We start from the raw sequence: 1,124,941 nt of genomic DNA on the forward strand, positions 1-1,124,941 counted from the left end.
CCCGCCAGAATCCGGAATGCCTCCTCGATCATTATATTCTCCTGTTACAAAATGCGAAAATCGGAAAAATGAGGAATTTCCAATTTTCCGCCAGAATCCGGAATACCTCCTCGGTCATTATATTCTCCTGTTACGAAGTGCGAAAATCGGAAAAATGAGAAATTTCAAGTTTCGCGCCAGAATACGGAATGCCTCCTCGGTCATTATATTCTCCTGTTACAAAGAGCGAAAATCGGAAAGATGAGAAATTTCCAATTTCCCGCCAGAATCCGGAATACCTCCTCGGTCATTATATTCTCCTGTTACAAAGTGCGAAAATCGGGAAAATAAGAAATTTCAAATTTCCCGCCAGAATCCAGAATACCTCCTCGGTCATTATATTCTCTTGTTACAAAGTGCGAAAATCGGAAAAATGACAAATTTCAAATTTCCCGCCAGAAACCGGAATACCTCCTCGGTCATTATATTCTCCTGTTACAAAGTGCGAAAATCGGAAAGATGAGAAATTTCCAATTTCCCGCCAGAATCCGGAATACCTCCTCGGTCATTATATTCTCCTGTGACAAGGTGCGAAAATCGGAAAAATGAGAAATTTCAAATTTTCCGCCAGTATCCGGAATACCTCCTCGGTCATTATATTCTCCTGTTACAAAGTGCGAAAATCGGGAAAATGAGGAATTTCCAATTTCCCACCAGAATCCAGAATACCTCCTCGGTCATTATATTCTCCTGTTACGAAGTGCGAAAATCGGGGAAATTAAAAATTCATATTTCCGCATTTTGTATCAGGGGAATATAATGACCGAAGAGGTAACACGTATATGCGACGGGAAGTTAAAAAAATTGCTATTTTTAATAAGGATGGGATTCTCAAAAGTACGGTTTAAAGGGAAGAGTATTTAAATAAAACAATTTTATTGTATATTTCAAAATGATATTTATTTTTTGCGGATTTATTTTTTACATGTGGTGAAACAAATACAACATAACGCGATGTAATATATAAACAATAAAATATAATATATAATCGGATACAATAAATATTTTTCGATTTTTTAAGTACAATGAAACGGTGATATTTTTATGTTCTTATAATATTACGAATTGATGTATGGGAAGAATAATATAATAGTATAAAATAGAAACGACGCATACATTGTTATCTACAATTATAAAGTTATGAAAGTACCATTTTTTTCTGGAAAAGTCGTAGCTACTTTAATAGTCGGTTTGTTTTCTATCGCTGAACTGGCTGCACTAACTTGCACTTATTCTCTTCTTCTCTCCTTTTCGCTAACTCCTAGATGTATTTCTATTTCTTTTTATGTTCCCTGAGTGTAAACTAGTTCAGCGATAAAAAACAGACACCTATAGTCTCGTCGGTGGCGTAACTAAAACAGTTGGTATTGCCGTTGTTCTTCAATTACCGCCAAGCCTCTCTCAGGGCCACCTTCCTAATATGAAAATTTACCCAGGGCTGAGGCTGATAGTCTAGCTACTTTAGTTCTAAAATCTCCGCTACGAGGCGCTACCGCCTTCAACGACAAACGACGCAAGTAATACGACTCAACGACAAGTCGGACGGGATTTTATTTTAAACCGTACCGCAGCTAACTGCTTTAGTCTTTCAGCAGCTCGAATATGTTGTCAGTTGTCGAGCTTTTGTTTGATTTCTATCAACACCGAATGAAAGAAAAAGTTCGCATTTTAATTAGATATTACAAGATTTATTAGTATTACAGCTAAGTAAAGTGGACGAGGTACAGAGATACACTTGCTCTGCTCTCCTGTATTAAGAATCAATTTCCCTACAATACAAATATTATGTTTTGAGAACACAATCGATATTTTACAATATAGGATTCTTTTCAATTATTCTTTCTCGTGTGTGACGTGAAAAATTCGTCCTTTATTAAGTTTCATGTTAGATTATCGCGTATTTCATATTAAGAGTAGAAATCAAACACGGCACACAATTCATTGCTCATTAATACCGACACCTAAATCTTTCTTCTTTTTTATTAGCGCGGCAATCAGTTAGATCTCTCGTTCCTCAGTAGCAAATTCAACTGTCTCAATTATATTTCGCAAGATTTCAGTAGTTCCTTTACTAGAGATGCGAGGCTAATGTTACATTAAAGAAAGGAATTGTGTTGAGTACTGTTTGGACTATTATTAATTGGCATAGAATTGAAGCCCCTTTGCGCCGGTGGTTGATAGATAGGTTGAGTACTCCGTTGCTGACTTCGTTTCTTATTGTATCCTTTATTGCTACTAGCAGTACCGCTCCCACCTCGTCGAAATTCCATACCTGCTGTCAGTCGTAATTCATAATTAAATTAATATCTTCGAAATATTAAAGGATCCTCTTGGAATATTATTAAAATTTGGTCTACAAGTGGATTACTGTTTCCGCTTACCATTTATGTGATTGTGACTCTGATCGTAACGTGGCTGCCGATTGTTCGAACGTTGATCTTGTCGTCTTACGTCTATAACGGGCTCTTGAACCTGATGATACAGCAATCAAGAATAAAAGAAAAGTTATTATAAAGTAAAAGTAAAGTACAAGTACAGAGAGTATTTGTAGTACGTTTCGCTGTGTAGTTGTACATACATCTACGGTAATTGGTATGCAATCCACCTGCAGGACCTCTTCATAGTTCTCGAATTCTTTGAATTGTACTACGCATGTCCTCTCGGAGACGCCAGTGACTTCGGCATTGTAATACTAAAGTTTGTGCAGAAAAACTAAATTATTTCACACGCACTATGGTGACGAGATCGCGCGTAGCAATGCGAGAAAAACGATACACACCCTGTTATCCTCCCAATATTTAGCCATGCACTTGTCACCTATTCGCCATACCCACATATCACCACTCGCGGAAACGTCGGCGTTTTGAATGCTGTAATTACTTTCACTTCTTTGCGCATTGAGATTCGTGGGCATCCTATTGTCGACGTTATGATTTGCCTGATACTTAGGTTGATTCTTGAAAGTTTTTTCAGTCGCGTTAGATGAGTATACTTTAGAAGCCCCGTCTTGTGGCGCTCGATTATGCCTACCGTAAGAAGCATCGTAAGACTGCTTATTTCTGCTTACGTCAGGCTCGACGTGATTATAGTTTCTGTTACTACCGAGGTGATTTGTTTTTCCCAGTGAGTCAGTCTGAGTCTTGTTATAGTTCTCGTTACCACTATCACTGGTGTTTATGCTACTTGTGCGTGACTGAGCGAACGTGTTTCTATAGTCGTTTGGTTGAGAAGGCTTCTGATACGCTTCCCTACCGCCGTTGTGTTGGTACTGATGCTGAGATTCCTGATTACGCTGAAATCTCGGAGGTTTGTTTTGCTGCACGTTAGCGCCGCTATTATACTGCGAGTACGAAGACGTGATGGAACTGCTGTTTGTCGCTCGTTTGTTGTTCCTATGTTCTTCCGCGTGTCTCGGAGGTGGTTGATATCCCCGTCCTCCTCTTTGGCCCCTGTGTACGCAAACATGTCGATGTTAGAAGAGAATCGCTGCTTTGTGTGACATTATTAATTTATCTCGCGAAGCAGTTACGTACCGCACACCTCTCCCAGTCTGCGCGTCGGTGTTTCTCGATTCCAGACGGTCTTGATTACTTTCGCTATTCTGCGCGCAGTTGTTTTGAAATGAACTGGTTGTATCTACGCTTTCGGGCTGTATAGGTAATTTGTCCTCCAGGAAATCGAAAAGAGATATCTTCCCACTACTAGGTTTACTCTCCTCCGTTTTCTTCTCGAATCGCTTACCACGTGGCTCTCGCGGCTCTCTGGAATCCTTGGCGCTGCACAAAGAGATTACAATTGGATGATGATCAAGTGACAAAAGATACAAGAGAGATGAGGTTGATACGTACTTATGTTTACTATCGGTTTTCTGCAAGCTCTTGAGAGCTTTATCTACATTATTTCTATTCACCCTTAGAGCATATTCCGCTTGTTCTATGGTGAATCCACGATCTACGATTTTCTGTACACTATGATCTAACAACTGTGGGGAATACGAATAAATTCTTAAGATATGAAAAAATAATGTTACATTCGCTCGGAGAGAAAGAGATAGAGATAGAAAATCAACCTGCTTATTTCCACCTCCAAACACTTTCTTGCTGCCCTGTTTAGCAGCCTCCGCGATTGCGTCCTTACGTTGAGCCTCAAACTCTGAATTTTCTTTACTAGGTTTTTCTTTCTCTGCCAGAGCTTTAAAGTTCTTATCTTGCTCGGAGACTTTTATGATCTTTCTGCCAAATGGTATCCATGGCGGAGGCCCACCTTCTTCGGCGGATCTTACTCGAGTGTGTGAAGCTAATTTCTACAACAAAAGTGCTTATGTATTCTTGTGTTTGATAGATGGAATTATTATCACTCATACTATTATCACACACACACACACACACACACACATATATGAATATAATTATCATCATTTAACTGTGATGTTTTACTAAAACTTAATAATAAACTTTTCACTTCTTCTTCTTCAGATTACCTTACCTTATTTAATTCCCATTTCTCCACTAGATTGGCAACCCTTCCCCCAAGTACATGAACTATATGTGATGGTCTTAATAAGATAATTCCATGCGACACAGGTAAGATCCCTGATTTTATTAATATTTTTGTACCAGGTGGAGTGTTCAAACTGAAATGGAATGTAAAGTTGATCAGAGAATGTAGCACAATAAAGTAATTATAAATGAATTTAATGAACAGTAATGTATTTTGATGTTTGCTTACCTTATAGGTGATATATGTTCAACTTCTAAGGCTTGAAAATTATTTTTGCCATCTGTCAATGATAATTTTAACATTCTTGGAGCTGCTCTGGATTCCTCATTTCCCTTGGGCGCAGCAACATTGCGTATCTTTTGTATTTGTAAGATAATATTGCCTTGATTAAGATCCCCATTACCACTGCCAACTTCTCTCAAGTCGATCTGTAAATATTTCGACATTTTTTTTTCATACATAACTCCTTGGCGTTTTGCATTATTGATGTATCTGCACGGCACCGAGAAATACATACATCCAACAGTCGCTTGACAATCCTCTGTGTGTCGGTTATATTTCCTGAATCGGTTGCTACATTATAACCATGATCAGACAAGTACCTAATAACAAAGTCCGTATAAATAATCAGAAATATGCATTATAATACAGGAGTAATCGCAAACTAATTAATCTCCAGGCAGAAAGAAAGAAAAGGAAGAAAAGAATTTAATCTTCAGCACTGATTCTCATCTCACTCACCACCCCAACGTCTCCAATTTTTCCATGACTTTGCTGCCGAACTTTCTTTGCTATCCAAACGAATCTGCCACGTCTCATTGAATCGATGCCGAATCGCCGTGTTCTTCGTAAGGTGTTCTACCCTTACAGGTACCTGTCCTTCGCGGGACAATACCCCTTCGATAACGGTAGACTTTCTAGCGCTTCCTAGACTTACTCAGCGCTCTTTTATCATACGCTTCAGCATTCACGAAAAAAATACATGAATAGCCCAGGAGATCGACAAGACTGTGTCACGTCGCGGAGCTTTGTTGCTTGTCATCCACGGACTTTCCGACTATACACGCGATGTACGCAGCAACGCGCGTACACAAACAGTTGTCAGCTGACACGTAAGGGCAGAATCGTAAGGGTTGCAGCAGGGCGACTCTCCCACGGTGACTCGGCCGAATATCCCGACCTTCTCGAAGCGTTCCTACACGCGTTGTATCACACGTCGGTGTAACGTCACGCTAACGCGACAATTTTAACCGCTCCGACGGCGGAACCGCACCTATCCGACTCGCAAACGCTCGCCACCATCTTGCGCTTCTGGAACATCGTGCGTTTCGATTCGATAGATATCGTTGCGCGATCAGCGTGCGAGACACCTATCGAATCGAAACGTTCAAATCGGCCCTTCTCGGGGGACATCATCGGTACGCAGGCAGAAATTAAGATCTATTAATGAGCAGATCTTCTCCATTTCCTCGTGTACCCTGCGATGCGAGGTGTTCCTGAGGAAGAGGAAGGTCCAGTCTACGCGAACGAAGTAAGAACCGTTGACCGTCCGGCGGTCGTGTCGAGCATCTTTATCGAAAAGAAGAACCCGACTTCGTGGGGCGAGCCACGATTACGAAGCGTTTCTCGCCGTGCAGCGAAATGAAGAGAGAGAATTTATCGCGCGCCGGCGGCTTGATTAAAACCCTTATGCCTCGAGTGCCGAGTGCTTCAATTAGGGTGCGCGATTATTACTTGGGTGGAGCCCAAGCTAAACAAACGGTAGAAATTACCGCCAGCCAGTGCGAACTAACTTCGGAGGTGACGGAAGCGTGGGACGCGCGATATGCGTGTTTAAAAATGGCCACGACCCACCCACGTGGAAACACATCTCGTGTTTTTACAGCACCCTCGTTAGCCGATGGAGTCTACTTTGTGAAATTCTACGGTAATTACACGCAACTGCGCAAGCACTGGACCGAGAATATGGTAAGAAATATATCGTAAAAGAGAGAGAGAGAGAGAGAGAGGGAGAGAGAGAGAGAGAGAGAGAGAGAGAGAGAGAGAGAGAGAGAGAGAGAGAGAGAGAGAGAGAGAGAGAGAGAGAGAGAGAGAGAGAGAGAGAGAGAGAGAGAGAGAGAGAGAGAGAGAGAGAGCGGTTTAGAAGTGAGTGGAGAAACATCGACGCAGCGATCAGCCGAGTTAATTAAGCGCTGCGAGCGCGCGTGTGATAATTACCAGCAATTATTAAAACTAAACGCGCTCGCGCCAGCATTCTCACGGTGACGAGAAATGTCCTATTTGGAAAGTTGGGCACTTCTGCACTCTCTGCTTTCAGGAACGTTTGAACACGCGCGGACGAGAGAGCTTGACTCAATTTTGCGGGAACGAGTTCCCCCTCGGATCATCAGCTGCCTTCTGGGTCCATAAAGGAGAGCGTTCAAATTGTGGACTAGACCAACCATAGACTAATACGCACGTAGACCTGACTAGACAAGACTGGACAAGAACCAGCCTAGATTCAAGTAGGAGAGGTAGGAAAGAATGCAGATATTTGTCAAACTGGACTCTCATTGGAGCTAGCTAGCTCTCTGCTAGACAAAGATCGAAAATACCTGAGGATAATGGGAGGGGAACATAGCCGTTCCCCCCGGACCTCTTCAGCTTGCTCACAAGAACGCGCATTCTACGTGTCCAAGTCCACGACCGAAAGCAAGAGCCGTGCCGAGCGGACAGTTTCGTTCCGGCATTCCGATGTGATATTTGCCGGTCCGCCTGACTTCTTCAGCGGAACGAGATTGTTGCGTGCTATCAAGGTGACGTGGGATAGTGTAATAATTATTACGGTGTAGCGAGCGCGAGCTCGGAACAGAGAGGAGCCGGCTGAAGGCTTTCTCGAGCCAGGATCCCGAGCCGGCGATCGTAAGAGTCGTCATTTTCCAAATGCAGACCTCGGCGAAGCCGAGAGCGTATGGCGCTCTCGCCGGCCGAGGATTCCGCGTGGTGAAAGTGAGACATCAGTCCGTGCGCACTCCCGGGGACATATGCGTCTCCTGCGACTGCAAACGCGTTAAATCACCGGACATCGGCGGCTTCATTAGCACCACGTCCACATTCCGCGGCGAAAGTGGGTCCTCCAAAAGTAGTCCCTCGTCTCGAGGCGCGCGCGCGCGCGCGCGTAGCTGTGTGCGTGCGTCTTACCTATCCGCCTACCTGGCCGATAGGTGCGCGTACGTACGCGCGGCAATGCGGTTCCCCACTTTCGTTTGGCCCCCATCGCGGCTTTTCCTCGTGCTCCGCACCGGCTCGTAGCTCACAATGGGCTCCACGCTATAGTTAGACTACGATTGCTATACGAGTACGCAATATACGTCAGTGTGTACAGTAAGTGATGGCTCGTTGTGGCGGAGAGAGAGAGAGAGAGAGAGAGAGAGAGAGAGAGAGAGAGAGAGAATGAGAGAAAGAGAGGGTAAGAAAGCAAAAGAGAGACCTCGCCAGGGGAATGAGGCAAAGAGAGAAAGAGAGATGGAAAGGGTATAGGAGAGGGAAACAGAAAGACGAGGGCAGACAAACAGAAGGGGGGAGAGAGGGGGAGAAAGAGAGAGAGAGAGAGAGAGAGAGAGAGAGAGAGAGCGAGCGAGCGCGCGAGAGAGAAGCAGCGAGGTAGAAGTTCAGTCGATCTTACCATTTCAGTTTCACTCCGGCTCAGCCTGAAATCGCGCGCGTACGTCCACGTTGATCGTCCGCAGCTCGTCCCGCGGCGGCCCGCGCCTCTTACGGACTTCCTCGCGAGACGACGCGCCTCGTCGCCGCGATACACCATACGCGACGCGCGCGTTTTTCGCAGCGCGTGACCGCAGCCGCAAGCGATTATTATTACCTCGCGGTTCGCGCATCTGCCAGCCAAGCGCGCGCCAGTCAAGCAGCCTGCTTGGGGGCGGCTTCCCGCAGGAGAAAGGAGCCGTTTGTCTCTGCTCCGCGCGCACCGTCGTCTGGAGAAAGGAACCTGTCCCGGGATCGACGTGAGTAGCGAGCGTTGAGCAATCGACCGCGCGAGGTGCTGGCCTCCAGCCGCGCGCTCTCTTCGTGGGCGAACGCTTCTTCTCCCTGGATTTCGATCGTACGACGAGATGCGCCGGGCGTGCGAGCACCGTCGTCGCCGTCGCCGTCGCCGTCGTGTCGCGCTGATTCATCGCCGAACTTTCCCGCCGTTTGTGATTCTTCAACGGCCGCTCGATACGCGACAACTTACGCGCGCACCGCCCTCGTGTACGAACATCCCCCCCCCTTCCTCTTTTTGCCGTCTCTCTCACGCTCTTGATCTCCCGTTCTTCTTCCTCGCGCAAAAAGTAGGGCTCCAGCGAGAAGAGGCTGAAACGGGAGCGCCTGATGGACGACGGGACGTAAATAAAGTCGTTAACACGCTCCGGCTAATCGCGCCTTGAAAACAAACGGACAGCAGTTTCGCCGCGACGACGTGTGTTCCGAGGGCGTGAGGAGGGGGCAGAGAAGGAAGAGTAATCAGAGATGATCTGCTTCGAGGCGTTATCGAGGCGATGCATGAATCGACGTGGTCTCGCCCATGTATCTGCCGAATAATTATCGGGCCAGCGGCGCGGGGACGGTGGCCGCGGTGAGAAGATCCTTCCTCCTGATCGTTAAGATTATGTAATTTATGCACGAGTGACGAAGGAGGAAGCCGTGGAAAAATACAGGCGATTCCCGCCGCATTAGCCCGCCCATGCACTTTGATAAACGCGCGTGTCGCCACGTCGCTTTGTCAGATGCAGCCTATTAGTCTCTTCCTTCCCGAGGAACTTCCTCAACACATTGTCGCGATATAAGCCAGAGTGGAGCGAAATACAATATATAAAAATTCCTCTCTCACCCTGACTCATTGCTGTGGTGTATGTTTCGTGAGAACGTTCCAGTTCATTTCTTCCAGGGGAAGACTCTCCAGCCAGAAACAAAAACTTGTAAATCCCGCTTATCAGCAGTCCTCGCGGTTATCGCGCGACGCGTTTATCTTCCCCTCGCGGCGAGCCGCCGTTGATAGCGTCGAGAAATCGTCGGGCGAGTCAGCGCGCGATTTCGGCAAACGCCGCGCTTGCGAGTCTCACGAGTCGCCGTCGGTTGCTCGACGATGCGGCGTCGACGAAGAGTACGCTACGCGACGAGCGACGATCGCACAGCCCGTGAGCGAGAAAGCACCGGCTCGACATGGTTAAGCGACGGTTAGACACACACGGGAACGAGAATCGCGGTAATACGGTAGTATCTACCTGGCAGAACAAAACCCGGCGACCTCGACCCCCCGAAAGCGCGGCTTTCGGCACGTCGAAGGGCCCAGGTGGTCCCCGCCTGTTCCTACCTACTTGGCGGTCCCCGCTGTGTGGCGCAATTCAAGTTCTCCAAACCTTTGTCTTAGGCTTTGTTTATAGCAGATAGTTGATAGTTTGCCCCCGGGTATGGAAGCTCTCTCTCTCTCTCTCTCTCTCTCTCTCTCTCTCTCTCTCTCTCTCTCTCTCTCTCTCTCTCTCTCTCTCTCTCTCTCTCTCGCAGCCGAATAGATATTACAATATTTTATCGCAAGTATCTATATTATAAGTACCTATGATAAATAGCTAAATCTATTATAAATAACTATGATATCACGATCTAGATGTTACAAATAGCTAGAAATAATGCGGACACCAAAGATACTACTTTTACCGTAATTACGGATCGCAAGGATCGTAAGTAAATGACCAAGCCTCCCGTTGACGCACTGAGAGAAAAGTATATGATATTTGGTACTACGAGTAATGATATAGTAACTAAATTATAGTCCGAAATATCATATTTATAGTAAGTATTAGCATAATATCGGTAATAATTACGATATAGGCATAGTAAAATCAATCATATGATATTTTTACTAAGAATTATAGTAAGTTAAACTAAAATTATTTAAGTATGAATACAAATATCAAATGGTAGGTGAAGTAACTCTTGTATATAGTCAATATTACCAGAATATTTGCTAAATGGTGACAGATGTAACTATATGAATATTAAATCTCACTATATTCGTGAATGAGAAATTACCATACATGTGGTAAAAGTAACTAAACAATTGTTTAAGACAATCATTGACTATATATTTGTGTTTATTCTACTATATTTCGCAGGTTCCACGAACCTATAAAAATATGATTGACGCCAAAATCAACTATAAAATATCGTGAGATTACAGTTAATTCGACTATAGTTTTCTATCAGTGCGAAGAAACCAAGAAAAACGTTCCATACTCCAGTCCGACCCCGGCCAGTCGTCGCTCGTCGCTCTTGGGAGCAACATCTCTGTCGCGCGGCAGTCCGGAAATATAAAGCACTCGGCGCGGAGAATCGCGAGTTAAATCGTTTCATTCGTCACGTTTATTAGTACATCGCGGCGTCGCTCCCGTGACAGCTCGCGCTCGCGCTCCGCCCCGACGTCTCTTCCGGTGATTTTTCCGCGGGAATTGCCGTCGCAGCCAGCTCGAAATCATCGTTCACAGGTGTGCGACGCATGCGAGCGCGTTTATTTTTAACAGCGTATACATGAGAGAGAGAGAAAGAGAGAGAGAGAGAGAGAGAGAGAGAGAGAGAGAGAGAGAGACATTCTCGCCTACGCGTCGCATCGCGAGATAAACGCGCGATTGTTCGTCGCGGGAGATCGACGCGCGGATTGGATGCTGATTTCTCGCGCACGGGAAGAGAATCGCTCTTCGTTCGGAGGCGGTAAACATAGAAGCGCTTGAAAACGTCTGTACTTGATTTTCAGCAAACATTACGCGACTCTCTCTCTCTCTCTCTCTCTCTCTCTCTCTCTCTCCGTCTTGCACTCTCATTCAGTAACTTTCAATTTCACCTGCAGCTGTAGTGAAAGTAAAGTCAAAGCAAGTGCGCGCTGATTTCAACCGCTGATATCGCTCGTCCGACGAGCGAATGAACGGCGTGTTCTTCATTGCCGCGACGGCTCGTAACAGGACGAGCGAACTGCATATTACAGAATTCCGCCGAATGATCGCGCGGCGCGCGTTCGCAAGTGATGATGTCAGAAACTCGGACACATTTTTTTGTCCGAGAGATTGCATCAATATGGCTCTTGCCGTGATTAGATGATTCATTGACGAGCGCGCGTCCGTTGTCGTAAGCGCTTGGAAAATATCGCCGGTTTCGCGGCACTGTTGAATTGCAAATTGAGTCGAGTCGCGCAAACACCGGCGGCAGAGTCGCAGCGCGACCGAACCATCGAATTTCCCGACCGCTTTACGGATCTTTGAATGGCCTCGGGGGAAGTCCAAGCCGCGGTCCGCAGCGCATTCATCAACACGACATCCTCGCTTCTGCCGGCTCGTCGCATTTACCGGACTCTCCGAGTGACATGGAAGCGAACAGCGATCGAGCAACGCTGCTCGTACGAAGAAGACGCGGTCGAAGAGTTTTGTAACGCAAAACGCGGCTATCGCGTGACGTCACTCGCGAGCTCCGCGGCGTCATTTTTACGCGGCTCGCGCTGGCCGTGGATTACTTAATGCGAAGGGAGCAGCGGCCACTTTCTCTCTCTCTCTGTCGGTGTAACGTGTTTTCGAGGCAGTGTGCCGGTGCGTGACCGAGGCTCCGTGAGCTCCGCTTACACGCGCACACACACACACACACATGCGCGCGCCTTATAAAACACGCAACCTTACGTGGATACGGTACGCGTTATTATTGTGCAGGCGATAGCGCGATCGACGCGCGCTACCTAATTCTAGGTCGTAATCGGGGCCCGTCGTCGTCGGACCCACGCGCGTTCGACAGGTGGGACGCGTCTTCCAACGAGAACAAGAGAAGCGGGTTATCAGGTGAATATATGCCGGAAATCGCGCACTCATCCTCTCAAATCGACTCCGTCGACAGCGACGGGCCCCGCACTCCGTGCTAGAGTTGCGCATCTCCAGCGGATCGCGGGTTTTATTGCGCGTTCGATAAATAACGGCGGATAAAATAATTGAGCCACGTGCGCAGCACTTCAGCTTGGAAGCAGGAAGTCGACCTCGCGTCTGTTTCCCGAGCCGTGAAAATTCACGTTCGTCATGTACGCCTGTTTATTTTTTTCCGTCTGCCTCGTGAGCGCAGCGCGCGAACGTCTCGGACCAACGAGCGCAAGAACCGTCGCCGCCGCGAGCGGGACAAGCGTTTAATGAAATTAAAGAGTTCCTTTTTTCTCTTACCTTGAATTGAGTTTCCCCGGTGTGATGAGAATGCGCCAACCTCGTGGCTGGAGTCTCGCGAAATTTCATCTCGCGCGCCCGTCGATATACGCGGCCAGGGCCGCGGTGAACGGTCAAGGTACTGCAAACTGGACCAAACATAAGCCTGATGTCATCGAGACGCATGGACATAATTATGAGGGCCGTACGTGACTCCAATGAAAACTCAAATAATTGCGTCTCGCTCGTGTGTGACCTTGGCGCCACTTAATATTATTACGTCCGTGATGAGGGGGATAAAATAATTTATCGGATCACGGCAATTACTGCAAAAAGCTTTTTCGCCGTCATCGAACATGCGCGGCTCAAACTTGCTCGCTCGTGCGGAACCGCCCGCGCTGGGATTTCCGAATACCCCCGATATCGTCGAGTTTCCTCGTTCGTTCCACCAGCCCAGTGTCTCACTTGTCCCGCGATTTGCCGGCAGGTTAACGCAAAGGAAGCGGGATGGGATACGGCGAGATGGACGGCTGCGGTCGCTTCATGAAGTATTCCTTGTTCTTCACGAACTTTGTCATCTTTGTAAGTTTCATTCCTGTGTAATCTCGTTGCATTTTTATCGGACGACACGCTACGTTGCGTAACTGGAGCTTTAGTTGCAGCGTAGTCTAAATTTGTACATTACAACACAGCAATCGGTAGTTTCGTTTCTATCTTTTTATTTTTATTCCTAATTTTTTTATTCTTTATTTTTTTTTCAAACTTTATTTTTAATTTCATTATTAATTTTATCTTTTTTATTTCTATTTTTCATTTTTCTTTTAATTATTTTATTTTCAATCTTTTTATTTTTGATATGAAAATCTACATCATAAGTATATGCATAAGTATAAAGTACTTCTATTTTTTTTTTAAATAACACGAATATATTCTATCCCGGAGCAGTTAATACACTTTGTGAGAGAGTGTGCGAGTGTTATCTCCCCGGAAGAGACAGAAAAGAATCGTATCATCGTTTATTTTAACATGTCTTGTAGTTTGACTAATTTCTACTTACACGATCGACTGATCGAATTTCGTTTTAATTCACCGTTGAAATCGATTGACTTGAATTTATTACTGATCCACATTGCAGATTGGCGGGCTCATCGTAACGGGCTTAGGCGTGTGGGCGTTGGTCGACAAAGTACCGTGGATAGGCGAGCTCGTAGGGAATGATCTATTGACAGGGTCGGTCTACGTCCTGCTGGTCGGCGGGATCATCGTAGCGGTGATCGCCTTCTTCGGGTGCGTCGGTGCGGCGCGAGAAGTCAAGTGTATGCTTTTGACGGTGAGTCCCGAGGATTCGTCAGCAACCGGAACGGAACTGGGTCAATTGAAATTCTCACTTTCGTCATTTTCTGCTATTGCGTGTCTCTCTCTCTCTCTCTCTCTCTCTCTCTCTCTCTCTCTCTCTTTCGCCGGTCGCGAACCGCGGGTCAAGTTCTCCGAGAGAACCCCGCTGCCAAATTCAATCGGTAAGCGCGCCACTTCACCGCGCATCGTTGATTCTGCCGTTTCAGTATTTCATCATTCTGTTCTTGCTGTTCGTGACGATGCTCATCGGGGGCGTCCTCGGTTACGTTTTCCGCGAGAAACTGCTGAGCACGGTCGACAGGGAGATGCAGAGCTCGCTCCGGCTTTACGATCACCGCAAATCCATCCGGGATGCCTGGGACACCACGCAATCGACGGTGAGTAGCCTCGGAGAATTTTATCAGCCGCGCGTCGCCTTGATCCAATTCCTCCCCGCGGTGCGTGAACTTATTGCGCGCGTTGCGCGCGACTATTGTGCAGACCTCATGGTGTAATTGCCGACTTGCTTTATCCGTGCTAACGCTCGCGCGCTTCTCCTTCTCTCCGCCAGGCAAGTGCCTCGCGTACAGGTGCGTAAAAAGCGAGGGTCGTTGTGAAACGACAAAAGCGTTGTATCTCCCTCCCACACCTCCCTCCCCTCCCTCTCTCTCTCTCTCTCTCTCTCTCTCTCTCTCTCTCTCTGTGATTTCGTCCAATTCACAATCGGGAGCGAGAGAACCCTCCTCTCTCTCGTCGCGTCGCGCGAATTCGCGAATCTACGGCTGAAAAGAGTGCCGAGGCACTCGCACTAATTCACAACTCTCGAATTTAGCTCCACTGTTGCGGCGTTAAAAACTGGAGGGACTGGGGAAGCTTCGGGCTCAACGTGCCGCAGAGCTGCTGCCGAGAAATTCAGCCCGGCCAGGTAAAAATCAATTACGTCGACTTGGCGGTCGCGTCGCGTAGGTTGATGAAACAGTTAGGCGGCGCGTAAGTAATGACGGCGATTCGCTCGCCGCTCGCAGGTGTGTGCACGATGGCACACGTTTATATGCGCGGCGACGGTTACGAGACAGCTCGTTTTGTTGCTCAACGACGCCCGCCGTCGGCATTCATCATCGCGCGCGCGCGCGGTTAATAGCGCGCGAGATCCGCCGCGGCGGCGGTTTTTCGCGCGCCGCGAGACTTCGGCGACGCGCGCGCGGGCCGCATTCAAATGGCGCTCGGCGATAATTATTCGCGAGGCTCGGCATCGCGACTCTGAGCGCTCACGACTCGCCGATTTCGCCGTCGGAGACGGCGCCAATCGGGCCGCAATTACTTAATCGGCCGAACGCTAACCGCCCTGTCCTCTCTCTCTCTCTCTCTCTCTCTCTCTCTCTCTTTCTCTCTCTCTCTCTCTCACGCTTTCACTCCGCTCGGCTCTCTCGCCGACTCTGACGAGGGGTGATCGCTTCTCACGGACGTCCGTCCGATCTGCTCGTCTTTTCCAGCGATTCCACTGCAACGCCGGCCCGGACACGGTGAATCCCTCCAACGCTTACGTGGACGGTTGTATCAACGGGACGCGGATTTACATGCAGCAGCACGCGGCCGTGATGGGTGGCGCCGGTATTGCAGTCGCATGCCTCATGGTAAGGAGCAGTTTGCATTTTTATGGATCCGCCCGCGTTGTTGTTGCGAGTCTGAAGGAGGGGCCTCAAGTCGGTCGTTGGAAAATCGAGCACGATCTACCGTCGCCTGCCGAGTTACCGAGTTGATTCTACAGTCTCGCGCGTCCTCCGCTTCTCTCGCTCGGCGGCGGCGGCGGCGGCTCGGGAGCTTGTTGAATTGAAAACAAGCCCGATAACGAGGAGACTTCGTTAATATCCAATCGATAGCCGAGTGGAAAGAAGAACCAACAAGGGCCTGGTCGAAAGTTCCGCGTTGGTTCGCTTCACTCGAATTCTTTCACAAGTTTACCGTGCGAGCGTCGGAATTACCCAAAGTACATGCTGAATCCCAACAAATTTCGGCGCTGCAATCAAGAACGTTGGATATTAAATTGAAAGAAAAGTTCGATGTGCTTCTCCCGTGTAGAGTACAAGTTTCATAATTCCCTCGCAGAAAGAAAGAGAGAGAGAGAGAGAGAGAGAGAGAGTTCTTTTTCCGAGCGCACGACAATGAGCCTTTATCGAAAGAATATTCGTTGAAGGTAAACATTACTCAGAAGGGGGAGGGGGTAAACTGAATAATCGTTATTCTTAGCAGCAGCAACGATATCTCTTTCCGCGCATAGATTTCCAAACGTAGCAGCTCTATGACGAAGAGACGCGCCACACGCAATACGTCATCCCTGAACTCTGTTGCAGTTTCTCGGCATGATATTCTCCTGCGCGCTCTTCAAAATGATCGAATGACGCCGCAAGGACAATGCCACGGTGTGAGCCTGCTCCCGTGTTCGGGCGAGGAGGCGGGACGAGTGTTCGAGGATCCTCAGGGGATTGACGCAGTTTCATCGGAGTTTCGGTGGAGTCGCTGAGCGCACTTTTGATTAGATACCGCGATAATCAAAAGAACGAATCTCTATGTAATTGTACATTGTATTATCACGCGCTATTTTGTTACGTATACGTAATGCTGTCTCGTGTAAGGCGGTAAACACGGTACATCATGCACCGCGTGTACCGTACTGCAGCTCCATACTTCTCGAGAAAAATCGTATTTAAGGCATTTAAGACGTCTTCGCTTAGTCGCATGTGTCATTAGTGTGACCACGCATCGTGTACCTTATGTATGTGCCGTAATAAATGCGATACGCATATTATTTACCGTCGCAACATCCTCTCTCGATAATCAGTCGTCGACACGCACGCACACATACAGGTCGCACGTGGAAGCGACGTGTGAAGAGAGTTAATCTACCGTCGCTTCCTCCTAACGTCTCGCGCGCGCTACATTTTTGCGCGGCGATTTATCCTTCGGGAGCTACATACGATGCGTCAATTTCCGTCGGAGAGACGAGAGACAAGAACGCGTCTGGGGTGTGCTCCCGTGAGAGTCACGTGAATTTTCCCGCGAGCGTGCGGTCGTTGTATAATTTCCCCAAAATTGCCGGCTTCGCGCGTCGCGCGCTTTTCCACGTGTGACGCTGTAAGCACAGCGCATCGCGTGCATCGGATTAACCCGCTCCCCCCCCCCCGCTGGTTTGCCCGGGCCTTGCCCGCCCCTTCGTCCCCCTCGCGACCGGCCGGCTCTCGCTGCATCGAAGCACGACGAGTCACTCTAATCCAGGCGTCTCGCTCAAGCAAAGTGAACTACCCCGTCGCCGTAGTCCGCCGATTCCCAGTCTCGTTCTCCCGGCGATTATCGATCGTGACGATCTGCGCATAACGGCGCGGTGCGTATACAATCGCGCTGAAAAGTCCGCGTCGGGATCGCGTGCGCGCGCTTGACGCGATTGACAATTCAGCGAGAGACTCGCGCTGAAGCGTAACAAGACGCCGATCGATCGCTGTGAAGTCGCGAGAAGCTCCTGCTTTCTTTCGGATCGTGTCGGCCGATGAAGTAATTTTAGCCGACTTCACGACGGACTGACTCGTCGGCGAATCTCGCGTTTCCGCAGCATTGCTTCGCCAACGACCGGTTCGACCCACTCGGCTCGGCTCCAGTCCATCTCAAGGGGCGAATCACGTTATGTCTCGCGTAAAAAAAGAAAAATCCTGCAGAAAGATGCGCATTCGAACGCAGTAGGACGGCGGCTGGCGAGTCAGCAATCGAATCGAATTTCGCGGGCACGAGGAAGGCAGAGAGCTTTCGCCGACCCGCCAAATCGACAAGGCGCGGCTAGGTGAGGTCGCGTGTCATTTTCCGCGAGTGTATCAACAACGTGATTCTCTCCGTCTCCCACCCTCTTTCGTTCGCCACAGCTATCCCTTCAAGTTTATTCATCTCCCCCCCCCCAACGTGCGTCAGCCCTACGCATGTAACCTCGCGACCGAGGCGTGCCTGCCATTCCGCAGACGTCTCATCGAATCGTGCCGGCGCGTAATTTTCCATCGTCGTCGACGTCGCCGCACGCGCACACACACACACACACACACACACACATTCTGCCGACACCCGTTCTTTTCCTTCGTTTTTCCTTCCCTCCCCTGCGACGCCCCTTCCCGCCCTTCGCCCCGTCTCGTTTGCTCAGGCGGTCTGCACACACGGCGTCATTAATGCCCGAACATTTGGTAGATCAATTGTTATTAGACATTTCGTTCGTCCAGACACGCTCGTTCTTCGTCGTAGCTTCGTCGATCATCTCGATTAGAATTTTATAGCGGTTGTAACATGACCGACCTAAAGCCGAGAAGAATGTTAGAGTTTCGCGGGGACCTTGAAATCTTGTACTTTGGGATTCTTGAGGTCGCGCTCTCTTCAATGGCGGATTCTACAAATAAAAATTCACAGTGGCGAGTCTTCGAATAACTGATATAGATCGCTAAAACGAAGTGTTAATCATATATTAACAACTTATTTATGTTGTAAATAATATCCTCCTTGCTTTGTTCGTATTAGCCTTGCCCCGCTGTCTCTTTCCCACCGCCTCTCTATTTGGTCTCTCTCTCTCTCTCTCTCTCTCTCTCTCTCTCTCTCTCTCTCTCTCTCACTCACTCGATGATTCGCACCGGGCGCGATTATTTATTATGTTATAAATAATATGATTCATTTCTTCGGTAGTTTGTTGCTTTGCAGACTTGGATAAAAATATTCCGTATCCTTCCCTGCTTAGCTTGTTCTCGCAACAAACGTTCACCTTTATCCCGACGAAATAAAATTGTACCAGTCGCTGTGTCCAAAAACCCGCAATTTTGAATATGACAAATTTTCGCTTTATATTCGCAAAGAGGAACCCTCGGACGCGACAGCTGAAAGAGCTAAGCCGCTGCTTAGCTCTTAAAAATCCATTTTTTGCCAGCTTTAGCACTTTTGCGAAATCCAGCTCGCTAGTCAAGGGTTTAATGACGCAGTGTGTACGCGCGACGGCTCGAAAGAGGGTAAACAGAGCGCCGCCTCTCGCGCGCTCTCCCGCCGCTCTTTCGCCACGTGAATGATAAATCAAGTGGATTCTGACTTTCCGCGCGAGGTTACGTCCTCCTGGACACGCGCGTGTCTGTCGCCACGCGGCTTTTCGCTTCATTGATCTCGGTCGCTCGCTATATTCCTTCGCTCGATCAGCCGCCAGCGTGTAATCTCGCGCGTCTCCGAGGAGCTCGGAGAGCTCGCTGCTCGTCGGCTAGCTCTCCGAAAAACCGAACGGAGCGCACCTCGCGGGCACAGGTCTCTCTCTCTCTCTCTCGCGCGCAGGGACAATGCGCCGCGTGCATCGCGCACACTTGTGTGACGATTCGCCGGTGAATAAGTCCCATATGCCTCATACTCGTGTAACGTTACAAAGGGACGCCGGACAATGACGAATGAATCGCTACATACCGCGCGAATAATACTGCCCGTTCTGCGCGCCGATCACGATGAGCGCCGTCCTTCCAGAATGCTTTTACTCCTTGCTTTGTTCGTATTACCCTTGCCCCGCTGTCTCTTTCCCACCGCCTCTCTCTCTCTCTCTCTCTCTCACTCGATGATTCGCACCGGGCGCGATTCTATATATATATATATATATGTGTGTGCCTCGCGTCGATATTTAATAAATTCGACGTCTTCATCGGCGCAACGCGGCGCGGCGCGCCGTAAATGTTGCCATTGTCTCTCTCCGAGAGATGAATCGCGATCTTTATCGTCGCGCTGTATTCTCCCTCCCGGCGTCATAATAATAATAATAATAATGATAACATTCCACGTGGATCCCGTGCGCGACGCGGAAAAATGGCCGCGGGGAAGTCTCATCTTTTCCCGCGGACTTGCACGCCGCCAGATTTCATTCCACGTCGCCGAAGGAGATTAAACAGCGGGCAAATCTAATTCCCCCCCGGCTCTGCGACGCTTGTCAATATATCCCTCCCTTCCGATTCCCTCCTTCGTCCTTTCTTCTTTCTTCCTCCTCGGCACACTTTGGCGCACGGCCGGGGGGGGACGAACTTATTACCGGAAGCGGCGCGCCGTTCCACGTGGGGAACGGAGAGAATAGCTGAGGCGCGCGGTATCTACACGTATTGATTTCGTCTCGAGCTTTGAATCCAAATGCGCCGGAACTGGGGGGGGAGAGAGTCGTGTCCAGGTGAGACCGAGAGGACTACGGGCCACTTTACTCCGCGTCGTCGCTCGTCGACGATAGTAAATAAATTAAATTCCACTCCGCCGAGCGCTACCAACAGGCCAACGCAATTAGCCCGCGGTATAACGGAACAATTATGCGAGTTAGTCTCATTGGGAGCGCGTCTCCCGGCAAACATCGTCAAAGGACGATCAATGTCGCGCGCGCAAAGTGTCTCAATGGACGCCGCGCGAAAAGCCAATTTCGCGATGGGAACTCGTTAGCCGCGAGCGCATGCAAGTCGTCGTCGCTCGCCGTCGGCGCGAGCGATCCGCGACGGGACGAGACGCGATTATTCGAGCGTACTCGGAGAAAAATATTTATTACCCGGAGATACTCGGCGCAGAAAAATAGGCACAAAACTCCCTCCCGCTATCCTCCCCCTACAGAATATAGAAAAGAAGTCGGGAACTCGTCCGGCGAAAGACTCGGCAAATATTTGGCGTTTTGCCGCAGTTCCTCGCTGTTCTCGCGTCCGCGAAAGAGCGTGCTGCGACGGACGGCGACGTGGACGGCGGGAAAAGAGTCGTGAAAGCCGGGACGTATAAAGGAAACTCCCGCTCGACGACGACGGGAGACATGCCGGACGCGCCGCGGCAGGAAGGGGGCCGGGAAAATAGCAATTTCCAGCGGACTTGTCTCTCTCTTTCTCTCTCTCTCTCTCTCTATCTCTCTCTCTCTCTCTCTCTCTCTCTCGACGCTGCCAACTCGTGCCAACATTTCGTCGAGCCTCGCAAGGGGACGAAGCGGAGTGTCCCGTCGCTCGAGAGACTCTGGCGAGACAATCGGCCGGTCGATGAAAAACCTACGCTGCCGCGCGACAATGCACGGGGAGGCCGCATCCTCCTCCCCGGCTTCCTCCTGGCGGCCGCGCCTTCGTGATGAAAGTTCGCCGGGGAGATGCATTACTTTCCTCCGCATCCTACGGCGGATGATGACGAAATCGTCAGCTCAGGGCGACTCTCTCGGACACACATACACACACACAGAGAGAGAGAGAGAGAGAGAGAGAGAGAGAGAGAGAGAAGCTCGCCGCGGAGTCGCAAGCGGAGAGGAAGCGAATCGATCGCACGCGCGGCTCGTCGTCGCGTCTTCCTCGAAGAGACGACGATCGGGGTCGATTCCGCGAGGGGATCGTCGTTACCGTCAGCGAGGAATTTCGCGCGGTCGATGACGCGCTGCGGCGAATTCGCGACGCCGGCCGGCCTCAGCGTGCGCGTCTCTCTCTCTCTCTCTCTCTCTCTCTCTCTCTCTCTCTCCCTCTCTCTCTCCATGGGTGTTTCTCGGCCGGCACCATGGCATGCGCGCACAACGCCTTGAGGTCTGTGCCATCGCCATCAGCAGCAGCAGCAGAGAACGCGCCGCGCAGACGGTTCTGTCAAAACCCCCACCATCCTCGGAGCTACCGAACAACCACCACCTCCGCCGCCGCCACCGCCACCTCCACCTCCAGTTCTTCTCCAGCTCTCTCCTCCAGCAGCGCGACGACCACCACCATCGGCCCACCACCATGGAAACCGACCAGTGCGCATTCTGACTTCAGTCTGGCAGACGGTCCCAACCTGCCCGGTCGGCGCAGGTGTGTCCGGCGAACGAACTCCACGCACGTACACACACACACACACATACAGTACGCGCGCGCATACACACACACACAGACTCTGGTGGTCGTTGTTGCCAGCCGCGTTCGGTCGGCGCCGCGTCCACGTCGTCGTGCGGATTCCCTGGAGGTCGTCGTCGAGGTCGCGCGCGCGCGGTGTCGTGCGTGCACGATTTATACTTGCAGAGGTGACGGAGAGAAGCTGGGAACGCGCACGAGAGTGTCGAGAGGGTCGCGTTGGCGGGGCCGAGCCAGGATTTATGGAACCACCCCATGGATAGTAACATGTCAACTGCCGCCTTCATGCACCGGTATGGGAAAAGAGCGTTTTAGATCGATACTAGCGACGAGCAGCGAGGCGCGGCGAGTCGAGTCGAGGCGAGGTGAGGCGAGGCGAGGCGAGGCGGGGCGAGGTGCGGCGAGGCGAGGCGATGCGCTTCCCCGTGTCCCCGTCCGCGCGATTGGGCTTTCTCGTGGTCCCTCGCGGCTTTCGAAAAGCCGCCTCCGTGTACGTAGCCGATCGATGAGAGTTCGTTGCTATGCAGTGGCCCGATAGAGCCGCACGAAGCGGCTCCCCGCGCCTCGTGCGAGCGTCGAAATAAGCACGAATTAGTTACGGCGAGAATAATAGTTTGCTGCCGCTCGAAATGGAGGTTCATCGATCGCGCTACGGCGAGCGCGATCGCGCCCGTCCGGACGGGAAATCTCGCGCGCTGTGTTATTTCGGAGAGGCCGCAGGCCGAACTTTCGCGTCGAAGAACGGCGCACGATCGAGGAGGAATCTCGTCGCGAGGCCGGCGCGTTGGCCGAGTTGAAAAAATCGTCGCTCTGCTCGGGATACGAGCGATAGGGCCCGTTGGAGTGGATTTATGAAGAGAATCGAGTGCTTACGAAAGACTCGGCGAGGCAACAATGAGATTTGTTGCCTCGCCGGGAAACAATCGGCATTCAAAACCGCTCGAATTCGTAATCAGGCTGTACGGTTGTTTGCGCGAGTAATTATCTTCTCTTTCTCTCTCTCTCTCTCTCTCTCTCTCTCTCCTTTTTTTTTCGTTTCGTTGATATCGGTGTTGCTCGAACGAAAACAGAGCCGAGATCCAATCTCCGCTTCTTTGGGAATCCTCTGGGAGCGAAACTCCTATTTCGTATTCCGACCTTGTTCGATCTAACGTTAGCAAAGTTGAAAAACGCGGAGGAATCCGAACTCATGTCTAAAGACTCGAACGTTCGTACGGCTATTTTTTCCGACGACGTGTAATGGTAAAAATGAAGTCCGCCACTTCTGCGGAATCAATTCCCGTTCCATTAGCGCGTTGTGCAAACAGACTGCGGGGAGGAACAAGCAGGGCGCCCTCGAGCTTGACGGGCTCGCGTGTACTTCGCGCCTGTAAATCCACGGCCGCGAGAAGCATACACGCGCGCCAAATAACGTGGCGGAATAAATCGCGCGTACAAGTGAAGCGTCCTGCGATAAATTCCACACGCGTCGTACGTAACGTCTTCGACACTGGAGCGGACATGGTTCCCCGTCGGGTCGCCGAAGCGTGCGAGTCTCCCCGGGAGAATCCGGTCGGTAATCGTATGCAGCCGCAGCAGCGCGGAGAGGCTACTTAGACGGCATTCCATTAACCTGCATTTTCGCAGACGCGTCACCTGTTCGGTTTCCCCGGGAGCGACACGATGTCGAATCGGACCAGCCCGGTTTCCTTGAACCTGCGGATACCGCAGCCATTGACCGCGCGCGGTTCTCTCGCCTCTCTCGTCTTGCCTCCGTGACGAAAGGCCCTAAGTGCGCGTACCGTCTCACTCTTTCTCTCTCTCTCTCTCTCTCTCTCTCTCTCTCTCTCTCCCTCTCCCACCTCCCTCTTCCTTTCGCGTCCTTCTCCATCCGCTTCCCCACCTCCGCGATCTCTTTCTCATCTCGGATACCGGCGCGGGACGGATCCGTTTCTTTGCCGGTCGCGCTAAAACGTTAATTGCGCTCCGCGAGGCGATTGCGCGCGCGCGCGCGTTCTTTTTATAATTTATGACCTCGCCAGAGTTGCGTTGCAGAGCCTCTCTCTCTCTCTCTCTCTCTCTCTTTCTCTCGCAGCGACGACGACGACGACGACGACGACGACGACGACGACGTGAAAAAAATACACGTGGCGGCTCGATAATAATGGGGGATACTCTCATCCTCGTTTGCGCGCGGTTATTAATTGTCACGATCATCGGGCTCGATAAGAATAATTATTAATTATATTAATTATCGACGCTGCGCGTGCGCGCAGCGTTCGTACACGGACTCTCTCCTCCGCGTGCGCGCGCGCGCGCGCGCGCGAAGAGACGAGCGTGGTCTCTCGAGAGCGCTCGCGAGAGAGGCGGCGCACACAACATGCATGCAGGACTACGCGCAGGAAAACGCGCAGCGGCGCGCACAACACGCGAGAGTTCGTGCACACGCGCACGAAATCTAAAACGAACACTGGAAGAGGTATATATCTCCCCAACGCCGCGGGATATATTTTATCAACGCTGGCGGTGCATAAATCCCTTTTCCCTCGCGCGACTACCAGCCCGCTTACTCACTCCGCATTAATTCCGGCCGCGTTACCCTTCCTCTATCTTCCAGCAGCCCTCGGACCGTACCGACGCATCCAAGTGCATCCCCGTGTTCGAATCTTTATCTCTCTTTCTCCCTCTCTCTCTCTCTCTCTCTCTCTCTCTCTCTCTCGCTCTCCTCTCTCTGAGCTGCGAGCAGCGCGGCCACGACGACCGCACCTCGTCTCGCCTGCGAACTCGTACAAAAGCGAGACGCGCGAGAGCAATCGATACATCTCGGCTAGGCACGTATATCCTGCGGCTATCGGATGACACGGTGTCGATGGACGAGGAAAGGACTCTCGGACATGGCGTGGTGTTGGCCTTAACGAAACGAATGGTCAAGATTGCGATCTCGGTTCGCGAATCCTCTCTCTCTCTCTCTCTCTCTCTCTCTCTCCCCCCCCTTCTGTTTCTCCCTCTCCCTCTCCGTCCTTCTTGCAGATCGACGCTCGTGATAAAAAACGACCGGACACGTCCGAGCGAAATTGCGAAAGCGATTTGCGAGCATGTAAATTACAACGACCGCTTCGGAGAATCGTCGTTCGCGCAGGTATCCGGCGGATATTCTCGGACATCCGTGAAATATTCAAATGTCCCGGGATATTCAGTTTTCTGGCCTCTCTCTGTCTCTAATAGTCGTCGTTGTTCGCTCCTTCGCAGAGGAGGCGAGATTTACGGAGTTTCGCGCGAATCCATTCTAGATAAATCACGCGCCATCGGCGAGCGACGCGTCGTTGCCGTCTCTCCCTCTTTCGCTCTTTCTCTCTCTCTCTCTCTCTCTCGAGACGGGGAAGAAATTCAGACGGACGCGCGATAAACTAGTCGCGCGCGGCCGCGGCCGGCCAGGCGCGAAGCGGACGGAACGCACTTGAAACTTTTATCTCGCCTCGCACATCACGCAGCGCGGCGGAGAATACGGAAAATAGGTGGGACAGGCGAGGACGGGCCCCGCGTTCTCGCTCCCGTGCCCTTTTCCCAGCCCCGCCGCTGTCTCAATTATGCAACGCTCCGTGCGGCCGAACGGCTTCTGCCCGCGCGGAACACGCGAGCGGACCGGGCGCGGCGGAGAGTCGGAAGTGGAGCGGCCAGCGCGCGCGGAAAAGCGCGCGGAAAAAGTGGATTTTCTCCGAGCGGTCGCCTAGACTCGCCTAGAGATGAGTGTGACACTTTGCCGTGCGAGAAAGAATAAGGTCACGGAGTCGCTCTCGCATCATAGACCGCGAAAAGTGCATTCACACTCGATGCAGGCGCATCTATCGCGCGAGCGCGTGTGTGAATGCGTAAGGCCCCGCAGGGCCCATTGCAGGCGCGAGATCGCTCACCGGCGTCATCGCGCGGAGCCGCGTGACACGGCCGTATCCGTGACGAGGCAGCGAGCATGCGGACGAGCGGTCCGGGGTAACGGAGAACTGCAAAGTGAAACTCGCGGAAGGTTTCCTATAGGGTTACACGGCCATCCGCACGAGCGAGCGAGCGAGCGAGCGAGCGAGAGAGAGAGAGAGAGAGAGAGAGAGCGAGCGAGAGAGCCAGGTCGCTCCCCGTTTACCGTATCGCGCCGAAACTCGTTTTACCTGTGCCCGCCGTCGCTGAACGATATCGATTACCGGCTACGACTACGCGGGCGTTTACCGCTCACCCGGAAGATCCGACTGCCGGAAGTTCGTCCGCGAACTTCGCCCTTGCGCCCGATAGTCATCGCCGCGCGACCCCGTTTACCGCCCGGGTTCCTCCGCGCCGTCGCGCGTCGGGAGAATCCGCAACGGAAGGAGTCGACGTCGGAGGATGTATGTATAGTCTCTCGTGCTCGGAAGCCGTTCTTGTGATTGTTTGATATAGGTGGAGCGTTGTGAGATGAGGGCTTTATACATGTGTGGCGCAAACAAGACGGAAATATGAATTTTTATGTCGATCGCGAGTATCGCGCGCGATAAATGTCGCTTTGGAATTGGAGAATCAGTTATCGTTAATTGTTCGAGTTACTCAGGCGATACTCAGGCGTGAGTTAGTTCCCCGAGAGAGTTCAAGCGCGCGTCCCCGAGAGAAGAGCACCTCTTCACCCGGGAGGTTCAAGAGTCGTCGCGCTTGAATCCGCGAGACCTTTTACCCGATTTTTCGGCCATTCGCGACCATTCGCGACGATAAGGCACGCTCGCTCCCTCTCGCCGCGGTGTATCTTCATTCAAGTGTAACACGCGGTGACGATGGTCGCCCGGGCGAGGCCTGGGAGGGGATTAATGCCGGGACGATAACCCGCGGCAAGATCAACGCTGGGCGTGTTTCGCCGTTCGCACCGGTATATGCATGCCGTTCATGCGCGCATCCTTGTTGCTTTTAGAACAATGCTCGTTGCCGCTCGCAGCCGCGGCGGAGAACGCGGAAGATCGATGGTAACGGAAGGGATTCATAAAGCGGCGTGTCCGTGCACGAGACGCATCTCAAAGTCGGCGATCGTTTCGCAGAAACAGCCCCGCGTCCCGCGGCTAAACGGTTTCCTGCGCGCGAGTAGCGCGACTCGTTCGAGCGCGTAAAATTCCGCGGGTCCCCGTGCAATCGGCGCTTAAACGGCCGAATGAGACCGCTGCTTGCGTTCGTCGTCGGCGACTCCTCATCTGCCGGGACACTCGGAAGATCGATGGCGGGTTTAGTGAAATACGCGCAGGACAGCCGTTAATTTCGCGCGCCGCGGGGCGGCCGGGCCGCGCGCCGCTTCCCTCCGACCTTTCGTCTTTCGAGCCTTTTCCGTCGCCTTCCAGCCTGGAAAGCGCTCCTTGGCTAATCCTCTTCGCGTCGACCCTCTTGACTCTCTCTCTCTCTCTCTCTCTCTCTCTCTCTCTCTCTCTCTCTCTCTCTCTCTCTCTCTCTCGGCAAACTGCTCGCCGTTTGACAAAGTGTGCCAAAACGTCCGGTACTCTCTGACAGTTTTCGCAAGCTTTGCTTCAGCGGACTTGATCAAATATTCAAATATATATATGTGTGGGGTTTATTAATTACACCGCTCCACAAAAAAAAAGTGGTCGGTGCCTAAAACCGGACAAGTATATATTTATGTATTCTGATTCGCTGAATCCGAATATATATTATATTATATATTATATATTATATGTTGTAGAGTAGCTAAAAATAAGAGACACGTATCTTTTTATACGTGCCCAATTTCATATTTCAGAGGTTAAAATCACCCTTACAAGGTATATCGGTATACCTGGTTTTGAGAGAGTATATATTTCAAAAACTATAAAAGATACAAAAAAATGTTTCAGATGAAAGTTGTGTGAGGTTTTTGACGCTCCTTACAACTGTGTAGTTAGGTTTCTTAAAAATATTATATTTTTTTATATCCCCCTTCCACCATCTTTATCTTTGCAAATTGAAAATTTTTGCAATGACAAGAATTGTAGCATTTTTTAAGCTGAATTCAACTATATACAGCTTAATTTTGTTAAGTGAAGTTATGGTCAGTTTCTTGAGGTTAGGGACGATAGAGCTAGCAATTGTCCAATTCTGACCTTGGATTCGGATTCAGCGAATCAAAATGCATAAGAATATACTTGTCCGGTTTTAGGCATCGACCACTTTTTTTTTGTGGGGCTGTGTTATTTATTCATTCTTGGTACACACACACACACACACACACACACCTTGGTATCTGGTGAAATCCGGCAAAAAGGTTCTTCTCCACAAGGAGAAGCAACGATAAATGTTTGATTCCCCGAGCAGAAGTTCATCTCGGAGTGATCAATGGCAAGACGACGAGGCACGCGAAAGCCTGCGTCGCACTCAGGTGAAGCCTAGCCTACCTCCGAGCGAGCGGGAAAAGCGGCTTGCGGAGAACTTCGTAACGTGTAATCTTCGTCTTTCCTTCCTGGACGATTTCAGGAGGTTTTCTCCTGCATCCGCGCTTCCGGCGGATGCGGATTTAAGAATGTCCGCGGGGCGAGCTCGGTTCGATTTAACGACTGCGGGAGGCTGCGATATTTTCAGCGCTCCGTATTCTCGCTGCGCTCGCCTCGAGAGCGTAATCCTTTTGACCAGCTAAAGTAGGCCTACTCGCGCGCAGTGCACACACGGCGCATCTATATCTGCGGATTCAAGTGCAGCGCGGATTCGACGCGAGCCTACTTCTAGCCGAGGAGCGTTATCGGTCGCGCTCGCTCGCGCGCGTACCCGGAAGATCGATAGCGAGGAACGAGTAGCGTTCTCGGGGTAAAGCATACTCGAGCTCCGCGATTTTAACGTAACGCCGCGCCGGCCCGGCGAATCGCGATTTCCCTTCCTCTTCACTCTCTCACCTCGCACACACCGGCAACACACAGTCCACTTTTCGAGGAATTATTAATGTCCGCCCGGAGGCCGAAACATTTCCTGTCCGCGTCGCCGATCTCGATCGTCCGCGCGGAAGCGGCCCCTTCCCAGCGAGATTCCCGCGGCTGCTTTCATCTGACTGATTTTAATACGCGTGTACGCCGTTGCTCGAGACAATTACGGGTCGTTTCGTCTAATTTTGTACTGTGCAACATTGCACGGTATCGCATACCGGATAAATACAAAAGATTTTATGGATTTTATAGAGAAGCGGACCGAGTAATTTTGTATCACGAACGATTCAAACAGAATAATCGCCATTGTTTCCTGTCTCTTTAGCATGTTACATATTTGTGAGTGCTGCCATAAAATTGGATCGTTCACACCTTTGAGAGACCCATCAAAACTTTTACGACCACTCAATAGTATCGTGCCTCAGTAAAAATATTTGAATCACACAGCGTCGTGAAGTATCGTTATAATAAATTATAAATAAATTTCAAGTAGAAAAGCTTGGTGCTTATTATAATATCTAACATGCGGTAAACATATTTACATTTTTCAACCGGCCGCTCTTACAGCCGGTAAAAGTTGTAAAACTGCCGAAGGGAATTACTTATTCAGTGTGGTCTCCTAATCGTTACGATCGGTGTATTTTCACCATAATTGTACCGTACGACGGCGATCGCCGTCAGTGATACGCGCGCGAGAATTCCGCGATAAAATTTTACTACCGCGGTATATCGGCCCGATTTCTAGATTAACGGTCGGAGCCGTTAATACACGGTCGCTTTTCATCCCGGACGAGGCGCACACGCTTATTAGTCGTAGCGAGTGTTTCCTTTCCTCTTTCTTCTTTCCCCGCCGGAACATTCAGCCGGTCGCGATGCCACGGTGAGTAATGAACATGTTATACGCTTTTACTGCCCCTCTTTAAATGTGCAATGTGCATTTCGCTTTTACGCCCGAACAATAACAAGTCGCGTCGCACGCGCCCGCCGTGACGAGGAGGAAAGTCGGCGCGTTTCGCGTGGGGTTTTTGTCGCGGAAACCTGCTGGAAATTATCCTCGGTCGTTTATCGGAGAAATTCGTTCGTTTTCCCATTAACGAAGCCGCAACACGAACCAAATCGGACAGGCACGCCGCGGTCCCTCGCGGTTTTCCCTTCGCGGGGAAAACCATTCGGTTATTTACGGCGGCGACGCGGCACTCGCGGTATCTGAAATGAGAATCGACGAGGCGCGTTCGTGTCCAGATGCGAAGTCGTATCTCGTCGCGTTCTTCTCCCCCCCCCCCCACTTTTTCTTTTCCTTCTCTCACTCGCGCCCGGAAATATCTGAATATCGACGGCGCGATTCCGCGTCGTTCCGCGAATTATCGTTTCGCATTCGCCACGTCGCTCGCGTATCTTGCAGCTTCACGTGATACCGCTTCTTCCTTCTTTTCCTCCGCCCCGTCGCTTTCTTCCTTTTTCTTCTTTTTCTTTCCTTTTCGTTCGTATTTTTTCATCGCTTTCGCTACTCCTCGAAATTGAGAAAAATTACTCCGTGAGACTCTCGCCGTGCCGGGCGCGCTCGTTGACTGCGCTGGATTAGCATTCATCGATTCGAGTAGCCGGCTGCCCCGAGACGGACGATGACAAAGGGAGAAGCGGGATTATGCACCGAGCACCGCCATTACGGCCGTGAGCGTGTATACGATCGCGGTAATAATGGTGCATTAACAGCGAACTTATGCATTAGGCGGGCCGATAATGAGCGAGGCGCGTGCAGGAGCGATGCAAAAATGTCCCTTTTCGTAATCTGCGCTACTGGATTATTGATGATTCCTGTTAGCCTAAATCGCGTGCCCTCGCGATATCGGGAGCCGAATTAATTGAGCGGAAAGGCGATAATCTCCGAGAGAGAGAGAGAGAGAGAGAGAGAGGCCGTTTCTCAGAGGAGCGCTCGCCGAAGCGAGCTCGCGAGACTCAACCGCTGGCTGTCGTGCGGTCAAATTAAGGCTGCGTACATTTGCATAGCCGTAAGGTTTATTTATTTCGAATGAATTCTCGGCGCGAAACTTCCGCCAATTCCGGACCGTAGATTCAGATACGCGTAACGGCCGAGCAGCACGCCTCGACAGAGGCCAACTTTACGATTTTTATTTACACGAACACGCCGGTGGAATCTCCCGAGTCTCGCGGCACTTCGATTAATCCTCGACTCGGCGCGGCATCCTCGCGTTCAATTAACTGGCTTATCCTAGTGTTAAATAATTTTGCGCTAATTGCACCGTGCCTGTAAAATTCGCGATTACCGCCGCCTGCATTCGCGGCCGTAGCCGCACGATGCAGTCATAAAACGGTTTATCCTATGCAGCGTACTATAATACAGATTAGATGATGCGATTAGAAAGAGTAGGAGAGATAGATAAAGAGAGGAAGACGAAGATGAAGAGACAGAGGGAGAGAGAGAGAGAGAGAGAGAGAGAGGACTTCGTCAACTTTCGTAATCTGCGCGCTGCAAATTTGGGGCAAACGGCGATGAGTGGAGAAAAAGTACCGTCCTACTTGACGTCCCCTCGACGTGAGAGGCAGAAGTAGTACTAGAGGACGAAGAAGAAGAAGAAGAAGAAGAAGAAGAAGAAGAAGAAGAAGGAAGGGGAGGAGGAGGAGAAGAAAGAGAAGAAGAAGGAAGCTCGTATGATAATCCCGACCACCGGGCGCGTCGCGCACGATATACACGGTATTTGTCGGGTGTGACAAGTAGCCACGCGAAAAAGCGAGAACTCTCTCCGCTGTCGTCTGTCGGGATGTCTCTCGGCATTATTGAACTTGTGCAATTCGCCTCCCTTGCGCGCGCGCGGACCCCGTAAGTAGCCGAGCGCCTCCGCGAGAGCCGAGTTCGCTCACTAATCGCCGTCATAAATTACGCCACTTTACCGGGATTGGTAAATGTTTGGAGATGCTACCGCACCGAGAGCCGCAAGTCGGTCTCCTTTGTAGTATCGCGACGAAACTACAAAGAAATATCTGTACAAATTTTTAAGAGGGGGTCTTCAAGGTTCTCGTAAGGTAAAGCTCGAAAGTAGCTTCGCTCTACACCGATCGGTGCTTGTCGCACGGAGCCAAACAATTATTGCACACTGTTTCACACAAGTTTGCAAATTTCCACGTAGACCAAAGTTCATCCTCAACTCTAATCAGATTTAAACGGATCTAATTTGAAATCAAACCAAGTCGTACCGACTTTCCGGCAAAGTTGTTGTTATCGTCGAATCGGTCCCTCAAATTTTCAACATATGACTCAGAGTCGTCATGACTCGCACTTCCTCCGACCTTAAAAACCTTAAGCTCCCCCCACCTCCCTCTAAAGACATATGCATATGTATCTTTTTATAGCCTGTTTGCCGCAAAAAAGATCGCGCTTCTCGGTGCAGAAGATGTTTCTGCCGCGGGGTTATTAGAATTAACGCGCGCGCGATATATTATATTGATATATAATTACACGTCGCTGGACGCTGCGCCCTAATTGCTCGCTTAATTCAATAATTGCCCGAAAGATATACACGTTTCCGAGAGCAGAGAGTGAGGGAGAAAGAGAGAGAGAGAGAGAGAGAGAGAGAGAGAGAGAGAGAGAGAGAGAGAGAGAGAGAGAGAGAGAGGGAGAGGGAGAGAGAGATTCCTGTTTACGGCCATTCGCGTGCCTCGACGGTGCGTTGCATCGCGTTGCATCGCGCTGCATCGCGCCGCATCGCGCCGCAGCGTCGGCCGCGTCGCCGTGGCCGCTGCGCGCACCATGAGAAATGTAGCGCATAATCGTTAACATACCGTGGCGACCGTGCCGTGCAATTCGATGCATCATCGTCGTGGGCGACCTCGGAATACATCTGCGCATCGGCGAGGCAGGCCCTAAATGCCCGGATATCTCTAAATTATGACAATTCCCAGCAATACGCGCGTGCGTTTTCGCAAGACGACGCGCCAACGTCTCTCTCTCTCTCTCTCTCTCACAATTCTTCACCGCATTTTTCGTTCATTATCACGAATGCTGATGCTTTATTCTCGCGGAGATTCAAGAATTCGCCAGTTGGCGGCCAGCAGCGGATTGGCCCCGACGCGCTCAGAGTTTGTTGTTTCTATCTCGGACTTATCGCACGATCAGTGATCGAGTCCGCGTGCGTTTCTACGTCCGTCCAAACTATTCCGTATCGACACCGCCGGCGGGGGGAGAGCATCATCGATCATCATCGGAGCGGCGATTCATCATCGGTCGCGTCGGTGTCCAGACGCAGGCGGGCAAACGAGAGACAGGCGGCTCACGTCTGGGGAAAAAGGCCGCGCGGTGGCCGATAATCGGTGACTTGCGACTTTCGTCATCGTGTAGCCGTCGTTGCCGGCGACGTCGTGAGAGAATACCCGCGAGGAAAGCGGCGAAAAGAAAAGAGGAAGGAAAAAAAAAATAAACGCCAGCCGCTGGAATTACGCCAGCAGCGAGCGAGCGCGCAACGCGAGATTAGCACCGTGCAATTTAATGCAACAGCGTCGCGGTCGGCCTCGGCGCGGCCGCCTATAGGGTGATCCGCCGGCTAAACCATCGAACCTCGACTTTTCTTTCGCGAAAACAAACGAAGGTGTTGGCGAGGTGTTCCGCGAGCCGATCCAAGCCCGAGAGAGCGAGAACGCGCGCAACAAGTCGTTGCCGAGCGACAGGAAAATGTCTCAGGCACGTCTCTCTTTCATCTTGTTTGCTTTCCCTTCGCACGTCTTTTCGACACCCTGACCCGGCCGGTTTGTCGCGCGTTCTTCAATGCAAATCGAGTTAGGTCCGCGGCGTAATGCTAATTGCAGGCGCGATTATCGCCGTGCTCTCAATGTTAACCGCCGAAAACGTGATTACGGAGGAAACTGCACGCGCTGGCCGAGCTCGCCGGCTTGATTTAGCATCACCCTGTATGGACATGTATACGCGCCTATGTGCCTACCTGTGCAGCTAAACAAACGAACGAAAGAACGGACGGACGGACGGACGGACGAGCGAACGAACGTACGTACGTACGGCCGAACGAAGGCCTGCACTTCGTAAGTCATTATTAACTCGCGTATAATTATGCGGCGAGGCGGAGAAACGGCTCCCATCGGGAGGGAAGGAGAGAGAGAGAGAGAGAGAGAGAGGGGGGAGAGAGAGAGAGAGAGAGAGAGAGAGAGAGAGAGAGAGAGAGAGAGAGAGCGGGCACAAGAGCGAAGATTCGCGACCGCGAAGTGTGGTGGTATTTAAATTGGCTTAGCGCGCGCATACGCGCTCGTCCTTTGAAGAACTCGCCGCGCGATTATCTCGGCTATTCTAGGCGAACATCCTGCCTACGGCGTGAGGTCGTTACATCGAGCCGTAGCATCGATACTACTATATCGGAAGGATGTATGAGTATTACGCGTCATTCGTATCACCGGCAGAATGTCGGGCTGCATTTATTCGCCTCTTCTCGCGTCGCTCGATCTCGCGAGGACAGACGCGCGCGCGCGCGCGCGCGATTCGCATTACATCACCGGTGATAATATCAGTTGAATGACACAGACGCGCAGCTATAATGCGACACGCGTAATATTTATCAATGGAAACACACGCGCGCAGCTGTTGGAAGTCTCTCACTAACGTGAGAGACCACGCGTCGTCGACGGCGAACCACTGGACGGCGAAACGGCAACGGTACAACGTCGGGAAGTAGTCGGGAAGTCGAGACTTTGGCATCGAGAAGACTCGCGCCAGAGAGGAGGGCGGTGAAAGGGAGGTCTGAAGCAAAGAAAAAAAAAAAGAAACGGAAGGAGAGGTCGTGTCCAAAAAATATTGTTTCCAGCCGGCTTCGAGCCGAACGACCGCAAACAACGATGGCACAATTTTCCGTTTGGTTTTTACGCGCCGCGGTAAATGCCACTCGTGGCTCGATTCCATGACAACGGCCGTTTCGTACGCGAGTAATGGAAAGTGGCAGTGAAAGTCACGGTCCGCGCGCGAATCTCGCGGATGCAAAATTTCTCTTGTTTGCGCGCGATTAGAGCGATCTAAGCGCGCGCGCCACGCGCCACGCGCGGCCGGCCGGGACTGTCGATTTCCACTTGAAGGTTGACTCGCGCGTTGATCCTGCGGCCGCGCCGCCATGGCGTTTCGCCGTGCGGCTTTAAACGCGCTCGTTATCTCGAACAGGCGCGGCCCGCTCTCCGCTTCGCGAGAGACTACTTCCTGGCCTGGCCAGGAATGAATATACATATATATCACCAATTTGAGAAATCTACCGTTGTCCGAGCGAGCGTATTTTTCGCACGCGGCAACAGACGCGATAGCGCAAGAGGATCGCGCGATTGCGCAACCGAGACAGACGCGAGCGAGTTTCTAGCTACGCGAGAGCGGCTCACACGCACCGATGCTACATTTTTCCGAGTGATTTACGGCGCGAGGGAGCGCGCTACGCTTCACCCGGCAATCGCGCGAAACGTTCGGCTCAATTGAATCTTACGAACCGCGCGCGTGTGTCTCTCTCTCTCTCTCTCTCTCTCTTTCCTTCTTTCTCTCTGGCTTTGTTCCTTCTGTTCCCCGCTCTGCAAGAAGCGGCGAGCGGCCGAGCGCTGATTTGCGTGCAAACGCGCGTTTCTGCAACGCCGTAAATCCCGCGGCGGAATATAAGAGGGCGGCAATAAAGGGATAATTGCGGCGCGCGCTAAAATCGAACGTTCTCTCTCCGTCCGCCGTAGAACGAGACTGTTTCACCTGTCGGCCGCTCGAACCGCTTGTTTCCACACGCCAGCACAATTCTGGGATTCTCGGGGCTCTCGTTACGACTCGCCTCGTCCCGCGCACTTTTCTATCTCTCCCGCGTAATTTTTCCGCCGGTTCACTTGTGTAACGGACTATTGTCCGCGGTGGCGTTTTTAGCGGCGCGAAGAGAATCCTCCGGCGAGCACTCGCGAAATTCAGCTCGACGCCGAAACACCCCCGGCGACGTGTCTCGATCCACACACGTCCGGGTCTCTCCAAGCACCTGGTCGTTTTCGTTTGCGCTTATTTTTGGTAAACGACGGACCGTCGGGCTTGCGATTTCCTCGGGATCGTCCTCGGGTCGACGTTGACGAGACGACAGAAGCACGAGTCTTCACGCGGAAATTCTCTCGCGCGACAAGTTCGCGCGCTCGCCAATGTCGGCGTAATACCGAAAAACACGCGCGCGATAACGATCGTTGACTTCGACACGAGTCGGCGAGCGCGAGATTACGCGCGACAAGTCGCAAACGTAAGCAAAAGAAACATACACCGGCTTGCGCGCGCGATTAGCCTGTCTCGTGCTTTCTCGTGTTTTGCTCGCTTCGCGTCCAGCTGGAGCGCCGGAGAGTAACGTCTCCTCGCACGCGCGGATGGAGATTTCACTTCTCGTCGATCTACTTTTCCGAAAGCCCACGATCCCACTCGAGGCGACCGCCGCCGCGTCGTCGTCGTCGTCGTCGTCGTCGTCGTCGTCGTCGTCGGTCTCGTTTATTCTTGCGACGAGCGATGCGAGCATACTTGCTCTTTTGGCATCGCTCTGTTGACGTCGTTGCGAAAACGATCGAAACAACAGCTTCCAGCTCGAATTCAGCTGCGATGTTGCGACGACTTTCTCGAAATAAATGCGAGAGAGCGAGAGAGAAAGAGAGAGGATAGTCGCGTAGCTACGCGCGCCATTCGGAACTTCAGGTGCGTGAGAAAACTCACGCCGCGACGACGACGACGGTGCGAGAGGTCGACAAGTGGAGGAAGAAGAAGGAGAAGAAGAGGAACATTGCATAATTAGGGATTGCGATGTCGGTTACATCGCGTCTAACCCAGCCTCGTACAAGCGCGGCGAACACATAGTCTTCGGCCTCCTACGGCAGTCTCTCCACTCTCTCGCACACTCGCACGCACGGGGTACAGGATGTCTCAAAGACGAAAATAGAATGTTTGCGCGACTTTAGAGCTGATTTCCCCTCGGCGATAACGATCCGCATTCTGATCGCACGCTTAGCGTTAGACGTACGAGACGCTCGAGACAAGCCGGACGCTCGTATTTCACGCTAAACATGCGCCGAGAACACGAACGGTTGGCGGCCATTGTCATTTATCGCGGTTTTACGACTAAGTTTCCGTCCAGATGGATAATCGTCCGAGAATCGCGTCTCTCTCGCGAGGGATCAAAACTTGTTCGCCATCGATCTTTCTTCGGGACGAGATTGAAAAATCGGCGGGGACGGCGAATTAAACGTTGAGATTAACCTCTCGATTGGCAAGCCGAGAGTCTCGCAAAAGTGCTCAGGTCGACGAAAAGTGAAATCTCGAAAGTTAAGCAACATCGTTAAAATTTTATGTCTAATGCTTCTTGAAATTTTTCTTCACGGACATGAAGCGAAAATTTTTCAAATTTAGAACGGTGACTCCAACATGACGATTAAAACAATAATCTTTTATCTCTTCAAAATAATACTGAATGTTTGCAACGGGGAAAGTCAGTGAATATATACAAAACTTTTATTCACGGTCTGTAAAATAAGAAAAACACCGAAATAACGAATAAATATAATTTACGACGATAAGTTATATAATATGTTTACAGACATTTCGTCTCGGTCATCCGTATCGGGCCTCGCTATTTCGCTACCTCGCTATTTCGAGTTTTCACTTTCAACAACATTCACCATCGAGAATCGAGAACGAGCTCAGAAAACCTTTAAACGTCCGATTTAAAAAATATTGAGCTACATCGGGACGTAATATTGCGTTTCCGCCAGTTTGGGCCACTTTTTGCGAACGTGATATTGCATTTCCGCCGATCAAGGACTTGAGATCACCGGCTTGTGGAGCATCCTGTAGACGAGAATGCAACACGCGAGCACCCATACTGAGAGGAACAGCCGCGTATCTACGATTATTTATCCGCGCGTTGAACAAATACCACGGCTCCCTCTCTCTCTCTCTCTTTCTCACACGCGGGCGCGCGCGTTCGCGTACGTGCGCCATGGGAAAGGTCATTGAAAAATCCCGGCCCTCTCTCGCGCGCAACAGCATTAGCGGAATAGAACCGTCGTTATCTCGCGGACGATGCGAGAGCGGCCTCCTCTCGCCGTGCGTCGATAACGCCCCGTTGTCGATCGCGTTGCCGCGCTTCGCCACGGGGACGAAGCTGAATGGAATTCGCAGCGGAGAGCCAATTACCAGTGAGTTTACGATCGGGGGAGGGGGGAAGAGGGGGGAGCTACCTGCCGGCGGAAACTCGGTTAGCTGTTAACCTTTAACCCCTTAAAGCCGCAACGCCGGCTCGGAACGGCAGCAGCTTTCGGTGGCATTGTCTCTCTCTCTCTCTCCCTCTCTCTCTCTCTCTCTCGATTGTCGAATTGAACTCGGAAACCGAAGACAAAACGGGACATTGTATCGACTGTGTGCCATTCGATGTGCCGGTGCGATTGTTCAGCAACATTCGGACGAAACGCAATCGCGGGACAAAGATTGAATCGCACTCCCGGTGCGGTGGGAGGGAGGGAATCGAGGCGTTAGCGTTCGACGAGGAAGCGGTTCCGGGCCCAGCCGGAGGACCTCCTCGTTCCTCTCGTTAATCTCGGTGTTCACGTACTCCTCCGCGCACTCCCCGAGTACATGTTACAATCACGCGAATAAAACATTAAAGCGCCGGGGCTCATACGTGTTCGCGGTCGTGTGAAAAGTCTAATAACCGTCAAGGTAAGAAACGGGCTCGACGATGCGGAGTCGCACGATCCGTCGGATTAACCGAAGCGAAGTGCAGCGTTTCCGAAGTAATCAGCGCCGCTAAAGGTCAGCTCGCGGCTCTCAGGTAGTCGCTTTATGATCCACGAGCGCGCAAACAACCGTGTTCTCTTTCGCTCTCGTGAAAGCAGGTGCGCGCTCGCGTGTCGCGCGGCCTTTACACCGTCGCTGTCGCCGTCGCTTCCACCGGCCGATAACGCTGGAAAAGTCAGCGACGATCTATTTCCGCGGCCACGGAACACGATACGCCGTTGAGCGCGCGCGCGAGTGCCTGTGTGTCTGTGTACGTGTAAATTTGATAACAAGCTTATTCCGAGCTTGTTCGTTCGCTCGCTTGTTCGTCGGAGAAAGCAGGCGCGGAGGAAGTCTCTCGACGATAATGCGGCGCAATAAACGATCGGATAGTCGGGCGCTCATGAGGGGTGAAAGAGATCCTTATCCTATTTTCTCTTCTTCGCTAATAGCTCCGAAGAAGCGCACGCTGTTCAGCGGAGAATTTGGCAAAGTGCGACGCGACCGTTATACTTCGGCGCTTGTCTCTGTTTCATCTTCTCTGTGTAGGACTCGCGAGTTGACACGCCAAAGTGTCAAGTACGAGACAATTTATCTTCTCGTCGGAAGAATCGGTTACTGAAAACGGGGACGCGCGTGTACCACAGCGGCGAACCTGAAAACACACTCACGCAACGGAGCCACTGATCTTGAAAGCAAATCGCGGATCCGACGCTGAATCGAATTCTTGCGAGCGATTGTGCTCGGCCCGCAACGCACGTTCCGCTGTAGTAAAGAGGCGTGATCGGTACACGTGAGATGCCGCGCGCGCGCGCGCGCGTTATGTAACGTCGCGAGTTCACCAGCCCAGGCTTACGTATCATTCGAAGGCCTACGTAGGTAAACGTAGGCTGCTGTCTACCTGCCTGCCCGCCCGCCCGCTCGCTCGCTCGCCCGGCCGAGGAGCATGGATTAACGAATTGACGCCTGGAACTTTCCTTTCCCTTATACGCGCGGTGAAAACCTAGACGGTGATGCACGAATTAAGGCTCGCGCCGGCTGTTACGCGAAAAAGGAGAATTCAGCTTTCCGCCGATTGTGCGGCGTATTTTGCTCTCGGAATTTCTTCTGCTTTTCTCCCCGTTTGAAAACGTCCGCGTCCGATCCGCTGATGGCGTTACCCTTTTAATTGGACGCGATTGTGCAAGCTGCGACGCGAGCTGACTTTCCGCGCGTCTTTGGGCAAACGAGGAAAATTCTCTTGCACAGAGAGAGAGAGAGAGAGAGAGAGAGAGAGAGAGAGAGGGAGAGAGTTGCGCCGAGGGAAGAGATTTCAATCGCAATCCACCTTGGACGCTACTTTTGAGCCGCAGCGCGCAGCGGTTTCCACGGTTTAACGCGGCAATTTTCCTCGGCGGAAGATAATTAGTCGATTAGCTAACAAGTGTAACGCAACGTGAGAGACGAAGATAATCGGTTACTTTATTCTCCCGCCGCAAGGGCTACATGCCCGCGGCGCATACCTGCGGCATGGTGCGACGCGCTCGCTCGCTCGCTCGGTCTCGCGTCTCTCTCCGGTCGCGCGAATTTTCGACTTTCACCGGCAAAAACGTCCCCGTCTCCAGTGAAAACTACGATCTCGAATCGGTGCATAATCGCGCGCGATGCTCGTCCGTCGAACAATATAATAATGCTCGTCCGAGAGCGCGGTTAGAAAGCTCCGCGAGCCGGGCGATGCAACCGCGATCGCCGAGTGAAACATTAACATCAATAACCGCGGCGGGACTGTGAAGCGAACATTCGACGTGAACGAACGAACGCGGCGCGCGTTCGTTCGTTCATATCGGAAATATTAATAGCACTTTTACTCCCCCCGAGGCGCTTGATTCACTCCGCTCGTCATTTACGATCCGTCGCGGCTGTTCGCGCTCGGCGAGTTTCGCTCGTTTCGGCCGCGTCGGGATCGCGCGGCCGAGGAAGCTACCGCGAGATGAGAACCGAACGGTCGGATTTAGACTGAGAGCGGGAGCAGCGCGAGGAAACACCGTGTTTGCAGTTCAACACCGGCCCCGGTCGCTATTATCGTCCCGCCCGGCTTTTATCGGCGATCTGATTTCAGCCCGCCCCGTCTGCCGCAATTTCGCGGAATGCGCTCCCGCGGAGTTCTGCGGATTCTTGCCTTATGGGCATTGCGCTCGCAAAGAGCAACACGGCCGGATCGTGCGGCCCAACGCGGCAATTAGCGCGAGAGAAACGGGAGCAATCGCGCGCGGAAAAATGAAGATAAACCATCGCGCACGTAATAACGCCATTGTGTGTTTTTTACGGCTGCGTCCGTCCGTTTTATTTCCGAGCGCGCTTCGAGCCGCGACTTTCGAGGCGCTTCTGGCAGAAACTGCTCGGCCGGATCGCTACGATACGAATTCGATTCTTGAATGGCCACCGGCAGCCTACTCTTTTGCCGGTACGAGAAACGACTTAAGTCGCGCGATTACTGCGGCAGTCAGACGTCGCGACGTCGTCGACGAGACTGCCAACGGCCGAACGAATGGAGCGTTGCGGTTGCTCGCAGCGTACCCGCAGCAGATGTTCCTTTTTTCTCTCGGCTTGCCTCTTCTTTTTTTTTTTTCGCGAGGGGGTACATCGTGCCCCGTACAATTAAGCCGCAAAATTACATGATAATTTCAGCGACATATGTCCGTCGCCTTCGCGCGCGCGCGCGCGCACACACACACACACACACACACACAGCATATGTAGGTGCACACACCTACCAGCAGGAGAGGTGCATCGAAAGGTGATATCGCATTGATCCTCTCCATACCACCACGCTCCGTGGTAAATGGTGCAACATTTGTTGCAACGTCGCGCCGTAACAAATAACAGAACCTGTTCTCGGCGAGATTATGCGATGCGCTCGCGCACGGCAGATTTGTTTTCGCGAGCGGCGCGAGAAGCCCAAGCACGCGCCGCGTGTATTCGCTCAATTATAAAACTTCGCGGCGAATTTAGAGTCGATCTCGCCGCTTAATAACGATCGCGTGAGCGGCGGCTACGCTCGGGACGGGAAAAATACGCGCGAGCAGGACATGAGGGATACGGAAAGGTATAGAGGGGAAGAAGAAGAAGAAGAAGGAAAACATTTCCCGTCGTCGTGGGGCGACGGCAGAGAAAAAAAAGGCAGACGCGGAAAGTCAACAACCTTGTCGGATAATTAACGGCACATTGAAGGAGAGTTGTTTTGCCTTCGGTAGCCGGCAGCTAAAACGTCCGAGGGACATCACCGCCGCTGATGGATGCCGCTGACCCGCTGACACACATCGATCTCTTCGAAATGCACACACGCGCGCTTCTTACACGCACCTGTGTGTGGCTCTACCATGCGCGAATACCAACGAGTCGTCGGTTTTACCGTCGCGCGTCAATGAACTCGCCGCCGCGGTGCTTTTCCATTTGGCTGATTACTCGTCGCGTTTCGTCGCGCGGACATCGGCGGAGAGAGAGAGAGAGAGAGAGAGAGAGAGAGAGAGAGCGAGCGAGAGACGTTACGTTCGCCGAAAGTAATCCCACCAACGATACAGCGGGAGTTTTTCTTCGAGCGCGAAGAATGTCGCTCGAGGAATCCGCTCGAACTCGCTCGTCCTTCGGTCAAACTCCCGAAGCTTTTACGTCGCGATTCATCCTCGCGCTCACGCTCGCTGGCCCTTGATATTGCCATCACGCCGTCGCGTATTTACGACGTAACTGCGCGCGGGAGGGGGGGAGGGAGGCGATAAAAATCGGATGATTATTATGGGAGTATGAAACACCCGCGAACATCGTTCAGATATAACGATCGAGATAACAAGATTTTAATTATCCGCGATAGATGCTCGCGGGGCATAAATTGATCCGCAGATACGATCTGCCGCGATTCGCCGCTTTCGACCGTGTGAAAGTGAATCCATCCTCCCTCCCTCCCGACCGCTCCTCGTCTCGCGAGTCAAAAAGTTGCAAAGTCAATGACACGGCGCCGAGCGTCGCGGCGAGTTCGATCGTATAGTATATACATGTGTGTGTATGTATCAATAATAATAATATGGATAACGTAATATTACGTGGCGACCCACTTCGAGAAGAGGAGAAGAGGATAAGATCAGCGAGGGCTGTCAGGATAAAACGAGGCTGATGCAAATGTAATATAGTTCGCGGACAGAGCGAGAGAGAAAGAAGGAGAGAGAGAGAGAGGGAGAGAGAGAGAGAGAGAAAGAGATGATGAGTCATTTGGCGGGGATATTTATTTCGCGCTCGGTTACGACTTAATTAGTCAGCGTAATAAACGATACGTTAACAAACGATACGCTTCGGCCGAGCGTTACACTCGACGATCGTTACGTCCGCGGGCCCATTTCACTCAATTTTCTCAGCTCGAGGAGAGCTGGCCGGGCCGCATATCCAGCCTATTAGATTCGCCGAGACGGAGAACCGACCGGAGAGAAGGATCCTCCTGCGCAAGAGACAGGCATGTCGCGTTTAATTGCTACCGCTGTTGACTTTAGCAGGGATTTATGATGCGCTTTAGGTAGGCGGGCTTACGTGACGACCGGATGGAACAGGAGGAATCAAATATCCGTTGTGCAACCCACATGCCTGCTCGCGGAACGGTCTTGCTACGGTCTTAATAAGGTGTAACATTATGCAATTACCCGTCTAAGTAGCTCGGCAAAAATCACCACTATTCCATATATTCCGATAGCGGCCGATTCCGTCGTAATGGAATCCTTTCATCCGCGCGATCTACAAGCGTCTCCCCGTCAGTCTTGCTCGATTGACGAGCAAGACCCGCGAGCAGGTGAGCTTATTTTTTTTCGCCGCGAGGATGCCATCAGATTTAATTTAATTTAATTTAATTTTGTTTCATTTTATTTAAATGATTTAATTGATTAAAGAAGAAGTTCCCTCCTCATGGAAGGAACGTCCTACCGCGCCGCGCGCCTTTCGACTCTGAGACCTTGCTTATTACGTAAAATTCGTAAAATTTCGTAAAATTTCGTAAATTATCCGTTCACCGTGGTGTAACCTGACTAATCGAAAGAGGCACGCGCGGCTGATACTCGAATCGCGCGAATCGCGGTCGAGGAAGTGTTTGCTCAAGATCGCGGGTACATTTGAATTCGAGAAAACGCGGGCCGTCGAGAGGCGGCGTAGCCGCTCGCGAGATTATTGCTTTTCGCGTTTCGCGTGAGCGTTCCCGTTAGCCGCAACGAAGAAATTATTTACCATCCTATCGGCATTGTGCCGCATTAAACCACCGGCCGAGCGGATAGCGCGCCCGGCGGAGGGACGACGGCTCGAAACTTTACTGCCGGGAGATGATCACCGTTACCGTTCACCACAAACACGGCAATGAGCTTTGTGGTTCTTTTCTTTTTCCGCGACGCTCTCCCCTTCTCCTCGTCTCTCTCTCTCTCTCTCTCTCTCTTCAGCCGTTCCGGTCGGAACGGGCGGAGGAAAGAAACCTGTAACGAGGATCGTAAATCGTTAACGTGCATCGAAAGAATCCCGGAAACGAGTCGTCTCGTCCGTTTTTTTCCCGGCGCGCATGCGAGAGAGAGAGAGAGAGAGAGAGAGAGAGGGGGAAAGGGAGGAGAGAGAGGGAGACAAAGAGAAAGAGATCGAAAACTTTCCCTATGACCGATATTCCACGCGATTTATCATCGTCGGCGGACATCGGAGATCGGCGGTCAGTGTCACTTTTCTTGCTTTCTAAAGCATCGCGGCAAAATTTCCCGGCCGTGCGTGCACGTATCGTAACTTCTCGCTCTGTTCAACCGCAATATACGATAACAAATGTCTGTGTGGTAATACGGAGCAATAAGAGCCCTTAGACACGGTCGAACCGGCGGAGCACTCGCTTGTTACCTGGCGTAAAAAGCGAGCGCGTTCATTAATCATCGGCCGAGAGTCGTTCGTCGTTTTTTTCCTCACTTCTTTCTTCGTCTCGCACGGAAATTCCGTTCGCACGATAGCGGAGGAGCACGTGGTGGATTCGTGACCCTCGACAGCGGTCGACGATCGAAACCGCGAAATCCACCGCTGGTTCGACGATCCGCACGCCAGTGAGTCGATCGATCGGAGACGCGGATTCCCCGGATCGATCGGAACGTGGCCGGTCGCGCGTGAAGGGAAGAAACGCGAAACACGCCCGACTCCTTCCGTCTCTCTCTCTCTCTCTCTCTCTCTCTCTCTCTCTCTCTCTCTCTCTCTCTCTCTCTCTCGTGTATCTCGGCCGTTTTGCGCCGTTCTAGGCCTCGGCGCGGGCATAGTTAGGCCGGCAATTCGGCCGTGACGAAAACGAATTTTACTTGGGAAACGGCGACGTAGCGCGCGTTTCTGCGCCGCGCGAAATTCGCGTGATGCGAATGGCGCAATAATCGCTCGCAGCGGCGTACGAGCTATTGGAATTCGAATCGGATTGTATCTTGCTCGACTCGATTCGATCCGAGTCCGCGAATCCTTACTGCTCGAATTCGAACTACTCGAGGATCTCGAATCGCGAGGATTTACGGAGCCGGCAAGAACAGGGAGCATCGAGATGGTACTTTTCGCCGCTCTTAAGAGGAATCAATTAATGCAAAACTAAATGATCAAGAAGGAATATAGAGGAGCTCTAATGTTAATCGTTATAATTCAGAATCATCCTTCCGCGACGTCAGCGGCGCGACTCATCGCGCCCGTCGCGAGCCCGGAGAAATACTCGGCGCGTGTGTTAGTTAGTCTCCCGTTGGTTAAAAGTTACTCGCGGTGACATCCGACGAGTTGAAAGTCAAGTTTCGACGATTCGATTCGATTCGGACGGAATTCCGTCGATTCGCACACCCCTGAGAGGTCGAGAGACGCCAGAGGCGTTATCCGGCGAGTGACGTAGACAGGCATGAATTTCGTAAATCGATACCGCGCGGGACCGGAACGATCCGTGTCACTGTGCCCGACTCGGAGCTAAAGAAAAGACTCCGCGTATAATTTGTATGTGGCGTGTGCGCAACATATGCTCCGTTTCCAACTGTGTCTATAGACGCTCCAGTTGCGAGGCATCGGAGCGTGGATTCCATAATGACCCGAGTGAACCGGAACAACCGGCTGCGAATCAGCAATTAATGCCATTTTAAGACTCGGCAGGAAAGAGGCTCGAACGGCGGTTTGAGAAGAAGAAGAGTACACGAGTCGGGAGCCGGGAGTAACTTTCCGAGTGATCGCAATCCGAATTTTTCTCGAGTAATCTCTTGTAAGAAAAGGGCAATCTCTCTCTCGCTCACTTTTTCTTATAACAAAAAGGCAGTCCCTCTCTCTCTCTCTCTCTCTCTCTCTCTCGCTCGCTCTCTCGCTCGGACTTCTTCTCGGCGGAAATGCGCGTGTAAAATCGCCTTTACGCCTGGCTGTATAGTAATGACGCTCCGTGAGCGTTCGTATGGCGCACTCACCGTTTCGCGATGAGTCCGGCGATGACGTCCGGTTGTCCAGGTCCGTCGATGAGACCCACCGCGGCACATCCTGGCTGCGTGGCTCCGCATCCGCCCGGCTCACGTAGTCTCACGTTCGATCGCTCCTTCATTCACTCCACTTTCGCGGCACTGCACTCGCGACCGCGTTCGTTTTTACGGTGTGCAACGACTTAACGTAAAGTCGGCGATAAATTCCAGCGCTCGGAGAACGCGCTCGCGTGTCGGGCGCATCGCGTATAAAAATGTCCAAGAGCATGGCACTTTCCGCGAGATCGCGAGAGAGAAATATCCCGTTTCCCGTCCGCGGATAATTATATCTTGTCGAAAACACGGTTCTCTCCGCGCGAGGACTGCGATTCTCGCGAAAAACGGTAGGACGTGCGCGTGTTGCATTCAGCGTGGATGCCGATCGGCGGATAATATCGCAAGTCGTCGGCTGTGAAAAGATCTCGGAAACTCGCCGTCGCGACAATTGCAAAATCGATTACGAGCGGAACCATCGTTCGCGACCGTTAGCTCTGGCAGATCTGGAACAAAAGAAAAGCTTCCCCCCCGATTAGTTACATCGATCGATGTCGGCGAATAAAAAATGTACGGTAGCTCTAGGCTGTATATTCCATTGTCAACTAAACACTTGACTTTCGAACGACAAATAATCATCACTTTTAAAATTCCAAGAGATTACGAGGACGTACGCAACGTCTCTCGCATGACAATATCGTAGCGTATACGAAATAACGTAACACGTCTCGCGCACGTTGTTTTCATTTTGATTGTAAAATCGGGACTCACGCGTCACGTATCCCGATACTTGTATATATTATTGTTTCCGAAATCACGTGTCCATTCAAGCGCGGCAAACGCGCTGGAAAGCGCTGTTGTATTTATTCGCTTATTTACCGCGCGTTCCCTGTATTAATATTACACGCAGTATATAAATATTGTATTAATATTATACAATATATAAATTTATAATAATATTATACGCATTAACGGTACTCTTTCTCTGTATATTTTATTATTATTATTATTATTATATTATATATTCCCTCCATGTAGCACTTGATTATTTGTTTGTATCCAAACTATCGAGATTTATGCAATGATTTATGCGACAAAAAGGCCGCGATATCGAGAAGTAACGGCTCTCGTAAAGACGAAGCGCGTAAAGCGAATCGCGCAGAAAAGAGGCGACACAATGAGTTTACCTGGTTTCCTCCGTAGGCAGGAAACGAAAGAAAACTTCTTACACTCCCTTGAATGTTCGTGTGCACCCAAGAGGAAACAGTACGAGAAAAGAAGTACGTTTGGCTACTACTTAATCGCGTTACATTTGAAGTAGCTTAAGCCGCGCGACCTGTTTCGAAACTGGTCTTTTCACTCACGAAACTGGTCGGGAGAGAGAACGCTTTTGAAAAGTTTTGCTCCTTTGTGAGACCATCTCGCGACGCTCGTGCGCGATTTAATTGCCAATTTCGTGACAAAAAACAATCGACACGGTCGGTCACAAGCTATTTTCACGCGTAACGTTCGAGGTCTTATACAATATGGCAATAATTTGCCTGTGGAGAGATTAACCATAGGCTATGGTGGCTATGGCGGGGACCAGAAGGCGAATCGCCGGCGGTGCGTTAAACGCGCCTGGTAACAATTTGTCAACTTCTGGTTCGACTGCTTGCTACCAGTTCTAAAGTTAGACGTCGAGAGCCTCGCAGCAACGCGTGTTTCACTCGATCATTCCTGAGGCTAAAACGCTTAAAGTGCCGCCGTGAAAATACAATGCAACGGCTCTCGCAACTTTACCGTGTCGGATCGATTCTACTTGGAAATTTCCGAAGCTTCTAGTGGAACTTACATTCTTAACTTTTCTCTCTTTCGTAAATTTCGCAACAGATTGAAGATAAAAATGTTTGGGCGTGTTCCAGTGAAATACGCAAACAGAGCGAATGTATCTAAAACTTTGTCGAAACGCACGAAGAGCTGCGTTTCTGAAATTCGAAATCGTCGAACGTGTACAGGAAATGAAGAGACCAGCGAGATTAAGATTTCTCTCTCTCTCTCTCTCTCTCTCTCTCTCTTCTCTCTCTCTCTCTCTTTCGATTGCGATTTCTGCGGAACACCGCGATGTGCATTATAGATCTTTCGCCTTTCATTGGCGATACAATGCGAGGCACGAAGAGCGAGCCAGAAAAGCAGTCACGAGAGTTGAAAGGACGAGGAACACTCGTCAGGGCGTGCCTTTCCGTGTTCCTCGCAGCCTTGCATCAACTTTCTCCGCATTGTCGGCGAGCTGGACGTTCCTCGCGTCCTTCGTGGCTCGCGCTATCACCATAATGCTGAAGTGAATAACGATAACAACAAATACCATCGCGCGAGCTCACGCGAGAAACGCGAGAAAAATAGAGAGCAGTAGTGTGCGATAACGGCGGCTCAGAAATAGCCGGCCGCATCGTTATCGCGCGCTTAATAACGCGAACGGAAAACGCGTTCAGGCGCTTCGACGCGACCTGGCTCTCTTTTTCGAGCTGTCCCCAAGTTGCTCGAAACCTGTCCTTCGTTATGATGATCAGCATAAGACGCGAATGGAATTTCTAATCGCCGATCCAGAGACGTCCTGTTAGAGACTACTACGCGATATCTACACGCGTGTCCGAATTCAAAGCGCGACAAGCCGGAGGATCTCGTGAGCTCAATCTTCGAGAGAACAACAGCGCCGTGCCAGGAGCCATGCAATATCGCGCGCGGCACGAGTTCTTCGTGGAGAACAACTCGTAGGCTCATTGTTTCCCCACCGAAATAGAAGTCACTTCTCCCGACGCCAATATCGTAATCCTCCCGGTTGAAATTTCTCCCGTTAGCTCCTTCCACGCGTCGGCACGTTGCGCTCTCCCTCCCGCGAGGCGGGAATTAGCATAATTCGTGAGTGGAATATCGAGTTCCGGATTAATACGTGTGTATGAGCACGACGGTCGCGATCGTGACACGGGCGGGTCAGCCGGACAGAGGCGGACAGAGAGAGAGAGAGAGAGAGAGAGAGAGAGAGAGAGAGAGAGAGAGAGAGAAGGAGAAAGAGAGCGACAGGCTGGTGCGGACTGGCGAGATACGTGCGAGACGTTTGCGATAGTCGTAACACTTTCGGGCTCTCGATCGTCAAACGGTGATATCGGTACGACGGTAACGGTACGTCTTCCCCGCATTATGGCCGCGCGACGAACGCCACGTGCATCTCTATTGTCCTCCGCCGCGCGATTGCACAGAGAGATCCTCTCGGCGGCAAGCGGCAATTTGACTGTTGTTGCGCACAAGCGACGTCGCGCTCGGATGTGTCGGCCATTGCATAAAAAAGAAGCGGCGATTAGAAGCGCGTTAAGAGATGCAGTCGGTTATCCCACGGGGTGGAGGAGGGGGGGGGCGAGGCGTTACGTAACGCGGCATATGCGCATTCCGCGGATGCTGAATGCGGTCGGTGGCCGAGGAATAAAATAGTTATTATCCCACGGCCGAACGCGATTCGATTGTCCCGATGGAAATTCTCACGCTCGCCTACGCCAGTCCCGAAAATTGATATTCCGCCGGGCGAGGGGAACCGCTCCTGCTGCGGCGGTTCCTCCTCCCCGACGAAGGGTGGAGTCGTGGAGAAGAGTTGCCGAGAAAGAGCGCCTCCGGCGAAGAGGCAGAAGCAGGGTTATTCTAGACCAGACTCGTGCTCCCGCTAATGACTGTCATTTACCCGGTGTCGTCCGCGTGTCTTACAGCGTCCGCGTCCCGCCGATCCCCACGTCGCCGAGTGCATGTTCTTTGCGCATAATCTTTTCAATGTCCGCCGGAAGATGGATTCGCGCGGCATCATTAGCAATGTGTCCTTGTTCAGTTTCATCTCGGTTCGACTCCTTCGCCGCATGTATGACTGGCTCTCCCTCTTTCCCTCCCTTTCGTCTCTCTTTTACTCTCCCTCTTTCTCTCTCTCTCTCTCTCTCTCTCTCTCTCCCGTCTTTGCTTCTCTTTCTTGCCTTCATGTGGAATTCCTCGCGACTCCTCCACCTTTGGCCGACGTTCCTCGGCGCACCACCTCCGCTTCCTCAGCTCGCCTGCCTTCCTTCCTCGTGCCGGCGGCGTGCGCGGTGCGCCAGGTGTGGTCATTAATTTCACAGCGAGGTGGAAAAAGGTCGGCGAGGCCGAACAAAGGTACCGAGTCGCTCGCTCACTCGTCCGTCGAAGCGAGAGGGGAAAATGAGGATCTTTGCGAGACAATTACTCGCGAAGGTGAAATAAGACCACGCTGGTATTACAGCGACGCTTCTCGTTGGGCGACGGATATAGTCGCCGCCGCCGCCGACGACGACGGCGAGAAAACGTACGAGACGAGTAGCGGAACGAATGCAAGCCATCTCGCAAATTTCCTTACCGCCCTCTTCAAGTTCATTTTTCCCACGGAGGTAATAAGGATCTGATCGCGCGCGGGAAGGTTCGCCGGATGAATTATACTTAATCATCGTGGAAACGTCTGGAATGTTCGGTGACCGAGATAAAAAGTCGCAGAGCTACGCCGCGAATTAATCAACGCGGTTCGGAGCTGCACAGTGTTCGAAGGCTCGCGCCTGCGTCTCGAGTTTCAGCAGGAGCCCTCTTGCAGGAGAAGCAATCGAAGGCGCGCGCGTCGGCTTCGCTCTCCTGCCCGCTCGGCTGCGGCGTACGAAATGGCGTTATTTATATGCATCCTTTTTACGATGCCGACAGGTCCGGTGGCTCCTCCAGCGCGTCAAGTGCTGGCACGGGATCATCGACCGGTGGAGGTCCTGGGAACCCGGCGGGAGGCGGCAGGATGGCCGTCATCGGCGTGACCAGGAACGTACGGCTGAGGCGTCGCGGTAACGCCGGCTTCGGCTTCTCGTTACGGGGTGGACGGGAGTACGCCGCCGGGTTTTACGTCAGCGACGTCCAACCGGGTGGCGAGGCCCATCGGAACGGACTGAGGGTACGTATTTTTCAGCGATCGCTACCTAATTCTGTCTCTGTCCCTCTCTCTCTCTCTCTCTCTCTCTCGAGCGAGCGAACGAGCGAGCGCGACCGGCGACACGACAGTCTTCTTGTCTCTCATTTCCCAGCTAACGGTCTCAGCACTCGGCTCACATGTCGCTTTCAGGTGGGCGATCAGATCTTACGGGTGAACGGCTATCCGGTGGAGGACGCGGTGCATCAGGAAGTCGCGCTGCTGGCGAAGAATCAGCAAGTCCTGGTGCTCAAAATCCGAAGTAACTATCTCGCCTGTGTATCTTAATTATCGCTCGGCTCCGCGAAGTACCTCGGACGTAAATCAGTTCTCTGCACTTTGTACGAGGTATAAGCCTCGCGTTTCGGAGAGGAAGGAAAAATAATTAATAACAGTAATACACGCGCGCGCGCAATAATCTCTATCTCGTTGCTGATAGCGGGAACTTATGGCTTTCGATTTGTATTGCAGGCGTAGGGATGATACCCGTGAAGGAGTAAGTATCGAAACTTAATTAAAACTTTGCGTGAATCCACCCCCCCTCTCTCTCTCTCTCTCTCTCTCTCTCTATTTCTATCTACATCTCTCTCTCTCTCTCTCTCTCTCTCTCTTTCTGCGCATAGGCGCGTCCTCTCGCCGCGCGCTCACGCTGGCGCGGATGCATCCTCTCGTTTTACAAAAATCCTTTATGATTCGCAAAGCAACCCGAACGATCCGGTTACCTGGCACATGGTGCAGCAACAGCAACAGCAGCTGCAGTACAACGAAACTGGTTTAGGCGGCGTCCCGAGCGCAGAAGTCAGAATTCGGATTCTCGTCGGCGAAAAGGGTCGGCTGGGATGCGGCGTTTGCCGGGGCATCGTACCGGGTCTCACTGTCCAGGTTGATAGCAGCTTTCAATCGACTGTGCTTATCTGTTAATATAACCAGCGAGTAGCTTTCTCGAGACTTTCCACATCGCGTTCACAAAGCGTTTCGAGAGCATGACTATAAAAACAAACCCCGCTTCGTACGCTTCATTCACAAGTAAAAGATATCCAGCTCTGCATTCGAGCATTTCGAAGCATGAACAAGATATTCACGAGTGTGCTCTCAATCAGCGTGCCCGAGAGACAAAGCGTAAAGAGCGTAAAATAAACACGAGCGAAGAATACGAAGCCGCCGGTCCGGGGGTAAGCGGGGTGACTCTTCTCGAGACTCGAGATTCAACGACGTCACAGGACTGAGGACTAATCTCGTTCGTTAATAAACATGCGTACACGCTCGCAGGGCACGAGGGAGGGCGGGCCGGCGCGAGCGGCTGGCCTCAAGGCCGGCGACGTAATAATCTGGTGCAACGGCCAACGACTCACCGATCTGCCGTTCGAGAGGGCCATCGAGGTGATGCGCAGTTCGGCGATCCTCGACCTCGTGGTGCAACGACCTACGCCCAATCACCTTTACGACTGCCCCGAGCCGCTGTGGACGCGCGGCTCCAGCGGCTACGACTCCGAGACGTCGAGCGTGGTGGCCGCGAGCCCGCCGCCCCAGCCGAACAACCCGTCGTCCTCGCCGCAGCACCAGGACGGCAGGATGCACCAGCGGTATCCGCGCGACGACGCCTGCAACAGAAACGGCAGGTCAGCGTCGCGAATTTAACGGCCTCGCGCGCGGCCGGTAAAAGACGGACGGAGGGAAGGAGCGAGGAGGAAAACGAGAAATCGAAGATAATGATCGACGAAGGAAGCGCGCGCGATCGAGGGTTTCCGTTTCGCATTAATGGGAAATCGCGCGAGTTATTAACACGCGCGCGCGTCTTCCTATCGCGGATCTCTCTCGGGGCTTCGCGAGCGACGCGAATGACTGGTCGCGAGCGTGTCGCGATAATTGAAACCGCGCTGCCGATTGCAATTACCGATCGCACTCCGGCGCGTCGTTTATCATTGCGCGAATCGGCCTCGCGAACGTCGATCGCGTTACTGTTATCTGCGACACTCGCTATGCGCGTGTATATTATGTGCATACGGATGCTCCTCGACTCGCGACGAGTTTGCGTCGCGATAAGCCCGTCGTGCGTCGAAAGGTGCGTTCGACCTGGTGCGCCTGACTGACTCATCGGGAGGAGATCCAGTTTGAAAATTCGAGCTTTCCATCGAATGCATGTCGCGCTTTGCGCGCGCCATCGCGCGAATCGAAAAATCGTAGGTCGGGGGACCGTCTTTACACACATCGCTAGCCGGTCGCGGGACGTTATCGGGTGCATCGATGAATTTACAGCGAGAGAAAGTCGCTCCATTAACAGGACATTTCGCGATAGGGATCGCTAGACTCGGCCAGACGGCGAATTCCTTGCCGCCACGTAAACATTTATCCTGTTTCTCCTGTTCCCCCCGGCCTCCGCCGCCACCGCGCAAAAGTCCCCGTCCCGCACGAATTCCGTTCTTTAGAAATCGGCGCGCGCGCACGCGCTCGCTTGCGTAATCGACCGCGGACATGTATATAAATTTTATCCTCATTTCCTGGATATGCCTTGCAGAATATGCTGTCCTCTCGCGCTGTCCACCAGCAGCTGCAGTTCCTCCTCGGAATGGGCGCATATGGAGCAGGTAAAGGATCGATAGGAAGCACCCATCTTGACAACACAGTTGCGCTGTGCGAGATCGATTTGAGAGAAAACATCTTTCGACCGCACATATTGTGCGTCTCTTTTTCTTCCCTCCGAGAAGAATAATCTAACTTCCGCTTTCTCGAATTGTGCACCGGGGATAATCATTAGAAATCTCGCGCGGCTCTTCGAGAAAGCGAAAGCACGTTTTAGATCGTGCATCTGCAATCTCGCTTGTCTTTTCCTAATGTTAATTTCATCCAGATCAAATAAATAATTTCCTTCCCCGAGCCGCGATACGCTCCACCACCGCTGTAGCTTGCGAAATGTGTTGAAGCGGAGATGCGACTGCGGCATCGGAACTTGACTCCGACTTGACGTGACCGTTTTCTAGGCGCCGGAATGGACGCGAAAACCGAATAACACGACCGTAATTCGTGTTAATCAGAGCTCGAACCAGAACCAGAACCAGAATCACCGGCCTATACCGGGCGGCCAGTATCACTTCAACCCGCGCGGCAATTATGAGGATGACATCGACAACGAGCCGCTTTACGATCCCGTGGCGCCTAGGATCGACTACGAGGTGCACGATTTCGACGCGAATCCGCGGGACGAGGCTAATCGGCGGCTGGCTTACCGGCGAGATAACGTGCGACAGCAGGACGTGATTTACGACGGACCCGCGGACGACTTGCCCATGTACCATGGCTCCAAAGTAAGAAGCTCCGTAAGAGACCCGCGTGCGCGCGCGCGCGCGCGCGCGCTTTCCATTATCGTGCCATTTCTCATGCTTTGAGATATACGGTTGCGTTGCGTTGAAACTGATCGAACAGACCGGTTGAAATGAAATAAACGAGATGTATTAACGCGCGCGTACCGCGAATGATTCTGCGTCCAGGAGAACGGCCAAGCGGTCGGCAATCGATTGGCAGACCTGCAACTCATGCAAAGACAGAGCGAGGCCGAGAGGAAGACGATAACGACTGTGGAAGTGCATCAGTCAGTTTGTCCACCTGCACCACCTCCGCCGCTTCCTTACAAATGGCCAGCAGGTTTGACGACTTCTCTCTTTCTCTCTCTCTCTCTCTCTCTCTCTCTCTCTCTCTCTCTCTCGTGGAATCATTAGAATAACAACTGGACGCACGGCGTTCGCGAGCGAGCGAATGCTGAAGGAAGAAATTGCCTCCTTCTAACTAACGATCTGTCCGGAAACGTAGATCCCGAGAGGACGAAGTGTCTTCCCGCGTGTGATTTCTCCACGACGTTTTTGCTTAATATTTCGAAAATTATTATTGTCCGACGAGACGTATGTTAATAATATTCCCTAGATTATTATTATTCAAAAATTCCATCATTAATAATCAATATAATTAAATGGTCAATATTGATGATAATGAGATAAATAATGTTGTCTACGCCCAATGCTCCGTCGAAAATTTCACGACGGTTCGAGCGACAGATTCGATGTTTCTCATCGCGATTATAATTATGTGAATCACTCATCGTTGCAGAGACCAAACCGATGAACGCCATGGGTATGCAAATGGGCAGCACCATGTCGATGGGCAGCACCGGCTCCACGGAGACCGAATCGAGCCTCGAGTCGTCCTGCAGCAAGGACTCCGCCTCGACATCGTCGTCGTTGTCGACGTCGTCCTGCGAGCCCGCGTCCACCGTGTCCTACGGCTCAGCCACCGGCGGGTCCAGCAGCGTCGCCAGCAAACCGTCGGAGACTTCGACGGCCGCATACGCGACGCCGCGCAACTGCGCTGCAAGGACCTCGCCGATCGCCAGCACCGATCTGAGCACCGCCATCACGCAGGAGCTGCAGAGGCGAGCGCAACAGGTACACATCGTGCACCACGTCGTGGTCGTCGTTGGACGAGCGTGTTCCAAATCCATTTCTTTACGACTTCGCGAGACTCATTATTATTCAACTACTTGGTACAACTTTGGTTTCGGTGGATTACATGCTAGAAAAATAAACAGAGTAATTTTATTAATAACGATTTATTTATTCTACCTAGGTAATCGTCGTTGTTTTCTTTTTCTATCATGATTTATCATCATTTTTCGCCGAAAGATCATGATAAATCGTTTTTAATACAATTATTTTTCTTGCCGTAAAATCCATCAAAACTTTTGCACTCGCCTGACACAAGAATGACGATGGCCGAGAGTTTTTGCGAAAGACCAGCTCGACCCGATCGAAAGAAACGAGAGGTGAAGTTAAATCGGAGATCAAATATTTACGACGACGCGAGATCAGAGATCAAATATTTACGACGCGTGATGTATGCTCTTTATCGTGATCGCGATACTTTTTGCTTTTCTTTTTCCGTCGAATGTGCTCGTAATTCCTTTCTGATCTTTCCGTTGTTGTTGACCTTGGTATCTATGATTAAATCTCTTATCTCTTACCCGCGATATCTTCTACTCTAGTTTTCCCGTGTCCAGCGCGATAGAAAATTTATAAACATTATCGACAAGCTGAAGAGTCCTCCAGCCTGTATCAAGATATAATGAATTGCGAAAAAAATGTTATCTCTTGTAGTCTAGGTATATCAACAAGCGGATTATACTCTATCTTTACACGGAAAATAAGTTTCTCGAAACCGTAGTTTTGCGCATTCCATAGAGGCGCTTATCTCTATCAATTGCACGAGAACGTCGAGAGGTAACTACGATTCGTAATTCGACTCGTAATTACGTTCGCTCGATGTTTTCGAGTATCTCGCGATCATGACACGATGCTCATTCATTAACGCTGCGTATTACTTTGTTCTTCTGCACAGAGAATGAACAATGCCGCTAAAGCGGAAGCACCAAAGGAAAAAACTCCGGACAACCGCAAACCTCAGAATCCTGAGGCTCTAAGGTCGCAGGAGCAAAAAGTCACACACGATAAGGTCGGTCAACTGCGATTCTACACGCGTATTGTTGCGTCTTCGTAATTGACTCTTCGTAACTAATAATAAGTGTCTCATTTACTCACTTCGCATAAAACGCAACGGCACGTAATAATAATTGCGATTAAGCCTCCAATTTAAATTCCTTCAATTTTACATCATCTCACGTCGCGAGAGGAAGACCTCATTTACCGATCAGCTTAGAATTACATCGAGTTGAAATCGACGCTTTTCTCCGCAGTTGATGGAGGAGTTTAAGCGTGCACACCAAAAGATGTTCAATTCCGCTCAGCAAAAGGCACAGGCCGCGGATCAAGTTCCCGAGAAGGTAAGGAGCGAGAGATTAATCGCCGGCGATTAAGCCGTTTGTTCTATGAAAGTCGGCGTTATAATTGCGTTCGATAACGCGCGTCGCCGGAAGATCTCTCGCAAAGTCCCGCCGAATTTTGCGAAACTCATCGCGCTCGCGAATATTCATTTCCCGACTCGGTCGCGCGGCACTCGAAACGCATAATGTGTTGACTTCCATGCGATAACAATAGTCCACCTGATGCCGCGACTTGGTATACCGTTCACTGATAAGCATATCTTCGAGACCGATTAGTGACGTAACGCGTATTGCGCGATGTAACTGCGATCGCGGCGCGCGTGCCCCGCCATTGTACGCGCTTATTGTCGCGCCGTTGGATAAGCCCCCGCGGAATAAGTCCGAGGCACTAATGAATTCAGTCGGCTCGTGGTAGACCGAGAAATTGCATCTCGGCCAATCGCGATAATAAACATTTCATTTCGAAGTTCGAAGCAGAACAGCAGCAAAGCGAACCGACGCGGCGGACTTACGTTCGTATCACGCGTGCATGACGTTAATCACGATGACGAGCGGAAAATGTACGTAATTAACAATTAACCCGAGCCGGTGATCGCGCGAAAGCAAGTGCGGCTCACACAGGGGATTTTTCGGAAGCAACGAAACGTCAATCTAAAACTGGAAAAGGTAGAAGAGAAAACAGACGTCAGACGGCTCGATTCGAGTAGCTGTTCTCGCCCGTCGAGCAGTTTTCATACGCTTTTCGGGGCACAGCTAGGTGGCGCTTTTAATTACACAACCGCATAAGCAAGGATCCGCCGGTGCAAACAGATAAGAGCACGAAATTATAAAGACTCCAGAACACTCGGTGTGGTGTGCAGGCTATACACACACACACACACACACACACACATACGTATAAGACGTGTGTGTGTGTATATTGTCGACGACGCACCGCCGCGCGACACGCTCGCCCGGATGTGTACCTGTAGGCACGCATACTAGTCGCCAGTATTGTTGAAACGACGAGAGATAGCGAGAGCAGTTTGCACCTTAAAGTCACGTACATTCCGGGGTTTTGTTTCAGTTCTTGTGTTACCGCGCGCGAGAATATCGCTCGCGCGCGTTGCGAGTGCGAGGAACTCTCTCTCGCGCTTACAAAAATTCATGAACGATCGTCCGAGAGCGCGACTCGTCGCTTGGGATTATACATACACGTGCGCGTCTCGTTCCACGTACATTTAAAAACAGCTTGATCAACAATAATACGAAACTGCCGTCGCTGAGGCTCGCGGCGGACTAGAGAAGACCGGCGATTACTTGGAAGCGGCGATTACGATGAAAGAGCTATTCACAGAGTGATTAACAATGTTCTGCGGGAGAGAGATCGCCGGGGAGGAATAATAGCGGCGACAGTGCGTTTACGGGCTCGTAGAGCCGCTTACAAGACACTCTCTGTGTGCACCACAATGCGCGCGGGAAACGCCTAAAAATCGAGCTATTGTGATTTGTCTGGAGATCGCTTATCGCGCTCTCGCGCGCTGATAAATCACTGCTCGCCGATTTCTCGCCGATCAGGTGACGACGACCCCCGCTCGTTACACAAGCGAGAGTCACAGATTAGCGGGCTCTCGGCTCGCCGTCTTATCGTCCATTAATCACCGTTATCGGCCGCGCTCGAGGATTCGAGCGCGATCGCCACGACGAACGCCAGTCGATCGCGGATTTCGTCGCGCCGCGCAGCACGAAGACTTGGCGGAGCGCGACGCGCGAGCGACGTCGTCCTCGTCTCGGCCGTGGCGCATTTTTTTTTTTCTCTTCTTTTCCTCCGCTTCGACAGTTTCCTACTGAATTGCGGTAGACGTGCAAAATAATAGGGGGTGTTACATAAGAGCGCTCGCAACGCCGACGTAACGTTCCAGCGCGCGTTTCTTCAGTTGGCCGACGAGCCGTGGTCGCGTCGCGCGATCGGCTTCAAGGCAGCGGCAGCGCGGCAACGGCGAATTACCGCGAAACATGAGGTCGTGCGATCCTGCGGCCGTAATTAGACGAAAATAGGGACGTGCGCGGGGAGGAGGTTCGCGCCTCGCGAAGAACTCGTTAAAAGGCAGATAAACGCGCCGTCAAAGAGAGAAAGAGACGTTTCTTTTCCGAGAAGACACCTCCCGCCTGACAGGAAGTGAATTCAGCAATTGTGGCTTTGAAAATATCTGCATCGTCGCGGCCGGGAGGAAGGTGCGAGAGAGGAAGGTACAAGTGAAGGACCGAGTGAAGTCGTCTCTCAGCCTAGCCGAAACCGCCGGGGGCTCTCTTTCCGTTCTCTCGTCGTGCGCTTTGCGACGCTGTTGCGAAATAATCAACTACAGCGGAGGATAACGCACGACCGTCCGCAGACAGACAAAAAGTGCTGGAGCGAGTAGATAATCAAGTGACGGCGGGAGGGCGAAGAGTCGCAGATACATGACGCGTTGAGACGCGCGTTGCAGTTAGCTCGGTGTACAATTTACGACGCTCGGAATCGCGAGCATGGATAAGCAACGTTTGAGGACGAGTGCGGGTGACGCGACGATGAGGAGACAAGTGCTCGTCACGATCACGCCCTACAACGTTAGTAACCCGCGTGTAAACTATTTAGCGATGATAGCCACACGGCGTTTCATTTCGGCCGTGAAAGCCCAAGGACGATCTATCGACGCATTTATCGTACAGTCGACACTTCAATATCGATTCGCCTCGGGCGAACAGTCTCAAGTCGTACGACTCCATTCTGGAGGATCAGATCGATGACATCGAAAAAATATATGTAATGCTGGGAAAAATGATTTAATTCCGAAGAGACGTAGTCTCCTCTTACGTTTCTCATCTTATCTTTATTTGCACGCGGAGCGCCGTTGTTTCATAAGACTTGTCTCGAGGCTTGTTTGCGCCTCATAAACGTCTTATTTAATTAGCGTATCAATTGATAACACTACTCGCGCTACTCTTTCAGGAACAAGAGAAGAGGATGCTCAACGGGACCTCGTCAACAGCAACGACGACAACGACCGCAGCATCGTCGGCGGCGGCGTCGACGGGTGCTCCGGTACCGCCGCCGCCGCCGGCGCCTCCTCCACTTCCGCTTCCGTCGAAGAGTCGCGGAAACGACGACTCGGTGGAGATGCAGAGCATCGAGTCCTTCAAGTTGAAGGAGACACCCAGCACGGTACCGAAGCCGCCGCCGACGTACTTCCCGGTGTCGAGTCCGTCCTTGGCTCCAAACGGAAGTCCGCGTCACAACGCCACCGGAGGTAACAAACCGTCGGTGGCCAACGGCAAGGACGCCGCGACGAGTCCGGTCGCGGAGCTCGCCAAGAGCTCGCCGGCGTCGGTCTCGCCGACCAACGGCGCCCAGGCGGCCGCCAAGTCGAGCGTCGGCGGCAAAGTGGCCATCAGGATAGGCGCGTACGAGGGTGAGACCAAGCAGCCGTCGAGACTGGAGTTCTTGTCGCAGCAGACGCGCGATAAGAACGGCGCCGACGACGCGTCGGCCGCCAACGGTCCGGTCGTGTCGAGGCTGCAGAACGAGCTCGCGGCGACTCTGCAGAGGTCGAACCTTAGGAGAAAGACTGAAGGGGTAAGCGGTGGCTCGAAGAGCGACGGGAAAGGTCAGGTGTGGCCGAATCTAGTCTCTAGCGCGATTTTTCAGAATTGCGTTGCTCGTTGAGAATGTTCGCGCGAAATTTACGCGATCGCCTGACGATCGCGTGTTTTGATTTCTTTTTTCTTTTCTTCTCTCTTGCTGGGGAAGGGGGATACGCACAGAGAATGTAAACACGCGCATTTCCGCGTTTCAGGAAAACCAGTCGCCCGTGAAGACTATTCCTGAAAACGCAGTGACGTCCAGCAACGATACAACGAATTCAGAGCCGAACAAATACTTCCAAGGCAGCGTCGAGAAACTCGCGTCCGCTCTCAACAACAAGGTCACCATCAAAGTGAATCCGGAGAACGGTAGTCGATAAGAGTGCAATGCGCGCGGGCGGATGTTCTCTCTCGGTCAGACGAACGTAGAAAATGGATCCTTGTACCTTCGTAAATTTTGTACATTTTTGCACGTTTCGCTAACCGTTTTGACTTTATATTATAAAAGTGAAAAGGCGCTCCCGCTATTGGTGAGGTTCTTTGACACACACACACACACACACATACACGTACGTGTACGTGTACGTGTTTTTTTATATCTTATTTATTATCGTATTATATACTTCGAGTAAGGAGCGAAGGAGCTGATTCTTATTAACCGAGACAGGGTATTACGACCAGTATTTACCACGTAGTCCCTGTCTTTAAATGTAATCTATCTGCGCGATCGCGGCTATGTACGAACCTTTAACACAGAAAACAATTCGACGACACGTTGAATTTCTGAATAAAAACGACGATACGTAAACATCTGGTCCTCGAGGTGTTTCTCAATTTCTTCAATTAACGTATTAACAAATCCACGCGAGTGGAGTATCTAAATAATATCATTCGAGAACTTATGAAGATTGTAATCGGAGCCGAGCGACAATCGATCGATCAATTTCTGTCACGTCGATAGTTTATGATGCAACCTTATCAGATCCCAAGTCGAAATTTTGATTCTACATTCTTCGAACTATACAGACTATTGTCCTATCTTGATGCTACGAATGATTGCTTACTGCTGTTTTCCACGTATTGAGGTGATTCAAGAAGAAGTATTTATGCAAAAATTATTTAATATTCAATTATCTCAGTACTCTGTGCATGTAAGCTTCATCTTTAATTTTAATGAGCAAAATATTAATCATGTAACATATTCAACCGAGCAGATGGAATATATATACGACAAGTAAATATTGCATAATTAATCATTGGTAAATAGCACAACACAAATTTTCTGTTTTCACAATCTTTCTTATCATTTCTCCTAGTGATGTCGGACATTTCAATGGGATTTAGATATTTCGAAGGAGTGAGAAGCGAAAGGAGTTGTAAAGCCAAAGATAGCAATTGTGTAAACACTATGAAGGACTTAAATTTCACACAATAACAAAGCTAAACGGAGATGAAAAAAAAAAGAAACGTTGGTAGGTTCAAGGTGAAGAAACTCGAGAAGTATGTATTATTCGAGAAACAAGTATTTGCACTTGCGAGATTAAGTCGGTATATTCGTTGTAAATTATATGCGATCTTTCATTGAGAGTATAATTAATTATAGATCGATTAGGAAATAGACTAATTAAATATATAGACCAATTATATAATACCGTATTCGGCTATTTGTATCGCTATTCCTTGTCATATGAAATACTATTATAGGTTAATCAGACGGATAATCGACATTCGTCAAATTATGATCACTCATCAAACGATGACGCGAGCCGTGAATGCAAGTCAGAATAGACCTGAAGTAGATCAGAGTAAATCTGAATTTCGACTCGGGATATCTCCTTTTGCTCCAGGTGACTCCAATAGACATCGAATCGAGAACATTTTGTGAAAAAATTGATCTTACATACCCGAAATTAAATGATGTATCGCTGCCCACGTCCCGACATTTTCTCTTCCATCATGGCTTCCAAATTTAGCATCCTGGCTGCTCTCCGTCGCAGAAGACGTCCACCGACACTCGTGTATAATACGCGCTGTAACCGGAGAAACATCGTGTTAACCTAACACGAAGCCGACGATAGATCCGATTCAATACGTTCAAGAGCCGTTGAGATTTTTAAGCGTCTAAATAACTAAAAAACTTACCGATACCGGACTCCTCGTCGTCCTACTTGCGTCGCTCCCCGGCTCGAAACATAATGGCTGGTAATGACTCGGTCACGGAGAAATACACGGCGCGCCAAAACAACCGATGTATTTGAAAGAGACAGTTGCCTTCCGCCAATCATCGATCGGCGTCGCCCGCCAATCATTGACGAGTACACGCTCGGAGGCCGAAGGTTCACGACGATCGACGATCTCGAAACATTCCGGGCTCTATGAAAGTGATCGAATTATCGAATTTTCAGGACGGTCGCGGACGATATTTGTCGCTCGTGGCATTCGGCCACCGTCGTTGATTAACGTGAGATTATAAATCAACGCCGAGTTTTCGATCGATTCGTAGGTATGCACTTACGGAGTGTTGGTCGAATGTATACGATGTCGATCAGAAGCTGACTTTAAGGCGAGCAACACGCTGAACGTAGCAGCGGTTGGCGTTGCATTCTGCGACTGCAGCGCTTCCTTTGAATCTCCAAATTTTATCGAAGTTTCTAACATCACTATCGATTATCGAAGTTTCTAACATCAATCAAAGTAATAATGAAGAGATTACGAACGAAGAAAATCGGTTGATTTATTTACGCACTTACTTACCAATCCTTATTAGATTATTGAACATTTGCTTATTGCAATTTTCTACCCGCGGTTGAGTAAATTACATAGCTAATCCATTGCTTGTTGAAAGTAAAAATTCAGAAAAATTAAACGCAGGACTACTGAGATAGTGAAATGTTAAATAATTTTTAGATCAATTCTTTTAAGCTTCCGCGAAACGTCGGGAATATCCATTAGTAACATCGCAAGTTGTCAACTTTTCTAATATTATATCTCGAGATTCTTCTTCGTGACTTTTCCTCAACTTCGGCGAAATTTATAGAACCAACAATTTCAATTCGGGATTTTTTATCTTAAGACTCTACACTCAATCCTACACCAAACCTATCTATATTAAAAAATAAAAGCCCACCTGACCCGTCGTTAAGCCGTACTACTGAAAAATAAAAGCCATTCTAACTAATCTGTAACATTTTTTTAAACATTTCGCGAGAAATTGTCCGCAGAATCGCCACGCGATTTCTCTCTCTCTCTCTCTCTCTCTCTCTCTCTCTCTCTCTCTCTCTCTCTCTCTCTCTCTCTCTCTCTCTCTCTCTCTCTCTCTGACGTTTCCATCGAGGAGACGTTAATTCCACGCGGTCGAACCTCGCTCGCTTCATCTACGAATCATCGTTGAACGCTTCGAAAAATCTCGTCGTCGTGCAGGCAGAATTTCATAGATGATCCGTGCAGCGTGATATCGCTGTTCCCCGTTTCGTCACGCGATAACAAGCGTTCATGACCGCGTCACGACGAAGCTTGTCCGACCACACTCGGCAGGATCGCTCGCAGAATAACAGGATACGCAAGCTGCTGCTGTCGGAGTACCGCGAGTTCTCCGACACGGTCCTGGTGGAGTCGCCGTTCGCGGAGACCACGAGGACCGGACGTGGGCTGCGTCAGGTCGCCTTGGGTCTCACGCCGACCAACCTCATCGTCGCCGCAGATGTCCTCCGCAACGACCCCGGTTTCTTTTGCCCGCCTGGCATCGACGCGAGTATCGAGAGCTTCGAGCTCGTGTCCGTGTATCCGCTGGAGTATGTCCAGCTGAGCGTGTTCGGGAGGAGACGTCGAAGGACTCTAAAGGCAAGGTATACTCTTGTCAAGCCTCAGCGAAACAACGAAACTGTTCATTTGCAGCATCAAAAGATCGCGCCTCGAGATTTTTCCTCGATTTCTCCAATTTTTTTTTTTATTTACAAGAGCAAGGAATAGAGACTCTTTCGTTAAACGAAGCGAGGAGAATCCTCTCCTCTCTGTTTTCTTTTTTTTTTATCAAAGGATCAGAAATCCATTCTTTTTCATCGAGAATCTCTTTGGAGTAGATTCCAAAGCAGACAGAAAGCAGAACTTTTCCGACGCTCGCCCGTATTCAGGTTCATCAACGGTCGCGCTAATTATTACGAGCTCGGTGGTGCGAAGCGGCGCAGGCTTCACTGGAAGATCTGGTGCGAGCAAGTGCGGAAGTTGTTAGCATGCAAGGTGAACGGTAGTTCATTATCCGAAACGACGGCGGCGAGCTCGTCGAGCAGCAGCGCGTTGTATCTGTTGTCGTCGGAGATCGAAGTCGAGGCTAATTGCGACGGGAGGTGCGCGAAGCCAATATTCAGGTGCGAATCAGTCGATACTAACGTCGAACGAATCTCCAGACAACGAGCGATACCCTGTGTGTGTAATTGCGTATTTAAAAACGAGTACAGGATATGGACACGCTACGGAGGCGCGGGTGATTACGTCACACCCACCTGGACGGAGAAGGATCTGTATCTCGGGCCGTCCTACAACGAACTGGTAAACGGTCATTACACACCTGTGCCGATAAGATTCGCCGGGGCTAGCCTGGAGGAAGTTAGGTACGAGCTGAAGGACTACACGCCGCGCCGCATCATCCGCGACAAGTCCTGCCACAGTTGGCCGTGTCAGACGAAGCTTGGCGGTCGAGCCAAGTCGCAACGCGCCGGCGGACTCTGCAACGTCCTCTTCGTGAGGGATCACAAGGCTCGCCGTTGTGAGCACACCGCTAGCTGCGAAAGCTCGCCTTGCAACGTCTGTGAACTGGACGACAGCGTTGGCATCCGGAAGCACTGCCGATGTCGCGGTGAGAGCAAACGGATTCGCACGGAGCTCCATTTTGTTACGTATCTGATAATATTAAAAAACAATGACTGTCAATTCAAGAAATGAGAACTGGAATAACGAGACATTTGAAACGAGTGTAATTCGCGTTGGAGACTCTGAAGACGCTGACGATTGAAACCTTCCAGAGCATCCGAGATTGCTGTCCGAAGAGGATCTCGAGGAGCACACGGAAGGGAAGAAGCACGGAAGATGTCCTCAGCAGCATCGGAAAGAACCGTCGACGTCGAAAATATCGCGTTTCGGCCTCGGGGTGCCGGAGAAATGCCACTCTGGGCTGGTACTCGGACCATATCGCGGTGATCCAGGTTACTTCAAGGTCTCCAAGGTCCACGCGCCTCGCGTCGCCGATCCTTACGAGTTGATCGAGAGCGGTGTGACGGGGTGGGAGGACGGCGGCGAAGGTGGCCGTAGGTCGTCCAAGAAACCGAAGCACCCGAGGAGGTACGCCTTCGCTTCGGCGGCGCACTTCCTTCACGCTCTCGGGCCGTGGTCCGTGCAACCTGGAGAGCGCGATTCCGTGCAGACGTTGCGAGCATCGAGCGTGGTGAATATTCGCAAACAACCCGCGGAGTCGGAACTGAGGCTGCCGCTCTCGCGTCGTCAGCTGACCGCCAGCGTCTCCTGCGCCGCATTAACGTCCGGCGGCATCAACAGCGCTGTCACCAGAGGACGAGTGACGTTGTTCTGGACACCTGAGTATTGGTACAGACCTCAAGCTGCGGCGGCTGCCTACAGGTGATGCGAGATGTTGTCTCTTGTAACAATCGCGCTATAAATAATACGTTAGCTCTGGCTAAAAAATATTCGTCTTATTATATATGCATAATTATTAAATTATTAAATATTCATATATATATTTATTAAATTAGAGAAAGAAATAATTATTAAATTATTATGTATATTTTTAAAATTGTATATATTTTATATATATATATATATATACCTACGTGCGGCGAAAGAGAGTGATTCATATCGTCAGGTAGATGTCGACTTCAGCCTTCAGGGAAGGCTTATCCTTCGACAAGTTAAATTAAATCCAACCCAGCCGTTCTCTCCAGTGGACAATTTCTCTCACATGACAATTATGCGATAGAGAGCTGCGGAGTCACTTGACGTCCCTCCAGGATTTCCGTCGTGGAAGAGAAAAGCGGACGAGGAGGAGGTTCTTCGGCAGACGTGGAGGTCAGGGTTCAGAGGAGACCGGCAATCCCGAGACTACGATGGTTACAGGAAAGTCGAGCGGTCTCTTGGAACGTATGTTGTCCATCAATGGCGCGCGTAAACGCGACAGAAGGGCGAGGGAGAAGGCGAACGTCGATAGAGGCACGGCACAACTGCGGAGACTGCTGAAAATGAACCTCCGCATCACTGTATGGGACCTGGACAGCGGCACATTGGCGACGCAACTGACGATGATCGATCGCGACCTCTTCGTACGGATCCCCACGACGGAGATCGACGTCCTCGTCCATCAGAAATCATCGCGCAACGCGCCGAACTTGGGCGCCTGGATCGCCTTCAGCCACAGGATTGCCTGCCTGACTGTCAGCGAGATCCTCGCGATCAGGAAGCTCGACATGAGGACCAGGATCATGGCGAGGTTCATCAATGCCGCCGAGAAGTGCTTCGCGTTGGGTAACTTCCAGTCATGCAGATCCATCTTAGCCGGCCTCCAGGCTCCGCCGATTCACAGACTCCGGAAAAGCTGGTCCTACTTGCGGACTCACCACGCTAGCAGGTAGGTCTAGGATTCTCAGAGAAAATTATATAATTCCCCTTTTAGAGTCACGTACATATGCTCAATTGCAGCTTACAATTTCGTGAACGGCGCTTCCATGGATCCTGTCCGCAATTAGCTTTACGCCGCGCGAATAAGTTTCGAGATACATCATACATAAGTTTCTGATGGCATTTCTAGAAATATATGTCACATTGATACCTATTCACTCCGATTACCTTCCCTGATGAACATGCTCTTCTACTAGTTTATTTATTTATGTTTCAGGTATGAGTCGATGGAGAAGCTCTCCAAAGTCTACAAGAGTCCGCGTTGCTCAAGATATCAGAGAGCTTGGGCCGCAGCGGAGCGCAGACCACCTTGTATGCCGTACGTCGGGCACTTTCTGCTCAAGGTCCTGGAACTGAATGATTCGAGGGGAATCCAAGCAAACTTTGCGTCGTCTGCGAGGAAACAGTCAACTGTGAGAATTGCCTGCGCTTCACCTTTATCCGTTAACAATAACGTTCGCTCAAGAGACGAGGAAAATCCCACGGTGCCCAAGCGATGCCTGGCCAGACGTTTCCTCACGACGACGTTAACCAGGATAAGGTTCACGACGCGCAAGAACAACGTCAACGAGACCGAGAACAACGCCTGGACACTTGGACAACGATATCTGGCGCGTAAGTTCTTTCGCCGTTGGCACATCATCAGGCTGGCATCGAAAGCGCGTGTGGCGAACGAGAAGAGATCAGCGAAAAATATGGACTCGAAGACGCAACGGGTTCTCGATGTAGCAGCGTGGTTGACAGATCGTCAGAGATCCGCACAAACTTACAATTTTACGCTGCACTCGTTCGCGCACGAATTCCTGCTGAAAGCGCGCTACAGAGAGGACCGCGAGAACTTCTTCATCAGTCTCAAGCTGGAACCGCCAACTTGACGATGAGTCGACGCCTTAAAACTCGAAGTCCCACGATACAAGATTTTTCTGAATTTTGACGTCAATTGAGAACACGGTTTACTCGTTTGAATCGGAAACGCACACACATGCACGCACTGAACGCAAGCCGCTTACGCGCAACGTGATGAAGTATCATTGAGATGCTGAACATTGTACACCTAACTTCGCATTCTTCTCTCAATCGTCAATCGTCCTTGGCGCGTCCATCCAGTATTATATACATATACTTGCAGATAATTTATATACTTTTACTTGGAGCGCGCCAGGTATGTTTGTATCTCTACACGCTTTGTACGACTGTTATTGCTACATCACTTTAATAAAGGTACGCGTGATTAGACGCATTGTCGTGTTTCATTTAAGTGGTCAACATATGGATTTCTGTCATTTCTGTCGCTTTATAAATTTTAGAATGTGGTATTCCTCGCTGATGAAAGAGGAAGGTGGATCGAGGCGATTTCTTTATCACCGTTTTATTCCGAACATAGTGTATACAATTGTTACTTTACATATGTTATATGTATATATATATATTTCTCTTTATTAAATTCATCAGTCGTAAACTTAAAAAAGAGTGTATCATGATGGGCGGAAGAGTGAATCTCGAACTGAAAGATCGGTATCAGATTCTGACTAGATAACAACGCACTTTCGTGTATGTACAGTATAATGAAGTATACGTTATATCGTTAACAAAAACTGAAGAGTAACGTAATATATACATTATATAGAACAAGGGGAACAGTCTTATTCTGACACGAAATCGAACATAATCCTCTATCGATCGTGTCGCGATCGCGAAGATGTTTCTTTCTCAATTTTGGAAATGTACAAATTTAGATTAAATTGTATATTTATATTATATTATATTATATATGTATATATATATATATATATATATATATATGTATACGTGTATACATATATACACGTATATATATATATATTTTTTTTTTAGAGAGAGAGGTACTCACAATTTCAGGGACAACTTGCTTGGGTGCATCCCTGGATGATTATCTCACACGACGAATCTCATTCTCTTTATACATTCAGAACAAATATATATATGCATATATTAACATTCAAAATCGCAATTAGAGCTTGCACGAGTTCGCGCGACTTTCTCAATTGGAGCGAGAGCGAGCGAGCGTCCCGCTCTCGCGTTCTACGAAGAAATGGACGTAGATAAGCGGTTTATCGGTGCATAATAAGACTTTCTCTCTCTCTCTCTCTCTCTCTCTCTCTCTCTCTCTCTCTCTCCCTCTCTCTCTCTCTCTCTGCGCACACTTTGACATCAACACGAAATGCTTTCCCAAATGCATCGCATCGGAATGCAGCTGCGACGCTGCCAGTCGCCGAGTCCCCGCGCGAAATACGTCGCTCTATCCGATATAATCTTTCAACGAGATCGCACTACGTACAAGTATTAGAATAAAATTTCACGGAGTATCAAAATAATTGTTCGTGCTAATATCGGAGCTTTTACTTTTTCTACAAATTGATCGCAGTAAGTTCGAGAGGAATTGCTCGTTTGAACGTCAACGCGTTGTTCGACCCTCAATTAGCCATGGCGACCGTGCGCGTCCCGGCGGCGTGTGGCGAAGATATCGAGCGGAAACCACTACACACGTCTGTAAATATCTAACGTCCCTTTTCCCACCGACAAGTGCTTTCCGGCGCAGTAGACTCGGCTATTTATTACGTCGGATCAGAGGTAAAGGCCGTGGTAAGTTTCTATTTTAGCGAGAAAGAAAGACGGAGAGGTGAACGCGCGCTCGCGCGCGACTAACCGAGGGCCTCAATCCTCCCTCAAGCTTCCGAGACTCCTCGGGGATGTCCTTAAGCCTGTCGTCGAGCCAATTCCATGTCGGAGGTCGATCGATCCTCCGTTAGTCGAGCAAACACGTAGAGTAGAAGCGTCGAATCGCGAAGCCCTCCGCTGCTGGCTTCAGACAGTTTGCGAAAGCAGCCGGCATCATCTCGCCGCATGGCAGCCCGGCTTAAATCACATGCCGCCGGGTTTCGGAAGATTTGTGTCGTACGCCCGGATCACGTCCGTCTGGGTAACCGAGCCACCCTCCTCTTGCGAGAACGCGAAACCATCTGCATCGCGCAGCATGCGCAATAACAAAGGTCGCAAATCATTAAGCTCTGTCGTGAGAAGCAGGATGTTAGTTGAGCGTGCGAAAAGAAAGGATAGTTAAGGAGGCGTTAATCTTACTGCCCGGCGTTATGGCTAATCGATGGAACTAATCAAGCCGACTCGACTCGACCGATCTCTCTTCGATATACGTTAGTCCGAGTTAGCCCATCGCATTAGACACACACATGTCTCGTATCTGTTGCGTAGCGGCATTCCCGGTGAAATTCCCGAAGGTGCCGCGAGATGCACGCTACTACTCGCCGAGAGATCCGATAAAAAGCGCTATTTATAGCATATAAAAGAGAAAACTAGAAGAGAAGTTAGTCTAGTCTCGAGTAATTCTACCAATGAAAAGTACAGCGAGAGATACGTATATGTATATACACGGCGTCCCAGAAGCGTCGTCCGCGCTTCCGTCCGCTCGCGGAGAGATACCGGAAGAGAGAACGTGTGCGTGCTCGACGGACGGATCGAAGTGAGCGCGCGCGAGCGACGCTTCTGGCGCAAACTAATGCATCGATTGCATAAAACTTAATGTATATGTATATATATATATATAAATATTTAAACGATAGAATAATAAAACGGTGCATGTGCGAAAAAGTGCGACTAGTCGATCTGTTCAAAACACCTCGACACGTGCGAGGAACAACTAGCTCTATTTGTTGTAGGACTGCACTCGTCGATAAAATAAAAGCTCGCGGACGGACGAACGAACGAACGAACGAACGAACGAACGAACGAACGGACGAACGAACGAACGAACGAACGAACGAACGAACGAACGAACGAACGAACGAACGAACGAACGAACGAACGAACGAACGAAAAAAAAGACGGACGAGAAACGGAAAGCCGTGAGAGATGAAGCGCGCGTGCCAGGGTGCGGAATAAATATGAGAAAATATACAATATCGATATATCGTGGTGTACAAGATTACCTATAGTGGATAAAAAGACCGCGATATATCGCAGAGTTGACGCGTTAGGCTGAGTAATGAATAAGGCTCTCGAGAAAGAGAGAGAAAGAGAGAGAGAGAGAGAGAGACGTGTCAGCCGGGGGCATCGCGCGATAAAGTACGGGAAGAATTTTTCTCCCCCAGCACGATTGGATGCTGTGTGGAAAAGACAACTTACGTGATAGCTCCACCTCGACATTGACTCTGGAGGCGGCGTTCGAGCGCCTGGTGAAAACACTTTTAACGTTTTTCAGCAGCCTCGCTGTTTCCGTCAATCTGCAAAGCCGGGTACATTCAAGAATGATTTAGAAATTCTCGGCTGACCAGAGAACTCCCTCATCGTCCATATTACGCCACTCTCTCAGTATGGATTACGACGAACTAGAAATTTTCTCTCTTTCCCTTTAACTTTCCAATCGTTGCTCTGTACATACACAATATACACACACGCGCACGCATGTGCGCACACAAACTCGCTCTCGATCGACACTTCCCGAGTTCAACGAGCTCCGTAAATCTATTTCTTTCTTTTCCTTTGAGTTTACGACGGTTTGGTACAACGAGTGTGGTAGTGTGGGAGTGGTGCAAGGTGCAAGATCATCATACGGGAATGCAAGTAAAAGTAAAAATAGAAACGGGACAAAATGAGACAATCGTATATGCAAATACGGGCTGTACACTTTACTTGCAAACGAGGAAAGATCGATATCCCTCGCACATATATTACCGCGATCAGTGAGATTCAAGACATGCGCGCGTTGCTGAAAAAAGGCCGGGTGTCACACAATCGTGATTCAAGCGGGTGAAATAATATAGATGTAGCTGTGTCTTATACCGCATATACGCTCGTTTCTCCGTTGAGAAACTATCGTTCTCTCGGGCTTACGGGTATACGGAATGCACGACGGGGGAATTGCGTGATTGCCATTAAAAATGCACCGTGTTGTGCGCTTTTACTCAACGAGACATCGAGACACGTTCGTCATGCATTCTTGACTTAATCGGCGGTGTTCTCGCTTGAAGAGATGCGGAAGACACATATTTATATAAGTGTGGCAGCGCTGCGAATTACGCACTACTAAAGGGGGGAGGGACGGGTACTTACACCTCGCGAGATCGGCGATGGCATGCACAGGCCTGCACGGGATGCCACGAGAAGAAAACATATCGAAAAAACCGTATTAACGAACGGCAGATCGTGTATAGTGAACATTAGTATAAAGTAACGGATAGATCATTAAATCTACAAGCATTACTTCTACAGAGAAAAGGGCGCGGGTAGGAGCGGGGATGATATCGTACGGGCTTCTACAATAATGCTCCATGATTCTAGAATACCACTCGGCATGAATGTGGAGGTCTGAGTACAATAAAGTTTTAAATCTAGCTCAATTGGAGGATTCCTTTTGTGCACGTATGTATACAAGGTTGAAAAAATGCCAAGTGCTACGGCTCATACTAGGTCACATGGTCGCGTGTGCAATACGTATTACGCGCATCACTCGAGGATGCGTGTTGCGTGTTCTAATTAATATTAGTAGCAACTAACAATGTGAAGGCAAAGATGTCAAATTAATATAATTAAATTTTTTGCGTACAATAGAACCTGCTGTGCTACAAAACACCGTATTACTTTCCTCAAAACACACGATATCACAAACGATTGGTCAAAAGTGTGTTAGAGAAATCTCGCACGAGAGGTTTTATTGTATGTCATAAAACAATAAGAAAGAAATACAGAAAGAGAGAGAGAGAGAGAGAGAGAGAGAGAGAGAAAAAGAGAAAGAGAGAGGGATAGTTATAATAAATATTGAAATTAATAAATTGTATTAGGATCAAACAACAAATTAAACAACATTTTTACTAAATATAAATTACATCTAATAAATAAATCAGTTCGTGTAAGATAAAAAAAAAGGATTCCCAAATGAGATATAAATATCTTGGAAAGTACGCAGTTGTCAGACCTATCATTTATAACGCACGACAAACTGTCGTGGACATATAAGACCGGCATTTAGTACGGTAAATAAGTGTCGCGCAAGATGAATCGCGATAATTTTGCGTTCGAGACAAATATATTAGATTAGTGCTTACACTTAAGTACATCAAATGTAAATTGCACCAATGAGCGAGTTACAATTAAGATAAATCAGAGATATTTTCTTTACCTTCATATCACACCTTTGCACACAAAATTAATCTATGTCAAATAAAGTAAGATATTACTAACGCAACCAAATGTTAATTAACTCTGTGGATGCAACTTAGCCTTGACATACTTTACGAATAATACAAATGTAGAAGTCAAAATGCTTACTGGTTATGGCAGTCGTGGAAGACGGGAATATAATGGATGAACGGATCACATGGAATACAGATCAGACGAGGTATGAAATGATGCGGATGATGCATGCTCTGAACGGTGCACGAACCACGAATCGTGTGCTACAAACGGAAATATTCTCAGCCTACTGAATCTTCGTCGCGAGCAGAATAAGGCCCAGCATCGACTTAACCATCGCTTCGTCGACCACGACCTCCTGTCATAATTCATACGCATCGACTCAATTATAAAATCAACGATATTAATAACAAATGTAACAGATTTGCCTCACGGGATCCCCTGATGAATTTATTAGCATGTAAACGAGTGTGCAAATGACGATGTTATTTCGATGAAATTGTTAGTCGTGTATAGTAAGATTCGACATGATTACATACATGCACCTATAAACATATCAAAGGACAGAGAGAATTTTGTTTTCCAAGGTTAATCAGACCACCCACCACGTAATGTAAGTTTGTTTTCGAGTATAGATAGTACATAATAATGGAGCTAGGATCTAGAAAGCCATGCATAGTAAGTTTTAATGTTTTAATGAGTCAACGCAATAAAACACAGATATAGTTATTGGAATATTTCATGCATTAATGTCGAATATTAAATCCCTTTTTAAAACTCTCTTTGAAAAGCATTAAACTCCTCAGATGTAACCAAATAAGTTAGTGACACAAATGGATATTTCGTTTTTCATTCAACCTTCTCTGAACCGTCAGCGATGGTAATAAGTAACGCAACAGTTTCATATTTTGTACCTTCAAATTAAATGTTAGAGAAAGCGTTCCCCTGATTATTTATGACTAAATGCAATTCAACATTTCCTATATGTTATTTCCTAATGTACAAATGAGAGTACTTACGAGCTTCTATAGTCCTGATTGTTGAATATAACACCAGGATCTGACTTTCTAATTTCATTCTCTCGAGCTGCTTCTGTTACAGACTTCCAAATTGTATTCTTCACTCTGATACGATAAAAAGTAATTTTATTTAATTAAATATATATATATATATATATATATGTATATAACACTCGCGCGCGAATGTTTATCAGCGATTGCAAGATACTTGTACTCACGCTTTTACTGTAACATCCAAAAGCAATACTGCCGTTGGTATTAATATAAGTCCCAGCCAGAAAACAGGCGAAGAAAATAACATTTTGTCATTGCCTAACATCACAGCGCCAACGTTCAAAACGGGCCAAAAATTACTGCAACGAGAGAGAAATTATAAAAATCGATCGATTATAAATTGTACGCTACTGTGAACGTGTCGAAAATTGCAAGTATATTGGCATTCAAAGAGAGATTCTTACCTATATATAAAAATAAATAAAAACCAGAGTATAATAGATCCCCACGTTGCTAAATGAGTGACCCATGTCCATGAGTTTATTATTAGACCTGCCTTCGCGCATACAGTTACTACAACATACTAATGAACGATACGACATATACATGTTTCTCCTTCTCTGTCATAAAAGTCTTCATAAATCTCTTTCGTGCGATTGCACAATACGAACGATATCGCATGACACTCACAGTATAGACGAAGTTTCCTAGTAAAAGATAACCACCGTCCCTACCGTTTGCCCAAACCACGTCTTGTGTGAGAGCCAAGAGTGGTAGCCAATAAAGTAACGACGAATGAATCAAGGCGTTCACAATCCATATCCAAAATACCTGTTCGGACATTCAAAGCGTATTCATAAGTATTGGATTTATCTTTAAATGTGATTCTATCGCTTTCTCGTCCTTCTCCCGAAAATATTCCGCTGTTGCGGAATTCCAATCCACTGCGATTCGTACAAAGACACACTTACTTTAATGTTGAAGAATGATTCGCCATTATTCTTTGTCGCGTACAGTCCTGGATGAGCCAAGTGAGTTTCTGCTGAACACACCTTGTCAAAGAGACCCATAGCCAATGGAGGCGCAGCTGTGAAAACCTGCGAAATAGGTGCGTAAGATATTAATGTATTCCTTAAAGATTCAGCGAAACAAATGGTTTATATAGAACTTACCACATTGTAAAGTCCAATGGACCATCTTTCGAAAAGAATCTGCCCGGACCAGCCGGAATAAATAGCGAACCACAATTCAATAACGTATAGACAAATATTCTTGTAAAACGAGTACAATATTAATTTACACATTCTACTATAATTCCAAGAGCCATGAACGAATAATAGACGTTTCAGAAAACGAAACTGTGCAATGGAGTAATCGGAGGCACAAGCTGCTTGAAGACCTTCTACACCTGAGATACCTGCAAGAATCGGGATGCATCTTGTGATAATTTATCTTCAATAGCATGGAAATATCCCAAGATTAGTATAACGGATAGACTTATAAAACTTACCGACACCAATGTGAGCTTTTTGGATCATAGCAACATCATTCGCACCATCGCCGATTGCAAGAGTCACGGCTTTCTTGTTGCTCGTAATCAAATCAACTACCTGGAAAATTACAACTCTGTGATACAATTGCTTAAATAGATTTCATCGTACAAGCGTAAACACAAAACAGAAATGTTACCTCAGCTTTTTGTATGGGCGACACCCTGCAGCAGATAACCACTTTGCAAGCTGAGCACAATTCCAAAAAGTCCATCCTGATGTCGCATGACAGGGCAAAATCCAAAGTACTTCCGTCGATAATTAGAGCTATGTCATTTTGGCATTTCAAGTCAATCCCAAAGTCTAGGCAACGTTGGATTATAACTTCCCTCGTTTTCTGCAGGACACACTTTGCGCGTTAGCACATCCGTGAGAAGTTGGAAATTTTCGTGATTATTTACTCACATCCAGAGAGGATTCATTGATGATGTACAAAGGCATTCCATGCGTTATCAATTTGCACGAGTAACCGATATTTATGGCGGTCTCTTGCTTATCTCCCGTCAATACCCAGACGTTGATATCAGCTTGCAAAAGAGCCTGTATCGTTTCTGGGACCTGCAAAAGTTACATAAGATGTATGCATGACGCAGCAACCAGACAACAGTCGCAAATAGAAACAATCAATCCTCTACTTGATCTTGCAGCTGATCCTCAATTGCAGTTGCCCCCAATAACGTAAGCTTAGTCTCAATAAGATTCGCAGTCTCTTCCAACATGATTTCACGATTCTTCGTGCTAACCAATGCTTTATGATACGATTCGCGCCACCACTATCGAGAAAAAATTATCAAGAGTTATTTAGGTGAACACGACGATCGAGGAATAATCCGAATTCTACAACAACGCGCAACACACAAACCTGATAAACATTCTCCGGTATCTCCGCGGAGGCGAAGCAAAGCGTTCGCAATCCGTCGCTGGCAAAAGCCTCCAAATGCTCCAGAGTTGCCTGACGAAAATCATCTATGTGCTCTTGGTCGAGATCGCTAATTTCTACAGAGTTTATTGGTGTTAATCTTTCATAGATCACAGAGTCTGCCCCTTTACAAAGAATTTTAATTTTTCCCTCGGGCGTTTTCACCACCACCGACATTCTCTTTCTAGCCGAAGTGAATTCTATTACATTCAGTATTTCGTACCGTAGAGTCTCGCCTAGAGCTACAATTTCCACATAATTGGGCGTTCGAGTGTCGAACACGTAATTAAATTTACGTGCCCCGTCCACTAGCGCTCTCTCATCTGTCACAAAGGAGGGAGAATGCAATAACGTATAATCGCCACACCGTACGTGCCGCATCAACATGAACATTCGCGCGAATGGCGGACTATTTACCCGGAGATGCAGCGTGATAAATTATCGAGTCATCCACTTTCTCAGGGATGACCGTGTGACAGACCGACAACATGACCATGAATTCATGAAGCACCGCAGCTTGCTCCGCTTTCTTCTTATCGATAGGGTTCGAGGAGTCGCGCACGGACCTTCCTTCAACGATATCTTCGATTAAATCGCAACAGCTCTCACTCACACCCTCCTCCTCGATAATGGGATTTGGCAAACTGCACAAAATATTCACGGTCAAAGAGAACACGCGTTTAAGTTGTCATTGATGTACATTGTGTGTGTGAGAGAGAGAGAGAGAGAGAGAGAGACAGCAGTAGCATAATCTGTTCTATAGTAAAACCAACTTACTCGTACATCTTCCCACCGACCGAACATCGCTTAAACTCCATGACGTTCTTCGTTAGAGTGCCGGTTTTGTCCGTGAATACATAATTCACCATTCCGAGTTCCTCGTTCAAGTTACTGGTGCGGGCCATCGCTGGTGTGTCCGTTTCTGCGTGATACATCTCAATGTCCATATTGATAAAGGTCGCCTGGACGTATCTCACTACCTCGAGCGTTACTTGCAGCGATATCGGTATTAAATTATTGAAGAGGATGATAAACGTCAAAAGGTTGAAAGCAAAGTTCTTTGTCATCTCCTCTGTAACGAGATAACGAGTAAGGTGAGGCACAAACAAATCCCTCCGAGAATCGCGCTGGCACGTGCTCGCGGAGCGAGGCTTATATACCTTTCAAACCCAAGTACCAGAGGCCGTGTTTGTTGGCGTTTGTCCACACGACGTTGAATATCGCCGAGAGAATGCACAGCAAAAGGAGTATGAAAAAGAGCATGAGAATCTGCGTGTTGATCAGTCGGTCGAGAGTGGATCGCTTCAACGGCGCTGTCGCGGTATTATTCTGCATGAGTTTCGTGTCGTGGCCCGTGTAAATGACCACGCCGAACACCCACCGTGTGTTCCGCAACATCGCGCCACGAAGTAACAATTGATCGGGCCCTAAAGCTACGCTCCTGCGAAACAACAATGTTGCCTGTGATGTAACTGTGTGATGCTTAGATCACCGCGTAACGACGTGCCGAGAATCGCCAGGATGCGACAAGCAGAAGACGGAAAGAGCATTTAACATCGACGACGAGTTGCATAACGCGCCCGAGAAAAGGAATTGAATTTCTCCCATGAATATCAAGACGCTTCGCGCCGACGGAGCGCCGCTTGTTGTGAAAATTTGGCGGATTGGCGCGGAAGAATAAGACGACGCCGCGACGATGCCGCGGGAATCCCTATGTGTATGTATCGCACGTGTGCGTGACGTATGTATTCTTACTGTTTATTGGTCTCCCGTAAGACTCCGTGGAACTCGTACAAATGCCTGTTAGGCGGCTCGCACTGTACGTTCGCGCGAAAATTCATCAATTCCGCGGTATCCAAAAGATTGGCAGTGTCGGGATGGGCCTGTCTGATCTTCAGGTTCGTCTCGCCGTCCAAATTGGCGGTTTCTATGAAGGACATACTCTGCGGCTCCGATGACGACAATAAGATCAAGTCAGCGGGGAAGAAAGTGTTGTTGTGGACCTATGCATATTAAAGAGAGCGGTTCTAGCTGGGAGGGGACTCCGATTATTACCGCATCAATGATCGTCACGGAAACAGGAAGGCAACCTTAACTACATCGCCAACGGCCAAAGCACGCCACTGTATCCACTGCCAGCGGCCGTCCCTTAGGACTTCCACCTCTCTCATGTTTATCTCATCGTCTGCTCTGTGCCTCTTCTAAAAAAAAAGAAAAACAGACCGGCAGATTTTAGTCGCGCGTACGCGCGACAACGCGGCGAAAAACGCGCCGTGTTATCATTTTGACTTCTTAATGTAAGGTACGCACAATGTCCTCGACTATCTCCTTCAGGGCGGACACGCTGAGGATGAAAATCAGTGGCACCAATGTTGTGTACCGTCCGGTCGGGGAAACGTCTGGTATTTGCTAAATTTAAATCAGAAAGAATGCGTTAAACCTCGTTTATGTTGCGAATGATTCTCAATATAGATTCTCAAGGATAAGGTCCGGAGAGACGCGAAAGAGAATTCACATTGTTTGCTCGAGAACCAAGCAGGGTAGTAGATGCGAGATCACAAAGAGAGATCACTGTGGAAAAGGATCCGACGTTCTTCTCGCTTCACACTCGCTACATACTCGTTTACATTCGCGAGATTCGATTACACTTACAGCCGAATGTCATATAAGCTCTACCTGCATAAGTGCGATGAACAGGAAGAAGCAGTTGCTGTAACGACGGAATTGTTCGAACAGGAATAAAGGTACAAATGACAGAAATGAATACTTCGCAGTGGTGATGTGATTGTTTTTGTATTTTGCGGGTTGATGCGGAGCATTGACAAAGATGACCCTCTCCTCATTATCACCGTGTTGCGTAGGTGGTTGATCCTCACCCTGTGAGCCACCATTTTCCGCCCTTACCGGACCAACTGCAACAAACGAAAAGCAACGATCTATTTATTTCGTGTGAATCTCACGTGCCTCGGCAAGCCGGCAAAACCGCTCACCGCTCGTTCTCCTCAAGTATACAGAAATACACACGCCTGTCGGAAGGAGCGAGACGTAAAACAAATGGTCACGGCATTTTCATCGGGGAATTCCGACTGTTAAAGCGCATTGTGTCCAAGGAAGTGACATTTTCCAAGAGACATGACAGATATTCAGATATTCCTTCTATAGCCTCCTCGCTTTATCGCATTATGCACCGCCGCCCACCAACAGTGAAACTGACAGTTGTATCGCGACACGAGCGCGAGATATACGCAGCAAATGATCGCTATAAAAGTATCATAGTCATACGTGACACGGTGAACTTGAGAGATAAATAACACGGCCGTAGGTATTCCCCGAGACAGCCGCTCGACGCGCGAAAGGCTTCTGCTTTATTGTCGGCCCGATGTCAAACGCGCACTCGGCCTTTATCGCTATCGCGCGTGAGATACGGCAGAGACGGAGAGCAACGAAGGAATCTTATTGTCAGCCAGTGTATGGAATGTCTCGCATGAAGCGAGTTTCAAATTGTTCCCTCGAAAACTATTGCATCGCGGCGTTTGCAGCGACAAAGGTATAGCCTTTCGAAAGCCACGTTCCATCGACATGAGTTTCGTATTTGAATGGCGAATATACTCCAGATGTTTTGTTAGAATGTGCGAAAAGATTATTATTTGAACAATACTGGCGTTAAATTTATGACAACCGGGCGTCATGAGTGCTCTTCGGGATCAATCCCGACGAAATCGTCATATCGGCATTTCCAGTTTCGCCCAAGTTTTCTTCGCAAAGCAAACGGAGGACCGAGGATCCTCCGGGAAGGTAAAGCCTCGTGTTTAAAGTAAAACTACGCCTTCGTTCGCACAAATCGATCCTCCTCGGTACTATATTTCACGACAAGCGCAAAACCGATCAGCTACGTCACAAATAACGCGATGCGCTCAGTTACGGTTAAAAAAGCGCACAATGGTACAATAAACATTTCCAGCCGATAGTGTAGTTCACGGAACAAGTTCTCAGATATGCAAGAACTGCTTTGAAACTAGCCGGTTTATTACTGCAGTCGCGTATACAGGGTGATCTCTTTATTCATTAACTTTAACACGTTCTCCTGCAAAAACTGCTTGTCGGATGCAATTTTGCTAAAGGAAAAAGTTTATTTTACCATAAAGTATCCTGTACTCCGAATGCGGGAATTTCGAATCACCCTGTATACCGTTAGCAGATATGTTGCGCACGCGCGTATACTTGAAGAAAAAAAACCGCATTTACATCATATTTATTTATATCGAGAACAAAATCACTCCTATCGAGAACCGAATCCGGTCGAGACCGCATCGACCGCGTCATATCGCGGAGTATCCCGCATCCCGCGCTGCGGGAACTGCCACGTGAGTGTCTCAGCCGGGGAAAATGTTATATCTCGGGGACCTCTGAAATATCACCGCTGCGTCTCTTGGCCGGACACAAAGGCAAGCGCATTCGACAAAAGACTGAATTCCATCGAGCCGTCGCGCGTCGGCGGTGTCGCCGTAGACGGTCTCTCAAGCATGACGCTACTCGACAACAAGCGTGCGTCGTCGCTGCGTCGTGCTGCTGGACGGACCAGCCGATGATGATATATATCTTCAGCACGTCTGACCCGACAGCTCGAATTAATCGCTGATACTTTGAATGGGCGCATGGAGAGATAACTTACGCGTCTGGGCGTGCAGATAGAGGTGTATACGGGATCTGAGTTCATTGAACCACTGCAGCAGCTTCGTGCTCGCGACTTCCATGATCGCTGGCTGTGGTGTACGTCGCCGAATCGAGCGGCCGCGTGTCTCACATGTCACCGTGCACGATACGTCCGACTTTTCGATTCATATTTAACTCGTCACGAATGTAACGTACCGCGCGCACACTACTACGTGCACACTTCCACACGTGGACACGGGCTACGACGGCAACGTCGATGCTGGCGCATCGGGTGGACGTATGAACGGAGGCGACGGCGGCGGTGACGGTAGTAGGTTAGATATCGCCTATAAGCTCGACGATAAATAATTCTCCCTTTAATCGCATCGATCGCCGGTCGCGTCGTGCCACAACAATATCGCCCGCGAACCAGCCGATGTTTGTCTTTATACGCCGTCGCGCTTCACCGGGAAAACCGACGGCGCGTTCTTTTCCGCCTGCTTCGCCGCCCGAGAAGATCTCTTATCGCGTTATTTTGAGGTTATGCGAGCTTCCACCGCGAACGTCCGACGTGCGCGCGGTTTCCGCGGATTACCGTCTCTCGCGTCTCCGGGCTCGAGGTACGCGCTCCTCGCGGAACCTCGACGACGACGACGACGACGACTGTGCACGACGAGCGCTGATGCGTGTTTTCATACGAACCAAAACTTACGCGACGCGTCGCAACGACACGCCGCGCTGTTACCACCGTCACGTGCACTCGCGGCGCTGTCATGAGTCGCGTAGCGGGTGCTTATACCGGGTGTCCCGAGTCTACCGCGTCATATTCGAATGGCAGGCCGGTTCATCGCGATCGTCTCTGTCGGCCGGTCTGTGAGATCGACGAGCTTGTTATTGTCGAATGATGAATGACAGAAAGGGCGAGAGGAAAGTTTGGAAATTCGAGCACCGTGAGAATATATCTGATATTCGTTGGAATACACTCACGCAGGAGGGGAGAATATTGTAAAACGATTAGAATAGAGGTCGATGTTTATTAATATATTTAACAAGGGAGCACACTGGAGCAAAAAGGGAGCACTTTGTGCCGAAAGAGACGAGTTATGCACGCGAGAGTTAGGTATGCTTGTCTGCTTATCTGCCGTATACGACGAAGTAGTATTTTACGCAGAATTGCGATGTTAAGGCTCTCAGCAATGAAAATAGACGCGACGTTGAAAGGATCGTTGATTGATAATGCGGCAGAAGCGGGACACCTCGCGGCGCAACACGACCCGCCTGGATCTAATATCCGAGCTATTTACAACGGACATCCTGTGTAATTAAGTAGAAACCGGGACGCAAATGATGGGAGATAATCGAAGCTATTTCAGACAGCCTGCGACGGAACGTGAAACGGAGTATTCTCTCTCTTTCAAATTCTACTACACGCGTTCCCCTTCAGCGTGCGGCAGGGAAACATTCGTTCGATGAGCACTTACGAATTGATCAGCGCGCGTTAATATTACATCGGCCGAGGCAATTCTGATTCTCCTGAAAGCTGGCGGAAAGTGCACGGCGGACGAAACTGCGAACGAAAGTCCGCCGCGCGGATTAACAACAATCACGCACGCAAAACACGGCTTTTTCGGGGGCAAAAAGCCCGGAGTGTCGCGCGGGACAGACGACGGCACGACGGCCGATTTAATTATACCCGGCTATTGATTTTCCAAACTCACGCCCGCTATATATTACGGGCGCGACGCGTGACGCGCGCTATTTACGGCGGCATATAGTTTTTATTCGCGCGACGCCTTCGAGGATGCGCGTCGCGCGCGCGCGAGATAACGATTGCGTAATGCGGTTACGCGAGAGTGGGTGTCACATAATCGAGCCTCGCTCGCCGGTGTTATATCTCGTCTTCCGACAGGCTCGCACGCGAAGCATTTGCGCTCATTTATCCGACGATCGCCTCGCTAAAGCGCCGCAATTAACCGTTGTTATCGTTCTTCCGCGCGCCAAATCGCACACACACACACACACACACACACACATATATCTACACACGGCCACACGATTCTCCCGACGGATTCGTCATCGCGACCAATCGCGTTTTTGCGTGCGGAAAAGGGATACGAATTCGGCGTTTTCGGCGGATCTGTCTGTTTCGAGCGAACGACAGACACGTGCGTGTTGGGACTTCGTTTCCGCCAGGCCGCTCTCTCGCGATCGCTCGCAGATCGAATTTCCGAAAGTTACGCGCATACGAGAGTGCTATAAATGTACACGATACGTGAGAGGCTCAGGGATGATTGTGCAGCGGTGGCAGAGGAAAAACGCCGGAACTTGAATTACTTATAAAGTCTCTCTCCGAGCATCTCCGCCCGCGTTCGCGTCCGCGTCCGCGTCTTCGTCCGAACTCTTCGATAATACGAGGGAAAATAATACTCCTTCGCCGAAGGTCGCTCGCGCGAATTCGCCTCCTCCGTGCGACCCCGTGCGGACGCGGCATTCGATTCCTCCGGATCGGCGGAAGAGAGGACACGGCCCTCCTCTCCGTGCCTGCGCCCTTGTGAATCTGCAGCGAGGAAATCCCGGGAGAGTCGCGCACTGTCGGGCGAGCGAAAAATCTCGGAAAGCCCAACTCGGAAATGCGTGTTATCGGCACGTCTCGTCTGGCGATCGATCGAACGAGCTCCCCCTCTCTCTCTCTCTCTCTCTCTGCCCCTCCCCCTTTCTCTCACTCTCTCGACGAAAGAAGTCAGGTATGTAGCACTTTTGGCCACCTGGCGATCGAATTCGCATCTCCGCACGCCGCGTCAAGCGGAAACGTTGTTCACGCACGCACCACGTCCTCGTCCTCGTCCTCGTCGTCGTCGTCGTCGTCGCACGTTACGCGGTCTGCATTCTCACGGGATAACGATCGTCCGAATAAGACCGTCTACGTCATCGCGTCCGGAGGATGCCTTGCCGTTCTCTCTCTCTCTCTCTCTCTCTCTCTCTCTCTTCCTCTCTTTCTCGCCACACCCCTGCCGCAGCAGCCGCCGTCGTCGCCGCCGCCGCTGCTGCTGCTGCTGCTGCTTGCCGACGATGACACGTCGGCTACGTGCACGTGCGTCAACGCGCACACGCGCCACGACGGTGCCGAGGCGGCGGCATCGATTACACCGGCGGAAAATTCGCGAACGCGCACCTTCTCACGTACTCGGACGTTGTTACGTCGTGTTATATCGTCGACTCGCAGCTGCCTCGCGTTTCATGCGCACCGCCGCTCGACGTCGCACGAAGATGTCTTTCGCGAAGATCTCCGCGCTCCGCAGAGGCAGTACTAGTCGGCCGTGACTCCATCGGACCGCGACGCGCTGCGACGCGACCCTGGCGGTGCCAGAAGGTCGCACCACGCGCACCCCGACCTCCAAACTGGGCGACCTCGTCTGGCCAGTTCAGCCGACGACTAGAAGCCCCGGAGCTGGTGGTACCAAGATTGTTGAAATACATGGAGAGTTCGAGTCTAAATGAAGCATCTACGAGCGAACTAGATGAAAACTTAAAAAAGATAGAAAAGATAGAAAATTATCCTCCTATATAAAATTGCTGATGATTTCTGCGTGTCGGAAATCGCGAGATTTGCCGCAAGTGGATTTGGTCTATTTTCAGCGTATCGGACATGGATTAGGAAAATTGGCGGATTGTAGGAATTCATGAAGGAACTTTTTCAACAGTGTTGTCGTTACGTTGTCGTCGCGCATCTTTTCCAGCGGATATATCTATGCAACAACAATGTAACGATGTAAGAATACTGTCGTCAAGGTTAGAGTTGGCCCACTTGGTGGCCAACTCCTGCGTCGGCTCGTAGCCCACGACATCCTGATAACGCCTGGTCCTCCTAATCATCCACGACTTGTGGCTAACCAAGTTCATACGGCACTGGTCAAGGGTTGACTTGACGAATGCGTCAGGTGTGTTCACGTGCTGCCGTGAGAACGCATGCGCCCAACAACGGCAACAAGTTGGTGTCAGCACCGACCACGAGCATCTCAACGCAACAACGGCTGCGCGCCCTATGATTGCCGGAGCAGCGTGGAGGAGCGTGGCGATGCCGTGACGACTGTACAAACGCTATCGATAGGCCAAGGACACTCCCGCGACGCGTCAACGGGGGTGGTTCTCTCCGCGCGGCTGTTTAAACGGAGCGGCGCCGTTTGTCCATTCATCGATGAATACCTTAGGAGATCCCCCTCACTTAAGGGATCGCGACTGTTTCGCGTCGTCCTTGGAATATAATTTTCATAGTGCTCAGACATGAGTACGTATATGTTTGAACATACTTTCCTAAAGAAAGAAACACAAACAGAAAGAGACAGCGCGCGCAAACGTCCCAGCCAGGTGGTAGAGAGACCGAGGAGAGCGATCGGTCAGGAGACGTCAGGAGACTCTCAGCTCCGGGAATAGTGAGCTGGATGAGTAGACAGCTGTTCACCTCCGGTGAATGTTCTCTGCGTTAGAGCAAGTATTAGAGCGCGGGCAGGTTACGAGATTAAAGGCGTTAACTGAATGAACGCTCGAGCAGAGCGCTATAGAGCGAATAGAGCGAATTAGCGCTAGCCGTTGACGAAGGCGCTATCGGAGACTCAACTCATGTGTCCATGAGGGTATATCTCGCGTATACACTTGGCGACCCGCCGTCTCCGGAACCGGGCATTTACGAATGCAGGTGGTTAAAACGACAATTGTTCGTCTTGGCTCTCTCCACCTCGCTCGAAGTCTCGCCAACGTTTCTTTCTTTCGTGGTTTCACACAGTGTCACCCGCTCGTGAGAGCTGGATTTATTCCACCGCAGCTAGGAGAAGGTCGTGCGCGAAAATTGGCACACACACACACACACACACACATGTGCACATACGGAAAAAGAATCGCAACGCTCGAGCGGTGATATTCTCGAAAACGCCGTAACTGACTTTCCACCTGACTGATTGACCGCTCCAAGTGGGACTTCTGTGCGATATTTTGCCCCGGAGTTCGCCTGTTAAGAGGACCCGCGGCGCAAATGTGCGCGCGTGTGCGTGTGCTTGCACACAGATAACTCCCGTAATTAATCGATTCGCTCGACTCACCTTCGGAAGTCGACTCCGGCAGGTCGGTCTCCCGTAGCTCGATGTGCTCCCGCGTTCTCCGTCTGCCGCGCACGGCGGGGTCCAAACGGAGGCCGATGTTGTCAACGTTGTCGATGTCGCCGAGATCGATGGGACTGCCGATGATGAAGGGCCCGGTGGGTTCTTGTGCGCCGTCGTTCGCTCTGTTGCTCGCGGGTGATGCGCCGCTGTTGTGTGCATTATTGTTATTGTTGTTGTTGTTGTTGTTGTTGCCGTTGCTGTCGTTGCTGTTGTGCAGAGGTGTGCCGTCCATATGGGGTATGGAAGAGAGGTCCGGAGGTGTGAACGGTCGCAACGGGCCAGGGCTGGGGAGCCGGGGGTTCCCCCTGGCAGTTGGTTGCATGGACTGTGCCGGCGCCTGGGAAACACAAACGACACAACGTGATCGAGTTATCTCGAGTTTCGATGCAAGGAGATACACATATCGGGAATCCGAACTGATTCGTGATGATTTCGGGGGAATCTCAAGGGGACTGGACGCGGACTTCAGACTTGGATTCGAGATATCGTAGCTGAATCGATCTCAGCGTGGATTCGTCGCTTTGTTCCAAGACCGGTCAAGCCGGTGTGTGACCCGTTGAGGCGACACAATCGGAGACCCGGCTCGTTCTCTATCGAGCCGCGAAGTGGAATCTCATAAACACGCGCCATCGCTGTGACATTCCTCGACGAAGCGACGGGCGCGAATCGCGCGACGTGACTGCGCGTAAGCAAGATGCACACGTGATAACGCGTGTGTATTTAGATGCGTACTCGACGACCATGAAGAAGTTCATATTACCGCCGGTTTCTTATGACACACACGTCACGGTTCAGTCAACCCGCGCTTGTTTCGTAGTATTACATCGTAGTGGCTTTCCTGGAAACGCTCAACCTCCGCAAGGTTAAACCGACTGACTCTCGTTGACCTGATTCGTTCATTTTCCTGAACGAGCTGAAACTCGCGATTCTTCAGGCGGAAATTTAGTCTCGCGAGCGAAAGACACTCGACAAAATTCCACATCTTTTGGAGTTTTTTCTCTCAGTGTCAACGGCAGAAGGTAGAAACTCTTAAAATTTTCTTTCCTTTCCTTTCCTCCTGCAACATCGGAAGTAAAAACAGTTGGAAGCACTTCGTAAAATATCGGCGAGTATTTAAATATAAACGTCCTCGCTCCGAGACTACGATCGAGTGCGCGATACTCGCTCGAACCAACACCGTTGTCTAAATCGCCATCTTTAATCTTTATACTTAAGAACAAATATAAAAATATATTGTACGTGTCGGGTTTTGTCGTGAAATTGTACTTGGCGACATGCATGACACCGATGACTCACGCCAGCTGCTATAACAAACGGTACGTCGCGATAACATATTGCGCGTCCATTGGCAGTCGCATCGACGCAGATCAACTGTGACGTGAACCATACGACAAACCATATAACAAATATAGGCGTATCCCTGCTGTGCTCGCGAGGTAAAAGTCGCAAAAATTTATTATAGATTGCCTGCAGATTGATCCTCATGTTTCTTTCAGCAACACAGTGCTCGATCAAAGTGTCCGCGTCTCATCGTTATCCATCACTTTCAATCGTCTCTCTCTCTCTCTCTCTCTCTCTCTCAGCAAACGTCTGATCTCGGGTTTCGCGCAGAATGATTTATTCTTTGGGAAAAAACTCATCGGCGAGATGGAAAATCATCAGCGATTCGGAGAACTTTCGCAGACCCTACATCTGAATCGAAACGCGCGATGCATGAGGGATTATCGAGGACGAATGAGTAGTAGCGGTTTATAATTGGATGACCGTGTACGGCTCGTTAATGAATCCGCAAAAGAAATGTCCTCCGGGAAATAATCGCGAGCGTGTTTGTGTTTGACAACGTTAACGAGCATGAATCGACCGCGTGCGCGCGCGTTCCCGCAGTCGGCGCGTATTTTCCCCGAAGCGACGATAAAGAAACTTCGTGAGCAGCGACGTTGGAGTATTATGTAAGGCTTCGTTTTACCGCGCCGCATAATTTCGCGCGTAGGTGGACGCGTCGCGCGTTCTACGTCACGCAGGTGCGTCTTCCGCGTACGAGCTTTGCTGTTTTGTATTTAATGCGCAATTGCGCAATGACCGGACTCGATCGGACGTGCATCGAAGATTGATAAACGCGCGTGTGAAGCGCGGCTGAAAAGCATCTCCCGTTTTACCGGCGCGTCGTCCGCAGCTGGCAGGAACGCGCGTGGAATACGAAAACGTTCGCCTCAGTGTTCCACCAAAAGCAAGATCTTCAACGAGAGAATCTGACTTTCGATCGCTTTTGCGTTATCGCTGCGATACGAAATTCCGTTGGCGTGGCGTTGAAACGATCTTCTACAACGGCGCGCATATAACATGGCGCGTGCGGCGGCAAAGGACACGTGTCATCGAAGGTAAACGGCCGAATTTGCCGATGGCTCAAATCGCCAGCCGGGATCTCGCGTGTAATTTCGTTTCGTTTCGACGTAGGCCGAATCGCGATAACTCATTCGACAAATATATGACATCGTCCGATCGCGAGATAACGCGTTACTCGATTTGCTCGTCTATAACACGATTGTTTTGTGCGTCACTGAGCCGACACGTAAAGACATCAGATCGAATATCGCACGATTACCGCTAAATAAATTGCGACTTTATTCCGAAACTGTCCCGGACACAGGCGCGTTTTCGACTGCGAAGCGAGTCGAAGCGCTTGCACCGAGCCACTTATCACAGGATTACATCTGGCGACACGATGCGTTCGCGGTTACGTAAATTTGCGCTGTCTATTTCTAGCGGTCCTAAATAATATAGGATAATGAGGGATTATTTCACCTATCGTCGACAGATATAAGATAATGGGCCGTTCGCTGCTATGACGCGGGCGATTTCACGGAACCGTAAACGGGAAAGATTACTCACTACTATCAAACGCGTCGTCCGAGGCTGATTTTTGCGGCCCGTTTTCGCCGCCTCTGTTGGTTCCTCGTCTTGGCTTAGTCAGCCTTATTGCCTCGTTTTGCCGTTGATCCGCGACTGACGGCTTCGCGAATTATTCATCGCTCGGGAGGCTCGCCAGAGCAATTAAGCGCGAGCCGGGCCGATGTTACACTGCCTGATTAGGCGCAGCACAAACTTCGTTATGTGCGCACGCACGATGACAAGATATACGCACGGATGTTCACGCTGACCGCTCACAGCCGATCATCGTTTTCGTAACTTTTATATCGTATTATTTTGACACATATCTTCTCCAAACGATCGAATCTTGAGTTGCACACTTGAAAGTGATAAAAGTGGAAGATAAGAACGATATTACCTTCCGTTCCGTACAAGCGCGCGCATATGGAAGACTTGTTGTGCGAGCGGACTCTCGGATACTAACGAAGACGATTGTCGCGTGCAGTAGTAAGAGTTGGGAAGTGGTCAGACGAGCGATTCCGAAGGGTTACTACTCTCGCCGAAGGACTCTGTTCAACTTTGACCCGCGCACGGTCGGGAGAAAATAGCTTTGTCGAGCCTGCCTTTCTCAAGAGATCATTCGATTCTTTATTTCAATCTTTGGCATTCCCGACGTGGTGAAAGCTCCCGAATGGCACGAGACAAGAAATGGAATGGACAAGAAAGAACCAACAGGAGAGCAAAGCTGAAGCGAAAAGCGCAGCGGAATTAGGGCTTCGATATCGCGGGGAAAACGGAAAAGATCGAAAAAAGGAAAGAAATTCAGCGTCTGTTGTTCGGTTGTCTTTTCCGAGACGCCGCGTGATGAATTTAGAGGAATGTCGCTGTAAAATTCCAAGAGCCGTCGAGTTGCTCTTCTTGAGCAGGCACGATAACAATGTAACAGCTCGTAAAGAGGTCAACTGCAATGATCCACTCGATCTCACGCGGCACTGAAATGATGAACACACACACGCGATGAACCTTATAACAAAATAAAAAAAAGCAAAACCGCGAGTTATTGCATCGAATTAGCATCTAAAACACATGTTCGGAAGGAACATGTCCGCGTGTGTTATCGGAAAAAAAAAGAGCGAACGACCCGCATTGGCACGCACTGCTTGGCACCGCGAACAAAACTGCACTCGCGAGCGTACCAGCCACGTCGCGATCCGATAGTTTCTAGCGAATTTCTACCCTGTGTTTACGTTAACAGCAACACGTCGTGCACGACGGTTGTCCGTCGCGATCCGTTTCTCTTCTGATCACCAGCGCGGGTCGACCAGCCGGGAGCGGTTTTTTCGCGCGGACAGACCGTGAGCCACTGCGTAGAAATCCGACGTGATAGCGGCCAGGTACGGCCGATACGGGCGAGTGAAAACGATCGATAACGCAAGACACGAAGTTTCGACCTGATAAGATCGAGATTTCTATGGCGACTCCGACTAGCCGGCCGGCCGGCTGGCTGTCCTTTCGTACGGTTGTATCGAGACTGTCCCTCCGCGACGTGTGTGTCTTCGACAGGTAGGCCTTCGATTGGGATGACCAACCGCGAGTACTCAGGTTGAGTCGTGCCCTTTCAACTTTGCCGCGAGCATGACGCTGAGAGGAAGGGAAATATTCGTACATTTGCGATTCCGCCGAAGAGGGGAGGCGTGAAGCGAACCTCGGCTCGTTATGCAATTTCATCGCACGGCGTTTCGCTACACGAGTTTATCGGGGGCAACAATTCCGAGGTCTGTTGTCTGATTATATCGCCTTGATTGCTAATGGTTTCTCGGTTTATTGTTGAGGAATTGATCCGAAGAAGAATCGTAACATTTTGTCACTTTCCTCAGGTCGTTGAGTAATCCGTTACTGTCCACTCGCCCGCGTGGCGACTCTCTCGCTTTCGACTTCAATATATTCTCTTCTAAATTTCTGCTTTATAATACATGAGAGACGTTTCTTTTCACCTCGGAAATCCCGGATATCGCACATTTCCCGGAGGATCGAACGAAAAAAGTCGCACACGAAATTGCGTCGCAGGGGCGATTGTATCTCGCGCGATCGCGGAGAAACAATCCGAGCGTCGCCGTCGACAACCGTTCGATCGTTTCAAGAAGACGCGGACTGCACTCTTATTTATCTGAAAATGAAGCGGGGAAGGAACTGGCGTGCTCCAGAACGCGCAGCGAGGCGGTGTCTGTACGTGAGGTAATCGCCGAGTTCGCCGAAGAAGATTGATTTCGAGACGGAGTCCAGTTTACCGTTCTTAATTATTCCTATCAGCGTGATTGAATGCGATTCCGGCGACGCCTGTCTGATAGAAGTATCGATCGGCCGTCGTGGACCCTCAATCTGATAAGCCCGAGATTCCACTGATTGTCGAGCCATACGATTCTATTAACCTTTTGCGCTCGCACAACTCGCGATAATCCCGCACCCTTCAATAAATAAGACTGTACGCGCGGAAATACTTCATAAATAGCTAATCGTTCCCCCCCCTCCCCCCTTCTCGCCCATGCCTTTCGCACCATTAGACCCTCGTCGTCCTCGCGCGATGCCCTTCGAGTCCTCGTCGTAATAAACACTAACCGTCACGGAATTTCCGGAAGAAAAACAAAACTTACCGCGCACACAAAATTTTTCCTTCTGCTTAATTAATTTCTCACATTAGGGAGGCACGTTTGGTACTTTGCTGTTACCAAAGTTAGAAAGTTAATTGGTAAGTACGGCATCGCATCTCTTTACGTAATACCGGCGCCTAAAGAGACGTATCAATGTATCACACTTGCGCGATACGTGGCAGAGAGTCAATGTATTAATAATGGTCTCAATTATTCCCGACGTCGTCCTCCGCCGAACGTAATAATAGCGTATAAGAGCGAATTATTCACGTGTTCCCAGGAATTTGCGAGCATTTCCGCGGCGGCGAGAGAGAGACGCGCCGTTTCGCGCGTCATCAATAACGCAGCCGCTATAAACTGCAAATGAATAGGTTCGTCGCGACGAAACGAAGCGCGATGATAGAGTGCGCAGTGATCGATAATATCGACGACGAGCTCTCTCCTTCGCGGGCAAGGCCATTGTAGATCGGCAGGATCGCCGGGACGCGAGCGCGAGGTGCGTTGAATAATTGAATTTTATCGAGTTGATAATGAAGCCGCCGTGACCGCGCAAGATTGTGTCGTCATTTCGCTCGCCTCGCGCCGCGCGCGGATGCATTATAGAGATTCGCTCTTTCTACTCAAACGGCCCGTTCGGACGTGTCTCTCCCGAAAGGACGTCTACAGCCCGTGACGACCGGCGGAAAATGTCGGTTCCCCGGAGTGTCTTTCGCACGACGGAACCGGCCGTGTGTGAAACGAGAGCACTCTATATAGCGAGAGCGACCTATCGAGCCAGCCTATTGCAAGTTACCGCTCCCGGTCGCGACACGGCGCTAATAAGCCGGCGTAATTAGCGCGGCACGAAAAACGGCTAAGTGGATGCCTCAGGGTTGGCCAATGTCCTCAGGTTCCTAGTCGCGGCGCTAGACGAGGCGTTTTGCGACGACTGCCTGAGTAACATACCGGATGTCGTTCGATCCTCGACAGTCTCACGCATCCGGTCGTTCCTACGCAACAAGGAGTCCCGTTCCGTTGCGAACACATCAGGCAATTTTTGCAATACCGTCACTCAGATACGGTAAACGTAAATCGTGAATGCTATTGGTCGCGTATATCGCAACGTTATTTCTGAGCGAGTAACGTTCATGATTTACATTTACCGTATCTGAGAGACGGTATTGCAAAAGTGCCTATTGTAAATATTTGTCGAGCGCGTCGCTCGAGGATCAAACGAAACCCTCTCTGGAGCCGAACGGACGAAGCGACGCAGGAGGCGCGCGGGAAGGCGCGGCCCGTCAAATAACGTTACTTCCCCGCGTACGTGAGCATTGATTACGCTCCTCGCAGGAAGGTGGACGTGCACGTGTTCGCGATTGATAATGACGCTCGAATCTATCGATAGGCCGCACGTGATGCCACACCCTTCCTCGAAATGAGGCCGCGTAACCTTTGCCATTAGCGGACGCCGGGCGGCTTGAGAGAGAGAGAGAGAGAGTGGAATTGGTCTTTTGCGTGGAATTGCGGGCAAACGGGGGGGGAGGCGACGTGTAATACCGTTACACGGGCAATTATCACCCGGGGACCGGCGATCGTTGTCTCGGATTTACGACTCGTCGGTATCCCATGGCCGACAATCTCCTCTTCGCTGCGCGAGTTGCTGCACGAACATCAGTTGTAGTTGCGCTAAGAAAAAAGTTTGTAACTCTGATAGCATGGTGAAAGAATTATAGTCAGGAGAACTATTTCTATAAGTTTAGCTATAAGCTATATATAACGTTATAATATTGGCGAGAATAATCGCGTATGCGCAACTACTATTTTTTTCTTAGGACAACGAGAAGATACAGTTGAGATCACGAATAATTATAAATTTAGGAACGTTTGTCCTATTTTTTTTCTCTCAGCGTATACAGCGCTGAGATAAAACTCACAGATTTCATTGTTACCGTTATTATTATTTCATTGATTTCGTTACTTGTAGAGCAGCAAAGAGCTCCCAAAAAAATTGTCCGGACAAAAATACAACAGAGACCCTGACGTGTCGCGCTCGTGAAATTCGCTCGCGCGATTCGGGGTAAAAATTCCACGTGCTGTTCTTCGTGCCGATGTTTACCAGCGAGGGACGGAAAAATCGAAGGCGAGGCGCTCACGTCGTGCCACGCGCAACGGGGGCGACTTATCGAGGACTCGCTCGGGGTCAATATGCAAGTTCGTACCGCAACGACAATAAACACACAGCCACTTACGAAAGTCGCGACCGAGCGTGATTATGTAAGCGGTCGTGCGCGCAACACGTCTTTACACCGAGTCGGCCGAGCATTATTTCAAGCGGGCCCCCGCCGAATCTAAATTGAACGTCTAGAACGAGTTCGCGTGACGCGCCATGACACGTAATTCATCACTGACGAGATTCGCGCGTGCAGCGGTGACCGCTGCGATTTTTTTAACATTCCACATGCTACTGATACCCACGGGAAGGAAGGAAGAAAGCCTTATTATTGGAAATTTGGGTCAAGTATGGTACGCGCTACGATGCGATGCGACGCGACGCGACGCGACGCGACGCGACGCGGCGCGCCACGTCGCGTCGCGTCGTCGGCCGCACCTCGCGAAACTACAAAGTTCGCATACAATCGCACTCCTCTCCTCCTCGCGAATGTCGTGTTTATCTGGCCGACTATCTCGCCATTGCCGTCGGCTAATGAAAACCGATTGTTGGCATCGGGATACGCCCTGTCCGATGGCTATCAACGGTGCTATTTTCGAAAAAGCGCCGTGCACGCTCAAGATAAAACGTGTGCGCGCGCGCTTCATCTCGAATACATTTTCGACAATTTTCTATACATATATATTTTTTTTAAAAGTGATGAAGCGTCACGTCGAGAGAGCACAGTCATTCGTGCACTAGCGCGAGATAAAAGGTCTGTTCTTTTTCGCGGCACTGCTGCACTGGTGCAATAAGTTAGAGTGAAACAAATATATATATTTGTCTCACTCTAACTTATTGCATCAGTGCAGCAATGCAGCGAAAAAGAACAGGCCTAAATTCTCCGCGCTCGACCGAACGTTTCTCTCTTCTTTTTTTTCTCTCGTGAGATTGTTGCCAAAAATATTTGGGGCGAGACGCGCTAGCGGAGAACTTCATCGGGGAGCAAATGGCGCGCCGCTTTGTCGACGCGAGACTCGCGATGACTCGAAAATGATGTTAATGCTCTTAGCCGGGACGGATTGCCGAGGGCGGGTAGCGGTGACATTGGCGTGAATTTGTGAAACGAGGGGACATGTCATAACGGCCGCTCCCATTCTTCACGAAAATAACCCAACGAAATTGGAACGTACGAAATGAAAAGTTGGCCGGTGTTTAGCTCACGCGAGGCAAAAGGCCCCACCCGCGCGTTCCGCGTGGTCTCGGTATTAAAAATACACCATGGACAGGACGACGAGGTAACGCTAATTAATTCACGCGATACCTTGCTCGCTTGGTCATCACGAACGTTAATATACACGTGTGTATATACGGAGCGTTTTTAAGGTCTAATACAAGCGAGAGAGAAAGAAATACATTTTTCCGACATAACAGTATTCCGAGAAGCATCAAATTATGCGAGCATGGAAATTATAAGGCGTTATTATCACGACACGGAGAGAAAAAAGAGAAGCTCAGGTATAATCCTAGATATATCCGCTTGACCGTATAATCGCGGATTTTAAGGCAAACGTGATGAAAAACAAAGGCAGTTAAGTACTCACAGAGCGTCACCTTCTTCCTTCTGAGCTGATAAATCCTCGAAAATTCCTTGTCTTACGCGGCATGACGAATTGCAGAACGGAATTCCGTCTCGCGCTCGAAATTGTCGCGAATTCCCTGAGACGAGCTTCAGGGGCGCGATGCTGAAGAGAATCTTTGAAGGAAGGAACCAGTTGATTCCGAGATTCCGTAATCTCGCGTGACACAAAGTTCCGCGAACAGCGAGACGCGATTAAAAGTGATCTTCGTTAGGATAACAATAACGTGTGATCCCTTTATCGCGCGGGTACGTGTCATTTCGGGAAAAGATCGCGAATTTATGTTCCGATCAAAGCACGCGCTCGCGACGACACCCTCTTCGTCGCCTGCAACAACGAGCATGACTGTTCGGCCAATTTGTATTTCGCTCGTTATCAGCTGTCGCGGTTTATCTCGGCAACGAAATAAAAATTGCAAATAGCCGAGATATATCTCCGTAGGAATAAATTTCACACTAAACACCCACCAAGCGCTAACACACGACGCTAACGTGAGTAGCGCACGGCGTTCCGGATTTAAAGCGGCCGCCGTTATTTTATCGATCATTCGGGGTAGTTACCTCAAGGCCGCGGGTTCAGGCTTCTGAATGAAAGAAACGATGCATCGACTTCATCGATGCATCGTTACACTTCGTCGGGGAGAAAGAGTATATATACTTCGCAATGCTGCTTATACGCAAAGTGGCGGAAAAACAGCCCTCTTCGCGTTTGCGAGACGAACGAATCGTAATCAACCGGGCTCTAATTAGGAAAGAAAAAAAATTAATTTCACTAATTCCGTATTTTATACGTGACATACCACACGAGCGTACTACTGTCCTACAATCGGAAGGTATTCTTCATCCCTAAAAATTAACCCGCCCGCGGAATGCCGGGGATTGCGATTCGCCGTTGAATTGCAATTTTGCGACGTAACCTGACGACGACGCGTGTTAATTAATCGAACCGATAGTGTTGCGGAAGCTGCATGCCGCCGGGCGAGACTAGTGTTGCAAATGCAATCCGATATGTTCACGAGACGATGGAAATGATGATCGGTGCGATGTTCGACGCCGACACCGATGAGGGTAAAAATAAGCGATGACATGTCAAATCGAAACGCTACGCCGCGCTCGCGCACCGCCGCGTCGATTCGTACATATTCCGCGAGTCGTACAAAGACGCTGTAACCAGTGCTGCAGGTCACGGTGATCGATGCATTATGCAACAAGTAGTCAATTGCCACCGGGCGAGTTATGCTTTGGGCGACAATTCGCGAGGAAATTCCGCGAATATCGGCGAAATTGCATCGGGATATCTCGGCCGATTGAGCAACTTCTCTCTCTCTCTCTCTCTCTCTCTCTCTCTCTCTCTCTCTCTCTCTCTCTCTCTCTCTCTCTCTCTCTCTCTCTCTCTCTCTCTCTCTCTCTCTCTCTCTTGGCGGACTATACATACTATCTGTGTCTCTCTCTCTTTTTCTCTCCCAACGCGTCCTTGCGCCTAACAATGCCGCGAACGCGCGATGGACTTGTCGTTAAATTTAGCCGGCCACTTGCAAACAGGAATTATCCGAACATCGCAAAAAGTGGAAGAAAAAATATGGAAAAAGCGGCCGGCTATTAGGTAAGCCTATAATTACATAAGAGAGTTTCGCGGAGACTCGTTCGTTCGATTATAGCTGAGTATTAGGAGCAATTAACGAGAGAATCCTTCGATTACTGTCGTCCATGTGCGATACTTTAGAGTGAACCTTGATGAGCCAGCGTAATTTCGCTGCCTAATTTCCTCCGTTTCACACACCTCTCTCTTTCTTTCTTTCTTGATAGACGCGAACTCTGCCTCCAATGCGAGTTCCAACTTTAATCGCGAGATTGATTTTCTCCAGTTCTCAGAGTAGTAAATCGGACCGCTACTGCGCTGCCCAAGCAGTCGCGATTGTGCTCGACGTATAGATCGCGATATAGTTCGGGGGCATTCTGTGCAAGTATAGACGGCTAATACGTGTCAACGTTACACACGGGAGACACGGGATATGTGTGCGCGTATCTCCGAGGTAAAGGACTCTAGAAGAAAGAGGAGAAAAAGTGAATATACCTTCCTCTCTCTCGCGCTGAATTATTACACACGACTATTTTCTCCCACGTATCGCACGGGACATGTGCACGTACAACGCGAAATCCATTCGTGACGTTATTAGATAGGCGTGAGCGTCTTAGAAAATACAGCGAGAATGTCAAGGGTATCGCTCTCGATGAATATTTATAAGCATCATTGCACCGTTTACTCGCGTTTCCGCGGAAATTCGACAACAATCTGCCAGGCGCTCGACGGAAAATTCGTGACAATATTGTTCGAGTGACGCGGCGAGTTGCGCGCGCGTTGACAGCAGCAGCAGCAGCAGCTTTCTGTCTGAATTTCCCGGAGACGTCGGGCGACTGCGAGAGAAAGATTCAAGTGTACTCACTCCAGGACAAAGTGCGCCGAGGAACGCTATGCACGCACAGAAGGAGGGAAAACGACTCACGCGAAGGATCCAAAGTAACCTGTAATCCTCGACTCGACATCGGAAAAGTCGCTCTGCCGAAATAAAAGAAAGCCGGAGAAGCACGCAACAAGGCTCCATTGTTCGAGAGCTTATCATCCGGCACATCGGGCGCGCTGTGTGTTAGCTCAGAGTCAGGACGATTCAAAATCCATTACCGATGTCCGTGTTGTATAAGAGCAATCGGAGGCTTCGCGGAAGACGCGTCCTTGGGAGCGCGCGCGAGAGGCGCCCTTCGAGGCGCGCACTTGTTAGCTGCCCGCGTCCTAACCTCAAATCCCATCGCGACACAAATCGTCCCGCGCGGAGCACGCAGCAGCTGACAGAGAGGAAGAGAGAAAGTGAAAGGAAGCGAGGAGAGCCACTTACCCGTGCGTAGTCGCGCGTAGCCCGCATTGACTATGCCGTCAGACGCATGTCGCCAGCTCGTCAGCATTTCACGGCGTCGAGAGATAAATCCAACGGTGCGCGAACTCCACGGGAAACGTCACGCACGTACGCGCGTACACCCGCCGCGCACGAGCGCGGCCAGGCACGCACGCAGGACGCGACACACACGCGCGCACGCACGCATGCACGCACGCACGCACGCCGCGCTCGCAGCGCACGAGCGAGCGCGCGCGCGCGCGCACGCGTCTCTCTCACACGCGAGCGCGTGCGAACCGCGAGCACGACCCGCTCGGCCGCATGAAGAAAGTCCGACGCTCGACTGTCGACGACGGCGGCAGGATAACGCCGAGCACGGCGATGAGGATAACGACTACGAGACGAAGACGGCGAAGGCGAAGGCGAGGCGAGGCGAGGCGAGGCTCCGTTCTTCTCTGCCGAATGTTCGAATAGACGCGCGCGATTTTAGGCGCGACTCGCGCTTCCAAGTATCGCGCGTTGCGAGCGAGCGCTCAGCACGAGGCAGCTCGCCGCGCGCTGCTCGTCATTCAGCCGAGATATGACGCTCGGTCGTAAGACTGCAGCTTAAAGACTACCACGGCTAACCTACGGCTGGCCTACACATTAGCGCGAGATTATTTATTATTAACTCCTCGCGAGCCATAGGCGGGAAACACCACCTGCCTATTCGCCGCGTCGTCTCGGCGCGAGACCGCCCCGTGCGGTTTCGCGAGCTACCGGCTGCCTGCCGTTAGGTGGCGCCACCGTACGGCGAACCTGTTCCTCATCCGTTTGTTTTTGGGTTTCCCTCGATTACGCGGATTCCTACTGAAACGAGAGAGAGAGAGAGAAAGAGAGATATTCCCGTTTGCTGCAGTTTACACCTTCTACACTCTTTACCATATTAATTTGCGCCCTGGAGTCGTGCTTTACGTCCGCTTTGCTTTAAATACAGAAAGTGCAGCTGCAAAATAAACAGATATACCAAAGTCGTATGCAGCATTTAAAAATGGCCGCAACTTCCCGTCGGAGCATCGGTAGATCGGTTGTCAAAGCCGCGAGCGATATATAAGTCGTCGGTCGCAATTATCGCGGTGCACACGTCAATGGCCTGTCTTATTTATAGCAGTCTATTCGTTCGATCTCGCGCGCGCGCGACCTGCCAAGTATTTTGACGTAAGAGACCGACGACGCGGGCGTGATTTCGCATCGCCGCAAGATGCGCGCTGCGTAGGAGATCGCATTTCGCGTTGAATTTCACTCGCTGCTCTTCTCGTGCTGTCAAAAGCCCCGCGAGACCGTTTGCCCATCGCGATAGTGCCTCGTCGCGTCCGTGTTGCCCAAGTAAATACAACACGCGCATGGATAGTTTAACAGATAGCTGATGAGCTAACGTAACAATCACTGCGCGAGGTTAGTACGCGGTAACAGTGACACTCGTTCGAACGTGTGTGTGTGTTGTTTAACATAACCGACGTGTGCAGTGCGCTCGCGAAGAAAGCGGCGATGTTGCCCGGTATTAACGACGGCCCTCGCAACACGGGCACTTTGCCGAAAAGCAATCGGAGGAACGATCGAAACCGAGAACGGTCCGCCGCTAATCAGCAGATCGCAAACCGCTCGGCTTACCATGGCCACCCGCAACATTTTAACAATTTGGTAAATCCACCAAGAGAACTAACGTCTTTTTCCCTTCCCCTCTTTCGCTGTCTCTTTCCATTATCTCTTACCTTTGTTTTCCCTTTATTTTAATAAGGATGAGAGAGGTGTGAGACCGCCGAAAGGACATTTGAAATGTGATTATTTAACATTTTTGCAATTAAAGGAATATTATTTGGTGTTTCAGACATTATTAGAAATCATTGTTTGGTAGGATTTTTTGTATTTTTTATGTTTGTGAAAAATATGTACATATTTATAGGATTGCATAAATAAATAATAACAATAAAATAATCGTGATAAAGATACAAAACAAAAGACAATTATAGTACAGCAGTTAGAAGATATTTGGTGGCACAGAGTGCCTGGAACCTACTGACAAATACGCTGCTAGTAGCTGCTCAGCTCAGCAGTGTCGTACTTAATCTATTAATAGGCTACAGAATAGTGGGGTGTTTCTTACTCTAAGAATACATACCTACAGCTATGATTCCACACTGGCACAGCTATGGTACTCGAGTCACCATTGTTCTAATCCTCCTGCAAATATATTTTGTGCTCTTGTGTCTATAAAAATATTCTACATAGATAATTTGCATATTAGTTCCAATTGGAGTGGCAACCAGTGAGCGAGCGTGAACGTGAATCATCAAGAGCAGCAAAGAACAGTAACACTAGATCAACTACTTCTTCTGTGCCTGTATACTTTTATCAGGATTTATCAGACTTTGGTATGCATATATGTGTTTCACTCTATCTAAATATCTTCATCGTACAAGAAATATTATTTGTCATTTTCAATCCATAATTCTATTGCAGTATCACATAGTTCAGCAAGGCAGTACAACTATAGCACAGAAGAGTGTGCTTGGACAAAAATGGTTCCACCCATTGAGCCTAGAAATCAATCACCACTGCGATTACAAGGAACAAAGCCCTCCAACGTGAATAAGATGGTACTGTGATGTATTATTAACTGCATTACAGTATATTTTACACCTGATTTCTGTAATCGTACATTTCAATACACAATACAACATGGTAATTTTGTAATTTCATGTTATTCTTTACAGCCTGACAGAAATCAAGTAGAGAGCCGTTTAAATCAGATCAGGGAGTATATCAAGGTCACCGCAACAATGATGGACTCTCTTAGTCAATCTTCTGATCCTGTGAGTATTACTCACACATAGTAATAATATGAATTTAATATTTGATCATTGAAAGGATGTAATGTTTATAGTGTTTGCTGTAACTGTAACTATAAATATTTTGCAGCGCGCACAAGCTCAGAATGAAAAACTGGGTAGAATGGTAGAAGATCTTCATGACAGTGAGCGGAAGCTGTCCAAACTATTAGAGCAATATCATAATCACGGAGTTTCCGACGAGGTTGTTGACATTGTTTAACGGTTGATAAAAACATGGAAGCTAATATGTGAAATGTGTTTATAATACTCAATGTCTTGTTTTTACAGACCAGTGAAAATGGAAGGGAGGACATGGACGAGCATGGCGATGCTAATAGAGAAGTGCAGTTACGGAGAAAGGTAGAAGAGTATCAGAGCAAACTCGCCCAATTGCAAGAGCAGCAAGCTGATTTGGTGGGAATACAGATGCGCTTCAGAGAAAGGTTAAACGAAGTGCGTCAAGAGCAACAGATGCTTCTGCAGCAAGAGAATCAGAATACATCCAATTCCGTCGCGTGGGAAGGCAATCGTGCGTCTTTGCCGGGTCCTGCTAATGTGGATCAACTGGAGTCGGAAACAGCGGCATTACGAGGAAAATTGGCGCAACTTCAGATCAAGAAGAGACATATGGATCATTTGGTAGCAGAATTACAGGCCATAGAGTCATTCGAGAGAGGCAGCTGCGTTAGTGTTCCACCTTTTCTTTGTTAATGTAATATGAGTTTATTATATAAGTATTCGTTATTACGATGAGTTCTATTAATTTTTCAGAGTTCCGAGGGCTCACGAAACACTATAAGAGATAAAACCGCGGAATTGGAGGCTATGAAAGCGCAGCTTGCGCATATAAAAGCTCTAATGGAGGACAGCACAAGAATTCGTGATTCCGTAGATTCCACTTCCGAATTGGAGCAGGATGTTGATGTCAATAGCGAAGGAGCCGCGGACATGGAAATCACTGAGGATGAAAATGCGGTGAACATTTCGTTCGAACGTCACAGTGACAGTGACGACATCAACCATGGCAAGATGCGTAATTCCGGTGACAGGCCTACGTTTGAGGATGTACAGGTAAACATATCGCGATCATATTTTACGTAGATTATATTACTTTCGTCTTTTTCTTCCAGGCTGTGACGCGGGAACTCAAGGAACAATCGGCTTTACTTCAAACCACGCGAGCTGAATTGCAACGTTTAAAACAGTCATCACTATCTACAGCTACTCATTCTACTTCTTCGTCTTCTTTTCCACCCACAACCCCGCCTCCAGCTCTTACCCCTTTAAGTGTAAACGAAAAAAAGCAGAGTAATAATGTTAGTACGGAGTCTCAACAAGCAAAAAGACGTCAACTGGAAGATCTTATAAAGAAGGTCTATATTTTTATTTTTCGTGTTTTCTTTTTACGTAATTATATAATCTTTTCTTATAAAAAATAGGAACAAGCCCAACCGTGTAATGTGAATCGGGATACCCAGGGACCGGATCTAAATAGTCAAAGAAGTTCTGGCTCTCAAGTTAGTCATACTAGCACGCCTGCAAATGTTTGGCCACCTTCTACCGTCATAGGTAAGCATTAGTTTTATATTAATTAGAAGCAGATATTCTTTAATTTTATTAATTGAATCAAATTATATAAAACAATGACATCAGTAAGTGACATGTTTATCATTTGTTTTACTACAGGAGGCTCTAATGAGCAAAGTGTAGACGGCGTGTCTACATCGGACAATTTATTAGATGTCGGTCCACAAGCTGCTGCTATCGAGAATGGTTTTCCTGGGAATTGGTGGAGCTGTCCTTTACCGCCTTTGAATCAAGTACAACATGGTAAAGCATCAGCTTAAATATCGCAGAGATTAAAGAAGGACGTATTAGTGATATATGTGCCTCTTTTTGTTGTAGCTTCAGCTGAATACTATAAACAACTGATATTGGGTTCGCAAGCTCAACAGCTCCAAATGATGAATACGACAATACATCAGTGTTGTCATCTATTATGGGCGCAGCAACGCGAGTTACAATCTATGCGCACAGCTATCACACAGTTGCAGTTACAGCTGAGGCAAAATCAGACTCTACAGCGTGCCAACAATACTGAAAATCAGGAGGAATACTCTAATTTGAGTCGCAGCGTTCATCATCTCGGTGACACATTGGACGCGATTTTACCTCCCAGTTCATCCTTACCGAATCTTGTATCGTTACCGAATTCTTCAGCAGCGCTGTCACATACTCCAGTAATCACCACTAACTCACAACAACAACAACAACAACAGCAGCAGCAACAACAACAACAACAACAACAGCAACAACAATTGAACAATCAAGTACCTCCTGGTAACAGAGCAAACAACTACTGGGACAATTTTCGCAGGTAATAAAATTATTCGCAAATCGATGAATATATATATATATATATACACACATGTCTCAACATTTTTAATTCTTTAAAAAAGGAACTAATTTTAATATTCGCATATATTTTAAAATGTAGATTGTGGAAATAATATCTCATTATGTATTTACTTATACTTTTGTTAACCTTGACTTATTATTCGGGTGCATATAGAAAGCTTCCTGAAAAATCTCTCTCTCTGATTCTTATTAAATCTGATTTATGATATTAATAGAATTTTCATAATAATTACTGAACTTGAACAAAAATCATTTAATGAAATAATTTGGTAGTTAAACATTTTTATTTTCTTATATCTTTTCCTCTCTTTCTCTTTCCCAAGTTTGTTTATGACATATTTTTCGTAATTCCCAGATAAATCGCTATTGTTTTTAATTTTTCTGTAAATCCAAATGTATTACATTACGTTTAGTAATAAATATCATTTTCTGTCTTTCTCTCTTTCTGTGTCTTATACTTCTCATTTATCGCTACCCTTGTTTAAGATCATATATAAGCACGTATATAGCTCATATATAAGTTCACAATTCAGTTACATAATCCTGTGGTTAATACAAATGAAACTAAATAAGGGACATTTGTTGGTAGGTAATACATGGGTATGTAAGTGGATTTTTGAAGATTGAATGGGACACATTATCAAACCTAAATTTTCCAACAACTAATATTAAATGCATGTAGTGACAATAAGTGTTTTATAACACTGATATTTTTTGTGACTTAATTACAGTTCTTTAAAACCGATGTTCCTTCTCACCATTTTAATTCAAAGTTTCATAATGAAATTGTTTTATGTATTACAGTAATTGATTTTGGCATGATTTGAATTTTTACGTAAACTTATAAACGTGCATTACTTCTTTTGCCTTAACTGTGTCTTCTTTATTTCCAGCTATTCTCGACAAAATCTCCTCTCAGGAAATGTAAAGACAATGACTGATATTCCGACGGCTGTGGTGAATTCGGCATCTTCTGCAAACACGATTGGTCCAAGTGGAAGTGGTGTCAACAGTTCATTGATGTATGTAGCGTAAAAATAATCGAATCAATAATTAGTACATGTTCTTTGTATGATAAGTGTCCATTTGATTTTTAAGAAAAGACAAACGGAATCGAGAACAAGGAACTGACAACTTGCCCATACCGCTAACTGGCGCAGAAGCACAATATTCTCTGAACTTACAATTACCGTCTAATCTGCAACAACAAGATAGAGAAAACACCACTATTCGCAGTAATATCATAGCGAATGAAGTATCTCAGCAAGTTGATAACTTTTGGGAAGAAGCTCACAGTTCTTTCCGACTACCGTCTACAACGAACGATGATAATTTCCTTCATAATCTAAGGTTTGAATCTTTAAGATTTATCGGATATAGAACTATAACTGTGCTAAATATTAATTAAATATATCAGTAATCTTAATCTTAATAATATATTACTTTTACTATTTATAGTTCAGAGATGAAAGAAGCACTCAGTTCACTTATCGCGGTAAATAAAAGACGGCCCGATTATTTAATAATTATCTTGAGGGAAATTAAAACTATTAGCGAAGACCACAGATTGCGGCCTCAATTGTTGCGTTCACTCCGTGCACTACAAGACACGCAAACACTCATGAATAATCCGTTGGTTAGTATACAGTTTATAAATATTATTCTTCAGCATGTGCATGCATTTATAAATTACTTTATAATATTGAATTTTGCCACCATAAATTACAAACTTGCACAGAACGAAGTGACTGACTTAACTCCGAGTGAAAGCTGCCAGTCTAGCGACGAAGATTCGGATGTTGGTGCGATATTAGGTTTTGGTTTAGAAAATCAATCGTCTGCGACTGAATTAGTTGCAACATCTCATGTCATAGACACTGCCTCCTCGCCAGCATCACAAGTACCATTGATAGACCATTTGGATATATCGGTAAATAATTATATAAAATTAACTTGAATATATATGTGAAATATTGCGAATACAAATAGATCACACCATACAAATAAAACAAAGTAAATATCATGAAAATTATAAAGTTTATTGCATATTCACATATTTTAAAAAGCATCGACTACAGTACCTCTGGTGCTTTAAAGGAAGAATTGTCTACCTAAATTATGATATCTATCGTTGTTAGGGAACATTTTCACTCGACTGTGCCAGTGCTCTCCCTTCCACTTCTAACGGGAAACCTGGTTATAATGAAGACTTAGCGGAAGCCGATCAATCAAGGCCTGAATCTTCGAGAAATCAAAAAGTATTAATCTTTTTTTTTTTCAATTTCTAATGTCTACATGGATAAGATGCAAATCGATGCAAAAGATATTAAATGTATCATGTATATATTATTTTTCTTCTATTTCTTCAGCCTTTTACTACAGACATGGTTAATGACGAAGGCCAAGAAGAAGCAGCGTCTTGTCCTATTGCTGCAGAAGGAATTGCTCCTGATCTCGAAAGTCTTGCTGCTAAAACTGAAGACGAGAGAGCACACGATACCGAACTCGATAAATTTTATTACTAGATTGCATCATAAGCCCCATGATGCGCGTTATTTATATAAATGACTTGTAGCTATTTTAAGCATAGCGGAAAAGAGATGAGTGTATCAGGTTTAGATTTCTGACAAGACGTTGGCTTATTACTGCTTCCGATTTAAAAAAAGTATCAACTAATAAATAATAGAAGTTTGATACAATAGTAAGCTATTAAAAAGTTGGAAACTTTGCAATCAATACACATATTATTTCATGTAATATGTAATAGATTATCAGACAGAATTTACAATTACACATTTAACTGAAGTTTTACGTTACAAGTTTGCCTAGAGACAACTGATTTGGGTATAATGATTTACAGCTATATTATATATTGTAACTTATTACAATTTATAAAACTTGCTGTACGTATTTCGACATTTATAAAATATGCATTAACATTTATTAATTCTGTCTGGATGCATAAGTGTTAATTATTGTTTTACGAAAGTGATATATTTCGCCTTTTTTTTAATTTTTTCTTTCGTTTCTCTAAAAGTGGATATATTAATGTAATAGGATAAAAAGTTTATGTTGCCAACTTAGAAAAGTAAGTATTTATTGTGTGTCCACGTACAAAACTATAATACATAACAAAGTACAGCTGTTATATTGTAATGTATTACAGTTTACAAAACTTTTGTCTCTATTTTGAGATTTACAAAATATATGTCAAGACTTATTATTAAATTTCCATATGTGAATCTGTGAAATACTGTTTTACAAAAGTAATGTACATTTTTTTATTCTCTCATTTTTACAATATATCTATTCATGTATCGTTAATGCGTACACAATAAAATTTTCTAGCACAAGTATAAATATAGTTAAAAATGTCAAACTGTTAGCTGCCAGACGTTTTGTTCAGAATTCTGTCTCGATATGGTCATTATCCAACAATTGAGTCCGTTGATGATGGTATACAGTGCATCCATGTGTCTCAAATAACATTCTCTCATATTCTGCATCGCTCTTATTTGACTTAGAATTGTTGCTCGACGAAATATATTTACAACCTGAGTCACTTATTGAACTAGATTTATCGACGGGCAAGAAATAGGAGTGGTAATTATGGCCTGTGGTACTTAAATATACCGACGACGGTGGGTCTTGCATCTGGTCCATTGTGTAAGTCTTCGTGTTTTCCGTTTCATAGTGAATGTGGCCGTTACCTGTTTCTAGAAGGGAGCACCCTTATTATCAACTGATTTTGCTAATTATTCCCTATATCATTGATTTGGTCAGCAGATAGTAGTTTAACAGTAAAAATATCTAACTTACTATAAAGTATTATTAATTTCTGAAAAAAACTATTAGCATCCATACTTCCCGTTACATACCATTGATCTGTAATATGAAGGTCGCAGGATGCCTCAAGCTTCAAAATAAATTTAATGTCAGGATCGGATGTGCGAGTCTCTGTGGTCACAGATGTTAATGTACAAACCCATAGCAAAAAAATCGACCATTTATGTGCCTGAGTATTGTTATCGGCTTGTAAAAATTCGTACACATTTCTTCTATTATAATATTAATTATAATATTATATATATAATAACATTTATATTATTATATAATAATACTTATAATTAATAAAACAATAAATTTCTTCACTTGTACAAAAGTAGTATGTATTTATTGTTTGCAGAAAAACGAGAGTTTGCTTATTATGCATCCTGCATGCATACAAAAGCCAGACAATGGTAAAAAATAAGCAGGTAGTAATTCTTAAGTAAGAGAAATAGATCTTTAAAGTGAAATCCCTGTTGTCGTGTTTTAAAGAGAGTACATGTGAACAGAAGTAATAAAATTTAACAATTTTCTTTTTACATTCCCTGAAATACATAAGGTTTTACTAATGAATGTGTGAATCTTGCTCTTATCTCAATGAAGATTTGCAGAATTATGGCAATTTCAATTCTGGCGAGCAACTACAGAGAGTACGAACGTCGATGGTGTTGCATAGCACTTATTTACCACCAAAAATTAACACCTTATTAAACATCTTATTAAACATTTGAAAGTATACACATTTAAAGAAAAAAAAAAAAAGAAAAAAAGAATTGTTCGATTACTTCCTCGCTAAATATTCTCCACTCTAAGAAAAAGAATTCCTAAAAGACTGCTTTCAGCTCGTCTACTCTATATATACCCTTTTAATTATTCCCCGCCTGAATATAATGAGTGTCGCAGCGGCCTCTGTATGTTTCACGATACACGTACAAGATATGAATTGACGAGCGGGAAAGAAAATCGTCCCGACTTTGTTTTGAAATTCGTGCGTAGGTGACGTGGTGCTCGCGATCGCGAGAAAGTGGCGAGCGCGTGATTGTTAATTTTTCCTTGTCTAATCCTAGTATTTCTAATTCTTTCCTACCTCGCCGAAACCTTTTCGGTTCTACGTCGCACGGCTCATAATCCCAGGACCGCTTGCAATTTCTGCGAAAGAATTGTGGGACGTCGATGTCCATCGCCTCGTGCTGCACCGCTTGTGGACAACATTGCTGACCGCTAAAGATACCCATCGCTAACCTTTCTGCAATCATTGGAAACATCCGGAAATAATTGAGGGGGCATAGAATCTCTCGGAGCATTTCTTCCGCAGGTCTCCACGGACGCTTTATCTTTACCTTTAATTACTTTCGCAGGTACTATGCGCGATCGCGACGCGATTGCCTATATGATAAACAAAAGTAGCCAATTGCCGACGTTAAAGCAGCACGTGCTGCGGATTCTCAGTCACAGACCGCGACGTGCGTGCCGTTGCGTAGACGCGATGCGTGTTGCTCGGTTTGCTAAACGGAAAGGCGGACGACGGCTCGTCGCACGTTGCGGGCATGAAGTTTACCGGTTCGTCACGATCTATTATGCACTATCGATCACGTATCACTGCACACGGACAGCGTAATTCGTCGATGTGTGTCGACTATCGCACTTGCACGACTATTGTATAGGCAAACACTGTGATTACTCGTAACCACTGAAGCCAGTTAGAACACGGAGCAACGGAAGCGCAACACCAACAATCCCATGGAAGCACAACGAATGTGCAACTGATCGTAGGTGGTACGACGGTACATGCGCTAACGCGACTTGTCGTTGGAATTTGTCGGAACTTTTCTAACACATGAGCGATAGCATAAGCTCTTCTCATTCTAGCCAATGTTAAAGAAGCATGCGCATGTGCAAGCCGAAGAGTTTTACGGTAGTGCCCTCTAAGTTTTTTTCTCGCTACTTTTCGCTCCTCTTTCTCTCTCTCTCTCTCTCTCTCTCTCTCTTTCTCTCTCTCTCCGTTTCTCTGACTCATTACTGTATGCATTTAGTAGCAGAGAACGTGATGTACTTTTAGTCATTGGTTAAGAAAAGAACATCTGATTGTTTCTTTCTTTTTACTTTTATTACTTTTTTTTATTTCATGCATGAGTACTTTTCAGTCAACAGAAAAATTTCATCCCATCGTAAGAAACGGATGAAATTCAACGAGTTGTAACTTTAGGAAACAAGTGACGATAGAATGATTGCATTCGAGGAAGTATTGTACAGTTTGAAATATTTAATTCTCAGACGATCGGCAATTTGAACAGGACAGGTGGTTTTTATAAAAACTGGTTTTATAGCGCGCGACTGTTAAATATTTCACTCACGATTCTCCTTCGAGAATTGCAGTGATATCATTGCTAATGATTGAGTAATGATATATATAGTTTTAATTATAGCATTATATGTGTAATATGAAAGAAAATTCTTATTACAGAGGGAGTATCTGAAAAATATCATCGTGTAAATAATTGTAAAATGTATATCGTGTTATGTTATAACTGTATATGTTACATGTAACATCAGTTAGTTGTAACATTGAGAAAATGTACGAAACGTAAACTTGGCTCGAGAAGATCGGTTTAAAGTTAAGGTTCGCGTCATCCCGCGATTCCTCATTATCGAAGTAGAAGTGACGCGTCGGCGCGCTTCGAGAAGTGCCATTTGCAACAGCAGTGACGGCATTAAGCTTTACTCGCGCACGACTCCATTTTGAATTTCTTTGTGCGATCAGACGATTTTCGAACGAATTAAGTCAGGAGTGGGTTGCCTTCGGAAATGCTCTCGAATTATATCAGGAGATTATATCCTTTTAAAATTGACATCGTTAAGTGCGGTGTACACAAATGCTCGACGATTTCAGACGTGACGTCGAAACAGGCGGTTGGAAAGCGTACGGAAGTACAGGTTAGATGTACTCCATTATGAGACTTTTTACGTTCTGGACAATATGGGAACCCAAAAGACGCGTAATAGATGACCAGAGAATGTTTGAAACATCGATGACGTTTCTCGGGTATCTTCGGCGTCGTTTGGGCGACTGTGGTATCTAGGATCTCGCATATATTAATATATTAATTGATACTCCAAGAAAAGAAAAAAAAAAACTTAACCCTTCTGATTCCCTTATTCACAGATTTTCCAGACAGTGTTGTTTATTTGACTACATTAAAACGAACAATGACAATCACGAATGACGAAAGTGACATTACTTTAGATGTTTTATCATCACCTTTATAACTTATGATAGGTTTTCTATCAGACTAATTTGTTTACATTTACAAATGTTGGTCTCTATATTTAGGGATGGGTACGTGCACTGCGAAAAATGAAGGATACCGTCTTTGTTGACATTTCCGACGGATCGACTTGTGAAATATTACAAGTCGTTATACCAAAATCCATTAAACCAGATAATTTAAGTTACGGAAGTAGCATCAGTGCAGAGGGAGAATTATCTTTAACTCCTAATGGTAAAACTGAACTATATGCAGTTAATGTTCATGTGATAGGCAAATGCAATGTTCTGGAGGATCAATATCCTTTTGCTCCAAGAAAGACATATGACCAAGAATATATCAGAAAATACCTGCACCTAAGACCAAGAACACGAAATTTTGCTAGTGTATTGAGGTTACGTGATCTTGCTACCACTGTAATTGGAGATCATTTAAGAAATAGGGGGTTTATAAGTATACATACACCAATCTTGACATCCAATGATTGCGAAGGTGCTGGTGAAGTGTTTTTAGTCAAGCCACAGTCTAAAGAGATCCTTAAAAGCATGAAAAAGGAAGGCCAGTCTGAAGATGAGATTTATTTTAATACAACCACTTACCTTACTGTTTCCGGACAGATGCATTTAGAAACAATGGCAAGGTGATTAACTTCTTTGATACATAAGATTGATGATATTTTTTAACTGTTTGCCAAATTATCAGATGCAAAATGTATTGCTAGAACTTTTTCAGAGCTCTCACAAAAGTATACACTTTTGGGCCTACATTCAGAGCAGAAAATAGTAAATCAAGATTACATTTATCAGAATTTTATATGTTAGAGGCGGAAGTAGCTTTTATTACGAATGTTGAAGAGTTGATAGAAGAAGTTGAGCTTTTAGTAAAAGAAGTTACTAAGCGAATGATTGAGAGAGGAGCTTCAGATTGGCAATCAATGGGTATTCCTGAACCGCAATGGTTAGATAAAAAATTTGGATGTTTAACTTACGATGAAGCATTTGATGTGCTAACTGAGCATGCAAGTAAATTAGAGTGCCCCATCAAGTATGGAGAAGTATTCTCAAAAGACCATGAATTATTTTTAGTACAATATAACAATGGAGTACCAATCTTTGTTATAAACTGGCCAAAAAATAATAAACCATTTTACATGAAAGAGTGTACAGATGATCCATCTAAGGTGAGCCAGCATTTCAAGAACAAGTAATATAGAAATATCAAAGACTCGTAAGTGCATTTTGAGTAAATATATTTATGCATTTTCTTAAAAGGTAGCGGCACTGGACCTTCTGGCACCAGACGTGGGGGAATTGGTAGGAGGCAGTATTCGCGAAGATGATTATGAGAAATTAAAGCTAAAGTTACCTACCATGGGGAATCTTTCATGGTATTTAGAATTACGTAAATACGGGAATGCACCGACAGGCGGTTTTGGAATGGGATTTGAAAGATTTTTGCAATGTGTCTTGGGGATCAATAATATAAAGGACACTGTGCCTTTCCCCAGATGGCCTCACAATTGCAAACTATGAATAAAGGTTTCAGGTCTGTTGCATTATTTAATTTATCCCCTCAACAACAAAAAAACATGGCTGTATATATTAATTATGCAGCGAATTAAAAGGAAATTTTTTAAGTACAAACAATGGCGAGTTTCCAGAAATTTTTAAACTGCTACAGCATACATATGATGTGTGCACACACCTTTTTCGAAATTAGTACATTACACATAATACAACATGACGTAATTGTGGGATGATGAAATTATTTTCTAAAAAATTATTTTGCTAAAGATATTATATGTGTGAGAATCACTTTTATTCTTTCTTACTTTCATTCCAACTTTTGCTATTTGCTATTATGGGTAACATTATTAACTTCATTTTTATATATTTTTTTTTATTCAGTCTTTCAACATGTACACGTTTATTGGGAAGAGAACTGTATGTTTGACTTTTCAATTGTGTAATTTTTAACTATATATTTCTATAGTAAATGTATAGATACTTTCAATATTCAAATTATTTAAGAATATTATTTCCGAGTAAAATTATTAAAACAGTTTACTTTTTGCTTTATAACTTTATTTATTATTAAAGGATTACACTATATTATGCTACTAAAGATAACACTAAATAATTAAAGTAATGAAAACTGACGCAAAATCACAATAAGAAAAAAGAGAAAGGCCACCAAAGAATTATACAAATATATAAATTCAATTGTGAAAATATAAAAAGAATATTTGTGACAAAGATGAAACATAATTGAATCCAGCCTTTGATGGCTTCTATTTTCTCTTTTGTGACAATAGTAATATTAGAATATCAAGTATTGATAGAGTATAATCATAAAGGATAAATATTTTTAATAATGTCTTTATTGTTCCAAGTATTTTTATTTGTGGATACAAATCCATCCCCTAAATAGTATTGAAGCTATAAAGACCGAAGGGTTTCGTAGAAAGGTGTCAATGGAAAAAGAAAGTCAAACCTATGGTAAACAAAGTCTTTTATACAACAAAATAATGCTCATCTATTAATAGCATATTTCCTTACTTAGAATCTCCTCGTCATTGTTTTTAACTAATATAATATCTACATGTTACAAATAGAAGTTATATATGTATACATATATATCACATAATTTGTACACCTTTAAATGAAGTGCGTAATCTCTACATACGAACGCATCGGACATATTAATCTGTCAGTATTTGCTACATATTTTATACAAGTAGAAATGGTATGAAACTCGTAATGAGTCCTGTGACCTGGACGCTTTATGCCGTCATTGTTGGACTTGCAATGTCTGCAATGTCCTCAAGAAGAATAATTGCATTCGATAAATCTTCTTTTTAACTGCACTTTCTGAAAATCTTTCTTCAGTAATTATGTATATCATCATCCATACGTATACGTATTCATGTACATACACATATGTCAGAGTACATATATATACACACGTAATACTAAAAATGCAGAAAGTGCAGCTAAAAACAAGTGAACATACAACATTCGGAATGCTATGATATTATATCTTCCTACATTGTGTTAGTTATGTACACATTTTTCTTTCTGCGCTATCAAGATTTCCTGATACATTTACATTTGCATGCATCACGCATATTTTACACATTTTTAACTTGTACGATACGATTGCTCCAGTACGTGCATAAAAGGCGGGTGAAGGCGGATCCTAATTCAAGCAATCTTAAATTTGTAAGTAAAATTTTGTGTACATTTAGCGAAACAAGGGTAGAACTATTGCATAAGATAAAAAGAAAGTACAGAGACTAGTATATTAAAAAAAAAAAAAAGTAGAAAGCACATTTTATAAACACAGTTGCAGAAAGAATGAGTGTTAAATGAATTTCGCAATGCATCCGTATTCGTTACAATCTGTTGAATAATTTTTCAGTAGTTTAATATTGGATGCATTGTGAAACTACTCATTAGGGGAAAAATATTGCAATCTTTTCACTACTGAAATATACATCATATCGTACAAGCTGCATAAAACTGCGATATAGGAATTCTTGACACTACACCTTAAAAGTGTATAAATCTTAACACGTTTTAGTTTTTATTTTTCACAGACGCGCATTTTGAAACTTTATATACACATACTTGCGTATTTACATTATACTACAGAGTCCCGACAGTTCTTGTCCTTTCTCCACAGGGGGTAAATTCGATAGCTTCCTACCGCGTAAGCTCGGTTTAACGGAAGCTGGCACCAAAGGCTTCGCATTTTCCTCGGCCGGTGTTTCAGGCGCCGTCACCTTTTCTTTCTCTTCCGGCTCCTTATTAGTGCTCAGTGGCTTGGTGATGTTGATCTTGATTCGTGGCGGTGTCGCGGGAATAGTTGCCGGTGTCGAATCTAATTCCACATTTCCGTCAATGGAACTCTTCACCGCGACGTACGTCGTATCCACTGTGGCCGGTCCATTGATAATAGTCCCATCTGGATCTGTAATGGAGAGATACGTATACATATGATTTATAAAATCGCTCGTTTTTTACATGAAATTAAGTTCTTTTATACGATATATTTAAAGTTTTCTCTTACAATAGTACACAAGGTAAGATAATTATACATACCTGTATCAGGATCCAAAGGCTCCTCTTTAATGTCTACGTTAGCGAATTCGAATAATTCGCTCTCGGGTTGCTCGCTGATATCATCTACCGGTTCCTCCTTAATCTTGATATTATCGAACGGTACTACTGAATTTTCGTCCTGAGATTTTTCCTCTTCGTTCGTCACAGTTGCATCAGACGTTTGTTCAGTGTTCTCTGCGTCTGTGTTCAGCTCACTGTTGACTTCTTCCGCCGCTTTTTCCGTTTTTTCGGCATCATCTTGCGCGGCTTCCGAACTCTCGGCGTTCAAAAGTGTCTCTTTACTCTCTAATTCAGTAGTATGCATAGGAGTCTCCTCTTCTTGATGCGACGTTTCCACAGGTTCAAGTTCTTTATTCGATGTTTCTGCATCGGATTCGTCCTGTTTAAGTTCCTCTTTGGCCGTTGTTCCTTCCGAACATTCCTTTTTACTCTCTTCGATTTCCGTAGCCGTTTCCTCGAATCCCGAAGTTGACTTTTCCAATACTCTCTAAAGTTTTAATATAATAAATTCAAGTTATTAACACACTGATCGACAACATGGCAACATTAATGTTAACTACAACTATATTTACTATCCAGTTTGCAGTTAATATTAATAGGAACAAATATAGAATGAAATATGAATAGAAAGAAGACTTGTTAAAAATGCTCACAAGAAGTTTTCTTTTTAGATTAAATTTAAAATATCGGTCTTGCGCCTGCATGTCTACGCTAGGGAGATACTAATGTAATGCGTGGAAAGACAATTATATATATGTATCTTTATGTATCTTGAACCAATTCTGTTTATATTTCGACGCACGAGAGCCTAAACGTTCCCTTTTTTTCATCATATCGTGCAGAGTGAGACGATGAAGAAATAAAAGAAAACAAGACATGCGTTATGTACAGGTGTGTTATGTACATGTGTATGTAATACACAAACACCGAGCATAGTTACAATGGCACAAGTGTTATTCGAAATTTTTTCTCGCTCGATCAACTCGAACAGACTTGTTCTAAATAATTTTGCGAAAACGGAGATGTGTAAGTGTGACGATTACTTATTTTCTACACTTGCGCAAAAACTACAAACAACAGAAGTTTCGTGAAAGGTGATATGTGCCGTGAGTATGAATTATTGAGAATCACGTACCGCTAGATTCTTTTCCTATTTTTGCAAGAATGCAACAAATGGAAATTTCGTTAATGAAGTGTAATACTTAATGCACAGTGGTTTCTTCTCAACGCTTTTCAGCAAAAAGTGAAAACAATAGAATACGAACTATACATACTACACACAAAATATAGAATTTTTTTATTTCAAGCATTTGATTAATAAATTGATAAAATTTCACTTGATTTCGAAATTATTGTGAAATTAGAATATTTGCGGCGATCTAAAAAAATCTTATTACGACTTTATATGTGATCAATACAGACGAAGACTTAATAGAAGAGCAAATATTTTTTACTAGTTTTTATTGAAAGAAATCACTGCAACAAGTAAAATTAAAATATACTTATTGATTAGGATAGAGAGAGAGAGAGAGAGAGAGAGAGAGAGAGAGAGAGAGAGAGAAAGAGAGAGAGAGACCAACCTTATAATCTTCCAGGCAGAGCGGATGGTAATTCTTTTCCTCATAATTAACCGCCGGTCTTAAATGCCACTCTTCCTTTTCTTCGTTATAAAATTGCTCAAATGCATCATGGCACACTTGACACCGCGAATCCTCGTCGCTACCAGTCGGTACGCTGGGTTGCAACGTTTCCTGTGGCGAATCGTCGCTAGCTACACCTTCCGTCTCCGCCGTTTGTTTCTCAGTCTCGAACCAACTTTGCGCTAAAGATGGACAGATAAATGATAGAGAAATTGATGTTTTATACAGCTTTGCAGCATATAATGCAGCATGTAGTTGTTAAGTTATTACTTTAGTTATATTAAGCTTTTTAATTATATTAAGTTACTCGCTCTTTTTCCAAGACGAGAGAGATGTGAAAAATTAACTCTGAGAGATGTCTATTATCTGTATTAGACACTAAATAAATATCTTATAATCAAAACATTCGATTGATGATCGAAGAAGGTGTAAATACACATACCTCTATCCTCCAAATCTTCAATCTCCTCGAATTGTGTCCAGTCGCTAACGTCGTAATACCATGGTCGCGAGTGTGCCTTTCGCGCAGAGTCACGTTCACGTCTATTTTGCCTGAAGTGCCAATCTAAATGGTGACTATACCGAGTGGCCAGTTCAGGAGCAAATCTTGCACCACAGGAGCTGCATTGCATACCGCTGTACAACGCCGTAGAAATAGCTGGTTGTTTTCTGTAAAAAGAGAAGTCGGCATTGTAATGTCCAAAATCCGACTTCGCTCAAATGCCGGCATACTAAATAGTCAGTCTTCTGTCTGTTTAGATTACTCACATCTTAAGACTCTCGGGCTTGTCGAAAGTAATAGGTGTAATCTCAGGTTCCTTCTTCTCTTCTTCCTCGGGTTTCTTTTGTTCCGTGAGATTCGGAACGATAATACCGGTCTCGACAAGTCTTTGGAATAATTCGCTCATGCTGAGCGACAATGCCGGTGCTGATACAGACGGATTTTCCGCGGGTTCCGCCTGATAAGACAAGCCGGATGACGGAGCCATCGCTGATGGCAGAACCGATGACAGCATGTCCAGTTGCAAATCTGTAAGATTAGATAGTTGTACATGATATGAGAATCAATGCACGTTCAGCGAGGAATAAAGTTTTCAGTAGTAATCGCGAGGGAAAAATTCACACGGTTTTTTGCTTCTAACATCGTGATTTACAATATGGTTACAACAATAATTAGGAGGATCTTTCTTGATGGATAAAATTTCCATTCTTACCTGGCTTTGGCGGTGATGTGCGGTCTGAACCGTCTTGCGATGTGGATTCAGGTTCTACAGCGGGCAACTGGCTCGGAGTCGGGGTAGAATCTACTTTAGGTTTCAGCGCCTGCAAAGGTGTGGCCGGTGGCGAGTCGATAGGACCCTCGCCTCTCATCCCGGTGATCTTAACATAACCAGCACGAACACCTCTTGGCAATACTGAGAATCGAATAAAATGCTTCTTGTCTCTGACGATAATGGGTTTCGGTAATCCTCCGAATTCAACTTTGAATGGCCGGCCGTTTAGGAGGACGGTTTGCAACGCGTCCGTAAATTCGAGCGTGTGAGGCTTTCCTTCAATCTCAAATCTGCAAACGGGTGAAATGGAATGCGTAATTACACGATACGAGACGTATCAGCTGATGAATTCATATTCAAGCATTAGATTTAAGAGTTAGATTCGCACATAGCGCGAGAAGAGTACACTTACATTTGCGGCTTCGCGTCCAAGAACACCGGTACCATATTCCGTGCGTTGATGATGAGATTGATCTTAGCGACCACCAGGTCCGTCCTCTTCACTGAGCCGATCTTCACTTGCGGTGGTGGGCCCTCCAACTTCACGCTGACCTTCTTACCACCAAGTTCAATCGTTATCGGCATGCCGCCGAAGTAACACTCGTACCAGCGGTCGTCGATATACAATTCTCGTGTGGGTGCGCCCAATTTGATTCTAGAAAAGACGCAAATTCTCGTGTTATTCTCTCCAGCCGTCCGGGATGTTTCCGATTCAAGCTACCTCAACATGTATATTGTATATATTCGTACCTATGAACCTCTCCTTCGTAGATAAATTCCTTGTACTGGTCGTTGAACGCGCAAGTTATGGTGTCCTTCTCGTCGATCAATATTCTTCTTATGCCATCTTGGAAGCCGATCTCCCTTGGATCATCCCAGTTCATAAAGACCACGCCCGTTTGCCCGTAGTACCTAATCTCCCGTGGTATATTATCGATGTTGATAGACTTCATGGTGTCCCTCGAGATCTCCGTCAGCAACTTCGGATCGGGCGCCGGTAATTCGCGACTGTGCGACCCCTGGTTCTTCATCAACGCGTTACCGTAAGCGTTCTGATGATCGTTGTCTTCGAGATCGTACTTGGACGCGGCGTTCGGCGACACGTTCCTACCGGATGACATGGGCGGCATATTCGGGTTCGTCATGAGATTACTCATCGGTCCGTTGTTCATCATCATCGCGGGATGACATCCTATCGACATGGGAGGATTCGGTATGCCCATCGGGCCGATCGGACCGTTCGGCAGGAGATTCGACATGATCGGACCGTTAGGACCCATCGGGCCCATCATACCTAAGCGCGGACTGGGTCCCATGTTGTGGTTGAAGCCGTGATACTGGTAGTCTGGTCTCATCGGTCCGAAGTGTCGCGGATTTTGCCAAGGAGCGACTGGTCTGAGGTCCGAATTGAAGTGTCCTTGCGGCCCACCGTACGGCGGGCCCGGTGGGTGCGCCCATGGCTGCTGCCAAGGTTGATTCTGCCATCTGGGACCGTTCGGATTCCGCGGCATAGGGTGTTCCTTGTTCCGTATCACCTCTTTGTCGTTGGACGGACTAAGAGACTTCCGCTGATGCATCGCAGCAGCGCGATCTCCCGATCCAGGAATATCCATGTTGACACTCTTTTCCCATACTATGGTGCCGCTCTCCTTCTCCTTGCGCTGCGCAGCCCGCAGCTTGCGGTCCTCGCTCATGTGCAACACTTCTTGTATCAGAGTGTTATATTGTATCTTGGTGATCGAGCCTTGGTTCAGCTGCTCGGCCGCCTGCTTCATTATTATTTCGATGTTCCTGTCCTCGTTGGTTCTCATCTCAGGCTTATCATTCTCCCGGCTTCTACGAGTCGGTCTGACGTCTTGCTCCTCGTTCGACAAAGTCCTTCTTCTTTCCTTCGGATCGTCCGGCAGCTTATTGTACAGCCTGAGACGTCCTAGTCTGTCTCTGTTGCGGTCTCTCTCGCGCTTATCATCGGCATTGTTAGCCTGCTTGTCTCTTTCATTCTTCGTCGGTGTCTTTAACTTCGCCCAGCCGTCTTTCCCGTCCTCCCCAGAAATTACAGGCGGCGGAGGCGTCGGAGGTCGGCCGGCCTTAGGATGTGTCAGAGTGCGTAAGTCAACATCCTCATTTCCGAATAAACTGCAAAGACAAAACCAAGTGCGTTAATCGTCAGGTTAATTAAAGTCAGGTACGAGGCTCAACAGGGGAGTCTGGGAAATTCTGCACAACAGCAAATCTGTTACTTACGCATCGAATTTTTCAGTCTTCATTTTTTTAGAGGCAGTTACCTCTGCGTCAGTACTTTGCCTCTTGTTGGTGTTAACAGATGGTAACACCCGTAGATCTAAATCCTCTTCTGCAAAAGAAAAGATCAGGTAAAACAAGCTGAACGAGACCAACTTATTACAAATTAGCTTAATATTACCGTTTCGTCATATATTTCTACAATTACGCTTTAGAATTGTACTTTGAGAATCCACGTTAACAGATTGCCTCTCAGAATGAGCAAAGTCGTATATGAGCGAAAGAAATAGAAATAGAGACAAGTTTCCGCACACAAAAAGATAGAGAGATACTTTTCTTTTAAGAGTTCACCTGTTACAGTCTTACAATTGCTACCAGAGACGATGCAAACATTGTAGTCACCTTTGCGAAAAAAATATTCAAGGCGGTATTTTTAGCAGTAAACTAAAGAAAATACATGTGGAGATTGATCGATCGGTTCTCGCATGCATGATTAAAATATGTGTGTCTGATAATAGAGAGATTCTTATAAGTAATGTTACACAGTATATTACTACATATGAATACATGCTGCCAAACGCTGTTGACTTACTTTGTACGGAAACAGCGGTACCAGGAAGTGACAGCGGCGCTCTGAGATCCTCGTCTTTGCTAGACGACTCCAATGTTGGTTCGGCAGCGATCTGAGCATTTCCAGCACTGGCTGGAGAATGTTCCGGACTAAGACTGCCGTCTTTATTTCGCCTTACATAATTTCTCTGTCTAGCATTCGGTCTGATTTCTTTGAATGTGGGTGGATGAGGAGGAGATACTATGAGCGAACCAGATTGTTCCTCCTCGGTAACACCGCCGGAACTGTTTAAGCTTGAGCTCGATTTCGCATCGTTACGCCTGGGGATTCTATACGGAGGGCTTGGACTACGCTTGCGGGATTTCGTGTTCTTCTTGCGGTTTTTAGACACTTGGAAGGAGGATGATTGTGGAGAGGTGCGTGAGGACGACGGTGAGTTGTCTTCGCTGTCTTTCTCGCGAGATTTGGACCTAATCGGACTCGAATCTCTGTCGAGTTTTGTAGTCTTACTTGTTCCTGACTGTGGCTGTTTGGATCGCGACTTGTTGCCTACTTTCCTATGCGAGGATTTCGAGGAAGTGGAAGATTTGTCAGCTGTCGAAGACGATGAAGAGCTGCGCGAATCTTTCGAGCTCTTCGAGTCTTTCGATTTGGAGTCGTTGCCTCCACTTCCTCTATTGCTCGCTGACAATGGTAACGGTGAGCTATTACTACCAACCGATAGACTTTGGGTATTTTTGGAGCTATTACCGTTTAGGATACCGCTACTATTACTAGACAATCGAGGGTCTTTCTTTTGACTTGTTCGATGCGAGACAGCATCTTTATTTGTGTTACCACTGAAATTTTTATTATTATTATTCACGTTCGTATTAGCATTATTATTATTATTGTTTGTCGCCGGGGTATCGGAGCCGGCGAAATTTATCGAAGGCTTGTTGGTAGTGCTAGTTACAGCCGGTTTCGAAAGTAACTGCTGTTTTAATTGGTTTGAAAGTACATTATTTATATTTGGCGCTGACTGCGTTAGACCTTCACCCCGCGATTCCTTCGGGCTGGTCGTACCCACGCGTTGCCGAGGATCTACAGTTGGCACTGCCACATCCTGAACAGGAGTGGATTTCAAACGTGGATCTCGTGATACTGGTTTAGCTGACGCTACTGCTATACTACTAGCTGGTGCGATTCGTGGCCCGGTGTTCGCTCCTGCATTCTTTAAAAGCGACGCAGCTGCCGCGGGGAACTAATGAAATAAATAAAACAGTTATTAGTATTTCAAGTACATCGAAGATTGGTCAAGTATGTTTCATACTTCAATACACCGCAATATTTGCGAGCGATTGACAGTGACAAGTATATATGTAAATACCTGTTTTGCTACTTGTTTCGTCGTTTGATTTGGCACTACAGGTGCAACAGGTTTCTCTTGCACTGTTGATTCTTTTGTCGTTGTAGTTTGTGTTGTAGGTGTAACCTAATGTAATAAAAAAATGTTAAATTACTGCCTTCCCAAGGAGAAAAGGATGGTATGAGATAACAGTATGCTAAAAATTAACGACAAAACACATCAGAATATTAGTGCTAATGATATTTCAAGTTCGAAAATGGCACATTTAACTCGACATAATAAAAAAGTTATTTTTATTTCTATTTAATTGTTCATATGTAACACGAGTTTATAATACGAGATAACACACACGAGTTTTAAATATATATATATATATGTATATATATATATATATATATAATTTAATATGTATATATTAATGTTCTCTTAAAATTGAAGCTTTTGTTGTTATTTTGTACGCAAAAGAATACTATTTTGTCCGTGAACGGTAAATATAAATGTCACAGATTATTTTCAAAAACTGTTATTATAGATTGTTCCTAACACTATGAATGCAAAAGAATATTGTTAAAAACTCTGATATTTTCCATAAACTCCGGACATTGTTTTTAATAACTCTGGTATTTCTAAGCATGTTGACTATATGATTATATACGTATACTAGAATATATAATTACTATAAAAATCAATGTTATGTAAAGCAAAGGGAACTATGTATGAAGATTTTAATTTATATCAATTTACATGTATTTAAGAATAAATTTACCAATTCTGTTTTCAAACTCCCAGCCTGTTTATCGAGTTGCCTTTGTTGTTGCTCTAAACTTGCTTTAGCTTGCAACAATTCCAGCTCAATCTTCTTTTTCTGCAGTTCCAATAACTCTCGTTGCTTGTTCAGCAGTTGTTCACGCATGACCGCTTCCGTTGTTGTTACCGGCTGTCCCGGTGGTAATTTAACAGGTGGCACAATCGGCTGCACAATCGAGGTTGCAGCTTGTTGAGGCTGGAAATATTTATGTTGTCTTAGACATTATGCCGTAACGAAAAAGCGTTTGAAATGCATTCGCATCGGATACAGGTGCATTCAGCTTACCATTGAAAGGAATCGTGGATTAACGTGAATAGATCCGGAAGAGATACCACTAGAAGGGGCAGTGATTGGCCATGCGGGATCGATACTTTGTACCCGCACATCTAATGAAAATAACTTTTTTGGTGGAAATACGTCGTTCCAAGTTTGTCGCAATTTCCACATGCTGGCTCTTGTATTCTCGTCCACCTGATGATAATTTTATTTTATTTATATATAATTTTATTTTATATATTATTATATTTTATATAATTATATTTATATATAATTTTATGTTATAACGATAATAGCCGTAAGAGTTTCGTAGGGCACACATTTTTTTCACAATTCAAAAGTATTTTCGATATTTTCTAAATTTTTTTCACGCATTTGGTAATAACTTCTTCTATTCAAAACTCATTACGATTTCCACACACGGACATAGAATTCGAGACGTCATAGCTGAGATAAAGAACTGGCTAATTCATGTATAGAATGTATGAAGCCTTTCAGAAGAGACGCGTCAGTGATGTTATATTGATCAAACAATTATCTTATGTCATCGTGAAATATAAAGTAGCGGACAAACTCTCTATATATGGAATATTTCCGTATGAATTACTGTAAAGAGACCCTAGAGTTGAATAGTCCTATTGTACTGTGTATAGATAGAAATTAAAGGTTACTCCCGGTCAACGACACAACCCGTGAAGAAGAATGGTCTTTAAAGATCTCGTAAGAACTGTAAAAAAAGAATTACCTTTTCAAAAACTCCGCAGAACGTGTTTACTATATTTTGTGTAAAGAGATTCAGGTAGTCTCCATTCACATTCTTGACAATCGAGTCGATGAGATAGAGAACTGGTAACTTAATATCACTTCTCACCTGGAGGAATATAATAAAGTTATTTTGCTGCTTGCTAGACATACATTTAATCTACTACATGCAGAGGAAAAATTCATGAATCACATCTAGTATATGTACTTCATGTTCCGAAACTATATTTTTATTATAAATACATTATATTTCTCTCCAGTTACATATTTATTTCCAAATCTGATGTCGATTTTTCTTTGGTACTACTTGCTAAAACAACTTGATAAAAAGTTTAATTACATGAATATTTAATAAGAAATTAAGATATTACTAAATTTAATTTACAATGTACAAGTTTACAATTAATCTTAAGAATAAATTTACGATTTAAAGAGTAATTTATTAATAGCAGATATCTTTGTTTAAACAGGTTTCATCTATGGATTAATTGCCAATTGAATAAAGAATTAAATGTTATAACAATAACAATTTTATTAGAAAAAATTCATCATAAAATTGTAAAAAAATGAGTAGCTGTTAAGAAATACAATAATTTTTAAGCATTTTATACACGAAAATATACATTAATAGAATCATTATGATATTCTTAAAAAAATGCACAAATAATTATATACACATCACATTGTAATCTTGTCTGTATGTTTCTGAAAAATTATGATACTATTTAGAAAAATCCAAGTAGATGTAAAGTTATATAATATTAAGTACCCGACAAAAAGAATTATTATATATATATATATATATTATTAGATATATAACAACTATATATAGGTAATACAAGTAATTACCTTTTGCAAGTGAGTCTCAACAGCTTGTACTATCGCTGGCGCGTGGTCAATATTATCTTCCGCCAACATAGTAAGCATGTTAATGAGCGGTTTACTGTTGATCGTAAGATCGGACAGAGATGAGATGTACTCATCCGCGATTTCCTTGGATTTTGTCGACGTCATTTTGACGAATCACCACCAATAAACAGCAGTACGAGTACTAATCTTGATAAAAGGCAAGAATACAGAGAACTGTAACACAAAAGAGAAACGTGCTCGTGCTATTATATAAGAAAATTATTTCTCTACGTCTTCGATTTGAAGAGAACAACGAGCAGGGAGAAACTTCGACTTTTGTGCAAAACGAAGGGAATCGTTTGTACATTAGCGAATAATAAGCGGATCTGCCGAAACTTGGAATTCCTTTTGGACTTTCAGATGCGCGAACGTGGACTATACTATGAAATATTCACACGACGCTCACTGCTATCTTCGTTAATCATCGTCTTTCTGACATTCAAAGCTTAACTTTATTCTGAATGTCCTCAACGAGGACACATTTCTACGATTTGGGTTTTACGACCCTACGTGCTTTTTATCTGTTTTTCTTCTATTGTCTATTATATTGCGAAGGATGCAAGAGGTACTACCAGGTCAAGGTACTACGAAAAGCCTTTGTCCTTTCTCTGCGGAACTAATGGGTCAAAATTTTTTCTTTCTTCAATGGAGAAAACTGATGCCAGCTGTTGTAAAGTCTTGTGAGTCAATCCGGTGCATCGTTAATATGATTTCCCGTCGGACTGTTTCTTTTCGAACAACTTTTGAACTGATGCACACTAGTGCAATGAGTTAGAATGAGAGAATAAATATATCTATTTCGGTGCAACTTAGTTCAAAAGTCTTTCGAGAAAGAACGGACCTACAGTAAGCATATTAATGAGCGGTTTATCGTAAGACCGGACAGAGATAAGATACTCATCTCGGATTTTATCGATGCTATTTTGATGAGTCATCACCATGTAAACGGTGCGACTGATCTTGATAAAAGAAGAATTAAATGAAGAAGAATTTAGACTACGGTTGTAACACGATGCGCGCATCTTAATCTCGGTTAAATCCAACAGCGTATACTAATCCGATTCACGAATTTTTTACAACAGCTGTAGAGCAGTTTTCTCTGCCGAATGCAGTCGACGCTTTCGGCCGTGCCGTTTCTGTTCTACGCTATTTAGTATACATATTCTTTCTCTCCTTTTTGCGTTATATACCTGCTTCGCCTGAAAGGAAAGAAATATTTGCTTCAGTTTAAAAGGACGGCCGTGAAATTTCTTATATTTTCTTAGTTTCTCAAATTTTCCTACGAAATGGTTTCAGCTAGATATAACATGTTTGTAGCAGTCGGTTAGTCACGGTTATCTCCGAGGTCGCATACCTTCGCAATTATTTCTCTCACAAGAAAAGAAAAAAAGAAAAGGGGTCTGTTTCTTTTGTGGAAAGTTTCCGAAAGGACGAATTTCTACTTAGAATTCCTTCGAGGATTTACGACAGTAAAATTGTGTCTTGGAAGAAAATGAAAAAGGGGAAAGGAAAAATACCGGAATGCCGATCGGGCCGTTGTGTGAGTCTACCTGAGTTGCTCTTTTATCGAAAGAGATAACACGCTATAACGTTTTAACGCTAAAGCATTTAAAAATAACTTCTATTGAACTTATACTAGAAATAACTTATAACTCTATGGGGGATTGCTAACGAGATTCTTCAAGATCACGTGCGGCTAGAAATTTATCTTTTTTTCCGACAAAAGTTGGAACGTATCGTTCAGTACGGACCAAAGACCTCGCGGATTTGAACTACTTACATAAGCGAAATATATCTCGCAGGATAATTATAAAAAGAAAAACGCACGCAATCGATAATCGCGGGACCGCTGAAACGTTGAAATATTTGTGAGAGCACGATGGACAAAATATAAACAGTATCTCGCTCTCGATAACTCACCAATAACGAGGAAAATCGTCAGGGCAGTGCAACGCGGACTGCACAAATATTGTCGTATGCGCACAGAGCAGACGGTGTGAAACGCAACGTCGCGAATTCGCGGCGACGGTCGTCTGCCGAAAAAGCACACTTTCGCCGTGCCGAGACGTAATCTAGGGCGAAAGTGACGACATTCAGACACGTACTTGAGCGATGCAGCGGCTCGCTCGGCCCGGCCTCGCCGTTCGTCGCAGATGGAAAAACCGGGCGGAAAAGACGAATTATATCGCTCTGTGTGCGCGTTTATGTAATATTATCCTAGTGCTTCTGGAGAGACTCACCTATAAACGAGCTCGACTGCACGGCATTCGCACGATGAGAAACACTTATCGATCTCGCTCGCTCTTCTCTCCTCCTCCTCTTCTGCTTTTCTTCTTTCTCGTTCCCTCACTCTCTCTTTTGCACGGTCTTCACTACTCTCTACTCTCTCTCTCTCTCTCTCTCTCTCAATCACACACACTCACTCACTCACTCCCTCACTCACACATACACACACAATCATACACCCTCTATCTTTATCTATCTCTCTCTCTCTCTCTCTCTCGCTCGTTAATTCACCGCACTCTCACGATTAAGAATACATAATCGCAGGACACATTACACCACTTATCACGGCTGTCGTACGCGATCGAAACACAAACGGTCGCGGTAACGTCTAGAACGCATCTGGAAATACCGTTGTCGCCGTTGTCGTCTCTCTCTCGTGAATCGCCGCCCGAATGCACGGTCGTGGCTTCCCACTTGACCGATCACGTTTTTATCGTAACGGCACCACCTTCAACTATTCACACGTAATTACTACGCTCTGGAAATCTCACGATGTAAGCGCGTCTCACGATGTTATGACCAGATTCGGTCTTACAAGTGAAAACATGCGAGCAAGACTGTCTACGCGGAACAGATATCCAACATAAAATGGCCGGACATACCTTTGTACCCCACTATGATGTAACGTCCTTCCTGATTGGTCACTGTTATTTCGTCGTCGGTTGGCCGTCGAAAAATCACCAATCGTCGCGCGTGATAGAGACAGCTTCTAGACGCGCGCATAGAGCGCCACGGTGGACAAGTCCGGAATCACAATGCAATGCACAGTTATGGAGTCGTAAAGCCAACTTCACAGGATGTATCCGATGCTGCAGCGCTTACTGAATTCTTGCTTCTGATTAGTGCATAGTTTTAGATCTAGAGGAATGTACCAATCAAATGCAAGCGCTCGCTTAGCGTATTGGATGCACCTATGGATATCGTGTATCTAGTCTGTTCTTTTCAGCTGCACTGCGGAACTAGTGCAATAAGTTAGAATGAGACAACTATATTTTTTCTCATTTTAACTTATTGCACCAGTTCAGTAGTGCAGCTAAAAAGAACAGACCATAGACTACGCCTGCTCCCAAATTTTAGGAATAGGGATGGAGCTACATAGAAAAGGATGCATCCTGTTTTATGCTCGTGTGTTCTCTCTCACACACACGATGGAAGGGGAAAGAGAAGAGGCAGTTGCGATGTACTATCGCAACTACACTCTCCTTACACTCCGTTCATCACGTGTGCGGGAGAGAACGCATAGACACAAAGCAGAGTATATCCTTTTCTATGTTGGCTCTACTTTTCCACTCTTCTCGAACATGCAGTTTAGATATATTTTAGTTTAGATATATGGTCTGTTCTTTGTAGCTGCACTACTGAACTGGTGCAATAAGCTAGAGATATTTGTCTCGTTTTAACTTATTGCACCAGTTCAACAGTGCAGCTACAAAGAACAGACAAATTATGTCTGTGGGTGCACATTTGTAGGATTGCGAATTATGGCGAAACATCATACAAAACTTCTCGTATCGCGAAATATCGATCTCGGTTCAACAATATCTTCATCGCTGTTACTCATTCGCAGCACAGATGAAGCTCAAACTGTTACCCTCCAACGTTGTTCCGCTCGATAACCTCTACAAAATGTGAATGTTTTTTATAAGCCGTTTCTCTATACAGTCGAAGTAGCGTTGTGTTCATGCATGAGTACGTGCCAGTTACGTGAATATTTCTGAAAAATTTATGTCTGTATTTAGTGCGAAATATTTATTGCCACTTAAATAAATTTTCTGTTTTACAACTGAAATTTTTGAAATATACGGTCGTGCAAAATACTTATTTGTACAACGATTCTACAACAATTAATATATGTCGAAATAAGAATTACGAGCAAAAAGAACTATTGTTTTAATTTTTATTCTTTTCTTTGTAAAAGAAATCGCTGTCATCAATTGTTACGTTATATTTTTCAGTAAAATGAATATTGCTATATTATATGTATTGTTTCAAAACCGCGTGTATCTAATTAAAATTTTTAACGTAAAACAAAATTCAACACGCTATAATTTCGAACATAATAATAATAATAATAATGAAATAAGTCTAGAAGCATTTTAGAGTTCGAATTCTTTAGATTACAAATATATTTTCAAATTTTATGTTTAACTATTCTTATGTTATTACCCGAATATAAATGAAGATTCGTCAAATATAAAAATGTTTGATAAAGTTTGACATATCACCTAAATAAAAAATCACACGTAAGTAGCATTTAAATTATTTAAAGGAGTAAAATTTGTCTTTAAATTGTTCTTGAATTCTGCTTATTTTTCACAGTATAGCAGATTAAATGATCCATTGATTTGCCGTTGAATTATATTACGACTTCGATTCTTGTGGGTGACGACGGTGGCGACTCATAATGGAGACCTCGGAATTTATGAAAATAATGGGTCTAACACAAAAGACTCCTTTAAAGCGGCACACGGTGCTTGTTTTCGTGCTGGATTGCTTCCTGAATGAAAATACTGCGTTCTGATTGGTGCATTTCCATCCATCTTCGGAAATGTACCAATCAGAACGCAGTATTTTCATCCAGCAAGCAATCCAGCACGAACACAAGCACCGTGTGCCGCTGGCTTTATACGTTATTTTTTTTTTACTAAACCTGTTATTTTAAGGCGCTAATGGGCTGCCTGGCGTCATCTAGTAACGTCGAATTAAAAAATGCCACGGGACCAATATTAGTTTGAAAGTCTCCGCTACGAGTCGCCACTATTTCTGCTGAAAAATCGAAGTAGTACAACCCAATAACATATCAAACGCTTCATCAAACTTTAATATTCCAAGATTTCTATCACAATCAGTCTTTTAACAAAGATTCCAAATTGTAGTACAAATTCGCAGTAAATTAGAGGAATTGTTACCTTCAAAGACTTGACTGTTCAACAACAAGTTAAAGTTAGGTTTTCTAGATGGTACAGTTCAACAACAGATCAAAGGAAATTTTCTTATTATTCAGCAGCAGGATACATGTTCGCACACAGTTTCTTTTTAAATCATGTCAACTAATCATAACATAATGTCGGATGATTCATTCGATGATATTATTGAGCTACTTAGTGCTCGAACGCCCAAACGCTGATAAAGTCACTCCCTAGCCGGCAGAGATAACGCGTATCGACCGAAAACGCCAGCGTGACACATTCGTTCCTTCCTGCGTCTCCGCTCGGTTTGACAACTCCAAGTGCGAGGTTGGAATGTCAACAGATTTCTGAACATTTCGACGTTTGCGCTGCGCTCCATGTGACAGCGGGAGCACTTTCAAGGTACGCAGTGCGGTGTCCACGAGCAACATAACTCGACGGCGCAAGACCATCGCTGGCTGTACCGCTGTGTGAATCCCAGGGGAATTGAACACGCTACAGAGAGGTTAGGTCTCCACTAGGTCTAACCATGGTGAACCTACGCGACTTGCAGATAAACGCGCTCAAGCAGATGCTGAATCTGAATCAGCCGGAGTCGCGGCTCGAGGACGCGGTGCCGACCTGGAAGATCCTCATCTACGACCGCCTCGGCCAGGACATCATATCGCCGCTCATCTCCGTGAAGGAGCTGCGCGAGCTCGGCGTCACATTGCACATGCAGCTGCATTCCGACCGAGACTCCATTCCCGAGGTACCGGCGATCTACTTCTGCGCGCCCACGGACGAGAATCTAGGCAGGATCAGTCAGGACCTGCAGAACAGCCTCTACGACATCTACCACTTGAACTTTATCTCGCCGATCTCACGGCACAAGATGGAGGACCTGGCAGCCGCGGCGCTTCTCGGCGGCGTAGTCTCCAGTATCCACAAGATATTCGACCAGTACCTGAACTTCATTACCTTGGAGGACGACCTGTTCATCCTGCGCCATCAGAACAGCGATGTGATATCCTACCATGCGATCAACCGCGGCGACGTCAAGGACAGCGAGATGGAGTCCGTGATGGACATCATCGTGGACTGTTTGTTTTCGGTGTTCGTCACCCTCGGCACCGTGCCCATTATCCGCTGTCCACGCGGCAACGCCGCCGAGATGGTCGCCAAAATGATCGACAAGAAGCTCCGCGAGAACGTGTGGGACGCGCGGAACAACTTGTTCGAGGGCGAGGTAAGCGCTACCGGCCACTACAGTTTTCAGCGACCCCTGCTCATTGTGCTGGATCGCAACGTCGACATGGCCACGCCGCTGCATCACACATGGACGTACCAAGCACTGGCGCACGATGTCTTGGAGATGGCACTGAATCGGTTAGTCGTCGAGGAGAACGTCGGACGGTCTCCCGCTGGTGGGGCGCGCTCCAAGACGCGCGCCTACGAGTTGGACAGCAGGGACCGTTTCTGGTGCGAGCACAAGGGCAGCCCGTTCCCCAGAGTAGCCGAGGCGATACAGGAGGAGCTGGAGCAGTATCGCACTTTCGAGGAGGACGTGAAGAAGCTCAAGTCTTCCATGGGCATCGACAACGAGAGCGAGGTGGCGTTGTCCATGGTGTCGAACAACACGGCGCGCTTGACGAGCGCGGTGAACTCGTTGCCGCAGCTGCTCGAGATGAAGCGCCTGATAGACATGCACACGTCGGTGGCCACCGGTATCCTGAACGCCATTAAGTCGAGGCGGCTGGACACTTTCTTCGAGCTGGAGGAAAAGATCATGAGCAAGCAGACGCTCGACAGGAGCGTGCTGGAGACTATCGGCGACCCGGACTGCGGCACGTCCGAGGACAAGCTCCGTCTCGCTATTATTTATTATATCTGTACGAATATGTCTGACGCTGACTACGGCAAGCTGGAGGCTGCTCTGACTGCAGCCGGCTGCGACTTGAATCCGTTGATCTACCTGAAGAGGCTGCGCAGCTACACCAGAATAGCCGAGATTCAGAGCAGCTACGAGGGCGGCGGCACCAAGACGGTCAGTATGTTCTCCAAGTTGATGAACCAGGGCTCCTCCTTCGTCATGGAGGGTGTAAAGAATCTGGTGGTGAAGAAGCACAACCTGCCCGTCACCAAGATTGTGGACGAGCTGATGGAATCCAAGCAGTCCTCCCGCACCGAGGACTACTGCTACCTGGACCCGAAGCAGCTCAAGCACACCGAGCAGATGCCGAAGAACCGGCCGACGTTCCAGGAGGTGATCGTATTTGTGGTGGGCGGCGGCAACTACATAGAGTACCAAAACCTGGTGGACTACGTGAAGCAACGCAGCGGCGCCGGTGTGAACAAACGGGTGATCTACGGCTCGACGTCCTTTATCAACGCCAAACAGTTGCTCAAGCAACTTTCTCTGCTCGGTCAGGAAGTCCACTCGTAAGCGCTCCGCAGGCATTTATCGTCCCCGACAACCGTGTCCTTCCTCTTTCTCCTCCCTCACTCCCGCTCACCCTCTCCCCAGCCTGATCCTCCACGTGCGTTATCTCGTAGTCGCGCTTTCCTCCGATGAATTTGTTGACGTCTTGTAAAAAGTGTACGATATTAATAAAGTCCGATTTGTTATTTTCAACAACGCCCACCTCAGCTTTCCTCCTGTGATGTTGTGACCAACGCATCCCTTGATTCAAGAATCTTCGATGAGACCTTGAGCATCGTTCTGTGCAACTGAATTTTCTTCCTTTTACGATAAATTGCAGTAGAAATAATATACGAGCGAGATTATAGTATCGACTTATTAAAAAAAAAAAAAAAAAAAAAAAGAAAAGACAAAGACCACCAAAAATGACTTCTTAAAAAAAGAGCAAGTTTTAAAAATCATATTCGTGTTTTTACGAAATACTATTTGTTCCTCGAGCTTTACGGTTTCGTTTCTTTTGTTGTGTTATTATTTCTTATTCTTTACATAAGTAGCAACTGAGAGAGAGAGAGAGAGAGAGATTTGTATTATTTACGGTCTAATTTATACAATAAATATTAATATATTCGTATATTTTTATTTTCATCCTCGGAAACAGTATCTTCCACCTGCACATTGTGCAATGGAGAATCTTCATCTCATAGGAGCCACCGCTTTTTCGCGAGTGTATGCGTGCGCGACTGTATTCAATTTGTTTGATCGATCAATCGCGTGCGGCAAGTGCGCTTCCTCTCCGACGAGACTCCTTTCCAAGCGTGTGGACATTGATCGCGCGCGTTCGTCGAAAATTACAGTTAGCGAAAGGTACTTCGATCGGAAAAGCATGGCCACTGAGCGGAATGGATCGAAGAGTTTGGTGCAGAGAGCTGTCATTACGACGGATCCGCAGGAAGCTATCGTGGAGTATTTCGTGTCCAAGCAGGAGCAACGTAAAATCAAGTAATGTATTGTAATTAGAGATACCTACCCTGGCAATCGATACATTACTCGACAATAAGATGCTCCTTGTTGTTTTTAATCTGTCGGAGGATAACGTCAAATTCTAAGCTACAAAATTGTAAGATTTTTGTCCGAGAGTAATGTTAAAAAACAAAGACGTGTAAGCTAGATGGCTGTGCAACAATTGATAAGGGAACAATAATGGTAAAACCCCGTGTTCCCCGATTTTCAACGAAGATATCGCTTCCTCAAACGAGCGATATGATGCAATTATGAGCAATTATGAGCCTCGATACTCGCGTTTCGTCGGTAACGGAGAAATCGCGCTTCCTCGCGCTTCGTATTAGATTTCTCGCGAATGAAAATCACAATTGAAGATATTTGCGTAACAATAGAAGATACCCAGAATGGGATAAAGCGAGGGTGTGTCCGGCGACGGAGGTGATCAGGGCTCGCCGAGAGTTGGCTCAGATCGACGAGGTATTGAGGGAAAAATGGACGGAACAGCAGACCAAACGCAAGGATATGGACGAGCACTGGAAGGAGGCGAGGAATCAGGCACTGCTGTTACGGCAGTCTTTCGTGAAGTTTGATCAACTCGTGCGGGAGAATGTCGAGAAGCGCGAGCGAGCGGAGCAAAAGATCAAGGAGGATCACGAACGGCAGGAGAAATTCAAGCGAGAAGTATGAACTCCCTGAAGGCGATAAATCCCGTAAAGACACGCGACACTTGTGCGCGAAACTTTAGCCGAATCGGTTGTCTTAGCGAACGAGCGGAAGAAGAAAGATGAGGTGAAAAATAGATAAATAAATAATTTTCGTTTTCGTTAGGCCGATGAACTCGAGCAGAAATTAAGTCACATGAGAGGGGTGCTGGACCAGATGAAAAACTACACAGACATATACAAGAAGTATCAGAATTATCTGGAGCGTGTGGTGAACGAGACGGGCGAATTTCAGTCGATCAATGATATTTTTAATCGTTATGAAACTCTGGTCGAGGCCAGACAGGCGTTGTCCGACCACCAGGACAGGAATCTTCAGATGCTGGAGGACAAAGGCACAGAGATAGTACGTGTTTGGGAACTTGAGACTTGCTATTCGGACTCGTTGCTGAATCACCTTCCTACTTTCCGCACTATAATTAAAAATCGTCAATTTAATCGTTAATATTGCTTCGTCTGAACGCTTCAGTAATTATCGCGCAAAGTAAGCGGTTGAAATCGATTTTCATTGCGCGAGATTCATTTCCGAATTGGCGAGTTTCTCAGATTTTCTCCTCAGACGAGGAGACTAATATGCATTAAATTTTCCCACATTTTTCGTGACTTGTGGCTGTGATTCGCTTGTGAGATTTTCTCGCGGAAGAGCCCAGCCGAGAGTGAGGATGATTCTTCTTTTTGCGCAGTACCACCTGACGGAAGTGAAATCGCAGATGTTGATGGAGCTCGACAACAAATTGGCGCAGTTGCAAACAGGATACAACCGTGCGAAGGCGCAAGCACTCAGGTGGGAGGCGATAGTCTCGAAAATCAAGGAAATCGCCGCCGTCAAGAGCTTGGAGCTTACGCAAGTGAAGGCATGCTGCTGGAACATCTATCAGCAGATTTGCAAGAGGAAAGAGATTCCCGTCAAGGTGAGCAGCGAGGACGTCGAGCAGCAGCTGATTCAAATCAAGCGAACCATCCTCGAACTGAGGCGGATCATCAAGGTCGCCAAGAGGAAAGCGCGCGAAGAGAGAGATTCGTCGTATCGCGACTAAGATGACCGCTCGCTGTTGTTGTTATTCTTCGCGGCCGATCGGTGATCGGTCAAGATGGCCGTGAACGAAGAAAGAGATTTCACCTTATCACGAGAAGGACAAACCAAGTATTTCTTTGAAGGCGAAAAGAAGAGAGAAAGAGACACAACTACTTTCCATATCTCTCGTACTATGTATCCGAGTAAAAGAACAATAAGTGAACACAATTTTGCCTAAAGATGATATTGCATCCACACGCGTGATCCACATTGCGCTCTTTCGGTGTCCTCGCCAGTCGCCAGTTTGCTGTCGCGACGATGTCCAAGTCGAAGACTCAAGTGTCGCCGCGCGTCAACGTGGCGTTGAGCGACGAAGGTCGGGTCGCGAATCCACGTGTAAGAAACAGGACGCTGTTGTGTTGACTCCCTTTATTGATAACGTCTTTGTATAATCTTTCTAGCCGCCGGTAAGTGACAGTCTGATACGTTGTGAAGCAGCTCCGAGTAATCGTCCTCGAGCCTCTGCTGCAGCTTCTGCATGGCTTCGGCACGTGTCAGCGGCACCTCCAGGCCTTCCGACACGAACTGCATCTGCTCCTTCTCCACGCAGCTGTATCGTACACGCGGACGTATTAGAGCGTTCAGCTTGGAGCTTATTATCGCAGTCTGCTCCTTTAAGTTACAGTTTTAGGGCGGAAAGAGGGGGGCGGAATATAGTATACAAAACGGAAGTTATCAAATGGTCGCGTGTAGGGCTGAAGCGCGCCTCGAGGATGCACCCGGAAGAACTCGCCCGGAAGAACTCGGACGAAGGGTCGTTGGAGGGAAGCTGTTAGGAAGGGGAAGGGACTCACAGGGAGCAGGGTTGCGTCGGTACGATCCGGGCGAGGATCGGTACTTTCAGCCTGGACTTCTTGCTCTCGTCCAGGCGCATTTGCGGCGCCTTGCTGGTCTTGTCCACCCAGTAAACCTTGTGAAACATCTCGGTGATCTGTTTCTCGATAATGCCCAAGTAGAGCATGACGTTGCTCATGGTCACGGAGGTGTTGTCGCCCAGCAGTTCCAAAATCGGCGAGTTGTCGCATCGTATCGACTCGAAGAGCGCGTTGATCCCGTTTAGCACCTTCTCCATCACCTCGTTGCACTGAAACAAGGGATGATCGTTTGCGGATAATCGCTTCCTTACATTCGACTTCCTCGAGTTTCGCTGAGTCACAACGCGGATGTGTCGAGAGAGAGAGAGAGAGAGAGAGAGAGAGAGAGAGACGGTTCGGCTGTGCATTCTTTTTCCTATTGAAGCCAAGGCTGGCGTTTGGAATAATGAGGTGACCTCTGTGGCACGCGTTATTAATTTCCTGTTGAGAATTCAGCGGGCCACAATGCACGGGAAAAAGATCCCTCTCGGTTTACGAGGAGAACCGGACGAAACGTCGGTGACGGGAGAAACGATAGCTGCGTTATCACGACTAAAGACACTCGTCTGAACACTCGGCTGCTTTAAAAGCCGGCGGAGATAATTGGGGACAAAGAGCGAATAGAGAACAAAGAGTGAATAGAGAGACCTCTTACTGCGATCTTTGTGATCCTAGAAACAAGCATGCGTCTGGTCCGCACGAGTAATCAGTTACACGAAGCGAGCTTATTTTTCTGTGCACAACAACAAGCTTTGTTCTAGCTTTTTTTCCGATTCTTGAAACGCGGAATAATAATGGGACGCGTTAAACTCGCACCTTCGTGAGATCCTCTTCGGCAGCGTCCGCCAACGCGGTCTGCTCCTCCAGTTGCTTGGTGACCTTGTCCAAGGTCTCCGCCTGTTCCTGGTCGCGATGCACGTTCTGGATACGTGCCTCGTCGATCGCTGCCGTCAACTGTTCCATCCTCGACTGAAGACCCTCCAGTTCGTCGTTCAGCTCGTTCACGTAATTGAAGAGCGCGAAATTCTCCTCCTCTTGCTTGATGAAGTGGGCGGTGAGCTTGTCGATTTCTTGCTCTCCTATACGGTATCATTGATTCACGATTGTGTTAAGCAGGGTACGCCTCGATCAAGTTGTTCGGTGAAAGTTGTCGAAAATAATATTTCAACATCGAGCGAAAGCAGAGAGATTCAAATAACGAGAGAAAGACCGAATCGGACAAAAGTAAAAGGATAAGAGAAAAATCGCCGAACCTTTCTCCCCGATCCGGATTTCTCGCGTGTCAGAGATACGATACAAGATCAGGGCGAACGTTGGAAATCTTTCGACCTAGGAACGATAGCTTGTCGACGTTTCAACGAAGAACAACAAGCCTTCGACAGCCAGGTAACTTGTTTATTCTAAGCTAGAGTCCGCTTTACGCTACCGGTGAATTGCTTGATCGTCTGCAAGTTATGCGTGAAGGCGGCTATTTTGTTCTGCTTCTCCTCTCTCTTAGCCTGCCGCTCGGCTTCCTTCTTCGCGTTCAGGTCGGCCATCTCGCGATACTGTCCCTTCACGCCGAGGAACTCCTGCAGCTTCATCTCGTTATCCAAGGTCCTCTTCAGCTCGCACATCTCCGACGTGTGATTCTTCAGGTCTCGTATGCCCCTGATGAACAGCGAATCAACGATCTCAGACTCTCTCTCTCTCTCTCTCTCTCTCTCTCGCTCGCCAGTCGGGAAATGATCACGCGTGGCCGCCAGATAAATCAAGGTAGAGCCGTCACGATCAGACGGAAATCTCGACCGGCGGAAATTCCACGCACCATTGGCTTCACCGACCGTTGCGCTCTCGGAGCGTCGAGTTTCTAATTCGACGACGACAACGACGACGACGACGATGTTCGACCGTTCATTCCAAGTCAAATACGAATGGTCGTTAACGGAATAACTCTGAATTATGGGGACAACAATCCGGCGAATGTTTCCACTTTCGCGATTCTCCGCGGCCGCCGTCGTTGCAAATCGCAGATACTCGACGCATAAATCGCGCTGCCGGAATTCACACGATCGATCGTATAAATCTCGCAGATTTTACGGCGCGGAAAATCCACCGAAGAAACGTGGAGGATGATACGTGCCTCTCGCGAAGCGCTTGGATCTTATTGAGCTCTTCGTCGCGTTGGTTGAACGTGATCGTCGCCTGCTCGATCAGGTCGTTGATGATCTGCTTGCCGGTGTTCAGCTGGCCGATCAGCTTGTTCCACATCTGCGTGAACTGCGACCGTTCCTTCAGCAGCGTCTCGATCTCGGCGCGCAGCTTCGCGTTCCCCGTTATCACCTGGTTGAACCTCTTCGTGGCCACTTCCACCCGGTTCTCCAGCATGAGTGTCATCCTGCTGTGCCGCACGGCCTGGTCTCGCAGCTGCGTGTCACTGCGTACTTTCGTTTTCAGGCCGGCGACTTCCTTCGAGAGCTACAACAGAACTCAGAATGTTGTGCGCTGTAAAGTACGAGGTGGCGCGGATGAAAGTGTCTCGACTGCTCGTCAGCGGAGACGAATCAGTCCTCGATTGGCGACGCAGTCGTCGTCTTCTCCAATCTATTAGCGATAGTCATGGTCATTGGCGATAGTAATGGTCATAATCTTTACAGTAAGTATGTGGAAAAAGCAACTCCGTTGGCGTGACTGAATTTTTCGTTGCTTGAGGACCAGACAAACATCCGGTTGTAGGAACGGAAATATTTCCGTTGGAAGTTTCTGTTCGATCAATTTCGCTCGGCTATCTCAACTGGAGCTCTCAACGCAGCCAAATGTTCCAACGAAAATGTCCGGTTGCGGACATCACACTTCTCGTCACCGAGTTTTCGTCTGGTCCTCATTCGGTTACACTTGAATTGAGATTTTTCTTTTCATGCGCGTAGTGCTCTTTTTCCTTTCGGATCCTTATAGGCCAACGATAAGCATCGCTCGTTATTACTTATGTAGGTTTATGTAGGTTCAACATTGGCAATACCAGCAACCTTGCCGATCTGCTGGTCGAGCTCGGCTATCTGCCGCTTCTCGTTCTCTATCATGTCGATGTACTTGTCGTGCTTCTGCAGGAGACACCTCAGCTTCTCGTCCATCTTCATGTCTTTACGTGCGAACGACTTTGATTTCGCGGTCTTGATCGCCAACAGGAGCTCGGCCTTCTCGTACTCCAGACGGTCGATCATGTTCTGCTGATTACGCAGCTGCAACCTCGCGTCCTCCACGCACGCCGCCCGATCGTTCTCCATTATTCTGTATTGTCTCTTCAGCCTGGAGAGCTCGACCTCCGCCATTGTCTCCAGCTCGAGTTCGTCCTGCACCGGCTGCTGCCTGTACGCCATTTTGGAGTCTAAAGAAGGTAAAGACGGAAGGAAAGCGGTTCCTTCGAATGAATCTCAAAACAATCTTCGCCGAGTATCATCACCCGACATGTGTACATTGTTTAATTATCCAACATAGTAACAATAATGTTTTTCTCACCTGATGCGTTAGCAGCGATTTTCAGTTACTTCTATTTTCCGCGTGAAAGTTAAGGCTGACTTCTCCGACAGGTACGTATCGCATTTAGATGAATTCTCGCGTGTCACCGACGAGATCCGGAGATCGCTCCACGCACGCACTTTTTACATCAGCTTCATAGAAGACGGCCTAGAGGAGGAGGAGGAAGAGGAGGAGAAGGAGGAGGAGGACCGTCGGTCTTGCGAGACACGTGGACGTCTTCGCGATCGGCGCCGTCGATCATGAAGATACGTCACGAGGACTGGGAGCACTCCAGTCGTGACCCTCGATGACATTCAGCACTGACATTTGAGAAAGACATCTGCCAGCCCGTGCAGCCGAAGCAGCTGTATGGCGCGGCGTGGCGTGGCTGCTTCTGTTTGGTACTTCCGGTTGCCAAGCAATGGCCCAGCGACGTAACATCCGCAGGTTTCCTTGGGTCCTCGCGCGGATCAATTGCGAAATATTATTACTTTTACCATTCAGACGCACGCAAAGCTCCGGCAATCCAATCTCGGCGTCGCTCGATACGCGACACGTCAGCGGCTGATATCCTGAACTTCAGCTCGCGAGTGACAGCTCCTTCGGCAGACTGGAATCGAGGAGTTGCCGGGCGGTTCGCTTTCATGGTTAAAATCGCAGATTGATATTGATACACGCTGTTAATTCAATCGACATCATCGAGTCTAGAAGAATTGTTGGTAAATATATAGAAAGGGGTACATCTCATCGGTTTTTTTCATTTTGAAGTATGTTATAAAGGATGAAATTCTGAGTGAGTTTCCCTGATACAACTATATGGGGGTCGCTTATAGTTTGACTTTAAAGTTTTGGAAATTTGGTGTTAAATTTCAGATATCAAAGCTGACGTTATTTACAATACAATCCAAATAGTTCATTCAAACATAGTGTATACATAGAAATATAGGAGACAGTACATATAAGCGCACTCCTTCCTCAAAAAAATCCTAACCTAACCTAACTTATTGCTTATCTTTATATATTGTTGGGCGATGTTGCTAAAGATCTCCTTAGAAAGCCACAACACCTAATTATATGCAGATATTACAATAAATTAAGTTGAGCTAGGTGATAGATCTTAAGAGAACTTTTTTCAACAATGTCTAAAAATATATAAAGATGCAATAAGTTAGGTTAGGTTAGGATTTATTTGGGGAGAGGGTGCGGGGGAGGGGCGGAGCCCCTCTCCCGCTTGTATGTACTGTTTCCTATATTTAAAAAGTGAATGGAAACTGCTTGTCTACTTCAAATATACTTCAATTATAAAACTTTAAAGTCAAATATCTCAGAAACTATAAGCGACCCCCATATAATTGTATTAGGAAAAGTCACTCAGAATTTTATCCTCTATAACATATTTCAAAATAAAAAAATCGGTGAGGTGTACCCTTTTCTATATATTTACCGAATTGTTGACGGCTCTTCCTCGTCGTTTCTTCGTCGTTCGTTGCGCAAATGGAAATTCGAAATTTCGGATATCGAGGATTCTAGTGGCGATCCAGTGAGACGTTATTTTTTATTCCGCGGTATTACAGGGTAAAACCTTTGTCGCGAAGCGATAGAGTCGTACTTACAAATTGCCTAATCCAGGGTATCGATCTCTCGGCTCAACAGCCTCGAGCGCGACGCGTAAATAAGATCAGGCCGCAAATACGGCTGGAATGGACATTCCTGTGCGATGCAGCGTGCCAAACTCGATTAGCTCGTTTCATTTGTGTACGTTAATCGTTCCCTACTTCTTCGGGTCTCAATTAAAGTCTCCGGTGGCCATCAGTTCTCCGGACTCTTAGCGTTGTTACAAACGACCAAAGTGACAAGGAGAACGAGAGCTAATCGAAGATACGAAAGCAATTTCGCACGTCCTATTTATTCGGGATCGCTTATTTTCAGATCACTCTCGACTTGTACAATAAATCAGTCGTAGAGAAGCAATCTTCCTCTCTCCTACAAAATGGCGTTTTAATCTCCCGACATCTCACTCGTGTGAATCAATCAGTGACATCATAATCACGAATTGACGTCCCCTGGATACACTCGTATATTGTTACATCTCTTTAATCCTTAAGGTCACGTAATCCTCGAGTGTTAAGCTTCAAGCTCGCCATATTCCAGCTAAGGCAGCACGGGAATAATGTTTGCCGCAAGAAATTATAAAACTTGAAGAACGCGCGGCTAAGGACTCGCCACGCTCGTCGTACACCGCTCCTCACAGATCTTGAATATTATCTCTCAAGATATTTATGTCCTTCGCTGTACGCATACATTTGTTTCGCTGTTAAGGCCGCAAGCGTCCCGCAGACATTTTTGCGCGATCGATCAATGAGCAATCGATAAGAAGCGGGCACATCGGTCATCGCTTCGCAGATAGGCGCGTCTTTCGTCGTGCGGAGTATCAGGTCCGGCGCGTTTGCGTGAGATTCGGTGGAGTCGCGTCAGGTGGTGGTTCGACCAGGTGGGTCAAATGGTGGGGGCACACGCTTGAGGATGCAGACGGGGGAGACGTTAGTTCACCTCCGGAGGGGAAGGTCGCCAGGTCGATCGGTTCTGCCGGCGCGGCGACTCTTCAGGCTTCTTCGTGGTCGCCAGTGTATCTCTCGTACGTGACTCGTACGCCGTCTACGTCCGACGCGTATAAGAACGCGAGTTCGCGAATGAAATCTCGCCGAAGAGCTCTCGGCCCGGAGAGGCCGGCGGCGGCGATTTTTCGGATTGGACGCTCCAGGTACGCTCCGATCGATAAGCGCGAAAGGACGGTCGTTGCGGAGCGCGTGTACTACACAGTGGCGGGATATACTGATACAATCGTCGAGCCGTGAGAATCGATAAGCGTTATCGCGACATACCGCGCGAACAAAACAACCTGTTATCCAGCCGAGGATCCAGCCTGAAAATATCTCACCGCGCCGTTGACGTGACTAGTCGCGTGTGTTTATCATTTCGTCTCCTCTCCTTCTTCTCATGCGACTTCGCACGCATCCTGACGCGATATCTCGAATTCGGCGGGCGGACGAGAAGCAAGCGCGTGCGCGCGCGGCGCGGAAATTCTCGCCGCAAATTGGAAATTATTCTTGCAAATTTACGTGTTTACGTTTACGAGCCGACGCACAAAGAGACGGCCGAGCGAGCGGCCGATAGTACGTCGTGCCGAGCGAATTACTTTCAACCGTGCGGCAATATGGTGGGAGAAGGCTTAGGCTGGCCGTTCTCGTGGAGGCACGCTGTACGCGAGCGGCGCGCGATTCTGTAATATTTATTTTCCACTCACGAGCAGTGAGTCACTACCTGGCCGACCGTGGCACGGCGAACAGGTAGACCGCGAGAGTCCGTGTGCGCGACTGAGAATCCTCGCGATCGCTCGCATCACCGCGTGTCTCTGCCAGTGAGTAAGTCCGCGGGAGAGTGATGGAGAGAGTGCGTGTGCAGGTGCGTGCGCAGGTCGATTTTTGCGAGCTTCGAGAGAGGCGCAGGAGCGCGCGCGTGACTGACAATCGCGCGCACAGGTCTCTCGTTGCCAAATGCTTATTAAGAATGAAAGGGAAAGAGAGAGAGAGAGAGAGTCTGCTGCGTGTGTGCGTGCCTGCGTGTGTCCGCGATCTCTCTCGCTCATGATATCTCGCAGAAATCCCCGGTTCGAGAGGAATCTCGCGGAGACAAAGAGAAAGAAACCGCTCGGTACCCGGCGGGAATGAACGGTGCGCGGCGGTCACGAGGGTTCGTCGGGCGGAGAAACGTGCTCGCGACTGTCGTTTCGCGGTCGTCGATCGATTTAGCGATCAACTTGGCCCGGCCGAGCGCGGCGGTCTACATTCATCCCCCTTATTGGATTTATTCGTTGCGCGGCTTAGCCGAGCGCGCGGAGACGGTCTGAGCGGGTACCAGAGAGGGAGAGAGACGGACAGAAGCGCGCGACGCTAAGCCGACGTACAAATCGATAAACGTGAATCGTCGCACGTGTCGTCCGTGACCACCGGGTCGCGCATTTATTGCCATTCAAGGATAATGCGACGCAATTGCATCGCGCCGCTTGATATCGCGCGGCTCTGCTTTCGCGCGTCGCTCTTCGACCGCGGGAACGCTCTCTCTCTCTCTCTCTCTCTCTCTCTCTCTCTCTCTCTCTCTCTCAGAAACATCGCGTCGCCCACGCAGGCTGTTCGAGCCGGGCTGTCGAGAATCGATTTTCGAACGACTCGCTCGCTATCGAAATCGCGACGCGCGTGATTAAATCCGCCCACGCGGCTGCTCGGTATCCGGCGGCTCTTTTTCGCCGACTGAACTGTCCGCGCGAATAGCTTTCGCGTGACTCGCGACGTAACTTTAAAATAAAGGGAGCGAAAGAGAGTGAGAGGGTGAGAGGAAGAGAGAGAGAGAGAGAGAGAGAGAGAGAGAGAGAGAGACAAGAGAAATGACGCACCGCCTTGAGGCGGCTTCGGATTTCAGCGATTGCGAATGATTTTTCGCGCGACAAACGTGTTCTCCGTTTCGGCCGCTGAATAATTAATCGCGCGTTCGCGAGACGAAAATAACGCGTTGCGTCACGTTCGGTGAGCGGTTTCCTCATGGGAATATTCGAGTGGCGTTCTTGAAAAGTTAATGTATTTAGGCATCGGTAATCGAGAGGCGATTAAAAGTGAGTCTCTCGATTCTTCTTGCAGGAGCCGGGCGTTCATTGGGTGCGCGAGTGAGCCGCGAATCCGGGAGGATCTATAATCTGCGCGACTCCGAAGGATAACCTGGCTCCTCGTGATTCCGAAGTGAAACAGTGCGGAGTATGCCTCCGGGAGGGCCCCGTCGACCGTCTCTCCGGCGAAGTGAACGCGCTCGTTATTTACGCGGACAAACGGCGCGCTGCGAACTATCGTTACGTCGTGATTCATCGCGGTTCCATTCTCGGCTCGACAGCCGGGAGTCATCGATCTTCCCGTGCACAGCGTGATCCCTCCCGCGGTGGCGAACCTCGCGATTACCTCAGGAATCACCGCGTTCGCAGCCAAGTATAGTCCTGACGGTGGATCAGAGTGAGTATCGTCGTTGCACTCGTGGTCTTTTTCCTGGGAAAAACTTGTGTTGTGGGAAAATCATCTGGTCGTCATCTCGAGTGCGAAAATGCCGATTTAATGCCTGCCGTAATAAGACCGCGTGCTTCGTGGGCGTAGATAACCAGGAAGAAAACAAGAAGAAGAAGAAGAAGAAGAAGAAGAAGAAGAAAAAGAAAAATACATTCGCGGTGGCAGACGCTCGCGGTGGATTATCGAGCGAAGCGTTGTCGTGTCGCAAGAGCCGACTTCTGCGAACTTCTGACCGTGGCTGCGGCGATTCTTCAAGTCGCACGCTTCGCGGCGACCTGCTTCTTCGTTCGGCACCGCCGAGCCGATGTTGGCACACGCGACCGCGAAGCAGCCGGGCGCGGCGCGCGCGAGGCGGCCTTAGCTCCGCGATGGAGTCGTGAGGTGTGAAGAGGAACGGTGCGAGAGGACGACGGTTAGCCGATAGCGCGGCAAACTTCCGCGATCGATATCCTCAGGGTGCCAGCGGCGAGAGGTGCGTCGGTGCAACGGTGCGTTGCACTCGCGCAGGGTGAGCGCGCGATGAGAACGTGGCCGACGTCGCCGACAGTCGTGGCGATGATACCGTCGGGACAGTCGCAGCGTCACAAATGTACCGAGCGCAATATCAGGGCTCGCGCGATCCCGACGGACCGTTTCCGGTAGTGGACGAGCGCGTCGACCAGGTGTGCGCGAGGCGCGCCGCCGAGCAGGAGGATCCGCAGGATCTACCCCCGGTAGCAGCTCGAAGCTCAATCGAGACGTCGGCGACTCGTGTCTCCCGCCAGCCGAGACCAGCTGAATCCAGGTGAGCCCGTTATGCGTTGTTCAAGCCGCCTCCTCGATCGCGTGCTCGTTATTCGCGAGACTTCAAGGCCCCGGAGGCTTTTGGGTCGTGCGCGCGCGATCCTCGGACGAAGTGGCTTGTTGACGGGACCGGAGGGTCGGATTGCTGAAAAATCGTCCTTTTGATCATATTTTGTGACGAACTGATTAAATATGCAAGAATGAAAATTTTAGGTATAGTTATACAACAGGTAATGAAGAGTAGAAAAATTTTGTTTATTAACCCTTTAACTGCTGAGATATTAAATGACCAGTATGACCCTCTTTGCTGAGTTATTTTTACAATTATAAAATATTTCATAATTTGCTGATGATCCAGATTTTCACAAATTCACATTTTTAAATTTAAAAAAAATACCGCACGCAATACCACACACGTTGAAAGTCCAAATCGAGTAAACTCGATCGTAGCAAAGCCACCATTTTTTTCCACACTCGAGTTATCTTGACCGTAGCAAGTTAAAGGGTTAACAAATACTCGTATAAATGTACGATATATATAGCTGAAATATACTCTTCTTTTCTTTTTTTTCAAGTTATCGTTTTTGCAGTAATATCTCGGCTCTCGATGGTCCGATCAGAGCTAGAGATCTTGAGGAGGCTTATCATTATCCGGTGAAGCACTAGAAAAAAAAATCGAACAAAATTAACAAAACGGCAGCTATTATTAGGACAAAATTCAAATTTTTCAGTTCTTTTACAATAAAAAAATTAATATCTCGAAATGAAATATTTTGACGAAGTTGTCCATGGTTCACCTGAGAGCCACATGTACAAATATTATTGCTTTAAAATTTCAAATCGATACGAAATGTTATATAAATATATGTAAAATTTTCATTCTTGCACATTTATTCAGTCGTAAAATCATTATCAAAAACAAGCACGATTTTTCAGTAATCTGACCCTCCAGTCCCCTTAAGTGTTTTGAGGCAGCGGACTGGCGCTCTTCGAGGTTCCCCGTCGCGACGGAGTGCTTTCAGTGAGAAAATCACGATGGATAAAATCACGAACGGATAAATGAACGCGTATTACCCTCGTCGAAATATAATTTATACATCATATATGTATATATGTATTTTTTTTATAGAAATACGAGTAGCATACACGGAAAAATACGGATAATATATATATGTCCACGTATATGTGTGCACACACATACGTGTGGTCGGTTATATAATTATTGAATGTATAAATTTCGTTTTCATAAAATCGAGAGTATCGTAATTGGGAGACTGCGTGAAATTCAATCTTTTATTATCATCATCCGTTTCAATGAGAACCTTGCACGTGAGGAATAAATTCCCGGATGTTTCTGGTAGATAAAATCTCTGTGGCTGCGTGGAAGAGATGTAAAGATAAACAAGATTGGCCTGAAGTCGAACAAACGGTATTTTGCAGCAATTTGCACGGATCGCTTGGTCGCGACGAAGATACCGCGTTATCTCGCGCGCGGCAGGTATGACGGATATATGTGTTTTATCTTTATGTTTTCTTATCATTAACATGATAACGCGCCAACGCGAGCGTGGGTGTCCATGAATAATAATTTCCTCCCGGTGTGGAATATTGCGTTCGATTGAAATCTATATGCAATAAACAACGAGAAATAACGCGCGATAACGAATTCACAATGACACAATGTTCAGCGAGAAGTTATTCAACTGAAAACTTATCGAGTCGGGAATAATTTTACTCGTTGTGCAAGAACTCACTTCGTTCGTCACTCGACATTTCTCACCGCTCGCGCTACGAAGCGCGAATTTATCACAACTTTATCACAAGATAAAGTCTGGAGAAAGTGACGTTAGGCCTTGCGTCTATTTAATTTACTAATTAAGAAAGGTGTCGCCTGATTGTCTAATTTCATCAGATTTAATTCGCGATCGGCGCTCTTCCCAAGCGCCCTCGCCTTCGTCCTTGGCGCGTCTGCGTCGCTCTCTCCCGTGCGTTTCGCACGAAAGTGACCGAGCGCAACGAAAGTGCAAATCCGAAATTAATTGATTCCAGCTAATCAATGGCGCTGCCCACGCACGAACGCTCTGCGACGGAGGAGAGCCGAGAGTAACGACGCCGCTCAAGTTATTGTACCGTTTCCCGTGTCTGACGTGTGCCGTTGTGTTAACCGACACCGTGACCGTTATATCGATCGGCGATTCGCGAGTTCGCGAGTTCGTAGTGACACAAGTAGTGACGTGATCCGAGTGATCTCAGTGGTGGCGACTAACTAATTAACACCAGCGACGATTCGCGATGCTGCCGAAGAAGGACAGCCAGACGGAGCCCTACGCTCTGGAGGACATGATATCGGACCTGCAAGCGAGGAGGCACTCGATGGACCACGAGGACGCCGTGCAGGATCCCGCCGAGTTGCTGAAGCAACGCGAGCGGGATCTCGTGTTGGCCGCCGAACTCGGCAAGGCCCTGCTCGAAAGGAATCAGGAGCTGACGAAGCAGGCTGAGACATTAGCCGAGGAGTACTCCGTCAAATTGGAGGTGAGTGCGGCTCTCGATATCGCAGCCGTTGTTGTTGCGGCAAGCGCAACTTCTCGTCTCGTCGTAATGACCCGGAAACGCTGGAACGAAGTCGATTGCTTTCTACCGCGAGCGCGTAGGACTTCTATGGGACTGATAAGCGCGGACTGAAGGGAAGTCTGAAGTCCCGATGGCAAGATAGCTTATCATTCTCATGCTCGGATATATATATATATATATATATATAATGAAATATATAAGCGACTCGTCGGCCACTTACATAATTCTCTCTCGGCGCCCCACATTTATATAATTAGATGGAAAATAATGAGCGGCGCGGAGTAAAGCGAGCTCGCGAGGCTTAACGAGGCACTTTCATCAGCTCCGATACCGACGCCGATATATCGCTTTAGCGATGAAAAAATATATCTTGGGAAATGATTTTTGCAATTGCAAAAGATACCCTCTTCCCTTTGTGTCCGCTTCCCCCTCTTCGAGACCTTCAGTTTTGCGGCGCGCTGCGCAGTTACCGAACGCACTTTGGCGAACGTTATAATCCTCTTTCCTTCGCTTTTATATCCTGTTACATTGCTGCGTGTTTCGTCATTACGAAATGAACGGCTACGGTGACTCACGGCGCGCTGTGCAAACATCAAGCGGCCTTTCCGAATCGTATCGCGATATCTGATTGAGGAAATCTTCGCTGAGATAATTGTACTTGTCGTACTTCTCATTTGAGATCTTGATAAACACAATACTTGCACATCGAGCTGTTATCTTCGTTGAATATATCCATTGAGATCACGCGGCACGTCTCTCGAGCAATGACAAGTTCTTATCGCGTTTGCGACGAGCGTTCCCATCGCCGAACCAACCGCTTAACGTAATGGAGAAACGAAAGCTGTATTTATTAAGCGATCGCGACGTAAGCGTCGACGGTGCAATGTTGCTGATTATCGTTGCTCCCGATCGGCATCTCGGGCACGAGACGTCGTCAGCCATGCACTCGCGAATCCTGCGTTAGCGGACTCGACGACGGCGCCGCAGGATCGGACGAGCGGTGGTCGTTATTTCATTTCGTCGGGGCGAGACGACGAGGCGCGAGACGAGAAGGACACCCTGGCGCGGCTGAGCGAGATCTCCCGGAAACATTCACCTTCGTGTCTAACGGACGCAGTCGCTTTCCAACATTACGCCGGCCGACCGCGGAAAATGTGCTGCCGCGATGTATTCGAGCACGCGGCGCGCACTCGCCGATTACGTAAGTCGATAACGCGGAACTCGATGCCGGAAAGGTCGGGAACGCTTCCACCTGCCGCGTCCGGGGATTCGAAGCGGGGGGGGGGGGGAGATAGCCCCCGAGAGGCCCCGGGCCAAGATGTGCAAATGTTGGAAGGCGAATGATTTCAGGAGAGCCGCGTCGCGTCGGATCGAATGTGTTCCTTCGAGGCGCGAACGAAATTTCGACACGAAGGAAATTCTCTTCTATCCTTCGCTGCGTCGTAAAATTGATCTCCTGTACCTGAGTACTGTATTTCCTACGCCGCAACGTCTTTCATCCTCGTCGAGGTTTCTTCAACGTCTCCTCTGTAATTTCCGCGAAACTTAAGTTCGCAAATGTCTGCAAGCGACGGGGCTCTGGCTCGATTCCTTCTTGTCTTTTCGATGTATTAGCCTTCGCTCGAGTAAACTCTATTTTTCTCATCTGGAAACTGGCTTTACATTCGACACTTGGCGTACGGTTGCTTTAGTCCTTGCATCTCCTCCTTTATTCGTGTCTTTTCGAGAGACGCGAGCCGTCGAGCCGCGGCCAAGCGGAACGGTTAGGGTTACTCGCGTCCGCCTCGAATACTAGGTTGTTTATTGCCGCCATGTGTATTGGGATTATATTGCACGTGTGTTTTCCTGCCGACGGCAATTCCCTCCGTCGCGAGGAGCGAGTCAAGGAGAGAGAACGAGAGGGAGATGGAGAGAGGGAGAGAGAGAGAGAGAGAGAGAGAGAGAGAGAGAGAAAAGAAACGACGGAGGCAACGACGAAAGTCACCGGTGGGAAAACGCGAGAGATCGTTTCACCGCGCAATCGGGCCGTGGGTCTGAATTTCAAATGAACTCTTTTCCTCTACCCTTCATGATCGGCGCGGTGCGTCGAAATCGCGCTTCGCGAGCATCGTTGAACTTGCCCCGCGGCTGATAAACTGTTTCTCGACGGTTCTCGGCGAGCGAGAGTGCGCGATGTGCTCCGTTGAATCTCAAGCCCGGAGCAAGAAAAATTCCGAATTCGCGCGCTTCACCACCGTTATTATTCTTTCACGCTCTCTGACACACTTGCAAATATTCATCCTGACTCGTGTCGCTTGTAGCTTCGCCGTCTCTACTCGCTTCAATCGAGTTTTTTTTCTTCCGTCTCCGACGTAAGATTCTGGCCCTTCTCCCTTCTAGCAGCCCCCCTACAGTGATAATGCACGTATTTATCTATCCATCTGTCTATCTATCTTTCTCTCTCCTGACGATCCGCCATCGTCGGTGCGGCCGATCAACGACACGGTTTTCCTCGCCGGTGTCGCGCGGCCTATGGAATCGCACTCTCGAAAGTTCGCTGGATCGCGAATCGCCTCTCTCTCTCTCTCTCTCTCTCTCTCTCTCTCTGCAGGCTAACGTTATTTAATCCGGAGGCTTGACGCAATCAGGGCTCTTAAAGTGACAGCGATCGCGGCGGTTGCGGTCGAGCTTGCCGCGGCGCGCGCGAAGGTGGATTTCGTACATGAGCAGCGCGCGCGCGGTTCTGGCGGTGCGGCGGTGCGACGGAGAGCCACGAAAGCGTGGAAACAAGCCACTTAGGCAACAACAGTCGCAGAGACAATGCCCGGCACTACGCTCTGCCTGCGTCTGCCTGGCCATGTTCCCCTATCTTTCCGCGTTTCTGCCCGTCGCCTTATTTTTGACCTCCGCCGCGACGGGGACGCGACGCGCCTCCTGTCCTCCGCGTGTTGCTGCGACGACGATGGCGCGAGGGAAATGCGTGAAAACGCCGACGTAATTCTCCCCGATACCGTCCAGGACTGGACGCAACGATCGGCCGCGTTGATCGGCGCGAAGTTCGATGAAAAGCGCGAGCGCTGAAGAGAACGCTGGAAAAGAGATCGCGCAATGTTGTTCCCGTCGAGCGACGCGAATACGCGCTCATTGGCGGGGCGCAGCCGCGCTTTCTTCCAAATGGCGTTTGTGCGATTTCCTTCCATCTTGCACTTCCGTATGACAACGACTCGCTCTTCTCTCGCAGCTCCTGCGCGCATACGCAAGACGGGACGCTGCCGTGAGCGCGCGAGTCCGCGCGCGGTGAAGGAGATTTCTCACCTTTCAAGCCCCGCCGACGCTCGTCATCGACCTCACGCACGCGCCAACTCGGCGTTTTTCCCGCGTTCTAATTGCAGAATTGCAAGTTCAAGCGTGCTGCGAAGAAACGCGCGCGCGCTATGACATCTCGTTGCGTCACTCAGCGCGTCGGTTTATTATGCACGCGCAGCTGTGCCGGTGACGTCGGCGCGTTATCTGTGACGTGTGTTTACACACGCCGCGATTACCGTTCTCAGAGGCGCGCGCCGTGGCCGTCGCGTGCGTGAAATATTAAGCGCGAAGGCGATAGCGCGTTCCAGAGCGCGCTCCCGACGAAGCGGAGAGGACTCGGCGGAGGCCGCGCGTTTCCGGCCGGCGTGTGCGTCTTTAATTAAGTTCGTATGTGGGGATAATTGCAACCCTTATGCAACCGGATCGCAACTCGAAAGCGCGGCGAATCCGCGGCGGGGCGACGCGACCACCGCGCTTCCTCGTCCTGATCCTTCTGCGCCGCGGTTAAACGACCCTTCTCCTTTTCCTCCTCCTCCTTCTTCGCCGCCTTCGCCGAGTCCTCCCCCGCGGCAGAGGGCGGAGTGCTCGCGCCCAGGTCGGAACTCCGCGCGTTGCGCCGCACGACCGTTAGCTGCTGATTCATGAGCGCGTTAATTAAAAACTCACGGGCAACGGACGCGCGCGCGGTTATCGCCGCGAGAAAACCGCGGCGCGACTCGGGCCGGCCGTCTAAAGGCGGACAAAAGTGCGCGCTTTCGTCCATCACAAGTTCCACTTTCATTCCGACGCGCTTTTGCCCGCGCGAGTTCGATTGCGAGGCGCGTAACGGAGAGAAATGGGTCGCGATCGCGAGTCGTAACGAAACCGAGCGAGGCTGGATGACGTTCATCGTTGTACGTAGGCGGTCTGAAAAGTTCTCGGCCTAACAATGAAAGAAGATTTCTCTTGCCGTGAAATATGTTTTATTTTTCAATATAATCTCCTGGGACTTCGATACATTTATTCCAACGTTTTTTTCCAATAATTCAATACCATTGTTAAAGTGTGATTCCGGAAGGTCTGCAAAATATCCATCCGCGGCTGCAGTAGCTTCGTCATTTGATGCTTGATGAACGCTTTCCAGCCAGGAATTGTTTCAGGTTTGGAAACAGATAATGGTCAGAGGGAGCCAAGTCTGGTGAATAGGCTGAATGTTCGAGCAATTCGTTGAATTTTGGCATTGTCAAAACACTTGTGTAAACGTGCATTGTGCATTGTCTTGATGGAGAACGATTCTTTTCTTCTTTAAAGCAGGTCTTTTCTCACGAATTTTTGCATCCAATAGATCCAAAAGGTTACAATAATATTCAGAGTTAATCGTTTTATCTTTCTGAAGATGATCGATCAACAAAACACCTTTGTAACCCCCAAAAAAATATTGCCATAACCTTTCCTGCTGATGGAACCCCGTCTTTGCCTTCTTTGGTGCACGTCCACCGGCTTCAATCCATTGTTTCGACTGTTCTTTTCGCTCTGGTGTATAGTGGTGGATCCAAGTTTCATCAACAGTTATGAAACGAGGCTTGAAATTCATTTTCCGTTTTGCTTGAAACGATCCAAACACGCTTGAGAAATACGCATTCGAATGCGTTTTTCGTCAATTGTTAGCAAATGCGACGGCATCCATCTCGCACAAAGCTTTTTCATATGTAATTCTTCATGCAAAATATTTCCAATTCGTTCTTTTGAGATGCCTATGGCCTCAGCCTATTTCACGCATTTTCACTCGCCGATCATCCAACACCATATCATGAACTTGTTGAATGTTTTGTGGTGGTGTTGTAGCAGTCTTTGCGTGGACAACCTTCGCGTGGATCATCTTCGAGGCTTGTACGAGCAGATTTAAAAAGAGCAGCCCATTTTCTCGCAGTGGAAAGTGAAGGTGATGCATCCTTATACACCTTTAACTTAATTTCGGATGAATTTCTGCTGGTGTTAAACCATCCAAAACAAAGAATTTAATCACTGCGCGATATTCAATTTTTTCCATTTTAAAAAAAACAATGACACGTCAATATTAAACTGGTGCTACTATTCGAATGACTCGACAGATCGAAATAAAATTTTACATGGGTTTACATCAGGGATGCCACTTTCCAATATAATTATAGTTTGACAGTCTCTAACGCCATCTATATGTCAGGCCGAGAACTTTTCAGACTGCCCTCGTATAATTGACGGTCTGAAAGCGGCTCGAGCGCTCGTCTCGAGCGTTTGTAGCGCTCGTACACTCTGGCCGGCTAAAAAGAATAGAAAAGGAAAGGAATGAAAAAGAGGAGGCCAGCCTGGTACATACGCGCGCATCTCCGAGGAGTTTGCTCGTTTGCGCGCGTCTCTTTAGCGAGAAAGCCGCCGAGATTGCACGCTTCGCACCTTCGCGCCGCGCTGAGCCGCTGGAAACTTCGACTCGCCCGCGCTGAAAATTCAAATCACCCATTAACCTCGGGATACTTGCTAATTAAGCGTGAGACCGTCGCAGGCGACATTGGCGTATCCTCCACCTTAAATCCAGGGGAGAGGTCCCGGAAGACAGCATAGATACCTTGCCAGGCGCTCCGGACATCTGCTGGACCGTCCAGATTCTAGCGTCAGCGTTCAGTTAGTGTGACCGAAAAATAACCAGATTATTCGATACTCCCCGATTCATCGATATATCCGTTGAGAAATATATTTTTGCGATCTGCATTTCCAGTTTTCCAGGACTTCTGGAGGTCTCTCCGGATTTTGCAATCTTCAAACCTGCCGACTCTTCGAAGGGGTGGCGAGAGTCCGAGGTTCGTCTTCTCTACTCTTGACCTCTCTACTTTTCAATAGAAATGACCGTTTTAGTAGAAATTTAGTATTCTACGGATTCGCATTTCTCTCTCGTAATATCTTCTCGTCTCGTCGATTTGAATTTCGTCCGGCGGAACGGTGTCGCAGTGCGCGACGAAATGGCTTCGTGCGCAACTGTGCGCGCGACGTAACGTCGCGAGCGATGGTGATAAAATAAAAAAGCGCTCGCGCGTAATACGATATATTCGGCGAAATAATCCCGCGTAATCCATTGTTCCCGGCGGAATTCGTTACGCAACGGAAGATCGCGCACACCCCAAACAGTTCCGGCAGATGGTTTCGAGCGAGGAGAAACGGAATGTGATGTAAATGGAGTCACGTTCGATCCGTCCTACCTCGCACCTTGTGAGTCCCGGGGCTTTCCCGGGTATGCTATAACATTAGAAAGAGAGACGCGTCGAAACACGGCGTGTTGGAAAGCGTTCGCGAATTATCAGCCGATTACAAGCGTCACACTTTTCCCCTGAACATGCGCTACCCTGTCACTTTGCCTCTGTGACTTTCCTCCGCGAGAAACAAGGAGAAAGAGAGAGAAAGAGAGAGAGAGAGAGAGAGAGAGAGAGAGAGAGAGAGAGAGAAAAAGCCGTCTTTTCTATGTCATTCTCGGATATTTTGTAAATAGTGATTAGCGTTCTCACGTCGCTCTCTGACCTCACGCGTCTCCGTCTGGGACCTTTCGAGCCTTGCACGGTCCTATCCGTCTTATGAAAAGGAAATTCGTTCGGTCACGAAGTTCGAGGATTTCTCTTTTTCTCCTTTCTTGCAACGCGCGGGACATGCTGATTGCACGGCGTCAACAACGTGTAATTTCATACGTATGAAAGTAGCATTGTCAGGCATCCAGTTTGCTGTGGAACAATTTAGATTTCAACAGTTTCAGATTTCGACTGTTTTTAAACATGCTAATATTAAAAAAACTATTGAACATTCCAGATTATTAAATATTCCTTGCGCGTTGACATACGCTTGAAAAGTATATTTTTACAAACTGCATTTCCAGGCTGTTCCTTTTTGTCTTTGGAGAAGTCTCCGTCTCCGATCTTTCAACTTTCGAATCTCCAACGGCAATCCCTCCGTCGCAAATCGATCCTGGAAAGAGTTCGACCCGAAAACACTCCTGTCGAAGTTTCGTGCATCTTCGCGGCACCTTGACCCACTCGATCTCTTCAGATCGGATTTCAGATGAGGCAAGGCGAGCAATAACAGTTCGCAGCCATGCAGGGTTGATTGCAAGCGAGCGCGAAGTCAGCGCGCGTGCAGCGCGAAATGGGGGACGGGCGGGCGGGAAGTCCTCGTAAAAAGTAGACCGTTAGGTCGGTATCTTCGAGGAGCGTTCTACCCTCTTTACTCCTTGCGCTCTTGTTCAGTCTCGGCTGCACAATAGTCGCCTGTCGTGTTTACGAGGTCGCGCCGTCATTGTCTCGTATGGTTGCGTGGTGAGATTATTTTTTCTCTTCCACGTCTTGTTTGCGACGACACAATGGAGGAAATTCGCGTTACACTTTTCTTCTGGCCCGTTTCTCGGCTCTCTTACATCTTCTTTCAAAGTAGCGCTGGAAAGGCGAAGTGACTTCGGTCTACCACCTCGCCTTCCTTGCTCGTCGCCAAATGGAAAGGTCTCAGCATTTTGCTTCCCGCTTCTTTGGTCCTCCGACGTGCAACTCCTGCGACCCTGCGAGATAGCAGTTGATACTCGCGAAAATACTCGCGAGAAGCGAGCGGAAAAGGCTGGGACGCTGAAGGGCGGGCAATGCAATCGCGCGATCACGATTCTGCGACCGCGCGCCCGCGGGGGGAAGTAATTTGGGGGTTAATGGAAGATTCGCACGAGGAAGCAACTAGGATAGCCTCGGGGGTCAGTTTTTCTTTTCCTCTCAGACCTTCGCCGGCCGCGGCGCACCGAGATTTCGTGATCGTCTCTCTGATCGCCGCGGCTACTCGTGCGTTTAAATGACACCCGCCGGCTACGCGGGGATCGGCTTGGCGCAGGAAATTATTTCGCGGGCGCCGGGATAATTACCGCGTTACTGTTCGTCGAATCGTAGAAAGCGTCGAAGCGGCCGGATAGAAGAGAAACACAATTCCTCCTTTTGCCCACGTATCGATTCCACCTGCGGCTTCCTGCTTCCGTGCGCGATCTCCGCCGGAAGATATCGCGCCGTTGCGCTCGCGGTGATACGTCGTCATGCCGACGGAACGAAATCGCACGACTCGCGATCGCGAAAATGAGCTCGGGCACCGTTAAACTGCGCGGATCAACGCGGCAATTGTTATCCCCTCCCCCCCTACCCTTCCCCGCCGGGCTCGGTTTTTCCCCGCCGCGGCGCGGAACACCGTAACGCCCGCGCGGCCAGAGAGACGCGCCAGGCGCATTTTATCTTCTATACCGTTAGACGCAAACGAGGCGATCGTTATCGTACGCTCGCTTGTCGCTTTATCGATCGCGAAACACGAGAAGGGCGGGCTGATGTCGCGCGCGCACTTCAAACGCACTGCGCGCGGGAGGGGCTCTCGGCTGCGCGAGAAACCTCGATTGCAGTTTGTGGTCGCGAATGAAAGACAGCGAGGGACCGAAAGACCGAAAGACGGAGATGAAGTCAGCCGCTAATTAGAGATCCGCGACCGTTACAGTCGTCGGGAACCGCCAGCGATCCTCCCATTGTTCTTGCGGACCTCCGCGTCGTGGATCTAATTGCGCCTCGCGCTCGTGCTGTACACCGCGGAATCGCGATGTGTCTCCGCGAGAATAGCGGTTTTCGCCCACACTTGCTCCCACAAGCTGCCGGGTGTCTCACCCCGTCGCCTTATTCATACAGATAATAGAGCAAGCGCCGAGGAGCAACGCAGCGGTTGCTTCCAAACGCCGGCTCGATCGACTCGACTGAGAGAGAGAGAGAGAGAGAGAGAGAGAGAGAGAGAGAGAGAGAGAGAGAGAGAGAGACAGACTCGCTCGTTGGCGAATATGCAGAGATTTCGGCAAAGTACAAAGACTGTAGGCGCGTGTACAAACAATCTTATCTACAAAGTATCTTATCCGCCGTTTAAATGCGCGCACACGGATATACGATGTATCTTGACTCTTAAAGGTACCATCCTAAGATATCAGCCTAAGCTAATTTTTCTCGTTATTGCTTACATCACGCGAGAATTGATCTGTTTTATCATAATATTGTCACCACTGATATAAGTATTTATTTGTACCATCAGTAATTTTATTTCGAGGGAGGTCCCGGATCAGTAATTTTATTTATATCATACTAATTGTATTAGTATTGTCAGGATGGTTACGTTTTTCGATAAGATCGAAAATTCGCACGGGGTGAAATTTCAGCCGCGGTAGCCTTTGAGGATTGAAACGTCATTTCGAGGTCCAGCTGCGGTGTTACGACACGGATTACGCGGTTACGCGGCAGCGCGATTACAGCACGGTCAGAGCCCGGGCAGCGAAACAATGCCTGTCGGATCGTAGTCGAAACTTCGATCTTCAGCCGAGCGATCGAGAGCGATCGCCGCGCGAATTATGATTTCATGACGCACGACGATTTCATGAGCGAGTCGAGGCTCGCTCCGCCTCGACGCCGACGCGGTTTACCGCTCTCGAGCTAGGGTGACAGTATTTTTTCCCTCCTCGCTGGCTCGACTAGGACAGTAAGCGAATGAAACCGCGGCACACTTTTGACTCTTTAAATCCCCCGCGCGCGGGCCGACTGACCTGAATTTTTCGCGGATTCCCCGCTTTTAAGTAATGTTACCCGCGCGCTCGGCGCGCGCGCGGGTGGGAGCTCTCTCTCGCGCTCGCGCGGAAAGTAAGACGCGCGATGAGAAAAACACGTATGCGCGCGCGCGGCCCGCCAACAATGCGCCGCTCGCGCGGATTACAACGTCGCGAATTATTGTGATATTCTTCCACCGCGCTGCGCCTCACAACAACGTTCTCATTAGCGCGCGCGCGCGCGCTCCTCATTGTCGTAAATACCGTCCCTCCCCTTCCCCCCGAATCCGGCCTCGTCCGGCGCGTTGCATCGCGCGACGGACGCGATCGCTGCGGCGATGGAAATGTATCGGGTGTCGCGCTGCTCTCCTCTCTCTGCTCGTGTCCCGCTCCGGATGATATTCCACACCGTCGAGACGGTGAATCGTCTCGATAAAATGAACATTACACACACGCGGCCTCGTCCTCGCGTAGACAAAACGCGCCGGGGCGCCGCGCGTTTCATCGTCGTCGCTCGTGTAGAACGCTGGCTATTAACCCACTTATCTAAATTTCTTCTCGATCCCCGGCGTTTCGCACTTTGCCGCCGCCGCCGCCGCCATCTTGCGACACGTATGAAATCGTCACTTGCCTCCCGCCGCTGAATTCGGTGAAACGGCGTCGGAGCGACAACGAGGTGGCCTGGAAACACTCCCGGAGGAAATGCGCTCGCTTCCTGCAAATTGTCCTGCAATTTCCCGCAATTATGTGTGCGCTTTATTTTTTACGGTAAGAGAAGGAATAACTGTCGAATTTTCACATTCCGTGCGGCACTTGAATTCCCCTCGAGGCCGGCCTCGAGCCGCTCATCCGCGCCGTTTCGCGCGATTTCCAAAAAAGAACTTTCCATTCTTTGTCGAACTTGTGCGATTCGGCGGGATCGCGTCGGCGATAAGATAACCGCTTATCACACGGAGATACAAAGCGAGGCGCAGCCTTGAGCAGCCTTACGAAAGTGCGCACGCCGCGGATTTCGTCGGCCGGCGCGGCCGATTTTAATTGCCACATGAATCACGCGCGCGTCTTTTTGCAAAAGAGCATTAACCATCGCGCCTTGCGCCGCCGGACAATTGATTGAATTAACACGCCACGTATATTATCCCCGGCGGTGTATCCGCGGCGTTACGCTCGTCGTGATGCTCCCTAATCGGCGTATTCCTCTCTCGGATTAGCCGCGCGATTGCTCAACGCGCATTTGCATAGTTACGCAGCGGCGTCTTGCGATCGTCGCTGTCTCGCTTCACTTGTCACTTATCACTTATCGCGGTGTCGTTAATTCACCGAATTGTGCTTCATCCACTTTGCACCTCCGAGTTCGTCCCCAGCGGCCGACGACGGCGCGTCGCGGATCAGTCGCTCGGTCTCTCGGCTGATGATGTGCCAACTTAACAATGAGTGAGATGCAAGAACTCGTACCTGTACTCGTACCAAACGTCGCGTACTTTATATGCTAAATGTGAAGAGCTTATAAAACTGTTACTGCGTTGTTTAAAGGTCCAGGCATAGGGCGCGCACCTCGTGCTTTTTTTATGTACATCCTTTATACTCCGATAAAAGGAAAAAAAAGAAAGTCTCTCGGCTGAAACCCGAGCGGAAATATTCATCGTCCTGCTGTTATCAGTCGAGCTCCTGAGCTCCTGAGCCGGATAACACGCGGCGCCATCGAACACGCCGAGTCATCCTAATAACCGCGGCCCAGCCTGGCGAGGACATTCCGCGAGGAAGGCGTCAAGAGACTGCTTTACAGTCGATTGCGTCGCCGTGCATTAGCGGCTAACTGTAAGCAACTGCGTTCTCTTGTTCCACCTGTAGCACAGTTACGTCTAGAACGGTCTAGAAATGGACAGGGAATCGTTAGGCGAGCGGGCCTCGTTAAAGTGGCAAGGAGTACTCGCAATGAACTCGCGCCGACAATTACGTAATTATCAGAAATTGCCGAGTGTGCGCCGTTAAATAGAAGCCGGGCAAGCGCTGAGTAACGCACTCTCGGTCTTCTCTCCTCGTCGGCGACGTCTCTTTCGCCGGACGTCGTCGTCGCGGCCCGCGAGTGTCTCTTGCCGATCGTCGCGTATCCTCGCGTATCCTCGCGTATCCTCGCGAGCTAATTGCGCGCTCCCGACGCGGAGGATTCTCGCTTACGGTGCGATTCGCCGACGATTAGCCTTCACGTTTCCGCCGGGTGATTCTCGCGAAATCGCCTTCCTCGAGCTTCCTCGAGGAGCTAAGCAACGTTAACGTCGTTAACGAGGCTCTGTCGAAACAGCCGCCGACGATAATCGCTCTCCTCGCGCGCTCTCGTCCATTTCTGCCCGAAATCATGCTCGCAGCTGCTGAAAATGGCGCAATTCGTGTGCGCTGCACGTGCGCGGGATCCTGTCACGGTTCGCCGGAGGTTGAATAATAATCTCGCAAAGGTTACTCGCCCGGTCCGTTCGCAGTTGAGCGACTCGCCGACTGGAGCAACCGGCGGATTGATCCGCGCGGCGGACGCGAAAGCCGCGATGAGAACGAAATCTCGTTGCTAAAGTCGCCGCGGCGACTTTGGCGGAACAACAGTCGGCTGCGCGCGCGAAAATTCGAAGCGGCCGAAGAGTCTCGTGAATCGGTACGCTCGCGTAATTACCGACCTCGGATGAGGATCGAAGTTATGAATAATAAATTCGACGGCGCTCGTAATAACAGCAGCCTTCAGCAGGCTTCACGTGCGAAGAACACAGGCCGGCCGTCTGGCCGGTTTCTCCCACGCACGCGATAATGGAATCGATTAACGCTCGCCGCGGCCTGATCCACTTAGGCAGCTTCTTCTTCAGCTCGACGGCTCCTCCGTGGCCGATAAACGCGCTGTGCGCGCACGTGTGCAAATTATGCAACGCTTAACTCGCCGATCGTCGCGGGTTTCTTCACTCTCGTTCGTGTACGGATTCATCGGCGAGCGAGCGGCGGCGGCTTTACAATTACCATTTGGCTAATTGACGCTCGCATCAGTCGTTGGCGACCGGTCCGGAAGACCGGAAGAGCCGGGAGAGACTCGACGCTTCGCCGGAGTCTCAGAGACGCGATTTCCACTTTCGGTCACGCGGCACGTTCGGCTGAGTCCAGTTTTATCGCAAAGTATATTGGGTATTAAACTTAATTTTAAAGGATCTTTTGGCGAAAATGAACGTTTATTTCGAAGTGATAAGTACATGTTATTCAAAGTATTATTGTCCATCGTTAGCTACAACCACTTTCCCATCTTTCTAGTAAAAGGCGGATTCCTCGGCGAAAGAACGACTCTCGTCTTTTGCGATTGTCCGTGAATCGAGCCATTTTTTGATATCGGTTCTAAAGAACCGAAATGCCGGGCAGAAAGGTGGTTCTGCATGGCTCGAAACAAGTGGCAATCAGAAGGAGCAATGTCTGATGGAATATGACGGATAGGATAGGACATATCCCATCCGAGCAGCTCTAGCCGGTTTTCTTCACCAGTTTAGCGACATGTGGCCGAGCGTTGTCATGCTGGAAAATCACTTTGCCGTGTCTTTCGGCGTATTCTCTGGTCGTTTTTCTTTCAATTCTCGGTTCAGCTGTACTATAGTTGTTGTCGATAACGGTCCTCAGTAGTGGTTTCGCCAGGTTTTAGCGGCTCATAATAGACCACACCCTTCTGATCCCACCAAATACAGAGCATTACCTTCGAACGATGGATAAGTGGAAAATCTCCACTTTTGAATCGTCCAAAGCAGTACTCACAAATTGAGATCGATGGAGCATAAGCAAACGAAGACTTGACAGCTGCTGATTTTTTCAAATGAAAACAAAAGAGCAACGCTTCCCGCAAATTGCGCCTCGTTGGCACGAAACTCGACATATTGAATGCGCTAAAAAAATATGTTATTTACACTTGGACCTAATGAAATATACTGATTCTTAAAGCCTAATGACAGGGCTTTCGTATGAAGTTGGTGCTCACTGCGCCATCTCTTGTAAATCCTTAAAAAATTAAGTTCAATACCCGATACATCTGGATGCACTGAATTGCAGTATTAATATATACATTTAGAGTCGAAGGATGCGTTTCGATGGAAGGTTGAGAAGCAGCGGCCGACGGAGCGACTGAGTACTCGACACCTGTCCTGCTCCGCCCCTTTCAACGTTTGCACAATTTGTTTACAGCCGTGGAGTGACCTGCCGTGTCGGCAGTCTTGTCGCTATCGATTTTTGCCGGGAACCTGCAGGTTTTACCACGTAACGGATGGACCGGCTTGCGCTACCTCGCGATCACCGCCGGCCGGACTCGTCATAGGCCGTTGCCTCGCGATTACACAGACCTCCCTGCTTCGCCTCCCTCCCTCCCTCCCTCTGCTCCGTCCGATTGCGCGCTCGGCATTACCGTTTTCTTCGAGGGAAAGTGAACGAGGTGCGACGCAATGCTCGCGCGCGTCCAGCCGCCGTCCATTAAAACAGCCGCGGTAATGAATCCGCAGTTGATTGCGCGATTGCGACGCGCGAGGGTGCATCATTGTTTACGGGGAATTTTCGCCGTGACGCGAGCGTGACGATACGCTCGCCGTGTGAATGAGCAGCGGACGCTCGCTCGTCGGAGATAATCGAGCGAAGAGGAATTTCACGCGAGTCTGCGAGTCGATGAAACGACACCTCGTCACCGTCGGCACTTGACACGCTCGATGCTCTCTCGCTTTGTATGCCCACCTGGTCGTCGGTCGGACGGTCGCACGGGCACAGCTCCACTCCACGATATCTTTCCCTTTCTTTCGGGAGCGGGATAACTGGCTCTCTGGCGACGCAGAAAACGACGAGGGGACATCCGCTAAGCCGGACGCCGCGCCGCGCCGGGCAACATTCACGCCGCTCTCAGGTCTCACTCGTCTTACCGTGTAATTAGATCGGACGCGGTCCGGGGATCGGCGAGTTTCGCAACGAAAGCGAAATATCCGTTTCTCATCGATCGCGCGCGATTTAACGCCGGTTTCTGCAATGGAAGTCTCAGAATGCTTGAGTCGCAGCGAGAACGCTCGCGATCTCCCCTCCTCTCCGTGCCCCGAGGCTCATTTTTTCGCCTTTCGTTGTACACGTGAGAGAGATGTCTCAAGTTCATGAACTGTGTCGCAAGCTGCAAATCTGACTCGCGAGATGTTCGAAACGAAGGAAACGAGGCACCGCGGAGTGACTAAAGATTAATCGATGCAATCGCCGTAATTGGCGCTGTTTGCTCGTAAAACAGCATCAAGAGGCATATCTCGCATTTTTAACATACCGCTCGGTACTTTGATGATACTGATGGAGCGCGAGCACGGAAGGCACGAAGCTTCGTCGTAACAGGACCGTCTAAATTGAGGATGGCGATATATTCGTACCAGTCGCGCAAGCTCCGCGGTGACCGTGGCGATTTATCGAATTTTTCCGCCGCGTTATGTCGTCATCCCGATCGGCGTTGCTGATGCGCCGTCGCCGGTGTCGCAAGAGCGGGCAAAAGGGGGGGGACGAGCGGGGGATTGAAAATTAGCCAGGAGTCGTGAGTCACGAGCGGCAACGTCCGCGATCATCCAGAGGCGCGTAAGCGCCGCTCGCGAGCGTGTTGCATTTTGCGCAAATTGCCGATGCGGCAATTGCCGTCGGCGGAGCCGCATCGACGAACGTGACTCAACGTGCACCTCGGCGACAAATGGGCTGATAGCGTACGTTCGATAACATCGGTAAATAACGGTCAGGCTTCACTCGCGGCAAGGACACCGGAGGAGGAGCCCGATCTGGTGTTCCGCTCACCGCTTGCCCGCCGGAGCCCTTTCGAGCGCTATAAGACGTCGGTGTTCTATATGAAGGGCGGCATGCAGGGAGAGAATATAGCTCGCCTAGCTCGGTAAATATTGAATTCCGCTGCGAAAGTAGCTGGCAAAGAAGAAACGTCTCGTCGGCGGCTTGCGGCTTCGTCGAGTTCCGGAGAGTAAATCATGGCGCCGCGCCGCGCTGAAGGAAGTAACCGCGGCCGCTCGAAGGCCGCAGACGAGCTGCCGGCTGCGGCAAAAATCGGCCGGTTCGCGACAATGACTCATCGTCGTCGCGCTCGTGGGAGACTTTAATGCGCGAATTTCCGCGAGCACCGGTATTTCTGGCTGGCGGGGTATTTGTGTTACGCGGCGACGAGGAATCGGCGCGCAACCAGCGCAATCGGAGCAGCGTTGGCTTGGAGAACGGGACGTCGAGATTCGTGACTCATTCATCTAGCGGCGTCCATTCTCCCGTTCGCGGTGTTTTGTTCCTTCAAGGAAACACACGGGCCGACATTCTCCGATTTTGACGAACAACGCTCTGAACGCGTTGCGAAACGAGGAAATAAATGAGACGTGCGCAGGTCTCGCAGAGGGTAGCAAAAATCTAAATCGAAGGATCGCTGCCTTCGCTGCTTTCGAAACCACGATACGCGAAAAAAAAAAAAAAGAAAAATACTTTAGAATCTAAAGTATTTCTATTTTTTCTCGTCCATCATAGCTTTGAGAGTAGCGAGTTTTCCAATAATTTAATTTTCTTTAATTCAGTTTTCCTTAATTTTCCAATAATCCAATAATTTAATAATTAATAATTTCGTAATAATAAATTAATAATTTAATTTTCTAAAGTTTGCACCACAGTTTTGTGTAATTAAAATAAATTTTGCATGCGACAGTTCTCGGAGGTATCTGATATTTTCTATCACCGCGCACGCAAATTTTCCGGACGTCGTCCCTCTCTCTCTCTCTCTCTCTCTCTCTCTCTCTCTCTCTCAATCTTTACGCGTGTAGCAAAATGAAGTACGGTACCAGCAAGGCGAGCGCTTCGACTGAAAATCAACAACGTCGAGCGAAGAGGAACGAATTTACGTTTTATTCGTCGGAGCTAACACGATCTCATCGAGAAATATCCTTCGTGCACGCGCACGTAGATATTATTTTACTTGTCTTAACTGGTGTGTTGTACACTCCAGCACTCCTCGTGTTGAATAATAGCCATTGTTCGGGCGGATTCGTTGGCCTTCCGTGGACTTTCGGGATCGGTGAACTGCAGACCTGCGGGCATGTTGACGATCGGTCGATGAGTAACCATGGGATACCAAGGCCGTAGCGTCCAGCTCGATAACTCCTCACCAGCACCAAGCCGTTGGATTGTACTACTGCGCGACCAGGAGCGTTGCTCGTTTCGCACGTATCTCGCGTAAATAAACAAGAATGACGTCTGCGCGCGACCGATGATATTCCGCCGAGCTGGTCCGTTGATCAGAAAATGATGAAAGTCCTCGCGAGGAATTAGAGTCCAGGCTGAGCATGACGAACGGAAGTATCTCTCTCTCTCTCTCTCTCTCTCTCTCCGCCGATGCGTCGGCGAAACAGCCAATTACGAGGCATGTTTATTGCTCCTCGGTATTGCCGCGTGAAATTACAGCGCGGCCGCGTAATATGAATATACGATTGCGCAAAGCCGATGGCTTCGCGTGTCGCGAGGACTAATTAAATGCCCGGGGTGCCTCGTTTGTTAAATGGGAGTATTAATTAGCGCTAACGCTTCATTTAGAATCGGGCCTTCTCGCGTTTTTCGAAGCTGCTGCCGCTGCTGTATTGCGTCTTATTACCGACGGCGGAGCGCGCGCTATCGGCCATCGGGTTGAGAAACTCCATGTGGGAACAAAGCGACTCGCGCGTGTGGCCATCGCTCAGCGTGTGTACCCGCGACGGAACCAGTTCTCTCGCGTGTCCCTTTGTTATGCACGGAAGAAGCGTCATGTTCGCACCTTTGTCGGCGAAAATTCTCTTCGGACGGGACCTGCTGCCCCCTACGTCGCCGAATATGAAAGCCTCCCTTTTGTCCTCCCTCGCGCTCCTACGCGATTGCGCGGGCAACACAGAGAGAACGAGTTTAGTTGAATTTAACAAATGCTTATTTCGAAATAGTCCGAATAAATTTTTTGATTGATCGAACCAAGTTTTCGTTTGACGCAACAAAAGTATTTTGTTTGCAGCTTAGTCAGCCGACGGGATGTTTTTGTTGCGTCAAACAAAATTTTGTTCGATCAATCGAAAAGTTTATTTCGACTATTCGAAATACGCATTTGTTAGATTCAACTAAATCGTTCTCTCTGTGCAGGGAGAGAATTGCCGTGCTCGCGCACGAGAGAGAGAGAGAGAGAGAGAGAGGGCAAGAGAGAAGGCATTCCTCTGTTGAAAACTCCACGCGATCTCGAGCTTTCCTCCACTTCCTCGCTTGCGACTCCCTTGCTTGCTTGCTTGCGACTTGACTATTCGTCGCGAGTGGAAGAGAAACACACTCTCGATGTATGTTTCCATCACCGGCGAAATTAGATCCTTAAACGGATGGAAAGCGAGATGCTTGGCTAGGAGCGGCCAGATTTAATTGTATGTTAATAAATTTGCCAGCTCCCCTTTCACCGAGTTCTTCACTCTGTGTATCTCTACGCCATCTCGGTTTCGTGTACGTATACGTATACGCATGAACGCCGTGATTTATGTGCAGCACTGACTCACATCGCGTTTCTTTCTCTCGGCGAGTTCGCCTCCGAATGACGTCGGCGCGATGTAAGACCCGCTGCTACGTGAAAGGTGCAGAGCGAGAGCGAGTCTCTCTCTGTGCCTCGTCGTTCCTTCGAACGTGTCACATATGCTCCTTTCTAGAGCGAGGATTGCTCCGAGCAGTCACGTGTCCTCCGAGTCGCGATCGCGATCGCGAGTCCTGGCAGGAGTAAGCTCAGTCGCATTTTTCTTTCTCTGTCGACGCAGAGCTTGGAGCAAGAGAGACATCTGCTGCGAAGGAGGCTCGAGGAGGCCAGGGACGAGAGCGAAGCGCGGGCTCTGGAGCTGCAGGCCGACGTGGAGACGCTGAGGAGCCAGTTGGAGGAGCAGAATGAGAGGGCGAGGAGGGCGGAGCGCGATCAGGCCACCTTGGTCGCGGAGCTGACGGCGCAGAACACGAGGCTGGCCGATCAGCTGAGGGAGGCCGCCAAGCAGGAGGAGCAGTTGCTCGTCGAGATGAAGGTGCTGAGGGAGAAGTGCGCTCTGCGAAACACCACGCTGCAGGATCACGTGAGCAGCCTGGAGATCCTGCGGGACGAGGTGAGAGCGTGAACCTTCGTCCCGGTCGACCACGAGACTCGCGCGCTCGAGTTCGCCCATCAATCTTATTAGTTCCTCACTGGAGTTCCCTTTCCATTTAATTGGCCCGCGAGCCAATTGGAGAGCGGAAGCCGCTGTTATTATCTATTAATCATTATCCTTTCGGAAATACCGAACGCGGTTCCCAGGTAGGGGCCTCGGCTGCTGTCTACTGAATTATTCACCGCGGCCTTTTTATGGGGAGGAAGCCGCCGTAATCGCCGTCGGTGCTTGCGCGCGAACCTACTCGTGTAATTTGTGGGAAAGTACTATAAATCGGGTAAAATTGAACGTGACCTTCGATCGGCTGGTTCTCGTCATACACCTTGCCTCTCTCTCTCTCTCTCTCTCTCTCTCTCTCTCTCTTTTCGTCACGCAGTGGCTTCGACCCGGAAAATGCGAGTCGCGTTTTCGCGCCGTGCCTGCTTACCGTGAACTGCTTCCCGTCTCTCTCTCTCTCTCTCTCTCTCTCTCTCTCTCGAAATTCCCCTTCAACGCACGTTTCGTCGAGAGCTCGGCGAAGATGAGGTCCTCGAGTCGTCATCACGTCAGGGCCGAGCGAAGGCCGGCTCGACGACGACGACGACGACTCAGTGAATCGCATTGTCCCGCAGCACGTATTATCCCGCCATAACGAGGCCGTCGTTACAACAGGTACAACTGGTCTCGGCACAAAGGACCGAGCTAGAGAGGCGGTCCTTGGAGCTCCGGGAGGAGAGGGCCCGGGCGATCGCGGCCCTCGAGGAAGCCGAGGAGAGAGCCGCGGCCTTGGAGCGGCTCAGCCACGAAGCGGAACACCGCGCGAGAGTGGCCGAGCAGGAGAGGTGAGGCCGCAGAATCCGCGTTCTCCACGCACCATTATGTCTCGGTCGTCACGCGTCTCGATCGAACGCTCGATCGAACGCCATTTCCTACCATGGCGCTTAAATTTTACCGAATCCCAAGGAGTCTCAGTTCCGCGTCGTTTTCTTCCGAGTCGCGCTCGGCCGGCACTTCAGCGTTCAGAGCTGTCGTATCTTTCCTCCCTGATCTGCGTCGAGCGCTACTCGGACTTGCGTCTCGCACAGTCGGATCTTATACTTGAGAATATCCGCAGTTGATCGAGTCGGGTGGTCGATACGAACGACTCGTACAGGCGCCCGAAGACGCATCTAAGGTATCCTCTGTGTCCTTGTTGTTTCATCATCCGAGACGCAATGCCAAGACCAAGATGCAAATCGATGATCGTGGAGAGTATTAGAATGCCGACTCACCGATGAGATCCACTGATGGCTGCGGTTGATAATCGCAGGTCCCAAAGACGCGCTGCGCGATCTCCCTCACTGTGTAATCCCGAGAGTCTTCGAGACGTATCATCGCGCGCGCGCGCGCTGCTGCTTTCAGGGACGAGCTGGCGTCGTCATTGGCGGCCATCGAGGCGGAAAGGAGGACTAGGTCCGGTTCGATACAAAAGCCACCGCGGTCCCTGCAGGCGGAGATGGAGTGCGAGGAGAGCGGAAGCTCGCTGGGAGAACAGGAGGACGGTCTGCGGACGGAAGTGGCGAGGGCGACGAAGCGACTGAGGGAGCTGTGCGCTCATCTGAGACGCGGCGAGGACGACTCCGGCCTGCAGAGCGACTGCGACGAGTCCATGCTCGTGATCAACAGCTCCGAGGCGGAGGTCGGCAGCAACGAGCGGGAGGCTCACCCTTCGCCTACGGTAAGTGTAATACGCTGCGGCTGGAACGGGATCTCAAATATTGACTTTAATCCGAATTAAATTCCAAACGGACATTTCTCTCCGACGCGCGACGAATCTAATTTAATAAAGGACTTACGCGATGCGTCTATACACTTTAATATATTACTTAATATATATATATCTTTATGTATATATTTTATATATTTTGTAATATATTTTAATGTGTGTACTCGTCTCGTACACACGCAAGGAAAAAAGAATTTGGTACCTCTAACGAAAGTGTTTAGTTGAGGCATTTTTTTAATAACAACCAAATATCTTGTTTTGTATAACGAAGTATTTAGTTGTCTCAACTAAATATATTTTTCTGCTTTGTTCTCTGGAAAGCAAATGATTTTGTTCTTGGACTTCGGATCATAAAAATTCAGCATTTTAGTTATCTCATCCATAAAAATTACACAATAACGAAATATTATTTTACATAAACTATAAATAACGGCCCAATGGATGCTATTTTGTCTTGCTGTTTAAACTGAAATTTCGATTTTATATATTGAGGAAAAATTGTAGTATTTCTAACAAAATTCATATAGTTAAAGCTGTGACAAAAGTATTACGTTGTACGGACAAACCGTAATCAAACGAGATATTTGTTTACACGAACTGAACAGTTTTGTTGGGCATATTTTAACCAAATTATTTTGTTGGTACAACAAAATTTTCGTTCACGCAACAATACATTTTTCCTTGGTGTATGGTAATTGTATATTTGTTACATATCTTAACAAAGATGTTAAGCTTTAAAATTAGTCGGAATAAAGTGACATAGTCCAAATTTAGACGTATACCTTGCGCTAAAATCGCCCCGACATTTGCCACGTCAAATCGCTCGACTTGCAGACGAATTATCCGGGTGCGCTGCTGGAGCTGGTCGAAGAGGTGTACAACCTCGCGCTGTCGGGCAGAGGAGCGCCTGGCGAGCTGGGGCTCGCGGTGGAGCTGCACAGGGTGCGGGAGGAGCTGGAGCACTCGAGGGAGCAGTCGAAGCAGATGCAGGAGGAGCTGAAGCGGCGCGCGGACGCGTTCCTCGAGGTGACGAGCAAGCTGAGCGTCTGCGAGGCGGAGCTGCGCGGCGTCATGGAGGAGCGCGACCGTGCCAGGGGTGACATGGAGCACTCCGAGCTGACGAAGGACGAGATCGTGGCGAAGGCGTACAAGGTGCGCGACCAGGCGGTGGCCAGGCAGAATCGAGTGGAGGTGGAGTTGGCGAGGACGCGGATAGACATCCTGCAGGCGGACAGCCAGCTGAAGGAGGCCATCAAGCAGAAGGTCGAGCTGAGTCAGCAGCTGGAGCAGTGGCAGATGGACATGCAGGCGCTGCTGGACGAGCACGTGCGCAGCAAGCTGACCCCGGCGGCGGCGCACAACGTCGCCGTGAAGAACGGCGATAACTCGGACGTGTCCGCGCCAGCCAGGAAGAAGAGGAGCACCGGCCCCGCGAAGAAGATGTTCGGCCTGTTTTGACGAAAGTGACGTAGCGCGGTAGCAGCGTTACGATGAACGAAAATTATAAAGGGACGAACGCGATCTGGTCGCGGTTGGCCGACGGCGATGGACCGTACCTGCGGTCGCTAGCGCCGCGAAGAGAAGTTGCCGAGAGTTGCGAAGAGGTGAGAGGGCGAAGGGAAGACGGACTTGCGTTTCCTTCGCACGAACGTTTGACAGAGCTTTGGTGTTACTCCCGCGGCCTTCAACCGCGAGTAGGGACGATGTTCCAGATAATTGATTGCCGTCGACTAGCGGAGAAACGTCGAATTTCGACTGATTCTCGAAATGAGCGATTTCGCGCTTGAAGGGACTACGGTTAGTGATAATTCTGAAGTCTGAAAGTATTCCTGGTGACTCGTCTAAAATTTGAGCCGGACCTGTCCTGAACGCCGGCACGGCGGAGTATCGGTGCGTCCGACAGCGAGATTCTTCTTCGCCAGTCGGATTTCCAAGCTCTCTCGCGCTTGGCAACTACGCGGAGCGAAGGATGTAGTCGCGTCATCCGCGACAGACGCATTGTTCTTAACGATGAGAGTCTGACACCGGTGCCGATTCCCGTGCCGAAACGGATTACTAATTCGAATTTAAGTGGCGCGTCTGCCGTCGCAAAAACACGCGGAACGTTCGACTTTCTACGATTCCTCGAGTAGGGAAAGTCGCGGACGGCTCTTGCGAAGCGTTCTCGAGCGCTCATGCGACATGCGCTCGATCGTCGCGGACGTACTTCTCGCCTTCGTCTCGATATGTATCAGTTGCGTTTTTGCCCGTCACTTTTTATCACGTCGATTAATCGACGCAGTCCGTCGGTCGGCCGTCATTATCGTACATTTAAATTCATAAACTTCTTATGCGAGGATCATCGACTACGTGAAACTGCGTTCCGCCGGCCGACGAGTCGACAGAAGCAAATCAATAGATCGAATAATTTTAATAACCTGTCGAGAAAGAAATATCATCAGATGGTCCGATCGTTCGTAAATTCGACTGAAAGATTTTTACGCCAGAAACAAACTGATGATCACCGTTGAAGTTTCCGAGGCAAGAAAAATTGTTCGCCATTTCTTCGTCCTGTTCCGTTTGTAACTGCACACGAAAGAAACTAATCACGAGTCTTACTACATACATACAAGCGAGTGTCGGTCGAAAGGTGACGAAAGAATGCAAAGGGTTAATGTCCCCATTAGTCCCGCGATTATTAACCCTTTAACCCTGCTGAGATATTAAATGACCAGTATGAGCCTCTTTGCTGAGTTATTTTTACAATTATAACAATATTTTATAATTTGCTGGCGATCCAGATTTTCACAAATTCATATTTTTAAATTAAAAAAAAAAAATACCGCACGCAATACCACACACATTGAAAGTCCAAATCGAGTAAACTCGATCGTAAGCAAGGCCGCCATTTTTTTCCACACTCGAGTTATCTCGACCGTAGCAGTTAAAGGGTTAAAATCGGCAAGGCGCGCAAGCGTCCTTTCGTCCTCGCGCGGGAACTCGCGCTATTCGCGTTACTCTCATCAGCGCGGAACCGATCGTTTTCCACGCTGAGGACGATCTCCAAGTGGCAGCCTCTTATCTCGAAGTGTGCTCGCGACCAGCTGATCAAATAATGGACTGGAGATGTCTCGTCTCGCTCTTGAATTATTGTTAACGCGAAACATTGTGATACGCCGTGTCTTACGTTAGAATCGACGGAGAATATTGCGCGGGTCTTTTGACGCGTTATTGTCGCGCCTCCGCGACATTAGTGATGATTTCAGTAGGGAATTTTGCAAACCTCGTCGACGACGAAATCGACGCACGAGGATGATCGATAAGTCGTGGGTATTATGAAACGTTCCTACAAGGTGAGAGATTTCTTCTCCCGCGGCTTCGAGCGACAGTTGGCATTCGTATTGCGTGGCATTCAAGTTACGTATAGATCGATGTTACTTAAATACGAGCTTGGATGTGATTTTCTGCGTTGGAGTTAATTACCGGCCGTGATTAATCGCTATCCGTCCATCGTTCCGTCCATCAGGACCGACGAATTATCTGCGATGCGTCGAAACGAAAAAAAATCGGGGAGGGGGGGGGTGAGGGAGGATTGAAATGTAATCGAGCGTATTTAGAAACGAAAGTCAATCGTCCAGCCATAGAGATCTCCGATCTTTTGACGCAACTTTAGTGCAATATCGTGCTAGAACGTTTTCGCGCGACGATGCTGATCGCAACGATGCTCCTCAAGAGCTCCACTTCGACCTTGAGAAGCAACGGCTCGCTGTCTTCGACGCGGCACGTGTGTTTTTGCACGTGTACATAGGGGTGTGTAAACACGTATGCCGTTGCGTGCTCGACACGATAGGATCGTTTGTACCTTTTTTCCTCGGAGTGCGTGTGTGTGATCGTCCAAGTTGTATGATAATTGTATGATTCTTGATCTGATCGATTATACGACAATATTTATTTAATAAAAGTCCGTTTTGCGAACATCCTGCGACTCTACATCTTCGCCGCACCTGCTCCTGACGTGCACATATATATATATATATAGATATTTCCGATTCTGTCGAATCTTTATTTTACTTGGCTTGCAGTGTTGGCGTGTAGCTCGCGTACCTTTCTCTAATCGTATGTCGTAGATGTTTCCTGAAAATAATGAGACACGTGAAAAGAAACAAATAGGCATTTATTCACAAGAGGCAGGTGTAGTTACAGTAGTTCTTCTCATTTCTGTTTTGCTTAAATATACATACATATATATATATATATATATACATATACATATACATACACATATATATATATATATATACATATATATATATATATACACATATATATATTTATATATATATATATTTATATTTATATTTATATTTATAATAGTATCTCGTACCCGAGAAACGTAATTACCGATCGGTCCAACTACGCGATACAAATGGGCATGAACAATGGGGGCGGGTGCATACAAAGTGTTTGTCCTCTCGCACACGAAACGCATCGTTTGAAATCCGTGGCTTCGCTTCCCTCCTCCGCTTCCGGCTATCTCCTATTTTAGTTTCGCGGCGCAGCGAGATTCCACTTTATAAAATTCTATGTGTGTGTGTGTGTGTGTCGAGATAGAATCTCATTGCGCGCGCTCGCTTATTACATTCCGCCGTGTCCCGATCGCGACGAGCAGACTCCGAACGAGCGGACGTACTCGGAACGGTGGTTCTTTCTTTTTTTTTTTTTGTTTATTTTCTCGTCTCGCTTCTCCTTAATTAAGCGCTGCTCACCTGGATCGTCCCGCGAGGATCGACTCACGCGGCACTCACGCGGTGAGTATCGTCTCGGGGGGAGAGTGGGTACGATCGTGTGCTCGTAACGGGTAAGTTAATTACGCTAAATTAATAATCGCGACGTCGGGGACGCGACACGGAGATGCCCGCTGAGGACCGACTGATCGACGTCGAGCAATCCGTCCTTCCGGACAGGATTCCGCAGCCCCGATCAATTCTCGCCGATCGGTCCTCGCGGGGGTGACTCGTGTCGTCCACCCCTTAACTTACCCGCCCTCCCCCGCGCCTGCAAAGTCGGTGTGTGTAGTAACGATATAGTAATATATAATATGACAATACGACACGATGGCGGTTCATTAGATTTGTCTTCTATAGTAACGCGACGATGATGATCATGACAACAATGTGATAACAATGAGCCTCCCGTCTCAGCGGCGACAGCGGTGAATAATCATAGATTAAATCGTAATCAACCGATAATAATGGCGCGCAAGCCGTCGCGGCGAACGCGCCGTGAGTCGGTGTAAAGCGTTCTTTATGTCAAAATGATAATTAATAGCAATTAGTATAAAGGTATTGAGAGGTACGTACTTTTCACAAGGTAGGTAAGTAGAGAAAGAGGGAAGGGGGGAGGGAGATAGGAAAGGGGAGAAAGAGACAAGTTAAGAGAGAGATAGATGGAAAGAGAAAAACAGAGAGAGAGAGAGAGAGAGAGAGAGAGAGAGAGAGAGAGAGAGAGAGAGAGAGAGAGAGAGAGAGAGAGAGAGATTATAATTATCAATGAAGCATCGTGTTTTTTGTGCAGAACAATTCTTCTCTATCAGTAGATCGCATTTCTTCTCGTTAAAGGTATTACATGTCACGGTAAATATAGTAAGGTTCGCTATGCTATGTCAATTATAAGTGGCTCTTGTCATGTTTCACCACTCGAAGCCTCCCTCCCTCCCCCCGTCCACGGTTCCTCCCCCCACGGAGCCTTCACCCCGCCACCCTCGATCCATCCTCTCGTTCGAGATTATTCCTCCCGTGACGACGTGTCAACACCTATATAAAGAGACAGTTAAGCTATGCGCAATTTGTGAGTGTGTATGCATGTACGTCTCTCTTCCGTATCCGTGTGCGGTACACACACACACACACACACACACACACACACACACGAGGCTGTATCTACGTGGGGAAGCGTGTGTTTGTCCGTGTAGATGTACGTGATTATGCATCAGCACGTACCCGGTGCGGTGCAACGATGTTTGTACGTGTATTGTTGTAAGGTGGGTAGAGCGGAAGTTCGTGAAGCTTCACGGTGCGAGTTTTCTCGCGCAGCTTAGGTGGATCGTCGTCGAGGTGGATTTCGACATTTTGGCAAGACGAATCGCGCGCAGAGAGTACGAGTGAGAGTTTTATCGATACTTCAATGATTCATCGTCGGTGATGGCTTACCGGATGATCAAGGAAAAAGACTAGCGCGGGTTTGATTATTTTCGCCACGTGTAGGAAGTAAACGATAGAGGCGCCGAGGTAACCGACCTTTGCTTTAATGCCACTGGGATCGCTCGAGTCTGGGAAGCGGCGTCGTGAAACTTCAGCAACTTCCGCCTGCTAAATGTGCGTGAGTGTGCCCGTCGAACTCCACAGCTTCGGTCTTACTCTCTACACGTGTATATCATATTTACATCCACACACCACTCCTTCACTTTTCTCACCCGCTCTTCCCGCGATCCTGTCCTATCTCGAAGAAAAAGACGGAGAAAAAAAGATGGATGAACTCAGAAGAAGCAGACGGGACTTCGTTCCACGGAATTCCACTTTTAGTCCTCGAGATCGCGAACCGACGTTGCGCAACATCGCGATTGGTTCCGATGTTCCAATGTATAAAAGATTTCAGGTCTCGATAAGAGTGAAGACGGAAGCGGACATTTTTTGATCCCGACAGAATCTCTCCGATTGTGCAACGACGTGGCGGCGTAATTTTCACTTCGAAGACGAGCGATCGAGTTTTACGGAACGAGCTCTCGCCGTGCTCTCCCGCGAATTTGTGTCTTCGCAGACTCGCGATATCGCCGACGAGTCCTGGGTGCATTGTACTTTCGATAGAATACAACGCACAATTACGTGACACGCGCGTAATTCGCTCAACTCGCTCGTTCTCACGCCACTCGAGATGGCTTTCGCGATTACGCGAAACGAGTAAAGAGGAAAATCCCGGGACGATAAATGAGACAGGGTTATCGCGATAAATTATTTACACAATAGTGATAACAATGTTGATAATAATCATGGTGACGGTAATAATAATAATAATAACACGTACGGTAGTAGTAATAATAATAATACTAATAATAATAACATAATTATGCACGAGCACGGTGTCGGATGGGGGAGAGAGCGGTAATCGTAATTATAATTATTCAATTATATTATGATTATAATTATGGCTATCATTATGTCGGATGCTTTAAGCAGGTGCGAGGGCACCTGCAATTATTTTCTGCATTCCGCCAGGGACTCCGCGCTACCCCGACATTAGCCGGAATTAAACGCAGAAAATAATGGCACTGAATCATTGCGGGGCAGAATTACGTCGCGCAGGTTTTATATTCTGTACGTTCGCCCCTCGGCTGTCGTACGAAGCCTCCAGTGGTATTCGACATAACAATGATTATAACAATAATAATAATTATAATAATAATTACAACAATCGCACTCTCTTTGATCAGCAGCGTACTTATAAATATGCATAATTATCAATATCATTGCTATTATTACATCGCAATGGGTCCATGAAGCGGGACTGTCGACATAATAATGACGACGATGGGCGAAAAAACAATAATAATAGTAATAATAATAATAATAATAATAATAACTGCCTTCCCCGACCAGCAGCATATTCACGCACACTCTTCCTCACGCAACGCTTTCTACTAAATCTCGCCTCCCTTTACTGCGCACTTCTCTCTTTCTCTCTCTTCTTCTTCTTCTTCTTCTTCTTCTTTTTTGTTTTCCTTTTTACTTAAAACGCTACATAGAAATATCTTCGTTCTGGGTCCCGCACAACTTTGTATCTCTCGCAACGACGATGGCCCGTACGACGCGTGACCGTCCTCGCCAGACGACGAGGATCGTGCTCTCAGCGCATGGGAAAGAATTCCTCTCGCGAGGAAAAATAGGAGGATGCAATTTCAGTGGTCCGATCGCGTATCTCTCTCACGCTCCTCTCCTACCGTCGGGTATGATCTTTGACGCTCGACGCTTACGGAGAGACAACTTCCTCTTCGACGAACAAGTATCGGCAAACGTTTCGTTGACTCGGCAACTCTCAAAACTGCGTCTGTTCTTTCTTCTTTCTCTTTCTCTTTCTTCAGTCGCAGAGGACATTCTGTGTAGAGAGCATGTGTGCTTCGCTCAACAACTTCGCGGTGTTTCGTCTTCAAATCAGCAACAGTCTTCTTCTTCACACGCATAATCGTTATCAGTGCGCGCGCGCGCGCGCGCGCAGTGTGAGTTGTACGCAGTGTGTAAGGTATACGTATTATTTTATCGTGAGATTCGCGCAGTGCGATACGATCGAATATTGAAGTGTCATCGTAAGAACGTGCCTCCTCCTCGATCTGGATTGTTTGCGGCGCACTAAGTTCTACGGTAGCGGCAGTCGCTAATGCGAGGTGCAGTCCATGGCTGTACATGTTCCTAGATGTGTATGTGTGTGTGTGTGTATGTATCTTTGTGTGCATGTTGCGTGTGGTGTGTGGAGATGCGTGGAACTCTTAAATGATACGCGTCTGATGTTTGGTAACAACGATGTTTTGTACGAACACACCTCTCTCGCCGCATGTATCTACTTCTTCAACAACAGCGATCGGCAAGGACTGCGATGGCCCGATGTGTCAGCGGCGATTCGTCGTGCTACCATGCGCGTCTAGCGGCAATTATTATTCAGCGTATTGCGCCCACCAACGAGAACAATAATTATCATCGAAGATCGCGTTAGAAGAAACCGGCGATTCGGTCCGATGGATAGTTAGTAGTATCGCGTAATAACGTGAATCTCTCCATTTCCTGGACGACCAATCGTTATCGCGTATGGTTCCGACGTCTCGTTGCGCATAACCACTGATCTCTCTCGCCTCTAAAGCTGCCCTCCTCCCCCCCCCCCGGTTGATCTAAAGGACGGTCGCGATATAATAAGTATTTGTCGTATCGGCTTCGCGTGATCTCCGAGGTGCAAGCTCTCCCCTAAAGCTTCCTACTAATTCGCCATAAAAAATAAACTCCCTATCGGCCGTCGTGTAAACGTGCGCGTGTCCGTACAGGAGATGTCCCCCCCCCTTCCCCCTCTCCCCCCGGTGACCTATCGCATTCCCGACGACGCTCCCGACAATCGGGACGATCCGCGGACGAGCGGAAAAGCGCGCTACGTACGCGGGGACATCCCGGTACGTGTGTGGTCGCAGTGCACGTGCTTGGCGTGTGCGGAAGTGTTTCGCACGCGCACGCGCGTACGCGTGCGCGTCCCATGCAATATCCAGTCGTCGTCCTCGCGTCTTGCTCCTTTTTAATCTGTACACCCGAGAATAACACACACACACACACACACACATACACACACACGTCAAATTTATATATAAATAAATAAATATATATATATTTATTTATTTATACGTATATATATATATATATATTTATTTATACGTATATATATATATATATATATATATACGTATATATATATATATATATACGCACAAGCTCTTTCCTATAGCTTCACCGTTCTCTTCGAATGCCTTCGCGGATGATAATCGCTTAACTACGCTCTAGCTGCAGACACACTCTCCGACACGCACACACAGCAACATTCGCTCGCAGTTTCACCGGCGGGCTTTGCTCCCTTCCCCCTTTCCCCGCACTCGAGCGAGCAAGTTGATTAATTTTAGCGCGCGATAATCACCTCCTCGTATATACAGACGATTCGCCTCCCCCTTGCCTCACCCCAAGTAAGCTTCTTCCGCATCTTTCTCTATCGGTTGCCCCGCGCGAAAGCCGTTTCCGAAAGCCGATACAGGGCCGCATTTTAAGAATCACGCGACGGGATTTCTGGAACGCGCGTCCTTCCTTGGCCGCCGATATCGCCCCTATAATGTTCCCTCCCCCTCCTACTCCCTCGACGGCAGACTCGTGACATCTCTCTCCCCTCTCGCCTCGGACACTGCGTTTAACATACATAACATCATATCGACATAGGTAAGCGTAGTCCACTATAGCTGTGGTATGGTATAGCACTCTGCGGAATTTTCGCGAAATTTTCAGTCGTAAAGAGTAGTATCCGTAATCGTCCTACGATGCCTCCCGGCGCACATCAGCGGTGCGCCCCGACACCGTGCGTTCGTGTTTCCTAGGGGTTGCTCTCCCAGCGGGCGAGCTGGATACGCCTGGTGTCGAGGGAGGGCGAGAGCAGCGACTTGAGGGACGCGCTTGGCGGCGAGCCGCCGAAGTACTTGAGGGTCAGCGGCGACTGCAGATGCCTGTGTCGGATCACCTCTCGCTCAGCAGGCAGTGGCCAGAGTTCCTAGCGGACAGTCGGGGGACTGATCTGATTAATCGAAAATATCCGGCCACTCCGCTGCTCACCCCTTCCGCCCCGAAAATTCCGCTTCTCCGTTTATCGATCGTCCGAAGATGTCTGTTTTGTCATCTTTTCTGTTTTCTTTTCCGCTCTCTTCGTTCCATATGTGTGACGTCCTAAGTCGGAATCGCCGGGTCGCGGAAGAGGTTTGATGATTGAACGACGATGGAATTTTCTCTTTGCATGTCCGCAAGAGGATATTCTGATAATCCGAAAGTAGTTTACCTGCAGCGAGAGAGCCTCGTCTCAGGACTCGCCCTGCTTATTCCTGCGACCAGTCAAGGACCCAACCAGGGACTTCAGGGTAGCGCCTAACCCTCTGCCGCTCGGAGTGTTGAGACTGCTGGCGTTTCTGAAGCCCTGCGGATGTGCGTCCAAGCATTTCTGGTATCTCAGCTGAAAGCATACGGAGGAAACGTATCCTTAATCGAAACGAAAGTCTCGCAGCCGGATGGATTCGTCGGTTAGTCGAGACGAGAGAGCCTCACCTTGCAAGCGGCTTCAATCGTCTTGCAGAGCGCTCCGCTGCTGGGCTCGCAGTTGAAAACGTGTGCGATGAACAAGTCCTGCGCGGTGTGCATGATGAAGGCGCATTGCTTCACGTTGCGGCCAATACCGAGGAATGACAAGTAGCGAACTCGACATTCGGTGATGAGCTTGTCCTCCTAAAAGTCACGATCACGTGCAGAGATCACACCGATCGTGCTGATTTCTCGATGTTTAGGAAGCAAAAATAATCGCGATTACGAGTTACTTCAAAAATTCCAGACGAGTCATGAAAAATTTGCTAAATCTGTTCATATGAAAAGAAACAATTTATCCCAGCTATTTTATCACAAAGCTTTCGCTTTTCGAGAGATGATGATGTTTTAGTCGATTTTTCCTCCGGCATTCGGCAATATTCGCTGAGAGAGAGAGAGAGAAAGAGAGGGAGAGGGGGAGAGAGAGAGAGAGATCGCTTGATTGTCTTTCGCACGAAAATCATAAGCGAAATGAACAATGTCGACGATTATAGTTTACTTACGTTCGGCGTGAGAATGGAAATCATGCTAGGAGCGACGGCGACATTGACATTTCGCCACTGATTGATCGGCGTATTTGTCACGATGTGTTCTATCGCCTCGTTCAAGACCTCCATGCCGGTCGCTTGGCTGACTTGCATGGATCCGAGGTACTGCGCTCGCAGTACTTTCTTCGGCTCCTCCATCGGCGTTGGGAAGGATTGTGCTGAAATAACAGGAGAAATAATCGGAAGAACGATAAGTAGCTTTTCTCGTCACGTCTCGTCTCGTCTCTTTTTTACTTCCACTGCTTCTGTCTCTCTTCTTCATTTCTAACCTCATTTTATTGGGTCTATCTTGAACGAATGATGACAACCTACGCTAGCTCTGTTTGATGCTTCGAATGTACGAAAGTATACGGTAAGTCCGAAGACGCGCGGTTGGTCACTTACTGACTAGCGCTTGGCCGTTTCTGTGGAAACGCCGATGCTCGGTTGGCAGATTCGTGGGCCTCGTGGCTAAACTCGTCCGTCCGTTGATGTCCACCGGTTTCGCGAGGTTCTGATGCTGGGATCGCTCGATCATGATCTTCTTGCAAATGTCGCGGAGCGTGTTCGCGATCGTGCGCGCCGGTATGTCGCAACGGAACACGTGGCACATGTGCTTTCTGGTCGATCGATCTCTCGCTACGTAAGCGAAGTCCCTGGAACGAGCAATTAAAAGCGCACTCAGCGATTATGTTGTTGTGGCGGCGAAGGCGGAGGGCGGTTCTATCTCGTTCTATCCTTCATTTTCACGCCGATCGTAACACCCGCGCGTCTCACCTTTCGCTGGCGAGTCCAATCGGCGGCGGGGAAAGGCAGGCGGGCAGGCATGAAAGCAACGTCAGTGTATAATTAGTACCATCATTTTCGACAGCTGATCTCGACAGCACAGACTCCAGGATCCGAGGATACCTGAAATCGTTCACTCACCGACAGTGATCTCTCCCTACGCCCCACACCCTCACCGTGTGGATGGGTTGTGTGTTGAGTACAGTGAGATTCTCCGGATCGATCAGCTTGAGCGCGCCCTCGTCCAAGTCCATAAATAGATCCTTGCCCTGAAATATTTCGTAACACATATCTCGCGTGCTTATCGCGCGGGCGAATCGAGGGCTTAGTCAGTGATCACACATTCAAAGGGCCGCGCGTCCTAAATACACGCCCTCTCGCGCGCGCGCACACAGGTGCGCACGCGTGCCTCTCGTTACAACTTAACAACAAATCTCATCTTGTCTGATCTTCCTTTCCTATTCTCCTTCTATCCTACATGGGGAGGAGGTTCCCCATGTTCCGTTCTCTTTTCTCGACTCGCGACGGTCTTCGGGGACCGGCATGCCCGGCATGACGCACGAAGGTACTCACGTCGCCCCACCGGCCGACGACGTCCAGGAGGTCGTTTCTGCCGAGCGAGAGATCCACGATGCACTTGTTCACGGCCTTGCTGCTTCTCTCGGGCGTCAGGTCCTCCTCCGCGATCTCCGTCCAGCCCAGGGACCGCACGGCGAATCTGATCGGCTTGTCCCTGCCCTCGGAGTCCGCTCGGGCGGGATAGCTCCTCCGTCTGAAACGCGCGAAATAATTAACCGCGAATCGCCGGCGACAGCCGCCACGAGGCGAGAGGCGACGCGTCGTCCGCTTACTTCAGCGCCAGTTCCACTTTCCTCTTGCTCTCCAGCTCCTGGTCCAGCGCCGAGCTCGTGTTGCTGCGAGTCACCGTGTTCACCATGCCGCTCAGGGTGTGGAAATTGTTTATCTGCAAAAGAAACAAATTTCAGTGACCTCGCGCGATCTTGCCTTATGTGTGCGCTGTACAACGCACGGCAAATGTGCAAAAATTTACGTCCTAAATTATCATATATAATTCACATTTAATTCCCGCGTCACAATGATCTCATGCATGTGAATCGATTGAGACGCGCGACTGATGCGATCGAAGCACGGAACTACGGAATGTCCGACTCACGCTGTCGTTATCCTTGACCAGGCTCCGGCGCGCCTCCGTTTTCGAGTGCAGCGGCGCCTCCGGCGGTTCTCTCTGTATGTTGCCGCTCTTCACGTGCCAGTAATAGGGCCCGTTCTCGTCTGAAATAACATTCGATCGCGCTCGCAAATGAAAGCCGCGGGCTCGAGCCGCGGGCCGCTTAACCGGAGTGCGACGGCCGCAGAAACGCGACGCTTTTCACAGACACGCTCGATATTCCGCGGGCTGCGCTTTATAATAGTCACACACAGTTAAAAACAGTCGCGCACGCTGCTTCGGGGTCGCTGAACCCGAGGCTCTTCTCCCCCTCTCCTCCCCCCCCCCCCTCCACCGGCGAATGAAGAAAATAGTCGGAGGCGCACGAAAGAGGTCGCGATCTGATTCTCCCTGCCGACCCGCTCGATCTTCCGGCCGATGTTTCACGCGATGCAATCGCGGCCAGGAAATTTTCGCCATGAAGACCTGCGACTCTTCTCGCTTCTCCATATAGAGAATAACCGCCCCCGCGTGGAATTTCGCACGCCCCCAGCGCGTTGTACTCCAAGTATCGGCGATTTATCTTCCATCAGCCCGTCCATCGTCGCGTCGCGAGAGAGAGAGAGAGAGAGAGAGAGAGAGAGAGAGAGAGAGAGAGGGATAGGACACAGCGGAAAAATCACGACGCGATGCTATCGAGGACCGGCGATAACCGCGTGACCGCGTTCGCCGCTAAATACGGAGCGGTTGCGCTTTCTCCGGCTTCGGCATCGATCTCGCGCTCGATACTCACCCTCGTGCTTCTGCCAGCCGGGCGGCAGATTCTCGTCTTTATCTTCGGAATCGGTGCCGTCCACGTCCGACGGTTTCTCCTGGGTATTGTTCTGCAGAATCGCATTGTTCTTCTGCTCCTTGGGCTGCCGCCGTTTCACCGGCACCGCGTACAGCTCGCTGTTCAGGCCACCCTCCACGTGCGGCACGCCGCCCATCTCTGAGCTCTCGTTGTCGGGTTTCTCGCAATAACTGAAGTGCAGAGTCAAGAAAACGTGGCGTGAGGAGAGCTCGGCGACACTGAGCTTATTCCGGGAGGAGCGGCGCCGCCGCGCATCACCGCGACGACGGCTTCCGACCGGATACGCAAACAACGCGGATATCGCGTCTCGGGGCGGAATTGCGGGACAGCCTTCGGCTATAGAACGTGGAGGAGAATCGGCTCTCGCCAGGCTGGCGAGAGAGAAATGGACGTTTGACCAAGGCTCAATCGCTCATACCTCGACTGCACTTTCCTCGACAAACGCGGGTTACAGCGGGTTACAGGGGCCAACGGCTGGTAATCTAAGACTGTCGTTGAGCCCGGAAATTCCTACTCGGGGAGGAGTCCTCGTACGGTAAATGTATGTAGAAAAGGGTACACTTCACCGATTTCTTTCGTCTTGAAATATGTTACAAAGGATGAAATTCTGAGTGACTTTTTCTAATACAATTGTATGGGGGTCGCTTATAGTTTCTGAGATATTTGACTTTAAAGTTTTATAATTGTACGTTGAAGTATATTTGAAGTAGAGGTGAATATATAGAAAGGGGTACACCTCACCGGTCTTTTGCATTTTGAAATATATTTTCAAGGATGAAATTCTGAGTGACTTCCTGATACAACTATGGGGGTCTCGTTTATAGTTTCGGAGGTATTTGATTTTAAAGTTTTGGAATTTTGATTATCCTGGCATTAAATTCCAGATATCATAAGCTGACGTTATTTACAGTATAATCCAAACAATTAATCCAACACACACGGATGTATACATACGGAAATATAGGAAACAGTACACATAAGCAGAGAGCTCCCCCGCACCCCCTCCCCCAAAAAATCCTAACCTAACCTAACTTATTGTTGTCTTTATATATTGTTGGGCGATGTTGAAAAGATCTCCTTAAAAGCCACAACACCTAATTATATACAGATATTATAATAAGTCAAGTTGAGCCAGGCGATAGATCTTAAGAGAACTTTTTTCAACAATGTCCAAAAATATATAAAGATGTAACAAGTTAGGACAGGTTAGGATTTGTTTGGGGAGGGAGTGCGGGGGAGCTTTCCGCTTATAATATGTACTGTTTCCTATATCTAAAGTCAATAGAAACTGCTTGTCAAATAAACTTCAACATATAATTATAAAACTTTAAAATATCTCAGAAACTATAAGCGACCCCCGTATAATTGCATTAGGAAAAGTCGCTCAGAATTTCATCCTTTATAACATATTTCAAAATGAAAAGAATCGATGAGGTGTACCCTTTTCTACATATTTACCCCTCTTTTAAACGCTTCGCCATTCAGCCATGCTTCGCTCTCTTTCTCTCGAGGTCACGTTTACGCTCATGAGCTCGCGTACAGCCTCTCGTTGGCACATGTCCTCAAATCCCCGCGCCCCGCCGCGTACATTCGCAGACAGAGAGCGAGTAAACGAGGAGAAGAGAGTCAAGGTCTTCGTACAATCGGCCGAGTTCCATGGGGGATTGCGGTGGAAACCCATCGGGGATGGGTGGTGTGTGGATGCAACTTTCGCTCGTTCGACGATGCGAAATCAGCAACGCAATGCAGTACAGCCGCAAGCTACAAACCGCGGGCGATGTGCAAAGCTTCGTTTTTACTAATCAGCCCTACTTCCGGTCTTCCTCAACGTCGGCCATTATTCTTGGCTCAGCTCGGCTCCGGTCCACGCTTCATTTGTTTAAGTACGTCGTCATTGACTGGTCACGCGACAGGGTTATTTGTTGAAATTCTCCTTGCTCCCCCCCCTCCCTCTCTCTCTCTCTCTCTCTCTCTCTCGCACACACGCGCTCCTTCTTCAGCGTTATATCGCGAAAGTCCACGGTGAGAGCGTGATCGTGGTCGCGGTCGCGTGACTCCGGGGAGTTTCAGCAGAACGCGTTTCGGAGCGAATCACGATCGCCGAAATAAGCGGCTTGATTTATCGCGCCATTGTCCGGTCGTGTTCGCTCGCGGACGAATCGCGTGCGCGGCCGTTTCGCCGAACATTCGCGGCGATCGTCATTGACTCCGGCGGAACGACAAATTGATTTCCGCCGATCGTACGACTGTCTCGTCTCCTCGTCTCGTCGCGCTCGTAATAAACCGTTATCGATTCTCCGCGCGCGCGTGCCGTCAAGAGAGAGAAAGAGAAAGAGAGAGAGAGAGAGAGAGAGAGAGAGAGAGAGAGAGAGAGGGGGGAGAGGGAGAGAAAGATGGGGGAGCCGTTATCGCCGCAACGAGAAGTCCTCGCGTGCTAATCGAAGCGGTCGGGTGCGACACGAGCAGGCCAGAAGGAGATTATTTACGGCGGCTGTAAAATAAAACGTCCCGCGCGCGACAGCGGCCGAGGAGAAATTGCGCTTCGTACTCGCCGGCGATGTGGAATTATGTACCGTGGGGCGCGAGAACGGGCCTCAAAGCGGCCTCGCGCGCACCCTCACGGCCGAGCCGGGCGGAATAGAGATCACTGGGTGGTGGCGCAGCGGCCAGGAGATCATAACAGGTGTCTGTCGTGTATCCAACGAGCATCCTATTGTCGCGACAGGGAGGACGCAAGGTAGCCGTGTGCATCTTTATCCGTGAGAAAAATTAGAGAAACGGCGCGAGGGACAATTTCCTGGACTTTGGCAAGCTGATTCCCGTCACGTCGATCGTCCTTTCATTATAAATCACCCGTCCGCAGTATTAGATGTCGCTCATTACAGGTTCGACAGAGAGAGAGAGAGAGAGAGAGAGAGAGAGAGAGAGAGAGAGAGAGAGAGAGAGAGAGAGAGAGAGAGAGAGAGAGAGAGAGAGAGAGAGCGAGACAGAGAGACGATCCTTACGGCCGACACAATCTCGCCGGCACTTTGCGCTCGTCAAATTCAATCCGGTTATTCATTCGCGCGGCAGACTATCGCTTGCTTCTCCGGGGCAAGGCGCAGCGTAACAGCGGAGTAACGGCGACGTATCCGCTCGTCGCCTGGGAAGGTCTATTTTACTTTGTAATAGCCAAGGGCCCGAGACAAGCTTCGACGACTGCGACGCCCGCGCGGCATTTTATTTTTCCCGATGCGAAAACGGCGTGTCGAGTCGCCGGCGACGTGAAAAACGCGGGAAATCGCCTCGGGATCATTTCTCTCTCTCTTCCCCAGCTCTCTCTCTCTCTCACTCTCTCTTTCTTTGAGCGAGCGAGTCGCGCGCGTTCCAGCGGGTAAATATAGCGCACTGTCGACGACGAGCGGCCAGAAAGAAGGGGCTTTCGCGCGCGATATGTCCGCGAGCGGAGAGTCATTCGCGTCGTCTCGAAGACGCGAGTGTGGTGTGTTCCGGCTTCTCGGCTGTAATCCTGGATCGCCGCCTTTGCAGGTATACACGGCCGTTGCACCCGCGTCCTCAGCGACAGCAACAACCCGCGACTACAACGGCGGACTCGGCAAACAATCGGCCGAGTCGCTTGCACCTGCGAGCTGCGCGCAGGGGAGTCGCTTATAGCGCGCGGTCAACACCCCGGGAGGTGTTCGCTTCGACGCGGCGAGATTCGCCCCGGCGGTCGTTACTGCGACAAATAGAAGCAACAACTTGGACACACAAAAGAGAAGCGTCGGACAGCGGCAGCAACAGCAGAGCGCAGCGGTATCAGCAGCAGCAACAAGCGGATCATCATCTGCAAGAGACAGGGCACGGCGAGACCACGACGGGGAGAGGGAGAGAGAGGGGGAGAGAGAGAGAGAGAGAGAGAGAAAGAGAGAGAGAGAGAGAGAAGGAGCGTTCGTACGTACTTTCTCGACCCGGAGACGCCCGCAGCGTCGATCGATGCCGCGGATTCCGACTGAAGGGGCTGAGATCGAGGCAGGATCGCGCTCGACGACGAGGACGACGATCGGGGATTCCCGTTGAGGGTGTCGTCGACGAGAGCGGACTCCGCCACACCCTCGCAGCCGTACCTGAATCAGCATCGTTCATGCAACGTATTACAAGGGGATGAATCGCCGGCGAACGTTGGTGGTGGTCATAATGATAATGCGACGCTTCGCATCGCTCGTTTGTTAAACCTCAAGCGCGCGCGCGCGCGCGTGCGCGGGTAATACGCTGTATTTAATGAGGTCTCGAGGAGGCTCCTCTTCTTCTTCGTCGCTCTTATTTACTCCACTCCACCTGTGTCACTCTTTGTGAACGTAATGCACACACGTGTGTTGTGTGCGCGGCAATCAACGAGCTCGAAAGCGATGAGCGAGATGTACTCTTTTGTATATTTATACGCTTTTTGGAATGCAACGTCGAAAGTTACATGATATTTGCGCAGAGAGAGAGAGAGAGAGAGAGAGAGTGAGTCTCTTCCAGCGTCGGCTCCCTCTCTCTCTCTCTCTCTCTCTCATTGGCTCTAATTTTGATTTCTGATCGTGCCTCTGATACAACCTGTCGATTTGTGTCGCTATTATTCCCCGTCCTGATCACGAGAGCAGTCGGATTATCATTCAAACGTGAAGCTCTGAGCGAGCAGCCGCATCGCGATACATCTATATTGCGCGACTCACGGTCGTCCATTAAGTCTTAAGCGATCATTTGTTATTTTCGATGGTCGTTTATTATCGACGCGCGTGACTTCCACGGCACGTCCGGCGAACGCCGATGTGAACGATTGTTGATTTATCACAAATGTCGGAACGGGATTTCCCGGTCGTGAGTGCATTTCGCAAATACAGTCAGCGCACTCTTCGGCTCTTCGCGCGCAGGAAGCGCGCGGTTGCAAGGAAGTGGCATTTTAATTAACGATCGGGGAACAGTGCCAGGCACCGACGTGGTTAGTACAGGGTCGCTAACCATGTCGAAGTAATTAAGGGATTAGCCGAGCGGTTTGCTGACTAACGCTGGCTGCCTCTCCTGAGTATCGTTCGGGCATTAGGAGCGCCTCCTAAGGGCCTGCGCGTTCCCTTCGAACGTACCTACCTACTCAAGGAGCACGGATCTTGGACTCGGAGGCCTTAATCGCCGGGATTATAACAAACTATGCGCGCCCGGCGAAAACTTCCGCCCGAAATCGCGTTCGACTCTGCTTACTTCGCCCGAAACTCCGCTCCGTCGAAAGTTCAAGCGAGTTACAATAAAGGCGTTTTCATAAGGCGAATAGAATTATCTCTCGTCCCTTCCAACTTTACAAATGTCACAATCTCGCCTGTTGTACGATTCGCTTCCCTGAGCTTCCTCGCTTTACCGAGCGGATAAATCCCGCGATCTCGACGAATTTGTGCGACGGAGGTTATTCGTTGTACGCGACGGATCAAGTACGAGTACATTCGTCGCGCTGCGTTTGCAGGGGGAGTTTATGATTGGTAAAACGGTCGTCGAAGTGCAAGTCGAAGCAAAGGTCTGGGACGTTATGCCGCAACTGCAGGCCCCCGATGGCCTCTTTGTCTCAACCCTTAATCCCCTCCCGTCGCCTCCTCCTCGAGGAGTACAAAGTTCATCCGGGCGGTCGCATTATCGGCGATCAGTTGCCGCGTTCCCTTTAGCATGGATATTGCGCAATCGTTAACAAGAGTTTCAGCTATATTCCTATATTATCGCGCGCCGGGTCGTTACATAAACCCTGTTAGGAGTCGAGCGGATGTAAACGGCGCATCGACACCCGTACTCGATGTTCTCGAGTTTGTTAATTACATGCTAATGCATCGCGATAATTTCTTGTGCGTGTCGTTAATTGGCGAGCCCGGTGTCGTCACTCACAGCGAGAGAAGACCTCTAATTGCCCGCCGTGCGATTCGAGAGAAAAATTTTCAAACTTGCCCGCGACGTCGAGCAGACGCGGGGAGGGAGGACGTCCGCGAAAGTCCGCGAGAGAAAGAGAAAGAGAGAGAGAGAGAGAGAGAGAGAGAGAGAGAGAGAGAGAGCATTGTCCGGGAGAGGGAGATTGATCGGGAAATTTTCAAGCAAATCGGGCGCCGACAATTCCGGAGCAGGTCGGCTATAAAGACGCAGGAAGGCGAGGAAGAAAAAGTGCGTAATTTAAGGGAAAGAGCGAGGAAGGGTAACGACGGGGCCGAGGGAAGGAGGGTACGCGCTATGACACGCGTGGCTAAACGACATAATTCCGCGCGAATATGTGGGTTAGAAACGACGGTGAACGGGGGCAAGGGCGGGGGTGGCGCTTTGGAGAGTCGCCAGAAGTTTCTCCGAGGGGTGGCCCTTATTTCGCGCCGGGACGGGCGCGAACGAGGGTGACGCAGAACGATCGATGGGATCGGCGTCTGCGGGAATTCTCCACGTCGATCGCCGGCGCGTCGATCAGAGCGTAGCCGGACTCTCGTCGCGTTTCCTTTCACTGCCGGCATCTGCCGGCGGTGCCGTCGTAGCGTCGTTGATCGGATAAAACGATTGATGGAATTACGATTATGAGCAGGCGGGCGGGCGCGGTTATTAAACGCGTTATTAATTAATCCGTAATACCGTTCGGTCGCGCGGGCGTCGAATCGGACCGAGCCCGACGAGCGTTTTATCGGAAATGAAATCGCAATATTGACGCATTGACGTAATTCGTTCGGAGGGACGTTAACTCGATTCGCGATTCGCGAACCGCGATAACGCTATAGACGGGTCGTTATTAATACCGTTAATCCCGGGATTCGCGGTATTGTGACGACGTTATATATCTGGAATAGCGGGTTATTGACACTGTGGACGCGTATCGATCGCCCAGGGCCCATATAGCGTTGCGAGATCAATGATCGTACGGATGGACGATGATGCGGTCAATCCGAAACACTTCGAGATTCGCCCCGGATAGCCGAGGCTCGATAGCAATGCGATAATGATACCTCGCGAGAGAGAGAGAGAGAGAGAGAGAGAGAGAGAGAGAGAGAGAGAGAAAGCGTATACACGGAATGAAAGCGGTACGTATGACTTAAAGAAAAAGAAGTCATATATGAAAAGTTTCACGACATCTAAAATAATTCTGCTGCAACGTTATATTCTCGTAGCGACTTATTTCCGACGGTGTCTCGATCTCGCGATGAATTTTGGAGGAAATTATAATTTGAGCGTCGCAGTGAGCGCTTCTAATTTCAGACGTTTGAGTAAGACCGCGCTATACGTAAGTCGCTCACTTTAGAGCTGCGTGTTGAAGAAGAGGGTCCTAGATCCGAGAAATTTCCTAGATTCCCGGCGTCGCATCTCGTGACGTTAATGGCGTATCGCGCTAGGTGGCGAGGAGTAGACATAAACTAATTGTGACAACTGAAATCGGCTACCGGAGCATGGTAATTGTAACCCAGCCAGCGTGTACACGTGCGCATCGCCGTAACTTTCAGTCAGGTGTAATTAAACCCAATTAGGTCGTAAGGTGAGCAACTTCTGACGCACCTGGCTGGGCCGTAAATTACACCGACAAGTCTCTCTCTCTCTCTCTCTCTCTCTCTCTCTCTCTCTCTCTCTCTCTGCCCCTGCCTCCCTCTGTGCCTATCTTGCCGGCGCCGCGATTACAGCATTCGCAATTTTATGGTTTCTGCACGAGAACGCGGATCATTATCCTCTGATTATATTGCTACCGTCATAAATTACAGGCCTTTTTCAGGGAAGCGCGAGTTAAATTGTCAGGTGAGGCGCGAGGCGGAGAGATCGTTTCGGCAATGATAAAAGCGGCGGAAAGTAACGAGCAGCGGGGGGCAACAACAATCACCGGCTGCAAGAATAAAGGCACAGAGAGCAGGCGGAATAAACCGAAAGCCGATTGCACGCGCGCGCGCGCGCGCGTATCCTTCGCGATGTGACGTTATCGTAACACAGTCCGGACGGTTAATCCTTTGAATTCGTAGCGCATCGATCCTTAAACGTGGTCCGCATTCTGCTTGCCGCTGCCACGTTGCTGTGTCCACGTAGCGGCGATCGGTTTTCCTCTTATTACTGGAATCCGACAAACGTTTGACCACGAATGCACGACGGGGTGAGGGATGAGAAAGAGAGAGAGAGAGAGAGAGAGAGAGAGAGAGAGAGGAAGGGTTACACAGTGTCGAGAAAGTCGCGGGTATCCTCTCTCTGGCGTCCCGGGCGTCTGTAATTCGCTGTCGGCGTTTGTCGATCGGCAGAGACAACGGCCGATCGAGCGTGACGCGGACATCGGCGAGGGCGGCTAGTTGGTGCGAAGGGACTCGGAGGAAGGAGAAAAAAGAGCGATCCACCGAGCCAGGAAAAAGTGGTGCACGGCCGAAACATCGTATAGGTAGGTGGACGGACGCTCACACGGAGCCGTGGCGCGGAGAGAATGAGACAGAGGGGCGAGGGAGGACGAGAGGGAGAGCGGAAGAGAAAGATAGGGAAAGAGAGAAGGAGAAAGAGAGAAAGAGAGTCGGGCCCTGCTCTCCTCTCCTTGCTCGATCAATACACACTACCAGCAACCAGCCGACCAACCACCCTCTGCGTCTCTGCTCTCCTTCTCCTCCCTCCCCCCCCACACCTACGGCGCAACCCTCGACCACTGTGTAGCGCTCACCCGCCAACGTCACCCCATTTCGAGCGCTCGACTACCAGGAGCGTTAACATGCGCATGCATGTACACACACACACACACACACACACATATACATACACGCGCACGTGCGATGACGCACACTTACTTATTACACATATTACATACACACACGCACACACCAGAGCGCACACAGCGAGTGGGCGATACAGATCGTTGTACGACGGCGAAGCCGCCGTCGTCTTTTCAGGCTGATTGGCCGAGATCAGCGTGAGCGGTGCGACCGTCGAGCATATTTTCGGGGATCATCCTCGGAAGCAGGATCGACGGTCGATCCGACAGGCGAACTCTCCCCGGAAGTGGCGGAACTCTCTGGCGCGTTGCACGGCCGCGAGAAGAATTGCGGTTGTGCGCGACGACCACGACGACGCGTCTTATTGGCGCGGCTCGGTTGTACGGAGGGTCGCTAGTTAGGCCTTGTCGAAGCCCGAACACGGGGCTATTCCCGGCGGCCCTTTCACCCTTCGAGTGGCTGGCGGTGAGGTATACAGGCCGGCGAGGTAATTAAGTTTCGGCCGATCCGATGGGAGGGACTTTCGAGAACGCCGGTGCTTGCACGTGGTTTCTCCAAATACATCGTTGGTCTCGCAATTAACCGGCTATTACAAGTTGGTGGGAGGAAAAAAACCAGCGAGAACCTACGGTAAATTCGCGCGCGCGCGCGCCGCTGAAACGAGCGGCGGATAAAGCGCACGTAATTAATTCTCCTAAGCTGCAATAACGCGCCGTTATAACATGCTTGAAGGATGACGTAACGCGTAAGTGTATCCGCGAGACGGCAAGTGATTACGATGATTGCAATAAAAAATATACGCGGATCTCTCTCTCTCTCTCTCTCTCTCTCTTTCGCAGAACACATTGTCGACACGATCGAGAGATCAATGGCCTGTTGTTTCGCTTCTTTTCTCTTTCTCCCTCCCCCCTCCTCTCTCTCTCTCTCTCTCTCTCTCTCTCTCTCTCTCTCTCCGTCTCGCGAGGTTATCTCCCGATACGGCGGTCGTTAGCAGGAAAATCGAGAAATTGATTTCTCAAGACTCGCGTCATTGAAGGCGAGGCCGCGCGCGCGCGAGATGATTGAAAGACTCCGATCTACGGCTGTTTCGCAACGACCATGTGTTCCGATAAATGACTCAATTCCCACAAATAACCGACTCACAAGAGGAATCGACAATGAGTCACCTCCGTGGGAAAGGCACTTCTCTCGGGCTCGAGCGCTCGGGCCGAACTCGCCTCGCCGCGCATCGCATGATAATTCCTTCTCCTCCGCGTTACCACGGGGTGTCTCCATGGTCACATCATGTGACACTGTTTCAAGGCTACCTCGTCGCGCGGGGGATATAGAGATTGACTCGCGATAAATTGCGCGCGTATCCCGCGCACAAATCGCCATCCACGCGCAGCCTATTGATTCCGAGAGAAGCGCGGCAAATTCCGCGCGAATTATAGCCGTAAAATTTTTATCGGACGCGGACGCATAACTTTATACGGTGGCGCGGTATAACAGCGTCTGCTCACAGGCACGGTAAACTATAGAGCCACGTTTCCCCGTTTCATCGTCGCCCTCGGCCCAGGAAATAACGTCTCATCACGGTCGCCATAATAATGTCGAGGAATTTCTCAGCGCGTTAATCCATTCTTTATTTAGACGAATTTATTAGGAGGATGAATCTCTATCTCTGTCTCTCTCTCTCTCTCTCTCTCAGCCTCGCGCTGCCATTCTAACAGGGCAATCTTCGCACGCTTCGCGCAGTTCTCCGCTTTCATTGTTGCGTGTTTACCCGGCTAATTTTCTCCCATGCATTCCGCGACTTATTCACCTGCACGCGGTGGCAGCCGCGCGCGCTCCAAGCATTTCGCGCACGCACGATTAAGAGATTCATCTCTCTCCTCGACTCGCCGAGGGACGAGCTTGGGCAATCAAATCGCCCCTAAAGCTTCTTTATAACTGCGCGTAACACGGACCATTTCGACGTCCCTCGCGAGAATAAGCGTCTCCCGCGTAGTGGCGCTCGCTCGCCAAAGCCGACGGTTTACCGGACGTTTATCGCTTCATCATCGCCGTGAAATCCTCGCGGCTCCGACGCGAAAATGAGGCTCTTTACGATATATTATAAATCGCGCGCGCTTTTCGTCGAGCCCCGCATGCAGTCTCCCCTCTTTTCCCTCTTGCACGCTAGCCGCAGCCCGTAAACCTTTACGATCGGTCGCCGGTAAATCGGTCGTGCATTCCGTCGCGGAATCCGCGCGAAACGCGGTTAATAAAGTTTCGAGCCGAGAGGTATATTTCTTCTTTTTTTCTTTGTCGAGGAGCGCATACCTCTCTGAGCGCACGTTGCTTTACGAGCGTTTTCCTTTTTTTCTTCCTTTTTTTCATGAAACTCGGAACTCTACACATATACGCGCGCGCACATATATTCTGCCCGTTTCCTTCGTGAGCACGTTTCTATCTCTCTCCATCTCTCTCTCTCTCTCTCTCTCTCTCTCTCTCTCTCTCTCTCTCTCTCTCTCTCTCTTTCTCTCTCCCTCGTCCGGTTCTCTAAAATCAACCCCTTTCAGGCCGCGGCTCGCGCGCTATATCCGCGCCCGGTACATCAATCCCGCCACGGCCAGATTTTAATCTAACTTGCGCGATAAAACGCGATCAAAAGCGAATCAGCGTCTGGAGCGTCGAGCATTTTTCAGAACAAAAATGCACGCGCGCGCGTGCATTTATTTTCCTTTTTCTGTTTTTTTTTTTGCGTCGAGTACTCCTCGTTTTTGTTGCGGAACGCGAGAACATCGATCCGCGCTCCCATCGCATTTCATTTTTGCGCCACTTTCGTATTTTTCATATTTCATGTCCGACCGATTGCGCCGTCGGAACGGCTCCCCGGTGTATCAAGTACTGATACGCGCATAAATATCAAATAATGCGGGACTAATTGAATATTAATAGATCGCGTCGCATGCGCACGCGTCTCATGCGGTTATGAATTTTAATGTCGGAGGGATAGAGAGAGAGAGAGAGAGAGACGCGAGCTCGTGTAAGATGAAGCGCGCCCTCGCAGGACTCGTGAGCCTCTGACTCGGCGAAAAATGCCGTCCCCTCGCCCCTCGGGATAACGCAGACCCGATCTCGCCCGCTTCTTCCTTGACGCTCGTGTAACACCATTATCACTGAAGTCCTTAGTTCACGCCAGCATATATCTCCAGGACGAAGCTATTGGCGTCGCCGGGACGGCCTGCACCCTGGACAGGACGATTCGTTCGCGTTTACGAGCGTCCTCGCTCCGGATTTCAGTTTAGCCTGATAATCTCCAACGGCTGGGTGTCCTGGCAGGACAGCCTCTTCCCCTCCCCCCCCCTCTTGCTCTCTCTTTCTCTCGGGACATTATTCTTTCTATCATTTCGCCTCCCCCTTCCTCTCCTCTCGCCGCCCTCGGCTACGCTCCGCTGTGCGCCTCCTCGCTCTTTCCTCTCTCGCGCGGCGTTTCTTCGCTCTCCAGACTGTCGGAGCTTTTTCAAAGCTCCCGACGTGGGAGGACTTATCAAGCGCGCCGACTTCCCGGGATCACCGATTACGTCTCGCAGGCATTACCGGAGAGAAAGAGGTGTCCTCCGGAAGAAAAAGGGGTTCTTGCGGAAGGCGGTACGATGCGACCGGGGGGATTCCATTTCCGGGATTTATGGGCCAGCCTCGGCGAGAACGCGTGCATGTGACTTTCGCGCCGCGATCTCGGTTTCGCAGTAATTTCTTCATACTTTGCGCCAGCATCGCCCTGTGTCTCCTGCATCTCTCTTTCTCCCTTCTTTCCTCTTTCTCTTTGTCCCTTTCCTGCCCGAGAGAGAGAGAGAGAGAGAGAGAGAGTCACGCGAACAAGCGTTCCCATTCATCGAGTGTCCGCTTTCCGTCCCGAAGTTGAGTCCTAAGTCGAGTCGAGCGCGAAGCGCGAGTCGCTAAGAAGCGCACTTCTCACTTGCGGTTTGCACGACCTCGCCGGGTTAGGCTGGATTCACACTATCCGTCTAGACGAGCAGCAAGCGAGAGAGTCAGCCGATCCTCCTCGTTATTTCCTCCCGCCTCAATAGAAATGGTTCAAATGTGACGGATACAATAGCATTGTCTCGACGGAGGATGGGCGTTCGTCCCGTGACGCAGGCTTCCCTCCTCCGCTTTCGTCCTTTTGGCTGACCTCATTCAGAGGCTGAGGCGAGGAAATGAAGCAATGGTCGGCCGAGTCGCCCCGGGGAACAGGATCTCTGTCTCATTCTCCGCTTTTGTTTCCGGCAGCGGCTCGGAGGAGGCCGAAACAACAAAGCTAACGTTTCATTGAGCGAGAGCGAGGCGAGAGACACTCGGAGCGCGCGCAACCGGAGCGTTTCGACCATCGATAATTACCGATCTAATCTGCAGCCGGTCGGCTTCAGGCCAGGCGAGATACGATCTGCGAGGCGTGGTCGCACGCCGATAGGGCTGTTCGTGACAAAATCGCGTATATACAGGGTGTCGCGGTTGTTTTGCTCACTTTCTCTCGGCCGAAGGAAGTGGGATTTCTTAGAAAAAATTTGGGTCACGAGAGGCCGAAATTCGGATTTCCTCCGCGCCAGAGATGCGCTCGGTTCGTCCATTGATTTTTGCCCTCCGTGCAGGAGAGAAGCGAATCCTGCCGACACGAAATGGAGAGGAACAGCCGCGGCACGCTGTACACGTCGTCGCGAACACAGTGTAATTGTCCGATGCGTTTGCCGTGAATGATCGAGATCGCGCGATCGGCTTCTAAGCAGGCCGGCGGATTTTGCAAGATAATGGACCAGCCGGATGTCTCTCCTTTTTCTTTTCTCGAGTCCGCGGTAGGGAGGGAGAGAGAGAGAGAGAGAGAGAGAGAGCCGGGGCTCTCTACTCCGAAGGTCTCTCCGGTCGAAGGTTTCCATCGCGGTACCGCATTCGTCTGGACGGAAATATCCGTCTCGAGAGCGTCTCGAGAGGCGACGATTATCGCGCGTAGGAAAGCCCGCTGCCGCAACGAGAGAGTGCGAGAGGGAACGAGCGAGCGAGCGAGAGAGGTTCGTTTTAAAAGCAGGCTTCGTCGAGACTTCCTTTAATAATCGTCGCTCGAAGCCCGCGCAAATTGCTGGCCGCGTCGGTCGCGTCGTTAACGCGCGGTTAGGAAAATGCCGCGCGGTGATTTAAAAATCCGACCGGTGCGCGACATAATTCGCCGCGTAATTCGGGCCACGGCGGCGGCGGCGGCACGACTCGTCGTTAGCAAGAGAAAACGCACTCCATTATAAACCGCGACGATCCGATTGGTAATTTCGGCGGTAGGACGCGGCCGGTAAATTTGTCGTTAACAAGAGACGTGTTCGATTGTAATTCCCGCGACGTGTAATTCTCGCAGTAACTCAATTTACCATTCGCCGCGCGACAACAGTTAAATTCGCCGTTAACAAGACCTACGTTCCATTGTAATTCGCGCGAGCCGGCGCGCGCGGTGATTACCCGATTTGGAATTTACAGCTTACAACGGCCGGCAGTTGCCGCCGACGCGTCTGCGGCGATGAGGACGACGACGCGTCGCCGTTAAAAAGCAACGGTGCGTTTCTGCTCGCAGCTCTGGGAGCTGAGGTGGGCGGCGGCGCACTTGCCGTTATCCTACAGTCTCTATCACCATTTCTGAGCACCTGATGCTCGCCGGCTGTTAATGGAAAGCAGACACTTTCCGAACGGCTACTCCCCATCCATCCAGAAAGCCGCCCACTTATCCACTTCTGCCGGCCGAAAAGGAAAAGGGAAAATCGTTGGCGTGGACATTGGCGCGGAGGAGGGAGGGGAGGGGGGGGGGGCATCGCGAATCGATCGAATCTCCGTCTCGTCGGTTATTAACACGCGGGATTAATAACAGGCGGATAACGATCTCGTCGCTGAATGATCTCGCGTCGAAGTAACGAGACAGCCGCGGCGATCCGGAGCGAACGCGCCCGTCGGAATTCGCGACGAGACGGTCACTCCGCCGGGATACGCGATTACGCGTATCAATCTTGCCCCGTTATTTTGTTGCGCTGTTACATAATTACCACGCTCGGCCTGATCTCCGGCATTCCGCGGCTGCCGGCCGGCGCGGCGCTCGTAATGAGCGCGTGATAATTTCTACTCCGGCTGCGTTACGCAATCGCGGGAACGCACATGGCGCTCGCCGATGCGCTCGCGGCGAGTCTCTCTCTCTCTCTCTCTCTCTCTCTCTCTCTCCCTCTTTGTCTCTCTCCTTTTCTCGACTCGGCACGAGACGCGAGCGAACGTCCCTCGGCCGTTCGCCCCTTCGATTTTTTACGAGCTCCGCGAGAATGTGTTTCTAGGATAACCCGGAGCGATAAATTCACGCAACGCGTTACGGAAGGCGTCGTAATTGGCCAGGAAACGGCGCGAATCAGCATCCGCGTGTCTAGCAGCGCGCGCGCGGTGTACATTATCGCTCAACGACGAGCTCGCGAAATACCCGGGCGTCATGCGGACTAATTTGTATAATTAATCGCGCTCCGTGCGCTCACCCATGCTGGCGTTCAACTTTTGCAGCGAGAGCGCGCGAGATTAACGAAGCGTAACCTAATTCACCGCCGTCGGCCTGTGCCCGCTCTAGGCTCCGCGAGCACTTTGGAATTAGAGAGAGAGAGAGAGACGCTCTCTCTCGGCCCGGCAGATACGTCAATTAATGCGAGTCCTATTCGCACGTCTATTCGACGAAGCTTCGTGTTATGTACACGGGGGGGGAAGAACGTTTGCTTCGGACGAACCGACTTCCCGATGAGATATCAACGGTTCAGAGCCTCCGATTGAAAAAAAAGGAAAAAAAAAAGAAACAAAGATATCAGAATTCCAGAATTTTCATTTTTGCACATGTATCCGCAAGCACAAAGTTCGTCACAAAATATTATCGAAAAACAAGCACGATTTTTCGGTAATCTGAGTCCTCCAGTCCCCTTAATGCCCAGATCCGTGCGGACCGCCTACGCGCTGCCTCGCCGCAACTCTGCGGAACACACTCTCTCGACCCAGCCGTGCATGTCCGCGCGGCGCTAAGCGCTCCACGAGTCGCGAGCCTACGCGCGAACTTTGCGTCGGAATTCGCGAGAGCCGCTCCCGCTGAATTCCGGCTGTTCTTGCCGCGACGCGAGCGTGGTGCCTCTTCGACTGCGTTTCCAAATACCTCGGAGTTCATTCCAACTTTCGCCGTCGGGGCTCCGCCGGCGACAGAGGCGGCGGCGGGGAGGGGGGCGGAGGTAGGGGGCAAACTGACCCTGAATTCCCGCGGAGGGAACCGGCGAAAGCAGCTCCGCCTTTAGAAATTAGTGGAATTGTTTCACGAATGCGGAGTGCAGTCGCGGGATCGGATGTCCCGCTTCTCGTCGCATCCACTGATGATGAGAATGCTCACGGAATCACAGGCGATCCGCGAGAGAACGGCGCGATGGTTTGCTCGGCGCCGTGGACTTTCATTCCCGAACACGGCGGGATGTCCTCCGCATGCGCGCGCGCTATTCCTTTTTCCGTTCGCGCACTTCACTCGGTCGTGCGATTTTAACGCTACGAGCTGAAATATTCAGTGTAACGGCCGCCGCTAGGAATTACGTGACGGACAGTGTGCGAACGTGTGAATATTAATTCACACGCAGCCGTTCGCGCGTGCGCGCGAATATTAGCGGCGCTGTTACGCCAAATTTGCTTTAATATCCCGCTCAAAGTTTCATCGCGATCGTGTCTCTTTTTCCCCTTTTATTTAGCGCGTTTAATCGGCCGTGAATGGACCAAAAAGAAGAGAAAACCGAGGGAAAAATACGAAGCGGCGAAAAGAAAGTCGCGTGTGTGACGCGCGAACTCGCACGCAGAGCTCGCGGAGCTCGGCGACGTTGTAGCGCGTTGTTTCAAAGCCCTCTACGGAGGGCGGAAGAAGGGAACGGACGATCAAAGGGGAATAAGGTAGATTGGTCAGGGAACGTGGGGAGTGATCCAAGGCGCGGACGTCGCGTCGCGTCGCGTCGCATCGGGGGAGAAAGAGGGGTCAGGATCAGACGCGTGAAGTGGATTCTAATTTTAGAAGGAAGCGGGGATTACGCCTGTCTCTCGCGACGACGGCGACGGCGACGGCGACGGCGACGACGACGACGACGACGACGACGACGACGACGACGACGACGACGACGACGACGACGACGACGACGACGACGACGGCGACGACGACGACGGCGACGGCGACGGCGACGGCGAGCCGTGTACAGCCGGCACTGAGATGAATCGAGACGAGGCCGACGGCGACGGTGAAATACGATTATGATTATGCTCTCGGCGTCTCTCTCTCTCCTTCCCCCCGGCTCGCCCCTACAGCCCGACAGATAAAGAGAGTCATCGGTTAGTTCGGAGTCTCTCAAGGAGGCGTCTCGGGCCGCACCTTTCGCGCGTTCCCTCGCTGCCCGTCACGCTTCAGATATTAATTGCGACGTCCTGGAATAGCGGACGATGAGAATTCGGAGGATACATACTTCGGGCCGGCGCACGCGCACAATGACGGATGGCTATCGCATGACTCGCGAATCTAGAAAGTTTCGTTTGCCAATAATAATTTATCACGCGCCAGGTGCCGAGGGCATTAATTACCAACGCGAATGAGCAATTTATTCGCCGACTAGCGTATAGGCTGAATTCCTCTCTCCCTCCTTTCTCTCTCTCTCTCTCTCTCTCTCTCTCTCTTCTGCGACGTATGAATGCATTTTTCAAAACACGTGCTGCTGCCGCTGTCGCCATCGCTGTGCCACGTGGGCTCGGTACGCGTTATGCAGATTCTCCGGCAAATTCCATTAAATTCGAGCCGCAGCGCCGCTTCTCAAATTCGTCCGGTCCGGCCGTGAGACGCGATTAATGCCGCCATCGAGTGTCGATGACGGCGACAGCGACGGGGCTGAACTCTGGAAGCCACCCTCTCCGCAAGAAGGAAGAAGAAGAGAAAGAGAGGGGGAGAGGCAGAGAGAGAGAGAGAGAGAGAGAGAGAGGCCGGCGGGAGTAGGAGGGAGAGAGGATGGGACGAGGCTGGAAACGCGAGTGCCCTAGACGGCTTTAATTAACGATTGTCGCGAGAGCAAAATGGCAAAGTGGCTCGGCTGAGAGCGACCGTATTGTGGACGTCGCTGTTGAAGAGACAAGGAAAGAAAACAGAGAGAGAGAGAGAGAGAGAGAGAGAGAGAGAGAGGGAGAGAGAGAGAGGAAAAAAGTCTGGAAAACCGGGCGAACGAAATCGTTTACCATTCAACTGCAGTTTTTCCGAACGAGTTAACGAAGGTACACTCGTCGGATGTGATCTCTTCTATTTCTGTTTTTGCTCGTTTCGCTCTTTAAATTAGCCGCGACTGCCGTTCCGCGGCGCGTTGCTCCTCCGCATTGATTATCGGATTTATTTCCTGCCGAACTTCACGAAGCGAGATTTCCCGAAGGTATTTTTGCGGTGAGATGTAACACCGACTGGCGGCTCTCTCTCTCTCTCTCTCTCTCTCTCCCCCTCTCTCCATCTCCCTCGACCGTATTGATCAACGATGAGTCGTCAGGATTAACATTTCTTCAAGATTTGCTCCTAACCAGTGGCGGATTAACTACAGCAGCGACTCGCCCGGCGATAACTTTCTATCCGTTTAGCCCGGCGGCAGCAAACACGCGCGCGCCAAAGCCACCGATATTCCGAAGGCGAGCGAATATTCTCTCCCGCCGTTGTTAATTGGTAACACAGCGCGGCATTCTTGCGGCATTCCGCTCGGCGGACCGGCGCGGCGACGGGAGGTTTCCGGTTGCAACGAGATGCAGCTGTAACGAGCGGTCCGATTACGCACTCATTAAGACGTCGCAAATTTGACAGACCGAATCATACCAGTGTCGTGTTGGATCGAAGGTTGAGGAACGCGCCGTCGAAGTTCGTTGCCGATCGTGCGGCCGCGGCGGATTTACTCCGAGCTTAATCGTTCGCGATCGTCGTTATTAAGCGGCGCGGTGAAAAAGAGGAGGAAGTGCACCGCCGCTTGCCGGCGCGCGCCCGCTGCACCGTGCATGCGAAAGAGGGGACGAGGGTGAGGCAGAGTGCGAGAGAGAGAGAGAGAGAGAGAGAGGGGGGGGGGAGGGAGAGAGGACGGCCGCAGTCATCGAGCCGGGTGCAATCCCCGAGCTTTTATACGTAATAACGCAGCCACGCGAGGGTGGCTTTTATCGACCACCCCTTTCCGTGTCTGCCGCCTCGTCCGTCGCCCTTGCGTCGCCCTCCCCCGCTCGGCAGGCCGCGCGCTACGGGGAGAACCCCCGGCGGCCCTCTCGGCAGCAGAACGCTAAACTCCGTCAGCTTTGACGATCGCCTGTAACGTTAAGTGGAGGAACGCGCGAGAGGAGCGCGAGCGGACTCTCGCGCGCTGCCTCGGCTCTCGCACGGGGAGGAATCCATTGGTCGAGCCTGAGTCGGGAGTCTTAAATTTTATCGGCAGCCTCGGCAAACTTCGCCGTGCTCGTCCGTGCCGCTTGTCGGCTTACGGTAACCGGCGGCCCCGCGCGTCTCCGTCGAAACGTGTTTCCGCCAACGTCGCACGCGATTCTTCCTTTCCCTCGCGTCGAGGACGCGCGCGTGTCCGTCGAATCGAATCGACGATTCGTCGTAGCGACATTCAGACTTGTCCCGCCCTCCCACCGCCCCATGGGCGATATTTATTAATAATTACGCGCGCGCGCGCGACAGGTGCCGTCTATACGCGAAGGCCGGCAGGAAGCTTTAGCGGCGCGCGCGGTCTCGCGTATATCACTTCAGTATGCGCCGGCTCGATAACTATTTTCCGCTACCCGATCCATTTCACGCTGCGCTGAGCAAAACGCGGGCCTCCGACGAGAATTTGCCCGCGCGCCGGGAGACGCACTCGAATGAGCAGAGCGCGCGCGCGCGCGCGAAAGAGAGGGAGAGGGTGCGAGCCAGCATCCAGGACGATCGGGGATGCATTGTTATCGAAATTGCATCTGCCGCGCGCGCATACATCGCGGCGCATTATCATACGGATGCGCGGCGATGCGCGCCGCCGAGCCATGGCGGCTAAGGAAATGAAATCGCCGCGCGCCAATCGAACCGCGAAATAAATCTCGCGGTAATCGCAGGACTTATCGCCGCCGCGGCCAGGCCGTCGGTATCGCGCGATAGCGAGCGGAAGTCTCGCGCTTGATTACGAATACATCAGTCGGCTCGGCGAGCCGCGACGAGCCGCGGAACGTGCGTCGTCGTAGTCGTCGTCGCCGTCGGGCTGACCTTAAACCAACTGGCCGCGTCGTCGCGTTTTCCGCGCGCGTTGAGGCGCGACGGAAAATCAATGGCGCGTCGCGCGCGCATTGGATCAGCCCGACAAGATCAGCGCGACAGCGCCGAGCGTGACGAGCGGGTGTATTTTTATTTCGGTTCAACGATAATTTTTGCGTGCGGGCACAGGTGGGCATAGCAGCGAGCGTACGACCTCGCGAGTAGAAAAATCCGTATTGTTCAGACACACACAAGCGGGACTAACGAGCGAGCGGAGGTGACTAATGCCGGCCACGAACGGGGGCGGCTGATCTCGCATTTCGCGCTTTAGGGAGGAAAAGCGGCGCGATCGCGCGGAGCCAGCGTCCATTTCGCGATCGAAGGCGGGGATGTAGGAGCGCGGACGCGGAACGCGAGGGTTCTTGCGCGTTTAAGATGGACGAGCTTATGGTCGGCGTGGTGAGCGGGGAGTAGCGGATCCAAGGGGCTAGCGGCGGTACCTCCGGCGCGGAAAATCAATATTTAACCTATGATTTCCAGCGCGGTACCGCGTTCTAGCTGGTCGTGTCGCGCGCGGCTACAGCTCGAATGGGTCGCGACGATGATCCCGCAGCACGATAGGAAGAGAGGGAGAGACAGACAGAGAGAGAGAGAGAGAGAGAGAGAGAGAGGAGAGAGAACGTCGATAGATGACTTACAGTCAGCTGCCTCGAAGATCGGCGTGCAACGGCAGTCGCGGCACAAGCTCAACCTCCACCGCACTGGAATTGTTATTCATTTAGAAACAGGAGAATCGATAGCCTCTCCTCCACCTAATTCCCTGTTTACTCCCGGGCCGACCCTCTCGCGAGACGACTCGTTTCGCCTCGCGGTTTTGCGCTTCTTTCGTCCGTTTTATCTCCCGAGCGCCGAGAGAGCACACAGTGTCAACACCTCTTCACGTTCGCGCTGGGAGCGATCGGCGACCAGCTGACGCACGGCGCGGCTGGAGCATCGATGAGCGGAGAGGGAGAGAATGTGTGTGTGTGTGTGTGTGTGTGTGTGTGTGTGTGTGTGTGTGTGTGTGTGAGAGAGAGCGGGAGGGAGGGAGAGAGGGAAAGAGAGAAAAAGAAGAGGAAAAAAGGTCGATAGGTGTTCACGACATGCGCGAATTTTCCGCAATCGCTCCGATGGTCGGCGACAGACTGAACGTCGGCGCTGAACTAGGCGTTGCGTTTCGGCCGGTCTCGGCTAACTTCGCCGCTGTTCGCCGGCACTGCCGCGGATGACGTCATTCCGCCGCGCCGTACCATCGCGTGCCCTTACTACTGGTGCCGCACGGTCGGTGTGCAGGTGCATCGCGATGCATTTTTTAGTTTCGCGAACGTTTCGCGACTTCGGGCTGCCGCGCGCGCCTGGCGCCGCGATAAATTCGCGAGACGCCCGACTTGTCGGCGACAATTAAATGCCACGACCGGCGACAAACGCCGGCGACGCCGTCCGCCGCCCGCCGAGGAATTCACATTTTTGCCGTCGCGAGAAAGTACGTTACGAGAGTATAACGCGGGGCATCCCGGGCCGCCGAGAACGGGGCCGCACTCCTTCCGGGTTACGGATATTTCAGCTCGGCTGAAATTTAGCTGAGCTTTAGCTCGCGGAATCAAAATCAAACGGAGTATCGCGCGGCGATACGCGCGAGAAATAAAAGAACTCATATATTTTTTCGGGAGTCACTCTCGCGGGGCGAGGGTAAAAAGTAATTTCAACACCCGAGAAAGCCTATATACTTCTCTCCCGAGTATATTTTCGTAAAAAAAAACCACGTCTGTATGATAATAAAAGCATAGCTGAATTTTCGTATTTCTTTCTCTCTCTCTCTCTCTCTCTCTCTCTCTCTTCCTCCACGTTTCAGATAAAAATTGCTGTGCTTCGGAAGCGAAGTATCTCTCGTAATAAAAAGGCCGCAATAAGAGAGTGACGCGGAGCCCGTCCCGAGGAGCAATACGCCTTACGCACCAGCTGTATTGTGCAGCTGCACGTGCGGCGCTATTACAGCGAGTGGATCTCGCGAGCCGTCATCTCGCCCCCGCGGAAACTTCCCCGTGACTCTCGCGCGGTAATCGCGAGGATCCATCGGCGAGCGAGGGTGAGTCGCGCAAAGTTTTCCCCATCGTGACAACCCTCGATGGCGATTTCGGGGACGATTTCGAAAACAAGAGGAGCTTGCGCGATGGTTGGACGGCGGTGGAGGGGGTGGGGGCGAAATGGGAAACGGCTGGTCCCTCCCTCCCTCCCTGCCTTCGGCCGGTGTTTGCCGAGGAAGAAGTAGTTTGTCTAATTGAGTAGATAAGCTGGAAGTTGCCGACAAGGGGGACGACTTGTTTACGCGGCCGACGAAGGCTGCGGCTGCGGCTGATGCGGAGACCCCCGAGCGAGATCCACGACCTCGTGGACGGCGCGAATGTATGACGACGCTCCCCCTCGTCGCGGCGCGACACGCGGGAATTTAGTGGGCCGATATCGTTGACGTGACGTTGGACACGGACGTCGAAGTTTCGCTCGTATGCGCGTGGGAGAAATATTAAACGGCCGGCTGTAATGAAGGTTTATGGCTCTCACGAAATGAGGGTTTATTGGGGGGATAGCAGCCGACTCTGTCTGATTCCGCGAGCGAGATTTCTGTCGGGCCGCTATTGGACGTGCGGACTTGCGTTGTTCGCCAAGAGTTTCCCGTGCTGATGCATCGATCAGCGTAGTCGTCGAGCCGCGGCCGTTGCGACGCTAAATACGTTTCGAGCGGTGCGTCAAATGACATTTGTAAAACCGTTAGAAGTGGCCGCCGCTAATTCAATTCCGGAAGGGCGGCTCCTCACTCGACGGGCGACAGTCCGTTACCGGCGAGTCCGGGACGGCTCCGTTCGAATTCGCTCGCGGATAGAATTCCGTCGTCTTTGTGCGCCCCTCACGCGGGGCGCGCGCTCCCGAGTAGCATTCTAATCTGACCGTACTTTGTGCTGGAAATTCGCTCTTTTCTCCCCGGGAATCGTCGCTGACGCGTCGCGATCGGCGCGATAAGACGGAGAAGCAAGCGATACTCGACGACGAGACGGATAGATTAACAGACGGACTGATTGATACTCGTCGTCATCTTGCTACGGCAAAAGGGAGAATTGCGAATTACCGCATGCAACAGTGTCTTAAAAAGGCAGAGGCGAGAAACGCGATTATCTAAGGACGAATTTAAACGACGACAGCGTGATGATAAATAACAGAATCTTTGTCTGGTAAGAATTAGACGCTCGGTATCTATCGCGAAATTGCGCGAGCCAACGCAATGCTCGTGCTATCAGACGAAGAGGTAGACATCGTGCAGAGAGACAGAGGTAGAGATAGACAGAGATAGAGAGAGAGAGAGAGAGAGAGAAAGAGAGAGGGAGATGGGGGGAGAGGGAGAGAGCGCGACGGTTAACAAATACGGTCGAAGTCTTCGCGCAGTCTACAGACACGGACAGATCAATACGAGACGATCGCGTCACGAAAGCGGCGAATACGTGATCTTAAAGGGACGCGCAATTTTTCGGCTTATCGGCCGAGCTGGCCGACGCGGACGGAGCGGTGGTCGGCGGCGGCCGGAATGCATGTACCACACACGTACACACGGCCGGAGCGTCCACAGTCCGCTGGAGATTACATACGGGATTCGATACAGAATGCCGCAGCCCAATCGATAGAGTACGGTGGCCCCGGTGGCCTTATCGGGGCTGCATTCTCGCCGGCGATGACAGATATACTTCGCGTCCGAATGAGCGTCCCATTCTCCGCCGCGCCGCCGTGCCGCCGCCGACGCCGACGCCGACGCCGAGGCGCGTCCGTCCCTCCGTCCGACGTCATTCCGTACAAGAAGGTCATTCCACCCTCCGCTCCCAACGACCATCCGCCCCGGGGGATGAGCGAGATATGGAAAGCGACGGGGCAGATTCGGCCGGGTGTTTTAAGACGCCGCCAGCCGCTCGTCCGCGTGAGCCACGTTCCACGGAAATGTGCTTAACGACGCGACCCGAAGCGCGATTCTCTGGGTTGCGGGAGGAGGGGTGGGAGAGGGAGAGGAGGAGGGGCGAGGGGCAAGTTGTTCAGTTTGACGCCGCGATCTGAGCGGCCGCTCCGCTGCGGGGTTGCTCAATTATCAGGGAAGGAGCTCGAGAGTTCTGGCACGTCGAGCAGCCTCCTCCTCCTCCTCCTCCTCCTCCTCCTACGGTTTCTCTCTTGCCATACAGCTCGGTTGTAATATGAAACGTCATAAAAATCTGCATGATTACATACGACGGTGCCACTGCAATAAGACTGTACGCCCGATGCACTTGACAGAACAGCGTGCTTTCCTTTATTGCCAATATTTTTCTTAGCTCCTCCCTCGCCCCACGGGCTGGTAGAAAACATCGAGTTCTCCTTCACCCCCTTTCCCCTCTCTCTCTCTCTCTCTCTCTCTCTTTCTTTCTGGCTCGCGGGGTCCCATGAAATAACCTCGTCATTTTAAGCATAATTGTAGATTCTATCGGCAGTCGCGCGGCGGGGGGGGGGGGGGGTTTATGGATTCATTCGTCACTCCCCTTCGCGAGACGACTACAGAGACGCGCACGCATCTCCTCCCCTGCGTGGAGCATTGCGTAGGGCTGGAAAGAAATTCCGTCGCGATGCTCGCAGCGCGCGCGCGCTTCCCGATTGATCGTTCTCCTTAATTCTCGCGGTTATTCATCCGTCGCGTTCCGGTGGTTGGCTCGCGGTCGCGCGTGCCGATTGCTACAATGTGGGGAGGGAGGGGGGGGGAGTCGCTCAACTGCTGATACAGTGACCCCTCTCTCGGACGATCGATTCTCGACGAGGACGTCGGATTTATTATTCATCCGGTTATGACGCGCCTCCGCCGCGCGATCGTTTTCCGTCGCGACTGCGCGACTTTCGGCGGCAGGCCATCGGCGCTGGATCGATGGCCGACGCGAGATTCGCACACAACGTGCAAGTAGATATCGCACACATTACGAGGACGTGCGCGGGATCATGCGCGAGCCGAGGCGCTGATATGTATCACGAGCATCGCGCCGCGAATACGTGGCGTTAAGTGCAGCGCGAATTTCAAAGTTGCAAAATTTCCCGGATAAATCATCTCGGCAGCTGCGGCCGCCATCGAACTCGCGCAAATCTTCGTGGCCGAACTTCTAATAGCCCGCAAGAATTATCGACGCCTTTGGAAGAAACCCCCGCGCGCGCGGGATTTCCGCGAGAGCCGGAAGGGAGAGGGAGAGGGAGATGGAGAGGGGATGAGAGCCGCCCATATAATTTCCATCAGGGATGTATATACACGTAGATATGTATACGTCGGTCGGATAACTATTTTCGTAAAGCGGACGAGGAAGGTACATCCTGCAGCCCGTATAGGACTGGAAATCATAGAGAAAGCAGCGCGAGGTCTGACATGGAAAGAGACGCCGATAGAGAGAAAGAGAGAGGGAGAGAGAGAGAGAGAGAGAGGGAGAGAAGAGAAGGGGGGAGAGAGGGAGAGATACAGAGGAGTCGTCCTCTCGCTGTGGATACGACGAAGACGATAAATTAAATCCCGGAGCTGAGCGCAGAGTCGCGTGAGCAATGAAACCGCCGAACCGGAAGTTATCGCGGCTCAAAGCACTGAGCTGCCGTGGCTTTGCCCCGCGGGTACTCCGAAATTCCGTTATCGGCGACCGGCCGACAGCGCGAACAAGAGGACACGTAAATCGCTTAACGCCCCGCCGCCGGCGGCGCCGAAAAACCGGCTGTGTCTGGGCCGCTGCTCGCAATTTCGACCAACACGCCGGGAGCGTCTCGAAAAAAGGAAAGAAAGGACTTCATAAAGATGGAAGAGAGGACATGCGTCGGGCGGACACACACGGGAGACGCGCGCGAGACGCTCTTGCGATGAACGTTATTACGGATAATAAGGTCGACTTTAAAACGCGACGGGAATCGCGTTCGAGGAATCGCGTTCGAGGATATCACGCGACTGCCGTGATATCAATCAGCGCCGAGACTCGTATCTCTCATCAGGATCAGCCGAGGATCTTCCTCTCATTATGAGCGACGTTCAGAGGAAGAAAGATGTCACCGTCCGAAGGAGAAATAATCGGGCAAATTTCTTCTTCGACGGCGACGAGGGGCTCGTCTTTCTTCCTCCCTTTTCTTTTTTTCTCCCCCGGATGACGAGCCGATCGAATGTAATTTCCACAAGCATCCCTGGAATTTGCCGGCTAACCTCCCCTGCCGTCGCCAATAATTTCCTCCCGATGCTGTTGTGCGCGTACCTCCCCTCTCCTTCTCCGTCTCTCTCTCCCTCTTTCTCCCCTCCTCGGGATCTTTATTTCTCGGGTCATGGACGAGAGATCGGTCCGAACACAGCGAAATGGGGAAATAGGAGAGGATCGAGGCTGGGTGAAGCGAGATAGACGAGAAAATGGAGAAGAGGGGGAGAGAGAGAGAGAGAGAGAGGTGGAGGAAAGAGAGGTGGCGAAAGTGGAAGCTGGTCTTATGATCCTCGCGGGAAAGTCTCGGCGGGTTCGCGAGCGAGAATAAGAAACGTCTCGTCTCGTGGAGAGTTCACTCGAACGTAGCTACCTCTTCCTACGGAGGGAACGAGAGGAAAAGGGGTTGGTCCGGGACCGACGGGGGCGGCTGAATATTTATTCGACGGACTTTTCCGTCGCGCGCGCGCGCGCTCGCGCTCGCGGCGAGTCCATTCGATGCACTCGAAAGAGTCGTCGTCGAATCGCGTGACGATGGGGCGCACTTCAAGGTGAAAATGGCGCGAGATGTTTCTGCGCGTCGCGATTTCCGACGATACAATTTGTATTTTCCAGACGCGACGTCGCGGGTGGTTTTCTCGTGGGCGGTTACGCGTTTTTTCGATCGTAGACGACGCACCGCGGCAAGACGGAACGCTCCCGCCTCGCTAATTAGCCGAGTGATTGGCGGGTAAACGACGCGAAGAAAACTTTATAATTAAGGAACTTAATTAAATCAAGCCCTCTCTTCTCCCTCTCCGTTTTCTCTCTTTCGCTGTACAAACGCGAAAGTTGATCGCGCGCGATCCGCCGAAAGTAGCAACCGGCGCGCGCGAGACTGCGCGACTACCACTCTTGCGTTCTACACGCTCGCGATCTTACTCTCCTGCCCCTGCTCACCCCCTGGGCCGACCAATCAACGACTTCGTTACTCGCGCCCGACCACTTTCGCAATCGATTCATCGACGCACCGACGTCGCAGGCATCGCGATGCACCACAAAGCGCCGCGCGCTTCGTGCTCGGCGACTTGCATTGCAAAGCACTTCCGGTCGAGAGGGTCCTCGTCGGCGACGGGGTTGCTTCGAGGGGGCGAAGAGGGCCGGTTGGGAAGGGTCAAAGGGTAAGAAGGGTTCGTTGGCCCTCGATCGACTCTTCGTAGACTCCTATGCGCAGCTCGCCCCTCGTCCACCTGTTCTACCTGCGCCGCGCGTTTACCTATACACCTACATTTTCGAGGCATCCTCCGGGGTCGCTCGCACCTAACTTCACTCAGTACTTCGTTTCCCGTCGGCCATCCCTGCCTGCCTGCCTGCCTGCCTGCCGTCCGTCGGCGGATCAGCAGCGATCGCATGTGAGTACGCCGCAGAAAGTGCCGGCAATTCCTCGGTCTATATTTTTTGTCGACCGGCATCCGATGGCTCTCTCTTCGCGCTTCGGCGATCGCGCGAGCGGAAGAGCTCTTCTCTGCGCGCGAATCCGCGACAAACGCGTCAAACTTCACGCATTTGCCGGAGCGGAGGAGCGGAGCGTGCGAGTTTATTTCTCTGGAAACTCGCGCCAACGGAATATATTCCACGCCGCAGTCGGACGACGAGACGGCGGATGAAAGCGGGAGACAACGTCGTGCGCGGACGATCTCGACTTTGAAGGACCCGCTGTGTACACGGCGACGATATCGCGCGCAAGTTGCATCTAATTGCGTTCGGAATCTCGAGGCGAGAGTTGGACGAGGTCCTCGGACGAGATACTCGCTTTGCGCTCCGCTATTCGGCTCGATCACTCATCCAGTTGCGCGTTCTCTCCGTGCGTTATGCGTTCACTTTGCGTCTCCTTCCCCTTCTCACCCTCGCTCCGTCTCTCTCTCTCTCTCTCTCTCTCTCTCTCTCTCTCTCTCTCTCTCGCCTCCTCTCCATTTCCATCTACATTTCCCATTTTCTCCGTTTTGTTCGCTTTCTACATTCTGCGCTGCCATTTCGCCCTTATTACCTCCCGCGCGCACGTCGACGACGACGGGGCACGTTTCACGAGAGAGGCGTCGCCCAGTCACTCGATTTCTCTATTTTTCACGGTGCATCGCGATGCACGAAGTCGTCCGTGCGAACGAGGCGACCTCGAGGAGCCGCACCTCCGAAATTCCGAAAGCCCCTCGATGCTTACTCGCGCAATGTGCGCCTCGGTCGGGATCGAAGCTACCTCGTGGGATTGACGGCCGACGACGGAGCGCTGAATCCAAGCGACTTACGATTTTCCGCTTTACATCTCTCCCGCGAATTCTCCGCGCGCGCGCGCCTTCCGTCGTTCCGAGAGTTTTTCGGATTTTTCTTCCGGTCCGCCTCGCGCCTCAGTCAGACACGACGTGTCGAGCATGTTTCTTGTTACCGCGCGGCGACGTCTCTCCCCCGTCACATATAATTCGTCATACTTAATTCAACGTACGTTTGGAACATTATTCGGCGACAGGGGCTGGCTGATCCGATTTAAAAATGCACGAGCTCTCACGATTCGAAATCCGACAGAGGCCGCGAGACTCCGCTCGCGTGCTCATAAATCTCGTATCTGTCGAGAGGGAAGCGGTCGACTGCGTCATTCGACGCTCACATCGAGATTATCTTGAAGCACGAGATGATACCGTAGCTTCGAAAATAGCAAACCGGGAAAGTTTCGCCTCGATTGCTTCGTCCTTTTGAATATAAATAATTCGCGGACACGAGTAATTCTTGTTTCAGGACTCGTCGAATTTTCTCTCTCTCTCTCTCTCTCTCTCTCTCTCTCTCTCTCTCTCGCTCGCGAACGAGGGCTAGGTGGGGTTGACTCTGCGGTCTTTCGTCCACTTAAGACACGTCAACACGGAGACCCGGGGACCCTGAGGAGAACTTCTTTCGCCGGCCATCTTCTCGAAAGTACTTTGCGAGGAGCCGAAATTCGCCGCGACGCCGGCGGGAGAAGGAAGGAAAGTTTACGACGTGACACGTGTCGCGCATGACAAACCACGGCGGACGCGCCCTGTCTCCCATTTTCTTTTGTACAACTGCCTGTCTTTCCTCGCTCGTTCCTGCATAATGCATAAGACCGATGACTTCTCTCTCGCCAGGAGGAATCTCATCGGGATTATATGATTTAAATAACGCCGCGTGGTCTCCGGTGACCGGACCGGCGCAAATTTTCCACCCCACATGTGTTCTTCCCACATGCGGACTGTAAATTTTTTAGTTACACGGGAAATAGAGCGTGAGGTAGAGGACATTACTTGTTTTTTTCTTTTTTCTTCAAATATCATCACGGAGCTTTTTATATTTTTATATATACATTTTTTTCTATCGCGCACGTACGTACCATTTCTCGGGCGAGAGCGAACTTTTCGATGGATCCCGCGATGGAAAAACGACTGGATATAATCTTGTGAAAAACGATTTATTTGTTCTACCAAATCCACCATCGCCATTATTTATTGCTTTCGCTGTATTATATACGTCTATTTGAGCGAGCGTAGCTGTAAAATCCGTCAGATCTTTGAGAACTTTTGTTCCTTTATCCGACATATCATTCATACAAAACATAACAATTGATGCTAAATCGTTAATCGCAGAGATGCAATTGTTACGCGATACAATCATTGTGCGTAAGAGTTAGTACGCGCAATGTCATCATTTCCTACTCGGGGCGAGTTTTATCACAAAGCGTATGTTTGGATACTTACTTTAGCGAGAGAGTCGCATGTGCAAAAACATGATACGAGTATTTTGCCGTTCGAACACGAGTCTCGGCTTTCTTGCCACCGTCGCCGGCTTGCTGACCGACTTAATCGCGCTGTAATCAACGTAACACGATAATTAAGCGCGGTCGGGAGGATGTCGTTACACCGTGTAGAGTGCGTATCGCGTTGCGCTTTTTCGCGCCCCTCGTGCGCAATAATTTGTTCACCCCGGTTGTCTTTGCGGCAAAATGTGCACGGGAGAGAGGGAGGGAGAGAGAGAGAGAGAGAGAGAGAGAGAGAGAGAGCCAAGGTGAAAGCGAGGATCATATCACGTAAATGTTGGCTCGAGTCGCCTCGTTAGCGAATCTCGTTAATTAAGAGCGTTAAGTTTCAATTATTCTCGTACTTTTACCCCGCAACCTTCTGCGCCCGGCGCGAAGTTGCGCGAATGTGAAATATTGATCGGACGAGCCGAAGACTCCGGCGCGACACGGAGCGGTTTGCGGTTAATTCATTTAATATTCAGAGATTCGAGAAATCTTGCCGATCGGACATTTGCACGTACTATTTTCGGGGGAACCGCTTTCGAGCGGCCTGAATATGTCGAAACGGCGAAGCTCGCATTTTAGCGACCGTCCGAATCATTCGCGCGAGATCAAATCGGGTCGGGTCATTGCGCATGCAAACCGCACCGTCGGATTTGGACAGCACTTAGCAACAGCGAGAAATTTTCGACTTCGACCTCCCCCCCTCCTCCTTTGCCCCGTCGCCCCGAGGATACTTTCTTCGCACTCGTCCGTCCCGCTTCCGTCGCGACCGCCGCATCCGGGGGTGCATTGCATCGGGCACGTTTCGACGAGATCTCAAGGCGGAATGCAGAAATGTGCACGTGGCTTCAGGTTAGCATATAAATGAAATTCGCCATGGCTCGTTGAATGTCAATGGAAGACACGGTTCGTGCGCGTCGACGTATGCGCGCGTACGCACGCACCGTCGACGCGCCTTCCTCTTCTTTTTTTTTTCTGCGTACGTGTACGCGATGGTCAAAAGTGCAAAAGCGCGGTTGAGGCACGCGCTCAGGGTATATCGGCATGGAGAACGAGTGTACGCGCGGTGGAAAAAAATCAAGAAGCCAAGCTTGAGAAATGCCGGAAGTTCTCTCTTGAACCGACAGAAAATAATTCTATCATCAACGTATTTTTATAATCGTAATTTTACAATCATCGCGATAATCATCCAAAAATTACGTGAATCCCGTGCGTTTGTCCGTGCCTGAATCCGGCGGGATTTAAATTTCGCGAAAACAAATCGAGATATATATTAATACGGCGATTATTTAAATATTTCATATTATTGAAATATTCCTGTGAGGAAAAATGCAAATAAATGGAACTCAAATTCCGCGCATTTCCGAGTGTGATAGAATTTAAATTTCGGGAATATAGATCGCAGGTTCTTCGCGATTATGCAAATATTTTGCTTTATATTATTAAAACGCGTGCCATATTATTAAAACATTTCCACGAGGAAGAGGACGAAAATAAATAATGGAAAACGCGCGTTTCTCTCTGGCTCGCGGTGAGTCTAATTTCCTGTGACCAACCACAAGAAAATTCGTTATCATACTCTCGTCTCGTTCTCCGCTCATTTTCACCCGCGCGCGCCGTTGCCTTTCCGCAACGCGCGTATCCCCGACGATCGTTTATTGTTAATTGAGTCGACGAAGCGCGACAGTCGATATCCTGCCGGCGCGACGGTCGACGCTGCAATCCGGCGTCGTCGGCGGAACGCGAACGAGCCACGAGGTTTTGTCGGCGAAATAACGTGTCCGGCGAAATTCCCGTACGTTAGGAGGAAGCGTCGCGCGGTTGAGCGGACGCTTCTCCTTTTGCGCGCCGAGCGATTACGACCGAGGCGACACGGTCTGTCTTCCTCCTTTTTGCTCCTTCCTCTGCGACCGAAGACGCGGGCTTTCCTATGGATTTCCATTCAAGGCTCGTTCGAAAGAAACCGCTCGTCATTAAAGCGACGGCCCGTCGATTACGTCGGACCGCCGTCGCGTGGGTGGAACGCTAATTGTATCAATCCCACACGCGGCGAGGTAAAAATCATTTAAGCTCGAAGGAAAAAGGACGAAGGCAGTTGAAGACAGTCCGACGATATGGCCATAATCGCCACCGAGAGACGAGCGATTTCTGCTTCACCGATCTGCGAGATTCTGCGTCGTTCTCCGTCGAGAAGTCGCTTACTGGCCGCTTACTTTGCATGCTTATGCGGCTTATGATCATCATAATACACTTTATCAAATGCGCCGTGCTGCGTCGTCCGGAGCGAGTCGAGTTTATAACGTGCGGAACGGCGCTGTAAGACGCTTACGCTACTGAGTTAGCGCAACTTCAGGCTAGTCCCGCCGTGACCATTATCGGCGTTAACGGCCGAATTCGACGAGCGCCCGTGCCTCGTGCGACTATGCAATTACGAGAGCGTCGGAGCTTCAAGCCGAGCGGGCACACGGTGTGTGTACAGTTTTCCTCCCGCCACCATCACCTAGTCGAGAAATTTTCCCGCCCGTGCGCTGCGGCGCGCGCATTCGCGTTATCACTGCGATCAGCGCGAAATTACCGGAATATTTGCCACGCTCGCACGGGGGAGCGACGATTAAATTCATCTTTCGCACGCGCTTCGCTCGAGAAGAACCGTGTGGGCGAATGAATTCGGCGAGAGGAAACGAGAGAGAGAGAGAGAGAGAGAGAGAGAGAGAGAGAGAGAGAGAGAGAGGAGCATCATTTATTGAGCGCTCTGGGACAGGGTCCCCTCAAGCGGGAAGGCGGAAATTACAAAATAAAAGAAAAATAGAAATATAGTTTACAAGAAAAGTAGATAGTTAGCGCTGATATAGAAAACGAAAGTTTAATATAAAATATATAAAATAAAAGTATATGAAACTAGAAAGGAAAGTATATATATACTATATATATATATATACATAAATAGTATTAGACTTTTTTACTTTATTTACTATCAAGAGTATAATATTGCCAAGAGTATAATACTATAATAGTGCCCTAACTTTTGTTAATTTAATAATTTTGAGATTTCCAAAGGGCGATAAGTTAACAAAAGTTACGGCACTATTATAGTAATATATTCTTGATAATAAATAAAGTAAAAAAGTCCAATACTATTTTCTCTTTCGACGAATAGTTAGCGAGATATCGTAAGTTAAATGTTGAAAAAGTTACCAAGTTTTCCTTAAATGTTTCAAAAAATATTAGGCAAATAAAGGAATGTTTCAGACAAAAGTTGTTAAAATTAATTGGTAGAGAAAGAAGATATAATAAAATATCGGGCTTTCTATTTAAAAAAATTAGGTTGACCTTCAACTGACCTTGAAAATGCCCTCCAAATAAAAAACTGATAATGTCATTCTCTTTTCCCTTCGAAATCATGGGACACGTGTTTTAGCTTATTTTAATATCTTTCATAATTTTCGGGATTTTTACCTGTTACGTTTGAAATTTAGCACCCTGTATATATATATATATAAAGAGAGAGAGAGAGAGAGAGAGAGAGAGAGAGAGAGAGAGAAGCCGGACGAGAGAAATATCGCACGTCCTCCCGCGAAGTCTGATCGCGTCGGAGACACGATCGAACAGGCATCGGCATCGCGCGAGACCGAAGGGATTCTTTTCGCATCGGGCTTGCCATTATCGGATGCGCCTGATCGGAATTGCCTCGTGTGCGAACGCAATGGCAACTGAGGTGTGCAGCGGAGGCGAGCACAAGTTGTAGCTGCCGCAGCGAGTTGCCCGATCCGCGCCGGCTTTTTCCACTAGCCGCGGCGCGGCGGTGCGTCGCGGCGCTAATTCGACGAGCAGGCGTGCAGAGCGGGAATAACACAGCGACGTGGGGCTGCCCGATCGACGGCTTACGAGGCTCTCGTACGATCGATCTTATCGCGTTACGTCGGGGCTAAGAGAGACGAATGGCGCGGCCGATCGGGAGACGTCGGACTTTTATGTATCTTGGCCTGCGCGAACGGCTGCTCATCGAGCGTACAAGCATCGCGATTTTCCGTGGAACGGCGCCGAATTCGAGACAAATAGCGTTAGAAATGTATGACGTATGAGCGGTGGATAAATCGCATCCCACCGTTGGAAATTCGCAGCTTTCTCCGAGGACGGAGAAGAGAGACGAAGGAGAGCGTCTTCGTCGGAATTTCAGGTTCTCGAGTCGCAACCGGAGTGGCCAATTTCAACGATCACGGAGACTCGTCTAATTGTCTCCGCTCATACATAATCGTCCGATAATCAAGAACAAGTTTGCGCGCCAATCATGGCGCGACTTCCCGGTGAGATTTCTTGTCTCCCGCGAAACGCGTGATATTTTACGGGCTGACGCAGCGTTCTCGATTTATTCGCCTGTACGCCATTAACATTTAATTAAGACACCGAAGAAACACGCACGAGTTTCGTTCTCCCCTTCTCGACCTCGCCCAGACGTCATATTCGCGGGGTGGCTCGCGATGGTTCTCGCGAACTCGCCGCCGACGTCTTTCCCCGTCCCGCTTTCGGGAAATGGTTTAAAGCGGAATTTAAGCGCGGCCAAATAAGCTACCCGTTTCAGGGCAACGGTCGTTGCCGGATAATGCGATTTATCGGCGTTCTGCGCAATGCAGTGAAAACGGGCGATGAATATCCGAATAGTGGCGAGGTGCGGAGGGAGCGAGAAGGGTACATGGGTGGCGGGGCGGCGAGGAGGCGGGGGCATCGTGGCGATGGAATTGATCGACGAAAAAGAAAAATTCAAGCCCGCCAGCCATTTTCGAGCGGGTGTGTGTATACGCGCGCGCCTCGAGCTTCTATATCACGCGATATATATATACACATATATGTATACATATACATATATATATATATATATATATATCCGAAGAATGCGTTTCTTGCCGCCCTCATGCGGACGGTTAGTATCCTATTTTCTTCGCATTCTCGTTCTTTCGGCTCTATTAACTGGATATTCAGTTTTTTCGCGTCAGAGCGATCGAGAGACGGAGCGGATTTGCGGGCAATAATGATAAACGACGAAACTCGCGACATCGAATCGCTGGACAGCGCCGCCGGTGCCCGCGTATTTTGCACGGAAATTCACACCTTCCGATCTCTATCTGCCTCGAGGCAGCGTTGACAACTGCGAATATCGAGGATGAGATTTACATCGTTCGACGAAACGCGCGACGATCCCGCGTTAATCAGCGGCTTGTGCGAAAGTATAATGAGGGGCGTTGCGGAAATTCTATTTCCCAGGTGTGTGTCGACCGGAGTGTGGCGACGCGCGAAAGCGAAGAAACGTACAGCAAGCATTCCGCGGCTTAATTTAATTTGCGCACGAGGCGGAGCGCCGCTTGAGGCGCTAGTTATCGTCGACGACGGATGGCAGACTTTTAGTTTCCGCCGTCGTTTATTATTCACGAGTTAGACGAAGCCGCCGCGATACTTCTTTCCCGTGACGCCACGGCGCGATACAAGCACTTTAATAACGGGGCTGCTTCGTCGCTTCGTCCCCTCTCTCTCTCTCTCTCTCTCTCTCTCTCTCTCTCTCTCTCTCTCTCTCAGCGCTCGCCCGCACGCTCGCTCTCTTTCCACCTCGCTCCGTTTGCGCGAGGCGACGGGATACAACCAGCCCCGTGCCTACACCCGGCTATTTGCATAAAACAGGTCGCTATTTATCGCCTCCTTGGAATAATGAGACTTTACCGGAAGCGATTCCGCCGCGCGTACCTATTCCGCGGAACTATTACGGCGAGAGTACTCGCGCGCGCGCGGCGCGTCGATCGACGGCACCGAATCGCCCGCGTCGGGAAAACGGCACGAAAATAAGCAAGTCGACGGTGGAAAATAATTTGCCTCTCGCTCACGCGCGCGCGCGTGTGTGTGTGTGTGTGTGTGTATAAAGTGTGTGCATTAGCGCACGGTGCGCAACGCCGGGGGGAAAAGCGCGGGCGAATTTCGGGCGCGGTATTCGCCGATATGCGATATCTCTTTGCGCTCGCGACTAAATATTTCACCGTACAGCGATATTAGGGAACGAAAAGTCCTGCTTATATTCGGTAACTGGCGCGGAATCTCGCCCGGGAACGTGGCGCGCGGGCGAAAGTTGAGAATCCTCGCGATGCATTTTGCAGCGCTCGACGAGAGTTCGGCCGTACGGGGCGGGTTAAACGAAACATCGACGGAACACTTGGTCGACCTCGGCCTCTCTCGACGACGGGGGTATTTTAATAACAAGCTCCTCCATCCACGTTCGGCCCTCGCATGTCGTACATAGGTACACAGTTGCACCTCGGTATACCTACGTTGGCGTCGAGAACTCCGCTCGGCCGCCTCTCTCTCCCTCTCTCTCTCTCTCTCTCTCTCTCTTCTCCTTTCCTCTTCCCTCTCTCGCAGCGATGCCCCGGCGATTTGCATGAAATTGGAGGCCCCTCGGTGAGCCGCGCGTACGCCGATCTCTCGTTAGAATGGAAATCGCGGATTGAAATTTTCAGTAGCGCGCGCAACAAACACGCGCGGCCGCGCACGCGTGCGTGCGTGTGTGTGTGTGTGTGTGTTTGTGCGCGCGTGTATATTTTACACCCACGGTCCTCGCGCGTACGTCCGCCGATCGATAGGCTTCGAGTCGCATTCTTGCGTACGCGCCGAAGAATATCGGATTTGCGCCGCCTGTCTCGGAGATTTCGGCGAGTCTGATGCGTCGAACACGAATTTCCCAACGTTCCCGATCGCATCCCTAATCTGCCTCGTCTATCGGCTGCGCGTTTCGCACAGAATATCGGAGCGAAAGGGTGAAAGCTTTTCGACACTGCTCGTTCGTTGCTGCGAGAGAGCGGCAGGCTTCGATCGAGGCTGTCGGGAGAGAAAAAAAGATGCATAGAGAGAGAGAGAGAGAGAGAGAGAGAGAGGGAGGCAGGAGGGTAAAAAAAGAGAAAAGAGGAGCGAGAGATATTCCATTTATCCCGCGATGGAAATTTTCTCCAAAAAACTTCCGCGACTTCGGCACTTCAACTTTGCGGCTTCTAGCACAATCGCTCGCGTATAATCGGCTGTCCGCTTATTATTAGAACGCACGTGTGATACAATTTTGTCGGCCGAGTTGCGAGTTTTCTGCATGCACGGTGCGCGCGAGTGCGCGCGCGCACACACACACACACACACACACACACACACACACACACACACACACACACAAGCGCCGGGAATATTCCGCTGCAAATTTCTACCGTACGGCCGTCGCGCGGCTTAGAGAGCCGTTGCCGCGACATAAAATATAAATGCGTATCGATTTTACATCCGCGGGGATACACGCGAACACAATGTCACAGTGAATGGTTACATTTTTCTCGGGGCCTCCGACTCCATTACGTCTGCGACAATGTTGCCGCGCTGCCTATTCCGCCGCGGTATATTGCCGGGGACGTGTTCTCAATGCCGGAGACGCATTTGTACGAGGATCCGGCGAGACGTAACCCACCCCGCTTCGCACCGTTCCGCAAATGCGACACTGATTTTATTACACCCGTCACGGTTGAATGACCTCCCGCCATTAAATTTCACCCAGGTCGGGAGAATCGCGCGCGCGCGCGCGCCGCTGCGAGACGCGGTAAATTTTATTTAAGCACACACTCCGAGATTAAACGCTCATATATCGTTTACGCTCAACCGGCCAGACTCTTTACCGAGCGAAGCGAGAGAGGCAGAGCCAGAGAGAGAGAGAGAGAGAGAGGGGAGGAAGGAGAGAGGGAGAAGCAGAGCAGGAGAGGATGCAGGGGCGAGAAAGTATCAGCCGAGAGCCCGATAAACGCCTAATGATCGTTCGATCCGCGGCCGCGAATGGCCACGTTGAAACTTTTATCAACGACCGAGAGAGCTCAGGCGACATGGAGTCTCCGCATGAATTCGCCAACGTATGCGCGGTGCATATGCAGACACCGGGCAGACGCTGCATTATTTATGCGCCCGCGTTCGACATTATGCCGGAGGTACTCGCGACCATAAGCTCGCTCGCGTGTCTGCTCGTAAACGTCCGCTTCTGCATACACACACACACACACACACACAGACACACATAAACACGCGCGCGGCCGCGCCACAAAGTAGAACCTCTTACGAAGGCTTCGCGAGGCTTGTTGCCTCGAGAGTGTAACACACCTCAACGGCGCGGCGTTTACCCTCGTCTTACGGCCACCGTGAATCTTGCAGCGTATTACGTCGTCCGCTTTTCTTGACTGCCTGATGCATCGAGCGTCGCCGATTCGCCCACGTTCCCTCGATATCGTAAATTTATCGAGAGATATCCGCGGCTCCGCTGCTTATCGACATACACGTCTCTATCGCGCGCGGTCTTCCGCGCCGAGTTCGGTCTGACTATTTATCGACTCGCACCACTTCCATCGATTGTCGCGGATCCACGCGCGCGCGCGCGCCCGCGACGATGAATGGGGAGGGAGCAAAAATAGCAGATGGATATGACTCGATCGTCGTCGTCGTCGTCGTCGTCGCGAGAGCCTCGGGCGCTCCGACATTCTGGTATTCGCGGCCGATTTCTATCTTCGTGGCGTTCGCGCGCGAAGCGACGGCAAATTGGACTCTTCTGAAGAATTTAATGGCAATCAAGCGACGTATCTCTCGGGCGTCCGCGCTTCATTCTGCGGAACGTCGAGATAAAGATATTCTCTTGTACACGTCGATCATGATATTTCAGTCACGACACTTGGATATGCAAAAATATAGATTTCTAGCTCGCCGAGCGGCCATATATGTGAGTCCATGTAGATCAATTTACGGGCCGGTTCGTTCGCTCGTTGAGGAAGACCGAGAAAGACAAAGAGAGAGAGAGAGAGAGAGAGAGAGAGAGAGAGAGAGAGAGAGCGAGCAGAGCCGTTATATTGAAAATTCTTCGTCGAAACGTGCCCGAGTTTATTTCGGTCGTCCGTCCGTCATTCCTCTTAGTTTGTCGCGCGTGCCTCTCAACGTGTGATCGACGCCAATGTTCGCGTTGGTGAAATTTTAAGACCACAGTCTGAGGGAAGGGGAGGAGAAAGAGGGTGGAGATAAAGACAGCCAGGAGTCGCGTTGGGCAACTACGTTGCGGGTAACGACGTTAGGAGATTACGGCACGGCGACAACGGCGACGACGACGACGCCGTCGACGGTGGTCTGTCATAAATTTCCAGGTCGTACATTCAGCCAGACGAGACGTGACAGGCTTGAGGATACCGCGCGCGCGCACGCTCTCGCGAGTGCATAAAAATTCTAGATTCTCGTCGCGCCGACTCTAGATTGAATCGCGTTCCCTAAAGACGAATTCCTCTCACGAGCGGTCCGCTCGGCGTAATCGCGACGGCTCTCGCGGTATCGTCGCGGGTTATTTCGCGGCGTTGTCCATATCACGTTGTTATCTATCGTACTAAATTACCATAGTCGATTAGCATAAATTAATATATAGTCGACCGCGGTAAACTAACCGCTGCTAACACTTTGCTAACACGTGTGTGTACGCTAACTACAGTTATTTAATAATTATGCGAATTAACATGAGTAAATGATAATATAACTCGGCGATAATCTCTCCACGAGACGTCCACGCTTTCGCGAGAAACGCGACTTGGCCTTTCCGCGCATCCCGAGACCTTCAGGACGAAGGTCTCATACGACACTACTTTGTTATCGTGCGACTAAAAGCATCGTAATTTACTGCGTGCTTTACGAAACACGCACGAGTTAACGTGCGAAAACGCCGGGGACAACGGTGGAGGGGACGGGTGGGGGGGATTCTCTCTCCCTTCTCGTGAAAACGAGCGTGGCAAAACCATAGAAGGTGTTGGAGACGTCGCACTTTGTTTCGGGAGGATCTCACGTCGGGGGGGGGGGTTGCGATCGCGAGGATGTCACGGAAAACGAAAGAGAGGACGACGGAGGGTGAGAAGTCTCGCTGAGACGGGACGCAGAACGTGCGGAGAAAGGGGGTAGAGTCAGAATGAGAGAGAAAGAGGGAGGGAGGGAGAGAGAGAGAGAGAGAGAGAGAGAGAGAGAGAAAGAAAGGGATGAGCTTTCTTCTAAAGAAAAGCCGTCCTAACAAAGGCGCCTTATTTCACGCCCAATGTAGCTCACCTCAGACACGATCGTTAAGACACCCATCCTTGCGAGGTGCGAAGTGTTCCTCCGAATTCTCCCTCTCTTTCTCTCCCTCTCTCTCTCTCTCTCTCTCTCTCTCTCTCTTTCTCTCTCTTTCTATCCCTTCGTCTTGTTTTTTCTCCTCCTTTCTGGAGACACTCGAGAAGGGCGCGACGTTCCTTATGGGTTTATGCTTTTTCACCTGCGAAGTGCTCACGGGGACATTATTGAGGGCCGCGAAACGCAGTCTGACCTCGAAGCGACAATTCTTTAATTTCGGCCGACATACTTCGACATCCGGCGCCGACACAGTCCGTCGAAATCAAGTGAATCTTCTCCCCGGCGCGTACACGATTTCCCTCTCTAAAGCAAAGCGTCATGAGCCCGCGGGAGGAAGGATGAGAGAGAGAGAGAGAGAGAGAGAGAGAGAGAGAGAGAGAGAGAGAGGGATGTGGGAGAAGAAGAGACTTATCGTCGTGCCGCATTAACTCTTAATAAAAAAAGGGAAAAAAAAATAAAACAAGGGCAGGAAGATGTAACGGCACGGGGATGAGAAATGGGCGGTTAGCTGATAAAAGAAACTTATTGCAACACTACCCCGCCCTCCTCCTTCGCTCGCGCCCTTCTCCATCTCCCTCGCCGCCCGGAGCGCGTTCCGATATTATACCGGGTGTCCCGCAATTCGCACCTAGGAGCGAATGGCGTCGCGAGAGCCCGTTCCTTATGGGTTTATGCTTCGTGAATGGAACTGAGCCCTGGAGACTTTATCGGGATACCGGTCGACAACGCCGTTACGAGACGTTGTCGCATTGTGCAGCACGCGCGATCATGCGCGTATTCTGCCCGCGAGGGCCGTACGCGAGCGCTCGCTCGGTATCGCGCCGTTCGCAGAGTCGTGCGCGATAATGGCGCGATAATAAAAATGAAGAGAGCTGGCCGCTCTCTCTCTCTCTCTCTCTCTCTCTCTCTCTCTCTCTCTCTCTCTCTCTCGTCCTCTCTGGCTGGACCCTCCCCCTGGATGACTCGCGCTGCCTAGCTGTCTGCGTACGCTTGCGTACGCTCGCAAGAAACGAAAAATTCGCACGCGCGGCTTCCGGCGAGACGTTCGGAAAATTTTCCCTTTACGAGCGTGACACAACGTCGACGCGCGCGCGCACGCGCGCGTTTCTGACACGAGGGCTCGCCGTTTTGCTTCCCTCTCTCTCTCTCTCTTTTTCCCTCTTCAGCTTTTTTACTCCGCGTCGCCGGCATACGAATTTTTCTTCTCGGCGAGTCGCGCTATTTCCCGCGCGGCATTACGCGCCGGCTTGATTTACGACGAACTGTAAATGTAAGTTTGACGGCGTTTCGTTTTATCGACGGGCCGACGAATAAAAGAGAGACGCGAGTGCGGCTTTTATTATTTCGCTAGCTGCCGGCGCGCGCGCACGCAGACGTGGACGCACGTGCCTTCGCGCCCTTCGTGAATTTGCTTGCTCAATATTTCACACGGTGGCTGTCAATAAAGGGAGAAGAGTTGCGCGTGCGCGCGCGCGAGAGAGAGAGAGAGAGAGAGAGAGGGTAAGGACTGTGACGTCCGTGCGGCTGATTCATTATTCAAACCGGTCTTATCGGCGCGAGGTGATGCGCGTATGAACAGCAATTTCGCATCCTCGCCAAACTGCGATCGCCTTGCCGCCGCTTACGGCCGAAATAAAACTAGCGAGGCGGGTATTCGCGAGCGCGCGCGTGCAAGCCGCTCTCTTTTTCAGATAATTCCGCGCTGAAAAAGAGAACGCGCTGCCGCACAAAGCGCTCGAATCAGTGTACCGCGATACCGTTTGTCGCGATGTTTTCCTTTTACCGTGTAACATTATTCCAAGTAGATGGGGACGTGTATGCGCCTTTTTCTGTTTGTTGTAACATCGCACAATACGATTCTTTGCGCGATATTCAAATAGACGTCACGCGTACGTATGTATGACGTCTACTTTACACGCGCGCACACACACACACACACACACACACGAGGTGCCTGAAAAATACACATTAACTACACTGTCGTGTACGTGTAAATTGAATCAAACTGAGCAGAAAATTCCTTCACCATTTTGCGAAGCACGTAAAAAGTGCTTTGAGTTACCAATCAAAGAAGATTGGCGTATAATCGTGCGCGATCATTCGCAAATATTCGTTGATCGATAACCCGTAATTTTTTACGCGGTGTTTTGCGAGATAGCGCAGAGGACTTTCTTTTTTTTTTCAATTTGACTTAATTTACGAGCGGACGTCGCCGTCGCAGCTCATTTAACAGATCGCGCAAGCTCATTCGCCAAGCTCTTTTAAGCTCGATAACTCAGTTTTACATGCTTGCCCGCCGAATGGTGGAGGAATTTTTTGCTCAGTTTGACGAGAGCTCTGTACGTTATCGTCAGACACCCCGTATAGACGTTGCCATTCACAGGATATCGGCGAGGTACTCGATCTTCCAACGGCCTTCTCTCTTTCCCTCGCGTGCCCGCGGAACGATTATACGAAGATGAGGGCAAGGGGACGCGCGCGCATACACGCGAGGCGGGTGTCTGTAAGGTGAATATGGATGGCGAGCAGTAGCGAGATGTGGTTCGCCGCAGGGCGGATGAGACGTCAGCTACCAATGGAGATTGATGCGGCTTGCATTAATCCGCAGCTCGTCCGTCCCATTTTTACTGTCACCGCGTCGCTCGGACGAGCTCTTTCGCCGCGCGCGAAACGAGAAATAATACGGATGACATTAAGCTCGGCCCTTCCCGGCCGCTCCCGGGTCGCGAGCGGACCCTGACCGTCGTTGCAAGGCGGGATCTTTTCGGCTGCGGTAACGGAAATAAAAAAAATCCTCGCGTTGGATATCTGAAATCGCGTTGGTGTCAAATCGCAGCGCGTGGTCGCGCGAGATATTAGAAACGCGGTGAATTTTAATTTTAGTTTTTCGCGCGAGACGCGCGAAAAGGAGAATTATCTCGAAGCCTGTGGCGCCGACGTAACTTTTGTTATCACGCCGGAAACTAGCGATGCGAAATCGAGGGAGTCGCGACATAATTCAGCACCGAGTATACACACACACACACACACACATCCAGCCCGATAACCTCGTTTCGCGCGTTATCAGCGCTTCCTTTTTCGCGCGGAAATTTCCACTTTTCATCGACGGTGCCCCGCGATGAAACGCGATTTACTCGGAGCTACGACTCCGAGCCGGTTTTGAATTTCATGAGGCCGTCCGCCGCGCCGCGCCGCGCCGCGCCGCGCCGGCGAGAGGCGGCGGAAAAAGAAGGGAAATGCGCGCGCGCGCGCGTGGCGTTTCACTGAATTTTTAGGGCGATGTGAAACTAAAGCGACTTTTAATTGCCGGCGACGCGCGACGCGCCTTTGCGGACTTCTAATTTTTTAATTCGGCTCTTTGTGCGTCACCCGCTTTTTATTTGACGAAGAAAATGCATTTCCTCGTTAATATTCCTTTGCTCTCTGCCGGCCGCTCGTGCGGGATATACGAAGAGGCCTGGTTGCGCGCTATTAAAAACGCTGTGACGCTTCCATAAATCCCGTACTCTCTTTTTTCCTCCTACATCTCGCACTCCCCCCGCCCTCCTCTCCCCCTTCCCCTTCGTCTCCGCCGGAATTAAACGATTTCCTCGCGTATATAATTTTCCCGGCGCGGTCATTCGTTCCCGCGGAAACACATTTATTCCTCGCCCTTCCACCAAGCCAGATCGGATCTCGTCACGCGGCGAGATAGCGCGGCCTCATTCGGATTAAGAAGAAATTACGCCAAACACACACGTCTCCATCTAAACTATATTTAAAGATCTCGTAACGTTGTGACATTTAAGCGCGACTCACACGACGGCGTTTCTTATACTTCGAAAAGGCAAGCGCCGCGCCGGAAGCGTAATTCCAGCTTTTTCACATATTGCTTCCAAACCGCGTGCTGCGTCACTCGCGGTCGCTTTTCCGCATCTAATTAGCGTCTAATTATAGCGCTGACCGCAGCCATAGCTCCTGCGACGTCCAGGGGCCCGAGTTGTGTTCTATTAAAAATTCCGTGTCACAAAAGGTAACGCACACTCGCCGCCTTCGCCTCCAGCCGATGGCAGCGATTCTTGTTACTTTGTTAGACCAGCTCGCGCGGTCGGGACTAAAATTACGCGCGGATGTTTACGAGCTGGCACGAGCCGCCTTAAGACCGTATCACACTAGCGACTCGCGGCTGCGACTGCGATTTCTTGTTTCCCAATCACACTTGCGATTGGCGATCGCGGCTGCGGCTAACATACTGTTAACATACCGTCGCGCGTACAATCCCAGAGAAGGGGTTTACATTCTACGAGATCTACCAAATAATAGTCTATCTCCTTATTAAATTGTTTTGACATTTAAAGAAAGATATGAAGAACACATAAAACAACACTGGATACAACCTTGTTCCACCGGCTTCTACATACTATGAAATAAATGTGATTATGACGAGCGGGTCACGTGATTATACGGAGTTCTGCGATCGGTTGCGAGTGCTGCGGCTGCGACTCGAAAAATGGACAGCCGTCCCAAACGATAGTCGCGAGTCGCAGCCGCGGCGAGTCGCTGCCTTCTGATTGGTCGAGGAAGGGTCGCAATCGCAATCGCGGCCGCAGTCGCGAGTCGCTAGTGTGATACGGCTATTACGTTGTCGCGGCTCCACTTGGGTGCCTCTTCCCTCCTCGCGCGCGTTACGCAACGATCGCACGCGGCCGGAAGAAATCTCGCAGCGAGGAGGACGCCGCTTCAGGACGCTCGTCCTGAACTCGCGTGCCTCTCCTCTTCCGCCGGGCTGAATTTTCGCGGTGTTTCGCGTCTTCTAACCTAACCGTTTGGTCTCGCCATGTCACCTCCGCCCTATCGCGAACAAGGTCGGGACGAGGGTCGTGGATGGCGAATCGACAGAAGTATGAGAGATAGCGCGGGAGTCTGGGCGAAGTTTGTCGCAAGTTTAGATTGAGTTCAATCTCCGTACACATGCACGCACGCACGCACACACACACACACACGCGCGCGCGTTTATCGCCTAATATCCAGCCGGAGGTGGAAGTGTCGGGGGACGTTTCGTCGTCCTGACCCCGGCGTCTTCGAGTTCGCGCTTCCCGCGCCGTGGGGCCGCAGCCACCCGAAGCCGACAAAGTGACCGTCTGCGGCGGGATTGTCTCGTATGGACTCTCCTCTGTTTCTTGGGAGCTTCCTGGCGCGCCGATCGCGCTTATCGGCGCGCTGTTGCTGTCGTTTTTGTTCTTTTCGCCCCCTTTCTAACGAGCGCCTCGCAAAGGCCGGCCGTTCGCCGGCCCGTAATCGCGCTCGCAAAACACGCGTAACGACGGGGCGTCCTCTCTCCTCCCTCCCCCCCCCCTCCCCGGCCCTATGTTCGCGAGAACGCAAATACGCAAAAATGCGGAGCACCGCGCGGCTCGAGAGCTCGATAATATAATATCGGAAATGTAGCGTGCGGATATTACATTACCGGCGATATTACATTATGAGCGCCGTATTATCGGGTATCACGGCGCGAAGAAAGGAAGAGAGGCTGCGGGGCGAGATATACGGAATTCATACTTCAGCGAGGGACGCGTTTTTCTTATGCCCGTAAATTCGCGACATGTTCGCGCGCGCGCGCGTTAAACGCGATTCGCCTGCGATCGACGGCGCGGATTCATCGAACGGGCTGAGATCAGCGATTTCGCTGACACGAAATGTGCTGCATTCGCGAGGCGCGCGCGGAGATATCCCGGCGCGTCAAGCAGGTGCTAACGATGTAACGTTGCGTATGTTAGGAGCACATCGAGGAGCAAATCAAGTTAACGTGGCATCGCGATGAAAGCCCTCGCCGGCTGAAATCCGCTTTTCCTCCTCCCCCGTCGCGGCGCCCGTAAAATTCGATCAGGAACAGCGTATTCTCTCTCGTCGGCTGATGGCGTCATTACCTTACTTCGCCATTTTGCCGGCTACACGAACGAGAAACTACCTTTCACGAGGTGAAAGGGGGAAGGAGCACGAGCGAGTCGATGTTCCCGTCCTCCCGCGAATGTCGCGGGATGAGCTTCTCCGCGCGCGCGGAGTACAACCGAGGGGAGCTTCTGAAATAATATCTTTTTGTATTTTACTTGGACGCGCGTTCGCGCGAGAAGACACATCCCGCTCGCGAGGCGCGAGAACTCGCGCCTCGCGAGAACCGCACTTGGAGATAAAATTTCTCCGAGTTCCGCCCGAGACGCGCGTCTGACTCTCGATACTTCGTTCTTTTCTCTTCTTTTTCTATTAACACGGATTGTACTCGTGTTACGGACTAGTCGAGCTGAGAGCGTAAGGGAGTGAAAAGCTGCAGGAAAATATGAAACAGAGGAGAGAGTAGGGAGGGGCCGAAGACCCAGAAATGGCGGCGACAGAAGAGGGAGAGACACCTTTCAGGAGAAGAAGCATTATGCCGAGGCGGCCAGACGTCGGGCGTTTCCTTAATTGCATTTTTATGCTCGCCCGGATTTCCGGGCCGGCAAGAGGGTCCGGGTCCGAGGGTAAGAAAGGAGTTTATTATACCGTAGGCATAGAGAGACTCTCTCGCTGGAGGAGCCCGCGGCTAACCGTTAATGCGTCTTGACTCCTCCGCGGAATGAGCAAAATTGCTTATTCCCGTGCCGATTTCTCTCTCCGTTCAGAGGATTTGATTTTCGTTGCCTGTGTTTGTTCGAGTGGTTGTTCGACAAAGCGTAAAAGGTACAAAGTTTAAAGGGAAAGACAAAAAAGTAGGGGTTAAAATTGAACAAGGAAAGGCGCGGTCGATGATGATAATCTGTTGACAAAGAAGCCGCTCGGAATCTCGATGGATCTTAACCTCTCTCGTCGTCGATGCTTCGTATTTAATATTAATTCCACGGCAGAGGTGTCGGAGTATCGTAAAGAGAGAATATCAAATAGACCGAGCGGACATTTCTTTCGGAGTAAAGCATCTATAATGTTCGAAAGTCGGATAAAGGAGGAGGCAAGCGAAACTAATTATAGAAGCTGGCTGAGAAGCGGCGAATCTAATTTCGATCTTAACTGAAAGTAGATTGAAACTGAGCGCAGATACTGGAAGGCGATTGTGTCTTGAGCTTTCGGAAAACCTTGTTCCTGGGATTAAGGGGAACGGGGGGATGGGGATCAAGGAGGGATGAAGGAAGCGAGAGGTCAACAATTTCAGACGTTACGAGAAGCGCGAGAAGGCACGAGTAGAGAAAACATATTTTCTCCGAGCTGCTGAACGTGTCGTTAAAAATCAAAGTAGCAAAGTTTGTCCTCCGTATCATTTCCGTGATATTAAACGTTAATCCCCTTCACCTCCTTCCGCCCTACTTATCTTGACAGCTCTCATCGACTTGCCATCATTAATACCTCTCCCCTCAATCTGGGCTGAATTACATTCCTTTGGAAACGGAGCTGCTGTGCCGTCGGCTCGAACGCGTCTCCAATTTCATGAGCGCCAATGCGAGCGATTCCATGTTATCCTAAATATCCCCGGAAATCCGATAGCGGAGTCGGACAACGGCACGGCGCGTCGCGTCGCGGCGGGAGGGAGAGGAGGAAAGAAGAGAGAGGTGAATTTCGATCTGCCGTGCGCGCTCGAATTCGTGTAACAGTCGCGAATAAGTTCCAACCGTCTTGTACCATCGACCGTTCGTTCCACCCCGAGCCATCCCTCCGCAGGCGTCCCTCCCCCCTCTCTCGGATTTATTGAAATTTTATGCGGTATCCCGACGAGAGAGGTCCGACTCGAAGTTTTATTGACGGCTGCTAAAGTGGCCGGACCTTATATATTACGAGAGTGCAGGAGGAAGCTTCTCGATTTCGCTGCGCGGAGCTTATTCCATTTTGCCTTACGCTTACGATGAGCAAGAGAGTGAGAGATTCGCGGAGATGTCTCAGTCTCTCGATCGGGGGGATGAAAAGGATCGCGGCGGAAAGGCCATCCGCACTCGCGCAGTTACATAATACATGTTTCGCAGCGCGCGACGCGTTATCAGCGGCGCCGCGCTCTCGCGGATATTAAAAGTAATAACTCTTCATTATTACTTTTCTCCCCAGCGGGGAGCGATGTTCGGTGACCCCGCGCCTGCGCGAGCGCGAACTTTCGCGTCCCCGCGTCTTGCATAACAATGCGGCGGATACGCTGATAACTCCGCGAAAGTGGGACGGGGCGAGAGAAGGAGGCGAGGGAAGGGACAAGAGGAGAACGAAAGGACGAATTTCGAGTAGTATTTCGCGCGGATGGCAAATTCATCGCGACAGAGGAAATAATGCAGGGAAATACGGCGAGAGCGACGCTATTTCATCGTATTCGCGTCCCGGCACGTCCTTAATTTCCATCGCTCCGCGCGATAGTATCTTTCCATCAGCGCGAATCGGGAAACCATTTATCGGCCGCCAACGGCGGCGCGAAAGAAAGAGAGAGAGAGAGAGAGAGAGAAGAGGAGGAACATGACAGAGCCATCGGTACTCACCCTAGGTTATGGTTGTCCGTGTTGTCGGGAGCGTCGTCCGTCACGGAATCCTGCGTGAGGGGGCCCTGGGTGACGTCCACCCCCATGCTGCCCAGATCCAACGTGGCGTACGTTCTGCGTGCCTGCACCCTCGTTCCACCGTCCCCTCCCCCGCCGCCGGTCACCTCGCCGCCTCTGCCGCCGCTGCCGACCAATTGCTGGTACAATTCGTCGTACAGCGAGCCGTCATTCTCGTTGCTGTTCAGAGCATCGTCCAGCCGAGCCGGATCCAAGTGGTAATTGGGGTTCTCGAAGGAGAGGAGGCCATTTTCTGCAAGCACAAGCAAGAGAGGAACTCCGTTGAGACACATCATCGCTCGTCGATGGCGCGCAAGAGTATCGCAGACAAGATCAACGAGATACGTGTCTCGTCGTCGTCGTCGTCGTCGTCGTCGTCGTCGTATCCGCGGGGTGTGAAGTGAGGGAAGTACTTGGTGCTGGGAAAAAAAACCTGCGTCTTGAGGGTTGTTTCATTTGTCCGCTCGGCAAGCTCGAAGGCTCAGCCGTCGGGCTGGAAGTTCGCCGTTGCGGACAATGAATCGCTCTCGGCCGAGAGATGTTCTCCGCGGAACGATGCGAATACTCTCGCGACGATTCGCATGATAATCGCGCTCGAGCAGCCAGCTGGCGGGGGTGGGAAAACCGAGGCATCGTAAAACGACGGAACCGGCTGGCCCGGGGAGAATAGAATTTTTATTCAGCCACACGCGCTGTGCTTTCGCCTAATTCGCGAGACGACGAGGCGCGATCGTATCGTGTGTATCGGCCGTACAAAATTAGGCATCGATTTTGCCCGACGCATGCGTCCGCGTCGACTCTGCTCCCCCGGTCCCTCACCCTTCTTCAGCCTCACCCTCTGTCGAGTGGCCGCTTGACGTGACTCCGCACGCGATAAGAGTCGTCGTGCGCTTCCTGAGGAATATTACTTCGCAGAAATCCCGAATGGCAGCTTGGTCGTTTCGTGGCCTGGCGTGGCGTGGCGTGGCGTGGCGTGCCGTGCGATGCCTCGTAACCGCGGTCTTTAAATATCAGCGGATAACGAGCGGCACAAAGGTCAAGGCTCTGGAGTTAAGGTAGATCATGGTGTGGCGGTAGACGCGCGCGTTTGCCCGCCGCCCCGGCCACGGGGCGTTCCGAAGGTCGCACGATGCGTATCGCTAATCGGCGGGTCATCGATGCGTCTCCGATATCGGAGATATCTCGCACCGTGCCGGCCGAACCGCTGCATTCCGCTGCACTTTCCACGCGACTTTCCGCGCGAGATTCCGACAGAGTAAGAGCCGCCCCGCGGGCCGGCTATAAGATAATCCGCGGCTCCTCCGAGCGACGGCGGAAGGGCCGGGGAGGAGAGATCAATTTCTCCGGATGGTCGCAGAGTAGGTCAAACGCTCGCGAGTCGCGGCGAGTTCGAGGCTGCGCTCTTTCGCGAAGCGAAGGGCGACCGAGGAGCGCGTCGGGATCCAATTTAAGTTCGGCTAATCCATCGCGCCGGCGATTACGGTAAGAAAGCTTGTCATTGGAGATCGTCGAAGACACGGCATTATCCGCCGGTAGACGCCGGAAGAGAGTAATGGCTCAAGCTTTGAGCTTTAAGCCCGCGGCCGGGATAGATAGCCAAGTTAAATACTGCAGCCGCGGTTATCCGATATTCCGACTATCTTCGCGGTAACTCGCACGGAATACTAATAAAATTTATTCAGCACGGGTTAATATTGGCGGAGTACACCTAGCCTGTTAATATAGAGCTTGCGGCCGCAGGAATTTACATCGGCACGGCCATTACGATTGTTCATACGCGGCCGTTTTCGCGCAATTACTGATACATCAAACAAAAAAAAAAAAAAAGAAAAAAAAGGAAAAAGAGGGAAAAAAGAGAGCAAATGGGGAGGAGGACATCCGCAAATAACTATTTAATTAAATAATCTCACCGGGGATGGAGGAGGGAGGAAGGGAGGAGGGGGGCGTGAAATCGTGGCTGTGCGCATGAAGTAATTCCTGGATGAAAAAGCAAAAATAAAAAAAGAAGAAAAAACAGAAAGAAACAAAATACAGTCGCGGCGAGGACGCGGCTTTATTTTAATACAACGCGCCCGTGTCACCGGAGTTTGTTATGCGCGCGTGATCGCAGTTGCATTTCCGCGTTTCCGCGACACGCTCTCTCTTTCTCTCTCTCTCTCTCTCTCTCTCTCTCTCTCTCTCTCTCTTTCTCTTGCTCTCTACTCACTGATGATCCGGAGAAAGACGATAACGGCGAGAACGACGTTGCACAGGAAGCGACAGAAAGAGTCCATGCTGATCTGATAGCTGTCATCTTGGCGAGTCTAACCCTCGGCCGGATACTCCGCGATTCTCGCGCGAAGTAATCGGCAGGAGGCTGCTCTTATCGGCGCTATATTGTGAAGAGCGCGAGCGCGAACGTGCAAGAGTTGAATCTCTCCTTGGCCTCCTTCGCTCCTTCCTTCCTTCCTTCCTGCCTGCCTTCTTTTCTTCCGGCCGCGACTCTCTCTCTCTCTCTCTCTCTCTCTCTCTCCTATCTAGTCTACCCGTGTCTCACTTCCGCCAGCCGTGTATTGATTCGACCAGCAGCGGCGCGCGAGCTTAAAGCTTTTCCGCTCTCGGAATCCCGTGCCTCTCTCTCTCTCTCTCTCTCTCTCTCAGCTCTCTCGAAGCGACTCGCGCGGCGAGTCGAACTCGGTCCTGCTGCTGGCCGCTCTAAAAATACCCGCTGCAACGTGTGCCCCCGTCTTATCACCGGTTCGTCATTCTGTAGCCGAGCGACGAAACGAGGAACGACGTGCGTGAGAGGAGAGACGAGTCTTCCTCGCGATAAGAGAGAGTCTCCGTCGTGCCTCGTGATCGCGCCCGCTCGAGTTTGAAAACGCTAAAGCGCTACGGGTTCTTGCGTTCTTTCTAATTTTATCATTTACCTAAATGTTACTTCTCCTATCCTATTCTCTCAAGTATCGCCGACGGTTCTAACGTTAAGACGTCGAGATGGAGAAGCAATCGCATTCGCGTGAGTTTCGACGCGGGCTATCCCCGAGACCGACGATCATCGGCCTCGTTTCCCCTCGCCCCTGCCTTCGCCTGCTCAGGTGCGAAACTCCGCGCGTGAAAGGCGAAGAGGCAAAAAGGAAGGCAAGAAGAAACCTTAGCAGCCGGTAACCGTGACAACGGTGAAAAATCGCAGACGCAGGCAGATCGAGCCGCGGTTTTTATTCAGCCCGCGTCCGCACGGCATCGTCGATAAACACCGTAGCTTCGCATTTATGGCGGCCGCGGCCGCGGCGTAAATGCCGATCGCGAATCTGCGATTCCGAGCGCGAATGGCCCGGTGAACTGCCATCACTCGCGTCGACACGCTTCATCATTCCCAACAACGCTCGCGCGTGTAACGACCCGCTCTCGTCCGATCAGCCTGCCGCAATCACTGCATGCAGTCGCCGCAAAAACAGCGACATTAACTTGTTGCACTCGTGGCGCGACGACGGTAAACGAATTACGCGCTGGCGAACGCGGAGTGCCGAGCGCGGCCGGGTCGCTCGGTTCACTTCGATCAATCGAAGATGCCGATCGGAAGCGAAGAGACGGCCCCGCGGCATCCGCGTGAAGACGCTCGCCAAGGCCGGAATGAAAACGCGCTTGTTGGCCTACGAATCGCCCTCGCTATCTGCTCGCAGCGACGAGACGAGACTTCGCTCTGCGAAGTCAATTAGCCGAGGGTGCTGAAATGAAAGAGTGTGTCCTCGGTCGCTTAATATCCTCCTCATTCAATTTGTCGCCTGTGTTCCGCGATTTCGTTAGCCCGGCAGCGCGGCGGCCCGTGTGCGAGGCGAGCTCTGTAATTCTCGCGGAGAAGACTCGAAAGAAGACTCGTCGTAACGAAACGCGGCGTCGAACGCGGAGGGCGCGCGGATGAATCAGCGGAAGAGAGGGCTGCTTCGTTCATTCGGCCCCGACAAATTGCCCGACGACGACGACGTTACGCGTCGCGCCCTCGTTACTGATACACGCGAGGGCGCGAGGGCGGCTCCCTCTTCTTCGCGCCTCTCCTCCCCCCTCGGCTGAGCCGTGCTCCGCCGAATGCATCTCGTTATTTTCATTCTGCAAGGATCCCGCCGGCGCGGCGCGGCGCCACGAGCGGCGGGGTGTGTGTTTTAAAGTTCGAGAGCACGTACGAGGAGCGCGCGGTGGAGCCGGGCGAGAAGTATTAAGGCAACCGGAGAGGAAGACTCTGAAAAATGTGCTACGTGCTCGTTAAAATCCCGTCTTGAAAAAATCTCTCACGTGGCGCGCGCGTGTTGTGTCTGGGGGCAGTGGGGCAAGCGGGGGGAAATGAAAAGCGGCTACTCGGACGCGTTTAATGAGCTCCGCGCGATGCAAGGAGCTGCCCGGCGGAGAAAGAAAGGAAGGAAGTGAGGAAGGAGGAGGGGAAAAAAGAGAAAGACCGAGAAAGAAAGAAAGAAAGAAAGAGAGAATGAGAGAGCGCTTTGTAGGATATATTTTTAAGCCCTCATCGCGCGCGTCCATCCTCGAAACGTTATCCTCTCGCTGAGACGAGGGAGAAATGAAATTAGGAGGAGGAAAAGGAGGTTAAGATAGAAGATCCCTCGGCGACATTCGCGAGCGAGCATTGTCGGAACAATACAACCGGAGAGAAGAAGAGGCTACCGAATCGAATGGCGATGAGGGCACGCGCGCGTCGGATTCTCCCGCTTGCTCGCGCGCTTCGCGAAATTCGCACTTCCACCCGCTGGAACTTCCTTCCGTCGAAGGTGGAACTTCTCCAGGAGGTCGGAGGACCCGGACCGCCGAGTTCCGCCGTTATCCGCGTTTTTGGCATCTCAAGTTCGCGCATTCCGCAGCCGGGCTCCGCGAAGAGGTTGGTTGGGGGGAAGGGGGGAGGAGGAGGAGGAGGGACACCGGTCGCGCGGAATTGGCGGATCAAAAGGTGAAAGGGCGGTTCGCTCGGAGTTCTAACGAATTGCTCGCGCGGCCGAGAGATTCGCAGGCCACGGCGGCGGGTTATAGGCGTTGCGGAAGCGTAGGGTGGCGCGTAGCGCGCCGTTGTTACCCGCGAACGTGTCTCGTTATTTCGCGTGGAATGAAGCAGTTTAAAGTTTGAACGCCTGTTGGGATCACGGGAAGGGCTACGCGAACGAGACAATTAAGAGCGCCGGGGATAATGTAGAAATGTGGACGATGTTCGAAGTTGTTTCGCAGGACGTTTCGGAATTCATTCGTGGAAACGGATTATTCCACGAGCGAGCGCGCGCGCACGCGCGCGCGCGCTCGCTCGAACTTTGCCCGCCGCGTGTAAATTAGACGAAGCGAAGTTCGCTTCGACGTAAATGGAAAGGACTCTAAATCATCGGCGCGCAAAGTGTACACGCGATAAAGCGTAATTGCGCGATTATTACGAGGATAAAGCGGGGCGCTATCGGTTGTAGCGGCGGCGGCGGCGGCGGCGAAAATTGGCCTGAAAGACGCTGAATTTAATTTCGCCGGCCGTTTTATCGTGATTAATTCCCGCGGCCAGGAATCGCCAGGAGTCGCGCAAGATCCGCGCTGCGGCGCGCGATAACCGCAGCAGTCGTGCCGGGGGAGAAGTTCAGATAACGAAAACGAAACGTGACTGTCGGATCGTCCGGAGGGAACCGAGGTGACTCGCCTCCCTCCCCCTCTCCCTCACCCCCCCCCCACAGACGGGGCGACAAATTGGCTGCGGACGAGGCTGCTCGCGTTCCAGTTTGCAGCGCTCCGAGCAAAAGTGCGCGGTGCAGTTGCAGCTGCAGCTGCCGCTGCCGAGCGCATACTTGGGGATGCGTCCCCCCGTTATTTCGTCGCCTTCGAAGGATCCGCACACACACACACATGCACAGTTCGCGCGAGAAGCGCGAGGGGAGTTTTAAAGTTTAGACACGCTTACGGGAGCGACGTTAGAACCGGAAGCGAGGTCGAAAGAACGAAGTTAGGGATGGATGAAGAGAAGCGCCGTGGACAAGAGAGAGAGAGAGAGAGAGAGAGAGGGGGAGGAAGGCGGGAGAGAGGGAGGGAAGAAAGAGAGAAGGGATAAAAAGCACTGTCACCGCCCTCGATGAGTCACCCTATCGATTGCTCGAGGGTGTAGGTGAAGCGGACGCGCACGGGGGTGAGACGGCGGGGGTTTTACCGGCGTCGTGTGCGCCTTTCTTCTTGCCGTCGGCGTCTTTACGTAGAGTCTCTCCTACGGAATATTAAGTTTCATGGACGCGGAACAAGCACCCTTCCCTGGCCCCGCGGGCGGAGGGCGCGTGTCGAGCAAACGGCGAGTTCGATCGCTCGTCTCGTCCGTTCGTTATCAACCCGCCACTTTCGCCCCGACGGATGCTTGTTAAACGCGAACGATCGGCGCGAACGCGCGCGTAAAGCCTCGCCGAGGAGCGAGGACGAGCACTCGCGACTAAGCTGACGAATATTTACACCGGATGAGGCGGTCGAGGCGGTCGAGCGTCGTCTGAAGGGGGATGGGAGGGAGGTAGAATTAAAGAGTCCGACTTGAATGCGACGACGGTAAAAGGGCCGGCGATGAAACAGAGTGACGGATTAAAAGACAAGTGTCGTTTCCAGAGCGCATTCAACCGAACGAGTGGACGAGTTCACGAGAGAGCGCGCGCGCGTATCTCCCACACATGGCTCATTGTATCCGATGGCGGGGGAGAGCGGAGGGGGCGGGGGGGGGAGGGGTTGCCCGCGCAAATAAGGCGATTCCTATCCCGCCGGGGCCTTATCGCGAAATTCAACGGTTAATCGATTTCTCCCGTGCGCGATTATGCGAGCCGGGCGAAGTTGAAGTTCCCTGCCCGCTTCATCCCTCCGCGCGCGGCGGTACTTCTACCTCCCCGCCGTAACAATGGAGTTACGGACTTAAATGTCTCTCGCACGGGGAACCATGGAGAATGGGGTGCGAAGAGCCAAGTGCCGTGTCTCGTTATGGCGAAAAAAGGCCGGGGCAATTCCGAAAGCGGTCGTTAAGCTTAACGACGTTCGCAAGATGGCGACGGCGAGACGGTAAGGTCAAGATTTTTCGGCTCGTTTTATACGGCTACGATCTCTTGTTCACGTTGCGACCTCGTCCGCGCTATTCCACGCGAGCGTGTTCTAGCAAAATCTGCCGGTTCAATCGACAACCGCCGCCGCAACGACTCGAATGATAAATCTCCCCTGTCCTTCTGGCGCGTTCGCCTTGATACTCCGCAAATTGCTAATGGCGTTTTATACGACGTGCTTGAAACGTATCTCCATCCGCGGCATGACTCCATCGCGCACGACTCTGCGCGATAAGCGTGTACAATTCGTACATTCGAAATGCACACACTGATAGAAAAGTACAGTCGAATTAACTACGATCTCACTATATTTTACGGTTCATTTTGGCTGATAGTCAACCGTATTTTTATAGTTGGTGGAACCTGCAAAATATAGCAGAATAAGCACGAATATATAGTCAATGATTGTCTTAAATAATTGTGTAGTTACTTTCACCACATATATGGTAATTTCTCATTCACGAATATAGTGAGACTTAATACTCATATAGTTGCATCTGTCATCATTTAGCAAATATTCTGGTAATACTGACTATATATATAAAAGAGTTACTTCACCTACCATTTTATATTTGTATCCGTACAATAATTTTACTTCAGCCTACTACAATTCTTAGTAAAAATATTATACGGTTGGTTGTACCATGCCTATGTCGTAATTATTACCGATATTATGGTAATACTTGCTATAAATATGACACTTCGGACTATAATTTAGTTACTATATCATTATAGCTCCAAACATCATATACTTTCCTCTCAGTGCATAAAATTCGATCGTCGCACATGGAATGGCACACCTTTCCAGCGGCCGTCTCCAGCAGCGCGCTTGGACGAGACCATAACCCGACTTGAAGCCTTCGTATAGTCTGAATATAGTCGACAGAATATAGAAATTAACAAGTCGACACCTCGTCGAGGTCGCCCGGGCAAGAAGCCGGAAGCGCATGCAGCGAGCACGAAAGAAAAACGTCAAACGACACTCATGATTAGCGCGGCCGCTTCTTCCCGTATCGCGAACAAACCATCGCGAAGACCGGCGCATCGGCCGATCGCAGTTCGCCCGTAAAATCGCGACGAAGTCGTCTTATCGCCGGCGCGGCACGCCACGTCAAGCGGACACGATCCTTCTCCTTTCGCTCGATAGCGTATCGCAGATAGAGCACGACACACAGAGTCCTGATCCGCGGGACGACTTTATTGGGTCCGCCTGCGTGGGGACGAGCAGGCGATGATCGTTCCAAGTTATCGGGAGAGCCGGATAACATCGGCTGTACGAAGGGGTTACGGACGCGCGATTGGCGCCGACCGCGGGGCGGGTCGGGGGTCGAAGGTTGGTCGTGGCAAGAGCCGGACGGCGCGGCGCGGCGCGGCTAATGGCGCTCAGAGCTCGCGTGCGGCGCCGCACATGAACGGCGCCGGGACGTCTAAGCGTCTCGACGCCTAGTATTTCCCAAGCGTGCGTCACTCGCGATCGCCGGAAGAGCCGGCCGCTACGCTCCGAGCGAATAAAGGCGGAGGCGAATGAGCGGCCATGAGAGTTCTTCGGGGAAGCCAATCTAGGCAACCGTCGTGGAAACACCGCGCCGATTGCCCGCGCCCATGTCGAAAAGGCCAATCGCCTCCCCAACGAGGTAGCTCCGCTGGTAGCTTGACAACAGCGGAGGGCGATCGACCTCGTAATTAACCCTTAGAGGCTGCCACGGGGTGAAATTTCATCCCATGCGAATTTCTCATCTTATTAAAAGACGTAACCACACTGACGATACTAGTTTTATGGATTCACAGTGTCGACAGCGACAGCATTACGATCAAACGGAGGATAAATTCTTGCATATTCCTTGCTATAAACAACAACAGGAAGAATCAGCTCTTCGGGTGGTAGGTACTTGATGATAATAGCTTTTATGAGTTAAGCAGGTCCTTCCTCGGCGGCGCGCTGCGTCGTGTTTTCCGCGGGGCGAGCGCGAGATCCGTCGGCGAATTCGGCAACAAACAGAGGAGAATCTGCGTCTCTCTTTCTCGTTCGACGGCAGATATCTCGTCTCTCCTTTCTCTCCCGGCCGTAAAGCGCGCTCGACTTCGTCGAGCTCTCCGTGCGACGCATCTCCATGACGTAGTACGTAAGGCACGTAAGGAGGACTTTAACGACCGAAACAACGGGGGCAGGGGCTCGAGCTTTATTCGAGCACGACGCGATGAGACGAGCGACGTTTTGATGGCGCCGATGCAACGCGCGGCCGACAATAAAATCTGTTCGCCGGTAACGGCCGGGTCCGGCCGGGTCCGGCGCGGCGCGGCGCGCTCGCGCGTCCGGCTAGTCGTGCGGCGTTTTCACTTGAACGTGCCCAGCCGCGACGTTTAAAGCGCCGGGCGTGTTTTATGGCACGTGTAAAGGTGGGACGTACAATGAATATGAATAAAAGTTCATTCAATTCGCAAGCTAAACGCGCCCGACGTTCCGTGTCCTGCGGCTCTCCCCCTCTCTCTCTCTCTCTCTCTCTCTCTCTCTATCTCCCTTTTTCTCCCCGTCCGGATGGAATCGTTACTTCGCTCGAGTGCCCGTTTCCGTCGTTGTCGCGCATCATTGGAGCTCATCCGAGGAGACTTGCTTCTGCGCCGGGCGACTATAATAATCGTGGATAAGGAAGGGATAGTCTGTCTGGAGTGAACAATAATTGTATCGGACACGGTACGGCTATTTGCTTGTGTTATTTGCTTGAGAGCGATTTCATTAATTTCCAGCGGAGGAACACGAGGGAAAAAATGTACGTGCGGAGTAGCGTCGTGCAGAGCGATGCGAATCCCGACGAGGCTCGTCGCTTCGTCGGCTCCGCTCATCCGGACGCAGCGTGACTGCACCCCCGCATTGAAATTTTTAATTTAATTAGCCGCCGCTTCGTTACGCGTCTGAAACTTGCCGCTTCCCGATAGCGGTTCTCGTGGAGTTTTATTTTTCAACTCCGTACCGCCGCGCCGATACTGCCAGGTGGCTACTTCCCCCGATTGCCGTTCGCTGATGCGGCGCGTGATTTAATTGGAAGCGGAGACACCCGGTATATAACGGCACTTTGGCGGAACGACGACGTGGGCGCGTTCTCGCCAACGGTCGAAGGGAGGACGGACGGAAGGGAAGGAAGCAGCAGCGCGCGCGACGGTCGTCGCGGCTGACGTCGGGCGGGCGGACGGACGCTCGTCGAAAATTCCAGCCGGATGTTTCCCGTCGCGGGTGGCTATGAAATTTCAAACGGAACGGAAAATGGAATTTGTCATGACGCACGGCCGGCTGCCGGCTTCATCAAAGCCTCGAGATTAGGGGCGGTTTCATGCACCCGCGCAAAAATAACCGGGCGTGCGAGGCTGCGGCAGGACGTACTAAAAACACTGAAACAAAAGCCAGGACTGCCCGACCGCTGGCACAGAGCCATCCGTCACGCTCGAATGGCTCGGGCTATCGATCGCTTGGCGGCGAATGTATGTATGTGCATAGCGACTCGGCGGGAACAAGACGACTCGGGTTAACGCTGGTCAAGGCGCGCCGGGAACAATCGTCCGGATAATTGGCGCGATTAATAGGCCTCGTCGATCTAATCTCTCCCTCTCCCTCTCTCTCTCTCTCTCTCTCTCTCTCTCTCTCTCTCTCTTATTCCACCTCGCGCATTTCCCCGATAAAGATTTCGCTTTTCTCGCGTCCGACGTAAAATAACTGCCGCCCACCTATCTACACGCGCCAATAGTTCCGCACGGAGACGAAAAATGGACAATTGGGAGAAGCCTCGAGAAATGCGACGTGATCTTCCGGAGACGCTTTGCGTCTCCTTCGACAGCCTCCGTCCCTGAATTCAGCGAAACATGAGCGCTATCAGGGGGCGCGACAAGCACCTTCGGCGATTCTCTCCCATAAGGCGCGCCATAAGTGAGAGCCGCGGCGAAGATTCCCCGGGCGGTCCCCCTCGGCGCGAGCGCGGCGCCCTCGTTAGATTCGCATTTAGATCAAAAAGCGCGCCGCGCCGTAATGAGGCAAGTTCGGCCGGCGCTTTTTTCCCCATTTGCTCCGGCAGCAGCAGCAGCAGCAGACTCCCGGCGCCGGCGCCTCTCGCGTGACATATGTACTCTTAACGATGCCCGCGGCATCTCGGATCCGTGCTGCGTCCCGCAGACGGCGCTCCGCGGCAACTCGGGCCGGGCTCGTCAGCGCGCGTCACTCGCGTCAGTCGCGTCAGACGGCTTAATGGGAGAAGTTGAGACTCGTGTCGAATCATCCGATAAAGTCGCCGAGTCTCCCGTCTCTCGTGTAACGCGACCATAAGCCGTCGGCGACAGCCGCGTTAATCCCCATCGTCGATCGGATCCACGGCTGGAGATTGTCGGGCGAGGGCGAGCGTCGCCTCGGCCGAGACCTCCCGGAGGCCGCGGTGACGCGTAGCGAGTCGTCTCGCAAAAATCGCCTCACAAAGCGCTCGGGGTCGCCGTCGCACGGCATCCGCGGCCGATAATTTCGACGATGTCTCGCGCTCGGACAAGCGCGCGGGCGACTTATACGCCGCAGCGAGCCCGCGACACGTAACTTCCTCGCGCTGCACATAAGATAATGGCGGCGTAATTTATTTTTACTCGAGGGGCGATAAATCGCGGTTTTATACGGCGCCATTAAGATTTTACTGCGGCCACGGGGGGGGCGGGGGGGTTACATAGATAGGTAGGTACGTGTCGCCGGCCGAGTCTGCGAGCTTTGTCGCTCGCGCGCGGCGATTTTCTATTTTCTGATCGTCCATTGTGCCGACGGCAAAGCCCGCTGGCGTGTGTCGGCTTAAGCCGGAGAGTCCTGCGGATATTCCGGCGCGCGGGCGCTTCTCGAGTCGCGCCGTTCTTTCGCGGCCGGCAGCGCGCCGGCGGCTGACTTTTTGCGCACCTACACCACTAGCAGCCGCGGCGGTGTGCGCTGCGGATTAGTTCCGCTCTTGGCTGTTCCTGGCCGCGCATCTTAATCCTCGCGTCGTCGTGCTCGTGCACGGGGATCAGGACGTCCATGCTAGCGCGCGCTACGCGTGTGCTGCCTCGCGTCTGCGGCAGGCTGGCCGCGACGGCGCTTTTTTCACTTTGCCGTCTGCCCCGTCTCCCCCCTCCCCCATCCCGTGGAACCACGTATCTTGGTGGTGATTTCAACTTACGAACTTATGGCGCCACTCTCGCCGCCATTCCGCCCTCGCAGTGACGGGATATTTTTTATCACCACGCGTAAAAATACATATATATATATATATATATATATATATGTGGCGTTCTATACGGCTCCTTATTTCAGTGAGTCGCTCACACACACACACACACACACACATACACAGACGCGGGTATGTGCGTGTAGGATGAAATTACGCGGTATGGACTCATCGATTACGGTGGATGCGCCATTTCGAGTTACAGCACGGGTTGATTTATTTCGCCGGCGCGGCGGTGCGCAGCACCGCCGCGCCGGCGGAAAAACATATTGTCGCCTAAGAACCTCGTCCTGTCTTCCCGCCACTTATCCGGCTCTAGCATTTTACGAGCGCCCGTTTCGCCCGCTGCGAGCTAGTCGTGGATATTTCCCGGGGAAGGTGTTTTTGACCCTCGCCACCTGCATCCCCATCAGGCAGTCCGCCCCCGCCCGCTGTCTGGCGTTTCGCGCACCTTAACCCCTTAATGCCCATCGAGCAGCACGTACGCCAGCTACGACGGGGCTTAGAGGCATCTTTCGGTTTTACCGTGCACCCGTAAAAGCGATATTGCAACCGGTCCTGGTGAAATTTTCACCAGCCACTACCCCCGCCCCCGCAGCGCCCTTGAAGCTCGGTCGCTTGCGGCTCAACTAATCCTTTTAACTACCGGACACCGACTTTTCTCGCCGTTTACGACGCGACGACTTTTACCGAGCACGTAGAGGAGAGAGAGAGAGAGAGAGAGAGAGAGAGAGAGAGAGCACACGGCCTTACGTAAGACGTCGTCGCCGGGGCGTCCGAGCGACGGGGCGTGGATATTATTCATGAACGTACTCCCCCCCCTCCCCCGCATCCCGGAGCACGTCCCGCTTCTCTCATTCGGGAAGATTCGATTAGCCGCACGCGTGATATATCGGGCGAAATTGAGGTAACGCTCGCTCCTCGTGCTTGCGCTTTTAGCGCCGGCGCAGCGTTTTACGGACTTATCGCCGTCGAATAATTAATTCGCGCTCGCGTTCTTATTTGCGACAGCAGATTTAAATGTCACGCGTCGAGGCGAGGAGAAGTGCGACTTTACTTTCAATAATCTCGTGGATCGCGGCTGCGGGATTAACGGAATAAACGCCGCGAGTGCTGATACTTTGGATACTGGCGCAGCTGTTAGCGGGTCGTTCGGGGACCTCGCGCTTTGTTTTATCATAAAACACGAGGCGACTGCGCAATGGACAGTGTATAACGTATTTGCGAATGGACGCACGTTTCGCGCGTCTATCCGAAAGCATCAGGAAGGAACACGGTTTGATTACACATACGCGCGCGCGGAACGAGTCTTTGACCGCCTCATGTGCGCGTTACCTTGTAACGATACGTAATGACTTGTAATACCGTACAAAGTCCCGGTAATGCCGCATTAGCCGCTTCGCCGAACGGTAATTTGAGAAAATGGCTCGCAATTTAGGTGTGCGTCTCGGCAAAGCGCTACCCCGTTGGAATTTAATTTATTCACGTCGCGGAATTATGCTGGGGAGAAGACGAATTTTATTTATCTCTCTTTCTCCCTCCCTCTCTCTCTCTCTCTCTCTCCTTTCTTCTTGCTCAACGAGAATGCATCTCTTGGATAAATATTAAACTTTTTTTGACAAACGGATAATCAACTCTGGAGCCAGCTCTGAGTCTGGTGTCTCAAAAGTTAGAGAGACCCGATATAATTATTTTTTAATTGGAATCACGAGAACGCGAAAGGGTTGGCGACGGTATCAGTCGGAGGGCTGGAACCTTCATAAAAGGGATCTTCTTTCTAAAGCTAACCGTACGACTCCGTCATGACACACCCGCCGCCACCATTTTCTACCGTTCTTCCGCCGTTTTTCAGCCGTGGGAGAAGCGGCGCAAAATGTATGGGATAGTATCGTTTAAAATCCTCTCTCTCGGCGGAGACTCGGTAAGAAGATAAAGTCTTTCCAAAAGGAACTTCCCGATTAAAGGAACGCGGATTATAAAAGTTACCTAACAGCGGAAGCCGGGCAAGAGAGCTTTCGTCGAGAGAGCTTCTTTTCGAGACGAGTTCCGCTCGACATTAAGATAAAATGTGCTCATTCTTCGCCGCGAGATAAGTCCGAAATGAATTTCGGGCAAGGGACCGCCACCGAAAAGCCATCTCGGTTACGTCAAGTGCGCGCTCTCGCGCGCCGCTGTCTTATCGAAAGTGTCTTCGTGAAATGCCTCAGTATGACGAATTCGGCGAAGCGTAACGTAGCCAGACAAACGCGAGCCAGAATCCGCGGAGCAACGACGATTGCGTCCACGAGCGACAATTGCAAATCGGCTTGCGAATTTGCATCGCGAATTTCTCGCGCGGCGCGTCCAGCGAGCGAACAAAATAGAAATCCCCATCGACGCGAGACATCGATCCCGATATCGTTTGCGTTGTTATCTCGCCGCAACCGTGTCGTAAAGTGTGTGTGTGTGTGTGAGTGTGTGTGCCCGCGGGCGATATTTATGAAGTATATAATTCTCTGCATAAGAGGCGCCTCCCGGGACGACGGGAGTTATGAGGCAACAATAATTTCAGGGGGAGGATTCTTCTTCGGCTGCTCATCGTGAATTTTCCGACCGAGCTCTGGAACAAGAACCGACGTGAATTACACGGCGGCGCTACGCGGCGGTCAGGGCGGGGGCGGAGGTAGGAGAGGAGGCGGGACTCGGGTGTCGCTTGCAACCCTTCCAGGATCCAGTTATAAGGAGATTTCCCGAGGCAGACTTCGGCGTCTCGGAAAGTTTCGCGCGAAATATTAGCGGCAATAACAGTATTTCTCGGGATATTAGTCGCTGACCGGGGGAGCAAGCGGACCCGATGATAAAGCGAACGTTTCGATAGCCGCGATAGAGAAATTGTCTCTCTCGCGACGAGAAATCGTCCCGCGACGTGACGCGCGCGGCGCGCGACGAGCTCCTCCCCCCCCCCTCCCCGTCAGGATTTCGAAACATTTGTCGCGTCGGGGCCGGCACGGAGCGACCGTCGGCTCAAGATAGCTCGGTTTGAGGTAACTCGCGCTGATCGATCTGCTCAGTGTCTCGACGAGAGACAGAGAGAGAAAGAGAAAGAGAGAGAGAGAGAGAGAGAGAGAGAGAGAGAGAGTCGCAGCGTGTCTTAAATGCTTTGGGCGCTTCGTTCGGGCGGCTGGCTCATTCGAACGAAATTTCCTGCGGGAATTTTCGCAACGCCGCTGTGAAACGCGGCGGCATCGGCGGGTCACCGGGGGCGGCGGCGAGAGCGGGGGAGGGGGAGGGGAAAGTCGGCGCGAATTGCCGCGGAGATAGGTACAGGCGGCGGGTCGGGGGGGCGCGAAAGCGAAAAGCGGTATCGCCCCGGCAACCCTTTTCGGCGCGCGCGCGCGAGTCCAGGTATAAGGAGATTTCCCGAGGCAGACGTCGGCTGTTGGGAGTTCCGCGGCGAAATATCGGCGGCAATAACAGTATTTCTCGCGATATTAGCTGCCGGCCGTTTCGTTCCGTTAGCCCGGCAAAACCCTTTCGCCGTTCCTCGCGATCCTCTCTCTCTCTCTCTCTCTCTCTCTCTCTCTCTCTCTCTCTCGACCCTCCCGCACAAGTACCGACCTGGTCTCCCTCCCTTCCCCTCGCCCAGTCGCGGCTCCAATTCGCAGCTCTCCTCGGCTCGCCTTTAATTGATCCGCGCGCGCGAAGTTACTCACGTGCGATCCCTCGGCGCGCGGTCGATCGCGCGAATCGTCGAAAGCCACGTCCCGCGATGGAGTTTACAGCCCAGCAGCGCGCGAAAGCTCCGCCGAGAAAGCTCCTTTTACGGCAGCCGGCTGCTCTTCTAAGCCGCGCCACGTCCGGTGCTCTAGTTTCCTCGTTTTCGATAAAAATGTGACGCAGGCACCGCAGCGCGGAGAGAGGGGGTGAAATGGCATAGGGAGAGGAGGGTTTCCACGCACTTTCGACGCTAAGAAAATATCCCTCTGCGTCGGCTGTTCCTCCCTCCCTCCCTCCGCACGCACGCGCGCGTACGCCTCGCTCCTGCCGCATTCCGCGATCAATTACCCCCCCCCGCCCGCCCCGAACGCGCGCGCGCGCGAACGCGATTAATTCCCAACATCGCTCTCCGTTAAGCCGTTTACTCCTCGCCCGCTGCATCCTCTCTCGCGCCGATTTTCCATTATCTCTTTGCCGCCCGGTAATTGACTTACGACCGGCATCGTCGCTGTCTTCGACGCCGCCTCCCCCCGGATAAGGGATTGTGCAAAAGCTCCGTTGGCCGTGCGCCAACTATCAGCGAGAGACGGCCAGAAAGTGCGCACTTTTCCGGCGCGAAGCGCCGGCCGCGGCACTTTTCGCTCTGATCGATCCGACGCTCTCACGGCGCCGACGGAGAGAGCTTTCCGTTGGCCCGTCTGCGAACGATGATAAGCATTGTTCCGCGGAACACGCTTTGGATTTCGATATATCACTGTCTAAAAACGCCACACTCCTCCCCCCCCCCTCACCCGTCCACAGCATCCCTTCCTGCTCCCTGCCGCGCGCACCGCGGCAAATCCCCGTGGAAATTTTGCCGAGGCCTGATATCCGGAGAGCCGGAGAGCCGGAGAGACGGAGGATTCGGCGGGGGCCGTAATCTCGCATTTTTCTTAGCCGCGCGCGCGGCGCGACATTCTCTCGTGCTGTCGTCGGCCGCTCGACGCCCGCGATGCTCAACATCGCGGAACGTCGCGGAGAGAGAATACAAACGCCCGGCGCAAGATTCCACGAATAATTGGATTGCGTCATTAAGAAGGGGACTAATAGGATTAGCGCGACGAGGGGCGGGGGAGGTGGAGGGGTGCAATAATTGAAATGGTAAATATTAACATATCGCGCAGATGGAGAAAGAAAAACAGCGCAGACAAGAGAAACAACCGGCGGAGCGGGATAACGAGCGGCGACTGGCGAGCGCTGCGCTATTTTGTAGATTACTTGAGAATTAACGGGACGGCTATTGCCGCCACCGCCGCCGCCGCCGCTGCTTCGGGTGCAACCTCTTTAAATCACCGCGCGATACTAATCGCGCCTGAATGCATAAGAGGCGTACGTTTATCAACGCCGAATATGCGAGCGAGTGTAACAACGCGGACGCGCGTGTGTGTAAGTCTGTGTGCGTCTTTATCATCTCGTGGAAAATGTATGCGGCCTCGGGCGATTACGACGTGCGACATGCGACAAGTATGTTACGAAGGACACGTTGGACATTAGCGACGTTGGCCGTTGCAGCGATCTCGCGTGCCCGCTAGTGGAGTCTCACCTTCGACTCTCTCGCCGCCATTTTTCAGGCGCAAGGCTTTTGCAAGGCTTGCGAACGCTTACGCACATGACTGCGGTATCCTGTGGCAAATTGAAGGACGAGAGAGGGAGAGAGAGAGAGAGAGAGAGAGAGAGATAGCCCGGAACGCCGGTGGTTGCCGCCCGTCGTTCGACCGGCTCGCGAAATCCTCTTAGCCGGAGCGAATCGTCGCACACGCGCGGCGAGCCGTCTCGGCTAAATCTGCCTGTTCGCCGTGAATTCGGCGGTTATTAAACCAGCCGGCGTCCGCACACGGCGATATGCTCGACCGCGAATTGGCGCGGCGCGGAGCCGCGACGTCGACGTCGGCGGGAGGTATCGTTTCCAGCTGGCGCACAAATTCGGCCGAGCCAGTCCGTTTTTAATTCGCGCTGTGACGCAAAATGAGAAAAAGAGGGCGGAGGGGGGAGGAATATCATCGGGAGTAAATTACGGCCGGCGGAGAAGTGTGTGTACGGGGCGAGGGGGGGGGGGAGGAGAGGGGGTGGCCGAAGAAGCACGTCGGCAGTGGCGGGGCAGACAGGTAGACAGGTTAACGCTCGTGGCGTTAACGTAACTACGAGGGTGGAATTACAAGGGGGTTAATCAACGCGAGCGAACGCGCCCGCGCGAGCACACACAGGCCTTGGCTTTCGAGTCCGAAGGGTGTAACTGCATCCTGCCAGTTCCCCGCGGACTCTGCGCTCGTACAAGATGGAAAGAGACAGTTAGATAGAGATAGAGATAGATAGAGAGAGATAGATAGATAGATAGATAGATAGAGAGAGAGAGAGAGAGGGAGAGAGAGGGAGAGAGGGAGAGGAAATCGGAGGATGGCGAATGGGTGGAAATAGAGACGAACGATCATGGGTACAGAGAGTGGAACATGAACGGGGCAGGATGAGGGTACAGAGGGGGTGGAAAACGAGAGGGAAGGGGTACACGAGCGGAAGTGTCGGAACATGGGATGTGGCAGAGAGTGAAGAAGAGAAAGGGAGAAAAAAGAAAGGCGGTCGAAGGGGGGGAGATTTTACGAGGTGGACGCGGCACTTGTCTGCGACGAGCTTGCGGGCTTCCTCGTAAATTTAACTCGAGACCTCCCTCTCTTTCTCTCTCTCTCTCTCTCTCTCTCTCTCTCTTTCTCTCTCTCTCTCTCTGTCTCCCTTTTTTCCGCTCTCATTTTCTCTTTCCGTCCGCCACACGCTCCATTCCGCTCTCCTTTTTTATAATTTACCGCGAGCCGATGGGACTGCCTATACCTCATATTTCTTCATAACGTCGAATGACCCGAGACTACTGTGCTCTTTCCGTTCTCTCTCTCTCTCTCTCTCTCTCTCTCCTTTTTTCACTTTATCTTTTTTTCATTGCGGCTCTTAATTGCAAACGAGCCTCGCGAGATAAACCGTAACGGGGGCGCGCGTGCTTCTCGTGCGTTGTTTTTGAGACGAACGACGTCGCCGAATAAACTCCACCCTTGATCCTTCATCGTGTGTGTGTGTATGTGTGTGAATTAAACGGTAATAATATTGACGGATTGACGTCGGGTACAGTAGCAAGCGCGTCGGGTTGCGCCGCGCGATATTTCGACATGTACTTCAGACTCGCGCATTTATCTTCGTCGTCTCCGCTCACGCAGTCGACCGTGCAAATCTATTACGCGCATGGCAATTTTTTACACGCGCGATTAAATCCATCTCTCGACATGATGCGTCACGACGCGACGCGACGCGACGCGACGCGACGCTATGCGACCGGCGTCGATCCGGCGCGATTTTCGTGATGTACTACCGGCGAAATATCTGCCACGAAACGCTGATACGCCGCAGTATTATCGCGACTAGGACTAATCTGGGATATTACGGTCGGCGGGCCCATAATTAATCGCCGAAAACTTTATACTAAGCGGGTATATATCGCGCCCGGCGAACAGTTACGCCGCGGTCCGATATTGTCGCCCAGGCAATTAATTATTTCTGATAAGTGCAGCTTGCCCGGAGAGTAAGAGTCGGCGTGAATCGTGCCCCGCCGCGGTAATTAATTATCGAGGATTAATGTAATAGTGTAGCCTCCGCGAGGCTGGGAGGGAGGGGGGCGGGGGTCGTGGCGGCGAGAGACCTCGCCGTTAAGTTGAAATTATGAGGAGATGATCCAACGGAATACTTGGCCGATGATCCCGAGTCGCGGGCGTAATTAGCTAAATAACAAGACGAATTCATTCATCGGGTTACTAATAGAGCTTGCGAGCGGGCCGAGCTTTCAGCCTTTCAGAGTCGCGTCGTTCCGCTCCGCTTCGCGTTACAATTTCACGTGTTGCGTACGTGTGATATTTTCATCACACACACACACACACACACACACACACGCACACGCGCACACCTCCTTATTTTGCAAGCTTTCTTTTGCATCTTGTCCCTTCGCCACGATTCGCACTAGTAACCGCGCTAATAATTACATTAAAAATCGCTATCGCTCGTTATTACGGTGAAAGAGAGGAAGGAGTGACAGTCGCGCCGGCCGATTCCGTCGCGAATGAAAGAGAACGCCGTGCGATCGATTGGCTGTGGTTTTTCTCTCAATCGGCGAGAGAAACGAGCGAAGCAAAATCGCTCTCCGTCCCAATGCGTGCCGCCCGTTTACGTCGGCTCGCTCGCGAGTTACAGCCCTTTAAATTTGCGGCGGCCGCAGCGAACGACCACGTGCTGCCGAGCTGGTCAGTTGAGAGCGCGCGGGAGTGGGGGCAAGGCCGCGCTGACGTCACGCGGACTTGCCGCGGAGAGCGTCAGCTGACCGCTCGGGCACAGCCCGCTGACGCGCGCGCGGCAGATGGCGCTGGCTGCACTGCGGCATCCGCGCTGATCGAGAGCGCGGGTCGATGCGACGATTTCGATATTGCCCTCGTTTCTGGGCAATGCAGCGCCTTGAAAGAAATCTCCTACGAAGCTGAGGCTCCCACGCCTCTCGTAGACGCGGAGTAGTTTCTCTTTGAAGCGCGCAAGGGCTAATTTAATTTAATTAGTAAAATGGAATTCCCGCGAAAGAAGACATCGATTGTTTGCAGCTCGAGGAGAGCAAACGAGCGGTGAAAAGCGGGGAAGCCGCTCGGCTTGAATAGGTAACATTGTGTTTTTTCCTGGCAATTAGAAGAGATAAATCGTATTCTTTCTATTGCGAACGCGCAGCCGTCTCTCCTCGGAATATTCGGCGTATTTTAAGCGAGCAGGGAAACGCCGCGAAGGAGATAAAATAGGCGGGAGATCCCGCGGGCGTCGGGAAAAGAGGACACGAAAGGACGAGACGCGAGGGGGAGGGGGAGGGGGGTTGGCAACTGGGAGGTTGTAGCGTTTTCAGGGTGGATTTCCGGCTAATTCGAAACAACCTCTGCTCCTCCCTCGGATTACAAGCGAGTGAGAGGGAGAGAAATTGGAAAAGGGATTGCGCCGTCAGGAGAAAAGCCTTTTCTCTTTTAAATAACTTACGGGGCGGCGGCTCTCTTGGAAATTTCGCGCACGCGCGCTTGCTTCACTCTGCTCAGATTTCCGTGAAAACTTACCCGAGAATTCGCGCGCTATATCGACGAACACGCGTTCCATTTGCGCGGACACGTTCAGCCGTCACCGACGGCTGCTCAAACACCCGCGGGAAGCCTCCGAGGCGTCCTCGCGAGAGGGCAATTTGCGCTCTTCGCAGCTCCTCCATTTGCGCGGCGAATTTCCTCATCCTCATCCTCGCGCCGAGCAAATAAGCAGGAAAAATTATCGTCGCTCAAAGTCGGCCCCCCCATCAAGACGTCCGATCGAGTTTTATCGTCCCGTCCGCACGTGACGCACGACTTTCGGCCGACCTGGCCATTCATTACCGTCATCACCGCGGTATTTGTCCTATTTATCCCCACTGGGCTGAACAATTTGTCCACCGTGGCTCGTGCAAACGGCCAGTGTTATGTCCGCGCGAGCAACGACGCGAGCAACGGGCTTTATCGCCGCGCGATTACGCGCCTGTCTCGCGAATTGCGCACCCGCCGGCGTTATCAATCTTCGTTCATGAATTTCACGGGACGTCCGTGCGTATCGACGTCGACGAGACACAACGGAACGGAGTCACGACCACACATCGACCGCGATCGTCGCCGTCGTCGTCGGGGAGCATAAACGGGTGCTCACGTGCGAATCCACACGGTGTCGCGGCAAAAGTTGTTTACGCCGCACGTCTTGCCCCTCCCACCAGCTCCGAGAGTCCGTGCTACGCGCGAAACGTGGTCGCGTGAAATATCACGGACGTGCCATTTTTTTCGTCTTTTCCTCACCCCCGTAATTTAATATCCGCGACAGTGGCGCGACGCGACGCGGCTGCTTTCCGTTTATCGCCGAAAGCCGACAACTTGGCGAACTCTCGCGTCGTAACGACGCGCGTGATGCGCGCGCGGTCCATGTTTTTCATGAAACGTCATTAGCGCGACGCGACGCGACGCGCCGCGCGAGGAAAATCGCCGTCGCTTTCGTCGGCGCTTTTTCTCCGTACCGCGAGGCTCCAAATCTCGTGTGTGCACGTTGAAAATTCGCAGCGAAGCGCTCGGCGATTAAGCACCGTCACCTCACTCGTCAGACGCTGTTTTTTCTTTTTCTTTTATTTTTTTCCTCTACCGTGTATCGCTCAGCTAGGCGGCCCGCGCTCGATACTCGCGCTCGATAATAATTTCGCTGTCCAATTTGTTCGCTGCCCAGCGCGGGAAAATTTGCCGAGAAATTTCGCCCGCATGACAGCGTTTTTGCTCGTTTTTCAGCGTCGCGCGTTTTTCTCTCTCGCACACGCACACGCACACGCACACGCACACGCACACGCGCGCATCGTTCGGTTTCGGCGGGCGTGTTTCCTTTCGCCGCGGTGATGTTCCGCGTCCGAGCGCGAAAAACGCGGCCGCTCGCGTGCGCGCGATAATTCCGCCGCGCGCGATAAATTATTTCAGCCCGCTTGGAAATTTTTGCTCGCCCGCGGCGCAAAGAGATGCGCTTCGCGAGCCGTGGCAACGACCGCTGGCTCTTGTAAGGATCGCCCTTTTTTTACTTCGCACGACGTTACTCGTTCGCGTTAAATGCGCTATGTTTTCATTATATGCCGGACGTGTTGCCGCCGCCGCCGCCGCCGCCGCCGCCGCCGCCGCTGCCGCCGTTGTTGCAGCAGTTTTACGCGCGGCAGCGCGTTTCGCGTTCCGCGGAACACGACAGCGTGTGATAACGCGCGCACGGCGATAATAAATTGGTTTCGCTTTACCGGCACGTATATATTCGCGAAAAGTAATATCTGTAACGCAACTATTTTTTCCCTGTATTTCGACAATGACTCCGCTGCAGCCTATCGTCCTTTCGCGTATGCGCGTCCTCTCTCTCTCTCTCTCTCTCTCTCGCTCACGAACCCGTTTCGAGTTTTCAACGAGACAAACACGAAATTCTATATCGACCATTGTTAAAATATCTTTCCATTTATAGCCCCTCTCTCACTCTCTCTCTCTCTCTCTCTCTCTCTCTCTCTCTCTCTCTCTCTCTCTCTCTCGCTCTCGATCGAGACAGATGTAAAAATACAAGTGCGACAGTGAAACACGCGGGGAGTTCCGTGCTCGTTACGCGGGCTCGAATTATTATCACAGTTTTATTATTCGAACGTTATCCGCGCGAGATATTGCATAATTTACAGCTACGGCTGGGAGGGGCGGGGGGGAGGGGGAGGAAGGTGGATCATCCCGGGCCGGGCACTTGAGCGAAATCGCGACGGGTAATGCGCACCTCGCGCGAGAATTCTCACCGCTTAATTAAATGTCTCCGTAGAGGCGACATAATTATTCCCATTTTGCGACATTCATACATCACGAGGCCCTAAATGCGCGTCCATCAGCCGGCGCGCGCTTAAAAGACGAAGGACCCCGGGCATGGCGGGTCGGGCGGGTCGGCGCTTTTTGGGACGTGACTGCGATCGTCGCGCTAACCTAAGCTGGCAGCAGCAGGACGCCTTTAACGACGTCCTCCTGGACGAAGCAGCATCGGGCGAGAGCTTACGAGAGCGCGGCACCGGCGAGCGGAGTGGTGCAATTTGCGGCTGGAGAAAGTCGGCCACGTCTCGCACGGGCTTTCTACTCCGCGCGCCACGCACGCAATTTTCGACGCACGACCAGACCAGAGGAGGAACACACGTGATCGCGCGGAGTAATACCACCTCTTGCGTTCGTTTCGTAACGCGGGCGGATCTCCGTGGGGAGCGCGATGCTTCGCCGGCAGGCGATACTCCGCGGCCTGTACAACTTCAAGCCGTCATTCACACCGGGATTAAAAGCGAAACGCGAGTTGCCTCAGCGAAGCGCCGATCTCGTTCGCCGGCGACAAAGGGAATCGCGAATGAAAGGGGGCCTCGCGCCCCGGGTCTGCATCGGGAAACACGAGAATTTCCGCGAGCATCATCCGTCCGCCAACGTCGCCGGCCGCGCTCTCAATATGGCCGAGACTCAACTCCGGCGCGGCGCGGCGCGGCGCGACCCGACAAAGCGGGTTAATCCGCGCCGTTTAAATTCAATCGAGGCGAATATCGCTCGCGGTGGACTCCCGTTTCTTTCATTCGCGGCGATCCGAGGCCGCGGCAAAGGGAAAGGCGGGTAATTGGCGGTGTCCTCGAGGTCGTCGCCCAAGTCGATGGACTGAAGATTAAAAAATGCGGGGGAGGAGGAGGGCGGAGGGGAGGGCAGAGCGGCAGAAAGGAAAGAACGAATCCGGAGAGTCTCTCGAGAAATTCGTGACTAATTAGAACGACGGCGGGACACTCGTTGAGTAAGCAGGATTTTAATGGACGGGTCTTCCGATCATTAAGGGGAAGTGCTCTTTTCCTTCGCTCGCTTCGTGCGATCCCCGTCGCGCGTCGTCCTTCGGCCGTCCAATCTCGTATCCTCGAAATCCGCCGGCGAAGAGCGATGTTATCGCGGAGGCCGAGAGAGAGAGAGAGAGAGAGAGAGACCGGGGACCTCGTCAAGGTCGTCGCTGTATTTAACGTCGGCTTCGTTTTGGGCCGAGCGCAGCGAGATGACGCGTCGTATCCCGAGTAATTATACCGAGTGAACTTTTATCATTAGGAGACGTGCGCGGCGCGGCGCACCTAGCGCCGCTTTTCATATAATTAACTGCCGTCGTGATTCCGCGACGTGAGACACAAATTTCGTCCGGGCGGATCTCGCGCGGATGCGCCGCGCGACACGGAAATTCCAGGTCGTTGGAAAAATTGCAATCGACACTGCACGCGGCGAGGATAAGAAAATTCGAGGGCGATTCGGGCGACCTCGAGCGGAGAACTCTGGTCGCGTCGCGCGACGACGCCGAGATGATTGCGGCGCGAGTAATTAATGCGGAGAATCGTTATCCTCGCATCTGGAATTGTATTGTATATATGAAGAGGCAACTATTTTTCCCGAGCGTGATATATTATCGCGCTGAAAAACTCCGGCCCGGCCGCGCGCAACGCTGTCTTATTTCCTCCTCATAATAACCGAGTCGCCGTTATATCTCCGGCAGGAGCAGCATACCCGCTATTTTTGAATTTAAAGTGCAACTTAGTGTCTCTCTCGCGTGATATATCTCGCGAAACTAAAGATAAAAGCACGGCTCGCGCGCGCGCGCTCCGCCGCTTCTCTTTTTTCCCGGCCGAGCGAGTCGCGCTGCGGATTTACGTAGTCTGAAAACTCGCTTACACACTTTCTGCAATAAGATTTTTAATCACTGCGATCTTTCTCGCTCTCGCGTCCACGCTCCCCCCCTCCCCCATTAGTCGGAGGTTCTCGAGAGCTCGTATTATTTCTTATCGCGTGATTAACAGCGCGATTACCCGCCGCGAGTCGCCGGCGAAGACGCGATCGATACGCGCTATCATATCGAGAAGTTTCCGAAAGACGCCGACGCACCCAGTGCAGTATTATACACCTCGGGCTGGTCGAGGGCACTGCTGCAGCTTGTATGAATAATTCAATGAAACGATAACGGTGCGTCGCGTGCTAATTTAGCGTCGCGTTTCTACCTAATAATTCATATAGTTAATGATATATCGGAGCCGTCCGGCGCTCAACAATTCCTACCGTAAGGTAGGTAAGGTTCCATAGAGAATATTTTTTTCTAGTAGGTAGGACAAACACGACATTACGCACACATACACACACAGACACACGCGCGCGCGCGCGCGCGCACATGTACACATGCACGCAGCCCTATGAATTAATATGTTTAAAAAGAAAAGAGCGCTTATCGCGCCGTTCGGATAAAACGTACGGTGGAAATTTATTATTTTATTCCTCTGTGTGTGTGTGTGTGTGTGTGTGTGTGTGCGCGCGTGCGCGCATGCGTGTAAGGGGAGAACTTTTACTTGACTTTCCGATATGCGACGAGCGACAAACTTTCAGCCGCTGCTAGACGCTATGACATTTTACATGTGAAAAACCCGCGCGTGTTCCTGAGGGCGCTCCACCACGTTACGCTTTGTGCAAATGTGCCCGCGAGTGAGCTAAAAACGTAACTGCATAAACAGCCGACCACATCATCAGTGGGCCGAATCCGAGGTAGGACAATGCGGTCGGAGGAGCCAACAAAAAGCGAATGTAATCTCGCCGAATTAATAACCGGCCGCACACTCGACCGAGTCAATATTTCGCGATGATAATTCGCGCGATTGGCAATAATGGATCGTCGGGATAAATAGAAGTAACGGGGTGGGCCGGCGCTATGGATCGGCGCGTGTACATCGAGAGAGCCAGAGAGAGAGAGAGAGAGAGAGAGAGAGAGAGAGAGAGAGAGAGAGAGAGAGAGAGAGAGAGAAAGGGAAAAAGGGAGAGGGGGGAAGAGCGAGAGAGAAAGGCAAGCGCATAAATTATGAAATTATTCAGCGTCGATAATTGCGCGTTTCGCGCGGCGTATTACAGGATCGTTTCGTCGGCGGGTTTATCGGGCAATATTTGTCACCACGCGCCGATGCAACAACCCTTAGACCTTACTTACTCGGCTGTCTTTATGGGGTACCTGAGCCGATATCGTAATTATCGCGGGTTATGGGACGTAAAGAGCGAGGCGAACGGTAAGAGGAGAGAGGCAGTGCAGGAAGAAAGAGAGAGAGAGAGAGAGAGAGAGGGAGAGAGGAAGTGGCGGCGGAGAACTCTGGATCTTGCCTACAGCTGGCAGCGAAACGGCTTTTGTGCTCGCTACATTTATGCCACGGAGGGGCGGTGAAGGTCAAACGCCATCTACGAGTGCGAGTACACGGTCAGGGAATATCGGCTCGGACGATTCGAAGGACGTTTGTCTTGACGTTAATGACTGGTCTTTGAAAAATGCGACTTGCTGATTACCCCGTAAGCTCATTACGCATTCATTCAGCCGAGTGCCCCGACAATGGGAACTTGATGATCATGAGATACTGTCATTACCATGCTATGTTTTCTAGGCGAAGTTTCGCGGGGGATCGAAGGGAATCGCCGCGCGATCACGCCAATTTCGTGAAAAATATTATTCGGCTGAAATGAGCAACTGAGAGCAAGTTCTCGAAGTGTCGACTCGCGTGTCTGTGACGCGACTAAAAAAGAAATAATAATAATGATAATAATAGTGACAATAATAATAATAACAACAATAATAATAATAATAATAATACGCAGAGTATTATTATATGCGTTGTGAAGGCAAGAATTTCCGAAGCGCGATAATCGCCTCTTTATCCACTCGCGGTTGACTGCTCTGACATTTTAATAAATGTCATTTACTTTTCAGTACGGTGACAGCGGCGACGGTCGAGCGAAACATACGGACGGTGCAAACTCACATTCGTAGCGGCGAACAAACGGCGATGAGAAGAGAGAGAGAGAGAGAGAGGGAGAGAGAGAAGATAGACAGAAAGATAGAACGTATTGGCTCCGCTTTCTCTCTCGCGTCCTCGCTGAGGATATATCTTCGCGGACGAATATTGCGATCGCAAATATTTGCGTGGGCGTTCATTTCGACGGTCGCCGAATCGCGGCTAGTCGAGCAACGGGCTTTCGATGGCAGACACGCGGCCGGCCTCGTTCGCACGTGGTTCAATTTTCCGTCTTTCTTTCATGGCTCGCCGACGCCAGGAAACGGTCGGTATTACGTGTTTCCCATAAACTCGGAGAGAAGTATAAATGAAATAAATGTCAGCGCGTCGCGATGACAACGGAAGAGAGGGAGACGTGAGACTCGCTCTCTCGGCTCTCCGTTGCGGCTAGTCCGTACAACACGACGTCTTATTAAATGATACGTTACAGTTGCCAAATATCGCTTAGCTTAGTGTCGTGACGCAAACGCAATCTGCCGTTGCTCCGCTGAATCGTTCGGCGCGGCCAGGCGACGAGAGAGAACGACGAGGGAGCGCCGCGCCGTTTCGTCCGGCGGAACAGAGAAAAATTGTACGCGGCGCATCTTTCGTATGCACAGCACTTGAAGAAAATTACGCGGTTTCCGGCAAGTTTGCGCACCCTCCTTTCTCTACGTACGTAAACTTTCCTCGAGTGGTAAACGAGAAAATCTGTTTCGTCGTTGGTACGGGACGGAGTTACGGGAATTGTCGGGTAACAGAATCGCGCGTACAAGGAACGTCGCAGCGCGACCTACCGAATTTCCTGCCTGCGGTCGGATGAGATAGAGAGAAAAGGGAGGGTAGAGGGACAGAGAGAGAGAGAGAGAGAGGGGAGGGAGACGGAGGAAGAAGAAAACGGCACTACGAGAATAGAGTGAGAGGAAAAGAAGTTTATCGCTGCTCGGCAGAGAGTACGAGCGACTGCCGGAAAATCTGGGAAATTATTGCCACACGAGATAGCTCGCGTCGCGACAAGAACTCTCTCTCTCTCTCTCTCTCTGTCTCGCGCGAGCAGAAGAGAAGCGCGGATGCAACTTGCACGTGCGGATGCGTCGCGAGAAGTTCGCGAGCAGCCCGGAAACTTTCGATTCTGTAATTCGCAGAATCGGAAAAGATCGCCGGGCTGTGAAGGGTCTCAGTCGGGCGAAGAAGCGTTGAACGTGGCGATCGCGGAGAGATTTGATATATTCGAGCGGATCCTTTTCGGACGATTGTTACGCCGAGGGCGCCTGAGCGATCTCGCGTCTCGCATAATGGAACGTACTTATCGCGCGGCGCGATGCTAATCGCGGCTCGCTCAAGGAAGTGATTTGTCCCATAGACGGGGGATTTACATTCCGTGGGAATATAAATTTTCTATTAGCGAGGGAAGTTGTCGGGAAAGTTCCGACGGGAGGACGACGACGACGACGATTCGGGGGGGGGGGAGGAGGGGGTTAACGGAACCTCCGCGACGGTGCCGTCTCTACGAGACGGCAAGTTCGCGCTCTGCTTTAGGACGCGACTTTGCTGACGGCGGAACGAAAGCGAAGAGGCGAAAAAGAAGAAGAGAAGAGGGAGAGGACAAGAGAGGGGAAGGGGCATTTTGAAATTCGTATCACTGGCAAGTTTACGACGGCGCGCTGCGCCGACGGCAACGGGGCAATCAGTTCGGGGAGTTATCTTCGGGGATGAAGGCCGTTTGAGGCAAACGAGAGACCCGCTGCACGGTGAAATCAAACGTCGCGAAAGTCAGACACGCTCCGATGAAAATGGATACGCGAATTCTGCTTGCGCGACAGGGGCTGAATATTTGCAGCCTCGTCTCCGCTGATCAACCGCCAATCGCCAATTCCAGCCCGACTGTCGGCGTTCTCCACAAGCCCACTGGCAGAAATTTGTTCTTAAAATAAACATCAGCGTTGTTGTTTATCGCTTATTGTCGGAAACACGAGTGGGAAATGGGGGTGAGACTTGACTCGGATGAGAGGAGACTCGGGTTTCGAGCACGAGAGAATCGATTCGTCCAAGAGATCCCGCCGGTTTCTTCTTCGGCTACTTCTTCGTCGGCGTTCCCACCGGGCGACCGGGACGCGCATACGCTTCAAGTAAGGCTTCAAGTGGAGCAGGCGGGTTGCAACCCTCGCCTGCAACATCCGTCCTCATTGTATACTCGAGCGTATCGCAGCTTTCCCTCTGCCCGGGATAATCTCGTTACCGGCGATACCTATCCCCGTAAATCCGCGGCGTGCGCGTAATTCCGCGTGCGTCTAATCGTTCGTCGAACCAACCGGCATCAGGCGCGGTCCCGTCGCCGTCGTAGTCCCCGAAGCTTCGTCTCGAAACGGCCCTCGTGGCCGGGGGCGGACAGATATCGGGGGATGATAGGGCGAGTCTCGAATCCCGTGATTGCCGGAGTCGGAATCCTACGGAATCCGTAGGAGGGTCGCCCCGCTGGATAATCCAGTTTCAGCGGACGGCTCGAATGCCCTCGGAAAGAGTCCGTTGTCAACTCTGACCCTTAACCGTATTGTCGAGTTTAACCCGTCGAAGCTCTCGGCGACAACGACGTTAAAGAAGAAGAAGAAGATCTCGAGTGGGCGCGCAAAATTGCAGATCGCTCGGCTCGCACGGGAAGACGACGGCGACGGCGACGGCGACGGCGACGGCGACGGCGAGACGACGCTCGGGGCCGGCTCGATTTCCGACTTTGGAAATTCGAAGACGGAGCTTCCTCGCTCGCCTGACGCTCGGCCTCGGTGCGTCTCTCGTTTGTGTTAACGCGACGGTCGGTCGCCATACCTGGTTACCGTCAGCCGGCTGAAAGGGACGAAGCGGCGCTTGATTACCGCGCGGTTGGAAAGCCGGGACGCAGCTGCCGCGCGCGTCGTGCTTAGATAATCCAATCTCTCGCTTGTAAGACCGAATTATATAGATCTCTCGCGTGCTCTATTATTGCCATCTGACCGGCCAGTGGCGAGTTTCGGCCTTAACCGGCAGGGATGGGCGATACAATGGAAAATATCGATATTTCATATCGGTACGTATCATAAATAAAAATATCGATACATAAAAAGTATCGAATAAAAAATATCGATGTTAGTGATATTCTTATTATCGATAGCACTGATATCCTTATTTTTGACTATGTACCTGCTATATATATTTATTTATTGATTTATACTTGTTTGATGCCAAAATCTATTATAGTTACCGTTTTTGGAATGCGTCGGAAATAGATGTACCCTAGTCATTTCGTAGGAAAAAAGGAAGGAATCTATCTAGGAATCTGTCTACAATGCAATATAAATATATATATTTAGTTGAAGTTTACGTAAAATGCTTATAACCAATCTTCTTTAGGAAGGGAGGTTTAAAAATAGCAATTGTGATTAGATGTTCACCTGTTGTACGATTTCTGTTTTCTGTAATAGCATTTCCAGCTCGAGGAAATAATCGTTCACTCGTCGCACAGACGTCGGAACAGACGTCGCACTTGTACATAAATATTTCAATGCAATTTCTTTTAAAGCAGGATGCACATTTGCGAGCCAGTGTTTCAGTGGATTTTCATCTATTTTCATTGGCGGTTGATTTAAATAATATTTAAGCTCATCCGCCATTGTAAAATCCTTATTTCTCGACATATGTTTATATCTGCTAATGAAATGTTCATGGTAGGTCCAAGAATTCTGCACAATTATTGAACTGCATCGGAAATCCGATATTGCTCTTGAAATATCGATCGACACAGTGATATTGAAAAGAAAAATATCGATATTTAGATCGACTCAAAAGTATCGAAATACTGTATCGGCCATTCCTGTTAACCGGGGACGCGTGTTCAGTCGCGATTTGTTACGACAGGGCTGGAAATGAAGAACGGCCGCGAGCACCGACGGGATCGATCGAGACGCGGTTTATCATCTCCCGCGGAGATCGGCCGAGTCTTTCTCTCGCGGACGAGGAGCAAGATATGCAGGAGCTCGGGCTCCTTGGATCCGCGAGAGATCCAAGAGGGCGGCTTGTTAATCTCTGGAGCTGGAGGCAGGACTGCGCTATGAATACAACACGAGAAGGCTATTAAAAGCAATTTCGATCCATCGGCCGATATTTATCAAGGGGCCAAGGAAAAACGCGCAAGGAAAAACCCCATCGTCGATTGAGGTGGGCGGGCGGGCGGAGGAGGCTGCCTGTTTATTGTTCCCGTAGGAGAGACCGACGGCAGGCGTGTGTCTTCTATGCAATATGCAAAGCTTTAATCGCTTGCCTGGGAACTGCCCCGGCAAGGATAATCAGCGCTATATTCTATTCGCCGGTCTGCGCGTATCAGACCGATGTAATATTGAGAGCGTCTCTACGCCCTTTATCGAGCGGCGCTCGGAAAAAGGCAGCCTCCCTCATTATTCTTCCTCGGTGTGCGAATAAAATATTCAACGCCGAACGAATTCCCCACCACGGCTTTCCGGTATCTTCACTAATTTACACTGCACATTTCTGCATCCTTCGTCTGCTCTCCTCGCCAGAACCTCCGCGTACGCGAGGCGCAAGTCGCAATTTCCGCCGCAATTTCACGGGACACACCTTTTTACCGCGCGATCGCGCAGGGCAAGGGGAAGGGCGAGCGAGTCGCGTGTGTTACGAGGGGGTGGCCCAAGGGTCAAAATATTCGGGACGACGGCGGGGATGTCTGAGAGATAGCCTTCTTTCCCGCAAATGATCCTCTCGCTCCCTCGTCGGGAGCAACGAAGCACGCACAATTCCGAATTACACCCTGCTCTCGCGGACGCGGGCGGACCATTGTGCGAAGGCCGGGGTTGCCTTGCATGTTGATCCGCTGACGTGGACCCGAGGTGTATCTGCCTCTAATAGAGAGCGGTCACCCCGGGGGCAGCTTATGCCATTCCGAGAGGACCGGGCGAGAGAGCATTACACCGACGTAGGCGGCCGGCTGGCTTCGCCCTCGCTCTCCTTCCTCGAGCTATCATCGAATCAAGCGATGTCCCGCGCTTCGCTTCGCGAATTAACGCCAAACACTCGGCGATATTTCGGAGAGTCGCCCACCGGCCGGCCATTGTTGGCCGGACCCGCGTTAACGGGAGCGCGCTTGCCGACTCGCGATTGTTATCTATCATCAGCGAACGAAACGCTGACCTGCCGCTTCCTCGAACGACGCGCCCGGTCGCGATACCGATGTTAATGATCGATCATTGGCGAGCAGCGAGACGTGTTTCTCGCGACTCCCTTTTTAAAAAAACGAATTCTCGAATTCGCGCATCAGAGCAGATGACCGAGAGCTGTGCTCGCGCGCTTCTCACCTGCATTTGCGACGAAGCGCGCGCGTGAGGCAACAGTAGCGACGATCTCGGGCGAAGGAGAAACGGGGCCCGGTAATTTCGAGCGCGACGCTGCGAAGCGAGCGAGTAAATGAGCGTCGCCGGTATAACGCACGACGAAGAAGAATCCTATCGGAATGGCATTCCTGTCACGGGGACGTTTCTCGTTCCGCTCGCGCCGCTCCTACCGGACTTTATTGCATATCCCGAGTTCTCGTGTCTCTCTCTCTCTCTCTCTCTCTCTCTCTCTCCCTCTCTCCCTCCCTCTCGTTGAAATATGCACTCGCTGCGACGATGAAGCGCGCGTCTATATCCGATTTATCGCAACGGCGACGCGCGCGCGCGCGAAACGCTCGTCACTGTCGAGCGCTTGACGTCTGGCGCGCGTAATGCGATAAGACGCGCGCACAATCGACGGAATTGATTGGGACCGCGTCAAATTGGCAATAACAACGAGACGCTACGGCACGACGAGAAAAAACCGGCCGGATGCCGGGATCGATCGTACCGTCGAGACGCCCGGCGAGCGAGGGCATCACGAGAGGGAAAGAAGCGAGAAAGAGAGAACGAGTCTTTATCTTTCTCTGCGGCTAATTATACAGCCATGCGCCAAGAATTCAGTGGAAGTATTTTTGTTTCCTCCGGTGTGCACGTCTGAGAAATGTGGGTCGACCGATGAGAAAGTCTCGCGTAGGGATCGATTCTCCCGAGGGATGCGTTTGGATCTTTCGACATTCCGTGCGGCGCTAATAAAGAGATAGTTTTTTCCCTCTCTCTCTCTCTCTCTCTCTCTCTCTCTCTCTCTCTCTCTCTGTCGCTCTCGCCGCCTCGCTCGCTCTAACTCTCTGCCCATCTCTCTCGGCCGTTGTAAAGCTGTACTATTTCGAAATGTAGGTCGACATCACCCTCCGGTCTTTCCTGCCGCAGTAAATTCCCGAGTATTTTCCCCGGCGTAACACACATTCAGCCTCTCCGATTCCAATTATTTCGTCCGTTCCTCTCCAGCGATGCGAGCGAGCGATACGGTGTACCCGGCACCGGGTTGTGGCTTATTATCGCTCTCACCTTCCGCACGACTCACGCACATCACGCACGCACAGGTCCGCCGCGCAATTCGCATGCGGGGGAAATAAGCAACGTCCCGAAACGAGCGGGCGTTTTGACAAACACGAAGATGTATCTTCTTACGTCTTCTCTCTCCCTCCCTCCCTCCCTCCCTTTCTCGCTCGCTCTCGCGCTCACGCTTCTTCTTTTCGCCGTGCCTCGTAATGGCAATTTATATTCGCGCTTCTCGTAACTCAGGTCCTGCAGCGTGAATACGAATGAGCACGAGAGTGCGCCAGCGAGTTACTCGCGTGAGAAAGAGAGCTCTTTCTCTCTCTCTCTCTCTCTCTCTCTCTCTCTCTCTCTATGCGCCGAAATCACAGGCGAAATACATACTAAAACCATACCGTCGCAGCACCGCCAATGGCGATATCGTCGCCTACACGCACGATCGATACCGCGATGCCTTGTTATTCCCGACGTTCACATAGCGAGTCGCACGGGGTCATAAATCCGCGGCCGTTTCCTCGGTCGAAAGGAATTTTCCCTCGTCTCCAAAAGCAGGATAATACAGCCGACTGCGCGCGAGATCCTCATATTCCGAATGCACCTCCGATGGCCCCCTCTCTATCCCTCCGCGATCCGAGCGTGATAATAAGAAAAGTCTCGCACCGTCGTGTCGCCGCGACTCGTTCCCGCGGCAATTTTCCTCCCCGTCGCTCCCCGCCCGAAGTTCTCCGCGTCGTCGCGACCGCGTTTGTATCAATTTTCACGCACGACTCCCCGACACCCGCGCACCCGCAGTTAATCGCAGCGGCTCGTTTGCGCACGTCCAACGTGCAATCGTTAAATCGTCTCTCGCGCGCGGTACGCCCGATATCCCCCGGAAACGAGCGCCCGGTCTGTCCCTCACTCGCTCCTCCTCACCGCCGTGAACCGATAGCTCGTTACTTGCGACGCCTTCTCCCCTGCGGTGTCGCGCGGCATAAATATACAGTAGGTCCGCACGTGTGTGATCCGCCTGCGGATCCCCCCCCCCCCATCCGGGAGAAGAAGCGCTTTCGAGAGCGAGGCGTCCATACAGCGATATTAATATTCCGGCCGACCCTCGGCAGGTATATTCCGGCTGGCGACGAGGTCCTTCGGGGCCGCCGCTTGCCATTTCCTCCTACCTAATCCACGAATTTCCACGGAGGACTCTCACGCACCCACGCACCCTCGCAAACACGCGTCGCGTGCTTCGGCAGGCTCGCCACGCAAAGACGGGCGTGTCTCGCACGCTGGATCGCTCTCTTCCCCTCCCTCTCTTGTCCAGAATCGACCGCTGCATAATCATCCTCCGGCTTGCATTCCCGGCATAATCCCGCTGACGACAGGATCAACGGGTCCCTCCGTCCCGTCCCACCCCCGCGACACAGTTTGTACAACGACGCCGGCACGTCCTATCCCCCCCCCTCCCCCTCCCCTTCCCCCAGCACCACCGAAAACACGTATTCTATTCACGGACCACCATGAGAGCTAATGGACCATCGTGCTGGCTCACCCTCGCGCTATTTTTCATCCTTGTTACTCGGACTTCCTAACCCGGACCCGCGTGCTCCTCCCCCCGGAGGATCAAGTCCTGCTATCGATTTATTCGCTCGGCTGGATATTCGACCGCTACGAGATGGCGAGTTATGCATCTACGGCGCCTGCGCGTCGCAATGTGCCACTTAATTACGGCGATTTCATGAAATTTCGGTTTCTCCGTTCTAGATTTAAACGGTCGCGACTCGCTCGGACAGCGGGATGATAGGTTACGGGAACGGTCCCCGCTAGTTTTCAATGTCATCTCGTTGTCCGCAATTTCTGCTTCGTTTCAGCGCTCATTAAGCCGTTCGCTCTCTCTCTCTCTCTCTCTCTCTCTCTCTCTCTCTCTCATCGTGTCGCTCTTCTGCCGTTTATTAAAGTTCTACCGGGCGACCGGGTGAATCGCGTCACCGTAATAAAGCGAAACTGACAGCGATTGCAAGTTTCAACAGTGTCATCTAATCCGCGGCTGGCCGGGCGATTGAATTGCGTGGACGGATAATGGAAAGTTAAAGTTTAATATTTCGAAGCTGCGTGCCGGTAAGCGATGTTACGTGTTCTGTCAAGATTTCTCTCGTCGCCGGCCGCCGCCGCCGCCGCCGGCCGCGTCGTTTTCTCGTGTTCTCGCTCGATCCCGAGATCCGCGGAGCGCGCGGAGCAAAGTTCCGGCCGGACGTGGGCTCTTTTCTCGCCCCCTCCAGCCCCCGGCCCCGCTCCTCGTAGTCGTGGAAGTTAATAGGTAGGAAACTCGACGTAAGCCTCATAATAAAGTGGAGCAACGTACGGTCCTTTTCCTCGGCGACACGTCGGGAAATATTTGCTCCGGCCACGGCCGAGTTCCGCCTTGCCGCTTTTTATCTCCCTTGTTACCGGAACTTTCCGCCGCCCGGCACACGTTCTCCTGCGGCGGCGATAATTAAGCCCGACGCCGGGCCGAGCCTCGTAATGAGACGTTACTCGTATCTCTCGAAGGCGCGCAAGACGGCAAGGAACAATTCGGGATAATTGCGTCGCGTGTCCCAGCGAGCGCGAGATACGGCTCGTGCAAATCTCCAACCTTTGCGTCTCCTCGAGGAAACGAGGGGGGCCTTCTCGTCGATGCGCGAGCGATGTCGCGATCAATTCTCGAATTTCTATCGTCGGCTGCGAGCTTCTCGCAGCCGACAGTCCGTCAGTCGTCGAATTTAGTCGCGAGAGGGTGACACCGCGACTACTTCCTCGCTATATCAAATTTGCGCGCTTGTTAAGGAGCACAATGTGCCCCTTCCTGACTCTTTTCTCCGCGTCCCCAACGGTACATTTCAGTCTACTCTCTAACGATACCGCGGCGATTCTCTCGCGACACGACCCTCCGCCGCGCCGTGGGCATATTGTAGTCTGCCGAGTTAATAGGCAGAACATCTCGAACGTAAGCCGCATAATAAAACAGCGGAGAACCGCGCGCGCGTGATCCTTTCTCCCGCATCCAGCCAGCCAGCCAGTCGACCACCACCCCTTCGCTTCCCGGCGCCCTTACGCGACCCGGAAGAAAGAGACACGATACCTCACCCTTTTGCAAAATCTGCCGCGCGACACGGCTGTGTCCGCTTCCACGAGGCCGGTATATACCGGGTATATTTCGTGCACCAGGTGCTACCACGCCGACGGTTAAAACAATTTGCCATAAATTTTCCCCGAGCGGTAGGTAACGGCGGCGGGATGTGGCGCGGTGCCGGGAGAGGATTCCGAGCAGGGATTCCGGAAAGAGTCCATCCGCGGTGAAGCGATTTCGTGTTCTGTCGTTGCATCTCCGCCGCTTATTCGAGATGCAAACTGCCGCGCGCTGCTTTGTGCTCTCGTAATTTCCCTTCCTCCCTCCCCCCAGCTCTCTCTCTCTCTCTCTCTCTCTCTTGATATCCCGCTGAGTGTCTCTTCTCTCGTGCTTGAACAATCCCCGCGATATCCATCGCGATTGTACACATCGCGGCCGCGAGTCGAAGCCGATGTTGACGGCCGACCGCCGAGCCGCTCTTCCGTGCGTTGTTAACGAAAAGTCATCGACGCGAGTCGAAAGCAATTAATCCTCGAGGGCGAGCGAACAGCGGGCGGTAAATCCGGAGCCGCCGCCGACGAGCGAGCGAGGGCCTTCGATGAGGGCCGATCTCGGCGCGTCGTTCTCTCGCGAGATCTCGCGAGAAAAAGCGCGACAGCTTTCGGAGATATCCGCGTCGCCGTACTGAAGAGGCTAGAAAGATTCATAAAACAAGGCAGGCAGGCAGGCGGCGAGAGCGACATATTGCCGCGCGTGGTATGTATTATGCATGAAGAGTTCCCGACTCTCCTCTCCCGGCTCCTCCTCCTCTCCTCCCTCTCTCTCTCTCTCTCTCTCTCCTCCTCAACGTGTCCTTTTCCCTTTACGCGAGTCTATTAATTCGAAAAACTGTTCCTTTGCCACCGCCTGCTACTTCCGCGAGAGGTTTTCCAACCACCGGCGAACAAGCCACCCTCTCCAACGCCGCGCCCATTACCCCGTCCGCTCTCCAGCGTTTCCCCGCTCTTTATCGCGGCTTTTCGATTCGCGGCGCAAAAACGCGAGCGGCGATTAATCGATCGAGGAGCGAGACTCGCAGCGAGAAAACACGGCTGCTTCGTGGGAAGGAATGCTTTCGATCAGCGACGGACAGTCGGGGGTCAAACGGGGGGGGGGGGGAAGTTGCAGCAAGTTGCTTTAATGATATTTAGCCGGAGGATCTTCTCCGTGAAACGACAGCCTCCTCCTCCTCCTCCTCCTCCTCCATCTAGGAAATGAAGCGGCAGTTTCTTGTGAAGGAGCAGCTTCGCGCGCAAATAGACCGAGATCTTCTTAGAGTTTGTTTATTAATAACCTCCGCGGAAGTGATCGATAAAGATCCGAGTCGGTCGCTTCGAGAGAGACACGCTCGAAACTTTCGCCGAGTAGACGACGAGGTCGAGTAACACTCTCGAGACACGCGCTGCGCCGAAACTGCAGAGCGCAAAGTACTTCCGATCACAGTCGCTCAACTCTGCCCGCGATTTTCAATGGCCGACATCTTCCTGATTATCCATGCGAGCGTGAAACAGCGTCCGACGAGCGGATTAACGCGCCGTGGGAGATCAACTCCCAACTCAGTCGCGCTGGACGTGTGTTTATTAAATATCGTTCCCCGAAATGTTCCGTCACGCCGCCGATACGCAAATGACGCACAAACCACCCTCCCACTCGCGCCCACTCACCCTCGGCGGATCAAGGCACCCCGGCTGGGCGTTCGCGAGCGATCGCCCGCGTGTCGTCATCGCTGACGATGTTCGAGGGCTCGATTCAGCATCGGAACCTTTATCGCATCATGGCCGCGTCGCGTCGCATCACCCACGCGCACGCACGCGTGTGCGTGCGCTCGGTGGATGACGTGCGGCGGCGGCGGCAGAGGGTGTGCGAAGGGTGCAGCACGGAGGGAAGCGTGTGCGCCAAGTAAACTGGCCAGGTCGATAAGCGAAAGCGATAATGTCGCGCCGCTGCGTCTGGGACTCGAGCGAAGGGCCTAAAGGGCCTAAAGGGCCGCACTCTTCAACCGACGGACTCAACTCGCCCCGTCGTCTTCCGCTCTTCTGCTTCTTTTCCGGCTTTCACGGCCGTTTTCGCGACGTACGCCTGTGCGACGCCGCCGTCGCCGTTCCACGCGAGAGCTGCAGCCGCAGCCGCGCGGCGCGAACAAATATGTATTAGATTTTTATTTGTCTCCCCGGGGAACGGCGGGATATTGCAAATCGAAAACGCGGCTGCGCCGTGTTATCGTGTATTTCGCGAGATGGCATTCGGCTGTCGCGCTTCGAGGAGTACACGGTATTCGCGAGTGTGTATGTGCGCTTTTATTCACCCCCCCTCTCTCTCTCTCGCTCTCTCACTCTCTCTCTCTCTCTCTCTCTCTCTCTCTCTTTCTCTCTCTGTCTTCTCTTTTTGCTTACAATGCGTTCGATACGAGTCACCGTGGGTACGTTCGTAGAGGATGATAAATTGTAATAATCTGGTATGCGGCGGTGTGCGTGCGTGTGTGTGTGTGTGTGTGTGTGTGTGTGTGTATACGCGGGACTCTATGAAATTTTAATGCCGCCGCGGAGAATAGAACGAATCGATACTCGAATCGGTTTATGCGCGCAGAGACACGCGAGGGAGAGTTCGACTGGATTAACGTGTTCTGAAAGTAGCATAAGACGGAGAGTATTACCGCGTGTGTGTAATTTTGCTCGCGAGGTGATTCCGGTAGCTTCAGTCAGCCGAAAAGCGCGCCGCGTCGTCGGTGAGCGAAATGATACTCGCTGAATGACGCTCGCGAATTACGCTCGCGATTCTCGTCACTAGCGGGCTCCACACCTTTGTGTGCGCTGTCGGAGATAAATAAATAAAACAAACGAAAGAAAAGGAACGCAACAGACGCAACAGACGAAACTAAAATCACAGAATGACGCAGATAAGGAAGCAAAATCACGCGCGCGCGCGCAAGTATCCGTGGCGACGACTCTGCGCCGCGCGCTTCCTACTTTCCCGTGTAGTCGTCATTTTCCAACATGCTCCTTGCTCGCTGCCGCGAAGGACGTCACGAATGGGCGAAAGCCTGCAGCAATCTCGCGTATCAGGAGCGGGCCCGTGCCGCGCTCGCGTATATTACAAAATAGCCCATTGTCCCCGCTATGTGCACTGCACTCTCTCGCCCGCGCGCGCGCTTTCACCCCTTCTTTCCTTCCGCCGCTCCTCTCACCGCCGTTTCCTGCTACTTCCGACGCGCACCTGAGGTATGCACTTTCCAAGAAACTGCCATACCACGACGCATTTTCGCGAGACATCGCTCCGCGCATCGCTGGCTATCTCCTCCTCTTTCGCTATCTCCCCCTCCCCCTCCTCCTCCCCCGTCAATCTGATACTCTCTCGGAAGATGGCAAAGAACGTCAGCCGCGAATCACAGATCTCGTCATGAGTGCGCGAACCAGAGAGAGAGAGAGAGAGAGAGAGAGAGAGAGAGAGAGAGAGAGAGAGAGAGAGAAGGGGAGGGCAGGAGATGCATCATGGGTGACTCTCATCGCGGATGCATCTCGGGTATTTCGCTCGCCTCGCCTCGCTCACGCGGGATGATGCATCCTCGCTCGTCTGCACCGACACCGGCGGCGTCGGCGTCGGCGACGGCGTCGGCGTCGGCGGTGGTCGACGCGAATGCAACGCCCATCGTCCACGATGCACCCCGTCGGCCCGCCCGATGCATGCATGCATCCGCGGCGTGTAACGCTCGTATTTTACCGCGTGAAGCATCGCGGGGGATGCCCCGGACGATTTACGAGGGCGGCGAGATTTAGGGGCGAGACCGGGGCTGGCGGGGCGCTGAGGGAGGGGGACCGGCGCGGCACCGCTACGACGGCGGCGATATTCAAGATATTCGGACGAGAGTAGACGTTCAAATTGCGATTACGGCGCCCGGCGAGAGGCGGTGAGTGGCGGATAACGCGGCTCTTGTTTTTCTTGCCGGCCGGCAAAGAAGCGATCGGGCAAGTTTTCAGTTGCGAGTTGGTGCTCGCAGGGAACGCTCAAGAAATGTTTTCGGCTCGAGTGAGTGCGCATCGCTCGCGGCCAACCGCCGATTGCTCCGGCCTACCTTTGCGGGGGCAGGGAGGGGTACGCGCTACTTTCAGTGCCTCCTCAACATTTGCTTGCCGCTTTGCGTATTTTACGAGGGGGCTTGAGGAGCCGCGGACACCCCTCCTCACCGACCGCTCGCAAAGAGCTTCCCGCGGAAGTTTTCCACATGCGCCAAGTGGGCAACGATCAGCTTCCAGCAAGCTGCGCGCGCGGCCGCTCGTGTCACAGAAGTGCGATATCTCGCATGTCTGAACGCATGCTTGCCGCATGCGCTTCGCTTTCGAGCGCGTTCTCACATCGTCGACTGGGTTTTCGGTGTTTAAGTGGAACCGCAGACTCCTCATCGGCGAGACACGTCGATGCGAGGAGAGGAACGTTGTCTGTCTGTCTGTCTCTCTCTCTCTCTCTCTCTCTCTCTCTCTCTCTCTCGGCGCATTTAGCGCCGATTAGACGGATCGAGGCGGATGAATGGGCGCGCGAGAGCACTCGCGGCTCGGATCATGAATTCTTCGCGATGGGAAATTCGCTCCGACGCGGCGACGCACCGTCGACGCGGGCTACTTTTCAGACAAGTCGGATATAGGTTCCTTTCGAGAGGAACGAGAAATCCTTCAGGAGTTTGCGCGGATGTCTGTTGTGCTGAGAGAAGGGGCGGAGGTGAGTGAGAGAGAAAGAGAGAGAGAGAGAGAGAGAGCGGGGGGGGGGGAAATTGAGGTCGACGCTATTCTCTTGAATCAAGATCCTACGTTGCAGTAAACCACGAAGCGTCGATGCGGAAGCTACAGCTTCAAATTGCGCGCCCGCAGTCGCGAATTCTACAATTTACGGCCCCCGTAGATGTAAATGTCTACCGCCGACTTCCGAGTCGGTAATTGATGGCGTTAAAATATCCCGAGAGCGCGATCGAATCGTCGCTTTTACGCAACGCGCGCGTGTTGTAACTTCGACTACCAACCCCCCCCCCCCGCCACAGTGTCCGGGCGGACTTTCGCAGGTCGAACTTTTTTGTTTACATCAAAGGATAGATCGACGATGGAAAATACGAGACGCCCGTCGCGTCACCGTCCGGGCCGCAGGAGCTGATGCGAGAAGCGGGACGAAATAACGGAATATACGAGTATATTCCACCACCGTAAATTCCCCGCAGAAATTTCAATGTAACGCAGTTATTATTATTGCCCGACGGGTTCGTACGCGCCCCGGGGGCTTTCGTTATCGTTACACACGCGCGACGTGTAAAACTGCATACGGTTTAAGAGACACACCCGAGGACGCGAAGAAAGGGCGGGAGGGGAGGCGATCTCGAGCTCTTGGCAATTCCGGCAGAGTTTTATGCCCCAAGTCGCCCTCTGCGGAACTCGGATTTCGGCTCGCGCGATCGCATCAGCTGCAGCCTCTCGCTCGTTCGAGGAGTGTAATTCGCGGGATCACAATAACGGCGGTTATTAACGGTGTCGACGACGACGATAGCGGCAACAGAGATTAAACGCGATATTTCGAGACGATGGAGGCGAAACGCTCGCGTCTCGGGGAACGGCGGCCACGTGAGGCGATCGATTGCCGTTTGCGGCGGTCGCGCTCGCGAAACAGCAGCTCGTTGACACACTGAGCGCGCGATATCGCCGTCGGGATAACGCGAATTACAGCGCGAGAGCTTGCGTCATCGAGGCTCCGCAAATATTGTGAATATGGCGGCGCTGTAGCCAGCGGGCGCATTCTGACGTCGCATATTAAATTCTGGCCGCGTTGATAGGCATAGTTCACGAAGGCAGAGTATGTCAGGTGCATGCCGGGCTCATTACTGTTGTGCCGTCCGCTATAACTGAAGAGCACCTTCATCCTCGTCCCCCTCCCCTCCCCCAGTCGCCGTCGTCGTAGGGCTCGTCGTCGGAATAGCGATGTCACGACGGGGTCGAGAAACAGCCGGCGCGGCTCTTCTAACTTTCAAGTAATTAAGTGCGTCGAAACTTGGTTAAGGCTCATAATTGCGTTTTATAAGGAGCAGCCAGAACGGCTTTTTGAGCTCGCCAACAGCGGCGCGAGCGCGAGAGTGTCTTCCGACGAGAGAGAGCGCGGTCGGATACGTGACCGGATTGACGGAGCGACGGAGAAGTTTAATTATCAATGGGGATTCGTTACAAACAGCAGCGCGTGCGCCGGCTTGCTGTTTTAGATTACACGTCATGGCGACGTTGAGCGCGCGCGCGAGAGAGAGAGAGAGAGAGAGAGAGAGAGAGAGAGAGAGTCGGAAGAGGCGCGCGAAATGTCCAGCGGAGGGAGAAAGTTGGCACGAGACTTCGAGAGATTCCGTGTCCCGTTATGAAATATTTTTCGCTACTTCGCGTACCTTGTCGTTTTTCTTCTTTAACGTGCGATCTAACGGCGAGCAGAGCTGCTTCTTGTGGGCGGATTAGCTATACTCAAGTTGAAACTGTTCGAACTGGCAGGCGATTCGCGATTTTGATACACTGCAATTACTCTATCGATATCGCATCGGAGCGAATGCATTTCTAGAGTAATGTCTTTTCTTCTTTTCCTTAGAGTCTTAAAACCGCTCCTTTCCTAAAAATGCACACGTCAGCTGTGGGAATTAATACTTGATTCGTTATAACGGAGCGGTTCGATAAATTGTAAATGCGCTGCCACGTTGTCACATCGAAGCGAAGGAATTCTTCCGAGCTTCCTTTCTCCTAAAGGTTCTAAAACTGCTTCTCTCTCGGAATAATACAACGGCGAGCGGAAGCAGCTTCTCCTTCGTACGGCGCGCGACAACAAACGCGTAGCTGGCCGAGACCGGGCACTTCGATTTCCTTTACGGGCGAGAAAGCGTAAGCTTGTTAGCGCCGGTACTGCGAAATACTTAATCTCGTACAGTGTATTATCGCGTAACGACGTATTCGCACACGCGTAACAACGACCACCCGTCCGACCGTGCGTGTTGCGTTATCACCAGGACGCAAAGGTTTACGTCGCGCGCTCCACCTTCGTCCTGTTTTATTATCGCCCGCCTTTAATATCTTTTGTTTATGTGCGTGAGCGTTACCATGACGACATGTCTCCCGTTCGGAAGAGATAACGAAGTCATTCCTTGCGTAAACTCACTCGTCGACACATACTCCCCCCGCCCCCTCCACGTAGTCGATATCGATGTCGTTGATGTAAAAATACACGGCGGCAAGAATAAAAAAAATAAAAAAAATAAAGTAAAGCAGTACAAGAAAACGCGCTAGAAGATGCGCCGCGTCGCGATCGATCGCGGTTGTGTCATTTGCGCCGATGATGATGACGTCGTCGCAATATATCGCGATATACTCGCGCTTCGAGTTTGCAGATAATCCCAATCAGTCTACGATTACCTGCAAATACCGGCGAGGATTCATCGGCATTGATTTCCGGTCACGAGGTAATTCCAGTGCAGAGGAATTTGCTCCGGCCGGCCGGCCGACCGATCGTCGGGGGGATGGAAGTTTGATAATGAAGGGCCGGAAGTGAGAGAGACGAACGAATTGGATAAATCGGCCCGGCCTCGACGCGCGACAATTAGCTAATGTGCGGAATCGCCGCAGCGTCGTCGTGACACGTGCGCGAGATTTGCGGCGCGGACTGCTGTACAACAGTTATTACAATTAGCGATCCGATTAAGCTTCACCTCGCGTTACCTCGACGAGAGATTATCTCGTAACGACTGACGATTTAGTCCCTTGAAATATTTGCCATTACGCACGCGCGATTATCTTCAGGGGAGATATCATAGAGGTGCAACCAGGTAAAATTGTCAGCCGCGGCTGCTCCGTATCTCTTGCCGGATAATTTTACCCAAGATACGTATATTCGACGTCGCGCCCCTTTGACGTCGCGCAAATTTGCGGTCGTCATCGGTAGCGCAGCGACGTCATCGGCAATGCAATTAATATCGCGAAAATTAATTGAAGCTAAGGGCGAAGCTAGATATTCTCTTGCATTCACTTGGTGTTACATTACGTTGGTGTTATATCGCAGAGACGCGTCGTTAAAATATCGTCGTTGCGATAATCCGATTAATAAAATAACTTGAAATCAAAACTGTCACGACCCTTTCCCCCTCCCGCCCCTCTCTCTTTCTCTCTTTCTCTCTCTTTCTGTCTCCGCAATATAACACCAGCGTAATATAACACCAAGTAAATGCAAAAGAGTATCTAGTTTTCCCGTCACCCTTAGCTTCAATTAATTTTCGCGATATTCATCGCATCGCCGATGATGTCGCTGCGCGATTTCGAGTCTCTCCGTATTCGACGATTCGACTTACTTTCCACGCGCGATCGCCCCGCGAGCGAGCGGGCGGGAGGTTGGACTCGCGGCTCGGTGACGTGTCGTCGGAAGTGACGAGTAAAATTGGACAAATCGGCAGCCGATATCGGCGCAACAATTAGCTAATGCATCGAGAGGCGCGCCGACGCTGCATCGGCGCGATATACGCGAGTTTTACGAGCCGATGGGAGCACTCGAGGTCGCGAGAAAATTCGCTTTCCCAGACACCCTCGCGGTCCAACCCCGCCGATAATTGCGGACCATAAAGTGCGATCCAACGTTCGCCACCCCTGCGGCCAACCCTCGCCTTTTCCGCGCCGAGCTGGAAAAAGCTAGGCTATCTCTGCCTCCCTCTCTCTCTCTTTTTCTGCTATTCGTCTTTATTTCCTTCTCTCTCGCTCTCGCTCGCCCACTCCCTCCCTCATCTCGGCTATCCGCCGCGGAAGACCGACAATCGCCATTCCGAAAGAAAGGAGTAGCGGTTACGAGGGTGAATCCCCGCGCGTTTCCTCGGAGATTTTTAATGGTTATCGTTTTTTAATGGACCCGTCGCCACCGCAGCGGCGGCGGCGACGCACGTATGGCCGCGCATGGAGGGATTACGGCGGCGGACGGGACGCATTGTTGCATTTAACGGCAAGAGGTCGGGAATTATTTGAGCGGTCGGCCGGCTCTCTCTCTCTCTCTCTCTCTCTCTCTCTCTCGCTACGGCGAAAAACGAAGAGAGACGACGAGGAATTACCGACGAGGGTTCGCGCGCGTATCGGAATCCTGGAATCGCGTCGCTCCGATGTCGTTCAGCGTCGACGCGAATCACCGTTTGGCCGTCGCGCCGTCGCGCAGGGCCGACGTTGCATTACGCATCGCGATCGCCGAGCCGGTCTCTTTAAAATCACGCGTACCACACAATGCGGCGATATTTATTATCATTAGCTGTTTTACGCTAATGTCGCTTTGTCGCTTGTTTACGAGGCGGCGGTGCTGCGGAGGCCGCGTCGTTGTCGGTAGTAAATCGGCTTAATCGATTTCCGAGCGGACCTGCGACCGGGCTGTAACGCGACCCACCATTCCGCCCTTTTTGCTATTCGAGCGGCGCACTCGGCCTTCTATTCCGTCACGTCGCGCTGATTTCGCGTAATTGAGTCGATACCATCAGAACGCGCTGATCAGACACCTGTGTACAGCATTCGCTCGGGGATCCCCGAGTATTTCGCGACTCCCACGGAGATGAAAGGGACGATGCCAGCGTGCGAGAAGAAGCGGAGGAAGGGGGCAGGAGGGAGGGAGGAGTGCGAGGGAAAATAATAACGCGCAAATGCGCGAGGAGAAGATATTTCCTCGTGTTGCGAGAGCGTTTCCGTTCGCCGCGATAAAATCTTTACAGCCCCGACAAATGACTCTTATCGCTCAGACGGATCAGATGACAAGCGGCTCTCGTCGTTGTGTCGGGCCGATGCGACGGACGAATTTACGGGAGCACAGGCCTCGGAATTAGACAGGACAGCAGTTTCGCCGATGTAATCCCCGCCGCCGCGCCGGGGCGTCGTAAATTCTTTTTTACGAGCCTCCGATTGTTGTCGTCGGCGTCGGCCTGCGATACTTATCGAACGGATCGCCCCGTCCCCAGCCTCGGGCCCGTCATTCGCCTGTCATACTCGAGCCGACGTTTCCATCGCGTCACGCTAATTTCCCTTAATCGGCTGCGCGCGCGCGCGCGCTTACGTAAGAAAACTTCCCACGGTTTTACGCGGCCGCCCTCTCCGCGGTGTATCATTAAGTTGTCCCCCTCACCTCCCTCCCATCCTCCCTCCCTCCGGCACAGGCGAAATCTCAAACACCGCTTCTCTCGACGGACAACGACGCGGGGTCCCGGCGACCGGGCGCTGTCTTCCGGCTAGTTTCTAATTGCAATTAGCCAGAAAGCAATTATGTCCGACTTCCGCCGCCTCTTAGTCATCATCGATCGAGGTTACTCATGCGATATATGGGAGATATATAGTTACATGCGCTCCCTCTCTCTCTCTCTTACAACTCGCTTCGAATTTTGAGGGACACGAAGAAGAAGAAGGGCGCCTAGTCGCGCGCAACTAGGCTTCTTAATCGCCGGTTGAACCGTTTCTCGCGAACGAACTTGAACGTCTCCTCCGCGAGTCTCGGCAGCTCGCTGCGACTCGGTACGGCCGCGCCTCGCGGCGGAAATCGAGGCGCGGAATGAACTCGAGTCGCAACTGCACCCTTCTCGCCATTCGTCAGACGTATCTGAGCGAACCGTCGGTTCCGTCACGTCGCTCTAATCTCGCGTGATCGAACGCATGCAATGAGCCGTGCTTTCGACTATCGCCGGTCACGCGACCAGACTTTTTCGTCTGCGATTTCGTCAGCGCGCGCGTCTGTAGTCGCGATCGAAACACACACACACACACACACACACACACACACATGCGCGCGTGTCCCACGCTGTGTGCGCTGGCGAACGAACGGTGCTGAGCTGACAGCGTGACCTTTCGTGCCGCTGCGGAAGGTAGAAACGTATACGGAGACATAATTGAGCGCTCGATCGAATTACCGGGGGGAATTAATCGCGCGCGGATGAAAATGCAGGCGCCGTCGTACAGCGCGGCTACACGCGTATGAATATGAATGAGGAGAAAACGCGGGAGTGATCCGCAGTTTTCGACGCCGTCCTATCGCGCGATAACGAGCGCGATCCTCATCGAGAGGCCTACGCTCGCGCTACGTGCAGCAGGACATGTGCGAACAAAAGAGTGAGGGACGGATAATATATAGCGCGAGAGTAAGCGCTATCTGCTCTATGCTCTGTGTGTTCGCTACTCAATCTACACGTACATCGACAAGAAGACAGTGGGATTCGGCGAGCACGTCCGACCACTTATGGCCGACGCGAGATGCGCGCCCGGACTGTGCGCGCGTTACTACTCGCGCGCGAATCAGCCGGCTTAACTGCGGTAATTGCGATCGATCGTGATAAATGAGCGCGCCGCGCGGCATGCGATTATATTACCAGCAATACGGACGCCCAGAGACACGAGAGAGAGAACGTATCGAGGATAATGAAGGATCGTTCGCGGTAACGTATCGGGCGATATAAATAACAACTTCGATCCTCGATACGGCTGACGCATCGGCCGTTCTAATTAAAGTCGCGGAACGTGCTCGTGTGGGAGAGACGACGTGGGGGGTGGGGGTGGGGGGAGGGCAGCATAACTTACGATTCACTCCGTGGAGCACCATCGTGTTCGTGGCTGCGTTCTACACAACTATCGAGGTGTCCTCGACGGCACTCGCACCGCGCGCCGGCTACGTGTCCCGCTTTTTCCCTCTCTCTCTCTCTCTCTCTCTTTCTTTCTCTCTCTTTCTTCCCTTCTCTCTTTCTCTCTCTCTCTCTCTCTCTATCTATCTCTCTATCTCTCTCTCTCTCTCTCTCTCACTCTCTCTCGCTATAGTCACGAGCCTGGAAGAGAAGCGCGAAAGAGACCTCTCGCACCTGAGCCACCCCGCGCGCGCGGTTAACTCATTCTTCCGCGGCCGGAGCGCGCGTTGGGCTGCGGGGCGGGTTGAGAGTCGCTCGCGGGAAGCGTCGCGAAGAGCCGAAGGGGCTTCCGAGTTGTCGGTTCAGCTCGAGCGAGGACGAGGGCGCATTACCGTGCGCAGAGACGCGGCTCGCCGATCTCTCTCGTGATAAATATACGAGTCCGATATATCACGCTTCTTCCTCTTCTTCGTCGTCGTCGTCCTTCTCCTTCTCCTCCTCCTCCTCCTCCTCCTCCTCCTCCTCCTGTTCGACACGACGGACGACGACACTCTAGGTCGCAAACGGAGAGACTCAATTCTCTCGCTCCAGCCTCTCTCTCTCTCTCTCTCTCTCTCTCTGTCTGTCTGTCTGTCTCTCTTTCTAACTCATCTTATCGGGAGCCGCGCGACGAGTTATCGAGCTCGAGAGAGTTCGCGGGAAACGCCGGCCGTGTCGGGAATGATTATTACGACGAGGCTTTTCGAGGTCACGAGCGAACAAATGGCACCCCGAGAGACGTTGGGGCGTCGCGGTCGTCGCAGTGTGACTGGCGAGACTCGCGATCATCCCCTCTCCGTTCGCGCGCCGCGATCCCCCTACCCGACCGGCTCTCTTTCACCCTCCAGCGCCCTCTCTCTCTTTCTAGCGTCACTCGACCACCCCTCCACCGCCCTTCGCACCCTTTCGCACCCTGTGTGAGCCTCTGTCTTCTTCGCACCAGCGCTCCCGCTTCAATCCGCTCCCGCCAGCATCCAGCGTTCTCTGTTCCCCTCCCACCCATCGTGTACTTCTCTCTACCTCGCGCCCCTTGCGTCATGCGCACCCCTCGCGATTTCTTCGTTCCTCTCTCTCTCTCTCTCTCTCTCTCTCTCATACCCTCTTCCACCCTTCTTCGCCCTTCTTTTCTCGCTCGCTCTAACTACCCCTATCTCTTCCTCTCCATCGCGCCCTCCTCGCTTCCACCCTTCTCGTCTTGTCGAGCGCGCGTCTCCTTCTGTCCCTCGGCAACCCTCCAGACACTGGCCAAGCGGGCGGTCACGTGAACACGGGCTCGGCCAATCGTGCGCCGGCTGACGTCATCCGCGCGGGCTCTCTCGCACGGTTCGGGAAAGAAGTCGCGGGCGTAAGGGTGCATTTGCGGCCTCTCGGAGGGAGATGTGCTCGGACGTGGTAGGGATGGATGACCGGCCGGTTCGATCTACGGACGATGTGTGTGATGCAACGCCGGCCAACTGTCGATCTGCGGGATCCTGGGGGAAGGATTAAGGCAGCACCGCTGCACCGTTCTCGGCTCGGCCGCGTCCTTTTCTTCGGGGACACCTTGCGGAAGGTGCGCGCATACCCCTCTGCGCGAGTCCCTGCTGCTGCCTCTTTGCTCGGGAGATGCTTTCCTTTCGTGTTTCTTCGCGCGAGACTGTATCAACTTCAGACGGCGCGCTCTTCCGAGTTCGGTTCGGATCCCCGCTCTGCCTGAGAGTTGGCGGTCGGACCGAGAAGTTTAAGCGCGCGCGGTATTCGCGCAGAACAGACGTGAGGTGTCCGCTGCAATCGGATTCGCGAAAAATCCACCTGTCCGACAGAACAGGAAGGGATTTAAACGGCGCAGCTCTTTCAACTCAATGTTCGTCAGACATTTCCGCTCTGTTTTTTATTGCGTGCGTTGCAAAATGTTCCGAGCCGGTTTCGAGATCACCTGGTATTTTGATTTGTGCGCTTCAACACGACAGAGAGAGAGAGAGAGAGAGAGAGAGAGAGGGAGAGAGAGAGAGAGGGGGAGGAGAGAGAGAGAGAGAGAGAAGGAAAGAGAGATAACGATGAAAAGTTGGGATGAATGTACAGCTGGCGATGGAAGTTTTAATTTACAATTCGCGTTGCAGCCTCTCGAATGCGCGGCCGATATATCCCACTTGCCCAACCCTCCCGCCTCTCCCCGCTCCTCCGCTCCACCCACAACCCGCCGGTTCACTGGATTTCACAAATAATCCACGCGCGCTCGATCTTCAACCTCTGCGCCCCGGGTATTTATTTTGCGCTTTGCGCTAACACGCTGTTAACTGCCATTGTATGGCGACATTCGTTGTGCAATCCCGTCGCGTCTACTCATCCTCATCGGCTAAGCGCTTCTCGACCGACCGCGCTAGTCGGCGATTTTTTTCCTCCCAGCCTCGGCTCGGGATACTTCGTGGCGCATCTGTACCGGGGGAAAGCGGAAGCGGATCGCGCGCGCGATCATAAATCGCGTCACGCCGAGAGGAAGAGCGCGCGCAGCGAGAGCGAGAGCAGCCTCATACCGAGGCCCATTTTTCTCCCGGCTGGAAAATGGGTTAGCGCCGAAAACTTTCCTGTTTGTATTCCGCGCTCGAGCTGGGCCTTTTTTCCTTCCGGCCGGCGAGGCATTACGGGCTCGTCGTCGGCAGCGAAATGAAATTCCGCGTCGCATAGCCGGATGATGCACGCGCGCGCGCGTTAACGTGCTAAATCAACGTTACGTATGGTAACTCGTAAAAACAAACGAGTTTCCCGGAGAAGGGAGAGAGAGAGTCCCGTCAGCGGGGACCGGCCGAGCGCTTATCAACTGGCCCGCGATTGATTTAACATCGGCGCACTCGCCAATCGTGAATCGTGTGTTCCGCCGCCGCTCGGCGATCTCTCATTACGTCTTAATTGCCCGCGATCGGTGTCAAGATAATTGCGCTCGCGCTCGCGCGAACGAAACGCGAGCGAGCGCGTGCGTTATTATCCGCTTACGGGCGATACACATGAGTCAGTCGACGGCGGAGGTTTAACGAGCGCTCGTTATGTCCGCCCGGACATTGCTCATCGGTGAGTCATCAGCTTCGCGCAATGGCGCGTTTTTCACATGAAAAGACACGAGAATCGGGCGAATGTGTGCCTCGAGTGCGATGTGCGCGCTCGCGCGCGCGTCAGAAGCGGAAGAGCGATCAGTATCAATCGCTGTTTCCTCTTCGGAGCGTTTAAGAAAGTCACCGCTGGGAAATCGCCGGCTGCGCGAGCTGCGGATGCTCGCTCGGAAGACGCGCTGCAGCCCGAGATGTTCGAACATTATTGAACATTCGCTTCTCGGTAGCGAAAAAATCATCTTTAGCGGCAAAAAAGGCGAAAAGGCAAAGGCGCTCCGCGACTTCGCCGTTGCCGTCGACTGCGATCGGACGCTGCCAGATGTGGATTTACCGGGAAAGTTTTATGCACCGATAGAGAGAAAGAGGTAGGGGAAGGGGGATGGGGAAGGAGAACAAGGAAAAAAGGTGGAGAGAAGTCAGTCGTAAATCTTGCGCGCCGTAAAATTTTCCATCGGTCTTTTATTTGCATCTCACCGCGCGCGACTTCGGCCCCGAAGAGGCAGCAGCCATAATTTATCTTTTCTCGGACAACTGTGCGAAATAACAGTGCGTTAATCTGTACAACGATCGCGTACGTAACGACGTTCTCCACCACCGGCCGGCTGCTCGTTTAAACGCTCGTCGTCGTTATAAAGCGACGACGTACTTTCGATTCCTCTTTACATTCCTCTTTTTTCGGGCATCAAAATATCGTAGCACGTAGCTCGCGATTCGCGTGCATGCACGAACAGACTCAGATTTCAAGAGAGCTGAAATTTATTCGCCCTGCTTGACACAGTCAAACAAGGTGGCACACAGAGGGTGCGTTAAACCCGATTCTTGCTATGTGGATTAACCCGCGCGGCGCGCTAATAATCAGCAGAAATTCGCAGTCGCGAGCAAATTGCACTTACAATTAGAAAGCAATTATCGCGTGCGGGCGGCGTCGGGAGGATTAGTGCGGCAAATAATTCAAATCGTTGGAATCAATCGAACGGCATGCGCGTTACCGTACCCCGTACGAGAACGAGAGGAAAGCTCTCCCTCTCGCGCGTCGCGGCGCGTGACGGAGCGTGATTAATATTTACGATACTAATATTTGCTAATGAGCGCCGCTGTATTTCCCGAAGCAGCCGGTCTCGCTCTCGCGCCGCCGAATCCCGCCGGTTTTTCCATCTTTTAGGAAACTCTCAAATTGAACGTCTGTTGGAGTGTCAATTCAGCGTCGTTACGCCTCGCAAAAAGAAGAGCCGAAAAAAGGAGGAAGGGGAAGAAAGAGTCGCTTCTCTCGGGGAAACTCGTTTAACTCTCCTGTTAAACGAACGCCCGTGGAAATCCAAGAAGCGGCTTGCAATTTGCAGCGAGTTATTTTCGAGTGCATCGACACACACCGTGCACGAGTGCCTCGTCTTTTTGAGCCGCGGGTCTCGCTCGCAAAGTGCCGCCGCCGCCGCCGCCGCCGCCGCCGCCGCCGCTCGAATCTCGAAATTCTTGGCGACCGCGATCGTTTCTCGCGCCTCTGAGCATTCCCGCTGATCGGACGAAAAACGATCCTTTCGCCTTTCCTTTCTTTTTCCCCTCGTTCTCTTTTTTTTTTTTCCTTCGCTATCCCGAACGCGACGCGATGCCGGGGTCAAGTAAATCAAGTCGGCTGCAATAATTGAAACGCGGGAGCGTGAGCCATCGAAAAACAGCGACCCGATTCGCTCTCGCGAGGGCGTTTCTCGCTTTTTTTGATCGTTTTCGTTTTTTCTTCTTTTTTATTTTTTTTTTTTTTTTTCGACGTCGACATCAATGTGTCGCGCGACCGTCAGGTAATTCGGATCGCGCGAACATCCGCGATTTTCCAGCGAGCGTCCCCGACGGGATCTAGCGCGCTGCTGGGAATGGGATATAAATTTACGACAGGGAGACGCCAAAAGGGAAAGGGCGACTGCAACCGGTGCCACGGTGAAAACAAAACAGCCAAAAAAGAACATAATCGCGCTTCATCAGTGATAAACTCGGTGTTTGGGGAACGACTGCGCGTTGGAAAACGCCGATACGAGACGCGCGTATCGACGCGGGTTCTTCGCCGCGAAGAGATTTTCCATCGCGGCGTGATCCTCCATTAGGTGAAATTAGGTGTCGTGATGCGGCCAATCGTGCGGTGTACATCGGCATTACGACGGCAAGCGGTACAAAGGGTATTATTCCGTGACACACAGGCGGCGGGACAAATAGAGACCGACCGGCCGGGAAAAGAGCTCCGAGTGGCGCAAAAAATAAAAATGCACCTTTTCAGCGGAAAAGGAAGGAAAAAGCAGGGCGTGAAGGCCCGTAATACGAGCGTAAGTGTGTGCTCGAGTACGTTTTCGTGATATACGCTCTTGAAATAGAGGCGCGCGCGCGGGCGAAAGGAACAAAAGGGAAGAGAAATCAAGGAAAACCACAATCCACAATTTAGATTGAACTTCGGAATGGCGAATGAGGAACCGGAAACGGCGGGCTCGTCGCTCCCGCGAGCGGGTTCATTTCACGACGGGACGCTGCGACCAAGTCCGACGAATAGTTCACAGTGTCGATCGCGCGTAATGAATTCGAAGAAGATTCTTCGGGCGCGACTCGCGACGGACCGGTGAAACTCGGCGAGTGACTGCGAGACGATTAGCTGTGCGCGCGTATTAAAACGCGTACGCGCGCATCCCGAAAAGCGGACGACCCGAAAAGGCTCGCGGTCGTAATGCAGTGCGGAGGCATTATATCGTGCATTATTCCGCATATTATTGTCCGCGCCACAACGACGAAAACCGGTGCCTAATGACCCACACAAATCATTGGCCGAGCATTGTCGCCGGCGACTACGAGCTGCGCGACTGTGCGCGTGACAGCACGATGAAAAAGTTGCTTGTTCGTTCGTGAACTTGTCGGCGAGCCGATTGTCCTGCCCATTGCATGTGACGCAATTAATAATTGTAATAACACGATTTACCATTACGGCGGCATTGTGTCTCGCCGTCGTCGGCGCGCAACCCTCGCGAGTTTCGAGGCCAAATGTTTCGAGAGGGTGGTTGTAAAAATACACGCGATAAGGGGAAAGGGAGGAGAGGTACGACGAGAGATAGAAATAGAGATAGATAGATAGATAGATAGATAGAGAGAGAGAGAGAGAGAGAGAGAGAGGGAGGGAGGGAGACGTAAAAAGAGGAGGCTTCTTTGACGTAAACAGAAAGATATTAGTCTAATGAGCACGCCCCGTGCTTTGTCTATCCCTTTTAATTTCGCAACAAACATATAGGATAATTATAATTGTATGTGCGTTGGAGGAAATGAGGGACAGACGTAAGCTCGCGCGGTAAACAAACGGTGCAGCGTGAAATCGTCGCCGAGAAATCTCTCTGCCGGCGACGCGTGTGAAATATAAAAAAAAAAAGGGAGAAATTAAAAAAAAACAGAAATAGAAAAAAGGGAAAGAGAGGAGAAGAGAAGGAGAGAAGGAGGAGAGAGAAATGCCACAAAGTTAACATCGCGAATAAACCGCGCGCGACCGCGCGCCTTCGGCGCAAAAGAAAAGATAAATAAATCCCGCGCTTTTCTTATGTGAATGACTATCTGGGTTACCTAAAAGGAAATAAAACGTGAGTGGTGTGCGAATGGAGCGGCCAGGTCTTAATAGAGTAAACGAGAACGGCACGCTCGTTTCACGGCATTTCTCTCCTTTCCGCACGTAGTTTATACATTCGGGCAGAAAAATCGCGACCCGGAATTTTGCCACGCTTTCGGCGGGAGGAAAAGCAGGAGGCGAAAAAAAGGAGAGAGTGCGCGCGAGAGAGAGAGAGAGAGAGAGAGAGAGAGAGAGACACCGGAGGTAGCGGCGTGTTTTCATATCTTTCCCGCTGAAAACGTTCCGTGTATCCGCGCCATCACGACGTCGTGAGATTTTACGAAATAACGTCGCTTCGCGGACGTTCAAACATGAATTTTGCAAAATTAATCCCGCGGCGTGCAACACCTCGTGTTTCGCAGCCGCAGTGACACGTCGCGACGTGCGTCGCGAAGGGATGATTGCCGCGACGCTCGCTCGCGTGTTTCTCAGCGAATCGCGCGGATGCGCGACTCGTGCGAGCGGCTCGGGGGTTGCGTTTAAAAGCGTTCAATAGTCAGCCGCGGTCTCTCTCGCGGCCTCGAGGCGCGACTCGATTTGATGAAATGAAATTTCGACGTCATCTGCCTCGAGTAATTACCGGAGGAGCCGGTCTCCGCGCTACTCTCTATACGCCGCGCGTATAGGAAGAAAAAGCGAAAAAGCGACGGGCCGCGCGCGAGGTCGGCGCGGGGAGAGGAAGGGGAGAGAACAGGTTGTGCTGCGGCGGGAAGCTCGAGGGCAGGGGGTGGAGCTGGTTCCGGTATAAATCGACGTGCAGCGCAGCGCAGCGCTCGTAATTGCGTTCGGTGGCGACGGCAGCGTCGCTTTTAATTAATACGACACACTTTTTTCCCCATCGCTGAAAAGTGTCACATCCTCGTAATCCGCGCAGCGGCGGCGGCGGCGGCGGCGCCCTTCCCGAGGTCCGCGCGAGTGCGACGGAGGGGTTCGTTAAATAAATGGAAAAAAATCTGCCGACTCTCGAATGCAGCCCCCGGCTCGATCCCGAGCTCTCCGCCGTTCTTTGCCGGTCGCGAACCGGCGCGCACTTCCGTTCATTCCTTGGCTTGGCGCGGATTAACGGGGGGTAAACGCGGCCGGAGGGTGAGACCCAGGCGCATTTAGAGCACAGGGCGGGCAGTGCACTTTCAGGGCCGCGGTTTCTCGAGACGCCTCGGCGGAATATCTCGTTTGCTCCGCGCGGCGGATTGATACGTCGAATCAGCGTCGAGAAATTTTACGGCGCTGCGTATTGTCTATCAGACTGTCTTCGCGAGCTCACCTGTTCATTTCTGCCAAACGGCATATTACTCTCGAACGTCTCTCGTACATTCGTCGCGTATCCTTCACCGTGTTGCTTAATAATAAAAGGTAGCGTGCTCGCTGGGAGAATAAGTCTGTGGACATATCAGAGGAGGACGAGCGCGACGCGCGGGCGCGAGAAGGGTGGTCAACCCTCCGAGTGCGAGGGACGGCCTGTCGTGCCTTGCGGCAATTTCCGGCCTCGAATTGAAATGTTATTACGTTAGCGACACGTTCCGGCATTCTCCCCTCCCCCCTCCGGTCATCCCACCCCCCTCTCGTCGCTTTTATTTTCTCTGCCTACCGGCTTTCTCTTGCAAATGTGATTTGAAGCGAACGAGAGCGCGGGAGAGGCGCGAAGGGTGAATTGGACGAAAGGGGGAGAACAAGAGCAATCCGCGGGACCTAAATTCATTATTCCCATACCCGCGTAAAAGTGCAAAAAGGGCGCGCGAGCGATTTATGCCAGCGCGGCAGTGGCGACGACAAGAAGCGCGGAGTAATTAACGTGACGTAAGTAACGCCCGCGCGCGTACGATCGAGCGAACGGGAGGAGTGAATTTCGCAATAATAAGCATTAATTGGTGAGGAAGGTAGCCAAATCGAGCGGTACAATTAATTTGTCGGCGAGTTCAGCCGGATATAGAGTACTCGCGAATACTCGCGCCGCGCCTATATATACGCGAATTTAATTTATTCCGCAAACGACAGAGACGGGGCTTTGTACAGATTTCAATCAAGAGAGAAGCGAGGAAAGCAGAGGACAGGCGCGGGAGAGACTTGACACGATGTGCAATCTAATTCGTCTCCGCGAGCGGCAAGAAAACAGGGAAACGTCGAGTCGTTAATCCCAACATGCAGCCGCGCGCCGCGACGAGTTGGGCGCAGGCCGCGCCCTCGCAGGGGGGGGACGACAGTCTTCCGGAATCGAATTAAATCCTGGAGATACGATTTGCAGTGCGAGCATATCCCGGGCCCACGAATCGTCCGAGATCCGTTCGAGATTTCCCGCCGTGAGCCGAGCCGCACAATCGGAAAAAAGGTGCCCTCGACGGCGAACACTGGCGACGGCGTAATTTATGTATGCGCCTTCGCGCGAAGCCCGCTCGCTCCTCCTTCGCGCTCGCGTAATTCGCGTGGGAAATTTCGATGCAGCGTTCGCGAAACTGCTCTCATTTCATTCCCGGCACGGCGCTATATCGCGGAAAAAACACGCCTAAATTGTAACCCAGTTATTCCGTAAATTTGTCGACCGGGGGATGGGCGATTATTTGAGAATGTTACGTTGCGCATTCCTGCGAATATGCACGCACACGCGCCATGTGTGTGTGTGTATGTGTGTGTGTGTGTGAAACGCTCGCCCGCAAGTTCGATAATTTAATTAGATTCCGTTTGAGTTAGTCCTACATGATAAAACGTTCGACGTGCGCGATTGAAAGATCGATGAAAATTACATTACATCGGGTAAACCACGAATTATGGCAGCGAGCCGGATCGGATTACGCAGGTCCGCGTCGCAAAGCTACGCTCACGAGAGTTCAACGATCCCGCGCGATCCACGCGCCGCTCGGCCGTAGAAATCCAGGCCTTTAATTCCCACAATCATCCCCGGGGAATAATCACTCAAGCCTGCAGTCCGCGGCTCACGACGACGACGCGCGCGCGCGGTGTACATTCGAGACACCTGCCGCTTTCTTAATTAACGCGCCATTTTTTCCCTCCCGCTTTTTCACCATTCAACGAGGGCGTCTTGGACGCGACGACGACGCTTCGAGTCCGCGCTCGGAAGACGCGGGAGGAGGAGCGGGGCGAGGCGAAAAAAGCCCGAGTCGCGGCAGTCTGGTGTCTTGAAAACAGGAACATTCCGGTGGTTTAATGCCGACAGTGTCGTCCATTCCTCGCGCGAGGGGATGGGCGGCCGCTGCCGACGCCACCCCCGTTCTTCTCCTCCTTATTTTCTTTTCTCGAGAACGAGCTGGATAGAGCCGGCGGCGGAGGGAGAAAGAGAGAGTTAGAGAGAGAGAGAGAGACAGAGAGAGAGAGAGAGAGAGAGAGAGAGAGAGAGAGAGAGAGAGAGAGAGAGAGACAGAGAGAGAGACAGAAATTGAAGCGAGGTGGTAACCATTCCCCGGCCAGCGCGCGTTCTTCGCGCCGCGGCGGGCAGGGGGTAAAAGACGATGCCACAGGTTCGGGCCGAGAGAGGGTGCCGGCGATGTCGTGACTTTTATTGCGAGCGGGTGTGTTAATCCTGAGCACTCGTAAATTCATCCGCCGGGAATTGCTTCTTAACCTCGTCGACATCGCGCTCAGTCTCCGCCTCGGGCTCGGTCAAAGCCTCAACTAACATACGCGCCATCTCCCTTTCTCGCTGTCGCGCGGCAGATCCTGCCGATCGACAGCGTTAACAAGACAGATCGCTCCATCGCGACCATCGGGGGTCCCTCGGATGTATGTTCGTCCTAAATCATAGCTGCGAACGGTCGAGAGTTCGATACACTCGTCGCGGCCGCACGGCTAATCAGCCGGTGGAGTTATTTCCGCGTGGGGGCGGCGGTGAACAAGAAGGGGGGAGGGGAGAGGAATAATTTACCGCGACGATTCGCACGACGAGCAAGGACGAGAGGTCGGTCGGCGGAAAACCGAAGGGAAAAAGCAAACTTTTAATCAGCCCGGTCTCCCCGCATTATCCGACAGCCGTTCCCTTCGATTCTTCCGAGGGTCCTTGTCGCCGCCGCCGCCGCCGCTGCCACTGCCGGTGACGGCGGGCGGGAGGGAAGGAGGGGGCGGGGACACCCGCCAAATTACATCGTCTCTAATCCCTTCCGGAGGCATTAATTAGCTCTCGATTCCTACCGCCGCGGCATCGATCCCGCGGCGACTCGCTAATTTGATTCTCGCTCGCGATGCGGTTTGCAAGTTGCGAGTTACGTTAATATGCGCGACATCCAAAATCCCGGATCAAAGTGCGGATTAATACGCGCAGATGCGCGGGAGCGGCGTTCACCTTAGAGTAGGACGGATCGCGATAATGAAATCACGTTCGCCGATTCCGATTCCCGCCATCCAATTCGCGCTACGGCGCGCGCGACCAAACGAGCTCGTCGTTTCTCGCGCGCGGCCACCCGCGCGATGACAGCTAATTGCGTCTGGGAATTGCCTGGACAAGCGCCGATGCCCCGCGTCCTTTTACCGGATCGGCTACGTCTTCTTCCACGCCGGACGTGCTCCGCGCTTTTCGGCTAATTGAATTCGAGCTCGGCCCTCGTGATCTTCGCCGAGCCGCTCGGCGAAATGTTGCGCGTCTCGCGACGACGCCGTCTCTTTGTCTCCGGCTTGGGCGAGCTCGGCGAGAAGAAAAGAAGCCCGGCGGTTTAATCCAGCTTCGAGGACCGCGCTCCTTTTCCGACGGTCTCGTTAGGGCAGCTTGAAATTCACGCGGATTTTGCGGGCGTAGCGCGGCGAGAGAGCGAATACGCCTGCTCGACGGGATTTTTGCGGCCCTGGCGAGATCGGCGAGCGGAAAGAGCGTGGTGATTTGCAACTGGCGGCGTGCACAACGGAGCTGCGAACGAGCACACGCGAGTGAACGCAGCTCTACGCGGCGCAATTTACACGGCCGTCGGTCTGTTCGAATGTCGCCGTCAGTGGTTTTCGCTGTTCCATATTTGCGCGACCGCGAAAATCCGAGCCGCCGCCGCCGCCGCCGCCGCCGCCGCCGCGCATCCTGCCGGGCGCGATCGCCCAGAGCGAGACAAAAGTTGCTTCCCCTCGAAGCGGAAATTGGCCCCATTCGGGAGGATTCGGTCTCTCTACGGATTATGAAGTCTTTCGCGGACATTCTCGAACGATATCCGCCTCGACGGGACTTTGGAATTTCGGCCACGATTATATCGTGAGGATTTCGGCTATCGAGATATTTCGGCGACGAGTTTCTCGGGTCAAACTATGTGTTCTGTTACAAAATTAGTAAATCATTCTCATGAATGAACTAATCTTTTCTTAAGCCTCGATGAGACTCGACGAGAGGCAACGATTTCTAACATTAAAGGACAAAGGATCCTTTGCGGTAGTATTGCACCCCGCGTGATTCTTCGTTGGCGGTTCATGTTCGATAAAATTCCCGGGGCTAATGAGAGAGCAAAAATTCGCGAGGGAAAAATCGATCCGAGGGTCGATTTCACAGGGTCGTGATGAAACTGCGGTTGGGAATGCGCAAAGAGGGACGAAACATGCCGCACAATCTCATTGAAATAGCGCAGTAAGAAGCAAGAACGCGACTGAACGATATTTCTTGTTTCGAGTACTCGAGCGGCGGGCGGCGGGGGCGGAGAAGAATTAGCTGCAAATCGGAACGGCGGCGGAAACACGTGTCTCAGAGCAGAGCTCGGAGCAGAGAGAGAGAGAGAGAGAGAGAGAGAGAGAGAGAGAGAGAGAGAGAGAGAGAGAGAGAGAGAGAGAGAGAGAGAGAGAGAGAGAGAGAGAGAGAGAGAGAGAGAGAGAGAGAGAGAGCGGGTCTTTCCTTTGAATGCGCTTAATTGCAAGAACAGTTTCGCTTCTAGACGGCGGGCCAGAGGCAGCCTGACGAGAAGCACGGAAATGATTAACGACAAAAAAGAAGACCCCCGTCGGATCTCCGGAAACGGACTGGAGGGGCGCGCGAGAGAAAGAACTGAATCTCGAATCCGACGGAACGGTCAGACGCCGGTAATTACCCGATAAAATACTTCCGCGCGACTAAGAAAGGAAGATTCACCCTCGTTATGTCTGGTTATCGCTAAACGACCTTTGTTCTCACTTCGTGTCCCAAGTCAAAGCTTCATAATCCTGTCAGCTCTACCTTCTCGGCAACGTGACGCAAGATTTCGCTGTAAAACGGTGTGTCGGTAAAACGTCATCCCGCGCACGGCCCACTTTCCTGCGGTTTGAAAATCGATGCAACGCACACGTTGTTGTTCGCAGAAGTTGCGCGCGCGCGCGCGCGCGCGGCGAGCGCAAATTTCTCAATCACGAGCAATTTATGTTCATCGCGCCGTTCGGTTCGTATCCACTTTCCCAACTCGCCCGGAGTTGGTCGCATTCGAGTTTCGGATACGCGATTATCCCGTATATCGGAATATCCGGGCTAAACGAGGAACGCGTTCGCCGCGCGTCGCGCGTCGCGCGGCGAACGCGCGAGAGCCCGACAACAACGCGCGCGCGCGCGCGCGTTTAATCGCGCGACGCTCTTCATTAGTCGGGATTAACGCGAAATAATAGCGTCAACGTCAGCGAAGAGGGCGATCGATAGTGAAAAATAATTTAGCGCGCCGGGGCGAACTGGGTCATTGATTCGCTTTGCGTTAGCCGGGTAAGTACCCGGTAACCAAATTTAACTCTGACGGGCTCCGTAATAACGGATAAGTAAATCCATTAACCGCGCTGCCATAGTAACGCATAAATTCGTGATCCCGTTGAATGCGCCGATAGCGATTCTTCGTGTAATCGATTATCCCCCTCCTGCCCGTTAACACATCGCGTGACTGCATCAACGTATCCTTTCCGATGCGCCTGGAATATTTTGTAGCCGGTTCGTGACATAAATTATTTATCGTCTGGCGCTCGAGAGAGAGAGGGAGAGAGAGAGAGGGAGGGGGGCGGGAGGATTGCGATTCTCTCGGTTGCGGTTGCGAAACGCTCGCGAGCGACGTAGGTCACGTAGAAAAAGATCGGTATGCACGTTGAGGAGGGGGAGGGGGGGGGAGACCAAATCGCCGCGCGGTCCAGCGGGTTTCGCGTAAGGGCGCGCGGAAATCGCGGGCTGACGCGCCATTGCAGAGTGTCGAGATACGATCAGGGGTGGACGAGAGCGCCGATTTCGAGCGGGGGCGGCTGGTCTGACGCAGCAAACAGAAAATAATACCGTGCAGCATTGTTCCCGCTTGGTCGTCCCTTTCCCCTGGCCCCCGCTTCATCCACTCGCCGTTCATGTCCCGCTGCTGCTGCTGCTGCTGCGGGATCATCCGCTCCATTGTCGAGCTTCACCGGGGATCCTCCGTCTAACCCTCCGACCTCCTCCTCCTCCTCGTCCTCCTCATTTCCCTCTCCGACCCTATACCCTTCATTCGTGGTATCACTCCAAGCGTCTCGCTCGTTTTTTCACTGTCCCGCCCGAACGGCATACGTATTCCCATTTTTTAGTCGGGATTTAAAGAGGGAGATGGAGGGGGAGGAAGGTACGGCGGAGGAAGAGGAGGAGGCGGTCACGACAGATTGCAGCGTTTATTCCGAGAGAAAAGGCGACGCGCGACCGCCTGTATTATTTGTCGCGCTAAAGCCGTTCCGCGCGAGCTGATTATCGACGCGACGGAATTTCACACCCGGTACGTGCGCACGCGCTCCAAGCTCGGCGATTTATCCGACGAAGCGTACACTCGATACGGGAAATATGACTGTCTCGCGTGAGTACGGAGAATTTGGTGTTTGGCTACGTGAAGCTAAAGTCCAATAACGCGCGTCCCCTCGATAAGACCTGAATCGTATCCCGAAGCGCTCTGCGATATTTTTGCGCTCTCGATTTCAGCTCAGAGCCATCGCTACTTCTTGCTCATCTCGCGCGTCTCGCGACATCGCGCGTGTTATTCGATTCGATAAAAAATTCGATAAAAAATATTTCTATCAATCGACTGTCGCGCGAGAGTCTCGTCCCTTCCTGCATCGTCCATATTTTATCGTCCCTTGCGGAGGAACGAGGAAGGCCGATTCGCGACAGATTGGAGCGTTTATTCGAAAGGGTGACTGCGTAAGGGTGGCGTGCCGTTGCGATTCATCACGCGTGCCTGTGAAATATACTTTCTCGGCGAGCAAATGAATTCGAAAACTAATTTTCGATAGCCATCCCGAGCGCTGATTCGCCCTCGTTTTTCAATTTTCCGCGCGCTCCGTCGCCGCGCCGTAATCGTGAAATATGATTATTCCGTCTCGCGCAGATTATTTTTAACGTTCGACTCCTCTCCCTCTGTCTGCCCCTCCCCCCTTTTCTCTCTTCTCTCTTTCTCTCCTTCGTTTCGCTTGTACCCCGTTCAGAGATCGACGAACGATCGATTGGCACCGGTCCGAATCCGACCGGTGCGATCCAATCTCGCCGACTTTCGCGAGAGCGGCGGGTATCGCGCAATCCGGCGAGTTGATTGAAATATCCGGCGCGCTTACCTTTTTTTTCACGACGAGATTTTCAGTAGCCGCGGATTGTTTCCGCAATTTTCCACGTGTTTCCCGAGCGCTCGTGAATATCCCCGTTTTTATGATCGACGCGAATCGCAACTCCTCGCACGCGCGCGCGCGCTGCGCGTTGCGATGAAAACTAATCCGATCAGCGCGCGCGCGCATGCGCGCGCGTGCGATACGTTTATCCAATTTCGGTCGTTCTTCTTCATTCGCGTCCCGTGCCGCGCGCTATGTATTTAGCTTGATCAACCCCGACTAAATAAATAGATAAGCGACCGACCCACTTTTTCGTCGACGCGACGTAGCTCGCGAATCTCTGCGGAATTTAGCGGGACATCGGGGTATCCCCCTCCTTCCCCTCTTATGCGTCTCGATGTACGCCGCCAAGTTTACAGCTGTAACGGGGAGAACGGCACAATGATCGACGTGGGCGGCCGACGAATTCAATAGAATTTCATCGAAACTCTCAGCGAGACGTGGCAGCTTCCGAAGTGCTGTCGACGAAAGTTCGGCCACTTTTGCCGCCAAGCCGACAAAAGCGCTCGCGCCGTGATAATGGACTTTTAAGCTGCCGATACAACGCACAGGCGTAGCAGAGACGGACGGCAGTGATTTCCCAATTAAAGCCGCCGAATTCGACGAGTCCCTCCCCTCCTCCCCCCCTATGCGGGTGGCATAATTCTTGTCGTCTCGAGTGACTCGCTCGCGGCGCAGCGCGACGCGCGAACGCAAAGAGAGCTCGGTGAGATTCAATGGCCGTCCGCGTATCGCTCTCATAAATTAATTACATCTGCGCCGGGAAATAGTCACGAGGTTCCCCCGGGTAATTTAATTTCCGCGCGATATGTAATTTTTTGCGCGTAATTAACACTCGAGATTTCATTAATTATTGGAAACTGGAGAAATATATAATTAAATTAACGCGAGCAGCAGTCGGGTATCTCTTAACCGTTAAAATCGCAAAATGTCACATCAGCTACATAATTAAAATGGATGAAATTAAAGCTACGTATATACGAGGGTAGTCCCAGAAGTACCTGACCTGACGTATAGATAACGGTTGTTGTTTGAAAAGAATGACTATGGTAGAAAGAACCAATCTTATAAAGCTTAAGTTTGAAGTTTGACGACGCTACGTTGTTTAGTATTTGTTTGGCAGCGCCATCAATAGTGAACGCTCTCAGTGAATTTGTAAACATGGAAAAAATTGGTCATCGTCACGTGATACAATACTTTCATTTGAAAGGCCTCAGTCCAAGCAATATCAAGGCGGAGCTTAGATTCTCCTCTGGGGGAGTCTGCTCCTTCGTTTACAACAGTAAAATATTGAGTGGCAGAGGTTTAAACGAGGCCGTACGAGCTGCCAAGCGGCGAACATCGCAGTGGTCGACCAAATGAGGTGACCACGCCAGAAATGGCGAAGAAAATCCACAAAATGGTATTGGATGACCGTCGACTGAAAGTGCGCGAGTTAGCAGACATGGTGTAGGCATTTCAAAAAGTGCTGTACATCGCATATTGACTGAAAATTTGGACATGAGAAAGCTGGGTGCGCAAGATGGGTGCCGCGATTGGAACAAAAACAGCGTCGTGAGGATGTTTCAATCGAGCGTTTGGCGAAGTTTCGCAGCGAGAAAGCCGAGTTTTTGCGTCGATTCATAACCATGGATGAAACATGGGTCCATCACTTCACACCTGAGACGAAGGGAACAGTCAAAACAATGGACCAAGGTGGCTTGATGGCTATTTCGAGGAGCTCGACGATTCCCACTATAAGCAAGGTATCGAAGCAATTGAACATCGCTGGGAAAAGTGTATTGAACCACAAGGGGACTATGTAGAGAAATAAAGATATTTTTCCCAAATTTTTCGTGTTTTCTTTGTTAGGTCAGGTACTCTTGGGACTACCCTCGTATATATTTATATCGTGACAGCGGGAAGGAATACGAGAGACGGGGAGAGAAAGAGAAAATGACCGCGTTCGGGGTGCGTCGAGGAAATTGACGCGCGCGCGTCGTACGCTTGCAAGTTTTGCGGCTGCTTCCCATAAATCCTGCTAAATACGCGCGTTCTATTACGTAACGTAGACACCGTTCCTCGCATGACGCATCAATGCTCGTTCGTGCTATTGATCATGCCGTAACACCGACGCGACACCGATAAAAAGCCGAGCGGGACAAATTATCGGCACGGGGCGACGCCTTGTGTCTCTCTCTCTCTCTCTCTCCCTCTGCCTATCGCCATAGAAATAACCGTTACACCACGATGACGCGATAGAAGTAAATTATCCGCGGATTAAGAGCGTCCCGCGCGTAAAGGAGCGGAGCGCCGCCAATTTCTAAGGGATCTCCGGGATGTGGGACGATACTCTATTTTTCCGGACGGCCGTTACGAAGCGGGATCGAGCCGTGGAGCGATTTATTAAGATCCTCGACGGTCCCGGGCAGAAGGTAAACCCGTGCTGGGAGACGGAACGAGAAGCTGACCGGGAGAACAGCCAAGAGGGATGACCGTAAGGCGCGGCTCATCCTGGAAAACCTTAACGCTCCTGCGCAGCCGAGAGACTGCGGGTCTCTCTCGAAGAATGAGGTATCAAGCGGAATCTTTCCCGAGAACGGCGGAAATAAATCTCGCGTAACGTCATATCCGTAACTTACATACTTTTATCGGAGGAATCTACTGCGAGTAAAAGGACAGAGTAAGAAATGGGGAGGGGGAGAGAGAGAGAGAGAGAGAGAGAGAGAGAGAGAGAATCGCGGCGCTTCGCGTGAGTCGGACGAATTTGCAAGACACAAAGGATATCGCTGTAGTAATTTCTCACCCACCCACCACCACCGCCGTCCCCTTCCTTCCTCCTGCCTCGGCAGCCACGTTACCCTCAGTTAAATTCCCGCGCGATATAAAATTACTCGCAATTCGCAAATTACTCACGGTCGCTATTTCCTCCCTGCCGCGTGCGGCTCGCTCTCGCCGTTTCCGCAATGATGCGACGGCGGAATGAATGATTTTTACAGCTCACTCCCGAGGAGAGGGACCGGTGGGAGGAGGGGGGAGGGAGGGACCGCCGCGCGATTCTGGCTCGTATCGAGGGGCATCGTTCGTCGAAGCGTAATTCATTCGCCGAGCTAAGCGGCGACAATGGTGCAATTTTCGTCCGAGTCGTATCGTCTTCGCGTAGACGATGTCCTTCCGCGAAATCCTCGCCGTTGCGCGAGGAGGCCGTCGTTCGACGAAAAGGTACGCACATGTGTCCCTGATGTCTGAATCTGGCGAGATTGGGCAACTTTCTTTTGAGAGAAAAAGGCCGACACGGCCGCCGCGCACGCTTCGCGCGTACGCGCGGAAGCGTGCTCGTTTTCTCCCGCGAAACGCATCGCGGGCGCGGGTTCGGGGAGTGACGGTCGGGGGCACAGGTCGGCGCGTCGCACACTCGGCAAGTCGCTGTTCATGAAAAACGGGCGGATATTAGCGGGTTCAGCCGAGGAGCATATTTACCCGCGGACGTAATCACGGGCTCCGCGCGCCGCTCACTTCTCTGCCAACGCACACGGCTACTTTCACGATGTCGTCACGAGCGCGCGTATTGCCCATTAATGTGAGCTACGGCCCGACCGTAGCCATTACGCCGGAATGCTCGCTTTCGAAATAAAGGACAACGGCGCGTACGTACCACCCACGGCACGCGTCGGCCGTAGATCGCGCGTTCTTCGGCGCGGCGGACCTCCTCGGGCGGTCGCGCGCAAAAATGCCGTAGGCGTGTTGTCCTCGATTGTGGATTTCGACATGCGACACTTTAGAGCGTATCGAACGAGCCTATCGGCGAGCACTGCTGTGCGCACGAGCGAGAAGCGCACGAGTTCGAGAAGTTTGAGCCACCGCTAAGCCGCGACGTAGTGATGGGCAAATATCGATCGACGAAATCAAGCATCGATTCTTATTTTCTTGAAAAATCGATTATCAGACCGATATTACTCTCTAGATCGATCATTCTTTTTCGTCGATTGTATTACTAGATTTGTTACTAAATTGTTATCACTAGGGAATTTGTTTACTGCTAGTAAGGCTCGTCTACAATAGCTGCAAAAATAGAGCTGTAATAGTGCACAGTGAAGATTAAACTAACAACAGTCGACTATTACAAGAACAACCGACTTTAATTGGTTTATTTCTTGCAGCTTACGCTTACAGCTTACCTTATTCTTATATAAGCTTATGCTTGCAGCCGTTGTAAAAGGGTCTTTAAGGTTTTACCAATATATTAATTTATTGTTGCAACATATAACTCTTCGGATTAATTTAAAATAAACTAGGAAAACATGGATTATTATCGATATTTTTAAGAAAATATCGATTATGCAAAAGCGACTTTTTTGACAATCGATCAAATCGAAGACGGTGCGTTTTTCTCTCTTGACGAAGCCCATCCCTCGTCGCGAGCCTCCTTTCCTATTCTCCTTTTCGTTTACCTCGCGAAAACGTTCCGTTGGAGCGAGTTCGGTGTCAAACCGCGACGCGCTCGCTCGCTCGCTCGGGCGCACCTCCGGCCGCACCGAAGGCCGCGAGAGAGTCAAGAAAGCGTGCACTCACCCAAGAAGACATTCTCGTCGATGTCGTCGGCGTGCAGATCAAGGTCGAGCTCGGGCGCTCCGTTGTTGCCGGGAGCCTGATGGCTCCTCTTTGCCAGGTCCATCAGCTCCAGGAGATCGTCTCGCAGCTCGAGGCGGCCCGCGGCCAGAAGCTCGGCCAGCAGGGTCAGGTAAGGCGAGGTCAACAGGCGGGGACTGGTAGCACGCAGGCAACCGGGTAACCAGAGTCCTGGGAGACTGTACGGAACCACCGGCACCGCACCGGCACTGACGAAGCCACCGTTCAGGAGCTCGCCGCACAACATAGATGCCGGGATGACCTCAGCTCCTCCCTCGTGACCTTGGCACCGCCTCGATGTCGGCTACCTGCAGAGAGGGGGACGAAGAGAAAGAAAGAGAGAGAGAGCTTCGATTAGTACGAGAGAGCCAGGTCGGGACGTTCGCGGAGAATTAATTGCGAAACTTGCGCCGGCGAGCTCTCCAAAGGTTAGCGAGCTAAGAAATGAGGCGTCCGGCTAGGGGGCGAGAGGACGGGATGTTTCGCGACTTTTCACCGTGGAGAAGTTGGGAGACCGAGCTTTACGAGAGAGTCGGGCGAGAATTTTTAGATCCGACGAAACCACCGGCCCCATATATACCTCGGTTAACGTCAAGTGAGTTAAGACTGCAGCGGCGCGGTGGGAGGCAAGGATGATTATACACAGAGGAGAGAGATTAAAGAGACTTTGAAATCATCAACTGCAGGGAAATTTCAGTACTAATCCCAGCGCGCGCGAGCTTCATTATTATTTCAGCTATTAAACACTCTCTCTTTACACACACACACACACACACACACACACACGCGCGCGCGCGCGCGCGCGTATCGCGAAGCTTGCCCGATTTACCGCGTTTCTCATGCCCTCGAGAGGACCAATGCCACGTCGGTGGCTTCTTTCGGGAAACAAACGTCACGTTCTACGATACGGCACACGGCACGCGGCTCGAGAACGAGGATTTTCCTCAACGCAGGAACCGCCGCGCGTACCGGCAACTACCGCAGAGGCGCGCTTCATTATCACATCTATTTATTTCTCGGCGAATCCTCGCGCCCGGACTTGGCGCCCGTCTTCCGCCAGACAAGTCCAAAGAAAAGTCGCGCGACCACGCTGGCGCGTCAACCCGGCTTCCTCACGGAGAGAATTTACGCACATACATTATGTGGGACTCTGAAAGTCCCATTGGCAGCAGCGCCGGGGCTTTACGAAGTTACAGCTTGTAATGCGGCGCGCCGCGCGTCTTCCCGCGCGCGTTGCGTAACAGCCGCGCGCTTCCGTCGTTAATGCGCGCGCGCGCGCGAGAGAGAGAGAGAGAGAGAGAGAGAGAGATCGCGCCGCCAAAGCTGTTCACGAGGCGCCATTAAATATACAATTTCGCGGGCACGGACATGAAAGCCGGGAGCGAACGGCGCGGATATAATAGCCGCGACGGAGAAAACGAAATTTCGCGTCCGGTCCGCGCGCATCTAACAAAAGAGCGGGCTCTCGCCAGGGCCGGGGTAATGCCGAACGCGCGAAACAACCTGGAAACAATACGATCTCTCGTAGCCGGGCGAACGACCGCGCAATTATCGTGAAATATACGCAAATTAATCCCGCCCACGCGCGCGCCCGTGCGAGGCGGTCGCGCAGACAGAGACCTGATGAAATACGAAGCGAATGGAATAACACGAAGGCGGCGCCGTCAAGATACGGGGATAACGGCTGTCGCGAAGCGAAAGCGCCTGGACGTGCCGAGTCAACAGAGAGATTCGATTGATTGAGTTCTGTCGAGCTAAATAAACCAGACTTGCCGATTCGGTTACAGCGACGGACGTGGACTCGCTAAATCTATTTGCTCTCTGGAGCAGTAATCTTCGTTTTTTACGCGGCTCTCAGTTGGACATTATTATCGCAAGTGCCGCGGCACACGGGCTTTAATTTCCGACGTAATGAAATAATCAACTGGGATTCGTTACAGCCGACGCATGCTCGGGTCCTTGGTTCTCTCTCTCTCTCTCTCTCTCTCTCTCTCTCTCCCTCTCTCTCTCTCTCTCTCTCTCTCACTCTCTTTCTCTCGGTGCGCGCGGGCGGGAAATATGATATTGTTATGTAATAAAACTCGAAAATGGAGACATTAGTTCGGAATATTTTGAACTCGGGATGATGAAATTATTACGGGATTCTTTTGTTTCTCATCGATTGAGGAAACTAAAATATCTGCTCGATTCACTATTCCGCAGAAACGATTGGCGGAAAGATACTTTCGGAATCGTCGGACCGATTGTCGCGTCTCCCCGACATCACGCACAGCGACCGATCCGGTTTGGTCCGCGCAGTTTCACGCAACTCACGCACCATCTTTTTCACGCACGCGCTGTATCGCGCTGTATCGAGTGCTCGTGGCAGAAGACAACGTGGATTTTCGCAGGAGACACCGCGCGAGTCGCGAGATCTGCGACGTTTCTTGAGAGGGCACGCGCGAACACGCTCGATCGCGGGCACCGACGATGCAGCACTGAAGCGCGGCAAATGGAGCGTGACAGGCGGAAAACCGGAAGTGATCCAATGGGAGGAGAGACATTCCCGTGGAGCCGACCGCTCGCATGACGTCAGGCTTCGCGCGGGTGTGAATGCATCGAGTGATCTCACTGCGACAAGGCTGTGATGCGAGCCCGATGCACCCGGCGCGCCGCACTGATAAACGGCGAACGGGAATTGACAGATTTTACGAGAGCAGAAATCACCTCGCGGAATAATCCATTTCTGTGTCTGTAAGCCGGGAATTAGAGACGTTGACTGCAAGATAGAAGGCGACAGAAAACAGATCGATATCTGAGCAGGCCGTGACTCCCGGTTTTAGAGCGCGATGAAATATTCATGTAGGATTTTATAAATAAAAGATAAATGATGTAGTAATCGTGTTCTCATCGAGCGAAATTATTTATTTTTCTTCAGCAAGTTCCTTCCCATCGAGTCAATCTGAATCCCGAATTAGAGATTTTTCGCAACATCGAGTCACAAATAATCCAGAAGTACATCTTTCAAGCGCGATGCGTGTGGTTGGATTTTAAATCATTCTTCTTTTTAGTATCGAGAAAATCTTTAATTCCGACTCGAGCTCGAAATACGAAGGAAAGGAACTTGCTGGAAAAAGAATAAAATTTGCCTCGAGAATAGCACGATTCTCCTGGCTAAAGACGCGTTGATGAAAATAAACTTTGGGGACGATGAAAGATTCACGTGTGGAGACAGACTCGACGACGTGGGCGAGGCGCTACGCCCCTGAATATACAGATACACCGTCTCTCTTTCGCGGATCAGCGTAGAATCGAGCGCGGTAGATCAGAGGTGAGACACGCATAGCGAAAACATCTCTCCCACTAATCCGGTCGCCTACGCACGCAGCCACTACGCGCGAGATTACATTATGCGCGCGTCGTGCAGCTCGGGATTATGCCGCGAGAAATTGCCGCGAACTTCGGCGTCCCTGAAATTCCGGATCGGAATTCGCGGCATCGCGCAGCGGCGTAGCGACGCGGGGAACAGCATTCGCGGTCCTCTGCCGCTGCCGCGGATCGACGATCCCGCGGCCAGACCTTACGAACGGCAAACACAACAGGGAATTATCCTTCGGCGGAGAGGCAGAGAGAGAGAGAGAGAGAGACAGAGAGAGAGAGAGAGAGAGAGAGAGAGAGAGAGAGAGAGAGAGAGAGAGAGAGAGAGAGAGAGAGAGAGAGAGAGAGAGAGAGGAGAGAGAGAGAGAGAGAGAGAGAGAGAGAGAGAGAGAGAGAGAGAGAGAGAGAGAGAGAGAGAGAGAGAGAGAGAGAGAGAGAGAGCATTCGTTACGGTAACCGATGCATAATATCGGCGACTTATAAGGTGGCGAGGATTCCGCTCGCGTCATCGCCGCGCTGGAAATTACTCGGAGCGGTAGTAGCGAGGTGTAATGTCATTTGCACAGCACATGACCGGAATTCGCTCGCGATATTACACCGTACATAATTTAAACTTTGCACATTCCCAGCTAAAAAGAGCACGACGGAGCCTTTCCCTCGCTCTCTCCCTCCACCGTCGCCGGATCCTGCCGCGTCACGAAGACGAGCGCGAGTCCGTAGCCGAGACGACGCCGAGCGAAATCGGAGCTGAATGATTTTCCGGTTCACATGCCGCGCATGATCGACCCGATGAAACGCATCGTGAACGCATATCGCGGACGACATTGTACGCCTGTCAATCAGCCGAGTGCTCGGGACAGATTCCGCACGTCTCGGCCTCTCGCATCTCGGATCTTACGAACTCGATGGAAAACGACGTTTCGTCTCCAACGGATATCTTCGCTGGAGGCTTCCTTGAGGATCGTACGTGTCGTTGTAAAAACTATTATCGGGATTTACGCGATACGGGACGTATCGTGTGTACCACGTATTACCGTCAAATATCATTCCCCGCGGATAACCGTGTCACCACAATGGCTGCGTTTAGCGGTGAGAAACAGAGAGGGAGCGTATGTGTGTGCGCGCGCGTGTGCTCGCAGATGCAGCCAAGACTAAGAACACACGACAGTCAGCTCCACTAAATTTTCCGCAGTCGGAGAGCGACTCTCTCCTGACCGAACGTAGCCAATGTGCTCCTTCTATCGTGCGACACGCTCGTGAGATCCGCAAGCCCCGGGATTCAGCGGTATTAAATGCCGCTTCGATTTCGTCCTGATAACAAGCAGCCCGGTTAGTATCGTCACGGCGAGCGCAAATATTAGCAATACATTTCCGCCTGTCAATACGCCGTGATATTCGCCCGCGTCAGCAACAGATGTCGCAATATCCGCGGCATCTTGCGAGAGCCCGAGGCGAAAATTAAATACTCGCAATTTTCCGCCGGCCAATTTTCACGAGACCGCACCGCGGGAAAATCAGCCGCGGCGCATCGCGCTCGCGCCTCTGGCTCGTCCGTTCGAATTAATCCGGTGCGTACGTAACGGGGTTAACGTATGATAGGTAAATTCACATACGCACGTACCGTGCGCCGCGCGGAAACTCTAATTATTATCGCCGGTAAAGTCGGAGGAGAGCGGAGGAGGGTGTACGGGCCGAGATAAAAGGGCTCTCTCTCTCTCTCTCTCTCTCTCTCTCTCTCTCTCCTCGTTATTCGCACGCGACTCGCGAGAACGGCTCGCGCAGAATTACGCTATTAACGGCCAGATGAATCACGACCGACTAGGAATACCGCGATACCAATACTGGCAAGTTCCCCGATGATGCAGGAGAGAAAGACAGAGCCGAGCGGACGGACAGGGGCGGTGGTGGAAAGGCATCGACCAGGGCCGCTAGACGAGCAGGCGCCACCCCCGTCGTCGCCGTCGCCGTCGCCGTCGCCGCCGCCGCCACCGCCGCCGTCGTCGTCGTCGTCGTCGTCGTCGTCATCTGACACCCCCTCGTCCCTGGGCCGCGCCACGACTTCGCTTATTCGAAACTGGAACAACCTCCTTCTCCGGAGTTCGCACGGAACGTACTGCCGCTCGGCACGAGATATCGTTCCGCCTCGCCGTGGGCCATTCATAAAGCGGCCTTAAACACCAGTCTTAACCACCCCGCGAAACGGCCCGTGATTTATGGAGCGCAGTCGCGCGCGCGCGTCTCGCTGTGCGGGCCGCACTAAAAATTTCACGACTCGCGGAATTCAGAGTACGTGAAATATTCCGCGGCCGCGGACCCGAGCCCCGAGTGCGCGGTCGCCGGATTAACCGCGACTCCTGTGTTATTCCGAAGCGCGGTTTCGGCGGCTTCTTCCCGAGAGCGAGAGAGCCCGGGCTGGCTTTAAAGGGATACAGTTGATGCACCTCGCCGTTTATATTCGCCAGGGATTCCCCGACCGGCCGCGCAAAACTGCAAACGGAGAGAGTAGAAACGCGTGCGAATCGCCGATTTTCGCCGGACCGAATCGAATCGAACCGTCGAAAGTGAATTTTCAATTAACGGCGTCATTGGTAACTGTGAACTGTGTAATAACTGGATTTTATTGAGAGTAAGTTTTAATTACGGGAGAGTAACAATGTTTGAACGTATGATGCACGCGCGGTGTTTCTCGGGCTTGCAATGTACGCGATGAGTCAACCTCTCATAATAAAATAAAAAAAAAAAAAAAAAAAAGAAAGATAATCCTGAATTATATTTATTGATATTGATAGAACACTCCTCCCTGATTATTTAATTCCGCGTTAAATTATTGGATTGCCGGGCCTCGAATGTATTTTCATCTCCGCAATTCGAAATCTTTCGATAATTCGGATTCGAGCCGAATCGAATGTTTCCCGAACCCGATTCGATTCGCGAGTACTTTGCGCACCTCTATCTCGAAGACTGATCAGTTTCTCGTCCTGCGCTGCGTCGCTCCGACATTTCCGCCTATTTTCCGGCGATGCGGCGACATGTCCGTCGATTCTTCGTGACCCATTTTTCAGGTAATTTCGTATAAGTTCACCGGGACGTTCACCCGTCGACCCGTCCGTGTATTTTCGCCGCGCGCGCACAGACAGGAGAGCGCATTTCGCGCGAGCGTTCCCGTCGATTTTCGCAACACTCACGCGATTAATGTCGAGGAAGTCGCGCGCGCGCGCGCGCTTACACACGCGAGCTTAACTGTAAGGAGACCTCGGGCACGTACACGCGAATCCTGCCGGATCGTTTCCACCCTCGGCGTCTGGGTAAACATCGTCGCCGCGTCGTTACCGGCTGCAATCTCGGTGGTACTCGCGAAAATCCGGGACCGGGAGTCGATATCACCTGGCTGGCTGGCTGGCTATGGAAAATCGCGAACCGTGAGGGCTTATAAACGGTAAACCTAAGCCAGATATATCGCGATATCGCCCTTCCAACCCTATAAAACCAGGACGCAGCAAGGGCTCGGCGATAGATTCCATTTGGATCTTCCCGCTGCACGATAGCGCGCGCGCGCGCCATGATATAGTCAAGATGAAATTGTCGGCCGCGGTAGCGAACGGAACTGCGCGTACAGACAAAGTACGCTTTGATCGAGTGCCGGGGACAAAGGGAGAGAGATATTCGATGATCGTCCGACGATGAATTCGAGCGGCTGGAATTTCGTTTAATGCGCATACGCTGCCGCGCGTGCTGATGATTTTTAATCGACCAGCTTTGCGCGGCCTTTCTTTCTCGCAGCCGGAGCTGGAACATTTCTATGACGCGCCGGGGCCAAAAGTTCAATGCTCATCGAGGGACGTGGGTTTAATTGGGCGGATGTTTGTTCGGTCGGTTCGGAGCTGAAGAATTATTCAACGAACGGACACGTCAATGCGGACGCGGCGACGCTTTACGAACCTTGAACGTGTCAGATGAATGGTCGTCGTGGCTAATCCAAGGTGGATTCGCAAAACAAATGTAATATCCTCTCCTCTCCCCCCCCCCCGTCCTCTCACCGCCTCACCAATAAATTTGAACATCGCGCAGCGGCATTAAATTAAATCCCAAATGAATACGTGGAATGATATTTCGCGCGGATGCTCGCAAATTGTGTTCACCCATCAGCCGGCGATTTCGCCGAAAATTACATCGCGCGCACGCCAAAGTGCGCACGAAGTACATTATGTCGCGTAATGATTTAACAGGATGTTAATTAGTCAGAAATATTGTTGTGCGTTTATTTTTTCGACGTGCCCCGTAGCAGCTGGCATGAAATTTTAATTGCGTTTTTATCGCCGGCTCGACGGGCTAATTCGCCGCCGCGTGTCCTCGCGCGCCCTCATGAATTATTTCCGAAGCAAGAATTATTGCGCGTAATGTATAATTGAGCCGTGGTACTTGCTATTCAACGCGAGACTATTCACCTAACGGCTTTACATGCAAAACCTGCGCGTTAATTAGTCTCGTTTAATCTGCCGCGAATCCAAGTGCGGACGTTGTTCCGTCCTACGACGGAAACGCCGCGGCGTCGTATCGTCGTGCAACGGACACGGATTGTTAAACAAATGACGACACGACGCGCGTCTCGTTTCGCTCGGGAGTCCAATTCTCGATCGTAATTCCGCGGAAATAATAACGAATACGCGAGCGGGGTATGCGGATGTTCGACGGTCGCCGAAGAAAGTGGACGGGACGTGCCGTCGGAGATCTCGGGCCAACTTTTCACCCGAGGGCTCCCGCCCCCCTCTTCCCTCGCTTCCCCGTTGATTACATTAGGGGCGGGAACGGCTTAGCCGCCCCCAACCTACATCGAACCGACGGAAGAATCTTCCAAATCGAAGTCGACTCTTCGCCGACAAGGATCTCGTCATTAAGATTTTTGATTTGAATGCAAATGGCTAGTTTCCCCTATCCCTCGCGAGAATCCCTACCCTCTCTCTCTCTCTCTCTCTCTTCCTTTCTTCCTTCTTTCCCTCCTTTACCGGGCGTATCTCGACGCATCGTCGGGGAAAATGGACAGGCGGACTGTCTCGACGGAGCATTCCGGAGTGCACTCGAAATCGACGTTTCGTGAAACGCCAGCGAACGCGATTCCCCGCTTTCTCCCTCTCTCTCTCTCTCTCTCTCTCTCTCTCGCTCACCACCACCACCACCCCGTAAAGGAGATTTTTTTGTTTAGTGTACTTTACGAGCACGATCGCGCAAATCGATCCCATTTTACCCTTCGTGCCTTACCGAAGGCCCGCTATAAAACGAAAGGAGCCGCGTAATATTTCTTTTTTCTTCTCCATGCGGCGCGCGATCCATACCTCCCACTGATATTCTTTATTATTCAAATCCGGAAGTTCTTCGGGACGCGACTTTGCCCGTGTTACCTCCCTCTCTCCCTCCCTCCCTTTTCTTCTCTTTCTCTCTTTCTCTCGCTCTCGCGTTGCCCCGTGACAACACGACGAGAATGATTCTTCCGTGCGATCTCGTTTCTCGCGCGTCGCTGGCATTGATAATCCGACGATCATTAATCGCGCACGGCGGCGTCTCTCTCGCGAGTTTCTCGCGAGAGTTGGCCAGTTGTTCGTCGCGAGGGATGTTTCTTTCTCCACCTTCCTTTTTTCATCCCATATCGGATCTCGTTGCACGAACCCGTCGCCGAGTGGGTGGTGTCGTTAGAGTTTCAACCATCCGGAGACGACCACAATACGAGCGCTCTCAGTTAAAATGGAGCTCGTCGCGCGCATCACCGGCGGTCCAGGTAAGGCGAGACGTAATTTACTGGTTTCTGCTTGTTACACCGGTCGCACGTCGACGTGTCGCCGGCGTTTGCTCGTAAAGCCGACAAACTCGACGTAATTTTATCCCGTCTCCGGATACGCCTCTGCATGTACGCTATGCAGCGCCATAGCCGGCGCTGCCCTTCGCCCTTCGGCCAAATGAGATTTTACTCGGCGCGGACGCAAGTTCCGCAGGACACGCAACGGCTACGCTGCGGTATCAGGACGAAACAGTTTATGTAATCTGACACGGTGATCTTGTCTTCCACCTCCTCCTCTTCCTTCTCTTCCTCTCTGATGGTTAACCCTTATCCGCGCTCTCGGGCGAGCTCTCGGGGATATTCATTTTTTAGCGGGTGAAGGGGTAACTATTGGCTTCATCTCTCTCCCTCTCTCCCCCCCTCCCCGAATATACGTTATCCTAAATTTATCTAAATTATTTCAATTTCCATTTATAATCAGATACTGTTGTTATTTGTTCGTCGTGGTTTGTGTACGCTAATATCTTAAGCGCGTCGCGCTTAAGATTGTCGTGAGTCGTGACCAATCAGGAGTCCGGACGAATAGGTCATTTCAGGATTGCCGCCGACAGGTGTGATCACATTTATTTATTAATTATCCAGCTCGGATAACGACAGTTATGGTTTGCGAGAGAGCGGCGGAACGTGTAACGATGTGCCGGAGATGAACGTGGCAGGGTCAAAGTCGCGGATTTCGCAGCTATGGAGTGGGAATCGATAGCGGACTCAAACTCACACACGCACGCCCATCTAGCCTGGAAAGTATCGAAAGTCTCGTGCGCGGCGACGATATGAAATTAATATAAACAATAGTATCCGACGTGTATATATACGGATATCGGCCATCAGCGGAACGCAGATTACATGGAAATGGCTTTTGATACCGCGATAGCTCGGCAATCGGATTTGCGAGCGAATCGAGGTTATCCCCCGAAAGGAGAATTTACATGAGGATTTACACGGTTTGCTAGAGACGCGTGGTGGTTGAGCGTGGAGGGGCGATTGTGCGCGCAAAGGCGCGCGGTGGCTGCTTCCCAATATAAATTCAAATGTATTTGACGCGTCATCGAACAACGCTTCTCTATAAAGCTTCTCGCCGTTTCGTTCCGTTCCGTTCCGTTCGGTTCCGCGGAAATTTCGGTTTCCGCGTGAACTCCATTTTTCTCGACGAAACACTGCTTTATCGCCCCCTGGGAGAGGGGAACGACCCGGCAGTGATATCCGGCTCGCGAATCGCGCGCGCAAACACTCATACTATATTAATAAGTCCTGTGACTGTATTCACGCGTCCTATCTTATAAAAGCATTGATTATCGGCCTCGAGGCGTTCGAGGCGACTGTCGAAGCTGATATTTTTCTTAAAAAGGGAAAAAAGATCCCCGCCTCCGCCGTGCGATCACACATAAAATTTTCACGACGCGATACGAGCGGTCGTAAACAATACATTGATTTTCCCTCCGCTCTTACTGAAAATAACAACATAATTTTCGTGTTTTCGCAGCGCACTGTTTACAGGCGCATCAACGTCGATCGATATTTCGGCCGTAAATCCTGTGTCTCGGTCTTTCCGCCGCAGGAGGTTCATATATCGTGTTGGGAATGCGAATTCAAGCTCAGGTGAGGAGGTCCGAAGCGAGTGAACCCAGCCAGGGGACAAGGCAGCAGGTTGATTGATCGCGTGTCAGGTTCCAGCCAACCTGGCGCCAGGCCAGTGGTGCTCAACCTGCCGCCACGTGCTGATGAGAGCGCGGAGAGAGACCCCAGCAAACTTTCCAGCAACTCTCTCGCGAACACGAAGCACGACGCGCGGCGCTCCGACTGCTGACGAAGGCGGAAGCCGGAGTAGCCGCGTTTTTATCGGGTTGAAACTACAGACTCAAGTCGGAAGCACAAAGCCACGCGCGATGTGCGACCACGTTATCTTTCCACCCTCGACTCTTTTTCTCTTGCGCGCGGTTCTCCATCGCGTGAACACACGATGCGTATATATTGCGCGTGCGATAAATAATACATTGAAGAAAGACGTCTCGAGGAGCAAGAAATAAACGGGAATAAACGCGAGCGGTGATGGACTCTGTGAATGAATTCTAGCAAGTCGCTCTGCCCCAAAAGACCGGATATAATCGCGAGGTAATTTTAGATTCAAAGGGCTGTCGTGTCGCGACAAAAGTGTCGCGCGACGATGGCTCGAAGGATCGCATCATCAGGAGCGTCTGCAACGAAAGAAGCCTTTAATATTTCGGAGAAACTGCCTCGTCGAAGTTGGAGCTTTAATGTTAACAGCGAATTTCCGAAGCTTGATTACTTTGTCAGAGCGCGACACGTCGCTGTGAAACGTCGCATCATCGCAGCGGAAAGTTGCCGTCGTCGATATGTAACCCTCGACGTACACGTTCGCGCGAAGAAGAATTGCGCGACAAAGCGACGAAGTTATTTCCACTTGCGCGTTTTCGCTCATCTCCCCTTCCACCCTCCCACACACACATACACACATGTACACAGTCGATATTATCGGAGCGTCGAATGTAATTACAGGTGACCTATGCGTGCGGGGAAATTAATGTTTTCACTGTAAACAGTGCAACGACGACGATGACGACGACGACGAGCTACGCACTTGCACCCTCGCGCAGGGGAAACCCACGATGCTGCATTTTCCGACAATTAGAACGCAATTACGATGAAACGGCGAAGTCACGAGCGACGCGATAGAGCAGGTAGACTCCGGTTTATCGGTTTCCCCCGCTCGCACGCGGCCAGCGGCAACGAAAAAGAAAAAAAATAACTCTGAAACTCGGTCAGGGTAAACAGTAACGAAGCGCCGCGCAAGCGAGCGCGCACGTGCGGCGAACCGTTTTAATTCGCGACGGAAAATACACGTTTCCAGCACGACGCGATCGATAGGGAGTCGCCTCGCGCGTTCGACCGGAGGTACACTCGCGTGTGCGCGAATTAAATCCGCGTCGATTTCGTAGGAGGAACGGGCAGAGAGAGAGAGAGAGAGAGAGAGAGAGAGAGAGAGAGAGAGAGAGAGAGAGAGAGAGAGAGGGAGAGAGAGAGAGAGAGAGGGAGGGCGGCGAATTTTCAGCCTTGCGTCATATGCACGGTCCGCGCACATTCTAGCCGAGAGGCGCCCTCTCCCCGCAAAACGAATCACGGCCCTGGACCACCACCGACCCTCCGTAACCTGTCAGTCACTTACCCACCCTCGCACCCCTGAGCGGCCCTCCCGGCGCGCCGGATCCCTTTATTTGATCGACGAGTGACGTTATCGCGGGTAATATCGGACGGCGAGAAAGAGAGAGAGGCAGAAAGAGCGGAGCAGAGAGAGAGAGAGAGAGAGAGAGACTCTCTCTTCGGCACTTCCGAGCGATCCAGCTCGCTCCATCAAACATTCATGCCGTCGGCCGCGACCACCACCGCGCGTTCGACCTGCCGTGAAAACGCGTCCGATAAAATGCAGCCCAACCAACCCCCTCCGTCCCACTCCGCCCTTTCCCGAGACCACCCTGCCCTTGCCGCAGGCCGCTGCCTTTTGTGCCGTCCGGTATCGTCGTAACGTCGCCCGCATCCGCCGTTTATATTTCCGAGATTAAACCTTCGTTTCCGCCGCGTCGACTCTCCTTTGAACCACCCCCGTCGATTCGCTCGATCGTGACCGACCTCACGCCGCGTCTCTCCCCTCGCCGCTCCGCCCGCTGTCCTCTCCCTTCTCTCGCGCCTTGTATTATTAATGTTTTATTCTTAAGCGCAAGCGCGACAACAATCGCAGCCCGATGAACGGCGTCATTAGCGCTTGTCGCGGCGCTCGATATCGTCGGGGAGGAAGAGAACGCTTGAGAGAGAGAGAGAGAGAGAGAGAGAGAGAGGGTGGGAGAGAGAGAGAGAGAGAGGAAGACGGGCTCCGCGACTCTCTCCGCGGCGCGACGCCGTGTTCGGAAATCTGTTCTCACGAGGGAGAACCCTTGCCCTCCAGCAAGCGTTACTTTAGGAAGGGATTGATTTTCGTGTCCGCCGCGATTATGCGCTCCGTGCGTTTTTGCAATGCGGCCGATAATAGGCCGCGGGCGTGAGCGACGATGTGGACGAGCGCGCTCCGCTAATTGAGCGATTCCGATCGTTCAGGCCGCGCTGTCGCGTTCACTGTTCGCCGGGGGGATGGTACGGAGATTTTAATAGCAACGCGCGAGGACGAGAGGACAGGCCGGGGGAAGGGCGGGACCCCGGGTTGAATTATTTGACGGCGTAACGACGCCGTGGTTACAAGGTAATTCGCACGCCGGGGATCTAATGACGTGAATCACCGATACGCCGCCGCTGCCGCGCCATGTAAATCGCCGGCCGATTGAAGCGGCCCGTCGCTCTCTGCGCGGCGCGATCGCCAATTTGGAAAATAGTCCGTGAACGAAATTCCGCGGGCTTCCTACGGACAGACATTTCCATTTGCGATCCGACCAGATCGTCGGCAGCCGCAAATTCGAGACGCACCCGTCGTTGCGACTTCACGAACGCTAATTAGACCGCATCATGCGAGCGCGTCGCTGGGTTAAATAACGCGCGAGTCGTCTTAATGACGCGGGAACGTTGGGATGGAAACTCGCCCGGCAGCGGGAAACTCAGCAACGATCGGGCTAACCGCGCGCGCGGTGGGTCGTGCGTGAAAAGCGCAGGCAGTGGCACAAGAAAAGAGGATGGACGAACAAGGAGGAGGAGCGAGAGACCGATGGAAAGGCGGATGAGAGGGTGCGCGGCTGGTGTGGTTGAGTGAGTGAGCGAGCGGGCGGGCGGGAGAGAGAGAGTTTGGACATAAGTAGAGGAGAGAGCGGACTCTCCAGAGCACTTCGTCACACTCCGGAGAAGACAGAGAGGACACGGCGGCTTGTTCTAGTTTACGGTTCTCAAAACGAGAACGCGGAGGGAAGCCGGGGGTAGCCGTGTGTGTCCCACGTGGCTGAGAGGGTTCCCCGAAATTGTCGGAGAATTCGGGCGGGTCCGTAGCCGAGATGACTCCCGCGGGAGCTCCGATGAAAGATACTCCTGCGCGACTCTCGTCATCCGCCGTGTTTCTGGCTCGCTCGCGTCAGAATTTGAACTTCCGTCGGAATTATCATACGTCAAAGGCGGCTGCGCCTCGCCCGCGCGCCGCCGAGGTTGCGTGTCTTCGGGAGTTGTAAAGATAGACGGAGGGGAAATGATACGCGAGTTCTGCTCGCGAGGAGAGAGGAGAAGCGAGGACTCGGAGGGAGGAGAAGGGAAGACGCGTCTCGATCGTATCGCGCGAAGCCTTGAGAGACGCGGCGAGTTCGCCGCGCGCGAGAGACCCTCTTCGTTTCCCTCCGCAGCACCTCTCCTCCCCGCCCGGTGGAGGCAATTAGGAGGAAGAAAATGAATTATTTCGAATTATATGCTAATGTGCACGCCGTGATACATCGTGCGGTCGTTTAACGAGCAGCCAGGCCGGATAATGCGGAAATGAATTTATTAATTATGTAACTAATCGATCGCGAAACTCAACTCAATTATATTAATTGTTCGTGTGGCCTATCCGACTACTCGTTACATGTTAATGCATCAGTTGGCTCATTAGAGCCGCGACTCGTCGAGCGCACGAGCGGACTAATAAATTCGGCAGCGCCGCGTCAACGAATTTCCCGGTGCCGTCCGCATTGCTCTTCAGCGGCAAACCCGGCGCTGCGACTCGCGATCGCGACTCGCGCACTCCCGGAGCTCCGTGGATTCATCGACGATGAGATTCATCGAGGACGAAATTACCAACGATCGCGCACAAGACAGACACTCGGCGCACGCTTCGATTGCGAGCGCGTTTCGAGTGGCCCCCTTTAATCGCTCGCTCCTTCCTCGTTCCCGATCTTTTTTCTTTTCCTCCTCGTTGCCGTATCCTTATTCGCGCGAACGCAAGTCAATACCAAGTCGGCGCTTTTATTCAGGTCACGCTAATTAGACCCGAGCACTCGGCGAGTGCAGCGGCGGCGGCGGCGGCGGCGGTTTTGCAGAAACGACCGCGACGGCGTTTACTCGCGCATAAAAGCGCGCCGCCGCGAGCAATGATCGCGCGAATCTGTCGCGGACAGTTTTATAATCCGCTGCTTTTATTACAAGCTCGCTTTATCAATACGGCGCTAGTAGCGTCGGTTAATTCACGCCATGGCTCCACGCGAATTCGTGGGCTGTACTGTCCGCGGAATTGAAAAACAAGAGAGAGAGAGAGAGAGAGAGAGAGAGAGAGAGAGAGAGAGAGGGAGAGAGAGCTAGATAGAGAAAGAGAGGTTTATCTTATTGGCAAAAGTGCGCCGCGATGACGCTTTTTCAAAACTCTCTGTGACTCTCCCCCAGCGACGTTTTCACGGTCACAGCGTGAACTCCCGCACGACGGCACTTGTAACTTTGCGTAACTTTGGGCAATATACATCTTTACAACCGCGTTTTATCCTCCGCTTCAAACGACGGCTCTCTTATCACGGCGATGCACTCTCGCCGTAGTAAAATGATGATGAAAAAAGGCTGTTCGTAGCTGCGTGAGTCCGAGGATACGGTAATGCGGATTGTTACAAACGCAGCGTTGTGCCTAGTCTTTTTCCCGAGTCGTCGCGATTTGTTTGAAATTGCGCTTCCACAGACGGCACGTGCAATTTATTTTCCGCGCGCGCGCGCGAAGAGAGAGTTACTGCCACTTCCCTCCGCGAATTTGTCATCGTCTCGGGGGCGATTTTTCCTTCATGAAATAATCTGCGATAAACGATACAGCTGTCGGCGATTTTTGCAGTCGTCTCGTTTGCAGGCTTGCGCGCGTAAGCGAGAGGAAATCCCGTGCTCTCTTCATCTGCAAAATCTCTCGTGGAATCGATAGCCGCAAAATAAGAGAAGTCGAGCGCTCTAATAGAATCTCGAGTCAGGCTTTTTGTACTTTACGAGGCGCGAGGAGTTTGGAGATTTCGCAAAGCGAGAAAATAAGTTGGAGATTCACGGGGAAACGGAGCCGCGGCAAAGAGTCCGTTTCCGCTTTGACGTTTTAATGCGGCTCGCGGCTCAAACGGCTTTCGAAAAATTCATCGAGCGTCCTAATCGACACACAGCGGCTTTCTTCCATCTCGACTCGCGGTAATTACGCGAAGCACGAGAGTCGCCTCTCCAATAACTCCGCGCAACGAACGCGGCTCGAGCGCGGCACAGCGAGACAGAGGCAGAGAAGGAGATTACGATCGTGAATGCGTTCTTATTAACTTCGTTACTTCGGACTTTCGCATCATCGACTTGCGACTTGCGTAACATCGCTCGGCGATCTCGCGAAATGTCGCAGTGAAAATCTCCGGGCGCGCGAGAGCAACGTCGGAAACGTCCGGTGACGATGAGCCGATAATTCCGAGCTGCTATTTCATCGATGTACTTGAGCCCCAACTTTTCGCAGCCCTTTTACGTAATTTCCGAGCTCTTTGTGCGGCGAGTCTTTGCGTATATCGCGCAGCCACGTAACCGCGGAGGATTAATCCGACGCGCGGCGCACGTTCCTCGTGTCGCGCGGCGTTTCTCTCTTGGTTCTCTCGGTGGCGTCGCTTTTCCGGCTAGTTTGCCGGTGGTCGGCCATAAATTTACGCCCGAAGGAAACGGCGAGCAGTCTGTTCCGCCGCGAAACAGACATGAGCGACGCCGAAGGATACGCCGGCGCTTTGAGCTCCTAATCCGCCGAGAAACCGGATTGAGGAACTGCGGCGGAAGGCGAAAGGAGGAGTCGGGAGAACGAAAGAACAGCGGAAATAGAAAAACAGACAGATGTACAGACAGAAAGAAAGAACAAGGGTGAATTCCGGAGCAAAGGGCGCGCAGGATCGCGGCGTGGTGGCATCAGAATGTGCCGAATGAGAAATGCGCGCGTCGAGGCGGCGGAAAAATGTCCGGCCGGCCAGGTCGTGCACGGGGCTCCCGACAATGTTGCTCCGATATGTCGAAATGATCCTTTTCGCGGCAGGGGGGGCGCGGCAGTCCGGTCCCGTGGATTACACGTTGCGCGCGTGCGGTGTGATTTACGACGATAGAGATATGGTGTTGCCGTTGCCCTTTCATCAGCTGCGCGGCGGCGGCGGCGGCGGCGGCGGCGACGGCCGTTGTCCGAGCTGCGCTCGCGGCAAAACCGGCAGATTGTCGCCCCGTCACGCGCGGAGCGTTAATTACATCCTTTCGTCGGCCACTCGGAGGGCCTGACGCACGTGCGACACGATCGCGCCGCGCCGCGACCGCATCCGTCATTGCGATCATTACGGGATCGTTGGCACGTCGTCGCCACGCGACGGAAGACGCTGGCACTGCAGATATTCCGTCCCGGGAATGCAAATGGCCCCGCGGCGGATGGTAATATGCAGATTAATCCGGCCAGCCGGCCGAAAACTCCCCGGAACTATCCTCGTCCCTGCGCGAAGGGTGGCGGAGAGGAAGAGAGAGAGAGAGAGAGTGTGTGTGTGTGCGCGCCGAACAGTCCGCCGCAATCCCGGCTGGGTTCTTACGACGATTGGCTGTCGCGAATGAGAAGGGAGATTGGATTTCAAATTTTTTCCCCCCCGAAAAGGAGAGAACTTTCGCGGGGGAAATGGCTCTGCGACGGACCACCTTGGAATGTTCGTTTGACGTTTAATTAACGAGATGTTTAATGACGAAAATTCACGACAAAACTGCGCCGAAGTGCTCGCCAGGAGAGGGAACGTCGATACGTTTGAAGAGCGCACGACTGAAAAATTGCTCCAGAGTTTCCACGTATTTCTCCTTGTTTTTCTTTCGTTTGTCTTTCTTTACATAAAGGACTCGGGAAACTTGTTCTCAATACCGTAATCAGGCGGGACATAACGAGGTTTATGATATTCGAGTTGCGTCACTTTCAAAATAAACACCTCATTTAGAGCGAAAGGGATGCGGCGTTCGCCGACGGTATATTACAGTCGTGGGAATTACCCCGTGAAATTTTCGCAAATCGTCCCGGGACGTAGGCAGAAATCTGATTTCCAAGTTTTGCAGGAAACCTGGGGATTGTTTCCGAACTTAAATTAGGGTTGGCGCTATTAACGGGATGGATTAAGAGACACCTGATAAACGTCACGTAGAACAGCGCGGTGCGCGATGCTATGCGCGGTCGTATCCGGTCATGTTAATTTTCCTATTCCGTCAAAAAAATACATCGCGCGCGCGCACACACACACACACACACACAACAACATTTCAAAGAATGCGAATTTAGGAGCTTTCTTTACGCGCTGAGCGCCGGGTGGAACGAAGAAATGGGGAAATTTCCATGCAGCAGAAATGATCGTCTTTCTTCATTAGCCACGGAGAACGGAAGCTCGCATTATCGAGTTATGGTTGCGATAATTAAAACGGGTCAAGCCGCCGTATGATTAATGGCGTATTTCAAGTGTCCGGCGAGCTGTTATTGTAGGCATAAACGCTAATGCGCGGGTGTGCTTGACTGAAGTGTATTAATGGAGCAATCCTACAGTTTCCGCGGCGATTACTTAAGAGTTCAGTCGGCCGCCCGCCTTGCTTTCGCTACCGACTTTCAAATCCGCGTTTGGTCCGCCCGACCATCGCGTGACGGTTTAGAAAAGCTGCCAAGGACTGTCGACGACAATAGTGTACCGATCTCTATCCGGTATGTATCTGGTTAACCGCTCTCGAATGGATTTGTTATTTGTCAGACGCGGCGATCAGTCACCGAGAGATCAATTTCGACGAGTTAAACGATATCAGAAGGAGATCGAGTGGCGGATCGAAAGAAATCCTACAATGCGAGCCGGATTTGCAATAAAAGCCGATAAAAGTTGAAGCAGGAAGGATCGATCAGGCAGACGAGACTACGTCGCCTTACGTCTTGTTGCTGTTAACTGCAACTTTCACTCGCGTTACACCGCTTTTCATTTCATCTCTGCTTGATGGTTCAAGCCTCGCGTTTCGCATTAATAATTCGCATCGTGACACCTCGCTCTATCGCTTAGGCGGTAATAATGAATGGCGATGAACACGGCGTTGATATTGCCGGAACACGGCAGCGATCGCGAAAAATTTGCGCACTCGAGAACGGTGCCGGGCCAACGGTGAAAACAATTCGTCTCAATAATGCCACTCGGGGAATATCGATGTTATTTTATTGAAAGGGTAGCTGGGCGCGAATAATACCGCCATAAATCATAGCGCCTCCGCGTAGACAAATGTTTCGCTGTACCGACGCGAACGACAGTCGGAAGCGCGCGCGCATTTGTGCCCCTATGCCGTATTTTATTTCCTCCTCCAAAACCGCTAAAGCATATGAAAACAGTAAAATCGAACAAAGGTAAGCACGTGAGAGCGAGTGAGCGCGCGTGCACACACACACACACACACACACACACGGGGGTGAAAATGTGTATGCATTTTTTAAATATAGTATTTAGAACAAACGTTTATACAGCGGTAAATAAAACAATGGAAGTTGTAACAGAGCGCAAAGCACCACGAGGATTAGGTCCGAGTACAAAATACACACAGGGAGAGTTGTTTGTAACGTAATACTAGAAAAAAAAAAGAGAGAGAGAAAAAAGAAAAAAAAAAGAACGGACAAATTTCCGGGCACACGCGTATTTCGCGAGTCAGACACGTGGTCGATGCGAAACATTTTCGCGACATTGTAATATTCACTCTCACTAATAGAATTTTATTCTCGCAAATGTTCGCGCATGGTGGATACCATCTGTTCTCTTTGAATTAATACTCTCATAAATAATACGATATTATATCCGCACGCGCGTTCTTTCGTTAAATTGATTTTCGGATTGATTTATCGCTCGGAGATCTCGCGACAACCCTTTTCGCACCCAGGAGGAAGAAGGGGAGAGGGTGGTGGAAGAGGAGGAGGAGGAGGAGGAGGAGGCGGCTATTATTCACGGATGCATCGGCGCATCTGCCGCGAACATCGTGTAATTCGTCGGGAACGAGGTTGACTCTGGAAGCGGCAGGTGGTTCCCGAGACCGGATCTGATCGATAGAGGAAGGAGAGACACAGGCTTAATGACGAGGCGACGATCGACGGCGTATCCTCGACGTCTGTCTCTCGCGACGTCAATCGCAAACACCCGCGCGCGCTCTCGAAACGATAATAATTAATGTCCTTCGCGCGTCCCCCCTCCGCCTCCGGCTCGCCGCGAGCGAAACTTTTCCGCCGCGTAACTATGACCGGGCACGTGCGAGCATTCCTGCCACGTACGTGAAATACGCGACGTGTCGCGCGGCTGTTTGCCGAAAGTTTCCGCCGAAACTGAATTTTCCGCGCGATCGTGAGTAACAGTACACCGCGTGCCTTTGTCATACCTGCCGAGATAATATTCTTCGCCGGGGGTGTGTGTGTGTGTGTGTGTGCGAGCTGCGTGTTCAACGACCGGCGTGATTAACCACGGCGTCGTGGGAGAGCCCTCGTCGTGTGAACACAAACTATGCGCTGTAATAGCGCGCAATCATAGATTGTTAATTGCGCGACACAGCAAGAAATCACCCGGGGACTTTGAAATAATTTCAATTATCACAGCTTCAAGATTTGTTATATTGGATGGGCGTAAAAGTTCTGATGAGTTTTTTGTGACGTCGTGATTGCTTCAGTTTCACGGCAGCACTTAAAGATGTGCAAATATACCAAAAATGTACCAAAAATAGGACGATAATGGTGGTTAGAATGAGAGCGAATAAATAAAGTTTTTAATAAACTTACTTAACCCACCCACACACACACACACACACACACTCTCCTGTCACTATGGAACCCATCAAAAACTCTTGCGCTTAGCCAATATTCTCATTACGACCCAACTTTTATTACAATCCTGCGAGGACGACCTATCGACTCCAGCGTCGTCCAGGTGTCGCGCGGCCGACAACGGGTATGATCGCAAGATGCGAGCTGCATCGAGAATATGCGTGGAGAGAGGAATATCGTCGCGGCCGCGACGCGGTTTTCGACGCGTCGCGGCGAGAAGCGGATCCGACAGGCGGAGTAATCCCGTATTAATAAAAGTGAAGGAATTCCGTGCGCGCGAGCACAAGCGAGTCGTTACCGCGAGAGTGCATATCCGCTTTCAGGCAGTCCCGGCACGTTTTTAAAGCGTCTCCGGTGTCAGAGTTCTCGCAGAAAACTCCGAGGAGAGGCGAGAAAGCGAAACGCGGCCGCCCCTCGTCGTCCACTCCCCGGAGAGGATTTTCGCGATTTCGTTTCGGCTGGATTTCCCACCCTCGAGTCGGAATACGCTTCGGGAGAGAGGGCGTAACGTCTTCAGCCCGAAATGTCTCTTGGTGGAACAATATTTTCGTTCCGTTTCCACGGCTGCAGTCTTCGACGTTGTCGTCGTCGCAGTGCGTTAGAAAGCTGGATATACGCCGAGCCGGCGTTATCGTACACGATAGATCGAATGTCGCGCTCGTCGCGTGTTTGCCGATCGACGACCTTTATTCATACGGGCCGTGCCGTATCGGGAAACTGGTATCGGTGCTTTTCGCGCGGTTAGACAAGGATGCGGCGGCGGCGGCGGCGGCTTTCCGGACTCGGAAGTCGGGGAAGGACTCGCGCTCCGAACGAATGGCGCTCGAAGATTCCCCGCGGAGAATCCTCCCTTCTCCTTCGCGGAGTTCACGCTCGCGAAGGAGAAGAATGTTCGCGCGGAGAGGCGTCGTCGCGCATCCGCGAATTATGAAGAAATATTGTTTCGCCGTTCTCGTCGCGCGCCGTGTTCCCGCAAGATCCGTCGCAAACTACGCGTGTCTGTCGAAAGTTTCATAATACTGAGGTCTCGAAGAAAGAGGTGGCAGTTGGTCCAGACCCGGCAAAGAGGGTGTGCGGAGGGAACAGCTGCGCGGAGGACCGGCGGATCGAGGGACCAAGGGGTGCGGCTCGGTGATCGATTGCGCTGGTACATGCACAATAACAGGGGGATGGAGTCATGTATCCGGGCTAAACAGCCCATTTGCCCGGTACAATGGAAGCGACGTCGCTGTGGGCCCGACTTAATTACCAGAGGCTGCCTTTGGCAGGCAAAGAGGTAGCGAGAGGGAAGGAGCGAGAACGAGAGCGAGAAAGAGAGAGGGGAAGAGAGAGAGAGAGAGAGAGAGAGAGAGAGAGAGAGAGAGAGAGAGAGAGAGAGAGAGAGGCAGCGGGTAGCGCAGCTTTATCAGAAACGCCTTATAGCAGCACCGAGCTTCGTTTAATGGCCGCGCAAGAATGCGAATTTGGCGACATGCCTGGGAATCTAATCTAAGAAGTTGCCCCGGGCCACGTCTTAACCCTCGCGTTAGGTATACTCGAGCGATTATGGATCGCGTGAGCCATTATCACGGCGACGCTCGGCGATTTTCCATCGCGCCTTCCAACGTCGTTGGAACGCGTCGCTCATGCCGAGGCACGACAGATCGCGGGCGCGAGATTACGAATGTTAAGTCCGACGACGTTCGAGCGCGGGGCTTCACTCGTCGGGCGTCAGCGCGTAAAAAGCGCGAGTGTCTCACGCGCGAGGCGTCTCGGGGAGGTGTCTGACGAGCGCGGTTCGACGAGCGGGCAAAAGTACGTTCTCCGTAAGAAACTCGCCTCGCTGCGGATTGTACAAGCCACTTTCGTCCTTGTCTCCTGCATAACGCGTATGATGCATCGCGACGGGGGCCGAGTCGGGGTATTTTCCGGGGGGAAACAAAACAGTTTGTCGATAGTTGCCGCGGCGCGAAAACGAAGGAAGTACTTTGCCATTAGTCTGCACGCGAAACTGTTGGTATGTATCATTCTGTAACGAGGGCAAATTGCGAATCCACGCTGTACTTACCGAAGTTTTCATAAAGTTCGCCGGGCAGGAGAGGCCACTGCATTAGACGAAGGATACCTGAAACACAAAACGAAAAGAAGGCCTTTAATTCGTGCGGGAACTACGTTACCAAAGAAACTTCGGAGCTACGCGGAGTCTCAAATCTCGGCAATTAGCCGGACTATCGCGCGGCTCTCATCTCCTCCGCGAAATAAATTATTCGTTAATTGCAATTTCCTCGGCGGATATCTGTCTGCGCTTGGCGCGTATCAGTGAAAAAGTACTTTACGATCGGCAACTACCCCGGGACGACACCCCGAGAGACGAGAGAGGATTGCGCCAAATATTAATCCCGTAGTTCGTTTCTTGTCTTCAAGACACGACGGCAAGACACAAAACGGCTCTCCGCGCTTATATTCATAAAACGAAACGTCATCTCCCGGGGATACTCGGAAAAATGTATAAGGCAGGAATATCTCAGATAAGATTTAACCCCGCTATATAGTGCGGTAATTAGAGAGATAATCGGATTTAATTAAATTTCTCGGTTGAGAGACAATAAAAGAATCCTATCGTATTACGCGTAATATAACACAGACATCAAACTTATACATACAACACAGGTCACATCAAACACCGGCGTGTGCAATGAATTACAAATATATAATGCAAGAGGCACAATTTATTGTTAACACCCCCCGTAGGCAAGCGCGCCTAATGGCAACAATATTCCACGCGAGACACTCGATCCCTCGATCCCTTTCATTATCGTGCGAAACGAAGATCCTCGCCGGCGAAAGGTCTACGAAGATTTCCCTTGATGTCGGTTATCCCGAAGTCGAAGGGACAAAACGAGATAAACTCCAGGGTATCCCGGATGCCGCGAGTCCGAGGAGCAGGAGGAAGAGAGAATGGGAGAGAGAGAGAGAGAGAGAGAGAGAGAGAGAGAGAGAGAGAGAGGGAGGGAGGAGGTTGGCCGTATTTTATTTCAACCCTCCGTCTCGCCGCACACGGATCCGGAAGCACATTTAAGAACGAGAGTGGGAGAGAGACAGAGAGCGAGCACACACACGAGCGGCTCGTCTCTGGAAACGCACCCCAAACGGGTTGCCTGAGTGGTTTCTCGTGTTCGGCACTGCGCACACACACGACGACCACCGTGTCGCCGCCATCGGCGGTGTACATTCGCGCCGTGTGGCATCATCACCGTGTGTTTCGCGCGACGTTCGCTCACTCGCTCGCGGTACACCCGGTAGAAGCAGCGAACCGGGCGGAAGAGCGGGTCCTCGAGACTCGTCCTCGCGCAGGACGAGGGCTTGCCACGTGGAGTGCGCACTGCGCCGCGCTCGAGTGTTTTCGCGCTGTCGGCGGAAAGCAGTCGCAAATGTTCGTTTGGCCGGTCGACCGCGGCTTTTTGAGCAGCCCGCGCTACTTCCGCGGGTCTGTCACGAGTGCGTCGCATCTCGCACCGCACCGCGTCTGCGTGCTTCCCTCACGCCGAGAGATAACCTTGCCGGGACACGCTACTGTTTAGAAGGGATCGCCTACGACGCGGTTGTCCGCACCGCAGCGAATCGATCGCCCGAGGACAAATATTTTTCTCATTGTCGAGCCGTGGTTCGTCCGCTCATGACCTGTCGTCAAATCACCTTACTCATGATTGACACTCATGATTCGACTCGTGAAAATTGATATGCAAGAAGCACAGAGAGAGAGAGAGAGAGAGAGAGAGAGAGAGAGAGAGAGGGAGAGAGAGAGAGAGGTACCCGACGGAATCAATTTTATACGACCGTCAGTTATTCAACCGTCTCTCAGAACTCACGCTGGATGAAACGGATGTGAGGAATTCGAGAAAAGGATCTCTCGACGGCCTCGATGACTCGCTCGTCCCCGACAAGTCGCTCTTCTCCCGCGTTATAGTCGGTACGGCATTCCGGTCACAATCGCGTGTCCAATAACCGAATTCAACGCGGCAAACTCTCCAGCGAATTATGCGCGAAACTCAATTTAACGGGACGCCGCGCCGCGCCGTCGCCGATGCGATCGCGGCGCAATGCATCCGTCTTCCCAACTCGGGCTTCGCTCGCGTCTCTCTCCTTTCCTCCCTCTCTCGTCCCTTCTTTCTCCTGTGACTCTTTTCTCATCACCCCGTGCATCACTTTGCCGAACTGATCAGCCGCGTGTTCGACCATCGGGAGACGAGAAGCATAGCGTACAAGTACGCGTATGGCGGCGAACACGAAGAGGCACGGTCGCGTCGTGAGCAAAGGGATGAGTAAAAGGGTGTCAGAGGAATCGCCGAGGCAAGGATCCCTCTCCCCGCCCGCCCACTGCAAGGGGGCCCTTCGAGTCGCAGTGCATCTTTCTCTGATTTCCCGAGGGAAACCCCCCCCCCATGTGCTGCCTCGCCACCCTTATCCACCGTGAAGCCGGGATATCGCGCCGCGACGGTGGATGAGAGCGGAATAGTTGGATACAGCCGCAACGCGCGTGTCCTCGCGAAGCATGATTTATTTTATCGCTCTTCGAGAGGCCGGCATAATTCCGGCCCGTTCCCCACCGGCAGTTATTTTACCCCCGCGCGTCGGCGGGCGCCGGGCCCGACGGGGGTGTAGACTCGCTCTCCGACACGAGGGATCAACAGGTACAGGACTCCAGCGGAGCCACCCGGCCGTCACCGCCGCCACCTCCGCCAGGATCGGAACGACGAGCTCTCCTGGCTCTCTCTCTCTCTCTCTCTCTTCCTCTCTGCTCGCGTGTCGAAAAGTTGTAAAGATACTCCGCCATGGCCCGTGTAATTTACACCGAGCTTCTCGGCGCCCGAGCGGGCGAGAGAGCCTTTATTTATCGCAGGAGAATTGTTAAATTCTCTTCTGAACTATTAAGCGTGCTGGGAAGAGGCGCTTTTTTCTCCCTGTCTTACCACGAGACTCGTAATAGAACCGGGCAAACTTTTCGCACGAATATTGTCTCTCGTCGACTGGACATTCACTGGCGCGTCAGGAATGATTACTATGCGCGCGTCGGATTTCGTGTAAATAGCGTTCTTATCGCGGTGAGCTCGTTTTACGCCAGTGTTTGCTAGTCGACGCTCGCTATTGTGCGGTCCATAAATACACGGCTGGGAATGAGGTAGCCATAATGATATTCTCACGACAACGTTTCAAGTAGGACCTGCTTGAAAGGACACGAGAAGTACGTCAACTCCGGCGCGTAATATACTCTGTCCGATGCCTCTTTTGGATGTGTGTCGTCGGCCGAGGCAGAGACAGAGACAGAGAGAGAGAGAGAGAGAGAGAGAGAGAGAGAGAGAGAGAAAGGGAGGGAGAGAGAGACAGAATGTGTGTGTGTGTGTGTGTGTGTGTGTGTGCGAAGGAGCACGAGGTCGAGATGAAAGCGGAAGGTGTTTGAGAAGGACGAGGTGGAGGAGGAGGAGGAGGAGGAGGAGGAGGAGGAGGAGGAGGAGGAGGAGGAGGAGGAGGAGGAGGAGGAGGAGGAGGAGGAGGAGGAGGAAGACAAGCGGGTGTTCCTCGTACCAGGAAACTTCGTGGAGTGGCGCAATAACGTTTCTTATGCCACGTTTCCGGACTGGCGTGCCGCCGGAGGTGGGTCGCTCGCAAATAGTGCTACCAGAGATGGAGAGGGATGAAATGCTGGCGGAGGACAAGAGGATGAAGGAACGCGAGAGGGAGAGGAGAAAGTGGGGGGGGGGGCGACGAGGAGGAAGAGGTGGAAGAGATGCAGTCGCTGTCTGGCATGCAATTAGGGCAACACCATCCTCGCAAGCATTCTTCGTCCTCCTCCTCGCTCGCCGGTGTATCTCATCGCCCCTCTGTCCGCTCGCCTGGCATTTCATGCGTCGTCCTTTCTTCGTTCTCCTTTTCCACGAGCGCAGTTACCTACTTTTCTCGTTTTCGATCGTCCGCCACACGCACGCACCAACCCCCCCCTCCCCCCCCTCCCACACACACACACACACACACACAAGCAAACGCGCCCACGCGTCCTCCATTATAATCCTCGTCAGCGGCTCTCGACGCACGCCCCGGATAATGACATGACTGCGGAAGATATCGTCAGCGCGTGCGCGCGGAGGCGCTGAGAGCCCGACATGCGAGGATTTCATTTTCCTCGTAGGGAAACGGAAAAGAGTGACGCGATTTCAAGGGCGATTAAAGGGGATAAAAGCTGCGGGAAAGGAATTATGTCGGGCGATTGAATTAACGTTGGACGAGAAAATGTGCCAGCTCGTTTGCTCGCTCGCTCGAACCCGCTGGAAGCGCGCATGAGCAGCCTCGGGGAGGCTTCTCTCGTCACGTTTTGATACATCGCGTCATTCTTCATCTCTTCGTATAGTCCAAGATTACAGCATTCTAATAATTCGTAATCGTGTGAATAATTATGAAGCCCGAATTGAGTACGAAATGAGAATCGCTGAATTTGTAAGAGAAACACAGTTGGCTCTCGTAAATTCATTTTTGCCACCGAGTGGTATCGGTCGTACCGAAAAAGAGAGCACTGACCTCTCTCTTTGTTGGTTTGTTATCCGACCCGTGAGCATTGCGCTTTCATATTTGTTTACCATGTATTTTAATGTTTTTTACAGGCGAGAGAGAGAGAGAGAGAGAGAGAGAGAGAGAGAGAGAGAGAGAGAGAGAGAGAGAGAGAGAGAGAGAGAGAGAGAGAGAAGGAACAGACATAATATTTAGTGTTCCATCGGATGCTTTCGTTTCCGCGTTTAATTTACACGAAGTACATTATTTATCTCTATTCGCGTCGTGTAATTACGTCGCCAGGATGCAGGATGATAAATTAAACGTCAGTCATTTTCCCTTACATATCTCTCTTCGTAATCCAGCCTATTAATTCCTCACGTCACAACGATCATCGTTATGGCGTTAATGAAGCTTGAATCAGCCGATCACATTTCGTGCGCGATTGAACGCGAGATACGTTTCGACGCGATAAGGTCGTCAGTGAAATGACGGGGCGCGAGCGACGCATACTTCGAATTGCCGTTCAAACGTTTTCGGTAATACGCGCACAAATGTTTTTTATTGCGCCATTTGGCCACCGTAAAATCGCGGTACAATTGACCGCGGGTTCAAGCGCTTTATTCGCGCACGCGTGCGCGCGAGTATTTCGAGAATTATGCGGCTAGATAAATCACCATTATACCTACCAAATGTTATCAACGTACAGCGTGCAATTTACGAGGCCGCCAGTCGACAAATTCCCATGAGGGTGAAACTGATATAAACACGCCACTGATAAAAAAAGGAAAAAAGAAAAACATAGAAAAAGCACTCCCGACACTCCACCCCGAGCCATGACGTATACCCCAAGTATCGAGAAACGGTATATAAACTGCGGCGTTGACATCGCGACATGCGTAAATAACAATTATCGGACGTTATAAACTTACATTTCCGCATATGGTGTAATTTACGCGGCGGTAGAAAGGAGAAGAGGGAGGCGGCTGGGCGAATAGGATTAACGCGGGAGCGAGTAAAAAAGGCAGGAGTAAAAAGGATCTCGCGACCCCCGAGGCCGCGCCGAAGGCTTTCGGGAAGGGGCGAGAAGCAGATAATGCCATTCAGTGTCCCGAACGGACGCTTTTGGGCGGGGTAAAGCGGGTAAACACTGACGCAAATCCTCTCCTTCTTTTTCATCGCGTTCGTTTGCGCGCGGCAACGATTTTGCTCTTATTTCTCGAGTCCCGCGCTGTTTTCGTAATGCGTCGCGTTCGCGTTAATACGCTTCGGACTGCTCTCGCCGCAACGAGGTCTGCGACTGCGGGCGCGCAGCGATATATATTTATAGAATCACGAAATAGTAATTGTAATTAAAACTTATTAAAAAGTATTCGCCGTACGCGCGGTGTGAATTCGACGCGGCCGACTTCGACGTGCGGAGACCGACCGACCGACCGACCGACCGACTGACTGACTGAGTGCCAGCGATTAATCGACCTCTCGTGTATAAACATAACAAACATTGTTTCACCTGTGTGCGACTGTTTCGTCACCATGAGTGTTTACTATTCCTTATGCATTATGTCCCGATCATTATCGATATGTGAGCGTGTTATGTAATAATTTACAACGACAACACAACCTTTTGTTTTTCCAGCAAGAGTATCGCCATGATCGAATTATCGTAATATAACGATCTGCGACTTTGTGTCTTCCAAGGTAACATTTCTATCTAATGTGCGTCATTGAGAAAAAGTAGCGAAAGAAAACATGGCACCTGGTGCACAAGCTTTGTTCTCGTAAGCAACGTGCAATTAATAGAAATTAAATCCGTTTGTTCAAAGTATAATGATTTACACTCTCGGCGCAATGATTAGACTTTAATTATTAACGAACGTAGTCCCTTCCACACATAAACACACAGGAAAAGGGAAGAGCACACGGTTGTATCCATGTGGGACCGCGAGAGAATAAAAGCGCGGGGTTTCTCCGGCGAACAATTGTATTCTGACAAACAATTATTCCGCAAAATTTTAGTTAATGAAACATTATTTTTTAATCGAGACCTCTTTTCTGTCGGAAATCCAAAGGGATGAAAGTGCCCTCTCAGAGCCCTTTCCGTTTCCTCTCTCTCTCTCTCTCTCTCTCTCTCTCTCTCTCTCTCTCTCTCCATCCCCCTCCCTCTATCTCACTACTTTCTCCTCTGTCTGCAGCCGCGGAGCCCATTCATTGTAACAGAAAATTAGAAATTGTTCTCCGAGCTACACAAAGCCTTGGCGGCATAGAATGCCGGTTAACGAACTTCATTCGTCCGTTGAATCTAGCGCAAACAGACTCGCGCAGTCGGAATTTCGCTTCCGCACGACGGTTTTTACTATTCCATTTCGTCCTTCGAAAACTTCGGGCTCTTCTCGAAAAACACATTTGTTCTCGCGGCCGCGAACAAACATCCGCGACCTGCAACATCGATCGATCATGTCGCCGGGCGAGTTCAATGTATTCGATTCGGTTTTTGAAACACACTTCGTACGTTATTTGTCCCGAATGAATCTGTAATAGGGAGGATCGGGAGATATTTAAATAAAATATACATGGAAGCGAGAGAGAGAGAGAGAGAGAGAGAGAGAGAGGGGGGAGAGAGATCGAAGAGCGTGCGCATATATACGCGGAAAAGTTGCGGGAGCATGCGATGGCGAGGCATGGAATTATAATAAAAGAGAGCTGTCAATCGCCGACACACAGTCTTGAGATATTATATCCGGAATATCGCGACGTGAGAGAGACCGCGAGACCGAGCGGGGAAACAAAATTCCGATGTTTCGGAGGCAGCAGCGAGAATTTCAAGCGGCTGAATTATTGTTTATTCAACTTTCCCGTGCGCCGTTGCATATCGCACGGCTCGGACGGCACCGGACGCGCGATAAAACGTATCAGCATATCAAGAATGAAGGAGACAAAGAGACGGACATGGAAAGAGGGTGAAAGAGAGAGAGGGAGGAGGAGGAGGAGGAGGAGGAGGCAGAGGAGAGAATGAGAGAGATCGGATCGCGCGACGTCGAGAATACCTATCGATCTGACGTTCAGCGCTAGATACGGCCCTCAATTTCCGGAAATTAATAAAGCTCGCGCACGTCCGCTACGTGCGGCGAACGAACAAGGGCGACGTCGAAACGAGTTCCTATTCCCGCGTGAGCGCGCGCGCCTTCACCCCCGTGTCTCTCGCTTCGTTCTCGTTCCTCGCCGTCGGGGAGGAACGCCATTCAGGTCGGGCGAGCGCGAAAACAATGGCTCTAATCTCGGCCGGTCACAATGCACGACTTGCTGGTGTTTCCTGGCCGATAAAGCGCGGCTGTGCCGCCCGTCCCACCTGTCTTCCAGCGTCCAGGCGAGCGCAACACGCCGCGCTGGCCGCTCGCCACAAAAGTGTATTCGAGTGCACATCGATGGAAGTCGCACGCGAGATCGAATTGCTATGACGGAAAGAGAAACAGCGCGAGCGAACGTTTCGTGCCGAGCGCGCGCCGTTATTTCGGTAATGAACAGCCCGTGATTTAATGTCGTTTAATTTAGCCGCGCTGAGTCGCGGAAATTGCTTCGTGCCTGGCTATTATTGAATATCGAAATTACGTTGGCAACGATATATATATATATATATATATATAACGAGAGGCCTGTGCCTCTTGTAAAAATACCCAGCGCTTCTCGTAGATGAATTTAACGAGCAGAAGCGTCGCGCTTCGCTCGAATGTCGCATAGTTGCAGGTGTTGGAGAGATTGATACGCGTCAAAAAACTTGCCCATAATTGCAACAAACTACGCAATTCGTAATGTATCCGCGAATTGTATTAATCGCGCTTCCAAAGTTGCTTCACCGGATCGCGATTTGCTCGTATCGACGAGACCTCGTGCTTCCTCCTCCGCGCCCTGAAGGAGCGCAGATTCACTGCGGGCTCTCTCTCTGCAGGCTTCCTCCCCTTCTCTCTGCCGGCTTCTCGTACCTGACTAATAAATGAAACGATCGATCTCTCCGCGGCCGCTACGAAAGGCGGACGAGAAAGTGGGGAAACGTACGCGCGCGCGTGCGAGCGCGTGAATTTGGATTCGGCGGCCGAGGAGGAGGAGGAGAAGGAGGAGGAGGAGAAGGAAGGAAGGAAGATAGACTGAGAGGTGGAGAGACGCGTCTCTGGTATCTTTACGACCTCCGGGGGACATAAAGTGGTGTTATCCCTCTGTAGCCGGCTCCATGTAGCGACCCACACAGACACGTACGCCCACACACGCGTATACGGGGTGTACTGTGTGGTCGTTCTCGAATTTTTCGAGCGACTCACAGCGCTGGACTTTTCTTTACGAAAATGCCGTGTCACTTAGTCCCGAGGCTCCGAGTGACCCGATATCTACACGTGGTGGCCGGCGAAAAGTACCGGCGATATTTCAGCAAACTTTCGGAGAGTACACACCGTCTCGCTTCTTACCTAAATAAATATCCCAAGTTGGAAAGGAATTCGCGCGCCGAGGCAACCGATTTTCAACTGCCGAGACACCACCATACGATTCGTTCGAATGAGCCGAGAATTTCGTAGATGAAAGAGAGCGCGAGCGTGCTCGGGACACCCCGTATGAAACGTATACGCGCGCGCACACTCACCCACGTGTATCTGCGCCCACCCTCACGAGCCCTTTCTGCCAGTTAGTCGGCCTCGCCGAGATACCAGCGTCGCGATAGAAACACGGTCTTTAAGTATCACCCTTGGACGGCGTACACAATACAAGCCGCAATATTGTGAGACGAGGGCGAAAGCTGTAGGAATGAGGGGGGGGGGACAAAAATGGCCGATGGAATACGGTGTACGTACGGCGGCGTCGCGCGAGAATTGATTGCGGTAAATGAAAGATTCGGCGCGACCATCCACCGCGAAGGGATGATTTATGTGTCTCGCTTTCGGCCCCGGCACGAAAGTACAAAACGCTATTGAATCCCGCCGAGTAGATCGCATCGCGAGCCGCGACGGGAAATTACTCGCCCCGTGCGAATCGGTGTAACACCTGCGTACCGAATTTCGACCTGTGCGAAAGGTAGATCCTCGGCTTACGTTTCATCCATCGGATGAAACTTCTTTCTCGCTTTATCGAGGACGTCGCGAGAAGCGCGCACGAGACCAGTACATAATGTCATAACAAAAGTCTCCTCCCCCCAGCCCCCCCCCGCCCGTTCTCTCTTTCTCGTCGCGTGAAACCTCGCGCGAAGAATTTACTGCGATGATCGTTTCCTCTCTGGGCATCAGCGCGATCTCCGGGTGCGAAATGTTCACGGGGAGGAAGTTACCCTCTCTAGTGTCCCTCGCGTCCTTCGCGCCTCTCTTGTTACTCTTCACGCGCGAGAGGAAAAAGAGGTAGAAATCGCCTGTCTCGGTGTTCTACGTCTCTCGGGCGAGATAAGATCCACGAAAAAGGGAGTGAATAGCTACTGTTGAAGACACGAAAAAGAGAAAGAAATATAGAGGACAAGGCATGGCCGTGGGGGGGGGGGATGGCGGGCGGGGGAAAGGTCGCGAGACGTCGCGCGAACCTCGCGATGGAAATTGAATTTCCAGGTCGAAAGTTCTCGGGAGACTCGCTGTGTGTTATACTCCGCTTGCGCGATACAGCGCCGCGAGCAGGCTTTTGCGAGGCATCGCCAATCCTGAAGCAGGTCTGCATGCAAATATGAGCGATCACGAAGCTCGCGTTCAAATATTTAGTTTTGAGCGGATGATTAGGGCGTTTGAGATACATCGATATCACCGACGAACATTTCGACGAACGATCACGCACGCTCTCATCGACTGCGAGCGAGTGTGCGTTAACATTATGTGTGTGTGTGTGTGTGTGTGATAATGATCAATGTATGTATGTTATTTGTTATTTGTATTATTATCAATCCGAGACAAAAATCCAACGTTTCCGCTTGTCGATATAATAATAATCGCGTACGAAATCTCCACCCCTCCCCCGCCCTTTTGCCCCTTCATCATCACGGTATTGTTGATCAATAATCGTCTCTACAAATATTCCCGTTTAATTCAGCCGTGTTCACTATACTTAATCTACATAAATATCGCCGTTGGGCCATCAATTTGAGGAAGTCGATATCAGCAAGCGTTGCCTCTTACGAGCTCCAAGTTTCGCCGCGACCCCGCTGCAGTACACTCCGTAAATTAGGTTCTCCAAAGATGGAGTAACTAGCCAAGTGCGCGCGTGTTGCAGCCGGAATTAATCGCAAACCTATAGCGCCAGCCAGCCCTTTGGCATCCTTATGGCCTCGTTACCAAAGAACCTCGCGCGCTCTCAAAGCAAGTGACCTTACGGTCAATAATCATTAATATCGGCCTGTGATACATCCTTACGTTTATTGTTCGAGTTTATTGATTGCGCCTCAAGGATCACAAGGAGCGCAGCAACGTTGTTACTTATGCAAATGAGAGGAGATGTTTATCCGTTCTGCTCCCCGTATTGGAGTGATAGATGCTTCCGAGATAATACATAGTATGTTCTGTAATTGCGACGTCACGCTGACTACGCAAGAAAGAGAGAGAGAGAGAGAGAGAGAGAGAGAGAGAGAGAGAGAGAGAGAGGGGAGGAGGGAAGTATAATTCAAACATTAGCAAAGACCGGCATGATGAATATTTCGCTGATGCGTTTCACATTGTACAGTTAATTATATTAAGTTTCAAATAGCTGAATTGAGTTGGGAACGGAATCGATGTAAGAAGTCGCGAAAAACTTCGCTATTAAATATTCTCAGAGAGCTGGAAAAACGATCCTTTCAGCCGGAGGCGGAGGAAATCTAAGAAGCGCGATACGAAACTCTTCCCGACGCGCGCATTCTGAACGAAATTAAATTACTTGATATTTGTAACGGGTAACCTGGGAGGGACTCGCAATCGGACAAACTTTCACGGCGCTACGATTCTCTCATGTAAATGCAGGAAGTATCGTGGACAATTTTCCGTTTTTGTTAATAAAAATCGTAAGCGTAACATTTCTCGTGCAAGGACTTCTTTCTCCTCGACAAGCCAATCGGCCAGGCGAGAATCTCGTTAAACGACGAGGTCTCCTGAGCGTACTCGCGCGAGAACAACGTAATTTATTCATTACCATAAAACGTACGAGATGCCGCTTTTCGATGAAGAATTCTTGGCGGCTTCATCCCCTCGAGACGCGACCTTGCAGGGTTCAAGGTTGGGTCGAGATACGGGGGATGAAAAAATGGACAGACATCGAGCCAATATCCGAAGGCGCGGGTTGCGAGCAACGGGATAGTCGTAGTGCGGAAACGCGCGGGACGCGGAAGGGCGCGGAAGATCGAAGGGGGGGATTTACGTTGCCTGTATATTAAGAATATGAAACTCGCCGGACATTATCCCCGTGGAAACGCGCGGGTATGAAGGTTTTGATTAAAAAAGGAGAAAAAAAAAGGAAGAAGAGAAGAGCGCGACGCATAACACATTTGAAATCGTCTCTCGCATCTCACGATATCCCGCCGCCGATATCCCGCTCTCTCCTTCCAACCCTCCCCTTCGTCCTCTCGTAGTCTCCTCTCGCAGGGCCGAATTTCCACGGGCGCGCAGCAGGCACGCCCTTCATCGACCGTTTCCTTTGCGAATTAAGCTCGGGGATAAGGTGGTGTCTCGAACGGGCGGAGGGTGAGAAAGTCAAGGGTAAGGGCGTGGGGTGCGAAGCCGAGTAAGAAAAGGAGGACACGGAGGGGCGGAACTCTCCGACGGACCTCTCTCGCTGGCGCGCGTTACCGGCGGAATCGTGGAACAGCTGGCTGGTAATATCTTCTTTTATGCCGCTGCCTGTATTGTCTACTCATGCAAATCGTTGTACAAGATGTCCCGCGACACCCACCCGCGCGTTTTGGTAACTTTAACTTTACTTTAAGACGCCGCTGTATAAGGCCCGGGAGAGTCTCGATCGACACTCGACCTGCCGAGGAGGATTGGCTGGCTTTGTACAAATTTTTCTCCCCCCGCAAGAATCAACTGCTCAGATGTACTTCTCATATCACGGCCGGTAGTTGATTTCCTCCGTTGATTCCCCGTTCCGTTAGAAAGGCGCGTCCAGTAAATCCGTCGGAAAATCCTAAATCCGTGTTTCGGATTTACAAGATTGAGATATCTTAGAGGACAACTGAAATTTTCCGGGCGAAACGACCGCCAGCGACATTCGCGGAACATATAGCCAGCGATTCTTGTCAAAGATAAAGAATTTCTCCCTTGGATGAAATTTCAGATAAGACGCTGCTCTCTCTCTCTCTCTCTCTCTCTCCTCCTCCTCCTCTCTCTCGAAATCAACCGACGAATGGCGAGTTGCTAAGACAAGAGGACGAGAAAAGAGAAATTGGAGGGATGTCGGCGTTTCAACTCCTCTCTTTCTTTCTCTTCTCTCCTTTGCTTGTTTTTTGCTCGACCCGTCGTCTTTGCTAAGGGAATAAGGCTCTAAATTTTGCGAATTCCGAGAAAGCGAGTCTCGCAACAGCCACCATAAATCCAACTCTCGTCGCGACGCGACGGGGGTGCGCTACCCGCATCCCTTTATACAACCCTACTTAGCGATTAACCCGCAACAACAGAGCGACCTAAATATTTACTTTAATCGGCGCTAATCAGCTACGAAAGGATTTCCGAATTCATGTCGGAACCCACGGCGATTTATTGCGATATTAAAGACGACATATTAATACCCTCTGACAAACGATTAATTTATTGGTTAAGCGCAAGAAAACAAAAGCGCGTTGCCTGTTATAAACTGAAAAAATTTTTCAAATTTATATCCAACACATACACGCCACGCGCGCACACACACACACACACACACACAGAGAGAGAGAGAGAGAGAGAGGAAGGAATTAACAAATTTTCTTGTGTCACGTAAAAAAAGTTATTCTCTTGCAAATTGCCGGCAGATCAGCTGGCTCAGCACTTACATTGAACACTGGCGAGGATAGTTCGCATCGGCTTTCGACATGAATGGATAATGACTACGACCGCCATAAACCTTGATTTGCTTTTTACCCGATGAATTTCGCGCGACGCGTAAAACGGCGGCGTCGTGAAACGGGCGCGATAAAATAGCGTATCAAGCCGCTCATTGTCATTTTTAAGCTCGACTACGACACATCGGGGACCTTTAAATCGACGGATCAATTACGCGCGTATTACCACGTGAGCTTCCATCCGGCGACATCACGTGGGATATATCAATGAAAGGGCGCGTCAAAACGTGAACGGAATTTTCTCGGAAGCGACATCACGAGCGAAGGAAAGGAGGAAAGTTACGCGTTCTCGTTATTGCTCTCTTGCTCTTTTTTACATCGCAGTTTTACATCGCAGGGATCTCGCGTAAATCCTATTTCACGAACGTATCCTGACTTTAAATTTTCAAGCAACAAGATCCCATTTAGTGTCGGAGCGGCTGAATTAATGCAGCAAAAGTTTGCGCAAGCTGGACTTCGCTTGCACATAATCGAAGTAGCGGAATAAACGAGCATTACGAAAGACGAAACTAGAACGCGATTAATAAAGAGAATATTGCGAGAGTCTAGTCGCGCGCGCGGCAGCAGGGGGAACTTTATAGTTTTCTCTTAATTAGGTCGTGTCAACCTTGGCTGCACGAACGCGGATCTTCTCTTCGTGACCCGCATACACCACTTTGGATTGCCCCGCGAATTTACAAGAGAAGGAAGGACACGTCGAAACGCGCGTCGTGTGCTCCCTTCCAGCATCAAAGGCTGCCAGGTTCGAAGGACTCGACGAGCGGGAAGGACCGCCTCGGAGTCCTTTCAAGTTCTAATGTACACCCACATGTATTTATCAAACTAACAATTCTCAAGAAATATTGTCGAACACATTTGTTGGCGATAGTGACAGCGTTCGTGTCTACTCGTCGATCGATGAATCAACGAGAAAAATATCGCAATTGAGTTTCCGAGTATTTCCTGCTTTTTGCAATTACGTATTTATAAAAATTTATTTTACATTCTGCATCTGTATGGCGATTATAATCGCATTGTACAGCAAGTAATGCATAAAATTATACGAATGCGGCAAATTTATGATCAAGCAGTGGGCGAACTTGATGTCGATAATCTTCAAGCGGCTTTTTCTCAAGATATTCGTTTTTCTTTTTCTCTTTTTTTCATCAGACATCCTAATTAGATTATAGACAGGCGTTTGTCGCTGCAGAAGGAGCGCTGAGGTGAAAGAGGGCAGAAACGGCGACGGAGGAAGAATTCCATCTGTCGAACTTATAAACGATCGTCCTCCGTTCCGATTTCATTTCACGACCCGTCGCACAACTAGACGCCTCTTCCTCCACCGCCTTCCCTCATAATTGTCATAACTTCCTGCATTTTCTCGCCGTTTTATATCGCTGCTCGTACATCTTCTCTCTCTCTCTCTCTCTCTCTCTCTCTCTATTTCTTTCTTTTTCCTTTTACCGATTTCTCATTCGTTTTCCCCGCTCGCTGCTTACAGAAACGAACGAAGACGACTTTCCGGCCGTGTAGGAAGGCATTAGCAATAAATTATATAAAGCGCTTCGGGAAATGATAAAGTATATGCGTACTCACGGGTGTCATTGACGACCGCGGTGTTATGTCTTCGATCTTCGTTTAATTTGCGCGATTGCCTTCGATAATAACCTTTCACGACGGTGCTACGCGAGGAGATGAGCGTGACGTAAATAGCGCATCCCTTTGCTGTGCTATTAACCAAAGTGTCTTACGACCTTTCTAAAATCTTTCGTATGCTCACATTCGCACGTGCTAATGACGCCTTCATCCAGAAATGCATCGCAACGAGCGCAGTAAGTGACTCACGGAGACACGAAATTCGGTGACACACGATGAGAAAAGCGCAACCGCGTTTCAGCAGCTTTTTGACCCGCGATAGTCAAAGGGCGCATCTAGCAGTCCACGGTGACTTTAAGCACACTCGAATTCCCCTTCGTTCGAGCGGTTCTCGAAAAAAAGCCGTCCTCCGCCCGAAATCCCCCATACGTCGCGTCGAAAAAGGAAATTCAGGAAACAGCAACGCGAGACGCGCGGGGAAGCCTGCGTCGAACAAGGGGATGATCCCGGGTTAAGGTCAGACCGCGGGGCCGATTCAGGGCCGTACTTACGATAACCGGCATCCGTCGAGGAGTTCGCGGCGGCGGCGGCGGCGGTGGAGGCGACGGCAGGAACGGCAGGAGCGGCAGGAGACGGTGAGAAAGGGTCGGGAGAGAAGAGAGAGAGTATTGACGTTGCGCCGCTTTTAAATATTGCATCCAAGTCACGTTCCGGGACCGTATCCTCGCCCACCCCCGCCCCGCGCGCCCGCTGCCACCCCCGGCATCCTCTGCGACCCCCACGAACACCGGGACCGAACGTCGCATAACTACCGCAAGGTTTCCAAGGAGACAAAGGAAGAAGCAACGTAGACACGGAGGAGGAGACAATGACGATGACGAAGACATGGGCGTAAGGCGAAAGGACGACGACGGCGGAAAAAAGGAGAACACTCGCCAAGACTTTGCCGCCACTTCCGGCGGTGAAGCAGGCTCGGAGGAAAAATAATAATGCGCAGATAACGTGGTATCTGCGCGAGACACATGCTTCGGAAGAATGAAAACGAGGAGAATAGAGGGAGAGGGCGGAGGGAGGCCAGGCAGGAGAAAGGTGAGGCCGCTTTTCGTCGGCTTTTGTTCTCGATTCTCGGTCTTCGTTCTTTCTCCTCTCTCTCTCTCTCTCTCTCTCTCTCTCTTTCTCTCTCTCTCTCTCTCTCTCTCTCTCACTCTCTTTCTTTTTCTCTCTTTTTCTTCCTCTCTCCTCCCCCTCTCTTTCTCGTTGCTTACACTCTTGGTTTCGCGCGTTGCTGTTTCGCAAATGATCCATTTACTTTGGGTTTCTCTGCGGTTCCGCGACCTGCTGCTCCTCCCACAAGAATTTTAGAGGTATGAATGGGCCCAGCGAGAGACTTCAGCCAATGGGCGACTCGAATAGACGTCAGGGAGATGAATAGCGCGGCTGCGAACGGGGCGGATGATCATCATTCATTCGGTAACGTGATGAATATCTGTCCGATCGCGAACTTTGTGGCGTGTATCATGTAATCGCGATATTCTCTACCACATTAATGTAAACTTTAATACACGCGCGAGAAATAACGACTGTGGGTAGATCGAGTTTCTCCTTAAAACTCGGAAGCTCATTTTTTTCTGCACGGTAAACGAAATCTCGATCTCAAGATAGCTCACGCTGGCTCTCCTTCGTATAAGCCAAGGAGATTTAAATATTGGGATAGCGTGTGCGCTGTTACAAGAGCCCGAAAGATTAAAAGCTCATCGATAAGGAAAGAGGAACGTAACACATGTCTGGTATCGATCTCGTTGTTCGGTCCACAAGCGACACGGCTTTCCCAACTTTAAGGGAACAATGTAAGAAAAGAAGGAGACTACGTCAAGCTTTTCCTCCGACTCTCCCCGCTGTCTTTTTCTCTCTTTCTCTCTCGAGTGCGCGATCTTTAAATATTACACGAGATCGATCTTCGGATCGAAGACCCGCTGCAATTTATTTCCATCCGTCCCGATTCGGACCGCGCTATACTCGCGAGAGCTACTGCGGGAACTTTGGCGTATCGACCTGCCGCAACGAAAATATATAAAATTCTAGGTCCCCCGTTCGACGTAGCGCTCGACTCGACGACTGCTCGACTGCGTTCGGCGATCGTACATTCCTCGTACATTCCGGAGGATGTACGAGGGTAACAGTTACGACAAGTGCCTCGCTTGTCAAAGATCGATTGACAATCGCGTCACGAAGCGGTAAACTGTGACAAACTCATCGCGCTGAGTGACATATTTATCTGTGTGCGGGGCTCTCTTATCAGAGTCCGGGACAAGAAGAAGTTTAGACGAGACGACTCCGCGCATCAGCGGAAAATATTTTACGTGCAACCAGAAACATTAATCTTCAGCGGATGGCAGCTGGTTAACGCATTTTTTATATCCGTCACTCTTTTTAATACGACGGTGATGGTTATGGTGCCGTTTTTATATGAACGTTTCGAAAATGCGACAGAAAGAAGTAAAAAGCTAGGCAACTTTATAGGTCAGATCGTAACGCCCGGCGGGTTGTTGGGCGCGAATTCTCATCACGTATAGAAAAAGAAAAAGCGCTCTCCGTGCTTATCAGCGGTGCGCGAGAACAATAGGCGAGAATTACCTCCCGCAATAACCGGAGCACACTTATCGCTCTATAGCCAGAAAAAGATCCGACCAAAAAGCGTTAAACTCGCGCCAGCAGTTTCGAAAAGCGCCAATGAAAAATATGGACCTTTTATCGTTAAGACAGCTGTCGCGCGACTGTCGATATATTTATAATATATTGCGGCAAAGTGTGTTTCGCGTTGTTGTCGCGAGATCGGATCAATCAGGATTGGACGATTCGTGAAATGTATTGTTAGCGGATATGTATTCTCACTGCGTATCGACCCAAGTAAAAATATTCATATCGCGTTGAAACAAAGCTATAATTTATTTCGCAAAACATGATTTATTCGTCATACAAATGCCGCCGATTGGAATGTGTCTCAAAATTCAGAAATAACTTTCACGTCCCTAATTTCTCCACAAGATTCGCAACCGTTTATCTCGCGGAAAGTTAGAACGAGAAAGAGCGAAATACGATAACTGATTTAAATATCGTCTATTTTAAATATCGTCTATCACGTTTCTATCTGCAATAGTGAGAAAATCAAAGTGGTTTTCAATATGTTATAATAGCTCGACTCTTCACGAAGATGGTCGTAAAACCGTGTGCCATCGATGACGTCGGTCAAAATTTATTTCACGAATCCTTCGATAAGTCCCTCACCTTTCGAAACGCGCAATTCGTAAAATTGTACAACGACAAAAATTACTTACAGCAAAGTCCGAATCGTTTCCACCCTCGAGGACTCTCGCGAGCAGCCTGGAGCCAGCTGGCTTCTCCCCTCTCTGTCTCTCTGTTTCTCTCTCTCTCTCTCTCTCTCTCTCGCTTTCTCCCTCTCGCTTTCTCCCTCTCTCTCTCTCTCTCTCTCTCTCTCTCTCTCTCTCTCTCTCTCTCTCTCTCTCTCTCTCTCTCTCTCTCTCTCTCTCTCCCTCTCTCTCTCTCTCTCTCTCTCTCTCTCTCTCTTCCTCTCTCTCTCTCTCTCTCTGTTTCGCTCTGTCTCTCTCTCGCACCCCCTCGGCCCACACTATCCTCCGGTTGCACCTGGTTGCAACGAACCTTCCGGAACAAGGATAACGCGCGGACTGCGCCGGGGAACGAGGAGGGAACGATATAACGCAGCGCGCACGGAACACACGCGTCACGCGAACACGAACGAGGGTGTGCGAGGGTGGTGAGGTTAGAAACGCCGAGGAGTCTAGGGGTTGTCGTGTACAGAAGAGCGTCTAGTTCGCGTGAAGGGCGTCGCGGCGCTGCCAAGCGACGACGCCACCGCGTTTCTGCAACCCTCTGCGAGTCCCTTTCTCTTTCTCTCTCGCGCGCACGCAACCCCCATTGGCTGACGATAGCAACCCCTTGCCCCCACTGTTCGTTCAACGTTCAGGAACGTCGGCGCGCACGTGGGCACCCCAAACGTCAGTCGTATCTTGCGAGAAACGCGAATCGAGAGAGGAAGTCGCGATAAGATTCATCGTCGAACTGGCTCTTTTCGTGTGTGTGTGTGTGTGTTTAATCTTCCTCCCGAGATTTTTCAGAATAGATAAAAATGTAGAGTCGGACGGTAATAAGAAAATTATTCGGCCAACATCCCGAGTTACAGAATCCCGCAATGGAAACCGAGAATTTTGATCGGAAGAAACACGCTGCCGACGGAGAATTATGTAACGGCAACCTTCGAGGAACACACGGTCATTAATTTTGCCTATAAATTATATAGACTTGCGGATTAATCAGCGTCTAGAAAGTTACCTTAACAGCCCCTCGTTGTCGTATGACTCGCGATGTGTACATGGCGTTTTCTACTTTTCGCATCCGATAACGATAATTATAGCAGGCTCGTTCTCCCGCTCTTTCCTTCGCGCTGCACTCTTCTGAATAATAAACGGACGCTCGTTCGCAAAGTTCCCAAGCAGAATGCGCTCTAACGTTCTCGAAAACTCGAGCAACAACGGTGAATAATTACCTCGAAAATCGCTTGTTACTTGCTAATGATGAGAGGTACCGCTGGGAAATCATAATAATAAGACACCACTTAGCGATATTGCTAATAATGAGAGAACGATACTTCGGATGAGAAGTTTACTCACCGCCTTGATAATTTCGGTATGTTTGTAATGAAACTACACGCGTTTAAATGCAGATGCTCGCGTCGAGAAGGGAAAAAAGATGTAATAATCGCGTCGAGCTCTAGTGTGATGTATTAAACGAGTTGGAGCGACGAGTGACGAGCAAAGCGATCGGAAAATCGGAAAACTCGCGGCGGATTGGCGAGGCGTTCTGCCAGGTGATCGAAGGCTCGTTAACGGTCGTAATAGACAATGGCTTCAGAAAGCGTGACAAGAGCCAGAAGGGAGGGTTACAAAAGTGAATTGCTGGGTCGTGCCACGCGCTACTACGACAAGCGTGCAAAAATCAATACCAACAGAGACCTGTCGTCCTGAAATTGCTTGTATCTCTTATCTCGCCTTCTTTAGCCGCTCTGTGCGCTACTTCCTATTCGATACCGACAACACCAATATCAAATATCGATGCTTACGTTTCGAGTCGAAAGATTAAAAATTGACGATGCGACGACGGGATTAAACTTCGATGGTTGAAATCAGAACGAGCAGAAGAGCTCGTCAGTAGAGAAAGAGAGAGAGAGAGAGAGAGAGAGAGAGAGAGAGAGAGAGAGAATCAGTGCTATTTTGCAATTCGAATTTATTACGAGAAAAACTACGAAAGGTCAATCTTTGTTTGGATTATTTTTTCACCGATAATATAGCAAAAATAGTGCATTAGCATTATTTTCGTAAAAAAAAGAATTCCAATTCGGAGCTCCAATAATTAATAGCCTTACTGATAATCTGACGAATTGTATCGATTAGTCTGTTTCTCGGTCGTTTTAAATTAAAAATTCTTATGTATTATAACGTACTTTTTACCAATTCTTCGACGCGATACACACGTTTTCATCCAGTAAAATCAGCTGCGAATTCGTTAAATGATCCATCACTAAAACATTGTCCGATACCGAAGCGACCTATATATTTGCTCGCGGAGATTGCGTTTTATCGCTGTATTCAACGTGTTCGACGGGCTCCGAAGAGTAGAGCCGGTCGGTTAAGCCGGAAAATTTATTGAGACGAATCTCGCCAGATTGGACATTTAAATACACGTCGCATCGCGTCGGCGCTTCCATCGTTTCGTCCAGTTGCGTCCGTCGGTTTCGGGCTTATTAATTATTCCGGACGGCGAGTGGACCGAGTCAGAGAGGAGGAACGATTACCCGGCGGTCCATGCAAAAAAAGCTACAATTTTCCGAGTAATTTTCAGCAGCTTATTTATTAAAAAAGTACCCGGAGGCGGAACGTCTCTTTAAATCAGCAAGGGTCACAAGCTTTCCTCATATCTTTCTAATATTTATTAATCTCATCCTCTCTGACGACCTGCCGACACGGCCATGAGATTCGCACATCGACTGTACGCACTCGGTAGAAATCGGACTTTGCAACATTAATATCTGACGCGCGCTTCGCTCCGATCCTTTCGCCGGGAAAATGCGCGCTTCGTTATATGCTAGCCGCTAAATGAAACTGCTCGGAAAATTGCCGTGCTAATGGCTGCATCGCATTCATAATCCACGCCAATCAAGATAGCTTGTCCTGCCGCTACATGCGCGGGATCCGCGTTGCGAATTGTCCAACATTACCGCGATCAACACTCAAATTGTTGTTGTTGATTGTAACAGATCGGTCGATAACTTTTTACCGTCAGATCTGACGCTTCGAAACAATCGACAAAAAAATAGAGAGAGAAATGTAATAATGTTAAATATCTTGGACAAAGATCTTCTCGTAGACGCGGTCACTCAGATACACGGAGAAAATGTTACAGTCTACAGCGCAAGCCTGTCGATCCTCTCAAAGAGACGAGACGAATCGACGTAACCGATTATGTGTGTTCGAGCAGCGAATTAATAAGCGGTGTGAAAGGCGGCGGCTATGTGTAAATTTCTCAGCTAGGCCGCGCCGCAAAAGCGTTTGTCTCGAAAGCGTATGCGCGGTCATTAAACGATTATATTTTCGAGCCGCCGCCGCATAAGCGACCGCAGCGTCGAGGGTCGGCCTCGACAGGTTTACACGTCAAAGTTTACCAAAGGCTCTTCAGAGCCGACGAACCTTCGCGCAATACACGGTTCTAGCTGCCGTGCTGCCCGTGATTGTGTAGGTGCGTCGGGATATGCGGCAAACGAGACGCATATAACGAGAGGCGCATACGTAGAATGGAACTCATTTAAACTCGCCGTTGAATCGACAAAAAGAATCATTCTCGTGTCTAATTCGCCTACTTGCACGTCGCGCTTACGTCGTAGCTTACGCCAGAAAAGAAGAAAAAGTTCACGTGACGTGTGACATCTATATGTGATTATTCTATTCATTGTGCACAAATGAAAATTAAACAAGGAGTAATACGACTAGTTAATTACTAAAGCATCGCGCGCTCAATGTCGCGGTGAGTTCCGAAACACCCCGTGTACGTCATGCCTCTGTATACACGTGCGAGAGCGGAGTCGAGTCGAAGGGAGGGCATTAGGGGTGGGTGATTGTAATTTCACACATGGCGTAACGCACCGCTCTGCCACCCTTCACCTCTCGGTTTACGCCCTACGATGTGAAGCCTTCCGCGGTATACTCATCCACCCCTCTTCGTCGCTCCGTCACCCCGTCGTGTATTTTACTTTCGTCTGTTGAACCTACGACTGCAGCCACACGCCATGGAATACCCACTTCTGGCGGCCTCACTCTCCCTCTCTTTCTCCCCGTCCCATCCATTTATTCATCCTTGCGTTGTCCTCAAGCCAGCCCTCAAGCCAGCCAGCCAGCCGGCTCGTCCGTCACTTTTCGCGTTTCGTGACAAGCGGAACCACCGTCGCATTTCCAAGCGCCAACTGTGATGGTTAGGGCACAGTCGATTCGAATTTTCGGACGGGAGGCAAGGTAACGCAAGGGACGATTAGTTGTCTCGGATAGGTCGCAATTGTTGGATAATGGCCTGGGGTTCCCCGGCTTTGCTTATAACCCAGCCTTACTTTCAAGTACAGCTAAGCTCGCTGCCTCGGGAAGAAACGGGAAAGATCGCCGAGGCAGAAATTAAGCCAAGTTATCGGCGTAACCGAGCCTAACGCACTTTACGGAAACGAGTTGTGCTTTCCTGCGTACGTACGCAACTCGTTCTCCGAGGCGATGTTAAAAGATTCACAAGGGCTGTCCGTGCGCCCGTTTCGCGAAAATTTTGCTCGCCGCCGCTCCGTATCGCCGTTGCCGGCGATATTTAATATCTCGAAACTGGCGCCGGTTGCGCGCGCGAGAAAGTGCGTGAGGCAATGCTGGGTCGGACAGGAGGCAAGAAGGGAGGGGGAGGGAGGGAGGAGGACGAAGCAGAGGGAAAACGCCGGGGAAACTGCCGCGGGTGTAGTGCGAGTGGCGCCTTATCAAAAATTAAAATTTCATTCGGCCAAACCGTGGCGGGCGCTATCGAGATCCTCTCCGGGGGTGCGATGGTCTCTCGAAGAGAAAGAGAAGAGAGAGAGAGAGAGAGAGAGAGATACCGGAAGCGAGAGATACCGGAACGGCGTGCTCGATGTAAGAGGCAGTAAGCCCTCCTTCCCCCCTTAATCGTGAGAAACTAACTTCGCCGAAGTTCCGACGAGGCCGCCGTCGCCGCCGCCGTCCCCGCCCCCTCCTCCGCGCATTGTTCCCGTTTTTCCCTCGAATTTATTGCGCACTTCCACGGCCTTCACATCCCCGCTCCGCGCGACTCTCTAAATCTGAATTTTCTAAATCTGGATTTACCGCGGACCCCTCCGCGTTCCCGCCGATAATTTGTAGCGTGACTCTCGAACTCTTGAAAGTTAGACGCGATTAGGAAATTTCTTCCGCGATCGTCGTGGCGCGGGAACGCCCGAGAAAACATCAACCTTACGCAAGCGGAGGATTTATTTCCGAAACCTTCGATACACTCTCTCTCTCTCTCTAAGAAGACGTTAATCGTATTGTCGACGGCGCACCAATTTCACGCTTTCGCGTGGTGTACGTTAATTTAAGATTCACGCCGGACCCCCCTCCCCCCGGCACCGAGCGTTCTCTCATTTCGAGATGCCGTCGATACGTGAAATTCTTTTCCTGACTCCAACTTGGAAAATCCGAGCCGCCCAGGAAGTCAGCCTCGAAATCCGAAACTTCTCCACGTCCCACCGACTGGAATTTCAAGGGGCGCGACCGCGGATAATCCGGATAACGCGATCGTGCCGGATGGAATCGCGAATCGGTTGTATTGGGATCCGAGCCAATCCGACGTGCTGGCGGCTGACAATTGGTGGCGTGGCAATGATTTCCGATGAGCAGGGCTGGCGGACGGGACGGAGGTCCTGACCAAGCAGGACGAGCGTATAGCGGTGGCGAGAGCGCGAGAAGGAGGGACACGCATCCGGCATTTGCGGTCGGCGGCCGCACGCGGATTCTCCGTCCGATTTCCCTCGTTCTATCCGATAATTTTGCAAACGACCATTCAACTCCGATTCTCGCCTTCTCCTCTCTTCGCGGTTTGTATTTCACCTACCGTCTCGTGGACGATGTACTTTGGAGCGATATACACAGTCAGCCCTACGAGGATTTTCTTCCAACCGCGGAATTATTCACGAGAGCCTCTCTCGCCTCTCTGATTCTTTGATGAGGGTTCCGGTCAATTCACAAAGTCAACTACTTGTAACGAGATAATGACTTCGTAATAAATTTGAAACTTTGTGAATATACAATAATATACAACCCCTTTGTGTTCAGCATGATAAAATAATACTCGATCTCCATCGTTGGAGAAATTTATACTTTTAGTTTATAAATTAATTGAACAAAGATCAGAGAGAATCCTTGTGATATATCGAGAAAACCACGATGGATTTAATGCAGTTTCGGGAGGATTAAAAAATATGCGATAGAGAGAAGAGATTTTCACGCGAAACCGACGATATTTTTCCTATTTTTGTGCGTACGTTTTTGCCACATCGATACGCAGATATACCTATGAAAAAGCTATAATGGGTGCAAATGGATTCATATATTGAGCCCTAAAGTAAAGTACGCCGGCATGCCGCGCGATGGAAAAACAATCGCGGATCGGGTCCATATAAATGTATGATGCCTGTTAAAGTGCTTTCACCGTTTTCGAGTTCGTCCGAGTTCGTCTGCTTGGAAGTCAGCAGCTCTCTTCGATTTTCGAATATCTTAGGATACTTTGCGTACTTTATCCGCCGACGACTTCGAGAAAGTTTGATGGAAAGTAACCTCGCTACAAGAACTCTCCGCGGGCTTTTGCCCGTTATGGAACGTATAAAATAGATCATTTATTCGGAAATAATAGAATACCACGCGAGAAATATTAGCGAAATAAGTCTCGCTTTGTTCCCCTTTTATTAAAAAAAAGAAAAAAAGGAAAAGAAAAAGAATTTATCTTAAGCAAACTTTAATTCGAGATCCAGACAACAAGATTGAAAATGAGAGAATTGGAAAATAATACCAGCGATTATGTATTTTGCTAAAGAAAATTTGATTGGAGATTTATCTCAGACTTTTACGTCATTGACGAAATATACTATATAATGATGCGATAATAATTCTTGAAGCTCGATACACATTATGCCCTCGAAATATCCCAGACCACGATATATCGAGCTTTGATTGAGGCAAAAGCGGGAAGAAAGAGCAGTGAAAAAATACATCTCGGACGCGGCGCGATTAAAAAGTATGGAGTAGCCGCCGGTAGGGCGAAAGGATCGGGACGTTTCGTTCCGATATCACTGCTAGAAATTTCTCGTGGTCAATGCTTCTGCGTTCCCCGTGATGCCTCATCCCGCGCGAGGAGAGCACCTTCTTCTGGGATAGCGGAACAAGTGTTGTCCACGCGGCGGGACAGAAAGATGCTTTCATAAAGCGGCGTCTTTCTTTTTGCGCCTTTGCCCGCGAATCCAATTCTTTCTTCCCCTTTGGTGCCTTCGCTTTTGTTCGGTCGTATCTTCGCTCTCACCTCGCCCTTCTTCCGGCCGTTTCGAGTTTTCGAGTACCTTCCTCGCGGCAGCGGCGCGAATCCTTCGGCCTCATTTTTCGCGAGTTCATTTTATTTTTTTTACTGCACAAGTTATTTTTTCCCTTCCTAATTGGCGCGCAAGTGCCTAAGGGCGTCGCAGCTGCGCCAAACGATAACCGGTAGCGGTAGTTATTTCAAAGTCAATTGTTTACGAAGAAGATGTTTAATTTGCTAAATTATAAAGAAGCGCGGCTTATAGCACCATTCACCTCGATCAATTTGGAAGACAACATTTCACGGGAAGGACGATCGAGAGAACTTGATCGATCGTTCAATATACGTTCGCGCTCGGTTTTCGCGCGCAACAACATAGGGGGGATTTATTTATAAATCCGTTTGGGGGAGCGCGCGACGCATTCGGAAATTTAAATCGACGCGGAGCGTTATCTCTAGCAGCGGCAAAACCGTTCCTGCGTAAGGAGCTCGCGCTTCCTCGGGAATTTGCTCGGGGAACGCTCGGGCGAGAATTCCTAGTGGCTGATGGAGAGGATAACTCGTCCCCGAAGTGCAGTAACCTCGGCGAAGAAGTCCCGGGCCCCTTCCTCTCCTGCATCGCGCGCGGAGGCCTTATGACCCGTGCAAAATGAATGCATCCCCCCGCCGGGTGGTTGCATCCTTTTCGCCTCCGTCGAGCCACCCGCTAAATCGAGCGTGACCGTAAACCGAAGCGCGGAATTTCATTTGAATCTTTCGACCCGTCCCCTCCTCCATTTTCCCGACCTCCTCCGCTCTCTTTCTCTTTCTTCCCCCCCCTCTCTCTCTCTCTTTCTCTTTCATCCCGCCGCCCTCTCCTAACCTGGTTTTTATTTCTTCCCAACTGGGAGAGGTAATGATGATATATCTCACATGAGAAACTCTACGGCCTGCGCACTCCTGGCGTCGTGCATTGCCGCATAATTTGAATTTTTTCGTACACTCGCTATCACACGCGTGTGCTTTATTATTTACTAGCTATACTTTCCGGACGACACTTTCCGGAAGAAATGCATCATGCCTAGATATAGCCACGTATCACGACCGTTCGCGGTGAAAAGATACGCTAGGAGAACAACGAGGCGTTGCGAGGTTAAACGAAGCTGCTACATCATGCGCGCTTGTGTGTTTCCATGTGACGTCGTGAAGTTGCCGCCGCGTAATTCGAGCGCTCGACCTTCGCTATTTACCGTTGCACCGTGTGACGTCACGCGTACATAACATCGAACATTAACATCGAATGATACTTTGGGAGAGCATTTCGCCCGCGGAGTGGCGAGAATTGGCGCAAACGACCGATTAATCAAGATTAATCACAATTGAGTCACTCACCGATTCGACGCCGATGCTGCGCTGTCTTCCTCTCGTCCATCGCTGTCTCCTTCTCGTCGACCGCTGCATCCGCCCGGCCACCTGCTGATTCTGTTTTTCATCACTCACTTATTCACTCATTGTTCGTCTGTCGTGCACTTGTCCATTGTTCTTTCACCACGCGGACACGAAACGATCGGAGAAACGCGGCTGATCGCGACCTCGCGCGGAAATCGACGCGTAATACGACGAGTGTCCGTCACTGTTAACCGCTTTCTCCGCGCGATGTCGTGAGACTGAACGGTAATGGCGTCCCGTGCACCGACATGAAGTTGTTTACAAGCTCAAAGGTTCTGTCCTACACTCGACACCAGACGTACACATTGCGCTAGTCCGACATATTCGGTGTTACGTTATGGCGTCGTAAGAAAAGCGAGGATCGGCATAAATAGATAAGCAGAACCGTAAGATGTTTTTCGATTGATCTGTCATCGGTGACCGTTCTCGACTCTATAACCACAAAACGTCTCTTCTGTTTACATTTGTGACGAGTCACTTTTTCAAGGTGGGAGCATTGAAAGTCATCCACGAGCGGCGATTAATTGCCAAGCAGCCATTCGCAATGTATTATTTAGACGAGAGCTCCGAAGCGGCGCGGCGCCGGCACCGCCCGCAAATAGGATGAAGCGAGCGGTGATCGAGTACCTCTATGCGTTTTCCGGGGGTGCCACGCAGACGGGTAGGTAGTTACATCCGTTTCAGAACCGGGAAAACATCCCCCTCAATGAGACGATGCGGTTACGTAGTTACTTCTCGCCCCGGCACTGTTCTCTTGGCTGTACTTACGTGTCCTGAACAGGTTACAAACGACGGGCGCGGTATTACAACCCGCAAATTACGCGTTCCACCCTCCTTCCGCCCGCTCCGGCTGCAACGCAAATGTGCCGGTCCGAGAATGGTGGATTACGCGCTCGACTGCGAGAGCTCGCGTCCTTCTCCACGACGGAGCGGTGTGTGAGATCAGTTGATGTCTTCGAGGCACACGTTCGGCCGGGACACATTGTTCGCCATTAGTAAACAGTCATCGTTCAAAACAATCTTGGAGATAGATTGAACGTTTCAAGAAAAAGCTGATGAATGAAAAAAGAGAGGTATGTAAAATTTGTGTTATTCCTAGAATAATTTTAGCACGTCAAAATTGGCTCATACATACGCACATCATATATATATATATATAAAGGGTATCCCAAAATTCACGCAAGAAGTAATTTTGATAGAAAACAGGTTTATAATTAAAAATTGTAAATTTTTTATTGATTCATAAAGTATAGGGTTATGTATGGAATAGCATATCGGGTAAATAGCCTCCATGGCTTTACTAGCACATATGTACTCTTTTGTTGAAATTTTCCATGACCGTTTTGCATAAATGTGGCTGAATTTCGTTGATACAGCGCTCAATTTCCTCCTTCAAGGCGTGGATGGTCGTGGGCTTGTTGGCATAAACCTTAGACTCCAAAAAATCCAAAGAAAAAAGCCCAACGGCGTTAAATCGCATGATCTGGGCGGCCAAATCTGATCACTAAAACGGGAAATTACACGACCAGAAAATAACTCATGCAGTAATTGAATTGTTTCTCGGGCTGTATGGCTGTAGTGGCGCCGTCTTGTTTTTTCGTTGGCAACACTTTACTGCACAAATGGCGCAAATTCAAAGCTTGCGTGAATTTTAGGACACCCTTTATATATATATATATATATATATATATATATATATATATACTTACTATGAATATATATATATATATATATATTCATAGTAAGAAAATAATATTTAAAACTAATAGCAAAGAGAATAATTTCTAAAATGTAAAACTTCGTAGATACTAGCCTGATTGTAATAATTGTGCAGTCGTAACAAGGATTTAAAAAGAATTCCGACCAAGTAAAAATTTGAGTGCCAGGGGCACGGAAAAACACGTAATCTCACGTGGAAAGTAAACGTCGTAACGGGGGAGTGCTTCTTTCGCTCATAAATTACAATATTCACGGACCACCCCCGTCGTTAAGCGAATGCACGTTTCCCGTCGTGCGAGCGAGCTGCGCGAAATTCATTTACGGAATTAATACCACGGATTTGCTAAACGAAGAATTACTGCGTGTCGCGTGTCCGCCTTAATTGCGCGAACAATAATATTTGCGTTGCGAGATCTGCTCTGCGAGTTTATACATTACTATTCTTTCACTTTTCAATTAGCGCAACCAGTAGTAATCAATTAGTGCAGAACCCCCTATTCTCTGTGCTTTCTCAAAATGTTGCCAATGCAACATATACTATCCTTAATGAGTTTTTCTGTTTGAAATTATGTATTTTTGCATCTTGAAGCGTTTGGTATACATCGGAATTGCATCGCTATAAAATTAATTAGAATTTCCAATTTGGACGAAAGGCACAGAATTGTAATTTAAAATATTTATAAGTTTTCAAACAATTTCGCAAACATATTTTTTGGAAAAGGCCCAAACTACTTTCACCGCAGCGATGATTTATATTTATATTACAAAGATATGTAAAAATTGTGAACAATATTCCTGCGAGGGATGAAAGAATCCTCCGTATGCAAAGATTTAATTTTCCGGAATGCTGGGCCCGCAGAATTCTACGCGCGTATCCAGAATCCTCATTTCGCCCTGAGGCGATCCTTTTCGCTTCCTCGGCCCGTAATAACGCGGCAGAAGGAGCCTGCGTATTACGTCGTTTGATTAATTAATTTACGCCGACGTTGCGCCGGATTACGACGCCCCGGGCTGGATTTTCTCGTCCTGTCTGCCTTAAATCTCGCGAAGAAACGAAGTAAACAAACGTTTCTCTTCGCTTTTCCAACTGCCGTTATGCACTTAATGGCATTAACATTAACCAGAACGACGGTTGTGCAGGCAAGCAGGTAATTGTATCGTGTAAATTCGCTAAACGACGAGACACCGTTGTTTCGCCAGAAATTCAATATACATACATTATTTTCCCCTCCAGAATGGGGTTTTTATTACTTGAAATATCTATAAAAACGCTGTCAACGTGTTCGTGTGACACATTGTGCCCCAAATGTCACAAATCTCATTTAAATCTCGTCTTTCGAGGTGACATTTGACAGTTAATGTCGCCAGAAAAAAGGATCGAATTGTAGCATGAAATTCGATGAAGAATCTTACCTTCTCACTCTTCATCATCCGTTGGTCTGGTTTTAGACGGCGGCAGGTTTCAGACAATTTCTTCGTTTTATCAAGATTGACGCGTCGTTAAATTTCTATGTGGCTTCTGTGACAATACTTGAAACGATTTCGCGAGCTTCTGAAGTGGAACGAAGAAAGAGAAGAATAAAAAGAGAGCGATTGAAGATCCAAAGGATCACGGTAAGAAAGACAAAGGAATCATCTCTGCTGTGTCGCTGAACACGACTCCTGAGATAACTATGAATAATCGAGGAGTAGAAAGAGGAGAGTCCGGGAGGAAGATGCGCGTGAGAAGATCGTTCACTTGGAGGAGTTATTTTCTCTGTGGAAAAGGAAGGAAGGTCACGCGCGCGAGGTGCGAGGATTCGAGCGTTGGTGGTTTTTGCTAGTGTGAGACTCGAAGGACGAGTTGCGTCCGCGATGCATCTTCGTGGCTGCGCCATATCTCACGCTGTGAGGTCTGCGAGTTCGCATTATCAGGGGAGTCTGTTAGTTTCGGTGAGGTGAGGCGAGGTAAAGATTTGTAGGGCGGTGAGAGATGCAGGAGTGTTCGGTGTTGCGCGTTGCCGTTACAAACGACGGCAACAACTGCAGTTGATACTAATCGAGGAAGTCGATGTTCTCCAGCAAGCTGCAATTAATGTTAATATCAGACGGAGTAATTGTGGCACGGGGCGAGGAGGGGCACGCGTATAGATTTGCATTCTGTAGAGGCGTGTTTTCGGTATTAAGTATTTATTACATACAAGCATTTTTTACAATATGAAGTATTTGTTTTTTTTTTAGACATGACTGATAATATTTAGCATTTTTTTTTTTCGTTATTGTATATTTAGAAACGCGCGTTGTCTCGTATTCTATTTTATTATTATTATTATTATTATTATTAATATTATTATGTATTCTTATAGAGTAGTTTTAATAGTTTCAACCAAATCTAATAGAAATAGTATAAGTGTACACGTGACGCAGGGATAATATGTGGTGTCTGAACGGTTAATAAATATATCTGTCGAAAAGAAGAACTAATAAATAAGTTTGATACACAATAACTCGTAACGAACGAGGCGGACTGCAATTCGTTACAGCATTAAAATTTTTACAAGACAAACACAGAGACGATTTCTCGTGGGAGAACGGACGATAAAACGTGTCAATAAATCTGTCACTTTGCACGGTTCTTCCGGTACTTTTTCGTCTTTTCTGTTTCTTCCCAACGATTCGGGATATTCTCGGTGCGTGAACAACGACTCGCGATGCAACATGCGCCTGTATAAACAAGCTCGCTAACAACTCTCGATAAAAATACATATCATTCATGAATGAGAAAATATATCGGTCATTCGCGAGCGGGAAAATCTTTCTCGACGCGTCCGAAAACAACGTTACAACGTTACGCAGCAGCGAACGTGAGAACATCTCGAATACAAATGGAAACGACGCCGACGAGAAAATCTCAGCTCGCATCACGTGCAGCTCAATAAACCCTTTACTGATTACGGGTAAAATGCGATTAAAGTAAAGAGCAGGAGGAAAGGGGGGAGGAGGATGAAACTTGCGTGCGCGTGTGGCGCAAACGTACGAGAGGAAAGTCGCATAACAAACAGTACATAAAGTCTATACACTATAATCCTATCCTTTCTCTAGTGTCGAAAATTAATTCTCTCGACCATGCGTCCCGAGTGAAATCGGGATAACAGAAATGTCTTCTTGCTTCACCGCTCACGTTACAAATAATCTGTCGTCGGTCCCCTATGAATCAGTACCCTAACGATGATATCGCGCAATCTGCGATAAGGCGTGCGTAAAGCAAAGCAAGCTACCGATATCCACGTCTGGTAGTATCTTGATGTCGCGATTACAGCTCTCGCACCTTTCGGCCTTGCGAAACATTACAGCGGTAGTATCCGGCTTTGCGCTCCGCATTCGCACCGTCGCGTCGGTCGTGATATCGCGAGCGATCGTCGTGCTTTCCCTTTGTCGAATACAGCGCGATTGATTTCGCGCGATCATTTGTAACATTTCTTCGCGTAACAACTCTTACAATTAACGCTACTCGATCGTCACACCGTTAACTTATGCAGCGGCTATCTCACAAAGCAATCGGCGTTCATCGTCGTCGTTATTATTTTCATCACCATCATCATCATCATCAACAACATCGTCATCATCGTCGTCGTCATCATCATCATCATCAACATCATCATCATCATCATCAACATCATCATCATCATCATCATCATCATCATCACAGCTAGAGAATTTATGTTAGATCCACGTACGAAGAAACGTAACAATAGTGACGTCTAGCAAACACCTAGAGTATACCAATGTTAAGTAGGCCCTCTAAACGATACACGAGAAAAAAAAAAAAAAAAAGGGAAAAAGGAGGAAGAAAAAATAGTAAGATTGCTTGACTAGTGAGCGCACGCCCCGAAATCTGGTATGGAAGAAAAATGTTTGTTCTTTCTCTGCCTGTTACTTTCCCCCATGCCGTAGCCGCAAAATATGTCTCTCTCTTTCTCTCGTTCACATTGGACGCGATCACGCGCTTGAATTCGACCATGGTGAAGTTGCTATTAGATAGTACTTTACGCTATTTCTTACGTTAGGGAGATTCTCCAATTCATCAGAGCTCGCCTCCTACGTCGTTTTGGCAGATACGTTTTTCAGAGTTTCATCTGATTTCGGTATCTTCGTTTTTATAGTTTTGTTTTTCTGTCTTGTGCTATATTATGCTCTTCGTTATTCATATTTTCTGTGTTTCGCGCGATTCTTGATACTTTCTATTTATTATCGCTATCCGATTAATGTCTGGAAAATTTCAATTGCTTACACGCGGGAGTGTGTATGCGCTTGTGGGGGATAAGAGAGAAAAACCGTATGTGTGTGTCTTTTTGCTGTGCGATTGCACGTTATGTACGTGTGTGAGCACGTGAGAAATTAAGTTCGATTCGTTACCGTAAAATACGTCCGTGTATCCGAAAATGATGTGTTTACAAACAGGCCTCATCCCTTTCCGAAAGTCCTTTAGAAATTTATATTAATCTAATAGCGTACTACGACACACAGATTGAGTGTCCACACTTGCTGTTGCATAATATTAATATAATTAACATTAGATATTATATATTACACTTCTTTTTTACCCGGTGATAATGCTCAGAGCTCGGCACGATCGTGGGCCCACGGATAGTCAGTCCGATATGCGGCGCCCTTCTCTCTCCACTGCATCTCTTTATATTTCCTCTACGTACACACGACACATATCGTGCGACAGCGATTATATTTACATTATCGTAAACGACTCGTCTCGTTCTGAGTATAGTTATTGCTCGCCATGAGCAATTTGGTTACTGATTACCGAACTGTTCCTCTTCTGCTCGTCCGGGAGAACGTTTCAGTGATACTTTATGACAAAAGATCTGCGGACAAAGAGAAAGAGAGAGAGGCGAATAGCGTTTAGCCCACTTTCCAATTAAGGTGTATCATGTGCCACTCTATTTAGTCACATGTAATGTATACAACTTGCTACATGCACACACACACACACACACACACACACACACACACACACACACAACACACACACACACACACACACACACACACACACACACACACACACACACACACACACACACACACACACACACACACATGGCCAACGAGCCGATAATCGATCCTTTTTGCTCCACGAGAAATTTACAGATAAAAAGTTGCAGGAGATTTACTCGTAGCTTTCTGTATGACATGACTAAAACGACTAGCGTGTTATTGTAAATATCAACCACTCACATACCTGGTACTTGATTGTTATCTTGCGGCTTGTTACTGATGAAATTGTCCTGGAACGGATTGACATTGGCGTTAGCGGCGGCGGGCATGAACGTATTGCCCATCGGGGTAAAAGGCATCGCCGTCGGGTTTAGATTGGAGTTGAGAGTATCCTCGTTCGCCAGATTGGGCGTCAGTTCGAGTATCGGCCCGGTATCGTAGCCGCTACTGTTATTACTCAGAGTGTCGAACTCCGACAGGTCTAACAGGTTGTTGGTCACGTTGTTTTGCTTGCTATAAAATCAGCCAAAGGAAAATATACAGAGACTAAGTTTAACAGCCAGACATACGTTAGGGACTACAACTTAAGCGACTAGTCACGACCACTAACACGGAATCGCCGACGCTAAGTTAGCTATAAGCCGATTGCGAGCGATTTCGTTAACGTATCTCCAGACAATCGAGTTTCACTAAAACGAAACAGGCTCGGAGTTTGTCGAACAGAAACATATGACGTCGCGATTCTCTTTCTCTAAATATACATCTAGAAGAAAAAAAGAAAACGACAATAAATGTCGTTAATAAATGAACAGTACGAAGCTAGAGAAATGTAACTAAATAACGTACGTATAAATATAACAAAGCGCTTATTATGCGTTTTAGTTGTTCTTTTGCACGTTCTATCGTACGACTGCTCCCCAATTTGCAGACTTTGATTGCCTCGAAAGGCGACTATTCTGATGTCTATCGTCTAACGGCTAATTGTAAGCGATCAAGATAGTCTGATAGAAATTATACTTTTATGCGTAGGCGGCACTAACCGAAATAGTTCACAACCTTTTGCGGTCCTTTGTGTGGTACCACGATTCAAATTTTTCGTTTATGTTTCCGGTCGGATCGAAAACAATCGGTATATTATAAAACATATTATTCCGTGGATGGATCGCAACAGGTTTTTGTTTAAGTAACAAGGTACTACGAGAGCAAATCGATTAAGTTGATATACACGTCAACAACTGTATAATCATAATAACCATAATTTGCTAGAACATATCACAGCAAAACAGCAAGTACGAATCTAATAAAAAATTGAATCACACTGAAAAACTCCACATAATTAATTCACTCTTCGGTGCTATCGTATATAAATCAAAATGTGTAAGAGAAAAAAGTTTTCATGTCGGCGTTTACTCCTCCCTCTGCTTTTTCTGTCTTATTTCTTTCTTTTTTGTTTTGCTCGACACGAATACCTTTCGTGTAGGATTTGTGGATGTGGAATGTATATGAAGAGAAAGATGTCTTCTGTGGAAAAGTACTGAAACAGTATTTCGTGGAAAAGTGTCGTAAAAACACGTAAAGGTACATAGCAAAAGTAGGCAGTAAAAGTTGACATATATATATACCCGCTCGATGATGGTATACAATATATACACAAGCATGAGGGACGTACGCAGACAATTATTGTGCAAGGAAGAAAACAAGCCACACCATATTAATGTTAACTGATAACATGCATTGGTGATTAGCAGAATTTGTTACGAAGATCAATCGCACTCACGGAATACACAACGGATCGATAAATGGAAAACACTTTTTTTCTTGTATCTAGTCAAAGGAAAGATCAGAGAAGTGTGCTCAGCGAAGATGATGATATCTCATTAGGTGTACGATATATATATATATATATGTAAAATACTCTCTGTTTCACGTACGATCGTATATCTCGTATAAAATATATACGGAGATATATTTCGCTCGTGTCATTGTGCCTTTCGTTCGTCGTAATCACCGTTTGTATGCTATTCTTTTCAATGTTGAAATTAGTCATCCTTGCTGAGCCGTTGTGTTGTGAAATTACAAAACGAAACGTTTCGATGAGTCTCATTAGATTTATGCTGTTTGTCTCTCTTTACATTATGTACACTGAGGTTTATTTGTCGTGAAATTTAGCGCTAAGTGTGTAATCCTGTTTAGTGGTTCTTAACGGTTTCATGCTTCATGTACGGTATTACATAACGTTCTTCCAACTCGTTGACATAACGTCTAAAGACAAATCGGAGTACATACGCGATTAATTCCCGATATCTTTGATAATTCTAGCTAAAAATAGTAATATTTGTCTCGTTAGTACACACACAGCTGAATATGGATTATAAAATATATGTGATAATTATCATAATAGGTGATGATACAATATACATTTCCATACCTGTACTTTTGTTATCATTGCAGTAGCGATAGTGTTTCGTGTGTGGAATTATTTGTTTGTGTTGGTTAATACGCTGATAATCGTGCAGCTAATCGTATCGGTGAATCGCAATGGCGTGTTTATTTATACTCGTCAACCTTGTTGCTCTGACTACTTTTGCAATGTACAACACATGTGGATTACTTGTAACATTTGCACGAAGCGAGTGAACGTCCGATAAAATTAAGTCGAATAGGCAGTTCGAAGCGATCCTCGGGAAAGCGCAGTAAACTTCGTTACTATATAACTATTTATAATGTGTACATACATATGTATACGTATATAACTCTCAAAACTTAATTAATTCATTTTAATAGTTTATCGACATTACAAGACATAGCTCAAACAACATAATTCATTATATACAGAGCCTTTGACACAGTATAAGGCCTCTAGGAATACATGTCTAAAGATTTTATATTCTGCCACAAATGAAAGTTTTAAATAATTGCCGTTCTAAATCACAAAATTTCTTTTATGCATGTACGAATTTAAAACTTGGGATAATCAATTTGTTCACGTAGTGCGACAATTGTTCGTTATTATTTAGAACCCTCATCGCTTCTATTTACAAATAAAATTATACAATATGCTTAATTTTAATGTAATGTGGCACATGGTTTTAAATCATACAGACTCTGTTTGAGAAGTTTGTGTATAGGAAAGATGCCGAAGTAATAGGTTTGATTTTCCTCTTGCCTTTCATAGCGCGGCGTAAATAATTTCTCTCTTCCTCCCTCTATATTACGTAAATATGTTTGAGTTTTACATGCAATATTTAAAAGTTGATCGTCTTATTGCAAATTACTTCAGCTGTCTTATACTGTATGATAATATATACGCTTTAGTTTTGCGACCGCCCAACTATACGGTCAATCATTGTTTTCGATTATGCTAGTAATCAGTCAATTTTAGACGAATAATATATTGGCTAGTATTGTGCAATTATTTATGTCCTGTAAAAATGTTAATTGCATGTAAACTGCACGTTGCATATTATCATCTACCTATGCTCCATATGATTATCCCTTTTCTTACCGATTAATTAAATACAATAGAAGAAAATTGTTCCAATGTATTTTTCATGCCACGTTTGTAACGTAATTTTGTAATTCCGCAACAAAACAATCGAAGAGCTGATAATTTCCAAAGCGTCTCCAGTCTATATTTTAGGAAGGTAGAAATTGTGTGTTACGAAAGCCATGTAAAGCTCATAAAATAAGCCCATAAGCGCACAATTTTCGTTCTCCAAAAAAACAGATTTCTGGCGACTTGAAAACGAGCTCTTTTTCTATTCAGTAATTCAATACTTATCTCTTCGATATATTTCGGTAATATATTTTCTTTTCAATGATACAAGCGTGAACGTTATCAATCTCGGTTTCTGAAGACACGTGTCGGGAATTATAACGTTACATATCATTATATTGTTACGTTCTTCGGCTTCGGTATGTACGTTGCAATGAGATACGCGTTTCCGAAGCGCGAGTCTCGCGATTACTACGATATTATTGTCCATCGATCTACCGAGAAGAGACGAGTCGTTTTCGGATCAGTTTCGTTATTGTTTGTGAAATTTTGATCATCGTGCTTTCTCGGCGGTCGACGAGCCGAGAAATATCTCCCTGTATATCGTGCGGTGAAGTCTAACACGTGTTTGCGAATCCGTGACTGAAGGATTGGCATACTTACACAGTGGCATTGTCCAGTGTAATCGACTGACTGTTGATACCGTTCCCGTGATTCGTGTGATGACCGTTCAATTCTCCTTCAACGTTACCCTGATTATTATCCAATACAATTTTACTTTCGTTAATGCCGTTGCTATGCGTGCCGTTGTGCACAATGTCCGGCGCGGCGTTGTTTTCCGCCTGATGCGCCCGCTGCTCACCACTAATGAACTGCTCAGTTGCTTCGGAAATTAAACTAGCTGTCATAACGTCATCACCTTTACCGCCCGGTACGGGTTTATTCTCGTCGCTAGGACTTTCTTCCTTCAACTTGTCGCCATCACCGGCCTCGCCCTGTGCAAAAAATTCCTCGTGCTCAATTATTTCTGCAATTCCTTTTTTTGATTTTTACTTTAGTTAGTACAAAATTCTCTCTCGCGATCGCGCAAATCTAAGCCTCGAGCGATTTCAATTCAGTCGCGAGATTCATCTTCAAGGTAGAATATTACCTTGGTAGGCGTGTTAGATTGATTTTTGCCTCTCGTCCTGAGCATAATCGCCTCGACTCGTTTGCGTCTAGCGTTGCGTTCCTGCTCCTCCTTCTTCAGCTTCTCCGACATTTCAATTCGTTGTCTGCAATTTAAATGTATGGATATCGCTTGTCACACAGTCCGCCGTGAATTTCCAGCGGTTATAAATGAGTCGAGAGAGCTCTCTCTCTCTCTCTCTCTCTCTCTCTCTCTCTCTCTCTCTCTCTCTCTCTCTCTCTCTCTCTCGAACTAACCTTTCCGCCTCCTCTCTCGCTTTACGCTCTGCTTCCTCCTTCTCCTGTTTCTGACGAGCTTCCTCTTCTCTTCTTCTTCTGTCTTCTTCTTCGCGACGTTTGGCTTCCTCGATCGCCACTTGCAGTCGCTGTTCCTCTGCCTCTCGAGCTTCATTAGCCAAGCGTAGAGTCTCCTCCTCCAGACGGCGTTGCTCCTCCTCCTCAGCGCGCAATCTTTCAGCTTCTAAGCGCGCTTCTTCCTCCTGCGGGAATTATCGCGCGTTTCGTAAATTAGCGGATTTATCAAGATCAAGATCGGTCTGACGATTGAATCGATTCGTGGAGATTATACCTTTCGCTGACGCTCAAGTTCCGCCTCTCGTTCCGCTTGTTCTCGCGCCAATCTTCTACGCTCGGCCAAAGCGGCTTTGGCCTCCTCCTCGGTGGTGATTCTGATCTTGGCGATCATCGAAGCTGCAAAGTGATCCGATGTTAATAAAAATGTTGACAATTATCAGGTATTAGCAGGTTAATAGCGCGAACTCGTGAAGAACAATCTCGTTCGGACAAATTGCCGTTCGAGCGTACCTGACATGTCGACTTGCTCGTCCATTTCGTTTTCGGACTTGACTTCAGTCGTCTCCGTCGGTTTCTTTTCTTGTTTGTTCTCCTCCTTTTTAGCGACTTTCGGCGGTTCCTCCGCAACTGTGCTCAACAGATTTTCTTGCAGCAGATTAGTCTCGTCCTTGACTTGTTTGCTCGCTGACACAGGCACGGTTTGTTCCTCTACTACCTTCGTATCTTCGATTACGGATTCGGCGATGTTCGATTCCTGTTGCTGTGATATTTTTGTGTTTAGGAAAATTGTACAAAAAGGAAACGGGAACGGGAAGATATTCTTCTCATCCCGAAGGTACAGGACAGTTGTTGGTCAGGTGCCAAGGGGAAATTTACCTGAATCTTCTCACTGCCCTGATCCTTCTTCTCTTCGTTCTTGTCCTCCTTCACATCCTTCACATCCTTCACATCCTGCGTATCCTGCTTGGCGTCATTCTGCTTTATTATCTCCACGGTGGACTCGCGGATGAGCGGTGCATGCTCAGCTCCGGGACTTTGCAGGGGAGTCGCTTTCGGGGTTATTCGCGGTGACGATTTGACATTCTTGATTAACTTCTCCGTCGGCTTCTTCACCTCCGTGGCTTTCGGTGTAGAAGGTTTCTTCGGAGTGCTATGGACCTTTGGCAGTGGTGGCTTTGAATCCTTCGTTAATTTCACATCGCCCACCAGATCTGCGGTAACGAGAACGATCGAGAGATATTTTCTCCGTTCGACTCGCGCTCGAATGCTCTCATACAGATATATACAGTATTTACATGTGCAATTTCAATAGTCGTTGTTAAAAAGTAATATGTACAAAACGACGAAAATATATCGAAAAAATAAAAACGAAAGAAAGAAAAGACAAGAGTCTTCACAAAAATTAATCTTAAAAAAGAAAAAAGTACAAAGAGAGGAAAAAAGGAAGAGAGAAGAAACGTCAAATGAGATAGAGTAGAAATGTCTTTGCAGTCGCAGGCTTCTTCTCAGACGTGTATCACGTGTGTATCACGAGCCCTTCCAGGACGACCGATCTCTAAATTACACGCGACAGACAAAACTGCGTCCACCCGTTATTCGATATCCCTCCTTCGAGTCGACATACCCCTTCCCTCCCCACAGATCTATCACGACCATCGCTGATCGCGCGCGCTCGTCATGAATCTTTCTTTCTTTGTTTTCAGTCTGCGGCTGCCCGCTGTGCTCTTTCTCTCTCACTCTCTCTCACTCTCTCTCTCTCTCTCTCTCTCTCTCTCTCTCTCTCTCTCTCTCTCTCTCTCTCTCTCCCCCCCTCTCTCTCTCTCTCTCCCTCTCTCTCTCCTCTCTCTCTCTCTCTCTCTCTCTCTCTCTCTCTCTCTCTCTCTCTCTCTCTCTCTCTCTCTCTCTCTCTCTCTCTCTCTCTCTCCACTCTCTCTCTCTCTCACTCTGTCTGGCGACCTGAAAGGGCCGGTACGAGGAGAAGTAAAATAGGCATGCTCACTGTGTTTCTCTGTGACCGAGACACCGGTACCGGCAATAGAAGCAGGCCGCGGTCGGCGCGACGCGGCCGTACGGGAACGCAGATTGACATTACTGCTGCCCACGCTGCTGGCGCTCTGCTGGCTCATGGAGCTGTGCGGTCGGGACGGGCTGTTGGGTGTCACTTCGCCGCTGCGGATACCTACGCGCACCCACCCAAGGTAAGCATCTGTTTGATCTCTGCGCTCACTACGACTGCTTTGTACGCGATCGCGGGGTCTCTATATCTCTGCGAGGGTCTCTCGATAGAAAAGTTACGGGCGGTGCGGGAACGCCGGCGGTTTACGGCGAGTTGTCGTGTTCGTGTCGTCGCTCGGTTCGCTGCGACGAGGCGCAAAGTGTGGCACAGGTGAACATCGGCAAGAAATCGTAAACGCAAGCACCGCCACCGGTGTTCGAGTGCAGTCTGGTGGTGTGTGGAGAATTCCAAATCATCGAAACGAGAGAATCAAGCGAAAATAAGAAAAGAAAAAAAAAAAAAAAGAAAAAAGAAAACAAGAGAAATCAGGCTTTTAATTGCGTAAAAGAGGAGAAAGTGGCACGTGAACGAACTAGAAAAATCGAACAGAGTGTGAATTATAACGTGTGGTGACGTGTGTTATTGCACACTAAATACGAGTGTATATAGTACTGGGTGAGGGGCGAGTTTTACGTGGCGATGTAACATGAAAATAAAGAAAACATGCTTAGCTTACCGAACGTTAGCTCATACCTTCACCCCCTTGGCACCGAAAAGCTCTGAGCTGAGAGGTCTTCCTTAGTAGGAGCGCTTTGTTAATCAATTTGGAGATCAAAGCTAAGAGTCAGTTGCGCCGCGATTCGTCCACGCTAGCAACAGCCAATTAACTTCTCTTCCTCTACATCGTCCTCGGATCTTTATCAACGAGGAATAAGGAAGCGTGCTCTGAGCGGAGTTAGCCGTTCGCTCAAAGCGAGCCACGTTCTCGGTGCAACTGACCCTTAATCGCAAAAGTGGCGAGAGAGCTTGACGCAGAATTCAATGTCCAAAAGTATATATAGGGAAAAAAAAAAAAAAACAAGAAATTCAGCGAGTTAGTCACCGTAGACAAGTGTGTGACGCACGTACAAGAGTAAAAGAGTGTAAATGAGAAAAGAATCATGATGAAGTTAATATTGTTGTCTGTGCGGCTCGCGAAATTAGAAGGAAGGAAACGCGACACTCCAAAGGGCAGAGGCCGCGTTTCCCTCCTGTGTCCGTTAGAACGAAATTGTCCGTCCGCTCCCACTTGATTTACAAAGACTCCTTTTTCACACTCATTCGTGCATGTGTGCACTCAACTCGGATCACATTGAGGTCCACTTGTCGCGGACGGTGTGAGTGCGGTCACGTACGTCATATATCTAATGCATGAAACGTGTATGCAACTTTTACGGTGACTCTCTTCCGTGAAGGATCGCTCCCGCCGGAGATCATCTAGCTCGATCTAGCTCGCACAGCTCGGTCGCGCGCTAAGCGGTACCGGTCCGCGGCTGTACAGAGCGGCATGGAGAAATTAGTGTACGCTAAGCGGAACGGACGATTAATTAGCCCGGAGAAAGTCGGCGTGCAAGAAGCACGCGAGCCGACCTCCGGGACAGCAAATTTACAGGGGATGCTATTAGCGAACAAAAAAAGAAAAAAAAGAAAAAGAAAAGATGAAGACGCGCGATCTACCGTAGAGCTACCGTAGAGCTACCGTAGAGCACAGCTATCGTCATCTACAAAATCAAAGAGAGAGAGATTTGCGGCCGTCGGTGTGAGAAAAAATGCAACACCAACCGGCCGGTATAATACCGTGAGCAGCCGAGACGAGGCTGAGGCACTTGAGGCTATGTACACAGGCTCCAGGGCGTCGCGAGTTGAGTGCACTGCATGCTCCCTTACCTTGCTGCTGCTGCTGTTGTTGAGCCTGCTGGTGCTCGCGCGCCTTGCGGCGTAGTCGCTCGGCGCGGGTAGGTCTCGGTATCGGCGCCGCGCCCGGCAGCGTGCCCATGCTACGCGAGTTGTCTGAACGTTTGAGACTTTTGACACCTCCGGGCGCGGCCAAGTGCGACATGCTGCGGCTCATGCTAGAAGCGCTCAGAGGCTGGCTTTGTTGCTGCTGCTGCTGCTGCTGCTGTTGCTGCTGCTGCTCGTGCTGGTGCTGCTGCTGTTCCGTCAGCGTGCCGAGCTGCTCGGTCGCGCGTTTCCGAGGCTGCGCCAGCTGGTCCAGCCTGGACATGGAGTAAGTCCTACCTGGCGAACGTGTGAAGGCCTTGGCGCTGGAGCTGCGCGCCGTCGACGGCGGGCCGTCACGCGGGGACGGTATCGTCGGCATGAGGTCGGTGCGCCTCCTGTTCACCCGCAGGTAAACCGAGCTGGGTGTGCTGGGTGTGGTGCCGTCGCTCTCCTCACCTGCAAAGAGTCTCGCTTAGAGTCGCCTGTTCTGCGAGCGACGCCGGGCGCAGCAGTCGATCCCGCCGCGCGGATAAACGCTCGCTACTAAATGGAGACGCAATCGAGCAGAGAGCTTCTTCCCGACACGCGATAACACGCGTCCGGAATTTCTTTCTTTTCTCCTTTCAGCTATTTCCTCGCGGTTGCTTGCTTTGCTTTTCATGCTGGCGTGTGGCGTGTGGATGGTGATGCGGATGGTACACTGAGAGAGTGAGAGAGATAAAGAGAAAAAGAGGTTCTTTGCTCGGGACCATGTTGCGTAAGTTGCGCAGGTGCGAATTCGCGTGGGTGTATTTAATTTCCTTTGTAAAGAGGCAACGAGGAATCGAGACGTGTTTCTTCTCGGTGAATATATTTGAGAGTATACTTCATCATCGCGCAGAGAGGCAGAGAAGAATATCTCTCTCAAACCGGCGGCTGACAAACATTGATCTCTCAGTGTACATAGGTCTCCGTGCAATTGAAGTGCATGTGACTGGTAATCTTGAAGCCGGGTGCCGCAGAAATCTGGCACGTGGACGGGTACGTTTTACGATGCGTTTCATCAACAAGCGAGCGTTATAAAAGCAGGGCAGCATTCGAGAATTCAATCGGAAGAGGAGTCTACTCATGCAAGCTTCATCCGTGACGCGCTTACACAAGAGTCTGCGCCGCACCAACGACATAATTGTAACAATCGAGATAAATTCTCAGTTTGTTCTGTGCAGCCGCGTCTTTTGCACAATTTGTTAAATTATTCTTTGTGCAACGCAGCAACCAGTTGTCAAGTGATTGTAAATTACGCAACTGCTAATGAGAGAAGTGACAGTCTAGTGTCTGGTACTGGTTACATGTATGAGATGGATGTATGATTTGATGAGACGATGAACGATGTGCAAAACGGAAAACCGAGCTGGTGAAGATCGACCGATCAGATCAGATTCGCGCTAACTAATTTAAAGCCCGCATGATTCCCAAGGCCCGGAAGGCCCTAGCTTCCGAGTACTTTCAGGAAATGACGAACTCGCTATCTCTTATGACGAGTGTTCCAAACGAGCGTCCAGCTGAACTTTCCAACGAATAACACCGAACTAGCAGCAAGACACGCTAAGATTCCACTTGGCCGACACACATTGCAACTAAACGGTCAACGGTTGTTACCAATCCATTCGTGTGTTAGTGATGAATTTAGTAGGGATCGTACGCTAGTCGGCAAACTAGTGAGCAATGACGACACACCGTTGCGCGATATTGGCTGGGACGGTCTCTCGGGAAATCGTAAAACTCACCCGACCAATAGCGCACAATCGCAAAGGAAACTCGCGGGAACTAATGGGGAGAAAGTGCGCGGAGGTTACGCTCTTACGGTGTTAAATGAACGCGACATGCGCCGGTACTGTGTAGTGAAGTATTAGTAAACAAAAGACATAATGACGCAGAACAAGAGAGATAGTAGAGGGAGAGAGAAAGATAAAAACAAACAAAAGAGGCAGAGAGGCAGGAAGAAAGATAGAGAAAGAGAGACTGCGGGGAGGGAGAGAGAGAGAGAGAGAGAGAGAGAGAGAGAGAGAGAGAGAGGGAGAGAGAGAGAGAGAGAGAGAGAGAGAGAGAGAGAGAGAGAGCGCAAGTGTGCTAACATAAACGAGAAACAATAGAGTCGACAATATCCATCATTCTTTCGAGGCGAACAAGAGGGGAACTCCTTCGAAACTCGCAGGCAGGTGTCTGAAACATCAGGACTCACCACTGGCAGCCCGCTGAATCATGGGACGCCGAGTGTCGCTATCGGATTTATCATCGACGGCAAAGATGTCGGTTGTGGGAGGTAGAGAGAGGCTGGCTCTCTTATGCTTGGCAGGAGTTAAAGGAGGATCGGGGCTAGAATTCCAATTGAACACCTCGTACATGGACGAGGACATTCTCATATCTGCGAACAAACCATTCAACGCAACACAAAAATATTAAGTTAACCCGCGAAAAACCTGGTAAATGAGACACATGGGAGGGATCGGACGATAAAAGACAGGGACGTGGGAGAGGAAAGTGTAAATATTAGCGTGAGTTAAATACAGTGCAGATCGCACGTGTTACCTCCGTGTTTGTCTTTTTACTTTTGCTTCCACAATGTTATACTTTTAGTTTCCAATACCAGTCTCTTTTTTTTTTTTCCAGTATCGCGTATTTGCGGAGCCACCACCAGTAAGTACAGATCGTAGCAGAAGGAAGGAATCCCGAGAAGAGAGCGAAAGAGAAAGAGAGAGGGAGAGATAAGGAGATCTAATCTCCTCGTGGCCAAAAAGTCAAAATGTTCGGCACTTAAAATTTCCTTCAGACGGTTTTCAAAATGCTGTTCCTTTGAGAGAAAAAAGAAAAGGAGAGCAAACATGTCTGCGTGGAGAGAAATGAATGAAGATGTGGCGCTCGCGAGTGGGTGAAGATGCTAACCGAGATATTTGTGTGCAGTGTAAGTAGACTAATAATAATAATAATAATAATAATAATAATAATAACAACAACAATAACAACAGAAAATAAATTAAAAGCGATTACACTCTGATTTATGTCGCGGCACTCTCGAGACGTTCGCACAAAACTCGCTGTATCAAGCTGAAAAAAATACGCATACATAGGTTCGGCAATCGTTTTAAAGGGACGCTGCCACGAGTGTGTACACAGAATAGAGGCTATAGAGAGTGCGTAAACCTGAAAGTAAAGAACCAAAAGTAAAAACTTACGCTACGCGCAAGGTCACGTTTACAGATCGTAGAAGTGCTGCACAATCGTTCTTTCATGCTTCGTGGTGTTGTCACACCGCGCGTGGTTTCGTGTACAAAAGCTTCGTGCGATCTACACGTGAAGCCGTTTCGAAGCCGATCATCGCTGATGATCCGTTTCAGCCGCGGCCGATGCCGCGGAGAGACGCGAGCTCTGATTTAATCGCAAAATAATTCCAGACAGTCCGATTCAAATCGTACACACGATTTCGCAGAAATAATTCAATGCATCGCCTATCGCCGACGGCGTGTACATCTCGTTCTCGACGATCGTGGATACGTTTGATCGAAAATATCACGGAACCATAAAAAATATTATTATAGACTAAGTAGGCGAGCCGGCAGCATTTTGCGGCGAGCATTCGCTGCGGGAAAATTCTGTTTACCGTGTGCACATGCCCCGCGATGAAGTTTTCCGCGTACGCTGTGTACACAGCGGATATCGATTGGCACTAAGAAAAATATACCGCTGTCAAAGGTATCGGAAGCGATCGTGTGTGAAGTGTGTGTGTGTGTGTGTGTGTCGTGTGCCGTGGGAGGATGTGCGAGCCGCTTCCTCGTCCCGTTTATCCCGGACGACGACGTCTCCGCGCGACATGCCGGCGATTAAACGACACCATCGGCACCGCGAATCCGCGAAACAGAAAGGAACGAACGATTGTAGGCCGATTGTAGAACGACAAGACATCAATCAATCAATACATGTGCCGAGCGCTCCAACAAATACGTACATAGTATGGTGGGGGGCAAGCAGGAAGGACGGGCTGTAATTCGCTGGTACGATTTATTCGCTATATACGGGCCGCATCGCGCAGATTTATTTTGCGTCTCGCGCGATTTACGGCTATCATCGGGCCGAGCGTATTCCTCCGCAGCCGAATAGCGTGAATTATTCGAGACTTCAACGCGCGCGATGGGACTGCTACCAAACTGCGCCGCTCGTTAATCGGTCGATGTGAATCGCGCATTCTCTGAAAATGTATGAAATAATAATCGCGAGAGACGTTAAGCCGCGAGAGGTACCAGCCGAGCTGTACATCCGACTGAAAGACGGCTCAGCTAATCAGGCTGACGTTAATCGGCGGCCGATGCTGCTCCCTCCCTTTCGGCCGTCGTGTCCGTCGCGCGGCGTACTCTCCGCATGCTTCACGTACGTTTCACGGCTTATACTCACGTTGAAGCACACCGGATCCACTTGCGAGCCGTTCGTCGTCGCTTCGACATTTACTGACCGAATTTACAGTGAACACTAATTTGCATTCTACCGGTGCACGGGGTGCGGCACATCAGCACGCGTGTATTATTCACTCTTCCCGCCCCCTCTCCCTCCCCCCCCCCGAGTGTGAGAGACAGGAAAGGCTTTAACGCTTTCAGCTGCTGCTCCGTCGCTTCATATTACATATACAGCACGTATATTGCATGAGACGCGCCTTACAGCCTCATCGCTCAATCTCTCTCGGAGGTAAATCAAGCACGGGGATGAAGAGAGAGAGAGAGAGAGAGGGGAGAGAGAGAGAGAGAGAGAGAGAGAGAGAAAGCGCGTGTGCTATTATTCACGGACACCACTTGCGTGTACTCCGGAGTGCGAACAAGAGTCTTATCGCGAAGAAGCTTCGAGAGCGAACTTCAGTCGAATTACCGGGCCGGGCTGTTGGAAAAATTTCACCATCGCGCGCGCACCAGCAATTGAACGAAATCGATACAAGAAAAGATCGATGCAGAACGCTTGCGAGGATCACAGACCGTATAGTCCGGTCTAGCCCGGAATCTAGCGGAGGCAGCTTCTCGGAGCAGCGGAGAATCGCGCTCGCAGGACTCTCTCGAGCCCAACATCGCGCGCTGTGAAAGTGTTAATCGGATTTCCATGTGCGATGTGCGGCGACGCTCGCGCGTCAACGACCATCCTCGAGCAGCCTCTCCACGGGGGTAGACTCGGCGGAAATGGCGGGTGATTCGATTCGCTACGCGAAGAAGAACTACTCTCGTGTTGACTGACCTTCTCCGGGCTTCCGGTCGAGTCCACCGGCGGAAGTGGCCCGCTTCTTGCTGCCGTCCAGCTCTCTCTCGGAGGATCTCCTGGTGAGCGGCTGCGCCGCGGAGAACATCATGACGTTGGTGGTGGAGGTGGCCCTGCGGGTGCCCCAGAAGGTGGAGCCGCCGGTGTCGGCGGGCTCCAGCATCCGCGGCGTGGAGCTGCCGAACGCGAAGACAATGTGCGATCTCTCGTTCTTCTTCTTCGCCTCGATGCGCGCCTCCCTCTCCTGGTTCTTCCGGAGGATAGCCTCCCGTCTTTCCCGTTCGGCCTCGCATATCAGCCGTTTTCTCTCCTCCACTTGGTTTCGTCTGCGCGAACAAGAGGCGTCAGCGGCGACGGAAGCGAATTGGCTCGGAGGTGAATTCGGAGCGATTCTTCGATTTTCAGGTCGCGATGCGGAACAATGCGAGAAGTCAATGATGGTGAATGGCAAGAGCGCGTTTTTCGGCATCTTTTTACGGGAGGGACACGACGAGTCGAGCGACAAAGTCCCTCGAGCGTTAGAGACGATCGCGAATCTCTCGGCGAGTCCGCCGCTTGAGCTAACAAACCTGTCGTTGTCACGCGATCTGAGCTCGTCGATGCGTCTTCGTCGCTCCTCCTCGCGCTGCTCCCGGAAGCGTTGCGCGGCGAGCGCCTGTTGCCTGAGCTCCTCCAACTTCCGCTGCCGCTCCTCGTTCTGTCTCTCGCGGACAAGCTTCGCCCTGTCCAACTCTTTCGAGCTTCCCGTCGAGTCGCGTCCTGCGAACAGCCACGCGAACGAGAGACGTTCAGTACTGCCCGTCTGCTCAAACCAGTTGCGAACGTTCAGTTTGCGCCAGTTATTCATCCCTCACGATCGATCGATTGATTGCTCGCGGTCACAGATAAGCGAAGCTTCTTTCTTGTCGAGTTCTTTACGAAGAGATTTTTCATCGCGCGTATCCCCGCGCGATTGCATGCAAAAAGTTGCGACAATTAAACATCTGAGTTACGGCGAAATTATACCGGCTGAAACCGAGAGCCGCGTGTTGAGAAAATATTCTATCGCGATCTATCGCGACGCGATTAAGTGATATTGAACGTAAATTATTAACTCAAACAAAAAGAAGAAAAAAATTGAGAAGAGAAGAGCGTGTACGAGCGTGTATGAGCGAACGGTCGAATAAAAATGTCAATCGATATTTGACGCGGATTAAAAATAAATTCCCCAAAAAGTAATAAGAAATAATAAAGTTTGAAAAATAACTTACTTGGTAAAAACAGGAATGGGTGGAGAGATAATCGGGAGAGGGACGAGGGGATGCAGACCTCATCACTACGATCATGTACTTGTAAATGTTTGAAGACACAGAAAAAGAGAAAGAGATTCTATGCAAGAACATCGAGATGATGGCAAAAGTAGCTATTTACACAATGTACAACAGTCCAAAAAGAAAACAGGATCAGATCCGGGGCATTTTACACGATAGAAGCGCGGTGCGTTCGTAACGTATATCCAGCGTGAACGAAGTTCCAAGAAGTCCGTCGGTTAATCGGACTTGCGCGATTAGATATCGAATTACGGTATGTCAAATGGTACGTGAACTGCCACCGTTGTCCGTTAAAACAAATGCAAATGTTAATAAAGTGTTAATAAAGAGGCGTCGAGGGCGCGTTGATTAGCGGCCGTCGAGACAAAAAGGGGAGAGAAAAGTCCAGTGATAAGGCGAAGGAGACAGTCTGTACAGTGCCCTTGTTGAAAACGTTGATACCTTCATTCTCGTAAGGACGATCGCCATCGAGGGAATCCTCATCGTAGAGACTTCGCCGGCGCTTCACATCTGCCGAGAAGAAAGCGAGACATGTGCGTGTGCACGTAAGATTCGAGTATTAAGAACGCAGCACGCGATATGCACGACGAGATGAATGAATGAATGAATGAATGAGTGAATTGTAAATGAACGGATGAATGAATGAATGAACGAACGAACGAACGCGTGTTACTGCGACATGCACCTGCAGTGTACGTGTGCATACGTGTGCACGTGCGATTAAGGGGAGGGGATTCGCATGCGACGTGTGATGGCTCGTGTTATTAATGCGGGGCTGAGGACGACAAGGAGCTACAAACGAGGAAAAATTAGTGCACGAGTGCAGGACGATGGTGGTTGTACAGTGGTGGAGGAAGGTTACGTCACGTGGCTGGTGATCACCGGAGCCTTCATCACAAGACCTCACTTGGTGAAATAATGAAAGGTTGACAGACACATACAGAGAGAGGTGGAAAATTGTGAAAACAGAAGTGGATCCATGCTAACACACTGCTGTTAGTTATCGTTCTCGAGGTAACGCAAAATTGTCCATTTTATTCGCGACGTCGAGACACTCGTCAGCACTTTGTTACATCACACGAGATTCTCCTCGCTGCTTTCCCGAGCGCGACAATATCCGCGGGAACTTAACGCGGTGCCGAAATTTCCACTTGGTTATCGTCGAGTTATCGACATCTCCATTTTCTCAAGCTTAATCTCATAATTCCGAGAGCTGCCTCTTTTCATCTCTCCGTGAAGGATAATTGGACCGCGCAAGAAGTGGCTGCGCGGCGGATAAATCTGTCGCCCTCTTCGGAAGACATTCGTTTCATGAGCGCGACGGAGAAACGAGGTTATCGTTTCCCGCGATGTACACAACGAGATCTTTCCTCAACCGAGCGCGATATTAAAAATGCGAGCCGCATTCGCCTGGAAAAGCTTTCGAGACGGCTGCGACCGAGAGAGAGAGAGAGAGAGAGAGAGAGAGAGAGAGAGAGCTGCGTGGTCGCGCGGTGAGAAGATTGCACGTCGCGTTTAGGTGGAACTTATTACGTGGATCGAGGGATAATATTACGCAGAACATTTCACACGTCCAGTATATAATCTCGTGGGAAGGAAATCCGACAAGGAGAAATTCTGATAAAGGAAATGCGAGGTACAACGTGATAAGGATTTACGCGAAGATATATCTCATACGGCGACGTAATCCGCTTAACATTTTTAGGACTGTACGCGCATGTAAAAAAGTCGTGGGCCATTTATAGGGCGGGAAACGCCCTTGTCGCTACAAATTGTTATGTTAAACATAAGATACACACACACACACACACACACACACACATTCAACTCACACGAGATCGATGCGCATCTTCCTAACAGCGTTTGTTAAATTCGCGAACGTTTAGCAAAAAGGGATTATCCGGTTCAAACCGGACACACCATATTAAGCATTAACACGCTAAACACGCATTCCGTTATACAATCGCAATAAATTACACGACTCGTTAATTTTGTTGCCCGTTGTTGCAGGGTGGATTCGTTTTTCATGACTTCCGTCCGCGGCAAATGGCGCGCATGTTGACCGAAAAATCAATGAAAACGTTTAACTTTGCTTTTGTGGAACAGTGAAACGGCAATCTCACAGAAGCGCTCGTCGCGCACGCGCGCGCGCACACACACACACACACACACACACGTGTGCGCACAAACACCTGTAATTGGGAGCTGCAACGAGCAATAACATTTTATGGCGCGCAGGTAGAAGAACAAATGTGTGTCGCGACCCATATTCCGAATCAGAGATATGGACGATTGTCCGTGTTTCACCCCGCATTTAGAGTTCATTAAATCCGACGACGTGTTCATTAAATCCGTGACGTGTTGTAAATAAAATTCGCGCCGGCATGAAATTTGTCGCGTCTCCTGTCTTAGACAGAGACGCGATCGCGGACGGATGCGCGCACAGCGCATTGATCCTTCCAACTTCATTATCGATATCCGATATCGATCGTCGCAAAGTACCGTAAATCGGAGAACGACTTACGGACATCGTCGCGTCGGGGGGCGTGTTAACGACTCGCCGACCACGCAAAGCATAAAAATATCTCCGGCGATAAAAGTGCAGCTCGAGATATTTCCTGTTAATTGAAACAACTTCGATAGAAGCGTGGAGGAGGAAAAATCAAGAAGGAGAGAAGCAGCTCCGCGATTCACGGCATTCCCGATTTCACGAGCGGTTACTTTCGGAAAGTTGCCCGAGTTGTCGCGTCCGCGCCTGTCGCCGGTTGTTAAAAAAGCACGACTCGACGTCTCGACGGTCGTCGCGGTGAGGTCGCGAGGGGGAAGGGACACGCGGATAAGTAACTCCGTGCGGATAAGTTTCGCAAAGCACACAGCCGACGCGCGATCGCCGCAGCGCCGCCGGAGCGGGTCGCCGATCGATCCGGCTGATCATACCTGGCAAAGCGAGTGCGTCGTCGTCGCCGACTCCGATCTGGGCGAACCAGTGCATCGTTTGCTCTGCGGAAGACAAATTCGAGGATGTACACACACTCTCCGCTCGGGAGCTCCGCCGCTCGCGCTCGCGCTCGCGCTCGCTCGCGACGCGACGAGTCGTCTCGCTCGCGCTCGTCGGCGATTAACGAGCAACAAAAGGCCGAGATATCGGAGCGTATTGTTGCAGATTGCGCGCGGCAGCTGCTCCCAGCCAATACTGTTTACCCAAAGATGTGCGCTTATCGCGCGCATTATACGCGATACCGCCGCTCAATCGACGGCATCAATCGGGCATCTCACGACGCGCGCTGTTGTTATTTCCCCTCGAGAGGTGTTTAAATTTAAATCCTTGGATATCCCTGAGGAGAGACGCGCGCCCCGCGCTCGTTGTTTTAATCAATCGCGCTGCGGCGCGTTTACGGCGTCTTTTTGTATCCCCTTCCCCCTCACCCTGCCCCCGCGTCTCGTAATTGAATTACATCCCATGATTGTTAGGTACGTCGTAATCGCGTTCATAGACGTATTATCACGACTATTTACGATTCAAGTAATTACACCGATTGTGAGTACGTGTCCTTTAAAGAGAGCAAGAAAGATAGAGCTCGTTTCACGGTAAATGAATTAAACGCGCACAGCTACGTGTACGTGAGCAAATGTATTTATCTCCGTAATGCAGCGCGCTGCTAATTAATAAATTTCTCTACGCTCGAAATTACATTTTCAACGGGTGACGAAATATCGATCGGTGTTACTCGTTATTTTCCATACAACACCGTCGGCGCCGAGAACATGCTCGTTCGCCATGCACAGATATTGCGTCAATCCGATAGCGGCCCCCCCCTCTCTCTCTCTCTCTCTCTCTCACTCTCATACTCGGTGCAATCTCTAATTGCAACGTGGCCGGCTTATTTTCGTCCTTCGTCGACGGCTCGTTTTCGACAAACGTCAATGGGGACGAGACCACAAAGCTGCCGATATTGTTTCCGGCCGCTGATTGCGAATGTCAGTTGCGGTAGGAAAGAAGGAAAGAAGGAAAGAACGCGGCGACGGGGAGAGAGCGGAGGCGATAGGCCTAGCAGCGGGCTGATGATAATTGGACATCTCATTAGCGATGCGAATGCGGTATCGAGCGAGAGCGAGAAAGAAGACGCGGGAATGCGGTATAAAAGGACGTTTTCGACGAATACTGCCGAATCACGTTCGCGAGCGCTGAGACGAGAAATCCGACGCACCGACGGACGCGCCAGCGACGCTGATTCTTCCGAATAACACGCAGCGGGTAATTGAAGAGTCGCGCTCCACTCCTCGTCGAAGATGGGAGGATGATTCTACATGGAAATCCGGTTGCACGCGAATGTAATTTGGAAGCAAGACTCGTATTGAATCAGCGGCGAAACTCGATACCCGATAAAGCGGCGTGTCCGAGTGGAGTGCTCGAAGAACAGGAACAGGAAGGACCGGAAACTGAGCAGCACGGAAAATCACACGGCTGCGTATTTCGCCCGATACGAGGGAAATTAATGGGCTCTGTGTGCTTCCAAATTCGCCCCCTCCCCCCCGGGTTCTCCCGGGATCTGGAATCTTATCGAGCTGCTAATCGACCGATTATTTTCTTACTGCTCGCCCTCGCGCGGCGAGAATCTTCCGCGCTTTCATCGACGAGTCAACGGCTACATGAACTGACGACAAAGGCAACAAAAGGTGGCCGGTGTTGCTTTCGGGTTGCTATCGAATAAGCGATATTAAGCTGTTACAGAATGAAGAATACCGCGCATCTATCTCACGCGACATGCAATCGTATTCTTTCAGATGAAAGCGACCGGAGAAAAACCCACCACAAAGAGCCGCGCGCGTCTCGGCTCTTCGCTCTTCCGCCCATTATCCCGATCAAAAAGATTCCTCTCCTCCGGCCGCGGAGAGTAAAGAACTTCAAAATACCGCGGGACAAAGATAATGGCGCACGTGGTCATTTCGCCCGCGCAGCAGCAGGAGCGACGAATCTTCCGCGCATCGACGCACAACGCGAGCCCCCCAAATTCACGCCCATCCATCTCTCTTTGAGAGCTGTCCTTCACGCGACATCGCCGTTAATTCAGCCCGTTTTGACGAACGGGGCGGAACAGCGGACATGGAAAAACTGCGCGCCGCGTTTAAATACAGCGCTCGCGTCCTCGGAAAATTGGAGCCAACAGGCAGATAAAAAAGGCGGTTCCACGGGGACACGTGGGACCACCAGGTGCGTGTCTTTACAATTCACCTGGAAACGACACGATCGATACATCGATGCGACGTACTGAATTCTTTTGAAATACAGCAAAATAGTGTCGCCGGTTAAGAAAAAAAAAAAAATAAAAAAAAAATTAGAAATGCAAAACGTCTCGGGTCGTATCTCGCCGTAGATCTGCCGAAAGCCTACGCACTTAAGCGAAACCTTGAAAAAAGCTGCTCGTTAACGAACGATGATTCTGGGGACTTTTATTCTCTTCCTTTCTTTTTTCATTCCGCGATAAGCATAGCGCGGGCGGTATTGTTTCACGCGGATGTTCGTTAGAATAGCCTCGCGGCGATATTTACAGCGGCGTGTCCGCAATTTCTCGACGCGCGGGGGATCGGCACACAATGAGGTAACCGAGACAATTTAACGAATAGGGCACACCGCGTCATCGCCGTCGCCCGAAGGGACGCGCTCTCGTTCGAGCCGGTGCATCACGCGGCTGCAGTCGCGCGCGACGCGGCCTCCGACAACGACGACGACGACGACGACGACGCCGTCGTCGTCGTCGTCGTCGTCGTCGTCGTCATCGTCGTCGCCGTCGTCGCCGTCGTCTTGAAGGCTCAAACGCTGGAAAATCCGCCGGTGGATACACACGGCTCTGTTAATCTCTCTTCGTCTGGAAGTGGGTCGGGAAACAATGGAATCCGCTGCTTCCATCTCTCGGTGGCATCGCCACGACGAAGGTTGCCCTACCAAGCCAGCCACCCACTCTCAGCCTCTCTCTCTCTCTCTCTCTCTCCTCGCTTCCCCGACTTTTCCTCTCGAGTCCTCCATTCATCCGTCCGGGCTGTTCTATCTCGACCACCTTGCTCGAGTGGCGGTGCAGAATGTTCGCGAGATACGCGCTGTTTTAAGGCGACTGGCTGATCTATGAGGAGGTGCTGATGCGCGATTCGCATAACGAAGTCCTCCTCCCCGCCGATCATCATCTCGCCGCCTTTCGTACTCGCTGACGCGACGACGATTGTCCCGAGCACCGGCGCGAGGATATTCGCACGAAGGACGCGTCCCTCTCGCGAGGAAACTCGTTATAGACAAAGTAACAATAACTGTTACTCTCAAGCGCAGAATCTCCACCACGTGGGCAAGTCCTTGTGACGCGCGCGCGCGCTTTCTTCGTGTTGTTTCTTACGAAGGAAGTTGCAGTTCTCGGTCGTTAACCATCGGCGCTCGATTATGCTGCACTTATCGGGATACGCTTCCAGGATATTCCACTTTTTTTCGATTTGACGATGAGGATCACCGTTAACGGCCCAAACTGTCCTTGTTTTTCCATCCCGTCTTTCCCCCTCAGGGTGCCAGTGTTCTACTAATATTTAACGAGCGAGCGTACTTCTTGCGCAGTGTGGAGAGCGATGTCGTTTACGCTTCGAATTTAAAATGTCGATAATTCTCCGACTTGTTCGGTTAAATGTAGGTTTTAAACGCTTTGTAAATATGTCGCCGGTTTTTATGCTGACGGCAGGAGGGAGCGACCGGGGAAAGTCACGCGCATGAGTGTTCTCTCTTCTCTGTGACGATATTTTCCCATGTCATTTCTCTCTCTCTCTCTCTCTCTCTCTCTCTCTCTCTCTCTCTCTCTCTCTCTCTCTCTCTCTCTCTCTCTCTTTCTTGTTTTACATTCTCTCACGTCGTAACACACACGCTCTAACACGGGCTACCTTATACTTTCATTTATGTGTAATTAAATTTACGTTAATATCTCATTGGATAAATTACAAGCCGTGGGCCGACTCGCATATAGCTTGCCAGTCGAGATTTAATTATATAAACAATCAGAAGGTATCTAATTGCACAATCACAAATGCGTGATAAATTATACATGTATCCTTCGTACGAATTAAATTTCCGACGTATCATTGTTGGCGGGCGCGCGCACGCGATTTTTCCAGCGCCCAGGCGCACAAGTTATTAAGAATTTCGTGGGCGCTTTTAACGGTTGATTAAACAGCGCAGAGCGGAATTGAAGCGTTATTGAATCCAGTCGCCGTTTCGCCGGCCGGCAGCGGGAGAATTGCATTCGTTATCTCCCACGACCCAGAAGTCGCACTTTGGATCCGTCGCGATTCGATAGCGTTCTAGCGATTCCACCTCGAATCGGAAAACAGTTACGCGGTTTTCCGCGCGCGCACGCGAGATTAATATCGTTATCCGCTGCGGAATATCGGTGACGTAGCAAGCCACAAAACGTTCCGAGCGGAAGCTCGCCCAAGATACGGAATTTATCCGGGGATATCTCGCGAACTCGCCTCGCGGTCGCCGGCGCCATTTCGTCGGACGATTTCCAGCGCGTTGGAAATTAACAGCGCGTGGGAAAATATCGCGGCAACTTTGCTCACGTTAAATGTGTTAAACCCTCACACATCGACGGAAAAGGGGGAAAAAAAAAAAAAGGAAAGTATAATAAACGATATCGATGCGCATTATGTCATGAAGTCGGTTAAGCGAGCGCAATCCATTTTCATTTTGATCACTTGCTCACAGCAGTCTGACTGAATAATATTATTCGATGATGAATAATGTAATAATATTGTAGCCGCTCAACGGCTGCCCTACTTCTTGTAGTATTTGAAAAATACACTGCGCTCTAAATGTCAAGCGCTTTCCCCGATTCTCCAATCCAAACCGAGCTGTCTGTATGTCCGCTATGTATGGTGTCACTATCTGTACTACAAATAGATATTCAAGCTGTGCTCTCAAGCGCCACAGAGACCTCGGTAGACACGGGTATTTATATGTGGTGTTAAAGACTATATCGCGCCCAAATCCGCCGTGCAAATGCCAAAAAGCTACCGTGAATGGGGTCACACTCTCACTACGGAGTGATGAAAAATTCTCGCGCGGACTGATGCTCTAGAATTTCGACGAAGTGGGAAACATCGAGATAGGCGGCTGAGAAAGAGAGAGAGAGAGAGAGAGAGAGAGAGAGAGGGGGGGGGGAGGGAGAAGATCTAGGCAAACTCAATTCTAGAGCACTAGTCATCTCCACCGAGCACACCGAATCACCGTCCACCCCGCGTTAACCTCATCAAATGTTAGGCATCGTTTGAAACGGTGGTCCGCAAATTAATCGCGTAACAGAATTAATAGTCATGAAATTCGAGCTTTGGCTATCGACAAAGTGCAGCCTCCGCCGCAGAGACGCGAGAGCAGAATTTCGCGATATTTCTTCTCTCGTCGCGTACGACGTCCCGCTGCAAATGTGTGTTATTAATATTTACCGAGGGCGTTGATACCACAGTAACGAGCGCGCGGAAACAGTCGCTCTCGAAGCGTCGCTCTAACTAGCATTAATGCGCGATCGAGTCGATTATTTATCCTTCGATAATCACGCGGCGATTCGCTTCGCTCGGTGGGGCTCAAACCGTGCCAAACGCGCGCTTTGTTGTAGCAAGCGGAAGTGTCCCGATATCTACGGCATTCGCCGAACTTACCCTTCGTGAGAGAGTGGCGATTGTGTGCAGAACTGGACCTTTGGTTAGTTTCCTCAGGAGCGGCTCCAGCTGCAAAACAACAAGGGTCCAGCATAAGACAACTTCCGGCGGCGCCGCGCGTGCTACACAAGCCGGGTAAAAATTTAATTAAAAGCGATCGACGTGCCCGACGACGACGACGACACGCGGTTTCGAGCAGTTTGAGCACCTTGCGCCGGCATTAGTATTCTACCAGCCCACATCCTTGCTCCTGCGGCACAACAGGCGCCCCGTCCCGGTGGAGCCTGAAGGGGCGATTTAATTAAAATCATCTGTTCCAGCATATTACGATAAAATTCTGGATTTAATCTCAGGTTATCGATTACGCAAATTGCGCCCACTGATTACACACAAGACGGAATATTACACACGTAAAGAACTCCCTTCATTAATACTTTGGAGACGCAGAGACGGTCCTTCGAGCCGGCGATATTGAATATCGCGGAAATCGAAAGCGGAAACGGACGCGTGCCTTCCCTAAAGCGCCTGCGTTTCCACTTTGTTTCACGTCTGTCACGAAGCGCTGGCAAGGCGAATTTCGCACGTAGTCTCGACGAAAAAAAAAAAAAAAAAAAAAATATATAAGGATACCGGCGGACCAGACGAGACACTCCCCCACGCAGGGAGCGCGAAGAAATCGTATTATGCCGACGAGTGAGGGTGAGGGGTGAGGGTTGCGTATCTGGCGCACGCTGTTCGCACGACACACATGCACCGCTGTGTAGAGATGCGGGTGGTTGAACTTCGACATTTCGCGCGCGGAGAGGGACTCTTCCTTCCCCATTACACCGGGAGACATTCACCGACTCAATTGGGTGGAACTCGGGCATGTGTTCGAGTTCGGTGAAAAGGTTCGATATGCGCGAGCTCATGTACTCGAATGAGCCGTATATCTTGAGCGCAATTCACTTCGCGACGCGGTGGATTTCGTTCTTATTTGTGCCCCGGCTATACCTGATTTCGCTAGAGGGAGCGAGAGAGAGAGAGAGAGAGAGGGGAGGGGGAGGGAGAGGAGTTGGCGAGGGTGACTAAAAGAGGCGAAGGCGTGTCATATTCTCGGGTAGCTCGCGTTATCCTCGGAAAATTGCTTCCAATCTGGGAGAGCTATTTTTCGATCGCGGAGGAGCGACGTTGTATTTTTAAAGATGGCAGACACACCTGCGCGAGAGTGTTACACAGACGTACGTGCGAAAACACAGCCGTGCGGTCGCAATGCGAATAAAACGCGGCACGCCTGTGGTATTCGCGTTTACGAGTAACTTAACGGACTTACTCGCGCGCTCCTCTTTTCCTCGACTAAAGCGCGTCGCAATTACGCTCGAGTGCGAGAGCGTTCTGGGACGTCGATAAAGAGTAATCTCTCTCGCGTGACGTTAATGTTGCTCGGGAGAAAAAGAGAGAGAGAGAGAGAGAGAGAGAGAGAGAGGGGCAGGAGGAGCAAGCGAGTTTCCTCCCGTTTCCTTTTTCATTCAGCCCGCTCGGAATCACCTCGGCGATGTAAAGAGCAAAATTATCCCCTCGCGTACTCGCGTCGAAGAAGCGACGAAGGCGAGTACTTAGATCCTAATTCCGCGGGATAGGATTTTAACGAAGAGCCGCGAATATATCGACTGCGGGAAGAGGATAATCTGAGTCGGCGGCGATTCTCGCCACCCCGTAGCGAGCGTGCCATCGCAGTTTAAAGCATCGGGCCGTGGATAATGACGTGGAACAACGTCGCGCGAGGACGTTAACGACGATAACGTTGGACGAAGGCCGCGACGAAGGAAAAGCTTTTTATCGCGTGTCGTCCTCGTTCTCCATCAACGGCAACGTTCACGCGCGTCGCAACCCCTCGGGGTAGAGGCTCTCCTTCGCTAAATTCGCGCTATTAAGACGTCGTCGTCCGGCGATAATGAGCAACGGGGAAAGGGAAAGAACAGAGGAGGAGAGTAAGAGAGAGAGAGAGAGAGAGAGAGAAAGAGAGAGGTTCGCTGATCAACGTCGACGGGACATAATTCCTGAAGTCGCGAGACGACGCGCGTCCTCGCGAGAGGAGACGCGAGACACGAGAGACGGAGAGCCGGGCGAGTTCCTTTGTGGAATTAAAGACGGACGTCGGACGGAAGGGAACACGTACTCTGGAAAGTGTCGCGGCGATTTGTCAGGGCTGAAAGGAGTCTGGTCGCTGAAAGAAGCGTCCAACTCCGAGGGCAGCTTTTAACCGCGTCCCGGAGTCGGGGCGGTTCATGCGAGGTACGTGTAATTGCAGGTCTCACACGTCGACTTCGCGAGGATGGCCCGGCGCATTTACCCTTTTTAATCTTGTCCCGCCGAGCGGCGGAGCAGAGCGAGAACGTGGAATTCTCACTCCCGATTTCATTCGCGATCGATTCGACCTCTGTTTGCGACACACACGCCGTGTCCGACGAGCCATTCATTCAGCGCGAGTTTCGCAATTTGCCAAGGCGCTTTAAGGCTCGCGAATGTGTTGGGAACTTATTCTGCTAATTCCCTGAAGCCTTCGCACAGCGCCCAGGGCGTAGCAAAGAGCTGGCAAAGGGCGCGTGAAGGGTCGGTGAAGACGAATCTCGTCCCGCTCGAAATGTCGAGACATTTCCGCATCTCGAGACTCGATTTTCCCGAGAGATTAAACCAGCCGACGGACGCGCGCGTGCGCCGAGACAGACCGCTTTTACGTGTCATCGAGAGCGAGCAAATGGAATCTCACGCCCTTTTTAGACACACCCGAAAGCCGCGAGAATGCACAGCCGGATAAAGTGGAAACGGCCGCGCGGGAATAAACATGAGCGCGTCTGCATAACGAGCGGTCTCTCGCTGCAGACCTCGCGCGGAGCGCGCGACGCCGTTAAATAATCACGCGATTTGCCGCGGCTGCCGGTGCGAGAATCGCGAACAAGCCGGCTGACTGCACCTGTTTGTGCAAAACGATGCTACGCGAGAGCACTCGCCCCGGCGAGGACCTCCGTGTAATTCAGCCGGCGAGGAGTTAAGGATCTTGTTAGGTCTCAGGATGAGCGCGACGCTGGCAAGGTCTTGACTTTAAGTGTATACAAAGTTGCTGAATAGCTCTCGAAATCTTACACAATGCTGACGCGTATCTCTGAATATATTGTGTTCATAAACACACACCGGAAGAGAGAATACGGTTCCTTTCGCATCTTCAACATTCTCCAAACAAATTCACGTGCGCTTTGACGATTCTACGTAGGAAACTCTGCCGGTTGCATTACACGCTTGCGCTTTAATTAGTCCCTCCACTCACCGCTCGAAAAAAATGGGAGTGAAAAAGTGCCCCGTTTTCCACCGAGAGATTCAGACTCGCCGGACGCATGGACAGACGAACACGGACGAACAGCGCGTAGAAGTGTCACCGCGGTGTGTGTGTGTGTGTGTGTGTGTCACGGCCAGAGCTGCGCGGAAGTCGGTTTCAACGGTTTTTAAATGGAGTCTTTTGTACTCACGCGCGAAGCGATCTCGCCCGCGAGGTGCTTTCGAGGCGTGCAACAATTCTTATCGCATCTCGGCGGCAGAGCGCGGAGTTACAGCCGGCTACTCCCGCCACCTCTCGCCTACTTACGGGGAAAAGCAGAGCGCGTTCATAAATTTTCGGGTATTCTCATGCAAAGTGAGCCGGTAAGACCAACGGCGCGATATGCGCACGTGCGGAAAACTTGTAACGGCGCGAATCTCATTTAACGCAATTTTGTAACTGCCAGCGATTGCGGGATCCAAGTAAGAACTTTGAGCGCGCGGGCGGTGTCGCCCGCGCGCTCCGACTGTATCATTAGGGGAAAGAATAGGAGGAAAAAATAGAACAATAAAAGGCAGGGAAGATTCCGTGGCAATTTCCAGGCCGGAGCGTTACGTGGTCGACTGCAGGAAGAAACTCGGTTTCTCGACGGACTTACGTAAGAAAGCCGCGAGCGAGCGAGCGAGCGAGCGGCCACGCTGCTGGCGAACAGGTCGATTTGCATAAAACCTCATCGCGGGCCGTGTATCGCTAACAAATCATCATCGACGGCGAGGATGCGGCTTTACCACGCGAATGAATTCTTCGCTTCGTTTGCTGAAGCTGTCGCGCGGCGCGCCGCTGGCCGGCGGGCGGATTCATTTGTAGGTCGTTACGAGGACTGATGATTACCTCGTCGCGCGCGTTGCGTATGCTCGAATGCACTTCAAGGTCCCGGCAGCAAACATCAGCAGCCGTTTAACTAGTCGGCAAATACACGCTAACGCGTTTAACGCGACAGTGGTCGTCGCTGTGTTGTCTTGTGTACACACGCCGCACGCTGCGCCGAAATACAAGGCGCGTGCGACTGAAATGCAAATTCGCGTCGAAAGCTCTCGCGAGCCGGTTTTTAACGTCCGGCGATTTGCTGGGAAAGAGCGAGAGAGGGAGGGAGGGAGAGAGAGAGAGAGAGAGAGAGAGAGAGAGAAGAAAAGAACGGGTAAAGAGCGCGCCGCGCTCTGATAGATTACCTGTGCATCTATATAGGGTTGCCAAATCCAAAAGTTAAAATTACCGGACATTTCTTCTTTGGTAACAAACCCAAAGCGGACTAAACCGGACAGAAATAATAATCATAACGTTACATTAAATACAGAATATGACAAAAATTTACTTACAATATTTGTAAAATTTCCAAACAATTTTATAAACAAGATTTGATTGAATAAAATAATAAACTATTACTTTTTAAATATTTTTTATACTTTTTTAATACGGAATAATGGATCGGCAGATCATCTACTAGATGGCTTTTCGTGGCGCTCGTAGGCGTTTGTAGGCGCTTGCGAAACGTAGAAACGTTGCTAAAATCTGAACTCTCATTCCATTGATTGGATATAACTTAAAAATCGGACGTCCGGTTTGACTTATTAACCGGACACTGGACAAGACTTCTGAAAACCTGACCCGAGTCCGGATCAAAAGCGCACAGTTGGCAACCCTATGTGCTGCATCCCGCGGGCGCGAGTTCTGTTGGATCAATTGCGCTAACAAGCGCGCAAACGCGCGTCTCTCGCAACGTTGTTGCCATATTCGAGTTTCGCGGCGCGCGCGGAAAAATGAAATCGCCAATACAAATCCGCAAAGGCTACGGAGTCCGTCGGCGATCACGCCGACCCGAGACACCGTATCGTATCGTCGCTTGAACGCCGCGGCCGGCCGTGACGAGCCTACTCCCGGCGCGGCTTTTAATTAATCTCGCATTTTGCAGAGACGCGTCATCGATCGCGAGCGACATTACGTTGATCCCTGGATCTCCAGGGCATTAACGGCGTATCACGTTCGACTGGCGCGCGCGTAATCGAGAGCCCGGCCGTGTCGAGGCAGCCTCGGGACTTAAACGAATTTGTGCCGGCCGGTTTATCGGACGCTGAAGAGAGTTAATTGCCGTCAGGCGTCGATGAAGAAATAGCAGCTGCTCCCCGTAGCCTCCCCGACGTGCGCCGGTTAATTACCGGCGACACGACGCCCCCCGTATAGTCCTCCCTCCTTCTCTTTCTCTCTCCCCCGTGCCTCGTGTGCTCGGAAAAAGGCTCTTAAAGCGCCGGGCGGCGACGCAGTCAGCCTGAGAGCCACACACGTATCTCGATCGGACAATGGAGACTCTCGCCTGGCGTCGCGATTGAATCGTCGCGATCGCTCGCCTCGTTAATTACGACTCCCGCTTTCGCGAGCGCGGGGGAATGCGAGATAAACGCGCGCGTCTTCCGCGCGCGACACCGCCCCGAGCCAATTAACGCGATGGGACCCGATAATGACGAGCGAGATCGGAAGAATGCGCCGTGTTGGAGCGATATGAATATCGCATTTCGATATCGATGTGCGAGAAAGCGGTGACGATCGCCGATGTATCGATGAATCGATGATGACTTTATTGCGGCGATAGCAGCAGGTATTTTCGTTCGCGTGTGGTTTCCATTAGGAGTGGCCTCGTTGTCGCTCGTAACGCCGCCGCTTCCGAGGGAGGGTGTACTCTCCCTCTCTCTCTCTTTTTCTCTCTCTCTGGAAGACGATGCATTCGCGAAAGAAGCCAATGAGGAAGCCCGACGTCGTTCATTTTCCTCCCACGGCGAGTCTTAAAAGGACGAGGCTGTCACGACAAGGAAAAGGGAGGGCAACAAGGCAAGGGGGGAAAGGCCGCTATCAGACGGTGTATTAATTTAACGGTCGGCTGCGCTCCGGGGGAAGAATAGGGCGACTTATTGGCTCCGCTGGGAAAAAACGAGCTTTCGGGAAAGCGGAACTTTAATCGGTCGCGATGGTCACTGTCCGACAACGTCAAGCGCTATCAACGACGGGAACTTGCCTTGCTTCGTACACGGTTGACGAAACAACGTGCTCGCTCTCGTAGTTTCTCTCGCTCCGAAGATCAGAAAATTTTCCGAGTTCCCGCATGGAGGAAAATGTCTGGTCGAACGGGAGGATCTTCTGCTAAAATACGAACTGATATACACTGAAAATCTGGGATTATCGGAATTCAGCCGAAATTATCGAGATTTCGGGCTAACTCCGACAGAATTCTGGTGGTCTCGGTCGGAATGCCTGATTCGTTCACATTTCTTCAGTAGAAAATTCGCTCACTCGACCAAACATTTCTCCCCGTGTGTATGTGCGCGAATTTTCATACGCGCGAGGATGAAAGATGTCGGCGTGATCTACAGATCCTCCCAGGCTGATTCCACGCAAAAAAGCGCGCAGACCAAAACGCAGCTGGGCGATCGAAGAAATTTCACAAGTATCTTTCCCTGCCGCGCAAATTTATTCCAAACAGAATGGTAACTTGAAAATGCCGCGTTCACCTGCTCCTGCTCAATATACACTGCTCAAAAGAATTATGGCACAGATAAATTTATTGCCGAAAATTGGTCAACTTTGACTGGCGATTACTTCGCAAAAAATTATTGTAGACTAATGATTTTCTTTCTCAAAATGAGGCTTGAAGTCTCCACCTTAAGAATGTATCTACATTTTTTGCATGCGACGCACCCCTTCCCCTGTAATTCATAACGAGCAAATTGAAAAAAAAAAAAAAAAAAAAATATTAGAATCGGTTGATAATTACGCGGTCCAGACTAATGTGTCCACCGAGAGAGCCTTTTTGACCACTGTGCGACGTCCACAGATCGGGCGCGAATGGTTTCGTCCTCGTGCCCAAAAGAAAGATTCTCCAATAAATTCCGACCGATCGGCGGTGAGCTTCGACGGAGCGTCACTGTGCATTGTGTACCGTCGTCGTCTTTGTGACACACAGAAATTTCACGCGGCACCGCTCGCGGACCCGCCGTCGTTGGCGGGTCGTTGCACTCGCACGAGCCGCGTCTTCCAGCGAAGGTGCGCGTGTTTATGGTGCGAGGACGAGCATAAACGCGGGTTTCCTCCGGTTATGCGATCGTAGCCGTTTAGTCAGATCGTTGCTCGCCGTAACAACGTCGCTCGTGAACATGACGAACGCAAACATCTGTTGTTTCTCGCGGTTGTTCCGCCCGTGATATACGCGCGCGCAGGTCACCGTTGTCCCGCGCCCGTGATAAATGCGACCGTAACAAGAAAAACGGTAAAGTACGGACGGGGCCTTAAGAACTTACGGAGTCTCTCGATGTAGATCGCCGTTTCGTTCACATCGACGGGGGAGAGATCCCACCTGCGTCCGTCGGAAATTTCGCCGTCGTTCACATGGGATTTATGTTCCTTCTAATGGAAATTTCCCTTTCAATTACGCCGCTTTCTTTGCGCATTAAAATTTCATGAGCATTCTCCGGGTGGTACGGGTGAACGTTAAAATATTTAAATTGAAGCGATATCGCGCGGTAATAATTGAGGCGGCGCTCGTTGTCGAACCGCCGGGAATCGATATTTCGGAGGAGACGCGAAAATGACGCGTGTCCCGAAGCGCCACGATTAACTCGCGATGAAATCTCCTGCAACTCCCACCATTCGAGAGAGATCCGGCTCGGCGCGCGAGTCGGAAGTCGGTCCTCCGGTTGGACATTCGCATCGCGGTGATCGCGAAGTAACATTCCGTTCAAGTACACCGGCTGAAAACACTTCCGTCGCACTTTCCACGCCTTCTCTAGTTTCCCTAGTGGGAAATCAGAGCGAGCAAGGTTCGTTATGCAAACGCGAATAAATCGCGAGGGGACATCGGCATTAATAATGGAAGACGGGCCGCGAGAGAGTCCGAACGCGGCAATTCCGCCCCGCGACGATTTTACATTACCGTTTATCTCGGAAGAGCTGAAAGTCCCGAGCACGGCACCGAGCCTAAAAAGATAGCGAGTGTCGGACGAGCTGACATTTATCCATGCTGGAAATGTCAGAGACAAATGTCTGCGGTGATAAATGGCCCACGTGGTCAGACGCGTCGAGTTACATCCAGGCGCAATTCCCAGCGCCAATTTCCTGGCCGCGCGCGCGCACGCTGTATCGCTCTCCTTTGTTCATTGTCCCGACGGCATGCTAATTTGCCGCGCCGCGTTTTCGACGAGTTTTCATTCAACTGTATCCGCGCGCGCGATAACTCGACCGTACCGCGTAAGCGTCAGTTTCACGCTTTTCAACGCGAGCTCAAGCCCCGGCTGGCTGTTAAACAGCGGGATCATTTGATATTTCAACAGGCGCGACGATATAATTTTTGTGATATCGCCTGATCGCCTTCGGATTCGGTCGAATTTTCATACGAATAGATGTCGACTTGAGAGAAGCCGCGTCGCGCGTCGTGGTGAAAGCTGCAAATACGCGAACGCGAATCGAAGACCCGATAAAATATCGACGGACGTTCGTTTGTACTCGAGTTTAATTATCGTAAGTACCTTCGCGCGCGACGCTACAATGCGGATGGATTTGGAATATCGAGATGTATACGCGAATGAACAGTTCTTGCCGTTCGAATCCGATGCGCGTGCAGGCACGCTGCGGACTCTACGGGGAGAGAATAAAGGAACGTTACTTTCCGTAATAAAATGCGCCCCGCGGGGAGCGACGTCGACCGAGAGCGAGAGAATGAAAAACGGAGAGGGACGTATACGTCCATAAATATGTGTGTGTGTGTGTGTGTGTGTGAATGTGCACGCACGCGCGTTGCGTGCGCTTGGAATGATGTCGGGCCTAGACGCCGGTGCGTCCTGAATAAAATTATATCGATGCGTCAGGATTTTAATCACTTTAAACCACACCCAGTCGGCTGAAATGCGTGTCACAAGTGGCAGAATAGAGAGGGAGGAGGAGGAGGAGGAGGAGGAGGAGGAGGACGGGCGCTAATGACGAGAGAACGCGAATGAAACGCTGCGGTCTTCAGTCGCGCGCGCGCGCGCGTATCGCTGCGAATAAAATGTATATTCCTATTATCCTATTATATTCGTCCTCAATATCGTTACGCGGCTGGCTCTCGCGGCTATCGTGACCGGTGATTACGTGGAAATGAAATACGTCGGCCGGTCCTCGGCGAACGGGAACGCGGCCGTTCCTTAATCGCCCAAAGCCGCCAAAGTACAAAGACGTCCGCGCGCAATGATTTGCATGACAGGTTAATTGTCCCGGTGTCCGCGGAACGCAATTACGGACTAATTCAATGCGCGTCAGACACCACCTGTCCTGAATCGCCTTAATTTTCTGACCGGTCGCTGACGTACGTCTGTGCATTCCACGCGCGGAGGGAGATGCGGCTGATTTGATTCGGAATTCTCTCTCTCTCTCTCTCTCTCTCTCTCTCTCTCTCTCTCTCTCTCTCTCTCTCTCTCTCTCTCTCTCTCTCTCCCTCTCTCTCTCCCTCTCTCTCTCTCTCTCTTCTTCTTCTCCCTCACTCTCTCGTCTGGACATTTGATGTAGATTCATTTGCATCCGAGGAACTGCATTGCGAGATCCCCCCCCCTCTCTTATGTAGCAGCAACAGCAGCAGCACAGTCGTGTGTCAACTGAATAGCTGCCAAATTACTACACGTGCTCGTCCACAGCAACGCGGCAGACACGTGTATGTGTGTGTGTGTGTGTGTGTGTAGTCACTCATACACATACACACACGCACGCTTGCGAGTACGTGAGGGAAAAAAGTTCAATGAATGATTGAAATTCAGTAGATATTTTACGGAGATTCACCGTCGTGAGAAACAAGGGGAGGGGGGGGGGTAGAGCATTTTCTTTCGCAATATATAATCGATAAGTCTCGCGCACGCGGCGAAGGCGGGATCTTCTGCAGGTGTGGGCACCGGAATTGTGATATCTATTACACAGCGAGAACGATTTTTCGGAGTTCCCACATGAAGCGGCACATTGTGGAAACTAAAGGAGAGAGAGAGAGAGAGAGAGAGAGAGAGAGAGAGAGAGAGAGAGAGAGAGAGAGGAGGAGGAAGAGGGGGCAAAAAAGAGACGCGGAAAATACGCGCGTATCGGGCGCGCATGCCGAAACAAAAGCAGGCTTATCCGCGCCGACAATTCAGATTTCTATGCTCGCTTCCATTTCCTATTCCGCGCTGTTCGACGATGCAGGAAATCGGCCGTACATATCCGTATCTGAAAATATGAAAGCCGGGGCGAAGAGAGAGTCCCGCCAGCGGGAGGAAGTAGTTACCGTTTTATCATCATCACCATCGAGAGAGAGAGAGAGAGAGAGAGAGAGAGAGAGAGAGGGAGAGAGAGAGAGAGAGAGAGGAGAGGAGAGGGAGAGAGAGAGAGAGAGACAGAGTGCGCGACGCGCCGAAAATTTAATTAAGAGATTGAATTGAGACCGCGTCTACCCTCCCCCCGCTGAGCGTAGTTCCACGCGTCCATCTGCGAGTGCGTACGGCCCGGCCGATTCGGTAAGTTTCAAGTACGCAAGTGCAATTATGTTTCCGCGTGCGCGATTGTACTTGTCCGGCTGCGGAGGAGCCGGACGCATTTGCATCTCGGCCGTTCTTGCTTCACGCTTTTCCGTCACGTTACTTCGCGCCGTCTCCGTGCGTGTGTATTTATACCTAATTTATTCCCCGCTCCGGACATTACCGCGAGTACGAGGTGTGCGCCGTGGCGGGATATATACTTAAGTGTACTTTACGCTTTCTGCCCCTAAACTCACCGGAATGAATAAATATCGACCCCTACGGCGGCGCGGCCGTGCGTCCCTCGGCCGTTTCGCCGAGCCCAATTCCGGGATGGCGTCTACGTGGGCGGAAATATATGTGCAAGCCCTGTATTCTAGCGCGAAGGCAGCACTTTCTGTCACGTGCGTGGCAATATCGCCGGGACATTTCTTTAAACGAGCCGAAAGTTCCGGCCGGAGGTGGGAACAATAAAGTTCCGGGCGCACGGCCGAGGCTCTGGCCGCGCACCTGGCAACTAACTGCATACGCCGCATCTCGAGGCAACGCGTCGCGTTGGCTAAACGTTGGCACGAGTGTGTACGAAAGAGGTATACAACCGATATGCTAATCGTGCTTAAACCGGCCGTATCTTTATCCGGCGGCGCGAAAGCCCCATGGAGATCGTCGATTCGTCCGGTGAATTTCTGGGCCGTTAGCTCCGCGAAACACGCTAACGAGAAAATATACGGAAGCGTCTCTCTTATTGGTTTTGATCCTTCAATGCCCTCTGATGCGTTGTATTTTTATAATATATATTATTACACACATATATGTTATATATAATAGATTTAATTCGTACATATTATAGTATATTTTTATTTCTCGTATATGCTTTCTCGCGTTGCAAAACATATCCAGATCAATGTTGCCTCGCAGGCTGAAGCAAGCGCGAAACATCAGGACCACGCAGTGGTGTAAAGAGCTTTCGATAAGAATGCAAAGGCAATCGCCTGGAGGAGAACGTAACTCGGTGGTGATCGATCGATCGTAGTAGTCGCGGATGTTGCATCGACAAAGAGCCCGGTCGATGTTTCGGAAGGAAAGTGATCATCTCGATTCGCGTGTCCTAGTGACTTATGCTTATCTCCCGCCTTTAGCGGGAGACCGCTTCGATTGAAATGGGCTGTTTTCCGGTATCGCGGTAGAATCTCTTTCACGCCAGATGTCTGGCCACCCTGCGTCGAGGCCCATTTGATGCGAGTGGTTGGGTCGTAGGAGAGATAATGGCGATATATATCTAACCGCGGGCGAATCTTACGGAGAGAAAAGAATGTCCAATGAGGTCCGCCGCTCGCATCCTGACCCACAAAGATCCGCTCTTCCGCCGGTTTCCTCAGAGAGATAGAGGGATAGATGGCTGTAGAGGAGACAGAGGGGGAGAGGGGGCCAGAGAAGTCTCATTTTGTCCCCTTTTGTTACGGATTTCAATTGGCAAGTCGCTGCCGCGCGAGAGAGAGAGAGAGAGAGAGAGAGAGAGAGAGAGAGAGAGAGAGAGAGAGAGAGAGAGAGAGAGAGAGAGAGAGAGAGAGAGAGTTCCTTCTTTCTTCCGGCGGCGATGTCGCGCGGACAAGAAGGGTCAGCTGGCCGGCCGGCCGGGGACGTAAATTGGGTCACTCGATTAAAAACGCGATAAAAAAGTAATCTGACTTCCTCGAGGAGGACCGATGCACTGTCGCCGTCAGCAACGGCTGCGGCTGTTTTCTCCACAAAAGCGCGGCCCCATCGGCATTAGTTAGGCCATCATCCGCAAATGAAGCCAGTTCGAGGGTGAAGAGGGGCGGGGGAAATCGATAGAACCGAGAATCACGGATGCGAGAGAGAGAGAGAGAGAGAGAGAGAGAGCGACGGCAAGCAGGAACGTCGCACAGCGGATAATGAAATACATTACGCCCGGGTGAACGCGATTAAAAACTCACTCGCGTGGCCATTGATGAAAGGCCCGCTTCGCGCCGGGCCGAGTTATCGGCCGACTCGCGACAGCCATTCGTCATCGCGCATAAAGACGCGAGTAAATCCGCACTATTGTTTCATTCAGTGATCATAGAGCCCGTCCGTGGAAAGCGCCGCGGAAGCGAGTGCGGAAGAAGGATCATCCCGCGGCACAGGTGCCCGTCACGGAGAGAGCGCCGCGGGAATTTCTATTTTCGCCATTCCTGTGTCCGAGCGGCGCGTCGCCGCCAACGAAAAGGAATGTCGGCGCTCAACGCCGCCGACTTTTTCGCCGCGCCGGACCCCGCCGAGCGGTCGAGCTCGTTTATCACGGACCGTGAGAGATCTGCCGGCGAACAATCGGAAAATTTGTCGGGTCATTAGCATCCGAGCGATCGGTTTCTGGGGCGACGACGACCCGGTGCGCCCCAGGTATTCGCGACGGCGACAGCGACGGTCTCCTCCTCCTCCTCCTCCTCGCTCGCTGCCCGCATCGTCCCTGATTAATGACCGAACTCGTATCCCGATGCATCCCGCTCCGTTTTTCCACCCACAAGAAAATCGCCCACCGACGGCGAATTATCGATATTCCACGGGAAAACAATTCGATCATCTCGGCTCCCCCGAGGCTTTCGCGGCGAGGACGTTGGCGAGAATGCGCCGGCGACGAGGACGCTGAACGCGAGATCGTTCGCGAATGAACGACGCCGCGGCTGTGGCACCGGAAGTATCGATACCGGTGTAATTGCGGTGTTTATGCGCGAGTGAACAACGGCGACAGCGATGACACGACGACGACGACGAGGACGCGACGCTCGGCGAGCTGCTCCTCGTGGGAACTAATTAAATCGATAAGAACTTGTCACACCTGTCGACGGCACCGTCGCCGTCGATATCTGCCTACGTCAGTTGAAGTTACATGAGTTATTATATGTTATTGAGGAGCGGCAAGATCGAGATTACGCTGGGCGTTAATTCGTCCGGAAGGCAACTTAATAATACACTCGACATTTGAGGCTTTCGCAGTGGGAGGGAGAAACATTTAACGTCGCTGAAATTATTTTTAACCCTAGCTATATGTAACAAAAGAGTCACAATTGGGACACAATTGGGAACGCATGGTTATCATCGCCAACACCGCAGCGATATTTCTTACAAAAATGCTTCTCCTGACTCCTATAAGTTCCTTTGCGATTACAAATGCCAAACATTTTTCTCAGTGTAGAGAATTGCCGGATGTGGTTTCCAGTGTCCTTGGTGTCGCGTCCATCGTGGATTCGCTTCCGACGTTCCGACGTGAACCTCATGATCGCTTCTTCAGAGAGAGAAACAGAGAGATAGAGAGAAAGGAACATGATTCAGTTTCAGGTTGTTCCACTCCCCGAAGAAATGAACTGAAACGCTCACGAAACGTCCAGGATGGACTTGCGGCGGCGCGCCAACACGGAAAGCGAATCAAGCATGACACATTCGCCCTGTGCCCGGTAAAATCTAATATTTATTTTTACGGCGCCTCCCGACCATTTACAAGATTAGAATCGCGCGGTAAACAAATAATTCGTTGCGTGCTCAAGACGATGAACTTGACTACTTTCGCCGCGCATAATTACTACCCTCGGGCCGATAGCTCGACCCGACACATGGCGAGAAGCAGGATGTTTCTGGGTCGCCCGGGGTCCTGAGAATATAAGGGCGAAGTCGGCTTCACGAAGTAATTGCGCTCGTAGCGCTAGATAAGACTCTAGGATGCACACTCCCTGACCTTCCGCGGGGGACTGGCAAAAAGGGCGGAATTAAAGCGAGCGCGGAGCTGCAGCCGGCATTGATTTATGGCGCTGTTATTATATGCCGCTGCCAAGTCTCGAACATCCAGCCAGACATTTTGGCACAACGCTACCACGAGTTCTTACAATACGGATCTCTCTAATGATTCCATCAAACGCTGACAAACACGCCGAGCATTTTCCTCCAAACGGACTCTTCACTGAGAGAAAAGTACACGATGTTTCGAACTATAATGATTTACGCCGAAATATCATATTTATAGTAAGTATTATCATAATATCGGTATTAATTACGATATAGGCATAGTGGCATAACCAACGATATAATATTTTTACTAAGAATTATAGTAGGTTAAACTAAAATTATTGTACGGATACAAATATAAAATGGTAGGTAAAGTAAGTCTTTTATACAGTCAATATTACCAGAATATTTGCTGAGTGATGACAGGCAGATGTAACTATATGAATATTAAATCTCACTATGTTTGTGAATGAGGAATTACCATGTATGTGTTAAAAGTAACTAAACTAAATTATTTAAGACAATCATTGACTATTTGTGTTTATTCTACTATACTTTGCAGGTTCCACCAACTATATAAAAATGGTTGACGCCAAAATGAACTATAAAATATAGTGAGATTATAGTTAATTCAACTATATTTCTCTATCAGTGTTGTGAAGACCACGACCACGCGTGATCGTCTTCGAGATCTCACGAGCGTTGCGCGCGAGGAAAAAAATCAGCCGCGCAGCATAGTGAGAGAATGTTTCAGTCGAAGCGAGCTAGAAACAAATAACTGGAATCCTCCTTGGGTAGGAGAAGAGACAAAAAAGTTGCCGACACATCTTCGAGATCGCGCTCAGGCGGAGGATTCCCCTGAAATGGACGAAATTCTACACGAGCAGCTCTAACGATCTTCGCGAACACGACGCGAAGCAACAAGGCCGAGACCCTCCTCATCGGCTCGATCTCGCTCGGGATCGAACAAACGCGGATTTACACAGCTCGACGTAAGTTCGCGGTGGCCACCCTCGGCCCTAAATCGGAGGATTTATCGGCCGGTTGGGGCCAAAGGAGTGCGCGCAAGAACCTCGTTAACGAGGAACAGCTTTTAACGACTCGGCCGTTGCAACGAGACCCTGCGCGAGGACCCGGCGATTCCGAGACGATTGTCCTGAGCGTCACGCGAGGGTCGTAAAAACAATACTGACTGATTGTTCCCGACACTGAGTCCGTCGCGGTGATGCCCCGTGATCGCCGGGGAAATAATGAATCACCCATCGACGCCGGCGAGCGTAATTATCGCGGCCGAACAGCCGCCAAGCGAAATGGAACCGCGTCCAGCTGAGGGAGATAACCGATCGCCGTTTCCGGTTATACGAGAGAGGGAGGGAGAGGGAGAGAGAGAGAGAGAGAGAGAAAGAGCGGGCGCGGATGATTTATGGCGAACGGAGGTGCCACATTGTGCGGTGCGCGTTAACGCCAGCTACCGGTGAGGGATCGTTTCCTCCTCGCGCAGCAGTTTTTCCGAATGATTAACACGCGCTCATGTACGAGCGCGATTAAAAGGAATCGTTTTAATGATTCGTGTGCTACTTTTCTCCTCATCTCGCTGACACGAAACTTCGCTGCCTGCGCGAGCCGCTCGCTACATCTGCCGATCTCTCCGGCGCGGCGGCGCCGCCGCCCAATTTTCCCGCGATTAAGCGAGCGCGTTTCCCGAGACCTCTTTGTGCAAGTTTGCGTCGCCGGGTCTCAGACAGACACACACATACGCACAAGCGTCCTCTCGCTCGGATGCCGCATCAGCGGAGACGCCATCAACCGCGCACTTCGCGGCCGGAGGATGCGCCTTCGAGAGTCACCACTTCCGACGTTTCGGCGCCTTAGTTTGAGCATCGCGCGATCCCAACACGGGACTTAGCAAGGGAGCTAAGTGTCCGAAGGAACACACAACTCGGGAGAGAGAAACAGAGAGAGAGAGAGAGAGAGAGAGAGGGGGGGGGGGAGAGAAGAGAAGAAGAACGGGACAACCAAGCGACAACTTCCCGCGGAGTGCTTTGATGTCTGGCCGACGCTGTATTCCGGCTGTATTTCACACGCGATGTTGAATCGACAAGGGTTCTCTTGCTCGTCGACGTGTCTGCCTGGTTATTCCGGCGAAGTAACGGGGACGACGTGCGTATATCGACGAAACGCGAGCGCCGCCGACGTCATCGCTAACTTCGCGCCGACTGCTGCGGGATTCTTCGCGTCGGATTTAATTAGAACGCCGGCGTCTCTTGCGCCGGCGAGCGCAACTCTAAGCGTTTTCTCGAGAAACTCTGTGCTACGGGAACTTGGCCGAGTGCGGGCTTGAGGTAACTCGAGAGCGAATTCGAGGTGCGCCGCCGACTTTCGGACAGCTTTGCGCGTCGCGTCGCGACGCGACGCGACTGCGAGTCGATCTCCTCGCGCGCGCGCGCTTCTTCGGAAAACGCGTTTGATCGGCAGCGGGCAGGTGGGATTGCGTCGGAGCAGAAGGCAAGCTTTCTCGCGGCTCTGAGAAAGGAACATCGGCCCTTCGCGAGAAAGGCGCACTTCCCGGTTCGCGTCTCGAGTTGAAATCTCGTCAACGGCGTAACGAACGCGCGGAGTTCAGCAAATCTCATCGTCGCGGCGAATGACACAGCCGAGGCCTTTCTTCCTCGTCAAAGCTGCAAGCGAGGGAAGCTTACGTGAACGTATTTTTGCCCGAAAGTGGAAGTAAATAACTGCAGCCCCGGTAAATAAATACGAGAGACGCGAGGCTGCGCCGCGAAAATCCAAGTTTCGCCGAAAACTCGAGGACCCTCGATCTAGATGCGCGGCGCTTCGCCGCCGCCGCCATCGTGTCTTATAGATACCGTCTTATAGGTCGAGTGAACGGCGAGGGAAACTGTCAGGGAAATACGCCTCACCCTCCGACCGATATCTCGGAGAACCTCGCGAACCGACGTGCGAGAGGATGCGTCGTCCCAGACGTGCCCGAAACGAACTTGGCGGTTACGAACGAACGACTCCAATTAAGCCTCTCTCGCCCGCCGCGTGACAGTGACTGAACACGCATCCGAGGCCGCTGCGACGTCTCGGCGGACGATCAACGCTGATCGTCAACAAGAGCTTCTTTCGTCCTCGAGACACCCGCGATTTCCGCCGACTCAACAACTCGATCATTGAAAAACACCGGAGCACAGATTTGCGTCTCTCTCCGCGGCACACACAGCCGGCGCGCGCATTCGAGAGATGGCAGCTGATTTGTTATAAATCAACCGCAATCGCTGCGCGGAGATCATTGCGGATTTATAACGAGCCAAGTGGTCGCGCGCGGCAGCGATAATCGTCATAATTAATAGCGGCGTTTATCGGCGGCCGCTCTCGCTCGCGTCAGCGTGCGTCCTGATCGAATCAATGAGCGGGATTCGCGATTCGTCGAACTTCGACGTGACTCGACGCGTTTATGCGAAGCAGGAGGCGCTGCTGCTATGTAGAGCGAGTTTAATCGACAGCCCCGGGACTCCGGGAAACGATCGGAACGACTGTTCGGCAAAGTGAGAGCGCCGCGCGCGCCGGCGGCCGATCGTATACTTATCGGTACTTTTCCGCCTTCGCCGAAGGGCGCGCGCGAGCGTCAGGGAAGACGTAACTTTCGCGGGAGAGTTTCAAACTACGCTTCCCGGGCAACGAGCGAAGTCTATCCTTCTTTTTCTCTCTCTCTCTCTCTCTCTTTCTCTCTTTCTTGTGTCGGCTAAATGACGCGATAAGAAAGAAAGGCGCCGGTGCGAGAAACGGCAGCGTCGAGCTGCGAGCTGCGTCGGCCGACGCCCTTTTCCGTCGGAATGAAGTTCTTTAAATTAATCGCGACTTCTTATAGCCGACACAAAACACGCGATAGCGCGCGTTCGTTTAGTTTACGAGTCCCATATCGTAACGAGCAGCTTCGAGCGGCAGCCGAGCGGTTGCCGCCGGCAGGCAAGGTAAAGCGGATGGGCCGAAGGAAGTCGCCGAGGACGACAACGGTTAAGAGGAGAGATCCCATTTTTCTCAGGAAGACTCGACGCTGTTGGATCTCCTTTCGAAGGCTGAAAACCCGGCGCGCGCTCGCGTCTCGTCATTGAGCGGTAAATTAAATATCGATCGGGCGACGTGTAACTCTCTGTCGGTATAAATACCTGACACCGCAGGAAAATAACTAGACGTTCCCGTCGATCGTGGGGAAATCAATCGCCGTTTCGTCGGGTACTCACCTGAAAAAAAAGAAGAGAGAAGATTGACGTTGGAAATTTCCAGATTGGGCTCGCAAACGGGGAGAGTAAAAGCATTCCCCCCTCCCCTCCCCCCTGTCCCTTTCCCATGCCCGGTAAATCTTCCCTCTTGGCCGATCTCGACCTTGATGAACAATGATCGAACGCGATGACGCAACTTTGCGTCGACGCAGCTCCAAGTTCGGCTTCGATCATGCCGACAGCTTGACCACGCTGAGAGAGCTTGCAACGAGCAAAATATGTCGAGCCTATATATATATATATATATATATATATTCGACGAGAAATGCGCGGCCACGAGGCGACAGGCGAGAGTACTCCTTCGGGACATTTTGTGTAACGACGAGGATGTGCCGAGGATGGCGGCGGGGATCGCGACGCGTGGAAGGAAACTCGATCGCGTCGCAGGCAGACTCGAGGAGTGTCCTCGAGCGAGTTGGCACATGGCGAGACGGCTTCGGCACTTTTGGGCCTCAGTCGCCGATACAGCCGATGCAGCGGAGAAACTCTCGAGCGGAAAGAAGATCTGCGAGGGAAGCTGCGCGCTGGCTCAGCGATTCGAGGAGTCGCCTCCGCTGCCTCCGGATGTCAACGTGTTGCCACTTATCGGCGATGCCGACGCTGACGTCTGTGATCGCGGCCGCGATCACCAGCGCGTCGTTTTGCACATTTAATACTCCGCTTCACTGACGTTTAATTAACCGCGCTATCGAGTCGTCCTACATATCTCGCGCGTGCGCGCGGCGCGATAAAAATATATATATATATATATATATTCCACGTTGCCAGAGTGTATAAAAAGCCGCACGTATCGCGCGCTCATAATCCCCCGTCAACGTCGCGGTGGCGTTTCTGCAATTTACCCAACGTGGCGTCGTAAACAACGCGACGTCGAGCGTCACGTTCGTTCGATTTTCGCGGGAGAAAAAGAAAGAAAAAAAAAAAAAAAAAAGAAAAAAAAGAAAAAAAGAAAGAAAAGATATCTGTCGCTGAAATACGACACGGCGACGGTCCGGACCGTATATTTTACGCGAGCAAATACGGGGGTTCGTAAGAATAGCCGAGGGAGGGAAGAGAGTACTTGTATGTCGGCTACAGAGACGATCGGACTCTCAGGACACAATAGGAAGGAACCCGGAAAGGGGGAGGGAAGGCGAAGGGAGGAGAGGAGGATCCTATCGACATCGTCGATTGTTTATCTAAGAATAAAAGACGACTGCGTTCTCCAGTCGTGTTACTTCTTTGAAGCCGCACGGCGCGCGGCGCTTCCTTCCTGCGTCCTCGCGCGTCGTTACGGCGAGACAAGCGCGGGCCGGTTGTGCGTCGCGCGCGAAAATTCGCGCGAAAATGCCGGGCGGGTTGTTGGGTCGCGTCGCTGGGATTTCCCGGGAAATTCCCGTTCTCTTTATCAAGCTTCGCAAGCTTTTCCCGCAGTGCGCGACGATATACTCCTCGATCGCGCGCTCTCTCTAGCGCGCGCGCGCGGTCCTCGAAATAAATTTAAAATGGAGTGCGTCGAAGCGCGATATACCGCGCGTCGGTTGACGCAACCTGCGGACTCGGTTTCCCTGGAGATTCGCCGATTTGTCGAGTCGACGGAACCGGGAACCTCGGAGGAGAGCGCGAAGCACGGCTGACCCAGATTCTCATGGAGCCGTCGCCCTGCGACACCGACGACACCGTGTCACTTTGACGCGTCCAAGAGTTAATAACCGCTCCGCGGATTAGAAATCAAGTTTCTCCGATAAGGAGGCTTGCGGGTCCGCGGTGTCCCGCGTGTTCAGCTTGGAAGATGAAGTCGACCGAGTGCGGGTATGTGTGTGTGTGTGTGTGTGTGTCGTGCTGGTATCCTTCATTCTCCAGCGAAAAAGACACATTTGCATGGCGCGACGTATAACCGCATATGCATATACAAGCAAAACGACAGCGCGCGAGCGGGCCGAACGCGGCTATTAGCGCTTTCTCTGCGCCACGCGATGAGGACGCGACTCTCCGCTTTCGACCGCGCTGTCTGCAATTTCCCAAGCTCACCCCGCCGCCGCCGCCGCCGCCGCCGCCGCAACTTGGTGAACTCGATTCCTCAAACAGCCCTCGCCCGCGGTAGCTCGACGGCGCCTCGCCGCTTCCGAACGTGGAAATCCCATTGAACTTCCGTTATCGCGCGCCGAGCGTTCGCGGGGGATTATGATTGAACGTTTCGATACACAGCGGCCGGAGAATCCTCGCTCCAGGGAGCGTCCCCGTCTCCGGGGATGCTCTTCGTCTCGCGGATGGCCCCGTTTGTCCGCAAGTTCCTACATGGCGCGTTCATCGCGAAGGCCTGCGCGATCCAACACGTGAGATATATTACGTTTCCGTCCCGACCGTTCGAAACCTAATCAGAAGGCCGCTTTCAAGCCCAGCTGTGAAAGATGATCTTTCCGTGAGACGCGTCGGACGCGTGTGAACAAGTTAATGGGCGAACAAAAAAGTCGCCAAGATGGCGACCGTCGAATGAATGATTAATGAAAGAGGATAATGATGAAACTTAATTCGATCGTCGGCTTCATTTCAATTAAGGTCGATCATCTGCGCGTCTCTCTCTCTCTCTCTCTCTCTCTCTCTCTCTCTCTTTCTCTCTGCGTCACAGCATCCCGAGACGCATATCATTCACAGCGCGTCCTCAGAAGCTGCGCGAAAGGCGCATCGTCGTGACGGTTCAACACGAGTGGTTGCTTTCCATTATCTCCTATTCAAACACCATTAAATTTCCTCCTCTCGCCTGCCCCCCCCCCCCTCGCACAGCGCCTGCCAGAAGCACAGCGCGCGCGCTTCCTAGATAGCCGCGAGTGGCGTCTGTCGTTACACGAGGAAAGTTGGTCAGCAGGGGGCCACCGGCGTTCCAACGGATCACGACGAGTGGCGACGAGCTCCACTCGACTCCGACGAGAGAGAGACAACACGAGCGGGATAACGTAGGTCGCGAGGAGCCGGGCGTGAAAAATTCAGCGCGGTCGAGAAAACGGGACACGAGCGGCGTGCGTGCGTGCGCGCGTGCGTGCGTGCGTGAGTCCAACGAGAGGTACCTTCGTCGCCAGAAGTTGAGGAGTTGTCCTCGGGTTCGGGCGACGACCCTGGAGAACGTCTGCCGAGTCTCGAGTCCGGTCTACCGCACTCGCCGGCACCTCCTCCTCCTCCTCCTCCTCCTCCTTGGTTGTTGTCCTCGTGCTGCTGCCGTCCCTTCTCGGGGGACACCGATCGGGACTCCCGGGGATCGACGACGCACGTGCCAGCGCCGCCGCGTCGACCCTCCCTCGCCTCGAGCCCGGGCAGTCGCTTGCTGAAGTCGGTGGGCATCGCCGGCCGCTTTCTGGGAGTACGTTTACACACGTCGCGTTTTATGCAGCAACAAGGAACACTCGGCCTCTCTGCGCTCACATCGCAAGGCCGTGGTCCGGCCGCGAGGACCGGGTGAGCAGAGCGATTCTCGTGAAAGATGCAGAGAAGATCCATCTCGATTACCCGATTAGCGTCGGGCGACAGAAGATGATCGCCTCGGCGATGACGATCGCGAGAGACGTCGACGACGTAAACGGCGCAGCCTTGTAACAAAATCGACGAACCGTCCGCCCCGTCTGTCGCGCGCGTCTACGACTGTTCGGCGCGTTCGCGATAAATATTTATGAGTTATCGCGCAGCATTCAGGCGCGACATCGAATCTCGTTGTCATCGCGGCTCTCGCCAACGCTGCGGATCCGATTGCCGCGCGTGAAATCGCCCGGTATCACGCCCGCGACGAGTAACGCGCGTTGTTGATTTTGCCCGACGACGCGTTTAGGCCAATCCCGGCTGTGTCCGATGAAACGACGGCGGCGTCGCTGGCTCGAGCCTGAATCGCCGTCATTATGTTTCGCGGCCTGTGACGCGCGCGCTTGTGGATCGATCAATTTGCTCGGATGACGACGGCGAGCCGTAATGGCGAGATCGATAGATCCCCCCGCGTGCGAATATCGAGCGAGTGCGAAAAGCCGCCGCTCGGCTGCTGCCCCGCGAGAATCACGTCGATCGTCCAATTTCCCGGCCGTCACGTCATCGTTATTTAATCCGCCGGCTATGCCACGCTCCGTCCGTGGACATTTCGTCGTGACCGATCACTCGACGCAACGAGCAAACACTCCGTATTAAATAACTCGGCTCCCCGCGCGGATCCCGGTTTTAAGGGTGATTTACACGATGCTACTTTTGACGCTTGACGCCTGGCTTCTTTTGTCGCCAGCTTCTCGCTTTCCTAGAGTGAATTTCTGGCTGACAAAGTCGCTAACGTTCGAGCATTTACACGACGCTGATAAATAGCGTTTAGTCGCGAGCGTTTAGAGAAGAATTTCGCGGAAACGGTCAGTTAAAAGGATCAGGGCGTCAAGGAATGACATAGTTCAAGCTGATGTCGTGCTTCGTGCACGAGCTCTTCAAGCAGAAATTCGTGGCTCGGTAACAAAATTACAAAAAAAAAAAAAAAAAAATGTGGGTACGTAAGTGGATAGGTAGAGAAGATTAACTCAAGGAGCATCAAATAATCTTTTGAAAGAATTGGCATTGGAGGATCCAACCGCATACCGTAAAGTATTGCGATTAACGTGCGAGAAATTTGAAGAATTTTTGAAAAAGGTGCATCCGCTTGTACAGAAAAAAGACAGTTTAATGTCGCTTGACGCGCGCGAGCGATAAAAGTTGGACATGTTCAACTTTGTCATAGACTGATAGACGCGCTGCCGTCTTTCAAATTTTGCGAACCCTAGCGAATAAAAATCGAGCGTCTGGAAGAAATTTTCACCAACGAATTCGCTGGTGACTTAAGGGGACTGGAGAGTCTGATTATTGAAAAATCGTGCTTGTTCTTCATAATGATTTTGTGACGAACTGAATAAATGCGCAAGAATGAAAATTTTACATATATTTATATGATATTAACATATGAAGAGTAAAACAATTTTGTTTTTAAACAAATACTCATATAAATAGACGTCCACTTAAATTTTAAACGCGTTCTTCTCGAAAATGTATTGTTCAACTTTTTGCAGTGATTTCTCCGAAACTGAGCTTCGTATTTATATTATATTATATCGTCGATTTCAAATTTTAAGGCAATAATATCTGTTCATGTGGCTCTCAGGTGAATCATGGACAACTCCGTCGAAATATTTCATTTCGAGATATTAATTTTTTTATTGTAAAAGAATTTAAAAATTTGAATTTTTTCCTAATAATAGCTGCCATTTTGTTAATTTTGTTCGATTTTCTTTTATTAATGATAAGCCTCCTCAAGATTTCTAGCTAAAATTTGCTCCGATCGGACCACCGAGAGCCGAGATATTACCGCAAGAACGATAACTTGGAAAAAAAAAAAAAAGAGAGAAGAATTTCATCTATATATATCGTACATTTATACGAGTATTTGTTAATAAACAAAATTCTTCTACTCTTCCACATGTATATGCATAACTATACCTAAAATTTTCATTCTTGCACATTTATTCAGTCCGTCACAAAATATTATCAAAAATGAGCACGACTTTTCAGCAATCAGTCCCCTTAAGAAGCTTGCAAAGCGAGTAAAAGCAGCATCGTGTAAATCACCCTTTACGCTCGCCGTTCCGTGCGTCGAGGATCGCACAGCCGGATCGAGTGGCCCGGCCGCGCTCGGCGGCGGCCGATAAATCTCAATCCGCGGCCCAGAGGCGACGCGGTTACTTTCTCCGAGGGACCAAACGGCAGGGCGCCGGCTGTCCGGCTGCCGGCCGCCAAGTCCGGACAAAAACGCGCGGGTTCGTCCGAGAAAAATGGACGGTCGACTCACTCGGGGGGTATGCCCCCCGGTCCCCGTAGGCCACTGAGAGAGTAATGAAGCAATGTCAGCCTCGCACCGGATGTAAACGTACTCCCTGACGTCGTTCGAACGCTCGGTCGTCGATCTCTCCGCGGCCGAGTCTCGGGGCTCGCCGGCGGCGGCGTTCCCGCCCGCCGGCGATCCTCGTCTTCCGATGGTCCCTGGATGATGATGATGCTGCTGCTGCTGCTGCTGCTGGTCTCTGGCTCCCTCGTGGCCGGCGTCACGGACATTTGCCAGGTCAGCGTTGGCAGCAGTCTTTGCCTCCTTGGCGGGTGATGGCGGCGGAGACGTTGGTGGCGATGGTGATGGACTTCCTGCACGAGCAGAACTGTAGCACACTGCTGCCTTCCGCAGGGTCTCCCTGCACAGCTCGGAGAACATGCTGTCTCCCCCATGGCCGGGGCCCCACCGGACCGGCCCGTGTGTCTCCTCTCTCGTCGGGGCCTCTCCTCTGCTTCTTCTCGCCCGCGAATCCTCTCGCGGCACTCTTGCCGCCCGGAGCCCGCGCGCCGGACGATCACGAGTCTCGCTCGCCGTTCATCGTCGTCGTCTCCTCGCAGCGCGTTGACGCGGGCCGCGACGACGTCACACACACATACACACACACACACACACACACACACACCGGCACACGTCACGTGGGCGAGCAACGGCACTACATCGCTTCGTTAGACGACGGCGCGACCGGTCGCGTCTCGCGCGAGCCGCCTGTCCACGATCCGGATGATCGGAGATGTCGGGCTCGCGGCTTACGCGAGTATCTGAGGAGGAGCGATCAGTAAGATTACTCCCGGCGCTCCTCGTCTTGGCGTCTTGGCGTCGCCGCGGCTGGCTCGTGTTTCATAGTTATCGTTTTACGAGGCTGGGACAGAGCGGGGGGAGAGAGAAACGGGAGTCGCGGGGTTCTCTGGCGAGTTGCAGACGATCGTGCGGAGCCCTCGGCGGATTGTCGACAAAAGTGCGACTTGCATCCGCGCGGCCGATTCGATCTCCCTTCATCGATATTTCTGTCATGAGTCGTCACGAGCGCACGCGTGAGTATCGAGAATCATCGGAATCCGCTGTGCGACGACTGCAGCTAACAGCTCTCGAGCGTCTAATGAAACGAGACAGAGAGAGAGAGAGAGAGAGAGAGAGAGAGAGACAGAGAGAAAGAGAGAGACAGGGAGAGAAGAAACGTCGGCAGACTCGCGACGTGAGAAGGAAGAATGATCGAGGAACGTTGCGATGAGCGGCGCAAAGCAGGCGCGATAAACAGAGGTCGTCGGACGATGCGGCGTTGTAAGACGACGTCGGAGCGTAAGGCCGTACGGCAGGGCCGACGTTAGCGGCGTTACGCCGTTAACGGCCGCACACGGGGCGCACGTAATAAAAATGTCTGGCCGGCTGCCAGCTGTTTGCGAAATTTACAGCCCGGTTGCGGCGATGGTCGCCGGCAACGTGAAATGTCGCGAGGCCCGCATAGGAGCGGGCGAAGAGGAGGAGGGGGAGGGAGGGAGGGAGGGAGGGGCTGGCTGGCGGAGCCGCGGCGCTATCGATTTGCATTACGCTAAAATTACGGCCGCGCGCCGTTAATTTAGTTTGCCACGCGGGTATTCGAGGCATTTCCCCCGCAGACTCGAGTATGAATAGCCGGGCTCTGCGCGCTCCTGCGCGCTCCTGCACGCTCCTGCGCGCTCCTGCGCGCTCCTGCGCGCTCCTGCGCGATTGACGCGCCGCGTATTGATAGTCATCAAAGCGGCTCTAACGAGTTCGCGTGTAGGTGCGCCCACTGTTTAAATAGATTATTAATGGGCGGGGGGGGGGGGAGGATTGCGTTAACGATAACGCGACGCGCGGTCGGTTAATATGTAATAATTGCTGATGCGGACGAGTCGATAATCGCACGGTCGCGGCGCGAAAAATCGGCCAGCTGGGGTCAGCGAGATACGGTAATTTCACAGCGATAAGACGCGCAGCTGGGCGCAGAGTCGTTAATCTCGACAAACGCGGCCGCCGGTAAGCGGTAAATTGCGCGTGTTCCGCGGAGAGACGCGACACACGGAATGTGCGCTCTATATTTTCGCGCGGAGATATCGCGCCCTTACCCCGATCGGAATCGCGGCATCGGAGGAAACAATTAGCTTACGTTAATAGCCCCCCTCCCCCCAACCCCACACGACATGGCGATGTCGCGAGGGAGTTACAATCTTGCGTCGAAGCGGCATCGCGAAGATTGCGCTCGGTTGTTGTTGGACGAAGAGAAACGCTTGCGAATATTAATGACGCGCCCCGCGGAAACGCGCGCCTTTATCTGCTCGGACGGGAAACACAATCGCTCGATTATTCGGCACGCCGGCGTGCGCGTCAATGAGCAACGCGGCGATAAACAATGCGAGATCATCCGACGCGTTATTGGCGCGCAGCCGCGTTCAACTCGAATAACCGTCGGATGGCTGATCCGTCGCGGCTGCGAATCCATCGCGTATCCGCTCGCGTGCTCGCGCCGAGGGATGGCGAGAGAATGAATTGGAATTTTTCACGGGGAGAACGCGAGGGCGGGAGGGAGGAAGAGCGAGAAAAAGAGAGAAGCAGCCCAGAGCCCTGGACGCGGAAGGAAAATACTCGGCGTGCCCCCGCTCGAAGGACCTTATGATTTATCGCCGCACGGATGCGCCGGCGAGGAAAAACCCTCTCGACATGCGCGCGCACTTAGCATGCGCATAATTCCGTCAAACGATCACGTTGTACCGTTTGCCAACCGCATCGCGGTCATTAAGAAGACAGGATGGATGAGAATATCCGAATAAGATGATTCTCATCGAGCGCGGGGAATTCCGCCGCGTTCTTCGCGGCTGCGAGCTTCGCTCTACCGTTTCATCCGTCCGCCTCTCTCGGAGGCACACATTTGTGGGGGCAGATGGGAAATAACCTCCCCCCTCCCCTCCCCCTTCCACCCCGCCCTCAAAAGCGGCTGGATACTTTCGCTGCAGCGCGCAGAGCGATTCCGCTCGGATGGAGAGAAATTGTTGTACCGATACCTTTGTGCCCCCCCCCCTCCTCCCTTCAAGCGGCCCGCGCAGAAATCTCGACCGAGCGATATTTCGCGGGCGAGTCGCGCCTGGAGGCTTCGGATGAATCTCATCGAGCGAGACGCGAGGGCGACGCGTCGCGCGACAGCTCGTCCGGCGAGAGCCAAGGTGCACGTTTTCCTTGCAAAAGCGAACCGGAAGCCGACCTCGTCGCGACATTTCGCGCGCGTGTTTCACTCGGCCTCGGCGCGATTCACGCTCGCGACGCGACGCGACGCGACGCGCTCGATCGGCCGAACGGATCGAGCTTCTGTCAAAGTCAGAGACGCGGGCACAATGGAGCGTCATTCTCCCGACGTCTGCTGCATGCCGCGACGTCCTCGCTTTCGCTCGCGACCGCGTTACAGCGGCTGCTGTAATGCGCTGTAATGCCGATGCGTGCGCGCGTTTTACTTCTCCTCTTTTCTCTGCTGCGTTTTCTCTCGCACAGCACGGGGCGAGATAAACCGCCGCTGCCGCCATCAAGCAACGCGAGCGAAACAGCGAGATCGAAACGCGTCGCGTCGTCCGCGTAAAATCACTCGTGCTGAATACAGAGCGATAGGCGAGGCGCGATCGAGCAAAATTCCCACAGGCAAAATCGCGCACAGCCAAAGGATCGCACGGAGGCAAACATGGCGCGCGCAACGCGGAGGGATCGTTTCCGGGACGTGCGAGCGAAAGAGACATCCCCGTGTCGCGATGCGAGACATCCGGGCGGGAGCAAACGAGCGGGCTCGGCGGCGAAAATAAATCGGCAGACGATTCCTCGCAAACCCCGTGCACCGTCACGGCCGCCGCGACGGCGTGTCACGCGAGCGGAACAGTGCTCGGCCTAATTTAGTGGCGTCTATTATTCGACGGGCTGTGCGGGAATCAGCGTTCGCTTAATACCCGTGCTTAGGTTACGGCCCGTATACGTACGTGAAGGATAAATGGCCGGGCCGTATGAACGTGGGATCCGGCCGAAATTCATTATGTTAATTGCCGGAGTCGCGGGGCGGAGAGACGGACGCATGCGGAATTGAATAACGAAACAAAGGCGCGCGATGGATTTATTCCGCGAACGGTCGGATTTGTGTATTTGTGCGCGAAGTGCGTCCCTCAACTCCACCGACTAGCTCGCAGGATCGAGAGATCCTGCGTAGAAGAATAAATAAAGAGGTCCCGGAGTGTGGACATGTGTCTCCTTAAACGCGCTCAGTTCCTGAAATACCGCCGCCGCAGTCTCGGTTCTCGAAGAGATATCTTTTATTCATTAGATCGCGCTTTGCGCAAATGATTGGCGACCAGACGCGCGTACTGTTATGAAGATCGCTCCAAGTTTTCACCGCATCTGCGAGCTCCTCCAAAATGTAGGCATCTGTGACGTCGAGCGGAAGTTATACGTTTCTTCGATTACACTCGCGACAAGCTCCGACGTCGCAATGAACGGATTCTTCGGTTAATGCTGAGGAATTATCAAAACTGATAGTCATCTCGAAAAGCAGTTAAAAAAAAAAAGTACTAACGTTCTGAACTCGCGACACTTTTTTTTTTTCATTGTTGCCAGTCCGCGGACTGTATCTCAGAAATCGAACTTTTACGAGCATCCGTCTGCCGGGAACATTTTTACTTCTTTCTCTCGACACGGAATCTGTTTGCCGTGAGTTTGCCGGCGGAGAGAGTTCACGCAGGTACTCTCTCCGTCGCGCGCTAAATTGCAGATCGCGGAGAGGAGGCGCGGGGGGAGTTGAATAATTACGTTAGCGTCTTATTACCGGATATGTCTAAATCACGAGAGATTCGCTCGGAGTGTACCGATCGAGCACGTCGAGCGCCCGATGTGATCGGGTTTTCAAGCTGATGTAATCTCGCACGTGACCGAGCGCCGATGCTCAGAATCGGCCGCGTTTAACGCTGCGATATGTGAACAGTCGGAGCGCGCTTCGTAAAAATAAGAGCGCGATGTCGATGTTCGAGGATGCGCCTTGCGAGTGTCATCTTGGATTACCCCAGACATCCTGGCGTGATGTCTCGTGATATTTTACACAAGCAAGGAATACGCGCGTCGCGAGTCTCTTCTTCATTCCCTGCCCCCCTCCTCACCGCTGCTCAACACAAGTCATTCAACCGAACGGCAATTTCGCCGTCTCTCAAAAAGTGATATCGCTTTGATTTAAGTTTGCGGCGTACCGCGCGCGCGCGCGCGCCCCCTAACGCGACGGAAGAAGGAGAAACGATCCCCCGTCGGCGATATTAAATTCTAATTATCTCCGGGATGCTCTCTCACTGATTAGAATCAGTGGCACAAATTGAGGGTCAGCCTTTTGGACGGGCGAGATAAATTTTCGCGCGGTGAAAAGCCCTCCCCCCTCTCATCGTGGGCGCGCCCGCGCAATCCTTGATATCTCAATCCGTCTCTCCCTCGTTAAATCTAATTTTAAATAACTTCCCTCGGGCGGATTAACGCGCGTCGTCGCGAAAGTCGGCGAACTCCGTTTTAATGGCCTAACTCGAACTTCGATTACGAACTCAATTCGGAACGCCTCGGTGATCCGATCTCGGTTTTCCGGAGAATCGAGCCTGCCAAGATCGGCGTCGTTCGATCGCCGGCTTTAAGGAGAGAGAAGGAGAGAGAGAGAGAGAGAGAGAGAGAGAGAGAGAGAGAGAGAGAGAGAGAGAGAGAGAGAGAGAGAGAGAGAGAGAGAGAGAGAGAGAGAGAGAGAGATAAAGAGCGAGGGTGGAAACAAAAAGTTTGCCCGAAAGGACGACGCCGCACGCCGCCCATTGTCCGCGGTACCCTCGCGACAACCTTGCACCCTTACCGTTGCCATTGCAGTATTTCGCCGTGGCGATCAAATGGCAGTCTTAAAATACCCGAGACAGTGAAAACCGAAAGATCGTGAACGGAGGAAAAAAGAACAGCACACATCGATAGAGAAACGACGATAATCTTGTGATGATCGTTCATTCGTACACCCTGCGTGTACTCCCCATCGCTAGTGACGAAACGTGTTAAACAAATGCTACGTGACAAGATTCGCGACATGCGACGTCGCGACGGCCAGAGGGAAAGGTCAAAGTTCAGCCGGGGATTAATTTCGAAATTAACCGATCAACCGTCGCGATCGGCCTGATCTGATCCTTGATTAAGGTTGAGTCGATGTTGATGCTTGAAATTCAACCCACACTGATCCAGCCTCGTAATCCCGCTGGGATCACGGCGGCCACGTGATCCAGATGTTTGCGATATTTGCGACGTGTCCACGTGCGACGCTTCGTCGATCGGGAGAGCTGCGCGTTAGCACCGACGATTTCACTATTCTAATCCGACCTCTTTTGCGTTTGTCGGGATCAAGGAAGGATTCCTTCCCGCGGAGGATTATCGAGGCAAACGATCAGACCCCATCGGAGCCGGGAGAGATTATCTCCATGAAGGATGACGTTTCATCGTGGCGTCATCGTGAAATTGTTTCGCGAATCGTAAATCTGACGGACGGAGACTCGAGAGAGAGAGAGAGAGAGAGAGAGGACAAAGACGCGAGAGCGACTGACGGCGGCGGGATAATCGCCGGGATGAAATTTCCGTGAAGCACGCATCATCTATGCTTGCCGCCGTTGCTTGCCACTCTCCAGTCGATTAACTCGACGAAGCGCGAGACCGCGAGGATAGATAGAAGAAGACGCAGAGAGATCGACTGTGCAGCGAGTTACGTAAATCCCCCAAGTGTAAGGCTGCCGAAGAAGAGTATCATCGCGATGAGCCATGATGACTCTTCGAGTCGGCGAGATCGCGCCGGCGTAAACCTCCGTGGAGCGAACAATTATAACCTACCGAAATGCTTTTTCTCCGAGTGTCGTCGCGCTATCGCCGAGCCGACATTCGCAGCCGGGGACAGACAGTCATGCAACGAGCGATCCGCTGAAGCGTAAGTCGCACGATTTCGCACGAGGTGCACACTTCAATCGTTGAAGTAGCGAGGGAGGACTCGCGCGCGCGCGCGCGAGCGGGAACGCGAGCGAGGAACAGCAACGGAAGCGGCCGTCACTGGCGAGCGATACACGATCAAGCCCCTTTTTCCGCATTAAAACGAGTCAGCCGCAGCGAGTCGCACCACCGGGAGCGACGGAAGAACGGGACGTGGGAGCGGGTTGGCTTGGAGGCCGGGAGGATCGCGAGGACGACGAGCACCTCCTGGCCCGAGACGCGCGAGCCTCGCGTCCGCCTCGTGGCGAGCCGACGCGTCATCGCGACGAACGAACCCGGATTCGAGGACTGGCCTGGTCCCGGATCACCTGTACGCACTGGACGGTCTCCAGGCGAGAACTGAGCCCGCGAGATAGCCGGAGAGAGCAGCGCGAGGTGCAAACCCGCCAGAGCGACCTCCCTCGTCTGGAGGGTGGCGCGCGCGCGCGCGGAGAGGGTTGCACGGACTCTCTCTCGCGCGGAGGTCCGATGTGCGCCGCACGGTTAGTACGTGCGTAGTACACCGTTGCGAGGATCAGGCAGGGTTGGAAGGGGGACCGCTCGGCGACGGGGTGGTGTGGGCGCTGGGGGAGACGGCGGCGGGGGTGGATGACGAAGGATAACGGAGGGTCGGAACGAGAGAGGGGTGATACGTTCAGTCGGTGCGTACACGGTATACCGTTTGGGGAAGCAGCTGAGGGGGTGAAAGTCAGACGGAGAGATAGCGAGGGTGGTGGGGGAGGGTGATGGAGGGAAGAGAAGGGAAGAAGCGAGGAAGCCGGAAGAGAGCGAGCGAGAGATAAGGCGCGGAAAGGAAGAGGGAGCCGCGAGAGACGAAGATAGGAGATATGCCGGTAGTGGTGGCTGGCTGTCCTCCACCATTTCCAACGCTCTCGACGACGACGGCGGCTGGTGGCGCTGCTGTTGCATCGATCAGCCACCACCTGCAACCCTCTCCCGAAATGGTCAACCCTCGGTCTCGCGGCACGGCGCGCTCGCTGGCCTATCTCTCGTCCGGCCGCGACGCCTAATGTCATCGTGATCTTCGACCTCCTCTCGAGCATCCCCTTTCGGCCGTCACACACTCCCCTGCCGCTTCCTCCTCCTCCTCCTCCTCCTCCTCCTCCTCCTCCTCCTGCCCGGTACGCCCGTAATCGTTGGCGATTGACACGATGGGCCTGATTTGTTATTTTTCCCTCCGTCAGATTTTTCGCCCCGTCAGCGAGCGCTTTCGCGTGAAGCAGCGTTTTGTGCCGCGATAACGGTTGAAAGGCTGCCGCCTTCCGGCGGAGAATAGGGTGACCTCGATTGGATCATTGGCGAGGAGAGAAGGTGCGCGCAGCTTCCGATTGCTATCTCGAGCGAGTCTGACGTTCTTATAGACGAGCGTGCGACTTTCATTCTTAACCAGGGGATTATGTTAAACTCGGCTGTACGCACGACCTTGAGGCACCTTGTCCAACGAGCTCGGGATAAAGCGTGCAGCATCGAAACGACAAAAGTCGATAAGTCCACGTGAAACGTCGCGGAGAATCGATTACGAGACGAAGGACTCCTCGGGGGTCGATCATCCCTCGAGTGGAGGTTCGGAGGAGAGCGGCTTGGCGATTCCCATGATTGATCAGAGCTCTCTTCTCGGTCCACCACGATGTCCTCGAGAATCGATAACCTTGAAGACGCCGTGGTAACGCGCGCTCGAGGGGTTCGTCTCTACGATCTTTCCCTGACGGATTATGGCGAGTATCCACACGATGCGGATTTGCGGGAACATAGAAACGTCGTTCCTTCGTAGAACGACCCTGTGCGGGACAGCGCGTTATTTCTATCGCAGCGAGATACCCGCCACGATCAAACGATTCGCCGCGCTGTGGAATCGTCGCGCTCGCTTTTACGACACGCAAATACGCAAGCTCGCGGGCTGTTGCCTTTTATTCCACGACACTCAAGCGTGATACGAACGCGACACGACGGGCATGACGGATTACACTGGAAACTACAGCGGTCGGAATCTTCGCCCCGAGAGACCGAGAGGTTCGCGAAAAATGCGCAAACACACGACCACCCGACTAGAAATTTTGATCAGGTTCATTAACAACATTGATAAGGAGCTAATTGAGTGAATGAAAGGTAATCCTAAGCAAGTCTATCCTTATAATGTCCTAACGACAAATGAGTAAGGGGAAGACCTTTGTAAGACCTTATAATGACTGGGTCCACATTAGGACCTTAATGTACCAACCTAATATATGATATAATATGGCTTGGTTAATCAGGTCCTTGTCGGGATCTTACGTATTTATTGTACCTAATATGATTTGCATCAAGTTTTAACAAAAGAATTTTTGGCTGTCATTTCCAAATATAAAGATGTTTGCATTGAAAAGACACTTCAGGTCACTTGAATATATTTGTAAAATGCTGTAGAAACTGTCCTTTTTTTAGCAGTCTATAAATAGTTGTAAAATTAACGTGACATGCAACTTTTCTCTTTAACACACTACTTCACGTCTTGTCACCTTGTGATACTTTATGATCTTATGATATTCATTTGATGTTTCTTTTCCGAAACATTTTACAAGTATGCTCGAGCGATCTAAAATATTATTTCATGCAAATATCTTTTTATTTGGAAATGACACGAAAGAATTTTCAGCGTGTCATTTCTTATTTCTAACGTCATCATCCAATATAGCCGTGGCGGGTGTGATCAGGAGCCATAATTTGAAAAAAAAAAAAAAAAAAAAAAAAAAGAAAAAACGTAATAAGGATTCCATAAGGTAACTCAATAAGGACCTGATTGTGAATCCTTACTAAGATCCTGATATCCACGCTGCGTTACATGACTTACTAGGACTAGACGGTATACTAGACAGTATTACCTTATTGGGACCTGATGTCCAAATGAAGTTGACCTGATCAGGACCACGGGATAAATTTCTAGTCGGGCACGCGCTCTCGAGGCGTTTCCGAATGTACGACCTGTCTGCCGTCGATCGAGTTGCCGTCATCTTTCACGCTCCCGTGAACTTCCGGACGGAAGCCGCGGTCGAAAGAGTGATCTCTCCTCCGGACTCGACCGCACGTGCCGCCAGCCATGTCCCCGAAGTCGTCTACATAGCTCACGTGAGCAACGTGTCTCGGGCCTGCGTACGTGTCTCCCGAAATTCCAGGCGCGTCTGGCCCGGCGATGGGAAGGCGGCCAATTCGAGAAAGCAGACTAATCGGAATCCCTAGCCGCGTGGAGCCGCGTCTCCTCGCAAGAAGCATCCCCGACGGCTCGGCGCGGTTTCTGTCGCGACGCAGCACGTCTTCGCCGTCTAAGTTTCTCTCCCCGGGGGGTGCCTCGCCGCACGACTTTCCCGATTCGCTGCGAAAAATTAAACGTCCGGATCCCGGAGATAACCGGCCGATGATGTTGGCGATCCGTACTTGCGGTAATTAGTCTTGCTTTAACGCTCAAGTGAGCTGGAAGTATTCGCTGCTGATTATCTCGTCGCTTGTTTCGAGAGCGGCGACGGCCGCGGCGCGGCGCGGCGGCAAAAACACCGTCGAGAGCTAAGCACGTGTGTGTGAAATGTTTCTTATCAAATCCCGCTTTCCTCGCGCCATCCATCTTTGAAGCAAGCTCGCAGCGGATGTAGCGGAAGAAAGATGCGAGGGTAAATACGCCGCTTCGGTTTTTAACGAGCCAGAGTCTCCCGACAGCTCGGGAAGAAAGTTCCCGGCTCCTCCTCGAAGGAGGCATTGGTACCGTTTAATCGTGGACAATTCCGGGGTCATGCCGCACCGTTCGTTTGAGATATTATTTAATTGCGAAAGTTCCGTTCTCTCACAAACAGAGCCTGAAAAAGAAGCGTAAGGCTGTGGAACGTCGCGGGCGCGCGATGTAATAGCAATCGACGAATTAGCGAATTATTTCGGGTCGCGGGCCCCGTAAGAAGTCGGTGCATCGAGAAGTGCAATTCGGGGCTTATCGGAGTCTCATGATCGCCGAGCCGGAGACAAGTACTCGAGAGAGTTCGGGAGAGTCGAGTAAGTTAATTATCGGGGATTAATTTCGACGTTGGGGAAATATCCATCGATGGAGGGAATGTGATTACTCTCGAATTTCTCGTTATCACTGAACGCGCATGAAAAAGAGAGGAAGAGATATATAGACATAGATGGATAGAAAGAGAGAGAGAGAGAGAGGGGGGGGGGAGGCGACTCGGAATGGAAAAGCGGGAAAACAAGGAGCACTCTGCGGCACTTGGAACGCCTTCGCATTTTCCAACGCTCTCTATTTTCGCGAACCTCGTTTTGCGGCGATTACCCGCCGCCCTCGCCGTTATTACACGGCGTCATTACAAAAACGTTTGCAACAATGACCCCGTTTGAGGAAACAGGAAGAGTTGCCAACCGGGGGTACCGCTGTATTTTTATATCAGTGCAGATCTGCCGCCGCGCGTTCTCGACGTTCCCGACGTTTCAAAATCTTCATATCACGCATTTCTCTTCGAACGCGCACACACACACACACACACACGCGGATCTCATCCTTCCGCAAATTCCCCGTTCGCGCTAAGCGAATTAAAAACACGCATTTACCTAGCCCGTCAGTTTCGCGCTGGGTGCCATCTGCCGTCGCTTAAATCACATTCTTCCGCTAAATGGAAATCAATCGAACGGCGCGCTGTGTCCACCCACGTCGCCGGCCCGCCCTTGCGTCACCCCCGCTCGCTAATTCCCGCCATATCGAGCTTCCGCAGGAGCAGCTGGACTCCCCGCCCGCCCGCCCTCGACCCTTCACCTGTGTTTGCTCCGCGCTCACACGCGGTCCTTCGCACGGCCGATGAAGGGCGCGACACGCACTGTTGCTTTTGCAGCCGTGCGAATCCACCGGCGAATTCCCGACTATTAGCTACGCACATATCGGCACGCGGCTCACTCGCGTCGCGGCGATCGAATAAAATTGCCCGTACAGCGGAATCGCGCGGTTCTAAAGTGGGAGGGACGAGGCCCTCCTTTTCGAAGGCGGCGCGCAACGTCCGAAATTGGCGACGACGCGGAGCGGGGTTTCCGCGTTGAACATATGATAAATATATAGAAAAGGATACACATATAGAAAAGGACTTTTTTTCACTTTGAAATATGTTATAAAGGATGAAATTCTGAGTGACTTTTCCTAATACAATTATTATGGGGGTCGCTTATAGTTTCTGAGGATATTTGACTTTTCAACTTTTATAATTGTACGTTGAAGTATATTTGAGGTAGACAAGCAGTTTTCATTCACTTTAAATATAGGAAACAGGCTCCGCCCCCCTTCCCCCGCACCCCCGCCCCAAACAAATCCTAATCTAACCTAACTTATTGCATCTTTATATATTTTTGAACAATGTTGAAAAATGTTCTCTTTGCATCTATCACCTGGCTCAACTCCCGCTTATATGTACTGTTTCCTATTATATATTTCTATGTATACACCATGTTTCGATTAACTATTTGAATTGTACTGTAAATAACGTCAGCTTATGATATCTAGAATTTCATACCAGGATAATCAAAATTCCGAAACTTTAAAATCAAATATCTCGGAAACTATAAGCGACCCCCGTATAGTTGTATCAGGAAGTCACTCAGAATTGCATCCTTTATAACATATTTCCAAATGGAAAAAACCGATGAGGTGTACCCCTTTCTATATATTTACCTCTACTTCAAATATACTTCAACGTACAATTATAAAACTTGAAGGTCAAATATCCTCGGAAACGATAAGCGACCCCCGTACAATTGTATTAGGAAAAGTCGCTCAGAATTTCATCCTTTATAACATATCTCAAAATGAACAAAATCGGTGAGGTGTACCCTTTTCTATATACTTACCAAACATATTCAATGGCGAATGCGCGGCAATTTTACGCCGCGAGCAAAATAATCGAGAAGAGAGGGGCGATTTTCAGCCTGCGATTTTGTCTCCTCGCACTCGGCCATGCTTGTTCGCCCGCGTCTCGTGTCTAATCGCCGTTGAATCATTTATTTCTCCTTATTCGCCCCTCTTCCGCCGCAACTCACCGTCGCGAGCCTGCACAAACTGTGGCGTTCTCGGCAGGACGAAACTTTGAAAAAAATTTAACAGCGAATCCCTCCCGACTTAAATTATAGATGGGGCATCGAGGAGAGCTCCAGCAGCGGCATGTCGAGAGTGTTCGATACCTCGAGTCGAGACAATTCCATTCGCATGCATTTTTCAGCCTCGAAAGTGAACACGCGCGCGTGCACGACTCCACGTTTGACATCGGACTATCCAAAAGTCGGGCCGGCGCGAAGCGGCCGCTCGGGCTTTGCGCACGTCGTGCATGTGGCGTGCAAATGGAGATTGATCGCGTGAGGTTACCTCCAAGTCAACGGCTGCAGCTTCGCCTAACGCGAACTTCAGCCTTGCGCGGCGCTCGCGCGAACAGCCGCCGCGGAAATTCTTCCGATGTCTCTCTCTCGTCTCTTTTTTCCGACAGAGGGCTGCCGAGAGAGAGAGAGAGAGAGAGAGAGAGAGCCCGGGTACGCTCTAATTGACGTTTCTCATGACGCGAGCGCCAACGGAGGGAAAGATGAAGAGCAATGTGAAAGAAAGAGGACTGTAGGGAAACGGTCAAATAAGAATTGCCTGGATGCCGCGCAGTTGCAGCTGCTGTCGCAGCGAGAAGCGGCAGAAGTAGGACGTACGTTCTCTCCCCGACTGCGTAAATAATAAACGATTCCTCGCGTCAGCTGAGGAAGCGCGCTGTACGAGCTCTCCCGCGGAGTGGAGATTCCTTCTCGCTAAGATAAGGCGATTCGGAGGATGGACACAGTTTATCGTACGGCGGCGTTAACTTACTTACTGAAATTATGGCGCGCGTGCTTGGAAACTGGAAACGAGTGGGATGCCGGATGCCCGACTTCCTTTGATTTCAGCGCGACGGGCTTTTCTAACGCAACGTCGTTGGTAAATGACAAAATAAACGCGAGCGAGAGAGAGAGAGAGAGAGAGAGAGAGAGAGAGAGAGAGAGAGAGAGAGCAGAATGTAATTTTACTATATTAATCCAGTTTCCGAAGCAACGAAGGGAATGCGAAACAGCCTGGCTAGACTTGACTCCTTCGCTATTGGCACTTTTAATTGCCTGGCGGAGCAAACAACTTGGTCGCGAGCCTCGCAGCATCGCGCGGAACGCGGAAGGACTTTTAATCGTCGACGTAAAAATCTCGAAGGATCAGCACGTGGACGATTCATAAATTCCGGCCCAGGTCCGCGGCGATTCTAACGCAAACATCTTGGCCGGCGTGCTACTGAGTGTTTGAGGATCGTCGGTTAAAACTGAAGGTGTCACTTTTGCCAAAAGTTTCAGCCAACTTGGCCTCGCGAGCGAGGCAAAACTCCGCGATCTCCACGAGGTATTCGTCGCACATTCACGACGCGGACCGGCAGTATATTTCCGCGGTAACAATGTGACGCACCGCGTTTGGGCATTCTTCACACGAGACGGCCTCGCGAAATATGCTTGCTCGGCGTAAGATTGTCGCGCGGCGGAATTGTAGAATATGGTGACGATGATTCGAAAATTCATTGTTTTCGTGCAACGACTCAACGTTCATCATTTTCGCACGACAATTGAAAATTCATGGTCTCCGTACACTGATAGAAAAATATAGTTGAACATAGTTGAACTATAATCTCACTATATTTTGTAGTTCACTTTGGCGTCAAGCATATTTTTATAGTTCGTGGAACCTGCGAAATATAGTAGAATAAACACAAATATATATATATATATAGTCAATGATTGTCTTAAATAATTGTTTAGTTACTTTTACCACATACATGGTAATTTCTCATTCACAAACATAGTGAGATTTAATATTCATATAGTTACATCTGTCATCACTCAGCAAATATTCTGGTAATATTGACTATATAAAAGAGTTACTTTACCTACCATTTTATATTTGTACCCATACAATAATATCACTTTAACTTACTACAATTCTTAGTAAAAATATTATATGTTTATACTATGCCTATATCGTAATTATTACCGATATTGTGGTAATACTTACTTATAAATATGATATTTTGGACTATAATTTAGTTACTACATCATTATAGTTCCAAATATCAGATACTTTTCTCTCAGTGTATAATGGCCGAAAAATTCATCGTTTCCGTAGTGATGGAAACATTCACGGTGGCGAGACAACGAAGAGCGATCGGCACAAGTCGCCTCTCTGAGAGCGCGTTTTCAGCGGTCGGACGGTCGGGACAAGAACGTCGACAAGAACGCGACCAAGAGACGAAGAGATAACCGGCGCGCGTTTTTGCTTTCGATCAGATCTTCGTATCGCCGGATATACACGCCCGGGTCCGAGGCGTAAGATTTCCATCGCCGGAAGTGGAGTGAAGGAACCGCCGGAACTCTCCCTCCGTGCAAACCCGATGGCGCGGTTCGTGCGCGGCATTAACGATCGGTCGTATCGCTCGTTACCGCGACCCTTTTTTTATCGCGCTCGTCGAGATTTATGTCAAGTGTATCCAGAGACCCCGGCATTTTCATTCGCTCGTGATAACGTCGAGGCCGCAGCTTCCGTCGTTTCACGCGGCCGATTTCGGCGGTCGACCGCTTCGGCGAAGGTGTCGAGTATTTTCGAGATTCATCTCGTGTTCCCGATGTCGGACAATCGACGGTGTCGTCGTCCGTGGCGCCCACGAATCTTGAGAGAGAGAGAGAGAGTGAAAATATCGAATATCGGTCTCGTAGTGTTGCACTGAAAACCGACGTGGACATTTGCGTAGACAAACGACAAAACGACAAAGCGCATCTTTACTTCCCCTTGAAAACATCATTTCGTCAAACGATTGCCGGAAGATTCATTAATGTTGTCCGATCGCAAATATGATCCGCTGCCATGCGGATGATAGCACGTAACTTGCCCAATTGCATTTTCGTCTCATCTTTGCAACGGGGACGAGCTTGCAATGGTGACCCACTGCCGGTAGCGTCGACAAGCGTAACGGACGTAAATTTAGCAGAAAACAGAGGGAGAACTCAATTATAATGGCTGCGAGAGTTGCTGCGAGAATGAGAAAACTCCTCCCCCTCCTATCTCTCCCCTCTCCCTACCTCCCTCTCTCTCTCTCTCTCTCTCTCTCTCCTCTTCTCCTCACGTGCAATGTGAGCCCGCGCTGCTATTTGTATGGAAATTAATTCCCGCACGGCCGTTAATTACGAAACATTATTCCGCGTTCGGGGAGAAAAAAAGTTTATCATGGAAGCAATATTAATTGGAGTATCGGGACATCGATTAATATTTCGGCGTTATGCGCAGGCATTGCTGCGGTTGCCGATCGCGCATCGACCGGATGCGCTTTCAATTTTTAATCAAGCAGCGATGAGGGCAAGAGGGAGAAGCGCGAATCTTCGAAAGGCGAAGATGCCTTTTTTCGGCTCAGGATCGCAGCCCCTTACATTAGAGGGCCGAGCGAGCGGCCCTCCTTTGTTCTTGAGAAAGAACAACCCCGCGGTCCGCGGGGCCACGCATCGCATGCATCCCAGGAACGGGGCGGAAATATTCCCGAAAGGGCCCACGTTCCTTATAGGAATTCCTCGATTTCCGATCGAACAACGGACACCAATAATGCACAGAACGTAGAAATAACGTTCTCGCGCCGACGCGACGCGCCTGAATTCCTCGACGCGACGACGCTGATCGTCGGTAAACGCGCAGCGCGCGGAAAAGCGCGAAGCCCGCCGCGTGTTTCCCAAAACTATAAACGGATCGCGAGCGATCCCGTGCCTCGGTACTTACCGATCTCGGCGAACCGTCCCCAAGAGGACACTGGTAATTTCCACTTGACACAACGGCGGAATTCCCTCCGCCGGACGCGGAAGCCTCGCGACCGCGAGAGATACGCGTTATCCCGCTATTCCGGAAAGGCGGATATTCAAAGCGGCGCCGGAGCGGACGTAAGTGCGCGCCTCCGCTGAATGGAGGCGGTTCGTTTGTGCATCTTAATCCCGCCCATTGTGCGGGCGACCCGTAGAATTCGTGAATCACAAACGAGGGCACAATATCGCCCGGACCCGTCGTCAGCGGTGAATCGAAAAGCCGCCGGTATAAACGGATCGCGAGCGGATTGTTCCGGATCGCCGGCCGGATACGTTTATCCGAGAGCGCGTTTATCTAGCTCGAGTCTTGCTTACCGTTTTAATACCGTATACCACGCGCGTGCATGCGATCAGTCGATTGTTCAGCGACACATTCGTCGCGCGCGTCGCCACAGCCCCGTGATATACACACTCTCTCTCGCTTTCTCTCTCTCTCTCTCTCTCTCTCTCTCTCTCTCTCTCTCTCTCCCCCTCCCTCCTCTAAGCCGGATCTGAGCGTTATACTTTCGCGGTCGCTGACGCTGATCCCCGAGCGTATGAATCTCCGAGTCGAAGCGTCGGGTCCGCGAAAATCGCGAGAACCGTCGACGGAGAAGATTACGGGGACTGGAGGGTCAGATTGCTGAAAAATCGTGCTTGTTTTTGACAATATTTTTTTGCGACGAACTGAATAAATGTGGAAGAATGAAAATTTTAGGTATATCTATAGGACATGTGAAGAGTAGAAAAATTTTGTTTATTAACAAATATTCGTATAAACATACGATATAGCTGAAATATACTCTCCTTTTTTTTTTCAGTTGTCGTTTTTGCAAGTAATATCTCTCGGTGGTCCGATCGGAGCGAATTTTAGCTAGAAATCTTGAGGAGCATCTTATCATTATCCGGTGAAGCACTATAAAAAGAAATCGAACAAAATTAACAAAAATGGCAGCTATTATTAGGAAAAAACTCAAATTTTTCACTTCTTTTACAATAAAAAAATTAATATCTCGAAATGAAATATTTTGACGAAGTTGTCCATGGCTCACCTGACAGCTGGACGAACAAATATTATTGCTTTAAAATTTCAAATCGATACGAAGCTCAGTTTCGGAGAAATCACTGCAAAAAGTTGAACGGTAAAATTTCGAGAGGAACGCGTTTAAAATTCAAGTTGAAGTATATTTATATGAATATTTGTTAACAAACAAAACCTTTCCACTCTTCACATGTTATACAAATATATCAAAAATTTCCATTCTTGCACATTCATTCAGATCGTCGCAAAATACTATCAAAAAACAAGCACGCCCCTTCAGCAATCTGACCCTCCGAATCCTCTTAACAGAGCAACGAGAGAGAAATCCGCGCACTTGCGATTCGGAAAATACAATTAACCGGCGATCGCTGCACTCTCCGAGAGATTATTTCTCGCTGGTAAGGGCGGAAGGACAGAAGCGACACAGGACGACCATGAAAGTGTCGGGGATGTTCCGAAGGCGATACGGAGACGTAGGTAAGAACAATCCGCGATGAAGGTCGCCGCAGTCTCCGGTTTTGGCAGCCTTCTGATTCCCAAGAAACTTGGTCTTCTCGAAGACACGGGACGTTCCCGAAGGCCGGGACGCGTTGTACATGCAAGTACAACGCGATCTCGCCGTCGACGTGAACGTCGAAACGGCGAAACAAGTAGTCGCGATAACGCCGCTCGTCGGCCGAAAGGATCTCCTCGATGTTCGCGCGGTCGCGCTAACTACGAGGTTACGTACAGTCCACGGCGACGTAGACTGCGGCGACGAGGAATTAAATGCCCTCGCTTTTTTGCGGCGCGGCGTCGCATTAAAAAGCCGCGCACTTGGTGGCTTACGCCGCGAGTCGCGCAGGCCGGGACAAAAGTGCCCCGCCAAGAGCGGCCATTGTGGACTTGATACGCCGTGGCGATGTTATTAGACTCCTCCGCGAAGAATGCATTAAGTCAAATATATTCCGGCGAATAATACGCCGAACGCTTTACCGATATGAAGCGCTCTCCGTCCCGCCGCCCGCCATCGCGGGCGCTCGGTATTATTTCGTAAAGCCGCGACTGGATCCGCATTGTCTTATTCAAATCTTCTCACGACAGCCGGCGGGGACGCGAGGCGGAAATGAAGACAGGATACCGCGCGCGCGCGCGGTCTCTTCCCTAGGGACGCAGCGATAAATCGATAATATCGAGAGACGAATATCGAATATTTATCGATATTTTTTTATCTCCGATAAAATCGACATATCGATATGAATTTGATATTGATATTTCGTATTTTTCAGTTACAGCTCTGGGGGCCTGTCACGACCGAGATGAAAATTACAAAAGTGAAGTATTCACTAGAATATACGTATATTATGTAATTGATCGATATCTAGTAAATTCGCCCACTTTTCACCTCGATCGTTGAACCGTAGAATAGATCTCCTGCTCCATGTATGCCGTGATCTTTGGCAAACGACTGCGGTTTGTATCACATATTTTCTAATAAGAATATGACAATAAATTATATGAAGATACAAATTTTTTAAAATCTTTCGTGTATGCTCTTTACATGCGTACGCCTATATGTATACATTTTTTTATACAGATATCGATATAAGTATTGATATTTTTCAAAATTATCGATATTATCGTTATTGATGGTTCTAAATGACGATAACATCGTTATCGATATTTTGAGAAATCGTTGCATCCCTACTCTTGCCTCTATCTGAATGTCGATGGACCGCCTACGTCTGCGAGGCGAGTCTCGGCGGAGAATCGGCTATTCCTGATAGACGCCCAGCCGGCATATCCGACCCCGCGTCGGCGGTCAAACGGCGGACGTGCGAAGCACCACGCCAGGGGAGCAGGGAGGAAGGGGGAGTCGTGCGATCTAGCGATCGAGCGTGGAAGCGAAAATTTTCGTTTGCATTACGCAAACGCCCGCTTCGTTCGTCGACTCCCAACGTCATTTTATCGCACGTACAACGCGCATTCGCGTAAGCGAGCGAACCCGCGGAAGACCGACCCGTCGCGAACGACGAGCCGTCCGCGAGGCGATTAACGCGGACTAATTACGATCGAAATTCGCGCTCGTGGGATTTTCGCCCCGTGGGACGCGTGAGATGTGCGACGACGGGCTGAAAATGGACAAGACGTGCGTGCGCGTGTGTGTCGCGAGCGTGACGCGCGACGACATTATTCCTGTGTACAGAATCACTCGGCGAAAGTAGGCCGCCGCGCCGGCAGGCACACCGGTGTGGATGAAAACGTTCCTGCGACGTCACGTCGCGTCGCGTCGCAAAAAGGTTGACGATGAAAATCGTTTCAGCGCACAGTCATGCAGCGAAGCGAGGCGAAATTGTGTTTGCGCCGACGCGTGTCGCACGTACGGCGGGGCGGGGGGCGGGGGGGGAGGGGAGGGGGAGGGGGAGCGAGCGATTTCGCGCGAACACGCGATAAGAGTGTCTTAATCTCGGCCCGTCGTATTTCGGCCCGAGGTGGGCGTCGTCGATTCCGCAGGAGCACGCGCGTTGGCTCTCGGCAAAAGCGATAATTACCGGGCGCCTTATCGAGCGTCATTCATCGTAATTGTCGCTGCGCAAGAGAGCGCACGTCATTGATACTTGATTAACGGCGCCCTTGTAATGTTAATTAAATCAAATTCGCCGGCGTGCGGAGTGCACGGCCGTGCGAAAGAAATCCGATTAAAGCGCGCACGACGCGAGTTATCGCCACGACAATTGAGCGACTTCTTCCAGTCGGGAGGGGGGGGGGGGAGGGAGGGAATGTACCACGTGAATAATAAATCTTCCCTTTTAATTGCGCTCTAAATACGGACGACAGCTGAACATTCACGGCGGTTCACCGTCGGTACTCGAGAAGCCCCCCTCTGCAGTCGATATTTATCGAACGCGTTTTAAACGTTTTATCGATTCTCCCTGATAAGACGCTCCGGATCCCTCTCCCTTGCCTCGTCAGATTGACGTCTCACGACGTCGCAGCTGCGCTATCGTTGTCACCGAAGCTCATCGGGGGCGTGGATGTTGAGCATCTCGACGGGAGGGTGAGGAGTCTCGCTCTTGGCATTCAAGAGCTCATTAAGAAAGACACGTAACTATCGACAACTCGACACGCGCGCGGCCGCACGCACGGCAGATTTTCCCACGAGTTCGAAGGTTCTACAATTAATTGCTCGTCACGCTCGATACTCTTTCGAGACGGGGGCCGTTGCTTTCGGCCGAAAGTGGCCGAGAAAGGACTTTCTTCCATCTACCTAATGGTACTACCGCGCTATTCTCGCGCCCGTATTCGAGCCGTGCGAAAGGCAGAGAAATAGAGAAAGAGAGAGAAAGAGAGAGAGAGAGAGAGAGAGAGAGAGAGAGAGAGAGAGGAGAGAGAGAGAGAGCGCAGCCCCGCAACGAGTGCATACGATGCGCTGGGTAATTCGTGGCCCCTTGCGCGCGAATTAAGCCCTTTTGAGCACGTACAACTCTCCAAGAGTCTCTCGGCCGAGGGCGACTAGGGCTCTCTTCTCTCCCACTCTACTCTCTTCCTTATTAATATATTTTTTCTTTAATTTATATATATTCTTCTAATTATATATATATATATATATTTCTTCAATAGTATGAAAGTAGAGTCTGATTATAGTTGTCTAGGCATCATACATGACTTCCTCGTCGGACACGGTGTATTAAGTCGAGACGCGAAATTACACTCATCTGGCCAACGTTTTATTCTCACTTAATTAAAGCCTTACCCCATCTCGGCATTTTATTCGTTATTATATATAATTATGTCTTTTCCTCTTTTTTATATTATTCTATTCAGTGATCCATATATCTTCCTCCTGCCGCAGCGCTCTTGAACGGTACACTCTAGAGTGACGATAAACGCATCTCTCTCTCTCTCTCTCTCTCTCTCTCTCTCTCTTGCAAGCCGACGATAACGACGTGTATCGTAAAAGGCGACTCTGAGATACGGCACACCGATCATTTTCGCTTCTCCCGCCGGCCGCGGCCGCGGGAATGCAAGCGCGTCGGCGCGCGCAATATCGCGTGACCGGCGCGGACTTCCTGCAGGCCTGCGCGCCGTATGCAAATTCTCCTCTAATCTCGGGAATTAATCCGGCAGTAATTTACCTCGTCTTGTCTTTAAAAGGCCGTTTCGACGGCGCCGCGAGCCGCCGCCATCCACCGCCTGCATCGGGCTCCACGGCACGGCGGTCGGGCGCGAGAACACGGCGCGTGAATTTCTTTCCAGCCGATCGCGCGACGCACAATTGCGCTCGAGCGCGCGATACCGATACCGGTGTATCGATGTAGCGCGGCGAACAGGCGAGTGTCGGTGCTCGAGAGCCGGTCGCAGAAAACGCCGCATCTCGCGTTCCCTTGCCATTAGTCTCGTCTTGCGGCAAGTTTCCCATCGGTTTCGTTTGCCTGGCGATCGAGACCGCGGCAACGACTCGCTCGTTGAAACGAAACAAAAGGTCGAAAGACACAAGACAACTCGGCACGACGACGAGTTCGCCAGTTTCGCTCGCTCCGCGCGACCGCAGCGCGCTGACTGCGCTACGTACCGCGTGCGTCCGGCCGACGTAAACGGCGGCTGTTTTCGACGTGGTACTCACCTGAAACAGAAAGAACAGAGAACGTTACGTCTAATTGCAATCATCGGGTCGCGACGGGTTATTACGTAACGTCGCGTCGCGCTCGCGACGAGCGCTCCGACTTTTGGCGCAATGCAGATAAAGATATTCCTGAGCGCGCGATTAGACCGACCAATCCCGACTAGAAATTTTCCTCAGATTCACCTAACATTGAGCAGGACCTAATAGGGTGAGTGAAAGGTAATCCTAAGTAAGTCAGTTCTTATAGTGTCCTAACGACAAATGAGTAAGGGGAAGACCTTTATAAGACCTTATAATGATTGGGTGATCCACATTAGGACCTTAATGTACCAAGCTAGTGTATGACATAATATGGTTCAGTTAATCAGATCCTTGTCGGGATCTTACGTATTTATTGTACCTAATATGATTTGCATCATCAAGTTTTAACAAAAGAATTTTTGGCTGTCATTTCCAAATATAAAGACGTTTGCATTGAAAAGACACTTCAGATCACTTGAATATATTTGTAAAATGCTGTAGAAACTGTCCTTTTTCTAGCAATCAATAAATAGTTGTAAAATTAACGTGACATGCAACTTTTCTCTTTAACACACTACTTTGTGTCTTGTCACCTTGTGATACTTTATGATCTTATGATATTCATTTGATGTTTCTTTTCCGAAACATTTTACAAGTATGCTCGAGCGATCTAAAATATTATTTCATGCAAATATCTTTTTATTTCATGTGATCAGGAGCCACAATTTGGAAAAAAAAAAAAAACGTAATAAGGATTCCATAAGGTAACTCAATAAGAACCTGATTGTAAATCCTTACTAAGATCCTGATATCCACGCTACGTTGCCTGACTTACTAGGACTCGATAGTATTATCTTATTGGAACCTGATGTCCAAATGAGGTTAACCTGACCAGGAGCATGGGATAAATTTCTAGTCGGGATCTATACGATAGTCTAATGTTAACGTTCTCTCACGTCGCCCAGTGCGCGACGCATTGTACACCTCTCGGTAATAAAACATCCGCAGCGGGGAGCGAGGGGAGGAAAGTAGGCGCGTGAAGATAGACGTGCCTTTCTTTCGTGAGCTATCGCTGCGTCAGACGTATCAGCATTCAGAGATGCGATACCGCGTGTTGCCGTCGGCAGTCTCTCTCTCTCTCTCTCTCTCTCTCTCTCTCTCTCTCTCTCTCTCTCTCTCTCTCTCTCTCTCTCTCTCTCTCTCTCTCTCTCTGAAGCGATAGATGTAATCGAGACGAAGCTTCAGCGATCAGGACCTCTTGCTTTCGATAGCTCGAGGGCAGGACGATGAACATCCCGTCCACGAAGTATTACGCTACTCGCCCGGCGGAACGAGACGAGATTGCTTGTTCTAGTTCCCAGCTATCGATACATGACGCGGTGGAGGGACAATGAGCGACTCGCGACGGGAATCCGTATTGATCTGATCCGATGTAAACATGTCGCGAGCAAACATCGCATAATCTCCTGTTAAATTTTGCCGCCGCGCGTTAAACATCGATTCCAACGGGATCTCGCGCGCGCGTCGCTATTTCCCGACATGCTTGAGCGATTTGTCCCGTCATCTCGCTCGATCATTCACACAGCGAGAACCGCCTCGGTCGGATTAACGCAGCATACGTTACAGCTCAGAAGATGACCGCCGCAACCGTATTGGTTTATCTCATGAGTCTTTCACAAGAAAGACACGGTGCGCGACTTTCCTAACCTTGACCTCGAGCATTTTTCCGATCGTACCCGCGGTTGAGGCCGCGAAAACGTGGCCGACGACGGTGTGATGCTTTCGTCATCCCGAAATCACCGAGAATTCACAAAATTCTGAGATACAGATTTGAAGATGCGCGCGACGCGCGCATGTTTCGATCCGTTCGCGGGGATTTACGGTCCGCTGCCGGGGAAAGGTCAGCCCTCGCGTGAGCGAGAGACGGGCTTCAGAGCCCTTCTGGGAAATGGAAATCGGAAATGAAGAGCCCCCGCCGTCCATCGTCCAGTTACGGATTCGTGCGTTGCGTCTCGGCCGTGCGCAAATTAATGAAGACGACGCGGATGGAAGACAGTAGCAGGCCGCGCGAACGGCGAGCCAATTAATTGGGGCGTGGATTGATTTAGCCCGTAATTAACAATCACCGGCTGCCGCACCGGCGCCCTTCCGCAGCGTCGAGAGGCGCGCTTCCTGCCCGCACGAGTTCGATAATAGAATCGCGAGTGCGATCACGCGCTACTCGTTACTCGCTAAAATCGCAAAAATCGTGCCCGCTCGCTCGCGGCGGCGTCTCATTCAGCGCGATGTTCCCTCAAAAGCCACATATACACGCTGGTGGTTGGGGCGATCTCGCGATTCGACTTCCAGAAAAGCGATTCTTGCAGACTGATCTTTCCGGAACGGAGAATCGATTTTCGATCCGCTTTATTCATCAATATTGCTTCGTTTAATAAAGAAAGAATTCAACTGAGGTCGACGTTTGAAAGGATCGAGCAGAAGAGAATCGATTTTTAGAGATCGATTCTCTGAAGATCGAATCGAGATCGCATCATTAATTAACTAGCACGCACAAACGGCGCGTCCAAGAAACGGCATTCGATTCAAGAATTCGAGAAATTAGTCGAACGCAATTTTGGCCGACGGTCACGATTGGATTTTCGACGAATTGCAGGTTCCAGATACATTTCTCACGCGAGTCGCCGAATTATCGGCCGATTTATCTCATCGGCGAGACCGCGCACCTATGGGAGAACACACATCGCGTTGAACACATCTAAAAAAAAATTACGGTAATTATGCATAAAAGAAGCCGCCCCTCCGATTTAATTTATTTTTAAATATGTTGTTGCGGAAGTCTTCCTGAGTCGTTTCATATACATTTATAACGGTCGAACACAAATAGCTTCGGAAATACAAGCTGAGAAGCAATGAAAGTAGTAAATATGAAAATTCATTTAAAGTAATGAATCACCGAAGCATACACACACACACACACACACACACACACACAGGGCCTTCAGCCCCCCACCCGCACCCCCCCATCGTCTGGTCGAACTTGCGTCACGTGGAAAATCGCAAACTCATGTGACACAGAACAATACGACTTTCCATATGAAGCGAGTTTCGTAGCGATAACCGCGTTTTTGGATGCAAAATGGCTGAAATCTTCCCAATTCCCAACGATAGTACCGAATAAAAAATCATCATTAAACATTTATTTTTATACTTGTTATTTCTATCCTTTCTCAACCTGTATCTCCGAAGCTATTTGCGTCCGACCCTTATATGTGCATACGAAACGACTCAGAAAGACTCCCCCGACAACATATCTAAAATTAAATTAAATCGAGGAGAAAGCCCCTTTTATGCATAAATACCAACCAAAATCGCTCTTCTGAAAATCGATCCCCGTCATTGATCGCGCGACTCGTATCTCAATTCAACGGTGCGACTCGACTCCGAATCAATCGTCGTCATCGTCGTCATCATCGAGTTGGCACTCGAGAGGACTCGCGCGGCGAGCAGCGCCGTCGCGTGTTTCGCGCGCGCTCGAGTTTTCAGCGCGTGACATCAGCGCGGATTTCATTAGTCACGGCGCGAGCGTGCGCGCCGTGTAATTGCCCGGTTGGATCGGCCGAGGGAACGATCGTTCCCAGAACGCGACTGCGAAACTCCGAGAGGCCGTGCTCGCCAAGCAGCCGGAATTTAATAAGCTTAACGAGAGAGACGCGAGATTTTTATCGCGACGTCGCCCGCGCGCCGCCGCCGCCGCGCGCCAATTCCTCTCCTCGTAAGCCGCGTTATTTCGCGCATCTCCGTCGCGTGCGCTGGTCCCTCCGCTCCGGCCCTCCCCCTCTCGTCCACGATGGACTCGCGTGTGCAAGACTCCGCGATGACCGCGTTCGCGGTCTCCTTTTCGCGACTGTCGAGAGAGACTCTCGCGAGAACTCGGCCGACGCCAAACGGATGTCACCGTAATCGCCGCGGTGTTCTCGCGTTATCATCATGTCAGGTTAATATCACGTCACAGGAGGCCGTCAGATGCCGCTAAACGACGACGACGACGACGACGACGACGACGACGACGACGACGACGACACATACACGTCTAAATTGCACGGTGAACATTGAAAACCACAGGCTCGACGCGAGCGAACTAGTTCGCCGCTAACGAGTTTTCTCGCGCTTGTGCGACGGCCCGCCGCCGAATTATAGATATTAATGCGCGATTATCAGATCCTTGTCGCGAAGCGCTCGCGGTGGTCGCCGCGTTTTCCGCGCGTCCTTCATCCCGAGCGGCCCGACCCCGCCCGAGGAAGCCGTCGTCGCGCGTCGTCTCAGGACGTAAGGCGCGCGCGCACTCCTGGTGTCACTCGTAAATGAAGCGGGCAAACTGAGAGGCATCCTTGAGGCACGCCGAAGGCGATCCACCGACGCCACTTAGCGTCCGATTGCATAGCCGATTCGTCGTGCCGACGTTGATTTGAATCGCAGAAGTACGCTCGGCGCGAGCGGACCCTCGAGAGACGCGCTCCGCCGATGGAAATTCAGGGGCTTCTGATCACTCGACGCGCGCGGCAAGCGAAATTGTTCATTAACGGGGTAAATTGACGCTCCCGCGGCCGAATCGTCGCGGCAGCCGGCGGGACGCGATCGTTTTCCGTGCGTCTGCTGCTTGCACGATGGCCGCGATGTGTCGGGGAAGAGCTTCCTCGCCCGTTCGCGTGGAGAACGATGCATGGAACGTTAAGTGAATAATTGAGGAATTGAAAATAAAGGAGAAGTGACTCGAGAGAGATGCCACACGGTGGCATCGCCCGAGAGACACCGTGAGACGCGATCGAAATCTCGCTCGTTATGTCAGTCTAATAAACGATTATGGCGCACATAAATCGCGCGAGGATCGATATACCGATGAGCGGCGGCGGCGTCGTCGTCGTCGTCGTCGTCGGCCGCCGTGGGCGCGCCGCTTCCTCCGTTTATATTGAAATGATCGCGCGCGCGCGATCGCGATGGGGAAGAAGAAGCGCAACCGTGCGCGCACAGACGCGCACTCAATGTTGGGAACCTAATGCGCTCCCTCGTAAACTCGCAATCAAGTGGGCAATCTCGAGTCGCCTCGAATATAAATTAGATCCCGCCGCTGTGCTGCTCCGCAGTCCCGACTGATTGCCGGCTTTTTATACTTTGCAATTTTTGCCCGCGCGCTAAGGCCTCAAGCATTAAGGCCGCTTGCCTGTCCCTTCGCGTGCGACGGCGTAATCATGTGATTAATAATCGCAGAATTGAAAGCAAACAAGTGACCGAAGTAAAAAAAAAAACGAAAAAAAAAAAAAACCCAGCAACCAAAGCAACTCGCGCGAACAAACGAGATGGATATAATTATATTTCTTTTGTACACTCCGTCGGGACACTTCCGTCGATAAAGCGATTATTATTATTATTATTATTATTATTATTATTATTATCGTCCGACGGACATGGAAATATAGCGAAGATATTTTTCCTGAATTTCGCGATACGCGCGTGAGAGAGCTCCGCCGAGACACCCGTGGGTGAAAGGTGACGGCGCGAGACACTTCGCGCGAGAGACAAAAGAAGAGGAAAAAAGAGAGAGAAAAAGAAAAAGAAAAAGAGAAAAAAGAACCAGGCGGCAGCAACCCGGCCAGGTTGGCTTTCGCCAGCCGAAATACCGCGTTGTTGCCCTTCGTCGTCCCAGACGGTCGTCTCTTTCTTTCCCAAGCGCGCTTTACCGCGTCGGTTTTCTTTACCTTCGCGAAAGTGCACCTTCCTGGGCGGTCGATGCCTCGTGTGCTCGTGGACGGGGAGGTCGTGCGGGCCGAGGTTCTCCCTCGACAACGAGCTCACCAGGATCCCCCTCAAGGTCGCGAGGGTGCTGCTGGGAATCTCTCTATTCATTTCGCCGGCTCCCATAATATCATCGGCTGCCCGCGCCGGCGCAACGTCTCACTTGGAAGGACGAACGGCGGCGACGGCGATTCTCGTCCGGCATGGCTTTTACGGCGCGGCCGTAGCGACGCGTTACGTCGTGTTACATCCTCACGCGGCGCTATGCGCGTCACGGGCGGACGTAAAACTCTCAACCGCGCCCGTACGTCGTTCACTCTCTGTCCTTCACTCCGGGGGGGGGGGAGGAGGGGAGATACGAGGGGGTGCTTCGACGAGACGCGAAGCGCCCGGTTCTCCCGAGTCTTGCCGAGTCCAATCGCTCGGCGAAATTACACTCCTCGCTCCGCTTTACGGCCGATAAACGTCGTGCCGCGAGTTAACGTGGTAATTCGCGCGAAAGGCTGATTAAAAGTTCACGCGTCGCGGACAACCGAAGGCGAAAGTATCGAAGCCGAGGAGAAGGTATCGCGAGAGGGGGAGAGAGAGAGAGAGAGAGGGAGGGTTTCACCGGTGTGTTCGCGTAATCGCCCGGCGCCGTTCTCCTCTTGCTCATTGAACTCGGCCGCGACGCCTGGACGGTGGAAATCATTAATTTCACGATCGAGACACGGGCTCGTGCATCTATCTTGAGAGAGGACAAATCGATTTCCGCGGCGAGAACGCGACGGTAGGTGTCGCGTATCGCCGACCGCGACGCGATACTCCGATCGATCCGCGCGGGGGAAGAAAAGCGCGCGCGCCGCGTGACGTCTCGAGATCGTGACTGCTTTTTACAAAGAGACTTGTCCGCGATCGCGCGTTGCGTCAGCGTGTAAATTTAATCGGCCGTTCTCGGCGGAAGATAACCTGCTCGCTCTGTCTCTCCCTCTCTCACTCCGTCCCTCGCGCGCGCGCGCGACTAAAGGTTGCGATCGCCGATCTCTCTCCGCGATAAATTTGGCTCGACGATGACCGAGGCCGATAGATCCTGATTCAGTGATACATAAATACCACGTCGATAAGCCTGCGCCGAGTGACGCGCGCGCGCGCGGCTGATTACTGATTTTCTCGGCTAATCGGCGCTCGCGATTGCACGACGCTTCCGAGAAAATTCATCGCAAATGACGGGATTTGTCTCGAGTGACCTCTGCGAGCAGGAATTCCGCAGGCGTTCTTATCGCGACGCTCCATCTGCCGACTCTATTCTGCCTCTGAGAATTGGAGTTCTTCAGCGGAGCTTTATCGCTAGTTGCTGCGATTGATACACATTGGTGATGGGACTGCGTGGAGAACAGATAAGCGTGTTAGCGCATCGCGTCTATAATCCTAAGCGTTCTATTTCGAGAGGCGGCACGTCCGAGAGGCGGAATTTCCGGAAATGTATCGCCGGACGATCGAATCTCTTAGTAATTTGCGCTCGGATTAAATGTCGAAAAGGTGAAACCTCGGCCGGCCTCCGTATCCCCCCGTCGATCAAATCTCCATGCGATTTGCATTCAGATTAAAAATTTCGTCGGAAAAGCGATTTTCCTGTAATTCCCTTTTCTCTCTTTCCCCCCCCCCTCTCTCTTTTTCTCTTTTTTTTTTCTCCCAGAGGACTTCTTACGTGTGCAAACGAACCGAATTCCGACCCACAACTACGGCATAATTTCCCCGCGCATGACGTTCTCGCGTAATTACGCGAGTCCTTTGCGAACGCGCCGCCGCCGCCGCCGTCGGCGCGGTAGCGGACTAACCGGTTAGAAAAATTTAATTAGCACCGGCGCGCAACTAGCGCGAGAGCGATCGCGTCGCGTCGCGTCGCGACCGATTCCCAAAGGCCCGTCGAAGCCGAGCGCACTCGTCGAAGCACCCGCTCGTCGCCGCGACGCGACGCGACGCGACGCGACGCGACCTCGAACATTTAGAAATCCCCCTTGCCGCATTACACCTTTCCTTTTCTGCCACCGGCAATCGCGCGCACTTTGGGGCTGCGGCGTGGCACGCAATGCGCCGCGGCTCCGTTGCATTCCACGTCGCACACACGACGCACACTCGGCGGAACGAAGCACCCGCGCACGCACTCTCACACTACTCACTCTCGGCGCACACCGGTTCGATCGGTCAATTATCGCGAATGATTAACTAATTAACCTCGCCCTTTTCCCTGCGTCTTCCTCCTCCTCCTCCTCCTCCGAGAGAGAGAGAGAGAGAGAGAGAGAGAGAGAGCGAGAGCGACTCCCAGTAGTCGAGGGAGCACTCACAGCACGCGCATCTTGCGAAAGTATCGATATGCGGGCGCCAGCGTAACGCGACGATTGTTTAACGAGCGTGAGCGTCCTCGTCGTCGTCGTCGAACATGCTCTCGAGTATGTGACTGACTCGCTGGAGGAGCTACAGGTTCCTCCGCGGCGCGAGTTCTCTTCTCTCTCTTTCTCTCCCTCTCTCTCTCTCTCTCTTTTCGCGCTCGTACTCCTCTCTCCCACTCGATGCGTCTTACTCCGCGATTACCACGCGGATAGGTGACTACCTTCGCTAAGGTAAGGTGCCTCGTACTCCCGTTTGTTGCCGCGATGGAGTGGGGAACGGACACCTGTATACCTGCCGATGCACGTCTCTCTCGCAAGACGGCCCGCAAGAGCGCCCCGCGATGAGAAATGGTCGCGAAGGCGAGTCGCGTAATAGTCGATCGAGATCTGCTACGGAGTCTTTCTCTCTCTCTCTCTCTCTCTCTCTCTCTCTCTCTCTCTCTCTCTCACTCTCTCTCTCTCTCTCTCTCTCTCTCTCACTCTCTCTCTCTCTCACTCTCTCTCTCGCTCGCTCCGTCGGCAGCCCCGCTTCCGTCGGAACCTGTTCCAACGAGTTGAATAACGTCGCGGTGACGTTGACTGTTTTAATTATTTCATTAGAGATCGATACGGTTACTTAAGCGCATGTGCGAAATATCGCGGAACTCTATTAACAAGTCATTACGTTATCTGCGATATGATAATCGAGGTATGCTAATGGTCTTGGACGAGCGAAACCGGCAGCGCCGGCCGTACTCGGTGTGTGACTCAATGAGTAGAGAAAAGTACAAGTATCTGCTCACAATGCAGAAGCGAGGGGGAGGGGTGTGAAGCTTCATACGTCACGTTTACTTCAGATTACTTCATACGACGTCATCTCGCAGTGCACGAGTATCGACGCGTAGGCGCACGAGTTTACGTGCTCGTGAGCAACTACGATTGTTCTTCACGCTATCGTACAACGTAGCCTGGGAAATTTTTATCTGCGCGCCGATGACTTTTCAAAAAGTGCCGGGGATAGTGATATTTCTCTTCAGCCAAGGACGTTATTAATTATTTTTACAAATATTCATTTACGGAAATGTCATGCCGCAAGAGTACTACGAGGGAGAAAATGGATTTCTCCACAGAGTATCATATTTTCAAATTTTACATTAATTACATTGCATTAATTATGTTTTTAAATTTTACATTAATTTCGTCCAAAGCGCGGACACCAGGATGAGCATTTAAACTCAACGCCGTTCCACGCATCACCTGCGACGTGCTTGTTTGTCTCCTGTTTCGCAATTTAGGGCCGGTCGTTCCAACTTCTTGTACGTTGTAAGTTAACTGATAGATAAATCATATGTGTCTGTCTTCGTTTAAATTGGAGGAAAAACAAAGATAAACGTATGATTTAATTGATAGTTAATAAGTTGGTTAACAAGAGATAGTCGGTAAGTTAGCTGATAGTTAAATCATACGTTTATCCTTGTTTTTCCTTTAATTTAGACAAAGACAGACATGTGATTTAATTATCAGTTAACTTACCAAGAAGTTGGAACAACCGGCCCTTAAGGGGACTGGAGGGTCAGATTACTGAAAAATCGTGCTTGTTTCCTGATAATATCTTGTGTGACGAACTGAATAAATGTGCAAGAATAAAAATGTTCGATATATTTATATAACATATGAAGAGTAGAAAAATTTTGTTTATTAACAAATATTCATATAAATATACGTCCACTTAAATTTTAAGCGCGTTTCTCTCGAAATTTTATTGTTCTGCTTTTTGCAGTGATTTCTCCGAAACTGAGCTTCGTATCGATTTGAAATTTTAAAGCAACAATATTTGTTCGTCCGGCTCTCAGGTGAACCATGGACAACTCCGTCCGAAATATTTCATTTCGAAATGTTAATTTTTTTATTGTAAAAGAACTGAAAATTTTGAATTTTTTCCTAATAATAGCTGCCATTTTGTTAATTTTGTTCGATTTTTTTTCTAACGGTTCACCGGATAATGATGAGCCTCCTTAAGATTTCTAGCTAAAATTCGCTCCGATCGGACCACCGAGAGCCGAGATATTACTTGCAAAAACAACTTGGAAAAAAAAAAAAAAAAAAGGAGAGTATATTTCAGCTATATATATATCGTATATTTATACGAGTATTTGTTAATAAACAAAATTTTTCTACTCTTCACGTGTTGTATAAATATACCTAAAATTTTCATTCTTGCACACTTATTCAGTTCCTCGCAAAATATTGTCAAAAACAAGCATGATTTTTCAGCAATCTGACCCTCCCTCCGGTCCCCTTAATGTACTCAAGTCTTTTTTCTGTACTCTTCATCCATCGCGAAGGCTGCGCGTCTCTCTGCTGGGCGACGGCCGCGTCAGCGCGGCTGTCTCTACTCGGCGGCGGCCGAGGCGCCGCGTCGGCGCTACTAGACGCGGCCGCGCTCAGGCGGCTGCATCTACTTAGCGACGGCCGTGCTCGGCGCGGCTGTATCTACTGCGCGGCGGTGTCTATCAGGGACGAGCGAAGTCTGCGCGGCCGCAATATCGCTGACAGCAAGACGACCGCAAATGCTACCACCGGCCGAGGTTCGTGGCTGGAAAAGACCGTTGCCGGTCGGAGTCGAAACCGGTGCAGCAAACTCGGCGAGAGTTGAAGTCGAACATCGTTGCATGCGACAACGATCCTTTCCGCGAATCAGCGCGGCACGCGATGATCGGGGCAAATAAAGTCTGTCGTCCATCGCATCGGAAACTGTACTCATCCGAATTAAGGTCGATTCACATTATACAGCACGGAGCGCGTACCGGCACCGACACGACAAAACTTTAAAACACGCGTTTCAATGAAACTATTCACCCTAACCGACACCGCGATCTGCACCGGGATTCCGTCAACGGGACGTACCGCCCGACATTCTCGCAAACAATATTTTGACGGTGCGTGTCGGTACGTCAGTCTGAATCAGAATAAGAAAGCGGTAGAAAACGAGCGCAGCAGAGGATGGAGCGGGAAAAATTAAGCGAAAATGTTAATATTCTGTCGGTGAAATTGCCTCACGGCACGATATATTTTGTTTCTGTAGTACAGGTTCGATAAATTTTAACAAATCATAAAATTTACACTGCGGCATTCTAAAATACTGACAAAACTTGTGTCGTCATATTTTAGTAAGTTTTTGAACAATGCTCTCCGATATTCTCCTTCAAAAGTTTTCTCTTCTTTAACATTGGATATACCCCCATTTTCGATTTCTTTTTCTTCATTCTTTTTTTTCAGTTCGGCTTCCTCTTCGTCTAAAGGTAAGGTTGAAAGAGCCAATTTATCATCGCTGGACGACCCATCCATTGTGACTGCAACGTCAATTGACGGACAGTTACCGGGACTGAACCGAGTCTGAACATACGCATTAATTTGTCGTAAAGTGTGAATCGACCTTTACACGTCTGAGGACGAGGCTGCCGTTGAGAGCAACTCGCTCGCGCTTATGACGACATAAGCCGTGACAAGTAACTCGTGTTCCGTCGAGACGGTAACGATTCCGCGATCGCGGAAGTGCGCGGCGACTGTCGTGCATGGCGGCTGTGCACGCGCGTGACGATGGGACGCGCGCGCGCGCGCGCTATTAACTGCTTTTTACCGGCGATGATAATAGGACTACGCGCCGTAAGGGAAGCGATAGTGAAAATACTTTCACGCCTAATTTGGGCCCGTCACGATACACGTAACGCTTTACTGCTTAGGATGCGAGTGCCAATGCCCTTCCTCGCTGCACTTTCACTGCACTCCGCCGTCATGTGTGTGTGTGTGTGTGTGTGTGTGTGTGTATGCGCGACGAGAGCGCATTCGCGAGCACTCGGCGAGGTAGAAGCGACGAATATTCATGAGATCAGCAGTCGTGCCAAAAATTCGACAATGAAGAGGACTGATTGAGAGTCAGCTGATCATCCGCCGACCGTCCGGTTATGGTCGCGTTTGAGTTTCTCTCAGCGAGCACAGCGGCATATAAACGGCGATCGGGGAATGACGAAAACGGCCTTAAAAGGCGACACTAGCGGACGTTCTCTCGATGAGTATCAACGCGCGCGCGCAAGAATCATACAAATTATCTCGGCGAGCGTTTTCCAGCCGATCTTTTGACTCGACTCCATCGATTCCACTGATCTCTGAGTAGTCCTCGCAGATACACCGTTCCCTAGTAATTTTTCCACTTCGGTAAACTGGCTACTTTCGTTAAACCTCACTTTCGCCCGCACATTTCTGAGAGATTACTTCGGTTAGGCACAATTCACGGGATCGGTGCAAGATTAACGGAGAACACCTCCTCCGTCCGAAGATTCAATCGCTAACTGATATTTCTAGGTCAAACGCGTGTCTTTTCAGGGTCGCGAGATGTCGATGGCATAATCTGCTCACGCTTCAGTGCCACCCATTTCCAGCATTGCGTCAATGTACCCGGCGGTATCTTTGTGATCGCGCGTACACAGCACAGCGCGGTCGTCCGTGAACTCCGTAAATCATCCGTAAAGCAAGAACCGTTCGTGAGCGAGGACCGATCGGACGACGAGATCCATCTCACCGACCTCGGTTGACCTCATAAATAAATCGCGACAGATTTTTCAATGTCACGAGTTCCTTCGGCGAGAGGGAGATAGCAGATATTGTATCGAATTTATTTCCACGGGACGACGCGTTGGATTAAAATTCCAATTGCTTCGATAATAATCGTCGTCGTGGACGCTTTACTTTTACCGTCCGCGCTCGAGAGATATCTCTGCTTTTACACATTAGCTCTGATATAATACAGACGCGCGCGCACACTATAGACGCGAGATCGATCGCGGGGAAAATAAACGCCGCAGCGATCGGAAGAGGGCGAAAATCAAATTCGTGCATGCGCCGTTCGTTGTTCCGACATACAGCACGCGTCTTCGTCGTCGTCGTCGTCGTCGTCGTCGACTCTGAAAATCAACGGCCGACGATCGATAGACGCGCGCGCGCGCGCGCACGGCGGCCGGCAATTTGTCAGCGATGATATCGCCGGTGGACGTTTTTATCGCGACCGACTGTATGCTTTATGGCACAGAGAGGCAACGACAATGTTTCTTCGCCGCGCCGGCCCTCCGCGGGAGCGGCGTTCGAGCGTGTGGCGCTCGTAAATCAGCCGTAAAGTCGAATCGGCCGTAAGTAACAGTGCAGATCGCGGGATTCTCCGGGCGGCCTCGCGCGGGCTGCCGCAAAAATACGCGTTCCACGACGGCGAAGCGCGTCCGTCGTCCTTCGAGACGACCGAGACGCCGCGCGTCGAGCGACGCTCGTCATCGAGCGCTCGCGACGCCGATATTTTCAGAATTATCGCGCGCCAACAGGAAGTTGGCGCATCACGCCGACGTGACGACGAGTGTTTTACTCGCGGAACGTGCGTCTAATACGTACCGATAACGCTGCGACGCGGCAACGCACTCCCGCGGCCGGTAATGACCGTGAAAGGTTGCGCGCGCGGAGAAAGCGAGGAAGTGCCGCTGGACAGTGCGCGGGGTTCCTCACAGGAGAAGGGAGGGGAAAAGCAGAAGAGGGAAAAAATGTCGGGAGCAACAACCGGTCCCGCCGAAACGGCTCGCGATTTCCTCCTCGACTTGTCTCGCGGCTCTATTCGACTTCCTCGTTCTCGCTCGCGCATACTGCGTAATCGCGAGAGAGGCTGAAAAGTCCGCTGGAGACGGCGACTTCGTAAATCTCATCGCCAGAAGAATAGGGCCATTGTGTCGGCCTGCGGCGCGGAGGGACGACGGGCTGGGGAGAGGGGGAGAGAGAAGTTAACAGCGACGGGGAGAGAAAAGAGTCGTTCGCGCGTCGCTGCGCGAATGGAAAATTTCCCGGCGGCGTGCCAGGCGTGACGCGCCGAATTCGAGGCGCGAGGCGGCGGCGGCGGCGGCGGCGGCCTCCGCCTGTCGAGGATCAAAGGACGAGTGGTGTCTCCGTGAAGCGAGTCGCTAGAGGATTCGGGTCGTGCGACCCGACGCGTTCATCAGGATTCCCAGCTCGCAGCTGGAAACAAAAATAACACCTCCTCCCTCCCTCTCTCTCTCACTCTCTCTCGAGGCCCAACACGCGTCTCCGAAATCCCGCCGGAGGACCGGCTCCCAGGACACGGGAGGGGTCGGCGGGCAAGGACGTCAGCTGCGCGACGAGTTTCCAACTATAGGCGCTGGCGGTGTGTAAGGCGAGCTATTAAGGTGTCGGCTGCTGATTTACATCGCAGATCGCGCGTCGACGATAACGCAGGGCCGCGCTTACGCAAGACATTCGTCTCCCGGCCGACAGCAGCGCGTCTTGCTGTGTACGCCGCGCGCGGCACGCCGTTGCTGCATCGCGCCGCGATTTATGCGTCACGTAACACGCCGCGCCGCGGTATTCTCGTCGCGCTGGCTCTTTCGCGGCTCGACGGCCTTGCCGGCGACGCGAGCCGTGACGCGCTTGTGTGCACAACGTCGTCGTCGTCGTTGTTGTTGTCTGCATTACGTGCGCGCTCGAGAGGCACAGCCCCGGAGAGAGGCGTCGGGCTTAATTGCTGGCGCTGACGTTAGGAAAATGCATCGCGCGCGGCGCTCCCGGCCGCGCGCGCAATTTCCAGCCGTGTAATAATAATAATACACGTGGAACGTGCCCGCGCGGAGCAATCGCGGACTCTCCGAAGTCTACGAGCGGGCAATCCGCTCGTCCGCGGCCGGCAGGAAGAATCGGCGCGGCGCGGCGTGGTCCGCCGAGACGCAACAACGAGGCGTACAGCTCGATAACAGGCGGGGAGCCTCGCGCTCGCCGAGAGAACTTCAATCGGGGGCGCTGTATAAAACATCAATCGAGCTCTCGTGCGAGCCGTTCCGCGGTGCGCGCCAATTTTCTCGAGCAGATGCGCGCATCTCGGCTCGCGGTGAATGAGTCAGGAGCACACACACACACACACACACACGGCCGAAGGGGCATTTGTGCGAAGAATGCACGAGTCGGGCTGAATATTTCACGCGTCATGCTTGCTTCAAACTGGACGTATGACGTCACCTCGCAGCCACGATAATGGGCTCTCGAAAGCCGGAGCTCTTCTTCGAGACGCGAAACGACGCCCGCGGTTACTTATCGACGACGACGACGGCGGCGACGAGGCCGTGAGAAATAACGGGCCCCGAGTGGAGTGCGAGTCTCGCGAAATCTATCGGTGAGGAGACCCGGCCCAGTCGAAGCCGTGAAAGAACCATTAAGAAGTTTCCTGGACTGGTTCGACGGAGGGGATCCTTAATCCTCGCGTTCGCGGCGATCGCCGACGGGCTGATGCATTTAAAATTCTAATTCGAGGCGGTTCTTATCTCGCGAGAGGAGAGCCTCTGGTCCTTTTACAGCGAGAGAGAGAGAGAGAGAGAGAGAGAGAGAGAGAAGGGGGAAGGACGAGACTGTGTCGCTTTCTCACTCACCACCACCCCCTATCTCTCTTTCTCTCTCGGGACGAAATTACGACGCGACGTCCTTTCAGCGAGTATTATCTCTTTAGCGAGTACTTTGGCAAATACATGTAAACCTGCGAGTTTGGAAACTTATTTTAAGCTTAAAAGGCTTCGAGACGTGCAACTGACGGAAGTAACTTGCCCATTTAGGAGTTAAGTTCCCGCCTCGGAATTTCACCTTTCAATTCGGCAGTTTTTCGCACGTCGCGGGAGAGCACACACAGCGCGCGTGAGAATATGAAATTATCGAAGTTTCACAAAGTGACTGCAGCTACGAGAAAAGAGAAAGAGGGTGGTGGGACGGGCGAACGAAGAATTATGTTAATTACGAGGCACGCAAAGGGGAGTATCGCAGGAGCGACAACGAGTAGCTTTCTCCTCTCTTTCTCGTGAAAAGAAAAAAACTCGTAAGAACGAAGAACGTTTCTCGATGCAGGAAATTGAAGCGCGCGCACGGAGCGCAGGTCGATTAAAATGTAACAGGCTCTCGCTTCGAGCGAGAAGCTGATTAGAGCGTCGCAATTAAAAAAAGGATGGCGTTACGAAAACGAGCGAAGTGGTCGTCGGGGGGTCGGCAGATAATTGGGGAGCCGCGAATCCCTCGCAAGCTGACCGTCGCGCGGTCGCGGGATTACGACGCGCTTCTACGCGTCATTTACGCGTACGAAAGAATTCGATCGATCGGCAATCGAAGCGCGTCGCGCATCAACGGCCGCGCTCGAGGCCGTCCCGCGCTCTCTCGCGAAGACGCGCGAATGAAAGCCGCGAGACGAACAGATCCGCCGAGCAGGGGGGAGGGGGAGGCGAGCGAGCGACGGAAACGGAAGGTGTGGGTAGGTGGGAACGCAATAATCCAGATCGCTACCGCCAGCATTCAACTGAACTCTAGACCTCGGCGACGCGGATGCCGGACCGTGCGCGTCACGCATCGAGGACATCCCAGCTGGACGGCTGCAAAACGGTAAAGCGCGGGTCTTAAGGCCGGCTATCTACAATAGGTGTAATAAAGCTTTTAGCTTTTTGATCTAAGCTTTACCCACCGCTTCCCATTTCATTTCCTTTATGTTGTGATCTTTATAATATTTATTATCTCTTGCATACAAACAGGGATTTGCTTGCACAATTGTTATTAAAACCTCGTCGTCAATGTCAGCAACATATTCTTCGTTGTCGGACATTTTGGAAAAAAAAAAAAAAAAAAAAAAAAAGTTCGGATCTGCCCAACTTTTGAAGTTAGGAATTAAAGCTTAAGGCCGATTTCTCTCCAAGCCAATAAGAAGAGTTATCTAGGCACATGTACACGTTTTCACGTACGTTTCGTTCTGGTTTGGCAAAATATCCGACAACAAAGAACATGTTGCTGACATTGACGACGAAGTTTCAGTAACAATTGTACAAGCAAATCCCTGTTTGTACGCAAAAGAATAATAAATATTATAATTTTTTCAAGTCGCAGCCGCAGTCGCAACCGATCACAAAACTCCGTATAATCACGTGACGCGCCCGTCATAATCATATTTATTTAATAGTGTGCAGAAGTCGGTGATCATTAGAATAAGGTTATATCTAGTGTTGTTTTATGTGTTACATATCTTTCTTTTTAAATGTCAAAACAATTTAATAAGGAGATAGACTATTATTTGGTAGAACTATCCATGAGTAGTAGAGCTATCCATAGTTTCACCCATATTTACCCGCGTGGTAGTGTCTTATAATACTCCGTAATTATAGCAAATGTCACCATTGCACATATCTTCTTTTTACGTTTCAATCGTCAATCAAATCCATATTTATATTGCAAATGCTCTTGCAATGTCAACAGTATTTAATCGCAACCGCGATCGCCGCCAATCGCAAGTGTGATTGGAAAACAAGAGATCGCAGTCGCAGCCGCGAGTCGCTAGTGTGATACGGTCTTTACACGGCCGAGAGCCGAAACGCTCGTTCGTTTCCTTCGCCAATTCGCGCTGAGAGAGCGCGCGCGCGCTCTCGAGACGATCCCGCTTCTCTCACTCACGCGCGGACGATGCTCGCAGGCGGTCGTTAATAATCTATAGTTACAGTCTCGAGCGGTGTATAAAAAAGGGCTGTAAAAATAAATATCCCGGCAGGAAGAGACAGGCGCGCTCTGTATAAATAAAATGTAGCGCACGCATAAATCTTGGCCCCCGTTTCTTGTTATAAATATCCGGGGAACGAGCGCGATCTGTCGGCCCGGAGCCTCCGCGAGGGAAGAATAATTTTTGCAGAAATCCGGTGAACTTTCTGTCGCGTCAGCCTCTCGAGTGGAATCTCGATCGGTTGATCCTCTTCGCGTCAATCGAATCGCCTCTTTCTTCTCCCCTCGACTCTCTCTCTCTCTCTTTCGAAAACTCGACGTTTTTGCCTATCAATAACGGTCGGCTAACTGCGCCCGCGTTATTACGTTACGTTGCTGAATACACTTTCTACGTTCGCGAGGCGATTTATACGCGAATGCAAACTCGTTCCCCGTTCGATTCCCCGCGCCTTTTGCTCCGTGCCGCTGACCGTAAAAGTCGAGCGACCAGTTCTTAAATCGCCGGGAAATGTATTCCGCGGAATGCGTTATGCCAAATAAAGGCCGATATGGCCGGTTAATACCGCAATAAAGTCGGAAAAAGTGACCCGCATCGCGGCCGCGTGTCGCAAGCGCGCGCACCCGACTTTTATCGGGGAACCAAGAGCCGCGCGCGTTGGGGCCATTATGAAACGCAACGTTCTTTTTCTTTCTTTCCTTCTCTTCTCGTTTTTCTTTTCTTTTTAAATAAACAGAAGCAGGATATTCGATTCACGGTGCGCGACGGATCGGACGGCCTGATTGCAGCCTGCCAACTGACCGGCGAGAGAAACTCATTCCGCCGTGACTTTTCCGATAAACACGCGACTAAACTAGACGCCCTCGTACATGAAAATCCGCTCGTGTGCGACGTTTCTTCACTCGTAAACGCAATTTCACACGGCGAGCGCGTTTCTTAATTGCGCAAAGACGTCGGGCACTCGCGAGTCTCTCGACTTTCGATACCCCTCGCTCGATTCGCTCGATCCCGTCACGTTCTTCTCCCGGACGAAGCGTGATAACGCACGATAACAGACGAGAGTGCAGATCGAACCTGCCTCGACATCAGAGCCTGACGGAAATTAATCGTCCTCGTTAGCGCGACGCTAAACGCGAGAAGCACCGAGGCGGCGGCCACGATCATTCATCTTGGCGAGTCCGCGATTCGCCAAAAAGTCGAGAGCCGTTTCCCGAGTTCGGCAGGAAGCTCGCCAAATCGCGAGCACGTTTTCCATTCGCGCGAAAAAATCCCAGCTGGAAAATCGCCTTTCACTCGCCGGCACGCATTATAAGCGACGACGCGTCGCGCGGCGCGTCCGAATGACGCGCGCCGGGTGAATAAGGACTCGCCAATTCGAAGGATATCGGATTAGCGCGGCTGGGAAGTAAGAGGCGGCGCGAGAGACCGAGAGTCTCTCGCGGGTTCTCACGATTATATCTCGCGATCGCGGTAGCTCGACACCGGCAGAACGAAGCTCTGGAAGGACTGGTTTTCATCTGCTGCGCCGCGCCGCGCTGCGCACCGATACCGTTTTGACATCGGAGACTGTGCGCGCACCGGACGCGATACGATGCTACCGATGATTCAATCGCGAAGTAGGGATGGGCGATAGAAAATATCGATATTTCATATCGATACGTATCATAAATGAAAGTATCGATACATTGGAAATGTCGATATCGGCAATATCGACAGCACTAATATCCTTATTTTTTACCTATGTATGTGCCTACTACATATTTATTTATTGATTTATACTTGTTTGTACCAGAACCTATTATAGTTACCGTTCTTGGAATGCGTCAGAAATAGATGTATTCCTAGTCATTTCATAGGAGAAAAGGAAGGAATCCAATTACATTGACGAATTGCTCAATCGTTGTATAACCGTTGTGTATTTTCTGAACGCAGCCTTATATTTGAGTCCGTCTTAAGTTCATGTTTAGATACCACGTAGCCAATGAAATGATCCGTACAATATGCGAAGATGAAGTTAAAACGGTCTTAAATATAAGATCCGACTATGAATACCGAGCTAAAAGTGTGCAGATTAAAAATATTATTTGTTCAGTTGCTTCAGCGACATTTTCGTTTAAGACGGAGTACTCTTAACAAATTACACGATATGTACGCAAATTCAGAAAGTTTCTTAAATTATCCGCACTCAGGTTAGCATAAAAGTACGCACTCCGAGCAAGCGCGCCTAATAACAAAAAGTTATTTTGCATAGTGCATGTCAATCGAATTTGCCATTAATTTGCAACGGTTTGCGACAATTCAAACGCAAACGAAACTGAGAATGGCTGGGATTGGTAGCGCTAGTTCCAAAAGTTTCGGTACGCTAAGATTTTCGCCCAACAGAATACTAATGACTCGTATTGAACTGTACCGGAAGTCCGATATTGCTCTTGAAATATCGATGCACACAGTAATATTGAAAAGAAAAATATCGACATGTAGATCCAAAAGTATCGATATTTTAAAATATCGATACCGTATCGCCCATCCCTATCGCGAAGGCTCCGGGGAGCGCAACGTGTGCCATTACCGATCGCGGGACGACGGCGCCGTTGTCGGATCGAAAGCCAAGAAGAAGCGGAAGAGATCGGGTCTTCGCGCGGTTTACGGCTCGCGCGAAGCGAGAAATTTCAAGCCCTTCTTCCATTCCGCGGCCGCTTCACCGGCGATCGTCACCGGAGGATATCCCCGGAAGTTGACTCCGCCGCGCTTTTTAGCACGACGTGATTTTTATCCACCGCTCGTTGTCGAAACTTCAAGACGCTCTTCGCATCTTCGCGATATCGATCGTCAGCACGTCTACCTACGATATCACGAGTTGAATGTCTCAGCTCGACAGCGCCGATGCGATAGCAAAGCGGATAAGCGCGATAATTCGCGCACCGATCTGTCTGCGAGAACAGACCTCAAAGGGGTCCAAAGAGAGAGGGCGGAGGGAGAGAGCGAGAGAGACGTGGCTGGCGTATGTGTCTCCGGGCAAGGCCGTCCACATGCGGTTCGCACGAACCGGTGCACCGGCTCGGCCGTCCGCAGGGAAACACACAGCGAGCCGGCGACTGGAAACGCTCGAGATACCGTAGGTAGACGAGAGAAGCAGAGGAAGAGAGATAGATAGATAGATAGATAGATAGATAGAGAGAGAGAGAGAGAGAGAGATAGATAGAGAGAGAGAGAGAGAGAGAGAGCGAGAACGAGAGAGAAAGAGAGCACGACGCCCACCGCTGGAAATAATCGCCGGGACAATAAAGGAGACGGTAGAAAGCCAATTCCTAACTCCGGATCGGTCGATGCGACATAATGAACGAAGACGGAAGGGCGCGTCCCTCGTATTCTGAATGGAGACGTAACTCGTTGAGACGCGGCTCGAGAAGACAGAGTGATTAATGAGAATCCGCGCGCTATCGAGCGCCGCGCCGTCACGCCGCTGCGGATAGCCACGGCCAGAAGAATGCGCGGTGCGTGTCGAGACCCGGGAGAGAGAGAGAGAGAGAGAGAGAGAGAGAGAGAGAGAGAGAGAGAGAGAGAGAGAGAGAGAGCGCTAGCGTTTATTTATTATTTTAAAGCTCCTCGCGCCGGCGAGAACGCACGCGAGCGGATCGCGCTGACTCGGCCGAGCGTTAACGTCACTTTCTCCGAAAACCCGCCTCGTTTTCGGAAAACCATTAATAACCTCCCCGTCGCGTCGTCGTTCGATGACGCAACGCTCGCGCCCGCGCGCGTGATCGAGAGCGGGGGGCAGAGGAAAAGGGGGGAGAGAGAGAGAGAGAGAGAGAGAGAGAGAGAGAGAGAGAGAGAGAGAGAGAGAGAGAATTACAAGAGAGGAAGGAGGAAAAAATGGGAGAAACGCGCGTGAGATCAGCTCGATACGCGCGTGCACCGCGATAAATATCACGTAAAGGGGTCAGGTTCTCTCTCCTCCCGAGGCGTGGGCCGCGCCGCGCGCTCGACATCTAATTCCCGCGGCGACTATTATCCACATTCCGTCTGGGTTGGACTTTTTCCGTGCCGAGACGGCCGCGTCTGAAATTCAAGCCACGCCGCGCCGCGCCGCGCCGCGCCGCGCGCGCGCGCGGAAATCGCGCGAGCGCGAGCGAGATTTCCGATACTTGAGGGAGGAGCGGGCCGCGATTGCGAGAAAGCCGCCGCGCGAATTCGGTGACCTAAGACGCACGTGGCGTAGCAGCGGCCGCAACGCGATATCCCGCTTCCGGCAGTGGGCGAGCGACGTCGTAACGTTGGCGGCGCTGGGAAAAGTGCGATTTTTCACTTCAACGATACGCCGCCGCGTGCGAGCGCGGGACAAGCGCTATCAATCATACTTTAGAAAGTATCGACGACCTCGCATCGAAAGTTAAGCTCTCTTCCTCCCCTGGCGCGTGCGCGCCAATTCATCAGGAGCTAATTCCGGCCGTGAGAGAACATAACTCGCTGCGAACGTTTCATTTGCGCGAACTCGATTCCCGGTCCGCGTGAACGCGGCGGGAATCGGTCGCGGAGGCGAGTCTTCAAAGGCAACACGTCGCGCCTCGTGCTGCGCGCCACGAGGAAAGTGTATCGCGTTCTTTTCCTTTATCATCCCTTAATCGAGAAGTCGAGTTTTTATTTATTTATTAATAGTTTAGAGTTATTCTCGCATTTCGATCTCGTGGACATTTTGCTCGAGAGGAATTCGATGACGTAAGCCGAAGAAAGAGAGATATTTTCGACGTATGACGGAAACGCGCGAATCCTTCGTGGAAATTCGTCGTCTTGTCAGCCGACGACGGAGCGAGTCCGAGCACCGGCGAATTATCCCCTCAATGAAGCGTGTGCATCGCGGGCGGAGGGAGGGAGGCGGCGGCGGGAGGGAGGGGGGAGAGCTCGAGGGCGTATAAAGTTGGGCAATTAAAGGCACAAATTGTATCGGCGACCGCGTCACGGAATACAAGAAGCTTGATTAAGACGAAACAAGGTTTATTACTCGTTTTGTAAGTACGGTCAGTGGGCTCAGTACGTAATAAGGTTACTTAGGAATAACAGTCGACGCAGCTGCGGCAAGAAATGCGAACTTCACTGCGAGCGGGAGCGCGCCAGCGATTTATCGTATCGCTCGAACGAACAGGCGCGCGGATTTCCCCTCGATAGCCTCTTCTTTTTGTTTCTCTCCGTTCCCTCCCACCGCGACAACTTTGCGCCGACTTTTTCCTCGGTACTCGGAAATATTCGCAGGTACATTACCCGATATCACTTGCGACAGGCAAGGCTGCCCGAGCGGGGACTTTGCGAGGGTTCGCGAAACCACTTCCGAGCAAGAGAAAGAGAAAGAGAAAGAGAGCTCGGAAAAACCGGTGCGAGAAGAACGAGCGCGAACCGATGCCACTTTCATGCTCGAAATCGGTTTTTAGCGACCGCTTAAACGGTCGACGGAAACCTTATAACTATGCAAATTTATGATTCTCGCCACGTGAGGTCAGGCACACACGGCTCTGCCGGAGCACTTCGGAGATGGTATCGTCGGCCTTGTAAATTCGGGTCGCGCGCCTTTACGTGACCGGGCACGCGGCACGATTTTTCACGAATAATGACGCAGATTCGACAGAGAGAGAGAGAGAGAGAGTGACTTCGAGATCGCCGCGCCGATCTCGTCCCCTCGTCATTTTCCTGCCCCTTTTTCCTTCTCAAAACCGGCCGGCACGAGCACGTAGAAGCGTCCAGCATGCAACTTGTCACTTAAAATTCACGATCTCATTCAAACTTACAGGCCGGCCAATCGCCGCGTGTAACGCTCTATACAGCAGGGCATTCGGATATCCGGCAGCGGCGAGATTTTCCATGGCGAAATGATTTCGTCGAATTTCGCGATTGGACTCGAAATCGCAGGCGTCTCCAGAGGAAATACGCAACACATTCACTGTGACACGTCGCTCAAAAGAGCCGCTGGAAAGAATATCGCGACAAGCCCTCTCTCCCCTCCCCTCCCCGCCGGTTGAAAGACAGGACCCGCGAGTGCACAGTTGCGTAACGCTTCCGCGGAATCCGTCCGCGTCCGCGAGCGCTGTGTCTGAGGCGGGACTTTAAAAGCCGTGCCGTGGCGGAGCCGTGACAATTACCGTGCAAGTTACGAGACACCGTGACGAGGTGTTGCGCGGGGACATTCGTGCCGCAAGAAAAAAACCTCGTTAACGGCCGTAACACGCTCGTCGCCGGCGTGCGCAGTTATACGCAGCAACCCTTTTTCGCGTCTGCCGTTTGTCCACTCGGAGACAGAGCGCAGTTGAGCGCTTTTAGCGCAAGCGAGTCCTTCCCGCCGGTAACGAGCGCAAGACAGTCCGAGTCCGAGGAGATTTTCGCCGCAATCCGCGATGCGAATTTTAGAAGTCACGCGAGCATCACAGCGACGTCAAACAGGCCCTGCTTTTTTCATCGAGAGACGCTGCGCTGTGTTGCGACGTTGCGACTCACCTCCGAAGCGCGGCGGTCAAAGTTTCAGAGCGGCGATAATCCTAGACTAGAAATTTGTCCCAGGGTCCTGATCAGGTTAACCTCATTTGGACATCAGGTCCCAATAAGGTACTACTATCGGGTCCTGGTGAGTCATGTAACGCAGCGTGGATATCAGGATCTTAGTAAGGATTCATAGTCAGGTCCTTATTGAGTTACCTTATGGAATCCTTATTATGTGTTTTTTTTTTTTCAAATTATGGCTCCTGATAATTCTTTCATGTCATTTCCAAATGAAAAGATATTTGCATGAAATAATATTTTAGATCGCTCGAGCATACTTGTAAAATGTTTCGGAAAAGAAACATCAAATGAATATCATGAGATCGTAAAGTATCACAAGGTGACAAGACGTGAAGTAGTGTGTTAAAGAGAAAAGTTGCGTGTCACGTTAATTTTACAACTATTTATTGACTGCTAAAAAATGGACAGTTTCTACAGCATTTTACAAATATATTCGAGTGATCTGAAGTGTCTTTTCAATGCAAACATCTTTATATTTGGAAATGACAGCCAAAAATTTGTTTTCTTAAAACTTGATAATGCAAATCATATTAGGTACAATAAATACGTAAGATCCCGACAAGGACCTGATTAACCAAACCATATTATATCATATATTAGGTTGGTACATTAAGGTCCTAATGTGAACCCAATCGTTATAAGGTCTTACAAAGGTCTTCCCCTTACTCATTTGTCGTTAGGATATTATAAGAACTGACTTACTTAGGATTACCTTTCATTCACCCTATTAGATCCTTATCAATGTTAGGTGAACCCGATCAAAATTTCTAGTCGGGAAGGTGCGATATCGCAGAGTCATATATCGAATCGCAGCCGTTCTCCCTGGGAACGTGTGTCGCTCTCGCCGTTACGACAGCGCACCTGCGCCTCTAATTAGCGCGAGAAACAATCGATAAGGTAGCGCAAAAAAAAAAAAAAAACGCCCACCGTCGGCCGCTCTCTCACACGGCGCCCGAGACGGACAATGCAAGCGGCGGCCCTCGGATTTTTCTGACATTTCCCGCGGACTCGTCGAGAATTATCGCGTGAGAGAGATCACGTTCGATCGGGGTGCGCGTGGCCGGACAATCCGAGACAATGTCGCGGAAAATAAGCGACGCAGTTCGCCGAAGAGCGAAGAGCTCTCGGCAACGTCGGTGGAGCATCCCGCGATATCTCCTCCGGTGCTCGCATAATCAATCGAACGTTTCCCTCGCATTCTGCCGGCCGGGCGGAAGGACGGTATATTTCCGAGGCGATTAATCCGGCGAGTAAGCGAGCGAGCGAGCGAACAGCAATCAGGAAGTTACTTCGTCGTAACTTCCGAGCTGGAAGCCAAGCGGCTCATCGCGGTGTATCGACAAGCGCGCCACGACGAGGACGAAGACGAGCCTGACGCAAGTGGATCGGCCCTCGTCGAGTCGTTAGACGCGGACGATACGTGTAAATCGAGTCTCCCGTATCGAGCGCGACGTCGATGATTATTAAATCATCATCGGCGGCAGAGCGAGCGATCTCGAGCGAGAAGTCGCGTCGTCGTCGGCGAGACGAGCGTCTCTCAGGAGAGGAGAGGAGAGGAGAGGAGAGGACGCGCTTTGACAAGACGCGCTGGTTGCTCGAGTGTTGGCCGGAGGAACTAGGCCAACTTTGGACGGACAGCTCTCCGCGAGTATTCCACGCGTGATAACCGTTCGACAGCGTGATTGCTTCTTCGTCTCGTGTTCTTTATTCCCGCCGGTGCACATCGTAATATTCAGCGACCTGCCGTCGCTGTTGCTGCAAAAGGAACAAACGCTCGCTCGCTCACTGCTGGATCGTTGGCTCGCGACGGGCGCGATGCAATTGCATATATCGGCTGGCGCAAGAAGTGACGCAGGAACCCAGCCGGCGGTGATGGAGGAGCTCGAGTAATACTTCGGTTGAAATGTGGGTCACCGAGCCTCTCGCCCGTGCGTGCGGCTCGAATCGGAAAAATCTTGGCCGCGATCGCGGCGATCTTTTCGTCCTCCCCTCGCCCCGCGCGGGAGAGAAAGAGAATTTCCACGCCGCGCGCGCCTTTTTAGAAAAATGCACGACGACGTCGTCGTCGTCGTCGCATGCATTATGAAACGCCGGTTATTTTTAGCCGATTGTGGACGGCACGCTCAGCTGTTGCCGACCGAACGGCGATATTTGCCCGGCGCCATTGCTCATTCATGTAACAATGTGCACTGTTGCACAATAGCGGCTATTATTTTGCGAGAGGAAAAATCGCGAAATCCACGGGACGGGATGTAATATTTTCGACGGCGAGCGAAACTATCTCTCTCTCTCTCTCTCTCTCTCTCTCTCTCTCTCTCTCTCTCTCTCTCTCTCTCTCTCTCTCTCTCTCTCTCTCTCTCTCTCTCTCCCTCCCTCCCTCCCTCCCTCCTTGCCTGCCTGCCTGCCCGTCTGCTTGGTAATAACACGGCGCGAGAAAAAAATTCCCAACGTCGAAGCTTCCACTCTCGTGGTGCGTGATTTTAATATCATTAACATCCACCACGTGGAAAAGAGAACCGCTGCCGCCGCCGCCGCCGACGCCGCCACCGCCACGCCCGAGAACGGCGCGAGAGATCGGAAAGCGGTAGGGATTAATTTTCTTGAAACACCGCCCGTGGAAATCGCATCGGAAGCGTAATTAAAATTGAAAGCAACGAACGAAGGGTCGAGGAGAGAAGCCCGAGACTCGCGGACGCCGCGGCTCGTTAGAAGAGCCGCGGGATTTCCACGAGTGCGCGCGTCGTGCTCGCATAGGGCGAGCTGTAAATTGCAGTTAATTAGCCCGTGGCAGTAGATTATGCATAATTAAGAGCGGGGAGGGATTACGCAACGTGTCGGGCGAAAGCGACGTCCGTGTGTTTCTACGCGAACGTCGCTTACATTCCCGCGTGTATTATTCCCTTTTTTAACATTGTCAACGTTTCGCCGTGTCGCTCAGCCGTGTAATATGGTTCATTAATCGGGCGCTGATGACGGCAGAGGTCGCGGAATGGCATGATCATGATGAATGAGAAAGCGAATGCTTCGTCAACGTACGCCGTAGGATGACGTTCGAACACGGCGGATGGCCGCCGCGAACGAATGATCAATTGACTGATTATGACGGATGCCGAGAGCGCATAACACACCGTTCGTCGAGTCCGCCGGCCGCGCGGATCATAAAATTCCGTTATTACTTTATCAATAATTCCATCGCGCTCGAATGTGACGGCGGGCGCGGTGGAAGACGCCGTCCGGGGACTTTGGCGGCGCTTTCGTACCCGCTGATGGTAAACTGACCCGACAGCCTGAATTACCGACGGCCGTTAGGTGCTTTCCATCGATCGGACAATGATCGTACGCCGGTACATCCACGACTTCTCTGCCGTACCGTTCGCGGCAAGTGACGATGCAGCTACCTGCACCGCAACTTTTACCGACGTTGCAGTCCCCGCTCGAGGTGCAGCCGACGTGATGCGGAAGAAGACGTAGACCCGCGGGTGGCATTTTCGAATAGCACGAGCTCGAGGCGAGCCGCGAGAAAAATTCCGAGAACGACGTTGCGTTTGTACGGCGCAATTGTTGGTTCAGTACTCGCGGGCGAAGGGCAAACGCGAGAGCCATTGTGCAGAGTTATTTAACGTTACAAATTAGCATAAGTAATATGAGAGAGAGAGAGAGAGAGAGTCGCAGTCACGAGATGGACGTGTACGGACCGTGAAGAAAAACGCTATTCATGAACATGTTATGCAACTTGTACATATCAAAGTCGAACGGCCGCAGCATGATTATTGATTTCTTCAAGTACAATCGGTACAAATGGTGCTGACGGTATAATGGCCGTTGAATTGCAGCCGCTGATATTTCGTTTCTTGCCGATCACGAAGGGTAGGAAGGAGACGCGAAACGAAACGAAACGAAACGAAACGATATGACGATGACGACGACGACGACGACGACGCGACTCGTTTGCACAACGACGTGGGCGGATTGTCTCGCCCCCGCAGCTCAAACAACACGTTTGAAAGACGAGGCGACCGACCGACCGACCCGATCCTGGCCGTCTTCCTTATAACTCGCGCCCTTCGTGATCCTCTTCGTGCCCCGCCCCGTTCCTCACACCCTGCCAGTGTGCCTCGCCTTAGACCGAGCAGATCTATAAATGGCGATAGTCGGACATTTAACACGACTATAACTCTATCCGCGATTATTGGAAAAAAGCGAGACGGCAAGCGACGGAAGATTAGAAACGTGTTGAGGAAAGATGTTGCCGGCGTTAAGGAAAAGATTAAAATATTACCGATGCAACGTCATGGCGACGTTGAAGCGGTGCGAGATGGAGAGACATCTCTCTCTCTCTCTCTCTCTCTCTTTCAAAAAAAGTTTCTTTCGAATGTTGGAATATCGCGTGAATAATATCCCATCTCTCTTGCGTGTCCAGCTGACAAAACAAAGTGATGAGATAAAGTCGGCCGGTGCCGCGTATAATTTTGTATAAATTTTGATACCGTATAAATTCGAAATGTATATGCCGAAATGCCGCGAGAGCACGGATTCGCGCGGATCGCGCGAGATTGCACGACTCTGCGGAGGAAACGGCGGTGTGCGGCTCGCACCGAGAGATCGCTTCGCGAAGCGCACATTACCGAGAGACGCGTGGACGTCATGAACGCGAGACAGTTCGCTGGCAGCGGATCTGACAAACGCAGCGTTTGCGTTTGATAAAAATGTGGCGCCGTGGGCGCGAAAGCGTCGGGAGAGACGGAGAAAGTAAGAAGCAAATTGGGAAGGCGACGTCTCGCTTCCTCGTGGCGCGACGATGCGCCTCCTCCTCATCATCGGGCACGTGCTGGACCGCCGAGAGAAACCGGTTTCTCTCTCCTTCTCTCTCTCTCTCTCTCCTCGATCGCCGATCGGCGAGGCTCTCTTTTTGCCGCTGGCCGCAACAATCGATTTCGGTGTATTATACGCGCGAGAGAGAAATACTCTCCTCGCCGGCTGAACAAGTTTCCCCTGAATCCCAAAAAAAATTTTTGGGATTCAGGGGAAATTGCGGCCAGCAGAAATTGCGTAACGCCGCGCCACGGTGCCTCGCTAATATTCAGCACGCGTTCAGCACCGGGGGGAGATTACGTAAAAAATGACTCGCGCGATTGACCTTAGGCGCGTTCGATAAATCGAGCGGCGTGTCTGCACGATGCAAAGATAAACGAGATCGGGACGGGAACGAATCTAGATGCTCGTCTTCATCCACACGTAACGAATACAAGCTCGTGATAGCATTGTTTCCCGCGAGATTTCTCTTCCGTTAAATTACCGCGGTTTTTTACCACTCGCGACGTTTGATATATTTCCTTCTAAAGTAATCAACAGCCGTATCATTCAGAGCGAAACTCTCAAATTAATTAGACGTCGTCGTGTTTTACTCGGAGCGTCCCGCCGACCCGCCAACGATGTTCTTCGTACTCATTTTCACCGAAACAATCACAGTGGGTTTCATTTCATTGGAATAAAATATTCTCAGCAGCGAGAGTAAATACTCGGAGCCCATTGACTTTTTTTTTCAGTGATTCTTTTACTGATTTTCGGGACGTATTCGTCTTCTTTGTTCCAGATACGTCGAAACTGCGCGTCTGCACTTGACTTGAAAGTAAGTTTTCGTTGTAAATAAATCCGTGCAACGTGTTCTAAAAGTTTTTTTTCTACACCAAGACTCTTACTCCCGGTAAATCGATAAATAATAATAATGATATCTACAAGCGGCTGTCGAGTTGTAAAAACCGCCAAGCAGCATTCACTCGCGCGCGCTTGCACTCGTCGAAAATTTAATCGCTATCAGCGGCCTTGCGAGCGAGCGATCGAGCGTGGAATTTCATAACGCACGAGTTTTTAAGCTTCCCGAGCAATAAACGGAGAACCCCGCTGAGTCGCCGTTTCTTATCGACGAGATAAGATTCGCCAATTTTCGCGATACAAAGGAGCCCGGGAGAACAAGTCTCCGTCCCTCCCTCTGACCCCGCCGGACTTACAAACTAGAATTTCGAAATAGGCCTCCCGCTCGAAGGAGCTCATTGTTGCGGACGGCCGCCAATTAACGATCGAAGAGAGATCCTCTCTCGGTCCATTACGGTTACGAGGTCGGCCTGTACCGAAGCCTGTAGATTCGGTCCCGTTGCAAATTACGAGGGCAGTCTGAAAAGTTCTCGGCCTAGCCGAGTGAAAGAAAATTTTTTCGCCGTGAAATATGTTTTACTTGTCAATATAATCTCCTGAAACTTCAATACATTTATCCCAACGTTTTCTCCAATAATGCAATACCATCATTGAAGTGTGATTCTTTTCGGAAGGTTCTTTTCGCTCTGGCGTATAGCGGTGGATCCAAGTTTCATCAACAGTTGTGAAATACGACTTGACGCTTGAAATCCATTTTATTTTGCTGAAAACGATTAAAACGTGCCAGACACGCTTGAGAAATACGCATTCGAATGCGTTTTTGGCCAATCGTTAGCAAATGCGCGGCACCCCCATCTTGCACAAAGCTTTTTCAACTGGTGCTGCTGCTACTACTACTCGAATGACTTGACAGATCGAAATAAAATTTTACACGAGTTTATATCACGGATGCCACTTTCCAATAGAATTATAGTTTGACAGTTTCTATTGCCATGTACGAGAACTTTTCAGACTGCCTACGTACGTCACGCGCACGACGCATTATCGTGCGCTATTCATAAATCATCGCGGCGTAATAAGCCGCGGCATCGAGATGAAAGTTTTCCACTCGCGTTGTCCCAAGCGGGATCTAATTACAGCTGAAAAGAATGCCCAACAATGCGTCGTCCATCCTCGCGGACACGCTCGTACGGAGAGCTTCGTTTCCAACCCCGTCGCGCGTCTCTCAAATTACACATTTCGCGTTATATGATTATAATGCGCGCCGCAATTTTGTACAACATTTAATTAAGCGCTGAAAGCGAAGAAGTGAAAGGACGGGCCGAGCCGAGCCGAGACGAATACTAATAAACACGTCTGCTCGTATAATGACGTTTCCCTCTTCCTTTCTAATTTCGTCGTGCCTGTCAATTAATGCGAAAATTACACACGCGCTCTTTCGCGGAATGGAAGCATCACGAGAGAGAGAGAGAGAGAGAGAGATCGGAAGGATGCCGCGGCGGAATTCTCTCCTTCCGGGAGCGCCGAGTCTCGACCGCCAGTCAATCCCTTTATCCGGCGATAAGGATTTGTGTCGAGATAAAGCAACGAGGATCGGTGAATTCCGATGCGACGAGCTCACCGTCCGACTGTTTATCCTGAGCTAATGTGTGCCGAGCGAGCTCGACTCTATTTCCAGAAAATCGATCTTTCCTCGGAAAAATCGTTCTCTTTTCAATCGGTTTCTTCGCGCGTCGCGCTCAACTGAATTCTTCATTGGGTGAAACAACACTGATGAATACGTGTGTCAACCGAACGGACCGAAAGTCGATTATTCTCCATTGAAAGAAGAAATTTGTGCAAAAATCAAGCGGGAGAGACTCGATTGAGGAGGATCGATTCCATGCAAATCGAATCGAGCTCGTTCATCGCTGCTTCGGGGCCGGAGCAACGCCGGCGGGACTAGCGACGGGCAAATATTGATCGATGAAACGAGCATCGGTTCTTATTTTCATGAAACATTGATCACCAGACCGATATTTTTGGGGCCGATTATTCCCTACATCGATTATCTTTTTTCGTCGGTTATATTACTAGATTTGTTACTAAATTTTCGTCACTTTTTTGGAATTTGTTTACTACTATTAAGGCCCGTCTACAATAGCTGCAACAACAAAGCCGTAAAACAGTAAACAGTGAAAAATAAACCAACAACAGTCGACTATTATATAAGAACAACCGACTTTAACTGGTTTATTTCTTGTAGCTTACGCTTACAGCCTTATTCTTATATAAGCTTATGCTTGCAGCCGTTGTAAAAGGGACTTTATTAAGGTTTTAATAATATATTAATTTATTGTCGCAACATATAACTCTTCAGATTAATTTAAAATAAACTAGCAAAGAAACATCGATTATTATCGATATTTTTGAGGGAATATCGATTTATGCAAAAACGATCTTTTTGATAATCGATCAAATCGAAGACGATGCTCTTTTTTTCGACAAAGCCCATCCCTACGGCGGACATTCTGCCATTCGCCGATTGCCGGCCGGCGAAGCGAAAGATGAGCGCCGGGAGATGAAATTCCGCCTGAGACCGCGGCGCGCCGGGAAAACGGCGGCCGGAGCGCGCGCCGGACGAATTTAAGCGCGATTCCGCACAAGTGGTCGGACGCGCCGGGATCCGGACAGGATCCCGTCGTCCTTTGTGTAGTCGTGCGCGAATCGCCGGCGAGCAGCCGGTGAAGAAACTCGTTTCGCTCGTCGTCGTCGTGATTCCAAGGGAGAAAGAGAAGAGGAGCGCGCGCGCGCGCGCTTCGGCACGGCGGGAATACGCGAGAGATTCGAGAGCTGCGCGATCGAGAGGCGCGCTTTTTTCCGCGACTTCCGCGCGCTGGACTCTCCGCTTCCGCACCCTGACGCGACGCCGTACGGCGCGCGACAATTAGAGCGTGGTGACTTGGTCGTCGGGGAAATCGCCGCGCACGCCGAGCCCCATACAGCGCGGCGAGAGGAACAATGAAGGAGGCATAAATCCCGCGCGGCGGTAATACCGCGAAAGAAAAATCCATCGGCCAATCTCACGGCGGCGCGATCGATCGAGCTTCACGCGAGCCGCGGCTCGACGTTAGTCACGCATCGGGGAGCTTTGAGCTTGGCGTTGTACCTTCTCTCGACGGAGCGACGTGGTGCCGACAAGCCGGGGAAGACGAGGCTGCGGCGCTACCTGGCGGGGTGCCCGGCCGAAGCGGCTTTTCCTAATAGGGGGCATTTGCTGAGTGCTTTTTCAGCCTCCTTTTGCAGGAAGACTCTTTCGCTACGGCGAAGGCAGCGAAGGCGCCGCGGCAACGAGAGCCGCGCGTACGGCTTGCGAGAATCGCGAGATCGCGGATATCCACGCGCATCCACGCGCGCGCGCGCGCGCGAGTTTCCGTACTTCCGATGCGACGACGCGACAGTTCATTCACGCGGGGAAGTTATCAGCCTCGGGATTTTACGATCTCGCTTCTTCCCCCGAGAGCCGGCTTCTGCGACATCTGCGACTGGTTTGCAGCGCGAGCTCTTTCGCTAATTATGGAAGCCAGCGAGACGGCGCACCAGTGGCGCCAGATGACGATCTTTGGTTCCAAATTCTCTAGGGACCTGAATTTCCAACCGATCATCGACACCGATGGACGAGGTTGATCCTGAATAAATTCCGAAGAGATCTGTCTTGCCAAAATTAAAAAAAAATTTTTTTCCTCGAATTACTAGCCCCAAAAGAGGAAAAATATTATCGTTAAACGCGAGAAACTTGCGAAATACTCATTATTCGACACTTATTTCTATCTAATAGCATATTCAGCGGATTGAAATTATGAAACCAGTCAACAGACACCTCGAGATTTATCGATCTTGAAGCAGAGACTCATTATCCCCAAAACTCATATGCCCAAAATACAAAAACATCAAATGTAGACCCGTTAAGCACCGTTAAAACCGAGGGATTTTGAGTCTTAAGTCCATCAACCTAGGAATCTATCAATCCGAGAACTTTTTAGCTCGTGGATGCACGAAGCCGTATATATTAAAAGCCCCAAGTAGTCCAAGAACCCAATCTAGCCATAGCTAGACCCAAGACACTATACCTTAAACGATGAACTTTTAAGACAAACCCTAAACCCATGAACTCTGAACCGATAACTTTTTCAAAATTTCGGCTAGACGGATCTCTTTGGGATTTATTCAGGATCAACCTCATCCATTAGTCTCGATGATCGAGACTAATGGAAATTCAGGTCCCTAGAGAATTTTCAACCAAAAACTGTCATCTGGTCCCACGGCGTGAGTGTCTACGAAGGCGCGTGACGTGATTTTGGTTGACCAACTTGGAGTCTGCGACGCTGCGAGTTTTCGTTCGACGCGCTCGTCGAGTCCCGAGTTGACTCGTGCGGCCGTCGCGGCAATTGGCCCTCCTTAGGAAGACAATGGCGCATAACGGCCGGTGTAAGGCTTTACTTGCGGAAGGGTTCACCCACGTGAAGGATGCTCGCGCGACGCGACGCGACGCGACGCGACGGCAACTCGCGGCGATATTAAACGGGAGGAAATGAAAGCAAGCGGAGATCCGGTGGCACAGCGACGACAACGATGGCGACGCGACTCCTCGTTGCTCAACGCCCCGAACGGAGAAACAATAGAGACTCTTGCTCTTACGATTGCGTTTCGTGGAATTCGCGGAGTCGGGCATTCCCGGCCGATTAGCGCGGCGCACCGTCGTGCGACGCGTTTAACGTCGCAATAACGACGCGATAGCGAGCGTCGCGAGATACGAAGCGCGGAGAGACCGAAATGATTAGCAGGTGTCTCGAGATAAAAGCTCGGCCACACACAATGCCGCGCGCGCGCTCACGCGTCTCGGTAGCCCGTGCGCAAGAGAACGTAGTAAATGTCGAGCCCTTGTCAGGGGAGTGAAAAAACACGACGACGGGTAAAACGCGGTAGCGACGCTTTCCAGCGCAAGCAAGCGAGAGAGAGAGAGAGAGAGAGAGAGAGAGAGAGAGCCGCCGCCGCCGCGGGCATGACGCGGCGAGATTCGCGCGCAGATTCTGCCCGGCGATCTTCTTTTCTCATTCGTGCGCCAGTCGATTACACGGTAGCCGATATAACGGGCGGAGTCGAGATAATCTCGCTGATAAGCCGCCACTCGTGACCCGTCTTCGCCCCGAGACAATGAACCGCGATAAGGATCGCGCGACCGCGAGGGCCGCTCCGGCCATGAATTTCCGGATACGCCCATTGCCCGCCGAAATTCGCTGGCCGGCCGGCCGGCCGGCCAGCCGGCCGCAACCTGCTCCACCGCGAACAGGAGTTCACGAACCTGATCTCGCGGTGCCGGTCGAGAGTCGCTGGGCCGCCCGGAGAAACGCCCGTCGCTGAGAGATGCTTCCGTCGAGTCACCGCCGCGAGCCGCGGGACCCGAGACGGCGCCGGTTTACTTCGGTTTGCCGAACTTGCGGCCGCCGCAAAAGTGAGTACCCTGTGTACTCCCGGCGGGAATTCCTCGGAAGAACCTCACGTGCCGGACTTAATGGCATACCGAGGGATTCCACAGGTGCCGTTAACGAGAACCGCTTCGCCGTGCGCCGAAAATGCCACGCGAAACAACACTTGTTACTCTCTCTCTCTCTCTCTCTCTCTCTCTCTCTCTCTCCGGGACGACGACCGTCCGCGCGATAATCGCGCGCGGCCGAGCAAAAAGGACAAGCCGTGGACGCTCTCGACGTGTGCAACGCGAGAAACAACATTTGAGCGGCTGCTCTCTCTCTCTCTCTCTCTCTCTCTCTCTCTCTCGGACCTTTCGCGCAGCACCGACGTGCGCGAGGCGGAGCGCGCGCTGGAATTTTCACCGGCGAGAGGCAACAAGCGCGAGCGAGACTTGTTCGATAGCAAAATTGAGTTATCCGATATTTGGAGAGGGGGAGGGGGGTTGTTCTCGCCTGCTTTTACGGCGTGCAGAAATACTCGGCTCGACTTCCGACTTGTTTCGCGAATTTCGCGCGATTTGTATACATGCCTTCTCCAAAAATTTCGCGCTGCTCCGGATTTTCGTGCTTCTTCAACCGTTCCAGCGGGGATTAACTCGACGTTCAATTAATCTCCTCTCCTCCTCTCCTGTGTAACGCAAAGTCCGTGTCTGGAGTGAGCGAAACTCGAGAGCGCAACACGCTGACGGAGCCTCTCGCGGATCCGCGGAAAGAGGCGGATCGCGCCCGCAGCACGCGTAATTCGCCATGTGCAATCTCGCAGCCACTTTTGTTACGTGTCCCCGCGCGTAATAACGGAGCGTGCGGGGTCGACCAGGCGCCGATCATGCGCGATCGAGAGCCGGGATAGCGCGAAATTACCTTCGCCTTTGCTCTACGATTTCTTTCGCGCTACTCCCCGCGCCCGCCGACGTCCCCATTGCCCGCGCGTTACTCGTCGACTATGCATTTACCCTTAATATCTGTCGTTGCACGCGCGCGATCGAGTGAATTTTGTCTCGCGATGATTGCGAAGCACTGCGTCGACGAACGCGTGCGAATACCCGCCTCGCTTTCCTCTCGTGCGAGGGAAACTCGCAGAGCTATCATTATATTTTTATTCGGTTTACGGGAATAACGTTTACGAGGGGGTGAAACGGCCGTTAAATAAATCTATCAAATTCGATTAATTATTTGCGAAAATACGCATATTCTAAATTTGCCATATAAAGTACGAGATGATGCTCGATATGAAATATATCGAATAAACGAGACTGCCTAGAGGAAAGAAAGTCCCGATAACCTCAGACTGTCAGCAGGACACGCGACGTCGTCTTGCGTGGATTTCAGTGATTGTTATCGTTTTTTATTTACTTTGTACTAACTGAAGTAAGCGAATGCACTACGTAGGCGCTCTCCCTTTCGACAATGACGTCTCTGGGATGCATTCTACAAGAGACGGCGGCGAGCCAAGAGCCGCCGCATTTGCGGGAGTTGGTGAATATTTGCTTACACAGGATCGAGAAAACTCGATTTCTCTCTTCCGTGCGCAGGAGCGGAGGAGTTCGTTCTCTATTTTGCAGGCATGTGTGCTATACGCGCGCGCGCGCGCGCGCGCGCGCGAGATGTCGTTCGGAAACGAGGAAAAGACGAGAGGCGTCGCGTCGCGAAAAGTAAAGAGGGAAGTGAGTGATCGAGATAAAACGGACGGTTGCCACGAGTCGGTGGAATACACTAACACACTCGCACACAGGTGACACGTTTAATCAGCCATCGAGTTTCCGCTCAGAAACTGGTCGCTGAATGGAACAATACGGTCTTCCCGCTGGATAATGGAATTTTGCGGTCGGGACGCGGATATGTCGGAGGCGAGCTTACAACATGCCCGTCCTTAACCCTTAAAGGGGACTGGAGGGTCACAGATTACGGAAAAATCGTGCTTGTTTTTCATAATGATTTTGTGACGAAATGTGAATAAATGTGCAAGAATGAAAATTTTACATACATTTATATAAAATATGAAGAGCAGAAAAATTTTGTTTTTAAACAGATACTCGCTATAAATATACGCCCACTTAAATCTTAAACGCGTTTTTTTCGAAAATTTATTGTTCAACTTTTTGCAGTGATTTCTCCGAAACTGAGCTTCGTATCGATTCATTTTTTTATTGTAAAAGAACTGAATCCAAGTCATATTTATCAATAAACAATAAATACAAGAAAACGCTTTGAAAAAAATCAAAAATCATTTGATAAGTCAGAAAATTCCGTAGTTTTTTCGTAGATATGAAATTCTGACGTTTCTTTTGGTTATCGCTATTTATAGTCTCAGTTCAAAAAACTCAAATTTTATTCTTAAACCATTTATAAACAAAAGGGTCGGGCGTTAAGGGGTTAAGGTTGTGTCGGTAAACGGTGCCGGACAAGTCTCGAAGATGGAGTCGTCGAGCTGAGGTCGACGGGCTCCTATCGAGAGAGCCTTCGATTCTCCAAAGTCCACGTCGTTTTTCGCGCTCTGCACTGTCCATTCGATTCGGCGACATCCGCTAAAAGCTCGTCTCGCGTGTTCCTTTCTATCGAAATGAAATCAGAGGTCGTCGAGGAGTTGGACGACGAGACAGGAATTACGAAAATAATGAAATTTCCGATCGTAAGAATTGCACGTAAAGAGAAGCTCCGGTGGGAAGCCGATTCTCCGTCGCCGAACCGCCACGTTACGGCGACGACAACGAAAGACAATGGCGCGGCGCTCCGCATAAAAGTTTAACGGAACGGGGACAGAGTCGATGGTCGTATTGATCTCGCGGGTGCTCGCTCGGCCAATGGTCGGCCTTGCCAATGATCGCGCGCACGCACTTGCGTAAATTCCGCGGGCGCGAGTGCGATCGTTTGGCAGATTTACAGGCAATTTCGAGATTGCGCGAGGAAGGAAGCAGCAGCGGAGCGAGCTTTTCGCGAGTCGCGCGAAGAAGAGTAACGCAGTCTCGGCGCCGCGGGAGCAAAGTTTCATCGCGAAACTCCCGAGACATGAATATTCCTCGCACTCGGCGCTCTCGTCCATCTGATTGGCCGATAAATCGCTGCGAAGTGCGCGTGGGAGACGCGCACTTCGCCGCTTAATAGCGCCGCGCGTTTCTCTCGCGCGAAATTCCACGCGCGTTTTTCCCCAAGTCGGAACGGACGGACGGACGGACGAGCTCGAAGCGGGGTCCTTCAGCGGAGGGTTAACGTAAATCGTCGCTCGGAAAATCGATAATCGACCATACCACGCAACTGTCCGACTAACGAGGATCATTCTTCACGGCGTTTCTTCGCGATTAGAAGAAGGAGAGGCGAGGAAGGTGGAATCGCGCGCGCGCGCGCGCCGTTAACTTCAACTCGCAGTCGGTAGAGAAATATACATGCGCGCGTTTGCGACCTCGGCAAGAGTAAGCGAGCACAATTTCACCCTTTCTCGTTAGCGGTTGCTTCGCGCACGCGCGCTACTTTAAGCTCATCGATTTTCAAGTTCAACCGATCATCGCGGCCGGTACGGTATTCCAGGCGTCTCCATCATTCGTCCACGAGTCGCGACTCCCTCAACGGGGTTCGACCCGTCGCGAAAGCTGCCGGCACATCCAGTCACATCGGCCAGCAAGCGTTAATTATAGCATGGCTTTTCCTTTGTCTCTTTTTTTCTCGTTCCTCGCGTCAAACTCGAACGCGCTTTTATTCCATCGCAACACGATTCCGCGCACTCGTACACTTTCCACGGCGTTGCATCGATCGATCGATAGTAGAGGTTGCCTCACGGGCAATGAACAGCAGTGCCTTTGTGTTATCGGCGTGCTCCCCCCCCCCTCCGTTCTCTCTCTCTCTCTCTCTCTCTCTCTCTCTGTCTGCCTAGAGAATCCTCTCTTTACGAGCGTCGAGAAACCTAATGTCACCGCCGCCATTGAGGATGCTTATCGACCGTTAAATATCTCCGTAATTCTATCATCGAGTCATCGCGCTTCGGCCTCGCCTGGAAGACGGACTCGACTGCGAAAGAGCGAGAGCGCGCGCGCGCGCGCGCGCGTTTAAAGCGGCGATTCACGGTGCGCCGGGCTGCGCGGCTGCCTCTGCTATAAAACGCCGCTGTCAAAACGACGACGCAGCGCATTCGCACAGTGGCGAGAGAGAGAGAGAGAGAGAGAGAGAGAGAGAGAGAGAGAGAGATAGATAGAGAGAGAGAGAGAGAGAGGGAGAGAGAGAGAGAGAGAGAGAGAGAGAGAGAGAGAGAGAGAGAGAGAGAGGTCGCGAGAAGGACTCAATTCCGCGCGACGTTGACTGTCGTAACGTTTCAATCGGTATATCGTCGCCCGGAGGCGCCGCTTCGGCTCTCCGCAGCAGCACCCGAGCTCACGACTGCTGTCAGCTCGATTTTCGGAGCCGGAGCGTTTCTCCCGTGAGCCCGAAGTCGCACTCTAAGCGAGCTCTCGCCGGATTCCAGCTGTGCGCGAAGGCAGCGTGGGAAAGACGCTCGTTGCCGCAAGTTTAAGGACTTGGAGAGCGAACTGGAGGCTTCACCGCGCCGGCGTGTGCTTGCGAAATTCGCGACGGCGACTCAGCCGCGCGCTTCGCACGATTAATCGCGCGACAAAGCTTTGCGGCGCGGCGCGCCGCTTCGTAACAGCGATTGCGCAACAAGACGACGAGATCGCGCGCGCTTTGTTACACGTACTATACTCGTGTACGCGCGTGTATCGATTTCGTGTATTTTCGTCGCGGGACGCTTGTTTCCGGGCTTTGAGAAGCTTTGAGGCTCGCCGGTTAATTCGCGCGGCTCCCCTCTCTCTGCCTCTCGCGAGCGTAATTGCAAAGACCTCGCATTGCGCCGGGGTGTGGTCCGAGGCGCGTGTGCGTGTGTGTGTGTGTGTGTGTGTTGCGTCGATTCACTTCATTAGCTACGAAATTCAGTTCGAATTACGTTCCCGTCCTCCTACGCCCAGCTCGGCCGCTCGCAGTCTTCTCCGTAATGCGTTGTAACGTGGGAACGCTCCGTATAATTATTCAAAGCGTTGCCCCCCCTCCCACACCGCCGCGGCCTATCGTCGTTCTCGTGGTAACGACACGTTGAGTTCGCGGCTGTACGGCGGCAAATATATACGATTACGTTGAATATTCAGTAATTGTCGTCAGCTCGTGCGTTCGGCCTCGTCGCGCGGCGCGACGAACGAGCGCCGAGTTGGAGCCGGGGCGGCGGCATCGCTCGAATCGTTATAATATAAATTCGCGATACAGTAACGCCAAAAATATTCCCCGGGCTGGCTCGCCTCCGAAATTCCGCGGTGTCTGGAGCTTGCGAGATATATTCTCTCACCGCGTGCGCCATGCAGGCGTTTCCTCCCGGACACACTTCACCCGAGTCGGAATTTTCCTTTCGTGTCAGCCGTGTAAGTTCCGTCGAACCTGAAGGGCCGCCGGCGCGACGCAGCGTCTCGAGGCGTCCCTTATTAGGTCCGTCTTGAAACTCGAAATATCCCGTGTGATAAATGACTAGACGCATTTGGGCGGTGCTTCGCGCGCGCTGCCACGTAGCGATATCCTGCTCGCGCGGATACGATTTGGATCGAAGAAGCGCGCATTAACCCTTTAACGTCTATTGCTAACTATAGTTACCAGAAACGCTTTAAGGGGACTGGAGGGTCACAGTCAGATTACCTGAAAAATCGTGCTTGTTTTTGATAATGATTTTGTGACGAGCTGAATAAATGTGCAATGAAAATTTTATATACGTACTCGTATATTTATGTACAATATGAAGAGTGGAAAAGTTTTGTTTTTAAACAAATACTTATATAAATATACGTTTATTTAAATTTTAAACACGTTTCTCTCGAGATTTTATTGATCAACTTTTTGCAGTGATTTCTCCGAAACTGAGCTTCGTATCGATTTGAAATTTTCAAGCGATAATATCTGTTCATGTGGCTCTCAGGCGAGCCATGGACAACTCCGTCAAAATATTTCATTTCGAGATATCAATTTTTTGTTATTGCAAAAGAACTGAAAAATTTGAAATTTTTCCCGATAATAGCTGCCATCTTGTTAATTTCGTTCGATCTTTTTCTTCTCTAGTGGTTCACCGGATAATGATAAGCGTCCTCAAGATTTCCAGCTAAAATTCGCTCTGATCGGAGCACCGAGAGCCGAGATATTGCTGCAAAAATAATAACTTGAAAAAAAAAAAAAAAAAAAAGTAGAGTATATTTCAGCTATATGTATCGTATATTTATACGAGTATTTGTTAATAAACAAAATTTTTCTACTCTTCATGTGTTGTATAAATATATCTAAAATTTTCATTCTTGCACATTTATTCAGTTCATCGCAAAATATTATCAAAAACAAGCACGATTTTTCAGCAATCTTGACCCTCAAGTCCCCTTAAGAATCCATAACTTAGTGAAAAAAGGAGATATTTTCGTTTTCTTTGCACCACTGTAACAGTGAATTCTTCTTTTAAAAAATGCTATATAGATTGTATGTAGATTCGGTTCAGTCTGTTTTCAACTCAGTTTTAATGATAACATGTTTTGTCAAATTTCAAGTAGGCATAGTTACTGCATTGTTACTGACATCTAGAAGTGAACACTGTATAAATGAATAGATTGGTATCTGTCATAATTTTATACATTTGGAAGCTTTCTCAGATGCAAAATGTGAAATTAAAAGAATACAGAAATTCAAAATGGCGAATCCAATAAAGTGGACAAGAAATCAAGCTATTTTCGTGAAACCTGACGACCTACAGTTTTTTTACAGCGGCGAAAAATGAAGAGACGACTGACTATCTAAATGATGATCTATAAGATACTATTAAAACTAAAATAAAAAAAAAAAAAAGAAAAAGAAATTAACCGATCAGGCGTATTTTTCGCTTCTGGGAGTAGTTTCTGCTTGGAAAGGTGATTTTTCGTGGATATAAAATTCTGATATTCTTCTTGTTATCACCACTTATAGTCTCAGTTCAAAAAAACTCAAATTTTATTCTTGAAACACTTATAAAAAAAAAAGTCGGGCGTTAAAGGGTTAATTAGCGCGAGAGCTCAACTAGATATTCCAACGGACGGCGCGATATTTGACTCACGCAACGGGAATTGCAAATAACCGATACACAAGTGCTCTCCGCGTCGTTGGAAACACGTCGCCTCGAAACGTAACACAGCCCGGGCAGACAATCTCGCGACGCACGAGAATTCCCAAACAATCGGCGAAAAGGGCCGAATCCATTCCCTGTCGGTCGTCAATCGTCTTCGTTAGCCGGTCGATCACGGCGCCCGAGAAATCACAACAACCGACGTTCTCCAAACATCCCGGGACTCGGAAGCGACAGAGTAGTTGTGTCAAAACGGTGCACGGTCGAAAGTATCGTAAACACCCGGCGTGGTAGTCGTCGGGTAAGGCACAGTTATCATTAATTAAAGCCACGTTTCGGACCGACGTGTATTCTATTCCCCCATTTGAGGCTGTCGAGCGCCTGGCGATGACGATCGCAGCACTCGATGAGACTTAAAATACATTCCACCTCGCTTCTTCTACAGTTTGTGTTCATTTGCCCGTCAATTTGGTGTACCCATTATCATATAAAATTATAATACATTTATTTATATTTGCTCATCGTACACATCGTATTGTCCCCTGTTGAGTAAATCACATCGTCACAGAGCCCGGTGCTCGTTGAAACTGAAAATCAAGATCAAGAATGTGGAAACGGAACAGCGAAAAGCGAGCAACGTGAATTAATGTTTGAAGGAATCGCGGGGAAAGCAGCAGCAGCAGCAGCAAGGCTGCGGGCTATTTTAGCATCAAAGCGCGATAATGTATACGTTACATCCTGAGACTCATTGGCGCTTCAAGCCCGACGTAACTCGCAGGGTAAAGGTGCGCGACGAAAATCCCGATTGATCTCTCGCAGCGAGAGCCGCGGCGCAGCTGGCGAGGCGAGACAAGCGAGGGAAAAAAGTGTCCCGGGTCGGGAGTCGTGGGCGAGGAAAACAGGAAACTGCACGAGAGCGACGCGGGGCACAGGACGGGGCGCGTCCGAGTGCTCCGCGCGGCCGGAGAGCTCGTCGCGCGTTTCACCGCGAAAGCTTTTAATAACCGTGACACACTTACGTATGCGCCGCTTATCGCAAACGAGCGTCCGAGTCTCGACCCATTAGTCTTGATCGCGGAAGTAGCGTCGCCGGGGAGGAAGGGGGGAGGGGAGGGGGGGGGGAGAGAAAAGAATATCGCCTCGTTAGCGTATGTGCTTTCGCGCGTGTCACGTGTCGCGCGGGGTGAAAACCGAGGCGAAGAGGGGAAAAAAAAGAGGGAGGAGCGAGAGCGAAGGGGCGAAAGAAGCGGAGCGAATTGCGCGCCAAGAGAGACAGAGCCGAGCCGGGTTTCATCTCGCGCCACTTATCAGCGCGACATTAATCTTGAACTTGCGAAAGTGACGTCTCTCTCTCTCTCTCTCTCTCTCGCGCGAGCGAGTGAGCGAGCGCGTGCACCCTCGTCGGTCGACTCGCGGCCACGTGCGAGTGTCGCCCTTCCGGGATAGTAATTAGACTATGAGCGATCGGATTACCGTCGGTCAAGTTACAATCTGGCCCGAACGTCCAATCGGCTGGAATAAACGCCCGGGGACAAAGAAAGTATCCCGACGCGCGCTTTGACACTGAATGACGGTCGCGTTAAGGTCAGTTCTTTGATCAATTTTGCTAGCTCCGGCACGGAGAGTGACGACAGTCCCCAATGGTCGCACTGTTTCCGGCCGACTGTTGGGATAACGAGGATATTTTCAAGCGCAATCGCGCAAATACGCGGCGAGAGGTCGCGAATTTCAAGCTATTATCGATGGAAAATGTTCCGATGCACGACACACAGTCGCCGCTGCACAAACGAATATGATCAGAGCCTACTAATTATCTCCTTCTTGCGAAAAAAAGAAAGAGTAACAGAGCTGTTTCGAAATAGGTGTGAAATTCCCCGAGTCGATACGGGCTTAGTGGATCGGGACGTTTGCGGAGTGAATTGCACATTAGATTGTATCGTGTGAGTTCTCCTTCTACATTAGCGGCGCGCCGACTTGCCCGGCACTCGCTGGAAATTCTCGCGAATGAAGAACACCATTAAGCAAAAGTGCCAAGGCCTGCGCGATCGCGGAAAACAATTCTGTCGTGAGACACGTAAGAACACGACCGTGGCGTGAAGTAATCGCGATGATGCAAACGGTCTCGTGCGCGCTCGTGCGTAATGGCGAGGCAAGGTTTCATCAAATTACTCGGATGCGCGTATCTCGAAATCTGCTGAAAAAATGGAGCTTACATTAACATGATTAATACGACGAAAAATATCGGCCGCGCATGTTAATTAAACTCGTGAGAACTCGGAAGAACGGTTAACCTAATTTCCGTCGCACCGACACCAAACAGATAGGAAGAGAGAGAGAGAGAGAGAGAGAGAGAGAGAGAGAGAGAGAGAGAGAGAGAGAGAGAGAGAGAGAGAGAGAGAGAGAGAGAGAGAGAGAGAGAGAGAGAGAGAGAGCGAAAGAGACGAGGAGAGGGGGGGAGGGGTCACACGGTTTGCCAGATGCGTTATCTAGCACGCGTTTGAATGATCGTTAATCGGCAAACGCATTTCGCGTCGGGGGAAAACAGATTGGCCTTCCTGGCGATGAGCGCGAGGGAATTTAACAAATTGAAACGCGCCGGAGAGACACTCGCGCGGCGCGAGGAAAAGCCTCTCGCGACCTTAACTTTCCATCGATATCAACACACGGCGGCGGATACACCTCGATACGAGCGAATGGCGTAATAAGCAGATGTGCTGTAACACGCCGATGCTGTAAATCATCGCAACGTGGCCGTACGTTGCGTACAAGACGCGAGAAGCAATCTCCTCCTCGATCGGAGCCACCGTTGCGACGTTGAAGGTAAGTAGCCGTCGCTTCGCCGTTAGCCTCATCTCTCACGACTCTCTTGTGGAATAACGCGCGCGATTATCAAAGCCCGGTCATATCAATTTCGCGGAACAGCGATATCCGTAACGCTCAACGTAAGCGTCGACGCACAGAGTTGCGCGGCGCGCATTGCGAAGGTGTTGCGTCAACGCCGCGATTATTCACATCTTTTCGCGGAAATTTCGCCCACATTAGCGTTTACCATCGCGGCGATATTTACCGGGGCGTTTATAATACACCAATAGCGCCTGCACGGAGAGATAATTAATTTTACCGGGCCGCTGATTAGGTCACATTGCGTATCCTCGCGCAGAAAACTGGCCTGCTGCCGGCTAAGAAATTTCACGCGGCGCGCTGCGGAAAAATTGCAGCGCGGCTACCGCCGCCACCGTCGCCGTTTCGTAAGCGCAATTTTTTCCCTGCGCCGATTTTAATTTGCACTCGCACAGCCTGCAATTCCGCGCGGATCGTTCGTCCTGCCGCCTCGGCAAATTGGTATTCGAAAGTGTATCGCTCGCCGGCGCAAACGTAACAGAGCAACGCTATTGCCGCTAGACGTGCGAAATAGTTCCGCGGCATCTGGCACCGTAAAATCGGCCGTACCATTCGCGTATGAATCAGTAATATTAATTAAACTGAGATATATCGCGCTTCCGCTTTGCGGGAATTACTAACAACCCGTTTCGTTCGTTCGCACTGGATTACTTAAATTTTCACGAACACACATCCCCGCCGCCCTTTCTCCGCGATTCGCGAATATAGCCAGTTTTATTTAATCAAAAATATTGTATTATTTTGTCTCTTTGTAAACTCTGCAGATATTGCAGATATTTTTGTAAACCCGACCAGAAACTCCGTTTTATTATTATAATTTTGGATTGTTCAAGACTCCTGGTTGTTCCGCGTCCCGCAACTCGACCGATGACGTTAGAAGGGAGAAAACGCGTGCTCGAAATTGCCGCGTGCCATTTCCAAATAAAAAGATATCCGCGTGGAGGAATACTTCGGCAGCATACTTGCAAAATGCCGCGAAATCGTTATGCTTCTCCTCTGAAAGTCAATCAACGGCCGTAAAATGACTGTAATACGAGGTTGGTTATACGGAATGATTGCGCAGGCGCATGACCAGGTCTTACATTACAGTCATTTTATGATCGCTGGCTATCAATGGATAAGCATCACGCCCGGAGCATTTTACAAGTACGCTCTTGCTACCTGAAGTATTCTTTCGTATCTTTTCGTTTGCCAAGAGCACGCGAGAATTTTCAGCGCGTCATTTCTTGCTTCTGACGTCACCATTCGACCAACTAGCCGCGGCGACGAGGAGCATCCAGGAGCCTTAAAGTCTCACGCAAAATTCCTCGCCGCCTTCCTCAGAGAAATCTCGAATTGTACGAGTGATAGACTGTTGGTTTAATTTAATATCATCAAAGCTCAAATCGCGATATTTCCTCTCTCTCTCTCTCTCCCTCCGTCTCCGGTTTCTCGCATTTTCAGATCTCTGGTGTATTCTTAGTCACTCGGCACTTTCCGTGTTCTCCCTCGGAAATTTCATCCCGTCCGTCTGTCGACGCTGTGTCTGCTACTACGGTCCGTATATTTGAACGAGGTATGAAGTAGGAAATACAAGCGCACCCCTTCTGTATATCAAATCGGACACAGTCTATCGCGAGTAGTCCAAGCGCGTTCGCGATGTGTGTCGGAAGAGAACACATTCCGGATGATTTCATAAATCTCGCGGCGTTGTCGCGTGTGCGGATCTGTATGTATGTGTGTGTGTGTATGTGAGCGCACGCGTACATATGTGTAGGAGAAGGACAGATGTAATTAAAAAGAGCACGAGAACGAGCACGCCACGGCGACTCGAGAGCGCGCAACAACATCCTCCTCCTCCTCTTCGTCCTATTGGCCGACTGCAGAGAACTTCGCAAATACGGGCAATAATACCGCGAATTAACCGCCGGTGCAAAAACCGTAATAACACGGTGCACACACCGGCCGCTGATAAATATTAAATCGTAACGATCTTTTTGCGGACTTTTTATGATCTCACGAGCGGGCGGGCGCGAGGGGATATATACGATAATGCTCTTCCTGGCTTAATACGAGGCACTTTTAAGAGCCGATCGCGGATACGGTGACTTCTAACGACCGTCAGGCCTGATATTTCGCACAAATATCCCGGCGTTAGCCGCGTCACGCGTCATTTCGCGCTCGGCATTAGGTATCGAACAAGCGATGAACCGCTGATGTGTAATGTGGGGCGGCGCGCGCGGCCATGATTTCTCAACGAGACCTTCGCGCGATGATACACCTTCGTGTGCGGCGGGCTATAACGATCGGCACGTATACAGTTTGCGTAAGTGATTATTATTGAAAGCAATGAGAGGACATTTTCCAACGGCAATTTCTCTCTCTCTCTCTCTCTCTCTCTCTCTCGCTTCGCGCAAGAGCGACAGTGGCGAGAGATCGAGTGATACCGCGAGTCGCGAGTCTAGACACGTTCTCCGTGAAAGAGAATCAAGACGAGAGGAGGACGTCAAAAGTCTCACGTTCAAGTTTCGCTTCTGCTGCAATTACGTTTTTGCGAATGTAACGCGCGGGGAACGCGCTACGCGGAATATCCGGTCAGCGGGATATTAACTCGACGGCGCGCTGATAGCGCTAATACACAAGGCGGGCATTAACGACGCTCAAACTTTCTCTCGCGCGCGCGCGGCAAGTATTACGCGAACAGAACGAATAACTCTAACGTTAAGGCGCTCGTAAAATAATCCCGCGAGCGGCTTCCCCGGGAGAAACGATCGCTCGCTCGCTCGCGCTCGCGCGCGCGCGCGGAGCGGGAGAGCGGGCCATCCACGGTCCGGCGAGCTGTCAAAGGAACTCGGCGTTTCAGCGCGTTGATGCGATGATCATTCCCGTTAGGCCGCTCCAATTATTGTCAGTCGCGGGGAAAATGATACGTTGTAACAATTAGCGCGGACGCGATAAGGGGCGGCGCGCGGATACACACACTCGGATCTAATAAATCCTACGTCCGCGAGAGAGGAGGCGGCCATTCTCTCGCGATCTCGCGCGTTACGCCGGCAATGAAGGCGAATGCACCAATTCGCGTTAATTAAATTTCCATCCGCGAAATTAATGGCCGCTCTTCTCGCGCGCGCGCGCGCGCGCGCTGGCATTCGTAAATAAAAGCGCGATGATGGAGCGCTGAATTCTTTTACGAGCGTGCCTCTTTTTGCCGGGGCGAAAAAGCATTTAATTAAGCGATTCCGCAGCGATAATTTCACGGCCCCGCTCAGTCCCTCTTCTCCCTTCTCCTCCTCCTCACCGTTTATCTTTTTCTACATCTCACTTCAGACTCGTTACAAGTTTCGGAAGAAGAAATCTATGAGGGAGAAAACACCGTCTCTGTACAACACGCTGTTGTATCACACGACTTTCGCGAGGTAGACGAGCGACCGCCGCCGCCGCCGTTACAGTCTACAATCTTGCCAGACTCGAAGAGTCTGAAAGAGACTGAAAAGTCCAGACTTGAAACGAAAAAAAAAAAAAAAAAAAAAAAAAAACAAAAAAGAAAAAAATCTGCAAAAGCACGTTCTCTCAAGGGTGCTTCAACGGGCAGGCAGGGAATCCTTGATAATTCGGACATTTTTCCTGGACCACAGCTGCGCACCTCCTCGTTCCTCTCCACGGCAATGACAATCGCGGCGCCGATCTCGCGAGCATAACTTTCCGCGGAGGAGTCGCGTCGCGTCGTCCAGACCCGCTGCGCGGGTCGCCCGGCCCGTTAACAGGCGAGTGTTAAATGAGAAATCGCGAGAGACGCCTCCCCCGGGAGATAACAAGGCACCGAGAAATCCCCGGCGAGGCGAGAGGAAGACCGTCGTTCATCTCGCGCCGGCGGCACCCTGACGCAGCACCTCGACTCCTGCAGGCGATGGACGGACCATAAAGTCCAAACACGCGGGGCATAAATCTCGGAGCCGCAGTTCCTCCCGTTTACAGCCGAATCGGAGGGGAAATCGACCTCGTCCGCTGACAAAGTCAGCCGAAGCAACAATCGAGCGACTCGGTAAGCGCAACCCCCTGTCCCTCTCTGTCCCACGGAACCCGGAGGCGACTGATAACTCACATAGCCAGACGTTGCCGCGCGGCGCGGTGTGCAGGAGGTTAAGATGCAGGTTGAAGTCGAGGCCGGCTAGGTCCTGACGCAGGTGGGTGCTGTCCATAACGAGCGCACGTTCCGGTAGCAGGAAGAGGTGATCGCTCCCCTCCGCGGGCCCCAGGGTTCGCGGCACGCCGAGCCCGAGAGGCCCCGATCGGGCCGTCAACATTCTACCGCCAGGATCGGCCAGGACCGCGTCGCCGTGGACGTTGCCGCCACCGCCACCGCCACCACCACCACCGCCGCCGCCGCCGCCGCCGCCGCCGCGCGGTGTCGCATTCTCCCGCGGCCGCCTGACGCCCGACACGCTGCTGACCGACGGGGACCTGCGGCCCTTCCGCACCGCGGACCGCCTTGTAACAGGTGGCACGTGATCCTCCCTCCTAACGGCCCCGTCAGCCAACCCCGTCCTCGGGCACTTAATCCTGATGCCGGCGATGGGCTGCCACGTGTCAAGATCGTTCACCTCCACTACGGGGCCCCTTCCTCCTGCCCGGGGCCGTGGATAACGTCGAGGGTGAGCGCCAGCCGCCAGATACAGATCAGCGGTCCGAGTACATCCGGTAGTCCCTAAGTGCCTCTAGCCTTCTCTCATCGTGAGTTCTCTCTCTCCTTTTCGCGGGACTCGCGGCTTCTCCCAAGCAAGCTGGATTAATCCGGTCTCGGTGGAGACGCGAATACGAACAATATGCTAATTGCAATATCCGCGCAAGGCTCGAGCCTCGGGATGGGATGGGCGGAGTTCTCTTGAGACACCGCGGTTCTCTTAAGAAGCTCCGTTCTCCTTCATCGTGGAGGGTCCTTCCGCCGGCGCTCGTTAAATCGCGTTTAATTGGCCGGCGAGAGCGCGGAAACTTCGGCAACGGGAGAGATCAGCGTAGCGTCTCTTGGGTGGAGTCGTCTCGCTTCTCTGTCATTCTTCCCCGCCGACCTCGATGATAGCTACGCTCTCTCAGTTGACCCACCGTGAACGGAGGAGCTGCAGAGAGAGAGAGAGTTGGATGGCTTAAATCGCGAAGACGCGCTTCGATATGACACTCTGCTGTTTCCCCGATGCGATGGCGCGATAAATATCCGACGCGCGGCGTGTATCAGCCGGCACAGTCTCGAGAGAATGACTCTTAATCCCGTGAGTCACTCGGTCAGTCAACTTTCGACGCTACGCATCGCACCACCGACGACGATGACGACGATGACGACGACGGCGGCGGCGGCGGCGGGCGGGAAGAAAGAAGAGAGGGAGCGCTCTCGTGTGGCCGATCTCTCGCGACGCCGCGTCAAGTGGCACGAATTAAGCGGACAGAGAGACACTCGCTCGTTCAATCGGCCCCGGTCCTCGGTGTCCTCGAAAATCTTCCCGCGGGGTCGCGAAGGTCAACACCACGAGGGCGAGAGGAGGCTCGAGAGGTGGCGGCGGAGCCACCGCGCCCCCGTCGCGCCGCTCGGATTTGCTCGGATTGGCCAGACAGATACGGGAGCAGGTATGCAGTCCGCAGCAGGTGCGCTCCCTGGCTTCCTACCGGCTGTCAGCTGTGCTGTGTTTGCCCGCGGCGGGAACTCGCCGATAGCACCACCGTCGCGCGTCCACGTCGCGAGCCGCGGCCGCGGCCTTCGTTATTTACGCAGCGCGGTAGTCTAATTAATTCCGCCCCCGTCTCGTCGTCTCTCGCGATGACGCGCCCTCTCTCGCGCGCGCGATTGTTCGCTCGGCGAGGCTCCTCCGAGTGGGAGAGCCGACGGGTCGGTCTCTTCTCTCCCGTGAGATCCAAGTCCTAGGTGCGCTGGCCGATCAATCGGCGGCCGGTTGTCTACCGGGTTGTCTACTGTGTGACATCGAGTGCCGTTCCTTCCCTTTCTCTCTCCGGTCCGGTCGCGAATCAGCCAGCGGAAAATCGCACGCGGAGGAATTCTTGCGGGACACACGTCACTGTTTGTCCCTCCTTGCTCCGCCTCCCACGCGATCGCAGATCAGCCGTCGAAGCCGTCGGCTGATCCGCTTTGACAGTTGGACTCGGTGCGACTCGCCGGGGCTCGTGTGGCTGCGTGTCACTCGTCTCCCTCTCTCTTTCTCTCTATCTCTCTCTCTCTCTCTCTCTCTCTCTCTCTCTCTCTCTCTCTCTCTCTCTGTTTCGCGAACGATCCTACGTGCGCGGCGGTCAGCGTTCGACTGACAGTGCTTTCGTCGCGGCGCGCTCGTGAGCGACGCCGAGGGGCGCCGGAGACGGCCGAGCGGAGCAGCGCGCGCGGAGATGCGGCGCGCAGGAGAGATGCATTTTCCGCGGCAGGAGAGAGATGCGTTTCCCGAGCGGAGCGCGACGAGGAAAAGCCTCGGCCGATTGCCGCGCGCCGAGACTCCTCCGCCTACCTCCGAAAATCTCTCTCTCTCTCTCTCTCTCTCTCTCTCTCTCTCTCTCTCTCTCTCTCTCTCTCTCTCTCTCTCACCTGTCTCTCGCCTTGTGTATCGACCTGCTCGCGCGTCTGCTTGCACCGGCCTCTCCGAGGGAAAGACGCGAGGGCGTGCGCGCCTTCCGAGCATTCTTACAGCTACGTTCGATTCTGGTTTTCCGTCAGAGATACGCGGCGGCTTACCGAACACGCCGGCTGGAATCCCGTTTGGGCGCGTGGGTCAACGCTCGGGTTCACTCGAAATTGGTTGGAATATAGCGTTGAGGCTCGAAGGCGCGGGTACAAATGTGGCCGATGAAGCTGTCGAAGACACTGATGTGTTCGACGAAAACACTGACGGGAAGGCAGCGGCGTTGCGCGATATTGCGAAACAAAGCGAGAATGGCCTCTTGAACTCGCGCGATCCGTTTTTGTCGCTTCTTCCATCGGTCCAAGGCGATCGGAATCGCCCATTATCGGTCATATTTATGTTCAATTCGTATTAGACGATCTCGTTTCCAAGTCTCGATCCGGTCCGATGCTATCGTTTCCCAACTCGCGATTCGAGACTCAAATAGCCGCGCGTTTGTAATTCCTTGGCAATTAAATTGCCCAAGGTGATCCGGGATTCGCTCGTCTCGGCGAGAAATGTCGACAGAGCGCGAATTTAGCCAACAAACACGCGGTAGAAGTGAGAATGACGGCGGAAGAAGACCGCAATGAGATCTCATCAGCCGCGACCTTCTACGGCGAGGCACGGGGAAACTTGCGACTTTGGGAGAAGGTATATCGCGCGAATAAATCTCACTCGGCCTAAAATTCGTCCCCGAGATTTGCGAGCATTCTCGTGCGCGCGCGCGCGCGCGCTCGCTTCCGCCCGCGCGAGAGGTTACATAAAAAGCGCCGCCGGACGCCTTTCGGCGAGTCGGAAGACTCACTCGACCATTAAAATAGCTTCGGCTGTAGCCATTTTCTGGATCATAATCCGCGCAATCAGGCGGCCTCGTGGAAACCCCGTCTATAAAAGGGGATTATAAATTCAGTCGCGAGAGAGAGAGAGAGAGAGAGAGAGAGAGAGAGAGAGATAGAGAGAGAGAGAGAGAGAGAGAGAGAGAGCAGAATAGTCCGCGCATTCGCAATTCGCATTCGAAGGATGTTTCTCCCCCGCCCCGTTCATTCATTCATAACTTCCTGACGTTCGGAATTCCGTTACGCGTTCCTTTTGCCGAACTCGGCGATCGTTTGTCGCCGCGTCGGCGCGGCGATTGTGCGGCTCGGATTTGCCGAGTCTCGTTTTGTTGGAGCTTTCGTAACACATTCGCAAGAAAGGATTTCACTTCGCCGCGACCGCAAGCGCGAGACAAAAGGGAGTTAGTTGCGCAAGAGCCGCGATCCAACTTCGCATTGACAATTTGTCCGTGAAAATCCCGCGACTTGGCGCAAATCGCGGTGGGACGTGGGTGGTACGAGTCGGGCAAGCGCGAAGTCACGCTGTACGAGAATATCACGGTTACACGGAAGGAACAGCCTCTGTTGCGGTTATGGCAATTTGCGGCAAGCCCGTTTTTATCGTTGGAAAATGCCTCACGAAGGTGCACCGAAACTGCCGAGCGTACCGCGGCGTAGCCGGTAGCGTTTCCGCGAGAATGTTCCGCGGCGACCTGTGTACGCCGCGCGGGTAATCGATCATGCGAGATGTTTATCAGCAGTATCAATAATAACGCTAACGTCGGATTTTGCCCGCTCCCGAGCTTCGGAGAACCGACATGCCTCGAGAATGGAAAAACGCGTGGACGACAATCGCGAGAGTGTCCATTCGAGAGCGTCGGGGCAATTAGAGGAGTCTGACGAATAAAACTTCAGAGGACAGACAGGCTCCACAAAGTCGTATTTTTCGATCAATTTCAAGCAGACTCCTCCACGGAAGTAGAATTGAAAATCGATTGCCAGGTGGCGTGCAATATCGAAGCGCGACGGCTGCGTTGACGAACGCCCCGAGAGGCCTCCCAAGGAACAGAAAACGGATGCACCGATATAAAGTTTCACAAAGTGCTCTTCGCCGTGTATCAGCGAAACATATGAGGCACGTAAACAGTAGCCTATTGGAGAAAAAAAGAGGAGAAAGAAAGAGTGTACAGCGCGAAAGCGTCAAACGAGCCATGCAGCGTTCAACGGCGACTCCTCCCGTCGCTCGTCATTTCTCCACCATATTTATTTTTACACCGTGTGCATACGTGCGTGCGTGCGTGCGTGCGTGCGTGCGTGCGTGTGTGTGTGTGTGTACTGATAGAAAATATAGTTGAATTAACTATAACCTCACTATATTTTACAGTTCATTTTGGCTGACAGTCAACCATATTTTTATAGTTGGTGGAACCTGCAAAATATAGTAGAATAAACACAAATATATAGTCAATGATTGTCTTAAATAATTGTTTAGTTACTTTATTACCACATATACGGTAATTTCTCATTCGTAAATATAGTGAGATTTAATATTCATATAGTTACATCTGTCATCATTTAGCAAATATTCTGGTAATATTGACTATATAAAAGATTTACTTTACCTACCATTTTCACATATCTGTATCCATATCTGTATCCATACAATAACTTTAGTTTAACTTACTACAATTCTTAGTAAAAATATATAGTTGGCTCTATATACTATGCCTATATCGTAATTGTTACCGATGATATTATGGTAATACTTACTATAAATATGATATTTCGGACTATAATTTAGTTATTATATCATTATAGTTCCAAATATATACTTTTCTCTCAGTGTGTGTGTGTGTGTGTGTGTGTTTAACAGCTTTAGTCACGGAGATTGCTGGACCGCGCACGGGCTTTAGGGCCCGATGGTGGCAAGGGCCAGGAAAAAATCGCAAAGAGACCGCTGCGCGACAGACTGCGGGCAGAAGACTGCGCGCTCCGGTTTGAAAAGCGGCGGAAAATAATAGTCGCTGCATCTAACAGCCGCTCCGTTAGTCCAGACTTCGCCGGCTGGGCTTTATCGGGTCACTTTTTGCCGTTTCCTGGCGCAGCATGCGCTACGCGCCGTCGAGGAGACGCGCGTCTCGACGACGGTGTCCGCGTTTGCGGATAAACGGAGAGCCCCATCGAGATTTTATCCCCGGCCGACAACGACGCGCTTTACGGGGGGCAATTCAGAAATCAGGGTCAATCGGCTGCCACGACGGGGCCGGCGGAACCCGGGGCTAACGTAACATCGCGATGTATCTCCGGCTCTCCCACCCCCCTCTCCGATGATGAAATTAGCTAGTCGTTATAAGCTCGTCCGAGGAACGTTTGCGACTGCTCCTTTAACGACCGTGATAAAACTATTAGAAATTAGACGGCTATTAATCTTATCGGCGATTCAAAACACGCACTCGTGGACATCTATCTTACTCGCGCGCGGGGAGTATTTTTCTTTCGCTTTTGCCTCCTTTAATAGCCGCTTCTTCTGGTTTTCCCGCGCGCTCTCGATCGGCACTCGGAACGCTAATCGCGAGCGACCTTCTTTTTTCGCACAGGAGTGCTCCTTTTTTCCCCGCGAAACGGGAAGCTATTTTCTCCATTATCGCGAACACCCGGGTGTTCCGCAGTGGGATTAAAGTCGCAGTAACACCGAAATTCCTACTACGTGGGACCAAGTCCCTCGCTCTAATTTCTCCCGTTTCTTACGTCGTCGGCTTAATACCGCTAATTTCATGCGGACTTTACGTCACACGATTCATCACGAGGAACACGGCCATGTCCGGCCGTGTAAATACAAATGACAGCACCTCGTCGAGGAATTCTCTCCCCGATGATAGAGCACCTCTATCATCCAGCCAACGTCTCGTGGAACGTAGCGGGGCGCTTCTTGCGGCTCGCGATCTTCCGCGTGCGTGCCGCGTGTACGAGAAGACACTCGAATGACGATCGATGTCCCCTTATGGAGACTAATATGCCAGCTTTAGCGGTCGGCTCGGCTAGAGCCGACCGGCACCGCGCATCAAGAACAGGCATTGATCGACGAGAAGATTGCTTATCACTTGTTACCCGCGAGAGCTCGTGTCGCATCGATTATCACAGCTCCATGAAATATGCGTCGGATATGCCCCCTCCCATCCCCTCCCCCCCCTCTCTCTCTCTCTCGGGTGAACAATAGCTATGAAACACGAAGAGAGCTGGATCAACGGCTGGATCGTCGGACCGTTATGTCGACGGCGACCTCGAAGGTTTATTGTAATTCGTGGCGCGAGATAGAGAGGAAGAAAGTTCTGCCGGACGTGACGGTAATTCTCGATGGGCCGCTCCGAAAATAATCCGCCGCGCTCACGGTAATTATAAGCGCCGCCTCTCGCTCGCGCTTGCGGCTCGAAAACGCTCGCCGGACTCGCCGACGGGACATTAAGCGACGTGTATCCTGGCTGAATATGCAGCAGAACGTAGTGTGTCCCGTTGAATTTTTATAATCGCCGCGCCCGCCGACCGTCGAGGCACCACTAATTGCCGACAGCACGTTTCGCAATAATGAGGATAATAATTATATGCCGCTGGCTTATGTATAAATAAAACATTAATCTCTCGTTGACGAGCCGGTAACGCAATAATATCGCAGTAGGCTAGCAGTAATATAAATCGACACGCACATGTAATGTGCGTCGCTACGGCTGTTAATTCGTAATTTCACATTGCGCTCGCGTACGGTCGAAGATGTACAAAATTAATGGGCGAACTCTGCTCGTCGCAACTCGAGTCAAATAAGCCCCCAATTACGCGAAACATTGAAGCACATCGAGCTTTAATTTCGCGGACGAACGTGTTTTAAGGCTCCCGCCGGCTACGTATATTGGATAGTAATGCCAGAGGCGAGAGAAATGACACGCCGAGCGTCTCCGCGTGCAACTTCCAAGTGAAAAAATATTGTACGGCTGATGGACTTTCAAAGGAGGGGGACTTAAATAATGAGTACGGGAACTTTTAAGCACGCCCCAGCGGCCAAAGACCTTTTCGTTAAAAAATGACGCGCGAGAATTTTGGGCATCCATTCCCGACTAGAAATTTATCCCTATATGGTCCTCTGATCAGGTTAACCTCATTTGGACATCAGGTCCCAATAAGGTAATACTATCGGATCCTAGTAAGTCATGTAACGCACAGCTTCTATCATATCAGGACCTTAGTAAGGATTCGTAGTCAGGTCCTTATCGAGTTACCTTATGGAATCCTTATTACGTTTTCTTTTCTCAAATCATGGCTCCTGATCACCCCCACCACGGCTATACTGGATGATGACATTAGAAATCAGAAATGACACGCTGAGAATTCTTTCGTGTCATTTCCTAATAAAAAGATATTTGCATGAAATAATATTTTAGATCGCTCGAGCATACTTGTAAAATGTTTCGGAAAAGAAACATCAAATGAATATCATAAGATCGTAAAGTATCACAAGGCGACAAGACACAAAGTAGTGTGTTAAAGAGAAAAGTTGCGTGTCACGTTAATTTTACAACTATTTATTGACTGCTAAAAAAAGGACAGTTTCTACAGCATTTGACAAATATATTCGAGTGACCTGAAGTGTCTTTTCAATGCAAACATCTTTATATTTGGAAATGAGAGCCAAAAATTCTTTTGTTAAAACTTGATGATGCAAATCATATTAGGTACAATGAATAAGATCCCGACAAGGACCTGATTAACTAAACCATATTATATCATATATTAGATTGGTACATTAAGGTCCTAATGTGGACCCAATCATTATAAGGTCTTATAAAGGTCTCTTCCCCTTATACTCATTTGTCGTTAGGACATTGTAAGGACTGACTTACTTAGGATTACCTTTCATTCACCCTATTGGATCCTGCTCAATGTTAGGTGAACCTAATCAAAATTTCTAGTCGGATTCCCCCGCTTCTGACGCAATCTGCTGCTGCGGCGAAGGATCAGGAGAGATCCTCAAAGACGCTCTCGCCGGCAGTTAAAGATAAACGTCGTAAACGCAGCTCGTTAGGATTAGTTTTCCGTGAAAGACAATCCTTTCCGCTGCTCGCGCGACGGAAGGAGGCGGCGGATTGGCGCGCAAGTTGCGTCACTTCTTCGCGCTGCTCTCCTCCCCCGCGAACGATTGTTCAACGAGGAGACAAGCGCTGCTCAATGCCGCCGTGAACCGCGCGTGTCCTGCGTCCCAACTGCGAACGAAACGAACTCTGCCTGCCTGCGCTGCGACGTGTCGCGTGTCGCAATCGCGGTTCCCCGGCTTTCGCAACTTCGCCGGCATTTTTCGCTGGAAACGCGGAGACGCGACGGATTGCAATTCGTCCGATCGACGACCGGACGATGATTAGCGAGAATCTGTTCGAGGTAATCGCTCCGTCTCGACTCTGCGACACTTTGCGAGCTTCTTCTTCCTTTCTCTTTCGATTCCGGCCTTTTGAATCCGCGATAAAGACGACGCAGTGGAGACGAGACACAGATCGTCGCTTGTGCAATATAAACCTTCACAGCCCGACTGCTTTACTCCTCGGCGGCAGGTAAGAAGAAGATCTCGCGAATTAGTGGCGAAAGAGGCCGAAATCAATTCCGTTATCTCTCCGGTCGCGCGTCATCGCAGAGGGAGGACTCGCGGCGCGCGACTCCACCCACGGTCCCGCGCGCAGTTTCGCAGCAGTTTCGCGTTTGTGTACCCGCCGCCTTCCCCTTGCCCCTTGGCCCCTCGAAAACCTAACGGGACGTGGTAATTGGCGTAGAGATCGGCCGATCCTTTATTCGCCGCAAGAATCACGCCGCGGGCGTGACGGGACGGAGGGAGGAGAATTAGGTCGTCGCCCCGACGGTTTCGCGGAAGACGCGCGAAGGGACGCCGATAATTCCGTACCGGGGATCGTTTCCGCCGGGCGCAAGACGGCTCGATAATTCTTCCTCCGCCACGGTAATAAATATCCTCGGTTCTCCGCGCGGCTCTTCTTGCCCACGTCGCGCCGCCGCGGTTCCGCGTCTGCCGAGGTTCCCGGTTTCTTGCCGGCGTCGCAAATTAAATGGGCGAGCGTGCCCGGCGAAAGTGGAGCAGAACGAGAGCGAGAGCGAGAGCGAGAGAGAGAGAGAGGGAGAAAAATCACGGAAAGAAACGTCGTATCGCAAAGATGCGCCCCGAGTACCCCTATCCCCGCCCCGCGCCGAGGGAAGGCGAACGCGCGAGCGGCAAGACCGGGGGCGAAAAGTTCGAGCGAGAGGAGCTTCGTCCACGCTTTCTTCCGCGTCTCTCGTTATCTCAAGAACAAGTCGCGGTCTCGTTTTGTTTCCCTCGTCACGAAGTGATTTCTCCCTTCTCCCGTCTCCATCGATCAAACTTCTTCTCTCGCCAGATAAGCGCCGTCAGGTCGCAAATGTGATTTCAAGATTTCCTCCGGGATGCCAACGTGCCTCGAAAGGGGCAGGAGGAGAGAGCGAGAGGGTGACGTTCAGGTTGGCCGATGTAATTCCATAAGTGAATTCGTTAAACTCGTATCGAGTTTCTCCGAGCCGCGGTATCTAATGCTCGTTTCCTCGTCTCGGAGGCCCCGGAAGGGTCGTCGACAGCCTCGAACGCGCTCACAGTCGCTCCAGTGTCCTCTAATCTCGTGGAATTACAGCGGCGGCGCGGAGGGGGCAGAGTATGGTATCGCGTTCGCAACGTGCGTGTTCCCCCCCCCTCCCCCCGATGTCGGGACCTGCCAGCCTGCTGAATCAGCGCGGCTCGAGTGCGCTCGGGAGAAATGTGTCGCGTGTCTGTCTGTATCTCACGCGGCCTCGGCGATCAGCATTGTTCCGCCTCGCGCGACAGACAATGCGAAGCGCCCGCTGCTTCCGCGCGAGACAACGGGGCGCAGCGCGGCGCGACGTTGATCAACGAGACGTTAAAACGCGGCGCGCATTGCATTGAATCGACGACACCGGCGCTAATTGGACGAGCGAGATCTCGCCGGCTCGCGGAAACGAATAGCTGTGCGGGCAATTTTTCGCGAATTCGCTCGTCACGAATCGGGCCGCCGCGCCGGTCGAGCGAGAAAATGCTCGAGACTCTGGTCGCGGAGATCGATCGATCGATCGATCGATCGGTCGATCGAGCGTTCGAGAGTTCGCTTTAATTCTAGGCTCGGCGGCGGCGCACGAGGCCCACGGAAATGCTAACTGCGCGCGCGCGCGCGCGCGCGTCCAATTGCGAGGGACGGGCCCGGTGCAATTCCGAGAGCAGAGACAGCGCGCGCGCGCGCGTTCCGCTCTGTCAAGTCGTCCGTACCTTCGAATTACAGGGTCGGTCGGACGGAGACGACGCGCCGCCGTTCTCATTAGTTCCATCCAGTTTTGATTAAATCGCTGTGACTCTTGCGGTCGACATTGCGCGCGACCGCAAGGATCTCCCCCTCCCCCGCCCCCCCGCCCCGCTGCTCCGACGCTTTCGTGGTGCATTTCCCTCGAACGCGCGCGCGCGCTCCTTACGGGTATATATATATATATATATATCTCCGAGACGGGCGGAGCGCGACTTTGCAATTCGCCGCTAAAAAGAAGAAACGGCCGTACGGCCGTACGTGCGATTTGCCGAGCGTCTCTCCGCGAGCGCAGGATATCCAGCCGTAATAACGTAAGTCGCGATTTAGACAAGCGTTAAGTAAATTTAACCGATGACGTACGCACGGCGCTAACAAGGCGCGTTCGTACTCATTACGTAAAACCTCAGAGAACGAGAGAGATCCTGCGTGCAGGATGCAAGATACAAGAGGATGCGGCGAATGCAGATGGACGCGATGGACGCGATAAAAGGGACAGGCGTGGCGAAGTATAAGACTGACCCGGATGAAAAGTCGGATCGATGAAGGGCGTCCTTCACAGGTCGCTCTTAACAGCGAGCATGACGAAGGAGCAAGAAGGCGCCCGCACACGTCCGTCACTTCGTTTCGTCCTGCGTACGCTCGCCGACAGATCGATATTGCGCCAACGAGAACGGGATTACACGCATCGCCGAGCGTGAAGTCGCTCCTGTAGCAGGATCGATCTTTTAATCAACGTCGCGAGTCCGTCGCGCGATTTTCGCAGCCGGAAACGCGGCGGTTCACGCTTGTCTCCCTCCCCTCCCCTCCCCACCCCGCCCGTCTTTCTCGTGCGCTCGCGCGCGCCTTTGAGAGAATCACTTTCACGGCGCCACGACAATTCGAGGAAAAGTGATTTCCATTGTGGCGGGTAAATTAACCCGCGCGTACATTATTAAGCCGCACGGCCGCGTAATAGCGCGACCGGTCGGCTCGCTTTTTAGCCCGGTCTACTACAGCGGAGCTTTTCTTCGGGGAGCAGATACGAGACGGAAGAAAAATGTCGGGGAGAAACGCAAGCGAGCGACAGATGATACCGTGGAGCGCACACATTCTCGCGCACAGATACGGTCGCGAATCGATCAAATTACAGAATTGGGAGAAAAGTATATGATATTTGGAAGAATAATGATATAGCAACTAAATTATAGTCCGAAATATCATATTTATAGCAAGTATTACCGTAATACCATCGGTAATAATTACGATATATAGGGCATAGTATAACCAACCATATAATATTTTTACTAAGAATTATAGTAAGTCAAACTAAAATTATTGAAGTATGAATACAAATATAAAATGGTAGGTAAAGTAACTCTTTTATACAGTCAATATTACCAGAATATATTTGCCAAGTGATGACAGATGTAACTATTGAACTATATGAATATTAAATCTCCCTATATTTGTGAATGAGAAATTACCGTATGTGCGGTAAAAGTAACTGAACAAAATTTATTAAGACAATCATTGACTGTTTTGTATTTGTGATTATTCCACTATATTTCGCAGGTTCCACCAAAATATATAAAAATATCGTTGACGCCGAAATGAGCTATAAAATATAGTGAGATTACAGAGGCAGTTCAACTATAATATTCAACTATATTCTTCTATCAACTATATTCTCCTACAGAACCGGCGAACGAAGCGAGCGAGTGCCGCTTGATTGAACGGCGATGCTACGATTATTCCAACAGAGCGCGTCGTGTCGCGCACGCGGTTTTCCGTATCTCGCACGACGGAGCCGCGCGAGGGACAGGTACAAACTTTGTGCCGCGTCTATCTCCCGACGATATTGGACGCTGCATCAGCTTCACGAGCCAAACAGAGGAGGGACCTGTTCTGATTAAGGTTGACATGAGACAACGTAGGTAGTTAGCCGGACCTGCATTCCGGCTTGGCTTGCGCACACGTGGGAGGCCGCAGAGAGCAGTATCCGCCACCTCCCTCATAGTCCGGGTCAAAGCACCCCCCACTCGCCACGACGACGAGCTACGAGGCCGACGATGACGACGATGACGACGTCGTCGTTATCGCATGCTCCTTGTCCAAGAGCGGCATCGCGGCCGCTGCTCCCTCCCTCTTTCTCTCTTCTTGCCTGGCTTAGATAATGCATAGGTGCCGCTCCAGGTTTCCGCTCAAGGAGGAAGCGCCGGCTAGTAAGCACTCTGTGCCCGGCGACTGGGTAAGTGCGCGGTAGCGAGCAATCTCCTGCTGCGCCGGGTCTACGGCGTTGTTAAACATTGTCGCGAAGTGTACAATGCGCGAAATTGCCCCGCTCGCTCGAGCTGCGAGCTCCGCGATCGCGCGCCGTTGCGTCGGGATGGATCGTTCCTCGAGAGGAGGAGGGAAACTACGCACGGCCACGTAGACTCGACAATGTGAAAAATGTTCTGCTTCCGATTCAATTTGTCTGAGAGTCCGTCGTACTCGACGGCTGAGCGAGTTACTAGGAGTTATTCGTGAATGTTCTCCCGTGAGAATTTTACACGCGCGATTATTATCCATGCAGACCTGACGATATTAGTCGTTCTCTCTCTCTCTCTCTCTCTCTCTGCGCTCTCTCTGCGCTCTCAATCCCGTTCATCCGACATTAGATTAGACGCGCAATTGTTCAGCCGGCGGTAGAAAAGCGACCTCCGCGGGTTTCCAATCCCATTGATCTGCAATTGTATCGGACGGCTATGCGCTCTCTCGATCGCTCGCGAGGCGGGAACGGCGAGTTCCCCCCCCCCCTCTGTCGCGTGTTTCGAACGCGCAATCATTCACGCGCGAATTCCGACGCGTCTTCTTCCTCTGCTCCTCTACTGCGCTAACGGCGAAAAAATGGATCGGCACTTCCGCGAGGAAGCGGGGAATTTCCCTCTCCGGCCGCCGCGTCAAGTCGCGCCGACGATTATTATTCTTCCCTGATCGATCGTCTCTTCTCATCGCGAGCCCATCAACGACGCCGTAAGTCATCGCTGCGCTCGCTCGCTGAAAAACCTCAATCGCGACAATTAAGCCGGTTTCGCGCGCTCTCGCCTAGTGTTCGTGAATAAGCTTCGCGATTGCACGCCGTGATCCTTATCGCTCTCCCGCGTAGCCTCAGCTGCTACATCCTACCGTCATCCCGACGTCCACGCGAGAAAGGACTGATAACTTTCTCGGATAACGTAATTCTTAAGCGCGCAGCGTAGCCTTCGCCAAGAGGAGCAAGTGCGTCCCGGCCGGCGTTTTATAGGTCAGGCGAGATAATTTCAGCGTAATCGCCCGCAGAGACGACCGGCCGCATGCATGTCGTCGCCGTCGTAGCATGACGCGTTGTTTTTCAGCGAAGAGAATCCGCGCGCACGACGCGGCGCGAGATAACGCGAGCGCGCGAAAAATGCGTCTTCCGCGCGAGCGCGGCGATATAGAATTCCTCTCCGCTCTCGAGAGAAAGTGCGTGCGCACGCGCGCGCGCGCGCGCGCGACGCAAGGACTCGGCAGGATAACGTGCGCAAGCACTCGGTGGTCGACTTCCTGTGCATTCGTTCCCACCGTCGACAGCGGCCACCATCTTCGAGATGCGGCCGAGTGCTATTAGTCGTATAAGTTGCGGTATTTGTTACCGCGAGCCTTGAAATGCAAAGCGGGGGGGGGTCTCTCGAGCTCTCGAGCAGCCCTCGTTTTTGCGCAATAAATGCAAAATGCAATACCGTGCAATAAATATCGCGCGGGGGACGGGGAAACGCGACCGTCTGCCGGTTCGTTCCCCGAACGAAGCGAGTCGCACGATCGAGGAAAGGACGCTAAGTGGTGACCTCGATTCGCTCTTTAAAGATGGATCTTTCCCTCGAAAAATCAATTGCCCATCGCTAACGTGGAACACGAAATCACCTGAAACCGTTACCTTCCTTGCTTTCTCTCTTTCTCTCGTGCGCAACCGCGTCGGGAAAACGCGATTCCTCGGCGAAGCGCGGCTCGCAACGGCAGCGCGCTCGGCGACGGATACGCACTGATGGAAAAATATAGTTGAATCAACTATAATCTCGCTATATTTTACGGTTCATTTTGGCGTCAACCATAGGTTTTATAGTTCGCGGAACCTGCAGAATATAGTAGAATAAACACAAATATATAGTCAATGATTGTCTTAAATAATTGTTTAGTTACTTTATTACCACATATACGGTAATTTCTCATTCACAAATACAGGGAGATTTAATATTCATATAGTTACATCTGTCATCACTCAGCAAATATTCTGGTAATATTGACTATATAAAAGAGTTACTTTACCTACCATTTTATATTTGTATTCATACTTCAATAATTTTAGTTTGACTTACTACAATTCTTAGTAAAAATATTATATGGTTGGTTATACTATGCCCTATATCGTCATTATTACCGATGGTATTATGGTAATACCTTACTACAAATATGATATTTCGGACTATAATTTAGTTACTATATCATTATAGTTCCGAATATCATATAATTTTCTCCCAGTGGCGGGGAGAGCCTCGAAGATTACAAAAGAAGAACAGCGACCCTCGTTAATGATTCATCGCCATTCTCAGGAGCTCTCTCGGGTCGGGCGTCGAACGCGAACCCGCCGTGGCTCGGGCGCGATATCGCGCCTGGCAAACTCTCTAGTGTGCATCCTTTTCTCGGATGCGAGAGATGCATCGGTCGCGAATACAATATCGCGAATAATACATCAGAGAGCCGGTGCACAGACAGGAGCGTGGAAGCATAGGCGAGGGAGTCGGCATTCAGCCTCCTCGCGGCTCTCCGTACCTCTCCCTCCCTCTCTCTCTCTCTCTCGCTCGATCGATGCTTCCTGTTATTCCGCGCGCCGATGATAAATAGAAGATTGAACGATACGCTCGATGATGCGCAAGGAGAGAGATCCAATACCGACTTAATTAAGGGGTATGAACCGGCCGGAGACCGCGGGCGACCGTGGCATGTCGTTATTACCGCGTAATCTACCTACTCGTTACGCACAATCCTGATTATTCATTGTCGGGGGAGTCGCGGGCGCGCGCAACAATGCCACTCTCGGAGCCGGGCGGCTCGAGCGGCGGATTGAGAACAGTTATTTCCAGATCGCCACCGATTAATAATCGACGAGCGCCTCGCGCCTCGCCGCGATCGCGATCGCGCTCTCTTAATCTTATTCAATCATCTCAGCGAGCGATAATAATTATTCTCCGCGCGCAACGGATGCGCGCGATCCTCTTTTTTTTTCTTTTTCGCTTAGAAAGCGCGGCGCTTAGCGCGACAGGCGCGACGTCGCGCCATCCGCGCCGCGCCGGGCGGGGAAACCCGCGCGCGATTCATCGAAGAGCCGCGCGCGCGATTATCGCCCGTCGCTTGTCAGCGAAGAATGCCTCCCGATACCGGTCGATCTGTTCGAAACGTTCAGATTAGAAACGCGAGTTTCACGACAGAGACGCTCCCCTTCTCTCTCTCGCGCTCCGTGTCGCTTTGTATCTCGAACCCGACCGATCTGACGCCTTTGCCCACTTGGCTCCTCTTGTTCCACGAGCGATCGCCTAATCGTCTAGTTTTTCTCCCACACACGTCTCCGTCCTCGTGTCCGACTCGAACCCTTTTCACTCGCAGCTTTCTCAAACTGTCACCCCAAGAGCCTCGCTTGTTAGCCGAGGCTGTCCACAGCAGTCGACGCAATCTTCTCATACAGAGGATGCGGCGAAAGCCGCCGCCATCTCCCTCTCTATCTCTCTCTCTCTCTCTCTCTCTCTCTCTCTCTCTCTCTCTCTCTCTCTCTCTCTCTCTCTCTCTCTCGAGTGTACTCGAACATCCGTTGACCGTAGCGCTAATGAAGAGTACACGAAGAGATGGTCCTCCGGCCGTCTAGCCGGCGCGCTTAACCGCCATATCTCGGCGGTATGCGGGCTTCTCCTATGCAAAAGGAACGGGCGAGGGTTGCCAGGGTGACGGCGCCTGGCAGGAAGGGAGGGTCGATACGACGACCCATCGACGTCACCAATTCGTTCTTCGTGTACCAAATACTATCCCCGGACAGAGAGAGAGAGAGAGAGAGAGAGAGAGAGAGCTCGCATTATCTCTTTTGTTCCCATCTCGAGTTCAGCGAAGGAGAAGAGCGCGTCGAGCGAAGATTTAATTCAGAAGCAATGGAAATCCTCGGGGAGAGAGAGAGGGAGAGAGAGAGAGGGAGAGAGAGAGAGAGAAAGGGGGAGGCGAAGACGACGTGGACGACTTTCGCGCTTACGATGTTAAACAACCCGCTTTCTCATCTGGAAGTGAGCAAAAGCGCAGTAACTGACATCGGCTTCGACAACGGCGGAGTGATGCGTAAACGGCAAAGATTACATGCGGCGCGAGTTCGCAGTCGGTGTTGTGGATTTTTCCTTTTTCAAATAAACGGACCTCGCGTGAGAAAGCGATTCCGGCGAACGACCGGATGACGACGACGACGACGACGACGACGACGACGACGACGACGACGACAGCGGCGGCGGCGCCGTTATTCCATCGGCGGGAGTTTCAAAATTTACGATCCGCCGAGTACCGTACGTCCCAGTAACCCGCAAGCATGCGCTCAACAAAGAAAAGAAAAGCGCTCGCGCGAATGGCATTGTTACGACTTCGTGGAAGCATAAAGATAATCATCCGACTTTGCCTCCATCATCGATCCGTATCTCGCGTGGCCCCTCTCCCCGCGCGCCCCTCCTCGCTATTGTAATATTCACAAGACGCGGGCGCGTAAGAACGCCGCATCTCCCCGTTTTCCCGCGAGCTGAAATTGACTCGCGCGGCGAAAGGCGCGAGGAAACGCAGTCGGCTGCCACGGCTGTCGATTGACCTTTACGCAAACGACGCTACCTCTCCGTGGAGATTGCTCGGGGAAGAAAATCCTCCACCCTCCCGGCATTGTCGGTTTTCTAATTGTATTGTGTTGCGACGTTCCTGACGCGCCGTCGGCTTGCATCGAGACGCGACGAATGATGAGCTACAAATCCCGCCGACATTCGCGAGCAATCGCGATACGGTTCGTAAAATTTTACGACGTCGATATCTCCCGAGAGGCTGCTCTCGAGGGCCCCGGGAGGGCGGGGGAGATCCCTCTCCCCCTCTCTCTCTTTTTCTCTCGAGAGAGCTCCTCTCTTGCTCCGATCGCGGATACGCGCGTCTCCTCGCAATTTCTCGCAGCGTGCCGAAACGCTGCCGAGAAGAATACCTCTCTCTCTCTCTCTCTCTCTCTCTCTCTCTCTCGCGCGCGCGCGCGCGAGCAAAGGTGTTCACTCGTGCTGAACGATCGAGAAGCGATCGGGTCCGACGTGAAATATCCGACAGTCTTCCGTAATGGTGGCGTGAGTTCGCGACCTTCTCTCGCATAAAAGGCACTTCGTCCGCGAAATGGAGACGCCTTTATGACACAACGCTGCCACTGTTCGTTACGCCCCCCCCCCTCCCCCCGGGAATCCTCGCCGAAGATGGCGTAATTAAACCGAGTCCTTTCGCTCTTTCGTTTGCGGAAAAGCTGATATGCCGCGTGCTTTCTCTCGTTTCGGTCTCCCCGCCAACATCCCGACACCGCTTCTTTTCTTCATCTCTCTCTATTTCTCCTGCACTCGCAACTCGCGTAACTGGCTAGATTTTCTTTATCTCAACTAACCAGCCCCGCTTCTTTCTATTCGGCTGAGAGAAGACGCCCCGGTCCCCGTCCCTCTGCTGAAATCTATCGAGGATAGAAGCGAGTCCGCCAAGACCAGAGCGAGTGGAATCACGCGGACCGCGGTGTGTATCCAGCGGCAGTTTCGTTCTAATGCCATTCCGATCGCATCGCAGCACCGCAAACACGAACGAGCAGAAATTGACGGACGTTTACGTCCAGACGTGCACGTACGTGCAAGCAAACAAGCACGTTGGCGTAGCGCGCGATCGATGCCTGCGAACGGCGGCGGCAAGTAGCTGCACGATGGCGCGTGGTCGCGGAGCGAACGAACGTCTTTCACGAGGAGGAAGAACGTGAACATCTCGCAGGCGACGCAGGCGAATGCAGATTATTTGCGAGGGGAAACAACAACGTGGTGGGTGTTTTTCGAGGACGCTCCGCGAAAAACACGCGTCATCGGCGTTCGGAATGTTGCTCTCCAGCCGCGCGACGACGCATCGGTAAAGGGTGATTTACACGATGCTGCTTTTACTCGCTTTGAGCAAGCTTCTTTAAGGGGACTGGAGGGTCACAGATTACGGAAAAGTCGCGCTTGTTTTTGACAATGATTTTGCGACGGACTGAATAAATGTGCAAGAATGAAAATTTTACATATATTTATATAACGTATGAAGAGTAGAGAAATTTTGTTTTCCAACAAATACTCATATAAATATATACGTCCACTTAAATTCTAAACGCGTTTTCCTCGAAATTGTTTTGTTCAACTTTTGGCAGTGATTTCTCCGAAACTGAGCTTCGTATCGCTTTGAAATTTTAAAGCAACAACATTTGTTCATGCGGCTCTCAGGTGAACCATGGACAAGTCCGTCAAAATATTTCATTTCGAGATATTAATTTTTTTATCGTAAGAGAACTGAGAAATTTGAAAAATTTTTTTCCCTAACGATAACTGCCATTTTGTTAATTTTGTTCGATTTTTTTATTTAGTGGTGCACCGGATAATGATAAGCCTCCTCAAGATTTCTAGCTAAAATTTGCTCTGATCGGACCACCGAGAGCCAAGATATTATTACTGCAAAAACGATAACTTGAAGAAAGGAGGAGAATATATTTCAGCTATATATATCGTATATTTATACGAGATTTATTAATAAACAAAATTTTTCTACTCTTCGTTTATGTTGTATAACTATACCTAAAATTTTCATTCTTGTACATTTATTCAGTTCACAGTCACACAGTATTATATCAAAAACAAGCACGATTTTTCAGCATCTGACCCTCCAATCCCCTTAAGTCGCCAGCGAATTCGCTGGTGAAAACTTCTTCTAGACGTTTGATTTTTATTCGCTAGCGTCTAAAATTTGGAAGACGCAGCGTCTATTAGTCGCTATGGCAAAGTTGAACATGTCCAACTTTTATCGCTCGCGACGTTAAACTATATTTCTTCTAACGGATGCACTTTTTTCAAAAGTTCTTCAAATTTCTCGCACGTTAATCGCAATACTTTAAGTTTACAGTATGCGCGGTTGGTCCTCCAATGCCAATTCTTTGAAAAGATTATTTGATGCTCCATGAGTTAACCTTCTACCTGTCCACTTACGTATCCACATTCTCTCTTTTTTTTTATTTTGTTACTGAGCCACGAATTTCTGCTTGAAAAGCTCGTGCACAAAGCACGACAGCGGCTTGAATTATGTCATTCCTTGACGCCATAATCCTTTTGACTGACCGTCTCCGCAAAATTCTCCTTAAAACGCTTGCGACTAAACGTTGTTTGTCAGCATCGTGTAAATGCTCCAACGCTAACTAACTTTGTCAGCCAGAAATTCGCTCTAGGAAAGCGAGAAGCTGGCGACAAAAGAAGCTAACGTCAAGCGTCAAAAGTAGCATCGTGTAAATCACCCTTAACCCGCGCTTCGCGCGTTTTCTATCACTCAACGGTGACTCAACGGCGGCCGGTCGGAGAAGAGAGAGAGAGAGAGAGAGAGAGACTCCGCTCACCCCGAGTGCGGCGTTTATTTTTCGTTAATTGCGGCCCTACTTGTTAACTTGTTAACGCGAGGCGCAAGCCGCTTTGATTAATGGCTATTAATCACGCTACACGCCGGCCCAGTTAGGCCGGCTGAAAGTGTAACTAATTAGACACTTTCGAAAGTTACCGCAGAGTCTGACGTGACAGCGTTTTGTTCGCTTGTTCCGCCCCGTCCCGCGGGGGACGGGCGTGCGAGATATCGATGGATCGAATCTCGTCGGAGAGACAACACGAAGCAACCCGTCTATGCAGAATCGCGCGATAAATAATTGAATAATAATAAAAATCAATAATTCCCACAGAGAGAGAGAGAGAGAGAGAGAGAGAGAGAGAGAGAGAGAGACCAGGGAGGTCTCATGCGCGTATATAAATCACTCGCAGAATACCGCCGAAAATTTACAGCTCTCGGTGTCTCCGCGATATCGGCTAGAGCGAATTCTAACGACTCCATCTATAGAATTTACGATCTTGGGAAAGAGCCAGGAAGAAGCACGCAGACAGAGACTGCCTCAATGAAATTTTCCTCTCTCCCCTCACCCCGCACGATACTGTCCCCGGGCGGACTTTGCGTTCGCCCTTGGTGAGAATGCTTGGTTGAGAATATCCCGGAAAATAAGAAGACATCGTTTTAACGGCACTTTCGCGAAGAAACTTTGCGCACGACAAAGTCCCGAGTTGATACGCGGCGACGTCGCTGAGACGGGCGAGCTCTTCAACGCAGAGATCGAACGGATTGTCAAACGGGAGAATTCGTTTCTCAACGGGAAGCTTCCCCGTCGGACGAGGCGGCTACATTCTGATGAAAAAACACTCGCGTAAAAAAAACAGAAAAAAAAAAAAAACGGCAGGTAACTTCCCCGTCAGGTATATTATGCCGTATCAAGGTCGAGCCGCTGGCAAAAAGCACGCAAATTTCCTAGACAATTCGTCGCGTTCTGATAATTCGACTTAGCTTAGGGCTGCTCCTGGCTGTGCTCGCCACAGTGGACATCGAGACGTCAGAAGCGAGCGCGAAATGACGCGCTTTGAAACTCTAGCGTGCCATTTCCGAATGAAAGGACGTTTTTACGAAGGAACACTCCTCAGATCGGCGGATCGCGCACTCGTAAAATGCGGAGGAACACCGTGCGCCTCTCCCCACCGATGGTCAATCAACAACCATAAAATCACCGATAATACGATAGCTGGTCGTGCAATCATTCCGTATGACCAACCTCATATTACAGTCATTTCACGGCCGCTGATTGACTTTCGAGGGAGAAGCGTGGCGTTCCGGGGCATTTTACAGGTGTGCTCCAGCGACCTCGAGTACTCTTTCACACAGATACCACTCCGCTCGGAAACGCCGCGCTAGAACTTTCCTCGCACGCGTTTCCTCGCTTCTGACGTCATCAATTTCAGAGAGGAACCTTCACAGAGACACCCACCTCTTTCAGCTGAAGACGGTGCGCGCATCGCGGGATCGCCGGCGTGCCGTTCCGCAAACCCCTTCGTCCGACGGTGACAGTCGCGTCACCGCAGCATGGAGAGCTTCTCCTCAGTCAACGATCCCTCAGGCCGCGCGCGCTTCCGCTTTCGCGTCGCGTTACGCACACGCGCGAACGCGACCGCAGAGTCAGTCGTCACCGTCTCCGAATGAGCGCGATTGCGAAACGCGACGGAATTGCTCGCGGTCCGCCGCCGATTCGCGTGGGTGACCATCGGCCCCCCGGGGAGGGGGGAGGGGGGGTGGAGCTGAGGGGGGAAGACGGGGGACCGAGAGTGCGCGCCGCGCGAGTTAGTCAAGGGGATAACCGTAATATCGCCGAGAGCGGGCACATAAACCGTGACCTACCTGAAGCGAGAGCGCACACCTGCGCGCGCGCGACCGTCGTCGTCGGGAGGTGCGAGTCTTTACGCACGTGTTACACCTTGTTGAGCTCTCTCGCGAGCGACCTTTGCCGCGCTCGTAACTCTACACAGCTTGGTAGTAATGCAACGCGTTTTGTACTCGTGAATCTAATGGTGCAGAGAGAGAGAGAGAGAGAGAGAGAGAGGGGGGGAGGGATAATCAAGTAATTTGTCTTGTCGTTATACGCACGATGCCGTCGGTCGTCTCGGACGAAGTAGTAATAGTATCGCTAACAAGCGAAGTGTACTAATCAACGATCATTAGCGACTAATGGTGCAATTTTGTTTCATTCCTTGTTTACTCGCCATCTGTTCGTTCGTTCGTTCGTTCGTCCAGCCGTCGTTTCTTACGTCGCTGGAAAATCGACCTGATTTCGCGGCCGCTGTTGTTCGTCGCGCGACACAATATGCGCGGCCGACGCGACATGTGGGGCGTCCATTATGACGGCTTAGCTGGAGATCGTCGTTATTATTCGCCTTTCGGGTCAACGGAAACGCGATCTGTCGAATATGCCGTACCGCTGACCGGAATAACAAGCCCTTCGGCAATGAGCGCGCAGGCAGCGGTCGAATTCTCCTGTGTTACGTGGTCGCCCAATTAACCCGAGCGCGGCGCGGCGCGACGTCGCGGCCGGCTGCTGATCGCGCAGGCGAAGAGGCTAATTAAGCGGCGGGGCGGCGGAGGAGTGGAAAACGAATAGAGCAACGGATCGATGCTTTGCAGAACAGAGATCGAATCGCCTGGGCTGTTCCCGATTTCTCGCGGCGCTCGAGATTCTCACGGTGGCTATCTCGTGTGTGCACTGATAGAAAAATATAGTTGAATTATAACTATAATCTCACTATATTTTACAGTTCATTTTGGCGTCAACCATATTTTTATAGCTTGTGGAACCTGCAAAATGTAGTAGAATAAACACAAATATATAGTCAATGATTGTCTTAAATAATTGTTTAGTTACTTTTACCACATATATATATGGTAATTTCTCATTCACAAATGTAGGGAGATTTAATATTCATATAGTTACATCTGTCATCACTCAGCAAATATTCTGGTAATATTGACTATATAAAAGAGTTACTTTACCTATCATTTTATATTTGTATCCATACAATAATTTTAGTTTAACTTACTATAATTCTCAGTAAAAATATTATATATAGTTGATTACACTATGCCTATATCGTAATTATTACCGATGGTATTATGATAATACTTACTATAAATATGATATTTCGGACTATAATTTAGTTACTTATATCATTATAGTTCCAAATATCATATACTCTTCTCTCAGTGTATCCGCGCGATATCGCGAGTGCGAGGCTCATTGAACTTTCGTCCGAATAGAAATCACCTTCCTGGCGACGCCGACGCCACCACGAGATGTAATCGTCTCGGATTAGGCGCAGATTAAAGCAAACTTAATTGAAGTTGGGTAACACTCGAGATATAACGCGATTCACGCCACCATCGCTGACGAGAACTTCACGGGTTCACGAAGATTCGCGAGTCTCGTCGTCGTCGTCGTCGTCGTTCAACTCGGTCGGATTTCGTGACGGTGAACATTCCGTTCCGCCGGCCGGCGGCCGCGCCACTACGAATCCGCTCTTCTCGATCGCGCGCGCGCGCGCTTCTTTCGCATGCGAGCGCGCTTTCGGGGAAATCTCGATTCTCTCGCGTTTTCTCGCGGCCGTCGTTGAAACAGGGCGACCGGCAAAAGCGGGTCAATTCGTTCCATCTAAAGTCTCGGCATCGCTCGATTACGATCTTCGCCGCGTGATTTACGAGCACGCGCACGCGCGCGCGCGCGCGCCACGAGGGAGAAACCTGGCGCGCGAGTGCAAGCGTGCGAGAACACATCGCGAGTCGATCTTTTGTCACACTTTAGCGCGTTCGCCCTAACCCAAATGGGGAATCTGTGACGAGCCGATGTCAAATGATAGATCGCTTTCTCTCTCTCTCTCTCTCTCTCTCTCTCTCTCTCTCTCTCTCTCTCTCTCTCTCTCTCTCTCGCTCGCACCGCGCTCAGCCGGCGAGCAGATTTCTTCGGCCCCGGCACGTCGACGTGCCCGATCGTTTCGTCTGGCTGCTCGCGCCTCAGCGCAATCGACGTATACCTGGATCTCTCCTCATGCATCCACACATCCGATCTGCGATCGCGCGCGACTCGACAGTCGACAGTGCGACCAGCGAGAACTCCGCCAACACAAACAAGTCTCGCTTAACGCGACGCGACGTCTTCGCGAAGAAAGCCGCCGCGCGGTGAGTCGTGGGAATGTCAGTGACACGCGACAGCGAAGCAGCGAACGCGCCGGGATGACCCGCGACGGTCACGACGATTTCTGTACGAATTAACCTCGATGGGAACGATTGACCTCTCCGCGCGCGGCGTGTATTTATTTTATTAACTCTACGGCGCGCAGGATCTTACATACGATCTCGCGCGCGCGGCGCATCGACATCGTTTCCCGCTCCTTTGCACGCGCTGGAGAGATTTCCAACGTGCACGTACGGCGAAACGTTGGACGAGCCGTGGACGATCGTAACGCGCGATTGTTGCCACCGAGCGATTCCCTTAATACGAGAGAAGAGCGCGCGCGCGTGTCGTCGTAAAATACAACACTCAATTTTTCCGATTTTTCCGCGTCTGCACGACGAGCAAATTCGAGATGCATATGAATTGACGCGTCGAGCCCCGCTCGATCCGGAGCGCAGATGCCCGCTGGCCGGCCGTCCGGAGGATCCGAAGGATAATACAGAAATCGAGGACGGCGGATTAGGAAAATAATTCGCTTTCTCGCGATTCAACGGCCGGAAACTCGTTTGGCCGCGGGCCCGGCTCGATTCAACGATTATATGAACGAGAAAGGGGGAGAGAGAGAGAGAGAGAGAGAGAGAGAGAGAAAAAGAGAAAAAAAAAAAGAAAAAATCGTGCGTATTGAATATTTTTTACACGCTTTCTAACAGTTGTGCCGTGTATTAACGACTACAGACTATATCTATGTCTAACGCCGACAGAAATCCCAGCAATTAAGACGCCGGCAAAATTATAATGGAAAAAACACACTCGTCACGCGCTTCCACATCTGCTAGATGCGCGTGTACGATTAGAAGCTGATAATCACGCGGTAAATCACGCGTCTTGTTATGGCGCGTTGCGTTTGCCTGTAAAATTGCTGTAAAGCTCTCGAGAAAATGGGACATTCGACTTACGGGGCGATTTAACCCTTCGACGAGCGCATCTAGAGGACGACCGGCAGAGGACATCAAGACAGACATTTTTTCTAACATAAGAAATATAAAAAATCTTATATATATATGTATATATATATATATATACGATGATGGTATAAAAGCCGATAAAAGTTAACAAATATTTAGATATTCACAATCAAATCTCCTTGAAATCTGCTTACCTTATTGATAAACAAATCAACATTTTTCTAAATATTGCTTTACAGAAAAATTCATATGTAAAGGTATTTTTCGAAAAAATTTTAATTATAATTTTTCCCAATTTCTCAACATTATTACTAAATTACCTCACAAATGCAATTGTATCTTTGAAGCATTATCTTTTCTTCTGTAAATTTGCATTTAAACTTTCTGTTTCATTTGTACTGCACTGAAAACTGCTTTTTTAAAGTGATTTTTTTTTTTTAATACCATTGAACATAAATCGATTTCTTGATCTTTTATTATTTTTATCGGCTTTTTTGTGCCATCGTCGTAAGACTTTGTATGTTCCTTTCTTATATTAAAAAAGAAACTGATTGAAATTGATCGACTTCTAAGTCGGCAAACCTGCACCTGTGTATTCTTAATGTCCTCTGTTAGATGAGCTCGTAGGATTAATTGTCTAATTCAATTATCCAACGCTCGATGAGACAAGTAGGATATTACATGTTTCTTAAACCTCCGACTTTGAAGGCTAATAGATACGCGTGGAAAAAGTCGCCAATTACGAACATGCGACAAGTACGAATAGCCAGCGAGCATGACAGTAGCGGATGATACGTATAAGGAAGGTCTACGCTATTTTAACGGTACCTACGCGAGTACTCTTTCCGTCGGACAAATTGTCCTCTTTTTGCTCTCTCTCTCTCTCTCTCTCTCTCTCTCTCTCTCTCTCTCTCACTCACTCACTCACTCACTCACTCCCTCTTTCTCTCTTCTCTCACGTGATTAACCGCAATTTTGCAGAAAAAATACGAGCCTCTCTGCTCTCGCGTGCCGCGAGGCGCAATTCGCGCCTCTTACCGTCTCACAAGAAACCGTCTCGAAAGTAGCGTCGTTTCGTCAAGAGCCGAAAAAAATCGCCCGACTCGCGTACTCATTTACTACTTAGCCGCGATTAATCCCCCGTTAGTCGCAATCTTTTTTACCCACAAGAGATCGCAATGTATCTTACGGATACACCGATCTTCTTCTCATTATTTTCCTCCGCTTCTCGAAACAAATTGTCTTTCCTTGGCACGCGGTTGCGCCAATATAGACCGGGCGCTAAAACACAGAAAGAAAGCAGCGAAGAAGAAATGGGACAAGTCTTAGAATGGATAAGAAACCTCCGGCCGTATCGCAACGGCGATACGTTGTAGCTTGAATACGTGCACTCATTGGATATCGCGCGACTAACGGAGGATTAACAGAGAGATTCCTCCAGAAGGGGCTCCAGAAGAGGAAGCGGAAAGTAATAATCCCTCCTAACACGCGCGTTGGACGTTTATTCATGAATATTTATGAGGAGGAACGACGAGTGCCAATGCGCGGAACGCGCCGCGATGCGTGGTAGTCTTTCGAAAATCGGACGAGTCGAGGAGAGGCGAGGCGGAGAAACGCGGTCGCGAACGTGCTAATTTAGGAAGACATTCTCGTTTCGGCGGGAACGCATGTCGCGCGCGGACTATCACTTCGCGAACAGTACACGTCCGACCTTAATTACTCCTAATTCAGCCAAGATAATGACTGAATTAACGGTCCGCTCGCCGGCGCGGCGCGGCGCGGCCGGGTCCTTTTCGCCCCGCCTTCGATAATAATCGAACGTCGCCGATATCCGCCGCGCGTCACATCTGCCGGCGGGCGCGTCGCTCACGTTAATATCCGATTAATTTCCCGACAAGACCAACTTTAGGCGCGCCCCGTCCGCTCCGTTATGATCGACTCGCTTGACTCGCCCGACGGGATGAGCGTCGTGAAAACTAACGCGGGAGTGATCGTTCAGGAACGGTTCTTGTCCGTTACAATCGAGAAACAAATGCGTGTCCCGCTTATTCTCGCGCTCTCCTCGATCGAGAAGTTTCTACTCTTTAGCGGAGAACCGACTGCGCCGTTTTGCCGCTTCATCAGGAAAAAATGGAGCGCCGCGCTGCTATCGGCCGGCGCGATCTCGGCTCGCCGAGAGTCGACGAGATCGACGCAATCGTTGCCAATTGGCAGCAGGATGCATTGAAAGATTAGAGTCCGCCTGCCACCACCACGGAGCGGGCGGCCTACTGCGCTCAAACTTTCTTTCTCGTCACGAAAGTTCAGATATATATCACTGCCGTCGAGAGTCGCGCCGCGTTAATTAATAATTTATCTTCGCCGCGAAGGAGGCGCGGCATCGAACGCGCATATAAATTGGCCGCGGGTTTCCTCGGAGAGACACCCACGTGCGAGAGATGACAAATGTTTTCCACGATATTATTAATCGCAGGCGCTCGCCGCCGATGGAGTCCCGTGAAGACGAGAGACTCCGACCTCGACGAATTGCGTCGAAGACGCACTTCCCGGCGTCGCACGCGGAGGACGACGTCGCCGGGATCGGCCCTCGATTTCCCGTGTAATTTCCTGCGCGCAACATCGGACCGAAGGAAAGAACGAGAGACGATCGCTCGCGCCGCCGCGGCGAGCTCGCGAGCGAATCGGGCCAAGTCTATTTTCGGAATTCAATCGTTACTTTCGCGTGAACTCTCCTGGCGATCGGAACTCCTGCCAAATGCGATCCGGTCCGCTAAATGAAAAATGATCAAGCCTGCGCGTGTGCGCGGATATGCGGCCGGCGTCGTTGCATTTCCCTCGTAAATATCTCTCCGAGCGAACGTTTCTTTCCTTCTGGCTAATAATCGAGGAATCTCCGTTTCCTCAAGCCCCGAGAGATAACCTTGAGATATCTTATCGCGGGTATCAAGACGAAGGTCGCCTGCGACCCTTTTCGCGACCTGCCGCTGCTTGCGAGGTGATATCGACCGCGCGAGAAACTACTATACTATATTGCGCCGTCGTCGCACGTTTACCTGAATTTGCGAGCAGCCGCCTGTCGAGCGAATCGTGACGGGGTTGTTCACGATCTCCTCGGAAGCCGAGAGATATCCGTTGCGCGACATGCACACTTTGATAAGATCACCAGCGACTTACCTGTAACAAAAAAAGAGAGACATACTTAGGAGAAAGAGACGACGGATTGTGGCATACGAGTGTGTTCTCTCTCGTTGATAAAAGGAAATCGATCGCACGTACGGCGGACCTCTATGCGTGTGCGATAAGCCGCGCGACTGACACCGCGCTAATTTACGACGAAGTGCGAGATCACCGCAGTAATCTAGCGCGATAAGCGCCTCGATGAATGCTCGTTGTATTATATCGTGCGCGTATTATAGCGTGGGCGGAGCGTATTTACCCTCCCTCGATGTTTATCGCGCGAGAAATCGAGAGAGAATGATTTAAGAGTCCCCCCCCCCTCGGGAGTCCCCTCCTCGCAACTTTTTGTTTCCCCCCTGCCCCTCTCGACAATCCGAGCCGTGTTTTCAACGTTCACGTCGGATTTTCCGCCAGTTCATTTTTCCACTCGCCGCTCGAAAGTTGTCCGCGAAGTCGCCACGAAGCCGTTGGAATGTGACGAAAAAGACGAGGTCGCAGCGGGAACGCACGTTCGTGATCGATACAATAGTAAACGGCGATTCTACGCCCGATTACGCTCCCCCCCTTCACCCCGGGAAATTTAATCGAACAGCTCGCCGACGCATGTCGATAGAGCGGTGCCGGGGAGGAGGGGAGCAAAGCAGTGCGTGAGAAATTACGATCAAACGAGCGGAATGCCGCTCGCGGCTGCTTTTTATTCACAATGCGAACAACGCGCGTCGTCTGAGCTCGTAAAAGCCGCTCTCCGTGTCGGATCAAACGACACCCCGGAGTACGTGACATTACCATTAGTTATCAGAATATATAAAATTCTACAGTTAGATCCATTTCTTGAAAATATTATCTTTATGATATCGTAGATTGACCACTCGTTAAAGATACATAACGCTGTTCGGTTTCTGAGCCGTCCACATCGAATAACACAGCGACACGTGCGTGTATAGACGACTCGGAAACTAGACATTATATTTTTCATGAGAGGTCGAACAATAATATGTCGTCTAGGACGACATCGCAAAGGTAACATTTTCGAAAAGTTTCTCAAATGAGATCGCTCGAAGAGCAGCATCTCGTAAGAGATGCCTCTGGTAGATGGTGATTATTGGATAACATTTCGAACATCATTTTCAAGACATTGCTAAATGTTTTCTTTAAAAAAATCTTTTTAAAATTTTCATTTTCAAAACAAACACCGTGTGTGCCACCGGTTCTGTAAAAAAAAAAAAAAAAAAAAAAAAAAAAATTGTTCAAATGTGCTCATTGCGTACGATTTTTTTTAGATCGATTTCTAGAAAATCGGTTCTTTTGGGCCGATTTCTCCAGTAAATCGATTTTCATTATTTCGGTTGCAGATCGCTAGAAAAATCGATTTCTCCATCACTGCAGTCACGGGACAAGAAATTCTTCCTCTTTCTCCCTCTCGGGCGCAGTACGTTACGCAACAGCGAGTCATCGCACGATCCTTCGCGGTGCGCAGCTTTGACAAGCTTGACGCTAATCGACGGGCATTTAATTTTCCGCAATCTTCCGCGTCCGGAAGCAAACCGAGCGCAAAAAACGTCAAATACTGTCAAGTGAGAAGCGGAGCGTAAGCGAGGCATGAAAATTTCGTCATCTCAGGCTCGATATACATAGCACGATTTGATCAGGCACGGCGACGACGCCTCATATTCTTTAGAACGGCCTTCGTCGAAGACCTCCTAAGAGCTCTCGCAATCATTGCCTCCTCTCGTTGGGGTCATTTCGGTCGAAATATTTCGACGCGAAGGTGCAACAAAATTCAGCGTAAACCGTGTCGCCGCAATTTTTGGCCGGCTCCGAACACGCGACTTCCTCGCGAGCGACTCTGCGCGTGGAGATGAGATCAATGAGGTGTGAGACGAAATTCCTTTAATCGGAGCCGCAAGCGTGAGCTGCCGCAAAGTAGACGAAGTTTCAGAACCACCGCGTTTTCGCCGACGTGTCTTAACGGATGACGGTATCGCCGCGAACTGAAAGCCGGCGCACCGGGCCACACTCGTTGCACTCTCGTCGATGAGTGCAGGGATCTGCAGTCTCGGTAGTCGACGTTCAAAGTGCGGGCTTGCACAGCCTGCCGCCACCTTCGAGCCCGCTCGCCAGACGTCGTGGCCGGGAAATCACGAGCAGCGCCGTGCGTGCCTTCGGCGGTAACGACTCGAGGCGAGAGGTGCGCTCGAAAAATGCGAGCTTGCGCGCCTCCGAAGCACGCTTTTAGAGCCGCCGCCGCCGCCGCCGCCGCTGCCGACCGACCCCCGTCCGACTCCTCTGTTAGGTATCGCGGGAGAATCGGCTCACCCGTTAGTAAAATTAGAATCCCCCAACGTGCCCGGCGCGACTCGCGTACCCCTCGTTTATATCTTATTTCTGCGACCGCGATATGCGGAAATCGGCGGCACTCGCGAAAAATGCCGTGTGTGCGGCGAAGCTCGTCATCGCGCAGTGATATCGTCGAACGAACGAACGAGACGCGCGCGCGCGCGACGACGGCGAAATGCGTGACGCAATTCTCTCGCATCTCTCTCTCTCTCTCTCTCTCGTCCGTCCCGCTCGCTCCTCTAATCAATAGCGGCCCGCGTGTAAAATTAGAACTTCCGACCTGCCGCAGACATGATTGGCGTTCCCTTCGTTCGGCTATTTCTGCGCCCGCGTTCGAGCACCCTAGACCTCTCCCGCTCTCTCTCTCTCCCCTTGCATCCTCTTCCTCCTATCTCGCCTTGCTTTTGTTTATCGGCCGACTGCAATGGGTCCGCGGCTGCGAATCGCGGATCGAAGTCGCGGAATGATCGTTTCCTCGCCGACGTCGTCGTCGTTGGCCGACCTTGTGTCGATACGACACCGGTTACTCCGAGTCGCACAGCAGCCATCGCGTCTCTCTCTCTCTCTCTCTCTCTCTCTCCAATCAAGTGTTAAGAGCGCAGAGTTGGGCGCAAGTTCACTCGAGCTGTTCACGCGCTCGAGTTGACTCGAGAAGGCTCAAGGCCGAGAGAAACTCTCGCGTTTCCGCCGTTCGAGTCCTCCACGTGCGGCGCCGCGTTTCTTCCCTGCCGTTCAATTTCCCGAATCGACCGGTCCTCCTCCTCGAGCCGCGATTTCGCTGTAATCGCAGAGCCTGTGAAAACTGTATTGGCGAGAGCGAATATGCGACTACACGCGCATGACGCTACGCGCATGAGCTTAATATTCCGCGGCTGAGCGATCGCAAGGGGGTGGCGATCGCAAACAATGAACTTTACCGAAACTACACCGCGGCCATATTGCGGCGGGACAATGTTGCGGCATGATACCGTGGACACAGGCTGCTCGATGTTTCGAGAGGCTGGCCGTTACGAGCCGTCTCACAGCGTGCGGTTGCTCAATCTCGACATCGGCGACCCTAAGCGAATTCCAACGACTCCAGGATTTAGAGGCCCAATTACTGGGGCCGAAGAGAAAACGGCCCGCTGGATGCAAATGAGTGCTGCCGACAATGGCGGGCCAAGGGGGAGAGAGAGAGAGAGAGGGAGAGAGAGAGAGAGAGAGAGAAAGAGAAAGACAAATACAAGCGCAACCGCGGTAATTAACGGTTATAAAAGCCGCCTGGTTAAATAGAGAGGCAGCGCAATCTTAGCCGGTTACGAGGCGACCTTTCCTCGTTACGCTTTGGTAAATGTTGCGTCCAAAGTCTTCGCACTGCGAAGCCCTGACAAAGTCGCAGCTGAATGCTCAAAATCGCGTGTCGAAACATCTTCTCGATAGACCTTTAATCAAATCCACCGAAAAGCCAAAAATTTAATTCTCCCGAAGAAATATAAATTCCCAAAGATGTAGAATCTGATAAGAACGGCATCTTTAAGGAGACTGGAGGAGGATCAGATTACTGAAAAATCGTGCTTGTTTTTGATAATGATTTTGTGACGAACTGAATAAATGTGCAAGAATGAAAATTTTACATATATTTATATAACATACGAAGAGTAGAGAAATTATTGTTCAACTTGTTGCAATGATTTCTCCGAAACTGAGCTTCGTATCGATTTGAAATTTTAAAGCGATAATATTTGTTCATATGGCTCTCAGGTGAATTCATGGACAGCTCCGTCAAAATACTTCATTTCGAGATATTAATCTTTTTATCGTAAAAGAACTGAAAATTTTGAATTTTTTCCTAATAATAGCTGTCATTTTGTTAATTTTGTTCGATTTTTTTTTATAGTGCTTCACCGGATAGTGATAAGCCTCCTCAAGATTTCTAGCTAAAATTCGCTCTGATCGGACCACCGAGAGCCGAGATATTGCTGCAAAAACGATAACTTGAAAAAAAAAAAAAAAAAAAGGAGAGTATATTTCAGCTACATATATCGTATATTTATGCGAATATTTGTTAATAAACAAAATTTGTCTACTTTTCATATGTTGTATAACTATATCGAAAATTTTCATTCTTGCACATTTATTCAGTTCGTCACAAAATATTATCAAAAACAAGCAGGATTTTTCAGCAATCTGACCCTCCCCAGTCCCCTTAATGGAACACTATATAAGATTCTTAACAGAAATTTAGTTTAAAGACACTCTGAATCGCTTCTAAAAACTCGTCTAATCGCGCGGGAGCGATATTAGGAAACTGGGAATCGACGCGGTTTCCTCGAAGAGCGCTCCGCATTGCTCCAGAACGATTCTCTGGAACTATTTTCAGGAGCGTGACTCCGCGTCGTTACGGCAACCTCTCTCGTTGTCAGTTAATTAACCGCAATTCCGTTGCCACATTATGAGGTCGATTATGCGGAGCGAACGCGGCCCGGCCGCAGCGAGCGCATGCAGTTATTTGGCGTTTTCCGCGGCACCCGCGCCGCGGTATTTGCATGATTTAATTATCGATCGCCCCCCCCCCCTTCGCGAGCGAGAAATTCTCTCATCTGCTCCAATATCTCACGTTCAATCGCTCGGCACCTCTCTCGTCGCACCGCTGCGCCCGCGATAACCGTATGCGCCGTGATCGCGTTTTATCGGAGCGCCACGAGATTCCCGCCGCCCGTCGTCTTGACGCGGCGAGGAAAGGAAGAAAGAAAACTGTCCGCGTGCAGCATGCGCAATTGAAAATTCGCGTCAGATCAAAGATGCGACGGCGAACGTTATCGCGGCGTAACGGACGATACCGCGAGAGATCAGAATGCCAGATACAATAACGCGCGTGCGGGCGAGAGCGCGTTTTCACTCCGTCCGCGATCGCAATTTCTCCAATCGATAACTTTGTCGGCGGCGCCGACACGAGTGAGAACGCACGCTCGAGCGGCTCGATAGACGTATATGGAGAACGATCCCGATGGCACTAAATTGCAAACTAATATCCGCATGCGCTTCGGTATCCTTTGGGCCTTTGAGCACAGGATGCAGGCGGAGGGAGAGAAGAGAAAGAGAAAGAGAAAGAGAAAGAGAGAGAGAGAGAGAGACGAGGGAACGCGAAAGGAAGGAAGTGCGATCTCGCGCGGGGAGTTAAGGACCGTACGATCGGTCATTAAGCTTTCTAATTACGAACCGGTCAAGTCTGCCGCTCCGTTCCAAGCGGCGCGCGATTATACGTTTGTAATCACGACGACGCTCGTCGCTTGACGCTTAATCGCGCCTCTAAGAGGCGAAGAGAGCGACAAGAACGGGCGGTTTCATCGGGGCGTCATCGTCCTCCCCGGAGTCATCGTCGGAGTGAGACGGAGGCGCAAGGCGATTCGTTCGGATCGCCTCGTAACACGGACACGAGGCTCGTGAGTTACGACTCGTGCGCGCTTTTTCCCGCTCGTCGGATTTACGATACACGCGGTGCGCGCGCGCGCGCGCGCGGCGCACCGTGAGACTACCCACCGGCCGGCTTTATCGAGGAGCGCTCCCGCCGCCTCGTTAGACGCGGCAGAAACGAATCTCGTCATTACGAGCGAGCTGCGATGTGTTATTTATCGATCTGATCTGGCAGCGATTGTGATCGATGATCGCGTCGCCGACGGCGCCGCGGGCCGTCGACGCCTCTCTCTCTCTCTCTCTCTCTCTCTCTCTCTCTCTCTCTCTCTCTCTCTCTCTCTCTCCCCCCCTCTCTCTCTCTCTCTCTCTCTCTCTCTCTCTCGCACGTCTCAACGGCTCTCGTAAATACTTCATTTCTCGGACCGTTTGATTTTCCGTCGTTCCTGCCTTGCACCCTCGATAAAAGGTATCGCGCTGCAAGATCGATATCCACATGGTGAAAGAAAGACTCGCTTCGAGTAATTGATTTTCCGCTGCTCGGGAGCCGCCGAACAATGGCTCCGTGTCTCTGTCCAGCCGATTGTTCTCGGCTGCCTCGAGCGAGTTCGAACGCGAGATCCGGCGGAATGCTCTCAATCGCGATAACAGAAATGTCTTTTCTTGTCAGCTGCTTTTCGTTTCCTCGCCCGGTCGACGAGCCGAGATTTCTCTGCCGAGTGAGAGAGAGAGAGAGAGAGAGAGAGAGAGAGAGAGAGAGAGAGAGAGAGAGCGCGCGGCGCGTCTCAAAGTCCAGAGTCGCTCCGCCGCCGCGGTCGTCGCTCTCACGAGCGAAGTCCTCTCTTCGGACTCCAAACGTTTCATCATCGTATCACCGTAGCCCGTTTCGAGCCCCGTTTCCGCATTCCTCATCATTGGAACGTTACGCCGCGACACACGCGAGCGGGCATTTCGAGCCGAAACAAACCGAGCCGCGCATTCGGAAGAGGAGATTGATAAACGATCGCTCCCATTGGTAGCCGGTGTCGATAAGTGGCCACGTTGTCCGTTAGCCACTGCAATTACCATCCCCAGGAATCCGCGGTGGGATTACGGGATTCGCTACCGCGAGATGCTATCCGGTGCAGGCGGTGTTTTCCATCGGGAGAGGTCGTCGCCGCGTTGGCCTCCTCCCTCCTGCCCGCCGCGATATGCCGATTAGCGATAATGCGATCGTCGAATCCGATCGCATTATCCGATAGTAAGGACGACTTCTGAGAGTGCCATCGATCGCCGAGAGGGCGAACATGCGCCGCCGCCCCGCGCCGCGCCGCGCCGCGCCGCGCCGCGCCGCGCCGTGCCGGAGGCCACACCGTGCCGATAATCGACGGTTCCTCGCGATCCAACTCGCCGCCGCCGACGATCCGTCCACGTCTCCTACGGTTATTATTCGCGATATGCATCCCGCCCGCGGGGGGCTCTCTCCTATCAGATGGGTTTTACCGAGGTGTCCCACTTCTATCGCATTACCTTTCAATAGTATATCCTTTGACGAATAATTGCGCGCGTTAATGTATATTTATTACGCTCGACGATAACTCCTGTTAGGATAACCGCGTGCACGTTTTCTCTCTCTCTCTCTCTCTCTCTCTCTCTCTCTCTCTCTCTCTCTCTCTCTCTCTCTCTCTCTCTCTATCTATCTCTTTCTGCGTGACCGAGAGAAACGCGCGGAATACGTAATGTGCGATAGAACGGTACCGAGCGCGCGCGTGCACGGCTTATTTTAGCGGAGATCGAATAAAGTAATTTGAGGTGAGATACGGGTGAAAAGAAATCGGTGAGGAGATGCGAGATTTACGAAATGCCAGTGATTATGGACTCTTGCTAGGGGAATATACATGTAACCGTGCATACAGAGAGCTGATATTATACGGAGAGATATCAGACGAGAGAGAGAGAGAGAGAGAGAGAGAGAGAGATGTGTGCATACTCCGTGAGTGTAATGATTCGAATAAAAACACGGCACACTTGGGAGTGTATAATGAGGAGAAAAATATCGGGATACATCGTAAAGCGAGAATTTCAACGAAAAGAGCCTGGCGACTCGCAAGACCGACCTGATTTCACGTCGGGGCGGGGAAAATCATTTGTCGAGTGTCTTTCCTCATTGCAGAGCGTAAAGATGAATTAAGAGTCGGAGAGTTCCTCGGCACCGCGGAGAGTAATCAAGCGCGAGCGGACGACGGTCGTCGACGAGGATTAATTAGCGAGTCTTTTTTTTGGAAGGCGAGTCAGCGATAGCCTGCACACTCCTGCAGCTTCCGCATTCACGGGTCACGGTCGCGGATCTACGGGTCTGGGAGGGAATTTATTTCGGGCCGAAGTAGAGTGACAGATTCTTACAAAGCGACTCCGTCTCGAACGTCCGCGACGGGCGGCCGAAGTCGCCGACGAAAACAGGACATAAGAGATTGCCGCGGGTCGCTTTCAGCGGAGCGTTGCATTAATTTCGCGGCGAGTCGCCGCGAAAGAACGGAGGAAACCCGGAGAGTCCCGCGCGCGATCCCTGCGCGATGACTGCGTTTAATCCGCTAACGTATAATAAACGAGCCAACTATGCCGGGGAATAGCGGCTTTTCGTCCCAAGAACGTGCTGCTCCTCCCCGTCGGCGTAATCAAGCAGGACACACACTCGGCCGTCGAAAGTTTCGGCACGGCGCGGCGGGCGAAGTCGCGCGCTCGCTAATAGCGATATCGGGTTGATGGCTATTACAATTAATTGCAGGCTTTCCTCGTCCCGGCTCCCCCTGCCTCTTCAGTGAAACGTATCCTTCGCGACAGACTGATGTGAACCTGGCAAACTACTTGATAGAAAAAAAAAAAAATTCTCAATACGGTTCGATTGTACTTCTCGTTTGTACCTGTTTGTACTTTTTGTTTCTCCCTTGTTTGTTTGTACTCCAAAGAATAAAAAGATGGGGAAGGGGAAAAATAGCCAGCAAGCAAGATACCGCAAAACGACCAATGCCATTCGAAAGAGAATTGTTTGTTACCCGTTTGTAGCTCCCTTCCAATCATTTGTACCTCAAAGGAAACGGAAGTACAGAATTTTCAAAAATCATCCAAGAGGTACTTTCGTCAATGTTTGAGATATCGCAAAATGGCCAACGCCATTCGATTTGATTTAATTTAATTTCTTTAATTCATATTGAACTGTATGAATTACACGAGGTCTACTTTAGAGTGTAGAACTTTAGAGTGTAGAAATTTGACAGACAATATACTTTAATGAGTAGTTCACTCTACCGATGCATACCGATTCAAATCGACTTTCTGAAATCGATTCTTTACAAACCGATTTTTAAAGATCGATTTTTTTTTCCGTGATTCGAATCGATCTTTAGATCGATCTGTTTGGAAAAAAAAAAAAAAATCGGCATCCCTACCTAAAAGGAACCGGAAATACAGTATCTTTAAAAAACGTGCCACAGGTACTTTCGCCAATTTCTGGGATATCGCGAAACGACCAACGCCATTTGAAAAAGAATCGTTCGTACTTCAAAGGAACCGGAAGTACTCTTTTTCGGACGTTTTTCAAAGATCCTGTACTTCCGGTTCCTTTGAGGTACAAACGAATTGAAGGAAGATACAAACGGATACAAACGATTCTCTTTCGAATGGCGTTGGCGGTTTTGCGATATCTTATACCTGCTTGTTGGCTATTTTTCCCCCACTCCTTGTCTTTTTATCCTTGGAGGTACAAACGAAACAAAAAGTGGTACAAACAGGTACAAACAGGTACAAACCAAGTACAATCGAACCGTATTGCGAATTTTTTTTTTGTTTTACCAAGTTCAGCTTGCCAGGTTCACGTCGGTTCGCGACAGCCACGAGTCGCGCGCGCGCGCGTATCGAAGAACACGCCAATGCGATGGGGACGTGACAAATGGCTGCGACCATTATCCGCGGCACTTGCGCGCTCTCAGCGTGAACCTCCGTCGCCATCTACAGCTGGCCCGTTACTCGCTTTTTATTTCGATCGCCGTGCGATTACAGGTCCCGATAACGTGTGCGACGCGCGCGCGCGCGTGTGACACACGTGGGCGCGCGCGTATCTGCATAAGGACCTCGCCGAGAGTCCGGCTGCTCTCAAGAGGCTGTTGGCACACGTGGGCAACACTTATCTGGTACGCGATAGCGATTTCGCCATTGATCACGTAAGCGCACGCCGCTGTTTCGCGGTAGCGCCTCGCGGGTGCTCGACTCCTCGATGAGAAACACCCTGCGCCTTCGCAATTGCCTTCGACAATGCGGGCCCGTTGGCGGTGGGGGAGGAGGATTTGACGCGAGCCAGGATTTAACCTTAAATCGAAGGGCAAAATAACGCGAACGCTAATCGAAGATGAAGAGACGGCAAACATCGCGAACATCGGCCGAGCGCGAGGATACTTTCGCTGTGAGAGGCGGCGGTCGCGCGCGCGCATCAACGCGAACGGCGACTTGTTGCAGACGCGAGGGGGATTCAAATCGAGCTGCTTCCGCGGCAAATGGCACTCTCGGCACTTCGTAAAGGCCGTCGAGCTAGGGAGCAGGACAATATTCAGCCGCGCCGCGACAAAGTCACTCTTGCGGCGAGAGCGAGCGCTCGCTGTCCGCGACGCGGTCAGGAATAACTCACGGGCGCCGTCTTTATAGACAGCGGATGTGACGTCACGCCTGTGCCAAATACTTCAACTGACACATAACGGAAGTCGTTATTTCGGAGACTGCCGATTACTGCTCGCTGCGCGCGCGCGCGCGCGCGCGCGAATCAATGAGCGGGTCTATTCGCCGCGCTGATCGGCGCCGTCGATCGCGCGCGCGCGCGCGCGGAGAGAAGAGAGAAACTGCAGGAATTCCGAGCAGAATCGCTCGGTGTGACAAAGTCAGCACGAACAACTCTTCCGACATGCCGATACGCGCGCTGCTGCACACGTGCGCGGAACACGAGCGTGCGTTTGCACTTTGGTGATTCACCGATTCTCAGAGGCTAATATAAGAATCGCGCGAGCCCGGATAGATCCACGTGTGCGAAAAAGCCCCGCTCTGCTGTTTCCAGCGCGCGCGCGGTCGACCAACGTGTGTCCCAGATGTCCCGCGAATTCAAATCCGGTCAGAGCCAACGGCGGTTTTACGACATCCGGTGTTAACGCGATTTCACTTGTTGACCCGCTCGCTACGCCCCGCTAATTCCGCACAAACGCTCGCCGCGGGAAAGCCGCCGGGCGAAGGAAGAGATCATTCTGTGCTTTCTGTGCTTCCGTTATTATCAGCGGGATATACACCGCCGTGTTCGCCGGTTCTCGGAAAAGAACGATTCTCGCTCCGAGAAAAGCAGCAACACGTCCACGTTCTACGGAATATCTCTCTCCCTCTTGCATCAGCGCGAATTCTGAATTGCCGAGGGGACAATCCGCAAAGCTGACAAGCTTCCGAATGATTTCCGCGAGCTCGCTTTTATAGATCGTTCGATCGAGAGACGGAGTCGCGAACGATCGGAACGTGGCCGATTGTGGCCGCGCACGTGCGATTTCGAGCGTGATTCAGCACTCTCTCCTGTCCCGGCTCGAAACTGAACAGCGTATTAGAGCGCAATTTTCCGAAACGATCGCCGCTCGCATCGACTGCACTCGCGCACGTCGCTCCTATCAGCGGCAATAACCACAGCGCGGATAACCGCGGCGGCGGCGGCGGCGGCGGCGGCGGCTTGCGCTCCAAGTGCGAAGAGGGAAATCAATGATCGGTCGACGCGCGGAGTAGATAGAGCTGATGGTTGCGTCACACAAGTGCTATCAAATCGAATAAGCTGTCCGAGAAGGTATACGGGCGAATGTCCAATGCGATTGGAAAAAACGATTGCCGTTATGAGGCTTCCGCGGACGCGGGGATCGCAGCACGGAGTCGTATTATACCGCGAGCCGGTTACAAAGCAATTTGTTTCTACACAGAGGATCACGCGCGCGCGCTCGGCGAGAGCGGCGTCGGTGAAATTTTAGCGCGACAATTTACACGCCGGTCAAGGAGATGGTGCTCGAGGTTCTACAAACTAATCGATACCGCGCGCTTGGGGCGGCCGCGCGAGGTGCCGTGTGGATATTCCACTCGGGCCGAGAGCCTCTCGCTCATTAGCATTTTCGTAGAAATAGAAATAAAAGAAGAAAAGAACGAGAGGTAGAATATACACCAACTCATGTCCAACGACGTCGGAGGTTGAATTTATTTCGATCATGAAGGGTGCGATAAGATACGCAGAAAGCGAGAAGCGTGTGGGCCTCGAGTCGAGCGTACGACGTATGCCGAGAGTCTGCCTAAAAGAACGGTAGAGAATAATGGCCGTAATATCACTACGCCTCGCTGATAATCCCTCGTCGCCTCCTATTCAACCGGCTGACCGTAGAGTATCTGGGACGAATCCATTTCGCGGTATTCAACCTTGACACACGAGCATGGAGCGATATCGAGCCGCCGGAACTGTTTACCGAGAGCGAGAAAGCTGAAAGCATCGGCGGGGGGGGGGAGGAGGGGAGAGGAGGGGGAGCTTTTAATTCCGCCCATAATAACGAAACGGCAACGTGCAAACACGGAGAGAACCTCCGTCGGACGGTGAGAAGGACGAGAGCGGACGGGCACGAGCGAGCGAGAGCGAGTTGCTCGTCCGAACAAAATGTCTACCTGCGGGCGCGAAAATACTGCCAGCGTCCGAGCGATTTTACCAAGCCTCCTCTCTTCGGGGCGTATCGCATTCTCCGCGAGAGTCGCTCGAGAAGCGATATCGTCTCTCGCAGCAACCGTTACTCCGGCTATCTATTAGACGTTTACGTCGGGTCGACGACCCGACAATCGTTCACGCGAATGCGAGAAAGGTTGGCAAAAATGTGGCCTTCAGGCCTGCGACGAGGCAAGGAAACACTTCGGAAGGGAATCTTGCCACGTCACGAGTCCCGTCTCGCCAAAATTCGAGCAGCTCGCGCGAGCAGGTCTACGGCCTGTAGCGACCCGTTTTGCGTGGACACTCGCGACCTTCGTCAGTCGCCTGTCGTCCCTTCTCTCGCACAGGTAGGTATGCGAACTCTTCCCCGAGACCAGGTCTCTCTCTCTCTCTCTCTCTCTCTCTCTCTCTCTCTCTCTCTCTCTCTCTCTCTCTCTCTCTCTCTCCCTCCCTCTCTCCCTCTCTCTCTCGGTGCGGCAAAGAAGCAGCGGAGCGGCGGATGAGCACGGCGGTGTACGGCGAAGTAAGAAGCTGATGAAGAAGCAGCGCTCGTGTGAGAAAGAGAGAAGGACAAGAAGCCTCGGCGGAACAACAACCCGACGGCTGGCGTCTCGAACGTAAGAGAGAGAGAGAGGCAGCGGGCGGCGACGTGCAGACAGGAAACGTTACCTCGAACGACGGTGGTGACTGGCCAATCGGAAGCATCCAGTCGCTTACAACACCACATATCTCCGAGAAGAAGCCGACGACGAGTATCGATAACGACGAGGCGATAAGGCGCGCAGAGAGGAGAGGCGAATCCACGGACAACGATGCGCGCGAAGCTCGCTCTTTTTTCCTGCGTTTCCGGACACGCCGACTCTCTTTCTCGCAGCCTAGCCTCGCACGCTCGAGGCAGCTCGGCTCGGCTCTCCCGAAAGATGGAGCGCAGTGAACCCCTGGCGTCGCGACGCTGCGCGACGCGACGCGACGCGACGCGACACGGCGCCGGCGTCCGTGGTCGATAGACACGTCGCGGCGCGCGCGACGTACAACGGGGTGGTTTCCCCCGGTTTCCACGCTCGCTGCGCGCGCGAGCCGGCCAGTTCGCGGGCTAGACCAGAAGATGGTGTTGCTGGGTGGTGGGAGCCCAGGGAGCCGCGGGTGAGCCAGCGAGACCTTGAGACGCCGCCGCATCGGGAGCGCGACGTCGGCGTCGGCTCGAGTGCCGACGACGCCGGCGTGCGTCTCGGCGCGATGACGTCGCCGCGGCGAGCTCGACACGCGCGGCGCGGAATGCCCATCGATTTTTTCACCCGGGCTGCTTACCGACTGCCGGGGGCGCGCTCTGTTTCGCGGGGTCGAGCGGAAAACGGGAACAACGGAATCTTGATTACCCGAGATTAATTTGGACGATCTCGCGCGAGCGCGAGAGCGCGATTAAACGCCCACCGAGAGGCAGATAGATAATTGATCGCAACGGGAAACCGTCGATGAGAATTCGATTTACACTGCACGCTGCTACGGAGAAGCGCGAAGCGAGTAAGAAATTAATCGACGAGGAGAATCCCCAGCTTAATAGTTCCAGTTCCGTTCTATTCGTTGCTCCCAAGACACCTAAGACACCTCCGGAGCGCAAAGAGCGTCATCACATTTTCTCTCGGTTATCTCCCTCGCGGCAAACCGACGCGACTCATCAGCTGGAACAAGGTCTAACGGTGGAATATTTTTGCGCAAATTATTTGCACTTTCGAGGAAACGCGATGCGTTCGATGGGTAAGAATTTCTCTCTCTCTCTCTCTCTCTCTCTCTCTCTCTCTCTCTCTCTCTCTCTGTCCCGCAGCGGTCCGTTGAGATCACGGCTCAAGATTCGCAGAGCTGTTAAACCCGATCCGACCTTCCGGAAAGCTCACGAGAGCGCATTGTAATCTCGAGGCGAACGCGGCAGTCTCTCGTAACTATCCCCGCGGGGATGTGCGCGAGATAGCGGGGTCTCGATTAATCGATTTATGGATTCGACCTAGCGCCTCGCAGACGGATGCTCCCTCGCTCGCGATGCCGAGCGAAGCCGTCGATTTATGTGCATTTCTGTCGGATTCCCATCCCACGGCCGCGGGCGATAACGCAAGCGAAGCGTTACACGCGCGCGCGCGCGCGCAGCGGCCTTAACGTCCGTCTCCGTCGGCCTAATCTCGCGGAGAGCCGCAGAGAGCCCCGACCGACGAAATCTAATCAGGCAAGTTTTTCAATTCGCCGGGCCGCGCGCTCGAGCGAGGCTGCGTATTATGCCGCGGTACGGAACAATAGCGGTAATCCGACGTGGCCCGAGACAACTCGCATAAAGTATCCCCGGTGAGAGAGAGAGAGAGCGAGAGAGAGAGAGCGAGAGAGAGAGAGAGAGAGAGAGAGAGAGACAGAGAGAGAGAGAGAGATCGGCATTCCCGCTCGCCGCCGGAGGCTGCGAGTTGTAACGACTTAATAACGTGTTCTCGCGCCTCGCAAATTACACAGCGCTAATTTCGCGAGATTATACACGTCGGACGAGTCGGGACAATACCGATATCTCAAAGCGATATGACACTTTCGGCACTTCCTGAGATCGCTGTACGCGCGAGCGCGGAAACGCGCGAGTTCTCTCCGTTCTCTCGCGAGATCGTTTCGAGGCGGAGGGTCCCCCCTTCATCCTCCGACATTGAGGCAGACACGGTGATTCCAGGAAATCCGCCGGCGTTTCCCGAGGGGTGAATCCGATGATGTTTGACACGAAAGCGGACGGGACGCTAGCGGAGCACGAAGGAGCCGCTCGGGCTCCTCGGGATCGCGCTACGACGGGATTAAACGGCCAAATTACGGGTTTGCCGGCCGGATCCCGGGCTGGAGGAGGAGCTGAGGGACGCGAGAGGAGCAGCGCGTGATGGAGATGGGAGAAGAAGAAGAAGAAGAAGAAGAGGAGGAGAGAGAGCTCGAAAGGCGAAAATAAAGAAAGCGGAGGGCAAGACGTCTCCCAGCGAATTCCACGACCACGCGGACGTGGGGCCCGAGTCGAATTTATTGCACCCCCGGGACCCCGGGGCGTAATTATCCTCCATGGTGAGATTCCCGAACGCGTATCCTCGCTAGGTCTCGACGCGAGGACGCGATCGCGGATAAATATCCTTAAGTGAGAGCCGGCTGTTTCTCCCCGGCGAACGAGCGAGTGAGCGCCACTTTGGGAATAACCGGACTCGCGTAACGTGAACGTTCAATGACTCGGCGGTAGAGAGAGAGAGAGAGAGAGAGAGAGAGAGAGAGAGGGGGAGAGAAAGAGAGAGAGGGGGGATTTATCGATTAATAAACACTCTCAGGGAACAACACCGACGGTATCTCTCCGCCGAGGAAAGAATCTTCGCGGTAACAGCGACGTCCAATTAAAACGGGGATCTTCGCGCGGGAGTTTCTCCGCGGCTCGGCAGCCCAATTCGGCTGGTATCGCCCTTCCCCCCACCCCCCTCCTCCCAACACCCTGAGGGAAAGGGACGGGTGCATGTGTGCTCACGTCGTCGAGAGCTTTCGGCGGCCCGTTCATCTGACAAAACGTGGAAACGCGAACACCGCGCATTCCGCGCTGGCTAAATATACATCGGGGCGCGCGCATAGTTTCGTCGGCCGCGTGGAAGAGCGCGAAAATGCGCTCGCCCTGAGCTCGGCGTGGCTTATCCGCGCGCGCGCGCACGCGGATTAGCCGGACATCAAACGCGGAAACGCGCGGTACTCGCGAATTAACGGCGCGCGAATTAGGGACGCCGCTGCTACCGACGGCGACACGACGATACGTATTCTCGCGAACCAGAGGTTCGCAAACTGCGCTCCTTCCAGCCGATAGCTTCGCCCCCCCCCCCCATGAGGAAGGACACAGGGGTGGGCAGAGGGATAAACGTCCGCAAACCACCCGCATCCTGCAGTTGCTGATGCAGATTCAACGCCAAGAGATATTCAAGTAACGTTACGTATCGCTATTCGGATTGATTGATTGATTGATTGATTTATGCGCTGGGTATAACAAACGAATATTTGTTTTAACCCGACACACGTTTCTTGGGGTGTGTGAAAAACACTCCAGATGATTATCTACGCAAGCAAGGAATTTAATATTAATCTGCAGTATAACGTTACTTAATTTTTTGGCACTGAATCTCTTTGAGCCTTTTAGGCTCAAAGGTAAAAATCCATTCAAGGGAATTCATTTGAGATGATTTGAGGTATTTTCATGGCGATAGGACGTAGTTTTGGGAAGTTTGCCCGAAAAAATGTCTTATTTTGCAGGCAAATGTTTTCTAACAGTATACGATGCGCGTTAAAGTTGAAGAATAATAGATCTCAATTTGGTACTTCCAAGGAGAAATGGAGCGAGAAAAATTTTACTCTCTCGGGACAATCAGCGGTCTGACAAAATTTTTCGACAAGCGCAAGAAAGGCGGGAAGAACTCCTTAATTCCACGCGAGGCAATTTCTCATCATCGCTATCGTTGTTACCATTGAACTACCGATTATGCAATCGGATGCAACTGCCACGGGACTTTGGGAACCTCTGTCGCAGACGATGGTACCGGTAGCGTTTACGGAGTACACTCGAGTGACGAAGGAACACGAGAACACGTCGCTATTTCCATAATGAAAAGGTCCGTCCGTTAACCGCTGTTAACCCTTGACCGGCGAGCATGCGTGAAATTATATTCGTAGTTTCTTTCTAGGACTCCGTACCGGTTTCCAGGACGAAGACTGACGCGCGCGCGTGCGCGACCGCGTTTCGATACGCATTTCGTCGGAAGAGCGCTTGATTATGCTGTTACCTTGCATCGCAACAAGCCGCGAGAGGGATGTCAACCGTAAAGTTCAACAACTTGCGAGACAGACGTTGAATGCGAACGTTCGCGAAAAGGATGCACGCGCGTGCATGAATTCCTATACGCGTGAACCCGGACATATCCCTGAATCCAGAGCACGCGTTTCATTTGTTCATAAACATTCTGTGACAACGATCGCTCGCGTTAGAAAAGATGGTTCCAAAACACGAGGTTTGAAAAAATTGCCTCCGCATTAGTCTTTATAACCTTTAGACGGATATAAAGAGAGTAGGCTGAAGCAAGTATTTGGAATCCCTCGTCCGTTCTAAGTTATATGTAGGCAGTCTGAAAAGTTCTCGACTTGACACATACATGTTAGAGGCGTTAGAAACTGTCAAATTATAATTGAATTATTGGAAAGTGGCATCCCTGATATAAAGCCATGTGAAATTTTATTTCGATCTGTCAAGTCATTCGAGTAGTAGTAGTAGCACCAGTTGAAAAAGCTTTGCGCAAGATGGGTGCCGCATTTGCCAATAATTGACCAAAAACGCATTCGAATGCGTATTTCTCAAGCAAGTGTTTGGCACATTTTAATCGTTTTCAGCAAAATAAAATGGATTTCAAGCGTTCGATTCATAGCGTTCTGTTGATGAAACTTGAATCCACCACTATACACCAGAGCGAAAAGAACCTTCCGGAATCACACTTTAATGATGGTATTGAATTATCGGAAAGACGTTGGAATAAATGTATTAAAGTTTCAGGAGATTATATTGAAAAGTGAAACATATTTCACGGCAAAACAAATTTTCTTTCATTGTTAAGTCGAGAACTTTTCAGACTGCCCTCGTATAATCTCATTAATTTGATAAATATTATCATCTATATACATATATATATATATATATATATATATATATCTTTTAATACATCCGGCTTATTAATATATCAATAAAATGCTACTACACAAGTGAACATGAGCTCTGCACGAATGACGCAGCAATCTCCCTTTCCGCCCCCCCTCTCTCTCTCTTTCTACGTGGATGTGAAACGTGATTTCCATTGAGATGAAGGATAAGACGAAGTAAATACTTCTTTCCATTCGCTGCGGATAACTAGACCATACGGTAATAATCATCCGTGGCACGTATGCCGCGCGCGCCGCCTATACCGGTATCATTGTGCCGATATCTGCAATCTCCCTAAAGATCGCGCCTATTCCGCCTAACAGTACACACGTAATTGGCCGTCATTAATATTCCGGCGGTCGAAAAGTATCGCGAGGAGGCAGCAGGAGCAGCGAGTGCGCCGGCGAGGCCCGGCGCGGCGCGGCGCGGCGCGGCGACGGAACGATCTATCGGCAACGGCAGCTGCTGCTGCCACGGTCCGTGAAGGAGAAGCCGCTCGGCGAGATAGTTATCGCCCGTAAATCGTCATCGTGCTCGCGGATCCGCTACCGGTCTCACCGCCGTATTTTTCCGATCGGCGCGCGCGCTCTCTCGCGATAAAGTCGTATCTCGATCGCGGTCATCGGCTATGATTTATCGCGAGTACGACAACTCGGGACGCGTTCCTCGCCCCGCCCCGTCCTCTCGTCCACCACCAGGTGGACGAGCGAGCGCGAAGGAGCACACATCTCCGTCGAAGGTGCTTGTCGCAGTCAGCGTGGAAAACGAATCGCGTCGGGAAAAGGATCCCCGGCGTCCTGATATCTCTCAGACGCGACTGAAACACGACTATAAACGGCCGCGGGACGGAGACAGGAACACGCCGTGGGTTTCTCCATTTGCATACTCAATGCCGCGGATGTTAATGAGCGAGCCGACCGGCTCGAGAGACAAATTGAAAGCCGCGTGTATTACCAGCTCTCGACAAGGCTCAAAGCTCATTTCACAGCTTGTCTGGCCGCTCGAGATAAGCTCGTGAGAGGCTGAAAGACCTGGGATCTACCGGAGGAGACACGATTCTCGAGCACACGATCGAACACGATCTAAGTCGAGGCGCGTGCAAAACAAAACAGTCGTCTCCCCGGGTGGCGAGGGGATATCCCGCGGAATGTCGCGGAACGCGATTGCTCCGCGACACCTTCGTGCTGCTGCCCTGATCTTATCGTCCTGTCTTAATCGACCTATCTGGAAAGCCGACTTTCTCACGTGGAAGCGCCCCGAAGAGGAGCGTGGAGAGAGTTATCAGCGAGTTATCCTGTATGCTGAAAGGATCGCGCCTCGGCAGGGAGAGTTCTCTAGAGAATCTCCCCACACTGGCTTGTTACCTTTAGCAGTTTTATTGCAGGGTAATGCCGGCGGCTGTGCGCGAAAGAACAGCTGGCTCTCTTGCACGTGCGCCTCGAAATAGACGGCAGGCTTCGGCGTAAAAGCGAGAATTACGCACGCGGCAACGACGGCCCGGTCCCGACTAACCGACTCGACGAAACGAATGCCGAGAACGAACCTCGCGGAAAAGCACAACGTGTCTCGCGCGCGCTCGTGTCGGCTTGGCTATTTTCGCGCCTGGGCTTTCCAGAACAGCCCAGCCCGTCACGACTGCATTCCGCTCGAGCGAACGCGCCGTGTTTCATACTTTTCTTTGGACAATGCCGTCGCGTCGTTATTGTCTGCTGTTCGAAGCTGCGAACGCCCGAGTAGGCCGCGCGAGTCCTTACAAAGATAACGTTATTTTTCTCTCACTCGGAGAGAGACACACTCTCTCTCTCTCTCTCTCTCTCTCTCTCTCTCTCTCTCTCTCTCTCTCTCTCTCTCTCTCTCTCTCGGCGCAGAAGTGAGATCCAATCCGTCATGAAGCCTCTCGCGCGACTCTTCGCGCTAATTGACGGAATTAGTGTCTCCGTTATTTCTCACTCATCGTTCCGCTTGATTTTTATATATTATCTTCGTACTTAATTGTTGGCTCATTTTGTGAGCGAGAAAAACGCAGAGACACAGAAGTGTTTTTAAGGATTCGATCTCGGTGGCGTTGCCAAAATTTTACTACGAGGAACGTAGTATATATAATCCCATTGGAGAAGAATACGCTCTCTTTCTGACGGAATATAAATTTAACGTCGTAAGGCGTTCCCGTTCGCTCTTCTGCAACTCTCTCTCTCTCTCTCTCTCTCTCTCCCTCTCTCTCTCTCTCTCTCTTTCAGTCGCAAACTTGCTGATCTTTTTCGCGGGCGACGCTGAACCGGACGTCTCAAGGCTCCAACGCAAGAAGGGCAAGTTCAAGGCGAGTTACGAAAACGGAAATACGTCGCTGAGCGCCAGGAACGAAGAGGAGCCGGCACGGATCGCGAAAGAAGAAGCGAGAACGGATCGAGCGTTTAGCTGCACGATATTACAATAACTGCAGTTTAGCAAAGTATAATTGCGAGTTTGGTGCCGATCGATGGAGGCGGAAGCATCTGTACGCTACGAACGCGAGATAAGCGGAAATAAAAATACGGATAGATAGCGGAAAAATATACTGTCATTTCTTTCAGCGCACAAAGCGCCGGAGACTGCCGGAAGCAATTACGAGTATAATCGGTCCGAGTGTGGTTGTGCGCGCATCATTTTCGGGGAGAACGAAAGTGTCCCGCGCCACGATTACTATTGAACTATTTTTTTTCTATTCTAGCCCGACGTGCCAGAGAGTGAAAATGCACTGTCATTTTCTGGCACAAAGCGCTGAAACTGCCTTGTCTTATGTCACACGTCATATTTAACACAAATTTATCTTTCATATGTGTTTATATTTACATTAAGTGGACTTTTGTAAAATAAAGGCTATTTTTAATTTTCGCTCGAAGAACGCTCCAAACTTCAACGTCGTAAGTCCTATTCCCTCCTTATCGCCCCCCCCCCCCGATCGAAAGACTTATTTTTCGCACCCAATAAGTCGCTCACCGGCGAGCTCGATGAAATCGCGTAAAAAAACGGCGCGCTCCGTAAGATGTAGCGGCCTGCGAGGAGAGCTGCACCTCTCGCAATCTTTTAATATTAAGCCGAGAGAGGCGATAACCATATGTTTACTCGCGGATATGCGTTCCGAAAAGGTCACGCAAGGCACGAGTCGTTTCATTGAGCCGTCGAACTGCGAATTCCACATGCGGCTCGATATTAATCCCCCGGTCGTTTTAAATACCAAAGGACGCGACGTCGCCGAGACAGGCTTCTCCGCGCGCGCGCGCGCGAATGTTTCGTCAGCGCGGAAAATTTCAAGAATCCACGACACTCTGATCGAAGTCGGACGGTGCGCGGTCGAAAGACAAAATAATACATAATTTTTTTTTCATAGAGATCCGAACGATCTCGCAGCTGGGCGAGGTAACTCCGCGGAGAAAGCGACGGTGCAGCTCGGCGGCCAGGCGCGTTCTCCTTTTGCACGGCCGACGAAAATTAATTAGTCCCACGAATAAAAGCTGAGAAACTCAGGCTTGATTCATTTCCGAGCGTTGAGAATCCGCTCGCGAACTGATGCTCGCTGAGGCCGACGCGCGACACGCGTCATCAATTAGGAACGGCGGGGACGCGCGCGCGCGCGCGCACGAGAGGCACAAATAGCGACGAGCATTGCAGAGCGAGGGGGAACGACCGAAGGTGCGTCAATGTAACGTTGGGACAGGTACGTTTTACCTAATGGACTCGTTTGCGCAAGAAAGTTACGGTTCGTCGCGACGCGACCACAGCGACGGCGGAGGCGAATTATTTCGAGCTTCTGCTCGTAAAAGCAGCGACGACCGACCCACGCCAGTCGGGATTCCCCGTGCGCCTCTAAGTGATTCGTTTCCATGTCGCCGTCGGGTTAATGCACCAAGCACCATCGATCTCGGCGGCGAGAGCCGAGCGAGCCGACACCTGCGAGCGCAGCGGAACGCGCGCGAGCAATAAGCAGAATACAAGTCGAGTACAAATAATTGATAATTAAGCCGTTCGGCGAATTTCAGATATTTTGACTTTCCCCCCAGCGAAGACCTGCAGCGGATCCTCGCGGCACGCAAGCGGAAACGCTGTGCGCGACTGGCGGGAAACGGATAATCAAGCGCGACCGGGCCGGCGAATTCGATGAGAAAGAAGCGCCTCCGCCGAGGAACGCGAGAGGATAGGCGTGGTGCCCGGGGCGTGGAAAATGAGTAATTGCACGAGCGACGCACAATGCGCTCGGCGAAATCGCCGGGAAAGCGCGGCCAGAGAATCGACGCTTGACCCGCGACGGGCGAGATGAGAGGCGAGGCCCGCCTCGCGTTCTCTCTCTCTCTCGAGAGAGAGAGATCGGCCCGCACTTTGGAGTCGTGTGCACGGACACAGATCAGCCGTGGCATATTAAAGGGACTATTAAAGGGACTGGAGGGTCACAGATTGCTGAAAAATTGTGCTTGTTTTGGACAATATTTTGCGATGAACTGAATAAATGTGCAAGAATGAAAATTTTAGGTATATTTATATACATATGTGTACATATGAAGAGTGGAAAATTTTGTTTATTAACAAATACTCGTATAAATATATGATATATATAGTTGAAATATACTCTTCTTTTTCTTTTCAAGTTGTCGTTTTTGTAGTAATATCTCGGCTCTCGGTGGTCCGATCAGAGCGAATTTTAGCTAGAAATCTTGAGGAGGCTTATCACTATCCGGTGAAGCATTGTAAAAAAATATCGAACAAAATTAACAAAATGACAGCTATTATTAGGAAAAAATTCAAATTTTTCAGTTCTTTTACAATAAAAAAATTAATATCTCGAAATGAAATATTTTTTGACGGAGTTGTCTATAGTTTCCACCTGGAGAGCCACATGAACAAATGTTATTGCTTTAAAATTTCAAAACTTCAAAATTTCGATACGAAGCTCAGTTTCGGAGAAATCACTGCAAAAAGTTGAACAATAAAATTTCGAGAGAAAGGCGTTTATAAAATTTAAGTGGATGTATATTTATATTATATGAATATTTGTTAATAAACAACATTTTTCTGCTCTTCATACGTTATACAAATATATCAAAAATTTTCATTCTTGCACATTTATTCAGTTCGTCACAAAATATTATCAAAAAACAAGCACGATTTTTCAGTAATCTGACCCTCCAGTCCCCTTAACCCTTAAACTCCACCATAAAAAAATGAAATTTCACCCCGTGCGAGTTCTTGATGTTATTAAAAAACGTAAGCCCCCCCCCCCCCAGACGGGCGATACTGATCTTATAAGTATTTATTCGCGCTTCAGTAGCGACAACATTGTGATAAAACAGATCAATTCTCGCACATGCTTTGCTATAATATAACAAGAAAAGCGAGCTTGGAGTGAGAGCTTGGAGTGTGGTGGCTTTCAGGGGTCGAACGTGCGCGGGGGGATCAACGCGATTGTGCGGAGCAGCCGTTGAGATTAACGACGAGCCGGCTGTTTTGCGGAGTCGCGCGAGGACGGCGCGTGGCGCGGATTAATTGCCTCCGCTCCGCTGGAGGATGGACTCGCTGGACTGAGAGGCGCGATTGAGAAAACGGAAGATACACACGGCGCGGCGCGACGAATCGCGGTAACTCGCGACCGCTGATGGCGGGATTCCGCGGAGATCATCAGCGAGCGTTATATCGGAGGCATCGGAGGCTTCTCGCGCGCCCGATATATTTATGTTTTTACGGTACACTCGAGAGAGCCCACTGTATAATTCCTACGTTATTACCGCGCTCGTAAAGCAAGCCGACTCGAGTGGTATGCGCGGACTTGGCGCTCCGGCTCGCCGCCTGCAGTTTTGATGAATGCGATTTAGGCGTGACTCAAATGTGAGATACCTACTATTCGTTAGCGGACGCGATCCGCCGCGAGACGAGAATATCCTCGTGTCGCCGTCACTCTTTTTTTCACCACGATTATCCGCGTGTAATGCAGTCAAAGAGAGAGAGAGAGAGAGAGAGAGAGAGAGAGAGAGAGAGAGAGAAGGAGAAAGAAAAGAAGAGAGTGCGTGCGTGCGCGCGAGCTCGTACGAATGAAATGTGCGCGCTTTGAGAGTCGCGAGCGCACGATCCTTAATCTCGGCGGGGAAGGAGCAAGCTTTAGCCGGAGGGTCACGTCACGCTTTAGCCGAGGTGGGCGACGGGGTTTGATAAAACACCCGAAGCACACCGATCGCGGAAGTGGCAAGAGCGAGCATAAAGTCTCGGAGACAATGAAGACTGACGCGCGCGGCGTAATAACGGCGCGGGATTAATGTCATAGATCGTATCGGAAACAGGATTGCCGTCGAGAGAGAGAGAGAGAGAGAGAGAAAGAGAGAGAGAGAGAAACGCTCGCGCCTCCGGCTCTATATCTTCCGAAGCAACGTTCAAACAGCTTTATACGCTGCGAAAGCAGCCTCATTAAGTAGACGATTTTTCCCCGCGAGCGGCAGGATCGCTCAGAAGCGCACAGCGCCTTCTGGGGATCCGCCTCGGAGGTGCCATTTCCGAGCACTGAATTTTTATTTTTTCAGAGGTCCTGATGTCCTTCCCCTCATCCCCCCGTAGGCGCGCAAGACCGCAGAGTGCAATAAACTAAGTTGAAACTGCCGAGCGAAAAGCGACCGGCCTCGCGTCTTAGTGCCTAAGTGCGGCCGTTCTGTCTTCATCTACTCGCGGCATCCATTATTAATGCCGGCTCAACGCAGCTTCCGGCGGCGTTCTCCGACGCGTCACGTAGCAACGATACGGCGACAGCGCGGCAGACTCCGTCAGGTGGCAGTCCCGAGCTCCCGGTGAGATCGAGTAACCGGTCTACGACAGGTAGGAACTGAACAAAAGATTCGCCGAACGACCGATCGCTCCCGTTCGCACGAGATGGAATTCCATTTTACGTCGCTCGCGGAAAACGGCCGTGTCAGACCGCCGCGCTCGTTATCAAGTCGTCAAGCCCGAGCGCCATGTAAATACCCGCCAATTACCCGAGCACCTGTATCCTGTTGTCGCCAGAGGGCTCTCGCCATTTTCTCCAATGATCCTTACACGTATCCTTATATACGTACAAGTCTTTTCACGTACTCGTGTGAGGTCCGAGTGAATTTCGACGGACCGACGAAAGCCGACCTGAAAGCCTCAGGCCCTCCTGATTTCTCGGATCACCAGCAACAAGCAACCCCCCTTCGATCGCGACTCGCGCTCGTGACGGTTCTGATCTCGAGGGGATTACTCGAGGGGAGACGGGGAGGAAGCATGGCGAACACCCGGCAGGATTCGTCCGGCCGGACGACCTAGACCGACTGGCGGGAGCGACGGGTTTGCTGGAGGCCTTCACCTCGGCCTTGAAGAGCACCGACCGTCCTAGCAAAGGTGAACCAGACGGACGAACGGCGTGGTGCCTCTAACCGTGAGCAGTCCGCCCGGTTCGCCACATAAGTATAATGCACGGTTTCCACGCTTACGTAAGGCCAGACGTTTTCTCTCGCGAGGAACACGTCATGCCGGTCGAGACGACGCCGTGCCGCGGCCGCACACCATTGTCTCTCGTTCAATGTTCGCGTTTCGTGTCGGCGCATGTCACTCCACAGCCATACATTAAGCTCGTTAAGCTAAGCACACGCTATGCGTCGCGGAATTATCTCGCGTGAACGCGCCAACTCGGACTCCGCATTTTCAAGGAAAAAGACACTCTCGCCCGGTCTGTATCGCACGCGTGGAAACTGATCGGGTGTTGATAGAACTTCTCGACTAGAAATTTATCCTATGGTCCTGATCAGGTTAACCTCATTTGGATCCAATAATCAGGTCCCAATAAAGTAATACTATCGGGATCCTATAGTAAGTCATGTAACGCAGCGCGGATATGTCAGGACCGTGGCAAGGATTCACAATCAGGTCCTTATTGAGTTACTTTATGGAATCCTTATTACGTTTTTTTTTTTTTTTCAAATTATGGCTCCTGATCACCCCCACCACGGCTATATTGGACGATGACATTAGAAATAAGAAATGACACGCTGAAAATTCTTTCGTGTCATTTCCAAATAAAAAGATATTTGCATGAAATAATATTTTAGACCGCTTGAGCATACTTGTAAAATGTTTCGGAAAAGAAACATCAAGTGAATATCATAAGATCATAAAGTATCACAAGGTGACAAGACACAAAGTAGTGTGTTAAAGAGAAAAGTTGCATGTCACGTTAATTTTACAACTATTTATTGATTGCTAGAAAAAGGACAGTTTCTACAGCATTTTACAAATATATTCAAGTGATCTGAAGTGTCTTTTCAATGCAAACATCTTTATATTTGGAAATGACAGCCAAAAATTGTTTTCTTAAAACTTGATAATGCAAATCATATTAGGTACAACGAATAAGATCCCGACAAGGACCTGATTAACTGAACCATATTATATCATACACTTGATTGGTACATTAAAGTCCTAATGTGGATCCAATCATTATAACCTTATAAAGGTCTTCCTCACCCCTATTGTCGTTAGGACATTATAAGGACTGACTTACTTAGAATTACCTTCCATTCACCCTATTAGGTCTTTATCAATGTTAGGTGAACCTGATCAAAATTTCTAATCGGGTTCGCGTCCAATTTCGCATCTACGCGGCGCAGTTATCGCGATCGAGAATCGGTGATTAAGAAACGACGGCCTCTTCCCGCGTGACTACGCGCAATTAGACGTCCATGGGAATGATCTCGCGGGGGGGGGAGGGGGGAGGGGGAATGGGGCGGAGGAAAAACTCGCGCGGGGTGAGCTAATTGCTAACGGGCGTTAATCACGCGGATGACTCACGGGTCAGCCGGCGATCTCTATTAAAGTGACCGCTATTAGCGCGATCGGGCAAACAGTCGTCACACTTTCTAAGCAGGCCTTCTCCCGCTCGCGGCCGCGCCGCTTTATCGCCGAAAGCTCTCGCGAGCTTAACGGCATAATCAGTCGCGCGAGCGAGCCGAGAGAGGGACCACCCGTGAACCGGACAAACAAGTCGAAAGGGAACTCAATCACATTCAGCGGGGTAATTAACGACGCCGGCAAGTTCGCCGAGATTTACGCGGCCTAGTTCGCGGCGAGTTTTACGAACAACAATTTATCGCGCTCGTTCATTCGCGATGTAAATCACGCGATACGCGCGGGGAACTCGAAAGCGCAGTCTCACGCGCGTACTTTCGGCCGGAATAAGAAGCGTTCGATTTTTCACGATCGACTGCGTTTCGCGAATCAAGCTTCGTTTCCGCGTCTCGTTTTATCGGGTGTATCTTTGAGAATCTTCGAAGAGAATTCTACAGGCTTCGCGGATGGAAAATGAAAGCAAAATGATTGTTGCTAATGTCCTACGACCCGCGCGCCTAGAGACGTGCGATTTCTGAAATTGCGCGGTCTTTCTCAAGAATCGCATGGAATGCGCGGTTTCTCACGTCGCAATTTTTATCGTAAGCGCGATAAATCACTTGGCGCGAGTGTGACTTTCACTCGATTTTCATCTCGCCAAAATTCAATTTTTCATCATACGCAATTTTTAACTGAAATGGAAAACGATCTCTGTTATTATGCTGCGACTAGATGCGTGCGATTTGCGAAATTGCGTGAAGGTGATTTTTCACATTACGATTTTATATCGTAAACGCGATTTCGCATCGCCGATTCGATCTTTAATCATATTTTACTCTGAGTTCACTTTTACGCAACTTTTTACAAGTACGATTTCCAATGGCATTCTCGCGTCGAGCAGGGGCGAGTTCGCAAATCGCAAGGTGCTTGCGAGACATCGCGCGGCTCTCCCATTCGCGCGGATTTCCCGCGCGGGACTTGGAAATTAACGAAAGCTCCTGGTTTGCGATTACGACGATTTATTCGACAGAGATCCGCACCGCCGACGCGACGAGCGAAACCATTTCGCGCGCTCGTGCGATTTCCACACGCGATATTATCAATCGCCGTAGCACGTGTTCGCGCTAATAACGGCCGACGCGAGTCGCCTGAAGAAACAACGTGACGCATCGGACCTTTCCATATAGCAAATTGCGTTTTGACTCGCGACTCGCGGCTCTTTTCTCACTATTGTACGCGTCTTCCCACGAAGCGCAAGTGCAACCACGCTGAACGCGCCGGAACGACGCGGCATTATACTCTACGTGTCCGGACGGCAGCTTTACGTCAGGCTTCACTTTTACATGCTGCCATCGGTAATATTACCTCCCACCGAAGGTGTAAAGTTTCAAGCCGGGCTCGCTCGAAATTGCTCCAACTTTCGCGCGACGCTCGACTTTAACGCGCTCCAAAATGTTGACGAGATTTTCACGACACTCTAGCAAAGGGGAGACAGAGAGAGAGAGAGAGAGAGAGAGAGAGAGAGAGAGAGAGAGAGAGAGAGAGAGAGGGAGAGAGAGAGAGAGAGGGAGAGAGAGAGAGAGAGAAAGGGAGAGACAGAGAGAGAGAGAGATAGAGAGAGGGGGGGGGCAGAGCGAAAGGGAGACAGAGGGAGAAAATATTTTCTCACCTCGACGAGGAATTCGCCTCGGAAATAACACCTGCTTTGGAAACACACAGTGCCGCTGAGAGAGATCTCGTGCGCTCGCGCACGCAAGCGTCAATTTCCGCAATTCTCCCGGTGCGAGGTGCAGAGGACAGAAGTATCGCGCGAAGGCAGTCACACCCAGCAGACTAAAGTGACGTTAAGTGGGCCTTTGCATTTAACATCATTGGCCTCCGCGCGTTGGCCGTGCCGGATAACTTGCTCGCTCCAGCCGCGCGCCGTGGAGACTCATCTGTCTGTCGTGTTTATGTAATCACATAACGAGACGTGGGCGAGGTCGCGTCTGTTCTGTTCCCGCCCGCTCTCGCTCCCGAAGGGATACCTGAGGAGCCCGAAACGCGGAGGTGCGGGGGGACTAAGGAGGGGAAAAAATTCTCTCCGCGACGCAGAAAGCGACGTACTGTTCGGCGCGTCTTACGACCGGCGGATATCCTCTCAAGTAGTCTGCCGCGCGCGCGCGCGCGCGCGATTCTCGCTCTCAACCGCGGCTCTCCTCGCAGTCGGACCTAATCTCAGTGGACCACGGAGCAGCGCTTGTCCGCCGGGGTTAAGTACGGTCCCGACGAACAAACGAGGCCACGATTGTCCGCCTCAGGATTTTAAGTCGGATCTAAAAGATGCGTCATTAAGCGCGAGCAAGGCAGTCGCAACGCTGACTTTCGCTGACGATTCAGCAGGAAGGGGGGAAGGGGGATACAACAGGGAGTGCCGGTATTATTCTTGGAAGAGGCTGCGATTACGTTTGCGGCTGAACTTGGCTGAGTAAAGTTGTCCGTTTCAAGCCAGTTTGTAATTCCTCGCGAGTTCGCTTTAAATATCAAGTTCCGTCCAAGTGTAAAGTCTAGCTGGTCCCGGACTCTGGGACTCTGGGGCTCGCTACGGCTGTGAATGGACTTTAAAGTCGCCGGAGGATCTGTGGTCGAAGCCGCGCATCCGCTGGCTGAAGAGACGCGAAGTGAACAATCGCGAAGAGCAAAGAAAGTCGACGGGGGGGGTAAACGACCATGGCGCGGACAATTCGCTCTCTCGTGTACGAGACGTTCCGGGCGATTTGCTCATTTGTCGGCGTTTGATCCGCTGTGACGATTGCACAAGGGCCCGACACGAGGAGAAAGCCCCGAGGCGAGACGGAAAGTACGTGGGTAGTTTTTGAGCGAGAGACAACTCGGCGGTTTCGCAAACGAAGAGCCTTTGTCGCGCATCGCGCATCGAGCGACCGTCTCTGTCAGCTTCCTCTTAGGAAAGAACAGACTCTTCCTCCGTTCCCTCGTCGCTCGAGCAAAACCTTATTTCCGATCAATTAGCCGGGTGCAAGATCCGACAAAAATTCACACTCGAGGAAATTAACAAGTGGCGAGGACGAAAGTTGCCGCCACGTAGCAGATCTCTTTCACTCTTCCGAATAACTCGCGAGTGCTGTATCCTTTCTCAGGAACATGTTACGCGTGTAGCAACTAAGAAATTGACAATCGCGTTCAACTTGACTCGAACGTTCGGGAGCTCGAGCTTCGCGGGGAGGAATTCCCAGAGATTCGCAAATTCCTCAGGGTCCGAGTCTTCGATTTCAATCACACAGCAGCAGCGCGTTTAGTACGTGCGCGATTGTTACATATCGACACGGGCGCATGCGCCGCGAAATTATCTCACCGCAATTAGAGTTATGATCAACGATTTATCTTCGACCGGCATCTCTCTCCGGGAATGAATTGCCTCGAACACATTCCGCGATCGTTTATCACGCCGTTAAGAAATCTGTCGACCAAGCCTACGTGTATCAATTTCTATCGGAGCTTCGCGGACTGCTGCTATAATACGCGAAATCCACTTTCCTGAAATTATGCCGCGCCCAACACGGAAACGAAGCAACGCGCTATCGATCATCGTTTGGTGTAAAAATACTATGCCATTATGAAGAGAGAGAGAGAACGGCCCAGAAACATCCCTTTTTCAGTCGAAAGGTTGGCCACGTTGGTGATCAATTTATCCCGATGTGGAATTTATTTCAGGCCGCATTATCCACTCGCGGTTATGACGCTTAAAAATCAAGCCCCCCAGATTTCAGATAATCGTTTCAATGTTTTCAAGCTAGATCCGTCTCGCGCGGCACGCGCGATTATGAATTTTTACTCACGAGCTCTCCTAAAATTTAGACGAAGGATACGATTTTCTATTTTATTTCCGCGTCTCGAAGAAAAATTGGACCGGCCAAAGGAAGCCCTTGTGCTTTGCTAACTTCCTTTCAACTGTTCTCGCCCGAACGCTCAAATTAACGGCATTCTTCTTAATCTGGCCTTTAGCACTTAGCAACGGAGAGTGAGCGCACACGAATCGAACGCACCACATATGGAATATCACGGCCGCGAGAACGGTTAAAAAGTTGGCGCGCCAGCCGCAAACGAACTTAGAATGCAATTAAAGGAAATTTAACGAGCCTCTTATCGTTATCCAGAGTTGCCGTTCAGAAAATTAGTCGGACACGCTCAAGGAAGCTCATCGTTTCCGGGAGGGCTTAATCTCTTCCTGCCACGAAATCGAAGAATTCGCCACGGCGGTCTCACCGGTTTCTCTCTCCTCCCTCCCAGCCCCCACCCCCTCCTCCTCATTTCGCTCGCAGAACCGTTTCGCTCGCGATCGCGTTTGCACACGGCGAGAAGGCCGTTGAATTTATGAATAGTGCGTGAGACGGAGGTAATTAAGAAGTTAAGCATTCGACTGAGCAAGAAGAGAATGCGCGTAAAGTAGCACGAGAGAGAGAGAGAGAGAGAGAGAGAGAGATGCCTCGTGAAAGCAAAAAACACGAAGAAGTAACATTGTACACCGCGTGACACGCGTAACGTTTTATTGTAACAAGTGAGAGAGATACGCATACACATACACACCTTCTCAAGTGGGAGAGAGTGAGAGAGAGAGAGTGAGAGAGAGAGACAGAGAGAGAGAAAGAGAGAGAGAGAGAGAGAGACTGCCGCGAGCCGAACACCTTCGCGCGTGCAGCCTCGCGCACGCGTTGAATTATGCACCGTTGAATTATGAATGGCACGGGGTAATGGAAATAATTAACGGCGTCCGATTCGCGGATGCTAATGAGCCGACGAGACGGTTTGCTGCTCGCATTAATGCGTATCTCGCCGTCGGGAATCCTTGGCCGCGTCGAGCCGCGCCGTGCAGGACGCGCTTCAACAAAATTGTCTTCCGCAATTACCGGCGGACCTGCCGGCGCACCGTCGTCGCGAGGCAAATTCGCACGCTACACGGCCGGCCGATCGAGCGATTCCGGCCAAACGCGCCGCGCCATTGGAAAGGTGAGTTTCGATTTCACCGGGTCGCCGACGTGACTCGTGGACGGACCAAATTCACGGTCACTTATGATCGTTATTATACATTTGCCGCGAGAGATACGCGTGTCAAACGCGCGCGCTCTCTCTCTTTCTCTCTCTCTCTCTCTCTCTCTCTCTCTCTCTCTCTCTCTCTCTCTCTCTCTCTCTCTCTGTCTCTGTCTCTCCGCGATTTCGCGGCGAGACCTTGCAGAGATATCGAATCCGCCAGAAGGCGGTCGTCGAACAAGTGGACTGCCGCTCGTTCCCACCCACGGCACACGCCATTGCGCAAGAAGTGACTTGTTAGGAGAAAGAGCAACACAAGCGCACACAAAGAAAATAGATCACGAAATTGTGGGACTCGCGCTTCTCGAGACGAATCTCGAGAGTGAAAACAATTCGCGACATTTCCTTCCGGGGAGGCAAACTCAAAAAGAGAGTCAGCGAGACGGTACCACTTCCTCGCGAGGTGAAATCGACCGATCGCGCTCCTCTTTTCCCCATATTACACGTCTCTTTTTATTTACACAACTGCATATTATTATTAGTATATAGCAACGCTCCTCAGAGATGTGCGATTCGCAGCGCGACACGGGGCGAGCGACTCGCGCGGAGATCTGCCCGCGAGAAATCTGACCGCTCGCGCGAGCGCGCTCGCGCGCGCGGAACCGTTCCCCTGGCACGGATTCCTCGATCCGCGATCGAGAAATGCACTGCGCCTTCGTCTCGCCACCTATCGTGGGAATCTATCACGTGGGTCGAACAACCTGCCCGCCGCTGACCCGCACGCACCGCCAATCCGCCCGCCGCGTGTCGAAGGCCCGAGCGCTTTTTACGCCGCGCTTCGTGTTTCTTGCGCTCCGATGAATCAGACGGCCCTATTCTCGCCGGGCATTGAATGCTAAGTAACTGATTTCGCGCGAAGGTAGACGCGTGCGCGCGGCCGCACTCGTTTCATCGGAGGACTATCTCGCGTTGCTTCGCGATCACATTGGCGCCGATTACTGCACGGTGGATAAATCGACGGATAATAAGCGATCGCGATGATCGCGTTGGCAGTCTGAAAAGTTCCCGACCTGACACGTACATGGCGTTAGGAACTGTCAGACTATAATTCTATTGGAAAGTGGCATCCCTCATATAAATCCATGTAAGATTTTATTCGATCTGTCAAATCATTCGAGTAGTAGCACCAGTTGAGAAAGCTTTGTGCAAGCTTGGTGCCGCATTTGCTAACAATTGACCAAAAACGCATTCGAATGCGTATTTCTCAAACGAGTGTTTTTGGCACATTTTAGTCGTTTTAAGCAACATAAAATGGATTTCAAGCGTCGTTTCATAACTGTTGATGAAACTTGGATCCACCACTATACACACCAGAGCGAAAAGAACCTTCCCGGAATCACACACTTTAACGATGGGGTATTGAATTATTGGAAAAAATGTATTGTTGGAATAAATGTATTGAAGTTTCAGGAAATTATATTGAAAAATAAAACGTATTTCACGGCTAAAAAAATGTCTTTCATTGTTAGGCCGACAATTTTTCAGACTGCCCTCGTAGGAGGCTTGCAGCAGCAGCAAGCCTCGAGGCTCGCGCGGGTTTAGGACGAGGAGGAGACAAGAAACGTGTCAATCGCGCCGCGAGATGTTATCTCCATCGAATAAAACCCTGCTATAATTGACCCTCGCGCGGCATAGTCTCTTGCGCATATTCGCCTTCGCTGGTCTCGCGAAAGAAATGCAAACTCACCCCTCGTTGCGCAGCTCCGCTGGCGACTCGCGCGCGCGTGTTTGCGTATTCTTCGTCGAAATTATTAGTTGCGCCTGCTGGCACTTACCTGAAACAGAAAGAGTTAATGCGCAACATTAATTTTGCACTGCGAAATTTACCTCTCTTCCGACTGCGCGAAACGAGCCCTTTCCGATGATACCGCGCACTCGGCTTATTCCATCCGTTATATTACGCACACGCGCGTCGTAAGTCTCGAGGCTCGGAAAAGGAAAAAGGACGATGATCTCGCGCGGGGAACGTAAAGTAAGTAGCGGCGAAACACCGGCACACGCGTGCACACGCGCGCGCGTGCGCGCGCGCAAAACTCTCGCGCGATTAATGCTTCCGCCGCAATTGATGGCCGGCGAGATATCGATCTGCGATATCCGTGCGCGACTTGCGGTGCGGAAGATAAATTCCAAAGTTACCACAAAGCTGCTTCGAATCCGGCGATTATCGCGACTCTTCGTCCTTCCTGCTTCTCGCTATGCATGCCACCGCCACCGCCGCCGCCGCCGCCGCCGCCGCCGATGGTGGCGGTGGTGGTGATGGTGGTGATGGCGGTGATGGCGGTGTATCGCGTGAGCACGCAAGCTGCAAAACAGAATTCACGCAGCGCGCTCGCGCATTTCGTTTCATGCTAGGCTTCACGGTAGATCGCGGCCGATAGAAGAAACATTCGAGCTCTTCTCGGCTCTCGTCCCGGCTGGCTATCTACCCTACATTTTGCATCCGTCATGAATACTCAGCGTTTAACGGTTATGTTACACTCGTTACGCTGAAAAATCACGCTAAACGCGGCACGCAGGTCTCGCTGCCGAGTCACGATTTCCGCGGGAGTATCATCGGTATCGACTCGAAGCGGCGAGCAAAAACGCGATATTCCGCTCGCAAAGTGCGTGCGGGCTTCTGTTTCTTCGCCGCAGTTATCTTCAACGATGACACGTTGGAAGCGAGGAGAAATCCATGCGACAAATTCCTACAGACTGCCTTCGAGTAAAAAGATGTATTCATGAGACGACATTTGCAATTGGTTGAGTGTATTTCATGTAAAATGCTCCCAAAATGCTCCGAAAGCGATCGATAAATAGGTGAGAAATTATGAGGCGGCTTGGAAAGGAAGGTCGCACAACGCGTGTTAAGGAGATTGAAGGGTCAGATTACTGAAAAATCGTGCTTGTTTTTGATAATGATTTTGTGACGAACTGAATAAATGTGCAAAAATGAAAACTTTAGATATATTTATATAACATATGAAGAATAGAAAAATTTTATTTTTAAATATTTATTTTTAAACAAATACTCATATAAATATATACGTCCACTTAAATTTTAAGCGCGTTTTTCTCGAAATTTTACTGCTCAACTTTTGGCAGTGATTCCGAAACTGAGCTTCGTATCGATTTGAAATTTTAAAGCAATAATATTTGTTCATATGGCCCTCAGATAAACCATGGACAATTCCGTCAAAATATTTCATTTTGAGATATTAATTTTTTTATTGTAAAAGAACTGAAAAATTTGAATTTTTTCTTAATAATAGCTGTCATTTTGTTAATTTTATTCGATTTTTTTTATAATGCTTCACCGGATAATGATAAGCCTCTTCGAGATTTCTAGCTAAAATTCGCTCTGATCGGACCACCGAGAGCCAAGATATTACTGCAAAAACGATAACTTGAAAAAAAAAAAAAAAGGAGAATATATTTCAGCTATATATATTGTATATTTATACGAGTATTTGTTAATAAACAAAATTTTTCTACTCTTCATATGTTGTACAACTGTATCTAAAATTTTCATTTTTGCACATTTATTCAGTTCGTCACAAAATATTATTAAAAACAAGCAGGATTTTTCAGCGATCTCTGACCCTCCAGTCCCCTTAATTTTACAGTTACCTACTGATCGCGCTGGAACAAACTTCCGGAGCATTTTGGAAATGTACCCGATTGATCGCAAGCGTCGTCTCATGGATACGTCTTGACGCGTCTCCGACGTAATCCGTAGGAATCGTCAGCGTGTGAATTCCGTCGTTTCCGACGCCATCACAGCCGAAAGTTCCGCGGCGAGAGAGAAGGCTCTTAGGACTAAAAAGTCTAGAAAAAAAAGAGCAGGGAGAAAGTGGGAAGAGGAAAGGCCGTGATGTGATCGCGGAACAAACTTCGGCTCGCGCCTCGTTATCTATCGTGTAGCATTCCGCCGCCCCTTTCCGCGATAGGCACGATGTAAAATCAAAGAGGGAAATTCATCTTGGACTTTTTCGCGCGCGCGCAGGTATCCCAAGCGCGTTAATTATCGCGGCGCAATTCGTAGGAGTGGAAAGTACTCCTCTCGCGTAACTATCGACGAGAGGAAGACTTAATGCCTCGGCACAACCTTTCGCCGTGGAGACCCCGGCAGCTCGGGGAACACGAAATACCACACCGATACGCGCGCGCGCCGATGCACGGTATCCTCAGCGCGGCCGTCCGAAGTGTTTCCAAGCTGTCCACCACCGGGATAGGATAATATTTCATTCCGCATTGCGCGAAAGGCCGGGAATTCCGGAAAAGTGCACGTCGCGCAGCGAGAGACCCGGGGCCGCGAGGCCCCGGGGAAAAAAGGACATCTCATGTTCTCGAGATCAGCACGATCGAGCGTCGAATATTAATGGCCGCCGCGCGCGCTGATATCACAGACCGCGTGTTTTGCACAGCTTGCGCAATAACATAATTAACTGCCTCGCGATCTGTCGTCGCGCTCGACTGCGCGCTAACACTTTATGCACGATGTAATAGCGCGGGCAGCGACAACACACCTCGAGCAACGCGAGCGGGATTTTTGCGATCCGCGATTCTCCGGTCAATTATGAGCCGCGAGGGTGGCGAGGAGCCGGCCGGGCACTGAAAGGGAAAGCGCGCAGCTGCGTTTTTCCATTGGCCTGTAAAAAGCGCCGGGAACAATGCAATCGCCAACGCGCTCGCGCGCGCGCGAGCGTGCGCAACAATGCAAATGCACCGGAGATTTCTCTCCTTTCGCGCATATGGCCGGAAGGGGAGAAGGGCGAGGGCGAGGGCGAGCGCGTCGTTTGTACTCCGCCAATGCGAAGTGCACGTTGACCTAGGCCTAGACGGATTGTGCGTTTTCTACGCGGCCGCGGCGTGCGTCTCGCGACGACGATCTTCGAGAACGCATACGAGAAGAGTGCGCGAGACAACTCTCGAGACTTTGGAACTTGATTAACCTTTGAACACTAGAATGGATGGAAATTCACCCGATGATATTTTTTTAACTGTCTACCTGCAGTATATATATTGGACCATTTATGCTCAAATAAAGCAAGTTTTTTTTTACAATGAAAAATTATTTTTCCTTTAAAAAATTGTGATTTAAAGCTGCTTTACGCATTGCTGCAAACTCTTGCCAAATATTTATAGTTCACGTACACTTAAGAAAATAAAAAAATTATAAGTAAAAATTCACCCGTCTTAAACCATTTATGCTCAAATAAAGCAAGTTCTTTTTCCAATGAAAAATTATTATTTTTCCTTTAAAAAATTGTGATTTAAAGCTGCTTTATACATTGCTGCAAACTTTTGTCAGATATTTATAGTTCACGTATGCTTGAGAAAACTAAAAAAATTATAGGCAAAAATTCACGTCTTAGACCATTTATGCTCAAATAAAGCAAGTTTTTTTTACAATGAAAAATTAGTTTTCCTTTAAAAAATTGTGATTTAAAGCTGTTTTACACATTGCTGCAAACTTTTGCCAGATATTTATAGTTCACGTACACTTAAAAAAATAAAAAAATTATAGGTAAAAATTCACCCGTCTTAAACCATTTATGCTCAAATAAAGCAAGTTTTTTTTCCAATGAAAAATTATTATTTTTCCTTTAAAAACTAGTGATTTAAAGCTGCTTTACGCATTGCTGCAAACTTTTGCCAAATATTTATAGTTCACGTACACTTCAAAATATAAAAAAAATTATAGGTAAAAATTCACCCGTCCTAGTAACTGGAGACAACAAAAACATCCTAGTGTTCAAGGATTAAAAAGCTGCACAATCTTCTTTGCATACGTTCGTACCTTCATCATACAAAGAGCACGTCCCGGGAGTGCACTCATGGTTGGTTGATTCTGAAATCGATATACTTTTGGATACATAATCGAGAAAAATGAATACTGAAACTGTCGAGAAGTATATCCGTAATTAGAGAAAGAGACTACGGCCGGTGATCAGAAGTCACCCTTCTCGCTTACGTACACTTCAACCGGAACGCACCCTTCGCGCTTCTTTGCCGCAGTGCTTCTCACGAGTATTATTCGTCGCATCTCCGTGAGACGTTTCTCGTATCCGAGTATCTGGAGCGCGCGCAGTCACCTCGCCGGTGAACACCGATACGTATCCCGAGCATTGTTCTCTTGTGAAAAGCGCGCGGTTAGGTAATGCGCGGAAAAGGGGAAAAAAATTGCCCAAGTTTTACGTATCCTGAGCACGACACAATTAAGACCGGGCTAATCACCGACGTCGCCGAGAATAGCGCACGCTTAATTCGAAGATGTTGGCTGGGATGATATTTCGTGTCCCTCTCTTTCTCTCTCTCTCTCTCGCGCGCGCACGCGCGATAGAGAGAGTTTTCCTGCTATAAATACGCTACAACGCGGTCAGTCACGTTGTTAATTAATCGAATAACGAAGGCCGTAGGAATCGGACGTCAGCTCAACGTCTTGCAACGACAGATCGAAATATATCGCGTATAAGCGACGCAACTTGCATTTCTTACGCCGATTCTCGCGTAACAAAACAATCTTATCGCGTCGAGAGACATTTTAAACAGTGGCAGCGAGAAAAAATCTCCGCAAAGACAGCCGCTTTGATCATTGAAAAAGAGAAGAAAAAAATACACCGTCGCCCAAGAATCGCGAATAAAAGCGATGCAATGATGTGATATCCGGTTGCCATTAAGCCGAAACTACTTCTTGTGGAACTAATCATAGTCCGACTTCTCACATTCGCGCGGCGAATCAATTTTTTACCGCTCGGCAACCTTTGTCCTTTTTTCACGGGGCAGGTACTTTGTATCGCAATGGCGGAAGAATTGCGGAGGGATCTTAGACGAACTGATTCGTGCTGCGAGCGAGAGGCATTATGAGGTAAGGGGTTAACGACGTGATTTGACGGGTGGTCTCCGTGTCGGAAAGGAGAGATTGTGGAATTCGCCGCGACGAATTTCAATCCGCCGCGCCTTCCGTCCGGTGTGAAGCGGACCTTACATACACGCATACATACACGAAGGGCATCAGGCCGGAATGCCATTAAGCTGACTCCTCCGGCTCGAGTATATCGAAGTCGTTTCTCTCTCTCTCTCTCTCTCTCTCTCTTTCTCTATCTATCTCTCTCCCTTCATTGCAGTTTTTTTTATAACCAGTGCGATTACGTATCGCGCAACACGATCGAGTTCTCTGGAAGGATCGATGGTGGAGGGACTTTCAACCGCGCGCGAACGCTCTAGCCGACCTCCGGAGACTTTAGTGTTTTTCGACGAATGCGCGCTCGCGCGACGCGTACGTGTACTTAGCAATTATGCCACTCGACTGCAAATAAAGCAACCAGGGCCCCGCTTCGCTAGACGAAGCAAACGTGCTCTGTAGGGTGAAATTATCGCGAGGAATTACAATCCCGTGCTTCGAATGGTACAATTACCATGTAGATTAGATTGGTAAGTGCGCGAATGGCAAGGGGACGAAAGGGACGTGCATTCTCTTGCGAAACTTCAATTATATTTAAATTATTATTCCGAAATCTAATTGCGGAATCGGTTCAGTCGGCGAAAGAAAATTGCGCGAATAATTGAACGCTCGATAGATATATAGATCTACATTAGAGCAGCGCAGCACATTGATCGTACAAAGCGAAGCTTGACAACTTCCAGCCTCACACCGCATTTCTTCTTTTTCTTTTTCTTTTCTTTTCCTCCGATTCGACCGGTGTTACGGATTTGCCATATGAAAGGTATAACCGATCGGGATATTAAGGTCGACTCATTTCATCCGGTATTTTCACCTTGCCAGGTCGTTACGTCGTAATACACTCGTCCGTAATTATAGGTCATTCGCTCGAGTTTGTTTAGCGCGCTGTGCAATTCATTAGGACAAATCCCTCGTTTCCTCCGCGTGGCCGAGATAAATCGCGTCTCTCTACAACGTGTTTCATCGTATACTCGCTGCCAGCCTGCGAACGCGGAACACTATTGTGCAATAATTATGCGACTCGGCTTAACGAGCGCGTGGCTTTTCTGTGGCTGTCGACTCTCCTGCCCTTCGCGATAACTTAGGCGCGATGTGTCTCGCATAATCTAATATTATCTTCGGACTTTGTCAAGTAAACGATTAAAAAATTATATTCGTACAAGCTTCCTCGAAGTTGGAGAAATATGAAAAAAAAAAAAAAAGCTTTTGATATGCCGAAGATAATCGTTGGAGCTGTGTGCTGAGGATTAAGATTGTCCTGTTGACACGTACGGTACACGATGATGACAGACATACCTGAATCAGACTGCCCATATTTCGCGAGCATTGCGACCACCATTATCAGCTGCTGCTCGATACGGACACTATCGGAGGAACTACTCCTTATCACTAATCGCCGGTGACGCCGCTGACGCGCGTAATCCGCGACTCGCGAAATTACTCGATCGCGCCTAAGGAGGCCGAAGGAGATGAGCGAAACGAGAGCGATCCCGAGTGTTACGACCCTCGATGTACACGGTGAATCACCAATTTAGGACACACAGTGCATGCATGTACTTCGTTACGGAGAGAGCTCGAGCGTAATCCGTGTCGTCGCGTTAAAGTCGATTTACCGTCCGACCGATCGACTTACTCTCGATTTACGCTGAGCCTCACGCTGAGAGTGCAAAAAAGCTTGATCTCTACAAGTCATTTAGTAATCATTCGCGCAAGCCTCATTGGCGATACAAAAAGCCTATCTCCCGCTCGTTGTTTGTGAGTCGAAAGGTCGTTACGCGATAACACTTGATCGACGCGAAAGAACCAGTCGCGAGGGGGAGTAAAAGTGCGGTGTTCAATTTATTCGATCGCGAGACGAGGAACGACCCTTCGGACGAGAGAAAATCGCGCGCATTCCGGATATTACAGATTCCTGGCACGAATATAGCTTCTCGGAATATAGGATTGCATTTCGTTTCACGGCGGTGTGCACATTTTCAGGGTAAGATGAAAGCGACGATTTTACCGCGTGACGCAACAACGTTTGACAAGCGGGCAATATTCAAACGTAATGCCGGCATGACTCACAGAAATATCTCCTTTCACGGTTCTCGCGTAGAACTTAACCTATACGAAGAAACCTCCTTTTGCCGCAGGCTTTTCCGCGTGAGCCTGTACTCACTGTATCCGGATATGAAATTTTAATCGAAATTGCAAATGCATACGCTATTCCATCGCTGTAGCATCGACCGACGCCGAAGGATATCCTATTCCTTCGGCAATAAGGACGACCCGACACGTTCACAGAGTCGTCCCTTCATCGCGAAATAAAAGTAGAGAAAGGGGGGAAAAAAAAAAAGAAAAGAAAAGAAAAAATCTGATCGAACACTCGGAAACGCTCGACTTGCAATCGCCGAAGATTACGAAGAGACACAATCGCGCGAGATGTCCTCTCGCTTCCTCGGTCTCCTTCCGTCTCGGGACACGTACACTGACCTCGGCAAAACACACGATCGACTTCGAGTGCCGCGTGCACACGCGTGTTCGCGAAGGTCGGAGAGCTCTCCGGAACCTCGCCCGCGTCCTTGACTTTCGCGTGGAAGCGCGTAACTGGCTGGATGCGCTCGGATCCAGGATCGGGACGGACGAGATTCGTTGTACGACTGCGTGAAGCCGAGTGCAGCTCTGCGATGAATCAACCCCCTCCCTTTCCCTAGCGAGTCGATGTACCTCGGCTACCCCCTCTCTCTCCTGTCCGCCGGTCCTGTCCCTTCCGTTGTATCCGACGCTCTTTCACCGAACGGCCCTGCCGAGCGATAAGTGATAACGAACCGTCGTCGCGACGGCTTCTGGAGAAAGGGTCGCGCTGGGACGCTGAACTGTCGGAAGTTCTATTTGCAGGCACGAGTTCGATTGAGTGAAGAGCGCAACAGTTATATCAAAATAGCTCGGCTCCTTAAATATGGCGAGACTACAGATACACCGAGAAGAAGACACGAGATCATGACCTGTTGCGGGCCTGTCAGGTTGTACATTTGACAGCCAAAGGCGATTCACACGCGGAGGTCAAAGATGAGGGAGGCCTGGAGTGAAGTGTCGGGACACCTCGACCCGTGTATGGTAATTCTCAAGAATGTGCTAACATCGCGGAAAGAGACGGGGAGAACGAGATGGCAAAAGATACGAAGGTTGCGCTCCGTTCGCGCGTTTGGACATTTTCTTTTTTAGCTACAACTTCGAAACGACGCGTGACGACATCGAACAGGCAGCACGCCAACGATTGAGTCAAGCGACACGTCGAGAGCGCACGCGAAATTCATGTTAACACTTGATGAATCTTACGCCTATTTCTGCCGTGCACACCTGGCAGAATCAACCGAAATATTTCCCGACGCAATAGGTTGAATGACTCAACTCGGTGGAGACGCGTCTCGAGTGAAAATCGTCGCGAATTTACTCGGTCCTCTTCTAAGCGTGATTAAACACGGCTGGTCACTCGCGAACCGATGCCTCCGATGGCCGTAGTTTCTATTTTCACGTTTAATTTTCCACGGTACTACACTCATTGAAGGTGCAATTACCGAAACGCGCGTCTCGTCGTCCATCAAAGCCGTGTCTGATAAAATTTCCATCGAGATGAAATCGGTCGTAATTGAATCAAACGCCCTCTCCATAGACGAGACTTTGACATTATTTACGAAGCGGAGAAGATCGATGAGACTGTCGAGAGACTGCGGAGCGCATCGGCTGCGTCGCGCAAGTGAACAGAAAGCGCGCTTTTGCCGGGCGAAGCCGCGCGGCACCGCGATGAAAAAGAAGGACAGAGAGAGAGAGAGAGAGAATGTTTCGCGCCACGTGGCATCGTAAAAAAGTAAAAACTCGCAGTGGCGTTGCGGATAATTATCATGCTCGCGAGCATAATTCACGATCTCATACCGCACGAGCGTACCACATGCCGCGCGAGCGATGCAACTTTCACGGAGCCGCGAAGCAGAATTGCTCGACGGAGCGGACAACGAATGACCGATGGTGCCTGGCGCGTGCATAGAAATCGCTGGAACGGGGTTGGTGTTCGTCATGCGATCGCGCCGCGTTTAATGCGCGGACGTGTGAAAACGTGACCGCGAGAGGTTTCTCGCTGTAACGCCGGCGGAGGAAGAGGGAGAGAAAGAGAGATACTTTCCTCCGAGTCGATTTCTAACGTCGTCGTCGTCGTCGTCGTCGGATGCGGATAGAGCGAGCTCCCGCTTAGCACAGAATCGCGATAGACGCCGTCGCACTTCCGCGCGATTTCCGAGTCGAGAAATTTCAGCGAAAGCTTTCGACGCTCTTCCTGCTCCGCAACTTTTCGTCCTTTATTTCTTCATCGCTGGAAATCTCGCGACAATTTTCCACTCGGATGTCTCTTTGTTCTCCGCGAATTTCTTCTCAATGTCCGTGCAAGTCGGAAATATCCGACGTAATAAATTGAACATACCTCGAAAACCTACATCGCTGCCCGCATCCCGCGCCCCGCGTCCTTCGTCCTGGCACCTCAACCCGGCTGCTGCTCATCCTGGCTGCTCCTCCGTCGTGACACTGACACTGACACTCGTGCGGGTACGATTCGAGATCGAAGATTTCGTAATAAATTCATCACGTGTTAAATAACGCGACACCGACGCGCGGACCCGATTGAGTACTCCAAGAGCCGACGAAATATTTCGATCGCCCGACGAAAATAACGCACCGACGACACACGCACTCCGTCCGCGCTGTGCGTGTCTCACTCGCCGGCTCGAAGCATAATAGAATCAGTCGGGAAAGCACGCGACTCACGAAGGTGAGTAAATTTGACCGCTTTAAAGGTCCGGACTGTTTTCGAAACATTGATTGTTTTGATCGCTCGGCTCTGTTCAGCGGTGGGGAACGACCCCGCTGACGCTATTGACGAGAGACGACGTAGTCCTTTGTGTCCTTTGTCTCAATCCGCCGCGCGTACCCGTCGCGTACTTTTCCGTGACTGAATGTTATATTGCGTCATGAGAGCCGTGTATCGATGAATTACTTAAAACAGCCTTTGATTCGCGAATATCTCGCCGGCTCTTGAAATATTCGATCGGCGTCTCCCGTCACCGCGTTCATTAACGAGCGTTTATAATTAATTCCTCCGATCAAATCGCATCTACACGAATGTCAGTGTTAAGAGCTAATTTTCGAAATGTCACGACAGCGAAGCGGGAAACGGAATGCCAGATTGAGAGAAGTCTGCTGGATACGGGCAGCGATATATTTTAATATGATATTGTTTGCTGTAGAAAATCTTTTTAAATTTAATAACGGGGATGTTTGAACAAAATTACCGAGAATGTTGCATTGTTTAGCAATGGTTTCTCTCATATTTGCAGCTGAATATGCAATTAGTACGCTATTGTTCGTTGAAATTGAAGATAAATATTAAACGCAGGTAGAATGAGAGAGATGATCTCAAACCAAAAGAGGAAATAAGACGAGATAATGAGATGTTAAATCAATCCGAAATAAATCTTTCTTTAAGACTATACGCGAAGAACACAACAATAAGTATTTATTTATAGCGTCAAGGTGAAACACAGTAGCCTGTATAATACAATGTTACATCTCGAGATTCCCCACTGGGCCTGCCGAGTTTGACGGAATGTGCAAGATTAATGTAAAACCGATAATTCGACCTGGGCGTGACAGCTGAAGGCAGAGGGGGGGGGGAGGGGCCAGAGGGCATCGATGCGAAGGAAGGCAAATAAAGAAACGCGTGCTAATGATAATGCGCAAGATGCCCGGCCCTACACGATACGGAAGAGGATTACTTTGCAAAAGAGGTATGAAAAGTCGACGTCACAGTCCCTTGATTTAGCCCCGACGACGATAGCAAAAGCAGGATATATCCAGCGAGGAGATACGTTTATCGAGTAGCGCGGTGTCATTCGAAACGAGTCGCCGCCAGGCAACAAGGTTGATCGAGAATGCAACCGAATGCAATCGAAATGGATACCGTTTGTGGTTCGCAGGGAAGGAAGAAAAGAGAGAAAAGGAGATATTATATTTAAGTCAAGTATGTGGATAAAACACTTATTAAGAGCATGGGAAATATTACACGCGATTACAGGCAAAAATGGAAACAGATAGAAGCAAACGCGGATAAGCGGACCTTGCGAAAAATGATAACGCGTATTATTCAATATACGCGTGTTATCAACTCGTAAAGACTTATAGAGAACAGGTTCCAAAAGGAGCGAGAGAGAGAGAGAGAGAGAGAGAGAGAGAGAGAGAGAGGGGGGGGAGGGAGGGAGTGAGAAAAGCATCTCAAGTCTAGCCTAATGGATTATCCGAGATTATCTCGCGAAAATGTAATCGGAAATCTGAAGGGTCTTGCGTAAAAGAGGACGAAGGAAAGAGATGGGAGACAGAAAAGGATCCGCATAGTAAGCAGGTATGCAAATATGGAAGCATGGATTATTAAACTGGCCGTAATCGGCACGCATTCCCGCGCGAAAGTCGCGTCGCGAATAACACGCCTCCGAGGGAGGACCGCGCGTCGTCGATCGGATCGCTCTTATCGAGCGAATTGCGCATAATTACGTCAACAAAGTAGATGTAAAATAGATTTTTGTATTCGATCGTCTGCTCACCGTTCTCTTTCGCAGCCCTCGAGACTTCACGGCGACTTTGCCTCGGCGGAAAAGGCCGACCGAAAACTACCGTCCGGTCGATGATTGCGTAACGGTGTTAAAATAATTAGTGCGTATTACGTGTAGCGCTGAGTTGCGCTGCGCTGCGCTGCGCTGCGCTGCGCTGCGCGCGGTCGTAATTGGTGGACGCTGCGCGTCGACAGGCGAGAACGAGCACGATGCGAAACGGCGATACGTCGCGATGGAACGGTGGCCGACGAGATGAGATGCAAATTTTCTCGTTATGTATCCTCTCGTTAGCTCACCGCCTCGATCTGGTCCGCGGTGGTCTGACGTTTTCTCCTTTAATAAATCTCAATTTATTCCCGGTGGCGATGAAACTAATTAATATAAATGAAGAGGTGAACGGAGATGAAAGAGATAAATCGAATCTCACGAGAGGGAGAATTATCATCTCAAATAGATCGTTATCTTATCTGTTACTCATAATCACGCGTGAAGGGCGCGTGATTTCGCTCCGCGCGACGAATCACCGCGGAGACAAAGAAGAGCGACGGGGCGGGGGCGAGCAAAGTGACGACAAGTGAGAAAAGCCGAGCTGAATCTCCGCGACGCGATTGCGAGAAATGGCGCTGGAAAAATTTATACAATCTACATATCCAAGGCAACGAGATTCTCGCGGGGGAGTGAGTCATCATGTATAATATCGATCCACCTACATTGTACAATCGGCGAGCGTTGCAGGCAACACACTCTAGAGTTCGCGGCGCAGAGACGACTTGCCGCTACCGGCGACCACGGGCGACCACGTTGCGCGATTCGACGAGACGGACGACGATTCATTAAAACGGCCACCACGAGCAGCAGCACACTTCCCTCTGCCGATTCGACGTGGTCGGTGAATGCCGGCCAATTTAAAGCGTTCCACATCGTTTCCTGTTTATTACGTCCCCGATGTCGGCACGATCAATGGCCGCGTGGCCCTGACGATGGCGAGCGAAATATCACGCAAAATCGTGCGATCATTATTTAATCCTTAAAGAGCGCCGCTTCTATCGGGCTGACGGTAACCTTCTACCTCGGAAATTAAACGGCCAATTTATCGCTCCGAATTGCAGCACGAGTCGCGCGAGTCGCTGCGCGAAGCGCGCTAGCGACGATCATTGTGGGACATCCCACGCGCTTGTGGGACTTTGGAGTTTTGTGAATGAAGAGGTGTACACAATATACCAAGGCGGAGCCTACGAGCTTGCCAAAAAAGAAGCGGGGTTATTTTGGCACTCGACTAAAGTCGAGTCGAACAATCTCTCGATTTAAATGAAGATAAACACAAGAGGGGGAGGAGCGCGTATATACGTGTGCGTGACGACACACGTGTGACGTCGCAGGCGGCTAGAGCGAAACCGACGCACGCTACGCGCGCGCACGCGCACACACACACACACACACACACACACACACACACACACACACACACACACACACATATATCACGATACAAAACAGGCATTATTATAAATTGCCTTTTGAAAGTACATGGCACGGGAATCCGACATTGAGGGATTAACGATGGAAAGCGGCACGCGATGAAATTATCAAAGCCGGTAATAAATGATCGGATTTTTAAACGCAGGCTTCAGACGGGGGCGAGCAACAATGCCGTACCGTTAGCGTACAGGCGCACAATCATACGGGTGTTGCGAGAATAAATAACTGCAACCTACTTAAGAGCCTTCGTTACACGCTACTCGTACGCCAAAGCACATCAATCAGAAACACGAGCGCGTCGTCTCGCGCCTCGAGTGATCGAGTCAACAGACTCGTATTGTCCAGGTACGAGAGAGAGAGAGAGAGAGAGAGAGAGAGAGAGAGAGAGAGAAAGAGACGAAATAACTACTCGATATAATGAACCGTCATGATCACGAGGTTTACCTCGGGATCAAACTTGTGAACTCTCCCCGACTCCCGTTGCCGAGAAACAGCGGCTCGTTTCTCCTGAAACGCAAAGCTCAGAAAATAAATATTCCAAGAGATTCGGAGGAACGATACGGAAATTGTTTATGTGAGCCGTGCTTATCTTGCCGGGTCTCATGCATGTCTGATCAAGTTGTGACACAATGTACGTCCGATCCCTTTCGACGAATTCGTACAGGCTTTACATTTCAATGGAGATCAATATGCAGAGTCTCAGTCATGTGTCGTTCGTTATTTATAACCGATCGTCGTGAAGTTCGCAGAGTCAATGTCGTTGCAGCTGATTGCAGCTGATAATAATGAAACGCGTCCCTCCTGAAAGCGCGCCGATAAGAATCGCCGATTGGGACGGAATAGTTATCAGATAACGGTGTAATGGCCTGTTTTGCACAAAAATACACGAGCGGGTATTCGTATTCCGGAAAGGTCTCGTTAAAATGTTGAAACTGACCGTGAAACTCGACTCGAACGACTCAAGTGTAATGCGACGTTGCGTCATAACATTACGAGCGCGCTACAAAGTGCCGGATCATTATAACGTGCACGCATACGCGCCTGTATGTGCACGCATCGTGAGGATAAAGACGAGAAAGAAGTTGAGGATCGTCGGGGGAGAATTTATATTTTGGACGAGAGAATTTATTTCAAAGAGAAAGAGATAGGATAGAGCGAGAAAGAGGGGAGGGAGAGAGAGAGAGAGAGAGAGGAAGAAACGGGAACCGGTGCGTTTCCATAAACGCGGCGTAATCAGCCGACTTCCTTCCGTTAAAAAGCCGCTGAACCATGCCGGCACACGTGAGACCATCTGGCGGATACGAAAAGCGACCGATGTAACTTACAGCGCGGCGAGAAACCGCGCAAAGCTGTATATATATCAAGCGGACTCTATATATATATATATATTACCGTGCCTCTCGGCCGCATCACACATATATGTGTATACCGCCGAGATACGCGCGAATGTGTAACGTTTCTGAACAGCAATTACGCAGCGACAATTACCGTCAGTAGTTACGATATTGTTGCGTGCAACGTCAAAACAACAATTATCCATCGCTCAGCGCGCTTTGTGTCAGGATCATCGAGCCGAAGGCTCGCGTCGTTGCAGACGCAATGTTCAAAAGAGGGCTCAAAAGACGGTAGCCTAATCTCAAAAATAACGAGTGAGCATCCTCCCCACGCATGGTTTGAGAATTGTACGAACGGCTTCCTACGACGCTACCGATAAGCTCAATAATGAGCTCGTAAGTAGAGATAAAATTGCATCGTTCCACAAGACCTTCCGTCCCTCTCCGGGGGGTGGGGGGTTTAAAAAAATTTATGACGTCACTCTTTTGTGTACATGTAAAATCAAAGTGCTGTTAATGAATTATATAACGTTCTTGTATGTAGCGATCTTTCCCGGCGCTTATCGCTGAATTCTTTATCGCCGCCGATACACTCTGCAATAATGCAACGGAATCGAAATCGATAGTAGATCGCGCGGACATCGGCGCGATAAAAGGGACTCGCAGCTGTGGTCACGCGAAACGAAGGCGTGCCGGCAGTTCTACAGGACAACTTTACGATTTACGTCCGACCGAGTCCGCGATCGAGCCAATATCCTCCGTTCAGCGTGTGGAAATCCGAGGCGAGGTTAATCGCAGTGTGCTCCTTAGGCTCAGAAGCCCCCTTCGCGCCGCAAATATCTGCTCGCGTTGGAAAGATGTTCGCGCGCGCGCACGCGCGAAACAAAACGGCAATCTTATCCGGCAGGATCTGCGACACGCCGCGGAAATCACAGCGAGATAAAAATGTGCGCACTTATCGTCACCCGAGACCGAGGCGGTTGTGTAATTCAGACATTGAGACTTCGGACAGGCGGTCTAAAGTATATAGTCTAAAGGCTACAAGTCTTCGAGTGCACGAATGTGCAGCGAACCGGTGCAGCAAAACTTGCATTGTTATACGGCGCGACGGTGGATAGTTGATCTCGTTACACGTATTTACTACATCAGGACTTGATATCAGAAAATATCAATATCCATTCCTCGCGATAAGTTCACTCGGTCTGCGTCGTTTTCAAGTTTAACTACTGACCAACCTCGCTTCTTGTTATTTATTCTCAACGGAGAATGTGCTAGTAGAATGTGTAAAAAGCGTAGGCGTGTGTGACAGAGGCAGCGATTTCAACATTTCAGTATCGTCTTCCGGAAGTAAGGAGAAAGAATCTGATATAAATGCGTTATCTGATTACAGTCTAGAAAACATGTAGGCTGTTACTCATCGTTTTCCACACCTTTTTCCATACCATACCCCAAGAGTGTAACTCTGAGCTCCGGACGATTATAAATAGCCGTAGAGTAGTTTGCGCGTCATAAAAGTCAGATTAGTGACTTGAGACAAAGTTCGTCACAAGACAAGAGAACGTAAGCACGACGCTTGCAATAATATAATTCAATATCTCCCATATATCTATGTAGTCTTAGAAAATAAAGAAAGGTAAGCGATATTCGAGAACCTTTATACCAAGACTTTTTAAGAAACGCGACACCGGCCGACGACGTCCCTGTCTGCTTCAGCACTCACTCAGAATGTCTCAGAGTTATATCCTTCTGCCGCCGCAGGATTCCCCCAGCCGGAATCGACATTTCCTTAAGAAATATCTCGATCTCAGAAGCTACATCTCACTACGTTTTTAATAATCAACGCAACAATTGCGCATTTGTAAGCAATTTTCTTGCTAAAATTCCAAATTCCAATGAGAAATCTAGCCGTGCTCTTTGCAATGTTGACGCGAACATTGGACACAAATTGCAAAAGTCGCGGAATATCTTAAAGGACTCGCGTAACTCGCGATCTCTCGAGACATACCGAGACCAGTTTCCAGTTTGATAAAGACAGCGGCTGGCTATCGTGAACACGTCTACATTGTACCCTGACAAATGACGAAGCGGCATGAACGAACGGCCGGCAGCAGCAGCCAGCGAGAGCACGTTGCAGGCCTCGCACGCGCGGCGCGGTGGCGCCGCGGCTGACGTGCCGCGACGTCGAGGATCGTCGCGCACAGCGGCGCGGCGGCGGCGGCGGCGGCGGCGCGAGCACGTTCGTGATACGTACATACGTAGGTGTGCGAGTCGCGAATCAGCCGGTGTGAAATTCACGAGGACGATCTCGCACGAGGGCTAAGCAGGATCGAAGGGAGACAGCGAAGGAACTCGCGCGAAGATGCGAAAGACTGAGACAGATAACGGTAATCTCTCAGGCGGCCGGGGACGTCGTCGCGCGGAGTCGACGCAAACCGCAAGGCCGTCGGCGCGTGACCTTAATGAGTAATCAGTCCGGCAGCTCGGCCGACTCGGGCGTTAATCGTGCAATATTACGCAAAGCTGTGCGAATTGATCCAACCGTCCGACCGACCGCAAAATCGTCTCGGCACTGTCAAACGCGCGTTGAGCCAACACATCTGATAAGCGACAGGAAGAACGACCAACGACGGCGATGACAGGCACCGTGGACGGGCGACGCGACCACGTCGGGGTGTCGCGGAGCTCGTTCTGAGCCGACGTACGCAAGCCTGGAGCGAATGCCGGGTTCGTGTACGTGATTTTCTCGCGGACGGCTCACGGCGCTCAACGTGCACGGTGCGATATCGCTCGACGATGTGCGGATACGTGCGTGCATGCGGACGGACGGCGGGACCTTGTGGCAATTACGGGACGCGGTGCGCCGCCACGGCGACGTACACGGCCCGGTAATGCCGGGCTGCCGCGGCACGGCCGGATCGCGGCGAGTAAAGGGACACAATGCGCCGACAAATACCTCGTTTCTCGACGAGCTTCGAAATCTCCTCCCTGTTGTCAGCCATCTTAGCACCAGTCACTGTCCCACAATGCACGTTGGGTAAAAACAAACGAGCCGAAGCCGCACCGCGGCGCCAGCGATTCGCAGCTGCAGCGCCACCTGCTGTGTCGCGACCGAGTCAACGCCTGTGTGTCCCAGGGCCGTGCTACGCGCCGCAGAGCACACGGCGCGCGCGCACACGGCGAAGCTTCCGATACTTTTTATCATGATCGTTACATCTCAATGGTATCTCATTAATATTCACTCTCCTCCGATCTTTTAATGATGAATGATATTTCCCGATTTTTGCTCAATCGTGCAAATTATCTCGAAACTTTGAAAATACTTTGCTTTTACGAAATAACTATTTTATCGATGCACTTAACGACTTTTGACACAATAATGTTATCATAAAATCGTTAAAGAAACTCAAATGTTTATCTACTAACGATTAATATAAGGATACTTTGTAACACGTGACCAATAGGTCATATTCTCGATTTGATAATCTTGCTTCATCGAACGTGTTCTTTATATGAAATTCAATATTAAATTCATATATAATCGCTTTTTCATTTTATGCGTCATTCTTGTAAAAATCTCGACTAAAAGCGTATCGATCTTTATGTAATCAATAAAAATCATTTTGCATACCGTCATGTAATATGTATGTCATAATATATATATAGTGTGTCATGTATATATTTGCGTCGTGCATATATTTGCATGATATATTTATGCAAACGTTGAGAATGATAACAAAAAGCAAAGTTGATAAAAAAAAATAGTAAATTTAAATATACGCATATGTCGCTTTTCTTATGTATAGTTTCATCGAAGCCTTATTCCAATGTATAAAACATGCGACATAATCATACCGTTTTAGAAAACAAACTTAATATATTCAGAAGTAGTAGCCAAGTTCCCCTCCTTGAATACTTTTCTTTTCTGCCGTACAGATATATATTCGTGGCATGACACACTTTCATAAAACAGCCGCTCCTGGCACCAGATCGTCCACGCTTATATACTTCCGTTAGGCCGTGCCACGCACGATCCACGACGGCAGTCTTCGTGCGCTTTTCCATGGAATAGGTGGTGTTTGCTCAAAGTTCGCAATATGGGTGACTGCGACGTTGTGATTGTCTCAGCTGTTAGAACTTGCATAGGTAACACCGGAAAGAATAACGTGCAAAGTCAATCAGACATTAACCGAATCATATGCAGCAACTTGTAATACAAACTTTAAACAATTAACTTAATTTGGATCAATCACAAATATAAAGCTAATTCTAAAAATACTTTATGTGTAAATTAATTCTTTAGGAATGATTGTAAACAATAGGTTCTTCTGTGTATATTTATCCAATTCTGGTATATCTGCTGGAAAATCATACATGTGCATATAACATTGGTACAGTAATTATATATATAAAATCTTATATACGAATAAAGTATCTATATAATAAAAGATATATTGTATTACAAGAGGACAGATATATCTTGTCTGAAAATTCATACGAAATAATGTGTACTCATATCATATGTAATCATATATATCACAAATGTACAGATTACTATACTTCTTAATACTCAAGTTGTATCTTATAGGATCATTCTGTGGGTCTTTGTCTTGTCTGAAAGCATCATTGCTGGGAAGTATTGTCATCAAGGAGAGCCTGGCAAGAGTTGGATTAAATGGAACAGATGTTTCTGAAGTTATCATGGGACAGGTATTAAATATTTTAACAAATGCTATAAAAAAAATAGACAATACATCAAATTATATGTATTTTCAAATTTGCAATTAAAAGTATATATTTTAATATATTTTTATCATCTTTATATATTCATGTATCTTTGTTTTTATTACCTACGTAAATTTTTTTTCATTTTATCATTTCATTTATATAAATTCGTATCACTTAAATATATATTTATATTCGTGTATCATATTTTTGTTACTTACTGCAGGTACTTACTGCGACAGAAGGCCAAAATCCTGCAAGACAAGCAGCAATATATGCTGGCATATCTAATCATGTGCCAGCTTATCAAGTCAACATGTTATGTGGTTCTGGTTTAAAGTGCGTATAGATGATAATGACATGATATATTTTATACTGAATGAACATATGTGTGTACGTGTGAAGAAGAATATTAATTATAGGACATAGATATTGAAATGTGACATACATACATAATTTGCAGATCTGTAATAAATGGTTATTCTTCTATAAAATCAGGAGAAAATGACATAGTTGTAGCTGGTGGTCAAGAAAACATGAGCAGGGCACCGCATGCCACTTATCTCAGATCTGCTATTAAATATGGGAATAACAATTTGGTTGATACACTAATAGAAGATGGTTTAACAGATGCCTTCCATAACATCCATATGGCAATCACAGGTATAAAAAGAAGAATATTGCCAAAAAAAGGTATAAAATATTTAAATTTTATATCCCTGTAACTTTATTTTTACGTATTACAAACAGCTGAGAATCTCGCGGAAAAATATGCAATAAGTAGAGAGGCACAAGACAATTATGCAAATAAATCTCAACAAAAAGCTGAAGCTGCCATTACTGCTGGGCATTTTAAAAAAGAGATTGTTCCAGTGATTATTGAAGGCAAGAAAGAAGTTACTGCTGTATCTCAAGACGAATTTCCGAAATTCGGGTCAACCGTAGAAAAACTTGCCAACTTAAAACCAGCATTTAGGCCGGTATGTAAATATCCCTCTGTGTAAGATCATATAACTTTACAAACACAAAATATAACATTCGTTAATTATATTATGTTCAGGGAAATGGCACAATTACTGCCGGCAATGCATCTGGTATAAATGATGGTGCAGCCGCTATAGTTCTAATGTCTCAAGAAGCTGCTGTAAATAAAGGAATTGCACCATTAGCCAGAATCGTTGCAGTTGCACAAGTTGGAGTTGAACCTCAGATCATGGGTATTGGTCCAATCGAAGCTGTTAAATTAGTCGTTAGTATGATATATTTGGTTTTTAATTGATTATATTTATTTTAGCAGGATATGATTTGTCATTATTGAAAATACACTACTATTTCAGTTGAAGAAAGCAAATTGGACAAAGGAGGAAGTAGATTTTTATGAATTAAACGAGGCCTTTGCAGCGCAAGCGATTGTATGTATTCAAGAGCTCGATCTGGATCCTGAGAAAGTTAATGTCAATGGTGGTGCTATTGCCTTAGGCCATCCCATTGGCGCATCTGGTATTCATCAAATTAATGTTCAAACTTGCTTCAACGGAATTCTCACTTTCTAATTGAATTTTGTTTTTTAGGTGCAAGAGTACTGGTTACTCTGTTACACACTTTGGAAAGAACTGGGAAAAAAAAAGGTATTGCATCTTTATGCATTGGAGGAGGCATGGGCATTGCTGTTGCTGTTGAAAGAAAATAACAAATGTCTTCTTTATCCAATATGAAAATTGTTATAAGTCTTTTTATTAACAGATTTTCTTACAAAAATAGCATTTTTCTTATGCTATACGATGATCTTGAGGACATTTGTCATTGAGTTCTATAGAAATTTATCATATATGTATATATAAATATGCAAGTATTCAATTTATTTTAGTGTTAAAATATAATACATGATATTGTTTTAGAAGATAATGCAGTTGAATATTTTTATACTGCAATTTATACAAAATGTAAAGATACATACATATATATATATATATATAGTGTAAAATATTGTAATGTTAAGCTTCTCACAATCTATGAAGAATACAGAACACATAAAGTAAAAACAAAGTCTCTCAAGCTGTAACTAAATCACAATCATCCATTTGAGCAGTTACATTATATTTCACGTCATTCAAGTTCCTATGTATAGGTAGACATTTAAAAAATATCAAACTGAATTTGTATAAATCTCACTTTCTATCTGCTATCTGATTTTGAATCAGTCCTATTTTTACTTTCTAAAATTTTATCTACAGCAACGAGATCTTCTTGTTGTTTTTGTTGAGTGCGTTTTGTTCTAAAATTATGTTTTATATCTTTTACTTCCCTCGGTGAACCCTTTAGTTGTTGTAACTGTTCCTTGATAGCTGGTATAATCCGTATCTTGAATTATAATAATGTTTTCGTCAGAATTTTACTTAATATATGCTACATTATTTAAAATACATTTGTAAGATGCATTTAAAATGCACAAAGCAAGTTTTAGAGAATAAAGATTTTACTCTTATTTAATAAAGACATACACAGAAATAAAACTCAATTATTATTTATTTTTCTATATAATTCCGGAAAGGAACAATTATTTTCGCATAACTGATACATGGTTGTGTGTATACTAACAAGCATATTAATAAGACATTATGATTTTTTATATTTATCAAAACATGGAAAAGATTTATCTACAGCAATTGTTAAAATCTCATCAATGCATGATACACAAAGTTTTGAGTGCTTTTTTATTATATACCCCCAAAAAGTGTCTACATTAGTCTTCAAATCTGTCAAGCAAAAGTAAGATCCCCAAAGTTTTGAGTTCAATATCTTTTTATCTGGATACTGTTTACAACACAAATCCATACAATTATCTTTTTTTTCTGACATTACTTCTTCAACTATGGATATTGTATCACAATATGTGAAAGCATTCGGTACATAAACATCTTGCACCAGGTTGTCACCTATGTATAAACATTGTGGATTTTTTTTACCCGTTGTAAAAGAGAAAAATTTGTGCAAATCTTTCCAATTTCCTTGACTATATATTTTGCCCTTTTGTAAATGTTGACTTATAATATCAGTTTTCTTATTTTGTACAACTTCTAAAAACGGTCGATCCGTGGTAAAAAAGCCTGGTTTTTTTGCAAAGCATATTACAATATCAAAAATAGATTGCCACTTCTCTCCAAGAGCATAAGTTGCAATAAAATTTACGTAATCTATATTTGATCCAGTAAGAAGAAAAGTCACAGGTTTTGGTTCAATCTGTTGCAACCATGAAATTATAGCTGTAATATTAGCTTTATGTAGATATTTTTCTGGATTCTTCTTAACATGGCCAAAGATCCCTTTGTCCAATTCAAAATGATCTATAGAAAACATATAGATCATGCCATCCAATATATCAGGCCAAATATTATATTTATCCTGGTGCGATTCACATTCTTCATCAAGGATATCTACTGCCCGTGCAAACACCAGACTTGCAGGAATATCAAAATAATCCAGCACACTTCTCATTTTTTGAGACAAAGGGCCATTCCAGGTTTCCATTAAAGCCTGAGCATTACTACAGAAAATATCAGTTACTTCCCATTTCTGCTCAGGATATATCTCCTTTATTTGATCTTTATTCAACAAATGTGTGCCATGACAGGCTTTATGGATAATACCATCTAGACCTAATTTGAGTATATTTCCTCTCTCAAAGTCTAGCACTAATCCTTTTTGCATAAAATCCAAGTCATTGTCTGTCAATGGTTCCAACAGTTTCTTATTGTATCCCCGTTTATTTACCATAAATGTAGCTAATATTTCATATTCCATGTGCATCAAGTCCGTAACTTTATAACGCACTAAAGTATTATCCAAGTCGAAGCCAATGCAGTCATAGTCCGCCAGTTTAAACATATTCATATTGCGTTTTACAACACAAAATGTCTTGGAACTATACTGATAAGAGTTCACGTGAACACTGATATTGGTGAGTAGAAATGCTCTACCAGGTACGTGTTTATGTGCAGAAATAGGCGTACTGATATACCATTTAACAGTACTGCGATAAAAGTACCTGATCATATTCTCACATGACCATGATATATTATAGCCAACAGTTCTTCAGCATGTTTTTTCATCAGACACAAGCAGTTGCAATATTTCAAAGTCAAATTAGATAATCTCGAGATATGAAACTTCTTCACCTTGGCATTATTAGCTCGACTGTATTCTGACATTTATTTCTTAACCAAAATGAATGAAAGAAAAACCGTTTTTGGTATGATTTTTTGCATAAACTGATCCATATAAAATAACCTAAACGATCCGTTTGTGTTATCATTCTGAGAACCGCCTTAAAAATTACCAGCGAGATACTAGATAATAACTACCTAGAAAGATACTAGATAATAAGAGAGAGGGGAGAAAAGAGGACGATAGAGAAGGGGGAGAGGAAGCACGCACGGAAAATTTGCAATTTTGTGTCTACTTACATTTGGTGGGATATGAACATAGCGGATGTTCCTTGCTTGCACGAAGGATACGTCATGCTTAAAGGAGTCTCCGCGTGGATCCGTGAATATACAATCCTTCATTACGATGTTCATGAATCTGCAAAAGTGGGGACACGTGCATCAAGTCGATTTACGCGCGACCGAAAACATTTTCTCGCATTAAGATTGCGTCTCTTCTATTAGCGAAAGAAATAATCGTATGTTAATACCGAGATGTATTTCTCACCACGAACATATCGTGTTATCGCGAATAAAGTGCACTTTTGAGTATATAACGGCTATATTAACCAACGATGAAAACTTGCCACAGCGGAAATAAAGCATGTAACATATTACGTACCCGTCGACTTCCTCGACGACGCCGTAAATCGACGCCTCATTCCGCAGGTCCACCGTTGTTCGTTGCTTCTCCACAGCTTTCAGCAGAATAGCCAGGCTGTTGTAAAGAAGATGTTTCTCGTACTTTTCTGTAGCCATCGAGAATACGGACGAGAGCGCGCGAAACACACAATGATCGTGATGCCGTCGATGCCGGCAAGCGGAGTGAGGTGTCACGTGATCTTCGCTCACGGACCTGCGCACAATCGCACGATTTGAACGTGCGTTACGTTGCGTGTAAAGATGTTGCTCTATTATTCTGGTGTTATTGTAGGAAATTCTTTATATATTCGTCTTAATTTGTTTGATTTCCATTTCGCAGCATTACCTCCTTGACGACAGACGTATTATTATCGTTAGGACAAATTGTGGGCCATTAAAGTCGTTTTTATTTAACGCTACAATGCAATTCTACCACACACACTTACTGTAATATATTCGTTATTTTCAACTCTCAAATTCATGATTAACGCTAAACAATGTTTATTCAATGACGTGCCAGATAGATTGGTGTGCAATAATTAATATCATAAATAGTCACTCGTCTACGACAATAGCCTCTGAGTTCACATCCATTTCATTTTGAGGCGCAGACTCGAGAGAAGAAGCTTTTATTTATCGAATTGAGAATAGCGATTCCTGACAAGAGAGCAGTGTCTATTGAGATTATATTTCGTTACGCAAATGCGGTGTTCATACGGGAGCGATCCGTATGACAATTGTAACTAGATTGCCCTGAACCCATTATTAATTCCATCTCGAGGTTCGTTCTTTCGTTCGGAAGTTGCGAGATGTTAAACGCGTTATCGTGGGGAGATTCGATTTGTCCTCGTATTATACTACCATCGTGAACCCGATGTTAGTCTATATATAGTCACTCATAGCCGTCATTGCTAGAGGAATTAGGTTACTTCCCAACGGATATACAAAGGGGTCTTGTAAATGGTCGTATCCTACGTGCATCTAAAACAATCTCGTACAAGTATTTCCGCATAGATGTCTTCTTGTTTCGCGAGCAACAATCCGTTTCGTGGAAAATTAAAAATCGATGATTTTTCATTCGAGAGAGAGAGAGAGAGATGCTATTAAAAATTTAACAGAATATAAATATTGGGACGTATGACACGGTTTCTACGATATAAAGTAATCCCAACACGTAACATCGCGTTTTGTTGCTAATTGAGTATTTTAGCAGGTTGCTTCTAAAAGCAACGTCACACAAATGTAACTTGGTCGATGTAGCAGCAAAGTTTAATACATGAATTTAACTTATCGCGTAATTGCATGTGCATAATTGCGGGAGGTGTTTACTTTTGCTATATCGTTACGTGCAAGATCGTGGAAAAGATAATCAACTACGATCGTTTATACTCGACATTTCATAGAGAGATAATACCCTCTCCGCTATTTCTAAGATAAACTCGAACCACATTTCCACATCAATATATTCAGAGGCGCGATAACTTGTAAATACAAAATATATAGTCATTTACTGAAATCTTTCATGGATTTCGATGGTAAAACGCAACGAACAAACCGTAAAGGTAAATTTTGCGAGTAATATTTCAGTAAGCATCCTGTACAGCGCGACGGTATAGCCTCATTATTAATTTCGCCGTGTAACGTATTACATAATATAATGATTTACTTGACTCGCCGGTGTTCGTACACCGGTGCCCCGCGATTTTACGTCACACTTCCGGATCTGATGCCTGCTTCTACGAATGATGCGCTGCGAGAGAGAGAGAGAGAGAGAGAGAGAGAGAGAGAGAGAGAGAGAGAGAGAGAGAGAGAGCGTCCAGCGCTCTTCACGCTCCGACGTCACCGTCGAAGATTCATTTCGCGCGCGTGCCTCTCTCTCTCTCTCTCTTTCTCTCTCTCTCTTTCTCTCTCGCATCCCGCTCTCATTCTCCGTCCCTGTAGGGCGAATTGTCCCGGCGTGTGTCTTCCGTTCGCCAATATGCAGCAACGCCGTTCGAGCAGCCGGCCGTAGCGAGCGGGCCGGCTTGAAAACCAAACGCCGCGCCGCGCGCATTTTTCTTCCTTCGGCGCTTATTATTCGGTGCCGTGCGACCCGCCGCCGATGAGTGCCCTCTTCCTGTGATCACCCGGTCTCTCCTTCTCCCCCGAACCGTCTCTGTTATCTGCCCGTGCGCGTCCCTTTTCCCCCTTTCGGTGTGCGCCTTTCGCTTCCCCGCGAGCCTCCCTCGGCGCGCACACTAATCAGCTTCCTGGATGGGGCACATTATCTGCCTGATTGTGCAGATCCCAACGCCGCGATACCTAGCCCACTGGCAGATCCATCCGATCTCGACAGTCGATCACGCGCGCGCGGAAAGCCTCGCGCGGATGTCACTCGCGCCCGCGACACCGCGGTGCAATGATCCTGGACGTAATCGATCGGGTGTGACCTCCTTCGGGGCCTTATACCCCGTCGTCGTCTCCTCGGGAGCGGCGTGTCGTTCTGTTGCTGCGCGCTCGGACGCGCTCGGTCCTCGGCTGGATCGCGCGAAAGGATCGTCGTGTGTTGTCACGATGCACTCTCGGACGATTCGCACGTGCTTCGATAATCACACGCGAGGAGAAGTGCCCGCTTACGGAGTTTGATTACGATAAACTCCGTGAAGACGGAGTTGGACGAGCTAAACTTCGGGGAATAAGGATAATCCGGAGATAATCGAGGATCGTCGAGAGTGGAACGACGGTGGAAGTTTTTCGGATGAAGTTTTCGTGTATGCCGCATTATTCCCGGTTTCATCCCCTCCCCCCTATCCCCGCGAACACGCGGAATGCTAAGTTTATGAGAATATTCATTCACATCATTTGCTCGCATCACAATCATGTATCTCTCTCCCTCTCTCTCTCTCTCCCCCTCTCTCTCTCTCTCTCCCTCTCTCTCTCTCTCTCTCTCTCTCTCTCTCTCTCTCTCTCTCTTCCTCTGTTATTTGGCACAACAGCATTCTGGAGATATCTTCCATCTGTAAATAATTTAGATTGCACGCTAGGAATTTAGGGAACTGTTCTTGAATCGTAACAATTATCCCATTATCCGATACGTATAAAATGATATCAAAGCAGATGACACACGTCTGTTCTGTGCTCGATAATGCAGAATTGAAGCAGCGAACGTCTGAATGAACCAAGATGGCACACACCGTCGGAAGACACAGCACAGCCGCCACGAAGGCTGCGGGATGATACTCGCAGGATCCGTTCCGACATACTTCGCGTACGAAGGAAGATATCTCTCACGGGATTTTTAAGTGACGTGCTCTTGAAGCCTGAAGGATGTCTTTGGGGCAACGTATTTCCGGCGCTGTTGCGGTTCTCAGGGGGAGCGCGACGGAGGCCAAGGAGGGCCATACGTAAAAATATTTCTCTTGTTTTTACCGGAAATTTGAGCTATCATTCACCTGGAATGCCTTCCAGGTCGTGCACAGAAGAGATCGAGAAGATGACGTCCGAAGAGGAGGTCGAGGCCGAAGTGCGACAACAAGTGACGGCGCTCGACAGGCTACAGATGGTTAGTCAGTTGTTTTTTTACCAATTTACCAATTTTAATTTGTAACGGTAGAATCTTAAGTATATGTGACGCTCAAGTTCTCCCGGCTGGAAATGTTCCGACAGAGAGTCGCGAAGAAGACATTTTGCTTTATCAGCAGCAACGCTGCGCTTGTTGAAAATATCTAATGTCGGAATCTACTTGTTACGATAATTTGCGAAGAGTGAAAGTGCTCACGAGTGTGCACGAGCAAACTATTGAATCTTGCTGCACGTTATGATGAATACAGGTGGTAGAGTGGATGGGAAGTAACATGCTTTTGGTATTGACCATCTTCGGAGTTTTGGTGGGTCTGGGTCTCGGTTTCTTGGGTCGTTTGGCCGATCTCTCGCCGCAGGCTATAACTCTCGTCAGTTTTCCGGGAGAAATTCTCATGCGGATGCTGAAGATGTTCATCCTGCCACTTATCATCTCGTCGCTCATCTCCGGTAATTGCAGTCCGTTTGATTAAACGATTATCGTCAAATAGGTAATGCCCTCGCTACGAACACGGCGCGAACGCTTGTTCCGTGTTAAAAACGGAGGTACCCATCTGAAATTCATTTTCCGCCTCGTCTCTCTATCTTCGTCTTTTGAAGTTCGCACTGCATGAGCGGTTCGCTACTTTCAGGAATGGCACAGCTAGACGTTCAAAGGTCAGGAAGGATAGGGATTAGGGCGCTAACGTACTACTCGGTGACGACTATTCTCGCCGCCATAGTGGGCATTGCGATGGTGTTGATGATCCACCCCGGTGATCCGCAGATCAAAACTACGGTCGCGGCGGTGGTGAAGGCTGAGGAGACGAAAGTCTCCACTGTTGACGCGATTCTCGACATCATTCGGTACGGAAAAGCAATTCCAATTACGTGACTGCCAAATCTACGTACGAGATCCGCGGTGCCTTGCGTTTTCAGGAACATGGTGCCGGAGAATTTGGTGCAGGCGTGCTTCCAGCAGGTTCAGACCTCCTACGTGAAGAAGAAGGTGGTCGTGATCGGCTCGAACCAGAGCGAATACATAATGGAGCCGACCTTGGTTTACAAGGATGGCACGAACGTGATGGGTATGATCGTGTTCTGCATCATCTTCGGCGTGCTCGCGGGCCAGATAGGACCCCGCGGGAAGCTGATGGTGGACTTTTTCGTGGTGCTGAACGAGATCATTATGAAGCTCGTGACGATCGTCGTGGTCTGGTACGAAGCAATGAAACAATTTGTTTGCCTCGTAAATAGAAGCCACGGGCGAAGAGCACTTGATCGTTGCACGTTATCGAATTACAGTTAACTCCGTCTTTACCTACGAGCTTCTTTTCGAGAACTTTCTTTCTTTATTGAGCAGTAGTAAGAGAAGGGGATTTCCTCTTCCGTTATTTCGACTCAAAGCGAGGCCTCTTTCTTCTGTTTGCTTCCTGATGATTTTCTATCGCTACGACAATCACCGCAGGTACTCTCCGTTCGGAATTATGTGCCTGATAGCTGGAAAGATCATGTCGATCACCAATCTGGCGGCAACTGCCCAGATGTTGGGTCTATACATGGTGACAGTCGTATTGGGCTTGATGATCCACGCTATCATTACGCTACCAATGATCTATTGGTTTATGACCCGAAACAACCCGGCGGTATTCTTCAGGGGTATGATGCAAGCCTGGGTGACGGCTTTGGGTACAGCTTCGAGGTATAGGATCGATCATCTTAAACAAGTACTCGAGAGTGTATAATTACGTTTACACGGCAAGGTTAAGGTTCCGGATTAGTAACAACCGTGGTTAATGAATTCTTCGATTCGATTGGTATATTCTTTCAGATCTAAAAATATACTATATAATCGGATTCGAGACTGCACTAACTACGGCACTAGTGACTAAGTCGAAGTTAGAAGCCGTATAGTTATCGATATCAAGAGTATATAGGGTGCTTCAGAGAGGACTGATTATGCACATTTTAGGCACTATTTACATGAACTTTTCCGTTCGTCTCGATGAGAAGAATATAACCACGTATAGCCAGTTCATCTTTCTTGAAACACCCTGTATATTAGGTATATAGAGATAAACTTCAACTTTCTGGCATGATTGCAAAGTTTTAATTAGCGCGTTCCCGGCAATGACAAGATATCGGTATATGGGTTTACAGCGCGGCGACCTTGCCTCTGACCTTTCGCTGTCTCGAAGAAAACAACAAGATCGATCCGCGAGTGACACGCTTCGTCGTGGCAGTGGGTGCCACTGTGAATATGGATGGCACAGCTCTTTACGAAGCCGTCGCCGCGATCTTCATCGCGCAATTAAACGGAATCTCGTTAGGATTCGTTGAAGTCGTTACAGTCAGGTAGAAACGATATAATTACTCGTCATTGAAGAAAGTCCCTCTTTTTACGAGTTACTGATGATTATGTCACGCTCAGCAGATGAATAAACACGGATGCCGATGATGAGAAAAGCGTATCGCGTATACGCGACTCTAATGCCGTGACTCTGGCCGGCAAATTAAACGGGAATTGAATTTTTACTCCAAGTTCTACTTTGGCTTTTCTTTACAGCCTTACGGCCACCTTGGCGAGCGTCGGGGCCGCGAGTATACCCAGCGCTGCATTGGTCACTATGCTCTTGGTGCTAACTGCCTTGGGTCTTCCTACGAACGACGTGTCTCTGCTGTTCGCCATCGACTGGATGCTGTGAGTTACAAGTGTAGCCACTGTGATTCCGTAAATTAAAGCGACCAATTCGTTTTCAGGGACCGGATCAGGACGTCGATCAACGTCCTGGGCGACGGCTACGGAGCCGGGATAGTCTATCACTTAAGCAAAGCGGAGCTAGACAAGATGGACGAGGAACGGCGACTGGAGACTTTGGAAATCGGAAGCCCACGCGAAATCGTAGCCGAAGGTTGTAAACGAGAGGAGGCGTCAACGCATGAGCAAACTTCTGAGACGAAAATTTGAGAGCCTGCGAACTTTCCCGGCCAAGCCACGTTATTCACTTGCTAGGAATGTAAATCTGCCAGTTCGCAGGAACAAACGCTCGTCCCTGTGTTAATATCCGCGACGTACGATTGACTTTCACTGCCGAAAACGAGTTTCTCTATCAAGTAAATTAAGTATTTATAATACACGTCACACACGCAGAGAGTAACTGTACGATTTAAAATATATTCGATTATATTAAGAATGCTGTAGGTACAGATGGTGTTTTATCTAGCGATATATAAATACACGATACCGTTTATTTTTCCGTAGCGAGGACGAGGTAACAGTAACGAATGAATCGAACGTATCGAACGCTGAGGTAGAAAATGCGAGCATGTAAGTACAAATCGAGGAAAGTTGTACGTCCGTTTCTTATTTTCTTCTCAGTATGTACGAGAATGTTTCCATTTTGGAATATATATAAATTATTAATGTATAGTAAAATAGGAACATAGAATACGCGGTAAATCACTAAATACCGTCACGGTCAAGGTTTGTACATCGTTAACGATCGAATTGAGAACGTGAGGAGTTCCGTCGACATTTAAAATATTACATAGACGTTTTAGAAATATTATGTCACGTATATATAATTTAACCAAGTTTTATTCCAATACGTTAGTAATTAGATAATAGCGCTCGTCTATTTATACAAATGTGTTCATAAGAATTGCATGTGCCAGTTCCAGTTATGACTACTGATGATACTTCACCGAATAGTTAATAATTCACTGGTTAATTTATTACGTAAATATGATACATATAATAAAGAATATAATTATTCGTATCGCTATTGAATTATCTTCTCTATATATGTATGTATATTGTCTTTATCTTTATATTAAAGTACCACATCATAAAAGTCGCAGTTGTTTTATTACATAATTAAAAGTGTATTCTATATACATATCGACATACTTATACAATATCACGTGAACGCTTTATCGTTTATTTGGTCAGTGTCTGAAGTATTTAAGTGATGTAAATACAACGATTCAATGACTGTTTTATGTAATTATGTATCTTTACGGTATTATGTAGGTAGTCACTGTCTGATTATAATTGCTCCTATCCTCAATAGACATGAACCATACCATATAAAAATCTAATTGTTTATTAAGAAATTTATATCAGTAATATTATATATAGCTGTGTAATAGTGATGTAAATAGTTTGCTTTGTTTGTATGAGGAAAGGATACGTCCAGAATAATACGTATGTCTGTAATAGAAGTTCCACAGAGACACAGTTATTATTAAGGAAAATAAATTATTCTCTGAAACAAAATTCGTTTCCACGAATTGTCTTAAAGGATACAAAAAGCCCTCCCCAGAAGCCGCTGGTTAAAAGATTCCGCCTGCTAATAAAATACTTTTTCCACTGACCACCTGCTTTCATCAGTAGCATTGCCTATAAAGATCTTGATCTTATCACATTCAATTATCGCTAAATCTTATCGAACAATCTTACCCATAATCCGAAAACTGCAAAGAGATAAAATCCAAATCCATATACTCCGGTTAATCCTAATAGACCAGCTGTACCGCCTGATAATGCTGACATTGATATCTTACAATACTCCACAACTGCAGCATTGTTTAAAACTGCAGCCTCGCTGTATGCAATAATTTCTGCAACATGAAATCGCGTTTTAGCTTTAGGTTTTTGTTTTCACATTGTCTACAACAATCTTTTAATTGAAACATGAATATGGAATTATAACCTATAAGTTTGTCATCCACGTATTATTATATCACGATAGAACAGTTATACTTGTTACCATGCATTATTTTATAGAATAACTAGATAAACCACAAGCAAAGCCGTCTACTTGTCCAATGTATTAACGACTAATAAATAAATAACAAACATAACCTTTCGTGAAAGTTAGTGTGATAAATCACACAAATTTCACTAGGTTTGCTGCAGTTGTGCTTTCTTCCATGATAATCTTTTGACGCACTTACCGCCACTTTTGTCCTGCTTCGTTTTGATTTTGCCCAACATCTCTGTAAAGTATCTGTCGAAACGTTAACCTAATAGAGAAAATAAATGAATGATTATACACGAACGATATTCCTGTCGGCTGCTGCTGTCAAGACACGTCAGCTTCTGCGCGTGCTACAGGCCTTTAATCGATGGCGGTACGTTCAAAAGACCGTCGGTAACAGCGAGTCGCGCGTTCGTAACAATTCATTGTATCGCGTGTCTCACCTGCGAGAATGAGAGAAGTTTGAACATTTTGGCAGGGATTAGTGGCAACAAAAGCGAGCCGCGAGATTATAATAGTCATTTGCTGTAATTTGAGAACATGTGAATTCAACATTGTCAAACTACTTATTCGACATGACAGTATCCGAATTAACTTTGTCCCGATATTCGACTCGTTGGCACACACTGCTTTGTAGATTTATTAAAATTATCTGAAATTTTTAATTAAGTGTTTCGCATCGATATGAATAAAAATTAGATTTCTCAGGATCTCATAGAATAATATTCTGCTTTTTTATTTTAATTTGCTTACATTCTGCGGTTTCGCGAGCATTGATAATCCTTCGTCGTCGTCGTCGTCGTCGTCGTCGTCGTCTTCATCGTTGTCGCAGATCGTTGTCGAGACTTCTTCAGGAATGATGCAAAGCGGCTCCCTCAGGATAAATGGCAAAAAAAAAATAATATCGATTTCGCAAAATCCCAATTAACAAGGCGGACACTCTTGCCTGCCCACTTGTTTATTCCTCACGGCCACCGACAGCCCTTGGATGACTTGGATGGTTTATTCAGACTTCCTGAGGAACGGTGCGAAGCGCGCGGAGCGGAGCGGAGCAGAGCAGAGCAGAGCAGACTCGCTCTGCGCGGCTCGCTCGGCTCGAGGCTGAAAATAGCCGCCGGAGAGCCGCTCGCTTCGCTCCGCTCCGCTCGGCTCGACATAGCTTCTCGAGCTTCGACGGAAATTTCGTCGCGGGGGCCCGAGCGTGCACCCTTCGAGCTAAACCCTCGGTCGAGCTGCGAAATATACGACCTGCTGCACCCTCGTGGAAGGTGCAACGACGAGAAGGTCATCCTTGCGGATACCGAAACGAGACGAGTGCGCGAATCAAGAGAGTTCGACGGTGTCGAAGTGAAGTGCTATTTCGAGGTGAGTCTTCTCGGGGTGAATGTCGCGATTGATTTTCTTTTTCCTCCTCATGGACGCGCGCTCCCGGATGCGAGCTATCAGTGCGATGAAACTCGTGCACCACCGGTTGCACCACCGCATACACCCCGAGTCATTTGGGGGTGTGTATGTATGTGTGAGTGTATGCGTACGGGTGTATGTATGTGTGTGTGTGTGTGTGTGTGTGTGTATGTATGTGTGTGTGAGTGAAAAGTTGAGTGGTGCGCAAAGGATATTTCTGAAAGGTTGTATAGTGTTCACGATATGATTTCGCTGTCTCGACTAATCGGATCATTCCGCGCCGTAGAGACGTGTTGCACAATGTTGCTCAGTGAATTTGGAATACCATGAGAAACTCCATGCACACATGTAGTGATTCGAGACGCAGCTCTAGAATACACGCTGTGAATAGTGAAGCTAATTTTGTAGTTAAACGGGTTGATACAAATGTCGGTAGATGTGATGAATTGCCTGTTATTATAAGAAGCTCTGTATATTGATACGACATGGTATTTCGAATTCCGAATGTATCTGTGGACTTCTCAACTCAGCAGACAGTCTTGTATTTTTCACATCCTAAAATTAGAAACTCAGCTTTGTATTCTTATGCAATGTCGCTTTCTGGAATAGCGTTGCCAGACGACGGAAACACTTAAAAGTCGTCGTAAAAATATCGAAATATACTTCAGTCAGCCGCTCCAACGTGCTTTAGTTGTTCTTGAGATTCGTTCGTTTAAAATTAGCTCAATGAATTTAATGAACATTCCATTCCAGATTGGAATTTTGCCGGCCCGCATCGACTCGTTTCGCCGTAGCTTCGTAGTGCCACTGTTGAATATTATCTGTCAAAGTAACGGTAAATTGTCGTCTCTCATGTAAAGCGCTCAATATCGTGACAAAGGATAAAGATATAAGGAGTATTTATAGAACAGGAGGAGTAGAGATTTATCGACTTTCTGATGAAATTTTTATCTAATTTATCTCTCTCGCAAAGAGAGGAAGAGAGAGAGAGAGAGAGAGAGAGAGAGAGAGAGAGAGAGCACGCGCGGATTTCATCGAGCACGGTGGGAAGCACATTCCCTCGTTTCTCCTTGCTACAAGTCAAGCTTGACGATTTTTGTTTGACGGTAAAGACCACATGTCCTTCGAGAGCTACCCTTAACCTTCGATTAACGTATTAAGCGCGATAATGCAAGTCGACTCTCACTAAGCGCATGGGGATATTTCGGTAAGCCATCGCGGATGCATCTATTTCTGCCGCGTCGCTGGAAATAGATTCTCAGGGAAGGTAAAATCGAGCAGATATATTTTGTCCTCTGCTTCGAAGCGGCGCATTGAAAAATTATACGGTTGACAGGAAGGATCGAACAATTTCACACGTGTTCTCACTAAATATCAGATGTTGCGCAACGCTAACAGACGAGATAACAAAGGGATTTCAAAAAGGCCAAGGCTCGAATATCTTGCTCAGAAATAAAAGAAAGTCGATTATTTCCGATACGTTGCAGATATTTAAAGAAAGAACCCCCGGCTTGCCTAGGTGACATTTAGTCACGTCTTTCTAGTCACGACGAGACTGTCAAGTCTCTGCGTTGTTCCGAATGCGCTCGGAGCGCAATCTCATGTATTAAACAGCTGCTATACTATACGTATAAAGACTGTAGATTGGAGAAACGCTCGTTGCAAGAACGATCGCGTTTAAGCGCGACTTAGCATCATACGATATTCAACGCTTCGTATTCTATTCATTGTTCGCGCTCAAGGCTCAATAATATCGGTGATTTCGAATCGATGGCGGCATTTCAATCTGTCGCTCGCGAATTCAAGCGGCGGCATCGATAGTTGAGCGAAGTTGCGCTTCTTACGCTCTATAGCGAAGCTACGACCGGAAATTAGTTATGAATTAGCTGTGTCACCTGACGTATGCGCTCGCATTCCGCCATTCCGAAGCGCTTTCTGTCTCTATAGCGTGATCCGACTGAACACTCATTTGCTGACTCACATATCTGAGATTACCGCGGAAACGAGATTTGTGTGTGTGTGTGTGTGTGTGCTTGCTCGAAACTATTTTTACGCGAATACACGAATCGCACAAGATACTCGCGCGCCTTCCGTCCCGCTGCACGCGGAATTTTAATTAACACACACGAATGCGTCATATTGTCGAGCCAGTTCACGGACGTAGGACGCTGTGTATGCGAGTGCGCGTCATCATGCGTAACCCCCTTCGATTATAAAAGTTCGATTAAACTACAGCGACTTTCCTCAAAGGTTGAAAGCTTCAAGAGATGTACTCACACACGCGCATACACACTCAAAGGTCAATCTAGTCCATAAGCCAGCCCTTCCTCCGTGAATCGTCTCGACTGTAAACCGAGTTAATATCGCACCACACGATCCCATTCCACCCCCCCTCCCCCGAAACGTCCCGTCAACCAATTTCCCCCGGGGCGCGATATTCGGCTTCATCTCGAAAAAAATATATTCATCTGGAAAAAAATATATATCCAACGATATTTCACGGTGAGACAGCAGCGTAATACGCGAAAGCCGCGTAATACGCTCCGTAACCGAGGGGGATTTTACGTTAACGTAGCCTCGAGCATGCGGAATTTGATTGAAGGTGCCGGGCGCTTGCGCAAGGGTCGTCGGGCGAGCGGTCTGGGTGCCCTCCCCGTCAGCAGTGGGTGATCGTCGGTGCTCCACGACGGATTAACACGCCGACGTCGACGTCACCATCGTCGCCGCCGTCCTCGTCCTCGTCGTCGTTGACGTCCTCCGTCCTCGTCCTCGTCGTCCCGGCTGACGAGACGAAGAGGTCGGGAGCCTGCGATAGCGACGGGAACATGCCGACCACGCGAGACTGTGCATGACTACATCCGCGCTACCGCCTCTCAGCATCGATAAGGGTGCCTCGGACACGAAGTGACACGCGAGATAGGCGCACACTCGCGTAGACGCGTGCACACGTACGAGCGCGCGTGAAAGTGACGCGGACGGAGAAGAAAGCGTGCCGAAGGGATGGCCGACAGCGAGGGTGGCTCCGAGCAGGACGACGTATCATTCCTCCGCACGGTAAGTCCCACTTTGCCACGGGCAAGTTTATCATTCCGGATCACGCGGGGTTGGGGGAGACAGTCGCAGGCCTCAAGGTTGATGATTAAGGGGGATGCCGCAGGGCATCTTGTCACAGAGGGCGAGCGGATCAATTGGAAAATCCGCATGAGTAAAAATCCCTGCCGATGTATAGTCTCGTTGTTGTTGTTGTTGTTGTTTGGGTTTCGATGATCAGGCATTCAGAGGCTGCTTCTATCGAGCAGTGCTTTTATGCTCGATGTTTCAAGGGATACCTTAGCGATCACTATCAAGGGCGGAGGGATCGTCGAGCTTGCGTGGAGAGACTTCAGTGTCAAGACGCGTTTGTTATTAATAACGCGCCACGCAAACACCCCTCGGACTCCGTCTCTTATTTACGTTACTTTGTAAAGTTGAGGTAATCGGATCGCTAGTGAGTATCAAAGCGCCCGAGGGTTTTGTAAAATTTCACGAAGCCGTCGGCTAAACGATAAATCACATGGAGATTAAGTATCTTCGTGAACGTGGGACCGCGCGAGGTCCACGTGATAAATGGGCACGATATGAGGGTGGCACGACAGGTATCAATAGGTTTGGAGCGAGCCAAGTGTAAATACATATATCGGGTTGACGTGCCCGCAAAGAGCGCACGAGAACAGGCTGGTGGTTCGCGTTCAATGATGCAGTGGTGTGTTTGTGTGGAAATGAATGAATGCCGATGCAGTTGAAACTTTACACACAGGAGGCAGGCAAACTGTGTACACTGTGCGAGGCTATTCAATACAATATACGCGTGTTGCATCAATGTAAGCGACAGTGATAGTAGTAGTAGTAGTAGTAGTAGTAGTAGCTGTAGTAATAGTAGTGGTAGTAGTAGTAGTAGTTGTAGTACTTGTACATATATTACAACATCGCGTCCTTATGACTTTTCAGACTTTTATTATTCAGACCGGGAAAAAATATCGGAAAAATTGTTCTCGTGTAAAGTCTCGTCCCGATACCGCCCGATTCGGACAACTAATGATCGACATAAAATGACGTTGCTTTTCGATTAGACAAGCAAGCGAAGAGTCTTTCGGCCGCTTACCGAGAAAGGAAATAACGGAGTATCCGGAGCAATTTAGTCCGCGCGCGACTCTAAACGAATTTGATGAGTGCCGGCTGAAATTGTCGGCGTTTGTTTTAACTTGCGAACGCTTGCGTGCAATTTCTCGCGTAGCCGGAGTCACGCGGTAAGAAAAACCATGCGAGATTTTAGAGAAACGTGGAAGCACTTGAAGTACCTTGTAGCACAACCTTGACCCCGTTCGACCTGCGGGGATCAAGCAGTCGTATTGGCCAAGGTGCAGCCTTGTGCTTTTGCCATCGCGCGTTTGACGTTTGCGCATTTAATCCGTTATGCTCTGTTGACATGGTCTGCTTGTCCGATATCTGCTCGATTGCTTTCCACCATTAACTTTACGCAAATATCAGAAATGTTGGACCAACGCAAATATTCGGGGGTTTGCTCGTGTAATATTTCTCTCAGACGAAGAGATTACTCTCATTCGCAATTTAGCAAATCCGACGCTCTTATTCAGTCTCAGTGCCACTTTTAACAATGTATAAAGTTCCATTACCGTGCGCATTCACAATTTTGATTTGTTATAATTGCGGATGCATATATTCATTAAAATACATAAAGATACAGATTTAGGAGTTATGAAAAATACAAGCGGTATTGTAATAATATCAAAGTCGATTAAAAGTTGCGCGTATTTAAAACATTAAATATTCATTACATAAAATTGTTCGAAAATTATATATGGTATCGCGTATATCCCATTTCACGGCCTTCGCACTCGTCCCGCTATTCTCCATTTTGTTTCCAGACGCAATGCACTTGATGCTTTAAAGTTCCGAATAAATACGTACGACAATCTGCAAATTATATTCCACTGTGATTCCGGATTAAAATGAGATTCAGAATTAAAACGTAAAGTTCGTCTCAGCCACACATAATTTACCATGCTTGCTGCAGTGCACGCTAACGCATTGTTGGCGGCAGTTTAGGAGGCAAAATTATTAATTTCAATTTGCCGTAATTTTAGTACGAACATCCCTCTCGTCGCTCATCGTTGTCCGTTGCTGGCGCACGCATCTTCTGGGTCGTTCAACGGCGGCCGTGAGATGTAATGCGTTTTATCATCGGCAATAACGCCCGCTTTTTCCCGTCGTCATCCTTCTGCGTCGTCTATTGCGCTCTCTCTCCGCCAGACGTACGTACTTACTCCTGTCTTCGTCGGACATGGCGCACCATTCCTTGCCGGCCTCTCGAGCGACCTCCGTCACGCGTTTGCCGGGACTCTTGTAGTACAACTCGAGGTAGAAGATGATGAAAGGATTCTGGGAGCGGATTTTCCGTCTCCTACGTCTCCTGGATCTGGATCTGGTTCTGCAGCGGCAGCTCTCTCTTCTCTCAGCTCTGCGCCTGCTACGATCCACGCGTCGTGCCGCTTTCGCATCGTCATCTTCGTTTTCCTCCATGGGCACGTCCGTCTCTCTGATCGGCTCGTTAAACACACGTCTGTGTGAGATTTCGGATTTTTAGTAGTTCTTCGCGCATTGCATTGGTATTGTTTTGAAATGCGCAACCTCTTGTGCGCGCGAAGTGCAACGGAAGCAACGTTGATTCTCATAATGAGCTTTGAACGAACTATTCGAGCGATTTTTCTCGCTGCTCTGTGTTCTGCGAAGATAAATTCGTCACGGAGCTGTTAAGGTGTTATCTCTGCAAAATGCATCGTAAACGTTTTTTACGCTCGATGCAACACGCGTTATCGGCCACCGAAGCGAACGAGATATTATCGATCCTCGCAGAATTTCCGGCTTTTCCTCGAAGTCGTTCGCGGATGGTAGACTCGTGTTCTGAGCCCGTTTACGACCCACGGGGCAAAAATTTAACGAACTTTTATGACTACGCGATGTATGTGTGGGTTTGTGCAAGGGGTAACATCCGAGGGGCCGGCAAGCCGACCCAGCGTTTTCCCAGCGAAAACGATTTCGATGATCGACACGACTGCGACTGCTTGTCCGTGGGATTTAGATGGTTCATTTGTGTCTTCGCTAAGTCGATGCACCAGTGGTCGGGCGTAAAATCGCGTGAGAAATACGTTTCTGTCAGACTCGCGTCACGATAAAAAAGCCAGGCTGACGAAATCGGCGGAGCTGTCGGTGCCGGTGCCGCGAAAAAGGTCATTCGTATTCTACGCGAGAAATCGGGTCGGCGCCGAATCGACAGGTTACTTCTCCCGCGAATGGATTCGACAAGTTCGACAGGAAGGCGCGAAATATCGCTCACCTGCCACCGCCGGACGTGCTGCCGTAAATATTGGGCTCATCCATGCTTCTTGGCCGTGTTTCCTCTGGTACAACTTTCACTTGGTAATTTGACGTGTGGCCGGGAAAAAGGAAAATGTCTCCCGTATGAAAACATCTGAAGTTTTAGGAACTTGATTCTCTCTCCACTTCGTGCGCTCGACGGAAAGTCGACGGTGGTTCTATCGATTATTAGCGCTGCGACATCAATGGATTTTGACAAGTATTCAGTATCGATTGTGCGTCACTGCTAAAATGTGGTCAGCTTCGTGCGCATAAAGTTGGAACGGGAACTTCTCGCTGCAATATCTCTTAATATTCCGTTACGAAGGTTGCTTCATCAGCGAGGCAGGGATTGGTGTGTGTGTGTGTGACTTTACCTGGGTTTATTAATTCAAGTGTATTAATTCAAGAAGGCTTGAATAATGGGATATTCGCGACGCAATTTTGACATTAAACGGGAGAAGAAATTTCTAGAGACTTCTGATGAAACGAGAAAATACGTTTAACGATATTTCTCGAAACTATGGACGAACTCAACACCGTTCCCATTAATTTCTCTCACTCGAGACATTTTTTTTCGAAGCGACTTATGCGACCGAAGAGTCCGATGTTATTCATCGTGCAGTTCGCTGACGGAATTTTCTGACACATACATGTGACAATCGTCGTCCTTCGCTTATTTAGAAATCTGGCAAAGTTCGAGACATCGATATATTGTCAATGTTGTGCTTTCGAGCGAATCGCTTTTAGTTTAATTTTAGAATTCGATGCACGCTTGTCCGTTTGATCAATATGGTTAGCGTAGCTTTCATTAGTGATGTCGCTTCGAAAAGTGATGAATTTATAATTAATTCACCGCGCAGTATGCACCGATCCAATGTACCGAGTATCGAGCAACAAACGATATAGCACGACACGCACGACAGCGCGCTGCATCAACACCTTTCTAAGCCTCTTCCGGCTCAGCGATACCGTGAGGCGTCACGAAGTTTATTATTTTTTAACGATAAAGATTTATTAAATGTTCTGTCGCCTTGCTTGTTTACGTGCCTGACTAATCACGCAATCGGACAATTTTTTTAATTTAGGCAGGGATCATACAGATTCGCGAAGTCAAATTCAGCCAAATTCATCATCGTCAGTGAGTTTGCAAAATCATCAACGTGAATGCAATCACGCGGGAGTTCGTCATTCAGGAGACTTTCGGAATTTTCATTTCAAAAGTTGCCATTTTATCAAATACGCTGAATCACACGAGTGGAAGAAGTTTCTCGCGCTCCCCGTAAGCTGCAACAAGTGTGTGAAAGATTAATATTTGGAAATTTATTTCGTCTTCTGACTCACCGCGCTGCGTAAAGATGATTTATGGTTACTCGCTGGTTGTTTGTGACAGAATTATAGGGATTATCCGCTTGTGAAATGGTAGCGCACCCTTGACCTATACCGCGATACATTGTGACTTCGATCGTCGTCACAGACGCCGGAAGTAACCGGTATATTTGGTTCATTATCAATGCACAAGTCGCGCGTCTGCCCGCCAAATGTCCAATTACGCTGTAATCTCCGACATCGAGTTTCTTGGACGGAGGGTCGTGAAATATTAATACTTCAAACATCACAGAATACGATCGAATTATCCGAGGAGGGGAAGGAGGCGGTTGTTCTAAAGAGCACGAAAATAATTACGACAAGTGTTTGTTCGAGCAAGCGTGCAAATATAATAACGAACACAACGAAGAAGACGAGCCAGGTTCTTTCTTATAACTGCATTAATGTCCCAGTTAGAAATTTCCGTTCCCTCATTTCCTCCCATAAAGGACAAACGTGCAAGGATGTAATATATCGAGCGCGAACTGAGAATTTTAATAAATATTCTCCTCGCGTACGACATACTATATACGTCGCCGACGAAAACGTTGGTGAAAGCAACCGTTCGCGGGATCACCCGCTTCGAAGGCAGATTAACCAGCGAGATTAAATAGCGCTTTATAAATATCTCGATAAACAAAATTAGGTCTGCTTGCCAAATTTCCAGTGACTTTCGGTGCCTCGCGTGTCGCAAATGCGAACATACGAGCGTACCGACGAGTCGCGTGCCATTCCGTTTAATCCAGGCAGGAAGTTATGTTAATGTGTCCTTTAAGTAACATTATTTATGCATCTCTCCGTTGCATATTAACTTTTTTCGAACGAACCGGCGTCGCGTCGAAAATGTGCGTGTGCGTTTGCTGTATTTGGCGTTTCACAATGTGGTTTACTTTCCGTCTGAAGACCGATTGGGTGTGGTTGTGATGACGTCGGCGGGATACGATTAATATGATCGTATCAAGTAATTTGCCACACTCAAACTGCTCCGGAGCCAATTTCAATTAATGTAACCCTGTGATCGAATGATTGCTTTATCTGTGTGTTGTCGTTTATTTGATTGCGGTGAAATTCCGATAATCTCGACGACGTCGTGATATTAAGATTAGCACGCTCTCCTGCGGTGTTTTCTCACAGCGCTAAGAATAGTAATGTATAAAAGATAAAAGTACCGTGCAGGTAGTTATTGCCAAATTGATGACAAACAGTAGGAACAATCGACGGCAAACGTGAAAAGTATATTTTTTCAACGTAGTTGCTTACATCGTCGAGTTTTACAAGGCTTTATAAAATGTAATAATATTAATGTAGTAATAATGTAGTAGTAATGTAGTAAAAATGTAGCAATAATATAAAATGTAATAATATTCATACCTTAAAGATAAAAAGATAAAAAGCACACAGCGTTTATCCCGGTGTGAAATCTTTTGCGTCACTTTTACTCCCGGTTAAAAGTTTTATTCCCGGTGGCTAAAAATAGAGCTTTAAATTAGGGCGCTCAAGTTATGAAAATCGCGTTTGGATAATATCACGGTTCTCCATCGCGCGTCACCCATCACGTGTTTTGCAGCCAGAAGTCAATCGTTCTCAAAACTCAGGGAATTTATCTTTTAACCTCTTATAAGATATTGATTAGGATATTGCGATTGTTTAACGCAAGAAAGGAAGTTCGCGTAAAATTAACCGACGAACAATGTCTTTCTCTCACGATTGCAGAAACACTTAAATATCTTCGCGCTGCTTTCTCCATCAGCATCGCGGCGGACTACTCTAGAAAAAGTGCTGAAGAAGAAAAGAAAACACTTCGATGATTAATTAATCGCGCGGTTAATTTGCTACGCGCACCATTAAAGCCGGGCTTGGAAATGTTGACCACAGTGTGGCCTTGCCGCCCAACTCATCAGGCGTAATTCATATACTATAAATGAGTACACTGTTATAATGGAATCGGCTGATCTAGTTGTGCGACGAAAGTAACAGAATAAACAACTTTCTCGCGCAATTTCCGTTCTAGTCTCTACAACCGCTAATAAAATTTTCACAAGCGCGTACGATTGACCACCGTTCTTTCTTTCCATCTCCTTTCCCTTTATCTCGTTCTCGCTCCTTCTCACGACAAACTACTCTCTTCCCTCACTCATTCTCTAGTGTCACGCATGAAGCTGAAGGGCGCATGGATGCCATTTAACGCTGCTTGGCTCTCCTTACAGCAGTGAACAACAAAGTGAAACTTTTCGACGAGAAATTGATACGTCTGAAGCCACGCACGCAAAGTGAAGGGAAGGAAGCGTTTAGAAAAATATGCTGCTTTCGTACAGACCGAGAGAGGCGAATTTCAAGGGTTGAAATCGAGCGACGCAAATCGAGTGACTCACTCGGCGAGCTTCGCAAGGCGCGACGTTATTACGAGCGCGTGTTAAATAACGGCGCTTCGCGCGATGCACGCGAGTGTTGTTTCCTCTCGATGCAAGGCGCGAGGCGTGTCCAAAGATTACGAAGTGCACTCGAGACCGGTGCATACTTGCGTATGCCTGGTCCTCGTGCATTCTTGAGGTCATCCAAATCGGTTCTGGCACGGCGACCGCATTCTGTCGTTCGGCCCGCATCGTAATTCACGCGCGCGGTCCCACAAAATCTCATTATTATGTCAGGTGATTATTTCGCGAAACACGAATATTCGCAGATCGGCGGTCCCCTCGCCAATCGACACGCTCGATCGATTCCGATTTCCGCGCCCGCGGGATCCTGCTGTCCACCGTAAATTGCGACTTCCGATGAAGCAAAATGCCAAATTGCAACATCGTTCGGCAGTACTGCGTACTATTGCGGCACTAGCGCAGCCAATGCGTTATAATGTAGCCGCGAGACCACCTGAGAGAAATCTCTGCCTCGAGTTCTCTTACTTAGCTGGGCCATATCGATATCGACAGGTTGCGCAAAAATAAATTGCTGTCTAATAAAGTACAAATTCCTTCGAAAAATTCTGCGTCAGTGTTGTACATACGCTGGAAAGAGTGATCACTACCGAGGACACTACAAATCGAGGTCACATAAAATCTATAAAAGTCCGAAATGACTTTCTCCTCCGACTTATCCGCGAGTTTTCAAGAAAGAGAGAGAGAGAGAGAGAGAGAGAGAGAGAGAGAGAGAGCGAGCGAGCTAGCAGCAAAGCTATCACATAAAATCTTCGTTCTCTGAAATTTGCAGGAGGATATGGTATGTCTGTCTTGCACCGCGACAGGAGAGAGGGTCTGCTTGGCAGCCGAGGGTTTCGGCAATCGACACTGCTTCCTCGAGAATATCGCGGACAAGGTAACAAGGCGACTGCGACGATTAAAGTCGGCTCGAGTCCCTCGCTTCGCGCGCGCACGTCGAGCGCTGCATTATTTTCTTCTTTCAGAACATACCGCCGGACCTGTCGCAATGCGTGTTCGTGATAGAGCAGGCTCTCTCGGTGAGAGCGCTGCAGGAATTGGTCACCGCTGCCGGTTCCGAGACGGTAACGTATAAGTTCTCTCTGCCTAATAGCGTACACTCTCGCACGAGGGTACTCGTGCGACCTCAGTCTCGCCCAGCGAGATTCGTTTAGCTCCAGGGGATACTTCGCGTAGCTTCGCGCGCCGCAAAAGGCACCATCGATTACCCCCCCTCGTTTCGAAGGAGGACCTTCTCGGTCGCGAGTGCAACGAGGCTCGGGCGGACTCGCAGCTCGAGCCCGACGACCGCGCCCGTGCGATCCGCAGACCACATGCAAACAGTATGCTCGTCTACCTCGCGATTAGGAGCCCCTCATGCTCCCGGATTAAAACCATTAATGCAAAACGTAGACCCTCGTGATCTGCAAAGGAGTGGGCCATAAAATGCGTGCCGCTCAGCTCGAAAGTGTCCGCGCAAGATATCGGAAGTCTGAGAGACGTTCGGAAGACGTTTGGAAGGATCACGTGGACGTCTTTTGGATCACGTCTCTACGATGTCCCCCTTAGACCCTCAGGCCTGCTCGACTTGTCCGACTAAATTGTTCACGAAGGGTTCCTGATACATCGGAATATAGAGCTTCTCTTGCACTCTCGCACGCAACCCCCGCCCCCCGTCCCCGCCCCCGCCCGCCAACGCACCGCCCTTTGTCCGTATGATTTGTGTCGCATGCGTTCATGTAGCCGTGCAACACGACTTCGAGCCACGTTTTTCTTTCGTTTTTCTCACGATCGTTTCTGTCTTCACCTGTGTGGCCTTGTCACTCGGAACATATTAGCGCCGTGAGAAAGAAAAATCAACCAAACAGGGTATCGCCTGAAAGCTTAACTACTAAGACCGTCACCGTCACCGCCGACTGTGAAATATCATATGCGCACATTTTCTTTCTTTTTTCATATTTCTCTCTCTCTCTCTCTCTCTCTCTCTCTCTCTCTCTCTCTCTCTCTCTCTCTCTCTATCTATCTATCTATCTATCTATCTATCTATCTATCTATCTATCTATCTATCTATCTATCTATCTATCTATCTATCTATCTATCTATCTATCTATCTATCTATCTATCTCTCGTCTTTCTCTTTCCAACAAATCCAAATCAATACTTGACGAAGGAGATTCATTGCTTCTTGTGTTTTTCTTTGCAGCAGCAAGACAGTTTAGTAAGTATAATTTACGTACCGTCTGCGGGGCGCCGTTATGTGTCCGCTCTTGGGTAAAACGATCACTTGTTTGTGTGTTGGATCACGTCGTGATACGCTCTCGATCGAGTCTGGGTGAAGATACGAGCAGTTTGCTCAACGAAGGCGGTCTCAGCTGAACTTTGACGTCGCGCCTTCATTTAGCGCTAACTGAGCGTGATTCTGAACTGCCTTCACCCGACGCGAATGTGTCGCATTAATAATGAAGTTGAGAATGAGGACTAACCAACCTAAGCGTTCAGCTCAAAACACATGCGAAAAGATATAAAGTGTATAGAGTCGAATCAAACGTATCTTGTTTATTTCTCGCGCACACCGCTTTCGAAACAAACAGCTCGTATCGTCTCAAAGAACATGGCGAACATTCCGTGTTCTTTAATAGGGTTTGGAGAGTAACGTTGCTGTGCCTTAAAGTTGGTAGAAACTAAAGCGAAGATATGAGTTTTACGTCTGTTTTTGTTCTTCTTAAGTATCGAGACGCCATCACCCATCGATCGACCAAGCGATTACGCTGAGAGAACTTTAGTTGTTATTGACATAACCGTACCGTTGGGGCTGTTTTCTTTGGCTGTTTAACGGATTAACTCTCTGCGCTAAAACCGTTCTTCTGCAATCTCTATGCTTTAGACATAAATCTCGCGAGCCTCGCATCGTAGCTTAAAGAGGGAACCTGGTTTAAGAGGCTAAAAAAAGGAGATTTTTATGAATTTTTTTTATTGACAATGATGCAGTTGAGGTTCCTAAAACTTTTATAATATTTAACTGCCTATTTGAAGATGTAAAAAAAATTTTTATATTGTAAAATAATTGCAAAATGGCGCCATGGTGTATCTCTAATCAGAGCGCCTCGCCAACCGAGTTGCCAATCTGCGGGAAAAATGTAGCCTGCAATTTCGATCCGAAACAAAAAAACCAAAAAGATTATTAATTTTCATGTATTTTTATTCTATGTGAACCAACAACATGGTTAAAAAACCGTAAAATACAAAACTTTTTAGCACTTGAATAAAGAAATGACGGTTTTGAGAAAAAATTTCCTCCGTTTTTACCGCAATAACAATTATTTAAATTAATGTTTTTACCAATGTTTGAGGTTCGCATAGAATGGTTGTTCATTCTCTAGCTAACGCACTTTGAATCAAGTCGATTGATCAATTAGTTTTTTCTCTATCTTTCCCGCAGATTTTAAGAAAGTAGGAAAATGATATTTCGAGAAAAACGCGTTTAAAGTTTGTGGTACAAAAAAATATCATTTATTGGAGACTTACCGCAATCTTATGCTAATCAGCTGTACCAGGGCCATACCGCAAGCCTTCAGCTTCTTCATAAAACTCGTCTCGTTGCATTTGCTCCAGTCTACGAGCTGTGCGAGCTTCCTTGGTCGTGCTGCTTCGGCGCCGCTCCCCTCTCGTAACTCGCTGCGCATCGTAATTATCAACGAACATTTTACATTGCTGGCCGATATTGATTTCTAATAACTGCATCGTTAATAAAATGGCAGTGTAGTCTTCATTAAAGATGCCAGTAGCCAAATATGCAGCGATTTGAACAATTTTAAAGCCCGAATTGAGGTGTTTGGGAGCGATACGCCACACAGTCGAATTGAAGGATTCGTTGGAATTTTGTGTGTGCCCGCCTAAACATCTAGTCAAAAGATCTTCATTGGAAAGATCTTCATAGATCGAAGTAAGGTGTTTCTCAATATCAGACTTTATAACTGGAGCAGGATGTTTATAGTTTACGAGTTGACCGGCGGCTTCAGCTTTGCGCCACTCGCACCAACTGTCGGCGCCTGCGGGGCAATTTCCATGTTTCGGCTTTTCATCGGTCGAGCAATAGTGGTAGAGTGTTGCCATTATGCTCTTTTTCATATCACCCGCAGAATCTACATTTCGTCTTATGGCTAAACCGTAGTAAGTGATTAATTTTTTTATGACGAGATCGGTCAATCTCCTCTTGCCGCCAAGCTTCTCCTTTTTTTCTTATATTTCGAAGCCGCGTCCCCATCCGCTTCTGAACGCGTCCGACGCACTCACTTTTTTTTACAGGGCAATCTTCGCCATACGGATTCAAAGTCAAAGTGGACTTATAAGTTTTTCTTTTTCTATGATTCTATAATAATGTTACGGATTCACAATAATATTATCAGTACTCGCTGTATTTAATTTTTTCGCACTGATCGCACTCTCGTCTAAATTATCACTTTCATTCTTGGAATGCTGGTTGCCACGAAATCTTCTTTTCGGCGGTTTCGAAATGCGCTGCGAAGTACTTCTTGAGCCTTTTGGATATATATTTAAAACTGTCAAACGACTTTTGCTAAATAGAAACTCTTTACTCGTCGAGAATCAGAGCAAGACTGTAGATCGTTGAAACTATAAACTATACTCACGTGCACACACATAGACACGCATACACTCATACATCTACGTGACAATCTATAGGAATGTGTAATCAAATATCGTGCCGGCATATAGCACGTATGTATCAGTATCGGGTGAGCGCGCGGCCTACTCCTGCCGAGCGCTCGTATACTTGCGCGACGCTGATTCACCATGTATTCTATAACTTTTAAAATACTTTGAATTGGGCTCTGAAACTTTGGGAATATATTCTTGAATAGTTTAACTATCGATTAAGCAAAAAAAAAAGAAATTCGAAAATCTTGATCCTATAAACCAGGTTCCCCCCTTGATACCTACATTTATGGCCTCCTCTTATCAGTATACGCTTGTAGAAGTTGTCTAAGAAATTTTGTTAGGCTGACAAGCATTAGAAATACGTCGCACGGTACACGGAGAGGAGGCAGGAATTACTACGGAGTGAGAAGGGCGACAGGAGCTTTGACCAATCCTTTGATGCTTTCCAGGGAAAGGGCACCGGGTCAGGGCACAGGACCTTATTATACGGTAATGCCATATTGCTGCGACATCTCAATAGCGACATGGTAAATTGATCCTCTTTGTAATTTTACGCGATTACGCGGCGTTAATTCATACGTTTCATGGTTGCATAAATTTATGATCATGCACCGTAGTACCTCGCGTGTCTCTCCACGAGTTCGTCGAACGATAAGCTTGCCTTCGACGTCGGTCTGCAGCAACATTCTCAAGGTACACGGAGCGTACATACTCTTACTACCCCACTTAACTTCCCCAACGAAATCCTACTTTGCAACAATCAAACACGTTCCGCAAAATTCACTGCCAACAAAGGAGAGAGAGAATCTCTTTCCCGATTAATTCTCTCTTTATTTCCCCTAACGAATTCTCTCTCGTCGTACCGTTTTCTTCCGGCTGTTGTTCCCTTCCACTCCTCAGCACAACGCACTTCTCCGTGGGAGCAACTGCTTCATCAATGCAATCACCTTCGACTGAGATTGAATCGAAGCTAAAGTCCAAGGTGGCGTTGCATTGCGTTGCATTGCTGACGAACCTTTCACGAGTTTTCCGAGAAGCACGATCGCAAAGAGACACGCTTATTCGCGCGAAGCTCTCAGAAATTTATTCTCCCGCAGGTGAGGCGTGCTGGTGGACCGTACATCCCGCTTCCAAGCAGAGGTCCGAGGGTGAGAAAGTGCGTGTGGGTGACGATCTTATCCTGGTGTCCGTCGCGACCGAACGATACTTGGTAAGTACGTTTGACACGTGAGCAAGAATAATGACTCGAGGACGATCGAGCCAGTAGAGAAATCTGGGAATCTTCTCCTCGCTCCAGCACACCACGAAGGAAAACGATCTGTCGGTGGTCAATGCGTCCTTCCACGTGACTCACTGGTCGGTGCAGCCTTATGGCACAGGCATCAGCAGGATGAAGTACGTCGGTTACGTCTTCGGTGGCGACGTGTTGAGGTTCTTCCACGGTGGCGATGAGTGCTTGACAATACCGTCGACTTGGAGTCCAGCACCCAGTCAAAAGTAAGCTCCGATTACGTCCGTCGTAGCTCCATTAGCACGTACGCCGATTAGTCCTTACGCCATTGTGTGTTCGGGAATCAGGATGAAGCGACGACCTGTTTAAGAGGATCCTCTTAATTTTTATTGTCATCTTACAGCCTTGTAATCTACGAAGGCGGCAGCGTGATGAGTCAAGCCAGGTCGCTGTGGAGATTAGAGCTCGCCAGGACGAAGTGGGCGGGTGGTTTCATCAACTGGCTGCATCCTATGAGGATCAGGCATCTGACAACCGGACGTTATCTCGGTGTGAAGGAGAACAACGAGCTCTATCTGGTCGATAGGTTAGTATTTATTTTTAGAAAAGTTCAAGGGTCACGGTGAGATTCTTATACGGGCTCGTGTGATAATGTTTCCTAAATCTGCGATTATCTTCCCACGCAGGAATGACGCGACGATCGAGACCTCGACGTTCTGGCTGCGGCAGGAGAAGGACGACCAGAAGATCATCCTCGAGGACAAGGACCTGGAGGTGATCGGCTTGCCGATCATCAAATACGGTGACTCCACTGTCATTATGCAACACGCCACCACGTGTCTCTGGGTATCTTACAAGGTAAATAACGAAGATAATCCTGGAGAAGTGAAATGTAAACGAGAAAATCTGCTTCAGCTCATTTCGTCGGCTTTCTAGTCAAGTCTGAAAGTTTGAACATTTGACAGACAACCCGGTGGATTTGTGCATTATTGATCGTAATGATCCTGTTTTAGTCGTACGAAACGAAAAAGAAGGGCGTCGGAAAGGTCGAGGAGAAGCAGGCGGTGCTCCACGAAGAAGGTAAGATGGACGACGGATTGGACTTCTCCAGATCTCAAGAAGAGGAATCCCGCACCGCTCGTGTCATTAGAAAGTGCAGCAGCTTGTTCACGCAATTCATCACGTGAGTTGTCGTTAATATTATCAATTAACTTCTGTATCAGCGTGACACTGCTATACATATTGTTATGTTAAGTGTTTTATTATCCGCGTACACAATCGACACATAGAATCGTTCGAAATATCTCAACAATTCAAAGATTATAAATACCATTGTCACTTGACAAATATCTCGCGACCTGAGCGAACGAAGCGAGAAACGAAGGTGTGGACTTTGCCAAAATTATCGGATGTGTTTTAGAGGCCTAGAAACATTGCAAGTGAACAGAAGAGCGTCCATGTTTTTTCAAAACGTGAACCTCAACGAAATGGTGATGTGCCTGGAGGACCTGATCAATTACTTTGCTCAACCCGAAGACGACATGGAACACGAGGAGAAGCAGAATAAGTTCCGAGCTCTGAGAAATCGTCAGGATCTGTTTCAAGAGGAGGGCATACTGAATCTCATTCTCGAGGCTATCGATAAGATCAATGTGATCACCTCGCAAGGATTCCTCGTCGCTCTTTCCGGCGACGAGAGTGGCCAGGCTTGGGATCAGATATCCGGATACCTGTACCAATTGTTAGCGGCCATTATCAAGGGAAATCACACCAACTGCGCTCAGTTTGCCAACAGTAATCGTCTGAATTGGCTGTTCAGCCGGCTGGGCTCGCAGGCTTCCGGCGAAGGTACGGGAATGTTGGATGTGCTTCACTGCGTGCTGATCGACTCGCCGGAAGCTTTGAACATGATGAGGGTAATGAAACATTTCCGGTTGTATATAGACAAGTTATTTGACAAGGAGAAACATTTCTCAACAAATTTAAATCCCCGTTCTCGATGTAAATTTGCCTCCTCCCCCAGGATGAGCACATAAAGGTGATCATTTCTCTACTGGAGAAACACGGCAGGGATCCGAAGGTCCTGGATGTTTTGTGCTCCCTCTGCGTCGGTAACGGCGTCGCGGTACGCTCCTCGCAGAATAATATTTGCGACTTTTTGCTGCCCGGAAAGAATCTACTCCTCCAGACGCAACTGGTGGACCACGTGGCGAGCGTCAGACCGAATATATTCGTCGGCAGGGTGGAGGGTTCCGCTCTGTACCAGAAGTGGTATTTCGAGGTGACCGTCGATCATATCGAACAAACGACCCACATGATGCCGCACTTGAGAATCGGCTGGGCGAATACCGCTGGGTGGGTTATTTTACGCAATCTCTCTTTTACACAACCCTCGAGTCTCTAGATTTAAGATACGATTTGCTGAGAGAGACGTTAAATGCTTTCGATTAAAATCTTTGCATTGCCTTGTTTGCATGTCTTCTTTTCGACAGCTACATGCCGTATCCCGGCGGTGGTGAGAAATGGGGTGGAAACGGCGTCGGCGACGACTTGTACTCGTTCGGGTTCGACGGTGCTTACTTGTGGACCGGCGGCAGGAAGACCCAGGTGGTGCAAAACGCTACCGAACCCTACATCAGGAAGAGCGACGTGATCGGCTGCTCCTTGGATCTCACAGTGCCGGTGATAATGTTCACCTTTAACGGCACTCACATCATGGGCTCCTTTCGTAACTTCAATCTGGACGGCATGTTCTTCCCTGCCATCAGTTGCTCCTCCAAGCTCTCCTGTAGATTTCTGCTGGGTGGTGATCACGGTCGGCTAAAGTACCAGCCGCCTGAGGAATTTTCGCCGCTGGTGGAGAGCTTGCTGCCGCAGCAGATCCTATCGCTAGACCCGTGCTTCTACTTCGGCAACATGAACAAGGTGGTCCTGGCCGGCCCTTGGCTCGTCGAAGACGACACCGCCTTCGTTCCAGCTCCGGTCGACACCTCGATGGTCAACCTGCCGGCCTACGTCGAGCAGATCAGGGACAAGCTGGCGGAGAACATCCATGAGATGTGGGCGATGAACAAAATCGAGGCTGGTTGGATCTTCGGCGAGGTCCGGGACGACCTCAGGAAGATACATCCCTGCATAGTACAATTCGAGAGGCTGCCAGCTGCGGAAAAGCGCTACGACACTCAGTTGGCGGTCCAGACGCTGAAGACGATCTTGGCTTTAGGCTATTACATCACCATGGACAAACCACCGTCCAGAATAAAGACCTTGAGGTTACCGAATGAGCCGTTCCTGCAGAGCAGCGGCTACAAACCGGCGCCGCTCGATCTGTCGGCGATCATGCTGACACCCAAAATGGAGGAGCTCGTCGATCAGCTCGCTGAGAATACACACAATCTGTGGGCAAAGGAGAGGATCAGCCAAGGCTGGACATACGGACTGAACGAGGACTCGGAGATGAGGAGGAGTCCCCACTTGGTGCCCTATCCGAAAGTCGACGAAGCTATCAAGAAGGCTAATCGTGACACGGCCAGTGAGACCGTGAGAACATTGTTGGTCTATGGATACATGCTCGATCCGCCTACTGGAGAACAGCACGAGGGTGAGACTTTTGAACTTTCTCGTTGAACGCGTTCGTTCATTTTTAGACAGATCTCCGTGCGTTGCAAAATGGTTCTACATCACTTCATGGAATTTATGCTGATGAAGTATTATCGACGATAATATCAGTAACTGCTCATGGTAGTTGATCATCACACACGTGATAAATGACCTTCTAAAATTTTTCTATTTGCATCGAATGCGTGCAACAGAACGTGTTTTTGTAATTGTGTCGGTCTCTTGCGAGGCAATCCCGAGGCAATCGTTCGTTGTTATTTTTTAGTGTGAGTAGCTTCGCAAATTATGTATATTAATAACGTGTTTATTTTCTGGTATTTGTAGCGTTGCTTTTGGAGGCCAGCAGGTTACGACAATTATCCTTCAGGACTTACAGGGTCGAGAAGCATTACGCGGTCAGCAGCGGGAAATGGTATTTCGAGTTCGAGGTTCTAACAGCCGGACCGATGCGCGTTGGTTGGGCGAAAGCCGACTGCATGCCGGGCAGTATGTTGGGCAGCGACGAAAGTACCTGGGCTTTCGACGGTTACAACGTAAGTGTCGGCATTGCCTTTCCTTTCTGTAACTTGATGACTCAATCGGAAGCGATGTTTATATACTCACGGGGAATTTGTCGAGACGACTTTTCCAATGGTTAAAAAAAAAAAAAACGACAATTCGGCCTTCTCAAATAGTAATATAGTAAATTTTCGGTTCGAGCCGCAAGTAGCGGATAAGTAACGCGAAGAGACGTCCCAACTCGTCTCGATTAGATCTTGAGATATTAACGTTTCGTTTTCTATTTCGTGAGACCACTCTTTCCGATATTAATATGTGAGCGATGTGAGATTGCGTAATACCGCGGATTATTATAGCCACGGAAGGTGAGAACTTTTGTACAGTCCTCGGAGACTCGCGTATATACCATATATATATATATGCTTAGATTCTCTTTATGGATAAAAGTATATCCAGCCAGAGCTGCGTGTATAATCCGTACACGCAGTAGCGCGTGTGTTTGTCGAATGTGATATTATATAAGAGAAAGCGCCACGTGGCTCCCGTTCGCGACCTGCGAGATGCGAATAATCCATAAGAGTATGAATGTCAGGTGACCAAAGTGCACGCTGGCACCCACGAGTCATTTGGTCACAAATATCAAGTGGGCGACATAGTTGGATGTTTCATTGACGTGGCAGACCGAACGATCAGTAAGAGTCCCATTTCCCATTTCAAATTAGCCCGATCTAAAGAAGCCCCACTATACATCTATCTATACATATACATATATCTCTTCTGTTTCTTTTCTGAGTTTTCTGGTCACTACTATTGTATTTGTCTCGCTCTATATGTTTCTTTCATGTTGACTTGGTTTTCTATCTTGCATCTCCTTGTCCCAAGACGAATGAAATCGCAGGAGAAATTTCATTCGGCGAAGTGTGGCTTGACCTTTGATCAGTGTCGGGGGAATCCGCGGGGTACCCTCGCGGTATCGTGCAAGACTCGCGCGCAAAATCGTACACGGCGTCGAAGTATGTATCAATCAGCGATTAAAGGCAAATCGTATATAAGGTGCCCCCGCCCCGCCCCGCCCCAGCCCCGCGCCCTCAGACCAAAACGCGCGGGCGACAGAGAGTGCAATCACGATGTGCAATTTGTTTCGTCGCGCGGACGCCCTTGCTATGCCGGTCTGTGCCGATCTCCAGCGAGCGAAAGTGTTGAACTGCTGAACGTTTTGTTGTTTAAAGGAGGAAAAAGTATACTCGGGCACGGCCGAAACGTTCGGCAAACAATGGCAGGTCGGAGACATTGTCGGGGTTTTCCTGGATCTAATTGACCGAACGATTAGTAAGACGGAATCTTTAAGCGAAACGCTTCAGCTACCATTTCAAGCTATACACACATAATTTGATCTCAGGAGATAGATTACTGGATACAGGCACCGCGATCTTTAACGCGATCTCAGCCGCACACCCAGCATTAACCGGACCGATTGTACTATAGGCGACTATAAACCTACAAACGACACAAGACGCGAGACGCGTACGATCGTGTCGGATCGTGTGTCACCGAGACAAGATTTCATTGCAAAACGCGCGAGACCGCAGCACGTATTTCGTTGCGAACGATTGCCCGAACATCGCCCGTGGCACGTGGCCGGTGTCAAGTAGCTTGAGATCCGAACGGACGTTTGTCAGGCAAAATTTTCGCACTTCGCGCACTTTCCGGGGAAGAGCATCTTGCGTCGCGCTTGAGCTGTCACATAAGGGAAAATCCGTTGCGACGGTTACTTGGACGAAAGGAGCGATCATGCGTCTCTCGCACACAGGATATCTCATCTCGTCACCGTCATCTTAACAACACGTTGGGGTTAACCGCAGAACCAGAGACAGTCCTGGTTTCGATCATCATTAATACAATGCAAATACCATGCTCTGTCGATCGACGAAAATCATGTCTGCCCAATGTCTTCTCCGGTATCCAGTACTCTACTCAGCGTTTATACTGTCAGCGATATATAACAGCGCTTCCATAATCTCATATCTACTAATCACTAACACCACAGGGTGGCCCCAAAAGATACTATGTCGATCATATCACGATCAGCATTCCAAAACAGCAACTCCTAAATACAATATCGATACGGTCGTTGTACGAGCACAGAATAGTACACAGTATAGTGTGATCCTCTTCAGGGAGCACTTCGATATACATTACATTACAACCATCATGTCCATCTTACGATCGATCAATTACGAAGCACCATACTGTGCGGATTATTAAATTAGCGTCGGCCGGTCGGAGAGAAAATATCGGCTATTGTCTGTCCCGGCGGGACAGAGATTCGAGTCGTTATGATCTTCATTCTTTTTAACTCTCGGCCCTACGTACCTCTGCTTTTTGTTCTACTTTTTTTTTCTCGTGAAATTTGTTATCTTAGTGCATCGTCCGTGTGTGATAATATTACACGTATTTGATTTTCCATTACACCTCCCTCGAGTAACGCAGCTTGCATGCTTACTTTGTCCGAATTTGAATCGGTGGGTCATAAGAACGGAAGCAAGTTCGTTTTATGCGTAAAAATCAATATTCTAGTATCTCCAATTAGCATCTTTCGTATGAACTATCTTTAATAGAGATGGAGAGAAGCTAAAGTCTTTTTAAGTTTATCAAAGCGATCAGTTCGTATGGCCCACTGTGGCACTCGCTTTGCTGTAATTGTTAACTAAGCAAGATAATGCATCTCGTTTGAAGAACTTTTAATTGGCCGTATTAGAAATTTTATTAAATTCCTGCGGCTATATATATATATATATATATATATATATATATATATATATATACATATATAATTTTGTGTTTAGTTTGCGCTTCAACTTATGTATATCTGTATGTGTCAAGTAACAGTCGGCCTTCACGAAAAATTGCAATGATTATGTATCGCGCGCCTAGTTGCTCGGTCGTTGAATTTTTATTTCGTTTGGAAGCCGAAACGAACGTCTGACAGCTCGACAGACTTGTCGATCGAGGCGAATCTCTTTTACTACCTATTTTTAAAGCATACTTTCTTCCTGCATCGTTTTTTTCGGCTCGTTCAACGCTCGTTTCGATCTTTCGGCGCTCGACTTGCGGTTACTTTGTCCTATAAATTTGCACATTACGCAGGCTTCTCCTTGAATGGAGAATTGCTGATGGACGCACTCGGCGGCGAAACTTCTTTCGCCGACGTGCAAGGCGACTGTTTCGTACCAGCGTTCACTCTCGGCGTCGGCCAGAAGGCTAAACTAACGTTCGGCCAAGATGTGAACACTCTCAAGTTCTTCACCACTTGCGGCTTGCAAGAGGGCTACGAACCGTTCTGCGTGTACGTAATTTTAATTTGTCAATTAAAGAGTTTAGAATACGTTTCACGATGCGTCGTTTTTACAGTACACTACAGGAAAAAAGATTTACTATCTTTAACCAAACGGTTTAGTGGAGGCAATTTTTAATAGCAACCAAATATCTTGTTTTATATAACAAAATATTTAGTTGTCTCAACGAAATATATTTTCCTGCTTTGTTCTCTGAACCAAATGATGTTGTTCTTAGACTTCATATATAAAAATTAAGCATTTTAGTTATTTATCCATAAAAATTACATAATAACGAAATATTATTTTACATAAAACTAAAATAATGCCCAATGGTTACTATTTTGTCTTTCTGTGCACTAAAATTTAGATTTTATATATTAAGAAAAAATTATAGTATTTTTAACAAAATTCATATAGCTCAAGCTTTTTTGGTTGCTATAACAAAAGTATTACGTTATATACGAACAAACCAAGTAATCAAACAAGATATTTGTTTACAGGAACTAAATAGTTTTGTTGGGCATATTTTAACCAAATTATTTTGTTGTTGCAACAAAATTTAGGTTCACGCAACAATACGTTTTTCCTAGTGTGTGTAAATGTGTGTTACCTTTCACAGCAACATGAATCGCCCAGTCACGTATTGGTACACGAAAGATCAGCCTATTTTCGAGAACACCGACGACATGGCCGATACGCGAATCGACGTGGCTAGGATACCAGCAGGCTCCGACACCCCGCCGTGCCTGAAGATCTCTCACAACACGTTCGAGACTATGGAGAAGGCCAACTGGGAGTTCCTCAGGTTATCGTTGCCTGTGATTTGTCAGTCCAGCTTTATAACGGAAGGTGAAAAACTGCGCAGATGGCAAGAAATTAAGATGCGACAGAACAGACTTCTAGCTGAGCAAGTTGAGCAAGCGCAACAGACCGCGCCCTCGGCTCACCTGGAGCAAATCATGAAGTCTGGGTTCAGTATGAGCGATATCAAAGGTAACAACCTCGAAAATGCCAGTTTCGAGGACGGGAGGATTTCGTAGGACGTAGTGCGTAGCATAGAATATGCGTCGCGAAGGAATATGAAATTCCATTCGTTCGCTGCAATCTGACAAATAAGATATCTGGTCAAATCGACTTGAGTTGTTGACGCAGATAACACCAAGACACTCACGATACTATAGAATGTAAAAGCATGAGAAACACTATTATTTGATGTAATTTTGTGATAGACATTTATGCGACATTCGAACAGGATTGCAAAGGAATTACTCCGAAGATGCGGTCGAGGCGGACGAGATGCTGAAGGAGTCGCCGATTCCTATGCAGAGAGGCAAGCCCTCCAGGCCGCCTAGGAAGAACTCCCTTTACGGGTCACGCACTTTGGACAACGCAGTCAGCGAAGCCGAGATGAATGGATACGGCGAGATGAATGGTGACATAAAAGACGACAAGAAGAAACGCGGCCGCTCACCTTTTCGGTAAGTTACGGGTCGTTAATGAGCACCGTCTCGGATATGAACATTGCAAAGAGACAATTGACTTCGATACTTTGACTTTGTTAGCAAGCTTAGCAAAGAGATGGAGGATGTACCGTAAGTTGAGAATAAATTTCTTCCAGCCTTGATGCGAAACGTTGCGTCACAACTTTTATCGTTGATCTTTTGATTGGCCAAGTTAATTGAGAGATTTTCATCGCTTGCGCAGATTCTTCTCGCGTAAGGCCAAGTCGCCGGATGCAAAATCCAAGACGCCCGAGCCGCAGGTCCGCTCGGATATCTCGGACAAGAGTACGAGGACAGTCGGGAGCAAAAGTGCCAAACCTCCTCAAGTTTGTGTCTCGACCGTGAGTGTTTCGCAGCGTCATAGATATGTTCGCTATGAGAATACGAGGGAAAACGCGACAACATGACATAACATTCCGTCGTAGACGGACCTGAAAGTCGTGCCGCCCCAAATCCCAGAGCGCAATGTTCCCAAGGCGATGTCAGTGTTGACCGGTACTGGCGTCGAAGCGATCGGCAACGAAATCTTCGACGGTGAGTGTATGAAGCTGATGAACGAGTACTTCTACGGCGTCAGGATATTCCCTGGACAAGACCCGACTCACGTCTACGTCGGCTGGGTCACTTCGCAATACCATCTACACACCAAGGACTTCAATCTGTCACGCGTGAGGAAAGCCTCAGTCGCTATCATAGACGAGTACGAGCGTCTCGTGGAGCAGTAAGTTCTTCAGGATATATTTCCATTCTAATATAAAATGTATACTTTTACATGTCCTGAGAAGTTAGATCGAAACGAAGGATAATGTCTTTTGATCAGTTTTGTAATCAGGAACAGAGCAGATATAACTCTTGCGACTGCCGGATTGAGATCTAGTTTGATGTATTTGCTTATCGTATATAATATCTACGACGAATATAAGTTTAAAAACTGCTCGAAGCATCATCGGCGTGACATTGCAGAGTCGATCGACAGAGTTGCTACATGGTCCGAGCGGACGAACTGTACAACGAAGTGACCCAAGACGCGTCTGGCAAGGGTGCGTCTCAGGGGATGTTCGTCGGATGCTTCGTCGATATCGCGACAGGCTGGGTGTCCTTCACCTGCGAAGGGAAGGAAACGAGCCACAAGTTCAAGATGGAGCCGGACACGAAACTGTTCCCGGCGATCTTCGTCGAGGCTACCAGCAAGGAGATCCTGCAGATCGAGCTCGGCAGAACTTCGACAACGCTCCCGCTGTCGGCAGCCGTGCTTCAGAATTCCGATCGACACGTGATACCCCAGTTCCCACCCAGATTGAAGGTGCAATGCCTGAAACCGCACCAATGGGCCAGAGTGCCCAATCAGTCCCTTCAAGTGCACGCGTTGAAGCTGTCCGACATCAGAGGCTGGTCGATGTTATGCGAGGACGCTATCTCGATGTTGGCTCTTCATATACCCGAGGAAGACAGGTGCATCGACATCCTGGAGCTCATTGAAATGGACAAATTGCTCAGGTGAGAAATCGACTCACCTGAAGGTCATAGCAAGGAACTTCATGTTTCTTTTTTTAAGATTACCTCGCAGATATATGCTTCCTTTCGTTTCTGAGGATCTTTGACTTAAGTTTAAAACGAACTTGAAGACGTTTCAGCTGTCTCCCTTTTCCTCTTCACAGTTTTTCTAAGACTGAAAAAAATAATAATTGTTCTTGTGCAGTTTCCACGCGCACACGCTTACGTTGTACGCAGCCCTGTGCTATCAATCGAATTACCGAGCGGCGCACGCTTTGTGCCAACACGTTGATCAGAAACAATTGTTGTACGCGATACGAGCCGAATACATGTCCGGGCCCCTGCGACAAGGATTTTACGATTTACTCATCGCTCTACATCTCGAATCACACGCAACTACGATGGAAGTGTGCAAAAACGAATACATAATACCGCTCGGTGAGTACTTGTGCAAAACGCACAATCGAGACGTTTCTTCAGAGTTGCGCTCGTTTAAATGAGATTTTACTCAGATGCATCAAGGCCGATTTGAATTATTCTTTTAACCTTGATTCGTATCTTAAGGAATCATTCCTCATCGAGATAAAGTCACCTAATCAAATATTTTTTGTCTTTGTAGACATGTGCATTTTTTATATGTATTTTATTACGCTGTGATTTGTTCGTTGCGCAGGTCAAGAATTAAAGGATTTGTACGAGGATCCCGAGATGAAACACAGTCTCAGGTACTTGAAGACCGAATCAATTCGGCCGCAGATGAAGATGACCGAGATCAGGTAAGTGAAACTTTCTCCCCAAAATAGATGTGAAACCCCTACTAATCAGTCGCCATCAAGGGATGTTCCTTCCAGTGATCAGGCGATCGACAACATACGCAATCTGTACAGCCCGTACTTCCCGCTCGACGTTGTGCGGGATTACGTGATGATGGCGCTCAACGAAGCTGTCGAAGTGAATCAGGTGCACAATCGAGATCCGATCGGAGGCAGCAACGAGAATCTCTTCCTGTATGTAAGATAATAAGTATGGCTGCTGCTGTTGCTGCTGCCGCTGCCGCTGCCACTGCTGCGACTAATGTTCTTCGTCAATGCTACCGAAGCGACGATATTATCATCGTGCCTATTTTTTCTTTTTTTCATATATTAATACGAGAAACAAGACTTGCAGAATCTTCGTCTCAAGCTGTCTTTCTTGAACAGGAATTTCTGACTTTTCGCTTATCTCGCTTACGGTCCCTCTCTTGACCAAAGACTTCTTTGTACGTTCCTTATATTGCAGACCTCTTCTGAAGCTGGTGGATAGATTGCTCTTAGTAGGTTTGCTGACGAACGATGACGTGTTCAAACTGCTCATCATGATTAATCCCGAGACTTGGGATCCGACTTTCGACAAAGGTAAGGATAACGTGTTACACTTGACGAAATGTTTTCTACTGACAAACGTTTGTCAGTCAGTTGTTGTTAACACACAGTAACTGACAGACAGACAGACACAAGCTGATTCGATGTTGCATTAAAACGTTGCAGAAGGGAAGGACGAGCATAAGAAAGGCTTGCTGCACATGAAAATGGCCGAGGGCGCCAAGTTACAGATGTGCTACCTGCTTCATCACCTGAACGACATCCAGCTGCGCCATCGTGTCGAGTCCATCATCGCCTTCAGCCACGATTTCGTCGGAGAGTTGCAAGCCGATCAATTGCGACGTTACATTGAGATCAAGCAGTCGGACTTACCGTCTGCCGTTGCCGCCAAGAAGACCCGAGAATTCCGATGTCCACCGCGCGAACAGATGAACGCCATTTTGAGTTTCAAGAACTTGGACTCCGAGGAAGATCCGGAGAACTGCCCCTGCGGCGAGGATCTGATAGTGAAGATGAACGAGTTCCACGGCGACCTGATGTCCTACGTGTCCTTGCACGCTCTTCAGGAAGCGGCCGCCGCCAATGAGTCGAACGACGATTCTCAGAAGCCGGGAGCTATGAAACGCCTCCTTAATTTCATCAACGCAGTTAAAGAGCTCGAGGAGGAAGTAAAACCTGACGCGGAGCCTGAGAAAAAGACTCCTGAAGGTGAGTCCTTTGATTTGCAAGTCCTCGCAGCATTTGAGTTCGGCAAGTAAATTTTAGTCTACGTATATAAGATAGATATGAGTAAATAAATGATCAAATTCGCTCGACGCGCTCCTTACAGAGGTGTTCCGCAAGGTGCTGATAGCGACCATCGTAAAATGGGCCGAAGAGTCGCAGATTGAGACACCGAAACTCGTACGAGAAATGTTCAGCTTGCTGGTCAGGCAATACGACACCGTGGGTGAGTTGATCCGGGCCTTGGAGAAGACCTACGTTGTCAACAACAAGACCAAAGACGACGTCGCATTGATGTGGGTCGGCCTCAGCCAGATTCGCGCCTTGCTGCCGGTGCAAATGTCGCAGGAGGAGGAGGAGTTGGTCCGCGAGAGATTGTGGAAGTTGGTGAACAACCACACCTTCTTCCAGCACCCCGATCTCATCCGAGTACTGAGGATTCACGAGAACGTGATGGCGATCATGATGAACACCCTGGGAAGACGCGCCCAGGCGCAGTCCGACGCTCAGACTCAGACACAAGCGACCGAGGGCGAGCCAGCGTCGAAGGAGAAGGACACGTCTCACGAGATGGTGGTGGCATGCTGCAGATTCCTGTGTTACTTCTGTCGCACATCCAGGCAGAATCAGAAGGCCATGTTCGACCACTTCGACTTCTTGCTGGAGAACAGCAACATCCTGTTGGCTAGGCCGTCGTTGCGAGGTTCGACGCCGTTGGACGTGGCTTACTCTTCGCTGATGGAGAATACCGAGTTAGCGTTGGCCTTGAGGGAACACTACCTGGAGAAGATTGCCATTTATTTGTCACGTTGCGGCCTGCAGTCGAATTCGGAGCTGACGGAGAAGGGCTACCCTGATTTGGGCTGGGATCCTGTGGAGGGTGAACGTTACCTCGATTTCTTGAGGTTCTGCGTGTGGGTCAATGGTAAGGCTCGACGTTTTATCATTTGCATCAGTTGTTTCATACAATTTCTCAGCTGAAAAGTAACACTAGATGCGATTCTTGTCTGATATCAGGTGAGAGCGTGGAAGAGAATGCCAACTTGGTGATTCGTTTGCTAATCAGAAGACCAGAATGTCTGGGTCCTGCTCTTCGAGGCGAAGGTGAGGGTCTGTTGAGGGCCATCATGGAGGCCAACAAGATGTCCGAGCGCATTGCTGATAGGCGAAAAGTAAGTTATGTTGAAATTGAAACTTCGATACTTCTTTATCTCCCAGAGCGCGAAGCTAGAAATCAAAATCAGACTATTTCGTAAGTAGGAAGCAGCTTTCTTTTGATTGTCGCTTCAAATGAAATCCATGTATTGTTAATTCTACATGTACCTAGGAAATTACAAGCACAGCCCTTATATATTCTCATCAGACAACTACTTCAATTCTGACCTATGTGGATTGAATTAGTCTCCATTTCAATAACTTACTCGGTCCTTTTCTCTTCTCTCTATCCTTTGATACAAAATACGCCTTATTCGACTGTTCCCTGTTGCATTTTAATATGCTTTGTGGTGAGACAAACCCCATTTCAACTTAATGTCTTCGGTACTTACAATCAACACGGTTGAGCTTCTGAAGACGTGTCGAATTCTTTAAATATGGCACGAATAAAATGTTGACTATGTCGCACACATTGAACTCCCCCGTTTGCAAGCCCACTGTTATGCACGTGCACGAACTTTCATTAATACGGTATCAACTTAGTACTTCGCACAGGTGCAAGACGAGCCCGAGGGCACGGCTATGGTGATGCAGTTCGAGCACCCGCTTCCCGAATCAGACGACGATGAGGACTACATCGACACGGGCGCAGCGATCCTGAACTTTTATTGCACCCTCGTCGATTTATTAGGTCGCTGCGCTCCAGATTCTTCTGTCATAGAACAAGGTAAAGAGACAGTTCAAAAGAAGCCGACATTCTCATCTTCATTAACAGAAAATATTCACGACTTTTACCTTTATTATTTGTTATTTTATTTGTATGAGAATATAACTTATATTTAAATAATAATTAAGGTATCGTATATAAAATAATATAATAATAATAACAAGTAGATTTAGAAATAAGAAAAATTTTCTACAAACTCTATCGAGAGCAAACATCATTGATAATAAAAAAACATTATATTGGGTCTGGGAAAAAGTTCGTGGCGTTTTTCCCGATAGATGGCGTCAATTGTAAATAACTCAGGAAACACAGATCGCAGCGACACCATTAAACGCTCGTTGGAAAGGTGACACCTCGAGCGTTACTTTGAGAGCTAATTATTTGTCGGAAGAAAAGTGGTATTAAATTTTCTTGCTTTATTTAGTCTCAGGAATATATTGTTACAATAGCGCCCTAATTTTTGTTAATTTGATGATTTTGAAATTTCCAAAAATCGGTAAGTTAAAAATCAAGACGCTATTGTAACAATATATTCTTGAGACTAAATAAAGCAAGAAAGTCTAGTACCACTTTTTCTTCCGACAAATAGCGAGATATCGTAAGTTAAATATTGAAAAAGTTATTAAGTTTTCCTCAAATATCTAAAAAAATATTAGAAAAACAAGTAAAAAAATGTTTTAGACAAAAGTTGTTCAAATCAACTAGTAGAAAAAACACACAGTGTAATAAAAAATAAGGATTCCTATTTAGAAAACGCAAGTTGACCTTCAAGTGACCTTGAAAATAGAGGTCAAGGTCAAAGTCAAGGTTATCATAAGGTAGCTCACTTAAATCCCTACAACTTTTATTCAGATCATTTTCCCTCAAAGTTCAATACTGAAGAGTTATTTAGGGTGGGACATTAAAATGGGACACCCTGTATATTGCTTTATAATCGTGAGCATATCAACTATCGAGCCAAATCATTTCTCACAATAGGACATTTTCACGTGCATTTACGTGCGACGTAAAGTCGCGTGAAAATTTTGTCGCTTGCAAAATGTAACGAATTATCTAATGACAGCGTTTATATTTTTGCTTTCCTAATGGGCAACAGAGGTCTCTACAAAGTCTGTTGGTAATATACGTAAATGAAACTTTGCTTTGGTAGAACGTTATTGAAACGATGCTCGTTTGCCTGAAGCCGCGTAATCGTTTCAGGGAAGAACGAATCTCTGCGAGCTCGGGCGATCTTGAGATCGCTGGTGCCTCTGGACGATCTTCAGGGTGTGTTGTCCTTGCGATTCACCCTGCTCAACCCAGCCGCAGGCGAGGAACGACCGAAAAGCGACATGCCATCGGGCTTGATACCGGGACACAAGCAAAGCATCGTGCTGTTTCTCGAACGCGTTTACGGCATCGAAACGCAGGAATTATTCTACAAGATATTGGAGGAGGCCTTCCTGCCGGATTTACGCGCTGCCACGATGCTCGATAGAGTAAGTCGCGTTATGTCTCATCTACTTTGTGCGGCAACATTTAATCTCATTGTTTTATATAATAATCATTCACTTATTTATTATTTTAAGGTACGCGCGTGTGCAAGATGGAAAATTCTGATTATGAAAATTTGTTGGACTTATTTGTAGTTCAAGCTTAGATAAGCACAAAATATTCGATTTGTGTGTGTGTTTCTCCGTTTCTTTCTATATTCTGAATTACTTACAGAACGATGGTTACGAATCCGACATGGCGCTTGCTATGAACCGCTACATAGGGAACAGCATTTTGCCGTTACTGATCAAGCACTCGAAGTTTTACAACGAAGCCGACAATTACGCGAGTTTACTCGACGCTACGTTGCACACGGTCTATCGGCTCAGTAAGAACCGGATGCTGACGAAAGGACAGCGAGAGGCCGTTTCGGATTTTCTCGTTGCATTGACTAGGCAAGTGATGATTAGAAATGATTGTCTCTCTTCTCACATTACCCGGTAGTACCTTTCCGTACATTCGTGTCGGTTTTATCTCGGAGATTAATTTTTTATTCTCCTTGCAGCCAGATGCAGCCGAGCATGTTGCTGAAGTTGTTGCGCAAGTTGACTGTTGACGTGTCGAAATTGTCAGAATATACCACAGTAGCACTCAGAGTACGTTTATTTCTCCGCAAATTATTTTCCATCTTACTCTATTTTGCATGTTAACGATTGATACGTAGTCGCGTATTATTATCCTTGAAAAATTTCTATTCACGAATTTCGCTTGTTCGCTTCGTTACTGTTGTTATTAATTTGACCGTTTTGATTATTATTCTTATCTTATCATTTTCTTCGTTATGCTCTCAGCTGCTGACGCTGCATTACGAACGTTGCGCAAAGTACTACGGCTCCACCGGCGGTCAAGGCGCGTACGGGGCGTCGAGCGATGAGGAGAAACGCCTCACAATGGTCCTCTTCAGCAATATATTCGACTCCTTGTCCAAGATGGACTACGATCCGGAATTGTTCGGCAAAGCGCTGCCTTGCCTGACGGCTATCGGCTGCGCCTTACCGCCGGATTATTCCCTGTCGAAGAACTACGACGACGAGTGGTACGGCAGCAAGTCGGCCTCGACTCAATCACCCGACGGCCCTTACAACCCGCAGCCAATCAACACCTCCAGGTTCGTAACTTTATAAGCAACTTATTTTAGCGTTCATCAGCAATCGGGTTAGTGTTTGGCAATTTCGGACAACCGCCGCGAGTCGCGTGCTTGACGCTTCGACATGATTTATAATTGCAGCGTGGTGCTGAACAACGATCTTAATCAGATAGTACAAAAGTTCTCGGAGCATTATCACGACGCTTGGGCCAGCCGGAAACTGGAGAACGGCTGGACCTACGGCGACCAGTGGTCGGACACGAATAAGACTCACCCGCGATTGAAACCGTACAACATGCTGAACGACTACGAGCGAGAACGATACAAAGAGCCTGTCAGAGAGAGCTTGAAGGCTCTATTGGCGATCGGTTGGAGCGTGGAGCACGCAGAGGTCGACATGCCGTCGACCAATCGTAGTTCCATGCGAAGGTCTTCCAAGAGTCAAGTAAGAGATTACCCGGAGAAATTTGTTCATATTTGTTTCATGTATACTCGTGAGAGAAAGACACGCGTTTGCCATGTGCACCTTTCAAATCGCACAGGGCGACTCGGCAAATCCATTTAATTACAATCCTCACCCGGTGGACATGACGAATCTGACGCTGAGCAGAGAGATGCAGAACATGGCCGAGAGGTTGGCAGATAACGCACACGACATCTGGGCCAAGAAGAAGAAGGAAGAACTCATTACTTGCGGTCGGTCACAAGTCAAAGTTTCATGACCCATTTATGCAGCATGTGAATTGCATAAAAATTGCATAGAAAACCAGTCGCTCCGACTATTCTGCTTCCGACTGTTCATTTTCCGACTCTTCTTCGAGTCTGAAAGTTCAATTCGCCGGATAATATATTTTACGACTATGTTGCCTTACAGGAGGCGGCATTCATCCTCAGCTAGTACCGTACGACCTGCTGACCGACAAGGAGAAGAGGAAGGATCGCGAACGGTCGCAGGAGTTCCTCAAATACCTGCAATATCAGGGCTACAAGCTTCACAAGCCTAATCGCGGCGGGACCGAGACCGAAGTGGCCGGTGCGGTCGCTTCGGTGGAGCTGAGATTCGCTTACTCCTTGTTGGAGAAGCTGATAGCGTATCTGGATAAGGCGACGATCAACATGAAGCTGCTGAAGCCCTCCGACACGTTCAGCCGCAGGAACAGCTTCAAGACCTCCACCAGGGACATCAAGTTCTTCAGCAAGGTAGTGCTGCCGTTGATGGAGAAGTACTTCAGCACACATAGGAATTACTTCATCGCCGTCGCCACCGCCACGAACAACATCGGTGCTGCGTCCTTGAAGGAGAAGGAGATGGTAGCCGCGTTGTTCTGCAAGCTGGCGAGCTTGCTGAGATCGAGACTCGCTGCCTTCGGCGCGGACGTGAGGATAACGGTGCGCTGTCTACAAGTACTCGTGAAGGGCATCGACGCTAAGAGTCTCGTGAAGAATTGCCCAGAGTTCATCAGGACGTCCATGTTGACCTTCTTCAACAACACTGCCGACGATCTGGGCCATACGATCTTGAATCTTCAAGAGGGCAAGTACAGCCACCTCAGAGGCACTCACTTGAAGACCTCCACGTCGTTGTCGTACGTCAACAGCGTGGTTCTGCCAGTGCTTACTGCGATGTTCGATCATCTTGCCGCGTGCGAGTACGGCAGCGACTTGTTACGTGAGTATTCGATACCTTGAGAAGTTGATATAATTCAGATATGATCAGGCAGTTCAATTCGGTCGGGAAAATTTCCTACATTGCTAATAAATGTAAAATATATATCTCATAACTTTCCTCTTAATTTCTATCTTTCTTATTTCTTTCTCCCATGATTATTATGCTTCATTGAAGCTTGCTTCATTGAAGCTAAACATCAAGTGATGTTTCTTTCTTCAATGGAGCGAAGGAAAAATTCAGCATGTATATGATTTAACCGATTACACATCCTTTTCTGCTTGATAGTTGACGAAATTCAAGTAGCATCATACAAAATGCTGGCGTCTCTTTACACTCTCGGAGTGGACGCTAGCTTGACGCACGATCGGAAGTACCTGAAGACAGAGATCGAGCGACATAAACCTAACTTGGGCTCTTGTTTGGGAGCTTTCTCGAGCTGCTTCCCGGTGGCCTTTCTAGAACCGCACTTGAACAAGCACAATCAATATTCCCTGCTCAATCGAATCGCGGATCATTCGTTGGAAGCTCAAGACATTATGTCGAGGATGGAGTCGAGTATGCCTACGTTGGAGACCATCCTTACCGAAGTCGATCAGTTCGTCGAGTCCGAAAAGACCTACAACGACGCTCCTCACGTTGTCGATGTGATCCTTCCATTACTCTGCTCGTACCTGCCCTTCTGGTGGGTGCAAGGACCCGACAACGTAAACCCGACCGAAGGTACCTATGTCAGCATGGTCACCAGCGACCACATGAATCAGTTGCTGAAGAACGTGCTGAAATTGATCAAGAAGAACATCGGTAATGAGAACGCACCGTGGATGACGCGCATCGCTGCCTACACGCAGCAGATCATCATCAACTCGTCTGAAGAACTGCTGAAGGATCCGTTCTTGCCTCTGGCGGAACGCGTGAGGAAGCGAACGGACACCATGTTCCACAAGGAAGAATCCCTCCGAGGCTTCATCAAGTCCTCGACCGACGATACCTCGCAAGTTGAGGCGCAAATACAGGAGGATTGGCAGTTACTGGTCCGCGATATCTATTCGTTCTACCCGTTACTGATCAAGTACGTCGATCTGCAGAGGAATCATTGGCTGAGGAACAACATTTCCGAAGCCGAGGATCTGTACAATCACGTGGCGGCTATATTCAACATCTGGTCCAAGTCGCAGTACTTCTTGCGCGAGGAGCAGAACTTCATATCCGCGAACGAGATCGACAACATGGTGCTCATCATGCCGACTGCAACCAGAAGATCTACAGTATCTGACAGCTCCGCGCCTTCCGGAGGAGGCAAGGTTCGTGCAAGTAGCTCAATGATCGCGACAACTTGACTGAACTTTCATCGATTATGACGCATTTAAATCACGAAAAATTTCGATTTCACTGAAACTGAAGACTAATATCTGAGGGTGTTTAAGCGTCACGACTCGGCTTTCAGAAAAAGAAGAAGCACCGTGACAAGAAAAGAGACAAGGACAAGGAGGTGCAAGCATCCCTCATGGTTGCTTGCTTGAAGCGGTTGCTGCCCGTCGGCTTGAATCTCTTCGCCGGTCGCGAGCAGGAATTGGTGCAGCATTGCAAAGACAGGTTCCTGAAGAAGATGCCGGAATACGAGATCGCCGAATTTGCCAAGACCCAGCTGACGTTGCCCGACAAAATCGATCCTGCCGACGAAATGTCCTGGCAGCATTATCTGTACTCCAAATTGGGCCAGAAGAAGGACGTGATCGAGCCTGTGAAGGCTCAACAGCTGGAGGACGTCGTCGCTAGGATCACCGACATGGCCAAAGTGTTGTACGGTTTACACATGGTCAGTTAGAGATTTTTGTCACGCTGTTCAACAAGTAATTCTTGAAAATCTCTCAGCTAAATGTTCGAATTACTCAGAAAGATCATATTTTCACGGTTCCGTCGTGCTTTTCGATTCGCTTGAGATGAATGTTTAGATTACGCGGCTAGCATTATTGTACAGCCCCTAGGAATCATTACTGTTCTCCTTTCTTTTGAATAATCAGGCTGACCTCTTCATTTCACTTCATGCTTTTATGTTCCCGAGTAGATCGATCATCCGCAACAGCAGAGCAAGAGTCAGTATCGATCAGTGGTGTCGATTCAACGTAAACGAGCGGTAATCGCTTGCTTCCGCCAAATTTCCCTACATTCCTTGCCCAGGTATCCTTCTTGTTATTCGGTTGCCGTTGCTTCAGTTCACTCACTAACCCCTTCAGCCGCAACGTCGTGGCGTTGTGGTATCAGCTCACCGTTCTCTCTCAGCAGCATTCGAGTTACTTTTACGTGCGATTGATTTGCGTAGAATCAATTAGGCATTTTGCTGTTTGTCCAAGCGAGAACAAGTTAGACGATGAGCATCTCGATGTTCGATAGTGTATGATCGCAATGAACCGACGAGAATAACCGTTGAACGATTTTACTTAACGAGTGCGCTTGTGGTTTGTGTGTACACGCGGCTAACAGGCGACTAAGCCACCACCATCGCGAGATGGATGGAAACGTGTGCTGTGCGCTGCCAGAAAAAGAGCAGCGATTGCATGTTTGCGTAGTGAGCCTCTGTACAAGTTGAGAAGGTACGACTAATTATATATAACGCATATTATATATAATCCGCATTGTGTATAAAAAGAACTTGCTCGGAAGATTTCAACACGGGACTATCAACATGACTCTGCTCTCACAGGCATCGAGCTATCAACATATTCGCGCGGACGTACTACGAGCTGTGGTTACAGGACGAGAACGTGGGTCAAGAGGTCATGATCGAGGACCTCACGGTGAGTTGTCATCACTTTGTCGCTCTCGACCTACTTCCGGTGACGTATCCCGACCGCTGAGTGAGCCCATGGAAATATACATTCGCCTCGTGCCTAGCAATCGTTCGAGGACGCTGAGCTGAAAAAGATGGACAAGGACGAGGACGAGAGCAAGCCTGACCCGTTGACACAGTTGGTCACGACCTTCTGCCGCGGCGCCATGACCGAACGGTCGGGCGCTCTTCAAGAGGACCCGCTCTACATGAGTTACGCACAGATCATCTCTAAATCCTGCGGCGAGGAGGAAGAGGAGGGTGAAGAAGAGGGAGGAGGCGAGGAAGAGGGTGGAGCTTCGATCCATGTAAGTATCTCCTTAAGTGGAAGGATATATAATTCTTTTTTTTTCATTTGCCTCCAAATAATAATCCGAGAGGTAACATTTGACAACAACAATCGATTTAATTATACATATACGATTAATGTAGATCTATGTAGATAATTGCGCAGATAAGAGTGTCTACTTACATACGTCTCGTTGCAGAGAAGTTTATTATTGAATCTCGTACGAGTCATTTTTACGAAGCGTGAATTTGTTGAATTGTCCGTTGGTCGTTTGCTTGATGAAGTGATAAGGAAAATCCTCCAGGCAAACTCCAGAATCTGTCTATTAACAAATCCCCTATCTTTTTCTAACTTACTAATTCGCCTAGAGGCCGACGCATAAGCTACTTATGGTAAGCATAAGTAGTTAGTGCGACAATCCATCCGCTTAATGTATGCTCGCAGCCCAAAGTGTCAATCATTATGTGTTCTCCACATCTCGTCACCCGAGTCTGTCGAGTTGTACGTTGTTTTATTCATTGACTCGTCAAGTGATGTACAATGTACTACTGTTCATAAGCAAGCGAAACATCGTAGGCTGTTGCAATCTTGTGTTTTCCTCGCTCTCTCGCCCCGTTGATAACGATATTATTAAATCGCCTATTCTCTGTTTTAACTATGTAACTCTCAAGAGGCCCATGCATAAATTAATGGTAAGACGTTAGCATGCCCTATCAAATTTACACACGTTGCGAAACAAAGCTGCACTTTTCACAATCAACAACAGCAGTAATTTGAAAAGAGAAAACTGAAAATTAAAATTATGAATTACACATCTCATATTTATATAAAAACATTTTTGTATTATATGTGTGTTAGCAAGATTCGCGAGCACTCGTTTCCACTCTTCCACTTTTCCTCTCTAATATGTCATCTCTCGTGCAGGAGCAAGAAATGGAAAAGCAGAAGCTTCTGTTTCACCAAGCTCGCCTGGCGAATCGCGGCGTCGCGGAGATGGTCCTGTTGCACATATCGGCCTGCAAGGGTGTCCCCAGCGACATGGTGATGAAGACCTTGGAGCTCGGTATCTCAATCCTGCGCGGCGGCAACATCGAGATCCAGCGGGGTATGCTGAACCACCTGAAGGAGAAAAAAGACGTCGGTTTCTTCACGTCCATCGCCGGCCTGATGAACTCCTGCAGCGTGTTGGATTTGGACGCTTTCGAGAGAAACACGAAGGCCGAAGGTCTAGGAGTAGGCTCGGAGGGCGCAGCCGGCGAGAAGAACATGCACGATGCTGAATTCACCTGCGCCCTGTTCCGCTTCATCCAACTCACCTGCGAGGGTCACAATCTCGGTGAGTAGCGCCTCGCCGTGATCGACATGCGATTTCGACCACGATTGACGACTTCACTTCGCTCTCTCTCGGCAGATTGGCAGAATTACCTGAGGACGCAGGCCGGTAACACGACGACGGTGAACGTGGTCATCTGTACCGTCGATTACCTGCTGCGACTTCAGGAGTCCATCATGGACTTTTATTGGCATTACTCGAGCAAGGAGCTCATTGATCCCGCCGGCAAGGCGAACTTCTTCAAGGCCATCGGTGTCGCCAGTCAAGTGTTCAACACCCTGACTGAAGTCATCCAAGGTCCATGCGCGCAAAATCAACAGGCTCTGGCGCATTCGAGATTGTGGGACGCGGTCGGTGGTTTTCTCTTCTTGTTCTCGCACATGCAGGACAAACTGTCGAAGCACTCGAGTCAAGTGGATCTTCTGAAGGAACTACTGAACTTGCAGAAAGATATGATTACCATGATGCTTTCCATGCTTGAAGGTCTTACATTTTTTACTCAAAGAAAATGTTGGCAAAGAGCTGTGCTTAACAGTGTAGTCTTCTGATTGAAGGTAACGTCGTGAACGGGACGATTGGAAAGCAGATGGTGGACACCCTGGTCGAGTCGGCTAGCAACGTGGAACTGATCTTAAAATACTTTGACATGTTCCTGAAGTTGAAGGACCTCGTATCGTCGCCAAGTTTCTTGGAAGTCGACCTTAACAACGACGGTTGGGTGTATCCCAAGGATTTCAAGGAGAAGATGGAGCAGCAGAAGAGTTACACCGAGTATGTCTCGCGAATATCATCACTTTCTTCATCTTTGCTTTCAGATAACACGAGAGAATTAACTTTTCCGGTACTTTGTGCAGCGACGAAATTGAATTTCTCCTGGCTTGCTGCGAGACGAATCACGATGGCAAGATCGATTACATCGCTTTCATGGATCGCTTCCACGAGCCGGCCAAGGAGATCGGTTTCAACCTCGCCGTGTTGCTCACCAATCTCTCCGAGCACATGCCTAACGAGCCGAGATTAGCCAGGTTCCTCGAGACAGCCGGTTCCGTCCTTAATTACTTCGAGCCATTCTTGGGCAGGATCGAGATCCTCGGCGGCAACAAGAAAATCGAGCGCGTGTACTTCGAGATCAAGGAGTCGAACATCGAGCAATGGGAGAAGCCTCAAATCAAGGAGTCGAAGAAAACCTACTTCTACAACACCGTGGTCGAGGCTGGTGAGAAAGAGAAGCTCGAGACCTTCATCAACTTCTGCGAGGACGCCATTTTTGAGATGCAACACGCGAGCGCGTTGATGACCGTCGAAGAAAGCGGTGGAATCGGCAAGGCCAGGGAGTCCTCGTATACTTACATGACCGACGACGACGAGGAGAGGAACAAGGACCCGATCAGGCGAAGTATACAGGCTTTCAAGGACGGCATTTACTATTCCTTCTACATGCTCTCACCGGCTAACATCAAGAACAAGATTGCCGAGATGCAGCAGATGACGATCCCGGAGCTCTTTATCGGTTTCTTCAAGATGATCTTCTACGCGTTCTATTACTCCGGTTTTGGCGTTGGCCTCGTTATCAAATACTTCATGAGACTTTTGTTAACGCTGATGAGAGGACCACATCTGGACGAGCCTGTCGTCGTCAAGGAGGAAGAGGAGAAACCTTCAAGACACTTACCCGCCTTGCCACCCACACCGGATGAATCGAATCTACAGGTAAAATTCTGATTCCGAATGGATAAATTGTTTCTGATAAAATTCTTCTATCCATCTTCTAGTTCCGTCCAAATTTTTCCACTCACCCAATATATCATATATTTATATATAATATATTATAAATATATATGTATATATATTATATATAAGTATATATAAATATATATATTATATTTATATGTGTAGACAATATTTCACAAAAATATATATTATTTTAAATATACACTAACATAGGTGCAAGCGTTCGGAATGGATATAACGAAAGAAGAAGGAGGACAGATAAAATTGGCGCCTCACGAGTCGACCACTTCCACGCCACAATCCAGTATCGAAGAAACAGGCGAAAGCACTCCGGACGAAGGTACCGGAGAAGAGGGAGCGCGGGCTGAAGGGGGAGAGAGCGAAGCGCCTGTCACTTTGGCTGATTTGCTTGGGTAAATATTTAACAAACATGTGCGTGCGGGTGTTCACTTTATGTTCCGCAACAATATGTATAGAAATTTTTATGCTCAACTTGGTATAGTACAGAATATTTTAAATGTTCATGCGTGTTCACATGTTGCATTACTCTTCATATTGTAATAATTTTTACGACTACACATTCACGGCTTTATTATATTTCCATGTTGCATACTTTTCATTCTCACATAAATGTACACGTATATATGCATCATGATAAGAACATACAGTGAGAATTATTATTATTATTATTATTATTATATTATATTAATATTATTATTATTATTATATTATTATTATTATGTAGTAATTATTCCCGACTAATAAGGAGAGAGTAAAATTGATGTTATCTTTAAGATCAATCGCTTCGGAATATACGCATGGTCATATGTTTAAATTACGATAATTCAATTCGCAAAATTCGTAGCAACCTGAGACAATTTGAAAAATGCGCGACTCGATTTGTAACGCTGAAAATGAAACGCCTTGTTAATTAAGAAATGTTGAATAAAAAAGTTGTTGATGCAGTGCGCTTAAAACTGAATTGAGATGACTTTGACGAATCGATCGAAGCGTCCGTTTGTGTAATTATTCTTTTTCGTTAAACGGATTATTATTCACGATAAATTTTTACAGCGGAGAACAAGCCAGAGCTCAAGCTGCCGCAGCGGCCGAAGCAGCGGCGGCACAACAAGCGGCCATGGCGGCGGTCGAAGCCGAGGCGAAGCAAGAAACTACCGCCGAACCCTCGTCAGGATCGAGCGTCGACCTATCCCAGTATAGTCATCGCATAGTGTCCTTCTTGGCCAGGAATTTCTACAACTTGAAATACGTCGCGCTGATTCTCGCCTTTTGCATCAATTTTATGTTACTCTTCTACCAGGTTCGTGTGCGCAGAAACTCTGCGATATACATCGTATCTTATCTGTGAATCTCCGAGAGATAGAGATTGATATTGATATTTCATAAATTTGCGCTTCCACATGTCAGACGGAAGCAATAAATTCGGGAATTAACGCACACATGTGTATTATCATGCTAATTATCAATTATTGATTCAGGTCACATCTTTGGCCGGCGACTCGGACGACGAAGGTAGTGGATCAGCTATGGCGGACTTGCTGGCGGAAATGTCGGGCGAGGGTCCATCGGGTTCAGGAGGTAGCGGGGTGGAAATGGGCAGCGGTAGCGGTGAAAATGGCTCGGAGGAGGAGGACGATGAAGTGCCGGAAATCGTGGAGGTGGCGGAGGATTATTATTATATGGCTCACGTTATGAGGCTACTGGCTGCCCTTCATTCCATCGTTTCGCTCGCCATGCTGGTTGCATATTACCATTTGAAGGTATTTAGCGTGCAATTATTAACAGCGCAAACTAACGTTTAAGAGCGAAGTGTTAATCTGCAAGGTACGGCCGAATATTTTACGCGCTGAAGTATTTTCTCCGGTATAGTTCCTCTTTAATTCATGAGGCACGCCTGAGTGATAATGACAGATAGATGATCGTTGCAATTTTTACGAAAATACATTGTACTTGTGTTCATTCAGGTGCCGCTGGCTATCTTCAAACGAGAGAAGGAGATCGCACGACGAGTAGAATTTGACGGACTGTACATCGCCGAAACGCCGGAGGAAGACGACATCAAGGCTCATTGGGACAAAATGGTGATATCGGCCAAGACTTTCCCCGTGAATTACTGGGACAAGTTCGTCAAAAAGAAGGTTCGACAGAAGTACAGCGAGACGTACGATTTCGATTACATCAGCAACCTGCTCGGCATGGAGAAGACTTCCTTCAGTCAACAGGAGGAAGAAGGATCCGGCTTGGTTCATTTGTAAGCGAATACTCCGCAGTATTTTGCGCACCAATGGGGAGATTGTTTAATATAAAGAGAATTTTTTCTCCGCAGCATTGTAAATATCGATTGGAGATACCAAATTTGGAAGGCCGGTGTCACCATCACAGATAACGTAAGTTCTCTCAAATGTACTCAACGAGATTAAATTTGATATGAACGTATGTGTCAAATAATTTACGTTAAATATTTATACTATATGTGCGTGCATAAAGGCGTTTTGCTCGTTTCTAGGCATTTTTATACAGTTTGTGGTACTTCATATTCTCGATCCTCGGCAACTACAACAACTTCTTTTTCGCCGCTCATCTGCTGGACGTTGCGGTCGGTTTCAAAACCCTGAGGACGATCTTGCAGTCGGTAACGCACAACGGGAAGCAGCTGGTCTTAACGGTGATGCTGCTGACAATCGTGGTGTATATCTACACAGTGATAGCCTTCAACTTCTTTAGAAAGTTCTATATACAGGAAGAGGATGACGAGACGGATAAAAAGTGTCATCATATGTTGACGGTATGTTATGCAGAAAGTTCCCGTACATTGTATTATTTTTGCATATTCATGTTGTAAATATAAAACAATCAATATCACATACATATACGCACATCTTTGACAGTTACAAGAGAAGTATTAATTCTAACATAATTATCTCTTCGTCTATGTCAATTTCACTTTAGAATTAGATACATGTGTGTGTGTGTGCGTGCCGAGAGACGTTGATAAAAATTTCTTTATTTCTCCACAGTGCTTTGTTTTCCACCTGTACAAAGGCGTAAGGGCCGGCGGTGGCATAGGTGACGAGATTGGCGAACCTGATGGCGACGATTACGAGGTTTACCGTATAATGTTCGACATTACGTTCTTCTTCTTCGTCATCGTCATTCTGTTAGCTATAATTCAAGGTGAGCACACACCTGATAGATTGCGCCTTGGATTTGCAGCGCAAAAAAAAATGACGTAACATCGCGGTCGGTCCTCAGGTTTGATCATCGACGCGTTCGGAGAGCTTCGAGACCAGCTCGAGAACGTGAAGACGAATATGGAGAGTAACTGCTTCATATGCGGCTTAGGGAAAGAATATTTCGACGCGGTGCCGCACGGATTCGATACTCACGTCCAACAGGAGCATAATCTAGCAAATTACATGTAAATATTGACGAACATTTCTGACCTGACAACTTGAATTTTCAACTAATCTCTTGTCGTAGGAAGATGAACGTATATAATATTTTCGCGATATCATTCCTCGATTCGTGCCTTCTCGAAGCTGCGAATATTCGAGACCTCAGATAAACAGAGATTTCAATGCAAGCAGTTGCAACATTGATGATGTTGATCGACAGGTTCTTCCTCATGCACCTGATTAACAAACCGGACACTGAGTACACCGGTCAAGAGACCTACGTGTGGAATATGTACCAGCAGAGGTGTTGGGACTTCTTCCCGGTGGGCGATTGCTTCCGCAAGCAGAACGAGACGGTGGAGGAGGAGGGCAAGAAGAAATAAAGAAATTAATTGTAATTCTCTGGTAAATCAAGGCGACCAATCGTTAGACCAAGCGATCTACTCTTGGTAGGGTGCTCTCTTGCCTCCTCGAGCAGCGTCTTTGATAATCCTTAGCGTCAATTTTTGCTCATCGGACGGGAGCGCCGAGTCCGTTCAGAATCAAATTTTCACACAGGAACTCTACATTTTACCTCACATATTACAACGGGGAGAAATTTCACTTGTGTTAACTCGTTAACTTGTGTCTCCGTTTTCCATTTGACAGTTTATCGTTATTCCGACTAATTACATAGACCGAGTCTCTGGCGTGTGTGTCTTAGCGCATTAATTAGGTCTATTAGACTGCGTCTAGCGAAGGTGTTCGGACACGGAGAAATTCGCGGCTGAATCTCGAGTTTCGAGCGCTCGCCCGGAAATTAGCGAAATTGAACATATTTTTCCAACTTTGTAAGGACCGCTCGAAAGGTGCCCACCGAGACCGGGGGAGTTTCCCCCTTTAGACCGGCGTCGATCGATCGAAGGTAGACGAAAGCCCGAGAAGCTTCCTTCGGCTGACGTTACGGGTACGTTGTTGAATCGATGGGACGCGGCGGAACGGACTGCACAAATTTACATATTCATAGCGTTACAATTGCCTTCTTTTCATACGTCGGGTGATCGTGTTTGTGCATAATTTTGCCGCTGCGTCGCAGCGCGCTAATGTTGAGATATATGACATAGTATAAGAGTAAGTTGAAGATACTTAAAAAGTTTATATAATGTGCAAATCTCTATCGCTACGAGAAAAATGCGAACCTTTTCGACATTATTTATGACTGAGCTCACAGTATATATCCGAGAATGTCAATATATTGTAAATAAAAACTCTACGACAGGATTACCTGATAATAAATAAAGACATACTTCTTTACTCGGTTGTTTCTTCAGCATCTCTCTCCTCCTCTCCGTCTCCCATCGACGCGCATCAATTGCATGCGCTTAGTCGAGGTTAAACGACGCAGGACCACCGAGGGTCTCCGTTTTCCAGCGAAATTCGCAGAAATTGCCTCGTTTCAACGAATTTTCCCGAATTACACCACGACATTCACCCTCTGTACTTTGGTACCGATCGGCGCGATCGATCGCTCCTCCCGGCGATTCCGCGCGACGTCACGAGCGCGCGACGTCGCGTCGCGTCGCGTCGCGTAGCGTCGCGTCGACGTCGGCGTCCACGTCCGCGTAGTAAAATCTCGTATTTCCCGTCGCGAGCACGCAGCCAGCCCGAGGGAAAGCGGGGAGAGAAGCAACAAGAGTAAAAACGGCGTGTCCCTCCGCGCCGAAGGCGGAAGGAGGTCGCGCAAGCGCCTCGGCCGAGCCGCTCGCCGGTGAGGGTGAAAATCTTCAGGGTGAAAATGCACCATGGCATGGGAGGGTCAGCGGGCGATCGTCACGGCGCTCAAAACCTGGCGATGCAGGCAAGGAACGGGGTCTGCGACAAAATCGAAAATTACATATCCGACCTGGCTCGATGGTACGTGAGTAACCGCGGGGGCGGCAACCCTAAGCGCCCACAGGACGCCACTGTGTGTGTTTTCCGCCCTGTGCCGAGTCGGTAGGGTCGGAGGTCGGGGGGAGGGGGTGGACGACCCGGGCATGAAAGTAGCGTGTTTAGCTTCCTTTGATCGTGCAGCTTCTCGCGATTGGTATTGTAACGTGTAATCGTGGTATATACGTGGACTTTAGTCTCGATTGCAAGCTCCAGGACGTTAGATTGCGCGGTAACGACCGACGACGAGTTCAGACAATCGTAACACCGTCCCGGAAATTCGGACGATAGCGTTGTGTTGGTGCAGTTTCGCATGTCCTTTGCGTGTGTGAAATTTGGTACAATGCTCTCGCTGTGTTGACATACGTATGCTTCAATTCCCGCGGCTGACGTTTTACTTCAGATTTAGGATTAGAAAGTTGTTGGATTATCTGCAAAGTCGTTTCTGTTGTGAAGTCTATTATTGTCAAAGTGAATCCTCTTATCTCGGTATACTTGTTATGACATCGTGTCGCGTGGCTAACCAGGGAGCGTGATAGATACTTATCCGGTCAATGTTGCGTGATACTGCTTGTCAGAATAAGCTTAAGAGTGAGACGATGTCCGCATTTTATTGAGAACTAAATAGATTGCCGCTGAAAAATTAATTGGAGGAAATGGAGTTGATCCTCTCCGCGGGATGATACTTAAATTCTAAGATACCGAAATATTTATACAAATATTTATGATGGGGACGTAACAAAATTTAGATCTTTCAAAATGTTCTTGAATTTAATTGCAGGAGTACATCTACTCTTGCATATCTTTTTCTTTTGATGAGATAATAACGACTGTTTGTTGATGTATTGCGAAACAGGGCGGTATGGAGGGCGATAATAATGGGCCAATTTCTCTCATTGGTGCTATGCTTCATGACACTCGTAAATCATCACATGAACACCGCCTCCTACAAACTCTCGCTTCCAACAGGTAATTGATTTAGGACCGATAATTTTACAGTGCCAAAGATTTAAATCAATATGACCGCCACGAGTTCGTATTGACAATCTCCGATGTGTCGCACTTATGGCAGAAAGGTATATCTTTTCTAACACCATCGCGCTCTTACAAGGCAACTTGTGTGAGTGTAAGATTTATTTTGCGCACACAGAAAACCGTTTGGAGAAATGAACCGATTTCTTGGTCAAATATAAACGATTCAGAAATTTCGTTTGAAAATACGAGAATTCTAATTGTGTTCAACCAAAAATCTTGATTATTCAGATTGAATTCTAATAGTTTCAATTGGAATTTCGTATCGTTTAAATTCTTTTCATTCGACTAAATATTTTTCTCTCCTCTCTCTCTCTCTCTCTCTCTCTCTCTCTCTCTCTGTGCATATATTTATGACGTTCAAACTAGAATTCGTTGAAACTGCATCTACAAATTCTTGCTCGAAACGGCTAATTGACTGTCGTCGTTTTTGCGAGATAGGGCAAAATCTCCCGCACTATGTGATGATGTGCTTAGTCTACACGACGTGGATGTCCTGCAGAGGCGCGGGGAATGGCCTAATTTCCGTCATAAGGGCCCGTGGCTGGAGATACTTGCTTTTAGCGCTGATCGATGTAGAAGCATGCACCCTCATCACTTCGTCGCATCAATTTACCAGTCTTGCCAGTATACAGGTACGTGGACGTACAAGTAGACCTCTATGGCGAGATATTACGGATGAATTCATACGTTTATCTCTCACAACAGGCTCGCATCAATATTTACTTAAAGCTTCGTTATATTTTATTCACAATGTCGCTTATGAGAGAACGCTACTTCAGGCTGACATTCTCTTCGCTCGTTCATTCATGTTCGTTCTCTCGCTTTCTCGCGCTCATCATTTTACATTGCCTTTATCCTTGAGGATTAAATAATTCATAAAAGGGACTGCCGGTCTTTCGTTCTCGCTCGCATTTCATTGTAGCGAGCATGTCATTGTAACGCGTTTCCCATCGACGTCGTTCAATGTACGATTTCTTACTCGCACGCGTAACTTCCCCCGCGTCGCTGCGGTTGTCGTATCGGTGCTTTCTAACGAGCGTAGTACTCGCGTCAGCTATGAATGGCGTATGAAACAGGTATTGTAACTGCACGGCCATAGTGAAAAAGGAGGACGCTGGGTCTTCGACCCAACAATGCTTGTTCTCTCGTTGTCCGAGCCACTCGTTCTCAATCAAACGCCGCTATGTGCAAGTGTGTTGCAAGCCGTTCATTGTCGCGCGTTCGCGCACGTCGATTCCTTAACGTTGCGAATATTACGTGAAATGAGAAAAGGAAAAAAATATGTTTCAGCTCCTCGATTGCGTGGCGATACCGGTTGCCTTGGTGCTCTCGTTTCTGGTGCTGGGTGTTAGATACCGAATGGTGCACATCGTCGGCGTGTCCGTCTGCTTGATGGGCGTGGGATGTTTGGTTTGGGCTGGGATAGATGACAATAACGACCCCACGGCTACCGGTAATCATCGACGACAGCGCGACACGCTCCTTCGTTTTTAGAGGAGAATCGTTCTCAAAGAAGTCTCCGATAACCGTTTGTCCGAGCGGCGTCCGAGATCGCAATTGATTAGATCGTAGTTAACCAAAGCGAATTTAATTGTGATCGTGATGGAAGCTAACTTTATATATAAAATATGTACAAGATGTGTAACGTGTGAAAAAGAGTGCGTTAAATTAAAGTCAATTTCACGAAGGCGATACCAGGGCGCAGCGAGACACGCTGCTCTCCGTACGATGAAGAGAAGCGCCTGGCAATTCACGTAACGCACATTTTGTCGCACCAGGAAAGAACCAACTCGTCGGCGACATGCTGTGTCTCGGTGGCGCAGTATTGTTCTCGGTGACGACGGTCCTGCAGGAGCTGGCGGTTAAGACGGTCGACATTATCGAATACCTGGGCATGATCGGATTCTTCGGCACGATATTGAGCTGCATGCAAATGTAAGTACACCGTCGCCAAGGGAAGTAGCCGAAGAGATGCTCTCGCGAGCTTTGCGCGGTGAGTGCACATTTCCCGCTTCGTTCGTTTCGCCGCAGCGTTGTCCTCGAGAGGCTCCAAATCGAATCGTTTCATTGGGACAACGCGCCGGTGATAACGATCCTGATTCTCTACTGCATCACGCAGTTCATGTTCTTCTCCCTGGTGCCGGTGATTCTGTTCGAGTCGGGCGCCACCGCCTTGCAGCTGGCGTTACTCACCTCGGATTCGTTCAACATTCTGATGGGGATGCTTAATCATCACTACAAGGTAGGTCGCTGAGTCACGTCGACTCGTCGTTCGCTGCGTTCAGAAATCTTTCACTCGGTTTGATCGAGAAATGATTATGTTCTTGTGTGTATTTTATCTTATCTTATTATAGCTTTACCTTCCTTTTTTTCCCCTAAAGATCTTATTGTATCTTTAACTTTCTTTCTTTTTTTTTTCTACGGCTCAAATCACAATACGATGATGCGTCCTCCACTGCGTCTCGTTCTAGTTTCACTCCTTGTATTTCTTCTCGTACACACTCACGATGACCGGCATATACATTTACGCGATAAAGAGAACGCCCATGTCGACGAACTCACGGAGGCAGCACATCGAGCCGCCTATCCCGGATTACAGGTAGTGTCGCCGTTTTGCGGCGATTCTAGTCGCCCGTTGCTCGAGCGTTTCGAAGCTAAAGTTAAAAATTATCTTATTTTAAGACACATGTCTCATCCCGACGTCGGCGAGGTGGAGATGGCCACGAGCTCCGGCATGTCCGTCGTCAGCGGCACCCTCGACATGAGGGCGTCCACCCTCTGTAGCGAGAGGGAGACGATGGACGCGACGAGCCTACCCCTGAGCGTCAGCTCCGACACGGCCTTCACCTCCTTCTACGGCAGTCAGGTAAACTTAAAGGTAGCATCGAGATCGGTGCCGCGCGTTTCCTCCGATACGTATCTCGATACGAGCGCCGGTGCAATCAGCTCGCCTTGATGTCCGTCGGGGACGAGCTTGCGATCGGGGCTGCCGAGTCCAAGAGATCTTACGAGCGTCTCACGAGGCAGACGTGCTCCGCGTGATTGATCGCTTCCTTCGGGCTTCAGCGAGGTCTGTCTGTCGATGACGCGCACGTGACTTGACATCCAGTCCTTAGGAAATCTTCTTACGGTTGCAAGAACAAATCGCGTTGGTCGCATTCATTCCCGGAGATCAGCAGTAGAGTCGTCGTAGCCGCGTTCTTCGTAGGCCGTCTTCGACGCATGTCGTACGTCGTATGTGAAAATCGCGTGACCGGCTGACTCACGCGAAAGTAAGAAGAAAGAGCAAACGGCAAGTAAAACATTGTAATTAACTTTGAGATAGTCGTGGTGAATCGCGCGCCTGATTCCCTCGTAATCGTATACGAAGATACGACAGATGGATTAATCGCGCGGAGCTACGGAGGAGCTTTCGACTTTTCGCGGTGATCGATCTGCCTCCGACACAAGACGCGGTTTTCGTGATCTCTTTCTCAGCACTTCGTGGTGTAAATGAAATCTATGACGGTTTCAGGCTGCGAACGGGAACAACAGTTCTGCCTGTGATTAATAAGCGGAGGGGAACGACTGCCTAGAGTAGAATATCGTGCGACTTGTTCGTTCAAAGTACGACGTCTCAGAGGCCCTTTGGGAGCACGGAGGGATGTTTGTATATCGATGATTACGCGCGAACGCACACAGTCTCTTTTTAGATAGCCGTATAAAATTATTATTATTATTATTATTATTATTATACTGTATCGATTGTGTATTTAACGATAAGACCATAGCCGCGCCGTCTTTGAGTATCGTCAATTTCAGTGTGATTAGGTATTATTTAGTAGAGCGTTATGTATATGGTTGACTTTCCTGCAATTGTTCATATTGCTTGGTCGCTGCATCGTTTATTCATCATGACAATCTGTTTGAAAGTTCACAGCAGGCTCTATGCTCGATCTTTATTGGAATCAAACATTGAATGATATATCTGATCATCATGATTTTGCGACACTCGCGAAATTTGACTGTAGTAGATAAATAATTTTAACCCTGTGGAATATACTTGTTAATTTAATTAGAGACTTGCTCAATATACGTAGGTTACACGTAATTCATATTTTATAGACAGATTCACATTTTATAGGTGACTCCCGATCGTTAAGCTCGAAGACGGCCGTGAAATCAAAATGTGTAGCGAATTAGATGTTAATATTTCTTCTAGCCGACAACGTTCCCAGCATCGTTTATATAGACGCGGGCTAATTCTTCGCGAGAGAACAAAACGTGCCAAATGTCAAAGTCTGTTAGCACCCAGATCGTAGATCTAGGAGAATATAAATGCAAAACGTATACTCGTCTTACGTACGTCGTGTACTCATTTCCACTTGAATTTTTTACATTAACACGAATTACTCTCGTGGACGTTTGTTATTACTATTACGATTGATATATACTATAGTATAAATATATATATATATATACACACACACACACACACATATATATATACACACACACACACACACATATATATATATATATATACATACACACACAGAGATATTTATAAGTTACAATAAATATGATATATAACGAGGTTTGATCGGGGAGGAAAGTTTTAAATAATTTAATCGGACGAACTCTTCGGTCGACTTAATTAGTATTACGGTCAATGTAAGGCGACACATTTAACTCTATTACATCGTTCTATTCTTCTATCGCGATAGTACGACTTCCGCAGTCACAGTTTAAACGCTCCAGTGCGCATCATTTGACACAAAGGAAAAAGGAGAAAAAACATGTTCATAATCTGTTCATTTGAATACCATCGTATACTCGAGTAACACGATTAAACTACTGTTCTTATTTATGCGCACTATATCGCTCATGGTATTCCAGTAATAACACTAACAACTAAATCTATGATATGCGAAAAATTCATCTTTTCACTGTAGTTTCACTTTTACGTTAAGATTAACAATAAATCGTATTGTTCGAAACCACGAAGGGTTTACAGGGTGAGCGGAAAATTTAAATTCGACATTATCTCAGTCTTATTGTTACACGATACTAATTCATATGCTATTGTGTCCAAATATTTGATAAATTACTTATAAAATACGTAACTGTCGCTGAAGACACATGTTAGTTAGAGAGAACAGAGAACAAGCTGCTAATTATCAGTCAGCGAAGTTTTCTCGTATATTGTGGTTGTCTATTCCCTTGAATTTAACTATATGAAATATGTTCAACACTTTGCACTAAAATTTTATGACAGATGAGAAATATATTACATAATTGATCGTATATTACATATTAACTGTTATATACGTAAAAAGTCTTAGTTCTCTGCCATTATTTTGGTATCTAGTATATCAAAATGATTGCGTTACATTAAAAAAAAATATACTTTGTAATGACTCTGTAATATTTTGCACATAATATTACATGTTGCATCTCTCCTCCGTGTTTATTAGTTTATTAATATTATTATCACGTATAGAGAGATGCTGTTTTGCTTAATACTTATAAAAAAAATTGTTTAGCTTGTCCCTGAGGACAATTATACATTTGTATATTTAAAAAATAATTTGTACATATTATTCTTATTGCTAAAAAATATTTTGTGATTAGTAGAGATGTGCAAACTATTCGAATTCGAATCGAATCGAATCGAATCTAATGTAATTCGATTCGATTCGAATCTGAATAATTCGAAAATTTCGAATCGCGAAAATTCGAATACAAATCAAATACATTAGCATTTACACGTATCATCTACAAAAACGGCCACCTGGGCTTGTATTGTATGTTTGAATCCTTAATTGTAATTAACTTGTAATTAACTTAACTTATAATTAATAACTTAATTATAAATTACTTTAAATATTTAAATATATATTTTACTTTAAGATGATATTACAATATCAATATTCCCTTTCATATTAAAATCTTCCATCATTATTTGCATGTTTAATAGTCATATTAAATTTTTTTAATGATTCGACTCGATTTATTCGACTCGATTCGAATTCGAATTTAAAAAATGAGATTCGATTCGATTCGATTCAACATAAAAATTCTTGATTGGTACATCTCTAGTGATTAATATGTGAAGTACGGTATAACGCGATTCACACATTTTCTAACATAACAACCAAATTACCAAAATCAAATAATAGTTGAGTATATTAAGAAGTTCAATTAATTACCCCTGCACTTCTGCAAGAGGATTATGAATAAAATTATCATTATTTATAACTTTAGGAGGTCTTTAGCTAATTATGAGTAATGATCAAAATGTTTATTAGAAATTCATTTACTACAATGTTAGTTATTGTTACGTTATTCCGAGTCGAAATCATCTGTAACTTTTTCTAACAACAAAATGTTGTTTTATATAAGTAGTATGTATATTTTTTTTAAATAAATTAATTAATGACTGACTAGTAGCTGCCGATTATATGCATATTACTTGATTATTAATGATTATTTTATTTCCTAAAATTTATGTAAAGAAATATCTTTTTTCCTACACACCTTTATATACATATATATATATATATTGCTATTTTATTTATACACAAACTAAGAAAATATTCGTATGAATTATATTAAAAATAAAACATTATCAGACTTGTGTTGAATAATATTTCATTTATCCTACGAGTATTGTCTTTGGATTATCTTAAAAAAATCTTAAAAAAAAATTATATATTCTCATATTTTTTCAAAAAAACTTATATTTTAAATAAACGTACGAACATACCGTTTATCTCGTTCACATGACTATGGCTGCGTTCCGATTGTTACTGCCAGTACTGAAAATCTATAGTATATGTGACATAAACTATGTATTTTCAGTGTCGGCAGTGAATATTGATATGGAACGCAGCCTATATGTAACGGCTCCAAAACTAAAGAAAGATAAGCGAGGAGCACATACTTTTACTTAACACATAATGCATAACGCATAACGCAAAGTATGGCACAAAGCAACGCACATACAAATGCGCATAAGATGTTTATGATAAAAGGTTTGGATATTTGTAATAGCTGGAAGAACGATGTATTGCCCATGTATTTCTGAGCTAAGGCTAGAATATGAAAAAGACATTTTATATGAGCAAGTGAGCGTAATATTATCGTCAATCTGAGAAATTCTAATTAGGAGTACAATAAAGAGAATAAGTGTTAAAGCCTAGAAATTTGTTGGTATTTTTTCGTATATTATCGTAACTGATATATGTAATAATTTAAAAACTAATATTCTAAATATGTTTTAGGCCTTAAAGGACTATAGGAAAATGGAAAATATGAATAATATTCTTCTTTTATCAGCTTTGCAATTGTGTTTGTTGGTTTTATATGTTAAAGAATACCGAGAAAAGAAATATCCAAGTCGGAGTTGGTGAATAAGGCCCATTAATCTGGAACGTCCCTTATATGGGGATTATGAACACCTTTTTCAGAGACTAAAATACAATGATGCAGATTTATTTTTTCCGGTATACTAGAATGAATAAAGAAACTTTCAAGCTTCTATTAAAAAAGACAAAGCCGTATTTAACAAAATCAAGTAAAAGAGCATTTAGTCCAGAGCATCGATTGATCATAACTCTAAGGTAATTACTATTGTTATAAACTGTTCAATTTAAAAATTAAATACTTATGTGTAAAACAATATTTTTCAAAGTGTTTCATAGCAATATTTGTTTATCAACATTATTAGCATATCTATTTGTGTATCAACATTATTTTTTGCAGGTTTTTAGCAACTGGAGATCAAATACTATCACTAGCTCTGGCTTTCAGATGTGGAGAGTCGACGATTCGAAAAGTCATACAAGAAACATGTCAAGTTATAACTCAAGTATTGCAGCCATCTTACCTTTGCTTACCAACAAAAGAAGAATGGAAAAATATTTGCAGCGGTTTCTTGGAAAGGTGGAATTTCCCCTATTGTGTTGGGTTTTTTGACGGAAAACATGTGGAAATACAAGCTCCGCCTAAATCCGGGAGCTTATTCTTTAATTATAAAAGGACATTTAGCATTAATGCTTATGGCTGCATGTGATCACAAATACAACTTCATACTAGTCGACATAGGCTCATATGGTGGAAATAGTGATGGTGAAATTTTTACTTCTTCTGACATTTATTTGGCCTTACAAGAAGAAATGTTTCCCAAAAGGGATAGCAAATCTTGTTGGAAGCAACATTACATTACCATGTTTTTTTCTTAGAGATAGTGGTTTTCCGCTGATTCCACTACATTCATGATGCGACCTTCTGGAAAATTCTGGAAAAGTATTAGATGAGAGGAAAGAAATCTTCAATTATAGATTAGCAGTTTGGTTAATTATTATTTTTATTGTAATATCGTATTGTTTTTACTTAGTTTCATCTTATCACGTGTTTTTTTTATTTTCAGATTATGCAGAGCCAGGCGTACTATTGAAAATACCTTTGAAATTTTGTCTTCAAGATGGAGGATCTACCGAAAACCAATTAATACGCATCCGAAATATGTAGACAAAATTATCATGGCGATCGTATGTCTACATAACTTTATTAAAGCTTAGGAAAAATCGATGCAAGATGAGGATAGAATATATTGCCCTTCTCAATTTGTTGATTCAGAGGATGCTGAAGGAAACAATCTCTGGGGAGTGGTGACAAATGGTGAAAACGCATTTTAAGGACATATCTCCCACTTCCAAACATCATGCGACTACAATTGCATATAAGCAACGAGACAAATTGGCTGACTATTTTCTGATACAACCTGGGGGAAGTTCTCTGGCAATACGAGCATATAAGAAGAGGTACATTGCGATGACCCAATGCAAAATATGTTTCTAAATTCACTCTGCATATTAAAATTAACGTGTTATACACTTTTGAATATTATAAAATCTTGCCACCAGAAGCTTATGTCAATGTTGTATCATAGTAGTCACGTTTACGAGAGATGAATTATTTTCTTTTTCGTCATGAGAAATATATGTAACTGTTTATTTATTTTTGTAATGAAATGATTATATAGCACAGAAAAAAAAATAATGGAGCAAAAAAATACATATGTTGCATTATTCTATGCTAATAATTATAATATAAATAATATACTCTTAGTTATTAAAACATTAAAATATTACATACAAAAAGCATAAAGATACATGTACTATTTATACTATTTAGTATTTGTACATTATTGTATCATTTATAATCGTATCACATATCACGTAAAAAAAAATAAATATATGTCACTGCACCACTTTTTGTAACATATTACATAAAAGACATAAACATATGTATGACTAGTATCAATTCGTACTTGTACTAAATCATATGACTTGTAATTACATCTCACATAAGAGGAATAAACATAAAATATCATCAGACTTATAATTATATATTGCATAAAAGAAATAAATATTACACGTTTTACTATTTGTAATTACATGTCGAATAAAAAAAAAAATATTTATATCAGTGTATTTTTTGTAACATGTGGCATAGTGTGCACTTTGTAACATGTGGCATAAAAGAAATAAACATAACATGTCGTAATACAAATTGACATGTCATAAAAAAATTAACATACCATATATAATTATGATTATACATCATATAACAGACCCAATATTGCTTTCTTTTTTTTTATCTTCATATTTTTGGTCATATTATTAAGCGCAGAAAGTATCAGTTGGCAAAAAGCCGAATCTTCTTCTACTTCCGGTTTTAAAGATGACTGCGAAAAAGGAACACATGTATTTTCTGATGAAGAAGTCACTTTACCAATTGCATTTTTTAGAATATCTGGCTGGAATTTTCCTTCTGGCTTTATCCGTTGTCCAACTACACTTTTGGTCCATGCATGGCTGGAGTCACTTGAAGCAGATACAAAAGAAATATTCGATGATGCATTTAAAGACAAGTCCAAAATTAATGAGTTTCTACTTTAAACAGATTTTAAACATGTCATTATTATGTGTCTACGTATTTATATATAAAAAAAAGTATAAAAACTTTTTATAAAATAAATTCTCCAAAAGTGAGAAATCTTACAAATAAATTTCTGTTTATGGAAATACTAACTCTATATGTTGCGAGATATTTGCTGAAGATATACTGCTCTTTGTTGAAGATTTTTTCACAGTAGCAATGTTTGTGGCTAAGTTATATTCTTGTTTGTTATGTAACCTTATATTTCTAAAACAAAATAACAGAAGTTTCATCATTAGTTTTCAAATATAAAATTCTTTCTTGAAGATTTATTAACATCTTACACACTTTTGAACATTGGAAGATGTTGGCACCGGAGATATGTTTTTGTTGTGTATCTTAACAGATACATTTATGGGAGATGAGTTGTTCTTTTTAGTACAAAACTTAAAATCTCTGAAAAATAACAGTTTTCATAACTGATTTGCAAATATAAGATTCACTCTTGATATGAAAATGAATCAAAATGTTACGCACTTTTGAACATTGAAAGATCTTGCCAGTGAAGGTGAGTTTCTGTTGTATATCATAGCAGTTACGTTTACGGAAGATGAGTTATTTTCTTGTTCGTTATGAGAGCTAAAAGTTCTAGAACAAAATAACAAAGGTTTCATTACTATTTTGCAAAAATAAGTTTTTGATATGAAGCTTCTCTCTTCATATGAAAATTGTTAATGCACTTTTGAAAATTGGAAGATATTGCCATTGTAGCTATCTTTTTCTTGTGTATATTGGTCATTGTTTTAAAAAATAAAGAAACAATGTTAAGAATATGTAAAAATATACTTTCCATATTGTGTAACATACTATGTAGATACTCTTTAGAATGCCTTTATTATATCCTTTGGAAATCTGTGGTCTGAATTTTATTGTTTGCAAAACATAAAAATATTATATTATTCTTCATTTTTTTTATATATATTAATCGTACCTTCTCCTTTTAACAAATCGTTCCAAGAATTGCATGTTATTGAAAAATTCGAATGTTTTTCTTTTGCATGCTAGACTTCCAGTTGTTGTTTCTTCTTGTCGTTGTTTCCTTTCACGTGTATAGCGCTCTCTCAGTCTTTTCCATCTGGATTGACATTCATCCGCTAACAATAAAAATGATATTAATTTATTACATATATAATTAATATCATTTATAATTATTTTAGATTAAAAGTGAATTACAAGGATTAAATTAACGAATAATTAAAAGTCAGGAAGACATTATATATGTACTTGTCATATCCATAATATTTGCAATTTCCAACCAAGCATTTTGCTTTTTCATACTATCTTTAAAATCTGTTAGCTCATTATTATATAGGTACGGATGACCGTACACTAAAGAAATGAGCAATGGATCATTTTCCACTACTTTTATTTCATTTCTTTTATTTTGTGTATCTTCCAAATATTCATCCTCTTGATATTGCGAACGAAAATAAACGTTATAATCCATTTTTCTATCAATATTAGATATAGGTTATAACAGATATTATAACAGATCTTCTTTTTTAATATTGGAACAAAGCATCAGTTTGTTCTTACGCCCCTTGCACAATGCAAGCATTTAGTACTACAACCGCTCACTGAGCGTTAAATGAGTTCTTGCATCTGATTGGTGTATATTTTTAAAACTAAAGGTATACACCAATCAGATGCAAGAGCTCACTTCGCGCTCAGTGAGCGGTTGTAGCATTGAATGCACCCATTGCCAGGCAACAAGCAATAAGAAGAAAAATAGACCAATCACAATCGACTATTACAAGAATAATCTATTGTGATTGATCTATTTTTATTCTAATTGCCTGTTGCTTGGCATTGTGCAAGAGGCTTTACTTTCGTTGGCCTTCCAGACAGTTGGATGTGGTTTTCGTCATTTCGAAACTACTCGTCATTTTTTACTATTGGAACTGTGTGTGCGTGATCAACGTATTTCTTATGGGTCTTCTACAATAAACAAATAGTCATACGTTGTAACCAAATTGACCAACGACAGTCGATTATTTTTGAAATAATCAACTGTAATTGGTCAATTTGCTTATAGCTTATAATTAATTGCTTATTGTAGGTCTCTTAAAGCCCCTTGCACAATGCCAGGCAACAGGCAATAAGAATAAAAATAGACCAATCACGATAGATTATTCTTGTAATAGTCGATTGTGATTGGTCTATTTTTATTCTTATTGCTTGTTGCCTGGCATTGTGCAAGGGGCCTAACATTCGTTATTAAGGCCGTCTTCCAAAATTTACTGCCAGCGCGGAAAAGTTATAGTTTACGTGACACAAACTATATATTTTCAGTACTGGGAGTGAATTTTGGAACACGGCCAAAGAATGGCGTATAAAGATATTGGCCGCGTTTAGTACAACAAAGTGATCAGAGAGCGCTTAGTGATTATTGTCTGTGATTGGAGCATACTATTAGATTCTTCATAGACCCAGAAGTATTTTACTTTAATCTTCGATATCTCCTAAACGGTTAGAGATACAGGCCTGGCTCTGGCACCAAAATAAAGTCCTCTCAAAACCTTACATTTTCGACTACAATGATGACTCGCTACTCCCAGTAGAAGCGGAGATATCAACGGAGAAAGGTTGGAAAACTTTAATCTTCGATATCTCCTAAACGGTTAGAGATACAGGCTTCGGACAGGTACCAAATTAAAGCCCTTTCAAAACCCTACATTTTGGACTACATGAACGACTCTCTACTCCCAGTAGAAGCGGAGATATCGACGGATGAAGACTGGATATCGACGGAGAAAGGTTGGAAAACTTTAACCTTCGATATCTCCTAAACGGTTAGAGATACAGGCTTCGGACAGGTACCAAATTAAAGCCCTTTCAAAACCCTACATTTTGCACTACATGGACGACTCTCTACTCCCAGTAGAAGCGGAGATATCGACGGAGAAAGGTTGGAAAACTTTAACCTTCGATATCTCCTAAACGGTTAGAGATACAGGCTTCGGACAGGTACCAAATTAAAGTCCTTTCAAAACCCTACATTTTGGACTACATGAACGACTCTCTACTCCCAGTAGAAGCGGAGATATCGACGGATGAAGACTGGATATCGACGGAGAAAGGTTGGAAAACTTTAACCTTCGATATCTCCTAAACGGTTAGAGAGACAGGCTTCGGACAGGTACCAAATTAAAGCCCTTTCAAAACCCTACATTTTGCACTACATGGACGACTCTCTACTCCCAGTAGAAGCTAAGATATCGACGGAGAAAGGTTGGAAATCTTTAACCTTCGATATCTCCTAAACGGTTAGAGATACAGGCTTCGGACAGGTACCAAATTAAAGCCCTTTCAAAACCCTACATTTTGGACTACATGGACGACTCTCTACTCCCAGTAGAAGCGGAGATATCGACGGATGAAGACTGGATATCGACGGAGAAAGGTTGGAAAACTTTAACCTTCGATATCTCCTAAACGGTTAGAGATACAGGCTTCGGACAGGTGCCAAATTAAAGCCCTTTCAAAACCCTACATTTTGCACTACATGGACGACTCTCTACTCGTAGTAGAAGCGGAGATATCGACGGAGGAAGGTTGGAAAACTTTAACCTTCGATATCTCCTAAACGGTTAGAGATACAGGCTTCGGACAGGTACCAAATTAAAGCCCTTTCAAAACCCTACATTTTGGACTACATGAACGACTCTCTACTCCCAGTAGAAGCGGAGATATCGACGGATGAAGACTGGATATCGACGGAGAAAGGTTGGAAAACTTTAACCTTCGATATCTCCTAAACGGTTAGAGATACAGGCTTCGGACAGGTGCCAAATTAAAGCCCTTTCAAAACCCTACATTTTGGACTACATGGACGACCCTCTACTCCCAGTAGAAGCGGAGATATCGACGGATGAAGGATGGATATCGACGGAGAAAGTTTGGAAAACTTTAACCTTCGATATCTCCTAAACGGTTAGAGATACAGGCTTCGGACAGGTACCAAATTAAAGCCCTTTCAAAACCCTACATTTTGCACTACATGGACGACTCTCTACTCGCAGTAGAAGCTAAGATATCGACGGAGAAAGGTTGGAAATCTTTAACCTTCGATATCTCCTAAACGGTTAGAGATACAGGCTTCGGACAGGTACCAAATTAAAGCCCTTTCTAAACCCTACATTTTGGACTACATGGACGACTCTCTACTCCCAGTAGAAGCGGAGATATCGACGGATGAAGACTGGATATCGACGGAGAAAGGTTGGAAAACTTTAACCTTCGATATCTCCTAAACGGTTAGAGATACAGGCTTCGGACAGGTGCCAAATTAAAGCCCTTTCAAAACCCTACATTTTGCACTACATGGACGACTCTCTACTCGCAGTAGAAGCGGAGATATCGACGGAGAAAGGTTGGAAAACTTTAACCTTCGATATCTCCTAAACGGTTAGAGATACAGGCTTCGGACAGGTACCAAATTAAAGCCCTTTCAAAACCCTACATTTTGGACTACATGAACGACCCTCTACTCCCAGTAGAAGCGGAGATATCGACGGATGAAGACTGGATATCGACGGAGAAAGGTTGGAAAACTTTAACCTTCGATATCTCCTAAACGGTTAGAGATACAGGCTTCGGACAGGTGCCAAATTAAAGCCCTTTCAAAACTCTACATTTTCGACTACATGGACGACCCTCTACTCCCAGTAGAAGCGGAGATATCGACGGATGAAGACTGGATATCGACGGAGAAAGGTTGGAAAACTTTAACCTTCGATATCTCCTAAACGGTTAGAGATACAGACTTCGGACAGGTACCAAATTAAAGCCCTTTCAAAACCCTACATTTTGCACTACATGGACGACTCTCTACTCCCAGTAGAAGCGGAGATATCGACGGATGAAGACTGGATATCGACGGAGAAAGGTTGGAAAACTTTAACCTTCGATATCTCCTAAACGGTTAGAGATACAGGCTTCGGACAGGTGCCAAATTAAAGCCCTTTCAAAACCCTACATTTTGCACTACATGGACGACTCTCTACTCGCAGTAGAAGCGGAGATATCGACGGAGAAAAGTTGGAAAACTTTTACCTTCGATATCTCCTAAACGGTTAGAGATACAGGCTTCGGACAGGTACCAAATTAAAGCCCTTTCAAAACCCTACATTTTGCACTACATGAACGACTCTCTACTCCCAGTAGAAGCGGAGATATCGACGGAGAAAGGTTGGAAAACTTTAACCTTCCATATCTCCTAAACGGTTAGAGATACAGGCTTCGGACAGGTACCAAATTAAAGCCCTTTCAAAATCCTACATTTTGGACTACATGGACGACTCTCTACTCCCAGTAGAAGCGGAGATATCGACGGATGAAAACTGTATATCGACGGAGAAAGGTTGGAAATCTTTAACTTTCGATATCTCCTAAACGGTTAGAGATACAGGCTTCGGACAGGTATCAAATTAAAGCCCTTTCAAAACCCTACATTTTGGACTACATGGACGACCCTCTGCTCCCAGTAGAAGCGGAGATATCGACGGATGAAGGATGGATATCGACGGAGAAAGGTTGGAAAACTTTAACTTTCGATATCTCCTAAACGGTTAGAGATACAGGCTTCGGACAGGTACCAAATTAAAGCCCTTTCAAAACCCTACATTTTGGACTACATGGACGACCCTCTACTCCCAGTAGAAGCGGAGATATCGACGGATGAAGGATGGATATCGACGGAGAAAGGTTGGAAAACTTTAACCTTCGATATCTCCTAAACGGTTAGAGATACAGGCTTCGGACAGGTACCAAATTAAAGCCCTTTCAAAACCCTACATTTTGCACTACATGGACGACTCTCTACTCCCAGTAGAAGCGGAGATATCGACGGAGAAAGGTTGGAAAACTTTAACCTTCGATATCTCCTAAACGGTTAGAGATACAGGCTTCGGACAGGTACCAAATTAAAGCCCTTTCAAAACCCTACATTTTGCACTACATGGACGACTCTCTACTCCTAGCAGAAGCGGAGATATCGACGGAGAATGGTTGGAAAACTTTAACCTTCGATATCTCCTAAACGGTTAGAGATACAGGCTTCGGACAGGTACCAAATTAAAGCCCTTTCAAAACCCTACATTTTGGACTACATGGACGACTCTCTACTCCCAGTAGAAGCGGAGATATCGACGGATGAAGACTGGATATCGACGGAGAAAGGTTGGAAATCTTTAACCTTCGATATCTCCTAAACGGTTAGAGATACAGGCTTCGGACAGGTATCAAATTAAAGCCCTTTCAAAACCCTACATTTTGGACTACATGGACGACCCTCTACTCCCAGTAGAAGCGGAGATATCGACGGATGAAGGCTGGATATCGACGGAGAAAGGTTGGAAATCTTTAACTTTCGATATCTCCTAAACGGTTAGAGATACAGGCTTCGGACAGGTACCAAATTAAAGCCCTTTCAAAACCCTACATTTTGCACTACATGGACGGCTCTCTACTCCCAGTAGAAGCGGAGATATCGACAGAGAAAGATTGGATAACTTTAACCTTCGATATCTCCTAAACGGTTAGAGATACAGGCTTCGGACAGGTACCAAATTAAAGCCCTTTCAAAACCCTACATTTTGGACTACATGGACGACTCTCTACTCCCAGTAGAAGCGGAGATATCGACGGATGAAGACTGGATATCGACGGAGAAAGGTTGGAAAACTTTAACCTTCGATATCTCCTAAACGGTTAGAGATACAGGCTTCGGACAGGTACCAAATTAAAGCCCTTTCAAAACCCTACATTTTGCACTACATGGACGACTCTCTACTCCCAGTAGAAGCGGAGATATCGACGGATGAAGACTCGATATCGACGGAGAAAAGTTGGAAAACTTTAACCTTCGATATCTCCTAAACGGTTAGAGATACAGGCTTCGGACAGGTACCAAATTAAAGCCCTTTCAAAACCCTACATTTTGCACTACATGGACGACTCTCTACTCCCAGTAGAAGCGGAGATATCGACGGAGAAAGGTTGGAAAACTTTAACCTTCCATATCTCCTAAACGGTTAGAGATACAGGCTTCGGACAGGTACCAAATTAAAGCCCTTTCAAAACCCTACATTTTGGACTACATGGACGACTCTCTACTCCCAGTAGAAGCGGAGATATCGACGGATGAAGACTGGATATCGACGGAGAAAGGTTGGAAAACTTTAACCTTCGATATCTCCTAAACGGTTAGAGATACAGGCTTCGGACAGGTACCAAATTAAAGCCCTTTCAAAACCCTACATTTTGCACTACATGGACGACTCTCTACTCCCAGTAGAAGCGGAGATATCGACGGAGAAAGGTTGGAAAACTTTAACCTTCGATATCTCCTAAACGGTTAGAGATACAGGCTTCGGACAGGTACCAAATTAAAGCCCTTTCAAAACCCTACATTTTGCACTACATGGACGACTCTCTACTCCCAGTAGAAGCGGAGATATCGACGGATGAAGACTGGATATCGACGGAGAAAGGTTGAAAAACTTTAACCTTCGATATCTCCTAAACGGTTAGAGATACAGGCCTGGTTCTGGCACCAAATTAAAGTCCTCTCAAAACCCTATATTTTCGACTACATGGACGACTCTCTACTCCCAGTAGAAGCGGAGATATCGACGCAGGAAGGCTGGATATCGACGGAAAATGGCTGGAAAACTTTAACCTTCGATATCTCCTAAACGGTTAGAGATACAGGCCTGGCTCTGGTACCAAATTAATGTTCTTTCAAAACTCTACATTTTGCCGTAAATGGCGACTCTCTACTCCCAGTAGAAGCGGAGATATCAACGGAGAAATGTTGGAAAACTTTAATCTTCGATATCTTCTAAACGGTTAGAGATACAGGCCTGGCTCTGGTACCAAATTAAAGTCCTCTCAAAACCCTACATTTTCGAGTACATGGACGACTCTCTACTCCCAGTAGAAGCGGAGATATCGACGGAGGAAGGCTGGATATCGACGGAGAATGGCTGGAAAACTTTAACCTTCGATATCTTCTAAACGGTTAGAGATACAGGCCTGGTTCTGGTACCAAATTAAAGTCCTTTCAAAACCCTACATTTTGCCGTAAATGGCGACTCTCTATTCCCAGTAGAAGCGGAGATATCAACGGAGAAATGTTGGAAAACTTTAATCTTCGATATCTCCTAAACGGTTAGAGATACAGGCCTGGTTCTGGCACCAAATTAAAGTCCTCTCAAAACCCTACATTTTGCCGTAAATGGCGACTCTCTACTCCCAGTAGAAGCGGAGATATCAACGGAGAAAGGTTGGAAAACTTTAATCTTCGATATCTCCTAAACGGTTAGAGATACAGGCCTGGCTCTGGCACCAAAATAAAGTCCTCTCAAAACCTTTTCGACTACAATGACGACTCTCTACTCCCAGTAGAAGCGGAGATATCAACGGAGAAATGTTGGAAATCAGGAGCGAGATTCAGCGGAATATCTAGTAATGTTGTCCAACTGTTGAGTCTGCTGAAAGCAGCCATTCACTTCCCCCAGAGCCAGATGGAGGCTGTGTTCTGAAATACCAGTACTACCAGTACTGAAAATACATAATTTATATCACGTATATACTATAGAATTTCACTGCCAGCACTGAAATTTTATAATATATACGTGCATAAACTATGTATTTTCAGTATTGGCAGCAATATTACCTCGTCGGTGATTATAATGAGAAAACTAAGGGTATGTTGTGTTTCATGCATATGCGCACATTTTGTATAGTATACGTGACATAAACTATAGATAAATGCGTGCAAATGCGTGAAACGAAACGCAACCATAGTCATCTCACCCTAAAGGCAGCAGCACACGGTGCTTGTTTTCGTGCTGGATTGCTTGCTGGATGAAAATACTGCGTTCTGATTGGTGCATTTCCATCCATCTTCGAAAATGCACCAATCAGAACGCAGTATTTTCATCCAGCAAGCAATTCAGTACGAAAACAAGCACCGTTTGCCGCTACTTTATTCCACCATTTGAGTTGCATGGTTAAAAAGAGCATACCACAGAAGTGCATTACAAAGGCATTCCATTTTTAATCACAGCCAGTTGAAGCCAGTTCTTCGTTCAGTGGTGGTGTGTAGTTCGTGAGTGTTTTATAGATATGTTAAAATGGCAGGGTCTATAGAGATACCACTCAGGGATACAGACGAGGTAAATATTCATTTCTTTCGGATTATATTTTTATTTTGCGAATGCGATATGAAAATCTTGATAAAATTCCGTTGAATGCATTAGAGTGGTGCATGGCTTATGAATGAAATGGCATACGATAAAAGTTTTATGAATCATATCATATGAATATAACCATGTGGATTTAATTTGATTTGTTCTACTAAAAATAACGCTAGAAAATTATAAAAATGTACATGTATCAAAATATATGTCAGTTTTAGATATTTTAATTGTGTTTATTATTCTTAATCTAATAGGTTATAGAGCTTTATTTGGATCAGTTACCTGATGGAGATGAGGTCCTTGGGATTCTACGGCAAGAACATGCTCAGCTTACTATCTGGGTCAATTTGGCCGTATGTAAAATAGATAATTTTAATTGAAAATGTATATATATCCGATAGCATGCATTTGTTTAGCGTTTCTTGTTTGTATTTCAGCTTGAATATTACAAGCAGCAAAAGATTGAAGACTTTATTAAGATACTTGAATCTTCTCGTATTGATGCAAATATTGACTACCGGGACTATGAAAAAGATCAGATGCGAGCTCTTGACATGTTGGCAGCTTATTATGTTCAAGAAGCTAACAGAGAAAAGAACAAGGATAAGAAGAGAGATCTTTTTACAAAAGCCACATTGTTGTATACAACAGCTGACAAAATCATTATGTATGACCAGGTATGTGTTGTGCCTTTATATATTGGCATCTGTAAGGTTTTATGATTTTATACTCATAATTTTTTTTATTATAGAATCATTTACTCGGACGAGCTTATTTCTGCCTGCTCGAGGGGGACAAAATGGAGCAGGCAGATGCACAGTTTAATTTCGTGTTGAATCAATCGCCCAATAATATACCTTCTCTGCTTGGAAAAGCTTGCATTGCTTTTAATAAGAAAGATTATAGAGGCGCGCTTGCATTTTACAAGAAAGCTCTTAGAACTAATCCAAATTGCCCAGCTGCTGTTAGGTTAGGAATGGGCCATTGTTTTATGAAATTGAATAATCAAGAAAAAGCACGACTAGCGTTTGAAAGAGCTTTACAGTTAGATGGACAATGTGTTGGAGCGTTAGTAGGTCTTTCGGTTTTGAAATTAAATCAACAACAGCCCGACAGTATAAGAACTGGTGTGCAAATGCTATCGAAGGCATACACGATCGATTCGACAAATCCGATGGTATTGAATCATTTGGCAAATCATTTTTTCTTCAAGAAAGATTATAATAAAGTTCAGCATTTAGCGCTGCATGCCTTTCACAATACGGAAAATGAATCTATGCGAGCGGAAAGTTGTTACCAATTAGCTAGAGCATTTCATGTTCAAGTAAGTCCTAAGATTAATATGTCGTGATTATTTTCTCATCGGTGTTAGATAAAATAATCAGAGAAATAAGTTAAACTCTGGGTCGCTAAATAAGTAAAAATATTTCAGGGTGATTATGATCAAGCGTTTCAATATTACTATCAGGCGACACAATTTGCACCACCTGTATTCGTATTACCACATTTTGGCTTGGGACAAATGTACGTTTATCGCGGTGACGCCGAGAACGTAAGTATATGATACTAGTTGTTATCTAAACTATTGATTGTTTTAAGAACATGTAAGGCATTGATCTATTTTGATAAATAGGCAGCACAGTGCTTCGAGAAAGTATTGAAGGCACAACCAGGAAATTATGAAACTATGAAGATCCTTGGCTCACTCTACGCCAACTCGAGTTCTCAATCGAAACGCGACATTGCAAAGAACCATTTACGGAAGGTAACGGAGCAATTCCCCGACGACGTCGAAGCCTGGATAGAGTTGGCTCAGATATTGGAGCAGAGCGATCTGAATGCAGCCCTGAACGCTTATGGCACTGCGACGAGAATTCTAAAGGAAAAGGTTCAGGCAGATATCCCGCCGGAAATCCTGAATAACGTAGGGGCTTTGCATTATAGGTATGTATCTTGTTTCTATCTTGAACACGTCTCGCTAAGGGAGATAAAGTTGCACATAAATATTTGTGTTTTATCTTTCAGACTCAGTAGTCTAGAAGAAGCCAGGAAAAACTTGGAAGAGTCTTTGGCACGTTCAAAAGCAGATGCTTTACACGATTCAGTATATTATAACTCGATATCAGTTACGACTACATATAATTTAGCGCGAATGAACGAAGCATTGTGCATATTTGACCGAGCGGAAAAATTATATAAAGACATTCTGAAGGAGCATCCGAATTATATGGACTGCTACTTACGACTTGGCTGTATGGCCAGAGACAAAGGGCAAATTTACGAGGCGTCCGATTGGTTTAAGGACGCTTTGAGGATCAATAATGAACACCCGGACGCGTGGTCATTGTTGGGTAATTTGCATTTGGCCAAAATGGAGTGGGGCCCTGGTCAAAAAAAATTTGAGAGGATTCTCAAGAATCCATCAACGAGCACGGATGCCTACTCTCTCATTGCTTTGGGCAATATTTGGTTGCAAACCTTGCATCAGAGTGGAAAAGATAAGGAAAGGGAAAAGAGACATCAAGATCGTGCGTTAGCCATGTACAAGCAGGTAATACAGCGGGATATAATGTGTTGCCTAAGTCCAAGTGCTTATTATTACTCAATTGGATTGAAATACCTAGTAATTTATTTTGACTTATTATAATCGATATGATATATTATACTAGGTTCTGAGAAATGATCCGAAGAATATTTGGGCCGCGAACGGCATTGGCGCGGTGCTTGCACACAAGGGCTGTGTGAACGAAGCCCGAGATATATTTGCTCAAGTGCGCGAGGCAACGGCGGAATTTTGCGACGTCTGGCTGAACATTGCACACATTTACGTGGAGCAAAAGCAATTTGTTAGTGCGATTCAAATGGTAAGTAAAGATGATTTATGTGGAGAGAAAACATTTCCGGGGATTCCGTTTTTATAATTAACAATATAATTAACAAATGTTTCAGTATGAAAATTGCCTACGCAAGTTCTACAGATATCATCACGTTGAGGTCCTGCAATATCTCGGGAGAGCTTACTTTAAAGCTGGCAAGCTGAAAGAAGCGAAACTGACGTTATTGAAGGTAATTAATTATGTATGAATTTTTTCAGATTATTCAATCTTTCAGTTAATCGCACAAATTATTAATAAATATATACTTTCAGGCACGCCGAGTGGCTCCGCAAGATACAGTTTTATTATATAACATCGCACTTGTACTTCAACGATTAGCCACGCAAATCCTGAAAGACGAGAAATCGACTTTGACCACTGTACTTCAGGCGGTTCATGAACTTGGCCTTTCGCACAAATATTTCCAATATTTGTCGGCGCATGGCGATCGGATGGAACAATTGGCTGACGCTGAAGCCAGAAGGTGCCAAGATTTATTGTCGCAAGCGCAGTATCATGTCGCTAGAGCTCGACGATTGGACGAGGAAGAGAAGATGCTGAGACGGAAGCAAGAAGAAGAAAGGTATATTGCACTTTTCATATAATACTTCGTATATCTACCTAAATTTTGTGGAGAATACGTCTCTTACGGTAAAACCCTCAAATTCATACAGGCAAGCCTTCAAAATGCGTCAGACGGAGGAGCAACGTAAGCTGGAGGAGATGCGTCGTCAGAAAGAGGAGGAGATGTTGCAGAAACGACAAGAATACGTAGAGAAAACCAAAAATGCGTTGGTGTTTGGGGAAATGCCATCAGAGAAACCAGGAAGAAAGGGCAAAAGGATTCGAACCGATCAGTACATTAGTGATAGCGGCGGATCAGGTAGGGACGAAGGCAGGGAGGAAGCACCGAGAGAAAGAAAGCGCAGGAGGAAACCGAGCAACGAATCTAAAGAGAGGAAGAGCAAGGGCAAACGCCGACGCAGGAAGGAAGTTGGAAGCGGTGGAAGTGGTAAGAACTTTGTTCTGAAATCTTTACTTTTTTTATCGACTATGCATTCGGATTTGCACACAAATTATATTTTACTACAAGTGTACAAATTTAGTAGTAAATTTGGATTTGTGTAATTTTATACATTTGTAGTTTTACGTATTTTTGCGTGTGTAGCGAGTGCTACGTGCTCCGATTTTATAGACCTATTGAATCTGAATAGTATATCGTTTTGACGTTTAAACTTACATGCCTTGTAAACGTTTGTTTTGCAGGATCAGAAAGCGATCGACCGAAGGCTAAACGTGGAAGAAAGACCAGTACTAGGAGAGAAAAATCCAGGAGGGGTACGAGCGATAACCACAAGGGCAAAATGCCGCTGTCAAAGGAGACCATCTCCACCAGCGAGTCGGACAGTGACACCGGTGGTCTTAAGATTGCCAGCGGGTAAATATACTTGACAATAATATGTTATCTTACGACGATTATCTCATTTCAGTTTTGTAGTTTCCAACAAATCCGACTTAATTCCTCTTTACAACTTATCGCGCATATATTCCACGTTTTCCACGTGAGAATATACGTGTAATATATGTTTCAATAATTTTCTTAAATAAACATAAGATTGAAGATGGACGAAATCTAAACGATTTGGCGATATTAAAATTTATAAACAAAATATTTAATTTGTAACAGTGGCGAAAGCGGCAACGAGAATCAAGCACGCAGCAGCAGACGAATCACGTCCGACTCAGAAGGTTCTCGTGCCTCGCGCTCAAGATCTCGCTCGAGATCAAAATCTGGAAGCCGCTCGAGAAGCAGTTCCCGTTCGCGTTCTGGTTCTCGCTCGCGATCACGGTCGCGCTCTAGATCCCGCTCAGCATCTGGATCCAGGTCTAGATCCAGAAGTGTCTCGAGATCCAGAAGCCGTTCTGCATCTGGGTCAAGATCGGGGTCTGCTAAAAGTAGATCACGATCGAGGTCTGGCTCGCGAAAAAGTGGCTCACGGTCAAGGTCTAATAGCGGTTCAAGGAAGAGCGGCTCGAAAGCAAGATCACGGTCGAGCTCGAGGAAAAGTGGCTCTAGGTCGAGGTCGCCGAGTGGCTCGAGGAAAGCCGCGTCTCGGTCGAGATCGCCGAGCGGTTCAAGGAAAGCCGCATCTCGGTCGAGATCCAGGTCAAAGTCAAAATCTAGATCTCGATCCAGATCTAGAAGCGGTTCACGTTCAGGCTCGGAGGAACGCCGATCGCGAAGCAAAAGCCGATCGCGAAGCAAAAGCCGATCGCGAAGCAAAAGCCGATCGCGAAGCAAAAGCCGATCGCGAAGCAAAAGCCGATCGCGAAGCAAAAGCCGATCGCGATCTAAGTCGAAGTCCGTTTCGAGGTCCAAGTCAAGATCCAAAAGTAGATCACGATCACGTTCCAGATCTAAGAGCGGCTCTAGAAGCAGGAGCCCCAGCGGATCGGCACGGTAAGCTTTCTTTCACCTATTATTATTAAGACTTGTATGATTTATTTTTCGCTTAACTTCAGCAGATTGCAAATAACACGTTATTCTCCTTCGTAGCTCTGCGTCTCCGGTGTCTAGGAAATCGGTGTCGGGTAGCGGTGACAGTGACAGTGAATAAAATGGACATTCTCGCAATGTATGGTTATCATGATGACAAAAAACAGAATTACCCTTGCATATATGGAGCGTAGAATATATAATTTTTATAAAAGTCACTTTTTTTTACAAGGTACTTTGGATGCTAAATTTGTAACGTATATGAGAACAGGTGAACAATATAACAAACATAAGACATAAAGTTTAAGATGAGTCGTACATAAACGACTTTATGGAAATATTGCTTTGAGTTTCCTTGTAATGGACATTTTATTACGACAATAATTGAGTACGTAGACTTGTCAAGACAAAGGAACATTTTTAATCCCTCATGTAACATCGCACGATGAGTTTTAACGTTATATTAATCTCTAACACAATTTATTACGTATATTACACGAAACGAGTCATCGATGTGCTCCGATTGTCGTCGATGTCGTGCACGATGAAACAAATAGATTCTGTTCTTTGTCACTTCTCTTTGTCACTTCTCTTTCGATTAGTAGCGTTAAAATATAAAACGATACATTTTTGCATATATTAGACATTACATAATTATATGAACATTATGTCTTACATCTATACATACGTTGTAATTATACGTAGATTTGTTGTAAATCTAACATTTGAAAAGATTATATCTGTGAGAAAAGGAATTGTTTTATATCATTGTACGAACAGTGCTAATAAAACAACGAAATCGCACGATGAATTATTTCCTCATTTCCCCGGCGTATCGAGTAGAGAAACTTCTCTATTGTGTCTTCGGCTTTGCGGCCGTTTCGTTCAGCTAAAGATATTCATGCGCACAGTTGCTTGGTCAGAAACTGCCGACGATCCCCAGGGAGAATCGAACACGCTCGCACACGTCGTTATGCAAATACGATTAGACCGCTGTCTAGCGTATAATGTACGAGAGTAGTCCACTTATCGATCTCGCAGGCGATGTAAAATCAATTATTAAAGCTCAACTCCCGAGGTGAGTGACACGGACGCGTCGTTACTCTGCGTAACGACGGCAATCCGATTTCCATGCCGCACGGCTCTAATTTTCCAACCACTATCTACGTTCGCTTCGATCCACCCACGTCTTCATTGATTTTTTCCCGCATTTTCTCGGTAGTTCACCACCTCTCTCTCTCTCTCTCGCCACCGGCCAAGTGCCACCGCGAAGAAAGCACCCCCGGAGGGATATACAGCGAAATATCTCACGTGTATAACTACATGTAATTATAAGTACGAGCGAGTACGCGAATGAGATCTCGTTAAATGTCGCGCCGCTACGTTGCGCGAGATAACAAGTCCGGATCGCGGATAATTGCCCCGCAGCGATATTTTGATCGTTTCTCACTAAACATGCTAATGCTCGCGTATAACGTGGCGTCCGCACGCGAGTACGGTCCGTTTCCTACGCGGCAAACAGTTGCTACGTGTGCGACACCACACAACAGCCGCGCCGTAATTTCATTACGAACGTTACACGAATATGGTCTTTGTAGAAAACGGATTAACCGCGCTTTCGGCGCGTCGTCAGCGCTCGAGCGTAAAATTATAGTTTAATTGTATTTCCGGTTAACCCTCCTCTCTCTCTCTCTCTCTCTCTCTCTCTCTCTCTCTCTCTCTCTCTCTCTCTCTCTCTCTCTCCCCCACCCTCTACCCTTCCATTTCTTCTCTCATGAGTTCTCGTATGCGCATTTAATCACCTTGCCGCATTCTAATTAATACGCGCGCCGCGGATGAAATCACATCGTGCGGCACGCTGGCCGATCATCGAGGCTCTCGTCTCTCGTCGCTGCACGATTTTCTCATGACCTCTCGTGACTCCTCCTATCCATCGTGTCATCCCTGTTATCGTCGATGTTTAACTCTAACGTGTTCCCTCGAAGTTTATCTTCATACAGTAGGCAGCCTAGTTCTACCGCGCCTACAAAGTCTGATAACTTCCTGTCAGCTGCACGGTAATATACATTTCTCTCGGCAGACTTTGTGCGCGCGCGCGCCTATCCTTTCTAAGATAGCGCAAATAAGATCGATGTCATTTCTCCCTATCGATTGCCTCCGACGAAATAAAGTCCTCGACGAGCGAACTTCGGCGGGACATTCGTTCAAGATGCGGCGTGAATTTTTCGGGCATCGCAGGGGGATGTCCAGGCGAATTTACAGGCGTGTAAGCACTGTTCGCTCGACAAACATCTTGGCAAATATAGGTACACACTGCGCAATCGCTCCTTGTTTTCTTTTTTTGTTATTCCCTTGTCCATCTCTACCGTCACTGAACTCGTCCCGGAGGACTGCGCCGCTTCCCGAGTTTCATTCGATCGGAGCGGCCACCATTTCGTCTGACCGGCCGGATCCTTTGTGGATCCGGATGAAATTTCGGTGCGTTCCGTCGCGAACGCTTTAATCCCAATGGTATATAAAGCTCGGTAAATCTGACGCGCGGCACACTGTGCAAGATTCCATCCCATACATGCGTAATAATGTCATCAACTGCAGTCCACGGAAGAGCAAATTCCCCAGGCCGAATTTCCCACGAGTAATTTTCGTCCGGCTCGTTCATCGCCGATAGTTCATCGCGTACGCGTTATTCTTCGTCCATCGGTCGAGTCTGACGATGTCTTCCGATCGCCCCGTGTTATAGTGTGCGTCATATATTATTAATATCAAATTATAACATATATTATTCACGCTCCGGATATCGCGCAACATCCAATCCAAAATTTCACTGAAACTATTGATCTCTCGTTGAGAATTCCGCGTTATGCGGAATTAATGATAGAAGATGGGATTCTTGCGTTCGGTCTACGCGTAACTCGAGTGTCCGTCTCGTTTCCTCTGAGCAACGCGAGGCACCGTGATAATCCTGCGAAATGATAACAGCAGTCTCGAAAATCAGTGGATTCGGATTCGGCTCTCCCAGGATATAACGTACATCAGTATCTCCGTTTCTTATCGTTATGGTCGCTTGAGTTCATGAACACGATCTTTGTTGAAGCATATATATACATACGCATCGTATATCCCGGAGGGAAAGCTTGAGCCTGATATACAAGAGGATTCAGGGCGGCGAAGAGGATGAAGATATTAGGAAAGAGGGTGCGAAACCCGGCTCTGTGCTACAAGCACATTGAGAGAGAGAGAGAGAGAGAGAGAGAGAGAGAGAGAGAAAGCTCCGAATGTTTGCCACTTCGATCCACCGGCGCGTAGTGTGGATTTATTTTCTGCCTGAGTTCTCTCCCCCCTTTCCACCGGTTTGCCAACACCGCCGAATTCGTTCAACCGCTTCGGCGTTTGTTATGTCAAGCTGCCTTGCTTATTTTGCGATTTTACGCGACACTTTTAAGTTTACGTTTATTCAAGTTAATTTGACGTCTTTGCGTCAAAGGGCTTTGCGCGAGACAAAGTCACTTCTAATAGTCGTCGCCCAAGGACGGCTGCTTCGTTTAATTAAGAGCTAACTTTTTAATTGCTCGTTTTATCGTTCATCGGGAAGTTGAGCTCGAATCGGTCTAATTTTTTTAATTAATTTCCCGACTGATCGGCCATGCCGCAAGCAGCGAAAGTTTGTGGAAAGTTGTAAATAAATTTGCGAATGAGAGCACATGTGATTTTCTTTCTCTTCAGGCGTACTTCTCTCTGCTTTCTTTGGACGGTAAAAAGAATGAATAAATTGCTTGCGGAGGAAACTACGGAGCATTTTTAACGATGTTTTTAACTTTAACGATCTTGGCTTCTCGCGGTGATTATATAGAATTTCACGGGAAACCAATCATTGAAACAGGAGAACTGCCCAACTTTGCCCTTACTAGATTGGAGTTTAATTAGTTCTGCAACTTGGTACTAAGGAATTATGCGCAGCTATACAAGTACGTCAAAGTCAATGCGTTATTGTTTGCGCCGTTGTGCGTTTAGTTGGCGGATCTGTTTCACAATTTACAACTGTTGATACTTAGCATTTATTTTCTCTCCGACATTTTCATTTGAACACATCACGCAACATTACAGTTTAACAGCTTAGAAATTTCGGTTCTGCGCTCCCGAATATTCTGCGTTTCTACAGGGAATTACTCTCAGATTCTTCAGTACACATTTGCAGTTATACATTCGTAAAAGCATCCTCCTCTCTCATTAAAAAGGAAAAATCAAGGTAGAAACAGAAAGACTGTACAGACTCGCTCTTCCTTTCTTAATCAATAACGTCAACAACATTTACTTTTAAGATATCAAACGAGGAGTCCTACTGCCGTACCAATTATTATAAAATAAGATATAAAATTCTACGGAAAAGTGGAGTCAGAAAAAATACGATAAAACTCGTGTTTGGCAACTCGTGCGTTCGCGCTTATTTCAGAAATTCTATATTTATCTTGGCAACGCGTGAAGCCATGACGATAAGTTTGTTGAAGATTAGTTACTTTAGATTATATATTCTGTTTCCTGATATTTCTATATCATATAGGTTGAAACATCTTTTTTCATAGCTCTATTATAACTTTATTAATCAATATCTCGGCAACATGTATTTACCTTGTCAAGATATTGATTATATCCTAATACATACTTCGTTCTTTTGAATACAGTGCAAATCTGCTGTGTGGATCCTTTTCTCTAAGACTTACATCTCGATTCTGTTTATTACTTTTAAGAGCACCTAAAACAAAAAGATACTAAACTGTCGCGTATGCACTTTCTGCTTTGGTCTTCTTTTTTTTACGTAGTGGGCGTGCCAAGTTGACGTGAAGCTGGTTACTCCTATTTTCAAACTCGAGTTTCTACTCGAGCTTTAAAATCGGGGATATAATCCTACATTAGCCCCTAATTGATTAATTCGCACGTAATTCCGCTATAATTTTCATTTCGATTTTTCACGTTGGCGTGTTAGCTTAACAGAGGCGTTTGAAATCATTTTAATAGTGATTATAGTCGAGTGTTGCTGGATTTTAGGCCGAGCTATCTCGGCATTGGTGAAAGTCGCGAGCGTTATTGCGAACGTTATTGCGAGCGCCGGCACTCGAGGTTTGAGCGTTTCCGTTTGAATTGTGTCGATGAATCTTCAGATTAATTATCGTTGTTGCTGGCCGCTTATAGCACTTGTCGCACATTGGACTCTCGTTACGACGGGAGTCGCGAGCCATCGTCGTGTCGTCGTTACTGCTGTTGTTGTCCAATATTATCATTTTCATTGATTTAGGAAGAAACACTTAAACACAATGCTATGCGTCCTCAAGTAAGAGATTTTGATAATAATTACACGCTGAAATATTCAAGAAAAATTGAAGGAAAGCATAATTAATTAAACGGAGCTCAAAAACTCATTGTCGCCTTCTTAGACGCGTCCTTGTGCTTAATATCGTAAAATTAATATTGGAAGATTTCGGTTTCCTAAATACAAGGATCAATAAATACAAAAAGGGTACAAAGATAAATAAATAATGAGAGAAAGATTTTCTTAATTTCGGTATCCCCGAAAAATAATGATCATTACGATATTGCATTCCGTGTCTATCGTCGCTACTTTTACTTTTACCTCCACTTGTCCTCGCGTGAGCTTTTCTTCCCCTAAAATTCTGAAACATCCCATGCGCTAATATGAAATTCCCGGTAACTGGTTCACACATTTTACTACGGTTCTCATTGAATGGTCGACGAGGGAGCGAGGGTAAAACCAGTTTGGCAAAATCGTGAAGCCATATATCACGAGGTGGTAGCGACGGCGTTTACACGTTTGCAAAACATCACAGGGTTACGACTCCGGAAGCGCCGGCGCAAGAGTGGTGGCACGTGTCTCTCTCGCCTCGTGAACTTTATTGTCACACGCGTAAAGCACGAAAGCGCGCTTTGAAATCGCGCTTTTGCGAGCCAATGAGCTTTATGACGATATGAGACCCGCAGTCACAGCGGTCCGATCGGAAGCAAATCTCTCGGTCAATTTATCTTCATTTCATTGAGGGCCGGCGAATCCTTTCGTCAGAATCATTCGTGGCACACGTATTCGGAACGATAAAAAATATGCAGCTGCAGATACTGCGATAAAAATATAGATGCATGTGCAAATGGAAACGATACATCGTTCAAGATAATCGGAATATTCTCGTGCGCAGCATGTAATCTCGAAGAAAAAATCGATTATGCGAAAGATCGAACTTTTCAAACGAGCGTCGTGTTTCTACCGTGGATCACTTCTAGTACTAATTTTGATCTCGTATCAACTGTCGAACATTTTTAAGCGGCTATTTAATTGTCGCCTTCGAGTCACATTTCTTCCGTCAATACTTTTAGTATTGACTTCATCAATACTTTTCAATAGTTTATCAATACTTTTAGTAGCAAATAATTAACTTCTTTCACGTATCCCAGAAATAAAAGAACCCTAATTGACGAGGGAATAAAACCGTAGTCGCTCATTTAACTGATCGTAAAGACACAGCGTCTTCGCGCTGCTTGCAACAAAGCGAATGAGAGAGACCCATAACTTGAAGAGACGTTCTCGAAATTCCCCGAGTAGCTTTATTACATCGCGACGCAGGGAATGAGGGAAAGTTGATCCAGGGGCTCCGAAGGTGGTCCGAAGGTGGTCACCGGTGTGTATCCATCAGATAAGGTTTAAGGTTACCGCGAAAATTCATCCGGGACCCGGCAGTGGACGTTTTGTCCACGTCTTTTATCCCTTTTCACGTTTCGCTCGTTCGAAACAGCCGGGCTTTTATCGTGACCCAATTCGACGTCCGTCTTATCGTTCGGCGGCGGCCGAGGGCTGACCATCCCCGGAACGCAATCCCGCTTTGTCCCGTGAAACGCAAACGTGGCGCAGGAAATGTCCTGAGAGGCTTCCGGCCGAGATCTTCGTCGTGACGCGAAATTCTGACCGAATTGGAGTGGATTCGTATTGTGTGAATTGCCACGACGATACTTCGCAGAGTCGCGATCGAATCTACTCGGCGGTACCAGAGAAGCAACGTGACTATGTACGAAGCTCTGCTAAAAGGGGGCTCATCGAGATAGAATTTGAATTCAATCGAGCCCAAAATACCTATCGGCGACTGCCGTATTGTTAATGATTTTAACCGGTTGCTTTGTCGCGAGGATGCACGCAACGCTGGACACCGATTGGAAAATTTTTATTAAAATTAAAATACGTCATTACGTTATTTTATAAAGATCATTTACGTTATTTCGTGTATATATTATCTATATTATAAATATTAAAATATATTATACGCAATATTATGAATGTATAATATATATAAAAAATATGCTATAGACAAATGTTATACATATTTTTTTTCGTGATATTTTTGCCTTTTGTTATCTATATATTTTGATAACAATAGGCAAATATCGCGTGCAATGAGAGGCCGCGGGATGAAAGGCGCGGCTTTCAAGTCGCGAGAGTGATGCTAATTATACCGCCGGTATTTGTTTCCTGGGATTGTACGATTGCAAATACGGACGCGACAATAATTCGCTCGTTGCAGCCGCATTCGAATGAAAATTCGTCTGACGCGGCGCGATGAAGGCAATTTCTGCTAACTGCAGTTTTCTATGCGGCCGTTGCCGCATCCCCCTCAATCTCTCGTTTCGAATGAGACGCGCCCTTGGGATACAGAAGGGTCGTTATCAATTTCTTAAACGGCATGCATATTCATGCGTGCGTATCATATGCAAAACAAGGTGGGAGCTCCGGTAAATATTTGCGTATCGCCGCCGACACTTTCCGCGAGAATTGTGCGGACAGATCTGCAATTCTGAGATCTAAATCACCGTGGATCTGTCGGCTTAGGCCGTTATCGGATCACGTTCCTTCTTTGCGACGTTAGATATTGAAAACAAAAAAGATGATCTCTCTCTCTCTCTCTCTCTCTCTCTCTCTCTCTCTCTCTCTCTCTCGCACAAAGCATCGACTCGCAGACATTCCGATTCCCATCGGTCGAAGTAAACTCGATTTCGGCGAGATCTCGGGGAGAACCTTATCGATACAAAGGATTCTTTCGTTTGCACGCTGCTGTGCAAGGGTCATCGGTCGGAAGTTAAATTTTCGTAAACGCTTATCGCATCCCAAGCGCCACTAACGCGGTATTAACCCGATTCCTTCACGGCGTATCAGCCTCGGTATAAAAGTGAGATTTTCCGCTCGGACTACCGCGCAATCTCGAGAAATCTTAAACAAGATTACGAATAAAAGTTACCTAACCAAATAAGTAGCTACCTCGCCTTTGTTTATCTAAGATCTCCATGAAATTTCGTGTTTATCTTGAAGCTGGGGATAACACCGTTTTCTTTTCCTTGCTGGACGCTTTACAGTTGCTGCTCTATCTCGCAACTTTTTCTCATTTGAATTATCGCGCACTTGTAGAGCGCTGAGAATTTCTTCTTTTATTCTGTCTTAATGGGCACTTAATTACGACAAATATTTGTCTTGCGAGAGCAGCGAGCCGCTAATTGTTGAATTATCCCCGGCACTTTACATCGTTGCGCTGTTGCTCGATCGTAGTTCATCGGCAAGAGAATTGAGCAAATCTGCAAATGGAATTCCTTCGTTTGGGAAATTCCAGTGGATTAAAGCTTCCCGGCGGTATTATCGATTGAAAGTTTTCGGCTATTCTTAGGTTACTGGTCGTTCTGCAATCTCACTGCACGTCTTAGTAGCCGCAAATCCGGGATAATCCCCTCATTAACATATTTTTCGACCGCACTCTCGTTACTTTACGCGATTAAGAAATTAGCTATTGACAGCCCGGGAGAATTTCTCCCGGCGACTAATCATCACAATTTCCATTGAACTCTAAGCTCTCTCGGGCGTAAGCGTAGCGTGTTAGCGTAATATCGCGAGACGAACTTTGAGGGAATTTAAGATCCGCGTAGAGCGTTGACGCGGAGAAAATTTTTCTCGCGTCATTCTCTCACAAGGGATTATAAGGTACGAGGTTAACTAACATTATGATGTAATAACGTCGGTTAACGCTGAAAATGCTCGTTCGATGTGATACAAAGTAAAGCGATCGTTCTAGTGTGTCCCTCATACTGTGAATGCATGCGCTTTTCCTTTTCTCTCTTCTTTTCTCTTTTAAATAAAATCTCGTCTCGCGGCATTGTACCCGCGCGTGTAATTTCCCTCAGAGACGAGACGCGGTTTAACGACCATTCGAGAAACATTTTTCTTCATTCTGTCCGCGGCGAATGTGGACGGCGAATCACATTCCTCCGGTTGTAGAGTGAAATAAATCGAGCCGGGAGATGGGCGTTGCACCTCGCTACTTGTCAATTTTGATTACTGCGCAATTATCGTCGGGCGAATATTCAGGTCGCATTCAGGAGCGCACGTAATTGCGCGCAGAGAGAGAGAGAGCAGGACGACAGGTGTTAACATGCGTGATGATGCAGACGTAATAAGAAAGAACGATCGGATGATTACGCCTCGAGATTCCATTCGCGTGGACGTCTCGCCGTTTCTACGTCTTACGTTTTCGTCCGTCCGCGAGATACGTACATCGAGCGTCAATCGAGCCGCTTCGGCATGATCGATCTCCCGCGGGTGAAGTTGAATCGGCTCGACGCTAGCTGGAATAAGTTAGATTTTCGCCGGGCACGGAAATGTCAGGCGACCGCAATCCGTTCTCGACGCCGGATTACGCGGCGGGAAAAAAAATTGAAAATAATCCCGTACAGGCGGAATCTATTTCCCGCTCGGCGATTTTCCATTGGCGGTCAGCCATTGCGGTTGCAGGTGTGAATAAAAGAGACGCGCTTCGCCGGCGGAGCGCGCCGCTTTTTTTTCGAGACGAGGCCCCGCCGCGTGTCGTCGGGGCTGTTTCATTTTTATTGAGCAAGTTTGTGTTTCCCCGCGTCGCATGAATATATGTATACTGCCGGGCATGTGTAGCGGTTGTTAGCCTCGCAAAATATTCAACTTTAACACTACCGTGTGTAACGTAACGCAATTTTCAGCGAGTGGAGAAGAATATATATGCGCGCATTTCGTCGTTCTCATGGTAATTTTACGCGAAAAAGAAAAATATTACCGCGAGACACGTTTATACTTAATACATTAATACGAATAAAGAGCGCGCACACACGTCTAACACATATTTCTAATATAAAATATTTCGCGAAATATTTTTCCCTCTCAAATAAATGTAAATTCAGACGCTCGTCAATTCAGACACGAGTCATATTCGTATCTCACAATCGAATCTCACGGCGAATCTCGATTTTTCAAGTCCGTCGGCAGCATCAATCGCTCGAATCCGTCTCGATCGTTTCAATCGCAAAAGAAATTCAACTGCTTCCGCGAATCTCCGTCGCGATAAAAAAGCGATCGAGTTCTCGCGAAATTTATGATCGCGAACAAGGTAAATCCTCCCCCTCGATCTTGTCCTCCCGCGTCTGCCATGAAAATGTATGAAACGCTTCCATCTCCATCCTCCGTTTCTGTCACCGCTATATCTCAACTCGCATAGCAATACCTGCGCGCATCTCCGTTCTCTCGCAATCCCCCGTATAATTGTTCTTGACTCTCCTCTTGTTCGTCCAGAGTACCTACCTACATGTCGTGCATGAGCGCGTGCCTTTTTCTAGTTATTTAACTCGTTGCCGCGTCAAGCCACAATTTTTGCGCGAGTCGCGAAACAAACAAATCCCGCCGCCGCCGCCGCGCCGCCGCAGCTGCTGCTTCATCCGCGAAGGCGAGCTGACTCTCGGCTGGATCTCGCGCGAGGGAAATTGCAACGGAAAGGTAAGAAGAGGCAACATACCCGCGCGGTAACGATTCCTCGAGGTGCCAGAGAGCGCGGTGAAACTTGATATTCGCGCCGTCTCGTTGACTCACTCTTACCCTTTGCTCTTTGGCATTCAGCGCGCGGCGCGCCGCCAATCGCGACGTCGTCGTTATTACGCGCGACGTGAAGGCCCCCCGAATGCCGTATTTCGAATTCAATTGGCCAACCGTAGAGGATCCAGAGAGCCCGGCGGAATTATTCTCGACAAAGGTTCGAGGGGCAGTCCTTGACGCTCGCGCGTCCCGACGTGGAATTCTTTCCGTCAGTTCTTTCCGCCGGCCGGTCCGGCCGGCGATTCTGCGGCTCAGAGGAGAGCGGAGGATATATCGCTCGGACCGCGAGAGAGGTCGAGAGAATTTCATGATCGAGGTGATCGACGAGCAAGAGCCGAACCGGCAATGTGCGTGAAGTTGGCCCCGCACTTTTCGAATTTTGTATTTTTCCGAATTGCGCTGCATTGTGTCACGTTTGTGCCCGTATTGTGCCGCAATCCGCTCTGTAACTCTGCGACTCTGTAACTCAAAGCGTGCTCAAGAAAATTAAGAGAAACTAAATTTTTCGTAACTCCGCACTTTTCGAATTTTGACTTTTTCTTTATTGTGCCGTATCGTGCTGTGTTTGTGCCGCAAACGCGAGATCGATGACTTCAATAAAAAATTTTTGAATTACAGAGTTGCGGATTGCGGCGCAATACAGCACAATTTGGAAGAATACAAAATTCGAAAGGTGCGGGGCCAACTTCACACACGTGCAACCGGCGAGCAGGCAGGACGACGCCGTAATGCGCGTTCCGAAGGGAAGCTATGACTCACAGCCGGCAGACGCCGTACAACTGGTCTGTGCTCGGCGAAAAGTGAATCATGAATATTTTCCACCGGATCATTGTATATCTCGTCTCGCGAGACAGCGCGAAATCAGTTTGGTAGTTATTCTTCCGCGCAGAGGGATGTCGCGGTAACGACGACGACGGACGGACAAGGGCGGAGGATGCTCTTTCCCATCGCGCGAGAAGATGGTCACATCGTCGTCGTTATCGCCTCTTGCGTCTTGATCCGATCGAACTCCGCTGCGAAAGAGCACGCATGAATGCGCAAGAGAGAAGAATTATCACCTGCGAGTGGACGATCAATCTCCGTAGAGCGGATCGCTCTCGCGAACAGTGCGGCCCGGCGGGCGTAAGAAGTTAATTTTCAACGTTCCTCAACGAATTCTCCCAAAGTTCACCTCCCCCCGCCCCCGCTCCGCTCCTCCCGCATCGTCTCAGCAAAGTTTACCATACCGTTCTGTTCTGCACGGTCTGCCAGAGCGACTAATCGCTCGTTACAAACGATCCTTTACACGCGAAGCGCGCCGCTCTCACCGAAAGTTTTCGAATAATTGTTCAAGTAGAATCCGGAATGTGCGAAACGAGTCGGCTCTCGATTCGTTCGTTTGCTCGCTCGCTCGCTCGCTCGCTCGCGGCGGGAAAGTATCGGATAAAAATCCACGTCGGCACCGCGAACGTGTGGGCGAGGGAATACATTTTCTTACAAGTGCGGAATATCGAGCTGATCGCGCGCGCGCGGGTGTGTAGGTGTGTGAACGCGATACACAAGAGGAACAAAGAGAGCGAACGCTTCTTTGATACAGCCACGTCCGCGGATTTTTGCCGAGTCGCGATCTTTCTTCTTACGTTTCATCGCGCGGTCTGACCTTCGCGTATCTCTTATTGATATCGCCGTATGAGGCAGAGATCTTTCACTACATATTTGTCCTCAGCTGGCAAGGGAATCGAAGGACTATTCTCGATGATGATTTGTTCCGTAGACTGCTGAGAACCGGCAAGAATCGCCGGGGCGAAGGAGTGGGAAATTTTATCGCGTCTTATTTACGGTCGGATCTTTCTCGCGTTTCGCACGGTTTATACTCGTCAAGATTTCTCTCGGCGCTCTCTGTCTACGCATAATTTTCCGATGACCGAGCGAAGATCGCGTTCTCTCGCGACATTATCGAGAGACTTCTCGTCGCTTTAGCACATTGCGTCTCCGCACAGATAAATGGTAAAGTAAATAAGAGACAAATGGTGAAATATTTAAAAATGTGGTCGCGCGATACGCGATATACCTTTGATATCGCAATGCCTAAAGTTCACGCCGCGTTTCCATCGCGAGGCCGAAGCGTGTTCCGAAATTAATCGATCTCTGCGATTTTATAGCCTCGGCATTTAAGAATTGAAAGGTTGAAGGAGGGTTGAATCAGAACATAACGCGTACGATGGAATTCTCCCCATTCTCGTCCCGATGAAATTCGATCCAATTCTACCCGATGCTTCACAGCCTCCGCTGGAACAAGGGAAAAGAACACATCGTGTATTCTCGACGCTATGTATCTCGATACGTGTTCAGACGTATTAATGAAGTCATTAATAGGTCTGGCTCGCCGTCGGCTATGATACGATTACACGGATCCGTTGCGCCGGAAACTGCGTTGTAAAAGTCACGTTACGTTTTCCCCGAGGTTTTCAGCGAGATTCCCTTTTCCCCAGGACGATAATACACATGAAAGAGAGACAGAGAGAGGAGGAAAAAAGAGAGATACCTCTCTTTTCATCGTTCCACGATTGATGACATCGACAGAGCGACGGCGAGGCGCTAACATATGTTTGATGGTCCATATGCGGCGGTTTCTCACTCGGACTCGATACACTTAATCGTGTTATCGCATGCGATAACGCGATATACGCGCGCGCGGTTGCCATAAAGGACGCGCGGGATTTCCTTTTCGACGCGTCATGGCGCCATCAATTTTCCACCCCCGTACCGGGAAGGACGGCACACGCGAGGAACTCGCGTGTACCCGTGCAGCCCTCGTGATCACGCGTAAGATGATCCTCGGCCGCTTCCTCGGAAACAGACGTTGAATGATCATCCCTCGGCGGGAGAAGCAATCTCGACGACGTGGAATTTAGAGAATGCCGTGTAACGTAACGTGCCGCGCCGACGTTGCTCCGACTGTTGCTCGCGTCGCGTCGCGCCCTTTCTGCGTCTATCCGCTCTTAGCCGCACTTCAATCTTTTTCTCTCGCCGCTTGCTTTGTATCGGATTTAATCTCGCGCTTGCCGCGCCATTAAAATCGCGCTTTCAGCGCGAGACAGTTGCGCTGATATCCTTATCTGCCGGATTGTGAGAGAAGGAAATTAACGGGCTCGCTCGAGAGTTACGAGAGTAAGTTTCGGTAGACGGCAACGAAGCTGCTACTTTCTTCTCCGTTTTTCTACTTATCCCCGAGCTTCTCGGCGAATTTTCTGCATCCGTCAGAATCCGAGGAGGGGTTTTCACGCGCGGCCATTCGGTCCGACGAGAGAGAGAGAGGAAAAAGAGAGGCGTGAAAAAAAGTCGGTTTAATCAGAACACATGTCTGCACGTTTGATTAAAACTATTCTCGTTCTTCTGTTTCCGCCGGGATATATTTGCTTTTCTTGAATACACACTGACAGGTCTCATTAAACGTTAGCAATATCTATGCTAATTCGGACTTGAAAGGGGTTCGACGTAGACGACCGATAGGAAGATAGCGTCTCGAATTAAAATCACGGCGTATTGGAAAGTGTAAGAAGAGATCTCTGCTTGATCGATTCGACGGGGAAGAAAGAATCATTCATTTCGTCGCGGTCTTTCGGCGATATGGCGGTGTGCCTTCGAGCTCTGCCCACGAGATCACATTACACTCATCGAGATCGACTCGCCGAGGAAGTTCAAATAATAATAAAGGCGCAAAACACGAAATTGTAATCGGATGGCGGTCGCCGCTCTGAGAGCTCTCGGAATAGAGAATCGAGTTTCTAAGTCTGGCGCTGCCTATTTTTACCGGACCACCGGGACGTCTCGAGACGTAGAAAACCGCTTCTCGCGGAGGATTGCCACCTACGCTGCTCGCTCACGACAACTTGCTAGCTCGAGATGTCCAATTGAGCAGGAGCGCCAAGAGCTCTCAAAATTGCTGCAACTTGATAGCGGAAAAAGGACGCGCTCGAAAGAACGTCGCATTCGCAGCAACGATCGTTAAGCGCTTCGTTGATCGCGTCAATGCGAGGCAAACGCGAGCGATATACCGGTGCGTCTTAATATTACGACATCCGAGAGGAGAGAGAAAGTCGACTGTGTCGAAAGGAAGGCCTCCGACTAGCCAGGCGATTTCCTCGAGATTTTCGTAACGCAACACACAGTCGGTTGACGCACAGTCGCGATAAATCGCGCGGACGTTACGTGCGCGATTACGTTTAGGCTGGAAAGCGTGTTACGCTTTCCGTAAGCTTTGTAAAGCTTCGAGCGCGCGCGCGCGCGCGCAACGCGGCTGACTTTACGAGCTTAACGGCGCTTTTAATTAATATGCTCGCGGCTGATAATCGCGCGACCTCGTTCACGCGCGCGACCACTGTTCCAACACTTCGCTCTCGGCGTACGTCCCTTTCCGTAACGATTACTTTAGGTAACGATTCTCGGAGTGCGACTTGCTGGTTAAATGCCGGCGGCTCTAGCTTCGCGAGCGGAGGGACGACCGACCGGGCCTCATCGGGAAATACGCCCCGTGAATTCAATTAGGGGGCAGCAAACACCGGTTAGATGATAATGTCTTCCTACGTTTCCGTGCGCGCGCGCGGAAATCCACTGTATTTTTCTCTCGCCGTTGTCTATGTATTACGCTCGCCGCTAGAGCTGAGTGCTCTGTCGACGCGATAAATAACAATAAATAATAATAAATAAGTGAGAGGATTTCAAAGCTATATTTTTCCACGTTTCCCTATTTTTCTCTCTTTGGCCGGCCTATTCTACGCGGTTTTGTGCGCAGCAGCGAGGCAAAACGGAGCCGCCGTTTTGCATGCGGACAATCGATACGATTATGTACACACGATGCGCTGAAAAATGGCAAGCGCTTTTCGACGAACCGAGGATAAAGCTCACATATTTGTTCAACGATAAAATACGGCGAAGAGAGGGGAGGGCGGTTCAAAATTATGCGATATTATTTCACTCGAGGGGAGGGTCGCGAGACGATAACGGTGGCTCTCTTAAATTATTTCAGCTTTCGCAACAGTCGGAGAATTTATTTGCGGACAGACCGTGCGATCGTGCGCGTCGGTTACTACCCCGGAAAATCGAAGATAAACTTGTTAAGCCACGTGCGCTCGCGCGCGCCAATTAGACTTCCGCGGGGCCGCGGGCGCCTTCAATTAGCGCGCGGAGCCAGGTAATCATTAGGTGGCATTTACCTCGCGAGAGATCGGGTCACTCGTGCGCAGATAATAAAGACGCACTGTTGTAAGTCGGACTGTTTGCGTGGCCTAGATAACTTTCGCTCAGCGGCCGCCGCTCCGCCAACGCGCACGAACACGTGTATCGCGCGCGACACGTGTAAAACGCAATATAAATTATTCATGCAACAATGCGCGCGAGAGTGAAAGAGCGAGCGAGCGAGCGAGAGAGAGAGAGAGGCAGCGAACAATCGTACTCGTGATCGACGTCTGTCGAAGAGAAGAAGGAAAACAGCGCTCGATGAAAATAACGTTTCTCTCGCCGCGAATACCCTGCGAAGGTGGTCAACCGTGAAGGTGATTTCCGTCGGTAATTAATCCTCTTGTCCGGTCGTCGCGCGGCCGGAAGTTCCGGCTTCCACGGCGCCTCGTAAAGTAGCCGCCGCCGTCGACTCTTAGTTGGAATGAATCGACATTTATGCAGCCGTCGGTTAACGTTGGTTAGCGCTGTTTAGTAGAGGTGTGGCGTCGGCTTCGTCACGGGGGCTTCACTTACTATTTAATCTTCTGGACACGTCCAGCTTCAACGAGGCTGCGTAGTTAAGTATGAATCGAGACGGCGGCTTTATAATCCGGGTTAATGGCTGGGCTAAGTTTCGATTGTGTCAGCCCGGCGTCGGGCGTCGGGCGTCGAGCGTCGGGCGTCGCGTAATTGAAACATACTCGTACATATCCGAGTTACCGTATACGGCCGAGTTGCTGTGCGGCCTCAGTCCGGAGGGTCGCCGGCTCGTTCTTTCGTATTCCGCGGACACGTTCGACGCTAAACGTGAGTCTCTTGCAGAAAGCGATACTTACAGAGCGCCTTTTTCCAACCTCCCGCAGCAGCAGAGTGCGGCTCCTCGTCGGACACTGCGCGATATGAAGAAGAGCTACTTTATTGCATCGTGTCTCTCTTTCTCTCTTTGCTGCGTAATTAAATGACTACGAGGGTTCGCGCCTCTCCTCGAATAACGCGTTGACACCGAGAGTCGAGAAATCGAGAACGAATCAAATTAGATACTGAGGCTCGAGTCCCGACCGCGCGCACGTCATATTCCACGCCAAATGGTGAGTCTTGCAGACGAGGTAACGTCTACAAATCGCGTTCCCCCAATTCCCGAGGAAGAAACGGAGACCGCCTGATATGAAAAAGAGTCACTTTGTTGTGCCACCGCGTTTGTCTCTCTGCTCTCTCCGTAATTGAACAATAAGGGCTCGCGCCCCGTATCGTGCTCCGAATGGCACATCGACACCGTTGAGAAATTAAACGGATCAAATTAGATTCTGAGCCTCGTATTCTGACCGCATGTTTCACGCTAAATGCGGTCGTGTCCGTCTCTCAGGCCGAAATAACGTCGTACGTGACCCTCATATGAGACAGATCGAGACGAGAGAGACGTGGCTCAGACCCGGCAGAGTCCACGTTCCCCGCTGAAAAATGCCTCCGCGCGCGCTCAGAACATGGCGCCGCGGAGACAAGGAAACAAAAGTTGCGCTTTGTGAAAAGCCGGCATTTCGGAGCCGGGCGTGCTGTTTTCTCCTCGGACTGGAATCGGGACGGAATTAACGGAGGGTTCAGACTTGACCGCGCGACTTGCAAGCGTCGCTCGTTGAGTCATATCGACGGGGAAATGACGCACTTTAACCTATGTAACCAGCGAGGATAACGAAGGAAGACGATGCAGTTTTTAGACTGCGAGAGAGATCGCTCCCTTGGAGCGTTATCGTCGTCTCGCCGCATAGTGCGCCGCACGTCCTGTCTGAAGGTTAATCTTGGCGATAAACACGGGGGGTGGCTTTTTTATCTCCTTCTCCCTCTCTACCTCCCGTACCCCTCGTCGGCCCCTCTCCCGGCCGTCCTCCCATTCTTCACATCTCACGGCCGGCGGAGAAGCGGCAGGATGCCCGTAGGGGCATGTTTCCCCTCGGCGCGGAATCATCGTTCCCGAAAGGCAGCTGAGCTATACGGCCCGGCAACAAATGCGACGAAAGGCTGCGAAATGATCGCGAAAGCTCCATTAAAATTAGTACGACTGCGCTAATTAAAGCCCGCGGGCGGACGAGACGGGCTAAAGCGAGCCGGACTAATTTCGACACGCCGAAGATAGCACGCCCGGTGGGGTTATTTTCGCGGAGCCCTCTTTCGTCCGGCTGCTCCGCGACTTTAGACGCGCCCGTGTTTATTCTCACGCTACTCCGCACTGCTGCGAGCACTCGTCGGACACGGCGCAATTGGACACTCTCGTCACACGATACACATCTTGATTCTTTAATCTTGTCGCGCCGCGGCGGCACGTTCCGCGAGCGGAATGTTATAGGTCAGCCCGCTGGCAGCAAGGACATTCTTTTCCCGACTGTCCCGGAGCTAAGAGCACCCTTCCCGTCGCGCAGCTATTAATCTGCCCTCCCGGTGGAGCAGACAAATCGACTGCCTCGACCCGTTTTTGTCTTCCGAAGGAGCGTATTACGAGCACCTCGGATTCCGCGATATTAAACGCTCGACGAGCGGTTATAAATCCATCCCCCTCGATTCAGCGGCGCGCGATTCAGCGCAAGACACGCGAGAGACGCTCTGTCCCTCTCTCTTCTATGCACCCCCTTGCCTCCCGGCCCGGGAGAGTGAACTCCACCGCGCGAGTCGGTGAAAAAGCACTCTCGCAAAAAGCTCGCGGTCTCTCGCTTTTCGCGTGAAGATCGCACTCACCCCCGTCGTCGATCTGTCCGTATTATTCCGCGCTCGTTCTCCGCGCTTGTCCATAAACTACGCGACTCCTGCGCGTTCATAAATCCCGACGATGAAATGGAATCAGACTTTCGGCTGCCGTACAGAAGACGCAGAACAAGACGCAACGTGTAACACCCGTCGCGACGCGACGCGACGCGACGCGACGCAGCGATCGTCAGCGGAGTCAGTCTCTCGGTCTCGCGGTGGTTCCGTTGGAATGTTCCTTCGAGGATGCTAATAAATTCAGCGATCTCTCAGACGCAATACTATCGGAAGCATGTCGGAGCCACGGCGGAGAGGGGGGTGGGAGGAGAAAGCGCCGCTGTAAACGATTTATTAAAAACGCACGTGAATGCGAATGTACGTTAAACGCCGCGTCTCTGGCGACCTTGGGGCGAGAATCTCTGCGCCAAAGTACGCGAGGGATGAAAAAATGTCTCTCCCCCGGCATAGACCGCAGTCGTAGGGGAGCGGATGTGGATAATGTGAGTGAAACGCGACGACAGAGAGAGAGAGAGAGAGAGAGAGAAACGCGACGCGCAATCACGACGACGACGACGACGACGACGACGACGACGACACGTTGGGTGCACGTCGCGCGTAATATCGCGCCGTTTCATCGCGCACGCCGCGGGGATGCGCGGGTCACGTAATAAGATTGAGCACGGCGAACGCGAGAGTTCGCGATGGAGCATTGTCTCGCGCTCTAGCGGCAGCGAGCTCGAGAGTTCTCGAGCTTGTGCGACGTAAGAGGATTTATCCGCGACGTTATTTTCGCGCGCGCGACGCGCCCTGAATCACCAGTCTCGGGCTTTTTCCCCTTGGCCCGGGCGAGAGCGAGGGCGAAAAACGCTTAATAACGCACATCGACGTCGCCGTTCGCCGCGTCGTCGCCAAATCGCGCGCGCGCGGAATAAACGAATCCGGGCTGGACTCGCGAGCTCGACAGGAGAAATCGCGACTGCGAGTCGTAAGAAGCTTCCCCTCTGTTTCCTTCCCTCGTTTCGCCTTCTTTCGCTTGAATTTGGCTTCTTAAGTAGAGTCGCTCACGGACGGACGATGTTGAACACTCTCCCGCAGCGATTTATTCGTCCTTCGTGTCCAAGGGATTTTTGGCGCACGCAAAATATAAACGCTTTGCGTGCCAAAGGAACGAGTGAAGCCCGCAGTGCTCCGGCGTGCGCTCCGCCGGATACAAAGTGAATAATTCCATTTGCCAAAATCAGGAAAACGCCGGTGCGTCGTTTCGGTGCGTTACGTTTCGGAAAAAGCTTTAATTTATGCCTTTGACGCGGTGCCAAGTGTAAAGCGGGCCGCCGGCTGTTGAGAGCCGACGCGAAATACGCCCCGCGTTTCTCCGCGTAGAACGGCGCGAAATATCAGATTCATGAAAATGTCACGCAACGCGTCCGGGCGCCAAGGCGATTGTTATTCCGCACGTAACGCTATCCCGCTAATATCTACTTCGGTTGTAGCGCCGTATATGGTTTTCTATACGCCGCGCGATATTTCTCGATTTGCGGCAAACGCAACAGCGACAGCCAGCGTTGCTGCTTTATTTATGCGGACACATGGATTTGCATATCAACGATAATGCAACATACTCGCAACTAAGTAAGTGATATTATCGCCGTATATCGATTTTAGCATTATGCATATTTTGTAATTACAATGAACAGGTGCTCGATTCAAGCTTCAACGGGCGAAACGTACCGTTGCAATTCTCCATAAGCTGGAGAACACTATTGTTTTTTTTCAAGAAACAAAAGTGAGAAGTTTGCGTTTCCTGCTATCGAGTCAGCCGTCTTCGATGTATTCCTACATTTCTAAGCAACCGCCTAACGAATCGGATGAGTCTAATGAGGAAACGTGGAAACATTTTTCCCACGGATTTTCACGCGTGCTTCAAACATGTGGCAGCGGCTGGAAATAAGAGAGGCTCGTTTATTTTCTTATACATGCTTCCCCCGCATATTTAAGGATTTGAGAAAAACCTCGTGGGGCAAATCCGGTGAAATTAATTGTGAGCGAAATCTCCCCTCATCATCTCTCTTCCATTAACCCTCGGTTTAAGCGCGCTCTTTTTCCAAGAGAACAAAACGGAATATTCACGGAGTTCCCTCTCGTTCCAAACACGGATCTCCAAGAAACCGAAAAGAATATCCTTTCTCGTCTTCCCGGGTTTTTCCCGTAACTAGCGGCAAGGCGGTTCGAATTTCCGGTGGGAGAGCAGGAATATTCGCGATTTGGCGCTAAGTCAGAAAATAAGGACGAATTGTCGAATGGCCGCGCACGCGCCCGCGCCCGCGCCCACGCGGAGGTGTACGAGAAGACGAGAGATTTCAACGTTTCAGTGTAAACGAACATATTTGTCGAGGGTGGAAGATCGAGGTTCGTCTCTCACCAGGTCGCGCGATCGTCCTGTAACAAATTCAGCCTGGTGAGATTCCGCTTCAGCCAGTCTTCTTCCGGCACGTTGGAACACCGACGCCGATAGGAAAGAACCCGACGAGCGCGACAGATCGCGGCCATGTGCCGGCGCCGATTTGCGCCCCACGGTGCTTCTTCGTCCGCACCCTCTCGCTCGGGGGCGCGTTCAGTCGGCTTCGAGCCGCGAGTGGGGTAAGTTGCGTCGCGCGCCGGCTCGCCTGGCTCTTTCGCTAAGCGGACGGACAGCCAGCAGCGACGCCACCCCCGCGCGCATCGGTCGTTTCCGTTCGCCGTTAAATCGCAAACAAGCAGCGACGAGATCGTCGACGCATCGTCGCGCGCCGATTTCACCGGCGCGGCGCGGCGCGGCGCGGCGCGGCGCGGCTGGATGCACCGTGAATGCACCGCGAGCGCGTTTCGTGATCCATCCGTTTGGTTTCACCTTGCTCCTCCTCTCGGGGGCTCTCGGCCCCCGACTTATAACGACGACGACGACGACGACGACGAGGACGCCGGGGACGAGGACGACGGAAAAGGGACGACACGCTCGTCGAGTCGCGCGTCGCATGTGAGCGCGTGCGGGAATCTTCGTCATGCTGAGGTGAGTCCTCGTTCTGTCGTTTCTCACTCGACCCGCTTCTCAGCCCGCGATTGTGACTGCGCAATTGCTTATGTAACGTTTTCGGGAACCCTTTGGGGCTGTAACGCCTCGCCCTTAGCGGACTTTGCCCTCGCGATCGGACATTTCGATTCCCGTCGGCTTCGCGCGTCTCCCTTCGCTCGTGAATGCACGAGTCACATCGATCGAGCGAAGACTCGTTTCTTTTTTTTTCGTGAAAACTACGACAATTTGTGAGTAGCGAGAGATTCGAAGACTGAGGCTATCGACGAACGAAACTGAACGAAACGAAGCAGAAGCGCGACTGAACAAATACGTCCTATTTTCATTTAATTTTCAAAGTACTTCGATGCTTTTCGTTTACTCGGTAGTCCTCTTCCTCGGAAGCTTTGTATTTGCTAGAAATTACGTTACGTCGTACGAAATTATTACATTTGAGATGCATCGGTTCCTCGAGACAAGTGCTAGTACACGAGCTTGACGAGCTCTAAGCTCGTAAGGAGGAGGACGTAAAATTTCAAAGACAACTCTGTGACTCGGAAAGCTCCGAGGAAATTTCTACATCGTCAGCCGGCCGTTGACCTTATTTCGTAAGAAAGTAGTTAGATTCAACTTTTGAAGTTTCGTTTTGTTTGTGGAGCGAAGGTTCCACCTCGTGCGCGCGCGACTATCGCCTGGAGGAACGCTCTCAGGAGCATTGAGCAGGTATATTTGTAAACTGCCAACTCGTAGTCAATTGTCGGTTCCGAAGCTCGGCGGGAACTCAATCGATGAGATCGTGCCGACTACCGAACGTGAACTGTAGTGGCATATAGTAAAGTAATCTCCAGATACAAGTGGGTCAACAAGTTGAATATTCCGCAGATACTCGCTTTTGTATTCGAGAATCGCCCTTAGCAGGTTCGTGCTGTGGTAACGAGGATCAAGAACACACAAATGTTCATCCGCGGAGGTCTATGGAGATTCGCGATTTAAGAGAGAGCGCAAATCCTCACGACCTTTTCTCTTTAGATCGAAAAGGACGGATGAATGGGCGGCGCAGCCTTCTTTGAGAACTTGAACCTTCTCTGAGAACTAAACGGCGCAGAGAACTAAATGTCGCCCGACAAAATGAGGATAATTACAATCATCGAGTTGAAAAAGACGCGCTTGAGCAAATATTTCAACAATTCTCTTCGTCATCTTCTGTCATTGATAAAGAGAGGGCGACGGTTGCGTTGTAGGGACGAGATCTTTGATATGTCTAATTTATTCATTGCACGCTCGGGAAAAAGAAATGAGGTAATTCTTATGTTCGGTCGTCGTCGTCGTAGCTGTTTCCGGTTTGTTGAGCCGAGAACACGGAACATAAGCTGAGCTCCCGCGCATTAGCATTCAGTTCTTCTGACACGTTAATAATGTCGCGAAATACGCGCGTACACACGCCGCGTCGAATTACCTTAAAAGCTCTCTCCTCGCCGATATCGCGGCCTTCTACGGACGAAGTCGCTAATGTTCGTGCCGCCTTCTTTCCTTCGCCTCGAAAACTCCCTGAGATATTAATCCCTTATCTCTACGCCCCGGGAGTGTCTCGCCTTTATTTCGCGAGGCGGCACGCTCGCTCTCTCTCTCTCTCTCTCTCTCTCTCTCTCTCTCTCTCTCTCTCTCTCTCTCTCTCTCTCTCTCTCTCTCTCTCTCTCTCTGGGAGAGTGACATCTTCACTGGCGCGTTTCTTTCTGTCGTACTTCCGCACGATCCTCGGCCACGGTACGCGCATTTTAAAATTTACAACCGACGTTCTATCTCACATGCGAGAGCTCGCATGTCATAACGCCGCGGCCTTTATGTATTATTCGGCGCTCCAAGATTTACCATGAAATGTACGGCCGAATAGAGGAGCAATCCGGAATGTTGGCGCATATGCTGACCGAACGGTGTATATTTGGATCAACAAACGACGAGAGTACATAAAGCTGGAGCGGACCCTCAGTGGTCACTACGGGTCACGAGAAAGAGAAAGGCAGAGGGAGAGAGAGAGAGAGAGAGAGAGAGACGGAGAGAGAGAGAGAGATAAAAAGAGGAGCTTCGATAGTTCGGATGTAAAATATCATCGGCTGCTTTTTAGCGAGGGCTTTAGCGACAATAAAAATATACATATTAGGCAAGGACACAGAATCTGATCCCGGATATAAAAGGCGACTCCTCCCAAGAGAAACAGATATTCACGGAGGGCAGAGCAAAGCGGGGGGGGGGGAGGGGAGGGAGAGGCGCTGAAAAAAAAATAGACGGAATGAGAGGCACGGAATAATAAAGAAACACGGCCCTTCCCCCCCCCACCCCGATTACACGACACGACTGTATGTATGTACACGCGTGTACGCGCTGACAGATCCATGGAAAAGCAAACATTAAGTATGAACCGATCAATTTCGCGCGCTATTTTCGTCGCGATCGATCGTGAGTGCCGTCGAACGTGTCGCCGAAGCGACGCGAGCGATGTCGCGTTTCCTCCTCTCTGCCCTCTTTCGTGTCTTGGTCTTTCTTTTCCTCCTCATCGGTTTATGCCGGTCGCTCCGAGGGATTTCATTACCCTCTCGCCGGCCATCGCGCGCTTAAACACGCGTCCCAGGTTTCGACTCTCTCCTGCCTCCGCCGATCGGGGTTCATCCGCATAATCCATGCGACGTTTTCATAATACAGAGGTTCACATTTCTCACTAGCCCGTAAAATGCTTTTACAGTCTCGGCGGGGCCGTGATCGCGGCGGGACGGGGTGACACTTTTCAGCGGGACTTTATTACATCCACGGTCGCATCCCGCATCGCCGGTATATCTCTCCTTGCGCTAAGTTCTATTTTCGTTGCGCCATATCGATCCCGCTCGCGCCGTTTGAAGTCGTACACCGCGCGTCGTCGGCCCGCGTAGGATCTCCTTTGCAAACGGCGAAATTAAGCCGTTGGGGGTTGGGCGGAAAAGCAGGGAGGGAGAGAGGGAGGGAGGCAGGGGCAGACGGATAGATCGTCCGTCGCGTGAAGAAAAGCGGCGTGAAAAAAAGGAAGAAAAAAAAAAAAAATAGGAAATGATGAGAAAAAAGGAGAGAGGAACGTTAAAATACACCGGGAGCGGGGTGAAAGTGCTGGCGTGTAAATCAGCACGGGTCGTGTTTGGTAAGCGCAGGCCCGTTTCGCCGAATGCGAGGCATACGCAAATAAATCGCCAGTGTCGGATGAGCGGGATATGAAGATACACGGTTTGTCGATACGCGCGTATAATCCCTTCAATATTGAGTCTTTAATTCAATATCCAGGAAACAAGAACGTGCGCCCTGAAAATTATTTTATCGATCGTCCCCGCGATTACGGAGTAACAATTAAATTTATCATCCTGCGTGTCTACTTCTCCTCTTGTGATAATAATCGTACCGCCGTATTTAGTTCTCGTGACAACTCTCTGCGACTGCTCGTAGCGAGCAAAAAATGTACCAAATAAAACTATAAAGTCTCTCTTTCTCCCTTCCTCCCTCTCTCTCTCTCTCTCTCTCTCTCTCCCTCTCTCTTCCTCTTTTTCTCCCCGTCTCTTCATTCTTTTTATGTAGTGAAAATGTTCCGCTTTAGAACGAATGTGGCTGCAGATGTGTCGTAGTGACCGACGTGGAAATTAAATTAAAAAAATCTCCGATGCTCCGGTTGCGACCGTCGCGCGAGTCGGCTGCGCTCGCAGTAGTCGAGCTTGATCATTGGACCGACGGCTGTATTATAAGCGCGCACATGTCAAACGCGCGACACTCGTTATTACTTTTTCAGATAATTAGTTGCATGAAATGTCGTAATTAATGAGAGCATGAATAAGAAGATTACCGTCCGACGCAATATATTTATTTGCGCGTAATATTAATGATGTGTCGCTCTTTTGTATCGAGAAGCATTTAACGCAGAATGCATTTACGAGGTTAATACGTTTTAATGAACTGTCGATTCAATGAAGCTCATGCGTTTCTCTCGCAGTTCGACGTTGAAATTTCAAAATTCCTCCGCAATTACGTTCCCTGAATGAAATTTCCGTTAAGATGAACTGGTCTTCAATTTTATTCAACAATCTCTCGGAATACCGTGCGTGAGTCGTGAGAGAATGTCGATAAATAGAATCATACGGAATAAAGACACGTCGTTTCGTCGAAGGGAGGAAGAACTTGGCCAACATCGAGGAAATCCAGTGGAAATTCAACAGCCGAGAGTATTTACGCTTGAAAACGTTTCTCTCTTTCTTTACTCGCCTTTCTCTCTCTCTCTCTCTCTCTCTCTCTCTCTCTCTCTCTCTCTCTCTCTCTCTCTCTCTCTCGCTCATCGTCGAGATCGAGATCGAGTGTTTCGTGCGCTCGCTCGTTTAGAAATTCCGTTGAGCATTAAACATGGACAAGTTAAACATGGACAAGTTGCGCAGTGCAACGGTACGCCAAGGTACCGGTTAAAACAATTGAATGTTGATTTCGCCAATTAATAACAGAATAGATCGGTGGTCAGTTATTGATCGATGGTTAATTATCGTCATTAACGGAGTGTGGATGCGTGCTCGCAATGGCGCTACGCGACTATTCTCGTTTGCTGGAACGAAGTAATTAATTTCTATCCAGCGACAATGCTCGTGCGGACACGCGCGCCGGCGACGATACTTCTCGTTATTAATTGAGAATCCAATCGAAAGTTGCGTCGCGCGGGCGATGCAAGTCGAGGTACGAGGAAACGCGTTTCCGCGCATCCACGTTCCATCCATTAAAATGTCTCGCCTGACTACTGAGCCGTTCGCCATTCTTCGCTTGCACGCGTATGACGTCCCGGCTCCCCCGGCCGGTCGGCAGTGGAGATTTTATTTTTTCAACGGACTTCGCTGCGAAACGCGCGCGCGCCGCTGCCGCTTGAAAAAAAGGGAGAATTATTTTCGTCCTCATGGAATATTGTGCTCACGACAGGATTAACAATGAATGAAAGCACAAAGGCAGAAAGACGGATGTGCTAGAGTACGCGAGATTCACGTTTTTGCCGCGTTCATTACATTCTCCCGTAAAAGCCGGTCATGGCGTCATTATCTGTCGGGGGATGTACAACGCGCGGCGATACCGCGAGTGTTGTCAACTCGGGGGATCGTGTTTGGGAATTTCCGCTGTGTCCGCCGCGGTAGTTCCGAGAGCCGATGCGATGCGCTTAATGCGAAACATTTTCTTCCCCCTCCTTTCAATTGTCGCGGGAATAAGCCGGGGGCCGGGGAGGACGAACGACGGCAGATTTCGCCCAGCGCCCATCGATATGATAACAAAATCGGGATATCGGGAGCGACGTTCGTCCGCTTGTACAGCATTCATCCATCCATTCGCCGCTCCTGCGGCGTCGATAGGTCGATCGGTCGAGCGACTGGCCACTTGGCGCACTCGCGCACCGCGAGCTCGTCTCTGTCGATTTACAACCGACGGTTTACACGGGCGATAAAGGCCGACAAGGAAGGGTCGACAATCGAGGAGATCTTTATCGCGTCGTAAAATCTCCGTCACAATCACGACGTCCGGTCCGATTAAAATAACCGCGTCGCTGCCACGAGCGCTCCTCGCGCGTATCCGCTCTCGTCGAGTCGGGGAATCCGCTTATATATTATCGAAGAGCACCGAGTGACGTTTCACACACTCACACATAAACACACAGCTGCACGCGGCTCCTGATTCGTTGCACAACGAGAAATCCACGATTTACGACTCTCATTCCGACTGTGCCCCCCGTAACACTAACTCGCGCGCGGCGTTCGCGCTTCGTTACTGCCGCGTCTCTCTCTTTCTCGCGGCCGCTTTCCTGTGATATCGCCGTTCGTCTGCAGACTCTCTCTGAATAATTCGCGAGTGCCTTGTAATTCCCGCGCGCGCGCGCGGGTACAGGGACCCTTAAGAACCACGCGCGTTGTTGCAGAAACTCGGCGTGATACGGCACAACTTGGCGGGACAGGTCCGGGGCGTTAATGCCATTACATTACCCGTTTAATCTGAATACCATCAACATAATCGTGTTTGCCGACATCTTCCGTCGGCTTGCCAAGCTCCCGCATCTCGCCTATTCAATTATGCTTCCATCTCGAGGACAACGTCACGGACATGAAGGTAGGTGCGAGATGCCGTTCGCCGTTGCAGTCGACGGAGCTGTGACCGCCGGAGCCTTTAAACCTTCCTCATGGCTGGTAATATCGCAGCCCCGTGACGGGCTGCTCTCCGTCGTTCTCTTTCGCGAAATCTTCGCTCTTTCTCTCTCGGATCGGTCGGGAAGCTAACGAACTCGATTCCGTGGGCGATCTCTGAGAAACGAGAGAGCGAGGTAGGTGGAGAGGCCGACACTTGGACGGATAAAAGGAATGAGCTTTCGAGGCGACTGCTCTCGCGCACTCGACGACCATTGCGGCGTTTTTGTCACAAGCACCGAGGGAAACTGTGCTTTCTTTCCCGGAGGAATCAATCGTGTGTGCGAGAGAGAGAGAGAGAGAGGCGGTGTTTTCTTAGCTGTGTGTACAAGTGGTTACTTTGTTGGAGTGCTCGATATTCTGCTCTCGCGGCGTCCAATGGACGGTCCCTGCAAGGACGTTTACTCACCCAATCGCATAGAATTTAATCTAGTTTGCAAGGTTGCGAGGGGAAAAGTTTCCTTTGTCCGAGCGGTGGAGCGGCTTTTTTAATTAGACCTCGAGAAGCATCGGTCGCGCGTTGATCCGGCAACTAAATACTCGGCTTGGACTGCTCTGGATATTTCCAAGAGATATCGCGGCGGTTCCGATAGGCCATTCGGATGGATGCCTGTGCGCGACGGAATCTCATTAACCGCATCCCGATGAAGAAATCCCCATCTAAATATCAGTCCGCGTGTCGCAAGGAGCGCGCGTTCATACTAGATATGCCTCATTAGCAGCGAACACATGCACCGTTTCTATTGTGCAGGAACTCGTTCGAGTCATTAGCATTGTACACGGGTCGTTGATGCAATTACGAGTTAATCAAATTTTCATGCTGCGTCGAGCGTTTTCGAATTTTCTCCAGTCACCGGCTTTCGCATTCCTCCGCGTCGTCGTCTGTTTCCTTCCTTCCTTCCTTCCCTTTGCCACGGAAAATTTCATTTCCGCCTCGGACACCGCCGCTGTTGTAACCGCCTGCAAGAAAGCTGCACGGGAGAGCACTTGACGCAACGCCGATTTTTGGAGGCGAGTTTCCGATATCGACAGGTCGTTACGCGTCAGCTTCGCAACGATCGCTTCGCCAATTGTTTTGCCTCGTCGACGACAGCCGCTGATTATCCCGCTGATTGGCGATTATGCGCTCTTAGTAACGGTGCTTCCGTTTTCCATCGGCAACGATTCGCCGCCTCAAGCGCGCCGCGACGGAAGAAAGCCGATAAATGCGGAAGCCACTTTGTACGGGTCAGAGTACGCTCGTTAGATGCGCGATCGGCGCTCCAGAATAGGAATTACCTTCCTTTCGTGCATCCATTACGACCCTCTCGACAAACACGATAAATCTGCGCGGCAAAGAGAGAACGTGGCAGCCGTTACTTCGAGACACGACGTTTTGCGAAATTCCGGCGCCGCGCACGCAAGAGTGCCGCGTGCGCGTCACTCGCCCGTGCGATTCTTCTTTTGAGTTTCGATGGAGCGAAATTCTCCAATCTAATTATTATTGTCGAGCGAATTCGCCGCCGCGACGGATTGATTACACTAGTTTACGTTTCGCGACGTTTCTTCTGTCACAAAAGGAGTGACACATGATTTCGATAGGATTTTTCCCGTAGATTACGAATCTGAAATCCAAAATGTTCCATCACTTAGCGTTTTTCGAGAAAATGGCGGTCAAAATGTGAAAAAAAACGCGTTTTTGGCATTTCTTGAAGCTTCGTCACAAGAAAACGGGACGTGATACAGTACTGCAAAGTGGGCTCAAATTAAAGCTTGAACTTTAAACTTTAAATATATGACGCTAGATAACATGTGACGATACCGTGGAATCGTATAGCATTGGTTTTTCGACTAGGCGCGCGCCAATTTAGACTCCGCGTTTGACAGTAAATCTGATTACAACGGAAAGTCTCAAGTAAGCAAACGTAAGATAAAATAGTTTAAAATAAGACAATTTAAGAAAGCCATTGAAAGTTAACATCGGTCGGTAATCTGATTAGTAGCTGTGAAATTCGAAATCAGCGATTTCAGAAACCCTCAAAAGAACAGTTTCGTTAATACTTGTATATATTTTTTTATATATTTCATTAATTTTGTTTTATAATTTATAGTAACTTTTTTAAACCTTTTTATTTTAAGTTAGTTTATTTTATATAAGCTTATTTTAGGCTTTACAGAGCACCTAGGTTCACTGTTAAACACGAGATCGAAATTGGCGCGCGCCCAGTCAAAAAACCAGTGTTACATGATTCCACAGTATTGTCACATGTTATCCAGAATCATATATTTAAAGTTTAAGGTTCAGGTTTTAATTTGACCATCCACGTACTATTGTCTATACACGTCCCGTTTCCTTGTGGCAGAGATTCAAAAAGTACCAAAAACGCGTTCTTTTTTTGACACTTTGACCGCCATTTTCTCGAAAAACGTGACGTGTTGGAACATTTTGGATTTCAGATTCTACGGGAAAAATTCTATCGAAATCATGTGTCACTCTTTTTGTGACTCATCATCAGTGTCGACTAGTGTTATTCCGGCAAGAAACTTCATGCAGCAGTCTGGAAGGTTCCGGCTTGTGACGTGACGCGTGACGTTCGTCGAGTTATTCTGTAATGTATTTCTAGCAACAGCGACTACTTAACGGAGGGAATCATTTCCACGAAGCGATGGAAATGACTTCCTACATTGTGTCTTGGCAATCTTACGTTTGCAGGTACGAGCGAACATATATATATATATATATATAAGCTCTGTTCGCAGAATAATTTCCTGCTAAAGACGGCAAAGGGAGGACTAACAGCATTAATGCGACGCAATATGGCGTATCGTTTGAAACATCATCGCGAGAATATAAAATGAGACGTAAAGACTGATGTTATTTTAGAATATTCGCGATCTTTCGATCGAAGCGAGCGCTTTTATTATCGTATGAAGATGTAAAAATACGTGCTAAATCCGGGTATAAAGCTGCCTGCCGGGAGACATTAATACTGATAGATGATATTTATTTATTTATCTGAAGGATGGGAAACGCGTGCTCTTTACGTTTTCGCCACGTGGAGATCTTCTCGACGAGGGGAATAATTGCGACGCAATATTTCTCCTTGCCTCGATCACCCATTTAATTTCGCTCTGTCACGCTTCCCTCCTCGCGAGATTCGATCGAAAACCCGAGCGAATTCTAGCAGCACGGCAAAACTATTCAAATTTTACACCGGAACATCCTTTTCGCTCGATCGCCCACTTATGACGCCGGCCGAAAAATTCCGGCACGGCAAAGTTAAATCGCCGCGCGCATTAATTCCCACCCTTTTATTCGCGCGCGCGCGCGCGCTTCCTCTCCGGCGTGTATTTTGTCCGCCTATTTTGCATTCCTTTCCTTTGCCAGGCAAGTGACAGAAGCCAAAGGTACGAAGGATATTATAGAATCATACCGGTCACCCTTTAAAGAGCGTAGCCACTTCGGCGGGCAGATGCGAAGGCGGCGAGGCGCCTCATATTATCCTGTAAAATACCAAATATTTCACCCACTGTTTATCGATTATTTTCAGACGCTGACGTAAAACGAGCGACTGCCCCCGAAACCTCCGACGTAATATCGCGAGAAGCAGAAACCGAATTTTCGCCGGGACGAGCCGGCCTCCGCGATCGGTTTTGTTTGCGCAAAGCGAGCGTCGTCGCCTTCGAAGGTCGTCACCAATTACGAGGGCTCGCGACTTTTCCACCCTCGGCGACAGAGCGGCCGCCCCCGGTGTTATCTCCCGCCACGTGTTTCTCGTTTATCTTTGTTCCGTCTGGAATCCGGTCCTCGTCCTTCGGGGTACGAGCCCATGGAATAATTCCGCGGGCGATAAAAATTGAGACGAATCGCTGCTCTATGGGTGTACACGGCAGCGCACTTCGCGAAATTGGCATGAATTCCGCGCTGTTGAGCCCGCCGGCTCGTTTGCCGGCGGTCTCCTCACCGGAAGACAGACGACTCCGTCGGATTCAAAAATTCGTGTGATAAACGGGAGACGGGCTCCCTCGGATATCCGGGGCGAGAAGTGAAGATGACCTTATCGCTGATCTTTCTTGCGTCACGGCTCGACCGACGTGTCCTTCGAGCTTCCGACTGCTCCAGTCCGCTCGACGATTATATTATATCGGCGTGATCGTTTGTCTTGATCGCGTGTCGATTCACTTCCCGTTATTTAATTCCTCGCGCGCGGCGCCAGTCGAGTGTGATAAATGTTTTCGTATTATGTCTGGTAATTATGAAGATTTAATGGAGCAGTGCGAGTGATTAATGGCACCGACTTCGTATCCGGCCGCCGATACCGAATGTTACGGAAGCGTGCTTCCGTGAATAGTCATTTGATAAATGGTTGAATAGTTCAAAGTGATCGGAGTGATATCTGGTAAAAGTCGCATTTCCCAATTAGGACGCTATCGCGCGTGCGATCTTGCCACCCGCGCGTTTCAAAAATATCCCCCTGCCCCCTTTTGTCCTCCGCATCCCCGTGCGGGTCGCGCGGACTCTTTCGCGTCGACGCTGCGCCCTTCGCTGTGCCCGAAGTCACCCGGGAGAGCAGCAAGCGACTGAACAAATATATCATCTGCGATACGTTTCATTAGTGCTACACTTGATTGCCGGGAAAGATACGACGGTGCGGGAGGGTAAACAGCAGTTGAGTGCTCCGGCTTCGTCTTACGTTTCGCCCGCCTTATTCGCATGTCGTTGTTTGATCGATAACCCTTTAACGGGTCTGACGATAATTCATTGTCAGGCACCAATCAACAAAGGCGACTCCGGCCGCCGATCGAAAGACGGACATTTAAACGCTCCTGGATTTCAGCCAAAACTCCTGACGACATTCGACGGCGTATTAATCGGCGTTGGCGGTATTTATACTCAATCCGAGACAGCGATTCGCCGATTTAACGAGGCAAATGATTCGTAACAGGTATCTCGCAACATGAATTCCCGTCATTTGGCACTTCGCCCCTGGTGCAAATGCAGATACTCGCAAATCTTCCCCCGCGCGTCACCCCGGAGTCCAATTGTCGTACTTGGCATTAAGCATTTAGCAACTTAAGAACTCCGAGTCCCAGCGAAAGTTCAGTTTCGCGAGATGGAGCGAGAGAGAGAGAGAGAGAGAGAGAGAGAGAGAGAGAGAGAGAGAGAGAGAGAGAGAGAGAGAGAGAGAGAGAGAGAGAGAGAGAGAGAGAGAGAGAGAGAGAGAGAGAGAGAGAGAGAGAGAGAGCGCGAGAGAGAGAGAGAGAGAGAGAGAGAGAGAGAGAGAGAGAGCGAGCGATGGGGGAGATAGAGGGGGGAACCGGAGAATACTCGCTATTACAAGTTACTCGCGTCGCCTTCCATCTTCGTTAATGCCGCTTCTTGTTCTCCCAATAATTCATACGTCTCTCTTCAGACACGGTGGTACGACGTGGTAATTACGTTCTGAGAGATTAACCCCTAATGGACGCGCAGTCGGTCAATCGCCGCCACGTTGCTATTCGCGAGCGACGCAAAATTAATCTTCACCGACTAAATTCAGACACGCGGCACAGGCTGCGCGGCCCGTTGTCGTTCGCCAGCATGTCGGATGGCTCGTGCTGGATGGCCATAACCGACTTGTCGGAGGAATGACGTACGGCGCTATAACGGAGAGTCGATTCGCGTCGAAGCGACGCAACGCGAACAACAACTGACCGCGCTCCGCACGCGCTGATTAATATTCGCTACTCCGTCGCTACGTCGGATCGCTCGGTGAATAATTCTCCGAGCGATCGATAAATGTTTTTCGAGATTCGCCGCCCTCGAAATTTCCACCTGCGAGCACTCACTGCGCACTCGGTGCCGAGGCGTACGCGAAGATTCTCTCTCGATGAGGAACTCCATTGCGAAACTTTTTTCGTATTTGTGTGAATACTGATCGCTCCATCTCTAAAAGTTCAAAACAAAAATTCTGCATTTTTACAGTGTAACTTTCGGCACCCTGACGGCTCTTTCGCCCGCGGCGGAACAAAAGCCAGCACTCCACACACAGCATCGCGCAATGCATTTCACACGCGGTTCGATTAATGCGTGCGCCGAACGGTAATATTTACCGGCACCGTTTTGCCGCTTTGTTTTATGACCCGTTAAAGCATTACCGCGTTTAAATCGTTAATCACCGCGAGCACTGTTATGTAAAGTTACATTACAAATGTGCCCGCAGAGCGCACTATCATGCAAAATATGACGAGCTAGCTGCCGTTTCGCGGCCGCCACTCACATCTAAATACATAACCCTCGGCTTTCAGCGGGATATTTATTCGACCGAGCGTCTCGTTCGTCAAACAAAACGACACTCGGCTTTCCTTCAGTAAATTCTCACGAAGCTTCGACCGGCCAGCGCCACGTTGGCTCGTTAAGTCGAACGCGCCATCGTACATCACTTTCCATTGTGCGGCAAGAATGGCTAAGCTCGTAATACCGATACCGTACATGCCCGGCATTAATTCTCTTGTTCATTCCACACAATTCATTAAAGGCAATACCGTGCACTCAAGCCTGTAATTAATTCGGCCGTAACACGCGTGATCGGCGCGCTTGTACCGGCCTAATGCGCGGCTGCGGCGGATATTATTAATTATCACCCGCGTAACTGCTATCAATAGCGCGCGTTGACGACGCGTTAATTAGCCCTGAAAACTCGCGCGCGACTTCACCGTTGAGACAGTCCCTAAGGGCGACGCCGCCCCGACGCGGATAGTCGGGACCCGCGGCTCGAGGGAGCCTCGCGTGGGCGGTGAAGTAACAAGTGCGCGACGCGCGAGATTGTTAAATGCCAACGAGATATGTTTCCGCGGAATGCGCGCTTCGCGCACGATCGTAACGGCGTCGCCGGTGAGTTTGCTCACCGGCGGGGTCGGGCTGGATTATGCATACGCTTCACTTTGAGATCCCATTGTGCGCCGCGTGTACCTTATGATTATCTTCGCGGCGGATTTGAATTAGGGGAGGAGATTACACGCTACGAGGCTGTTCTTTGTCGCGAGAGCTCGGCTCTCTTCATCTAATGCGACCGGCGAAAATTCGCATTAGCAGTAGATCAGACGGCTGCGCGGCGCGGTGTACCCGTGTCGGTAAATGCCGCGTCGCGTCTGGGACACACATCCACACACATGCACGACAACGCCCGCCGTATGGCGAGCGTTTCTTGAGAAGCTGTGCACGCGCGATCTTAATTTGCTTGCGCGCTCAATGAGGAGAGCGTGTAGTCAGACGTGATATCGTAAGCGCGCCGTCTAACGGCGCCCCGTAGTTTTCGCACGGCATTTCAGCGCGCAATTTCCGTCAAACTTTCGCTCAAGTCGCGAGACCTGGAGAGAGGAGAGAGGAGAGAGAGAGAGAGAGAGAGAGAGAGAGAGAGTCTTAAGACGAAGTGCTGGCGGAATTAATGTAATTTTGCATCTATGTTCTTGTGGCAAGTTTTTCTTAACGACCATATTCCGCGCCACTCGTCGGTCTAATTAAGAAGCCGCGAATCCGCACGGCGCTCTTCGCTGAATTTCACGCTCGGCTCGGCTCGTCTCGGCGGGTTTCGCGTAAGTCGTTGAAAAAAGTTGATCGCCCGCACGGCGCGGAGGGCTACCGCGGAGGTTGCATTCCTCGCAACGCCGCTTATTTGCCGATTTCTCTCTGCTGGCTCCACCGAGCCAGCCCGTACGCGTAATAATACCCGTGGCTGCGCTAATAATGCTCAATAATTTACGCGGCGGAGAGTTCACTTCGGAAATATATAACGCTGTAAATTGCATTAACGCAGCGAGGCAGTTCCGAAGGGATTTATTTGCGCGCGGAGGTAACGCAGGGAAAGGGAGAAATCGGCGCGCGGCAAGGAAGGAAAACAAAGGAGATAATCCTTTATCCTCCTAGATCCCTCTTCGTCTATTTTCTACGCACGTACGTGGGTGAAATTCTATTGCAACGGCTGGAGCAATCATTCTGAAAGAAAAAGAAACCAGCGTTTCGCATTAGGTGTTATTTCACGAGTGTTCTGCGCGAGCGGCGTGTCGTTTTTCGATTTCGGCAAAAGCACTCTCCGTCCCGTTTATCGGAGATACATATGGCATAAACAAGGGAGATTATCCGCTGTCAATAAAACTGCTGCAATAATCGCCACACCTAGACCGATCTCGTTGGCATGAGCATTCAGCGGACGTTGCATAAAGTGTAAACGACTTTTATTTTTATCAGTCGATCGTCGATCGCGCGTAAATGTTCGACAAAACAATATCGCGATAATTCGTCCGCGTTGTCGACGACTATAGCATTTCCAGCGCATGCTACGTCCCGTACGTACTCGCGCCTTCATATCTCGTATTTAATTACACTACATGAAAGGCACAGATCGACATCGAATTTCCTAGTTATTACGCTGCGCTCTGCGTGCCTTCCGGTAAATAATCGTATAAGCTGGTATCACGCACACACACACACACACACACACACACACACATATTTCAATCGACACGTAATATCAATTTCCATTCTCGCACCGGATCTCTCTCTCTCTCTCTCTCTCTCGCTCCCTTTCTTTTAACTAGGGACGAATCGTGCAACATTTTTGTACGTTTGCAACTGGCACAACAGATATTTCCGCAAGGCTTCATTTCCGTCGGCGACACGCGATATTTAGCTGTAAATTCCCTTTCAGCGGGACGAAATGGTTTTAAGCGTACACGATTCGATAATATATTCAACGCACGATCTATGTGGAAGAGGAGTTACGTGCGATGAGAGACACGCTCTTATCGGCACGTCAAAATGCATGTCGCAGCCTAGGCCGAGGGAATTAGAGGGGCTGATATATAGTAATGTACTGGAGCGAACCATGCACTTATCTGGGTCATCTTCCTGCTACGAATCCACCCCGCCCACGCAGATGCACAGTGAATGTTTCTGGGAATCCGTCCTCAGGGGGACTCGAGTGAATATTTAAGGGAGTACTTGTGCCTCATGCACGGAGAAATGCGTGGGCCCACGCGGCCATGAGAATATTTCAAGCTGCGTGTCTTACGGCAGACAGAATCCACGTATCCATACACACGCGTTAAAAAAAGCAAAAAAAAGAAAGAAAAGAAAACGAAATTCTACCACTGTCTGCGTCCCTCTCTCGCGCGTCAGCGCTCGCTGCAAGTCAAGTCACAGTCAAGTTTCACAAGCGTCTCGTAACGATACGAGACGAGAAGAGAGGTACCGACTGAATCCTCGATCGTGACTTTTTACTCCCAATTATCACCGCCGGATGTGTTCTTTGCGTAACCACATAATTTTGTGCACGATCGCTCATCGTACGATGTTGTCGTCATTGCATTCATGTAGCGAGATCTCGCGAGGCTCGCCGAGCACTCGTGTATCCTCGGCACCGCGCTATGAGGGAACGGTCGGCGCGGGTCGCGCGACGGCCACGACATTTCCCGTATCCTCGGGAGGATTGTATGCACGCGGGGGAACCAAGTTCCGAACGATTAAGTTCGTAGTCCTCCGTAGCTCGCTTGTCTTTTTAACGTCGCCACGCGAGAAACCCCGGGGAAACTTAACGTGAAGCGCGCTTCTTTAAACTTCTAATGGACACTGTTAGTCTGCCGAGAACGGGGACAGGCGTTTCCACGATTGTACGCGCCACGCTAATGACGTGAATTCCCGCTTTTTCAAGCGGGACGTCTCTGCCCGGCTCGCAAAAGGCGCACTTTTTTAACTTTTATAAGAATACCGACTCTCTCCCAGTCGCAACTTGCATCGAGAACGAACAAGTTGCCTGAAAGCGAACACCACTCTGTTCTTCGATTAACTCGCACAATCGGCCGCTTTGGCGAATCCCAAAGCCCAACGAAGCTCTCTCTCTCTCTCCCGCTAAATCCTCCTCACAGCCACGACAGCCTCCGCGATCTCTCGCACAATTTTCTTACAGGTCGCCGACCGCGACCTGCTCGACATCGACATTAGTCCTCGGTCCGCGATTAATTATTAATTACTCGCGGCGCTAACGCCAATGACTCTTCCGAAGCTTCACCAGGATTCACCAGGAATTAATACTCGAGGGAATAATCGGTCGGGGAATGTGGTGTGTCGCAGGGATGAGGACATGCTACCGTGATGTTACACCGAAGCGCCTCGTCGCGACGCCGGCGAGCGTCGCCAAGCGTGGCGAATTTGAATCAGCCGGCAGGAGCGTCATCGGTGATAAGAGGTAGACGAGCGAGTGTCGCCACCGAGAAGCCTCTCGTCCTGCCGCCAAGCAGCCCCGGTGAAACGATGGAGAGGCAACGGTCGCCGAGGGGTAGCATGGTGCCGGATATCGCTCTCGATACCGAGGGCGACTCGCCCGATGAGGTTCGTACTCTCCGTTACCGGAGATCCTCGTATAATTACTTTATGCAGGGCTCGTCTGAGGGACTTGCGGTCCTACGGAAGATTTACGGGCATTTCCTACAGTTTTGGTATTCACAGGGACCGAGAGAGAAGGAGGGAGGAAAGGATCTCTCTCTCTCTGTCTCTCTCTCTCTCCCTCTCTCTTGACAAGTGCAGATTCGCGAGCAGCTATACGTATGTTCGAGATGTTGTCGTTTTTAATATACGCGGAAAGTCGATTGGAAATTCGGCCCGATATGTACATGCCTGGAGGCAGCCACGGAGCTATGCCAGTCGAGAGTATCGTTTTTTTCATGTGGAAAATGCGCCGGGGCTTTTGCCTGGACTGCTAGTTTGAAATCTATCTGTAATGAAACGACCCGACAACAGCTCGACACGCGTAATATTTTTTTTCCACGAGCGACTAACGCGCGCAAAGCGCGGGAAATTATTCCAATCAGTCCGCGAGAGACTGGAGAGTCAAGCGGATTCAGGCTGGAATATGAGCGGATTTTGTTTCCTTCCCTTTTCGCACACTTCGGGCTACGTGGCAATGCTGCGTGGAATATTCGATTACTCGAGGGATATTCGGGGGCGTATGAGTGTTCGATGTCGTACGCATCGTTCGATGTGAGCACTGCGTAGGTCCGTCCGATGAAACCAAATATGAACTTTTTGTCATGCCTTTTGCATATTCGCGGTTTATCCGCGAGATCGGGAGGTCGTGAAATTTGCATGGCGCATTTGCAGATCGCTGTCGCATGTTATTCATCAGCGGACGATCGACGCGACCGTCGGGCGGGGACCAGGCATTGCGAAAGTTATCAGTTGGCGGGCGCGGTGTCCGCGCTGAAATGATTAAAATCCATTTACTTCGATCCGGCGTCTCTGACGTGTCTCGCGCGCGGCCACACTCGTAATTTTGTGTTTACACGCGGACGGTTACGACGAATGATCTGATAACGGGGCGATAACAACGAAATCATCCATCTCTCGGCCACCTCAGGGAGGCACCCCGCGCGGAGAGGGAAGCCGCGCCATTTCTTTGGCGGGAAATTTCAAACGCATAATCATTCGTCACGCCCGGTGTCGCGTCGGAATGTCAATGTCCGCCCCGATGAGATTCCCACAGGGAAAATGTCTCGCCGAGTCTCGCGCGCCTCCCGAGCGTGATCGATCAAATATCTATAATTCATCGCGTCATCGCTCGAGGTACCTCACGAAATTCTCAACTTCGAAGAGCGAACACTGCGGAGTATTCCTAAGGTCCACGTTCCGTTGCAGGGAATATGTCGCAGGATTCTACCGGATCCCGAGCAGTATCTCGTCGGCCGCAGTTGTCTCGCGCCCGAGGCGAGTCGCAGCCCGCGAAACTCGCTGATACCGGACGACTACTGCAGGAGCCCGCGGGGCTCGCTGGTGCCGGATCCCAGCAGGAGTCCGCGCAACAGTCTGGTACCGGACGTGGCGAGGACGTCGCGCAGCAGCCTGACGCCGGAGGTCTCGCTGAGTCCTCGTCACTCCCTGATACCCGACTCGGTGCTCAGCCCGAGGAATTCCCTGGTGCCCGACGTGGCCTACAACCGGAGCCCGCGCAACAGCATGGCCGCCTCCAGGATATCCCTCATGCCGGAGAACGGCAACACGAGCCTCGGCGCCACTCGCAGCCCGAGGCACTCGCTGGTGCCGGACTCGACGAGGAGCCCGCGTGGCAGCATGGCGAACTTGGACTTCGACCGAAGCCCGCGCGGCTCGATCTGCCCGGAAGTGCACAGAACACCCAGAGGTAGCATCACGCCCATGGAGGTCATAGACAGGAGTCCACGCGGTTCGATAGCCTCCGAGTGCCTGAACCAGAGTCCCCGCGGCTCGATCGCGCCCGATCCCAACCGATCGCCCAGGGGCTCGATAGTGCCGGATTCCAATCGCTCCCCCCGCGGCTCGATATGTCCGGAGGGCAACAGGAGTCCGCGGGGTTCGATCGTGCCGCACGAGCAGATCAATCGATCGCCGCGCGGTAGCTTAGGCATGAACGACGTCGACCGGCACTCGCGAGGCTCCCTCGGAGCTGTCAACGATGATGAAAGCAGAAGTCCTAGAGGGAGCATCGGGCCGGATGGGGTAGATAGGAGTCCCAGGGGTAGTCTCGGAGGCATGCAGGACCGAAGGATGCCGAGGAGCTTGAATCCTAGAAGAGCTTCCGCGGATCAGGGTGAGACGACTGCGAATCTTTCCTCACGTCAGATCGGTTTAATGTTCCTTCGTTCCTTCGTTCCTTCGGTCGGGACCAACTTTCGTGTCGTTTGAATTTTGTCGAGTAATGTATGCGCGAAGACGATAACGCAAAATTATAACGACGATAAAACTCGTTTCATCTTGCCGAGAAAGAAATCCGAGAAAATTACTCATTTTACACAACTCGATATATTATCTTCACGTTTTGACGTATTTGTAAAATATCAGATTTGTATTTTTTTTTTATTTTGACGTACAGCGCTACACTCGGGCTGCGAGAAAAAATGTATTGTTGCGTGAACCAAAATTTTGTTGCAACAACAAAAAAATTTGGTTAAAATATACCCAACAAAACTGTTTAGTTCCTGTGCAAACAAATATCTTGTTTGATTACGGTTTGTTCGTAAAACGTAATACTTGCTTGTTATAGCAAGCAAAAAGCTTTAACTGTACGAATTTTGTTAAAAATACTATAATTTTTTTCTTAATGTATAAAATCTAAATTTTAGTGCACAGAAAGACAAAATAGTATCCACTGGGCATTATTTTAGTTTATGTAAAATAATATTTCGTTATTATGTAATTTTTATGGATAAAATAACTAAAATGCTTAATCTTTATATACGAAGTCTAAGAACAAAATCATTTGGTCCAGAGAACAAAGCAGAAAAATATATTCAGTTGAGACAACTAAATATTTTGTTATATAAAACAAGATATTTGGTTGCTATTAAAAAATCCCTCGATTAAACAGTTTTGTTAGAGATACTAAATTTCTTTTCCTAGTGTAGTTACTGCGAACTTTTGGCTACGGAAACAGTCGCCGAGTAATGACGAGCTTCGAGTTGGTTAGTCTCTTCCACGGTGAAACAAGTAACGATATTGAGTCACGGGATTAGATTGTCCGGGACTTGTCTCCAATGTCGCGTAACTTTAGTACGGAAATGACCGCGAAAACGTGGTCGCGTACTCGAGCGTATCGAGACCGCAGTGCTCTGTACCTGAGCACTAAAGCCTAGATGTAACTCGTTCGCGATATTACAGCGTCGCGGTGAAACGTAACGAGATGTGCAGACGAAACGTTTGTGTCTACCGCAAATGCGGTCAAATTGCGCCAATAATACGCCTACATGTTGCACACGTCAATCATACATAGGGGAATTGAATGATTGTCCGGCCGATGTGCCGTCTATTTTCAGAAATCACTATCGCGACTGCCGCGTTAAACCTCGCTGGAAATCCGTAAGGTGACAAGAATGAAAAATTTGCACGGGAAACCGATATAACTTATTACATATAGCACATTCGACGTCGGTAACGTTAAAGGTAATCGATACCTTTGTTTTCCTCCGCCCGTGAAATAACTAAACTGAAGCTATCGGATAAAAAAGGAAAATTCGGCCCGATTTTTCACGCTAAAACCAAAACGTTAATAATATTCTGATAAAATTTAAATAATCTTTATGTTAATACCTGTCAGCTATTACGCGCGCTTTATAAGATAGTTGTTATTCATGCAAAATTCGCGCGATATATTCGTCGCGGAAATTATTCGCGAAAGAAACTAAATTTATCTACAAAATGGAAATAGAAACGCGTGTTTCTTCGTGGGCTTTCGCCTCCCGTTATCCTGCGCGCTTTCCCAACATTTTTTTTAATCTTTTATTCCGCAAACATTAAAGATTTGGCACGGGGGGTTCGTTCGGAGCAGTATGGGTTCGTTAACAAAACTCTACGTGACTGTTCATTATCGTTCCCACTGGGGCTGGTTGGAGATTAACTTCCAGATAACGTGTATCTCTTCCTGCGGGAGCAGGTAATGGCAATTTGACGCTCATTACCGTACAACTTGACGTCAGGTCTCCGGAGACGCCGATTAAGTTATTTCGTTCGTTTCTCCCGCTTGAGGCATCAAACACGCGATAGATACGGATAATATAACTCAAGTGGCGGAAATTGGTTATCCGGTCATACACTCCCGCGTACCGATCGTCATGGTGTCGTGCATTCGATACTTCTCACTGGGGTCGCAGATGCGATAGACATTCTGGTCTCGAAATAGCGCGTGACGTGACTCGCGGAACGAGCGGAAGGAGCGATCTGCCAAACGATGCAAAACAATATCGACAGGCCGAGCACGACTCGACGACATCGACTTCGACGAGAGCTTTCGCCATTAAGAAGCGACGTCGGGATCCTTTCATCCATTTTCTGTGTTCCCCCGCGTAGTTAAATTTATTGCGCCGCGATTCAATCAGTTCGCACGAACGCGACGAAATGCTTTCGCTTTTGCGCAGCGACCTTTCGATAATACCATTGTGTTTCGATACGAGCGCGATATTGTATTGATATACGAAATTTGAGAACGAGAGGGAACAAATGGCGCGACGTGAAAACTTCTCGATCAGTTTGATTTCGTGTCACTCGACTTTTCAATTCCGTGACTTACCTAAGCTCACATTGTAATATTCCTGTGAGAAATTTAGATAGATTCTGTTTTTCATACTGAGCACTTCATACAGCATTTTGTGTGCAACATGCTGAACTTTTTCGACTGAGCATTGCGGCGAACAAATACGCCGATCACTTAGATTTATTTTTGCAATGTCTGATTTCAAACACTCCATTCTGCACTTAAATCTGTAATTCAACTTCTCCTTTCTACACAGTTAAAAACATTTCGTACTTTCGTGAAAATTATTTGTGTGTAGAAAGTTTTGTGTTAAATTTTTTACACAGTCGTGTGTTAATTTAACATATCGTTGTTGTGTTACCTAGACTTTCTTGTTGTTAAATTAAGATTATCTATTTTCAAGTGTTAAAACGACATTTCCAAGTATTAAGATAACACAATTTATATGCAAATGTATGAATTCTTGTTATGACATATTTTATACGTTGAAGTCAACACCGAAAATGTGTTACTTTCCTCGTTATAACAGTTATCTTGGGTTAAATGTATAATGTTAACTAGTATGAGTGAAGATTGGATTTTTAACACATAGATTATGTCAATCTAACATTTTCATTTCATTAAATCATAGATTAATAATTTTTCCAAATGTTGAAGTAACATTCATGGTGTGTCAATTTAACACAAACTGTGATTCTTGACGGTATTCACAAATATTACATTTTTGTGTTAATTTTTTACATATTATGTGTGTCATTTTTTAACATATTTGTTGTATGTTAAATTAATACATAAATGAAAGCGGACGATTTGAGACACATGAAATATGTTAAATTTAACACATCATTTTTTACAGTGTATATCATTATTTTTTATTTATTATTCGTTACGATATTTTTTATCTTGATATCTGCCTCACTCGCGTAATGATTTTTCCTCTTATATATTTGCACTAAAGAGCTCTCCCCGTGTGAATATTATTGTAAGTTATTATCATTATTATTATTGTCATCATATATGGTAAGAGGCTCGTAAAACTTTGTCAAATTTTCAGCCAAATTTCTACCACTAACTGCAACGGAACAGCACATGCCATACTCAATTAAGATGTCCTTGAGACAACTGTTCGATTCAACGTCAAAATGACCGATCTCTTGAGTCGATGAACTTAAGCATGAACCGAGCAACTTTGGCGAAATCCCTGATGACCGTTGAATCGTTATTGAGTCGACTCGAGAGTCCGATATCGTGCGCGCATGTTGTACCGTTAAGCTTCGTGAGACAACCCTGGCAAACTTGCACACGGCTTATCACCGTCTTAGGAACATCCGCATATAGATTTGCGTATTTCGCGGTAACGAGTTTGCCATTAATATCGCCGAGGTAAAACTCGCGGGGGAGGGAGGGGGAGGGGGAGGGGAGCATTCCCGTAATCTTCCCGCAGCCAACGAGCTCTTTAACGCCGTGTTTCTCGACGGTGCCACGACAGCCGCGCGAAATCGGACGCGACGTCGCCGAGCAGAATGAAAAGCATTCGCCTCAGTGGTAATTAACATCATGCGCGCTGATATACCGCGAAAGGTTATGCTTCGGTCGCGCAAATTGGCCTGATTTCGTCGAGCATGCACGGTGCTTATTAATGTCAGCGGCCACGCAGAGCCACACTCGGTCACGAAATTGAAATATCGAAGGGGTCCGATAGGGGTACCGCTGCTTAAAATGCTTCGCGCCAATGCGATGCGAACGCGAGGTTGCGTGCGCGCCAGTACGCGGTAATCAGAAAGGGCGGGGCGCGCGTTTTCCCTCTCTGCTAGTTTCTCTCAGGGTGAAAATAAAATTAACCGTACAAGCTGCAATTTCTTAGCCCGGTAATCTCGCGATTCCCGTATCCTTTCAGATTTCCCGCGGCAATTATAATTCCGAACACGCAGCCGGAGCCGCGCGGCCGCGGCTTCCGCGGGGCGCAGATTCGCTCGTTTTCCGTGCGATTATCCGCCCGAGATCGATCGCAACGAGATGGCCTGTTTACCGAATTACACCGGGCCAAGCGAAGTCGTTAAATCTCGCTGCGAATCTCGCGCGAGGAGCGTCGCGATAATCGACGTCTCTTCAGCAGATGGGATTCGTATTCCGTAAATTGGAAGCGCGGATTTATCGCGCGAGGCAGCTCGCGCTTACGCGCTACTTCGTCGACAAAGATATCAACCCCGGCTGTGCCATCGCACAGCCCGGCTGCAGTTTGCAGTGTGCGCAGGCGTCGCTTTAACTCTGTGAGCGAAATTCGCAGGGAAACGCGAGGACTGTAAATTAAAACGCGCACTAACGCTATTAATTATTATTAGCGTAGTACTATTCACCGTTATCTCCCGTTGTACGATTATTTGGCGATTTGTTAACTGCAAACGCGAGCATGCAAGTGCATTGAAGCGAATGTGCGTGTGTGGATATATATATATATATATATATATACAAAAGTAGGAAACAAATATTTGAGATAAACACCATCAGAGTGCAAAATTCAAACACACGATACCGACCACACGAAAACCGATCAAATATACCGACCCCCGTGATTGCCTTTAGATAGCATCGTGAGAACATTCCCGTGCACGAGGAAGCGAGCCGATCAAACGCGAGTCTGCGCGAATCGCGAAAAAGATGCGGAAATATGTGTTTCCGACTGTAAGTGAAAATTGTGGATTGAAAAGAGGAAGAAGTAGAGATATCTCTTATCCGTGTTTCACGATCCCGTTGCCTGTGAGAAACATCCCGTCCATACGTATTCTCGTGATACGGCTGTCCGGAGCTTTGAAGGGCGCTCGGAGAAATTCAAATATTTGTGTTTGTCCAGGGAGCACGAGAAACCGAAGTTCCTCGCCTTATCGCCAAAGAGAAGTGAGCTCAGGAAGCGTCAGATCAGGCGGGAGCGGCGGCGCCCAGGTCAACCTGGGATACGGAACGAATGCCTGGGCCGATTCCAGGCGAGCCAGCAGCTCCGTCTCGCAGGTAACCCCGTGCCTCCTTATCGGTCAGCGCTATCTCGCCAACGTTGCCGGGGGATTTTCTTCCTCGGGCGATGCCGTTACGTTGCACGCCCCAGTTGTGTTACGGCTGTTTCGCGATACTTCGTCCGTGCGACGGAAACGGCCGACTGGGACGCAGCGACCTTTATCGCGCTATACCGGCTATACCGCAGGTGACTCGTGGGCGTAATTTGTCATTTGTCATTCGTCGCGGTAATTACGCCGGCGATGCGAAACGTCACCGAGATGACGCTTTCCACGCACGGGAAGGTACGACGATAACAAGGCTCTCCGCAGATCGGCAGATCGCGCGAGTTCGGGGAAAAAAAGTGGGAACTTTGCGCGAACGGTCTCCGGCACGAGCGCGTAATTATTTCCATGGTTAAAACGTCGCGTTGGAGATATGCACGTAACGATACCTCGCCGGAAGCGGAATGTCACTTAGCTGACTTAGCGGCGGAACAATCAGCGGATGGAGGAGAAGAGAAAAAAGGTTAATATTCCTCGGGTGTTCTGTAGCATCCTGCGAGGATGCTTCTCATCGAAGCCTCATCGCCCGAGAGAGGCACGCGGAGATGATACTTAAAAATATTAAAGAAATTTTTAAGACGGCACGCGGTTAATGCGACAGTCAACGCGTGTACGTTAAGTACATCCGGTATTATTAAACGTACACAGATATTCCACGTTGAAAGTTGAAGTATTCGTATATATTTAAAGAACAAAATAATGAGGATATACGTCCAAAGTTAGATACGTGCTCCGTCATTAATGTAGCATGATAACGCGTATCTTTACATAAAGGAACAGAGAAATAACCTTGATAACAGGTAGCTTATTAAAATTCTACAGATTCGATCGAGTAACTAACAAAATAGATCTCGTCCAAGTTATGGGATAAGGATCAGAAACTTGCACGCGCACTTGCGCAACTTGAATCCCGAGTAGAAAGTAGATTCAACCTGCCGAAACTGAGAACCTCACGGGAGGTGTTTTGTCCTGGCAGGCGCGTTGCTCTTTGCCAAATGAATATCCGTCGAACCGAGTCTCAATCGAGCGATAGCTACACTCGTAGAGGCGTTATTTCCTGTTTGCCTTGCTTTTTTCTCCTTCCTCTCTCTCTCTCTCTCTCTCTCTCTCTCTTTCCCGCTACTATCTCACGTTTAACCCCTCTACCGTGTTTATTCCCGTAAAATCTTCAAAGTAATTTCCTTCGTTACTGCTCTCAGAGAGACGCCGACCATGCAGCACTCCCCTTTTTTCTTACGCTATATCGCAAGAGATTTATTTTCTCATTTGCGAGCTTTTGCCACCAATGGCGAAGTTCCTGGGTTTAGGCCTGGGTTTAGTTACAAAAGCGAAGAGCGGCTGTCGGAGGGCAGCCGTGATGAGGAAAAACGGAGCAGCGAATGTCGCAGTGAAATTTCTTAGTCTCAGCATCATCGATCGGAAAGTGCGAAATTTTAATCGCGCGTAAGATACGCGCCGAAGGAAGTTGCGGCGCCATTTATATTTCCCGGGATCGCTCGTTCGTCTCTTCATCAGGGGTCGCGTGGGATATTATATTTCTCGCAGCAAAAGGACAAAATTCTGTGCTGAAGGAATAATTTATACGGTCTGAAATTGCATCACGAACTGGCTCTGCGGACACAACGCGGCGGCGATTTGTTGGCGCAACGCGTACGCGAGAACGAGGTAACGCGTGAGTGACGATACGACCGGCAGTTTCGCAACGCGAAGATCCCACACCGACCCTTATCCCTCGCGCCTTGCAGTCTGCCCTTTGCCGGAAAACTACAACGAGTCCGAAAGGGCTTGTTCCGCCTTATATCTTCAGCTTTTAGTTTCATTGTTAATTTTACCCGCAGAAAGGAACATTCAGACTGTGAATATATGGTACAGGACACCCTCGGATCCTTTGACCGCGCGGCTCGAGTTGGCGGCTCTCCGCACTTTTCTGTCCTATTACGCTTGATTCCGCTTGACTCGAGACATGAAGAATGACCGAAGCGGTTTCGACTGCGCGCGACTCGACGACGACGGGGCGACTTTGCGCGATGAAACTGGCGCGTCCTGCGAACTCGATTCGATTTATCGCAAGTGCTGTCGTACGTGCGTCGCGAGCTCGCGCGTCCTGAAACATCCCCCAGACGTCGCTTGGACTCTAAATAATAAACGAAGTACCGTTGTTGCTCGAATATAAAAATTCAAGCGGGTGTGTTCACTGGGGGGGGGGGGGGGGGCGGCAGGGGAGGTCGAAAGGTCGAGGATTAAAGGCGTCGCGCGCAGGAGCTCCGCTCTGCGCGTGACAGCTGAACATTTTCCTCGCGCGGGAGCGACTTTCGCGCTTATTTCGCACGCACAAGAAAACCCGTTCGGGAAATATGCGCGGGACGTCGGACGCGGATCTCTCTCAAAGGATCAATTTCGCGCGGCGCCGAGAGGCAATCGGCGGTGAGAAATAAGAGACGTGTCAGCAGTCGTTCAGCGCCCGCGCTGCGTCCGCGCTTTTCACGGCCGTTTATTGGATCCGCGATCCATGGAAGGTGAGCGGAATATAAATTGATCTCCGGTATCCGGTCGAAGCAGCGCGGCGTATCGAAGGGACACTGATATAACTCGCGAGAGTTCCGGGAAGTGCCGATAATTAAATCGCACCGGACGGAGCTCTCGCTCTTTCCTTCGAGACGCGGGGACCACCATCACCCTCCGCCGCCCGCGTCGATCGGGTTTCTTCGTCAAGCTCCCCACGGAGACTTTATACGGACACTCTCGTGTGTCGATCCTTCGGGAATATTCGGAGGATTCCCCAACGTCCGACGGCGCATTTGGAAATTCGGCCGACCGTTCGATTTTCATTTCCGCGTCGCGAGGTTGTCTAATGCGGGTCCTTTGCGCGATAAACGGGAAAAAGTGCCTTCGCCCGCGGCCTTTAATTGGATTTCTCCGTAATCAACGCAGACGCAGAGGCGAAGCGGCACAGGATAACGCAAACTAATACGGGGTGTAGTAAAGGGCGAGGGCGGAGTAAAGCGCAAATGGGAACACGTTGCCGCGAAGTGACATCGATTAAACGCGGGGAATTCGAAGAAATTAGACTCCGTCCGTTTCCGTAGATTTCGGCGAAATAGTTTCCGCGCGCGGCGAGAGCCCACGTCACGCGTACGATATATTAAACAAAGTGAATGCACTCGCCGGACGGGTGAGGGGAGGGGGGGGCAGCCGAGGGGGGAGGGCAAATCGCATTACCGTTACGGTCGGGAGAAAATCTGATTCGAGCTGTCTCGCGTGTGCTTTCAGCTTTCAGGCGACGAGTCGCGTCGACTTTGCGCCAGCGGCGCCAAGGCACCCGAAAAGGGCGACGCGGAAGCTGCGAATGTCGGCGTAGCGACCTACGGCTCGGTCGTGTTCCAGCTGAAGGACGCCCATCTCGAAGCGAACGGCATCTGCGACTTTGTCTTTCGCGCGCTGAGGGTCATCAGCAAGACGATGACGTTCACCATATGTCTCTCGTGTCTGTCCACTGTGCCTATCCTGATGTTCATCTTCGGTGAGTGCGGAAGGAGCTTCGTTCTCGAGTAGGAGGCGGCGCACGCAAGGGCTCGCGATAAAAGCCAGTCCTCCTCGCGACTCGCGAAAGTCGAGAGCGAGAACTTTGACCGCTGACGAGCCGGTCGCGCGGGAATAATTCAGCCGTAAGGAAAGGATGATGTTCCGATGGTATAATGAATATTGCATAATGAACAGCGGCGGGATAAGTGGGTCGAAAGTGGCATTACCTCTCTCGGGGCTGCTCGCCCTGCTGTACGCGGTTCGATCCGTTTTATACTTCGGCAAGCGTCGCGAGGGATCGATACTTAGCATGCCTGTACTTAAGAATTAACGACGGACTTTCTCGCGAGAGTTTCAACGCGGAAAGGGAGACGCTCGCTGAGGCGACATGCGCGCGGTTTCGAGACTCGTTCATTATCTGTCGCGGCTTTGTCTCTTAAAACGCATGCTCCGCCGCACAGTGGTCTGAAATGATAATAATCGTGCAAAAACCATGTAATAATGATATAATATACGTGTCTCACTATTTATCGGATTAAACCGAAATTCCTTATTTCAAAACAAATTTATAGAATGATGAAAAACGAATCGAACAACCTTTATATTAATGTTTCGACCTACCCGTTGAAGTCGATCTTAACATATGTTATCCAAAATGATGATTTTGACAAACATTAATCAAAAAGAAAAAACATAATATCCGAGCACGAATCGGCGAGACAGAGCTGAAGCGAATGTCAAAAAAGTATGTGTTTTTCAATAAATCATCAAATGTCTTCCGATTGTCAATTTATTAACATAATACTAACGGTACATCATGATTTTTCATGACACTCTATATTCTCGGGTAAAAAATGCATACAGCAAATAGATAAATAAAATATATTATATATATATATATATATAATATATATATTATATATATTTATAATATATTTATTTTAAATATATTATAAATATATTATATTATATATATTTATAATATATTTATTTTAAATTTCTTCCGTTATAAATGCTTATACAGATCACAATTAATTATAAATAGAATTATATTTATTATAATTTGTATTTTCATTTATATTTTTATGGATAAAAATTGTTATAATGAAAAATTGCTTAAGTTTTCAATTCGAGAAAGTATTTTGTTTTAAATTCCACGATATTCCAATACGATCTCTTCTTCAAAATATTCTATAAAATGTCCTTTATTAAAGAATGAAAACTCCAACGCGCCGTCGCGTCTATTTACGAGCATACGTAACGTTTTGTGGGCGAACTGCGGCAAGCGGAGTAGTTTTGTTCTCCCCGCGTTACCGGGCGATTAGAGTCGAGGTATGGTTGGCGTGCGTGGTGTGAGAATCGAGGTGGAGAGAGAGAGAGGGAGAGAGAGAGAGAGAGAGGGAGAGAGAGAGAGAGAGAAAGAGAGAGAGAGAGAGAGAGAGAGAGAGAGAGGGAGAGAGAGGGAGAGAGGGAGAGAGGGAGAGAGAGAGAGAGAGAGAGAGAGAGAGAGAGAGAGAGAGAGAGAGAGAGAGACAGAGAGAGAGAGAGAGAGAGAGAGAGAGTGTGTGTGTGTGTGGAAAAAAGAAATAACGAAAAGAAGTTGTTCGAAAAAAAAAAATACCAACCCATAGCTTCAATATTTTTTCTTATCGAACCGTTTTCCCGCGCGATTCCTCCGTCTGACGCTCTCGAAGCCTTGTTAGCGTGTCTTTACGCACTCGATGCACATAAAGGGGAGTTTAATTCACCGTTGAGAAAGAAATTCAGAGGAACGGAATAATTGAACGGGATGTACTGCAGCGTTGTCTGCGTGGTTCGAGAAATTTCGCGAAAGCTTCCGACGTCTTTTGAGACGTGACTTTTATTTTATTATGCATCTCTCGGTCGCGCGATATGCATTGGTCTAAGGAGTTTTCTTTATTATTCCGTTAGTTCCTCACTCCCTCTCTCCCTCTCTTTTTCTCAAGGGGATACACCTTGAAGCATTACGTCCGATGGGAATTATTTCAGATATCAAAAAAAAATTTTTAACACGCGGTATTATCAGTAATGCGGTCGTTTTTGCTTCCTTCAGCCGATCTCTCAGCTCTGAGTTCAGATTAGAGGAACGGAGCCTGATAGCGGAAGACGATTCCCCGAGGTATTTCACGTCGAGGACGCGCCGCGATTGGTGTGGGAGATAAGGTCCTTTTATCAATGTCCTTCTAACGAAAGTATATCTCGTGAGACCCTCGCTGATATGAAGCTACGCGTGGCACTTTTCCCGGGCAAATAAATCGCTGAAATTTTCTTCTTAGGTGGACGGATAATTCTCGAAGACTTATCAACTGATTATCGCTAAACTTTTCGATTCGCCAATCGATCGCAATGCCTGACGCAGCGTCATTCTTCTGATTCGCCGCGTGTGAATCGCTTAAAGCTTTGCTCACAAATCGATTTTCACACGTTTCTTTATATACTCGTATGTATATTACTTCCATCGACGTAATCACACCCTCGGGGGTTTTAATATAATTAAATACAGCTTTGCGATAAATCTATGCGTGTGCGAGCCGCTTGTTGTGTTCATATCGTTCAATCTCGGAAAAATTCCACGTGCAATTTACCGATCCCGAGGAAAGTAACAACGACGCGCGGTGCGATTGTAACACCCGCTCCGCAAGCGGGAGTGAAACGCGCGTTTCCTGTTTATCAGGACTTGCGATTGGTAGCAAAGTTCGTCTGAAATTCTACGGAATATGCAGCGTCATTTCCGAGCTAATTAATGCTACCGGGATTACGACACGCTAGCGAAACGCTAGCGAAACGCTAGCGTGTTGAGCTCGCGGCATGCAAGCATACTTAATTTCTCGGGCATGGCCGTTTACTCGCGGCGGGACGAGAGGCATAGACGTTCAACCTGATTTATTACGGGCCCGGTGCATTCACCTTCCGGCAAAGTCCGCCCGATAAGAACGTGCAATCGATAATAATGGCCGAGGCGAACCGCGAAAGTGGCCGCGGATTCCAAATGGCCGTCGATTCCAAGTGCGACTTAGGTCTTTCGTAAATCACGGCACGGAAGAACAATCGAAGGGATCGCGAGACGCGTCGTGAAAATTGGATGATACGCACAAAAGTCGGTTTGAAGAACGGCTACGTGTATCGCATTTCCAAGGAATTAGCGCGAGATTAAGAGCCATCTCCTATCGCGCACCGGGCACTAGAAGAGAGGAAAGAGATTAAGAAACTTCTTCAGATGGAGGAAGAGAGGAAGTAAAGAGGTCGGTTAAAAGCATCAGTCGGTTCTTAGCAAAATTTCATCCGATCACGTGGGCATCGAGCCGCGCTCGATCTCGTTCCACTGCGACTCGTTCCATTTGCGATTTAACGATTGCGAGCGCAGCCCAAGTGAAGCTCGTGAATCGCATCGCAGCGTCGAGATGGAACGAGGACGCCCACGTCGAGCTCTAAATAAATGCAGCCGCGCTCTTGAACTCTTATTATTTCGTCGCGGTAATGCGACGAAATAATAAGAGATATCCTCAGCATTACCGCGCGCTAGAGATGTGCGAACTATTCGAATTCGAATCACATCGAATTGAATCTAATGTAATTCGATCTGAATCCGAATCCCTATACTTCGAATCCGAATAATTCGAATAGGAATCAAATACATTATCGTTTGCGTGCATTAGCTACAAAACGGGCCATCTGGGCCTGTACATTTGAACCCTTAACTTGTAATTAACTTAACTTATAATTAATAACTTAATTATAAATTACTTTAATTATTTAAATATATATGTTTTACCTTTAAGATGATATTATACAATATCAATATTCCCTTTCATATTAAAATCTTCCGTCATTATTTGCGTGTTTAATAGTCATGTTAAATTTTTTAATGATTCGATTCGATTTTATTCGATTCGACTCGAATTCGAGTGAAATTTCATAGATTCGATTCGATTCAAATTCGAATTAAAAAAATGAGATTCGATTCGATTTGATATAAAAATTCTTGATTCGCACATCTCTACCGCGCGCTAGTGTGGCTCATGAGTGATGACTGTATTAGATTCTCCCTTTATGCATCAATCGATATAGCGAATGCCACGAAATAAATCTTCTGAGAAAGATTGCCCGAGATTATGTCACGGAAAATTAATAGATCGTATATATCCACACATTCGCACACACACACACACACACACATATACACAAGATGTAAGACATGCATAACAACGAGGTATATATAGAAGAGAACCTCTGGATATTTGCATGTATGTTATCCTAAGCTGGACGTCAAACCGACGCAGGATGGTACACAGGATGGATATCGGGCAACGCAATTAATGCTAAATTATTCCTCATCGGCGTTGCGAAAAGTGCATGATAATGACGCATGTCGAATATGCACGATAGACTCCAACGGATGAGTAAAAAAGTCAGCAACCTTCTTTTCCTTTCCGACGAATAACGATGAGTTCACACAGTATTGGACAAACTAGCGCGTCACGGATTATAGCTGCACGGTGCTGAGACTACTTCGCGTATTCGATCGCGGACGTATAAAGAATCAAATGAAAAACATATATCGCGATAAAAGGTCCACACTGACGGCGGAAGGAGGAGAGGAGGAGAAGAGATCAGAATGACAGAAAAGCCGAATAGAGATGGAAGTTGTAATATTGATTGTCACGTGCGCATATCGCGCGTGTCGCATCATGCGACGCGCGCGAGAGTTGGAATTTATACGTGTATCTAAGCGGAAACACACACACACACACATAACTGAACGTGCACATATTCGCGGATAGAAATAGATTACACACGGAATCAATAGTACAAGGGACAATCTAATATCCACAAGAGGCTGTCCTCTTCCTTTCAACGCGGACAGACGCTGAACATGTCGAAAATCGCATGTTTGATTTTACGCTTTTACAGGTGTGCAGTTTATCAAGGATTGCCCGATAGAGCCGTACATCCCCGTGTACATGCTGATCGGTGGAGTTTTAGGCGCCGTGCGTATGTTCTGGGCGCTTTATTCGCAGATACGCTCTCGGAGGCCGGAGGTCTTATCCGTTCCCGGTGCTAGACCACACGTCTCGCCCATGAAATTACTCTCCATAGCTTTATCGTGCTTCCTGGTCGGGTGGTTCGCGTTAGGTAAGCAGACAATTTTGTATGGAATTGTATCGCGGATATACTTTATACTCCGTACGAGCGGTCCTCGAACTTTCTGAGCGGCAAAGCTGCAGAGGATTTATTCACATATGTGTATATACATACACACACACACACACACACACATATGTGTATACACATACACACATGCACATATATATATATATATGCATGCGAGTTCAAAGCCATATTACGAAAACATATACTTCATAGTATTATACATACTCTGCTCCGTGATTTCGTAATAACTTTATGTGAGCACGAATACATTTGCGAAGAAGATTATTATGCAGAAAGTAAAAAAAGTTTCGCATAAAATGCACGATAAGAGTAGCAATCGCTATTTTCCCGATATTACCCGGATAATTAAATCGATCGCTTTCCGTCGCAGACTCGTCTTATTATTCTCTGCAAAGCTTTTTACTTGTTTTCTTATTAGAGATTGACCGACCGACGATTAATTTGTTTTATTTAATTGCTGATGAAGTTAATATCAATCTTCTCGTCGACACTTTGTAATTATTTCGTATCAGAGAGGATTATCCGTTTGATCGTTCGACTAAAAAATTCGCGAGCCGAGAAAATCGCTGACGAGGATAGCGCAGATGCCGAAATTTCTTTCATGTTGTTCCGCAAGCGTCAAGTGTGTTTAACTTTCTTCTATGCCGGTCTTAATTGCGCGATGTTTCCTACGGTCACGACGTTATTCTTATGAGCGAATCCATTCTGTCCGCGTTACGTCGGCGAAAATGTCGGTCAAGTGGCAGGCTTTGTTTATATTTGCACTTTGCACAGGTGGTTTCAATGGCGGGTTCTATCTTTAGTGAAAAACGGATCGATGTCGAGATATTTCAGAAGTGCGTTCTCGCCGCATCATCATTTTAATCGGGCTACACATTTATTTTCGTCTTCCCGCACAAACTACCGGCTTTCTTTTCCAACAGTTAGCTTCCTGCTAACTCGGGACCGCACGAAATGGCGGAGAACGTAAGGCGCATCGCGCGACCTCGTAACACACAACGTTCGCACGCCAATTTCTGCACAGAGAGAGAAAGCCCGTGATTGGGAAAAAGTTCGCCGTAACGGCGATTAAACTGTTCGTGACCGAGCATCGCCGTGCAATATTTACAATTCGTGCGGCGCGCCAGTTTGCGAATGTCGTGCCGCAAAACGCGACGGTTAGTTGGTCGTAGGGTGACACGTAATTGCAGACTGCTTAATCTCGAGCACCTGATATATATGTATGTCACGTAACTGCGAGGTCGTTAGCACTTTGGAAGTTTTTGGGTCGAACGTAGAGTTACGGTTCAGGTCGTACGACAACGGACGAGCGAAATGCGCGAGAAAAACCTCTTGGACGTAGTCCAAAGGAGCCACTTTTCGATGTAGGCGAAAAGAGCCGTATTCAGCGATATATTCCGTGCAACTTGCACTCTGACTTTTTGTCGTTTACACATTAAGCGGGACGTTGAACTGTACGTTGTCGTCGCATGTCGTCTTTTCTCCCTTTGTGTTTCAGGACATTATTGGATACTGCACATAAAGTGGCCGGAATACGAATTTTCGTTGTACGCGCCCAATAAGTGGTGTCACAAGACGCTCTATATTTTTTCTTTGGTTCATCTATGCGTGGTGTATGCGGTTTTGTTAGTGATACTATTGGTCGCGGTCGGTCTGGCTTTCTGCAGAATTCTGGAATGCCCTTTACCGGAAAGGTAAGTCGCGCGCTCTCTGTTTCTCTCTATCTTTCTCTTCCTCTCTTTCTCTTTCTTCCCCTTTCTCTCTCGCTCTCTCTCTCTCTCTCTCTCTCTCTCTCTCTCTCTCTCTCTCTCTCTCTCTATCTCTCTTTGTCTCGAGAGCATCGAGAGAAAGATTTACAGGACTTTTCTTCTCAGCTTTCATTTTGAACAGTCAGTTGCATGAAACCAGTTGAACGATCGGTTACGTTGATTACAAAGCTGATAACGTTACATTCACTCGAGCGAAATGCGTCTTGCGTGATGTCTAAAAGTTGTCTTCTTACAAATTGCAGATATAGAAAGCGACACTTCCAATCAAGATTAGTTTTCCTAAAAATTTTCAAGATAGGGGAGTAATAAGCGCGACGTCGCGCGGATTTTCTTCGGGGAATGTGCGAGCGCGAGTCGTAATGAAAATAACGCGCGATGTCGACCAAGTTTCCGTAGAGATTGGCGGTGGAAACTATTTTACGACGCGCGGCGATCCCCCCGACGGCGCAAGAAAAAAGGAAAAAATACAAAATTTCCCACGGCGCGTCACCGCGTTTCAATCTGCGTATATTAAAACACTCACTCGATACATCTGGAGAGCTGAGTAGCATGCGCGCATATCACGTATCGTGCGGCTCGTATAAACGCACACCTATCATATTTCTATCGTTGGCGAAATGTGAACGCCCACGCAAAGCCCATGCTGCGTGCTCCACGTGATAACGAGATGATTGAAATATTTGCGGCGATTACAAGGGAAAGACCTTTGTAACAATTCCTCTATCGCGACTTGGACTTTCACAACCTGCGCACGAGACACACACACACAGAGGCGTCCAAAGTAGGAGAAAAGAAAAGGAAGTAGGCAGAGCAAAACATTTTGTGTTATATAGCGTAAACATTTTTTCTCATTTTCGATATTGCTACACGCTCTCCCCCAAAGAGCGCCCTTCAAAACTGGGAGAATACGAATCTGAATAGGAAACACCTGTGCCGGGGAATCATGTTTGTCTAGCCGTTACTCCCGAAAATTGTAACTCTGCGACCGGTGCAATTTCAACGACATTTTTCTGTCAACCGTATGTAATCCGTCGAGAAATTAAGAAAGAGATGAAAAAATTAAGAAAGAGACAAACCGTAGTAAGATAAACATTTTAAACATAAATTAACGAGTTTCTCTCTCTCTCTCTCTCTCTCTTTCTCTCTTTCACTCATTCTCTTTCTTTCTCTTTTTCTCTCTCTCTCTCTCTCTCTCTCTTTATCTCTTTATCTCTTTCTCTTTCTCTCTCCGTGGTCGATAAGAGCACACTCACGCTCCAAAGTGCGTCCGTTCTGCTCGACTTTCAGATACAAATAACCACGGCGATCTGTTCGCCAGAATAAAACTCGCGAGAGGAGAAAAAAGTCGGCGGCTAGCGATAGGGATGGTGGCTGGCGTTTAGACAGACGCAAGGTCCTGGAGGACCTGCAGGAGGAAGAGGACGACGATGACGATTATGAGCGGAGCGGCGATGCCGATCCGGACGAGGACGACGGCTGTAACAAGATCGTCCAGGAGGTGAAGTTCAGCAGCAAAGTGCAATTTCGCGCGCCGGATATCATCGAGCTGTGATGAGTCGAGCGACCACGACGGAGGAGACGGAAGTTGAGGCCGTAGCGTCGGCAATGAAAGGATCGCGAGGACGATGAGGGACGGGCTGGCACGGAGCAATTCGTAATCTCGAAAAGTTTAACGCGATAATGAGAACACAAGCCGCGAGGGCGAGATCAGCGAAGAGGAGGGGAGGAGGTCCGAGAAAGGAGAGAGAAGGATGATGAGATTGCAGCGGAAGAATGGATAATGAGGTCGCGGAAGAAAAGCATCGCGGGAGGCCGATAACGGTATATCTTTTTCATGAGTAGTCGAGGTCTCGACCTCGACACGTGCGGCACGGAGAGGATCCGCCTATCGCGGGGAGAGATCCGGAAGAGAGTCCTCGAGAGATTCGGCATCGCCGAGATTCGGCATTTAGTCGATAAAACGGAGACAGTGAGGTCCGCGGGAGAGTGTAATCGCGCCTGGATTGATTTATCCCCGGTAATTCATGGAGTTTTCAGCGAGGACGCTGAGGAGCTGAGGAGAGATATCGAGCGCATCGTGGGAATCGATCATTGCATCAACAGTAAACACCGATAAACCGTTAAAATGTAAATGAAAACGTTGATATCGCAATTTGTCATCGTTGTCCTTGGGAGACGGAGAAAAAGAGAGTGTACGCGCGAACAACTTCGACGCAAGGACGTCGTCTCGCGATGAAAAATGAACAACCAGCGGGAGCTCCTCGCAGAGAGAGAGAGAGAGAGAGAGAGAGAGAGAGAGAGATCAATGGATTCGAGCGGATTCATGCCGGGCAGCGGCAGAGATCCGCCTAGCAGCAGCAGCAGCAGCGACGAGGGAAAACAGAATGAGTTCTATCGGTGGAAGCAGATTCGCCGATCGTCCGTAAGAATGATACTGGACGGAGCGCGTCCTCGCGACTGAGACAGAGAATATTTTCCGAGGAACTTCGTCCCGGGGCGCCGTTCGATACGAGTCGCGTGCACGGCTGTGTGCGGGCCACGACGGAGAAATCAATATGGAGACCTCCACGAGGCACTTACATCAGAACGAGGATTTCCGATAGCGAATCTTCGATTCGACGCTTTTGCTAATGCGCTCCTTCTCCTCCTGCTCCTCCCCCTCCCCCCGCCCCGTTACTTCCTCGCTATCTCTCTTTTACGCACAAATTGAACGCGGAAATTGGATTTTAAGGCACGCGATAGAGCCTAATCGAATTAGCATCGCCGAGGGCGATGTATTCTTCTTCGCCTGGAAATGTTCACCGGCGAACTCCAGGTCGCATCAACACCGATTTCGCGCGATTAATTGCCGGACTCGCGTGTAGCCATCGATCTTCCGATCCCCTTAATTCGCCCGACTGCGGGGAGGCCGGCCGCGCTTCCTCTACTTTCAACATCGAGCTTCCAGCAAGGATATAACTCGGAAAGGAAAAGAAAGTGAAAGAGAGAGAGAGAGAGAGAGAGAGAGAGAGAGAGAGAGAGAGAGAGAGAGGAGGGGGGGCGGGGGGAAGAAAGAAAAAAAGATTCTTAGGAGGAACGTACGTTCCCTTTCTGTTTCACACACGTCACTTTGTAACTTTGGAAAATTGATGTACGATTTCTGGGACGGGATTACTATTCCGCGTAGCCCTTCAACAGAGAACAGGGGTTCGAAGCTCAAGTCCCATTACTTTCCACACAGACAGCGCCCCCGCGGGAAATGCGTCGCGTAACAAGGCTCGAGCCGGAGAGAAGTCGGGGAAAATTCGCGGTAGAACGCCGAGCGATTGCAATTTTACCGCGGTGTAATGTCTGCCGCGAAGTTGCGGTTCAGCCGAGCGCAAAGAACTCGACAACGACTTCGCGAAATTCCGAGTTACTTACTTCCAGCATGGAGGAGCGAAGAATCGCGCGGAGGGTAGTAAAAACACGAGGGAAGAATGGAACAAGCGGGTATCGACTTATCGAGCGACGACGGCGAGGACGAAGACGAAGACGCGATGACATGCTTCCGCAGGCCGATCTGACGCGCAAATCCGCTTCATCGAATCAAATCTGGCGAAGTAGTTTACAGTGCGACGGCGACTGCGTTTCTTCACGTTCGCTCAGTGACGAAAGTGATGGCGGGATTTTTGCTTCGGTTATCCGATACTCTCTCCCACATTCGCGAGCGACCAATCGCGGAAGGTATGAAATTTGACGGCCGCTCGCGAAATGCGGCAAACCGTCAGCGTGTCAGAGTCTCCGATAGGTTCTCGTTATTTTTCGACGTGTCGAGGTGATGACTGAAGGTAAGTGGAACTGATTGAAGGGTGCTTCTCGGCACAGGATGGAGCATGTAGAGAGGAGGAGACGTGATTAGTTAACTCTTTCGTTAGTGTCCTGCCGGCTCATGTCTCTTTTCGTCATGTCGATTTTCGGTAAACTGAATTGCAAAACTCGCGCGACTTCGTCAAGTTGAACTCTTCCTTCTCCCTTTCGCGAAGATATTGATAATTCAGGCGACAGAGGCGCGCTCCGTCTTCGCCTCTCGCGCACGTGGACGTATAAATTTGTAACGTGACAGTTCTCTCCCCTTTATTCGTTCCACCCGCTATGAAACGCAAGCCGCTTCACAGCCCTCACCTTAAGATAAAGTCTGTCAAAGTGATAGGATTGAGTGGAATGAGGAAGAGGGTCGCGTCGACTCTCAAAAGGAAACAAACGCGGGCTCGTAGGCCGCCGTAAATTGTCCAATTGGTTGCCGGTATTTTTCAATCGGTTGCGCGATCGAACGGCTCCGTGTGAAAGTTTTAATCGTCGCGAAGCGCATCTAAATACGGATATTTGCTCGGGCACATAAAACTCATACATTCGCGCCGCACATCTCACACAGACACAGGCATTCAAACGCAGTCGGACACAGAATTTTGTTTTTTCGCAAATAACATTTTTACAAGCGTTCCCACCACCATCGACGTGCAACGTTGCCCTTGGATCAGTGCCGGTTCTGTCCCACTTTTCGAGTTCTACCGAGTAACAGCTCAAATAGTACACAACTCGCGCGCGATGTTGCGCGATTCGCCGGAGAATGGCGCAATTAACGAGGTAAAAGTTAACGAAGCAATCAACGGCGCGCTCGCGATATTCTAACTACAGTTGCACTTTAACTTGCAAAAAGCATATTTTACCTCGGCAACCGATAGCCAAATGTTTTCTGGAAAAATAAATTGCTCGCCCGACCGAGCGTAATGGGAGAAAACGGCGACAAAGACAACGCGCTCGAACGAGAGAATTCGACTCGCTGTCGAGCGAGACAAGATGCATCGATCACGCTGACTTCGTAAAAACACCGGGCGAGAGAGATAGGAGGATGAATTGAGCCGAATTTAAGAACCTTTGTCTCGAATAAGATGCAGCGATAAGGCGCTCAGGAGGTTCGGCAAAGCTGCTTAAATTAAGCGAAAGTAGGTCGGCGAACAGATCCCGAGTAAAAATCTGATTCATCTTGCTTTAGCGCGACCTTTAGCGCGTTTATCTTTTCCGTACGTTGCAAATTCCAATGTGTCACGGCAACTACTAATCAACTGTACGTGAATTCATCTCGAATATCATTCATACGTACACACATACATAAGCATAGGCACATTCATACACCCTAATTGCCATCTTAATTGCAACAAATTTAATAAGCGAAATTCTACGAGAGAAAAAAGAGAAAAAATATATAAATTTCGAGACTTAAGCTACTTTTAAAATGATCACATTTATACTTCGGACGTACGTCCGATGCTTAAAATCGACCGTTTTGCATAATGAAGTAAACATCTCGAAATTAGGAAATTTTATAATCAAACGATGCTACGTGCTACGTTTCGCCGTCGCACCATGTGACGCGCATTACGCCCGCTGCCACGAACATCCTGCGCCGAAGGCACGATTCAAGCGCTGCCCTTTTGCGATTACGACGCGACCAATCGCGCCTCGGTACCCCGTCGACGACGATACGTGCGGAAAAGGAAAGGGAAAAAGAAAAAAGAAAAAAAAAGAAACGGAACAGACGAAGGGAGGAAGGAAACAATGTGTCAATTAAATCTTCACATCAGCAAGCTTTGTTGCAAGTGATAGAGTGCGAGCCCCGCGGGAGCTAATCTCGCGTAAGCACAAATACCGGGCACAGTGACTGTAGTTGCGCCAGGACCAAATGTTACAAACAAAAGGAAAAAAAAAAAGAAAAAAAGAGGAAAAGGAAAAAGAACAGACTTCCGTCGTTAATGCGAAACTCTCGTCACGAGTGCAGGAGTTCATTGAAAAATCTAACGTCGCCCGCGACGAGTGAGAGAGCGCGACGACGCGCGTTTCTGAGCGCGTTCGCGAACTCGCGCGAATCAATTTAGTCGGGTATTATAGGTTTTCGTGCGACTTAATCCCCCGATCGAGCGAGTGACTTTTTATCGTTACTTTTACGCGGTAACTTTTAGGGCGAGCTTGAGCCACAAACGTTAACGATGATTTAACGCGCCAATATTCGTTCTTTATGTATCTATAACCACTGTATACCGGGTCACACGAGTGAGCGAACACTTTTCGAGCAGATGGCGAGAGCAACGAGCATTTACTCGTGTGACGTAAAATATGCATGTGTGTATGTATAGATATACACGTATGTATAGACATACTCGTGCGATAATAACAGTAACCTCTGAATAAAAAAGAGGGAAAAAAAGATAAATCTGACCAAAAGCTACAAGCGACTCGTGGGAAAATTCGAGTGTTTGACCGGCCGTTAATTTCGCTTCAGACATATATCGTGTCCTTGTGTTTTGCACCTGCGACTGGTTCGAAAACGGGTCCATACTTTATCGTCTATACGAATAATAAATATGATGATTGTGTCAGTAATTAAGGGTGTTAGCTGTCGCGTCAGCGTGTGTACGTGAATGTTAAAATAGATCTCCGCTGGGAACGCGCCTTCTCCACAGTATTTCCATGCCGTTCGTTGGTTCGTCCGCCATTATTTCAACGAGTAAAAATTTCATTCGATTTCCAATCGCGCAAACACTCGAGCGAACGAGCGTGCGCGCTCTTTTATTATCTCTCATTATTTTCTCGCATAGGCACGTAACTTGTGTGTAAAATTAAGTACGTGAGATTGGTTAAATTGGAATTTCGGAATTACGTAATGACAATTCGGTAGTATTATCGCGAGGCAAAAATTAACACGCGCACGATATTAATGAGTTTTCGAATGCATGGCTCGCTTGACTTGAGACGCAGAGCGTGCGCTCGAGAGTGAAGTATCCGCGCTGGAAATATCCGCCCCGAGAAGTCTGTTCCAGGCGGGATTACAAAGTTTCGATGATAATACGCGGATGTATTATTTCTCTCTTTATCCTTTTCTCTCATCTCCCTGTCACATTAGGCAAAAGTTTCGACGGGACTGCGACAGAGATTAAATTGGCTGCTTCTTCCTCTTGTAAAATTGTGATTTTTATCACACAAGAGCGGCTTTCGTACAAACAACGACTGTACGTCACTTTCAAGCGCGACAGCTGCTATGATAAATCACGTGATGGCCAGGAACACGTGTTCATACACACGAAGATCGCACATATCGGGGGCATAACTGCGAACAAATTCGAGTCCAGTGACCTAATTCTGGGCATATAATCATTCCGAGTTGAATTTCACCGAGCTTTCACTGAGCTTTGCGTGACGACTGACGATTGTTGCAACGGTAACAGTAACAATGCGCTATTCCTCATTGAAGATAATACAGAAGTGACTGTTACACTACGTCTTCCTTCTCTTCTGCGCGTGCGTTTAGGGGATATTTATTGCTTCGACCGGTCCCGTTTAATAGCGAGCACGCCGGTGTACTGTTCGCGATATTACCGAAGTATATCACGACATCACGTTTGACGTAAACAAAAGCTTCGCGTCCGCGCTTAATGTTAAATGAGCGCACGGGAGGGCTCTCTCGTCTTAGCTCCGTGAAATTATCAGCTGGGTTGCTATGGCCTGTGCTGTGCCAGTGGCCGACGCCGAACAGCGCATCGATTTTCCTCGGCGAAAATTCGACGGTCGTTCCGGATTTTGTGGGATTTACGTCGACGTCAAAAACCGCGAGACGGAAATCGCGGGCGGGAAGTGGCCGGGGCGAACGAAAGATACGAATCGATGTAGAGCGCCAGTATCTATCCAATAAATCTAACCGCCGTCTTGTATTTCACCCCTCCTCCCGTCCCTCTCGTGTTTAAAATTGGCCTGGAAGATGCGGGAATTTCACTGGTGAATAGATTACCGATTTATCTGCTTCTTTCGACATCGTTCGGTCTAGGCGGCAGACGTAGACGACAATTATTCTTCCTTGCGGGCAGGATACGTTCAAATCACGCGAGCCATGCGACGATCGTCCAGATCGAAAATTAGAAGACATTCGACATACTTTATGCACGCGCGTAAAACGTGTAATGTACGCTGAATAAAGCGTGGCACATCGCGAGACGAGGTCGCGACTCCGGAGTAAAAATGAAAGATGAATCTCTTTTCCCAACGGAACACGTTATTGATTATTCACCTGCGGAATCGCATGTGTCACGCCGATGAACGTTCTCAGCTAATCAACGTACAAAGGTCAACGAATGCGGAAGTCTGTAATTTAGAGCAAGAAATTACAACGAGCCGTCGATACCGTTGACCCGTCCGCGATTTATTGTTGATAGCTCGAAGGGCTGTCCGTAAGGATCGTCCGTAAGGATAATCGATCGTACGTACGGTGCGCGTCTTGTACATAGTGTGTGTCATGCCGTGCGAAACCACGCGTTGTCGATTAACTATCTAGGTTATCGTCAACGCCGCTCGTGTACGGTGTCATCGTGACGCGCGTGTGTGCGTGTGTGCGTGAATGCGCTTGCGAATGATAATGTTGACAACGACAGCGCGCTAGAACGGTAGATATCTCCCCGGCTTCGGAAATTTGTCTCTTAGTAGGCATACCTCGTCGCTAAGCGGTACAAAAAGATCGTTTCTCCGAAAAAAGATTTCCTTCAATATCTCGATAACAGCGTTGCTCGGATATTATTGTAGAGAAAGAAAAAGGGCTGAGAGAGAGAGAGAGAGAGAGAGAGAGAGAGAGAGAGAGAGAGAGAGAGAGAGAGAGAGAGAGAGAGAGAGAGAGAGAGAGAGAGAGAGAGAGAGAGAGAGAGAGAGAGAGAGAGAGAGAGAGAGAAACACGATCGCCATTTCTGGGCGAACGGATCCTTCGCGTGCTCGTGAATGTAAGTCTACGAAGTAGTCACGACATGTACATATCCCGTTAATGTAATGTACGCGCTGCTTGGGGAATGGTCGGTCGAACGCGCGATGAAAGACAGCGACCCGACTTTTCGTCCGGATTCCATCGGTACTACACGTTTAACAATGTTACGCGTTCCCCGTCGTGCTCTCGTCGACTAGCGTTAAACCTACCGCAATGCGCCTAAGCTGGTAATTATAAAAGCGTGCGCGTGTTAATGTGGCGTGTAACGAACGTCAGGCGACAACACATCTCGCAGTGATCATCGCGCCGAGAACGCGGCGTAACTTTGTATCCGGGGACGTGCCGGCAGAGCGAGACTTTGTGATAAATCATACATATACATACACTAGGGGAAAAGATTTAGTATCTCCAGCAAAACTGTTTAGTCGAGGGATTTTTTAATAGCAACCAAATATCTTGTTTTATATAACAAAATTATTTAGTTGTCTCAACGAAATATATTTTTCTGCTTTGTTCTCTGGACCAAATGATTTTGTTCTTAGACTTCATATATAAAAATTAAGCATTCTCAGTTATTTTATCCATAAGAATTACATAATAATGAAATATTATTTTACATAAACTGAAATAATGCCCAATGGACACTATTTTGTCTTTCTGTGTGTACTAAAATTTTATATATTAAAAGATTTTATATATTAAGAAAAAATTATAGTATTTTTAACAAAATTCGTATAGTTGAAGCTTTTTGGTTGCTGTAACAAAAATATTACGTTATACGAACAAACCGTAATCAAACAAGATATTTGTTTGGAACAGGAACTAAACAGTTTCGTTGGGCATATTTTAACCAAATTATTTTGTTGTTACAACAAAATTTTCGTTCACGCAACAATACATTTTTCCTAGTGTATATCGAGTGAACAACTTGGAACACCATCGGGATCAATGACAAATCTCGATTTCCGAGACCATAAACGATATATAGATATCTTTCTCTCTCTCTCTCTTCTCGACTTAGTCCCGCTTAGATATGTAAACAATATATCGTCGAGATCAATGAAAATTATGTTACACTAGATGTACTGTTGAGATGTCGTTGAATTTCCTAGGATAGAGAGTAGAGTTTATTTATTTTTATACCGGACGCCTCGACCGAGCGTCCACTGTGTATTTAATTGGGCGTATGGCACGCCCGTTACTCGAAGCAGGAGGAAAGGCAGAGATGTAAAAACGAGCGCGAAAACGCTTATCGTTCGATTCGGAATCCGTGCGTGCGCGCGCATCAACAGTTCTCCCGTTGGTTTCCCGCAGGCAATTGAGACTCGTTTCCACGCTGATTAGCGTTGAAAGTGCGCGATGTTGTGCGCGGAGACGCGCGCACCTGTGTCGTTTGGTCGTTCAACATTTAACACTCGAGCGCGAAACGAAACGATAAGCGCGCTCTCTTTTTCTATCTCTCTCTCTCTCTCTCTCTCTCTCTCTCTCTTTTTCACGCGCGCGCGCGAATGTTCGCTAAAACGATAAACGTTAAACGGCATTAGCGTTAACAGCAATGCAAGCGCTCGAATCCGCGCGATACGATATCAATGGTACTTTATTCGCTGCCGAGTAATCTCTCGCTCTCGCCGATCGGCTATATCGATATTCAATTCGGGGCATGTTTCCGCGTCGAATTACTCGTCGGCGCATCGACACCGAGTGCGTGCGTGTCGAGGGCCGGACTTTTGCGGGACACTATGCGCTATGTGTTTAGTGATACGTACGTGTTTTTAGCTGTTAGGATTATTTGCACGCGCCAAGTCGCGAATTGTGGTCCAGGCTTTAACGTAGAATTTACAGCCGCGTCACGCGGAACGATCCCGCGCGCCGTTACGTGCGCGCGGCCGGTCAGCCGCGTGCGCGCGCCTCGCGATATCGCACTTTTTCTATCTCATCAGTTTCGTCCTCCCGTCGGATGACTTCTGGTTGATCGTCTCGGTCCAATTCCGGTAGTCACATCTAGCGTTACACACACACACACACACACACACACACATCATCTCTCCACCAGCCTCCCGCCAGCGCGTGAATCCCGCGGGGACGACAGCGTGGCGTGAATCTCAGGAGCGTGCGAATCGCGACGGCGGCGGCGGCGGCGGTACAACAAATCGCCGGAGTTTACGCGAAAGCGAAAGCGTGCAACGTGCAACGCCGGAGAATACCCCGAGGAATGATACGTTCAAAGGCCGATGTGTTAACGGGATAGCTTGCTTGACGAAGCACGCGTAGCGACGATATCAGCGAGATACCTGCGGAATTCGCCGTTTTTCGTCCGAGAGGAAGGAATATACACATATGTATTGTTTCCGCGATGATTCTAGTGACGAAGAGCTGTTACATATATATGTAAATGTTGTATCTCGAGTGTCTGTTAAATTTATGCGAAGAGTGTTTAAAAGTCGTGTTACACGTGAATTTTACTTGCGATGCGCGCGGCGAAGGACGACGCGCGCGAAAGATCGCGGCGCGAACGACGCGCAAACGGGCCCGTTTGTGCGCGAACGTGCACGTCGAGCCGGAAGCTTCGCTTTTCGCGGGGGCTCAAATGCAATTGACACTACGTACGGATTCGTGTTGATCCCATTGCGACACTGCGAGAGATCGGCGCTCGTTTCTCGGCGACTGTTCGGCAGCGGAAATCGACGAGCACGCTCGTCATCAGGCGTACCGTGCCGCGCGAGTCAATTCCCATCGAGAAAGCCGCGATCGATCGCGCCGCGAGCGCGCCGCGAAATAAAAGCTTTGTCGGAACTCATAACCCGTCGTGTCACGTGCACGCGAGGCATGCGAGAAGACGGCGGCGGATCCGTCGCGTCCGCTGCGACGGAATTCGGTCAGCAACGGATGCGAGATATCCCGGCCTGTCGTTTCAACGAGTGATCAAACGATCTCGGGACGTGTAGAAAATCGGGAAGAAGCGGCCCGTGCGAAAGAATTGCGCAATGAAACGCAATCGAATAATTATGATGCTATTAACCGGAATTGCTGACTCGGACGATGTGACTCGATATGACGTTTCATTTTCCATCGTTTGTACACAATCGTTATGTCACCCTCATTACGATCGCAGCTCTATAATTGTGATCGAATGAATTCGGGAGCAACTTACCAACGCAATTTATCAACGACGCTCGCGAACTCTCGCGAAATGAGTTTCGATGATTTTTATCGCGCGTGACGCAACCACCACATCACACGGCAGTTCTGAAATATAATGGTGGATTCTCTCTCTCTCTCTCTCTCTCTCTCTCTCTCTCTCTCTCTCTCTCTCTCTTTCTCTCTTTTTCTTTCCCTATCTGCCCTATGCATCTCTCATCGATCGTCACGAAGCGCCGTTAATATCGATTCTGCTGTCGCGCGCGTTTTGTGTTATTCCGCCGCGACGTAATAGCCTGAAACGACCAGCGCGGACTGTCCGTGGTGAAAAATAAGAGAGTCGGATAACGACGTGTCGGGGGCATTAGCGCTCGTTGAAGCGGCCGACGTAATTCCAACGCAAGTTTCTTGCTCGAGGAAGAAACCTTCCGCTCCGTCGCAATCTGCCATGCCTCGCGTCTGCGACTTCGCGGTCGAGCGGCCTACGCCGTCGTTGTACGTGAAAAACGAATGCCGATCCGCGACTCTCGATCGCTCTCACATTGAACCACTATACGAAGACTTGAAGGGTCCAATCACACAGCTTTGAATCGCAATCAGCATAAGTCACGCTATGATATACATATACGAACAACCCTTGTCCTATCTTAATCGAGTAAGTCTTGTAAGCAGCTTTAGAGAAGTCTCTACGCCTAATCATATTCTCTAAACGATATTCCGCGTTTAAGGGATACTCGGCGGGCGATTTCGGTTTCCGCCGCTTCGTTTGGTGCGCCGGAGAATTTGGTCCCGGATCTTTGTCGGAAGGTGCAATCGACGACACCAATTAAACAATCAACTTTGCGTGTGTCTGAACCTCTCTATTGAATCACACACATTCGCAGAACGTTCTCCATCCGTCGCACATTCCCCTCGTCAACATATAATCGGGAAAATTATTACGTTCTGCGAGAGACAACTATAAAGTCCCCGTCGGCACCAACAGCGATCGCGAGACGAATCAGCGGAGTCCAAACAGCCGCTGAGTTTCCACTCGCCCGTATCATGTTGTAATAATGTATGATTGTGTTGTTTTAATACCGCGACGGCCACTGGAGACATCACGTCGGAGCGCGCTCGATATCTTTGCGCACAATTAAACGTTTGTTTTGAAAGCGGCGCGAATTAAACTTTAAAATCCCTGTTAAAATTCACACCGACACGCGCGCGCGTGTGTGTGTGTATTATCCGAAGGCGCAAACCGGATTGCGCAACGGCTCGACTAATTGCGTTATTTCAGACGAATTTCGCGAAATTCAACGTGATGCTCGCATCGGCACGAGCGGATCGAAAATGTGTAACGTAACGTCTCATTCCACGATGGCGGCCGCCAAGAACGCGCTGTAAGCGGGGTAAACAACACAAAGCCCGACGCGACGTCTGGCTGACATGAACGTGTCGCGAGTTACGAATCGCCTTAACCGCGCGACGACCTGTCAAGCTGGAGGGAAAACGACGCGGAGGACGGATACGCGACGACGGTTGTCCCCCGGCTGCCGCGATGTTAAAGCAGCGCGATGATACAAGCAGATTTAAGCAAGAGTATCATCCCCATTCGAGCACGACATATCCGCTTTGGAAGTAGCCCCGCCGTCGGGAAACATAAAACGCGCGCTACGCGTTGCGAATTAATCATTACATACGCTCGCATTATCATCGCTGACATTTGGCGCGCTTAATGCGGCCGCTGCGAGGCGCATGCAGCGAGATGCAAAAGGGTGTAGGCGGTAAGTGTAGGCGGCAAGAGACAGAGGAGAGGAGAAAGGGCGAGGCGAGAGGGGAATCGCATTGAGCGCCAAATGAGCGACGAAAATACGGACCAAGGTGTGTCTCTACGGAGAGCGAATTATACAGGTGGCTCTCGCAATTCGCGCGATTAATGAGTTTTCGAGGATTACCGCGTAAACTGAATTTAATCGGGCCGAGCGGAAGGCGCGCGCGGACGCTGTCCTTCTCGCTCGCTCGCTCACTCGCGAAACGATTCCAGCTATTTACGGGGGGAGGGGGGAACGCGATGATCGCGCGGATCGACAACTGCCTGTAATGATGAGCCCTAAGCTCTCTCGTTGTATCGGCTGGCTCGATAAGTCCGCAGGGAAGCCGATAACCCGGCATGGTCAGGCGCGAGTTTGCGTTTCTTTTTTTCGTTTCCTCCTCTCCACCCCGCCGCTGCCGCTGCCACCGCCGGCGCCGCCGCCACCGTTGTAAAAGCGATCAACGCGTTAACGCGTCAGGGCGGCAGTATGTCCAGCTGTAAAATCGTCACCATCGGCCGCGGCGCCAGGGTCCCCGCGAATTTATCGAGCAGCCCAATTAGCAGGTGCGAAAGAACGTTCTCCTGCAGCACGTTTCGACTTTTTGCCGACAGCTCGCCGGCTAACGAGCGCATTTACAAGGTAATCACGCGCCAGGCGCTCGCGCACCCCGCGAGAATCTCCCCCGCACTGCGAGTCGCGCTTGCGTCCGCGGGGGCGGCAGGAGAAGGGGGCGGGGGAAGTAGAAGCGCAATCAGCGGATAGACGCAATTTCGTTCGCGCGAAATAACCCACCGCGTAATCATTCCGTATGCAGCTGCATCTCGCAGCATCCGTCGCGCGTTCCGCATATCGAGGTGCTTCCGCCCCGATACGCGGGGCGTGATAGTAAATGCGAGCTGTAATTTTCGTCGGGCCGTAATTATCCTCGGTATCTCCCTCCCTCCTCGGTACCTTACGCGGCCCGGATATCCCCGTGATCCCGCCGAGAGAAGCCGTCTTCCCGCCGGAGATCACATCTCTCCGCGTCTCGCGGGTGTTCATCGTCGCGCGCGCGCCGCTAATCCGGATCGTCGGCTCTCGTCGTCATCGTTACTTTTTATGAGAGAAGCGCTCATGCCGACGCACGATGAACGTGTACTTCGTCGGCTTCGAGGTGGCCGGCGCGGCCGTCGTGCACGAGAGTGGTCGCGAGGAAGCCGGAACGTGCTTGAAGAAGACGTGCCTGCGCTTACTATTATGGAGGATGCAACTAAACAATCGAGCAGTGCCAGTGCATGTACACCACAGAGATTTGTATAATATAACATACATACGACATAGCGTGAAAAGAATTACAAAGAGAGAAGAGGAGCGAGGAGTATCTCGTAATGTAACGTACTATATGAAACATGTACACGTACTATGTATCCCCGTAGAACTATCGAGGTTGTAAAACGGACGATTTAATAACCGTACGATTACATTTATATAGGGTGTATATTGTGAACCAGCGACACACACACACTTGCGCACTGTAAGCGGTAATGGTGGACTTATATTGTGACCTATTTATAACGTGACCGCGCCGAGTACTGAAAATATAAAATGTCTACGTGGTATACAGTGATATCTCAGTTTTTCTCTCCCTCTCTCTCTCTCTCTCTCTCTCTCTCTCTCTCTCTCTCTCTCTCTCTCTCTCTCTCTCTCTCTCTCTCTCTCTCTCTCTCTCTCTCTCTCTCTCTCTCTCTCTCTGTCTGTCTGTCTGTCTGTCTGTCTTCCTCCCATAAACACGCTTCTCTCATCCCGCCACTCTCGGAGAGATCATGCGCTCGCTCTCTCTTCTCCTCACCCCTTTCAATCCTCCGCGATCGAAACAAGATTTTCCTCTAAACTGCCGCGGAAAGGCTCGCTCTTTCTGCTGAGATGCAGAAAGACGGGCGGGTTTCTTCTTGATGAAAACGCACGCAAGGAACATCCTCGGCCGTCGATCGTTCCGACGAGCGGAAAACTCGAGCGATCGCGAAATGTTTGCGCGCTCCGGCTCTCGCGTCTAATTATTTCGGTACGTTCGTCGGTATTGTATGTCGGTGCATCTGGTATCACCGACCATGAATGATGCGATTACGTTCGGATGTGTTGCCGGTGATTCGTAATGTCGACTGATATTCATTCAAACAAAGTATGCAGCGCTTCAATTAACGGCGCGATTAATTTATTCATCGCGGGTGTGGCATCGCGCACGCGCGCGCGCGCTCATGTAACGGATGTTTGTTAGAAAATTGTTATGTGAACTCGTGAATATGTGAAAATCAGCGCGAGAGCTGCGGAACGCGCGTCGGCGGGGATGATTCCAACAGCCGGATTCATTTATAATTTCGCCGCGGATGCTGATTGACCTTTTGTCCACTCGCGATCGCTCGTACTCGCGATAGGTCGCGCTGTCGCGTTTGCATACGCATCATCTTGTTTTTTCTCCGATATTATACGACACATGGTCGAGATGTCGCATTCATATTAAGCGGAGACCGGAATTCGCGCTTCTGACGTATGAATGTATTGTAACATTTAAGGAAAGTCACAATCGCGTCAGTCCGCGTCGCTAACTTCCCGCACTTTGCGCGGCGCGCCGCCCGCCGACGGACGAATTGACAAACAATCGCTCGTAAAAGCCTTCATCTGCGAAGTTACGTTACGGGGCGGCTGTATCAATAAAATATAACGCACACGGGAAACGGGGCTTTAGTGAGAGCACCGGCGGAGCTGCATGTTATCACGCTGAATGGGGTACATCGTCGGGCGCCATGAATGACGGCGCAGGAATATCGCACATATTAATTTGAACGCCACTAGTTTACGCACGATTCTATCATAGTCTCGCGCCCGGATTGCTATTAGCCTCTCGCACAGCAGCCAGCAATACCCACGCTATTCAGTCGAGAGACAAAATGATCGGCCAGTGATGAGCTCGCCAATATATTAACAAACAATGCAGCTTCCTAACTACTAATGAGCTTCACAGAGCAAACTCAAAACAGCACGCGCAGTATAAACGAAGAGGACTCTTCTAATTGGAATTATTATTGCCGTATCGTTCGCCTTTCAGGCGTACAGAGAAATTTCAGGTCTTTCACTGGCGAAGCGCACGCGGTGTACTCGAATATATCCTTTACTCGGGCTCTCTCTTTCCCTTTTTCTCTCAGCCCGTCTCAATCTCTCTCTCTCTCTCTCTCTCTCTCTCCCTCCCTCCCTCCCTCCCTCCCGCGAGAAACGAGAAAATGGGCGGTGACGATCGCGGTTGTTCGCGAAAGTATGGAATTCTATCTAAATGTAAATGCGTCGCGGCGGAATATATTCGCGAAATATCCGCGCGAAGAGCTTTTCAAAGGGTGGCCCCTCTCGTCGAATCCGAGCCGCGCCGAAAGTTCCCACCGCCAAAGTTAGTCGGCGGTTGCAGTTGTCGTCGGAATACGCGTCACGACGAAGGACTCGGAGCGCGAGATGCGAAGCAAAACATTCTTTCCATTCCGGTCCTGGTATTGACAAACATGCGTGCGTGGGCGCAGCTGCGGTTGCTTGCCGGCAATACGATAGATACGAAGCTGCGCGCATAGGGATGACGCGCCCTGTCCTGCTCTGCCCTGCCCTGCCCGCGCGACGTCGGCACGGATCTCATCTGCGAAGTCGAGCGTCCACATTCGGCGAGAAGATGGGAATTCAACGTCCACGGGAGACAGACGGCTCAGCAGGTAAATATTAAACGAAGATAGGTGCGGAAAGTAATTTAACGGAGTGTATCATAAATCGCACGTCTACCCCCGACTAGGAATTCTTCATGAGATTCGGAGGTAACTTTCAGCCTTCCAATTCTGTAACGTTCCGGCTCGTTATCTCGCTAAGTTTCAACCCAGTTAACGTCTTATTGTTCAGATCGAACGGTTCATCGGACTGTATAACCGAGATGGATAATGCGGTTTTATTCTTCCGTATCAAACCGTATCCAACTTTTTGACATTCTTGAGAGAAGAGAGAAATGGGACAGCGCTGTCGAACAGTTAGTTATCATTCTCTTCAATTTGGTTATTAACTTTCATTCGGAAAAAGCATACGATTTTTGGGACAGACTGTGCGACAGCGGTCGGTCGATGACGAGTTGCGAAATCCGTATATGGACGCGGCTGTGTGTACTTCATTCTAGAATCAGTCTGGCGGACCTGCTGTCGGCTGCTATTGATTCCAAAGTACCTCTTTCCGCGTCCCGAGGTATCCCTTCATATTTTACTTTCACGTCCGATTTGTATTTTTATTCTCGGAGCTAGTACGCCAAGTATCCTTGTGATGTTTGCGCGAACCGGAACCAACATTTCCCATCTCGATAAAGCCGGCAATTTTAGAAACGTAGTGCATCGCAACAATATCGCAGATAGCCGCCGAGCGGAGGAAGCTTGGCACAGTTTTCCGCGTATCTTCGAATTGCGAAGATACTATCGTACCTCGAGTCGTACGATTTGTCGCGCGACGATAATCTCAGTTGCGGTGAGAGATCTCGGGGTTTAAGCGGAGGTGAAATTCTTCTCAGGGTTATTTCTTTTATTTTATACTGCCGAGCGTTATAAACGATACTGGTAATTGTAGTATCGAGGAGGAAGAATTAAGAGGATCGATTTTAAATTCAGTAGAGAAAATGAGTGGCGTGACAAAGACCGATTTGGACTGCGGCAAAGTTCGCGCAAGAAAGAGAAATAACGGGGAATTGTATTTAGCGACGAATTGTACTTTCCTCTTGTCTGAAGCAATTTCTAGCGCTTATTCAGATTCGAAAGTCACAGAGTTTAACTTCACGTCCAAGCAATTAAGCTCCGACACCTCCCGTGCGACACACGCAACATCTCAGCGGAGATGATAAATGCAGCACAATGGCGTTTGGTCTGACGAAGGAGGAAAGGGTGGTAGCGTGGAAAAAGGAACGGCACTTCCCTAATCCGGACGATGAAATTATGCGAACCTTTCGGCCGCTTCTACAGATTCATATTTCTCTTTTGAGTAACTCGAGTGGCCGCGCACCGCTGGTTGACATTTGACGACAAGGCGATTCCCTTCCGTCCCCAGGGCAATTCTACTCTCGTCACGTGACGAGAGCACGACCTAGAAAAAGGGCTCGACAAAGCCGCTGGTGAAACCTCAAAAGAGATGGCATTAATTGTCCAAGAACAGAAACGCGCGCGCGCGATTGTTGTGACTGAACGTTAATCGTTCGTGCAGCCTGATTGTGACACAACGAACGCTATGAGAACTGTGCCGACATTGTTAGGTTTCGTGTCGAACTTACGACATTGAACTTGTTCTATGTGTAATAGCGAAGTAATAGCTTGAGAAAAATCTTTCATCAAAAGATTAATGCTTAGATGTCAGCCGTGTCATTCTTTTTCTCAAAGAGTAACTTTCGAAAGAATAAATGTCTGTGAAAAATGGATGTGGCTCGTAAGGAAATTGTACGCGTCGTACATGAAAAATGACATCTCGATTGTCGAAATAAATGTTCGAATACATAAACTAATGTGTTTCGCATCGGTATCGCGAGAGCAATCATTAATAACTTAATAAATGCCAGCGATACAGCAGTCGCTTAAGATTAATAGATATCTGTCGGGTGTTAAATTAATAACCCCATGGTGCTTGTGTGTCGTCTTCACTTAATGAATGAGACTCGCAGAGATAAATGATGAAAACTTTAATCGAGCCGGCGGCTGAAATGAACATTTCAATTATCGGCAAAAGTTTGGGAGCGCCCCGATGAAAAATACAATCCAAGACGTTTTTTTCTCTTCGCTTTAAATCTCTACGAACGCCCTGGAAAATGTTCGGCTTTTTAACGGGCAAATCTATTTCCATGTCGTTTGGATGTTAATCGGACTATGCAAAGACCACAGAGCTGCTCCGTAGAATTCTGATCTCTTAATTTCGCGATTATTTTAAACACGCGCTCTCGATTACACGTGCAAACGCGCGCGAGTCCCGTGAGAACAGAGGATGTGCTTTAAAATATCATTAGCCAATAGCGATTGAATTATGAATATCGCATATGTTAGATAATTTATAGTCACGCCCTAATAACTATTACATGACTTCTATCTCATTATCGGCAGGAGCGTGAACGCGATATTTTAGATTTTATCGCAACAAGCCAATCCACTCTGCAGTTTATGTCGCTAGATTACATACATTAGATTTCCCGATTAGAGAGCCATAGCACGCGGCCCGATCGTATTACCACCATATTGGACACCGAAGCGAGCTCAGATCGAGCTTATCAAGGGGGTGCGATTCGAAACCGAGTCGTCGAATTTAACTCCGGTGTGTTGCTCGATCAATTAGTCGATCATCGACTTAATTTGGGCGTACGTTTTGCCGCATCTCAGAGCAGTTCTCTCGCGTAAATAGTTAAGATCTGCGACATTTTTATCGCCTACTGTCACACCGCCACACCGTCGAGCGATACATTCATATTCATATTCATGCCTCCGCGGATACATCGGGGCCAGTTTCGTCGGGGACGAAGGGGGACGAAGTTATCGCGAGATCTAGCATCTGCTCCAAGTGTACAGCGCTCTAATTCAGCTACTAAATAACAAAGAGAGACAGAGAGAAGGAACCGTTTGTCGTGCGACGGAGAAGGGGCCCGCGGATCGGGAAGGTTAAACTGCGATGTCAAAACGAATTAAGTCATCGGCAGAAGAGATCCATCCCTCACGTCGGCCGACACTTCCATTTGGACGTTCGGGCCCGCGAAGATCGCGCAGATGGACCCCTCGCGAGCGCCCGTGAATATACCCGCCGAAGGATCCGATCGATCGCCCGGATGAAAGGATACACTACGCCGATGGGTAAACCTTGAAGCGCCGACAATACCTCGATTCTCGATGCCGATTGTGCCGCGAGAAACTGTTCACGAAGATTCCGCAGTATTGTTCGCAGTTGCCAGAGGACGACAACGTTACCCCCTTTCTTGGGTAACTCTTACCTCCGAAGAAGAGGGAGCCGGGGGAAGAGAGCGGGAGAGTAAGAGAAGATGGGGAGGGGGTGGTGGCGGGGGACTTGGAATTGAATTAAACGCGAGACGATTGTGGGAGCAGATTAAGAGAAAGCCGAACGGAGATAAGACGCAGGTCTTGGATCTCCCCCAGAGAATTCTACGCCGAAAGGAAGAAAGTGTAACGGGGAAATGTCCGCTCGATAAGGGACGTGGAAGCGATACGGCGGCGGCGGTCGCGTTCAAATCATTATTGAGGTCACTTGATACGAACTCTCGCGTGTGTGCCGCGCTTCTCGCGAGTTGGACACGACTTTAAGTTCGGCGCGCCGAATTAAATCCATGGAGACGGCACAATTTGTCTCCCGCTTCTCGTTCATTTCTCTCGTCTGTGTGTACAAACTCGCACGGCTGAAGGCCGTGCGATGACGGAGGAGTTTCCGCTTGAAGGCGTGAAAGCAACGGCATTAATTATACCGTCTCGAATAGATGTCGCTCAGAATAATTCCGGGGAAGCGAACTGGGTTAAAAGGGGGAAGGAGAACGGAGAATATAGAGAAAGAAGAAGAGAGAGAGAGAGAGAGAGAGAGAGAGAGAGAGAGAGAGAGAGAAATTGTGCATGCATATGCGCATGTGTACTCAATTATTTGCGCTTGTGTACATGCGCGCATATCTAAATGTCGCCGGGGAACCTTTCGAACTAATGGAAAATCGAGTCCATTCTGGAGATTTGTGTTGTTTACACGAGCGTCCGGCGCTATTAATTTGCATAGAGGGAAATGTTTACAGGGCACGTACGAGAGAAGAAGTGACGAAATTATGTGTCATCGCGATATTCCGAGCGTGTTTGAACGAATTTTGGCAAAACACGCGAATAATTAATCGGACGCGACGAAATGATTTGCATATTAATGCACGCTTATTAATTAAACAGTGAACGGCTAATTGCGCACCATTTTATTCAATCACGGCTGGAATATGTGTTTTCTGATTTCCATTATCTCTGGCAGACTATAAATTAGCGAGGCGCGTTGGAAGCGAAACGAGTAGCTCGGTCGGGGATCATAACTCGGCCGCTTTTTACATGCCGCGAACCCTTGTTTTCACGGCGAGTCTCCATCCCCGTTTAGTTTCTCCCATTCGAAATCATTCAGGCATACATTGAAAGACGATTTGCGCTCGGTGCACCACGCCTACCATCAAGCATTCGGGCGTCCGGTAGCCGGTACGACTCGAAGAACCGGATCCTACGTCGGACCGAGTCTCCGCATGGGGTTTGGCTTAAGACCGCAACATTTCCCCTCCATTGTCGCGATTTAAGCGTGACGGAATTGTAATCTCGGTCGCCATCGTCCTACCATGAAGGCACAGTGGCCAACTTTCCGTTGAATCACATTGGCGCATTAAAGCAGCCATGTTGGCTGGTCCCTGAGCGCATAAACCGAAAACGCGAGACCGGGCAGATGGAAGCAAAGAAGAGAAGAAACGTTCTCGCACGCTCGGTGGAAGCCAAGAGATGACCATGAGAGACTGTTGCAGTCGGATTACCTCTGCGAATGTTTTGTCTTCGCAATCGAATCATGAGGGAAGATGTTCGAAATTGGCAGGAAAAGCCAATTAAGAGCTGCAGGATGAATGAGAGGATTTGCGTGCGCGGTAATTGCCGCAGGGACGATAAAAGCGTGAATGACGATTAATTCAGAGAATTAATTCGCAGAGTCTGCGAAATATAAACAGCGGCTGACAAACGGCGAAACGTACGAGATCAGCGAGCGCTACATGGATTTACGCCGCCGAACTAGACGGGAGCATTGATCCACAGTGCGGTGCCGTTTTTAGCTTCCGGTCGCCAGCCCGCAGCATTCCGCTTGCGGTGACGACGACCCCGATCGTCGCTCTATCTTCGTGAGTCTATTCGTTCCCAAATACGGCTGAGATTTCGGGTTACGGCTTTAAAAGCGACGAACCCTAATTGACTCGTTTAGTGGTCAAGATCCGCGACGGATCCTATAAGTTGCAGGCTATTACAGCCGACGGTTTATTTTGTACAAACAATTGAGGAAGCAATCTTCACACGTTGACTAATTGCGAGAATCATGAGTTTTGTCAGCCGAATATTGTACTGGCAACTTGTCACACTTTAAGTACTTCGGAACAATTTTTAAGTATTAAGTTTCATGTTAACAATTGACATGTAAGTTAAATCATTCATTTATATTTAAATGTATGTGCGTTTTGTATCTGCGTTTTAGGAAAGAAATAATCGATAACAAGATTTAGATAACATTAAAAATTCATAATATATTAAGGGAAAAGTTCTCCTAAATATTTTTTACTTATTTAAAACATGCTTACATTTGTTCTCGAAAAATTTATCTGTCAGAGATTATTCTAGGATGAAATCTTTTATGAGAATAATAATAAATAACAAATTTAATTGGAATTATTGTCTCGCCCTTTCTCTTCTTTATTTCTTCCTCGATTAGGACGTGAATGATAAATTACTGCGGACTCATAACTCGATAAATATCATATGTATAGAGAACGGAATTGTGTTATGCGTAAGAAAATTATATGAGTTGATGTTTTCTTGTAAAAATCGTCACGCAAAGAATGGAAAGTTGGAAGCGATAGAGGGAGAAAGAGAGAGAGAGAGAGAGAGAGAGAGTACAGGAAGGAGAAACGGCTATTGTGAAACTTGCCGTGGCTTTATTGATTTCGCTCTCTCTCTCTCTCTCTCTCTCTCTCTCTCTCTCTCTCTCTCTCTCTCTCTCTCTCTCTCTCTCTCTCACTGTTGGGAGGGAGCTATCATCAAGCATTAGGTTCTCTTTCTTGGGTTAGAGCTAAGTAAGAAAGAAGGAAAAGAAATACGAGGAGAATGTGTAGAACAAAGGTGATTGCCAGGCTGAGAAAATTTCTGATATCTCGATGGGAGTGACTTGTAATTTTTTACGCGCGGAAAAATGCAGAAAGGTTTTTAAACGCTAGAATTTCATGGAGTTACAGTTTAACATGTTCACGGATACTAGTGAGCGTATATTCCTACGTATTCCTGTGTTATGAGACAATTTGATCAATATATTTTGTGTGTTGTGAGCTGAATATGTCGACCAAAAAATTTCTTTCGTGACAGTGTCTTTTTAGAACGAATCGCGGAGAATCTGCCAGGGCGATTTTATTTTATTATTTGAAAATAACAAAAAGTAGTGAATAACAGTGGCAAAAACTATGGTTGAACATAAAACGTATTGTTTTATTGATAAATGAAAAATAGGTGGCTAAACATCTGATGATCTTTGCAAATCTTCTTCAATCGTATATTTAATCATGTATTTTGTACTGTACAAGATATTTTGGCGAATTAAACTTTGCAGAAAAATACCTAACGACATTTTAATATGTGTCAACAAAATAGAATACACGAGTAAAACATCAGAGTGGTATAGTTTTTGGACAACCATAAAGAGAATACATGGTATGTGTTTCATCTTTTATTAACATTTTAAGGGTATCGCGTGTGCGCATTGTTCATTTTGAGGCTGGTATAGGAAAAACTTCGTCCGTGGAATTTCTCTCTCTCTCTCTCTCTCTCTCTCTCTCTTATATTCAAATTATGAGAAAAAATATTCTCCTCTCTTGATTTGAATGACGTAAAATCTGTGAACCTTCACGAAATAAAAGATTTCAGAAGAACGAAATATGAAACTTTGTTGTTTCAGTTTTACTGCTAAAAATGTTCGCGGCTTATCTCCAAGTAAAAGCAGTTTCTTAGTTGCGTGAAACTTTATTCCGGTTTTACGTGGACAGGCACGGATTGCGGAATACATTACGTGCAATCGTCTTTCTTTACTCTACGGCAGTCTTCAATTTTGACGCAGCATATTCACGGTCTTTTGTTTCGACTGAAAGCATTCACGAGAAAAATGATGGACATGAGGATAGAGAAATAGAGAGGGATAGAAAAAGGGAGAAGGTGAGGTGAGGAGGTGAGGAGAGAGATGGAGGGACGCTTTGATATATATGTTGAGAAAAAGTACAGTTTTCACGATTTATGCGCAACGACAATTCGTTAGGACGGAATGAAACTTTTGCGCCGATTCTCGAGATTGCAGTCACGCGAATTTGATACTCGGCAACGGGGCGGGTCTTAACTTTGCGCAAACTTTGACAACGCGAAGCTGAAATTTAGATCGACTACTACGATAAATAGCTTTCGAAACAAAAGATCGATGAAGCTGAAGTTTTTAGCCGTACTGGCAGAAACATCATGCGAAATGGATTGAAATGCTATTTCGCCGTAATAATATATTATTTCGGCCATCTGTTATTATCGAATAAGAGAGACATATTAAATATAAAAATATCTAAATGATCAGACTGTGTCGATATACATCGCGAGTGAGATTAAAAAACAAAATATTGCGCCAATGGAGGCCGTAAAAATGCTGCGCTTTTAAAAAACGTCATGTGTAACGAAAGCAAAAATTAATTCTATTCAATCTACCGTCTGTAAACATTGTTCATTTTTATCAATACAAAACTGTCATCGTGGAAAGATAAAAAAAATTGGTTTTAATCCGTAGATAAAAGCACTATGTACAGCACGCACATATATATGTAATCATGTATTTGTACATTTTTTAAAGACGTCAACAATTTTAACCATTTCAATAGGCAATTTAACAAGAGCTAACGGACAGCGTGAAATTTCCAAAACCGCGTCTCTGCCCACACGACTTTTAATGAAAATAACGAAGCGGTATCGAACTATATTTTAAAAATCCACTGGTTAGAACATACCGATTTGTCTAATGAGAGAATAGCGTAGCGTTGCTTGGGAACAAGTGCTTACGGTGTATCTTAACGGAATTTGCGAATGTGTATATGTGTTAATGTAGGAATTCATTGTATCTCTTGGGGCTGAATTATTTGCGCGTCTAGACGAGACCACAATTACAGATAATTCGCGAGTATTCAACAGAATGGCTTCCAACCGCTCACACAATTATTAGCTTCCACGAAATGATCGAAATACGTCCGTTACTTCGTTTTGCTCGTTAGCATTATCCGTCGCCTACGTGGCTGCCGCTTGTTTTCCGAAGAAAAGAAAGGAAAAAAGGAACGGCACCTGTCACTTACAAACGCACGCACACGGCGATATTATTGCGTACATTTTGCAAACAGCTCCACTTTAATGACATCAATCAATGACTATTTTGCGGTGTCGCGGAGTGTGCACTGTCAAACAAATGACTCGGCGAATTCGCGTTTACACGTGCCAATAATTACATCGCGCGGTGAACGATACAGCAGTACCTGTCAGCCCGCGTTGATCCGCGTTTGATTTTTTCCCGACCGTCACCGTCGGCGTCGTCCTGATAGGGCGCACGTGCGCCCGCGCGAGCGCATGTAAATGTCCGCTGCAGTTTAACTTAATTACGTGCGCGTGATACAGCGACATCCTCCACTTTTCTACATCAAATATCCGTCCGTCACGAGGAGAACAGTTTCCGCGGCGCGTTGCGAATGACGGATTTGGTTGCTCGCAATTGAATCAAACAGCACGATCTAATAACGTTAACAATTAGAGTGAAAAATTCAAAGCTCGTTCGCGCTCATAAATATTGCTTTATATCGCCGGGTGAGAAGCACCTACGCGGTCTACCACGGTCGCCCACGCGTCGGGAATTTGCGTGGGCACGGGAAATGAAAGCACGAAAGCTCGCCACGCGGCGCGGATTCGTACAATCCGCGATAACTCCCCTCCCCTCCCCCCCCTCTTCCCGCCGCACATTGATAGTCTTTGAGCGGATTGTGGCTGAAAGCAAGCGCGCCATCATTCGACGCACGATGTATGTAACGCAAGCCGCATTGCGTTAATCGGGACTGATGACTTTCGGCGATGAGAGAGGCTGAGAGAAATGACGATCCGGCGCGCGACGTTTTCGCCGCGGAATAATTAGCCCAGCAGCCGCTTCCGTTCTTTTCCCAGTCTTGTTTCTGCTCCACCGCTTCGCGTCGCTTCCGGGACGATATGCGTGTCGAAAAAATGAAACGTATTCCGGGTAAAATTTTGCCGCGGCCTTTTCTCCCGGCAATGTTCCCGGAAAAAGTCACGGCACGGACAGTCCGACGAGATTATTTGTTCAATTAACTGCGTGTCCCTGGTGGTGGAAGCCCCGCGACACGTGGTCTCGAAATTTGCCGCTATGGGATTTCCACAATTAGCGGGAACGTCCAAAATCGCCGTGGAAACCATACGCGCCTAACTCGCTCGTTGGCGGCGATTTCGGACGCGGGGGATCCCGGGCATACTGGAAACCGCGTAAAATACTCGCGACATTATTTCTCTCTCGTTGCTTCTTTGACGCGAGACACAGCTTTAATAAAAGAGAACCCGCGAAAATATCGTATCAAATAAGGTACGTTCGCGTCAAGGCGCGCGCGGAACGTTTATTGAGCGCCAGCGAACTTCTCAACGACACGCTTTTCTTGATCTCAATCTTGTGCGCCGGTCTTGTGCGCCAACGCTAAGTTTTGTGCGATGCAGTTCTGCGTTGCGCGAATTCCTCCAAAGAATATTTGAAGTTGGGATATTTGAACGAATGAGTGAAAGTTACTGACATGAGCAAACTTGGAACTGCCTCAGGCCAATTTCAGGATTTTCGCGCGAGATATTCTCTTGGTCAGTCAGAGGTGCTCGTTTGTTCCATTGTTCAAATACATTGCCCGCTGCAAATCTCGGCCTATATGTCGAACTTAAAGTGGCAAGATCAATGTATACGGAGACACGATCGAGTCGACAGCGTCGTTTCGACCACTTCCTCATCAAGATCCCTCCTGGGATTAGTAAAGCAAACTGATCAATTATCTCCTATCTGTGCTGATATTAATAGCATAACTAGCGTATAACTAGCTTTATCTGTTTCGACACACGCTGGCTTTTGAGACCGGTTCAGGATTTCAAGTATCCGCGACTGGGAAGTGGAAACACGTAAGATCGAGCGACTCAGACGAAGCGGTAACTTGTCAGAATCGTCGCAAGCTTTAAGTAATTGATACTACAATTAAATTAAAACCAAGAGGGATTTAATTCTTCTTCCAGGAAAAAAATTAAACTCTACCCTAGCCTGGAGCGTAAACAAATGAACACGTATCTTCCAACAACACTTTGTTCGGCGGAAATCACTGAACGTTTGGTATCAACGATACTGTTCGCTCCACCGATATCAAGACACAACGAAGAGTCAACGAGCAAAAGCCACAAAGCGAAATGAACGCGAAAAAAGAGAAGCGCGCGTTTGACTCGCGCGAGTTCACTGAGCTCACGCGATTCGGATATCCTCGGGGCGAAAAGCCAACGCCGCGTTTGCGTTTCTACTTTCTACCATTGATTTGCAAAAGCGCATGCATATGCATACGCAGCCAGCCGCGCCACACGCATGCCGGCGTGTACACACATGGATGGAAGACGCGCGTGACGAATTGTTGCTTACTCATACGGATCGCCGAGACGGGAAATTACGGGCAACAAGCATTGATTGTGGAAAAGCGTCAGGAAGAGGAAGGAATAGCGGAAACGAAAGCGCCAAGCGCAAATAAGAGAGAAACATTTTTCGCTGAATCAGATTCCCCCTTTCTTTTTTCCTTTCCATTTTTCCCCTTTTCCGTTCGTCTATTTCTTCCCCCTCCTATCTTTCTCTCTTTCTCTTTCGTTTTTGTAAAAATGAAATCAATTAGAACGGTTGTCGCGAAGCTCGCGCTGTATATTGCAAATCTAATTAATCAACTGGTTTTTCCAAGCATATGCTTGAACTGAACACGAGTTATCAGTGAACTTATCAATTACGGGGATTTATACGGTGTTACTTTGTCCTTGTATTTTTTATTCAATCTATCTCGGCACGCATCGCTGAATATATGGTACTGCTGTCTCGAAAATTATCGTAAAAAACGTTAACTTATCGCTCTCGCTAATGTTTCCGCGCATGTTATTTAAAAATATGAACAATACATCATACTTTTTAATTTCGTCGTTCCAGTTGTTCTGCGGTCTTACTGTTTATCTTAACATGCGCATGCGTTCCGCTATTTACTTTTCACATGCATCTTGCTTTTTCCTCTTGGAAATGTTGCAGTGGCACGTTTCTTCTTGGTCGTGCACGATTTCATCAACAGACCAAGTTTTTTACAGACTTTCACGGCATTTGTAATTAAAAATGTCTAATATTTTACTAACTCTTGCCATTTATAATATCATGATAACGTACGCAGGATGTATATTTTGACCACCATGAAATATTTCCGTTGTATTTGATCAATTGCTCCCTTAAACAGTGCAACTTTTTCTTCAAGCATTTTCAGCAAACATAACAGAATATTTTAGGTGGTCAGGATATACTAAACGCCCTATATATAATCGTTAAATTAATTAGGATAAAAGAAGAAGCCTCAATAATAAGTAATCGTTTCTATATCTAATTATTGTTGTTTTCTTCGCAACGTTCGTGCCGCACTCGTGCCGCCATTGTCGTACCTAGTAAGAATTGCAGCTCAGACACCCCCATTAGCCCCCTTTGTTATCATCTTGCCTCGGTACACACATGCTCAAGCTTTAAATTTATATTACTTAAAGAGCGTTAAGTTATCCTCATACACTGCTAAACGTTTAGGTATTCGCTGCCTAATCGCGGTGTCACGTTCATCTCGTTCCTTTATTCGACGCGACGGAGGTAAGCGCGTACGGGTAATCTTTCGAATTGAAGTCCACCGTGACACGGGTGTGGGCCATTAATAAAATTGACCACGCGCCAATAGTCCCCTTGGCAAAGGGCGCCGGTAGCGTCCAAGCGAGAGATAAAGAGCTGGCCTGGAGAATGGACGGAAAAAAAAAGCGTCGGAGGGGTCGCGCGAGGAGGAGAGGAGAAGCTCGCGAGGGCGAGCGCGCAACAAAAGGACGACATATGTCTTCGAAGCGTGCTACATTGGGAAGGACCCCCGAGAAGTGAGTGAGAGAGAGAGAGAGAGAGAGAGAGAGAGAGAGAGAGAGAGAGAGAGAGAGAGAGAGAGAGAGAGAGAGAGAGAGAGAGAGGATCATCCGAAAATATATATCTACGGATGCCTGAACGCGAGGGCGTTCCGGAGCGCCTTGTCGGGGTGATACAGGCGTTAAACTGACCCGACTTCCTGCGACTTTCAACGAAGGTGCGGAGCGTCATAGACTCAACGCGCGCGAGTCAACGTCCTGGAAAATTGCCGAGTTAGCCGCATTACTGGAAACTCACCCAGATGTACACGCGCCGGCACAACGCGCGTTCGTGACGTTCACTTTATAACCGTCGACGAATTCTATTCTTCCCTCCCCCCCCTTTCTCTCTCCTCTCCTTGCGCCTTTTCTTCGGTATTCCGGCCTTTGCGACGGCCTATTAAGTTTCCAGACACGCGATCGCGGTTATCGGCTTTTTTACAGCGCTTCGTCGATGCTTCATGTCGAGCTGAATTCACGGGTTTCATGTAGCAGGCGATAATACGGTAGGATTGCGTTGTAAGGTCGGGACGGTTTAGTACCTCGATAATAGTTAAGGATCAGCGTAAGTAGGTTGTCACTCCCGTTGTTGTTATTCTCTCCTTCTTTCCCTCTTTATTCCTCTATGTACGGCTGACGAGATGTAAGGCGTCGAGAGGCGTCAAATGCACGAAACGTGGTTTTGTGACAAAAACCGGCTCGAAAAACGGCCGAGTTTACAAAACAAGTTGTCACAAGTTGTCGTTCAACCGGTAGTAACGTTTACACGAGATTTCGAAAGAGAGATAGGAAAGTGTCGAGTCGATTAATAGAATATTTAATGATCGGTCGCCCGAGATACGGATTAAACTTGAACGAGTTCGATAACTCGTCTAAGCCTCGTTCGCGTTTCTCTGCGATGAGTCTTACGAACTTTGCGGATGAGAGTGAGAGAGAGAAAAAGAGAGAGAGAGAGAGAGAGAGAGAGAGAGAGAGAGAGAGAGAGAGAGAGAGAGAGAGAGAGAGAAAGGGAGGGAGAGATACGGTCGGGTAATTTATCGACATCGTGGAACTTCAAGTTTGAGGTGTTCTCGACGGATTACTCTTTTTGCGATATAACTTTGAACGTAAAGGAGCCACCGGCAGGGTTACGTTGGATCGCGTGAGCGCAGGGGAATTTATGAAAACACGGTGGTTTAATCTAGTTTAATTAAACGAGGACAACGCGCCGGTTATGAGCCGCGAGATAATCGGCGGCAGATCTCGTAAGTATACATTTAATTAAAGTCCCGCGGATGAGAGAGGGAGAGGGGGACAGAGCAAGTCATGATCGAGTGGTTTAATTAAAGAACATTTCTTTTGATCGCCATCAGTCATATCTCGTTCTGCTCTTGCGAGACCTCTGTGACGCGAAGATTTATTCCACTTCTTGTACGCCCCAGTTAACTCTCGTAACTTCTCCTCGTGTAATTTCGTCCGTAAGCAAAAACTACATCTTTCTTTAATTAGAAATAACATTTGCTCTAGTCCAAGAAATTGTATTTTACAATCGCGAGGCGGTCTCGATCTACAAAAATTCCCATCGAGAGGCGATAATTCGCGTAACAATCACACGTTATAATAACTTCGAAAATCTCCCTCTATCTTTTTCCGCGTCCTCATTAAATCTCCCCCGCGGGCACTTGAGAAGATCTGCATCTGATACTAATTTCGCCTACTAATTACGCCAGCCGCGTCAACTTGCTTGCGATTCCATTGGCAATGAGCGCGATCCAAATTAGCCGATTAGCGAGTCGGAGCTACTCGCACGGAGCAACGTGCACGACACATTCAGCGAAGCGTCGTTCGCGTTTCACCACGACACGGATACTTAAATCGAAGTGCTCGCTATCAGCAGGCTGGCTTTCCCACCGACACGAAAGGGGAGAGATCCCCGGGTCGAGCGAGATCGATTCCCCGAGAGCTGCCTGCGAGCTCCATCATGCGCGCGTATTCCACAAAACATTAAATCACACGGCTGAGCGGCCTGCCATCGGCAATATGCTACTTGTTTACTAAATCACTTCTCATTGACTACTTCGCCAGGCAAATAGCCGCCGACAATAATGAGGGACACTTGATTGTGCATCAAAGCCGAAGACGCGTGCACCGCGCGCGCGCGCGCGCGGTCGTCGAGAGTGCGTGCGGCTGATCACGCACAATGCCACGCGGGTGCGTGTGCACGCACTTATACCTCGTGGATGCGCGCCTTGGCGCGACTGTATCGCGTATAATGCAGCGTACGATCGGAACGCGTGTCCCTCTTCCGTGGACGTGCCGCGCGCGCGCGCGCGCGCGTGTGTGTGTGTATGTGGGTGTGTGCGCGCATACGGGGGTGGTTAGTAGTCGGGGTAGCATCCCACGGGGAATAATGGTCGAATATTCAAGGATGGCTATTTTTATCGCGCCGTTAACCCCGATCCCGATGCGCGGTACTTTCGCGGAATTTCGTTATAGCGCGTTTTACTGCGTGTCGCGCCGCGCCGTGTCGCGTGTTACGACAGCGCGTAAAACAAAATCGCACAGCCGCACCCCGTGGATTCTCACCGGCGCGGGCGGGCGTGTCGCGCAACTTTCGCGAGCGGTATATCAATCGCGGGACAACTGTTCCGCCCTTGTTTATTCGTTTCCACAGTCTCCGCGCGCGCTGCTGGCGTCGCGCCGAGTTTGCCGGCGGTGTCGTGTTACCAAGAGTAATGTTAATTACTTGACGGCATTAAAATCATGAATGCCTCATTGTTCTATTGTTATATTCCGGCGCTATTAAGCAGCGGGTGCGACCGAAAATGTAATTTAGACGTTGATGAAGGGAGCCAATTCTCTCTCTCTCTCTCTCTCTCTCTCTCTCTCTCTGTGTGTGTGTGGAGTACGTTTAACCCTTATCGGGGCAAACAAGTTTCGTCGAATCTCCCGCGGGCACACAATCACTTGTTCGTTATATTCAATGAAACATAATACTTTTGTTCCAGATACTTTCGCATCTGAGGTTCAATGATAATTCCGTTCATTTTTTAATATCATCGGCTGCAAAAAAGTAACGCAACTTTAAATATTTTCAAAACACACTTTCACTCTTGTAACTCTGTGCCCGCGAGACGATGCCCCTGTGTTATAATAAATCTAGCTCGTCTAAACGATAAAAGAATGAGTGGGTTTAGACGGAGTCGCCTGTCATCTGGAAACCCGCACTCGACGATTAGCATATTCCCCGCCCGTGTATATCCCGACATTTCTCTAAAATATTTTCCACCCGGTCCGTGACATTTTTTACGATTTGATTACAGATAGACGAATGGCGCATACGATTGGACGTGTCGTATCGGATCGCATCCGTATGCCCATCGATCGTGCCGACGGATCTGCATGACAGAGGTCCAAATGTCGCCCCGACGGCGACATATGATGTCCGACCAATTTGAAGCCGACAATAAGAGAAACTCGCTCTGACCCGGGAGCTGTCTGGGACTGATCGCAACTGTTACGTCAGTATTGTGCCCGAGGATGAGTACGCGGAAACCCAGAGGAACGAAACGTGCCTGGTCATTAATACAAATTTGTCGTCCGGCCAGCTCGAATGAGTTCGATGACGATTTCATTTCCGTCGGAGGCATCACTTCCTCGCATTCATCGGGATGCGTGACAGCAGCGCCGGCAACAGCAGCCCGATCGAGTCGAGAAGAATGACGCAGAATCATTAACTTTTTTCCTCCTCTTCTTTCAACGCGCACAGCCATATTTCTCGCGTAAATATCGCTCTTTTTCACCATAACTCAAACAGTCGTTGTAGAGACAACTACGTTGTAAGGATCTACTGGACCGTGACACGGGTAGCGTGCACGGCAGAGCCGTACGGGAGGATTTTCTACCTTTTTCTCCTACGGACTGTTTCCGTTCCCGACATAAATTTCGCCTTCGCGACTTGCCTTTAATTTATTCCCCGGGGACCAAGAAGCATCGTCGGCGTTATACGCTTGTTTAACGTCATTTGCTCGTGCGTCGCAACGGCTCGAGACAGCGGCGTTGCGAGCCGCCACGTCGGAAATAATTATAGCAAACACGACGCACTATTGTCTCCTAATGCTAGAGGTAGTTTCGGAACGAATGGCTGAGTGATGACTACGTTGACTGCTATGTATTATTCGCGACTACGTGTATTCCGCGACGCGAACAAGCACGTACACGACGCGCGTACCGGGTGCGCGCGCTCATGTTAACCACGTTAAAGCGTGCAGGACGAGAATTGACCTCCGGACTGGTGCTTATTACTCGGATATCTAGTTTCAACGATATCGATATATAAACGCGCATTAACGCGCGCCGTTGCGTCCAAGACCGAGCGGGAGCGTGACGGGCGCACACGTGCACACCGCGCAAAGGGTGAGCCAGCGAGAGCGGCGAGCGAAAGAGAGAGAGAGAGAAAGAAACGAATATCGGTACAGGCGACCAGAGAGAGAGAGAGAGAGAGAGAGAGAGAGAGAGAGAGAGAGAGAGAGAGAGAGAGAGAGAGAGAGAGAGAGAGAGAGAGAGAGAGAGAGAGAGAGAGAGAGAGAGAGAGAGAGAGGGAAAGTGCAACCCCCGCATGTTCCGATTCCAGTGGTGTCGGCGTCAGCCGACCTCGTCAGGGTTACGTCGACTCGCGTTACCCGGGTCTCCAGTTGCCACGCACCAATCACAACTGCCGTACGTGCACGTGCTTCTAAACTACCTTGAAACTACCGTAACTGTTTCGCGATTCCGATATCGCGAAGCCGTCCTTAGAGCCGCGCCCTTTCGTACACCGCCCCCGGGGGCATACTTCGTGTCCAAACTTGACGAATGCAAATCGATTTAGCAACAAGCCGCCACGCCGCCTACCCGCACTCCGGGAAGGTCGGATTTCCGCGCGAGTTCATCTTGTTAGCATTTCGTCGACTTCGGAGATGAATTCGCGGTATCTGGGGCACATCGCCCCCTTCTCTCCGCCTACGAGACACTCCACAGCATACGCTGTATTTACTTTGTACTTGGTGCGTTCGTTCGCCGCGCGCGACCGTTTGTATTTTCTCCCGCTGTCGCTTGCCGACGTATTTTAACATCTCTCCTAAATTCGGGAGAACGATTTTCCTCAACTGCGCGACGTCGCCGGAGCGGACGTTTACGACGGAACACGTCTGGCATCGTGAGCAAATCGTCTGTCAAATATCCCGCTTGTCGTTTGTCTACCCGAGATACGCGGATCCGCTCGCACGGGTAGGTAAACTCCTTCAAAGTCGGGCCACGATGGCAATTCGCGACTCTACGCCTGTGGTCGCACCACCGACATGTGACATGTCACGAATACAGAATTATCGCGCGTGTCTTTTTCAAAGGTGACGCGGTGCTTCGGGCTCGTGGACACATATTGCTTGCTCTTCGCGGACGCGTTGCTCGTGAGGCGAGTATTTGCTCGGCTCCATTGTGAATACGCTCCGATATTCTACGGATTCCACGTGGCGTGCGCGTTCAGGGGTGTGCAGGTGTGCGCGGGAAATACGGGGTGGCTGTCCTGTGACGAATCGAACTTGCCTGCACAGTTTAATTAAGAATTAACCCTCCGCGCAATCTCTCCGCTCGGAATTGTCGCTGATCCACGTAGATAGCTATAGATCGGCTCCGCCTGCTTTCGCGTATCTCATTGCAGGTCGCGTCAATAAACGGAGGAGGGGCTTCGGAGCGAACGATGTTCCCGTGTGAATAAATTTTTTAACTGCGCAACAGTGACGTCTTTGTGACGGAATCGGAAATTTGCTTATACTTTCTCACTCTCTCTCTCTCTCTCTCTCTCTCTCTCTCTCTCTGTCTCTCTTTCTCTTTCTCCTTCTCTCTCTCGCTCTACGGAGAGAGAATAGCTTGTGTCGAAAGGTCGAGTTCGCACGAACTTCGATATTATGTGATATTGTGGTCAACTTCAATAGCTCACACATCGGGATACTATTTATTTATTTGGAAACTTTTAACTTGCGACATTGAATAATATCCAGAATGTGTTATGAAAATATTCTACGATTATTGCGAAATGGTTCGTACATCTGTTTGTTATCGCACGTGTTATCGTATTATTATTGGCGTAGAACTCGCACATTCGACACCGACAAGCTCAAAAGTGCATTTTCGCGAGATTATTGTTTGCATTTAATAATTGCCCGCTGTGAGATATCGAAAGCGAATGCTGGGGAATATTAAGGAAGTTCAGCTCCGCGTATTTGGTCCGTGATATATCTTCTGATTGGCCGAGCAGACTTGATTACTTGTCCCGATTCCTCAAGGAACTATAGTCGACTTAATTTCAACCGGGAGTCGAGTTCTCTGAGTTTATCTCGTAATACCAGTTTGTGTGCTTTGAATGGATGTCAGGGAATTAAACGAGACCTCGAAATCTACGGGGCGAGAGAGAGAGAGACAGAGGAGGCAGGGGGAGAGGAGAGACCGAAGATCCGAAGTGATTAAAAGAGAAAAAAATATTGTTATGATTATGCATATTGCGGTATTAAAAGGATCAGAGTTAGATTAATTGTTTCTTGTAATTATGTTTCTGTTAATCTATAAGTTGCTCAATCCCTTCGTTATCCTCGTCGAGAGATTGATCGTTCTCCCCTCCTCTTCCCTCCCTCTCTTGTTCGAAAATATTAATACGCGTGGATATACCGTACTAATGCAATACTGCAGTTAGTATCTCCTTCGTAATACATCGTAATATCGCAGTGGTCGATATTATTCCAACATTTCCGATCCATTTACATGAACGCTCAGATATGCCGTTATCGGTTGCTTGATTAAATTTTCTATCCTCCATACTAAATATAAATTTATTACTTGTACGTTTCTAACTATATATACCGAAAAGCTGGAATGGCTGTTATTTCGTAATTTGCAAGTTCCCGAAGCAACGCGCTATATTTGATTAGACACAAATTAATTCTTGCTCTATATTCGAATTATCCAGAAACGACATTAATCACTCTGATTCCACGATATTATTCACACGATATTATTTATTAATTATCTTCATTCATGAATGTAATATATTAGGAACCCGCGAAAATAAGTCGCCAAATCTTGGATAACCTCATTAACCTCTTAGGCACGGCTGAATTTTGCGCGGGGCTGTTTCTCGGCAGAGTTCGACGCGAATTACGCGTAAACGATACAGCACTGCAATGTGTGACGGACAATGCTGTTCTCTACGCGAGCACATTGGAATGAAGTTCTGGATGATTAAATTATAATTTTTCTTAAAGATATGATACATATACTTTAACTTTAAAAATTATAAGGATACGGATCGGCATGTTAAAAAGAGCAAATGGTATATTTATTTAAACGAAAAGCAACAATTCATACCTGACACTGGCGTATCAAAAACAAAGACTGTATATTCTGTCTGTATATTGTTAACACTGTTATAAAATGTTGTGAAGGGAAGAAAGGTGTGAAACAAGACATATGAAAACGATCAGTTAATTCAAACGGTGAGCGAGTGAGTCACTAGAGTGAGCCACACTATAGTGGCGCGTCGTTCAAAAAGATGACATCCGCGAAAGTCACAATAGTGGCGCATCGTGCCTAAGAGGTTAAGTCAAAGAACGTCATTCCTGAGACGGGAAATTAAACAACTAAAGAGCAAGAAACGGTGAATAACGATGACAGATATTTCGATCGAACATGGCACGCGCACTGCTTTGTTATAATTAATAAACGAACATGGTTGAAAATCTCCAACGAATTTTTGCAAGCCCCTAATGTATCCGTGTATCAAGTTAAGGATCAAGGACTGGTCAATCGCATGCAAATCTGTCACGAATGATCATCAAATGATTCGCTCGATTGCACGTCATTACAGATCGTCATGACCGAATACACACCGTGACTATACATCACGATCGCGAGCTAGATCCCGCGAATCCATCTTTCTCGTCGTTCGTCGACGCCTATCACCCGTGTCCGCGCTTTTCCACCTCTTTGAGGCAGTCCTCGCGATCGTAACACAGTCGATCGGCGATCTCGCACTCACACACACACACATATACACACATTCTCTCTTTCTCTCGTCAAGGAGGAGCTAAACGCGAGAATCTTTCATCCGCAGAACCATCAATAACGCGCAACGGGTCCTGAGAGCTATAGGTGTTACGCCGGCTCCACCCAGTTTCTACGCTTCGCCGCTCCCGCTTAACAAGGCAGGTTCAAGTGCCCATTGTCGGGTTATGAATACGGGAAACATGTTCGATCCCCACCTCGATGCACACTCGAGGAGAGCAGTTACAAAATTATGATATATCGCGCGTCACGCTGACGGCTGCGATGACATGCGCGCATGAAAGCGCGAAACGGACTTTCGGACATGGACGCTCTACGGGCGAGAACTTTGCAGCCGTAACTAGAGTTGCAATCTATACCTTTTTTATTTATCCATCAAGGCTTGATTTCGGTCATTTGGACAACAGTGAGCGATGAGGAGCTCATACGGATTAAAGCGCGACGCATTAAGACGCGAGAAAGGGAAAACAAGCTCGGTGTGTGTATGTGTGTTGCTTCTGTCATCTGTTGAAAATTTCCTGTACTTCGACCTTCTCGCTCGATTAAATAAAATCACAGATTGTAATATGTGTTAAAAGATAATTGAACGCTGCGTTTGTAAAATATTTCATCTCTGGGGCCGATGCCATCAACGTTTCTCTTGTACGTCAACAAATATTTGCGTACGAATTAGCAACAGACACGCGAGGTGTTTCGTTTCGAATAAAATATATGAGTGCGCTTGTGTGTTTTCGATGATGTAAAATGCGAGTGTTTGTGTTTGATCTCCCTTCGGAATTTGTTCGACTGTACCTTTCAGGGCATTTTACGATCGCACATGATCGCGTCGCTTATCGGTCCGGCGGCATGCCTGCCTAGCGCTCAACGCTTGATGCAATCAACTTGCGCAGTATTGTCGACCTAATGGACCACAATAATCATCGTCGGAAATGCTCGTTCCGCAAACCTACAAGAGCCGCTCGAAACGGGGAAATTTCACAACGCGCACGACGTCAAGGAAATCCTCACAATGGATTCGCCGCGTAACGCCAAAAGTGGCATATCACGCGTTTATCGAGGCTATAAAGTTCAGCGGGGAAATGAATGCGACCGCCGACTGCGACTCCAGACACGTTACGTTCTCGCGTTAAATTATTAGCTACGAAGGAGCAATGAATATGCAGCGATCCGTGATGAATTCGCAGATTCTCCGACAATAGCCCGGCGATGATCTCGTATTAATTTTAACGCGTAACACGCAAGTAACACGGTGTATTTGTTTCTCGGACATTTAGCGAAAAACGGCCGACAATTAAACGAAAAGACACGCGTTCGTATCGGCTTATATCGATTGAATCACTCTCCTGTCGCAAAATGATGTTATATTGCGAAAATTACGCGTTTATCCGTTGTACGTTGTGCGTATCCGTATACTTATTAATCAGTTATGTCGATTGCACGTACCGTCATTCGGCGTGTTTACCGCCTCTCTGCGACGAGCCGGTTTATAGCGCGCGTTCTGTGTGATGCATTTTAATCGCGGTAATATCGTCACGATAATTATTGGCTCCCTACACGAAATGCATTTGTACCGTAACTTCTCTCCTCGGACAACAATCGTCGCCGAGCTGATCACCCTCGTCATGCATTCCAGATGCTTCGGTCCCCCGGTGTTGTTTGCGCAAGTTGCATCCACCCTCAGTGTCCCCTCGCTATCTAATTTAATAAACGTCCCCGCGTAGAGAGAAGGAAAAGCGGAGGGGTTGCGGTTCGTCATCGGAAGAATGGCGATTCGCCGCTTACGCGCCGGCCGTCTCCGGCCGGCGAGTACCTCCTTTCGCTCGCGCACTTCGTCGGCGGCCCCGGAATGTTCAATTTGTACATACTTTGCACTTAATGTCGCACGCTGACATCCTATCGCGATAATGCCTGAACATTATCGAATGACGTAGCGATGCGGAATTTATCGACGCGTCCGGAATGAATTTGCGAATAAAACAGCCGCTCGCCGAGCATATTTCGCGATTAATCACGCGGGAAATGACGCTCCGCATTAATTGCGCGACGTTTCTGCGTGTCACGTGTACGCGACGGACAACTGTTAAATGTCAAAGGGCGCATTAAAGTATAAGAGATGGCGATCGATCGATGCGCGCGATCGTATCTGCTGATAGCAAGGAATAAACTGAACGTCGAGTCGTAACAGGCGAAGCGTAAGCAAAGCGAGAGAAAATACCGATGGGATGTAATATTCCTTTAATATGTATCGAAATAAAACTATAATACGTGTATCGAAATAAAATTATATATTAACTTAGCCGTTGTAACGATCGATTGTGATTACAGCGATAACGTTTTATTTCCACAAAATAATGGTGCTCTCGTGCGCATATAATTTCTTTCTTGCCGGACGATCGTTGATATATTGTTACACGCACATTGCATATTAAACTGCGTCGACTGTTTTACGCGAAGTCGACGAAGGTGCACGCGATTTGAAGTCCGCGATTGAAAGTCCGACTTTCGTACTCGACTGTCAGCCATTATTATCTCGCTGTTAGCAAGTTTCGCAGCTAAAGAGGGATTTCGAATTTCAATTTCTCGACGGAGAAAAGTACGAGTCACGACGGAGCTCTCCGTGGCAGAGGACACGACGCTATCAAGGCGAATAAAACACCTGTTCGCTGAGCTCGGCGCATCGACATCTTTCTTGGCTTTTACGAGCGATCGCGACACTGCGCAGTACTCCTAATACTACGTCATTTCTATTAAGTACTCCCTTTCAGGATTAGTACCGAATAGTCGAGCTCCTCGTATTCCCCGTGTACACTCGATAAATCGCACAAAATTGCAAATCACTCGATCTCTCGTTTTGCCATTCTCTATTTCTCGCATAGTTTTATTTCATTACTTTTATCGATAACCGCAAGATATTTGCGGTTTCGAATTTTTTACAGAGCTATTATATTCATATCGTGGATAATTGAACGAAGTCTTATATTTTTTAAACTATCTATCTAATTTATGGAAAAATCCGTGGCCGAGATAGCAACCTGTAGCTCTGCTGCTATTTTATCAAAGACGTCAAGCAATGGACTACTTTCATAGCAGTGCCAATAAAAAGACTCACGGAAGAGAGCAGTCGTGCTCTCGGTCGCCCGTAGAGCTTAAGAAACTCTGACAAATAAAGATTTATGACTGGGAGAAGCTGGTTGATCACGGAGCGAGGAACGGTCGGAAGTGGGAAAAATAAATCCCAACATTAAAAATTATTAAAGCGCCATAATCGCATACTCCTTTCTTTCTATTGCTGGAAATATTCTTCTACTCGAGAGCATGCAAATAGCGGCAACAGTCATATAATTGATGTAATTAATTCGCACGACGTGAAATATTTTCTGGCGCTCATTCTGGATATCATTGCAATTCGACATAATTCAAAATTACAACGATGTAATTACATTTTTCGTTTTAATGCTTCGCTTACCGACGACATTAATTAAAATAAAATATCGAAAGCACTTGAAAAATTTTCATCAGAAAATTCAATAGTGAAGCCGAGCAAGCAGATATTGCAGTATCATCGTTGATGGAACGCGTGATACCGACGCATATTTTTTAAAGAATTCCTTCAGCGAGTCTCTCGTGACTTCCTTCCCATTGGCTCTATTTCTCACTTTATGTATCATCTATGTGATAAAGATATGCAAATCCAAAGGAAACGTCGTTTCATCTCCCGTGGTGGGCGTAAAAAGGACGCGCACGTGTAGTAGTTACGCACAGACGAGTTACCATTTACCGACGCACTTGGTTTCTTTATTAGGAATGATATAGTGTGCATATGTGTGCGCGTGCGCGTGTGGGAGTAGAGTAGGCAGTGTTATTGTCAGACGTTGCGTCTTTCTTCTGATGGTAAATTTCGATCGACGCATTAGAGTGCCTTGGTTCGTGAGAAAAATACACAAGCCCTTTGACATATATACTGGCTCGGAAATTGCGGGGTTCCGCCGATATTTTCGCTCTTGACATTTTTCACACCCGTTAGAGAAAGACCCGATAGAGAAAAAGGAAGAGAGAAAAGGGGAAGAGAGAGAGAGAGAGAGAGAGAGAGAGAGAGAGAGAGAGAGAGAGAGAGAGAGAGAGAGAGAGAGAGAGAGAGAGAGAGAGAGAGAGAGAGAGAGAGAGAGAGAGAGAGAGAGAGAGAGAGAGAGAGAGAGAGAGAGAGAGAGAGAGAGAAAGGAATAACTAATAAAATCCTGTCTCGTAATTCCGGTCTGGATATTAATTTTTTACAAAATATCAATCTCAACAAAATATTAATTTCATATTTTATCAGGGGAATATTTAACGATTAAAAACGGTTTACCATGAAATTTTTCCTACGAACAGATGAATTCCAGACATGGGGACTCTTTGTGTACTCAAGGAATTCGTATTCATTGTCACGAAGCTTCTCCTGGGGATATAATCGTCTCGTCTTTTGCGACGGGGCGTCGTCAATTATTCTACAATTTACTTCTCGTTGCCCGCGCGTGTTTTTAGTCGGCTCCGAGGCGGCCTTTTTGTTTACTCAGGCAGGAGCATGTAATTTTTCAAGGATCACCGAATCGCTCTTCAGGGTAAGCAATAGGATCATCCTTAAACCTTCTCCACAGGCTACTTGCCTTTCGACTTTCGCATAGAATTACCACCTCGAGCAACACTCACAATAATGTCCTGCGGTTTCTCAGACCACAACGTGGGTGCTGGCCCCGAGTCGCCATGCCCATGAGCACGAGAAGGACGCGATTCGTTCGACCTTTCATTCATTGCGCGGCCGATGAATGAAACCAGGACAGACACTTGGCCTTTTGGGCGTCCCGGAAACGTTCTCAGTTGGTAAGTCAAACCCCGTCGCCACCCTTGAGGATGCTCAAGCCATTGTCCCTGTCCTCCCTTCCCGCCTTGCTTCTCTTTCTATCTACCAGTTGCATTTTATTATTATGTGCGCGGAAGTTCGAGAAAAAAATCCCATTGGTGTGAGAAATTTGAATTTTACGCGCTCGCCGAATCGTTTTCGTACCTGCGTCGCCCGGGATTCTTCTGAGCTACAGGTACTCCAGGCTCACAATGACGACGTCTCGAGCACTTGTGAATGAAACTCTTACTACGGGGCCCGAGCCGAGAAGAAGAGATTTTACCATCTGGTCAGTCGGACTTACTACGAGGATAATAACGGCCACTCGGGGGTCATTGAAACCGACGATGATCCCGCCAGAGTCCGAGGTTTTTATGTCCCGTTTATTTACGGTGTCTCGAAAGAGAGAGAAGAGGGTGGGGGGAGGGGGGAGGGGCGGCACGCAGAACCAGTGGCAAAGATGATCGGGCCCGACGCGGACACGTGTTTCACGGGATCAGCGAGAGAAGTCCCGTTCGCTCGACGACAAAGTGAAAGAAGATCGACCCGGCCGGCGTTGTCCTTCCACCGGGAGCTCGCGAAGGAGGCATGGCCGGTTATCGATTTCGTATTAGCGCTCGCAGACGGTGAGAACGAGGGTATTTCTCGTAAACTCACGTCGGACCGGCGCGCTACCGGTGTTCTTTCCCGGTGTTTTTTTTCTCGCGTTTATAGTCGCGATGTTATGGACCTTGCCCCCTCCGTTCGACCGAGCGTTTTACGGTGTGCACATAAGCGCCGGACTTTTTTATGCTTTATTAATAGTTTAATAAAAGGGTGGCCAGTGGAGATCGCAACGCTGAAAGTCGATGTTTTATGCGCCGTAAACGGAAATTCCGGCCGACCGAAAGGGACGAGAGAATTTTTATCGAAAGAGCGGATATTTTTCACGTGTGGCAATACGTTTGAAAGATATTTCACCTTCGCTGACGTCCTTTAATGACGTCTTTTTCGGCTTTTTCGCTTCTCTCAAACGCGTTATTTGCTTTTCATTTCGTATCCGTGTTTACTTTTTTATTATGTAATGATAACGATACATTTTATATTTACGATCGAATCTTTTGCATTAGAGTTACATTTCCGATATCTTCTGTTGGACCGCGGAAAATAACTCGACGTTTTTGAGGTTGGTGATCGCAGAAAGATACGTGAGTGTCAGGTGCCATCGCACGAGAGATCGATTTCCTCGTTTAATTCGTCGTTAGTGGCAGGCGATACCACAGGTGACGCAATTTATGGCGATACCGCGAACGCGATCTTCGGGGACATGGGTAAAACGAGTCGACATAAATGTGAAGATGTGTGTATGAGTGGTATATATCGATGAGTGGTTTACGTGAGATACTCCCCTGCGATACACGATATCTGTATCCGATATCCATTGGAAGGAAATAAATTAGCAAACTTTTTATCTTCGCAAAAGAGAAATACCCATTTAATTTGTCATGATCTGAAGTGGTGCGTAAATACTATCGCGATAAATCGAGTGACTAAAAATATATTCTGCGGAATTCAATCATTTGATGGTCTTGCACGTTTTTACAAATATATATCTCTTTTACAGATATGTATCTCTTAGTTGAAAATAGCGTGTTGTCCGATAAGTTCGTAGAGATTTTTGCGAAATATGTCAAGCATGACATTTCTCTAGTTAGACATATTCAATTTATTGACATTCATTCAATAATGATATTCAATATTGATCGTTTTTCTTTTTCCATAACAAGCCATAAAAAGAAGAAAATAAAGTCTCTCTCTCTCTCTCTCTCTAATTGTAAAAATATCAGCTAAATTTTCTTTAAAAATCCGTACGAATCATCCAGTATATGTATGTTATAAAAATATTATATTGTTATTTTTGGAAATATATAAATTAATAGGGGAAAATATTAAAAATTTGAAAAACGCTATCGATTTAAATACGTGTACTCGATTACATTAGTATTCAATCTCTAAGATTCTGTGTACGTAGTTAAAGGTTAATCTTTTAATCTCTCTTCGAGCTATCTTTAAATATGTAAAAAATTTAAAGATCGTTCCTCTGTACAAGAAAAAAAAAAAATACGTTTCATATTCCAGCAGTAATGCGATTATACGCTAACAGCGTCGTTTCGAATTGCCCACGATTTTTTATTTTAACTTTTTAATCTTAAATTATTATAAGCATTATAATAATTCTATAAATTATATGTATGTATATATATAAACTTTTAAAGCCTAATATTATAATTATAAAAGCTCATTAATATGCAATATTGATCTTCAAATCCTTTTCATTAATCTTACAAAGTCATTATTAACGCAGTAATCTTTCTCATCAATGCGATTTATATACTGCATGCACTAAATATAAATATAAATATATGTGGAGTGTACAAGTATACACTCACCATTGCTCTTTGACACATCCTGCGATGTCCAGACTTCCAAATGCAGGTTCTCAGTATCCTACCTTCCAAGCGTGCAATCGTCGTTTCATGTCGGTTTCATTTCACTTTATTGCACTGCGATCCGGACCGCGATAGTACTTTACGTTTAACGATTGGATGAAAAGACGAGATAAATCGCAGCGAGTCGTGAAGTACGTGAAAAAATTATAAACCGGAAATTACGACGCTCTCGATAAGGTCGAGTAAAAAAAATGAAAATATTCCGTTTCGTAAATATTTATAATTTAGCAAAAGACGAGATTCTTGCTTCACGGAAATTCTATATTTTCACTCTAGTCTTAAATATAAACTTCGATTTTCACCGGAATGACTTTACTACCTTCTTCACGTGTAAAAAATAACGAAGTTAGCGCGATCATAACAACTACAATTTCGCGAATTTCGCGTGTTCGCGCAATTTTGATACGCAATTTTAATGCATATTTTGGTATATAATTCTGGTACACAATTTTGGCGCACTATTAATACATATTACATATCGCTTGAAACAATTAGAGAATCATGTTGAACAAATAGCTCCGTTTAATAATTCACTATTTTGAACTAAATATAATAAATGTTAAATGTGTATCTCTGTATGTAGGTTTAATAAGTTAATAAATTAAATAAAAAATAATGTGATAAAAATAAAATGATTGTTTATAAAAACGATCCCCTAAGTGTCTCGAGTTTCTTACATACGTTTCAAAACTCAACACTGAGAGAAAAATATTTGATATTTTTTTGTAATTATAAATGTATAATAAAATAATTGTAATTTAAAAAAGTTATTTTTGCAGTAAGTGTTTCTATAGTAATATTGATAATTATATTATATGCATATAGTTACATTGCTTTTTTATTGGAACTCAAAACAAATAAGGTTAGCGTTACAAATGAGACAAATAATTTTAATGAGATTTATAATTTTCTTTCTCTCCGTGTATATATGCAATAGTACTACAAGCTAAGTAAATCGCATTGATTTTTAATATTACAATCACTAATAGATCCATCACCTGAAATCTTTGCTTTTGACTCACCGATTTCCGGAAACTCAGGAATAACTACGTTCTGCTACAGTTCTGGAACAAACAGATACAACATCTCCGATTAGACACACGACTTAAAGCGACTTAAAGACGAGAAAAGCACGCGTGGGTATAGCCCTGTTAACCTCTTATGATCGTTGTGACTAAATACTACTTACTTAGATAACTTAAATTTAGTTTTCGATCGCAAAAGGTTAATAAGTAGTAGAATGCAACAAGTCTTTTAACCTTACCTCGAAGCCGACTCCGCTCGGCCCGAACCGGATCCTCCGGTACAGCAATCGCATCCGCCGAAATTGCAAGTTGTAGTTCCGGACACTCACTGGACACTCGCGTAAACACAGTTCGGTCGGGGAAACGCGCGTCAATTAACTCTTAGACTGCAAACGATGCAAACATACATGAGACGAAAACGTTCACAAATAGCTGACGGCGCTTAAATATATCTGACATTCAATGCCCACCGTGTGTAAAAGCGTCTTTAGGCGTCCTCATTCATTAACATGCGCGAAAGTGCGATGCGAAAGCATCGTTACAATTAGCGTTAACTTCACACCGTATGCAGTGATCATTTCACTTCCGTGCGACCTGCGGCGATTTAAAGGTTATAAAAGGTTAATTCGATACCGACGAAAGTCCGATTAAGTATCCCGAGATTCGACGAAATATTTGAATTTCTTGAGAGGAATAGCAACTAACTCACCGATAGCCCACGTAGTATGCGTGGTGTCACACGGCATTCTGAAATGTAAAGGAAATATTCGAGAATATATACACGAGTGTAAGTTCAACCGTCTTGCATCAGGCGATACCATCCATGAAAGACCAAAATATTTTGAGTGATTTCTTTCGATCGTTCAGTGGTAACGACGTGTGAGACACTTCACGGGAGATGATGTAACTATCTCTCCGCGTTGTTTTGGTACTTTTATACATCTCGCACTAGTTCGTGACCGAATGATTACGACTTGTGCCGAGAAATGCCGAATATATCGCGACGTAGATTCGGCACGTACGTCTGTCGCAATTCTCATTGAGTGATTAAAATATTTTTTGTCGGTTTTTGAAATATTGCTGAATGTTGTACAACTTGTTTTGTTGATCATTACGAAAAATACACCGCGGTTCTAAATGCAGCAGTATTTTCCAACATTTGTCGACATGTTTCATCGGATTCACGCGCGCGCGCGCGCGCGTCGGTCTAATTTAACCTAACCTATTTTGCGTTTCTCCGATTGAATTCGAATCCTCAACCTACGCGAGTGTCAGTACCACAATCGAATAGCCGGAGTGTCGTGATGGAGCAGAGGAAAACAAGATCGCAAAATTGAGAAGCCAGGACGAAGGACACAGGATGCCGGAATATAGGCAGCGATCTCCGTCATGTATCTCCAGGTATGTGAAATAATTTATTACAGACGATGTTTCGATTTTAATGGATACTCGACTAACCTGCCAAAAATAAAGATATCCGAATCGAAATTTAGATCGATATTTACAGCTGACCGTTATTTGATAAATAATTATAGCTTCATGAATATTAGATTGCCTATCGCACAATTTTTTGGTACTTGCGTATTCATTTTAAAAAACATGAGAAACACCAATCTTTAAATCTCGAGGTTCTCCATTGGGGTCCATCGAGTTCGATGGAATTTGCGGGGTCCATGTAGAATCTAAGTCTCGATTCGGGAAAGAGAAGATATGGCAGCGACTTCTCGCTTGAAAAAAAAGCACCATTTGCATCTTTCGTCCTCTCGGCACACTGCGTGATACCCGAGATTCGCTCACATCGGTGAGACAGAAAACACGATCGCCGAGGTGTAGCAGCGATTTTATCGGGAATGCAGCATTTCCTTTCTCTCCCGGGGGAGAAATTTCACGGGAAGCATGCCCGCGGGAGTTCCGCGAATCAATTTAGTCGCGCGGTGGTTGCGATAGAAAGGACGTTGGATCCATTTTTGTCGCGCACTGCAAGAATTTCTTTGTGGCGCGCGAGCGTCGGAAGAATGCGAATCGGGAATGTTTCGGAGCATCGCGGTGAGAAGGGGAAGCTCGAGCAATTTCCGCTCTTTGTGAACGATGCGACTCGCGATGAAACCATAATCGGCTGCGTCACCGTCCGCATTGACCCTCGACTTTTTCGCTCATGGAAACTGCATCATGCGCGGAGGAGTGAAACCGATCAGACAGACGCGTCGACGAATGGAACAGTGTCATTACGCTCCGCCATCGCGCTCGTCAGGTGATGCACTTAATTGCCAGTTAATTGTCGGTTCTACGCGTGAGATGTATCGCACCATGTGCGTCCGCGGGTCGATTAATCTTTCGAAGGATATGAATGGAAATCGACACGTATGGGGAGATGGAGTTTCACTGTATTGTTCTTGCGTTTCTTTTTATGCCTACAAAACACAGCGCATTCTACGGGCGAAATACAGTTTCTGTGTCTAGCTTTTGAAGCTGTCACTCATACGATAGGCGAAATTTCGCCAGCCAAAAGTTTAAATGTATAGAAAAAGCTTCGTCTCGCGAGGATAATTTGTTTAACCTTCGACACTAAATAATCGTAATTTTCGTCTGAGTCAGATGAGTTTGATCGTTTGTAGAAGTAAACTCGACATCGTTTATCTCAGGAACCAACGTCTCGCAGAGATGATTTCGCCTCGAAGTCATCTCGTTAAAAACCGGGCGAGTTTCTTCCGCCCCTGGCAAAACCAGACGAGTGTGACTTACGACAGCATGATTTGCTGGTAAACAAACCGCATGACTGTCTGCATTTTTTGCCGGCCATGGTTCTTCTACGAACATGGTTGGCATTCTATTTACCGGCGAGATCATTTCTCGCGGTGAAATGGTAGCAGCGCGCGGAGACGCATTCGCGGAAGGAGCGGTCCGCTTTAAAAATGCCCTCAACCGCTTTCGACTTACCCTCTCGCTCGCGGACAGCTCGCTGATTTGTATGTTTTTTACTGAGCACCAAATAACGTTTTCACGAATAAGTCGAGTGGTAGAAGCGCGGCGAAATTTTCAACAGTTGCGACTGCAGTTCCTTTTCCGCTCTGTAGATTGGAATATTAATAAACATTTCTGAGCGCGTGGGGTGTTGGGTATAGCATCAAGCTGTTCCGAGACGAAAGTGTTTAGTTTTTAGGTTGTGAAATTTGAAATTTTATAATTGCGCACTTTCTCAGGTCGTTTAATGAAAATTTGAATTAATTGGAATGAATGAACAAATGTTTGAGTGAGGAAACATTTCAGAACGTTTACATACGTGTCGTTATTGATTTTGTTTCCGAAGGGAAAAATGCGGCAGAAAGTAGGTTTATTTTCAGTTAATTTTAATTTTCGGGACGGCCCTTAATACGTTAAATTAACTCGCAGGTACCGTGCGGCTTTCGCTGACAAATGGGAATCCGCGGAAAAGTTCTGCGTAAAAAACGAGCCCGGGATTTCGTTGTGTTCTGCGATAAAATTCGACGATTTATCGCGCGAGACGTATACCTCGTGGCTATATCACTCTCCGGAGATTCTGGAGATAAGAGGAAGTAAATCGCGAGCCGCGGTGCCGGGAATTTCAAAAGAGCGATATCAGACTAAAATTTAAGATCCATGCCGGAGACATATTTATAAAACGAAATTGTTTCACAGTTAAATTGCGTGTGAGTTAAGCCGCCTTAAGCGGTTGTAAATTTACGTGTACTGCCTGCGTAAAATTGACGTTGAGTCGTATTTAAAAATTGAGGGCTCGCTCACGCTACTTCACTTCCATTTCCACACTAATCCGTACGCCGGTAAACACTTTCTCCCTGGCACGGTTGAATTATTTTTCTTTCGTTGTCCGCCTTCGACATCTGAATGAAAGGACCGTTATAAAAATAAATATATAATTATTGTGTATTTATATAAATGAGTATTCTCGTGTGCTCTCATTAGCTTGGTAAAGTTATTTCTCCACGCAAGTGTTGCATTACATATATTATGGCAATTTGATAGCGCTGCTGAGGAGGGCTTAAATGAACCGAAACTACAGGCATTAAGTTATCAAACTCTAAAAGGCCGGTAATACCTGTAACTTAGTTCCTCATCGGCTTCTTTCGCAGTTAATAATTGACTGGATACTGCCTACGTTGCTCTGAAATGCTCTGAAATGGAGCTGCATTTTATGATTATCAAGCGCATTAATATCATTGAAACGCTTATATTTAAAACTAGTGAGATGAAATAAGCGGAAATTGACTAACGCGCATACACGCACACACGTACAGCCGCAATTTCACGGTTCGCGGTGCGATTTACGTTAATAAATTGCGAACACTTCTCACCATACGCGTCATTTGTTGGCTTCGCGGTTGTAATCGTTTGTCGATACGAACGCAACGGACCTGCTGTGTTCTCGCGTGCAATTGTAATTCCGCCCCCGAATTACTTAAATTCTGCTCTAATTGCGAGTCCTTGTACAATAATGATTCCATTACACCGCAGCGTATCAAAGTCGTTATTGCGTTTACCACGATTGGTCGTGTAGTGAACGATGCACTCTTGTGTTCATTAGTACGCGCTTCGATACGATTTACCAGTTATCCTCGAAGTATACAATAAATTCGCGATACGTTGAAAATATAGGAGAAAATCAAACGAGGTGTATCGGAAGACGCGGTTGAGTGGAAATTACATTATCGATCTAGAAGTTTCGATAAAGAGAGAGAGAGAGAGAGAGAGAGAGAGAGAGAGAGAGAGAAGATCGATCAAGAGAGTTTTCAATTTTATACAGAAGTAATATTTCCACAAAGTTTCGTGCGATGTGCGCGCACACCAAAGCGGAAGCCAATAAGTGCCTCGCACTTATTCCGCAAATACGGTGAACGAAAAAGATCGGGTCGAGATTTATAGGCCGATGCGGTGCCAAGTACGGGGTATGGCTCGACGAAGCGTGTTGGAAGTTGGAAGAAAAAAAAAGAACAAGAAGAGAGGAATGACTTTACGTGAAGGAGAAGGGAAGCGAAGAGTGAAGAGACGGGGGGAGGAAATGGGGTGGAGTGCATCTGCGGCTGGCTCGTTCGGTTTCGCGTTCGTATTTTCCCGCTGCACTCACGCAAACGACGGCTTAACCGAGCCGCGACCACCGTGCATGCCTCCATACACGCGTAAGTGCGAGTTTTTGCTTCTCGTCGGTCTTTCTTGTGCACGCTCAGTTGTATCGACGACGACGACGATGCCGATGATGCACTGCGAGGAGACGCCCGCCGTTTGTGAGACGTGTCCTCCTCGAGAGGCGTGAAATCCTTGGCGCTTTTCGGAGATCCTCGAGAGATCCACCATGTCGAATCTCGATGGGGGGCTTTATTGCGCGTCCGACAAATCGCTCGGCCCTGACGCGGGAAATCGGCGTGGAACGAGGCGGCAGCTGGCGAAGACTTTCGCCGACTTTTGCAGACAGTTTTTCAGTGCTTTGCTCTGAAGAACGATGACGAGGCTTGTCGAATTATCGCGGTCGGAAGCGCATCATCGCAGTTACGGCCGTGTCGTTACGACGAAATCATGTTGTTAATTCTTTAAACGATATATTCGTTGTAGACGTTGGAGGAGAAATTGCTGTTACAGTGAAACGTTTATTAATACATACGTGTAGCGATAAACGCTAAGAAGTAGCTCTTGTTGTAACTGGAAAGTGCACGCTCAAGAGCTTCAAAACGACCCGCTTTCCTGGGCTTTCAGTTAGTGTCCACCGAGGAAACACGAATAAAAGGATCCGAGTTGCCTAGTTGGAAAATGCTCTTACTCAACTCGAGAATGGTACTCGAGCGAGTACACATATATATCCATTCTGGTCATTTGAAAAAAAAAGAAAACCAGCGAAACTTTTATTGCGCGCGCGCGCGAGATAGAATTCATAAGGATAACCATATCATCTCATCATCGACGAAAACATATCTCGCGTGCGGGATTTCCGTTACGACCGCGCGTGGTCGTTCGTATCGCGACCGAGTCTCTCCAGTCGGCGACCAAGCATCCAGATAGACCGATAGATCTCGAGAATCCCGAACGTATCGATGTTTCCGCGGGGACAAATATGTTTTCATTCTGGAGCACTGGGTATACCCTCGGTCTGACCAATTTGTCAGAGAACCGAAGGAGACGGCGCGTCGCCGACAAAGCCGGCGGTGTAGGTAGTCTCGCAAGTGTGGCGAAACACCCCGTGCGAGCTGGGGCGGAAGGGACGCGTTGGCGAAGGTGAGAAGGTCGCGCGAGAATATCTAGACGAGCAGCGAAAACTTTCGAATAGAGCTAGCGACTCTGCACGCGGACACCTGGCGGCTACCTGGACACTGCAGGGCGTGACGTAATTTATCCGATGGTCCGTCACAAGCAGTAAACCCCTCTTGACTCAGCCCTCCTCCTCTTCATTAACGCGGCCAGTGGGACGCTCACCGACAAATTGTCGGATTCTGTACAATGCGCGGATGGAGAAGAGCTAATTTAACGTAACCGACATTGTTGATTTGGACGCCCGTGTCGCCGTGAATACCGATAACACAGGACACGTGCGATTACGATTGAAATTGCATTATACCGTACACAACGATTGTGTGATCCTTTGCGCTAGGATTTTGCAACAGGGCAGTACACTATCACACGATACAGTAAATTTAGTCCACGAAACACTAGATTCGATCTTGTTTACTTTTCTGTTTATTCTGAAGGAAAATTCGAGCAAATTTAATTTTACTCGTCGAGGATTTTTACGTCCTTTTTCTGCGTGAGGAATAAAAGAAGGCGTTCACTTTTACTGGAGAGTTCTACGTACAGTGTTTAAATTTCAAATGAGCAGAATGGCTCTGGGAAGGATTTCTTCTGCCATAGCCGGAAAATACAAGAGGATGAGGCGGCGATGCTTTGTTATGCGAAGCGGAATCCACTTAGCTTAATTTTCTTCTCAAGGGAGGCATCCTGATAAAACAGAAATAGAGACAGCGAAAGAGAGATTTTCATGCTTCGATTTCCAGAATTCCAAGAATTTGTCATCTGTAACGCTGGGGTGCCGTGGCGGAGTTGGTGGCAGAGGTCCTTGCCGGTCTAAATCTAATCCAGCTGACCATTGGTGCACCTGTGCAGAGCCATAAACCGGGAATTATGCTCGGTTAGATTCGTCGGCTTTTACTGCTGGTTATACTACCGATCCCGAGCCAACGTTGACCACCGTTAATTATTCACACGCGAGCGAAATCGCGGCGACGTCATATAAAATTAATGAGCTCGTCGTTTCGCCGCGTAAATAGGGGCTAAACTCGACGAAATTTACTAGGATTATGACGTATAGGTCCGTCGAGATCATTATACGGGGATTATTAAATGGTATGTAATATGCATGTTTTTCGCAAATCGTGATTCGAATTAAGCCGTTTAATTAAGAACATTACGTCACGATGGTGTAACTTCTAAAACAATAAAACAATAGACGATAAGGTTATCATGCGTTAATCGTTCATGAGTTAAAAACAAGAATATCGCAATTATTATCTCGAAAAGGACGTGTTATCTCCCTGTGTGCGAGTGTATTCTTAGCCTGTGAAAAATCTAGACCGCAAGAAAAGGAAAAGGAAAGCACAAGTGATCTTTTCTTTTTTCAAGGCAATATACGGAGAAAAATGCTTGGTCGAGTGCAATAGTTTTCTGGTGAAATATGAACGACTCAGAAATGTCGGCTGAAGTTATCAGAATTCCGTCTAAATTATCAAGATCTCCGGTTAACTGAAACGGAATTTTGATATGTTCAATTTATTTTCTGAATTATTCATATTCCACCAGAAGACTAAACATTTTTCTCCGAGTATGATGCGGAACGTTGCAATGCTGGAAACTAATATCGAGCAGTCCTTAAATGGAACATGGGAGTCAATGTGCCACGTTAAAATCCATTTTTCAGGATCCTGAGTTTTCAAAAATAATATATCTTCATCGTGATATCCTATTACAGACTACTATGTCATGGGACATTTACACTCTCGAGTTCGCTGCTCGAGTTAATCCTCACTGTGCAAACTCTTTTGCCGTAACTCAACGTCGAGCAGACGCGAACATTTATCCGTCGCGCATGCCGGTGCATGGCGATCGATTGATGAGACCAATTACGAGATTTACGAGTCAACCGGCCGATTCGCCAGGCCGCTTATTAATTTACGTTCCCGCCGGAAGACGAGGATCTGGTCGGACGAGGACGGGTCGTGCGCCGGGCAAAGAACACGGACCATCGGGCTCCCGATGGTATCTTTATATTGCATTATTGCATTAAGCACTTCTGCACACAGAGCGAAGGGTAGCGCATCGCGCCGGGCCAACAATGAGAGGGCACCCACGGGGGCCCGTGAACTCGAGCGCGTTCTACGGCTGCGTATTATGGGCCGCGCGTACAATAGATGGGTTCGATCAAACACACGCAACTCCCAAACGCCGAGCTCACACACGCGCTGGAAAATCCTAGCCGGTGGTGCGGACGCCAACCATGGGCCATGGCGATTCACCTCTGATATTTCGCGTCGGATGTATCACGATATTGTGTCGATTGCTGTTGGGCCCCTACCGCGGGTCGCGGTCGCGGCATTTATATATCGCCGGTATATATCGAGAGAAAAATTACTACTCCGGTACGTTGATCGCGATGCGTGCGATGCGTCAAGTCGGCTAATAGATTATCAGTAACGCGGTTACCAGTTAATTCTCCTTTCGCTCCCAAACAACGTGATTAACGCACGCGGTTGCTGTTCGTTTGCAATTTTTGAAAGATTTTTCAACGTACACGTTGTATATGTTTTATCTACGCAGCTTGCACGCGATCATGTAGAAGGCGAATTCGCCGTCTCGCATCTCCGTGATAGTGCTCGTCATCTTTTGAAACCTCGTGAGAAATTCTAAGAGTTCCTTGCTCAATGCGCCGCTCAATAGACGTCGGCTTGCATAACGCAGAGAGGCGCTTCATCAAACGTATCGCTTCCCCCGAGGCGATCATCTTTTTTCTCTTCTTATGTGCCCAGGAAAAGTTATAACTGTATAGCCCGCGGATCCGGTGAATGCCATAACGATCATCTCCCTGTTTGTTTATGGAACTAGTCGGGCGGGTTGGGTCCGACTGTTTAACGAGCCATTAAACGGCAGTTCGCTCGTTTCGTGAGCATCATTGCGTCGCTACTAAATTTATGAGCCACACGCGAATCCTCGTTAGATAAATCACGAGTTTCTCTTATTTTCGTTAAATAGCGTTCGACCGCAGCTGAAAGTTTATCACGCGAGACATTAGCCCGGCGAGCTGCAATGTGAATATCTACACGAGACTCGAGTAATTATCTCACAGTATTTTCACCTCGAAAGAACGCGATTTTACGAAATGAGATTTACGAGGAGCGCAAGCTAAAAGATTTCATTGATAATTGCATGACTGACAGTCTAGTGATAATCCTACTGAAATATACGCGAACGCTCTTCATTTCGGTAATATGGAAACGCATGCAGCTTTCATGACTGCGCATTAAAATTGTCATATTTATAATTCACAAATAATATGCTCTTTGGAATTAGTTTATTTGCGAAATTCTATCGTCACGTAAAATACGAAGTGATATGAAATTTATACGGTAATAAATAAAGCACGTAATTTTCGCGCCTCCAGCTCCATCAAGCGTGTTACATGAACGTCAAGTGCACGCGTGTGCGTGGCATAGTGCATGTATGGTATTCTCTAAAATTTTCATGTTAATTGCAATATCGAGACGATATACCTATTAAGCCCGGAATATGAATTTATACACGCAGCTGTTCGATATTGTCCCACAAAAATGTGTATCAAATAATTCCATTAGGTCGCAACCGAGCGCGACGTAAAAAGTTCGATAAAATCTTTTCCGTGTCTTCGGTTACCGACGCGAAAGTACGCGAAGGGACGAAAAAGTCAAAGACAGCTTTTTCTCTAATTTCTTTCAGAGAAATCTCACGGTACGCGCTCGTTCTCTCGGAACTTCTCGTCCCCGGTCGTCGCGGGATTCGCATCTTTCAAGCGGTCACGCGTTCTTTCGTGTAATTTCTCATGAGATATGGTCTCCGAGAGACGACGCATTATTTTCAAACGAATTTTCCACGCCCTCGCGCGACGTTTGGAGATTGCATTACGAGAAAAACGAAAGAAGCCGGGAAAAAAGACGAGGGAGGAAGATGAAGTACGAAGTACTTTCGACGTCGCATCCAGTATCGCTTTAGCTTTTCTGCCCTGTACATTTTGTGAAATGCACTGTTTATTCTGTAAGTTACGGTAAAAGTACTCTCGGTTTGTATTTTGGGATAAAATCGGAGAGAGTAGAATTTTCCTCATCACACACGTTTATCGACCGTTCCGTTTTTCCGTCAATCTGTCTATTCACTTTAATCCATTTCGACTGCGATTTTAACGAGTCATTATATCATATAATTGAAGTGTACATTAAAGCAAGACGCGTGGCAAAGATCCTTCTTTATAGGGACTAAATCTCTTTCGGCACAACCCAATGGGCGTGTGGTTTCACGACCACTCCCTTCATTCTTTCCCGAAGCAAGGGCTTAGTAACGAAAAATATGCAAAATAATTTCGTTCACATCGGAGCTGTAAAGTCGAAATATGGTGAAGAAACAGCTCTGTGTGTGTGCATATTGTTGCAATTATACTTTTGTAGTCTGAACGTATTCATGAAGAACTAGGTATGTTGTAATAGTATATACGTATTTCGATATGCATTTAATTTGCAAGAAATCATCAAGTGCGAGATTTTTTGTTACATTTTTTTCCAAAAGGTCGCGAAGTTTCAAAGATCATAGAAATGTCTCTTCGACGACGTATATGTTTCACCAGCTGTTTTTGATGACGACGGATGAGCAAAGGGGTCGGTCGTTCTCTGAATGACAGAGACAACAATCGATGTCGAGCGAGGAGTCAAAACGCAGAAGGTGGGTTATTGTGTAATCGCTGTTAATCCGTTGAACAACTCCCAAACTGTCACTGAACCATCCCCGTACGTACGACAACGCAAATACCCGACTGCAAGACTGCAAGAACCGCAGACCGATATCAAATACCCACGGGTCATGAATTTCAAACGGTGTATCTGAATGCGAGCGGAGAATGATCAGAAATACGTTTCCTTTGTACAAGAAGTTTGCTGGATTCACGAAATGCCATTGTGGTAACAACGTTGGTGATCTCTTCCCGTCGCTGAGTATCGACTGCTACGACAATTGGCAGTTCGATTTCGTGGATTAGTCGTTTTGCAAATAATCTTGGTTTCTCTCAGGTCCAGCCTCTCGCGTATTAGCCGGGGACATTTCGTATAGTGTAATCCTTGCGATATTATTGTAAGCTTAGGTTGATATTTCTTATGTTCGGTAAGATCTCAGATAGGCTCTCGATGTAACATTTTCTCGTTCCCTGAGTTGCGTCAAATGACGTGAAAGATGATCGATTGTAAGTCTTTGTTTTTTTTTTTTCGGGCAGCAGTTTGCTTCTGGTAAACTGACAGAACTTTCTTATAGAGCTAATATTTAGCCACTGAAGGTGCGATGGACCGATCTATGTGATTACTTCGTGAAATTTTGTTTCTCGTCGACAAAATCTCGTCGGAAGTTCGAACGTGCCCAACGTGCTGCTATGATTTACCGTTTACATTGCATGAAGGCAATTTAAGAAATTTAATGCACCGACCTGCTCTACTTTAGTCCTTCGTTAGTCGCAATATTTTTCACCCATGAATAGTCGTATCTCATATACATATTAATTGTCCTATTATTCCCTTTTACTATTTACTGAGACAATTTTTCTTTCATTAACACTTGGCTGGTAGACCAGACCACTAAAGTATATAAAAAATAATGAAGAACAAATTGACAAGTAGGGGATGGAAGGATAAAAAATCTTGAACTTGAGGCTTGTATAGCAACGGCGATACATTGTAGCTTGAACGTGTATCTATTGGATATTAATAAATTAATAAAATACTTTAAAAAGTTTGCACGGGTTGATAAGCGGTAAGAAAGTGCGGAAAGAAATACAAAGTGGATTTAATTGTGTTTCCATATCACTTGAAGCATACAATTTATGTATATAGCTACATTCCGTGTCCCTAATCGCTTCAATTTAGCACTCATGGAAATCGATTACATATTCAGTTGTCACGCGATGCTGCCCTCAAACTGTTTGCAAGCAGCTTTTATACATTTCAAAATTTGAATATTTTTTATACAAACATTTTCATGTTTCGGAAGAAGTAATATTGATATTAAATTAATGTTACGTATAAACTGTACGAACAAAATCCATAAAGCTTAAAAATATCAGAGAAAGTAAAATTTCCATGAAAAATCGAACTTTACCCCTCTCACTCTTTTTCTTTCTTTCTTTCTCTTCTTCCCGAATAAAATTAATATCGATTTAACAAGGAAGAAAATACATATATATATATATATATATATATCTATCTAATTTTCATAAATCTTTAAACTTTTCGCGTACGTCCAAGAAATTTCGTCAGAGAATATTTAACGATATTAACATGGCACTTTTGCGGTTGCCGGCGAGTTCTTTTGCGCATAGTACCTCGACACACAAATTTAACGATCTTATTAGAGGTCATAGGAAGTCGAGTCGATGTATAACCAGGTGCACTTGATCTACTCAGCGAGTAGAGGCGAATGGAAGAGCACTCGACGCGGCTTTAACGGTTCACTTGCCAGGCCGAATCGTCGTCGGGAATCGAACTGTAAACAGGGTCCGCGGTGGCTCCTACAGAGGCGCGCAATATGACAAACAATGCGACTCAGAAGGGGCTCATTAATTAAGCACGCCTCTTTTGCTCGAGTTTGAGAGGCGCAATGCACTCTTTTACAAAGGGAACGTTCGCTTTAGAGCAAACATAGAGGAGGCGCGGAGTGATTTAGGAGTGAGAGAATCGGCCCCTTCATCCGCTTCTTTAGATGTTTTAATGTAATATTATACTGGGGCTCTCTATGAAGGGCTTTCATGTTGTCGAGTTTGTCGAGGCATATATAATTAGTCGAAGAAACTTGCGGTGAGATTCCCTCGAGTCCTCTCGGATCGAAGTGCGATCCTGTCCTTTATGTTGGATCATGAAGCGCCGATCGCGACATTATCTGACCGTAACGCGTGATCAATGTGACGGCATGCCGGGACAGCAGACCTTTTAATAAAGGTGTGATCGTTCACCGTTGATAAGAGAGCCATGATTGTGGGCGCGCGAAATATACGCGATCGGTATCAAGAGCTTCGCGTGCGAAAGATACATGCATCAATCGTAACGTAAGTGTCAGACACATTTGTCTAAAAATACCGGCGGCCACTCTTAAGTGGTACGTGATATATCGAAGGCTGAAAGTCGTAGTTTTCGCATAAAAGTGTTGGTTACTGATACCCAAGACGAAATATGGCGGTAGCATTTGATATACGCGAGCGAGATGTTGCACGTGTTAAAATTGCACGCCGCGTTAGTTGCAACAGTTGCGTTGCTCATCGCTTGCGCGTCGGAAGCGCATCGAATGAAGCTCGCATCACATAATTAATTGCCAGCCCAGCAAAATAAGAGATGTTACAAAAAATCCGATTATTTCGACGTGGCGATGGTATGATTTTGCGAATAATTAAAATTAATTACCAACCAGTCTCGATGAATATCGCGGCTTTGTGAAATTAATTTCGTTACGCCTCGCGCACTAATTAAAGCCATATTCGGCTGCGTGGAGTAGTAGGGCCGCGCTTTAACGAACGCGAAATGCTTTTATGCATATCTACGCGCGGAAGAGGCACGTCAATTCAATTTTCCTACCGTACAGTCTCGCGCGCGCGACGCGAAAACGAAGATAAGCGAGCGCTTGCGAGACTGTGAACCGAAGAGAAAGACGGCAGATCTCTCGATATATTCATAAATATGCTAATTCACTGCGCGAAATCTCATTAATTTGCATTCACAGGACTGATAAGATAGCTCTGGCCGTTATGATAATACACGTTGAAATCATTCAAAATGCCTCGCAATTACTTTCCAGCTTGCCGTTTCGTGAGCCGACATTCTGATTTAGTGGCACGATTGGTCTCGCCGGCAGATAAAATTAGCATAGACATAAGTGGCCGCGATTTTTTACGACCGGTTAGAGAATCGGGCCCCGGGACGCTCATTGCCGCGCTATTATGTCGAAAGTCGCGCGCGCATTAATCCGTCGCTGAGGGGTCCGACCGTAATGTTATGCAAATTTCTCATTAAACGTCCCACGTTCGAAACCGTAAGTTACTCAGCACACACGTCGGTCGGCTGGTCGATACGTTCCGCTGCGCCCGGAAGTGCGCACGAGCCGTTTGATTAAGCCGGAACGACGGCAATTATCGGCGTTAATTGTATTCGTCGTATCTTTTGAGTCGATGCAAATCGGGTAATGGAAATCACAACTTGCTGCGGATCTCGCGTCATTGTGGACTCACGTCCATTCCACAGGGCGATTCGTTTCGTCTATTGGCAGAACCGACAGGGGAGGGGAGGGTGGAAACTGCACGGGGAAATTTCCGAATTAACTTTTGCGCGCGCCCGTTGCTGGTTAAACGATTGAAAGGGCCCGAGTAATGAGAGAGAGAGAGAGAGAGAGAGAGAGAGAAACAAAGAAGTTGATTATTGCAGCGCTTGGTGCGCCTCAAAAGTGATATCGCGAAATAAAAGAACACGAGAGAGAATAATACAATCCTCTGTTACAATACAAGAACAATCTACCGCGAGCATATTTTACCGCAAGGAACTCCTGGAAATAAGACTTCGCGAAGTTTCCAGGCCGCATTAAATTTTCAAGCTGAAAATTCCGCTTCGTCGTCGGAATCCCGGTCGATTCGCCGTATTACACGGGCGTAGTTGTGCAAAAACGCTTTTCGTTCGTCGGCACCAACAACCGCAAGAAGTATATAAGTTAGGCGCGCACAGTCCGGACGTAGATTCCGAGATTGAAGGGCGAGAGGAGACATCCGAGTAAGACCGACGTTTTAATTTAGCCAGATGCCGGGATGCCGTTTCCGCGGATTGAATGGCGTCGGGTGTCGATAGCCGATCACGATGCAGCGGGTTGGTGCCGTAGCGTTCGATCCGTAAATCAAGCCCGAATTCCTCACTCGATTTCCATTACAAAAAAGCCCTCTCCGTCGAGAGCGGCGTGGTCCAGGTACAAAAGCACTGACAACTCTCGGCGGCGCGATTTCCATCGTTCTTAGCATCGAGATAGAAGACAACGGACGGCTGGACGATCGAGGGTGGAGCTCCGCCGTTAAGTGGTGTCTCCTCGTGCGCCCCATTGTTGGGTGCGCGCGGTTAAGTTAATCCCGCGCGGCTCGATCAGACTGATAAATTCCGGGGTTAAATAAGGATTAGCGCGCTGACTCGGCAGAAACGCCGCACACCGAGGCATTTTTTTCACGCAGACCCTGCGGCGACGTGGACTGCGGCGTCCAAGTCGCCGCAGTCCACGTCGTTACTCGCGAACGGCCGATAGACGTTTCGACGACGGCTCGTCGTCGCAGTCGTCGTCGTCGTCGTCGGCGGGGATGGTCTCGGCTGGCAGATCGGTATCGCGGCGCGTTAAAGTGACGTTAAAAGGCGCGGAACGAGGGACGCGATCGACGTCAGCGGATTCGGAGATCACGAGGATACGAGGACCGACGGAGGCACGAAGATTATCTCGCTGTGGATACTCGTCGGGAATGCCGGAGCGTGGATTCGGATATTTCGGGGGAGAGAACGCTGCGCATCGAAGCAACGCGTAAACCAGCCTAATTAATACCTGCCAGCCTAATTAACCCTCCTCAAACAAACTTCCCGTGCATCCTATGCTCCTGTATCGTTCGCCGAGCGCGAAATTACTATGTCAGTGCACCGGGAACCACCCTTGAGTCGCAGGTCTTACGTCTGTCGAAACGAAAGACCGTGGTGACACGTGGTTATCCACGCGACTCTCGCTCTGAGAGAAGTTGGTTTTGGGAAAAATATTTATTCAAAGGAAAACGGGGAGAGTCTGCTCTCGTTGTATTTCGCTGTGCAAGGACGCTTATAAATAACGTCGGAAGGCTTAAATAGGACGGGAAGATCTCCCCGTTGGACGCTTCTTCGCGGCCTTTATCGCGTTGTGTTATGCTCCCTCGAGACGTTACTCCGAGCACAGTCGCTCTGTGTAGCACCTGCGGAATTATTTATACCGCGGAGATACACGTGTTTCCAAAGTTGTCAGTCAATAGGTCGTAAGATTGTCCGAGGCTCGATAACGCCGGCATCGTTCGTATATAATCGCGCTGTTTCGATCTCCGCTTTTGGTGAGTCCATTTGAAATCAACTGTCCGACCGCACGTCGATGGGGATTGTGATTCTCCATCCCTTCGATTTCGGTACACCCAGCACGGATCGCCCAGCGCGGTCACAAATCTTTTCCGACCCTTCGACGTCCGAGGGTTCTCGTCGCGTTTCCACCGAGCGTTTTTGCGCCCGGGAAGGGTGACGACACGTTACGAGCGCGTTAACCGCGGCGAAACAAAGGTACAACGACCGTGTTTTTTGTTACTGGTAAACGAAGGTGTTATCTTTCTTTTTTTTTCTCGTGGAGAAAAGGCGGCAATGAAGGGGAGAGAGAGAGAGAGAGAGAGAGAGAGAGAGAGAGAAAAAAAGAGGAAGAAGGGAAGGTTGCCTCCCCAAATTAAGCGGCCATTTTATGCTGCTAATTATGATAAATGCCGCGACCAACAACTGGCGGTCGAGCTTGGCGTCCGCGGTGTAACTTATGACTGAAGAGAGAGTATCCTTTTCTTCTCTTAATGCGGCAATTTGTTAATTTGTTCTTATAACGCGTTGCTAATAAATATAGCGGTGTATAAATATGCTATTTTCGTTAATAACAGTCATATCTCCACGACAATATGGTATAAAAAGACAATTTCTAATCACTATTTCTTCAATGTCAAAATAAAATAAATTTACGAATAAAGGTTTGATATATTTTTTTCTTACCTCTGTTTTACGTGTATTTTGAAAGTCATCCGAACTTCAGGACGGGCTGCTTTTACACTTGCATTAATAAATTTCCATGTGGAGATATTGACTGTTAAAGAAAAAATTAAAGAAATTTTATATACGTTTTTATATAGATGTTTATGAAGTTAACTGCTCATTACGCGATAATATGTTATAAACTTTTCTTCGAGGGAGTGGCTCAGTGGTCTAGAGGTATGATTCTCGCTTTGGGTGCGAGAGGTCCCGGGTTCAAATCCCGGCTGAGCCCTTATTTTTACCCTTTGCCGCATTATTTTTCTTTCGTCGATACCAATATAATTTGTACTACACTACTACGCTTCGATGTGCTCCCTTAGAATTGCAGCAGAACGTATAATATTTAAATTAAATACGTTTGAATATGCTGATGCATTTGTGTGCTACATATCATTTGAACTGATGAACCAACCGTACGTGACGTGAAAGTAAGATAAGCACTTGAAAATAAAATATGAAGCAAATCTTTGTTCAGATAATATCTGCGCTTTGCATGCGCGATAGCGCGTAATGCGTGTCATGCAGGTCAAATGCGTATATAGTAGTTCTTATCATTCTTCGTGTAGCATGAATACGAGATTTATGCATCTACTTTTTAGTTTATCGCATTCGCGCGTTCCCTTTTGAAAGTCTGCGAAGCTAAAACTGTGAACTTAATCTTGCGTCTAAACTTAGAGTACAAAAATAAATCCGCGATCTCTCTCTCTCTCTCTCTCTCTCTCTCTCTCTCTCTCGTCGCACTCTTGTACATTACAAAAAAGAAAATAGGAATTTAGATTTCTCATCACTGCATGAAATTATTCACAAAAATGAAGTAGCTATTTCAAGCTTTCAGCGTGTGAAATGCTTGAAGATCATAAAAATAATCTTGTCTAGTATAATCGACCACGGAGTAAATTGTTTTTGACAAAGAAAATACCTGGTCACAAAACTTTATTTCTCACCAGCAACCAAAGTTGTTAGAAGCAAGCTACAAAAATAGGCGAGTGTAACTCTTTCGTCTGAATATGGTACCTCGCGACGAAGAAATTTTTCCGTTCATCGTGCAGAAACAGGTATATAACGATCGATCGATTATTACGGCACGCTCTGGCAGGTTTTCGGTTAAGTTAAACTGGTCCCAAAGGCAATTTCCTGAAAGTTGCCGGCTCGCATTAGACGGACACGCTTGGGACACAGGTGCGTTTAACGTGTGTATTTCACGGTTTAATGCAAAGATCACACAGGAAGAGGTGCGGGACCGCGTGTGTGGGTGATACGCCACCTGCCACGCTTAATGATGATGTAATGACTCGGTGAAACCCTATCTTTATTGTTTCTCCCTTAAATTACTGCTACCGGGGGCACCCTTAGCGGCTGTTACTAAATTTCAAGCGAAAAAGATACCTTCCCCACTTTTAGGAGACTTTCGAGAAGGCAGGTGAACTTGTAATCTTCCGGTATCTTCGTCATGCTGACTCTCTCAAAAACTGATACGTATTTATTCTCTGCTTTATATAAAGAGCAAATATCTTTTATACAAAAAATAATTATGTTCAGTAGATGATGTCAAAATTTTATCTCCTAGAGCGCAAAATGTTCTCGTGCAAAATTAATATTTAAGCTGTTTCGATCATGATGCACAAGCCGTGTGGTAAATCTATAATGTCTCTTACTGCTTTTATTATTTTATCTTATTCCTCCGGTGTGCATCGTGCATTGAATCGCTTTCAACGTCTAACATTTATTTCTCGGAACGCCTGCATCTCTCTCTCTCTCTCTCTCTCTCTCTCTCTCTCTCTCTCTCTTTCTCTCTCTCTCTTTCATCCTCTTCGTCTTCCTCTTCCTCTTCCTCCTCAATCATTAAACGACCTCCGACCGCCGCAGTGAATCGATCTTCATCGCCGACGTGCCTTTCGCTGGCGCGAATAGGACTCGCGACAATGAAAACCTGGGTGAGAGAGGATCGTCGTGTTTGCGGACGTCGCTGCGAAATTATTCTCGCGTCATTGAGCGTACATACACGGCGGCGGCGGTGGCCGCCGACGACGTCACGACGCTGTGCACGATGCATTCCTGCGATATCGTTACACAATGCACCCGTGTCACAATGAGGTGCTCCCGTCGTCTCGCAAGGTTTACGAACGTTCTCGAAAGTTTCGCGCTTTGTGCAGAGTCAACGACATCGGCGCGGCACGGCACGTCGCCCGGACAAATTTATCGTGCCGAACGAATTTATCGCCCCGTTAAATTTCGTATGCTCGAACATGGCCGGACAGTTATTTCAACGTTGAAGTATTGGAGTTTGTTTCCGTAGGAAATATTTCCAAACTTCCAATACTGACACTTCTGCGCAAAACCGCTCGCACGTCACTAAAATATGCCAGTTGCTGGAGAGAGAGAGAGAGAGACAAAGAGTCAAAATAGCGCTGCTATTTTTGGGAAACTGTTGCTTCGTGAATCTTGGAACTTTAATTTTCTCCTCCTGTCGACGGTAAAGCCGTAGTTTCTTCCCCATTCTCTTCTTTCTTTCGTCCGAGTCGTGAAACTTATTTGCATTTTTGCGGATCTAATGGAAAATTTCTTCCCAGCTTGCATATTCCATTTCTCCAGAATTCGTTACTGTCAAAATTCGCATGGTCGCATCTGTGCCTGTCGCTATCAATCGATCGGCTCGAGGCCGCGAGTGTTACTTGGAACCGTGTCACGAAAACGAAATCCACAATGGTCGACATCGCCGTCGCCATTGTCCTCCGGCTGGATGTAAAGAGGCAAGAACGGTTTCAACTTTCGAGTGCCCGCACCACCACCCTGTCTCGCCATCCGTCGCCCTTTCGCGCATGGAGTGCTGTCGCGGTGGCTTTTTCCAGCTTTGATGGAGCGCCACTCCAGTGCGCATAAGATGAAATGAATTAGCGCACAGGAACCAGAAATCGGCAGCCAACAACAGCTCCGTCACCCTCCCTCTTTCCCTCTCTCTCTCTCTCTCTCTCTCTCTCTCTCTCTCTCTCTCTCTCTCTCTCTCTCTCCTCTCTCTTCTATTTCGTTCCTCTCCTCTCTCTGCTGTCTTTGTCTTTTTTCGGCCTTCGTACTTTATCATCACCTCTCTTTCCCTCGATTTCGAGTCGCACGAACCGTTGCGGTCTTCTCTCACGAGTTCCTGTGGAGAGTGCATCGCGAGTTCGTTCGAACTCATTAGAACCACTCAAAGACCCCTCTTCGGCGATCCGGCATACCACGGCGATCTGTCAGCATCGTAGTTGAATAGAAACGGTTGCAGCCGCGAATTGCTGCTGGGGGTTAGAAATGTCGTCGCGGTATCGTTACAGAACATGGTCACCTGGACGGGATTCAAATCAACGACGGCTCCATCGTATATGTACAAGATGCAACACGACGGAAAAATATTCAGGTTCCAGTTTTACAATATTATCCTGTTTTGCAGCTCTCCCAGCTGAGTAGTTTGATGAGATGGAAGAGTATGTCGTAAATCGAGTTATGAAAACGCGATGTATAATACAAAGAGATGCTCCGCAATACGTGATATATCATTTATAAAAAATATTTCTTTTTATAGCTTTGTGAGTATATACAGAGTGTTTCGTATATCTCAATGATCCTGAAATATTTCTGTTGTATTTGATAGTACAAAAACATGTCTGAAGAAAAAGTCGCACTATTGAAGGGGGCAATTATGATGATGGGAACATGATTTCTCTCAAAGTTATTTTCTCCAAGATTTTAAAGACAAAATCATGTTTTTGTAATGGACGTCTATTTCTATACGTTTAAAGGAGAGATCGAAGGTATACGTTACTCTCCACCTACTTTCTCATTACGAATACACGGAATCAACTCAATTATGAGTTATTACAAATGAACGGTCAAGCTGGCTGCGTAACGCGCATCGCATGTAAGGATGTTTCTCGATGCTAGTTGTTATCGATGCTAGCTGACCTGATACAATTTGGCAAAGTAAACTAAATAATGCTTAATACGCCGCTGTTTTCCGGCTGGCAGCTCTGCTCATTATAAGTTTCTCTTCGGCACGAAGGCGGAACGTGCTTAATTATCCGAGCAATTTCTCGTTAGCGCGGTCGGCTGGACTCCGCGACGCGGAGTACAGCGACTTTTGGCAGGTGGGATCAACTGGCAACACACGTGAGTGCCAAATGGGCGCACAAAGGCGCGGCATCTACATATCATTCGCGCTGCCGGTGATCGGATTGAATCCGCCGCGTGACGAGACATGAGCACGCGAGGGTCCGGAAAATTGAATTGCAACGTTGGACATTGCGCAGGCAGGTCATTTAAGCCTGATACCATGAATCACCGAAACACTGTCCATCGAATAAAACGTGAGACGGACGTTGTCCTCGTTGGACCTCTCCTAATGGCAGCCACTAAATGCAGACGTAAACGCGGTGAAAGTTTCATCGTGCGAAAATAACGTCGCGTAATTCTGGAAAAAAAGAAAGAATATAACGGGAATTCTCCGCTTGAGACATTTGGCTTCCGCTTGAACTTGATTCTCAAAAGTACAAACTCGATTACTGTTGTATATTTACTTGATCCGGCATTACACACGGGGAATATATTATTTCCTAATCCATCGTTGTGCACACCATTCTGCGTGGAATTTTCGCAATTGATTAAAAGCGCCGTCGCTTTAAAGCAACCTCTCGTCTCAGATGATACAATTTTCGTCAAAGTCTTCGGAGTCTGAAAGAGCCACTCCATACATCACTTGTACGCTTATTCAGGCTTTAGAGTTACATCGCCGTAACCGAATGCGCTCGCTAACAGTCTTCAAGAGGCGAGAAATTGCCGGCCCGGCTTGGTGTTCCCTAAACGTTTCTAAGATTCATTTCGGAGAGATCGTCAAAAGCACCGGCCCGCTGTTGTGTGCGTCGGCGTGCAGGACGAAGGATAGAAAAGGTGGATTGTGAAAACGCGAGTTTTCGATTTCGACTTTTCGTCCGGGTCTATCGTCGTCATTCAACCGGCAATCGGTCTCCTCCTCCTCCTCCTCCTCTTGCAGCTCCGTATCGTCGATTCTCCGGGCGGATGAATGAATCGAGTCAGCGCGATCTCGGGGACTTCTCGGCTACCGTGAATGGGCGCGGCGTTGTCGCGTTCAGGCCCGGAAAAAGGGCAGCCGGCCGGTTTTCACGTTTGCGGGGCCCTCCCGTCGGGCCCCGCGAATAACGATACAAGTGTCCCATTGTCGATCTGAGCCCGGGACTTGGAGAGCGCGCGCGCGTGACAGAAAGAGAGAGAGAGAGAGAGAGAGAGAGAGAGAGAGCTTGGCACATTTTGTAGCGTGACTCCTTAACACCATTAACTACGTTTTACCTTAAATTTAACCTAAAGTGGGGGCCCTTCTGACAAATTTACACAATTCACGGCATCACACGAGCGGATTCCTGCCGACAATAGGGACGGGCCCTTGGAGTGACCGCGTTGTGCTCCTGTTGAGTTGTACTCTTTCTGGCCGATCGTTTGGCTGGAAAAATCGCGCACAGGAGCTCGTCGTGGCATCTTCCGAGGTGGTGACATGTGTCGGGGATTCTTCTTTTTACGACGAACACTTGATGCGATATACGTGATTTCGTCTATCAAAAACTATGTTCCAATAGACATTTGTAGCTTTCTACTTTTCAACACTGGTCTACTTATCGACACTGGTCGTTTATTGATCGTATACTGTTACGTATATTGATCGTATAATACAAAGTATTATATATCTCTGGTGCTCATACCAGAGATCATGGATCTCTTTGAAATAATATTTGTACAAAACGAGAAAAAATTACGTTAGACTGAATTTATCAGTTTTATTGATATTAGAAAAATTATTATGTCATAGTCTTTATCTTTTCTAGCTCTAACGACCAAAGAAATACATTCTTAAAATTGTATTTTTGTAGCGTATTTCTTTATCTTGAAGTAAATAAAAGTTGCATTAATATTTTAGTGAGAAAAAAATTAATAAATTTAATTAGAGTAATTTAATATTTGAAATATAGCTTTATGTAGTTCTGTGCACGTATTTGTTCGCCTGATATTATTGTAGCGGGAATTTATCAGGTTGTGAATAAAATTATTTTTTATATTTCCGCGCTTTTTATGATATTTCAATATTATTATATCTTCGGCGTATTTGCCAAGAATATTATTTCCTCAGTAATATATTTCTCAAACAGCCACGCAAGGTATAAGATAATAAAGACATATTGACAAGATAGAAAATGAATTTTAATTTGCCGCAGTTTATATTAAAAATATACAAGTTTTATTTCTTTTTTGCATATAAAACGTATAAAAAACGTGTAAAGATGTATTTACAATATTTACAAAATGTCAGTATATTTTCTCTTTTTCTCGCACGCTTACAACGTTTTGGGTAGCGAGTATTTTTTGACAGAGACACAGTTATACATTCAATAATCTCATTATATACTTATACGACAGCGGTACAAATATTTTATTTGTATAATTTATCAAATTATTAATTCCAATCATTCAATCGCAACAAAATGAAGGATGTATGAGAGCCAGCTTCAATTAGTTCCAAAATATAATCGAAATCAATAAATGAATTGAAATTATACAATCGAGCTGAAATCAATAAGTTAATAAATTAAACATGATCATATAAAATTACATTTAACGGTCAGCGATAGTAGCGGTAGTAATTATATAATGTAATAAGTTTTTATGCACAGTTCTGCCGGATCTACGAGTTTACGATTCGTTCCACCGTGTGCTTTATGCATCCTTTACTTCTTAAAATTGGATTCGCGATCGTCCACGGTTTCGGAGTTTCATAAGTCACCGTCATATCCATCCTTTTCTTGTCACCTCTTTCGTCGGTCTTCTCCTCCATGCTCCTCTTACATCCCCGAGAGAAATCTCGCGCCTCGTAGTCGCCGACTTGATCCTGCGTGTCGTTTATCTTCCTAAAGTTGGCGATCCCTTCACAACGGGTGTCTTCGTGTACGATCGATCGTTCGAGACGTTCGATCTCGGTGGATTCGCGAGTGGCTTTGCTATCGCTGCCCTCACTGTTCTCACTGCTCTGCTTGGAGGATTCCTTCTCCTCCTTCTCCCGTTCGCACTTCCTGCCGGGTGAACCTTCGCCGCAGTCGTCCTTTCGTTTGCCGCAGGTTCTCAGACAACAACATTTTTGGCTCTGTCCGGATGGAAGATCCTCCTTCTTGTACTTCACTCGGCGATTCTGAAACCAGATCTTCACTTGCTTCTCCGACAGCTGGAGATTGGTCGCGATCTCGATACGACGCAGCCGCGACAGGTACATATTGGAGGAGAATTCACGTTCCAATTGCAGCAGTTGAGTGCTGGTGAATGCGGTACGGATGCGCTTCGAGCTGTTGTTGATGGAGGCCGGGGATTTCGGCGGTGGTGTCGGCGTACTGCTGCGAGATGGGGATTCGTTGGGCGCTGGAACCTCTGCAAAAGGTCAGAGGTTAATGGCGTCCCCGCGAGATCGTTGTCGCGACGGGTAAGCTCAACTTCAAGCTCTGTTCTACGCGATACAGGAGGCCTTGATAACGCTTTTCAATTCCCTTTATCCTCGGATCGAGCATATCGTACAGTCTGATTTAGCGGTGACAATGTACTCTTTATTGGTTAATTTAATATCGCACAATCCGTTGAATATTTTTTAATTTTATATCTTCATGTATCTTTTTTTACATATTTGTCGTCGATCCGAAAATATCTGAGTCGTGATTGAGAAACATTATTTTTTTACGCGAGCCGATGACTCGACAAATATTGTCTATTCATTACGCCTATGCCATAATCCGTGAATCAATAAGTGGGTCTATTTACCTGATACATTATTGGCCGAGGTGTTCAGAGGCGATGGAGGGGCCTGTCCAGGTATCGGCAAAACGTTCAGCGCTGGCGGGCTGATGTGCACCGGCACAGTGGGTGGTCTGGGTATCGGTCTGATCGGTTGATAGTTCAAGCCCAAATTGAAGAAATTGAACATGTAATTAGGCAGCTGGTTGCCATAATACGGCAGGGGATACGAAGGCGAGGAGTTGTTGCCAATCAAGGAATCCACGAAGAAACTTCGGGACATCCTTTGCGACGAAGGATGCTCTGGCAGGTCGACGCAACTGCCGGAGTTACGTCGAGATTCCAGTCTCAGGTTTCACACGCGCGACACAGGGAGACAATTCCAAATTCATTGAAGCTCCCTCGTTGCACTCAACTTTACGTTCGATCCCAGCTTTGAATTTAATGCGACGGAATTTGTCTTCTTTCCCTGGAGAGAAGGAATACTTATCTTCTTCAGCCTCTTTGTCGCCTTCTCTCAGAATGGCTTCTCCGCATTTTCTCTTTCGCTCGGGGTAGTCAATTTCAATCCGTGTGTGCGCACCACTTTGAATTCAATTACTTTGATACTACTCTCGTATATATCGCGTTGCTGTACAATTCGCGCGTACGTATATATATATAACCTCTTGAATACTCTGTACAATGTTACAGGAAACATCAAATCAAACACACGGCTCGCACGTCCTCACTACATGGTGGTTCATCATGTTCTGAAAACTCGAGGTCAGGAAGCTATATATATACACTAGGAAAACTCCACCCAGGGGTGGGTTTTTAATCCCGGGCCCCTTTGTACTGTGCCCCGCCCTTCTACGAGAGGGTGCCCCTTTCGGGGTTTACCCCAACTGCTCTCCCCGGGGAACGACAGTGAGTAGGGCATTTTCTCGCAGCGCTAATTCGACGGGTGGCTAATATCGCCGGAAATTTTATACGGCCTCTTTACCCATCTTTCTATTATTATCGACTCCCTTGCCACCCCCTACCCCGCCTCGTCGTTATTTCGGAGCACAAACGATGAAGCCCAAAGTATGATTTAAATCGACGAAAACAGGGTAGAGCAGCGGTGGTTACAGAAATTCATTTCTTATTTTATACACTCAAAGAATCCTTCTTCCTCGAGAATCAAAAAGATCTTATATAATGCGGTAGATTTAATATTTGGTAAAAATGGTTGTGAGCTACGAGATAATCACATAAAACTACGCTTAAATGAGCTGCGGGGAATCTATGAATAAAATAGTGAGGTCAAACGATGTCGTTAATCCAAATTTGACTCACGAATAATCTGCAAAATCGGGAGGAACTGCGGAGACATAAATTTCCTCGGGACGAATTCGTATCCATCGCTGGCGTCTGTTGCGTAGGTGGATCATTTTTATAGGAGCGAGATTATGCCGATAGCGGGCGTCGGTTTACACCGGGGATTCTTCCCGGTATTTCTGCGAGGGGCGAAACGTAAGCTCGTTCCTCGCCGCGGGTCGATATTCAGCAGCTCGGCAGGCTCAAATCAAATTTCGGATCCGCCTTAGAAACTGAGACACATTTTCTCATCTTATCTCTCGCCTATTTTCTCTACTACCCTCTATCTTCTTTCGGCTATGCGAGGTCGCATTTTCGAGTGCACAGACCCCGTAGCCAGGCAGAAATAAAAACCGCCGGTGCGAGGATAACGAGAGAAAAGTGGCGAGGGAGAATACGAGAGAATACTGCGGAATACGAGATTTGCCGGATATTCTGATGGACCGAGTTGACCGAAGGATATCGTTATAAAACATTTTGCACGCTTACTGCAGGCCGTATCACGGTAGATACTTTGCGATGACACTTTAATATGATCATTATGCGAAATTGCGCGGAAGCCACTTCCATCCCCGGTATTAATTCACTTTTGAAAAGAATATTACTTTTGAAAAGAATAGAACGTAGAAGAACGTAACAAACTCAGAGTTTCTAAATTCAGAAGTTACAAGGAACGTGGGTAAATATATACATTAGACGAGCTAGCAGAAAAAGAGTCGTTTAAGGACGTAGGTGTCTATTTTCAGTTGAGCGAAGCGTCATTAATAGCCGTACTTTAGCCGAGAAAGAAGTGTCGTTAGGAGTCGCAAATTAAATTGAGCGGCACAGCGGGATCTTCAAAAATACATTAAGACCAAATTTAGGAAGACGTGGGAGCGGGAAGTCCGCTTGAATTTTATTCCTTTTGAGATATGCCGATTTGAGAAGTGAATAAAAATACGATGTCGCAAAGTTTATACTCGCCGTTCGATAATATTACAAATAATATTCCATGACTCACACACGTGCCACGTCGACTCCCACGAAGACAGACCTAATCGTTATTCATAGACACACAGGCATATGCATCTGTAATTTGAGTAGTAGATGCATATGCATTGAACCCATGTAAGGTATTTGTATTGAGATTCCCCCGCCATTGCGATGCAACAGTCCATCGGCGAACATAGGAAGATCAGCGATAACCTTAAGAGTGGGTTACACGCCTGTTGACTTTCGCACACACGACTAATTTTTGGATTAGCTGCTGCCGACTTTGCCGAGCTCATAGAGCGGAAAATTGATGTTCGACGTGAAACGCCGTTTCGAATATCCACTTTCACGATCGGAGCTGGCGGTTTCGGCCGCGTCATTGCAAGAGCGCGTCCTCGTGCGAACGACTCCGCGCCAGTTGCACCTGTCGATGCGCTCGAAAATTAATTGCGCGCGACGACGCGTTTATTGTTACGCGGTGGGGGAGACAGCGGTACGATGATCGTCTCGTGATTAGGGACGAGCGGTTTGCCAGCGCACAATTTGATACGATGATGAAACACTAATACAATAGAATTACTCTTCCCGCGATCAAAAGACGCGGGACAAAATGTCACGCGTCTAATGGAACTTTATAGTTCCGGATATTTGACGGATGATGACTGTGTTATTGTTGGAGTGTTAATAGTCACGGACTTGATTCGTCAGGAGATTAACTACCCAGATAGCACCGGACATCCAATGGATGTACGTTTCACGTCCAATTTATGTCCGTATGTCCGATTTACGTCCGTGGACATAAATTTGACGTAACAAGGATGTCCTTATTTGGACGTCGGACCTGTAGGACGTCCGATGTACGTCCATCGGACGTTCATGTCCGATAGACGTCCGAAGTTGTGGCAAACGTACGTCCTATGGACGTCTTTTGTAAAAAAATGGACATATAACGGACGTCCAGTGGATGTCCGTGTGCTATCTGGGTAATATCTCATTTTTACGTACTATCCAAAGTAAAATTTTATCTCGACATTTTGTCTCAAGATTCGTATTTTTGTATCTCTCGTATGAGAAAGTATATTTCCATTATTATTAGAATTTTATTATTTATCAATGTACATATACGCCCGTACATATGTAGTACATTAAATTTGTAATTTTCAAGAATCAATTTACAATAGCGATCTCGCGCTAATCCGGAAGACGAGCGTCTCGATATTGGCCGATAATATACCTTATTATTTAGCTCGCTTAGACGGAGTTGAAAAAACATAGCCGCGATTTTAAACCTCTGACAACACGACTAATCCCATTACCGAGGCGCGTACGCGCAAGGGCGCACACACCCCGTATCCTCCCCTCCGGAATTGCGTCGTCGTATTAAAAATCATGGTAACGTTATCTTACGGGGTCCAGAGTCGTGAATAATACAATAACGCTTCTCTCTCTCCCTTGCTTCGAGCATATGTCCGTCAGATCCGCGATTCCGAGGGGTACTTCGCGAAACCCTTCGGCCGAGGGGTCGAGGAAGGTAGGGACCACCCTTTCTGCTGAAGGGAACGACCCAGATCAGGACCCCTAGCCCTTGTCCTGCAGACTCACGTGCGTCGTTACCGGCGTATCTCCCGCGTCATTACGTGGGAAGGATATTTTAATTTCGCGTACGACCCTCTACCTAGACTCGTCCCATTGGTTGCTCCCTTTTATTCGGGGCGTGACTATCCTCGGATGGTCGCGATAGTTGCCCCAATCTTTGTGGCTATGGGTAGCCAGAATTTTCGTTTCGAAAGCGTACTTCGTGAGGTGGCGATTTCGCCGAGTGCATCGAAGCGTCGCGATTTTTAACCGCTAACAGCCACAGCGAGGCGCGACGTCTCAGAGTGTGTTAATATTAGTTCAAGATAAGATACTAATGGTGGCTTATTTTCCAATATACAGACTTAACTGATATGGAAACTTTTCGTTGATTTATTATTTAGCAGAACTTGCGACTACATGGAAATCGGAAGATATGTAACGTATTTTTGTTTCTCTCCGTAGTTCATTTCCCACAATTCGCGGTGCAACGCAAACAATCTTCGCCTCGATTCAGTAAGAGATGCTCTCGACTTCGAGAGGAAATCCAGCATCGATTGACTCTCCAGAGCTAATTGAATCAAAGCGACCTGCATTTCGGAAGCTCGGCAATAATCGTACATCGTGGTTGCGGCAGAATTTGACCGCAGCTAATTTGAGGTAAGACCAACAATGACAAATTATATGAAGGTCTGAAATATTAGCGCTTGTAAAACAAAGTACATTTTCATTTCTAATTATTATCTGTCTAATTGTTGTCAGTAATTATTATTCATACAATTATGCATCAGACTTATAGACAGTGAAAAAATGGATACGATCCAATTTGGCATAAAATTTGATTCTAGAGAATACAGTCTTGATGCGACTTGCAAATACTGTCAATCAATTATTGTCATTTGAGAAGTTTAATATGATAACGTTTCAGTCATATATGTCTCTTATGTAATTAGTTGTTTACATGCTCAACTTTAAGATCGATCCGATATTTATCAAGTGTCTGTGGAAGACGTCTTCTGTCACAGGAACGTCAGGATAATCGACGTGATGCACATACACGGTTCACTTTGCTCGGTTCGACGAATTCACCCCCGCTGCGGAATCTTGAAGGTATCCTACCGCGAGGTAATATCGACGGTCGTCTTGCGAAGCACCAGTGAAATGCCCGAGATTGCAGGTAAGTTAAATATTTAGAAACACGCAGTAGCTGACTTCGAAAGGCGCAAGTTGAACACAAATTTTGCGTCGCAGAAGAAAGTCGCAAGGCAAAATGGCTTTTTCGCGATTGTTTCGACAATGAGTGTGTAATTTCCTAATGCATTCGAAAAGTTAGATAAATTTCGACAAACCCATTACGTGAGTGTCATATTTTTGTTGAAAAACTGATGTAAACTGCGAAGAGCTGACGTCGGGGCGGACGGATTAACGAGTCGGAAGGGAAAACTTCCATCTCCAACTTCCGCAAATCGCATTTCGACTTCTCGCCTCTCCTCGTATTTTCTCCTCCTTGCCGTTTTCTCGTATTAGTGGTTGACTTGTCACCTCTACCATGTGGTACATTCGAACGCGAATTTCTGTCCGAGAAGCTACTTTCATTTCGATGATATTTTATTGCAGGACCGATAGAAAACGTCGCTCCGAAAGTTTCGGAGCCGTATCGGCGGATATTTCTCATCGTTTCTCGCGTACGCGCCAGTTAGAACGGATATAACGGCCGATGACCTCGCGCCACAGTTTTTCACGAGTTCGGCATTTAGAAGTGAGCTTCGTACGCGATCGGCGGATTCGCAAAGTTTCGCGAGCGATCCATCCTCATAAAAGCGACTCATAAAAGATCGCGGGCATGCAATGGGAGGAGCATGCAGCAAGTTACTTTTATTTGATGCTCCCGGGATAAATCTCATATCAACTTTTGTTCGTGGTAATACGAGCCCGACGAAACTCGCGTTTGATGTCAATCTTGGTCGACAACTCGGATATTCCCGTCGCCGTTTTTCAATCGGTAGTGACGGGCTATGCTGAAAGTTTCGTCGGCAAACTGTCGTACATCATCAAAAGGCGCCGTCGCGGACTTTTCGCATTCGTGTCTGATCGAATAAAAGTCATCCGCATATCTTCTATATTGATGATCCGAGATTTTCGCGTAGCAAAGGTAACCGTTCGCAATTAGTCCTTTTTACAGAGTAATAAATGTGCAGAAATGTCCACTTTTCGATCAGTCGACATTTCGCTGCGTATAATTGGTCATACTTTCGTTAACAGTAACGTTCGCGGTGAACAATTTATATTGTTGTTTGACAGATAGCTCGCGCAACATGGCCGACAGAGATTCCCATAGTTATTCTTATCTTAAAATCTACAATGACTGATCTTTTAGATTTGTACGGCAGAGTAGGTTCACCTCGATGACTTCGGGTATCGCGTATGGCCGTAATTTTGCGGCAGATCGTCGAGAAAGATTTCATGCATCGATAGCCCGCAATCTTGTCCTCTTGCTTGTCTTCCGTTGGCAAAAAAAACGAAGAAAAACATGAAGCGCGACACAAAACGAAGGATCCTTCGAGATAAACGCGATAAAGCGTGATATAATAAAAACAGTGGACAATAACCCTTACCCTGTGTGTGTGTGTGTGTGTATGATCTGTGGAGCCCTTAATCTCATCCCTTCGATACCTCCGTCGAAAACGATCGGAGATCAGGAGAGATCGAATCGTCTTTCTTTCCCCGATGTGTACACACGAGGACATTCGGGAGATCGGCGTCCTCGACAAACTCTCCTTCATCGGACAGGAGTCCTTACTCCTTTCACCATCGATGGCGATCCCTCGACCCTCCACCACCCCCTCGCGATCATCGCGATGGAGCCTCGGAAATTAGGCCTCGGCTCATTTCACCCGGCGGAAAAAAACCGTGCATTCTCCGTGCAGAATGCGAGCGCACAAAGGAGCATCCCATTCGAGTCGAAAAACCCGCGCCGTTGGTCATCTACGTGAAAGGGCCTTGTGGAGAAGGAGAGAAAGAAAGAGAAAAAAAAAAGAAAAAGAGCGGCGCCCGACTCGACTGTATATATGATCATGGGAATGGCAAATACGATTTCGGATATTTCCTATTGCTGCCACGTCGGGCAAATAATTCGGCTATAGTCGAAAGGGCGAGGACTCGCAAAAATCCTTTATGGTCCTTTGGCTACCATGGCTTCTCCTTCTCCTCCCCCTCTGTTTCCTGATTTATTGTCGACGTGACGCACAAAGACGCGGCGCGTTGATCGGCTGCGACAAATTTGCTTCACTTGCGCCGCGATACAGCCCGGCGAAAGGAAGACGCTCCGAATCAACCCTTTCCGGAAAGACAAACGGAGATTCGAAGAGATTTGTCTTCCGAGGAAATGGGATCTCTCGTGTCGTACGAGGAAACGATTCTCGACTGCGTTAATCGAGCGTTTTCTAACGGTCGTTTCTTTTTGTAGACTAATCACATGAAATAGATACATCGGACTTTTTTCATCGTGTCCTCGTGATGAGGCGACTGACGATGTGAAAAAGTTGAAATTCTCATCGTTTTGTTATCAGGAGTTGTCATTCTGCCCGTCGACGTATTTTAAGAAACGATAAATCCGTTTTTGCCGATGAAAGTCACGTAAGGTATGTACCCTTGAAAGTAACTTACTCCTCTGCCATTCGAGCCCGTTGCGAAATGTATGACGATTTTAGAGTTACTCTCTACGGAGCAGAAAGTTCCTTCAGCTCGATGAGGTAACTTCCTGTGGACTTCCTGGACGAGAATTAACCGTTTCGGAAATTGACGTTGCCGTTTATCCTCGGAAAGACGCCGATCATCCTTCGCTATCTTCCTTTCCCTATTTCGATTTTCTGTTCCTTCTCGTCTCTTCTTTTCTCATGAGAACCCTTGTTTTGCCATGATCAGGGATACGTGTGCTATTAGCCGTCGACGAGAAGGAAGATTTTCTCCCTTATTCCTATTATTAAACTCCCTCATCTCACGTAAATATGTTCATACGATTACATCGACCTACAAATGTATTATGCATTATTGCAAGAACAATTTTACTCTATCCTTGGCCTTGTTTAACGAGAGGTTGTGCAGTATCTTGGATGTTAAAGAGTTCTTCGAGGCTGCTGGTTAAACGTTTTCTTTCTATTCTTCCCTCGTCCTCTCTCTCTCTCTCTCTCTCTCTCTCTCTCTCTCTCTCTCTCTCTCTCTCTCTCTATCTCTCTTTCTCTGACGCTTATAGAAACTTGCGGCGAATTTCTCTAATAAGGAAACTTCTTAGCTTTGGGATCCTCGTTGTGGCTGAAACTTTGTAGTGGCTTTAGGTAGGAATTTAGTTACTTTCCTTTTCTATCGAGCCATCATCTTAAAGATAACGTGACAATATTACGTGATTGCAAGCATACGTTGGTAATTGCGATAACATCAGCGCGAATACTTGTTAATTCCGAAGCACGTTGGGAATACATGATGAGGTTAATATAAAAGGTGTGGTATATTTAAATTTGAACATGGTTGTTGCATGTAACATTGTCAGACAGTTTTCATCTTTATTTCTCTGTTGTGATTGCGCTTTTTATTTATATATATTCTTGTCGTTATGTATTTCGTATATTCTCGTTGTTCCGTGCTCACTGTTTTTATTATGCACGTAACATGTGCTTTTGAAGCAAAGTAAGTAGCTGTCTATAAAGAGTCTCAAGTCAAAAGTCTATAAAGAGAGCTAGCGAGTAAGAGACTAAAATATTGTTGTTGCGTCGTTGTGCGTCGAAGAAAAAAAGCGAACGTCGATATCTCGGCTGAAGTTGCGGTCTCAGAGAAGAATATCGCCTATTGTCGAAGTCCGGTAAAGACTATTTGCATTTAATAATCTAATTGATATGGGAACACATTAACTGCTTATTTAATGCCTAACACACATTACCATCGATATTCCCACAAAAATAATATAAAAGGAAAGAGACTTGAACTCGTACTCAGACGATTTATACAAAAGATTTGATGGATGTCTAGACCGTTAGTTATTTCGTCATCCGTGTGTATTCTTGTACTCGAAATTAATCGGTCACGTCAATCGCAAGATTTTATTACGAAGATTTATTTAACTCAACGACGAAAATGCACCGATGGCCTTTTCGACGATGTTGCGATATTGTTTCGCGCTGTATTGTCGATAACAATGGTGGTGGATCATCCTAGCGTGGATCATTCGGTAATTTCACCCTGTTACGCGTGTTTCATTCCACGCGCAGGAGGGATGCCTCCCTTCCTTCTGTTCTCTGCCTCTACCTCCGCCGCTTTCCTCGCGTCCATGGGTTTTTTCCCTCAATCTCTCTCTTTCTCTTTCTCTCTCTTCCTTCTGTAATCCTTTTTCTCGCACTTATCTCTTTTTTCTCCCCGCGTCTTTTTTTAACTCTTTATTGTGTTAGATCTAAGAATCATTAAAGAGAGAAAGAGAGGAGTATACTACTCTAAGGAGTATTTAATAAATAACTATCTTCAGTTTGGAGAATCCTTCTCTCTCTGCCGCAGTAGTATTAACAGTTATTTACTTTGCAACCTTTACTTTGGAACAATATCTCTTGTTATCTCTATCCCTCGTGTATTTTGCTATTTACTTATTTTACGGTTTATTTTATCATTTCTTTTTCTGCTACTGTTTTTAGTGCCGTCCGCTAAGAATAACAGACCCATTTCTTCTTTCTTCACGAACTATTTCATCCCTCTCATTCTTTCGCTTTAAGTAGTTGTTTTGACACGCGCCGAGGAAGAGTCCACGTGAAAGCAACAGTCATATTCGTTCTCTTCTCCGTCTTCTTTTGAACATTTCACGGATACCGTACGGTTTGTTGAGCAACGTAAATTGAATGGTGATCGTTGACCGGCACGCAGCGGGATCCACGGTGAGAGTATCATGAGACGTAATGACTAGCTCGTCAAACGCTAAAAGACCCAGAAGGTACGCTGTCGCGGATGAGAGCTAAGCGCATTTCCTTCTCTTTCAGGTATAACGGAACGAATGAATTTATGTTAATGCCATTTTGCACGAGAACGCTCGTCGAGTAGGATAATACGGACCGCCGAAGTAATTGAATTATCGCTCAGATTTTTGTTCGCGTCTAATGGCCGCGTACGCTGAATCGATACTTGTGAAAAGGAAATATCCACGACGTGCAAATCCCAATTTCTATGAACATTTGTACTCCATTTCTTTTCTTCCTCTCTTTTATTTATTTTTCCTTCTTTCTCTCTCTCTCTCTCTCTCTCTCTCTCTCTCTTTACCGTTTTGGTCTCGAATAATTCAAAATTACAGAAATATCTCTGAATCGATATTTCTCTTAGTTAGTAACTTTCATTCAATTGTATTTACTTGATGTTCATAAATAAATCCTTTTTAATTTCCTATCAATCTTATTTTTGTCGTAATTTTAATTTGCGTGGGGATCAGTTGATTAGTCTTTTAGTCTTAGTGCAGATTCGCTTTTAATTCGAAGATCCGACGATTAAGAACTAGACAGAGAAGACTTTTTCTCCACTCAGGCAAGATATATTACAGAGATGTAACATGCGTCTAAAATAATACGAGATATACAGTAGATTCTACAAATCCACTGCGCGCAAAGAAACTCGAAAATAGAGCAAAGGGGGACACGGTTACCGATTCCTTAAACCGCGAAATAGGATTACATTGAGTGCCGCAATCCCTTGTGTATTTTTTAAACCGCCTGCCGCCGGCGTGAAAGGCGGATTATGTATGGCGAAGAAGTTCTTTCGCGAGAAAGGGAGAATTTAGTCTGTCGGAATGGATCGTTTCAAAGCAACGACAAGACACTCGAGGTTATTGTAGAACGTTGTTAGCTCCCGACTGGCTGCTGTTCCACGCTGCTGGAGTTGCAGTCCATCTCGAGGATATTACACGTTCCTCGGGCACGTTTGCAGACTTCGCTACAAAAGTCCGCCGGTGTTATGAGGTAATATTCTCATTATTTGCTGAATACAATTTCTGCGCGAAGAAAGAAAGTCATGAGTTCAAAATTCTGAGATCCTGAGAGCCTTCAAGCTATATTTGATTGTCTGGTCATGGTACTTTGTTGATGTGTTCGTACGACGCATCATGTCATCGATGGCAAAATGGCATGCCATCTTTATCAAAAAAGTGGAGACACAACACTTTTTCAATGAGAATATACAAAGAGCATCTATGAATAGAAATCAGCAGACGGTTAAATACAAAAACGCGTCGGAGGAAATAATTAAAGTAGCCTTCATGTAATACCTTGTAAGCAAGATGAAGAGGAACAGCAAGAAGACGTGTACTTTATCGTACTGGTTTTAACGATATCATCCAATCCCCTAAAAGCCGACTATTTGCCGGTCCCTTCCTAAGTGGCTACGCGAAAAATGAACTTCGCATGACGAGGCAACGTCAGAGATATCCTTTCCGCTTCGAATTTCACCGGCTCCCCCTTTCCCGCCGGATATTTTATAGATTCATCACGTCTCCATGGGAAGAGTCTAATAAAAAGATCTGCTCTCATTATTCACAGTCGTTGGCTGCGTCGTCACCAGCAACACGGTAGTATACATCGTAATTTTAAGCATCAAGTAATGATGATTAATTGAAGAGGAGATGGGAAAAGCAATTTGACACCTCTTCGAGAAATTGAATTAATTCATAAATCATTATTCAGTATTAATTTAAGAAGAGGATAAAAGCTTTTATAAGGATTATTGTATATCATGAGATATACGATAAGATATATTTTAGGATAAAGAGAGTGTTAAGAGTAAAAATGTCATACGAGGCTTTAAGGTATCGTATGTCACAAATGAAAATTCTACCAATTAAAATTCTTCGTGAAAATCCAACCGAATAAAGCTTTATTAGACGTAGGAAACTCGCAAAGTTTGCTACAAACGATAATTAACGCATCAAATAAAATCGCTGGTCAAAACGCGAAAGATGGGGAAGGCGGATTTTCTCAGGGTAGCTCTCCTCGTGCTGCTCCAGGCTAAGGGGAGTTCAGAAGTCTCATCAAAGTCGACTTCTCTCGGGGACGATTGCTCGAAAACTTCGTTAAACTATTCCGCCCATTTTCCCGCCGACGATCAAACCTCATTTCGTCTCGCCGCGCCGGACAATGGGCGAAAATTACGATTTAACTTCATTGCGCGAGCGGTGTGTGCGGCGCTATTGCTCTTCCGACCACGTGTCACTTTATAATGCGCGCGTGCCGGGATAATAACTGACCGAAGACACCTCCTGATTAAGAATACGCCGCGCTGCACTAACGGGCGCATTGTCGCCTCGCGATAATCGCATTATTGTCGTAAGTGGAAGGGCTAGGCGTTTTGAAAGGTGCCAAATTGTCAACGGTAAACGCATCTTGTCGCGGTTTGACTATGTCGCATGTGTCGTGGCATCAAGATAATCGGCTCTATATTCAGGATGAATTCAATATAAAAAGAAACGATGGAAAAGTGAGAACATGAGATAGTTATAAAAATAAAAAAAATACATGCACAAATATGACAAAGTTTTGAGGTTTTTGTTTCATACTTTTAATGCTATTTCTTCTAAAGCAATAAACTTTATCAGTATTATAAAGTACGAAAGGTAGCTTATTATATTGAAATTGACTTCTCTCTCGGCGAAAGTTTTCATATACAGGGTGCACGATTTATCTGAAGACATTGAAATATCTCGAGAACTATGCATTGGATAAAAAAAAGTGGTTAATGAAAGTTGTTAGTCTCGAAGGGGGACATCCAATGATACCAAACTCGACCTCCCACCCCACCCCCTGGGGGTGGGAGTTGGGGGCAACTTTGAAATCTTAAATGGAAACCCCCATTTTTTATCGCAGATACGGACTCTACGCCACAAAATACGTAAATTTTGTCTGAAACTTTTTTTTTGATTCGTGATAGATGGCGCTGTAATCGCAAAAAATTATATTTTCCGCTTGCGCTGAAACTCCCGCAGATATGCTTCTATCCTGTGTACAGTCATTTGAAAAAAGGATCAATAAGTGTATTGAAGTTGAAGGTAAAAATTTCGAACACTTATTCTAATTAATTGAACAGTGAGAGGCAAGGGGACTCACATTAAAAAAGCACCCCGATCTGTGAGAGGCAAGGGCACTCACATTAAAAAAGCACCCGAAGGGAACATAAAACTACTACGTCCTCGTCGTTGTTCCTGTGTAACGCGAAATGTAGTTTCTCGGAAAAATTCAACGCTATCTATCACGAATGAAAAAAATTGTTTCAATAAAAATTTCACGTACAATCTAATTCTGCAATGAAAAATGTGGGTCCCCATTTGAGATTTGAACGTTATCACCCCCAGGGGGTGGGGTGGGAGGTCGAGTGGTATCATTGGATGTCCCCCTTCGAGACTAACAACTTTCATTAACCACTTTTTTTTATCCAATGCATAGTTCTCGAGATATTTCAATGTCTTCAGATAAATCGTGCACCCTGTATACCATATTTAGTTATAACACTTCGTATTATTAACTTTCAAGTATAATTTTAACTTCCATTTTTAGCTTCTTATATTGCATTTAACTTTTATACCGGTTTTTTACTTGCGGGTATTAAAAGGTACAGTGAAAAAAAAAGTGCCTTCCGCTGTCATCAGCCGCAAATTGCCGCTTTAAGGATAAAAACATTGAAAAAGCTAACGTGGAACAAAAGAAATGTGCAACAGAAAGAAAAAGTAGCGCCATTGTTTTTATCAGTACCATTTGTCTTGCAGCTACATCAAAGTAAATCCCACTAGAGAAGAATATTTCAGAGTTGTTTGCACAATAATTTTCATGCAACGTCTGCTTGTTTACTGAGCGTGACGGTATAAAAATTATTCCAACTGTCGAAATATCGTAGAATATTGAAAAGGGAATATTTCAATATCAACAGACAAGAATGTTATAATGTTGAGAGAGAATATTCCGGCGTATGAAAATGATAATATACCGCTTATCGATATTTTCGCTAATTTCAAGTTTATTTTCTTCAATATATCGCACATATTTTATTCAGGAAAACAAAAGAAGATATGTTTGAGTCCACACTTCAAAATCGAATTTATTTACTTAATTATTTACTCAAAAATCGAGAAAAACTATATCTATATCTGTAAACTCTATCGTGAGTTTGAACGATGATAAATTTTGTCACATGCAAGAGAGGAGTTGAAACAACATATGGAAGGAGTCTCACGAGAATGTCAAGATTTTTAACCCATTATCTCCAACTGGTCGGTACTCGCTGGGTCAACATCGGGGACACGCCGGCCCTCCTCGATCGCCGCGGAATCATTATCATTCCATCCAGGTGCGCGCTTATTCGCGTATTCAGAAGCCCGCAGCGTCCTCGTGGAAGGGGACGCGCGATCGGCGACACGAGTCTATAAAATCCCATAAACATCCCCGGAGAGCACACACAAGGGACGGTCGCCACTGAAAGGAATAAAATATCGCTTTTTGCGGCAATTTTACGGCAATTTTCCGAGCCGCTGGAAACCGTGTCGTGCTCGCCGTGCACCAGGTGTGTGCTCGATCCTGACACTCGTTCGTCTCGAGAGAAGTGGTTAGCGGTAGTGTCCTCCTGAAACGACCTGAGGACCCGACGATTAATAGCCGGAAAGAAAAGACCGCTCAAGGATATTCTGGTGGTTTCCAACAAAAACAGATACAGCGACGCGTAAAAAGCGCGTGTGTCGCGTGAACGGTCCGCGCGATCCCGCATTCATCCTGCAGCAGGACGACACCAGGCTGCGCGCGTCCCACCTTCGTTTCACCGCGCGATCCTCGCGTGATTTATCGCGGAATTATGCTAATCAACGGCACTTAGCGAGCTCGTTAAGATTAACCGTGCGCGCGTATCATCGCGTGTAACATAACCGCCGAGTGACCGTTGTTATTATTGAAATCGCTGTAACAACGGCCGGCACCGTCGTTACGCAATTAGTCGATCGTCATTATTGCATTATCGCGCCCCTTGTTCGCGCGCAATGACACCCGGCGGTGCACCAAATATTAATTCGCGGATTTATCACGGAGCATTGTCAATCCTGACGGGAGATTCGATCGTGATTATCGCGCTCGCGATACCAATGCTCGGCTTTAAGCCATTCAGCGGAGTTGCCGTTATCACCGACTGTATGGTATGTAAAATACCGGGGCGCAAATGCATTCGTTAATTGGATATCGCACGTGTCGTCTGTTCGCCTCGCGCAATATCATGAATCCCGGGGCATGATACAGCTCGCGAACTAAATTAATGTCACGGGCCGAAGTTCCTCGCAATTTTGAGCGCAATTTTTCCGATATTATTTTACGTACAGAGTGCGTATAATTGCAGATAATGATACACCTCGCAGAAAGTGCGCAAAACACACGCGAACAGCGTAATCTCCTTTAGGCAAACTTTCTCGCGACACGAGAATCTTCGGGATGCATGCCGTTATTACAAATGAATTTGCACTTAATTCTTCTCGGAGGAATATTCTAATTGCAACAGAGGAGGAAAAAAGTACGTTACGTAAAACTATTATGTGATGCTGTATCGTTAGCGAACTTTAATATTCTCCGTTAGCAGCTTATCAAGCGTATTTTCTCCGGAAGAAATTATAATTTTCCGTATGACTTTCATGCTGCTAATTAAAACTTCCGAGGCGCAGGATCGACGTTAATGTATTCGCCCGCGACCCGACATCGGTCAACTAATTACACCATTATACTTCCACTCCAGCCGGTCATAGCGTAGCAGACCTCGCGTTTTATTAAATCGGTAAAGAGTATCTTCTCTCTGAAGTGCACACGCGGGACATGGGATTCAATTATCCTAAGACGAGGGACGATTCGGACTGCTCTCGTTATTATCACCCAACGCTAGACAAAGAATAGTAGGTCAAACATCGAAAATACTCGCAGGGCGAGAGTTAATCTCATCAGAGGCCAGCGCGACGCGGAAGAAAGAGAAGCGATGTGCCGCATGTGTGTGTGTGTGTATGTGCACTACATGCGGTGTGTGTGCTCGAGTATCTTAGAGTTGATTGGTCTCGCGACAACTTTTCAAGCGGTCTGGCAATTACAACGGACAGACGTATCTCGCGTTTGTGGAGCAAACGGGCGAACGGGCTCGCAGTGAAGCTGCGACTACTGTCTGTTCAGTACGTCGTCCACGGAGCTGTGTTATCAGCGACTGACACTACTAAACGCGCTGTACCGCACGTCGGGAACACAACGTCGCTCGTCGTCATTGAAATCGGACAGGTAATGCGTACTATTGTAGTGCATAAGTACCTACACGGTCAACCTGCTCGCTACGTCAGCGGGATGCGACGTGTAACGGCATAAAGTATAATGTCGATAACGGATCGACGTCGCGTCATGTTTCCCGCGGGAGGACCGCTCGCAATGCGGATACTCTCGTCTCATCGTCGATCACATTTGAATTCTAAATACGGGAATCGGACGGCTGGCTGCAGCCGTGTGTATGCTTCCTGGACAGAACGTCGTCGGAACTTTGGGGTCTCGCACCAACATTCAGATCCGAAGCTGCTTCTGGATCGCTTATTGCTTAGCTCGGGATAGCAGCCGAGGGGCGGGAGATTTAATGAAAAATCGGAACTATTCGATTGCGAGGGAAGGAGAAGGAAAGAGGGGAGTGGGGAAGAAAGTCCTTTGACGGCGATTTATTTACGGCGACCTGAATGGCGCGACGTCGGGCAGAAGGTACCGTACATAAGTACTTAACGTGTTCCCTCTCGCGACACCGTTAACGCGTATCGAATCGCTCGTAACGTCGACAATATTCGAGCCCCTTTTACCAACGCGAACCAGGATGACCGAGAGACACTATTCCGGACGATGTGTCCCGATATTGTGCTCGAGTGGAGTTGAGTGTCGAGTGGGGCTCGTCTTTAGTTATGGCGCGTTAGTTACGCAATGCTTACTTTGCGATAAATTATGTCACGATGAAAGAACGGAGTTCCTGGTGGCGCATCCTGTACGTCCTGTACGTCGCGAAGCCAGACAAAAAATTTGTATGCACGTTTGCGAGAATTCCTCTCTCTCTCTCTCTCCCTCTCCCCCCTCTCTCTCTCTCTCTCTCTCTCTCTCTCGATACTATATATATATATATATATATCTTTTTTTCTCTTCGAGTAGTTTTGTTACTCTGTCGACTCTGTCGAATATAAATTGTTACAATCCTAGATACGCGACGAGCAGGAGGTAGTTGTTTGACAGAGAATTAATTGATTGCGTTGTCACTTTTTATATTTATTAATCCTCGTAATATTTCATTTCAATATTGAACAATCGAGTCATACACAATCGCACGTTACTGTGAATTCGAGAAAACAAGTTTATTCAACCCGCGTCATATTGTGCCCGCCGTCCCTTTGATCGGATTAAATCCGAAAGCTTAGCAGAGAGATCGGCAGTTTTTCCAATAATTAGATTTTATTGATTACGTCGCCGCGCTGCCATTGAATTTGCGCCTGTCGAGAGTGACGGGAGATATCCAAAAGAAAGGGGCGGGACGTCGAGGAGAGTGAGAGAGAGAGAGAGAGAGAGAGAGAGAGAGAGAGAGAGAGAGAGAGAGAGAGAGAGAAAGAGCATGTTATAATTACCGTTCGTTATATCGACTAGGACGACGTAATGTAAGTGGCACATTAAAATTCACGCGCCTCCTCTCGTCTGACGTTGTACGAGCGACGATGAAAAGGGATCTAAAGAGGAGCGCAGGGAATTCAGAAGAGGGCTGAGGCGTAGTTCTGACGCGTAGTTTCCGACGGGCCAATGAATTACATGATTATTGACACAAGCATATGTCATCTCGGCGAGTTCACGCATTATCGACGTACGTCGCGTCCTTTATTAACGACGTTCCTTCGCTAAAGTACGAGCTGAAGGTCGACGAATTGCCGACGACTTGTTTGCTCAGGCTGCCCGGGCTTCTTTCAATACCGCATCAGGCGGGATGTAATCCCTCGATATATGGGGCTCGTTTGTAACTTGTAATCTCTGGCGAAATGCTCGGCATAACTCAGAATTACGGCCCTACTTTCGTCCGAATGTCCGAAATGTTGAGAGAGTGAGAGAGAAGGAGGAGCGAGAGAGCACGATTTAACATTGATATCTCCATTCGCTCGCAACTGCGAATGGAAATAGCAGTGTTATGCAGCGTTTCGCAACACTAATTTGAGAGGTTGATATCAAAAGAAGGGAGGAAAAAAATTACCTCAATAAATAACGCTCAGTGCCAAGAGGCATACCTCGTGCCTATGTTACGCATCTATATTACGCGAAATTGCGAGTTGAAACGAGGTGAGATATTCATATCTCAGCAATGGCTAAACCGATCCAGGTTTTTTCAGTCCTAATCGATTCGGCCTTAAAAAATAGGAAGAAAAGTGTCCTTGTGTTTTTGTATACGTTGTCTCTAAATGTAGATATTTTAAGATAAAGTCCAAATCACAGAAAATTTCGATTCACTAGGAAAGTAAGAAACGCTAGATCGCAGAAGAGAGGGGATTTGTTTACAAAGGTAAGTTTTATATAACGTTACGGGCTCTCTGAGACGCGTCCCGCCGAGACAAGGTCGCGCGACTTTGAAAACAATATGTTCATAAGTATGCAACTGCCGCGACCGCTTCCATTATTATTTACGTCGCGGCGGCGGACGGATCGGCGGATCGCCGCGCGTAATAATTTCCGAATTTTCGATCACAGTGTACGCGCGTGTGTAACGTGTAATATTCGTGCGTGTGTGTGTGTGTGTGTGTGCGTGACAATCCGGAGTATCGAAGCATCTTGAGCAATAGCAATGTCTCATGGATTTTAAAGGTAAACTTTTATTGGTTAACTTGGTTAAGTTGAAGAAGCTAATTTGTAGTCTTGAGTAGTCTTCGTACTCTTGATGCGGAGCGCATTTGTCGCTGTAATAACTAATGAGAAAACTCGCTTTTTGTTACAGATCTGCTGGAGTTTGCAGCCACGCGATAGCTGCGGTTACTGGGGCGCAGTTTCGACGGACGTCGATGCTGCACCGGAGGATCCGGTTCGGGCCGAGCAGAGTCGGCTTGAAGGTGAGGTTCACTGATCGTTTCTTCTTGATTCATTGCGATCGAAAACCGAGCGATTGGAATAAAAGCCATTGAATTACGATGGCAAAGGGTCAACATTTGTATCTGCGCGCGCGCTTCCGCGAACTGAACTCAATCTAACTTAACTTTTAACCTAACGGTTTAACTAACGAAACTATATCTTTTGTTACAGATCCGCAGCAGAACGCGGCTGACTCTGTCTGCTGTGTATCGGTGAGTCAGAGAAGAAAATACATTTTTATGGTGATGGGTGTTTTGCAATATCTCGAGAAAATCAATGCGATTTAATTATACTTTTTTCACATGTTGCTCGAAATAATCAGGAGATCGTCTTGTCTTTCAATGACCGTATTATACAACAGAATCTTTAAGATATAATATATATTTCTCTCTTTTATATTTACTCTGAATCATTAGAAGATATAGATATAAACGCTTTAGTTATATATAATGTTAGTTTGTTATATTATACCGAAATCAAGATACGGAATTATTTGCTGCTTCGATTAGTGTGTGATGTTAAAATTTGATTAGAATTGCGCCATCGCACGTGAAATTCAGCATTATTTATCTTATTCGGTTTGATAAATTTTATGTCTGTCAAGTTTATCAATTTTTTATATTTTTTACGCGTGTCAGAAGCGATAATATTTCATTTGAAATTACCGATAAATTCGTTACGCGCGCTTATTTACATTACAACTTGGTCCTAACGAAACAAGACGTGCGTTTCTTTCGAATTACCGTTCGCGAAACAAAACATTTTCATTTTTCTCTCTAAAGTCTAAACGTCGTAATTTTTATTCGCGATTGATTCTACGCGAATCGCGTCTCACGTATACACGTCTCGAAACGTTGCAATTTATCGTGTTTACTTCTTTTTGGGATAAAAATCTCATCTCTTGAACGCGACCATATATGCGACCATATTTGTCTCGTCATTCCTTTTCCTTAAATCGAAATTAATGAAAGAGAAAAGATAAACAAAGAGAAAGAAAACGCGACAAAATATTGTGAAAAAAGAAACTTTTCCTGGATACTGAGGAGACTGGACATTGGACGGATGCAGAGTCACAGGAGTCAACGAAAGTCGGTGAGTGTGCAGATGAAACGCTCAGAAAGCGTCATGTTTTATAATGCATGCTCATATATAAATCGCATTGATTTTCGACCAGAGATAATAAAAAATAGTGCGCGATAATATGCGTTCATATTTAGTTTAATAAAAATGTGAATTGCGAGAAGCACTTCCTCTCTGCTTCCTCTCTGATCATTGCGGAAATATTTATTCTGCAAAAAATGATACGTGGAATCTTGAGAGTGATAGTCGATAATATGTATATTTGACGAATGAAAAACCATATACTGATTGCACTGAAGCTGGCTTCTTTTTGCAACACTTTATACGAATATTAATCTGATATTTTGTGCATAATATTTATGCGCAGCGTCAATTTAAGAAAATTTAATGAATCACTGCTACGGCAGTCTCTTCCTTGATATACACCGACATATTTTTTCTCATGCTCGTGCTTCGGCTTCGAGCTAGCAAAAATACTAGCGACCGCGTTCCTCGTCAATGTGACCTCGGCGATGTTTACACTTCGGCAAGAGCGATCCTATGCTCGTTGTTTACGTCCGATAATTTTCAACATATCCATTTCTTTCCGTGAAGGCGCGTTTGATTAATTATAATTGACTTGGCTAATCGCACTGGATTGTATCATAATTACCAAAACTGACGGGGACGGACTCGAATATTCACCAGTGACTCGTATAATGAATCTGCTCATCCAGAGCGAATAATATCACTACTACTTTTGATCTCCGTCGAATGGCGCATGAACACACGAATTAATTATAGCGATACGCGGCGCGTTATCGAGCCATTCGCGGAGCTCGAACGTAGTGAAACGTGCGCTTCAACCTCACCGCGCTATCACTTTATTGGCATTCAATCGTCGCGCGTCGTGAAGTCGATATATCGATTATTCGTACGCAACAGCACGCGGCTAAATTAGACTTCAGCAGCTTCTGAGATGTGCTCTGCGTCTCGGTCTTTTCCCAGCCGGGCGACGGCGCAGCTCTGACGGAATTGTAGTCGGATGTCGGAATGATCCGTCGAGAGAGACTCGAGTCGAACTGAGATACGAGACGCGTCGCTGTGTAATTGTTATTAGAAAAGCACTTCGTCAATTATGCAGCAGCTGACGGCACTGTCGTTCATTGCACGCTATTAACATCACATCGGATTTTATATTTGATTAATGCGCCGATAAGTGGGCGGTCTTACGTCGCGTTGAAGCGTCGCCGGAATTCGCATTCGCGTCGCGTGTGACGTTGAACGTGATTACAGAATTATCGGACGACTGTAACAGCGTTCGTTCGTCGTGTTCCTTGCTTTCTCTTGGAACACGTTGGAATTGGAATTTTTCTTGGCACGTGAGAATCATCTTCAGACTTCTATCGAATGTCCGCAGGGAAGTGGGATAAAAGAGGAAACTCGCGGGTTAAATTGGATATTTTTCGTGTTTTCGCGGAAGTTTGGAGAAACGCGCGATTGCGTTACAATTGAAGCTCGATGCTTAAAATTCCGAACCGTGGATTAGTACGCGTTCACTTTTGATACATCAATTATTAACGGTAATAGCAGGTATCCGGTTTAAACCGCTGTCAACTTAATTCCAAACGACGAAACTTTCCCTTCCGTAACATGGCAGTATATCGTAACATAGCAAGGACAATGCGAAAGGATTTACTCGAGAAGCGTGACCTCACGCGTGGAATTCCGCGCGACAGAGACACGGGACACGTGGACACGTGGTTGCACGCGACGGCAGCCTGCACATCCGTCTCGCCAAATCCCCTCTACGAGATCAATTATCACTTCATTCCCTCGAAATTACCGTTAATGCCAGCGCCTGTCGGATTATAGCGCGCGCGAATTTCCAAAAAAGCGCAAAACTGGTGCGGGGTCGCATCGATATAAGCGGCTTAGCAACGCGTGCATGCGCCAGCTGGTCTAATCGATCTATCGAAAACCCATCTCCCCGGTAGTATCGCGCATGGAAGAGAGCAGGGAGGCATTAATCCCATAAATACCGAAATTATACGCACGGCGAACGGGCTTCCGTCGGAGCGGAACGGCAAGGCACGCACCGCGGTAAGATGCAGGTCCGACGTAATACGTAAATTTTCCCGCTGCGAACGTTCGCCCTTTATGTCGTCGTAAATCGCGCCGTAAATCGCCGTAAATCGCCGACTCACCGATCAGATGCAAGCGGAATATTTGCAGTGATCTTCTTTTCATTACATCGCGGATGAAGTTATGATTTAACAGGGACGGGGCTCTGTGACATTTTATATATTTAAAATTATATATATTTAAAATTACATTTAAAGCCATAGATACTAAACTCTATAAAAGAAATATTTATATGCAATATACACATTTTTCTTGGCGTAAATTTGGATACAAATATATTCATTTTATTTGTATTAAAATATGCATTGCACTGTGGGAGAATTTTTCTTTCATGTGTCAAGCTATATTCTATATAAAATGGATGAGATATGAAAATGCACTTTCGTTTTACAATACTCTGTAGTACATTGAATCGTGACTTTATTGCTCTAATAAAGGCGCTAGACGCATGAAATCGTCAGGCAAGGATATTTTTCTGCCGTATCGTCATGTGCATTCACTCATGAGATTCCCTCTGCGCGACGAATAAGAGCAAATGGCAGTAAATTGCGGCGAACATTGAATGAGAAACCCCTTTGAATGCGTGTTCTCTGTCTTCAAAAGCGGACGCCGGATTCCTTAGGGGTACCGCGCTCTTTGATCTGTGGAAAGGTAGTTCGGAATATAAAATAAAACCACGCGGTTTTTATTTGTGGAAAAATGTACATTATATTCGAACGTGGAGAGGCAGTTTTAAACATGCATTTCACAATAAACCTTCATAATAAATAGAAAATCGACATATCACGCTTTTCGTTTTACGCTGTCTTTTTCCTATTTACAAACACGCTATGTTTTTATCTATGAAAAAGACTGCTCGTTAAAATGTTAAATGTCAGTAATAAAGCCGGAACCGTGCTGAGACCGTACCGGTATTCAGCACCATAAAAAATAGCATACCTTGAAATGATAAATTGGTTCATTTCCCACGTTAAGCAAAATAATTGTGCAGCATTATTATCTAATGATATTTTCCGTGCCTTATTCTGTACTTCCAAGATAATAAATGTTTACAGCTTCTTATGTATAAAAGCTAATTTTACATACGAGGAGTTATAATTGTTTATCTTATGTTCATCTTATTATCATGGGAAAAATAGCGTAATTAAAATATCCTTGCATCATTTAATGATATTAAAACTTTATACATGAAAATTATCTTTATGTTATTGATATTTCTAGATTAAAAATCAGTATTTGCATAAATGCAATATTTCCAATAAGCTGCAACAACTTCTGTTGATGTAACAACCGGTCCTTCACGAAGAAACATTTAATTTGTGTAAATATCGTGAAAGCGCATGTACAACAATACGATATCGACTTAAAATTGGAAGCCCATTCAATCTCGCGTTTAATCGCAATACTGAAAAATCGATTTGTCGTTGAATCGTACTATTGTTAAATATGATTGTTATGTACAATATCATTTAATCTTTCTATATATTTCAAATAAAAGTTATAAAGTTATAAATTCGATTACTTATTTTTATCAACTTGATGATAAAAAGGTATGTTTTATAAAGTTTATTAAACAATATCTCGGGATATAATATAAAAAAATACTGTTTATTGATAAGAAAATAATGAAACATGGACATGTACATTTTCATATTGCTCGCAGTAACAATGGATGAGTTTACAACATAATTTGTTAAAATATTGAGATTTACAATATTTTTTATTGGATCGGAATTACTCTGAATTTCTTCACACAAGTGACGAGTTACATTTCAATCATAGAGCATTGTATCCTTTCTTCCAAATCGTATCTTTCAAGTAAGAGCCTACCACAGGATCATTGTGCATTTCTTCCACGATGCTTTTAAATCCAAGCTGACTAGCTAGCATATATTTACATTCAACGTCTGATAATTCATACACCAGAGTTCTCATGTTGTTTGTCATGAAATTATTTATATTCTTTTCTAATCTGTACCTGTGAGAATAGCAAAAAAAAATGTATTTGTATATGTACAATTTAGGAAATGATTTATATATAAATCGTAATAAAAGAACAATGTATAAATTACAATTTAAACTCACCTACGTGCACAATCTTGCACAATTGCGGGCGTCAGACTGTTTACCGTCATAAATTCTTTGAGGTATTTTACCTCTCCTCTGAGAACACAATGGTGGTAAATGAGATTAGCCCAATCCGCGTGATAATTATAAGCGCGTGAAACAATGAGTGTTTGGAGAAAATTCAAGGTCTGTGACGTTATCCTGTCCAACTCGTCGCTTTTCAGATTTAAAAGACAAACTACTTGCTGATTTTGCGACATTGCGTTCAGCAATGCGATCTGAAGTGCCACAAGTTGAGCTTGATGAGAGCATCGACTCGCGAGATTTAATTTGTTATCCTAGAAGCAAAATATATTATTCCCTGCGATTTATTCCCTGATTATTATCATTTCTTGATTTTTACTTTAAATAAATATATCGCATATGATTTCAGTGTTTTACCTGTAAATAATATTGTGTGGCATGAGTAAAATTAGTCACAACCAATTGCAGTTGTTTTTGAACGCTATCATTTCGAGTCAATTTGATTTCCGCGGATATATCAGTTGTGCCTCTTCCGCATTCCTTCAACACGTTAGACATCAATTTCGCAATTATTTCTTTTGCTTCATTTTCCCACATGAGAGCGATCTCGTAATACAAACGGAAATGTAGAGCCACCAATGTAAACAGTTCTTTATCTTCTGGGCATTGACGCTTCAAAAATTCTAACAACGCCATTTTTAGACCCGGTACCTTCACGATTGTAAAAATTATATTTGTTAATTAAAAGATATATATTTACGCGACACTTATCGTATGAATAAGAATACCTTGTCCAAACCCTTTCCCAATAGGAACTCGAAATGATCATTTTCTTTCAAAATTTCAAATATGTAATTCATCTCAGTAAATCGACCGACGCCAGTTACTAATCGCACCTATCAAAGGAGAATATAAATAAAATACTGAGCGTCAAGGATATTAACGACTAAGAAATCAATTAACGTACCAATAACGCCCAATGTTTCAACATTTGTAATATGTTTGCAAGTTTTTGACATTTTCGTAATACAGATGCTATTCCTTCCATGTTGCAAGAAGCCGTGAAACAATCGTGGGATCTTATTAATAATTCCACTATTGTTTTCAATGTTGACACTACAAGACGATATATACAGAAATAAAATGTAAATATTAATATAAAACAAAAAGAAATGAATAAAACGATGCAGAAAAATAGATAAATTACCATTTTTTCTTTCATCATGAGAACTAACATGTTTTCCCAGCAATGACTGTGCTGCTTGTAGCAATTTTAAACCTAATAACGAAGTATCGCTGCAAAGTTCCATTATTAAATGGAAATGTGTATTTATAGGATAGGATCCCCACATAGAGATAAAATCTTCTAATCCATCTAGGAATAAAATTGATTTGACATTATTACTTTTACATTGAGATAATTATGCTAGATACAAAATGTATGTAGTGATTTTCATAGTTACCTTCTATAGCACGATTAATGTGTACTATGATACTTTCAGTAAGGAATGTCGCAATATTTTCTGTCTTGATCTTGTACGACATTATGATGTTGTTAGCAGTCTCGCATTTGTTCTCGATATTACTTTCCGTAATCTCTTGTAAGAATTTGATGGGATTGTTTAACATCAATAGCGATTGATAAGTCTTTTTTAGGCGTACAGCGAGTTTATAACAGGAAACAATTCTCGAGCATATTGCATTTCCATGTTGAAGAGTTTCTGATAATTTTTCCAAGATTGAGATGCATTCCATTTGATATTGGTGTTGGTGACTGCTAGTGATCTTTGAGTCATTTGTTTTACTGGCCTCTCCAATAGAATTTACTGTAAAAATTAAAGAGTTATATTAAATAATCTCAAATGAGTAAGTCAAGATATAATCTCATTATTTATGTAATTATATAATAGGATCGAAAATATCTCTATAAAAACATATGGGAAAATATCAATGTTAAATGAGGCATACGAGATGATGAGGAGGATAATCTCTGCAAGCCGCGATTGCGCAAAGTGCCATGTTTCTGTTTGCTTTTACTAGTCTCTTCCAAGAAGCTCTTTTGTTGTGCGGTTAATTCTGCTGGTGAAATTTCACCCTCTGCCAAACTTAAGCACAGCATTAATACTTGTAAATCCTATATATAGAACAATGGTATTTTTAATATATAATTTATATTTCTGTTACAAATTACAAAAATGCACATAATGATTCTTACCTTATGGTTGTAATTAAAAATCATGCTTATTCGTAAAGCAATATCCAGTTTACCCAAATCAATCAATCGATTAATTAAGATTTCTGCAGAATCTTTTTCACTTTCGTCTTCCAGTGAGTAAGTCACTTCTAATTTGTCCAATCCGGAGAGTAATTCGGTTTTTAACTTATTAAAAATGTAATCATCACAATCGAATTGTATATTTTCAGGTCCGGCCAAAATACACGACTTCCACATGGCCATTTCCAGTGTATTGATAGTTTGTTGCTCAATTTTAGTATTCTTTAAAGTCTCATAAGCTAATTTTAGAATCTCGTATCTGTATAAAATATTACGTTATTTGCATCAATATTAGCATTATTTATCTATGAAACGTAACGCATTGAATTGTATCAAATTTTATTTACCTCTCTTTGTGAGATATAACTTTCTCGGCATGTTCGACAAAAAATTCGACTGCTACTTCAGGAGGAACGTTATATTTATTAAAATCCTGAGCACACTGCATCCAGAATGTAGAACTGACCTGACCATTTCTACGTACGGACTTTTTGAAATTGTTTCGGGACTGAAAATGTCACAATTATAGAAATATATGCGTTTAACGATAGATTTTTTGAGAAAACTTTTAAACTTATTACTTGCGCTAATATGATTTCAGATGCATGCAATCCAGCAGTGCAGGATAATTCCAAGGCAGTGCTATAATTATCGGTCGCTATTAAATCGTTAATGCATTTTTTAATTTCCGTATCAAAATTATGTACATTATCGATTACGGTAACGGCTGCAAAATTTAACATCACGTCTGTTTTCTGTAAGATTCTTGTTATATCCAACAAGCATTGAAAATCCGGTATCTTAACTGCAATACACAAGACAAAAATTTCCTAATGTATTTAATAATAACTTTTTGGCAAGTTAACAACATACGATTGTAACTAAATTGTGGATATTTTACCAGGCAAGTCCGTAGAAAAATTAGACTTGATTAGAGTTTCGAGAAGCTTTACTCGTAACGGTGTACTTTGAAAGCCATAGCCAAGTGCTGTAATAATACATTTGGTTCCAACAATCGCGACCCAGTACAAATTTTTCAGATATGTCAAATCAGCACTTGTCCAGTCCATAATCCTCTGAAAAAAAAAAAAAACAAAGTGGCAGTGTTTATATCACAAAGTAGTACGTTGGGATTTTTCTTTATAATCGTGTTTACGTACATTACATTTAAGTGAGGAACATTGCAATTTAAATTCCAACAAATGCTGCTGACTCTCTTTGAATTCACCGTAAATAATTGCTTGCGTCAGAAACTCAAAGAACGGACTCAAGATACTGTCCTGTAATTTTATTAGTTACACTAAAGATTTCTCATTGCCGTTATATGAATATTAATTATACTTACAGGCATGAAAATCTTATAAGCTCTGTTAAGTGTGTCAATGTAACCAAATTGAATCATTTTACTTAATAATCCTGCTACCTTATTGGCAGGCCATATTTGTTGTTCTAAACATTCTGCATAATCGAGAAGTAAGTCTTCCTTCCCTGCTGATATCACCATCCAACAATAACAATATGCTGCTACTGAGGATGGCTACAAGAAATTTTTCGAGTTACAATAATAGAAAATTGATCAAATTTAACTTATCATTGAATTGTTGAAATTAAAAACCTCGTAACATGTAGCCAAAATAGTCAATATAGGGCTAAGTCTTGAACGAGACACATTGATTAATGTTCCAGGTGGATCTTGACTTTGATGACAATTTAGTATAGTTAACCATAGATCATTGCTCAAAAAGGACAATGCGCAATTGCTGGTGACATGTTCTGCATCAGTTGTGTCCAAATTATTTATATCAGTTCCAGATATGGTTGAAGCAGATGTTGGGGAATCCTAGAGGATACAGAAATGTTTCTTATAATTATTATCGTAATCAGAAGTTATAACACTCAATAGACAATAACAATCTTACACTTTGGTCTTGTCTGTGGTACAATAATTGTCTCGTGTCGCGTGATTTCAGTTTTTGTTCATTACATAGTTGAGATTTGCCAAGCTTGCTGTTGGTCAAACATGTCAACAGATGTTCCCGGATACTCACATTGTTAAACAACTTGGCATCTTCTAGTACCTATTATATGATTTCAATTACTTGATTAATAATTTATCTTTGATTAATATTTCTTTTTCAAGTATATATATATGTACCTGTTTCGTGGGATAAGAGAATATATGACTGACTGCAACAAACTCGAACCACAAATCATGATTTGCTAAATATTTTGGTAATATACTAGGTAGTGTATAATTGTGAACGTGCGCGAAGCGTATGATGATATCCCACGCTTTCAATGCTTCAACAAATTGCGAATTATCGCTTACCAAAGTATCATTCAGCAAATGTTTTTGGAAACTTTGCTCTAAATAAGATATCACAGACTTTAAATCGTGCTGATTCTTATATATTACATTTTCTAATAAGTTTCCTATAATAAAATAATAACTTGTTTATCTGTAATTATATTGACGAATACTGTATCTGTTAATTGCACAAGCTATAAAACGTCTCACCTATGGAAATGTTTAGTTGTTCTTGTACATATTTTGCCACAGTAACGTATAATCGTAAATTGCTTGAATCAACTCCTAGTAATTCAGTAAAGACAATACAACTACATATAATATCAGGCTTACTTAAATTTCTTAAAGCAAGAACATGTGCATATAAGGCCGCTTTGGATTTCCTAAAATCATTTTAATTATTTTAATTTTTAATTTTAATTTACACATAATCTGTTCTTTTTAGCTGCACTACTGAACTGGTGCAATAAGTTAAAGTGAGAAAAAATATAGTTGTCTCATTCTAACTTATTGCACTAGTTCCGCAGTGCAGCTAGAAAGAACAGACCAATAATAATAACAGAAATATTTTCATTACATATACGAACCTTTGGGAAGACACATTTCCAAGTAATTTAGTTTGAGCGTGTTTTAAACTGTATGCAGCCATGTTTGGTCTGCCTTCTTTCAAATAATAACCATATGTTAATGTTTCTTTGTGTCCATATTTCTTAATAAGATTCTCACTAGCAAAAGCAGGCATAACTTCATTTCTCAAGCGCCATTTGAACAAGAGTTTTGTACTCAGATTTTTATAGCCGTCCAGCAATTCATACAATGTGATATCAGATTTCTTAGTTTGATCTTCAATGATACATTGCAAAAGTGGTATGTGTGTCAGTGTAAGCTGAAGAACTTCTTGAGAAATAATATGTGCATTGATATTTAAACCATTTGCATTTGTAAATATGTCTCTTATTAGTTTACTTTCCACAAAAATATTTGTTTCATTGCATAATATGTTTCTTTTTTGCCACAATTGCAAGAATATCAATGTCAAGGTTATCAAGTAATTTTCTTTCAGATAGTCAATTAAGTTGTTGGAGACATATTCAATTGATTTAATGATACCGTGTATTAATACATCTTCATGACAATCTTGAGTATTACACATGTTGGTTAATATATTAAACAATTCAGTAAGTTTTGTATTATCTTCTGAAGTATGACACTTCTGTGCACAATGTGTAAGGCACAATTGTCGATCAATAGTTTGTATAAACTCTATTTTATGAATATTACATGAAGTTAACGGTAATATTACTTCGCTGAGTTTTTCTAATGTAATACCTGAACTGAAAAAGCGACTTAATATTAGCCTCAGATCATTCTTCTCTTCTTTCACACATATCCCATACCTGAAATTATAAATTTATATAATTTTAAACATTATTACTGAGATACATATATATTAAATATTATTACGTACCTACATAAGTGATTTTTGGTTAAATTTTTTACAAGATTACTAGCATTTGATGAGTCTATACATTCAACCATATCAGCTGTAATATCTAACTTTGCAAATAATGATTTTAAACTATGGTCAATCTTATCCGTATTTTGCAAGGTATCTGGATCATATCTCGCATCAATCCATAACCTTAATGCATTAATCTTATTATTGCATAATAAATAATCCCATAAAGTAGTATTTGAAACATTTTCTAAGATATCTGGATTACTTAGAGAAAAATATAATTCAGTACATAAAGATCGCTTGATATTTTGCGACAAATTCACTATGTCATCTACACATATACAAGAACTTAATCCATTTTGCACTCTGAAATAATAAAATATTTTCTATTAGTTTTCAACATGCCTCTATTATAATATAATATAGTATATGTTTTCTAATTTCATCAACTTACTTATATTTCTTTTCATACTGTGTAATACTTTTAATAATGTTCCAAGCTGAAATATGTTTATTTTCAAAACCATTAACCTTCATCATATACTCGCACAAGTAATTTCTTAAAAGTGGATCTCTACTTTTTATAGAAGAAGCAAAAATATATTCTACAGGATCTTTCCCCTATAAAAGAGAATTCATATTTATATATTACTATCACTTATAGATTACATATAGATTAACCGATATATGGTTAGGGTTAGGATATATGGTATAGTAGTAATTTAATATAACAACTTACTATATTTTTTAAAATATGTGAAGCCCTGTAAACTTGTCTTTTATTTAAGAGCTCATTGATCCAAACTTCTACTTCCTTGTTAAAATATATACATGCCAGGTCCAAACTACTTTGTCTTCTATATGCAAGGCACTTATGAGCTAATTTTATGTGAGTTCCCTTAGCAGACGCTTCTCTTACTAGTTCTCTATCTCCCAGAGTACGCCAGCCAGACCATATTGCCGCTGGTTCTCCAGTAAGACACTCCACAGGGATACCCCCAATGGTTTTTCTCTCAGACATTTTTGGATATGGTATAGTAACAAACAATATACACAATTTTCACATGGAATTATTAAGATGCACTGATATTTTAATAAAATTACATTAGTCCTTGCTTTAATTTCACAAAATGTCTTAAATACATAATTAGAATTATATATTTTATATAAGTCAGATTTGTTACAAAACACTTACTATATCATTCTTTGTTACAGATGATAAACACACACATACACATACATACATACACACACATACAACACTACTAAAGTTAGATTAAATAAAAGAGCATTCTAAAATATCATATAATTAACATTACACATTATTCACTTTTATATAACGATTTATAACTAATAATCATGTTACATGAGTTTTTATACTTTTGTTTCGGATATATATCATTTACATTTTATTTTTAATTTTGTACATGTGAAAAACAATAATCTCCAGTCACATTTCGTCGAATTTTTCAGAATAGAAAGTAGATTGAGAGCGCGTAAAGTCATTATATGTACGTATTGATGATTACAATAGTGAGACGCCATCTACATTCATAAGATGTAGTATGGAACTATGTAGCTCATAATTTTTTCAGTGGATAACGTTATTATTGTTCCGTGCTGTGTCCGCAATTTTGAGCATAACATTTAAATTGTACGAGCTGTTACGTAGAGAAAAGAAAAATTATTTCGTCAGCAAGAAAGTTAAGAAGTTGACGGTTCAAATAATGTTGAAAAGGATTTATTTTTAAGATTAATATTTGAGAAAAATAAAAAAGTTTTCTGTTGGTAAAATTTAGTTGTTCATGTTGGTAACATGTTAATTTCATATGTATTTTATAAATGTGTATAAAGTTTCATTACCGTTTGTAAAAAGTGTTTGTTGAACGACACGTGTTACTTGCGATGATACTTACATGAAGATCCTTCGTTGAGTAGAAAACATATGTTTGATATTTTATATCATATATTCTTCACAATATTCTCTTTATTTATTTTTATTCACATTATTAAAGTCCGAAGAACGCTTAAATATGCCAGGCTTGTTTTAAGTACCTAAGAAAAACATATTAAAATAATATTATATTTTTTGTAATACTTTGTAATACATAATTTTTGTAATACATAATTTAATTTCTTATTTTTGTTTCTTTTTTGAAGAACATCGTAACATGGAACGTATATCAGGAGAGTAAAAACGTTCCTAAGCAAATAATTGAGGAGCATAAGTCTTTTCTTTTTAAAATGTGGAACAAGTTTGATATATACTCCTATATAATATTTCTTACATTTCCAAATGTCGCCAAGGATAAATCTACTATTCTACCAGCACTGATCTTTATAGGATGGCTTGACATAGCGATCACTAATATTAAATTACGGATTGACTTTGCTGGTAATTTATACCAGTCGATCATAAAGCATATCGATCCGATTTGGCTGCTCTAAAATGTTATTTGCATAATATGATAATGTGTTCGACAAGTTTTATGATTTGTCCTTCTTCTTATTATAGTTTATAATTATTATAATAATAATTGCTGCTATGTAAGTGTATTTGTAAAAATCGATATTATAATTGATATTATAATTGATATTATAATTGATGAATCACAAAAATGATTATACGAACGTACCTTTTCCATGAGCAATTCACCGATATAACACAATACATACATATTGAAGCAAAATGAAATAAATAGCAAAAAATAAGTAGTTAATCCGATTGTGTCGCTATCTTGCCAATCCTGTAAAATCATAGATATTAAGCAAAATCTCTATACTGATTATACATATGGACACTTTTTAAAATCTTGGGTTTTAGGTTGTCATTGTTATTAATAAGAACTATAAAGAATTGTTCTTTACAAGTTAATATCATATATTTGCGCACCACTATACAGAAGTATTCGGGCAAGCACATCGTGAATATAGAACTGGCAAATTCCAATAAACATACTTCTTGTAAGATTTCCTCCACGAGAGCTGCAAATCTGGAAGAAGCTGCAATTACTTACAAAGTATATATTATGTTTTACAGGTTAACATTATTTATGTTTCACGTAATAATCAAAAAGATTGTGTAGCAACAATTTGATAAGGGCGCGTTTTTTAATAAGAAGTTTTTTTTTTTATAGAAATATTACGTTTGTATCGCTCTGCAATAATTAGAGTTTCAAAGGTAAAAGTTAAGACAAGAGTTAAGTATTTAGTAAAAAAAAATTATAAATTTTCTTTTATTCGTATAGAAATATACTGTCATATGGTATATAGCAGTTATATGTCTATATGATAGAGATATATGTGTTCACAGAAAGTACAAAAGTATATGTTCATAGCTATACATAATCTGTGAAGTATGCAACTGTACTATCTATCGAATCGTTAGAGTTTCACCAAGTACACCTGTTGCATTCATCCGTCGTTGTGATTCATTACTCAACAAATAATAAAAATTACACGTGAGCAAGAAAAAGTATATGAGCAAAAAGAATTACGTCAAGCGTATGATCATGAGGAACATTTAACAGAAAAATTATATAAAAATATTAAGTAATCAATTTAAATTTAAGAAACCGATTAATGAATCAGTAATTAATTATATTAAATTTATTTAATTAAATAAATGAAATTTAATCAATTTTATTTCTTACATCAAATTACTAAATAAACAATACTTTAACTGAAATATTTAACTTTTTTATGTAATATTAAATTCAGTGCAATATTTAATTCTTTTCATGCAAATAAATCAACACGTCTATTTCTCTTAATTATATTTCACTCGGATTTTAATTCACATTATAAAGATTTTAATTCACATTATAAACCAACGTGTTACCTCAACACTCGAACGTGACTCTTTACGATGATCGCAATTCGTTGATTAATGTCCGTCGATTGCTCGTAACTTTTGTCCTGAGGAAGATCTTCCAATCTAGATGTGATTATATCGATCTGACCACACGCATGAGTGGCGAATATCGCCGCCAACCCACACGACCCGGCTGTGACCGTGTACATGGTGTATCCGCACATGCAGTGGGCTAGATACACGATTTCGTAGGTCGGGCTCACCTGAGTCTGAATAAACTGGCTGTAAGTGGGATATACGAGCGGTCTGATGGTTTGGTTACCGATTTTATGCTCGGTGCAAAACGGTAGGACCAAGTGATAAATGAAGCCGGCGATATACATGGAAGATGCGCTGATTATGGAGAGCTTGCGACCCGTGTCGGCGTACTTCAGCATCAAGTCGCGATCGGATTTGAACTTCACCTGTCACAATATTACCATTATATTATGCTATTTACCAGAAGGTGAATGATGATAACTTATCATGAATCACGAGAAGGATGAAGTTATTTAAGAACCAATTCGCGAGAGATTTACTTCAGCGCATCCGATGGATACAGGAGATCATATGCAAAGTCTTTTGCGTTACCTATGAATTTAAGATTAGTGCAGAACAGACCAGATTAAAATCAAAATTAGCAGTCAATATGTACGACCCGTAATTTTATCTGACGTTTATGTGGGAATGAAAGTTATTACTCGGATGAAAAGAAAACTGGTTACACGAAAATCACTCGAACCGGCTTCACGCAGCGCACGTTTCCTTGAGATCGAAGGCACTGACACTCGTCAGCACCTCATGAAGAGCATCGACGTCTGTCGATTTCGTAACTTTTATTTTACGTATAGATAACCAACCTGCCACCAATCGTCCTTCACATGTTCGATACACTGTCGTATCTTTGGACGACGTATCACAAGAACAAGGAATTTCATCATCGCGGTGGTGCAGAAGCCCAAGAGTCCGGAAAGCTTGAGTCTTATATTGAGATCCTTCTGATCATAAATGATATGCAGGGCGCACGGCACTATCGCAAAGCTTAATACAAAATTACATATGACGATAGCGATTTTAGAAATATGTTGTCCAACGCCTCGGAACGAGATCGGCCAGATGCCGATCAAGCCGAGGAACCAGCTGCTAGGTGCAAAAACGTATCGCATATCTTGCTGATGATTGATGTCCGACGACGTTGCGTGCACATCCCGTGAGACTCCCATCCTCGCGATGTCAGGCTTCGTCGACGACTGCACGTCGTGGAGACGTGGCATTGATTGCAAGGTCGCCAGACATGCGCTGATGTTGCAGACATCCTTTGGCCTGACAGTTAGGTTGACAAGTCGAGTTATCACAGAGAAGTAGTTGTACAGTGCTTGTCTTATATCCCAGTGGCTCTAGGCGAAAAGGATATTTCCGCTCTTCTGCACTCAGCGTAGTCAGGTTTGAATAGTTCGAATTGGAAATGAATTTTTGAGAAATGACATAAAGTTTTCCAACATGAAATTTGAGAAAAAGATTTGAGAAACTATTTGTATATTAATTAGTATCAAGATGAAATTATTTACATAAGACGTAGAAAAGAAATTTCTTGCGACAATCTTTCTAAAGTTTACACGCACATGGACGGTTCATCGGCAATGGAGAAGATCGGAAAAAGGATAAATAAATATCTTAGTATCTTTCATTGTCCAAATACAAAATAAAATATCTTCATGAGAATTTGTACGATGGTTTTTTATATTAAATACAGGTGTGTGAGACAACCATTAGGTAAGATATAAAATAATTTCTTTATATATCTGCAATATTATAAAGATTATATTTACATTACCTATGTCCTTAGGAAGCTTATATACGTTGAAGAAATTTTTATCACCTGAAACAATTGTGTAAAAATAAAATATGACAGTCTCACAAATTATAATTTAGTTGCTTTCAAAATACAATTTATATTACCATATTATTATATAATGAAAAGTTTGCTGTGAGAGCAAACTGCTAAATAATCTTTGATTTATACAAATTATACGATACACGTTTGTGCGCAAGGTCGAACAATAAAAAATACAAAAAGTCTCACATTTTCAGATCTGTCAATGATAGGCATATTGCTATTATACAGCGATTAACTGCACATTCAGTTGCTATTGGGTGAAAGCATGCAACATAAATAATTGTAGGTTGGACAGATGATAACGACCACCGCACTGACAGTCAGCGTGCTACTCGACACGCAATGCTATCGGACTTTATAGGGTCGTTGCAACTGTTGCAACCTGTTGCGTTGGAGTTTTCTATTGCATTTCTTGTAAAAGGAAACGTTAAAAAGCAAGCGAATTATATGACTGAATTAACGCAACGTTGAGCATAATTTTTTCATATTAATACATATTAGCAGTATTGAAAATTATTGAATTATTAAAATTCCAACAAGTGACACAAGAATAAATCTGGTAACGGGTCCGAGTTCCTTTCGAAATATATCTTAAACATTCTCTCATTCACTTCAACTATTTTTAGATATTTTTTCTCTTTGTTGGTGTTTTGACGCATATTAAGCATGTCCTGAAAGTCGGGATCGATCGTACTATCATTCGCAAAGTGTAATACCGACCGAAGTACGCCAACGATGTAGATGCGTCCTATATCCGCGAGTAAAAGCGCGGGGAAATAATGATTCCTCGTGATCGCGTGCACGTGCGTTTCACGTCTGTCATGTGTAACAAAGTCAAGGGACTTTGTGTTGCAACTGTGTGCACGCGAAGGGTTCTTCCCTTTTTCCAGTCATCGCACGTACGCGAGGGTTCGATGATATAGAACAGTGCGTAGTTGTCAAAGTCAGTCAAAGTAGTCAAAGTTTTTATGCAAAGTCCTGGCATAGTTGCACGAGTATTACAGGCAGCTCCGTCATTTATCGATGTGCGTAACGCAGCGATCTGCATAGCAGTTGCAATTTGAGGATAATTACGTAGTGCGTAAATATGAGCGTAACTGTAGGACTTTATTGTTTTGCGTAACATTTTATGATACACATACATATAGAGAATTTTAGAGATTTTAAGCTCTGTCGAAATTTAATTAAATCTCTGCTTTAAATAAATTTCCACAGAATTTCGAATAAATAAATTTATAAAGTTCTATTTATTTTTCAAATTTATGTTACCATACATCAAGAATTATTTACCTTACATGGTACAATAGTAAAAGAGTGAATGGTACGCTAGCATATATTTTATACTCACGTTGTAGAAAGTGACCAAGATAATCCCACGAATTTTCTGGCTATGAGTCTAATTATAAGATTTTATATATACGTTACTAATGTTACATAGAGCGTTTTTATCTTACGGAAGATACCAGTCTATCATATGAGACTTTATCCCGATGTGTATATCCTGTTCTATTGAAGAAACTTGAATATCTTGCGAGGATATATTATAACATTTCTACATCGAGCCTTTCGATTCGAAGACTATTTATTTTACTTCTACATGTATAATAAATGTAAGAATCTACGCGGTCATTTGCCGTAGCATGTTTAGATAAGTCATCGACGCCTTCAAAACCTGTAAGTGAGAATTGTATTATATTTTGATCTTATATAAATTTCTGCTTTTGGAAGAAGTTCTAAAAAAATTTATCCCCGTAAGACTTATAATTTAATTTGGTAATTATTTAGAATAGGGGAGCCACCCCCGATTTCAATAATTTACACATATATTATTATTACTATCCTCCCTTAATAACATGCAACAAATTTTAGTTGTCGGTCGTTGCTAATTAAAAAGTTATTAACAAAAAAGTGTAATGAATAATGCCCACGTATTGAAGTACTACGTGTCTTCTGTGGAAATAATTGTATAACACTGTATATATATATATATATATATATATACACTATGTATATATATATATATAACAATATATATTGTTAGGTGCATACGTATTGTTGGAAGTTTAAACTTACGTTCCCAAACGTATACAAAGATAAGTCGATCATTTTACCGGCGGTAAGATTGATGTTGTAATTGGACCTTATATTTATTAAGAGAAGACCAAGAGTGGTCTTTGGAGGTAGACGATACCACTCCGTCATGTAAGTCGCCTTACCAACTTGTCTGTACTATTACAAAATTTAATGTCACACTTCTGGTTGTGTTAAAGTTTAAAAGTTTAGCTTGCTAATAAGAATTTCGTATTACCTGTTCGCTGAGAATCTCACCAATGTAGCAAATTATAAAAATATTTAACGTAAAAGATATGCCTACTATACAATACGTTGGAATACGTTCTTTTTTGTCCTGATTCCATGCCTGAAAATTTCAGATGTAACTCACGACAAAATCGCATCGTCACAGTCTTATCATTTGCGCGTAGCAAGCACTCGTTTATAATGCTGCCGTCTTCTTTCTATATGACCATTTCGGTCATTGATATTAATTAACAGATCGTCATGTAATTCATTAATATTGCTTTGCATTAAATTCCGAAATTGCTCCTAATTCTGTTTAGCATACCATGATTGAACAGTATCCAAGAAGACACAATGTTAGCGAGCCTCCTACTAATTCTACGAGACTTGTCATATATATTACTTCTTCTATATGATACACAAAACTGCAAATATATAATACTTCGTGATTGCTAAAAAAAATAACAGAGTCTCGCGTATCTGAATGCGATGAAATAATTAAGTTCTACATGTATGTTAATCTATATTTTCTTGCAACGTACTTACATTTTTTAAGAGCTACACAAAAATTTATAATATAGTAAAGTATAATAGATGATAAAATTTCTTTGAAATATCACGCTAATGTTAAGTAACAATTTTTAAAAATATATTTAAGATCAAAATGATCTGGATGATGACAAAGAATCGAATAATAGAAAGGAAGAGAGAAAAGATCCTTACTTTACCACTCGTAAATGATGTTCAATAATGAAACCCAACTTTTTCTGCATCATGTTGACATCCGCAACATCGTCGTCGTGCACTATATTGCCCAGCCACATTGTCAGGATCTTAAGTTGTCCACACGCGTGCATTACAAAGATCGCCATTAGACCGCAATTGACGGAGGTGATACCGCTTATGAAAAAAGCCGAGGAGCAATGCACAAACAGCACCACCTCGTATGCCGGACTGAAGCGCACGTCGAGAATTTTGTTGTAGAACGGAAAGGGTAGCTCGCGAATCGAAACATTAACGTCATCCACTTCCACGACATCCTTAATGAGACATCTGCTGATGCCATAGCATTGTATGGCGCTGTGCATGAACACGGCGAGTGACGTCGCTGTGAGACGACCGATTTTGGCATTCCTCACCATCACCTCGTGATCTTCATCGCTTCTCGCAATATTCCAGTCCAGCTCTACGCAATCCACGCAGCTGCGTATGTCGTCGACATGCAGCACCAGGCAAATATATTTGGTTATCGTCATGAGAAAGCATAGAAAGGGACCAATGTGCATCATTACCAAGTCCGTATTGCCACGTTCTTCGACGAAAAGGAATAGACCGGCGCTCACCATCGTGATAGATAACATAGAGAAACACGTAACTATTGAAAATTCCGAGAGAACACGTTCGTAAATGGAAGCTTTACTCGAGTAAGGCCAAAGACATGCCGATTTCAGCAACCAATAGATTAGCCGAATATTGCGCTCTTTATCGGCCAAATATACGTTGACAGTGAAAGGCTTGCGACTGTCCCCGGGACCGCCCATGGTCGCTCATTGAAGATGGATTGATCACTGAACGGTCGGTTCACCGGCAGCTTTTGACATGTAATAATCGGAAAAGCGTTTGCGCGGAAATTATACACTTCACAATATTGAGAGTGGTTTGTTGTAATATCCGCCTATTGCGGCATCAGGTAGAAGTGGCATCTAATCAATACTAGGGCTGAAGTTTCGTGCGCCGAGCATTGCAGTTTCGGACGTGCAACTTCACTCTAAATCATTTATTCAGTCTTGAGCAAGTAAGATATAATAGTTTTCATTTTTGTCATTTCACTATTCACCAATGTTATATCAGCGAAATCACTTTTACCCATCATAATATATATTTGATCATATTATAAGTACATATCATAAGATTAAAAATATATTACGCAAGTAAATTTTATTTTACTTTCATAAGTATTTTTTCATTTTGATAATTTTGATAATTTATCCATTATGTAACTAATTTTTTTTCAATAATTAAAATATTATGTATTATTTAATTATTCAGTTTCTCATTATTTTGTTTATCCAATTCCTGAAGACAAAAGATTATGAATATATTCTTAAGTCATAAAGCATGTTCCAATATAAAATATTCTTCAATATGCTAACGTTTATGTTTATTTTCATCATGTTGCGTAACAAATATTCCATTGATCGATTTTTATACTCACGGGAGTTGTGAATGTGGAAAGTCATTATATTTACATATTAATGATTATAATAGCGAGATGTTAACTAGATTCATAAAAGGTAGTGTGAAACTAGTAGTTAGGTTCACAATTTTCTCAATAGATAATACGTTATATCTGCGGCGTTATATTCTGTTCCGTGCCGTGTCTGTAATTTGGAGCACATTTAAATTGTACGAGCTATTACGTAGAGAAGAGGAAAATTATTTTTCCAGTAAGAAAGTTAAAAAGATTAAATGACATTGAAAAGGATCTATTTTTAAGATTAATATTTGAGAAAATAAAAGGGTTATTGTTGGTAAAATTTTGTTGTTCATTAATGTTCTTGGCAATACACGTTGATTTCATGTGTATTTTCTAAACGTATGTAATGTTTCATAACCGTTTGTGAAAAATGTTTGTTAAACGATACGTATTATTTGGGATAATACTTACAATTTGGTCTACGAAGATCCTTTGTTGAAATCATATGTTTGATATTTTATATCAATATATTCTTTATAATGTTCCCTTTATTTTTATTCTATTCACATTACTAAAGTCCGAAGAAAGCTTAAATATGCCACACTTGTTTTAAGTACCTAAGAAAAATATATTAAAATAATGTGCAGACTATATACTTTTTTATACATAATTTATCTTCTTATTTTTGTCTCTCTTTCGAAGAGCATTGTAACATGGAACGTATAGTAGGAAAGTAAAAATGCTCCCAAACAAATAATTGAGGAGCATAAATCTTTTCCTTTTAATATGCGGAACAAGTTTTATATATATACATATGTTCCCATATATTTCTTACACTTCCAAATGTCGCCAAGGATAAATCTACTATTCTACCAGCACTGATCTTCATAGGATGGCTTGATATAGCGATCACTAATATTAAACTACGGATTGAATTTGCTGGTAGTTTATACCAGTCGATCATAAAGCACATCGATCCGATTTGGCTGCTCTAAAATGTTATTTGCATAATACAATAATGTGTTCAATAAGTTTTATGATCAATCTTTCTTCTTATTATAGCTTGTAATTATTATAACAATAATTGTTGCTGTATAATTGTAATTACGAAAATCGATATTATAATTGATATTAATCGCAAAAATGATCATACGCATGTACCTTTTCCATGAGCAATTCACCTATATAGCACAATATATATATATTGAAGCAAAATGAAACAAACAGCAAAAGATAAGTAGTTAATCCAATTGTGTCGCTATCTTGCCAATCCTGTCAAATCATAGGTATTAAGTAAAATGTCTATACTGATTATACTTGTGGACGCTTTTTAAAATTTTGGATTTACGTTTTCATTGTTTTTAATCAGAACTATAGATAATTCTTTAAAAATTAATAACACATATTTGCGCACCACCATACAGAAGTATTCGAGCAAACATATCGTGAATAAGGAACTGATAAACTCCAAAAAACATATTTCTTGTAAAATTTCCTCCACGAAAGCTGAAAATCTGGAACAAATTTCAATTACTTATAAAGTATATATTATTTCTTACAAGTTAACATTAATTGTGTCTCATATAATAACTTAAAAAGATTGTGCAGCAACAATTTGATAAGGGCGCATTATTTAATATAATATTTAATGTAAGAAGTTTTCTTTTTACAGAAATATTACATTTGTATCGCTTTGCAATAATTAGTTTCAAAGATAAAAGTTAAGACAAGAATTAAGCATTTAGTAAAAAAAATTACAAATTTTCTTATATTCATATAAAAATATACTGTCATACGGTATATAGTCGTGTATGTGTATATGGTTGAGATATGTTTATATATATAGTATATAGTAGACACGAAAGTATATGTTCATAGCTACACGTAATCTGTGAAGTATGCAATTATATTATCTATCGAATCGTTAGAGTTTCATCACGTACACCTGTTGCAGTCATCGTCACTTTAATTAATTACTGAATAGGTAATAAAAATTACACGTGAGCGAGAGAAATTGTAATTACGTCAAGCGTATCGTCATTGGGTCAAAATTTAATAGAAAAATTATATAAAAATATTAATTAATTTAAATTTAATCAACCGATTCATGAATTAATAAATAATTAAATTAATTTTAACTAATTAATTAAATAATTAAAATTACTAAATAGATAGTATTTTACAAATCAAATTACTAAACAGATAATATTTTACAAATTACTAAATGAATAATACTAAATACATTAACTAAAATATTTAATTTTTTCATAAATTAATATTTAATTTAGTGCAATATTTAATACTTTTCATGCGAATAAATTAACACGTCCAACTCTCTTATTCATTTTTCACTCGGATTTTAATTCACATTACAAGAATTTTAATTTACATTATAAATCAACGTCGACGTGTTACCTCAACACACGAACATGACTCTTCACGATGAACGCAATTCGTTGATTAACGTTCGTCGTTTGCTCATAACTTTTGCCTTGTAAAAGATCCTCCAATCTAGATGTGATTACATCGATCTGACCACACACATGAGTGGCGAATATCGCCGCCAACCCACACGACCCAGCTGTGACCGTGTACATGATGTATCCGCACATACAATGGGCTAAATACACGATTTCGTAGATCACCTGAGTCTGAATAAACGGGCTATAAGTGGGATATGTAGGATATGGGAGCGGTTTGATGGTTTGGTTACCGATTTTATGCTCGGTGCAAAACGGTAGGACCAAATGATAAATGAAGCCGGCGATATACATGGAAGATGCGCTGATTATGGAGAGCTTGCGACTCGTGCCGGCATACTTCAGCATCAGTTCGCGGTCGGATTTGAACTTCACCTGTCACAGTATTGCCAATAATACTATTTGCCAGAAGGAGAACGACGGTAACTTATCACGAATCATGAGAAGGATAAAGTTATTTGAGGACGAATTTGCAAGAGATTTACTTCAGTGCATCCGATGGATACGGGAGACTATATGCAAAGTCTTTTATCTATGAAGTTAAGATTAGTGCAGAACAGAACAGATCAAAATCAAAATTAGCAATCGCTATGTACGACTCATAATTTTAATTATTAGACAAATAACTATTAAAATCGCAATTAACTCGACACAACATGAAAGAATTCTGATACATATCAGTATTTGAACAATGGTTAATTAAATATAGAAACAGTTTGGCAAATTATGTAAAATAGATTGACATTTATGTGGAAATGAAAGTTATTACTCAGATGAAAAGAAAACTGGTCACTCGAAAATCACTCTAACCGGTTTCACGTGGCGCGCGTTTCTTTGAGATCGAAGACACTGACACTCCTCGGCATCTCATGAAAAGCAATGACATCTGTTGACTTCGTAACTTTCATTTTACGCATAGATAACACTTACCTGCCACCAATCGTCCTCCACATATTCGATACACTGTCGTATCTTTGGACGACGTATCACGAGAACAAAGAACTTCAACATCGCGGTGGCGCAGAAGGCCAAAAATCCAGAAACTTTGAGTCTTATGTTGAGATCCTTCTGATCGTAAATGATGTGCAGGGCGCAGGGCACTATCGTAAAGCTTGATACAAAATTACAGATGACAATAGCGATTTTAGAAATATGTTGTCCAACGTCCCGGAACGAGATCGGCCAGATGCCGATCAAGCCGAGGAACCAGCTACTGGGTGTGAAAACGTATCGCATATCTTGCTGGTGATTGATGTCCGACGACGTTGCGTGCGTCTTCCGTGAGACTCCCATCCTCGCGATGATAGATTTTGTCTACGACTGCATGTCGTGGAGACGCGACATTGATTGCAAGGTCGCCGGACATGCGCTGACGTCGTAGATATTCTTTCGCCCGACAGTTAGGTTGACAGATCGGGTGGATGTTATTACAGGGAAGTAGTTGTACAGTGCGTGTCTTATATCCCAGTGGCTCTAGATGAAAAGGATCTTTTCGCCCTTCTGCACGAGCTTCGTCAGGTTTGATCAGTTCAAATTAGAAATGGATTTTTGAGAAATGACATAAAGTTTTCTAATGTGAAATCTGAAAAAAAGATTTGAGAAACTATTCGTCTATATCTCTAGTATTAATTAAGATGAATCAAGATGAAATTATTTATGTCAAAACAATTTTTATCATCTGAAACGATCGTGTAAAAATGAAATATGGCATTCTCTCAAATTACAATTTAGTTGTTTTCAAAATGTAATTTATCGCCATTATACATTAAAAAGTTTGCTGTGAGAACATTGCTAAATAATTTTTAATTTATACAAGTTATAAGATACACATTTGCGAGCAAGATGGAACAATAAAAGATACAGAGTATCTTACATTTTCAGATTTATCAATGATAGAGATATTGCTATTATACAGCGATTAATTGCACATTTAGTTGCTACCGAGTGAAAGTATGCAACATAAATAATTGTAGGTCAGATGGATATTAATGACCACCATACTGACAATTAGCGTGTTACTCGACATGCAGTGCTATCGCACTTTATAGGGTCCCTGCGATTATATGTTATGTTGGTGTTTTCTATTATATTTCTTGTAATAGGGAACGTTAAGAAGCAAGCGAATTATATGAGTGAATTAATGCAACATTGAACAAAATTTTTTAATATTGACACACATCAGTAGTATTGAAAATTATTGAATTATTAAAATTCCAACAAGTTGCACAAGAATAAATCTAGTAACGGGTCTGAGTTCCTTTCGAAATATACTTTAAACATTCTCTCATTCATTTCGATTGTTTCTAGATATTTGTTCTGCTTGTTGGTGTTTTGACGCATATTAAGCATGTTGTCCTTAAAGTCGTGATCGTGCTATCATTCGCAGAGTGTGATGTCGACTGAAGTACGCCGACGATGCAAGTGCGTCCTATATCCGCGAGGCAGTACAAGAGCGGGGAAATGATGATTCCCCGTGATCGCGTGCACGTGCGTTTCGCGTCTGTTATGTGTAGCAAAGTCAAGGGACTTTGTGTTGCAACTGTGCACGCGAAGGGTTCTTCCCTGTTTCCAGTCATCGCACGTACGCGAGGGTTCGATGATATAGAACAGTGCATAGGGACATATTTCCAAAAGCATTTTTGTTATGTCTGATTTATATATTATATAACTGATCTTTTTTTAAGTAAAATATTATGTATTATTTAATTATTCAATTTCTTACTGTTTTGTTTATCCAATTTCTGATGATAAAAGATTATGAATATATTTTTATGCCATAGAATATGTTCTAATATAAAATATTCTCCATATAAAATATGCTCCAATATAAAATATACTAATGTTTACGTTTATTTTCGTCATATTGCGTAATAAATATTTCATCGATCGATTTTTATACTCATGGAACAAAAACTTTCTACAGGAGAGTCCATGAATTTTCCGGCTCTGTATTTGACTATGATATTATACATATGTATCATCATTAAAGCAAGCGCTTATTTAACCGTAAAACATTCATTTCAATCTATATGTACAAATTAAAAAAAAACTCGGGTAATGTTTAGCAAAAAATATATTGTAACATTTTTACATTTTGCCTTTCAATTTGAAGGCTGTTTATTTTACTTCTACATGCAAAATAAATATGATAATCTATGCAGTCACTTGTCGTAGCATATTCAAGTAAGTCATCGACGCTTTTAAGACCTGTAAGCAAGACTTGCATTATATAATCGCTTTTATATAAATTTGTATTTCTGCAAAATTTCTACAAAATTATTTATTCCCATGGCATGCGCCATGACAAATATATTTTTTAACTATTCTTGTGTTATTAATCCATACATGAGATTCGGAAAAGTTGTTCAACTACGAATATTAGGAACTCTTATACACGCTCAATGAATTTAGTTTGCTATAATTGCAAGTATATTGCACACATTATATATTTAGTTTGACGCACATTCTATTGAATAATTCCTTGCTGAACAATTAGTAGCTTATGTCATCGCAAATTTTAGCGTTGAAGAGGTTAATAAAGATTTCTTTTCAAAATATTTTTAACATTGTTCTTAAATTTTAATAATAATTTGTAGTGCCAGATGTATGCATATGTATATTGTTATATGGTTAATAGACAAGAAACTTACATTCCCAAATGTGTACAAAGACAAATCGACCATTTTGCCGGCTGTGAGGTTGATCTTAAAATTAGACCTCAAATTTATCAGAAGAAGACCGATAGCAGTTTTCGGAGGTAGACGATACCACTCCAACATATAAGTCGCTATACCAACACGTCTGTACTATTACAGGATTTAATGTCATACTCCTGCTTGCGTCGAAGTTTAAACGATGTTTATCATTATTACGCATCAATCGATTGTAATAATGCTACATGTTCTTTTTAAGTTGTGTTATTTTGATTAAATTATGCGGCTCGTTGATAAAAATTTCGCATTACCTGTTCGCTGAGAATTTCGGCAATGTAGCAAATTATAAAAATATTGAACGAAAAAGAACAGCCTGCTATACAGTACGTTGCGATGCTTTCTCTTTTGTTTTGATTCCATGCCTGAAAATTTCAGATGTAACATACGACAGAATCGCATAGTCGCAATTTTCTCGTACCATGATAGAACAATATCCGAGGAGACACAATGTCAGCGAACCTCCTACCACTTCCACGAAACATGTCAGATATATTACTTCCTCTATGTGGGACACAAAACTGTAAGTACACACTACTTTTGAACACAATAAGGTAACATAATAAAAATGATGAAATTTATTTAAAGTATTGAGCTGATATTAAGTAACAGACATTATACCAAAGTTCACTCAATTTAAAAAGATACAGGTGATCAGAGTGACTCGAATATTTAGGACAGTTGGAAGAAATGAATTTTATTTCCTTACTTTATCACCTTTAAATGATGTTCAACGATGAAACCCATTTTTCGCTGCACCGTGCTGATGTTTATAGCATCGTTATCTTGTACGATATCATTTAACCATATTATTAGAATCTTCAGCTGTCCACACGCGTGCATCACGAAGATCACCATCAAACCGCAGGTGACACTGGTGACACCGCTCATGACAAATGCTGATACGACGTGGAGAACCAACACTAATTCATACGCCGGGCTGAAGCGTACGTCTAGAATCTCGTTGTAGAACGGATAGGGCAGCTCGCGGATTGTGACACTGACATTGTCCACTTCCACGACATTCTTCATTAAGCACCTGGTCACACTATAGAATTGCACGGCGCAGTGCATGAACGCGGCGATCGAAGTGGCCATGAGGCCGCCGATCTTGGCGTTTCTCAGCATCACCTCGTAGTCTTCGTTGCTCCTCACAGTGTTCCAGTCCACCTCAATGTATTTCACACAGCTGCGTATGTCGTCGACGTGCAGCACCAGGCAGATATACTTCATGATCGTCATGACATAGCATAGAAATGGTCCGATATGCGTCATTAACAAGTCCACATCTGCACGTTCCTTTACAAAGAGAACTCGACCACAGCTCACCATTGTGATAATTAATAAGAAAAAACACGTAACTAATAAACATTCTGAGAAGACTCGGTCGACAATTGAAGCGTTGCTCGAACGGGGCCAGAGACATATCGATTTCAGCAACCAACGGATTACCCGAATATTGCGCTCTTTATCGGCCGGATATATGTTGAAGGGCTCGCGATTATGCACGGGATTGCCCATGATCGCTCATTGAAGATGGGCTGATCACTGAACGGTCGCTTCACTGGCAGCCTTTGATGTGTAACGAAAAGCGCTTGCGCGAAGATTGTACGCTTTACAATGTTGGAAGTGAATTGTGAATTGCTCTATGTGTGTATTGTTACCATAATGCTAGTTCGCTTGTTATGGCAACAGGTACAAGTAGCGTATAATCAATACTTGGGGTCTGAAGTTTCGTACGTTACAGTTTCTCGGGCATGCAAATTTACAGAGATCGCGTCTACTGTGTGATTCGTATGATGATCGCATGGTATGAGACAGCATGGTAAAGTAGTTATCATTTTCGTCAACGAAATATCAACAAATTCATCCTTATCAACATGATGTTCAATCATGTTATCCTGCATTATATTATTTATTTAAAAGGCTTTAGAGATATAAATTTGGTGTTACTTTTCCAAAATTACAGTTGTTTTTATATTTATGTACTTTGAAAATGATGTGTACGGTGGTAGCGATTTGACATTTACTTGACTTCTCTTCTTCTTTTTACCTTTAATTGCGCCTGGATTTCGAGCAAAATTACATCGTTCAAAAATTTATTAGTCACTAAAGATTTTTTTACTAGAAATAAAACTGTAACTTTTCGCGTCATTTTCTGATAGACTTGATATTCTTGCTTTAAACGCCTCCATGATTCACTCAGCACACAGTCAGGAGAAACGAAACGGGGCAATGTTTATATCGATTGCTTCCAAAAGAAAAGGGTGAAACTTTGTCCTAATCAATACACGAATAAAGCTGGCCGTTGCACCGAAATAATCGACTGTCTCATAGGGGAGGGTGCTTGCGATAGATATAAGCGACTTATACCGTAATTGCTTTCAAATTTCCACACATAAATGCATTCTCTCTTCTTCTCATTAATAAGGTTTAAATATTCTATTTAGGTAATGTTTGAGTTGTTTTATACAAAATGTGTTTAAAAAATGTATTTTTAATGTATCTTTGATCTAACGCTCCAATTACAAATTGTAAGCGTTGTTTTTTGTCGGCTCGACATTGCTTGGTATATGCTTGAGACCCGACGTGGTTACTTCGTGAAGGTGTACGATGTGCTACCATGACAGTCAGTGCATTTTCAGCTGAAACGTCCAGCTGAATACAAAGCAGCGTCTACGCTAATATTTCGAAAAGTTTGGTGAACAATATGTTGATGTAATTAGTATCGGGGCGAAAAGAGAAGGGATACAAAGAACCATCGACTCAATTGCAAACTATAGTTGTTACGTTTTTGAATTAGCATTACTCAGTGCGTGTTTGAAGTTTGACATGATCGCTTCATAGAGGTGCACGAAACACTGTCACTACAATCAATACACCTGCTAGAATCGGATGCTCAGTGCAGCACTTGCGCCAACATTCGGAGAAGTTTTGCGAATAGTAACGTTTAATAATTATCTAGAGAGGGGTAGAGCGTTTAAATCGAATCAATATTCGTTTGTCGAAAGGAGTTCACATTGCAGATGTTTTTAGAAGATATCGCGTGTTATGAGAGACTATAAAAATATAGGTACATCGAAGTGATATAATATTTTTATAACAAATAATTTTTTTGGTACTTTTTTTTCTTTAAATTATTTTTTGATGTTCCATCTGTAATGTGTAAAACTAGACTAAAGAGAAACCAATTTCAAAAGATTATTCCAAATACTTATCGTATTTTTTGAAAGAATACATATAGGGTGTTTGATGCAAAACATATTAACCCGCGCGTGAAATATAGCAGGAAGACTCATGTCACTTTGTAAACAATCACTCAGTAAGTGCTCTATCTTCTTAGTTGACTAAAAGCTGTAGGACTAAAAGCAGGCGCACTGTCAAAGTTATGTAAGGTAGAAATGTGAAAGTGAATAAGAATTTCTCTCAATTATTGTGCTCTGTCATTTAGTTTTTCGAAAAATCAGCGTGAATATAATTTAAGTTTCGTGAAGAATTGAGCTATAAAAGATACTAATATGTACATTATAATCGTAATTCAGTATATTAAATATTAATTTCTAATGACTAATTTCGTCTGATGAATTTTTTCGGTATGTTCTATTTTTACAAAATATATGTTGTTTATTTCCTATTTTATTATATTTTATATAGTCATTGTTCGTAAAATGTTTAAATATTTAGTTAACAAAAGATCACCTCATCCTGAGAGGAATATGTGTATGACAAACTTTTTTTTAAGAATAAGTATCAATTTATTCGAATTTCTTGTACGTATCCAGCCGTTCATCTTGCATCGTTTGTGATTTCACGAAGTAAGACACATAAAGCAATGTAACAACATTTTTAATAATGCATTGTTTATTTCAGTAGTAATTTATATGTTTTTATTTAAATATTATGTATGTGTAAATATTAAATGTATTTGAAGAGTTACAACGACAACTAAAAAATCTGCTAATACTTGTAAAATTTGTAATTTGTTATTATTTAAATTATCACATGGTTCCAAGCACGTTTAAATATATTATTGATGTCTTTTTACCTAAAATGTCGTGCGATTGTAGATAAATATAAAAAAATAAAATATAAAATATATTTAAAATATATAAAAATAAAACGTAAATATAAAAAATAAAATATCATTTAGTCATATAGATGTCATATAGTCATATAGAGTTTTGCTTATCTGTTTACATTATTAAACCATTTATTTTATAACATAAGAAAGTTTTAACAATTAAATATTATATCTCGAAATTTTACGAATGTGTTTTACTGATGAAAGCATTTAATTACGTATTCAATTACATATTTACCTTTTTATTTTTTAGCGTACCATAATAGTGTAATAATGCTGATGTTTAACGCTGACACAAAAATCGGTGTCTTCTGTATTTACGTAATAACGCTCCTGATTTTACAGAACAAACTTGTCACTACAACCATCGGAAGCGCAGTAATTTGTTCTTTCCATCGGTTTTTGTTTCCAGTCGCTACGTCGTCTACAAATGTAGACGTTTGCGCTCTGCGCTCTCAATTGACCCAGCGCTGCCGTGGCCGTACATTCGGTCATATGCGGGGTGATGCGACGCACACGTGTGGATATAAAATAATAGCCACATTCCACAGACATATTTTCAGGAAACTATACTTTGCGATACACGTGACGGCACGCAGCGAGAGCGGCCTGTCTTTTGCCGCGGTCAACTAAGACGACACGTATTATCGATACTTATAGTACCCGCAACTTGTTGCTTTCAGTTTCAATGCAATTCACGGTATAAGAAGTATTATAATAGAGGCAGAAATAGCTGAACAAGTGGCTGTCAGTTATATACCGTGTTGTGTGGAAACATGATGAATTGTTTATTGGCGTATGGAAAGACACAGTCTTTCATGCCAGAAGATAAGTATCCTTAACTGCGTTATTAAAGAGTTATTAATAGAAAATTTATTTAGAAAGTTCATATTAAAATATTATCATGAAAATTTGTACTACGGTTTTCTATATTTAACACACAGGTGCGAGACAACTATTAGATAAAATACAAAATAATTTCTTTATGTATTTGCAATATTATTCTTATTATGTTTACATTACTAATGTCTTTAGGAAGCTCAGATACGCCAAAGAAGATTTCATTACCTGAAACGATCGTGCAAAAATAAAATATGACATTTTCTCAAATTACAATTTAGTTGCTTTCAAAATACAATCTATCGTCATATTATTATACGATAAAAGGTTTGCTGTGAGGTTGCATTGCTAAATAATTTTCAAATTGTACAGTGTATGCGATACACGTTTGTGCGCAAAATAGAATCACAAAAAATACGGAGTCTCACATTTCCAAAAGATGTCAATGATAAATCCACCATTCTACCAGCACTGATCTTTATGGGATGGCTGGACATAGCAATTATCAATATAAGATCGCGAGCTGATCGTGGCGGCAGTTCGTACCAATTGATCAAATAACATATTAGCCCAATTTGGCTGCTCTGTAACATCAATCGCGAGTGTTTACTACAAACTATCCAAATGAAACGCTACACCAGATACGTTATACCTTTTCCACGAGGAGCTCGCCGATGTAGCATAATATGTATATGTTAAAGCAGAATGAAACGAACAACATAAAATATGTTAGGAGACCAATCCTATCATCCTCTTGCCAATCCTGACATAACATAAAAATACGATTTTCTTTTATAACATTCCAAGAATCACATCTTTTTATTAATTTTTAGCGCACCAGTATGCAGTAATACTCGAGTAAACAAATCGTGCATAACGAGCTAGTAAACTCAACCAAACAAACTTCTTGTAGAACTTCCTCCACAACTGCTGCGAACCTACAATAAATTATTCTAGTTTGTACAATAAATTCTTTCCTCAAACATTGCTGTTATACAGTGATTAACTGTATATTTAATTGCTGCTGGGTGAAAGAATGCAACCTAAATAATTGCAGGTCGGAAGAACAGTAATGACTACTGTACTGACAGCATGTTACTTGACACGCAATGCTGCCGCACTTTATAGGATCGTTGCGACTACCTGTTGCGTTGGCATTCTCTTTTATGTTTTTTTATAAAAAGGAATGTTAAAAAGCAAGCGAATTATATATTTGAATTAATGCAACACTGGGCATAATTCTTTCATTTTAAAATGAAATATATTGGCAGTATTGAAAATTAGAAGTATTAAGTTCCAACAAGTAGCACAAGAATGCAAAGCCCAGTGTTTAAATTAATTTTAATTATAAACGTTTAATATAGACTGTTATGAACGATTTCTTAAATACTACTTTGTTTGCAAAAATATTACCTTATTATTTGAACATTGCCTTTTACAATGGCGGCGATTCGTTGCTGAACGTTTGGCACTTGCTCGAAATTTTTGCCATTCAAGAGGTCCTCCAGTCGGGATATAATCATTTGAATCTGGCCACACGCGTGAGTAGAAAATATTGCTGCCAATCCGCACGTCCCGACCGTGATCGAGTATATTGTGTATCCGCACACACAGTGGGCCACATACACAATTTCGTATGTCGGGCTTATCTGGCTCTGTCTAAATTCACTGTAAGTCGGATATACGAGCGGTCTGATAGTTTGGTTGCCAATTTTGTGCTCGGTGCAAAACGGCAGGATCAGGTGATAAATGAAGCCGGCGGAATACATGGCAGTTACGCAGATTAAAGATAACTTACGACCGATGCTGGCGTACTTCAGCATGCATTCGCGGTCGGATTTGAACTTCACCTGTCACAGTATTACCACAGTAATGCTATTTACGAGAAGGTGAATACCTGCTGTTTACCATAGATTACGGAAGTGGTTATTCGAGAATAAGCTCGCGAGAAAATTGCGTCAAATCATCATATCATTCGAGACGGAAAAATATACGTGAGGACATTCGCGATCTATATATAAGAGTACCTTTAACGAACAAACTTAATCGAATAATATTGGCGGCGGTTGTAGAAATTTCATATGTTCTTACATTTATAACAGGAATGAAATAATCTTGAACGTCACAATATTAGCATAAGGCATCACCACTGCATCTGAATTCAACGCTCACTTCCGATGGCTCCCGATACTAAATAAATATTGAATAATTGAAAAAATACGATAATATTACATTTATGTGAAACAGTCTGTCACCTTCGTATAGGCAGATAGAATTTTTACAGGGGCGAGAATAGACGTTACTTTAAAATTACTCCCACGTTTGCTCATATCTCTTGTTTCTTTACACAGATATACTTCAGTATTTCGCAAAAATGAAGAAAAACACCAGCTTGTCAGCCTGTACAATGTATTTCGTGTGTGCACCGTTAACACCAACCTGCCACCAATCTTTTTTCACTTGTTCGATGCAGCTCTGTATCTTGGATCGACGTATCACGAGAATGAAATACTTCGTCAACGCGGTAAGGCAAAATCCCAACAAGCCGCAGAGCTTCAGTCTCAAGTTGAGATCCTTTTGATCGTAGATGATGTGCAGAATGCAAGGCACCATCGCGAATACTAATGCGAAATTGTACACGACGATAGCAATTGTGGATACGTGTTTCCGAATTCCCTGAATCGTGATCGGCCAGATGCCCATCGAGCCGAGAATCCAGCTGCTGGGCTTGAAGACGTATTGCATATCTTGCTGATAATTGACATTCGGTGATGTCACGTATCCTTCACGCGAGTTCTTCATGTTCGCGAGAACAGATTTCGCCGAAGACTGCGCGAAGCGGAAGCATAACATTGATTGCAGCAGTGTCATCAGGCACGCGCTTGCGCTAGCTTTATAGACTTTTTCCCTACCAGATGGTTTGATAGGTAAGATGTACTCTATTGATGAGAAGTAATTATGTGGATAGTATTTTATGTTCCGATGACGGTCAGATCTTTCGTAGATTTGCTCATTCAAGTAGGATCAGATCGGATTGAAAATAAATTTGAGATAATAGCTAATTCAGTCCGATATGATAAAAAAGAAAAGAGGTGACCATGTGTAGTTGGTTTTATATAATTCGTATGTAATGATTTATTGAAAACGTATACATTTTGTCTCGAGAAATGTTCGCTTAACGTAAATTGTTTTGGCCGATACGTCGAATGTTAGTTTCTTTTTTTCGTTAGAATCATGGGAGGATTAATTCGAGCTTTTCGTGTGCATTAAACGACGGTTCGCAGTAAGTTTAAATACGCGACCGAAGTTTTTAAGACCTATGAAATATAATGTAACAAATTGTATGTACAAAGTATTGTATGATATTTTTTGAATATGTTTCTTTTTGAAATAGTTTCTTTTTGAAATAGTTTAGAAATTTTTGAAATAGAATAATGCGGAATTACACTTACGTTGCCAAAACTAGTAAACGAGAGGCTGATTAATTTCCCGGCAGTAATTTTGGTCGGATGGTGAGACATGCTGATCATCAACGTGAGATCGACTGCAACTTTTCCCGGTAATTGATACCACTCAATTTCATACGAAGTGTACCCCACTCTGTTGCACTAAACATTTAATTTCACATATTTTTAAGGTAAATATTTCCTTTTAGATAAATATCTCAAATTTTTACTTTGACTTTGACATCTATTGTCAAAGTCCCGCTCCTAAATAATCTCTACTATAAAAAATTAAGAAAACTTATTTAAGCAAAAGTTATAAGCAAAATAATAACACATACACCATATAAAGAAATCAATATTTATTTATTTATTACCTTAACTTAATCTAATCTGCATAAAATTACAAAAAGATTAATAAACAATTTTTAATTCAGAGTCAAGGATTACGTCCTCTTAAATATTGACTTTAATTGATTTTCAAATTTCTTTTATTATTAGTAACTTTTTTAATAAACAATAAGCGACAGTTGAAACTTCTTGAAGGTTACTCAAGATCATGATTAACAACATTTGCAAAAGATTGAAATCAATAAGATTTATTTTCTTCTTGTGAATAATTAATTTCCTTTGTTTATAACTTTTACTTAAAGAATTACTACCAGCTATTTCATAGTGGAGGTTACTTAAGAGCGTGACTTTGATTATACATATTAAGGTTGTTTTTTGAAGAATTTCTCTAAAAGGAATCATATACCTTTTTAATTATATGTATATATCGTATAATGTACACAGATTCGCAATTAATACAATTTAAGTATTATAAACGAAAAGTTTAATTTTGTTTTATTATATAAAATATTCAAATATAAGCACCTGGTCTGTCAGTAGTTCACCAATGTAACAAAACATGAAAATATTAAAAACGAATGACGTCAACAGGAAAATATATGTCATAACTGCAAAGCCATCATTATTATGCCATTCCTGTAAATATGACATCGATTTGATTATTGGAAAAATTTCATTAGATTAAAGACATAACATTATATTTATATTTTTATTTAACATGACACATAAAATATTTTTCCTGAAATTAAAATATACAATATAGAGAGAATTAAATATCATATTTAATGCCAAAAATAAAAAAGGCATATATATAACGCAAATATTTGTAAAAAATATCTTTGAATATTTAAAAATGCTTTATATAACAATTTTTATAATTTTTTACGCATTACCGTGAGACAATAATATTCCAGTAAACATATTATCAACGTTGATTCCACTATCTCTACCATACACAGTTCATTTAACACATCCTCGATACTTGCTGAAAATCTGTAACATCTTTTAGTCCAGATTCTACTACATTTAAATTACAAAGAGTTACAATTTTTCACCGACAGTCTTGATTATAATAATTTTTTCATTGATTTTCGCGAAATATACAAACCGTACTGCTGGAAATTAAATATTTCATATTCTTTATTTCATAAAATTTTTTATTTTCACAAAATTGAAAATATCTTTGTAATTATATTTCAATTTTTTAAGTATATATTTATACTTGTACTTAAATTGATTAATATTTTTTTAAATCGTTTTAATTGCTCAGATGGTTAGACATTTCTTTCGAAACCATGGATATTTGCGATCAGTTGTAACAAATTAATACGATTGCAACGATATCACTCACCTCAACGCTTGCACGTGGTGATTTACAATAATCGCCATGCGATGCTTGGAATTCGTACGGTTACTTTGTACATTCTTCACGAAACCTTTCACCTTCGCCATCACGATCCCAATCTGGCCACAGGCGTGAGCCACGAACGTAGCAGCCAAGCAACACACCGACGTGGTAATGTTGAACATTATGACGCTGGATAATAATTGTGCGCAAAAGACGAACACGTAAGCCGGAACGAATCGCAGGTCGAAGATAATGTCAAAGCCGGGATACGTAACCGGGCCGACGGTAGTATTCAGCTCGTTATCCGGTCTTGGTGACAGGAACGGTATCACAGTATTGTAACACAAGCCACCGCAATAGATAAACGCTATGCAAAACTTGGACAACACATGCCCTTTCGCCGAGTCCTTTATCATGATCATTCGATAATCCTCTTGCTGGACTGCGCGCCAATCGATGCTCAGTACGTGAATGCACCGTCGAATGCTTCTATGACGAATTACCAGTAACATGTATTTCAGCACCGAAGCGACAACATAGCCCAGCGGACCCAGCATCTTTATCTTGTCGCTAGTCAACGTCTGGTCCGAGAGAGTGTAGATGGTCATGGGTATCAGAAGAAAGCCGAGCGCGGACCAGCATACCGAGAACGAGATCGTCGCCAGGATCTTCTCGATTGTTGAAGTATCCGGAAATATCAGTGGCCAGATCCCAAGGACTCGCAGTATCCGTCGGCTCCACATCAGCGCGTCGACGATGTCCTTCTCGTAATTCACATTCGACCACGGAATGGCAATGATTTTAGTCATGCTACTATTTCGAAGGTGCGACAGCGACTGTTGCAAATTGTCGGCTGCGCTGACGGTAAAAAGTCGCGCATGACCGCTGCATATGCTGTCAAGGGGAAGGAAAACGATGGCATACGTATGGTGGAAAAATCAATTTTGTCGTAAGGGAGGAATTGCTGCAGTTACATGCTGTCACCCACATGAAGCGTTCTGTCAGCGATATGTAAAATCAATAGTGCCGCTTCGTATTTTCCTGTATTTTTTATACGATTGTACAATCTTCTTTCAGAAACAAATTAATAAAAAGTGGTAGAAAACATAGAAGAGTGACACTATACAATATTTTAATTTTGCATCTATTAAATTTAATATATCAAAAAAAAGATGAACGAGGGCTTTATACTTTCGAAATATATAATATATTCCACTATAGATTTCATAGCTACAACACGTGAATAATATATAACATTATATAACTGTAATGTTGATGTTATCTAAAAATCATTTGATTACTCGCGAAGCTAAAGACGCGACTCTGTATATAATATGGCGTTCATTTGATATTCGTGCACATAATAATTTATTGAATGCATATATTATATATTTTTATCTCGGGAGACATTTATGCTGTATAAATCTTCTTGGCAGAGAGGATACGTTGAATATTAATTTATCTGTTGTTATCATGTATGGATTAAGTCGAGTTACCTTTTGTATGCATTAAACGACGGTTCGCAGCAAGTTTAAATACGCGACCGAAGTTTTCAGAACCTATGAATCATAATGTAACGAAACATGCATAAGATGTTTTGAACGTGTTTGAAGTCTTTGAAGTAACATTGTATTATACTTACGGCACCAAAACTAGTGAACGAGAGGCTGATTAATTTCCCGGCAGTAATCTTTATCGGATGGTGAGACATGCTGATCATCAACGTGAAATCGAGTGCAATTTTCCCCGGTAAAAGATACCAATCGATCTTGTAAAAAGTGTATCCCACCTTACTGTACTGAATGTTGAAATTTACATAATTTTCATTCATTCATTGAGTTTTTTTTAATATTTAGATATGAGCACCTGGTCCGTTAATAGTTCACTGATGTAACAAAATATGAATATGTTAAAGACGAATGACGTCAACAGAAAAGAATATGCCAGGATTGCAATGCTATCGCTGTTTTGCCATTCCTGCGAGTAAGTCCAAAAATATAACATCGATTATTTATTGGATTTGTAGCTATTTCATTAGACTAAATGTGAATATTTATTATATATATTTGACGAAAATATGAAGTAATTAATATGAAAATATAAAAAATATTTCGTCTATATTATAATATATACATATAAAGAAAATCAGTTATATGTTATCCGTGTTGAAAGTGTAAAATGCTTCAATGTATAAAAATATATTTAATGTAATTACATGAAGAACAGTAAATATTTTTCTTTCTTACGTATTACCATAAGGAAGTAATATTCCAGCAAGCATATTATCAATGTTGATCCCACAACTTCTACCAGACATATCTCACTTAAGATATTCTCGATGCTGGCTGAAAATCTATAAGGTTTTTTTAGTCTACGTTTTATCTTATTTAAATTATACAAAGCTAAAATTTTTTAGCTACAGGAATTGTAATAATGACATCTCCTTTCGCTTCTGTCAAGTATCACATGTAATTGCAGGAAATGAAATTCGTCGTTCGTTCCTTATTTCTTTACGTTCTTTACATTCAGAAAATTAAAAAAAAAATCTACTAGTTTCTATTTTCTGATAGATTCACTTCATTAATCTGTTGACCTCTAATTTCTTCCAATCGCTCAGATGATCAGACTCTCCTTTAGAAAACACAGATATCTACATCCAAGTGCAATAGGATGCGATTGCAAACTTACCTTAACGCCTTCACATGGTGTTTCACAATAACCGCCATACAATGCTCAGAATTTATACGATTACTCTGTACATCTTTCATGAAACTTTCCACTCGCGCCATCACGATTTCGATTTGGCCACATGCATGTGCCACGAACATGGCAGCTAAGCAATACACCGCCGTGGTGATGTTGAACATCACGACAGCGGAGAAGCATTGCATGCAAAAGACAAACACGTAACCCGGTACGAAGCGCAAGTCGAAAATGATATCAAAACCAAGATACGGCACCGGGCCGACGGTAGCATTCTTCTCACCATCTGGTTTTTGTGACAAGAACGGCATAACTGTGACATAAGAGAGGCCCCCGCAATACATAAACGCTATACAGAACTTGGATAGCATATGGCTCTTCATCGAGTCTTTCATCATAATCGTTCGGTAATTCTCTCGCTGGACCGCGCGCCAATCGAAACTCAGGCCGCGGATGCACTGTCGAATGCTTTTATGACGAACTACTAAGAACAGATACTTCAACATCGAGATGAGCACATGGCCCAGCGGACCCAGCATCTTCACCTTGTCGTTCGTCACCGTGTGATCTGAGAGAGTGAAGATGGCTATGGGTATCAAGAGGAAGCCGAGCGCGGACCAGGACAGCGCGAACGAGGTCGTCGCTAGGATCTTCTCGACCCTCGAGGTGACTGGAAATACCAACGGCCAGATCCCGAGTATTCGCAGTATCCATTTGCTCCACACCAACGCGTCGACGATGTCCTTTTCGCAGTTTACATTAGACCAAGGGATGGTAGTAATTTTGGCCATGTTATCGTCTCGATGGCGCGACAGCGACTGCCGCACGTTGACGAGTGTGATAGCAGTGAAAAAGAATTGCGCATGACCACGACAAATGGTTTTAGACGGGAAGGGAAAACGAAGACATACACACGGTGGAAAAATCGATTTTGCCGTAGGAAAAAAATTGCTACAGTTGCGTGCGATCACGCACACGGATTGTCCCCCGGGGGCATATAAAACCGATCGTGCGGTATCATGTTTTTTTATACGTGTCATATAATTAATACAATTGTCTTTTGGAAACAAATAACGTGTGCGAAATAGCAAGAGGTAGGAAAGTGCGCACGTGTGCACAATTTATCAATGTTTTTAGATATTTAGTTTTTTAGACATTTATTCCTGCTTTTATAAGCCGAGAGTGGGAAGAACATTTGAGTAGATAATACTTTTTTATTCTTATCTTTTAATTCTGAATTTTATTATTAATTTTTGATAGGTATACGTACCATTTGTGCATTAAATAATTTATTCAGCACATGCACTATTATAGTATCAATAAACTCTTACTTTTATCATAAATAATTTTCTCATCGTATAATAATCTGAGTTATTACGCATTCTTTCATTGATACTTTTGCATCTATCAAACGGCAGTTCGAAGCAAGTTCAAATACGCGACCGATGTTTTTAGAACCTATAAAACGCGACGTGAAAAATATTATTGCATTAATAATTGAACGTGTCGGCTGAATATTTAAGTTGACTGCACTTAATGATTTGCTCTACGAAATGTGTTATGCTTTTGTCCGGAATATATTGGGTGAGTGCAAAAGTTCGTGCGGAGTTTCAATAGATGGAGTTATAAGCGTCGTAAAGTGTTGTCATTAATACTTCCATCTACATATTATATAACGTTGGAAAGGTGACGTCTTCAGCTGTTATTAAAAAAAAAATCATTTGTTTTCATACAAACTGCTTCGAGAAATATCACTTTAAAAATGAGTATCGATAAGGTGCATTTACGGCATGTTATGCTTTACGAGTTTCGGAAGGGAATAAACGTTGCCGCAGCCGTAAAAAACATTCAGGATGTTTATCAGGATGAAGCACCAGCTAAACGAACTGTGGAAAAATGGTTTGCTAAATTTCGGCGCGGAGAATTTAACCTTGAAGACGAGCCACGCTCTGGTCGACCTTCTGACATTGATGACGATGTTTTGCGTACTTTAGTGCTCAATAATCCGCGAATTTCAACAGAAGAAGTTGCTACAGCACTAAACGTTGACCGATCAACCGCTTTTCGGCGTTTAAAAAAGATGGGATTCGATTTGAAGCTCGATATATGGGTGCCCCATTTGCTGACCGAGAAGAACAAAATCAAGCGAATTTCTGCAGCCGTTTCTTTACTCGGGCGGCTCAATAACGAGTCGTTTTTGGATCGACTAGTGACGGGCGATGAGAAATGGGTCCTCTACAACAATGTTCAGCGCAAACGGACATGGAAACAATCAGGTGAGCATGGTGACGCAATGCCAAAGGCCAGTTTGCACCCGATGAAGGTGATGCTCTCTGTTTGGTGGGATTGCAAGGCATAATCTATTTCGAGCTTCTCCCCGCTGGCGAAACGATTGATTCGGACAAGTACTGTCGCCAATTAACCAATCTGAATCGAGAAATAAAAGAGAAACGTCCGATTTTGTCAAATCGCAAGGGAGTCGTCTTTCATCACGACAACGCCAGACCACACGTTTCGAAAAAGACGCTGCGCAAACTGAAGAGCCTGAAATGGGATGTCTTAACGCATCCACCGTATTCTCCTGATATCGCACCATCTGACTATCACTTGTTCCGGTCATTGCAAAATTATTTAAATGGAAAAAACTTTGACTCTTTGAAGGCCTTAAAAAACGGCGTCTCTTCGTTCTTCGAATCTAAACCGCGCAGTTTTTATGATCGAGGCATCCGTATGCTGCCAGAACGTTGGGAAAAGATTATAGAAAACGATGGAAAATATATCATTGATTGAATAAAGATTTTTGTTTGCCTAATCACTGTGTGACTTTTACTCACAAACTCCGCACGAACTTTTGCACTCACCCAATAAAAATAGATTCTGTACTTACGTTACCGAAATTAGCGAAAGAGAGACTTATCATTCTTCCAGCGGTAATATGCACCGGGTGACGAGACATTGTGATCATTAACATAAGATCGAGAGCGGCTTTACCTGGCAAATTGTACCACTCGATCATGTACGATGTATGCCCGATTTTGGTGCACTACATATTTATCAATTTCACATATTTACAAGCTAAACGTATCGATATTGCATACGCTATTCTTACAGATATTCGTTCGGAATTGAGATTCGACGGAAAGTAAGACTTGAGTACTTATCATAATTAATTGAATATATCTCGACACGTAAAACTTAAAATGTAAGCACCTGTTCCGTCAGCAGCTCACCGATGTAACAGAACACAAAAATGTTGAAGATAAAGGAAATTAACAGAAAGAAATACGTGAAGATTGCTATACGGTCGCTGTTATTCCACTCCTGTGAATATTAAGTAATATCGGTTTACATACACTGTTTCTGAGGAAACACACATCACGCAGACGGCATGGCAGGATTTCGTACTATTGTTCGGAATGTATACAATATTTCGTTACCGTGATCAGTGAATATTCTACCAGACACATTATTAACGTCGTTCCCACCAACTCAACCAGACATATCTCACGCAGAGTGTCCTCGATGTTGGCTGAAAATCTGCAAAATCTTAGCCTAGTTTCTATCAAATTTAATGGACTACAAACGAGCTTGACTTTCGACTTCTCATCGTCTCGAAATGTCCCGAACGGATTATATCGAGTGTCTTATTAATATTTCCGACAAGTTGCACGACATATCCCCGTGCAGACCTTTTAGCCCAAACATACGAGTAATTCCCCTCGCAGCAAACTGCAACAGGTAGCAGCGAGATACTCACCTCAACGCTCGCACGTGATGTTGCACGATAATTGCCATGCACCGGTCAAACTTCATGCGACTGCATTGTTCGTTACCCTTCATGAGGTTCTCCATACGATCTATCACGATGTCGATCTGGCCACAGGCGTGAGCCACGAACATGGCCGCCAAGCAGCATACCGACGTGGTAATGTTGAACATGACGACGCCGGTGAAACATTGCAGGCAGAAGGCGAAAACGTAAACCGGCATGAATTCCAGATTGAAGAGAATGTCGAAGCCGAGGTAAGCCATCGGTCGGACGGTAATGTTCAGCTCGCTCTCGGGTGTCTGCGACAGGAACGGCATCACCGTATTGTAGGACAAGCCGCCGCAGTACATGAACATTATGCAGAACTTGGAGAGTACATGGCCCTTCGCTGCTTCCCTTATCATGATCTCCCGATGATAACCCTGCTGAACCATGCGCCAGTCGGCGCTGAGGACTTGGACACATCCACGGATACTCTTGTGACGTATCACTAGGAAGAGATACTTCAGCATGGAAAAGAACACGTAGCCCAGTGGGCCCAGCATCTTCATCTTTTCGCTCATGATACTCTGATCCGAGAAGGTGTACATGCTCGTGAGTACCAGAAGTAAAGCGAGCACAGTCCAGCACAGTGCAAACGCGAACGTCGCTAGGATCTTCTCGATTTTCGTGGTATTTGGATACACTAACGGCCAAATACCGATTATTCGCAGCAACCATCGGTTCCACATCAACGTGTCTACCACGTCTTTCTCGTGATTCACATTGGGCCGTATTGAGACCTTGGACATGTTATTATGTACAAGGTGCGTGAACGACTGAGCGTATTTTATCGATTACGATGACGCTGGAAAACTTGCGCATGTAACTGGCGCAGGTATTTTAGACAGTAGGTAGGAAGAAGAGAAGGGCTGCACTTGAAAAATCAATCTAGTAGGAGAATCTATGGTATTGCTTACGAAGGTGATTATCGTGCTATCAGATGGCAGTGATAGAGTTGAGGCGTATTCTGAAATATTTTACGATTCGTCAATGCGAAATAAAAGGTGATATGTGACGAGTACGTGAAAAATAACAAAAATGTTCCGACTTATATCATGAGAGATACGTAAATATTTGTCATTTAGATAATGAATGCATAATCGACTATGTGAGATATATTATGCATATTAAATAAGATAGTAAATATGTTCTATTCGTGACATGTACATTTGATTATACTTGGCATGAAGATGTTATCAAAATGTTATCAAAAATATTAAGTATATAAATTATAGTGCAAATATTATTTTATCGATGATATATACGTTATTTTATTAATTTTTATACAGTATCTATTGCAATAAAAATATATATATGGCGAATTTCTCAGATTATAAATGCTATATATATCTTTTTTCTAATCTAAAAATCCTATTCTGTAACGGTCCGTAGTAAATTTAAATATACTACGGATGATTTAAGTACCTGCGAAAACGATAAAAGTTTCGTAAAATTATACAAGAAATAATAACATTTAATAAAAAGATGTAAAAGCATGCTTTTTTTAAATAATATTAATATAGTCTCAGAAAAGAAGGAAATTGATTTCTTGTTGGACAGTTATTTCAGTATCGACAATATAAGAAACTCACAACTCCGAAAGTATTTATGGATAAATCGACGAACTTGCCAGCTGTAAGTTTGGGCGGGTAATGCGACATCGCGATGATCATTACAAGATCGACAGCTTTATTTCCGGATAAGTCATACCAGTTGACTTCATACGCGGCTGAACCAATTTTGCTACACTGATGAAAATGCGGAAAGTTAAACAGTACATATCGATATTATTTGTAATACTAAACAAAATCAAAATCGCGCCATATTTACATTTACCCACACGTGAGCAAGCAATGTTGTCATTTGTGCGCACGAAATCTTTTGATATAAATAAATATAATACATTTAAAAATGTATTCTACATATATATGTGAATATATTTATTCACGTTTTTATATATCGCGGCGTTAGAATTTTTAGTATTGTAATATTAAAATAGACCGGCAAAAGCGATGTGATAAAAATCTGTGACGAGCTTGTTTATTCTGGTGAAGAATACCTGTTCCACGAGGAGCTCGCCGATATAACAAAATATCAGAATGTTGAACGTGAAGGATATCAACAGAATGAAATATGTCAAGATCGCTACGGCGTCGCTGTTTTCCCACTCCTGAGAAGGCAAGGAACGATGTGACAGTCTTGAGGTCGGAGAATGCGGATTTAGCAGGTGAAAGGAATTTTATAAAAATTTATACAATTGTCCGGAAGATTATCGCGCATGTTAACATGACGTTAACGATTACCATACTTCCTTTACCGTCATGCAATAATACTCGAGCAAGCATATGGTCAAGGTAGAAGTCACCAATTCCATTAAACATATTTCACGCAACACTTCCTCCACGTTGGTCGAAAATCTAGAAACATGTCATTTACCCGCGGCGGGGCCTGACGATCTAGAACCGTCGTCATCTATTAGTATCACTCTTCTCATTCTTTTCCACTCACCTCAGCAATCGCACATGATGCTTCGCTATTATGCCTAATCGGCTGTCCACGGTGGTACCTTTGTTCCTGTCCCCTTCAACCAGGTCGTCCAACAGCGTCATCAGTATCTGCACCTGCCCGCACGCGTGTGTGACAAAAATCGCGGCTAAGCTGCACGCCGCTGTGGTGATGTTGTACGTAATTAGCGCGAACAGACAATGAATGCAAAACACGATCTCGTAAGCGGGACTGGCTTCGGGATCGAAGAATATGTCATAGCCAGGATAGGTGAGCGGTCTGCTGATGAAGCTGCCGTTGACCTTTCTTCTGGAAGATAACGGCAAGATCGTGTGGTAAGACAATCCGCCGGTGTAGAGGAAAAGCGCGCACAGTGTGGTGAGTCTGCGACCCGTTAACGCGTTCTTCAGCATGATCCTGCGATGATCCTCGTCCCGCACCGCCCGCCAGTCATCCTCCACATGATGAATGCACTTGCCTAAAGATGCGGAACGCGCTCCGAGATAGCAATACTTGATCGTGGAGGTCAGGCAGAAGCCGACCGGGCCGAAGAGCTTGACTTTCACGTTGATGTCCTTCTCGCGGAGCAGAGTGTGCATGCCGGACGGTATCAGAACGAAGCACAGGGCTGAGAGGCACGCGACGATCAAGATCACCGAGGTGAGCTTGTCGTAGTGCGAGAAGTGACCGTAGATCAAATGCCAGATGCCGATCGGCTTCAGGACCCATCGGCACAGCTGCATTGTATAGTGTATGTCGTTCTCGTGATGTACATTGTGGATCTGCCGTGTTTCTCCTAAATGTTGGAATCGATTGTGCATGCTGTCGCTCGCGAGGTGCAATGTCGACTGGAACACGTGACCGTCCTCCCGACGATGTTCGTGAGTGCGACGCAAGCGCAGGGAATAAGGGATTCCAGGGTCGCGTGCGTACGCGTTTCATGTCTTTGTCTTCATAATGACTATCAAGTACTCAGTCATGCGTACACGACGATTGACTTTCCCCTAGTCATTACTCGCCCGAGGGTTCAGTCAATGACGTGCGAAGGGATCTGAAGTTCACGATCAGTTCCAACATAGTTGCAAGGATATACTGCATAACGCTGATGTGTTTCTGAGGTGCGTATTATCGAAATTAAGCGATTTTTTCAGATAGTCAGTCTGATCATTTTCATAGGATGTCAATATGAGGAGATATCATATTGATATCTTACCAAATTCCATGATACATTATCATGTCTCATAATATGATGGCAAATTTTCCACTTCATTGCAATATTGTAGATTATAATTGTGAGAAGATATTTATTCCTTTTCTCGTCAGGTTTGACTAAATTGCAACGGTACTTTAATTTATATTAGTTTCTAAAATTTCGGTTAATTTATCAATATTCTTTTTACATATTTTACAACTGGTGAAATAACAGACGTTTGACCAACGATATGTGTTATATTATTAATAATACAATTTATACTGTATGTTTGTTGAGATAAAAATATATCTATTGCAACCTGTTGCTTTTAGGAACTACAATAAAAATAAAGGATTTCTATTCCGTAACTGTTCGGAGTAAATTTAAATATACTAAGGACGTTCTAAGTACCTGAAAGTGACGCAAGTTGTAGAAACATGAATTGTATAAAACGCAAGATATTAAAAAGATGAAGGAATAAGTGAGGATAAATATATTACACATACAGAAATAATTAAGATGTTAATGACAATATCTCAAATTATCTCAATAGTACTTACGGTGCTGAAAGTATTGAAGGATAAATCGCAAAACTTGCCAGCTGTAAGTCTCGGCGGATAGTGTGATATCATGATGATCATTGTAAGATCAAGAGCTTTATATCCAGATAAATCGTACCAATTAACGTTGTACGCGGCAGAACCAATTTTGCGGAACTAATAAAAATGTATATTAGCATGATATTACTTGATAGGCACTAGTATTCATTGTAAAGCGTAAAAATTATGCTGAAATTTCATAATATACTTATAACAATTGTTGAATATGCAAAAATAAAATTCATTATCTTTTATTATAATAATGAGAAAAATAATTCTGCTATAATTGAAGGCAAATTAACAAGAGAGTTATTTTACAATTAGAGGTGCTATATAAAATACCTCTTCAACCAGAAGTTCGCTGATGTAACAAAATATCAGCAGATTGAAAGCGAAGGATACCAATAAAATGAAATAAGTAACAATGCCAATAGCGTCGCTTTTTTTCCATTCCTGAGGAAACAAATATCTGACTAAACATTTACTCGTGTAATTTATCCATCTTAAACAAAGGGAAAACTTTTACCATCATAACTATTGCATAATTTAATAAAACGGAAGATTATACAACGAAGAGTACGTCAAAAAAGTCCTCTCAGTTCTTCAAGCAAAATTTTAATATCACCGTGTATTTGCCTTACCATCATAAAATAATACTCGAGCAAGCATATAATCAAGGTAGCTGCCACCAATTCTATCAAGCATATTTCACGCAACACTTCCTCCACATCGGCTGCAAATCTAAAAACGCTTCAAGTCTATCGACGGCGAAATCTAGAGAGCGCGAAATCGTCTTTGTCCTCTTTCCGCCCCTTTTCATCTCACCTCAGCACTCGCATATGATGCTTTGCTATCACTCTCAAACGTTTCCCCACGGTGCTACTCCCCTCGATTTTCTTTCCATCGACCAGATCGTCCAACAACGTCATCAATATCTGTACCTGTCCGCACGCGTGACTCGCGAAGATCGCAGCCAAACTGCACGTCGCCGTCGTGATGGTGTATTGGATAAGACAGGACAGGCAATGCATACCGAATACAATCTCGTAAACAGGACTAGCCTGAACATTGAAATACCGGTCGTATCCAGGATACACCAGCGATCTGATGGTGAGGTTCTCGTTAATCTTGATTTTCGCAGATAACGGCATGATCGTGTGGTAGGACAATCCGCCGCTGAAAAGCAAAATCACGCACAGTATGGCGAGCCTGCGGCCCACCATCGCGTTCTTCAGCATCACCTTACGATGATCCGCTTGCCGAATGACTTGCCAATCGTCTTCAACCTGCTCAATGCACCTGCCGATCGCCGTGCCGCGCACACCGAGGAGGAAGTACTTGATCGTGCAACTCAGGCAAAAGCCGACCGGACCGTACAACTTGACCCTCATGTAAATGTCCTTCTCATAAAGCAGAACGTAAGGCCCGGAAGGAACCAGCACGAAGCACAACACAGAGACGCACGTGAAGACCAGCGTGCTTGAGAATAGCTTCTCGCTTGGTGACGAGCGGCTGTATACAAAATGCCAGATGCCGATCGGTTTCAGGATCCAATGACATATCTGCATAGCGTAACGAATGTCGTGCTCGTAATGCACATTGTGCACCTGAATCCTTCCTGAAAGTCGCGATCGATCGTGCATGCTATCGTTCGCGGGGTGTGACGCCGACTGAAGCATACGGACGACGCAGGTGCATCTCTATATCCGTGAAGCGACGCAAGCGCGGGGAAATAATGATTTCGTGATCGCGTGCATGTGCGTCTCACATCCGTCATGTGCAGCAAAGTCCGAGGGACTTTATGTTGCAAGCACGCACGCGAAGGGTTCTTCCCTTTTCGCAGTCATCGCACGTCCGAGGGTTCGATGATGTGGGACAGTGCGTAGGGACCCGCGAAGCCTTCACGTGAAGTCCTGGCATAGTTGCATGGATATTACACGCAGCTCCGGCATTTATCGATGTGCGTAATACAGCGGTCTGCACAACGGTTGCTATTCGACGGTAATTACGTTGGACGTAACCGTAGAATGTTTCACGTAACGTTTTATGATACACACACATGCACAGAGAATTTTGGAGATTTTATACACTGTCTAAATTTAATCAGATCTCAACCTCGAATAAATCTCGAAAGAAGAAATTTATTTCTCAAATTTATGTTAGCATACATCGAGAATTATTCACGTAACATGGTCAACAGCAAGTGAATAGTACGGTAGCGTATATTTAACTATAATTAAGAGTACGTTGCTTTAGTACTAATGTTGTTATGATACACTCGAGAATGAGGAGGCTGTCATATCAGTTATTAAAAGTACGAAGTAAATTCAAATAAGCCACGGATGCTTTGACGACCTGAAACGGTTGATCTCTCTCGCGTTTATTTCCCTTATGACGAGTGATGAACATTTCATTGATCGATTTCTGTACTCACGCTGCAGAAACTGGCCAAGGACAAGTCCATGAATTTGCCAGCTGTAAGTTTGATCGTGGCATTGGACATGGACATCACTAATGTCAAACCCAGGGCTCCTTTGCCCGGCAACCGGTACCAGTCTATCATGTAAGCCTTTATTCCGATCTGTATGCACTGTTAAAAAAATGCGGATAATGTTCTACGTAAATATATCACGACATTTTTATCTTGAGCCTTTTAATTTGAGGATAAACTCTCGTAAATTAAGTTCGCTACATGAATATAGGATGTAGAGTTTAAGTACCTGCTCGGCCAAAAGTTCTCCGATATAACAAAGGATGAATATATTAAACGTGAAAGATATGAGTAGCGAACAGTAGGTCATTGTTCCTAAAGTTTCGCGATGTTCCCATTCCTGGAGGGCTAACATGAAAACGTCATAAGCGTGAAATCGTTGCAAGATTTTACGGTATTTTCGATAGATCACTTGATTAGCGAACAGACAATTGCTCGAAGGTCGATTATGTTTCGTACCGTCATCATGTTGAATCCTAGGAAACATATGTTGAGCGTGCATCCGACTACATCCACGAGGCAAATCTCGTTTAAAAGTTCTTCAGTACGAGTGATAAAACTATAAGCCACGTGATGAAAATGAGAAAACGAACGAGAATATTTCCTCTCAAATATTTTGCGTAAGATAAAATAAATTATAATAAATAATATGTTAAAATCTTAACGATATATAACGAAAGTCGTTTCCAACGTATCATGAGTTATAACAGTTCAACATTTTTTTAAGTTTATCAACAACAATATCGAGATTCTGATATCTCATATTCTTCCCCTTCATCGTGAACAAATCAATTTTTCCATTTTCCAACGTACTACGTTTATTCGCGCACATATACGTTAAATAAAAGGTTCTGTCAATGGAAAAGAAATTAATGTATAACTTCACCTGAGTATTCTAATGTGACACCTCACGATGTCGCCGAGTCTCTCTTCAGATGTGCTGCTAGCGCTCTTCCTCTTCTTGCCATCTGCAAGGTCCTCCATCTTCAGCATGAGAATCTGGAACTGCCCGCAAGCGTGCATGACAAACACTGCAGCCAGACTGCAAACGCCGATGGTGTTCGTATAAATGACATAACCAGCTAAAGCTTGCATGAACTGCACGACCTCGAAGAACGGACTATCCCGCGGATCAAAGAGGCGGCGATAGACCGGAAACGCGTGCAATCTCACTGTCTCGTTGTTGATGATATCCGTTCTCTTGGCGAAGAGCGGCATCAGCGTGGTATAGAACAAACCGCCGGAATACATGAAGAGCGCGCTGACGACGGACAACCACCTGCCGAATCGGGCGCTGTCGAACATGATCTCCCTGTCTTTCTCGTGGCTCAATTCGACGCAACTCCAGTCCAAGTGTACATGACGAATGCACTCGCCGATGTCCTTGTTGCGGGCGATAAGAATGTAATGTTTCACCGCGGCCATCAGGAAAAAACTGAGCGGCCCGATCATCCGGATCTTGCTATCGAGATCGGTGTCCACCAGGATCGTGCAGAGCGTGCATGGGAGCAGCAGGAAACCTATCAGGAAGCAACTGTTTATTATCAGGATCACACAGCTGATCCTCTCCGCCGTGGTCTCGCAGAGAGACAGGGGCCACGTGCCGATCGGTTTGAGGAACCAACGGTTCAGCTGGAAGCTATAGTTCCAACCGTCCGTTGTGGACTCAATAGACCTCGACTTCGAACGATCAAGCATGATAATGACTAAATCGCAACGACACACGCCTGTGACTGAGCGTGTTCACCGACGATGGTCTGATAGTCGTCCAGTGCGCGCATGTGCGTCTTTCGCCTACCTCTGAATAATCGTAGGTGAACATAATTGATTCCTCCTCACCCTTCCTATCTGGTCGTTTCATTGTTGGTGATATGTCAGTGAATTATGATTCCTGGAACACCATTGCGTAATATGTGCGAGTGATCTTGAGGAGATACAGGGTAAGGAAGTGTATTCGTCAGGAAGGGTCACAGTGCTATTTTATGCTTTTCACCATCGAGGGGGAATATGTAATGTATTCGGCTCTACATTTCTTGCTTTGTATTGTCTCTGCTTCACATCGAGCATGCGATAGTCTGGTTATATAGTCTCGCTTGCTACCTTTTCATTATTTTTCACAGTACACATTGACGTGGATTAGAGGCAGCGAAAATGCGGCGTAAAAGAGAGTGAGTATAAGATCAATTACTTTACGAGAGAAAGGGGAATATTAGTAATCATAATTACGTGCTATGTATAAAAAGTACGTATAGTAACGACATTTAATTTATTTCAAATCTACATGCGCAATAAATATAACAATCTATGAAATCACTTGTCGTAGCATGTTCAAATACGCCACCGACGCTTTCAGTACCTGTAAACAAGACTTGCATTATATCTTCGATAATTTCGATTTTAAATAAATCTCAGTTTTTAAAAAAAATTTGTGTTTATTGCCATGGCATGTAACATGTGACAATTTAATTTCTTTAACCGTTTCAGCGTTATGAATCCATATGTGAGATGTGTTTGGAAAATCGCTTACCTTGTGTTATTAATTACATAGTAATTAATAATTAATAATTAATTGCATATTATATTCAGATATTCAGATATATTCAGATATTCGCGCTTGATTATTAGTATAGCGTATACTAAGTCTAGCACTAGCTTTTACTAAATAATTATAATTGAATAATTATTTGCAGAACATTTATTAATTTTAATAATTATCTAGCGTATGGCACGTACGCGTCATTAGAAGTTTAAGCGCTGGAAGGATTAACGAACACTTCTTCAGAATACTTCAGTGATCTACCTTAAATCTTAATAATACTATGCTATGTCTTATTACTAGATGGACTATGGACAGGACTTACATTTCCAAATGTATACAAAGACAACTCGATCATTTTACCGGCATTAAGATTGACATTGAAATTGCATCTCAAATTTATCAAAAGAAGACCGAGAGCAGTCTTCGGAGGTAGACGATACCACTCCGTCATGTAAGTCGCCAAACCAACACGTTTGTACTATTACAAGAATTAATATAACACTTCTGCTAGCACCGATGTTTAACTAATATTAATAATTATTATGCACTAAATTTACATAATGACACTATTTATGAGTTCTTTCATTTCGCCGCGTTATTTTGATAAAATTATTCAAAGCGCGCTGATAGAAATTTCACGTTACCTGTTCGCTGAGAATTTCGGCAATGTAGCAAATTATAAAAATATTCAACGTAAAAGATAAGGCTATTACGCAATATGTTAGAATGCTTTCTGTTTCATCTTGATTCCATGCCTGAAAATTTCAGACATAACTCACGGTCGTATCGCCGCAATTCTATCGTTTGCGCGTAGCAAGTACTCATTTAGTGCTGTCATTTTGTTTCTATATAATTATTTCGAACATTTATATTAATTAATAGATCGTCGAGTAACTTATTAACGCATAATTAAGTTTTTAAAAAATCTTTAATTCTGTTTCACATACCGTGATAGAGCTGTATCCAAGGATACACAATGTTAGCGAACCTCCTACTAATTCCACGAGACATGTCAAATAAATTGCTTCTTCTATATAAGATACAAAACTGTAAAAGTATACATGCAATATGTTGTGATCACTGAGAATAAGCAGAAAAGAAAGTTATTTGTCTGTGTAATATATGGGGAGTATTTCATCGCTGCATGCGATAAAATAATCAAGTAATCGACACATGTGTCGATTTATATTTTATTATAACGTCAATATCATCTTTAGAAGCTACATATATTTGTATTATAACGTAACAAATAAAGTATAAGAATAATAAAATTTTATTTAAATATTCCGACGACGGAATTAAATTGTCGGAAATATGATATATTCAGAATTATGGAAATTTCAATGATTACCACGATCGCAGAATAATTAAAACAGAAAGATAAATTTTGTCTTTTTTTACCTGATTACCCGTAAATGATGTTCAACGATGAAGCCCAGTTTTCGCTGCACGATCTTGTCGTCTACGATATCGCTATCGTGCACAATGTCGTCCAACCACAACGTCAGGATCTTCAACTGCCCACATGCGTGCATCACGAAAATCGCCATTAGACCGCAGTTAACACTGGTGACACCGCTCACAATGAAGGACGACACGAAATGCATAATCGACACAATTTCATACGCCGGGCTGAAGCGCGCATCCAGGATTTTGCTATAAAAAGGGTAAGGCAGCTCGCGAAGCGAGACATTCACGTTATCCACTTCTATGATATATTCCTTTAAACACCTACTAACATTATAAGACTGTACAGAGCTATGCATGAAAGCGGCGATGAAAATCGCCATAAAGCGGCCGATCTTGCCGTCCCTCAGCATCACCTCGTGATCTTTATTGCTTCTTACAGTATTCCAGTCTAGTTCTATACAATGTACACAGTTACGTATGTCGTCGACATGCAACACCAGGCAGGTGTACTTTAAGAGCGCCATGAGGAAGGTTATGAAGGGACCGATGTTTGCCATCATCGAGTTCACATCTTCATGTTCCTCGACGAAGACATCTAGACCAATGCTCAGCACTGTGATAAATAACAGAGAGAAACACGTGAGTCTTGACAATTCCGAAAAGACTCGGTCAACTATTGAGGCATTGCTTGAACGAGGCCAGAGACATATCGATTTTAACAACCAACGTATTAGCCGAATATTACGGTCCTTATCAGCTAGGTATATGTTGACCATGAGAGGCTCGCGATTATCCACGAGATCGCCCATCGTCGCTCATTGAAGATGAGCTGGTCACTGGACGGTCATTTCATTGGTAGCCTTTGATACGTAATGATCGGAAAAGCGCTTGCGCCGAGGTTGCATGCTTTACAATGTTGAGAGTGGCTTGTCCGCCTATTGTGGCAACAGGTAGAAGTGGCGTATAATCAATACTTGAGGCTAAAGTTTCGTACGTTCAGCATTATAGTTTCGCGAGCACGCAAATTTACAGAGATCGCGTCTATTGTGTGATTCGTGTGATTATGAGACGACACGGTAAAATAGTTATTATTTTTGTCAACGAAATATCAACTTTCGTTCTTATCAAGATTCGTTCTTATCGACGTGACGTTCAATCATGTTCATTATCTTGCATTATATTACTTGTTTAAAAGGCTTTAAAGGTGTAAATTTTGTGCTACTTTCGAGTGCATTACCTCTGTTTCGATATTTTGTGCATTATGCAGTCGATCTATTTTCAACATGAGTTAAATATTATGTATTATTGAATTATTTTATTGCTAGATATTTTTGTTGTTTACAATTATTTAATTGATAAATAATTATAAATTTTCTTACGTAATAAAAGTACGAAGTATATTCAAATATGCCAGTGCAGATTTAATTACCTGAAACAGTTATTGGTAACATACGCTTTGTCATAATAAAAAAATAAGTTTATCTAGATGAACTTAAGATAGAAATTATTTAACAATATTTTTCTCGGAACATGTTTAGCATATGTGCTCTTACATATCTAATGTATAAAATGTCATCTGTGCAAACTCCAAATTTGACAAATCAATAAACATGTTCTTCCAAATACTTACATCACCGAAAGTAGAGAGAGAGAGCTCAATCATTTTTCCACCCGTGATTTTGACTATGATACTAGATCTCAAAATTATCAGAACAAGACCGACAGCTGTGTTTCCAGGTAAAACATACCAATCTGTCATGTAGGCGGTTTCGCCGACTTGGCCGCACTGTTAGAGGCCGTTTTATAAACCTATTATAATCTGAGTTCGAAAGTCATTGTCTTTTGCGGCTGACTTTTTCACCTAGATGCCTGTTGATGATCGCGAGTAACGAAAACCCAGTCTGTTACTCTCGAGACCTGATCGCCAGCGGGCGTGTTAACGGAAAAATTAGCCGTAAGAGACTGTAACTTTCGAAATTGACTGTAATTAAATTGCACAGCGGTAAAGTCATGTGTGTCAATATGAAATTAATACGATAAATTAATCATTGATGAATGGTACAGTCAATCGCGAGGTAAAACCTGTGGCATTTCTTCAACGCGCGTTACGTGGTTACCTGCTCGGAAAGAATTTCTCCGATGTAACAAAATATAAAGATGTTGAAAGTGACCGAAACCAATATTATACAATACGTCACTATATTTTGTTTGTCGCCTTGATTCCATTCCTAAAATGAGTTACAGATTCGTGCGAGCGACAGATTAAGCGAATGATTAAATAACGGTGTGATTATTGTATGCGCGCGCGTACCATAATACAGTAATAGCCCAAGAGACACATTTGTAACGAACACCCTACTATTTCCACGAGACAAGTGATATTCGTAATTTTCTCTAGGCGAGACACAAGACTACAAACATATTTATAAACATAATCGCTCCATAAATAGCTTTATATTAAAATATTCAGACACAATATTTCAACGGCACATCGAATTAATTCCAATTAGTGGGAGAGTAGTGCCAACATATTTTATTAAAAATAATACTTAGAGCATATCACTATGTGAAAAGTTACTTTGGTTCAAATGTACATGCGTTACAATACCGAAATCCACTCTTAACACGTTTATTCGGGTCTTACCTCAGTACTCTCAAATGATAATTCACAATAACAGCGAACTTCTGTTTCATGGAGTTTTTTTTCTCGTTCTCCTTATCCGTCAGATTGACCAAGAAGGACATGAGAATCTTCAGTTGACCACAGGCGTGCATGACGAAAACAGCGGTGAGACTGCATGTGGCTATACCCACAGAGTTCACCACAAACGTAGACAGACACTGCATCGCAAACACCAACTCATACGCCGGACTCATCGTGGTATCCACGATTTTGTCGTAGAACGCGAAGGGTAGCGCGTGCACCGACGTGTTATCTTTCGCAACGGAGTCCTCCCTCGTCAGTACCCTGAAAATGCTGTAGGAGAAGACGCCGCTGTGCATAAATGTGGCAGAGAAGAACGCGATAAAGCGACCGATCCTGGCGTTCTTCAGCATCACTTCTCGATCCACGGTCTTCGTCACGATCTTCCAATCGGTCTCAACGTGCTCGATGCACCGTCGTATGTCGCCGACGTGCGCCAGCAACGAGCAGTACTTGAGACTCGCCAACATCCAGTTGCTGAGGGGTCCAAACTCACGCACTTTCGTCTCCATATCCGTGGTCTCGTCCAAGAAGATGGCCAACGCGCACGGCACCATGGTACCGACGATCAAAAAGACGCACGTTATCAGCAAAATGTCCGATAAGATTCTTTCCTTGATCGACGAGTCCGCCACGGGCCAGACACTTATCGGCTTCAGCAACCAACGAATCGGCTGTATACTATACTCGTTGTCCTCCATATAGCTCAGCGCGATCCAAGATCGCTCTCTCGAAACGCTCTTCATGTTTGTTTCGCAAATGCGCGGGCACGATTGAGAACAGTCGCGTGGGGGCTATTCGAGACTCATGCGAGCTGATAGTCAACGCGTGCGCGTTGTATACCGAGTAGACTTTTGTACACGATGCACAACCGGCTGTTGAGCGATCGATATGTACAGTGGCAGTGATTTGACATCGTGGTGAGTTCATCGTAGCGAGATAATGAGAGCAACAGTTAAATGTCACCTCACCATGCAATGCATTTTTTTTCCTTTCTTACTTTCTACTGCGCCGAGGTTTCGCGCACAATTATATCATTCAAACTTACTAGTCGCTATGGATTTTTTGGTTCGGATATAACCGTAACTTTCCTGGAAGACTTGATATTCCTGCTTTAAACGCTTCCATGATTCACTCAACATACTGTCAGGACAAACGAAACGGAGCAATGACCCGTATTTATATCGACCGATTCCGGAAGAAAAGGTGAAACTTTGTTCTAATCAATACAGGAATAAAGCTGGCCGTTATACCGAAATAATCAACTGTCTCATAGAGGAGGGTACTTGCAACAAATATAAACGGCTCCTTATGTAACTGCTTTCAGGTTTGCAATTAGATTATTATCTGTTACATAATGATGGTCATGCTATCGATACTATAGTCGCAATCTTCAATGACCTAGCTATGACGAAAAGGAATTTGCACGGAGCTGCATGAATAACGCGCTCATCGCGGCTGAACTTGGCATGCTGCAGCATCAGCTAGAGATCATTATTCTTTCATACGAGTCTTCGGACTCGAGGCATTAAACGGTAAAATTAATATTATTAATAAAAAGATAAGAGGTAATATTTTGTGAGTTGCTTAAACATTGATCATGAACTTCAGGATGATTAAAATTGCATTACGTGATCTTCCGAAACTAATTTTGACTGCGAACAGATTAGATATATTGCCAAAGAAATTAATTGCATTTCTAATTATATTTCTACTATATCTTGAAAATATATAAAATATATCGCTTATTTATTATCTATTTTATTACATTTCACATAGACATTGCTTGCAATACATTCATATAAGCTAATGAAGTTTTAATTACCTGGAACAACAAAGTAAATTATTTCTACATGCGATTTGAAGAGATATATAAAAAAATAGATTTTTAAATATCGACTAATTCAGTAAGACAAATAAAATAATTAATCGCATTAATTGAATAAAGTAAAATTAAATGGTCGGTTTTAGACATAGGATTCCTAAAGTTTTCAATTTTATAATATAAATTATTAATTTTTTATTATTAATTTTTGACAGTTTATTCAAAGTATCTTAATATAAAATTGTTATAATGACGATCTATAAAACTTACATCCCCGAACGTGGCGATAGACAAATTAAATAATTTCCCCGCTGTTATCTTGATTGCATTATTCGACCGCACAATTATTAATATAAAACTACGTGCAGTTTTGTAGTCCAATTCGTACCAATTGGTCATATATGCCATTTGACCGACGTTTTTACACTAATAAATTAGTTACAAATATTTTCAAATTCACTATGAACATCAGAGCAATAATAATAGGACAAAAATATTAAAAGATATATAAGTCTGATCACAAAAATATTCGGTTAAAAAATATATTATATTTTCTAACGACTATTTTGTATAAATAACGAGAAACACCGTTCTGATCTCGAAATATTACCTGTTCGGTGACAATCTCGCCAATGTAACAAAATATAAAAATATTAAAAGCCATTGATATATATACCATAATGTACGACATTATTTTCGCTGTATTAAGTATACTCCAGTTCTATAAGATTGAAACTTAAATTTATCATCATATGAGAAGAATGCTCAATGATATTTTCGTAATTGATTTTATGATTAAATAAATTTCTCTATGTATATATAGTATAAAAATAGGTAATTTTCATTTATATTCATGTAATATTATCATGTAATATTTTTTTTTTTTCAGATAATTAGCGTACCGTAACAAAATAATATCCGATTAAACACATATTTAGCGTGCATCCAGTCAGTTCCACGAAACAGGCTTTATATATAATACTCTCCATACGTGCTATAAAACTGAAACATATCTATCTAGTTTTAATGTGTTTGGTGGAGACGGTGCGTTTTTTTACAACCATGCTACTTGCACAAAGATTTATTGAATAAATGCACTTTTTAGTATCAAATTATCCCTTAACAATTCTCGAAAAATACTTCATTTATCGTGTGTGTGTGTGGGGTATAATAAGGATATCTAATTATCTTTAAATAATGAAGTTAATATAAGGAGTGCAATGGAAGTTCCGCAGTTAAATACCACAAGACTCTCAAGTGATGTCTGACGATATTGCCTATTCTTCGTTTAGTTAAGTGCTTTCCCTTCGCGTGATCCTCGACAAGTTGATTAAACCACGTGTGTAACATGTTCAACTGGCCGCAGGCATGCATGGCGAACACAATGGCGAGACTACAAATACACACTGTGGAGGAATTTGTTATATAGCTCGACATGAATTGCATTAACAGCATAATTTTATTCGCTGGGTTGAATCTCGCGTCGATGAGCTTGCGATACGCTGGACACGACAACGGATGTATCGTGATGGTCTCGTTTTTGATAACAATATTTACGGTTTTAATGGTTCCGACTATATTAAAGAAAAGTGCGCTGCCCTGCATGAACATAGCACAGACTCCGGCCATATAGCGGCTCATTTTGGCGTGTTTTATCATTATCTCGTAGTTTTGAATATTCTCTGTGACACGCCAGTCCTCTTCCATGTGTTTTATGCATTCGTGAATGGCTTTGCCGCGTGTAAGTAGAATCCAATAATTCAAGGTGCCCATTATTCGGTGAAACAACGGACCGAGGGGCCTCAGTTTCGTTTGAATGCCCTTCGCTTCGAAGAACACGTATAACAGACACGGTATTGTAATTACTGCCACCATAAACAACCACATGGGAACAAGTATTATCGAGGAGAGTCTCTCTATTATGCTGGATGTGCGTGTTTGTGGCCAAGCGCCGATCGATATAAGGAACCATCGACTCAATTGTAAACTGTAGTCGTTGCGTGTTTTTGAATTAGCATTACTCGGTGCATGTTTGAAGTTTGACATGATACCTTCATGGAGGTGCGCGGAGCACTGCCATGACGGTCAATACATTTGCCAGAATTGAATGTCCGGCGCAGCGCTTGCGCCAACACTCGGAGAAGTTTTGTGGACGGTAATGTTTATGTAATTACCTTGGAAGAGATAGAGCGTATATATATCGAATCAATATTCGTTTGTCGGAAGAAATTCAAATTGCCGATAATTTTAGAAGACATCGTGTTGTTGCGAGGGGCTATGGAAATTGGTACGTCAAAGTGATATAATATGCTTAAAATTAATAATTTTTGTAGTGGTTTTCCTCCTTGGAATATTTTTTGTGATATTTCCTCTATATGTAGAACTAATGTAGAGAAACCAGAGATACCGATTTCAAAATATTATTTTAAATATTTATCGAATTTTTTGAAAAAAAAATATATATATATATATTCATCCGTTTTATACAAAATATATATTTTGTACACATGTTAACTTAGATATTATGTTTCATATTGTCATCGTTCGCAATATATTCAAATATGCTAAAGAAGTCTTAAATACCTGAAACAATAAAGTTACCTGAAAAATTACCGCATGGAACAAAAAGTACCGCGGAGACTTTTATTGTTTATATTTAACCGTTGTTTTTTTAGTTTCCTTTCTATAGTACCTCAATGTGCAAATCTTGAGATACTTTACATGTGTATACTTACGTCGCCGAAAGTTGCAATAGACAATTGAATTAATTTTCCTGCAGTTATTTTGATCACGTTGCTCGAACGTGCGATTATCAAGACGAGATCACGTGCACTTTTGTGATGTAGGTTGTACCAATTAGTCATATATGCCATTTGACCGACATGCTTACACTGATAAATTAATACGAATATTTTTGAATTTTCCAAGTTTATGTGAATATTTGTTAATCAGTTTGAGAATATTGAAAGACTTGAAATTTAGCAACAAATATACGGCTTTAAAAAATGATATGCGTATATAAAAAAACTTTATCACATTTTAGCATCTTTATATAATGACTTATATTTTACAATAAAATTGGACAAGTAAATTACGAGGAATGTTGTTCCGATTTCGTGATGATACCTTTTCAGTGAGAATCTCGCCGATGTAGCAAAATATAAAAATATTGAAAGTAATGGATACATATACAATAATGTAAGATGATATTTGTGCTGCATCAAATATACCCCAATTCTGAAAGTAATTGAAAGATATGTTTCTTTATTACTTAAAAAAATAAATTTACCTACTTTTATCTGTTAATAATCTATTCGATATCTACTCTCTCCAATATCTCGTTTATGATTCAATATTACATATATTTCATAATAGTTAAATAGGTTGAGTAATACGTAAGATAAAAAAATATTCATCTTTTTATAAAATTTTAACATACCATGAGGATATAATACCCAAGTAAACATAAAATTACGGTACATCCCGTTAGTTGTGCGAGACAGGCTTTATGCATAATATTCTCCACACGTGCTATAAAACTAAAATATACATACAAAAGTTTCATATGGAGGACTTCTCCTCAAAATATTTACCTCTTGATTTATTAGACATGTTTATATTTTCGTATCGATGACGATAGATAATGACACTTTTAATTATTCAAAAAAAGAGGCACTAATATGTCACCAAAGTAACAAGAATTTTCGTGCTATTTTCAAATAATTTTGTTCATAATAAAGTCTGATTTCATCCAAAGTACATTTAAACATCCAGTTTCCAAATATATACCTCAATATTCTGAGATGATGCTCTACGATGTCGATTATTCTCTGTTCGGCTACATGATTTTCTTCTTTCCGATTCTTAGTGAGTTCATCTAATCGCATGTACAGTATGTTTAACTGGCCAGAAGCGTGTATCGCGAAGACAGCGGCTAAGCTGCAGATACCAGCTGTTGAGGAACTTACAATGAACGTCGACAGAATCTGTATGATCAGCACGATCTCGTTTACAGGGCTGAATCTCGTATCGATGATTTTGCTATACGCTGGACACGTCATTGGATGCATTGTGATAGTCTCATTGCCGACAATTATGGTTGCAGTTTTCGCCGCTTTGGCTATACCATAAAGAAACGTACCACCCTGCATAATAATTCCACAAATCAAGGCGATAAGTTGACCGAATTTGGCGTGCTGCAGCATCACTTCACGATCACTGGCTTTTTGTGCCGATCTCCAATCCATCTCTATGTGCTCTATACAATCGCGAATGTTACCGCTATGTTGGAGTAGCATCCAGTAACTCATCAAGCCCATGTATCTGTTAAGCAGTGGAGCTACGGCGCCCACTTTTGATCGGATGCTCTCCTTCTCGAAAAATAAATATAACGTACACGGTATCACTATAAAACATACTACCACCCAGCAAACGAGAATCTGTATTAACACTACGACTTTCTCGGCAGCGCTCGACGTGCTTGCTAGCGGCCAAGCGCCTATTGGTTTGAGATACCATCGATTCAGTTTAAGACTGTAATCGTGGTCACTTTTGGATTTGACGTTTTTTAACACTATTGTATTTGTCATGATCGCTTTGCGAAAGCGTTCGATGCACTGCCGCGATGGGCAGTACTGACATACGCGACTGGAGCAGGACGGTACATACGGCAATATGGTTCTGTTCGAATGAGCGCCTGCGCCAACTTCAAAAGTTTCATGAACGCTTGCAACTTACAATCCTGAGGGAAATATATATATACCTCGATCAATAGTTGTTTGTGTTCGAGTTCACATTCCGAGAAAATATCGCGTGCTATAAACGTAAATTTGTGGACATAATGTAAAATATATTTCAATCCGTTAACTATTATTTCTCAAATTACTTTATCATTTTTCAAATTCCTTGTCATGTTCATTAAACGTACCGCGCAATATTTTGAGGATTATTTGAGATTTGAGGAAGATATCTATTTTGATAGTAACTTTCAATCTTATGTATCTAATGTTTATTGTATTTGAGAATATATTCATTTGTGTTTTTACAAAATATATATCTTGTTTTTTCTTATAATTCGTTATACTTTATGTAGTCATAGTCCGCAATATATTCAAATATGCGATGGAAGTTCTAAGCACCTAAAACACAAGAATGTATCTTTCTCTATTGTTATAATTTATAATTATAATCAACATAATAACGGCACTTTTTAAAATTGTTAGTGATACAATGTACATTCTTATAATAATTACTTATAATAATTCTTATAATAATGTGTTTACGTCACTTACGTCCCCAAAGGTCGCGATAGACAATTGAAATAATTTTCCCGCGGTTATCCTAATCAATTTACTCGATCGTAGAATTATCAATACAAGACCACGTGCAGTGGTTTTATTTAAGTTGTACCAATTAGTCATATATGCTGCCTGCCCAACATTTTTGCACTGATAAGTGAATTAAAAACATGTAAATTCCTTGTACATGTTTAAAAATTTGGTAGGGATTTTTAAAAATATTACGGGACATTTAAAAATATTACGGGAACTTAAAGTTCAATTATGCTAAAACTGAAATAAACAAATGAAAAGAATATTTCTTTCTTACTTATATAACAATATTATATTTTACAATGAATTTAAATTTGTCAAATAATTTTAATTTTGCGACTGATACCTGTTCTGTGAGTATTTCACCAATATAACAAAATATAAAAAGATTGAATCCCTGCGACACATATACAATAACATAAGCTGCTATTTTCGCTCCGTCAAAATTAGCCCAATTCTGGAAAATTGGAAAATGTAGTCTTATCTATGGTATATAAAGACGCAAACAGTATACCTTTAGCTATGTACTTTCTGTAAGTGGATACATTTTCTATTTTGTTATAATTAAATGAATTAGAGAGAAGATAACAAGATATTTATTTCTCCATATTTTCAGCATACCATAATGGAATAATATCCGAGCAAACACATTGTTATTGTGCTTCCTGTTACTTCCACAAGGCTAGCGTCATGGAAGATATTCTCCATGCGCGTTATAAAACTGAAACGTACGTAACTATATATGCGTAATGTCGCTAAGCTTTTGCAAAAAATAATATACGTATGCGAATCGAAAAAAAATTAAGTATGAATTCACAGTATCCGTAAAAATGGTGGTAACATCTGCCTTGTGAAAACCTTTAAACATTGCATTTATGCATTATTGCATATAATAAAAACCTGCTTATGTATCCCTAAATAAAATTATTCCGAATACACAGGGTGATCCAAAATTCCCGCATTCGGACTACAGGACATGATACTTTATGCTAAAACAAACAACTTTTTCCTTTAGCAAAATTGCGTCCGACAAGTAGTTTTTGCAGGAGAGAGTGTTAAATTTAACGAGTAAGCGCTCTTGTCTATATAACGGCTCAAAGCCGGCGCGCGCCTCACTCGTGAGTATTCAGTCCATGATTAGTAATCATAAGTTATTATTATTTTAAGACGCTCATACGGTTCTTTTGTGATTTGTTTACGACATTTTAAGACTGTGCTTAAGACAATTTTAAATAATAAGAATCAATTATGAACAATACCGGGACTTGACCTGCTTTCGTATTTCTATTGCTTAAATAATGAAAAGTTAATAAAATAAGTATTGCCTTTATTTCTTATGTAATAAATGAATAAAATATTGTCTGGTTGCACAATATTATTTGAAAATAAAGACAAATGTAAATAGTATAATATATTTTGCGAGCTGTGAGCGTTCTATTATTTCAAATATTGCACAATTACGTGATAATTAAATATCATTAAACTTAAAGAATAATTTACTGAACAAGCGTATACATAGGAGTATACATATTTGTAACAGTGATTAAAAGTAAACTATTGAAAAAAGTAAAATATTTGAATTAACGTTTTTTAAGAGTTCTCTTTTTATTTTTTTATAATAGAAAATACAAAGAACTTATTTAAAATTCAAATTGTATGATATACTCGCGTCACGGTCTACATTTACTTATTATTATTGCTATATATACGTTAGCCTTTCAATATATACTTTCCTTACATGTTTTGATTATTGCGAGGAATATTGCTATAGTCTCAATGGTCAAGTTGGTTAAGAAAATAAATCATTGAAGCTGTAGCAATATTCCTCGCAATAATCGAAACATGTAAGGAAAGTACGTAATGAAAGGCTAACGTACATAAGCAATAATAAATAAATGTAGACTGTGGCGTGAGTATATCACACAATTTGAATTTTAAATAAGTTCTTTGTATTTTCTATTATAAAGAAATAAAAAGAGAGCTCTTAAAAGACGTTAATTCAAATATTTTACTTTTAATCACTGTTACAAATATGTATATTCCCATGTATACGCTTGACCAGTAAATTATTCTTTAAATTTAATGATACTATTTAATTATCACGTAATTATGCAATATTTGGAATAATATAACGCTCACAGCTCGCAAAATATATTACTATTTACATTTATCTTTATTTTAAGATAATATTGTGCAATCAGACAATATTTTATTCATTTATTACGTAAAAAATAAAGGCAGTGTATATTTTATTAACTTTTCATTATTTAAGCAATACAAATATAAAAGCAGGTCAAACCCCGGTATTGTTCATAATTGATTCTTATCATTTAAAATTATCTTAAGCACCGTCTTAAAATATCGTAAACTAATCACAACAAAACAGTATCAGCGTCTTAAAAGACACTACTTGATTACTAATCACGGACTAGGTACACGCGTGTGAGGCGCGCGCGCCGGCCCTGAGCGTTACATAGCCAAAAGCGCTTATTCGATAAATTTAACATGCTCTCCTGCAAGAACTACTTGTCGGACGCAATTTTGCTAAAGGAAAAAGTTGTTTGTTTCAGCATAAAGTATCATGTCCTATACTCCGAATGCGGGAATTTCGGATCACCCAGTATAAATACAATTAAATAAATGACCACTTTTACTTGTACTGAGGATTGAAGGTTTCAGTGAAATTACCTTAATATTTTCAAATGACGTTCTACGATGTCGACCATTTTTTCTTTAACTATATAGTTCCCTCTCTCGTCTTCTTTGTCGAGCTCGTCCAGCCTTTTGTACAATACGTCTAATTGACCACAGGTGTGCGTTGCGAAAACAGCAGCTAAGCTACAAACGCCCACTATAGAAGAACCAACTACAAATGTCGACATGAACTGCACAACTAACATGATTTCGTTCATGGGACTAAATCTCGTATCAATAAATTTTCGATAAGATGGGCACGTCATCGGGTACATCGTTAACGTGTCATTATTAACAACGATGGTAACGGGTTTCATTGCCTTAGCTATGCTATAGAGTAAAGTACCGCCTTGCATAATTATTCCAGAGATTAAGGCAATGAGACGGCCCAATTTGGCCTGTTGTAACATTATCTCACGGTCGTCGACCCTTTCAACGAGTAGCCAATCCTTCTCCATTTGCTGTATAGAATCGCGAATATCGCTGCGATGTTTCAGTAACGTCATATAATTCATTAATCCCATGATCCTGTGAAGCAGTGGGCCAAATACGTTCAGCTTGGACTGGACGTCCTCTGCCTCGAGTATCATGTGGAGGAAACACGGTATCATTATAAAACACACTATAAACCAACAAATAATATTCTGTAGCAACACTATGAGCCTCCCAATCACATTTGATGCGCCCGTTAGCGGCCAAGCGCCAATTGGCTTGAGGTACCACCGATTCAGTTGAAGACTGTAATCGTGGTCACTTTTGGATTTGACGTTTTTTAACACTATTGTATCTGTCATGATCGCTTTGCGAAAGCGTCCGATGCAGTGCTGCAAAAATGTGCCCGCGCACACCACAGCGTGCGAGGGGAAGCGTCCCCTCCATGCGCCTTCACGCACACAACACTGCTGCTCCGCCTATCGATGTGAAGCCTCGTCGCCTCACGCCAGCTTCGCCGAGCGAGAAAAAGAAAGAGAATGAGATAGGGAAAGAGAGAATGAGATAAAGAAAGAGAATGATCTTCGCTCCTTCTCGGTCCTTCTCGCCCCGACTCAACTGCGTTAACGCGCGTCCGAGTGTATGTTGGCTTTCTCGGCGTGGATCTGAATCGTAAGAGCGATTATGATGTATCGTCGCTGCCGTGCTGCTGAAAAGATCCTCTATGTAAATTTTCTTATCAAATCAAGATGTTTACATCAATATACTATATGTATAGTATATTCACAATTTTATTCTACATATAATGACACAAGTATGTTACAATCAGAAAACATGCACATAGGCTTTTTTACAACAGCGACGATTTTTGACAAAATATGAAATAAATATAAGGCGAAAATTTAATATAACGTACCGGTACGTCGCCCGGAGCGAAAGTAACATACTGGCAATTTCCTAACGAACGTTCTAAGTCTTTATAAGAAACTTTTAAGCCGTTCGTTTATCGTTATGTTCATGGAATGAATGCGGAATTGATATTATCTCTTGAAGCAGCTGTAACACTATGAAAGCAATAGTGCTAAGAGAAGTTTATGCAACGTGTAAATGTTTATCAAATGGCGTTGACGGCGTTAATTCGTTCTTGATGCGGATCCAAGTCGCGGACATAACAATCATCTATACGACTATGTTAACCTACTCATAATAAAAACCACCATTGAAAACTAAGGCTAATAGCAGTTTACAGTTTGCAATGTACAAAAGAGAATAGCCACTCTTTGCCAGCAACGTGGACGGAATCAAGCCTTAAAAATAGCAGATATTTCTAGTTCAGTCACTGAACTGTGACTGAACAGTCAGGAACTGTGACGCAAGACAACGTCGTCTGGACAAACCCTGTTAAATATCCTCATATGTATTGACCAAAGTTTGTCTGTGAAGCATTCGCGCCCCGATTCTACGCAGAGTTTTGGATTTTGTTATTACTCACACATGCAATACGTACAAGCAACTTTGGCAGGGAAAAAGAGACGTACGCGTTATATCTTGCTTTTCACTACGTACTACACATTTCATAAGAACAAGTTGCACATGCATGCTTTCTGGCAACTGTAAATATGACAGTAATTGTTTTGTTTATATCTTTATAGATTATTGTTCTCATAGTTATTGTAATGTTAGTTGTTACTGTTTGCTGAACGCTTGCATGCAATTGCTTTAATTATTGCTTTCGCATCTTTTCCCTCACTCCTTCCCTAATTCCTTAGGAAATGTAGAACATTATCTAATGTTTCTCTATTAAAAGAGTCTTATTAGATAATTGTTTTACATTTCCTCCTGATGGAAGAACCACCACCTTCCCGCGGTTTCCATCGAGCAGTAATGTGGACTTGCAACCTTGCATTTTTTAAATTTATTGACACGCTTTCGTGTCACTTCTTCTGCATAATGCATACTATGAAAACAGTTTTCTTTACTGATTTTAGCGTTATAACAATAAGACATGTAAATATCTCCTATTTTTTAGACTTCATTAAACGTGATCATAATAAAACATGCAAAAATATCTGCTATTTTTAAGGCTTGATTCCGTCCACGTTGCTGGCAAAGAGTGGCTATTCTCTTTTGTACATTGCAAACTGTAAACTGCTATTAGCCTTAGTTTTCAATGGTGGTTTTTATTATGAGTAGGTTAACATAGTCGTATAGATGATTGTCATGTCCGCGACTTGGATCCGCATCAAGAACGAATTAACGCCATCAACGCCATTTGATAAACATTTACACGTTGCATAAACTTCTCTTAGCACTATTGCTTTCATAATGCTACAGCTGCTTCAAGAGATAATATCAATTCCGCATTCATTCCATGAACATAACGATAAACGAACGGCTTAAAAGTTTCTTATAAAGACTTAGAACGTTCGTTAGGAAATTGCCAGTATGTTACTTTCGCTCCGGGTGACGTACCGGCACGTTATATTAAATTTTCGCCTTATATTTATTTCATATTTTGTCAAAAATCGTCGCTGTTGTAAAAAAGCCCATGTGCATGTTTTCTGATTGTAACATACTTGTGTCATTATATGTAGAATAAAATTGTGAATATACTATACATATAGTATATTGATGTAAACATCTTGATTTGATAAGAAAATTTACATAGGGGATCTTTTCAGCAGCACGGCAGCGACGATATATCATAATCGCTTACGATTCAGATCCACGCCGAGAAAGCCAACATACACTCGGACGCGCGTTAACGCAATTGAGTCGGGGCGAGAAGGACCGAGAAGGAGCGAAGATCATTCTCTTTCTTTATCTCATTCTCTCTTTCTCTATCTCATTCTCTTTCTCTTTCTCGCTCGGCGAGGCTGGCGTGAGGCGACGAGGCTTCACATCGATAGGCGGAGCAGCAGTGTTGTGTGCGTGAAGGCGCATGGAGGGGACGCTTCCCCTCGCACGCTGTGGTGTGCGCGGGCACATTTTCGCAGCACTGGCGGTGGGCAGTGCTGGAGCAGGACGGTACATTCTAGCAATATAGTCTGTTCGAATGGGCGCCTGCGCCAACTTCAGAAGTTTCATGAACGCTTGCAACTTGCAATCCTGAGGGAAATGTATATATCTCGATCAATAGTTGTTTGTGTTCGAGTTCACATTGGTAGTATTCCGAGAAAATATCGCGTGCTGTGGCAACTATAAATGTAAATTCGTGGACATAATGTCAAATATATTTCAATCCGTTAACTATTATTACTCAAATTACTTTATCATTTCTCAAATTCCTTGTTATGTTCATTAAACGTACCGCGCAATATTTTGAGGATTATTTGAGAACGGAAGATATCTATTTTGATAGTAACTTTCAATCTTATATATTTAATGTTTATTTGAGGTCTAATATCTAATGTCTATTTGAGAATATATTCATTTGTGTTTTTACAAAATATATATCTTGTTTTTTCTTATAATTCATTATATTTTATGTAGTCAGAGTCCGCAGTATATTCAAATATGCGATAGAAGTCCTAAGCACCTAAAACACAAGAATATATCTTTCTCTATCGTTATAATTTATAATTATAATTAACATAATAACGGCAATTTTTAAAATTGTTAGTAATACAATGTACATTCTTATAATAATTATATGTGTTTACATCACTTACGTTCCCAAAGGTCGCGATTGACAATTGAAATAATTTTCCCGCGGTTATTCTAATCAATTTATTCCATCGTGGAATTATCAATATAACACCACGTGCAGTGTTTTTATTTAAGTTGTACCAATTAGTCATATATGCTGTCTGCCCAACATTTTTGCACTGATAAGTGAATTAAAACATATTGTAAATTCCTTGTACAAGTTTAAAATTTGCTAGGGATTTTTAAAAATATTACGGGACATATTGGGACTTAAAGTCCAATTTTGCTAAAACTGAAATAAACAAATGAAAAGAATATTTCTTTCTTACTTATATAACAATATTATATTTTACAATGAATTTAAATTTGTCAAATAATTTTAATTTTGCGACTGATACCTGTTCTGTGAGTATTTCACCAATATAACAAAATATAAAAAGATTGAATCCCTGCGACACATATACAATAACATAAGCTGCTATTTTCGCTCCGTCAAAATTAGCCCAATTCTGGAAAATTGGAAAATGTAGTCTTATCTATGGTATATAAAGACGCAAACAGTATACCTTTAGCTATGTACTTTCTGTAAGTGGATACATTTTCTATTTTTTTATAAAGGATATCCCAAAATTCATGCAAGAAGTAATTTTGATAGAAAACACAGTTTTAAAATTAAAAATTGTGAATTTTTTATTGATTCATAAAGTATACAGTATAGGGTTATGTATGGAATAGCATATCGGGTAAATGGCCTCCACGGTTTTGCTGGCACATGTGCACTCTTTTGTTGAAATTTTCCATGACCGTTTTGCATAAATGTGGCTCAATTTCGTTGATACAGCGTTCAATTTCCTCCTGCAAGGCGTAGGTGGTCGTGGGCTTATTGGCATAAACCTTAAACTTTAAAAAACCCCAAAGAAAAAGGTCCAACGGCGTTAAATCGCATGATCTGGGCGGCCAAATCTGATCACCAAAACGGGAAATTACACGACCAGGAAATGACTCATGCAGTAATTGAATTGTTTCTCGGGCTGTATGGCATGTGGCACCGTCTTGTTGAAACCATATGTCGTTCACATCCATATCTTGCAATTTAGGCACAAAAAACTGGTTTATCATATCGCGATAGCGAGCACCATTAACTGTTATTGCCTGACCAGCCGCATTTTCGAAGAAGAATGGTCCGATGATGCCTCCAGCCCAAAATCCGCACCAAACAGTGACACGTTGTGGATGCATTTGTTTCTCAACAATCACTCGTGGATTTTCTGAACCCCAAATGCGACAATTTTCTCGATTAACCAAGCCATCAAGATGAAAATGAGCCTCATCGCTGAAGACGATTTTGTTCGAAAAATCAGCATCCACTTGTTGTGATTTCATAATCCATTCAACGAACTCTCTTCGCTGTGGCTGTTTACCCGATATGCTATTCCATACATAACCCTATACTGTATACTTTATGAATCAATAAAAAATTTACAGTTTTTAATTATAATATTTTTAATTATAAACCTGTGTTTTCTATCAAAATTACTTCTTGCGTGAATTTTGGGACATCCTTTAATTAAATGAATTAGAGAGCAGATAACAAGATATTTATTTCTCCACATTTTCAGCATACCATAATGGAATAATATCCTTGCAAACACATTGTCATTGTGCTTCCCATTACTTCCACAAGGTTGGCGCCATGGAAGATTTTCTCCATGCGCGTTATGAAACTGAAACGTACGTAAATATGCGTAATGTCGCTAAGCTTTTACAAAAATAATATACGCATGCGAATCGAAAAAAAATTAAACATGACACAGTTTCCGTAAAAATGGTGGTAACATCTGTCTTGTGAAAACCTTTAAACATTGCATTAATGCATTATTGCATGTAATAAAAAGCAGCTTGTGTATCTCTAAATAAAATTATTCCGAATATACAGGGTGTCCAAAAACACCCGTCCACTCCTTCTAAAATGTAGAAAATTAATCTTTTTGGGGATCTGAAAAATTTTTATAGTTATGTCGGGTACACTTTTTTGATTGGTGATATTATCAACTTCCGGCTCCGACCGGAAGTGGGTTATTTAGACCGGAAGATCGTTTTTTAAATGAAACATGTATATTTTTATAGCGGATTCCAATTGTACGCATAAAAAACGTAATTTCGGTTTAAAAAATTTTTTTCGAGCTTGGACCCGGTTCGCATGGAACCCTTTTCAAACTTCAAGGACTGAATTGTCGAGAAAATATTAGGTGCGCAACTAAGTTTCCGGGTATCACACATGGATGGCGCTAACGACACATGTAGTCGACATACATGTCTGAAGTTGTGTTTTTTATAGCTTGGACATCTGTTAACAATAACCAGTCGTAATACCAATACATATCGCAACGCAAAAATATTTTTTCTAACAACGAAGATGTCGAGTTTTGTGCCAAATAAACAGCATTTGCAGGAAGCTTTGCTTTTCTGCTTTAATTTGAAAAAAAGTGCAGCTGAAGTCATTTGCTTGAGGAGGCCTACGGCGAACATACACCATCGAAAACTACGTATGAAGATTGGTTTAAACGCTTCAGAAGGGGCGATTTCGACACTGAGGGCAAGGAGCGCTCCGGAAGATCAAAAATAATTGAGGACGCCGATCTGCAAGCGTTATTGGATGAAGATGATACACAAACACAAGATCAACTTGCGGAGGCATTAAACATGACTCGCCAAGGTATTTCCAAACGTTTACATGCCATGGGAAAAATTCAAAAGGAAGGAAAATGGGTGCTGCATGAGTTGACTGAGAGACAGATGGAAAATCGAAGAGCCACTTCCGAAATTTTGCTTTTGCGGCATGAAAGAAAGAGTTTCCTGCATCGAATTGTTACTGGCGATGAGAAGCGGATATATTTCGAGAATCCCAAACGCAAAAAATTGTGGCTTTCACCTGGCGAAGCATCAACATCGACGGCACGGCCAAATCGCTTCGGAAAGAAGATAATGCTCTGCGTTTGGTGGGACCAGAAAGGAATCGTGTACTATGAGCTGCTGAAAAGAAGCCGGGCGAAACTGTCAATGGGCATCGTTACCGACAACAATTGATCAATTTGAACTATGCATTGCTCGAAAAACGGCCAGAATGGGATACGAGACACGAACGAGTGATATTGCAGCACGACAAAGCTTCGTGCCATCGCACTTCCATCATCCAGGATACCATCAAAACGCTGAAATGGGATATACTACCGCACCCGCCGTATTCGCCAGACCTGGCCCCTTCCGATTATCATTTGTTCCGATCGATGGCGCATGGCTTGGCTGGGCAACACTTGGCCAATTTCGGAGAAGTGCAAAATTGGTTGGATGAATGGTTTCGGTCCAAAGACGCGTCGTTTTATCGTCGCGGGATTCGTGTATTGCCAGAGAGACGGCAAAATTGTGTAGCTAGCGAGGGACGATACTTTGAATAAACCATTTTTTGTATTTCTCTTGAAATTTTCCATTTTTCATTGATCAAAAAAACCAGGAAACTTAGTTGCGTACCTAGCAATGTCAACTTACGTATTTTTCGATTTTCTGTTAGATAGTACTGTTATTTTCTCGACAATTCAGTCGCTGAAGTCTGAAAACGGTTTCGTGCGGATCGGACCTAAGTTCAAATGTAAGGTCATTTATAAAGGTCATTTAGAGGTTAAAAATGACGATTTTGAAAAAAATTTTTTAAACCAAAATTACGTTTTTTTATGCGTACAATTGAAATTCGCAATAAAAATATGCATATTCTATTAAAAAAAAAAACGATCTTCCGGTCTGCATAACCCACTTCCGGTCGAAGCCGGAAGTTGATAATATCACCAATCAAAAGAGTGTATCCGACATAGCCATAAAAATTTTTCAGATCCCCAAAAAAATTAATTTTCTACAATTTAAAAGGGATGGACGGGTGGTTTTGGACATCCTGTATAAGTACATATACTTTTACTTGGTCTGACGATTGAAGGTTTCAGTAAAATTACCTTAATATTCTCAAATGATGTTTTACGATGTCGATCATGTTTTCTTTAGTTGTATTGTTTCCTCTCTCGTCTTCTTTGTCGAGCTCGTCCAGTCGTTTGTACAGTACGTTTAATTGACCATAGATGTGCGTTGCGAAAACAGCAGCTAAGGTGCAAACGCCCACTGTAGAAGAATTAACTACAAGGGTCGACATGAACTGCATAACTAACATGATTTCGTTTGTGGGACTAAATCTCGTATCAATAAATTTTCGGTAAGATGGGCACGTCATCGGGTACATCGTTAACCTGTCATTATTAACAACGATGGTAACGGGTTTCATTGCCTTAGCTGTGCTATAGAGTAAAGTACCGCCTTGCATAATTATTCCAGAGATTAAGGCAATGAGACGGCCCAATTTGGCCTGTTGTAACATTATCTCACGGTCGTCGACCCTCTCAACGAGTAGTCAATCCTTCTCCATTTGCTGTATAGAATCGCGAATGTCGCTGCGATGTTTCAGTAACGTCATATAATTCATTAATCCCATGATCCTGTGAAGCAGTGGGCCAAATACGTTCAGCTTGGACTGGACGTCCTCTGCCTCGAGTATCATGTGGAGGAAACACGGTATCGTTATAAAACACACTATAGACTAACAAATAATATTCTGTAGCAACACTATGAGCCTCCCAATCACATTTGATGCGTCCGTTAGCGGCCTAGCGCCAATTGGTTTGAGGTACCACCGATTCAGTTGAAGACTGTAATCGTGGTCGCTTTTGGATTTGACATTTTTTAACACTATTGTATTTGTCATGATCGCTTTATAAAAGCGTCCAATGCACTGCCGCGGTGGGCAGAGCTGCCAGATTCGCTGCATGCCACTAAGCACGCGCATATGGAGGGGGAACGTATGCACGTGTGAGGCGTATCCGTGTGCGCTCAGCGGTCGGCAAGCTTCGAATAGTAGAGAAGGAAAGCGCGATCTGCGCGATCTCTTCCTTTTCTATAGGATAGCTATAGCTATAACACACTGCTAGCTTCAAGATACGCGTTAACTCGCCGACGATATTTTCGCGCGGGCGAAAGAGTGAGAGAGAGCAATAATTTGGACAATTCACTCTTGGCCAACATGTACGTCTTTTTCGCAAAAGAATAATGTTATGTTACGGAAAAATAACTTATGTTAATTTGTGAGATAATTTATTATTAGCACTCAAGAAATATAAAAATAAATTATGTAATTTAATTTTTAAATTATTCTATCACTGCAATCTGTAGTGTGCTAAACAAATAAATATAATGAAATAGAGCAAAATAATTTTGCGATTATATGCATTAACCTATTGCACATTTATTTTGTAAATAATAACGTGCATATTGTTCCTCAACGGAAACCGCGAGAAGATGGTGGTCTCTTCTGTCAATAAGAAAACGTAAATGTATGTTCCATTAATGTAAATGAAAAAAACGTTTTCTCTATTATAACTATTTTATATATAGAATAATTTTGATATATATACAGGGTGGTTGATTATAAGTTGTCAACCCGAAATGTGAAGGTAGATTGGGTTAAGATAAATATAAAAGTCCCATACCGTTTTGCGAAATTCGCAATAATTATCGAGTTATTAATGACAAAAATCTGAGGAATGGGAGCGCGCCGACATAGATAATTGGAGAAGCGTTGCAGCTGCTTAGGCCACAGCGCGGCCCAGTTGATCGAGAAACTGTTGCCGGTGCGCGGCGAGGGGAAAGACAATGCGCTGCTATTCGTTGTTTCATCTCGCCGGACCTACGTATCGCCGCACGCCGCCAACAGTTGCTGGGTCGAGTGGGTCGCGCTGCCCACTCGACCCAGCATTCGCGTGGCCTGAGTAGCTGCAACGCTTCTCCAATCATCTAATCGGCGCGCTCCCATTCCTCAGATTTCTGTCATGAAGAACTCGATAATTATTGCGAATCTCGCAAAACGGTATGGGACTTTTATGTTTATCTTAACCCAATCTACCTTCACATTTTGGGTTGTAAACTTATAACCCCCCGCCCTGTATATCACATGATGACATATGATTACACGTGTGATTAAAAGAATGTATATACAGGGTATCCTGAATGTGATCATTAATATTTTGTGTACTGGTAGATTGGGTGTAGCCGAGAAGAAAAGTCATGTACCATAATGTTAAATTGGCAATAGTTATCGAGTTATTAATTGACATGTGAGCCAATGAGCGCGTAGAAAGCGCTGGGCGGCCGCCTCTTGTCGCTTGCGCTCGCTCATTCGTCGTTCGCGCTCGCTCGCTCCTCGTCGCGCGCGCACGCCTCTTGCCGCTTAAGGCCATCACACGTAGAAAAATTTTAACTGTAACCGTAAGGTTGTAAGAAAGTTGACCAATCACAGTTGATTATTATAATGTCACAAGAGAAAGGATCGACTGTGATTGGTCAGTTTTCTTACAACCTTACGGTTACGGTTAAAATTTTTCTACGTGTGATGGCCTTTACGGTTGCCTCTCGCCGTACGAGGTAAGACATCTTCTTATACACAGAGCCCGTCCTGTCGTTTTCTCGTGCGCTCATTCGTTTACACATTTTAATTAATTACGGAATAAATATTGAAAAAATTGTAAAATGGCACAGGACTTTTTTAATTGTTTTAACGAGTTCTACCAGTACACAAAATATTAATGATCACATTCCGCACACCCTGTATATACATATACAGGGTGTTTGATAGCTGATCATGCAGACGAAAGTTGGAGATAGATTGGGTGTAGCCGAGAAGAAAAGTCATGTACCATAATGTCAAATTGGCAATAGTTATCGAGTTATTAATTAAAACATGTGAGCCAACGAGCGTGTAGAGAGCGGAGGGCGGCCGCAGTAAGCACGTAGACATTTGATACAGGCGGAGTCAGTGAGTGACTGTAGGCAAGCGCACGCGGCGAGGGGCAACGTAAGCGACAAAAGGCGATCGCGCGCGACGAGGAGCGAGCGAGCTTTTTCTTTATAGCTTTTTCCTTATAGCTCGCTCGCTCCTCGTCGTTCGCGCTCGCTCGCCTCTTGTCGCTTGCGCTCGCTCGCTCCTCGTCGCGCGCGATCGCCTCTTGTCGCTTACGTTGCCCCTCGCCGCGCGCGCTTGCCTACCGTCACTCACTGACTCCGCCTGTATCAAATGTCTACGTGCTTACTGCGGCCGCCCTCCGCTCTCTACACGCTCGTTGGCTCACATGTTTTAATTAATAACTCGGTAACTATTGCCAATTTGACATTATGGTACGTGACTTTTCTTCTCGGCTACACCCAATCTATCTCCAACTTTCGTCTGCATGATCAGCTATCAAACACCCTGTATACACCCCTGTATACAAAAGTAACGGGCCATCTTAATAACTCTTCAGTATTTAAGTTTCAAAGAAAATGATCTGAATAAAAGTTGTAGAGATCTACCTTATGATGACCTTAACTTTGACCTTGACTTCTATTTTCAAGGTCATTTGAAGGTCAATTTGCGTTTTTTAAACGGGAATCCTTATTTTTTATTACACTGTTTTTTTCTACTAGTTAATTTGACCAACTTTTGTCCAAAACATTTTTTTATTTGTCTAATATTTTTTTAGATATTTGAGGAAAACTTGATAACTTTTTCAATTTAACTTACGATATTTCGCTAACTATTTGTCGGAGAAAAAAGTAGTGCTAGACTTTCTTGCTTTATTTAGTCTCAAGAATATATTGTTACAATAGCGCCCTGACTTTTGTTAATTTACTGACTTTTGGAAACTTCAAAATTATCAAAAAATCTAAAGCTAAAGATATACTATTTATGAGCTAGTTGGTTATGTTTATCGGTTTTATCTAGTTCATCCAATTGTTTGTACAGTATGTTTAATTGATTACATGCATAGGTCGCAAATGTAATAGCTAGGCTACAAACACCCGTTACAACGAAACCTATTACTAACATCAACGTGAATTGCGAAGTTAGCATGATTTCGTTTGCGGAACTAAATCTCGTGTCGATAAATTTTTGATATGACGAACATATCAACGGATGTATCATAATAATCGTCTCATTATCAATAACGATGATAATAGTTTTCATCACCCTGGCTAAGTTAAAGAACATAATACTGCTTTGCATGATCAATCCACAAAGTCCAGTGATGAGACGGCCCAATTTGGCATATTGCATCATAATTTTATAGTCCTTAATTTTTTGAACAAGTTGCCAGTCTTTATACGTGTCTTGTATACATTCATGAAGATCATTTTTGCTTTTGAGCAACAAGAAATAATTAATAACTCCCATCAATCTAATATATTAATGAATCCATTATATGCATTTTCATCTCATTAGTCTCTGCTTCGAATATTACGTATAATATGTTACCATTATTGTCGTTACCCAGTAAATGAGAATTTATAGCATTATTGCGATCTTTATTATTATTTTATATTTATAAGGATATATCTCTGGCCAAGCACCAATCACTATGAGAAACCATCTATTCAGCTGAACACTATAATCAAAGCCGTCTTCGAAATTGGGACTTTCTGGCTGAAGTTTCTTATTTTATAATTGCTTTGTGAAAATATCGAATACACTGCCGAGGTGTATCATGTTATAACGGTAGTTGAGTAAGCGCATGCGCCAACTTGGAGGATACATTTGGTAGATATTGATGTCTTTTTCTTTCCTGAGAAGGATATGGGAGCAAATCAATAATCGTTCCGAGTGAGTGCTTTGTCCTTTTAGTTGGCTAAAAGCGACAGAGCTAAAAGTAACCACACTGCTACAGATACGTGAAAATACAAAATGTAAAAGTGAATAAGGACTTTTCACAATTATTGTGGTTTATCATTTAGTTTTTCAAAAAATCATCAATAAATATAAATTAAATTCTGTGAAGAACTAAGCAGGAAAGACTACCATGTGTGTATTGTAATCGTGATTCAGTTTATTAAATATTTACTTGTCTGATGAGTCTTCGATGTGTTCTATATTTAAAAAATATGCATTGTACATTTCCTATTTTACTACATTCTATGTAGTCATTGTTCGCAAAATATTTAAATATATCATGGAAGTTTTCATCACCTGAAACAGTGAAATTTAGTTTCTGTTCACAATCATATAAATATACTGTGTTAAAATTATGTTTGTGAACAAATAACATAACATAATATGATTATTATTAGACGATTTAATATAATAATGAAGAGAAAATTAAACTAAATCAATCGATATTTCATTAGACATTTCAGATTTGTTATAGTGATTTAAAATTAAAAGTGGACGGGATTGATAGATGATTTTTATTGGATATAATGCCATTAAAAAAAAATAACTCACTGAATATTACTTACATCTCCAAAAGTTGCAATAGACAAATGAAATAATTTTCCCGCAGTTATCTTAATTATGTTATTCGATCGTGCGATTATTAAAATAAGACAAAGTGCAGATTTTTTAGGTAGTTTATACCAATTAGTCATATATGCCATCTCCCCAACATGTTTGCACTAAAAAATACATAAGTAGAAATATTCTAATTTATATACAAATAGTAGCAATATAATTATATACAAATATATGGCAATACATTATAAAATATTATGGATGCTATAGTTAAAGATATTTATTCTATTTATTTGAAATGTTTTACACAGCTGCAATATTTAAATAATGTTATTAGCCATTTTCGTAATGATAATATAATAATAATTTTAGTATTATATAATATAATAGTTTTACCTGTTCTGTCAGAATTTCGCCGACGTAACAAAATATAAATACATTAAAGCACATAGATAAATATAAAATGATATACGATACTACTTTCGTTGCGTCAAATGCACTCCAGTTCTGAAATATTAATATAGAATTTTATTCACTCTGAAATAAAAAAGAAAAATACTTACTCTGGATGAAATAAAATTAATTAATTTCTTTTGTTATTAAATTATTTCGCATTGTTCTTTCACATCAATTCTATCGTTATTAAATAACGGTAACGTCTTTAATTATCCATTGCCATATATGTTATAACATATTTTCTCTAAGCATACCACAATAAAATAATATCCAAGTAAACACATATTTAACGTAGACCCCATTAATTCCGTGAAGCAGGCTTTATACATAATATTCTCCATACGTGCTATGAAACTGAAACATATCCATACGGTTTTAACATGTTCAATAATGAAGGCAAAAGTGACGTTTTTATATTGTAGAATATTTTTGCATATTACATATGTGAACAAATACATTTAACAAATAAGTCGATGTTCTTCGTATATATTAGGTGTAGTAAAAAGAAATCCATTATTTTTCCAATAGACGGCTTTAGTTATTTGTATCTCGCGTTGTATAAGTCCGATCGGGTTCCACTAAATGGCGTTAGAAAGATGAGATTTCGTACTAAAAAAACTTTTCTGACAGTTTTGTGATTAGTTGACTCAGTTTTGTTTGAACGCGCGTCAAAGATGGACACTAGCAAAGAGAAAATACGCTATATTTTACAGTTTTTCTTCGATAAAGACGAAAACGCAAGCCAGGCGGCTGAAAATGTGAATAGTGTTTATGGTCCTGATACTGTAACAGCCAATCACGCGCAATTTTGGTTTCGTCGATTCCGTTCCGGTAATTTTGATGTCAAAGATGCACCACGCACTGGAAGGCCAATTGTCGAAAATATCGATAAAATCATGGACATTGTCGAGTCCGACCGTCATGTAAACACTGTTTCGATTGCCCAAGAGCTAAAGATTGCACAAAAACCGTTTGGAACCATTTGAATAAGGCTGGATACAAAAAGAAGCTCGGTGTATGGGTGCCACATGAGTTAACGAAAAAAAACCTCATGGACCGAATTTCCATCTGCGAATCGCTGCTGAATCGCAACAAAATCGACCCATTTCTGAAGCGGTTGGTCACTGGTGATGAAAAGTGGATCACTTACGACAACGTCAAGCGAAAACGGTCGTGGTCGAATCGCGGTGAGCCGGCGGAAACGGTGGCCAAGCCAGGATTGACGGCCAGGAAGGTTTTGCTGTGTGTTTGGTGGGATTGGCAGGGAATTATCTACTATGAGCTGCTCCCCTATGGCAAAACTCTTAACTCGGAACTGTACTGTCAACAATTGGACCATCTGAAGGAAGCAATCGCCCAGAAGCGGCCAGCTTTGGCCAATAGGAGAGGAATTGTGTTCCATCAGGACAACGCCAGGCCACACACATCGATGACTCGCCAGAAGCTCCGGGAGCTTGGTTGGGAGGTTCTTATGCATCCACCTTATAGTCCGGACCTGGCACCAAGTGATTACCATCTGTTCCTGTCCATGGCGAACAATTTTGCTGGTGAAAAATTCGCTTCAAGAGAGGCTTGTGAAAATCGACTGTCTCAATTTTTTGCCAATAGGGACGAGGGCTTCTATGAGAGAGGCATAATGAAATTACCTTCAAAATGGCAACAAGTTATCGAACAAAACGGCGCATATTTGACCTAAATCGGATCATTCTAACTATGGTAATTAAAGCCTTCAATTTCATGTAAAAATAATGGATTTCTTTTTACTACACCTGATATTATGGTATGAGATAGTATCTCAAAATCTTGGAAAATTTAAAATTTTATATTTCAGGTTTTCGAGTATTACTCGAAAATTTATCCATAATGTGGAAACATAATATTTACTTGTTGTTATTGTATTTTTATGTAATATTGTGTCTAATATCATATATCCACACTAAATGCAATGGAAAATTAACAGTTAACATTAACAGTTAAGTTATACCTCAGAATTCTCAAATGATGTTCTACGACAACAGCCAGATTCTTATTAATCGAACGTTCTTCCTTATCATCGTCATCTACAAGCTCGTTCAACCATGTGTACAATACACTGAGCTGACCACAAGCGTGCATCGCGAAGACAGCAGCAAAGCTGCACATCCCTACTGTAGAAGAACTCACTACGAATGCCGAGAAAACTTGCACAATCAACATAATCTCGTTTATAGGGCTGAATCTCGTGTTAATGAGCTTGCTATATGCTGGACATGTCATTGGATGCATCGTATAAGTTTCGTTGTCGATCACGAAAGTAGTGGTCTTCATCGCCCTACCTAACGTGAAAAGTATCGCGCCTCCTTGCATGAAGGCAGCGCTGATTCCTGCTATGAAGCGGCCAATCTTGGCGTGTTGCAGCATCACTTCGCGATCGTTGATTCTCTGTACGATTTGCCAGTCTATCTCCATGTGTCGTATGCAATCGTGAATGTCTTTGCTGCGTTTTAGCAGCACATAATAATTAACCGTGCCCATAATCCTGTGTAATAGCGATCCCATGACGTTCAATTTGGACTTGAAGCTCTCCTTCTCGAACGACACGTACAGTATGCACGGCACTGTAATTATCGCCACCGTCATCGCGCACGTGAAAATTTGTATCGACATGAAGATTCTCTTGACCATACTCGACGAGTTTATTTGCGGCCAAGCTCCGATCGGTTGGAGGAACCACCGGTTTATTTGTAAACTGTAATCGTTGACATTCTCGAAATCGATCTGTTTCGAGATACCTTTCCGACGTATCATGGTCGTTTAACGAAAGCCTACAATGTACTGTTACGATGGAGAGCGCTTTGGCAAAAATTGCATTCGAATAAGCGCCTGCGCCTGCTTCAGATAAAGTTTGGTGAACGCTTATAGCGATACCTTTTTATCTCCAACTAGAGACAAGTATATGTCCGATCAATAATCGCTCCTAGCTAGTACTTTATTCTGTTAGTTTGGCAAAAGGTTGCATCTTGAGAGGAATATGACGAACTTTTTTTAAGAATAAGTATCAATTTATTCGAATTTCGTATCTAGCTGTTGAGTGTTATTTTGCGTTTGTAATTTTACGAGGTAGGATACAAAGCATAATAATTTAAGGTTTCTAGATTGATGAATTGGGACATAAAGTTCAAGCGGTAATGATAAGTTTTAATTTTTCTATTTGATTATCGTTTAAGTAAGAGGACGTTATTTAACTATAATTTTCTGCATTTCTAATTGCTACTACATCGATATATTTGTAGTTATATAAAAGATATAATTTTCATTCACTACGTGCACGTTGGTAGAATTTATAATGTAATAGCATTTTTAATAATGCATTTTTCAAATAGTAATTTATATGTTTGTATTTAAATAATACGAGGGTGGTCCGATAAGTACTTAGCCTACAAAAGAAAAACGAAAATTTTGGAAAAGTGGCGATTTATTTCTCAACATAGTCTCCTTTTAGCTCGATACACTTGACCCAGCGATGTTCCAACTTATTTAACCCGTCTGAAAAATACGTTTTCTCGAGGTCTGCAAAGTAGGCCTCCGTGGCGGCGATGACCTCCTCATTCGACTCAAATTTCTGCTCGGCGAGTGACTTTTTCAAGTTTGGAAACAAAAAGAAGTCGCACGGGGCCAAATCTGGAGAATACGGTGGATGGGGCAGCAGTTCGTAGCCCAATTCGACCAATTTGACCGTGGCGAGGGCGGAAGTGTGAGCCAGTGCGTTGTCATGGTGGAAGAGCACTTTTTCCTTCGCCAAATGGGGCCGGTTTTTCTGCAATTCGGCGTCGAATCGGCCCAATAATTCGGCATAGTACAGCCCTGTGACCGTTTTGCCCTTCTCCAGGTAGTCGATGTAGATCACACCTTGTGAATCCCAGAAAACGATGGCCATCACCTTTCCGGCCGATAGGACAGTCTTCGCCTTCTTCGGAGCACGTTCGCCGGGTGAAGTCCACTATTTCGACTGTTCCTTGGTCTCTGGTGTGTATCAGTGGATCCATATTTCGTCGACGGTCACGAAACGACGCAGAAACTCCTTCGGATTGCGCTTAACCACTTGCGCTGGAAAGACGTGCCACGCACGTCGTAATGCTTTTGTCACAGAATCGCCAACGACGTGGTATGTACGTCGTCATGCGATTGTCACAGAAACAAAAACGACGTGCGTGGCGCGTCGGGTGGGATTGTTTGCCAGACACAAATGCCAAAAAGAATCCACAGCGAAGGTGTAGAGTGTGTACCAAACACAAAAAACGAAGTGAAACTATATGGGAATGTAAGAAATGCCTTGTACCATTACATGTTCCGAGAGATGACTGTTTCGAGAGATACCACACTTTGCATGATTATTAATAAATAAATTAAATATTTATATTTGTATAATTTTATAATCAATCGACGCTCTATATTCCCTTCAAAAAGCTATTAAAAGTCCTAGGTCGAAAATAAATTAGTTTAGAAAATATAAACCTTTTTCCGATTTCTGTAAGGCATCGAACACTGTGTGACGCCTCTCAGCGAGTTACACTGGACCGTTCTGGTACACGCGTCAGTGAATTTTTTGCCAGCGCAAGTGGTTAAACAGCGTCAAACACTGCTCTGAAGTGGTCTCACGGTTGCGCTTGTTGTCCGGAGTGAGCAAACGCGGCACCCATCGCGCCGACAGCTTTCTCATGCCCAAAATTTCATGCAGGATATGACCCACGCGGTCTTTTGAGATGCCTATTGTCTCAGCTATCTCGCGCACCTTCAATCGGCGGTCTGCCAATACGAGATCGTGGATTTTTGTCATGTTATCCTCCGTGGTAGCCGTTCTCGGGGCACCTGGGCGTGGCTCATCAAAAACCGACGTGCGACCACGTTGAAACTCGTTAAACCAATTTTTGACGGTCGCCATCGAAGGAGAAGAGTCACCGTACACAGCATCCAAGCGCTCTTTGATTTCGCTGCGCGATTTCCCTTCCAAAAACAAGAATCGAATCACCGACCGATATTGCTCTTTTTCCATTTTTCTAAAATCCGCGGACACGCCCGCTTCCACACGCGATCAAAGCAAAACTACGAGTCCGATTCGGCTGAAATTTCGACAGTAACCGTCTACGAGAATGTACTACACGATAGTAAATTTCTCTTCGATAGTGGCGCCATCGGGCGGTGAGGCTAAGTACTTATCGGACAGCCCTCGTATATATGTGTAAATTAACCGCATCCATTGCTAGAAAAATTGCTGGAGATTACTAAGAAATTTAAAGAGTTACGATGACAACTAGAAAGTTTGCTAATACTTCATATAAAACTTGTAACGTTATTGTTTAAGTCGTCATGGTTCGAAGCATGTTTAGATATATCATTGAGGTCTTCATCACCTGAAATGTCGCGCGATCGTACAGATTATATTAGGTTTATATGAAAAGCAACATACATCAGCATACACTCACGTCACCGAAAGTTGCAATAGAAAGATGGACCAGTTTCCCCGCGGTTAATTTAATTACCATACTCGATCGGGAAATAATCAATATCAAACCAAGGGCAGTTTTGTGGGGTAAACGGTACCATTCAGTCATATAGGCTGTTTCGCCTATCTGTTTACACTGTTAAATAATTTTTTTATAACATATGAAAGTTTTAACATTTAAATATTATATTTTGAAATTTTATGAATCTACTGATGAACGCGTTTAACATTTCATTTTTGTGATTTTTTTTAGCTATTAAAATGATTCCATACTTAAGATATTATCTTATTGATGTATCTCATTCATTTCAGTATGCTGTGATCGTATCGTGTAACATCACATCACATCCATATTCATTGTAAAAATTGTTGAAGATTGCTAAGGAAGAGTTGAGAACGAGATAACTATTTACAAATGTTGAAAAACATATATACTTTGGAAGATTACTGTGAGAGCTGCAAATTTACGATTGACATTCTGAGGTAAACGAGGCACATCAAGAACGTGACACGTCAAATTATCTTTAGATAAGTAGTGTTCTTTTACCTGTTCTGTAAGTACTTCACCAATATAACAAAATATAAAAATGTTGAAGCTCATGGACATGTATATGATCATATAAGCGATTGAGGTTTGTTTCTCTATTACATTCCAACTCTGAAAAATTTCGTATATTTCGCTTCAAAAAATGAAGATACTTATTCATAATATGTCATTAATATTAAGAATGTTATAAATTCAAATGAAATATTAGCTAATAATTTAATACTGGAACGTTTCTTTCAACAATTGGTTGACTCTACACGAAAATCGCGGGATATTGAATTGTTGTTGAATTTTAATTATATATTCACCTTTCTATTTTTTAGCGTACCGTAATGGTGTAATATCCAAGCATACATAGGTTAAACGTACATCCTAGCAACTCGACAAAACATATTTGATTTAAAAGTGCTTCCATACGCATCACAAAGCTGCAATTGCAAAAATTTTAACGTGTCATTATAAATGTCCTTTAATCTTCCTTAAGAATAAATTGCATCATTTAAACTGTGCGATCTACATTATATCGATATTTAAATGTAATATATTAACAATTTTTATTAACATTATTACATTAATAATGAAAAAATAGATTATTGAATTGAATTTTATTAAATTATTATTATTATCAAGTTTTATAATTAAATATATGAGAAGAGGCTGGAGGAAGGGAAGGAGGGAGAAATAATAAGAAGGCGCTGGATGGAGATGAGGAATAGGGCGAGGAGAGGAAAGGAACTGGGGAAATGGGAGGAAGAAAGGAGAAGGTTTTTTGAAGATAGGGGGTGGAAAATAGAAAAGGTGGAGGAGTTAAGGAAAGGGGGAGGGGAGATAAGGAGAGAGGAAATAAAGATTAGAGAAAGGAGAAGACAGGAGGAGGAAAGATGGGAAAAGATAGGAGAATCGAGATACAATGAGGGATATGGAAGGGTGAAGGGGAAGGGGGTGCCAGAATATTTGAAAATGGGGTGGGGAGAGAAAAGATGGAGGAGGATAGCGAGATTCAGGATGGGATGTGAGTTGAGAGAAGGAAGGTATTGGGAGGAGGAGGAAAAGAGGAGGTACAGGATGTATGGGAGAAGAGAAGAAACGTGTAAGTATATATGGGAGGAGTACACAAGATGGGAGGAAGAAAGGGGATGGCAGGAGACAGAGAAGGAGGTGGGAGAGGAGGGAAAAGGTGGAGAGGTGGATGAAGGAAGTGGAAAGATGGTGGGGAGGAGTGGAGGGGGAAGGAGGGGAAGGGAGAGGGAGATAGAAGGAACACCGGAAACGGAGGTCATGGTATGAAAGGAAAGGAGTGGAGAGTGAGAGAGAGGGAGTGAATGGAGAAGTATGATGTGTGTGTGAGGAGCGCTCTCTCTCTCGAGCGAAATAGTATGTAAGAAGTAAGAAAGCGAGAGTAGTATGTAAAGGATAGGATAAGAATTGTAACCCCAAGGGGAGGCAATAAAGAATAAATTATAATTAAATATATAATTGAAGTATTTTTTTATATATATGAGGATATTAATAATTTAATGACAAGATAAAATATTGAATTGAAATTTGAAGACGTCAAAATATATACAGATACGTAAATTTTAACTTGTAACACGTTAGAGAAGAATATGAGTAAAATCAGAATTGTTTCCATTTTTTACAGTAACGCACCTTAATACCCTCAAATGGTGTTCCACGATAATAGCCAATCGACGTTGAACCGCATCGAATTGTCTCCGATCGTCCACTAAGTGGTCCAACCATCTCATCAGCACATTCAGCTGACCGCATGCGTGCATCGCGAATACCGCCGCGAGACTACAAGCGCTGATAGTGATCGAATTAACGACAATGCTAGAAATGAGTTGCAATACTAGAGCGATCTCGCCTTCCGGGCTGTATCTGATATCCACAAATTTGCTGTAAGAGGGACACGGTAACACGTGTACTATCACACTCTTATTGCCGATGTAGGCGATCGTCGGCGTGATGCCTTGCAGCAGGCTATGGGAAAACACGCCACTATGCATGAAAACGGCGCACAAACTAGCGACGAACCGGCCGAACTTGGCATATTTCAGCATCACTCGCCGGTCTTCGATTTCCGTCACTGTTCGCCAATCGGTCTTTATGTGTTGCATGCAACGACGTATTTCGCGGCTGCGGAACAACAACGAGAAGTAATTCATGCCACCCATGCACCAGTGGCTCAGCGGCCCTACGGCTTTCAATTTCATGTGGATGTCGGTTTCCTCGAACAGGATGTTCAGGATGCATGGTACGACTACGAAGGCTATCAGGGAGTAGCAGATGATTATTTGTATCGTCGACCGCAATTTTTCTCCGACCGTTGTTGTGGCTGATCTCGGCCAAGCACCTACTGACTTCAAGAACCAACGATTCAACTGAAGACTGTAATCGCTCGCATCCTGTTGCGAAACCGCGGATGTCACAGGCTCGTCGGTGTCCATGATCACTCAAAGAAGGCGCGAATGTTACTGAATGGATTGCTAGACGTTGCGGACAAGAAGTGGCGCTTGCGCCTGTGAGAGGTCTATGTTTCTTGGTAGGTAATAATAGGATATTTTTTGTGCGTGTCTAGTAAGTCGATCGATAGTTATAGTGCGTAGAGTACAGTTACATTATTACCGTGAAGACTATGGGTTGTCTAACAAGGAAATTGACTTCCATGATTATATATGATATTATAGCGAATGTGTACTTATATGTTTTGGTTTATAACTCATGAAATTATTCTCTCATATTATTTTACATTTATATGTTTAGATATTTAATACTTGCGAATCGCGTGCCGCGTTCTTGAATATGTTACTCCGAAGGAAATACTTTTCATGCAATATAATAAGCATGCACAATAATAATTATGCTGCAAATTCGTGAGTTAAGTATTCTTATGATCTTATGAGAAACATTGTTGTGGAAATTTCTAATTGCTATCTTATTAAAGGCAATATCGTCACGGATATTGCATTTGTTCTATGCAAAATATATACAATTTTTAGCATTAGTACATAGTCGTACGTATTCATTCAATACTCATTTCTTTAATTAATAAATAAATTTGCATTAAAATATTTTGTTACTAATAACTGAAAATTTTACATAGTTTTTTGCAAAGTGGTAGAATACTTTTTTATTTAAGTTTATCTAATTTATACATATACAAATATGAGAGCTTTGTATGTATTGTTAAATACTCTACTATATACAGATACTAGTGAAAATATTTATCTGTTTCGGTTGACACATGGAATTTTTCTTTCATTATTCTACATTTATGTGTCTAAATGTTTAAAGATTGCGGATTGTGTACGGTGTTCTTAAAAATGTTCTTAAAAGTATTACTCAGAAGAAAATATTTTTTATGCAATATAATGATCATCTTGCAAACTTGTGAGGTAAGCATTTACGATCTCTTATGAAGCATCGTTATTGAGATTTCGAAATAATTATTTTTAGTTAAAAATCGACATATCATCGATATATCGATATCGTTTTAAAATAACATAATGAGAAATACATAGTAGCCTCCATAGTACTTTATTAAATATTCATTTATTAAATATTTGTTCTATCTTGTAACTGTATCGCATCTGTTATATACAAAATATATATTTTACTTTTCCTAATTTAACATTGTTTACGTAGGTGTCATCGTTCTTAATATATTTAAATAGACCACAGAAGTCTTAATTACCTGAAACAGCAAGATCTTCCTTTTTCTATTTACAATAATGTTACTTATTTTGGAAAATTTAACATTAGTACATTTAAATTTACAAATATCATATATTCGAAGATATAGACAGATAATAAATAAAGAGAGATGAAGAGAGGAATTTTGCAATAATTTGTAATATATGTAAAATATAAAATATAAGAAATATATTATTAATATATTTATAATTATATTAATATATAATTAATAATAATTAATAATATATTTATAATTATATTAATATATAATTTATAATATTATTAATATATTATTACATTTTTATTAATACATTGTCATAATAAGTAGGATATACGTTCTACTTACATCACCAAAAGTTGCAATAGACAATTGAAATAATTTACCGGCTGTTACTTTGATAACGTTATTGGATCGCGCTATTATCAAAACGAGACCGAGGGCAGTTTTATGTGATAATTCGTACCAATTGGTCATGTACGCTTGTTCGCCAACATTTTTACACTAAATAAACATGATAAATAAACATACGCGTAATAAATTCATCTTACAAGCGTACAGGAATATGTCGAGATGAATTAAAAAATATCGTAAAATAAAGTTCAAATGCAATATCAGTAATTGGATAAAAATCGAGTAATAAAATCACATATATGATATGATACGCGTGTACGTGAATATGAAAAGAAGAGTATTAATTATTATCTCGAGCTTTAATACCTGTTCCGTGAGAATCTCGCCGATGTAGCAAAATATAAAAATATTGAAAGCCATAGATATGTACACCATGATATATGACGTTATTTTTGCCCCGTCAAAATCACTCCAGTTCTGGAAAATCGGAAATGACATTTAATATTTTATAAATGGGGAAAGAACAAAACTACTACTACGACGCTACTACAACATATTCACCTTTTCAGATCTTTAGCATACCGTGATAGAATAATACGCAAGCAAACACATATTCATCGTGCATCCCACCAATTCCACAAGACAGATATATTGCATAATATTCTCCATACGCGATATGAAACTGCAAAGCATGCGTATAAATGTACACATCTTTGTAGTAAAAAGAAGCTGCAGTAAACTTCAAACTTCCTCTCACAACAATGTCACTCTCGTGCAACAATAGTTATTTATTATAGATTGATACGCTAAAATGTCGAATGTGACTAAATGCGTATAATCTAATTAACATCGCATGAAGTGAGGTTCTTGCGAAACAGTACGGTCTTTGATCGACGAGTGAATTACCTCAGCACTCTCAGGTGATGATCCACGATGGCGGCCAGTCTCTGATTCGCCAGATCATTTTCCTTATCTTCGTCGGCAACAAGTTTGTTCAACCACGAGAACAACATGCTCAATTGGCCATAAGCGTGCATGGCGAATACTGCAGCGAGACTGCATGCGCCCACCGTAACCGAATTCACTATGAAACACGACACCAACTGCACCGCCAGCATGATCTCGTTCGCAGGGCTGAATCTCGTGTCGATGAACTTGCTGTAGATCGGACAGGTCATCGGGTGCATCGACATGGTCTCGTTGCCGATTACAACGGGCATGGATGTCATCGCCTTAGCTACGGTGAAAAGGAATGTACCGCTCTGCATGAAGATCGCACAGAAGCCGGCGACGAAACGGCCGATCTTCGCGTACCGCAGCATCACTCCTTGATCACTCATCTTTCGTGCTAGCTTCCAGTCCATTTCCATGTGCTGGACACATTCGCGAATATCACCGCTGCGCGTCAGCAGTAGCCAATAATTAATCGTGCCCATGATCCAATGGCTCAGCGGGCCCATGGCGATCAATTTCATCTGGACGTCCTTCTCCTCCAACGACACATATAACAAGCATGGCACCATGATGATCGTTATCAAAAAGATGCAAGTGAGAATATGTACTCGTGAGGAAAGTCTGCGTATTGTCGACGTGCTCGCATATGGCCAGGCTGCGATTGGCATCAAGAACCAACGAGTCAACTGAAGGCTGTAATCGTTGTTGCTTTTGTATGCGAATTCGATGTCTGTCGGCATGCGCCCGTGCTTTGTCATGATCGCTACGCGGAGGCGCACGATGCACTGACTGCCACGGCCGATGCACCTGTCCGGAGGTGCACTGAAACGGGCGCCTGCGCAAATCTTTAGAATGAATACGTTTGATGTAATGAACGGCTAGGCTGATGTAATTTTTTTCTGGAAGAAGCGCGTGTACGCCTAATCGATGATTGATGCATGCGGAAGTATCGCACGCGCGTTGACCACGTGGGCGGAGAACACAAAGGGAAACGTATGCAGGACGCAGGTGAAAAGTACTTTGCGTTATTAATTTCGTCCTGTAGAATTGTGTGTGCAACTTGCTATACAATATATGTGATTAAAGGAGAGTGTTAACTTACGACAATTAGTGGGTTTGTTCTTTTTCGAAGAATTTCCTGAACTGGTGTATACTGGTGCAATAGATTAGAGTGAGACAAATATACATATACTTTGTTTTATTCTAATTTAAAGCACCAATGTACATCAGTTCAGAAAGTCCTTCGAGAAGAAGTTTAAATAATAAATATTTTATAAATCCCATAAATATTTGATCTTTTGAAACTTGGAAGATTTGCACGTTCAACTTGAATATCAATGCAATCGTGTTGTATTCGTGAATAATTCGGCTCTAAAAGCTATATTGTAATCACTTGTTTCTATTGTTTATTAAATACTGTTTTCTACTTGGTAGATGGTACCACACATCTTAATTCCATATAAAATATGGAATTAAGTATTAAGCCATATTAAATTTCTTTGCTAAAGCTACAATATATTCACACACAAATGGAGGGTGTCATCGTTCGCAACATATTCAAATATACCATGGACGTCTTAATTACCTGAAAAAGTAACATCTCTTCCTTCCTATTTATAATATAAATTAACAATATTTCAAACGTTTTTTACACTACATTTAAAATTAGTGCGTGAACGTAAACTGAGAAGTGAAGTCACGTAAGAACGTTCTAATCATTTATAATATAATGTAAAAACAATATACATTAACTTTTTATTGATATGGTTCATTATGAGTGTAATGTATGTATTACTTACATCACCGAAAGTTGCGATTGATAATTGAAATAATTTTCCAGCAGTCATCTTGATAACGTTACTCGATCGTAATATTATCAAAACAAGTCCGAAAGCAGTCTTGTGTGGTAATTCGTACCAGTTAATCATATATGCCTTTTCGCCAACACTTCTGCACTGATAAATGCAAAGTTCAAAGTTTTTTTTTCTATGAGTAGCCCAAAAATATAAAGAAATTTATGAAATATCAAGGTATATTTAAACATGATATTTAAACAATATTAACGTCTTTATAAGGAAACTTAAATAGTTATCCCATGCCATGAAATATCGTTAAATAGTTACCTGTTCCGTGAGAATTTCGCCGATGTAACAGAATATAAAAATATTAAAAGCCATAGATAGATAAATAATGACGTATGACATTGTTTTCGGTGCGTCAAATGTATTCCAATTCTACAAAGCCAGACATATAAGTTTGACTAACGAAAGATTGATTACTTTTACTATTTCAGTCAAGTTATTCAATCGCGTTAACCTGGGTATTTCGTGAATAAAATATATAACGTATACATATATTACAGGCTGTCACATATTCACCTTTCACATCATTAGCGTACCGTAATAAAATAATATGCAAGTAAACACATATTCATCGTACACCCCAACAATTCTACAAGACAGACATGTTGCATGACATTCTCCATACGCGATATAAAACTGCAACGTATACATATAACTGTAATGTTCGGTTGCATTCTCTTCTTATAAGAAGAGCAAGCAGAAGAAAAGATGTGAAACTTTGATTAAATATAAATTTCTATACATCCAATCTCAAGCCATTTTTTAAGTAAAATTTCATTCAACGAATCGAGTTTCGAGAACGACCGAATTCAATGCTGAAGCGATACCTCAATACCCTCAAATGATGTTCCACGATAAGAGCCAGCCTTTGATCGGCTGATCCCCCCTCATTTCTATCCACGACGAGTCCGTTTAACCACGAAAACAGCATGTTCAGCTGGCCGCACGCGTGCATAGCGAAGACCGCGTCGAGGCTGCAGGCTCCTACCGTGACTGAATTCACTACGAAGCACGATAGCAACTGGACTACTATCATGATCTCATTCGCTGGACTAAATCTCACGTCGATGAACTTATTGTAAATCGGACAGGTCATCGGATGCATCGACACAGTCTCGTTGCCGACGACGACGATCGTGGTGGTGAGCGACTTGGCTATGCTGAAGAGAAAAGTGCCGCTCTGCATGAACACCGCGCAAAATCCAGAGACGAAGCGACCGATCCTGGCGTGTCGCAGCATCACTTCTTGATCCTCGATCTTCTGCACAAGTCGCCAGTCCGCCTCCATGTGCCGCACGCATTCCTGGATGTCGTCACCGTGTGCGACTAACAGCCAATAATTGATCATGCCCATGAACCAGTGGCTCAGCGGGCCGAAGATGCTAATCTTTACTTGAACATCCTTCTCTTCCAACGACACGTACAATAAACACGGCACTGCAATGATCGCTATCAAGCTGGAGCAGGTGAGAATATGCGCATGCGACGAAAGTCTAGCCATCCTCGTCGTCGTGGTCGTGCGCGGCCAAATGCCGATCGGCATAAGGAACCAACGAGTAAGTTGGAGACTGTAATCATTGTTGCTCTTGCACGTGATTCCCGTGTTGCTTAACACGCGCTCAGAAGCCGTCATGATCGCTTCGCGAAGGCGCACGATGCACTGGCGATGCGGTAGTGCTTCGGCTGGAGCTATATTTGTATGAGCGCCTGCGCGAATCTTTAGAGCGAAGCTTCCATGAACGAACAAAGTGAAATACTTCCGAAGAGAGACTTCTGCATGGCTGATCGATAATTGTTGTTCTCGAAACTACAGCGTTGGAGATCTCGACGGAGAACGCAGTGGGAACAAACAGAAAATGGTCAGAAGTGATTTCATTAACGTTCTTTTGTGATACCTTGTGTATATTGCGACATTAATTAAAAAAATGCCAAGTACTTATGATAATTGATTTCTTGTCACATCAATTTTGCGGCAGTTCGTACCGATTATACAATTATATTACCGCACGTACAGATGTTTCAAGTATTTTGTTTCATTTTTATAGCAGCGTTTATAAAACTTGTCAGTTATAGCGAAAAGTATGGCGATAAAATATTTCACATCGGATATAATTGTAAATTTAAATCATATCTTTCACTTGCTCATTGTGTACCATATACGTCATATGTAATGTATATTTTTAATAACAATATCACAATAAGATATCGTAAAATATTTTGAGTAGAATGCAAGGGTTAAAAATTTCACGCAATATACATATTGTCGTAAATAATAACATTCTTATATGAACTATAATATTTTTGTTAAGTATCTCTACTTTTTAAAAAAGAAATACCTTTATCTCAAAGTTATGTATGTTTATTTTAAAAAATGCTATACAAGTAAGAGATAAACATAGAAAATCTCTTACAAGCACGCAGATTTACGTCATAGTAACGGTTCGCAACATATTGAGATAGACGAGAGAGGTTTTGATTACCTGTAATAAAAAATTATTCTATCAATAACTCTAAAATGAAGTTTATCGGTACTCACGTCGCTGAAAGTCGCGATAGAGAGTTGAATCAATTTTCCAGCAGTTATTTTAATCACGGTGCTCGATCTCGATATGATCAAGATTAAACCAAGAGCTGTCTTGTGAGGTAAGCGATACCAATCGGTCATATATGCTGTTTCCCCAACTTTTTTACACTAACAAATAAGATAACGCCATACTAAGAATGCACAAATATATGAAGATCTAGTCGATCATTTTTCCTTACCTGTTGTGTTAAAATTTCACCTATGTAGCAAAATATAAAAATATTAAAACTCATCGATATATAAACGATAATGTATGCCGCTATACTCTTCGTGTCAATTTTATTCCACCACTAAAAGAATCGTAGCGCATTTTTTTCCAAAAATTTAACAAAATTTTCGGAATTTAATTGAGAAATGTCTCTAATTAATTCCAATTACATATTCACCTTTCAAGATGTTTAGCGTACCGTAATGGAGTAATATCCAAGCATACATAAATTAAACGTACATCCAACTAATTCTACCAGACATATCTGATTCATAACATCTTCGATATAAGCTATAAACCTGAAATTAATGTGATAAAGCTAAATTTTTCCTTTACATATAACTAAATCTTGAAAGACTTTATCTGTAGTACATGCACTAATATTTATTATAATTTTTCCATCCATATCTATATCAAGAAAGAGAAAGAGATTTTTTTTAAATATATTTTTGTTCAAAGTTCTGTAATTCGTGATATTTATTTATGCAATAAAAATAATGAAATGAAGTGATTTAACTTAAATCGTTTATATGCAAAGACTTGCAGCATTATTTCTTAAACAAACTTTTGATATCAATACATATATCGATATTTTTGGATGTTTGAATGTATAAATAAAATTGGATATATAAATTTACGATCACGTGATAAGTAAAATTATATTTTACTTTTAGATACTTAAGTCTGGGCACCTCAAAACACGCAGGTGATGATCCACAATGTTAGCCATCCTCTGTTGAGCCGACTCATTTTTCTTCGCATCCTGGCTTTCGACAAGTTTGTTCAGACGCAGGTTCAGGATGTCGAGTTGCCCGCATGCGTGCATAGCGAAGACAGCGGCCAAACTGCATGCGCCGACAGTGGTAGAGTTCACTATGAAACATGAGATCAGTTGCATCAGTAGAACGATCTCGTTCGCCGGGCTGAACCTGGTGTCGACAAATTTACTGTAAAATGGACACGGTAGCTGGAGCATCGAGACGCTCCCGTTGCCGACCGAGACTTCTATCTTCGTCATTCCGGATACAATGCTATAGGAAAACACGCCGCCGTGCATGAATACCGCGCAGAAACCCGCCATAAAACGACCCAATTTCGCGTTTTTCGCCATGATATCGCGATCCTGAGGTCGCTTGATAACCTTCCAGTCCGTCTCCATATGTTGCACACATCGGAGTATATCGGCGTTACGCAGCAAGAGAGAACAATAATTCATTCCGCCCATGAGCCAATGGCTCAGCGGGCCAATCGCTCGCAATTTCAAGTCAAGATCCTTCTCCTCAAAGAAGACATTCAACGCGCACGGTATCACGGTGAAGGCGATAAAAAAATAACAGGTGAATATCAGAGCTCTGGACACGGCCTTTTCACTCCTCGTGCTAACGGAGGATCGCGGCCACGCGCCTATTGGCTTCAGGAACCAACGATTCAGCTGCACGCTGTGATCATGGAGGTCCCTGATCACTGACTGACACATGATGGCTGTATGCCGGTACGACGTCTACTAATCGACCATCGCAGACGCGCTTAGTCGGTTATAATCGCGGCGTCTGCGCGAAGGTAAACGGTCGCTTACCACGAAAAGAGTTCGATCGATTGACTACCATCGTTGGACTTGTTGCTTTGCTGACATTGTGGTGAGTGCAATTATATAGTTTGAGCCGGTCGACTAAATAAAGACAAAGAAAAAATAATCTCTGCGCGCGCACAGTTCAATTGTTGTACATCAAATATAACACGTCTAATCTAAAGGACGATTACATATCATGACAAGAAAGGGTTGATCTTATAGATAAGATTAGATATGTGGAATTTGAGAAAGTAGCAGAAATTATTACTCCGAAAAATTCCAAATATCTCGTCTCACCCTGACAAATTTTTATAAGTCAATCTTCTTCGGAAAACAATAGCAAATCGCCGAGGTACTTTGCTAAGAAAATTTCCTAAAAATAGAAGTGTCTTCAGACGTTTCTGGGGGTTATGGAGTCCGTTTGAAGCTGTAATTATATTATAATTCGTATAATTTGTATAATACATTATAGCAAAGGAATACTACGCTCTGACAAAAAAATAAAACGGAAAAGAGAAAGAAAGAAAAGGAGGGAAATAAGTGAAGTTGACGCGTAGGTTCTTTGTCTAATTTATTCTAATTGTATGATATTTATAACTCATAGAGAGACAGTACGAAGAATGTTTAAGTAGGCAAGAGATGTTTTAATTACCTGAAATGAATGACACTTTAATATATTTGGAAAATACTTGAAAAATTGTGATATTGCCAATTTTTTTCTTTTCTTTCAGGAAATCGTTCAAACTCATGCATCAATGACTTCTTTAAGATATTCAGCAATTATGTATATAACGATGTATTTATTGCATATCATTTTTTTATATATAGCAATGTCTATTTTATACTAGACATATAAGTAGCAGTAAAGTTAATTATAAAGTTACTAAATTGAATGAATTAAATGAATTAAAAAAATAAATTTATGTACATTAATATATTATACATTAATATTGAACTTGATATTATTTATTGGATAGTGATTTAATATATATTTTTTTTACGAAGAAGAAAGTATATGTGGCATCGTAAGTATCGAGACTTACGTCTCCGAACGTTATTAAGGATAATTCAATCAGTTTTCCAGCGGTCATCTTAATTACAGCGCTAGATCTTGAAATAATCAAAACCAGACTAAGGGCAGTCTTCTGGGGTAAACGATACCATTCGGTTAGATAGGCCGTTTCGCCGACTTTTTTACACTGTACCGTTCATTTATACAACAAATTGCGATAAGAAGCTTCAGATTAAAGGACCATCGACGACTGGTGATAAGCTCGGTAAATGTCTTTGTTAATGACGTTGCAAATGCCGAGTTTTCATGAAAATCGTTTGTTACCTGTTCACTGAGAAGTTCACCGATGTAGCAAAATATGAAAATGTTGAATGTTATTGACACAAATAGAATACCATATGTCACTAAATTCTTGGTGTCTTCCGTATTCCATTCCTGAAAGATTGAAATACATCAAAACCGTCCATCATCGATATTCACCTGAACACTAATCTCATCAGATTTTCCTTTCTTTCTCGCTGAATAGCGCAATTGATGTACGATAATTAATTCAAACAAGAATGTAAAAGAAAGAGAGAGATATTTTCTGCCCTACCGTGAGGGAATAATACCCGAGCATGCACATGTTCAACGTGCAGCCGACCAATTGAACAAGACATATCTGATACATGACTTGCTCGATGCGCGACACAAAACTGCAAATAATAATATCGTTTCGCTACTACATATCTCGAATGAGAGACTCAGACTTCTCTCACCCATAAGCGTCGCGCGTTAACCGATATATCTGTTACTACCTTAGCACACGCAAGTGATGCTGCACGATATTAGCCAGTTTATACTCGACCAATTTGCGTTCTTCCTCGCCGTCGTCGCCAACCAACTCGTTCAACCACAGAAACAGCACATTGAACTGCCCGCAGGCGTGCATCGCGAATACCGCGGCCAAGCTGCAAGCACCTACTGTGATCGAGTTGACGATGAAACCTGATAGAAACTGTATCATGAGCACGATTTGGTTCGTCAGCTTGACCGTCGTGTCCAGAAAATTACTATAGAACGGACACGGCAGTCGAGGTATCGTGACGGTCTGATTGTCAATCACGATGACCAACGACGACATGCCTTTCATCATGCTATACGAGAACACGCCGCAGTGCATGAAGACGGCGCAGAAGCCGGCGACGAAGCGACCGAACTTGGCGCTCTTCAACATCACCTCACGATCCTCCGCTCTGTTCACCAACTGCCAGTCTACTTCCATGTGTTCGATACACCGGCGTATTTCGTCGCCACGTAACAACAGCGACAGGTAATTTAGTATACCCATCATCCAATGGCTGACGGGTCCGATGGCCTTCACGCGGATGTCAACGTCTTGGTCCTCGAGGAAAATGTACAACACAGAAGGTATCACTGTGAAGGTTATCAGTGAGTAGCAGATGAATTGGATAGCGTGCGATAGTATCTTCTCGGTGCTGGTCGAGGCGGGCCAAATACCAATCGGCTTCAGGAACCAGCGGTTCAATTGAAGGCTGTAGTCATTGTGCTGCTGGTGGAGACTTTTCTTCGCCGGCAGTTTGCTGTACGAGCGAACCAGCGAACGTGTCATGTTTGATCCGCGAAAGTACATTTTGTACTGTCACTTGACTGGTTGTCGTGACTACTTCGCGCAACGACGAGCACTGCTAGCGCTTGCGCGGGCTCTCGCGATTGTGTCGAGTTGCAAGAGAGAAGCACCTTCCAGCAGATAGGCGGAACTTTAGACGAATCAATAGTTTCCTGAGACTTTTTGCAGTGACAGTTGCCGATACTACTATCTGCCGATATGCGCGTCAAAGTGTAGAGAGAAAGAGTGAGAGAGAAAAAGGTAACATAAACATTTTAAGTTAATTGTGCAAATAATTTTCGTAAATATAACACGTTATTTTTACGTTTGATAGATTTGCAACTGTCTAGCGCCATATTTCTTTCCATACCAGAGAATTTGGGGCAGACGCGATACTCTTGTCTTGCAGAAGTACGCTGGAAATATGTGATATTATAAAATGAACGATGTCAATCAATGAGGTGAGCCATTTCACTTAATTTTATACGCTATGGTTAATTTCATAAACATAATAAAGATATGTTTCCATGTATCTTCATATATCAACGACAATAAATAACATTTTTATTATTGACGTCTCGTAAGAATAATTTTACAATTTGCGTATAGTACCTGTTAATTATTTCACCTGCGTAATTATTTATAAAATATATGAAAATATTGAAAGGAAAGCTGTAAGTACCACAATCTTTGTGCTTCTTGCATTTTATTCCTGAAAGTACAAAAACCATAATATCTTGAAATTGAAATGTTCTTTAAAGATCATGATTCGTTACATCAGAAGAAAATATGCGTGTTCGCGGAAATAGAAGAATATTAAATTCAAATATTTCATCAAATATACTGCATATTTTATATAATTAACGTGAGATGAATCGTTTAAAAATTAATTTAATTTTTGTCATCGATGAAATAATAGCTTAATGGAACAATAGCGAAGCCAACACAACTTCACCATGCATCCAACTATTTCTACTAAATATATTTGACTCATAACTTCCTCGAAACGTGACATAAAACTATATATAGAAAAAAATGTGATTATTATATCATTGGTTACGAATAAAGTGAACAAGATAATTGTTGCATCAACACGTACTGATACAAATCCAAGATCTCCTGTTGGCTTTTAACCTAGATTAATCGTTTTATGTAATAACGCTAGTTATTCCTCATTTCACAGAACAACCATTTTATAACCGTCGGAAGCGCAGTAATTTGTCCGTTCTATCGGTTTTTGTTTCAAGTCGTTACGGTGTCTACGAGTGAAGATATAGACGTTTGCGCTCCGCGTTCTCGGTCGGCTCAGCGCTTTCGTGGCGGCAGATTCGGTCACCTGCGGGGCGGCGCGATACACACGTGGGTAGAAAACAATAGCCGCATTCCACAGACGCATTTTCAAGAAGCTAAACCTCGCGCCGCACGTGACGGTACGCAACGAGAGCGGCCTGCCTTGCCCCACTCGACGGCATTGCTCCACTCGGCGGCCTTACCTTACTCCACACTCAGATGAATGTAGAGTATCCGGGATCGCTTTTCCTACACTTGTCGCTCTCCCTAGAGAGACAAGAACAGCACGAAAACAAACACAGTACATTGACGCGAGGTCAAGTGTCAGCATTCGTCGCTTCGGCATTAGCTAGCTAACACCACGCCGGCACCTGTTGTCGGTGTTGCGAATTCAAACGGCTTTAACTCAGTAATGAGTCGACGTAGCGACATGAAATAAAAACAATCTCCTCAGCAAGCAAAGCTGTATAATATTGTGCTGCAGAAACACGCTGAAATTATATGGAATTATGAGATTAACGATATTAATCAATGAGATAAACCATCTCGCTAAATTTTTCACACTGTAGTTACTTTTGTAAACTAGATTTATGTGCAAAATATTTATTACGTAACAAATATTATTTTACGCTAATGTTGCATCTCACAATGTTTGAGTTGTAATTTTTTTAAAATTACTTATACAGTCAGAGTTCTAAGCATATTCAAATATGCCACAGATGTTTTAATTACCTAAAAAGTACAATTAATTTTAACCAGTTGTTAAACATATATATATATATATGTATATATATAAATAATATGCAAATATATATAATCTCAGTTTCTAAATAATGCAATAACACATAAGTTAACGTTGATTTTATCTTTCTCAGTAAATGTACTTAAAAGATTTGTAATACTCACGTCACCGAAAGTTGGAATCGACATGTGAAATATTTTTCCAGCAGTGATTTTAATAACAATGCTTGAGCGCAAAATTATTAATATTAAGCCAAGCACAGTTTTACGCGGCAACTGATACCAATTCGTCATATAAGCAGCTTCACCGACCTTCTTACACTATTGCACAGTTGAATTTCTCCATTCGAAGGATTTCATGACAATTTTGATTATTACAAATTTAGCGAAAAATTTATTAAATCCGTAAAAAATATAAGCGCGTTTACCTCACCTGTTCCGTAACCAGATCACCGATATAGCAAAATATGAAAATATTAAACATCATCGACGTTAGTACAATGAGATATGTTATTAAAGTGTTCGTACTTTCCTCGTGCCATTCCTAAAAGATAAAGCGTATACAATTTGGTGGTATTTATAATAAAAATGGAAAAGAACAACATGGATGTTATCACATATTCACCTTTTCAAGTTTTTAAGCATACCGTAATGGTGTAATATCCTAGCATGCACAAGTTGAACGTACAACCGAGTAACTCCACAAGACATACTTGACGCATAATTGCCTCCATACGTGATAGAAACCTGAAATAGACGAAATCAGCAGTAATTGCGCGTACCTCAGACGTGTTTGTAATATATCTGTATAAGTAATTCCATATTTAAGATAATCATCACACTAAAATACACGAAATTAAACTAGAAAAAGTAAAATGATATAAAAAATAATTGCAAAATTTTACTGTTTCCAATAACAGCAAAGAACTTGCATAAATCTTCAAAACTTTGCAATCACTTTCAGAAGAATCAAATTCGATTATTTGCACATTTTTACAAAGCACAAAAATTTCCTACGCACAGCACTTTTAATTATGCGTTTTAACTTTTACCTTAATGCTCGCAGATGACGTTCAACGAGGTTCGCCAACTTCCTCTGGACGATGTGGCATTCGTCTTTTTCGCCGTCTAGCTCTTCAAGTCGCGACATCACTACACTGAGCTGGCCGCAAGCGTGCATCGCGAAAACAGCAGCTAAACCGCACGCACCAACCGTCGTGTTGTTCACCACGATGGTCGAGAGGCATTGCAGCGTGAGCACGACCTCGTATACTGGACTGAATCTGGTATCCACGATCTTGTTGAAGGACGGACATGGTAAGCGGCCAATCGCGACTGTCTCATTTCCGATCACCACGAGTATCGGCGACGTTCCTCTCGCCACGTTGTACGAGAAGATACCACCCTGCATGATGAGTGCGCAAAGGCTCGCGATAGCTCGCCCGACTTTGGCGTTCCTCAGCATCAATTCCCGATCGCGCTCCCTCTTGACCATACGCCAGTCCGTTTCCATGTGCTCGATTGATCTACGTATCTGCTTCTTCTGGTACAACAGCGAGCAGTAATTTATGCCACCCATGAGCCAATGACTCGTGGGTCCCACAGCCTTCAACTTGAGGCGGAAGTCCTTCTCCTCGAAGAGTATGTACAGTATGGAGGGTACCACGGTGAGAGCTATTAAAATGTGACATATTAATCTCAGAATCTTCGACAGTGTTCTCTCGGTAGCCGAGCTCGTGGGTAATTCCGGCCAAGCGCCTATCGGCCTCAGGAACCAGCGGTTAATTTGTAAACTATAATTGTTATTTCGCCTGGGAACGTCTGCAGTGATCTTGCCGGAGGAACGCATCATGCACGGATTCGCGTCGCGTACTGGTCACAGCTATTGACTATAACTCGAGTAACGACAAGTAGAATCAAACAAGTAGAATCATAGGCAGCGCTTGCGCGATCGCGTAGCTTATTCCTGACGGGGAAAAAGACGTTGCTGTATCGGCTGGCTCTAAGACAATATATAATCGATACTTATAGTACTCGCAACTTGTTGCGTCGAACATCAATGTAATTCACAGCGTAAGCAGAAGTAATAGAGACGGAAACAGCTGAACAAGTTGCTGTCAGTTATACGTCGTGTGTGTGGAAACACGATGAATTGTTCATTCGCGTAATATGGTCTTTTATGGCGGAAAATAAGTATTCTCAATTGAATTCAACGTTATTGAATAGTTATTGATAGAAAAGCAGTGGAGATCAATTTATTTTTGCCATGTAAAGTAAACGTCTCCTCTCTCAAAATACTTGTATATTCGTGTCCAAAAATATTTAAATTAATAAGAAATATATTTCATGGTATTTTGTACTTCGCAAGAGAATTTTATCGTGTTGTCTCAAAAAATGTTTGAGGAAACAACGTGTGAAAGAAAAAAAGAGAAGGTCACGGAAAGAGAGAGATGTCACATTTTGATATAAGTCGGAATATTCTCCATTTCTTAAATCTGCATTTATGTGTATCTTATTGAAGGTGTATCTTACTGTTTTATTTTCACTTTTTTGCCATCAGTCGATGTACATCTTATAAAACTGCAAGTTCAATCTTTCTTACTATTTATTACAACTCGTCACGCGACACTATAATTTGTACATTCCGAAGAATTTTCAAGAAGTTAGCGTGCGTAACATACTCAAGTACGCGACTGACGTCTTAATCACCTATTCGTTTAATAAACAACACGTAAGTCATGCAATTCATGTATAAGTACAACATAAAATTACATTTATATATGTTGCAAATAATTTACATTCATAATGTTACTACTTACATCACCGAAACTGCTTAGAGATAATTCGACGAGATTCCCAGCGGTAAGTTTGATCGATGAATTGGACATTGCAATTAGTAACACAATAGCTAAGGCCCTTTTGCCTGGTAGACGATGCCAATCGATCATGTAGGATATCTCACTGACTTTCCTGCACTATTCAACAAAAATTCGTTTCATTCCTTTATTTTATGTCAAACGCTATCACATTTACAGCGATAAACATTGTACCGAACATAAAATTAAAATTATATTTTAAATATAATATTATGAAATTATTTAATTGTTTAATTTGTTGTGAAAATATACGAAAGAAATACGAAAGAAATATACGAGATGTTAAAAAAAAGATTAGCTTTATGTATTTGTATTCTTTTCATCAAGATAAGGAAAAATGTTCCTATAAATATAGTGCTTAGAATATTTAGTTAAAAAAATAATGTTAGGTCTAAATTAAAAGAATTAATTTCAATGTTAACGTAATATACAATACTTAACGTAACATATAATAATATTTAATAATTATTAAATTTAAATTATTATAATGTTTATCTATGGAGCATTTGAAAACAATTGTTTATTTAGTTTCGATTGATAACAAACAAAGAAAAAAAGATGGATGAAGAATGACATATATAAAACTTCATGAATTTCGAGCATCTCCTTTAAATTTCGTTTTTTCTTATTTGAATTTTTTTATTCGTTTTTCTTATTTATTTAGATAAATGTTGTTGTTTGTACTGTGTTAATATCGAAATTAATTCTTTTAACTTGGACTTGACATTAATTTTTTATTTAAGCATTTTAGGCACGTTAATAGGAACTTTTTTATTTAACTTTAATAAATCTTTGATTGAGAAGAATATAACTATATTTAGCTAGCCAATCCTTTTTAAAACACCTTATACATGTGTATTGTTAATACAAAAGAATCATACCTGCTCGGCAAGGAGTTCGCCTATGTAACAAAATATGAAAATATTAAAAGTGAATGATATGAGCAGAATAGTATACGTCACGTAACTCGCGAGTTCGCCCGTTTCCCATTCCTGTAATTGAAAAAATTGCCACACTCGATAAGACGCACACTTATTTTCTCCACACATCGATCATACATGCATTCTTCCGAAACAATGTACTTCGCGGTACGTACTTTTTGGACGATATGCATACCATAATAACATAATATCCAAGAAAACACATGTTTACAGTACATCCTACAATTTCCACGAGAGATATTTCGTGCAGTACCTTTTCCGTTAGCGATATAAAACTGCAAGATAATAAACTCATCATGAAGAAAATTGTAAACTAATTAACAACATGTCAACACGATGTCTTCATAATTAAAATTAAGATTTGGCAATTAATTTGGCATAAAATTTGTATGTCGACGGTATTGTCAACGATATCTTTCAATATTATTGCAGTAAAAACTTAACAATCAATTTTTAATAAACAATTTTTATTTATATCGATAGTCTAATTTTCATACAAAGACAAGAATCATCGTTGTTCCTTGGCAAAAAAAGAGCTTACCGCAAAATGCGTACATGTTGCTGCACAATCATGGTCAACCTTTCGTCCACGTTATCACACAAATCCTCCCGTCCATCAACCAGATGTACGATCCATTGCATCAGGATCTCGAGGCGGCCACAGGCATGCATCGCGAAAACGGCTGCTAGGCTACTGCCGGAAGCAGTGACAGCCTGCGTGAAGAAACCCGCCACGCATTGGATGCAGAAGAAGATTTCACTGACAGGACTTTGACGCGTATCGACGATCGCCCGAGCGACCGGATATACCAACGGCCTGTACGTCAGGTTCTCAGCTTCCTCTGTGACCTTGCCTATGCTGATCGGCATGGCGATATGATAGAACACGGCGCCGCCGTAGGTGAAGACCGCGGAAATCGCCACAAGGCGACGTCCGAATTCCGCATTCCTGATCATGATCATACGGTCACCGTGATGCCGCGTATTTATCCAGTCGTCCTTTATGTAATCGATACACCTGCGAATATTACTGCTGTGCAAGATCAACGAGTAGTATTTGGCGATGACCATGATGCAGAAACTCAGTGGCCCGGTGAACTTCAAAGTGTTGTACGTGTCCTCGATCTCGAGGACGATGTAAAAAGCGCACGGCACGAAGATGAAACCGATCAGGCAGGTGTAAATCAAATTCACCAGTATATGAACGCACCTCTTGATCCAGGAGGAATCGGCCGATCTCGGCCAGGCACCGATCGGTTTCAATATCCATCGATTCAGTTGAATGCTCAGCTGCATGTCTTTCTCGTGATCGTACATGACCGTGACGGGTTGCGACTTGTCAGTCGGTGAAATATACATTGTCGTGGTACGGAAGCTTGATAGCGACTGAAGGGATTGTGCGAAAGGAACTCTCAGGTATGGATAGTCACGTCGCGCGCTTGCGTGCTTAGCTGCCCTTAGCGAAGAAGAATGATCAGACTTATCGGTTATATCAGGAAATGAAGGGTGCATTTTATAGTCATATTGACTTCCGCAGGAGGGTTCAACTCTTGCGATGTGTCAGTCGGTCGCTGTTTATGAATTATACGCGTAAGACTTGCTTTCTGCCTGCTGCTTTTTTCCGCGAGCAACTGTGGAAAATCACGAAAGCTTTCTATCCAGGAAGAAATGTCAGATTGTATAAGTCGTGTGCAACGTGCGTATATTTATTTATGTATGGAGCATTGAAAAAATATAAATTTGATGACTGTTTCTTATTAGAAGACTTTTTTTGCAGAACTATTTGAAATTATATTATTAAATTATTTATGCGAGTAGACGGTAAAATATCTTTTTATATTTTTTTTACCTTGCCTACATTCAAATTAATATAAGTAAAATTCAAAAATCTTGTTTATAGAAGCACTCCCATATACAAGCACTTTTTCAAAGTATTCTATTCAATATATTACCAATCTCGTTGCACAAAACTTTTACATGCTAGATACTACTTTGAATTATTGCATACACGCTCTTATGTCATTAGTTGTACACGTAAAAATTTATTATACGCGGAGACTTTTATTTTAAAGAAAGAACGTCTATTTAAAATATTATAAAATATAATCATGTTTTGTAGTATTTACATGGTCAGCGTTCGAAGCATATTCAAATATGCGACAGATGTTTTAATTACCTGAAAGTGTTTTGATATAAATATTTAAACCAAAATTTAATAATTATGCTATATATATCCAATAGAAATTTTCGTTACACATGTTCCTCATATATTCATATCAAGTTTGCATATCGGTAATTAAAAAAAAATCACATAAATAAATATTCATAATTTATTTAAAGTATAATTGTAACATATTGACATTTCTTTTTAATACTCACAACACCGAAAGTTGCGATTGACATATGAAATATTTTTCCAGCTGTGATTTTGACAGCGATACTTGACCGCAAAATTATCAAAATTATACCAAGAGCAGTTTTATGCGGTAAGTGATACCAGTTTGTCATATAAGCTGCTTCACCGACTTTACTGCACTGTTACGAGATAAAATCCATGAGATAAGAATGATATTTTAACTATAGATGAATTATTTGACGAAAGAACTCGAGATAAAGATGATTACCTGTTCGGTTATAAGTTCACCGATGAAACAAAATATAAAAATATTGAACATCATTGCTGTAAGGATCATGATATATGTTATTATAGTGTTTGTACTTTCTTCATGCCATTCCTAGAAGATATGCAACTTGATAATATTCAAAATAAAAATAGGGAGGAATAAAAGACGAATTGTTTTCATTACATATTCACCTTTTCAAGTTTTTAAGCGTACCGTAATGGTATAATATCCTAGCATGCACAAGTTGAATGTACATCCGACTAATTCCACGAAACATATCTGACGCATAATCGTCTCCATACGCGAAAGAAATCTGTAATTGAAACAATTAAAAGTAGCTAGAATTTTTTACAAAAGTACGTCATCAACACGATAATGTCATATCATAATATCTTCTTTAATATTCAATTTAAAAATATTAAATTCGCACAAGGAAACATGAAAGCAATTTCTCCAACATCTTACATTTGCGCAACATATTTTATAATTAAACAAGATTGCTGTAAGAGGTATACATATTTAAAAGAGAGATCATTTGAGCGCTCAAGTCATTAAAAAAAGCTGCATTAAAAAATGTATATATATATATATATATATACACACAGTCTGCCCCAGATCCAATGAGACTGGTCTAAAAAGAATACAAAGCGTTTATTATTTTGATTTTTTATTCTTGTTTATTCAAAATAGTCTCCTTCTGAGTCAATACAGCGCTGGAAACGTTCAACAAATTTTTCGAAACATTTTTTATACTCATCGGCTGGAATGGCGGTCGAAGTCTTTTGGATGATGGGGATTCCTGAAGGAATCCGGCAAGCATGTCAGCCATTGTAACTGGTGATGAAACGTGGTGTTTTCAATATGAGCCAAAAACAAAATGTCAGAGTGCGACATGGAAGTCATCAGAAGAGCCAAAAGAGAAAAAATTACGCTTTCAGAAGAGCAAAATCAAGACAATGTTGACCGTTTTCTTCGATTCAAAGGGAATTGTTCACAGAATTCGTCCCAGAAGATCAGACGATGAACGCAGAATATTATCTGGGAGTTCTACAACGATTGTGGGCCAGAATTCGACGAGTTCGGCCGGAATATCGTGAGCCAGGCAGTTGATTTTTGTTGCACGATAATGCACCATGGCACAAAGCCATCATGGTACGTGAATTCTTGATCAAAAAAGGCATCATTGTTATCGATCATCTACCGTATTCACCTGATTTGGCTCCGTGCGACTTCTGGCTATTTCCCAAACTGAAATTGCCGATGAAAGGAAATCGTTTCGATACCATCCCGGTCATCCAAAAGACTTCGACAGCCATACTAAAGGCCATTCCAGCCGATGAGTATAAAAAATGTTTCGAAAAATTTGTTGAACGTTTCCAGCGCTGTATTGACTCAGAAGGAGACTATTTTGAATAAACAAGAATAAAAAATCAAAATAATAAACGCTTTGTATTTTTTTTAGACCAGTCTCATTGGATCTGGGACAGACTGTGTATATCCTTCTTTCTACTGACAATTATAAAAATAACTTGTATTCAATTTCTCACAAAACAGATCTTACCTCAATGCTCGCAGATGCCGCTCTATAATATTGGCTAATCTTAACTGAAGGATATCTCGTTTCTCGTCGACGAGCTCTTCGAGCCGGAACATCACCACGTTAAGCTGACCGCAGGCGTGCATCGCGAAAACCGCGGCGAGACCACACGCACCGATCGTAGTGTTGTTGACGATAATGGTTGAGAGACATTGCAACACGAGCACGACTTCGTACACCGGACTGAACCTGGTATCTACAATCTTGTTGTACGACGGGCACGGTAAGCGACCTATCGCCACGGTCTCGTTGCCGATCGTCATGATGATCGGCGACATTCCTCTCGCTAAATTGTAACAGAGCACACCACCTTGCATAATCAATGCACAAATGCCTGCAATGATCCTCCCAATTCGAGCGTTTCTCAACATCACTTCCCGATCGTGCTCTCTTTTTGCAATTCGCCAATCCGTCTCCATGTGTTCAATGGATCTGCGTATTCGCTCGTTTTGATACAAGAGTGAGCAATAATTGATGCTACCCATGAGAAAATGACTTGTCGGCCCTACTGCCTTCAGCTTGAGGCGGAAGTCCTTCTCTTCGAAGAGTATGTACAGTATAGAGGGTACCATAGTGAAAGCTATTAAAGAGTGACACGTAAATCTCAAGAGCTTCTTCAGCATGTTTCTGATCAGCGAATTCGTTGGTAGTTCGGGCCAAGCTCCTATCGGTTTCAGCACCCAACGATTCAGTTGAAGACTATAGTCGTTGTCTCGTCTATAGTGGTCGAGCGAAGGTTCGTGAGAAACGCACTTCATGGTTCGTCAACAAGAGACGCGTCAGGAATACTGATCGCTGCTCGCGCACTTCTCCATCGAATAGTGGATACGAATAGTGGAGTAGCGCTTGCGCGGACATTATGAGGAAACAGAAAAATTACTGTATCGTCTGGCTGAGAGACGGAACGCAATCGATACCTATAGCTTCTTTAACTTGTTGCATCGAATCGCAATGTATCGTGCGACACATGAGAAATAAAGTCAGTTACGTTTAAGTTTAAGAATGGTCTTGATGGTGGACTGCTAAATGAATGATTACTGTAAGATTTTGGCTACTTCTTGTCGGGAAAATTAATGTTCTTCAAGTCATCAAATAGATGGACATGCGATATTTTTCGTTTCTTACAGTTTTTCACATGGGAATTTATGTTCTTTTTTTCAATTACATGCGTTAAAGCTGCATGAGAGTGTCGTTATTGATGAAATATGAAAATATGAAATATCGTGTAATAAAGTTGATGTGAGAGGACAAGGAATACGTTAATCAGCATGCCGAGAATCAGCTACGTCACTACATTGATTATTGGTAAGTCAGATAGATTTACATTTAAATTGTTCTCGGCAACTTTTGACTTCGGCGTATATATGTACATATTTAGTTTTTGTTACGTCGCTACTGTTCTGAGTATATTTAAATACGCAAATGCTGTTTTCATCACCTGAAATAATCACGATTGACAGATCTGTGTTAACAATTTTGTGAATTTTTCTGTAACAATGTCTTTTCTAAAATTCTACGTGCGTATTAGCATCTGAAAATTTCAAGTAGCATAATTGTTTCGGCGGTAATTAAAGGATCTTTAGTGATAACGTGACACAGCAAAATTTCGAGCAGAAATTGCGGAAGACTGCAGACACACAAGTTCGCCATCATACAAATTTAGTTACTATAAAAGCGTTAATATATGTGTTACCGGACAGACTTACGTCTCCAAAAGTTGCGATAGACAGTTGAATCATTTTTCCGGCTGTTATCTTTATAACGGTGTTCGATCGCGAGATTATTAAGATCAAATCGATCGCAATTTTATGATGCAATTGGTACCAATCTGTCATGTATGCGACATCACCTACTTTTTGACACTGCACAAAGGCTGATTTGGTCAACATATTTTTTTATCGCGATAATTTTATCTGAGAATACAAAGAGAGGAATTGTACGATGCGACTACCTGGTCCGTGAGAATTTCAGCGATGTAGCAAAATATGAAAATGTTGCATGACATGGCTATAAATATAGTGAAGTACGTGAGCAAATTTTTCGTGTCGTGCAGTTCCCACTCCTGTAAGTAGAATATACACGTATGGGAGTAAAAAATGTCGAGAAAGAGGAGGCACGTCAGAAGACTACCTACGTATGCACAGAACGATTTCGGTAGCACATGTTAACGAGACATTCGTCTAACTTTTAAGATTCGCGAAATCTGCGGTCGCTCCTTGCTCCTTATTACGAAATTTTAGCATACCGTGATTGTGTAATATCCGAGCATACATATATCTGTCGTGCAGCCCAACAGCTCGACGAGACATATTTGATGCATAATCGTTTCTATCTGCGACACGAAACTGAAATTGAAACGTAAAAAAACTATATTACGAGACAGTTAGCGCGAAATCCCCTCTTGCGATTCTGCAAGTACAACAGTGCTATACGTCAACACTTGTTAAAAGACAGCTCAATGGTTCTATCACGGTTGTTGGGAGTAAATTAAATAATACAAAACAAAAAGAGCTTTGCATATGCAAGATACAGAATCGGCTGTTTAAATATGTTCATGTGCTTATTACCGATAATATTAGTCACATTACATTCGACGTTCAAAATTGTCGACATACAACTACACTACCTCAATGCACGTAGATGATGCTCCACGATGGCAGCCAGTTTCCGGCGCGTGCTCTCGTACTCGTCCTTCGCCGAAGACACGTCGACGAGCTCGTCCAGTCTCAACATCAGGATGTTCAGCTGGCCGCAGGCGTGCATGGCGAAGACCGCGGCAAGGCTGCACGCACCCACCGTGACGGTGTTCACTATGAAGGTCGAGAGCAGTTGGAGGCCGAGCACGATCTCGTTCGTCGGACTGTATCTGGCGTCCACCAGTTCCGTATAGAACGGACATGGCAGTTGGTGCATCGCGATGGTGATATTGTCGATGCGCACGATCGCCGGGGTGAAACTGGTTATGATACTGTAGGAACAGACGCCACCCTGCATGAAGATCACGCAGAAGGTGGACACGAATCGTCCGAATTTGGCATTCCTCAGCATCACCTCCCGATCGTGTGTACCCTTCACGAGCCGCCAATCGGCCCGCATGTGGTCTACGCATTTGCGTATCTCGTAGCTACGCAGCAGCAGCGAGCAATAATTCATACCACCCATCAGCCAGTGTATCATCGGGCCGAAGGCCTTCAGCTTCAGGTGGACGTCTGGTTCGAACATGATGTAAAGCGCGCATGGCACCACCGTGAAGGCGATCAGAGAGTGGCAAATGAATTGGATGCAGCGGGACAGCAGTTTTTTCGCAAGGCTGACCGGTTGGTTGGCATCGTCGGGCCAAGCGCCGATCGGCTTGAGGAACCAGCGATTCAGCTGAATGCTGTACTCGCTATCTTGCTCGTAAAGGACGTTGTGCTTGGGGAACACGCGGAACGAGTGCGACATGGTCGTGACTCGAACGCTCGCCAGCTATTGAGCGGAAAGGTCACGACGGAGGACAACAGAAGGTTTCCTCGGCGCTTGCGCGCCTCTCTCACTTCTTTTTCCCCGAGAAGTATGGTTTTATCTTCGCGAAGTAGGAGTCGCGGTATTTCCGAACGATGAAGGGATAGTAACGATCGATAAGTGCGAGATGCGTGTATGAGAGTGTATTTCCGATTAAGCTCCGGTCATTGCGTGCATCCAGTGCTGTTATTTAGTTATGTGACGAGGAAACAACGCTGACCGCCATTTGGAAAACTAATGTTTCATTTTGCCAAGTGGAAAAGCAAGTTATCTGCATTCCGTGCGATTTAACACCGTATACTGCGGGATAAAGCGCATAGACCTTAAGAAGGGTATACAAAACATCTCAAATATGATTTCTTTGTATAAACATTAAATTTCTTCCGTTTATTCAATCTTTACTAGTTCCATCGTATTTCTCGTTCCTCTTCTTATCATATCGATATGAGGTCAGATAATTAATTGACATTTACTAGCAATTAATCCTTGTATCGATTTATCCTATAATTTACATGTTTCGCGAAAATTTTACGAAGTTAATGTGCGTAACATGTTTACGTAGGCAACACATGTTTTAATTACCTATTTGTTGGAGGAAAACAACTATAAGTCATTCGGCTGTTAATATTTAATATTTAATATTTAATATTTAATAGTGTCACTGTGTTACTCACGTTACCGAAGGTACTAAGTGATAGCTCGAAAACATTTCCAGCGGTAAGTTTGATGGACGAATTAGACATGACGATCATCAACACAAGGGCGAGACCTTTCTTTTTTGGTAACCGATGCCACTCGATCATGTACGACACCTCGCCGATCTTTTTACACTGTTCATAAGATTGGTCTTTGTATTTCTTTTTAGGTTTAACATGAAAACTACGATAATGAAAGCAGTTTTTTAAGGCAAAAGTATCCGAAGATGAAAGTAATTTTTTAATTACCTTAAGATGTGCAATTGTGAGTGAATTTATTACACAGCAAGTTTGCATAAAAGGTGCAAAGAAACAATTAGCTTGATAATGAACCTTGTACCTGTTCGGCAATAAGTTCGCCAATGTAGCAAAATATGAAAATATTGAAGATCAATGATATGAGAATAATAGTATACGTCACGTAATTCGTGAGTTCACCCGTTTCCCATTCCTATAATTAAGAAAAATTCTTCCACTCTCCGAGATATACACATATCTTCTGTACAAATCGATCATATATGCTCGCATTACTCCGGAAAGATCTACTTCGCGATATATATTCTTTGAACGATATGCATACCGTGATAACATAATAGCCAAGAAAACACATGTTTGACGTACATCCTACAATTTCCACAATAGATATTTCGCGCAGTATCCTGTCCGTTAGAGATACGAAACTGAAAGACACAAGTGCCACATTTTTGTTTCGCGTACAAGGTATTTGATTTAAAGTTGCACTTTTTTCCACTCAGTAATCGCAAATGTTATTAATATTTAATTACCATAACAACAACAATAATAATAATCACATGAAAGACAATAATCATCGGCACACAGAGATCCCTGTTAAAAAACGACTCACCGTAAGACTCGAACGTGATGCTGCACGATCATCGCTAGTCTCTCGTCCACGTCACTGCAGAAGTCTTCTCGACCGTCCACCAAATGTTCGATCCATTTAATGAGAATCTTCATGCGGCCACAAGCGTGCATCACGAAAACCGCTGCTAGGCTGCAAGCAACGGTCATGACGGAATGCGCGACGAATCCTGAAACGCACTGTAACCAGAAGAAGATCTCGCTGACAGGGCTGTATCGCGCGTCGACGATCAATCTGGCGACTGGATACACGAGTGGCCGATACGTCAAGTTGCTGCCAGGTTCCGTAATCTTGCTATGACTGAACGGCATGGCAACGTAATAGAACATGGCGCCGCCGTACATGAACAAAGCGCAAATCACGACGAGACGACGGCCAAACTTGGCGTTCCTGATCATGATGTTTCGATCACTGTAATACTGCGTGTTCATCCAATCGTTCTCGATGTGCTTGAAACCTCTGCGGATATCGTTCTCGCGGCCGATGAGTGAGAAGTACTTGAAGACGACCATAATGCAGAAGTTCACCGGTCCGGACAGTCTCAGCTTATCATAATTATCTTCAACCTCCAACACGAGATATATAACGCAAGGGATGAAAAGGAAACCGATTAAGCTCATGCAGATTACATTTACCAATATATAGGAGGATTTTTCTGCCCACGAACTCTCAATTGATCGTGGCCAAACGCCGATCGGCTTCATTATCCAGCGATTCAGCTGGATGCTCAGTTGCATATCCTTCTTGTAATCGTGGACAGTTGCAACCACGATGTCTGGGTCGCTCGATTTCATAGACCCTTCCTGCATCTTAGACGCGCGCAAAAGCTTATCGACTACTGACGTGGTTGCGTTCAAGTTCGAACATGGAAAGTCATACATCGCGGCTGCGCCGTAATTGCTATTTTCCTGTTACCACCCCGCGGTTACTTCTCTACGTGGAAAGAAGCGGTCAAACGATCGTTACAGGATATGAAGGGTAAACTTTGTAGCAGTAGTGACTTCCGTAAGAGGGTTCGTTGCTTCCTTTTATTTCTTGGTACGCTTTTTTTTACTCATGAATTATGAGCACGCAGACTATGGTTTTTGCGGAGATACTTTCGCGAAGCAAGTGATCAGGAAAGATCGTGCTCTCTTATTTTCATGGGATTATGCGATATTGTATAAGTGTATGCATGCATATACGTGGATGGACTTGTGATACTGTATGTGATAAAATGTGATCAAAACAATATATTTGTTGCCTTCAAAATTCATCATGCAAGATATTTTTGTACATCCGTAATATTGTACAAAAGATATATATCAATTTCTGTTATATTGTTTTACATTTTGCAATGTTAATCAGTCATTAAAGGATAAGTTCGTAAGGACAATAAAAATGAAAAATCTTATATATAATTTGACAAATAATCCAGTAGCGTTATAAAGAAAATAGATAGTGATAAAAAGAAACATCAAAACATTTCAAGCTTTTGAAAAATATTTTATTGATATCGTATATCGTGTCAAGATTTATTCAGTAACAATCTTAGTTTATCTTGATTGAACTAAACCTTTTCATAGTCATTGTGATTTAGAAGTGTATGTTAATTTCTGAAATTATAATAGAAAAAATATAAGAGCTTGTAAAAGTACAACGCCTCCCAAATATTCGATGTACGTTAGAAGTGATATTAAAAGAAGTGTGCTGAAATAGAGCCAACATCTACTTGCAAGAAGAACATATGAAATCGGTTTATCTTTATACTTTTCGTTTACCAGCAAAGAAAATTAAATTATTTCTATTCCTCTAACACCGCGTCGTTTATTCTTATATTGCGAATTAAAGCACATGGAGTTTAAGAAGGGTTTGCAAAAAACGATAGATGCGAATTAGATTTTTGAAGTGTATTTACTTTGTATATAAATACTCAAGTATTCTATTTATTAAATCTCCATTCTCTCTATTATATCTCATTCCTCTCCCTTTCATACCGGTATGAGATCAGATAATTAATTGACATTTACTCGTAATTAATCCTTGTATCGATCTATACTATAATTTACACGTTTTATGAAAATTTTAGGAAGTCAACGTGCGTAACATGTTCAAGTAGGCGACAGATGTCTTAACTACCTGTCGGTTGGAAAAACGACACATGAATCATTCGGCCGTTAATATATTTGTTAAATAGTGTTATTGTGTTACTCACGTCACCGAAGGTATTAAGAGATAGCTCGACATAATTTCCAGCGGTAAGTTTAACAGACGAATTGGACATGACGATCATCAAAACAAGGCAGAGACCATTCTTTCTTGGTAACCGATGCCACTCGATCATGTACGATATCTCGCCGATTTTTTTAAACTGTTTATAAGATTGCTCTTTGCATTTCTTTTTAGGTTTAACATGAAAACTACGATAATGAAAGCAATCTTTTAAGGCAAAAATGTATCTTAAAATGGAAACGATTTTTTAACTACTATAAGATGTGCAGTTGTGAGTGAATTTGTTACACAGCAAGTTTGTATAAAATGTGCAAAGAAGCAATGAGATTGACGATAAACATTGTACCTGTCCGGCAATAAGCTCGCCAATGTAACAAAATATAAAAATGTTGAAGGTCAATGATGTGAACAAAATAGTATATGTCACGTAACTCGCAAGTTCCACCGTTTCCCACTCCTATAATTATTAACTAATTATTTAAAAAATTCTTAATTAATAACTAAAAGATTATTAATTATTCATTACAAAAATTCTTGCACTCTATAATGCACACACGTATCTTCTTTACACATCGACCGCATATGCTCGCATTACTCTAGAATGATCTGCTTCGAGATACGTACTCTTTGGACGATATGCATACCATGATAACATAATATCCAAGAAAACACATGTTTAACGTACATCCTATAATTTCCACGATAGATATTTCGCGCAGTATCCTGTCCGTTAGAGATACGAAACTGAAAGACACAACTGCCACATTTTTGTTTCGCGTACAAAGTATTTGATTTAAAGTTGCAATTTTTCAATTAGTAATCGCAAATGCTATTGATACTTAATTACCATAACAACAGCGATAATAATAATCACATCAAAAACAAGAATCACCGGCACAAAGACCCCCATTAAGAAACGACTCACTGTAAGACTCGAACGTGCTGTTGCACAATCATAGCTAGCCTATCGTCCACATTACTACAGAAATCCTCTCGACCGTCAACCAAATGTTCGATCCATTTCATGAGAACCTCCATGCGGCCATAAGCATGCATCACGAACACCGCTGCTAGGCTGCAAGCAACGGTTGTAATGGAATGCGTGAGGAATCCTGAAACGCACTGTAACCAGAAGAAGATCTCGCTGACAGGGCTATATCGCGCGTCGACGATCAATCTGGCGACTGGATATACGAGTGGCCGATATGTCAAGTTGCTGCCGAGTTCCGTGATCTTGCCGTGGCTAAATGGCATGGCAAGGTAATAGAACACGGCACCGCCGTACATGAAGAAAGCGCAGATCGCGACGAGGCGACGGCCAAATTTGGCGTTTCTGATCATAATACTCCGGTCATCGTAATGCCGCGTGTTCATCCAGTCGTTCTCGATGTGCTCGATACCTCTGCGAATATCATTCTCGCGACAAATGAGTGAAGAGTACTTGACGACGGCCATAAGGCAGAAACTCATTGGCCCGAACAGTCTCAGCATATCGTAAATTTCTTCAACCTCCAACGCAATGTATATAGCGCAAGGGATAAAGAGGAACCCGATTAAACTGACGCAGATTACATTTACCAACATGTACACTAATCTTTCTGCCCACGAGATCTCGATTGATCGCGGCCAAACGCCGATAGGCTTCATTATCCAGCGATTCAGCTGGATGCTCAGTTGCATATCCTTCTTGTAATCGTGGACAGTTGCAACCACGATTTCCGAGTCGCTCGATTGCTGGGACATAAGGCCTTCCTGTATATTTGAAGCGCGCAAAGGTTCATCAGCTACTGACAGAGTTGCGTTCAAGTTCGAACATGGGAAATCATACATCGCGGCTGCGCCGTAACTATTTTCCAGTTACTACCCCGCGGTTACTTCTCTTCGTGGAAAGAAGCAATTAAACGACCGTTACAGGATATGAAGGGTAAAGTTTATAGAAGCAGTGGTTTCCGTAAGAGGGTCCGTTACTTCCTCTTACTTCTTGGTTAGTACGTTATTTTTTGCTTGTGAATTATGAACACACAGTCTATGATTTTTGCGGAAGTACCTTCGCAAGACGAGTGATCAGGAAAGATTGTACACCTTTATTTTCATGGATATGTGATATTGTACAAGCGTGCGTATGTATGCACGTATTGTGGATGGACTTATGATACTCTATGTGATACACATGTGATCAAAGCAACATACTTGTTGCCTTCAAAATTTAAGGGTTTGTAAAAGTACAAGGCTACCCAAATATTCAGTATATGTTGAAAGTGATATTAAAAGAAGTGTGCTGAAATAGTGCCAAAATCTGCTTGTAAAAGAAATATATGAAATCGGCTCATACCTTTCGTTTACTGGTAAGAAAAATAAAATTATTTCTATTCCTCTGAATCCGCGTCATTTAATCTTTTATCACGAATTAAATCACATGGAGATTAAGGAGGGTTTGCAAAAAACTATAGATTCGAGTTCGATTTTTTAAGTATATTTACTTTCTGTATACTCTTCTGTAATACTCAAGTTTTCTATTTATTAAATTTCCATTCCCTTTACTAATCTCATTTCTCTTACTTTCACCGGTATGATGTCAGATAATTAATTGACATTTACTCGCAATTAATTCTTGCATCAGTCTATACTATACTTCACGTTTCGCGAAAATTTTACATCGTTAGTGTGCGTAACATATTTAAGTAGGCAACAGACGTCTTAATTACCTGTCAATTGGAGGAATGACACATAAGTCATTTGGTTTTTAATATATTTAATAACGTCATTGTACTACTCACGTCACCGAATGTACTGAGCGACAACTCGAAAAGATTTCCAGCGGTAAGTTTGGCGGACGAATTGGATATGATGATCATCAAGACGATAGCGAGACCTTCCTTTCTTGGTAACCGATGCCACTCGATCATATACGATACTTCGCCGATCTTTTTACACTATTCATAAGAATGCATTTTGCATTTCTGTTAGGTCTAACATGAAAACTACGATCATAAGGGCAATTTTTTAAAGCAAAAATGCATCCGGAGATGGAAACAATTTTTTTACTACTCTACAATGTGCAGTTGTGAGTGAATTTATTACACACAAGTTTACATAGGATGTATAGAGAAACAATAAGCTTGACGATGAACACTGTACCTGCTTAGCTGCCAGCTCGCCAATGTAACAAAATATGAAAATATTGAAGGTCAATGATATGAGAATAATAGTATACGTCACATAATTCGTGAGTTCACCCGTTTCCCACTCCTATAATTAAGAAATATTCTTCCACTCTCTGAGATACACACGTATCTTCTGTACACATCGCTCGTATATGCTCGCATCACTCCGGAATGATCTGCTTCGCGATATGTACTTTTTGAACGATATGCATACCATGATAATACAATATCCAAGACAACACATCTGTAAAGAACATCCTACAACTTCCATGACAGATATTTCGCGTAGTATCCTGTCCGTTAGCGATATGAAACTGGAAGGCACAAGTGCTACATTGTATCGCATAAAAGATATTCGATTTAATGTTGCGATTCCTTTTAAACAATTGCATACAAATAATAATTAAATACAGTTAATATTTTACTACAACGATAACTGTAATAATGATGACAAAAGACAACACAATAAACACCAAAGACAAGAATCACCGGCACACAGAGATCCCCGTTAAGATATGACTCACCGTAACACTCGAACGTGCTGCTGCACGATCATCGCTAGTCTCTCGTCCACGTCACTGCCGAAATCCTCTCGACCGTCCACCAAATGTTCGATCCATTTCGTGAGAACCTTCATGCGGCCACAAGCGTGCATCACGAACACCGCTGCTAGGCTGCAAGCAATGGTCGTGATGGAATGTGTGAGGAATCCTGAAACGCACTGCAACCAGAAGAAAATCTCGCTGATGGGGCTGTACCGCGCGTCTATAAGCACTTTAGCAACTGGGTACACAAGCGGCCGGTATGTGAAATTGCTATCAAGTTCCGTGATCTTGCCGTGACTGAACGGCATAGCAAGATAATAAAATACGGCGCCGCCGTACATGAAGAACGCGCAGATTGCGACGAGGCAACGGCCAAACTTGGCGTTTCTAATCATGATATTCCGGTCACCGTAATGTCGCGTGTTCATCCAGTCTTTCTCGATGTGCTCGATACCCCTGCGGATATCATCCTCGTGGCAGATGAGTGAGGAGTACTTGATGATGGCCATAAAGCAAAAGCTCACCGGCCCGGACAATCTCAGCATATCGTAAGTGTCTTCAACCTCCAATGTAATGTACATGGCGCAGGGGATTAAGAGGAAACTAATTAAGCTGATGCAAATTACATTCACCAACATGTATACGGATCTTTCTGCCCACGAAATCTCAATTGATCGTGGCCAAACGCCGATCGGCTTCATTATCCAGCGATTCAGCTGAATGCTCAGTTGCATGTCCTTCTTATAATCGTGGACGGTCGAGACCATGATTTTCGAGTCGCTCGATTTCCGGGACATAGGGCCTTTCTGTACCTTCGAAGCGCGCAAAGGTTCATCAGCTACTGACGGGGTTGCGTTCAAGTTCGATCATGGAAAGCCATATGTCGCGACTGCGCCTTAACTGCTTTTTTCCTGTTACTACTTCGCGGTTACTTCTCTTCGTGGAAATAAGAGGTCAAACGATCGTTACAGAATGTGAAGGGTAAACTTTGTAGAAGCAGTGATTTCCATAAGAGGGTCCGCTGCTTCCTCTTACTGCTTGGTTCATCCGCTTTTTTTGTTCATGAATTATGAGCGCGTAGTCTATGGATTTTGTGGATGTACCTTCGCGAGGCGAATGATCAGGAAAGATCGGGCTGTTTATTTTCATGCGATATTATACGAGCGTGTGTATGCACGGATGCAATTGTGATACTTTATGTAATACACATGTGATCAAAGCGATATACCTGTCACTTTCAAAAATCATCTAAATGCAAGGTATTTTTGTAAATCCTTAATGTTGTACGAAAGGTATATTAATTTCTTTATGTTGCTATATATTTTGATATATTTATCCATTATTGAAGGATAAATTCGTAAGGACTTGTGTCAGGACTTATTCAGTAACAGTTTTGATTTATCTTAGTAAACCTCTTTATGGTCATTGAGAGTTAGAAGTGTAGGTTAATTTCCGAAATTATAATAAGAAAAATATAAGGAGTTGTAAAAATAAAGCGCCTCACAAATATTCAATATGCGTTAGAAGTGATACTAAAAGAAATGTGTTGAAGTAGAACCAGAATCTACTTGTAAGAAAAACGTATAAAATCGGTTCATCTTTATACTTTTTGCTTACCAGCAAGGAGAATCAAATTATTTCTATTCCTATGAATTCGCGTCGTTTAATTTTATATCACGAATTAAAGCACATGGAGTTTAAGAAGGGTTTGCAAAAAATGGTAAATGCGAATTAAATTTTTTAAACGTGTTTACTTTGTGTATAAATATTTAAATTTTCTATTTATTAAATTTTCATGCCTTCTACCGTATCTCATTTCTCTTCTTCTCATATCAATATGGAATTAGATAATTAATTCTTATGTATTCGCAATTAATTGTACCGATCTATCACATAATTGGCTCGTTACACGAAAATTTTACGAAGTTAATGTGCGTAACATGTTCAAATAGGCGACAGATGTCTTAACTACCTGTTTGTTGGAGGAGAACGACACATAAGTCATCCGGCTGTTAATATTTAGTATTTAATAGTGTCATTGTGCTACTCACGCTACCGAACGTACTGAGAGACAGCTCGAAAAGATTTCCAGCGGAAAGCTTGATGGATGCATTGGACATGACGATTATCAACACCAGGGCGAGACCTTTCTTTTTTGGTAACCGATGCCACTCAATCATGTACGACATCTCGCCGATTTTTTTACACTGTTCATAAGATTGGTCTTTGTATTTCTTTCTAGGTTTAACATGAAAACTACGATAATGAAAGCAGCTTTTTAAGGCAAAAGTATTCGGAGATGGAAGCGATTATTTAACTACCTTAAGATGTGCAATTGTGGGTGAATTTATTACACAGCAAGTTTGCATGAGAGGTGCAAAGAAACAATGAGATTAACGATGAACCTTGTACCTGTTCAGCAATAAGCTCGCCAATGTAACAAAATATGAAAATATTGAATGTCAATGATACGAGAATAATAGTATATGTCACATAATTCGCGAGTTCGCCTGTTTCCCACTCCTATAATTAAAAGAATTCTTTCACTCTATGAGAGGCACACACGTATCTTCTTTACACATCGGTCGTATATGCTCGCATTACTTCGGAATGATTTGCTTCGCGATACGCACTCTTTGGACGATATGCATACCATGATAACATAATATCCAAGAAAACACATGTTTAATGTACATCCTACAATTTCCACAATAGATATTTCGCGCAGTATCCTGTCCGTTAGAGATACGAAACTGAAAGATACAAGTGCCACATTTTTATATCGCGTACAAAGTATTTGATTTAAAGTTGCACTTCTTTCAACCAGTAATCACAAATGTTATTATTATTTAATTACCATAAAAACAGCGATAATAATAATCATATCAAAGACAAGAATCACTGGCACAAAGACACCTGTTAAAAAACGACTCACCGTAAGACTCGAACGTGCTGCTGCACGATCATCGCTAGTCTCTCGTCCACGTCATTGCAGAAATCCTCTCGACCGTCCACCAAATGCTCGATCCATTTCATCAGAACTTTCATGCGGCCACAAGCGTGCATCACGAACACCGCTGCTAGACTACAAGCAACGGTCGTGATGGAATGCGCGAGGAACCCTGAAACGCACTGCAACCAGAAGAAAATCTCGCTGACGGGACTATGTCGCGCGTCGACAATCAATCTGGCGACTGGATACACGAGTGGCCGATACGTCAAGTTGCTGCCGAGTTCCGTAATCTTGCCATGGCTGAACGGCATGGCAAGGTAATAGAACACGGCACCGCCATACATGAAGAAAGCGCAGATTATAACGAGGCGACGGCCAAATTTAGCGTTCCTGATCATAATACTCCGGTCATCGTAATGCCGCGTATTCATCCAGTCGTTCTCGATGTGCTCGATACCTCTGCGAATATCGTTCTCGCGACAGATGAGTGAAGAGTACTTGATGATGGCCATAAGGCAGAAGCTCAGCGGTCCGGACAATTTCAGCATATCGTAAGTGTCTTTAACCTCCAACACGATGTATATAGCGCAGGGAATGAAGAGGAAACCGATTAAGCTGATGCAGATTACATTCACCAACATGCACGCGGATTTTTCTGGCCACGAGATCTCAATTGATCGCGGCCAAACGCCGATCGGCTTCATTATCCAACGATTCAGCTGGATGCTCAGTTGCATGTCCTTCTTGTAATCGTGGACAGCTGCAACCACGATGTCTGGGTCGCTCGATTTTCGGTACATAAGGTCTTCTTGTATCTTTGAAACGTACAGAGGCTCATCAGCTACTGACGGGGTTGCGTTCAAGTTCGAGCATGGAAAGTCACGTCGCGGCTGCGCCGTGACGGCTATTTTCCAGTTATCACCCCACGGTTATTTCTTCTCGTGGTCAAGAAGTAGTCAAACGACCGTTACAGGATAGGAAGGGAAACTTTGTATAGGCAATGATTTCCGCTAGAGGGTTCGTCGCTTCCTCTTAGTTCTTGGTTGGTACGCTATTTTTTGCTCATAAATTATGAGCACACAGTCTTTGGTTTTTGCAGAGGTACCTTCGCGAGGCGAGTGATCGGGAAAGATCGGGCTGCCTTGTTTTCATGGGATATTATGCGATATTATACCAGCGTATGTATGCACATACGTGGATGCACTTGTGATACTCTATGTGATACTCTATGTGATACACATGTGATCAAAGCGACATATTTGTTACCTTCAAGAATCATGTGAATGCAATTGTGTGAATGTTTTTTAGTATATCCGTAATACGAAAGATATATTAATTTCTTATATGTTGGTTTGTATTTTGAAATATTAATCAGTTATTAAAAGATAAATTCGTAAGGACAATAAAAATGCAAAATCTTATATATAATTTAATAAACGTTCCGGTGGCGCTACAAAGTAGAAGAAAACATTTTAGTTTTTGAAAGTTATTTTAACGATATCATATCAAGACTTGTTCAGTCTTGTTTTATCTTGGTAGAATCAAATCTCTTTATGTTCATTTAGATTCAGAAGTATGAATTAATTTCTGAAATTATAATAGGAAAAATATAAGTGGTTGTAAAAGTACAGTGCCTCATAAATATTTAATATAAGTTGGAAGTGATATTAAAAGAAGTGTGTCGAAATAGAGCCAAAATCTGCTTATAAGATAAACGTATGAAATCGGTACATATTTATATTTTTTATTTACCACCAAGGAAAATCAAGATATTTTTATTCTTATGTATACGCGTTGTTTAATTTTATGTCACGAATTAAAACACATGGAGTTTTATGAAGGGTTTGCAAAAAACGATAAATGCGAATTGGATTTTTTAAACGTGTTTACATTGTGTATAAATATTCAATTTTTATTAAAATTTTCTATTTCCTATTTATTAAATATTCAAATTTTATTAATACTTTCTATTTTCTATTTTCTACTTATTAAATTTCGATTTCCTCTATCATATCTCATTCCTCTTTCATACCAAATGTATGATGTCAGATAATTAATTGATTCGTAATGAATCCTTGTATCGATCTACACTATACTTTATGTTTCGCGAAAATTTTACATAGTTAATGTGCGAAACATATTCAAGTAGGCAACAGATGTCTTAATTACCTGTTGATTGGAGGAATGATACGTAAGTCGTTCGGCCGTTAATATGTTTAATAATGTCATTGTTCTACTCACGTCACCGAAAGTACTGAGCGACAGCTCGAAAAGATTTCCAGCGGTAAGTTTGATGGACGAATTGGATATGATGATCATCAATACTAGGGCGAGACCTTTCCTTCTTGGTAACCGATACCATTCGATCATGTATGATACTTCGCCGATCTTTTTAAACTGTTCATAAGATTGCTCTTTGCATTTCTGTTAGGTCTAACATGAAAACTACGATCATAAGGGCAATTTTCTAAGGCAAAAGTATCTGAAGGTGGAAACGATTTTTTAACTCTTAGATGTGCAATTGTGGGTGAATTTATTAGACAGAAAGGTTGCATAAGATATGCAGAGAAACAATAAACTTAATGATGAACACTGTACCTGCTCAACTATTAGCTCTCCAATGTAACAAAATATGAAAATATTGAAGGTCAATGCTATGAGAATAATAATATATGTCACGTAATTTGCGAGTTCACCCGTTTGCCACTCCTGTAATTAAAAAAAAATTTTGCACTCTATCATATACACACGTATCTTTTGTACACATTGATCATCGCACTAGTTCGGAATGATCTGCTTCGCGATACGTACTGTCTTTAGACGATATGCATACCATGATAATACAATATCCAAGACAACACATCTGTAAAGTACATCCTATAATTTCCGTGACAGATATTTCGCGCAGTATCTTGTCCGTTAGCAATACGAAACTGGAAGATACATGTGCCACATTTTTGCATCGCATAGAAGGTACTCGATTTAAGGTTGCAATTTCTTTTAGATGGTAATCACATACCAAGTAATTAAATATGATTAATATTTATTTACAACAACAATAATAATAATAACTAAAGATAAGAATCACCGGCACACAGAGATCCCCGTTAAGAGACAACTTACCGTATGACTTGAACGTGCTGCTTCACAATCATCGCCAGTCTCTCGTCCACGTCAGTGCCGAAATCCTTTCGACCGTCCACCAAATGCTCGATCCATTTCATGAGAACTTTCATGCGGCCACAAGCATGCATCACGAACATCGCTGCTAGGCTGCAAGCAATGGCCGTGATGGAATGCGCAAGGAATCCTGAAATGCACTGCAACCAGAAGAAGATCTCGCTGATGGGGCTGTATCGCACGTCTATGAGCATTCTGGCAACTGGATATACCAGTGGCCGGTACGTCAAATTGCTACCGAGTTCCGTGATCTTGCCGTGACTGAACGGCATAGCAAGGTAATAGAACACAGCGCCGCTGTACATGAAGAACGCGCAGATCATGACGAGGCGACGGCCAAATTTGGCATTTTTGATCATGATGCTCCGGTCATCGTAATGCTGCGTGTTTATCCAGTCGTTCTCGATGTGCTCGATATTCCTGCGGATATCGTTCTCGCGGTAGATGAGTAAGAAATACTTGGCGACAGCCGTAACGCATAAGATCACCGGCCCTGACAGTCTCAGCATATCGTAAATGTTTTCAACCTCCAACGCGATGTATATGGCGCAAGGGATGAAGAGGAAACCGATTAAGCTAACGCAGATTACATTTAGTAGTATATATACGGATCTTTCTGCCCACGAAACGTCGATTGATCGCGGCCAAACACCGATGGGCTTCATCATCCAGCGATTCAGTTGGATGCTCAGCTGCATGTCCTTTTTGTAATCGTGGACGGTTACAACCACGTTTCCCGAGTCGCTCGATTTCCGAGACATAGGGCCTGTATCTTAGAAGTGCGCAAAAGCTCATCAGCTACTGACGGGGTTGCATTCAAGTTCGAGCATGGAAAGTCAGTCACACATCGCGGCTGCGCAGTAGCGTTATTTTCCAGTTACCACGATTACTTTTTCTTATGGAAAGAAGCGGTCGAAAGGCCGTTAGAGGATATGAAGGGTAAACTTTATAGAAACAGTGATTTCCGTAAGAGGGTTCGCTACTTTTTCCTCTTGCTAGAGTCTTTGATTTCTGTTCATAAATTATAAGCGCGCGGTCTACGGTCTTCGCGGAAGTACCTTCCGCGAGAGATCGGGAAGGATCGCGAGTACTTTCTTGTTTTTCCATAGGATATTATGTGATATTGTACAAGCGTGTGTGTGTATTTTATATATGTATTGTACAATACATGTACGGATACACTTGTGATATTTAACGTAAAGTACGTGATATATAATAAAAATAGTGTATTTGTTGCCTTAAAAAATCATATTGTTTGAATGTAAGATTATTTTGTACGTATATAATATTATATAAAATATATATTAACTTCTCTTATGTTGCTTTGTATTTGATCATTTGTTAATGTACAAGTTTGTAAGGATAATACAAATGAAAATAAGAATGATAAAAATGGAAAATCTTGCACAGGTGTCTCATTTAATAAACGATCCGGTGGCGCTACAAAGTAACAAATTCTATTCGGGAATAATTTCAAGTCACAAATTAAACAGTGCAAAATTATCGCATACTTCATCTGTTTAATTCGGAACGTAATCATCAACATTCGATGACTAGACATGCTCAGAATTTCTCATTATATTACTGCTGGTTTGTGAAAGATTAGTATTATTTGTCGAGTACTACTGGTTAAATAATATTTCTTCAAGTAGCAAACGTTCTTAGCATATTCAAATAGGCTACAGCTGATTTAATAACCTATTTGTGGAAATCATTGCATTACTATAATATATTGTTATTACTATAATATTGTTATTACTATAATATGTTTTACTCAATAATATTTATTTTTCATATTACGTAATTATTATATGTAATTATATTTTTTGAATATAATTATTTTCAAATATTAAAAATAGAATTTTTAAATAGTAAAAATTATATTCTTATGCAACAATTCTTATTAAAATTAACAATCAACATTAACTGTGAAATTATAATTATGATATAATTGCAATATATATGGGTTTGGTACTCACGTCTCCGAAACTACTAATAGACAATTCGACTATATTTCCAGCTGTGAGCCTGGTGGTCGCGTTGGACATACAAATAATTAAGATGATAGCGAGACTCTCTTTTGCCGGTAGTCGATACCAATCAATCATGTACGAGTTCTCGCGTACTTTCGTCGTCTGTTACAAGATTTATTTCACAATTGTGTCGCTATTTTTGGCCGCTAATTGTGAAAAATAATAATAGATATACCTGTTCGGCTAAAAGTTCACCTATGTAACAAAATATGAATATGTTGAATGTGATCGAGATAACCAAGATTAAATATGTAAGGCCACTAACAGGTTGCTTAAAATCCCATTCCTAGAATAATATAAAATAGACGATGAGAAAACTGATGGTATCAGTATTCGGACATTCGGGTATACAAGCTGTCCAAAACCACCCGTCCACCCCTTCTAAAACCTAGAAAATTAATTTTTTGGGGGATCTGAAAAATTTTATAGCTATGTCGGGTACGCTCTTTTGATTGGTGATATTATCAACTTCCGGCTCCGACCGAAAGATCGTTTTTTTAAATGGAACATGCATATTTTTATTGCCGATTCCAATTCTACGCATAAAAAAACGTAATTTTGGTTTTAAAAATTTTTTTCGAAAACGTCATTTTTGACCTTTAAAATGATCTTTACATTTGAGCTTGGGTCCGGTCCACACGAAACCCTTTTCAAACTTCAGGGACTGAATTGTCAAGAAAATAACAGTACTATCTAACAGAAAATCGAAAAACATGTAAGTTAACATTATTTTCTTGACAATTCAGTCCCTGAAATTTGAAAGGGGTTTCATGCGGACCGGACCCAAGCTCAAATGTAAAGGTAATTTAAAGATCAAAAATGACGTTTTCGAAAAAAATTTTTCAAACCAAAATTATATATTTTTATGCGTAGGATTGGAATCCGCAATAAAAATATGCTCCATAAAAATATGTTCCATTTAAAAAAGCAATCTTCCGGTTTGGATAACCCACTTCCGGCCGGAGCCGGAAGTTGATGATATCACCAATCCAAAGAGCGTACCCGACATAGCTATAACATTTTTTCAGATCCCCAAAAAAATTAATTTTCTAGATTTAAGAAGAGGTGGACGGGTGGTTTTGGACACTCTGTATATTATCCGAACATTGAAATTATAAATGCTCATAATACCTTGAAAAAAGAAAAGTGAAGTCAGATATTGTTCGTGCTACTACGAAAAGTCAATAATAGATGACGAATAGACATTCTGAACACCCAGGTGCTCGATTATTTCAGATAGTGCCCCAGTACTCGGTTATAAAAAATACCCGACAAAATAAATTACACTGGCGGCACATGCAAACATACGAGTTGTGTTTCTACATACGCGTCTGTTATGTATTATTCATAATAATACGCATGGTACGAATATATTATAAAATTGATATATACCATCATACAATAATATCCAACGAAACATATGTTCAACGTACATCCCACAACCTCCACTAGAGATATTTCATGCAATAACTCCTCGGTTAACGATATGAAGCTAAAACGCGAAGAACAAGTGGATAAATACATGTCCATTTCGTAAAACATTTCAAGGTATATCTTCCTCTCATTCAATTAAAACTCTGTTTGCACAGTTGTCCAAATCTCGCATCGTGCCAAATTTACTCTAATTCGCAAAAATCAAACTTACTTCAAAATGCGTACATGCAGTTGAATGATATTCGCCAGCCTCTCGTCCAAGGTGTCATTGACACCCTCTCGACCGTCGACCAGATGGTTCATCCAGGACATGAGCACCTGCAGTTGGCCGCAAGCATGCATCGCGAGGAGGGCTGCCAGACCGCAAGCCGCCACCGCGATGTTATGAGTGACAAAACCAGACAGTAGTTGGATGATGTAGACAATCTCATTAATGGGACTCCGACGGGTGTCGGCAATCATCTTGGGCACGGGGTACACCAGTCGCCGGTAAGTCATATTGCTGTCCTCGTCGACGATTTTTGCGCGAGTGAGCGGCAAGGCCACATAATAGAACAAGACACTGCCGTACATAAAGAAGCCGCAGATGACTACCAGCCGGCGACCAAAATTTGCATTCTCCAGCATGATTTTCCGGTCCTCCGCGCATCTCACGTTCTTCCAGTCGCCTTCGATGAACTCGATGCACCTGCGAATATCGTTTTCGCGTAAAATCAAGGCACAATACTTTATTACTGCCATCATGAAAAAGCTGAGCGCGCTGCCGAGTTTTAGTTGATTGTAAAAGTCCTTGATTTCCAGGACGATGTACATGCTGCAGGGAATCAAGATGAAGGCCAGTAATAAGTAACAGCTCAAGTTCAGCAGTCTGCACCACAGCATCTCGAGCCAGGAATAATTCACGGGTTTGGGCCACGTGCCGATCGGTTTCAGGGTCCACATATTCAGCTGCACGCTAACATGCAGGTCATCCTTGTAATGTTGATTGTAAGGCCCGGACCTATTGTCAGGATAACGGGGTGGACTCTCCATTGTGTCGCGGTACGGATGATCGATGTGCACTGATAGTCGCGAAGGCTCGCGCTATCTTCGCCGCGACATGCGCTTGCGCTGTTTCCCAGATTTTTCGCGAAGAAAAGAGTAGTCAACGGGAAACAGCTCGCGAGTAGTGACCGTCGAAGAAGTTTGCGTAATTGTCTAAGGGAAGTGTATGCGAAGCCACAGGAGTTGTTCTCTACAGGTTGTCTTATAATAGCTATCGCGTCGTCAAATATGAGATAAACGAAGCAAGGATATATTCGGATCGCATAGTGCTTTAGAAAATCGCAAAAAGAGAAGAAATTACGTGCAGGCAGGGGATTGCGTGGTCTTTACATTATGTCTAGTCAGAAGCGGAATATCTCTTGAAAGTAAACTATGGAAGTGAATTCGAGGTAACTCAAATGAAATAGGCTGCAGAAAATACGACTCAAGTACTGTCTTGAATATCTGGATTGAATACATGCAATTAAATTTTGAATTACGTTTTCTGATGTAGTGGAGAAATATCGACGTTTTGCGGCACTAGGTGAGAATCCGTGAGATATAACAACTAAATTGGATTTGTAGATGGATGATATTTACAATCTTAAGTAACGAATGACTATTATATAGAACATAATAAAAATTTTTTCTATATATTTAATGTAATTTGTGCGATTACATAGTGACCGTTCGGAGCAAATTGAAATATGCCATTGCAGTCCTGATAACCTGAAAGTTAAATATAAATTACATACTTAAAGAATATTAATGATCGTATCGTATATTATTTTGAATACTATTTTGTTATGAAACCTCTATTCGCAATAATTGTATTATAATACAGACGAGATGTATAGCTATTTACCGCGCCGAAACTGCTGAAGGAGAGATCTATAAATTTATTCGCTCTGATCTTCATAGGACAATTAGCCATGGCTATCACAAAGATGAAGTAACGAGCTTTCTTGTTAGGCAGACAATACCAGTTGACTGTACAGCAAGTAGTACTTAATTTGTTCCCCTGTTATGTAAAATGCAACAAGTTCGTGGATTAATAAAACTCGTTTGTTTCATTGTGATAATTTAAAGGGTCTGGAGAGTCACATTGCTGAAAAATCGTGCTTGTTTTTGACAATATTTTGCGATGAACTGAATAAATGTAATAAGTGCGAGAATGAAAATTTTAGGTATATTTATACAACATATGAAGAGTAGAAAAATTTTGTTTATTAACAAATACTCATATAAATATACGATATATATAGCTGAAATATACTCTCCTTTTTTTTCAAGTTGTCGTTTTTGCAGTAATATCTCAGCTCTCGGTAATCCGATTAGAGCGAATTTTAGCTAGAAATCTTAAGGAGGCTCATCCGGTGAAGCACTATAAAAAAAATCGAACAAAATTAACAAAATGGCAGCTATTATTAGGAAAATAATTCAAATTTTTCTGTTCTTTTACAATAAAAAAATTAATATCTCGAAATGAAATATTTTGACGAAGTTGTCCATGGTTCATCTGAGAGCTAGATGAACAAATATTATTGCTTTAAAATTTCAGATCGATACGAAGCTCAGTTTCAGAGAAATCATTGCAAAAAGTTAAACAATAAAATTTCGAGAGAAACGCGTTTAAAATTTAAGTGGACATATATTTATATGAATATTTGTTAATAAACAAAATTTTTATACTTTTCATATGTTATATAAATATATCAAAAATTTTCATTCTTGCACATTTATTCAGTTCGTCACAAAATATTATCAAAAAACAAGCACGATTTTTCAGTAATCTGGCCCTCCAGTCCCATTAAGAATTTTCTCTTAAACATATTATTTTTAATGTTCTCCAGTCGCTTATATTTCTCTAATTATATTTAATATATTCACAAACTTATATCGTCTATATATTCTACCTGACTGCTTAAAACTTCTCCAATGTAACATAATATAAAAATGTTGAAGGTAAAGGATATGAGCATTATAGTATACGTTAACATAGAAATTGCATCATTTCGTTCCCAGCCCTAAAATGCATTATTATTTCATTAAAAAGAAATGAAAACGTATGAATTGTGGATATGTTGGATATATAAAGTACTATATATACGCACCGTTATTATGTAATATCCTAGAAGACATAATATTAAAGTATATCCGACAATTTCGATAAAACACGTTTCTCCTACGATATCTTGTATTCGATGTAAAAATCTAGAACCAAATGATCATTACAATTTTGTAAATTTCAATATAATTGTTAACAGTTTTATTATAATAAAACTTATGTTTTATTCATAATTTTATTTATTTATAATTTATTAATAATTTTATTACAGTAAAATTTATTTTATAAATAAAATTTAATAAGCAGGTAATATATCTAATAAAAAAATATTATAGATTTTAGTAACAGAACCACCGTTTTCAAAATTAACGAACCATTTTCGATAACAAAAGAATCCATGATCATTTCAGCTACTCACTTACATATCCTTACGTGATGCATGATAATTGATGCCAATCTCCGAGAGGCGACGTGATTCTTCCATATTTCATCGTCGTCTGCCAAATTCTCCAGCCAACTGATCAGCATTTGGAGTTGTCCGCAAGCATGCATGGTGAACAACGCGGTAATCCCGCACACACTCGCTGTAATCATATAAATGACGATACCGGCCATACATTGGACAGAGAACACAATCTCGTAGGCAGGACTCTGCTGTGGATCAAAGAAAATGTAATAATTTCCCTGCACCAATTGCCTGATCGTGAGGTTCTCGTTGACGATAATGTTGCCCCTGGCTATCGGCTGAATTAGACGGTAAGTAAAGCCGCAAGTAAACAAGAACAGAGTAGTAGTAATGAGGATGAAACGTCCCGCTTTGGCTTTGTCCAACATGATCTTGCGGTCGTTCACGTCTCTGACATTTCGCCAATCCTCTTCAACGTGTCTCAGGCATTCTTTGATACGATCCTCTTGGTAGACGAGCGTGCAATACACAGCCGGCGCCATAGTATAGAGACAGAATGCACCGCACATCTTCAGCCTGGCCTTGAACGTGTCAATGATCAGAAACATACACAAAGCCCATGGTATCAGACTGAAAGACAGCAGGAAGTAGCACACGCAGTTGAGAAGTCTCTTTAGCAGTCTCTTCCGGTGCCAGGATTGCTCCAGAACCGGCCACACACCAATCAGTCCTAGAATGAACTTGTGAATCTGCACAGTGTACCTAAAGTCGTTTTTGTAGTTGGAATTGCGTAGACTCATGAAGTCAAACATCGTATTCGGAAGGTGACCGTGATAAATCGAATTTCGCGAATATAAACTTGCTCGCCAAACGACTGCACGATCACATCTGACAGATGAAACGGTTGTAAAACTTGCTAGCTGCATTATGCACGCTCTTGCGTCTGCGTGGGTGGTTCACCCGCCGTGGTTCGGTCACAGCGCAGCGGAAAGTTCGGTATATCAGGTTACATGTGCGGTTGCGTTTGTTTTTTGCGGTTTGCTTATAATTGCAGGATAGAATCGATTCGCACAGGACTGCCTTCGGCGCGGTTATAGTGGTGCAAGCAATGAGTCATGCGCTATATCATAGGGATATATCAGTTGTAACAGAGTAATAGCGAGCGAATTCTTAATGAGGTGAATGGCGAGCTTGGTAGTGTGCGAGGAGTACTTAATGTTAGAAAATTGATTGCCCCAAGTGAATTAGGAAAAATCGACTAGGAGAAAGTGTGTCACAGAAAAAAAGTTCAGCGCCGTCTAGCTTTTCACAAATTATTATTGTTAAAAATGAAAAACTGGAATTATAACGGGAAATATTTGTTGTATTATCCACTCGTGTTAAAGTATAAATATCAATTGCAGTTCAGTATTCCAGTATCATGTCATTATATTAGCTGAGTCAGGTTGACTAAGATATCGTCTCATCGAAGGCATAAATCAAATGAATTTCCGGAGCAAATTAAAGTACGCCATCGATGTCTTAACGATCTACGAAGAAACGAGACGGATTTTTAATTTGCTGCTGGGGACGTGGACGATAGACTTCTATACTCACGTTACTGAATGTGGGTAGAGACATCTCTATCAGTCTACCTGCTGAAATTTTGGTTGGAATATTGGAAATTGCCATTATCAGGATTAAAGCTCGAGCTCTCTTATGCGGAAGACGGTACCAATTTGTAGTGGATGTCATCAAACCAACTTTCACACTCTGTTACGATCAATTGACGTTGTGCATTTTGTATATACAATATATATATATAAATTTTTTTTTTCAGCTACATTTGTAATTGTCTCCTAATTTAATATTTAAAAATATCAGTGTCCGATACCTGATCCGTTAAAAGTTGACCGACGTAACAGACAGTAAAAATGGAAAAAGTAAAAGACGTAAGCATCACAAACATAGTTAATGTAGCCGTAAAGTCGCTACCTTCCCATTCCTATAAAGTTAATATATTAAATCATAATTATAAAGTGCAAAGTATACAAAAAGATTACAGTTGGTAATGATTATCTCTGTATTTTTCATTTCAGAATTTTTCAATTGTGAGGAAATAAAACAATCTGAAAGTGTATTTATAAATGTTACCATAATGACATAGTATTCCACGAGACACAGAAGTAAAGTGGATCCCATTATTTCGACTAACCATATGTATCGCAAAGCCTCCTCTACTTGTTTCAAAAAACTGTAAAGGAGCGATTTATCCAGTTGGCAAATATTATTGTTGTAATAGTCAAATAATTTTGTATTCACAGTGCTGTATTTGGCATTTATAATTGATTGACACCTTGATATAATATATTGTCAATTTTGCACAAATGTCTTAGCTTGGATATATTGAGAACTATTTTGACCGCGTAAAATGTTAAACATAATTAACGAAGTTGCTAAGAATAATTCACGGTTATTCATCAATATTTCAGATTTCATAATATCATTTCGAATATATTTCTATAGGGAATGTACAGATATAAATTTAATTAATCATATATAAACATGATGTACAAGACATTTAATATAAAATCTACTTCACACACACACACGCACACACACACACACACACACACATACATACACATGTAAACATATGATTGAAGACATAGTAAAAAGAAATATCATAACATTTATATCAAGGTTTTTTCATTTATCTCTTTCATGAACTCACCTTCTTATTTTTATCTGATGTTCTACGATATCGGCCAACAATGTTGCGACGGCTCGATCCTCCGGCTGTGGCATGTTGTTAAGACGCTGAAATTTGCCGATTAAAATAGCCAACTGTCCGCAAACGTGCATGATGAGGAACGCGGCTAATCCGGCCGCGCCGGACGTCACTGAATAGGTGATTAGTCCTGCGAAAAATTGCAGGGTGAAGACGATCTCGTATGTCGGCGAGGCCTGCTCGTCGAACTTGACGAAGTAGCTCGGACAAGCCAACGCTCTCACCGTACTGTTCATCGGCGTCAGCATTCGTCCTTTCGAGAGTGGCACGATCGTACGGTAAGACAATCCGCCGATGAACATGAAGGCGGCGGAGAAAAGCGCGAGTTTACGGCCCATCTTCGCTTTGGACAACATCACTTTGCGATCGTCCCAATTGTCGATGTGCTGCCAATCCTGTCGCACCTGTTCCAAGCAGGCCTGAATCTTCTTCTCATTACACACGAGCAGACTGTACTTCACACAACCTATCAAGCAATTTAAAAGTGGCCCTAATAGTCTCACCCTCCGTTTCAAGTCGCGTTCCTTCAGGAAAATCAGCAGCAAACCCGGCACTAGGATGAATGCGAACAGTAAGTAACAGGAGACGTTCAGCAGGCGAATTGCAATTCTCTCTGCGTTAGAAGCGATTTTGGAAATTGGCCACACGCCGATCATTCGCAGAATCACGCGGCTCACCTGCACCGCGTAATTCAAATCGTTTTCTTGCCTGTCCGTCCAAATTGTTTTCGCTGAGCGTTTCACGCTTTGGTCCATAATTAATGGATATTAACGTTCTCTAGTTCGAAACTTTATAAGCGACGAATGCGTCTGCAAATTTGGCGTTTGGCTCGCTTTTTGTCTTGCTGCTTCCGTTGGGGTCACCGTTATGTTCACCAACAGAGTTTTCACATTTCAGGTTTAAAAGTGGCAGATGGTCGAACAGTAATAAAAGCTCGAGCATGACTGAACAGATGCAGGTGATGATAGAGGTGGTGTCTTTGGTGTAACAGCGTCGTGTTGTGCGGTGCGCTTGCGTGCATAAACCGACTGCGCATAATAATAGAGCGCATGAAAGGGGTTGCGAATTTAGCGTACTGAATTGTCCGCCATGAATTCTCAGTATCGCTTGCATGTATGAAGAAGGATGGTGACACCAGACAGCAGTCTCTAAAATTTAAACCTGCGACCTATAAACACGACCACGTCTGGTATATTTTGTGCTTGTGTACGTCATCGTGTCATACAAACAAAATGTCATGTAAATAAAATGTTACTGTCATTGATGACCGAGAAACGTACTAAGTTAAACGTGTCTCATTTATTCACACATTTTGTAAGACATTTAACAATCATATAAATATACGAGGGCGGTCCGATAAGTACTTAGCCTTACCGCCCGATGGCGCCACTATCGCAAGAGAAATTTACTATCGTGTAATACATTCTCGTAGACGGCTACTGTCGAAATTTCAGCCGAATCGGACTCGTAGTTTTGTTTTGACCGCGTGTGGAAGCGGGCGTGTCCGCGGATTTTAGAAAAATGGAAAAAGAGCAATATCGGTCGGTGATTCGATTCTTGTTTTTGGAAGGGAAATCGCGCAGCGAAATCAAAGAGCGCTTGGATGCTGTGTACGGTGACTCTTCTCCTTCGACCGTCAAAAATTGGTTTAACGAGTTTCAACGTGGTCGCACGTCGGTTTTTGATGAGCCACGCCCAGGTGCCCCGAAAACGGCTACCACGGAGGATAACATGACAAAAATCCACGACCTCGTATTGGCAGACCGCCGATTGAAGGTGCGCGAGATAGCTGAGACAGTAGGCATCTCAAAAGACCGCGTAGGTCATATCCTGCATGAAATTTTGGGCATGAGAAAGCTGTCGGCGCGATGGGTGCCGCGTTTGCTCACTCCGGACAACAAGCGCAACCGTGAGACCACTTCAGAGCAGTGTTTGACGCTGTTTAAGCGCAATCCGAAGGAGCTTCTGCGTCGTTTCGTGACCGTCGAGGAAACATGGATCCACTGGTACACACCAGAGACCAAGGAACAGTCGAAACAGTGGACTTCACCCGGCGAACGTGCTCCGAAGAAGGCGAAGACTGTCCTATCGGCCGGAAAGGTGATGGCCACCGTTTTCTGGGATTCACAAGGTGTGATCTACATCGACTATCTGGAGAAGGGCAAAACGGTCACAGGGCTGTACTATGCCGAATTATTGGGCCGATTCGACGCCGAATTGCAGAAAAAACGGCCCCATTTGGCGAAGAAAAAAGTGCTCTTTCACCATGACAACGCACCGGCTCACACCTCCGCCCTCGCCACAGTCAAATTGGTCGAATTGGGCTACGAACTGCTGCCCCATCCACCGTATTCTCCAGATTTGGCCCCGTGCGACTTCTTTTTGTTTCCAAACTTGAAAAAGTCACTCGCCGGACAGAAATTTGAGTCGAATGAGGAGGTCATCGCCGCCACGGAGGCCTACTTTGCAGACCTCGAGAAAACGTATTTTTCAGACGGGTTAAAGAAGTTGGAGCATCGCTGGGTCAAGTGTATCGAGCTAAAAGGAGACTATGTTGAGAAATAAATCGCCACTTTTCCAAAATTTTCGTTTTTCTTTTGTAGGCTAAGTACTTATCGGACCACCCTCGTATATATGTACATATATGTACATATATGTACATATATATACCGTATGTATCGTATATATGTATCGTATATATGTACATATATGTACATATATACGAGGGTGGTCCGATAAGTACTTAGCCTACAAAAGAAAAACGAAAATTTTGGAAAAGTGGCGATTTATTTCTCAACATAGTCTCCTTTTAGCTCGATACACTTGACCCAGCGATGCTCCAACTTCTTTAACCCGTCTGAAAAATACGTTTTCTCGAGGTCTGCAAAGTAGGCCTCCGTGGCGGCGATGACCTCCTCATTCGACTCAAATTTCTGTCCGGCGAGTGACTTTTTCAAGTTTGGAAACAAAAAGAAGTCGCACGGGGCCAAATCTGGAGAATACGGTGGATGGGGTAGCAGTTCGTAGCCCAATTTGACCAATTTGACTGTGGCGAGGGCGGAGGTGTGAGCCGGTGCGTTGTCATGGTGAAAGAGCACTTTTTTCTTCGCCAAATGGGGCCGTTTTTTCTGCAATTCGGCGTCGAATCGGCCCAATAATTCGGCAGTACAGCCCTGTGACCGTTTTGCCCTTCTCCAGATAGTCGATGTAGATCACACCTTGTGAATCCCAGAAAACGGTGGCCATCACCTTTCCGGCCGATAGGACAGTCTTCGCCTTCTTCGGAGCACGTTCGCCGGGTGAAGTCCACTGTTTTGACTGTTCCTTGGTCTCTGGTGTGTACCAGTGGATCCATGTTTCCTCGACGGTCACGAAACGACGCAGAAGCTCCTTCGGATTGCGCTTAAACAGCGTCAAACACTGCTCTGAAGTGGTCTCACGGTTGCGCTTGTTGTCCGGAGTGAGCAAACGTGGCACCTATCGCGCCGACAGCTTTCTCATGCCCAAAATTTCATGCAGGATATGACCCATGCGGTCTTTTGAGATGCCTACTGTCTCAGCTATCTCGCGCACCTTCAATCGGCGGTCTGCCAATACGAGATCGTGGATTTTTGTCATGTTATCCTCCGTGGTAGCCGTTTTCGGGGCACCTGGGCGTGGCTCATCAAAAACCGACGTGCGACCACGTTGAAACTCGTTAAACCAATTTTTGACGGTCGAAGGAGAAGAGTCACCGTACACAGCATCCAAGCGCTCTTTGATTTCGCTGCGCGATTTCCCTTCCAAAAACAAGAATCGAATCACCGACCGATATTGCTCTTTTTCCATTTTTCTAAAATCCGCGGACACGCCCGTTTCCACACGCGGTCAAAACAAAACTACGAGTCCGATTCGGCTGAAATTTCGACAGTAGCCGTCTACGAGAATGTATTACACGATAGTAAATTTCTCTTGCGATAGTGGCGCCATCGGGCGGTGAGGCTAAGTACTTATCGGACCGCCCTCGTATATATAAAAAGATATACGAACACATGAAGATGAATTTATATTCAACTTCTAATATACAAACGGAATACTAATAACTAAAGAATCAAAAATTTTTGTGCTTACATAATTTAAATAACGTTTCTGTACATTTAACATAAATTCATGGATTTGAGATTCCCTACGAGTGGGGTCCATCTGTTTCATCTAATTAGCTACAATCTTAAATGCTGCTCGTCCGTAGTACATTCAAATACGTTATCGACATGCGCACGATCTAGAAGAAACAAATTCGTTCAAATCATTGCACATTCGATGATGTGATTCAATGTCTCAAAGGAAATATCAGAGTTGCCATAATGTGAAGAGAAAATGAGGCAGATAAAAGTGACGTCGAGATACTTACGGCGCCGAAGCTGTTGAGAGACAAATCCATAAATTTGCCTGCGTTGATTTTCACAGGCGTGCTGGACACCGCGATCACTAGAACGAGACTGCGAGCGGTTTTATAAGGGATGCGATACCAATCGAGGGTACAAGAAGTGATGTACATCTTCGTGGTCTACAATTGTAACGGTTCGATCAACATGATTTCCGTACATACTTATTGAGTGAGAATCGCAGATCGATCAGTGAGAAGCTCGCCGATGAAGCACAGTATGAAAATGTTAAAGATAAACGTTACGAGAAGTATAGAATACGTAAACACAGACACAGCGTCGCTATCTTCCCATTCCTACAAAACACGCGTCGGTGATATTTTTCTTTGCACTTTCCTCCGCGCAGTAAACTGTATATAAACGTGATTTACTTTGTCTTCGTTTGAAATATTATCATCTCATTATTATGTAGCATACCATTATTATGTAATATCCAAGGAGAGACAGTATGAACGTGCACCCGATTACTTCTACCAGGCACATGTACTGTAGAATATATTCAACTTTACCTAAGAAGCTAGATGACATTAATGAGAATATTTGAATTATAATTATTTTTGCCCCTTATTCTCTCGCGTTAAGCACCGTATCGCGAGCTCCTTCGTTCACAACCTTCGCTCACCACTCGGCCGATCGCGATAAGGCATTGTACTATCTTTTAATCCTAATGTGTTGTCTCACAATAGCTGCCAATTTGCCGTTGGCCTTTCCCTCGGAGAAATGCTTCGTCAGTGTGAGGTCCTCCATTCTGGTGATAAGGATTTTGAACTGGCCGCAGGCATGCAGCACCAGTAAAGCCGCCAGGCTGCAGGCTCCGCTGGTCACGGAATACTGCATGAAGCCGGAGAGAAATTGTATGGTAAAGATGATCTCGTAAGCCGGTGTCTTCTGCGGATCGATGAATACGTAGTACTCGCTGAATCCCAAGTCTGATTGTCACGTTCTGCAGTGTGACGACAATACCGTTCGACAATGGCACGATAGTGCGATACGAGAACCCGCTGACATACACGAAGGCTATGCAGATGATCATCAAGCTTCGGCCAAATCTTGAGTTGTCTGTCATGATCCTACGATCCTCCGACAGGCTCACCTGTTTCCAGTCTTCCTCGATGTGTCTGATACAATCTTTGATCCGGTTATTCCAGCAGATCAGTACAACGTGCATAGCCATCAGGTAGTTGCACATGGGGCCGATTGCCTTGAGTCGACGGCGCGCTTTCAACTCTTTGAGGAATATCTTCAGCAGCCCCGGCACGAAGATGAAATAAAGCAGACCCTGGCACAGCACCCTCAGCGACTTCATTCAGACGAGCCTGAAAGCGGATGAGTCGCCGAACGATGGCCACACGTCGATCAAGTTCAGGACAGCTCGTGTCACTTGCACGATGCGTCTGATATCATCGTGATGCGGTCTGTTTATATGCATAGCTGCTCGGTCTGTTTAATCCCGAAGTTGCTGAAGGACTGGCCGAGCAGTATCATGCAGCGAAAGAACTTGCGTGCGCTTGCGTCTTCGACGCAGCTGCGGAAGAGGTGAGGGGCTGACTGTGATTTTTATTCACGTACATGATCTTTCTTCCTCTTTCGCGGAAAATCGCGGAAAACTTTGCAAACGTCGCAACTCGTCGCGGAAAAGTTTGTAAATGTTATAAATGGATAAATTGCGTATTCGTCGAGGAAGGGAGCATCGTGACGGGAAGCCTAGACGGCAGGATAATAGCAAGCATAAGAGAAAATAGCTAGAAGAAACCAATTGTAAACGATATATCGATCGTTTGATAATGGGACATTTATCATTCTACATTTGACGATTACTTCCCTATAAGAAGTCGAAGAAGAAATATGTACAGATCAGCATGGAACAGGTAACATTGTAACTTTTAAAGGTAACACTGTAATTTTTATAAGGAAAATTCATCATCTGTTTAAAATAGGTGGATCAGAAATTGGATAATTGGTGATGGCATACAAATAGCAGCATCGGTTAGTAGTAAACTGAATAAAAATCGTCCGAAATTAAACATGTTGATAATGTTCGCATATTTGATGATTAAAATACACTTCAGAGGCTTGGAAATATTTTATATCGCATACACTTAAAGGACGTATATGTAGATCTTGAAGAACATCTTGCAATGTTTTCAGGAAAAAATTCGTCCTGGAACAAGTAATATGTGCGAGTATACCGAGATCTAAGTCGATATTTATAATTAAGTTTTATATTTATAAAATCGTCTTTATGTATAAGTTCATCTTTAAATGCTCCGTAATAATAAAACGACTTGTGCAGCATCTAAAGCTGAACTTATGGCCGTTTTAAATATAAAATTCGACTATGAATACCTGCTCTAGACACGGGTTGAACTTGATTGATCATCGAAGAGGAAAGTTGGCGACGAGAGGTAAACTCGCTCGTGCTTGCGTGTCTTCAAAGATTTAAAATGATACGCATGGAAAAGCGAGAAAAAAGTTGGAAGAAGTAAAAGAACGGTAAAGTGTGCAAATAAAAGGACTCACCGAGGTTCGAGAATGCTTTCTACGAGAAGTATTTTTATCCGTTCCTATACGTCAACTTTTTAAACAACCAGGGGAGAGTTTGCCTCGATCTTTTCCTGTAAGATGATCTCTGACATATTCCTGTTCGTTGAAGCGGCATGTTTATATGTCGAAATGAATCAATAAGACATTAGAGCGCCAAAACACTTTGATCAGTGAATTAATTAACAGGTTATACTTGCGACATGTAGTATCATCTTTCAGGAAAAGAATATAACAAACGCGAAAGCAATTTATATTATATAACATTTATTATTTCAATGTATTTATTTCAAGATTAATTAATTAATATTTCTACGAAATGATATTCTACGTCTATACGAAAATATTCAAACAGATATTTTGTTATAATATTAGGACATTAAATTATTTACTCCATAACCTTCCGAATAAGATTAAAATACGTCACGGCCGTCTTAACGACCTAGAACATGATGTATCTTTATTAATTATATATTTTATATTTAAAGATGAAAGGCAATTAACTTTATAATGATTGTGTTTTGCAGGACTTTACGCAGGACAATACATAACATTACAAATATAACCGACGAATTAAGACATTATCTGTAATTATAATCTAATTGTCGATCATCATTAAACATGTTACTTACGTCACCGAAGGTTCTGATAGAAAGATCAACGAACTTCCCAGCTCGAAGTTTTGTCGGAATATTCGACATGGCTATAATCAAAATCAGTGCTCGCGCTTTCTCATCAGGAAGACGATACCAGTCCAGTGTGCACACCGTCATTGATAATTTCTCACCCTGGTTTAACAAGTCGCACGTATAAGAGGAGAAATCGAGGAAACAGCATTTATTCTTGCACTGTCTGTTGAATTCGTCAGAAATACCCTCGGCTTTAAATGAATCGACGACATGACGACAGACTTACCTTTGTAGAGAGCTGTTCCCCGATGAAGCAGAAGATAAAAATATTGAACCCAATTGACGTGAGTAGAATGAGATACGAGCCGACGGCTACAACATTATGATCTTCCCATTCCTATAAGGTCAAGGAAATTACATGCATGCATTTTGCGCAGCACTGGCATGCAACGAAACTTATATGTATAACCCCAGATCGCGCGAATCCTTATCACCCTACAATCATTTAGGCGCACCGTGATAATATCGTGTCCTAGGAGACATACGATCATCGTACATCCCAACAATTCCAACAGACTCGTGTGCTCCAAAGTGTTCTGCACCAATTGCAAGAAACTACAAAGGGACGCGCGCAAAATAGGCTTTTATTAGAAGGTTTCTCTGATCTCACATATTAGACAAGGGCACACTTTCATAAAGTGAAACATGTAATATGTTAATGTGACGTATCAGTTTTATAACGGTTGGCCATAATTCATACATTCACACTCTGACGCAAGTCACACAAGAATAATATAGATAGATGTGTAAAAATGTTATCGATAGACAAAGTGAACTTATACAGACGTAACAAATCTCACCCCCGCGTCCTGATCTGATATTCCACGGTCATGGCCAACTTCCTGTTCAAGTTCTTCACCTCCTGCTCGTTCACCAAGTTGTTCATTAACATCATCAGTATCTCCAGCTGCGCGCACATGTGCATGACGAAGAGCGCGGCGAGGCTGCAGATCGACACCGTGATGGTGTACTTGACGAAGCCGGAGAAGAACTGTATGAGAAAGATAATCTCGTAAGCGGGGCTGATCCGCCCGTCGAAGAAAATGAAGTAGCTCGGACACGGCAGATATCTGATCGTGATATTCTGATCAGTGACGAACTTTCCCTTGCTCAGCGGCACCACTGTGCGGAAATACAAACCGGACATGTACATGAATGCACTGCACAGTATGAGCAAGTTTCTCGCGGTCCTGGACTTGTTCAACATAAGATCGCGGGCGTTCGCGCTCGCGACATTTCGCCAATCGTTCTGCACTCGCATCAAGCAACTTTTCATTCGATTCCTGTTGAACACTAAGCTACAATACTTGAGCACCGCTAACGTCGTGAACATCACAGATGATATAAGCTTCAATCGAATGCGAGTGCGCTTCTCGACGATGATTACGTACAGAATCGTCGGGATCAACTCGCTACATAGAAGGAAGTAGCAAATGAGGATCAGCAAGATATTTTTGATATTTTCGATGAACGGGGCCTCTGCATGCATGCGTGGCCAGATACCCAATAAGCGACAGATAAAGCGATTTAGCTCTATCGTATATTTTATGTCGCTCTCGTAGTTTTTATTCGCGAACATTTTCCGAGGATTAAGAGACATGTACTACGCGATGTACTACCACCTTATTGTGCAGGACGTGATGTGCGTGATAAGACGTTCGTGATAGCAAATCGCGTGCTTCTTCATTCCCGGTCGCCGGGAATCATTTTTTAGTAGGAGCATGGCTCGGTACGCAAGTGCGCTTGCGTATCGAACGTTCGACCAACCACGTCAATTCGTAATAATCGTGCGTATATCCTAGGAAAAATGCTAGCGGAAATCTATTTATGTTCAAGGGCTCCCTATTGAGAATAATGGAAGGGTCAATACTCAGCGAAGAGAAGTATTGGCAATATAAACGTGGCATCACGCGAGCTTTGTAACTTCGCACAAACGATGATGCGTGCTATTCTATGAGAAAGGTATGTACGAGAAGATTTTATGCCGCGTATATTTACCGCACTAAAGTTTTATATTTTATAAATGTGTAGTACTACTTGTTTTTTTTTTCTTTTCATTTATATATGCCTGAGATGATGCTTCTCCGAGACACACGTACAGCTTAATTGTCGCAATTTCGACAATTAGCGTTTAAAAATGTTCAATTTGTTACTTGTCGAAGAATATTAAAATACGCACCGGCTGTTTTTACAGTCTAAAACATACGGTAATGCGACTTATCAATTCAATTTGCTTTTCACAAGAAGCTACAGATTAAATATAAATATGAAGAAAATTATTCAGGATAAACCAATTTTCTGAAATATGAACGATTCAGAAACCGATCGAAAATATCAGAATTCTGTTTAAGTTAATCAAAAATTTTGATTAAAAGATTTAAGCTGAATTCTAATAACTTTAACCGGAATTTCTGAATCTTTCATATTTTATTAGGAAATTTAATTTTATTTAACTAAAATAATTCTCTCCGTGAATAATTAGTCGAACATATATAAATTATAAATAATATAATGCAAATCATATATACATATATGGAGAAAGAAATTCAATTAAATTTCTATATGTCTGTTAAAATAATTAAACTTACTTATGTATATAAAACACTAACATTTATCTTTCGATACGATAGCTGCAAAAAAAAAAAATATTAACGGAATAAAATAATTATATACATTAGAAGAAATCCACGTCGTTGAAGTTTGGAGCGTTCTTGGAGCGAGAATTGAAAATAGCTTTTATTTAACAAAAAACCATTTAATATAAATATAAATACATATGAAAGATAAATTTGTGTTAAATATGACATGACATTATAAGAAAGATGTAATTCCCGAAAATTACGCACATATAATCATTCATACAGATTATAATTACAATATTTCCGGCACTCACAGCGCTCTGTGCCAAAAACTGACAATGCTTTCTCACTCTCTGGCATGTGGGAAAAAAGAAAAAAGTTAGTTTAATAGCAATATCGTCCCGGAACACTTTCGTTCTCCCCGAGAATTGTGTGCATACCACCACACTCAGACAGATTATAATTATTTCCGGCAGTCACAGCGCTCTGTGCCAAAAACTGGCAACGCATTTTCACTCTCTGGCATGTGGGAAAATAGAAAAAAATTAGTTTAACAGCAATATCGTCCCGGAACACTTTCGTTCTCCCCGAGAATTGTGTGCATACCACTACACTCAGACAGATTATAGTTACTTTCAGCAGTCATAGCACTCTGTGCCAAAAACTGACAATGCATTTTCATTCTCTGGCATGTGGGAAAAGAGAACAAAAACTGTTTAACAGCAATCGCGTCGCGGAATTCTTTTGTTCCGGAATATGACGAGAATGAAAATGTTCCGGGACGAAATTGCTATTAAACTGACTTTTTTCTATTTTCCCACATGCCAGAGAGTGAAAATGCGTTGTCAGTTTTTGGCACAGAGCGTTGTGACTGCCGGAAATAATTATAATCTGCCTGAGTGTGGTGGTATGCACAACATTTTCGGGGGGAACGAAAGTGTTCCGGGACGATATTGCTATTAAACTAACTCTTTTCTTTTTTCCCACATGCCAGAGAGTGAGAAAGCATTGTCAGTTTTTGGCACAGAGCGCTGTGAGTGCCGGAAATAATTATAATCTGTATGAATGATTATATGTGCGTAATTTTCGGGAATTACAACTTTCTTATAATGTCATGTCATATTTAACACAAATTTATCTTTTATATGTATTTACATTTATGTTAAGTGGTTTTCTGTTAAATAAAAGTTATTTTCAATTTTCGCTCCAAGAACGCTCCAAACTTCAACGACGTAAAAATCCCCACATTCAAATGCAGAAAACAATTGATACTTTTGAGGGGATATATAAAAACTACGAATAAAATTGTTTGCAAAATTATAGTTAAATGAATGCACTAATTTGCATCCATTTTCTTACGTCACCAAATGTTTTAAGTGAAAGAGCGAAGAAATTTCCAGCGGATACCTTGATTGGAGCATTAGACACTATCATCAGTAGCACAACATAACGTGTTTTTGTATCCGGAAGACGACACCATTCAAGTTTGCAGGATACAATGGCTACTTCCTCTATGTGATTAACATTATAAAACGTACATAGATATACGCACGAAGTTTGAACGCATATCCATTGCCGATACTTGGAAAAAAAGCGTAACTCGTGTGTGTATATACGTATATTGTATATGTATGTGTATTGCAATTTTCCGAAATACTTAACCATCATGTTCAACACAATATATTCGCGCAATCATATATTACATATATATATCATATCTATATGACATAGAATTATGATGAATATAAAATTCACCGGACAAGCCAATGGTCTGATGGTGATATTCTCACCAATGATAATCTCACCTTGAGATAATGGCAAGATTATTCGAAACATAACTGTACCAGTGTACATGAAAACTGCACAAATTGTAACTACGATCCTTCCTGCTTTTGCGCTCTTGAGCATAATGTTTCGCGCGTCCACACTAAAGACATTCTCCCAATCTTCCTCGACGTGCTTCAAACACTGTCTGATGTGATCATTACGAGACAGAAAAATACTATATTGCATGACAGTCATGAAGACGTAGAGGAGAAGAGGAGTTATTCGAAGTCGGACGCGCGACGATCTCTCTAGAAGCCAAAAAATAGTACCGAGTATACTGTCGCAAGTAAGAAGAACGTAGGAGCTAAAGATTACAGAGAGATCGTAAACTTTTCGGAATATAGATCGCTTTCCACTGACCGATGGCCAAGCGCCGATTGCAAGCATGATATTGCGGGTTGGTTGCATAACGTACACGATATCGTCTTGGCTATGGACGTTTCGCGACATTTCTCTAAGGACGTTGATGAACGTTTTGCGATACTCACGGTCTTCATCCGTTATGCTACCTACTGTTAATGCGAAATTCAAACGCGAGCTGAACTGCGACTGATTATGGAAGCGCAAAGTTGGCCGTGAAGTTAACTCCATTGCTCGTGTACGCATGCGCGCTTTAAAAATGCAAGTGTTGCTTGAGCGGAGATTGAAAACAGCAAACTTTGTAGAAGAAATCGCAAGCCCTGAAGGACATGATCATTTTTTCAGGATAGTTATTCCTGTCCGCCGGTGTACGATGACCTTTGCGACAAACAAGAAAATCGTAGAGTTTAACTTTGTTCCTTTTTGCTTTATAACTCGCGACCACAACGTTGACTGGGAAATAACAGTTTTGATTGCACCAGATGGAGTACTATTTGCTCAATTGCTACAAATGTGCTCGTGGCAGTCAATCGGAATAGCAAGTTTTCCCTTTCTCATGGATACATGAAGTTTGAATAAAGTTTCGCATCATCAGCTGAATCATTCGAAGATAAATGGCATTTTTTGTTTGTTATTTCAACTTTATTTTTACTTTAAATGTTTATTATATATTTAGTCTGTTTGCAACTATTTTTCCATAAAAAATAGTTAAACATGCGTAGTACTGAATACAGTAATTGTTAGTCGCACGTGCAAGTAATAATATTGAAATATTAACGTATGTCATAATGTAGATTTAACGGTCAAAATTTAATGCATGCATTCATTGATACGTTTCTAACAACAATATTTAACAACACATATATTCACTGTCTTACCTTATTAATGAATCATTTTTTATTACCAAAGTCGGGCTCCGTATCTTCACGCATCCTTAAAAAGAGATTGACAAACATTTCAAAATTATGTTTGTCAGGGAACTCAACGTGATAATGGTTAAGCATTATCATATCCAGAAGATGGTATCAGTATAAATGCTGTCAACTAATTTCTCTTCTAAATTTTCGAGCAACTTTCATCCAGTCAGTCTGAGCATATCTTGATACACAGCTTGCACATCAAATGATTAAAATGTCAATCAATGTCGAATAAAACGATAAAAATGCATTCAATATTCTCAGCAAGATACGAAGTACATTCTACGTTCCAACATCTATTATTGTTCTAACAAATGGGAAATTTCTCTATTGAAAAAAATGAACGGGACAATGTTGGTAATGGGTAACTTTGCATAAATGGTAATGTAAATTCTATTTCTATGAGAGATATATATTCGAGAAGACTTCATGTCGCAAGTGTTTATATACCGTACTAAATCTTTGAACTTTATAAATATATACTACTGATTTCTTTCCTTCATATGTATATTAGACGATGCTTCTTCGCGATGTATATAAGGCTTACGTTGCAGTTTCGATAATTAGACTTAAACACATTCAGTCGGTTATATTTCGGAGCATATTAAAGTATGCTCCTGCCGTTTTTATAGCCTAAAACATACAGTAACACGGCTTATTATCTCAATTTATTCTCGATATAAAGCTACAAATTGGATACAACTGATTAGTCAGACACAAAAATTATAAATAGCACGGTGCAAGCCGTATATAGAAGAAAGAATTTAATTAAATTTATTTATGTCACATCTGTAAATAAATGAACATTAGTAATATATATATATATATATAAATATATAACATTGGTATGTAGAATTCAATACGTGATAGCTGCAAAGAAAATTAAATTAACATGATAGAATGGTCATATGTTCCAGCAGAAATCTCCACGTTCAGATGTAGAAAAAATATCAATACCCTTCAGAGTATATAAAAATATTGAATAAAATCTTTTGCAAAATTATGGATGAAAAAGTGCACTAGTTTTGGCCCATTTTCTTACGTCACCGAATGTTTTAAGTGAGAGTTCGAAAAGATTTCCAGCGGATATCTTGGTTGGAGCATTAGACATGATCATTAGCAACACGATATAACGTGCTTTTTTATCCGGAAGACGGTACCATTCAAGCTCGCATGATGCAGTTGCCACTTTCTCGGCCTACAATTATGCAACACAAGTACACAAGTACACAAAATCCGAGTGCATCATATATTCATTAAAATCATTTTAAAAAAAGCGAGCAACGTAACATATGTCACGATTATTTTTCAAGTATTTCGTATGTAATTATAATTCATCACATTTTTAAAAGTCATATCACTTCTACTATATAGAATAATAATTTAATATTATAATATAAAATATCTTTTATATATTACCGAACATGTTAAATCTTACTTGTTCGGTAAGTTGTTCACCGGTGTAACAATACATAAATAAATGAAGTATCAGATTTCCAACGCATAACAAATAAACGCATAATGCTGCTGTATTGTTACTTTGCCATTCCTATAAATATAACATTTCCACCAGATACTTCCAATTTCCCTCCGTAAATGCGTGCATATTAATGCTATTATATTATACTCTGTAATATCTCAAATTTCTAGACTTACAATTATTATAAAATACATTACAATACAAAGAGTTATCGTGTTGACCATTATTTCCATCAGGAATATCTGATGGAGCGTATGCTGTACCATTCGCAAGAAACTAAAACATAATTACTAATGACGTGAAATCATTACTCGACACGAGGGCGAATAAAGTATAAAAAAATAAACAACTGTAAACTTACCCGCGTACCCTCACTTGATGCTCAACTATATCGGCCAATTTTTTATTCACTTCGTATTCCTTTTGCCATCGTTCTTCGACTAGCCTCGTCATTAGATCTCTCAAAATCCTCAGTTGGCCAGAAGCATGGATTACAAAAATAGCTGTGAGGCCACACGCACCTGTCGCGATCGAGGCTGTGATCAATCCGCTAATGCATTGAATCGTAAAGAATATTTCGTAGATAGGTGTGATTTGCACGTCGATGAAGACGAGGTAACTGGGACAGGCCAAGGGCCTAATAGTAACGTTTTGTTCCGTGACGATGTCTCCTTGTGATAAAGGGAGAATCGTGCGAAAGAGAACGGCACCGCTAAACATGAAAGTCGCACACACTGTGACTAAACGCTTGGCAATCCTCGCAAATTTCAACATCATGTTCCGTACGTCCGCGCTGAGAATATTTTCCCAGTCTTCCTGAACGTGTTTCAAGCACTCTCTGATCTGATTATCACGAATGATAAAGATACCGTACTGACTGACAGTCATAGTATCGTAAATGAGGAAAGGAATCATTTGAAGGCGGGTGCGAGTGTCACCCTGCGTCAGCCAATATAGGAAGCCAGGAATTAGGTTGCACGTGAGGAGAGTGTAAGAAATGGTAATTAGCAGGAACTTGTAAACTTTTCCGCACAAAGTTTTCTTCCGACTAATAGACGGCCAAATACCAAATATGCTCATAATATTACGCGTTGGTCGTGTGATGTACATAATATCGCTCAGGGAATATTCGTTACGAGGCATCTCGTTAAGAACTTCTAAGAACGCTTAGCGACACTGTCGTGCTTCATTCAAAGTACCCTTCTATGAGCGATGTCATATCTAGACGCGAGCTACATTACGACTGAACGTTGAAAAGTGAAGCAGATCGTGAAGAAAACTCTGTGGTCGCATGCACTTGCGTTGAATTAAAGATTCAAATACTGCATACGGAAGACAAGTCGAAAGCAGAGAAGTTTGAAAGCGGAGTGGATAATCGAAGGTCGGGATTGCTTTCCATGAAGGGTTTGTCATCATTCTCAACATTTATTGATTTTTCATAGGAATAGGGACATGTTATGTTGTACTGAGCAAACACTTTTTTACCGGAAAAGCAAAACAATATTTTTCCGCAAAGAAGAAATATTAGCGATTAATTTGCCGTGATATGATGAAGCTTTTATATAGTATGAAAATAATATGTAACTACAATTGTAATATAATTAGATAGTATTAATTAGATATAATAATAAAAATAATAATATTAATTAAACTATAATATGATTATAATACTATAAACTATTTCCTATAAATATTAAGTTTCTTAGGAATATTTATCACAGCGTTGTCGTGTATTCCAAAGAGACAAGATAAGAAACAGATATTAATCTCAATTCAAAATTTTCCTTCTTATTTTCAAGCAGCTGACATTCAGTCTGAGCATAAAAATTGACATAATCATGTGATTAATAAGTAGCTTATCAAATGGATCGTTAAAAATATGCACGTGGCGACGTAAAATCTGTTTATAATTTAAAGATTATTTATGTTATAACGAACAGGGCATTTTTTTGTGGGAAACAATGAAAGTATCAATCCCACGAATTAGTTCGACGAAAAAGAAATATTCGCAATATCATATATGGAACGCGATATCATGCAAAGTCTTTACATGCTAAAACGCTGTTGGCAATGTGTATCTATGCACAAACGACGATGCAAATTGTTCTATAAGAGAGGTATATTCGAGAAGACATGTCGTATGTATTTATATCGCACTAAATTTTATATTTTATAAATGTATACTACTCCTTCTACCACTCTTTTTCCTTCTATTGCTATTTCTCCTACTACTATTGTTGTTACTATTGTTGTTTCTATTGTTCTCTCATTACATATGTATCCGGGACGTTGCTTCCCTGAGATACAAATACGTCTTATGTCTCAATTTCGACGATTAATATTTGGAAACATTCAGTCAGTAAACACTTCGAAGCATATTAAAATACGCTCCGGCTGTTTTTATAGTCTAAAACATACAGTAACGCGGCTTATTATTTTAATTTGTTCTCGACAAACGGCTGCAAGTAGGATATAATTGTTTAGTCAGACATAAAAATTATAAACAATATAATGCACCCATACATAGAAGAAAGAATTTAATTAAGTTTATTTATATCACATCTGTAAATAAATGAACGTTAATAATATATATATATATATATAATATATATAATATAATAATATATATATATATAATATATATAATATAATAATATATATATATATATAATATATATAATATAATAATATATATATATATATAATATATAATAGTGGTATATAGCATTTAACATGATAGCTGCAAAGAAAGACAAATTAACACGATAAAATAGTTACATGCTCTAGAAAAATTTTTCTACATTCAAATGTAGATTAAAAGATTAATATTCTTTTTGGTATATAAAAATATAAAATAAAATTGTTTGCAAAATTATGGGTAAATGAGTGCACTAGTTTGGATTCATTTTCTTACGTCACCAAATGTTCTAAGTGAGAGATCAAAAAGGTTTCCAGCTGACATCTTGGTTGGAGCATTAGACATAATCATCAACAATACGATATAACGTGCTTTTTTGTTCGGAAGACGAAACCACTCAAGCTCGCAAGATACAATGGCTACTTTCTCTGCCTATGATTAATATTATAAAACACACATAAATGTATTTATAAAATCTGAACATTTCAAATTCTCATTAACGCTTTCGAAAATTTATCTCGAAAAGAACACTAAACACAAAATGTACACATATCCTGCGCTTTTTTACAACTTTTTAGTCTTTAAGTTTGACATTTATCATTATATGTTTATACTTTTAAATATCATAAATCTCATTTATTAGATGGAATAATAATAAAATATATTCTCCTATTATACGGAATCATAATTAGTAGCTATACTAAAAAATAATGTTTTGCAACGTCGAGTGTAATTAATCTTGAAAAAGATCAAAATTAATTGCCATGTATTTTCGTCATTTCTTTTACTGTCAGCCATGTTATTAGATAAAACAATATATTTTTGTATTTTCGAATATTCTCTAACATCCCTATAGAACATAGAACGTAGAACATACCTCTACAATAAGTTGTTCACCGGTGTAACAAACCAGAAATAAATGAACTGTTATATCTCCAGCACTAAATAAATAAACAAATACTCCAGTTATATTGGTGTTCTGCCATTCCTATAATTACGATGTTATCACCAGTCGTTTTTAATTTTTATTTGTAAATGCTAATATATTAAAATTACTCTCTACTCTATATTTTCTCAAAATTCTAAACTTACAACTATTATATAATACATCATAATGCAAAGACTTAACGTGTCCACCATTATTTCTATCAGAAATATCTGCTGCAGAGTGTTCTGCACCATTTGCAAGAAACTAAAATATAATTACGTCAAATAACATAAAATCATTATTACAATGTAAGGGCGAATAGAGTTCGTCGGAAATGAATATCGTATAACATTTATAAGAAATGACACACAATTTCTAATCACTTATGTCATACATTAAATCAATTAACATACAAAATTTATAATCAACATTAGAAACATCTTTATACTGCAAACTTACCTTCGCATTCGTACTTGATGTTCGATTATATCAGCCAATTTATTATTAACCTCGTATTCCATTTGCCATTGTTCCTCGACCAGTCTCGTCATCAAATTCCTCAAGATCCTCAATTGGCCGGAAGCGTGGGCCACAAAAATTGCAGTGAGGCCACAAGCACTTGTCGCGATCGCGGCTGAAATTACACCGCTGAAGCATTGAATCGTGAAGATTATCTCATAGACAGGCGTGATTTGCACGTCAATAAAAATAAGGTTACTCGGACAGGACAAGGGTCTGATAGTAACGTTCTGCTCTGTGACGATATCTCCTTGTGACAACGGAAGGATTGTCTGAAATAGAATAGCACCGCTAAACATGAAGGCTCCGCATATAGTGGCTAGATGCTTGGCAATCCTCATGAATTTCAACACCATATTCCGTATATCCGCGCTGAGAATGTTCTTCCAATCTTCCTGAACATGTTTCAAACACTGTCTGATCTGGTCATCACGAATTATAAAGATGCCATATTGACTGATGGTCGTAGCGGCGTACATAAGAAAAGGGATCATTTGAATACGCGTACGCGCGTCACCCTGTATGATCCAATAGAGTAAGCCGGAAATGAGGTTGCACGTGAGAAAAGCACAAAAAATGGTAATTAGCAGGAACTTGTAAATTCTTTCGCACAAAGTTTTCTTTCGGCTAATGGACGGCCAAATACCAAGTACACGCATAATAATGCACGTTGGTTGCGTGATGTACATAATATCGCGCGATAAGTATTCGTTATGTGACATCTTGTTGGGAACTTCGAGAAACGCTTCGCAACACTGTCGTGCTTCATTCGAAGTATCCTTTTACTAGCGATACGATACCTAGAGGCGAACTACATCACGACTGAATGTTAAAGAGTGAAACTCATCGTGAAGTAAACTCGCTGGTCGCATGCGCTTGCGTCGAATTAAAGATTCAAATACTGCGTGCGGAAGACAAATCGAAAGCAGAGAAGTTTGAAAGCCGAGTGGATAGTCGAAAGTTGGGATAGCTTTCCATGAAGGATATTCTCATCTATCAACGTTCATTGATCTTTGTAAGAAATAGAGATATATTCTGAGTGAACGTTTTTCTTCTGATATACTGAGTGAACGTTTTTCTTATTTAACATAGTAATTATTAAGTATTGTGCTATTCGAAAGTGGTATCTGGACAAAGTTAGTGCTATCAGCATAATCCTCTCTATTCAATTTTCAAGCAGTTGACATGCAGTATCTCTTGATACAAAAATGGGCTTCAATCCATCATTCATCAAGTGATCAGCAAGTTTCTTATACCAAATAAATCGATAAAAATAATATACGTTTAATATTATAAGGGATATTTCGTTATCGGAAATAACAAATGTATGTCAATGTATCGCGAAGAAGTATTAGCGATTTCAATGCATTGTCATGCGAGCTGTTTACTTATTAAAATGAAGTTAGCAATGTAGCAATGTATATAACTTCGACTAAACGATGATGTAACTTGTCGTATAAATAGGTATTAGACAAAACTTTATGTCGTATCTATTTTATATAATGCAGCACTAAATTTTTATATTTTATAAATATGTACTACCGATATATACTACTGTATGTGTATGTTTTTATACATGGAGATGACAATATTCCTTCAAGAATCGTATATAGAGCTTCTTTAACAGTACTTTAATGGGCTGTATATTTAATGTATATTTAATGGGCTAAGACTTCCCTGGACGTTTGCACTTGTCCAGGGAAACGATATTAATGTTAATAAACATTTCTTTCACATTCTTTCCTCGCTATGTTATATTTAGTTCTGAGATACTTTATGTTTTTCGTATTAAATTATATTATATGTAACATTACATTCAGCTGCAAGGAGAACTATCAGACATCAGCAATAGTGTCAAATTTTGATATAGTAAGTGTTAAAACTTTGTTGAAGCTCAGTATACAATTTACTTCAGAGTTCCTCTGATTCCATCTTAACGCATTCATTCGATTACATTTCGGAGCATATTAAAGTACGCTCCAGATGTTTTAATAACCTAAAACATTCATTTAACTTATTAATCACTTCGATAATCCTCGCTTTGTTCTGGATAACGATCTAATATTTGAAAGTGTTCCCTTACATCACCAAACGTTTTCAATGACAGCTCCACGATCTTACAAGCAGAGATCTTTGGTGGATAATTGGACATTATCATCAGTAAAATGACGCTGCGCATTTTTTTCTCCGGAAGATGATACCACTCGAGCTCACGGGTTTCAATCGCTACTTTCTCCGCCTATTAATAATTTATCACAAATACGAATCAACAGTAATAAAATTTGCGACAAAGTTTTATACGCTATTTCAAAGATAGTGCTAGAAACAATTTCCCTTTTCTGCTATATAAGATCTATCAAAATATTAATAAGATACATCGATATTTTCCCAAAATATTTCATATTTATCAATATAAAATGCAAATTATTCTTCACTTATAATAATAATTTTAACGAAATATTCACATTAAAAAATAAAATATCTCTCAAGTAAAAATAAATTTTGTCAATTATCGTACGTTATATTTTCGTCGTTATATCTACGTTTTATCATCATCTCCTTTATTATAGATCAAATATCAAACACATGTAAAAAATACCTGATCATTCAGTTGTTCACCAGTATAGCAAAAGAGAAATATATGAATTATGATGTTTATAATACTGCACGCATAAGAGCATACAATCCCAGGATTGCTGGTATCCCAATCCTATAAATATATTCCTATAAATATAGTAATTTTCATGAAACATGTAATAATATCGACAAATGAGATAATACAAAATAACTGTTTACAAGTATATCGCCGTAAACAATTTTAAATTTACCAATCGTATAAACATTTGATAAATTGCCGATCTTCTAATTTATACCAAATTTGTATCATTTCTTTTAATATTATACTCCGAAACATTAAAATTTTTCATCAACTTGTAAACGTATACGAACCAATATTGCAAAATACAGCAAAAGGCAGATGGTTAAAGTATCCACCATTATTTCTGCCAAACATATTTCCTGCATGGTGTATTGCACCATCTGCAGAAAACTGGAATATGATTACTAATAACGTTATATCGTCCCTATCTTAATCAAGAAAGACGGGTATCCCAAAATCAAAGAAATACAACATATTACTGTCAAAAGTGATAGAAACACGCGCAGCGAGGCCTTTTTTTGAACAAATATGTATTAAGTCAGCCGACATACATTGGAAAAAAATGGAAACTAAAACATGTGTCAAATGCAGACTTACCTATGCACTCTTACTTGATGTTCAACCACTTCACTTAACTTCTTATCCACTTCTTCCTCCTTCTGCCACTGTTCTTGGACGAGATTCTTCATTAAGCAGATCAAGATCTTCATTTGACCACTGGCATGTTCCACAAAATATGCTAGAAGACCGTACGTGCTCGTCGTAATCGAAACTATAAGGAGTCCCGTTAGAGATTGAAACGTAAATACTATCTCGTAAAAAGGGCTAGTTTGCACGTCAATAAATAAGAAATTCACAGGACAGGCCAAGGGTCTGATCGTGACATTCTGATTCGTGACAATGTCTCCTCGCGACAATGGCAAGATTATTCGATACATAGCTACACCACTGTACATCACGACACCACAGATCAAGATTAGAAGCCTCGCAGCTTTCGCGCATCTGAACATGATATTTCGATCGTCCGTACCGAAAGCATTCCGCCAATCTTCCTCGACATGCTTCCAGCATTGTCGAATGTTATCATTGCGAGATAAAATAATATCATATTGAAAGGCACACAAAAATACGTAGAGGAGAAGAGGGATCAACTGAAGTCGTATACGTATTGATTCCTCCAGTAGTAAATAAATGATACCGGGTATAATTTCGCAGGCGAAAAGCAAATTGGAGCTAAAATTTAAAAAAAAGTTGTAAACTTTCTGGAACATGGATCTCTTTTCGCTTCTAAATGGCCAGACCCCGATTGCGAGCATGAGATTGCGAGTTGGTTGCTTGACATATACGATATCGTGTCGGCTATGTACATTACGCGGCATTTCTTTATTAGACTTTAACAATCGTTTAGCAATACTCGCTGCGCTTATCCGTTGTGCAAGCTACCGTTAGTAAGAAATCTGAACGCGAGCTGAATTGCGACTGGTCGTGGAAGCGCAAAGCTTGCCATAATGTCAACTTTATTGCTCTCCTACGCTTGCGCGCTTTAAAAATTCAAGCATTGCGTGCACGGGAACGTTTGCAATAAAGTTTTTGAATGAAATTGTGAACTCCGAGGAACGAGATTCTCTTCCGTAGAATCCGTAGAATCCGTAGAAAGTAATTTTTCACGGAAAGCAGTAAAATCATAATGTTTAACTTTGCACCCTTTCTCTTTCGTAACTCAGGATCGTAACAGTAGAATACTTTTATATGTTTAACTGCTACAAATGTACGTACTAATCGAAATGAAAGGATTTCCTTCATACGAAGAAAGTTAGTTGAATAATTGCGGAATAGTACGTTAAAGTTAATTTATGTTCTATTGATTTAACAATATATTCGACCAAACGATGGTTTAACTTGTGATATAGATAAGTATATTAAAAAAAAACTTTATGTCGTATCTATTTATATAATGCAGCACTAAATTTTTATATTTTATGAATATATACTACTGATATATGTGTTTTTTTATACATGGAGATGACAATGAATCCTCCAAGAATCGTATACACAAAGCTTCAATAGTACTTAATATTTAATAGGACTCGCTTGTACTGGTTCATGGAAACGTTATTAATGTTGCATTTCTTTCTGAGATAGTTTATGTTTTTCGTATTAAATTATATTATATGTAACATTACATCCAGATGCAACGAGAACTATCAGACATTAGCAATAGTGTCAAATCTTGACGTAATAGCTGTTAAGGCTTTGTTGAAATTTAATATACGATTTATATCATAGTTCCTCTAATTCCATCTAAAACGCATTCATTCGATTACATTTCGGAGCATATTAAAGTACGCTCCAGATGTTTTAATGACCTAAAACATTCATTTAACTTGTTAATCACTTCGATAATCTTTGCTTTGTTCTGGATAACAATCTGATATTTGAAAGTGTTTTCCTTACATCACCAAACGTCTTTAATGACAACTCCACGATCTTACAAGCAGAGATCTTTGGTGGATAATTGGACATTATCATCAGTAAAATGACACTGCGCATTTTTTTCTCCGGAAGATGATACCACTCGAGCTCACGGGTTTCAACCGCTACTTTCTCTGCCTATTAATAATTTATCAAAAACGGTAATAAAATTTGCGACTAGGTTTTATACGTTATTTCAAAAATACTACAGGACAGTTTCCCCTTTTTATACAAAGTCATGCAAAGTTATACAAGGTTTGTCAAAACATTAATTGAATGCAATATTTTGTCCAAATAATATAATAAATAAAACGTCAAAAGCATTGTAGACTCATTCAATGCAAGTCTTTCCACCCTTTGTAACAGAATTGCAAAGTAGTTTTAGCGAGTCTCTTCGTAGCGTAGGTCACTGTTCAAACATTGTATATAGTTTATCAGTCTACCCTGAATCCTTCAACTTTTACTTCCGAAAGAAAAAAAATATGCATGGCTGATCATATATGGATAGCAAGACTGCAATAGCATTAAATTAAATTCTTTTGCATGAAATTTACTAGCTGTTAACATCGATACATTGTCATAATGTCATGAGAGTAAAACAACAATAAACAGTTCCAAAACTTTTTAGTTGCTTGTGCATTATGTTAAAATAAGTGAGTTGTAACTTGTATCGAAGAAGTAATGAGAATACAACTCGCACATCTATGCAGCCGTAATTTCGCAATGCTTTAATCTAATGCGTTAATCTCTATTTCTTTCGCAAAAAATCGATATTTTTCTAAATTACTTCATATTTATCAATATAAAATACAAATTATTTTTCATATAAAATAATGATTTTAATGAAATGTGCACATTAAAAAATAAAATACTTCTCAAATAAAAATGAATTTTGTCAACTATAGTACGTTATATATCTTATTTTAATCTCTATTATTATTATAGATCAAACACGTAAAAAATACCTGATCATTAAGTTGCTCACCAGTATAGCAAAAGAGAAATATATGGATTATGATGTTTATAATACTGCATGCATAAGTGCAAATAATTCCAGGATTGCTGGTATCCCAATCCTATAAATATATTCCTATAAATGTAGTTTTTATGAAATGTAATGTAATTTTCATAAAACATGTGCTATTATCGACGAATGAGAAAATAACTTTTTGTATCATTAGCATCGTCGTAAAAAAATTTAAATTTACCAATCATATAAATATTTGACAAATTGTTGATCTATTTTATGTCAAATTTGAATCATTCCTTTTAATAATATACATCGAAACATTACAATCGCTTTTTTATCAAAATCAACTTATAAACGTATACGAACCAATATTGCAAAATACAGCAGAAGGCAGATGGTTACAGTATTCACCATTATTTCTCCCAAACATATTTCCTGCATGGTATATTGTACCATCTGCAGAAAACTGGAATATGATTACTAATAACGTTATATCATCACTATCTTAATTTAAAAAAGCAGGAATTCCAAAACCAAAAGAACACAACATATTACTATCAAAAATGATAAAAACACGTACGATGAGATCTTTTTCTGAACAAATATGCATGAACAAGTTTGCCAAAATACATCGGAAAAAAATAGAATGCAAAACATCTGTCAAATACAGACTCACCTGTGCACTCTTATTTGATGTTCAACTACTTGAGCTAACTTCTTATCCACTTCCTCCTCCTTCTGTTCTCGGACGAGATTCTTCATTAAGCAGATCAAGATCTTCATTTGACCACTGGCATGCTCCACAAAATATGCTAGAAGACCGTACGTGCTCGTCGTAATCGAAACTATAAGAAGTCCCGTTAGAGATTGAAACGTAAATATTATCTCGTAAAAAGGGCTGGCTTGCACGTCGATAAATAAAAAATTCACTGGACAGGCCAAGGGTCTGATCGTGACATTCTGATTCGTGACAATGTCTCCTCGCGACAATGGCAAGATTATTCGATACATAGCTACGCCACTGTACATGAGGACACCACAGATTAAAATTAGAAACTTCGCAGCCTTTGCGCATCTGAACATAATATTTCGATCGTCTGTACCGAAAGCATTCCGCCAATCCTCCTCGACATGCTTCCAGCATTGTCGAATGTTATCATTGCGAGATAAAATGATATCATATTGAAAGGCACACAAGAAAATGTAGGGAAGAAGAAGGATCAATTGAAGTCGTATACGCACTGATTCTTCCATTAACCAATAAATGATACCGGGTATAATTTCGCAGGCGAAAAGCAAATTGGAGCTAAAATTTAGAAAAAGGTTGTAAACTTTCTGGAACACGGGTCTCTTTTGGCTCCTAGATGGCCAGATCCCGATTGCGAGCATAAGATTGCGAATTGGTTGCTTGACATATACGATGCCGTCTTTGCTATTTACGTTACGCGGCATGTCTTTATTAGACTTTAACAAACGTTTGTCAATACTCGCTGCGCTTATCCGTTGTGCAAGCTACCGTTGGTAAGAAATCTGAACGCGAGTTGAATTGCGACTGGTCGTGGAAACGCAAAGTTAGCCATAATGTCAACTTCATTGTTCTCCTACGCTTGCGCGCTTTAAAAATTCAAGCATTGCGTGTGTAGTAACGTTTGTAGTGAAGTTTTTGAATGAAATTGTGAACTTCGAGGAACGAGATTCTCTTCCGTAAAAAGTAATTTTTCGCGGAAAGTAGTAAAATTATAATGTTTAACTTTGCACTCTTTCTCTTTCGTAACTCAGGATCGTAATAATAGATTACTTCTATTGTTTAACTTTCTTCTATTGTTAGCTTTCTTTGTTTAACTGCTACAAATACATGTGGCAATCAAAATGAAAAGATTCCCTTCATACGAAAAAAGTTAGTTGACTAATTGCAGAATGGCACGCTATAGTTAATTTATGTTCTATCAAACAGAATAGTCCTCTGTAAATAAGGATGATCTGATGTTTCGCAAAGTCGGAGGCAGATCAATATGGGAAAGAAATATTAGCTATGTAAACGCGAAGTCAAGTACGAACTTTTTATTTACTGAAGTATTGTTGACATATAACTTAACACAAACAATAATATAAATTGTTCTATAAAGGAGAATTAATTTGAATGGATATCATGTCGTATACATTTATAAACTTATATTAAATTTTCTTGCTTTGTAAATAAACTACGTATGCGTGTATATATGTATATATTTTTATGTACTCGTATGACAATATTTTTCCGAGATATAAAAACAGCAAGCTTCAATAAAGCTCGTATATTTACTTGGGCAAAATAGCTTGCAATAAATCTTAGATAAGCAACATTAATTTTTCAATTTTTCATTTTCTGTTTCGAATGTTACTTTTACTTGCGTAAGTAAGTTTACTCGTTTTTCTAAATTTCTTTTTTATCCTTATATATTATATGATCATTTTATTGATCCTTTGTTTAAGTTTGCTGTTCGTGTTATATTTTTGCGGTGATTTAAGATATCCCAACGATATAACAAATTCATTCGGTTACACTTCGAAGCACATTAAAGTACGCCCCAGACGTTTTAATGATCTAAAACATTCATTTAATTATCTGTTAAACGTTTCGGTAATACTCGCTTTGTCTCGGGTTAGAATTTATGTCTGTCTAAAAGTATATTCTTACATCACCAAACGTCTTCAACGATAGCACCATGATCTTGCCAGCGGAGATTTTAGGCGGATAATTAGACATAATCATCAATAAAACAATGCTGCGCATTTTTTTCTCCGGAAGATTATACCATTCAAGCTCGCGGGATTCAATTGCTACTTTTTCTGCCTATTATTAATTTATCACATACACATAACTACTGCCTATATATTATTAATGTGTCACAAACTTTAAATTTGCAATTTCAAAAGAAGTATAAGGCACAGTTTGTCCTTTTTTCTATGGTATGTCAAGAAAGTAATGAGACAATTTTTATTTTAAGAATACTACAGAATAACCGCTTAAAACAACATAAACTCATTCAATGGAACATTTCTCAGACACAAGATGCACTCACTTATGTCAGTGAATTTTCCATAATTCGTAGAAATTTTTTAAAGGATCTTTCGTTGTTTTATTTGTATTTTATCGGAGCTTTATTTTTTAATTTATCGCTCTCAAATCGTTTTCTCAGACACATTTTCCGATGTATTTATTGATTATCACTGAAGTTTTTCGGAATGATATTTATACGCGCATTCTTTATGTTAAATCGTCTGTAAAGATCCTATGCACATAATAACAATTCCAATATAATTAATAAGTCACCATTCACTAGTCCCTATTTTATGAAAGTTCTTATTATTCAATTTCTTATTTTATTTTATCAAGAAACTATAGCATTGCCAATTCAAGAGAAGAAAATTATTACTTTTCCGACACACCTCGCATTTCTGCTTATAAGACACACGATATTTATATTGTATTGATATATAATGATATATGACAATATAATGATAACTTTAACAGAATAATTGCATTTTATTAAATGCGAATTCTTTTGTAGAAAAAATGAATTATGTTAACTGTGAAATAGTACATCCTGTCTTTATCTCTGTTATTATATCTCGAGAGTTAAGCACGTACAAAACGTACCTGGTCGTTAAGTTGCTCACCGGTGTAGCAAAACAGAAATATATGGATTGTCACGTTAACAATGTTTAACGCATAAGAGCCTATAACTCCAAAATTATGAGAATCCCAATCCTATAAATATATTCCTATAAATTTAGTAATATTCAAATAACTAATATTGACAAATCACTTGGTTTCAACTAAGTTTCGTTAGTGCAATTTGCTTCATCATGAAATATTTAAATTTACTAATTCAACAAACGTTGGATAAATTGACTGAATTTTTTTTTCCGATTCTTTTTGTATCATCTTTTCCTTTTCTTTAATTATATTATTGTCGATACATTCGATTACTTCTATTTAAGTGAACTGATAAACAGATACGAACCAATATTATAAAATACAGAAGAACGCAGATGGTTAAGGTACTCTCCATGATTTCTATCAAACATATTTCTTGCATAGTATACTGTACCATCTGAAGGAAACTAAAATGTGATAAAATAATATCCTAATAATATAAAAATCATAAATAATATGTAATAAAGTAATATTGTCTCTATCTGGACTAAGAAAAATAGAAAAAATGCAGTAATGGAAAGTAAAAAATATTAATATATGAAAATGACAAAATATATAGTACGCACACATTTTTGTTAATAAATATATATTATAGTAATAAATTACTATTCAGTTGGAAGTGTGTATGTGCGTTCGATATATACATATATCGGAAAATGAGAAGCATCACCAACATTTATAACTCATATTCTTACCTGCGTACTCTTATTTGATGTTCGACTACTTCAGCTAATTTCTTATCAATTTCATGCTCCTTTTTCCGTTGTTCTTGGACAAGACACTTCATCAACCAAATCTGGATCTTCATTTGACCGCTGGCATGCTCCACAAAATATGCTAAAAGGCCGTATGCACTGGTTGCAACCGAAACTATAATAAATCCTGTTATTGCCTGGAATACAAAGAGTATCTCGTAGAAGGGACTAGCTTGTGCGTCGATGAACAAAAAATTCACCGGACAGGCCAAGGGTCTGATTGTGATATTCTGATCGGTTACAATCTTTCCCTGAGACAAGGGCAATATTATGCGAAACATAATCGATCCAGTGTACATAAGAGCTGCACAGATTAGAATCAGGAATTTAGCGGATTTTGCACCCTTGAACATAACATTACGCGCGTCCATGCTGAAAACATTTTCCCAGTCTTCCTCGACATGCTTCCAACATTGTCTGATTCTACCATTGCGAGACAGAAGGATATAATATTGAATGACAGACATGAAGACATAGAAGAGAAGAGGGCACATCTGAAGACGCATTCGCGCTGATTCTTCCAGGAGCCAATAAATGCTACCGGGTATAAACTCACAGGCCAATAGAAAATTGGTGCTAAAGTTCAGGAAAAGGTTATAAATTTTTTGGAATACGGACATCCTCCCGCTCCTGGGTGCCCAGACACCCACTGCGAGCATGAGATTGCGAGTTGGTTGCATAACATATACGATATCGTTCTGAGTATGTACGTTTCGCAGCATTTTTTTACGGATTTTAACGAACGTTTCACAATATTCACTAGCTTCATCCGTTGTCAGCTACTGTTGATGTAAAATCTGAACGCGACCTGAATCACGACTGATCGTGGAAGCGCAAAGTTGGCCGTGAAGTTAACTTCAGTTGACTTTCGTACGCTTGCGCGCTTTAAAGATTCAAGCGTTGCGTGCGGGGGATCGTCAGCAGTGAAGTTTCCAAACGAAATCGTAAATCCCAGGAGACGGGATTGTCTTCGATGAAAACTATTTTTGCCCGATCGTGTTCGTCGACCTTTGCAACAAACGGTAAAGTTGTAGTATTTAACTTTATTCCTTTCCATTTTGTTACATTCGCCTAGAAGTAACAGTTTTTTATTACCTCAAGTAGGGTTCTTCAATTTGCTCAACCGCTACAAATAGCACGTGGCAGTGAATCAGCATAAAAAGATTTCTTTTGTACAGGGAGTCACAGTTGAGTAACTTTCAAATCATATGTTTATCTGAATCATATGGTTCAGATATATGGACAGTAAGCTTCAATAAAACTTACATTTACTAGGAAAGCTAGCAATAATTCGAGATAAATAATATTAATCTTTTTATTTTCCGTCAATTTCCATCTTGAACTTGTATACGATGTTGCATTTTATCTGAATAATGTCGGTATCTTCTATATTCAATTTTATCATATAATATTATATCCAGATACAACGAAAACGATCGACAACTATCGATGAATTTTAATATAGTCATAGTTAAAAAATCGTTAAAGCTTACTACACTGTTCACTTCGTAGTTCTTTTGATTTGACCTAAATCCTTTCACTCGGTTACATTTCGAAGCATATTGAAGTATGCCCCAGATGTTTTAATAATCTAAAACATTTATTTAATACACTTGTTAATTTTTTAAAAATTTTTGTTTTGTTCTGGATAAAAGAAAAAGAAAGAGAATCTATATATTTTTAAATATCTGCTTACATTACCAAACGTCTTGAATGATAACTCCATGATCTTGCCAGCGCAAATCTTCGGTGGATAGTTAGACATTATCATCAATAAAATGACACTGCGCATTTTCTTTTCCGGAAGATGATACCATTCGAGCACGCGAGATTCAATTGCTACTTTTTCTGCCTGTTATTAATTTGTCACAAACATATTACAATAGCGATACAATTTCTAACAAATTTTCTTTCGCTATCTTAAGGGTAGCGCAACGAAGAGGAAGAAACGCAGTATTCCTCCTTTTCTATACAAGTTGTGTCAGAAAGTTAATGAGATATAACATTTTTACTTTTTTTTTTACTAAACGAGACAGTAGTAGCCATTTATTTCTAAAATATTAAGTAAATTTTTTTATTTTCCTCTGTTAACTATATAGGAGATACATATTTTCTATGAACAATACTACGAGAATAAAATAATGATAATCGTATTCTTTTTATTTGTTCATGTCTTATATTTAAATTAACGAGTTTTATCTGATACCGAAAACAGAGTAAGAGCGCAATTCTTTCGACGTAGTCACGGTTTGGTAGTATTTTCAATCGACAAGAAAAAAATCAATATATTTCCAACACATCTTCTACTTATTTGTATAAGATACAAATTATTCTCCGCATACAGTAATGACTTGAAGTATGTTTTAATGTCTTCATTTATAAATAAGACATCCCTTACATAAAGTAAATTTTTTGAACTATGAAACATTACGTTTTATTTGCATGCTCTTAATTATAGGTTGAATATTAAATGCCTATGGAACGTACCTGGTTGTTAAGTTGTTCACCAGTATAGCAAAAGAGAAATATGTGGATTGTAATATTAATAATGTTAAATGCATAAGAACCTACAACTCCAAGATTTTTAATATCCCAATCCTATAAATATATTCCTATAAATGTAGTAATATTCATGTAATTGATATTGGCAGCAAATGAGACAATCCAAAATAAATTTATGTTAGTATCACTCATATCATCGCGAAGAAATTTAAAGTTATCAAGTAAATAAATTTTGGAAAAACTAGAACCGACTTTCTTTTTACAATAAACATATCATTCGTTACATTTTTTTATTAAATATGGAGATACATTAAATTTGCATTTCATTCAAATCAACTGATGAATTTATACGAACCAAGAGTGTAAAATACAGCATAAAGCAAATGGATAAAGTATTCACCACTATTTCTACCAAACATATTTCCTGCATGGTGTATTGCACCACCTGCAGAAAACTGAAATATAATTACTAATAACGTTATGTCTTGATCAAGAGAAACAAAAATTTTAAAAATGGAGTAAAAATATTAATATCGAAAATGGCTGAAACTTGTATAGCAACATGAATTATTTTTATATTAATAAATTTAATTTAAATTAGTTAGTATATACATTACAGAAAGCAGGAAGACACAAAAGTTTATTAAGTTATAGACTCACTTGTGCACTCTTATTTGATGTTCAACCACTTTAGCTAACTTCTTATCTATTTCCTGCTCCTTTTGCCACTGTCCTTGGACAAGATCCTTCATCAAACAAATTAGGATCTTCATTTGACCGGTGGCATGCTCCACAAAATATGCTAGAAGACCGTATGCACTCGTCGTAGTCGAAACTACAAGGAATCCCGTTAAAGATTGGAATGTAAATATTATTTCGTAAAAAGGGCTAACTTGCACGTCAATGAATAAGAAATTAACTGGACAAGCCAACGGTCTGATTGTGATATTTTGATCGGTGATGAGGTTTCCTCGCGACAATGGCAAGATTATTCGATACGTAGTTACGCCAAAGTACATAAGGACACCACAGATTAAGATTAGGAGCCTTGCAGTCTTCGCACATCTGAACATAATGTTTCGATCGTTTGCGACGAAAACATTTTGCCAATCTTCCTCGACATGCTTCCAGCATTGTCCAATATTACTCTTGCGAGCCAGAATAATATCATATTGAATGGCACACATAATGGCATAAAGAATAATAGGTGTCACTTGAAGTCGTACACGCGCTGATTCCTCCATTAACCAATAAATGATACCGGGTATAATCTCGCAAGCGAAAAGAAAGTTCGAAACCAAGTTTAAAACGAAATTGTAAATTTTTCGGAACAAAGATCTTCTTTCGTTGCTGGATGGCCAGACCCCAATTATGACCATGAGATTGCGAGTGGGTTGCTTGATATATACGATATCTTCCTGACTGTATAGATTTCGCGGCATTTCTTTATGGACCCTGACAAACGTTTTGCGATACTCACTGGCTTCATCCGTTATGCAAGTTAACGTTAATGAGAAATCTGATCGCGAGTTCAATTGCGACTGGTCGTGGAAGCGCAATGCTAGCCATAATATCAACTTTATTATTCTCCTACGCTTGCGCGCTTTAAGAATTCAAACATTGCGTGCGTGAGAACGCTTGCAGTGAAGTTTTCGAATGAACTTGTGAACTTTGAGGAACAAGATTCTGTTCCGTAAAAAATATTTTCTCGCGGAAAGCAGTGAAATCATAATATTTACCTTTGCATTCTTTCTTTTTCGTAACTCAGGATCGTAAGATTGACTAACGTATAATAATGCTACAAATGTATGTGACGATCGAAATGAAAAGATACCCTTCATACGAAGAAAGTTAGTTGAATAATTGCGGAATGGCACGCTAAAGTTAATTTATGTTTTATCAAACAGAATAGTCCTCTGTAAATAAGGGTGATCTGATGTTTCGCAAAGTCGGAGGCAGATCAATATGAGAAAGAAATATTGGCGATGTAAACGCGAAGTAATACATGAACCTTTTACATACTGAAGTATCGTTGGTGATATGTAATTTGACACAAACAATAACATAAATTGTCCTATAAGGGAAATATATTCGGATGAATATCATGTTGCATTTACTTATACACATTACTAAATTTTCAATTCCGCAAGTAAATACTATTCATGCGTATATGTATATATGTATATATTTTTATATATTTATATGACAATATTTCTCTGAGATATAAACACAGCAAGCTTTAATAAAGCTTTTACATTTACTTGATCAAAATAGTTTGCAATAAATCTCAGATAAGCAACATTAATCTTTCTATTTTTCATCATTTTCTGTTTGGGATGTTACTTTTACTTGCGTAAGCAAGTTTACGCGTTTCTCTATAATTCTGTTTTATCCTTAGATACTATCTGGTTTTCTTGTTGAGCCTTTATTTAAGTTTGCTGTTCATGTCATATTTTTGCGGTGATTTGAGATATCCCACCAACATAACAAATTCATTCGGTCACATTTCGAAGCATATTAAAGTACGCCCCAGATGTTTTAATGATCTAAAACATTCATTTAATCATCTGTTAAACGTTTCGGTAATCCTCGCTTCGTCCTGGATCAGAATTTATGTCTATCTGAAAGTATCTTCTTACATCACCAAATGTCTTCAACGATAGCACCATAATCTTGCCAGCGGAGATTTTAGGCGGATAATTAGACATAATCATCAATAGAACTATGCTGCGCATTTTTTTCTCCGGAAGATTATACCATTCAAGCTCGCGGGATTCAATTGCTACTTTTTCCGCCTATTATTAATTTATCACGTAAACATAACTACCGCCTATATATTATTAATGTGTCACAAACTTTAAATTTGCAATTTCAAAAGAAGTATAAGGCACAGTTTATATTTCTTTCTAGGGTATGTCAGAAAAGTAATGAGACAATTTTTATTTTAATTAAATACTATAGAATATCCGCTTAAAGCAACATGGACTCTTTCTATGGAACATTCCTCAGACACAAGATGCACTCATTTGTGTTAGTGAATTTTCCATAACTCGTAGTAACTTTTTAGAGGATTTTCGTTGTTTTATTTGTATTTTATCGGAACTTTATTTCTTTATTTATCATTCTCAAGTCGTTTAAATGTTTTCTCAGACACTTTTCTTCGAAGTATTTATTTATTGATTATCACTGAAGCTTTTTAGAATGATATTTATACGCGCATTCTTTATGTTAAATCGTCTGTAAAAATCCTATGCACATAATAACGATTTCAATATAATTCTAATATAATTCATAAGTTATCATTCACTCGTTTAAATTTCATTTTATGGAAGTTCTTATTTCTCAAGTACTTATTTTATTTTATTGAAAAACTATAAGCTCCGCATTGTCAATTCACGAAAAAAATAATCATTACTTTTCTGATGCCTCGCATTTCTCCTTATAAGGCATACAATATTTATATTGTATAATAATAATTTTAACGTAAGAATTGCATGTTATTAAATGCGAATTCTTTTATACAAGAAATAAATTATGTTAACTATGGAATAGTACATCCTGTCTTTATCTCCGTAGCTCGAGAGCACGTGCTTAAGCACATGCAAAACGTACCTGGTCATTAAGTTGCTCACCAGTATAGCAAAACAGAAATATATGGATTGTCACGTTAACAATGTTTAACGCATAAGAGCCTATAACCCCGAAATTGTGAGTGTCCCAATCCTATAAATATATTCCTATAAATTTAGTAATATTCAAATATAATAGATATTGAAAAATCACTTAGTTTCGCTAAGTTTCGTTAGTGCAGTTTGCATCATCATGAAACATTTAAATTTACCAAATGAACAAACAAATTACTGAATTTTCTTTTTTCCGATTCTCTCTGTATTATTTCTTCCTCTTCTTTAATTACATTATTGCCGAAATATTCGATTTACTTCTATTCTATTTAAGTGAACTGATAAACAGATACAAACCAATATTACAAAATACAGAAGAAGGCAGATGGTTAAGGTATTCACCATGATTTCTACGAAACATATTTCTTGCATGGTGTGTTGTACCATCTGAAGGAAACTAAAATATGATTACTAATAAAGTAATGTCGTCTCTATTTAGACCAAGAAAAATGGGAAAAATGAAGCAATAGAAAGTAAAATATGTTAATATATGAAAATGACAAAATATATAGCACGCACACATTTTTGTTAATAAATATATATTGTATGAATATTAATAAATTATTATTCAGTTGAGAGTGTGTATGTGTGAGAAGAAAAATGAGAAGTATCACCAGCATTTATAACTCATATTCTTACCTATGTACTCTTATTTGATGTTCGACTACTTCAGCTAACTTCTTATCAATTTCATGCTCCTTCTTCCGTTGCTCTTGAACGAGGCACTTCATCAACCAAATCTGAATCTTCATTTGACCACTGGCATGCTCCACGAAATATGCTAAAAGGCCGTATGCACTGGTTGCAACCGAAACTATAATAAATCCTGTTATTGCTTGGGATACAAACAGTATTTCATAGAGGGGACTAACTTGTGCGTCGATGAACAAAAAATTCACCGGACAGGCCAAGGGTCTGATTGTGATATTCTGATCAGTTATAATCTTTCCCTGAGATAATGGCAAGATTATGCGAAACGTAATTGACCCAGTGTACATAAGAGCTGCACAGATTAGAATCAGGAATTTAGCGGATTTCGCACTCTTGAACATAACATTACGCGCGTCCATACTGAAAACATTTTCCCAGTCTTCCTCGACGTGCTTCCAACATTGTCTAATTTTACCATTGCGAGACAGAAGGACATAATATTGAACGACAGACATAAAGACGTAGAGAAGAAGAGGGCACATCTGAAGACGCATTCGCACTGATTCCTCCAGTAGCCAATAAATGCTACCAGGTATAAACTCACAGGCCAACAGAAAGTTGGTACTAAAATTCAGGAAAAGGTTGTATATTTTTTGGAATACGGACATCCTCCCGCTCCTGGGTGCCCAGACACCCACTGCGAGCATGAGATTGCGAGTTGGTTGCATAATGTATACGATATCGTCCTGAGTATGTTCGTTTCGCGGCATTTTTTACGGACTCTAACGAAAGTTTGAAAATATTGACTAGCTTCATCCGTCGTGTAAGCTACTGTTGATATGAAATCTGAATGCGACCTGAATCACGACTGATCGTGGAAGCGCAAAGCTGACCGTGAAGTTAACTTCAGTTAGCTCTCATACGCTTGCGTGCTTTAAAAATTCAAGCGTTGCGTGCGGGGGATCGGTAGCGGTGAAGTTTCCAAACGAAATCGTAAACCCCAGGAGAAGGGATTGTCTTCGATGAAAGCTATTCTTGCCCGATCATGTTCGTCGACCTTTGCGGCAATCGAAAAAGTTGTAGTGTGTGACTTTGTCCCTTTCCATTTTATATTTCACGATTGTTACATTCGCCTAGAAGTAATAGCTTTTTATTACCTCAGATAGGGTTTTCCAATTTGCTTAACTGCTACAAATAACATGTGGCAGTGAATCAGCATAATAGGGTTTCTTTTGTACAGGGAGTCACAGTTGAATAATTTTCGAACCATATGTTTAACGAACAGGAACATTCCCCTATTGGATACAATAAAAAGGTCGATATGTCGCGTAGAACACAAATATTAACGACATAAATGCGATGCTAGTAGTGAGGTATATTCGAAAAGACTTGATGTCACATATATTACCGGACTAAATTTTTATGTTTTAGAAGTATGTACTACTGATAGCTTTTTTTATACATACAGTTGATAATAATTCCCCCGAGATACAAATATGTCAAATTTCAATAAAGTTTTGACATTTACTAAGCCAAACTTCGCTTTCTTATTCTTGAATTCGTATTGCTCGCTTTGTTGCACTTTTATCCTGAGACGTTTGTTACACTTTGTATGTTACGTTCCATTATATATTATTCAAATATGATTATAATAATTGTAGAAACCAATTTAGAGTTTTTTTGCAGTAGTTCCATCGAATCCTTCAGACTTTCTTGTATCGTAACATTCATATTAAAATGTTATACGAATTTATCAATGATACTATGAGAAAAGAACTCACTATATAAAAAGTTACATAATGAAAATAAAACTTTCATTTTTAATGAATGAAAAAGACAAATTTATTTAGAAATAATCTGTGATCGTTACCGAAGGCTTTATATATATATTTATATACTTATGTATATATTTCACAGATAAATATATAGATAATATATACACACAAATTTCTGCAACTTGTTATCCTATATGACGTTATTATTTTCTACGCAATACATTAAGCGTCTAATTGAACTTACCAAGATTTCTAAATGTATTTAAACAAGATTAGCAAATTATATTTTTGTCTCGGTAGTTACTAATCACTCGGAAACCGTACAAAGAAGGTTGAAATACACGACGGCTGATTTAACCACCTAAAACATTTATTATAAATATTTTACACCAATTCATGCTCTTATTTATTGTCTGTGAACTACATGTCTGTTTAAAAATAAATTCGGACAATGTCGCCCTTAAAAAATTAATATATACTTCTCTTACATCACCAAAGGTCTTGAAGGACAAGACGATAAATTTGCCCGCTGTGATCTTTAACGGAATATGCGATATAATTATTATTAGTACCATGTCACGCGTTTTTCTTGATGGAAGACGATACCATCCTAACATATGCGTTTTCCAAGCAACCTCCTCTGACTGTTACAATAAAATAATGTAATGTTTATTGTTTATTTACCCGATGTTTTGCTCTTGTATCGTGTTTAAACATTATTTCAATATCCTCATGTACTTTCTAACACCGTGCCAATTAATACATTTTAGTGATACATATGATTATTCCAAAGTGATAATAAAATTGAATAGACATACAATATGTACGCGATCCACTTACTGCCTCTGTGACATGTTCACCGACGTAACAGAGAAGAAAAATATTAATCGCATCGGAAACCAGAACAATGAAAAAGGTACACGTATTTGCGGCATTCCCAACTCGCCACTCCTGTGAGTTTAATATATATTCAACAATCGTATTCCTGACAAATCGCTGGTGATAGAATTCTTAATTTTATACGAATGTCGTATGAAGTAATGTGTGCATAGTGCATAGCGTGCGCATGATGAAATGGAAAACTTTATTCACCATGACATGATCTGAACGTGCTGCCTACCATAAGAATACAATATCCTACAAGACACATCATTATAGTAGAACCCAATATCTCAAACAAACTACTGTGTCGCATCGTGTCTTCTACCAGATACAGAAAACTGAAAGCGACGTCAGTTATCGTTAATACGTAACTGTTAGGAAAAAAGAGGAAATTCAAAAAAGGAAAAAAAAGAAAAAGCAATACGAACTTGACAAAGCAAAAGTCTCACTTTCGTATTCTTATCTGATGCTCAACGACCATCGATAACTTCTCGTTCACGTTTTCCTCTGTACAGATCTGCTCACTGACAAGCTCCTCCATCAACATCATCAAGATCTTCATCTGTGCACACGCGTGCATGACAAGGAGCGCGATGAGGCCATATAACACAATCGTCACGGAGTACATGACAAATCCACTGAAAAGCTGCAACAGGAACATAATCTCGTAAGCCGGACTGCGCTGCTCGTCGAACACAATGTAATAACCCGCGTAAGCCAGCGGCCTGAACGTGACATTCCCATCGGTAAGCACCCTTCTACTTGTTAACGGCACGACTGTATGGAAGGACAGACCGGCACAGTATAGCATGATACAACAGACGGTAAATACATTTCTTCCTATCTTTGCCTTCTCGATCATAATTTCCCTCGCGCTCGGCAAAGCGACGAACTTCCAGTCGTCTTTTACGTGTCTCAGGCAAGTCTTGAACTTGTTTTCGTAAGTGATCAGAGTGCCGTATTTAATGAACGCGACGAACGAGTAAATCACAGGTTCGATCGTCATCAATTTGGCATGTGGCTCATCCTCGCTGAAGAATACAGAATAGAGGAACCCGGGAAGGACTATAATGCACACGAGGAGGCAGCACAGAGTGATCAGAAGTATTTTGCCCATCATTTCAAAGGTTGATAGATCTCTCTCGAGCAGAGGCCAAATGCCAAGTATCCGTAGAAGATATTGTACCGGTTTCATGACATACTTTATGTCTTGCTCGTAACTCATATTTATATGCGCCTGCGGAAGGTGTCTCTCCATAGTGAATGGAGAGGAAAATTTCCGAAAGAATTGGAAAGCGGCTTGTAATTTTCAATAACAAATAGAAATATATTCCGATGATGCTTCGGGTGCTTCAGGTGCTCACAAGCCGAGAGCTCGCTCACTACTGACTAAGAACTCGCGATAGAAAAAAACTGGGAATGACTACGGGGATGCAGCAGATCAAAGTAGACATTGAATCGATTGATGCGAACATGCGAAATCAAAAGCGCTTGCGCGTTTCAATCTCCAATGCCTCAAGTTTCCATGAGTAAAAACGAACTCACAACCATCTGTTACAATGTATACTATTCCTGTTTCAAACTTGAACTCTGATGCGAGAGTTAACTTTGTAACTGATGAGAAGTTTTCTCCCCTACGGAGAAGAGACTGGAACAAATACTCTATTCAAAGCAACTTTTCAGTGCTTTTATCGTTTACATGTACGTTGTGGGGTTTTAGTTACTAATAATTTACTCGATAACTCTGAAGTTAAACTTAACCCTTGCACATTCGTGGAATCAAAAGTCACCCCATGAAGAACATTTTTATAAATATCTCGCAACATTACAACCGTGTACTTGCGTTCTTTCATGTAATCTGTTTTCATTATCATTGCTAGCCGATGTTGAACGCACAGTCTGTTGCGGTGAACATATATTAGATAAATAACCGTTTGGCGTCATTATTGACCGCACGTTTGTAGTTACGTGGTTTTTCTTCAATTTTAGTGTATAATTATTATTTTCCTTTCATTTTCGGCATAATAAGCCACCTTCATATTCCTAACTACCGCGTTTACTACACAATATACCCAAGTAGCACTATCCATGGAGGTACATCTATTCTGGTCAAAAATAGAATAAAGCGTTACCAGGTAAACCTATTTCGTAAAGAAGAAATCCAAGCAACAAGCATTGTCTTTCAAGATCGATGCTCCCCTATCATTATAGCGGCCATTTATTGCCCATCTAAGCGCAATATAAAAGAAGAATATTTCATCAATTTCCTCAAAATTCTAGATCATCGTTTCATGTAGTCGTTGGCGGCGACTAAAAAATCAAGTATATATTTTGGAGATCGCGACTGATTCTACTTAGGGGTTGCGAACTTTTTAAAACAACTGAAATAGTCTTGGTATTGTATCTTCGAGACACCTTACACATTGGCCTTCGGATATAAGGAGCACCTCTGATCTAGTTGACTTCTGTGGTACCAAAAGCATTCCTAATAATTACGTCACATACAAATTTTGCTTCGAATTGTCTTATATGACCATACGCCTGTAATTATTGAATTAACTGAAAAAATTATGATGTAGCCCAAAAACTGTACCTTACAAGAGAAAACTAATTGGACTCTATTCAAGGACATTATTAGTCAATCCCTTGATTGTAATATAAATCTCAAAACTGGAAATAATATAATTAAAGCAGCAGGGCACTTTACCGTCACGATTCAAAATGCTACTTGGGAAGCCATTCTCATTTTCCCGAAATTAAAATAGCGGATGTAAAAATATTATATTCCAAGACCATAGTTGAGAAGGTATCTAAAAAAAGACGTTTGCATAAATTATAGCAATAGACCAGATGCCTCTCTCTAAAAACTAAATTAAATTATGCCATCAAAGAATTTAAATGTCTATTAAGCAACGAAAAAAATAATGGTATTCAAGCTTATTTACAGAAGATTTATGTCACGGCTGCAACAGATTACTCTGTGGAAAGCTACTAAGACACTAAAACAACTGGTAACAACCTCCCCGCTACTGCATAAACCAAATGGAACATGGGCTCGAAGTAACGAGGTAGAAGCAACATTTGCTAACCACCTAATCATAGTTTTCTCACCATATCCATATGAAGGCCCAACTGATCACAGGACTAAAGTCTTGAATACACTTGATAAGACTCCCATCTTAGAGACTGACAGTAGAAGTACAATGTTAGACATAAAGTTAACTTCGTTGCTTAATACGCTTGTGCGTTTTAAAAATTCAAGCGTTGCGTGCGAGAGATTAGTATTAAGAATTTGTAAACATCGAGGGACAAGATTGCTTTTTATGAAAACTATTTTCGCCTGATGACGTTCATAGACTTTTGTTATAAACAGGAAAATTGTAATGTTTAACTTTGTCCTGTTCCCTTTTGTATCCGACGATCGTAACTTTCGATCAACGTTCACCTAGAACTAATAGTTTTGGTTATATTATGTGTAGTCCTTCTACTTATTCCACTGCACACACATATGTGTGACAGTAAATCAATGTAGAAGTATTTCTTTCACACGCAGAGTCATAGCTGAATAAATTTTGAGTCATATGTTTTGTATAAAGTAAATTTCGCCCCATCGAGAACAATGAGGAGACAATAAAAAAATGTGTAATGAAATTTTAGTAATGCGAATGCGACATGCCCTTTACGCGTTGAAATTTTGTTAGCAAAATATAATTTGATATACGCTGCAATATAAATTCTTTCATGAGAGAAGTATATTTGAGAAATATTTTGCGAAATTTCACGTCGCATATTTCTATAGATTTACACATCATATTAAAATTTTATATTTTATAATTATGTTACTAATATTATACTGATATTTTTTTCTATATATGCAGCTAAGACAGTTTCTGCAAGATATGCATTTAATATACAAATTTCAAATCATTTCAATAAAGCCTTTACTTATGTTTATGAGATTACTACTTTTGCAGTAGTTCCGTCGAACTTTGCAGACTTTCTTCTATCATAACATTTCATGTTAAAACATTATACGAATTTATCGATAATACTATAATAAAAAAACTCACTATGTTAAAAGTTACATAATAAAAACCTTTGTTTTTAGCAAATGAAAAAGGCAGGCTTATTTATAAATAATCTATGACCATTACTGAAGGCTGTATATATATTTATATCCTTATGTATATATTTCATAATAATTCATAGATAAATATATAGATAACATATACACACAAATTTATGAAGCTTGTTATCCTGCATGACGTTATTTTTCTCTAAGCAATTTAAGCACAATCTAAACACATTAAGTTTTTAAATTGAACTTACCAAGATTTCTAAAAATATTTAAACAAGATTAACAAACTATATTTTTGTTTCGGTAGCTACTATTCACTCGGAAACCGTGCAAAGAATGTTGAAATACACAACGGCTGATTTAACTACCTAAAACATTTAATATAAATATTTTACACGAATTCAGGCTCTTACTTATTGTCTGTGAACGACACATCTGTTTGAAAGTAAATCATACTTTGGACAATGCCGTCATTAAAAAATCAATATATACTTCGCTTACATCGCCATAGGTCTTGAAGGACAAGACGATAAATTTGCCCGCTGTGATCTTTAATGGGATATGCGATATAATTATTATTAAGATTATGTCACGCGTTTTTCTTGGTGGAAGATGATACCATCCCAGCATATGTGTTTTCCAAGCAACCTCTTCTGACTGTTACAAATAAATGCGATATTAAAATAATGCGATGTTTATTGTTTATTTACTCGATATTTTGTTCTTGTGTCGTGTTTAAATATTATTTGAATTACCATATTCTCATGTACTTTCTAACACCGTGCCAATTAATACATTTTAATGACACACATGATTATTCCAAAGTGATAATAAGATTGAATAGACATACAATATGTATGTGATCCACTTACTGCCTCTGTGATATGTTCACCGACGTAACAGAGAAGAAAAATATTAATTGCGTCAGCAATTAGAACGATGAAAAAGGTACACGTATTTGCGGCATTCCCATCTCGCCATTCCTGTGAGTTTAATATATATTCAACAATCGTATTCCTGACAGATTGTTGGTAATAGAATTCTTAATTTTATGTGAATATCGTATGAGATAATGTGTGCATAGTGCATAGCGTACACATGATGAAATGGAAAACTTTATTCACCATGACATGATCTGAACGTGCTGCCTACTATGAGAATACAATACCCTACAAGACACAACATCAAAGTAGAACCCAATATCTCAAACAAACTACTGTATCGCATCGTGTCTTCTACCAGATACAGAAAACTGAAAGCGACGTCAGTTATCGTTAATATGTAACTGTTAGGAAAAAAGAGGAAATTCAAAAAAGGAAAAAAAAGAAAAAGCAATACGAACTTGACAAAGCAAAAGTCTCACTTTCGTATTCTTATCTGATGCTCAACGACCATCGATAACTTCTCGTTCACATTTTCCTCTGTGCAGATCTGCTCACTGACAAGCTCCTCCATCAACATCATCAAGATCTTCATTTGTGCACACGCGTGCATGACAAGAAGTCCGATGAGGCCATATAACACAGTCGTCACGGAGTACATGACGAATCCACTGAAAAGCTGCAACAGGAACATAATCTCATAAGCCGGAGTGCGCTGTTCGTCGAACACAATGTAATAACCCGCGTAAGCCAGCGGCCTGAACGTGACATTCCCAAGCATCCTTCTACTCGTTAACGGCAACGTATGGAAGAGCAGACTGGCACCGTATATCACGATACAACTGACGGCAAACACATTTCTTCCTATCTTTGCCTTCTCGATCATAATTTCCCTCGCGTTCGACCAAGTGACAAACTTCCAATCGTCTTTTACGTGTCTCAGGCAAGTCTTGAACTTGTCTTCGTAAATGAGTAGAGTGCAGTATTTAACGAATGTGACGAACGAGTAAATTACAGGTTCGATCGTCATCAGTTTCGCATGTGGCTCATCCGTGCTAAAGAATAAAGAATACAGGAAACCGGGAACGACTATGATGCACACGAGGAGGCAGCACAGAATGATCAGAAGTATCTTGCCCATCATTTCAAAGGTTGATAGATCTCTCTCGAGCAGAGGCCAAATGCCAAGTATCCGTAGAAGATATTGTACCGGTTTCGTGACATACTTTATGTCTTGCTCGTAACTCATATTTATATGCGCCTGCGGAAGGTGTCTCTCCATAGTTAATGGAGAGGAAAATTTCCGAAAGAATTGGAAGGTACTTCCACGGCTTGTAATTTTCAATAATAAATAGAGAGATATTCTGACGATACTCCGGGTGCTTCAGGTGCTCACAAACCGAGAGCTCGCTCACTACTGATTAAGAACTCGCGATAGAAAAAAACAGGGAATGACTACGGGGGTGCAGCAGATCAAAGTAGACATTGAATCGATTGATGCGAGCATGCGAAATCAAAAGCGCTTGCGCGTTTCAATCTCTAATGCCTCAAGTTTTCATGAGTAAAAACGAACTCACAACCATCTGTTACAATGTACACTATTCCTGTTTTAAACTTGAACTCTGATGCGAGAGTTAATTTTATAACAGATGAGAAGTTTTCTCCCCTACGGAGCAGGGGCTGGGACAAACCCTGTATTCAAAGCAACTTTTCAGTGTTTTTATCGCTTACATGTATGTTGTGGAGTTATAGTTACTAATAATTTACTCGATATTTCTGAAGTTAAATTTAACTTTTGAGCACATTCGATCAAGTCACCCCATGAAGAACATTTTTATAAATATCTCGTAACATTGCAACCGTGTTCTTGTGTTTTTCCATGTAATCTCTTTTTACTATCATTGCTAGAGGATGTTGAACGCGCACTCTCCTACGATGAATGCATACTAGATATATAATTGTTTGGTATCATTACTGATCCCACAATTGTATAATAGTTACGTGGTTTCCTTGGATTTTGTGTACAGTAATTATTTTCCTTCTATTTTCAGCGTAATATAATAAAAATGTCGCGATTATTCGACGGATAAAATAGAACATATTCTCTATTCAGATAACATATTTATTGAGGAGGAAATATTGAATGACAGACGTAATATTGTTTGTGCTGATGAAGATATATCGGACGATTGGTTAGTGAAAATTCTTCTATGAAATGAAATTCATCTTTCTGATGTTAGTGAGGATTCTTTATCTTTTCTTCTGAAAAAAAGGAAGATAATAGAGATTATTCGCGTAACTGCTATTGTGACAAGAACAAGTTTAAATAGGCCAAGATAGTTTGTAAAATTCACTCGTCTGAAAATATTATATGTACTAACTGCGAAATAGAATAGTTTGTGTATATAGACCAAAAAGGTTGCAGAACTAAATTTTTGCCAAAAACTTTTTATAATAAAAGTGTTTTTCTATTATTTTGTTTTGCGATTGCATTGGGATAAAAAATGACCCCACGTATGTATTTAAGGTAATTGGAATTAATTAATATAGTTGAAGGTTAATCAATTGGTTTTTCAAAAAAATGTCAGAATTTCATTCGCTTACCTGTTTAGTAAAGTGAGGTTATTTTGCACATTTTAGTAGAAAATTTTGAGGTATAACAGAGATACTGATTATGTGATTATTTAATATTATTACTTATAATATCATTATTATTATTTAATATCATTCAGTTTACACTTCGTAGAAAATTTAAATACGTCCCAGCTGTTTTAATAATCTGAAAGAATAAAACAGATATTTTACATATAAAATTGCATATTATTACAACAATTTAAAAAAAAAATTATGGCTGAATTTGGCAAAACTGAAAATTAAAATTTTCGTTTCTGGCAAATTATTATACAAAAGTAACTCCCCGTAACAATCTCAAATATGAGATAATATCATATTTGTCAAATTAGCTTAAAATTACGCGTACAAATAATTCTCATAAAAAGGTAAAATGATTAACAATATAAAATGTTTGTAAGGAATAAATAGGAACTCGTAAAAAATATAATTTTCTCTTCCCAAGTCTATGATAGCGATAATTGTTCGTTATTGCGTACGAATAATCTATTACATTCAAATTTAGTTTCTTACATAGCCAAATGTTTGCAACGACAGTTCGATGATTTTTCCAGCGGTGATTTTCAAAGACGTCTTAGACATAATCATCAATATGATAAATCCGCGTGCCTGCTTGAAAATGATACCACTTGAGCTCGTTACATGTAATCGCTAATTTCTCCGCCTGTTATTACAAATAAAGAGCTGAAATAGTAAGCTTTCGTGGTAAACCATCTTGGACGAATTGGCTTTAGATCATCAAGGGTGCACTTAGATGCATCAAGGTATGTATACAGCCTGCATTCTGACTGCATGTACAATTATAATTGCACTTGCATCATCAAAGAGTCACTGTACAACCTCGATTATAGGATATAAAATATACCTGTATGATAATCTGTTCGCCAGCGTAACAAAACAGAAACATATGCAATGCAATGAAAGTGAAAACACAACTTATTCTAATGATTACATTAGTCACACTCGTGTTCAATAGCAATAACTGGTTGAAATAGTACCCATTCCCACACATACGTACGCCTAGTCTATCTGTTACGTGTTTGTTTTCTGAAGAATGTATGGTATATCATAGTCTTACGATATTCTTAAGATCCTCCTCGTAATGTTTGTTACGTGGCACCTCGTACATTTTAAAGATTGCAATTACGCGTGAGGAAGCTTTAAAGATTAGTCGCACAGACTAACGTTATACAAATTATGCGGAACTCCGACGCAGGTCAAACTAAGACTGATCGTTGAGAATAAAGCTTGCGATCAAGTAAGCGCGCCATCAAAACGCGCTTGCGCGCGTAAAAACTTTCATGTTGCGTGAGTCAGAAAAATTGAGAGGCAAATTTAGCAAATTCAGCAAATTGCTCATCTAAAATTGATCTTGCTGGCATATAGAGAGTATTTTTATCCGCTAACTTTTACGACTTGTGAACACCACATACAACCACGTCTCATTGTGCTTTCTTCTTAGTTGAATCTGTTTAATAACTTAGTAAAGTCAGTATTCTACAGAAAGATTTGAACTTTCGAGAAGTTGTTATTCGAAAATTTATATTTATATTAAAAGTTTAAGAAGAGTATAGTGCAATTCTTCACACATATATATTAAGTGATTATATATTAAGTGATTAAAATCAAGAAAAGAATGAAAAATTTTTAACTATTGCTGTGTTGCTGTATCGTTTTTATTTTAAACTCGAATTTTGATTCAAGAGTTGAATTTATAACAGACAAGAAATTTTACGGCAGAGGCAGAGATTGAAACAGAACTTTGTACATCCAAAGCAACTTTCATATAACTTTATTTCCTCTGTACCGCTGAGTTTCACTTTGTATTATTATCTACTAATTATAGTAATATATACTACATATGAATCTGGTACTAAATTTAATGGTCAGCTACAAATATGTTTTCTAAGCAATGACAAACTTTCAATCGCTTATCTCGTGAGTTCATTTTAGCTGGTAGTTTTAAAATGTCACATGCATTTAGTTTGATAGCTAGATGTCGATTAATTAATATAGCATCCCCACTATCTGTTTTCTGTATATCTAACATTCCTGTTTGTTCATTATGCTCTTCATCGCAGAAGAGCATTCAGGTTACATGGTTACATTTCGAAGCACATTAAGATATGCTGCAGCTGTTTTAAGAATCTAAAATAAAAACAAAAAAATATTTCTTCTTCAAAATTCAACATTAAAATGATATCGTTTAAAAAATTATAATTAATCGTACATGATCCATCATATAAATTCCAAAAATAAATCAATGTCGCATAGGTCAAATTAGTTTGAGATCACATACATAAATAATCTCAACAAAAATAAATAATCAATATAAAAAAGCTGAAATTATTTAAATATATCATATAATAGTTTTAGAAGCGACGAAATAAAAAGATTTGAAAAGTATCTTTTTTTTTTTCAAATTTTACGCCATGTTGATGAATGTTCGAGATTGTGAATAAGTAGACGATTATAATTACATTAAAATTCGTTCTCTTACATCGCCAAAAGTCCTGAATGATAAATCAAACAGCTTGCCAGCGGTGATCTTGGTCGGCATATTCGATGCAATCATTACTAAAATGATTCCGCGTGCTTTGTTGTCCGGAAGACGATACCACTCGAGTTCACAAGATGTAACTGCTACCTTCTCCGCCTACCATTATAAGTAGAAAGCTGAAGCTTTTCTTTAGCTCTCGCAAAGAATGTGATAGACATTTTAAAATACGCAGTATCGAGTGAACACAATTAAGCTTCACGCAGGAGTATAATTGCACAAGTGCGTGGTCAAAAAGACTGTTACACTACCTAAACTATGTGAAAATATACCTGTGTGATAAGCTGCTCGCCCGTGTAACAAAACATGAGCATATTTATTATCATGCCTGAAAGTGCCATGAAGTAAGAACATAACGCTAATGCATTACTATTCTCCCATTCCTATAAGAAAATTGACATAACATCTGTAGATCACATGTATAAGGCTACAGTAATAAATTCGCAGGCAAATTTCGCTTGGCAATTTATTGTAATTTACTTTTCAATTCTTTCATATTTCAATATTATGAATTTGAAACGAATTTGAAGTGAACTACAAACCATCAATATGCAGTAACATAGAACGCAAATTATCACGGTGACTCCGGTTATTTCTATGAAACACATTTGCTGAAGAGTGGACTCTACCAATTGCAAAAAGCTGAAATGTATTTATCGATTGCATGATGAACGTTAACACGTGAAATTTAATAAGAGAAACAAGATCTAACAATCACAAACGTACCTGCGTATTCGTGTCTGATGATCGACAATAATAGCCAGCTTCTTGTTCACTTTGTACTCGTCTCTTTGTTTTTTCTCGACTAGATCCTTTATCAGGTCTATCAAAACTTTCAGTTGACCGCAGGTGTGCGTCACAAAGATGATGATGAGACCACATATGCTCACCGAGATCGACATAGTGACTAGCCCGGACAAACAATGCATCACAAACACCACTTCGTAGATCGGACTGGATTGCGCATCGAACAGAAGAGAATGAGTCGGATAAGGTAAAGGTCTGATCGTGATGTTTTCCGGAGTAACGATTTTCCCTTTGGACAATGGCAAGATTGTTCGAAGTGTGATCCCACTGCTGTACAAGAAAACCGCGGAAATTATAACCAAACGCTTCCCGGTTCTCGCGGATTCGAGCATCACTTTTCGCGCGTTCATGCCATTGACGTTCCTCCAATCCTCTTCGAGGTGCTTCAAACAGCGCCTGATCTGACTCTCGTATATAATTAAACTGTAATATTTGCCGAGAGACATAAAACCGTAGAGCATAATCGGAATTGTCCGAAGTCGAGCGCGAGCTCTCTTCTCGAATATCCAATAAAGTGCGCCGGGCACCAGGGAGAAATACAGAAGAAAGTATGAAATGGAGATTCGCAGAAATTTGTTAATTTTTTCGCAGATGGACTTATCTCCGTCGAACTTTGGCCAAACGCCAAGCGCTAATAAAACGCTGCGATTTAACTCCAGAATATTCTTAATGTCGCGCTGGTAGTGCTCGTTGCGTGGCACCTTGTGCATTTTGGAAATCGCAATCCTACGTAACGAATGTACTTTTTCCTCAGGTTAGATCGCACCGAGCAACGTTATACAAACTGTGCTAGCTACTGTGCTGCAAAATATACTGTGTAGAGCTGAGACGCAAGACAAATTACGACTGATCATTGGAGAAACAACTCACGATCAAGTAATCTCGTCAGTACAGTGCGCTTGCGCGTATAAACTATAATATTGCGTGAGTCGGAGAAATTGAAAGTCGCAAAGTTCGTGAAGCAATCTATTCATCCGTCGTCGACTTTGTTCGCTTATAGGTAATATTTTTAACTCTCACAATAGGAATATGCAATAGGAACTGCGTCTGATGCTTTTTGTACATTAGAACCGTACAACGTTTATTACGAAAATGTGAAGGATGGTATAAGGAATGATAAAATAGTGAACAGAAATGGTGAATATACATATGAAGAAATATAATCTCCTCATCATTTTCTATCATTATTTTTGATGTATTATACATTTATATATTTGCTGCTATAAAACTATATTTGCTGCTATAAAGCTCAGTCACGACATCTTTGAGAAACCCATCAAAACTTTCGCACTTGCCCAGTACATGTCCGATCGATACAGTGACTAGCCTAACTAAAAACTACATAATATTCAGGATCTTTTGGAAACAAAAAATTGTGAAGATTAATCAGATCAAACTGAAAAGAAAAGTCATGTACCATTTTGCAAAAATCGCAATAGTTATTAAGTTATTAATGATCAAAAGTGACCACATTTAGAGTCTCTTTTAATTGATAATTTGAAAATTTGCGTACTTATTTGAATATAAAATAAACAAAATAAAGTGCCGAAGGTACTAAAATGGAATAAAAGAGAAAACACAAAATGGAAAAATTTGCACACATAGGAACTTGCTCATTTTCTCGTAACTAAACCGTTTTTCGTTAAACTTTAGTTGGACATCAAGCGAATAAAAGATTGCGATTTAATTGCAATATATTTTTAATGTTAATAATATTTGTTACGAGATTACAGATTTTGAAAATTGCAATCCTGTATGTGTGTGTAAATTTATTGTTTTTTGACTGCATCGAGCAGCATTTTATGAATAAATAGAACTGAAACGCGAGCTCAATCATGATTGATAGTTGCAAAAAAAACTCGTTCGATCAGGTAAACTCGTGATTAGAATTCACTTGCGTGTCTATAAAGTCTAATGTTGCATGAGTCGGAGAAACTGAAAGTCAAAGTTCACAAAGCAATCTGTTCATTTGAAGTTCACTTGAAGTCGATATTTTGTTCACTTAGAGAAATTTATTTTACCCGTTAACTTCTCGATATGAGAACGTAAATGTATCTAATTCTATTTCTGTCTATGAAAAGTATTTAGTCAAAACATTAATTTGTAAATAATAGTTCTCATTGTGCGTTGTACAGAATTGCTCCGAATTGCTTTATTATATTACATCCGTATATAGAGAAGCATTGTTTCTTATAATAATCAATGAAATATTTATAATAAATAAACATAATGTTGTCTCATGTGCATATCATAATAAAAAATAACAGTGAATTGCAATCAAGAAGAAAAATTTCAGTGGATCGAGTTTCATTTTTACGTGAAACCAAATATTCAATAGATGATTATCTTTTATATTGAGTTATAAAATCGAACAATTTCGCGACAGAAACATAACTTATAGATGAAATCAGCTCGTAATTGAAGAATTTCATTTTAGAAATTTTTGAAAACAGATGCTGTAGATAAACTTACCGAGTATTAAAGTAACTGTGATCGGTTTTCTTGATTATTCAGAAAATATTTTTTTATTTTTATATATCTATTTTTCGCTTTCAACATTGAAAGAAAAAACTCTGCACACTTTTTGTTAGCTAATTGTTAGCTAACTGTTAGCTAATTACTTTTATTTTAACAATGCTAAAATAGCTAATTTAGCTATGATTGTATATATTATAATTCAGTCCATAATCGATCGAAGTAGATTTAAATACCCCACGGCCGTCCTAACAACCTAAATAATTTAATTATGTTAATGTCTCTCATTTTGGACGAAAGGCAACTTTGTTAAACTGCGTAAAAGAATTTTCAAACGTATGTGCATAAAGCAATTTACATACTGATGCATTGTACAAGAAAAATAAATAAATCGCATCTACTGAACAAATCTGTTACTTACGAGGCCGAAAGTCCTAAGGGACAAATCTACGAAGTTGCCAGCTTTAAGTGTCAATGGGACATTAGATATAAGCATGATCATAATTAGCGCTCGCGCTTTCGTATCCGGAAGAAGATACCAATCCAAAGTGCACGCTGTTACGGCTACCTGTTCTGCCTAGTTTTGTTAATGAATCACAGACATTAAAATGATCTTTGAAAGAGAAGCATCTCGCAATATATCCGCTGCCTTTAATGTTGTATTATTTTTACCGCTGCTGTATATACGAGGGCGGTCCGATAAGTACTTAGCCTCACCGCCCGATGGCGCCACTATCGCAAGAGAAATTTACTATCGTGTAGTACATTCTCGTAGACGGCTACTGTCGAAATTTCAGCCGAATCGGACTCGTAGTTTTGTTTTGACCGCGTGTGGAAGCGGGCGTGTCCGCGGATTTTAGAAAAATGGAAAAAGAGCAATATCGGTCGGTGATTCGATTCTTGTTTTTGAAAGGGAAATCGCGCAGCGAAATCAAAGAGCGCTTGGATGCTGTGTACGGTGACTCTTCTCCTTCGATGGCGACCGTCAAAAATTGGTTTAACGAGTTTCAACGTGGTCGCACGTCGGTTTTTGATGAGCCACGCCCAGGTGCCCCGAAAACGGCTACCACGGAGGATAACATGACAAAAATCCACGACCTCGTATTGGCAGACCGCCGATTGAAGGTGCGCGAGATAGCTGAGACAGTAGGCATCTCAAAAGACCGCGTGGGTCATATCCTGCATGAAATTTTGGGCATGAGAAAGCTGTCGGCGCGATGGGTGCCGCGTTTGCTCACTCCGGACAACAAGCGCAACCGTGAGACCACTTCAGAGCAGTGTTTGACGCTGTTTAAGCGCAATCCGAAGGAGTTTCTGCGTCGTTTCGTGACCGTCGAGGAAACATGGATCCACTGGTACACACCAGAGACCAAGGAACAGTCGAAACAGTGGACTTCACCCGGCGAACATGCTCCGAAGAAGGCGAAGACTGTCCTATCGGCCGGAAAGGTAATGGCCACCGTTTTCTGGGATTCACAAGGTGTGATCTACATCGACTACCTGGAGAAGGGCAAAACAGTCACAGGGCTGTACTATGCCGAATTGGACCGATTCGACGCCGAATTGCAGAAAAAACGGCCCCATTTGGCGAAGAAAAAAGTGCTCTTCCACCATGACAACGCACCGGCTCACACCTCCGCCCTCGCCACGGTCAAATTGGTCGAATTGGGCTACGAACTGCTGCCCCATCCACCGTATTCTCCAGATTTGGCCCCGTGCGACTTCTTTTTGTTTCCAAACTTGAAAAAGTCACTCGCCGGGCAGAAATTTGAGTCGAATGAGGAGGTCATCGCTGCCACGGAGGCCTACTTTGCAGACCTCGAGAAAACGTATTTTTCAGACGGGTTAAATAAGTTGGAGCATCGCTGGGTCAAGTGTATCGAGCTAAAAGGAGACTATGTTGAGAAATAAATCGCCACTTTTCCAAAATTTTCGCTTTTCTTTTGTAGGCTAAGTACTTATCGGACCACCCTCGTACATAGCGCAACAATGTAATGTACATGCCTTTTCAGACAGCTGTTCGCCAATAAAACAATATATAAATACGTTGAAACTAAACGACAAGATTGTGATGAAGTACGAACACATAGCTATGGCATTGCTGTCTTCCCATTCCTGAATTGCGAAGCAAAGCACATGGGCAAGTGTAATTAAATTATTGTTACATGTATACCTCCACAATCTGCACGATAAGTTTTACGTACCATGAGAAGATAATACGATAAAAAACATACCAGAAAACTACATGTTACGACTTCTACCAGACTTGAAAACTGAATAACTTCTTGCACCATGCGAATCAAACTGGAATATATTGCAAATTAAATGTCAAACAAGTACAATCGAACATTCTTCGCACAATATTTATCATATTAAAGCATCCTGTCATGTGTTTTTATGTGTTTTTAACTGACTCATAAAATTGCACTACACATAAAAATAACAATAAGCGTACGTGTCCATAGATGCATGCAGAAAGAAACGGATTAGTTACTCTCGCGTTTTCATTTGATGCTCCACGATAACCGCTAATTCTCTGTTCACATTCTCAAGTTTGGTCTCACTTGTCAAATTGTTCATTGCCGCCATTAGAATATCCAACTGTGCGACGATGTGCATCGTGAAGAGTGCGGCGATCCCGCAAGCCGCCACTGTGATCGTGTTCTTGATGAACGCCGTAAAACATTGTACGAAGAACACGATTTCGTAAGCCGGGCTGATCTGCGGATCGAACACTATGAAATGAGCGGCACACGGCAAGGGTCTGATTGTAATGTTCTCAGCGGTGACGATCTTCCCTTTCGAGACCGGTATAATCACTCGATACGCTATTCCGGCAGAGTACATGAATATACTGCACAGGATGAACAAACGTCTGCTGGTTTTCATGTGGAAGAGCATCGTGTTGCGCGCAGCCGGACTATGGACGCTCCGAAAATCCTCCTCGACGCGCACCAAGTAATTTCTCACTCGATTCTTGATGTACACCAGATTGCTATACTTGAAGATCGTCACGATCGAGTATATCATGGCGGCTATAACTTTGAGCCTCGCGTTAGTCTCCTTCTGCACCATGAATACATAAAGAAGCATAGAAATTAGATCGCTACAGAGAAGAAAATACCATCCCAGGAGCAGTGCGATTCTCTTTAGCTCCTGCGGAAGCCAGAAGTTCGTTCGCGCTCGCGCGTATGGCCAGATACCCAGCAGAGAAAAAACAAATTGATTCAACTTGTACGTGTACTTGATGTCGCGCTCATAATTCTTATTGATAAACATTGCGAAGCGTGCTCGACTGGAGATTCTACAATAATGTACTTTCGTGTACTATGTTTCTCTGCAAAATGTATTGCAACAAGACAATCATCGCTCCTTCTTCTTGTCTGTCGTAGCGGCCTCTGCCCACGTCGAGCAGAGCTTGGCAGTTGCGCACGCTTGCGTGTTAATATTATGCAATCGATAGGGTATATAATGTGGAAATTGTTCATAACGTATGTATAGTAACTTCGAGGTTTATCTTTTTTAATCTGCGCAAAAAGAAAGTTACTACAGCTTCATTTCAAATATTGAACAAGTTGACGTCCCACAAAGAAGGGTTATCATTGATACCGCACTAATACCGAAGAGCTATTGATTTTAGCGAGACATCGACTTTACAAGTACGATTTGTATATGCGTTAAGAAGAGAAGATGAATATCCATATATCTCTCTCTGCTGAAAATGATTACATAATTTCTTTGTAAATGTAAATATACGCGTATCAGTATTTCTGTGTATATTATGATAAATCCAGATAAATGTTTTTTTTCTGTGGAAAAAGATAACGTTGTTCGCAACTTCAATCTGATGTTTCTTGACTGCACAGAGGAAAAGTTTCTCTGCTGGGTAGAGAGGCCACGAATGAGAGAATTGACGTTCTGCAGAGAAAATTACCCATAATAACAGTGTGTGTGAGACTTTTGAAAAACAACGCCTTTAACTTTTCTAACTTTAGTCTCTCTACGCCGACACATCCAGAGACTTCTCCATACTTTTGATATTTTATTTTCTTTTTTATTTCAACATTACATACTTAACGCGCACTTCCGATGCTACGCTTATTTATCTATGAGTCAATATATGGTAATTCAATCAACAACTGATCGAAGAAGATTTAAGTAACCCAGGACCGTCTTAATAATCTGAAATATAGTATATTTTTGTTAATCGCCTTTCCATTCGACCAAGGAAAGAAAATCTCGGATATAAGAGCTTTCAATGCACTTGCATTGAGGAAGATAGGTACTGTAAAATAAAAATAGAAAAGCTGTAACTTCCGAGCGAAACTCATACTTACAGCACCAAATGTCTTAAAAGACAGCTCCACGAAATTGCCTGCTTTGAGTTTCAGTGGCGTATTTGACACGAGTATGATCAAAATTAACGCTCGTGCTTGCGTATTCGGAAGAAGATGCCAGTCTAACGTACATGCTGTCAGAGCTACCTGTTCTCCCTAAGTTAATTAAGTTTCGTTAATGAACAATAAACATCACAGAATGATATTTGAAGAAGGAATATCGCGATATCTGTCACTTCCACAAGATGTGTTATCATTACCGCAATGTGTAGATAAGAGTGTATTGCAACAATCTAATATACATACCTTTTCAGAGAGTTGTTCGCCAATAAAACAATATATAAATATGTTGAAAGTTAATGATATCAATACGATAAAATACGTACACGTGGCTACGACGTTGCTGGCTTCCCATTCCTGCATGGAAAATCAAAGTATATGTTAGAGAGAGAGAGAGAGAGAGAGAGAGAGAGAGAGAGAGGGGGGGGGAGGGGTAATTGTAGCAAAATATTTTCACGTGCACATGCATACACTCTTCCTCACAATTTTTACATACCATAATGACATAATACATTATGAGGCATAATATGGAGGTGCACGTCATGACTTCTACTAGACTCGAAAATTGTATAGCGCCTTGCACCATATGTAAGAAACTGTAATGTATCGCAAATGTAAGACAAATGTAAAACTCGTTTGTCGGAAACAATCGCGTACACTTCACGAAGTATTTGCCATGCTGAAGCACCGTACGATGTGTCTCCAGTCGACACGTAAAACTGATCATCATGTATAAATCAGTTACGATAAATATATGTTTGTTAAATTTGGGTATCGGACTCATAAAATATTATTTACGTAAGAACCCTCGAATATTTGAATATTAACACGATCGAAATCAAGCGTGCATGACGATGCATGCAACAACAAACGGATGTTACTCTCGTGTTCTTATTTGATGTTCCACGATGACAGATAACTTCCTGTTTATATTCTCAACTTCATGTTCATGCGTCAAATTGTTCATTAGCGTCACCAATATGTCCAATCGCGCGACGATATGCATCGTGAAGAGCGCCGCGATGCCGCAAGCCGCCACTGTGATCGTATATTTCAAGAACCCCGCGAAACATTGCATGAAGAACACGATCTCGTAAGCCGGGCTGATCTGCGGATCAAACACCACATAATAGGCAGGACTCGGCAAAGGTCTGATCGTGATGTTCTGAGCGGTGACGATTTTCCCCCTCGACAACGGTATGAGTGTTCGAAATGAAAACCCGGCGGAGTACATGAATATACTGCACAAGATGAACAAACGTCTGCCGGTTCTCGCATGGAAGAGCATCGTATTACGCGTGGCCGGACTGATGACACTTTGAAAATCTTCCTCGACACGCGTCACGCAACTCTTCAGTTGATTCTTCACGTACAGCAGATTGCTGTACTTGAGGATCGACACGATTGTGAACAACAGGGTGGCCGTAACTTTGATCCTCGCGCGAGTCTCCTTCAACACTATAAATATGTAGAGAAGCATAGATATTAGTTCGAAAATGAGAAGAACAAAAGAACCAAAGACCAGCACGATTTTCTCCATCTTCTGCAGAAGCCAAACATTCGTGGTCGCGTAGGGCCAGATTCCCAATAAACGAAAAACGAATCGATTCAACTCGTACGTGTAATTTATGTCACGTTCGTAATTTTTATTAGTATACATTGTGAAATAGCTTCGACGTGAGATTCTATGCTTTTGCTTTTATGAAGTATGACACGTGATACTCTGAGTTCTGTTCACGTGATGTGACGGAACAGCGACGACTACTGTTTTTTCTTCTCCTCCTCTATTCACTTCGAGCAGTCCTTGATACCTACGCGCGCTTGCGTGTTGCAACGGTTGGCATGAAGTTGAATGTGAAGTTAAATATTAACAATGTATGAGTGGCAATTTTGAAGGAAATCTCACAGGCTAGCCTTTTAGATTTGTACAAGAAGAAAGTTCCTCCAACTGTTACGATAACAGACGGTCATTGACTTTCACAGGATGTCGACCTTGCAATTTGTATATAAGTTGAAAAGGGAGACTAACTTTGCTAAAATTATTATGAAATATGCATACACACAATGTATTTCTCCATAAAATATAATAATTTTGAATAAATGCGTATATTCGACGAGACGCTAGTCGTAAACTTCGTCTGGTGCTTTTCGCTTGTTTTATAGAGAAAAAATTTTTCTGTCGAAGTAGAGGGAAAGAGAGGGAAAAAAAGTTGGAAAATCACGAAAAGTCCGTTTTGCCAGAAAAGATTATCGATGATAACATGTAAGTTATAACGCGTAAGTTATAATCTTTGACTTGAGAGAAAGTCCATATTAGGTTGTCAAATATTTTATATGATATTTTTCGTTGTTTATCGTAATGTTGTTTATCGTAACGTAATTACGATAATTCTTCATTTGAAATAGATAAGTGCATTTGAATTGCATTTTGTAACGATCGGTAGTGTCAGAGATCATGCTGTAGAGATTTGAATAATGTGAAACAAATCTTTTTGCATTACTTGAGACAAGAGGAATAAAAAAATTTAATATGTAATATCTTGATGAAACATGTCTCCAGCTCACTGTAAAACTGAATTCCTTATTCCTATCTCAACTATATTTTGTAAAAGAAATGTATTTAAATCAAGAACACAGATTTTTTATATTTTTATATTGCACCAATCTTTGCATCTTTGACATATCCATGGTAATAGTATATATGATATAATGTTGTATTGCACAGCTTACATTTCTATCTCGATTATTAGAGCTCAAATATTAATCAATCGGCTACGTTTCGAAGCATATTAAAATATGTTATAGATGTTTTAACCACCTAAAACACAATATGGCGCGATTACTGATTTAACACTTCGAAATTTCGCGTCTCTAAAATAAATATCAATTGCAAACGATAAATGTGAAACGTATGTACATAATATTGTACATGCCGGACTACTTAAATTACACTATTAAAATTTAATAATTATTAAAATTTAAAATGGTGCAATATTGTGCACACAGATATAATATACAGGCACATCTTGTTAAATTTTTTGCATTATATACTACAATTATATAGACATATAAATAAATTAGTTTAAAAACATCATCTTACGTCACCAAATGTTTTGAAGGATAAGTCTATAATTTTTCCAGCGGTGATCTTGGTCGGTGAATTAGACATGATCATCACTAGCACGATTTCGCGCGCTTTTTTATCCGGAAGACGATACCACTCGAGATCGCACGATGTATTGGCTACTTTTTCCGCCTGTTATTAATATTATCAAACACACACATGAGATGAAATTGTATAAGTTGATTAATCAATATTTCAGTAATGCCTTTTCCAGTCAATCAGTAAATATCATCAATGCTACTTTTACGAGGCAGGAATCACTGTTGTGTTATTTGCAATGGACCAAATTATTTATACACGCAACTGACTATATATATTAGGTTGGTTAGAAAGTTTGTTCGGACTTTTTTACAGCAATTAAAAATCTTTCCTTTAGTTTGCGTTGTGTTTTCTGCGTTGCAATAATAAAATGGCGATAATTTCGTATTTTCATATTCTCTATTTTTAAATCAATATCGCTTTACTGTCACTCAACGAATTTGCGCAACATGTTTTCTTAGTACGCTGCAAAGAGTCACGTCTTACAGACGCACAAAATTTAAAAATATGGAATAACAATACCACTTGCAACGTCAACTAATGGCAAAATCCAAACAGATTTTCCGACCAATCTGATAACATTTGTCATTGCACGATGATGTTTACTATTAACAACTGGCAGGTCCGTGCGAATAAACATACCTGTGTGGTGAGCTGTTCACCAGTGTAACAAAACATAAACACATTTATCATAATGGATGTAAGAGACATAAAGTAAGAGCACATAGCTATTTTATTGCTGTTCTCCCATTCCTATAAATGTGAAATCTTAATATAAACGCGATTTAATTATATATGCGAGAACACGAAATGCATTACTTTTATTTATTAATCAAACTGGATAGATGAAAAAAGTTACGGACCATTATTATACAATATCCTAGAATGCAGACAATCATCGTGCATCCCATTACTTCTATCAAACATATTTGTCGCATAGTGTGTTCCACTAATCGTAAAAAACTGAAATATATTTATGAACAATATGATATAGATATTTCGAGGAAGAACAAGAAAGTGGATCGAAAAGCTGCAATTCACGCGTGTTAAATAATAGCGAATAATCATCATCATGGTGAAAACATGTATCTAATAAATGAATTACAAACATTCACCTTCGTATTCTTATGTGGTATTCAACCATTTCGGCCAGCTTCCTATCCACATTGCGTCCCTCATCCCACTGTTCTTTGACGAGATGTCTCATCAGATTTATCAGTATTTGCAGCTGACCACAGGCGTGCATCACGAATACAGCCGTAAGACCACACACGCCTGTTGTGATTGAGAAAGTAACTAATCCGGAAAAAAACTGCATCGCGAAGATCATCTCATAAGTAGGGCTGACTTGTGCATCAAGCGAGAAAAAGTAACCCGGACAAGGCAAGGGCTTGAGCGTGACGTTCTGTGCGGTGACGATCTTCCCCTTGAACAACGGCAAGATCGATCGGAAGGAAAGCCCGCTGCCATACATGAAGGTCCCACAAAGTGCGACTAGGCGTCTTCCGGTTTTCGCGGACTGTATCATCGTGTTTCGCGCGTCCAAGCTTATCACGTTCTTCCAGTCCTCCTCAATGTGTTTGAGGCAACGTTTGATCTGTCCCTCCCGAAGGATCAAATTGCCGTATTTGCCGACGGCCATGAAGCCGAAAATGAGCAGAGGTATTGTCTGGATCTTGATTCTCATTCTCTTCTCGCGTATACAAAAGAGGACACCGGGAATCAGGACGCAGTAGAGGAGCATCCAAGAGATCGTAATTAGCAGGAGTCTGCAGATCCTGCGTCTGGAGGATTCTCCGGTCAAGGACGGCCAAACTCCAAGTACGTTCAATATATTACGCGTTGCATGTGTGATGTATATAATATCATCTTGATAACGTTCGTTATTAGGCATGTTTTCAATAAATTTAAGAGAAAAATTGTTCCACTATTTTTTCTGGAGAAGATTACTTTTTTTTTAATACAGAACGTGATAGAAATTACTATGAGCAAAGTTACACGAGATGCAGACGCGTGCTCGATTACAAATGACGGTCTCAAGGCGAGCCACGAATAGAATGAATTCACTATTCGCTTACGCTTGCGCAACTTTAATATTCAAATGTTGCGTGCAAGAGAACTTCAAGCAAAGTTTGCGAGCCAACTCGCTCGCCGAGAATCAGAAACATTTGAGACAGTAAGTATTTTTATTTGCCAACGTGCACCCCCTTTCCCAAAGAACTATGAATAGTCGGTAACTTTAGTCTCTCTTGTGTCAAAATTGCAGTTGCAGATGTCAATGCTCGAGAGCGACAGCTGTAATTTTGCTTGCATAATGCAGGGTATTTTATTTCGCTTGTATGCAAAAGTCAACGGGTATAGCAACATCTTTCGTAGCGCACTGTCAACGTATGTAGAATATATTCAATAAAATGGAAATGGTATCTGAATTTGAAGATTTTATACCAAAAAATAAAACAACAATTTGAAAGTTAAAGTTGTCACAATGATATTGACAGTTTCTGTGAGTATTCCGAATAACTCAAAATCGTACATCGTAACAATAAGGTAAAATATAAAATTATATTCCCCACCGGTATATATACATTTATCTTCTATAATACAAATATATTTAAATTGAGAGAATATACATATGATATATACATATATACATCACCCAATGTTTCGTAGTTGATACACTTATGTAGCGAATACACAAGATGCGACGTCTGCCAATGCGTAGTTTTGTCAGTCCAAATAAGAATATTCAGTGTGTGACATTCCGTATCATGTTAAAATATGTCACAGATGTTTTAACAACCTGAAATATAATATCGCGCGAATATTATAGTCCATTATTGTTTTTTAACAGAATTTTAAAATATGGATGCGCATTTGTTTTTAGAAGATGTCTGCAAAACATGTAGTTAATTCTATGAGCACGCTGCACAAGTTAACAGTCACTTATTGTATTACCAGGAACGCGATAATAAACGCCCGATTGTACATGTTTGTTGTGTTTGTTATGATTGTGTGTTATGATTGTGGCAGATCTACGAATGGATATTAAGATTCGTTTGATTAGATCTTACGTCACCAAACGTCTTGAACGACAGATCCATGATTTTTCCAGCGGTGATTTTCGTAGGTAAGTTGGACATAATCATCACTAGCACGATTTCACGCGCCTTTTTATCCGGGAGACGATACCATTCGAGATCGCACGAAGTGCTAGCTACTTTATCCGCCTGTTATTAATATTGTCAAATACGTGTTGTAAAGTTTTACGGACTTACGACAAAATGGTTTTTCAGTGATATACAAAAAGATATATAGAGCGATATTTCTTTACAAATGTAATATTGTTTGTGACGTACATGAATTAACAAATGTTTATTATATAATATCATCTGTCAAAAGAATCCGACTGATTAGCTCAGGCATACCTGTACACTAAGCTGTTCACCAGTGTAACAAAATAAAAACATGTTTATTACCATAGATGACAGTGAGATAAAGTAGAAGCATATAGCTAGCGGATTGCTATTTTCCCATTCCTATAAATAAAATATTTGTTTTAATTATGAAAAATTATGAAAAAAATTAATGTGTTATTTCTAGTTATGAGAAAGCTTAAATAAAGATTGCTGTTGATAAATTATAAATTATCATTCTTGTGTTAAGATTATTACTTGTAAGAGATGAAAATTTGTTTTCTTCAATTTTTATGGTATATTTTAGATCTTAATTTGTTATGCATATATTTTTATAAATAACTGTTGCTGCAATAGGATGTTTTTTAATATTTTGAGATATATGTAATTTAATTCTTACATACCGTTATTATACAATATCCCAAAAGACAGAGAATTATCGTGCACCCCAATAATTCGATCAAACATACTTGTTGTAGAGTACGTTCTACTAATTGTAAGAAACTGAAATTGTAATTATCGATGTCGGCATCGAATTCAACACTTTATGTGCGTGAGAAATTATACAATTAAATATAGTATGGAAATACGTGGAATGTCACATAGATTTTTCGTGAGCATGTAATTATCATTATTTAATATTTTTTAAGCACAGTACAATCATGACTAATAAGTCATTGCATCTTTATGCAATCTATAAGCTTTAACTTACTTTCGCACTCTTATTTGATGCTCAACCATCTCAGCTAGTTTTTTATCCACATCATCTTTTTCTTTCCATTTCTCCTCCACGAGATTCCTCATCAACTCCACTAGAATCTTCAACTGACTGCAAGCATGCATCACGAAGACGGCCGCGAGACCGCATACACCAACTGTTATGGAATAGGTGACTATCCCAGACAAAAATTGAATCAGAAAGACCATCTCGTAAGCAGGACTAATTTGTACATCGAAGAAAACGAAATAAGCCGGGCAAGGTAAGGGTCTGATTGTGATGTTTTGCGCCGTGACGATCTTCTGTTTGGTCAACTGCAGAAACGACCGGAAGGAGAGCCCGCTACCGTACATGAAGACTCCGCAAAGTGCGACCAGGCGCCTCCCAGTTTTCGCGGATTCGATCATTGTGTCTCGTGTGTCCACGCCCATCACATTTTTCCAATCCTCCTCGATATGTTTCAGGCAACGTTTGATCTGTTTCTCTCGGTATATTAAATTACCGTATTTACTGGTGGCCATGAAGCCGTAAAGAACCAAAGGAATTGTTTGAATTCTGATGTGTGCCCTATGCTCGATTAGCCAAAAGAGGACGCCAGGGATCAAAACACAGTAGAGAAGAGCGTAGGAAATTATGATCAATAAAAATTGGCGGATTTTCTCGCCGGTGGATCTTTCTCGGTTAAGGAGCGGCCAGACCCCGATTAAACTCAGAACGTTACGCGTTATCTGAGTGATGTACATTATATCATTCTGATAATGTTCGTTGAATGGCATATTCCGTTGTATTGCAAATTATCTTGCAGTTTCACGCGCTGAAAACTCACTTGCTGTCACGTACCGTCGTGAATGATCACAGCATTAAATCCTGACGAATGTCTAGATGACGACTGAACATTGCAAGAGAAAGCTACCGATAAAGTAAATTTGTTATCCGACTGCGCTTGCGCGCATTAAAAATTCAAATGTTGCATGAGAGAGTGAGGATTTGAAAGCAGTCAAGTTCACTAGCCAACTTATTCAACATTCCCGAGGGTCGAGAATGCTTTCCAGAGAAAATGTTTCTATTCGCGAATCCCCGCAACTCTTTTTCTGAGAATTGGAAATACAGATAGCTTCAACTTTGTTCCTTCCTGTAACGAAACTTACAATTGTACTCGTAGGACATTGAGAGACAGTAATAGTTTTGATTACATACTAGTATACAATGCTTCGATCTGCACGCATATGGGAGTCAACGAACGTTGGGCGACTTGTTTTTCGTGCAACATCGATAAGATGAAGGAATATTAAACTTTAAGTATGTCGAAAACGTCATTTGTGTGATATATATAACATCATCTCGATAATATTCGTTATTTGACATGTTCTTAGTAAAATTATAAAGAAAGTCTTCTTAATTTCTTCTGCAGTGGATTACTTTTGAATGCAGAGCATTATACAAATAGTTATGAGCAGATTGGAATTAAGAACTCAATTACAACTGACGATCATGAAGGAAACTACGAATAGGATGAATTTGTTGTTCGCTTGCGCTTTAGCAACTTTAATATTCAAATGTTGCGTGCAGGAGAATGCTGGAAACTTGGGACAAAATTTATAAGCTAACTCGCTCGCTGAGATACCATTTGCGAAGGTAAGTATTTCTGTTCGCCAACGTGTATCTACTTTTTTAGCGAATTATGAAACAATAACTTTAATCTTTCCTGTGTCAAAGTTACAATTGCGGAGATCGAAACTTGAAAACCACAGTTCCGACAGATAGTTTTGAATTCATGGCGCAGGATGTTTTGTTTCGCTTGCATGCAACTGGCAGAGCAACATCATTCGTGGCGCACTATCAATGTACGTAAAATATATTCAATGAATGTAAAATGATATTTATATTTGAGGATTTTATACGAAAAAAAATAAAATAATTATAAAAGTTAAAGTCGTCACGACAATAATGAGAGTTTCGATGAGAATTCGAAATAACTCGAAATCGTACATCGTAACGTTAAAATAAAATATAAAATTATATTCGCATGCGGACACATATTTATCTTGAATAATAGAAATATATTTAAATTGATATATATATATACATCACCCAATACTCTTTTTGACATGCATTTGACACGCTTATGTTGCGAATATATATGCAATGTTCATTATTGTAGTTTCGTCAATCGGAATAAGAATGTTCAATCGGTGACGTTTCGTAGCATATTAAAGTATGTCAGAGATGTTTTAACAACCTGAAACACAATAACGCGCAAATATTAGTCCATTATTGTAGAGAATTTAATAACACGAAGCACTAAGTTTCAATATGTTCTTACTCAATAGAAAATATTTATAAAATATCGCGGTTAACTCTATGAACTCGCTGTAACAAATTAATAGTCATCTATTGTATTGGTACCACACAAATTATGATTGTCGCGAACAATGATTAAATACTTGGATCTTACATCACCAAACGTCTTGAACGACAGGTCCATAACCTTTCCGGCGGTGATCTTCGTGGGTAAGTTGGATATGATCATCACTAGCACGATTCCGCGCGCTTTTTTATCCGGAAGACGATACCACTCGAGATCGCACGATGTACTGGCTACTTTCTCCGCCTGTTATTAATATTATCAAATATATGTTGCAAAACTTGACGGATTTACGACAAAATGATTCTCCAATGATATACAGAAGAATATGTACAGCAATACTCCTTTATAAGTGTAACATCATTTGCGACGTACATGGTTAGGAAAATGTTTATCATCTGTTAGAAAGAACTGACTGATTAGCTCAGATCTACCTGTACAGTAAGTTGTTCACCGGTGTAACAAAATAAGAACATGTTTATCATTAGAGATGTAATTGTGATAAAGTAGGAGCACATAGCTATCCCGTTACTATTCTCCCATTCCTATAAACGTGTTATATATTAAGTAATGTGTTTCTTTCAGTTACGTAAAATGTTAAATAAATTATCGTTGATAAGCCATAAATTATCACGCTTAAATTTTTCACTTGTACTAAAGGATAAAATATGGTCATTTTTTTATAAAACTTTTATCCAATTTTCGTTATATTCTTTAGCCATTAATTTTTAATTTGATTTTGTTTGCATTTGTTTTTATAAATAACTTTCGCTATAAAGTACTATTTTCCTGAAATAATTCGATATGTAATATTACAAACCATTATTATGCAATATCCTAATAGGCAAACGATCATTGTGCATCCCAATAATTCGATCAAACATGCTTGTTGTAGAGTATGTTCTACCAATTGTAAAAAACTGAAATGTAGTTATCGGTGGCATCAAGTCAACACTTTATGTACGATTATAAATAAAATAAAATTAAATATAATGTACACGTGAAATGTCACGTGGATTTTTTATGAGCATGTAATTATCGTTATTTAATATTTTTTTAAGCCAAGTGCATAAACACAATCATGGCTAATAAACGTTATACAATTTCTGTGCAACCCATAAACTTTAACTTACTTTCGCACTCTTATTTGATGCTCGACCATCTTAGCTAACTTTCTATCTACGTCATTTTTCTCATTCCACTTCTCTTCCACGAGATTCCTCATCAAGTCCACTAGAATCTTCAGCTGACCGCAAGCGTGCATCACGAAGACGGCCGCGAGACCGCACATACCCACCGTTATCGAATACGTAACTATCCCAGACAAAAACTGGATCAGAAAGACTGTCTCGTAAGCAGGGCTGACTTGCACATCGAAGAAAACGAAATAAGCCGGACAAGGTAAAGGTTTGATCGTGAGGTTTAGTGGCGTGACGATCTTCCCTTTGGACAACGGCAAGATCGATCGAAATGAAAGCCCGCTGCCATACATGAAGGCTCCGCAGAGTGCGACCAGGCGCCTCCCAGTTTTCGCGGCTTCGATCATCGTGTCTCGTGCATTCACGCTCATTATATTTTTCCAATCCTCCTCGATATGTTTCAGGCAACGTTTGATCTCTCTCTCGCGATATATCAAGTTACCGTATTTACTGGTGGCCATAAAGCCGTAAAAGATCAGAGGTATCGTTTGAATTCTGACACGCGTCCTTTGCTCGATTAGCCAGAAGAGGAGGCCAGGTATGAGGACACAGTAGAGGAGAATGTAGGAGATCGTGATCAACAGAAATTTGCAAATCTTCTCGCTGGTGGATCTTTGTCTGTTCATGGATGGCCAGACCCCGAGTAGACTCAGAACGTTACGCGTCAATTGAGTGATGTATATTATATCATCCTGATAATGTTCGTTGAACGGCATGTTTCTTTGTATTTCAGATTATCTTGCAGCTTTACGCGCTGAAAACTCACTTGCTGTTACGAGCCGTTGTGAATGATCACAAACAGCATTAAATCTTGACGGGTGTCTAGACAACGACTGAGCGTTGCAAGAAAAAGCTATCGATGAAATAAATTTGCTTGTCCGACCGCGCTTGCGCGCATTAAAAATTCAAACGTTGCGTGAGAGAGTGAGGATTCGAAAGTAACTAAGTTCGCTAGCCAACTTATTCAACATCCCTGAGGGTCGAGAATGCTTTTCAGAGAAAATGTTTCTATTCGCGAATCCCCGCAACTCTTTTTCTGAGAATTGGAAATACAGATAGCTTCAACTTTGTTCCTTCCTGTAACGAGACTTACAATTGTACTCGTAGGACATTGAGAGACAGTAATAGTTTTGATTACATATTAGTATACAATGCTTCGATCTGCACTCACATGGGAGTCAACGAACTTTCAGCGACTTTCAGTGTTTTTGTGAAAAGAATGAGATTATATGGTTGAATGAGATAATATTTATTTTTATAGAGCATTTCTCGTCATCCTTGCTATCATGCTAGAATAATGTGTTTCGCAGTTTCTATACCTTGATAACTTACTATTTTTATTTTAATATTGGACATTTCTACGAAGACTATACATCTGCTAGTATGCTAGTATCTGCTGAGTATTTGAATTCAGCCAATAATAGACCGAAGAAGATTTAAATACGTCACAGCTGTCTTAACGACCTAAAATATGACGAATCTTTGTAAATGTTTACTACACGGAGAAAAATATTAGAAATATCCGATTGTTAATTTTGTTATCCGATCAGATATCCGATTAAATACTGGATATTTGATCGGATAACGAAATTAACAATCGGATATTTCGGATATTTTTCTCAGTGTACTTTTTGCCGATATGTCATGTATCCAATCTCTTACGTTGCCGAATGTTCGAAAAGATAAATCGATGAACTTTCCACCTCTGAACTTCATCGGAATATTCGACATGGCAATGACCAGAATCAGCGATCGCGCTTGTGCATCGGGAAGACGGTACCATTCCAACGTACATGCTGTTAACGCCACTTTCTCTCCCTAGTTTAGTTGGTATAAAATGTAAACAAGTGATTTTACCAATTAAATTAGCATGAATTTGTCGGCCATAAATATTGCTCGTCCCCTCTCACTTCGTTGTGTGATAAAATTATTTATTTGAAAAATCAACAAAAACCGGTATGAGCCCGATATACTTACCTTTGTCGAAAGTTGCTCCCCAATAAAGCAAAAGATGAATATATTGAAACCAATGGATATGAGCCCAATGATATACGAGCATAAAGCTGCGGCATTGTTGTCCTCCCATTCCTGTAAATTCAACAATTTATTTATTATTTTACGTGATATTTGACAGCGTATTATATATTCTGTTAAATCTGATGCCTTAAAATCACTCGAAATAAATCTGCATAAACTTTTTGCGCACCATGATAACATAATATCCTATGAGGCACACGATTATAGTGCATCCCGTAATTTCCATCAGACTTGAATATTGCAGCGTGTTCTGTACCAATTGTAAAAAACTAAAATGCAACGCAGAATATGTCTCATTTTGCAACAGTCGTTAGTTGCGAAAGTTAATAAGAAAATTATTATTTAATGACCATTATTATTATTATGCGATACCTTTATCTCCATCATGACATTATAATTACCCACTTCAAATCGAATAAAAATCCATAATGATACCCATACAGATCGACTTACTTTCGCGTTTTAATCTGATGCTTTACTATAACGGCCAATTTGTCGTTCACGTTCTTAAGTTCGCGTTCCTTTACCAAGTCGTTCATCAGCGTTATTAGTATGTCCAGCTGGGCGCAGATATGCATCACACAGAGGCCCGCAAGGCCGCACACCGCCGTGGTGATCGTGCACTTGACAAAACCCGAAAAGAACTGCAAAAGGAACACTATTTCGTAGGCCGGGCTGAACTGCACGTCGAACAGAACGAAATGAGTCGGACACGGCAGGTGCCTGATCGTGATGTTCTCAGCGGTAACTATCTTCCCTTTGGACAACGGTATAATCGTGCGAAAGGACACCCCTGTCGAGTACATGAATATGCCGCATAATATCAGCAAACGTCTTCCAGTTCTGGCTTTCTCCATCATCACACTACGTTTGTCGGTGCTGACGACGTTCTGCCAGTCTTCCCTCACATGCAACAGACAGTTCTTCACTTGACTCTTGCGGGACAGCAACTGAACATATTTGGCCATAGCCAATACCGTGAATATTACAGTGCCCATGACTTTGAGCCTCGCGCGACTTTCTTTTTGCACTAAGACCATGTAGAGAATCGCCGGTACCAATTCGCAGGTGAGGAGGATATAGGAAATGAAGACCACGGAGGCTGTCTCGAGTGTCTCAGGAAACCAGGACTTCACACGTTCGAACGGCCAGACACCCAGCAGGCGAAAGACGATGCGACTCAGCTCGAAAGTATAGTTTATGTCTTGTTCGTGATTTTCATTGACAAACATCTCGCGACCTGGTGAATCAATCTATCTAGCTTTGTCGTTGCTACGTGTCTCGAGTTTGTCTTATAAAATTGTATAACGTTGTAAAATTCAATGCTCTTTCTGCAGCAGCCGATGGTGAGCCGACGCGTGTTTGTCCTCTACTGTAGTTGGTTCCATGTTCGATTGCAGAGAGTTCGTGATTCGTATGCGCTTGCGTACAGAAAACAGAAAATTGTAAAGCCACGTCGAAGAAAGAGTCAACATCGTACACGCGGAAACTTTCTAAGGGATCGCGTGCGAGACTATTTTTGTTTCGTCGCTAGATTATACAGAAGAAAAGTTTTTCTCAGAGTGAGAGCTACGAAAGGGTGAATATTCGCGGAAGGAGTCACATTGTGGAAAAAGGAATCACATTGATGAACGCTCGCAATCTTGACAATTTTGAGCGGGAAAGATACAAAACATAAAATCGGTGAGTTTGTTTATTATAATAACGAATGTTTGTTATATATATATATATATTAATATGTTTTTTATTATTATTATATATCGAACAATGATCCGCAAAAAATTTGAATTAGTATCTGTTGCATAGTTAAAGAAATGTCACATGATTTAAATTTTCTTTATAAAGACTTTAAAATCTCTTTTTAATTGCCGTTACACTTATTGTTATCGCACAATAGCAATAAAAAATTTGTCAACATACTAAAATATACATACTACCTTGTTATGTAGAAACTCAGCATATTCGTCTTCAGTTTCTTATCTTGTCATTTATTCGGCAAGTTGCCGAAGTATATTCAAATAGACTAGAGAAGATTTAATCACCTAAAATGATTCGTTGGGTCTTTAAGCATCCGTTCGTTACATTTAGTATCGGCAGATCTCAAAGTCGCTTGCCAATTAATTGTCTCTTTGTTGCGCACATATAATATCGTTGCTTACGTCGCCGAACGTTCTGAAAGATAGATCGATGATATTTCCGGCAGTAAATTTTGGCGGGATGTTCGACGCAACTGTCACTAATATCATGTCTCGCACTATGTTCGTCGGAAGACGATACCACTCGAGTGTACAAAAAGTCAAATTCACCTCTTCCGCCTGTTATAAGCAATCGAGTGTTTATTATATTTTGAAAGTGATTCTTGTCATCTTATCTCCTCTCTCGAAAAAGATGTTAATATTAAAAGAAAATATATTATACGTTTGGCGTAATGAAAATTGTAGAAATACATACTGCGACATGGAAGAGAGTGGAGCATTTTGTAATAGTTAACAATTTGCCGCGTTAGGTACGTTACTCTATCCGAAAGAGGCTATCGCTTATCTTACAGAGTGAGTACATCACAAGAAAGCAGCAACTTGCTATATTAAGAGATTACCTGCGTCGTCACGTATTCCCCGATATAACATAAAATAAAAATGTTAATAATAACGGACGTGAGACCAGTTACGTACGAACTCAGGGCCGCCAGATTATTATCTTCCCATTCCTGAGAATGAAACTGATCTGTAGTCGAGAGCAGCAATGTATTCGCTGACAGTACACTCGAACAGGACGCAGTTATTCATTTTTCCTACCGCTATTGCGCAATATCCCGCAAGACATATGATCGTGCTACATCCGATTATCTCGACTAAGTTGCTGTAGCGCAATGTAGTTTCCACCAGATGCAAAAAACTAAAATGCAATTGTCATTTATGTACCCGATTTAGTCGCGAAAAGTGATGGTGGAGAAGGACACGCGCAATATTTATAAAATATTATAAATATTCACAAAATATATTAAAAATATCTGTAACATGCTCTTGTCGACAATCCTACACATCATTTGTGCATAATCAAGATAACACGATATGATAAAAATACAGGATAATATAAAAATACAGAAATATGATAAAATACAGGACTCACTTTCGTATCCTTATCTGGTGTTCGATTATAGCAGCCAGTTTCGCAGCGACATCCCTCTGCCCAGAGTGACTCTCACCGACAAGATCTTCCGTCAATCGCATCAAGACCTCCATCTGAGCACACGCGTGTAAGACGAAGAGCGTGGCTAGGCCGCATATCGTCACCGTAATCGTGTACATGACGATGCCGCAAAGGCACTGCAGAAGGAACACGATCTCGTAATTCGGACTATTCTGCGGGTCAAAGAAAACGTAATAACCGGGATAGGATAGCGATCTGATCGTGACGTTCTGATCGGTAACGATCTTGCCCTTCGACAGTGGCATTATCGTATTGTAGGAGACTCCACTGCAATACATGAACGTGCAACATATGATGAACAGCCGTCTGCTGATATGGGCGTTGCCCATTATTATGTCTCGTGCACCGCTGATGAGCATCGTTTGCCAATCCTCCTTGATGTACCGCAAACAACGTCTGATCTCGCCTCCGAAAATCAATAAATTACTGTACTTAGCGATCGCTATGATCGAGTACAGAATAGGCAGCATCATTTTCCTCTTCTCGATCGGCTGGTCGTCGGCGAACACGTAATAGAGAATACCCGGTACTATGTCGCAATGGAGGAGAAAGTAGCAGATAACCACGAGGGAAATATTGCTTATTTTCTCGATCGCGTTCGGTAGTCTATTGGTCGACGGCCAGATACCAAGCATGCGAAGCACAACGTAGTTCTGTTGGAGAACATATTTCACGTCCTCCTGATAGTGACTATTGCGGAACATCATCTTGGCAATTGCGCGATTTTTCCACCCTTGACCCCCAGGCCAGGACAGTGGCCAGGTCCTTGTAGTTTAATAAAAAAAACGCTATGAAATTACTCCACGACAGCGACGGAAAGAACGCACGAACGACAACATCAAACCGAAATGCTCAGTCAAAGTGGAGAGTGTTCGGATTTGTCAGATTCGTACATGATTTGAGTTCGCTACTTGCAAGTTAAGTCCTGGTTGTTGACCGACGGCCCACACCAGACACGATGTCGCATGTCACATTACGCTTGCGCGTATTAAACATTGAAAAGCTCCGCAGGATGCATAGAAGATAATCATCAAGAAAAGTTTCGCGAATGATCTTGCACGCGACGTGACTTCGCCAGCTGCACGTGCAGTAATATACCATATGTAGAAACTTTGACTTTGTAACTCAAAATATCACTTTTCAAGTGAGTCGCTACCGAAGGGGGAAAGAAGAAAAGAACAAAGGATGAAAAAGAAACTTGGATGACTCTATCAAGCTACATTGTGTCAAGATTTATTGGTGTAGGTAAGATTCATATTTACTCTCAACAATAGAATCGTTATTTTCAATATACAAGATCAACTTTGGATGTCTCGATTCCTAATCCGTTGCTCTAAATTTCTTATTTACATTTCGCAGAAATTTTACCTTCGTGTTTCAAAAAAGAAAGACCGTTCACTTCACCAAGTGCTGTACTAACACGTGAATCGCCTACAGAGCTAATTGAAATAATTTCGACGCAGGTATTGTAAATACAGTAGAAATTTTCGAAATGTCGTCTCATCACGTCACAGTTACGTCATCGCAGCGTCTCGCGAGGAGAATTCGCGGAGCAAATTAAAATACGCCATTGACGTCTTCAAGATCTGCGACACAATATCCCGTTTTCAATAAAAACATTAAAGATCTTGGACGTTTCCTAAATAAGTCTCATTCGAAAATTTTACAAGGATTTGCACAACATCTCACTGCGATCGTAAGACGCAGTATCGGAAGACCAACGTCAATCGCTAGCAGATTAATGCAGTCAGTACGAAACTCGGAATTGCCATGTCCCGATATATTAATTGTCTTTTGCGTAAAACGCAAACCGACATTACTCACGTCAGAGAAAGTGCTCAAAGTCATCGTCATCATTTTCCCGGCAGTGATCACGGCTGGGTATCGGGATATCGCGATTGGTATAATCAATTCAACCGCTTTCTTCGGATGCATTCGATACCATTCGGTCGCGTAGCAAGTAGTACCCACCATTTGACAACGCTCTGTGAGCATATCACCGATATAACAGAATATAAACACGTTGAAAATGATCGACGCGAGCGCGAAGAGGTACATGGAAATTTGCATGAACGACTCATTGTTATTCAAGTCCTGAAATTCAAGACAAAATTCATAATCGCATCTCTCTAAGGAACAGCCCCGCCTAAAAGCCGCTCGAAGCGGTTCTCAAGTTTTTATAGGGATTATTCAACATACGGTTATGATGTAGTAGCCGAGAAGACATATGTTACACGAAGCGTTTATGAATTCCATAAGACATATCTCGGTGAATAAGCCGCTTACGTCAGAAACCAATCTAGAAAATCGCCATCGTCCATGAAAATTCACAATGTTGCTACGGACTGCGGACTAGTGCTCGCGATACCAAAGTATTGCAGTTGAGTATAATGGTTGCAATAAATCTTTGCCGATGGTTCTACTTACTTCAACAAATGCAAATGTCGACTCACTGCGGCAGCGATTCGATCGTCAATGGAACCGCCGTTACGCTGGCCGCCGTCGACAGTTTCCTTAAAAAAGGAACCCAACACGTCACACTGGCCGCATATGTGCGTGACAAAATGTGCCATCAAGCTGCAAATACCGCAGAACGCGCTGTAGACTGTGAAGCCCGACAAAAATTGCAAGCAGTACACGACCTCGTACGCAGGACTGGCCTGTACGATAACAAAACAATTGATATGCAGGTATGTATTCGATTGTGTGCAAATATAATAGAGAATTATTATTAATCGACTTATTATCTATGCATTTCAACACGTAATTTCATCAATTGGGGTTCAGCAATGAAACTACTTGAAAATACATTCTTTCGACTTGATAGTAATTCATGAATATTTCTACACATATGTAGTTTTACACACAATACTGATGTTTTTGTATAATTATAAAAAAAATATCATTAGTGAACACTGAATATTAAGGAATGCTGATGAAAATTTATTTCAATATATTCAATTAAATTTGGCTTATGATATACCAAAGATGTGATGTGATCGTGATGAACCTAACAATAAACTTACCTCGCGAAATGAATCAAAAGTTTACCTTGGAATCAAATACGAGAAATTCGCAGGGCGACGGGTGCAGTCTTATGGTGACGTTGTCCTCAGTGATAATGTTGGGTAAAACCAACGGCAGCATATAAAACAGTATGCCACAACTAAACATGAAGACCACGGAAACGATGCCAAATGTGCGACCCAGTCTAGCGTTCGTCAGCATGATCTCTCGGTCTTGGGCGAGGATTGTATACTGCCAGTCGTCAGCTACGCGATCGACGCAGAATTTCAGTCGATCCTGATGCCACAGCAATAGAACGTACCTCGCGAAAATCGTCACTGTGAAGATTAACGGGCACATCGTACGAAGTATCAGGATAATGCTCCATTTTTCTTTGACTATCAGCACAATCCACGGCACGATGGTGAAAATTTGAAGAAACGTGGCGATCACCATCGACAACCTGTGCAGAGCGATCTTAAAAGCCGAAATATCTTTCTCAATCAACGGCCAAGCACCGATCGGCTTCAACAAGCAAGCGCTAATCTGGACGGCATAACGAAAGTCCGAAATGTGCAATTTATTTTTCTTCGTCGTGTCACTAGCGAGCGTGCTCATGCGCGCGTTCCCTTGCCCGAAGTCAGCCTTTCCCATAATGTGATCTCACCGCCGACTCGATCCTGACTGTCAATCGTGAAATCGGAAATGTGGATTTCCAGCCCAAGAAGCATGCGCAAGATCCGTGCGATGAACTCAGTGGTTCCCCTGAGCACGGCCGTGCATCAAAGTCGCAACTTTGATGATTCGCAATTTGTATTTTGTAATTTTGTAATGTAATCGATTGAAAGTTTACGGGGAAACGGCAGCTGCGCTTGGAAGTAACTGAAGGGATGGAAGGATGAGCTATGTCATTGCGAGGAAGACGAAAGGGGAACTTCTGCCAGGAAAAAATCCTAAAGTTATTGGCAATACGTAATTTTCTGATATTTTTCTTCAAAAGCTCTACAATATGTCGAACATGAAGATCCATTATGTAACTTTGTGTGGCTTGCGTTGACTCTTACTCTGTCCCTCTTTGCATGTCACACACAATCTCATGTTATTTCTTACAAATTATATTATACAGTATATCTAATAAAATCAATAATCTCCTTGACACGTGGTTTACATTATTTTAATATTTAAATATTTCTCACTTGACGAAACGTATTTACATAACTTCTCATGAGGAAACTTCGCGGAGCAAGTTGAAGTACGCCATTGAAGTTTTTAGAATCTAGAAAGTAATTTATTATTACATCGTAATTGTTTCCGTTCTTCAAAATTCACACATTGAGTGTTATCTTGAAATTATTAGCTTCGGTGGTAATGTCCGATTAGTAATATGTTCTATCGCAAATGTCTTTATTTATATTGAGTACCTACATTAGAGAAACTGCTCATAGTCATCGTCAGCATTTTCCCGGCGGTAAGCTCGATAGGATAATTCGACATGATGATCGAGAAAATCAGACTGCGCGCTTTATTATGCGGCAGTCGGTACCATTCGATCATGTAACATCTGGTACCTATCATCTGGCATTGTTCTACAAGCATCTCGCCGATGTGGCAAAAAATATATATGTTAAAAGTGATGGAGACGAAGGCGAGGAAGTACGTGGAAATCTGCAATATCGATTCCTCATTCTTCCAGTCCTACATATGTAACAGTATCAGAAATACGCATTGTAAAATTCATAAAAATAAGCCCATGAGTTCTCATTATCTTTTCTTTCGAATCGATAAACGTACCATAATTACGTAATAACCGAGCAAGCATATGTTACACGAAGCGTTTAAGAATTCTGCTAAACATATTTCGTTCATTATTCTGTCCACGTCCGTGACGAATCTGCAATATTATGCAACGTTATGCGACACATTATGAATCGAAAAAAAATAGGATCTCAGGACGAAGGAATGACAAACTAGTAATGATAATTGGCGGAATATGCTCACTTGAGAATTCGTAGATGACGCATTACGGCGGTGCTGATCCTCTGATCGATGGTACCTTGATTTCGGCTACTGCCATCGACTATCTCGTCGAAAAAGTACTTAAGTATTTCACACTGACCGCATACGTGAGTAACAAATTTGGCAGTCAGACTGGAAATGCCGCAGAACACAGTGAACAGAGTGAAACAGGACAAAAATTCCATTACGTACACCGTTTCGTAAACTGGGCTGGCCTGCGCGTCAAAGCACTACATCACAAAATATATCAAGCAACACATTTTCACATACATATGATAACGTCTCCTGCTCAAATCTTATTTGCGTCGGACATAAACATTTAAAAACCTATAAACGTCTTTAATTCTATGATCAAATTGTAAGATGTGCGTTTTCCTTATGTTTCAGAAAAGCTATGAATAAAATTTAAAAAAAGGCACGATTTTCGAGATTACGAATGAAAAATTCCTACACCGTACATTGAATTGACCTGGGAGTCCAGGATGAGCAATTCGCAGGGATTTGGCAACGGTCTGAGCGTCACATTGCCCGTGGAAACAATTGGCGGTGCCACCATGGGCATAATGCAATAAAGTAGACCGCTGCCGAACATGAAGGACACCGAGACGATCCCGAACAAACGTCCGGATTTAGCGTTCACTAGCATGATCTCACGATCTTCGGCCAGCGTCGCGTTGCGCCAGTCTTCCGCGATGTGGTCGATACACGATTTGATCTCGTCCCGATGAAACAGCAACAGCATGTACCTCAGAAAGACCGTAATAGAGAAGATCAGCGGGCATGCGGTCCTGAGGATCTCGTAAAGGTCGCATTGCGCGGTGAATATGTAAATTATCCACGGAATGATCATGAAGAGCTGAAGAAACGTGGCGAGGAAGATCGTCGAGATATGCGCGATCTGTCCCAACGCGGTATTCTCAAACTTCAAGGGCCAGATACCAACCGGCTTCAATAAGTACAGGCTTACTTGGGTGGCGTAGTGGAAATCCGAAAACCACGGGTCGCCTTGTGTGAGTCTCGGCTCACCCATAATTGCGGCGATCCTTCGTGTCGTCTCTAAACTTAATGACGACGAGACAGGGACTAGTAGTCGGCCTGATGGTCGTGGTAAACTTGTTGGCAAGCATGCGCAAGATGCACTTGGCGTCTTTCGATAGTAATGATTAGAATACGTTCCGATCATTCGCGTCACGCACTTTGTAGAAAGTCTCAGAGAGAAATGCAAAAAAGAATTGTAGTCATGGACAAAGCGAGGGGATATTAAAGACACTTCGGGAAACTTTAAAACGCAAGGGGTATGTACTCTGCTGCGCGGTTACAAAGTTGGCTACTGATTAAGTCGAAATTGTAGTTGCAGTTTGATCGCACTTCTTTTTGCGAAAGGGGAGAACCGCGGCTGAGTGTTCATGTCGTGATACTGAATGTCGTTGTCCGAGTGGTGAATATTCCGTCGCTTTAGCGACAAATTGACAAACACGTGTGAGATGATGGGTGTTGTATTTGTGATTGAGTGAAAGTAAGAAATTAATATGTTATATGAGCAAAACAGTCGATATTTCAATTTTAATTCAAGTTCAATGTTTAATTCAAGTGACGCCTTACGCCGCTACCATTCGAATGAAATTGAAGTACGCCGCTGATGTTTTGCATACCTGTGAACATTCGTCAACATTCGTGGACATCAATTTATGGGACTGCCGATTATTTGAATTTTGAAATTAACAGTACAGCGCGATGGAAATTACTTACGTCGCAGAAACCTTGAAGTGAGATGTCAAACATCTTACCGGCAGTTAAGGCCGACGGACGACTCGACCTGATCATCACCATTATTAAATTGCTCACGTTTTTGGCGGGTAATGTATACCAATCGATGAAGTACGACGTTTCTCCGATCTTTTCGCTCTTTTTGGTTGCAAAAAGTTCAATGTAATTCTGGGATAATCCAGCGCCAATCACTGTATTTATTATTTGTTAAAATAACGGTTCGCACTGCTTACTTCTTCCTTAAGACGATCGCCGATTGATGACAAGGTGAAGATGTTCACCAGAATGGACACCATTAAAATTGTATATATGACCATACCGAACATTTGGTTATCTTCCCATTCCTGAAGTAAGAAAATAAGTAAGCAAATATAAATGGAACGCATACAATTTGACTGTGGGTGCAATAAATCGATCGATGAGGGGATCAAAGACTCCTTACCTTAAAGACTCCGTACTCGAGGAAACATATGATAATGGTGCATCCAACCACTTCCGACAGAAAGATGATGTTTAATGAATTTTCGATCATTTCGGCAAATCTGTTTTAAACATTGCCGACGCATTAGAAAAAAATTTAGTTACCATTAATCGAATCAACACAAATTACAAGCAATTGTACCGCAACATAAACATATTAATCGCTTCAAAAATTTCATATTTCCTAAACATAAAGGTCCGTTTTATCTACCTTCTCTTTGAAAAATATTTAACATTCGTTACTTTCCTTCGCGAAGCTAATATTTTTGTTACAGCGTTAAATGTACGATATAATTATGAATGAATTTCGCGCAAGGAAAGACCAGAAAAATCTCTTCTGACCTGAGAGCTTGCATGTGCTGCGTAATTATCCGGCCAAATCGTTCGTGCAAGTCGTCGGTCCCATTCATGACTATCGCTTCCAATTGCCTACGCGTAATCTCGAACAAGCAGCAGGCGTGCATCACGCAGGTGGCGATTAGGCTGTAAACACCGCAGTTTGTAGACAGGATGATGGTACTGAAGAGGATCTGTGTGACAAAGAGGATCTCGTAGAACGGCGAGTTCTCCACCACGAAGAAGATGTAGTCGCTGAGGTATGGCAATGGCAACTGCGTCGTGTTGTCCTCCTTGACGATTCTCTCCGCCACCAATGGCATAATTATGTGATAAGGCAACGCTCCGCCGTATAACAATCCTAAATACATCACTGTGAACTGCCTGCCAACCTTGGCGTTTCGGACCATCACCATTCGATCTTCCTCGCACTCCACGTCCCTGTATTGTATCTCCATCTGCTGCAAGCAGCGCTTGATCTTGTTCTTGTTGATGATCATCGTCCAGAATTTGATGATGCCGAGCAGACTGAACACCTGAGCGGCTATCACCTTCATGTATCTGGTCAGGTTCTCCGCGTCGAAGAAGGTGTAGATGATATGCGGAACGAGCAGAAAGCACATCAAGCTGAATATGAAGCTCGTCTGGAAAACAGTCCTGACTCTACTGAACGTGGAGCCATCTCCGTAGAGAGGCCAGATACCGACAGGTGTTAAGAGAAATTTTGCGACCTTCACCACGTACTCCGCGTCGGATCTGTAATTGATGTTTCGAACTAACGTGTGACGGTCGACCGACGACATCCGCGCGTTTCTTTTTATTCCTAATTTTTGCTCCTTAATTGCTCGATCGCACTGTGCTTTCGATTCCGACTGCAAGAGCTGCACGCGATCTCCGAGAGTTAACCGTGGGCGCCTGCGTGCAGAAAGTTTGCTCGCAACAGTAACATTGTGTAAGGGTTATCTTCTAGAATCGTCACTACTTTTTTCTCTACGGGAAGGAAAATATCTATAATTTCAGCGTTTACGCAAGCGCTGTGGGATAACAGTTGGACAGAGGGACGAAAGCTTACTTTGTTGCGCTGTCGATGGCAATCAAAAGTCGACTCAGACACGTCAGATATATCGTGTAATCTGCTTCGATATATCTGACGTGTTGAAAATATTATTAGAATCGTCCAATTCTAGATTAATAAATAATTCTTTATTCCCTTCATTTTAATAAAAGTGTTCAAATTTGTATTGTTACACAAGTGATCGAATAGGAGAGCAGAAATCCATACGAATGGGAAGGAGATCTGTGCAACTTATATATTTCGTATAAATTCCACGTTACAATTCCACGTTACGAGTCGCACGAGATGCATGCGGAGCGTACAAGATGAGACTCAGATAGCCGCTGCTTCCATTTTGAGCTACGTCCATGTAAATTCGACGATAAACTTCTCAAAGATTCAGCAATTATGCAAGTTCTCGTCCAGATGGATATATGTAGTCGCACTCCGTCGCGCTTCCCCAACAGAATATTTAAAACAAAGAATAAACGCATCTTGTCGACCAACACGCGCACATCTCGTTGCCTTGACGACTTCGTCAACAACGCCGCTGCTCGCGCCAGCGCCGTCATTGTGTTTCTGTTGCTCCTTCCCTTAAAGGCTCTGGACCGTTTCGAGTGGTGTCGTGTAGTTCGTCTTTTTGAATGTGGGTGAATCTTCTCATAAATTTAAGAAGCATAAGAGTTCTCCTTCCCGGGATCGTTTAGCGGGCCCTGAGGACAAACTAGTGTGCCTAATCGACGTACTAGAGCGCAAAGAGGACAAGACGTCTCGGCGTTCCCTTGTTCCGTCTCTGTCCTCATCGCCGAGTCGTCCGACGTCTCCAGAGTTTCCCGCTGAACCACGGTCGGATAATTTTTTGATGCCGAAGACTGAGTCCATCCCGGTAGACTCTGTCCCGGATGTCTCTTGCGTGGCAGCGCCTGCAAGTCAGGAAAGGCCAGTCCAGTGAGACACCCCAGGTGTATACGTGCTTTCTGGAGTTTCTGGACCTATATTTGGAGAATATAGGCGGAAAAATCGACACGACCTTTCGCAGCTGTCGAATAACTCCGTCGGTGTGCAGATTCGCCCAAGAGAGATAATGTCACCTTTGCCCATCTTCTTATCCCGGAGGTTATGCCTTCCGATGCCCCGCAGTCGCTTGTTTTTTCTGTCCGACGATGCTCTCACTAGAGAATTGTTTCGCTGTGGAGCTTGATAAAGTGGAGATGCCGCTATGGAATAATCATATTCTTGATTCATGGCGCGACCTTATACGCAAGGGCCTCCCCGCTGAGCAGCGTGACCTCCTGCTAAAAAAATATTCCCCCTCGGAACTCTTCAGTTTTCTCTCTGCTCCGAAGCTGAATCCGGAGCTTCGATCAGGATTGCGGAACAATTCTTTTATCAAGAGAGATAAATATTCCAGCAGAGACCAGAATCAGGTTGGTATGACCTTATATGCTCTTGGAGCAGCAATTTCGGATTTACTCCAACCTGAGTTGCAAGGTTCGCTGGTCCCTGCTGCACGCGCTGCAGTACTGAAGATCACGGAGGGAGCAAAGATCTTAGCCGATCCTTTTTATCATCTTTCGCTATCCCGGCGTGCCCAAATTGTACCTACTTTTAATCTGCTCGCCAAGAACACAGCGGACTCTCTTCCTCCAAACGATCTCCTTTTCGGTACGGCTTTTGGCGAGGAACCGAAGAAAGCTTCTTCCTTGGAGCTTTCGACCAAGGAATCCTTGGTCGATGTAACTGGTTTCCTTTATTTAACCAGCTTCTCGTCGGTCAGCCTCTTCATTTTAGTATTATCTAATATTACATGTTATCCTCTCCTTTCAGCGAGTATCATCCAGCATGGTCTCACCTTTCCCTGACGGTCGCGAGGTTATCCGCCAAGCATTCCTGAAGAAGGGAACACCGGTTTCAGCAGTTGACGCCATGCTCGCATCGCTCACACCTTCCACCTTTTCCCAGTACTCTAGACCAGAGCTGGACACGATCTGCACATTTCGGGCGAAATTCAGTAGGTGACACCTACCGTCCCCCTCGCACCGCTCCGCGCTCAGCGGCCGGGGTGATGATCGCGGTACACTCAGGCCCGTCGCTGTATAAGAAATCAGTTGGGGCGTTACATTATCATTAAAATTATTTCAATAAATTTCTGTCGATCAGTAGAGAGGAAATCTCTCGTGGGTGAAGACATTGCGTGACATATACGACTGTTAGCAGTACGATTTATTGTTCAATAGCAATGGTGTGATAGCTTTGCTGAAATAAAATTGAACAAAAACAGAGTGAGATGTGTCGTACGCGATGACGGTAACAATATGACCTATCATGTACATGTTAGTCGATGCTTTGTACGACGATATTCGTGAATCATGTTGTCATCGCTCGTATAAAATTGAAATATGCCGCTGACGTTTTGCAGACCTGTAAACGTTTGCAGTGCATACAGCGAATTTTGTTTGTCATTTTTTTTTTCAGATAAACGTAACGGCGAAGAATACCTACCTCGCAGAATCCTTGGAGAGAGAGATCAAATATTTTCGCGGCGCTTAATGTTGAAGGACGGCTCGATCTTATCATCACCAAAATTAAATCAGTCACAATTTTTGTTGGCAAATTATACCACTCGATGAAGTACGACGATTCTCCTACCTTCTCGCTCTGCGTAAAATATCAATATTGACTGACTAATTAATTCAACATGATATTTTAATGTTTTATAATATCGCTATATGTAAGATGATATTATAAGTTGTAAATTTTCTGTAATTTCTGTTAAAAACTTTCTACCTCTTCTTTAAGACGATCACCGATGAATGTTATAATATAGACATTTACGAACATCGACGTCATTAGGACAAAATACGTGCCCATAGCTAAGTTTTCTCCGTCCTCCCATTCCTAAAATAAACTTGAGCCAATGAATGAAACTGAAGTAGAGATTTTGCGCGGGTATAATATTTTGAAGAAAAGTATACCTTGAGTACTCCAAACTCCAAGAAACATATAATAATAGTGCACCCAACCATTTCGCATAAAAAAACGATGTTCAATGATTTCTCAATCATCTCAGCGAATCTATGATGCATTTTATCATGCGTAAATAAAATTAACACATGAAAGTGAAATCTGTCTTTTTACATTCTAATCGCTTGTATTTCATCTATCAAGAAGCAACACTCATGCTCTCCTCAATTGTTCAATCTGATATTGTTTGTCAAGTATAATATGTAGCAACTTATAAAGTACATATTTCACACGACCTGATAAGAAAAAAATAAGCAACTCTACACCAAATACTTGTAAATTCGTCTCACCTAATGGCTCGCATGTGATTTTCGATTATCCTCCCGAGTTGTTCGTGCAAATGATCGGTCCCATTGTTGAGAACCATTCCGATTTGCCTGCGAACGACTTCGAACAAGCAACAACCGTGCATCACACAGGTGGCGATCAAACTATAAACGCCGCAGTTAGTGGACAGGATGATACTGCTGATCAATATTTGCGAGACGAAGATGATCTCGTAGAACGGCGACTTCTCCACCACGAAGAAGACGTAATCGCTCAGATATGGCAAAGGTATTTGCGTCGTGTTGTCTTCCTTCACGATTCTCTCCGCCAACAACGGCATGATTATATGATAAGGCAAAGCGCCGCCGTATGACAATCCCAGATAGGTCACCGTGAAGAGCCTGCCGATCTTGGCGCTTTTCGCCATTACTAGTCGGTCTTCCTCGCACTCCACGTCTCTGTACTGAATCTCCATCTGTTGCAAGCAATACCTGATGCCGTCTCTGTTAACGATCATCGTCCAAAACTTAATGATAGCCAGCAGACTGAACACTTGGGCACCTATGACCTTCATGTATCTGGTCAAGTCTTCCGCGTCGAAGAAAGTGTATATAACATGGGGGATAAGCAGAAAGCACATCAAACAGAACATCACACCTGTCTGGAGGTAAGTCTTGATCTTGTCGGAAGCGGAATCACCGCGGTAAAGCGGCCAAATACCGATGGGAGTCAACAAGGTCTTAGCCACCTTCACCACGTACTCGGTGTCGGATCTGTAATTGATGTTCCGAAATAGCGTGCTGTCGTTGCTCGTCGACATCGCCGAGAATTTCTGTTTTTGTCTTTTTTGTCGACCACGTTCTAAAAATCCCGACGACTGGTGGATACGAACAGTCGCCTGTATACAAAGTTCGTCCGTCTACGGCGATTTTCTATAGGTATTCTACCACAATCGACGTAACTTTTAATAGAAAAAAATACATGCAATTTCAACGGCGAACGCATGCGCCGTGGTGGGGGCGGTTTAGTCTCTTCCAATCCAGGGTTCGCTTTTCCACGTCGACTGGAAATACAAGAAAACGATCTTCTAAAGGACGATTCTCGGCGCAATGAGAACTCTCGCAATTAGAAATTATGCCGTTTTTTGAATTTCGTCATATCTGCAATGTCATTTCTCAAGCTTCAGAAGATAATGGGTGATGTCACAGATACGAAATGCTAATATAAAAAGACACATCTGGGAAAATTACCGTGCTTCCGAGTAAATGCAGCACGCACAAGCAGTGACTCAAGTGAGCACTCGACATATCTATCGATAAGACGATATTCTCGCATTCTTTCGCATTACGAGGAGCAGTGAGACGCGATTTAAGGCGATTAGCGCGGATCATTAAATTCCAGAAGCGATCACAGCAGAGCTATCAACGTCGTGTTCGTCGCATCACTATGGAAGTCAATCGTGATAGTGTTCCGTCACAGAAACGTCAGCAAACATCGAAATACGCGGGTGCGTTGTTTGCAGGTACGATATGGGACTTGCAGGAAGGCACGATGACGATGTTCGCAGCGGAGATTGTTGGTACGGGTATCCTCATATTTATTGGGTGCATGGGGTGCATTGGTACGATGGGACCCGAACCACCCCCACCAATGCAGACGGCACTTACTTTTGGCCTGACGGTGAATCTCATAATTATGGTACGTTGGTGAGCACACACATACCCACACACACACACGCATAATTCATTTAAGCGCACCTTTCGCTCCAACAATAATTAATTACAATTTTAATACCGAGTAATAATGACTTCCTATACGCACATGAGACAACTTACGCGCATTACTAAGACTTCTGGTCTCTCACCGTAGAACTCTTGCTTGATGACGTCAGCAGTGTCGGAAATCCATGTTAAAAATTTCTACGGATTGCATCAAAATAAAAAGATACATCTATAAAATAAAACATACAATATAAAATTTCTCAGATGCTTGGCCACGTAAGCGGAGCTCACCTCAATCCAGCCGTCACCATCGGTGCTATTATCGTAGGACTGAAGACGATTCCGACCGCCATAATTTACATCCTAGGCCAGTTCGTCGGGGCCACCGTGGGATACGGACTTTTAAAAGTGCAAACTCGCTTCTTACATTATCGCTATTAATATCAGCATCTGTGACGTGCAAAATAAAACGCTATACATTTCGCAGACAATAACACCGGCAGAGCTGTTCAGTAACGGCGACCTAAACTCAACCGTCGGTCTTTGCGTCACAGTCGTTCATCCGGGAATTAACAGCATACAGGCTGTACTGATCGAGGTATTTTGCACAAGTTGCATTCTCTGCGCAGCTTGCGCTACGTGGGATCCACGGTGCGCTCATACGACAGACTCGACCGCTCTCAGATTTGGCCTCTCGGTCGCTGCCATTTCGTTCGCAGCGGTAAGATTATTCTTGACAATGCAGAGTTTTTACATTCGCTATATTCACATTCATTCTTAACTTCAATCGTTAACTTCAATCATTCTTAACTTTCTATTACTGTTTAAAACTGTTCTCTTTGCATATTTTAATGATGTTTTACAAAAATCGTTGGTTTTACATAAGCATGATTTTGTTTCAAGAAAATTGCTATTCTACATTAATTCGACATACGCCCGAAGATTAATGCAAAGAAATATATGATCGAGGAAACTAGTCTACTAAATTTTTTCTATCGTTCCAGAGCCCTTACACAGGATGCAGTATGAATCCTGCGCGAACATTCGGTCCTGCCTTTTGGAATAATGCTTGGAAAGATCAATGGGTAAATTTCGAAAATAAAATCTTTATTATCTTTATCTTTTAGAGAATTTATTTTACAATTTTTTTTTACTTTATTATACATTAATGTCATTCGTTATATAATTAATTATATTTTTTCTTTCAATTAAATATATAACATAACTTTCAATTAAATATATAACATATATAATACATAACAAGCATAACAAAGTTCATCCATTCAAGCAAGTTCCATTTATTTACACATATTTATAACATCAGCTAATTATAAATTGTTATTAAATTGAGATTTTTTATTTTCTCAGATTTATTGGCTCGGTCCCAGCTTGGGAGCTTTGCTTGGAACGTACGTCTATCAAGTGCTATTTGCAGAGAAAAAAATTAAACAAAGGGACTCACTTGCTCAACCGATGAAAAGTTCTTTAGCATATTATCACAACAGAATGTAACATAAATATCATTTATATTATTATTTATCATTCAATGCAATCATTTAATGCAATTTCTTTTATTCATGTTATTAGTTCATAATTTATTACACGCACAATAATATATAAGACACAGTCAATGATTCTTTTTTGAGACTAATGTTTATATATCAAAACGTAAACGTTCCTCATTAAAATAGAACGTCTGCGTTAATAAAGAGGTGATGTAATATAGTATTTAATTTTCGGGACTTATTTTATTCGAGTCTACTATAATAATAACCATATTGGTATCTAATCTTTGATTATATCTTGTTCTTATCTATGTTCTTATTATTTAAATTTTCAGTTGAATTCTATAAAGCTTGTATAATATTTTATAGTACATTTTGTAAAATCAGCACCATTATTTTTTATTTGAACGTATAAATTGCACAACTTTCGTATAAAGTAAATATTCTGATCAAAATAACATCAGTATATAGACATTTCTTTAAAGTCAGTTTTATTTTTAAGTAGATATGATATAACAGATGGATATAATTCAATGAATAACTAAATAACTAAATAACTAAATATGAATGAAAAATATGATATATATTAATTATATCTATTTTACCTATTTTCTCTAAGTTATCATCTATCGGTTACGTCTCCTTTAAAGTAACTTTAACTTGTAGATGGCGGGTGTAACTCAACAAGGTATGATATCGCCGACGTCATGTCTTTCAGTTCTAGTTTAGATATTTTCAAATTAAACGCATATCTCTAAATATTTGTATATCATAACTAATTAACAAAACAAAACAAAATATTTTTTTCTTGGGAAAATTGCTACACTGTACAATTTATTATGTTTAACTTTGTAAGGTTTATTTTTCATACACATACATGTAATATTTACAAATATCAAATGTAATTAAATTTTAATATGTATATATTTAAATGGGTTTGTGTGACAAAAAATTTTTTGAAAAAACTGCAAAACATTAACAAGATTATGTATAATAACGTAATTTTTTCTTTTTATTTTATATCGAAATTATTATTTATTCTTCTTTAATAATTACAATTATTATTTTTCTAATGATCACAAAATATCATTAAAATTATCATAGAAATTATTCACCGATACAATCAATTAAGATCAGTGAGTGATAAGAAGATTCTTGTGTGATCGAAAAAATAGTTAATGAATACCTGCTAAAGTTATATACATTTGCTCAATGGATAACAGTGAATGAATCGACTGTAAATAAAGGGTAAATAAAAATACTTGTGCTACGTAAATTACAATACGTCGTTCTATATTTACTATATGCATAAAAATTTATAATTTTTTAACATGTTCAGTTTATTCTTCCAAAGATATATCTATTGTATTTTAAGGCACCATTCATTTTCCTTCGCAGTACGAAAATAAATCGTTTTCGTGGGTAAGATCTAATATACTTGGTCGAAGGGCAATCTAGAGACTTCTAGAATATCAGAAGATCCCATGCTTTATTTGTTGCCATGTTGTGTCTTGTATTATTTTTATCCGCTTACTCTTGGACGAAGCGTGGGCTTGCTTCTTCTCGGAGCACACATACGACTTTATTCCTCGCTATGACACTTGACTTTTTCTTCAAAGGCAAACACAGAATAAAATAGGAAGATAAATAAACAAGTTGCACACGTTTGTTAAAATTTAAAATTTGCACGTGTCACAAACTGATAATAATAAATTATTATTCTTTACGAAATTCTCTTTCTGCTGTTAGTGTAGAGATGTTCAATTTTATTTGCATAGATATATGCAGGATAAAAAGATTAATGTAAAAGAAATGTAAATTATTACATCTTTTCAGAAATGCAAATTATACGATGCATACTGATGAGAGACGACACGTGCGCGATAATTAAATCTCTCTCTCTCTCTCTCTCTCTCTCTCTCTCTCTCTCTCTCTCTCTCAGCGGGAGCTCTCAAATGCGCATTGAATTTAGCTATGTACAAACTATTGCGCATTTAACTATCTAGAGCGATATAATTTTGATGAGATGATTTTTTACGAGCAACCATTCCTGCACGATAAAAACTCTAGTATATAATCTTTTACGGTTAATTACAGTTCATATAATTGCACGGCAATTTATTCGCTGGCGTCGGATGCACCGACCGGGCAAATATCGTGCTACGAGGTTCATCAACCTTCACCTAGCGACACACTCTTGCCAGCTGGGACTTGGTCACAGATACGATCAATAATAGGGCGTTTCACGGAGGTTTCGAGGATACGCCCGGCCATATTCACATCCGTGTCGCGGCCCTTCCGCACGGAGATACTTGCAGCATTGTCATGCCACAAGTGTCGCAAGATCGTTGCAAACCGGCTGCTGTCGTCGACCGGTTGATCCCGCGACCGGAATTTGAGATTTGCGCGAGACGGGCTGCGCCCATATAACCCTGTACGACTGCAACATCGTCCCGGCCGACGTGACTGTCGAGTTCAAGGTCGCGCGGTACTGGCGAAGCAACTAAAATTAGTACGAGCAGGTTATATCGTGTGCTCGGAGGAGCACGAAGCCGCAGCCGAGAGTTCGTTATTTATGTAGCGAGTTGATGAGGGTAACCGCGATACCTTGGCGAGGAGAGGCCTCATGTCTACTTAGTGATCGTAGGGGAGAGAATGTTGCGACGCAGTACTTTCTTTTTTTTCTTCTTCTTCTTCCTCCTCTTCTTTTTCGCCAAATGCACCTCACTGCGGTTCGATTAGGAAGAACAGCAATTTTAGTTCCTGTTGCATAATAACTGCTTGCTGTTACACGAGAATATTCTCCCGGCTCCGGCGAAGTATAAATAACTTTCCAAACTTAATACGGTCTGGGTATATGAAGGAGAGGCTATGACTATACGTGGGTATACTTTATCCCGCCGCCAGCATGTCGTGTATTAAGGGAAAAAACTTGCGTTCATATTTTTATTATGGCATAGGAAAGTTATTTGCGTGAAGATCTTAACATCGATCGCAAGGATTGCGACGTTGCATATATTTTCCTCTTATAACACTCATAGAGACGTTTTTTAATCAGTTAATGATCCTCGGTTATTCTCAGGCACGAACGTGGAGAAGAACAAAGCAATGAAACGAACGACGAGCGACGAGATGCGTTTATTTTGTTGCTTGGAAACAACAAACACTCGCGCACTTCCTATGCATTACATCTATAACTCGCTTCGCGCATCTATCGATTAGCTGCTGCTGTAGCTGTACCTCGAATGCTCTGAAACACGATGAAAGCGCTTAAACTGCGATGCCAACGTTTATAACGATTTGCTGAATTTGCTCGTTACAATTGTCGCAATTATTTCGCAGGGTATCAATTTATCTAAAGAAGAAGATTTATTATGATAAAGAAGAATGAGAAAGAAGAAAGATGATAAAGAAGAATTATTATGAACCGCAGAGATGTAAGATAAAATTAATACCATCAGCGTGATCACAATTCGAAATATAATATTTCGAAATATGCGGAGAACGTGTATATTAGATAAATATACACATTTATTAATCTCACTAAAGATAATATCCCTGAATCTCACGTAATTCTTTATCGCTATTTACACGACCGCACAATCAGGATGTGAAACCGCGCAAAGATACGTCGCACATTCATATCGCGTAACTGAAATTTATCCACAAAAGCGATATGTTCCATAAACAATGAGTTTAAATCATAATTTTCGCGGTGTATGTCGTCTGGAAACACGACGCTCATCAATCGTTCATTAATATGTTTACACAGGTTTACACAGGTGAGGATTGGAATAAAATATATCGATGAAGAGGGAGAGAGAAAGAAGGAGAGGAAATTTATTAATCGCAGTCTATCCTTGCAAGCTGGTCCAATGGCAAATCTTCGTTGCAACAAAATCGCCTAGTCGAGATGATTGAAGAGAGAGAGAGAGAGAGAGAGAGAGAGAGAGAGAGAGAGAGAGAGAGAGAGACATCGTTGAGAAAGTTCCCACAGATCATCATGCTGTTCCCATTTAATGCAACAAAGTTGGTAACCGTCTCTACCTTCGCATTTCATTACGCCGTTCTGAATGACACCTGAATGTAACGAGGTATCGCACGGCACATTGTGTATATATTTCTATGAAGTATACAAGTAGTTCCTTCACCCTTCTGTCGAGCTTAATCCGCCGTTCCGTTGTTAGCGGCCTACAAAAAGGCGATCTCGTAGGGAGAGATAAGTATCTGACGCGCGCGACCCTTATACCTCCTGAATAAAATTGCATTAATTGCGTCTGCTTAAGCAGAGCGGCCTTTGTAGCTGAGATACGCCGGGTTGAGCTAACGAGCAATATGAAAAGGAAATCGATAGAGCGGTATATGATACACCAAAGAGGAACGAACGTAATGTTATGCAACCTGGTTGTGTATCTCCGTTATATTATGCATCGGATACTTCGCTTGTTACAGCTTGATGGCTGTACATCGAGGCCGTTACGGTCTTCGATGTGCGAACGCGAAGATTAATTTTTCTCCTTTCCTTCTCCTACTATCTCTCGCTCTCTTGTTATTCGGTTCAGGTGCACGCATCTCTCCAATTAAAGCTTCGCGGTCAGTGTTCGCCACTTCGAAGTTTACATGGACGTACGGTAGCGTCGCAATATGCGTCTGCAATTGTTGACGACGAAGTCGCATTAGCATGGAAATTGCACATTCTCGTGCTATCGCCGGGTCCCACGTCTTGCCGCATAGCGAGTCAACTCGGCACTCGTGTGTGTTTGCAAACACATTGCGTCACACGTAGCTGCCCAACCTCGACCGCGCCTGAAAATTTCTTAAAAATAGCTGTCATTCGCCTCAAGAGCTGATAAAAAACTTCACCAGCCGGGCAGAAGGTCACTCGGGCTTGGCTGCGCAGTACGGATATCCCGCCGCAAACTCCCCGTCCGGAGAAACTGCGTTTCAACGTTTCGACGTGGCGCGCACACGCGCGATTTCGCAACGTTGGATCACGACATTAGCTCCCCCCTCGTCGATATCGTCTCTACAAAGTGTACTTCGTGTGTGTCTTGCCCACTAACAAATTCCGGCCTCCTTCGTAGCGATGGCGAAAAAACTCCCCATTATTGCGAGCGCAAATTCCGTTACGCATTTTTGTGCGGTGTCTCCCAGTGGAGAAATTTTATGAAATATATTAGTGAAGAAAATTTATCAAACACCTCGGACATGGCTAAATGTTCTCCATGGAAACGGTCATAAGAGCGGAACGGAATCAACGAAAGTCATTTCAGAGGTCACACCTACACGAGAGAGGAAGACTACTACGCGCGACTGCGGGATTAGCATGGCTCCAAGATGATCGCTTTCTGATCCGGTTCTCGCTGTTTCCTCCTACGAGAGGTGCAAAACAAACCCATACACAGCCGTATGAGATTGTTCAACAGGAAGGTTACGCTACGTTACACAGGTAGTATTATATCACACACCGGTTAACCGTGCTAACGCCAAGGTGGCAGGGAGGCGGCGGCGGCGGTAACGATGGCGGTAGCGGCGGTGGCGGCGGTGACGGCGGAAGCGGCGGCGGAGGACGGTACGTTTGCTGTGTAGGTCGATGGCGGCATGGTGGGGTCTGGCCAAGCGAACGTGCCAGAAATCTCGTCGCCCGGTGGCTGGGCCGATCAATACTCGGCATTTGTTGATTTCTTGGTTATGCGGTGCAAAAAATGTCTGAACGACGGTGCCAGCTGATGGATCTCGTCACAGAGATTTCGAATATCATGTCGGCCGAGCCGATCGGGCCCGGCAACGACCCAAAACAATCGGTCCCACGTAAATGCGCATTAATGTCGCCGCGCCACGAGCTCTGGAAGCTTCGGCGCTGCGACGTTGGGCGACCTCTATATAAGGCGGCCGGCCGGCCAGTCTCGGCGCATTCGTAAACAAACCCTCGTTCAGTTCGGACGCAGCGAACACCCGAAGACCCCCTCACCCCATCACCAGTGTAATACACTTTGACTTCTTGTTTTGTGGTCATCGAGACTGCCTGCACGACGGGAAAATGTAGGCGAGCGGGCACCGGTGCGGAGCGCGACAGTTTACCGTAGGTATACCCTAACCGGGTTTTCATTTACTTATTATTCCACTTGAAGAACTTACGACTTGGCTCCTGTGAATTGTTAACGATTAATATCGGTGTTATTGCGATATTTTGTGGACGAAGATGACGCTTGACCTCCGCTGTTGTTACTCACCATGAATGGGGTGCGGAAACTGATGGTGACCTTCACACCCTAGTCATGAGGATTTAGAGCAGGATGTTGGAAACCAATAGCTTGTTGTAATATAACGTTAGCTCGTAAGGGGTATCGAAGGGGATGTATAGACGCCATTTTGGTATTGCGCCAATCTCTCGATCTCTTGTTTTCCGAGTGATCGTGTTTTTGCTATTGTTTTGTTGCCACCGAGCTGATTATCTTTGCGCAATTATAGGATTTGTGATTATACTTCCACTTTTCGTGATTATATGAAGAGACAGCAGTATCATACATTTGTTTTATATATTCATTATTGAACACAGTATCAAATGATAAGATACAATTGTACAACGTATTAAAAAAAATTATTTTTTAAAACATTATACTTTTACGATAAATATTAGAGAAACGTTGCTTCTAAACATGACAAAATTACATCATCTTACAAAATTGCCTCGATATACGATCAACGGTAGAATGAGAAACAATAAAGGAATGAGAGTCTCTCTAACGATAACTTCTTTATTCGGAGGTAGTGGTGGTGGTAGTAGTCGCAGTAGTTGTTTCCACGGGAACCGGCTTAGCAGCTGGCACTCCTGTTTGAACAACACTGATGACTCTTTCCGTGCCAACCGACGTCACGTTCTGAAAACGAACGAACTATCATTAGAGATTATATGATAAGCAAATTATTAGTATATGTGTTTGTGTTTTTAGTGCACCCTACGGGGTCGGTGCTTGGACAATCCGTACGCGACGATAACAGGCGTGATTAGAACTTGAAATTCCTTCACACTTCGAACACACAAATATGAGAAGAGAACTTCGAGATATAGGTAAGTGTAATAAGCTCTAGACAAGATAGTATATTAAGTTCAAAGGACTACATTTACATGAATGACACTGTAGAAAGATTAAAAATACGACGGTTAAATCGATACGCGCGACAGCATGAATGACAAACGACGCGGCTACATAAATAATGCCGAAGGTGAAGAGCTTTTTTTTTAAATAAGATAAGATGAATCCAACTTTCATCTCGTCAATGTGAAAGCAAAAAGCGAATGAAATTTGCGATAAAAATTTAGATGTAATTAGACTTGATTTTCCATGTTCGAATTTACTCGCAATCAAATTTACCTTGTACACACATGTTAAACAGACGTCATTCAACGTCGTTTGAGTCACGAAACAAAAGCGACAGAAATAAGAGAAACAACGATAAGAATGTAATTTTTGATGAGGGACACTCGATTGTCAGCAGCAGTGTCATCGATTTTAATAATCTGATCTTTGAAACTCACTGAAAAAGTGCGATTGCTTCCAAATTTGAGGACCGGTAATTCTCGCCGGGAACGCTCGCCTTTTGACGTGCGTGTCCTCGCGTCGTTCATTCGCAGTCGCATACAATCTATCGCCGAGTTTCAAGAGCTTCAGATTTAAAATCGACGCACACTGATCGCAACACAAATCGCGAATGTGCCTCGTCCGCAGCAAACACGCTGCGTTCGCTGCTGAATTTCGAACGTTAACGATACATTCGTTCTGTTTTGTAGTCTAGTGCAGATTCGTAGTTTGATCTGTGAAACCGTCGGCACCGTCTCTGCCCTCTTCTAATACCGCACACTGAGGCTCTCACGGCATTGGGAACGTTGGAATTGAAAGGCAAAAAAATCAAACATGTAACGTAAGCCGTACCAGCTAACAAAGACGAGAGGGAGAGTGAGAGTGGAGGAGAGAGAGGGGAGAAGGAGGAGGAGGAGGAGGAGGAGGGGGAGGAGAAGGAGGAGGAGGGGAGGAGGAGGAGAGGAGAGGAGAGGGGAGGGAGAGGAAGAGATAGAGAAGCTCTCGTTCGTTCGCGGTCGCCGCGAATGAAAGAGCAGGACGGATGTTAATGTTAATGGTCTCGGCTCCGTCGAGCGTACCTTTTTGGGTGCCGTAATAGTTAGTATACCATCCGAGGAGAGGGTCGAGGTGACGTTGACGAGGTCGTGAGATGGGGGCAGGACGTATCTGCGTACGAAGTGTCTGCTGACGTAGCCGTGCTCGTCTTGCTTCTCCTCGTGTTTGGCCTCGATAATAACGTGGTTGTCGGCCGTCTTCACCGTGATCTCATCCGGTGAGAATTGTTGCACGTCTAGTATCACCTGCGGATCAGAGCGCGGCCCCGCGGAGGCCCCGGGAATACACGTATTAGTCTGTTCAGGATCCTCTTTCCACGAACGTCTTCGGAGGACCGAAATTTTGCGTTCTCTCTCTCTCTCTCACTCTTTCACTGTCAAGGGAGCATGGATTAGTACAGCGAAGCGCATGCACACACAGAGACACACCGACCATCGTCCGACCATGCGCCGCCCGTAGACCAAAAGTTAAGTATCGATCGCTTCAGAGCGAGCTTGCTTTCCGAGGATGATCGTCGAAATTGAGCGATAACGCCCTTCTCTTTATTTTCTCTCGCATTGCGCGTCAACGTTTCTCGCGTTTCTTTCCCTTGGTTCTCCCGTTTTACCGGCTAACCAAATTCTTCTGTGGAAGGGGATCACGAACGCGGTTTCGTAGCGCGTATACTGTACCGAAACGCAGAGAGCTACTTTACGCACAATCATTCCGGCTGACCATCTGGAGCGCCTCGCGCGCCTGGTTTACACTCGTTCTTCCAAGTTTCCGCGTTAGGGAACCGCCGGGACCGGTCCCGATCAGACCACGGTAGTTGGAGTTTCCACGACGAAGGAGGAAAATGACAATTCGGCCAACGCAGTAGATCCGTCGAGCGTCTGCTAGCGCATCCGGAACAGACGTTCTCTTTTCATTACGACTTCCGTCACTTTTTCTTTCATGTAATCTCCCGTCCGCGTCTCTTAGATCATCGCGTTATGGTACAAAAGCAAACCGGGAAGATGTAGTTGCCGGGCCCACCTACTTGTGTGAGACTGTTCCTTTTTTTTTGACGACCAAAAAAAACGAGCATACATACAAGTAGGTGATCTTTTTTATCGGTGATCGCGCACGGTCGTGACGGGAGCGATCGGTCGCGACTGCGGTGGCCGATCGCCTTTTCGCGGCCAGCGGCTCACTTTAACAAAAGTGCAAAAAAGAAACAGAAAACGATCAATAACAAAAAGTAATTTACCAAAAAACAATAAAAAAAGACCGAAACAGAAAATGGTTTAGACTTTCGTGTAGAACGAGGAAGCTTCAACGATCGACGGTAGGGTAGGCGAGCCGAGTCTTTCCGCGTGATTCTGGAGCTCGGTGAGCGCGAGCGCGAAGAGAATAGTGGAGGATGATTCGCTGTGCATTTGGAAAATAGCGTCAGACGGAGAGTAGAGGAGCAGAAGCCAAAACAGAGAAGGGGAGGAGAAAAATTGATGAAAGATCGGTCTGTAAACAGTCGACTCGAGTGCTGCGCGCAGAGCGACATAGTTTGTACATATAAAGAGACAAAAAGGAACTTCTGTGTAAGGGACAAAGGAGTCACATTTTGTACGATTCTATCGTTGATGGTTTCAAAAAGCATTTATTTTTGTATAGAGATTATAGCCGGCAGGACCGGGGCTTGAGGCCCGTTTGCGTGAGCGGCGCCCCCTTCGAGAGGGGGGCGCGCTGACGGCTGCTCGTCTCGGTTCTTTCATCGAACAAGACTGATTAAGCTCGACACGATAGCATATATACATATACATCCACTCTTTCGGTTGCATATTTTATTCCGTGGCTGCTGCGCGCGCGCTTTCTCGCGTGCGACTCTTAATGGAGATCGTAGACGGAGATACAGCGGAGCAGAGAGTTTCACATTAGACCCTGCGACAGGCGAACTGTGCGCACGATTGCGCGAGGAAAAAAATATCGCGGAAAGAGAGAGGAACGAAAATAACCAAAAAAGAGGTAAAGTACATAAAAACGAACATAAAAAATACAAAAAAAAGAAGAGAGAAACGGTTGGAGGAGGGGAGGTAAAACGAGAACTGTGGTAAAAACTGTGATTTCATAGAGATTCTGAGGAAAAATAGCGTGTGACCGACTCCCCGCAGATCGCACAGCGCGATCGTTCCCTTTTTGATACGCGAACCTTTCGTAGAGCATTTCGGCAAACGAGAAGGATAACGGCGTCACTCGGAGAAAAAAATATACATGTAAGAAAAAAACAGACACAAAAGAAACGAAAAACGAAAAAAGAATAAAAAATAGCACGCGTCCGGAAAAAGGAAAAGTCGTCTCTCCGTTCCAATTCATTCGCGCGCCCTCCCTCCCTCTGTCGCGGAGAGAGGGGGTGTACGAGATACCTCACTCGCGAGTCGAGCGAAAATAGTCCCGAGAACACACTCGTTTCACCACCATCCACCCACCCATGCGTCGAAACGAAAAAGGGCTGCCGTTTCCTTCGGGTCGTCTTGACGTCCGCGTGTGCGCGCTCGCGAATGATTTTAGAATCACGATTGAGGTGTGCGGTGTATGATGTGCGACGCGCATGTCAGCGGCAGAAGACAGCGGCAGCTGCAGCAATTGCAGCCATCGACTTCCGGGCCTTCAGGTGTTCCGAATTTTTCGTTCGTCCCTTTAGACACCCTTAACGAACATTGAGATTTTCCGATCATCCGCGTTCGATTCCCCCCAACTTCGTCCACTATTTGTTTCCTCTCTGTTTCTCCTTCGTCTTTTTCTTTTCGTTTTATTTCATTGTAATGGTCGTGCGACTGATTCGCTCCATCAGAGAGTAACGTTCGTTCCCACCCTCCCGTTCTCTCCCTTTAGACTAAGAGTCTTCGTTTGCGACGTATTCTTCTTTCCTCTTTCGAACTTTCCCTTGATCCTTCCTCTCCGCCCTTCCTCTTTCTCTTCTTTTTCCTCCCCTCCCCTCTCCTCCTCCTCCTCCTCCCCCTCCTCCTCCTCCCGTTCCCGTTTCCTCTACCCTCCTTCTTTATTATCCCTCTTACGAATGCGCCTTTTCGTCGTTTCCCTTCACTCCCCCGTCACTCCTCCGTCACTTATCTCCCACGACTTTTCTAGATTTCGAAATCTGACTACGATTCGCCGCTACTCGTTTTTCGGTAGAAAATAACGAAGAAAAGAAGTATCTATACACTTATTGTATATCATACATTTTTCGTAGGATATTACCCGAGGCTTTTTGTATTTGATACAAAATTCGTTTTGTGTCCGATATAAATCGCGCTCGAACTGTAAACACCAAAAAGAGCAAAAGACCACTAAAGAGATCGTCAGTTTAAGTCTCAGTCTAAGTTGTATCACGCGTAACCGATCACAATCCGCTCGCTGTTGCATCATTGAATCTTTCTGGCAGGAGGCAAAATATGGTAGTCATAACAAGACGACGATTTTAAAGTCATAAATTTTCAAGGTTGTCCGGCGAACCAACTTTAAAAAACCAGTTGACCGTACGAATTCATGAATTTAGGAACGTTCGGGCAAGTTCTTTGTATTTTGCCTAGGCCTAGGTAATTACATTCAAGGAGATTGTCGTTTTAGACCGTGATTGAGTTTTGCCACCTGTGACCACTTGTATCTCGATCGCTCTGTTATATCATCGAACTTCCATGTGAAAAAAGAGATAAATGTAACGCGATTAATAACCGTTTTAAAGTAACGCATTTTGGACCGTCAGGCGAACCAGGATATCGACTTTAAGAAATCAGTCGACCGTTCAAATTCATGAATTTAGGAGCGTTCAGGCGAATTCTTTATATTCCGCCTAGGCAAATCATATTCCAGAAGATCGTTGCTTTAAGCCGTAATTAAGTTGTGCCACACGTGACCACCTGTATCTCGATCGCTCCGTTGTATCATTGAACTTCCACGTGAGAAAAAGGATAAATGTAAAACGATTAATAACGGGCCGATGAAGTTCACACGAATTCATAATTTTAGGCGTGTCACGACACGCTCGCACGGCAGGTGAAAACGTGTAGTCATAGTGTGTGTACATTCGCGAGCCAAAACTGGTGTTTTAGGTGTTATTTGCGATACTTAATGTAAATTAACGATCGATATTACTGTCGAGTTACTAAGTTACTGTAGATTCGTAGTGGATAGCTGTGAACAATCTAAGGATTGAGAAGTGTACCCGGGGGCGTTTTATCCAGTTTAAACGAACGTAATATTCTGACGAAACGATAAGAAAATGTAGCCAAATCTTTCCCTCTCGTGAAATCCTTCGGAGAATCGAGGGAGTGCTTCTTACAAATTATTTCGATCGTTTCGAACGATTTAATTTCTTCGCGACACTCCCAATCACGTATATTTGATTGATTTCCGATTTTCGACTCAATCTGTACTGTTTTAGAGAATAACTGCTACGTAAGATAATTGATGTATGGGTGGATAATTGATCTATGATCACCACACACGAGCCGCTGATTTATAAAAGTAGTCTGCGTTCCTCAACGAACGGTCGCGTTAGAACCGCCGCGGCCATCGCGTAACTTTCGTTATTCGGGAAAGTTACGGGACGGCCGTAGGCGGTTTTACGGTAATGCCACGTTGAAGGAATAAAATTTCTGTACAGAACGTAAACATCGTACGTCCTACGTAAATAAAACTAACTTGATCGCATAATATCGTCCATAACATAAATTTAACACGCGTAACTTGATCGCGCTTATACTTTTCACATTCTTGAAATTGAACTAAGCGTACGTTTGATCAGGAAAATCTCTCGAATATTTTTCCCCTCATCCGGCACATTTCTCTTGGGATTCTACATGTAAGCATCGAAAAATTCTCAACATTTAACACATAGGCATTACACACGTTAAAGAATTCTTTCCGAATTTATCGTTGAAAACCTGTGAGAAGAAAGGCGAATTACGAAAACCGAATACAGGAATTTAGAATAGCGGCATTTTCGAGGCGAAATTAACGAGGTGAGATTCGAATTGCAAATCAATCAATCGGAAAGTGATTACATTTATATTTTTGGCTTTAATTATTGATTATTGAATTATTGTCGCGTATAAGGGAAAAACATTAAATTCTCGAGGTTTTATTAGTTGTAAATAATTTCCGGCCAATTCTCCTCTTCCGCAGGATTCTGCCAGCTCTCTTTCGCTGCAGAATCCTGCGGAAGATGGAATTGGACCGTTACAGCAGTACTTCCGCCCTGTACAATATATCTTCAAATATATTTTCAATACTTTCCTGAAAGAGCAACGTATCGTTAGCGACTTTACGAAGAAAGAACCGACCAAAGTCGAGCATAGTACCACTTGAATATACAGGACAAAATACACGAGGTATAGGCATTGCAAATTACGTTGATTTTCATCAAAGTATATTACTACGTGTTTAATAAGCTCTTCAAATCGACAAACCTAAGCACAAGTAGAGGAAAGGCACCAATATCGACATATTTTTTTTATTTTTGGACTCTATCTCTTAATTGAAAATGCAAAATATAAATTTATAATATACATGTATCGGGAACTTGTATTATTATTCATTATATCTATATTATTCACTATATTTCTATGATACATTATTATCTCTATGATATACTAACTCTAGCTTTTAAATTAACTTTAAGCTTTTAAATATGTGCTAGAAATGATAAGCGAAAAGTGATTGTGAGAGTTGGAGTCCAAAATTGATATATCTACTAAAAAGTACAGAATATGTGACAAAAGTGTGGAAATATAATCGATCGTTAATTTATCGAAAAAATTTATCAAAGTAAAATTGAGAACTCTTACTCGTCCTTTTCGGTTTGTTATTTATAAAGGACTCAAAATCCAATAATACGATACGTCATTTTGAAATGCATCCGAATGAAACCGAATCTGTCAAACCACACGGTGAAAGAAGTAACAAAAATGCATGATCAAAATGAAACCGCTTTAGAAATCTATGCAAGAGTGCGAGATGATTTGATATTATTTTCGAGTAATAGAAATGTCACTTTATGAGACCTATGTCAGTATATAGGCGCCTTTGCTCTAAAATAAAACAGAAAAAACATGGGTATTAAAACGACTGAACAGTGACAGTACACAAAGTATCGGAAGAATTAAAATCATCTTCCAATGCAAATCTTATAATTTGAGATCATCTTTCGTGTTTCACCACGAATATGAGAAGACGAAGCCGTTAATCGCTTAGTGACAAAGTTCTAGAAAATCATGTCAGTAACGTCACGTAATATGAATGGAGCATGATCGCGAGTGGAGTATGATGCGTTTTATGAGCTAAATATTGCAATATTTGCGCTATCGTATTTCGCAGCGCGCGCGGTGCACACAATAAACCGAGTAAAATTTCTAATAATACTTATGCGAATGGAACAAGCAACGAGCAAAATAAGAAACACTAAATTAAATATTGTAGGAGAAAAACAGTTTTCGCGACACTTTCCGGAATAAAACCACATATCGAAATAAAATACACGATTAAGATGTTGATTAGTAAAAAAACTTGGATGTTGATAAATAAAAAACTTGGACATAAATTACTGGCAATTTTGATAAAATAAATCACTCGCGAACAAAACCAAAATTATATTAAAAGCAAATAAAATATTAAAAGATTTTCTAGAGAATCTATTGAAAGATTTCGATCACAGATACCTATATTGAATAAACTGGATCAAAACTAGACATTCGGTATAAAACAATAGAGAACGTGGACTAAAAATTACATTCTACTTGCAAGATCCGCAGAGATGGGGTGATAGAAAAACTCAGATCAAAAATTGTTTTGCTGGCGAGACCATCGCTTTAGGTCCAAATTCAAACCCATAAAGATCAGCAGAAAGCAGCGCAAGATTGTATGCAAATATCGATTTTCGACCCATCAAACCGCTCCGTTTCGGTCGCCGAACGCGAAATTGCTACAGGTACCAACCTGGAAATTCTCTTTGTCCAACTGGACCGTGCTAGATCCACTCGAATTCTGACGTGTTATATGCCTCCACGGTCGGTAGTACGTGTTCCCCAAAATCGAGCGCAGAGAAGGTCGATTGAGACCAAGGCCGGTGAAACCTGATATCAGGTCGTCACGGTGGAGACCGGTGCCGAAGTGTTGATCCACCAGTCGTGAGACGGGACGATCAAAGTCCTCCCACCAATCGCGAAAAACAAGCGGCACGATCGACATCTGCAAATCAAAGCACGCGTTATCACCACGACACATCGTTCGACACACTTTTTCTCAATTAAAGAAGGTTCTAATTTTATTACTAATATCGCTTAAAATGGTCCAAAAATAATTTCGCAACAATATCAATGAAATGGGATTTATAAATATCGTTATACGTAATCGTCTTTTAGTTCATAAGTTATCAAATATTTTAAAAGTGACAAAATAAGAGCTTCAAAAATTTTATTACACGTAATTGTACAAACAGTAAGAAAAATGGTACTATTTACTATTGTATCTGCTAAATAATTAGATTAATTAGAAGTGGGAATAGAATTTGAAACGCACATATATTAGACATTTTTAATTGTTAGATTATCACGGTTTTGATTAATATGTGTGTTAGGAATATTTTACTCTACAATTTGTATTAAATTTGGCAACAACACGGAATATTTGCGTATTGGTAACACTATTTACATCGAAATAAAAAAACCTGAGTACAAAACTGACATAACAGTTTCCGACGGGCGCAAGTCAATGTACTTTGATTAAGGTAAATGTAAGTAATACGATAGATATGACTCTTACTTATATGTTAATCATTGTACATTAATCTGCGACTTCGACATACATTCACGATCTTGTCGATCGGAAACGGTTGCAGCAATCTTTGTGCTCAAATCTAGGCAGTCTAAACAAATACGAACCAAATTAACTTATATAATTGCACGTAAACCATACAGCACAGTGTTCTCTCTCTGCAAATGTGTATTATATATTTATCAAAAAATTGAATTATTAATAAATTTAATGTATCTCTTGAAATATAAAAACTTCTTAGAAAATTGTAAACGGTTCTTTCAAGTTTGACGCTAAATTGTCACATGTGCAATTTTGCTACATTGGTCATTCATATATTGCTAATTTGGCAAATATTCCGTTTTTCCGAAAGATCTATTTGAGATTTCTATTAAACTCTCTCTTGACGGTAAATTGATGTGAAATTACACATTGAAATTAATTGAAATATTCATTTTTTATAAGGAGGATTTTTCTTACATACAGATATGTGGAATTAGAAGAAATATTTCGTATCATGAGATTCTATATATGCTTGCGAATACAAAAGTATAATATCTAATTATAAAAGGTTATAATTAAGCTTAGAATTAAATAATACGGATAATATTTGGAAATAGTACGATAAAGAGATTAATGGAATATTTGTTACGCTTGGTTGGGTTGATTAACATTCGTACATACACACTGTGTACATATAATAGGTTTACCTATTATTTTGTTAAGCATTAGAACCTTCTTGATATAAAAAGAAAAGAAAATTGGAAACACTATCTCACAAAGAGTATGCGGAAGAAAGGATAAAGTATAGACGTCCTGGGCGTGAAATAGGGCGTGAATGAGCGACAATTTGGAAAATATCAGAAACACAGAACTAGGTTACAAATATTGATTATAAGTCCTATAAGCTGTAAGCAAGTCTTATAAGTTTGCACTAAGGCAATTAACTCGTTAGTTCGTGTGTACAGTTATTATACATTTGGTCGAAATCCCTGTATCGTATATAACGGATTAATTAATCTCTCAGAGAGATACTCTATTGATACTTGGAAACTGTTAACGCATACATGCATCATGCATGAAAACGATAACGCGAAAGACTCCATCTCCATTCCGGAATGGATGAGGATTTAGTAGGTCATTGGCTAGATAAATTACGCATTTATTAATTATAAAAGGGTACAATAAGAGACTCCTGTTTGACATGTTTGAAGCGTTTCCTCGAGCGTATGTGGCATTATCTAATTATTAGTTTCTTCGCCTGCACCATTCAGTGATAGTTTTTTAGGGCAACGTAAGAGCGCGTCTACCGACACGCGATTATGTGCTTGTTCCACACATCAGTAGTAACTCCACCCCTCATTAAACATGTCAAACATGCGAAACGTCGTGCGCTCAACGCAAGGTAATTCCTCTCGAACTTGGTTCCAATCCACAATGGGTGTAGCCGAAAATTTACCACTGCTGCCTGCAGTCGCAGCCTTTAAGCTTTAAGCGAGCTTACTAAATTCCAACTATTAAGGCAGCGTGGGAAATACTTTCTGTCAGAAATCAAGGGACTTAGGGCCAATTGCGCCATTTTCGATTAATTGGTCGATTAAGTGTCAACCGTGATCGATCAATCCTGTCCAATGGCAAATGCGATTGGTCAGTTACGATGAAACAATCGGCCGATTAAATTAATCGGAGATGGTGAAATTGGCCGATGGGGAGCAAAAGGCTAAAGGCTTACTATCGATTCGCGACCGAACAGTCCTCGCGTGTGAACGAATTTAAACGGACATCATCAGGATAAATAAACGTTGTTATTAGTAGACAAGAGCGATACTATTTTACTGAATCTACAGGTACAACGCCTGTTAGCACAAAAGAAAATATCGACCGAAAAGATCAGTAGAGATAGCGTCAAAGACCGTTCCCCTCATCCTCATGGTAAATACTCGGCGGAAACCAAACTCAATAATGCACAAGTTATAGTCGTAAGTTGTAAGACAGTGAGAGTTCGATTAACGTCTCAGCAGTCGCAAGACTAGTCCATACGCGTAACATATTTCCGTAGGTATAAAATTACCGTAGAGGGTTAAGCGAAAATTCAATCTTTTGGCTTGATCATCATCGGGGACAAGTATAGACCAATCGAGCGTTCCGGCACAACAATATAAAATAACTCAACGCCACTGGTTTAAAATCTTTACTACTAGTTTAAGTTACTAGTTAAGTTACTAGTTTAAAGTCACACGCGACTCCCGCCCCCCTTTTCGTGGTTATGTATTGTGCATCATACGCATCTGAAGAACGACGGTTCGCGACTTTACCGGAAACAGTAATATAGCGAAGTTACATCACACGTCTCACGCACGACTCACGATAAAATTCTCTCTCATGGCCACCCCGTCTTACCTTCGCGAATATAACAGACGACGACACGCGTGTATTCCTGACAAAAGTCACTCATAGAGGTAGCTGGGTGGGGGGGGAGACTTGAGGGCGAGAGGATACTATGACCGTTAGTTTAAGATTATTTCGCACAAAAACCGTATCGATAAGCTTACTCTGCTCTATAGCAATTACAAAAGATTACTAAACATGCTGTTAAAAACAAACACTACTATTAATGCTAGTTATAAAATTAATTACTAGTTACTAAGTACTAGTAACTAAACTAATTCTAAGTCAAGTCACGGTTGATTATACCTTTAATTAAGGTATAATTTAAAGGTATAATTTAAGAAGTACTTAATGGTTGTAGTGGACGCGGCGGGTTAACGAAAGAGAAATCTGGAGTACGGAAAAGTACACACACACACACACACATACACACACGCACATTCATATACACATACATTATTTGCACAAGTATATTCGTGAAAAAAAAAAATAGCGAACGATGCTACCGTACTTCGCGTGAAACGTAAGATCTCGTCGTCGCTCGAAGGTCACCGGATGATTCCAGAGTCGACTCGACTTCTGATTTGGTGCGAGTCGTCGGTCCATCTTAAATAGCCGACGTCGACGTCGTCATCGGCGGCTGCGGCGTGGTGTGGAGGCGTGCTCCTACAATGTCACGTGACGTTAACTGACTTGTTGCCCAAAAATATATCGACTTGCACACGAGCGCGATTTTGACTATCGAAATTGACTTCGCCGTATTCGCGGTAGAATATCTCGAACTGTACCACATTTTCGCGATCTGTACCATTCTTGCTTCAATTCGTCAACGTGTTATCCTGAAACGTTACGCTCATGATCGAACTTTAAAAAAGTACATGACCTTTATTGAACTAAACATAATAATGTAATAATTAGCTTATAGTAAGTAAGAGTATGATATTTTATGATAAGGACCTAGTCTAATCGATCGAGAACAATCCAATAAATGCAATGATAAATGCACATAATTGATCGAGGTAGGGCTAAATGATCACAACAGTCCAAGATGATTCACTCGACACGCACTCGATTTATCCACGAGTCGGTGAGAAACGCTCGACATTGTCTAATCGTATAGCGGATGAAGAAAATACTGATCCACGCATAGATGAAACTTCCGATCTCGCGAGGAAATATATGGGGTTGAGACTCGAGTTACCGAACATTTGAGAACGCGGAATGCTAAGAGCGCCTTTATGCGGATTTCGCCTACGCGCGTTATTTTAGGATATCGGATTATACACGCATTTCTCTCTTAACATGTTACCGACGGCTTGCGAATGAAATCGACATAAACTACCTACCGGCTCAATCTCAAATGCAGATATGTTGCTATGTCGCGTGGAAAGGTGCGCTTGTTCGTAAAACTCCGCAATTTTCAACTAAAAATTCAAAACACTACTCGTTGCATCATTTCGTTATGTTTTATTGCGGCATATCTAAATTTTGTTCACTCGACAGTGCTGCGTTACGCGACTTTCGATATGAAGAAAATTACATGCGGGAATTTGAAGTCACCGCGTATAAATCTGACGTATGAATAAATAGTTGGGTGCGATAAGGACAACAGAATTCACCTCCTTAACAACATTTACAAATGCTTAATATTTCGATCAAGAAAGTAACGAACAAACTATCAACAACGAAACGGCCATTAATTTGCCGTCAATCGACGAGTGCCGGAAGCAAAAAGCCGCCGATCAATAATTCTCTGAGCGATAAGGTATTAAAAGATGCGTTCTTTTTCTTTTGACACATCTTGTATAAGTACATGAATATATACACACATACACATACACATACACATACATACACAACACCTACACACATACACGAGGAAAGTTAACGTCGGTGTTATAGTTTGGCAAATAACGGCATTTCACGCATAAATCTATGAACTGTCACATGGCATATCTGAATTCCTCAGGTTCTATCCTTCCGAATGATAATCGCGCGTAAGCATACAGTTTGGCCGCGTTCTTCAGACTGTTCTGCGTTACAAAGATATTTGATCAGTTTCGCACTTTGTGTGATTTGAATCTGTCAAAACGGTGAACAACAATCAATAGAAACGACGGTTTTCTATGCGATATGGAATCCTACGTCGTCCGAGAGAATTGCGCATAATATCATAAATCTGCGCCTCTATAATATCATAAACTTATGATATAAGTAAGAAAAGGAGGGAGGCCTAAAAAAGGATATATAAAAAACAACTATTAATTAAATAAAAAATGACATGCATGTCACCAAAAAAAGGGAAGAAGACAAAGGAGAAACTTAGGATATACGTACTATCGAGACTCATTAAGGATACTACTTAGGGAAAGATATATAATAGGTTTACTTGCATCCTAACCTATTGTCGTTACTCCGCGAATTCTATCTGCTAGCGGCAAGTGCTAATAAAACAATCTGAAATACGAAATAGATTTTGATTCACGTTTCTTCTAAAAATACGTTACTTGTCACCGACAATGAGCAACACGAATGCGGAGAATCCGCGTCTGAGTAATACGAGTAAAATTTTTAGTCACGCATTTGGGTCGGTCAAAAAGTTTGATTCGGATGTTTTTTTTTTTTTCTTTTTCGATAAATGACGTCACATACACGTGATGCAGGTAACAACGTCAACAATGTCCGATGTGTATCTACATATTGTTAGAAAAATGGCACTTTCACGACGATTATTCGGTTGATGAGCAATCTGTTTTCATTCAATGCAAAAGTAACATAAAATTTCGCTCAAAAGTCGAATCAAATTTTTGGACTGACCTAAAAACTGAAAACATCTCGTGATGTTATTGTGATATCCCTATGATGAACTAAATTATTAATTAACAAAATACAATCGGCTAAATTGAAATGGAAAAATTCCAAATTTTACAAGGTGAATGTTTACCGATAACCAAATGTTGATTTTTACAACCGGGAGCAAAAGAAACTGATTTATTTGCGATTGACACGTGCGCTTAAAAGTAGAACGAATTCACAGATTCGGCGGAGCACTTGTGGCAGGTGTATCGAAAACGCGAGTAATTTAATTTTAAGCGTTAAGCATCAACATCTACATTTCGAGACGAATCATATTATGTGGCATTGTATTATTAGTAACGATAAGCTCATAATTAAGTTACCCTAGTCGCTATTACTTGATCGACCAATAACAATTCGACAAGCAGTGTCCCTATAACTTAACCCTCGCTGAACGGTACCTGGATCGAAGCTAACTCAGGCACTGTAGTATGTGAGGTTGCAGGAACCGTCAGTATGAAACAAGCATTAAGATTATAATCGAAAAATATTACGTGTAAAATGTTCTATGTGTTTACTGTGTGGCAAAATGGTCATATTTACGTGTTTCGGATACATATTGCGTGTCAAGCTTTGAATAAATTTTAAAAGTGACTCGATATTCTGATTGTCTCTTTGTCTAGGAATAAGAATCAAATATGTCTCGTTGATACTGGATAAAACGGCCATGATTAAATCGTGTGTTTAGAGAAATTACGATGTAAAGCTCGCACAATGTGCATGTTGACACACGTCAACCACGTCCTCAAGAATCTTTATGACGAATGTGTTTAGTGAACATCCGTTAACGCGATACTTGTAACTCGATGGACTATTGATGTTATACCGATCGTTCATTTGTAACAGTATAAACGTAATTATCGTCCTTAGATGCAACAACGTTATGTTAGGGCAGTCTTAGATTGAGAGCGAGTGCGTACTTCATGTATATCGACATAAAGAGAAAACAGCAGACAGAAATTTATATTTCGTATGATCGTATCTATATCGCTCCGTTTGATCGAAATTACGCAAAATTCCATCCGGATACGGCTTATACTTACTTATACTTGGTTCTATTTAATTTTGTATTCATGCAGCGCATAGAAATAGGCCCGACGCCATTTGCTGGCTAAGAGAAACAATAAAGTGGAATCCGACATAATATATTAGTGTGAGTCTTTTTTTCGATTTAGTGTTATACCAATCCTCCCACATATAATTATTAGCTCCCACTGTCGTGGTAGATCAGCATCAAAATTGGACAAGATGAGAAATTTAAGTTCTGGCTAAAGGAGGCCGAGGATATGAATGTATCAAGTCGATGTCACTTGGTAATTCTCATTTTATTTTCACTAGCTGCTCCCAGATGTACAAATTAAATTAACCAGCACGCACCGAAGCTGCAGCGAAGATTTTGTTCGCAATTACGCAGTCGCGGAAGCTGCAAAGGTATTTCTGACTTTATGTTATATGTGTCTTGCTGATGTGCGTCACGTACTTAAAATAGTAATACGATAAGTGTCATTCAGAGAAAATGGAGTTATACTTAAACAAGAGTAACATGTAATATATATACATACTAATGAGACGAAACGGCAAGTTACATATGCGTGTGTGTGTGTGTGTGTGTGTGTGTACGTACATTTATCCTTTATTCAGAAACTATTCGACGTGACGTCTTTCTCTCTCGTTGTTCTATATTTAAATACACAAATACTATACAATATGTCTCTTTACTATAAACGCAGCACTTTATGCATGAATAGCACAATAGGGCGTAAAACGGCGCGCTTCCATTTTACCGCGATAATCGCGGAATTTGTAGGTCAGGATGCTGTTGTATCTTCTCGACATCTTGCAAAGTAGATATACCCTGTTCCTGTGAGACATATAAATTGTGAAATTGTATATTAGTAAAGGAATATAGATGTTCAATTTTAATGGAAATTAACATTAAGAATATTTAAAGAAAAATTTTCCATTTCCGGGTGGAAAACGATATTATCACAGAATCATACGAGAGCAATAATAATTCATTATCCACTACGGAATTACAGAGAATATAGATATCGTATTAAAACTATTTTCAGATACTTATATTGTACGTTAAATTAAAGTTAATGTCTCTCACACACACATTATACTCTTTCCATTTCTCGTAGTTTTGTCGCATATAGCCCACCATTTCCGGCATGTCGATGAACGCTGCGGAATAGATAGAAAAATAATAATCGGAATGTATTCTCAACAAATTCTCACACAATAAATGACACTCGCAAAATGACGAAAAGAACGAACCATCCCAAGCTTCGACCATGTCGTTGATGATAAAGTCGACGAAGCCAATTTGCGATTTTGGTATCGAACACGTCTGTCTATCGAACATCGGCATTACGACGGGCATCTTCAACTTTTTCTCCTCGTCGGTCTGAAAATTACCAATGAACGCGTGTTCACATACCTATATATATATATATACATATATATATAAATACACGCAAGCGCAAGAGTATACAATCGATCGGTCTTTTCGGGATGAACAACGCTCTTCTTGGCTGCGAGCAGAATGTTTACCTGACAGAAATATTCCTCGGCAATCCGTCTCGCCCATTCGACGCAACTCTTCAGCGGTCGCGTTGGATTCGATACGTCTGCGCATTTGATCATCATTCTTTTGATCAATATTACGTTATCCGGTTGCAATATCACAGACATGTCCAGAGAGTTCGAGTAAGACTGCGAAAAATTCTGAACTTATTTTCCCGCCGATTTCACCGATTGTGTTTTTACGTCGCAGAGTTTTCGTGTATTATCGATGAAGGAGATAATAATGAATCTAGCGATATAAAGATATGTCTGATAGAAATTTACGATATACGTGAAACGTGAATATATCCATATTTCGACATAGAAACAGCAACATACACTACCTCAACTTGACCGTCACCGATTCTCGCGCTGCAGACATTCATGAACTTCGCCAGGTGCTCAAAGTGCTTCGTCATTTCGGTCGCCAGAATCATGTCAATGACATTTTGTCGCAACAGCTTGTACGTATCTCGGTCCAGATTCTAAAGCAGGAGGTTTAATCCCGTTTTACATAATTGAAATACTCTATAACGCTCGCGATTAATCTCGCGATATGGAGCGCCCAAGAAGAAACTTACTTTAAAAATATTCACATTATCATCGGATAACGATAATTTGAACGTTAAGGCTGCGTGATGTGACTCGAGCACCGACAGATCGTTATAGAGTATCGCTAAACGATTACTAGCGTTGCAAAGGAACTGGCTGCAAGAAAATGTCATTTTGATGTCTATTATATTAATTTCCAGTTCATTCCTAAGGGTTCACAAGGAATAATGGGGGAAGACCGATTAAACTTTTACCAAAGAGACGTCAATTTTCTAACTACGTCGGAAGCTACATAATTGAAAAAGAAAATTCGCGATGTTCGAAATGTTCTATGCGAACTCGTGTCATGTGAACGTAATGCAAAAACATTGATTGGGAAATTAAATGTTTGCCAATGCATTTTGCCTTATCTGTCGGTATAGAAAGTGACTTGTATCACCTGGATCGTCCGGGATGATCAATATCGTGCGCAGCCGCGGCGATTAAAGCGGCGACCTCGTCTAAGGGCTCTAAAATTTCCTTCAGTCTCTTCGATTGCATGAAAGTCGCGGTAGCTTGCAAGACATCGGCAGCATGCGTTGAATTATGATAGCTGTTCTCCGATATGTAATTGTATTCGATAATTGACAGCCAATTCTGCATGACTTTCTCGTCGCAATTTAATTTCGCGGGCACTTGATACAAATTCATGATCGTCGATCCCAGGAAAACAAGCGGCCTGTAACATTCACGGAAATCGAGCTAGAATCAATTTACCAATAGGTCGTGTTAAAATATCTTGTGCTAAACAATACACGCTAAAGGTAACAATGCCTGATCCAAAAAACGACGAGACTCTCATGATTTGGCGATAAAGTATAATATATATTGATAATTCGCGGCCCACCTTCCTTCCGTCAGCACTTCGAGCTTAAATATCTCAAACTCCCACTCGAGACTGTTGTCCAACACATCTGCGATTTCCTGCGGTCCACGGAAATTTTTCATGGACATACGCGCATTAGTCGGCCCGGTGATAGGTCTAATAGTGGACAATCTTGCGGAATCCGCTGACGATCTTCTCGAGTCCCACGTTGTTCGAGACGACTGCTAACCGAATAACACAACATAAAATATCGGAAAAGCGCGTGTCTCACGCAATTCATATCCGTTGCGTGAGCATAATTATTTTTTTTTTTTTTTTCATCAAGCGATGCAGAGTAGAACAGCAAGATTCTCTTACGGAAAGCAATGCGCCGACGAGATCTGTCGCAACCGGATCATTGTAGATTTTGTCCTCCTTGAGGTGTGGCACGTAAAGTTCCGTCGTCTTTAAGATATCGATTACCTGGAAAATGCGGATTATATCTAACTGAATAGGCGTGTCCACGATAGGAGAATGATACGAGGATTTCGGTTAATCGCGAAACGTACCTTATCGATTTGCGCCGCTGTCTCCGGATTAGTCGAGTCCGTCACCGCATTTGAAAGTAAAGTAATGACTTTGGTAATGGGAGCTTCCAGTTGCAAGGTGTGCAATTTCTGCAAACTGGACCGCCGGCGACCTGCGGTGAAAACATCTCTCTCATAACAGCGTACATAAAAAATCTTAACTGATACACTAAAGAACTGCGTAATAATTTATATTTTGCGCAGTAATGTTAGAACAGCTTAAAAAATAATTACCATCGTTACGATAATAAATATGGTGATAATTATAATCACACATTAAAGTTTTGTATCTCAGAGGCATCGATATTAACTTATTTAATATATACGTCAATGGGATTTTAGTCTATATTTTCAATGATCTTTTGTCCATAGGAACTTATCGACGTAGATTAAAAGCAGGACGAGCGATCGTAAAATATTTCGCGCGACCCAATATCTATAAAAAGTGTCCCAGTTCTGTGCTATTAAGTTTCTCGACATTTTTACGACGATAGTATGTAGCAATGATATCGGGCACACATATGATAATTATCTAACGTACAAGTACCGTTAGATGCCGTAAGGTGCATCATAAAATTCCCGATGACCTGATTGATACCTTCTAATAAGTACGTATTTGTATCGGTAAACTATAATATATCGACGTTCGCACCGGTTGAATGACGGTTCTTATAATTTTTTGGTGTTGCCGTCGGTTTGATGCGCTAATGTGTGACTTAATGGATTCATTGGAATACCTTACCCTCGCTCACAGCAGATCTCACATCCGAGGGTTTTCGCGTGTTCGACAATATGCTTGTCCTTAGAGGAGGATGCAACGGGCTAGCAATTGGGCTTATCGGCGCTATATTTTCTGACAGATACGTAGTGTCGTACACGTATATGTAATGAGTTGGTTTTCTACAGATAGATATAATAGTTGATGGAGTATATTAATAGTGAAGTAATTGATACAATGTGATTTAAAGCTCTCCATGGTAAGATAACGATTTTGCTCGTGACAATACGGAAAATATAGATCAAGACCAAATGTGATGAGATTTCACTAAGAAGAAAATTTGAATACAAGTATGTGATACAGATTGGATCTCGAATGTAACGAAATGTCTCTTCAATTTTTTATGACGAAGCACAGCGACGAGAGAACGTACTTCAGCGTGGTGCAGAACGGGATTATCCGGCAATTTATCGTGATCATTTGGTTGTTCTTCCTCTTGCAATTCATATTCCCTTCGAATTCCCGGCCTTTACTCAACTGCTGCTCCATTAAAGCGAAATTTTCGTAGAAGACTATCTCCGAGAGATTTCTCCCCATCATTTCCTCTGTCGCATATCCTAACAATTTTTCGCTGACTTTATTTAGAAACTAAAAATAACGTGACATTATAATCTACGTATATCGACTTTGGAAAGATATTCTCGTAAAGATTTTCTCGTATTCAATAGAAAATATCGAAAGGATTGCACGATGCGTGCAAACGAGTGTGTAAAATTCCTCTTCTTAATATATAGAGTATTACGAGCAAAGCTATACGAAACGTGATGAAATGAATTCCAAGTCGTTACTCACGATACCTGTACAATATTCTTATCGTTGGTTACATGCACCATATCGCGACATCTGTCAAGTGCCAAGTACAATGCATGTGCCGCTGCGAGTTGTGTTCTCGGCAACAACGAGCTAGTGTATATTCCAACTAATTCATTTATTAGTATACCTTCGTGGGAACATTCCATCATAGCCTAAAGTGCGAGAAGTAAAATAGTTCAGAAGACCGTTCGCTATTCGTTGTTTAATTTCTCGATGTTCGTTCGTAAGTGCTTACTCTGCTAAAGCCTGTTTCTAACAAGTTCAGCGCCGCAATATGGTCTTTATCAGCGAGCATAAAGTATCTGGAAGAGACGCGAAATTCAGGTTAAACAGAATTAAATTAAATAGTACATAAAAAAGGACGTTGCGAAACTTACGATTTCTTCACGAGCGCTATAATGACGGAATTGTGATGAACCGGACTTGACCTGAGCGCTCTGAAATGAATATTTTTACAAACTCAAATAAAAGGACAATAAAAAACTCAAATAAAAGAACAAAAAACAATAAGCAAAAAATAAAATATATAAGACATATATTTCAGAAATTTAACTACGCTACGAAAAATAATTAATATAAAATATATCGAAGAAACATAGCCGTTGATAAAAGTTTTTCAATCACTTAATATTCATTCGTATATTTAGAATAATTATCGGATGTATGTAATTTTAATCTTATCTCTTGACTTTACATTCTTACATAAAACGTTCTATGCATGCACTATATATAAAAGCTATTTAAAATTAAAAATCATAGATCTCTCTCTCTCTCTCTCTCTTTCTCTCTTTTTCTCTCTCTCTCTCTCTCTCTCTCTCTCTCTTTCTCTTATCGTTAGTTTTGTATTATTTTTTATATATATAATATTATATACACTATATATAAACATTCTGCCATACCTACAAATAGCATCGCCCTCGGTCGCACGATGTCCTCTATGATCAATGATCACCAATTCGTGAGTACGATTTTGAAAGAGTTCAATCGCTTTTTCCGCGTCTTTCGCCACTGATACACTCCAACCCAATTTGCTCGCAGTCGTAGCGAGTATCTCCATTTGCTGGTCATCTTTGCTAAAGACTAATAATATCTGCGTATTGAGAAAATTACATCGTTACAAGTAAAGGAGAGAAAACGTAATTAGCGCGTTTGCGAGGCACTATAAATTACGATCAATCATAAACAAGTTATCATCACACTTACTTTCACAATATTGGGGACAGAGGTCGTCAACAGATGAGTATTGACGTCTTGAGGTCCCTTCTGTGAACAAAAAAATATATGCAAGGGTGTACAATATTGCTTCTGAATAATCCGGTTAAGAGTGATTGAACATTTTGCTCTAAATTCAGGTTTGCCATCAGCAATGACTTGAATAGATGAAATCTAATCAGCGAGACCTAATACTAATGCATCGGTATCACTATCGAATACATACTGGCCTCTCTTTATCTAGTAATGTCTTCTCGAGTAGCTTGTAAATTTTCGCTCGACGACGCGCACGTGGACATTTTTCCGCCTCTATGGCGGTCTCGTAGTACGTAATACAATCTTCCATTTTCGCGATGTGTTAATGAGTTGATTTACAATACAATATAACCCATGCATGTCAGAGGTGCACGACGATAACCGAATAACGTATCTAACGGTTGTACACAACTTCAAAGTGAAGCAATAAAGACGACCGGTCAAGCACTCTTGTTTTCAATTTTTATTTCATTGGATATAAGGTGGAGTATTCGCAATTAGTGTGAAAGGAATTAACTCACTGTAATATTCACCAGTGATATCCTTTCTCTCTCTCTCTCTCTCTCTCTCTCTCTCTCTCTCTCTCTCTTTCTTTCTTTTTCTCTCAAATATATCACATTCGCAAACTAGAAGAACCGTGAATACACACATAAAAAATCCCGAAATGACGATTGACGTGAAATTCGTACCCTAATGATCTTCACTAATTGCAATTCTGTCGGAGTCGACTCGGTCACTTGCATTCTATTTGTAGCGCAGCATTCCTTCCGCATACACCCACACATAACATTGAAGATATTATTGTACCACGTCCGCGGTTCCTCTTTGTAAACATTATTGTCGTCGATCGCACTGGAGACATAGAGCACCGGTTGAGTCGATTGTCTCATCATCTCCAATGTCTTATTAAGGAAATAAAGCTGCTAGTGCATAGACGACGATGCATCACGCTGCGTATCGACAGCCCGAGTCCCATCGATCGTCGCACGCGACATTCATCCCCGGCATAATCAACGTCTCGATCTGATGATGCATCCCATCACGACTGTTCCGCTGTGATTTGCGATCGAAAGTCTCGCATGTTAACGGCGACTCTTAACTATGCTGAATCGCTGCTGCAAATCGTGGAATGTTACGTTACGTTTGGAGAGACGAATGATACTGATCATCGATCGAGACAGATAGCAAGATCGGTCGCTCGATCGAGAACAGAAGTCCTCTATGCGCGATAAGACGCCCGCGTGTTAGCGTACTAGAGTCTCCTACAATTACTGATAGTGCATTTTACGGAAAGGTCGGATAAAAACTTGCGAAAAAAAAGCATTCATAAACAAGAGTGATATCGCAATTTTTACGGCGCACTCTGCAATTAACGTAGTACGATGCAGCGTGACGAATAATACCCCGGCGCGAATAATACAATGGCGCACGTTTTATTAGTTTCTAAATGCTTTATACGCATCTCAGGTGATTCCAAATGTTAAATTCGTTACCCAAAGTCCTGACCACTAAATGTACCTTCACGTACCAATTGATATCCTCGATGGGACTCGTATTTGCCTCACATCATTGTTATAAATTATTATTATAAATTCGCCATTTTTATATATGTTAAATATAAAAAAGTGATCGCATAGCAAAATCATTTCTCGCGGCTTACAAACACAGACGTTCACATTTCGGTCGCGTTGTAGGTAATCTCTTCAGCATATCGCTTCGATCAAGCAACAGTGGTTCCGAAATCAGAGAGAAAGAGATATTTTGCAGTCAGTTCAAAGTTCGATCCCCCTATTGCTTCGCGACGACTACTTCCAATCAAAAAAGCGTACGCCAGAACGAAAGAGAGAGAGAGAGAGAGAGAGAGAGAGAGAGAGAGAGAGAGAGAAAGAGAGAGGGACATGTTAGTTTTTTCTTATTGCCGAGAGAAGATAGAACACAGGAAGGGTGAAAAAGTTCGTCTAGAACGTTTGGCGGAGAAAGTTCTCGGATCGGGAAAAAGCGTAGTGCAACAGAAGAACTGCGATCGTCGCGTTATCGATCGGTCGGCTTCGAGATACTAATTAACGAATAATCGCCTTCCTCGGAGGTGAACGTGCGACAGCGATACAGTTATAATAACATGCGCGATTATCTCGTCACGTTGACTGCCTGTTTACTTACACAACCTGAAAGAAGGAAAAAGGAAGCGATTATTGATCTGGATAACGCCAACGAGCGGGAAAGTCACGTCGCACACGAACACGAGGCGAAAATTCGGGGCTGTCGCTATCAACGAGCCGTCCTGCGAACTCACCGTTTAGCGTTTACCTCAGCCGAATATTTGCCTCTTCGTCATAAAAAAGAAGTACTATAGCATCGAACTTTGTTCAACTTTTCCAAAACGCCGGACTGGCTCGCTCGCCGATAACTCAATCGCAGTAATTGCTGTGCGTGACGGCTCCGTTTGCGTTTCGCTCCGTCTGGATTAGCTGCTCGACTATAGCGAGTACATAAGCGAACGCGTCCGAGAGAGAGAGAGAGAGAGAGAGAGAGAGAGAGAGCGATTAACGCGAGGGATCGACGGTAAAGCGAAGAAAATCAGAGACTAACGTCGTCGCGCACTCCACGCACACCGTTGCCTAACTAGGAATTTCTTTCGGGGGTTTAGGTAAGCTATAGCTCTCATCCTCACTCGCGATGTAAAGTGAATCCAGAAAATAAGAGAGACTCGGAGAGAGGCCGTGATTGCATGTCGGAAATAATGGAAAGTTCATCGCGTGGCGGTAGCTTTACACTCGAAGGGCTCTGACAGTTCCGAGCTGACCGCGCCACGATTGATCGTTCCCGCCTCGCATTTTCGCGACAAGCTCCGCACAAAATTTCCCCGCCCGTTCGGCAGCCCTTACCTCACATCGTTCGAATGATCCAAAACGACGAGAATCACCTGTTCGTACATCCGCATATCCGGCCGCAAACAGCTCGTTGCTTTCGACCGCCGTTCTCCATCCGGCTGCTCGGACTATCTAGAGACTGTCTATAGACAGTCTATAGACACCTGTCTATAGCCTACAGTCGGTCGGGCACGAGCAACATCTCGACTCGTCGAGGAAAGCCGGCCGAGTGAGAGAAATCAGCCTTACTGCGATTGCGCGTGGCCGATCAATTATTCAGCCAGCGTTTGAAGCGGCGTTTACGTTCGCGACGTTGAAGCGCACCCGGCGATTTTCATATTTAAGCGAGGGGGATGACTACCGAGCCGATCGAGCATTACCCTTTCGTCACCCCCCGCGGAACTTTGTAAACGCTGCGCGAATTATTGAAAGGGCCGTCGCGGTGGAAGATCGCGTCAGCGTTACGCAGAAAACGCGTGTATATTTAGAATCCGCAGCTCGGGCTTTCTGTCTTATTAATCGCGGGGGGTCGTGAGGTGGAGGGTTTTGATTGCGGGGTTCGCGATGAAGACCTGTGAGAACGGAGAGGGCTGACGGCCGAAGACTGCCCTTTACTTATTCCCCGGCTCTTTTTATCCCCCTTTTTTCTTTTCTCCTCTTTGTTTTTCGTCGCAAGCTACCTTAACATGATCGAAACATCCCTCGCGAGCGAGTTTCGCCTCGCTTCTTTTTTTTTCAAACTACTTATGCCCGCACTTCCGTGTCGCTTTTTTTCGAGAACTTCCTCTTGACTACAATAGTCGATGTAGCTTTTGCGATGATTTTCTCCCGTTGGGGATTATTCACACAATAGCGAAGAGCGATTGTAATTTTAATGGAATATTACAGGGTCGTCTGAAATTTGTTGTTTGACGACGACGATAACGCTTCGCTTTAATATTAAACTGCGCGACAAATTGGCACATGCTGCCATAATGAATTTCTCTCCTTGATGTTGATTAGAAACGATTTAGTAACTATTAACATAGTAGATACTCGATGGAGCTCTAATGACGAAGAAACGTACAGCCGCGAGGGAAGAGACATACGGCGCATCGTACGGGATTTTATTATTGCGTTATAACGCAGCGCACACGTAACTGCGTGAAATTTCAACGATATCACGAAAGGTTTAAAAAGAAACGGCGACGATCGATGCGTTACCACGGAGACCAGGCTGCCTCTTATCCGCATTCAAAAACATGAAGTGGAGCAATGCCTACACGATTCTTATCTTTGATTACGAATGTGGAAGAGTCTAGATAGCATGGCCGTGATTAATAGAAACATGATAACACCTGCCCACGTCACACACCGCGTCATTTTCCGTCAAGTGCATCGTCTTTAATGACTTTGAGCCGCATTTGTTTATAGATTTATAAAGATTTCTGCAAAAAGCCCGTCGAAATAACACCTCATCTTCCGTTATATTCCAAAGCCGACAGAATATTTAACAAACATTAAAAGCTTCACTGAAAGAACTTCTCAGCGATGCATGTTGAAGATGGATATTGTAAACATAGCAATAATCCCACGAAATAATCGATCGTAAAATTCTGCAAATAAATCCTACAAATATTATAAATTCGGTTTTCAACTTTCTTCGTGAAGCTTTCTATCCAGATAATCGCAATGGCCGATTTTTAACATACGAAAATTCTAAGGCATCTTTATGTCGGTACGCTAACGGGATCGTTCGAGAAGTGTACCTAGGCAGAGGTGTACAACTGTGTACAAAACGAGCCAATTTCCTGACTATAATAATCCTGACTATAATAAATGATAATGTGAGAGCAACTTACAATGGTCAGATAATCGCTGCCCTCATCGTTGCCCTCGAAAGGCGTTTTCTCACCCACGATGTCAAGCACATCCGTCTTGCCTGAAAAAATTGAATATCCATCAATTCAGTTATGTGATGACTCGAAGCTCGAGGCTCGGCCGGATTTTTGAAATAATCGAACTGAATTTCCCGGAGATACACAGTCGCCGATACTTGACTGCGATACATCAGCAGAGATCTGACGACAGTACGGCCGTTTAATCGCGTGTAGCGGAGAGACACTCTCCTTAGATATCGGATCTTTCCTCACGCTCCTAATCTATCAATTAACGCGTGATTCAGTTGTCGATGCGTCGATGCGGTAATTAACGACGAGTGCTCGTTGAGGATGCGTTCGCTCATTCAATACGCGTATCTTATGGGGTTTGTGGGTCACAGTAGCATTAATTGCAATTAAAACACAACTCGGCTTAATTGATGGGATAGATTGGTCGATGCTCCACTTTCTCCCCCCTTTTTTTAAAGAACATTTCAATCATAGGATGACGCGTGTCGCGTGTAGGAAAGAAATTGTTCAGCGAGCGCACGTGTATTTAATAGAAGCGAGTTTGAGTCAAGGCCTGAATATGAATTTATGCATCGGACAGATTATGCGGAGATGAAATTATATACCCACCGTTCCCGTATAATTCATCCTCCAAGCTGTCCTCGTCGTCGCTTGGAAAAAAATATCTATTCGGCGGCGATGCCATGTATTATATTTTCGGTCTTACGATCATTGAATTATGTGATTTCGCACTGCATGAGATTTGTTTGTGCGCCTTTTTTCATTACACCGGTAGCGCGTTAAATTATTATCTGCGTCACTGTCAGCAATAAATATCGGTAAAAGCATGCGTTTTTCTCATGAAAAGTTGGCGAAAACTCACACACGTCGAGACAAATGATATATTTTTCAAGTCGCCGCACGTTTAAATCAGCAGAGCAAAGTCCATCTAAAGTTTCTCTAATGTCCGATTTTTCTTTCGGCACTCTCGCACTTGAAAGTGTATTTCACAAATCTGTGAACAGCACAGGCACTCGAAGGAACGTGAATTTCATGAAATTTTACATTTAATGGTCACACGGAAGTGCGATCTGTATTTCCGATGAAAACACGTTCGAAATCGCGGGCGGATATCGAATTGGCGGATAAAAATCGGTGAACGCACTGAACGATGCGCCGTATGCGGCCCAAAGACAACGACTGACCGCGAGAGAACCGAATCGACCAAGTTAAAATTCTACTCGAGAGTGACTGGCCCCAGAAGAGCGATGCGATAGCGTCGTCGGGGAGATTCGAGATACTGTAGGTCCATTTAGAGCTCGATACACGGATAAAAACATATTGCATTTTGTCGGAAAGCGAGTTAAAAAAAGAAAGAATAAGGAATAATAGAACTTTCGAATTAAGTAAAGTTTGAGAACGACAGGAGTCGCGGCCGAAAGAAGTATTCTAAAATTTAACGTACATTATAAACTAAATTGAAATCGTTGATGTGAACTTGCTGTATCTTAAACGCTTAGACGCAATAAAATGTTCTCGAAACATTTGGAAATATTAACTCTGGATTATCTAAATGTATGTTCCATTTATAGATATGAGAAAAGAATATGTATAACGATAGACACATTAACACGCAAACTATTAAACTCGAAAGCAAAGGAGGCACCTAGTTTAAAAGAACGAACAATAATAGAGAAACATCCATTTGCATAATCTTCCCAAATACCTCAGGCAATAATGACACCGCGATCATTTTACGTACAAAGTCATTCAAGGTTCGTCTTGTTCGGCATAAAAATTGCACGTTACGGCATAATCTCACACCCGATAAGATAAAAATCCGAGCAACAGGTAACTTGCTTACGCATTAATACGGTAAGAGACAATGTAGATGTCGTCGATATTAGCTAAGTAATTCACATAGATATCGCACCACTAATGATTTCGCATATCAGCCAGACCCAACAAAATTAATCTCTAGGAGTAAGATATGCGTGTAGATATCAATACCGATGATACTTTCTAAATTATGTAAAACGTACATAGTAGGTAAAAAAAAAATATATATGCGCGCTTCATTATTCTTAGAGTTATTCTTAACAGAGTCGAAAACGCATCTTGCAAAATATCACCTCATCGGTGTGTATTTTGCTTTCATTTGTATTAATCAACCGCATTAATTGTATCAACATATCGAACGCGAGAAAATAATTGCGACATTTTTCTTTTAATTTAATATTATTTCAGAAAACGTTAGACAGCGCACATATATTTTCTTTCCACTGTAAACAGTACTCTGATTGTGTTTTATGTTAAATAATTTTACATAATGATTCATTGTAACTAACATTGTGGTACTTTGTAATTGTCTTCTTCGGTAACAAGACGACGCTCACCGAACACGAGGTACGGGCTGCTTTGTTCCTTGTCGGTTTCCGTTACGTCTGTAAATAACATTCACATGTAAATGCGTGTTACCGTGCGTGGTAGACTAGAACAAATCGTATCTTAAAGCGTCCGATAAGTTCTATAGAAAATCGATGGCCGATAAAGTACCTGATCTGCATTTACATACGTAGACCTGACGAGATGCTGCGCAACGTATCTGTATTCGATTCGAATGCGCAACATCCGATCGAATGTTCCGATTGGATGTTCCGATCGAATCGCATCTGAATTCGTGCGCATGCAACTGTAGAATATTTATTTATAAGCCACCGTGTGTTGTATGTAAAGAGAAACGAATAGACTCCGATGTTTACGTAATCTTCGCGTCGTAACGTGCACGATACATAGCTCCCCGGCATTGGCTGTAGTTACGCGTCTTAAATAATGCCCAATAAACCTCGATTCCTCGCACGCGAATTGCTGAACGTAAGAAAAAAAAAAGAAACGTTATTCTCCTCACGTGAAAGAAGTACATCGTTCAGCTAGGCATCTAAAGGATAGAATGAATTCTAAAATGTTGCAATCGCGTACAGGTAGTCCTCGCATTTTCAAAGTAGATTAGAATAAGGATTGGACAAGAATATATTATAAAGTAAAGTCTTCTTATAAATTAAAGAAGAAGCAATTTTATATTGAAAGCGAATTTTCGGAAAATTTAGTCTGCGGATCCATCGACGTGTCACCAATGCAGAGCCGCGTAGAGCTAAAGAGAGATACGAGCAGAAGTGATACTGGATGCGGTATCACTATGGAGATCCTTGAGAGAATGATGATTAACAGTGTCCCAGAATCGGTCCTCGAGAGCGAACTATTATGACCTTGGCGCGACACGGCGCGCAGACTCCCAAGTCGAGAAAGTAGGAACGTAACGCCGAAAGTACCTATCCGTGGATCCATATATCTGATTAATTCAAATCTCGAATGATGACTCCAACCAGCACACGGCATAAGGTGCGGTGGTCAGTCTAGACTAGGTCAAGGAGAATGACTGTTACCTGAAAAGTCCACCTCTTCGCTCTTCCCTCCTCCTTCACGAAAGGTACGCATCCGGCACGCGGACGCGCGCGGTAATACTCCGACCTGATCGTAATTCAACCTTTGCTGACGTCACAACCAACACCGCGGTTAGAAACAAAGTGTTATCTGGTCGAGAAAATCCCTATACGATTATCTGAGTGACCGTACTTCCAATTGCATTGAAACGTCTGGCCGTAGTTTGCTTAGTAGCTTTAAAAATCACATCAACGATCGGTAACACTGATCGATAGATGCACTCTCGAGTGAATATCCTTCATATAAACCAAGACACGTTGCACACACATCACTTATCGACGATGATAATGAATAAATATTAACGGAACTGAGAAACGGTTACATTTAAAAATCTATTAAATTGATGTGAGCGACACTGGATTTTCGAGGGTACAACTTTGCTCCGCGTTGAATCGATCAAAGTACCGCAGCCTTGCGCAAATATAAAATAAATGAACGAAATGGAGAAACAAAAATAAATCCTTTGAGCGAGCGTAGTGTTGCAGTTCTCGCAGTCGTAAGCGGATTATCGAGCAAACTCGGAGCAAGATCGTAACTGGCCAGAATTCGACCTTCGAGAGAAATTGCCATGCTTTGACGTTTGATGTTCCCCAGTCGCGTATCACGTGCGCCCAGGAGCCAAATATGTGCAAACTTGATAACATTGTGCCAGAAGGAGGCATTTAAACTTTACGCAAAAGATATTTACATAGAGACTGACGTACGTAGTTTATGGCCTTTACCGCTTTTGCAATCCCATTGATAAATACGCAACGCTTAATTTGCAATGCAGACATGACGTCGATGACGGATTATGCCATGTTACGTCCGTATTAGTTAAACGTTAAAATTATTTAAACACTGCGTAATAATAAAAAATAATGAAATTAAACGTGCGTAATAGCGAGATTCGATATTATTACAATTGTTTTCCTAAATAATATCGGAGGAAAAAAGGGGGCAGTATTCTTTCGAAGTTTCGGCAGCACAAAGTATGGAAAGTCTGTCAGGATTATTATATTTACTTCTATCTTTATTGTGAATGAAAATTTATCAAAATTGTATGCAGCTTTGCGCACCGTCACGTAAGCATTTCTCAAGCTGTCCAAATCTTCTGCTTAAGACTTTTCGATTTAAGCAGCGGGCACGTGGCGATACATTTTTTGAGAAAATTCAAGTAACGCGAATAGAAACGCGTCGGAAGAGAGAAGAATAGAAAGCTGTAACGTACCGCTTGTAACGAGAGAGCTTCTAGTTTCGGACGATGTGCTCTTCTCCAGTTCAACTTTGTCCCTCATGCACTCCAGTATGCTGGTTTTGCATCCCATCTTCAAGACGAGCTCTCACTTCGCCGAATACCTCCTTGCCGCTTTTCGCATCGTCGGGAACGTCGAAAAGCATCGAGTCAAATACCGAAGAGCGTCGATGACAGACGGTCGACGAGTATGTTAGGTTACTTTTCGTCGAGAACGATCGATGAAAGGAATATTTCGGTCGGACTCCTAAATGAAGATACGAAAATTATTATAAATTTCCTTGTCCCTCTCTACCTTTGATCTTTCGCGTGTAAACTATTCCGGGAAATAATATTATGGGCGAAATTTTTAGGACTCTCGTCTATGTCGTTAACATCTGCTCCTACTATTTATCGACTATATATAACAACGTAACTCTTACACGTACATTTAAAATGACGGATTTTCAACAATTCCTTCGGATAGCGTGACATAATTAACGTATACATATTTTATTCTACTATAATAATTGTCAGAATCCAAAGTCACGATGCATCTATTATGGATCTCCGTATCTTATCCGTGCACTCCATATAATTTTACGAAATTAGACTGAAGCGTATACAGCTCGAAATGTGTACTTACCCTGCAAAAATGCACGCTCATGCTCACACGATATCAATTTGCTTATCCTCAGACGAAAGAAAACGATCCTCCGCGTGTTGATTTTGCATGGGCCAAACACTGCTATCACCGCGAGCGCTATTTTGCATTAGTTAACGTGCTCGAGGAGAATTGCATTGATTATCTCAGCCGAATCACTTTGGAACGGTGCGCTGAACAGCTCGAGCCACTCGATTAAACGACACGCGCCGGCAAAATTACCATCGAGTTAACCGCGAGTTCTCCTCGATCATCAGAGTTCCACCAGCAAGTCGATTGACCGTAATTCATTGCGCTCGTATGAGGCACAAACGTCACTAATCGGCCGTTTAAGCAGCCATTACGCGCGTTCTTCTCGTCGCGAGCGGAGATGGTGAAAATCGCGAAAATCCCGCGAGCGTTGACGATTAATTCGGCATTGGACGCGCATCGGGACCGTAGGAGGTTTCGTACATACGCACGGGGTCATGCGTCAGTGCAATTTTCCCAGTTCGCTTTATCTTATCTTCCGCCGAAAGTGTCTACATGTAATTCAAAAGTCTCGCGACGCATCTCAAATATCGCTTGGCAGCCACGAACCTCGGTGTGCGCAATTAGAGATAGAGAGAGAGAGAGAGAGAGAGAGAGTTCTGCGCGAGATAGCCGTTCACGTAATTCGTCCGATTACGCGGTGTTTGGGCACGAAGCACGCAAATAGTGTTGTTTGCATAATCGTCGAAGGCATTGTTTTCATAGTGATGCAACTCCATAGTTCCTATGTCGAGAGATACGGACAATTTAATGTTAAGAGGAAAAGGAGACTCGTAGGTAACGATCTTCCGAGAGCGGCTACGCCGATTTCGTCGAACCGTTTAACAGACGCGTTGATCTCCCGAAAGTCTGTCGACACGTGACTTTGCTTCCACGTCGTCCTTAGGAAGAACGGTCGCACTTAAGAGGAACTTTCGCGCTTTGAAATATGGCCGACAGCGAAGAACAGCGAGATCGATTCGGGACATCGCAGTGACGAGAGTTTGAGGATCGCGCTTCGATGTGCAAATGAAAATACTCCTGGATATTTTTTCGATGTAAAAAAGAAATAATATAATACCGTTAACTGTTTTACAGATAGTAAGAGGTAACGAGTCAAAAAGATGTGACTTGGTGTGTGTATATATAGAGTATCTGATAACATACAAAACACTAGAACGTGTAAATTAGATGAGACTGAACAAAAAATTCCTCCACCATTTTGCGAACAACCAGGTAAATTTTTGAGTTATTAATTAGAGCAGACTGATGAATGAACTCGCGCGCGATTATATCTCCTTGAAATAGTGACTCAGGATTTTACGTGTTTTTTTTTTTTCTTCTTTTTCTTTTTCCCTTGCGAAATGATACAGAACGTTTTTATTTGGTTTGATCAAATTTACAAGCACGCGACGGCAGATGTCGCTGTCACAGATGAGTAACAGATCGCAGGAGTTTATCCGCAAGTTTTCCTCAATGAATAACCCAAAGTTTTACGTGGTCGTTCACGAAATGGCACTTTTAGCTGAATTTGACCTAATCTACACGAGACCTTCATACGTTTCGTCAAACACTCTGTATAAATTGATTACACTTCCATCGCGACGTTCCGATCCTACGTAACTATTCAGATACGACCCGCGCACACTGAAGAAATCACGATGGCCACGTCTTACCAACTCGTATCTCGTAACGTCGTGAAATCGTGTCGCGGCACGCAAAAGACAATTCTCTTACCGAGCGCTTGTTTTGCGTCGCCGTGTTTGCAAGTAGATACGGAACACTCGGCCGGACAAATTCCCGCGGAGAGAGAGAGAGAGAGAGAGAGAGAGAGAGAGAGAGAGAGAGAGAGAGAGAGAGAACTCTGGACGTCTAGCATTTTCGAAGCGGTCCGATAGCCGACGTGACGATAGCAGAATGAAAGTGAAAATTTTCGTCGAGGACTCTCGCGATGTCACGCAATGGTCAGGTTGACAGGAAGAAACGACAACGACGAGTCACGACGATTTCACTGGCAAATAACTCGAATTGCAAACGCGCCATTGTCAGGCGGCACAGCGCTCCAAGGTGTGCGCGACGTTTTAATGAAGATAGGATCGCACGTAGAGACGGCATGGTGGCCTCAAACTCACTAGCTGAACTCTGCGCTTTCTCGAGGACGATCGGAAACGCCACTTGCCAAGCGACGTCTCTTGTTCACTCGAAATCTTATTAAACATTTCTTATCGTCTATTTCAATGTTCTACCCAAGAAAGGACGCGCATGCATTCGCATCGGTTTAGTGTTTAAACATACAAACAGATTAGTACACGGAAGAGCCGCGGGTGTGTTTGAACGGCGAGAGAACGTGGATTTTAAGCCAATAACAATCCGAGACGACGGAGGGGGACGGGTAGAATTTGCTAGTAGCAAATACGAGAGGACGAGGCATTATCATTGTAAATTTAATCGCTTAACACCGCGCGCCGTCGAGCACGAGGCGACTATTTAGGGCCGTTTTAGAGTTTCCGTGACGTAAGTTATCTTTGCCGCGGGTGCTTATCGTATGCGTCTGTATCTGCGTTTCACTCCTTATCCGTTATTTTTTAACGTAAGCGGCGTCGTATATCCCAACGCGAGTGCCTTCAGCTTGAACGCGCGGCGAGTAGATGCACAAGCGCTCTCCAAGAGTCGAGCCTGCTTCAAGCTGCATTGTACATAGATTTGTATAATAACGATTCTACATTGTACACGAGTTACACGGTTTTCTAACATTCATTCTAAAAACTGTTCTCTCTCTTATATTCTTACATTTATACGTTTTATACCCCAGAAGAATTTTTCTCTCTCTTATTGCGAATACGTTAATAAACGAGAGTTTGCTGTATATTTTTAATAACACCATATTATCAGTGTATGTACTTTATTTTACAATTCAAGCTGACTTAACGCACGACTTACTGAAATTACCTATGTAGCTAATTGTTATCTTTATCATTCTCGATGTTCCAATCTTTCAAGATATTCCTCTTTTTAACTCTTCGTTCTAATCCCTTTCAAAGTATCCTGAATTTTTACATAGCTGCATGTGTGTCTGTAGATCGTCTCTCTTCTCTTTTACAAATAATCATTTTGGTCTAATTACCTCTTCTTGTCCTTTTATTATAAATAAATAGATATCAATAATTTCATTTTTCTTATGACTATCGTTGTAGTGTTTACGAGTATAGATAATAGATACTCTTAACTCATGTCTATTTTCATTGTCTTGATAATAGAAATTGCACGTTGCAAATAGCGATACACACACGATTGTTACTTTTTCCACTCGTTCACGTGACGCCATGAGCAAGTAAACATAGCATAAAGACGTATCGATATTCGCAGTAATTTGGCCAATGAGATCAATCAAACGATTCTTCTCTCAATAACCATCGTCTGATTAAATTGCCAACTATTCTATATTGATCGCGGAATGATCATCGCTGAATTAACATTATGATGAATAAAAATGGAATATTGAACCCTGCTGTATTCACGAGAGATCAGCGGTGACATCGGCGGTGAATTTACGAAAGATGACCTTAAATCATTTTCACGAAGATTTAGGCGCAAGTAGTATCCGAAGTCTCTCCGTCTCTCCGTGGCATTTCGCGTTGGAATTTATTCAGGAACGTAGTCGATTTATCGTGTCTTGACCAATTAGTGACCAAAACGATTACCGATGGACACGAACGAATCTAAACAAGATGATCGAAAAGGTAAAGAGATGAAGGTAGTTTCAATCTGTCTTCCATAATCTTATACTAACTCCAATATATCTCGCGAGACTAAATTCGTTTGGATCAACATGATGGTAAAAAATTATTATATTTCGATTTCACACAGGATTTGTAGGTAATTAATTTTAAACAAAAAGCGACCGAAAGCATTCCTTTAGGTGCACTTGGCACATTTTATTTGAAATCCCGTTGCATCTAATGACGTAAGTTAACTATGCGGATGTAAACGCTAATTCGTAAATAAAAGAAGAAATGCATTGGATAATTTCCATATTGCTGCGCGATATGGCAGATAAATTTATGAAATTTGATTTACGACATCCGTGTCGTTACGCTAGAATAGGGCATGGAAGTAAGTTTATGCATATGTATATCAATCTACAAAAATAATAACGAACAAATTAAGCGTAGGCATTCACACATGACATTCCTTCAAAGATTTAATCAAACGGTCTACCTCGCCACTTATCCCATTCCAGCTGATGATACCAAGCTTTCCGCGCAATTTCTTAGTATATCAGGAGCAAATAAATCTTGGAACTACTAGACCAATTAAACTGATACGATTCTAATGAAATGTGTGAGATGAAACGAAGCTTGAAGTATCTTCTTCACCGATAGTACACATTCAGATGTTTGATCGACCTTTTAGTGCGTTCAGTCCACAAGCGCGCGACCTGACATTTCCCGAATTTTTCCCAAAAACGTTCCTCGGTGAAAATTGTAGGATGTTAAAACGTGAATCCTTGATTCCAGGCAGTATCACGCTTGACGCTATGCAAGATTGCAAAGATAAAAATTCTAGTAGATCGTTCGAGTGGACGTACAAGGTTCGTCATCACCAAGTTCACTCGAAAATGTAACCTTAATTTACACGACAATATAAATATTTCGATTTTCTTCTATTTCCTTGTAAATTCCTCGAATGAGTAAAAAATTGATGATTGTTTCTGTTCAAGTACTTCTTACCTAACGTTGCGCAATCTTTCACTTAAAATATTTCTTACCTAACGTTGCAATCTCTCACTTTATCGACGAGACACATGTTATTTAATTAAGATTCTATGCCGCGAAGAGAACGTGAAACCATTACCGGCGGTGCAAACGTATCTGCAAAAAAACCACTTGCGATTCTGTGCCGATTACGTAAATCTGAAAGCTTGGTCGCCGATTTTAAACGGTGTAACGCAAGATCGAAGCCTCTCGCAAATTTCTGTGTATAGTCGGTATCGGCGCAAAAAGATTCAGGAGAAAGTAAACGCAGAAGAAAAGCTCGTGAAATTACGGTAATTAACGAAGACGTACCTAGCCTGTTCGGTAAAATAATTTCACATACTTAGGGACATGTAGCGTACAATTGCTGGACAAACTAACTGTAGTTGACGGAAAATGAAATTCACATTTTGCTATTAATGTTGCCCCCAAGTGACTCTGTCCCTCGAAATATCTAAATGTTAGAAAAATAAAACGAAACACTTTGATTGTTTTCCCTTTCCGGATACTACTCTCAGTAAGTTTAAGCTTGCAGGTGACGTCGTCGTGCGGCAAAGGCGATCGAAGCGAAACAAAATAAAAAAAATGTAACATCGCCGCCCAGCGACGATAAATCTGCATATTGCGAAATGGCAAAACGGACTGGCATTCTGCTCGCACGTTCAGGAAATACGCACGAAAGGATCAGCAGCAGCCAGCATTGTACACGAATTTTCTACTACGATGCTTCGTCCAGTCGCTTGCTGTCTGTCTGAGGAATTCGTTGATGATCACCAGTCTCGAACTGGACGGCATTCCTTTGGCGCCAAAATACATAAAGATCCTCAGTGATGGCTTGGCGAGTAATCGGAATCTGCGAAGCTTGTCATTAATCAGATGTCAAATTGGTGATGCAGGTTAGTCAATCTGCTGACAGTTTGAATGTTTCTTAAATATTGCCTGATATTTTTTTTATGCAGATGAAGTAAAACTCAAGGTTTTCTAGAAAATTCAATTGATTAGTAAAGGAAGAATATATAGAAAAGATAGTGACGTACTTTTCATGCTTACAGGATGCGATCTATTGTTAGAAAGTCTGCAGTGTAATCCAAGTCTCCATATTCTGAACCTGTCGTCATGTTGTCTCACTAATAGAAGCGCTACGTGTTTGTCATTATACTTGAAAAAACGGAGAGTGGACTTATTGCGAAGTGTTTGGAACGAATCAACGTTGTCTCGAGAGGACGTTGACGAAACAATGGTGTGTGTCCGAGAGGAACATAATGCATCAATAAATAATCTATAATTAGAACGATGTTTTTATCAGCGTAATACATTCAACAATTTGCGTTTGTATTACAGAAAGAAGGACTGCAAGTACTGATACTCGATAAAAATTACAAATTTACCGACATAGGCCTGCGGCAGCTGATACATGTTCTGAAGAGTGATTTCTGGTTGAAGAAATTATGCTTGCGATGTTGCGGGATCAGCGAACGCGGAGGACAGATTACGCTGGAACTTTTGCGAACGAACAGCGTCATCACTCAAATTGATCTCAGGGAGAACAAAGTGCCGGCTGATATATCGCAAATCATCCATAAGCTCTTAAAGACAAGGAAACATAAATGGGAAAGGGTATCAATGCAGAAAAGATTACTGAGCCATAAACATGTTCGTACCCGAGATATAATTGCAAAGAGAACGTCTCAGTGTGCATTGAAGAAGAACAAATGTATCACAAATCCGGACGTAAGTTTAAACTGAAAGTCGCACGCTTCGATCAATTGAATCAAACAAATTGTATATCACTGATCGCACATAGTATATTTATTACTTTTCTCTCTTTCAGTATCTTCAATTAAGGATGCAAGACAATTGCGTTTCACAAATATGGTGCCCTACGTATATGCGAAGGACAACAAGCGAAAATAGTAAAGTACACAAAGCGCACGATACAGTAAGGGGAAAACACATTCAATGGACCAACGTGCAGCAAATGCAGAAACGTTTGTCGCTTATGATCAAACGGAATCAAAATCTAATAGCGGCCTTAGAGAATAACGCAGATTTTTTGACGGAGGAGAGAAATCGCCGTTTGAGCGCTGAGGAAGCGTATCACAAACTTCAACCTCGGCTTAAGAGTCTCAGGAAAAAAATAGCTGTGCAAAATTCTACCTGTTCCGCTGCGCGTTATGAAAATCAAGCTTACACGAACTTGCTAAATATATTCGATAAATTAGCGATATTCACGAATGAGGAAAAGTTTAGGATAGATGGTAGAGGTGTCGAAGCAGAATCTGGCGGGAACAAAATTAAGTCTGCTGTTTATCGTTGTAAAAGCCAACCGTGCAAAAACGAACTCGCTTATCTCTGGCGCAAAAGACCAAATGGACGCGAGTGAAAGACGCACGGATACCTGTAACTTGAAGCCGCTAAATATTTATGCTGTGTACAACATAATTATGTGTTAACTCGTACAAATTACACGTTAATATTATTATAAATTGACACGCATGCATGACGTAGATGAGAAAGATAAAATGAAATAGAATAATAAAATCGTTTTATCTTTTCTTTACCTTCCTCTTTTGCCACATGGGACTCCCTCGTGATATCATTCATATATATATATATATATATATAAAATTACAATCAGCAGTATACATACACGACACACGCTGATATTCTGAAAATATACTTATCTTAGAGTCTAACATTATCTTCACCGTTAATCTTCTCCATCTGTAAAAACGAGTATATATCCGCTCTTAGAGAGGGATTACTCAACGATACGAAGCGTGAAAAGGCTAAAATATAACATCAGTAAACTTTGAATATAACGTTTGTAAAAGAGGTTCTAGCAATATTGTGGAAGAGTTTTATTTATATCGACTTCTGTCTTTTTGAACGAAAAGCTATTGAAAAAGTATTATATATTTCACACATGAGCAATGTAACACGAAATACATGTAGGTGACGGCATCTGTTCTCGTGCCTAGTAAATGCAAGCCGCCGCTATTCTAATCGATATATCTCGTCGTGAGACATAGATACGTTATCTACGGACTTCTTACTGTTAGCAATTGATTTTTAAATATTCGCAGTCGGCAAGGTATACGGTTGCGCTACTGCTGATACATAAGAACATCGATTTCTACCTTTGACACGACTGTTCTATCGTGACCACGCCATAGCAACCGACATTTGGTAATCCCAGAACACCAGTTATTGATTTTAAGCCATCGATGCAATGTGGCGAATCAAAAATAGGAAATGTGAATGTATTATGCATAATATTCAGCGCAGAGTACATCAATAATATAAATTTGTTCTGCAGAAATTAAATATAAATGATTAAATATAAACAGGAAGAAACGTATCGGGTTAAATTAAATCCTTCATTAATCTTTAAAATTGAAGATTGATTTAAAAACATAGTGCTTTCTTTAGTTTATTTCCCAACTTACTTAATTAAATAATGGAATAATCGAAACAGTGTCAATCAACATAAATAGAAATATCGCTTGCAATTTATCATTTATTTCGCAAAGCGAAATTTAGAAGATTCTTGGCTGTCCATCATACAATTAGAGTTCATCAATCGCTGGTAATACAGACATCAGATCGTAAACATGATACACCCGTCTTTAAGTACAATTCTCTCACGTTACAGCTATGTTGCAAATGATTGCAATATTATTAACAGATTGTTCCGTAACAGAAAACTTCAAAAACTTATTCAACAGATGGTTTATACATTTATTTGTTTATTCTAATATCTATCATGGATAACACATTGACGCGTGTTATTTTTCAAATATGATTATCATTGTCGAGAAAATTTTACCTTACCTGACTTTAGTTTTCAGCTTACGACTGTAATTACTACGATTAAACAAGGATCTCAATTTCTCCGTGATTTATCTTGCTAAGATAGCGAGGTTTCCTGACTTAACATTCCTCAACTACTTCGCCGCCTACTTTTCCTTCATAATCTCTCAGCGCGATCGCATAAAATTATTCCTTCCCTCCCGGTTATTTTGGCACTGGCAAACTCCGGAAACTTTTCAGAGCCGCACTGACGCGGGCTTATGCTAATGACAAGAATTCTAATCGCAGATTATAATTGTTAATTCGTTCAATGATCCACAACTTCTATATTTCCATTTTCAGGCGGCACTTAAAACTCGTTGACTCGTATCTGGTAATACTCTGTTTCCGCTCTCTGCGTTGGCCAATAGTAAATATCACTTTATTCGATGAATCAATATTAAAACTTCAAACTTGATGTACATGTGTGTTTATGATGATTAATAAATTAATCTTATGTCTATCTCATGCGAGATTATGTATTTTTAAAACGTTTTCTACTGTAGCCAGCAATTTCGTGTTTCACGAAATTGTCTCGTGTTTTGAAACTCGCGCAATTTCGTTAAAACGTCCAATTTGTAGAATTACTTTGAAGACCTTGAGATTATTTTTATCTTCGTCGAATCGTCCATCATTGAATGATATGTTTGCAAGCGAGCTTTGCTCTGACACGTCTCAACGGCGCGTTCTTAAGAAACAAGATAAAGGCCAAACTAAGAATCTTGAAGTCACGATCAAGATTCTCTGACCGTTTGTGAGCGATTCACTCGCGGATAAATTTCATCTATCGAGTGCTCCTCGGCTGTGTGTGCTGGCACTCGTCGCACAGCCAGCTGCAATTAATCCGTTTTATAGATGCTGCCGATGTAAATGAAGTTTCCAGTCGAGTATCCGGAACGGGAAGAGTGCGGACGAGAATCGGCAGTGGAAGCGGATGGCGAACTCCGGCCCGTTCGATGCTCGTAAAAAGGCCGAGGCTTTAACCGTCCGGTTGTAAAACCCTCTGGAAGCAATTAATAATAACCGCCCTTCGCAGCTCCGTCGGGTGATAAAACGAGTTTCCCCGCCTTTTCGGCGCAACCGTATCGCACGACGAACGCATAAACGTCGCGGAAGACGCTCGTTTCACTCCTTCACGCTTTTCATTGTGGTCGATTATGACTTTTCAAGAACTTAATTCATTTTTCAGTCAGTGTCAAGCAGTGTCAGATTTATTGGAAAATGAGACAGTTCGATTTCCATATGTTGTTAAATGATCGAGACGATATTTATCGTCGTTTTTCTAATCTCATAACTCGACAACTGGCGTTTCCTCGAGAAATACCCCCTTTTTCCCTTGATAATGTGTCGGGGTATTATCGAACGGCATTGCTGATGCGGCATCGCGAGGAAATATCGAAATTACTCGAGTAGCAAGTCGGAGCGACTTTTCTCGGGACGCTTCGGCCGAGGACGACAAGGGTTTTGTTCCAGGATGACGGAACAAGGTTTACGGACAAATCGTAACGTCGTGTCGAGATATCGGAGGAAGCTTCCGTCGACCTGCAAGCCTCTCCTCGTTCTCTTCTGGCTGCTGGCGGGCGACCTTAGACCGGTGATGGATGAGAGGACACAGACTTTGCCGACAGCGCAATACCGGACCGGAGTAAGGGAAGACGTGGACGCAACATGTGCAATCCGAAACATATATACGTTTCCACCTCGCGATATTGCCGTACCAGGAGGAATGAGATAGCGGCTGGTAATACGTACAGCCGGGAAGAAAGCAGTTTGTAAATACGCGAAAACGTAAGGTTTCTTTGAGACTTATTCCGAAAGAAAGGGTGTCCCGTCGCGATTGCCTTCACGCTGAAGGCTGAAGGCGAAATATTTGGCGTTGGAAATGCATCTGTCGCCATCCGGCGCCGTTTTCACGCGACACAAACTCAGTCTCAGTTGAAAATTAATATCGGGATAACGAAGAACTTTATTTAATACTTAGGGAGCTCTGTCTGATGTGATGAAATTGTTTTTATTGTGCGTAGTCCACCACTTACAGGATTATAATTTAATTTACCTGTCGGAGGGGGAGATTTAATGGCATCATTATCGGTGCGAGAGAGGTATCCACTCCTGCATCGATCATTTTCGCGCGCACGAACGAGAAGGAGTGTGAAGGAGTATAGAGAGAGAGAGAGAGAGAGAGAGAGAGTGAAACCAAACACTGCTTTTCGCCGGATTCCTTCGCGAATCTCGCAGACGCGAAATACTCCATCGGCCTCGTCTACGCCTGTTTATTCTCAATTTACCGCGCCGAGGTGGAAATCGTGGCACGAGTTTACCGTGCAATTTTCGATCCTTTTCTTCACCCTCACCGTCTCACCACCCGCTGCCCGCTGCCCCCGTCGCAACAGCCTGCAGCAACACTCCGGTCCGTCACCCTCCATTATTTACCACTTCGAAACGTCGAAGATGCTTCTTTCCGCTCCGGTGCTCGAAAAATTTCATCCGCAGTCTCTCCGGTCCCGGCAATGCTCGGTTCATGAAATTCGGCGACGATCTCAAATTGCAGCGACGCGTTCGGGAATTCTCAGGTATGTCCCGCTGATAATCTCGTGTCTCGCGTCGAGGCGTCGAGTAAATTGCGAATGCCGCGAATTAATCGATACGATTTACTGCGAAGGGTCGAATAAATACACGTACCATATATGACTTTCTGCATACGAGAAAATATAATTATTTATCGCACGATATGCTGAATATTACACTCGAGTAAGAAATGATTTGTCCAAAGAATACTCCGCGAATCGCTGATGAAAAGCTGTTGTGTTGGCAAACACACATGAGAGTATATTGAGAAACTTCTCATCTCACACTTGATGTTAACGTTGCTCCGTTTGCTATCTTTTCTAGATTCACAGAGATCCATTTTACAAGCACCCTTGAGAATCCCCAGGGATCTCCCTCCGGATGTAATCTGTGTAGTTCGATGGGATAAGGATCGCGAAAAGGCGAGGAAAATATGCCGTTCCACGTGCAGCGTCGATAGCGCGACGACGTTCGCCATCCACGCGCCGAAAGAGGAGGAAGCTCGAAGAGTTGAAAGAGTTTGAGAGGGAGGGAGAGAGAGAGAGAGAGAGAGAGAGAGAGAGAGAGAGAGAGAGAGAGAGAGAGAGGGGGGGCGAAGAAGGGACGAGCTTTGTCGCGCTGCCGCGCTCACATGTCGAAGTTATGAAAATTAATAAGAAAAATTGCCCATAAATTCGGCGTTTCCTTCGCGGGCGTATCCCGGCTCGGCAATAAAATTAGAATTATGTCGCGGTGGCTCGCGCGCCATCCCCGATCCTCCCCCGGGTCCCTACCTCCAGGTGCTCAACCAGCTCGGCTCGGCGAATCGAGGGGGGCGGGGCGAGCGCGCCGACAGCGGGGGTTGATAGCGTTTGTTAGCAACGCCGGAATGTGTCCTCCCCGGTTCTTAACGTATGACTTACCCGCCAAGATTACATCCATGCCTTACATCCACGCCGGGCCTCCCTGCCGAGCGGAGGAACCTATGGTTATTAAATTCTGGGAGCATCCCAGACCCGCCGCGAGATCCTCGTCTCGTGCGTCTCGTCGATCTTGCGCTCCGGGGTTGACTTATCACCGCGAAGACGACGACGACGACGACGACGGCGCGGCGCCACGGTGAAAGAGAACAAGTCGCTTAAACGAGCGGTTTCGAGCTCCGAGGTTGGCGCGGAGGTGAGGAGGGCTTCGGAAACAAGATGCTTAAGAATTTTTATGAATCTTTTTCATTGCGCCCTCCCGACTCAAGTTTCGCGCAGGAAATGCGCGATGCTCGGCGGCTCGACGGCGGGATAAAGAGAAGCGAAGTTCCTCTTCCGGGTTACTTACGGTGAGTTGGCGAATTTTGTTCTTCTCCTCTGGTCGTTGGTTTGCTTTTAATTCGACCTGGCTCTCCTTGGATCACAGGTTTTACTTCTTTCTATCTTTGGCGTTCGAAGTTTGAGGAAGCGCCGAATTGTTTTTTCATAAACGGAAACAAAGTCGCCGGGCAATTGGAGTTGGCTAAAGAGCGTAATTACCGTTATAATGCCGTTGAAGAAGAAAGTGACAATTGATTGTTCCAAGCATGATTGACATCATAGTGAAGTCACATTGCGATGTCACATTATCTCAACGCCGTAGCCGACTCAAAATTTTCGTCTAGTTTATTATTTGCCGACTGACTCCGCTACATCCCGTAACATCCGTTTTGGAGTCAGCTCCTAGTCGTTATCGCGGTCAGACGTTCAATAGCGCCGCACGAAACTACGAGTCGATCGGAAGCGACATTAATTAATGATCGCACATTAACCGACAATGATCATTGAATACTGCGAGCGACACGTTTGGCGACACATATCGCACATACCGTTCTGATAACTTAATCATTTGATAATTCGACAACTCGGAAGGTATGAAATGTTTTGAAAGCGTTAATTACCGTGATTTTTCAGCCACCGAATATGGACGTCATTGATTGGCAGCTGACGATAGTTAGCAATTGGCGGAAGATGACTTTGCTTTTTCCGAAAATGCCCATCCAAAAATGTCTTGATATTCTCATGCGTTGCTAATTGCTCGTGATTGAATTATGAAAAAAATATTAAATAATTCTTGAATAAATGTCCCCTCACGGTAAACGACGACTCAACGTGAAGCAAACAGCAGTAAGTAACTATTTATAGAGTCAAGGTAAAGTATAGAGTGTTACATCTCTATCGATCCTTCTCTTGGACTACAGAGAGAGAGTTGGAGAAAGAAGGGGAAGAGAGGGAGAGAGAGAGAGAGAGAGAGAGAGAGAGAGAAAGAGAAGGTATTTGCGGGATTAATATAGAATCCAAAGATTTCGATTCGTGCACTTGTAATTTTAGCAGGGCTACATGTCGTTATATACATGTAATTTTAAGCGTTAATCAGAATTTATTAATTAATTTATTAATTAATCTTCAGTGCATTACGCGACAAAAATATCATTTAGCAATATAAATAGGAGCACTGATATTACAAGCACCACGGAGCTGGGGAAGCGAGCAGATCACCAATTGCTCGCGATCTCTCCTTCGACTAGCGAATTACGGTGACCGGTCGAAAGTGCATTTGCGCCTCGGACTCTCTCGCATCCTCTCGATCTGCGAGCATATTTGCACCTACACGCCGCGCACCCTTCCATGACTGTGAAACCTCATTCCGGATGGGAATCATGAACGTTGCTGGCGCCGAACGACAAAAATACGTACGTCAGTCAGGGAGTAGTCGAGTTGCACATGCAGCGACCACAGTACCACCGTTGCGCGTGCATATACACGTGCAATAATAGCATACGGCGGGCGCGTCTACCCTCGGAACCGATGACGAGCTGCCAATCGCGGAACGGCAATTTAGCCGCGAAACGAGGAACGAGTCAGTTGCCTGCGACCGCGAATAATCTCGGCCGTAGTAGATCCTCTGCGATCTACGAGCTTGTATATCCACGCCGCGGCAATAATCGAAAATCGCCACCGCCACGATCGACGAGGCTTTATTTCAGGGGAAACATCGCGTACCGCCCGTCCACTCCCTCCCCTCCTCCCGCCTCTCTCACTGCGCTTTTCCCAATTGTTATTTCCGGTCAAGCTATTACTTGGAAACAACAGGCTATTACTATCGTAACAGCTTGCGCATCATATTGGCGAGATTGAGACTAGCATAATCGACTAGAAATTTTGCTGTTCAAGGAATGCACGTGAGATGTCATTACTGGAATATATATATATGTATATATATATATCTCCCAGTTTTCAAATCCGTAATAGGAGGAAGACGGGAAGAAATTAGAGGGCAACGTGGCGGGAAGATATTTATTAGGAGAAAGAAAAAAAGGAATGGGATTTTTTGTCGCCGGAAATTGGTTTCTCCGCGGAAATTGCAGCCCGCCTCAACATTCGGCGGAGGTTTCTTTAAAGAAGGATATAACTGTGTCGATTAAAAGGGAACTATACGAACGGAATGGCGATTACCGTTTTAAGGATAAACGTCGAAGGTTTAGGAGTTAAGGAGACTTTAAGAAGCTTACCTAGATGACGATATAGGTGCTTCGGAAAGGAGAAGAGGAACAGGCACTTGTCAGAAGTGGCAAACACATCGGTCGACTCCTCGTTTTTGTGTGTTAATAATTTGGGGACGGCGACGGAGGTCCGAACTCTGCACTCTTACGCCGTATAGTTTCCGAGAGCAAAGTTCTCTCGAGGTATCCTCTCATTTCCGGCCGAGATTATCCAGCGAAATAAACGTTTCACCTTACACACGCCGTGGATCATCTTGCAGGGACAGCTCGAGACGATTAAAATTGAACGCGGGAGATAAAGCCGGTGATTACAAAGTACCTGCTCGATCTATCATTTACGATTTTCTCCAGCGAGTCCGGAAATTAACAATAGATGGACTTCGACGAGATGTGACTCCGCTCTTAATCCCCGTCAATCTTTGAATTATTCATTTAAACTGTAATGTCTTTTCTAAAGGCTCACCTCGCTCCCCGATTTTATTTTTAAAGACAACTGCGTAAGAAAAGTAATTAAAAGCCAGAGAGACATTTATAATCAGCTTTAAAACTTTACTCGTGAGAAAGAACAGTCGCATTTGACGTGTTTATACATGTGACGCATACCGAAAAATTTTTTAGTTGGATTAACCAACCATTCTGGTGAAGTATGAACGATTCAGAAATTTTAATTAAAAATACTAGAATTCTGTTTAGTTATCTAGAAATCTTGGTGATTCAGACTGCTCGTTCTACTAACTTCAATTGGGGTTTTTGAATCGTTCACATTTCATCAGCAAATTCCTTCATTCAATCAAATATTTTTTCCGTGTGGTACATTATAAAACATTCAGATCATCTGAATATGTAATTGTGCCTCTTTTCAAGAATTTCTCTTTTTTAATAAAAAGAACTCTATGTATTCTTCGTATCGCAAACGTTCCGCGATATTCCTTTCGCATGTTAGAAAGGCCAACACTCCCGCATCTGCCAATGCACAGCGATGACGTCAAAAGCGAGATGAATATAAAACTGAGCGATAAAATTGTCTCATTCTCCCTCTCTCTTCCACACATATTCATTAGCCGCATTAGCGTTCCTCCTCGCAGCGTTTACGCGCATAAATCGCTGTCGCAAAGCGTATTTGCGAAGTAGAAAGGGCGGCGGCGCGAACTAAAAAAAAAAAAAAAAGAGAAGGTGGAGCGAAAAAGAAAAAAGCCGGAGGTTGTTTGCTCACGATCGCTTACAGAATGCAGTATATGCAGGCGAGGCAGCGGGAAATCAGCTTTGTCGGCGTATCGGGTTCCCGGCGGTAAAAGCGCGCTAAATTCGGCGTTGATTCGCTTTGAGGTACAGGTGCGGCAATGACGTTTAATAAATTCGCCGAGAAATTAACTCTCCCGGCCGCTCGAAGCGTCAGCGGCGCGCCGCGACTGTCGTTCCGCCTCCCCTCTTCTCCTTCGAGCTTGACAGCCAAATTAAATTGGCAGGACGCGCGCGGCGCTTTTCCTCGCACTTTTGATAAGGCATCCAGCCAATAAAACCAGCAAATTGATCCACAAGGCAAAAGCCCGATTTTTCAGCGATCCCCGCGTCGTGCTGATTAAAGGGGAATTTTTGCGCCAAGTGCAAGGGCGGACACACTATATACCTGGCGTGAGAATATTAGCCGACATTGACGCGATTACTTAAAGTTAAAGTAGAAACTAATTTGCGCTGTCGCACAGCCTGGCCGCCACAAACCATTTTGAGATTCTGAAGTGCGCAACAGCTACGAAGCGACCGCGCTTTGCAGATCAAACCAAGTCGTGAGATCTCCCGGGAGAACAGCACAGCGGAACTAATTGAAGAATGGGATTGCTCAACTGGATGCGGTAACACTTCCGCGCGGAAATACTTCCGTTAAAAGCTTCAATTGCCGATAGACGCAAGTATTTGTCAGCGGCCGCGCCGTCGGGCTGCAGCGCTTTCCTCGCTAAGCCTTTTAAAAAGCCCGTAATGCAGGCGCATTATTCCGCGCTGGACCACGCGAGCTCTCGCATGCCTCCGGCGGGATTCCGTCGCATCGTCGGCGGAATCGTTTAACGACCACGCACTCTCAATTTCCCCAAGCAACGGCTCGTCTCAGGAACGAGCGCCCGGTCGCCGATAACGAATTCGTTTGCGAGGTACCGGCATGCATATAACGATTATTCAAATCGTCCTCCGTGAGACGTCAGCAGCTCCGGGAGGTATTGAAGGATCCGGAGCGTCCCGGTGAACGGCCACGCGTACGGGACGACTCGGGAGCGGGGGAAGGGGGGGGGAAGGACGGGAGGGAAAGGACTCGCTCGAGGAAGGTGCGACCTACCTACTATCCTACTATGCTATACGAGTATCGAGCGATCTGCGGTAGGCGACCCGGGCCATTAGGCAAAGCCCGTGTCGGCATCCTCGTTCGTCGGGCCATCTTCTCTCCCTTTATCCGCAACAACGCCTCTTCTCCCCGCCGCCGATCTCGGCGCGACGTCGACGCGATAACTGAAAAGGGTGAAGCACGTGTTCCCGCGCGGGATGCTTTTTGCACCCCCGAGCGAGTGTCTACCGGAGCTTCGCGAGCCTGCTAAGTCCGCCGCCGCAATCCTCGGCACGTGCGTTACCAAGACTCATCCCTCTGTCTTCGAGCGCGACACCCGCCGTCGACGTCCTCCTCGCCGGAGGGCCCACCATGCGGGGCCCTTTGCTCCCGCGGTTCGTTTACTAGTCCTCTCGTCTCCTTCTCTTTTGCTCGTTCTCTTTCTCCTCCTCCTCCCCTCCCCCCTCCCTCCCCTCCCCTCTCGTTGCTCCGTAGGTAGTTTCGATATGAACGTTCACTCGCGCCCGGGCGCGCCGCGCCGTCTCTCGCGCTCGGATCGAAGGATTTGGCGCGCGCACAGGTAATTTGCGGCGCTCCGAGGTGCGCACGGCTCGTTCGTGCTTCCGCTTTAATATCCCGGTGTGCGTACGACCCGCTCCTATGCATTATGAAGCTGCTGCTTCACCAAAGATCCCTAAACACGATCGAGGGAGTAAGAATTCCGTGATAGGATGAAGCATACAGACGTATCTCCGGCGTAATTTTTTAAGCGCACGTGAGCGAGAAATATCGCGAGCAACCTGCTCGAGTTAAACTCTTGGACTGCGATTTTTAGGCAGCTGTATTAAAAGCAGATGAATCGAAGTCGATTTGAATCCGTCGATGTTCAGATAAAGCAAGTCCGCATTTATAGACTGAAATAATTATTTGACGTATTTTAATGTTTCTGCTAAAGAAAGGCAGACGTTTTGGTAAGTATTAATTAAATTAGCGCTGCATATCCAATTATAAGCGACCAGTGTTAATCCAGTTAATATTAGTTAGAGTTAATATTAGTTCACAAGTAACAGGTTAAATAAAGCTGACGATATTCTCGTCTCGTTACAGAACGTTACGGCTTCGCTTACAGATGCAATAATGAGGTAAAAATAAATGACGGTAATCAGACGCGCCAATTAGCAACGGCGCATAATAGCTGAAACAAGATCGGACGTCCCAATTGAATCTCGTTTCGAGTGCCCGACACACAGATATGTAATCCTCGTTAGGTCGCCTACTACGGCAGTCTACTTTTTTGTTATTCATGGCGAGAATTTTCGAGAAGGGCGCGCCCGTCCGGACCCAATCCCGTTCAAATTTCCGGCCTCGGGGCGCCTAAAGGAATTAGCATTCGATCTCGCTGCGCACGATGGAACACCTCATGGGAGCCGGCACGGTGCCCGACGGAAAATTCTCATTGCTCGCCAGTCGCTGGGACAGTGGCGATATCTCCCGTATATTCTCGCTGTTTCATGCCCTCGCTTCGCCCCGCTCTTACGCACGTATTAATTAAACGGATACGAGAGGGAGAGAGAGAGAGAGAGAGAGAGAGAGAGAGAGAGAGAGAGAGAAAAATCGAAATTCAAATACCGGCAACGGGGTAATCTTCGAGACGGCTCGCGTTCGCCTCGAATTTCGGCGGATTTACGACGCGGCGTTGGATTATTAAACAGGCGGGAGAGCGCGGCGAATATAGAACGATTCTCTCCCGCTTGCATCGATTTGCTGTGTGCAACAGCTTTTTCGCCGTGTACCGATTACTCTTTACAGATGCATGCGTATTAAATGAGATAAATCAGTTCATCAGGCTGGTCATATTAAACGGGTATTAAATTTCTGCACGCGGAAGTTTTTATTAAATGTCGAAACGCAATCAACTGATTTTACCATCATACCGCTAATGACTGGATATTAAGTTAATATCTTTGAAATCCGTTAGCGGGATATTTTTCATTAATCTGCCGGGATTGTCGGGGAAATTGAGAGGTATAAAAACGTCAACTAGAGCGATACAAAAGGACATCGCTGTCTTTCATTGAAATCTCGTTGAAGTCAAAATTTCACGTAATAGCATATCGAAATATAATTATTTGGTACGGCCAAATGTTTCGCGTTGTAAAATAGAAATCTCTACTGCATATTCTAACGTAAAAGGTGGAATTCGCGAATAACGAAATATGCAGAAAATCGTAAAATTTCCACACTCGGCGATTATGCTGGGTTTCTAACGATTTTTCACTCTGCGATTAATCCCGAATCAAATGACTTGATCAATGGCGCCTGTCGATCGGTCGTGTTGCCATTCTTTCTTTCCACGTAAGGCGCGTTTGATTTCTCTTATTAGTTTCAACGGACTCGGCACAAATTACGAGCGAGTTGGCGTGATTCGACGGCATAATCCGCGGAATCGAAAGGTGCCGGGCGGCCATGCGTAATGGTGGTAGGCGAGATAATGGCACGGTCCGTAGGTCTGGCGTTAGGTAATAATGTTGCCCTATCAGGCATCGATTAGGCCCTTTAAAGCACCGGCAATCGAGCATCGCCGGCTGAGCCGAGTGCCGGCTGCCCCTCATTAACTCGATTGCGCAAATTGAGAAATGATTATCGCGCGATCTGTAAGAAATCGCAAGCCGTTTTCGTTTCCGTTTCAAAACTCTTTTCACACTTCTTCTTCTTCTTCTTTTATCTCTTTTACTCGGCTGTGGCATTTCAATCAGCAATACGGAGTTGCATCTAAAAAAGTGAATGTTATGAATGTTAAAAATGACTTAAGTGTAACAATTAAAAAGTGTAATAAATGAAAGAAAAGTGTAATAAATAAATAATAAAATAACTGTAAGTGAATGTTAAAAACAACTTGACGAACCTAGAATTTCCGACAAAGGAAGAGAAATGTGTATTCTCCTCGAATATATTCTTATGATTTTTCTCTTAACGAGAACGCGTCCCCGTAAACTAACGACTCGCTAGGGACCTCTTGAAATCTATCCGTTGTGTGTGTGTGTGTGTGTGTGTGTGTGCGCGCGCGCAGAATGTAGCCGTGACGCGGCTGAAGATCTTCGACACAGTTTTCGAATCGACGACAGTCTCAAACTCGTCTCCCTCGCGGTACATCGTACGATGGTTGCCTCAGCCCCGTAACCTTTGGCCCCGATTACTCAAATTTATTGCTCGCTGACACGTCGACGAGGCTTAAGCAGAAGCGACGCCTGCCATACGGACGCAAAGTGGATCTTAAATATTTCAGCGATACCTGCCGGGCCTGACTAGTTACCGGTCTCCGGCCTGGGAAACTTCCGTTTCATGGAAACGCAACGTTAGTCGAGCTTTCCAAAGTTATATCCCCATCGAGGGGGCTAATTTGCTCGGCGAAAGTCTTCTCCTTCCCCCTTCCTCTTTTTGCCCTCTCCCACTCCCCCCCCCCGACCACGGTCCTTTTCCCGCACGTCGCGTCCCTTTACTCTTCCGGAGGGGCAAGAAAACTCCAGCAGCTCCGGGCTTCGAGCAGCTCTTAAGAGCGGGCCGAGTCGCGCGTCAATTGGAAACCAAGGAGACGCGTCCCGCACGGATTTCCACGCTGATGGTAATTCTCAAGGAGGTTCCGGGAATGTTCGATAACTCTCTTATGACGGGAATAATTAAAAGGACGGTAAAATGCTCGCGAGGAATTACGAGCGACCCGCGCGCCATCCGCGGGGGACGAGCGTTTCGCGACGCGAGACCAGGAGACGCTTGCATCCGGCAGCTGGATAATTTTCTTTCTCGCATACGGCAAACGCACATTCGTGTCTCCCGTGTATTAATGTAAATGAGCTATGAACGCCCATTCAGTGTACGTCGGTCGCACGAAACATGGCGGCGAGCGACTCGATTCGGAAGGGTGGGTGTCGAGGGTAAGGGTGGTGAATGTGGTTGAACAGATCGACGACGGAGATAAAGGTGAAACTGTTACCCGACATCGAGAATGACGGTGAAATGGTAAAATTAATGAAGGTTAATCCCGTTGGAATCGTAATCAATCTGATTCCTCGTCGACCTGATCGTCGACCTCCGTGAAGGAGGGGGAATTTGGTGCAGCTACATAAGTTATCGTTGGAATTTCCGTTTTCCTGCCCATATTAAGTATATGTGACACTTTGAGATTCTTTGCGAACGTCCAAAGCGGGTAACGAGTGGCACGATGATGAAATGGATAAGTTGAACGTAGTTAGGCAAGAATGAGCAAACTCCAAAATTATCGACGACGGTTATTTCAGAAGAGTATCGGAGACAAATTTCTACTTCAACGCTGAGTCGAAAAAAATGGAAATACATACCGCGTGCAACGTTTCACGCGATTCTCGAATCAATTGCAAGGATTATTTTAGATGGAGACCAGACACGGAAAAGTACGCTTCTTCATATTTTTCGGTAACTGTTGGCAATTATTTTTCTTCTTCATTAACAGAGTCAATCGGATAAAACCATTTTTTATCAAATTTTCAATAAGCACACTCAACCAAGTTGGTAAAAATAGCTCATAATTCTCTTCGCCGGGTTAAAATTATTCCGCTATCATTTCGCACGCGCGCGCGCGCAAGAGAGAGAGAGAGAGAGAGAGAGAGAGACATTGCGTCTACTTAACTCGTTAACTCTGTCGCATCGAATTACCCCACCGAAACAATCCGCGGTGTTCTGCTGCAGCCGTAAAAAGAGAAAACGATGCTACGTGTGGCCTTTACCTTCTCTTGGGAATTACTCGATTCGCCGTAATACGCCGCGACACGTTGCGCGCGAATGGAACCGCCGGAAAAACTACGAACAGCCGGGAAAAGCGACGAGCGGCAAGAAACAAGAGTGCAACAATGAGAGCCGGCGCGGCGGGGCGTCCGTCCCGGAGGTGCATACGTTGCACGCAACTCCCGCGGGCGCACAGATTGAAATGCGGGGGGGACAAAGGTGAGTCGAAACGGCGTGCGGCGTGCAGGAAGGGTGAAGGGACGGCCACGTTGCGAGTTATGAATTAACTGTCACCGCGCCTTTGATTTGTGATGTCTCTGCTGCTTCGTCGCACAGAACCGTTTCTCCCTTTACGTTCACTGACTGACACGAGCTGTCTCTCTACTCCTTCTTCCTCCTAGACGATTCTTCTTCTCTTTTCGGAGAAGCCGCCCCCTTTTTCCAGCTCCTCCTGCGATTTGCCTCCGTTTGATTGATTGTGCTAGATCGAGCTCGATTTCAGCGAGTAGCACCTCCATCACTGTCTCCCTCTTTCTCCCATGATGACTTTCGTTACTGTCGATCTCCCTCTCCCTCTCCCTCTCCCTCTCCCTCTCTCTCTCTCTCTCTCTCTCTCTCTCTCTCTCTCTCTCTCGCCCCGTTTCTCTTTCTTCGTCTTCTTTCTCTCTTTCTCTTTATTCGTTTCCGTGCCTACGTCACAACGACGGTGCTAATAACGGTATTAACGTTCACAGACTTGTCACCAATGTTCCATCTCGCTTGGCCTTCGTTTCTCCGCTCTGTCGATCTTTCAGCGGAAAGCTAGCGGATTCACCGTGACACGGTGGATAGGGGAATTACCCAGGTGTCAGCGACCGTACGATTTGGGAGATAGAGATTTTTCAATCTACAGAAGTGCCGACGACCGCTGCAGTCAATTGCGAGCAACGGAGCAGCATGTGCACACGCGGATATTGTATAATTAATTTTCATTTCTCGACAAAGCGTTCAAACCACACGCGATCTTCCAGTATTTTCTAATATGTTTAGTGCACGTAATTTACATGCTGTAACACGACATAAGTTATTGTATTGTGTTACAGCAGAAAAGAGTGCTAATTAATATAACGCTAGAATTCTTAGTAAAAAAGAAATTAAAAAGCAAATATCGTATAATACATTAGTAGCGACTGATGGTGATAAATTTGATCTATTATATTCCTTTTATAAAATTGAAACTTGTACACAGTACATATCGGTAATTCTTTTAACGCTTGATTTTCTCTCGTTCCATTTTGAGTTATTCAACACGGAAGACTAACGTTTCATAATATCGTTGTATGCGTAAGCCAGAATTTCTCCCTTCATATCATAAATTAATTTTCGCTGAAAAACATAAAGGCAATCGATGTATTCCGACACGAGAATTGATTTTTCATAATCGATCCTCATTCCCAGGAAGAACTGCTACATGCTCGACAGAAGCGCGGAGTTTTCAACTTTCCAACGCGCTTTGTTTGAAGTCTCTACGACCTCTAGAAGTTATTGATTATTATATCGACTCGCGCTCTCGATCGGATCGCGGCGCGGCACCGCAAAGTGGGGGTAGGTCACGGCACGCGACGCGTGATAGTAACATTGTATCTTGTTTACGTATCCGCGTTACGTGATGGAATTCGGCCTTACCCCTACCACTGCGAAGTAGACATATATTGCGGTAGGTCGCTCACCACGCTCATTGCGGCCGCTACGTACCACGCGACGGTCATCTGGCGCGATCTAGCGGCGACGTTCGTTATTACTAACGCGCAAAAACCGATATCGCAATGGCCGATCTTTTAACGCGCGGAAAGGACGTGACGAAGATCGTTCTTCTTGGCACGCGACTCCGCACGTGTTCTCTTCACAGCCAATTTCGGAAGGCGACTGTAGCCGAACGTCGTGACAATTTCTTCAGTCAGTAAAGGTCAGTAAAGTGTGAAACGCGTCGTACCTTTTACTCGGAATACGTCTCTTACTCGCGACATGTCCGTGCGTGTTCAGTGCATGTACGAAAGCTTTTTCCTACCGCCGGGATCTGAAGACAGTTATTGTGTGTAACCAAATGAAGCGGTAAACAACGATAAAATCATGATCGCCCGGCAATACGACAATCACAATCGGAATCAATGACAAAGTGTCGGATCGTGTATTGCAGCGTGTGCGGATGTGTATAAGAGAAGGAAAGAGAAAGACGCAGCTTGCTAAAAAGCTGCTTAATATATCTTATAAACGATCAACGTGTAGATTCACGTTAATTAAAACGTTTCGTTGTTCCCGAGAGTTATATTGACAAGTGGAATATTCATTCACAGTGCTGAGGCAGTCGGTGCATAAAAAATAAAACTAATACGCAGAACGGTGTGTATTGTCATAGCGAAAGCCACATAACCTCAGGCGATATTTGTGCGCACGTAGGCTTACAAACAACAGCCATATGTGCGCAGTAAAGTGAAGATGTGAGACGACGACTTTCGCTAGTTTCGATGTTGTTGAATTATAACCGGAGTTAATGTATCGTAAATTTACAACATTCGTGTCACGATCATCATGTTGATGAAGTCATCAGCAGTGTTGGAGCATCACAGGACTTACAAGGTATTACACATAACCCACAGAAGACAAGCATTACATGCGATTTATTAAACTTATGAAAAGAAACTTAGCAGTATTTACATTTTCAACACTTACACTGTAAGTAACGAAGAAAATTATTTTTTTGTTTTCAGTTCTGGCAGTGTTTGCAATTACACAGCAGAAGCAGCTTTGGGGATGCTGTCCCAGAGGACGCGGATGCCGTACCGGAGGACCCGGTTCGGGCGAAGCAGGGTCAACTTGGAAGTAGGTTTCCAGACTGTTTCTATTCCTTTCTTTAACACTTCGCTGTCGAAAATTACGATGTAACTGTCAGAATGATTTTAATTACAATTGTAAAAGACTTGATCCATTTCTATGTGTAATTACTTCAAATTCCTCGATATAATAGTATTGTTTTTTTCTTTATTCAGGTCTGGGCTGGCCCTGACTTCGAGACAATTCGGTGAGTGACAACAGTTTATTCAACAAACACCACTTTAGATGGTGTGTTTATTGGTGATGGGTTCTTTGTAGTTCCATTGAAGACAATGCGATTTATTTTGACTGTAAATTTCTTCATATTTGTGTACGTTCCACTGAACGAAATGTACTGGTCAAGAAAAATAGGGGGTAAATTAGGAGTTTTTTGAGCATATTACTTTTATTACATATTCGACATTCGATGTTAATATTTTAAATATATTCATATTATAGTTATTTAGATGAATATATATTTAATTCATTGTGATAATTTGTTACAAAAGTACAAGATGGATCTCATACTTTATTGAATCTTTTAACAAGATTTTTTACCGAATATACTCCACCCTCCCCCCAATTGTCTTGAACATTACATAAAGAAAACTCATCAGAATTACGTCAGCACTACATCGCAAAAGCCGCAATTGATTCATTCGTTTTGCTAGATTTATCTTTTGTCACCGTTATTAAAATTCTAGCTCATTCTGCAAATAGCAACGAATTTTATAAAAATTTTTTAGATTATGAAGTTTTACTGCAATTTTACACAGTAATTCACATTTAACAATTATTTTGCTTGAAAACTTATATTTACGTGATTATCGATCTTTGCTTCGCGTTTTTTTACACACGATTTACGGATATATTTACAAAATATCACAATCAATCGTAATGCGAAGACGCGATTATATTTTCAAAATATTGAAATTCATCGTATCGCGATAAACATTTATTAAATAAATTCGTAAATATTGGTTTAGTCCTGCGTTAATTGAGTTCGTAGATTCCAGTTTACTATGGATTAAAATGTTTTATTGACGCTGTCAAAATATTCATAAAACGCCATTACACTGTAAATATTAATCGCGTCGTGATTAAAGTGTTGTGAAACAGAATGTAGTTGACGTAGATGAGTAGATATAAATCGCATTGCTTCTGAATGAACAAATTAAGCCAATTTATGCGATTCTGATAATATGATAATTTAATATTTACAAGAATAAAACGTAACATTTTAATAGCGTATTGCCTGGAGCTTAACTCGAGTCGAAAGTTTTAAGATGAAAATATCGAGTTCGCCAACAATATCGCGTGAATGTCGCATGTTTATATTCGTAACGACCTAGACACCGTGTTTACCGATCTATCATTTGTCATTCGATCTCACGACTTTCCTTCGATGTTTGAGCTTGAAGCTCGAAAACTGTTGTTTTGTGTATATTCTAGGCTAGGCTATTAAAATGTCGCATTACAATTTTGAGATATTATGAATAAAATAAGATCACCACTTTACACGTTCATTGTGCGTCGCTATTTCTCGAGATACATCTCGTATTATGCACTATTTCTCATTGAAGATATCCTACTTATCTTATTTGAACATTTGATCGACAATATACGTGAACAAATTGTCCGTAATATAGACACACACAAAGTGTAATCTAAGTATCTATACTATTACGTCCGAAACTTCCGACCAACTGTTATATTAAAACTGGGCGATCGCAATCTTTTTATCTACACGTCCGGTCGCGGTTCGCGAGTTCTTTCGTGCTACAAGTCGTATACGAATGTTAGATAGCGGGCTTCGTGAGGGAGCAAGAAGGAATGATTGATAGTGTCGGGGTATACGCTTCTCACGAACTTTGGACTTTATCAGCGAACTTATCACCGAAGGCGCCACTCGCCTCTTCTTCTTCTATCCCGCCCGGCCGCATCTTCGCCGTCAAACTGCGAAACAGCCGCGTCTCACTCTCCTTCCCGTCCTTCCACCTCTTCCCTAATTAATTTAGTTAATTATCCGGAGAACTTAAAACCGCGCCCCGGTGAGGACGCCGAACGCGCGCGCGCGCGCGCGGCCAATTTCCATAGTTGGCGATAAAACCTCGGTCAGACATGTCGGCTGGGTCGTGCACGGTGCACGAAGTTTAATGCACGCGCCGCGCGAGAATTGCCATAAATACGTTACATTGATGACGCGTACGTGCGCATTCTTTCGGCCGTCAAGGTGAAGCATCGTCCCGTATTATCATTCTGAGACGTGGACGCGTCGAAAGTGGGGGCGCGCCGTCTTTCAATCTTACTAATGGAGATGGTCCTTTAATCGGGGATAGTGCTCCTCATTGGATTTCGACTGTTCTTGATATCTTCTTCGCGAGCCCCAATAGAGCGAGAGACGGATTCTGTAATTCACGGTTGAACGGTTGAAATGATGATGGGTGGGTGATTATATGTGCCGGCGAGATAAGAAACGGATACGTGTCTTATCAATTCAGAATGAGAGATCGACGATTGCGGATTAATATCGAATCTAATCTCTCTTTCTCTCCCTTTTTTCTCTCTCTCTCTCTCTCTCTCTCTCTTTCTCTCCCTTCTCTCTCTCTCTCTCTCTCTCTCTCTCTCTTTCTCTCTTTTTCGCTTTTGTCAATAATCCAGGATAAAATAATATGTTGCATTATCGATGGCTTTCACGCCTGCTCTGGCTCGATTTGTCGCGTAATAAGCGGGCGCGCGAACATTTCTCTTCCCTTTTTGCACTTTACCGCGCACCTCACAATTACAACATCCCGAAACGGACAAAGCGTACGCAGTATTTTTAATTATATCAATTGTTCCGGCCGCGCAAAATTCTCTATTTTGCGAGGGAGACGTAAACAGAAGGAAGCTGCAATTCAGAAGTGAAAGCCTCGGTCCTGCCGGCTCGTTTAATGTTAATTTCATGGCGCATAGCGTGCTACAGCACGGTATGGGGCACTTTCAAGATAATTCGATGCAATTTGTCCTGCAACCTCTGAAGGCAGTTCGGCTGAAAAGGGATAAAGGCTACTCTCCGCACTCGGCGACGATTATCGAGCGGTTTTAATAATTAATATCATAACGACGTCGTTAAAGTTCCTCTCGTTGGTGATGCTTAAAGATCAGTTTAATCTCGCGACCCTTCTAAAGTTTCGCGCGCGCCACCCCCGGCTGGCACATAGCTCGCTCTTCGTTCCATCCTCGCGATCCTCAAACCCCTTGTATTTATACAGGATAATTGTCACCGTCGCAATCCCTTTAAATTTCCGCGCGACACCATAATCAAATATCGTTGCATCTATATTTATGAAAGCTTTCTCTCTCTCTCTCTCTTTCTCTCTCTCTCTCTCTCTCTCTCTCTCCCCCAACGGCCGTATCTACCGATTTCATAGCAGTCCGAGCGAAATTGCGACGCGTAAAAATATCACGAAATTTCGTTTCCGCCCGTTCCAATTTGTTTCGCGTGATATTCCTCTCAATTTGGCTCTATCGAGGCGTTACATCGGATTCGGGTGATACGCCCTTAATTTCACTTTTATCGCGTTGGTAACTTACCGCGGACAGTTATCGAATAAATCGCCGCTCTGACATTTTTTCCTCGCATTTTCGCCCCGTTCGAATGATCGAACTGCGGTCGAGTGTGCGCGTCTAATTTTCCCCGAGGTCGCGTTCCGACGGATCGCGGATCCTGACCTTTCCGCAACGCCAACCGGAAATCGATGCTCGCTCGTAGACACGTGCCACGCGACGAATACGACGCCGTTCGAGACGATGTCGGCAAATTAGCCCCTACTTGAGGCTAAAAGGGGTGGAAAGTAGAACTGACACACGCGCACACTCTCTCTCTCTCTCTCTCTCTCTCTCTCTCTCCCTCCCTCTCCCCCCTCTCCCTCTCCCTCCTTCACGAGGGAGTGCAAGAGGAGCAGGTAGGAGGAAATAATGCGAGTGCTGCCTGGAGAACGGTGTGCCCGACAAAATTACAATTTGGGGGATGTAATTCCGCTCCGGAGAAATGGCCTCCACATACCGCGTGGCGGGGGCCAGGACGGAAGTTGGTGGTGAAGGAGGAGGAGGTGGAGGAGGAGGAGGAGGCAGGGGGCGCAAGTAGGCAGGGTGTTGGGGGTGGGAGAGATTTATCAACAGCTCGTTCCGCACTAACTAGACGCCGGAAACTCGAAAGATATTGCATCAGCGAGGCGATGATAGCGCCACGACGACTGGCATTAAATTGCATCCGGCCGTTGCAGGAATTTAGCCGCCATTACGGCACCCCTCGTCTATCCCCCCGCCGCATATATACCCCTTCGTGGTACTTCCTATGCGCCTCTTCCACACACGACGGCGACGTGGGTGCGAGCGGGTCGTCAGGTGTTCCGGTGGATGCCAGTCGCGAAATATTAACTCGCTACGAGAGAGATCTTATCTATCGATTACGCGGGGGTATTAATAATGTCGTGTAATAAATAATGAGAATTAATAACTCAGGCCGTCCGTGTAAAAAAGAGATTAACGAAACGGATATATAGATAAAGGAGCACGGTCGGCTTCTCGCGCACAGCGCAGCGTGGCTCGAGAAAGAAATTTCCCGTAAAAGCCGTAGTTTCTTATAGGAGGGGGAGGAGAGAAGGGAGCGAAAGATAGCCGGGGCGAAAGTTAATTTAAAAATTTCATATCTCGCGAGAGATATGCGACGGCTAATTCCATATTGAGCTTTCCTGAAGGCGATCGTCTGCGCAGAAATGACGGTTATAATGCGTAAATGCAAATTGACGCGCGGCATAACAGGTTGCAGTCTCGCGTGAAGTGACTCCGCTGCGCGAGTAAACGTTTGCCGAATAAGAAGCTCGAAGCAACCCCGTCACTTTGCGGGCACGGGAGAGGCGGATTGTGTGAGGTCGGAGGGTTGGGACATTCGTGCCTCCGGGGCTCTTTCCCCGATCAAAACCGCCAAATGGATAAATTACTCCCTCTCTCGCGCGTCTTGGCAAACTCACCCCAAAACGTGTTCACCCTTCACCTGCCGCCGCGAAAGCCGCAAGTTGACGGGGAATTCGTCGCCCTTCCGAGCGATTTCGTGCTTCGCGGGGACGACGACGAAGTGGAACGATTTTATCACGGCCGGATCGTCGCGCGTCGATAAGTAATAATACGAGGAGTCGTCCGGACTCTGTCGTAGCGCGCGACGTGTGTCTACGCGAACGTCGGATTAACCCTTGAAACGGATCAACAGCGAAATCTTTTATGCCGACGGCGGAAAGCTTTTGATCGCGTCGAATTAAGCTTCCGGGAAATTAATGTGCCAAGCGGCTACCACCACGAGAGGATCTGCAGTTACAGCAGCGGCGTGGTCGCGTCTGTGTAGCATCGCGCTCGTAATAAACTTCCGCCGTGAATTGAATTATTCGCAACCGCCTATGTACTCGCTAATAACCGTTCGCTCGAGACCGATGTAAAAATAAACGTAACGCAACGAGAAAGGAGCAGATTGAAAAGTGAAGGGCGAAAGGGCAAACTTAATTATAGATCGATGTGGAGCGTAATTTGCGCGCGAGTCTCAATTGAGCGACCTGCGAAAGGATTAAGCCGCACTCGGAGATTGGACTTGTCGAAGCGAACGCCATCGAATTATTCTCGCGAAGATTCATGAATGTTTACTTCATTCTCTCTCTCTCTCTCTCTCTCTCTCTCTCTCTCTCTCTCTCTCTCTCTCTCTCTCTCTCTCTCTCTCTCTCTCTCTCTCTCTGCCTCTCTCTTTACGCGCGCGCATGTCGTAAGTCCTTACTCCCGCACAAGGTGGATCCATTTGTTTGTCTTCCTCTCGGCCGGCGTAAATCATTAGATTTACGACTGCCGACGTTATACGTACTTCCGCTCGCAGTCATGCCCGCGAGTTTACCACGTCTGACTAGACACGGGTCCGTACTACTGAGACGCGACCTAATAAGCTCACACTCGGCACGGGAATTGACGGATCGCGATCGATCAATCTTCATAGTGGCGTGAGAGAGGAGGCGTCAAAGAAGACGCCTCCTCTCTCACGTTTTTCTTTCTTGAAAAACACGCTACACGCGGTGTCTAAGTGCGCGCACCTTGCCGCTATCGTGACACTCGCTGACGCGATAAGCCACGATGGCGGACGTTATGAAAACAGCTCACTTTCCTCTCGCGTCGTATCGTCGAAAGTAAATTTCGTGCTGGCGAGCGTTATTCCTGATCGCGCGTACCTCCGTCACCGTGTCACTCGGCCTCGCCGAAATGGACCTTAAGCAGATTATTGCGTTCGACAAGAAGCGCGATTTCCCCTGCGTGTACGTGGGTAGGTGTGCGAAGTACATAAGCGTGCTGCCGGCTACCGTGCGCACCGTGTGTGTGGGTGCCACTAATTCGTATTTAAAGCTTTATCGGACGCGTCCGTACCCCGCGCAACAATTTCACGGTTCACAGAAGCCATCCGGCGTCCAGGATCGCCGCCACCGCCACCACCACTACCACCGTCGCCACCGCTACTACCACCACCACCACCACCACCGTCTCCGCCGTGTTACTATAACCACCTATATCGCATGGTCGTGCGCGCTCGAGCACCTCGAGTACCGAGGCACGAATACCAGCGGTAGTCACTTAGATAAGTATGTACTTCGCCCAGCTACCTTCTGCACAAGGAATGAACAGAAATTCGACTGGATGCAGCACCGGCTATCTTTACGATCCTGTGTGTATTCCTGAAGCGATCTATAGCAATTTTCTCCGGAGCGGAATCATACATTTTTCATTTATTCAATGTATGCTCCTCGATGAAGAATTAAAAGCTACGACTCTGGCTGATTTATCGTTTAATATTTATCGGAGGGCAATCGGGAAACTTGTACACTGAAATTTTGCCGCAAAATTCTCCTTGCATAATTCGGAGGTAGGATGTAATTAACTGAAACATTAACGTAAACAATGGGGTGTTTTGTTCCCTATGTATCGACGCTGCTATAAAATGCGCGCGCGTGTGTGTGTGTGTGTGTGTGTGTGTGTGTGTGTACGAGATACATATACGTACCCTGGTTTAATAAGAAAGCAACTCGTAAAGGTGAAGTCTTCCTCAACCACCGCATCGCGGCCATCGCCCGTTTCTTTCTTCGTCCTTTTCTTCCTCATTGCGCGTAGAAGTAGAAGATCACCGTCGTGTTTTATCATCCGACATTTATTCTCCTCCCTCTGTCGCTGTTAATTCGCACCAGCCTATTGGCCTGCCGGAGCCCTCGTGCTAGATCGCTTCAACCCCCAACGACGGTACCAACCTCTCCAGTCGGTCGCGCACTTTATCCGCCTCCCCGCCGCTGGTGGATGCAATTTTAATCCCGAATTCCGAGAAAATTACCTTACCGTCAGAGCTGTTTAAGGGAGTACTAGGTGAGATTGCCTCTGTTACCTGTCAGCTCGCTTGACATATACTACATTATGCACCAGGCTGTTCAAACTAGAGTCTTGAGATTATTCTCTAATTTAAATTTCTATTTTCCTCTATTCGCCTCCCTTTCACACACACACACACTCTTTTTCTCTCTCTCTCTCCCCCAACCTTTCCGAGCGGGAACAGTTACATTTTAACGGTAGGTTCGGAGGTATTTTAGCGAATCGCAAATTTGGTAATTTCAGCGTCCGAATATTTTCACAAATAAACAAACACGATTGTGCCGCTTGTATTTTCAACTGAAGTTGATGTTAAATTTTTAATTGCAATTTTGCTATGAAACTTTCCGCTTTTATCAAGCAGAACAAAGCCCTTACGGCCGTTATTATTAGTTGTACGAGTTATAATTGGTGGGAACTGTAGAATATATCGAGTACGCTGAATATGCATGCGTATCACTCGTCCTTTGTGAGTGTTTCGCATTACGGAGAGAAAATGAACGTACCTGCAACCCGTTGAAAACCGCGCTCTTTGAAAACACAAGACACACCCAGCTGACTGAAGGAAGAATATAGATAGGGCTAATGGAGCGCGATAACATTGGACGACGGAATTTCGTTTACTCGGCGATATCTAAAGTTCCGCCGGTCACGCGGAAACGAGAAGTGACATTTGACCCAAAAGCGTTCTTCTCGCGCACTCATCGCGTTACCGTAAGTGTCAGAGACGGTACGGAATTATAACGTTACTCTGTATTACTGAAAGATTTAATATTTAAAGATAGAGCAAGAATGACGTCGTCCAATGTAAACAATAACTAGGTGGGGATGACTCGGTAATAATGATGAGGCAACGTTCAATAATCGACAGTACAACGATTAATAATAATAGTAACAATAACGACTTTATTGCCACATACATAAATAAATGGACATGGCCGATGTACAGCGTACAAGCTGGATCGCAATCCGATCCGGATGCGTCGAAACTACTGTCGTACTCTCTCATTCTCTCTTTCTCTTGTTTTCTCTCATTCTCTCTCTCTCTCTCTCTCTCTCTCGCTCTCTCTCTCTCTCTCTCTCTCTCTCTCTTTCTCACTGTCACTCTCGCATTTTCCGGCGGCACGCGCAGCCCGATGCAGCCGTCGCCCTACTTACAACAATGTTTCTACTTTGTATCGGAGCACGGGTTAAACAGACACCGCATTAGAAGTAAGCGATTCGCGAGGAGTAATCTCCTTGAAAGGGCCTTGCGCCACCAGCACCGAGAGCGCGGGCTCGTGGGAGCTACGAACGATTTGCCTACAAGTGGTTTCGCCGCGCGAGGCGTACACTCGGTACACGGGGTGTAAAGTATCAAATGAAGGGGTGGGCGACGAAGGTGCTACGGAGCGGGAACAAAAGAGGGACGATCTAGAGATCGTTGTCGTCGTCGTCGTCGTCGTCGTCGGTTCGATTCACCGCGGACGTTGGCCGCTGAACGGCGATCGCGCGTCTCTCGCCGACGCACGTGCGCAGATCGGCGTGATACACCTTGGACACACAAAGAAGCTACACCTGTCTAGAGCGGCGGGTAATGTATTTCTTATGGGAAGCTCTAAAATGACACAACTTCGAGTGTGTCAAGGCCACTATGCCGGTCCGCGTACGTTACGACGCACAGTGTTGCAGAAATCGCTAAACGCGGCCAAAATAGGAATTTTCGGCTCCCGTTTTCAATACATTTTCTAAAAGGTCCAAATTAATAAGTTGCAGTAACATTTTGATGAAATCCAACTGTAGCACGAAGATAAGTGAATTCAAATGTACACGTGACGCGAAGTACAGAATAGCTGGGTCATAACCCTCTAAATGACATAACTGATTCTGCGTTGAAACAATTTTTTATCATGAAAGTGATGTTCCCTGTCTAATATCTCATCTGTGACGATGAATAGTTATATTAAATATTTTGTTTAGTTAATAATTGTATGAAGTAAGAAGCAGAAGATAAAAACTAAAAAAGAAAATAAAAAGCAAAGAAAGAACAAAAAAGTAAAAAATAAAATAATAAAATTAGAAAACATGTTATTTTAGTGATAAAGTACTAGTATTTACAATATAGTATGCTTTTCATTCAACTATAGTACATTATAGCGACAATTGATTTATGGCCACTATTTGGAGGTTTCGCAACACTGTGCGACGGCCCGAATTCCCACCTTCATCCGGCTCGTTTAGCGTCGCGCGCTCAGCATCGCACGTGTAGTATTATTTAGCGTAACGTATTAGCGCGTCGCATGTAACACATGTCGCATTTAGCGCTACACGCGGCCCTCGATATGTTTACTCCTGTTTCGCATCCTTTGCGTCTTTCCGTTGGATCGCACGGGACGCGAGACGCAGCCGCGTCTGCAGCGTTAAACGCGCGATGAGAACCCGGTCCGAGGTGTGTGTGTGTGTGTGTGTGCATCATACGGAGTAGCGTCGCGGCGACAGTGCTACGTACACATAGTTTATATACGATCTATCCACGGTAGCACGGGGATGTGCCTCTCCGGGTCCCTGTCGGCGGATCCCCGATGGACATCCAAGGGCCCCCACCGGGGGAATACACAAGTTCGTGCCGAATCCAGGGCGCCAAACAAGCAGAGCGCGCGCTTCTTCAACGGCGAGGAAATACGGCGGCGGGCGCCGCGAGCCTTCCGCAAGAAAAACTTGAGCGAACAGCGAGAATCCCGCGCTCTCCCGTCGCGTATCTCGCATTGACCGGCGGCGCTGGCGCGAGAAAAAGTTCAAGGGAAGATCCGCTGAATGGCGCTTGGAAATATTCTTCAGAGAGAATTTTCCAAATACCCGCGATTTCGAGAGAATATTTCCGGCCGGACAAGATCTCTCGGGAGAATACTCTCTTTGTGTCTACTACGACGCGACGCGCTTCACCACGTCGCCGGCGTAAGAGAGAGAGAGCGGCCCCCGACACGTGCGGCCGGGCGCGGGCTTCTCGCGTTTCCGCCTCGCGTAAATATCTCGCGGATGAAGATTGGCTCGCGCCGCGTACAGGAAACACCGTGAATAGGGAGAATTGACGTGTGCTTACGCGCGGGATTGAAGCCGCAACAACGGCCGATTCTGCCCTTGCACGGCAACTCAATTAAATGTGATTGATGCTAGACTGAAAGAAAACAAACAACGGTGGAAAAAATGGAACAAAGGAGCAGAAAAAATTGCTCACGGGAAGCAATCCAATAGCAGTTAATTGACACGTGTGTGCACGTCGGGGGGGGGGAGAGGGAGCACGACGCCACTCGTCGGCGTCTAGATCGGACCCTGAGTAAACTAGGAGTCCTCGTGGGGATGGTGCCCGGCACTTGAAAGCGTTATCGGGCATACGCCGCGTTCATCGAAAAATAGCGCGTGCTGAGGGGGTAATTGATTAGCTTTCGATTATTCGTATTGATTTATCGTGTCCTCTCACGAGTATCCTGACACGTCGCACTCTCGACATTTCCGCCCGTTTGCCGCGGTTTAGATTCGTTTGATATCGTTTGCAATGTTCCAATGAAGGCCTCGTCCCTGATCGCGCCGATGGCCGATCGCAGTGCTCCATTCTTCTCTCTCTCTTTCTCTCTCTTTCTCTCCCCCCCCTCCCCCCTCTTTCTTTCTCTCGCTGGGATCACCGAGTCACACAGTAGTCCGCCGCGATTAGTTGTAACGAATCGGCCTGTGCTGTCGCGATACACCGTCGAGCCGCGTCGTATTAGCAAATCGACTTGTCTGCCTGACAGCTACCGTCCGGCCTGGCGAGGAACAGCTTGCCACTCGCGCACGCACACAGTTGATAGATGGTGGTCTCCCTCTGGCTCTGATGAACGGATGAAGATCTGCCAGAGTGCTGCTGTTGTTGCTCCCTGGACGAGTGTCCTTGCACCGGGATGGCTGCCTTGAGACCCTTCATGTAAACGGACTTTGCGTCAAGCTTGATGGCTCCGTGAACGCTCTGTAGCTTCAAATCGGTCAGGCAAGAGGCCGAGATCTCGCTCGCCCAGGACTCGATTACCACTCGCTGAGGGGCGCTGATCTTCAAGGCCCTCGTCGCTGATTCGAGCCTGCGACGTGGCAATTAAAAATCGTTTTTTCAGTAACAGAGCAATAGGGATAGCTTGACGATTTAGGACGCGAGATTCCGATCAAATGCACAGATCCTCAAGTATTCCCGCATACATACACATATTTTGTACATGAAGGCGAGGGTAACGAGATAATATCGCGTGAAATTTTCGATCGGTCAGGATCGTCGGCTATTCTTTCGTCAGTACGAACGCGACATCGCTCGCCGAGAAGATCGACGAAGAGCGGCCGGTTGCTCTCTCGAACACGTCGCGAGGGAATATTAACGACGAATTATACGGCGCTTTCCTAACTCCACAATCGAAAGTAAGACACGGATGATACGGTGATATAAGCGCGCTCGTCGACGGCGTCGCGCGATTACGGGCGGACTCGTATACCTCAATTTCAGTGCATTACGTTCCAACAATGACGCGGATTACACAATAAAACGGCGGTTGTGTGCCGTAAACCGCCGCATTATATCCAAGTATTCCAGGAACGGAGTAATATCTGTATTGACTTCGTCGGGCCCGAAGTCGAACTCTCGCAATAATCGATTCTCCCATCCGCAGGAAGACGGCCCGCGCTCGTCCGTCTCCTCCGTTTCCCGAAGTCGCTGCTCTTTTACCGTCTACTCCGCCACCTTATTCTCCCACAGTCTCATCCCCCTACACTCACCTCCCTCGCCCACCCGCTTGCCGTTCGCTCTACCTCCTCGGGAACTCGTAGGATCCGCGGTATTTCATATCTGGCGCAAATCCAATCCTATGAATATAATTTTCCGCGCGAGCAAAGTTTTATTGTAATCGTAAATCCGTCTGTAAATTGCCCGGCGCTATCAATAACCGCGGTGGCGGTACAACTCCGTTCTGTCTTCTCCCGTCCCTCTCTTCCTCCTCCTCCTCCTCCTCCTCCTCTTCTCCTTAACCTTTGCCATCTTCGTTCTACTACCGTCGCCGCGTCGTTCCGATCTCTTGCCGTAATACACCGAGGTGACGCTCGACGGGGAAATCACGGGAGGAACACGGAATACAGAGGGCTGGGGGTGTTCGGGCCGAAGGTGCGATGATCGGGGATGTAGGTGGAAAGGAATCGCCATTTCCGGCGAAAAATGACTCCTTCGCGCTGGTGCGAGACGTCGTTGCCGTGCATTGTTATTTGACGAGACGACCGGACGAGGATAATCGATCGATCGCGCTCGCTCTCACTTGACGTTTTGTTGCTTAATATCGATCGGCTGCTTTTTCGTCACTTTCTAAATATACGTGTATCGTGGCCTCCGCCGAGCCGTAGAAAACTGCGCTCCTCGCGAGATTCAACCGGGTAAAACTAAACCGGGACAATCGCGACATCTCGAGCAGATCGGTCGTTTTTACGACTGTCCGACCTGACGAAACAATAGCCCCTGGGAACTGAGTGACCCGATTAATTTGAGTGAATCTGTCTAATCGCTACTCGCCGCGGATAAAATCATGTGCATGAATTTGTGCTGTTTCCGCTGCAGTTGCTCGCATGAATATTGATGATCACAAATAATTGCATATTATTTGGGGACAATATTTAGAAATCGTTCATCGCCGGGTAATACGAACGATGCTAAACAACCGAATAATCTCTACGGTAATGTCGAACCTTAAATGTTGTAAGCGACATTTTTCCTAGCACGACCAAACTCTTTCGACCTTAAGAAGTAAATGACAAAAGAGAAATTTATATCGCAACGATTTTTTATGAAAAACGAATTTTTGAAAGAATTCGTTAAAAATTGTTACGTAATTCTATATTATCTTACATACGCGTTCGTGTGAACATAATTTATTTACAAGCCAAGTGTGTATTATCGAGCTCAGAAACTGCGGCTTCTGTCTCCAAGAGTTGAAAGAAGCATTTCGTTGTAAAATATTCACAAGCTGGTTACCTAAGACCGCGGCCCGATTCTCCTCTGACCAATGGAGTCTGCACGCTACCCTGAAAAACCGCACCACCGTCGCCGGTCACCCTTAACATGTCCGCCCCCACGATAACCTGTTCCCTATCCGCGGAGAAAAGTACTCCTCCACGAGGATCGGTTACTCGAAAACCTCTGGACACACAGTCGACGCGGTCCTCCCCTGAAAACAGAATCCGGTCGAGCACGTGTTTAGCGATTCCGCCGGCTCTTATCAAGGGCACGATTATGCGCGACGGCAAATTGCATGTCGTTAAAACGTTTCAAGTAGTAGATTCCCGCGGAATAGGCCGCATGATCTTAATTCATCGGGCGTAATCCTATTGCTCGCGCGGGAAGTTAAAATTACTTTTTAATGCCGAGCCCACAATGAAGCGTGAAATATGCGGGCTGTTGTGCGCGGTTATTTTTATAACTTACCGACTGTTAATCGCGCGAGGAGCCGTCCATCGTGGGATCTCGCCGAGGCCGTAAAATTACTCCATGATTCCAGCACCAAGTTTTTGCCCCTCCGAGATCTCAGGCTGGAGGCCACGAGGGCGTCTAACACGGCAGCTTGACCTCTTAGCTCGATTCCCCCAGGCACCACTTTTAGCGAACCGATACCTTCCTGAAAGAAAAGGAAATGACTGTCAGGACAGGAGGGGGGGCGAGCCGTCGAAACTTTCTAGACCGTGGTTATAACGCTAGACAAAAATAGAGCAAGAGCCCCTCGCCACGATTTATTGCCCCTTGTATACCCATTCTATTTTCCATCAAATTGACAGCTTACTCAGGTTTCCCGTCCTCCCCTCTCTACAAATACTGCTTTAACCAATGCTGAAATATTTATTTATAAGTTCTATTTATATCCCGCAAATTGATTCTCCGATCGCTTATCACGACGGCGCAACCGTCACCGTGCTTTCCCGGAGGAAAGCTCGATGCTAAATTCATCGTCGCTAAACTATCGTCGAAATTGAGATCGTGCACGCGCGGTAGGACAGGCTGTATTAAAGTCCAAGACGCTTTTGCCGAGCGCTGTATCGTCTCTCGGCAAAGCCAGAATTTATTAAAATCGGACCCGCCGTACGTCGGGAAAGCCTCGTAATATCGATATCTTCGAGATCAAGTAAGCGCGCCTCGTCGCGCTCTCGTGTCGTAAAATAAAATAATATACTCCATTACTGTGTCGAGTTTCAGCGTGACGGTGGTATTAAGTATCGGCGTCGCCGCCATTATTGCCACTTCAGACGGCTGAATTATAAATGCGGCGATGAGCTACGTGCAGGTTACGCGCGGTGATCCATTGTGTCTGTTCGTTTGAAATATCTCCCATAATATATCCGAAACAGTGGCGTAGGCAGAATTTTATTTTAACACAGCCCCTCTTTCTTTCTCCCCCCTCCCTCTCTCTCTCTCTCTCTCTCTCTCTTTCTCTCTCCCCTCTCTCTATCTCGCTCTTTCGCTCTCCGGCACTCCGTCTCTTTCCGCTCTTCCCCTCCTCCTTTCCTCTCTCTTTCGCCCGCCAACCACCCCTGAGGTGTATCGAGCGGAAAGGGTGGATGGTCGGCGGGGCTTGGGACGAAAGGAGAAACACACTATAAAGTAGACACATTGCGCGTTTGCATTTATCTCGTAAACTTCGGATAGTCTTCCACCTGGGACTTATCCCGAGCAGAAAGTGCAATTTAGCGTTTATGAAACAGTCTTACCGCATATAATTGCGATTGAGTTTCTCCGGATCCGGCCGGTCTCTCGGTGTGCATCTATTCGAAGGACCGAAAAGGTCACGCGTTGCCTTCAAAAGGCGATCAAAAATATACGCTGCATTCTCGGATATTTATTAATAGGGACGCATTTCCTCGAGAAAATTCCAAAAAGATGTCAGTCGTTTCTAGTGTCTAACGTAATGAGAGAATCGTAGCATTCCAAATTTAACCGTGTGTTACGAGTAATTGGGGTTTAAATTTGCGCAGATTCTACTCTCTTGCAAGCGCGCGCATGCGCGCATGTTCGTCAATATGTGTAAAAACGGGTTGCGTCGCTCTTTAACCTTTTGCGCGTGATATGAATATAGTTTGATACATGGCAGCCGAGCCATCGATTACATTCCTATATTAAGGCAAACGCAGCGTATTTTAATATCGTCCCTGAAAACGTGTGCTCCCGATCGAAAAGCCCGTTGTACGGCGGAACGTTAGGAACAGTTTGAAACGCCGCTCGGTTTGGCGAATCTCCCGCGTCGAGTCCATTGCAAGCCTCTCTCCTCGCTTCCTCTTTTTCTCTCAATTGACTGCGTCTTCTTGAAAATACCATTGCAGTAAAATAGCTTGTCCTTCGTGGTACCGCCCACATTGGTTTCCGATGATTGGCTGCTCGATTGAAACCAATTGCTGCATTCTGTCCATTTATTATTACAACTGCGGGAAAGGAGAGAAAGAGAGAGAGAGAGAGAGAGAGAGAGAGAGAAAGAGAGAGAGAGAGGGAGGGAGGGAGAGAGGGTGAGGAACAGGGAGAACACGTTGGCAGGAATAAACGCTGCTCGAACTAGTTTAAACCTCTGATCAAGCGAACTCCATTTCGTCGAGGTCTTTTTTTTTGGCTGGACGTAGCACCGACCGGGCCGAATATTTGCACACGGCGGAGCAATTTGATACGTCGATCCGCGGCGAAGCGATAGAAGGTAATTTCTCTCGCTAATCGAGATGTGAAGAGCCGAGCGGCTGGAAAGACAAACTTTATTATCGCGAATGTGCGACACGAACGCGACCGATATTCGGTAGGAATGTAATTCTTGTGACTTACATTTCACGCAGGCAGACATACACATACACACACACACACACACATACGGGGAGAGTTTTGAGTTAGATATAGTACATATTTATATATTGGTTTTGTACGAACAGAATATAGAATTCTCGTCGTTTCAATGTAGAGAGTCGTTGCTCAATTATTTTTAAAATAAACAAGAGCAATTTTCGCCAGAGACGTAGAGATCCTTTTATTCACATTTTATTAGTTCGACGGATAAATAAGCTTTCAACTCAAATATTCGTTTACACATATTCATTTTTCAAATATTTCTATATAACAGTATTTAATGCTTAAATAAATATCGGACTTTAAATATCCAAATGGGTAACTTTTTGTGGTGCACGAACATACGTGTAAATATTAATTTCTTGCATGTAGGTATTGGTAAGAAAATTAATTATTATCTCACATAGAATTATAATTATACGATAGACGCGCGTGCACTCACACACACACACACACATATACGCACATCGACTAAATCATAATAAATACTAGATAGCCTCAGCGTGAGATATGCGTATCATAATATTATTATTCGCATCCTCGCATTGCATTTTTGCTTATTATTGCGGTCCCATAACTGGCTATTGCGTTGCTGTAAGCGTCGGCGTTCCGAAGGAAACGACTGCCAGATTTCGCCAAGTACCAGTTGCGAGATCGCGGTTTAAATACTCGTTCATAGAGTCTCCCAGCGTCAGTCGGGATGCGCGTAGTTGCGATCGCCAATGGAGAAGAGGGTAAAGGGGGGGGGCGCCGAGCCACCGGCACTCGATTAGCCAAATCGTTCGGAAAACGATACGATCTCTTTGCCCTCTACTTAACCGTAACCGTAAACCCCAATAGCGCCCGCAGAGAGCGAGCGAGATAGTGAGGAAGAAACAGAGGGAGGCACGACGATGCGCGGAAAATGAGAACGAAAAGAAACGCCGGAATGAGAGAAACGTGAACGATGAGAGACAGAAAGAGAGGAAGCAGAGAGAGAGAGAGAGAGAGAGAGGGAATGAGGAAATACACAATAAGAGAGAAAAAAGTGCAATCGCATGGGGAAATGAGTGGGGGAAATGGGAGAAGAATGAAGAGAAGAAAGAGAAAGAGAAAAGGAAAGAGATAGAGGAAGAGAGAGAGAGAGAGAGAGAGAGAGAGAGAGAGAGAGAGAGAGAGAGAGAGTGAGGGAGAGGAAACGAAGAACTACGGCTGCACCTGCTTTTTAGAATCACCAGACGGTCGGGAGGAACCTCCGGAGTCGGAGAGATCGCCCAATCGTGGTGGTGAGAACGAGCGGCAGTAGTAAAAGTAATCTACCGTCAGACAGGTATCATTAAGTCCGAGGCTTTATACCCTTTTTATCTCGTTGTCTGTCGGCTGTTGATAAGGGGATTTAAGCGACAATAAAAAATATCGACCCTTAGCCCTCTCGCAGCGCGGAAACGGGCGCGTGCCTTTTACTATCCCTCTATCTCGATCGCGCGGTTTTTTCCGAAAAAAAGGGGGATGAAACGTGAAAAGCGAAAAAATCCGCGCAATTAGCCGGCCGACTGAATTTCGGCCGGCAGGATCGCCCGAATACGCGCCAGCCATATTTCCTTTTTCGTATCGGTGCAATTGGTCGCCACCGCCGCGACATCAAGTATTTATCGTGTCGAAAAATTGCGGATTCGTGCGCGACAGCGAAAATTGCACGGCGCGACCGATTAACAGATTTTCGTGCCGAGCTGAAATCAATCCGCGACAAGCTCGACGGATATAGGACACGCGCCGCCTCTCTGCCCGAAAAAAAAATCTTCCGCGTCGCTTTATCATTTCGCGTCCCGCACCGAATTTCTCGGCGATATCGGGACGCATTATGTCGACATGGAAGGAGCCGGAATCGCTACGGTGGCGTCGGCTGCGGTAGTAATGAAATCCAAATAACACCCTTAGTAAGCATATATCATCGTAACGACGCGACGCCTCGGCTCGACGCTAGCCGGGCGGGCTGGTCGTCGTCCATAAATTAATACAAAGCGCGTTATTTACAAGGATTACTAAGGTGTTTCGTTTTCGCGTTCTCGCCTGTTTTCCGCTTGGCCTAATCGTGCTCGATTCCTTTCGCCGCCGCTTTTCGCCGTCGAGATAAATTTCGGCCGAGAAAAGCTGCTAAAAGATACAAGTATCGTGTTTCTTTTTCGTCTGCTACCATATTTCATCTTTTAATCGTTATTGCTCGTACAATTTTTCTCTTTCTCTTTTCACCCCTCCTCCTCTCTCTCTCTCTCTCCTCCTCTCTCTCTCTCTCTCTCTCTCTGTATCTCACTCCGAAACGTTTCTCTTGTTCGATCAAATACGCAGATGCGAGCATTCTGAAAATAGCAAGCGTACAAATATCTAAAGTGACAAATTTTATGGACATTCGGATGCATCGTTTTTCAGCGATAGTCTAATAATCGAGAAATAAATATTCTCGGTACATGTAAATACCTCTCTTTCTTCTTTGTTGCAATATATCCCGATAAAATTATGTTTTTGTCTAAGTATTTTACGGTCATGTGCGTGTAAAGTTTTCTCAAAGTGAACTACCTGATAAATTCGTCGGAATATCGCGCTTTCTTGATGCGCTCTCGATATTATTTAAATTTCGCCGGAAAGCAACACAGCGAAAACCCAAGAATATATTTCCTAAATTGCCTTAACATAAATTTACATCCGTATGAAATTCCCGCCAGGACGCAGTCAAATTTCAACTGCGATGTATTTCGTTCCTGCAGATGAATAGAAGTCGGCGCGCTAAACGCGCCACGCCGTTTGGGCGAACCGATTCGCGTGCATATCTCACAAGTCCGAAATTACACGCATATGCCGGCGGCAGCAGCGGCATGCCGGCTCTCGAGTGTTAAAAAGAAGTGTCTTTCAAAAAACTCTTTCCCCCGTTTTTTAATCAAGGCACCATCGACACGCAGCTCCAACGAAGATTAACGAAGATTCATAATCACGTAATTAACTCGGCCGGTGTATCGCCGAGTCTCCCTTTTAATTATACGCAATTGTCGGGAAGTCGTTAACAAAAATAATAATCGTTAGGCTCGCCATACGCAAGCGTAGCATTCGCGTGAGTTTGCACGACCGCATCGCTGATGGGGGCTAACCCACGTATACGTATATTTGCCATGACAGACAGCCGTACGCCGCGCGTTCTCACGCGTGTGCGCGCATGTGTGCGTGCGTGTGTGCGTGCGTGTGTGTGTGTGTATGTGTATATACGTGGCAGTCCTCGCCGGTAATTACACATATGCACGTGCGCGCTACGTGCGCCACGCTAATGCACCTCACGTAATTATCCCGAGCCGGACGACGGTAGTAGTAGTCTCGCCTAACTTCTGCGCCGCGGGTAATCCGACTCTGAACCCTGTCACCGCCTTCTCGAGGGGATCCTCGGTGATGCACCCCTCGCTGGCCATAACCGAATCCGGCCCCGCTCTCTCTCTCTCTCTCTCTCTCTCCCTCTCTCTCTCTCTCTCTCTCTCTCTCTCTCTCTCTCTCTCTCTCTCTCTCTCTCTCTCTCTTCTCCGGCCGAGCTTTCCAGCGGCACCCTCGCGACATTGCAATTTCATGTTATTTTACCGCGACGACGCGGGGATTAAATCGTGGGTCCCTGACGCGTCTCGCGAGGATTAACCCCGCGTTCCGGGCGACTTCGTCCAAGTTATCGTAGCACACGTCGACGAATCGACAGCGGGATTATTCGCCGGCCGACGGAGCGATATTGGTATTCTCGCTCGTGGGCACCGAGGTCGCACTTAACGCCGTAAATCGTGGCGTTGATAGCGCGCGTGGTCACACGCTTTGTTCCCGTTTCTCTGTTATTGCCGCCGTTGTCTTTCGGTAATTTCATCCATGTTTTTTTTTTCAACACGCGCTGCGCACGAGAGCCACTTGCAGCCGCGCTCTCGATATCAGTTGCGCGACAGAGTACGCCGCTACAGAGGTTAATGAATCCTTGAAATCTGTCGCTGATACGAATTAACATTCGCGATTCGCCCATTCCCGTCGGTTTCCTTCGAGCTTGGCTGCTGTCGCGTGTACCTAATGGTCACCGTTCTCTACATTTTTAACTTGGAGAATTAACTGAGTTAAAATGTCAAATGACAAAAACGAAGAGAGAGAGAGAGAGAGAGAGAGAAGGAGGAATATAAAACAAGACTAGCTTCATTCGTGCGCACGATAAACATTAACACAACGAGATATCAAGTAATAACGCGCAGAGGACCGTGTCGCGTAACGAACTGTCATCGCCGAGTTTCCCCTTCGAATACTTTTTTTTTCCCCCTGAATTAACGAGCGAACGAATCCCGTGCGACGACGTACAGTGCGCGGCGAATGACTGTTTTATTTACAATATGTATATATATATATATATATATATACATGTATTCTTTTTACGCTAATGGTAACAATTATATAAAAGAGATTCTGGGAATGAGACGCCCTCGGGGCATCATTAATGCTGACGCTCTCTCGTCTCTCCTGGGAGATTCTCTCTTATAATATTCCTGTCGTTTCTAGCTGAGCCTCTTCTTCCACTTCCTTCTCCGCCTTTTCTCCTCCTTCTTCGTCTCTTCAGTCCGTCGTTGAATTGCGTCACTTTTTTCATCCTCGATATAACAATTCATTGTATCTCGCGCGTCCGCTTATTAACGCTCGCTGCCCCGTTCAGACAGGAGCCCCATCGCGGCTTTCGCGTACCCTCTGGGTCAGCCGAGTACAGACACACTGCACAACACACATTTCCACGGATTATGCAATACCGAAAGCGGGGGAAACCTATAACCCCAATCTGGCATGTGACGTAGGGCTGCGGGATCGGCGGTTCGAAATGGGAAATCGATAAAAACTCCGCGACGGCTGGCGTAATGCGACTGCCGAATTTAAATCTTCGCCGCCGCAATTTTTGGAGACAAATATCGCTCTGTTGACTTTTGACCCGCGACGCATCTCGCGCTCGGCGTTATGGAAAAGCGGAATTATACGACACAGGACGAAATATATAAATTTATGGTTGTTGCGAATTTGATTTCGTCGAATATACTTCGAGGGGGAGTGTGTTGTTATCGCACAGGAGTAGATTCTGACAATGAGGTCCTTAGCTATTCATTTCTCTTGGATCGATTATTGCAGAGCAGCACTTCTTCACGATTATCATACACACACACACACATAATGTGGTATAATTATAAATATATAATTATACTATATATAATATATATAACACATAACATACAAATTTAAATTAAATTAAAAAAATATGTGTATAGAATTCAGTGTTCAAAAATATTTATAAAACGAACATGATAAACAACGTCGGGAGAAAAGTAGACTCGAGGAGAAGCGCGAGGAGAACGATCGTCGAAAAGAAATCGCTTCAAGAAACATCGATTGACGGAACACGGATCCTTCAGCGGAGGATTGTAACAGCGTCCCGCGGCTCGGCGCGAAATCCCTGGAAACAATAAACTTGTCTGTTCGGCCTTCCACGCGAACCCACCTATAACGCCACCACTAACTACGGCCACCACTACGGCACTGCTATACATTCAAAATTCATGGCGCTATGCTCGCTATATTACACTTGCACTTGGTGGCTAGGTGCTATAATGGATATCCTTTAATACTAACACACCGTACGTACATAACGTATACAGGGTGACCATTCGTGCCATCTCATGCACGAGGCATTCCGCGATAAATTTTTGCCGGAGGTATCTCGCAGCTGCGCGGAGTTTTCGACGCTCGTCGCCACTTTCATTTTTATCTCGCTCGATCTCTGATCGAAATGTGACCGAATCCGCCTTGTGGATTAGTATCGTGAATATTTATACAGCGGACGTCCGGCATGCCTAGATGTTTTCATTTTTTTCAGTATTCTGATATATGCGCAAGTCTCTCCTTTTATCTACGTGTGCATTTGTGTATGTGTCGATGAACAATTATAACGATGTAATTGCGTCGGTCGCGTAAGTGACATCCCGATCTCGATCGATGGAATTTTATCGGTAATTTTTAGTATATTTCTTTACCGGGAAACATCTTCGCCATTTGATTTCGGAAATATCGAAAGGCATCTATTTTCATCGCTTCTCATATTTCTCAACGTTCCGCAGAATGCCGCAATGAAAAAAATTCTCTCTCTCTCTCTCTCTCTCTCTCTCCCCCTCTCTATCTATCTCTCTCTTTCCCGACGGGACATTTGTTTCACGGAAACAATAAGATCAGAGTTTGACAAAAAACGTCAATTGTACGCGCGACGAGCTAGCGGGGGCGTGCGAGGGAGTATATGACTTCAATGGAAGTGTTCATTTGGGGACATGAATTTCAATCGATTCCGCGGCAGAGGGTCGTTGCGAAAGGAGCCACCTTGTATGGGCGCGCGGAGGGTGTGCAATATGTATCTTCGCGGGGTTGTAGTAAGGAATGTATACAGGTGAATTCTCTATGGATACAAGGGTTATAGAGGGTAAGGTCCCGCAAGCGATATTAGGTGGAAGGGGCATCTGTTCGCTATGGCCATGTATGTAAGCCGTTAGTGCCAATATAGAGTGTCCGTATTCCACTACGTCCGATATAACGTTTCAGGCTGTATTATATATTGTCCGTAATCGAAGATCTCCTAAGACCACCTCTCCAGCTGATAGGAATCCCGGAAGAAGCACGAAATATTGATACTCGCGAGCGACAACACGGCTCCGTAAGGAACAAATCTCTTCGTGTCGCTGTAAAAATGTGAGCGCGATCGATGAAACTTCAGCCGGACGCGGTCAGCAGTACAGGTTGTAACATGTGCATAATGCAGACGCGCGCGCGTATTGAAAAACTGATATGGCGAAATCGTGGATGTGGATGAAACTCGTTTATTCGAATTATTCGCGGCCGCATCGAGATGCTCAAAATTGCGAGGAGACTTCCTCGAGGACATTTCGTCTTAATTTTTACCAAAAGAGAGGTGGAAAGAGATAATCGCGAAAGAGTCGCTTCCAACTTCGTTGAGGAAACCGCCTGGAGAAAAGTCGCGCTTTTTCGTACGAGTTGGATAGAAAAAAAAAAACATAGATTTATCATGGCGGGAGAAATTATCCGTACACATCGCGTTATTAAACAACGGGCGACATCGATCGGTGCGGTGAAAACGGACTTCATTAACAAAGCGTACCGATCGAGGGCTCTTAATTAATTCCGCCGGGGCGAAAGTTTCGCAGTTACGAGGGCGTCCGGAGCCGCACAATGAGCGCAAGGCGGTTTTCTTAATTGAGAAAAATGATTTAATTTCTTCGTCGTATCGTTCGCGAATGGACGTCGCGGGGAGAGGGGGGGGGCGAGGAGAAGGTGAAGCGGACGGACGAGCAGCGGAGAGCGTCGGTCGGGCTTGGCTGGGACGGGATAACTCGAGAGTGAAAAGAGGAAATGGGAGGCAGACCGAGACTCTTATCAAATATGAACGGGCGGGGTGGGAGGGCGGATAAAGACGACGGAGAAGTACGATGGGCATGAAATATTTGCCGGTGCCGCGAGTGCATCGCACTTTCACCCGACTAGGACGCCTCGCGCGCAGAGGTGGAAAACTTCTGGTTGTGTATTAACCGCGTTGCGAGGGAGAAAGAGAGTCTATATAACGCCGCTGAAGTTGTAGTTTCAGCAGCCTCTGTAACACGCTACTTTCTGCATGCTGTAATGGGTGAGAGTTACTGAAAATCACACTCTTTCACGCGTCTTCGCTCGCGATGCGCTCGCGATATACAGAGCGCTCCACAATCGCCGGATGGAAAGATGGACGGTTTATTGTCCTCACTTAATTTCTCGCTCCCGATCGACCTCATCGATTACTATCGATTGTCCACGCATTGTCGTTGAGACGAATGTTATCTCCCTTCCTCCGCTATTTTCTTCTTGTTCTGTTTAGTTCTATTTCGTAGTTCTTGAGGAGAAACATTCCACAATTCCGGAGCACCTAGTATAACACGGTGAAATACCGCCGTGTTTAGTTCTCGACATCACCGGTTATACCGCGGAACATCTCGTTTCCTCCTACGTCCAAACTCGCGGTCGTGTTGCGCGCTTGATTGCCTTGAAAAATGCAAGCACCTCTTAATTCCAGATGCCCTTTATATTCCCTCGTCTTTTTTACATGTAGTAAAACACATATATAATATGTAATAAATGTGTGTGTGTGTGTGTGTGTGTGTGTAGAATATGAGATTTCATCTCGTGTTCCGAGATCGTACATCTCGTCATCCTTGGCATCTTGCGTAGTAAAAATTTAACAAACACATATCGCGACATCAGGTATCGCTCGAAACGTCAGCGATATATCTGTCGCTGTTACATCTCCGCGAAGTGTCACTTGTTTCAAATCGGATCCGCTCCGAAAATTGCGCGGGAATAGCGCGGAGTTATATCGCACTTTTTTATTGTGCACTTTCAATTCGCTCGGCCAATCCGTTTACGCGTTGAGCCCCACCCTCCCGCTTACTCCTTACGCATAAAATTTCACGTACGTCGCGATACGATATCGCGTTTTTACTTCTTACGCGTCACGCCGCGGGTATACGAAACTGCCGCGCATAAGCCGTATCTCTATCTACATCCCGTCGCTCGGCTCACGCCGACGCAGACTCGTCGAATTTTACATCCGACTTTTCCGGCTGATTATCCGGTTTGCGTCGATTACGCGCCGCCGCCGGCGCCGCCGGCGCCGTGCCCGACACTCCTCGGCGTGAATCGAAATCGTCGTAAATCTCGATCGGAGCAATTCGCAGCTAGACCGCGCAATAATTAACGCGGCCAAACTCCTAATTGATTGTCTCGCTGATTTACCGAGTCGCACAATTAATCGGACATGAGTTATCGGTCCGAGTAGCGTCGATAAACGAGAATTTAATTACCGAAGACCTAATTACGACTTACGACAGTGGCGAGAAAAAGAGGGAGAGGAAGAGCGAGTGAGCGACACGTTAGTCTGCCGAAGTTTTCGGCACGAATCGGCAAACTGAACGGCATTAGCGGGACTGAAGAATGTCCCGGAAAAAAGGAGAGAGATAGAGGAGACGGAGAGCCGGAGAAAAAGCGGCTGGGAGATCAAATGAGAGAATCACTGTGAGAGGATGGAGCACAGGAGACAGGGGTGAGGGGGAAGGGATTGGTGGGCGATCTGGCGGAGGACGGAAGGGGCGTAAAACGGAATAGCTAGCGAAGAGAGTAGTAGACATAGACGTAGTGAGGGAGAGGGAGAGAGAGAGAGAGAGAGAGAGAGAGAGAATAGACTAGAAGGGTGAAAGGAGGTTGGGGGAAGAAGTGGCAGAGACTTACATTTCCCACGGGGTATCCCTGCTGCTCCCGGGCTCCTTACTTACGGATTGATACTCAATTTCCACCGAGTTTAGCCCCCATCGAGGGGATCATTGCGCCAGATCGCGAGAGCTCCTTTCGATTTCGAATAAATTCGATAATGGCGAATAGGTAGCTGCAGCAGTAGCAGCGGTTGGCACGGCAGACGCGCGCGACGGTGCGGGATTTTCGCGAGCGTTTTTGCCTTTAATCGAGGGAACTAGGTGCCGACTTAGCGTCGACGAGTCCACGGCATTGTTGTACCGGGGATACGTGGCAATGTCGATTTGCAGAGAGTCGGCGCGATTATGCGAGCGGGTGATAGAGTGAATTGGAAGAATTTATGTGAGTCTCTCCCCTTCTCTTTCTCTCTGTCTCTCTCTCTCTCTCTCTCTCTCTCTCTCTCTCTCTCTCTCTCTCTCTCTCTTTCTCTCGCTCTTTGTGCGCGCGTGAATCGAACCGGAACTCTGCGTCACGGATGATTGCGCGAGGTATATTGTGCGAGTTGCAGCCGGTGTTTCGCGCTTTGAAACGACGATGTCGAGGAAGAAATTGCATTGTCGCGATATTTGTGACAACGTGATGACGTGACTTCGCGCAACGTCGCCGATTACATCAATGGATGTCGCCCGCGGCAACATTTACTCACCGCGCGCAAAATCGCCGAGTGTGCCTCGCCTAGATTAGTCGTAAGAAGAAAGTCGGATCTCTCTCGGTCCAAGCGTGCTACGCAGACATTTACATCGGAACGACCTTTACATTACAGCCATTATCGCAATCAAGAAGTTGGTACGGGCCGCGTTTCCCCGGGATTGCGAGGAGCGAGGGAGAATGCTCGAACACTGCCGACTTACTTACTAATGAACCCCGCTCGATCCCGGGAACGGGTAATTGTAATGCGCTCGAATTAAGTCCGGGAGAAGAAGAAGTATGAAGTGCAAACGACAATTTTCCGCGACGGAAACACCGCTGCGCCGATGTAACGGTTCCGGCAATTACGGCGAATTATATTAACCACTTTGGCGCCTCGCGCCACCCCCTAACCCGGCAGCCCCTTCCGCCTTCGGCTCGGAAAGCCGTCGGCGATGCACATCCGCCCGCGCCACTCTCGTACATTCCTCGTGCAGCCTCGTGTCGAGGAGGCCTGTTATTCAGGCTCAGGAACTCGCGCGAAACTAATTCCAAGCCGCAAGACAGAAGTCGACTTTAATGACTGTCGAAAAGTTACACGCGTCCTTATCCGGATCGAAGTTCGAAGCGAGACCGGGGCAGGATCGTTCTGGACTTGGCGTTTCTACGTGTTCGCCGTGTATATCGCTCGGCTGGTAAGCCGATGCAACGTTTATTTATTACGAGAACTCGGGCGCGCGAAATTCCCGCATCGATTGGCTGGCCGCTATATATATCCGTCCATCTCCCGCGGAAATTACGGTCTCGTGGACCCGGCGAATTTATTAATTCCGCTCGACCGCGCGCGCGCGCGCGCGCGCCGCAGAAGTCAGGCTATGATTCGTCAACTTACAGAACTGAATCCCATGACCTTCAGTAGCCAGACGGTGAGGGCGAGATTGAGGACTACGATGATCATGAGGGTCAATATGAGGGAGTAGAGGCATCTTTTCCTCCAACCGTAGACTCCTAACCTGAAGCCGCCTTTACACGGCGTGGTACCGGAAGCGCGCTCCTCCAACCCGGACGTCGGCGTCCTCGAGGACGATCCCGCCGTTTGGCGAGCTCCGCCGCGACGACCTGCACTACCGGATGTGCAAGGCTCGTCCGACCATCCCCCTTGGCCCCGGGACATCCTGAAAATGCAATCTCGATTTATCTAACGAAATGCGTATCACCTCTCGCCGCTGGAGATATCATTCGGCGCGCTCGCTTTCGCCTCTTAACGATCACGAATTCGATTAGTCCGAGAGCAAACGTGCGCGAGCCGAAGATGCGCCCACGGCGCGTCAGGCCGGGAGAATTATTCGGGGACTGCGCGAGTGGATAATCACGTGACAGTTTAGCCCCGGGCGATTTGGTCGGAAATAGATCCCTCGGAATTCGGCTTCGTTTCCGAAGCAATCGCGCACTTATTCGGGCCGCTTTGTGCCTCGCACCGCGCCCGCTGTTCAAACACTTTCATGCGCGTTCTTGCGCCATGAGCGATTTCGCGCCGTAAATTGGCAGATTACTGTTGCGAGATACAAACGAGATGCGTGTTATAGCTATATAGGTCGTTACAACGTACAGTTGCGCGAGCCATTAATAAGACTACAATTACGAGGCTGTTCTTTCTGCCGCGATCATTTATCAACGGTTTATACCTCATTCTTGAGCAGCACCGGCTGCGCGGAATTGTTCGGGGGAGGCGAAACGCGTCACGAGAGACAGATCTTCCGGTCTTTCTCTTTTTTTCTCTCTCCGCTCCAACAACGTGAGATACTTTATATCCGACGTGCACGGCCTGTAAAGATGAACTCGCCGAAGATCACCTCGCAAAGCTCTCTTTCTCTCCGCGCCGATAACCGAGTGATAACTTTGTCGATCCGCCGCTGTCGCCGAGCCCGATAACATTTCCACCGCGAGGTCTATCCGCCCAATGGCTTGTAAGTTGCATCGGCACACACCGGCACTCGTTTGACCCGCAACGGCACTACAGCTCGAGCGAATGCCGCTGGAATATACAACAGTGATTACGAACGGCGACTGCGATTTATTCTCGCCGATCACGTCCTCCTTAGATTAACGGTGACGGTGAAAATGAATACGCCAACTTTCGCGACGCGACACGTCGGAACGTCACACCTCGCGTCGCCCACGTGAGCATCGCGCCGCGCGATCGTTTTTCATATTAATGATAACGATCAATTAGGGGGCTTTGCCGAAGCCTCGAAGATGACGACGCTTCTCGCCTTAATGCGCTCTCTCTCTCTCTCTCTCTCTCTCTCTCTCTCTCTCTCTCTCTCTCTCTCGCACAGGACGATACGCGATATCCTGCAGCGTTCATTATACGAGAGATTCTCCGTCGGCTACAATTGACGATAGATATGAATTTGGACGTTACGAACGTCTCTAAAGCACGTGGGCATTTGTCACGCGCGGCGCTCGTCCTTTCGGCGAATACTCTGACCTCATTTACGCGAACCATTCCTCTCGCGCAGGCTGATGACTTTTAACGTCGCGACGCCGCACAGTGGGGCCAGATGACATTCTTTGACATTGAAAATTCTCTAGAGACCTGAATTTCCAACCGATCATCGACCTAACCTAATGAACGAGGTTGATCCTGAATAAATTCCAAAGAAATCTGTCTAGCCGAAATTTGGAAGAGATTATCGGTTCAGGGCTTTAGGGTTTGTGGCTTTAGGGTTTGTCTTAAAAGTTTATCGTTTAAAGTACAGTGTCTCGAATTCGACCTCAATGGATTCGAGCCTACACTAGGAAAAAAAATTTAGTATCTCTAACCAAACTGTTTGGTTGAGGCATTTTTTAATAGCAACCAAATATCTTGTTTTATATAACAAAATATTTAGTTGTCACAACTAAGTATATTTTTCTGCTTTGTTCTCTGGACCAAATGATTTTGTTCTTAGACTTTATATATAAAAATTTAGCATTTTAATTATTTTATCCATAAAAATTACATAATAACGAAATATTATTTTACATAAACTAAAATAATGCCCAATGGATACTATTTTGTCTTTCTGTGTACTAAAATTTAGATTTTATATATTAAGAAAAAATTATATATGTAGTATTTTTAACAAAATTCATATAGTTAAAGCTTTTTGGTTGCTATAACAAAAATTTTACGTTATACGAACAAACCGTAATCAAACAAGATATTTGTTTGCAGGAACTAAACAGTTTTGTTGGGCATATTTTAACCAAATTATTTTGTTGTTACAACAAAATTTTGGTTCACGCAACAATACATTTTTCCTAGTGTATGGGTACTAAATGCGAGATCCCAGAACTTATAATCACCTTTTAGAAAAGTCAGAATTTCAAAGCTCATCAGCTCAGCTGAAAAGTTCTCGAATTGATAGATTCCTAGGTTGATGGGCTTAAGATTCAAAATCCCTGCTTAACGGGTGCTTAACGGGTCTATATTTGATGTTTTTGTATTTTGGGCATATGAGTTTTGGATTAATGGGTTTCTGCTTCAAGATCGATAAATCTCGAGGTGTCTGTTGATTGGTTTCATAGTTTCAATCCGCTGAATACGCTGTTAGATAGAAATAAGTGTCGAATAATGAGTATTTCACAAGTTTCTCGCGTTTAACGATAATTTTTCCTCTTTTGGGGCTAGTAATTCGAGAAAAAAAATTTGTTTTTAATTTTGACAAGACAAATCTCTTCGGATTCAGGATCAACCTCATCCATTGGTGTCGATGATCGTTGGAAATTGGTTGGAAATTCAGGTCTCCAGAGAATTTTCAACCAAAGAATGTCATCTGGCCCCACTGTGCGCCGTCGCAAATCAGCAGCGCGATAACGTACTTTAGCGGCTCGGAAGCGAGCGAGATAGTCCGTCGGATCACGATGCGGAAGCTAATGTGTGACTCTATTTTTGTCGGACACACGCATCCGAACGGGATAAAATGAGCACGAAGAGGCGGCGACCGGAGTATCGCGAAACAAAGAAACGGGATATGTACGGGAGAACGCTAACGAAAGGAAACGAGAGACACGAGGAACTTATGCAAAGCTGGCCGCAAAATGCCTGACGTAACTCTCCTACCTAATCCCGAAATCGTAAGGGGAATCGTAAGGGGCGTGGGAGAGGAGGGGAGGGTTCGAACGAGAGAAAACTGCTGCCTCCTCCCTCCGCCCTGTTTGCCTTCCATCCTCGCTCTTCGAATCGCAAACCACCCCCGGCCGCTTCTTTACTTATCCGTTTTTATTTTCCTTACGGAACGAGGAGCGTTAGTATGGGATGCCATATACAAAGAGGCGGCGAGGGAGGAGAGGGACGGAGGGGGAAACGAAGGTCGGCGATGGCGTGCGCGCGAGGAGCGAGAGCTAAAATATTCAATGCCCGCCCTCTCCGCTCTCTCTCTCTCTCTCTCTCTCTCTCTCTCTCTCTCTCTCTCTCGTGGATAATTATGCCTCTCGCGGGTATAAAGAGCTCGGTGGCTCGAAATTAAAAGCACCGGGGATAAACTAGCGCGAGAAAAGCAGCACGCGGTCTCGCCGGCCAGTTCAATTTCCCGACAGGATCCCGCGACCGAGCGCGCCGTGCTGGTCTTTTCGCGACAGCGCAATTCTTTCCCTGTCAGGAGACGTACTCGCCCTCTTCGTCCTCGCGCGTCCTTTCGTCTCCACGAACGACGTTCGACATTCTTCAGAGCGCCTAATTCGCGGGCACGCGAGTCCGTCCCGTGTTAATTAGTTCGCTAATGAATCGCACGAGGCTCATGATTTGCGCAATGTTAATCGCACAACCAACGACGTATCGTCAGGCGACATCGGCGTCGGCAGCGATAAAATTCCTGTCGCGATAAATCGGCGGCGGCGGCGGGGGGGGGGGGTTCACTTCTGCCGAGCGAAAACGCAGGCACGCGCGAGCACGAAAGTTCCTCATTAGGGCCACCGTAAAAATTACAAATGAATTTCGCGATCCGCCGCGGCGATAGCGTAAATCCGACTCGAAGGAAAGAGCGAAGAAACGAAAGTAATCGGTTGACGTGTGCTGCGCTTTTGCGCGACGGACGCGCAGCGGCTGGGAGGGAGGAGGGGCCGAGCCGCGGCGAGAGTGTAAATTTATTTAATGCCCTTTGCATATCTCTCCTTTTTAAGTGTCCGCGGGGTACAAAAGGGAGGGCGGGAGCGCGGCGCTGTAGGAGAATGGGCATTATGAATTCAGGCTTCAAGGCGCAATTATAACGGCGGGAATATTTCATGGCCCATAAATAGCGGCGGACGCGTATGTTAAACGTTCGCCGGAACTTTTGACGTAGCGCGAAGTTAGCGCGGCGACCATTATTTCACAGCGCCGAGCCGAAAGTGCATTGCAAGTTACGGAATTATTATCGCTACGGTAATCCGTAGCAGCCGGGAGATTTTTCACTCCTCGGGCGCCGCCCGTCGTCACTCGCGAAAAACTCGCGAGAATTTCCCCGAAGGCGCGGGCGGACGGACGGACGGACGGACGGATGGACGGACACGCGCGCCGGCGAGTGCGTCGATTCAGCGCGTCTAATACGGGACTGTACGCTTGTTCCGTCTCCGTTTCGCAGGAAATTCGGGTATTTGTTCGCTTAAATATAGGACGGTCTCTCCGGACGGGTCGTACGCGACGCGAAATATTCTCCCGGCAAGCGCGTACGCGCACATACACACACACACACACACACCGCCGAGCAGTTTACTTTCGGCAACGAACAATGGCCGGCTTAATAAAGTGTACGGAGGGCACAATTACGGATATCATTTATTTCGCGCGGGTGACAACGATGGATTACAACGGCAACCGCAATTTAGATTCTTTGCTGCTGCGATCTCAGGGACTCGCCGCGGGATAGATTTATTTCCCGCTTTAAGCGCCCAAAAGCCCCTTTCTGGATGCAGATAGGAGGGGACGTTGAATGAATTAATCTATACCACATTTGGTTGGTTGTAAGAGTGCTTAAACGGGGCCAGGAGATGTGTCGGAGGAGAAGTGTTGGGCGGTGGGTTGACGGGGTTGACGGGGTGGGAGGGGAGGGAGGGATGGAGGGAGAAGAGGGCAGCAGGCCTGCTTGTACAGCAACCGTTGTTTAAATCGTAAGCCGAGCTTAAATTGTCTGCCATCCAATCCTAGGTTTGCGCTTGACTCGAGTTGCAGGCAGGTATAACTCGGCGTTATAACCGGCAGGAAGCATTATGGCCACCATTGTTCACTAATATCCCGCTTGCCGTGTTACCAAAGTTGTTTCTAGGACACCGATGACAGCTCTCGCGCCGCGCGGTTGAGGGGCGCAACAAGCAGTAATACGCAAAAGCCAAACACACATTGTTTTCGCAGATAGATAGAGCCGCGCCAAGTAATCGCGACTCTCTCCGCTGCAACTTCCGTGGGTTCTTCGTTAATGCGAGCGGGGTGAGCAGGGAACGGGGAGGGGGGAGGGAGGCGTAATAAAATTCCGGGCGAGCGCGCGCGATTGACGAGCAAATATTAAATTAAAAACTTGCCCGCGGTGTAACGCACCGTGCATTTTTGTTCCTCTAGCTTCGGCCCGCAGATTCTTTTGTAGCAAATTAAAAATGGCTCTGATTAAAAACGGCTATCAACCACTTGTTTGCTCCGATCCACGTTGACGGTGGGATTAGCCTTTACCTGGGTAATCTCGTTTCTTAATTAAGTTAAAAAGCCGGCAATACTCCTCCGTCGGACTAATTATTTTTATTAGGTTATCTCCGATAAGGAGGTTATAAAATATTTTAAATACGCTGGAAATTGCGCAGATAAGAGAGTTGTGTAACGAGTTAAACGATCGCTTTCTCTCTTTCGTTCCTTCGACGAGAGAAACGAGATCGCACGCAGGTTGCTTGAATGAGGGGGTCAAAGCCTTCTTTGGAAAAGCGGTAGCAGACGGACGTATTATTTGTCGACGAGTCAAAGCTCGAAAGCCTACTCGACTCGAACGATCTGAAATGTCGAACTCTTTGCAGGCTCCATCGAACTAAAGGACAATGCAAGCAGATTTCGCTCCGCGATCACGATCGACGGCGCGACTGTGTGTGCGCGTGCACGCGTACATTATACAGTAGCGGCTTGTCTGAAAATTCCCCGAGTCATGAGAAACGAGAAATCATAATACGCGCATCGAATACTTGCCTTCTCTCTACCTTTCTTCAGCTTTTCCCCCTCATCAACTTTTTGTACGTGCGATTTTTCCCTAGTCTAGTCTAGTAATTCGCGGCGAAAAATACGTCACACTGCAAATCCCGCTTGCGTCCTAATACGATCTCCCGAAATCTCCAATTCTCGCGTATTCCCGGCGAAGTGGGCCCCGCACGTAATCCCACCTTCGAATACCGCAGCACCCAGCATATACGCGTCCGTACGTATAACGCGGACAGGAAATAGCTTGACGTGACAGAGTACCCGTTGCTGCCACGTCAAACTGGGGACATCTCTGCGCGAGCTGTCCCGCTAGATAGAGTGAAGATTCACGCAGCCGGGATTGCAAGACGCGCGCATGCGGATCGAAGGCATGAAGAGAAACCCGTTCACACGCATTAATTACTTTCTTCTTCATGTGTCGAGACGCCGCGGCTTCGTCGGCTGGTCTGGACACACAGAGTCCGTCTTTAGCGTCCCTCCTTTAGCAAGGATAAGATTAATCAAACGTGTCTTGGACGAGAGGGCGGTTCGACTTTCACGTCGCCGACGGTCGCGCCAAGCCCGCAAGCTAAACACACGGTTGAACCCGTGTGTGGATCGCTAATAAACCTGTTTGTCGAGGCTGCGCCCCTACGCGTCACCCCTTCCCTCTTCCGCCTTTTTACATTTGCGTCTCTCCGCCGGCATATTGCTCACCCCTGCTTGCCAACCCTCACTGCCTCCCCCGCCCAGCTCCGTTCCACCGTTGCTCGGCAATTTCCATGAGAAACGTCAGAGGTGGTACGTATGCCGTGCGCGATATAGCAATCGCCTTTAACTGTACGACAATATGACAGAGACATACGTCGCGGAAATTGCGCGACCCCACACCTCTGCGCATTAACTCTTCTCTCGCGGGCGAGGAGGGCTAGCTGTTTTCGATTTTTACCGCGCCGTCGTACGTTTTAGCGGGGTCGGCGATGTCATTTCTCGCTCGTCGGCTCGTCGGGCGAAAGTGATTTATATCGAGAAATGCCACGAGTTTGCTCACAATCGTCAATGTCAGAATATCGAGCCCGAGCGCGTCGTTCGCCTCTTCTCATTCGCTGTGTCTTGGGGAGTTGGTATTGCCCCGAGAGGTGGGACGTTTTTATCATTCGCCGCGCCGCGCCGCGCCGCGCTTTGTATGTCAACGACGTAGTCGCCGGCAGCTGTTGCTTTTTAATTGCATAATAGCGAATAACGGGAGCGGACGAATTCATCAGTTTTCACGCGACCGACGCCCGTTTCATCGCGCAACAGCGCAGAGAAATTTCGAGCCCACCCAGATTCACGCGGAAAGACAGACGCGAATCCGAGTTGCGCGAGAAAAAAGCCTCTCGGGTCAGGTTCGACATTAAAGGTCCGATATTTCCCGAGAGGCCCTGCGAAACCCCTTAAGGGAGGGCAGTTATTGGCCGCTCAATTCAATCAAAAGATCAAACATCGAGAGCCCTCTCTCACCCATCCGCCGCCCCATTCTGTCTTTCTCTCTCTCTTTCTCTCTCTCTCTCTCTCTCTCTCTCTCTCTCTCTCTCTCTCTCTCTGTCTCTCTCTCTCTCTCTCTCTCTCTCTCTCTCTCCCTCCCTCCCTTTCTGCCACCGTGTATACAGGGTAGACCGGAAATCGCGACGGGTTGTCGTCTCCTCCTCCCTCGACTCGCCGTTATTTTCAAAACGTGTTTCCGCAAACGCGCGCCAAGTCGAAGGACAAATCACGTTCCCGCGGAGAGAATTCTCTCCGAGAAAATAGAGAAAAATTCCTCCCAGGACCCCGTTTCTCGTCATACACGTGACGTACGTGACATTCGCGATTACGCGACTCGCGACGCGTCGGTAGTCGCACGGAACTTCACCGGAGACTTCACCGCGCCGCGACAATTCGGCGGCGGAGGAGGAGGAGGAGGAGGAGGGAGGAGGGTGAGTTATCAGCTCGGAAAAGTAATTGAAGCGACGGGTTACGTTATCTACGGCTAATTAAAGCCGACATGGTGCGCGACCGCGCATCGTAATGAAGCATGCGTGAGAGATTCCGCGGAGTACGTAATGTCGGTAATTTGCGCTCGCGGCGGCCATTAGCGGCGGTAATTTGCAACGAAAATAAATACTTTATATCGTTCGCCGGTCGTCTGCCTTCGCGTCCCGCGGCCCCCCCGCTGTGTTCGGGACGTGCGACAGGGCGCGCGTTAATAAATTTGACGCGAAACGGCGCGAGATCGTTGCGCTCGACGCGCAGATAGGCATTTATGGGCTAATCATTCGGGAATCATCGATTTATCGCTCAGCGGCCGACGAAGTAAATTAAAAGAGCAGGTGCGCCGATTATTAACGCCCGTTACGCGTCTCGCTGAATATAGTTAGCTGGGCGTCGCTGTGTATATGCGTGCGTGCGTGTGTGTGTGTGTGTGTGTGTATGTGTGCGAGTGTACGTGTGTGTGTCGTTAACATCAATCATCGTCATCGGCGTTTCGCCCTCGCTACACGACGTTGATGAGACACGACACGGCGTTAATACCGCGTAACATCTTGCGAGCATTGTATGCACCTCGCTGCGCTGCAAATTTCTGTCTATCTCTCTCTTTCTCTCTCTCTCTCTCTCTCTCTCTCTCTCTCTCTCTCTCTCTCTCTCCCTCTCCCTCTCCCCCTCTCTCAGCACTCTCGAAATAATATCGTAGTTTGCTGTCGCCATATTTTTCATGCGGCTTGTGAACATCGTTAACTATAAAATGCGACCTGGTATTGCTGACATTCCATCGAGCAATATTTAGCAGAAAATCTGCTTCAATTTTACGGTGAATATGTCATATGTGCGCCAGATGATCTTGTTTCAAAAAAGAAACAACCTCTGGCATCGCACGCAATAATGCAAAATTACTACATAATATTATTTGTACTCTCTTCTCGGTCTCTCTCTCTCTCTCTCTCTTTTCTCTTTTCGCGCACTCTACGCTAGATTTCATATTTTATCCCGACGTAATTGGACATAGTGAAATGTTTAAACACAGTTAATGAAAAAGAGCAGACTACCGGTTAATGCGGATCACATCTCACTCGGTTATTTAATATTTCGTGCGTGCGTCGCGATTTTTTTTTCCCTCACGCAAATTCAAAAAGGAATCGGCAATTCTGTCGTGCATCTGCGCGAGCGCCGTCGATGTCCACAGTAATCCCACATTAGCCTAGTTACCGGCCAAACCGTTTCCAAGCCATCCAGTAAAGGAGTTTCCAGGCACTCCGCGCTCTTTCTCTCGTTGTTTCTCTCCTTTCTTCTCCGCGCGCGGCTCCATTACACTCTCACTTTGGCTGCTTACCAGAATCACTTCGAGAGACTCCCGGTATTTTCGTATCGTTCCGGGGTTCAACAGTTCCAACGACCATAAGCCGCTTCCTCTCTTTTTCTGGTCGAGAGGATAGGAGCGCGGATATAAACAAGAGTCCGATCGAAAGATTTCGGTGTCGGCGGCGATTTTGACTCTGCCGTCAATTCATCCTTTGCACCAATCTTCGCCGGCCGAATCCAGCTGTTCGGCTTGGCAGCCATTTAAAGTTTTCGACAAACGACGAACTTTTATCTCTTTTGTAGATCGCAGAAAAGCACTCTTGTAATCCTCGTAAAAGGAATACCCTGAATATTTCATCCGTCCGATAGCAAACGTCCGATTTCAGTCGTGTTAAAATACGCGAGGTGCAAAATACCAACCATCATAAAGCATGATATTTTTAGTAGCTTAACTGGACAAAACGCCGCAATTCTCCTGGTGAATATTTGATGCATTAATTCGTCTGCCTCCGGATAGAAAATATTTGATAGTAAAATTTTAATCCCACTGCCGTGACAATGGTCGGCGTCACTCGCGAACAACGGAGACGCGGCACGAGAGAATGCCCGTGCACTTTCATATTCTTGGTTTCGTAGAATAATTGAATTGATTAAATGAGGATAAAAATTGGAAGTAACACGGGCCCGATAGAATGTTCGATTTTTCTACATTATTCCCGATCGTCTCGTCGCTAATAATACCAAAATGGTATTGTTCGGAGCTCTCCGCGATTCAGCAGCTTCTTCTCACGTAAATACACCTCGTTGTAGCTCTTACGCGGTTAAAATAATTTTTAATGTAGAACTTCGTTCAGGACTTGGCGCCTGGTGGAACATTCTCGCGGAGCGTCTCGACATACTTAATTATTTCGCAGGATTATCGCATTAGGTACGTGCATTCAAGGCGGTAAGAGCATTAGTTCTCGTTCTCGTCGCGTTTATCCTCGACATGCAAGAGGGAGCGAGAGAGAAAGAGAGGGAGGGGAAGAGAGAGAGAGAGAGAGAGAGAGAGAGAGAGAGAAGGAGAAAGGAGACTAAGAGGGGAAGTGGGCGCTTTCCCGCAGGCGGATGGCTCAAAGTGATTTCAAGTACGCGTCAAAGAGCGATAACGTCGACAGATTGAAAGACAACGATCGAAAATATTAATATTCCCCACGCGAGCAAGTGCCTATCTACTACCGCTCATTTCCTTTAATTATTCGCTCCGGTAATGCATACTCCGTAACCGCTCTTTCCCTCTTGCCCATTGATCGATAAGTCGCTTAATAACATGTGCGCAGTCGATCCCGGTACTTAAAAAATCTATATTCTTGTTAAGCCGTACAGCGCGATTTATCGAGGATCGACGAGCGTCGATTACAGTCTACAAGATTAAGAGAAGAATTATAATATTGTACAATACAATTAGTTCCGTCGTGCGCACGCGAAAGAGAGAGAGAGAGAGAGAGAGAGAGAGAGAAAGAGAGAATATTATATTATCATATCAACGATTAAATGCAATGACGCGACAAACGGAACGACGGATGCGAGTTGCGTTTCTGTGATAAATTTTACAAAGTGGGATTAAAAAAGAAGGAAATGGCGCCAAAAACACGCGCTCTCGCGAGGGAGCAAAGGCGATCGATCGGCGCGGCACGTTTCTACGAGTCCAAGGAAATCGGTTTAGAGACCGGAAGGGAACCACTTTGATCGCGTTACCGGCTCGATCTCACGGATTATAGTCGATCCTTTTCTCCCACCTTCTCCCCGCTCTATCTCGCCGTCCGTCCTTTAGTCCGTACGGTGTTCCCGCCAAACTCGATATTTCGAGTTCGACCCTAACCTGGCTCAAGGAAACCCTGACTCATCTCGAGGAGAGATTTGCGGCAGGTCTTCCTCGAGTTGACTCTACTTTTGGCGCCGACGGAAATTGGCGCGCGCCGCCACGGCGCGTCGCAGCCGCGTTCATTCATTCTCCGAGAAGCGAGGAGCGCGCGAGCGGGCATTTTTGCGCGGCTGTTATCTTTGCGCGGCGAATAACGGATCTCTCACGGGACGAAGTTTCCACGCGAGCCTTGCGTGCGAGCTCTCGCATTATTCGCATATAATAAATTTTCCGTCGACTCTCTATAGATTTCTCACGATGGGGACACTCGCGAAATCCCACCGTGCCGTCGTCTGTCTCTCTAGCATTTGACAAACGAAAGGCAACGTCTCCGGGCGGAGACAGCGAGATATCTCCGCTGACTTTTGCCTTTGGTGTCGTTGACATTTCCCATCGGGCAGCGGCTTGACATTTCTACCCTGAGACCGCAAAGGCGCATCTGCGAACGAACGACCTCGCCTCGACATTCACTTTATATGCGCGGGTATACGCCGTTACTTGATGTATCCAACGCGTACTTCCACGCACGCACGCGAGCGCTCGAGCTACGTATGTATTGAAATAAAGTAGACCCCGCGGGGGTGCATTATTATTCCATTTCTCCTCTCTCGCGAGCTGAAATCCAAGGTGCGCACCATTAATTAATATTTACTATCGATGCATACTGAGGTAGCTTGAAACACGTGCTTAAGTGTAGAATTACGTCGGGGTCAAAGAAATGCGACGACACGCGACACTCTTACCGAGTAGCACCGGAGCGAGCTTTCGCAAAAAACTCGCCCGCGATCTCTGCTCGCCTGTTCGCCTGCGTTCGAATTCGGAAATTAACCCACTTTGCGGATTCCGCGCCGCTCGTTGCTTATCGTCGTTGCTTAAGCTCATTTGGAATGCGAAGATAAAAATGCCGATCGATGTGCGGCTTGACCCCGTTTCCGCGTCATGTTTCCTTCGGTACGCCGAAATATTATATATAGACCATCGATGGGAAACCATCGAAATACTTTTCATGCTACATACGTCGATCAGGACCGGCATTTGTATTCAAGCCGAGAGCTCGCCATATATTTCCGAAATATTACTCCGGGGGCGACGAGTTTGGTTTTTTGTGTACTCGAATGAATACACACACGAGTTATCCGTCGGACATTGGTCATAGCCACGCGTTTTCTTCGGTCCGCGTTGACGGCCTCGCCAAGGAAACGACGACGGCGACGATGATGATTGTATTATTCGAAGAATATCTCTCTCGCGTCCGCCCGGATTCGCGGTTATCTACGTCGTAAACGTTATCTAGGTCCGTCTAATGGATGGCATACGTCGCGTCGCCCGCTCCGCGGCGCATATGCAGACGCGTAAAGTTAAGAACGTACGTAGCGTATATAACATACTAAATGCGTACATTATGGTAATAATGAAACTTTAGTGCGGTCTTGTGTAGACGCAACGTCCAGAATCGTAGAACCGCATCAGTCCCGGTCCGCCGGGATATCGCGGACGTGGCCGCTATGTGTCGGGCTATAAAGCAACGAGTGCGATACGCGGCAGTTAAGGCCGACCGCGAGATAAGTCAGCCCGATATTCTCTCTCTCTCTCTCTCGCTCTCTCTCTCTCTCTCTCTCTCGCTCTCTCTCTCTCTCTCGGTGGATCCTTAAAATTTCAATTAACTTCCACGTGCGGCATTAAAGCCGTACGAAATATGAAACGAGACACGGGGACGTTTCTTTTGAAATGGTCAGCGGGAAATCTCGGGGAAGTGTCGGCGATTACGATTGTGCAATAAAGATTACTCGTTAAAGCGAGGCGCGCGGAGCGAGAGGAGAAACACGTTTGTTAGATTTTCCGCCGCGGCGACCACGTCAAAGACCACGCGCGTGTTTCGCTCACACAAAGGGAAACCAAAGTCGCAAGTAATTACTAATTATTGCACGAGTAGAAATTATGTCAGCCGATAAATCATTCCGGGGGCTTTGACGACGCGACGGGGTGATTGAGCAAACACCCGAGCGCCTCTGCAAATGAAAGACGCGGCTGTTTGACACGTTGCTGACCACGGTGTGACGCGCGTCCGCGCTTTTTTTCGCACGAGGCGGGCGCGTTTTATTAATTTCCCCCGTTAGAATTTATACCTTTAATCATAGTTCTCGATCGTCGCCGTAGCGCGCGGTTACGCGCCGCCGCCGCCGCCGCCGCTCTGAATTGTTCCTCGAAAGGATCATATTTCTTCCGGCATAAGCCGCATTTCAATTGGTCCGCCCTTGTACGCGTTATCTCAAAACTTCCGCGGTTTTCATCGTGCATTTTATTATGGCGCATCGCCCGCATTCTATCTTGCCCGGGTATTAAAACGCGCAACACTCCGCCGCGCGGCCGTAGTGCATATATAACTCTTGCGCGAAAGTGCGCGAATAAATAATTCTTCTTGAGTAAATTCCGTCCCCGCCGGGCCTTCCTCCCCCCGTCGCCCTTCGCTCCTCGTGGCGCGCGCGCGAGGATTCGATTATGATGCCGGCGTTAACAATGATCCATTGTTCCTCGAGATGATAACTCCGCGCGCGCGTGCGCGAGGGAATAACACTGACCTCGGGAAATCAATCGCGAATACTTCGGTAGACACCGCTCCGTAATTCGCTCCGCTCGCCCGCTAATTCCCGCCCGCTTCTCCCGATGAAACTTGTTTTACGTAACGGCCGCTACCTGCTCCTGCGGGAACCCTTAAGGCAGCGAGACAACGCGAGACGAGGCGAGGCGAGGCGAGGTGAGGCCGGGCTGCAGAATGGAAGAACGTTCTGCGATAAACGTGGGATTTTCTATGACCTAGGGCCTCCTACATCGTGATAGTCCCCGGCTCGTTTCCTCCGCGCGTCGTCGCCTGCACCTGCGCGCATCGGCCCGCAAAGTTTTCCATACGAATGAAAGTGACGCGCGTGCATCGATCATCGACGCACGTCCGATGCATCATCACGATCCGCGCGCGTCGGCGTCGGCGGGAGGCGTCCGGCGAGAGTGCACCCTTTCCCTCCCTTCCCGCGGCTGCCGTAAAATGTAAAATGCTGCTGTGTAAAATGACGGTCGCGAGTTCCGGTGAACGGCGTAGGGTGTTGGGGGAAGGGGAGGGAAA

The 1,124,941-nt window shown here is 46.2% G+C and overlaps 93 protein-coding genes, 3 long non-coding RNA genes and 1 other non-coding gene across 183 annotated transcripts in view; 22 read left to right on the plus strand and 75 right to left on the minus strand.

Annotated features, from left to right (window-relative positions):
• Positions 1-1,705: 1,705 nt before the first annotated feature.
• On the minus strand, positions 1,706-5,863 carry Tdrd3 (Tudor domain containing 3). Of its 2 annotated transcripts, none has more exons than XM_025302643.1 (11): positions 5,281-5,863; positions 5,057-5,141; positions 4,768-4,967; positions 4,525-4,672; positions 4,109-4,342; positions 3,888-4,021; positions 3,573-3,815; positions 2,819-3,488; positions 2,618-2,731; positions 2,421-2,511; positions 1,706-2,311 (listed from the first exon to the last, which is right to left on the minus strand). In XM_025302643.1, exons 1-11 carry the CDS (start codon positions 5,304-5,306, stop codon positions 2,136-2,138), a joined length of 2,121 nt encoding a protein of 706 aa, XP_025158428.1. In that variant the 5' UTR covers positions 5,307-5,863; the 3' UTR covers positions 1,706-2,135. The 2 variants fall into 2 exon arrangements, with proteins under 2 accessions (XP_025158428.1, XP_025158421.1); XM_025302636.1 differs by having other exon boundaries at positions 1,709-2,314.
• A 1,307-nt stretch (positions 5,864-7,170) lies between these two features.
• Tsp74F (Tetraspanin 74F) lies at positions 7,171-16,878 on the plus strand. 4 transcript variants are annotated; one of them, XM_011149629.3, is made up of 7 exons: positions 7,171-7,334; positions 13,225-13,319; positions 13,873-14,067; positions 14,300-14,470; positions 14,905-14,997; positions 15,566-15,706; positions 16,424-16,878. In XM_011149629.3, exons 2-7 carry the CDS (start codon positions 13,245-13,247, stop codon positions 16,469-16,471), a joined length of 723 nt encoding a protein of 240 aa, XP_011147931.1. In that variant the 5' UTR covers positions 7,171-7,334; positions 13,225-13,244; the 3' UTR covers positions 16,472-16,878. The 4 variants fall into 4 exon arrangements, with proteins under 4 accessions (XP_011147931.1, XP_011147932.1, XP_011147933.1 ...); XM_011149630.3 differs by lacking the exon at positions 7,171-7,334 and adding an exon at positions 8,198-8,540; XM_011149631.3 differs by lacking the exon at positions 7,171-7,334 and adding an exon at positions 10,815-11,057.
• A 4,941-nt stretch (positions 16,879-21,819) lies between these two features.
• Positions 21,820-61,259, plus strand: LOC105188272 (uncharacterized). Of its 2 annotated transcripts, none has more exons than XM_011149635.3 (14): positions 21,820-22,221; positions 50,773-51,010; positions 51,179-51,287; positions 51,497-51,521; positions 51,727-51,907; positions 52,295-52,644; positions 53,541-53,610; positions 54,004-54,327; positions 54,511-54,664; positions 55,124-55,458; positions 56,408-56,521; positions 56,763-56,849; positions 59,818-60,441; positions 60,662-61,259. In XM_011149635.3, the coding sequence occupies exons 1-14, from the start codon at positions 22,184-22,186 to the stop codon at positions 60,827-60,829; spliced, it is 2,817 nt and encodes a 938-aa protein (XP_011147937.2). In that variant the 5' UTR covers positions 21,820-22,183; the 3' UTR covers positions 60,830-61,259. The 2 variants fall into 2 exon arrangements, with proteins under 2 accessions (XP_011147937.2, XP_025158416.1); XM_025302631.1 differs by having other exon boundaries at positions 21,822-22,221; positions 54,058-54,327.
• A 611-nt stretch (positions 61,260-61,870) lies between these two features.
• LOC112589441 (uncharacterized) lies at positions 61,871-63,681 on the minus strand. Its single transcript, XM_025302665.1, has 3 exons — positions 62,965-63,681; positions 62,592-62,822; positions 61,871-62,479 (listed from the first exon to the last, which is right to left on the minus strand). The coding sequence occupies exons 1-3, from the start codon at positions 63,105-63,107 to the stop codon at positions 62,419-62,421; spliced, it is 435 nt and encodes a 144-aa protein (XP_025158450.1). The 5' UTR covers positions 63,108-63,681; the 3' UTR covers positions 61,871-62,418.
• An 81-nt stretch (positions 63,682-63,762) lies between these two features.
• Positions 63,763-68,957, plus strand: LOC105188300 (uncharacterized). The gene is made up of 5 exons (XM_025302413.1): positions 63,763-64,272; positions 64,552-65,370; positions 65,516-66,077; positions 66,436-67,080; positions 67,348-68,957. The coding sequence occupies exons 1-5, from the start codon at positions 63,942-63,944 to the stop codon at positions 68,003-68,005; spliced, it is 3,015 nt and encodes a 1,004-aa protein (XP_025158198.1). The 5' UTR covers positions 63,763-63,941; the 3' UTR covers positions 68,006-68,957.
• Positions 68,958-69,280: 323 nt separating this feature from the next.
• On the minus strand, positions 69,281-98,973 carry ATP8A (ATPase phospholipid transporting 8A1). Of its 9 annotated transcripts, none has more exons than XM_011149636.3 (22): positions 98,776-98,973; positions 86,542-86,938; positions 79,472-79,707; positions 79,106-79,204; positions 78,886-78,996; positions 78,551-78,798; positions 77,956-78,236; positions 77,573-77,867; positions 77,213-77,439; positions 76,739-77,118; positions 76,512-76,649; positions 76,282-76,434; positions 76,016-76,213; positions 75,837-75,936; positions 75,499-75,743; positions 75,298-75,423; positions 75,017-75,157; positions 74,791-74,909; positions 74,551-74,685; positions 74,333-74,437; positions 71,307-71,404; positions 69,281-70,129 (listed from the first exon to the last, which is right to left on the minus strand). In XM_011149636.3, the coding sequence occupies exons 1-22, from the start codon at positions 98,800-98,802 to the stop codon at positions 70,032-70,034; spliced, it is 3,957 nt and encodes a 1,318-aa protein (XP_011147938.1). In that variant the 5' UTR covers positions 98,803-98,973; the 3' UTR covers positions 69,281-70,031. The 9 variants fall into 9 exon arrangements, with proteins under 9 accessions (XP_011147938.1, XP_025158454.1, XP_025158460.1 ...); XM_025302669.1 differs by lacking the exon at positions 98,776-98,973 and adding an exon at positions 98,389-98,502; XM_025302675.1 differs by lacking the exons at positions 71,307-71,404; positions 98,776-98,973 and adding exons at positions 72,234-72,265; positions 98,389-98,502.
• Positions 98,974-99,320: 347 nt separating this feature from the next.
• Positions 99,321-107,089, plus strand: cmb (combover). Of its 2 annotated transcripts, none has more exons than XM_011149643.3 (17): positions 99,321-100,452; positions 101,057-101,183; positions 101,272-101,408; positions 101,526-101,624; positions 101,731-101,844; positions 101,931-102,326; positions 102,414-102,713; positions 102,773-103,015; positions 103,082-103,211; positions 103,329-103,472; positions 103,548-104,019; positions 104,954-105,082; positions 105,159-105,410; positions 105,519-105,696; positions 105,799-105,990; positions 106,199-106,318; positions 106,430-107,089. In XM_011149643.3, exons 1-17 carry the CDS (start codon positions 100,300-100,302, stop codon positions 106,583-106,585), a joined length of 3,342 nt encoding a protein of 1,113 aa, XP_011147945.2. In that variant the 5' UTR covers positions 99,321-100,299; the 3' UTR covers positions 106,586-107,089. The 2 variants fall into 2 exon arrangements, with proteins under 2 accessions (XP_011147945.2, XP_025158506.1); XM_025302721.1 differs by having other exon boundaries at positions 99,322-100,206.
• Positions 107,090-107,140: 51 nt separating this feature from the next.
• LOC105188276 (uncharacterized) lies at positions 107,141-109,690 on the minus strand. The gene is made up of 3 exons (XM_011149645.3): positions 109,229-109,690; positions 108,976-109,134; positions 107,141-107,776 (listed from the first exon to the last, which is right to left on the minus strand). The coding sequence occupies exons 2-3, from the start codon at positions 109,121-109,123 to the stop codon at positions 107,463-107,465; spliced, it is 462 nt and encodes a 153-aa protein (XP_011147947.1). The 5' UTR covers positions 109,124-109,134; positions 109,229-109,690; the 3' UTR covers positions 107,141-107,462.
• A 910-nt stretch (positions 109,691-110,600) lies between these two features.
• AsnRS-m (asparagine--tRNA ligase, mitochondrial) lies at positions 110,601-113,036 on the plus strand. Its single transcript, XM_011149644.3, has 4 exons — positions 110,601-110,822; positions 111,220-111,794; positions 111,887-112,334; positions 112,426-113,036. The coding sequence occupies exons 1-4, from the start codon at positions 110,694-110,696 to the stop codon at positions 112,684-112,686; spliced, it is 1,413 nt and encodes a 470-aa protein (XP_011147946.1). The 5' UTR covers positions 110,601-110,693; the 3' UTR covers positions 112,687-113,036.
• Positions 113,037-113,648: 612 nt separating this feature from the next.
• On the minus strand, positions 113,649-127,994 carry Pcf11 (Pcf11 cleavage and polyadenylation factor subunit). Of its 3 annotated transcripts, none has more exons than XM_011149649.2 (17): positions 127,348-127,994; positions 125,048-125,281; positions 124,182-124,307; positions 123,446-123,631; positions 123,119-123,355; positions 122,374-122,478; positions 121,026-122,247; positions 120,437-120,545; positions 118,943-120,328; positions 118,605-118,847; positions 118,133-118,482; positions 117,687-117,948; positions 117,361-117,587; positions 116,859-117,100; positions 116,414-116,428; positions 115,258-115,765; positions 113,649-115,126 (listed from the first exon to the last, which is right to left on the minus strand). In XM_011149649.2, the coding sequence occupies exons 2-17, from the start codon at positions 125,210-125,212 to the stop codon at positions 114,792-114,794; spliced, it is 5,718 nt and encodes a 1,905-aa protein (XP_011147951.2). In that variant the 5' UTR covers positions 125,213-125,281; positions 127,348-127,994; the 3' UTR covers positions 113,649-114,791. The 3 variants fall into 3 exon arrangements, with proteins under 3 accessions (XP_011147951.2, XP_025158522.1, XP_011147952.2); XM_025302737.1 differs by lacking the exon at positions 127,348-127,994 and adding an exon at positions 127,028-127,329; XM_011149650.2 differs by lacking the exon at positions 116,414-116,428.
• A 2,484-nt stretch (positions 127,995-130,478) lies between these two features.
• On the plus strand, positions 130,479-132,919 carry Slh (sec1 family domain containing Slh). The gene has a single exon (XM_011149651.3). It carries the CDS (start codon positions 130,832-130,834, stop codon positions 132,725-132,727), a length of 1,896 nt encoding a protein of 631 aa, XP_011147953.1. The 5' UTR covers positions 130,479-130,831; the 3' UTR covers positions 132,728-132,919.
• A 189-nt stretch (positions 132,920-133,108) lies between these two features.
• Positions 133,109-135,602, plus strand: LOC105188301 (coiled-coil domain-containing protein 42 homolog). Its single transcript, XM_011149691.3, has 4 exons — positions 133,109-133,702; positions 134,098-134,386; positions 134,534-134,773; positions 135,111-135,602. The coding sequence occupies exons 1-4, from the start codon at positions 133,386-133,388 to the stop codon at positions 135,462-135,464; spliced, it is 1,200 nt and encodes a 399-aa protein (XP_011147993.2). The 5' UTR covers positions 133,109-133,385; the 3' UTR covers positions 135,465-135,602.
• Positions 135,603-135,843: 241 nt separating this feature from the next.
• LOC105188280 (Coiled-coil domain containing protein 114) lies at positions 135,844-140,550 on the minus strand. Its single transcript, XM_011149652.3, has 7 exons — positions 139,852-140,550; positions 139,362-139,720; positions 138,479-138,813; positions 137,783-138,006; positions 137,173-137,435; positions 136,297-136,586; positions 135,844-136,052 (listed from the first exon to the last, which is right to left on the minus strand). The coding sequence occupies exons 2-7, from the start codon at positions 139,710-139,712 to the stop codon at positions 135,872-135,874; spliced, it is 1,644 nt and encodes a 547-aa protein (XP_011147954.1). The 5' UTR covers positions 139,713-139,720; positions 139,852-140,550; the 3' UTR covers positions 135,844-135,871.
• A 755-nt stretch (positions 140,551-141,305) lies between these two features.
• Positions 141,306-173,340, plus strand: LOC105188281 (bicaudal D-related protein homolog). Of its 4 annotated transcripts, none has more exons than XM_019843675.2 (7): positions 141,306-142,612; positions 144,543-145,740; positions 147,789-148,274; positions 166,989-167,321; positions 168,015-168,184; positions 168,744-169,059; positions 169,942-173,340. In XM_019843675.2, the coding sequence occupies exons 3-7, from the start codon at positions 148,032-148,034 to the stop codon at positions 170,563-170,565; spliced, it is 1,686 nt and encodes a 561-aa protein (XP_019699234.1). In that variant the 5' UTR covers positions 141,306-142,612; positions 144,543-145,740; positions 147,789-148,031; the 3' UTR covers positions 170,566-173,340. The 4 variants fall into 4 exon arrangements, with proteins under 4 accessions (XP_019699234.1, XP_025158537.1, XP_025158549.1 ...); XM_025302752.1 differs by lacking the exon at positions 141,306-142,612 and adding an exon at positions 142,621-143,313; XM_025302764.1 differs by lacking the exon at positions 141,306-142,612 and adding an exon at positions 142,621-143,273.
• Positions 173,341-178,584: 5,244 nt separating this feature from the next.
• LOC105188282 (protein Fe65 homolog) lies at positions 178,585-350,628 on the minus strand. 8 transcript variants are annotated; one of them, XM_019843643.2, is made up of 16 exons: positions 341,864-341,972; positions 323,460-323,516; positions 300,408-300,772; positions 231,954-232,263; positions 187,275-187,439; positions 183,274-183,503; positions 182,487-182,605; positions 182,164-182,276; positions 181,886-182,084; positions 181,454-181,581; positions 181,304-181,309; positions 180,932-181,182; positions 180,503-180,705; positions 179,967-180,143; positions 179,704-179,874; positions 178,585-179,440 (listed from the first exon to the last, which is right to left on the minus strand). In XM_019843643.2, exons 3-15 carry the CDS (start codon positions 300,709-300,711, stop codon positions 179,725-179,727), a joined length of 2,355 nt encoding a protein of 784 aa, XP_019699202.1. In that variant the 5' UTR covers positions 300,712-300,772; positions 323,460-323,516; positions 341,864-341,972; the 3' UTR covers positions 178,585-179,440; positions 179,704-179,724. The 8 variants fall into 8 exon arrangements, with proteins under 8 accessions (XP_019699202.1, XP_019699205.1, XP_019699203.1 ...); XM_019843646.2 differs by having other exon boundaries at positions 178,585-179,445; XM_019843644.2 differs by having other exon boundaries at positions 178,585-179,421; positions 341,864-341,971.
• Positions 350,629-354,501: 3,873 nt separating this feature from the next.
• Positions 354,502-558,641, minus strand: LOC105188283 (MAP7 domain-containing protein 1). 25 transcript variants are annotated; one of them, XM_025302810.1, is made up of 20 exons: positions 413,536-413,668; positions 406,346-407,072; positions 403,511-403,794; positions 400,353-400,427; positions 381,559-381,627; positions 375,811-375,873; positions 373,315-373,383; positions 372,133-372,322; positions 371,543-371,889; positions 368,517-368,699; positions 366,593-366,751; positions 364,319-364,498; positions 363,196-363,530; positions 362,830-363,079; positions 362,594-362,715; positions 362,263-362,504; positions 361,988-362,111; positions 361,501-361,832; positions 357,586-357,854; positions 354,502-357,208 (listed from the first exon to the last, which is right to left on the minus strand). In XM_025302810.1, exons 2-20 carry the CDS (start codon positions 406,690-406,692, stop codon positions 357,195-357,197), a joined length of 3,654 nt encoding a protein of 1,217 aa, XP_025158595.1. In that variant the 5' UTR covers positions 406,693-407,072; positions 413,536-413,668; the 3' UTR covers positions 354,502-357,194. The 25 variants fall into 25 exon arrangements, 24 of the variants coding, with proteins under 24 accessions (XP_025158595.1, XP_025158597.1, XP_025158588.1 ...); XM_025302812.1 differs by having other exon boundaries at positions 406,361-407,072; positions 413,536-413,667; XM_025302803.1 differs by lacking the exon at positions 400,353-400,427 and having other exon boundaries at positions 366,242-366,751; positions 413,536-413,669.
• A 79-nt stretch (positions 558,642-558,720) lies between these two features.
• Acat2 (Acetyl-CoA acetyltransferase 2) lies at positions 558,721-562,145 on the plus strand. Its single transcript, XM_011149672.3, has 9 exons — positions 558,721-558,799; positions 559,513-559,722; positions 560,165-560,286; positions 560,528-560,640; positions 560,765-560,964; positions 561,052-561,281; positions 561,362-561,550; positions 561,639-561,801; positions 561,873-562,145. Exons 2-9 carry the CDS (start codon positions 559,674-559,676, stop codon positions 561,989-561,991), a joined length of 1,185 nt encoding a protein of 394 aa, XP_011147974.1. The 5' UTR covers positions 558,721-558,799; positions 559,513-559,673; the 3' UTR covers positions 561,992-562,145.
• Positions 562,146-562,397: 252 nt separating this feature from the next.
• On the minus strand, positions 562,398-565,377 carry LOC105188287 (U7 snRNA-associated Sm-like protein LSm10). The gene is made up of 3 exons (XM_011149674.3): positions 565,126-565,377; positions 564,765-564,882; positions 562,398-562,662 (listed from the first exon to the last, which is right to left on the minus strand). The coding sequence occupies exons 1-3, from the start codon at positions 565,260-565,262 to the stop codon at positions 562,477-562,479; spliced, it is 441 nt and encodes a 146-aa protein (XP_011147976.1). The 5' UTR covers positions 565,263-565,377; the 3' UTR covers positions 562,398-562,476.
• Positions 562,738-564,706, minus strand: Nt5a (5' nucleotidase A). The gene has a single exon (XM_011149673.3). The coding sequence runs from the start codon at positions 564,352-564,354 to the stop codon at positions 562,918-562,920; it is 1,437 nt and encodes a 478-aa protein (XP_011147975.1). The 5' UTR covers positions 564,355-564,706; the 3' UTR covers positions 562,738-562,917.
• Positions 565,378-567,435: 2,058 nt separating the features above from the next.
• Eaat-2 (excitatory amino acid transporter 2) lies at positions 567,436-572,762 on the plus strand. The gene is made up of 10 exons (XM_011149677.3): positions 567,436-567,895; positions 568,276-568,528; positions 568,593-568,686; positions 568,955-569,153; positions 569,336-569,549; positions 569,622-569,900; positions 570,151-570,384; positions 570,843-571,037; positions 571,249-571,383; positions 571,443-572,762. Exons 2-10 carry the CDS (start codon positions 568,452-568,454, stop codon positions 571,648-571,650), a joined length of 1,635 nt encoding a protein of 544 aa, XP_011147979.1. The 5' UTR covers positions 567,436-567,895; positions 568,276-568,451; the 3' UTR covers positions 571,651-572,762.
• EMC6 (ER membrane protein complex subunit 6) lies at positions 572,532-574,524 on the minus strand. 2 transcript variants are annotated; one of them, XM_011149676.3, is made up of 6 exons: positions 574,199-574,524; positions 573,642-573,710; positions 573,145-573,305; positions 572,992-573,084; positions 572,876-572,895; positions 572,532-572,779 (listed from the first exon to the last, which is right to left on the minus strand). In XM_011149676.3, exons 2-6 carry the CDS (start codon positions 573,679-573,681, stop codon positions 572,749-572,751), a joined length of 345 nt encoding a protein of 114 aa, XP_011147978.1. In that variant the 5' UTR covers positions 573,682-573,710; positions 574,199-574,524; the 3' UTR covers positions 572,532-572,748. The 2 variants fall into 2 exon arrangements, with proteins under 2 accessions (XP_011147978.1, XP_011147977.1); XM_011149675.3 differs by having other exon boundaries at positions 573,642-573,888; positions 574,199-574,523.
• Positions 574,525-574,594: 70 nt separating this feature from the next.
• Positions 574,595-619,833, plus strand: RyR (Ryanodine receptor). The gene is given in 54 exon segments (XM_025302952.1): positions 574,595-574,810; positions 577,452-577,903; positions 585,836-585,940; positions 586,029-586,127; positions 590,169-590,246; positions 590,337-590,412; positions 590,817-590,929; positions 591,017-591,216; positions 591,354-591,536; positions 591,637-591,808; positions 591,964-592,133; positions 592,371-592,866; positions 592,974-593,305; positions 593,443-594,551; positions 594,893-595,101; positions 595,659-595,758; positions 598,214-598,412; positions 599,024-599,397; positions 599,657-599,882; positions 600,109-600,627; positions 600,870-601,403; positions 601,606-601,838; positions 602,074-602,176; positions 602,237-602,407; positions 602,679-602,794; positions 602,927-603,469; positions 603,591-604,409; positions 604,502-604,656; positions 605,195-605,366; positions 606,567-606,844; positions 607,074-607,294; positions 607,405-607,495; positions 607,691-608,007; positions 608,128-608,431; positions 608,529-608,682; positions 608,861-609,655; positions 609,941-610,956; positions 611,100-611,471; positions 611,721-611,833; positions 612,357-612,450; positions 612,548-612,790; positions 613,696-614,107; positions 614,183-614,587; positions 614,659-614,875; positions 614,959-615,814; positions 616,049-616,248; positions 616,910-617,156; positions 617,335-617,616; positions 617,821-618,107; positions 618,183-618,243; positions 618,363-618,641; positions 618,874-619,030; positions 619,109-619,274; positions 619,472-619,833. Coding segments are annotated over 53 exon segments (15,390 nt in total). The 5' UTR covers positions 574,595-574,810; positions 577,452-577,849; the 3' UTR covers positions 619,635-619,833.
• LOC112589479 (uncharacterized) lies at positions 587,271-590,115 on the minus strand. Its single transcript, XM_025302940.1, has 2 exons — positions 588,568-590,115; positions 587,271-588,184 (listed from the first exon to the last, which is right to left on the minus strand). The coding sequence occupies exon 1, from the start codon at positions 589,168-589,170 to the stop codon at positions 588,580-588,582; it is 591 nt and encodes a 196-aa protein (XP_025158725.1). The 5' UTR covers positions 589,171-590,115; the 3' UTR covers positions 587,271-588,184; positions 588,568-588,579.
• Positions 619,834-620,800: 967 nt separating the features above from the next.
• Positions 620,801-626,660, plus strand: LOC105188292 (solute carrier family 35 member F2). Of its 5 annotated transcripts, none has more exons than XM_025302925.1 (9): positions 620,801-621,144; positions 622,016-622,128; positions 622,633-622,826; positions 623,485-623,647; positions 623,973-624,129; positions 624,226-624,436; positions 624,732-624,793; positions 624,877-625,060; positions 625,709-626,660. In XM_025302925.1, the coding sequence occupies exons 1-9, from the start codon at positions 621,026-621,028 to the stop codon at positions 625,742-625,744; spliced, it is 1,239 nt and encodes a 412-aa protein (XP_025158710.1). In that variant the 5' UTR covers positions 620,801-621,025; the 3' UTR covers positions 625,745-626,660. The 5 variants fall into 5 exon arrangements, with proteins under 5 accessions (XP_025158710.1, XP_011147983.1, XP_025158713.1 ...); XM_011149681.3 differs by having other exon boundaries at positions 624,666-624,793; positions 625,709-626,658; XM_025302932.1 differs by lacking the exon at positions 620,801-621,144 and adding an exon at positions 621,221-621,497 and having other exon boundaries at positions 624,666-624,793; positions 625,709-626,658.
• Positions 626,661-629,517: 2,857 nt separating this feature from the next.
• On the plus strand, positions 629,518-631,154 carry LOC112589377 (uncharacterized). The gene is made up of 4 exons (XM_025302396.1): positions 629,518-629,798; positions 629,941-630,120; positions 630,608-630,728; positions 630,817-631,154. Exons 1-4 carry the CDS (start codon positions 629,659-629,661, stop codon positions 630,850-630,852), a joined length of 477 nt encoding a protein of 158 aa, XP_025158181.1. The 5' UTR covers positions 629,518-629,658; the 3' UTR covers positions 630,853-631,154.
• A 465-nt stretch (positions 631,155-631,619) lies between these two features.
• On the minus strand, positions 631,620-750,412 carry LOC105188294 (transcription factor Adf-1-like). Of its 4 annotated transcripts, XM_025302981.1 has the most exons (9): positions 750,312-750,412; positions 750,073-750,196; positions 749,842-749,988; positions 749,600-749,641; positions 633,113-633,275; positions 632,659-632,769; positions 632,470-632,577; positions 632,275-632,388; positions 631,625-632,066 (listed from the first exon to the last, which is right to left on the minus strand). In XM_025302981.1, exons 5-9 carry the CDS (start codon positions 633,145-633,147, stop codon positions 631,796-631,798), a joined length of 639 nt encoding a protein of 212 aa, XP_025158766.1. In that variant the 5' UTR covers positions 633,148-633,275; positions 749,600-749,641; positions 749,842-749,988; positions 750,073-750,196; positions 750,312-750,412; the 3' UTR covers positions 631,625-631,795. The 4 variants fall into 4 exon arrangements, with proteins under 4 accessions (XP_025158755.1, XP_011147985.1, XP_025158766.1 ...); XM_025302974.1 differs by having other exon boundaries at positions 749,842-750,196; XM_011149683.3 differs by lacking the exons at positions 749,600-749,641; positions 749,842-749,988; positions 750,073-750,196; positions 750,312-750,412 and adding an exon at positions 633,406-633,643 and having other exon boundaries at positions 631,623-632,066.
• Ctr9 (RNA polymerase-associated protein Ctr9) lies at positions 641,250-647,564 on the plus strand. The gene is made up of 14 exons (XM_011149682.3): positions 641,250-641,363; positions 641,642-641,740; positions 641,825-642,064; positions 642,139-642,711; positions 642,820-642,939; positions 643,021-643,331; positions 643,413-643,938; positions 644,057-644,251; positions 644,337-644,453; positions 644,536-644,846; positions 644,938-645,275; positions 645,530-645,701; positions 645,951-646,724; positions 646,821-647,564. The coding sequence occupies exons 1-14, from the start codon at positions 641,322-641,324 to the stop codon at positions 646,879-646,881; spliced, it is 3,879 nt and encodes a 1,292-aa protein (XP_011147984.2). The 5' UTR covers positions 641,250-641,321; the 3' UTR covers positions 646,882-647,564.
• On the plus strand, positions 668,189-706,418 carry LOC105188302 (uncharacterized). 3 transcript variants are annotated; one of them, XR_003113583.1, is made up of 9 exons: positions 668,189-668,662; positions 684,956-685,213; positions 686,516-687,443; positions 692,731-692,885; positions 696,203-696,452; positions 701,387-701,608; positions 703,146-703,341; positions 703,659-704,435; positions 704,704-706,418. XR_003113583.1 is itself a non-coding variant. In XM_019843673.2 (8 exons), exons 2-8 carry the CDS (start codon positions 684,977-684,979, stop codon positions 703,720-703,722), a joined length of 2,052 nt encoding a protein of 683 aa, XP_019699232.1. In that variant the 5' UTR covers positions 668,189-668,662; positions 684,956-684,976; the 3' UTR covers positions 703,723-704,521. The 3 variants fall into 3 exon arrangements, 2 of the variants coding, with proteins under 2 accessions (XP_019699232.1, XP_025158747.1); XM_019843673.2 differs by lacking the exon at positions 704,704-706,418 and having other exon boundaries at positions 703,659-704,521; XM_025302962.1 differs by lacking the exon at positions 703,659-704,435 and having other exon boundaries at positions 668,191-668,662.
• Positions 750,413-766,861: 16,449 nt separating the features above from the next.
• On the plus strand, positions 766,862-766,933 carry TRNAP-UGG (transfer RNA proline (anticodon UGG)). Its single transcript has one exon. It is a non-coding gene; the product is annotated as a tRNA-Pro (tRNA).
• A 6,440-nt stretch (positions 766,934-773,373) lies between these two features.
• Positions 773,374-775,234, minus strand: LOC105188295 (homeobox protein BarH-like 2). Its single transcript, XM_011149685.2, has 2 exons — positions 774,538-775,234; positions 773,374-774,153 (listed from the first exon to the last, which is right to left on the minus strand). The coding sequence occupies exons 1-2, from the start codon at positions 774,791-774,793 to the stop codon at positions 773,420-773,422; spliced, it is 990 nt and encodes a 329-aa protein (XP_011147987.1). The 5' UTR covers positions 774,794-775,234; the 3' UTR covers positions 773,374-773,419.
• Positions 775,235-790,244: 15,010 nt separating this feature from the next.
• On the plus strand, positions 790,245-793,585 carry LOC112589380 (uncharacterized). The gene is made up of 3 exons (XM_025302419.1): positions 790,245-790,321; positions 790,590-790,691; positions 793,402-793,585. The coding sequence occupies exons 1-3, from the start codon at positions 790,245-790,247 to the stop codon at positions 793,583-793,585; spliced, it is 363 nt and encodes a 120-aa protein (XP_025158204.1).
• A 4,759-nt stretch (positions 793,586-798,344) lies between these two features.
• On the minus strand, positions 798,345-806,841 carry SPG11 (spatacsin). Its single transcript, XM_011149686.3, has 23 exons — positions 806,786-806,841; positions 805,609-806,530; positions 805,324-805,490; positions 804,879-805,235; positions 803,998-804,807; positions 803,621-803,793; positions 803,258-803,535; positions 803,022-803,180; positions 802,718-802,942; positions 802,448-802,639; positions 802,263-802,382; positions 802,004-802,178; positions 801,684-801,907; positions 801,450-801,610; positions 801,043-801,361; positions 800,796-800,961; positions 800,291-800,653; positions 800,035-800,202; positions 799,795-799,943; positions 799,616-799,723; positions 799,245-799,538; positions 798,822-799,141; positions 798,345-798,714 (listed from the first exon to the last, which is right to left on the minus strand). The coding sequence occupies exons 2-23, from the start codon at positions 805,888-805,890 to the stop codon at positions 798,513-798,515; spliced, it is 5,412 nt and encodes a 1,803-aa protein (XP_011147988.1). The 5' UTR covers positions 805,891-806,530; positions 806,786-806,841; the 3' UTR covers positions 798,345-798,512.
• Positions 806,842-806,846: 5 nt separating this feature from the next.
• Positions 806,847-810,233, minus strand: LOC105188303 (odorant receptor 4-like). The gene is made up of 6 exons (XM_019843668.2): positions 809,583-810,233; positions 808,711-809,147; positions 807,763-807,862; positions 807,506-807,616; positions 807,158-807,313; positions 806,847-806,924 (listed from the first exon to the last, which is right to left on the minus strand). Exons 1-6 carry the CDS (start codon positions 809,994-809,996, stop codon positions 806,871-806,873), a joined length of 1,272 nt encoding a protein of 423 aa, XP_019699227.1. The 5' UTR covers positions 809,997-810,233; the 3' UTR covers positions 806,847-806,870.
• A 1,636-nt stretch (positions 810,234-811,869) lies between these two features.
• On the minus strand, positions 811,870-814,742 carry LOC105188304 (odorant receptor 4). Its single transcript, XM_019843662.2, has 5 exons — positions 813,641-814,742; positions 813,243-813,342; positions 812,928-813,038; positions 812,693-812,848; positions 811,870-812,291 (listed from the first exon to the last, which is right to left on the minus strand). The coding sequence occupies exons 1-5, from the start codon at positions 814,456-814,458 to the stop codon at positions 812,238-812,240; spliced, it is 1,239 nt and encodes a 412-aa protein (XP_019699221.1). The 5' UTR covers positions 814,459-814,742; the 3' UTR covers positions 811,870-812,237.
• A 909-nt stretch (positions 814,743-815,651) lies between these two features.
• Positions 815,652-819,128, minus strand: LOC105188305 (odorant receptor 4). Of its 2 annotated transcripts, none has more exons than XM_025303009.1 (6): positions 818,525-819,128; positions 817,530-817,765; positions 816,529-816,628; positions 816,276-816,386; positions 815,950-816,105; positions 815,652-815,731 (listed from the first exon to the last, which is right to left on the minus strand). In XM_025303009.1, exons 1-6 carry the CDS (start codon positions 818,885-818,887, stop codon positions 815,678-815,680), a joined length of 1,020 nt encoding a protein of 339 aa, XP_025158794.1. In that variant the 5' UTR covers positions 818,888-819,128; the 3' UTR covers positions 815,652-815,677. The 2 variants fall into 2 exon arrangements, with proteins under 2 accessions (XP_025158794.1, XP_011147998.1); XM_011149696.3 differs by having other exon boundaries at positions 817,530-817,969.
• A 1,554-nt stretch (positions 819,129-820,682) lies between these two features.
• Positions 820,683-823,200, minus strand: LOC105188297 (uncharacterized). Of its 2 annotated transcripts, XM_019843663.2 has the most exons (5): positions 822,014-823,200; positions 821,726-821,825; positions 821,559-821,669; positions 821,245-821,400; positions 820,683-820,801 (listed from the first exon to the last, which is right to left on the minus strand). In XM_019843663.2, the coding sequence occupies exons 1-5, from the start codon at positions 822,823-822,825 to the stop codon at positions 820,748-820,750; spliced, it is 1,233 nt and encodes a 410-aa protein (XP_019699222.1). In that variant the 5' UTR covers positions 822,826-823,200; the 3' UTR covers positions 820,683-820,747. The 2 variants fall into 2 exon arrangements, with proteins under 2 accessions (XP_019699222.1, XP_019699224.1); XM_019843665.1 differs by lacking the exon at positions 820,683-820,801 and having other exon boundaries at positions 821,261-821,400; positions 822,022-823,200.
• Positions 823,201-826,386: 3,186 nt separating this feature from the next.
• Positions 826,387-829,127, minus strand: LOC105188306 (odorant receptor 4-like). Its single transcript, XM_011149697.3, has 6 exons — positions 828,665-829,127; positions 827,639-828,075; positions 827,064-827,163; positions 826,878-826,988; positions 826,654-826,809; positions 826,387-826,453 (listed from the first exon to the last, which is right to left on the minus strand). The coding sequence occupies exons 1-6, from the start codon at positions 829,094-829,096 to the stop codon at positions 826,400-826,402; spliced, it is 1,290 nt and encodes a 429-aa protein (XP_011147999.2). The 5' UTR covers positions 829,097-829,127; the 3' UTR covers positions 826,387-826,399.
• Positions 829,128-829,423: 296 nt separating this feature from the next.
• On the minus strand, positions 829,424-832,476 carry LOC105188307 (odorant receptor 49a-like). Its single transcript, XM_011149698.3, has 5 exons — positions 831,371-832,476; positions 830,913-831,012; positions 830,545-830,655; positions 829,678-829,833; positions 829,424-829,542 (listed from the first exon to the last, which is right to left on the minus strand). Exons 1-5 carry the CDS (start codon positions 832,174-832,176, stop codon positions 829,492-829,494), a joined length of 1,224 nt encoding a protein of 407 aa, XP_011148000.2. The 5' UTR covers positions 832,177-832,476; the 3' UTR covers positions 829,424-829,491.
• Positions 832,477-832,514: 38 nt separating this feature from the next.
• Positions 832,515-835,269, minus strand: LOC105188308 (odorant receptor 2a-like). Of its 2 annotated transcripts, XM_019843656.2 has the most exons (5): positions 834,056-835,269; positions 833,621-833,720; positions 833,234-833,344; positions 833,010-833,165; positions 832,518-832,926 (listed from the first exon to the last, which is right to left on the minus strand). In XM_019843656.2, exons 1-5 carry the CDS (start codon positions 835,108-835,110, stop codon positions 832,876-832,878), a joined length of 1,473 nt encoding a protein of 490 aa, XP_019699215.2. In that variant the 5' UTR covers positions 835,111-835,269; the 3' UTR covers positions 832,518-832,875. The 2 variants fall into 2 exon arrangements, with proteins under 2 accessions (XP_019699214.2, XP_019699215.2); XM_019843655.2 differs by having other exon boundaries at positions 832,515-833,165.
• An 82-nt stretch (positions 835,270-835,351) lies between these two features.
• LOC105188309 (odorant receptor 43a) lies at positions 835,352-838,958 on the minus strand. Its single transcript, XM_011149701.3, has 5 exons — positions 837,828-838,958; positions 837,508-837,607; positions 837,281-837,391; positions 836,958-837,113; positions 835,352-835,528 (listed from the first exon to the last, which is right to left on the minus strand). The coding sequence occupies exons 1-5, from the start codon at positions 838,628-838,630 to the stop codon at positions 835,478-835,480; spliced, it is 1,221 nt and encodes a 406-aa protein (XP_011148003.1). The 5' UTR covers positions 838,631-838,958; the 3' UTR covers positions 835,352-835,477.
• A 224-nt stretch (positions 838,959-839,182) lies between these two features.
• Positions 839,183-841,834, minus strand: LOC105188310 (odorant receptor 4). Its single transcript, XM_011149702.3, has 5 exons — positions 840,390-841,834; positions 840,199-840,298; positions 839,941-840,051; positions 839,474-839,629; positions 839,183-839,306 (listed from the first exon to the last, which is right to left on the minus strand). Exons 1-5 carry the CDS (start codon positions 841,205-841,207, stop codon positions 839,253-839,255), a joined length of 1,239 nt encoding a protein of 412 aa, XP_011148004.1. The 5' UTR covers positions 841,208-841,834; the 3' UTR covers positions 839,183-839,252.
• Positions 841,835-841,868: 34 nt separating this feature from the next.
• Positions 841,869-843,936, minus strand: LOC105188311 (odorant receptor 4-like). Its single transcript, XM_019843651.2, has 5 exons — positions 843,003-843,936; positions 842,819-842,918; positions 842,520-842,630; positions 842,139-842,294; positions 841,869-841,989 (listed from the first exon to the last, which is right to left on the minus strand). Exons 1-5 carry the CDS (start codon positions 843,854-843,856, stop codon positions 841,936-841,938), a joined length of 1,275 nt encoding a protein of 424 aa, XP_019699210.1. The 5' UTR covers positions 843,857-843,936; the 3' UTR covers positions 841,869-841,935.
• Positions 843,937-844,302: 366 nt separating this feature from the next.
• On the minus strand, positions 844,303-846,826 carry LOC105188312 (uncharacterized). Its single transcript, XM_019843653.2, has 5 exons — positions 845,555-846,826; positions 845,128-845,227; positions 844,898-845,008; positions 844,612-844,767; positions 844,303-844,532 (listed from the first exon to the last, which is right to left on the minus strand). The coding sequence occupies exons 1-5, from the start codon at positions 846,364-846,366 to the stop codon at positions 844,479-844,481; spliced, it is 1,233 nt and encodes a 410-aa protein (XP_019699212.1). The 5' UTR covers positions 846,367-846,826; the 3' UTR covers positions 844,303-844,478.
• A 21-nt stretch (positions 846,827-846,847) lies between these two features.
• Positions 846,848-849,910, minus strand: LOC105188313 (odorant receptor 4-like). The gene is made up of 5 exons (XM_019843659.2): positions 848,609-849,910; positions 848,155-848,254; positions 847,852-847,962; positions 847,530-847,685; positions 846,848-847,024 (listed from the first exon to the last, which is right to left on the minus strand). The coding sequence occupies exons 1-5, from the start codon at positions 849,424-849,426 to the stop codon at positions 846,971-846,973; spliced, it is 1,239 nt and encodes a 412-aa protein (XP_019699218.1). The 5' UTR covers positions 849,427-849,910; the 3' UTR covers positions 846,848-846,970.
• Positions 849,911-849,969: 59 nt separating this feature from the next.
• On the minus strand, positions 849,970-852,912 carry LOC105188314 (odorant receptor 82a-like). 2 transcript variants are annotated; one of them, XM_011149706.3, is made up of 5 exons: positions 851,262-852,912; positions 850,929-851,028; positions 850,735-850,845; positions 850,248-850,403; positions 849,970-850,046 (listed from the first exon to the last, which is right to left on the minus strand). In XM_011149706.3, exons 1-5 carry the CDS (start codon positions 852,065-852,067, stop codon positions 849,993-849,995), a joined length of 1,227 nt encoding a protein of 408 aa, XP_011148008.2. In that variant the 5' UTR covers positions 852,068-852,912; the 3' UTR covers positions 849,970-849,992. The 2 variants fall into 2 exon arrangements, with proteins under 2 accessions (XP_011148008.2, XP_019699216.1); XM_019843657.2 differs by lacking the exon at positions 849,970-850,046 and having other exon boundaries at positions 850,146-850,403.
• Positions 852,913-853,069: 157 nt separating this feature from the next.
• Positions 853,070-855,542, minus strand: LOC105188315 (odorant receptor 82a-like). Its single transcript, XM_011149707.2, has 5 exons — positions 854,390-855,542; positions 854,049-854,148; positions 853,757-853,867; positions 853,417-853,572; positions 853,070-853,146 (listed from the first exon to the last, which is right to left on the minus strand). The coding sequence occupies exons 1-5, from the start codon at positions 855,190-855,192 to the stop codon at positions 853,093-853,095; spliced, it is 1,224 nt and encodes a 407-aa protein (XP_011148009.2). The 5' UTR covers positions 855,193-855,542; the 3' UTR covers positions 853,070-853,092.
• An 85-nt stretch (positions 855,543-855,627) lies between these two features.
• On the minus strand, positions 855,628-857,972 carry LOC105188317 (odorant receptor 82a-like). Its single transcript, XM_011149708.3, has 5 exons — positions 856,936-857,972; positions 856,586-856,685; positions 856,273-856,383; positions 855,882-856,037; positions 855,628-855,729 (listed from the first exon to the last, which is right to left on the minus strand). The coding sequence occupies exons 1-5, from the start codon at positions 857,733-857,735 to the stop codon at positions 855,676-855,678; spliced, it is 1,221 nt and encodes a 406-aa protein (XP_011148010.2). The 5' UTR covers positions 857,736-857,972; the 3' UTR covers positions 855,628-855,675.
• A 159-nt stretch (positions 857,973-858,131) lies between these two features.
• LOC105188318 (odorant receptor 13a-like) lies at positions 858,132-862,032 on the minus strand. The gene is made up of 5 exons (XM_011149709.3): positions 861,165-862,032; positions 859,098-859,197; positions 858,823-858,933; positions 858,438-858,593; positions 858,132-858,284 (listed from the first exon to the last, which is right to left on the minus strand). The coding sequence occupies exons 1-5, from the start codon at positions 861,962-861,964 to the stop codon at positions 858,231-858,233; spliced, it is 1,221 nt and encodes a 406-aa protein (XP_011148011.3). The 5' UTR covers positions 861,965-862,032; the 3' UTR covers positions 858,132-858,230.
• Positions 862,033-865,086: 3,054 nt separating this feature from the next.
• On the minus strand, positions 865,087-870,366 carry LOC105188510 (odorant receptor 4-like). Its single transcript, XM_025302427.1, has 7 exons — positions 869,892-870,366; positions 869,809-869,835; positions 869,252-869,702; positions 866,875-867,004; positions 865,649-865,759; positions 865,238-865,429; positions 865,087-865,140 (listed from the first exon to the last, which is right to left on the minus strand). Exons 1-7 carry the CDS (start codon positions 870,130-870,132, stop codon positions 865,087-865,089), a joined length of 1,206 nt encoding a protein of 401 aa, XP_025158212.1. The 5' UTR covers positions 870,133-870,366.
• A 3,826-nt stretch (positions 870,367-874,192) lies between these two features.
• LOC105188532 (odorant receptor 4) lies at positions 874,193-878,458 on the minus strand. The gene is made up of 5 exons (XM_019843817.2): positions 877,040-878,458; positions 875,310-875,409; positions 874,996-875,106; positions 874,608-874,763; positions 874,193-874,338 (listed from the first exon to the last, which is right to left on the minus strand). Exons 1-5 carry the CDS (start codon positions 877,840-877,842, stop codon positions 874,285-874,287), a joined length of 1,224 nt encoding a protein of 407 aa, XP_019699376.1. The 5' UTR covers positions 877,843-878,458; the 3' UTR covers positions 874,193-874,284.
• A 1,775-nt stretch (positions 878,459-880,233) lies between these two features.
• On the minus strand, positions 880,234-883,748 carry LOC105188533 (odorant receptor 4). The gene is made up of 5 exons (XM_011150055.3): positions 882,735-883,748; positions 881,413-881,512; positions 881,085-881,195; positions 880,518-880,673; positions 880,234-880,445 (listed from the first exon to the last, which is right to left on the minus strand). The coding sequence occupies exons 1-5, from the start codon at positions 883,532-883,534 to the stop codon at positions 880,392-880,394; spliced, it is 1,221 nt and encodes a 406-aa protein (XP_011148357.1). The 5' UTR covers positions 883,535-883,748; the 3' UTR covers positions 880,234-880,391.
• Positions 883,749-884,628: 880 nt separating this feature from the next.
• On the minus strand, positions 884,629-887,310 carry LOC105188511 (odorant receptor 82a). The gene is made up of 5 exons (XM_011150023.3): positions 886,039-887,310; positions 885,715-885,814; positions 885,499-885,609; positions 885,127-885,282; positions 884,629-884,781 (listed from the first exon to the last, which is right to left on the minus strand). Exons 1-5 carry the CDS (start codon positions 886,842-886,844, stop codon positions 884,725-884,727), a joined length of 1,230 nt encoding a protein of 409 aa, XP_011148325.2. The 5' UTR covers positions 886,845-887,310; the 3' UTR covers positions 884,629-884,724.
• Positions 887,311-887,440: 130 nt separating this feature from the next.
• LOC105188534 (odorant receptor 4) lies at positions 887,441-890,225 on the minus strand. The gene is made up of 5 exons (XM_011150056.3): positions 888,776-890,225; positions 888,485-888,584; positions 888,210-888,320; positions 887,886-888,041; positions 887,441-887,671 (listed from the first exon to the last, which is right to left on the minus strand). Exons 1-5 carry the CDS (start codon positions 889,579-889,581, stop codon positions 887,606-887,608), a joined length of 1,239 nt encoding a protein of 412 aa, XP_011148358.1. The 5' UTR covers positions 889,582-890,225; the 3' UTR covers positions 887,441-887,605.
• Positions 890,226-890,311: 86 nt separating this feature from the next.
• LOC105188535 (odorant receptor 4) lies at positions 890,312-892,587 on the minus strand. 2 transcript variants are annotated; one of them, XM_011150057.3, is made up of 5 exons: positions 891,433-892,585; positions 890,940-891,039; positions 890,712-890,822; positions 890,485-890,640; positions 890,312-890,428 (listed from the first exon to the last, which is right to left on the minus strand). In XM_011150057.3, the coding sequence occupies exons 1-5, from the start codon at positions 892,215-892,217 to the stop codon at positions 890,372-890,374; spliced, it is 1,209 nt and encodes a 402-aa protein (XP_011148359.1). In that variant the 5' UTR covers positions 892,218-892,585; the 3' UTR covers positions 890,312-890,371. The 2 variants fall into 2 exon arrangements, with proteins under 2 accessions (XP_011148359.1, XP_019699415.1); XM_019843856.2 differs by having other exon boundaries at positions 890,371-890,640; positions 891,433-892,587.
• Positions 892,588-892,833: 246 nt separating this feature from the next.
• On the minus strand, positions 892,834-894,964 carry LOC105188536 (odorant receptor 4-like). Of its 2 annotated transcripts, XM_011150058.3 has the most exons (5): positions 894,120-894,964; positions 893,918-894,017; positions 893,647-893,757; positions 893,354-893,509; positions 892,834-892,962 (listed from the first exon to the last, which is right to left on the minus strand). In XM_011150058.3, exons 1-5 carry the CDS (start codon positions 894,953-894,955, stop codon positions 892,909-892,911), a joined length of 1,257 nt encoding a protein of 418 aa, XP_011148360.2. In that variant the 5' UTR covers positions 894,956-894,964; the 3' UTR covers positions 892,834-892,908. The 2 variants fall into 2 exon arrangements, with proteins under 2 accessions (XP_011148360.2, XP_025158825.1); XM_025303040.1 differs by lacking the exon at positions 892,834-892,962 and having other exon boundaries at positions 893,272-893,509.
• A 1,868-nt stretch (positions 894,965-896,832) lies between these two features.
• On the minus strand, positions 896,833-898,895 carry LOC105188537 (odorant receptor 82a). The gene is made up of 5 exons (XM_011150060.3): positions 898,015-898,895; positions 897,610-897,709; positions 897,396-897,506; positions 897,128-897,283; positions 896,833-896,953 (listed from the first exon to the last, which is right to left on the minus strand). The coding sequence occupies exons 1-5, from the start codon at positions 898,812-898,814 to the stop codon at positions 896,900-896,902; spliced, it is 1,221 nt and encodes a 406-aa protein (XP_011148362.1). The 5' UTR covers positions 898,815-898,895; the 3' UTR covers positions 896,833-896,899.
• A 709-nt stretch (positions 898,896-899,604) lies between these two features.
• LOC105188538 (uncharacterized) lies at positions 899,605-902,261 on the minus strand. Its single transcript, XM_011150061.3, has 5 exons — positions 901,321-902,261; positions 900,955-901,054; positions 900,720-900,830; positions 899,782-899,937; positions 899,605-899,671 (listed from the first exon to the last, which is right to left on the minus strand). Exons 1-5 carry the CDS (start codon positions 902,136-902,138, stop codon positions 899,618-899,620), a joined length of 1,239 nt encoding a protein of 412 aa, XP_011148363.1. The 5' UTR covers positions 902,139-902,261; the 3' UTR covers positions 899,605-899,617.
• A 603-nt stretch (positions 902,262-902,864) lies between these two features.
• LOC105188539 (odorant receptor 4) lies at positions 902,865-905,979 on the minus strand. Its single transcript, XM_019843850.2, is given in 7 exon segments — positions 902,865-902,955; positions 903,159-903,314; positions 903,404-903,514; positions 903,617-903,716; positions 904,965-905,766; positions 905,769-905,901; positions 905,904-905,979. Coding segments are annotated over 7 exon segments (1,422 nt in total). The 5' UTR covers positions 905,970-905,979; the 3' UTR covers positions 902,865-902,901.
• A 383-nt stretch (positions 905,980-906,362) lies between these two features.
• LOC105188540 (odorant receptor 22b) lies at positions 906,363-908,828 on the minus strand. 2 transcript variants are annotated; one of them, XM_019843853.2, is made up of 5 exons: positions 907,627-908,828; positions 907,246-907,345; positions 906,952-907,062; positions 906,707-906,862; positions 906,363-906,438 (listed from the first exon to the last, which is right to left on the minus strand). In XM_019843853.2, the coding sequence occupies exons 1-5, from the start codon at positions 908,442-908,444 to the stop codon at positions 906,385-906,387; spliced, it is 1,239 nt and encodes a 412-aa protein (XP_019699412.1). In that variant the 5' UTR covers positions 908,445-908,828; the 3' UTR covers positions 906,363-906,384. The 2 variants fall into 2 exon arrangements, with proteins under 2 accessions (XP_019699412.1, XP_019699411.1); XM_019843852.2 differs by having other exon boundaries at positions 906,396-906,862.
• Positions 908,829-908,860: 32 nt separating this feature from the next.
• Positions 908,861-911,442, minus strand: LOC105188541 (odorant receptor 85c). 2 transcript variants are annotated; one of them, XM_019843849.2, is made up of 6 exons: positions 910,718-911,442; positions 910,065-910,648; positions 909,780-909,879; positions 909,540-909,650; positions 909,179-909,334; positions 908,861-909,086 (listed from the first exon to the last, which is right to left on the minus strand). In XM_019843849.2, exons 1-6 carry the CDS (start codon positions 910,961-910,963, stop codon positions 909,033-909,035), a joined length of 1,251 nt encoding a protein of 416 aa, XP_019699408.2. In that variant the 5' UTR covers positions 910,964-911,442; the 3' UTR covers positions 908,861-909,032. The 2 variants fall into 2 exon arrangements, with proteins under 2 accessions (XP_019699408.2, XP_011148366.3); XM_011150064.3 differs by having other exon boundaries at positions 910,065-911,442.
• A 58-nt stretch (positions 911,443-911,500) lies between these two features.
• Positions 911,501-914,003, minus strand: LOC105188542 (odorant receptor 63a-like). 2 transcript variants are annotated; one of them, XM_019843854.2, is made up of 5 exons: positions 913,219-914,003; positions 912,938-913,037; positions 912,640-912,750; positions 912,277-912,432; positions 911,501-912,200 (listed from the first exon to the last, which is right to left on the minus strand). In XM_019843854.2, the coding sequence occupies exons 1-5, from the start codon at positions 913,971-913,973 to the stop codon at positions 912,147-912,149; spliced, it is 1,176 nt and encodes a 391-aa protein (XP_019699413.2). In that variant the 5' UTR covers positions 913,974-914,003; the 3' UTR covers positions 911,501-912,146. The 2 variants fall into 2 exon arrangements, with proteins under 2 accessions (XP_019699413.2, XP_025158941.1); XM_025303156.1 differs by having other exon boundaries at positions 912,156-912,432.
• A 4-nt stretch (positions 914,004-914,007) lies between these two features.
• On the minus strand, positions 914,008-917,242 carry LOC105188544 (odorant receptor 22c-like). The gene is made up of 5 exons (XM_025303152.1): positions 915,982-917,242; positions 915,672-915,771; positions 915,432-915,542; positions 915,071-915,226; positions 914,008-914,998 (listed from the first exon to the last, which is right to left on the minus strand). The coding sequence occupies exons 1-5, from the start codon at positions 916,797-916,799 to the stop codon at positions 914,945-914,947; spliced, it is 1,239 nt and encodes a 412-aa protein (XP_025158937.1). The 5' UTR covers positions 916,800-917,242; the 3' UTR covers positions 914,008-914,944.
• A 563-nt stretch (positions 917,243-917,805) lies between these two features.
• LOC105188545 (uncharacterized) lies at positions 917,806-923,277 on the minus strand. The gene is made up of 9 exons (XM_025302433.1): positions 922,079-923,277; positions 921,789-921,888; positions 921,554-921,664; positions 921,125-921,352; positions 918,938-919,884; positions 918,656-918,755; positions 918,415-918,525; positions 918,054-918,209; positions 917,806-917,974 (listed from the first exon to the last, which is right to left on the minus strand). The coding sequence occupies exons 1-9, from the start codon at positions 922,894-922,896 to the stop codon at positions 917,921-917,923; spliced, it is 2,625 nt and encodes an 874-aa protein (XP_025158218.1). The 5' UTR covers positions 922,897-923,277; the 3' UTR covers positions 917,806-917,920.
• A 162-nt stretch (positions 923,278-923,439) lies between these two features.
• On the minus strand, positions 923,440-927,022 carry LOC105188546 (uncharacterized). The gene is made up of 5 exons (XM_011150070.3): positions 925,814-927,022; positions 925,561-925,660; positions 924,344-924,454; positions 924,115-924,270; positions 923,440-923,833 (listed from the first exon to the last, which is right to left on the minus strand). Exons 1-5 carry the CDS (start codon positions 926,632-926,634, stop codon positions 923,780-923,782), a joined length of 1,242 nt encoding a protein of 413 aa, XP_011148372.2. The 5' UTR covers positions 926,635-927,022; the 3' UTR covers positions 923,440-923,779.
• Positions 927,023-927,064: 42 nt separating this feature from the next.
• Positions 927,065-930,032, minus strand: LOC105188547 (odorant receptor 4-like). The gene is made up of 5 exons (XM_019843822.2): positions 929,112-930,032; positions 928,740-928,839; positions 928,542-928,652; positions 927,491-927,646; positions 927,065-927,354 (listed from the first exon to the last, which is right to left on the minus strand). The coding sequence occupies exons 1-5, from the start codon at positions 930,023-930,025 to the stop codon at positions 927,301-927,303; spliced, it is 1,335 nt and encodes a 444-aa protein (XP_019699381.1). The 5' UTR covers positions 930,026-930,032; the 3' UTR covers positions 927,065-927,300.
• Positions 930,033-930,480: 448 nt separating this feature from the next.
• On the minus strand, positions 930,481-933,059 carry LOC105188548 (odorant receptor Or2). Of its 2 annotated transcripts, XM_011150072.3 has the most exons (5): positions 931,813-933,059; positions 931,233-931,332; positions 930,973-931,083; positions 930,696-930,851; positions 930,481-930,628 (listed from the first exon to the last, which is right to left on the minus strand). In XM_011150072.3, exons 1-5 carry the CDS (start codon positions 932,622-932,624, stop codon positions 930,578-930,580), a joined length of 1,230 nt encoding a protein of 409 aa, XP_011148374.2. In that variant the 5' UTR covers positions 932,625-933,059; the 3' UTR covers positions 930,481-930,577. The 2 variants fall into 2 exon arrangements, with proteins under 2 accessions (XP_011148374.2, XP_025158973.1); XM_025303188.1 differs by having other exon boundaries at positions 930,577-930,851; positions 931,813-932,627.
• On the plus strand, positions 933,038-938,280 carry LOC112589535 (uncharacterized). The gene is made up of 3 exons (XR_003113617.1): positions 933,038-933,075; positions 936,316-938,161; positions 938,231-938,280. It is a non-coding gene; the product is annotated as an uncharacterized LOC112589535 (long non-coding RNA).
• An 857-nt stretch (positions 938,281-939,137) lies between these two features.
• LOC105188550 (odorant receptor 4-like) lies at positions 939,138-941,484 on the minus strand. The gene is made up of 5 exons (XM_019843827.1): positions 940,324-941,484; positions 939,979-940,078; positions 939,750-939,860; positions 939,467-939,622; positions 939,138-939,276 (listed from the first exon to the last, which is right to left on the minus strand). The coding sequence occupies exons 1-5, from the start codon at positions 941,121-941,123 to the stop codon at positions 939,223-939,225; spliced, it is 1,221 nt and encodes a 406-aa protein (XP_019699386.1). The 5' UTR covers positions 941,124-941,484; the 3' UTR covers positions 939,138-939,222.
• Positions 941,485-944,971: 3,487 nt separating this feature from the next.
• LOC105188552 (odorant receptor 63a-like) lies at positions 944,972-948,258 on the minus strand. Its single transcript, XM_011150074.2, has 5 exons — positions 947,048-948,258; positions 946,863-946,962; positions 946,645-946,755; positions 946,249-946,404; positions 944,972-945,839 (listed from the first exon to the last, which is right to left on the minus strand). Exons 1-5 carry the CDS (start codon positions 947,827-947,829, stop codon positions 945,786-945,788), a joined length of 1,203 nt encoding a protein of 400 aa, XP_011148376.1. The 5' UTR covers positions 947,830-948,258; the 3' UTR covers positions 944,972-945,785.
• A 612-nt stretch (positions 948,259-948,870) lies between these two features.
• On the minus strand, positions 948,871-952,057 carry LOC105188553 (odorant receptor 13a-like). The gene is made up of 5 exons (XM_011150075.3): positions 950,712-952,057; positions 950,417-950,516; positions 950,202-950,312; positions 949,601-949,756; positions 948,871-949,093 (listed from the first exon to the last, which is right to left on the minus strand). Exons 1-5 carry the CDS (start codon positions 951,491-951,493, stop codon positions 949,043-949,045), a joined length of 1,200 nt encoding a protein of 399 aa, XP_011148377.2. The 5' UTR covers positions 951,494-952,057; the 3' UTR covers positions 948,871-949,042.
• Positions 952,058-952,775: 718 nt separating this feature from the next.
• On the minus strand, positions 952,776-955,257 carry LOC105188554 (odorant receptor 4-like). The gene is made up of 4 exons (XM_025302439.1): positions 954,028-955,257; positions 953,703-953,820; positions 953,371-953,481; positions 952,776-953,010 (listed from the first exon to the last, which is right to left on the minus strand). The coding sequence occupies exons 1-4, from the start codon at positions 954,807-954,809 to the stop codon at positions 952,789-952,791; spliced, it is 1,233 nt and encodes a 410-aa protein (XP_025158224.1). The 5' UTR covers positions 954,810-955,257; the 3' UTR covers positions 952,776-952,788.
• Positions 955,258-955,440: 183 nt separating this feature from the next.
• LOC109504343 (odorant receptor 4-like) lies at positions 955,441-963,329 on the minus strand. Of its 2 annotated transcripts, none has more exons than XM_025303245.1 (6): positions 963,024-963,329; positions 961,268-962,918; positions 960,880-960,979; positions 960,513-960,623; positions 959,550-959,705; positions 955,441-955,796 (listed from the first exon to the last, which is right to left on the minus strand). In XM_025303245.1, the coding sequence occupies exons 2-6, from the start codon at positions 962,047-962,049 to the stop codon at positions 955,743-955,745; spliced, it is 1,203 nt and encodes a 400-aa protein (XP_025159030.1). In that variant the 5' UTR covers positions 962,050-962,918; positions 963,024-963,329; the 3' UTR covers positions 955,441-955,742. The 2 variants fall into 2 exon arrangements, with proteins under 2 accessions (XP_025159030.1, XP_025159025.1); XM_025303240.1 differs by lacking the exon at positions 955,441-955,796 and adding an exon at positions 958,919-959,456.
• Positions 957,174-958,588, minus strand: LOC105188555 (uncharacterized). The gene is made up of 2 exons (XM_025303297.1): positions 957,549-958,588; positions 957,174-957,338 (listed from the first exon to the last, which is right to left on the minus strand). Exons 1-2 carry the CDS (start codon positions 958,322-958,324, stop codon positions 957,221-957,223), a joined length of 894 nt encoding a protein of 297 aa, XP_025159082.1. The 5' UTR covers positions 958,325-958,588; the 3' UTR covers positions 957,174-957,220.
• Positions 963,330-963,506: 177 nt separating the features above from the next.
• Positions 963,507-965,978, minus strand: LOC105188556 (uncharacterized). Of its 2 annotated transcripts, none has more exons than XM_025303287.1 (3): positions 964,490-965,978; positions 964,185-964,284; positions 963,507-963,925 (listed from the first exon to the last, which is right to left on the minus strand). In XM_025303287.1, the coding sequence occupies exons 1-3, from the start codon at positions 965,269-965,271 to the stop codon at positions 963,794-963,796; spliced, it is 1,014 nt and encodes a 337-aa protein (XP_025159072.1). In that variant the 5' UTR covers positions 965,272-965,978; the 3' UTR covers positions 963,507-963,793. The 2 variants fall into 2 exon arrangements, with proteins under 2 accessions (XP_025159072.1, XP_025159074.1); XM_025303289.1 differs by having other exon boundaries at positions 963,850-963,939.
• A 46-nt stretch (positions 965,979-966,024) lies between these two features.
• LOC109504342 (odorant receptor 4-like) lies at positions 966,025-969,938 on the minus strand. 2 transcript variants are annotated; one of them, XR_003113609.1, is made up of 4 exons: positions 968,152-969,938; positions 967,810-967,909; positions 966,469-967,552; positions 966,025-966,375 (listed from the first exon to the last, which is right to left on the minus strand). XR_003113609.1 is itself a non-coding variant. In XM_019843835.2 (3 exons), exons 1-3 carry the CDS (start codon positions 968,931-968,933, stop codon positions 967,421-967,423), a joined length of 1,014 nt encoding a protein of 337 aa, XP_019699394.2. In that variant the 5' UTR covers positions 968,934-969,938; the 3' UTR covers positions 966,025-967,420. The 2 variants fall into 2 exon arrangements, 1 of the variants encoding a protein (XP_019699394.2); XM_019843835.2 differs by having other exon boundaries at positions 966,025-967,552.
• A 153-nt stretch (positions 969,939-970,091) lies between these two features.
• On the minus strand, positions 970,092-974,586 carry LOC109504338 (odorant receptor 13a-like). 3 transcript variants are annotated; one of them, XM_025303183.1, is made up of 5 exons: positions 971,270-974,586; positions 971,059-971,158; positions 970,779-970,889; positions 970,418-970,582; positions 970,092-970,299 (listed from the first exon to the last, which is right to left on the minus strand). In XM_025303183.1, exons 1-5 carry the CDS (start codon positions 972,076-972,078, stop codon positions 970,246-970,248), a joined length of 1,239 nt encoding a protein of 412 aa, XP_025158968.1. In that variant the 5' UTR covers positions 972,079-974,586; the 3' UTR covers positions 970,092-970,245. The 3 variants fall into 3 exon arrangements, with proteins under 3 accessions (XP_025158968.1, XP_025158966.1, XP_025158962.1); XM_025303181.1 differs by having other exon boundaries at positions 970,427-970,582; positions 971,059-971,191; XM_025303177.1 differs by having other exon boundaries at positions 971,059-971,191.
• Positions 974,587-975,066: 480 nt separating this feature from the next.
• LOC105188557 (uncharacterized) lies at positions 975,067-977,992 on the minus strand. The gene is made up of 4 exons (XM_025302448.1): positions 976,262-977,992; positions 976,018-976,150; positions 975,771-975,941; positions 975,067-975,555 (listed from the first exon to the last, which is right to left on the minus strand). Exons 1-4 carry the CDS (start codon positions 977,059-977,061, stop codon positions 975,349-975,351), a joined length of 1,311 nt encoding a protein of 436 aa, XP_025158233.1. The 5' UTR covers positions 977,062-977,992; the 3' UTR covers positions 975,067-975,348.
• Positions 977,993-978,383: 391 nt separating this feature from the next.
• On the minus strand, positions 978,384-982,529 carry LOC105188512 (odorant receptor 22c-like). Of its 2 annotated transcripts, XM_011150024.3 has the most exons (6): positions 981,694-982,529; positions 981,510-981,609; positions 981,240-981,350; positions 980,911-981,066; positions 978,924-979,074; positions 978,384-978,558 (listed from the first exon to the last, which is right to left on the minus strand). In XM_011150024.3, exons 1-5 carry the CDS (start codon positions 982,482-982,484, stop codon positions 978,985-978,987), a joined length of 1,248 nt encoding a protein of 415 aa, XP_011148326.1. In that variant the 5' UTR covers positions 982,485-982,529; the 3' UTR covers positions 978,384-978,558; positions 978,924-978,984. The 2 variants fall into 2 exon arrangements, with proteins under 2 accessions (XP_011148326.1, XP_011148327.1); XM_011150025.2 differs by lacking the exons at positions 978,384-978,558; positions 978,924-979,074 and adding an exon at positions 980,076-980,558.
• Positions 982,530-986,203: 3,674 nt separating this feature from the next.
• Positions 986,204-987,537, minus strand: LOC109504339 (uncharacterized). Its single transcript, XM_019843815.2, has one exon. It carries the CDS (start codon positions 987,526-987,528, stop codon positions 986,740-986,742), a length of 789 nt encoding a protein of 262 aa, XP_019699374.1. The 5' UTR covers positions 987,529-987,537; the 3' UTR covers positions 986,204-986,739.
• Positions 987,538-988,366: 829 nt separating this feature from the next.
• On the minus strand, positions 988,367-991,185 carry LOC105188558 (odorant receptor 82a). Of its 2 annotated transcripts, XM_019843824.2 has the most exons (5): positions 989,528-991,180; positions 989,143-989,242; positions 988,893-989,003; positions 988,587-988,742; positions 988,367-988,431 (listed from the first exon to the last, which is right to left on the minus strand). In XM_019843824.2, the coding sequence occupies exons 1-5, from the start codon at positions 990,304-990,306 to the stop codon at positions 988,378-988,380; spliced, it is 1,200 nt and encodes a 399-aa protein (XP_019699383.1). In that variant the 5' UTR covers positions 990,307-991,180; the 3' UTR covers positions 988,367-988,377. The 2 variants fall into 2 exon arrangements, with proteins under 2 accessions (XP_019699383.1, XP_019699382.1); XM_019843823.2 differs by having other exon boundaries at positions 988,379-988,742; positions 989,528-991,185.
• A 104-nt stretch (positions 991,186-991,289) lies between these two features.
• LOC105188559 (odorant receptor 13a) lies at positions 991,290-994,374 on the minus strand. The gene is made up of 5 exons (XM_011150082.3): positions 992,925-994,374; positions 992,673-992,772; positions 992,452-992,562; positions 991,747-991,902; positions 991,290-991,464 (listed from the first exon to the last, which is right to left on the minus strand). The coding sequence occupies exons 1-5, from the start codon at positions 993,701-993,703 to the stop codon at positions 991,411-991,413; spliced, it is 1,200 nt and encodes a 399-aa protein (XP_011148384.1). The 5' UTR covers positions 993,704-994,374; the 3' UTR covers positions 991,290-991,410.
• A 63-nt stretch (positions 994,375-994,437) lies between these two features.
• LOC105188560 (odorant receptor 13a) lies at positions 994,438-996,727 on the minus strand. The gene is made up of 5 exons (XM_019843833.1): positions 995,935-996,727; positions 995,627-995,726; positions 995,235-995,345; positions 994,881-995,036; positions 994,438-994,609 (listed from the first exon to the last, which is right to left on the minus strand). Exons 1-5 carry the CDS (start codon positions 996,714-996,716, stop codon positions 994,556-994,558), a joined length of 1,203 nt encoding a protein of 400 aa, XP_019699392.1. The 5' UTR covers positions 996,717-996,727; the 3' UTR covers positions 994,438-994,555.
• A 1,281-nt stretch (positions 996,728-998,008) lies between these two features.
• Positions 998,009-1,000,692, minus strand: LOC109504341 (odorant receptor 13a-like). 2 transcript variants are annotated; one of them, XM_019843831.1, is made up of 5 exons: positions 999,439-1,000,692; positions 999,126-999,225; positions 998,740-998,850; positions 998,396-998,551; positions 998,009-998,179 (listed from the first exon to the last, which is right to left on the minus strand). In XM_019843831.1, the coding sequence occupies exons 1-5, from the start codon at positions 1,000,218-1,000,220 to the stop codon at positions 998,126-998,128; spliced, it is 1,203 nt and encodes a 400-aa protein (XP_019699390.1). In that variant the 5' UTR covers positions 1,000,221-1,000,692; the 3' UTR covers positions 998,009-998,125. The 2 variants fall into 2 exon arrangements, with proteins under 2 accessions (XP_019699390.1, XP_019699391.1); XM_019843832.1 differs by lacking the exon at positions 998,009-998,179 and adding an exon at positions 998,239-998,310.
• Positions 1,000,693-1,000,747: 55 nt separating this feature from the next.
• On the minus strand, positions 1,000,748-1,003,218 carry LOC105188561 (uncharacterized). The gene is made up of 5 exons (XM_011150084.2): positions 1,001,995-1,003,218; positions 1,001,711-1,001,810; positions 1,001,482-1,001,592; positions 1,001,167-1,001,322; positions 1,000,748-1,000,968 (listed from the first exon to the last, which is right to left on the minus strand). The coding sequence occupies exons 1-5, from the start codon at positions 1,002,771-1,002,773 to the stop codon at positions 1,000,915-1,000,917; spliced, it is 1,200 nt and encodes a 399-aa protein (XP_011148386.1). The 5' UTR covers positions 1,002,774-1,003,218; the 3' UTR covers positions 1,000,748-1,000,914.
• A 99-nt stretch (positions 1,003,219-1,003,317) lies between these two features.
• LOC105188563 (uncharacterized) lies at positions 1,003,318-1,005,701 on the minus strand. Its single transcript, XM_019843844.2, has 4 exons — positions 1,004,671-1,005,701; positions 1,004,337-1,004,436; positions 1,004,138-1,004,248; positions 1,003,318-1,003,713 (listed from the first exon to the last, which is right to left on the minus strand). The coding sequence occupies exons 1-4, from the start codon at positions 1,005,456-1,005,458 to the stop codon at positions 1,003,642-1,003,644; spliced, it is 1,071 nt and encodes a 356-aa protein (XP_019699403.1). The 5' UTR covers positions 1,005,459-1,005,701; the 3' UTR covers positions 1,003,318-1,003,641.
• Positions 1,005,702-1,005,962: 261 nt separating this feature from the next.
• Positions 1,005,963-1,006,833, minus strand: LOC109504344 (odorant receptor 4-like). Its single transcript, XM_019843848.2, has 2 exons — positions 1,006,576-1,006,833; positions 1,005,963-1,006,337 (listed from the first exon to the last, which is right to left on the minus strand). The coding sequence occupies exons 1-2, from the start codon at positions 1,006,819-1,006,821 to the stop codon at positions 1,006,266-1,006,268; spliced, it is 318 nt and encodes a 105-aa protein (XP_019699407.1). The 5' UTR covers positions 1,006,822-1,006,833; the 3' UTR covers positions 1,005,963-1,006,265.
• Positions 1,006,834-1,006,923: 90 nt separating this feature from the next.
• Positions 1,006,924-1,008,420, minus strand: LOC105188564 (odorant receptor 24a-like). The gene is made up of 3 exons (XM_019843847.2): positions 1,007,803-1,008,420; positions 1,007,179-1,007,411; positions 1,006,924-1,007,050 (listed from the first exon to the last, which is right to left on the minus strand). The coding sequence occupies exons 1-3, from the start codon at positions 1,008,409-1,008,411 to the stop codon at positions 1,006,942-1,006,944; spliced, it is 951 nt and encodes a 316-aa protein (XP_019699406.1). The 5' UTR covers positions 1,008,412-1,008,420; the 3' UTR covers positions 1,006,924-1,006,941.
• A 550-nt stretch (positions 1,008,421-1,008,970) lies between these two features.
• LOC105188565 (odorant receptor 13a-like) lies at positions 1,008,971-1,010,960 on the minus strand. Its single transcript, XM_011150087.3, has 5 exons — positions 1,010,243-1,010,960; positions 1,009,756-1,009,988; positions 1,009,549-1,009,648; positions 1,009,183-1,009,452; positions 1,008,971-1,009,033 (listed from the first exon to the last, which is right to left on the minus strand). The coding sequence occupies exons 1-5, from the start codon at positions 1,010,954-1,010,956 to the stop codon at positions 1,008,980-1,008,982; spliced, it is 1,371 nt and encodes a 456-aa protein (XP_011148389.2). The 5' UTR covers positions 1,010,957-1,010,960; the 3' UTR covers positions 1,008,971-1,008,979.
• A 293-nt stretch (positions 1,010,961-1,011,253) lies between these two features.
• LOC105188566 (odorant receptor 67a) lies at positions 1,011,254-1,013,413 on the minus strand. Its single transcript, XM_019843842.2, has 5 exons — positions 1,012,363-1,013,413; positions 1,011,983-1,012,082; positions 1,011,774-1,011,884; positions 1,011,523-1,011,678; positions 1,011,254-1,011,425 (listed from the first exon to the last, which is right to left on the minus strand). Exons 1-5 carry the CDS (start codon positions 1,013,157-1,013,159, stop codon positions 1,011,372-1,011,374), a joined length of 1,218 nt encoding a protein of 405 aa, XP_019699401.1. The 5' UTR covers positions 1,013,160-1,013,413; the 3' UTR covers positions 1,011,254-1,011,371.
• Positions 1,013,414-1,015,719: 2,306 nt separating this feature from the next.
• On the minus strand, positions 1,015,720-1,017,818 carry LOC105188567 (odorant receptor 13a-like). Its single transcript, XM_011150090.3, has 5 exons — positions 1,016,725-1,017,818; positions 1,016,386-1,016,485; positions 1,016,198-1,016,308; positions 1,015,913-1,016,068; positions 1,015,720-1,015,831 (listed from the first exon to the last, which is right to left on the minus strand). Exons 1-5 carry the CDS (start codon positions 1,017,519-1,017,521, stop codon positions 1,015,778-1,015,780), a joined length of 1,218 nt encoding a protein of 405 aa, XP_011148392.1. The 5' UTR covers positions 1,017,522-1,017,818; the 3' UTR covers positions 1,015,720-1,015,777.
• Positions 1,017,819-1,017,820: 2 nt separating this feature from the next.
• Positions 1,017,821-1,020,060, plus strand: LOC105188513 (aquaporin AQPAe.a). Its single transcript, XM_011150027.3, has 5 exons — positions 1,017,821-1,018,399; positions 1,018,687-1,018,830; positions 1,018,910-1,019,143; positions 1,019,427-1,019,507; positions 1,019,791-1,020,060. Exons 1-5 carry the CDS (start codon positions 1,018,148-1,018,150, stop codon positions 1,019,932-1,019,934), a joined length of 855 nt encoding a protein of 284 aa, XP_011148329.1. The 5' UTR covers positions 1,017,821-1,018,147; the 3' UTR covers positions 1,019,935-1,020,060.
• A 5,767-nt stretch (positions 1,020,061-1,025,827) lies between these two features.
• Positions 1,025,828-1,027,897, plus strand: LOC105188517 (uncharacterized). Its single transcript, XR_850198.3, has 3 exons — positions 1,025,828-1,026,009; positions 1,026,881-1,026,999; positions 1,027,720-1,027,897. It is a non-coding gene; the product is annotated as an uncharacterized LOC105188517 (long non-coding RNA).
• LOC105188516 (lethal (2) essential for life) lies at positions 1,026,597-1,035,269 on the minus strand. The gene is made up of 3 exons (XM_011150030.3): positions 1,035,014-1,035,269; positions 1,028,089-1,028,310; positions 1,026,597-1,026,808 (listed from the first exon to the last, which is right to left on the minus strand). The coding sequence occupies exons 1-3, from the start codon at positions 1,035,263-1,035,265 to the stop codon at positions 1,026,686-1,026,688; spliced, it is 597 nt and encodes a 198-aa protein (XP_011148332.2). The 5' UTR covers positions 1,035,266-1,035,269; the 3' UTR covers positions 1,026,597-1,026,685.
• Positions 1,028,093-1,029,519, plus strand: LOC112589549 (uncharacterized). The gene is made up of 2 exons (XR_003113625.1): positions 1,028,093-1,028,282; positions 1,028,370-1,029,519. It is a non-coding gene; the product is annotated as an uncharacterized LOC112589549 (long non-coding RNA).
• A 7,110-nt stretch (positions 1,035,270-1,042,379) lies between the features above and the next one.
• Pde8 (phosphodiesterase 8) lies at positions 1,042,380-1,058,162 on the minus strand. Of its 7 annotated transcripts, none has more exons than XM_019843819.2 (20): positions 1,057,913-1,058,009; positions 1,055,550-1,055,645; positions 1,053,175-1,053,254; positions 1,048,419-1,048,478; positions 1,048,115-1,048,305; positions 1,047,593-1,047,652; positions 1,047,451-1,047,517; positions 1,047,200-1,047,367; positions 1,046,776-1,046,990; positions 1,046,367-1,046,524; positions 1,045,607-1,045,737; positions 1,045,416-1,045,520; positions 1,045,080-1,045,279; positions 1,044,633-1,044,911; positions 1,044,223-1,044,349; positions 1,043,986-1,044,126; positions 1,043,630-1,043,791; positions 1,043,354-1,043,483; positions 1,043,193-1,043,260; positions 1,042,380-1,042,934 (listed from the first exon to the last, which is right to left on the minus strand). In XM_019843819.2, exons 1-20 carry the CDS (start codon positions 1,058,007-1,058,009, stop codon positions 1,042,854-1,042,856), a joined length of 2,616 nt encoding a protein of 871 aa, XP_019699378.1. In that variant the 3' UTR covers positions 1,042,380-1,042,853. The 7 variants fall into 7 exon arrangements, with proteins under 7 accessions (XP_019699378.1, XP_019699377.1, XP_025159121.1 ...); XM_019843818.2 differs by having other exon boundaries at positions 1,045,080-1,045,282; XM_025303336.1 differs by having other exon boundaries at positions 1,043,193-1,043,483; positions 1,045,080-1,045,282; positions 1,057,913-1,058,162.
• Positions 1,058,163-1,063,077: 4,915 nt separating this feature from the next.
• Positions 1,063,078-1,065,774, plus strand: LOC105188568 (centrosomal protein of 78 kDa). Its single transcript, XM_025302449.1, has 5 exons — positions 1,063,078-1,063,179; positions 1,063,956-1,064,238; positions 1,064,395-1,064,582; positions 1,064,684-1,065,073; positions 1,065,174-1,065,774. Exons 1-5 carry the CDS (start codon positions 1,063,078-1,063,080, stop codon positions 1,065,723-1,065,725), a joined length of 1,515 nt encoding a protein of 504 aa, XP_025158234.1. The 3' UTR covers positions 1,065,726-1,065,774.
• Positions 1,065,775-1,091,486: 25,712 nt separating this feature from the next.
• Scgdelta (sarcoglycan delta) overlaps positions 1,091,487-1,124,941 on the minus strand; it is a 230,783-nt gene continuing 197,328 nt past the window's right edge. For all 3 annotated transcript variants that reach the window (XM_025303374.1, XM_011150032.3, XM_025303379.1), the window contains 4 exons: positions 1,110,321-1,110,603; positions 1,097,066-1,097,255; positions 1,096,616-1,096,808; positions 1,091,487-1,094,693 (listed from right to left, as the gene is read on the minus strand). In XM_025303374.1, coding sequence (XP_025159159.1) covers positions 1,094,345-1,094,693; positions 1,096,616-1,096,808; positions 1,097,066-1,097,255; positions 1,110,321-1,110,603 — 1,015 coding nt within the window. In that variant the 3' untranslated portion in view covers positions 1,091,487-1,094,344. The remainder of the gene's footprint in view (positions 1,094,694-1,096,615; positions 1,096,809-1,097,065; positions 1,097,256-1,110,320; positions 1,110,604-1,124,941) is intronic.

This window comes from Harpegnathos saltator, unplaced genomic scaffold (genome assembly GCF_003227715.2).
Source record: "Harpegnathos saltator strain DR-91 unplaced genomic scaffold, Hsal_v8.6 scaffold115, whole genome shotgun sequence".
Lineage (NCBI taxonomy): Eukaryota > Metazoa > Arthropoda > Insecta > Hymenoptera > Formicidae > Harpegnathos > Harpegnathos saltator.

What these genes read in the sequence shown, in the direction of transcription:
- Tdrd3 (XM_025302636.1), bottom strand. Translation starts at nt 5,306, where the DNA reads ATGGAAAAATTGGAGACGTTGGGGTG. An exon ending in GAACATATATCACCTATAAG is followed by an intron (nt 4,673 to 4,767) that starts GTAAGCAAACAT and finishes ATTCCATTTCAG; the next exon opens with TTTGAACACTCCACCTGGTA. An exon ending in AAAACCGATAGTAAACATAA is followed by an intron (nt 3,816 to 3,887) that starts GTACGTATCAAC and finishes CTCTTTGTGCAG; the next exon opens with CGCCAAGGATTCCAGAGAGC.
- Tsp74F (XM_011149629.3), top strand. Translation starts at nt 13,245, where the DNA reads ATGGGATACGGCGAGATGGACGGCTGCGGTCGCTTCATGAAGTATTCC. An exon ending in TCACGAACTTTGTCATCTTT is followed by an intron (nt 13,320 to 13,872) that starts GTAAGTTTCATT and finishes TCCACATTGCAG; the next exon opens with ATTGGCGGGCTCATCGTAAC. An exon ending in GAGAAATTCAGCCCGGCCAG is followed by an intron (nt 14,998 to 15,565) that starts GTAAAAATCAAT and finishes CGTCTTTTCCAG; the next exon opens with CGATTCCACTGCAACGCCGG.
- LOC105188272 (XM_011149635.3), top strand. Translation starts at nt 22,184, where the DNA reads ATGGATAGTAACATGTCAACTGCCGCCTTCATGCACCG. An exon ending in ACTGCCGCCTTCATGCACCG is followed by an intron (nt 22,222 to 50,772) that starts GTATGGGAAAAG and finishes CGATGCCGACAG; the next exon opens with GTCCGGTGGCTCCTCCAGCG. An exon ending in GGGATGATACCCGTGAAGGA is followed by an intron (nt 51,522 to 51,726) that starts GTAAGTATCGAA and finishes TGATTCGCAAAG; the next exon opens with CAACCCGAACGATCCGGTTA.
- LOC112589441 (XM_025302665.1), bottom strand. Translation starts at nt 63,107, where the DNA reads ATGTTAGAAACTTCGATAAAATTTGGAGATTCAAAGGAAGCGCTGCAG. An exon ending in ATACATTCGACCAACACTCC is followed by an intron (nt 62,823 to 62,964) that starts GTAAGTGCATAC and finishes TCACTTTCATAG; the next exon opens with AGCCCGGAATGTTTCGAGAT. An exon ending in CGACGAGGAGTCCGGTATCG is followed by an intron (nt 62,480 to 62,591) that starts GTAAGTTTTTTA and finishes CTCCGGTTACAG; the next exon opens with CGCGTATTATACACGAGTGT.
- LOC105188300 (XM_025302413.1), top strand. Translation starts at nt 63,942, where the DNA reads ATGACCGCGTCACGACGAAGCTTGTCCGACCACACTCGGCAGGATCGC. An exon ending in GAGCGTGTTCGGGAGGAGAC is followed by an intron (nt 64,273 to 64,551) that starts GTCGAAGGACTC and finishes GACAGAAAGCAG; the next exon opens with AACTTTTCCGACGCTCGCCC. An exon ending in CGGACTCACCACGCTAGCAG is followed by an intron (nt 67,081 to 67,347) that starts GTAGGTCTAGGA and finishes TTTATGTTTCAG; the next exon opens with GTATGAGTCGATGGAGAAGC.
- ATP8A (XM_025302669.1), bottom strand. Translation starts at nt 98,487, where the DNA reads ATGGAGCCTTGTTGCGTGCTTCTCCGGCTTTCTTTTATTTCGGCAGAG. An exon ending in TTACGGGAGACCAATAAACA is followed by an intron (nt 78,237 to 78,550) that starts GTAAGAATACAT and finishes GTTGTTTCGCAG; the next exon opens with GAGCGTAGCTTTAGGGCCCG. An exon ending in TAGGAAACTTCGTCTATACT is followed by an intron (nt 74,910 to 75,016) that starts GTGAGTGTCATG and finishes ATCGTTCATTAG; the next exon opens with TATGTTGTAGTAACTGTATG.
- cmb (XM_011149643.3), top strand. Translation starts at nt 100,300, where the DNA reads ATGTTGCCCGGTATTAACGACGGCCCTCGCAACACGGGCACTTTGCCG. An exon ending in CATTCGAGAGAGGCAGCTGC is followed by an intron (nt 102,327 to 102,413) that starts GTTAGTGTTCCA and finishes TTAATTTTTCAG; the next exon opens with AGTTCCGAGGGCTCACGAAA. An exon ending in AATTTCCTTCATAATCTAAG is followed by an intron (nt 105,411 to 105,518) that starts GTTTGAATCTTT and finishes TACTATTTATAG; the next exon opens with TTCAGAGATGAAAGAAGCAC.
- LOC105188276 (XM_011149645.3), bottom strand. Translation starts at nt 109,123, where the DNA reads ATGGGTATCTTTAGCGGTCAGCAATGTTGTCCACAAGCGGTGCAGCAC. An exon ending in ACCGAAAAGGTTTCGGCGAG is followed by an intron (nt 107,777 to 108,975) that starts GTAGGAAAGAAT and finishes GCTCCCTTCTAG; the next exon opens with AAACAGGTAACGGCCACATT.
- AsnRS-m (XM_011149644.3), top strand. Translation starts at nt 110,694, where the DNA reads ATGCTCTCGAATTATATCAGGAGATTATATCCTTTTAAAATTGACATC. An exon ending in GAAAGCGTACGGAAGTACAG is followed by an intron (nt 110,823 to 111,219) that starts GTTAGATGTACT and finishes CTCTATATTTAG; the next exon opens with GGATGGGTACGTGCACTGCG. An exon ending in GTACAGATGATCCATCTAAG is followed by an intron (nt 112,335 to 112,425) that starts GTGAGCCAGCAT and finishes TTTTCTTAAAAG; the next exon opens with GTAGCGGCACTGGACCTTCT.
- Pcf11 (XM_011149649.2), bottom strand. Translation starts at nt 125,212, where the DNA reads ATGACGTCGACAAAATCCAAGGAAATCGCGGATGAGTACATCTCATCT. An exon ending in TTGGACGCGAAGCCGCAAAT is followed by an intron (nt 118,483 to 118,604) that starts GTAAGTGTACTC and finishes ACCCGTTTGCAG; the next exon opens with ATTTGAGATTGAAGGAAAGC. An exon ending in AAGCCCGAGAGTCTTAAGAT is followed by an intron (nt 117,588 to 117,686) that starts GTGAGTAATCTA and finishes CTCTTTTTACAG; the next exon opens with AAAACAACCAGCTATTTCTA.
- Slh (XM_011149651.3), top strand. Translation starts at nt 130,832, where the DNA reads ATGGTGAACCTACGCGACTTGCAGATAAACGCGCTCAAGCAGATGCTG.
- LOC105188301 (XM_011149691.3), top strand. Translation starts at nt 133,386, where the DNA reads ATGGAGAATCTTCATCTCATAGGAGCCACCGCTTTTTCGCGAGTGTAT. An exon ending in CAGGAGCAACGTAAAATCAA is followed by an intron (nt 133,703 to 134,097) that starts GTAATGTATTGT and finishes GCGTAACAATAG; the next exon opens with AAGATACCCAGAATGGGATA. An exon ending in AGGAGAAATTCAAGCGAGAA is followed by an intron (nt 134,387 to 134,533) that starts GTATGAACTCCC and finishes CGTTTTCGTTAG; the next exon opens with GCCGATGAACTCGAGCAGAA.
- LOC105188280 (XM_011149652.3), bottom strand. Translation starts at nt 139,712, where the DNA reads ATGGCGTACAGGCAGCAGCCGGTGCAGGACGAACTCGAGCTGGAGACA. An exon ending in TCGACCAGCAGATCGGCAAG is followed by an intron (nt 138,814 to 139,361) that starts GTTGCTGGTATT and finishes GTTCTGTTGTAG; the next exon opens with CTCTCGAAGGAAGTCGCCGG. An exon ending in CCGACGCAACCCTGCTCCCT is followed by an intron (nt 136,053 to 136,296) that starts GTGAGTCCCTTC and finishes TGTACGATACAG; the next exon opens with CTGCGTGGAGAAGGAGCAGA.
- LOC105188281 (XM_019843675.2), top strand. Translation starts at nt 148,032, where the DNA reads ATGCTGCCGAAGAAGGACAGCCAGACGGAGCCCTACGCTCTGGAGGAC. An exon ending in AGAGTGGCCGAGCAGGAGAG is followed by an intron (nt 168,185 to 168,743) that starts GTGAGGCCGCAG and finishes TGCTGCTTTCAG; the next exon opens with GGACGAGCTGGCGTCGTCAT. An exon ending in AGGCTCACCCTTCGCCTACG is followed by an intron (nt 169,060 to 169,941) that starts GTAAGTGTAATA and finishes CTCGACTTGCAG; the next exon opens with ACGAATTATCCGGGTGCGCT.
- LOC105188282 (XM_019843643.2), bottom strand. Translation starts at nt 300,711, where the DNA reads ATGTTGTGCGGCGAGCTCCTGAACGGTGGCTTCGTCAGTGCCGGTGCG. An exon ending in CGGCTGGCAGAAGCACGAGG is followed by an intron (nt 182,606 to 183,273) that starts GTGAGTATCGAG and finishes ATGTTATTTCAG; the next exon opens with ACGAGAACGGGCCCTATTAC. An exon ending in TGGTCAAGGATAACGACAGC is followed by an intron (nt 182,277 to 182,486) that starts GTGAGTCGGACA and finishes TTTCTTTTGCAG; the next exon opens with ATAAACAATTTCCACACCCT.
- LOC105188283 (XM_025302803.1), bottom strand. Translation starts at nt 406,692, where the DNA reads ATGTTCTCCGAGCTGTGCAGGGAGACCCTGCGGAAGGCAGCAGTGTGC. An exon ending in TCGCCACTCTCTCACGAAGG is followed by an intron (nt 375,874 to 381,558) that starts GTAAGTTCGGCG and finishes TGTCTTCCGCAG; the next exon opens with AGCAAACGATGCACTGGTTC. An exon ending in AATCTAACACGCCTACCAAG is followed by an intron (nt 361,833 to 361,987) that starts GTAATATTCTAC and finishes TTTTTTGCACAG; the next exon opens with GGCGAGGCCGGTGATGGCGA.
- Acat2 (XM_011149672.3), top strand. Translation starts at nt 559,674, where the DNA reads ATGGGTGACTGCGACGTTGTGATTGTCTCAGCTGTTAGAACTTGCATA. An exon ending in TTATGTGGTTCTGGTTTAAA is followed by an intron (nt 560,641 to 560,764) that starts GTGCGTATAGAT and finishes CATAATTTGCAG; the next exon opens with ATCTGTAATAAATGGTTATT. An exon ending in TAAAACCAGCATTTAGGCCG is followed by an intron (nt 561,282 to 561,361) that starts GTATGTAAATAT and finishes TATTATGTTCAG; the next exon opens with GGAAATGGCACAATTACTGC.
- Nt5a (XM_011149673.3), bottom strand. Translation starts at nt 564,354, where the DNA reads ATGATCAGGTACTTTTATCGCAGTACTGTTAAATGGTATATCAGTACG.
- LOC105188287 (XM_011149674.3), bottom strand. Translation starts at nt 565,262, where the DNA reads ATGGCTACAGAAAAGTACGAGAAACATCTTCTTTACAACAGCCTGGCT. An exon ending in GTCGTCGAGGAAGTCGACGG is followed by an intron (nt 564,883 to 565,125) that starts GTACGTAATATG and finishes CCACTTTTGCAG; the next exon opens with ATTCATGAACATCGTAATGA. An exon ending in ATGTTCATATCCCACCAAAT is followed by an intron (nt 562,663 to 564,764) that starts GTAAGTAGACAC and finishes TTATAATTCAAG; the next exon opens with ATACGGATTATACCAGCTAT.
- Eaat-2 (XM_011149677.3), top strand. Translation starts at nt 568,452, where the DNA reads ATGTCTTTGGGGCAACGTATTTCCGGCGCTGTTGCGGTTCTCAGGGGG. An exon ending in GTTGAAGTCGTTACAGTCAG is followed by an intron (nt 571,038 to 571,248) that starts GTAGAAACGATA and finishes TTTTCTTTACAG; the next exon opens with CCTTACGGCCACCTTGGCGA. An exon ending in TTCGCCATCGACTGGATGCT is followed by an intron (nt 571,384 to 571,442) that starts GTGAGTTACAAG and finishes ATTCGTTTTCAG; the next exon opens with GGACCGGATCAGGACGTCGA.
- EMC6 (XM_011149676.3), bottom strand. Translation starts at nt 573,681, where the DNA reads ATGTTGGGCAAAATCAAAACGAAGCAGGACAAAAGTGGCG. An exon ending in GAAGCAGGACAAAAGTGGCG is followed by an intron (nt 573,306 to 573,641) that starts GTAAGTGCGTCA and finishes TTCATGTTGCAG; the next exon opens with AAATTATTGCATACAGCGAG. An exon ending in ACATACGTATTATTCTGGAC is followed by an intron (nt 572,780 to 572,875) that starts GTATCCTTTCCT and finishes ATAAACAATTAG; the next exon opens with ATTTTTATATGGTATGGTTC.
- LOC112589479 (XM_025302940.1), bottom strand. Translation starts at nt 589,170, where the DNA reads ATGAAAAAGAGCATAATGGCAACACTCTACCACTATTGCTCGACCGAT.
- LOC105188292 (XM_011149681.3), top strand. Translation starts at nt 621,026, where the DNA reads ATGCACCATGGCATGGGAGGGTCAGCGGGCGATCGTCACGGCGCTCAA. An exon ending in CAAACTCTCGCTTCCAACAG is followed by an intron (nt 622,129 to 622,632) that starts GTAATTGATTTA and finishes TTTGCGAGATAG; the next exon opens with GGCAAAATCTCCCGCACTAT. An exon ending in CCGCCTATCCCGGATTACAG is followed by an intron (nt 624,794 to 624,876) that starts GTAGTGTCGCCG and finishes TCTTATTTTAAG; the next exon opens with ACACATGTCTCATCCCGACG.
- LOC112589377 (XM_025302396.1), top strand. Translation starts at nt 629,659, where the DNA reads ATGATGCAGATTTATTTTTTCCGGTATACTAGAATGAATAAAGAAACT. An exon ending in TGCAGCGGTTTCTTGGAAAG is followed by an intron (nt 630,121 to 630,607) that starts GTGGAATTTCCC and finishes TTTTATTTTCAG; the next exon opens with ATTATGCAGAGCCAGGCGTA. An exon ending in ACAAAATTATCATGGCGATC is followed by an intron (nt 630,729 to 630,816) that starts GTATGTCTACAT and finishes TTGTTGATTCAG; the next exon opens with AGGATGCTGAAGGAAACAAT.
- LOC105188294 (XM_011149683.3), bottom strand. Translation starts at nt 633,628, where the DNA reads ATGGATTATAACGTTTATTTTCGTTCGCAATATCAAGAGGATGAATAT. An exon ending in AAATATTATGGATATGACAA is followed by an intron (nt 633,276 to 633,405) that starts GTACATATATAA and finishes TTTTATTGTTAG; the next exon opens with CGGATGAATGTCAATCCAGA. An exon ending in AATATCTCGCAACATATAGA is followed by an intron (nt 632,067 to 632,274) that starts GTTAGTATTTCC and finishes ATCTGCTTCAAG; the next exon opens with TGACTCCAGCCATGCATGGA.
- Ctr9 (XM_011149682.3), top strand. Translation starts at nt 641,322, where the DNA reads ATGGCAGGGTCTATAGAGATACCACTCAGGGATACAGACGAG. An exon ending in ATCGCGGTGACGCCGAGAAC is followed by an intron (nt 642,940 to 643,020) that starts GTAAGTATATGA and finishes TTTGATAAATAG; the next exon opens with GCAGCACAGTGCTTCGAGAA. An exon ending in AGCCCCAGCGGATCGGCACG is followed by an intron (nt 646,725 to 646,820) that starts GTAAGCTTTCTT and finishes TCTCCTTCGTAG; the next exon opens with CTCTGCGTCTCCGGTGTCTA.
- LOC105188302 (XM_019843673.2), top strand. Translation starts at nt 684,977, where the DNA reads ATGTTACACCGAAGCGCCTCGTCGCGACGCCGGCGAGCGTCGCCAAGC. An exon ending in AAGAGCTTCCGCGGATCAGG is followed by an intron (nt 687,444 to 692,730) that starts GTGAGACGACTG and finishes GTGTTTGTCCAG; the next exon opens with GGAGCACGAGAAACCGAAGT. An exon ending in CCAGCAGCTCCGTCTCGCAG is followed by an intron (nt 692,886 to 696,202) that starts GTAACCCCGTGC and finishes GTGTGCTTTCAG; the next exon opens with CTTTCAGGCGACGAGTCGCG.
- LOC105188295 (XM_011149685.2), bottom strand. Translation starts at nt 774,793, where the DNA reads ATGTCCCGAAGTTTCTTCGTGGATTCCTTGATTGGCAACAACTCCTCG. An exon ending in CTCGGCCAATAATGTATCAG is followed by an intron (nt 774,154 to 774,537) that starts GTAAATAGACCC and finishes GACCTTTTGCAG; the next exon opens with AGGTTCCAGCGCCCAACGAA.
- LOC112589380 (XM_025302419.1), top strand. Translation starts at nt 790,245, where the DNA reads ATGGGATTCAATTATCCTAAGACGAGGGACGATTCGGACTGCTCTCGT. An exon ending in CCAACGCTAGACAAAGAATA is followed by an intron (nt 790,322 to 790,589) that starts GTAGGTCAAACA and finishes CTGTCTGTTCAG; the next exon opens with TACGTCGTCCACGGAGCTGT. An exon ending in TCGTCATTGAAATCGGACAG is followed by an intron (nt 790,692 to 793,401) that starts GTAATGCGTACT and finishes TTTTTGTTACAG; the next exon opens with ATCTGCTGGAGTTTGCAGCC.
- SPG11 (XM_011149686.3), bottom strand. Translation starts at nt 805,890, where the DNA reads ATGTCTGAGAGAAAAACCATTGGGGGTATCCCTGTGGAGTGTCTTACT. An exon ending in TCATGATGAAAGAAAAAATG is followed by an intron (nt 799,944 to 800,034) that starts GTAATTTATCTA and finishes ATCGTCTTGTAG; the next exon opens with TGTCAACATTGAAAACAATA. An exon ending in CCACACAATATTATTTACAG is followed by an intron (nt 799,142 to 799,244) that starts GTAAAACACTGA and finishes TTTTGCTTCTAG; the next exon opens with GATAACAAATTAAATCTCGC.
- LOC105188303 (XM_019843668.2), bottom strand. Translation starts at nt 809,996, where the DNA reads ATGCCACGTCTCCACGACGTGCAGTCGTCGACGAAGCCTGACATCGCG. An exon ending in GTGAATTGCTCATGGAAAAG is followed by an intron (nt 807,314 to 807,505) that starts GTACGTTCGTAT and finishes ATAACATTTTAG; the next exon opens with AGCAGCCAAATCGGATCGAT. An exon ending in CCTTGGCGACATTTGGAAAT is followed by an intron (nt 806,925 to 807,157) that starts GTAAGAAATATT and finishes TGTTTTTCTTAG; the next exon opens with GTACTTAAAACAAGCCTGGC.
- LOC105188304 (XM_019843662.2), bottom strand. Translation starts at nt 814,458, where the DNA reads ATGGGCGGTCCCGGGGACAGTCGCAAGCCTTTCACTGTCAACGTATAT. An exon ending in TTGGATACTGTTCAATCATG is followed by an intron (nt 813,039 to 813,242) that starts GTATGCTAAACA and finishes TGAAATTTTCAG; the next exon opens with GCATGGAATCAGGACAAAAA. An exon ending in GTGAGATTCTCAGCGAACAG is followed by an intron (nt 812,849 to 812,927) that starts GTAATACGAAAT and finishes ATTTTGTAATAG; the next exon opens with TACAGACAAGTTGGTAAGGC.
- LOC105188305 (XM_011149696.3), bottom strand. Translation starts at nt 818,887, where the DNA reads ATGGGAGTCTCACGGAAGACGCACGCAACGTCGTCGGACATCAATCAC. An exon ending in TGGAGGACGATTGGTGGCAG is followed by an intron (nt 817,970 to 818,524) that starts GTAAGTGTTATC and finishes ATACTGTGACAG; the next exon opens with GTGAAGTTCAAATCCGACCG. An exon ending in TCGAATACTTCTGTATGGTG is followed by an intron (nt 816,387 to 816,528) that starts GTGCGCAAATAT and finishes ATGATTTGACAG; the next exon opens with GATTGGCAAGATAGCGACAC.
- LOC105188297 (XM_019843663.2), bottom strand. Translation starts at nt 822,825, where the DNA reads ATGGGCAATCCCGTGCATAATCGCGAGCCCTTCAACATATATCCGGCC. An exon ending in CCGAAATTCTCAGCGAACAG is followed by an intron (nt 821,401 to 821,558) that starts GTAATGCGAAAT and finishes ATCCTGTAATAG; the next exon opens with TACAGACGTGTTGGTATAGC. An exon ending in CTTTGTACACATTTGGGAAT is followed by an intron (nt 820,802 to 821,244) that starts GTAAGTTTCTTG and finishes TCTTGCTTACAG; the next exon opens with GTCTTAAAAGCGTCGATGAC.
- LOC105188306 (XM_011149697.3), bottom strand. Translation starts at nt 829,096, where the DNA reads ATGACACTGCTGCAATCAATGTTATGCTTCCGCTTCGCGCAGTCTTCG. An exon ending in TCGAGTATTACTGCATACTG is followed by an intron (nt 826,989 to 827,063) that starts GTGCGCTAAAAA and finishes ATGTTATGTCAG; the next exon opens with GATTGGCAAGAGGATGATAG. An exon ending in GCGAGCTCCTCGTGGAAAAG is followed by an intron (nt 826,810 to 826,877) that starts GTATAACGTATC and finishes TTGATGTTACAG; the next exon opens with AGCAGCCAAATTGGGCTAAT.
- LOC105188307 (XM_011149698.3), bottom strand. Translation starts at nt 832,176, where the DNA reads ATGACTAAAATCATTGCCATTCCGTGGTCGAATGTGAATTACGAGAAG. An exon ending in CACCACGTGCAAGCGTTGAG is followed by an intron (nt 831,013 to 831,370) that starts GTGAGTGATATC and finishes AAGATGTTACAG; the next exon opens with ATTTTCAGCAAGTATCGAGG. An exon ending in CGTTTACTAGTTTTGGCAAC is followed by an intron (nt 829,543 to 829,677) that starts GTAAGTGTAATT and finishes TATATTTCATAG; the next exon opens with GTCTTAAAAACTTCGGTCGC.
- LOC105188308 (XM_019843655.2), bottom strand. Translation starts at nt 835,110, where the DNA reads ATGACACGTATAAAAAAACATGATACCGCACGATCGGTTTTATATGCC. An exon ending in CACCATGTGAAGGCGTTAAG is followed by an intron (nt 833,721 to 834,055) that starts GTAAGTTTGCAA and finishes AAAACCTTATAG; the next exon opens with ATTTTCAGCCAGCATCGAGA. An exon ending in TGGAATATTACTTCCTTATG is followed by an intron (nt 833,345 to 833,620) that starts GTAATACGTAAG and finishes ACTTACTCGCAG; the next exon opens with GAATGGCAAAACAGCGATAG.
- LOC105188309 (XM_011149701.3), bottom strand. Translation starts at nt 838,630, where the DNA reads ATGTCCAAGGTCTCAATACGGCCCAATGTGAATCACGAGAAAGACGTG. An exon ending in CATCACGTGCGAGCGTTGAG is followed by an intron (nt 837,608 to 837,827) that starts GTGAGTATCTCG and finishes AAGATTTTGCAG; the next exon opens with ATTTTCAGCCAACATCGAGG. An exon ending in GTGAGCTGCTGACGGAACAG is followed by an intron (nt 837,114 to 837,280) that starts GTGCTTACATTT and finishes ATAAATATGTAG; the next exon opens with TGCACCAAAATCGGGCATAC.
- LOC105188310 (XM_011149702.3), bottom strand. Translation starts at nt 841,207, where the DNA reads ATGCACAATCGATTCCAACATTTAGGAGAAACACGGCAGATCCACAAT. An exon ending in CATCATGTGCGATTGCTGAG is followed by an intron (nt 840,299 to 840,389) that starts GTGAGTGGAAAA and finishes ACATGTTTCTAG; the next exon opens with ATTTTCGACCAACGTGGAGG. An exon ending in GCGAGCTCCTCGTGGAACAG is followed by an intron (nt 839,630 to 839,940) that starts GTATTCTTCACC and finishes CATTTTCATCAG; the next exon opens with TGTAGCAAAATTGGTTCAGC.
- LOC105188311 (XM_019843651.2), bottom strand. Translation starts at nt 843,856, where the DNA reads ATGCTTCAGTCGGCGTCACACCCCGCGAACGATAGCATGCACGATCGA. An exon ending in CATCATATGCGAGTGCTGAG is followed by an intron (nt 842,919 to 843,002) that starts GTGAGATGAAAA and finishes AAGCGTTTTTAG; the next exon opens with ATTTGCAGCCGATGTGGAGG. An exon ending in CCTTCAATACTTTCAGCACC is followed by an intron (nt 841,990 to 842,138) that starts GTAAGTACTATT and finishes CGTCACTTTCAG; the next exon opens with GTACTTAGAACGTCCTTAGT.
- LOC105188312 (XM_019843653.2), bottom strand. Translation starts at nt 846,366, where the DNA reads ATGCTTGATCGTTCGAAGTCGAGGTCTATTGAGTCCACAACGGACGGT. An exon ending in TAGGATTCAACATGATGACG is followed by an intron (nt 845,009 to 845,127) that starts GTACGAAACATA and finishes TTAGCCCTCCAG; the next exon opens with GAATGGGAACATCGCGAAAC. An exon ending in GAGAACTTTTGGCCGAGCAG is followed by an intron (nt 844,768 to 844,897) that starts GTACTTAAACTC and finishes TTTTTTTAACAG; the next exon opens with TGCATACAGATCGGAATAAA.
- LOC105188313 (XM_019843659.2), bottom strand. Translation starts at nt 849,426, where the DNA reads ATGGGCGATCTCGTGGATAATCGCGAGCCTCTCATGGTCAACATATAC. An exon ending in CATCATTTACGGGTAATCAG is followed by an intron (nt 848,255 to 848,608) that starts GTAAAAAAAGAC and finishes ATACTTTTACAG; the next exon opens with TTTTGTATCTTATATAGAAG. An exon ending in CCGAAATTCTCAGCGAACAG is followed by an intron (nt 847,686 to 847,851) that starts GTAACGTGAAAT and finishes TTCTTGTAATAG; the next exon opens with TACAAACGTGTTGGTTTGGC.
- LOC105188314 (XM_019843657.2), bottom strand. Translation starts at nt 852,067, where the DNA reads ATGAAGAGCGTTTCGAGAGAGCGATCTTGGATCGCGCTGAGCTATATG. An exon ending in TGGGCTATTACTGTATTATG is followed by an intron (nt 850,846 to 850,928) that starts GTACGCGCGCGC and finishes AACTCATTTTAG; the next exon opens with GAATGGAATCAAGGCGACAA. An exon ending in GAGAAATTCTTTCCGAGCAG is followed by an intron (nt 850,404 to 850,734) that starts GTAACCACGTAA and finishes GGCCTCTAACAG; the next exon opens with TGCGGCCAAGTCGGCGAAAC.
- LOC105188315 (XM_011149707.2), bottom strand. Translation starts at nt 855,192, where the DNA reads ATGTCAAACTTCAAACATGCACCGAGTAATGCTAATTCAAAAACACGC. An exon ending in CATCACTTGAGAGTCTTGTG is followed by an intron (nt 854,149 to 854,389) that starts GTATTTAACTGC and finishes GATATGTTTCAG; the next exon opens with TTTTATAGCACGTATGGAGA. An exon ending in TCGGATATTATTTTGTTACG is followed by an intron (nt 853,868 to 854,048) that starts GTACGCTAATTA and finishes TCAATCTTATAG; the next exon opens with AACTGGAGTATACTTAATAC.
- LOC105188317 (XM_011149708.3), bottom strand. Translation starts at nt 857,735, where the DNA reads ATGACAAATACAATAGTGTTAAAAAACGTCAAATCCAAAAGTGACCAC. An exon ending in CATCATCTCAGAATATTGAG is followed by an intron (nt 856,686 to 856,935) that starts GTATATATTTGG and finishes TGTATATTTTAG; the next exon opens with TTTTATAGCACGTGTGGAGA. An exon ending in CTATTGCAACTTTCGGCGAC is followed by an intron (nt 855,730 to 855,881) that starts GTAAGTATACAC and finishes TTATTGTTTCAG; the next exon opens with GTATTTAAGACTTCTTTAGC.
- LOC105188318 (XM_011149709.3), bottom strand. Translation starts at nt 861,964, where the DNA reads ATGACAGATACAATAGTGTTAAAAAACGTCAAATCCAAAAGTGACCAC. An exon ending in CGTCATTTGAAAATATTAAG is followed by an intron (nt 859,198 to 861,164) that starts GTAATTTCACTG and finishes CGTACGTTTCAG; the next exon opens with TTTTATAACGCGCATGGAGA. An exon ending in GTGAAATACTCACAGAACAG is followed by an intron (nt 858,594 to 858,822) that starts GTATCAGTCGCA and finishes TTCACTTATCAG; the next exon opens with TGCAAAAATGTTGGGCAGGC.
- LOC105188510 (XM_025302427.1), bottom strand. Translation starts at nt 870,132, where the DNA reads ATGCGCGTGCTTAGTGGCATGCAGCGAATCTGGCAGCTCTGCCCACCG. An exon ending in ACGTCCAGTCCAAGCTGAAC is followed by an intron (nt 869,703 to 869,808) that starts GTATTTGGCCCA and finishes TGGAGAAGGATT; the next exon opens with GACTACTCGTTGAGAGGGTC. An exon ending in AAGGATATTATTCCATTATG is followed by an intron (nt 865,760 to 866,874) that starts GTATGCTGAAAA and finishes CCAATTTTCCAG; the next exon opens with AATTGGGCTAATTTTGACGG.
- LOC105188532 (XM_019843817.2), bottom strand. Translation starts at nt 877,842, where the DNA reads ATGATACGTCGGAAAGGTATCTCGAAACAGATCGATTTCGAGAATGTC. An exon ending in CATCATTTGAGAATTCTGAG is followed by an intron (nt 875,410 to 877,039) that starts GTATAACTTAAC and finishes GATATGTTTCAG; the next exon opens with TTTCATAGCACGTATGGAGA. An exon ending in CTATTGCAACTTTTGGAGAT is followed by an intron (nt 874,339 to 874,607) that starts GTAAGTAATATT and finishes TCACTGTTTCAG; the next exon opens with GTGATGAAAACTTCCATGAT.
- LOC105188533 (XM_011150055.3), bottom strand. Translation starts at nt 883,534, where the DNA reads ATGGACACCGACGAGCCTGTGACATCCGCGGTTTCGCAACAGGATGCG. An exon ending in CACCATTTGAGGGTATTAAG is followed by an intron (nt 881,513 to 882,734) that starts GTGCGTTACTGT and finishes TTGCAATTGCAG; the next exon opens with CTTTGTGATGCGTATGGAAG. An exon ending in CTATTGCAACTTTCGGTGAC is followed by an intron (nt 880,446 to 880,517) that starts GTGAGTGTATGC and finishes GCGACATTTCAG; the next exon opens with GTGATGAAGACCTCAATGAT.
- LOC105188511 (XM_011150023.3), bottom strand. Translation starts at nt 886,844, where the DNA reads ATGACAAAGCACGGGCGCATGCCGACAGACATCGAATTCGCATACAAA. An exon ending in CATCACCTGAGAGTGCTGAG is followed by an intron (nt 885,815 to 886,038) that starts GTAATTCACTCG and finishes CATGCTTTGCAG; the next exon opens with TTTCATATCGCGTATGGAGA. An exon ending in GCGAGATTCTCACGGAACAG is followed by an intron (nt 885,283 to 885,498) that starts GTATTAAAGCTC and finishes ATGTTTATTTAG; the next exon opens with TGTAAAAATGTTGGCGAACA.
- LOC105188534 (XM_011150056.3), bottom strand. Translation starts at nt 889,581, where the DNA reads ATGACGGCTTCTGAGCGCGTGTTAAGCAACACGGGAATCACGTGCAAG. An exon ending in GCGAAATTCTCACGGAACAG is followed by an intron (nt 888,042 to 888,209) that starts GTAACTATTTAA and finishes TGCATTTATCAG; the next exon opens with TGCAGAAGTGTTGGCGAAAA. An exon ending in CAATCGCAACTTTCGGTGAT is followed by an intron (nt 887,672 to 887,885) that starts GTAAGTAATACA and finishes TTACTTTTTCAG; the next exon opens with GTAATTAAGACGTCCATGGT.
- LOC105188535 (XM_019843856.2), bottom strand. Translation starts at nt 892,217, where the DNA reads ATGTGTCAGTCAGTGATCAGGGACCTCCATGATCACAGCGTGCAGCTG. An exon ending in CATCACCTGCGTGTTTTGAG is followed by an intron (nt 891,040 to 891,432) that starts GTGCCCAGACTT and finishes CATTAATTTCAG; the next exon opens with GTTTATAGCTTATATCGAAG. An exon ending in TTGGATATTACTCCATTACG is followed by an intron (nt 890,823 to 890,939) that starts GTACGCTAAACA and finishes CGATTCTTTTAG; the next exon opens with TGGTGGAATAAAATTGACAC.
- LOC105188536 (XM_025303040.1), bottom strand. Translation starts at nt 894,955, where the DNA reads ATGTACTTTCGCGGATCAAACATGACACGTTCGCTGGTTCGCTCGTAC. An exon ending in CATCACTTGCGTGTGCTAAG is followed by an intron (nt 894,018 to 894,119) that starts GTAGTAACAGAT and finishes TATTATTTGCAG; the next exon opens with TTTTGTGTCGCGCATCGAGC. An exon ending in TCGGGTATTATTCCCTCACG is followed by an intron (nt 893,758 to 893,917) that starts GTAGGGCAGAAA and finishes TCAATCTTTCAG; the next exon opens with GAATGGAATACGGAAGACAC.
- LOC105188537 (XM_011150060.3), bottom strand. Translation starts at nt 898,814, where the DNA reads ATGATGCGTTCCTCCGGCAAGATCACTGCAGACGTTCCCAGGCGAAAT. An exon ending in CGTCATCTGCGAGCATTAAG is followed by an intron (nt 897,710 to 898,014) that starts GTAAAAGTTAAA and finishes CGTCTATTTCAG; the next exon opens with GTTTCTATCACGTATGGAGG. An exon ending in CGATTCCAACTTTCGGTGAC is followed by an intron (nt 896,954 to 897,127) that starts GTGAGTATTACA and finishes TGTACTTTTTAG; the next exon opens with GTAATTAAAACATCTGTGGC.
- LOC105188538 (XM_011150061.3), bottom strand. Translation starts at nt 902,138, where the DNA reads ATGTATATTTCACCGACTGACAAGTCGCAACCCGTCACGGTCATGTAC. An exon ending in TTGGATATTATGTTATTATG is followed by an intron (nt 900,831 to 900,954) that starts GTATGCATATCG and finishes TTTCAATTACAG; the next exon opens with GAATGGGAAACGGGCGAACT. An exon ending in GCGAACTCCTTGCCGAGCAG is followed by an intron (nt 899,938 to 900,719) that starts GTATGATTCTTT and finishes TTTGTTGAATAG; the next exon opens with TGCAGGAAAGTCAGTGAGAT.
- LOC105188540 (XM_019843852.2), bottom strand. Translation starts at nt 908,444, where the DNA reads ATGTCGCACTCGTTCCGCGTGTTCCCCAAGCACAACGTCCTTTACGAG. An exon ending in TCGGATATTACACAATCACG is followed by an intron (nt 907,063 to 907,245) that starts GTATGCTAAAAT and finishes TTCTACTTACAG; the next exon opens with GAGTGGGAACTGCACGACAC. An exon ending in CTGAAATTCTCACGGACCAG is followed by an intron (nt 906,863 to 906,951) that starts GTAGTCGCATCG and finishes GCCTTTGTGCAG; the next exon opens with TGTCAAAAAGTAGGTGATGT.
- LOC105188541 (XM_011150064.3), bottom strand. Translation starts at nt 910,963, where the DNA reads ATGTATGACTTTCCATGTTCGAACTTGAACGCAACCACGTCAGTAGTC. An exon ending in GCGAACTTATTGCCGAACAG is followed by an intron (nt 909,335 to 909,539) that starts GTACAAGGTTCA and finishes TCTTATGAACAG; the next exon opens with TGTAAAAAGATCGGCGAGGT. An exon ending in CACTTAGTACCTTCGGTAAC is followed by an intron (nt 909,087 to 909,178) that starts GTGAGTAACACA and finishes TCCAACAAATAG; the next exon opens with GTAATTAAAACATGTGTTGC.
- LOC105188542 (XM_025303156.1), bottom strand. Translation starts at nt 913,973, where the DNA reads ATGCAACTGAGCATCCAGCTGAATCGCTGGATAATGAAGCCTATCGGC. An exon ending in TTGGATATTATGTTATCATG is followed by an intron (nt 912,751 to 912,937) that starts GTATGCATATCG and finishes TAATAATTATAG; the next exon opens with GAGTGGGAAACGGTGGAACT. An exon ending in GCGAGCTTATTGCCGGACAG is followed by an intron (nt 912,433 to 912,639) that starts GTACAATGTTTA and finishes TCTTATAAACAG; the next exon opens with TTTAAAAAAATCGGCGAGAT.
- LOC105188544 (XM_025303152.1), bottom strand. Translation starts at nt 916,799, where the DNA reads ATGTCCCGGAAATCGAGCGACTCGAAAATCATGGTCTCGACCGTCCAC. An exon ending in CAGCACGTTCGAGTGTTACG is followed by an intron (nt 915,772 to 915,981) that starts GTGAGTCATATC and finishes TGTGCCTTCCAG; the next exon opens with TTTCATATCGCTAACGGACA. An exon ending in GCGAGCTGGCAGCTAAGCAG is followed by an intron (nt 915,227 to 915,431) that starts GTACAGTGTTCA and finishes TCTTATGAATAG; the next exon opens with TGTAAAAAGATCGGCGAAGT.
- LOC105188545 (XM_025302433.1), bottom strand. Translation starts at nt 922,896, where the DNA reads ATGTCTCGGAAATCGAGCGACTCGGGAAACGTGGTTGTAACCGTCCAC. An exon ending in CAGCACGTTCAAGTCATACG is followed by an intron (nt 921,889 to 922,078) that starts GTAAGTTGTCTC and finishes TGTATCTTCCAG; the next exon opens with TTTCGTATTGCTAACGGACA. An exon ending in CAGCACGTTCGAGTCTTACG is followed by an intron (nt 918,756 to 918,937) that starts GTGAGTCGTTTT and finishes TGTATCTTTCAG; the next exon opens with TTTCGTATCTCTAACGGACA.
- LOC105188546 (XM_011150070.3), bottom strand. Translation starts at nt 926,634, where the DNA reads ATGGAGAGTCCACCCCGTTATCCTGACAATAGGTCCGGGCCTTACAAT. An exon ending in GTGAACTTTTAGCCGAACAG is followed by an intron (nt 924,271 to 924,343) that starts GTATATCTATTA and finishes ATCTTGTAACAG; the next exon opens with ACGACGAAAGTACGCGAGAA. An exon ending in CTATTAGTAGTTTCGGAGAC is followed by an intron (nt 923,834 to 924,114) that starts GTGAGTACCAAA and finishes TTCCACAAATAG; the next exon opens with GTTATTAAATCAGCTGTAGC.
- LOC105188547 (XM_019843822.2), bottom strand. Translation starts at nt 930,025, where the DNA reads ATGCAGCTAGCAAGTTTTACAACCGTTTCATCTGTCAGATGTGATCGT. An exon ending in CATCACGTAAGGATATGTAA is followed by an intron (nt 928,840 to 929,111) that starts GTGAGTAGCTGA and finishes ATTTGGTTCTAG; the next exon opens with ATTTTTACATCGAATACAAG. An exon ending in GAGAAGTTTTAAGCAGTCAG is followed by an intron (nt 927,647 to 928,541) that starts GTAGAATATATA and finishes TTTACATAACAG; the next exon opens with GGGAACAAATTAAGTACTAC.
- LOC105188548 (XM_025303188.1), bottom strand. Translation starts at nt 932,624, where the DNA reads ATGGACCAAAGCGTGAAACGCTCAGCGAAAACAATTTGGACGGACAGG. An exon ending in TGGAATACTATGTCATTATG is followed by an intron (nt 931,084 to 931,232) that starts GTAACATTTATA and finishes TTAACTTTATAG; the next exon opens with GAATGGGAAGGTAGCGACTT. An exon ending in GTCAACTTTTAACGGATCAG is followed by an intron (nt 930,852 to 930,972) that starts GTATCGGACACT and finishes TGATCGTAACAG; the next exon opens with AGTGTGAAAGTTGGTTTGAT.
- LOC105188550 (XM_019843827.1), bottom strand. Translation starts at nt 941,123, where the DNA reads ATGTCTCTTAATCCTCGGAAAATGTTCGCGAATAAAAACTACGAGAGC. An exon ending in GGGAACAGCTCTCTACAAAG is followed by an intron (nt 939,623 to 939,749) that starts GTAAGTCTGTCG and finishes TTGTTAAACCAG; the next exon opens with GGTGAGAAATTATCAATGAC. An exon ending in CTATCAGAACCTTCGGTGAC is followed by an intron (nt 939,277 to 939,466) that starts GTAAGTAACATG and finishes ATCATGTTCTAG; the next exon opens with GTCGTTAAGACGGCCGTGAC.
- LOC105188552 (XM_011150074.2), bottom strand. Translation starts at nt 947,829, where the DNA reads ATGCCTCGTAACGAATATTCCCTGAGCGATATTATGTACATCACACGA. An exon ending in CATCAAGTGAGGGTACGCGG is followed by an intron (nt 946,963 to 947,047) that starts GTAAGTTTACAG and finishes ATTATGTTTTAG; the next exon opens with TTTCTTGCGAATGGTACAGC. An exon ending in GTGAACAACTTACCGAACAA is followed by an intron (nt 946,405 to 946,644) that starts GTAAGATTTAAC and finishes GCATAATTGTAG; the next exon opens with GCCGAGAAAGTGGCAACTGC.
- LOC105188553 (XM_011150075.3), bottom strand. Translation starts at nt 951,493, where the DNA reads ATGTCACATAACGAATACTTATCGCGCGATATTATGTACATCACGCAA. An exon ending in CATCAAGTACGAATGCGAAG is followed by an intron (nt 950,517 to 950,711) that starts GTAAGTTTGCAG and finishes ATTATATTTTAG; the next exon opens with TTTCTTGCAAATGGTGCAGA. An exon ending in TGATGTATTATATAATAGTT is followed by an intron (nt 950,313 to 950,416) that starts GTAAGTTTAGAA and finishes TCGTAATTATAG; the next exon opens with GAATGGCAGAACACCAATAT.
- LOC105188554 (XM_025302439.1), bottom strand. Translation starts at nt 954,809, where the DNA reads ATGCCGCGTAATGTACATAGCCGACACGATATCGTATATGTCAAGCAA. An exon ending in TGGTTCGTATACGTTTACAA is followed by an intron (nt 953,482 to 953,702) that starts GTTGATGAAAAA and finishes ATATATTTATAG; the next exon opens with GATTGGGATACCAGCAATCC. An exon ending in GTGAACAACTGAATGATCAG is followed by an intron (nt 953,011 to 953,370) that starts GTATTTTTTACA and finishes AATTATTAATAG; the next exon opens with GCGGAGAAAGTAGCGATTGA.
- LOC105188555 (XM_025303297.1), bottom strand. Translation starts at nt 958,324, where the DNA reads ATGCCGCGTAACGTAAATAGCAAAGACGGCATCGTATATGTCAAGCAA. An exon ending in CATCAAATAAGAGTGCACAG is followed by an intron (nt 957,339 to 957,548) that starts GTGAGTCTGTAT and finishes ATCATATTCCAG; the next exon opens with TTTTCTGCAGATGGTACAAT.
- LOC109504343 (XM_025303245.1), bottom strand. Translation starts at nt 962,049, where the DNA reads ATGCTGCGAAACGTACATACTCAGAACGATATCGTATATGTTATGCAA. An exon ending in TTCTGTATTTTATAATATTG is followed by an intron (nt 960,624 to 960,879) that starts GTTCGTATCTGT and finishes ATATATTTATAG; the next exon opens with GATTGGGATTCTCATAATTT. An exon ending in CGTTGAAGACGTTTGGTGAT is followed by an intron (nt 955,797 to 959,549) that starts GTAAGAATATAC and finishes TGAATGTTTTAG; the next exon opens with GTCATTAAAACATCTGGAGC.
- LOC105188556 (XM_025303287.1), bottom strand. Translation starts at nt 965,271, where the DNA reads ATGCCGCGAAATCTATACAGTCAGGAAGATATCGTATATATCAAGCAA. An exon ending in CATCAAATAAGAGTGCACAA is followed by an intron (nt 964,285 to 964,489) that starts GTGAGTCTATAA and finishes ATTATATTTCAG; the next exon opens with TTTTCTGCAGGTGGTGCAAT. An exon ending in TGCTGTATTTTACACTCTTG is followed by an intron (nt 963,926 to 964,184) that starts GTTCGTATAAAT and finishes ATATATTTATAG; the next exon opens with GATTGGGATATTAAAAATCT.
- LOC109504342 (XM_019843835.2), bottom strand. Translation starts at nt 968,933, where the DNA reads ATGCCGCGAAACGAACATACTCAGGACGATATCGTATACATTATGCAA. An exon ending in CATCAAATAAGAGTACATAG is followed by an intron (nt 967,910 to 968,151) that starts GTAAGAATATGA and finishes ATCATATTTTAG; the next exon opens with TTTCCTTCAGATGGTACAAC. An exon ending in TTCTGTATTTTGTAATATTG is followed by an intron (nt 967,553 to 967,809) that starts GTTTGTATCTGT and finishes ATATATTTATAG; the next exon opens with GATTGGGACACTCACAATTT.
- LOC109504338 (XM_025303177.1), bottom strand. Translation starts at nt 972,078, where the DNA reads ATGGAGAGACACCTTCCGCAGGCGCATATAAATATGAGTTACGAGCAA. An exon ending in GTGAACATGTCACAGAGGCA is followed by an intron (nt 970,583 to 970,778) that starts GTAAGTGGATCG and finishes TTATTGTAACAG; the next exon opens with TCAGAGGAGGTTGCTTGGAA. An exon ending in CCTTTGGTGATGTAAGAGAA is followed by an intron (nt 970,300 to 970,417) that starts GTATATATTAAT and finishes TAAATGTTTTAG; the next exon opens with GTGGTTAAATCAGCCGTCGT.
- LOC105188557 (XM_025302448.1), bottom strand. Translation starts at nt 977,061, where the DNA reads ATGGAGAGACACCTTCCGCAGGCGCATATAAATATGAGTTACGAGCAA. An exon ending in TCAGATCATGTCATGGTGAA is followed by an intron (nt 975,942 to 976,017) that starts TAAAGTTTTCCA and finishes ACATAAAATTAA; the next exon opens with GAATTCTATTACCAACAATC. An exon ending in GTGAACATATCACAGAGGCA is followed by an intron (nt 975,556 to 975,770) that starts GTAAGTGGATCA and finishes TATTTGTAACAG; the next exon opens with TCAGAAGAGGTTGCTTGGAA.
- LOC105188512 (XM_011150024.3), bottom strand. Translation starts at nt 982,484, where the DNA reads ATGCACAAGGTGCCACGCAACGAGCACTACCAGCGCGACATTAAGAAT. An exon ending in CATCAGACACGAATACGCAG is followed by an intron (nt 981,610 to 981,693) that starts GTACGTTTGTGA and finishes AATACATTTCAG; the next exon opens with CTTTTTGCAATTGGTAGAGT. An exon ending in TATGTTACTGCATATTGATG is followed by an intron (nt 981,351 to 981,509) that starts GTTTGTAGTTCA and finishes ATTTTCTTATAG; the next exon opens with GAATGGGAGAATAGTAATGC.
- LOC109504339 (XM_019843815.2), bottom strand. Translation starts at nt 987,528, where the DNA reads ATGTTTATCAATAAGAATTATGAGCGCGACATCAAGTACACGTACAAG.
- LOC105188558 (XM_019843823.2), bottom strand. Translation starts at nt 990,306, where the DNA reads ATGTATACTAATAAAAATTACGAACGTGACATAAATTACACGTACGAG. An exon ending in CATCAAATAAGAACACGAGA is followed by an intron (nt 989,243 to 989,527) that starts GTAACATCCGTT and finishes GATACATTACAG; the next exon opens with TTTCTTACATATGGTGCAAG. An exon ending in TAATGTATTATGTCATTATG is followed by an intron (nt 989,004 to 989,142) that starts GTATGTAAAAAT and finishes TTTTCCATGCAG; the next exon opens with GAATGGGAAGCCAGCAACGT.
- LOC105188559 (XM_011150082.3), bottom strand. Translation starts at nt 993,703, where the DNA reads ATGCCTAATAACGAACGTTATCAAGATGATATTATATACATCACACAT. An exon ending in TAGGATATTGTATAATAATG is followed by an intron (nt 992,563 to 992,672) that starts GTCCGTAACTTT and finishes TCACATTTATAG; the next exon opens with GAATGGGAGAACAGCAATAA. An exon ending in CCTTCAAAACATTTGGTGAC is followed by an intron (nt 991,465 to 991,746) that starts GTAAGATGATGT and finishes ATTGTGTTTTAG; the next exon opens with GTGGTTAAAACATCTATAAC.
- LOC105188560 (XM_019843833.1), bottom strand. Translation starts at nt 996,716, where the DNA reads ATGCCATTCAACGAACATTATCAGAATGATATAATGTACATCACTCAG. An exon ending in CATCAAATAAGAGTGCGAAA is followed by an intron (nt 995,727 to 995,934) that starts GTAAGTTAAAGC and finishes TTACAATTTCAG; the next exon opens with TTTCTTACAATTAGTAGAAC. An exon ending in CGTTCAAGACGTTTGGTGAC is followed by an intron (nt 994,610 to 994,880) that starts GTAAGATCTAAT and finishes ATTATATTTCAG; the next exon opens with GTTGTTAAAACATCTGTGAC.
- LOC109504341 (XM_019843831.1), bottom strand. Translation starts at nt 1,000,220, where the DNA reads ATGCCGTTCAACGAACATTATCAGGATGATATAATATACATCACTCAA. An exon ending in TAGGATATTGCATAATAATG is followed by an intron (nt 998,851 to 999,125) that starts GTTTGTAATATT and finishes ACACGTTTATAG; the next exon opens with GAATGGGAGAATAGTAACGG. An exon ending in CGTTCAAGACGTTTGGTGAT is followed by an intron (nt 998,180 to 998,395) that starts GTAAGATCCAAG and finishes ATTGTGTTTCAG; the next exon opens with GTTGTTAAAACATCTCTGAC.
- LOC105188561 (XM_011150084.2), bottom strand. Translation starts at nt 1,002,773, where the DNA reads ATGTTTGTCAATGAAAATCACGAACAAGACATAAACTATACTTTCGAG. An exon ending in CATCAGATTAAAACGCGAAA is followed by an intron (nt 1,001,811 to 1,001,994) that starts GTAAGTCGATCT and finishes GTTGCATTTTAG; the next exon opens with TTTTTTACAATTGGTACAGA. An exon ending in CTTTTCGAACATTCGGCAAC is followed by an intron (nt 1,000,969 to 1,001,166) that starts GTAAGAGATTGG and finishes GTCATATTTTAG; the next exon opens with GTCGTTAAGACAGCTGTGAC.
- LOC105188563 (XM_019843844.2), bottom strand. Translation starts at nt 1,005,458, where the DNA reads ATGATGTTCCGCAATAGTCACTATCAGGAGGACGTGAAATATGTTCTC. An exon ending in CGGGATATTGCGCAATAGCG is followed by an intron (nt 1,004,249 to 1,004,336) that starts GTAGGAAAAATG and finishes TTTCATTCTCAG; the next exon opens with GAATGGGAAGATAATAATCT. An exon ending in GGGAATACGTGACGACGCAG is followed by an intron (nt 1,003,714 to 1,004,137) that starts GTAATCTCTTAA and finishes TCTATCTTTCAG; the next exon opens with AACGTTCGGCGACGTAAGCA.
- LOC109504344 (XM_019843848.2), bottom strand. Translation starts at nt 1,006,821, where the DNA reads ATGCAAATTTCCATGTACCTCTTCGCGCTCGCGTCGATCATTTTCAAC. An exon ending in CTTTGAGCACTTTCTCTGAC is followed by an intron (nt 1,006,338 to 1,006,575) that starts GTGAGTAATGTC and finishes ATTGTGTCGCAG; the next exon opens with ATCTTGAAGACGTCAATGGC.
- LOC105188564 (XM_019843847.2), bottom strand. Translation starts at nt 1,008,411, where the DNA reads ATGGGAAAGGCTGACTTCGGGCAAGGGAACGCGCGCATGAGCACGCTC. An exon ending in TTCTCGTATTTGATTCCAAG is followed by an intron (nt 1,007,412 to 1,007,802) that starts GTAAACTTTTGA and finishes GTTATCGTACAG; the next exon opens with GCCAGTCCTGCGTACGAGGT. An exon ending in CGACATTTGCATTTGTTGAA is followed by an intron (nt 1,007,051 to 1,007,178) that starts GTAAGTAGAACC and finishes GCGATTTTCTAG; the next exon opens with ATTGGTTTCTGACGTAAGCG.
- LOC105188565 (XM_011150087.3), bottom strand. Translation starts at nt 1,010,956, where the DNA reads ATGATCGGAACGTATTCTAATCATTACTATCGAAAGACGCCAAGTGCA. An exon ending in TGCTCATCCTGGACTCCCAG is followed by an intron (nt 1,009,989 to 1,010,242) that starts GTCAATTCAATG and finishes TTTGACGCGCAG; the next exon opens with GCCAGCCCAGTTTACGAAAC. An exon ending in CTATGAGCAGTTTCTCTAAT is followed by an intron (nt 1,009,034 to 1,009,182) that starts GTAGGTACTCAA and finishes ATTACTTTCTAG; the next exon opens with ATTCTAAAAACTTCAATGGC.
- LOC105188566 (XM_019843842.2), bottom strand. Translation starts at nt 1,013,159, where the DNA reads ATGTCGTCGGTCGACCGTCACACGTTAGTTCGAAACATCAATTACAGA. An exon ending in CAGCACATGCAAGCTCTCAG is followed by an intron (nt 1,012,083 to 1,012,362) that starts GTCAGAAGAGAT and finishes TGTTTAAAACAG; the next exon opens with ATTTGCCGAAATGATCGAAA. An exon ending in GCGATCGTCTTAAGGAAGAA is followed by an intron (nt 1,011,679 to 1,011,773) that starts GTAAGCAGTGCG and finishes GCAACCAAAAAG; the next exon opens with AGCGAAAAGATCGGAGAAAC.
- LOC105188567 (XM_011150090.3), bottom strand. Translation starts at nt 1,017,521, where the DNA reads ATGTCGACGAGCAACGACAGCACGCTATTTCGGAACATCAATTACAGA. An exon ending in AATCACATGCGAGCCATTAG is followed by an intron (nt 1,016,486 to 1,016,724) that starts GTGAGACGAATT and finishes AATGCATCATAG; the next exon opens with ATTCGCTGAGATGATTGAGA. An exon ending in TGGAGTTTGGAGTACTCAAG is followed by an intron (nt 1,016,309 to 1,016,385) that starts GTATACTTTTCT and finishes AGTTTATTTTAG; the next exon opens with GAATGGGAGGACGGAGAAAA.
- LOC105188513 (XM_011150027.3), top strand. Translation starts at nt 1,018,148, where the DNA reads ATGGAAGTCAATCGTGATAGTGTTCCGTCACAGAAACGTCAGCAAACA. An exon ending in TGGGATACGGACTTTTAAAA is followed by an intron (nt 1,018,831 to 1,018,909) that starts GTGCAAACTCGC and finishes TACATTTCGCAG; the next exon opens with ACAATAACACCGGCAGAGCT. An exon ending in CTGCCATTTCGTTCGCAGCG is followed by an intron (nt 1,019,144 to 1,019,426) that starts GTAAGATTATTC and finishes CTATCGTTCCAG; the next exon opens with AGCCCTTACACAGGATGCAG.
- LOC105188516 (XM_011150030.3), bottom strand. Translation starts at nt 1,035,265, where the DNA reads ATGTCGATCGTGCCGCTTGTTTTTCGCGATTGGTGGGAGGACTTTGAT. An exon ending in TGGACAAAGAGAATTTCCAG is followed by an intron (nt 1,028,311 to 1,035,013) that starts GTTGGTACCTGT and finishes TCTGATCCGCAG; the next exon opens with GTGATACTAGACGTGCAACA. An exon ending in CTATTACGGCACCCAAAAAG is followed by an intron (nt 1,026,809 to 1,028,088) that starts GTACGCTCGACG and finishes GTTCGTTTTCAG; the next exon opens with AACGTGACGTCGGTTGGCAC.
- Pde8 (XM_025303336.1), bottom strand. Translation starts at nt 1,058,009, where the DNA reads ATGGGATGCAAAACCAGCATACTGGAGTGCATGAGGGACAAAGTTGAA. An exon ending in AAGCTCTCTCGTTACAAGCG is followed by an intron (nt 1,055,646 to 1,057,912) that starts GTACGTTACAGC and finishes TGTTATTTACAG; the next exon opens with ACGTAACGGAAACCGACAAG. An exon ending in TAGAAACAGGCTTTAGCAGA is followed by an intron (nt 1,047,368 to 1,047,450) that starts GTAAGCACTTAC and finishes CTCGCACTTTAG; the next exon opens with GCTATGATGGAATGTTCCCA.
- LOC105188568 (XM_025302449.1), top strand. Translation starts at nt 1,063,078, where the DNA reads ATGTTAAAACGTGAATCCTTGATTCCAGGCAGTATCACGCTTGACGCT. An exon ending in ATGTCAAATTGGTGATGCAG is followed by an intron (nt 1,064,239 to 1,064,394) that starts GTTAGTCAATCT and finishes TCATGCTTACAG; the next exon opens with GATGCGATCTATTGTTAGAA. An exon ending in AATGTATCACAAATCCGGAC is followed by an intron (nt 1,065,074 to 1,065,173) that starts GTAAGTTTAAAC and finishes TCTCTCTTTCAG; the next exon opens with TATCTTCAATTAAGGATGCA.